Raw genomic sequence first — 1153433 nt, forward strand, 5'->3', positions numbered from 1 at the left:
TACGGGCCATTTGTACATCAGGAAAAGGACGAATAAACTGCTATACAATTATATGTGGATGAGTAGGAGGCAAGTTCTATATGAAAATCTTTACCTCATGCCACATCAAGTTACCTTGCAAATAAATACATTTAGCACAATAGATTCCAAAAAATAAAATGCCATATATTCACCTACAGTGAAAAGGGAGCATGCCAGACTCTTTTGTATTGCCCTAAATGCAACTAAGACAAGGGAAGAATGCAAATGAAAAACACATTTTGTTTATAGAAAGATATGCAGTTAATCGTGTTCAGTTATTATCATAGAAATTACGTTTTCTGCTTTAGCTATATTCTGCCACAGTTAATAATTAAAACACAAACACATGAAACACTAATTTAATGGCAGACTTTGTAATTACACAAGTACCGTAAGTGTTTGTTTTGTAAACATATGTGAAATTCTTTTGTACATACTCTAATTAGGAGATCATAAAAATCAGAGACTATCTCAAAAGGAAAAACTGGTCCACTTTTTCTTTTCTGAAGCAACTGTAAGTGTACAGGAGCTGTCATCAAAACAGTTTTTTCGCAAAGCCTTAAAGTATCTAAGCACATCAGTTAGTCAATGCATGTCTATTGCTGATTCTACAGGTTTATTTTTTACAAAATAAAAGCTGTTGCTCAACCTGCTTGTAGCTGTGGGAAGAAACCCTGCACTGGAGCAGCAGTGCTCACGGGCTCCCTGAGGAAAAGGCAGGGCTGCCAAACCTATCCTGAAGTCTGAAGAAAAGTAACGGTGGCTCTGAGGGCAAAGGCCTTCATTTGAACAGTCAAAGGAAGGATTTGGACTTGCATCTTATGGTGGGTTTCTCAGTAAAAAAATTCAGCTTTGGAAATCTTTGTTTCTGAAGAACTTGTCCAGACTGCACTTTTTTGTTATGTGACTTGGCTAGGTGTCTCTTCTTCTGTGTCTGTTTCATGGTAAAGAGTAATTGGCAAAATGAAGTAGGACAGAAGAGAGAACTAAAAGGAAGTAACTTGCAGAAAGAAGGAAAGAAACATGTTTCAGAAAGAAATGAGCTGTGCCACAGGATAGCAGGACCTAGGGTAAGGAAAGTGCTGAGACCAGAAAGGAGAGCGATCCACAAAGACAAGTGATAAGAAGAGGAGGAAGGAGAAATACCTGAGGATTTGGGATAGAAGGGAAAAGAGGGAAGGTCCTCAGCAAGGCAGGAAGAAAATGAGACAGGCTTCCAATTTCTCACCAGCCCCTCTTTGCCTTCAATGCTATAGTCATCCTCCTCAGTTTCTTACTGAAAAGCTGGCAGCTTGGGTGACCAAACAAGCTTCCCTTCACACACCCCAGACCCCTTCCTCCTAGGCAACTACTTTCATTTTCCTTTTGTCACTCAGATTTTGTTGGTTTCTGAACCTCTGTATTCTTGCAGTTGGACGTCTTTATTTTATTTTAAAACAGGGATGTTTTTTGACAACAATATTTTTTAAAAGAAAATGCAAGGCAGAACAGCCGGACTTCCAGCCCCTGGACTCAGTATAATCACTGGTTGTTGTCCACAACTTTTCCATTTCTCATCACGCTCAGCGTTTTCTTTTCATCTGAGAGTAAAATCTCTGTAAAGCATAGGGGCTGGGCTGATTTTTCTCTCTTGCTTATTACACATCTCCCCAGAGGACGTTACTGCTAGCTCTTTTTCCCAGTGGGACTCTCCTGGCTCTAGAAACGGCCTTCTCTGGGTGAAGAAGCAGAATATCCACCCGGGCCTCCAGAGCCCAACCATCGCCCACCCTGTGGTTATTTTAAAACATTAGCCTAGTTTTCTATTCAGAAGGGACAACATTTAGACAGTGTTCTAATACATAATTAGGTTTGAGTGAAGTATTTCAGGGGTCTTTTATGGCTTCTTTTTTTCCTTCAGGTCACCCTGCCTTTAACTAAAACCATCACCTCCCCTTCAAAGACTGTTTGAAAGCCATCTCTGTCAACACACTTCTCAAATCAGCATCCGAACAACCAGACAAGCTGCTTCTATTGACTTCTGCTGCTGTTTCAGCACATAAAACATCTCATTTTGTATCCCGTCTTCACCTGCTCTTGTAGTCATGTAGCCTCATTTCAATGTTTCCTTTGAAATTCACTCAGTCATCAGCAGCTGAAATCTTTTCTCAAATCCATCCATGAACAGTTCATGTATCCTGGTGAGCCTGCTCATTGATGCTTATCTCAGCACTGCTTTCATTGAACTAGGCTTTTACATTCACACCAAGACTGCTCTGAAGGTATACATATGTACATATAAGCAGTCCTGCGAAGTGAAAAAAATTCAAAAGGAAGTACTACTGCAAATGCACCCACTTCTGAATCTCTAAGGTCCAGCCACTGCAACAGAGGATATGTGTTCAGATCTTCATAGATAAAAGGAGAACATCAAATGTAGTCAAATCTCTCTATCCTTATTGAGATGGAGGCATCAAAAGCGTACACAGAGGATACTTGGATTAACTTAATGGCCAAATTATACATTTTGGTTGTGCCCTGGTCTTTTCCTAATAATTCCCAACTTTCTATTTTGTTTTTGTTTGTTTTTTTTGTTTGTTTGTTTTTTAACAGCTACTGTGCATTAGGCTAATGTTTTGTCAGAATTATCTATTATGACTTTGGGAATCCTTTACTGTGTGGTAACAGCTCAGAGCCCAATACCATGTTTGTAAAATTAGGCTTGTTTTTCTCAAACTGCATTACTCTGCATTTATTAGCACTGAATTTCATCTCCCATTTTACTGCCCAATTACTCAATACTGTGAGATCTTTCCACAGCTCTTCAGAGCCAGCTTTCATTTTTACTACACTGAATAATTTAACATCATCAAGCTTTATCAGTCTCCACCACCTTTTCTAGAACCTATATGAATATGCTGAATAGGATAAGCCTTAGCACAGGTCTCTGTAGGGTACACTATTTTTAACCTCTGATGACCATTTACTCCTACCTTTCATTTACTATCTTTTAAGAAGACATGTATCTGCGGGAGATATTTATCTGTTCTTGCTAAACTGATGACAAGTAAGTTTTTACAAGAAATGTTGGTGAAGAGCCTTTGGAAATCTCAGAAGACTGTATCTGTTGGCTCATCCTTGTGCACATGCTCAATGACTCTCTCAAACAGATTACCTAATAGACTTGTGAGACACAAGTTCCCTGTACAAAAGCCATATAAACACTTCTGTCTATATTTGTCAAGTTGTTGGCTGATTATTATTTCTTTAGAATCATAGAATCATAGAATCATTGAGGTTGGAAAAGACCTCTAAGATCATCGAGTCCAACCGTCGACCCAACACCACCACGTCCACTAAACCATGTCCCTAAACACCACATCTACACGTCTTTTAAATACCTCCAGGGATGGGGACTCAACCTCTTCCCTGGGCAGCCTGTTCCAATGTTTAACCACTCTTTCAGTAAAGACATTTTTCCTCACGTCCAATCTAAACCTCCCCTGGTGCAACTTGAGGCCATTTCCTCTCGTCCTATCACTAGTTACTTGGGAGAAGAGACCGACACCCACCTCGCTACAACCTCTTTTCCGGTAGTTGTAGAGAGCGATGAGGTCTCCCCTCAGCCTCCTTTCCTCCAGGCTAAACAACCCCAGTTCCCTCAGCCGCTCCTCACAAGACTTGTTCTCCAGACCCCTCACCAGCCTCGTTGCCCTTCTCTGGACACGCTCCAGCGCCTCAATGTCCTTCTTGTAGTGAGGGGCCCAAAACTGAACACAGTATTCGAGGTGCGGCCTCACCAGGGCCAAGTACAGGGGCACGATCACTTCCCTACTCCTGCTGGCCACACTAGTTCTGATACAGGCCAGGATGCCATTGGCCTTCTTGGCCACCTGGGCACACTGCCGGCTCATGTTCAGCCGGCTGTCGACCAGCACCCCCAGGTCCTTTTCCGACAGGCAGCTTTCCAGCCACTCTTCCCCAAGCCTGTAGCGCTGCATGGGGTTGTTGTGGCCGAAGTGCAGGACCCGGCACTTGGCCTTGTTGAACCTCATACAGTTGGCCTGGGCCCATCGATCCAGCCTGTCCAGGTCCCTCTGCAGAGCCTTCCTACCATCAAGCAGATCAACACTCCTGCCCAACTTGGTGTCGTCTGCAAACTTACTGAGGGTGCACTCAATCCCCTCATCCAGATCATCGATAAAGATATTGAACAAGACCAGCCCCAAACCTGGGTCGGCTCGTGACCAGCCACCAACTGGCTTTACAGTTGGCAATTCACTACAACTCTCTGGGCCCAGCCGTCCAGCCAGTTTTTACCCAGTGCAGAGTCCACCTGTCTAAGCCGTGAGCCGCCAGCTTCTCTAGGAGAATGCTGTGGGAGACAGTGTCAAAGGCCTTACTGAAGTCCAGGTAGACCACATCCACAGCCTTTCCCTCATCCACTAGGCGGGTCACCTGGTCATAGAAGGAGATCAGGTTGGTCAAGCAGGACCTGCCTCTCATGAACCCGTGCTGGCTGGGCCTGATCCCCTGGTTGTCCCGCACATGCCTTGTGAGCGCCCTCAAGATGAACCACTCCATATCTTCCCCAGCACCGAGGTCAGGCTGACAGGCCTGTAGTTCCCCAGATCCTCCTTCTGGCCCTTCTTGTAGATGGGCGTCACATTGGCAAGCCTCCAGTCATCCAGGACCTCCCCCGTTAACCAGGACTGCTGATAAATGATGGAGAGTGGCTTGGCGAGCTCCTCCGCCAGCTCCCTCAGCACTCTCGGGTGGATCCCATCTGGCCCCATAGACTTGTGAGCATCCAGGTGGCGTAGCAGGTCGTTAACTGCTTTCTCTTGGATTATGGGGGGTTCATCCTGCTCGCCGTCCCCGTCTTCCAGCTCGGGGGGCTGAGTACCCTGAGGATAACTGGTCTGCCTGTTAAAGACTGAGGCAAAGAAGGCATTGAGTACCTCAGCCTTTTCCTCATCCTCGGTGACAATGTTCCCCCCCACATCCAATAAAGGATGGAGATTCTCCTTGGCTCTCTTTTTGTCATTAATATATTTGTAAAAACATTTTTTGTTGTCCCTAACGACAGTGGCCAGATTGCGTTCTAGCTGGGCTTTTGTCTTTCTCATTTCCTCTCTGCATGACCTCACGAGATCCCTGTACTCTTCTTGAGTTGCCTGCCTCTTCTTCCACAAGTGGTAAACTCTCCTTTTTTTCCTGAGTCCCAGCAAAAGCTCCGCATTCATACAGGCCGGTCGTCTTCCCCATCCATTCTTCTTACGGCGTATGGGGACAGCCTGCTCCTGCGCCTTTAAGACTTCCTTCTTGAAGACCATCCAGCCTTCCTGGACCCCTTTGCCCTTCTTTTTCTTTTTTCTTTTATGATAATATCTACAAAGCTTCCCAGCCTGGACATCAGACTTGCAGAGCATTCAGGAGCCTGTTTTAAAAATTGGCATCATATTTACAACCTTCTTTTCCAGAGGCATGGAAGAAGCTCTAAGAGTGGTAAGTCATACTCTGTAAACAGAAGGTCGAGAATTTCATGGCAAATTTCATCATAATGTGCACCTGCATACATACAATCCCCATCTGAAGATTTGTTATTATTCAGACTATCAACACATTCTAAAATCTCTTTTTCTGACATTTTGGTTTCAGGCAGACTCTCTAAGATGTACCCCATGAAGGTTCTAGCATTGGAACCTCTGTACCTCCTCCACCGTGAACACAAATGCAAACAATTTCTTTAGCTTTCCTACTGCAGCCAGGTTTTCTGTGAGTGTTCTGTGCATACTCTGGTCAGCTATTGGTCCTCCAGATCATCAGAAAGGCTGTTTGGTCCTGAAATACCAGAAAAAGTACTGGTGATTAATTTTCATAGTTTTAGCAAACTACCCTTACTTGCTGTTTTACTGTAACAGCCCTTCCTTGATCTCTTTGGAGTGTCGCTATATGCTATGCACCCCAGATGCAGTGTTGTCAATTAATCTGTGACACCTGCAAGCATTTTACCTTTTGATTATCTACATCACCTTACAACTGGAACCAAAGGCATTGATGCCATCCAGATTAGCTGGCAGCTAAGAATGGATCTGAAGATCCCTCCTGGGAGGTTTTAGGATCAGCTGAGTGACTAAGGCTGACCCATGGGTCTGTGAGCAGTGGGCCCTTCATGCTTAGCTGATGATCTGCTTCCCTTCTTGTCCCCTTTTCTTCCCTAAGGTGTGCCCCCCGCTTATCCCTTACTATCAGTTTTTTCACTAAGCAGTTTTGACAGAAGAACCAATAAAGATAAAGGGTTTCTCCTGACACTGAGAGAAAACAAAGCAGAAAATTTTACCTTTACAGAAATCAACTACCAAGAGCTTACAGCTCAGGCCACCCCTGCCTTGCCATATGCTGCAGGCTGAGAGGATGTATGGCAGACCTTGCACTGTGCGTATATCCTCTGCTGAAATCCTCTTCCATGTTTACACCATCAGCCATTGTCAGACCAAGCCCCTTTCGCTGAACCGTTGAACCATTATGGCTGGGTTTATGTTCCTACCTTTGTGAAAATATCCACTATTACTTTTCTTTAAGTGTGAACTTGAGGAACTCCCTAAAGTCTTCATATCAGGCTCTGTGGAAAAACATCACTTTTTCTGGCCACCATTTCCTGCATATGTCTTTCCAGTGTATGGTAAAATTGGAGCATCTGTATTTAAATTTGATACAAGTAAGCTCCATATCATCTTTTTTATGAACTTTTGCTAGACATTTGCTGGAGAATCAGCAAGGAAAAAAAAAAAGGCAGCAAAAATATTATTAGAAAGGCCTATTTCAATAGTTCTTTTCATTCCTATCTTTTGCCCTGAAGAACATAGCATAGCCTTGGAAATAAAAAAGGAAAACATAATAAGGGTTAGAAATACCTGCCAGCAGGAAGAGAAGGAAATGAAACAAAGAATAACAATTTTCCACCTGCATTGTCTGCCTTTGCCAAACAGAAAAAAAAGTCCTCCTCCGCAGGGCATATTAGGTCAAAGAGGCTAGTAAAAATTCAACCAGAGTCAGTAAGGATTAAGCTATTCAAAAAGAAGATACAAAAATAGAAGAGAGTGTCTGTTTTCTGCATATCTCAGCTATATCACCTGCTTCTTTCACTGGGTCTGCTTACATCTTCTTCTCTACACTTTTCATCCAGCTCCTTTTCCTTCTGCTGTATACCGCTTTTGCCTTTCCATCTTCTTGGAAACTGGACTCACTGTCCAAGTTCCAAAGCATCAGACATGAGTTTCTCTTTCGCTGAATATTTGCTTTCACGTATCGCAGCTCCATTTCTACACAAGATGAGATGGCTCAGCACTCTCACCTTTTCAGAAGCAATACTCTATGGAATTAAAGTCTTTCTTTTACTATCATGTGACTTTTTAATCTGTGTTGTACTCATGAAAATTTTCATGGGAAAAAATCCCACAGTAATCTTAAAAGAATACCTTTTAACTGAATATACCAGGCACCTCTACAGGGGATTTGTTTAGGAATCAGAGCCTTCTATAGCCCTTCATGTCAGATGATACTCAGCTAAGGTGCACTACATGAAACAGGAGTTCAGTTTTTCTCTCATCAGCAACATACATAGTAATTGAAAGCTGAGGCAGTTCGTGAACATAATAGAGCCCCAAGAGTGATTTTAAGCTTGTATTCACTACATGGCCATCTGCTGTTATTTCAAATAGAAGTTTTATTAACTTTTACATTTTAACCTTAGCATTTCTACAAAGGTCACAATTAAATATTAACACTTTAACTTGCAAAAAAATTAATCGTTCCTTTTCTACTAATAACACTTGGTCTTTGCTTCTGAACATGTCATAAATGTGATAAAGAAAGTGCTAGAGTGCAAAGGAGGTTTCATCAGCAATCTGGTCAGTGAGGTTAGAAAATTTATTTGTGTATCATTTCTTTCTCTCAAGGGAAGAGTAATTAAGATGTTTTGTGATGAGAAGAAAAATCATGCATATTTTAATCTTCATGTGCATATTCTTTTTTGCAAATACAGAGCAGGTCTCTTTCTGAGCACATTATGAACTAGGATTATGATGTTAAATGTACTAAAGTGGACACATCCAGGAACGGTTCACTTTAAGTTGAAATGCTGAATAGAATAAACACCTGATGGTTTTGTTGGAATCAGAATTGAAGTATTGTTCACATCTATAGCACTTATTAGCTAATGTAATTTAAAGTATGCAAAGTTTAGGAATGCAGTGTGCCACATAGGTGACAAAAATCCTGAAAGAAGCACTTGTAACTTTGAAGATACCAGTCTTGAATGCCCAGTTTGTTTTCTTGCATATGATTTAAACCTCTGAAATGATTGCCTGGGGAACTTTTTTGCTTTTTAGATAGAAACCATCAAGCCTATAAACAGATCCAATTCTGAAAAAGTTGAGTTCAGTACATTATGAAATAATGTTTTTTATTGTTTCTTAAACTAACATGCAAAACTAGTATTCTTGAAATAATTTCTGATTTGCAAAACATAGGTTTAGGGATTCCACAAGACAGGGAAGATATTCTAAAAACATGGAGCAAACTAAACAGTGGAGGGTGTATTGCACTGACTCTTGGGTATCAGAAGAGAATTTTATCAGCATAACTCATCTAGGAATAACACGAGTCAAGGGCAGAACTTACAGCAATCACATCACCAGAAGGGCAGTATCTCTGATACTTAAAGTCATAGTCTTGCAGCATTAGCATGTCTTTCAGCGTTGAAGACAACAGCAAACTGGCAAAAAGAACCCATAATCAGTCTCCCAAAAGCAAACTAAGTGTGAGGAGAAATAAAAGTAGGTAATACTGAGTGGGAAACATGAGTATTGCAGTGCATCTTAGGTTCACTACATAATACTTGGGACTGTGAAAAATGTTTGGAACCGTCTTAGTATTATCCTTATCAAAGAGAGCTGAGTTAAGCCAGTAAAGACTTTTTAAAAATCCGTCTTCACATGCATGTCTTATTTAAAAAAAAAAAAAAATCCTAACCATCTTTGAAACATTTAGAAAATGTGGAGCTGGTAGTGACAATTAAAACCAAACACAGCGCTTGATATAGCATGGTGCAAGAGATATGGCTTGGTATGACAGTAAATTCTAGAAAAAATAATCCACTAAAGTTCATTTTATATATTACAGCCACTTGGACTGCAGGATACCATGATGCACTGCAGAGGCTTAAACCTAGTTCAGCTGAATCCTGGTAAGGACCTGGAAGACACAGAATTGCACTGTGGTAGTATGTGAAGACTACTGTTTGCCAAAATAGAATATTCTACCCCCAGTGGAAAATCTACCAAACCCCGTCATTTTCTGGGGAATGTTCTGTCATCAATAAAATCTTTTGTTTTCTGAAACAAAAATATCTTGTCAGGAAGGTTTTGAACAGCCTAAACTGTGAACATGTAATCCATTACTTCTCGTTGTTTCATAATAACTGGGTCGTACTTCCAAGTTATTACTTTTCTGAAGAGGAAGTGAGCCATGTCAACACGCTGGGGAAAAGAAAAAAATTCTGGGAAAGAAGATTGTCCTGCCCTGCTGCTGCAAATGCTCTGTAGCTGAAGCTCTTGTTTTGCTTGGCAAGAAAACAACAAAGCCAGAGCAATGAATGCAGTAACTAACCCTATTTCCTGAGTGTGAAGAGACTCCCCATTAGCTGTCAGCAGCAACAAGTTTGTCTAAACAGTGCCCTGAAGTGCTGAGTCGGGATCCCCATGCAGGGCAGCCACGATCCCCAGTTGGCTCTGGCTGTGTTGTGGCACGTGCCGTCCCAGGTTAATTGCCTGGTCAATCTGCGATTTAGACAGGCACAGCACTGCCAAAGTACTGCTTTTCTGCTTCAAATTCTGCAGTTAACTCATCTGATGCTGTCTCAGATGTATCTGTAGATAGGGAAGAGATCTCTCCTTTGCTCTTACGTTTCAAGGGAAAAGAACAATAAGACACAAGTAATTTCCAGGCAATTACCAGGATGTGCAGAAAAGTTGTTGTGCTGTGGACTACACCTTCATGGGGAAAATATTTTGCAAACTCTATCTCCTTATCTGCTGCTGGGATGAATAAAAAAAACTTTCTGTGGAAAGGTGATACTAGGGAAGTAAAGAAACAGACTCCAGAATGAGGACTCTGACGCAGGTTTTAACCATTGTCATTGGATGCTCTGTGAGGTCTACAGAAAGGCAAATGTGACTGACATCCATCCAACCCTTGTTACTAGGGTTCATATCAACTCATGTGGAGTTTCACTAAAGCTGCTGAAATTAGAATCAGCCTAAGTTCTCTTTGCAGTCACTGGAGAAATGCAGGCACCAAAGTCCTAAACCATCCTCTGGAAACATCTCTCCCTCTTCTCTGAATTCAGAGTGTCAAGGGCATCTCTAGCCCTAATTTAGACACCACAGTCAGGTGCCCAACATTAGATAACGGAGTATGAGGCTGTGTTTCAAGCTAACAAAACACAGATGAGAATAATGCACTTAATAAAGGTATTGAAAAAAAAACCATGGAGTTTTACCATTTAAATATAAGTATTAAGAAGCCAGATTGGTGGAAATATTTTCTTTCTGTTTATAATGCATATATTCAGTTTCTGTGAAGACATGCTGTTCTTCTGCACATAACATCTTTAAGTCCCACATGCAAAACATCATACTGCTATCGTTTAATACGCACACCTCAAGCATATGTATACGTCACCATTGTTACTGCATCCTTACTGCATGGGTGCCTGTTATGCAGCGCTCCCAATGTCTAATAGCATAGGGTCTCTAAACCCAGGTGCTCCTGGACTGACTCTACTATAAATTATCATATATATTATAGTGAATTACAGTATAAATTGTCATGTTTTAAAAATATTTTGAGGAATTTTCTATACAAGGCTTCTGGTGTACGAAAGACCATGATAGAAGGACTCTAGTTGGCAGAATCCACAGGGTGCTTTACAATCTTATGTTTTTCCAATTCCTGAGGCTCTCTGCTCAGCTTTGCCCAATGGTTGTATTGGCCTTGGCTACAGACCATTCCCTGTGGATCACCAGTAATCTGCCTAAAAAGTCAGGGCCTTCAGGCTACACAACTACTATCTTTGAAATCCTGAGGTTAGTCTAGCTTTGGGATTGGGATCATATGGAAAAATCTTAAGGTCTGTTTCCATCAGTCTTGCTTATCTCTGACTGTAGCTTCATAGTCGTGAAGCCTGATGTAAATTCACATTGCCGTTAAGGTCCTTCCCCCCATCCTCAGCTACTCATTTCTGCTAACTCCACTGTGCTGGCACTAGCATTTGCACAGCTGTTCAGAGAGCTGGGTACTGTTGGGAACTAACCCGAAAACTAACCTGATCAGCTCTGAGTCTTGGTGTCCTGAGCATCCCTTTCACACAGGGCACACATTTGTGTATGTCAGATGAAAGTGACAATCTACCTACAACCTCTGCAAACCTACAAACTAAGCTATGCTTTAAAATATCATTACACAGTTCAAGTGTTAGGGAATTCCAGTGGAGCAGGGAAAGGAGCTTTAACCACCATTTACACTCTTCCTGCCCCTAATCTTTGTTCTTTCCATTTGGAAAACAACACCAATACTTTAAAAATAAACTACATAAATTGGATAAGGATCTGTAAGGGTTTTCCGACCTATTGTAGAGACTGACCTGAACAACTAACTAAGCTTCATCTTTGGATTCACAAGCAACTGTTACCAATGTGTAAATATAGATGCATAAAAGATGTAAAATACCTCAAGGGTTTTCCTTTTGTTCATCACTAATTCCTGCCTTCACAACACAGGCATGCATTTCCTCCTCTGTTAGACATGCAGCATTCATTCTACTCCTGAATCAAGGATTTGAATGGTGCAGCCTTCTATAATTGGGATTTCCTTAAAAATATTGAACACTTTTTACTATTAACTGCTATCTTCAAAATCCTAGGGCAACATTCCAAGAGCTTTGATTTGCCCTCAAATGATTTGGTTCCCAGAATGTTTCAATTTCTGGATTTAGCAACTCTGAGCTGTGGTGCAGAAAAATATATTTTAAAAAATCTTTGAAGCTAAGTGCAGAGAAGAGCCCAGTAGCCAGCTAGAAATTGCAGCACGCTTTATTTTATTTTTTCCAGCATCAGGATTCCAGCCCAGCAGGCATACAAACATCCAGGGTGTGTGCCAGAAAACACAACGAATGAACTAGATATCAGGATTTAACTTTTTCTAATAAAAAAAAGCAGAGAAAATGTGGCTGCTGATGTTAGTTTGGTAATTATCAGCCTCCATATTATCTGTATTTTTTTCTCCCATTGCTGATGGACACAGCCTACTGAACTCTACTTTCAAATTTATAGTCCTAGCCATAGGTAAAACTGTGCTAGTGTTATAAAGCCTTAAATAAAGGTAATTTTCTTTCTATCCCCATCTCCTAGTCTTCAGCAAAGGGAGTAAACCCTTAAACTAACAGTAGCTGTGTGCCAAGGATCTCAGTTTTCAAGCCTTGCTTTGCTAGTTTATATGCTGGCAAGAAACTCAAGGGGATGGGAGAGATTATACTTAGTCCTAGAGGAATCTGGATAACTATCCAGGAACTCCCACCAACTAAGTAAAGAGGTGATGTTGATATTTTCTGAAAAGTCTTTCTGGGAAGAGAGAGAGTGACCACGTTATAAAAATTGGAAGCTCTATATGGGGGATTTTCTAGGAAGGTGCTTTAGGTCCAGCCTTATTTAACATTTTCATTAATGAATTGGAAGTGAAAGTAACTAGCCTGTAATTACGTTTGCTGATACTAAATTGAAAGGAGTTTCAAACTTCACTGGGGACAGAGAAATAACACCAGGGGACTTACGGTACAGATATAGGCAGAAAAATCACAAAATGAGTGGGAAGGATGGGAATAAGGGGAAGAGGAAAGGAAACAGAATACCATTTTAATTATTTTTTAATTGATTTGTGTTCCTACCCATTAATTTGCTTTGTATCCCATACAGACAAACGCTAGTTCCAGATATTGAGTAGCCAGTCAAATACTATAGTTAGGTATTTGGCAGACATCCAATAGGAATATGAAGGAACTGCAGGGTGGGAATCAGAGATCTGTGGCTGTGAGGCCAGTTGTGAGTTCACTGTATCTGGGAAGCAGCTTCACAAGCAGCAGAGGTGCTTTGCTCTTGATATGACTTATGAAGCCCTCATCTTCAGCCTCTAGGCAGAGGGGTGCTTTTATCAAAGGTGTATGGACCTGTACTGGTAAATCTGGGGACCAAGAAGTGCCTGATGGCTCTTTAAAGGGAAGTGAACACATTTTGTTCATTTGATTAATGCAGGAGTTGAAGCAGGTTTTTTTTTTAATGCTCCCTTAGTCTTTTCATAATATGACCCTTATTCAGCAGTGAAATGATGATTTGTTTTCTCTTATTGCTTAGGAATTTTTGGTGACTTAAGTGGCAGAAAAATATATGCCTATATGTGCACGTTTGCACATGAAGAAATAAACCAGTTAACAAGAACAGAAAACAAAAAAGGCCTTTTGCTGTTCACTGCAGAAAGCCTTCACCATGCTACTAATAAAGGCACAAGATGTCAGAAGGCAGCGCAAGTACTGTATGTTAAAATATTAAAGTTAGTAAACATTGATTTGTTTAGATTTAATATAGAGGATTAAGGAACGAAGAATGAAGAAATGGGCATCAGGTAGTGCCCCAAGGTAAAATGCAGCTTCGTAGTTATGAAAATTTAATTTGACTGCATTGGGAATAATTGCTCCTGTTTGGTAGCAGGCTTATGCCAGCAAGATAACAGTCACTCAAATGGACATCACCCTGCGTACACTCTTAAGCAGCTGCATAATATTCTTGATTGGAGAATGATGTTGTATCCCATTGTTATAGGAGAACCATGCAGCTGAAAAAGACACTAAATCAGTCTGAATAATACTCTAGTGCAATATTTTTTCTGTAATGAAGCTTCTTTTTGTTCTCACATAAAAGTCTGCTTAAAAGCCAGAAACTTTTTCTTCTAAAAATGGAAAATCTGTTGCATTGTTAAAAAAAACCCCAAACCTTTTTGGGTCTTATTTTCACTGAGGTCTTCTCCTCTCCCCTCCCCTCCCCTCCTCTCCAATAATGTAAAAGCTCTTTAAAGATGTGTTGAATATATATATATATAAGACAAATAAATTCTATTTGCATTCAATGTAGGATATTTTGACATTTCCAGGGCAGGATAGAAAGGCCTTAATAAAGCAAAAGAATTAAGTCCTTGTGCTTAATCTGACAGATTCTCTGTTTTTAAAATTTGCCGATAGCCTGAAAAAAATTAGCAAAAAATAAGCATTATCTGATATTTCTTTCAGACCACTCTGAGATAGAACAGAAAATAAGTGAGCAAGAAACTAGCATCCCAGCTGAAGACTTATAGTACTAAATGTACTCATTCACTGTCTGCATTTCCTGTAACACTTTTTTCCATTCATCCTTTTCCTCTTCTCCTGTTTTCCACAACACTTCATGACTACTGAGAAAACGTCATTAATAACTGATACAAAGAATCACGCATGTGCATATAGATAAACTGAGGATGACAAAATATCAACTTGCAGCTGCTCAATTGAAAGCCGTATCTACACAACGGGTAATTACTTTTAATTTAATTAGGGCTCCTGGTATTGTTTCTATCTCATAGATTACTTTATAACATGTAATGTGTTAAAGCAGGAAGATGAACTGCGAGAAGACACAGAAAATATTACCTATTTTGTCTAGAAATACTATACTTCAATGCCTCTCTAAGCACTTACTGCTCATTGGCAATTATCAGTTCTTGCATCCTACTCTTTTTTTAGCAATTTGGTACGTTCAATACACTCAAATTAATATGATATATTTCCACTTTGTAGAAGTAACACAAATTGACATATATATTGGGCAAAATTTTCACAAATTTTATGCTCCAGAAAACGCAGATTTTAAAAACAAACTTCAGTTAATCAGCTGCAGAGTATATTCATCAAGCTCAAAGAGCAAAATACATGATTTACAGAAATCAGTTTCAAGAATAAAATCATGTTATGTAAAATATCATGGGGCAAAATTCCTACTGGTGTAAATGGGAATAGTTCATTCATCTTCACTCACATGCCACCAGAGAATGTATCAGTTCTTAGGAGAGCAGTAAACTAAATGAAACAAAAATAGTCCCTAAAAGCTGATAAAGTTTTGAACTATTCATGTAAGCAGACAGATTTCAGTGCTGTAACTCTGGCTTTTATACAGTTTGATAGTCTTTCAATCTATTATGATATACAATTTTTTGGATAGAACCTAATTCTGTACTCAGAATACAGCCTCTCATTTTAACATATAACAGAGTCCATAAATTTTTTCTCTGATTCCCTATTATGTGGCCCTTTGCTTTCTATTTATCAGCAAATCCCAATAAAAATATTCTGCCAGAAGTGCAAATATTCTTGCTTTATTATTTTATTATGTTGGACAAACAGATCTAATGAAATCATTCCTGAATGCTCAAGCTAGCATCTGGCCTGTCTCTTCCTCCTCCTCTCCCCATTCCTACCCGCCAGCATTTAACATCCTCCTGGATTGTCAATGCAGGATGAACAGCAGGGGAGATGCTGTGTACATGGCAGATTACCAGCCCAGATTACTGTCCATTTTATATTATATCTCATTTTCACTCTCCCTATAAGTGTGCCATGGAAAAAACTTTTCTTTTTATATTTCTCAATAGTTGGTAGCATTGGCTTTCAAAGCCTCTTGGTCTTCACTGCTAATTCTAGAAATGCCTTTGAGGTTGATTTTATCTATGTAAAGGCCTGAATTTTCCTCACTTTGTGCAATCAAATAAAAATGAACCTGATACTACTGTTCCAGATGTACAACAATTAATAATAATAAATATCTTTCCTATAATATGGTCAAATTCTGGCCTTGAAAAAATTATTTTTCGTATGAGTTCAACTGAAAATGAGCATAACTTGCAATTTAGACCTGAAGAACCATAGCCAAACCACCAGGGTTTCACTGGTGGCTCTTTCAGTAAATTGTTTTGTGTATTGAGCAAGTTTAGCTCTCCAAGGTTGGTGCATATGTCTAAACCTAAATATAAGCCCTCATAACATATACAGCAAACATTATATGTAACCTGAATAATAAATGTACTAAAACATCAGCTTTTCACACTGAAGTGAATAACTCTAAATGAAAATAACTTCAGGAATGATCAGAACAAAGATTTTGTTTCATGACATCCATTGGAATTTGAAACATCCATAAATCCTCACTGCCCCTGCCCAAAAAAAGAAAATTCCATATGAAATCAACCATACAAACAAAAAAAACCCAGCTGTCAACTGCTGTACTTCATATACTTTCTACTAAAATGATCATTCCTCTGAGAATTGCTTTGTGAATTTGGTCTGAACTTAAGTAAATGATTCATGCACGTTGGCAACCCTGTCCTGAATCTCAAGTGTTCTTCCTAGAGTCACTCATAGCACTTGAGACATAATACTTAATAATATTGCCGATGAAAAAGTGATATTTTTTATACACTTGTAAAAGTACGAGTGATTAATTCTTTTCATTCAGACACTTTAAAAATAACCAAATAGCAGGACACTGAGGGACGTGAATTCCAGAACATCCTGATGAAGGATGCTATCCTTCCCTGCGATGAGGGTGTTGGAGGACTGATAAAACCCTGCAAACAGGAGATAGCAATACTAACTGACAAACTTAGACCTTTCCGAGCTGTGCTGGCATCACAAGACATCATAATTCTTCAGAGACCAAGACTAATTAACAGAAAGAGATGAAGACCCAGGGCCTGGGTTTAATGGGAAGCTCAGAGCCACTTCACTGAGTCTGAACCCGAATGTCATCAGTAAAAGTCTTAAAAGCTGGCCTTGGCAAGAGTTATGGCACACAGAGTTTTGGACACATTTTCCTTCTCCTGTTCTTTAATTCCTGTTTAAATCCTACCTGGCTGAGGTGTTCCAGAAGGTGGCAATAGGTCTGTCTGTTTACCCTGACTGTCTTTGCCTACTTATAAACCAAGGTTATCCTTGAAGGGAACATCATTGAAATTTTAGACTGTTTTGCTTAACAGGGTGGAAAATGAACCAGGCTTGAAAGGACTGATAATGATACCTCTTTGTAATCCCCTTTGTGATAAGCATTTAGTTATATCAAGGGAGAACACCATACATGTAATAACTGTACAAAATTTTGTCTCAGTATGAATCTATGGAAATAGACTGCAACTCTTTGCATAGCTAGCAACATTTGGTATCCTGGTAGGAACTACATACTCTCCTCTTGGGGAGTGGTCTGCTCTTCAGCAGAAGGTGCATCTACTCTCTCAGCTCATCCATTTATTTCTCTCAGGTTCTTTTCCACTGATTGTCCAAACTACACACACTGTGGTTTGCTCCTAGGCATTTTTCTCCCAATTATTTCCCTCTGAGGTGAAACTCAGATGTGGTCTTGTGTGTTGTTTGCTCTAAGATGAAAGGAGACTGTACTGAAGTCCAAGTCTGCATTTGCTAACTTCGTACCTACAAGTACCCTGCCTGCTTCATGTCTTGCCACTGCCCATAGCATGCATCACATCCTCAGCATGTTGCTATAAACACCATATCATAGGCAATGACAGAGCTATCACATCTTAGTCACTTCAAACTAAAAATAAAATTATATTTTAGGGTATATTTCAGAGGGGTTCCTATGGCCTGAAAATATCTGGACCAAGTGTTGCATATCATGGCTGGGGGGCAGTTGGCCTAGATCAGCGTGGGAGATATTTTATACCATTTGGTCTGTAGGTCAGGGACTGTTCCTACAGCACTGTAGATGCAGCCAGAAATTATGAAACACCAAAACAAATCGATCCTGTCTTTTACTTAATTAGTCTATGTTCCTTATCATTAATGAAAGTCATCTTCAAGGAGGCCATGGGCTTTGTCTACATTAGCAGGCATCACTACAGGAATGGATCTGTATAACAAAAGGTTTTTTTCAGACGCAATGTCCATGATGTGTTTCATGATGAGCAAGCTCCAGCCTTTCCTGCAGCCAGAACGCCCTTTAGTGGCTGGCCTACACCAGGAGTAGTCCTTTTAGAGCTTCTTCTGATTAATTTCCTCCAAAGGGAATCCAGCTTGCATGCTCTGAGACCTCTCTGCAATGTCACCCTTGGGCATGGTCAGGGGATTCTCTTCAAAACGACACTCACCAAACAAGAATGCAAAGATAACACCTATGGCATGAGCCTCAGTAAACAGGACAATAAACCAGCCTGTGATGAAATGTGGTGAGCTAACCTTGGCTAACAGTCACACTCCCACCCATCTGCTCACTCACTCCCCCTCTGCAGAGGGTCAGGGGGAGAAAATAGGATGAGAAAGCTTGTGAGTTGAGATAAAGACAGGAAGATCACTTACCAGTTACCGTCATAGGCAAAACAGGGCTGGACTTGGGGAAAATAAATTTAATTTATTGCCAATTAAAATATATTTGGGAAATAATCACTACAGCTTTTGCCTTTGCTACTTGGCCATGCTAATTTTGAAAAGTAATGGTGATCCCATTCCTGTGGCATATAATTTCTTCCTATCCATATTTCAAATCTTTCCAGGCAGACTATTGAAATGAATGAGGAAGAGAGATGTCTCTGGCTGTAATGATAGATAATCTTATAGCCATGATCGAGGTGTCACAAACATTATTGATCAAAGCAGACATTAATGTTGTCTTTTTATCAATTGCTTTTGCTGCCGTGGATCACAAAGTTCTGAGGCTTCTCTCTCTGTGAATAAATGAATGCTATACTGACTTTACCCGGGCTTCTCTGACAGACTCCAAAGATAACAATAGGTAATTGTTCTTTATTCTTGAGGTTTTAATCCTTTAACATTTCTTATTCAATTCCTGTGTAAAACTGGTGGGATGGCCAAACTTCCAGCCTGTGGATTATTCCCAAGAACATGTCTTCTTCAACAAAAGGAGTTCAGATGATAGTATTTCTCCAGCAGAATATCTGAAGGATAATGACAAAAAAAACAAAAAACCCCAAAAAACCCACAAAAATACAAAAAACCAACAAAAGAAAATTGTCCAGAGATAAGTTGAGGTAAGATGAAGGTAACATTTGGAGGAAGAGGAAAACCACTAACAACAAAAAAACCACACTTCCAGTGAACAAGGTCAATCACAGTCTCAGGAACCAAGTAATTTTTTTACTGTTCAAGTACACCACAAAATCTGCAATGGCCCAAAACCTATCCTTTAGTGTTGCCAAGCCAGAAAAAATATTCTCTTTTTATCTTTATCCAAATTTGTTATACGTAGGTTACTATTAAAATTTATCATTTATCCAACAGTGAGCAAGTCACCCATGCCCCCCTTATTGGCAGGCTAAAAGATATGAAAAGATAAAATATCATAAAGAAGGCATGCAGACAGTAAAGCTGTTCAACTTCAAACAAAAAGACTTTATTAGGAGGAATCTCTAGAAACTTTCTGGAGTCCATAAAGTCATGCAACAAAATCTCAAACAACCTTATCAAACAGAAAAGCAATACCAGGTGGATTAAAGGTGCTGGAACAGCAGTTTAACAACAAATAAAACTAAAATTAGCAGCAGAAATGGTCAAGATATCCCTTAAGAAAAAAAATGGCAGGACCAGATGTTATCCATAGTTTTTGCACCCAAGACTAGCACAAAACTCCAGGCAGTTCTCTCAAGAGTAATCATTAAGATGTGTGTCAGAGTAGTGTTAATTATGGAAAACAAAAGCACGGGCTGTCAAGTAGTTCCCAACTCCTAAATAATCACGTCTCTTAACCATGTGCAAACTGCTAACATTGATCATATCAGAGCAAATCTACTACAGTGTGGTTACCGATGCAAATTTCGCATGGGAATGAAAAGGATGCAAAAGAAATACTAGTACTTCTGGGGATCGACTTCTGATTGACACGTTGGTTATGAAGACTGCTAAAGCCAGAAAATCTCAGGACAATATGCAAAGACTATGAGGTCTTTGATTTTGTCCCTCATACATGAATAAAGAAAGCATTAAGAATGTATAGCACTACAATAACATAATTCTTGCAAATTTAAATAAAAACACCTTGAAGACAGATCTTGCCTTCCAAGATTGCAACTTATACCCAGTCCATAACCCCTGGGGAAATTTCCGGGGGACTTGTTACCTTCCCAATTTTCATAATTTACAACTTGCCATTATTCAGCCTTCAAAGGAAAAATTCAATAGAAATTCAATTCATCTTGCAAAACATTACTAATAACCACCCCACATATAAATAATCTCAGATGATTACTAGGTCAGGTAAAGTTAACATAACATTATGAAGATCATCAAATCTTTCCAAAAATCGTGCAACTCAGACAAGTTACAAGAAATTATTTACGTTTAACACCAGAGGAAGCCATTGAACTGTTATCCCTCAGAGAAAACTGACTCCTTAAATGCCAAATTAGAAGAAACAGCCTCTCTTCAAGGCAAATAATTCCGTGCCCTATCCTGACTATATGTTGTAGGGACTTACTTTAATAGAACTGAGGCAGTTGGAAGAATAACCAAAAAAGTGACTTACTCTGTAAAGAGCATTACGTCCAAAACCAGATGCTGAAATATTAAATATACTTAGGAGGAAAGCTGGAAGAAGTCTGAAAAACTTGTGTTTAGAGAGTTATTTCTCAGACAAGCTTTAAAGTTATTGGGTAAAGGGAGCAATTGTGGAAAACGCACGAAAGAAATCCAATCGTGGGAAGAAAATCAGTTTTAAAGGCAGGAGGCCCTGATACAGGAAATGGGTGAAGAGACATTAAAATGTCAATAAAGGCTCTTCTGGGTAAGATAGCTCAGCTAAAATCATTCACTGCAGTCCTGGCTGCAGTTGCACACTGCCTCTTCACACACAAAGGGAGGAGGGATAACACACATGAAAGGCTATAAAACATAATGCCATAATACATTTGGCACAATGTGTAAACCACAGATAACATCAGCATTGCCCTTCACTATGATCTGTGTGGCCAATATTCCCCTCCCAGACATCACAAACAATGAGATCAGAAACCTGATCTACTGGCAGATGAAAGAAAAAGGAAAGAACCTTTGGGATCTTGTATCTGGATAGATCAGTAAAAGGCAGAAAAATGGATTCCAGAGACTTCAAGATCATCATCACCATTATCAACACTGCCTGCCCATAAGCTTAACGTAAGACAGAAAGGGAAGTACAATGCCAGTATTTCAGCACAACCACTTTGAATATAAACCTTCAGGAGAGCACTGAAAAGGACAGGACGGAGAATGATCAGAGAAGTACTGATTTTTACAGCTTCTTCTGTGGCTCAGTCTAAAACCCCTAGACAACCTCTCAGCGACTTGAACAATGGTCTGAACATTTCCATCAGTAAACCTGGCTGTTTCTTTCCCTGACATCTTTCACATTTTGACCGCATCCTGACCCTAAAGATCTGGTTTTTAGCTGGAGGTGAAACATTGCCAATTTATAAACAATGACACCAATCCATGAGAATGTGATACGAAAAAATAATAATAATAGTAAAAAAAATTTGGCAACTTAATTATTCCAAGAAACTAGAGGATAAACAAGAGAATATCACAAGGATAAAACACCCACATAAAACCAATGATGATTGCAAGCTCTGCAGCATATTGTTCAAAGGTGACACCTTCTTCCTTCCAAAAAAAATCATGTTAAAATTGCTAACTGTTGTCTGTTGGCAAAATCTACTGCCCTGACCCACTGTCTGTGTGTTAAGAAAGTTGTGTAAAACTGAATGCAACTTCACATAGCCCAGAAGAGTTATCATTACATGATGTGGACAATATGCAGAAGAGGGTGGAGTAACCCAGGACAAAATGGGATGAGTTATTCTGAGTATTAGCTACTCAAAAAAACCAAATAAATTTCTGATGTTGGAGCTCCTTAGCATAGTTCAGATAAAAAAAAATGTTAGCTACCAAAAAAAAAAAAGTGTATTGAAAAGACTGTAAATGGTCAGTAAAAAAGGTTGGGATTGACTGTTGTGTTGTGTTGCTGTCACAGTAGTGAAACTCATTTTCCCACTGGGCGTATGTTGACGCATGTACTGCATTTCTAGTAAAAAAACCAATAAAGAGCTTCAATGAAAATCAATCATCACCATCATTTCACATGGTGGACTGTATGTTTCTTTATAGACAGAAAAATGGGATTGACTTCAGCAGTTAGTTTGGATTTGCACAAACAGAGAGGATCTGGCTCACAGAGCTGAGATGCAGCAATGTTAGTGTGGAGCACAGCATAAGAAATCAAATGTGATCCCTGTCCTCGTTCCTGCTTTTTCCAGTTTTGCATCATAGTGTTCAGGTCCTTCAGTATATGTCTTCTACAGCTGTTTCAGTGCCAGCGCGCTTAGTCTATGCCATTGCCAGAGTGAATTTTGTTAACACAAGCAGTGATCTCAACAGTACACTCTATTTGATCAATCGTGGCTACTGTTCTCATTTCTCTTCTCCAGCATCATTATCAGATGGTCCTGCCTCTTACACAACTTGAGAAGAAATTATTTCATCTAGAGGAAAATGATACAGTTGGTCATGGTTCTGTGTCTTCCTACATGCTGTTTAGATAATGCAGATAGAGTTAAAGCTATATACATCTACTGATGCACACACTGGCTGAGAGCACAGTATGGCATAAAGTAGCTGACTATGAGTCTCCTTTGAGAGACATGACCCAGTAAAGTAGCACAATATTGTAGAAGTTGCAGACTTCTTGATTGGGTCCAGCTGTGGGGAATCAATATGTATTCAACACTCACTGAAACATTATTTTATGATTAACAAAACCTGCAGAAAAGAAAGCAGTTAATTTATAATCACTGATATGTATGACCTGTAATTAACAAACTTTGTCATCTTTTTTAATTTAAGAAAGATTTAAAACTGAAGAGCTGCAGTAAAGTTTCCTTTTATGAAGACCTCAATATTTTTACAGAACACATTCCATGCAATGTTATAATAAATAATTAAAACTAAATGAGAAAAAAACCCACATCTTGAAATACAGCATCTTGGACTTCAAATTGTCTTTTTTTGTTTATCCTTTTTGACTCACTTGCAAAACTCAGTAAGTTATAATGAGTCTTCAAGGTTTGTAGTGCAAATCATAACATTTCTGTTATATTCCTGTACACTAATTCTCTTTCCATCCAAAAAATTTCGCACTAGATAAATAATACTTTGTAGTTAGCATGGTAGATCTCTAAGTGGGAGATTGATGTTATCTATCTTCAGTTCTCTGAAAACTGATGTCTACCTTGAGGGCTCTTATGAAAAAGGAACAATGTTTAAAAACTGGACAGAAGGAAAGTCAACTTTGCATCTGTGACATGAATAGCCAAACCAAGGCAGGAACACCTGATCCACACATCAATTTACTCCTGAACCACTGTGTCCTATACAGGTTTGAAGCTGCAGTGATTCAGGAGCTGAGTAATGTGTAGATGAGATGTTTCTTCCTTAAGGGCAGAAATATTTTTCAAAAAATTGGGCAGATGGCTGTGGGGCAGTAACAAACTCAGCTATCCAATTTTAACATTCTACTATCTTTTTCAAAGCTTATGCTTGTCATCTAGGTTCCCTCTGTAGACAATGAACTGAGACTCTTCATCACAGACTGTGATGAATCACTCTCTGGAGTTTCCTATCTCTTTATTGACAACAGAAGAAGTCTGTATGACTATCTTAGATTATATTTCTAACTCTTAGATAGAAAAGATTCTATAGGTACATCGGGGATAAAAGGAAGATGAGGGAAAATGTGAGCCCTCTCCGGAACGAAACGGGAGACCTGGTTACCTGGGATACGGAGAAGGCAGAGGTACTCAATGACTTTTTTGCCTCAGTCTTCACTGGCAAATGGTCGAGCCTCACCGCCCAAGCCTCAGAAGACAAAGGCGGGGACTGGGAGAAGGAAGAGCCGCCCACTGTGGGAGAACATCAGGTTCAGGACCATCTAAGGCACCTGAAGGTGCACAAGTCCATGGGACCTGATGAGATGCATCGGTGGGTCCTGAAGGAACTGGCAGATGAAGTTGCTAAGCCACTATGGATGGATGCCACTATCCATCGTATTTGAGAAGTCGTGGCAGTCTGATGAAGTTCCCACTGACTGGAAAAGGGGAAACATAACCCCCATTTTTAAAAAGGGAAGAAAGGAAGACCCGGGGAACTACAGGCCAGTTAGTCTCACTCTGTGCCTGGGAAGATCATGGAACAGATCCTCCTGGAAGCTATGCTAAGGCACATGGAGGACAGGGAGGTGATTCGAAACAGCCAGCATGGCTTCACCAAGGGCAAGTCCTGCCGGACTAACCTCGTGACCTTTTATGATGGAGTGACCACATCAGTGGACACGGGAAGGGCTACAGATGTCGTCTATCTGGACCTCTGTAAGGCCTTTGACACGGTCCCCCACAACATCCTTCTCTCTAAACTGGAGAGGTATGGATTTGACGGGTGGACTGTCCTGTGGGTGAGGAATTGGTTGGATGGTCGCATCCAGAGGGTAGTGGTCAATGGCTCAATGTCCAGATGGAGATTGGTGACGAGTGGCGTCCCACAGGGGTCCGTATTGGGACCAGTACTGTTTAATATCTTCATCAATGACATAGACAGTGGGATCGAGCTCACCATCAGCAAGTTTGCAGATGACACCAAGCTGAGTGGTGTGGTTGACATGGCAGAGGGATGGGATGCCATCCAGAGGGACCTGGACAAGCTTGAGAAGTGGGCCCATGTGAACCTTATGAGGTTTAACAAGGCCAAGTGCAAGGTCCTGCACCTGGGTCGGGGCAACCCCCGGTATCACTACAGGCTGGGGGATGAAGGGATTGAGAGCAGCCCTGCCGAGAAGGACTTGGGGGTACTGGTGGATGAGAAGCTGGACATGAGCCAGCAATGTGCGCTTGCAGCCCAGGCGGCCAATCGTATCCTGGGCTGCATCAAAAGAAGCGTGGCCAGCAGGTCGAGGGAGATGATTCTGCCCCTCTACTCTGCTCTGGGGAGACCCCACCTGGAGTACTGCGTCCAGCTCTGGAGCCCTCGCCACAGGAAAGACATGGATCTGTTGGAGCGGGTCCAGAAGAGGGCCACAAAAACGATCAGGAGGATGGAACACCTCTGCTCTGAGGAAAGGCTGAGAGTTGGGGTTGTTCAGCCTGGAGAAGAGAAGGCTTCGGGGAGACCTTATTGCAGCCTATCAGTACTTCAAGGGGGCTTATAAAAAAGATGGCAGCAAACTTTTTAGCAGGGCCTGTTGCGACAGGACAAGGGGGAATGGCTTTAAACTAAAGGGGGGTAGATTTAGACGAGATATAAGGAAGAAATGTTTTACGCTGAGGGTGGTGAAACACTGGCACAGGTTGCCCAGAGAGGTGGTGGATGCCCCATCCCTGGAAACATTCGAGGTCAGGTTGGACGGGGCTCTGAGCAACCTGATCTATTTGAAGATGTCCCTGCCCACGGCAGGGGGGTTGGACTAGATGACCTTTAGTGGTCCCTTCCAACCCTAACTATTCTATGATTCTATGATCCTATAATTTTAAGTACAATGAATCCCACCTCAGGTGCTTTATAGTGGTCATCAGGTTGATGTTCTTTGGTTTGATAGATGACTGTGTTTCTTCCCTTGGTGCTTAATGCTAACTGTGTTTTAACTTGTAACATTCACCATTTTAAAAGATTACTAAACTTGATTTGGGACATAGAAATCTTAGAAGCCTGGCTGTAATGCAAGTTTAATTGTTTGGATACACAGAATTCATTAAAAGCTCTATGCCAAATCAGATTTTCATGACTTCATTTTGAACAAATTTTAGTTTAACAAAGCTAAGGGTTAAAGTCCTGATTTCGAAGCAGGAAACACATTTATAAAAGAAAAGTATAAAAGCAAGAAAATGAGGACATGCAGTTTCATGGTCTAAACAGTGCCTCTTACTGAACATACTTTTTCCTGAGAAGGACTCCATCTTGGGTTTGTCTCCCATTTATATTTGGTGGGTTTCTTCTTGTTGCTAAATGCTAGCAAAATTTCAGAGCTTTTCTAAAATACTTTATGTTTTCTCTTTTTATTTGGAAGGCCGTAATTTGAGAAGGATTTTTTTTAGTTGTTTGTCGTTTAAGAGAGTGCTAATGGAATATTCTTAAGATTCTTAAGACTGAATCTTCCTGATAAACAGAGTGAGAGTTTTGACTGATATTCCATGCCTGGTTAATTCTCCATTCAAGTAGAAGCTTGATTGCAGTTTCAAATATATGTCACAATGTTTTTTTTAAATAACAGTGTAAAAACTTCTTGGCTCTCTGTAATGGTTCACCGGCAACTTGATTTTCTAATATATTTGTTGACTATGTACGATACACTAGAATATGCTGATAGTCCAGTGTAGAGGCTATGTGCAACTTCTGTACCCGTGACGGACTGGGCTTTTAGAATATTTTACTCAATCTTCTGTTAGCCTTGGCAGCTTTGAGGTTTCTGCCATCACAACAGGACTTCAGTTTTTCTGAAGTATTCAATATCCCGGATATTGACTTTTTAAAATATTGCCTCTCTGGAAGGCAACAGAAGCACCTGCCGTTTGTGTGACCATGGTTTCACCAGAGTTTCCACTTCTTTTCTTCTGTGTTGGAGTCAGATTTAAACAGTTTTGATTCAAAGGATCTGCATAACCATATTGGGACTTTCCCTATTCTGACATTAATGCTGGCATTCATGACACTTTACAGCAAGAGCTTGCTAGAAGTTCCTTTTATTGACATCTTATTAATTTCAGGTACAATAAAATGCTGCTGGCTCACACTTAAAAGTTCTAATAAAACACTGTCCTTGCTCCCTTTCCACTCCTAATTCTATCCCTCTATTCTATCTCTATTTTCTCTTTTCTCTTCCCGTCCCCCCCTATAGTTTGACCTCAGGAGGAACAAGCATATACACATGCACACAGGTGCAGTCTCCCCGTAAATAATACCCTACGGCCCCCTCTGGTTTTGACAGATTTCTGCCTGTTTGGTGGCTCCATCAGCATCACAGCTCCAGTCAGACTTGCTCTTCACCGCAATCCTAATGGGCAATTTCAGGCTCATGATGAAGAGTAAGACAAACAGGCAAATGGCCGTAAGCATGCAAGCTTGAAGGGGTTTCATTGCCAGCTCATTATAGCTCCACTAATGAGATTTCCATCCAATTTGTGGGATAGCAGAGCTCAACTCAAAAAAGGGACAGAGCTACCAATACCGTAGGATTAGTATGCCTTATTAAAAAAAATAACCTTTGTTAAATCAGGATGCAGTGGTTGGGGCAGTGTCCTTATACACTGGCACAATGCAAAAACAATTGCTGGATTATTTACATTACACTCATCAGCTTGGCATAATTGCTGAAGTGATGTAAAACTCATACAATTCACTTGGGCAATAACAAACATACTTTATGAACAATCCTCAGTAAAGTACAGTTAGTAAGATTTTTGCTAGCAAGTAAAAACCAATGCTGTTTGTGAAAATGCTTTTACAATTAATCTTGGGATGCATTAAGTAAGCAGCAAAAAGAAATTGAGATCCTGTGACACTAAAATAGAAACCTGGAGGAAATATAAAGGCATTCCCCAATTCTGTGGTTCTACATGAGGGACTGAAATGCTGAAAATGTGAACACATTCTAGAAATTTAGCAAAAGTTTATTTTTAACTCACCCAGGGATCTGCCATCTGCACTCCATGATTGCTAACCTCGAAGTCTCAAATAAAGCGGTATTTATTATTTGCTTAGGTATAATTATTTCTTTTGATTAACCCAGTCCCTATGTAAACCCCCTTGAAATACAGACTTACCTCTTCAAATTCTGAACTCACTAACAAAAGGTGATCACTTCGTTATTCAAATATACGATTATTATACATTTCAATAAGTCTTTCATAAGCACAGATCTAGCATGTAGCCTAATTGAAAATAGTTATAAATTTGTTTCATGTCTACCAGAAGTAGACCTTAGTTCCCTAAACTGTATTGCCTTTGCCTTCACCACAAAGGACATAGATGTAGTTCTCCCTGTTGTGAGGGCCTTACTCTCCTGAACTTGTGGACGTAGCAAGTAATATTCAAACTGAGAACTAACATTTGTCCTCTCCGAACATTGCTCTGTCTCCATGGAGGCAGATATTTCTGTCTAAATCCAAGTGATTTTTTTTTAAAAACTGCAAAGCACTGTAACAGGATTTTTTTTTCACAGTAACAAAACCTCAGTTCTGTAACCAAATGGAGTCAGCCTGGTTTAATCAGGCTATCAATCACCCTGCAGAAACTAGAGAGGAGGCAAATAATTTTTTTCCATCTCCTGCAAAGGCACAGAATACGCCGTCAAAATTTCTCAGTGTTGCAGTGGATCACATTTGGCATGGGACTTCCACCAGAAGGTAGAAATATCGGTCTCTGTTACATAACCCACTGCAAGTCATTTGTAAGCCATGCTAGGAAAAAGGCAAAGCTACATTTAAGGACCTTCTCTAAAATGCTGGAGGGTAGAAAGATCATTAGAACATGCTACCAGACTGCTAATCAATCAGCCATCAGACAATATTTATTGCAACAGGCTGAAGACTCAAAGCGTCTGCCAGTCTTATAAGGCAGGCTCTCAAAGTAGCAAACACATGCCTCAGTCTGTTATTTTTCATTCATTGCACACCAGCAAGACCAGCTGCTAGCTGGTCTGGTAAGCACCGGACTTGTTGAGGAATCATCCATGCTATGGACTCTCTGGGTGACAGGAGAGCTGTGCAGCACTGGCAACTGGACCCAGATTTCTTGAGCTGCATTCCCATGTACTAACCACGGTCTTCTTTGCAATAAAGTGTAGCTTGATCTTAAAGATGTTTTAGAGATGAGCATGCCACACAAGAGATCTAATAACCCCCAGAAAAAGTGGAAATAGAAGAATAGAGAATAGTGTTCCCAAGTGCTCTAGTGACACAAACTGAAACAATTCTAGGTTGGTGTCTAAAATAAAATGGCTTAACTGCAGACAAATCTTGCAGGGGCTGCTTGTCTCATTAGCCTTTTCCTCAGGGCAAACAACTATCTGCCTTGTTGTTTAACCCACAGATATGCTGGGAGATCTATTCAATATAATACCCTGTGTATTTTAAAGCCTGATTAGTTGTATTTCTACCCTGGCCCGGGGGCTGCCTGTTTGCCTAAGTCAGACATTACTATATTCTGGCATAATGATACTCAAAGGAAACTGGAGGAATGTGCTGTTTCTTCAGGAGTCTGAAAGTAGCTCTAACATTTTTGTACAGATAAATGCAACGGGTTTATAGTTTGATGAGGAAAGAAACCACCACAATCTGCTTTGGCAGCATGTTCGCTGTGATTTCTGCAGTGTGTGAACACAGCAAGGAGAGTGACAGGGTTGGGGGGATTTCTCAGCCAAGCAGCATAAGTCAGAAACAAGTTCAACTCTGGTGAAAAATCTTCCTTGTCTTTAATTGTCATCTCTTTGTATATTTATAAAATCTACTGGCTATAGAGCACAGTGTTAATATATACCTTTTTTTTTAAAAAGTTAGTTCTTTCTCATGTGTTTGTTAACTGTTTTTCATCTCAACATAAATGAGGCGAGAGCCTTGGCATGTTCCTTGTGGAGTCCAAAGAGAAAGGAATGATTTACAATGGCTTTGTGTGTATGTGGCTTCGGAATCACAGTCTAATGACTCTCATGGTGAAAATATTCAGACATGGAAATCCTCCTGATTCTACAGCATTTCAGAATTTTTCCCAACAAGTACTTAGGCCAATAGATACTTCAGGAGTTTGATTGGGTTAATGGTCGCAAAACTATTTTGGATCAATGGACATGTCAAACACCATTACTGTCCTGGTATTTAATAGTACATTACTGAAGGAAGCCATACAGAACTGTCGGTATGGAAATTAAGAACTTTGAGGGAATTCATGTTTTCCCAGGAAATTAGGTGAATATCCATGCACTTTCCAGAAAATTAGGTCAATAACTCACTAAAAAAATTTCCTGTTTCTCACAGAACCTTGTGGTAGCAGACATAGCCATAGTAGGCAAATATGAGGTAATTTCAGAATATAACTTTTCTAATAGAGTCCAAGGAAAGACATTCTGTTGCAAGGTATCCCTTAATGAACAGGTTACACTTCCTCTTTTTCACCTGAAATAATTTGTTCATGACTTTCCCTGGTCTTGAACCAGAGGCAGTGTGGAACTTAGTGCGTTAATTTGCCTGTATAAGGTACAATTGTCACATTGCTTGATTCATATGAAACATAAAGGACAAACATGGCAGTGGAAACATCTTCTGCCAAGGACATTCTGCTTTGGTTTTCATAGAATTGTTCCTGAAGGAAGGGAATTTTCCCAATGAATGAACCAAAGTTGTAGGAAAGGTTTTAAAGCAAGTGTCTTCCTGCAAACAACGAATTTGTTCCATGACTACAAAATTAAGGACAAAAAGTTCTTACGAGTTTTAGTTCACAGCCATGTGGTAAAATAAGCCTATAAACTGCTTGTCAACTTGTCAACAGACTATGAAAAAAGCCTTTAAAATAAGCATAGTTCCCTTCTTTTCTCTACACCTGCTTTATGAACATTTTTTACATTCAGATCTTGTACATAAATACCTTACTTGTTTTTACATTAGCATGGCTTGTGTCACGGCTGATTTTGGTTCAACTAGCTGACAGCAAGGTCCCTGTCTCTTTGGATGTAAAAGTCCTTTAACCCAGGGTTCGAAATGACTCTCATGGTGCCCAGAGCCCTGGTACAGAGCCCTGGGAGTGAGACGAGGAACTCCGTCTGCAGCTCAGTCAGGCTGGGGGACTCGGGACCAGGCAGAGAAGGTGCCCTGCCTGTGCCCAGGTACCAGGCAGCAGCATGGTTGTGGGCTGCCAAACTGGTACTGGGTGCACCATCAGAGCCAGGCTCCCGAAAGAGCATGCAGCAGTCTGGTAGTTTAATTAAACACCGGAGCTTGAGAGTTAAGGAGTCAGTTCCTTATTCTACCACAGTGTTCCTGTGTGACCATGCTAATAATACTAATTTTTTTTCTGTAATAAGAACTGTTTTAAGGGTACGTCACACTGCAGACAGCAGAGCATTAGAGAGATAACTGAGCTAGCTTTAAACAGGAAGGATAACTAGCACCTATCATACTGTGAGCCTATACACTAACAAATCTGTACTGCTTCTGGTAGCCAGGCTAGCTTGGTTATCTTTGCATTATACTGCAGTTTACACTGAAGGCTTGTTCTTAGTATGGTAACATCTACCACAGATAAATCCCAACCCAAGATGGGGCTTGCAGTTACAATCATTGAACAACTGCTGAGATATACAATGACAGATTCTTGTGTCTGTGATCAGTTCTTCTAATTTAGGCAGCATTGCCTAGACCAGACAGTGACATCTCTACCCATGGCAAAGCCACACTCCTTCTCACTGGTTTCAGTGATCCCACTTGTTTCAGGCTGAGCTACTGCTCAACAGTTATGATGGTCACAGTTTGGCCAATTAAGGGAAACAGCCAGAAACTTGAAAATGTAAAGGAATTTTTAAATTTCCTACTGTTTTCTTCATTTGCTGTTGGGACATCTCATTTATCTGACTCTAACCAGCCATCTTCAGTGTGCTACAGATTTTGGGAGGTATGCACAGAACTGCACTGTGGAAGTTGCCTTGGGCAGAGATAGGGAAAGATGAAAGACGGGATTTTGAGAGCTGTAAGGAACAAACAGGGACACAAATAAAAAATGGTAGAGGGCTGGTAGAGGTCACAGAAATATCCTTCCACTTGTTCAGCACTTAAATAGTTAACAATTGTGGCACTTCTGTTACCTTTAAGTTTCACAATGGACAATCCAACTGAATGAACCAGTTTTGTTACATCTCTGCTACAGATAAAATTTCAGGCTCCCTGAAGATTCAGAAAAGAGTATTTTTATCAGTTCGTACCTCGTGCATGTTTTAAAAGATCACACTGATGAACAAATGGTAGCTGTTTTTATTTTTTAAAGTTTTTTGATTCAACATTAAGGAGATGATTCTGCAGCCAGTGATAATCATGCAGAGAAAATCCTGGGGTTTTAGTTTTAAACATAAAACATTGCAATAATCCCTATAGGCTCGGTGACTGCAAAAATCTAGGTTGACCAGACCCACTCATCCCAACCAGTACTAATTCTGTAATCTTAGGTTGTAGGCTTTCATGGGTTTTATTTTCCAAAACCTGACATCTCCGCCTGTAGCTATCTCAACTGGCTAACTCCTTTCAAATGAATGACATGGACAAAGCTTTACTGCTCTATGAGAAGTTGCCTAAAAACCATCTATACCATGGTTGAATCATAGCTTCAATTTCTTCACTTTCATTACTGACTTTCAGGGAATGAGCAAGCTCAAAAGCAGAATTGTCTCTTTCTTTTTACTTGTGAGATTACTGTTGGTGCTGGAAGTGGTAAGGGAATCCAGAGAAAAGGCTGGTCATGATGGTACTAAAGGACTTATTCTAGTGATATTACATACATTGTCGCTCTACTCATGTCTTTTCTTGACCTCCTCATGCAGTCATACATGAAGAAGTTGAATCTGGATGGGTTGGGGAAGTCAAGAGGATTTTTGCAGGCCTTTACCTATCTCAGCCAACAACACATGCTTCATCCTGGCTCTTGTCATCTAACAGCAAATCTGCCCAGTCATAAGGGTAGACATCCTGGCTCATTTGTAAAAGAAATGTCATCTCATCTAGGCTCCCTTTCCCACAAAAGGTTGGACCAGATGATCTTTTGAGGTCCCTTCCAACCTGGGCTATTCTATGATTTTATGATTTTATGATATTTCTCTTCCATTAGGCTTCAGCTACAGAGTCTCATTTCCTGGGTTTTGCTGCTGTTGTTGGGGTTTTGTGCTCAGCTTGTAAAGAATCCAGTGTCCTCACAGAGATCACTCAGTATAGGCCACCCCTGCTTTCCCCTCTCAGCAAGCTCTCCTGCTGTGTGTAGCATCCACTGTCTTCTGATTGAGAATAACCTTTCTGGACTTAAGATGTGGTCATCAGGCCTTTTTTAATATAGTGTGTCAGCTGAGAGTCTCACAATGTCCTTCTGGTATTCAAGCACTGCTTTGCAGATGATGGTAGTTTCAGCTTGTCTGTGGAGCTGTCTGATTTCTCTTCATGCTGAACAGCATCTCAGAGTTTACACAGGACTGATGATCCCTGAGCACACTCTACTATTGATGTCTTTATGGTTTTGACAGTTCATCCCCCTTGTGTGCCATATACTGAGGAAGTCACACACTTAAAGAGGCAATGACATTGTAGTCCTCTTGTGGATTCCACCACAAATAAGTTTCTGATATGTATTCGGTATTCTATGATGCTGAACAATGTGTGCTCAGGCTGAAGTGATGTAATAATTTCAGCCTCTGATGTCTTAGCGGCTAATGTTTTCCAAAACATACTTCTCAGTCACAATGAAACAGCATGATTATTCCAAGATCCCCATACACTTTTAGGAGAATTCAACTAGCCAATATATTGAAACTCCACATCTGAGCCAGTCAGACTATCTTTATATTCAGTGGAGTGTAACAGGCAACTAGTTCATGTTATCTAAAGTAGACATCTAAAATAGCCTCCCTAAGCTCCTCAATATAAGGGGTTAAGGCAAAACAAAGGCTATGGAGTGACTTTATAAGCATTTGTTGTGTGGAACATAAAAATGCAGAGAATATTAATGGGATAGTTTTATCCTGGCAATGTATTAAGATTGGAGAATGTAAAGGTTGTAAACTAGGACTGTTTCTTACTATATATGAATGATGGGCAGAAAGGATGAACAACAATGTGACAAAATGTTCGGATGACACAACATCATTCAGAATAACCAGCACATACAAAGATAAGGAGTTTAGAGCACCATGCAAGTCTACGTGAATGGACATCCTAAGAAAAGTCAGCTCAGTGTCAGCAATGGTCAAAGAAGGAAATAATATATATGATTGAATAAAGAATAGGATAGACAATTACCCTAACAAGTTATATCAGGTCATTATATAAGCAAGTAGTACATCCTCAACTGGAACACTGTGTTCAGCTCTGGTTATCCTATGTTAAAGCAAAGACAGTAGGTAGAGAAGAGGTTTACTGACAGCTGATTACTATTATTAGAGTAATGAGAGAACTATTATAAAATGATTCTGAAAAAAATGTGCCTGGCTGTTCTAGAATAAGCAAAAATGAGAGTCAAGTCATAAAAATAGTGAGTAATAAGAGATAGTGGAGTTTGCTAGTTTGCTCACATTTCATTCATGCTTCTAGGTAATAGGTACAAAATATTCAGAATAAGGAACTGTGGATAATGGAAAAATAGGGTTGTGAGGAGACCATCTAATCCTCCTTCTGCCCTGCCAGAGGACCTAACATGCCTAAACAGTACAAAAATGTTTGGTTTACTTGATATGAAAAAAACATCAACTGGGATTGCATAAATTTCTTCATTTGTGTGCTCCACTGCTTAAGAATCTCAGTTACAAAGTCATGTCTAATATAATCCAACATACTATATATATATATATCATATCATATCATATCATATCATATATTATCCAAATCTTCTTTACAGAAAATAGTTCAAATTATTTCTGAACCTACCTATAGTGGACATGAAGAACAAGTCATTTTAGTCTTTTTGTAACAAACTTTTACATATTGAAAGGCTGCTACCATGTCTCTCTCTCAGTCTGTTTTCTCCTAGACTAAACAAACGAAATTCTTTCAACCTTTCTTCATACACCATGCTTTCTAAACCTCTAATCATTCTTGTCACTCTCTCCTGGACTCCCTCCAAACTCAGTTTTTCTTAAAGCATGGTGCCCAAAACTGGATAAAGTATTCCACCAGTAGTAGATAGGCCAGAATAATTACCTCCCAAATCTCCCATCCAACAATCCTTTTTCCGCATCTTGGATTAAGATTTTCTCTTTTTGAAACAACAGCACATTTCTGCCTCCCATTCAGTCTGTGGTGCTGAAGATGTTTTCTGCAGTACAGCATTCTTTCTAGTTACTGTCCATTTTGCATTTATGTATTTGATTTCTCCTTTCTGTATGTATCACTTCCTACTTTTTTCCCTTGGGTTTATTCTCATTAATTGCAGATTTTAATGTTTTATTTTATTTTAGTCTTCAAAGTGTCCGTAATCCTCCCACTCAGTTTTGACATTCACCAATTTTGTAACTGTGCTTTCCAGTTCCTAATCCAGCTCATAAAAAAATACTGTATATGGTTCAATTTGACTCCCAGTTTTATAGAGTGCTATTGATATATTCTCTTTGAGTATTGTTTTTCAACCAGTTGTTCATCTACAATGCAATTATTTAATGTAGTTCATATTCCCTTGATTTTCTTGGGAGTGTCATATATGACAGCATAAAAATCTTTACAAATGTCAAGATAAATCATCATTATCTCTTCCGGCTTATTCCGATTTCTCTGACAAAGAAAGAAAATAGATAGGGTTGAGATCATTTTGCCTGGACAAAGCCATGTTTATCTTCTATGTGCTTACAGTTTATTGGCTAATAATTAGGTTCAAATAACAAAATTAAGTCTACAGCGTCCTATGTGCTTTTTTTTTTTTAATTTTTATAAGTAAAGTACTCTGTTTTCCATTCCTTGGCCTTGTGAATCCCCTCCATATTGTATGAGTTCCTAAACATAATCATTTACTGGATTGTTTTGACTGGTTTGCTGAAAAGTCTAGGAAAATACATCTCATTTGTCAAAGTACTATCTGGCCTTTTTTTCCCCCTACTCTCAGGTAGGTCCTCTCTCCTCTCCTCTCCTCTCCTCTCCTCTCCTCTCCTCTCCTCTCCTCTCCTCTCCTCTCCTCTCCTCTCCTCTCCTCTCCTCTCCTCTCCTCTCCTCTCCTCTCCTCTCCTCTCCTCTCCTCTCCTCTCCTCTCCTCTCCTCTCCTCTCCTCTCCTCTCCTCTCCTCTCCTCTCCTCTCCTCTCCTCTCCTCTCCTCTCCTCTCCTCTCCTCTCCTCTCTCCTCTCCTCTCCTCTCCTCTCCCCCCTTTCCCCTTCCCCTTCCCCTTCCCCTTCCCCTTCCCCTTCCCTTCCCTTCCCTTCCCTTCCCTTCCCTTCCCTTCCCTTCCCTTCCCTTCCCTTCCCTTCCCTTCCCTTCCCTTCCCTTCTTTAGCATTGTGTCTTTTTCTTTTTTTCATTTTTCATTTTTTGATTGCATTAAAGATTTCCAGATGTAGCAATGTTGGTTCTGCATTGCTTATGCTTCATGATAGTTTACTGCTATGCCTTTAATCTTGTCTCTCTTATGTATGTCCAGCTCTTCTGAACTTCATTTTTCTTCTCAGAATTCTTTCCCAAGGGACTTACCTAACCATAGTTTACTGACATTTTCCTTTTCAAAGATTATTGTGATCACTTTCCTCATCTTCTTCCTGTCACTAGAATCAGGAACTTTCCATTTCATGAGCCTTCTGTCCACAAATTTGTCAAAGTCCCTCTCAAGTAAATCAAATCTATATTGACTGCATCCAATTTCTTCTTTTTTCTTCCAAAATAAAAGCTCTTGCCCTCAAAACAGTCCAAAACAGAAAGAATGATATGAACAGTAGGAATAGACTGATCTATTTATCCTGTTTTTCACAGTACAAAAGAAAGAAAAAAAATATTGATATTGAAATTTGGTAAGTTTCGAGTTAATGAAAAGATGTTTTTTCTCCTACAATAAACACTTTGTGGAACTCATTGCTGCTAGATACTGTAAAAGCAAGTAGTCAAGTTCACACAAGGATTGGATTTAAAAAATATTAGTGATATAAAATTTTATGCTTCAGGGAAGAGGTTCATATGAGGATTGGATTTAAAAATATTAGTGATATAAAATTTTATGCTTTAGGGAAAATCCAGCCACTATAATGTCTTAGAGTAGGTCCTCTGAAAACATATACTGTTTCTTTTTTTCCCTTTTTTGCACTTTTTCCTGAAATATCTGGGGTTAGCCACTGTCAAGATAAGAAAAGCGGACTCCTAATCTGATCCAGTTCTTCTACTTCCATGGATAATCTTGGCATTTAGCTTGTCTGCAAATTCTTTCTAGTCTAAACACCAGTAAGTTAAATGCAAACCATAAATATAAAACCATTGGCAGGCCAAAAAAGGTTTTGAGGAACAACTTGCTAATGGCATGAAAACTAACAGTAAAGCCATCTTCAGACACATCAAGAAACCAGAAGTCTGCCAGATAGTCTGTAGAGCTGATAGATGATGAAGGTGCAAAAGGGGAGCTCGATGAAAATAAAGCTTTAGCAGTGAAAAAACTCAAAGAATTCCTTGCATTAATGTTCAATCTTGAGGGGCATAGAGGGATTCCAACACTGGAGTCTTTCTTTGAAGGGGACAAGTTTGACTAACTGTCTCAAACAAAAGTGTAAATTGAACAGATTTTAGAGCCTGTGGATAAAATTAACAGTAACAAGTCTCTAGAACCAGATAGTATTCACCCAAGAGCTCTAAAAGATCTCAATATGTTGCTGAACTGCAGTCTGGTACTCACCGCTTAACTCCGGTTCAGTCCCAGCAGCATGGGAGGAGGCAAACGTGATGTGAGTTTCTAAAAAGGGCTCCAGGGGAGACTCTTGGCACTACGGATCAGTAAGTCTCATTTCTGTACCTTGAAAGCTGTTAGGAACAGAGAGATAGGCTAGTCACTGCGTATAAAGGAGGGGAAACAAAGAATAGGGATACATTGACAGTGGACGAAGGTTACAAGAAGGTACCCACACATCTCTGTGCTGATGCAATTGAATTTCAATTAACCCAAAATAAGGTATATCGGAAAAATAATCCTAAATGTAAATTAAATAGCAGTAATAGAATATCAGATAGCTATTACCCTTCAAAAGGAGATTCTGGAGATACTGTGGCTATTTTTTTTGGAAACCTCAGGTCAGTGCTGTACTACGACCACTAAGTGCTGACAGCATGTTAAGGAGCTGTTAAATGGGCAGCTTCTTTCTCAGGAAATCCCTAATCCATGCTGAGAGTGACAGGATATGCCAGGAGAAGTACTGTTCTCTCCTTGCCCTGGCTTTCTTTGGTTGGGGTTTTTATTTTGAGTCTGCTACTGGCAACTACTAGACATGGGACAGTGGGCTAGATGGATGTTTCATCATCTCCAGTACAAACAGGCTAATGTTCACATGAATTATCACTGGATTTACAGGCTAGTCCTGAATTCACACTGAAGAAACAGCCACCAAATTCCTCAAATCATACAGTGATGTATTCCCCTCTGGAACCTTTTCTGTTTCTGGTTGAACATTTCTTGAGTTACCTGAGAATTTATGGCCAGATTTTTAAAACTGCACATAAACACATTTTTTTAATCAGCTAATACAGCAGATAAATCCATGTTTAGGCACCTAAAACTACAGATAAAAACATGCTTAGGTGCCTAAATACCTTTAAAATACGGCCCTACATGTCTTTGAAGATGATGCCAAGACTTCTGTGGACATCATTAACATAGGGCTGAACTTCAAACATATTTAACAGGATTCAGATAATGTACAGAGCCCATCTTGGCACAAGCTCCTCCTAAAGGTCAAGAACTAAAAAAGGAAATTCTCCTACAAAGATGGAGTGTACAAAGAATCTTTTGGGAAATAGAAAGACGGTTCTGGGCCCCCCTTTATCTTGATGAATAACATAAGGGTAATGAAAAACAAGGAGAGACAGATAAGGAAACAGAGATAAGAAAATAGATAAGAAAAGAAAGCCAATGTTTTTAACATTAAATGCCATTAGAAAGCAATATGCCAGCTGGGGAAGTGAAAAGAATATAAGAAGTTTCAAAAAGAGCATTTTGGATTTTTTTTTTAACATGATAGAAGCACCTGAAGAACTCCTCACATATATGAAATAGCTTTAACCGACACAGGAGGGCCCCTACAGAATAAAACTCAGAAGTCTATCCCTTTTTAGGCAAAAAATAACACAGAAGACAAGAAATAAAATGTTATCAATAATCTCTTGCAGATTTCAATTGGAACAAACTTTGAGGAAAAAAAAAATTGGCATGCCTAAATTCTGTCCTATTTGTTTCAAGATACATACCTTTTTGTAACAGGGTATCAATACTAAGCCATATTTCAATTCATTTGTTTGCAGTGAATACTAATTTATGACAGGAGAAGATCCATTGTCTGCCCGGGACCCAGTTTCACTATGCATTATGAAAAGGGATTACAACTCTCACTGCCGACTATGGTATTCTGGCACTAATTTCACTAATTAATCTCTGACTTTGGTCTTGAGCCAGGATCATTGGTGACCAAATGACTTTTAGAAATCCTTCTGCTCTCTACATCTTGCTGTGAAATTGTTGTGACGGATGTATATGGCATTCAAATTGTTCCACGCCTATGCCCCTAAAATCTGTAGCAAATTTACTTTTTAAAATTTCAGTAATAGCTTTCTACAGATATTAACTATTTTTCCGGTGAACTAAATCTGGTCTGTCTGTGATTGTACTCTTTCACTTTTCACTTGCACTTTTTGTTGCTGTTTATGACTGTGCAAAACACGTGGTCTACCGTGCTGAAGTAGAAACATTCCTCATGTAAACTATGGAGGTGTAAATGAATTCACACGGGGTTCAGCCAATAAAACATTGAGGCTTATGGGTTCTTCAAGATGATGGCCATTTTTCTTATGTTAACACTTCTCCAGAGAGCACTCATGATGGAGAATATACTGATAAAATGGACTAAAACAACACCAGGAGGAACAAAGGTGGTAGCAACTCTCTGTAAATCATAATTTACTAATAAACCAGAATAACCTGAAGGATTTGTATAAGTGAAGTCAAGAGCAATCACAATACGCAGTGATAGCTAATGTAGTCAATCATTTCCACAGCTACACAATTGTTTATATTTGACTGACTAAATGCAATCCTGCTGTTATGACTTTCTTGATATCCAAGCTGGTTTTTATTTTGCATTTTATTGGTGTTAAGGCAGCTACTTAATTGCACTTAAATAATGATTATCAGTTCCATGTTATTACACTAAGCAAAATATATTGTGATAATTGTAATGGACTTTTGATGTTATTTTGCTTATCAGTTGCACCATTTTAGTAGTTTTCCATGTCTATAAATATGACACTAAATGTTAATTAAAGAGGAAAAGAGAACTTAGAATAATATATAATCTCTGTAGCATGTGCAGCAACAAAATGTGTGAACTATCTTTATCTCACATTTCTTTACATAGTGATGACCTTAGTCATATACCCAAATAAAATTTAGTTGATGTTCATTTTAAATTTCTAATAAAAGACTTAATTCTTTTGTCTCTCTGTCAACATTGATTTTATTAACCTCAATTTTCAAAAATGCTTGTTAAATAGTCAGCAGTTATCATAAGGTTATGTAAATGAGAAAAAACCACAATGTTTTCTTATATTCCAGACTGGAAAATAGTACAGTATCTCAGAGCCCAGCCCCGGTAAATGCTTTCCCTGAGTTCCTCACTTCAGTATTTTTTTCCAATTTTACAATCATAAAATCATAGAATGATTAAGGTTGGAAAAGACCTCTAAGATCATCGAGTCCAACCGTCGACCCAACACCACCAAGCCCACTAAACCATGTCCCTAAGCGCCTCATCTTTTAAATACAAGCGCCTCGCCTTTTAAATACCTCCAGGGATGGGGACTCAACCACTTCCCTGGGCAGCCTGTTCCAATGTTTCACCACTCTTTCAGTAAAGACATTTTTCCTCACGTCCAATCTAAACCTCCCCTGGCGCAACTTGAGGCCATTTCCTCTCGTCCTATCACCTGTTACTTGGGAGAAGAGACCGACACCCACCTCGCTACAACCTCCTTTCAGGGAGTTGTAGAGAGCAATGAGGTCTCCCCTCAGCCTCCTTTTCTCCAGGCTAAACAGTCCCAGTTCCCTCAGCCACTCCTCATAAGACTTGTTCTCCAGACCCCTCACCAGCCTCGTTGCCCTTCTCTGGACACGCTCCAGCACCTCGACGTCCTTCTTGTAGTGAGGGGCCCAAAACTGAACACAGTATTCGAGGTGCGGCCTCACCAGTGCCGAGTACAGGGGCACGATCACTTCCCTACTCCTGCTGGCCACACTAGTTCTGATACAGGCCAGGATGCCATTGGCCTTCTTGGCCGCCTGGGCACACTGCCGGCTCATGTTCAGCCGGCTGTCGACCAACACCCCCAGGTCCTTTTCCGCCAGGCAGCTTTCCAGCCACTCTTCCCCAAGCCTGTAGCGCTGCATGGGGTTGTTGTGGCCGAAGTGCAGGACCCAGCACTTGGCCTTGTTGAACCTCATACAGTTGGCCTGGGCCCATCGATCCAGCCTGTCCAGGTCCCTCTGCAGAGCCTTCCTACCCTCGAGCAGATCAACACTCCTGCCCAACTTGGTGTCGTCTGCAAACTTACTGAGGGTGCACTCGATCCCCTCGTCCAGATCATTGATAAAGATATTGAACAAGACCGGCCCCAAACCTGAGCCCTGGGGAACACTGCTCTTGACCGGCCGCCAACTGGATCTAACTCCATTCACCACAACTCTCTGGGCCCGGCCGTCCAGCCAGTTTTTTACCCAGCGCAGAGTACACCTGTCTAAGCCGTGAGCCGCCAGCTTCTCTAGGAGAATGCTGTGGGAGATGGTGTCAAAGGCCTTACTGAAGTCCAGGTAGACCACATCCACAGCCTTTCCCTCATCCACTAGGCGGGTCACCTGGTGATAGAAGGAGATCAGGTTGGTCAAGCAGGACCTGCCTCTCATGAACCCGTGCTGGCTGGGCCTGATGTCCTGGTTGTCCCACAGTTTTGTTATATAATGTAGTTAAGAGGAGTGCTGGAATTAAAATATAGTGGTTTTTATAAAGACTGACTCGTCTCAGGAGAGTATCTCAACAGATTTGGTACCTTAATACTTGTGCAAAATTCATTCTTGGCTTAACTCTTGGTAGATACACCCAGGGATGAATTTGGTCCTTTTATTTTGCAGAAATATATTGCACTGATTTATCCCTCTTTTATTCAGTTTTGCATCTTCCAAGACTTAGAAAGATGTAGGAATATTATTGACTATCACTTTAAATCCCATTCCACTCAAAAATCCTTTGAGTAAAGTAAGGCAACTAAATTTAAAGTTTAAAATAAGACAATCCTTGCAGTAAAAATCAGTCACTTATCAGTGTACTTCCATGCAGCTCATTCGGAATTCAGAATTTGGAACACAAATTTAGAATATTGAACATGGCATTATTCATTACCTGGCACACACTCATTCAAGGCAGTTAGCCAAACAAGCTATCTCTCTACTTACAGGTGAAACAACATTTTTGAGAATCTTAAAAATTTGAAAACATTCATAAATCAAAATACAAGGCTTTCTAAGAGGGAAGCTAACATCATGCCAATTTTAAGTATACTGGATAGGAAAACAAGTCAGCGGTTTAAAAGGCTTCTCTGACAGGCACTTCCACTTATTCAGACAATATCAATTAGTGTCTGTAGAGCGGACTTACCGACGATATTTTAATCGGTGTGTTTTCCAGATGGAAAGACACCCTATTTTTCCTCTCTTTGTTCTAGACTGCATCAAAAAGAACAATTAATAGTGAAGGTTAGGACATGAATCGGGGTATAGAATGGATGCTTAAATATAAGTTTGAAAACCTGTCAGGTCCAGAAAATTTTCCACAGTGGTCATCACCACCCCTCGCAGTGATTTTCTCTACCAGCAAGCTGGTTTTCTCTTTTTTCCATGGCCGTACACTGAGAAGCATGTGGCAGGACTGCAATGGTGGAAAGGGCTGGTGGGAAGTGGCCCAGGAGAAGACAGAGGAGTGGCCCCGGCCACATAACCTGCTCCTGGGGGAATGGGCAGCCTGCCAGCCCACATGCCTGCGCCCCGGTCATTGCACTCTTTCCAGCCCCTTATGCTCTTTTCTTTGTGCTTGCAGCCCATGAGCGGTGTTTCCTGAGGTGGTGGGTGGGAGCGGGCGCTTGTTGTGGGTCCAGGAGGAGTGTTCCTATGCCACTGAGCTGCTGCAGATCCAGGACCTTCTTCCCTCCCTGTTGCCTCCTCACAGCACCACAGGGTTTTGGTAAAAGGAGAAAGACTTGGGAATTCGAGATGAACATTTAGTTTGTCACGACACTGCTGACCAAAAAGAATAAAGCCCAAATGGGACTTATAACCAGTAGGTTGTGATTTCCAGGGTGGCCTTGTGCCCGTGCAGGTAAGAAGATCCAAAATTAAGCTGTCAAGTAGCCCAGTAACCCTTTCTTAAACTCCCTTAAATGTCTGCTGTGCGATAAACGGAGGCAGGGTTAAATTAACAGCTCTGAGGTATCCTTCTGTTACGGTGCCTGTGCTCACCTGCATCACCTTACCAGCAGCATAGTCCTGGCTGAGAATGAAGAGAGACCTCTGGGACAATTTGGACAATTGCTGTGGTTGGAAGAATGAATACAAGAAGTGCTATCTGACTAGTTTAAAAAAATAAACTATTAACACTGTTCAGCTCTTTATTTCTGCCACTATAGCTAAATCTGTTTTAGACTATGCTGAAAACTGTCACTTCATTTGTAATGTCCATGATTCCCAAGACTTTGAGTAATTTCAGCATGAATATTTATACTAGTAGAGTGTTTTGGCATTCACCTTTCATCTTTTGGTATTCCTTTTTTGGGGTAAGGGGCTTTAAAAAGTATCAGCCATCCATCAGGAATCCAGAGCAATAGTATAAGGTTTAGATGATCGTTATGCCCTATGGACAACAAGTATTAAATATGATTGGCCCCCATCAGTGCTTAAAAAAATATATCAATTGTAATATCTTTCTGAGAAAGTGAAAAGCAAATACTTGTGACTAAAATACATCTACAGTTTATGATACAGCAACAACAAGAAGATACAGAAAAATAAGTCCTAAATACATGGGAAAAAATCATTCATAACAAAGAATTTAATCACATCTGCAAATATTATTCTGTCTGCTTGGAATCCCCTGGAGTTTGAGCTGGATTAGTTCTCCTTCACTTCCTGTCCTAAACATTTGTTTTATGTTTCTGTCTCCTGTTAAACAGAAATTGCCTTTCACCTCAATGGATGCCAGCATTTCAGTGATGCATGAAGAGTTTCATGTATGTATCCTATACAAAGTTAGACAAAGACATAAGGATAGATAAATGGGCAAGCTCGTGGCACGTTCGTTAATCTAAAAGTCAACATGTACTATGCAATGCTTATAACCTGTGTTGGATTCATATCAGTAGAAATGGGTATAACTGCTCTAATTTCAATAGAGTAGGCTGATGTATACCCTTCTATACATAGAACACAATATTTATGTAGGTCCTTCAATTCAAAGGGATCCTAAAGTGCTTTGTGTTTTAGTAAAAATCTCTTATCTGTATCATAGCTGGGTGAATAGTACTTAAGAAATCCATTATCTGAGAAATTTTACCATTTTTCATCAAATAATGTGTTCAACAAGTAGTTTTATGAGGTGTTAGAGTAATTCTATATGTAGTTGAATACTATAGATGCTTGAATAAAGAATTCAATAAACAATGGTAATACGTATCAAAAAATGCATTCAATTATTTTAGTTCTTTAAAAATGTGACCAGTTTCAATTAATTTCTATATAAAGAAAAACTAGTACATCTCTAATACTGACCACCTTGCAAATTTTGATCAACTTTTTTCCCCCCTCCAAGAGAATAAACATCTGAATGAAGTCTCCTATTCTCATTTTAGAGACCCGAGATAGAGAGATGTGAAATACAGACCTTGACTCAGATTTTTTTCATGTACACAAAGACAGAACAAGTCCCTTCTGGGAACTTTTACCTGCTTACAGTTGATAAATGCCAGTAAATAGGATCTACACCTTAGACACCTCAGCAGAAGCAGTCAATAAGAAATGCTGACAAAGGGTGGGTGCTTCATACTCTCTTGGCCCTTCCCTCACCCAGGGTCCTCCGGGGTGCCTTTGCCCACCTGGGGTGCACAGCCTGGCTCTCTTCCTTTCCTAGAGCTCACCCCACCTTTTCTTTTAAACTACTGTAGTCTGTATGGGTGCAACCTACCTCTTGTAAAATATCATGGTGATTAGTCCCTCAAACAAGAAAATATCAGACTTCTTTCAATGCCCAGCTCACTCTGAAGGGATTTAAACATGTTTCCCACTGGCCAAGAGAATAGACTGGTTGACTTGGGAAAGGTGGGGTTGAATTTTAGACACTGCTTAAGAACCATTTCTGTATTTAAAACTGAGCAAAATACAGAAACAAATCTTGAATGAGGTCTCAGAAGGCAGTCCTCCCTCTTCTGTGCTCTCCCTCCCTCATTGTCTTCTCCCTCCCTCTCTCTGTCACCAGAGAAGTCATGTTTTATTTTGTTCATCTACTGCATCCTCAACAATACGCTAGGAGGTCAAATCTGGGCCTATAGTTATGTACTGATTTCTGGATCAGCCGTCTTCCCTACTTACTGATACAGACAGTGTATGTCTAAATAACAATGTACCTCTGACATAGACATACCTCTTTTATGAGAAGCAGTAATAATTAAATGAATAAATAGCAGACATAGTTTGTTAACCTCTTTGGGATCCTGCACAATGAAAGGTGCCTTATAAGTTACTATTAGTGGTACTATGATTGCTACAAAAGCCTTCATAGTGTCTTATCCTGGACAGATTCTTACAGATGAAAAGACAAGGACATATACAGTATTTTAAAAATTGTGATCTACCATGATCTTACCTAATATTATCTTATTGGGAGTCCTCTGCATACATTTAAATAATGATCAGATCTTCCTTCATCTTTATCTTTTCACAGTGCTCACGCAGCCAGAATGATATCAAGGTATTAAAATTCAAGCGTTGTTCTCTTTAAAACCAATTTTTCTTTTTCTGTAAGTGTATGGTTTAATTCCATGTAAATTAATTTCACTCAGCAAAGTATTTTTTAACTTCAAGTATCTGTTAAATGCTTCTTTTTACACCCAACCTGCTGGCAAAAAAATTAGAAGGCAAACAAATGAGATGATTTGCAGTGAAGAGACGGGATGCCAAAAGAGCATAGTATATAATTGGAAGAGCACAGGAGAATGTTTAAAATAAGTTCAAGAACAGCGATAAGGCTAAAGATGATGTTATCTGTTGGACAGAAGAAGCCATTAACATACACCAGAATGTTTTCAATCACTTAATCAGAAAACCCTTTTCCTGAGCACTGTTTCTTGTCCATGTGCCATGAACAAACATAAATATTTTGGATTTCCTGCATCCTTCACTCTGATAATGGGCTCTTAACTGTAAGCCCTTCCCACCTCAAAGAAAGAGCTAAAAACAAATGATAAAACATGAACCATAGAGATGATTTCTAGACGAGATGAGTTATGGAATTCAACTTCATGTTCAAAATGGCTTTTGCACTACACTATTAGTCCTAGTTTAATATTAATTTAATTTAAAATAAGAGACAAGGAGAAAAAGGCCGTGGATGAGGATGAAACTGCTCCCGATGAGCTAAAATAACTAAATTGTCACTGACTGCAGTGGTATATGTTCAGCAACACAGAAACAAGAGCTTAACTGTTCTATTTTTACAGCAAATACCAAATTTTAGTTTTCAATGAAATCACATCTGATTTTATAGAAGTATATTAGAGAGAGACAATTTTGTTCTTTTTTTTCCTCTTCATACACATTTTATGTGTGGGGGAAATGGTCAGGAGCTCAGATATGTAGTTATTCCAAAGGAGATCTCTGAGAGGTCTTGAGGATGTCATTGTCTCTGCTGCTGGAGTTTTTTCCACCAGTTTCTGATGATTAAAGGAGGAAATTTAGGTGACCCTAACTCTTCTATAGAAACAATGACTGGATGATTTCTATAACTGTAGATCTCCATCAATTCTTCTTGCATATGTGCTGCACATATTCACTCTTCTTCGTTACAGCTGAATGGCAGTCAAGTATCCTGCCCCATGCTTACAGCACTACAATAACGCATCCAAATATTGCATCAGGAAAGAGCAGGACAGCATTCACTCTATAATGGTCACAGTATATTATCAGAAACTTCCCAAGTTTGGTAACAGCAGTATGGCTTCAGGGGCTGTTTTCAGATAATTCTGACACCACTGATGCAATGTTTTCCTCGGTCCAAATGAGCTGTATCAGTCACTTGAATAATAATGAACTAGAAACTGCACAGTGTGTTTCAACAAATAAATCAAAGTGGAATACTTGGGCATCAGGTGAAACTAACTTTAAGTGATCATTACATAGAAAAAAAACAGATCCATTTTAAAATGGTTTTGTAGTGCTTCAAATGACCAGGAGACAAATTTGTTTGCTATGTTACAACACATAAAAGAAATCACACACCACATAGTAGATTGATCACTAGTCAAGATTTAACTTCCCAGAAGTTATCTAAAAATAAATAGTGCCAAATAGTCAGCTGGTGTAAACAGCAACACTGCACTGAACAATACCAGCTTGCATCAGGTGAGGATCTGGCTGTTGCACTAGTTCAGGAACTTGAAATGGTAATTTGCATGGCTTTAAAATACACACTGTTGGACAAAAGTTGTTTTAAATTCTGAATTGGACTACAAGAATATGAAATCTATATAAATAGCAAAACAAAAAAGGGGTATTCTGGCAGTGAACCAAAGTCACAGAAAATAATTACTCAGTTCAATTAAAATATTTGGAAATGTTATACCATTGAATTAATGTGCAAAATCTGCCTTTTCCCAGATGGCACGTAATAGTTATCAGTTTTATACTTAGGTATAGGAGGTCATGAGTGACTTTTTTGCCATCACAGAATGTATTTATGGGCTCACACTTGTATTCCAAGTAAAAATAAACAAAACCTCCTTGAATACACGCAAAACGCAGAATGCAGAATCGAGTTGATTCAATGTTTTTGGTGTATGTTCCCTTTGTTTGTGTGTCTGAGCTAGCAACAGGAAAATGTATGTGACTTTCAGATTTATGACATTTTCCACTTGTTTTTCTTACAGGTGAGATGCACTTTTTATAATAAAAAGGTGAAAAAAATATTTTTTGTCTGAAAACTGCTAAGGAAATCTGATGGCTCATTAGAGAGACTGTTTTCTCATCATAAACATTTCCTCTCATTACTGAGAAAACTGCCACTAATCAAATGTATTTCTGAAGTACTACAAAAGGATTTGGCATTAAATTTCAAGATAATGGTTGTTAAGTGCGGCTTGTTTCATTTTTAGTCTTTATTTTTAATCTGTTATTGCTTTATTATTTTTCTGTACACGGGAAAATGTGCAGCATTGTTTGTTATGGAGTGTGGGACATAAATATGAATCAAACCTTTTTACATTTGATTTTGATTTGGGGGGGAGGAATTACTTCTCTGACAATCAGACTTAATAAGTGCTACAGAAATGAACAGAATGCAAAGTTGGTTTATTTTTTCATTTTAAAAAATGTTGGTTAAATCACATCAAAATCTCAAGACAATTCCAAGATGAACCGACTCTGAGAGTAAATGACCTCTTCATCTCAGTGATAAAGTTCCAGCCAAAATATTCTCTCGGCCTGAGACGTGATTCATTAGAAATATGTGCATGGTGTGGAGCTCTACTCTCTATCTGGCAGAGTCCGGCCTGCAGACTGATAAGAAGCAAATGCAAATGTCCTGATAAGAACTGAATGCAAATATTTATGATATGATATTCCCTGGGAATTATGTGCAGATAAAACAAAGTGTATTATTTTCCCGCTTCTCTTTCAGGTTTGCCAAAATGCCCTTTTTCGCTTTCGGAATTTGCATTTCTTCAAAATTGATTCGGCTTGCGTATTATGTTAAGCTATTTGTTTGCTAAGGATGGTAATTAGTTACTGTAATTACAGCAATGACAGTTGCTAAATTGTTTTTAAAGCATTACAGTGAGCCTGTGCCAGAAGATTGCAGTATTTTTTTGGATTTAAGCAGAGGCTGGAAAAACTCCCACTCTAAGGCCAGCATGGGATTTTCAACTACAAAGCTGCTTTTCCTGATTGAAATATTTTTTTAAGAAATCATTAATTTGCATTGATTGTAAGTACTAACTTTAAATTTTGGTTTATTCACAGATCACAGAAATATTAGTGATAGTGGGCCCTGTGGGAAAGGAGATACAAGGGGGACTCCCATCGTAAATAAAAGTGAAAGCTGATAGCAAAGGAAAAATGGTATAACTATTACTCTGAGCCTGTTAATTAAACTCTTTAGCCTGTTTTTAGATAAATTAAAAACAATTTAAAAATGCCTGATTGAATGTCATTCCTGAACTTTTCTGAGGTGCTCAGAGCTAAGGAAGAAACTCAGAAACCGCTATATTCACCAAGTCCTTACTGTATAGGACTTTCTGATTCAAGACAGAGCAGAAGGAAAGAGACAGCTCTTCCAAATAAACTCACAAAGTCACTTGCAAATAAAGGTTTTTTCTATGGTGGCTTGAAACTGTAGTCACTGCTTTTCCATTCTTATTTACAGACTAACACTGGACACTTGCATCCAGAGTATGTCCAGGGTGAATATTTGGTGATAAACTCAGAAAGCTCCAAGTTTCATCCTTTCCTCCTTCCCCCTAGCATTTCCTCCAAAGGAGGTATTGTCAAAGCAGGAAGAGTGTGCAGCTCAGCAGTGGAAGAGCCCCAGGCATCTTAGCATGAGCTCTTCCTCTTCCAAGACATGTGGTCTCGGGAGATTAGCTGGTGTGTGTGTGGGAACCCTAAGGCTTTCACCCATCTCTTCATTCTGTTCCTCCTTCCACTCCACCCCCGTATAATCTCATTCCCCACAGTTTATAGGAATAGACATAATCACTGCACTTTTCTTCCTTCAGAGAAAAGGCAGCCTCCTTTGAGGCTACAGTTCTGCTCTGTAACTAGGAAGCAGAACACCTGCAACCCACCTTCATCCCTCTCTTGGATGCCAATTCACCTAGAGCCCTAATGCCTGAAGTGCTGGGATTTATCTGAAGATTCCTCCCACCCCCAAAACCAGCCTTTCTTGGCTGGTCCTCACCATCAGTCTTGCTTCATTTTCTTTCCAGTCCCATTTTACCTCTTGATCACTCCTGCCTCTCTGTTGCAGATGGCCATTGTACAACAAGCCGTAAGCGGCACACACTGCTGCGCTTGCATGTGTGTGGAGTGTGATCTTCTACTGAGTCTGCTGTCACTGTATTTAAGTAGACAGCACTGTATGAAAGCAAAATTTGCTTCATGGATTGCAGGCCTATGTTTTCATTTTGACATAGAGCCAGTGTTTCAAAGGTGCATTGTGCTTTGCAGTATCATTTATCTAGTCTCCAGTTAGACGTTTCCAGCTGATTAACTAAATATCCAGTTCTTGCCCCAGAACACCAGCCTGAATCAGCCATTGTCCTCATGCTTACACAAAATTCCATTATTCTGATGATATAGAAGTCTTACATTTGTTTGGGAAAAAAAAAGATTCTGTGTTGTATTGTCTTCATGAGGTAGCTAAAGATCCAGAGAAATGCAAGTCCCATGATATCACCAGATCATTCAACACAGGGGAATCCTGCCGTTTCTAATCACGAGGGAATAGCATGCTAACAGCTCATGAGAAACACATGGTGTGACATTCTGAGGTCACTTTTCTATCCCATATATAAACTTACAATAGTGGATTTTGACCGAGCAGTATTGGATCAAAGAACAACTTCAGGAAACATAAGTTAAGATTCAAATATCAGCTAAGTGATTGCTTAGCTACAGAAAAAACAAATCTCTCCTGAAGTGAGAGAGTTTTCTTGTCCTGAGTTTCAAAGGCTTATTCTTTACAAAGTTTATTGGCTTATATTTGGATTATACTCTTCACTTTGAAACTCCTACCAAGGATTTACTTCCAAGGCCCTACACTAGTTGCATAGACAATATATCAGGATATAACAGCCCCATCTGCTAGTAAGTAGATTTGTATCTAATTTATACTTGTATTTGGATGATAGTGTTTTTAAAGAAGGATGAGAGAATATCTTTAAGCATTATTTTGGATCAAACTTTATATGGCATTTTCATTTTAAAATGAAAAATAAGTTGATAGTGTAAGCATGTATGGTATGTTATAGACAATTTTCAGAATCTCTATTAAAGGAGTTGTGAGCGATGAATATAAAAACCCCAATTACTCATTAGGCTTTGAAACAACTCATAACTATTGATAAAGTATTTATTAGCACATCTGGTAAACATTTAGTACCATTTATTGGCCATTTATAAATCAATATATAAGATCTAATCAAGTGAATGAGAACTGTTCATATATTGTCATGTTTGTTATGGAAAGTGAATTGCTATCTACTTTGGATTTCTGAGAGAAACACAATGGCAGGATATATTTATGTTGAACTTACATAATAAACTAGTAAATATATTTGATTACTGCAAGAGTGAGCATGGCTGTAAAATGACATTCTAACTGTAATGACTTTCTTTTGTTTTGTGTGTATATATCTCTAATGCTATCATTTGTGTTGTGCATGCAGAGCCTTAAACTGTGCTACTTGTGAGTTTGGCACACATCATATGGTTAGATGCATAGTTAGATGCATGTGAAAGCATGCAATGTAAAGCACACGAGAGTGATATATATATTTGCATAAACACACAAAACATAGCAATTTACTTGAAATCAGGACCAAGGCTGTGGAAACACGCATCTCAGTGTTTCCAACTGAGAGGTTGGATGCAAGTGTCCAGTGTTAGTCTGTAAATAAGAATGGAAAAGCAGTGACTACAGTTTCAAGCCACCATAGAAAAAACCTTTATTTGCAAGTGACTTTGTGAGTTTATTTGGAAGAGCTGTCTCTTTCCTTCTGCTCTGTCTTGAATCAGAAAGTGCTATACTGTAAGGACTTGGTGAATATAGCGGTTTCTGAGTTTCTTCCTTAGCTCTGAGCACCTCAGAAAAGTTCAGGAATGACATTCAATCAGGCATTTTTAAATTGTTTTTAATTTATCTAAAAACAGGCTAAAGAGTTTAATTAACAGGCTCGTCCAACTCAGAGGTTAGCACAGCAGGTTATAAAGGACATATGCAGGTTACATATTACCAGCTTCATTTTATAAATGTATAAAATTAATCTTGAAAAACACTGGGGTAACAGATCGGTGTCTGCTTTATTTGTTCCTGGGTTACAGGAGAGCGACTGGGTCGGGGGAGAGTCCTGGAGGGAGGGGGACATTGCACTGTTTTAGCAGCTGAGGGGCTCACAGAAAAGATGCTCCTGAAATCCAGTCTGGGCAGGAATGAAAACCACAGGGAGACACAGTGAGGATTTGGGAGACTGCAGCTTAGGAGGGGATGCTGGGGAGAGCAAGGGAGAAATGCACAGCTAGGGTTTTGAGGTGATGGAAGAAGAAAGAGCCCAGGGATTAAAGAGGAGTGTGCAAAACTGGTGCAATCCAGATGACAGTTTCTGAGTGGCCTGAACCAAGTGGGGAAGCAAAGACAGACCTGGGAGGACTCAGATGGTTGCAGAAAAGGGCTTTCTTCCCTCCTTGTTACTTCTGTGCACTCTGACCTCATTACTTTGCTTTTTCTCTGTATAAGAGTTTGTTAATTACCCTAGTTTAGATTACAACAAAACCTGGCATTTTGAATTAAAAGTCTTTGTTTTGGGTAAGGGTTGTCCCTTGCAGTGTATAAAATGTAGGCAGATGCCTCTCAAAGGCCTGACTAAGTCAAGATTCTGTCATGCTCCATTATTGTTTTTTTGTTTTGCTTTGTTTGCGGTTTTTGTTTTTTTCCTAAAAGCCTCAGCTCTTGGAATCAAGAAATAACAGAAATACATTCATTAAAAAGGAGTTCCCAGACCATGCAGAGGCCAAGAAAATCTTGAAATGCACCCAGCTGGAACCAAAAAGCTCAGAAAAAAAAGATCACAAATGGGGGAAAAAATCCTAAACTGTATTCTTTTAAAAATCTTGTTATTTTTAAACTAGTCTCAGGCTTTTTGCAAACTTGAGGTTGCTAACGCTTTAACTGTTTTACTTCTGTGCTATCAGGGGACTGTGAATACAGAGCACCACAATACCATAAGAAGAAGTTTTACACTCCCTGAATAATAAAGCAAATGATTAAATAGATTTCTCTGATGTGATGCATTGTTTAAGGTGCTGTCTTCCTGTGTGCATCCTGGCAAATGATAGGGATTAAAATCCCACACAGCATTTAATTAACACCAGTGCTCCGGCTACAATAAAAGTTGAACAGATAGATACAATGCTTAGAAATGGGTGTTTATTTTCTAGCTTGAAACACATGAAAAGGATTAAGTTAGTAAATGATTGCAACCCTCTCACTTGACCAAGGCCAATAGACCCTGATTATTGTAGCAACTGTTGGTTTTATTCTAAATCAAATATAGAAAAAGATTATATCAACACTTAAGTGTGTTCTGTGTTATTATATATTCTAACATGACAAAGTATGGATGCCTTGACTCTGCCTAGGTGTTCGGAGTCTGCTATGCTTTTGTTAATAAAGCTTCTTGCATTTCTGTCACTGCCTAGCACAGGTTTGCTGGAACTGATGATCTATCAGAGAGGACTGAAAAAAAAGAGTTATGAAGTGTGAGTCATTATCAGTGAATGACCCGTCATCAGTCCCATGGTGAGCTGGTGACTGGATGCAGCTGTGATGGGGACAGGGTGGGGAGCAGACTGTAGAGACCCCATGGGAGCATTTCCCCAACTAGAGCAGGTCATGCTAATGGATCTAGATGGGGAGGTCCCTTTGCACTTTCTCCTGCACCCACAGTAAATCCACCGCTGACCTTGTTACAAGTCAGAGCACTGTTATGTTACTGCCTGAGGTGCTGTGTAAGTCCTCGATTCTTAAAATCTGCCACTCCAAAAAGCTGTTTCCTCTCCGTTTCAGCCTTCTGCACCAAATTTGAACTACAAATATTAGTTTGGCAGGAATTTTCCACCTGAAGTCTTTTTTTTCCTACTCAGAGAATCTTCCAAATGATCAGTTTGGATGGTTTTTTCACATACATCATGAGGTCAAACTCAGCTCTAATGTATGATTGTACTGCTACTCCTCCATCATGTGACATGGAGCAAGCACATTTCACCGGAAGATGCTAAGAGGGAACTGCTACAGCCTCTTAACTTAAGAAATTCTTAATATCTTTTTCTTATCTAAATGCTTTGCAGAAGTATGCTGAATTTGACAAGTTCTCATCAATATACAAAAAGAAATTCAGTAGACTGGAGCAGGCTCTTAGGACACACTGGTCTGCCAGATTCAGTGACTCTGACGCAGTACTGCCTTGGACTACCTTGACCACATGGACTGGAGATCTTCCAGGTTCCCTGCCAGCTGACCACAACTTTGAGCTGCCTGCACCACCTGCTTGTGATTAAGCTTGGATCTCTGTCACAGCCAGGACAGTGGAAGCTTTGCAGGACTCAGTTTGAGTTGTGACTTTCTAGACCTCTATCCTTCCAGCTTTGAGACAAGGGGCTTCCCTGAATCAAGGGACTTCCTCAGAGTGATGCAGACCTTTCAGACAAGTCAGGTTTCCCCAGTTAAATCCCATTAGCGAGAGACAGCTTCTGTGTCCTTTGCCTGGGGACAGTGTGATGACTTCCCAGGAGCTGGAATACCATTTCCTATAAAAACGTAACAACACATAACAGTTTCTTAAAAAAAAAAAAAGCCTGGGTTCAGATTCAGTGTGAGGTTAAGACAATGTAATTTAAGTATCTACACATAAACCTCTGTGCTAGGTATCTGAGTCAGTGCAGTTCAGCGTACTGCTCTGAGTAGCCTCGTGCCCTTTGAGCTGCCCTGGAGTGTCCCACTGGTCCTCCTGCTGCCAATCCAGAAGGTCTTTGGTCTCCTTTAGGCCCTGTGCCTTATTCCTAAGGTTTTGCACATGTCTGAGATACCTTGGGCATCTCAAACAATACTAGTTAGCTGTCTAAGGGCAATTGAATCAAGTCCAGTGGAGTCAGCGATGCTTAGATATTCATTTACTGAACACACAATAAATCTCTGCTTTAGGTCAGCTAAACCACTCTTTAGGCTCTATTAATTAGATCTTCAGTAACTATAACGAAAGTCTAGGCACTTAGTGCCCATGTGGGCATCTGCCTGTAAAGTCCCGAATTTAAGTGTCTTAACCTAGAGCTGACCCCACTAAGAGTAAGTTATATCAGTGGTGTGTAGATATTTACCACCAGTACCCCGTTGTGCAACACATATTTCAAATCACATAAAGGGGAATTGACAGTGTAACCCACGCTTCACAGCTGCATCTAACCATTTGATGTAAAAGAAACTGTCCAATTTGCTTATTTGCAAGATTTTCAATTGTTAGCATAATAATACTATTTATGGTAGAAGAATCATTTACAAATGAATTGTCTAAAGAAAATTCATGATAGATTTTTTGATGGCTGTATACAGTTATAAGGCATGTACTTTTATTTTACCTTACGTCTATAATCTCAAAGTATTAATTGCACATTTTGTATTGTCTTAATGTGCAATGAAGACATATCTAAATAGGATAAAACCATCAAACTCAGGTACTTGTAACAATTAAGGTATGGAAGAGCAGGGGTCATAATTATCTAATATATTCTGCTTTTCTACAGTCTGTTGGGTAGATACATCCTTATAGTTTTCCAATGACTTATAGAATCATAGAATAGTTTGGGTTGGAAGGGACCTTTAAAGGTCATCTAGTCCAACCCCCATGATTAGGATTGTGCTACAAATATAAATACAATTTGTATGTGTACAAAACACAAGAGAATTTTCCAGGGAAGATAACCTTTCTGATCAAATCACTAACAAATGAGTGTAGCCAAGTCTAACATTGGGTGAATTCTGAAATATCCATGACGTGCTGAAACAAACCAAGTGCTTGCTGGCACAAATTTGAAGAAGGCTCTGTTGTGTTCCATTAAGAGGATGAATGTGTCCTAATCACAAGTCCTAAAATAGTCTCAAACTCCATCAAAAGAAATTCATTCAGTCCAGGTGCACCTCTTTTCCAATAAAGTTTTGATGGTAGATGATAGATGGTAAATATAAATTAGCTGTACTGGATCAAAGACCAGCTGTAATGATGGGGAGAGAAGAATGGCTGCATTCATCATATCGTAAAGCGGAGAGAGACACAAAATGGTGCTAGTTAAGCTGAGCTGAGAATATGTGAAGGGGAGAAAAAGGAAAGGAAAACTAAGATATAGAAGAGAGACTATGAATCATCATGCACAATCAGTATCCATATCTTAAAAAAATGATTACAGAAATGTGAAAAAGCTATTATTTTCCAAAAGGGCTCTGCAGATCATTTAAGATCATTTCATTATCCTCGTACTGAAACCTCTAAAAATACTGTTAAAAGAGGTTGTATCCTAGTTTGGGTTTTAAATGTTGCATGTTTTAATACTAGCATTAATTTTTTATCAAAATATAAAATCCAAATACAAGCTACCAATAATCTTAAAGGTTTTTCAAAGAAAGAAATCTGCCTATAAATGAAAGCAGGACAACTTTTACACAATAAGAAAAACACATACCATGGAAATTTAAGCATTTTGGATTTTTCCATATGAAACAGTTTTGATTTGTGAAATCTTATACTAGAAGGAAAAAAATCAAATGGGGAGTTTCTAACCTGACTTCAGTATTTAACACAGCTAAATGATCCCTTTCCCACAAAACTCAAGATTCACTTGGAAAGAGAACATGAATTATGTCCTGCTCTTCTCCTGGACTTCATTAATCTTTCATCAGTAGTTCACTTTCCATAAGAATCTGTCCCTTTACATGAACGTTTTACTCCCTCCTGAAGTGCTTAATGATTCAAATTTATTATTCAAAACTACCAGCATTTAGATCCAGTGCCTGAGTTTCATTAAGCCTATGACCCCAGGCCCCAGAATTTGAAGGACATTGGGAATGTAAAGGGGAATCAAAATTGCTCAAGGTAAAATGCTTGGCCCCTTGTTGTATACCAAAGGCTGAAAAGAACATAAAGATTTTCTCTAATGCTCAGAACTCACCAGAGAAAGTTGATTTGAATGGGTTGGAATTGCTTATGTTTGCATTGTCTAGTCACAAAGAAAATGTAAATGCATCAAATGTAGCATATCCTAACTACAGTAAATATATATACCGGACATCATTGATTAATACAGAAAGTCAGCCTCTCCTTTTTTCCTTTTCTGCATACCTGACTATTGCTAGGGTTCATATGTTAATTGACACAGAACCAGGGAAGACTTTACTAAGTTTGTACTTCGTAAGCCTTTGTGGCAGGGACCTTCTCTGTATATACCACTTACAGAAGTGGGGTCCTGGCTTATTCTATAATTAGATCAAATAATTATAATAGCAATAATAGTCATGACGGTGGTAATAACAGCCCATCAGGCTCACCTGACAGCTACATGTTAGCACGCCTGATGATATTTCAATTGATACCGTGCTCTTTGAAGCATTTGAAAGCTCCACTGGTGTTATGCAGGATTTCTTTGGCCTTTCTTTAAGAGCTATGCTGAATAAGGACACAATGGATCTAAAATGAATAGATAATTCATTTCCACACTTATGCAAAATAGTTCAACCTCAACACACAGTAAAGTCGTTGAAGGTTTTATTTGTGAATGTCTTTGTGATTATGCCTTCACTGTGAAGAAACTCTGCTGCTGACCTACCTGTACCTAAGAATAGACTGGTTCTTTCCAGGACCTTGGACCTGTGAGCTACCTCTTAGATCATGCAAGACATAATTTACATATTAAACAAGCCAGAAGTACTTTATGCTCCTTAATATGAACAAGTGAAGACAAAAGACAAAATAGAGCTGTTCATTAGAAACCCCCTCTCTGACAACAGAGAAGTACTTAAAAGGTTAACTCTGCTTCTGATTCCCTAGTAAATAAATAAATGTATTTCTCCTTCTGAAGAACTATTCAAGCCTATCTGGAAACGGTGCAGAACTAAGTTCATGGTTCAGCATGCTTCTGAGCTGACTGTGTTTCCCAAGTTTATGAAAGATTTCTACTGTGCTATAGATGTTGTAAGACTCTACTTGAGTTTCCTTCAAAAATGATGGGAGAAATTTTGCTGCATACTAAATATTTTGTTATATTGATGTGGTTTACTGCAATATGGCTGAAGTAATGAAACATGAAGAGGGTTTTTTTTTATAGCTAAAAATCATTTCCTGGTACCTAGATGCGAGAGTATTAGACATATTCTAACACAACAGAGATAAACTTTGTCTGTGTAACGTGATGTGAACTATTTTCCCTATCAAGTGGTTTTGATCCAAGTTAAATCAGTAACAACATTTTGATAATTTTGATGGGTGCAGACTTAGGCCCTAACTCAAACAAAAGAGTAACAGCATGCCTAGGCTTCATGTGGCTTGTTGTGCTCTACATACACTAGAAGACAATTTCAGTTGTTCATACCCTGCCTCCTTGTAAAATGAGCCAAGCTGTACCTATCCGGTGATTTTTCATCTCTTTTAACTATTGCCTTTGACAACACTGATGAAACTGCCTCCTTCAAAAATAAATGCTCAAAACTGCCTTGGCACATGGGTGTCCATATTGCTGTTGTAGCCATGATAGTCTAAAAATTTAAATGAAATGAGATTTGTGAATGACTCAAAGAAGAGACTGTGCACCTGAAAGCAAGCTTGTTTTTCTAGCTACATATTACCTTGTCTTAAAAGTTTTGTCTTTCATGGGCTAGAATGCATTTATATATGCTCATGGACATTGATTCTGATCTCTGTTATAATTCCTTCTGGAAGTCTGACTCTCACAATAATATAAGGTCTTCTTCCTAAGTTGTCTCTTTCACAGCTTCTCCCATAAGAGTGTGGATGAGAAAAAGGTAGAAATTTTTCTGTGTTTGGCACTGCTTTGCTTGTATGGAAGCATCTTGGAGCTCCAGACAACTGGATGCAATTTAGAGCAATTTTAAGGCTATCCTAAATTATGCTCTCAGGGCTCCCGTAGGAGCCCGGGAATGAATGTTGGCAAAGAATTGTTCCCCTGCTCTTTGTCTATATGGGATCTCAATTCATCACCTAGTTATATATTTAGATATATTCTAAGCAATGAAAAAAACACGTTTATCTCAGAAAATACTAAATCAAGTGCATACAAGTGAGACCTGTAATTTTCACCTGATGGCTGATTTAAGAAGACTCAATGAACTTCTGATTCTAAAAATGTGATGACCACTTTGGATCTGACCAAATAAACATTTCAAAGGTCATAATTTCTATTCACAACCCTTTAATTACCTTGGATAAAACAGGTAGTTCAACAGAGTGAAATCTGCCTATATTTCTTACTCTCTTACGCTTTGCCAACATTTGCACAGTTGGCTTGCCAAGCTACTCTCTTTCTATTGAACTGAAATGCACAGCTTGGGAAACACGAGTAATTCTTTTTTTGCTGAGAAAAACATCATTCTGTTGGTTAATAGTAATCAGAAGTCATTGAAGTGTTTACTAGATGGCTAAGCAATGAGACTTACTAATAGCCCTTCCTTCAGAAAGGGTTATCAGCCTCTGCTTCACTTTCATGTTTTGTGTCTTTTATCTGAAAAGCACTTTTTAGGCCTACAATTCATGACAAACATAATGAAGGTCCATGCAGATTTCAGATTGCTAATCAACTCACTTAATTTGTCAATGAATGCCAACCTATCATATCTACTTAATGTATAGCATGCTTAAAATAAGCAGAACTGCAGTGTATATTAACACAAAAGGGGTATTTCACTGCCAACAAAAGACTGTTGTACACAAGTTTTTAACAATGTGTTACTGATTCCCAAATGGTGTGTTACTGATAATAAAACTAGCCTTTATAATCATCCCTAGAATGCATAAAGCACAGCACTCTTGCATTTGCTGAGCATTACCTAGCTGTTTGTCTTTGAGAAAACAAAGAATTCTAGACCAGGATTCAAAATATTTGGTAGCTAAAACCCCATGTTGCTGAGTTAGTAGTAGCTAAATCCTTCACCAAAAGATGCACAACTAAACAAGGAATTGTGGACTTCCCAGTGCTGTAAAGAAGATCATGCAGTTATCATAAATGAAGATGAAGCTATGCCATCTATTTCAAGCAGATTTGGGACACATGCAGATGTCCTGCTTTTACTTTGGAACTACCACATCTGCTGTTACTAAGAATCAAGTTTTAGCAATGTTTATAAAGGCTATGATGGACTGTTATCAGGCTTATTGTATTTTTAAAAATTTCAGAATGCTTGTATTTGAGCTGCCGACTGAACAGTCATGTCAAATACAGCGTTAAAATTTTAAAACCAAAACTGGACATTCATGTACTCTCTTTGAACACTTGTAAAACTAAATAGTATTACTGCAGGAATATCTTGGTAAAGGAAATATGACAAATGTCCATATGGCATTTTCTACATGTTTTAAAAGTGAACACTACTTAGTATATATGTAATTCTTGCCCAATTATCATGTACTTCTGCAGCTAGTCTGAATTTCTATAATACAATTTTGTATTGACAAATCCACACTTCCTACATATCTGGTCAGAAATACTGAAACAGTAACATAGGTTGTAGTTTAAGAACACTTTTCATGTAAAGATCATTACAGTTCTTCCCTTGGCAGTGAGGGTTTGAAATTCAAGATGCTTTAGACACAACCTTAATAGTATGATTTCAAACTTATTTAGAAGTTAATGCAAAATCCTTTGTTCATTTAGGAAATTTTCTATTACATGAACTGCCTTACTGATTTCGGACAGGGATGCTCACATAAGAACACCCCTGTGAGTAAAAGTAGTAGGATAGAGGCCTGATTAAGCGTTTAAGATCCTTGTTTGTAAGGAAAGTGCTTAAACCAGGCTCTTTTCACTGTGGGCAATTTAGCCAAGGAGCTAAACTGTCCTCTTTTGAAACACAAGAGCCACAAAAGACACAAGGATAAGAAGGATCATGTCAGTGCAAGGCTCTCTCTGAAGTCCATACATTTTGGCAATAAGCTAAGCTTTGCTATTGGCTGTGACTTGGAATATACTGTATACTTTCTCAGTACCTGAGCTTCACTTTCTGTAAATGGAAAAACAACACTCTTTCTATTGTGTACTGAGATACACAATGCTAATGCTCATAGACCATAATGTTCTGCTAATGCTCATAGAAAAATGCGAAAGTCTTAGACAGAAACTAATATGAAAGTAGAACATATTATTTCAAGGACAAAAACTTTCAATAAATTATTCAATACAAATCTTATATTCAGACCACCCACCAACACACATAATTAATGTGTTAATACTTATCATAACTACTCCTTTATCATATTTTAACATCATTACTGAGTTGAAAATGGAGTTGTTTAGGAAGCTATGGTAAGCCAAGCTACACGCTAAAACTGCTATTCCCAACACCTGCCCTTTTACAGCTAGTGTTCTTCTTGGGTTTTGGGGCTGGCCAATAAATTAAAAAAAAAGAACAAAAGATCGTAAAACTGGGAAAATTAACAGAAATGCAAACCAAGAATATTAAGCCGATATTAGAATTATCTTCAAAGCTTGCCTGTTGGTATTACTGGCCTTTAAGCATACATTTGCAAGTTACATAAAGAAAAAAACCCACAAATTAATGTTCCAAACCCTAATTGTTGTAACTTATCCATGCATTCCAGCAAAAATTTTCAGTGCTCTTCAGAAATGTTTGTTCACTTGCTGCAAACGATGTCACAAATCTTCAGTGCAGCAGCTAATATTTTACAATTGATCAAATAAACTGGGATATGTATTCTAAATATGTGACTTAATGAAAACAACTTAAAGATTTATGTTCCATTTAATGTACTTAGCTGAAGTCTCATGGGATTGCCAAAGGAGATAAAAACTGCAACATGGGTTAATGCTTAGTTATCTTTTGGTTAACTTATATAGCTTAGTAATCAAAGGACATGAAAGGAAAACCTTTGATAAAAATTAGCCTATTCTAAAGTTCCACAAAAGGCAGCTGCCTTTAAATATAATACAATGTAAACTTTTATACTTCCAAACAAGAGCTCATAGCTAAACTTAATTTGCAATTTGTAGACAAGAACAGTATTCTTAGTTGCTTGGTATCCTATTAAATGTAAAAATCAGTTTGGGGAGAAAAATGAAGAATGTGAAATGATAAGTAGTTTTGATATGTCTACATCTTTTTCTCTTCCTGTCTTTCACCGGCTTTTGCAAGACAATAGTGGAAAACAAGATTCTGCAATGTAGAACATTACTAAAGAAAGAGAAAGAAATAAATTATGAGTAAATAGCCATCTAGGTCTCTGTCAAATTCTCAACATTTTGCAAACTGGAATAGAAGTATAAAATGTATTTGCTTAATCAGTCCACTGAAGAACAGTGTTATTGATTTTTATAATTACATCACCTTGTGGGTGAATATTGCCGTTGATGTAAAATGGTCACATGGTATAACACTGCTGTTACAAATGTTAAAACAAAAATTGCTTCATAAATAAGAATTATACCTGATTGATTCTGTCCTTGAAACCAACATGCCAGCCCTCTCAGGATCCAAGGCAGACCATCTACTGCAGACCTGCTTTCAGTCTTCTTAAATGCAATGTTTGTGTTCAAATCCAACAGAACAACCAAATGCACATGTTATTAAGTACCGGTGACTGAAGGACTGTCTGCCTGAGATTGATCGGTCTACATACTAAGCAACAGCAGTTGGAACAAAAAGACTTCATTTTATGCCTTTATGCAAAATATGGTGTGAATAAACACAGGGGATCAACCTATAGACTAATATTCCTCTCTCAAGTGTTCTATTACAGGAAGAAAATAATTAACAAGACACTTAAGGTAGAAAAAGAAGAGACAATGTTTCATATTTTTCTCTATGGGTGTTTTTTGCTGTTTTGGGGGGAAGAAGGGGCAGGCTGGCCTGCTACTTGTATGTGTATCTATCTGACAAATTTCTTTACTGCTTGTCCATGTATACCCATGAATCCTACCCCATCTTCCTTTTTGCATCTCACTTTCACAGAGATGGCAGAAATTTATTATTCTGCTATTACTCCACAGTTTATTTGCCCTAGTGAATACGAGGCTGAGCTTGCTGGTTAATAGTAATATGTTGCTCCAAATCATAATAGTGACCACTGAAGTCTAGTGGCTGCTGTCAAATACAGCTTTTGCCATAGAGGGATTTGGGAGATCCAAGAGAAAAAAAAAAAAAAAAAATTGGAAGAGCTGTAGAACTGTGTATCTTGTAATATTCACTGTGAAACTCCATTTTGATGTTTGTGGTTCTAAAAGGATGGAGCTCAGGAAAGAATTTCTTTCTGGCTGTCCAAGCAGACAAGGAAAGACGAGAGGGCATGCTGAGAGGCTGTATCAGTAACACTAGGCTTCCCCCTTGATGGCTTAATGTCAGTAGGGCTGGTCTTGTTGAAATTAATCCAGTCACAATAATGGCATAAAGACATGCATTTATACCTCTATTGACTTTTCACGTTCACAGGATAATTTTTGTAACATTTTCTTAAAGGCCAAAGACCTTTTGATGATAAATATATCTCATTACATGGAATTTTATATGTAATCATCGCATGAATCTCAGTGTAATTCAATGGATGTGTTTACCATATGTTAATCCTAGCATAACAAGCCTTTAACCTATTTGACTTAATTATAGGCATATCATCTGCTTTACTGTAAAAAAAGCTTTTCTTTTCACATCTGCTTTTAAAAACCCTTTCACTTTTTTAACTCTTTTGTGAATTACCTATCAAAGAGTGCATCTTCTCTGCTCCTCACCTTGCTTGAATGCAAACCCCAGGGATGCATGGTATCACTATTTGCTCGGCTGATGTGAAGATAGGCAGAGCTAGAGAAGCTCCTGAGTAGAACTTTTGAATTAATCTAGACCTGGCAAAGGCTCCTACTGTGTTTCATTTGAAATACCTCTGGATTGGCAATGTATAATTGATCAATTCTGATGAGATTTTTCAGTCAGCAGTGATGATTACATTTTCATTGCTTATGAACATGACATGTAAGACAATGTTTAAAGCCTTCCTAAAATAGAGATATATCGATACCAAACTATCTTAGCAATCCAAATCTATGGACAGTTAGAAATGAACTGCAGATACAAGAAAAAAATGAAAGAATCAGGTTTATTTAGATTAGAAGAAACTCAATTGCAAAAGCCTAATTTGTGGATAAATGTGATAATATTCAAATGTTCTCCTTGACTTCTGGAAGAAGGATGAGATCAGAGAATCACAGAATGGTTGAAGTAGGAAGGGGCTTCTGCTCCAACCCAGCTGCTCAAGCAGGGCCACCTAGAGCCAGTTGCCCCAGACCATGTCTTGACAGGTTTTTAGTATCTTCGAGGATGGAAACTCCCCAGTCTCCCTGGGCAACCTGTAACAGTGCTCAGTCACCCTCACAGTAAAAAAAGTGTTTCCTTATGTTCAGACACACACTACTGTGTTTCAGTTTGTGTCCATTGCCTCTTGTCCTGTCACTGGGCACCACTGAGAAGAGCCTGGCTCCATCTTCTTTCCACCCTCTCTTCAGGTATTTATATACATGATGAAATTGCCTTAATTTGCAGGAAAAAAAAAATGGATTGGTTGTTAGTAAAAGTATTTAATAATCAGAACTGTGAAATACTTGGCTTTGATGGAAACTACATAACTAGCGGTTTTAAGACCTGGGTATAAAAGATCTGCTGGAGCTTGTCTGTTCCCCTGTGATCTTCCTTCTGTGAAAGTGGTTATACTGCACAATCTCCTGAGGTGTCTTTCAGCCTCGCAGTTGAGTAATTCCATTACTTTCCTCCTGTTACTTTTCCAATCCCAATTCTTTTGACCAGTTTTAGAGCACTACCTTCACTTGAGCATAGACATACTCCTGGGAGCCAAAGCTTTTCTAAACTAGTGCCTGTACCATATGGCCTCTCTAAAATGTAAACAGATTCTAGATATGATTTCAAACATATACTTCAACAGGGCAGAAAATAAACCCCATAAAAAAATGCTTCTTTCATGAAAACACCATATTCATACGATAGTAGCAGCAATATATTAAGAAGAAAGCCAACAAATTCTTAATTAAATCAGGTTAAAGACCCAGTATTTACATAAGTTACATGTATTCAAGTTTACAGTGCCAAATGGTATTCAGCCACCAGGCTGTAACGATATATATGAATCTCTGGACCATCAGTGATTGTGTCCAAGATTTTGTCAAGTATGGGGGACGTTCCAGGGGACTGAGAAGGGCAAATATAGTAACTGTTTTTAAAAAGCAGAAGAGGACCTTGGAATTATCACCCAGTTGAAGACAGCCAGAAAGACACACCAACAAATTACTAAACAATCCAGCTGAAAGTACCAAGAAGATAGCAAGGTGAAAAGAAACAGCCAGCATAGATTTGTCAATAACAGATCACATCAATCTAGTTTCTTTCTTTGACAGGATGACTGGATAACAGCACAGTAGAAGGCATAAGATTTGATAAATCCTGACTTCAGTAGGGCTTGCAACACTGCTCTGCATACTGTTCTCATAAGCAAGGAAGAGAAATGTGGTCTGGATGATTTAATGAAAAGATGTGTGACCAAGTGGTTGAAAAACAGTACCCAACATAATAATTAGTACTGATTCTCTGTCAGACTGGAGGGTATTTCAAGTAGGATTCTGCAGGAGTCTGTCCCTGTGCCTCTTTGTTCTAGCATGATTTTCACCGACAATCTCGATGGTGGGATGGAGGACACAGTTATATTTTTTATACTTGACATTTGTGGGTAATGTCCAAAGAGTGAGTGGAATGAGACAAGAACTGCAAAGCATTTTGGCAGTTCGGTCAGAATACAAGCCATTCTTCAAGTCCTAGCGAAGCATTCACGGGTGAATATGAAATGCAACCAATATACGTACAAAATACTAAACCTAGCGAAGTTATATGAGCAACTGTTAAATGAGGAATAAACAGGCAATATTAATGTAAAACAAACAAACATAGTGGGCCACAAACTAAATTATTTCTTGCTGTTGCAAGGAAGTCTGGAGCTCAAGTGGAAGTCGGGAGTGTTGTGTATAAGCTATTGGAGGTGATGTTCTGTTCTCCTTGGGTATTGCTCAGAACTCAGCTGGAATAATGTTTCCCATTTTGGTCACCACATTTCAGGAAAGATACAGACAATGTAGAGAGAATCCAGAGGAGAGCAACAGGAATGATAAGAGGTTTGGAAAACGTGACCTACAAGGAAAGGTTGAAGGAGTTGGATTTGTTTAGTCTGGAAAAGGGAAGACGAGGGGAAGCATGATAACGTCTTCAAATATATAGAGCTTGTTAGAAAGAGTACGGCGATCAATTATTCTCAGGGCCTGAGTGGGATTTGTACAAGAAGTAAGCAGTATAATTTGCAGCAAAGGAGATTCAGGCTACAAGGTTTCCAGTTGAAAGGGCAGTTAAGGGTTGAAATAGTTCACTGGGGCAGGTTGCAGATTCTCTTTCACTGAAGGTTTTTAAGAACAAGTGAGATATGTCAGGTTTGTTTTATGTACAGTCAGGATAGGGAATGAATTAGCTTATGTCTGTAGATACCTTCCAGCCCTATATATCTGTGATTCCCATGACAATGAAGCATTGATTCCACAGACACACAAAAGGATACTGTGAGATATATCTATAGACTGCTTCTTGACAGTCATTTATATGACTGCATTGTTGACTGTCCTGTGTGTCCCAGAAATTGAAGAGCTCAAATGTCCCAGTAAAGGTCTCTACTATGCTTATTCTTCAAATAATAAATAATGTGAGTTTATACACATGGATACAATGAGTAAGAAGATGTCCTATTTACTCTTCACATAAGTGAAATGAACACGTTTCTCTTAGAAACATGAAATATGGAAATATCTTTTTTCTTAGAAGAAAAATGACTGCTTGTCAAACCATGAACCAATAAGTGGCTAAAATGAACTTAAAGACAATGCCCACTGGGTTGGTAGCCTCCTATCTCATTACAGTGAATTAGATACCCATAAAATTCTGTGATTTCATAGTTGATAATAATCACCACATAAACTGAGACCAATATCTCTGTCTTTGATCAATGGCAGGAATTCACTGCAGCATCTGAACCTTGGAGACTAACATAACTGTTCTTCCCATGTTCAGATGGATGTCTAAGTATAAACAAAGTCAGGGTGATGTGAGCCAGAATGTGAACTAAGTACTGCTTTTCTCTAAGTATGGATACGTGGTTTTTTGCATTATCACATGAAATCTGTTAATGGTAGTGAGAGCTGAACTGCTCCCATGAGGACCTCAAAAGGGGAATAGCCCTATTTTGGTAAATCAGCACACAGGAATGCCTAAAGCTGTCTTACCTATACCAAGTATTGAACACTCACAAGTCAGGCCCCTACAAACCATCAAATTGGCTTTAAAATATGGCTTTAAAGTGTCTTACAAGGTATGTTTCATTTGCCTTCTGGGTTTTGAGCCTGCAGTGAGCACCAAGTTCACATTTTCAGGCTTTTCTCAACAACCGTTAGAGACTCATTAGCTTTTTAAGCTTTGTAGAAAGGAGGAAAAGGAGTAAGGAAAAATATATATATTTGCAACCAAATCTTAATCAGTACCAGTTCTTGAGATAGTTCTCTCTTCTTCCAGATGTAGGTGAACTGCTTTGCCTTGGTCGACATGGTGACAGCCTGGTTTTGAGCACTCTAATACAGACAACTACACTGCTTCACTCTCAATGCACTGCCTTGCAAAATTTTTGCTCATGCCATGTAGATTTCTCTGTGACAACACCTGGACATGGTTTATGTGACAGCACAAGTCAAGGACCAGCCTCAGGACAAAACAGAAAAGAAGCTGAAATTCTTAAGTAGGACCAACAGTGTGCTTCTTTCTAAGTTTTGCTTTCATTGGCCTAAGAAAGAGAAAAGCATACAATGTGTGTACATCTCCAAACAACGCTAAGTGACCAGCACGCTTCAAAATCCAGATGCTGAATGCTCCACTTAAACTGCATGTAAATAAACAAAAAGCAAATCCTGCTACCATTAAACTCCTGCTGTCAGTATTTAACCTCTGGATTTTCACACTAAGCTTTATTGAACAGGAGGATTGCTACTGGGAGAAAGAACTGCAGTTAGTTCAAAGAGGAAAGAAAAAGTCACTTTGGGCTTCTCCTATGCTACATTATGTTCTGTGATGGAAGACAGGACAAGCTGGACGCCTCAGCCTTCATACAGAAAATAAGAAAATACAGTGAATAAATGCAAAGGGAGAGATTTATATCACATATAACCATATACAGCATATGAATAAGTAAATGTTACGCATATAGACCTAGATGAGTGTCACATTTAGATATATATTCACATATAAATACAGACACACACACACAAACACAAATATGGGATATATTTATACCCCACAGCCCCTTCCTTATCTCCAGAGCACCTCTCTCAACAACAGCATAGTTGTAGCCTTTCTTGAAACCTGTTTCAAGAACTTTCCCTTTACTGTGAGGACACTAAATTAACTTCAAACTAACCTCTAATTTGGGATTTCATTTCATACAAAGCAAAGTCAAAAGCCAGCAGGTTACCACTGAAGCATTAGAGAACGTGGCATCTCCACTGATACAGTGGGTGGGGAGAGGAAGCTATTAACATGTCTGTAACACTTCACTTTATACACAACTACCCTGCTTTTAACTCCAGCTTTGGTCGCTAAGGTCAGGCAAGACAGAGCTGACTAATAGTGTCGCTTTCCTACTGCCTTGCAGCGTTCACCCCTGCCACAGCACAACAGCCCAGAGCTGGAGGGGTAGGGTTACACCTAGGCGGGGGGGAGGGGAGGGAGAGAAGAGGTAATCAGGGCTTTTCATTAAATGGTGGATATTAGGGAAATAAGTGTCATACCGCCATAGCTATAAAGCTGTTGAAAGGAGAGCTACTTAGCCATTCATGAAACACTGTTATGTTAACACAATAATGAATAGGACAAGGTCCCTATTGTCAAGCAGGTGGTGGACTTTCACTCCGCATGAAGGCACCTGAGTGCCCAAATTGCTCTAACCAAGTGTAAAGAAGCTCACAAAACATAGCTTCCAGCCCATTATTTCAAGTTTAAAATAAATGTATATGTGATGAAACGCTCCAACAGAAATTGAATCTTCAGAAGTTCCAGTTCATAAATGCATCCTCTAGACTGCTCTATGCAGTGGGGCATTAGTATAAAGGTATAAGCTAGTGGAGCATGAAGCACTCATTCAATCTCATCATTTTTGAATATGAAATAACAGCAGATTTTTTTCTTCAGAAATTATTTTAAGCATTCCTCATTGCTGTGGTTGTATTTGTACCTGTCATCCAAAAGAAAAATGAGCCACTCTGTAAGGAGCCCTTCGCAAGACCAGTCCACTGGCCCACCAGCAAAGAACAGCACAGAGGAGTGAGGGCTGCGGGCAATGCCTGCCGCCGCCACTTTTCCCCAGCTTCATAACTTTCATGCTCAGCACTTCAATGTGGTTAAGGATCCAGCACTCCCTACAGAAAACTTTTAGCAGGGAGGCAATGTGAATTTCTCCCCCGAAGCTGAGTATTTTGGCCATAGGTACTGTAGTAACTGGAAGACGTGACTTGGAAGAATCTGGGCCAAACTTAGCACCATAGAACTGAATCCATCTCTTAGCCTCAGAAAAGTATCTAGACCAAGAAGGACTATCCTTCTTCTCCAGCAGAAGAGCTTGGCATCCTGAATCCTTGAGGCAAAACCCTTTTTCACCACTCTTCTATGGTAATTCAGATTTCAAGAATTGGAAGGTAAGCGGTGTTAATTTTATAGGTGATCTTTCTGATTCATATTATTTTAAATCCTCTCAAGATTTCAAGCAATTCACGATCCAATTTTCTCTTCCTAATACAGTTTTTTTTATCAAATACAGCATTGGGTCATTTCCATTCACAGAGATCTGAATACACCACCCTTAACTAATGGGATAGAATACTTTATGCTAAATGCACTTGATATCACTAAATTTGTTACTCATGCTTATAATGCAATTATTGATGTAATGGATAAAAAATTGGAACCACAAGAAATTTTCTAGAAAATATATCTGGGACTTCAACAGCATTGTGAAACAGGAGAATTGATGCATAAAATATAACAATTAATGCAGAACCTCAATATTTTTTTTAATTAATGATTTTTACTGGAAAATGAAACATACATTTGCTCATGGTATATGCAGGATCACTTCTCTACTTTATAGAGAAAGCTAAGACAATAGAATTATAGAATCAAATTATTCAAAACATGACAAATGCTTCTAAACTACAGAGAAAGAAAAAAAAAAGAATTAATAGAACAGCTCAAAAATAATCCACCAGATCCAAAATGGTTCTCTTAGGCATTCTTCCTGAAGACAAAACTTTTTCTTCCATCAGGTATAAACTTCTGGTATTTTATTTTCTCTACAAAAAATAATGTAATATACAATAGAAATGGGAAAAAAGATCACAATGACACTAAAAGGATTTCAGAGGTGTCGTAGAGTGCAGTGTGCGAAGAGCTGGCTAGACAAAACAGGATGGAGAATTAAAGCAGAGGACTGAACCTCCCAACAAAACAGATTCTTTTCTGTACAAAGGAACAGGTAATTCCTCTAATTTACCCATGCGGAGCAGATTTTCCAGTTCTTTCCCCTTACAGTCTTCTAGAAATTCTTTTCAGTTTGGTGAACTCACAAAAAGGGAAAGGATATAACAACTGGAGTGTTATCTTAGCCTTTGTTAATTAGAAATTTATTTCTAACAATTATTCCGAGATTTAAAATCAGGCAAAAGACTTTCCACTTGTCCACAATACCAGATGATTCATTTTACTTTCTCTAAACAGACTCTGGATTAGATAGACGTTTGTAGAAGATGATACTCTGGGAAGCAATTACACATTCAGTAAGGACTTCTATTCAAAGCATACAGACAGAAGCTTAGTGAGACGTCTGAAACACTGCATCCAGTTTTGAGATCTCAGTGCAAGAAGAACACTGATAAACTGGGGCCAGTTCAGTGCAGGGGCCCCAGGCTGGAGCACTTGCCCTGTAAGGAGAGGCTGGGGGAGCTGGGCTGCTCCAGCCTGGAGAAGGGGCAGTTTCAGGTGCCTAAGAGCATCCTGTCAGTACCTGCCGGGAGGTTGTGCAGTCTCCATCCTTTTTGTTTTTCAAGAACAATCTGGATAAAACGCTATATGCTAATAACATAATACAGACAATATTATACCCATGTTACCCCAACCATCAATACTTACACTGATGACCATATTTTGTGTGGGCCTAATCAATAGGAATCTTAAAAGTCAGAGTAAGCCTAAGGAAATTTAGGCTAAAAAGTTTGTCACCACTTCATTCACAGTTAATAGAGAGTTACAGGCTGTGTCGGAGAGCGATTCAGTGCAGCAGTCTCTGACTTGACCCCTTCAGGATACTGTTTCTGTGGCTAGAGAGAAGACAGTATAACAGGGAGACTGATTTCACCATGAAAACTGGTCTTCCTTAGTCTCTCTCTCAATCCTTCTTCTAGATCTCATATAGTCAATTTAGAGCAGGAGGATTCTGAGTTAGCTGAACTTGAATTTTGCTGTGATATTTCCTTTTCTTTCACCAATGGTGTTCTCATAGCATAGCACGCTGGGATATGCTTCACTACTTCAGTGTAGCAGTGGGAGTTTCAAAGGGACCCCTCCTGCTACACGATTTAAAAAGCTTGGAAGGTTGCGTATAATGCGTCCAGGCGTGGTATTAAAAGAAAGCACTTACTTTTCCTTCATAAAGAACTATTGAATTAGGTCCAAAGCCTCCTATTACTTCTGTGAGTCAACTCTAAATGAGGCTAGAGCTGCCAGCAAGGGAGAGGAATCAGTCCTCAGTTTGAATGTATGAAGAATTTAATAATTTGTATAAATGTAGAAGAGTAAAATTTTCATTTTCTTTGTGAACATTTAATTTTCAATGTTGTCTTTGATACTTACACTCCAGAAATCAATTAATGTGAACAGTGTGTCAATTAATGGGAACTGCAGAATTAGCACAATGCACATCTGGATTCACTTAAGTGGAGTCAGTCTGAGTTTACAGCTGTGAAGATGCATACAAAATTTGGCCTGTGTTTTCTTTTTCACTAGAAATTTTCAGCTAAGGAATGACACCATGGCCATCTTCATTACTTTAAATTGAAGTCTTTTCTCGCCTGTATCACAGCTCAGTAGACAGTATTGGAGTCTGAGTACCAGGCGGGGTTCTTACAGAAAATCAAAGCAGTACTTCTCACCACAGATCTGGGCTACTGTTGTGAAGTGCAGAAATACAGGCTGAATACAATAAGAAACATCTGGGCTTCAAACAGCCCCCCATCAGGGGATTTATCTTTCTAGTAAACATTGATCTGCACTCTTTAAATGCCACTTATCAAGATGGGAGAACTAAAAGACCTTTTGTTCCTTCACAGTATTTTCAAAATAATGTAGATACTTGGTGAATCATTTCTGCAGTGGAACAATTATTTTGAAAACAATTGTTTTTATTTGGTCGCTGTCTCAGAATGCCAGAAAAAGTACATTTTTCTAACTATAAGGCTATTTGTAATGTGAAAAAGAAAACCACAAAACATAATTTGTTAAATATAGTCTTTGAGCATGCCAGCAACGTGAACTTGTTCATTTTTTTCCTGCTAGTAACAAAACAAGGAATTTCTACTATATGGATAGAGTAAATGCTAATTATCAATAAAATATAGGCCCCACAGGGAAATGACCAAAATATATTTATTTTTACAAGGCTAACCTGCTATACACCTTAAATATTTCAAGCCTTGTAAACGAAAATAGTCATTATAAAGAGTGATGGAGAGTTCTTCATAGAGAAGTCTTCTAAAAAGCTTCAGACACATTTCAGAGTAGTTTGCATCAGCAAAGCAATCTCACTTCGCTTCAGAAATGTCTGTGTGTACATGGGAATACATGTGCATCTGCTCTCAGGTCTTCAACCTATTTAGGTTTTCTGTTGGACTGTGCTTTCAGGGCTTTGCTCCAGGCGTCATATTGAGCTGTGGAAGAATCTCTCTCACTGACAGAGTGGTATAGACAGGATTATTTTTTCAGTTCAGGTCTCTCTCCCACCTCCTGCTTCTTGGGCCAGCACATTTTTCATGACCTGGGTGTCAATAAGCACTCTGCTGGGGCTTGCTTTGCTGAGAAATCAGAATTCAAAGCAGGAACAGGAGAAGCTGGGAACAGAACTGGAAGATGTGTAATGATGTATATATTATACTAAAAGAAAGCAATCCCTTTTTCCTCAACATATCACAGGCAGTTTAGTGAGTCTCATAGAGCCCCAGGAGTACTTGCTGGCCATGGGGTAATAAGGTGCATGTGGCTGAAGGGGAGGAAAACTGGGTAGGCAGGAAAAGGAAAGGCTGTCAGAAATCCTCCTCAGTATAGAAAGAAGAGTTTTGTTGCTGATAGTTGCCATTGACTAGCTAAAATGGGTAATAATGGGAAAGATATATGGGATAATCTACAGTCACACAATCCTGCACACATTAGTACAATTATGACCAAGTTACAGCATACCTGTCATGCCTTGTCCTTTCTTTTCTGGTTTTCATGATAATGTATTACAAGACTTTGTGGTAATAGCTAAAAAAGTAGAAAGTAATTTTCTAAACCATTATGATTTTGAATACATTACCCCATCTCAAACTCATTCCAACATCACTGCAGAATTAAAGGAAAATAGGAATTTTAACTGCACACTGAGTACAGGACTGGGGAAAAATAAAAATAAGGCAGCTGACCACTGTCACGAGTGTCACAGATAGAAACCCTTCTTCTTAACTTTCATTATTCCAATTTGCATGCAATAGATTGTGGCTTAAATTTCTTACTCAGCTACTCAGAGTAAATCAGTGAGATTTAGGCATCACTTAGGCATTGTTAAGAATATACATGGTGGATACAGAATCGCGTCCCAGATTTTTCTAGAATGACAGTAGACACTTTCTGGGCATGAGATTTTAAAAAATAATTAGAGGATATGTGAATCTATGCCTTACAAGTAGGCAAGTATATCATACAAAATACATGTGAGTAAGGATAAAAGGTCCTATTGAAATAGATTGCGTTCTGGTATGGCAATTCTGTGAATAACTATTTTGAAGGTTGGTTTAGAAAATAATTAAATGTAAAGTCATTTTAATATACAAATGTCTGACAGGAACTTGAAGTCCAACCCTTAACCCTGAAAAAAAGATAAAATAAATTTAGATTAAAAAAGGATTTGAATTTCTCTAAAACCCACAGAAAATGTTACCATTTAGTAATGACATTCCCTCTCCATTTGACCCCAGCTTGACATGCTGAATTGCTCTGAACATCCACCACCATGTACAGAAAGTCTTACTTCTTAACTCTTGCTATTCTAATTTGCACACAAAAGTACATTAAAAGGGATGTTAAGGCTGTGACATAGAACAATAAAAGCAGCAAATTCATAAGTAATTAGGAAACATACTATACAAAATGTTCTCCAGTGCAAAAGGGCTGCTAATATATCACAGAGAAGACGATAGAGTTCTATGAGAAAACAATGGAGCTTTCTGATACATAATGCCATGTCCCCGTTTTACGGGGGAAAAAAGAGTAACTGCAGCTGGTAAACAGAGACTAGCATAGCTATATATGCTTATAAAATATTATGGCTAATTCAGAGATGAGGCCAGTACCATTCATTCAGAGGTGTGGAAAACCAAAGGACTGCCTACAAAATGTTTTAGACCTCTACTCTCCTATGTAAACTATGTTTATGAAAGCATGAAAGGCACCTTCATTTCTTTCCTTTATCTTTACTCATAGTTTGCTCCAAATCCCGCTGAAATCAGGTGGAGAGAAGCAAGGGTCAAACAGTACAGAGGTGAGAGTGCTTGATTCTTCGTATATATGGGTGACTGTCAGCTTTCATGCAAGGAAGGCTGAAGGTGCTAGACTGATGCGAACAAAGACTTAGACACCTACTTTAGTTGGGTGAATAGTTCTGCCAGCTTCCCACAGGCTTCAGGCACTGCCAGAGTTAAACACTAACATGTTGTCAGAAGGATGGCTCAGTAAGTAGGCTGGGATTTGTTATTGGACCACTAATGTCAGTGAGACATAGGGCTACATCATGGGCCTCTGGAAGATGACATTGCAAGCTCTTTGGGAACCCGCTTTGAAGAAGGGGAGCAAGAGTTGTTTTGGATTGGGTTTTTTTCCACATCTAAAGCACTCAGCACAATTGTAAGAGCTAAATAATTTATCGGCATGGTTCAGGGACATAAAAATTTTGCCCAAAGGAGAATAAATTGATGATAGCATTAGCTACTTTTGGTATCATCCCATCTATGTATCAAGAAGGTATGAGGTCCAATTTCCGTGAATATTGTAAGAAACAATAGGCAGTAATTTTTTGCTTATATCTCCAAGCCTCATTTTGCTAGTACCTTTCCCCAGGCGTCTTTCACAGATACTTTCTCAAGACCAAGCTGTCAGTGTTTCTGCAGATGCAGCCCAGCCACAGCTTAAGACTCTCCAAGTTGGAGCTGCCATAATTACAGCCTGTGCCGCCTCCAGTATCACCTATTTGTACTTCATTCACAATGGTGACTCAGTAAAGGGAGCAGTGATATGAATAAAGACAAAACAATTATTATTTTTTTAACAGATTAGTTCGTTCCCTGAATCAGTGCACAGAGCAATTTCATGACCAGGAATAAGCAGCCAAGAGCTGGTGAAGGGAAGGCCATTACAGATCCCAACTAGATGGGATTTTGCCACTGCAGAACTGGGCTCTGGATCTCCTCTTCCTCCTTTCTTGTGTTCCTGCTGTTTCTTGTCCTTGCACAAAATTTTCAATAAATAAAAGCTAGTGAAACTCTTTCTACTTACACTTTGCAAATATATTCTGGGTAAAGACATGTCTCTAGTCAGAAGGCAGGCTACTAGTTACATAAAGGAGTTAAACTGTTTCTTATGGGCTGCATGCTGTTAAAGGTGGTGGTTACATATTCCTTCTTCAGAGGAATCCAACTCAGCCTAAAGCACAATTGTCAGCATTTGTTGATAGTACTTTGTTGGTTTTTTTCTGGGAATTGAGGAACAATGGAAAACAGATTCATTTTTTTTCCTAAATGAACAGATCAACCTTACGCTTTTTCATAGGGTCATGGTGTTCATTTCTTGCAAGTATTCAGATGATCGTCTGGTATTTGTGAAAATGTTTTCAGTTCTGAAATTATTGTACAAGCAGCATTTGTCTGGGAATGAATATCAGAACTGTATTATCTTTTATTCACTATTTTTCATATATAATTTTTCTATTTTAAAAATGTCTTCCAATCAAAGAGCAGAAAAAGATCATATTAACTCAGTTGAAAAATGTCAGTCCTTCTACCAACTGGAAAAAGCAAACAGCCAGTCGACTCTAAATGGAAGCCCAGGGAATATGCTCCTAATAGTTTCAATAGGATTTGGTGTCAGGGAGCAGCAAGCATGAGGCTGCTCCAAGAGGGAAGACAAGCCAGGAGATGATGACCCCAGCACAGGCAGAGTCAGTGCCCTCACCAATGAGATGCAGACAATTTTCTTGAGAGAATAATAAAGGTAAGAGGCAAAAAAAGCCCTTGAGCCAAATTTTCCCTCTAGATGTTAATAAAAGAAGTGTTTTACCCTAGCTGATTTTGAATGTCTTAAGTAGTTCTGTCAAGGTCCTTTGTAAACACTTTCTAACCACCCTAAGTTTGGGAGTCAAGATTTTCTTCGCAATCCCTTCAATTTATCCACATTTGGATTTCCTCATCCCAGTAGGCCCCTAAATTATTTATTGGCATTTTGACTTTACCCAGTAAAACAGTAACAGCTTTGTTCACACACCGGCAGCTGAAATACACATACTTAGCTCCAAGAACTCTTCCTCTTCATTTAATGATTCTAGAGTCTTTTTCTGTATCCCAGGTCCCATATGCCTATGTGCATCTCACTTATCATCCAGTTTGCTTTCTTCTGTCACTCCTACATCTCTTATTCTATAATCATAAGGTCTCTGATGCTATCACTCCGATATCTCTTGTTTTTTCACTCTAAAGGTCTCTTGTTCTCTCACCCCTAAATATCTCTTGGTATAGCAGGTTTCTCCAAGTTTCCCACTCCTTAAGTCTGTTGTTGTCTGCTGTCTGTTGTCTGTTTTGATCTGTTATTGCAAGCATGAAACAACTAGAAAATTATGTATTTTGTTTGAAAGATAAAGTAATTTTGTTATTTCCTTGTCCAAGTTTCTAACCTCTCTATGATCCTTTGTATCATTTCTTGTTTCTTGCAGTATCTCTCAGCCAGCTTAGTATACAATAATATTGTTAACATGCTGGCTGCTGCTTCATCTCGAGATCATTAAGTACGCTATTAAAGGCTGGAGTTACTATTTAAGAGCACCACTGCCCTCCACAGGAGAGAATGGCAGACATATTCAAGTATGTCCAAAATACCATCTCTGTAACAGCCACACCTTATGGAGAGTCTTCTTCATCTCATCTGGCAGAAACCATTGATTGTCAGTGCAATGGTCTGAAAGGACAGAAACGTGACAATGGTATGTTCCATATATTGGTGACATAACCTAGGGAATGAAGATTCTCAGAAACCCTGCCCATCTATTCTCAACAGCCAGTGCTAACTGGCTGTTGATTTTTTTGCTTCTGGGTAAAACACAATGAATGAATACTCCCTCCTTAACTTTACCACTTGATCAACAGTAGACAGAAAAGTTAATCCTTTGCTCTTCTTCTTGTGAAAGCCTGCATCATGCAGTTTCTTCCTATGAGTCACCTCTCTGTCTCTGTTAATCCACATCTCCCAGAGCAAACATTCCTTGTTCTTATGAAATGTTTTCTTTTTGGAAGCTCCTCACTTGCAGAGAAGCATTACTGTCTACTCAGAAGCACTTGGGCCTTAAAGCTGATGAAATAATTTAGTGGATGATTTCTCCTGTAAATCCAATGCAGTAATTATCCTACACTGAGAGATCTACACCTTCTTCCTCTCAGCTTTATGTTTACTGCAGAGACTATGAAGTGTCCCAGTCTTCTGTAAAACTCACTTTCGCAGGGTCAGTAGCTGCTACTGAACCAGATCAAAGAGAATAAAGAAGAAAGCCCTCAGTGCTTTCTTAGTGCCACTTAGTCTACTGAACTGCATCCTTAGTTTGCCGTTATATGGTCTTGATTCACCACTACTCCAAGTCAATTATACTGGAGTATGGCAAATGCTGAATAACTGAATTTGAAAATAGGAAGTATTTTTCACAAGGTAACATTTCTTTGGGTGCCTGAATATTTTTTCTCTTTATCTAGAAGCTACTGATTAACTGCATTACAAAAGATCAGTTCCCAACACAGAGAATTAGGACTGGCCACATCACTCTCATCAACATTAACAGACGTGCTCATCTATAAAGTCAGTCCTTCTTTACCTTTACAAGTAGTGAAGTATTCTGAGATAAGACCATCACAGAGGGAAAGTGAGTAATATTCGCTCTTTCACTTCTGGTTTACCCTGGAGTGACTCCACCAACATCAGCAATGAGTTGTCTCTTTTTTTTGTTCCCCTATAAATAAACAAGAGAGTGGCCAGTTTTGCTTCTCATTATTTATAAATAACAATGTGAAGTGTTATCTCAGAAGGGAATATTGGTAGTGAAGTTACATATCCTTTACAAGAGGGATTTACAATGGGAAATATACAGAAAGAAGCTATACCCTTGGTATTGTAATTAAGCTTTTAAAACATCCGATAATTCAGTGTTATTTGTTTTTCCTTTCTTTGATGAACTGATAAATGTCACTCGAATATTTGCATGAGCACTCAGTAGAGAAGCTGGTTTCCTTCAAAAGAAAATAGCATGCACACTTATTCCTCCTCTACTGTATATAAATTCTAAATAGTACCTTGGCAGAATTATGAAATAAAAATGAATGCTTTTAAAGGCATTTGTGGAGTCTGGGGAATAAATGATAGAATTTTCTTATATTTCTCATATATGCAGATAACAGATACATTTAATGCAAGAAGGAAATAGAATTTTAATAGAATTTTTAACTAAAGATCTTGAAACAAAACTAGACATACATTTTAATTGAATTTCTGGCTCAAATTACAGCAAACCATTATAAATCATTAGGAATCAGTTTTAAAACTGCTTTCACTTTTACCCGTATTACAAACACAGAGGTAAGCTTTTACAGCTACAGATAAGTGTTAATAAATTACCCGAATTTCAAAATTAATGGCTGCCCGGCTGCTTTGGGGAGATATCATTGTGTTTCATGAATATTTTGATTTTGTGATTAGATCAAAATGCACTGAATTCCTAAACAGTCATAACTAAGGTCTGCTGATCATAAACTGTTCTTTTTTAATAAATTATATTCCTCACAAATCTGCTGATATGGAATAATTAGAAATTGGTTGCCTGCATTTACTGTAATATTTGCATGACTTTAGATCTCCACCTACTGATCTAGTGGCTGGCAGGAAATGTACATTTTGTACATTTCTAAATATACCTTGCCTGCAGAGATAATGGTTTATATTGTGATGTTAAGAAGGTTTTTATTTGCAAAAAACAAAGAGGTGTCACTTGCCAGTTCTGGAAGACATTGATTAGGCTGTTTATGTCATTCCTATTCAGAACTTATTATTTACAGCTTTCCTGTTTCCTTTCCTTTGTAGGAGATAATGATCTGTCTCTTGTAAACTGCTTAAAGTGTGCCTATTTTCTCTTTTTTTAGGGAGTCTTGAAATACATTTTATAGAAGGCAAGCATATTGAAATGAAATGTAAACGGTGTAAAATACAGCATATTAATCGAAAATGATATCTGTCAGTATAATCTTTAAATTAAGTGGTATACAAATATTTATAGTTAGGGGAAATGAAAATTGCAAATCCATTCTTCATTGTGGAAGGCACATGTATCTCAATGTGATGCTGTAAGACATATATACTCTATAATTAAATACACTTACATTTTGGAAACTATTCATTTTAACAGTACTGTACATGTGCATATCTGTTTTTTGCTACAGATCTTCATTGCGGGAAGGGAGTGTGCATTGCTATCTGGCATTCAGCTCTCAGAATGGCCTAAGCACACAGTGTCTCTGTAGATTCTTTATAACCAGGTGTTTTAGGGCACATTTCAAATATAGAAAGGTGTCTTCACTTTTCTGGCATATGCAGTAAAGATTTAACACATTTGTTAATGCTTACAGTACACTGCATCAAAGAGGCAGGCTACAGCCTGCTATGTAACATACTTAGATGACAGGAGAAGGACAGTATTTAGGATATTCACATGCTAAAATCAGAATAATCCTCCATTTCAAAAAAAGCAAATAGAAATTGTTACCATTGCCGTGGCTCTGTAATGTGAATGATAGATCAAGGAAAAAATACCGACGACAGGCAAAATCTTCAGCCAGTTCACAAGACTTATAATTTATTCTAAAGATACTATCTCTTTTTGAAGAAAAGTTGACCCTGCTGCCTATTTTCTCCCCATACTACTGTAGTTGTTACTGCAGCTCAGTGAACAGCTTCTTACTCCCACACTGGACAACTGGTCCTGTAAACTAGAAGATATGCAAAGTGATCAAGGACGAAGTTGGTAATTGCTCACAATCATGCTCTTTTGACATTTCAGCCAAGTCTTTGTGCTGTTTATTTTCTGGATATTTATCCCATTCTCCCTGGCAGCATGACCTACTTGCATTAAAACTTAATACTGAGTTTCATCGGTAATGTATCATATACCAATGATGTTGGACTCGATGATCTTAGAGGTCTTTTCCAACCTTAATGATTCTATGATTCTATGATTCTAATTTCAACTCTCCCCCAAATAAAATGTATTTTCCTTTTTAAGATAAACAAAATCAGTGCTGTAGAACAACTCCAGTGCCTCCACTTGTTGAATCACATGTATTGATTGATGCTTCATCATTAGCCCTCAAAACTGCCACAGAAACATGAATCTGTATAGCAAGTGCTTCTTCAATCCTGAAAAAGTCATAATTTGGCCAAGCACAGATTAATAAATGCAGTGATAAAAAAGGAAATCATATGTGTTACATCCTTTCCACTGGTCGTACTGGAAACCAGATTCCCTGGCAAGGTCCTAGCCTGGCTCACCGGCTGCAAGTCTGTGACTCAGAGCCCGGTGGTGTGTTGGCCCTACTTCAGCACGTTGTTTCTAGCCTGGCAGTAACTTCTGGCCAGAAGCAAACTCAAATGGCAGGGTGCGTCATGTGGAGTGGCTTTCTCTGTCTGCATAGGTAGGGCACATTGCCTAGACAAGGGGCTATGTGACCCACTGCCATTAGAGACACAAAAAACAACAAAGGAGGAAGAGGTTCTCCTAGCACCAAACCTTAGGTACTTTAGGTGCCTAAACTGGAAGTCTTTGGCTCTAACAAAGGTTTCTTCAGCAAATGTTTCAGGCAGGAAATTAGCTTAGGCAGCCTAAAGTTTCCTCTAGAGGAGACACTCTGTCTTCATTAGCTATATTGGAAGCTGAGAAAAACCAGCCTCCTGACTTAGGCATGCAAATTAGGCATCTAAATTTGGCCAAGGAGAATACTAGTGAAAAGGAAAACTAATTATACAAATAACTAATAACTGTATAAAGACAGCACACAATGCAAATCATTAATAATTGAATTGAGCTTTTTTTCTTTCCCTAAACTGTTAGATTAGAATCTGAGAAATAATCTGGAAAACAAGACTGAAACAGGAACAAATAAATAACCAGGCTGATGTATCCTCCAGGACTCCTGACATCCAAGGAAAATTTGGTGCTCTGTAGAACGGAGACCTATAGATAGAAAAAGCACATGGGCTAGAGTCAGAAAAAAAATGTTTTACTTTGAAAGCTGTGTTTGACCAAGATTTCCTTAAAAAGTACTGTGTAGGACATGAGAGCTGCTATGGTTACACCAGTGAAGATTGTCTTATTTGAACCTAAAAATTCTGTGAGAATCCTAATTCTACCCTTAGCGGATATTGCTAACTCCTATTGATGTTAGTTCTTCATGGGACAAAGTTTGGGCCGGAGGATTGTTAACTGGTATAATTCTTATGAAAAGAGAATATACATTTCTTCTTGCAAAGAAATAACAAGGGATAATCTGAAGTGCTCTAAGCCACCATCAGGAGGAAGAATTATTATCTTTTCTTTTCACAAGAAAAAAGAACCCACGTTTAAGCTAATATTGACAGATCTCTGCAGACCAGAAGAGAAACAATCCCACAGCCTAAGCAAAGCAAAGAGATCAGTCTCCGACATCCATTCAGAGAACAGCTGCTGGTGAAAGAGAACAGAGAAGCCGAGAGCTGGAGGAACAGATGTGTCTGATGAGACGTATGCGGGGCATATTTGTGGGACCCAGTAAGTAGGCCTAGCTATTTAGCAAGATTTTGTAAAGTACCTTTTGTGTGGAGAATAAATAGACTAAAATATGATCCTGAAGATTTCAGGATCATACATGGCATGAGAAACCTGGGTAGCATCAGTGTTCTGCTGCTGAATTATTTGTACCTGTGCATGTTTGCATTAGCGATAGTGACTTCAAAGCACTGTGGTGACAGTCATTCTGCATAATGCCAAACAGCCAAGCGTGTTTTAACAAGGGGGCAGGATTACATTTTCAACAGTTCTGGTGCTATTTGCTTTGTGCAGATGCTTAATTGTATGCTAAATTGACTGTAGACATGATCTATTAAAGCTCAGTTTTTCAAGGGTACCTCAGGGAGTTAGCGTCCACCTCCCCGTGACATGCAGTGTGATTTGGGCAGGGAACTCCCTTAGGCTCGTGTGACTATTCCAGCCTCATTGTACATTTCTGGGCAAACATGTGACAATCATTGTCCTGACTGGGGTGGGCTAATTAGTTAATATTTATATTGTGTTCTGCAGACTGTAAAGTAGGAGAGAAGTGCTAACTGCTGTTATTATTATTATTAGTGAACTACAACAAGACAAAGCCGGGGAAACCTCTCCTGGACCCCTCAAGTGACAGCTACGAGTCACAACCCTGTTTGCATGGGATTTTGTTAAAACACTCAGCCCCAGGAAAAGCCTTGGCAATTTTTTGACATTGTATGTCTACATGTGCTGATGGCTCCTGTCCCTGAGATACGGGGAATTGCACACGTGTGAGGTGAAGAGGCAGCATTATCCCCTACTCCAGAGGAAACAAAGGCCAAATACCTTTGCCTGGGTCACAGTGAAATGCGGTGTCAAAGACAGAGAGCCCTGATCTCTAGTATTGCCTAACAGTACCTAAACTGCAGGACTACTTCAGTATATAGTCAAAACCAGTGCTTAGTCTGAGGCATGAAAACTTTGGGGATTTTGGATTTTGCTTATAACTTTCCTAAGTCCTTCCTCAAGGAGCAGACTGATCCTCTTGGTGTCCTCCATTCCTACCTGGGCATCCAGAGTCTTCTTTCTTCCATCACTGGCCTGACCCCCTTCTCTGCAGATCTGAGCTCCCTGGACATGGTGATCATGACAAATGACCTGGTCTAGAGATCGGGAAGATTGTTTTCCCTTTATGGGTCTATTTGGCAAGGATCACAAAGGAAGGACCAGTCAGGATTAAATGAATAAGAATTTCATGTTAGCAGAAGACATGGAAATATTGAGCATGTTGCTACCGCAGTCCCCTGCAGATGAAGACAAAAGAGGCCAGTTGCCAGAGGTAACTGAGACGTGGGGCTGGTAACATTTGGCATGTCAGAAGTCCCTCTTCATTTGCCTCTATTCCATCAGGGCAGAGGATGGCAGTGTTCAGAAATGAACGGCATCTTTGGGACAGGATGAGAAAAGTCAATCTCTACTTAATAGTTACGTGGTATAAAACCTTCCAGCTCTTACTGGAACCAATTTAATGCCTGATGTGTGTGGGAACTTCCCTATCATTATCAAGTTGAAATAATATGCCTTCTGTTCAAATCCATCCTTGTGCCTGATTTTGTGCTTATTAATGCACATATTATTACAATGACACAGCAAAGATAGATCATTCTGCAGTGTAAAACAAGATCAGTTTAGGAAATGAAACCCTAGTCTCTACATACTTGGAGGCTTTGCAACAAATTAAAGAGTGTTCCATGAAGTGGGAGAAACACAAGGTTGCCTCGCACATGCTTGTATTTTTAGAGTAGCCACTGACAATGGCTAAAGAAGTGTAAATTATAGTTCTGCTGAAGAAGACAGATGTGCAAAATACTGATGCATTACCTAGATTCTGCCTCACCAAAATGACAACTGGATATGGTAAAAGCAAACTCTGTTGAATAAGGGGAGCATTACCTATGAATATTTATTCATACACATATGCATGATAAATTTCTTCAAAATGCAGTTGCAATCATGACTGGCATGTGGAAAAGAGCTCACAGGTCTGAAGCGGACTGAAGTTAGGTAGAGAAAATCAAGGGGAAAAGGGATATCTTTAAATATGTTCAACTCAGGAGAACAAATAAACTCAAGATTAGACCCCCCTAGCACCACAGCCATCATCCTAGAGGCACCTGTGTTAAGTATGAGCTGGGATGCGTTCCCACACAGCAAAGAAAGATGCTGTAAAAAGATAATGCTTTGGGACTCAGAAGCAATATAGATGCTGTTGAAGATCATCCCTCCTGATGCCAGGGGTAGTTCCCAGCTGCTAGGTGGCCTTGCTCTGTGTTATTGTATAGTGTCGTGCAGGTGTCCATTAAGATCCAGTGAATATTGCGGAGGCAAGGGCAACCCACTAATTGTTGCTCTTGCTTCTGCCGTGCCCCATGGAGTTTTTCTGCCTGTGGTATGGGAGCGGGAGCTCGCTGTCCCTCTGGTGAGATTCCTTGTCTCTTTGATTAACTGCTTAGCCTGTTTTGGGGCAAGCTCCTTAGGCCAATATTTTCAAAATTAAGCACATCAACCAGACACTTGAACCCATGTTAGGCACTTCAAAGAGTGGACAGGTTCCTCATCATGTAAGAGCTATAGCTATCACAAGATTGATTTGGAGGTATTTGTGCTCAGCAGCTCTAAAAATTAAGCCATTTTTATTTAGAGTCCTAAAGCCAAAATCAAATACTTAGCTTTAGGCAACTTCATCCTGAACCTTGGTCCTAATCTCTTTTTTAATTCTCTGCTAAGTAGAAGGATGCAAATAGTTACTGTGTAGATAAATCAGTGTTGTTTCAAAGATTAGTTAGGGCTTGTAAAATGTTATGCAACACGTTAAAGCATATCCATTTTTATTCTGTACAGACAGTGAAAATAAAAGATAATCACCTCTATCTAACTTCTTCTATCACCCACATCACAGTATTATTCAAGTTGTACATTAAACTTATGTTTTCCACATGGGTTGACTCTCTGTAGAGTGAGAATGGAATTGTTGTGGGACGGTTGCTTTGGATCGTGGTTATTTTGTTTTAAATATAAAAGCTTCTTTGGGTTTCTGTTAGAGAATTCAACGAAGAAGAAGTTTTCCATCTGCTAAGAAAGATATTTGATGAAGTTGACATGAGGAAGATCAAGAAAACATTTACTCATACAGAGTAATGTTGGCATTTACTTCATTAAAGAATGATATGAGGGCCAAATAAAATAATACTAAGTGTCATGGTTTAACCCCAGCCAGCAACTAAGCACCACACAGCCTCTTGCTCACTCCCCCCTAGCAGGATGGGGGAGAGAATCGGAAGAGTAAAAGTGAGAAAACTCATGGGTTGAGATAAAGACAGTTTAATAAGTAAAGCAAAAGCTGCGCATGCAAGCAAAGCAAAACAAGGAATTCATTCACCCCTTCCCCTCGGCAGGCAGGTGTTCAGCCATCTCCAGGAAAGCAGGGCTCCATCACGCGTAACGGTTACTTGGGAAGACAAACACCATCACTCTGAACGTCCCCCCCCTTCCTTCTTCTTCCTCCAGATTTATACACTGAGTGTGATGTCATATGGTGTGGAATATCCCTTTGGCCAGTTGGGGTCAGCTGTCCCAGCTGTGTCCCCTCCCAACTTCTTGTGCACCCCCAGCCTTCTCGCTGGTGGGGTGGCGTGAGAAGCAGGAAAGGCCTTGACTCTGTGTAAGCACTGCTCAGCAGTAACTAAAACATCTCTGTATTATCAGCACTGTTTTCAGCACAAATCCAAAACATAGCCTCATTCTAGCTACAGTGAAGAAAATTAACTCTATCCCAGACATAACCAGCCCACGAAGTATGTCCTTTGTAGCTGTATCTAAACAAATTATGTCTAAATCTTTATTACCTTGGACTGGTGGGAACATATATAAAGTTTTTTCCCATCTTCAAGGAGTTTAGAATCAGAGGTATGATGAGAGTTTTGCGTAAAAGTTGGATTACAGAGTTTACTCTAAAAATCCTGGAATTTTGCCACTAAATAATGAGTAGATCTTGGTGGTAAGAGGGTAAAATAAGTTAAGATTTTGGAGGAATGTAAGATTTTGGAGGAATCTCTCCACATTAAATAATCCATTCTTAAATTGCTCCAAGAAGAAGTTAAATGGGTTCACTGGGCAGGCTCACACATAAATTCTGTTGTATGAGTAGACTGAATTTACTTCGAGGAACACTGCACACCCACAACTGTGGTGATCCAACTGGAACTACTTTTAGGAGTAATTACTTGCCAACAAGGAGCATATAATCAGGCTCACAGTCTTCTTGTAACAGTGATTGCCTCTGATTCTGCATATCACCACTGATCCAAAATTGGAAACTCCCAGTATCTCATGGTTATACTATTCCAAAAAAATAACTTTTTGCTAGTGTAAAGTAATCAACAAGGGTGATGCAGCTTTCTCCCTAGTCATGAACATTCATTGTTATTCATGGACATTAATTAGCCCTTTTCAAAAAATAAAATTATTTAAAGATAGTAGAGAAAATTATGGATTTAAGGAAATCATTCAAAGGAACATTGTCCAACAGAGAGTCAAGTATTAACTGTTGCTCAAGCTGTTTTCCAGCTTTGTGGTCTAAAAAGTATATTTCATACAAAGCTCTCCGTTTGTCCTAATGGCTAAAAAACCTTTAGCATCTCCAGGATATAACCATAACCTTTCAGTATGCTGTGGAGTAATTGCTGGATGGTGTGAGGTCTTGGTAGAGCTGGGCACCTCTGACAGTTGGAAACACCTCTTTCACTTAAAAGTATCTCAAGGTCGTATGTTTTAGCCCAAGAATCTAGCAGGATAATAAAAAAAGGAAGATATATCATATAACTTCATTAACCATAATGGAAAATTTGTCATAAGGGGTATTTGTGTTTGAAAGTTTGTCTATCAATTTTATATACCCGAAGTAAGAAACTATGGTGTATGTTTAAGGTACTCAACAGAACAATCACTCTCATAACATGCAATATTCAAGTAGAAAATAGTGCTTAGACAATACACACTTTACCACGTACTAAGCTAAGAAATCCATCTTATCATACCTGAGAGCATAGGTCTCTTCATATGTATATACCAAAAAGATTGATTATATTCATAGTACCGCATGTTGTAATGGAAATACTATAGACCAATATTTATTGATTGAAATTAAATATTCATTTTCAAAGTAAATGAAGTATTGAAATCTTTTCAGCATCCTTCTAAAAGTTATTTTAATTTGGTGGCTAATTCAGGCATTCCCAGGCTGTAATGTTAGAAAAAATCATCTTGGTAATGTCATCTGTCCTCCCACATGAGGCAGGTATATGGAAGTTAATATTCTTTATAATTAGGCAGGATTGTAACAAAAAAGCACCCAAATTCTATAATTATTTTCTCTTCATTGAAACATTCTGCAAGACACCTAATTTCAGGCAAAGTCAGAGGAGATAGTAATAAATATTTTTTGTATTACACCATGAAAATAATCAATCCTTGTGGAAATTCTCCATATTGAGAGAATGCTGGTGGTAGTAATTTTGCTAAAACGATGTACCATTTGTGCCAGAGCATTAAAGGACCACAATTACAGACTGAGAGAAATATCTGCTGTAACAATCCTTTCATGCACCTGAAGAGGAGGAACACCAAGTGACCTTTCCAGCTCTTCAAAAAATTATTTCAGCAGTGCTACACAAGCAGCCTCCTGCCTCTGTTAGAAATCTTTTGGCTTTTTGGGCTGCGTGTGAAAAGTTATATCAGGGTATCATATTTGGAATGGGAAAGAACCCCACTCCCCTCCTCCCTCCTTGCCCCAACAAATGGCTTTGAGGTAGGACTGAAAAGAAATTGCATATCACTTCAAAATTTCTCTAGTGTAGAGAAATCCCCAGTGATCCTATTATGGCAGTGTCAAAGAACTGGATACCTGCTTCTTGAAAAATGGACTTACCAGTGACTTAAGTTGGGTACTTAAATCCTCTGAAGGAGGAGCTGCAGTGTCTTAAGAATATATTAAAATTGGATCAATTTTTGAGGCCCGAAATTCTCAAATTAAGACAGAATTGGTCATAAGAAATATGGCAAAATTTTCCTGTGTCAGATGCTCATTTGACTAAAAATATTTAATGAAAAAAGTTGGTGAAAAATGTTTTAAAAATATTTAAGAATCCTGTTTTTATTTTTTCAGTATGAATATTTTACTTGTGAAGTAGTTATTTATACATATATATTAATTTCAAAATACAAATATGCTTTAAAGATACCTAAAATATTTTCAGTTTATTGAAAAAAGGATTCAGGTGGCCATTAATGAAATTTTAGAAAATGGTCTTCTCATTAAAGACCTGGTTTTCTTTTATGTGAACCCCCAGAGGCTGCCTTCACGTTCCTCCATACCCAGCTCTGCACTTTCCCTTGCTGCTGCAAGATGACCACTCTGTTCCCCTGTAGCATGTAAACTCTGTCCTCTCTTCCTTGAAAGCAGTGATTAGTGCCTGCAGGCAGCAGCACAATACAAATAATACACAGTAATGTTTTCTGAGGGACTGAAAGTGAATAACCTACGATCTAGGGTTTTCTCCCCCGCATTCAATATGACCCTCACCCCTTTCTTCCTATTCGCTCCCTGCTTTCCTTTACCACACCTATTACAGCATCATCATTCTCCTGCACTCCTGACTTCCCGGCTGGTGAACACTTAGTGAAGAGATGGTTATATTAAAAGCCAGGTAAAGTGAAGAGAATAAATTTTGAACAGGCCAGAATGTCTCAAGATGGGACCGGGATGCTCCCTTTTTTTGAGCATTTAAAATTGTTCTTCTTTCTTCACAAAGTGTGTCGCTGCCCCATAGTTTTGGGAGGATGAACAGACTTCAGAGCATGACATATTTAGAGTTTATCAAAGGACTTACTGAATATTTTACAAAAATTGATGATGCCAAAACTAACCAGTAGCTGTTTGCATTTGAAGTCATGTATGCAGAACTCATCGAAAAGAAATGGTGGTTTTGAGATGCCGGTAAGTACAAGCAGAGCATGGGGTTGACTGAGGAAACAACTGGCTTAGATTGTACCGCAGTATGTCATATCCCAGGTAGATACCATTACACTGACCTCAAAAGTAGCCACAAAATTATAAAGCAACAGCTATTTTGAAGTACATTATGGTCCAGCCATTCTCTGGTGTTGAAGCTGTTCTGAACACCTGGCTTCTAGTCTTCTGCAATGGGAGCTTCAATGTGAAGTAACACCTGTCAAATGATCAGTCTTAAAAAATTCTACTTCTCTAAAGCTTTTCAGAAATATGCCTTTTAAAATACATATCTTACGGGCAGCACAAAAACATTTTAATGAATGCTAACATGTTTGTAAACACAATGAAAGTGGTATTTCCTACTGAGCAGTATAAGATCATTTAAATAAAATATCTGCCTTTGGACATCAGACCCTGCTGGTGATCCCAATAGGATTTGTGCTTCATTTTCCTATGGGAAAACACAGCATATATGGACATGTTTTATGAGAACTGATAAAAAGAGAAATCTCTAACACATGACATCTGTACAGATTTCTTCTTTTTAAATCTATGCATCTTAATAGACTTCCAAAATTCATCCCTGAAAATGTGTTGACTTGTTCTAAATGCCTCATGCTAAGAGGCGAATATCAGTATGAGAATTCATTATTTTAATAGAAATAAAGTTTGACAGAGGTAGGAGAGCAGAATGCAAATGTCAACATTGCTGGAGGTACCAGCAAACTGATAAAGCCCATTTATTTATATGACTATATTTTCAGTACAACAGTGTCACTTGAATATCTTCAGTCACTTTATGTTTATTCTAGTTTCTTTTATAAAATGACTTCCATCAAACACCAGAACCTGACGTCCTAACTCAGTAAATACCGAGTTCTCACTCAATAAAATATTATTTGGGCTAAATCCTGAAACCAATTAAAACTGAAAATAGACAGGTTTGCAAGGTGCTGAGCCCTTCTGCACAGTTTGAACACCCTTCACTCTGTGTCACTGAGAGCTACAAGTGAGAGAGCATGAGCACATGAAGGTGACCACAGAACCTCCCAAAGTTCAGGCTCCTGGTTTCGTGGGGAACCTAAGCCTGAGGGCCCTGCTGAGTGACCAAGTCCAGCCGCCTGCTGCCACCAGCTTTTTCACCCATCTGCTCTTATTAGACCTGGGGGCTCTTACGCAGTCAGTGGCCTTTAGGTTGTATGGCTCCTCTCTCTGACCCCATTTATAGGCAGTAGTCATATCTTTCCTAAATACTGCAGACAAAGCAAAGGAAGCTTTTTCTCTCCTGAGTTTCTTTTCCCCACACTCTACTGGTAGCCCTTTTTACATCTCTTCCAGTTCAGATTAATTTTTTTTAGATACCAATGCCAGAATTTTGTACAGGGCAACAAAGGAGACCTTATTAGCATAGTGTGTGATGGCCCTAATACCTTTTATCTCTCATAAGTTCTCTTCTGTATTTGTCTTCTTCATGGCTCCAGCAGCCTGCAGCCATCTGGGATGATCTGATACACCAGGCCCTCCTCTGCTACAGGCATTTCCAGCTGGTGACCTCTCAGCTTTCAGGAGGGGTTTCTGATCATATTTTTCCTAATGAAGACCAAGCTGAAACTGATGCATCACTTTAGAAATGGCCCTGTGGGATATGAACTGTAGGTAGCTATCAAGTAGCTGTGCTTCAAACAACTTTACTTTCATGTGTTATGAACTGCCCAATGTGTTCAACTCACTATGCATTTTAATTTATCTCTCTTAAAGAAAACATATTTAGAACTGATTTATTTTTTTACTTTACAAATATTATTTTTCTGTCCTATCAAGAAGAGCAGGAAGACTTAAATATATGTACCCACAGCAACCATATCTACTAGTATTTGTATAAGCCATTACTGAGGCTAATGGAGGACTATTCACATTAATTTCACTGATATATATTCAGTAGCATAATTTATGACATTTGCAACACTGGCTGGCTACCGACTAGGAAATTCTAGCTATGTGAGATACAGCACTGAAAAAAATCTGAGGGAACACATTTTTAAACGCAAGGTCTGAGTGCTGATTGACATGCTTTGTACGATAGTAAAATCTGGCAGGTGCATTAACTTGCATTCCTCTGATCTGTACACATCCACACTTGTCTTCTTAGGGTACTTGGTAATAAGCTTCTTTAAAGATCCCTGAGTAAGCACTGAAGATAATATCTGGAGTATGTAGCACTCAGTCCTTTTAGAATGGCTTTTTCCTGCTCCTTTCGTTTTCTTAAGAAAATGTCAGTTTAATCATATCTTAATGCTTTGATAATGCGTTTCTTTACATAGCTGTAGAACACTCACTTCAGTGTTTTAAAAGAATTAATGTAGATGTAAAAATGCCTGTTAAATGAGATTTCTTCCAACAGGCTAACAAAACTGAAGTGCAAGGCTTCAAAACTTGCAAGACATTTGCACAGCAACACAAACGTGCCATAACAGAGGCCGCTCTGCATTTATCATTGCAGAAGAAACTTGTGCTCCCATTTGGCAACTTCAGAGAATCTATATACAAGCTCACCTACTGTCAAATTCTGCAGCTAGCTTTTCCATAAAAGTTCACTTCTGATTTCTACCTAGCAGTCCACAACTGTCACCAACCCAGGAACCCCCAGGGCAGTTCTTTGGGACTGTTAGTTGCCAGAACTGGCCAAACTCATAATGGTGTACCCTTCTGTTGCTGAATAAAGAAAAGAATTGTACCATGTTTTCACTGGCTCCTTCTGTAGCAATAAGTATGCTATGAAACAAAAATATATTCTTTTAGAAGACAACACAACGAAGTCCCAGTATAGGTTGTCATCAAAGAGCAGGCGCACCATAGACTGGGTTGAGGGAAGAGCCTTCATGGGCAGGCGCACATTCCTCAGCTGGGTTCTGCTTGGTTCACAGGCTTCCAACAGATACATCTCAAACTGCTTATATACGTTAGCAAAAGTAGCCATGATTTTACCTTTTAATGAATTTCTTCTTACAATACATGCTCAAATACAAAACCAAAACTTTCTTATTCACTTACAGTATAAAATTAAATATTACAATGTGTGTTACAATGGCATATTTAGAAAACTATAGCATATTCATTTATACATACATAGCAAAACAATCAACAGGAAAAATAAAAACACAACCTTTTTTTTCCCTGTTCCCCAGCCCAGGGAGGATTTATGCTGTTTGACATTTAACTCATGGAATCTGCATACTTAGGAGATTCTACAAAATTCCTTCTTCACCATTACATGTGACTATTGCTAGAAATCCACTTTTTATTATTGATACGTAGACTCAGCTCCTCTAATAGGTATAATTGAAAGGTTTTGTGAGTGTTGTACATTAGTTTCTAAGATTAAAAGAGGTCCTTTCCTCCAAGAAGAGCATAATTTATGTTGTACTGCAATATACATTGCATGAGATAAATTGACAACTTGCATGTCTTCACCTGCAGTCACTTTCTATAAGTAGAAAATAATTCTAATTCCCTGTGTGTCTTCTAAAAAGTAAATATCTACTCTGAAATCCAAATGCAATTTGGCAGAATATAACATCAAATAAGATGATCCTATCTTTGGTATTTTGCTTGAAATGTCAGCCAAGACTCTGCAGTGTTTCAGTAGGCTTAGAACAAAACCCAGGAAAATCCTCATCCACACCCATATGACTTCAATGAAATTAATTTAATGGATGAATGAACACATGGATCTGGAATATTTGTGGCCTGATATTATTTTTAAAATACTGCAAATTGCTTTCATATGAATAAATGTTTGGAGGATGTGTTCTTCTTCTTATGCCCTATGTCAGAAGCAACATGATCAAGGTTGTAACTGTAATAGAAATAATGAAGCACAATGATTCAGAGAGTTCATCTTTCATTTATGCCCTTATCTAAAACCTATGGAAGTTAATCAAAATTCTTCCAGTGATACAGTAGTCTTTGGACGAAGCCCTTACACGGGCACGAATAGAAAAGGACAACCATGAAATCTACAAAGTTACACAGTTGTGTAACAAGTGAAAATGGGAGAGAATCAAGCCCCCCTTAGCTGTTGAAGAAACATTGTTCTTTACCCAGGAGGCTTAAAAAAAAATCACGTATTATACAAAAAATATATTTAATATCATTGTTTCAAATGCATTTTGTAAAGCAGCGATTGCAGCCTTGAGCTACTGAAGAGGCACTTCAGGAGAAACTATGAGCAGATTACTATTTGAGCAAATTACATCTTTTCTTTTTGCTCCAAAAGACTGTTTTACTCCTGTACTGATGAAATCTTCCACTGTTTTATTTTGTGATATGTCAGCTTGATTCCAGTTCCATTGTTTAACATCTATTCTTTTGGACTGTTTCTTGTAGCTATACAGGCAAGTCTGTTCTTGTTGGCCCCCATCATACCAAAGACAGTGCAGGCTGGATCCATCTTTACTATGCTTGGTTTACATTAGGGAAAGGCAAGGCCACCTAACATCAAGAAGAGCCATTACTTCTTGGTGAACACTAGGTGGGTCACTGCAAAGACTATTTTGAGGACTAATAATTGGACTTCTTAAGTAATAAGTCAAGATGCACATAACCTTCTGAAACTGAGAACTGAGAAATGGTAACAGCATTTCAGAATTCAGAATAGAAATTAGGGTAATGGGGCTTTTGTCTTTGAACTTCAATATAGATGTTCTGACAAAAAATACTTTGCCTGGAGAAGACATGCTTTATTGGCAATCCCAGAAATACAATTTCACTTAGGTGAGAGAGAACAAAGCTTGGATGCCTAATGTAGAGTAGCAGAAGAAAGGAAATAGAAAGAACTGCTACTGTTGAAACAAAGAAAGTACAGAACTTGACACAGAGATGAAGTCTTTCTAATAATTAATTTACAGGTGCTCTTTCTTTAAGCTAACTTTTAGTGTTCTCCCACCCTTCTCACCCCTTTAAAACTCAGTAGGGCTGAGCCTGTGATTGTGTTTATGTGGGTAAAAAACATGAGCCCAAAGATATCTAGATTTAGAGTTCTTGATTTGCTCTGTATCCAAATGTTATGGTTGGTTCTTATTTATAAAGCAGGATGAATTAAGACTGCAGACTTTAAAAATATCTCAATAAGTTTGTAGGACTTAAGAGGCTTGGAAGTAGACTTAAAAACTTTGCCTTTTCTTCTCCCAAATGATGATCAAGGGCTATACTTGGTAGGTAGATCTCTAACTAGCGTTATTAACTTCAAATAAAATATACTTAAAACACCTAAGAGAAAATACTTCATCTGGCTGTCTCACATAAAGAAGATGTCACGGTTTTGATAAAAAAGATAAATCTCTTTTTCATCAAGTTAATGAATGCAAAGTCCAGCCTTCCAAACTTTATCTGTACCTTCTTGGCAAGTTCTTTTTGTCCTCCACTGAGCCACAAGTTGTAAGTAATTCTGAATCAGCAACTGATGCATCAGGTTAAGGATGTTACCTCTTTATCATTATGCACATCTGACATTCATTTTCCCCTATTGCATATTACATTGGCCTTAAAATGAACAGCAAGTTCGTAGGGCACGGACCACAGCATTTGAACTAGTGTGTTCTTCCGATGAAAATCCAGTCTTGACAGGACTTGCCATTGCATATATCAAGCAATCTTAAAAACTCAGTAAACTATTACATTAGTCTGTCTGATTAGCCAAGATTACCTCCAACTGTTTTAGCTTGTACTATTTCATGCTGCATAAAGCTGCCATACTTGAATGCTGGGTGTGGATTTGTCACTATAAAACTACCAAAAAGGAATGAAGATACCAGATAATTCAATTAATTCACTTTTGCCCTGTTTCAATTAGAGGTCCTAGATACTCTAAGGAAAATTTCTTAAGCACTCCACAGATGAGAATTGTGTTTCCCATAGTGAAAATTAGGCGAAAATACTTACTATTGGTAATTTTTCCTTAAGAAAAGGCAGACTGCCAGAAGCATTCAAGCATGCGTTTATTGGGTCCTTATTCAATAAATCCTCTCCTGACATTAATTTTCTTGCCAACTATTGTCTGATTGCTAAACCTCCCATTTCTGGGCAAGATTATTGAAGAGATGATAGATAGCAAATAGTGTCTAGCAGCATCTGCTCTTAATTTTTAGACACCAATCAGTCAGGCTTCAGACCTTGACATGGCATCTGAAGGGCATCAGTTTCAGTGACTGAAAATCTCCCTAGGGCAATGGGACAATGTTCAGTGTCCTTACTAATAACTCTAGGTCTTAGTGACCTTCTATCTTCGATTCCAGAGACTGTCAGGTGCTGTTTATTTGACTGTGGCACCCGATGAGGGCTAAAAAAATTAGTTTATCCTTTCTTATGCTGGAGAGGATCCTGATGGGTTATGATCATTTGCTTTTCCTCTATAGGGGCTTTGCTGGGGCTGCCTGTGAAGTACAGCCCTGACAGCCTTAATCCTTTTTTTCTGTGCTAAGGGGAAGACAAGCTACGAAACAGGAAAGTCATTTGAGCAAAACTGAGCAAATTTGCAAATACAGAGCTGATGATATTCCATTCGGCCTCCTATTTTTCCAGATCCTGGCCCTGAATTAAATTCTGCCAGGTAAAGGTCTTGCTGACATGGAGGCAATGCTGGCAAAGGAAAGCCTAGTAGTGAACCAGTAAAATTTACAACCACTCCATTTAGGAAGAGTATCTTCCTGCACATTTAAAAGGTGAAGTGTAGATATGTGGTCATGCTAAATTCATTCTGCTTCTGGTTTCCCAAATAAAAAGGGTCCATATACATGTTTCTGTTCTGCACTTATGACAGAGGCAGATGTCACCATTCTCAGCCATACTTCTCTTTTGCCTGGGTTACGCCACAACGTGCCTGACACATGACCTGCCATGAAATGTTAGTGACATTCACATACAAAACTCAACAGTCAAAGCCCACCTGACTAGGAGTAAAGTTCCTTTCTCTCTCTTTTCCAAACCCATCCACCTATTGTTGGCTTTGGAGCCAACCACAGAAAGGGTGGTTTCAGCAGTTCAGAGAGCTTGTTGTCTCATAGTCTTATGTGTAAATCAGGTTTCAAAAATCCAGGATGCAATGCAGTAAATACATGAGCAAAGGGTTGCATCCAGGTGTTGGCAGTGGTGTTTAACGTGTTCTGTTTTCTATGTTTCCTCCCTCCCTGCCTGGGGAAAAGCAGACCTATCTGTGCCTTCTCCTGGGAAATGGTTGCTTGTTTACTCAGATGCAGGTAGTGATTGATGTCTTGATCTGAGGGGGGGGGGGGGAGAAAAAAACAGAGAGAAGGTTAAAATAAGGATTAATGTCAACCAAGGCGATCAAAGTAAGAAACCAATGCGATCAAAGTAAGAAGCCATAGATTTAAAACCTTAATGAGAACAACAGATTCTGAAACAATCTCTGAAAAAACCTTGCTTGTGTTGAGGGAAGCATCAAAAAATAGCTCGCTGCTGTCTCCAGGATGTATTTTATGGACATTAAGCATTTGTGTAGCCTTGTGAACCCTGAATCCCAGAATGACCTTCCATTTCCTTCTCCCTTCCCCCAGTGAGGGTGTCCTGTGTGATAAACATTCCCCATTTCCGGGTAGTTATGATGTAATGTGGCTGTCAGCGACACCGCTCACCAGTCCTGGTCAGAGCCTCCCTCCTTTCACATCTGGGACAAATTAGGGTTTTGGAAGTCTGAATCCCGCTGGAATCGGTGAATGTGCAGCCTTTCCCTTCCGGCTTCACAGATTCAAGTGGTTACAGGAGACAGTTTATATGTAATCAGAGGGAGATCTAATAATATCTGTTTAAATAATTATGAGCCAATTCCAATACATTCTTCAGAGTCTGCATAAGGCATTTCTTGCAGTACATCACTGGTTGTAGTGCACTACCCTGAGAGATTTAAGGCACGTCGTATAACGAGAAGGGAGCAGAGGAGTAAGTGAATTTGCAAATAAATAAGGAACACAGTGCACACAGAGTTATAGATATTGAAACATTATGGATTCTGAACAACATAAATCAAATTTTAGTGAATTTGAGTCTTGCTTTCCTCTATTACTACCCCTATTTGTATTATATCCCAAAATGCCCAGGAATTTACTGTAAGAGAAATCTGAGAACCTGAAGAGAATAGCACAGAAAAACAGACCCCATACCACAGGGGCACACAACCTGCAAATTCACGTAAGTTATTTGCACCCATAATTTGACTTGAGCCAAATCTTAAATTCATCTCCAGACAGAATAAGGTAAAAATACTCTCCTCAGATATTTTGATCAAAATTTTGTTTTGCAGACACGTTTTCCTAGCATTAAATTGTTTTAAAATCATTGGAAATATATGTCAGTAAGAATAATCAAGGGAGGCTAGCATAACTGGATAGAAATATTAATAGCATATATTTTTCCAGCATAATGAGGGGTTCTTACAAATAAGAGATTGTATATCAGATTTATAGAATTCACATAAAAAGCTAAACATAACCAGAATGTCATGAAAAATATTGAACAGTAGTGTGTATTATACTTCACAATGCTCTCTGAAGGGAAGCGTAGGAAGCTTCATCACTTCAGTCTATTAAGGCTGGATTAAGGAAAACACAAATACACTTTGGGAGGAAAAAATTGCAATTGGTAGGTGTGGAAGACTAAACATTTGTAGCAACAGAACTTGTCCGTCTCTCATTCTTTTTTGGTTTATTAACATGAGAAATGCAAGGATGCAGAAATATGCATCACAGCATAGTGTTACTTTCCACGGATAGAATTTCTCTGATGAGATTTAAAAAATCCTGGTGCTACATTGGAGAAAACTGAAGCCCTCAGAAACCAAGCTGAAACCTGAAAAGTATGTACCCAATTTCCAGTCTGATTATTCAGTTCCATACAGTTGTGAGAAACTGAATAAAGACTTGTCTATTGAAAAGTCCTTGATTACTGCAAACAACTGTAGGGCCACAGCCCCATTTAGCTGTTGCTCTTAAAAAATTTCTTGAGCTTTTGAACTGCTAATATTAACCTGTATTTTTTGCCTTCCGCAACAATTACTCTGTCAGTATTCCTATTCTGGAGAATGTATAATAAATACCTCGATAACCTGAAAAACTATAGTTTCAAGCCAGTACTCAATCATAGCTCAGTTACTAGTAAAAGTAAAATTTTGTATGGGTGATTGTCAGATACAGGTTTCTTTTAACAACAAGCTACTGATGAAACAAATTATTGTACAAGACACTTCACTGCAGAATCTTTTTTCTCTATTGTGACTGCTGTTGTTGTTATTTGGTAAAAAATCAATCCTAATAGCTAAACTGTAACTGGAATATATGTATCTTTATTCACAAATCCAATATTTAATAATCTTTTGTACCCAGCAAATCATGTAACTGCATCTCGCTTCATTCCCCTACAAGATGGGTGATGTCCTCTGCCCTGCCTCATATAGCTCAGCATCAAGCTTTGAGACTTAATTAGTTAGAGTCAGTTGAGTGTTTTAAAACTCCCAGACAAAATATGTAGAGACAAACTGAAATCATCCTTGTTTTTTGCAGGTGTCTTCAATTGCCCTAAATATACACAGAACATTTATTTGGTTCATATTCTTTTTATTATTTTCTGATTCTGTCAAGGTTTTTTCCTTCTGCTATTTTAATATCTCAGGTTTAGGGCTGGGAGAATAAAAAGCCCCTGTGGATGTACACAGTGTGTAGCAGCAGCTGAGATACCACAAAATAAAGGTAGAGTTAACAAAACACACTTACGTAAATAAAGAGATGCTGGCAGGGAAAGTCAATGAAAACCTTTACCCGTCTTTCCTTGGAAATAAGAAAGGTATCAAAAGATTTCAACATTTCAGGATTTCAAAATAACTGGAATTCATAAGTCTTAAGAAAAAGGACTTTGCTAAAGTGAAGTAAGTTCAGTCTTTGCAATGTAATTCAAATTGCACTTGTAATTCAGGTCCTGGAATTAACCCACTGAAGCAAAGCTTGAAAAGATTTAGATTTACTCAGGCTACCAACAATACAATAATGTCTTACAATTTCACAACTCCCTGTCTATTGGTGATACTGCCAAACCGTGGTAATCTGTCAGTCTGAGGCTCAGAGTTGCTAATTGTTAAAAAATGAACCTGGACATCATTGCTGAGTTTCTCTGGCTGAAAACTTACACAGACTGAAGCACTTTTTAATCAGGATGAGATAACAACTGAGCTCTTCATTCCTCTTTTTACTGTGGTGTTTAAGTCTCATTTTTTACGGGAGAAGAGGTGTGCTCAGGAGAGAATTCCTGCACTGTCTGACCATTGACTCTGATGAAAAGAGACTCTCTCACAGCATTGTCCTGCTTGAGGTACAGTACATGGCACCTCAGCTACCACTTTATTTCCCGGGGATGAATCCCTTGGGTATTGAGCACGGGGACATTATTTTATATTATTATTTAATTATATTATTATTATTCATTATTATTATTATTATTAGGAGGAGGAGGAGGAGGAGGAGGAGGACGAGGACGAGGACGAGGACGAGGACAAGGATGAGGACAAGGAATAGAGCAGCAGGGACCAGGGAGGGAGAGAAGAGAGGGAGGAAGGGGCTGGGAGAAGGACCTGGTTGAAGATGTCGGCGTGTGGCAGAGCCCAGCCAGGCAGCCTTCCTTTTGCAGGGCTGTCTGTGGGCTTTCCATACCGGCAATTTAGGCTAACTCTGCCGTTGCACCTTTATCAAATTTGGCAACAGTTCAGACAGTAAAATAAATCAGGTTTAAAGCTTCATTTTTAATAGGTATGCTCTTTGCCTGCCTACCAAATAATGCTACAAAATGAGTAACACTATTCTGATGAGGAACTTAAAATTTCAACAACATATCCAGCTATTTTTAGAAGTGTTTGTGATTATTTGGAAACCCCTCTGAATCTCCAGGGGACACTGAAGCCAGCTCTTCATTGTCTTAACTTCCATTCCCAATGGCAAGTCAACTTCAGCTAATAGGGTCCCTCCACTGATTTCAGTGGGCTTTGGATCCGGCTCTATCAGAGTAAGAAGCTGCAGTAATGTACTAAAATTGGTGCTATGTAAACAGCTAAAATAATAGGAAAACATAATGAGTTCAAAATTACACACAGAGAGAGATAATAAACAAAATGCTTTGTGCAGATGCTGTTCCCACATGGAAAAAAAAAAAAAAAATATTACTGGGAGTAGCACAAGGAAAGTATTGCTGGTGAAATCAGAATTCTTTCCAGCGTTTTATATGATACCCCTACAGGGATACTTGTTATGACAAAATATGTGTACTTTTTGTCTCATAAATAAGATATAATTTAGTATTAGAATATTGTATTTTCTGCTAAAAGCACCCTATGCAAAGCAGTGCCATTTTACATATATTTAGCTTCCTGCTTTCTCTCTTTTAAAACATTTATTAACCAGAAAGACCTCACTGACATGTAAATTTCATTTTCTATGCCCAGCAGATTAAAATACATCTGTTTCAGACATCATTCAGTAAAGAAATAATTTGAATAGTTCATTTTATTAGAAAAAGATTTATGTCAGCATTCAACTATGACAAGAGAGGGGATAGTGGCATGTGCACAATACTGGAAACAGATTTTCCATGAAAAGTATCTATATTGAACAGAATTGTGCCAGAAATAACGTGGGCTTTCTATGAATAGGTTAACCTAGTAGGTTGTGGACAACACCGGTCTTTCCAGGTAGAGATATTCTGTTCCCTCCCTGGACAAATCACTCAGGCTCCTGAATTAGTAGCTGACTGAATCAATGTACATTTAATACACATTAGGAGAACGTGCATGACAAGGTAGATGGTAATCAGTCCTGTCTGGCTATACAGAACTCTACGTGTCAAGGAGAGAAATTTCGTTCTCTTGGAGGTTTAATTGTACTGTTGCAGGAAAAGTTATTTTTTTATTTTTCTTATAGTTTGCAACAAGACCAGTAGGCTAGACATCTCTTTCATAAAGGCATAGTAAATATAAAGCATAATAAATACAGGAATAACACGTTAGGCTGCAGTATCCAGTGCTATAGGATCTAGCAGCATATTATAACACACTGGGATATGAAAGGTAATAAAGTGCCAGGCATGACTAGGTAGTTTAAGGAGTGATAATAGAATACAGATCCCATCTTATCTAGGTCACTAGTCTGAAGGCAACCTGGGTTTTTTGTGATTGGAAGTCATTGCTATCCAATGGATTTTTAGTACTCTACATGGGTTGAGACCATGATAACCTCATACTTTTAAGAGAAAGTATTCCCCCTTACACCAGTTGAACTCTGGTTTCTTCCAGGGCTGGACAAAAATGACTACTGTGTTTGTAAATATTTGATTATTTTAAATGTCATGATAGTATGCATGTCATCATGCATTCATAATATAAATATTAAATAATTATTCAATTCCTGGGAACATTCACACCAAATTCAGAAAAATGCTTGAGTCTGTCAAAATTAAAGTAAGCTTTTCAAAACTTGCCTAAATACAGAAGGTGGGAAGCTTTCTTGAACTGGAGCACACAAAGAAAAGATGAAGTGGAAGAAAGGATATATCTGTTGAACAACTTCTTTGGAAGAAAAAAATAACCACAGCATTCAATGAGCTGTTAGGATTGTTATTAAAACATACTGGCAGGTGGATTCAGAAGGGAGCGGTGTCTCTGCACCTCTAATGCAGTCATACCATGTTAGTAAATCACAGCTGTGGGTTGAGAGACTAAATTACCACAAAACCTCAGATGCAAAATGCAAAATAAATGTATGTCACACTGGTTGAGCATACTGCAGCACTGTAATGTGTTCCTGTTCATACAAATATTTGATAATAGTGAACAGCCAATGTAGGCTGATACAGAAAAACAGAGTACCAAAACAGAGGCAGGAAGAGATGAACTTCAATACAGCTGTCATTAAAGCTTGATAAAAAAGCATACAAAAAATTTTTTGCCTAAGTTGCAAATCCCCACTTATAGAAGAGATCTTTTAAGACATATACAGGATTAAAATACACTTGCTTTACATACCTACAAGATAATGAAATAAATCTCAAGAAATTAATATATATATATCTCAGATTGAGAAATTGAACTAATAAAATATAGATAGAATAGAAGCAAATTTGGAGGAGAATGGTAAGGACTTTTTAAGTACTAGTTATGGTATTCGGTAATCACTATTTGTGTTCTTCACAGCCAAAGGCATATATAAATTTGCCCCATGGGATCTCAAAAGATGTAAATCTCTGCATTGCTCCGGTTCCACTCTACTAAAAACAACTGGTAAGAAACTGAAAATCTGGTTTGCTTCAAAACACTCAGACACAGCTTTGAAATTGGCTAACTATAACTACAGATTTAGCAAACAGTTCCTCACATTGCAATAGTTACAAATATGACCACTATTACTCATGAAGGAAATCTTGATTTTGTACAACAATTAATACCTAAATGCATTGAAATTATCTCTTAAATAAATTTGTTGCATTGTCCTTTAAATATTTACACAATGTATTACCCATATGTATCAATATTCAATTCTGTGTAATTATGTTCAGTACATATATAAGCTAGTGTGAATAGTGAGCTTGTGTTTACATATATATTTTGTTCTGTATATAAACACACAAACACAAATCAGAAAGTTTTACAGACTGGAATTAATTTTACCCTCATTTTATGCTCATGTTTGGAAGCCATTACAATATGTTACTAAGGTATATGAATACTTCCCTATTTTCACATTAAAAAATTGGAGTAATAAGTGAGCTTTTGACCACATTTTCCTGTCTGCAGTGTACTGCAACACTGATTAGAGATCTCCTGAGAAGGACATTTGTGATAAGAAGGTACTACATGTCTCAACTTAAGGATCATTTCCCAGTTAAATAAACCAAATTAAACTGGCCATAGCAAAATACCAAATATTCTCTTTTGTACAATGTCAAACATCTACATTCCTCCTTTTGTCATGGACATGATTCCCAACAGTTTGTACCTCCTGAAGGATTTACAGTAAATGAGAGGTAGAGAAGATGGCCACTTCGTTGTGTGGGAACAGGCTGGGACCCATACTCTATTTATTTCATGAATGAAATCAGGTATGGCAAGCCTTGGTTAACCCACTCCTGCTCCAGGCAATCCCTGTTTTATTCAATATAAAACAGCCTTAAAGAAAGCAGGCTAAAGCAAATCCTTCTGAGAACTGTGTATCTAAAGCTGTTTCCCTTAATTAAATTCTCGGCAATAAAAAAATACTTATTATTATATCTCTGAATTAGATGCAGCGACATTCATTCTACAGGACCACAAACTGTCTCACAAAGCGTGTGTATGTGTTTGTCATGCCCACAGTTTCACAAGGAGGTGAAATCATCTGTCAGAATAATTTTCGGAACAATCAGGAGAGTTGCCTTTTAACACTGGAATAAAAAAGGGTGCACAGAGATGCTGCTTGGCATGTTTATCTTTTTCTTTTACAAGAAGGAAATCCAGGAAGTTCCCATTGCACAGAGTTTGGAGAGAAAAACCCAGATCTAAACTGCTGGTGCAGGCAGGTGGAGCACCACGGCTGAGCTCGCAGGATTGGGCCCGAGCGTGCTGCCGCTCTTGCAGAGCGCCATGGGGATAAATTTGCTCACAATGGTTTCATCACCCACACTTCTAGTTAAATATCGTTCAATTATTAAGGCCTGTAAAAGTCAGAGAGACTGAAAGAAAGAAGAGATCTTGGAAAGATCTGAGGAGAAAATGGCATTTTTTATTAGTATAAAGATTATTTAACTTTGGAGCTGTACTAATGATAATGTCTGTGACCAAAAATGTCCCCTTATGATTAATCAATTATGCAAACCATCCCCATTTCAAGGCTGGTAAAGACTTATTTAATGACATTTTTCATGCATCTCATGTCTATAATATATTATTTTTTCCCTTTGCTCTGACAGAGCAATCTGCTCTGCAGAAGCAGCACTGTGTGCCATCAAATAAAATCATTCCCCATATCGAGAAACAATTGTTTATTTATAATACGTTCTAAAAATTGATCCTTTTAAAAGAACTGATTCCATGTTCGGCTTGTTTCTCTGCAGCACAAATTATTCCTCCACCAGCATGCTTCAGTACAGAGTGTTCCAACATTAATGGCATCAGACACTGAGAACAACAGGCCCACTGCAGGGTTATTTTTTTTACTGTCTCTCCTTTCTGCTGCCCGAGGAATGATCCCATCTCACCTTGGATATACCCTGCCTCTGGAGAGGTCCTTTCACTAATTCATTTCTGGGTATATTCTGGGCAGAGACTGGCAATAATCCCAAACTGCACGTTATATGATGTGGACTAGTGTGTCCACTAGTGTGGCTCATTTTAGTCAAGGCCAATTCGCAGCAGCGTCTAAAGGCTTGAGGTCAGTGCCTTATGTGCTACTCTGCAAAGCAATTTGCAGAAGCCCAGTTTACTGAAGGAGAAGAAAAAATCCATCAAGAAAGGAACTATTTAAGGCAATGGCTCAAAATATGATTCACATTTTATGGCTGAGCTTGACATTGCATGAAAGAAAGAGGTACTTATTAAACAAACAACAACATGTTAACAAGAGATTAATTTATTATCGTGTGTACAAGTCATATGGAGATTTGGGGAAGATTGAAGGAAAGCGGCTTCCACAGTTGTATTGCTCAGGTTTAGTTAGCACACAAAGATCCCATTTATGGAAATAACAATGCTTGGGTCATTAGTACTGCTGCAAGTGAGTGACTCTGCCGTCTTTCCCCTTGTCATAATCTGTGCTACATGGCGGTAAGACAATTGTCACTGTAAACCGCATCCTGCACTGAAAAGTGAGAAAACAATTGCGATGTGCCATTGGAATCAAACAAATAATTAAGACGAAGAAGAGCATGTGCTCTACAGTTCCAGATGCATTCCCTTCTCTTTTGAAAGATGCAGTGTAACCTTAATTAAACTTCTATGTTTAAAAGTAAATATTTATTTACTGTAGATTACCCTTCCCCAAAAAAAACCCCTTAGTAAAAATATAAATGCCTGAAGAGTAAACTTGCATTGCATGTACTCTGTCCATGATAAAACAGATTAAAATAAAGAAAAAGCAGAATAAAGGAGTCCCTTGCATGGCTGACTCAAGATCCCCATCTAGCGTCCGCAAGAAGATTAACAGAACCTTTTAAAAACTGGTATTTTAAATTAAAAAAAAAAAAACAACCAGACGATTTCTTTCTCTGAGGTTTTAGGTCTCTTCATTTTATGGCATGTCATGATATAGAAATTGCCATATTTCATTTTATGGCCACTGATCGGTTTTCTTCACTTCACGAGTCACTTTGCTTCTATTCTTTTCTATTCTACTCTATTCTATTCATGTCCTTATACTGCCCTCCTCACCACTGCTTATGAGAATCTTTAAGGAGTACACTAAGCGATATGACTAACATATGCCATGTATTTTTCTCGTCTTCTCTTTAGTAGCAAATTATATTTAGGGACATGTTTAACTAGGCTGTATCGCGGGGAAGAGTGGCTTGTAAGTCCAACTGGGTTCCTGTTAATTGCTTTCTGTTGTTGTTGTCACTGCATATGCATATATTGGTCTGAATTTTTACCACAAAAAGCAAGATCAGAGTAAAGTGCTGTGTGCTCACAGCAGCAGGTACCATGGTTTGAGAAGCTCCTGGGTTCTGTCGCTAGCGCTTGGACCTGCCACATTCCCTTCCCATAGGAATAACCAGCCTGACGCAGGTTGCGATGGTCATGGGATGCTCCCACAATGGATCCGACAATGGACAGCAACAAAATAATAAAAATCAGGCAAATAAAAAAACCCAATACTGAATCCAAACTTATCATACAAACTAAAAACAGTCTTTAAAAAGACTGTTTAAAGTTGAAGGGAGGGATTCCTTCCTTTTCCTCTCATTCTTGTTCTTCTCCTCTATGCTTCCTATAGTTTGGGTAGAAAAACGGATGGGATTTTAAAAATCTTTTCACGGTATGCAGCACACACCTCTCAGCCAGTGTCCTTTAGCTAGCAATGTGGGAAGAAACAGCAGCACAGACTTCAGCAGAGCTGTGCACAGGAAAGAGTCACTCTCCCCTCAGCTGCTCAGGCCTGGTGCTAGCTCACCTAGACCCAAAAGTGCTGGCCCACACCTCCTGACTGCCATGTAGATTCCTACAAAGGCTTGTTTATCAAGGGACACACAGGGTTGTTACCCTTCCATTTTATGGTCCTGGATGAAGGGGTCTTAGGGCACATGATGCCTTGATGGCTACGTGGCTCAGAGTCTCTCTCAGGTGTGAAGTTCTGGATGTATCTTCGGTGCTGGCCACAATCATAGAATCATAGAATCATAGAATCATTAAGGTTGGAAAAGACCTCTAAGATCATCGAGTCCAACCGTCAACCCAACACCACCATGCCCACTAAAGCATGTCCCTAAGCGCCTCATCTACACATCTTTTAAATACTTCGAGGGATGGTGACTCAACCACTTCCCTGGGCAGCCTGTTCCAATGTTTCACCACTCTTTCAGTAAAGACATTTTTCCTCATGTCCAATCTAAACCTCCCCTGACACAACTTGAGGCCATTTCCTCTCGTCCTATCGCTAGTTACTTGGGAGAAGAGACCGACACCCACCTCACTACAACCTCCTTTCAGGGAGTTGTAGAGAGCGATGAGGTCTCCCCTCAGCCTCCTTTTCTCCAGGCTAAACAGTCCCAGTTCCCTCAGCCGCTCCTCATAAGACTTGTTCTCCAGACCCTTCACCAGCTTCGTTGCCCTTCTCTGGACATGCTCCATCAACTCAGGAGAAGGAGGAAGAGCATTATGTGAATGCCAGTTGTACTTAAAAACAAAACAGAAAAGGCTGAGCTGCTGAGAAAGGTTGTTTTTTAATATTGTTTCCAACAGGTTTGTAACAAGTATACAAAAACTTGTAAGAAAATTTCTTCTTCTGAGATATTCCTGGACTAGAGCAGTCTGGATGAAATGAGCCTGCAGATACCTAGGGCTTGTGCTCCTTCCCTTCACATGAACTAGAACACTTGATGAGCACATTTATAAAGCTGACCATGGTTTTCATGATTTCATAGAATCATAGAAATATTTAGGTTGGAAAGGATGTTAAGATCATTGAGGTTCCCAGGTTTTTGCAATATTCCTTATATTTACAGTGGTGAATGCCCCTAGAATCGGTAATATTTCTGAAAGTGGAATCAATTTTTCAAGAGCAGAACTGTAACTAAGCACATTACCGCCATGCTGAACTCAGCGAGTGAACAAGGCTCTCTGAGCTGGCTCCTAAATCCAAGTGGATATTCTGTAAGGCAAGGATAAAACACTCTGTCTTTTCTATATTTAAACTTTCAGATCAGGATGGGCTTTCTTACACAAAAAGACCAAATACTTCTGCTGCAATATATAGACTGCTGAGGTAGTGCCTCCCAGCTCTGGTCAGAGGCTTGTCCCAGGAGCTGCACGAATGCAAAAGAATTAATAGGAGTGAAGCCCACAAGTGCTATTAGTGAGAAGGTTATAAACATGCTTGAAAGAAGATGACAATTATTGCAGGTGATGGACAAAGTTATCCACGTACCAGTCATCTCAACAGTGTCAGATTGTCCTGTAGACACCAAGGCAAAGGAGTTTTAAGGATGGAGGTGAAGGAGACCATTCTCTCAGACATCTCCTAAGTCTGGGGACAGCGTAGGAGAAAGAAGGAAGATGCTTCTGGCAAAAGGTAAAAGGAGGCAGCAACGGCTGGCACTCATGGGGTGGATGGAGGTGGGAATCCACCATGTCACGACCAAAGCAAGACATGGAGGATGAGAGAGAGGATGAGTACCTGACAGCTGAAGTGAGAATAACACAGGAGCAAAAGGAGGTGAGAGGGGTAAAGTTCCATCAGCCTAGTGCAGCCAGTGCACTTTATGGGGCAGAGCAGTGCCTTTCTTCTTCTATGGGGCTGAGGATCAGAGACATGCTTTTGGCTATTATTAATACTGTTATTTCTTTCTCAAAGTAAGAATCAACTGCATCTTTTAAAGAGTAATGGGAAAATTATAAATACATATGTAATTATATTCTATATGCCAATATTCTTGGATTGTTAGAAGCATAAATATCTCCAAAACTTTCTGATTTCTTTTATTTTTAAACAAAAACTGTTGACTTTTCCCATTGGTCTATCTCAGGGTAAATTACTGTATTGTATATAAATATATACAGAGCATGTGTGCTTCCATTAATTCACAGATCCTTAGCTTTTCTTTGTCTGCACTTACATAAACTGTTAAATATTTTGTTTAACATAAATGATGGGGAAATGGCAAACTGACAAATAAAATGAATATTAACAACTTTCTCATGATCTTCTATGTACCAGTGAAATAATCACTTTGTCACCGGTCACTACATCTCTTCCACCCATATTCATCAAGCCTTGTTATCTGTGCTCCTGGTGCTTTTAAGAGGAGCCTTCATATCCAAATTTCTTTCCTCTTCAGACCAGGTCTGGAATTCCTTCTCCACCACACTTTGCTTCCTTCATTTCCTGTGATTACCCAAATCAGGTCTCATAGCTTCCCGTCTAGTATGTAAACATCTCCCCATTAGTAGTTCGGCTGGGATACATTTTGTAGGACTATGTGGTGCTGTTTGATAAGATAGCAAGAAAGAAGCTATTTTCTGATTTAAAGATAGAGTATCTCTCCTGACGGTTTGTGTGGCAGTTAAAAAGTTCTAAAAACATTTGGATTCCCATTAGTACTCTGTTGGCAGGGCACAGATAAAACATGTCAAATTTTATCAACGTGCAAAAATTTCCTCAGTTCTTAAGGTGTAAACCAGGCCTTACTATATCAAGCGTTAATTCTTTAGGTAAACCAAAAGTCACAGAAACGAAAGGACCTGTATGGTGGAGGAGACTGTATGACTAAAAGACATAGGCAAACTCTGGCCTCATTTGCAAAGTTTTTGTCCAAGAAAGGGCTGGCAGAAGCAGAGTGATCTCACTGCTGTTGGCAGGATGGCCACTTCGCAGGGATTTCAGCTGTAAAAACTGACAAGGTTTACAGTTATAAATTGATTCTCCAGTATCCTCAGTATCTGACCACCAAGCCTTTCACGTGAGGCATACTGAGATAGTTTTCCTGACAGCATTGTCAGCAGTAATTTTCTAGCATCGTGGGCTTGACAGACACAGGAAGTATTTGTTTTCTACTGAAATTAATTCTTCTTATAAATAATTACATCTCCAGAGTGGTGTGGTGTACTTTTCAAAAGTATCTATGGATTTAAGGGGCCACCTCCCATTGCATTTGTGGGAATGGCTTTGGTATTTGGGCTAATATGGCCTCATAGCTCATGGGCGCTCTCTTTCTTGGGCACAACAGCAGTATTTAATAGTAGGCTCATGGCCTTTTCTGGGGTGTCCATGCAGATTAAAAAACTGCAGTAGTTTTTGCAAGCCTGTAATCTTTTCCTCAGTCCCCTCCCATCAGTCTTCTTCCAATGACTTGGTATGATTAAGGTTATATTTATGTGGCCCTTAAGCAGTGTGCTATCACTCGGTACCAACACAAGTATAGACAAATGGAGACAAAAGCTGCCTCAGACTCCCAATAAAACCAGAAAACAACATGCCCAGCCCTCCACACTGCCAGTCTAAAGTTAGCTGGGGTGCAGCCACAAAAGCTGTAGTCTCAGCTTTGGGCTGGTAAACTCTCCCTGTGTGCTCTTTGTACCCCGGGGAAATTGTTACTCATCTCTGGCTATGAATAGTCAGAAGCTAAACTATAGTTATATTTAAACCAGACATTGTTTATTCAAAAGAGAGAGGGAGAGACAGAAGATACTGACAAAGCCAAGAAATAAAATAAAAGCCTGACCAGAGCCTTCCTAGAGGAATCTAAATATCATTGTGAAATAGTGGTAGCAGTAACCTTCCATGGCGCTGACTCCCTTCCCGATATCAGCAATCCCTGACAGGTTGCCCAGAAGGGAGGCTGCTTTTCTTCATCTTCCAAAACATTTGGTACTTGCTTCCAAGAAGAGGCTGTGGCAATACCACCCCGGCTCCCCCATGGGCTCCAGCCGGGGAAGCAGCTCTGAACTGTGCTCGTCTCAGCCACAGCAGCGGACGCTGCTTGAGAGCTGCTTTAAATCAACACATTTACCAGATGTTCAGCCCCGCCAGCTTTGGCAGCTGTACCATCTGTCTCAGTCCCCGTGATGGAGTAGATTTGGTGGGCTGCTTGTAACTCCCACGGGTCCCTCTGCACAGAGCGTACATCGCCGGGACTTGCTACCTGGGCTCTGCCAGCAAAACGCAAGGAATTAATCCATCTGAATGGCCCGGGGCAACAACGAGGGTGATATCTGTTAAAAACTGTTTCCCTCACTCTGCATCCCAGAGGAGGTAATCTTTATTTTCATGTAGAACTCCCAGTTTCAGAAGAGATGACAGCCTTGGATTTAAAATCTACAAAGGCTTTTTAAAGTTCTACCGATTCCTTCTTTCTTGTATCTTTTGGCTGAAGTCTGGAGAAATTGTTATCACTTGCCCTTGGAATTCAACGCTTCTCTCTTTCCAGGCTGCCTGAAGGATCTTCTCCTTATCTCTCATTTCCACTAAAGTCACAAGCATTGTGTTCTTGGAAGAAGTACCCTTGAGTTGGTTGTGGGTGAGTATTTCACAGCATCAATCAATACAGGAAACATCCTCATTCTCTGGCAGCTCCCGAATAGCAGACTGTCACTTTTCTAGGAAATCCACTAGATCTTTTCTGTCAGTTCCAGCAGAAGATACTGAGATTTATTCACACTGAGGGTCTGGTTTAAATACTAGCTTGTTCTGAGAATTTCAGCTCTCTGAACACTCGTTTTAACAGATCTTTGTTCAGCCTGCATGCAGAAGGCTTTTGTGTGAGCCATTGATCTGTGCAGTCAATCTGATTTCCCCCACATCGACGTAGAGCAGTAGTACTCACTAACTTTGCTAGAAGCCAAACATCATCCATAAGACAAATTCAAGGTCTGCATTAGTAATTGGGATCTAAAGAAGCAATGTTACTATTCCCTTCTCATTCTTTTTCTCTCCCTTACTTCAGAAATAAGTGAGTCATTGGCAGGGGTCTGGGACTGAGAGCGGGGGAGAAGAGAGTGTTGGCACAAAAGACATCTGATGATATGTCATTTAATAGAATCGATTCAACCCTCTGAGGTACTTTTATGATTCAGAGTAAAAGCCCAGAGCTGTAATGGCTTAGCAATATGCAGAGCTATAAATTATTCGCTTTATTGGGGGACAATCTCAGTAAATAGACAGAGGAGGGCAGGAGAACTGCATTCTGCTTCTGCCACCACCACTGACCTGTGCTGCACAAACCACCGCAGCTGTCGGTGCCTCCCGGCCCCCTCCTTATTTTGTGTATTTAGATTGAGGGTGAAGGGACATAGCATGTGATTTAAAAGAGGTTTCAATCTCTCGAGATTGCTTACAGCACAAATTACTATTAATCACAGATTCCAAGACAAAGAGCGCGCGTGACAGGCTGCAGTGGTTCCTGGGTATGCACCCAAGGGATGCACATCATTTCCCAGCATGGTGTGGTGGGAAGCACTGTGTACCTGACTGCTTTCCCCACGTTTGCCTCTGAAAGGGTTGCAGCCAACAGGGATAACTGCGGGAGATGGAAGAAATTCATTCCCTCTCCTTTGGAGGTCTGTTCACGCAGAAGTGTGGAAGTGGGGAGGGTGTTACAGCCGTCCTTCTGCTCTCTTTAGTAACACCTGTGAGTAGCAGAGAGGCAAGCCCGCTCCTGCTTTTGGGTGCAGGAGGCCTGGCTGGGCAAGCTGTGTCTATGCACAAGCTATAGGGATGGTAGAAGAAGCAGAAATGTGGCTGGGAGGGAGAAGAAAAGAGGACAGGGGACAAAACCTCCAGGGAACTGAATGGCAGCATGGCTGAGGGCTGTGAGGATAAGAAAGGAGAAGATGTAAGGGCAGAACAAGGGCAGACATCTAATGACAAACTCTTTTCTAGGAGACTTTAATCACAAAAGCTGACAACCTCTATTGAATGCTATAGCCTTCCGCTGATGACCACAGTACCAGTATATTCATTAACATCTTCAAGTCATACTTAATTGTATTTATTAATTGTCTCCTTTTCCTCTGTTATTTTCCTCCTGGATTTCATTTCTTCATTTTTCTTTCTGGTTTTGCTTTCTGTTCTTCACTTTTTCCTCTCTCTTTCCAATTCCATTAATTGGCTGAGATTACAAAGATTTTGTAAGAAGGTTTACATAAAAATAAAGCTTCCCTCACTGAGTGCCTGATAAGATGAAATTACATGTTAGCACATGTTGGATGTATTACAGGAGTGACATCTTCACTGCAAAGTTCAAGATCTCACTGTTCTGAAGGGATGGAGCGTGGAGAAATTCACATTCTGTGACCCTCAGATGCTCAAAATAAAATGAGAGATGGGTGCAATGAATTCTACCATGTCACCTCCATGCTATGTCGGGATTACACCCAACAACCCCTCCTTTCACTGGATATGCAGAGGAGCAGCGACCCAGGCTGTGATGGCAATAATTGCATGACCTCTCTACAAGCCAGAGCTCCCCTGCCCCAGGGATGCCACCGCAGGCACCTCCAGCTGTGAGCACTTTCTGTGCAACCCACCTCTTGGATTTTAGTACCTTGTTGCAGGCTAGATCTTCATCAGGAATAAATCAGTTTAGCTCCACTGACTGCAGGGAAATCATATCAGTGTAAATCAGTTTGGAATGTGATAAAATCTTCTTGAAACTAATCGAACTGGGCTTCATCAGGAAACTTTCAAGAGTCTAAATTGATTAAAATTAGGAGGTTATTATTTGAAATAAATTGCAAGAATCACATATATGGCAATTTTTACCTTTTCCCATTTACAAATTAACCACAAATGAGTTACAAATTTGTCAAATATACTTATTATTTGAAGTCAGTGGAAATTTTATGAATAATTTAATCCTCAAATTGTGTATCTTCAGTACTTATTAAGAATTTGGTATTCAGAGTCTCAGATATTTATTTTTGTTTTGACTGAACATACAGATCAGTGATGGATTTCTGCTCATTAGTATGAACTTTATACTGTTGCACATAAGATTTACTATCCCATAAATAATATCAGCAAACTCATTTGTTAGTATAGCCTGACAAAATGAACACAAAAAGAGTGTAAGCACAGCTGAATATAATGTAGTTAGAAACTGGATATTCACAGAATTTGACCTTTTCAAAGCCTCTTTGTATGAGTCTAGTTTTAGTATGCTGCAAAGTAGTCAAAACTCTAATATATTTTGAGGAAAAAAATGTGAATTTATGTTCCTTTACAACTTTATAAATAGTCTCAAAGGGAATTGAAAGTGTATGCTGATGAGACGTTGAGAAGGTAACAGCTGGGGGAGAGGCAGAGACAAAGAGCTGGGCAGAAGGTGGACCTTGGGCACATGACGAGAAAATAATAAAGTAAATTCAATCTGTAAATATGTTGTGGGCAGAGGGAGGCAGCACCTGCTCTGAGACCGCGTGGTGAGCCAAGAGTCAAAATAGCCATGGCTGGTTAGGGAGATGGTTAGAGAGGTTAGAGAGGTTAGGAGTTGTCTTCTTTTTTCCACTCTCGCTCCCAAGCTCTGCCCATTTCATGCCACGGTTCCTTTTTCTTGCAGGAATTTGTAGCAGCTGTAGTATCTTGCTGGAGGCTTTTCAGAGCTGAAGCAGCTCTGGGGTGCCACCAGGGTCTAGCCTGACCTGGGGTCTCAGGGTGGTGACCCGAGCCTCCCCAGGGAGTCCACAGGCTTTGTAGCTCCCTTGGGGATGCCTGTGCCATGCTCCAGGGAGGAGTATTTCACCTCTCCTGGGTCAATTTGCTTCATTTAAAGCCTGTTATTTTTGTTCTTGAAAAAACTTCTCCTGCAGCAGAAGTCTCTATTTGCTTTCATTTAGTGTTGGTTTTCTCAGGCTATTTGGTACAGCATTACTCTGGTATTGCAAACAGACTATCTTGAAAGCAGACACCTTCTGTCCAAGCAGTTTCAGAATTTGCTGGGAGCCCACCTACCTGAGCTTCTTGTAAAGGCATAGCAGGAGGTAGGGGGTATAAATGGCTAGTTTCTTTCTATATGCAACTATGAAAGGTCATGTTATGTTTTAGAACTAAATGGGGGAAAACTCTTGTGCAGCTCTACGTGGGTTTTTTCTTTGGCTGCGGTTTGTTGGTTTTTTTGGTCTTTTGGCTGAAGGACATTCTCAGATGTTGACATTAAGCATTTCATACTTCTGTCTGTTCTCTAAATTAGAAGTGCCATAAAGCACCGAGAAGCCCAGTGTAACAAATTTACATTGTTATGTGTGGATCTTGATGAAGCTAGCGATATGTGCTCAACTTACTTTCAGGGTTTCTGTTGCTCCTCCTTCCTGTCTCTTTTCCTAGATTATTTTTATTGAAAGATGAGAAAAATGCAAAGCCTCAGCTTGCAAAGCATTAGCAATCTCAGCTGAGAAATGAGTCATACCATCATGGACACTTCCCAATAATGCCACAAGATTTGTGTGCATGATTTGTAGTCATAGCTCGTAGGAGAAAGGAGAAACTAATTGTAAGTATATGTTGTTGGCAATGTTTCTCAATGAAAGAAAAATAGAAATACTGTCAAGGAAAAATGAAGCTTGAAAGACCTTTTAGGAGGGAGGGAGTAGCTGAGAAAAACAAAAATGGCGAGGTGGGGATGCCCTGGAGAAGCTGTGTCCTCTTGGACTAAGCCTGTGTTTGGAATTCCTCCGAGATGAGGCTGTTTGCGTAGCCTGCTGCCGATAAATGAAACATTCACAAACTAGGTCAAGATTAGAGCTATGAGACACTAACAAAACCGGATGCTGAGCAGCTCTTTTATGTTGTTGCATAAATACACCAAGACTCATGAGCTGAAACTATTAAAAATTGCTTGTTATTAACTTTAAAAGTCCAGGGGAAAAATGAGGGCCATACGAAAGAAATCTCTGGAAAAATTCTTTGGGCAGAATAAATACCCAGAGTACTGCTGGGTACAACTTTGGCTGAAGCTCTTCAGCTTCAGGAACTTGAACTTTGAACAATTTTTATAAGTATTAAAGAATTTACAGAGATCTGTGGCATATTCAGCCCCTACTGTAGAAACAAAATTGGAAATTAAATGGAAACCCATCCAATAATCATGTTTTGTTTATTGTATCACTACTCAACCTATATGATTCAGTCTATACAGTGTACAGGATTGTCAGGAATGGCTTGGCAGAACTATTGGGAGCAAAAAAAGTTTACTATCAGTCAACCTGTGATGGGCGAAGCAGATGTCGGCACACTGAAGGCATGTTATTGAACAAGACCTATCCCAGGCCACTATTCTAGTTTCACTGCCATGTTTTAGGGGCGGGCAGCATGCTTTGCACACCCTCTGTCCCTGGGGCTGGGAACTGGGAAGTTCCGCTTCCAAGATGTACTTCTGAAGAACCATTCCTGCAGCTTGGGTTGCTTCAGCACGTGTAAATAATATTTACTGAATAGCTCAATAAATTGTAAATTATAAAAGCAAGGTGTTAAACACACGGGATTCACAGACCTACACATCCGCAGAACAGACTTTGAATTTGGTCAGATAAACGCAAACTGTGTGAAAGAGAAAACACAGTTTCACATCTTCCTTGATTTCTGGCAGCACACATTTTATGTTTATCTGTTCATTCACGGATGAATATGGATGTACCTGTTTGGCATTAGCGAAGGAACACTAATCTGAGACATGAGATAAACTTTGCTGGCAAGTTGGCAGGTGATCGCCTACGCTATACTCTCCAGCAAGTTGTCTCACCCTCACAGTTCCCGTTTCCCTTTCTCCCTGTTTACGCTGGGGCAGTGAGTGTTCCCCAGCAGGACCTGTCTCCGTGCATCTGCACACAGCCAAATTCTGGATGGGGACCGCTAGAGTACGGGAAATTGTTACCAGTAACAATGACGTCAGTAGCAGGCTGACAGGACTTACTTGAATAGGGGTGGACTGCTGGACTGGGGCCAAGATCACGAGACTTTTAGACCTGATTGAGGCGAGTCTCTTAGCGAAGAGTCCGAGTTGGTCCGTGGGCGTTCTCACAGCCTTTCTGATTCCTTCGGCTTATTTTAAAAGCTGCGTGATTCAGCGAGCAGTACCGGCCGGCTCACGGCAGTTTACAATCGGTGATCGGGGGTAATCGTTCACCGGCAGATTTTAATACCTAGTTTCGGAAAACAAGCTTAGGGAAGCGCCCGTAGCAGCTTCAGCTCCTTCCCTCCACCCCTCCCACCCCGGCGGCGGCGGCGGCCGCCGGCCCGGCGGGGCGGGAGCGCGGCGGGGCGGGAGCGCGGCGGGCGCCGCCAGAGGCCGCTGTGCAGCCAGCGCCCGCCGCCGCCGCCGCCGCCGCCGCCGCCGCCGCCGCCGCCGCCGCCGCCGCCGCCGCCAGCCCCGGCTGGGCCCAGCGCGCCGCCGGCCCTGCGGCCGCGGGCTCCGGCTCCTCCGCGACGCCTCGCGGCGTCCGCTCCGGCTTTCGCTTCTGCTGCGGGTAAAGACGCGCTGACGGCACTTACAGAGCAGGGGCTTGTCCAGGAATTCAAACAAACGGCGGCGTGTTTTCTTTTTAGGGCACGGTTCAACCCCTTATAGGCTAAAAAGAAGATACTGTGCGTATGTAGAATCTGTGAAGCAATTCTAATCGGCTGTGTTATGTAGGCAACCTGGTATTTCATGAAGCCCGTGTAGTATTTACAACACAGCGAACAGACGGAACCCATGCAGCAAGATGATGTACAGAACATAGGTCTTGCATCCCGCTTACTACTTTTCTTCCCCTGCGGTGGCCCGTGAATCAGTGACTTTGTATAGGCACAGTTCTGTTTATATATATTTGCACAGGTCTTGTGGACACTTCTCTTTCGGACGCTTGGTGTAAGTTGATCAAGCAAAGGTCTTCCCTGTCTCTCTGCACATAGGGATCTAGCTGATGGGCCTCGTACGCATGAACTCATGGCTTTTAAAAAAAAAAAAGTGTTTTTTGTGCTCTAATATATGAACCTAACCAGCACTATATTCATACCGTCATGAAAACAGATTTTTCAAACCAAAATTCTCTCAGCAGCAATTTTTCTAAGATTATTTACACACTTACAGTGAACTCTAAAGTACACATTAGTGCCTCTGTGCAGCAGTGCTCCAAAATTACATTTTCTAACAAGAAAGCCAATTAAACCAATTTTTTTCTTTTTTCCATCATAAATTGTTTTTGTGAAACAATATATATATAAAAATCTATTAATTTTCAGAATTTTCCTTCGCAACGACACATCTGTTCTGTAAATAAAAATGTGGGTCAGAATCTTAGCATAATGGCAACAGAATTGGTAGAAAAGGATTGTGTATGAGCCACTGCATGTAACTTTCAGCCACTCTTCTGTTGTTGAGCCTGTTGTTTCTTTCAGGGGTCAGGCTGTGACCAAGATGCTGTTTGCACACTGAGATACCTTCTGCTGCTGCTGAGGGAAATTCATTACTTCTAAAGTTATCTCTGTGTCTTTCAGTTTGCTGAAGACCTGTATCTAGAATTTGAGAATTGTCCTTTGGATACAGCTTCAATTTTACAGTTTATAAACTACTGTTGCTAACAGTATCTGGATGCTAGATAGCACCCTTGGTCAATTGTTGCTGTTTGGATGTGTGTATCTTTTTCTGTTTCTATGTTAACACTAAGAATATCTAAATCACACTGGAAAAAAATCTCCAAAATACTGCAGGCTGCAGTATTCTTTGTCTGCTCCCGTAGCCACGCTTGTTAAAAAGGAGTTCACAGGTCTGCGCATCGGCATTTGGTTTTGGTAGTCTGTAAATTCCCTGAGCCATGAAGCTTTCCAGTATCTGTCACCATTTATCTCACTGACCATACTGGTTTCTAGCAGCGAGATGGCAGACAGAGGTTCGTCTGTGCCTTGCTCTACATTCATTCAAACTGATGGGGACCACTGTCTTTCTCTTCTCTCTTTCCAAGTTGCAAACACTACTGAGGGATTTTGGCATTTGATTTTTAATGCTTTCACTTATAGATGTTGTGACTTTAAGTTACTTTTATCTTGCATACAGGCCTAAAAGGACTTTTGAAACGAAGTCAGAAAGCAGAAAAAGTGAAATGAACTCTGACATGCACCGCATCATCGTCATGGACAAAGCAGCTTGAAGGGAGCAGAAGCAGCAATCCACTCTTTCAAAGAAGCTGTCTCTGCTCCTGATGGCACTGAGTGAAGGAAAAAGAGAGAATCCTGTCCTGCAGGTGATTAATGCTGGTTTTGTCACTTCCCCAGGCTCAAAGGTTCATCTGCAAAACCACAGGGAAACGTTATAGTGAGGCAGTGTAGGAGGGAGGGTGATAGGAAAGAAGTTTGTGTGCCTGAGTACATTGGATCTGAACTACCAGCTCCAGACCATTTCTAAGATAGAGAACGTTTGATGGGGATGGAATAAAATATTTAATTTCAAGTTTCAGCCTTCAATTAAAGGTAATTTTGAGAAATGCTCTGATTTTTGTTTAATTCTGAATTGGTTTGTCTTGAAAATATCAAAATAAAATTGAGATGAAATTTAGGGGAAAAATCTCAAATCTATTTCCTCCCTGCCCCAAACAAACAAACAAAATTGTTTTAATCAAATTTTTTTCTTCAGCTTTCTAAAGGGATGAGGAAATTTACCCAAAACAAATGTGTGTGTTTTGCTTGCATCAGCTCATCCCAGTCTGCATGCAGCATGCGATCTGGGGGTGCAGCTGATGGAGTGGTTAAATCTGGGAGGCAGGAAGGATAGCAGGCCTAGCATCTGAAAGGAGGGCAATGTACCACTCTGCTGTAAGGCAAGTCGGGAATATGACATTAGTCTCAGAGAATTTGAATTAAAAAAATGAAAAATGACTGAACTGTGAATTATTCTGCAGAATGGCCACCTTCCTGCAGAATCAGGTTCCTCAGCTACATTAGGCAGGAAATGGTCTTACCTGCTTTGTTTTTTAACAGGACACTGATGAGAAAGTGTACCTATTCTTGCAATATGGCATCTTAACATACAGCCACACTGATGTTTAACTGAAGACTGGATCCTGTCAAACCCTGTTTTAAGTAGCCATACCCACAAAATAACCTGCCTTGCATATAAGAAAATCAAGAGATCACTTCAGTCCTTCTAGTAGTTTCAAAAAAGCTCTTTCTATCATGAACACTCAATGCTTCTTACCTCCATCCTTGTCTCCTCTTGGCCTGCTTTTCTTACTGAAGCACTCAAATGCCTTCCAGTAACACATTAAGTGAACTCACTGAGACCTGTCACATGTTGTTCTTTCCATCTTTCTCTCATCCCTTCCTCGTGGAAAAATATTTATCCGACTTGTTGATACATGTAGTTATAAAAGGTAAATAGCAGCATTTGAAGCAGGGCACACAGGGTTTCACCTTTCATCCAGAAAGTCTTTCACAGACAGCAGGGTAGGGATTGAAGTATGAGAAATGCATTCCAAAATACAGTCTCCCAGATTTCTTAACATCTTCAAAACCAGAACAGAGACTAAGCCATTGTAGTCATTCAATTGTTTTTCTGTTATATCGGCATGTAACAGGAATCAAAGCATATATAAGCAGAATTCTGATACTGTATTTCTGTACTGACATAAAATAGGACAGAAAAAACCTTCAGAAGAGTAAAGAGAAAGGACACATGCAGAAAGAGACTCACAAAACTGTTTTAGAAACAATGCTAAAAAGAGTTCCTGCGTATGTTGCCCCAAAGCTCCAGCGAGTTATACTAGGGTGCCCCAGCAGAATAACTAGGGAGCACTGTGCTTCTTGGACAAGCCTCTGCTGTGTGCTCTACTTACCACAGAGGAAAAGGACGGGCTGCTATCCTTAATGGTTAGATACTGTCAGCAGTTTTAAAAAACACAAATGGCAGGGAAGTGTCCAACTAAGAGTGACTTTCAGAAGAAACTATGGGTTTTATAAAAAGAAATCACTTGGGATCCCATTCAAGATACACGTTAGCTGGCTGCTCTGCCTGCTCGGTGGGTGAGCTACCTACCTCCCAACAGAGCACTGCATCAGGAGAGCCTAAATGTGTGGATAGGTCTACTTAAAACATGTATGGGTAGCGAAAGCTGACACACCAGCTTCAAGCTGCCGTAGGCCTACTCCCCACTTACACGCAGATGGGCATTTTCTGCTGAGGGTGAGACTATGCCTTAGGGGAGTTTGAAGTTCAGCACCCTCTCAGCCTGAAACAAGTGTGCACCTTACATGATCCAGAAAAGTACTGTAACCGCTGGGGTGAAATGAAGCTTTGGGGAACATATTTCTCCTTCTACTGCTGAAGAACTGCCTCTGTGGGTAACGCAAACCAAACCCATGGGGTCAAAAATGGGAGTGCCGTAAGAGAGAGTGTGACTGTAACATAATGACATAGATTGTCTATGCATTTTATACTAAACATTCATTAGGTTAAAAAAATAGAAATAATTCAGGGATGTCCTGGTTTCGGCTGGGATGGAGTTAATTTTCTTCCGAGTAGCTGGTACAGTGCTGTGTTTTGGATTTAGTATGAGAACAAAGTTGATAACACACCGATGTTTTAGTTGTTGCTAGGTAGTGCTTACACTAGTCAAGGACTTTTCAGCTTCCCAGGCTCTACCGACTGAGAAGGCTGGAGGTGCACAAGAAGCTGGGAGGGGGCATAGCCAGGACAGCTGACCCCAACTGGCCAAAGGGATATTCCATACCATGTGACGTCATGCTCAGTACATAAACTGGGGAAAGCTGGCTGGGGGTCTGCTGCTCGGGGACTGGCTGGGCATCGGTCAGCAGGTGGTGAGCAATGGCATTGTGCATCACTTGCTTTGTATATTCTTTCATCATCATCATTATTATTATTATTATATTTCAATTATTAAACTGTTTTTATCTCAACCCACGAGTTTTCTCACTTTTACTCTTCTAATTCTCTCCCCTATCCCACCGCGGGGGGGGAGTGAGCGAGCGGCTGTGTGGTGCTCAGTTGCTGGCTGAGGTTAAACCACAACAGGGAACAAATTCCCAGTTCTTTTCCTGTTGAGCTGAAAGTTCTTATCACTGCTGATGCTTATTTTGGAATTTGACAAACAAAAAAACCCCATGTTCTTAGACATAGAAAAATTCAAGTAAGAAGTTACACGAAACTTTAATGGTCATAAAATGTGCAGTCTCTCAAATTTGGCTGACAAAATCACTTCAGCTGACAGCTTCCATTGTTAGGGATGTAATGGGTTTAAAAAGAGATAGGAAGCAAATTATGGGCTCTCTACAAATCAAACCCACCCAGCACATTTCTGTGGTACACAGCAGTCATTTCCGCAGGTCTCTGCCAGGCAGAGCCCAGGGTAGAAAGCATGCTACACCTTCAAGAGGCTGACGTGAGATGTTTGTGAGCTGAATACACTCAATTGCGACAAGTACTTCACAGGGATGTGGAATTAAACTTGTAAACTTTTATCCTCGGTTTACAGTATTTAAGAATTTAGTTTTTGGACCACATCACCTGGCACATGTTTTTGAAGGACTGTTCCATACCGTACCTGGGTAGCATTCTGTAGTTTGCCTTGCTTAGCTAAGATAAGTTTGACATGACCTTTTCCCCTCGCCTCCACTTTTACTTTGAAAACCCCTTACTGGTAAAGCACGCTTGTTGCTGGGGAGCCAGCGGGAAGAGAGCAGAAAGCAGCGGGAGGAGGCAGCGGGGCAGCGCCCAGCGCGGGAACCAGAGGGGAGGCCCCAGCTGGTTTGTTCAGCGCCTGCTCCCCTCCCTCCAGGGATACTGGGGATAGCAGGGGGATGGAAGGTGTGTTGGCATCTGCTGCACAGATGTGAGGGTGCGAGTCCCCTCCCAACCTCTTTCTCCAGTCGGTAGTGGCAAAAAGATTGTGACTGGCTTCGTGGCAATCATTCGCCATCACCATCTGATTTAAAGCCGCTGTTACAAATGGCACACAGAACTCATTCCCCGTGCAGCTCTATTCAAAGTGGCACTTAACTGCGCTGAGTGAATGCTGATGAATGTTCTTTAATTAAAGTGCTATAATAAAAAACACAGAACATCTGTGCCAAGGTGCTAAGTAATCTGTCTAAACAGATGTCTAATTTTAAGCTCAGTCATATTACAGAAATATTATATAAAATTTTCAAATAGGAAATAGAGTTGCTGCTTTTCATATGTGCATTGTATTTCTTTTTACTCAATGCAAATCTTCTCAGCCTGCATTTGGTTTTATTTGAAGTTCAGTGAGCTATTCTCCTCCTTTGGGCTTCCAGTTAAGCAGCTGACATGCTCTGTTGGTAGAAGACCGAAAAAATTTCCCTTTTCTTTTATTGTGATTTAACATCCTAGTATTTATTACATCTAAAGTACTGGAAACAAATATACATGCAGACATGAACTTTTATGATAAATTTGGTTTGCAGAAAATATTTGGGATTGCTTGTGTTGCAAGCCATTTTTTTGAAAAATATACCTTTACTTCCACAAACTGACCTTGCTAAACAGCTCTGCAGTGCACCACGAGTCTCTCTTTTTAGTAGGGAGTCTGTGGGCTCCAGCATAGCCTGACCACTGACCTTGAACACAGCAAACTGCAACATAATCCTGAAGTCCACATTAGAGAGGCAGCAGGCTGAGCTCTTCTAACAAGTATCTTCTGCAAAGCACAGAGCGAGACTTGACCCTGTAAGAAATTAGGTCAAAAAAGAAGAAACTTATTTCCAGGAATGATCCAGCATTGTGAATATCCAGCAGATATTCACAAGCCAGATTCACATATCGGCATCCCTTCACTCTGTTTATTTTATAGTCTTGTCTTCAGAAAGGAATATATAGACTGGTACACCTGCTGCTCCTCCTGTCTCTAAAACCTTCCCAGCACCTACCAGTCACTAAAAAATATGATGACACCTTCCACCTTTAGATAAAAACTTCTTCTCTTTACCTTTAAGGCTCTCCCCCCTTCTGCTCCAGCCTTGGTATCGCAACTCATCTTGGGGCAAAATGCCAGCTCTGGTAGACTTTTGCTGAAAGGTCAGAGCTCTGGAAATGGTCAGCAGCCGCCTGGGTACCAGGGGAGCGTGGGGGTGCCCCGGGCAGCAAGGCGCGCTTGGTACCATTTTGGTGTTTCTGGGATAAAGCCCTCTGCTAAAAATAGCTTCGCTTAAGGTTTGTCACATTCTGCTGCAGTTTTCTAGAAACCCAAAGAAATAAAAACATGTTTTGATTGTGCTTCCCGATGGCTGAAGCTTACCCCAGCTAAAGCTTGTCACTCACTGCCCTACAGGGAGAATAACATGAAGAATAAGAATAACATATTAAAAAAAAAAAAAAACAACCACAGGAAAAAAGAAAAGGGGAAGTTCTCTAAGTAGGGGATTGTCAGCCTCACTTGCAAACCTAAACTATAATGGGAGGCAGAGGTGCCAAAAGACCTTTTGCCTGCCAGTTTTTATGTGAGATAGGTAGCTTTTTCCACAGGAAAGTGGAAATGACCCTGATACTCACCCAGTGGCCACTGGAGCTGTAATCTGCATAGAAAAAGGGGCGGGGGGGGGGGGGGGGGGGGCGGCGGAATAAAGCTCCTTCTGTTCTGGGGGAAAAGTGTTTTGGGAAGGTGAGAGGGGGAAGGTGGGAGGTGTAAAAAGAGGTGTAGTCCATGTGCCGTGGAAAATTCAGAAAATGTTCAGTTGTCAGAAAGGACAGAAATGGTGCACACGGATGACCACAGGGAGGGGATGGAGGAGATGTGTGCAGCACGGGCAGAGCCCTGTGTAGGTCAGGAGGGCAAATAAATCTGGATGTGGGGAGAGAGAGAAATTAGGGCAACGGCGAGTGAATCCCAGAGAGAAGTGGCGGAGGGAAAGAGCCCGGTGGGATCAGGAAACGCAGGTAAGGCTGGAAGCTGGAAGGATTGGTGTTCTCCTCTCCCGATGGGCTGAGTGATCCTCGGGTCTTCTGGACAGGCTGAAAGGTTGTCTTCTTCTAGACTACAGCTACTGCATATTTAGGTTATCTCAGGCACATTCTCCTTCTGCCTGAAAACTTTTCCTAGGTGGATTTTAAATTTTTTCTCATGTTTGTCCCACATTTCCTGGCATGCAGCAACCCGATCAGAGTAATTCCTCAGGTATTCCAGCCTATGTGCTGTGTGTCTGCAAATCCTGAGCAACTCCACTGCAGAGTGATTGCCAGCACTTTCAGGAAGAAGCAGCTGTGCTGTACATTAACTTTTCTGCATGTACGAGAAATCCAGGCTGTCCCAGGCCTGTCTGTATTCACAGTGTGTGAACAGTGGGGGTCAGTATGAAGTTACTGCGGAGGCACCGCACAGCCTGTGCCAGACAGCCTTCGCATAAGGACCTTTAAAAAAGGCTGGGGTTTGCTTGTTTTAATAAGATCTTCCTAGTTTTTTTTGTCGAGAGATGTAGAATTAACTCATGCCTCTGGCTGTTGATCAAGTAGGCCCCATCGCCTCCTGAGAAAGCATTACTGAGGCATACAGCAAAAAGCAATGCATCCAATTTAACTCTTTTCTCCTTTGAATGCTCCTAGGCCATTTTCTTATGTTGCCTGAACATGTGGATTGGTTATGCCAGTGCCCCATTTCCTGCCCTCTGTATAGTCGTGCTCTGTGACCTGCCCCATAATAAAAGAAATCCCTCTAAGGAAATAACTGTTGCTCCAGGGAAATACCAGCTGAGCAGTTACAGTTCTCCGCATGTGGTAGCAGGAAAAGGGGAAAGGCAGGGGCCGGGGGAGCAGATAATCCAGCAGGATGGGCGGACAGAGCCTGGCAGTCAGCCGGGTGGGATGTCCTGGAGGCCGCCTGGTTTGCTGTCCTGGCTGGACTGCCAGAGCCCTGGAGCATGAGATCAGAGTGCAATAGCTGCCTCTGATTTATGTCTGCGGTAGCAAAAGTGCTGGGCAGCAAGGAGTAAGTGTTCCTGCGTGAATGGTTTCTAGAAGGCGAATGGCTTGATGGAATGAGGGGAGATGAGCTAGAAAAGCTGTCACTCGATTTTATTGTGCCATTGACCCTGTCAGGATGTGGGGGTAGACAACCTGATGTATTGTGTTACGACTCTACAGAGAGCAGCTTGAGCCTTCCACAGCGCTCCTTAATCGATCCCAGTGCAAATGGAAACCCGGTTCCGTGGGCTGCGGAGTTACAAGCAGCTACACAAACAGGCAGCCGTCTCTCTCCTTCCATTACCAGGTCTTAATGGTATGCACTTATGGGGCCTCTAGGCTTGAATGGATCTTACGTCTTTGTGAATGTTCATCATCTGGTCTTTAAGCTATGTCAGCCTTTGTCATTTGAAGGGTAATACCTTTGTCATCATAAATTTATGGTAATTGCATGCAATTCCTGCAAATATACTTCTGCTTTTTCTGTGCTCTCCACAGCCATTCATACAGCCTTCTTCAAATCTACCACAAGATTTACCTCCGTTGTGACTCCCTGCTACCTGATTACAGCTTGGCTGCTAGTGAACCGAGTCGATTCCTTGTTTTCCATAAGGACCAAAGCAAGGGAAGACATAGCAAATGCCGTATCGATCTATTCCATTAGTGTTTTGCAAATTAGCATACATAATTCTCAGAACAGCAAGCTTTCTACAGCGAGGATTTTCTTTTTGTCGTTGTTTGTGTTGTTTCTAACACAATGGAGTCCGAATCCTTGATGTGTGCTGCATTATAGACCAACAAATTACCGCACTTTTTTGGTAGTAAAGACAAGGAGATGAGGCTTTATTTTTAAGGGCAGTGAAGAGGAAATGACTCAGAGGAACATTCTGTGGTCCAGTGCACCTGAGTTTGCAGGTAGTATAAATGATCTCTTACAGGCTTCTTTGTCTTCATGCACACAGTGCAGGACCAGCATCCAAGAAAAAGAAAGCATAGGCTTAGGTTAAGAAATGGCTAGCACAAAAAAAGAAAACGTCCCAGCAAGAATATTCTTCAGAGTGCTGCAAGGATTTGTGCTTGGATCTCTGCCATTTCTAACCTACGTGAATGGATCCAGACAAATGTTCCAGTGTGAACCCGTTGAAATATTAAGACTGAAGTGTTTTGAGAGCAGAATAAGCTATGTGTGTATTAGCTGGAGAGGAGGAGATATCTGGAACAAATGGATTTTCAGAAAATGTTTTCTGGGAGTGTGATGATGTAATGGAATACGAGGGAGGAAGTAGATACCTTATTTAATTAGACAGTCTTTGTCTCCTCTATTATTTGTTTCCTTTCCTACTACTTATTTATCTTAGAAAATAATGCAGGAATTAACTAGAACAATGTTGGGAAAAAGTGACACTCGTGGAAAAACAAATGCTGATTGTATTTGCATAAATGTGTGGGCACAAAGGTTTATGCACAAATGTGTGTTGACTGCTTTGCAATATCTTTGTTTTTCCTCTTATTTATTAAGAAGTTATAATTTAAGCAGTGAAAAAGCATATGACTAGTTACATCCAATTCTGCTGTCTTTTTTTTTTCTAAGTGGAGGCAATTCACCATGTGGTTCGTGTTTTGTAGGAATACGGTAAGTATGTAGCTCAAAGCCTTTCCTGGTAGCTGAAAGTCATGTTTGTATAACTGGCAAGTCATAACGCGCTCATTTTTTATTCTTACTGGGTCCTGAGGATGTTTAATCACCAGTGTAATCTGAACCAGTGTAATCTGAACAAGTCTAGAAAATTAGTGTTGTTAATTAATAACTATTTCTGTTGCAAAGATTGAGATGTTTCCAGTCAAGACGAGTAGAAGACTATTACATAGCTTGAATGTTTTCCTATTTGATTCTACTTACAAATATAAATATTTTATTAAAAATATTAGAAATAATAAACATTTTCCAGCTGCTGTGGTAAATAAATCCCATCAAGCCATTCATAATAAACAATCTTTTCAGTCTGCAGTTGTTTCTGTTTGTAAACTATTCACAAAACGTCCTGAAGTCTTAGAAATGTTTGTGTGAGGACACGCAGCATCTACGTCAGCCCAAGGCTTCTTCCCCTGCTTTGGCTACTTGTTCTTCACTGTTGGTAGTATAGGCTTTGTCGAGTCCTGTCAAATGGGATTGCTTCTCATCTCTGGTCAGCTGAAACTTAATAAGGGAAAGGGAATTTGGGTATCATTCGCGATAACTGAATAAGCAGGATAAACTCAAATATATTTTTGATGTTAGCAGGTTAGCTGCCCAAATACCTCAGTTACTACACTTTGTGCAACTCCGCTTCCAGCACTGTTCATGAGTGGTCCTATAACCAATTTGACAGCAGAGACCAGACATTCTCATGAAGCTATTTTAGAAAGCAAATAGAGCTATGAGTGAGCAAATTCAGGGAAATTGAATTTGATAATAAATGTGGAAATTAAAAAGGCCCTAAAATCAGCTAAAATGTATTTGTTTTCCTAGCTGTAGCATTCGTACTGTGCTTGCTGCTACCAATGGCTTTTTTTTTAATATAAAATATACACCTGACTAGTTGATACTAAACCGTGTTCTTGCTGTTACGTTACTTCATCATCCGACTTGTCCTGTCTTCATCACGCACTGGTTTTTGTTGGTCTCATCCACTAATTACACACTGTCCGTTTGCGTGGTGCCTGCAGCCGTCTGAGTGCCTGCCTGCTGTCTTGTGTAACGCAGCTCCCACTTGCTCCAGCCATCTATGTACATCACAAAACAAATAATTACAGCTACCGTGCTCTACTATGTGTGATTTGTTTGAAAATGAAAATTGTCATAGATCTGTGAATTTCAAATGGTTCTGAATGTCTGTACCATGTAGCAATTTATAGCAACTGAGTATCTGCCCTTAATACTTGAAACAAGTCTTTTGTTGGGAAGCAAATTGAGGATCCTTCTACATCGGATATGCGTGCTTGTATTTTTTTATTGCGCTCATGTACGCAGCAATTGCAAAAGTACTACTTTATGCATTCAAAAGGTGATACCGGGCACTGAGCCTAGGAGTGGGAACTTGTCTGCTATGGGGACATCTTGATAATTAAACGCTATCGCCAGCTGTGGGCAGGGGCAGAGTTGGTGCTTGCTTAGGACAGCAGACTGCTGAAGGCTGTTACGGGGCTATGCCCTTCCTGCTTACATTGCCTGTGGCAAAATCAGGAAAGTCACTGCTGAAAGATGAGGGCATGTGTAGGAAGCACAGCCCCGCAGGAGTGGCTGTCCTCCTCCCTGACAGCCGCAAAACCAGCAAACCTTGTACCTTCACCAGCTTCCCATGGTGGTTCTGCCCTTTCCCATGGTCGAAGCCCTGGCTCCTCCATGCTTGGAGTGGCAAAATTCAATTTTAGCAATGCATCTGAGGAGCCTTCAGCTGTCTCTGCATACTGCAACTCCACACTTCATGATCAAAATATCTTCTTTATCCTTCTCCAACACAGAGCCTTTTCTGTTGATGACCTCACAAAATTTTCTGCACGGCTTCTCTGGCCTGAAGAGCAGCACTTTAGGGATTACTAAACTGCAGTGTATCCAGATTTTATCCAGCATTACAGATGATAAAAAATCCTGAAAATTATGATCTTTAAGGGTGAAAATGAGTGGTGCTGTATTTTTTTTTTTAAAAAATATGTATCTCGTGTCTTTTGATGAGTATGAACAGCTAGGTAGATTACCCCTTGAATTGCATAATGGGACCAGTAGAAAAGTTAACACAGGACTTGATCTGAAAATGAGGATTAGCCAACAGCTGATTAGATCATTATAACTATTTATTTTAGCTCATTTGACATGTCTGTTCAGTTCACCCTCCCATAAAGATTGTTAGACTGCATATGCAATCACCTTTTCACTTACCTGTTAAGACTAGTGGGGAAGAAATGTAATTAACTCCTACTTTGTTAATGACTGCATGATTCTGGTCTGCTATTAATAGAGACAAACTTGATATAAAATCCAAATTCTAGATCTGGAGCCAAAGATAGACACCCTTAAAGGTCCATACTTGCTCAGAGCCAACTCGGGGATTAAGCTGCTTTCTAATTCTTTCTCAAAGATCAACTAGGCAAAGTAAATATATTCATCGTCAACACCTTGTTCTCTAGAGGATCTATGCAACAATTCACCATAAGTTTTTAAACTTCCAAATTCTCCTTTTAAAATAGATAGATGGCCTGGCATCAAGAGAGGCCCGTAATACAGCTAATTTATTACCATTTTATCATGCAGTTTTGGAAAACATTTGCACAACTGAGTATTTAAGAGTTATATAGATGCTTCAGATGGTCCTGTTGAAATGTATGCAAACAACTTTCCACAGTTACTGGACTGCTTAAACATCTGCATAAGGGTAATCTGCTTTCTCACAAGGTTCAGGTAGATGACAGAAGTAGAAACCTGACTTTGCCGTGCCCCTCTGATCCTTGTCAGACTTCTGTGGGAAGGATTTTGCTGTCTCTCTTCAGAAGATAATGACAAATTCCTCCTGATTTGAGGGGTGGCAAGGCTTCATTCAGCACATGCGGCTGCTGCTGGCAGGGCTGTGTCACCCAGCCAGGGTGTGGAAGGGATGGCCCAACACCTCGGGATCGTCAATGACTCCTTGGTAAGAAGAAGAGTACTGAAACGCCTTTGAGAGATCTGGGGGGTTTATTGTTGTTGTTTTTAACTGGGTCTCAGTTAAGCCAGTAATCAGTTAGCAAATGAGACCAAGCTTTTAAGACCCATCTGGCGGAAAGACATGTAAATGGAAAAGAGAGAAGCATATTTAGCCTTAAAATTATCACTGAGTTTACTACCATCAATGTTGCATCTCATCTTCTTTATGGCTTTGCAGTCTAGGAAAGAATAGTTGCTTGACTCTGGTTAGGTGAATATTGAATGTAATTACCTTGGTTGCTCAGTCCATCAGGCCTAAGAGAGATTTAAAATGACAGAGCATGGCATAGGGTATAGTTATTTTCCATAGCAATTGTAAATATTCGCTGTCTATTTTAACTGTTCTTTGACTTTACAATTTTGAAGCACTTATGCAAGCATATCTGGGATTTGTTAACCGGAAAGGGGCAGAATGAGAGCATATGGGAAGCTATAAATAATGTAGCGCAAGCCCTGAGGGGTGGAATTGCGTAGCTAAAAACTTTTGGCCGCACAACTTCTTCCAACCGCTTTTATGTGTGCTGTAATTCAGTGTATCCTACCCGTATCTACTACAAGATGGATGCAATTCACCTCTGGAAATGACGTGCTGTGGCAGTCCTGAGGGAAGCTGACACACAAAATGCTCTTTCCCTGGGGGGACCTCGGCTGCCAGGGGTCTCCCAGAGCAGAGCAGGAGGACGTGAGTGGCAATGGGAAATTTGGGAGAGTAGCTGCAGGTCCTGTGCGTGTGGTTGAAGAGACCTTGACAGAGCTGGTCCCTCCGTTTTGTTTGGAGTGTTGGAGAAGGCAGACGGGAGCTGGGAGGACCAGATGCACAGGACATTGCTCGAATGCCATGCAGATGTCTCAGGGCTGTGTTCTTCCCCTCACTAAATGAGGTCTTAGAGAAGAGTCTGGAAACCATCCATTAATCCATCGTTGACTGTGAGATTTCTGGGTGCCATTCGTTTCAGTGTGACAGAGAAAAGGCTAAGGGCTGACTTGTTTCCCAACTATAGCCTGTGATGGGATGTGGCATTTTCAGTGTTGGAGATGAAGATGTGACTGCTAGCCAGTAGCTCATGCTCAACAAAATTCAGTCTAGAAATTGAACCCAGAGGCTTACTTTGCTTCATGGTTTCCTTGTTGTTGTTTGAACAGTGAGGGAAAACAACTGAAGAATGCTGTGGGTTGCCTACCACATTTTTTTTTCAATAGATCTACACTGTTTTAATAGATCTACACATTTTTAAGTGGTTGCTTATTCAAGGATATTCTATAGTCTTGCCCGTAAGAAAAAAAGATTATTGCAGTGGTTCATTCTAGCCTTTAATCCGGAAGATTTTGTTGCTACTTAACATAAAAAAGCCAAATTAATATCTATCGAACAAGAGTTTAATTTCCCACAGTGCCTGCCCTCAGTCTGGTGGGAAGAAGGAGAGACAGGAAAAAGATACACAAGCAAATACCATGTGAACTAAAAATAGGATGTGCATAATGATTTTCAACTGGTAGAGAAGGGTTTGACGAATTCCCACAGAATTGGGAAATAACATACATCACCCATTCTCATGAGGTCAGTAGTCATGGGGTGTTTAATCCTAACTCCTCCCTCCCAAAATCCACCCAAGGAAACAAAGCACAGCAGGGGGGAAAAAAACCAAACAGAAAAAGTCTGTTGCTGCCTTGTGAGATTTGAAGTCATTTTCAGCTTTTGAACACTCTTTTACACAGCTGATCTCTTCCTCTCTGTGTGACTGGGAGGTGCACATCTCAGTCCAAAACAACAACACGAACATAGTCAGGATAACCTTTATTCCGGTGGCTTCAAAACCCATGTGGTACCTATGCGTTTGTTGGTTCCAAAACTTCTTTCTACCTCACCCTGTGACCTTAACTTTAGTCTCTCATGATTGTGTAGCCAGTTCATTTTCATTTTGCTATGGAGTACCCCTACCCCCTACCTATCGCACAACATTTCTGTTCTGAAATCTTAAAGCCTGTATAAATAATTCTGTGGGGGTTTTAATGTGCGCTACCACAGTGCCCAGTCTCCAGTCACACCAGGATGCTGTTGTGTAGCAACAGTACAGAAGCACGGGGAGAAACAGTCCCTTTCCAACATATTAGCTGCTTAAGTAGCAAAGTGCTTTCCGTTCATCTGACAAATGCGGAGTTATGGCGCAGAAACATGAAGTGAATTGGTAAATACAAGAATTGACTCTGCGTTTTCTAATTGTAAACCCAAGCCTTTAATCACATGGTGATCCAGCCAATCTCCCTTCTAGCTTTGGGTTGTTCTTTGTTTAACAGAAAGCCTTTTCTTTATTATTTTCTTTTTAATTTTTAAGCAGATATTTTGTGCAGTGCTTGCTGCAGAGACCCTAATAGATAACACTTCCTTCAATGTGATTGATTGGTTTACTATCATTCCCCTGGTGTGACTGGGGAAAGGGTGATTAAAAAAGCTTAATAATTATAAGCATATGCAAAAGGACACTTACAAAACAAAATTTATTTTAGTCTGACTTTTCTAAAATGTATATACATAACAAACTTTCTGAAATCAGCACTGTTGATCTAATGATACATTAACTCCAAGTTATCTTTAATATAAGAGATTAATTGATACTTTTAGTGTAGGAAGAGTGCTAATGTTCTTATTAGCAATTATATAAAAAGATCACTTAGCATAGTTATAAACTATTGCTTTGTAGGATTTAAAAGCAGTTTGCAACTCTTAAGGACCATGCTATATAGCTAATCTTTTCTGTATGACTAAAAAATGTGCTTCTATTGAAATGTATGTAAATTTGACACATCAGGTCAGTTCTAAAAAAGTAAAGAAAAAAGATTAGCAGTAACTAAATTGAATGTATTATGTACTTACTGACAAAGAACACTGGTATTTCTTAATCCCTTCTAAGGCTTTTTCTCTGTGTGCAAGATTATGGATAATTTTCCTGAATATAATAATGTGTTTTCAAGGGTCCCTAAAGGCTAACACCTGAATCTTCTCACCTTTTAGGAAGGAGAATTATGTGTTAAAATTATGGGGCATTATTAACACTTTCGAACTGGTTCAGAAACAGATTAGAAAGTTACACCCTAACAGAGTAGAGTCAACATTTCTGAGAACAAAACCTACCTCCAAAGAAAACTAAGAGTTTCGTGTGGGGTCAGTGTATTTGTAAATCATCCCAGAACAGGTTTAGGTTGCCAACATTTTGTCTGGCATTACAGCTAACTGAAACTCTTCCTATAGAAATTTACCTTACCTTTACTTTCATATGGGTCAAACAGTGATGAACCTGGGTTTTTCCAAAGCTCAGCAACGCTATTATCAAAGATGGACAAACCGCTGCTGTTTATTCTAGGCTTCAGCTAAACTCTTGATGTCATCTTAGTGAAACTTTGATATCTCTAGACTTTTCTTCGTTGAGTACAAGTTTCTTGATTATTAAATATGTTGGCTCCTAAAAGATTTCAATAAATATCCAAGAACTGTTTTCTGATCTAAGTAGTGAAGCGATCTTCAGGAACACATTGGCAACATTCAATAAGGCTGAAGTGGTTCAATTTAATTTTTATCATTTTCACTTTAGACTATAACTCTTCCATAAGTTTACATTAGGTATAGCAGAACCAACATTTTGTAGATACTTTCTTTTTTGGGAAAATTTGGGGAATCTTGAGTTGCTAGAATGTCCAAGGAAAAGACAATTCCAACTTTTGATGTGCCCATCTTTTAGCTTAAGCCGAAGTATCTTCATTTTTCAGGCATTTGCATATATCTGATGGACAAAATAACACCAGGTTAGAATGCAGGATTCTCATTCCAGGGAATGTTAGAGGCTTAAGAGAGTGTTGTTCTTTCTAAAATATTCCTTGCATTTTTTTTTCATTTCATTAATAAATAATAAGTAATTTTCCACACAGTCTTTTCTGAAACAAACCCCCCTTAATTTATAAACTCTTAATGTAAGTAATTTTGACATATTTTTAAAACGTTTTTTATTTTGTCCAAAATCAGTTTGTCCACACTAATACAACTTCATAAAAGTTAACATATCAGTAGTGTTTTTTGCTTTAAAATAAAATACATAGAATCATGGAATCATTTAGGTTGGAAAAGACCCTTAAGATCATCAAGTCCAACTGTAAACCTAACACTGCCAAGGCCACCACTAAACCATGTCCCTAAGCGCCATGTCTACACATCTTTTAAATACCTCCAGGGATGGTGACTCAACCACTTCCCTGGGCAGCCTGTTCCAATGCTTGATAACCATTTTGGTGAAGAAATTTTTCCTCACGTCCAATCTAAAACTCCCCTGGCACAACTTGAGGCCATTTCCACTCGTCCTATCGCTAGTTACTTGGGAGAAGAGACCAACACCCACCTCGCTACAACCTCCTTTCAGGTAGTTGTAGAGAGCAATGAGGTCTCCCCTCAGCCTCCTTTTCTCCAGGCTAAACAACCTCAATTCCCGCAGCCACTCCTCAAAGGACTTGTGCTCTAGACCCTTCACCAGCTTCATTGCTCTTCTTTGGACATGCTTCAGCATCTCAATGTTTTTCTTGGAGTGAGGGGCCCAAAACCGAACACAATATTAGAGGTGTGGTCTAATGATTCTAATAATACATGATTCACATATGATTCTAATAATAACTCTCCAAAGCAGCCTGAGATTTGAAGCTGGAAAACCTTATGGAAATGTCAAATACAGTTAAAATGCAAGGACCAGAAAACAGTTTCATAAATAAAATGAAACTTCATATTGCTATAAAATACTGTCAACAGCCTAATTTTTCAGATAGTTTGGTTCCTGCTTATTGTCGTGGTTTAATCTCAGTCGGCAACTAAGCACCACACAGCCGCTCGCTCACTCCCCCCCCGGTGGGATGGGGGAGAGAATCGGAAGGGTAAAAGTGAGAAAACTCATGGGTTGAGATAAAGACAGTTTAATAGGTAAAGCAAAAGCCGCGCACGCAAGCAAAGCAAAACAAGGAATTCACTCACTACTTCCCATCGGCAGGCAGGTGTTCAGCCATCTCCAGGAAAGCAGGGCTCCATCACGCGTAACGGTTACTTGGGAAGACAAACACCATCACTCCAAACGTCCCCCCCTTCCTTCTTCTTCCCCCAGCTTTATATGCTGAGCATGACATCACATGGTATGGAATAGCCCTTTGGCCAGTTTGGGTCAGCTGTCCTGGCTGTGTCCCCTCCCAGCCTCTTGTGCACCTCCAGCCTTCTCAGTCGGTAGACCATGGAAAACTAAAAAAGTCCTTGACTAGTGTAAACACTACCTAGCAACAACTAAAACATTGGTGTGTTATCAACATTGTTCTCACCCTAAATCCAAAACACAGCACTGTACCAGCTACTAAGAAGGAAATTAACTCTATCCCAGCCGAAACCAGGACAGTATCCACCCCTTATTCTATACCATCTACGTCATGCTCAAGTCCCATATTTTCCAGTACAACCTCATTAACCACCCACCCTGCTTTCCATCCTTTGATATAACACACAGATATCATTCCCTTAGTCTATGGACCACCCTTGTGGCATGTCTGTAAAATGTCCAGAAATGTCCATGAAATATCCATTGAGTTCATTTAGTCCGTGACTTTGGGCTCCATCTGTTATGGTGGTCACTTAGGCCAGGAGAGGTGGTGTGTTGCGTGGAGTTACTGGGTACCAAAGCCAGCTCAGGTCAGGTCACTGCTGCACTTGCACTGCTTCTTGTAAGGCTTGTCCTCCACTGGTTCGGGTGGTTCCTGCTAGAGTAATTTCTATAACACGCAACTCAAATCATGGGTTACAACAATTTAAAGGTATTTCCATTACAATCTCCACCCCTGGTCCCTTTGGGCCAGGTTATAGGGTTTAACATTGCAATGAACTCCTCCCCTTGCTCCTAGCCTGGCTAGCAACAAGGGGTTTCTGCTATAGTAATTCCTATAACATGCAACTCAAATCATGGGTTACAACAATTTAAAGGTGTTTCCATTACAATCTCCACCCCTGGTCCCTTCGGATCAAACCATAGGGTTTAACATTGCAATGAACTCCTCCCCTTGCCCCTGCTCTGGCTTGGACTTATCCACAGACTGCAGTCCCTTAGGGTAGTACCTGCTCCAAGTGGAGCCTTATCTATGAGCCACAGTCTCTCCAGGGGTACACCTGCTGCAGCATAGACTTATCCACAGTCACTTTGAGATGCACCTGTTCCAGCACGGCCTTCTCCATGGGCCACAATGCCTTCAGAGATATACCTGCTCCAGCGTGGCCTTACTCACAGTCACAGTCCCTTCAGAAGTAAACCTGCTGTAGCACAAACATAACCGCAGCCACAGACGCTTCGAGATGTACCTGCTCTGGCATGGGCTTATCCACGGCCACAGATGCTTTGGGGTGTCCTGCTCCCGCATGGACTCATCCACAGGTCACAGTCCCTTCGGCTTGTGTTCACACTGGAGTTCCAGCCTGTGCAGTACAGCAGCACAGACACAGCAGCGATGCCCTGGCCATCTGCCAGCCCAGGCGCATCGCCATTGCAGTTATCAAAATGTTCCCAGGCAGAGTAGAATATGATGAAATTAACTCTATCCTTGCCGAAACCAGGACACTTATAAACTTCTACTGAGACTAATAAAGAAAGAACTGAATCAAGCCATAGAGAAGCCTGAATTCTTCTGTGTACTTTTCATCTCTCTGGCATACTAAAACAATGCTAGATTCAGGATTAGTTATTTCAGTAAAGCTTCTGTCATCATAAATATTTTGTTAATTAAAACAACAGATAATTTAATATGCATTGATAATTCTCACAATACTATGTAAACTAGTAGATAATTTAATATGCATACCAGTAGATAATTATTGATTTCCCCAAACACTGTGCAATCAATAAAACAGAGTTATTCTTTTAAAGTGCTGCAGTTAACCTTTGGATTTCCAGCAACACTGTAGTTTGGCAATGGACTGAAACATGAACAATTTACAAGCCTGTGTGTGACAGTCTGTTAGTTCAGGAAGTTCAGTAAAAGATCATTTTCTTCAGGAGGCAAGGTTACACTTGCCCGACAATTTTTATATTGTATAGATGATCATGTTTCAGCTTCATATCCTGAGGATTATATCTTGATGTTATTCCTAGGAACTGAAAGGATCTTTAATTCGGTATTTTGTGAGTGTAAATGACTCAGAAATAGCTCCTTCCAGAACTGCAGGAAGGTAGGCAAGTCGGCATGTTAATCCAGGCAATGGGTGGCCTCCAACAAGAGCTGTCTGGCTTGCAGGGGGAGCCTGACTTTACTGGGATTTACAGTCCTCTGTTTCTTGGCAATTTCAGCAGCCCTAGCAAAGCACTGTTGGTTAAGTTCACACTTTATTTGTTCATGTGATTTATTTTCCAAATGCGACTGAGAAAAAAGGAGACAATATAATCTTGCTCCCTTCATAGCCACTTCTGCTCTCATAGAATCATAGAATCATTTAGGTTGGAAAAGACCCTTAAGATCATCAAGTCCAACTGTAAACCTAACACTGCCAAGGCCACCACTAAACCATGTCCCTAAGCGCCATGTCTACACATCTTTTAAATACCTCCAGGGATGGTGACTCAACCGCTTCCCTGGGCAGCCTGTTCCAATGCTTGATAACCATTTTGGTGAAGAAATTTTTCCTTACATCCAATCTAAACCTCCTCTGGCGCAACCTGAGGCCATTTCCGCTCGTCCTATCGCTAGTTACTTGGGAGAAGAGACCAACACCCACCTCGCTACAACCTCCTTTCAGGTAGTTGTAGAGAGCAATGAGGTCTCCCCTCAGCCTCCTTTTCTCCAGGCTAAACAACCCCAGTTCCCTGAGCTGCTCCTCAAAGGACTTGTGCTCTAGACCCTTCACCAGCTTCGTTGCTCTTCTTTAGACGCACTCCAACACAAAGGGAGAAGTTTCTGCCCTGGGGTCCCCTCCCCATGGGGTCTGCGTGTATACCGTCTCACAGCAGCACTCCCTGTTCACTCCGTGCCTCCCTATCACACAGACAGCCTGCCATCTGTCTTGGAAATAAAATCATGCCAAGTGCCAAGCTGCTAAACTCCGCGCTGGCCTTTCGAGTCTACTGACAACGGAGGGTGTGCTTGAAGTTGCAGTTGTGTTAAACACATATTCTAAGCATATCCCTGAATAATGGCCAGAAATGGCATTCATCAGTTCATATGGTACAGACAGAAAAAAATGTTGCTGGACTGGAGGCAGGAACTTACAACTTTACCCAAGACAGCCCCAAATAATAATTTCCATCGTTGCCATTTACTGGCTTAGTATAGGCACATTTGCTATTGGCCTTTTGAAGCATCACAAGCTGCCAAACTTGTGTGCTATAGGCAGAGCTCTGTTGTGTTTTTTATGTGAGAACCTCAGCTGAGAACAGTTGAGTCAAAATGAGCTTCACATGCAAAGTATTTTGACACAGGTGCTGGCTTTTGGTGAGTTTTCAGGGTAAGCAGAAAAGTTTCTCTCCGATTCTGTCCCAGAAGGGCTTGCTGCCTTGTGCAGCAAAGGCAGAGCAGGATTTATAGGCAAACCTGTTCAGAAAACTTCCTTCCAGCAATGTGGATGTAGGGGCTGTCCGTCAGAAAGCTTTATTCTCAGGCTCATATTTCTGTGCATAGTAGAGGAATAGCCAAAGTGGTATTTCAACTGAAACCCATGAAGCTGTGATGATAACTTTCCAAATGGCACTATTTCTTTTTTTTTTAAGAAGAAAGCTAAAAAAGGCCTTGTCTTGAATACATCTGATCTAAATTAAAATCTTTTGAACTGCACTAAAACTTTTTATCTGAAGTCAGTTCAACCTTTAAGTGTTATGGATGGTTTCATGGATTTGTGCAAATGTTTTGTGGCCCTCCTTTCCTTTATGGTCTGGGCTTCTTATTGCCTATGCATCTCTCATGATGCATTATGGCATACTGTCATGGCAATCATGTGCTGCAGAAAAGGCTGCCTAACCCTTAGGCAGGAGGGAGGGCTCTAGAATGACAGGTCCCGCGAGGCACTTCAACGTCACAGGGTGCTGCAACTTCATGTGGCCTTCAATAAACTTTTCTTCAGTTGGTTTTAATGAAAATTAAATATGTTGATATGTAAATGCCAAAATGTCTCTTTCTGGTTTGGAGAAAAAAAGATCTTTTCAGTTTTTTTCCAAAACATTTCAAACAATTTCTCAGAATGTTTTGGTATTTAGTCTGTTCATGGAACAAAAATAACATCAAAATATTTGAGCTTAGAAAACTGTTGTGGGCTAACCTCAGCCGGCAACTAAGCACCACACAGCTGCTCGCTCACTCCCCCCCAGTGGGATAAGGGAGAGAATCAGAAGAGTAAAAGTGAGAAAACTCATGGGTCGAGATAACGACAGTTTAATAGGTAAAGCAAAAGCCGCGCACAAGCAAAGCAAAACAAGGAATTCATTCACTCCTTCCCATCGGCAGGCAGGTGTTCAGCCATCTCCAGGAAAGCAGGGCTCCATCACGCGTAACGGTTACTTGGGAAGACAAACACCATCACTCCAAACGTCCCCCCCTTCCTTCTTCCTCCAGCTTTATATGCTGAGCATGACGTCACATGGTATGGAATATCCCTTTTGTCAGTTTGGGTCAGCTGTCCCGGCTGTGCCCCCTCACAGCTTCTTGTGCACCTCCAGCCTTCTCAGTCGGTAGAGCATGGGAAGCTGAAAAGTCCTTGACTAGTGTAAGCGTTACCTAGCAACGACTAAAACATCGGTGTGTTATCAACGTTGTTCTCACCCTAAATCCAAAACACAGCACTGTACCAGCTACTAAGAAGGAAATTAACTCTATCCCTGCCCAAACCAGGACATAAACATTTGAATGAATGGTCATGGGAGTCTCAATCAGTCCCAAAAGGAAGAAAAGATGCTCTGAAAGACAAATAAAGAAAGAGGAATTCCCAAAAGACAGTGACGACACCATGAAATGTTGGGTACACAAACTGGATCAGGCTTTTATGTGAATGACAGAGAACTTCTTGTCATGTATAATGCAGTTGATGAGACTCAAATCATCTTTTCTTAGCCTTTTGTCTAGGTTGTGCTACTACTCGTTTCCTCTGTGTGGATTTACCTCCATAAATCCTCCTTTGATACCTGTACTATGCTATTATTTTAATAGTTGATTTTCTTGAGAAAATTTCTTTATTATTATTTTATTTTGGTGACCAAAGCAGTCCATTGAAAGTAGCTCACTAATATTTCTCACAAATTTTGACTGTGGGAAACTGCATGGATGGACCAGTATCTAAGAAGCGCTTTGGTTTTTGGCTTATCATGGAAATGAAATCATACTGCCTTTGTGCAAGCATATACAGATGGGGGTTCCCTTCTTAATCACTTTTGAGCTCATTGTCCATGTGGAAATCAGCCCTCAGAGATAATTACACTCTGTGAAAATAGGTGATTGGTTAGAGGAAGGAGATACCATATGTGCCCTTAGGAAAAAGTGTTGGGTGAGCTCATCCCCTTTTAGATGCTAGGTAATCAACAGCACGGGGATGATACACAAATGAGCTAGCCATAGAAGAAGTTTCAGATGAGCTTGCACCTTTCTAGTCAAGTAAAAGAGAAGTGACTTACAAGCTGTAGAAACGAGGCATCGTTCATTTTAGTGCTCGTAATGTTTTAAGCAGAGGTTTCTCTTCCCCTCTGCCTGATGCTCCCATGGTAGTCATTCATTCAAAGAGGCAAGTTCTGAACTTGAATTAAGGAGCTGACAGAGAAAAGTTTTTCAGTGAGATTTGGCTGAAGATGTCCCTGCTCACGGCAGGGGGGTTGGACTAGATGACCTTTAGAGGTCCCTTCCAACCCAAACTATTCTATGATTCTATGATTCTATGATTGTGTTCCCACAGTTCTCCAAAGCTTCCAGCCACCTTGCAGCAGTCCTGGCTGGAAAGTGTCAAGGGAAGAAAAGTAACCAAAAATACATGTTAAGTATAACTAATCTGTTTCTCTCCACTCTGTCATGTAGTTATCTCAGTACATGATCACGGGATGCTCTGGTCTCTGTTTATGCCACAGTGCTATGCTTGGAGCAGTGTTGCTACAGAAAGAAGAGTTGATGTTGGATAGGATGAGGTTTATGAACTCTACTTTCATAGAATCATAGAATCATAGAATAGTTTGGGTTGGAAGGGACCTCTAAAGGTCATCTACTCCAACCCCCCTTACTTTGTTCCTTTTTTTTTTTTTTTTTTGACATCCTGCTATCAAGTAGTTCTTCTGAGGATAAAGAGATGAGACTGTTAGATAGGACTTCTAGGTCAGACTGGTATTAAATAGAAACAACTAAAATACTTGCATTTCATAAAGTATGGAGTTAATACTCCATGACATTTTGATTTAAAACCTTATTTTGTTTCAGAACTGGAAGACATTTTACTGTATTTATTAATACAAAGACCAGGGAGGGGAAGTTCCAGAAGGACCAAAATCCCTTCTTTAGGAACAATGCTATGCTATAAAAACTGTGCTAATTAAATTTGCATATTCTGCAAAGAGAGCTGAAATAACAAATTACTAAGCGATGGGTGTTGCTTAGTCAAATGTGACTTTAGTGTAAATGCTCAGCAGAAAGCTTTTGCATGAGATTTAGATCTCTTTCTAAGAGTCATGCTTCATCTAGCTTCTGGGGGGGAAATTCATCCTAAATATGTGAGATCAGTAGAGATTTGTACTCAGTCTGAAAGCCACTAACATTGAAAGTTGGTCCCCATCTATGTGAACTGACCTAATACCCATCCAAAGTAAACGCTAAATCTGTGAGGAGGTCCAAATCAAAATTTGGGTGCCATGGCTTGTGTGTAATGTCTAAACTTTTCCTTCCATAGTTGGCAGTGTCTTAGATTTATCTCTATTATACTGCTGTCAGTGCTCATTGATTTTGCACACTCCAGCTTGATGGACCATTTAATTAACATTAATCTGTTTTGAATATACAGCCTGCATAGGTAAGACGTGTACACTGTAGTAACCAGTTTCTTGTTAAGTACTATCTTTATAAAATTAACTGTTGATAGCCTATACCTCATTTACAGATAAGCTCCTTATAAATTTCCTGTAGTGTGGCAATTCTTATTTTAACTTTTTTTTTAATGCAAGGTCATTGGCAAAGTTGTAGGTGTAATTTCTTACTGTAAAGGCTGACTTCTAACACCAGTCTGGTAAGTGGACTATACAGCTGGTTCTTGAAGATAGGCCTTTGAATCATTTGCCATCTGGTTACTTGGAAGTTTATGGAAAATGAATTTGGTGTCATTCCCCAGATGTCCAGCCTCTTTTGCCATTTATGTTAATTGACCCACTGTTTGCTGGCCAACTCCAAAGAAGGGACAAAAAATGAATAGATTGTAGAGATCAAGTTTCTCTGTCTCTCACAGAAATGACTGAAAGGTTGGCAGGATGGAGCAGGAGAGCTGGCACTCTCATAATTTACTTTCCAAGAGGATTTCTTCTTGCAGTAGTCAAGGAATTTATACAAAATCTGAATTAGATTTTTTTTGTCTTATTTAAAGAAAAGCTTTCATTCCCAGAGGATAAGGTATCTATTAGAACAGTGGAAATGTACATTCAAGGTGAGCAACCAACATTAGCCAAGCTGAAAATTATTATAATGGGTCACAGAGGAGTGGCTGGTTATAATTTTTTTTTTTTTTTTTTTGTCCTATAATCAAGGTCAGGAGGGAAGAACTAAAGATTTATTCCAAGTTTTTCATGTACACCTGGAATAAAAAATTGTTATGAAGGAAGAACAGGAGTTTCCTACCTTCTCAATGTAGGTACCAAACTACAGAACCGTACTATCCAATTTGGATCATTCTTTAGGAAGAGGTTAATATAATGACTCAGAATTGTGGAAGGTGAACTTACTGACTGTAAAGAACATTAATATTAGAAATATGGAAAGATTTGTGGTATGCCTACCTCTTATGAAAGCTAATCTCTCAAGCCAGTGGGGTAAAAAAATGATACCAAGTTTGTGATTTCTAGCTCTTTGATTCTAAGATTAACCAAGGGTCCGTGAATTTTCCTAAGAGGAGAACTTCAGACATGGTAACTTCAATATTTCTGGGATGCTGCTTACGCCGCAGGCCTATGCAGACCATACTTTACAGTGATAATCACGAGAGGCATGTGCACTCCCAGGACTCAATACAGCAGGGAACTGAATACCCAACACATCAAAGCTGGAATTTCAGTTCAGCAAATACAAGAAGTAAATCATTAGCTTTGCCTCAGGAGCTGATTCCTGTTTTTTTAAAGGATTTACTAGGCAGACCTGTGATCCACATCTTAATCACTGCTTGTTAGAAAGATTGATTATTAAATGCAGACCTGTGATCCATATGGTAATTACTTTCAAAATTTTGGATGCTCTTCAAGGCAAAAGGTCTAATGTCAGTCTAGATCTAAAATCTCTTGGTATTTCACTGTCATTTTTTGGTTTATACAGGCAAAGACTCCACCAAGAGATGAAGTTAAAAAAGGAAAAAAGCAAGCAGGTGAACAAGTGCTACGCTCCTTAATTCTGTTCTGGGAACTGGTAGCAGCCATGTCAGCAAAAATACTATTTTGCTGGTGTAAGAGAGGCTGCAGACATCCATCCTTGTCCAAGCTGGGCTGTACTGCCTGGAGATATTATTGTACCCAAGCTGCTCATTGTTTGCCTGCCCCCGTCCACAGTCTTACAGATGAAAACAACCATGCCACCACTTCTGACCCAGTTGGACATCCTGAAACTGGAGCTCTGGGTGGACTGAATCCACTGGCCATACTGGGAGCAAACAGAGAAGGGAAGGGTCCCCTGTTTTTCCTACCTGCAGAACGGGGATGGTGAAAGCTCCCAGCAAAGCATAGGCAACAAACAGCTGGGAAATCAATAGCACACTCAACCTGCAGGACTGGTGTGTAAAAATGTCAAAAGCTTATTTTAGGATGGTGTGCTGCTATGGTTGTTCCTATATAGAGGAAGGTTTTCCTGGTGAAAACAGGTTTAAAATATTCCATAGACAGTAGCATGAGAGTATGTGTTCAAAAAACCTGCGTGTAATGAATATGTAAGAGTTTGTGCAGACACATTTAACTTTGGCTGTTTTTGCAGTCTCTATGTATTCTGAAGATAGCTTTTATATGGAATGTATATATATAATGTATTTAACATAATCCAATGCTTTTTCTATATGAAAGAGCATAAAATATCTTGACTTCCTATGATGAAATATTGCAAAAAACCTCAAAACTAATGTATTTAAATTGACTGATATAAAATGGAGGCTTTTTTTAAAAGGCTCTGAACATTTTCAGCAGTACAGACACTTTAATTCACGCTCTGTGCTTAACTAATGGCAGCTGTATTCGCCAAAATTGTACACTTGGTCCTGTCCTCCCACATGCTCTAACAGCTAACCAACAAAAGCTCTCAGGGGTTTAAAAATAATCTTACTGAGCTCAGGGCAAAGGAGGCTTTTACACTGATGATATGCTGCAGGCCTTTTGTAAATCAGTTTATCAAACCCAAGATAAAGCTGCAAATCTAGAAATAAATTTTTAACTCTAATTATGCATGTGGTAATTATTAATAAACTGATGGACAGCAGTTGAGTGTTCATTAGGTACTGAGTATTAGTTCTGCAAATGTCTCATTTATGTTGCTTTTAACATTCAGATATCAAAATAAATCATTAAAACAACCATTGGCATTTTTAATCAGTGACAAATCTGGATGATTTTGATGGAGCCTTAATTTTCTGGAGAACTGATACTTATCATCACTGATGCTAATTGACTGGGACCAGTGAGAAGTTTCACTGACTACAGTTTTATTTACACAATTAAGTTTAAGGAGTCGGGTTTGAAAATAGGGTGCCTAATTTAAGCACATTTTTTGACAGTGTCATGTCTAGGACAACGTACTGCTCAAAAGACAGACATCTTAAAAAATGTTAACATTTGGCACAAATGATCATAACAAAGAGAGAGGAAGAAATCACCCCTTCTTCCAGAGGAAGCATTTATGTAGAAATTGTATTTATCAGCAGTACTTACTGTGTAAGGACACGTGTATTGGCACATGCTGCCTTACAGTCACGGTACTAAAATTTCCAAGAAACTAGCTTGCAATGCAACCAGAGAAAATATGCCGATAGCTAAAAAAACCCCCAACTTAATCTATTTTGCTGGCTGTATTTTAGGTTTTTCAAGGGTTTCCCCTCCATGTGTATGCATGGCACAGTCTCTAGCTATGTAGCAGCCCCTTGTCACTGTGTGACCCTTTGTGCCACAAACAGCTAGTGACTGTGTCATAGGCAGACTCTGTGTTTGGGGTGGCTAAGCATCTCATCTTTCGTTCATGTTCATAGGAGTGCTGTGACTGAGCAGGGCACACACAGTCATTTTAATGCTTTCATCACTTGGACCATCCATGAAAATGTTAGATCAGGTTGACTAGTCTTTGACTATTGATCTGCATTTAGCTTAAGAGGAGTTCAAGGGTTGTCCCTGCAACAAGGCTACATCATACAACTGGAAGCAGGGTTGTGGCACTGCCCGACACCGTTGGGTAATCCAAATACTAGATTGGGGTCATCCTTGGGCCAGCGGTACACCCATTCCCAGTTTACAGCTGGACCGTTGTTGTTTTCCTCTTTGTTAACCACTGCATTCAAGTCTTGCTCCTTTACCCAAGGGAAAATTTTGATGGACAGCTGTTAGGATCAGGATTAGGATCTGTGCTGCCAAAAACAGAGGATATGACCTTTTTGCTGTATAACAGCCATTAAGAAAAGCATCAGCCCAATGTCACTTTGTGACAACAAAGTATAGTAGGGCCAACAATTTTATCATCAAAGGGCTTTCATATGTCAGACATTCACCCAGAAAGATTTTGAGGCCTGGAAAAGAAGACAAGTCTGGGCAAACCCCAGATATTTGGTAGCCTTGCTCACAGTCAAGGGTGTCCTGATTTACCCCTTGATTCTACTGCAGTGCCGCAGCTTGCCATGTGTTATGGGAAACAAAGTCACTCTTTAAGAGATGTCTCTTGGTGCCATACATGTCCTCCCAGCTGCGAGCTGCAGCTTTCCTCCTGCACCTTGACCCCATATGCTGGAGGTGTAGCTGAGAGGGGAGACACCTCTACATGTGTAAGGGCATGATGCAGAACTGACTGCAGAGTTTCAACTCCTTTTGAGCCTTACTGAGTCTGTGATTTTAATCACTAAATATGGGAGTCCAAATCCCTTCCCCACCTGTGTTGCTATTCTAGCGCCATGCCAACGAAATGCTGCTGGCTGCTGAAATCAGAGGAGTTGCATTTAAAAACAGGAGTAGTCAGTGGTGAATCTAACATATGGTTTTTAACAGTAAGCAATCACTAGAATTGAGCTGGTAAAAAGGGACATGGGACTAAGCAAGAGAATAGGGAAAAGTAGATAGAAATTAATGGCAGAAACCTAGAAAAGAAGCAGAAGGAAGGAAAGAGCCTGGGAAAATTAGGGAGGAAGAAGGAGGATGGAAACAGAAGAATCATTGCTGGAAGAGAAGGATGCATCAAAAGTGAACTCACAGACACTGGCAGCACAGTGGAAAAAAAGAGAAATACAGAAAAAGAGGGAAATGAATAATGTATTGCTCCATTTGCACTTCAGTTCTGAAGTGGATTTTGGAGTTATTATTACTGCAATCTTAAAGTTTTCCAACTCAATTGGAATCAAGCCCTCACTTCACCCTTCACATCCTATTAGGCAGTTCTTAGATCATAACTTATTTATAGGAGCTCATAATCTCCCATCCTGACTATGGTAGCTTTGCTACAGCTTGACCTTCTTGAGCCTTAAATCCTTAAATGTCTTACCTCTGGCACAGACTAAATGCAGCCACCTCCACATCCATCTGAAGCTGGCCTCCCTTTTCAACCTATCACTCTGAGTTTCCTTTTCCCTTCTAGAACCTTTCTAACAAATTCTGTTTACCTTATGATTTTTTGCATCATCCCATTGATTGTGTTTGTGAGGCAGGCTTCCATGTACAATGCCTGTCACATCTTATATCACATTGCCCTCTACACCTTGAATCTCTTCTGAATACTCCCGTCTTCTATGAATTCAAGAAAATCCAAACTGATATCATCGAAGTGTGTTTTATGGAGTAGAAGCTACATTTTAACAGAAGAAAATTTTCCCGCTAAGCTGAGTCACCAAGATGTAGCCTATTGTAAGCTGCATCCTTTCAAGTACTGTTTGTAAATTTTATGCTCTTTGGGACAAGTTTTGCATTTTCTCCTGTGGTTGGAAAATACCTACCACACGGGTTCGAGAAAACAATTTCAGAAAGTGCTGAAAGTCTTCAAGAGTAATTGCCACGATAAACAAGCCTTGACTTGCAGCCTGGCTTGCTAAGCTTTTGCTTTAGGCTACTGGGTTCTCTGAATCTCTTCAAGAAAAGGAAATGGAAAAGTAGCACAAAGGTCATCTGATTTACAACTGAATGAGTTTTGAGACTGAGAAGAGACAGCTTGACTGCCCACCTCTTGCCACCTCTGGCCCTTCCACTGCCTTTACCTCTCCCTCCAGCACAGAGGGATTTAACTTGTTGCACATTTAATTATTTCATAGCTTGAGGTAAAGGAAAGGCTTTGCTGCCTTCATCTACATGTGCTGTATAATGCAGGGAATTAGCAATAGGTAGTAACACTGATATACCCTCTCTAATGCTGGAGAAAGGACCACCAGTGCAACAATTCACTGCTTTTGTAATTAGCAGATTCCTGTGTCCTAATATCTTTGGTGAGCCAAAGCAGTCATCACCAGAAACAATTTGCCCCAGCAGCCTTACATCTGTTCACGGAGCGGACGGCAGGTCCTGTCTGTCGCATTGCTCGCCAAGAGAGGAAGAGCTGGTCACACTCAGTGAGAAATTGAATTACAGTCACAGCAGAAGCCCTGCTGTAATTTCATTCATTTCTCATTGCATTCTTAAAATTATTTTGTTGTTTGCTTTAAAGTTATTGTTTGGCTTCAGTGATCTAGCAGTCCAAAATATTTAAAGTAAGCATTTTAAATATAATAAGATAAAGATGATAACATGGTAAATATAATTAGCATATGATTTCAGCCTTTAAAACAGGAAAAATATGGGCATTGACAAGATGTCTGTAAGTCATCAAATCAAGTTGTTTTTAATAGAATTAATATTTTTAAGCTCACTGAAATAGTCCTGTAAGCTGGTACAGTTTGGGATTTTTAGAAAATTGAAAACTTGCATTTGTGATTTAGAAAATTGTCTTTGAACATTTTAATGACTAATGATTTCTTGTAAAATTGTTTTGTATGTCTTTATAGTATGCTGACATTAATGGAGTTGCCAGTTAAAAACAGAACCATTAAAATACATGTAAGCAATTAAATGTTTCCTTTGCACCGGTAAAGTCTGAATCCCAGTGAAATTACCTATTGTATCTGAGGAAATGTGATGTTATAAATGAGGCTGTTACAGCCTGCTAAGATATTCAGCCTGTATTTCTTCTATGTGTAAGAGGAAGCAATGGGGGGGGGGGGCATGCTATTTAAAATTTGCCCACAATCTAGAAGCCTTACTGAGTTTGTATTCAGGCATTAATCGAATTAAACATCCATTGACTTTTGGAGACAGTGGGACCGCTATGTATGCAGCCTGAAACTGAAGTACAAGAGTGTGGGCTATGTCTTTGGTTGTAATACCAATTGTCTAGTCTTACCTTTCATCTTTGTCGCACACTTATTTCTGGTACCTCAGCTTTCTATGCTTGTCACATCAACTGGGACACACTGAGATGCTCTTGTGGGTCCTGCAAACCTTGAAGCCTTGCAGGCCCACCTAGTACACACTTTCCCAGCTTTATCTGCATCCCAGCCTTATCCACAGCCCATAGGCACCACAAATCACATTACCTGGCCCTTCACCAGACTGTTAAGCAAACGCATGACCATGCTGCCTAGTGCTCCCACGGCTGACAGCAAGTCACATGAGACCTGGGACTGGGAAGGCCTATGATGCCTACTCCCAACTCACCTAGACTTACCTTTTCCTCAATATCACAGGGAATTAATGCAGGTTATGCCACCTGGTAACCTGCTTCTGCCCACCCTACACAGTCAGCAGCTCTGAAGAACCATCCCTGGGTAGAACTGCCACTGGGTAATGAGACACCACCAGCTGCTGCTAGGACCATGTACTCGACCACTCACACCTCTACATCAGGAACAACCACCATTATGTATTAGCATGGGTTTTTTTGGTTTGTGACTACACAGACAGCAGAACTGAATTTATACCATTAGACTCATAAAGAATGTTTTCCCCTCTGCATACAAATGTCAGCACCTGTATCTTTTTTTTGTTATTGATAAAACTTTATTGGCCACCTAGCTCACACAATGAATGGACAAGCACATATAGGCTTTGACTCACTTTGGCACCTTATATTGATGTTATTTGACTTTGGAACAGTCCTAAGGTCTTTTACAGTTCTGCAAGCACTTGCAGTTTAAGAAGTATTTGGCCAAAGTCTCCAATCAAGGACGGACCAGTGTCCCATCTGCTCTTGACAGTTTTAGAATAGGGAAACCAAAATGCACTAGTGAGACCCCTTGTCCTGCCACATCTGCCACAACCCACAGTGTGCACAAAACCCCAAGAGGAGGAAAGTGTCCTCTCTTCTTTCTACCAAGAGCCAACTCCCATACAAAACTGAAAAGCGGACATTTTCAATTTGGCAAAACAGGGCAACTCTGCCTAATTAGCAGCAAAAGAAAAACATGTCTTTTACATCACAAAGAAGACCTATCTGTCCCTTTTAGAATAGACCTATCTACAAGGATGCATGCTTTTTTAACTGTTCTTTTTGAGGTACCTGTACTCAAAAGGCAAAAATCTCATTATCCTTCTCTCTCCTTCTTGGCCTGGAAATCTTTTAAAATATTCCCTCTGGAAATCAGGTCCGTGATTTCCAGAACATATGCTTTGTGTGGCCTGTTACTCTTTCAGATCTTAATAAGGCCCAGACACTCTGTTCCTCCCCATCCTCTGGGCCTGACTCAGCCTCCCTGACAGAGGCTGCTGCATGGGTATGGTGGCTGGGGGCTACAGAAGCCGTGAACGTGCTGCAACGCATCTTCTCTGATTATGGACAGTTTAACAGGAATGGGCAAAAATCAGGCACAGAAACTTGGCACTGATGTTCATATTTTTCATGTCTCCTATTTCATGGCTTTATCCTGCCAGTTTGAGCCTGTACTTGGAGCTGCAAAGAAGTCTCCCAGGAGCAAATCTTCGCTCTCCTCTGTCTCCCAATATGCTGGAAAAGAGGAGAGGGCAGACTCATTATTAGAAGTCAGGCTTCTGCCAGATCACTACTCACATTCCTTTCCCAAGGCTGGACTTACTTCTTTGCAGACCTTGCCCCAGGAGAATTGCTTGGAGAGGATCTCTGGCCCCAAGTGGCAACACCCGGGCACCTGGCAGAGATAGCTGTCTCCTTGATGGCGCCATGCTAATGGTACTACCCTGCCGTCTGTCTGTCTTAGATGCTTGACCTACATCTATGTGGATAGAGAACCTGTTGCTTCTTCATGTGTCCTTGGAAAGTAAAATGAGCATTTGAGATTAGTGGAGTGATGGTGTGCTATGGTTACAGAACATCTGCCTAATGCCACATTGACCCACACTGGACCAAAAGCTGCCCTAGCCTGGAGTGTTATAACTACTGCAGGCTGTTGACCACAGCCTGCAACTACCAGAGCTTGAAATTTGCCGATTTACGTGGCTGATAGATGGGGACTAGATTTGCAGTACGGCTCTGAGGAGCTGCAAGTGTGACTAGTAGAGTGTATAACCCCTTTACTGTGACTGCTTTACTGCTGGGTGGATGAAGGGAGAACAGCAAAGATGCATAAGTGGAGGAGACTGGGAGAGGGGAGGACTCTTTTGGAGAGCCTTCCCAGCCCCAGGCACTCAGGTCTGCCCATTGGCTGCCAGTATGCATAAACATCTCTATAAACAGGGGTGTGCAGAGCATGTCCCCGCTCTAAAGATGACGCTGTCTTCCTTTCAGCCTTCCTCCCCTCCCTGGCAGTATGCGTACCTGCACCAGCACACTCACAGAGCAATGCCGCAGAGCTGGCTGGGTTGGGCAGCTTAGCTTTGACTTGCCCTGGAGGGGAGGAAAAGTGTCGCTGCCATGGCTGCAAACTGGGCTTGGGAAGAAACAGGCAGTCCTTGCCTGCCCATGGACTCTGGCCAGGTGTTCTGCTCATGACAAACACCGGCTACTCCCAGTACACCAGCACAAATGCTTCCTCCTAAAATTCCATAACTTCAATATTGGGACTATTTGTTTCTTTTTGTGTATGTTATCTTATGGCTAGCACCTGCAGAGAGCATAAGAAAAGTATGATACTGCCTGTTCCAGTGTCTCTGTGTCTCTCCTGTGTCTTGGAAACTAGTATAGACAGGATGGGTGATCTGGCTTGGTCATAGCCACTGTGTAAAGGATCTTGTTCAGCTTGTGGTACCAAGGGTAAATCTGCTGAGCGGCTCCCGACTGAAGAATTTTTTCAGGGGAACAAGCATGTTCCACACTGGAGTTTTATTTCGAAGTGAAATGGTGTCCTGATCTGTATGTACCAGGCCTGGGACAGATTCACTGCCTCCAAACCACCGCTGTGGGAAACTAGTGCTCATCCTCACCACCTCTGCTGCTGTTACAGCGGATGTGAGAAGGTGAGAGCTGCTCCGTCCAGCAGTGCATGTCACAGCATCAGGCACAGTCACAGTGCCTGTGCCTGATGGCACAGAGCGAGGAGGGGGCAGGATACCTCGGGGGGCAGCGGGCAGGCAAACTGGAATCCAGCAATGTGCTGTGACCATCTGCGGATGCTGTGAAACTATCTGCCTGCCTCCAAACTTTTCCTCGCAGGCATATCAACATGTAGGCAGTATAGCTGACTGTGGACTAGGACTCCTGCAAGAAATTCAGCCCAACAGCATAAACACACCCTCTCAGTACCTATTACCACTGTCAGTGTTAAGAGAACTAGAGTCATATTTTGTTTTTCAAGAGTCAGGTGATACATATCTGTAGTTAGGAACTTAGCCACAAAGCACCAGGACATTATCAACAAGATCATATGAGAAAGCACTGCAATTCCGATATATGGGGTTTATGCCGCAAATATTGCAGTTTTCTCCCTCTCTTGGATGAAGTTTTGTGAGCAGAATCTTTGCTGAAAGGAATTCCAACTGCTTTTCCATCAACGATGCACAGTGCCAGCGCATATGTTCCTGTCTGAATTGTGAAATGGAGAAAATGGAATGTGAGACAGCTGTGACGAGGTTAATAGTAAATTAGCATTTTCCTATTGGAGTGTGAAGAGGGAGGTGAGAAGCATTGTTAATTCTCAATCTCCCTAAAAAGTCTTAAGAAAACTAGTCAGTTATCTTGCAACTTAACATTTTGCAATGCTGCTTAACATTCAGCTACAGTAAGTGAAAGCCAGCACTGGCTACTGTGCTGTACTTATTAAAGCTAACAGAGCATTACAGAAAAAGATTTATAGTTATTAGCAGGGAGGGAGGGAATGTTTCCAACAAGGTGGAAAAGAACATAATTCACAGTGCAAATGTTACTTTTATTTAGTTTGCATATACTATCTATTATTTACCTAGTGCCCCAAACTCAAAATATGTGTTTCTAAAGAAAAGGAACCCTTTCATTAAAGAAATGTGCTTTCATGTAAACAAATGAACAACACACAGTACAAATAAAGTTTTGTATTACTGACCAATTGTCTCAAGACTAAAGACATATCCATAGATTTAAACACTTAAGAATATAAACTGCCCTAAGTTACAGGGAGTGATTTCACTACAGTTGGTGAAGTTGCTTAGTGTTCACATCTGTATGAGGGAGATCTTTTGTTCCTATTGAATCCTCATGCATCCAGGTGATACTGTACTCTTTTGACTGTTGCATGATAGTCTGCTTAATCTCGGAATAAAGCACAAGGAAACATGGGGTTATTGAATAATATTTCTTTAGTGATGTATTCTGAGTATAGGGCTTTATCAAAAAGGCATGTATACATATGGAGTGCTACAGAAGACAAGCGTTACACTTTTGCATGATGGCAGTAGGTATGGAGGGACAATCTGGGTGGTTTGTGAGCTGGAGCAAACAAGCTAATAATGAGTCCAGCCATTGCTTAGCTGGAATCTCTCCCAGTTCTTCACCCTTCTGTGCCAACACAGGCCTTTGAATACCTCCCCTTCAAAAACAGACAGGACCGGTATATGCCTTCCACACTGATGCACAGATAAATAAACCTTGGTAGGGGATAAGCATTCCTCTTAGGCCTCCACCCATTTATTTGCCATCAATTTCCTGTTTGTTAGGGGTGATTTTCCCACATCATCCGTATTTGGATTTTGTTTTGAAACCTGAATAGGCATGAAAGAAATCTGCTGGAGGAAGGCAGACTATCTCTAGTGTTAATGCTTTTCACATACTGGCAGTAAGAAAGGAACCTCTGAGAACGGTGGCAGTGAGCGTTGGGGATAAGGCTGGAGAAGAAATAAGTTTTGTAATGTTCCAGATAGGCTTGAAAAGATTCTTTTAGTAACCTTTTTAGCAAGCTCAAAGCTTTATCTTCTTGCTTTTTGACTCAAGTGCTTAGCCAACTGAGCTGCGCCCAATTACTCTGCTGGTAGGGGAAATTGATTTTTACAATAAGGTCTTTAGTGAAATTCAGTTTATTTACAAAGAAATCTACACAGCGTCCTGCTTGTGTGGGCACACTGAGACCAAATAGCAGTAGGCAGTTCACTTCCTCACATTTTCCAGGCTGTCCTTTCCAGTGAGTTTCACCTCGGGAGCTCAGTCTGCTCCTTCCCCACACAGCTGCAAACATGGCTTCTTAGGGTGATGCCTCTGCCCTCCCTTCCTTGTTCCCTTTTGCCTTGGATCAACAGGTGCACCTAGCTGCTGTCAGTCCGTCTGCTGGTCCGGGCGGTTTAGCCATGCTCTGGCCCTGCCGTCCCACCTTCTGGCCTTTAGCTTCAGGTTCAATTGCTCCTTCATTTAGCAGGAACAAAGGCCGCCTTGCCTGCCCATGGACTCTGGCCAGGTGTTCTGCTCATGGCAAACACTGGCTTCTCCCAGCACACCAGCACAAATGCTTCCTCCTAAAATTCCGTAACTTCAATATTGGGACTATTTGTTTCTTTTTGTGTATGTTATCTTATGGCTAGCACCTGCAGAGAGCATAAGAAAAGTATGATACTGCCTGTTCCAGTTGATATGGTTGTTGAATTTCTTAATATATATTTATGTTCACATTACACAATGTATGCCCTCAAAATGAAAAGGGAGACCCTTTGCACATGTGGATTAAGAAAGGAATAAGAACACCAAGTTTGGGAAGAAATGTGTGTGTCCCAAAGTCAGAGCCACAGTTTTGGTGTGGACCACCACTGCTAACAGCTCTGAATTCCCCAAGACAAAAATAGAAGTGGGGGCTATTTAATTTTATGCAAAAGACTTATAGATCCAGATTTTTAAAAAGCATAATTGGATCACTTAAAAAAAAATACTGCAAAGTTTAAAGCAAGTGTGAATGTGAAGGTTCCTTAGGGAAGGAAAGAGACTTCTGCTGATCAGAATATGGGAAAACTTCAACAAGAGAAATGAAGTAAATGTCTTACTTGGTAACAATATCAGTGACCTATACTTACAAACATTTGTTTCTATTATTTTTAAGCTGGTAGCACTTAACCTGTAACTGTTTATAGAAGGAAGTTAAGGAAGTTAAAGAATTTAAGTTAAAATCCTAGCTGTGGTGTCATTTTGATAGTATTTTACTTTTGAGACTGTTGCTATTGTGTATTTATAATAAATAGAAATTTTTGTAATTGGAAGAGCTATCCAAAGAAAACCAGACTTTTTATTTCACAACTAAAATATCAATATTTAGTAGTAGTTAACAGACTGAGTTATATCTGTGATACTGTAGTTACTTATTATTTTAATTTAATAACTAAGATTTCAATGTAGCTGCAGTATGAAAAATGCTGACTTTTAAAATACAGTGTATGAATGGAGTGGAGGAGACTACTTCACTAGTTTGTTTACACTGAAAATTTTCATGGTGTGACTTCCCCTAGATTTCCCACTGCTAAGGACATTATTGTTGTTTACGTATTGCTGAACTTGGTTTTTCCTGCAGGGATTGCATGACAAACAAGCTGAATGATTTAATAATTGTAACAACTAAATATGATGGTGTTTAATTTTCTTGCATTTGTAATGAGACTTTGTTGACTGTTTAGTCTTGAATTCTTTTATAAAATGTTGCCTGCTACACTGGAAAAAGTCATGCCTGCTTTGTTTGTATTCAGATCAATGAAGAACAGCATTTGAGGAAATGCTACGTCAGATCTATTATCAGTACTCTTCAAATTTGTAAGATGACTGATTTGTTATTTTGGTGCTCTGCAGAGCTAGCAGTATAATCTCTAAGTGCACCATTTAAACTGAATATTTACTAGAAAGACATAGTTTCAGAGTATTTCATTTGGATATCTTTAGAGTCTGCTTAAATTAAGAAATGGGCATTTTATTTTTTTATTTCCATAATTTTGTATCACCTGATTCCTGAAATTCTATCATCTTCTGTATTCCATCAGTGCACAGCTACAGCAGCATTTTGGGCTTGTTTTTTTTTAAGAATTATGACAGTAGATCAAATGGTAAATTGGTTATCTAACAGATGTTTTACATTTTTCAATTTACCAGTCTTTGATGATGTCTTGTTTCAAACAGTATTTTTCTGATTAAGACATTGTGTGATCCCTTTGTATTTCTGTAGCGGTTAACTCGACTTTTTAAATTTGTTGGTAATTACTCTTAAAGGACTGTTTGCTGAGCAAGCAATGTATGTAAGTTGACCTACAAAATAAATGTAGGTAGTCATTCTACCTGCGGTAAAACACAGAGGTCCTGTAGTATAATCAGTACAAGCTACTCTTCTGAATTAAAAATGTACAAAGAGGAAGATTCTTACAAGTTAAGCTACTTTGGAGAGGATGAAATATAGGTCAGATAACCCGGCAGATGAAAGACTGGCAATGTAATGCTATGAAAGGGAAATGTGACTGTGAATTCCCTTCTCCTCGCAGCTGCTCGTTGCTAGCACTGTCCAGATCGTAGTATAAGCACATCTACAGTCAAGCTGGTGAGGAGAGGTACGGGTATGGGCTCAGACCTTTTTCTTGGCAGCCTCTGCACACTGGCATCATTGTAGAGCTCCTTACAGTGGCCAAATCCGGCTGCTAGCCACATGGCATATGTGCGTGATTCCAGATATACTTTGCCTCCTGCATCCACATGCATTGCAGTTTTTTGGTCAAGAAGCACTGGAGTTACCTGGCAGGATATTTCCATTTCACCTCCAGAGCAAAGCGCACCACCCGGCACACACTTACTTCTTCCCCAGGGGAGCAGCTGAGCAACCACATGTGACAGACAGTAGTCGTCTTCCTAATCCCCTGCAAGATACTCAGAGACCATAGCAATAAACGCAGTATAAAAATGTATGTTGAATAAAATAGCATGAAACACTGCTCCCACAGGAGTTCATGGGTATTTTGTTGCTGACTTCAAATTCATGTAGAATTCCACCCGTGCTATTTCAAGCTAATTGGAAAGTTTTCTTGAAAATTTCTATCAAATTTGGAATAACTTTTTTCTTTTTTTTTTTTTTTTACTGAGGGCTTTCTCCATATTTAACTAGGCAAGTTTGGATTTTACTGTTTACTATTGTACTGTCTCACTCGAGAGGGATCTCAAACTCACGTTGCTGTTGACTATGGAATTGTTCCTCTCTCCATGACTCCTAAAGTCCTATGAGATTTTATAGCTGTATCTAATAGCTATCTATCTGATCAAATTCTGAACTAAAATATGAAGGTATCATATGCTTTTGCATCTGCGTTCTTTGACTTGTTGTTACTAGTCCTTACTGGTGTAGATACATATAGATTTTCTTATTTATTATCTTAATTAAGTTTACTATAGTTCAAGATATGTTTAGCAAATTGTAATTACTAGTATTTCTTTACATATAACAAAAAAATTAATCAGTCCATCTTTTCATTTCCAATTCCTTAGATATGATTCTGGCTCTCCCTTAGCTTACAAAATATAATTACAAGTCATTCAGTACTTTTATTAGTGAATACGCTGAAGACTACCAGATGCATATCTTCTAGACTGGCTCATCTTTATATATTCTGTTTCTTCATGTATTCCCATACCTGCCAGATCACCAGATACAGTGACATAATCTTCATTACTTAATTATAATTATTAGTCAAGGGGTTTCTATCCCAGACATATAGCTTCTGAGCAGTCTGTTGAACAGATTAGCAGCAGGTTTAAAAAATAAACGTAGGAAGAACAGTAGGAGAATAAATACTCATTTATTATTTGGAGAATGCTATGTAATGAACAAGCACAAAGACAGAATGAAGGCTGTATGTGCATCCAGTGCTAAAATTTATTCACTTTTGAATGCACTGCAGTTTAAAGCACTTTTTCCCTTAACATATAAATTATGCATGTGTATATATGTATGACAAAAATGCGTGTATGTTCCTTATGTGGGCTGGGGCGTTTCTTGGAGGGAGGAAAATAAAGCGGGGAAGGAGGGGGAGAGGAGCTTGAAATTCCAATGAAATCTAATTTGCAAGCAATTTGCACTAAGAGCTCTAAATTTCACTCAAGAGATTTCCAGGTGTTTGGTGCACATCTATACATGGGGACCACTTTCCAAGAAATGAATCTTAATAGCTGCAGTAAAATGAATCAGAGGCCTTATCTTGATGCAGGATATTTGCATCCCTACTCTCTGTGAATCTTTACTTCATGGATGCTTCTTTTGCTTTTGCACTGTCCTTTTTTTTTTTTTTTTTTTTTTTTAAAGAAAGTAGATGAATAGGTTTTCTACTAATGATTTACACTAAGAGCCTTCTGAATTTCCAGACATACATTTCATGAATGTACTCGTCTTTTTTATAAAGGCAGTTCTTCAATTCAGTTTACTATACACATTATAGCATACTTGAAATCAGAATCCTTGAGCTATGGGTGCTGTGCATTCATGCAATGAGACATCCAGCATCCAAATCATCCCAGTTTAAATGGAAAAGGTGGACAAAGGGGCATTATCTCATTCTTCACCTTGGAAACTGGGACTCAGAAAGACTGTTTTTTCTCAGGGTGACTAAGGATAACTGTGGCAGAGTCAAAAAGTTATCTCTTGATTTAGTGCCAGTTTGTGCCAGCTCCCGTGGAAGTCCTGTCCGCAGCACTCCAATCTTGTATTATTCTTGACCTTCCTTTTTTTCTTTTCTGGCAAAGCGTAAATGTCACAAATTGTCACAGAGCTAAGTAGATCTTACAGCTAGGCTGGACTATCCTATGCAGAATTGTCTGTACTGAAAGTGAGATTTTAGTCTGGGTCTGTTTAATAGGTAGTTGAAGTAGGCAGCAAACTGAAATACATGTGATACGTTCCACTTCTCCATGCTGCAGGTTGGAAGAGCAAGAAATGAGTAGCTAATGAGCAGAGCTTTAGAGTCCACAGAAAAGTTGCAGCAGTATGTGGAGCTTTCTGTGACCTTTCCTTCGTCAAGGACATTTTAATCCTTAGAGCAACAAGCGCCATGTCTGTATCGAGCCTGGCCAGGAGAAGCCAGCACGTTCGCTGCAAACAACAGCCAAGTTGGAGGTTGTCTTGATAGGTTTCTTGATGTCCCTGATTGTTGGAATGCAGTTTTATAGTTCTGCCCCTATTTTCAGCAGGTTTTATCTCCTCCTACAGGAAGAAATTGCCAGACCAAGACAGGGATTTGTTCCTGCACTTTATGTCTACATTCAGGCTAGGAAGTTGAAGTCTTCTAAGGAAGCAACTGAGTGAGTTTTATCTTCTCCTCGGTGTCTACAGCAGCTTCTCTAGAAAGCTTTATCTGTTTAGGGGATTTAGAGATTAACAGCATGGCCAGAGTGTATACTGTCTCTGGACCCACAAATTAAGCGTGAGGAAATATTGGCTTCCCCTCAATTTTCATCCTTCCAGCTCTAGATCTGTGGTGAATGGGGGGGGTGGGGGGGGGCACGCACAGGGGAGTGAAATGAGAGACAGGTGCTGCAGTGTCAGCTAGCTGGGTTTCTGTGACACAGACCAGTCATCAGGGACAGGATTGCTGGTAGTGATGGAGGGTTGATTACTGACAGAGCCTCTGTCTTTACCCTTTTGCCCTGGACAGTTGTGAATAAACAAGTAAGATTTGAACACTGTGAAAAATAACAAAATGCCTTTCTGAATTTTAAGAGCCTCACGTGCTAGTTCAGAAGAAATGATCCCAGCTGCCAGCATTTCCAGGAGTCCCAGATATCTCCTGCAATGCAATTATGCAGGCTCAGTAGAAAACTATTCTGCACATTTGGAGCTAAAGGACAATATAATAAATGACTGCAGTGAACTACATCGCTATTGCATCAGATTGCATCTGAATTCACTACTAGTGGGTTTTCTGGTGCTGGAAATCTGCCCTTCAGGATCTCGTTGTCCTCTTGTTTGTTTGCTTACATCCTCCTTGATACTGCAATACCAGTGCGAGTCCAAGGTAGATTAGAAGCAGCTGTTTTGTAGCAAACAAACAAAAGCCTTTGTCTATTAGCTGTTATCACTTTTTTCCAGTGGGAAAAAAAAAGCCAGCTGTCTGTTTGCAGACAAGTGAAACTTCATCAAATGGTTGAACTTTTTACAAATGGAAAATTTGGAGCTTGATCCAAGAGTGATTTCAGGAAAACCTGGTATTAGTGGAGCTTGATTTACTTCAGGGAACAATGCTAATTCCTGCAGTTCATGATACAGCCTGTAGCTCTAAAATCTCTGAATACTGCCATGAAAATATTTCAGTGTTATTGTGCTACTGCTCACTTGGAGTGTGTCAAAGACTTCTACAAGGAATATATTGAAAATATCATTTCAATAAATAAGCAACATAACATAGTAGGACTAAAGCTTGAAAGGGAAAAATGAAGTGCAAAACCGTCTGGCACAGTGGAAAATGAAAATGTAAAACAACTGAGTCTAGTCCTAAAGGCATTTTTTAGTGTATTGAAACACTTCTCCAGATGATCATGCTAATTCTAACCCACTGATCTCTGTGGCTACAGGGGAATAGGGAATACAAGGCAGTCTCTTCTGCTGTGGATCTCCCACTCTCACTCACAGCAGATGCATTGAAAGATGCAAATGGGATTTAGACACCCAGGCCTTAATTTACTCCTGTAGCTCTAATGACTAGATGTAAAATGTACTGTTGGTATGTTCTCTGAAGAAAAGGTGACAGAATGTGAATGTCATAATCTTAATCTTCCTTTCACGTTTTCTTGTATTTTAATTAAAAGATGGAGAAATGCTAAGAAAAAAAAAGTAGGACATCTTTCTTCACTACAAGATATCAGCCTACCACAAGGTCCAATTAAAATATTGAATTATTAAACTCAAGACATTTTATTTTAATTTTTATTGCTGAATATTGTTCTTGAATATATTAATGTACATCTTTAGGAATATGCACTTACTCTGTCTTCTGTGCAGAAGGAAGTTAATACAGGTTTGATTTTACAAATAAAGGTAAGTTTGTATATTAAATTTCAAATAAAGGTAGTTTTGTCAGAGTAGACTAGAATAGTCTATAAAATACCTCTGTAAATGGAAGCAAACTAAAAAAAATAAATTAACTGCTCTGAGTTCTAATTTACATGTGCATTTTGCACACACTTTACAACTAAAAAGTTCATGTTCGTCTTGGGGACTTGCAGAACTTTGCAAATCCCTGGCACTCTTAACGTATTACCACATGGTTTTTGACTTAGCTTGAATGGGTGAGCATATGGTGGTATTGCCAAGTTTTATGAGTCAAGTCATATGCAAAGTCTTATTGAGATTTTTACGAGTTTTTAATAACCATGTGATTTGGGGCAAGGGAAGGCGAGACCTAGAATGACTCCTAGCCTGTTTGGAATAGGTACTATTAGGATTAAGGTACCTAGATACGAGTGGAAAGTGTAACAGTGTATATTAATATAATACATACATATATACACACGTGTGTGTGTGTGTGTGTGTGTGTGTCTACTATCATTTTGGACCTTTGACAGAATAACTGTTGTGTTCAGAAGTTTAGGCGGAAAAGCATAGTACTCCTTGGAACGCTTTTTCTCAAGCCAGTAGCTGTCAGTTATTGTGTCTGTATTTTGCAGCCTGAGAGAAGCTCTTAGAAGCCCTCTCCTCTAATCTTGGCTAACCTGTGGGTTATGTTAAGGTCTTACTACAGTTAGTTAGATGATCTGACTTACAGTTCTCATAAACCTTCACCTAAGAGATATCATTGCTTTCAGATTTAAGACTGGAGTTCCTCTTGCCAAATCTGGTTCAGTCATACATTAAGAGCCAAATTATGACTTTGAAGGATTGTTTCCACTGGATGGGACAATGGAAAGGAAGAGTAATACTGAAGTAATGTAATCCCTCTCTGAACATCTAGCTCCTGTAGGGGTTCCTCCCTTTGAAGCCAGCAGCTATCCTACAAAGTGCTCATGCCCACCTCTACAAGTTTACACCCCATGGTTTTCTTCAAATTGCAACTCACATCTATGAAATGGCATTAGGTACGGCTAAGCCAAACAAAACCTGCTAAGAATTTTAAAATGGCAACATCCCAACTTCCCTTGTGTAAGAAAACCAAAGCACTTCAGTCTTGGTCCTGGAGAACTGCAGAAATCAGTTTTAGCACGTATTGGGGAAGGAGACTGGCTTAAGTTCCTGAATGCACTAAAGGGCTGCAGAGGTCCTCTGGCTGAGATCCTGCCCTACGACTCGAAGTCCTCTGCTTGGAGGTTATGGGTGCACATGACAAACAGATGATCTGGAACCGTGGCTAAAGATTAGCTGCACTCAACAAGATAAAAACATCTATTTAGGCAAAATATTAACACATCAAGTTGGTTGTGTTTTCTTCCAGCCCTGTCAACATGCAGAACATGATTACCGCTATAAAACTAGAGTTCATTCTGCTTCTTTGAACTTTGGGCTATACTTTAGAAGTAGTTCACTACTTCAGACTTCATGCTGTTTCTTCCTTAATGACCAGTGGGGACATGATGTGCATGTGCAGGCCAGATGAAGGAGGTTCTAATTTAACCTAATTAAAAATCAAGAATATTAACAGTGTCAGTATGGAGCCTGAAAAGATAATTGCTTTAAAAATTGTGTGTAAGAAAAAATAAATTGAATTCAGAAAATGAAAAATTCCACAAAAAAACCTGTAGGCTTTTTAACAGCTCCTTCCACACCAGCTAATTAGCCTCTTAGGTTTTGAAAGCTGCTCGTGAAATGTTCTGTTAGTATTAAAGAGATTTTCTGGGGTTTTTTGCAATCATGAAGTCTGTTGCCTTGGCTTTTTCTTTCCTTTGGCATATTCAGGTTTTTTGCCTTTCTCTTCCCCTTGGTCTTTGGGTTTGTTTGCTCTAAAATTAAAATAGTATTAACAGTTTAGCTCTTCATTCTATCCATGAATCAGCTGAATAGTTGTGCTCTTTCTGTGATTTGATAATTATTCAAAATTATTTGAAAGTTTTATACAAATATCTTTGCTTATAAAGTAATTGTTTTGACTAAACTTTAAAGTCAGGCTTTTCTTGTGGGTTTATTATAATGTTTTATAGATCAATGTTATACATGTGTAAAAAGCGTATAGGTTTTTAAAAGAGATTGTAGTGATAGAAGTTTTTTCCAGGTATCAGCTAGCAGATCCTGAGAAGCTAAATCCAAAGGTAAGAGAATAGCTGCTAAGAGCAGCCGTAAGTCTCATGACTGGAGTGAAGGACTAGATTTTCTTCTGAGATGTGATGTGACTATGGACTCAGATTCTCTCCTATCTTCTCATACTGTTCAACCACTTTAGATAACCACTGATGCTTCTCTAGTGCACTGGAAATCCTGTAGTAAAATAAATGCTAATATTAAGCCACTTCTGGGGCTGTTATTAAGGATGCAAGCAGAGGAATGAAGGTATCACCACACTTGTTGATTTTTGCCTGCCATCTAGATCCACATTACTCCAGTAAGAGTTAAGCTGCTTTAGTTAACAGTAAGGAAAGAACAAAAGCAGTTTTAACAGCGGTGGTGTTACCATGTTGTAGGTACTCACCTAAGCATTATGTGACACAGTGTAATTGCAGGCTGAATTAGGTCACGCTTTGTCACATGACTTATTCCAAATTGAAGTTCCTTCTGTCTGATTGTCCTTGCAGCAGCAGCAACGTACTTTAATAAATGAACAAGCTTGGGCAACATTTACAGAAATGTCTAAAACTACAAAATTAGTCAATAGCAATTCATGCAGCATATGACAGAAGTGCTATCATTGTCAGGGAAACTACAGAGCCTGTGACTACAACTCATGATTTAATCTGAACAGTCAGTTGAACATAAAACAGTTGTAATAATATTTAAAGCATAATATCTGATACATATAAGAGAGACAGTCCAGATTCAGATGACTAATAAGAAAACATAACTTCTGTTACATTAGGGACATGAATTACTTTTAACTGAGGTAACAGATTTTGTAGGCAGTTCTTAAAACTTGCTTGTACACAAATCCCTTTCTCCTGTGGGGGATCCAGTTACTCTGTTTAGATTCTAGGCAAAGAGCTTACAAACTGTCTACAAATCTACAGTCCCCAGGTGATAAAGCATGGAAAAAGAGCACTGACTTACTTCAAGTGCTCTGCAGTGGTTTGAAGAAACCAATGTGAATCCCAGAAGCAGTTAGTGGACCACGCTGCTTAAGCTAATATGCCCTACAAAATTAGTCTGGGTGCAAGTTACAAGGATGCAGCTACACTGTCACTGGCTCCAGACATACTTAATTTGCAGTTAACCGAGCTATATTTGGACTGTTTTCCAGTGCACAACATGCAGCATGTTCTCTGTACAGTCCTTAGCATAATGGGACACTACTCTTGATTGGCCTCTAGACTGCACAGTGATACTAATAATAAATACCAGGGAAATGAATGATCACTTAACACATTCGATATATTTTCTCCAGCATGCAACAGCAATACTAATATGTACACCAGCACAACACAAGCAGATTCTGATGTACGATATATATATTTTTAACACAATGGCCTTGATCCTGACATTTCTGGCACCATCTACTGTCTTTCATCATTTTGCAGTGAAGTTACATAGGGTACTCTAGATTTGAGGTAGCTGTGGTCTAGTATTAAAAATAATGTAGAATAAAAATCTAGTTTATTAGCACTCTTTAGACAACTGCTGTGCAAACAATTGTTTGTTAAAAAAATAAAAATCACTCAATAGACGGAACAAATAATTTTTGTCCCAGTCTTCATACGCTGTGCTGCAAAACAAATGCAAGTCTGGGAGAGAAATCCACTTCCTCTGCTGCCTACTTTTTCATACTTTAAGTTTATAAATAATTGTTTTGGAAAAATTAATATTACAAAATAAGAATACTTCAAATTCCATTGATGTCCTTTTTGTGATAAAGTACTTGAGTTCTTCTGCAAAAACAGGTAAAGAAAAATTCAGATGTGGTAGCGGTCTCACCAAAAATTAAACACTGGTACTGTTCAGTACCAACATTTCATATGACCTTACCTGAAGGAAGGATATAGGGCAGAAAGTAATGAGATTGGTAAAGGAAAACTACTGTTATTTCATTCAGCTGAGATCTAGTCAACATCTTAAATTGTCCCATTCTTATTGTATATTAAAATGTCGCCGAGAGGTCCCAACCAGGACTTGGCATTAGAAAGACGTACTATAAGATTGTCTCCTACCATTTTACAGACAGTCAGAGCAGGAACAGAGAGAAAGGAAAGAACTGGGGAGAACTTTTACAATGGGTCATAAAATGCTCTTAGATCTGGGGGTGGCATTTGCTAACAGTATAGTCTGAAGGGATGAAAGAAAGGGAGAACTGATGAGGAAGGGGTATGAAGAGAAAAAGAGAAGATGGTGAGAAGGAAGTGCATGTGGCAGGCAGCGAAGTGAAGCTGAAGCGACTGTAAACAACCAATCATTAAAAATAAAACAATGTTGAAAGTAAAACTACAGGGGGAAAAATCATACGCTGATATCATCAGTGGGTGCCTGATAATTCTTGCTGAAGCTGCGTCAGTAGCTTCACGTGCCAACCTTGAGGTTCAGACAGAAGAATGACTGCCTGTTACAACAATCTTGGTTTGGTTCAAGGTGAACCATGTGTGCACTTTCAGGATGTTTTATCTTCACCTGCCTTCAAATACAAAAGAAAGACGGTGTCAACTTCTGTGCCAGCTTAAAATGATTCCTATTGATAAACTTTTATTAGTCATCTTCAGATAAGAGTAAAAACCAAACCAAACAAAAAAATGCAGTCATGATTAGCATTTCATGTATATCAAGTTACGGCTATGATTTACTTCGTACTTTTCAGACATAGGAGAAACTATATTCTTCTCCCCAAACATCAAAGAGATTAAGACAGACAACTCTTGGCAGAGGCCAACAGAAGGAGCAGCAAAAAAAAAAAGGAGTAAGACTTTACTCAGATAACTTTGCTAGGAATTAAGTCTTTTGAAATACTTTAAAGTTCATAGATTTGGTGAACTTGCTAAGGGTGCGACATGGGAAGATGTTGCTTGACATCCTGAGTGTCTTATCTGGACTACTAACAGATTCTCTCCCCTGGACTTACAAGATCCAGCTCATCTCATATGCAGGCAAACTGCTCCTGCAGAGGTTTTTTCTCTAGATCGTTACTTCAGTATGTCACCTTTTGCTTGCCAAGCTCCTTTAGTACTGAGGCAGGACTCTTTTGCATATCATCCTTCGCTCTGCATCTTTGAGAACAATGTTGAAATTAAGCACATGATGCCAGGGGTTGATGCTTTGCTCTCTGCTGCCATGAATGATCAACCTGGGTACATGGTAAAGGGTAGCCACTTGTTTGTGCAAGTGATTGAAAGCAGTTTCGCCAACAGAGATATTTGGGTTGTTTGGAATAGCATTTAATCTGAAAAGATAATCACTGTTGTCTTCTTTGTTACGCAACTAAAATCTATGGAAAGAGAATCATATCACATCTCAATAGCATACAACTGGGTGGTAGAAACTGGGTTGAACTAGACAGACAAAAATAACTTTGGGAGGAGTGAAGGAAGGGTATGGATCGTGTGCTGATTTGTTTAATGTTGACCTATCTCTATGGCAGAGTTTAACAGGTTCCAGTAAGGACTTGCACCCAGCACATACAGCTGTAATTACTGTGGGAGGGTTAGAAGTCCCTGTGTATTCATAGGCTCTGTGTGGTGTCTGTTCATAAAAGCTGTAATTGTCTCTCTCGGTAGCTACAGACCAGACTTCCTGAGCATCGTTCCAGTGCCCCATTGTTAACAATTAAAAACAAAAAGAGGAATGGGATACACTGGGTGGAAAATAGGACATCTGAGGTTTCACTGAAGAAGTTGGTTAGACTTGCAAGTAGAAAGAAACCAAAAAGATTGTTGGCTAAGATGCTGTGAATGCTTTACTTATTTGTATAAACCTATAAAGGTTGTGTTTTCTTCTCCTTTAAAGTGTTAATTTTGTATGCATACTCATGGCTTCTGAGACGTGAACAGTCACATCCCTCATAGGTTCAAATTGTGACTGGACAAATTTACTGAAAAATAATCCATTGAGAACTACTAAACTCAATGATACCATCTCTAGTACAGGGTGTTCCTGAGCCACAACTTCTCAGAGAGCTGGAGAGCATTCATGCTTGTCTGGTTTACCTTCCTTCTTTGGTGACTATTATTAATGTTGCATCTTCATCCAGATGCTCACCCTTAAAAAAAACTCTCCTCCCTCCCAAAAAAGACATCCCCCCAATATACTTCTCTTCCTTCCCAAATAGATGGGGATTGGGAAATAAATGTGGGAGAAATCAGAGAACAACAAATGAAAGGAAATGGCCTCAAGTTGTGCCAGGGCAGGTTTAGATTGGGTATCAGGAAAAAATTCTTCACCGAAAGGGTTATCAAGCATTGGAACAGGCTACCCAGAAAAGTGGTTGAGTCACGCATCCCTGGCGCTTAGGGACATGGTTTAGTGGTGGACTTGGCAGTGTTAGGTTTATGGTTGTACTCGATGATCTTAAGGATCTTTTCCAACCTAAATGATTCTATGAAAAATGAGAGGAATGAGGAGAAATAGCATAGAGCACTCCTCATAGCAGTCACCATGTGTGGAGCAAGAACTTTGGTCTGATCCAACACATCTGTTCTCATGGTATAGCTATGAAGCCCTACCAATGTAAGTTAACTTTTGTTTTTCTCAGGAATGGTTGTATTGTGTTTTTCCAAGTAGATCAGTTGATCTAGTAGAACAGAGGCAGTAAACACGTCTCCCAGTTTGCAACAGGCACTGCAAAATTCAAGCTAAATATAGAAGTTGCGCTGTGAATCCCACTCGCTTTTAACACTCAAGTTAAACAACTGAGTGCAATAGATAACTGTGCAACAGGAAAACGGTGTCATTAAAGGGTGGAAGATGGGCAATCGTAATTGAACTGAAAGGGTCACAAGGAATTTCTATGGGGTCCATAATTTCGGATGCTATGCATCTACAGCAGTTACACTTTTTGCTCCCACGGTAGTTTTTCAGTCTCACTGGTGAAATGCAGACGTGGAGGTCAGAAACACAGCGGCCGCCAGCTGACGGGGTATCTCTGTGCTTTATAGATTGGGTTTGATTTCACACAGAGAGTTTTCTTCAGGGCAGAGAGCCAGGACACCCAAATACCCATGTGGTTATTTTGCGTGTAAGCCGGGAATCCAGGCTGCTCTGCCGCCGTAGTGACGGGAAGATTCACCCTCCCTCCCCCGTTTGAACCCTCCTCCTCCTCGGACGCTTCCTCGGGTCAGCGACACGGCGGCGCGGCCCGGGCTGACAGGCCGGCCCCCGGGACTCAGGCCCGGGAAACACGGCCTCGGCTGAGGGGGGCGGCGGCTCCCGGGACGGGGTGGGCAGAGCGCTGCCAAGGGCGGGCCGAAACCTGGCGGCGGCGACGGAGGAGGAGGAGAGGGAGGCGGTTGCGGGGCGGCGCCGCGCCGGAGCGTGGCGGCCCGGGCCCTCCCCCGCCGTCTGGGGGCCGCTGCTCCGCCCCGCTCGCCCGCCCGGCCCGCGGCTGCCGGGAGCGACTCCATGCGCTCGGGCCGCCAGTGCGCAGCCGCGGCGGAGCCCAGCCGGGGAGGAGGAAGCGGCGCGGCGCGGGGGGAAGGAGGCCGAGGCCGGCGGAGGTGGCGGTGGCGGCTCATGGCTCCGCGGGCGGGCGGATGAGGCGCGGGTGTGCGGGCTGCTAGCGCTCCCCGAGGCGGCAGCTCCGGTGGGCGAGGGGGCGAGGCGCGGCCGGCCCCTCTTGCGGCGGCGGCGGCTCCGGCTCCGTGTCGGAGGCGCGGCGGTGGCAGGTCCGGCTCCTCGTCGCCTCCCTGCGGGCTGGTGTTATGGCCCCTTGGGGGAGCGCAGAAGGCTCCCCGGCTTGGAGGTCAGCGCAGCTCCTGCTCCTCGTCGTCTCCTGCTGCGGTAGGTACCGGGGGAGTGACGCCACCCGTCCGCCTCCGTCCCCCGGGCCGGGAGGCGGCCGCCCGCCGCGGGGGAGGGGGAACAAAGCGGCCTTTCTCCCGGCCGGCCTCCGGCGGCGCGGCGGCCCCGGCCGGCGGCGGGGTCCCTCGGCCCGCCCCGGGCCCTGGCGCCTCCCGGGACCGCTGCCGCCTTCCCCGCGGCGGCCCTGCTGGTGTCCCCGTACTTCTCCTTCCCCGCCCTCAGCCCCGTCCTCCCCTCCGAGCTCGGCTGCTCCGGGACTCGCTCCGGGTTTTTTCCTATCTGTGGGAGTGGGCGGAAATCTCCTCAGGGAAGTCCTTAAAACTGAGGCTGGGGTTTGGCCCGGCTGCCCTGGGCTTTCTCTCTGGCAGATGTACGTTGCCGGCAACTCCGGAGTTGGTGTGGGGCCGCGCAAACAAACCAACCCCAAATCCTCTGAGTCACGAATAATCGCTGTCTGTGGATAATGGGGATGCTTGGGAGATGTTCCACGTCCGGCCGGGCTGGGACGGATGCGGCCTGGTGTCAGGGGGCAGGACGAGCCCCTCAGAGGGCCGAGGCGCTGCGGGGACGGGGGCTGGCGCTGTGTGATGAGTTTGTGACACATCAGCACAGGCCTTGAAGCCCTTCCAGGGACCTCTGCTTCTGCTCAGCCTGCTTCAGTTCATACCCGAATGGCATTTCATTTATGGTTGTAAAACCATCTTTAAACAGAACTGCTAACGAAAAATACTTGTGAAAATGTGTTAGGGAATGTACTGTACTTATGTTGGTTTTTACAGTATGTAAGTGGCCCAGTGATACATGATAGGTCAAAACGCAGATACTTGACAATGAGAGTCGTCGCATGTTTTCTCACGGAGTTGTGTTTGTTTTACGAACTCGAGCGTAGGTTGTGTGCGTGGGCCTCCGACGTGGAAGCAGCCTTTGGCACAGAGCTGGGCATGTGCCTTGCTCTGAGGAGGACAGCGACAGGGGCCCTGATTTAGCAGTTTCTTAAGTAGGTGCCTTTGCTTTAAACATGTGATTGAGCATATGAAATATTTTGGGTTTGTCTGTGCAAAGGGCTTTGTCCAGCCCATGCCTGTCCTGCAAAGATCAGTGCAAGCTCTTAAGTGTAGATGTACCATGAAAATTTGTGAGAACATCTTGTATTTACATGAGTAGAAGTAAGGTAGGCTTCTTCAAACAGAACTACAGTTACACCAGTACCTGTAACTGAATAGTTACACTGGTATAAGTTACTTTTTGAGGGGGCCTACTTGCATGAACTAAGCGAGGTACTGACCAATCTTTTAAATGCACACAAAGTCAAGGAAAAGAGTTTTAATATCTATATAGGGTATTAAAAATTTCATATGTCAAAAGCTAAAGTGGAAGAATGACTGGAAAGGAGTTGGCTTATGGTAGAGCAGGAACTGGTAGGGAGAATCTCAAGTCTGGATACGTTAAGCTGTCCTTATGTTTGTATACTTAATGTACTTGAGAAATTTAACTTCTGCGCGAAGGTTTTTAACAAATGCTGTGTTTGTTCATTATACTCATGACAGAATTGAAGTAAAAAGTAAAAATTATAAGTGTCATGATATACCTCATCAGCCTGACTTCAGTAGATAGATTCGGATTGTGATGCTGTAACTTAGGCAGTACTGTCAGCATTTCCACTGTAAAATTTAAACCACAAGCACAATCTTTAGTTAGAGAAAAAACAACCAAATAAAATTCTTGCTGAATAACATTTTTCATAGACCTTTAATCAAGGCTTTCCAAAGTTCAACCAAGAACGAAGGCTCCATAAGTTTCTTTTGCCTTGCTGAAAACACATCGCCATCCGTTATCGCCACTGCCAAGAAGGAGAAGCTGCTTCCAATTTCGATCCGTGTGCTGCCTCATCCTCATGAGGGATTAGTTTCTCCTAACAGTTTTTGGTATAAATGTCTGAAGTTCTGACCCGTTCACTGCTCGAAGGAAAGGAACTTTCTCCTCCCTGGGCTAGAGCATCCAAAACAAAAGCAAGCATTCGCTGTGTAGTGTAGCCCTATCTTAAGCTGTCATTTTGGTTTCTCCTGTTTGTTTCTTTTGGGAGAAGGAGGTGGTAGTGGGAAATATTCCCTATTAAAGCATTTTACCTTCCTGTACAACTGCTTTTAGCTCTTCCAAACTAAACTAATTTAATATTGGCATGAATTTGATCAAGGCATTGCTGACAGCAGAGCTCTGGACTGTGATGTTGATCCTGAGCAGAGGCTTGTAGATACCATTATGTTACTGAGTGTTAAGGCTTTGAATACAGTAGGCGGTACTCGAGGTAAATGCACGCTTGGAAGAGCAGTAGTGCATCACTTTGGTTGCCTTCCGTTACGCAGTTGCACAGCTATAATATCTAGAATTTTCCGCTAATTAAAGTACTAAATTCACCAAGGTTGATATGTGGGCATTGAGCTCTCCAGAGAATGTTTCTCTGTTTCCCTGTAGTTAGTGATTTTTTCAAACCTTCCTTCTGATGATGACTATAATTATAAAAAATTGAGAAGGAGGAATACTGATGAGTGAAATATTGGAATAGCACCGACTAAGGAAAATTATAGCTTGGTGGGGTGTTGGGCAATGGTATTTGTTTTTAATATGTCTGGCCTTCCTGTTGGCTTGAGAGTTTTATATCCAAGAAATAATTGACCGTATGTGTGTCTATATAATCCTGGCATGGCTTTTAGTGGGACAAATATGAAGACATTTCTGCATATCTCAAAGGCCCTAACAGTTATCTGAGTTCAAAACAGAACCGCATGTGGCGCAAAGTAGTTTCTTTAGGGGAAAATGTCATTTGAGAAATTGATCCTGTTCTTGAGGGCAATATTTTTCAGACCAAAGTTTGATGATTGATCAACTGGCAATCAAATGAATCTTATTTGTTTTCTTGTTAAAACACAAGCTTAGATTAGAGAACTGAATTCCTCATGTTACCATTTTGTTTAATTTTTATTTAACCCTTGGCAGGATGATGGTTTATATCTTACTGGTACTGTGATGCAGCATTTTCAGGACCAGTTTGGGAGGGATTCGTGTTCCACAGCAGAGGCTGAGTTATGAAAAGTCTCTGAGGTGGCACAGTGCAAAAGCTAGGATGTGCCTTCCTCCGGAACAGAGTCCGGATGCGTAGGTACTTGGCTTCTTCATATTTCTGGAAAGTCGACTTTTTTATAGTCTTAACTATACTTGTCACCCCGATATATTAATTTGAATTTCTGTCCCACTGAACAGAAGACTACAGGAAACTTTTATAGTGTTCTGTATGGTAGGTAAATTTCTCTGCTTCTGGCTTCACCAGATGTAATGAGCATCAAAGAAAAGTATTTACAGTAATAGGACGGCAAGACTAAAACAGTTCTAAGGTAGAAGTGGGGGCAAATAGAGATCAGTCTTAACTCTCCTTATCTCCAGGATGGGTTTGGCTTTAGTGAGTACTTCTTGAAGCACCAATGACTGAGAAACATTAGCAGAGGTCAGAAAATTATTATTCCCAAAAACTGTAGTTGAAACAATGTTGTATGTTACTACTGAGATTGCAATGCTTTTGACATTATTCTGGCCCATTGAAGAAAGACATACTACACTTATATAAGCTTTAAAACACTTAGTTTTGGGTTAGAACCATTCCAGGTTTCTGTGGTACAAATGTTACTTGAGATTACAATGAGACTATATATATAATTCATTGTTCATTTGGTTTTGAGATAAGGCAGGTAAAATTGTCATAAAAGTTCACTGGTCAGGACCCAAATTTTACTTACATGTCAGTTTGCTAATGATGGTATGAGGAAGAATAAATAATTCTTCAGATTTTTTCACCTTCTTTGAAAGAACAGTCTGAGTCATGTAAGCAAATAAAGTCTGCCAGCCAGTTTATTTAATTTTCTAAAGAAGTTGAACTATAAAGCCAGAACGGACTGTCCTAAAGGAATGGCTTGGCTTAATAAATTATTGTACCTTAAACTCTTGAATATCACTCTTTAGTGATACTTTTGTGATATACTGAACAGACATATTTTGCTAAGCTCTAAATCATACTATTGGCAAAACTGCATTTAATTTATTAGAATGGTTTTGTAGTCCTTGAAGTGAAAATGTCCAAATTTTAGTGCCACAGAAATTTATATTGTTTAATAAGTTGATCATATGTCAAGTTGTGCAAGTACATGCATATTCAACTGGCTGTTCAGAGCCACAGTTAAGTCTGTAGTCAAAGTATCTATGAGGTCATGTAGACAATATTTAAAGCAGTGTTCATTCAAGGGGAGAAGAAAAAACCCACATCCTAGACAACCTCGTAGCAAAAAGAGTTTGAAAATTTGATCTAAGGTAGTTGGTGTGGTTGTTGTTATGCACTAAATGAGAACATTATCAGCCAGAGGAAGAGCAGAGAGGTACTTGTAACCGGAATCAGGACAGAAGCCACCTGACTCCATTCCTGTCATCAGAGCAAAGCATATAATTAGCATGGCTTTTGGGGCTGTTTCTGTCATTGCTAGGAGAGGAAGAGCTCTGCTGGGTTCGTGTTGGAAAGGCCCTACTTTGCTTTAGTCACTCCTATTTTAGTATCAAATAGATGTAAACTGTATGGGTATTATTTTCAACTAAGCCCTAAGTACACTATTTTGTGTTTGTCCTGACTAAAACTTGCAATTATGATCAGTCTTGTGGTTCGTTAACAGATCTCAAATTTTTAAACTTAGTATCTTTGGTATGTTAGCTACATCCCTCCACACATGACTTATCTTTTACCATCGCCTCAGTTTCCCAAGCTGTAGACATTATTTTCATACTTGTTAAGTATAATTCACTAATTTCCTTACAGTTTTTTAAAAATTCATTAGTACTGTTTGTACTGTATAAATAATGTGGGTTTGCTTTTCTAGATGTCTCTGCATTTTCCAGTTTTAGTGTTCCATTTATATTGTCCCAGATAGTTAATGATACTGGAACAGCTGAGATACACTCATTCAAATAATGCCTAGCTAGGTGATTTGTCAACAACCTGCGATTTTTTTGGCTTGTATGCATTTCAGAATTACTAGCTGTAACATTGTGCAGTACCAATTATTACTGAGGTGTCAGTTGGTCGGCAAGATTCAGCCTACTTAGTTTACACGGTTGTAAGAAAGCACTGGGCACCAATGCATTTGATACTATGGAAGTTGGTTGTAGATCCTAGTTCCTGTGTTTAACCCCTCAGTAGAAATAAATGCTTCAAGTGGCTTATAGCAGGCTATATGATACCATACTCTGAAGAACTGTGTTGTTCTGACTACCTTTTTTTGGTGTGTTTATTTTCTACACTTGATTTTTTGCCACAGTTGTTAGTTCACTAATGCTTTATTACATGAAGGTTTACGGTTGCATTGAAATATATAGTATTGATTCTTGTGAGTATCTAAGTTTAAACTACTAAATTTAGCATAATTGACAGATCAGTGCAAATACTTTCAAAAGCACTATATTAAATTGTGGTTCTGACTTGTTTCTCTGAATAGATGCTTTAAATTTGGATATACTATAACTTTTGCTACATTGTTAACGTGTTGATGATGTCTTTTTAGCAAGGCAAGCATATTTAGTAGCTATCTGCTAGTTTTTTTTTCCTGATGTTCTATTTGACGCTCTGAATTTTATGTTATCAGGGAATTCCTGTATAACTTTCTCATCTGTTTTGCGAGGAACAACTTTCTGGAACTAGTCAGGGAAAAAAAAAGCTTAGACTCTTCCCCCCCGCCCCCGACTTGTTTGTTATTGGATCAAAAGTAACATAGGAAGCAAGACTAAGAGCCCCAAAAAATTTAAGAAAGCTTACAAGTAAGCATATTTTGAAGGGGAAAAAAAAGGTCACTCAAAAACATTTGGTTTAGTAGCTGGAGTTGTCATAAGATGATCTCTCTCTTCATTTAAGTATCTTGTGACTTGTCAGTACTTTCCCAGATACCTTTAGTTGGTTGTGGAATTTTTTGATGTGCAAGAAAGCTGAACTTGCTCGCTCTTACAGTGAACTATAAACTTTCAGCAAAGCAATGAAAGTGGACTAGTTGTGTTTCTCTGTAAGTGGAAAGTACACTTGAACTATGTATTAGGATGTGAACTGCATGTTTTCACCCATCTGATTGTGTGTCTGTAATTCATGACTACCCTTCCCCTAACCTCTGAGATGTTTCCTCTGCTAAGTGGAAGCCCCTGGGACTGACACCAGGTAACCAGAGCAGACTTTTTAAGTCAGTTGCAGCCAGAAAACAGTAGAGTGATCCTCTAATAAGCAGTGTGAGCACGCTTTGGCATGTGGTGGAAGTCTATAATGAAGTTGCTTGTGTTTAAAAGTTAGGAAAAAATGACTGCTAGAAGCTCCTGTAACTTGGTTTTATTACTCCAGCTTTGTATGAACCTATTGGGAGACATAGATAGGTCCCTCTGAAAGTACAGATTGTGAGAATAGTACTTTCATGAAAAAAAATTGGATTTTGTTTTTCCTCTAGTTTATACAGTGTTACTAGTAATAAGTTTGTTCTAGTCAGTGATGTCTCTTAAAAATTTAGTGACCTTACTCATTTAAGGAACTGCTCCTTTAGAAAGAACTTCTTAGTAACTGAAGGTGAGCAGTTTAGAACAGAAAATGGAAGTCTTGTTGATGTGTCTTGTAGAGGGAAGGCATGCACTTACATTCATGTGCTCTGGTTTCTAGATTTTAGCTGTATATGAATTTTCATAAGACTTTGGTTAGCGCCTTTTTCTTCTACACTTTACAAAGCGTATTAGAATCCAATGAATTAGTATACCCTGATAGGGTGTTTTCCTTCTATGAAATTGTATTTGAGTATCTCAAGTAAAAGGAAGTAAAAGCTTCAATTAGGAATGTTGTAGTAACTGGGACTGAGACAAATAGGTCACATGCAGTAAACAAATACATATATATGTGTTCCTCTTATCACATAGTTTTAAGTGGAGGCTTTAACCTTCCCCTCCTTTTTTCCTGCACATAGAGCTAAACGGAGTCCTTTCCAAAGAAAGACTGATTCTAGAGTCCTAATTAACATGCTGTTTTATTCATAATATTGTTGTATTTACTTCAGTCTGCTCTTCATACTACTAAGCAATTACATTTTTCCATTTGCTGTCTTCTAAAGAAGAGCTCAGAGAGAGTGCACAAGGATTTAACTCAAAATGCGTGTCTAAACCATATGGAAATATTTTAACTGGACTTGGGAGAGTATGTATCTCTCCCCCCCCCCCCCTTGATAATTTTTTAAAAGTATGGAAACAGAACATTTCTCCTTTCCAAGATGTAACCATTAGTGTAAATATTCTGAAAGAGATGCCTGTTGGTGTCTGTCAGAAAAATTAATGGTAAAATCATCAGTCACATGTCTCTTGATCACAGCGTCATGCAGCTGGAAGTACTGTCTGGGATGGATTCGTGTAATTAGTAGAAAGAGCTCCCCTCATCAGAGCACCTTCCATTGTTCACGTTTCCTATCTAAAGGTACTGAAGGAGCAACCAGTTCCATGGCTAAAGTTTAGCTAGTGTCTGTGGTTAGAGTTATTCAGTGAAGACTGGAGAGCTGGGATGGCAAGGGAGGGAAACATTGGGACGTCTTGGGAAGGCACGTTCACAGCTAAAGGTGGCAGAACCATTCTTCAGTGTGGAAGAGGAAGCCAAGCTGTCTTCTGGGAGAACAGCTGTTGTTTAAGAGGCTGTGCAAGTGGAAGGGAGGAAGGGAACCAGCCCTTTTATTTTAAGGGGTGTTACAGTGGCTGAGTGAGCATCTGATCAGTCTAAGAGGTTACTCTTACGAGTTATCAGCAAGCAAGAAAAGGGGTTTGAGTGCAGGAGGAGCTCAGGAATCACATGAGGTCTCGCTCAGGCCTTCCAGGTACTCTCGGGCAGGGGGATGTTATGGAAATGTTACATCTTTGCATTTTACCTGTGCTTTAGAAAATAAGTGGATGAACAAACAGAGGTTTTTGAGCATTTTGTAACTCGGCGTATGGCTTTTGTCGATGTTTTGAAACATCCTTTTTTGTGACCCTGCTGTGTTCCTCTTTCTGGCTGATACTGGCATTTGGCAATTGTGCGCTCTTTAGCAGCTTTACTGCTGGATGTGCCTGGGAGCTGTATGTTTCTAGAGTCCAGTTACTACTGACCTCCCTGTTGCTGCTGATCCAGCTAATGCTGTTTCCAGTGCCTGTTGCCTAGGTGTTGTCTAGCTTGTCTCACTGCAATCCCTGATTTCAAGTTATCTGTTGTGTCTGTCATCTGTGCACACTGTAACAAAGCTTCAGTGGTATCACAGTTCTAATGTAAATGGCAATGCAACATACCAAAGCTAACTGATAATGTTACTCCTCTCTTGTTAAGTTCACAATACCAGCTTTCTGTTCTTCATCCATTGTGGAAATCTGGGGGAGTACTGCCTGTACAGCTCTTTCGCCTTTACGCTGTAGATGAATAAGGCTTGGGAAAAGGACTATGCCTTTATTCTCTTGCCTGAGGGAGGAACACAGTCTGTTTTCCCCCCTACCTCTTGGAACCACACAGCTTGTGTGTGGTGCCTTTGGGGTCCATGAGGAGTTTTCCTGGAAGAAGAGATCCTGTGTTCTAAATGTGCAGATTAGGAGGAGCAGCAGTGCTGCAAACTGTCCTATGCAACGACATCCCCTGGGAATGACTCCCTTGCAAGTCAGATCAGCCCAGAGTGAAAAGTTAAGGTCATAGCTGGGGAGTTGAGAGACCCCACCTCTGCACTTCTTACTAACAGAAAGTTCTAGTAGTATTTGATAATGACTTTTTGAAATGAGTGTCATGAAATATTCAGCTGTACATCTGTCTTAAAATGTTAATTAGAAGTATGGAGGCCAGGAAGATGTATGTGGGAATCAATTGAGTAAGTCTACGTTTGAATCTCTTTCACCAGTTTTCTGGAACTGTCCCTAGTTTGTGGCTTTACAAAGGAGGTGGATCTGAACTCTAGATAGCTATTTAGAGTGTTGGACATGAAGGAATTCGGCATAAAATGCAATAGCTTTCAGAAATGATTAATGGCCAAAATAAAGCTGAATTTAATTTTTTAATCCAAGATCCTGCTTGCTGACCATACTGTACATTTGGGAGCCAATAAAGTGCTCAAAGCACCTAATTTGAAATAAGCATGCACAGTTTCTCAGGCATGTGTGTGTTATTCAAGTAAAATGATCACATCGAACAGTAGGTTTTTTCAAGGGAGATGAGTTGCTCTGATGGGAAGGAGCTCTCAGCTAGCTTTAAACTTGTGAGTTGTTGAACATAGTTTATAAATTATTGCTATGAATGTAAGGATCATGCCATCAGATTCTTATTAAGCAACTCCTTCATGCCTGTACTGAAATGCTGTGTACTTTGATGTATTTTTGAAGTGTCTGAAGATATTTTAATTTATTTAGACATATAATCAGAGTTTGTGTTTTGCAGTTTATGGGGTTCCATTGTTCTGGGTCTACTTTTCTCCCTGTATCTGGAAATCTGCTATTAAACTGGAAGGACGTGTACTTAAATGAGCGATATACTTCATTATATAAAAGCAGATAAATAGAAATTTGAACATGTAGGCATTTCGTTATATAAAAGCAGATAAATAGAAATTCGAACATGTAGGCATTATGTCTGACATTGATCTTGTACTTGTCACCATGCTATGTCACATTTTTTTCTATTTTAAAATTCAGTGCCTCCCTTTAAAAAGGGTGTAGGAGCAAGTGCTGAATTTTGTTAGCAGGTTGACTTAATAGAGTGGAATGTCTGCCTGTATATGTAATTTTTTACCCTTTATTTTACAGCTGAATTAGTGCATTGAAGCCTATTTATCCATTTTCCTTTTCAAGCTACATTCCTTAAAAAGGAAACCCATAGCTATTTGAGCCTTAGAACCTTTCTGTAGCAGTATAGAGTGAAGCATTCCCTGTTGTAGCATGATCATGATTATTTTGGGGAAAAAAAAAAATACTACCAAGTACCGTATTCTTCAGTTAAAATTCTTAAGAGATAGGATTTGTGTATTTGTGTAGGGCAGGCTAAGAACTTCTATCATTAATCCACAACTTTGTTTCCTAAACCAAGAGTAACTTGCTCTGTGCTTAAGGTTGTCTCCTGTTAGTTTTGTTGACCATTGGCTTAGCCCTTCCTTAGTGAAGTTAGTCATTGACTTAATCCATAATTCTGTGTCAGTGGGAGTTGACAAAATCAAGGTAGATCGTTGGTTTTCCAATGTGCGTTTGATTTTGTGTAAGTACTACTAAGTCCTGTGGTTTGCTTTGAATATGTATATACATATTTGGAAGGGGGAGAGTGTGGAATTTTAATCCACGCTCAGCCTTGACTTTGCTGTGCTTTGTTGTGATCAGTTTCAATTTTACTGCTGGCATCAGTAAGATCAAAGTCAAATCAAAACGAACTGCTTTTAAAAATGTAGTAAAATTGTTACCTGCACTTTGATGATTATAAGCAATGAAATTAACTTTAGACCGTAGGAATTTTCAGTGGCATGTTTATTAATTCAAAATTATCTTTATAAAAAGCTACATTTGAGAGTTTTACCCACCCAGGATTATTGTAGGCCATTTATCTCTGTTGTAGGTGGTCCCCATTAGAAACCTATACAGTTTGTTTTGCTTTGAGAGGACAAAGGCCAACAGGAGTGCCATCTGTACCATCACTTTTAGTCGCAGCAAGCCTAACAGTTACCTTCTGGGGACTGAACCCAGAAGTGAATACACAGATATCTTGAGAAATTATGTTGTCTTGGTGCCCCAACACTGGTAATGACTGAATCCATGTAAAAGTTGTCTTGTAATGTCAATGCCAAGCCTCTGACTGCTTCTGCAGATGATCCAGAAAGGAAAATCAAGTAAATAGTCAAGTGGATAACAATCAGTGGTGAAGTATAAACAGTGTAAGAATTTGCAAGTATTCTGTCTTCATAGTATCTACTTTATCACAAATAAGCCTTGCTCTTCAGTTTTGCAATCTGTATCAACCTGAAAGTACTTCCTAATTTTAGAAAGTAGTATATGTATATACTGTCAATAAAAGATGAGGAATGAAAAACTCAGATACCATGAAATATTCCAGACTTCTTTATACTTCTTTCCCAGAACTGTACCTTCTGTAGTGATATTCTCTTCCTTTTTTTGAATAGCAGACACACAGTGAAACCAATGCCCTTAAACTGTGGCTTATTATTATTCATTAGGCAGAGTTGCCAGTAAGGAATTGTAAGGGATGTAATCTGCTTTCATCAATGCACAAGTGTAACAATGCTTTTCATGCAAATTGAAAAGAAGCTACATCCAAAAGAATACAACTGCCTGTCAAGTTTGGTAAATGGTATTAACCTAAAATACTAGTATCTTTTTCACATAGGTATTTTTCCAAAGCATTCTTCATCCCTTTCTTCAAAAAATCATTTTGTTCCATTCATACACTGGTTGCATCTGAGTGTCCCAACAAATAGCTGCTGTTTGAGTTTTTCCCTCGTTGGCTGTTACTTCCTATGTGGCATCTCTTTGTAAAAGAACACTTGTGTATAAAGTGGTGACTTGCTGGTACTGAGCTTTCTTCTTAAAAATAGGCTTATACCAAAAGAATACTATAAACCTAACTCGCATCTAAATTTTCTGTGCTTTACTGATGTGACATGCTTGGAAACAAACCTTCAATGAATATTTCTCTTTTAAAATATTATTTGTATAGTTGCCTAAAAGCTCTTCATTATCTGAGGTTTGAGTATAAAGATAGACTAATAACCCCTCACACTGACAGTATTCCTGTAAAATATTGTTGTTTGCAGGGTGGAAGCTGAAGCACAGGAAGTAAACAGCTGTTCCATGGTTGTGCATGAATAGAGTTTGTTACTCCACATTTCTGGTCCTGTGCTGATTTTGTGTGTAAGTGTGAAGTGGGGAGTATTGGTTTGCCTTAACTGAAGGCAGAGTCGGTGTGGGAAAAGGCAAACTTACTAAATAAAGGGATGAGAGGCAACAGGAATGTGACTTACTGATCTGAACTGTTCTTTGGAGAAGTCTCAATTCTCGGTGTAGGCAGACTAGTCTGTCCCTCAGAGGGAAGATAAAGGACGAAGAGTGGTCCTAAAGCATTTCAATGCCAACAGCACCCTTTGGGGAAAGATGCAGTTGCTGAGTTTTCTCTGGAAATAGGCTACTTTGAGAGCAGTGTGTCTGTTTTGCTTTATTTAAAACTCCAACTCCTATCCTCGTCTGTTTTTACAAATGTGACTACCAACTAATTTCTCTCATCCCCCAAAATGCCAGTCCTCTTCTGCTCATAAGAAACAGTCCATTGTATATTTCGGCTATTGTTTCTTAAGTGAATGGATGCAGACTGCTTTAAAAGGTTTAGTGATGATCTGCTGCTGCCACTTAGAGACCTCCTTCAGACCAGCTATCTTTTATTTGAAGCAGACAGGTAGAGCATTTTTTCTCATGGATTATTGTGTTCTATGTGGAATCTCTTACATTTAGTAACAAGAAATTTTACAATGAAGCCTTTATGTTGGAACACAAGTAGAAATGTATAATTTTTTCATGAAATTCCTATTAACTGGATCTTTGGAACTGCTATTCTTCTGCCAAATGTGGTAGAAATAGTCCAAAGTATTTGGGAGTTGTGGGGAATGTACAGATGTGCACAACTGCTCTTATGCTGTGTGATCCACAGGAAACTAGGCTCAAGTTGATACTCAGATTGCCAGATAACAGTGAATATGCGCAACTAAACAGCTGAAGTGGCTTTTGGAGTATCAGGTTGTGAACTGGGTGGACAATGGGGTGGGCAGTAATCACGTAACTTGACCTTCAGTCATCTGGTCTTTATCTGAATGATTCTTGGCAGTGAGCTCCTCAGAGGAAGAGTCGAAACATGTTTTAGTATAGTATCCTATATATTTAATAAGATGTTTTTAGGAAACTGGAGTGCAGAAAAAAAAGTTGTTAAAACTGTTCTCAGGAAGGAAGTTAATGACTCATGTAAATGTGTAGTGAGAATGTGTTTTGGTCAGGAAAGGAATAGATGAGAGGAGGAGCTTGTGTCAAGGCAGAAGTGGAGATAAGGTGTCCTAGGTGGAGGGATAGCATACTGGAAGGTAATTATAAATATGAATGTCAGGGTAAATGGTGATAAGGATTTTGGAAATACCTGTTAGATCACATTCTGTTCTCCAAGGCATTCATTCCTCTCGTTACGTTTGAGCTTCCCTTCCTATTTCTGCTTTTGTTACGGGGTCTCTGTCCTAGAGAGAGCGTCTGTGTGTGTGTACACACACTCACTCATGGCTATCTGCTTTTCCCTCCACAGGGGAGCTGGTGGTTTGGTAAGGTTTTTCAACGTATTGCAGTGTGAGACGCTCTGTTTTCTTGGTGAACATCCCAGGACCTGGAGGGCCTGGGGAATGTGTCTGTGTGTGAACCCCCTTTCCTAGTTCTGCCAGTGGGACTGGCATGTGGGTAAGCCTGAGGACAGGGGTATTGGAAATCGGCAGCCTCACGCCGGCCGTATTGAAGCTGAGAGGGATGGTACAGTTCCAAGTATGGCCATGTTTTGGTGAAAGGAGGCAGCTTATTTCTTTGTCATTCATCTCCGTAGGGCTTTTTCATTAAGGTGGTAATATTAGGTGGAAGCGAACAGGCCAATTGACACCTCTGTAGATGTGCCTATTTCAACTATCTAACTTCTTGGAAATCTGTTTGCTCTTTTGAATTGCTATGAACTTACATCTAAAACATGAAGGTTGAGTGCAATGAGACACCAAATTTGGGGTTATTTGACCCTGAGATAAACAAATAAAGCACGTATCACGAATTTTATAGACATTTCCAATTTCTTGCAAAGCACTCCGATTGAAATGATGATTCTGCTGCACTGGGGTACATGTATGTGGTGGACAGGGGGTCAGGGTGGGAGTATCTGTGCGTGTTTGAGAAGGAAAGCAGAATGTAGTTCAAAATCCACGTTACAAAAAAGAGTGAGATAAAGCTGAAGGATGCAGGACTTCTCTTGCATGCTTAGAGCTAATGTAATGTAATAAAACTTGGGATTTTGTGACCTGTACAATGTGAGACTTCTTACTGGCTATATTGAGAGTAGGCACAGAAAGTGCACTTACGGTCATACAAACAGCCTTTATTGTACACTATGGCATCTACAAGCCATTGTGATCTTTTAATTTCTGTAACAAATACTCCCCTTGCAAAAAGCCAAAACCAGAATCCATATAGTAAATTAGCTGTGTAGCTGCTTTAACACATTTAACGTTTTCCAGTGGTAATTTGTGTGTCTCAGGGATGTAGTTTGACAGCAGGGAAATGATACACTTAAGTGTTTTGAAACAAACTTTGTTCTGCCCTCTTTGAGTAACGTTACATATGCTATGGCTGTCTTGAAAGCATGCTGTACTCTGCTGAATTGCAGCTGCCTAAACTGGCTGTCAAGTAAAATGCTTATTCAACTCTACAGAAAGGGTTTCTTTGCTTCATTTTGCAATTGTGGAGTCACAGTGCTATCCAACACTCTTGTTTCTAGTTCCTTATAGTAGAAGATCGTGTTTATATTTTCTAACTACTGGGAATCCCCATGGCAAGAGGCTCCAGTACCCTGCAGAACTATGCAATGTGAAAAGAAGTATTTTGGCTGTCAGATGCGCGCTTCTTTTCATCGCCTATAAAGGTGGCAGTGTTAACTGTCTTTATATTGCAATTACTGTTTCACAACTGTTTTCACATAAGCTCTCCTGTCTCTATAGCTACATCCAGCACAATTAATGTAATTCAGACTTTCCCAAACACTTCCTGAAGTTTCCACTTTGGGAAAGGAACAAGCCTTTACCTTTAGTGTTCAGAATTTTGAACTTTGTTCTGAGTGGTTTGGGGTTGACAGGGAAGGTGAGGCACTATGAGGACTGTTAGAACTTTGACTGTAAGTCAAAGTTCTGTTTCACTTGGTTTTACTATCCTGTTGATCTGCAGTGGTTCTTTAGTACTGATAGCTTTCTCATTTCTTCACGTTACTCAAGTTCATCCATTCTTTCTTTTGTGCTTCCTACCACCTGGGTAGATCTGTCCATGGGAAACACAAAACCATCATATCTGCTTTCTTCAAACCTTCCTGACTCTGCTGTGGTTCCTATAAAGCACTACCATCTGATTATATTTTGGCACCTGGTGGGCTGGGATTTCCAAGTGTTTTATGTATTGTGCTTTTTTATTGTCCTTTCCTTTACCTGAAAAAAATGTAACATAGACAGTTTTCACAAAGCAATGAGCTCTGTGGAGCAAGAGTTGTTTTTCTTGTTTGTACAGTTCCTGACACAATAAAGCTACAATCATGATAAATGCTTATTTGTGCTGTTATGAAAAAACGCAGTAGTATGTTACCAGGTTTTACAGATATCATGAGGAAAGTAAAGACGACTAAACTTTTTCCAAATTTATGTTTACGACACTGTTTAGTGTCTGAAATATAAGGCGTTAAACTCTTTTACAGGTGTACTCATGCTAATGTGCGAGGTACAGCACCAGCATCATTCCTGCAGGACAAGAATCACAGGATTAATAGCAGATAACATGGAAGGCAAAAAAAAAAGAAAAGATCTGCTTTCCAAAGAGAGGGGAAAAAATACTAGTTTGGATCTTAATAGAGAAACAGTTGTAAATATCTGTTTTTGAATGATATAAATACGTATAGACTACTTCTAGACTTTTTAAAGTATCTGTGGGGCTTCCTGAAGTTTCCTATTTTAGAATCAATGATTTGAATCAGTGTAGTAGCTGTAGCAGAGTTTTCTTGAAGCGTATGCAGGTCTTGCATAAAAGACTGGAGAGAAAATAAGTTTTACTGGATTGTAAGTTTCACTGGATATTTCTCTTATCATTTGTTTGCTTTGTTGAAACTAATTTGTTTGAACAAAAGAATGTAAAAGTAGCCAGGCTGCCACGCACACAATTTTTATATGGGTGCTGAGTGTACTCCTGCAAGTATGTGTGCACACATGTTCATACCAGGAGTATGCCTTGGCTATTTTAAGATCTGATTCTTAATTAAAGAAGCTATTAATCTGAGTAAAATCAATTTCATATCTTGCAGGCAATCTGTCTTCTATTAATGTCTGTCTTTTTTGAATAGAAGCAATTCATGGTGCATTTTGAGGAATGCAGTGTGTTATGACTGGCAAGTTATAGCAAGTTCATCTCTTACTCTTCCTAAGTCTTGAGGATATTTAATAAACAGCACAGTTTAGGCAAGTCTAGAAAATTAGTGTAGCTAATAACCTTTGCTATTGTAGTGATTTGAGATTTTGAAGCTAACAAACAACAGTAGAGAAAGAGCTATGTGGATTGAATGTCTTTTTAATAGGGAGAATGGAAGCATCTACATGTTGTAGTTCCCTCGAAACTCAGTGACATCTCCACTTCTGTCTGCTCTAACTGGAGCAGATCAAATTATTCATAGTGAATAATGAAATTAATTTTGCACGTGGGTGTTTGCTTGAGATTAACAAAAAGCTTTGTTTTACAGATGTTGAAGGCACAGGCAAGAAGTGCATTGCCTTAGGAGTTCTTCCCTCCTTTGGCTGTGCAAGGTTACTTTTATACTTTAATTAGTTCAGTGAAGCATTAATAAGGGACAGAGACTCTGTCCTGTATTATTGGAAGATGGCTGGGCAGACTGCATGACATTTTGTGTAAATTCAGTTTCAGTCTGAATAAGTGCTAGGGGTCTAAAAACTCCGGTTGCCAGACTTTGCATAAACAAGTCTGCACAAGTACTTGCAAGGTCTGTGGTTTCTGTGAACTTTTTTTGTAAATTAAAGAAAACAAGCTTTCTTGGGAACTCTGCAGTGCTTTTTAATTCTATCAGAAAGAAACCCAAACACATTGAAGAGTATAAAAGGTTGTCAAAATCAAAGTTTCACTTCTAGTAATAAGTAGCGAGAAGGGAAGAAAACACAATTTTATCTTTCAAATGAGGATATTTTTCCTAGATGCAATAAACATGCTGTGCTTTTATGATTTTTATATTTGATGTATGTGCAAAATGTGTATGTAACTATACTGCTGCTTCACCACCCTTTCCAGTAAACGGCTTGCATTCAATTCAGTTATGTCATTACAGTGAGTGCAGCTGGGATGCTTTGCAGTTAATTCTGATTTATTGTTGTTACCTTCATGAAGGCAGAGCTGAAGCTCAGCGAGTATATACTCTTGACTCCAGTATTCCCTGGTTTGCTCAGGCCAATGTTCCAGAAAGAATCTAGCAAATCTGGAAATTATGGTTAGATTTCTCAATCCCCTGCTTTTGCTCCAGTCAGAAGTGTGAAATTTCCTCCTTGATTTCTGCCTGAATTGTAACATCTTAGCCCTTCTATTGAATAAAGACTTAAAAGAAAAAGATTTTGTAATTTTATTTGATGAATCCAACAAGCTTTCTGGATTTTGAAACCATTCTTCTCTGGATGTATCTTAGGCTATGTTTTTTGTTTTTTTTTTTTTTTCCTTTCTAATATGACTAGTGTTTTTCTTTTTCTCTTCTGTTTTGTATTGTCGGTCACATGAGATGTAGGCTCCCTAACAAAGATGCAGCAGTGGAGCAGTGTTTTCCTTCTTTTCAAAAATCCTCGTGATTCTCCCCCACCCCCCAATATCAAGTACTCCTACACTGCTTAAGTCTTTTTTGGAAAAAAAATCAGTTGTAAGTCTGAGTCATGCTGTCATCTGGAACTAGAAGCTTGGATGTTTTGAGGGTTCCTGGTAGGGATTCATGGGGTAATAGCAGATAATATTTTCATTTCTGCAAGCTTATAATAGATTTATGGTGGCTGCAGTTATTAGTTTATGAATAATAATTTTGTTTCTTCTGTTAGCACTTTTTCAAGACGGAATGGAATTAAATCATTTGAAGAAAACAGGGTAACCAGCAGTATTATATCTTAAGAATATATGACCTGAAGCCCTGCTTTTACCATCTAACTTCTGACAGAGGCCTGAAATCTTCTGGTTGACTGTAAATGTTTGTTTTTTGGTAGTGTTTTTGTTTTGTTTTGTTTTAAATATAATGTACAAGCTGTATGTAGAATGTTGTCTACTGCCATTTGTTACTGTATTTACAAGGAATTAAGATGGGAAATCAATCTAAACCTGCATGGAGTAAAAACAAAACCAGGTTTTTTACTGCAACAGCTATTTAAAGAAACTGTAGTAGATAAAATTACGAAGCATGTGAAGAGTATGAATCAAATCTGAAATGCTCTTCCTGTTACTGCATAAGCACTGTGCAGCCCACACATCGAAATTTTCCACTAGTCTGGCACTTCTCAAATGTGAAATACTTTTAGTATCTGAAATGGAATTTCAGAAGAAAAGAATATTTCCTGCAGTTGAACGTGTACAAAGGCTCTGAACAGCCCTTTGTTAAAATAATTCAGTTTTACTATTTTAAACATAACTGTTTGAAATAGCTAGAAACTTTGGCTTTTTCTAGGTTTCTAAGTAATACAGCAGTGGAATGTTTTCAAATAGGAGGGCAAATTGTTAGGTTTGCATTCATGACAGGATCTAATCAGTTAAGAATAGGCACCTAAGCCTTATAAAGGAGACAGTTCATTTACAGATGGGTAGGCAGTATAGTCTTTCTTGCTGCCCCCCCACTTTCTGGTCTACTCCCTTTTCCTCTGATTTCCTTATCTTTTTTTTTTTTAAAGTTACTGGAGATTTAGCTGTAATTTAGAAGACTGTATTCACTGTTTGAACTGTTTAATTGGTTTTAGTAATCTGTTTTTTTCTACTCTGTCTAATCTGAAATGCTGCACTAGATTACCACCTGAGAACACACACAACTTGCAGGCAATGGTCAGTCAAGCAACTTCCTTTACACCTGGCTGGGCAGAAGTACAGGGTTTGACATGAATAGAACTACTTATGTGCTTAAAATCAGGAATCTTGTTGAAGCTGAGCCAGTGTCTCTGCTAGATTTCCAATTTCCACTGCTTGCTGCCAAATATATTAGAGCTGTCTATAAATAGTTTGTGGAATTTTTGAGTGAGAATAAAAAAAAGGTCAGGTTCTTTTCTGTCCCCACCTTTTCAAACTACAACTGAGAAGCTTTAACTGTTTTTTTGCTGAAACTTTCACACAAAGTCCTTCTCTTAAGTTAGTTTAGTTATTAATTTAATATTTTGTATTTTAATGACAATAGACTCAATTAAAAATTGTCTTGTGGCATTTACAGGTGTGACCAGATGGGTTTTTTCCACCTGCAGCATTAAATAAGAGTTGCTGCAGTTACTACTCCAGCTTCTCTTTTGCAACCTAGGATAAAGGAAGCTCGGGTTATCTTGCCAATTTGGTGTGCAAAGATCTCTTTCAAAAGTGTTTCCTGTTCTCTCTCTTGTGAAAGTCTCTCCTGCCCGTACACCCAGAGAAAAGGTTTGTGCTGCATTAAACACAGCCAAGTACAGAACTGCTGGTTGCTTTGTATGTTTGGGCAATAAGGAAGAGCTGTCCCTTCCTATAGAAGGGAGAAGGAAGAGTGGAGAGTGACTGAGAAAGCCACACCTGTAGAGCAGGAATGCGAGAGCTCACACTGTAGACTGCATTGTCTTCCAAATGTTTACCTGATGTATCCCGGTGGTGCTGAGGGCTGTGTTTGGATACTCCAGCATCATCTGGCTGGCAGCATCTATGCCAAATTTGCATTACACTAGCATCTTGTTATGGTTTGTATGGATGTCCTGGTTTTGGCTGGGATAGTTAATTTTCTTCCTAGTAGCTGGTACAGTGCTGTGTTTTGGATTTAGCATGAGAATAATGTGATAACACACTGATGTTTTAGTTGTTGCTAAGCAGCGTTTATACTAAGTCAGGGACTTTTCAGCTTCCCATACTCTGCCAGTGAGGAGGTGCATAAGATGCTGGGAGGAACATAGCCAGGACAGCTGACCTGAATTGGCCAAAGGGATATTCCATACCATGTGACATCATGCTCAGTATATAAACTGGGGGGAGTTGGCCAGGGGGCAGCAATCGCTGCCTGGGGACTGACTGGGCGTCTGCTGGTGGGTGGTGAGCGGTTGCATCAATTTTTTTTTCTCTCTCTCTCTTGTTGCTTTACTTTCCATTACAATTTATTATTATTATTCTATTATTTCAAGTATTAAACTGTTCTTATCTCAACCCACGAGTTTTCTCACTTTTACTCTTTGATTCTCTCCCTCATCCCACTGGGGGGCGGGAGGGTGAGCGAGTGGCTGAGTGGTGCTTAGTTGCCGACTGGGGTTAAACCACGACAATGGAATTTTGTAAATTTTCTTCCGTGTGTTGCAACAGCATTCACAATTGGTGTCATATTAGTGAATAATGTATGCAGTGCTTAATGAATCCAGAAAGAGATCTTGCGTTGCTCACACTAAATGACTGTGGAGACTCTGAAGCTTATGCCTGAAGTTGAGGCGGAGCCTCTCTGGTAGCACTGGAGCTGCGGTGAGCAGAGAGTACGCTTCTGGTGTTGGGTAGCTGGGGGTGTCTCTGCACTGGCACATCCCACAGTCTGGCAGGAGCGGATTTGTGGAATAAAACAAGTTAGGCTGAAGATGTAATGTTTACGCTGTATACATTGCTGAAGGTTTTTCTTTGGACTAGCTCTAGCGTGGTCCAGAGGACTGAGTACACATTACCAGTAGGAGCGTCTTCCAGATTAGTGTCATCTAAAAGGAGTCCAGTTTGATGGTTACAAGGCCACAGCATAATGTGAACCAAAGCACATGAAATGGAGCAGATCAGGAGATTCAGAAGCATGCTCTTTATCTGAAATAAAATACTAATGTAGACAAATCCCAAGTTAGCACCATAAAATTATCAGGAATAAAAGATATTTTATGTTTTGGCAGAGAAGTTAATAGATCTGTTATGACCTGATCATTACATATTCTTCAAATTCAAAGCATTTATTTATGTAGTAAACTTTTTTTTTAGAGTACCTGTTTTAGTAGTCAATTTTTGAAGAACAAACAGACTTTTTTTGGTGGGAGGAATATAATGTTACAATGCTAAAGAATGTAAAAGAAGTAGAATATTTTTCTTTGGAGATTTTTAAGTCACTGTTATCAAGATTATAGGAATAAAGGTATGTGCTGTTGTTCACTCAAGTACTGATTAACTGTGGGTTTAGGCTCTGTACAGTGAATGTAGATTTGGAAACTTCGTGGCTGTGTTTTTTATTCACCAAGAGATGAGTGAAGACCTGTTTTTCAAAAGTATCATGCAGCTACTTGTCATTTAAAGTACCTCTGTGAGGAGGAAAGGACAGTGTAAGAATGAGGGGGTGATACAAAAATGTAATGTTGGACATCAGGTTTTAAGTATACAGTACAGACTTTCGGCAGCACCACACCCATTGTTTTATACCCAAGAAATAATTTTCTAAGCGCAAAATGGTAGATATTGGTTGTTGTAAAAAGTAAAAATAAAAATCTAAAACCTACATAAAACAGTTCCATTGCAGAATTTATTCTTTAGTTCTTGTCTTAGTTTTCTAAATAAAAGTACATCACAGTTGGTCTAAAATAAAAATGGTACTACATAAAAGAACAGCATTGAGTATTGTAAACAAATTCTGTGGTTTATCTGTTTTTACAGTGAAATTTTATGTGCTTATTTCCTGCTTTTGTATCATAAACACATTTAAATAAGCCACTGTTTCAGTATAGTTTCATCTGTTAGTCATTTTTATTCTTTCCTTAATTAAAGAAATTAATTATGCCATTGTAGTATTTGAGTATACAACACTTTCTCATTTCATGTGAACATTCGCTTTCACTGTTTGAAATTTTAGATATATTTACTGTATCTTCTTTGTAGCAGATGTTTTTCTGTTACAGGGATTTGGAATAAATCTTGTCACTCTGCTGTTCAGTTTGCCTTTGGTAGAGAATTCTGACTGAGGTCTGCACAGCAGTAAGGCTTTCTCTCAATGTTTCTGCTTATTGCATGTGTAACTTTATATTAAAATAAATGGTTATTTAATCCTTCCCTTACCTGAAGGATAATTTACATCTTGCTGCACAGCTTAATGCTGTCTTACAAATGACCACCTGAAATTCCTATGACTCCAGTACTTAACACTAAGGAAATATTGAAAAGAACTGCACATAACTAGTTAACACCAAACTGTTGATTTAAAAATAAATAATACAAAATTTGTCAATAACTCTTGCAAAGATTCTTCAGCTAAACTGGAGATTATTGATCAGTTAATGCCTAAAAGTCAGTACTGTCATTTCTCATGCTTTTTTAATTGCCTTTTGTCATGATGAAATATATGAACTTATGCAAAAGCATGTGTTGCCCTTTGTCAAGGCAGTAAGCAGCAGTTGGGTGTAGGACAAAAACTTCTGGTCAAAGATGCAATGCACTATAGAAAAAAGAAGAATAAAGACATGAAAATATGAGATGACTGTGGATCATGAATCTTATCTTGAGTAGTTAATCCAAGTACATACTGGTGCACAAACATGTTAATTTGATTTCATGCATATCTGTAATCAAAAGGATGCAGTGATTGCAAACTAAGCCATCAGAAAGCAGGAAATAATAAAATGGTGTCACCTGTAAAGGCTGTGACTTGTTTCTATAGGAATCTGAGAATGACACTGCTGCTTCGCTTTGTTACTGAATATAGAGTCGTAACAAATGTTGCCTGGCTTCAGTGGACTGTGTACTCTGAGCTCTGCCGCACCTTAATTTGAAGCATTCCCTGTAGCAATAATACTGTTTATTTCATGAACTGTTCTGGGAGAGTAATTTTCAACTGCTCTTTTTTTTTTCTTTCTATTTGCTCCACTTTCAGTTCCTTGTCTCTTGTAATGTTGAAGTTGCATGTGTAGCTCTGTTCCTGTCTTCTGAGGAAGGCAAAGTCTGAATTTCTGTAATACAGTTTACCAGTGGTAGGAGAACATGATTTGTACAGACAGAAGAGAAAGTACAGCAGAAACCATATTCTCAGAGACTTTTCTAGGTTATAAAGGATGAAAAAACAAGCTAGTCCCTTTCATACCTTCATGTTCATTTGAGACTGTAGGAAGTGGATTTTTTCCTCAGTTGCATAATCTTAATTTACTGTGTACTACTCCTTCTGCAGTACAGGAGAGTTTGGCAGCAGTGTTTCTATATGCCTATGGATATGTAGCTCTTTGCTGTTGTTACAGCATTAAATCCCTGCAGCTAATGCATTTAATTCTAAATGCACAGTAGTTTAACAAATATAGGTGCAAAGTGTTCAGGAGACAAGGAGGTTGTAAACGATGAGCCAAAAGGCTGAGGAGGATCCTACCTAATTTTTTTGGCTCACTAATTGCACGTGACCTACATCTAAATGATTCAGTATAGTATTTTGGGTTACATACTGAACAAATGTTTTTATCGTAGAATGGTTTGAGTTGGAAGGGACCTTTGCAGATCATCTAGTTTATCTGGAGGAGGGTGGTAGTACTTGTTTTTCTGTTGGTCTCCCGCATGCTCTGCTCTGAGCTGTAACATCTTAACCTTAGGATTAACCGTAGGTGTGATGGGTAGGCAGTTAGCCTTTGCGCTTTTATCCCACAGACTCAGCAGACCAGCGTGACTGCAGTTCAGCCTGACACACGGCGTCTTCCGGTGGAGCTTGTTTCTGCACAACTGTGCTTAGATATTTGTAGGAGGTGAAGGGGTGGGATGGTCACTGGCTGGGACTGTCACAAAATGTGCTAGCAAAAGGGGTCATATCCAAGAAGCATGCTGCAATATTACAGAGGCATCATGGATGTTTCCAGCTCCCGTATCTCTAGATCAAGAAGGATATTGCTATTTTTGGACTAAGGCGTCATAGGACCATTGCTAAGTGGCTTTTTAGTGGGGTGACATGTAAGTGGGGTGATAAACAAAGCACCGCTTTGTTCATGGAATTGTATAGTAAGACTCTTATTTTGGTGGCATCATCCACGCTTGGTCAGTTAGAAGCAAAATTTGGTGAAGATTAATGCAAGGTAGCTTCAGCTGACAAGACACAGTGCAAACAAGTTAAGCTTACTCTTTGTAAGGTACAGAGTGGACAGAAATTTTGGGAGTAGGATGAAGAAAGGAAGTTTGATCATGAAGTACATTGTCTAAAGTAAAGCAAGTTGAACATGTACCATGATAAAGGGTGTTTGGAAACGCATGCTATACAGGAAGTGTTGTTGATCTCTTGTCCCTGATAATTGTGGTTCAAGAAAAATATCCTGTCCAGTCTGCTTATGTACCATTCATTATGCACCACAGTACCTTTTAACTCAAGGTAGTTTAGAAAAAGCTCTCTCTTCGTAGCCGTTCAGTTAAAGCAGTTCCTCAATTTATACAGTTCTGTTTATAGGGGGGTTGTAATTTGGCTGTTAAAACTAATGGCACAGGCTTAATCTTGATATAGAAGAATTTAGCTTCAATGGAGATATGCGTGCATGATTTTTTTTGTGGACAGTAGCTACTTGGTCTAACAGCAAAAATAATGGTAACTTAAATGTGGTGTTTGCCACTATGGATTTTTTTTTCTTTTCATTTTTCATTTCAATAGTCAAGTTAATTTCTCTGTAAAACACAATCTGGATTTAACTGAGTCCCAAGATACATGATGTTCTTCCAAACTGAAGTTATAAAATTTGATTTTACAATCATGGTGGACAAAGTCACATGTACCAAATTTTTTCAGTGTGCTTTTACAATATTCATCGCTTCACTGCGTTCGTATTACTGGTTTTAGTCAAATTGAGATTAAAACGGGGTTTTCATTTAAGAGTCATTATTTGCTATCTCAAATATATCAGTATTTAGGTAAACTTCTTGTTCTTTGTCTGAAACCTCTGGAATGCAGAAGCTTGTGTTTAATCTGAGTGTTTTGACTAAGAGGGACACTTAATTATTGGGGAGGGGGGGCTCTGCCTGTCCTTTTTGAAAACTGCATGAATATGAGTAAAACTTAAAGGAGAAGCTTAGTTTTATGCTCTGAAGTTATATGCAAATAATCCTTTGAGTCTGATATTCTTCCCATTTTGAGAGTGAGCTGTGCTGTGTAGGCTGTGGGGAAGGGAGGATGTAGGGGGGTAACATCCTAAAATGAAGGCTGCTGCATTGTGGTTAGCCTCCACGTTAGTCTGAGCATCACTGCTACTGTCTGGGTTTCAAATATATATAACTTGGCAGCTATTTTTTCCAAACATGTCATGTTTTTCAAGTGTGAAAGGATTGGTTTTTCCCACACTTTCCCCTTACAGTTTTCTTCTGCAGTTTGGTTGGAGTGGTTGCTGCTGCGAAGTTTTCCTTGTTGCCAGCCCCACTCCCCTGGCCTGTGTTTATTTTCCTATCTGTGGTGAAACTCAGAAGATGTTAGTGAGTCAAATACCTTCCAAGGCTATGGTTTTTATCTTCCGTGTAGTTTTGTTCTCCTCTCCAGACTCCGTATAGGACTATAGGGCTCATGGCTCTTTGACCAGGATGTTTGGAAGTGACATTGTGAGGTTGTTGGGTTTTTCAGGGTGGGGTGGGGGGTGTTTAATGTAGTTTCATATAGACTGATAGGAGAGAAACGCCCCAACTGCTGGAAAACCTGAAGGCAAACCTAGTGTTGTCTTGCCTTGCTTCTGTGGTCAGTCAGCTGTGAGACACAAATCAAAAATAATTAATTCAAGTGTTCGTGGAACTACTTGTTGTCTGTTTCTGCTGCTCCTAAGACAAGACAGCATCTCAGCTTGGAAGATTTAAGTGGGATAGAAAAAACTGATGAAGGTCAAAGGGACTGGCTTTGTGCTGTGAAAATAAAATTTTATGGATGAGTCCATCAGAATCAGTGACCAACTTTGACCATAACCATACTTTGAACATTTAGGAGATTTTTAAAGTTATTCAAGACAGAAAGGCACCTCAGAAATTGGAGATTGTTCCATACTGTAAACACACTCTAATCTCTCTAATTTAGAGATACTACCAGCAGTGGTGGCAACAAACTTGTGCACTTAAATAGAAAGCCATTAAAAGTACTTTCCATACTTTTGTTTAACCTGTAGGTTACCAGTAGTTTAACATATCTTGTATCCTATTTACCAAAGATTCTATTTTGTTTTTTTTTTAGGAAAAACATCGTAAATGCTTGTTTTTATCTTGAGCCTTGTCCATTTAAAATTTTTCACTTAAATGCGGTTGATGACCATATCTTAAGCTGCAGGACTGAAGTTGACGTACATTTCTGTTTAATACCACTTCAAATAAGTGGTCCATTTCTCATAAGTATTTATAAAAGGATACAAAGGAGATGTGTATACAAGGTTACACAAGTGATTTTTTTTTTTTAAGAAGTCACAAAAAAAAAGTGATGGAAGATGTCAGTTTTTGAAAAACAAACTTGGTTTCTCACAGGCAGAATGAATTTGTGCAGGAGCTTCTCAGTGTGTGTCTGCTAGCGCTTTGCTGTCACACGTACTTAACCAGCTCCTGTAACTGATGTGAGCAAACTTTGTGTCAAGTTTTGTTAGTTGGCACCTGTTTCAGTTTTAAACTTCAGGTTCAAATGGGAATGAACAGTAAATATTTCTTTAAAACATCAAGAAATATGAAAGCTTATTGGTGACCTAAGAATTTTTTTTTTATATACTCATACTCTGCTGTATTAAATGATAGGCTAACAGGAATTTCAAAGATAATTATGTTTCCATATCTTAATGGAAATTACTGATCTGTTATCTGATATATTGATATTCTAGTGGACTCAGTTTATATGGAACCATGTGACATAATTGTTGAGATCATACAAGGATCATTGCCTAAAAATTTCATAAAGGTGTCAGCAGTTAGTAACGCTTAAATGGCATCTGAACACACTATTTCAGTGACAGTTTCCAATGAAAAAGGAAGTAATAATCTGAGAGGTTTCTAAGGTTCATCTTTCATGTAATGAAGGATTATTGGGATGGAAATACTTTTTTAAGAAAACCGCCTTATTTTGATATTACAGTACTTGGATCTGAGTTGAGGCTTCATCATCACACATTAGTGCTTCTTCTGACTAATCACTGAAGTTAGTTTGACAATAAATGTGACGTCACTTTACGTCAAGTGATTAATTGTTAAATCATAAAGCATGTTTAAACGGAAAATACTAAACTGTTCTGTTTTGGATATTGACTTACGTTTTCTTAATGTAAACCATTAATTCTAAGTCAATGTGTATAGGATTTGGATGTGAGTTCCCATTTTAGTATGCTTCTCGTTATTACTGATTTACAGTTTTTGTCAGTTTTTTTGTATATATATTGCTTTTCTTTCCATCACTTCAGTGTTATGTCAGTATTTTCATGTTTTGTTACTGTATTTTTATCAGAACTGGTATCATTGAAATTCTGGGGGTTTTGTTTTCCTGATCTTTATGTATAGACAGCTTGTCTGTAATTCAGATTCTGGGGCTGTCAATGGAGTGCCCAGATATTGACTGTCTTCAATGTAATTACTTCGGGGTTTTTCAGATTTCTAAATGTTAGTGAATTCCTTCTTTTTTTGTCATGCTGTTCATTTTCAGTGTTCAATAACAACTACAGATATAGTTATATGTGTTAATAACCCCGTTTTGAAAATACGAAAAGGTGAATAATCCCTACTGTAATTTGAAAGATGAAATACCAGTAAGCGATTTTTAGCTTAAAACAAGAGGTCTTGAAATGTGTTAATGTTTTCCTTATGTTGATGCAAATAATAGAAAACAAGACAATCAGAAACGTACTTCTGTGGAATCAGTTACAGGTAAAATCACTTTACAGTAAAGATGGTGTTTATTTTGTAAATTTAGACCTGAGTGTTACTGATGTCAGCAAACATTCCTTAGCATGTCAGTTTATACACAAAATGGAGAAATTATTTGGAGAATAGCTTTTTAAAATGTATAGGTATTTTATTTTTGAAAATAGTTTAGTTGGAAAATACTTGCTCACTAATACAGTATTTGAAGTAGTTTTTGTTTTAAAATACTTCTCTCTTTTGAACATTGAGGGGAATTGTTACAGTGTGGAATTATTTTTTTTTTTAATTGAGACAAAGCAACTTAGTATGTAAATATATGGAGCAAAATTAGTACATTAAAAATGGAGGGGGGAAACGTGTCACTTGAGAGCCCAAGAATTCAGGGGTGTGTTTTGGGGGGTGGGGTGGTGGTTTTGGTTTTTTTTAAATTAGACTTGGTATTTTTCTACAAATTCTGATCATCAGGTTTCTAACTGTATTGTGTCTTTAGGAAGTAAAAAATTATTTCTTTGTGCATTTGGTGTCAATCCTGGGAGCAATTTCTGAAACATTTGTAACCACTGCAGTAGAGGAGCATTGAGATGCTTGCTTAGGTGTAGGTTCTAGGTCAACTCTAACAGTCTTTAAGCTTGGTATAACAGGAATTTGAGTTTTCTTCATGTTTTTAAGGTTCTTGTTACCTAAACATATCACACTTACATTGTAGTGCTGGTAGAACAACTGATTTCACATGTATGAAAATCTGTGAGACGTGGCAAATCTTCAATATTACAAAACTTTGAGGGATTAAGAGTTGTGGTTTTAAAATTTGTTTAGTAATGTATTTTAAATTTTAGATTCACTGCCTGTGTTCAAAGCAGCTTATTTATGAAAGTAGCTCTCTCCTCCCAAAATGCCTGGAAGATTTTATTAAAAATTTGTTGTAAAGGTTGAAAGAAAAAATGTTGAATAAAGGAGAGGAGAAGGAGAGCTGTTCAGTGGGGGAAGTGTGCACAAATACAACTTGATCTGTCACATCATGTAACAGGGCTACCACCTGTCAGCAAACGTATTCGCTTTAGCAGACGACTTTTACTTTGCAGGAGTACAAAGTAGTATGAGATTTGGAGAAATAACTTTTTTGTCTCTAACTCTTGATGACCATATGGGTCTCATTGTTCATCTTTGCCAAGTATACTTAGTTTTAATGAACACTGGGGAATTACTCTTGAAGGTAGCTAGTTCCTGGCTATATCTGAAACATCTTTCTGGATAAAGGGTATAGGCTGCAATGCGTTATGAAATATATGGATGTTTTCCCCAGATGTCTTTATTTGCATAGCATTTACTTACAAATCTTGATCCAGGAGGAGATGGGGAAGATGCATTGAAATAAACCTTTCTTGAAAAGAAAATAACATTTGATGCAAAATCATGCAAAATCTACCATCTAAAATGCCTGAAACTTCTCAAAACTCTCTGCTACTATCAGTGTCTCATTCCTTAACTTTCTAGTATATTTAATTGTTCCTAGTACACTAATGATGCTTGGGTTTTATTTTCATTGTATAGTAACTTTTTCTCTAGTTTTTCTCTAAGTTTTATCATAAAATGAACATAAGACCTTTAATGTTTAATATTAATTAAAATAACTTCAGTTTTGTTCTTTCTGTTCTGTAAAAGGGTATCTGAAGAATTTTTACAAATTTTATCTTGGAAATTAACTTATTCATTATGTTTAATTTTAGGAAATGGTGCTCTTGCAGAACATTCTGAAAATGTGCATATTTCAGGAGTGTCAACGGGTAAGTCATTTTTTGTAATGTTTAAATTTCATGCATGACTTAAATAGTAAATATTGAAAGCCACCTGGTATCTTATGAAGAGATATTTGGCTATAAAAATTATTACTGCCTTTTGCAGCATGTAATAAGGAATGAAGCAACTGGAACATGGAAAAATTCTCATAAGATAAAATTGATACCTGCATGCTCATGAACAGATTATGCCTTTCTAAGTGGACTGCTTAATTATTTTTCCATACAAACATTGAACTAAGAGAAAAGTTGGTTTAAGTTGAATTGATATTTTCTTTCCACAGTAAAGTTTTTGTGAAATGAAATTTACTGAAATGTAATTTTGGACACTGCTACTATCAAATAATATAAATCCAGGAGTTATGCGTTTTACCTGATTAGATTGAAGCAGTAACTGAAACTACTGTACACTTGACTGCACAGGTTCCTTAATACAAGAAAAAAAGAATTTTAGAACTCATGAAACTGAGAAACTGATGAGATGCTGGGAGAATATGGGGTATAAAAGCAGCACATGTTGCTCAAAGGTTGCTACATTCTCTTCCAGTAAGTTGGTCTTAGGCCTCTTTTTGGGCAGCAGCCGCGGTTGGGACTATTCTGTGTTAGTGATGTGACTGTATGTCCATTAAGGCATTAGGCGATACCAGTGTATAGTCTTTGTTCTTCAGATGTTAAGCGGTGCCAGCTAAGCTGCTGGTTGTGTTTTCTGATACAGATACTTAGAATATGTGCAAATGGGGAGACAAACAGTCTCCTTCAGTGGGCAGAAGAATACAAGCCTGATTCTTTCCATAGGGAAGCTGCCACTCATCCTTTTTGACAACAGCTTGCACATCTCACTGTAGTTATCCTTGCAGTATCACTACAAACCTTACGTTGCTACTTGTGCACACGGTTAAGTTTTTGGATAAATGTACGGTCAGTGGATGGTCTCTGTTTTACCATACTACCTTCTTCTTCCCTTCCATTGTTTGCCACTCAAAGACTGTCAAAAGTCTAATCATAGAAGATCTTTGCTACCCATTCTTGTGCTGCATCATGAAGAATGTTGTTGCTTTTCAACAGTAGTAATGCACCAAGTATCATATATAGTACATTTATGGCACACTGTAAATAATAAATAACAGCACTGGTACTTGCCACTGTTGGAACAATTGTTGCTGGAATTGGATTGTACGAGATACACAGACAGCCTAAAATCTAGCTATGCAGCTTTCAGGATATGTTTTAACAACCCTTCACCTCTTTGTTTACTGCAACAGTTGTGTCACAGGTCACAATACAGGCAGAAAAGCATCTGCTGGGCAAGAGGTGAATGGAATTTTTGACTCTGCTTTCAATACTTTGGCCAGCAGGCTTGAATAGGCAGTGCCAAGAAGAGGAGAACACGATGTACTTTATACGCAAGATAGCAGCAGCTGGTAGACAGACCTTTAACTACTGAGAAGAAAGATCCAGTGAGGACTTCCATTTAAAAACAAATTTAAAAAAAAAAAAAATATATATATATATAAAAAAATCGTTCTGGTGGTCCTGTGTTCTAAAATAGCTTTCCAGCTAGGGAAAAATAAATATCATACTCTTAAAGTTTCTATCTTTATATAAAGTGAAAATTCGTCACTGGAGAATTTTGGGATAATGGGGATGGGGGTGGTCTGTTAATGAAAACCTGAAGAAAGTGCATAGGCAAAGCCAATGGCATTTTCCCTACAGTTCTTTGTATGCACATCTTAAATGTTAGGTGTATGGCCCAAGTAGAAAAGATGGGGGTGGATTTAGCTGATTTTTGAGTTCCTTTGAAACAGTCTGGGTCTCCTAAACACGTTTTTGAACTTGCAGATCAGAACAATTTTAAGCGGTGTTTCTGTAAAATAGAACCAAAGACATCTGGCCTTTAATCTTTCTAAATCCAACTTTAACTTGGTGTTGAAACCAAGCAAGCGATTTTCTTGGACAGTTGCTACTGAGAAGGGATTTAAAATGAAATGATTGTCTTGATGGTAGATTTCCTGTCATGCTGCTGCTGTAAGGCTACATGACCTACCTTACTAAATTATGTTTTAATACCACAGACCTCTGTGGTCTTTGGTATTTATGCTTCTGCTGTATATTATGTCTGCCAAGTTGCAGGTACACCTCTAATATATGAGCAGGCTTTTTCTACCAACAGCAATAATGGAATGTTGTCTCTTGCGTGTAAGCTATCACTAGAGAACAAGTGTTTATGTCTTTAAAATCTGAAAAATTGAGAAGTATTTCCAGGTCTGTTTTTGGGGTATGTAGCACCATAATTGTCACAACTGCAAAACCAATCCCCGCCCCCCCCCCCCCCCCGCGCCCCAGCCCCATGTTAAAGAACTTCTACACTGGTGAAAACACACATTCACAACAGTTTAAAAAAAAAATATAATGATTCCTTTTTACTGAGTGTCTCTCTGTATTGCAGAGCAAAGGGCATTTTAAATTAAAGCTTTACAGCTTGGCCTGGAGGCAAAGATTCCTATGCCTTCTTCCCCCGTAGTTCTCCAAATAAGACTTTCAGTGGCTCCCGAGAGTTACAAATGCAATAATTATCCTCCCTATTCATGGTTTAGACTTTATCACAACATATTCTCTTTTTCCTCTAAGCTGTTTTAAACACCTTCAGATCATTTATCCAGCTGCATTCATGTCCTTACCATGTCCAATATAATGCATACCTTATCATCTTGTGGTTCACATTGAAAGCTAATTCTTTTATCTTTTCAACTAATCTCCTGGCATTACTGTGAAGATAAATCCCTAATCTCCCTCTCCCTGCTTTTCTGAAGTGACTTTTTCCTTGACATGTTGTTCACCGTTACTACAGGTACTTTACTTCTCTAGATCTTGCTACAGAATTTTTGCATAGGTTTCTCAATTATTTTCTTGTTATAACTTGCAAGTTGAATTTTGTACTGTAAAGTTTTCATTGGCTCTCTTCTGTTTACTAGTCAACATCCCATAGGTAGTTTTCTGTAATGTAGGGCAGTGAACAAATTTCAGGAAGAAGGGAATAAGGAAACTGTTGTACGTGTTTTTAAAGAGTCTACAAGAAAATCCATACACACCAGAAAACCGCGTGCACAGCTTATCCTCTCAGCAGTTTTTTTTGACCATTATTTTGCACTTTAGTCTGTGAAACATCTTCAGTCCTAATTACAATATTGCAGTCTACTGAACAGAGTTATGGCAAAGTAACAAACAGAATTGCAAATAGATTGTTAATAAAATAAAGGCTCACAAAGGAAAGAGTTTAAAACACATAGGAGATGGATGAGCAGAATTGTACCAAATAATATAGGGGAGTTGAGAGGAATGTAGGCAGAGACAAAACCATATAGAAATGGTTGTGCAGGAGGGGGTTGTTCCCACTCAATCTTACAACCACCAGCATGAGATTTGAAAACATCTTGGGCACGCATTGCTCTGTATCTTTGCTTCTCTATGATGCAACCTTCTCTGTTTTGTGCTTCTACCTCTGTTACAAACTCGTCTCCCTTTTTTTCTGACTCCTCTAATTTTCATTGTGCTGTTTTCTTATGTATTTTTAATACTTTTAATAAATTATTCCAAACCTAGTCAGTTTTCCTGTAATTTTAAGTTCCTATAGACATAACTGACCTGTATGACAAATGCCTGCAGGGCCACTAGCAATTGAAATTAGAAGTGCAAATTCTCCACAACTTAGTAAAAAAACGTTTGCCTCTATTCATACATGACTATTTTACGTGCTGTCAGTTGAATTGTTTTTTTGATTCCCATGCCCTTCTTGATGTTGCTCACATTCTCCATGTTTACAAACATGAATAAAATGTATGTTACATTATATTCTCAAAAGCTTTAGAAGAAACATCCTAATTAAGCAGAGGGTCAGGAATTGATTTTAAAAGGCTTGCTATGATCTTTATAAAGTAGATTCCCTTTAAAACTGTGCTAGTTCAAAAAGTTACCCTTGATTTTAAAAATCTTTCTGATAAACTATTCTCTCAAAATGACAGCACTTCTGAAGTGCAGCTTCTACACAGTTGATCTTGACCTTTATACACTTCTTAAGCAAATGGGAGATTTCTTTTGTCTCCTGCATTATAAGTAAGAGATTTCAGTGCATGAATGTATACTAAGTATGCAAATACATTTAGCTTATATCTATCATAGAATCATAGAATAGTTTGGGTTGGAAGGGACCTCTAAAGGTCATCTAGTCCAACTCCCCTGCCGTGGGCAGGGACATCTTCAACTAGATCAGGTTGCTCAGAGCCCCGTCCAACCTGACCTTGAATGTTTCCAGGGATGGGGCATCCACCACCTCTCTGGGCAACCTGTGCCAGTGTTTCACCACCCTCAGTGTAAAAAATTTCTTCCTTATATCTAGTCTATATCTACCCCCCTTTAGTTTAAAGCCATTCCCCCTTGTCCTGTTGCAACAGGCCCTGCTAAAAGTTTGCCCCCATCTTTTTTATAAGCCCCCTTGAAGTACTGATAGGCTGCAGTAAGGTCTCCCCGGAGCCTTCTCTTCTCTAGGCTGAACAACCCCAACTCTCTCAGCCTTTCTTCACAGGAGAGGTGTTCCATCCCCTGATCATTTTTTGTGACCCTCCTCTGGACCCGCTCCAACAGGTTCATGTCTGTCTTATGCTGAGGGCTCCAGAGCTGGATGCAGTACTCCAGGTGGGGTCTCCCCAGAGCAGAGTAGAGGGGCAGAATGCCCTCCCTCGACCTGCTGGCCACGCTTCTTTTGATGCAGCCCAGGATACAATTGGCCTTCTGGGCTGCGAGTGGACATTGCTGGCTCATGTCCAGCTTCTCATCCACTAGTACCCCCAAGTCCTTCTCGGCAGGGCTGCTCTCAATCCCTTCATCCCCCAGCCTGTATTGATACTGGGGGTTGCCCTGACCCAGGTGCAGGACCTTGCACTTGGCCTTGCTAAACCTCATGAGGTTCACACAGGCCCACTTCTCAAGCTTGTCCAGGTCCCTCTGGATGGCATCCCGTCCCTCTGGTGTGTCGACCACACCACTCAGCTTGGTGTCATCTGCAAACTTGCTGAAGGTTATGCTCGATCCCACTGTCTATGTCACTGATGAAGATATTAAACAGTACCAGTCCGAATACAGACCCCTGTGGGACGCCACTCGTCACCAACCTCCATCTGGACATTGAGTCGTTGACCACTACCCTCTGGATGTGACCATCTAACCAGTTCCTCACCCTTTACCAGACAGTCCACCCATCAAATCCATACCTCTCCAGTTTAGAGAGAAGGATGTTGTGGGGGACCGTGTCAAAGGCCTTACAAAGGTCCAGATAGACGACATCCGTAGCCCTTCCCGTGTCCACTGATGTGGTCACTCCATCACAGAAGGCCACTAGGTTGGTCAGGCAGGACTTGCCCTTGGTGAAGCCATGCTGGCTGTCTCGAATCACCTCCCTGTCCTCCATGTGCCTTGGCATAGTTTCTAGGAGGATCTGTTCCATGATCTTCCCAGGCACAGAGGTGAGACTGACTGGCCTGTAGTTCCCCAGGTCTTCCTTTTTTTCCTTTTTAAAAATGGGGGTTATGTTTCCCCTTTCCCAGTCAGTGGGAACTTCACTGGACTGCCACGACTTCTCAAATACGATGGAGAGTGGCTTAGCAACTTCATCCGCCAGTTCCTTCAGGACCTGCAGATGCATCTCATCGGGTCCTATGGACTTGTGAATATCTAGCTAACCTTCAGTTAAGGAAGCTGTAATTCCCTTTTCAAGTCCATTCCCTTTTATCTTTTTGAACCCCCACTTGTCATATGCACACTTTCTTCGGTTCGATTTTTCTCTTTTCTACAGCAGAAGTACAGTACTTCACTTGTACTTCACAACAGGGTGGTGTTCACTCCACCCTGTATTTTAGTGCCTCTGATTGTTCTTGCTCTCTCATGCCCTCCTTAGTCTGTTTCTCTCTTCCCATATCGGATGGTGCTGAAAATGGTCAAATTTTCCCTTCAGCTCTTTAGTGTTAGCTTTAGTGGAAACAGAGAAAAAGCCATCTTAAGTTAAAGAATATAGAAAATATAGGGATATGGCTGGTATTGCAAATAAAGGCTAAAAAAACCTGAATTTGAGTAAAACTGGAAATTTTCATGGTGCTCTGAAAATACTGTCTTGGTTATACTGGCTTTCCATGTGGGATTTCTCCCATTCAAACTTGTGTAACAAGTAAAAGTTACTGCTTGTGCTACTGCAGGGATTGGATTGAGTAGATAATAGTTGTCAGGGTGCGCTGTGCCAGCATAGGAAGTTGCAAAGCTAATTGCATAGTAATTTACAATTGCTAGCAGTGTTTGGAGGTTCCTATTCAACAGACACATGCTGTACATATATTTATAGCATGCTTAAGTTTCTGGAGGAGAACTTTGTAAAATTGAATGAACATATGTTGAATGGATTATTTTTATCTTCTAGTGTAAGGTTTTTCTTTGTCAGGCAAATTTAAAAGCTTCCTTAGAGGTTATCAGTGACAAAATCTCGTATGTCAGTTTGCAAATATGAAAAACCAGGTAAATGTTGTAATAGTATTAATTTCACCTGAAGGCAACTTATTTTAAGCTGAGCACTATTTCAGTAGTAACCAAGTAGTGCATGGAATTGCTTGCCAACGTCTGCAAGTGTGGTACAAAATGTTTTACATTCTTCTACTTTTTTGCACGTGTTTTTGTTTCGAACCTATTAAAACTGCTATTTTACTTCAACATTTAATTGTGAGTAACCAGTTTTTCTTTCCAGTCCTTCCATTTCTTGTCTGAACAGATGTAAAGTATATCCAATCATTCACATAGGAGCAGTGTTCCAAAATATCATAGTGTTAGAGCACCACCTATAGGGTTTGCTCAAAATTAAAACAAGAAAGATTCCAGGGTATAGTTGAATATTCAAATAAAATAATATCTTTCTGTGTTTTGAGACTTTTTTTTGTCCCTGGATATTAGGACAGGTCCTATGTTCTATAGCCAAAGTATGTTAATACTTAACTGTGCAGCATGAATGAAGTGCTAATAAGAAATATGTGAAAAACTATTTAAAGCAATGTTTTCTTACAACTGTATGTGAAAACAGTAAATTTACTGAGTTTTATTTTTGTTTCTAGAGTTCTATATTTAAGCTAATACAGAGAATGCAGGCATATGCCAGCATTTTTGTCTTTTAATCCTTTTAAAACTATTTTTAGAAATGTATTTGTTGTTCCATATAGAAATATCTTTAAGTAATAATAACCATTTAAGAACATAACTTTATTGACTAGTTCTAATACAATATAATTTCAGGTCCCCGTAGTCTTGAAAAATGATCTTAAAAGCTCAATTGTGGATTAAAATAGAAAAAAATTAATAACCTGTTTACAAATTACATTATTACAACTTTTGCACTATTACAGATGCCGTTCATTCTTCATCACGTTTGTTCACTGCATCAGTTCTGACTTGTTATTTTAATCAAATCCATATTCAAAATTTTAAAAATTCTAAAAGCTTTTGATCATCAGACAATAATGAAAATGCCTCCTCATTTGTAATAGTTCTTGTGTTTAAACTACTGTGCGTAACTGATGGTGCTACCAGTAAACTTTGAGAGCCCACAAGTTTTGGTCTAGCAGTGAGGAAATTGTAAAATAAAAGCACAGAGGGCAATTATTTTTAATGTGTTTTCTGACCTCTGAAACTTCCTCATAATTTCAGGCTCTGTAGCGAGTGTGTCCTGGCCTTCCTATTTATGTGAAGGTTGTGAATATGCTATATGACAGGTGTTGGATATAAGGCTGCTAAAGGGGGGGAAAAAAAAACCCAGCAAAACAAAACCACAAAACTAGTAAGTACATTACTTGAAATAAAATCAGCAGGGCTGAGAACACTCCAGTGAAAGGAACAAGCAACTGAGTTAAGGCCAATACAGAAAGCTACACCTATAATAAAGTAAGGATACAAATGGCTGAGTTACTTCAGTTGCATAGAGTCAGTCCTATAAATACAAGCTTTCTAGTCCATTATCAGAAATGTAGTTACACAAGTCCTTTTTAAGAATAATCTCTTGTAAACCTAACTTTTAATATCTATAAATGAAGTGTGCTGCAGTAAGTGCTCTTTGCCTTCGAAGCATTAGAATCATGTGTATGAAGATCACTTCCATGCCAAGGCCTGGAAGGGGGTATTTAAATGATGGCCAAGCACTGGGTCTTCCTAAGACAGGAAATTTCAACTACTTGGTTATTTTTCTTTAATTTATTTTTCACCTTCTAATGCATTTTTCAGTATAAGGTGTAAATGCATAGTTAAATTGAACTGAGTCTTTGTGAAGGCTAAAAATAAAATTAGGAAATACAAAATCTTTCACATTACTAATAAAGTTGTCAAAGTCTGTATAGAGTAATCTTTTTCAATCTGTAGTACTAATTGACATTAGTATAAACTTCTGCACTGGCAACATTGGAAAACATCTTTTGGCTGACATGTTGACATTGTTTTTATTGCTACTCAGTGGGATATTTTCCCTGATAAGTGTTGATTGATTTTTTTTTTTTTTTTTTTGTCCTACTGGCTTTTTAAAAAGTGGCATTAATCACGTTGCTCTCAATATATATGTATTTTTTTAGCTTGTGGAGATATTCCAGAACAAATTCGATCACCAAGCGGGACAATCACAAGTCCAGGGTGGCCCTCTGAGTATCCTGCCCGAATCAACTGTAGCTGGTACATCCATGCAAACCCAGGGGAGATTATTACTATAAGGTAACAGTGCTGCTGTATTGACTACATGGATTGAAGAAGTACTGACTAGACATTTTTAACTGCCAATTGTGTATGTACCAATTTCCTCTTCCTTCCTGTAAATGTAGGATTTCTGTTTTGTTTGGTTTCTGCCTTTCCTTTTTTCTGATTTGCTCTTACACAGCCATGTAGCATTTGTTTTCAGCTGGAGAGTTGGCGACTAGAAAAAGTTTCTATGTGCTTATTTATTTGATTTCTTTTTAATGTCTATGAAATATAAGAATTTTGCATTAAAAGATGTGTAGGGGAAATTCTGTAATGCTTCATTGCTATGAAGTCTCATGGTGTGCTTAAAAGTGGCAGGGTATAAATAGTAAATCAATAGACATGATTGCAGTTTTGGAAATTCTGACTTTTGGTGCAGGGAGCTCCTCACAGTTTCACGTACCTTATAACTTTTCTAAAGAAGTAATGTAAAAAAGTTGTGTCATAGGTTCAAGTTCCCATGAGTTCATTCCCTATTACTGCCACAAGGGAAATCTAGGCTTGTTTTAGCATCAAGATACAAATTAGTTCTGCTTCACAGGCTGATCATGAAACTGCATTAGTTACAGATTTACTTCAGTTTCCAGTACAGACCTGCTGACCTAAGAAGCAGCTCTTCATTATGAAGTATTTGCTTTGACGTTAGTTACTCTTTTAAAGTACTGCTTTTTAATTTAAACAGTCTTTCTACTAAATACTAAACTGGCATAAATGCAATGTAAAGTAGGTAGAGCTGTTCATCTACTAGAATGCTCTCTAAACTTTTTCATACAGTTTATTTTTCATAAAACTCTTTTTTTTTTCTCTCATATTGTTTCCTTCCACTCATCTACCTAGCATACGTTTCACATTTCATTTCTGGTTTACTGCTGTGTTGTCTGTACTGACCTGTTTTGCCCAGATTGTCTCCCCTTCACACTTCATTACCATGGCAGCATGTCTCGATATAGCTGTAGCCATACCATGACATTCCATGACATACCCATTGGGTAACCGAGTAGTGCAACTGGGAGCAAATCTTACCTGAAATCATATTTTTGAACAATTTAGCTGTATTTGTAATGTCAAGTCATATAATTGTCTAAGTGTAACATTAGCTAAAGTTCTGATGAAATTTGGGTTAAATAAAACCACTTGGTAGTATATGAAAGTCATTAAATGAGACTCATAAAGACAATTCCATTAACAGAAATATTTATTTATTTTTAGATGAAGTCTTAATGTGTTTTTTATAGCAAAACTGAGCTTCTTTAAGTAGTGGATGCGATATTTTGGTTAACAGAATGGATTCTTGCTGTCCTAATAAAAGTATCATCACCACAAGGTTAAATCCTATTCTTACATGGGTAGAGAAGCCGCTGTTTTTATTTCAGACCAGAAGAGAACTTACAGCTAATTTCCATTTTTATGTGTAACAATTCATCAGCTTGGTTGTGCAATATCCAGTTCAGTAGCAATTTTGACCTCTTTTTTTTTTTCCTCCCCCCCTGCCCAGCTTTCAAGATTTTGATGTTCAGGGATCACGACGATGCAGCTCAGATTGGTTAACAATTGGAAGCTACAAGAATATTGAAGGCTATAGAGCGTGCGGCTCCTCCATTCCTTCACCATACATCTCTTCACAGGATCATGTTTGGATCAGATTTCATTCAGATGATAGCATCTCCAGAAAAGGCTTCAGATTAGCCTACTTTGCTGGTATGTGTCACATGATACCTAGTTCAGTTCTATGGTTTCATTTTTTTTGTTTCCTGTTTCAAGATCTACTTCCTTGTAGCAGGGTACAGTATATGCATTTCCTGTAGTCGATTCAAGGCTTAATGAAAGTATACGTTGTGTAGATTATTTTGATCCTATGCACAACTTGACTATTCAAAGCAGGAAGTAGTGTTCACAGTAATAAGCAGAGTGAATGATTGCGGGGGGTGGGGTTGAAGTTCACTATTAATACTAGGCAACTCGGGAGGTTTTTTAACGTAGCTTAAGATTTGAATTTTTTTCATCAGAATAAAATTAGTTGTTAAAATAGTTGGGTGGACTTCTGAGTAGCATAAATAGGGCAAGAGAAGGAAGAAACAGTGGGATTTTTTTTTTACATTTGCATCTCCAGAAGATACACTCTCTTTTTAAATTGTGTTTGGTTTTTTTTTTTTTTAAAAAACCTCTTAACATGATAAATTACTCTAGCCAAGTATAGACATGGTTTTGTACATGCAAAATTTTTCTTGGATAATTCAAGTATGCAGTATAAGTATTTTCCAGTTTTGAGACTATTTTGTGGGCAATTCTTGCTCTAGTAGCTGTTGCCAAGAGAGAGGAGGAAGACAGTCATGGGTAAAGACTAGCTCCAAACTTTTTTCTGGCCTTAAGCGATATTAGGATTTTATATAATAGCATGATCATGGTCTTCTATGTCCTGATCATCAAAAATACTCGATTAGATTCCTCTTTATTTTCATAATGGTTTCACGTTCTCTTGCTTCCTCAGTGTATGCCTATACTCCACTCTCTGACCTGCTCCAAATCTCTGTGCACTAACTTTTAACTCCTCTCCTCCATAAAACAATTCATACTCTTACACCTATCCACTGCCATTCATCTTCAAAACTATTCCACCAAGACTCAGTAAAATGAGCCTTAGCCTAAGCCATGTTTGCCTGTTCTGTGTTCGGCACTCTTTCTACCTAGTGACTTCCTCCACCCTGTCAGTCCTTCACAAACCTGAAGTTTCCAGGCAGGCTTATCCCTTTCTATCGCCTGTTTTCAAGCCTACAAAAAAGTTCCCTCTACGCTTCAGCTCCTTGCAGCTTAGCAAGTCTTGGGAGAAGTAATGCAGCCTTGCATGTGATGCTGGCTCAGCTTTCAGGGCACCTGGGTTTTGCTTACTGTCTCACCAAAAAGCATGATGTGGAAAAAAAAGCCACTGTCTAATCAGTCATCCTCTACTATTGTTTCTGGTAACTGCCCACACACACGCTATTATCCTGTGTGGGGCATTGGCTTCTGCCCTGCTTATCTCCCTCTCCTCGTAGGCACAGAGGGAAGGCATCGTTCCTGCCCAAGGGGCTTTGAGAATGACGTTTTGGATAAGGGTGTGGAACAGGCAGAGGCAGCAAGCCACAAGCTCAGTAGGCTTTTCCTGAAAATCCTTTCCTCTCTTTTCCTCCGATCTTGAAACAATTTCAGTATGTAACCCCTTTTGAAAGAAGCTGTAATATTTTCAACAATAAGCATTTTTTACTGTTACATGATTTCTTCTTGTTAGCATCATGTGGTGGTACTTAGAGTACGCCAATATTTTTAAATATCTTTTAAAAAAAAATATTTGTCTTGGGGTTTTTTTGTGTTTGTTTGTGGGTTGTGGGTTTTTGGGAGTTTTTTTGTCTTGTTTTTCTTTTTTAATGAACCTTGCTGAAATTTTGGTTTGCACTTGGTCTCTATGCTTGATATGATACTTAAGTATTCCATGATTGAGGTGGAAGTGTAGTGTTTCAGTGATCAGAGTAGTCTTCTAATGTTGTAAACTGACCTGCGTACAGGAGAAGAGTTGACAAGTCTGCTTTAATAATCATCTGATCATTTCTGCTTTCCAGTGTGAAAAGGAGACTCCTGAAATACTAACAACATTTTTGTTATACATTCAACTGTGCCATTATGTTGTTTGATTTCTTCTCATTAGCATCACGCAGTAGTGCTCAGTTTAACTCCTCAATAGACTATTTAATTAAATGTTGTTAAGGCTACTCTCAAAGGTGGCATGTGATCTTAGAAAAAGGGGAAAATATAGTAATACTTCAGTTACATGGATGCAAGTTAGACTTACTTGTGCTGGAATGATAGAAACAATATAGATTACGGGTGTAAAAGGGACCATTAGGGAGCCCGATGTTTAAAATCTGATGTGGAAGATAGGCCATGTGAATTGTTTGAATTAAACAAGAATTAAAGCAAATAATATCTTCCAGGTAAATATTCATATTTCATTTTAAATAAACAAAACAACAACAACAACAAAAAGCATTATACTTAGGAAGGGTACTTGACTAGAAGGTAAATTTTGTCTCACTTGTCTTTCTTTCCTCTGTCTTCCTCCCACCCCTTTCAGTTTATCAGCCTCTTTAATTATGGGTATCAAAATGGGATGGAGTTTACTAATAGTGATGTAGAGTGGAAAATAGAGTTAATAAAAGTACAGAGGTTTGTGTTCACTGTAAATGCATGGAAGGATTGTGTAAATTCTTTGGCTACAACTGCACATGGGTTCTGCTAATCATCTTGTACTATCCTGATGTCTTTTGTGGTACAGCTTCCAAGGATAGTCTTATTTCGTACATCTCTTACTATTTTACAACTCTAATTTTTGATTCAGATGTAAACTTCCCTGATGTAATGACTTCAGGATCTGTGATTAAAAATCCTAAATCAGGATCGAGTAGGCAGCTCTTTTCTGGGATGTTTAAAAGCCTGCAGAAGGAAGAGCTTAGATTGAAATCATATCCTGTTTTGTCACTACAATATTGCCATTAATATTTACAGCTCCATGTTACAGCTTTCTACTCATCCTTTTTCCAGGTTCTGCAAGGTAGAAGCATTGAGCCAGAGTATAATCAGTACTTGAGCAAGTTCTTATGCATATTATGCACTCTTCTTATGCATATTCTACTATATTGTCTGCCACCTATGGGGCACAGTCATTCCATTTAGGCAGAACAAGTCTAGTAGTTCACTTTTACAGGTTTCAAATTCAAGGCCAAGGTTCATACTAAGTATTTGCCATACTAATGTTATGAACAATGTGTGTGTGAGTGTATAATATACATAAAAATACACATATGTGTAACAGAACAAGAAGATCGTATCATTTATACTAGATCTGTTCTTTGGGTTTTTTTCTTATTGAAATAAACATTTTCTAAAACTTAATCACTGGCGGCACATACGTTTTGCTCTCCTTTCACACTCTGTCAGCAAATTTGTTGACTTAAACACTCTTCAGCAGTGCTTACAACACTTACCACTCTTGTTGGTTTCATTTTTTCCTGCATTCATTTTCTAAAAACCTTAGCACATGTGAAATTTTTAAAATGCTGACATTGCACCTTTTTTAAAAAAAATATTATATCAAGGTAGAGTATTTCTTTTTAATGCTTTTTAAGATACTAAAATGGCAAAAAGGAGAACAGAGGTGTGATACGACTTGACCTGTTACAGCAGATTAGTTGCAGCAAGGGAAATTCAGGCTAGATATGAGGACTTTTATCACTTTGTGTGGTTAAGCACTGGAACTTTGAAAATACTTGATTGGACAAGGCCCCAGACAACCCAATCAAACTTCAGTTAGCCTTACTTGAGCAGATGGTTGATTAGGTGACCTCCAGAGATCCCTTCCAATCTGAATGTTCTGTTGTAAAGCAAGACAGAACCTGCTTCTTCTGGGAAAGTCTGTATTTCAGTAAGTTAATCATGCTGTCTTTCCTGTTTCTTTTTTAAAACCCTAAGTATAGTGTTATATAGATTTACTATATATTTGTCTAATTTAGTTCCTGAATTACTGCTGTGTAGGACCATCTGCATTGCAGATTTTTTTTTGAAATTTTTTTTGAGGATTGACCACGACAGTTAGTTTTACAGCCATTTTTACAGTCTATACCATGGTTTTTAGAAATTGCAGTGATTTTAAATGATGTAGTGGTATTTGACTCAGCTAAGTTGTTACAGAGCTGAAATAGCTTGCTTCCCAGGTATGCTTCAGTGTTTAACATGGTTGGAACTTTAATAAATTAATCCCTGAAAAAAAAGTCTTGATTTTACAAGTGTGGTAGTAGCCAGTAGACCACATATTCTTAAATAAAGGTGTCTCTTGACTTTTTTTCCAGAATTAAAAAAAACAAACAAAAACACCCAAGCCCCCACACTTCTATGTCTTCTGGAACACTACTTGGATCCGTAACTTTTAAAGCGTAATTCTGGATGTTTTTGTATGTTTTAAATATGTGTTTCTGCATTTGCTGCACTCTCCTCTTAGTTGCTGGAGGAGAGGCAGGAGCAAATGGTGGAAGAGGTGAGGAGAGAGGTTTCTCTTTGGTTGGTAGTAATAGGTAGTCTTCAACTGTCAGCTTCTCTCTTGCCATAGATTCTTTGGTACAAAGTAGGAACCTACAAAAAAAGGAGAGAGGTCTGACTGCTTTTACAAGAAAGAATTTAAGGAGGTAAACGGTACTGCAGGACAACATGTTTCTGTATTTCGAGTGATACAGAGGAGAGAAACAGTATTTTTCTGACTTCCATTCTGAAGCCAGATTTTTTCAATAAGTATTGTTTTCTTGCTTTGGTTAAAGCTATTTGACTGAAAGCAGCTAAGGATGAGGCTCATGCTGATATGCTGACAGAATTTCAACTTGAAAAAACTGTTTTATCTTGAAACTTACTGAAAGTTGTGATGACTTACAGAGAATTTAAATGGTTGTTTTGCCATTCTGAACTACCTGGTTCAGCAAATAAATATGCAACACAAACCGTAAAGTGCTAAATTCTAAAAAGATAACTTTATAATTTCTTTTTTTCTTTTCAGGGAAATCTGATGAACCAAATTGTGATTGTGACCAGTTTCATTGCGCTAATGGGAAGTGTATTCCAGAAAGTTGGAAATGTAATAATATGGATGAATGTGGAGACAACTCAGACGAAGAAATCTGTGCCAAAGCTAATCCTCCGACAGCTTCTTCCTTTCAACCTTGTGCCTGCAATCAGTTCCAGTGTCTTTCTCGCTTCACCAAGCTTTACACTTGCCTTCCAGAGTCTTTAAAATGTGATGGTAACATTGATTGTCTTGACCTGGGAGACGAAATAGACTGTGATGTGCCAACATGTGGGCAGTGGTTAAAATACTTTTATGGTACTTTCAGTTCTCCCAACTATCCTGACTTCTATCCACCTGGAAGCAACTGCACCTGGCTGATAGACACTGGTGACCATCGCAAAGTAATTTTGCGATTCACTGATTTTAAACTTGATGGTACAGGTTATGGAGACTATGTCAAAATATATGATGGATTAGAGGAGAATCCCCGGAGGCTGTTGCGTGTGCTAACAGCATTTGACACTCATGCTCCCCTCACAGTCGTTTCGTCCTCAGGACAGATAAGAGTGCATTTTTGTGCTGACAAAGTGAATGCTGCAAGAGGATTCAATGCCACCTATCAAGTAGATGGCTTCTGTTTGCCGTGGGAAATTCCATGTGGTGGGAATTGGGGTTGCTACACAGAGCAGCAACGCTGCGATGGCTACTGGCACTGTCCAAATGGAAGGGATGAAACCAACTGCACCATGTGCCAAAGAGATGAGTTTCCCTGCTCTCGAAATGGTGTTTGCTACCCTCGTTCAGATCGCTGCAACTACCAGAATCATTGCCCTAATGGTTCAGATGAAAAAAATTGTTTCTTCTGTCAGCCAGGAAATTTTCATTGTAAAAATAACCGCTGTGTGTTTGAGAGCTGGGTTTGTGATTCTCAAGATGACTGCGGTGATGGCAGTGATGAAGAGAATTGCCCAGTCATTGTGCCCACTAGAGTAATAACTGCAGCCGTCATTGGGAGTCTTATTTGTGGATTGCTGCTTGTCATTGCACTGGGATGTACTTGTAAATTGTACTCACTCAGGATGTTTGAGCGAAGGTAAGTAGAACAGATGGCCTCAAGAACTTAAATTTTTAAAATGTTTTCATGTCTTTTATTGTTATACTTGAAACATTTTTATTGATATACAATTATTGTTGCATGTGATTTCTAAAGGCATTGTTCCTCTTCTTTGATAGTAAAAAGAGGTTAGTTAATCATAGACTCATAGAATATCTCAAGTTGGAAGGGAACCATAAGGATCAAGTCCAACTCCCTGCTCCTCGAAGGACTACCCAAAACTAAACCATATGACTAAGAGCGTTGTCCAGACGCTCCTTGAACTCTGACAGGCTTGGTGCCGTGGCCGCTTCCCTGGGGAGCCTGTTGCAGTGACTGACCACCCTCTCAGTGAAGAAAAGGGGATAGAAGTATTCTGATCACTTAACTATTGAGAATTAAGCTTTCAGATGTTGTTACCAAAATGGAAGTGTGGAAAAGCTGCATTTCTGCAATTAAATATCTCAATTCTGTATTTAACAGCATGTTTCTTCCTGGTATGAGGTAGTCTACAATAGATTACACGTTCTTCAATTTTTATAAAATAATATAAGCATCTCTCATGGTGCTTTTTATATTTAGCCCATGGGTTTTTTGGGTGGTTTTTTTAGGAATTTATTGTTGGGTTGGTTTTGTTCTTGTCTCAACTGGACAGACCCATAGGAGTGACTGCAAGGACTTATTGTATATTCTTTGTCAATTAAATTTCAATTAAATTAATAAAACTTCATCTGCTGAAATGTATTATTTCAGATTATAGTAGTCTGATGTAGTTTTACTCTTAAATATATATATGCACATCACAGTCTTATGTATTATGAAATTTCTTTTCTCTTTGAAAGATCATTTGAAACTCATTTGTCAAGGGTTGAGGCTGAACTGTTAAGAAGAGAAGCTCCTCCATCCTATGGACAGTTAATTGCCCAGGGTTTAATTCCACCAGTTGAAGATTTTCCTGTTTGTTCACCAAATCAGGTAAGATTCCAAAATAGCAGGCAGACCACTTAAATTTTATGGAGACTGAAATAAAGATATTTCTTTATTATATATATAAAGACTCTCAGATGGATCATTAGCACAATTCTTATTTGGCTGATGAATGAATTTCTATCAAAACAACTTTTTCATTTTAAAAAAACCTGGCTTTCAGTTATAATGCTCTTTTGTGAAATAGAAGACAAGTCTGTCTAAGAATCCTGCTGTAGTGCTGTGTTAGGTAGGGTTGGCTTTAACTTGTATTATGTGTTGCAGTTAATACAGCAAAGTTTACTGTTAGCTAATATTGCTAAGCATGTAAGAAAAATAGTTACAAGACCATAAGAAGGGGAATTGTGGGGGTTTTTTTATTTTGAACAGAACTGATTTAATTACACTTACTCTGCTATAGATTTCACTTATTCTTTCATGCATATATGTTCACAAGCAGCAGCTGTGATCCGTCACAAAGGATTCTGCAGAGGAAAAGAGGAAAATAAGTTGCAATTTGCATGAGAGACTTTGAAAACATATCAGAGGACATTGTGAAGATTTTTCAGTAGCTAAATTAGCACTAAACTTACTAATGAGCTTATTAATGAATGTCTATAATGAACACTGTAGAATCCCTCATTCTTGCTGGATGGGTTATCGTGGTTATAACAAAGATCAGTATGTTTCTGTTTAAAAACAATTCTGTACTTTTACACGTTTGGCTTGCTGTCCTCTTTTCCGAAATTAAGCTTCTCCAGTTTGTGATGCAGCTATGCTCACAAGCCTCTTGAGGTAGGGTTAGCTCAAGAAAGTCTGTTAAGACAGTGCAGTTGTCATGCCCAGATGTGTAAGTCCTCTAGTACAGGTAACTTGGAACAAACCAGTGTTTCCTGCACATCCCTACCCTGTATGGGACACTTCAGGTTTGGTGCACATGAACACGTTTAGGAACCATTACGATTTTCAAACAAACTTAGCTTGTTCAGACCCGTTTTTCATCATGAAACCCCACAAAGATGGCCTAAAGATCTTGTTTTTTACTAAAATGAAATCTCCTAATAGAGAGGACAATTCTGGAAAACCCAGACATGTAGTGGCTGCAGTCAGAGATTGGTACTGGAGCTTTTAAGAAGCTGTGCAAGTACTGAAGTTTTCTTTTATCTTTAATTTGACTTAAATTGAATTAACCACTGTTGCTTTGGATATATTTTAAATTATTTTTGAGAACGAAAATATGATGGAGTTTGAAAGACTTACTGAAAGTGGCAATCTTTCATAATGGACACATAACAAAATGTACTTGCTTCATAGTCTTTCTATGTAACCATGATTTCACACTCCATAAAAAGTGATGCATGTACAATAGTTTTGAACAATGAGTGTTAGTGAATTCCCATTACGAAGACCAGTATTTCAGATAAGACTTGTGGCCTTGAAAACTTAAGTAGCTATACTGGGAAATTAACTAGCATAAAAATAAGGAATAGTAGGGAGCAGGCCGTCACCTTCAAAAATAACGAAAAAGTCATTCTAGAGCATTGATGCTTCCATGATAAAAATTTTTACTCTTATTTAATCAATGAAGTTGCATTGTTTAAAAAATTTATTTTTCAGAGGAGAGAACATCAGTAAAAGCTTAAGAGGCAATGTAAATTGAATTCTATAAATTAGAAAGCTCAAACTAAATTCTTAATATGGTTAAGTGTTGGGGGGAGGGAGTCAGTATTAAGTCAGGATGTGTTCAGCTGTCTCTGTTTTGAGCAATATACACATCTTAAGATTGCAAATCTATGTAGGACTGAAGATACCTAGTCGAGGTTTCCTCGAAGTTAGTAGTCTCAAGCTAGAGGAGCCTTGATCGTTCGGATTTGTACGTAAATGCTTTCCACCTAAAACCGATACATGCCTTCAGGGCTGGATTTTCAAGGATGGGTAGCAGTCTCTCCAGTAGCTTTTGAAAGTAAGGCTACTGAACATATGTATTTATGTGCTTGAATTCAAATATCATTCTGTGAACTATTGTAAGGGAAGAGGTAGGTTGTGCATGAAGTATTGTTTGGATGCTGTGCTGTGTATGCCCTGTTGGGTCTGAAGGATTGTGGAAGGGAGCTGAAGCTGACAGCATGAGAACATTTGAAGTTCAGTGTTTGTAAACAAAGTGAAATATATGCATAGAAGTGTTTAACTGGGGGGAAAAAAAGGCTATTCTGAAGAATATTCTGTATTTTTGCCATAATCTTCATTAAAAGATGCGAATATGGACTTTATCCTGTAATTAAACACATCAGTGAATATTTTCAGAATCATGGGCATTTGGCAGATCTTCTACATTAGTATTTGAGAATTGAGCTACTTAGCTGAGGCACTGTTTCCTGTAGGTTTGAGTAAGGGACCCTCAAGTCAAAGGTGTTAATATGTTTGTGTTACCTTACAATTTAAAAGTTATACAAGGTTTTAAGCAGAAAAACTCAGGCATGCATTGTCCTATAGCTGAATGACTAGAAAATGTATACCAAATTTGGGAAATGTATGGTTTAGAACACATAAGATAATTTTAATTAAACAGAAGCATTAAAGCATTTTGAAACTGGAATTAACTGATTATGCCAGAATGGGAAAAAATCAAAATACAAGCCTCTGCTAGAGAGGATATTTAATTTAGTCTCTATTCTAGGCAGCCCCATGGTAGTGGATAAGGAAAGGTCACCTCTGTTAAATCTTTCTGGAAGATTTAGTTTTTAAATCCTAAACTTTTTGAGGCATGTTTCTATGTACTGTACTCTAAAATCCACAGTGACTACTTTATCTTCTTGGTAAGATTGTATGTAACAGATCTTGCATACCTGCTGTACTGGTCTGCACTGGGTCTGTGGATGTATTTCTGTAATCAGTGTTCCATATCCAGGTTATAGTGCCTTGGTTTTCACTTTGCCTTTATTTAGAGGTCCTTGATTTGGGCAGAAACGTACTTCATATACTTCATTGCTCTTCTATTCCCCTTTTTCTTCCATATGTATTTCCGCTTAATTTCCCTGTTCATAATGTTTTTTCCTCAAGAGAATCTAGACTTTTTTCATGCCTGCTTTGTTATTGCTACATACACCAGATCCTTAATATTAAAGATGCAACATTTTTTAATATTTAAGACTCTACATTTAACTTTGTGGTTATATGCTGTTTTGCACAATAGTTGTCGTTCTTTTGTTAGAACAGTGCTAACATACTGTCAGTACTTGATTGTTGCTTGTCTTCTCATTTAGGCTTCAGTTCTGGAAAACCTGAGACTGGCAGTACGATCTCAGCTTGGATTTACCTCAATCAGACTTCCTATTGCTGGCAGATCAAGTAACATTTGGAATCGAATTTTTAATTTTGCAAGGTCACGTCATTCTGGATCATTAGCATTGGTCTCAGCGGATGGAGATGATGTTGCCAGCCAAAGTACTAGCAGAGAAGCTGAAAGAAATAATACTCACAGAAGTCTATTTTCAGTTGAATCTGATGATACAGACACAGAAAATGAAAGAAGAGACACAGCAGGAGCAGTTGGTGGTGTTGCTGCCACCTTGCCTCAGAAAGTCCCACCTGCAACAGCAATAGAAGCAACAGTTGGAGCATGTGGGAGTTCCTCTGCTCAGAGTGGCAGTAGCAGTAACACGGATAGTGGAAGAGAAGTGACGAGTGTAGAGCCCCCCAGCACAAGTCCCGCACGTCATCAGCTCACTAGCGCGCTAAGTCGTATGACTCAAGGCTTACGCTGGGTACGCTTTACTTTAGGGAGATCAAGCTCAGTGAATCAGAACCAAAGTCCTTTGAGACAGCTTGATAATGGGGTAAGTGGAAGAGAAGAGGATGATGATGTTGAAATGTTAATTCCAGTCTCTGATGTAGCATCAGACTTTGACATGAATGACTGTTCAAGACCTCTACTTGATCTCAGCTCAGATCAAGGACCAGGGCTTAGACAGCCTTACAGTGCAACACATCACGGTGTAAGGTCGTGCAGTCGAGATGGCCCCTGTGAGAGCTGTGGCATCGTACACACTGCCCAGATACCTGACACTTGCTTAGAAGCAACAGTGAAAAATGAAACTAGTGATGATGAGGCATTATTACTCTGCTAGGTACGGTTTGCTTAGGAAAGATTGTGTACAAGTTGGAGCAATATCTGTCATTGTTTTGTACTTCACAGTTAAAACTAGTTTTTAGTTTTAAAAAAATCCAGGACAACATTACGTTAAAACTATTTTAGCCTGTGTGGTTGATTAAACATTTCTTATACTGGATGACGTTACGGAACTATTAGAGTGAACATTGTAATGGCTCTGAATACACGATGTGTGTATCCAGTATAATCTGATTAGTCTTTAAACTGAAGTTATCCCAGTTAGTTTCAAATTTAGTTTATCCCGGTACTGTAGTTCAAACCAGAAACATGGCTGCTCAAGACTTATTTGGCTGCCTGTTTAACCCCATATTAACAGGTGAATTTGTACAGAATTATTTTCCTTTAGGAATTGACTCTGTTGTATTATTGCCAACATACTTGTAACTTAATATACTAAATACTGGTAAGGATTGTTAATGTAAAATATGTACTTTTCTTTGAGTTTATACAACACTTTGTCTAAATATTCTTGAATTTCATCATAATGTGAACTTATTTAAAGGGAGGAGGAACTTTCTCCAGGAGCATTCTTTTTCTTTCAGAAGTACAAAATGCAATGATTTGTGAAATTTAGATAGAATAGATAAACTGATGGCAAAAGCTTTTATAGCACTGACTTTCCTAAACTGCAATCTAATATGGTACAGCCAAATAATATGTAAAATCCCCAGTCATTAGTCTTTCCGATTTGAAGTAAAAAAGGGCCGAAGATATTACAATATGTGTTGGTTCTTTAAATATTCGATACGTACAAATACACTACAGAATAAGTTCCAACTGGTAATAGATCTTTCCCTAATACTGTAGGGTGTAAAGCTTGTTTGGACTCAAGGGATTTGCACTAAAATCATATTAAGGTCTCTAATGAGCTTAGTGCACAAGCACTATCACTTTAAGTACTATTATTGTCTAATATTGCAATGGCTATATATTTCCATGGCTCTTTTCTTGGGGTGTTGCATTTTTGTTGCAATTGAATTTGCTTTACTAATTCCCTATTTATTCATTGTATTTAAAAACTGGTTTACTTGGTTGCAGACTGGTTGGTTAAAAAAAAAAAAGAAATCCCTTTTAGTGTCTTTTTTATGATATTACATGTTGGAGCAAAACAGATCAGTGGGAAAAAGTTCATAACTTCCAATTTTGTGATAAGCAGATTAATATGTGGCTACTAGTGTGATAACAAGAATCTACACCTTTTAAAAACAAAAATGTCAACTACTGTTTTATTTATTCTTTGCCAGTCTGTTTTTAGTAGGCTTAAAGATCCAGTATGAAATGTATTTGTGTGTGATTGTATGCTATTTATTAAATTTTAAATACTTTGTTGAATGTCATTTTAAAGCATGTTTAAAGTCTTGTGCATTTCTGTCGTGTTATGCTGTCAGGCAGAACTGACTGAAACGTTTTAATATGTATCAAAATTAAATTGAATTTTTGTTATGTTTTTGCGGTACTTTTAAAGATTAAATCCAAGGTCTGTCTAGCTTTTTATTTTATTTTTTTAAAATCCTCATCTCTGAAGTACAAATCACATGCAGAAGAAACAAATAATTGAATGGATTCCAAAGTGTATATATCTTCTCCCTCTTCTCTTCATTCACAGACACTGGGATGAGAAAAATAAACAGTTTTACCATCTAGTTGATTTTATTCATGAGAGTTAGCAGGTAAATTCTGAGTTCAGGACACGGTTATGTAGATTTGTGCTTTTGAGGAACCTTATGTGCAATACAGTTGTAAAAGATTTTATTATAATGACCCATGCGGTTTCAAGTTTCGGAACAGATCACATCACACTGGTACCAGATCAGGTACAGACTGGCCCATAATTAGACATACTCGAGTAAAAGTCATCAATGGCCATTTTTATTCACATTGAATAATATCTAAATCTGTGGGTAATCTTTAGTCTGATTTCAGTGGCATTGCTTATAGAGCAGGCAACTTTGCAATATGAACATGGTAACACACCCTGAAATATATGTGAACAGTATGTCCTGGTATAAAATACTGGGTTTTTAAACCTTCCTAACTAATTGTCATTAGAAAGTGGTTATGGAAATGTTTGTCCCTGAGGCAGATACATTTTGAAGAGAGAGTCTTCACAGAGTACCTTCGGTGTTAAACACACACACAGTGATCTAAATTTGTTCCATTAGATGACCCAAATAGCATGTACCTATGGACTCCATATTGCAGATGTAAAAAGAACACAATGTTTAATTTGTTTTAAAGGAGAAATGCTACACATTTAACTGAGAAGTTGCATTTGAGAATTTGGAAAATTGTAAATAAAATTCATATTTGTATGAGGCTAATTTGTTGCAGTGATTTTTTTCTTAGTGATTTTGAAGGAAGTGATCGTGTTTTCTTTTGATTAATGTATTAGTGATTGGGTTTTGGGGTTTTTTGGTTTGTTTTTACTGACACTTCCACTAAGTCATATTACTTGATTTCCTTTTTATTCTGAAGAGCTTGAATTAGTGTTTTGTTTAAATGATTCTTAATTTAGCTGTGCTACAATGCTAGGGCATTTTGAACAAAAGTCAGAATGATTCACTTTGGAATTATCTTATTTTCTGTAATAAATCACTTTCATCTGAAAGCTTTGAAGAATGTAGGTTATTGTGAAGTGAGTTTTCTCCTCATGTAAAGCTTTCTGAGCATGGAAGGAGTTTGTCATTGTTCCTTTTCATATATCACACTTTTCATTTGACTTGCATTGAAACATTAAGGGGGCTGACTGAGCTTCCAATGCTGCAAGGGCTTGTTTTGTTTCCAAAGTCAAGTCCATTTTCTCTACAAGTTCAGCAAGTATTGCTGATAACTTCTTGCAAAACAGGTTCCCGGAGGGGATGCTGGAATTAGTTACAGTACCTTGTGTTCCACTTCCTATCCAAATGCCAAAGCAAGAACTTGTGGCAAAGCTTGGATTCGGTCTAGGGAAATCACAGTTCAAGTTTGGGACACAAATACTTTTTCAGTGAGTCTTTACATTTAATACTCACTGCAGATCAAAGTTAATCATGGCTTTTCCTGTTGGGATGAGTTTTTGCTTCCTTTCTGAAAAGTGAATGTTTACTGGCCTGTTTCATTCTCCTGCAGCTATTTGACTGCTGCAGTTGTTCTGAGGAAGTACTGCACACTTCCCATAAATCTTGTTTTAAGTCAACAGCTTTAATCTTCCTGTAGTTGTGATGAGGCTTTTTGTGGGGTGTGTTCTGTTGGTTTGTGGGGGGTTTTTGGCTGTATCTCTTTTCTTCCTCACCTGTGGGTTTCTGAAAATAAGCAGTTGGTCACTGAACTCCTTCAGGACATCAGCTACAATTCAATTGCCCAAAATGGGATAAGTTCTGAAAGGACAAGGGAGAAGTCCGTCTTGTCCCTTTGCCAAGTCACTGAAAGTATGGAGAGGTAAGCAGATCAATAGTTAACTCTCTCCCTTCTCTCCTCTTTTGGGATTTGACTGCTGTAGTTAGCTTTCCCTCATCAAAGTAAATTAAAGTCTATATTATTGGACTTGATATAGAGAAGTTTTATAGCACAACATTCCTTTCATGTCAATATATTTGTCCAGTTGAGGCTTCCATTCACATCCAGTACCACACTATGGTCAATCTGTTTTTCTGGGGTATAGTAACTTGGGGGAAGAGAATGTAGTATTCACTAAATTGAAGTATTATCCAGCAATTCTGATAGACGAGAACGCCTCCATCACTGACAGAGAAAATAAGAGAAGTAGCTCTATAAGCAATCTAGGTTAGTGATTCCTAATCGTGCTTTGAGAAAGGTCTTTTGGGGAAAGTCAGCATTAACAAAATGTAGCTAATCTTTGTGACTATCCAGGCATAAATTAATGTTTGCAATATTTTCCACACACACCCCGAAATCTAGCAGAAGAATTTAGCTTTCAGCATTAGTTCCTCCTTGTGACCAAGTTGCATCACATTATCGAAGTACCAAAGAAAAGATACAATCTGAAATACTTCACTTGCCTTCAATTTGAAAGATTATTCCACATTACAGTCACCCAGTATGCTGCTTGTGCAGGAAGGAAAGGCATGGAACACAGGAGGCAAAAAAATTTAGATGAAAAGATGAGTCACTGTATTTTGAATTTGAATGATGGGAGAGTTGTAATAAAATGGACTAGAAACTCTAAAATATTACATTGTGTAAAGGATTTTTTTTTTGAGATAAGCAATTGTAGGAGACACCCCCGCCCCCCCCCCCCCCCAAAAAAAAAAAAAAAAAAAAATGGGTAGGGCATGTCAAATCAGGAATGTATAAGAGAAGGAAAGGAGTAGTTCTGGTTCAGGGCGCACTTCCTAACAAATAATAATGGTTTCTTCTGCAAAATGTAAAGGACAAAGGAATAAGCTTGTTTTAAGGAATAAGGAAAAAATCCCTGAAATAAGGATATGTTGTAGATATTACCTAACGGGGCAGGTATCTGAAAATCTCAGATTTTGTCACAGCATTGTTGACTTGTGGGGTTACAGAGGTAAGGCAGAATAATCAGTAGAATTGCATTTGTACCTTTGCAACCAAATAGTCATGCATCTAAAGGTATGCCAACAGACACGCAGAAATAATTTTTAGCTGCTTCTCCAGGTGTAGAAAATTGAGCAAGAAGAGTTGGTAAAATTTATTGTTTTAAACCTGTTGTCTTTCCTATGGTCAGTTAAGGACCTTTTACAACGACAGTTAGAGGAAGTGGTTCTGGTGCACCAGATGAGAAACAAAGGCAGGAGCAATGTACGGGGTAGTGGGGAAGGTCATAAACAGACTTCTTATTTCTGCAGTGGTATGGCAAGGAACAGAGGTGTTCGGTTTTGCTTTCTCTTCCCTGGTATGTTGGGCAGCAGTTATAATTCTGACTTCACACTCCTTCAAAAGAGAGATGTTGTTTTGGCCAGTCCTCAAACTCAAATAATATTTTGCAGTGTTTTTCTAGATAATGTATTAGTAAAAATAAGTTTCCAACGGAAGCTAATCTCTGTGCTTTTGTGGTTATGTTTCTTGGAGTTTGGAAAAATCCCACCTATGAACTGGCTTTCTTTGGCTGAGATTATCCACCAGGAAGCAACTGACAGATCTGATGAGGTTTTTTTTCCCAGAATGTCCTGAGACCTGGAACTTCAATGCCTGAGTTGAACTGTCTTTGTGGTCTCACAGATTTTTAGAAGGTGGCCATTTTATTGGACCCTTATGAAGCCACTATGGGAAATGAAAAGACCATAGTATTAGGGTTTCTTAGATGCTCCTCTGCTTGGTCTTTCTTTTCTCTTCCTTGGTTTTGCTGTCTGTGATCCATCATTTGTGTTGAAAAGGTTCAACGAGCAAGAGGCACTTAGCCTTATGAAAATGAGAGAGAACAGTCACCACCTATTGTTGCTTTAAAAAGTAGGATGGTCTCCAGCACATGCAACAGCTTTGGCTGCCTGCCTTCATGCCACAGATGTGGGGCCCAAGGCTGGGTGCTAATGGGCTGCAGCATCACTTCCAATGTATTTGGGGAAAGACTGGCACTAGGAACTTGGATGTGGCCCAGTACTTACACTAAGGAGAGCATATTTATAATTGTACAGATGATATGGAACTACAGGATTCAACTCCTATCATAATCTTTTTTTAGCCTTGTTTTATTATAGGAAACCAATAGGGTGTACTTGCTAGTTTTGGAAAGCATTTACAACTGAAGAAGCCTTTAGACATTAGATTTTAAAACATCACCACTTGTTTGTGTCTGCAAATCATCTCATGAAAGTAGTCAGCACCAGATTGTTCAGAAAACTAGTTGTGAAGTTTTGACAAGGGGCACCTGACTGTTCTCACAATTATGAAGACTTTCCAGGTGCAATTAGATGTAGACCATCTGGTTTTATTGAATGAGTATTAAGTTCCCACTGCAGAAAAAAGGGGTGTGAAAATAAATCCCAGGTGAACAGGCATTACGGATTTTTTATAGGAATTGCAGAGAAATGCCTACTGAGTATTCAAAGTCCTTCTGACTTCCTGAATATGGGAAAAGATAACCATTCGTTCCCTTCAGCAAATCCAGAGTTCACCTCAAACTGACACATCTTTACACCGATCCTCCAAAACCAAGTGCCTTATCCAGCATTACCGAAAGCCAATGGTATCCTTTCTGTTAATTTTCTTGCATTGAAAATCTGCTTAATGATCCAGTCTTCTTTGGAGGAAAGTTGTCAAAAATGAAAAATATGATTAATAACACATCTTCATTAGCTGAGCTTTCTCCCCACTGCTCATCACCAGTCTTCAGTTTCCTTCACAAAATGCCTTTATTGTTTGTCCAAAAGTCTGCATCTCTGCATTTTGAGATACATCTCTGCTTCACCGACTTTTATTTGAAGCTTAATACCAGTAAGAATCTTTGGGTAAGAAAAAGCTGAAGACTGAGTGATGATAGAAGGGCCTTTCAGAAATAAGATATGGTAGGAAGGATGTGAAAATGGAAGCAAAGGGAGGATAAGAGTAAATGGGATAATTACAGCAGAAGATAGAAATTAATAACATTTTATGCTGGGAGGTGGCAGTTAAAGGTTCCAGGGGGAGGTGAGTGAGTGTGTGTGTGTCTCAGAAGACTTTAAACTGATTGTGCCTTCATTATAATGGTTTTTAGAAGATGTCCTCAAGGTCTTCTCAATGTTCCAAACTTCAGTCGTCCATTTCTTACAAACCTATTATTTAATTTGTGGAATTATTTTCTTTTGATAAATAATAGATGCGGACTGGGTTTTCTTCAGGGTTCTTCATCTTAAAATTAAATCAGTTAAGTTAATCATTAGGTTACTGAGAAATCTCTTTGATCATACTTCTGTGATAGCTACACTAAACAAGACATTCCAATGGTTAGATTTCCAGGATTATTTGCTTTGCTGCAGACCACAAAATCATTAGCATAAGATTCAAGTTCAGGGTTGCAATTGATAACTTTCTGCAATGTCTCTCAAATCACTGAACTACTATGTAATATTTTAGGATGAGTAAATGTTTCTTAACAGGAAACTTCTCTGCACAGTTGTTGTGGTTTAACCCCAGCCAGCAACTAAGCACCACACAGCTGCTTGCTCACTCCCCCCTGGTGGGATGGGGGAGAGAATCAGAAGAGTAAAAGTGAGAAAACTCATGGGTTGAGATAAAGACAGTTTAATAGGTAAAGCAAAAGCCGCGCACAAGCAAAGCAAAACAAGGAATTCATTCACTCCTTCCCATCGGCAGGCAGGTGTTCAGCCATCTCCAGGAAAGCAGGGCTCCACCACGTGTAACGGTCACTTGGGAAGACAAATGCCATCACTCTGAACGTCCCCCCCTTCCTTCTTCTTCCCTCAGCTTTATATGCTGAGCATGACATCACATGGTATGGAATATCCCTTTGGTCAGTTTGGGTCAGCTGTCCTGGCTGTGCCCCCTCCCAACTTCTTGTGCACCTCCAGCCTACTCGCTGGTGGGGTGGGGTGAGAGGCAGAAAAGGCCTTGACTCTGTGTAAGCACTGCTCAGCAGTAATGAAAATATCCCTGTGTTATCAACACCGTTTTCATCACAAATCCAAAACATAGCCCCGTACTAGCTACTGTGAAGAAATTTAACTCTCTCCCAGCCCATACCAGCACAACAGCGCAGAGTCAGCCACTGGTTACAGAGCAAAGATTTGTTTTAAACTGTGCAAAGAGAAAGATAAAAAGAGTAAAATGTTTTGTGGGTGAATGAAGGTTACAAAGCCAATTGGGAGCCAGAAGCCTTGTTGCAGCAGTAACACGTATTCAGTGATCACTAAGAATATGGGGCCAGTTGTCCTCTCACAGTATTATAAGGATTATTTCTGTCCCACCAGTGGTATTTCAGGCCAGGGACAGCTGAGCTGTGAAATATCAAATATTTACCAAATGTATGTAAATGCAGCTGATGTGAGATTATCTTGTTTGTCCAAATGGACTAAATAAAAGGACAGCTTAGACAGAATGTCATTTTCTACCAATAACCTATTTAATGTCTTCAAAACCACCTGTGGGATAAATTCAGTTTTCCTAGGCACAGCATAAGACCTGACACTCAATTACCTTTCCAGTTTGTGGGACCTGCAGCTCTGAGTTGGGCATGAAGTTGCAGGTAGGAAGGTTTAGGCACTTAAGAGTAGGATCCACAAAGTCTAAATTAGTCAGGAGGAAATCAGAGGAGGGGAAAAGGAGCTCAAGCCCGATGCTGTTCAGAAACAGAAGTAAATGGGATTTTGAGCTGTGCTACTCTTCGTGCATTTAGGTGTTAAAGTCATGTCAGCTCTTTCCTGTGCAACACACAAAAAAAGGGAACTGAATCCCCTGGTGCTTACCATAGTCTGCTGTGATGTGGCAGGCTTGCCTTCAAATCTCCCTCTGCCCAATTTGGGGGAAGGATTTGAGCAGGAACAGTTTACCACTGCCACTAGCCCAAGAGCATACTTGGAGGTGATTATCTAGGTCTGTCATGTAGAAACTCATTTCGTAGAACTAACTAAATATTCATTGGCCAGGGAGAAATAGTAAGAAAGTGACTATTTTAGGTTGGCACCGAGCTGGGAGATTTCAGGGTGAAGCCTCTTTGCCAATAAATACTGAATATTTTGTTCATGCTGTTCCACGTGAAATCATTAAATACCCATTGGGGCAGGCATATGAACTTGACTGCTGCACCCCACGTGACTGTACATGATCAAATGAACCTCTGTCTTTGCCACCCCCTCCCTTCACTTAACAAAGGTCACTTCATTTATACAAAGTGAAACTTTTGCACCTGAGACACACTCATCTCAGATCCCCAGCATGGATCAGCTATTCAGGTACCCATCTGCATGGTGGGAGAAATGGGTTCACTGCCTCAGCAGCAGCAGAGATTCAAAGTATAGCCCCGTTAGTCCATTTCAGTGCCCACCTGGACCCCTTCCGTCCTCACTCTCAATGTCCACAATTCCTTTCTTAGAGCACAATAGTTTGACTTCCCTCCTGTGTCTTTATTCCCCAGCTCTTCATCCGAATAATCATATAGCTGAAACTCAACTATTCCTGGCTCATCAATACCATTGTAATTAGTGGGCCAGAGTTCCTGCCTGAATTCCCATCACAGTACCTTGACCCTTGTCTTTTTACTGGCTTTAAATGCAGCAGAGATGGTAGGTGCAGGTTGCACTTTCGGGCCCGTTCAGCACCACACAGCTGCCCTGGGAGCCTTGGGGCATTTCACTTTGTTCTCATTCTCCGCTCTGCTTTTCCAAACGAGTTTTGACATTTTCTGTTGCTGTGTCATGGGATGAATCCCGGTGGGTCTCTGTCCCACCGCACAAAGGTGAGGCATAAGACAAGACAATTTGGGATGAGCAGATACAAAGGCAAACTTCTGGTACTGCTCTCCTATCCGCTGGGAGAGAAGGAACACAGGTGACACGTGGATGGGAAGGTGAGTGTTTTCCCAATCTAGTGTCATTTGCCTAAGTGTCTTTTTGGTAGCGTATGTGTGCACCCTCTCACGGCCCTCAGAGACAATATTCTGTCTTCTGAAGCCATCATTGCTGAACTGGAAGAGGTCGAGGGGATGAAGATGCTGGTGCTCAGCAGATTCAGGGACACGCTTGAGCAGTGTCACTGCTGAGTACACAAAGCCCGGGTTACTGGAGGAGTGGGAAAAGTCCACAGAAGCAGGTGCCTCTGGGATGGTGTAGAGCAGGTCTTTCCTTTTCTTCTGCTCCAAGCTTTTAGCTCATTTTCTAGCTGTCTTAATTTTACTTTCCCTCCTCTTCCAGGTCTATATTCTGAAACACACACGCCGCCTCTCCCAGCCGCGGTCACGCCAGCCCTGTACGAAACCCACCGCAGAAGCCCCGACTTTCCCCTTCCCCCGGCTCTCACCGCCCGGCGGCGGGCTCCGCCGCCCCGGCCCCCGGCAAGGGGCCCCTCTCGGGCGGGGGGGCCGCGAGGGGTCGGGCACAGCCCGGCGCTGCCGGCGGGGGACGGCGGTTGCTGCCCGCGCGGGCCGGGGCCGGTCGGGGCCGCCGGCGGTTGTGCGGGCAACGATGCGGGGGGGCGCGGGGGGCAGCGGGCAGCGGCCGGCCTGAGCACGCCGGGCAGGGGCAGCGGGGGGCGGCGGCGCAGATGGCGCAAGGAAACGGCTACCGGAGGATGATTTTCACGTGGTCCTTCGGCAGCGGCCGCGCGCCCCTGGCGCTTGAACCTCCTGCAGACCGGGTGAGGAGAGGCCTCGGCAGCCTCCGGAAATCCCCGAGGGGCTTCCCCCCTCAGGCCGGTGTGTCGGCCACGTAGTGGCATTGGCGGGGGGGAGAGCTGTGCCTGGGTCCTGAGGGTTGTGTGTCCCAAATCATCTTCTGAGAAACGGTTCGGGAGCAGTTCCTGATGGCCGGTGCCCTCCAGCGATGGCGCAGTCCCATGGCAGCGGAGGGGCCCCTGCCGTATCAGCCTGCGGGGGCTCAGCTGAGATGGGCCTGACACTTGGACCACTGCTGCCCTGCACTCTCCTGGCCCCTCTGCATGGGCAGGACCCACAGGCTCCCCGGACACGGCTGCAGGGACCTCAGGACATCCTTGGGCTCCCCAGCCACCTCTGTGGAGAGCTTGAATTACCCTTGGTTTCCTCAAACCCCATTGCAAAGATCTTGGGTCACCTTTGGGCATCACAAGCTGATGAATGGCCACATTTTCAAAACAGCCCAGAGTGGTTCAAACCCCGGCTCCCCCAGGCTGGAGTGAGCGCCATGAGAACCCAGCCGGACCCTCCTGAAAGCCTGGCCCCACTTTCTCCAGGCAAAGAGAACTAGAGCAGAAAGGGCCCGAAGCCAGCTCTCTGCCACCAGCCTGTGCGCTGGCTCGATGCACTCGCTGGGTATTGGTGCTTCACTGGAGGCGGTAGGTGTAGCTGCCAAGGGCAGTCTGTTTAAATAGCACTGTGTCGTGTGTGTTTAGGGCCATTTGGAGATAACCTGGTGCTCTGGGAGAAGGGTGGGCAGTGAAATACTCTCAGGCAAGAGCAACTTTCTGAGCTGAGGCCTCACTTTCGCCTTCTAGGCTCCCATGCCGCTGCAAAACCTGGCTCAGCAGAGACTTTTGATCAAGGGGGGGAAAGTCGTGAACGATGATTGCTCTGTGGTGGCTGATGTGTACGTGGAAGACGGAGTGGTGCAGCAGGTGGGACCAAACCTAAACCCTGAGCCACCCGCTGGACTTGTCGTGCTGGATGCGACCAACAAGCTGGTGATCCCTGGGGGCATCGATACTCATACACACATGCAGTTCCCTTTTATGGGTAGCAGGTCAAAAGATGACTTCTATACAGGAACAAAGGTGGGTGCACATATGCGTGTCTGTGCGTCCATCTGAGCTTTCTTATAAAGGGATGTCTGCTGGTTACTCAATATTACTTCTAAAAGAGAGAATAGAGTGTGAATCAAGCACAGGCAATTGTTACTGTCCCTTGGCTGGGACATTGTAATAAGCGGTGGGGGTACTCAGAGGTCCACTGTCAACCACTGCGTTATTTGGGCTCCTTCAGAGACTTTTCTGACAGCGGGTGGCAAGTGTTAAGTGCAGTCATTTACCCTGGTTGTCACCATGCGGACTACAACTTGCATTGGTACATGCAACAAGCTGCATACTTTTCTGAGCAAAGGTTAACTAAAGCAACAGTTTAACTCCCCAGTGCGTTGGGAGCACATCTGTGGTTATCTGATCTTTCTCCTCTGTTAGCATGGGGGAATGCAAGCGTTTCTTGTGTCATTCAATTCTGTCCTTACTGTCTCTCTCAGTGAAAGTCCAGTCCAAATACACTTTTTAAAAGTATCTCATTTCTCCCAGTTTTACACTTGGAGTGGTTTTTTTCAGCTTTTTAGCTCATCTCATTACAGTCCCTGCATTAGTGGTGTATCAATTACTAGTGTTAACAGTATTATGCATCATCTCCATACAGTAAAAATACTCATATAGAGCTCCCTAAAATTTGTAAGGTACTTTTCTAAGAGCTTTGCTGTGCAGGCTGAAATCATAGAATCATAGAATCATTAAGGTTGGAAAAGACCTCTAAGATCATCGAGTCTAACCGTCAAATCCTTTGCCCACAGAAAGCATCACATTGTCCTACTTGGCTTGTCTGTTAGCCAGCATCCTCAGAGAGCCTGTTATATCCTGTCCCTCTCATGGCAGAACTGGGGTTCTAAAGCAGAAAGCGATAGTGCATCCCTTCCAAAGAAATGGATTTCACTGATGTACATTTTTTCTGATGTGCAAAATACTGATTTGCCTCTTTGAAAAGCTGAAATAAGTTAAATTCAACTCCTTTTAACAAATGGTGTGATGCAGGAACCACACAACTATTAAGAACCTTTAAAGTTTGCAGTCCTGCTTAGATTGACCCTATTCTTTAACAGGAAATTTCATTTCATGCTTGCCCCATCATGTCATGAGAGTGCAAGTTAGATTGTTTCAGTGGCGTAACATTTCCATACTCTAACAAGGATTTGGCTTTTTTTAATGTTGAGCCCAGAGTACTGAAGGGAGGACTACAAATCACCTGTGTGCTATCCTTAAATTACTGCCGTATTTCTTTCAATAACAATATTTATTCCAATTCAGGATAGATTTGCTGGTGTTCCTGCTGTTATTTGGAATGGAAATATTTTACACTGGATAGTTTTAAGCACTAGAATTGTTCTTCTCAATGAGCACAGAAGTTATTGCCTGTCAGAGTTCAAGGAGCATCTGGACGACGCTCTTAGTCCTATGGTTTAGTTTTAGGTAGTCCGGCGAGGAGCAGGGAGTTGGCCTCGATGATCCTTAGGTCCCTTCCAGCTTGAGGTATTCTATGATGCTATAGTGGCTCATTATAATAGACTGTAATTATTCTGCAAAACTTGGACAAAAAATTACTTTGTCCATCGCAGCAGATCTTTCCTGCCATACCAAAACGGCTGCTCTGTCGAACATAACATGTCTCTCCAAGTCAGACATAAGATAAGATATAAAAGGAAAGCTACAGCACTGAATTTCCACCTCCAGAACTGATAGCTGGAAAGGGATTATAAATTTGATCATGGGAATCTTTTTCCCCAAACTAAGTCTCTTCCATAGCTATCTGGTAGAAATGAGGAAATCTAGTATTACATGGGCCTTACAATGCTGTCTTTTTCAGATGTCCATAGAAAAGAAATATTTTTTGAAAAAAATTGTAGTCACCAAAATGGCTTCCACAAACAGTTTTTGGACTTCACACTGCTTTTTGTGGTAAATGGAGAGAAAAAAAATCAAGTCCACAATGTCTGTTCTGCTTGCCTATAGACATCACAAAGTATGTTTCCTGGCTGAATGAAGTACATAATTTGATTTCTGTAATACTTAGTTTACATGATTTACAGTACACAAAAATATATATTAATGTTTTGTCATTTTCTGCAACAATCCTTTATTTCTCTGTGAAGACCATTTTTGTAAACTAATTATCAACAATGTATTTAGAAATTTGACATCTCAAGAGAAAGCTAGCAGATGTGACTTGAAGCCGGAAGATGATTTTGGTTGACAAGAGAAAACGTGTAAAAGAAACGGCAATGACTGTGGCTTTCTCTTAAGACGTCTGCTTGAGGTCTAAGTGGTCTCGTTCTTCAAGTGCCTCCATTGACTTTAAAGGGAACCGAAGATGCAGATTAACTCAGATGTAGGTGCCTACACCGTAAATCCCAAATTAAAGGAGATAAATCGTGTGCTAACTTGCAAAAAAAGTACTAGTTTCAGTTAGCATATAAGTTTTCTGAATAACTTTTTGAGGCACTAGACAGGGAAGCTGCAAATCATAGACTGCATACTCAAAACAGGATGTCCAGATAGTCACTTTGGTGCCTAAAAGACGACTCTAGATCCAGCCTAGTGATCAGATGTCAAAAAGTTAGATATCGTAGACCTTCTTAACCCAGGTCAAAGTGCAGAAAGTGTTCAGAGCTATTTACTCAAGGTCATCATCTGACAAATAATTTGGCAAGAGAATCAGAGAGACAAGGTTGTGTTCCAACTATTGCAAAATATGCTACAATGTTTAGCTAAAATTGACCCATTCAGTTGAATAAATAAAGGCACAGAATAAGTCTCTTTACAAAGAGAGGGGAAAAAAGATGTTAGGGGAAAAAAGAGACTTTGAGTGGAGTTGTGGAACCAATGACTTTTTTTTCTTCTTGAAGTTTATAAATGTTCTTTAATTCTAAATCCTATTTAACAAATAAGAAGTCAATCTGCCTTGTTGAAAAGAAATTTTGAGAGTTTGAACAACTTCTCTTGAAGAAAATGTTCTGCTGAATTCATCACAGACTCACAAACGTTTATGTCACTCTCCAAACTTCTTTTTTTGCAAAATATACTGACATATTTACAATTTTGCTTCTGATTGCTAAGTGGAGAGAAAGAAGGCAGAGACTGATTGATCTAGAAATAGGAAGAGTAATTTAGCATGAATTTGAACTGTGTATATTTTGATCTGAATTGGTTGTACCTGTTGTGCAAAGGGACGTTCAGAGCAGTAGAGAGGATTTCTCTGGCTAATTTGGAAGATTGCAACAATTACAGCAGAGGAATTTCTATATTGGATCAATTTCTGTTTGTTGAGGATCTGGTTTCTGGGAGTGACTAACAAAGATCCTTCAAAGGAAAAAAAAAAGTAGTAATTCAATTGTCCATAAAGGAGAGCAAAAATTATTGGTTAAAAAGCAATTTTTGATCCTCATAACATACATAAAGTAACGTTTTTGTTTATTTATTTACTTGTTTATATCAAGGATTTTTCAAAACCTGCTATGCAGTTTTACTAAATGATACCCTGTCAGTAACAAAAATAATTTTAAAACACTTTAAAAATCCTTTTGGTGTTAGGCAAGAGTTTGGGGATTTTCACACTGGATTTTCAAACTGAATCTGTTTTTTTTTCATTGTGTATCTGCCCCTTAATACTTTCCTGTCACACAGGCTTGTTTTTTCAACTAAGTAGCCTCTGAGGAAGCATTTCTCAAGTTGATTATGGTCTTCTGGTTCTCTTCTTTGTCAGTGATCCCACCCGCTTAAGGAAACTCACTGATGCATGAATGCTGCAGACTCATCTCCAAATCTTTGATAAGATTTTGTACATGTGTGAAACCTTCTCCTTCAGTCTGAAAATTTCCCCATGATTCTCCTGAATACCTGTTTGAGAACATCCTTCTCAAAGGAGGTGAAATTAATCTCCACAATCATTTTGCAAATTCAGACTTTACGCAGGGAAACTCTTCAGTGGCTTTTGGCTTTTCAGTGTATCAAGATTAATTGTTGCACAGGGAATCGGAGAGGGTGGGAGGAAATTTGCATTCTCTCTGATTGCTAAATATTAACTTTCTTGCTTTCAGGCTGCTATAGCAGGAGGAACCACTATGATCATCGACTTTGCCATCCCTCAGAAAGGCTGTTCTCTTATTGAAGCCTTTGATAGATGGAAAAGCTGGGCAGACCCTAAAGTCTGCTGTGATTATGCACTGCACGTGGCAGTTACGTGGTGGAGCAACAAGGTAGACACAATAGCTGATTTTCAATTCCATGAATTGGTACCGCACCTGCTTTGAATTCGTCCTCATGTGCTAAGTATAGCTTGCTGGCAGTGTAATAGTTAGTGTATTTTTGTGTGTAAAAACTACATTTGAAATAGTCCACATCCTTCTAAAAGTACATGTATTTGAAAAAATAAAGGAAGTCTGCAGATAGCCTACATCTTTGGATAATACCGCACAAAGCTAAAGGAAAAGGAAGCAGTTGTGCAAGACCAAGACCAGGCAGGCCAGAGGGGGCAAGAGGTGTTTGCATCAATTTTGGCTTTTGTTACTTGAACACTTGATAATCTATGCTTCTGTTGAGTTTTGGTGCTATTATTCTTTTTAATAAGGGTATACATGAAAAATATGGTATGTCACTTTATTTGTAAAGGAAGAGTTCTATTCCTGAGTGACTGCAGTAATATCTTCTTAAAGTAAAGCAGGACTGGAACCAATAATTACTTGAATGTGAGATTATCTAAAAAACCTTTTTGAAATTTACATACGTGAGAATTGTCCTTGTTGTGTGAATGTTTGCTGATAGCCTGAAAGTTTTACTGAATACATTAACTTTTCAGGTGCTTGACATCTATCTGAACCTGACCCAGGTTTTACAAGACCACTTTGGATCCTCAGAGAACATGCATCAGTACATAAATATATTAAGTTAATTCCATTTTTAAATATGAGTACTTCCTCTAATTTTTAACTTTTAAAATATATAAACCAAAGCTTTCATTCTGCAGACACCCCATCTTTGGTATTCTGTGCACTGAGCACTAAATAGACTGACCCCAACTTGTAGCTCAAAGCGAAGATATAAAATAAATTCTCCAGTGAAGTTTGAGGAATGTGCATTTGAAACAGCCTTAGTAGAGAACAGTGGAATTGTACTGAAAAATCCAATAAAACTAGGGAGGTGTAAATCAGTGAAATGTTCTGGTTTATGTTAAGAAGTTAACTGTTTTTAAAAGCCAAGACTGAAAGAAATAGAAAGGTCTGATGTTTTGTTGCTGTAAAAGACCTGGGTAAAAAAGACTGATATTTCATGCCCTTCTAATTAGCTAACATCTCCTCAGGATTTGAAGTACTGATTAAAAACATACATTCTTTACAATGCCTTCCCTTAGTCATAGTAATTACTGAAGAAGAAAATAAATGACGTGCCTCTATATTTGTGCCAGAGCAAGGCCTTATGTCAGGTATTTATTTGTTTGATAATTCCTACTCAAGATATGCTCCCGTCCCTCCTCTGGATAAATCCAGAAAATTTCCTTGAGTTTTATATCAATCTCTCACCTTTCTTGGGCAGATCCAACCAGATTATTAGAAAGAAGATGAAAAATAGTGTTTTACTTTTTGAAAGGAATTCATCCTATAGAAATTGTAATAGCATCACAGATACGTGTCAATTACTGTCACCATCATTTTACTGGGAAGGGAGAGCCAAAGTTAGGTAATGGATGGTTCTAGCTAACCAGCTGCACAAGAAACCTTTGGGCTACAATCAGCATCTTTCTTTCTTTCTTTCTTTCTTTCTTTCTTTCTTTCTTTCTTTGGGACATAATGTTTTGCTGGGCTTCACAGACTCTAGCAGAAGCAGGGAATCCTATCAAGGAGGGCATATAAGATAAAAAGCAGGCTGCATCTAGAGTTCTAGAGCCATTTTTTTAAACTACAAAATATTTCAAAAGGCTGTGTGTTGTTTAGAGTCAGGACAAAGCTCTGGGAGAAAAGATCTTTTCTGTTACTCTGTTATTTGCCAGAAGCTGAAGCCTATTATGATCCAATTTTGAAAATAAATTTTGCACAAATCTCCATACTCTATAAGTATTGATGCATTGATACTGGACTGGGTGTTGTCAACATCAGGAGGTTTATTTGGAATGAAATTCTGCTTCACTATCTTTTGTAAAAAGCATTCCCTTCCTGCAATTAGCTTGTGCCTCCAATATCTGCACTGCAGTGGTACTAGTTTATATACTTTGAGAATCAGTTTGATACAAGAATAATAGTATAAGTCAGTCTTTAAATATGTGACTTAGGCTGTTTGGATTGAACATGTGTTTGATGGGTGGAGTAAAGGCTCACTCTTCATATTTACAATTTCTTTATACAAAATTATTAACAGGTAAAATATAATATTGCTGTTTTTTAAAATTGCTGACTGTTTTTCAGGTGAAGGAAGAAATGAAAAGTCTTGTTCAAAACAAAGGCGTCAACTCCTTCAAGATGTTTATGGCCTATAAAGATCTATATATGGTCAATGATGAGGAGTTATATGCAGCCTTTTCCTGCTGTAAGGAACTTGGAGCAGTTGCTCAAGTCCATGCGGAGAACGGGGAGCTAATTGCACAGGTAGGCATTTGACATTTTGTCCATCAAAGTCAGGAATGTAAGCGGTCCTGTTATCTAAGCACTTCAATAGATGTATTAGTACCATCATTATATCATAGGGAAAGGCTTTTCTACCCTATTTTACTTCCATGGAATTGAAGACAAACATCTTGTCCAAGATCCTAAAGGATGCTTGTGATGGGCTAACAAATTGTAACCTGGAGTCCTGGGTTCAGGATAGACAGGAGGCAAATGACCCTGTTATAATGAGAGTTATGCTTGCAGTATAATATATATAATATACTTGCAATATAATATGTATACTTGACTGACAAAAAAAGCATCAACCAGAGCCTGACCATCGACCAGGTCAAAGGAGGAGCACTCAGCCAAGCTTTTAGATGTTAGGTGTGTGATGGCGAACCCTAGGTCTCTCCAAACATAGTCAGCTCATCTAACAAGAACAAATCCAGAAGTACGGAGAAGGCTTCACTGACTGGGCACAAAAGTCTCAACATCTGTCTGTGCATAGTTAGCCTCACTTCACACTTGCTACTGCCATCTTAGTGCTGTGTGGAGGCACTGGGAGTATAACTACACTGATGTCTTTGAGTTTCTTCAACTATTCTAGTCAATAGTGCTTTGACTCTGCCCCAGGTCCCACAATGGAAATGAATTTATTGCTAAGTAATCTCAAATCAGCAAAGCATAGGTTCCTGGAATATAGTGGGGACAAAATCTTATGCCTCTTAAAACCTTTGAGCCTCATTCAGAGGCTCTGGATGTGCATCTTTGTGCTTAGTAAGGATCCTTCAATTTTTTTTCCAATGAGGGGTTAGTACTGTCATCTCAGTTACTGCTGTGATGATTTAAGAGTACATATTGAGAGAGAGGTAGGATTTTCAAAAGCGGTGGTTTATCCTGCAAGCCAGTGGAGCGTGTTCTCTGAAGTCACTTAGGTGTTCCGAGACCTGTGTTTATTGAGAGATACATTGGATTTCAGATAACACAACAATAACTTCTCTTGAAAAAAAAATCCTAACTGCCTTGTTTTTTTTTCTCAAACTAGCTGCAGTGGCTGGTTTAGGATCCATTTGTCTGACAGCATGTTCACAACACCATGGTTGCACTTTAACTTACTCTCACATGTTTTTGTGTGGTGTTCAGGGTGCAAAGAAGATGCTGGCGATGGGGATAACTGGCCCTGAGGGGCATGAGCTGTGTCGTCCTGAAGATGTGGAAGCTGAAGCTACACAGAGAGCAATTACCATAGCAAATGCTGTAAACTGCCCCCTTTTTGTAGTCCATGTAATGAGTAAATCTGCAGCAAGGGTGATAAGTAATGCACGAAGAGAAGGTAAAAGTCCTAATTCTTTTATGCTTAGGCAATGGCATTGGAGGAAGGGTCATGGGAAAACTAAACATAGCATCAGTGTCCTACTTGCCATGGGTGCCATAACCCTCAGAACATGGGTGAATTTCTTGGAGTGGGGTGTCTAAACTGTGTGTGTGTGTTGTAGGGCCCAAGAGGAGCTAAGCAGTGTGGAAGAACAGCAACTGGGATTGAGACTTTCCCTTCTCCCCAGAGCAAAATTTTTTCCTCTTCATACTGTACCTCTAAGGTCAAAGTGATGGCCAGGACAGCATTATTGCATTAAAAATGATGTGACCAGTCCAAGGCAATATATGCTCTGCTATTCCCCTCCGTTGAGTTATAGTCTGCAAGCTATTATTACCAGCTATTCAGGTGAGAAATTCTACAACAGAGACCACACCATGTTTTTACAGACGGTGCCATGACATGACCAGGACTCCTATTAATTGGGCACGTAGAAATCATGGTGATAATAACAATGTCTGAAAGCCTCGATTCCCTCCAGGGAAGGGTTTCTCAGGTCATGCACTGCAGGGTTCATAAATAATTTCTGGTCAGCCAAGGGAGCCTGACCCTCTTGACCATCTGTTGGGCAGGCTAAAAGCAGCCTGAAGGCTGTAGGGATTCAGGATGTTTTACCTCCTCATCTGTAAGTTCATCCAGCGCAGCCTGTGGAACCACAGTGCTGTGAGGAGACATTATATGGGTGTAAGGAGCAGGACAGAGGCCCGTGATTTGGAGGGCCTAAAACTTTATGGATTATCTGTCCTTGTTTTCTTTTTATATCTCGGCTTGTGTTCATTTGACCTAACATGAATTGCATACAGACCTCAGGTTCCTTATTTCTTGACTTTAGAGATGCTTACACTGGGGGTGTAGATTATTAATATCAAAATGCAGAGTATGAGAGCTTGAGGAAAGTGCAATCAAAACCAGCATGATATTATTGTGCTAATATAGATGGATGTGTTTATGTGGAATATGTATTGATTATGACTTCTAGTAAGACTTATCAGTTATTCAAGTTTATAAAAGAATCTACTGGAATATTTTTTACTAGCACATCTTTTGGTACTGTGCTATGTTAAATTCCTCCACTAGATGACAGTGCTGCTGGTAATGTGGATTATATCTGTCAGTGTATGGTTATTTGTACGTTCACAGGTGTGGTGTCAACATTAACTACAAGAAGCTGTAACAACAGTTAAAATACTCAGATTAAAGTTGAAACACTGGCTGTGAACATAAAAGAGCTAAGATAGGAGGTGGTGTTTTATAACACAGTATTCGAGTACGAAATTCTATGCTGATAGTAAATACTGTAAAATACTGTTAGGCATGTGTTGTAAAAATAGTCTGCAGTGCCAGTATGATAACTGACTTGATAATAGTATGTTTCTTTGATGTGTAAAAAGAAGAAATTGGTACAACTTGTGCTTATTGTGGTGCAAATTGGATTTTATAGCTTCCTGGGTTCATGCAGTCAGAATCATCAGTGCTTGCCTTTGTGCACAGCAACGTATAATATCTCTCCATAATTAATTTCTATTTGCATGGAAGTATACTGTTTAGGAAACTGTTTAGTATACTGTTTAGGAAACAGAAGTCTAGGATTGATTAAGAAATTTCAAAAGATAGCTAGTGTACCACAAAGATAGGTACAATTATAGTTTTCAATGAGACTGATCTGTATAAATTCTGGCAATTAGAAATTCGTTGTTGTTAGTTTCAGTAAAAGTTATTTTCCATTCTTCAATTGAAAGTGGTAATACAAAATAAGGAGTTGCAGAAAAAAAAATTCTCAAAGTATCAAATGACATAAATAAAACCCAAATATTTTGCTGAAAGATGTTCAACTTGGACAGGTTAAAACTACTCTGATGTGAAAGCTGTGTAAACTCTTAAATACAGAAAGGCTCTCAAGCATTTGGAATATTCACTCTAATGCAGTTTATTCATCTTTTCAAGATTGTTTCTCCATCTCTTGATGCTAGCTTCCTGCTATTTACAATTGTGAAATTTTTCATGTTCCTTTCCAAGTATTTAGCATAAAGTAAGTGTGTGGGTGCATATTCCTCCCTGCCCATGTCAGGGGAAGATTGATATCCCTTCCTATTCCATCACTGACCTCAAAAGGAGAGAGACTGATCTTCAGTGAGTGTGATCTATTTTCTGGGTGACAGTGCGATACCAGAGTTGAAGCATTGCTTCACAAATTCTGTGGGATGGTGATTTTCCTAGTCAAAAATGTAAGTCAGACCCCAGTTCTTCTTTGTCCCTCATTTAGCTATACAAGTTGAACAATAATATTAGAGCTGATCCAGTTTGCCGAAGACAAATTCTGAAGGCATAATTCTGTTGTCTTCAGTAAGCTATGGCTCAGACCTTAAAGGCTAAAATCAATTATACAGACTGTAAAGGGATACTAGTTCTTATACTAGAATAAGCAAACTTCAGGGCAATCACATGAGTGACCATCTTTCCCTCTCCCCTCCATGCCAAAGTCCACCATCTATGTCTGCTCTGATCTCCAGCAACACTGGTCACCGAAGGAAATCTCCAGATTGCAGCAGCACGTTTTTCATGTACATCAGCAACAGCTACAGTGCTGCCGAGTATTCAACAGCAAATCCAAGATTTCCACATTGTGACTGTGTTGAAGAGGGAGAAGTTAACTCATGCCCCCATTTTGTTCTTTTGGGGCCCTACCAGCCTATTTGCCGAAAGCAATGGTTCACCATTTCTCCATTGGAGAGGGTCAAAGGCAGCACCTCTCTGTGAGAACTGTTCTTGCTCATCTCAGTGGGCTGTTTCTTCATCTCTAGGCAGATCATGATCTTGAATCTTGCTAGAATAGGTAGAGGAACTGTCTGCTTCCGCAGAAGGGCAGTCTGATATCTCTGTGTGCTCAGTCTCATTCCCTTGAGTGGGAAGTCAAAGAGGATCCTCTTTCTGCTATTGTGTGTCTTCCCTACAATGAGAAGACAAGGCTGTAGAGTACTGGTGTCAAGCAGTGCAGCTCCCTCTCCTTGTTAGGACTACCTGATGTGAACTTACTGGGGAAAACTAATGTGGCCCTGTCACCCATTCCTTCAGCCAGTAACGCCTACGGGGAAGCAAGGCTAATAAAATGTGATGTAGGGATATATGACTTATACTGCCTCCCACTTAAAAATACTTTCATTCTAAGTGTACGAAAGACTAGAGATCATGTCCCTTTGCTCATTTAACTGTGCTGTTACGGCTAAGGAAATAAGACTTTCTAGTGCAGATTAGAACTGGAGAGCAGCATCTTACTAAAAAAGTCAGTTTTTAAAAGGTTTCTCTCTTTTAAAAAATGCATACAAAAAATACGTACTTGGTCAGATTACAAGAAGCTTGCTTAGACTTCTAAAGTCAGTACCTCCTACCATCAGTCACGGGTTAGGTCTGCTCTTAGTGAGAGGAAGGGCATGTCCATAGCTGTGGGTATACAGATTCTCAAGCTGATTCTGAGCATAGGAGTTGTCGTGGTTTAACCTCAGTCGGCAACTGAGCACCACGCAGCCGCTCACTCCCCCCCCCCAGTGGGATGGGGGAGAGATTTGGAAGAGCACAAGTGAGAAAAACTCGTGGGTTGAGATAAAAACAGTTTAATAATTGAAATAAAATAATGATAACAATAATAATAATGTAATAATAATAATATTACACAAAGCAAGTGATGTACAGTGCAATTGCTTACCACCCACCGACTGCTGCCCAGCCAGTCCCCGAGCAGCGGCCCCCCCCAGCCAGCTTTCCCCAGTTTATGTACTGAGCACGACGTCACATGGCATGGAATGTCCCTTTGGCCAGTTTGGCTGTGCCCCCTCCCAGCTTCTTGTGCACCTCCAGCCTTCTCAGTCAGTAGAGCATGGGAAACTAAAAAGTCCTTGGCTAGTGTAAGCATTACCTAGCAACAACTAAAACATCGGTGCATTATCAACTTTGTTCTCATCCTAAATCCAAAACACAGCACTGTACCAGCTACTAGGAAGGAAATTAACTCTATCCCTGCCGAAACCAGGACAGGAGTGCAACTAAAAATGCCAACTTTTTAGCTGGCTCATGCAGGACAGCTCAGGTCCAGACTGTAGATAGCTTAATTGATGTAATGCTATGCCTGATTCAATAAACCCTGCCTTGCAGTTCTGCTTCTTTCAGATTATAGCTGGTCAGTGAGTATCTTTGCCCCGTATGACCTTATCTTAAGTGCTTCTGAAACTTTCACTAGAATAAGCACACAGGGACCAGTTTTTCAAGCCTGTAAATGTTAGTTGGTGTTTCTCAAGATTATGACTCTTTTTGAGTTCTGATACGTGGTAAAATAAATTGCAGTTGCATGTTCTTCTTTGTTATAAAGAAATTTATGTGAAAATAGCTCTTGCCAGCCAGTTTGGGCATCTGATGAAGAAGTCACAAAATCCACAGCTATTTTCCAGCAGCTCAGACATGTCAGAAAGACCAAACAGCAGAACACTTTCTGCTTACTATTTATATTGAATGCAGGAAAACATAACAAATGGAAAGACCTGATTTATTACTGCATTACTCCAGTTTTATGCCTATAGGCAGAAGCCAATTGAGCTAAAAGAACCTTAATGCAGAATTTCCTTGTTGTCAATCGAGCTAAAAGAGCCTTAATGCAGAATTTCCTTGTTATTTGGATTAAAGCAGAATCTTGATATTATTGCACCCTTCAGTGTGGCTAGTCACAGTCCAAATGAAATGCAAGAAACTGCATGGTCAGCAGAAGTGTCCAGATGTAGTCCATTGAAGCAGCAGTGTTCAGTCACAAAATCACTTGAGGAAATGGCTTGTACTCCTTCCCACTCATGGGAACAAGGAGAGCTGCTCAGGTCAAATTCTGACTGCAGAAATACTGTCATCAGTTGTGGTACATGAGTTAGAATCAACTCAGCATATACAACTGTGAGCTTGGAGACCTCCTTTCATTTTTATGTTGTGAAACTGAGATAAGAAAATTATTTATGGAAGCTAAACATATACTCCTTTCCTACCATTTTAACTTTTATTATTTATAGCTATGTCCTAATGATTCATAGTTTAGGTTTGGATGGAATCAGCATGTTTAGATGCATTCGGAAAGACACACCCCACACCACACTTCCTCCTCCCCCAATTTCCACTGACTTTGCTCATGAAAAATCTGTCAAAAGTTTAATAGGTAAATATAGGAGATTGGTTGTATATGCAGGACTTTTCCTGTATATATCTAGGTTTGTGGCAGCCTGCCCTCAAATACTGTGTTTGGAGTTGCCCAAGGAAGGCCAAGATCCCCCTAACTCCTGCAGCAGCTCTGCGTTAGGAGAACACTAATCTGACTCAAACCTCCTGATTCACTGAGTGGACGTATCACTTACATGGGTGGCCTCATATCCAGTGCTTTAGGTTTTGAAAATAAGATGCAAAAAACAGCAATTAACTGCTTAAGTCATGATTTCCAGTCCAAAAAATGGTGGTGGTCTCCCTCTGAGCCCAAGTGTAAAGCTATAAATATGTAGATAAGCGGGACTGGGAGCTTAGAATGCTCCAAGCCAAAGTGTTAGTACAAGACAAGCATGTACAGCATGTCGGAGCATGCTGAGATGGTTATAGCAAATTAATAATGCTAATAGGGGGTCTTTAGGTTGTGGCAGAAGTCATACTATGTAGTACTTGGAGTAAATGTACACTATAATAATGTCAGAGCAGGTTTTGAAACCTTGTAGAAATAACTGTAAATTATGGGTTTTAAATGGTACGAGGCCTTTTTGCAAGTCTAGCACAGAAAATTTAAGGAATGGTACTACTGCAGTGGGAAATATATTTTGAAAAGAATTGAGCTCCACAGTAGCTACCTACGCTAGTGTAGCAGTTATAATCGAGTAGCTCACAGAAGTACCAGAATCTAATGTACAGAGAGAAATCTGTAAAGGTTTGCTTTGCTGTTTTCTGAAAGTACAGTAAATGCCTGACTTACTTACATGCAGAAAGCCAGAAAAAGGTCACTGTCTTGTATCACCGAGCAATTACCAGCTGAGCCCTTGCTGGGGTAATGTAGTGATAGTTCTAATAAAAATTGTCCCTGGAGTGAAATCTGGGATCTGTAGCAAGATACCCACCGTCTGTAGGGAGCAGGGGAGGGAGAAAGCTCTTGCTGGGATCCAGCAGAAGCTGCCTTTAACCAGCATCAAGCAGCCTATGAGTGGGTGTGTGAGGTCCCAGCTCGCTCTGGTTCTTTGGTGACTGTCACAGTGAGGGGCATTACCACCTGTGACCTACAAAACTGCAAAGTGGCTGGACCACCTCCTCAGGGAGTGAAACATCTTGTTTTGTCTCCCATTTTGTTCTGATGAGTTTCAAACTCATGTTCCCTAGGAGGGAAAAATAGTTAAAATATGTTAGCTCTGTCCAAAGGCTAACAGCCAGTCTGGGCTGGCATCCTCTTCTGAGGAATTTGGCATACTGTGCAGCAAAGGATTAAAGATTAAAATTTGGGAAATAACTTTTAAAATTAAATTATTAAAATTATTAACTTTTAAAATTAAATTATTTATAGTTTTTTATTTGGGAAATGTTTTTACACTCTTTAAATTTATGTCTGGTGCCATATTGTTATTCCTGGAACAATTATAGCCTAACAGTTAGAAGTACTGCCTTGCAAAGTCTGTATGCTACATATATTATTTTATTAACTTGCACTGTTACGCAGTCAATAATTTCAGAGCACCAAACAGGTGCTACCAAGAAATACATGGATCTTGAACATAATTAATGCAACTGAGGACTCTGTTCCTTTTGAAATCTCAATCGCATGCCTGGTAAGCAATATGTAAAACCCACTATAATATATCTGTCAACAATTTAATTAAAAAACTTGCCCAAGCAATGTTGTTATGAGGAAATATATTGGGAGGTCACCAGCAGAATATTCAGAACAGAGATGCTGTGTTATAGCTTAGTTTATTATGTCCTTCCATATGTTGGTATTTAATTTGAAACACTCATTCAAATTTAAATCCATTGCCACCAAAAAGATCCGGAGCAGAGAAAATACAAGATACGCATTTTTATATTGTTTGATGATGATACTATTGTTTTACATTTTTCAGGAAAGGTGGTTTATGGGGAGCCTATTGCTGCTAGTCTTGGCACTGATGGCACCAACTATTGGAATAAAGACTGGGCTCATGCTGCAGCATATGTCATGGGGCCTCCACTGAGACCAGATCCATCTACTCCTGGTTTCCTCATGAACTTACTGGCCAAGTAAGCAGATGAACAAACAGTGACAGCTGATGCCCAAATACACGGCAAATTCTGTCTGGAGTATATAATAACAGGTTGATGCCCTGGAGATTTTCTAAGTACAGAATGTTACATTATCAGGAAGGAGAAATGGAAGGTGAAACCATAGATGAAAAACATTTTTTGTTACAGAAATTAGAAAGTGTTCAGATCTTGTTTCTCTGAACTCTTGTGGCCTTCTGTCCCCATTTGATTTCAATCAATAAGCCTTGCCTTGCTAATACTGCAGCAAAAATTGAAACATGACCAGGGGGACAGTAAGGCTGTAAGTCGGTCAGAAATGTGTAAGAAGTAGGGTCACAGCTAAGAGTTCTGGGTTTTGTTGTCAGCTGCCTTTTTCACTTGAAATTTGGATGCTGCATAAAAACTAAGCCTGCTGACTTCTGAAGGTAGATATAAGTTGTCCACTTCATAACATCTCCTTCAGAAGAAAGTAGGAACAGAAATATGCTTCAGATACTTGCAGTTAACAAAATGTGTAGTTTGCTGGTATTTCATTACCAATAAAGCTTAACTCCACAAAAGGGTTGAATTTGACCAAAGAGTCTGTGAAGGTATGCCTTAATACTGACTGGCGGTTGCGCAGATACGTAGTAATTTCACAGGGTATATGGAGTGACACAGTCTAAAATTGCTCTAAGTGAGGATGGGACCAAGCCCTTTGCTCTGGGCAAAGTGGGACAGTCCTCCGTTTGTGGGACACCTTTGACATATCCAAAGTAAAAGTGTTATTTTTGGTGCTCAGTTTCTTCTGAGGGGTTTCTGAAGAGGAAACTGCTTCATGGGCAACTGGCTGTTACTGTGGAGCTACTCTTGGGAGTATGGGACTGAAGACAGGCTGGCAGGGCATACCAGTTTTTCCTTGCAGAAGGGATGGCTGCATCTACCCTGCCTTGCAACAGATTTTCCTATGTGGCACTGTCTGGTACATGCTCTGATTTGTAATGAACTTTGTTTCTCTGTAGTGATGACCTGTCTGTGACAGGGACTGACAACTGCACCTTTGACATAAGCCAGAAAGCTCTGGGGAAGGATGACTTCACAAAAATCCCTAATGGAGTGAATGGTGTGGAAGACAGGATGTCAGTCATATGGGAAAAAGGCGTTGTAAGTATATCAAGATGTCTGAACATGGAGGTAATTGATTTCTCCAACAAAATATAATCTCTCAGCAGTATGAACTCTCCAGTTTTATCAAGTGTATTTATCATTGGATAACTCCTTTGATCAAATACCATAACAGAGTCCTTACTAACTCTCTCTTTATGGTCCTGGGAGATAGAGGAAGATTCTTAGTGCTTAAAAAATAGCACTAGAGAATCATTTCCATCATTTAGCAGCAAAGGACTGCCATTGTTTCAGTGGTAGTGCACAGTACATTTACTTGCAGCATTTTTTTCAACAGATGAAAGTAAAAGAGAAGAGGTGCCCACAGTTTTGACTTGGTCAGTTCTGTATTTTTTCCTCTTTGATCTCTCTCAAACGTAGCTGTTGCAGGAGCTTCTACACTGGGTGTGTGCCTGTCAACTTCTAATTTGTGTTTTCAGCCAGAGGAAACAAGCTAGAGATAAGAAATGCCTCTCTAATGCATGGCTCAGTCCTGTGATATGATGAGATGAGCACCTTCAAGTCCCATTGACTTCAGATTTTCAGTGCCATCACAAGAATGCTCAGTGCTTCTCAGGACAATGCCCTTCAGGCTCTAAACAAATACAAATATGAAAGCTAGTGGCCAGGCTTTTTGGATATGGGGTGGTCTGATGAGGGGGGAGGTGAGGCAATCTGGTGAGGAATCTGCGGCTTACTGGGTGTTATGATTGCTCTGGCTAATACAATACTGTTAAGTTCCAGAGGCTCTAGTTCAGCTTGCTTTCTAATGAATATTAAGTGCTCTTGCAGTAGTGAAGTCTTGTTGATAATGCACTGTGAAGCATATTTATTTGTCACAGTAGAATTATCTACCTCACATACTTGGTAAGGATGTGGATCAGAATCTCTCTTGTTTATCTATCTGTACTTGGGATTCAGCTCCAGTTGGTGTGTACAAAGCAGACTTCTGCCTATGTTCACCTGTGGCATAGCTCTAGTGTGATTATTGATGGTGTAAACTGGAATATAATCTAGCTTCTGGTTAGTATGAAAGGGTGACATGAATATGTACATCAGTGCTGCTTTTGAACAGTGTATCCTGGTGGGCAAGATAATTTTTCAAAAGGTTCTTCAATCAGTGATATCCTCCCTTATCTTACTCATAAAATATTACACAACTGTGAGAGTTTGTCTGGAAAGCTTCCCTCCCTTCCCATACACCATTATTTAGAAGAGCAGTGTTCACTTTCGTTATGCTTTTCTTCTCAGATGACTGCTCACAGGCCACCATACAAACATGTTTTTATGACATGCTGATTCCTAGACTGACCTATGCACAATATTACTGCCAGTGTAGCTGGCTTTCCAAGCAAACAACAGTCACGGGGGCTGGATTAAATTAATTATGTAGCAGTGAATAGTCCCAAGACACATGCGTATCCATTATTTCTTGCCATTTTGCTGATGTGTCACACCAGCAAATCTGGTTTTTATACTACTTGATCTCAAATATTTACTGAACAGTACTATCCTCTGAAGTTATGTTATTGCTGAAGAGATTTGCAAATCACCTTTCCTATATTACACATTGTGCCTTGCCTTTCCTTTATCATCTTCCTGGCTCTCCTTAATACTGTCTCACCATTTTCCAAAACCTAGATACTTGAGAGATGTTATGTCTCCTGAGGAAACTGCTGAGCAGGACTACAGATTCAAAGCCAGCTAAAAAATTTGATTTCAGTTGACTTGGGACTGGATCCACAGAGCGTTTGGCTTTAAAGTTGTCTTTTTTCCCTTTGCTGTGGGATAAAGTAAGATAAAGTTATCGTATCCAGTGAATGTACATTGCAGTATGTGCATCTGAGACAAATAGTTATTTTTATTTCTTTTAAACTCTTCAGTATGACATTTAAAAAAAAAAATTGATGTGATGTTGGCAGAGAGCTGTCACTCATCCTAGCGTTTTAAAGAGCAGGAACTTTTTTTTTATTCCTTGTTTAAAAAAGTAATGAGTTTGCTTTTGTGTACTCTTCTGCAGTACAGTGGAAAAATGGATGAAAACAGATTTGTAGCTGTAACCAGCACAAATGCAGCAAAAATCTTTAACCTTTACCCAAAGAAGGGGAGAATTGCTGTGGGTGCTGATGCTGACATCGTAATTTGGGATCCCAAAGCTACAAGGTATGTATGGTTAGTTAATTCCTCCCACCCAGCCTCTCTGCAAGAAAAAATATCTCAAAGCCTCTGTACAGATATAAGCCTTTGCGGTGAGGTTTTGGTGTTTTTCAGCAGCACTTCACGTGAATTATTTACAGGTTATTTTTCTCCTACAATAGTGTATGTAAGCAGAGATCTTTGATCTCTAGATGGACTTTAAAAAATTCTCCTAGATCGCTGACCAAGTGCAAAAATAACACAGTCTGTACCTTATGCTACCAGGGCTTGGTATCCTAAGAGTAAAAATAACCACTTTGGGATCTTAGAGTAACTCTGTTAAGTGCTAGAGTATGTTTAGCTTCCTCCCACTGCAAAGAGAAGGGAGAGGACCCTGTGTTCCTGCAGGATGACCCATTGCAAACTTGTGTTTTGAACTTACAGCTATTTCATGCATATTCAAAGGTGGTCAGGATAGGTGGTGAAAGTGTGGGGTCTTGCCCTCCTAATGTCTTCTCCCTAGCTGATAGAGCAAATACAGTGGTACAGCCAAGAGTGAGCTTAGTTCTGAAACTCAAGCAGTGCATGCTTATGCTTTTATTTAAGGAGTTTTCTGATTTTGTGCACAGTAAGTCTGCTAGAATAGAGCTTTCACACCAACAACAGATGCACAAAAGGTGTGCTTATGTCTCACCCTGCATGGCTTGATGCCATGCTACATTTTTGCTACAAAGGGCATGCAGTGTCTTTGTGGGAGCCTCAACTCACACAGCATACTGTGCGTTACAGCTGATTCCTGTCTTCAGGTATATTCACACCATCAGCCAGCTCCATGCTCAGGCCACTATAAATATCTCAAGAATTATACATCTTGAGTCTTGCTCTGGCTCTTGTGCCCATTCTGGTCTTGTTTAAACTGCCTGGAAATGGTCTGGCAGCTGGCTGTCACAGAGTCAGCTCATCTGGGCAGTTGTCTTTCTCAGCTGAGATGCCTATGGGCTGTGTGAGTCGATCTCCACTGTTTAGGTGCTGAGCAGGTTAGCTTAAATCTGCAGGCATTTTAACAGCCGAGTCTTGCTTCTGACCACATTCAGCAGCAGCAGCAGGTCAGGAGGTGTGCTGGGATGGTGCTTTTGTCTTGGGCTCACCTCTAGTGAGCAGTGTGAGCATACAACTGCCCTGAAGGCACACATTGACCCTCCTTGAAATCTCTTCATCAGTGTCATCCAAATAGTAAATCCATAGACGGTAGCAGTCACTAACTCTAGATGACCTTTGTGGGGTGTTGGGCATGATGATGGTATGGCCAGCTTTCATCAAGGTATCACAGTGTTCGGTTGTTCCTAAAGCCTGAGCTGTTGTAACTCAGGTGGCATTAGGTTTTCAGCTTTTGTTTTTTAAAAAGCAGACTTGAAGACTCTTTTCATGGTAGAGGAAAGTTTTGAAACATAGCTGGGCAAATCTGATTTTGGAAGCCAAATGGAGGAAAAAAAGCCCTAATCCTAGATTTACCTTACACAAACAAAATTTTCTTGACCAATCTTTTGGTTTTTGAATTTGTGATAATGCAGTTCTCACTCATTTCAGTATATTCATGGGTACGAAAAACATACGTGAGTGAGAGAAAAAGCATTCTGTGTTTTAAGCTGCAAAGCTTGAGGACATGGAGGCTGCTATTCAGAAGTCCCATAAAAAACTGGCAGCACCAGCAAAAGAAGTTTTGGGAGTGTCAACCCCAATAAACATAGAGGCCTGCCCAGCCCTGGGTCAGAGAGATTTTCATGTGCATTATGCCTTCCGGCATGTTGAGCAAGCATATTTTGAGATACTAGCAATGAGCTATTTGAGGACAGTGGAGCTATGAATTCTGATTAAAAAAAAAAAACTGAAGGATTCTTTTCTGAGCTCACTTCTGCTCTGCCTGGGGACAAATGAATCTAGAAGGATAGCAGAGTTCTGACATTGTCCTCAAGGTGCTTTGTCAGCTCCTGAAATTATTTATCTTTTTGCCTCCCAAACATTCCTTCTGCCTCCCTTCACTGTCTCCTGAGTGCTCTAATTGCCTTTTTGCCCACTGCAGCTGTGAAGGTGCAGTTTTTCTTCAGATATGTTTTTGAAACATTAAACTGTATTTTCTTACTGAGCAAGCTGATTTTAAGTTCAGCCAATACTTTTTTTTCTGATCTGGTACTGTTCCCATTGTTTATCCCTTTGGCTTTGCTGGGAACAAGCCTCTCTGCAGGTACAATTTTGTGAACTACATGAGTAAGTATAAATAAATCTCACTAGTGCTTGTCTATTCATTTCATTACAAATCCTGAAGAGGGCACAAACAGCCCAGCAGAAAAAAAGGATCTAGTAATGGACTTCAACCATTTAAGATATTATACGAGATGCAGCCTCATGTTCTTTTGTTGACTCTGGGGGAGTGATTTTCAATTTCACAATAGGCTTGTTCCTCTTTCTTGCAAAGTCCTTTCTCTTTTGAGCATGACTTTTTCTCTTGTTTGTAAATCTAAATCTTGTAAGAGGAAAATGCAATTTTCCAGTTCTGATTTGATGCTCTGTTGCTGTAGTCTTAAAATACTGGCTGATACTAGCTTAAAGAGTTAGACAATTGCTGAAGTATTGCTGTGAGGAACTGGTATTATCACAATCTGTCAGAGGAAGTCTATAGGGAAGATTCTGAAGTCATTCTGAAAGGTAGTGAAGCTCTTCAAAATATGAAAATTTACATCCCTACAAAATTGGCTGCATTTCCCCTCCCACGTCATTGCACCACAGCAACATGTTGGGTGCTATCTGGGCATTCAGGATTCTCTCTTTCTAGGTTGCAAAAACCTAGTGAATTCAGCGTGACAGCTCTGCAAGCTGGGAGCAATTGCAATTCAAGTTTCCATTTCCAGCACTCTGCCACTTTAGCTGAGGCTTTCCTTCTACGAGTCAGCTTCATTGACTGGCCTATTTCTGTAGCCTTTTCTGGTAATTTCTGCAGAAAATACTATATGAACAGTTACCAGATTTGCTACTGTATTTAAAGGCTTCTAAATACTGGTTTTAGCGGGTCTGCATGAAAGCAAGCAGTATTGGGAAGAAACACATTAAATGTATAAATTCATTAGAAACTGCATTAGAAAAGATGAGTTGTGAGTTCTGCTAGGTTAGGTCTATTTCTTAGCTTCCTTATACTCATTGCATGTTCATTAAAGAACACACAAATACCAAAGGGACCTGTTGGTTTATTGCAGCCATGTGCTACCAAACATCATCTTGCAGACCTCAACACCCTCAGCATCCCAAGTACAGCCTGTGCACACAGGATTGTTTTGTGAGAACGTCTTCAAAAAACGCATGTAGGCAGCAAATGTGTACTGACTGTATCATCTTATTTTAATCTGTGCTTTGATCAAGAATGTTCACTGACTTCTTTCAGCTGCACACAATTAATATAACAGCCCCAAGTCTCTGAAAGAAAAGCAACTGTAACGACTGTTCCAGAAGAAGAGGGCAGAGTAAGCAAGGAAAAGGGAATGTCACCTGTCAGCAAGTCAGCGTCCTCTATAGCTGATGCCTTTAGCTATTTGAAAGCAAGCAAGAATACAAAATCTCTAGGGCTTGTTTCAGAAATGCTCAGCAAGGAATCTAAATACTGCAGTACCCAATTCAGACTGTGGAGAGAGCTGAGCATCCCTTGTAAAGTAGGGGCAGAAGGTGCTGAAGATCTCATAAGAGACATTCAGCTCCTGGCAGATATTAGGGCTCAATAAACTCACTGTAGCCTGTCAGAGCCTTGCAAATAAGCCCTGGATCAAGCCCCAAAGGCAAGATCAAACACCTGTAGGGATAAAAAACCCGTCTCAAATGGAGTTTAACTTTCTAAGTCCAGCCACTTCATTATAACAACATGCAGTCTGGGAAGGCTCACCCACAATTTTTTTTCCACTCATCAGATATAGCCTAAAAGTTAGCTACTTTTGAATGCAGAGGCAGAGCTGGCTGCGCAGGTAGCAGTGTCTCACCCCATACTCCTTGGGCTCCGCTGGAGTGGCCCTCTTTGGCAGGCCCAGCATGTGCCCCACGTGTGCCAGTGGAGCTGGGCTCAACCCTGAACACAGCAGTGATGACTGCAGCCCCAAGCGCACCGCTCCTGGAGCGGGGTCCCTGATTAGCAGGGAAGGCAGGAGTCCTGAGGTGAGGAGGAGAGGGAGGAAAAGGCCATGTTACTCTGTAATCTACCTGCTATGACATGACTAGGGAAGATGTGGTTTCTAGCCCCTGTTTCCAGTGCGTTGTAGGGGAAACAGTCACTGGATGCAAATCAGTGAGAAGTCAGTGTGCCCCAGTCTGCTGGCATATGTTCCCTCAATGCCTTTGCTTGTGTGTAGATATGTTCATGGATAAATCTTTTGCATTTGTTAGAACCAAAATCTGCAGCCTATGTCTGTCACATTTGTAGTCAAGTCTTCAGCCTCAGAGGCTTAAGTGGGGACAAGTTACAACATTTAAGCACTCTTTGCCAAGCAACTGCCTGTAATTTTTCATAACATAAAAGAGGAAGAAACAAAGATGTTAGCAAATGATTAGAATAAATAATGCTGCAACTGTCTTACTCTTTTGATGAATGAGCATAATTTTGAATACTGAGTGTATGGATAACTGCATCGAGACACAATGAGGCAAAATGAAATAATGTGGCATACAAATATGTATGCATAGGACAAGTATTTTCTGGCATTTTCAATAGCCCCATATTCTTTTGCACCAAATATGTATGCATAGGACAAGTATGTTCTGGCATTTTCAATAGCCCCATATTCTTTTGCACAAGTGCAAGCCTATGCATGCATGAATGTACACTAATTCACTAGAATCAGAGTTTCTGTCAAAGGCCTGTTATCTCAAATTAAAGGGACATGGAGAAAGAAACAATAGGCACAAATTACAGGAAATTCTATTTAAACATAAGAAAGAACTTTTTTTTGCTGTGAGGGTGATCAAACAATGGCACAGGTTGCCCAAAGAGATTGTGGACTCTACATTTTTGGAGGTACTTAAAACCCAACTGGACACAGCCCTGAGAAACCTACTTTAGCTGACCCCTATCGGAGCAGAGGGCTTGGAATAGATGATCTTCCAACCTCAATGACTCTCTGGTTCTCTGAACTGTAACAAAATAAGCCTCTCTGAGAGACCATGATGTATGTTTCCCTAGTAACTTGCTGTCTCACAAAATGTCAGCTGCTCTCTTTAGATAACTGAATCTTAAAAATGTTACCAAAAAAAAAAAAATCTTTCTTATTTTCTCCTTATATAACCTTGCCTTTTTCTCCCCGGTAATCACTTCCAGATCTTCTTTAGTCATTGAATAGACTCATTTGTATTTTCCTCTCTTTTTATGCTTTTCTGCAAGCTTAATTTCTCATTACTGTTTCCCTCCTGCCCGTTATACAGTTTGACAATTTTCACTTCCATCCCATATCAGCTTGGAGTGATTGATAGGACCAGACTGATGGTATTGTTGACAAATGAGTTACTTACCATAATCAGAAAAATAATTTTGTTGTCATTCTCTACCCATCTTAAAATGATGAATTTTAGGAGATATGATTGCATGAAATAAAGATCCCATCCCTCAGATAAGTCATTTTGACTTGGCTCCCAAACATTAACTTCCTACCTCTTCTTGCATCTGTTATTTTATCCACAAATCTCCTCACTTCATATGGCTACTCAAAAGCAATGCTTATTTAAAGATACTGCTTAAGAGGCTAGGAATACAACTTTATGAATAGTTGCTTGCATATATTTGCATGTGCAGTTATTGCAATTCCTTAATATAAAATAGGCCATGGGGTTTTTAATCCACGTTATAGGCTTATAGCTAGCATTTTTGCACATAGATTTTAAGACTTCTTTTTCTTCTCTTTTTCCCCCTCCTTTGCTTTTCTTTTTAATAAAACTGACTCTAACAGTAACAAAGTTCAACTTAATTATCATTATAAATGAGTGGTGGCTCAGGACAGCACAGAAAGATGAACCATCGATTTATTTTTTTCTAGATTTTAGAAAAGCAGGTTAACAATATGGAGAGTTCAAAGGCATCTGAAAGTGATGTGAAGAGGCAACTTGCAAAGGCTGATACTATCCTCAGCAAACTGGCATTTCTCACCTACCCCCAGCTCCGAGAAGCTTAGAGATTCTGCACTGTAAGCGCTGAGAGAAGTTGCTTACAGCTCAAATACTCACTCTTACATAAGTTGGTTTTCTATGGCAGCTGTCAACGAAGCAGTTGTTTTCTCTTCAACAACAGACTCAAGTCATTTTAGCTGCCTTTATTACTATGTTTTAAATTAATTAATTAAGTAATTATAAAATAGGTGTCCTCCCTTTACTGAGATGTTGAACAGCTATTCTTGCCTAAGGGCTATCGACTACAGAATTCCTTCATATTCCTGTGCCTGGAATTTTTCAAGAAAACTGTGAGGTAGGCATCCAATTTCCATTGAAAGTAACTACATTCTTCCTTTTCTTATGCCCCTTTTGAAAATTAAAGTGATAATCCTCACAGCGCTCAAAGTTTAGGTTCTAGAGCTCACTCTAGCCCGACGTCCACCTTCACTGGGCTGATGCAGCTTCATGTCCTATGCATTATGAGGGGTAGAAGATTATTCTAATATCTAATGGTTTCCCTTCATCCGATTCCCCTTCCTGCCTGACTGTAACTCACTATTTAGTATTTCAGGCTCTGACTGAGACGCAGACATATTTATGATGCTCCTGGGTTGTGTTTGACTTGAAATGAAAACTGGTACCTCTAACTCCTTAAAAAAACTTCAGTGCATAACTTTTGAGCTGACCACCTGTACAGTCTTGAATTTCACCCTACAGCTTGCTGCATTAGTCTAATCTGATGCTCTTTTCTAAATTTTAAACTTCAGTTTGTAGTTTATTTGAATATAATATTCTAGGTGTGGCAGTAAAGCCCTTTCTCACATAGAGCATAAATAAATACAGGATTACTAGTCCCTGAATCCTCACACAGTCAGAGAAAATCTGGTAATTGCTCTTAGACTAAAATAATTGCTATTTGACTGTAAATTAGTTGGGCGGAAGCACTGGATTGAAAAAAGACAGTTTCAGAAGCAGTCTTCCTCTTTGGTACTAGAGGAATATCAATTTTTATATTGATAGCCTAAAACCTCTTTGCAAGACAGGTATATTAAAAGCAGCTGAAGTGAATTACATGGAGACACTGATGTAAGTAGGAAAAAACCAGGGCCTGATGTCTCTGCAGTATTCTCTTTGTAGAGGAGAATGTTCTTTTAAATGTTGAAGTAATCATTTTGATCTCAGTCTCCGTTTGAGAAAGGGGTGTCTGAAACAAGAGCCACTGTAATTTATAACCCGAATTAGAAAATTTTACAAATTTTATAAAAAAACTTCCAGTTCAGGATTTTGAAGTCTGGAGTCAGAATCTGCTTTCTGATGTTGGGTAACCCCTTATGTCAGACATCACTTAGGATGCTGGAGACAGCTGTTACGTTATACTTCACTATACTTCGCTATGGTGGCAGAAACCAAACTCTTGGTTTCTTGGATTGTAAGTGGGTTACAGCCATTCTTGCCATCAGCCGAGTGGTTGATAGTGTTCAGACATTTGGAGCAAACATTGGAATTTCACTAAGATTCCCAGCAAGCTGCCTGCTACTGAAATGGCTGATAGAGCAGCAAACAGTCTGTTGCATAAGGTTGCCGAGTTGTGAGCTTCAGACCCAAGCATACCATCTAGTTCTGTTTTAATCGGTTGCTCACTTGCTACCTGAAACTTTCATTGCCATTAATAATGTCAAAGAGTTAAATCTAAACACAGATGAATTTTGGTGATCTCCATGAGGGAGAATGCGCTTCACCTTCAGAAAGGGCAGCGTGATCTAAAGCTTGTTTCAACAGAAAAGTTATAAATGAGTTCTATGTGAGTTTGTTGTTGAGACAAGCTCTGGGAAATGTGTTTTGTCATATTGTAAGGTTTATCTGTACAAATGGATATTTCTTTTAAATGCGCTAACTTCCATTCATTTTGTATCTTTTTATGAAGGACGTACTTACCTCTCAGGCATGTTTACCTCTAGTGATCCTGCTCTAGCACATTTAAACAGCTCACATGTTGAGTTGAAGGATCTTGCTTATTTTTCTGTTTGTTTGCTCAAATTACCTTTTCCATTTTTTTTTCATGTTCCAGTGCTATTGTGCAAATAGATACGATGTATACCCAGAGAATACTAAAGATAATTATATTAGAGTTGTTCTTACTTACTGTTCTAGCAATTGGACCCATAAGGGTAATGCAATAAGCTAGAGGAATGTGTTCACAAACTCTTTGTAGGGCTATTATATAACACCCATGGATAAACCTGTTCAACAGTATTCATAGGACTGGTGAATGAAAGAGACGTCAGATTTCTATTGCTCGCTCTTTCCACTGTGAATCTACAAGATGATGCTGATACTGATGAGCAGGCATGTATAAGTTTTCTGTCCAAGGTGTGCTGAATAAGGAAAAGTTTTTATTCCTATGGGCAGATTGGCCACAGAGAGTATTTCTATGTATATAGCCTTTGAAAAGTCAGTTGCCATCAAGATTTAAATGTAGCCCTTAGTAGAACCAATTTCTCTTAGTTCAACAGAACGATATGAAAGGAAAACTAAGTATCTTTTCACAAATTCTTTTTTCCTCTATACAAGTAAACATTTGACATATTTGCTAAGTGAATACTTTTGAAAATGGTTATACTTGAAGAAAGATACAGATTTTGTTGTGGTTTTCTTATTTTGAGAAGGATGTTAACTGAAGTTTTAAAAAATTCTTCTCCAAATAGATCAATATTTTAATCTATTAATATTTCATATTAGTTTTGACTTTGATAATTCTTTTGCAAAAGATGTAGTCTCTGAAATAATGTTAATGCTACATATGCATGATAGGTTTTTGATTGTGTGAGCACCCATTCTGGAAAATTCTGACTGCTAGCCAAAAGCATGAAGCTTCCTTCCTTTCAGAAATCACAGATGACAATAAAGTTATAAACTCTCCAAATTATAAAAAAAAATTAAAATGTCTGTAGATTGGAAAAATGAAGTTAATAAAATAATTAATAATCTTGCAGCCCATTTTAGATACAGTAGATAGTAAGTAGCTCAGTAGGGAAAATAGATAGTAAAGGAAGTATACACAGCCTTCACTTCCAGATGCTAATGTCAGCTCTAGCATTGGGTCTGCCTTTAATGTAGCCAGTTAGGGTTGGAGAAATTGGCTAGAAAAATGGTGATCATAAAGAATGACGTCTGTCCATAAAGAAAGCAATAATACCGTAGCTCAAATTAGTGCTGTTGAGGTCTAAAATTGTAATTTGCTAATACCCTTGTAGGAAAGGTATGTAGAAGTGTGATGTTGTCATTATTTAGCAGCATCGAGATATTTGGGCTGTCAGTCACCAGATCAATCCAGCTCACATTAAGAGTTACCAAAATTCATTACCATCTCCTGACTTTCCAGTGAAATAGTCTTTGTCTTATTCGTGAGTCTCAATCTTTGAAACATTGCAGCCATACTTTTCAAACTTGAAATTGCAAGTCATTCTAGCTAAAAGGTCAGAGCTTTTTCTGACCTTACCATGCATAGATATTTGCTTGACAAGACAGAATGAAATCATGTTATCCAAATAAAATGTTACAACCTGATTTTTTTCCTACTAATCTCTTTCTAGTGGAAAATTTTGCGTTTCAAGGCTGCAGGGTTCTGTCCTTTTAACTCCCTCTTCATTCTTTTGAAATGCAATTACTGTTCAATGAAATCTTAATGCTCTACCCTATTTTTACAGCTGTTCCATGATGTACTGTACAATGTCATAGTTTAATAATGCTGCTAATTTTTCTTCCTTTATCAATTTCTCAAAATTTTATAATGAAGCAAAATGCAAGGATCTCAGTAATTTTGGGTGTTGTTTTGTTTTGTAAACACAGGACAATATCTGCAAAGACACATCACCAGGCCAACAACTTCAATATATTTGAAGGAATGATCTGCCACGGAGTACCAGTTGCGACAGTTTCAAGAGGCAAAGTGGTTTATGAAGGCGGAGCTTTCAGTGTCACAGCCGGAGAAGGCAAATATGTCTCCCGTCCACCATTCCCTCCATATGTCTACAAACGAGTCAGGCAGCGGGAGCAGGTTAATTAAACTAATAAATCTCTGCGGTGCTTTGTACAACATGAGGGTAACTAGCTCTTAGGAAGAGAGGTTTGGGGATTCAATGGTAATTTCCCTTACTAATCAAAATCTGCCAAGGTGGGAGGAAATGAAACTAAGGACTCAATTTTTATTGCTCTTTATCTTACAGAAAAATATCATAGACTGGCTCCCACTCTTAGGGTACTCTGTACAGCTCGTAGACTAAGCCTGGGTACTTTTTAATAAACACGTCCCACCTGCAATAAAAGGGGACAAAGTTTTGCTTATGGGTAATGTGACTAACTGCTAGATTTCATCACTGATTTCACTGCAAATCAGAGAGGCTTAACATCATATGCAGGAAGAAATCTTATACTGAAGAAGAGATCAATACTTTTCTAACACTTTCATGGATCAGATGTTTGGAGCTAAACCCTGTAGAATATTGAACGCTTGGCTCTGTTCCAGCAAGAATGTGTTAAAAGCTGAACATGTGCAAAGTGCACTGCTGGACCAAGCAAGATAGCTCTGTTCAAGCTCTTGCTCTATATTTTTTTTTAAAGAGAAATATTGCAAAATACATGAAGATTGAATTTTCAGTGCCTATGTACCATGCAAGCATTTGTGAAGAATGCTTTTGAGTCCTTAGTGTTACTTATTGTGGGTAGGATTTTCAAAAGCACCCAGACTAAGTATATTTGAAAATCATAACCTGAATCGGTGGGATTCACTGCAGGATCTAAAAGTTGAATCAGACTAGCGTCAATGTGAGATATGGCCCATTGAAATGGTTCCAACATAACTCTGTGTGTTTCTTCCTGCTGTTGTCTTGATGGACTGAGAAAGGCATGTAAAAGTGGCTGAGTGAGCCTTTCCTCCACACTTTCACAGGAGTTAGTGGGCTAGCTGCAAGTTGATACACATAATACAGTGGATAGGCAGGGAATTCCCCTCATGAGCACCCAGTTTTTCCATGGAAACTAAGAACAGAAAACAGATGATTGCATTTTGGGATTTTCCAAACATAAAGGAACACATGGGTTTTTTGTACCAGTATGAGTCAGTGTAAATTAGATAAACTACAGATATTTTCACTTGCATTATGTTAGCATCTAACTATGCTGTTTCTACTTTGCTTTGTATTTTGAAACCAGATTCCTCATTTAAATCTGTCCAGAAATTTTCTATATTCTATTCACCTTTTTAATGTGAATGAAGGTTAATGTTTCTAGGGGAAAGGAAGGGTGAAGAAAATAATCTGTGCCTGGACTTCCCAGACCTAGTAGAAAAGCAAACCAGTAGTCCTAACTGTGAATTTGTCCAGAGAAAAGATCTTCCCTTTCCACTGAACATTTAACTGAATTTAAACAATTGCTCCAAAGGTCATGCAGTTCCATGGCCAGCTGCAGATAAGATTGTCTCACAGGCTAAATAGTGAGAACTGCTCATCTACGGTAGACTGATTCTGCATTTTTAATCTAGATAGATTCTCTTTGCGGTGTTCCTCTTAGAAATCATTGTCCTTTGGATCTATCTTCAGTGGGATATGTATCATGCACAAAGTCATATGTGCCTGTGAGTCTATTTAATCCACTGGACATTGAAGATATTTGGTACTTTGTTAATGAGGGCTGCTTATTATTATAGCACTTTCTTTGTTGTGCAATGTTGATCCCTCTGACTTTTAATGCAAAACAAATGCCAGGTAGTGGTAATAGAAACTAGCTGTTGAAACCAGATTTGTACTGGCATTACACCAGCAAAAACTTGGGGCATTCCTTTTCATGTAAGAGAACATCCTGCAGTTACTAAATGCCCCTGATGAAAGCTGAGAACTGAACAGTTTAATCCCAGTGTAAGGGATCTTTTCAAGAGAGAGGTTTGATGAAAGTGTTGGGATGCATAACATACAAAGCTGGGTTATCATAGGACTGCTATTTTCATTGTGTACAATTAGCAATTGCAAGAGAAAGACAAGTAATAGTGAAAGATTTGAAATACTTTATTGCAGGTCTGTCAGCCTGTTCCTGTTAAGAGAGCACCATATACAGACGTGGTCTCAGGAACATCCGTCACACCAAAATAATAGGCTCATTCCCCACTTTTGGCTCTTGCAGGTAACTGTCTCTTTTGATTAGTGAAAACTACTTTACTTAATGCTTCTCTGAAATTTCAAGAAAACAAAAGTGCAGCAGGCCATCTAGCTTGTGACAGGCTTGTCTGAAATAAGCCCTCTCAGAAGCTGAGTTGTCTTGGTATCTTTAAATTTGATGAAAATGTGTGGCAACCCAAGTATGGAGGACCTCTTTCTGCTTGGAGCCTCATTTCAAAAGTTCAGTTGAGAGAAGCAAGTAGAGTTTAACTGCTAGACTGAGACATGGGTATGAAGGCCCTTAGAAAACCTGAGTTCAGTTAGCACCAGGAGTACAAACAAAGCATAAATGTTTGGCTTGCAAATTTACAGAAAAAAACCCAAAAACAGCTTGATGTGAAAAATTACATTCTCTAGTGTCCCTGTGTAACAGACAATAACTCTCCACCAATTGTGCTGTTTGGGTTAAGCTGATAGATCTGTTTTGCAAGGACTACAGCTGTCTTCATGCAGTAGAGGCGCTGCTGTCAATGCCAGCAGTGGTCTAATGGGTGGTTGAGCTGCTGTAAGGCTCAGTGCTGCTAAGGCTCAGTGCTGCTTAACGGGGGAATAACATCAGGCATCTCCCCTTCCCTCCTCTCCAGCATGCACAGCGCGTAGCTTGGTTATTGACACTCCCTCACCTGTATATGCCCTGCTGCTCGGTAGATCTTTCTGTGGGCTGATTTACTTGCTAAGCCAGTAGAAAACAGTTAGCTTCCTTTTTCTGGGTTAGTTTTCTGTTGGCTTAGTGAACTGAATCTCAGAAGAACCTAGCAATGATCAATGCAGTGCAACATATGGGTGGGATAAGGCAGCTGGGGAGAAGGACTAGGCGACACCACCTCACTCTTTAACTGTTTAACAAGCAGAAGAAATGCTTCAGGAAAAACTAAGAGAACTAGGTGAGACCTTCAGCAAGCACAATTGAGACATGATGCTGCTGTATGCCAGCTGCAGCTGAAATGTTGTCTGCTATAGCATGGGAGTTGATTAATATGGGTCGGGGGGGACAGTGAGTGGCAGTAAACATGACAAAATCCAGGCTGAGTTTTTGGGTGCATATATGTACCAACAATGAGATCAGCTAGTTTGAGAAATTATTTCCCAATAGATGGATGTAAAGCCCCAGTTCGCACCTCACAGAAAATGGGTCTGTTCTTAGTACTAATTAATATGAGGACAGGAACAAACCTGCAATGGTGGGAGGGTGAAGTTAGCTTTTCCACATTTCATTGTATCATTCCTTTAAAGCTACCTCACAGTGAACCTCATCCAGGGCATTAGTAGCAGCAACTGAGTGCAGCATGCTGTTTGTTTTCCTCTGTCATAAGGGAGAAAGCTTTTGTAATAGAGAGGAGTAAAGGCTAAAGTTGCAATAGAGTGAGGGAGCAATAATCATTCTTTTTAGCTCCTACCACTCTTTCTCCATTATTACCTCTCTGAGTGACAAATTGCAAAGCAGAGATTTTCTTTTGAAAGATTATATCATATTGTCTTTTTCTTCTCTGTAGATAAAAGCAAATGAAAATGACCCTGCTGTCCCCACCAAAGCAGTGCATTCTGGGTCCAACAATCAGTCCACAATCAACTTCTCAAGAGCCAACGTGAAACGACAGTAACCAATAAACATTATACTGGGCTTCTGCATGAAAGTTGTCATTGCAATTTCTCTTCAAAAGGAATTTTGTTATTAGAACTGGAAAATTCTTTTTAGAAAATGGAGTAATAATAAAATAACTACAATTATAATGTGGCAGCAGCTCTGTAGGTTCTTACAAGTAAGTAAGTTTGGGGATGGCATTTCTTAATATTTATTTTAGAAGGTATCAGCCAACCTATAAAGTCAAAGCAATGAGCAATGGCCTTTAAGCACATTTTCTTCATTCTTGCTCTGTTAGGTCACAGGAGATGAATCCTAATTCTCTAATTTCATGTTAGGAAGATCTCTGTTGTGTTTAGCAATGCAGAGAATTCTGATAGCAGATGCTGAATTTGATTTTTTGTTTTTCCCTTCCTGGAAGGGGTCAGGTACAGAAAAATGCTGATTCAGGGGAACTGTCAGTATTTTAGAGCTGCTGCTATATTTTGTCCCTGCCAGCTGCACAGCCAAGCGTTTATTGGTGTGTTCAAGTGTTTCCTTTGTTACACCCTACGCAAACCTATGCTAACCGAACTGATGAACTCACCTACAATACTGTTTTGTGTTCTGGCTTTATGGAGAGACACATACCCATAACTTGAAGGCTTGTGAAGTGGGATCACCAGAGCAAGAGCATAATGCATTAATTTCAAAAAACTTTTTTTACTGAAAATGTGAGTTTTTTCCTGATGTAACTAATACTTTGTGGTTTTTTGTAGGATAGGATTCCTAATTTAAAAAAAATCTCATTTGCTCAATTTATCTGATTTCCCATTTGGGAGGTAATTGTATTCTTAGAACCATGACTCTGTTACCATGTCTAGACAGGTTTTGCCTCAGAAACCTAGAATGTTGTTTAAAGTTGCATTTTCACGTGTGATAGCCCTTCTTTTTGAGCAACTGTCACTGGGGCATATTTAAGAGAGAAATGAGGCCCACACAAAAACACCTGTACAGTGTTTTGTCATATATTGTCCTATATGTAGAAGCAGTATAACCTGTACTTCTGGGCAACCCATGGGCCAAACAGGCACAGAAAGACATTCATATTTTAAGACAGGCACAGAAAGCATATGATAATTATTGTTATTTTTAATTTGACAGTGGAAGGCAGACTTGTAGTTCCTGCTACATTCATAGGCATACAGTGATGTATGAACTTGTATGAGAAACAAACTTCTACTAGATCTGTAGTTCTTGTCTCTCTAAATAGCAAAGGAGAATTTTTCTTTGTGAGATGATGGAGGATAATCATGGGGATGTTCAGGAAGAGCTAGCAGAGGTTCCCATTTCTTGGCTTGTCTTTGGGGTGGCAGAACAGCAGAACCAGGCATCCAGCACTATTACAATGACTGTTACAAGGGAATGGGGTTCACTGTTCAATGTAGACTTCTATACTGCAATGGTCTGCATCTGAGTTTGTTGTCTAGTCTCACTCTGTAATCAACAGAGAGAAAGGTGCTTCTGGAACACTATTCATCGCTGCATCAAGATCTAAAACAGGCTAGATGAACCTATCCAGAGTTGTTCTCCTTTGGGATGAGATGAGTAGTTTTCTTGCAATGCCAATTTGTCTCCACTGACTACAAAGAGAATACAGTGTGACTATGGTGCAGATGTCTACTGTGCAGCCGCCTTCCACCTAGCCCGTCTTTGCCTCTCAGAACTGGAACTTTCTGGTATGAAGGATGCCTGTCTTGTCTTATGTTTTGTCTCGTTAAGAGTGCATGTCAACCATGAATCCATTCTTTTTAATTAATCTTTTGCTACCTTGGAAGAAGAGCAGAAATTTGGGAAGAGTAGGGGAAAAAGCAGGGAGGAGAAGGGACCTATTTTTACTTTTAATAATAACTTATATTTGTGTGGAGTCTTTCATCTGAGGCTTCAGGTTTTAACAATTATTAGAGCCTTGCAATTGCATGATATACCTGTGAGACAAGTAAATGTAATTAGAGTAAGTTTACAGTTGTGAGAACTATGGATGCTCAAAGCTCTGAAATCACTCAAGTGATTGAATATATGTAGTTGCCTGATGTTTAACATCCAGTGTTGGCTTAAGTGAGTTGCTCAAGGCCAAAATGACTCAATTATAACAGAAATGAAACCCAGGAGTAAAGGCTGCCAGTCCTTTGGATACTGTGGACATGCCCAGGACTTCCAAATGTCCTTTGGGCTCTTGGGACACCTACTGAGATCATAGAATCATAGAATCATAAAATCATTGAGGTTGGAAAAGACCTCTAAGATCATCGAGTCCAACTGTCGACCCAACACCACCATGTCCACTAAACCATGTCCCTAAGTGCCTCATCTACACGTCTTTTAAATACCTCCAGGGATGGGGACTCAACCACTTCCCTGGGCAGCCTGTTCCAATGTTTCACCACTCTTTCAGTAAAGAAATTTTTCCTTATATCCAATCTAAACCTCCCCTGGCGCAACTTGAGGCCATTTCCTCTCGTCCTATCGCTTGTTACTTGGGAAAAGAGACCGACACCCACCTCGCTACAACCTCCTTTCAGGTAGTTGTAGAGAGCGATGAGGTCTCCCCTCAGCCTCCTTTTCTCCAGGCTGAACAGTCCCAGTTCCCTCAGCCGCTCCTCATAAGACTTGTTCTCCAGACCCCTCACCAGCCTCGTTGCCCTTCTCTGGACACGCTCCAGCACCTCAACATCCTTCTTGTAGTGAGGGGCCCAAAACTGAACACAGTATTCGAGGTGAGGCCTCACCAGGGCCGAGTACAGGGGCATGATCACTTCCCTACTCCTGCTGGCCACACTAGTTCTGATACAGGCCAGGATGCCATTGGCCTTCTTGGCCACCTGGGCACACTGCCGGCTCATGTTCAGCTGGCTGTCAACCAGCACCCCCAGGTCCTTTTCCGCCAGGCAGCTTTCCAGCCACTCTTCCCCAAGCCTGTAGCGCTGCATGGGGTTGTTGTGGCCGAAGTGCAGGACCCGGCACTTGGCCTTGTTGAACCTCATACAGTTGGCCTGGGCCCATCGATCCGGCCTGTCCAGGTCCCTCTGCAGAGCCTTCCTACCCTCCAGCAGATCAACACTCCCGCCCAACTTGGTGTCGTCTGCAAACTTACTGAGGGTGCACTCGATCTCCTCATCCAGATCATCGATAAAGATACTGAACAAGACCGGCTCCAAACCTGAGCCCTGGGGAACACCGCTCGTGACCGGCCGCCAACTGGATTGAACTCCATTCACCACAACTCTCTGGGCCCGGCCGTCCAGCCAGTTTTTTACCCAGTGCAGAGTCCACCTGTCTAAGCCGTGAGCCGCCAGCTTCTCGAGGAGAATGCTGTGGGAGACGGTGTCAAAGGCCTTGCTGAAGTCCAGGTAGACCACATCCACAGCCTTTCCCTCATCCACTAGGCGGGTCACCTGGTCATAGAAGGAGATCAGGTTGGTCAAGCAGGACCTGCTTCTCACGAATCCGTGCTGGCTAGGCTGGATCCCCTGGTTGTCCTGCTCATGCCTTGTGAGTGCCCTCAAGATGAACCGCTCCATAATCTTCCCCAGCACCGAGGTCAGGCTGACAGGCCTGTAGTTCCCCGGATCCTCCTTCCGGCCCTTCTTGTGCATGGGCGTCACATTGGCAAGCCTGGATCAAAGTGTTACAAAAGACTGCAGATCATGAAAGCCCAAAGGAACAAAGTTAGTGATTTTTCTAACAACATGTTTACACAGTGTGATAACAGCAAGTAGTTTTATGAGTTATATATACACCCATTTTGTGAACTGAGCTCTCCAAACCATGGAACTGTATTATCTGTGGAAAAATGTATGATCTTTTTAGGTTTCCTACAGATTTTTATTAGATTAGAAACGAGGAAGCTTCTCCCTGTACAATTAGGGGAGTTCCTGATCCCTATGTTGGTATTTACTGCTCTGTACCATGGATTATAGTCCTCATAGGGGGTATCCTTTGGATTTTGTTCTTAACAAATGCCTACTTTTTAATTCCAATGACTGTTTTAACTATTGTGCAGATGTCATGGAAAAAAATACCTGCATATTGTGAACTGGAATTTACACCAAAGCATCTGCTGTATTTTTATGTCCTTGAGTGCAACAAGTTATTGAGCCTGTCAGGTTTGTGAAATTTGTAAGTATTTGTTTTGCCATGACACATGCGGGCCCTAGTACCTGAATCCTGCCTCTAGCCGGGATAATGGCCGAGTAACGGCCCTTGAGAAACTGTGTGACATCAAAAAGTATTTCAGCTGTGCTATTCAGGCACTACTACTAAAGTTGAGACTGTCAGGCTCCAAATCCCTGCGGTCCTTGTTCTTTTTCCACTTATGTGGGGCACACTATGATGGTGGGATCTTCACAGGGATATAATTTTGGGACTGCCCAGGTCCCTATTCCAAAACACCAGTATTGAGTCATAGCAGAGCCAAACATAGTAGGATGTTTTTTCTAGAAGGCATATAGTTAATTTGGGATGAAATGGGATTATAAAACGCATTTATGTCAGCACAGGTCCTGAACTGGAGCACTGAAAGGAGCACTGAGGGGTCTTTCAGTCCTGCCTCAGTCTCTAGACCCTGACAAGACTTCTGAATTTGTCCTACAACCTCATCTCAGCTATCGCTTGCTCGTTACATTCTCACAAAGTTGTTGCTGGGGCTGTGCTATAACTGTAGTCCTAAAACAGCAGATGCCCCACACATTAGGTTGGAAAGCTGGTTTAGAGATTACTTTTGCAGCACAGTTTCCTTGAGCCTTTCACAGGGAAGTAAGACAACAATTGTTTTCCCAGATGTTTGAACCCTACCTCATTTAGCCACACTCCTCAGGCTTCTCCAGCGCCTACTGAGAAAAATGTTTGCTTTCTTCGATTCTTCCTTCTGTCTGTTGGTCACTCAGCGAGAGTAGACTATCTCTGATTGCTTCGAGAGGTGGCATTGCTGCATTAAAACCCTTTTTCTCCATTAAACCCCTTTTTCTCTGAAGCAATACATCTCAGTACAGAGGAGCTGAGGATCTGTTTTGTCAAGGCTGAAACACAGAACAACCTTTCCTTGCTTAGTGCTTCTCATTGGGATTCTGCTGGTTTCCCCTCTGGTCTTGTATGGAAACGTGAAGACTCAAATACATTTTTAAAGTAAGGAAAAAAACTCCATTAACCATACTTTTATCACTCTCCCCAGCCAGAGAAATTCGGGATCTTTAGTACCCCATTCTCCCTGGTGACGTGGATTCCAGGGGCAGGAGCAGAGAAGGAATTTGGGAGATCTGATCCTGGCATACCTAACATTGCTTTCATCCCCATCATTTGCCAGAGAAATCCTCATATGGCCAGTATGCGTTTATTGCCCGGTTGTCTGATGGCTATCATTTCACTGCCTGTGAAGAGCTCATGGCTGTGGTGCAAACACCTACACCTGCAGTGCTTCTCTCTTCAGCCTGAAGTACCAGGGGGTCTCTGCAGAGAGTAGCAATACTGGGGTATGTAGCTTTACTGGGCCACTGGAGGGCAGGGCTGGTATTATGTATCAGGAATGAGATGAGAAGGAAGTTACTCTCATGCACCGCAGCACTCGTGAAGCACGCTCACGTATTTTGAAGTCTGTACTCATGAAGTCGACAATAACATCCCCATTTTCAGGCTTTATTTCATCATCAGCAAAGAGTGATCCTTTGATCCTTACTTTCCACTTTTGCAATGCAAAACAGAACTAGAGGAAAAGCTTTGCCTATTAATTTCTTCTTTAACTGCAAGCATCTTTGGGCTATTTAAACTGTCATGAAAACAAAGTGAGTCAGTGTGACAATATTGACAGAGCTGGGATCAGAGTGAAAGCACTTGTAAACCCAGCATCCTCTGACTTTGCACACCCAGCTGCCCACACGAAATGCTGCAACAGAACTAGCACCAAGGAAAAAAAGCCTTTGGCTTAGCTATGCCGAAAGCTAAGTTCGGGGGTACAGGGTGGTGATGAGGAGAGTTCCATAAACACGGTTGTTGAAAGGAAACGGCCTCGTTTGTATTGAGCTTCAGGAGGGTCAGGAGCACTAGCATGTCTCTCTGAATAATCTTCACAAGACAATCAGGTCAGCCTTTCATTAATTTTGCAAACCAAATTTTGTCCAAATGGGGGATTTTTCACAGTAAATCAAACAGCTGCCACACTAGTGAAGGACATTTAAAAAGGAAGTTGAGCTCTGCTGTGAGCTGGGGGAAGGAAAGGGATGAATGAGTCAAAAGCCAAATCCAGACTTCTCCTCAGACTCTTGTTCTGAGTGCTGGTGGTATATGAATACATTTCTGACAAGCCCTAGAGAGGCAGTTAGAGACAATGTCCAGTAACGTGAAAGATATTAAAAATGTCCATTAAGCCAATAAATGAATAAATAAAACCTTTAATTTCAACTGTACCTGTAGTTCACTTGTGCTCAGCAGAAAGAAAAAATGCATGCTTTTATGTACAGGGAAGAATGATCTATTGGGGCAGAAGAAAACATACAGAAAGAGGAAAGAAGACTTTGAATGACAAAGACAGGGGAAAAGAGCCAAAATAAAATGTAGGAAATGTGATGAGAGGGTAGGCAAGAAGAGGAACAGAAATAATTGTTGATGGAATACTGTTTTTTTTATTGTAACTTGTAGACTTTAAAAAGGAAGAGAAAAGAACAATGTAATCGTGTGGTTGAGGGGTATGGTAAACAGAGAGGCCAAAGGGAATAGCTGAACAACTTGCAGAGGAGACAGCTGAAGATAAACAAACATCCAGACTTCCCCAGCTCACAGGACAGAAACAAATGGGAGAAAACAGAAGCCAAGTAAGGTCTGCAGAGAATGAGAGGTATGTCTCAGTGTAATGCCAAGGGAGAGACAGACCTGCCTTTTCATCTGTACAGCTGAAGAGGACCTCAGTTTACTGGGCATTTCTTCTACTCTCTTCTCAACCACAGGGCAGCTGAAGGAATAGACCTAATACTGGATTGGGGTAAGAACTGTTCTACCACTGAGATAAACCTTAATGTCTTTGAGGCACTGAAGCTGAATTTGATTTAGAATTTTAAAAAAATGTGCAGAATGTGCCATTTTCCCTGGTACCCCTGGTTTAGGGAGATCGGGAAGAGCAAACTTGCCTCCTTTGTCTGCCATCCAGCTCACCTCCAGCACATGGGTATGCATGTGTATAGTTACAGAAGCAAACTGCATTAGTCCACTCAAGTGCGTGACTCCAGTATGAGTGTAATGACAACAATATTTGTGAGGTGGCACCCTGGTTCTGGCACAGCACATTCACAAATTAACACAAGCTTTTGCTGTGCATGTCTAATATGTTTTCTTCAATGCTTCCTGTAAAAGTCACCACAGAGTGGCTGAGGCTGGCAGGCACCTCTGAAGATATCTACTCCAACCCTGCTGCTCTGAGTTGCTCAGAGCCATGACTAGTTGGGTTTTGAGTATCTCCAAGTATGGAAACTCCATAACCTCTCTGGGCATCCTGTTCCAGTGTTTAACCACTCTCACAGTAAAAAAAAATTTTCTTATGTTTATGCAATATCCCGGTCAGGTTCCTGGCCTTTATGTTTGGAAATGTCTTCCAGGGGAAATTGCTCCATCACCTTCCCACAGATTGAGGTGAGGCTGACAAACGTGTGGTTTCACAGATCCTCCTTCTTGCCTTTCTTGAAGATGGGAGTGACATTCGCTTTCTTCCAGTACTCAGGAACCTCTGTTGATCACTGTGACCTTTCAAACATAATTGAGAGTCACCTCACAGTGACACCAGCCAGCACCTTCAGCACCCATGGGTGCTTCCCATCATGTCCTATGGGCTTAAGTATGTCCAGTGTGTTTAAGTGCTTTCTAACCATGTCATCCTTCATGGGGGTAAGTCTTCCTTGTTCCAGAATTTCCCTCTGGTCTGAGGGGCCTGGTGTGGCTGAAGGTCAGTCTTACCTGCAAAGACCAAGACAAAGAAACCTTGGGCTTTTCCATGTCCTTTGTCACTAGGAGTGGGGTCAAGCATCTAGGTAAAATGTTTACAAGAGCTGAACATTTTGTACTGAATTACAATTAGCTTCCCAAGAAGGATTGCCTTTTATCACTGCCATGACTCTTGCCAATTTGAGGGAGCAAGCTAAGCAATACTCAGTAAGTTGCCCTGCCAGTTAGTGGTGGGAGTCCCAGCGTTCAGGTACAACACTGTTTTGTAAACCCTTCAAGGTCTCACCTATCCTACCAAAGAATAATGGCTCTTTTTCATAATCAGTCATTCCCACTAGGTTTCATTCCCTTAAGTAAATACAAAGTACAGACATGGTATTGTCCTGAGAGTGTACTCCCGAATTCAAACTCCTAACACATTTAGGCATCTATCCCAACCATTGACCCCCATCTGAGTCATTTCAATGAACTATTCCTGTGTGCTGCAAAGCTTTCCCTTGCTGCTTGCAGAACAACAGAGAAATGGTATGCTGGGTGGCTACACACCATCAAACAGGAAAGGCAAGAAACTCCAAGAGAAATTTTGCCCCCTGATGCCAAGTGAAGCCAGTAGTGTTTTGTGGTAATGCTGTCAATCAGACCTGCCCCCGCCTTTGGGTGTTGTAATCAGTAGGAGATCAGGGCTTCTTACCACCTTGTCCTTTGGGACTGAAAGGAGCACATCCAACTCCTACCAGCAATGAACTTGTCGGGACTCAGCCAACAATGCTCAGCTCTTGCTGACATTTAACTCCTTTTCCCCTTTCATCTGCAATGATAACAAGAGTGAAGGAATACATCCCCTTGTCAGTAGTACCTGGACAATTTGTGAAAACAAATTTATAGCACCCTTTATTTTACTCCTTTTTCACCAGGATGCTTTTTGCTGCTGGTCCTTGACGGTAGTACCTGGGTGTCCTGGTTTTGGCAGGGATAGAGTTAATTTCCTTCCTAGTAGCTGGTACAGTGCTGTGGTTTGTGTTTTGGATTTAGGATGAGAACAATGTTGATAACACACCGATGTTTTAGTTGTTGCTAGGTAATGCTTACACTAGGCAAGGACTTTTCAGCTTGCCATGCTCTACCGACTGAGAAGGCTGGAGGTGCACAAGAAACTGGGAGGGGGCACAGCTGGGACAGCTGACCCAAACTGGCCAAAGGGACATTCCATACCATGTGACGTCATGCTCAGTACATAAACTGGGGAAAGCTGGCTGGGGGGGCCGCTGCTCGGGGACTGGCTGGGCATCGGTCGGCGGGTGGTGAGCAATTGCATTGTGCATCATTTGCTTTGTATATTATTATTATTATCATTATTACATTATTATTATTGTTATCATTATTTTATTTCAATTATTAAACTGTTTTTATCTCAACCCACGAGTTTTTCTCACTTTTACTCTTCCAATTCTCTCCCCCATCCCACCGCGGGGGGGGCGTGAGCGAGCAGCTGTGTGGTGCTCAGTTACCGACTGAGGTTAAACCACGACACTTTAGCAAAAGAGGACATAGCCAGGCCATTCAGAGACATTCAGCACAACCCTCAATAATGCATGGCATTAATCTAGCAATTTCTAGAGACAAATTGTTGGCAAACTGGCAACCTGAACCACCTGTGTCCATGGAGGAGTGATACTTTGGAAGACACAAAGGAAAAAAGGCTTGGTGTTTTTCAGGTGGAAAATAACTTCTGACACTTGCTACTGGAAAGTTTTAAATAAGCCTTTATTCATTCAGATAACAGAGACATCGATCAATGGCTGTCCTGGGACCATGCACATATTATAGAGGAACAGAGTAGAGTTTGCTGTTCTTATGCAACCTAAGGAAGGAAGTTAGCTCTGGCTGAAAATCAAGAGTGCACTGTGTGTTGGGTGGATTTTTAGCTCTACATTAAATCTCCAGTGCCATGTCAGTCAAGCCATCCCTATGTATTTATGCTCTTAGCATTTGTTCTTGTGTCATATGAAGGTCATGCTACCAATGTTTGTTGAATAGGTGAAGCACTCAGTATTGGCTCAGTTTTGTTTCATTGAAGTCAGTGGTGGCTTTAGCAACATAATTGTGCCCATTTTTGCCACTTCTGCAAGCTCCCTCGGACTGCAAGATTCGAAGCATTGTTTACCTCTGCTCATATGCCCCTACACCTCAAAACCAGCTTGTTTGCACCCAGAGCACCTGATTCCTCTGTATTCCAGCTCTCATGAGCATTCTCACTTCTGCACTTGCTACATTACCTCTCTCACGACCATCAAAGATACAGGACAGTCTGCACTAGCAATACAGTCTACAGATATGTGAAAGTGGGAGACTAAGACCAAGTGAGGAATTCCGTGTGGGAGACTAGGATTAGAAACTTCTGAGAGACAAATCAGAAAAAGTAAGTGGGGGAGCCAAGGTGGGAGGGAGAGTTTGTCTGGGCTAGAAGACTGACAGGGCATATAGAGCACTGGCCCTGCAGAAGAGACGGCTACAGAGGCAGGAGCAGGTGTGTGAAGCTAGGGATGGGAAAGAACCAGGCTGAGCGGTTTGGGGCAGTTGAGAGTCGAGCCTGATTGATAGAAATGTCTAGAAACTTCTAAGCCCACTAGTCAGGTTCTTGGCCAGCCCAGAAGCCGATGGACAACCTCTGCTGTGTCTTCTATCTTCAGTGTCTGGCAAATGTGAAGAAGACAAACCTGCTGCTGCCATTATGTCCTCTGTTAGCTCAACCCAAAGAGGTTTGTGCTGTAGTCCTAAAAGCTCCAAGATGTTTGATTGCTTTTACACAGAAGAACAGACCCTCCATGGCTTTCTAAAGTACCAGATAACACAGACCCCAAGTTGAAAAACAAGTATTAATGCAACCCAGAGCTCTCTGTGAGGAGAGCACACTATCTTGTCTTATCATGGCTTGTCTTCCACACATTTCCAAAATACTGCTGATTAGCCATTGATCCTATTTTTAAATTTTAAAATTGAAATTCCATAGGAAAGATGGATGCAAACCACACGTCCCTGTGGAGCTAGAGCATCTCAGCCTTATCCAAAGATTCACTTGGTCTTTTTCACACCATGTTGTCATTTGCCACACTCCTTTCTTTCTTCCTTACTGCCTCTCTTGCCTTGAGTATTGGAAACCAAAAGTTGATCTGAAAAGACAGAAATATGATGCTATGATCATGGTATTACTGAGTTGGAGATCACCTAGACACTAACATCCTGTATAGTCAGTATTGAAGGCTATTGAAAAAACCAAACCAAACCAAACTACATGTGTCTGCAGATATCTATCTGGATTTGCCATAAATATAGGCATGTGTGTTTGTATTTCCATCAGTGCATATATACATACATATCCAGGGTGAATGTTTTTGCAAGCAAAAAGTTCTGTTTCCTGTGGTATTTGCAGTTGCACTCCCACTGTGTTTTAACACAGAAATATATCATGTTCCATTTTGCTAAGCAACAACTGAACATCTTTCTCAACATTAAGAGGCTGCTCACAAGTGCCTCACATTTGCTGTCTAGATTTCAGGAATACCTGTTGCGCTGGAGGTACTTTTCATACATTCACAAAAACCAAGCTTCTTCTCTGGAGAGCTCTAAGTCTGAGAAGTATTTTCTTGCCAGCACATAGTCATTTGGGTGTATCTGTGTCATGTCTGATGCATGTGTGTTGAAGGACAGAACAAAACAATTATATGTTCTAATCTTACCAATAGGCAACTCGTCTCCAGCCCCTGCGCAGAAGAGCACTGGGGAAAGTCTATTAGCACATAATTGAAATGAACAAGTGTTTAAGTACTTCCTGGATCTGGCTACTAACCTGAGAGAAGGAGATTTTTTTCCCCCTAGATCTGATGGCTTACCGTTCTAGCAAACACATTCTTCCCAGTTTTCTCTTGTAGCTTTGCTCTTTTCTTGAGTAATTTTGCATGCAAATAATGTATCCGTTTCATCTCAGTGTCAGGATAAAATGAAGTTGACACGAGTATTTTAAGTTGGGTCAGGAGGCCAGAGAATAACCCAAAAATGATTAAGAAGAAGATGATGACTCCAAGCTGGATCCATGTCGTGGAGAGAGTGAGCTCTGGCTGAGGGATGCAGTCATGCTTAAACAAAGAGATCTTGAAAGGATCAGTCTTTGCAATATGCTCTCTCATACCAATGATAAAGCTGTTCTCATTCCTCTGCACAAGAAAAGGGGAAAAAAAGAGTTGATTCCCTCCTTTCTTAATATTCCTCCCATTGGACATTCAGATTTACAAAAGACCATAAACCATCTAGTCCATCCAGTGGCTATATATGCTATGCTCATAACAATATATTTATTGGCTATTTATAAATGTTTCAGACGGCATTTTCACCATTTCTCTTGGGAGACTCCCACAATTTGGACTGTTAAGAACTTACCTTCTCGGTGGCTCTGATAAACAAATATTTAGCTAATCTGGCTGTAATGGTTTAATATATTCCCACACCCATGAATCTGCTCAGATCCTCTGTTGGAGGGTCCTTCCTTCAGAGTAAAACAGCAGAGCAGAGTGTGTCCGTCCCCTTGGTTGTGGCTCAGTACGTGATCAGGAGTGCTTTCATACCCACCTAGACAGGTGCTCTGACCACAAGGTTACCACACAAACAAAGCCACCTCTCCTCCTCTAATAGGTGCCTTTGCTTAGAAGAGCTGGTGTCTTGCACTGCTTGTGGATTGAAATGCTGAATGAGAGGGACTAAATTAGACACGCTGCTGGGACCAGTATTTCATACTGGCAGGCAACTTTCTGCTCTATGTGTAGGAACACTGTAGGAAGACTGAATCACCCAGCCCTCTTTTCTGACCATGTCAGGGGTATATGTAGCTCTTCCCTGTGGCTCTTCTAACCACCTTACAGGGGCCAGGGACTTCTGTTAGATGCTCATTAGAAATATCAGGTGCCCAAAGTACGCTACCCATTTTCAGCCTGTTAGCATTTCCTTGACATTATCCCGTTCCAATCTACCTCAGTACATTTTATCCCTAAACTGAACCAATGTACAAGCAAGGAAAAACTGCATTAGGAACTCAGTATGAAACAGTGGCACAAGTCATGAAGAACTTTACTGCTCATACCAAGAATAAACATTGCAAGAAGTTGTTGAGTCTGTTCTGCTCACCCAGCCAGCTTTCTAGACTCCCTGAGGTCAGTAGCCCTGAGGCTTGTTATGACAAACCTGTTGAGGTTAGATTTTACATTTTAATGTGACTAGCCTTCCTTGGGAAACTAGAAACAACCTAATGATGGCATAATTTTTTGTTTTGGGAGAGTCAACCAGCTCTCCACAGGAGGGAACTCTGCACATAAAGAGAGCAAATTCATAGTACAGGACTCATGAATCGGCCAGACAGGGTCAGGCTCAGGCCCTCTGTCCATGGATGATGGGACTAAGCTCCTTCTTTGCCCTGACTTGGGTCACACTCAAGGCAGATCAAGATAAGGGGCTGTCCTCAATGTATGAAGGATAGAAACACAGGCAAAACTACACACAGCAATACACAGAGAATAGCTGAGGCTACAGCAAGTTGCTTAGGGCTGTGTTCAGTTGGGTTTTTAATATCTCCAAGGATGGAGACTCCACAACCTGTCTCAGAAAACTATTCTAGTATTTGATAACCTGAAGAGTAAAAAAAAAAAAAAACAACTTATGTTGAAATGGAATTTCCTTTAATTTGTGCCCATCGCCTCTTGTCCCTGCACTGGGCACCGCTGAGAAGAGTCTGGATCCTCTTTCTTACACCCCCCCACCCTCATCAAGTATTTATACACAGTGATGAGATCCTCCTGACCTTTCTCTTCTCCAGCCTGAACAGCCCCACCTCTCTCAGCTTCTCCTCGTATGACAGATGCTCCAGTCCTTTAATCATCTTCTTGACCCTTTACTCAGCTCACTCCAGTATATGCATGTCTCTCTTATACTGGGAAGCCCAGCACTGGACACAGCACTCCAGATGCATCTCACCAGAGCTGAGCAGAGGGGAAGGATCACCTCCTCAGCCTGCTGGCAACGCTCTGCCTAATGCAGTCCCTTTCTTTGACATAAGGGCACATTGCAGGCTTGTGGTCAACTTCATGTCCATCAGAACTCCCAGGGCCTTTTTCTGCAAAGCTGCCTCCCAGCTGGTTGGCCCCCAAAACGTATAGTGCATGGGCTTATTCCTTCCCAAGGACTGCAAGACATGGCATTTTCCTTTGCTGAACATTGTGAGGTTCCTGTCAGCCCAATTCTCTAGACTTTTCAAGTCCCTCTGAATGGCAGCACAATTCCCTGGTGTTTCAGCCACTCTTTCCAGTTTTATATTATCTGCAGACTTGTGTGGCTACAATCTGTTCCTCTGTTCAGGTCATTAATGAAGAGGTTAAACAGTATAGGTTCCAGTATCTACTCCTGGGGGACATCAAAAGTGACTTTATGCCACTAATCAGAACCTTTTGGGTCCAGCAGTTCAGCCAGTTTTCAATTCATGTCACTCTCCATTTATCTAGCCCATGCTTCATCAGTTTGTCAATGAGGATGTTGTGGAAGACAGCATTGGAAGCCTTAATAAATTCACAATCAGCATCCACTGTTGTCCCTTCATCCAACAATCCAGTGATTGTGTCATAGAAGGCTGTTAGGTTGGTCAAGCATGATTTAGCCTTTGTAAATCCATGCTGAATACTCCTAATAGCCTTCTTGGCCTTCACATATTTGGAAATGGCTTCCACGATGATATTCTCCATCACTTTCTGAGGGATCAAGGTGAGGCTGACCAGACTGTAGGTCCCTGGATCCTCCTCCTTGCCCTTCATGAAGACGGGAGTGACAGTTGCTTTCTTCCACTCCTCAGGAACCTCTCCCAGGCACCATGACCTTTCAAAGATAATCAAGCGTGGCCCCACAATGACATCAGCCAGCCCCCTCAGCACCCATAGGTGGCTCCCATCAGGTCCCATAGACTTTGTTCAAATGTTCCCTGACCGGATCCTCCTCCACCAAGGGTAAGTCTTCCTTGCTCCAGACTTGCCCTCTAGTCTCAAAGGCCTGGGATTCCTGAAGGGTGGTCTTCCTAGTAAAGGCAGAGCTGAAGGTGACTCTGAGTACTTTGGGCTTTTCCGTGTCCTTTCTCACCAGGACCCTACTGCACTTAGCAGTGGACCCCCATTTCCCCTAGTCTTTCTTTTGCTGCTGATAGACCTGTAGAAGCTCTTTGTGCTGCCCTTTGCCTGCCTCACCTGATTCAGCTCCAGGTGGGCTTTGGCTTTCCTGACCCCATCCCTCTACAATCAGACAGTGTCTCTATATTCCTCCTGGGTCCCCTGTCCCTGCTTCCACCTCCTCTATGCTTCTTTTTTTAAATTTGAGTTTTGTCAGGAGCTCCTTGCTCATCCAGGCTGGCCTCCTGCTGCCTTTGCTTGATTTAGTTGGGATGAACCATTCCTGAGCTTTGAGGAGGTGATTTCTGAATATCAACCAGCTCTCCTGAACCCTTCTTCTCTGAAGGACCATATCCCAGGGGACCAGGACCATTTTGCATGCTGGTTTGGTGATGCTAGATGTGCAGCAGCAGGGTTTATATGAGATGTAAAGCCCCCTTAGCATGCGTAGCAATCTGCCTCCTCAACATACCTCACATTAGACTGACTGACCAGATGATGAAAGCCTCTCTGCTTTTGCACAGGAATCTGACCTCTCCACGATGGGTCTGACTTGTTATACCTGTGCTGATGGCACAGTTACAGTGAATCCAATGGCTTTTGCACCTACCTTCCTAAAAGAAAGTTCAGGTAACAATTAGATAGGTAACAATTAGAAAGGTAACAATTAGAAGTTGGCAGCCTCCATCCTTTAAGGAAAAGTGGTTTTCCACTGACACAAACTGGAAACCTTTGTCTTATGTCTGCCATACAGAGTCTGAATTTCTCTACTCTTTGTTAAGATTAAACTGGACAATAACTTAATTTTTATCCCATGGAAGAGTTTGATATTTTGATATACAATACAAAATCTCATCATCTGAAGTGTGACAGAATTTGACCAGCAGCTTGACTTCATTTCAGCTAATTTCATTAGTGGTTTACATTTGCCTGAAGTGCTCCCATGCCTCAAGCATGCTGTGCACTATGTCTTCCTTCTCCTTGGTTCAGTCCCAACCAGATGAACGTCCCATGACACACGGGGACCACCAGTCTGCCACAACACTGTCTAAGCTGAACCTGCAATGGTATAGCAGTGTCACAGAAAATGTGGTCTGGCTGAAGAAGCCAGCTCAGCGGTTTAATATGTCACACATGCAAAAGTGAGAATAAGAATCTGCCAAAGATTGTATGTCCTGTTCTGTTTGCTTGTAATTTCAAGCAACGCACTTATTGCATTGCTCACCTTAATAACCTTACTTTCTGGAATTGCTTTTGCCTAGATGAATTTTAGGGGGATGGGGAGAAATGGGAATGAATTCTCGTTATAAGTTCTAAGAGGAAGTAATAGAAAATGCTGAGTAAGAAAAAAATGACAGAAGAAAGAGCATATATGATATTGTACTAACAGTCAAGCATCCCTTTGAAAACTTTTTGTCTTGAAAGTATCAAAGGGTTATATGCTTTGGGGAAATGTTTTAAGCCTGATCTTGCAAACTATCAAACTGGACAGCTTTCCTGTGCCCACACAGTATCACATGGGTCACACACTCCAGCGGTGGAATCTCCAGCCTTAGAAGTATTCACAGACAAGACTGAGCAATCTGATCTGACTCTGAAGTCGGCCCTGTTTTGAGCATGAGGTTGGTCTAGATGGCCTCCAGACATCCCTTCCAACCTGATTAATCTATGGTTCTGTACGCTACTGCTGCTCCTGCTGGAAGAACCTTGAGATTTCGGCAACATGTTATTATTTCGTGTGTATGCAGCCATGCTTTTTTAAATGATGAGCTCCTCACATACTCAGCTAAAGAAAGAATGGTTGGCATCTCTTACATCAGTGTCACAGTGGCATTTTGACTATAAAAGTGGTGCTTCACAATTCTCAGCACTGTGAGTTTCCAATTTTAAGCTTCCAGTCTTCTCCACATATATAAATGGAGGAATGAAAGTCCTTCTTCCTATATTTACTATCCTCTAGAAATAAGACGACACTTTGGAAAGTGCAGAGAACTGTCTGGTTCCATCCAACATACGTATCTGTAAAGACAATGGCCCTTTTTGAAAGAAAATGAATGATAATGCCATGAAAGAACTGATGGCTCATTGGCTGTATGTCTGCTCCTGCAGCTGCTGAAGATGAAGGGAAATTTTTCAACACTAAACTAAGAAATATAAAGTACTGATAAGTACTTACTTGCTGAAAGAGGCTGAGTTGAATCTCTAGATCCGGTACTTCTTGGAGATGTTTATTCACAGAAATAATTAACCAATAAAACAAATAATCTACTGCAGCAAACAGAAGCCAGATGCAAAGATGAATAATTATAGGGAGAAAAAAATACTGCATGTTTTTTCTGTCCTTCCTTGTGAGGCAGAAAGATGGGATTGTCACATAATCTTTTCTTTCTTTTCTGTTAAGTGGCAGAAGGCAGGGTCTTTGCTGTTGCTTTTGGTGCTCATCAAATGCAACGAACTGTTTAGTGATAAAAGTATTCTTAAATTTGGCAGTGTGAGAGCCCACAAATTTTCTGATAAAGAGGCCAGTTCCAAAAGAAGCTAGAAGAATTCCCACTACAGGCAATACTTTCTGGCCTATATAGGGCAGTACAGTCAGCATAAAAGATATCTGGTTAGCAACTCTCTGGATTTCTTGTTTTGTGTCATTTAACTCTTGTTTTAATGCATCATCTGAAATTGAATAAGATGGTGTGAATTCATGCCTTAGGAACACTATATATTTAGATAGTTCAGTGGAAGGCTTGGCCGCCTCATAAATCCATTTTACTGCCTCAACGTAATATTTTATCAAGGCAAATTGCTCATACTCCAAATGACAGGTTATACTGTCTGCCAGAACCTTTAGGTTGTGAAAAATATTTTGGATGTTGCCGGCCACCACGACACCTGTGCCAGCAGTAATAAGAGCATTCCTGCCATTTTGCAGTCCGCAAGAAAGAAGGAACAGGACACTAAAACAGCGCAGGTGCTTGAAACAGGAGAGCATGATAGAAAGCGAGATCCAGATGAATCCAGAAATCAATAAGGGACACAAAGGGTGGTGTGCCAGGGAGAAGTGCATGCCAAGGAATAAGAGAAAGCTTGAGAGGAAGCCAACTGCAGAGCAAACTGCAAAAAGCTGCATCAGATACTTCCAGCCAGGCTTCCTTTCGGATATAAAAATTCCCCAGGCACTCTGGGCTATTGAGACAAATGTTGGCATATTCTTCTGATTGTTGCTGACACTACGATAGCTCAAACTAAAAGGAAAGGAAAACAAAAATACTGTTAGTTGCAGGGTCACACTATTGACAATGATGTGCTTTTAACTGGCTGATCAATAGTACAAAAAATGCAGGTCTGACTCACACGGGGGCTGAACCGTCACACGAGACGCAAATCTTCATCCCCAATATCACATATATAAACATGGAAGAAATGACTCTAAAAGGTATTCTATCTTTTTTTTGAAGTATTTTTGTCCTTTTACTTTTTGTACACTTTGATTTCTCATTTGCTATATAGACACAGTGGTTCATATGTACATATATGTGTTTGGGTATGTATGAGGAGAGAATGAGAGGGACGCAAGCCTGCCGTAGCACCCAGTGCTTCCCTGCAGATGCTAGCTTTGCCTTACAGGGGCACCGGGAAGGGAAAGAGGGGAGGTTGGAAACTTCCCATTGGTACCCTGATGCAGCGGAGTGTGGCTCAACCTGCGGGCAGCAGCCAGAGCAGGTGCCAGGGAGGGAGGAATGGGTGGAGCAGCATGGGCACACTGCCCAGGGATGGGGAATGAGGGGAATGACCTACCTCCTTTTTCAGCTGGAGGTAGGTCAGTACAGAAGGAAGAAAGTGTGTCTCAGAAGCATCATTCCTTCTTTGGGTCTCTCCTGGGATAGCACAACTACAAAATGGCCCATATACACTTTTAACCCTAATTGCTTGTACTTGTCACCATCTCTCCTGCCTACCAGCATGCCTGTATGGTAAATTACAGAGTAGTCCTGTGAGATTCAATTCAGTTTGATGGGAGACAGTCCAGTGCTCACATCTTTCCTTCTTCTTTTACAATATAATATTTATAGTGCAATTTGTCCAAAGGTGCAAGATCAATTTATATGCATATTAGCCTTTTAACATACTAGAACAAATAAGATACTAATTAAATAAACTGTTGCAATTTTTTCCTATAATAGGGAACAGTTGTCTTCACAAATACATCCTGAAGATATTACTTTGTCTTTTGTTTAGCTTGAACACAGCAGGTAGCCAGGAACTGAACTATTTTTTTGTACACATACTGTATTTTGCTGGCATTTGACTTTATGAATTCTGCTAGTGTTCACTGCACCATTTTCCCCTTCCTCTCCTAGTAATTAGTTATTAGTTATGTCATTATCGGCTTTGCATGCAGCAGGAGTTGAGGGTGATTGGAGCAGGCATCTGACCCCAGCTGGGACCGTCTTGGACTGCTGTGCTTGGTCTGCTGCTTTTCCTTGGCATCACTTGGGCCTGATCCTTTCTAGTGCTGAGGGCTATCCTGAAAGATGCTGAGTGTTTTCAGTGCTTGATAGCTTCAGCAGGGATTAAGGGTGGGCAATAGCTCTCAGGGTGGGCTCAATCCCTGGCACTCTCACTCTGCTTGGGAAGGCTGAGGAAATTGCTTCCCTCCAGGGCCTCAGTGAACTCAGCTGTAAAGGGAGTATAACAGCAATTAGCAGCTCCTTCACAGGAGCGAAATCAGTTAATTAACGTCCGCGAAGTATTCAGGGAGCTGTAGGTAGAAGTAACCCTGTGTTTGGGAAAGTGGTGCAAGCGAAACAGGGAGGAGAGTTAGCACACAAGCCACTGGAGTCCAGGTTTGCTGTGAGCAGAGCTATCCTTTGCTTACGTGGAGGGTCTGCTTTGCCCTCTTCCTACTGAACTGGAAATTAACGAGGCATTTTTAAGAAACGTAATTAAAAAGATGTTCATCATCCCAGAGTCAAGCAGAACCAGATCTAACAGCCAGCAAACCCTGCCAGTGAATCCTGAACTTCCTAGGTCAGATCCTTAAACACTACATGCTGCCACATCTTCTTGGTAAATGTAAGAAAAATTGCCCTGTAGAGTGAATAGATCTGGAGTTCTGTTCTTGATTTAAGAAGCCATAAAAAATCAAATGCTAAAAAGCTAGCATTTATGTACTATTCTGCAAAAACTTCTGTGTGAGAAAATAATACAATTGTGAGTTTTCTTTTGCAGCACTGATTCCACAGCTGTTCTCAAGCATAGTTTCTGCATGGTTTTGTGTGTTTGTATGTATGGGCATAGCGTATTCCTGTTAATGTTTATAAGCATTCAGTAAATGTGACTGGGAGTTTGGCATGACTGCATCTAAGAATTGGAGAGAGAGTCAAGAATGAAGCCTTAGAATTAACAAAAGCTGTACTTCTGGACCAGGAGGCTGGAGACTTACAAAATATGGACAGAATTTGAAAATCATCAAAAAGTCTCTTTTACTGGGCAGATTCAATGCTGTTACGTGAGATGACTGCACTACTCAGCACATAAATAGCAGGTTTGTCCCTAACCTGCATGAACCCAGAGTTTTAAGGCAGGAAAGGCATTGTAAGGAGCCACTGATTTTTGAAGCCTGTGGCACGGATGCTCAGGTGTCTCTGCGTGATCGCTGAAGGTTGGGAAGGGAGCGTCCCCGTCCCCTGCAGAGCCTGTCTCTGAGCTCAGCAACCACTGGGGTCAGAGTCAGGCTCACAGCATGCATTTCTGTGGCTTGTCTGACGCCTCCGTTTTCCCCCATAAGACATCAGCAACAGAAGTAGATATTCAGCACAGGAGAATCACGCAAAGGATGAAAACTCTAAACCTAAAAAAATGTGGAGGATGAAAATTCTTGTATCAGCAGGCACTTAAACAGCTGTGAATGCTTGGGAAGGGAAAATAACACTCTGGCTCAGAGGTAGAACTAAATCTTTGGCTCAATTGTAAAGGCTAATTCAGTGCTTAAAGAAATAGTAAACCTTGAGAGCTTTCTGGAATGATTCCTCTTGAAAACATAAATCACAAAAGCTCTCCTGAAGCTGTTAGGTGCTGATATGAATTCTAACAGGAGGCTGACAAGAACAAAGCCTTCATTTCAACTGCAGTCTCAAGCAAAGCTTTTTTTCTTCTGTCCTGTGATATGAACTAATGTGGGGGCTGCTACCATTATTTATGTAGCATAAGGAAAGAATTATTCTTGGAAAGCAGTTTCTTGCTCTTAAGTTCCGATTTCTTTCCACCATAGTTTCTCATGACGTACGCCACAGAGGGGAGATGGAAACTCTTGCGCTCTGGCTCTGCCTTTGAACCTCATTTTTCTGCAGGGTCCAAGGAGAAACTCTCTATGCCTTAGTTTTCCTCTCTAGGAAAATCTCAGATCTGTAAGAGTGATATTCATCCACCATATGGCGTGCTGGCAGGAGTAATTATGAGAACAAATTCTCAAAAGGAGCCTCTCCAGCAATGAGTTTGGGCCATGCTTCTTAAGGCCTGTGATATATTGAAATTAATGCAGTATAATTAAGAGGTATTTTTCTAGTTTCATTTTAAAATAAAAGAGGAATATTTTAAAGAGTTTTTAAGATCCTGCTTGTGATATTTCAGATATTGGCTACAGTTTTTAAGTAAGCAGAGGATAAGTACATAGCATCAAGAGTCCCTAGAAAATATCTTTCCAGCTCAGCCACGAGCCCTGTGCTAGAGCTATGTCATATTTATACAGTACATATTCACACTGTGTATGATTTCTTCTCTGCTTGCTATGGAGACCTCTACATATTCATTGTCCAAGAAGTTGTGGCCATCTTCACTACCGATTTGGTCCTGTCCTAGTCCCTTGCTCACCCCATATCTGATGATGGCTTGCTACAGTTAGATTAGAATAGAATAGAATAGAATAGAATAGAATTAGTTCAGTTGGAAGGGACCTACAATGATCATCTAGTCCAACTGTGATATATTGAAACTCCTTATATTTGTAGGGAGTATGTCTGAAACCTTCTCTACCCAGGCTACTGTTTGCTTAGAGGTGATCACCAGGCCTACATTTCTAGTATATGGATTAGCCACCCATGCAAACTCTTTGCCAATTTTTGATACAATGGAAGAAGTGGATGTTTCCTAAAAATGTATAGTGAGAAAAAGAATGGGATTTACTAAATAATTAGCTTTTTTAGTAGACACACAGCTGATTTGGCAAAGCATGACAAACAGAGTCAGATCTTTAAGTCTACTTTCTATTTTGACACAGACCTAACTCAGACGAAGCCTGGGGACTACAAGTCCCATTGAGTTGGGACTGATTAGTACCACCCAGGTTTTGCACCCTCACACAATGTCTGACACAACTTTTCTCTATGCAGCACTGTTGTTTGAGCTGATGTCAGGAGGAGCATGGCAGTTTGGCAGGCCCTTTGCCCCCTGCAGTGCACAGGTTCCTCATACATAAAAATAAAGTCTTATTAAGAGAGACATTAGGTTAAATGGGAAACTTATAACCTATTGATGCTAAAGCTTCAGCCACAGTGGTCTTTGCCTCATAAATCCTGTTTGGATTTTATACAGGAATTAAGAAGAGAAAGCACACAATAAGAATATAAAAACAAATACTGCCTTTTTTGGCAGTTTCAGCAGCCTTCTCTCCTAGCCTGGATCGGTTCCATTGAAATGTAAGAGAATTACTTCCCTTTTTTGGATACTGTCAAAAAATACAATGCTGAACTATGGTTTCGTAAGAGGCAAAAATACAGCAGGGAGTCCCACATTATTTCCTTTGGTCAATGTGTCCAGCTCTGGAGCCCTCAGCATAAGACACGGACCTGTTGGAGCGGATCCAGAAGAGGGCCACAAAAATGATCAGGGGGATGGAACACCTCTCCTGTGAAGAAAGGCTGAGAGAGTTGGGGTTGTTCAGCCTGGAGAAGAGAAGGCTTCGGGGAGACCTTATTGCAGCCTTTCAGTACTTCAAGGGGGCTTATAAAAAAGATGGCAGCAAACTTTTTAGCAGGGCCTGTTGCGACAGGACAAGGGGGAATGGCTTTAACCTAAAGGGGGGTAGATTTAGACTAGATAGAAGGAAGAAATTTTTTACGCTGAGGGTGGTGAAACACTGGCACAGGTTGCCCAGAGAGGTGGTGGATGCCCCATGCTTGGAAACATTCAAGGTCAGGTTGGACGGGGCTCTGAGCAACCTGATCTAGTTGAAGATGTCCCTGCCCACGGCAGGGGGGTTGGACTAGATGACCTTTAGAGGTCCCTTCCATCCCAAACTATTCTATGATTCTATGATAATGCAGGGCATTCAGCAGAGAAATAAAAGCCCAATCAAAAATCCAGCAACGTTACTGTAACTATCCCCAGGGCTTCATTGAGACCCCTGTCATTTCTCATGTTCACATTATTTGCTTTTAACTGCAGGGGGAAGGAGAGTAAATGGTACTAAACACAACAAACACAGACAAGGACTAAAATACCTAATCAAATATGTGTACATAGGAACTTGAAATACTAAACAACACAGCAATACAAATCAAACAACAATTTATACACATGCAAAAACAAACAAATAAAAAAAGCAACTGATCAAGATCTCTTTTTCTTCATGTATTTAAAATACATGGCTCAGGAAAATTCTGAACACTGCAAGATATTATCAAGTCTTTAGCATGCCACAAATTGGTTAAATGTCATCTAATATCAGAAGTCTATAGCGTAATGTCCACATCTGACCTATCTGTCTTTATGTCAACGAGGAGAAAAGGGCAGTAACCCAGAGCCATACTTCAGAACTGTTTTAGAAGTCCAGCCTCGCATGAGATGGATTGCATCCTATGAGAGCTTTTTCTCTGCCTCAACTATGAAAAGAGTCTGGATTACTCAGACAGAGCTATCCAAAGTCAGGTGAGATGAACTCTCCCTATGTTTCTTCATTGCAAGCACAGGTTATATTTGACTGAGCTGGGCACTCAGAGCAGAAAATGTGTCATGGGCAGCCGTAGAAAATGGACAGCTATGGAAGGAACATGGAACAAGAAATCAAATTTTCTTATTTACTATGGGCCATGTTAAGTTTGGAAGCTCTGATGCAGCAGACCCATAGACATATTCTTCCCTTAAAGCGCAGGCAGGAATGGAGGCACAGTTTGGGAAACCCAAATGGGAGTTTGCCTATTGACATAAACATCTCTACAAAACACAGAAAATTCCAGTATGAGGGATGGAAGGGAACATGAGAGGTTACATAGTCCCTTCTCCTACACATAATATCACTATACATAGTTTTGGGAGAGCTTAGGACTAAATTTTTTCATGAACTTTAGGAACAGACCCTCCAATCAGTAAAGCGACAACAATTAACTTAAAGCAAGTCCTTTCACCTTAGAACAGCTAACTCAGTCCACGATTACTATCCACAGTTCCTTGATATTAACCCTAAAGCTTTACTTACAGGCCTTCTGGTAAAGCACATGAAGGATCTTCCCAGTGCTGTGTGTCTCTTGATTTTGGTGAGGAACTGAGATGGGCACTAGTAAAAAATTTTATATGAGTAATTTGTTTCCGATACCCTCCCTCAATGAGTCAGGCACACTACAATTTTGAAATTATTCCGGTTTTGACAAAGATTCATGAGGAAGTAACTTATGCACAAGACCAAAATAGTATATAATTTGCAAGTGCCACTTTCCACCTTTTTTCTGGCAGAGTAATAGATATCAGCAAATGAGTTCTGGGCCCAGATTTCAAAAACTTAATTTTATGTTGAATAATGCCTTAGGTCTAGAACATCTAAGTTATTTTGGTGCTTTCCATTGAAACTAGCAGCAATTCAGTGCCCAAATAACTTGAAGCTCTAATCGTTTTTACTCTACAAATGCTCCTACTGAGATCTGTGTAAATATTTCTGTAGACAATCTATCAGAATATGACCCTTAGAATGGTACCCACCTTAAATATCCAACAAAGACACTCAAATTATGTACAACAAGTCCTTGGTTAATAAAGATAATTGATATACGGGATGGTAGAGCTGCTATTCAGAGGAATTTTGACAGGCTGGAGAAATGGATTGACATTTCTCAAATGGATTGAGAAATGGATTGATTCCCCTCACTACAAGAAGGACGTTGAGGTGCTGGAGCGTGTCCAGAGAAGGGCAACGAGGCTGGTGAGGGGTCTGGAGAACAAGTCTTATGAGGAGCAGCTGAGGGAACTGGGACTGTTCAGCCTGGAGAAAAGGAGGCTGAGGGGAGACCTCATCGCTCTCTACAACTACCTGAAAGGAGGTTGTAGTGAGGTGGGTGTTGGTCTTTTCTCCGAAGTAACAAGCGATAGGACGAGAGGAAATGGCCTCAAGTTGCGGCAGGGGAGGTTTAGATTGGATGTAAGGAAAAATTTCTTTACTGAAAGAGTGGTGAAACATTGGAACAGGCTGCCCAGGGAAGTGGTGGAGTCCCCATCCCTGGAGGTTTTTAAAAGATGTGTAGATGAGGTGCTTAGGGACATGGTTTAGTGGGCATGGTGGTGTTGGGTTGACGGTTGGACTCGATGATCTTAGAGGTCTTTTCCAACCTCAATGATTCTATGATTCTATGACAAGAATCTCATGAAGTTCACCAGAGGAAAATGCAAAGTCCTGCCCCAGGCACCAGTACAGGCTGGAGCTGACTGGCTGGGAAGCAGCTTTGCTGAAAAAGGTCTGGATGTCTTTGTGGAAAACAAGTTGAACATAAGCCAGCAATGCGCCCTCACGGCAAAGAAGGCCAATGGCATCCTGAGCTTGTTAGCAAGAGTCTTGCCTGCAGGTCAGGGGAAGTGATTCTTCCCCTCGACTCAGCACTGGTGAGACCACATGTGGAGTGGAGTGTCTGGTGAAGAAATCCCAGTACAACAGAGCAATATGATCTAGCTGGACTGCTTTGAGCGGGGAATTGAACTAGATGGCTTCCAGGAGTCCCTTCCAACCTAAATTATTTTATTCTTTACCAGATGCCTTACCCGTCAAGACTGAGATATCAAATCCGTTTAAACTTGCTTCTGATTTCTACTGGCACAGTACCATGTATATGTGCCATGTTCATATTCTGCATTTGCTCTAGATAGATAAGTTTATTGAATATTACACACCTATCAAAAGTAAAACATTCTGCCTCAGTAATAAAAAAAGTCCACAACAGAATATTATTACTTTAGTAGCTTTGAGGTCCTAAAGAAAGGGGTGAAATCAGTCTGTCTTCCAGGAGTTTATCTGCATAAAGGACTGCAGAGTAATGTAGGGATTGATGTTGGCATCTTAAATACACTACAGCTTTTGTAACTTTGTAATAAGTGGACGTATGATCTCTTATTTTTGCAAGACAGTAGTTTTCCTGCAGAGAAATGAAAAGTTCTTTTACTGGATGTGGCAAATGGATTTGCTTCTTGCTCATGGTACTGAGAAAAAAATGGTGAGAAGTGGTAATTTGTGTTCAAACATGGAAAGAGTTGAAAATCTGGGAGAGGTTTCATTATCACAGTGATATGGGAACACAACACACACCAGAGACTTTTCATAACTTCTGATTCATTCAGTAGCCAAATAAGATCCTATTTCTCAGAACTTTCTGGAAAATACATAAGAATCTTATTTTGCTTTAACTTTGACACTTAAAGTTTGACTTTAAATAAACTATTGGTTTCTGCAGACACTACAGTTTGTATGCATATTTGTGTGTACAGGATAGAAAGAAGATAATTCTGAACACCCATCCTCTCCACTTGAAACGGGTCACACGGATCCTACTTATTATTGGATTGATTCATTGAACCAGTCAGTCATTTCATTCAGTTGTTATCAGGGCCATCTGATAAAGAGGACTACAGATATACTTTAAAGGAAATCAAAGGCTGATACATTGCTTTACAAGGACAACAGCAACAGAAGGAGTAAGAGGAGTCTTATCCACAGTCTATGAGCACCTATAATACCTTTCCAATGACATCCTCCATACACTGTTTCTTACAGCCTCTTTCAGAACTAACTTGCAATTATGATTTTACTGTTTATGTTTAAACTTCCAGATCCATTTTTGGAATAAAATGTATCCACTGCTTCTCTCAGAAATGTCATAGGGGTTAGGTCCATTGCAGAGATGCTACCTACTACACCTAAGGAATTCTAAATTGGAGACTGACTCTCGTTTAGACTCTGATTTTAAAGATCCAGGGCTGTACATCAGGCTCAGTTCTGTCCTCGGTCTCTTTGTAGAGTCCAGTCCAATCAGCAACTACTGAGTGCTGGCATGAACATTGCCTATTTGCCCTTGTGTGAAATGTCCCAGCATGTAATTTTCCAGACAGCTGGTTTTCCAGCAGGTACTGATAGCACTGAAGTAGTAGGTCTCACCGGCTCACCGTAAGACCAGGTTTCCCCCCCACAGAGCAGCCATACCCCTGCTGTTTCAAAAGCAGCTACTGAACAAGTTCAGAAAGCTGGCAGGCAGCAAGATGAACATAGCATAATGTTCATAGCATCTAAATTATGCATAATGTAAGGGTATAATTAGATACAGTGGACCATCTATAACTGGAGAAAGTCTCTGTTCATTATAGGATGAACGAATGAAATGATCTTTTAGCAGAACATATCCTTCATAGTATTATATAGGGAAAAATTCTGTAAAGTGATCCAGTAAGTGCATATTAAGTCAGAGCAAGTCTCCATTGAACCCAGCATCTCAGCCTTGATAGCAGCAGAATGGTGATTCTGGACCATTTGGACATGGTCTAGGCGACCCTGCTTGTGTAGAGGGGGGTTTGGACCAGATCGCCTCCAGAGGTCCCTTCCAACCTCAACCATTCTGTGATTCTGTGATTCTGTGACAATTGAGATCCCTGTTGGTCCACTTCTCGGGCCTCTGAGGCCACTCTGAACATCCACACACAACATCTGGGGTATCAGCCACTCCTATTTTTGCATCATCTGCAAACTTGCTGACAGTGCACTCTTTCCAGGTAATTAATGAAGAAAATGATCAGAGGGATGAAACACCTCTCCTATGAAGAAAGGCTGAAAGAGTTGGGGTTGTTCAGCCTGGAGAAGAGAAGGCCCTGGGGAGACCTTATTGTGGCCTTTCAGTACTTAAAAGGGGCTTATAAGAAAGCCCCCTTTTTAGGGGTCCTGTTGCGATAGGACAAGGGGAAATGGTTTTAAGCTAAAAGAGGGTAGATTTAGACTAGGTATAAGGAAGAAATTTTTTACGCTGAGGGTGGTGAAACACTGGAACAGGTTGCCCAGAGAGGTGGTGGATGCCCCATCCCTGGAAACATTCAAGGTCAGGTTGGACGATTCTCTGAACAACTTGATCTAGTTGAAGATGTTCCTGCTCATTGCGGGGGGGTTGGACTAGGTGACCTTTAAACGTCCCTTCCAACCCAAACTATTCTATGATTCTGGGTTATACAGTATTGGCCCCAGTATCAACCCCTGGGACACACCACTAGTGAACTTTGCCCAGCTGGACTTTGTGCTGCTGATCAAAACCCCCTGAGACCAGCAGTTCAGCCAGTTTTCAATGAGGATGATATGGAAGACAGTGTTGAAAGCCTTTCTGAAGTTGAGGCAAAGAGCATCCACTGCTCTCTCCTCATCAACCAACCCAGTCACCTCATTGTAGGCTGTCAGGTTGGGTAAGCGTGTCTTCCCCTTTGTAAATCCATGTTGAATACTCTCTGCAAATGGTTTCAGGATTAGTTGCTCCATCACTTTCTGAGGGATCAAGGTGAGGCTGACCAGACTGTAGGTCCCTGGATCCTCCTCCTTGCCCTTCATGAAGACGGGAGTGACAGTTGCTTTCTTCCACTCCTCAGGAACCTCTCCCAGGCACCATGACCTTTCAAAGATAATCAAGCGTGGCCCCACAATGACATCAGCCAGCCCCCTCAGCACCCATAGGTGGCTCCCATCAGGTCCCATAGACTTTGTTCAAATGTTCCCTGACCGGATCCTGATCCACCAAGGGTAAGTCTTCCTTGCTCCAGACTTGCCCTCTAGTCTCAAAGGCCTGGGATTCCTGAAGGGTGGTCTTCCTAGTAAAGGCAGAGCTGAAGGTGACACTGAGTACTTTGGGCTTTTCCGTGTCCTTTCTCACCAGGACCCTACTGCACTTAGCAGTGGACCCCCATTTCCCCTAGTCTTTCTTTTGCTGCTGATAGACCTGTAGAAGCTCTTTGTGCTGCCCTTTGCCTGCCTCACCTGATTCAGCTCCAGGTGGGCTTTGGCTTTCCTGACCCCATCCCTCTACAATCAGACAGTGTCTCTATATTCCTCCTGGGTCCCCTGTCCCTGCTTCCACCTCCTCTATGCTTCTTTTTTTAAATTTGAGTTTTGTCAGGAGCTCCTTGCTCATCCAGGCTGGCCTCCTGCTGCCTTTGCTTGATTTAGTTGGGATGAACCATTCCTGAGCTTTGAGGAGGTGATTTCTGAATATCAACCAGCTCTCCTGAACCCCTCCTCTATCCTGCGCCATATCCCGTGGGATTCTTCCAAGAAGGTCTCTGAAGAGACCTGTCTTTCTCAACATCCACCGAGTGTTCACTGCTAATCACTTTCTTCATCTCTGCATGCAGTCTAGAGAAGGCACTATTTTCCTCACCTCAGATGTTGTCTGTCTACTAGTCAATTTTTATACAGTGAAATAGAACAGTTTATAGGCACAGGTTTTATCTCTTGGCCATGGAAATTTTGCAGCACTTCATAACCCCTTTGGGGCTCCAGGGAGAAAAGAGGCTCCCACAGTACCGTTATAAGCAGTGGGAGTGTGCAAAAGGACTTTTCTTCCATGACCAGCCAGTTATGGCCCTGAAAGTTAATTCGTAATAACCCAAATGCTGGCCAGGTCAGCAGCTTTTAACCAAAGAACTGGGCCCAAAGAGGAGGGTGGGGAGGAAGGAATTTTTGCATCCACTTGGGCTATTTATGAGAAAGAAAGTAGTTTGTGGTCATCTGGGTAGAACAACTTTTTCCACCCTTTACTTTTTCAAGAACAAGGAGTTGTGGGCAGACTTTACCCATACTCACCAATTTGAATCGAGTTGTGGCAGTGCCTGGCATTAGTGCTCCTAGCTTCTCCTAGACAACCAAATAAACCTGTAAAGTACATACAGACAATGCAGAAATCAATCCTGCAGCCTGAAAAGTGTCCTAACATTTCAATTACTTAAGGCCATAGCTCCCCTCAGTGATACAGCATGCTGACAAAGATCCTCAGCTGGTCTTCCCCAACCCATATGCTGCAACCAGGGACACTTCTCGGATGTGCTGGTGTCACTGGTTTTTTTTGGCAGTTCCTTTAAAGCAGAATATTGTAGTGACCCACTCACAGCCCACCCTCATAAACTGTTGTGTCAGTACAACTGTCAAACACATTTTATGTCACCAAGGTGGATGCCTGCTGGCTGGAGGTGTCCGAGGCCACCAGGTCACAAACTACAGCGTGAGCCTCTGTTGGGGGAATATTCTCTCTAGGTAACAGCAGCTGCTGGGGCTGCCTGGTTGCTGGACTGCCCTGCTGATGTTAACCAGTACTGGCCACTGTAAAATGGGAGGAACTGACAGTTTACTAATTTGAGGAACAGTACAGTAATGGCTGTTGTTTTTTTCTTCTGCTCTGTCTGCCAGTGCAGTACAGATCCCTCTGTCTGCACTAAAAAAAGTGAGGATGGTTTCAGAATTAGTGCATTTCTGACCTCGTTTCCCAATTTTTTCTTAAGCCCTGCAGAATGACTAGCAAAATTTACTTGCACGTAAAAAGTATTAATGTCACTGCTCAAGATCCTACTGTTCTGGCAGTTCCTTAATGCATTTCAACTGATAATGAAGCTGTGATTAACACAGTTTTGATAACACCGGGCTTCAACTCTTGTAAAATGCAAGTTGGATCCATATTTCTTTGGGTTTGTCTTTAGGATGCTGAAGGTTGCTTCCTTTTGTGACATATCTTTGTGCTGCAAGAACAAAGTGAGTTCAGAGCTGTGAACGCTGTGTTGCATTGAAATCACTGGATATTCTGCTCTGCCTGCTTCTGCCTAAGGAAGACCAGCTAGCAACTAATAGTCCTTCCTTGTGGCGGGCTTCCAGAGAGCCAGGAAAGAAACAAAGATCAGTGTTGTAAATATTTGTGCTCTTGTTTTTGAGTCATGGTTTTAATTACTGTTTCTGTTTTACTGCTACAGCAGAAATTTAGATTAAAATAAGACAATTACATTTTCTTTTCTAAATAACCAAGGAAATGAAATAACGACAGTGGATCATTACTCACAGTGAGCAGAGCTCCACTGGATGAGCAGTATGTCTGGAGCCAGCGACACAACAGCTATGAGTAAATGGTTCTCAGCATGAATCAGGATTGCAGAAACTCACTTCTGATGGGCTCCAGTGAAAAACCTGATCCAAATACTGCTGAGCTTGGATAAAGCTTGTATCTGATGCTGGTAGCTGAAGGTAATCTTTGTATGATATAAAGGTAGTGTTTGAGTCACTATGAAAACACTAACTTGATGCTTGCTGTAAAGAACTATTCCTGTAAGTTGAGCTGGCGAAGGTTCCTAACAGTCTCCAGGAAAGCAGTTTAGTGGGGAGTTTTCAGCTGAATAATCATCACTGATGGCCACATAAATGCTCCTGACTTGGTCCCAGGAAAATGAGATCTTGATACCTCTCTATGAGGTCTTGATTGAGTGCCCAACAGATATCATGAAATGACTGCCCAAGGCACAGATTTGTCACATCCTTCTTTTAATGAAAGCTGGAAATGCCTCTCTTTGCTGTTGTAAGTTACTTTACTTTGTTTATGTTTAATAACTTCTTCTGTGTTGGAGATGTCACTCCCAACAAATGATGCAGCCAGCTACAGCTGCTACCTCCAACTGCAGAGAGAATAGGCATTTCAAATGAAACATAAAATCAACATTTAAAAAAGCACTGGTAGCAGTTTTACAGTTATCATGAGGAGCTGCACCTGCCTAACTAGCTCTTCTAAAAAGAAGGAAGCAGCCTGTGTGAGATCCTGGGTTAAGGGTCTGTAATAACAATGTTACTTGGAAATAAATGTTTGCTGTGTCATGGCGGTCTGGTGGATTCCTGCCCTTCACTCCACAGCCTGAACCATTGGGCAGATTCATGGACATATGCTTTTGGGCTGTTGCAGTCATGCACCTTGTTTTGGATTCATGTGAGTCCTTGGCCTGAGCATTCCCAGCCTCCTTAGAGTCACGTGCCCAACTTGCTCATGTATTCCTGCTTTAACTCATTTCAAAATCACATTGCTTATAAAAAGTATATTATTAAAAAACCTTAAAATAAGTGGTCTCACTTTGACACTGTTAGACTAGCTAAAGATTGCACAAGTTTATTCTAGAAAAATCTGAGCGGGGAAGTAATCTCTGCTGAGCCATATGATGGGAATGGGCTGGGGTGAGCAAGGCAAGTTCTCAGGCTGAAGATGCTGTGTAAGCTCCTGCTTAGTTGGGGGACACCTGGGGATACTGACAAAGCATATATTCCAGAAGTGGGTTCCAGATCACCTTCATCAGCTTAAAGTAAACCCCAAGCTATTCATACGTTGATAACATTTTTCATTCCTTTTTTTTCCTTTGTGTTTTCATGCTATTGTTCACCCAATACCCTATTATCTTTTTCACCAAAGCAAGAGATATGCCAGACATAAGAATTGACTCTTTTAAATGACTCTAAGGAAATGAAAAACAAATAGGATGCACCACGGAAAGGTTTTGCCCCAGACAGTTACACTGTAATGAAATACCAAACTATTCCAATCTAATTTTTCCATAATATATGCTATTCCAGATAACTGGAGTCAGCATTGCTCCAGTGAAGGTGCCCATACAGTAAAGACTGCCAAAATGATAAAGGAAAAAGGTTATATGGAAAAAAGGGAAGAATGTAATAACAGCATTTGTTGGACCATATCTTACCAGGAAATCTGATACATTACTAATAAATTCCTTACTGTATGCTGTGAAAAGAATCAGTGAGATAAGGAAAGAAATAATGTAGCCAAGGAACAACAACTGGATAGCAATCTTTGCTTAGAATAATGTAAGTAGAATTTATAATGGATCTATCAAAGTACCTGGCAATGTTGCTATAAAATAGGTCTGGCATTTCTATCTTTACCCCTCAGTTACTTTGAAGGAGTTTATAAATTTGCTAACTTGATTGAAACTTGCAGTAAAGTATTATTTTCCAGTCTTGGATGTTTGGGTTTTGTTAGTGACTAATAAGAAAGTTCCTTCTGACAAAAAAAAAAAAAAGAAAGAAAGAAAAAAAAAGAATTAAAAAGTAAGGCAGCCTAAGGCTTACAAGACAATAATTGACACTATTCTTTCCAAAGCCTTTCCTTGTGTTGTCTACTTCTGGCCAAAGACTGAATTCTCTGTCTTCTGTTTTCTGACTCTCACATGGTTTAGCTAAAGAATGGCTTCTTTAAATTAAAAGAAAGGGGGGAGGAAGTGGTTGATGCAATAAAGTTAGTTCTTGTGCACAATGAGTATATGATACTAAAACCAGTATAGAAATAGAGTGTTTTGAGGAAGGATAACTGGTAAAACAAAGGGGAAGGCACAGAATGAAACCCACAAAGCATTATAAAACAAACCTCAACACATACAAGTTTGCAGAGTTATGGAAATAGTTAGAATTTCATTAGACATTAATATGTAGTGTTATGGGTTCCCATCTGCCCAGTAACTTTACAGGACATGCCACCTTCTCACAGCCACAGCCTGTATCAGCTACAAAAATATTTTCTCTAACCATTAAACAATTAACAGCATAGTTCATCTCCTCAGAGGTATAAAACCAGTGAAGATTTGAGCCTGAACTACTAAGGAACTGAGAATCTGCATTATCCAGCAGCTCCCCCAGCTAATTAGGGCAAAAAGCCATAGTTTAATGCTTCTGCAAGGATGTGGAAAGGGGTAGTGGCGCCTTTATTTTAGCAAGAAGAAGAGAGAAAAGAGAAAGACATAGATACGACAGGAAAGGGAGTGATCACCATATATATGGTGATCTTAACCTTGACCCTCCCTGTGACAATCCTCCTCTGCAGGCAGGCTCCCGGGAGCCCCTGCAAGGATGGGGACTCACAAGCAGGACTGTTAAAGCGATGCTCCTGTTTCTGCCTCGGCAGGGCCCTGAGCTGCAGGATATCCAAGGGCACAGAGAGAAGACAAATATGAGCAGAGCTGTCCTGGGAAGGACCCGCAATAAGAATGATGACAAAGTGAGATGGGAAAGATTCATATCAGGCCATTATAGCTTCTGTAATGGATTTTTTTTTTTTTTTTTTTTAGTTTATTTGGTTTGTCTGACTGGAGTCAATTAAATTATTCTTTATGGAACAAGCAAAGAGAGACAGCACACATCCTACCAAACTGGAAGTTGCAGCCTATGACAGTTCTGGTCAGAAGGAATAAGATAACTCAAAGATGGAAAAGTTAAATGTTTATTTATAAATAATGTTGTAACAGCAGTAAAAATTGAGCTCCCAGTGATAAAACCTCAAAGGTAAGATGCTGCTTTTCTTCTGACCTACCCAGAGGATTTTTTGACCCCCAAATTCACTAATAAAATCAGAGGATTAGCTGTATGACATTTTCAGAGAAATTTGATGTCATGCAAAAGTAAAAGAAAACCTTTTTCTTATTGATGATAGTAAACACAGGACAATACTGCTAGTTGGCTGCAAAGAGGGAGAATGGAAGAAATTTTCTGTGGTCATTTTTTGGTATCTTAAACCAATTCATTATAAGTTTTGAAATAAATCTGGTACAATGATTGTAGCAAGTAATTATTTAAGTTGTTACAGGTAAGCACTCTTAGCATGCATCTAATGAAGAGAAATATAAAAAACAACACTAAACGTTAAAGTATGTGATTGATAAGAAAAGGAGTTTCTATTCTAGCACATTTACTTCCTTCTGCATTTCTATCGAAAGCAACATTCAGGCTTCCAGTATATTATCCTTTCTTCAGTAATCACAACTTCAATTACCATTTATCAACATTTGTATTTTGTTAGAAAGAAAACAGCTAATCAGCCATTTCCTTTCCTGCAATCAAGCAAAGATTGTGTTCAAGATGAGATAAGCCACTTTAGAACCACAAAACATTCTGTAAATATGGGAAAATTGGGGGAAACATACATTTTATGATCAGCTAACAGGTTGCATCATGAAAAACATCATAGGTAATAGGGCATTTGACAGAAAACAGGGGTGTGAAGAGGCTCTGAGGAAGACAACTTTCTAGCTGAAGTTAGCCAGCCCGAGCCTGAGTTTTTCTCCAAGTGCTCAAACAATACAGATCATGTGCCAGCACCGGGAAAATATGGTTAAAAACTGATTTTAACTGAGAGATTTATAGGAAGGGTAGTTGTCTTGAGGACACATTTGTGTTGAATTGTAGTTACTAATGGGCTGAATTACACTATGCCGAAAGAGCTTGATTATAACCATGATGCTAATAAGGATTGTTTGGAGACACTAGCCAAACCTCCTGGAAGCAGAACAGGGAGAGAATCTGAAGCTGGTTCCTCACCCGTGAGGACCTGCAGCAGTAGAGAAGTATTTTGCAAAGAGAGTTAGCCTGGGATATGCTCAAAATCTGAAATGTAGATTAAGTTACATATTAAAAGTTCTACCATGCGATAATTAAAATAAATAGTTCTTGCTGAAAAACTTGCTCCTAGCTGACAAATGCACATAGTAATGTACTTTTCAATGATCTCAAAGAAAATATCAGTGCTATGACAGAATTACTGCATTTTCTTTGCTTCTGGCATGTTGTAAATGTTTGAGTCAATTGGATAGGAATAAAGGATGCTCAGTACAGTGTAATTACTTTTCTTTTGTCCTGATTTACCAGTTCTCAATGGATCTTCCCCCCTCATCACAATTATACTGAAAGCTTTCATTCTATTTTCTTTAGCCTTTCTATGGAGATTGTTTAAATATTATGAAATGTCTGTAAAAGGATATGCAACCAAGTCCTCTCAGTAAAAGTCGGTGAATATCCTCCTTTTTTCACTTAAGTTTCATAAAAAGATTTACATCTTAGTTTCCTAACTATTAGGTAGACAGTACAGGTCCGATTCAGAAAGAAAAAAAACCTTGTCATACTTTTAGTCAAATTGATTTGCTACCATTTATTGAGAATACCAATGTCACGGAGAGTTTAATCTTGCTCCAATATAATGAACCTGGTAACTATTGAAGTCTGTTATGTATTAACTTTTCATTTCCTGTAGCTTGCTAAATGTTTATTCTCTTAAGATACAATTAGTTCCTTTCACGCTTTTAATGGAGAGACTTTTTTTTTTTTTTAAGTGCCACAGCCCTGATGTCCCTACCAAGATAAAAGGCCTAGTTCTTCACATCAGTGGAATTTATGTAGGAGGTAATTCGTTTGAGCCAATTGGTTTGTCCTCTTTTTGGCAAAACTTTAGGGCAGTTGTGACTGACCTTTTCCCACAGCTCCAGTCCTCCATCCAAGCAGAAAATCTGGTTTTCAATTAGACACACGGTGTCTCATAGCCACACAAACTGTGTTAACATTTCTAATAAATCAATGATTCCTTTCTCTATGCAAGCCAAACAAATCATAGTTCCAGAGAAAACAATAAAATACACCGTCTCATGCCTCTGTGCTTCCCCACTCCTGACTATGCTTCAGGATTTTACCTTTCTGCCAGAGATGCCTTGTCACACACAAAGCATTTCCTTCAGATCATGGGGTTTCTCAGATCCTTCTCCCTTTCTAAAACTTCCAAACCTCCTTTCTGTATACTCTGTCCTCCATATCAGGATGAAGACATGAACAAACCCTTTGTCAGGTTGTTGTTACTGTCCTCACCAGACCTGCTGCTTAGCTACCAGCCAATGCAGGTGCTTTCTTGGTCTGGCCATGCACTTGCCCAGAGATTTAAGCAGAATTGTTTTAGAACTTCACAAATGTCTGTTGTTAGTCCTGTGTCACCACTTCCAGGAATTTCAGTCCAAGATGAAGGCAAAAAAATTGCAGATTTGGCTAGTCCAGTAATCAAAATTGCAGTTCATGACCTCAGCTGGAAATATCACCATAAATAGGATACATATCACAAAATTGCCATGCAGAGATGGTGGTTGTATTAGAAACATTAGAAACTGCCTGAAAATGGGCTTGTCTCCGTGTCCATGTGAAATGACGCAGGCCAGATCTGCCACAGTGGACAGATTTCCTTGAACTCTGCTACAGGATCAGAGCTGTTTCATGCATCACAGGTGTTGCCCTCTCTGTCTCCAGCCGAAAGCCCAAACAGCAGCACTCTTGCAGCACTCAGCCCTACCAGCTCCCTGCAGCTCCCCAGTACCAACCCAGTGCTCTCCTGCCCTCGCCCTGCACAGTGGAAGAGGAGATACTTGTAGCAGAACTGAGGAAGAAACTAAACTATCTATTTTTAAGAACTTTCCGAGGAGGGGGAGAGGAAGGAGAGCTTTAGCCTTGGCCACTAGCTCTGATCCACCCTCATGCCATGGTCATTCACATACATAGTTCCCTCTTTAGACAGGGTTGGGGGATCTCCCCCCTCTCCAACCCCTCAGCTAGTGTCAGCTGTGTGGTCAGGATTCCTAGACTAAATTTATGTGTGTATTATGAAGAAAAAAAAATGAGCAGGCCTTGTGCTGTGAAGGGCAGACCAGATAGTCCTGGGGCAAGACAGCACGACAGAACGGGCAGAAAGAAAAGAAGGAAGGAAGGGGTGGTGACCCCCTCCCCTGCTTTACCTTGCATGCTCAGGACCATGGTCGCTCCCTCTCTTCCTTGGGTTTTGGTAGGTTTGGGGTTGGTTTTTTTTTGTTGTGTTTTTTTTCTTGTCCAGGCTACATTTCTCCTTTTTCATATAACATGAAGAAAACTCACATGCTGCCTTGGCTATCGACAGCTGGGCTTGTGCTGGGAGAGAGGAGCTGGCTTTCCAAGGGATCATTCGGAGGATTTTGCCTTACCACATGGGTGTAAAGCTGTGCAATAACTCTATGCACATTTGACGTTTACTTGGCTTTTTTTCAGTAAAATACCTACCTATCCTTTAAGGCTCTTCTTTGATGGCCCTTTCTCATACGTCTTTGCATTTAATGTTTTTTTTTCAGTTTCCGAGTGGCAGGGTGTGTGTCAGAAGAAACATAAGACCCTTTTACAGCCTGACTGAAATGTCTTCTTTCCACTTCTCAAAGTGTTTTAAGGAATAAGAAGAACAAAGCATCTCTTCAGTTGATCATACATGGTGGATGCCAATGTGATACACATTACTGACAGTGCTTGGTGCAGAGAGTGCCCTAAGGTGCGTCAGGGTGGGCAGACACAGTCTTCCTGGGGTATCTGATGGCAAAAGAGTCCACTGCACTTCCTATCCAAAATCAGGGTTACTCAGCGTGTACCCCAGGCTTGCCAGTGATCCTTCACCCTAACATGATTGCAAAACATGCTCTCAAGCTACACTAAACTGATTTAAAAACACTTTGCAGGCGTAACTGTGTGCAGCTGGCCAGGATGTGTTCTGCCCACACCCCAAGCTTAAATAATATTTTTAATACAGCTGTAAAATTATAATTTTTGCAGAATATTATCATTTTGTTAATCTAAATGTGAACTACTTCATTTATTTATTTTCCTCCCTTTAAACTGCTAACCAATACTTGGAAGACCGTACAAAATGGCCTGTGGATTTTTTCCCTCAAAGTTTAAGTTCTTTACTTAAAAAAGGTTGAGATAAATGGCTTTAGTGATACAAATGCATCACATTAAAACCAGTTATTAGCCTGTGTGGCAAAAAAGAATGGGACTTGTTTCTGTTTCCCAAACTCAAAATTATTGTGTGTATTTTATTTTGTTTTTGTTTTTAATTAAAACTCTAGTACAGCATCTTTTGTGTTTGTGGTAATTATTCTGAACTTTGTATCCCAAAGGAGAAACGTGTAAATAGTTCACTCTTTTGTGGCTATTTGTTCCTGCCATTAGCTCAGGAAATGTGTTTTCCAAGCTCTGCATTAGTTTAGCCAACTGGTGACAAAAGTAGTCATTTGTGTTAACACAAGCAGAGCAGAGTTAAGCAACAGAATAGACTACATTTCTGAGTAACATAATAAGACAATCTGAGGAAACAGTAATTGTACAAAATGTTTTGTCTTAAGTGTATTCTTTATTATCCATGTGCTAGTTGTCAATGTGGATGGAGAATGGTTTATAAATCATTGACAGCTGTTACTGGAAATGTTTATATTTTGAGGACTTTTCAATCTGTCCTGCTGTCCTTGGAGTCAACATGGATGTTACTCTTGACTTACACTGTAACGAACAGGGGGATTGAGGTTTTATTGAAGCATACGTTGTGCTACCTGCTTTGGATTTGATGGATCCACTACAAACACAGCCCAGAAATGTGGCTGAGGCTCTGCCCTGAGCCAGCACAGCTGCAGCATGCAAGCAGCAATGCCGAGTGCCACCTACCAGCCATCAGAGGGGAAATAACCGAGCGATCCTTCACCAGCACAAATACAACTGGTAGGGCAGCATGGCACAAGCATTCATTCAACAATTTTGGAGAAAAAGGGGTGCGGATAAAGCCACATTCATCCGAGACAGAAACTCTGAAGTCAGACCAAGTCCATCAACTTACAGCGAGTCCCCATGGAGGTGAAAGTTACAGTACAGACAGTTTGCACCCTTTGGGTCCCTGGAGACTGTGGGACAGACCTGGATCCCAGCAGTACTGTGGGGACTCAGGGCAGCAATACCTGCCTGGCGGCGGGGAGCCTCCTGCAGAGCTGCCTGTGGTTGCTGGAGAGCCCTGCGGCACTCCTTGGTCCCCACCAGCTCACTGGGACACAGACGGGGACACAGCCCCTGCACTCACACTGTGTTGACAAACTCCCGTGGGATTCTGGAAGTGCAGATGCCTGCCGAGCTCTCCTCCTGGCCATTCTCCAGCTCCGCGCCCTCCAAGCCCCTGCTCCCTCCCCACGTCCTTTCCCTCTCCCCACTTCTCCCTTGGGGACCCCAGGGCTGCCACTTCTGCCACCTCCGCTGCCAGCCTGCAATCTTGGCTGATCCCTGATGAAAAGCCAGCCTGGGTTTGGGCTGGCAGCACCCGCGTCCCTGCAGGCAGCCTGCCACCACCCTGAGCTCCCTGAGCTCCCAGCCCCATGCTGTGCCAGCCCATGCCTAGCAGAGCCCGTGTGCTGTGCCAGGCAGCTGCCTGCTTCTGCAGCCCTGGAAATGCCTTTCCGAGGTCCTTCCCAACTTAATATGAGGAGTTGGCACGGAATAACACCGATAGATTATTTAGAGTGGCTGGTATGCACTCTTTCTTAAAAACACCACCACTAAACCCCTACTGTTCTACAGTGTTTCTAATACTCCTGTTTTACACCAAAGCCAGGAGCTAGTCCTATAGCAAACTACTAAATGCAATAAATCCCGCCAAGTAGTCTTTTGTAGTAATCCTGTAGGTTAAAATTTCACCACAGTTTGCACTTCAGAACTTGAATCTCATAAAAGGTGAGATTCAAACACGTGTTGTGTCAACCTGAAGAGCCTCCTATCCCAGCCTGTGCCACCAGGCCATGTTACCTGGACACTGATGTCCGTAACCCCTCAAGTCCCCTCCCCAGCAGGAGGCTGGACTAGGGCCCTACTGAGGTCCCATCCAACCTGAATTATCCTATTATCTCATGATTCTACTATTCCTCCCCAGGTACAGGACTTTGCATTTGCCTTTGCTGAATTTGTCCTTTTGGCCCTTCCTCCAGCCTCACTAGGTGCCTCTGAATGGCAGCGCAGCCCTCGAGCATATAGGCTGATTTCTGCCCCCCCAGTTTGGTGTTGTATGCAAACTTGATGAAAGCAGACTCCACCACCTCCTCCAGGTCATCAGTAAAGATGTTTAAGTGGACAGGTTCCAGGATAGACCCCTGCACTCTACTTCTGCAGCATCCAGGTGGATTATGGCCCATTAACCACTGCCCTCTGAACCTGATCACCCAATCATTTTTTTACCCATCTAGTTGTCTATCCATTCAGACTGTCACATCCTAACTTTGATACTTGAAGGACTTAATGTTTGGAAAATAGAGTACATGCTCTGCCAGCTCTTACTTCTTGAGCTTTCTAAGAACTGCCATGTGGGTCTGTTCATCCATTTTTTGTGTCAACTCTAGAGCCTTTAAGAGCTTCATCACAAGCCCTTTCCTTGTCTTGAATGTGTCTCAAATGAGTCTGGTAGTGTAAAAACACAGATCATCCAAACTTTAGCTGGAGGTTAAAGTCAGAGCAATCTTACGCATCAACTAGGTTTAGAAAAACATTACATTGTAAACACCCTAAACAATTACTGTTTCATTGATTATCTTATATGACATTGTAGTTGACAGCTGGGAGTTTTCTCCTGTCTGACTGTTACCATTGACCTGTAATGCTTCTATTTTCTGTAATGAATCAGGGACACACGAACAAGAGGAACTAGAACTATTCTGCCCCTGACAAAATAGTGGTCTTTATAACAGAGTGTGCTAAGGAAATGAGACATTTGGGAACTAAAGACAAGTAAGGCATGGCTGGTTTTGTGCTGCTCTGGCAATGCAAAAGTGGTTTTGCTGGCCAGCATGCTCTGACTGCTTTGCTCTGTTCTGAATCTCTCCTTAAAAGTTGAAAAAATTTGAGTGGTTTTACCACCAGACTCCATAACAGCAAAACATTAAAAATAGCAAGGGATGTTGTTCAGTGTTTATTTATGAACTCTTTGCTAACTTTTAAAGCCCAAAGATATTTCTAGACAAACACATATATTAAAATGGAGATAAAGCGGCTCATCAGCAAGATAAGAGTAAGAATGAAACACATACCCTAAATCACCTATTCTGAGCCCAGAAAATTAAAAGTTGAGCTAACTGAAGTGAACCATGTTGACTATTACTGATGTATCACTGGGACATCCACAAAAGCTTAATGCTTCCCAGCAATGACAATGTGAAGGAAAAATATTTTAAAACCAGGTCTTTAAAAAATCACAGAATCAAGGAGTACTTGAGGCTGGCAAACACCTCTGGATATCATCTAGTCCAGCCTCCTGCTCAGAGCAGGGTCAGCTACAGCAGGTTGCTCAGGGCCATGTCCCATCAGGTTTTGAATATCTCCAAGGATGGACACTCCGCAACCTCTCTGGGCAACCTGCTCCACTGTTTGACCAATCAAACAGTAAAAATATTTTTTTCTTATGTTGAAATGGAATTTCCTTTATTTCAGTGTGCCCCCATTGCCTCTTGTCCCTGCACTGGGCACCATTGAGAAGAGTCTGGCTCCTCTTCTTTACACCCACCCGCCATCAGGTATTTACACACACTGATGAGATCCCCCTGCGCCATCTCTTCATCAGCCTGAATATCCCCAGCTCTCTCAGCATCTCTTCATATGACAGATACTCCAGTCCCTTATCATCTTTGTGACCCTTCACTGGGCTCGCTCCAGTATGTCCTTGTCTTTCTTGTATTGGGAAGCCCAGCACTGGGCGTAGCACTCCAGATGAGCCTCACCAGTGCTGAGCAGAGGGGAAGGATCACCTCCCTTGACCTGCTGGCAACACTAAGCCTAATACAGCCCAGGATACACTGGCTTCCTTGTTGCAAGGGCACACTGCTGGCTTATGGTCAACCTCTTGTCCACTCCCAGGACTTTCCCTGCAAAGTTGCTTCCCAGCCAGTTGGCCTCCAGCCTGTGGTGGTGCATGAAAATCCTTTTAATCTACTCTGTCAAGAAAAAATAAGGGCAACATTCAAAATTACTTTGGCACCTCAGAGGAATTAGGTGGACCTTACATACCTGTGGTCCCAAGAGCCCTTCCAGTACTGCCTTCAGGTCCTAAGAAGCTGTAGGAGTGTGACTGGCCTTATCTGCTTTTACATCTCTGCATGTGCGCTTGCCACTCGCAATTCTTTTTATGGACAATGTGCGCATGTGGGGCACAATTTGTCCGGACTGCTTTAGGATGAAATGAATCATATGGCACAGCTGCTTGTGTCCTTCCATCTGCTGTAAAGGGAATCTAGGTGACCCCTTGGGTCAAATGAATCCATCCCCTGGTCTCCATGCTTTCGCAGGAAAATGCAGGACACCAGACGATGCTACTCTTTTCCTTAATTTTCCTGTGATTCCCACCTTTCATTGCCAAGTGAGGACATCACACTTGGGAGTCCAGGTGATGAACAGGGAACTGATCTGGGCTCAAAATAACACATAACAGAAAATGGTTATTTTTTTAACTGAGCTATGTTTCTGCCCAAATAGTTGTATCCACACCGGGGAGGGTGCAAACCAGCAGCTGCATGAGCAGAAGCAGATCTACGAGGAGCTGCATCTAAGCACAGGTTAAGTACACCCCAGCAAAGTCATCTTGGAGGCCTGCTTTTAGGGGTGTGCTGAGCGTCTGACACACACTGACAACACAGTGTCCAAATCCCGCAAGTGTGATGCTGCCTATTACTGCTGTGGCTGTAATGGTCTGGCCTCAGGGGCACCAGAACATACTGCTTCTCCTTTGCTCCTCAGCCCTTCCCTGAGTTGCCCTGTGCTGAGGGCATTTTCTGGGGAAGAAAAAGAAAAATTACTTTAAATCACCTCAGATAGTGCAAGGAACTGAAACAAAGCCTCCCTCCACTGGGCCACTGGGCAAAAGATACACACAATGGCTTCTTTCTGGCTTGCTTTTTAGGGAAGGAAATGTAAGCCAGTCGTTCCCATCCAAAGAATGTGGCTGTGCAAAACTCAGTCCCACAGAAGTGCCTCAGGGCTGCAGGTAGGCACTTGTGCCCAGGGAAGACAGAAAGGGAAAAAAAATCAGTTGCTTCTTCAGAGTCATAATTTCTTTCTCTCTCCTTTTTCCTCCCTCTCTATGCTTAACATGCTGATGCCAGCACTCTCTCAAGACAAATGGGATGGCTCTAGGATTTCATCTCTGCAGGGCAGAGGTAAGGACGCTTGGATGTTTTAAGGATATTTCAAGTTAGTTCATTTCAAGTTACAATTCAAATAATACCATTTTCCAGGTTTGTAATGCACAGTTTTAGTAAAGTTATGCACTTTATGATGCTCTGTGCTTCCTTCTTGGTCTTCCTTCAGTGCCATCTTAACATGCCTGGGAACATCAGCAAGCAAACCAATTCCAGTTTTTCAATGCATTTTAAACAAATAAATTGCAAACATGGTTATTGCTAACTGAAGCTGCACCTTCCGCTACAAGTTCTTTTATAAATGCATGTTCTGTACTATTACTAAGAAAAAATCCTCAAATTCTGACTATTCTTGTAATAAAGCACTTGTGTTACTGAAGCTGTACATACAGGAATGACTAAACTTACTGAACCAAGGACAAAGGGTTGGGGGGGTTTTGCCTGGAATATGTACAAGCCACTGAGCATTACAAAACCTCAGGGTCAGGCTAAGACTCTGACAGTGGCGTACACCCTTAGAAAGTGGAAGTTCCTCGCTCACAGAAGAAGCTGTAATGACTCCGGCTGCAGGATGCACAATGGCTGCCGGTTATAACAGCAGCCAGTCAGGAGTGATCCAAAACCACCTTCTCAAGCTGTGTTCGTTGTGATGCCATGTCAAAGCCAGAGATGATGTGGGTTGTTTCTGTTTCAGGTCTTGTCTGAGAGTGGGCGAAATTCCTAGTGTGCACTTAACATGCTGCCTGAGCATTGTAATGGCAGTTTCTTCTTTCTTCGACTACAAGCAGAGAACACACTGCACTCTATCAGAGCAAATAACACCAAAATCAATGGATCATGCCCATGGGTTTCTAAATTCAGTGTGGATTTCACATTCACAGCACCTGATCCTAAGTCTATTATAGTCAATGAATTTCACATCAGGACTAGGTATAGAAAATAATGATAGAAATGTCAGGTCAGATACTATGGCCTAATTTTTAACAGAGCTTACTAAAGTGCTTAAACTCATGCTTTTTATGTGTGAGGCACAGCAGACATAGTGGCATAAATCAGTCATGCACCAGTGAAGTTGCTTGGTAGGAACAATAAGTGACTTCTTAATCACACCAGCCTCTTCACGTGGAGACAAGCAATGCAAGGCTCCCTTCCCAGCTGAGGCTGCAAGGATCCCCCCTGCCAGGAAGATACAATTTCCCCGGGACAGCAGAGTTCCCACCACATTTCTTACGTAGCCCAGTGGCCAGAATGGCTCACCTTCAAAACCATAACCAAACCCACCCCTTTAGGGGAATGCTATGTCTAACTCCATGCTTAGGACTGGTGCAGCGGTTCTCAGTGGGAAAAGGCTGCATCCTACATCGACAGTGCTGCTTTTCTGCTCTGCTGCTCAGAGTTTCCCTGCCAGCCTGCTGCCTACCCTGAGACACCCCACTCAAACAGGCACGGTTCAGCTCAGGAAAGGTGGATGAACCAGAGCACACAATGATACAGCTGGAGACCATCTGCTCTCTGGACTTAGCTCTAGGCAATAGGACCTACAGATGTGTAAGCACGTGTTGCTACAAAGCACAGAACAAGCAATTGTGTGTGTTGTGAGGTTGAAGCTGTGCATGGGAACAATTAAATAAGTGTAGAGGGAGAGGCAGAAGCAACTCCAGGATTTGTGGAAGCAGTGCCTAGAGCACGGGTCTCCACAGCTGTGTAGCAGTGCCCTGGCCTGGTGCTTCTCTCCGGCCAGTGAATATCTGATTGTTACACACGGAATAGAGGACACTTAACAGTATGGGCAGCATGTTCTGAAAACGCTTCTTAGTTTGTGCCCCTCTGCCAATGTAGGCAGAGGATTATCTAGGTTTTGGACCCAGGTAGGACTTAGACAGTAGCGGGCAGGCTTAACTAAATCTTCAGATGCCAATGCAGCTTTACTGCTTAAAACCTGCCTGACACCTGTGATCAGTGAGGATAACTGTTAGCAGTTGCATGATGCGGGATTCGATGTTTATAGAGGCAGTTAACAGAGACTAAGGGTACACGTGCACCAAGGCTCTGCTCTATTGCTAAGGAGATACATGCGAGCTGCTCCAGCTGGGCAGCTCCGAAGCGTGGTGCTTGAAGCCAGCACAGGTCCCTGGCACAGCACTGAAATCCCAGCACAGACCTGCCCTTAGGATGCAGCTCTGCAGCCTGGGTCCAAGCTGCTGCCAGGGGAGATGGTTCCTCCCTGTCCTTAACCTGTGCCCATGTATTCCCAGCTCCACCTTCTGCCAGCCCCGGATCCACACAACCACATGGTTACTGGATCAGAGAACTAACGAGAGTTAGTCCTGGGCATACTACAGCTTACTTTTATTTGCAGTATGGCACAGCTCAGCCTAACTTGACCTGAAATCCCATACAGATTTATATGCTTCACTTTGAGCAGCAAGGGGTTGTTCAAACCCAATATTAAACCCAATATAGAGTGGGTAAAAATGGCCTGTTATCATTCCAAAGGGTCACATGCTGACTGTGTGAACAAGAAGCGGACTCATCTTTTACTGATACCAAAATAATTACAGAAGGGAATTTGCAAATTGCTCATATGAGCTCTTTCTGCCAGTCCTTTTCTCAGCTCTCTGCTCAGGTTTTTATAAGGCCTCTTCTGAGCCGATTTTCCTCCCTTTAACTTATAAGAAAAACTTAGCTTTACGTTTAAAGGGAACTAAGTGAGGTCTCTATAGCACAGTTCCTCAGGTAAACATAAAAATACAAGGGTATAGGTAAAAGTTGAAGTAAGCCCTTCTAGTGGTGTCAGAACATGATTTTGAGTAGCATTTGTCTGCTAATGATCCCTTAATAGTTGTGTCTGGCAAATAACACAATGAGAGGAACTTAAAAAATGTCTCTGCTGATAGCTATGACTACTGTGGTGGGAGATACAGATCTGTCTCGGATGAGTCAAAGGTAGGGTATGGCAAACATTACAGTGACAAGTACTTGGTTTCAAATGTTTCTCATGGTCTATGGAGAAACACCAGTTATGGAAGTGTTGCATTTCATCTGACCCTGACATTGTAGGAAGACAAGCTTTCACAGATCGGTGTGGGGATTGTAAATCTTTGTCCCCTTGCTTTAAAACACAATAGCTGGCTCAGAGAGGCAATCTTCACATTTTTGGTCTGCCTGCAGAACATGTTTGGCTGCACAACATTGCTGTGGTTTTCCTTCCTATTAAAACCAGGATATAATGTATTCAGCTATTACATTCCTTTATTTTTGTTATGTAAATATATAATACCCAGTATTACAAGAGGCTGCCCCCAGCCTACAGCTCCAAACTCTTGTGTTAGTCAGAAACCTTCCCACCAGCGTGAAGGAGAGCTTCCAGCCCTGCCAGTCACCTCCTGCTGCCACGCGAAGCCTCCTGTGTGCCAGTGCCTGTCTACCACCACCACGGTGCCAAGCACAGGGTGCTCTCACAGCCCTTGGGGGGGCTGGTAAAAGTAATTCCTTAAGCCAGACACATTTTACATAAAATGTCGGTGTGGGAGATAAACCACGGCTTTAGGCTCCTCAGAGCTATGTTTTGGAGGAAACATTTTCCTAATCTTCCTCCAGTTTTATAGCATTTTTTGTTTTCACGGCTGACTTAGCAAAGCTGGAAATCATGATTTATAAACATGGGAGGAGAGGTTGCAGAGCAAACTCCTGTAAACTGAAGGCCTGGTGTCTCAGGGCTTTGTAGGCTGTGGTACTTGAGGTGTTTTTTCCAAGTTATCTGCTGCCTCTAGGTTATGGAGGCATTTGCCCACAGGTTTTGTGGAGTCATTCTAGAGCCTTCACATGATTCTTTTCCCCAGCATCATTTTGGTCTTCAATATTTACAGCAGATGCAGTTTCTTGTTTCAGTCAGTTTCAGTCATCTATTGATGACTGCAGTTTCAGTCATCTATTTACAGCAGATGCAAGTTTACTTGCAGTAAAGTTGGTCACACATTGTCTTAATAGGAAAAAAAAATCACATCTGCTTCTGCTGTTGCTTCTGCTTTTGCTCTGCTTTCACTGACACAGGCAGCACAGCCCCGGACCACAGCACTGGGACATCAGGGGACTGTGTAACTGTGTAGCCCTGGACCACAGTATTGCTATCACTAGTAACAGGCCACAAGCTTTGATACGAGATACAAGCTCTGGTTCACTTGGTTTAGCTGTGACAGCAAGTTCTCTAATTGTTCAGGTGTCTATGGCTAATTATCTTTTACTTTGTGTGACACAGGCCTAGTTTTAGGTGGATACCAGGCAGTAACAAGCAGTTCTTCTGCACTGAATGAGGTATCTACCACTCCAACACTAGGATGTAGTGCAGAGAAATACAGACCTGGTGTGACAGCAGAGGTCATGAGAAGTAGGGACACAGAATGCAGCGTAGAGGAGCACGGGCAAGGGGTGATAAGAGATGGGGCGCAGGCTGTCACCGGAGACCCTCTAGCTATAAACAATTCCCTAATGGTCAGTTAAAGAAATACAGAGCCGGAGCTACAGAAAACTGGTTTTAGGGGTAACAGAGAGAAACAACATATTTAACATATGTAAAAGGCAGCGTTTACAGTAAATTTGGATACAACATGGAGCTGCAGACGGGTGAAGAAAGAACAAAGTTGCAAAAGAGTGTTAGCAAAGGATGACCCCAGGTGGATCTTGGAGGGAGGAAGAGGAAACCATCAACATGAACATCATATTGCTCCAGAGAGGCACTCCAGGTGCTGGAAACTCCCCCACCAACACCAGAATGCAACCACCAGCCTTAGTACCCATTGGAGCAGCGGAAGGGTGAGCAGGAAAAAGGGTAGAAAATAATAAGTATGTGCATAACAATTTTTAATTGGATTCTGTTTTTGGGAAGCACACTCTAAGCACAAAAGCGAGGTACACAGAAATGCTCTGTGCTCTGGGGTGTGACAGTATTATTATTATTGTTATTTTTTTCTAAATTAGGAACTGAGGTGCACAGGAATGTGTTTAGCGTACTCAGATATGACTTCAATGACTATTCCATGATTTCACAAGGAGTCTGTGAAAGGCAGGCACCCCAGAAAGGGTCACTGAGTACAGTCCTTCCAGTTACAGGCACCATATCAATCCCATTAGACACCTCTGAAACCACTCATGGTCTATCCACACAGAATTACTTCTCCATTTACAGAAAACTGAACCAGTTATCCCTCCCTCTAGACATAGAGCTTCGGTTCCTTCAGTGAATGTTTATTCTTTCTGACTTGCTATTGATTTTATAAACATTATAAAATATATTCTTGGCACTAAGGAAATATGTGGACAATATTTTATATGGCTACTGTATAGCATCCAGAAATCTCATGTTTCATGTCTCATCCTTAACAATTCAGGAATGTATCCAGTTCCTAAAAAAGTCCCAATAGCCACAAACAGTCCTATTGATTTCTGTTGTATTCGGGAGGTTTGGTGCAAGTCTAGTGCAAGACTGCTCCTTGATGTTTTAGGGAAATAGCATAAGTGGTTTAAAGTCTACCAGCATCCAGAGGCAGTGTGGGGATGCTTGCATTACTACTGATTTAGTGAGTAAAAGGAAGACTTTACTGCCCAGAGCTATCAAGCCAGCCCTAAGTGTGTCTCCAGCAACTTCAGTTCAGTGTTTGCCAAGAGAAGAGTTTGTGAAATCAGTTTTAGTTATCTAAACAAGACAACAAAGGGACAAAACCCCCTTGTATAGTCACTAGAAATACTTATGCAATTTTCAGTGATGAAAGTAGTGATTTGGCATTTGCCTTCTGAGCAAAGCTTTGAGGCAATTTCAGCCAAGCAGCTGCTGATATTATAGCCCAGCTATCAGTCTGAAACATGTTAAACATTGAATGTTCTTACTATGACTGCATTTCTGAGGTTTTTGATCCCCAAACCCTTGGAAGTTAAAACCAGAGCTGAAATCCAGTCCAGTACTGCATACGTGTTGTACACAGTCGCTCTTGCCTCATAGGCCAGGGAGACACTGCTAAGAAGTGAAATTGGTTGCTGCAATTAGCAGAGGTCAGTGCTTGTGAAACAACTGCACCATCTTAACATCAGTGGTTTGTAGATCTTAGGATTTAGCTTTCTCTGTGTGTGAGTTGAATAACTGAGCAGAAAGTAATGCAGCCTGAGCAGACTGCAAAAGTTTCTCGTTTGTCTTCCCTCTCTTTCTTTTACTCTCATGATTTCATGGGTCTCATTTTTTAGTATTGATTCTTCTGAAAATGTTAATATGGGATTCTCTTCCAAGAAACAGGTCAAAATATAAAACCATGTAGTCTGGTGGTCACATAACAAGGCTAAGTGGGACAGTGATGCATCTTATATCTACTGAAGGGAAAAGTGCCATCAGAGCCTGAGGATGGAAGAGTGGGTGTCAGGACCCCATTGAACAGATTCATTTCACTCCATAGTCTGTCCACACACTGGTGTCTTCACTGTGCCTGTGTATGCATATGTCTGACTTCTGTCTGTCAAATACAGCATATGCATAAACATAATTCTGAACATCAGGGAAAGGTAGAATAGAAAAAACTCAGAGAGAGGCATAAAAGCCCATCACTAAATAATGCTCCATTCTAGCTGGAAAAAAGCAGTGGATGTAGCACAGTTCAGCAAAAGGCTTTTCGGAGAAGCGCTGTGATGGCCGAGTGTCTGGTTGCAGCTGTGCTTTCCACAGAGCCTTGCACTTGAAGAGTGAAATAATCCAACGTGAAGTTCATCTCCATCCTGCTCATCATGTGCCTGGGAGTGTGACTGCTGAGGCTGCCACGGACAGGCAGCCAAGCAGGCAAGGGCCACGCATGTGCTGGCAGGAGAGGCCGCTGCCAGCCTGTGGGTCTGCTGTCGTGTGCCAGTAACACTTAGTACAAGCATCTAATGAAGAGCTCTTTTTTTTTTTCCTTTGAGTATGCTGTGATCTGCAGTGGAATAAATTAATCCTCCAGTACAAAACCACTGTTTTCTGCAAGGATGAGAAGGAGTAGCTAAACCCTTTCTCCACGGGTGAGGCACAGCCCTCAGAATTAATTAGCAGGGAACAAACTGTACTGATAACTCTCCACTTTCCCTTTCCTGGGCCAGGGAAAGCAAAAAGATTCAGAGCACCGTTAAAATTGAAATTTATTGTAGGGAGCAAACCTTTTAACATAGGAAATGGGAGGCTTTAGTGGAGATAAAATGTTTTACGTTTTGCTTTCCTGCCACTCTTCAGTGTGCAAGGCAAGCCTGTTATCTCCCACCAGTTTCCTGGGGCTCTGCAGGGCCCCCAATGACTCAGAGCAGAGGCTGCAGATCTTCCTCCCCATCAGTCACCGTCAGCTGACTGCTTCTTTCGGTGGCCTCATCCTCAGCCAGCCTGGAAATCATCTGCCCCTCTCAGCGTAACGCTTTGTTTACCTTTGTTAAATTCTGTAAAAGTCCAGCGTTTTAGTATAGATAATATATTGCACTCAACAGCTGTTGTCAACACTGGTTTAATAGCAGGTAATAAAACTTTTATGAAAGTGCTCTACAGTGCACTGTCCTAAACCAAAAGCATGTTTAAGGGCTGCTCTTTGAACTCTGGAGTGGAGTCAGCAAACTGATGTTACACCAGTGCTGAATCTGGCCCCTTCTCTACTCACCCTGACTGGCACCAAGTCCTGCTCTCCCTTCTCTGCTAAACCTTAAAGATAAGTTTTAACAGAAATGAGAGTTTTACTAGAGGGAAAACATTCAAGAATGTGTCCTTTTGTGTTGCTCATCTTAATAGTTACCATATAAAAAAAACAATTTTGCATACTTTTTTCCATTCCCAAGTGACAAATCTTTAAAAGTCAATGGACAGAAGTCCACCGGGTATGGTTTTAACTGCATCAGTCAACAGGAATTTTGTTGTTGACTTTGATTAAATAAGGATCTGAGACAGACATCTCCAGGGTGGGCTCCTCAGGTTTAAACAATAAATTGTTTTAAAAAAGATAGTACAATTGCTGGGTTAGTTTTCTGTGTTCTCAGCTTGTGCTGAAATCACAGAAGCTAACTTGCAAGTTCCATTTCCTTCCTTTATGCAATATCTTTTCTACAAGCTAGGGTTCAAAATAAGGTGCAAGTTAAATAGTCAGTTCAACTGAAGGTTAACAGCAGAGCCAGAAGGTGGCGAGGCAGAGAAGCACAGGTAGAAATAATGGCATATGGCTTAATTTCAGCAGCTTTAGAGATAATATATATAAAATAATAAAAATAAACCTGCACAAATCCACTCTCCAAGGAAACAATTATCTTCATTGTTTATCAACATACCTGCACAAATCTGGTTTAGATGCCATGATCATTTGCTCTTCCTCTGAGTACAAAGGAAAAGAGCTCAGTGTGAGAAGGGATGGGGCATATTTAGGCCACAGAACCCCTCTCTGAAATTCCTTTATGAAGCCACCGGTCTCCTCTCATGCTGGAGGATATATTTTACTACAACATGCAGACTTGAAAGACTCCCAGTGAGCACCATGTCTGTGCGTTAGCTGCATCACTAACTGGTAATTTCTCTCCAACTGGAGTGAACATGCATCAGAGGGATAAAATTGTATAATTTTAGAATTAAAATAATAGTTGATAGTAAAGGAAAGAAGAAATTGGAAGATTTAGGGAGATGAAAAGAAGAGGTATTCTTTCAGACAACAGATACAGGCTGCTTATGCGTGAAGGCCATGTTACTTGTAGAAAGCATGGTGGAGACATGGGGTTTAGTCTGCATCAGAGGAAAATAAAGGAGTTGAAGCCTGTTTCCGTGTTGTGAGTGGGGTGGTCTGTGAGAGGTGGACAGTCTCTACCCAGGGATGTTGATGTGTATTTTATTCAGCAGCTGTTTAAATAAAAAATACAGAGAGGTTCCTCAAATCCAGGACCAGAACCCAGGCATGCCTAACCCCTCAGCTCAACCAGCACTCCCACACGTCTGTCCATCTCTGCCTTGGCAACCCAGCCATGCAGTTTCACACAGGCAGGGAAAGTCCCTTTTCCATCACACGCCTCAGAGCTGGCTCTTCGGGGCCCTTTCCTGCTCAGCAAGAGATTTGGGTGTGAAGTCTTTCAGGAATAAGGCGAAACTCAATCTCACTGTCCAGCATATGGTGCTCATGCTATAGGTGAAAGCTGCCTGGGCAAGTTTTTAAAAAAGTCTGATGCAGAATTAGCTACCTGAGAGAAGAAAGGCTGCAGCCATCTGTCTTTGGGAGAGGGCTCTCACTCTGTGCCCCAGAAGCAACTCCTGAACCCCTACAATTTCAGACCTATCCAGAGATGTCTTTGCCGTCTCTGCTGGGCTAGCTCAAGGCACGTCTTGCCCTGCAGCCACTGAGGTTATTTCAGCTGCCGTCCCGTGGCACTCAATACTTGTCTCCAGTGACCTTGGACTGGATGCCACAGCAGTGCCTCTTCTATGCTGGAGTCATGTAGGAGGCTTCAGTCAAAAGCCCATTTGAGTCAATAACAAGACTCAATTAATAGGATTCAGTTTACTAGATATAAATCTGAGCTATTCCCTTTATAGTCAGTGATGAGAATAGGTACAACTAAGCTATGATCCATTTCCATCTTAAAGGAGACATCTAAAATGTCAGATAAGTTGGGTTCTAAAAATACCATTTCCACTGTCTATACAGGGAGACCAGAGTGAACCACTCAGATACACACGTCCACCTGGCTGACCACTGAAATTAGGTGAGATGAGACCTATCGTGAGAGACCTGCCAGACGGCAGAGCACCCTCAAGCTTTACTACCAAGGGAGAGGAAAAATCCTAGGTGAAGGCACTGTGAAACACAGTGCAGGGAGCTAGGGGAGGTGGTGGTGAAGTTGATGTTGTAACACATGGGGCATGCATAACCCCAGATTAGGCATTTATGTGACCCATGCAGCAGGGGATAGAGCCTCATGCCAGGGCAGGAGGAGAGCCCAATCTGTAATGGGGATCAACGGCCTCAAAATCTATCCAGTGTCATTAGATGCAAAAGCTGGAACAGTCCCTTATCAGAGGAACACCCATCAGAGGGAGATAATGTGCCTCTTTTATGCAGATACCAATGGGTAGTTTTATTTACCTGCCCTGGGGATTGCCAGTCTGCCAGAGGAGTGGAGCATTTGGCAGAGGGCACTTCTCAGACACTGCACTGAAAGGGTTTGCTGGGTATAACATAATTCAGTGCTGACTGGAGCAATAATTAGACGGCAGGTCTTGTCCCACAGCTCCATATCACTCGAGAGCCTAGGAGTCCTTCCAGCTCCTCCTCACCACCATTTCACTAGTTATTATTGGTACCTGCATTTTCATTTTTAGTGAGACGTCTAAACAATTCTAAAAAAGCCAGTCCTGGCTACATGCCAATCACCATCTAACTCAGCTATGCCCATCATCCCTGAAGATCTTGAGAGATCTGTGCGGTTTCACATTCCCAGTAAGCGGTTCCTCTGAGGCTGACTTGAGCTCCTCTCCCAACAAAAGAAAGTTCCAGCGAAGGCTCAGTGGGAGACGACTGCATTGCAGCTTCTTCCAGCTTGTTCTCCCCCTGCGGAGCTTTGGGTAATAGTTCTTCTTAAAACAAATTCAATTTTGTTCACTTCCAGGGGAGATGATATATGGGATTTGGCGTAGTTTGACAATGGCCCATTGTGGAGCCTTGCAAGGCAGGCACTTACCCCTTAACTTTCCTTTTCTGCATGAATTGTGAGCCGTTTCCTTCCAATTTACCATTTTCTTCTTGGCCTCTACCCAAAACAACACTTTTTTTTTTTCCCCCAGAAAAAAATTTGTCTTGAACAACTCAAGCTGTATTAATAGTTATGACCTGGATACATGGGTTCAGTAAATAATAGGGTAGTAAAATAAAAAACAAAACCACATTTGGGTGTAAGGGAACTTGAGAAAGAAAGAGGGTGTCAATTGGAGACTCATAAACATGATCTTTACGCCATCTCATTTCACTGTTATTTGGCATCCTTAAAGACTGCAGATCAGCAGCAAGATTAAGGCTAGCCTCGAAGACCGCGGGAGTCACCATCCTGGATCCCAGCCTCTCGTTTCACCTCAGTTTGACAAGTACCCCTGCTAAATGCTTCAAAAGAAAGTACATGACATTTCTTGGTAGATAGGAGCAGGATAACCTGCCCAACCAAAAGAGCTTTGTCTCTGGTGCTTGGAGATCAGCTTCAGCCCTGAAACACAAGTAACTGCATCCCTTCCAAAAATCAGTTAGGAGCAGTTGTGATATCGAGGCCTATGATGGCTCTTTATTGGAAAAACCACCTGTATGCAGGTTTATTTCTTTTACCTACTGAAACGATTACAGGACAATATCACAGGTACTGAGCTAGACAAGACAACACTCTGGGTGGGGCCAAGGGATGGAGAGGAATGAATTAAATTGCTTAGTAGGTTCCCCCCCCCCCGGGCTTTAATTACTTTGCTTGGTTCATTCATGTTATTCTTGTTAATTGTGATTAATTGGCCACAAGTCTGTTCTCTTTTTGCGAACTTGTACAAGTAGACCAACTTGAGCAAGGTAAATATTTGGCCAGAACAGCAGACTTCTGGGAGAGTGGAAAATGGATCCTGTTGCTTACTTTTCCTGAAGCAAGTCAGGCTGGCTCTTACCCCTACTGCTGATGGGGGACAGGGTACATGCTGTAGCCCTTTCTAGTTCCCCCTCCAGCTCCCACACCTCCCATCTCTCCTGTGGTGGCAGCAGCACATTGTGGCTCTTCAACACCACCCAGGTGTTTCTTTTAACTCCACATAGCTTGGCCCTCATGGGGCAGGGGAGAATTGGCCCTTGTACCCTTGGGCCCAAAATCTCCAATTTTGCTCACAGAGCCTGGCTGTCTTGCAACAGCTTTTTATTCCTGAAATTCTTGTTGACTTCAGCCTTTCTCCCTTAACAGATCTGCATTTATTTAAGCATTTATTTAAGACCACATGGAGTAAAGGAACAGGCTTCAAATCTGGCAAGAAAGGTGCCGTGTTTCCAGTTTGGAAAGGACTGATCTATCCTTTTCTCATCCACTTGAATTCCCATCTGGCTCTGCATCCCCATGTGTAAAGGTGGCCAGGCTGCATCTGTAAGCAAAGACAGGCCATACCCTAAAGCCCTGGCTTGTACCACGTGTACTGTGCCATCACTGACATGGCCCCTGCTATGGTTTTAGTGCGTGATAGACATTCCTCTCCCAGGAAACGCTTTGGGGATAACATAGGCCAGCCCTCGTTCCCAGAAGTTTGGGAGAGGCAATCTTATTTCAGGAGGGGAAGGGAAGGGAGGAAGAGAGTTCAGGTGTGTGGATGCAAAGCAAGCCGTGCTACTGGGTCTCTGCACCTGCGAACTGGAACTGGCGAGTTTTGTTTAGCAGTGCAGATGGGACCTAACTGAACGAGGTCCAGAGGCTGAAGCGAGGCAGGGACACCAGAATGATGCTCTTGCAGGGGTCCAGCAGCCAGGTGGCATCTTGCTTGTCTGCATGTGAAACTCAAATAGCTGTTTGAGAGCAGAAATACGGCCAAACCTCATGCTATGGTCTGTCACCAAGGCCAAGGTCAGTCATGGTGTTAGTCCGAAGTCCTGAGGTTTGCATGAGAGGGTAAAGAAGCTTTGGTGGGTAAATTTTTCCCTTCCCCACATTTTTGCCTTCACAACGTTCGAGTTCATTGTCATTCAGGTCTCAGGAGAGAGACTTTCCCAGACATTTTCCAGGAGCAGAAAGTACTGAAGGGAATAAGCAATGATTCTTCTTTTAGGTCTTATCCAGAGGGTGGCATTGTCCTTTTGGGAGCTATTTGCATGGCCTACCTTGGAAGCTGTAGGCCTCCTATGCAGCTGATAGTGAAAGGTGCTCAAAATGGCTTTCCAGAGGATCCTAAATTAGAATTACCCTGGAGGGCCTCCTGTCTCTTTCCATTGCGTACAATTAAATAGGTTCTTAATTTTGACCCTCTGAGTTTCATCTAAATTAGATGTCTGAAGACAGCCTGAGTATCCATCTCAGGCTGTAAGTGTGGCTTGCTGAACTGCATTGAGACCCAGCTGCTACAATTAAGTTTGTTAATCAACACTGGTTAGGAAAGCAAAGCTGCTGATATATACCAGATTATTCTGAATCTATTGCCTAAGGCATCTGCTCACATTTTAAGTATAAACCAGACACATATTAGATGTGGAAAGATCACAGGGAGGCAGCTCGGTCCTGCTCTCAGTTTATGGATCATTCTGAAAGAAAGCAAGGAAGGAAAAACTATGCCTAAGCAGGTGAAGAAAACAATTACTATATAAAAATAAGTTCTTAGTTACCCAAGTGTGTAACTAAAGAAAACTAGCCCTACAACTGTACAGATACAGTGATCTTTACTGATACCTCAGCATGCTAATTGAAAACAAGAAATCCTGTGTTAGAAGTGAACGTAGTTCACAGAAATCTGAAATGGGCATTCTCATGCTCTTTGTTTGTTTGTTTTTTTCATTCTTACTGAAACTTTCAGAGTTGAGAGCTGTGCCAATGGTTTTTTTTTGGTTTAAGGTTTTTTAAGGTGCTGTCAGGAATATGTCACCTCTGTGGCTACACTCAACATTTCCTTGTCTAGCACCTGGCTCGTGTAGGGGACAGATTTGAGATGTGTTTTTTAGCTGATTTGGTGGCCTGGTTCCCTTCATGTGACCCAAACACGTCTTGGCTCGCTCTGAGATCTACTCTTCTTAGCTCCAGCTTTGTTTCAATGGTCAAAGTGCATCAGGATCTATAAAAAAATGTCTTTTTTCCAGCTTGTCTCTTTGCCAGTGAGGAATAAAGTTATCTATTGGTGAAGTGCGATATTACCACAGGACCGTTCCTAGAGAGCCAGAGCTGCTGGCTTCCAGGCAGTTGGGCTTTTACAGCCGAAACCCAGTGAAGGACAGGACTCACTTGGTCGTGCATGCGGCTGTGTAAATACGTGCACTGAAGCCTCAGGCACGTGGCAGGTGGTAGCTAAGGCTTCTGAAAGTCCAAGTTAGCAGATCTGAGAGTAAGCAGGTCTTGAGTTCAGACTCCGAAACAGAAAATCACAGCTTGGAAGTTGGTATGGAATCAGAATATGGGCTGATAAACTGTTAAATAAGGAAAATCTTTGTCTTTGTGTCCTTTCCAGTGTGTGGAACCATAGACCATAAAAAGGCACTTGAAAAGTCCCCAAGCTTCTTAACCGAGTTGCTTCCCATGCAGCAGCACTCTCAGTGTGCTGGGCCCTGAGAGATGGTGCCTGATACAAATGACTCTTCCTCATCTTCAGGGCAGCTGTCTGCCACTAGTCAGGAAAGCGGCAGCTAAAGTGCTAATTAACCAGAAACAGAACGGGGGATCAATAAAATATCTGCCCATTGTTACTTTGATAATTTTACATTCCTACTTCATCCCTCAGTCTTCCCTAAATCTGCTTTTTATTCTCATCAAGGGGATAATAATTTTGGCTGCTATTGGCATTCAAACTTGGTTGACATACAATGGCAAGTGTAGTACCGGCCTTTTCTTCATGTGTCAGATGCACTATTCGCATAGCAGGGCCCCCTGATTGAGCCTAGTAAGTGTTGGTATTCTGTTTTGTTTTCATTTCAGTGAGTGCTGTCACCTTAATATAAATATCATCTCTAAAACACTGATCGTTCCCTTACCAAAACTGCAACTAGACAGAAGGACTTAGACTAACTCTTATACTAGCCCTGCTAACAGCTGTCCAGAGAAATCATAGAATCATAGAATACCTCAAGTTGGAAGGGACCCATAAGGATCATCAAGTCCAACTCCCTGCTTCTTGCGGGACTAACTAAAACTAAACCATATGACTAAGAGCATCACCCAGATGCTCCTTGAACTCTGACAGGGTTGATGCCGTGACCACTTCCCTGGGGAGCCTGTTCCAGTGACCGACCACCCTCCCCATGAAGAACCTTTTCCTAATGTCCAATCTGAACTTCCCCTGATGCAGCTTCATTCCATTTCCTTGTGTCCTGTCGCTGGTCACCAAAGAGAGAAGATCAGCAGCTCCCCCTCTGCTGCTCCTCTTGAGGAAGTTGTAGACTGTGATGAGGTCACCCCTCAGCCTCCTCTTCTCCAAGCTGAACAAGCCAAGTGACCTCAGCCGCTCCTCGAAAGTCTTGCCCTCAAAATAATTTACCAGTGCCAAACGCTCTCCCACCTCGTTGAGGTATCCTAAGCCTCCACGTCCATAAAGCTAATGGCATCCAGTGCAACTCACCCATTCCATCTTCATGCCAACACCAGTTCAGCAATACGTACATTTTGGATGGCACTTAATAAACTGTTCTTGGTTGCAGGAATGGTCACAGAGGACAGGCATTTATGACAAACTTTTCCTCAGTTCTGTGTCATGGACTTTCTGCAGATCTAAGATGCTTTTTTCCTTCTGTGTGACCTCATGTCAAATATATTTTGGGGCATTAATGCCCTATGGTTTAATTAGTATGGCTGCTTCTCTTTCTCCCTGGGGCTGGGCTGAGGAGTGACCTAACAGGGCAGTGTGTCAGATCTGGGAAATTAATTCCCAGCCATTTCCTCCCTCATCAGTCATCAGCTGCCTGCTGCCCTCAGACCTGATAATTATACAGGCAGTTCAGATAGGACTTGCTAATGAAGGACCGTGGAGTCTTTGTTCTTATTCCTGGCTGCTGAGGCTGCGTCCACTTCTCCTAAGCTCAGCTGCTGTGAAGTTAGACGTTCAACCCAAGCCAGTCATCACTTTCTGCCTCTGTGGTCAATGGGGAGATAGGGAGAGAATCTGATCTCCTCAGAGTGACTCATCCCATCCTAAACAAGATATCTAAAACAGGCAAGTATTAAGCCAATAATTCCAGAAATTAATTTATCTTTGGTCTTAGTAGCATATAGCTTTATTTTTTGCCAGCTAAAGCTAGCTCCCATTAATCTGTCCTAAATGTGGGCTGTTCTTGCCTGGGAAAATGTGCATCTTCTTTCTCGCATAGATGCTTGCTCCTGGTAAAGGCTCACTGTAAATATTTACCAAGGAAGGGACAGAGAGGGTAGTCACAGTTGGAAGATTGTTGTGAGACCTATAGGTCTGGTGCCTGCTCTTTCCTGCCTGAGTGACAGAGAGATGAGAATTACACAGAGGTGTGAGCTAAGGAAACAAATATGGACTGCTCTAGACTCCCCCACAGCATTACCTAACTCTTTGAGGAAGCTGTGAAATCTAATGCTTTGTTAACTTTTATAAGTCATGCTAAAACATTGGTATTTAACCTTCTATATGAAAACACATATTTTAATTAGTTATACAGTTGTGAACAGCTATTTGATAGTAGCGGGAGGCTACGAGAATGCAATAGCGTGCTGGTTAGCATGTGTTGGCCCCATGCTCACCCTCATCACGGCAAGAGCATCTCACTGCTTAAGCCTTAAAGACCTGCAGTAAAGGCATGGAAGCAGAAAAGCCCCATGATTAGGGTGACATAGTGCTTTACTGCACTTTTCATTGGCACAAACACTCCAGAATAACAGCATGAATCAATCATCTGAGCCAATGTTTAGTAGTCATGAGTAAAGCGGGACTGTTGAGATTAAAATGATCTACAGTTTTGTTTTGTTTGAAATTAAGTGGAGGTGAGCAAGAAGGTGCTGGTGAGGGGAAACAACAAGCAATCTTGAGAAACTGTATCAAAGAAGAAAAGGACCCTTTAGAAAAATAGTATATTGAGGCCTTTTTTTTGCCTGTACAGCTGTACCAGAATGCCTTCTCAAGTATTTGCTGAGTGTAATTGCGTTTATTTCTAAAGAGTGCCAAAGGCAGATGAGCTCTGGGGTGTTCAGCTGTGGCAGGAAGAGGGTTGCTGCCCTGCTGCCCACCCCACCGCAGGGCTGGAGGTGATGCACTCCAGGGCATGGGGCAGCCTCACCCGCTGTCACAGCCCAGCTCTGACCCAGGTACCTGCCTGCCCTGTCAGCTTGCAACAGCAATGTCAACGTTAGCAGAGGAGAGGAGCGACCTGCTGGGACATTAGTAGTTTAACACGCCAGAAGTTTGGGTCTGTTTCCCCAGCATTCCACTTTCAGACGCAGTACAGCAAACAGTTGGAGTTTCCTTTCTCACAGCTCCCACCAGCGCTCTGCCCAAAATACACTTGCTTTCTTGGAGTTTTTGTCTCCTGACAGTACCGCAGTGCTTTTCTTTCTCCTTATATCTGGGATCAAATGCACAGATTTTCCTGTGCAAACCACCAGCCAGCCTCTCAGTCTTCAGCACAGTTCCAAGGCATAGGTACCCAACTTCGTGGCAGCGCTTGAGTTTTGCCCAGTCACCACTGCCTGTGCTGATGCTGCCTCTGAGGAGTCAGGCAGAGAGAAAAGCCTCCACTCCCACCACCTCCATCCCCATCCCCATCACATAGCTGTAGAGGTGTTAGACGACTGCCCGCTCCCTGCTGCAGAGGCTGCACAAGCCCCAGCAGCTACCACTGCTGGCTGGGTACTCTGTCCTCATTTGTGCCCTGCTCATAAAAAAAAGGCAGCTAGTATTAGGTGGTATCCAGGGATAAGGTGGAAGCTTACAAACTTACTCTTTTTACCGTCCAACCTGTTTAATATTATAGTTCAACAGCTGAAAATCTAAGGCCACAGCTTTCTTAGCATTAAGTGGTGGCAGGAACCGTACCTGGGCAGGGAACACCACTGGCATTGCTCCGGGGAGGCAGGGCAGTGCCCTCCCGACACACCCGGGAGCAGGACGGGAGTTAGATCCCCGGCCATCCCCAACAGCCACTTTGAGCGTGGCCACCCATTTCAAATGCTGGAAGTCTAACCGGGTGGCACGGCCGCTCCACGCCATGCGGCAGCACTTCACCGTCCCAGCACATTTAGTGTGCCGGTTACACCAAAGTCCGAGCACGTCCTCCCAGCCCAGGGTTGGCAGCTTAGAGCCAGCTCCAGCCCTGGAGCCCTGCGCCTGTTTCAGCATGTGAGAGCGGGAGTGTGGCCGGAACGCAGAGCCCGACCCCTGGCCGGGCGAGAGACGGCCCCAGCCTCCCCCTGCTCCCCCCGCCTGTGTGCACACACGGTCCGAAAACCCCTGGCAGTGAACGTGTTATTTTACAAATGGTATTTCATTTGCAGCACTGTTACGAGAAGAAAAGCTTGCTTGTTCATCAGCTGCATGTGCTGTTTGCCACGAACTCCACTAAAGGATGCTGCTGACCATCTCGGTAAAAAGCAACAAAGTGCTGCACACAAGTTCTGTAAAGAAAATGTTTTATTTAAAGTGTTAAATACCATCACCAGAATGAGTTTGATTTACATTAGTTGGTGTTCATTACAGGCCTAATCTGCCTTTTTTTTTTTCCCCCCAACTGTAATTCCTTTTAACTTTTTAAAACGTACTATGTACAAGACAGCAGTGATCACTGGAATAGTGCTATTTACATGACTAAACCATAAGTAGAGTTGCAGACATGTGAAAATTAAAAAAAATATTTTTTTAAATAAATACTGCATAATGACGAGTATGTACACACCTTCCATGCGTCATGTCCTTGATTTTAAAATTTGAAATAGTTTATATAGGACTATGCGTACAAGAATGTGTGAGCACATCTCACAGCATCAGGAAAATGGTTATGTATTTTTCTTTAATATCCTAGGGGAAACTGTAGACTGCATGTTAGTAGTATTTATTTGCTGCTGGTAGACAGGTGTCTAAATTATTTCAATAAATATAATTTTACCAGTCTGTCCATTAACTTAACAATAATCCGTTATATAAACTCTGAAGACAAGACACAATCTTGATTTATATGATATTGCACAAAGTAAAAGGCATTTTAAGTGATACTGTTATTACTTTTGCCCTCTTATGAGGCATGTACAATTTCTTAATGGGAAACTTTAATAGATTTTCAAATAAAATCAGAATAATTCTGTGTGGCCTTAAAGGTAAATGTAAAGTATATTTCAAAAATTATTGCAAGGATTCAATATTAAACCTTAAATAGGTATTAAAGGCATACAAAGACCCAGAAAAAAAGGACATTTTGTTATTAAATGTTAGCCAGTTACATTCCCTTTAAATAATGTAATTTAATGAGAAGCTTGAACTTGCAGCACCACCCAACGGTAGTTACTGCCTGCTACAAAAACCAGGTTTTTGAAGATCCACTGACTGCAGTGAGGGTTCTGGTAATGGTGTCAAATAGCTGTCGGAGTGGTACTGATAAGCTTTCTTTAAGGCTATTTTACGAACCAAAGACTGATATTTCCAGACTGATATTACCTAATTATGTCTTTTGTAACACAAATGTAGTTTATGAAAATTGAACTTTACAGCAGAAGAACTGTACGAATTAGTAACCTTCGTTGCTTTTGTAATCCCAAAAATGTAGCAATTAATCCCGTTTAGTGCGAATAAAAGTGTTTAAATTTATTTCCTAAAAATCAACCAGGTACTTAATATTTCCTCTTTCCAAAAACCTTCAAGAAATGATAGTTCAACCTTTGAATGAAAGATGCTGGTGCTGAAAACAAATTTATTGAAGACATCTTACAATGGCCACATGATTCCAGTATTTTGCTGTAGAATTCAATTTGAAGGTGAGAAAAAATGAAAATAAGTTACCATGCACTGTACAATAAATTGCAAAAAGTTCAAATATCTTCTTTATCAAATACATGCTGAATTACATTAATGTACTCCCAAGCCATGTTGCAAAATCCTTTTCAACATGCTTGAAAAAAAGTAAGTTCTTAAACAATATTTTTCTCAAATAATTCAGAAATGCAGAACAATCTGCAACCCTGAACCAAATATGGGGCATAAGAGAGTAATAAGTCAAAAGGTAGCCATTTTAGAATATGATGATCATCCCGGGAGGTAGAGGGGGAAAAAAAGCAAAATGAAGAAGGGAGACTGGAAGGAGAGATAGAGAAAGGAGGAGGTAAAAGAAGTGTACAATTTGCACATTATGTTGAACTTTACAAGGCTTGTACCTTTTACATTTAAATAAATTTAATATATTACACTTATTCCTTGTCACATAAACAGAATTTTAAATATTTGCTAGAAATTATTTTTTATTTTTAATATACGTCTGCAAAAATACAGACCATGACTGGTTTAAAGAATGATAAACGTGGTGTGTCTTTTTATCACCCTGTTGCATTCTCTTCCCTTTAAAACCATGCACTAGTGAAATTTATTTTTAAAAATAATATAAATTGTTGAAAATGGCTGATTTATTCTTTTTTTTTTGCAAGTTGCAGCCCCAAGAAAATAATTTAAGTGTTCAGCTAAATCTGTGTCCATGCAAAAAAGTTTCTTTAATTTCATACAGTACAGTATATCCACAGAATTTTATTTTTCAGAGAGTCCATCACATCTGGGGTTTCACTGTACCTATAGCTGGAGGTATGAAGCCTGCCACTTTAAGTCTTGAACCTTTTCAGTATGAAGAGTTTTCGGATCTCAAGCAACTGTTTCAACAGTTGACTTTTCCAGCATCCTTACATTCTTCTTCTCTTCCAATGTTTGCTAATCCACTGACTTGTAACATGGCTTCATGGGAGGGTAACTCCATTTCTGTGGCATAACCAAGCTTTAGGAGGGGAGGGCAGATAAATAAAGAAACGGGAGCAACAAAACAGATATGCCATTGAAAAGGACTTTTGTTGCATGAAACAGATTGATTCTTTTAGTTTAGTCCATGGCTTCAGATTGGACCAAAACTGAGTGTCCCTGAACTCCAAACCTATCAGTTCTTCATGACTTCAGTCCTTCACCTGAGGGCCTTCCGTAGGGCACAATGTGTGCAACTTCCTTGAGAACACAGGATCGCGTTGCATCCCTAGAAACAGGCTCAGAAGACACAACATTAAGCATGCAGTGTTACCAGGGTTTGCGACCTGTAATTTTATTTTTTTTGTAACGCTGGTTGCTATGACAACAGTTTCACAGCTGCTATGAGCGAGCATACGAAGGTCCTGTTGAACTTTCAAGAGATGATTGGGAAGCTCTTCTAGTGAGAGGAGCTAAAGTTGGGTCTACTAGGGAAGAAGGAGGGAAGAGCTTGAACCACCCAATCACCATGTTGGACAGGTCCAGCTCATCTAAAAGTATCTGTGCCACTCCCATAAAGGATTTGTGATCCATACGTCCATAGTCTCCCCAAACAATTATCTGTTAGCAAAGGAAACACAAGAAAATAGAAAAAATTCAGCAAAAATGATGAGAGCTTCAATCTGATTCGTCAAATGTCTCAGCTTATTTAATTATAGTAAGGAATGAAATATTTGACTGCTGACATAGTTTACTTCTGTGTATACTAATCATGAAGCAGTGACAGAAATGACCTGGGCAGTAACAGAGCAGTTATCCATGATACTAATGAAAGCCCAGTGAGCGAAGGAGCCCATACATATAGTAGAAGCAAAATAATCTACAACTAACTTTCGCTCAGCACTTTCTACTTGCATCAACAGTTATTACTGTAGTATTTATCTGCTCGACAAGTATTTGAAATAGCAGAGCTTGCCAAATGAAGCATGAAAGGAAGTTTGAAACTCATTCAGTGAAAACTGTACAGGTGACGTTTTCAGATTCAGAAGAATATTGATGCAAATTACCTGTAAAACTTTTCCTTGGGGACTTTCTTCAAATGATAGAAGTTGCTGATAAAGTGGTTCCAGCGTTTTTCTTGCTACCTTTGTTTTCTTTTTGGCTATGCAGACTCCATTTTCTAACAGGTACACCTTTACATATGGTGCTTAGAAGAAAGAAAATAAAGAACACTAAGTAAAGAAGTCGTCCAGATTTTTTGCATAACAGATGCACCGTTCTGTCACCATATGATAAAATCTGCCTTTTACTGGATATATAACTTATATGAACAAATCTCCACAAGCAATATTAATGTTTATTCACATGCAAAGCATCCATGCATTTTCTTTACTTTTCTCCCTGGTATGCTTTTTTCTTTACTTCTTTTTATATGTCTCTTTTGCCATGAAACAATTCAGATTTTGACCTGGAAAAATCAGATATTCCTATATATAGTATCCCTATACTGTACAATATGCAAAATAGGCCTGTTAAGTAAATGAATGACTTGCATTGACTTTGGTGAGATTTGGATCAATGCTCCAAATTGTTATTAATTTAAAATTATCTACAAGGTGAAAATCAGTGAAGAAAAGACTCTGACACAATTTCTATTTTGGCAGAAGAGCTTGCTAAAAATATCATTATATTGTCCTTTTCACATAGTGTTATAGGACATCAGATTATAAAATAAGGAGTAAGTATCAAATACTGGTCTACTTTTCAAGTAGGTACCTATTCCACACTTCTTGCTGACTCCCTCTTATGCCTAAGATTCCTATATCACATCTTCAGTATATACCTTCCTTCCTACCCCATAACCAAGGATGCATCTGCTATTACTAAAATACTTTTGTATCTTCTGGTAGCCCAGACATCAGTCTGATTTTTTTTTCCTCCTGAAGTAGGATTGATTTTTTGTATACCGCTTCAATACATTATGCATTTCAGTGTACAATACTGTAATCTACTGATATGTGAATTTGCTAAGAGTTTACCTAAGCTGAACAGTAAAGCCTCAGAAGTTGGGGGTTTGTTGGATTTTTTTGGTAGAACTCTATTCTTGTTGCTAAGATTTTTCTTCCTTACCTGGCAGTGTCTTTGAACCTGGTTTTACAACAAGGCCACGGGCTCGGATTATTTCTACTTCCAGTTGTCCTTTCTTGTCCATCATTCCCACCTGGATATCTCCTAGACAACAAAAAGAAATCCTGGCATTGTAATTCAGAAATACCTAAATATATTAAAAGCTATGGGAATTTCTAGGATGAATACGTGACGACTTGTATCGTCTGCATTCCACCAATAAGTATGATCTGGATTTTAACATTACTAGATAATTTAATACTTACCCTCTTCACTGCTATTTACGTTAGCGAACAATTAAAAAACCCTGCAATAACATCTTGTCTCCCATTTCCCATGCCCCTATCACTTCAAATTAAATATTTTTTTTTGTCTTAAGAATTTCAGATTAAAAAAAGGCAGCAAGGGAATTAGTACAAAGCAGCTCTGTAAAACTGCTTGAAAACTCTTCACCATGCCTCTAGTTTAAAACAAGGTATGAAAAGATAACTTGTGAATATAAAAAAGTCTGTAAGCACAACAATAACAAATACTTGGCACCTAAATTCCCATTTTTATTCAATATTATCCAAGTGATTCAGAGAAAGGATTGGTCTTGTTAGCCACATTTTAAAGATGGAAAACTGAAGAAGAGATAAAAGACTGAATTTTTCAAAGCACCTTTCTACTTTTGAGTGTCTTAATGAGTATCCACAATTATGTTCAACTTTGGCTGAGGTTATAGTTTTGGTCTTAACTGAGTTGTTCATAACCATATGGGAAAGAGGTATTTAAAGACTTAGAATCTAGATAATTTCTATGTTCTAACTACCAGACCCAGTAGATTATATCATATCTATAGGACATAAATGCTTACCCATTGATGGTGTTGCCAAAGTCTGTCGTCCTACAAGCTGGGCAGGACCAAGTCCATCCAGAAAATCACTGAACTGGCTGTCTGCAGCCAACCTCACACCAGGGAAAATCAAACTAAAAAAGAATATTGAAAAAACCCCCAAAATAAATACACTTGAATTCGCCCTTTTTTGTTTTCTAGATGTTTTGCATTTAGCATTTATGTTTTTGGTACTACTGCTCACAAAGAACTTACACTGACAAGATTACAAAACATTTATTGTAATTTTCAAAACTTCACAGTGTTCAACAAGCAGCAATTTGGCCTCCAGCATATAAACAAACAGGTGAAGGAAGCACTAATCCTCACTAAGTCTAATTTCCACAGTAATATTTTTCCATCATGCTCTCTTTTCCCAATGTATTAAAGACCACTGTTAATTATTGTAGTATACATATGAGACCAGTTCAATAAGATACTAATACATGCCCTTACCAGTAATTTAGTTACATGAAGGTAAAATTGCTAACGTTTCTCAGTCAATGTGAACGCAATGGCTGAATGTCAAATGTATCCAATGAAATTATTACATTAGACTGAATACCGGTCACTATTTTTAAAATCACCTTTTAAAATCAGCATTCATTATAAACATTTTGTTAAAAATGTCTTTGAGAATGACATCTATTCAATAATGGAACTGAAATCCGATGTGGCAAATGACCAAAGTAACTTCAAATTCTTGCCATAAATTATCCGTGACCCATTACAAGGCAACAAGAACTAATGAGATTTGTAATGACCAACCATAAATAAATGCCCATCTCAAGTGCATATAGTGCATCAACTTGGACATGTAAGATATATTGTCCAGTATAGGTGTATTGTGCAGTGCTGTGAATACCACTAATAAATCTATCCACAGTAAGATTTTTCTGGGCAGTGTCTTGGACATAGCACTCAGAAGTCTTTAACTTGGGCTTTTTTGAAAAGCATGATACACAACAGTCTCATACTTCTGCCCAGATCATTTCTTCAGGATTAATTAGCAGAATCTTTGAAAAAATCTTGAGCCCAGTGAATGACACCTGGAAATGCTCTGGAAATGCTTTGCTCTGCAAAGCACAGACGTATGCGAGGAGTTTTCAGAAGAGAACCTGTCCTTTTCTGTGTTTTACCCGGTGCACTGCACCTGCTTCCCCTCCTGCCACACCGCTCTGACCCACCAGGTGCCTTTCTCATGGCACGGCAGAAATGATCCTCATCCTTCCTGCACCAACAATGGGAGACTCTTTTGGTCACAGGGGAAGATATAGGCTTGGTCCATCAATGACACTAGCTTGTGAAGGGAATTCTGATTGAACAGGACCTACAGCGCTCACCGCACTTTTGTCTAACTACCAGTTTCATGGAGAAACATCAGGTAACCACAGTTATAACTGCTGCTTACTTTCCCTCAGAGCTGTAGCTGTTCATGCTCCCATCCGTTGACTCCCGGCTGGCCTGACGGGTCATCCAGTTCCTCATCTCCACAGCCAGCCCTGTCTCAGTGCTCCTCTGGACGGTGCTCCGCAGCTTCTTGCCCCCTGCTTCTGTGGAGACAAAAGAGAAGCCCCCATCGCACCGCGCTGTCGCAGATGGGCGGCTCTGCGGGGCACCGCTGCGGGCAGCACACCACCACTGCACGTGGCAGAAACACTCAAAGCCAGAAATTAATGACCTGTACCAAAACTTCCATTTAAAAATTACCATTTTTTTAATAATAGGCAAGCAGCATCGTGAATCTCTTTTACAGGACCTGAATTCTGTCACCGCCTGCTTTCCAAGGGCAGACAGCATACGCACAACACAAGTCTGCCCTCGGGGGTAACCAGATTTACACTATCCATATTCTAGTGTGTTTAAAATATGTTTTCTCTGGATGAATACATCCCTCTTAGAAATTCAATTAAAATGTTACCATTATGTCAAAACCTGCAGTGTCTGAGGAATGTTCTAATTCAGATGAATTATTTGATTTAAAAACATTTGGTCATTATCTGCTAAATCAAGTTACAGATATCCATTAGTGAGGATACTAAACAACAAACCAAGAACCCTTCCCATTCTTTCTTCTCTATTCATGCTCTTCTCATTTCACTAGCTGCTTTAACTTTATATCTAAAAAATACAGTATTGACTTTTATGCACAATATGAAACTTTATTACCACCTCCAAGAGTAACAATTTTTGTATCTGCTTGCATAGTTTAATTTTAGTTGTAAAAACAGCAAAGTGACAGATAGCTGGGTATCAGACAAGGGAAAAAAATACTCAGAACTTAATATAGTAACATTTTAGTGCAGGAATTTTGATCAAGACCTCAGCTGGAAGATATATTGAAAACACCACCAAAAAAAACCCCAAAAAAAAGAAAAGAAAGAAATGAGTAGGCATGAGGCTTCAGTTTTTCTTTCATGAAGACAGTCACTCCATGTCATTTTCTGATTTTAAATGCTGTTCCCTGCAATGGGGCAGGGAATTCTGTATTCCAATTTCTTTTATCTGTTCAATACCCCCCTGACTTCACCAGAGTGATGTGTGATATACTGATAATATTATAAAAGAGCAATAACTCTAAATGTACACGACACCAAATAATATCAGAATTCTTAACTATTGATACAATGAGGGTAGAGTAACGTCCAGTATCCTAGGATATCTAGGGACTCGCCCTCTTCTGCGCTTGTTTGTAGCCTCTGCTACCCTTTACACCTTCTCTGGCTCATCATGTACCAGAGGTCAGAAGACCTGCTGGACCTGTGGGGTCGATGAAGCTCTAGGGATTTGAGAAAGGAAATGAGCAAGGGAGGAGATTGTCCTGGGATAAGGACTCTCACACTCCGAGGAGAACGTGTGAGCACAGGGGCTGGCTTAGAGTAAGAGGACCCGCACCCTCGGACAGGGAATAGGAGGGGGGCATCAATTTCAATGTCCACACTCAGTGTCACTCTGTCCTATAGCTGCAGTGTGGGTTGAAGTCTCCCAGGCCCTTCAGTCAGGAGGGATATTAGGTGAGATAAAGAACATGGGAATTTTAGTCAAGTGGGAAGTAGGCACCCAAAACACCTTGAAACCCACTGGCCTCTTGTCAATAAAGATTAATAACTTTGCAATATTTAGCAGTAGTGAGACGTTTCTATAGCAGTATCATGAGTGGTTCAAATCATATTGCTTATTACAAGCCTTCTAAGCATTCCTTCAGACCATAACTTTTAATCAGTATATAAAAATAACAGAAGTAATAATTTTCCTCTAGAACTTCAGCTACCCACATGAATTTAGTACCCAACAGAGTGAAATATTTTTTTTACGATGTCAAAACTACTTCTGAAAATGCCCATCATTATCTGGTGCAAAAAATACAAATAAAAAAGATGCAAGGCTAACATGACGTATGAAAAATGGAGGGCAGAAGTCAACAATTTCATTTCTGTTGGGTTGTACTGTTCCAAGTGTCTGCTGGCTTTATTATTTATATTAAACCAATGAATGCTGGCAGCTGACTTCCCACACTGGCCCAGAGTTGTTCTAAAATCCAATCACTCATATCAAAGAAATATTCCCGCAAAACTGCCAGGAAAAATTTGTGCTATAGTTTTGTAGAAAATGTATGCTGCATCATAGTTACATGTGAAAGGCACACAACTCCTGAAGCCCCATGCGCTTTTCATTCAAGTATTGTTACTCTTCCGTTGTGAGAGCTCTTTTGACTAGTAAGCATTCATTTTCATCCAGCCTTGTTGAATGGTGGTCATTCTCAGTTCATTATTGCAAACATATAATTCTCTTATGCAAATTTAACAGAACATCTCCATCTTGCATGATTCTTCAATCTCTTCATATCATATCTTTCAAAGATTTGGGGGTTTGGGATAAATATGTGTTTGAATATGTGATGTGTGAAGGAGTATATAGTAACTTTTATTTATTAGTAAGGCAGCTTTTTTCTGAATTAGAATTGTAAGTCTGTATGCCTTCACTCTAGCAGAACATTCACAGAAAAAAATCAATACATCTGTTGCACATCGATTTACTGAGAAATCAAGGCGGAACTGGTGCAATTGCCATTCAGTCTTCATAGAGGCACATGTGTAGCTGTTCTTAGCATCCCTCTGAATCTTATTTTTAAGCAGTTTTACTTTCCCGCATTCATTTTAACTGAAATAAGTGCTCTGGTTCATATGAAGACAGGCCGACAGCTGAGAAGATACAACTCTGATACAGCATGAAAGTTAGGCATGCATAGTATATCCAACTTTTGTATAAGTGCGGGTGGTAAACAGTAATTATTTTGACCTTAACACTGAATTTAAGGAGGGTTGAAAGGAGGCTACGTGAATAACTATTTTCCAGTTTTCAATAGAAAGAGGCAGAGCTCTCTGATGGTCTCAAAAGAGAAAGATCTGATCTTTCAGCAATAAGGCTCCTAATCATGATGTTGATGCTTCTTGAAATAAGAATTGAAGATTTTAACAACAAAACGGCAATTTGGAATAGAAGTACAGAAGAAGACCCAGATAACAGGCACGACTCCTGAGCCACTGCTTGAGAGATGAGTATTCTTTTAGATTAAGCTTGGCTAAACTAATATGTAATGATACACATGAGAAATACCTACACTTGATTGCCCACGATACTAGCAATACATTGGTCCCTGGAAAAATGGAATAAATAAAAAATAATCCCACAATTCCTCAAACAATTTAAAAGCAAAGACAGTATTTACATCATCCATAATTTGTGTTTCATAAATTCAGCATTAAAATGTTGCAAGTAGCAATGAAAATGCAAAGTAGTCACTTAACTTAAAGAAATAGACTTTGGTGCTATACTTCCAAGCTGTAGCTGGTAGAAGATGTGGTTAAAGGTCTTACCACTCTAGTAAATCCAAACTGTTTTCCCTCATTCCTGCCTGGAAATTAAAACCTTCTCTGTTGTGCTAACGCAACTACTTGTGTGGCTGCATTCTGTACTGGACCCAGCCCAAAAGGCAGAAACCAACAATATGTTTTAAAGTTGTTCTTTTTCTTTTAAGACAGATCATTTCCCAAAAACATTTGTGAAAACAAACATACAGTTGAATGAACCCAACTGAGGTGATGCTAATCTCTAGCTAGATGAATAACTTGGGAATGCATCTGACACTAACACAGAAGTAAACATGTAACTGGTGCCACGGTAAAAGTGGGGGTTGGTTTTATAATCATAAAGTATATATACATATACACTCACCTCATGCACACTATTTTTAATCCTACCAAATGAAAGGATGCGGAAACAAGAGAGTTTAGTAGTGTACTTTGTTGCTAAGTATGTTGCTGACCACCTACACTGAAAATAATTTTACTCACAATTTACTAAACTCTAATAAAGAACATTGAAAATATTCTCTAAATTTTATAATCTAATTGCCCTAGAAAGAAGAAATTTCTCTCAAGTCCCCATCACAAAATATGGAATATACTATCTGAAAAACACTAGTTCAGATTCTTGCAGCCATATTGTAAGGACTGGAATAAATTACCAGAAATAATTGCTTTGGCATTTATGAAAGTACATTCATTCTTACAGTTAATCACACTGGTAATTTAACTAATATGGTTACTGCAAATAGACTCCACAGGCCACATTTTCTAAACTACACATGGAATTATTTGTTCCCACAACTTGGGAGTGTAAATCATTTGCAAATTAGGGGTGCGAAACTACTGATACCATCTTCAATATCAGATGAGGACAAGTCAAAAACTGCAGTGAATGCAACAGATTACCTTCCGTGATCTGGGATCTAGCCAGATGAAATCTCCCTCCGCTCTCAGCTTGCTCTCAGCAAGAGCTTCCAACAACCGCTCACCACCAGGCACAGAGCCCCGAGAGAGGACATCGCCGGCGCAGGCAGAGGCAGGCTGGCTATGTCAGTCCCCAGGTGGTACGTGATTTCTTGGTAGGACTTGTACCGAGTACAGAGCAGCTGTGGCTTCAGAAACACACGCAAGTGTTTGAGGTGCCTCTTCTCTGCTCTCCTCACCTCACCAAAAAGGCTGCATAAAAACTGCTTCAGTATTTTCATTTGAACTCAGGAGTTAGCTGCCTGTTAAGTGACCATTTTTCAAGAGTAAAGCTCTTTACATATCTAGAGATCTGCTCTGGGCATGTTAAGAACAGGTTAGATAAAATCATCAGAGACAGTCCAAGAACATTTGATACTACCTAAGAAAAGGGGGACGGAGTAGGTCTCAAATTCCCTTGCAGCCGCACAATTCTGTGTCTGGAACAGCCCAGGTTTTGTCCGCACTGAATGAGGCATTTAGCTCTTGTTGAAGCACTGCTGGGAACCACAGCTGAGTTGTTTCTTTCCTTCTGTCACCCACAAACCCCAAGCAGCAGTCATGGATTAGGATCTACTAATTTCAGCAGCTCTGGGAAACCCAGATTCCACTGTCACCTCAGTTTGAGAAGCTTTGAACCCATCTCCCCAATTCTCAGAGGCCAGTGCTAACCACCAGCTTATGAAGCATCCTGTTACAATCCTTCTGATGAAGTTTTTTCACAGCATATGCTGTAAGCATTTATGAAGCCCAAAGAACATCTGCAGGTCCAGGGAGAAACTGTAGCCAGGGGCTCTCCCTTACCTTGCACTTGTAAGGAAGAAGGGAAGACGTGTTCCAGTTCCTGCTCCCATGAACATCTGAACATAAAACACTGAGAAATTCTGACTGGGATGGGGATGGCCTGCCCTGATAGCCCAAAAGCAGAGCTGCCTTCAGTAGGGAAGCTCTTCGGTATGGGAGCAGCCAGGTTTGGAAAGTCTGAGAGAGCCTGGACTGACAGCCTCAGTTTGCACTATGCATTTTTAAATTTCTTGGGAGGCCTCACTAGTTTTTAATTTTCAGTCAAGAAATACTTCTTCACTCTTGCCCTGTGCCTTTGTGTTTCCTCCTCTCTCTTTCCTCTGGACATACTGGAAGCATGGTTAATTAAGATTAAGGTTAATTAAGACAGCACCTAAGAAGAAGTGAAAGAAAGAGAGAACTGAATGAAATAATCAACTGCAAAACTGTTGCTTGAGCGTCTGGTCAAAGGCTGGTATGAAGCTTTCATGTCCCATTCTTGATGAATTCCCATATAGAGGACACGAGGCAGCCATCACAAATCTTGGTTGTTCCTGGGATATAAAGCTTTGGCCAGATTGCAGCATCCTTTGTCTGTATTTCATTTCCCTTTCACGGCAAGGCTGGTTGTACATTCAATCTGGAAAAGATCCCCCCAGCTTGTTGTGGCTGCATGATGTGAGAGTTTACCACACACTGCTCCCAAGCAATGCTGTGGTTTAAGGCAGGCACCTGCTCCTGATTCTCTCCCACTTTTTAATGTGTTTAAAGTTGTGTTCTGCCACTTTAATTTCACTTCTGTGCTGATGTCCATTCTTCAGTCCTAACTGACCCTTCAGCAAACTCTTAAGAGCATCAGACAATGGAAACTGCTTTTGTCTGCGTGGGGCATCCATCAGTTTAAGCTCTTCAACACTTGTGATCCCAAAAGTTTTTGAAACATTTTTACAGCCTGAGTTGTTAACAAGAGCTGTTTTTCCACATCCATGATAATTACTTAATGTTCCTAAAATTCCTGTATCTCCTGTATTATTATTCAGAATCCCTATTGAACATGCTACATATAAAAAGGACAAATAGCCATCTCTGACAGCTTAGAGCTTGTTTTCAATACCTGTATTGAAACACTATGAACACTCCTTGCAAATCCCAATTAAGTGTGTATGCAACCACAGCACAGAGGTTTGCTGCTTGGCCATTGCCTTGACAAAGAATTTACCCCTGATAACGGAGAGCCAACGCACTGGGAGCCATCCCAGGGAATCAAAACTAAATAACCGTACCTATAAGGATGAGAGGTGTTAGTACTGATGTGATTTCCACTTCTCTTTTGGTTACTTGGCTCTGACTATGTAACTACAAACTGGCTATGCAGACTTCTGGCTGGATCCTTTGTTTTATAGATGTTGACTACAGATTTTGATTGTAATACACAGCGAGAAAATAAACTATTTTAAAATATTTTTTAATCACCTATTTGGCCCAAGTGAGATCAGGACATCTCTATTACGTTTATGCTATTTTTTTCAAATGTATGACTGCAGTGCCAAGAAGGAATGTTTTCTTCAAATTTGTGTACGATGTCAAGTCAGCTGCTATATTGAGATTTACTGAGCTAGTAAACAACCCCTTGGCTAGCCAGTCTAACCGGAGATCCATTGAATCTAACTTGGAAAAATATGGTCGTACATTAAGTGGCTCAAATATGGGATTAAAAAAAAGTTTAATTCTGATGCAATGTAAAAATAGCAGACATCAAATGCAGAATTAATATATTACCCAATTACTTTTGTTTAGAAATGTACGACTCCTGACAGTGAGATATGAATCAGGAACACAACTGCACACAGCCACTCAGGCCTTTCCAGCACTTCTGCAGAAGTCTCTGTTTCTGTTACTGGTAAGACCATCGGTTTTCTAAGTGTGGTCAGAGGATGCCCCTGCTAAAAGCCTGGTATGATTGCTGTAAAACTGAACACAGAGGTATGACAATGAAGAAGCACGTGGCTTTGCAGCCCACAGCTCTATCTCCCACGTGCCAAGTGATCTGAATGAACAGTTTTTCAGGAACCCTCATTTAGACTAGTTACGATCTCCACACAGGTAGGTGTTCTTATCATTCAAATATAATAGGTCTGACTTTCTGCATATTTTGTGCATGTGTCAAAACAGAATGGCAGCATTTTATATCCACTTTGTACATCCTGTACTGCAACCACAGGACTACAAAAAGTGCAAAGCAGTGGGAAATCAGTCTCATCCCCAAGCTATTAAAATCCTGAAAAAACAGAGCAAGCAATTTTGTGGAATTACATTCTAATTTTATATACCATTTACATAGGAATCACTAAATAGGTGCACATTTTCACCACAAGAAATCTTTAAACCCAGTCTTTGATTTTGCCATTGACAAAGGATGACCATCTTAAGTAAAAAGAAACCACCACTGCAGTTTTGAGTGATAATGTTTTTATGTTTATATGTACATTCAATTTTCTGGATGTATAGCATTCTTGTGCACTTATTTAATAACAACTTTTCCATGTAGTGCCAACAGCAGATTAAAACTTCTTAAACAGCGAAGAGTGTGCATATTGAGGAGCTTAGAATTGGTTTTTTATTTTTGTATTATATGAATTGAGAGATACTTTCTAAATATGTAACAATGACAGTAGCACCATTCTTTAACCCAAAGTTGATTATTTTTAGTATAGCTAGGGTCATTACATACACTATCAGATGGATCTGTGCAGCATTTTTGAATGATGTAGTGTGTTGAAACAATTCAACACCCTCTATTAGGGCTTAATGAGATAGATGGTGCCAAGTAGTTGGATGGCTACTGAGATTACACAAATTAGAAACAGTTCTTCCTCCTAGCTTTGTCTAAGATGACTAATGATACTATGCAAACATCATTATTTAAATAACCACAGTTCCCAAAACTCTGAGCAAATTTCATACTGTAATGACCCATTTTCAAACTACTTCTGTTAAACATTTACCTCTCCAATTGAAACAACGGCAACACAGCGTGCCGCTGCTCTGACAACGCTATTGATCTTGCCATTGAAAAATGACAATTACGGCATGTAGATGTAAGTGAGAAGGTTTTTTTCAGGTTTATGTAGGTACCACCAGAGATGAAACCTGTCATACGCTGTAGCTTCACTGCTTGCCAATACAGCCATACCTGAGTTATCTGTTAGCTATTCAGGTACATGCTGCAGTGTAACTAGCAGCTCAGAAGAGAAATGTGTGTTGTACTTGGAATGTCAATCCTTTTGCAGTCTCTTCTACTTTTCTGTTGATTTTCCAGATGTTTCCCAGAATACGTGTTTTGTTTGTCACACTCTTTACTTCGCCAGCTACACTATAGCTTTTTCTATGCTGCTTTTTTAAAAAGGCTTATCCACCTTGGCATCTACATCTACTTCATCAGTATAGTACTTTGTGTAATTGTAAAAACACTTGGGACTGGAAAGAGAGATGCAAATTGCTGGAAATGCCTGCTGTACTGCCTCCACCTTGGAGTCAGCCCGAGGTGCTGCAGAAGTGGAAGAGACCCAGCCCCACCACACTGACGGAAAGGCTGACTCAGCTCAGCCCCTGAGCAGCGCCCTAGCAGCAAACATAAAAAATTATTGACCATAAACTTAAATGTCATACAGATTCTGTATAGAATGATTATCTTTCCATATTCAGAGTGATTTTTATCCTTTAAGATGAGCCATGCCACTGTTGCAGGAGATGCGCAGCAGACAATCTCTGGCTTGTTAGCATCAATCAAGCCAAGGTCTTTAAAGCTTCATCTTTTACAGCGGATACCCTGCCACAGGGCAGTATACCCTTCTTTCAAATTCCACCTTGGCTCTGCCTATGAACACTCCACGTAAACAAGGTCATCTTTACCACCAAGGCCAAAAAGTAGGCCAATTCCCCCAAGAAGAATGTAGTTATTCTCATTTTCTTCATTGCCTGATACTCCTACTATTACTTTATTCTTTTTAAGAGGATAATTTTAAAGCATAACTACTTCATGTGCAAGATTCTCTTCACTTTAATAATTACTGTGTTAATGAATTTATTGTTACTACTTCCCCCATTTTCTATTTCTGGTTAAATTATTGTCTGCTTGTTATTGTCTACTGGGACCTCCAGAGGGACAGTGTGATCTGGCGGCCTAACCACAGGAACAGAATCCAGGAACTGCCAAGCTTTATTCCAGCTCTACCAATGAGCAAATGATTAATCGGTGAGAAATGCCACCGAAGCCATTAAGAGTGCTCAGCTGAGCAGTTCAGTGTACATTGAAATAAGTCCCAATCCTTCACTCACTAGCATCAATTCCTACTGAACTCCTGCAGCAACACTCAGACACTTCTTTCGGCAGACATCAATGCACAAAACTGTAATGTATCTTCTCCTCAGCTAACACAACTAATTCTTGCTATTTTTGGCATGATTGTCTTGGGCTGAAAAACATTCTGTGGCTTTTTTTTTTTTTCAATTGCTTTTTGTTTTTCTAACATACTGGGAGACCAAGATGCTCTCCAGTTCTTTCTGAATTAATTTATGTCTTAAATTATCATAAATTATCTCTTGAATTGTCTTCAGTACCTGCAAAGCATTTGACTTTCCCCTTGAATCTCATAGCTTTGCTACCACCCAAAAACTTTGGCAAAAGAAGACATTAAATTGAAATATACTCCCCTTCGGGAGGTGCAGTTCTGCACATAGATCTTGCCATGACTAGCAGTTCCATAGCTGCACTCCTGGCAACCTGCTATTTAACAGTTTATATCAACACCTCAGTGCAAATGCAAATCCGAAGTGAATGTAAACAGAGTACGAAAAGGAAACTGTAGCGCAAATTTATTACAGCAAACAATATACACGGTGTAATTTGAGAAAGCACCAAGTTAACAGTCCCACTCATAAAAACAGATGTAGGCTTTCTAGTGACCACATGTGATCTGAGCCTCTCTCTTCTTTTCTCAGTGCATGTTGAGTAACTGTAATTCTTCTCCGATAACCTTTTACATAAGAATTCACTTGCTCTAGCACATTTTCCAGTTTTAGTAAACACAAATCCACTACTTTATATTATGTGCGTCAAATTTTGCACTATGACTACACAGACATCTAAAAGGATGTCACACACATTTACATTGGTCCTTTAAATTCAACGACAAAATTTCCTTTGATTTCAACAAAGCCAGGATTTCAGACAAAATGTGAGGCTTGGGATGCTTCGAGAGCAGCTGGAATTCAGAAAGGTATTGATTTGCCCTCTGCACCCCACATCTCTCTTCAACAATTTCCACGTAATTTAAATCTGTTCCAAGCATCACTTGATGCCAACTCTCACTTTACAATGCAGGCCGTGCACTTTATCATCAATGAATCTAACAAAAAATGCAAAAGACACCCTTTGATAACGTTGATACTTTGATAACATACGTAATTTGCTCTGGTACCACATGAAGCGTTAGTTCTGCATGACATGCACACGTCAGAAGTAAACTGATGATGAAAAACCTGATTTTTCAATACCTTTTACTAGACACAACTAAGAATAATAAACTCCTTTAAAAATAACAAATGTGAATAAACTTGAAGGATTCATGAAACTGATCAGCAAGTAGGAAATGCAAGAGTGAATATCAGTTCCCTGGGCTGTAAACTTGGCTGACCATGGCAAGTTCAGGCCTACCCATGGCAAGTGCATGGCTGCCAACTGGAAAACTGCAGCCTTTCCACAGCCTGCTTCTTCAGTACGTTACAGCTTGGATGTCAGGGCTTAAGAAATCTCCTTCCTTAATCAACTGACAGTCAAATGGATCTTCTCAATCATCGTGTTCAAAATTGGTTTCTAAAATTATTCTTATTAATACACTGTATTGACTTACTTACTTTTCAGTTACTTCTGAACTTGACATTACTCATATTCTTTCATACCCAAAGACATACCTATGGGCCAGTGTATTAATTTCAGCAGTTAATCAACAAAAGTCTTCACGGGAGTATCACAAATAAATGTCTCAACAGGTCAGGTTTCCTATTTGTATTAAAAACGTGATTGAGTGGGAAATGTAAAAGCACCCCTGTAGCAGGTGATCTTTTTTTAACTTATCCATCATACACAGAAATAACTACATCTTGAGGATGGATAAGTTATGAAGTGGGTTTAGCGTATATCTTTTTTCAGATTAAACTGTAAAAGGGCATTAAGTACATGAACATGGGAGTGCATGTGCCACACCCACTTAAGGACACTGGTGGTACATAAATATAATTGCATAGAAGCACTCAGAAGACAAATTCCAATTTGAGTGCAGAGGTGACTTGCCATCAAAAAAACTCATCGCATTTTTTTCTTTATTATCTCAGTGAGTGCACTTGGGAAAAGAGTTTAGCTGTCATGCCTGTCACTCCCTCTGTAACCTGGTATGTCTGAAATCTCAGACAGCAGAAACTCAGCTCCATAAAAACTGCATAGCAATTATAGCTCTGCTTTTTCATTGGAATTACATGAAATGCATTTTCAGGTGTAGCCTACATGTAAATGGAACCAGATAATGTAAATCAACACAACACGTTAAAAAAAAAAAAAAATCAGTATACATTCTTTTAACACTTCTGTTTAAATAACTTGCCAGGACAAACTAAATAAATCATTACCATTACCCTTAAATTAATAGATATTCCTCTACTGACTTCCATATATTTCATATTTCTTTGAACCAGTGAACAGTTTTAAACATACACAGATCTCAACTGAGGAATAAGTTAAGTGTTTCCTAGAGAAGTAAAGAAAACAGACCAGAACAAAACAAATTTAATACTCTGATTTTGAACAGGATTAATGCAATTATTGTAACTAATAATCAGGACTGAGAAGACAACTATTCTGGAATGACAGAGAAAAAAATCTTTAAAGAATACCTAAGCATGTTTAGCATAATTTATGATATTTTCAGTCTTTTAAAAATGTGTTTTTTCAGCCATAGTGTTTAGTAGCACGTCAAAAGATTACAAACGCCCTCTGAAGCCTGCCCTGCAGCCTACTGGCAATATTTTGCAGTTCACTTCATCGTTCAAGGCAGGGAGCAGATGACAGTACTGAAGGACAGCACATTTCACCTCAGGGAGCAGCTCCCTCTTTTCTATGGAAAGGGGCAACCCGGCCAGCCCCAGGGTAGGGTCCAGGGGAAAGGCGAGGGATCACACCTCGGCATTCCCATCAGAAAAGGAAAGATGCTTTGGAGAAGAGACTTCAGGGACTGTTGCACATGAAAAGATAAATCAAGATGTGTGAAGACAGGACAAACGTTTGCCGCTGAACTGTTGGCCTGAGATGTGGAAGGTGATATATGCATATGCAGATATTTTAAATACAGATGGTGTACATACATAGCTGATACATGTTTGTCCAGCGGCATTGTGCAAATACTGATATCTTAGTTTGATATTGCTCAAATCTATTGAAGGTGCAATATGCTCCATTAATCTTAATGAAATTAAAAATCTTGAATTAGTTCTGATAAACGCTGGGAAGACCATCAGTTCATTCTGTAAGTAAACCTATTTAAATACACCAGATTATTTTCTTTACAAAACCAGCATTTTCAAAACAAACTCATGAAACACAAGTTCTGTGCCGGGTAGGGTTTGGTGCCATGCTTAACTACACATATACATTTGTTACACACATTCCAAATAGTAACTGGAACTTTTTATTTTTCAGTTTTTTTGATAGCTAGCTTAGGTATAGTTATTTTCTTTTTTTTTTTGGCCACAGTTATACAGAAAATCCACTGCATTTCTCTTCTTTGTTACATAAAGTTCTGGTACTGCAACAAATACATGGAAATTACACACGTGCTTTACTGGTTGGACTTAACTCTTATGAGTAGAGATTAACTGTAAGTGAGACCTGCAAGGTCTACTTGTATGCATAGCCTTCTACCTACACTGCTGTTCCTGAGAAAAAGTTAAACAGGGCCAGTATTTAATTGTTCAAATGCAGCGTTCTTGGTAAATTATGTTGTAGTAACAGACAAGGGGTACCTGAGCAAGCCCCTGTAGTGCCAGAAAACCACCCATGAGGAAGCATGGTTTGTTTTCCTTATGAATGAGCAGAAAATGGAAAGACCCTCTACCCCATTTTTTTCCAACATAACTAAAGCTCAGCTAATAACTTCACTTCCAATGTGATGATAAACATCACCTTTTAAATCACACCTCATTCTCCCGTTACAAGCACTGTGTCACCAACCCCTCTCTCAACACAAGTAACTCTCCGGGAGCCGCGTCCCCGCACCGAGCTCCGCGCTCAGCACCGCCGGCCGCCCGCCCGCCCGCCGGGACGGGGACAGGGGCGCCCGACCCCCCGGCCCTTCCCGGCGGGGTGCCGCTGCCGGGCCCGCCCCATCCCCGGGAGCGAGCCGGAGCCCCCCGCGGGACGGCGGGCGGGGGCGCACACCTGCCGCCGCCCGCTCCGTCCCCGTCCCCGTCCCCGTCCCGCCACGGCCCCTCACCTCCGTCCTCCTCCTCCAGGGAGTTCATGCAGGGGAAATAGACCGCCAGCGCCTCGAAGGAGGCGGAGAGGCTGCTCCGGCTCTGCGACCTCTGCATGCTGCGACCGCCGGCCGCCGTCTGCCGGCCCATCTTGGCCGAGCGGCACCCGCCTTTGGCGCGGTACAAGAAGCGCGGCGTCTTGGCGGCGGGCGGCGCGGAGCGGCGCGGCGCGGCGGAGCGGTGCGCAGGGGAACGGAGCGGAGCCCTCGGCGGGCGCTCCGTGCCGCGGGGGCTGAGGGCGGCGGGGAGCGCTGGGCGGGCTGCGCGCCGCGGAGCTCCGCTCTGCCCAGCTCTGCCCCGCTGCGCCCGGCTCTGCCCCGCTGCCTCCGCCGGCGCTGCTCACGGCGGGGCGGGCCGCCGCAGCCAGCACGGGGCCGCCTATCAGCGGGGTGAGCCGTCAGCCGGCGGCGTTAGTCACCGGGGCGGGCGGGGGTACGGCGCCCGTCGCGCGAGTCTCGCCGGCGGGGCGGCCCGGCCGCGGGGGGCTGTAAATACCGACCGGGCCGGAGGGAGGACCGGGAACGGCGCCGGCCGATAGCGGCGGGCCGTCCCGCAGGCACCGCCCGCAAACTTTGTTCCTCCCCGCCCGGTCCCCGCTGGGCTGACGGGTGGCCCCAGCGCGGCAGGAGGCGGGAGCGGAGCGCTGGGGCCGGCCGGGGACCGAGAGGGGCGCTGAAAATGGGGAGGAGGCCGTGGGAGGGGTGGCCCTCACGCTTCGACAAGGCGTGGAGCGCCTTGATGGCACCGGGGGTAGCTCAGGCTGGTGCCCACTGCCGGCGCCCGTGGCCGGCGTGACACACTTGCAGCCAACTGGCAAAGTGTCTGCTCTCTGGCGGTGTTTGTATGGAGAAGGAATGAGTCACTGACTCACGGACGGGTTGAGGTGGGAAGGGACCAACGACCCTGCTCCAGCAGGGTCACCTAGAGCCGGTTGCCCAGGACCATGTCCAGATGGCTTTGAGTATCGCCAAGGATGGAGACTCCACAACCTCTCTGGGCAACCTGTGCCAGTTCTCGGTCACCCTCACAGTGAAAAAGTTTTTCCTGGTGTTCAGAGGGACCCTCCTGTGTTTCAATTTGTGCCCGTTGCCCCTGGTCCTGTCAGTGGCCCAGCATCTGGTGAGGAACCAGCCCCACAAGCCACAGGCAAATCCTTCACCTCTCCTCTACTTCAAGCTAGCTGTTCTTCTCTAAAGCACACCTGCCTCCTTAACAAACGTGGGTGTGTCTTTTCTGAATTCACAGAATTTACTCATAGCTACAACACATAAATTTTATTTTTGATTGAATTTTACTTCCATATTTTCCTCACCGCTATTTAACATTACCTTTCTTTTCTGTTTATCCAGTATGTTATATTGATGGAGTGTATAGCATTTGACAACCTTCTCCCAAAAATGATAAGAAACTAAAGCACTGGACATCATTAAAAAGAGCTACGAGCTACTGTAGCCGTCTTCTGCAGTATCAATAACTTATTCTATTACAATTCATGACAGTGCAAATGCGGCATCAAACCTTGCACATGGCTGTTGTTTTCTTACTGACCCTTTAAACAGTAATGATAGTAAATGTGATATCTTTTTCAGTTTTCTTTCAAAGTCTTTAACTCCCCAAAAATAACGGTAAATGATATTCAGGGTTTGATCTAACAAACTTTGCAGACAGAATGCCAGTTTGAAGCCGACTGAAACCCTTCATGAAGAACATGTATAGAGTCACACAGCTGGAGCGTATTTCATCGAGTTGATGTTTGGAAAGGAATATTTGTGCCTAGATAGTAAGAGATTATAAACAGCCAACACTATTACTTTCATGCTTTGCTAAGGAATGAAAACTAATCGGAACTGCAGCACTCGGGTGGAACCCATCATCACTCAATCTACAGGGAAACATTGCGTTTTGACAGCTATTTTTACAATGTGCACAATATTTTCATTTCTAAGTAACTATAATCTAGTATTCCTAATAAAACAGGTTTCATGTGAAACCATAGGCGCTTATTTTAGAACAATATAAATCCTCTTTTCCTCTGCACTAGCTATAAATGATGTCCAGGGCAACTTGTCTAGGCTTTGACATCTTTTAGATGTCTCATTCAGGTCATACTCCAAAATGTGTATTTAGTTGGTCATTCTACATAAGTTCATGTTTCTCTGGCTGCATGCCAAAGGCTCTCACCCTCCAACATATCTGTGACTCTTTGCTGGTTATCAAGACGTGAGCTGCCGAGACAGACAGACACCTCCCTTGTATGCCACAGGCAGGCCCGTGGGCAGGCCACGGTTACAGAAACCTGCTGAGCCACTCGAGTTTGAGGTGGACACCTGGTTAGCCTGCAATACAATACCTCCAGCACTTCATTTAAAATCACGCTTTGCATTTGTACCAGTGCTACATCACATTGAAGTATATTCGAGTTGCAGAGTGAACTTTTTCTGTTTACAGATTACTCTAAAAAGATGTTACTGAAAGACTATAAAGCAAACAGCTCTAAAATAAATTATAATGATAATAACAGTAATAATAAATCTGTAGTATACAATTATGTAATTGGCAAAAATAAAATGTGTTGAAGTAATTGTTAAAGATATTTTAAAAGGACTTAGTGACTATAGAATGTTTTATCTAAAAACACTAAAGCAGACAAAATAACTTCCTTCAACATTTTTATCAATGTAAGATATGGCAGAAAAGTAAATGTCTGTGGCTTGATTAAATAATAATTCACGACTGCTTTTGAGAAGTTGGATGCAAAAAAAAAAAGTTCATTACATTTCAGCTGAACTACCGATGGCTTTCATAAAAACAGCTGAATAAAACTGAAAAAGATGACGAGGATGCAGAGAAAGGCAAAACAACAGTTGGGCAACTTGGAGATATTTACAAAAATACAGGCAAACTGTAGAATACGTATTCAACGATGAGCAACTGATTTGTAACATGTTGAATCTACTTTCTCTCCCACTTATAAATACTCCTTTTGTAAGTACTCCCTTTAGAAGTATCCCTTGTAGAAGAAATAACACCTGCTTAGAAGCCAGCAAGCTTTCAAGCAGCCTGCTTTTGTTTTCCTTCCCAAATAAGAGGGCAAGCACCTCCGCCACTCCCCCTAAGCTCTGACCTCAGCAGACACTGGGAGTCCCCTTCTGACACAGAGGCCTGATGTCCTGCCGTGACACGGCCATCGCAGGAGTGGTCGGCATGCTGCGCCAAACAAGACGCTAACGGGGCACTTCGTTGGTGATACGTGGCCTCGGTGGGAATTTGGCTGTGCCCTGAAGGCTGTGCCACAATGCCAGGGCCCCCACATCTCTCAGCCCCTCAGCACTGAACAAGACCTAGCAGTCACAGTGAATATAACAAGTTGATGTTTTTGCTAATATTGCACAGTATATAAAAAACCTGTTACTGTCATTGATAAAATCAGCCTCTACCAAGAAAATCACTTTAAATATTCTACAATCCGTAGTCAATTCCAAGTTACCCCAAATAGAGGATGCGATACAAGACACCTATTCAGCAAACCTGTGACAATGCACACGATCCTGTCCAAGCTTCCTCAATATGCTTCTCTCTCCTCATTTTCTTTCTTTAAAATGAGGGTTTAATGGGAGGAATGAAAACAAAGACAAAGTACTGAGATAAGAAAGCCATAAATTGTCAGGATTCTGGGGTTTGGAGAGGCTGCTCTCGAACAGTTGCTAATGATTGCATTATACAAATAATCTAACTGATGACAATCTAGACACGTGCCTTGACTGCAGAAAACAAGATTACTCTCCTGACATTGGCAACATCCCCCAGTTGTTTTGCTGATTTTTTTTTTTATTTTAACTGCTACTCATTTTTTTGTGTCACCAGTTGCAAGTGAATCAAATGCCTGTTACAGGAACTGCATCCAAACTCCCATCTCAACGCTAAGTATCAAGACAAAGCCAGAGACTCCCAGATATCATATTTCTTTAACATTTTCTGATAGTTTGCTGAAAGAACAGTATGTTGTAAGAATCCAGGTCAAACAGAACAAGGTCAAACATCTGCTATAAATGTATGTACTGTCCTGAGGCAGTTCTATTTGTAGAGTTGGATGTATTTTCAAATATTTTGGTGGCTCATTTACTGAACTAGGAAAGCAATTGCTTACTAGTTGTATTCCCTGAAAATTACTAAAAAATGTCATGTAACATGAATTTATGACACTGGATCTTCAATGCCAACCTGCTCTAAATACAGGCAACCAATCATGGGATTCTGGATCTAATATATGTTTCAATATATCTTTCTCTTTTTATATAGATATAGTATGTGTGGTAATTAAACACAGGAAAAATTAATATGGAAATTAATGTATTCCCCATCTTTTTCCATCTTTAGATGTGACTGGGTGAATTTCAGCAAGTGTGCTCCAACTAAACACAAATTATTAGACTTTAAATGGGGATGCATAGGAAAAACAATGGTTTGATGAGTCCTTCATGGAAACATTTTTTTTTCCTGGGGAAAAAATGAGAAAGTTTCTTTTCTTCCTATTGCTCCTTCTGTGTACTGAACCCGGAGGTCATAATTTCCTGGATTTGAGGAATGCAAAATTATTTGTGCAGATGATTTTTTTATTACTGCCTATATTATGGATTAATTCCTAAAGCCTGCTCAGTCTCCTGAATGCAAAATAAAAGCACACATTGCCATAAAGGGGTTCTTAAGGCCTTGTGCTCATTTTGGAGAGGATTCTTCAGTGCAGACACTATGGAAAGGTGATCTAAAGTTTCTGAACACCCCCTTTTAATCCTGCGATTAAGGAACGTGTTCTGGGGATGGGACTGGAAAGGAGTTATTGCCCCTTTCTTTGTCACCTTTTCTGCTCTTCTGTCAATCATTGCTCACACATTTCTTTTGTTTGCTACAGAAGGGATTTGTTTTGATCATGGTTGTCTTCAGAAAAGAGTGCAGCTGCCTAGCTTTTTATACAAGTTAATTATCTTTAACTTGCACTACACCTATCAACTACTAGGCATAAGATATTACAAGTGTAATTCAAACTCTCTAATGACTTTCCACCCAAAGGCTTCATCACTTAGGAAAAATCTTTGTGCAATGTGTCAGCAACAAGAAGGGCGAATGGCTTCCTCTTACAACGCGAGGGACAGTCCCCCACACCTCCCACTGAGGTGCAAGCCAGACCGTGTTTTATTTAACTGACTTTTGGCCTCCTCTCATACCCTCAGCCTTCACTAAGCAGAGACAGCCAATGCACTTCAACAGAGAAGAAACACTTGATAAACATAAAGGGCCTCAGAAAAAGAGCTAACTGAATTATCTCCCCCTCCTAAAGAATAACCCAATTTGGAAACCCAGCACTTAACTAATTCTAGGAAGACAGAAAAGGGAAAATAAATACCAGTATTAATTGGAGGAAATTTTATTCTCCAAATAAGTTATTATTCCAGGAATTTCCAGTAATTTGTCCAGGTAAGTATCGCTGGGATATAAGACTGCAATAATTACTGAATTAAACTTTTTTTTTTGTTTTTTCTCCTTTTTTAAAAAGGCTAAAACAGTACACTGAGAAGATCAATAAAAGTACTGCCCAGTGAGTGAAAACAGGGTTTATGTATGAAAACTTGTAACGTGTAGTAACAAGCTGTTACTTACTGTAACTTGCTAAATGTTAGGACTGTGCTGGCTGTCCTCATGCCCACGGAGAGGGGCATGTGGCAACTCCAGCCAAGCACTTGGAAGGGGCTGATTCCAGAAAGCTACAAGGTCCTTCACAAAGTAATGGCTGTTTTTACTGTTTCTCGTCATATAACAATTCACTATTCGTGCCTTAGTATTTTTTTGATCATGACTGACATGATCATGAACTCCGTCCCAGGGCAATGGCTCCCAATCCATGCAGCACTAACCTTCAGTGGTCTCTTACATGCCTTGAAGTTTCATGCCATAATGACCACTCCTACATAACTTCCATGCCCAGCAATCAGATATAAGTTTTCTAAATTCTATTTTTTTTTTAAGCAATACATTTTGGATTTTCTGAGCATTCCCTATTGAGCAGTCACGGAGAACACAGCCACGCTTTTCCTTTTACTTACGAGGAAATAGTAAATTTTTGCATTCTCCCAATTCTTTTGGCATTTTCTACTGTAAGGTCAACTCCACCTCAAATATCAGGCTAGGTACACAGTACAGATTTCTACCAAAATAGCTTTGCTGACTGACACAGCTGTTCTGGGAGAATTCCCTAGCTGTTAGTGCAAGTGCGGTTATATCAGCAAAACAGGATTCTCCTAGAACTGCTTGTTTTGCATGCCCACATTAGGACTCATTTGCTGGTACCCGATTCCAGTATTCCTACACTGGAAAAGTGCTCCCACTGTTCCCATCACCTTAACAGTCTGTGCCAGTGGAATTCTACCTGTAAGTAATTTAGCCCTTATAAGGATCATTTCAAAGTCTTGCACATTTTCAGAGGGTGCAGATTTGAAAAGCTGAAACAAATTTACTTTATTATGTCTCTTCCAAAAACACAGATTTCAATCTCTGAAAATAAAATTTGGAATTTTTACATAAAACTGTTTTAAAAGGTAGAGATGGAAAAGTAGTAGGATTTTTCTTCCTGGAAGCATAGGATGCTTTCAGATGCATGGAAATACCAGTTTTAGTTTCTTAAACAACATAGTAGGATTGCTTGTCCAGCAGTTGGCATTCTCTTCTGTATTATGCCTTCCTTAATGAACATGAAGGAAATCTGTGAAAATAAGTCTCTCTGTTGCTTTAATGCTAATATTAGTCACACGTGAAAGCTGTCTGTTCTTATTTAAATAAAATATATTTAACTTCCCCCCCAATGTTTAAAATAAAACCACAAAACCAAAATAAAATCATAATTTTTCTAAATAACAAAGGGAGTTGTTAACGGGCTAGCATGCAGCAATGCAGTGTAGCTAGCTCACAAGCAACTAAGAGGTCAGAATTGGAGCAGAAAACCTTTACACAGCTGAGTATTTCTATTTTGATTAAAATAATTTCACACCTTCGTGATCACAAGGCAATCTGCAAACCACAAGTCTTAGAGCTCAGCAAAATATATTACTTCATAATGGTTCATCAGAGTGAGAAACAAAGAGCACAGAAATAAAAATGTACATGCTCTTCTAAGGAAAAAGTGGTTTTGAGAAAGAAACTCACAGGAAACAATATCAAGCTGTAAAAAAACCAAAACCAAGTGGTTTGGTTTTTGTTTTAATGCATACATAGAGGCTATCTGCTCTCTCTGTTTAGATCCTAATCCACCTTTTTGTCTCTGAGAGTAACCACCTTTATAATTCATCAGACTCATCAGCTTAGAAACAAGCTGCAGTTATTCACGTATACTCTCAAATCTTATTATTTCAGCTGCCTGTATCCTTCACTGAAGGTTTTCAAAACATCGTAGATGAGGGCAGTGTAATTAGTTTCTGAAACTGTAACTTCATAAAACATGATTTGTTCCCCTCTATAATTTAGTCTTCAGTACAGAAGGAACAAAACCAGTACAGAACTATTGGCACTCGCGCAGCCTGTGGAGCACACCGTACTGCACAATGAATGCACCCAGTCAATGCACTTGCATTGGTGCAGCGGTCTGCTGACGTTACTTAAGAAGATATACTGTGGAAAAGCACCCTATGATCTTTATGCTTGTATTTTTCCAGAAAAAAAATACAAAAAGAAAAAAAGTACTGAGATGAAATGTGTTTTGCAAACATGTGAAAACGACAAATGAAAACAACAGGATGGAAAGCAAGGTGCGTACCTGTCACGCGCCGTTCTCTGCACTCAAGGGCTGCAATGTCTAGAGAATACACAGTTTGCTGAGGACATTGCCACTGCAATGCAAGTCTGGTTAGATACGTTCACCGTATGAAAGTAGTACGTTATCATTGAGTGGTGAAAGCTTTGGTGAGTCCAAATGTCAGCATTGCAAAGAGACGTTTGTCTTACAGGTCTGTAACGTAATTTTGACATAACTTGTAGAAGGTTAACATATATTAAGCAGGGATGATTTTGCAAAGTTCTGTGCCTATTAAGTCATCTGTTTTTCTTGAGAACACAGACTACATTTATCGGAAACACTATATGCCACAGTCCTATGCATTATTTCAGTGCAGAACAACCAAACAGAAATTTTCTGAGGCTTCTTCTGCTGTGCAAAGCCCTGCAGAGACTTGCCACATCTATCTTGTAAAGCATGCTCTTTCAAATTGCCTGCACTGTGTAGTCCACAGGTCACCGATCCACTCCAGCCAGCTGGCCTAGCTTCCACTTGCATCCTTATGGTTAGTGCTACTTGGTAGGTGGGAATCTCTGAATGCCTGAAAGTGCCAGAACTTCAGTGGAAGCCACACCATTTTAATGAGGTCATGAATTTCACTTCTTACAGTTGCAAATATATGTGGTGTGCATACTTGAAGTCTTAATGAGGATTTTACAAGGGGACCCTATTTAGTGAATTCAATTCACTAATGAAACACCTTAATTTTAATGGTCAGCTCTAAACTCACTGACTAGAGTCTGAGTCAGTTGCTGTGCACTGGGATCTATCCATAAATAACAAGAAAAAAACCTCTCCAAGCGAAGTCTAAATGACCAAGAGGAAAGACATATATTTTTATCTACTGATGTCATGTTTAACTGACAAAATCATGAATTTTTGTTTTATTTTATGTTTTTACTCTGTATTTCTGGCAGAGGAATGTGTGCTGTTGTCATTACCCTGCGCTCATTTCCATGGTGTTTGAGTCATAGCAGTGTCTCTTCAGCCATGATCACACAATCACACGGATCCCAAAATCCCATTGCTAATGAAAAACAATTTTATTTTTCCCTTTCATTTGTTTTTATTCTGGTAGTCTACAGCTATGTCTACATGAGTAAATACAATACCAAGACACATTCTGATGCATGGGAACTAGATCATTTTACTGCTACATTTTTAGAAGAGTCTCTAGCACAGTATCGGCTTGAAGTTCTAGAGCACCTCCAATAAAGTCCTGGTTCAGGAGTTAAAATGGGCCAGAAATCACTTCCAAAAGCTGCTTTGGAAAGAAGGAGAGTATCACAGTATGGATTTGGGTAACGCTGTGCCAGCTGAACTCAGTGCCAGAGAACAACTCCGTGTGTTTTAATGCTGTAGTACAGCAGAAACCTATCTCTCTCTGATATGACACTGCTACAGATTTAAAAGTGCCAGGCAGGAACTGGATTGCAGGTACAAAATATGAAGTTAACTTGCCAAACAACTTATTTGACTTCAGAATCACTATGCTACAAATAATTTATGAAACAAGTTCACTGTTTGAAACCCAGTTAGCCACACTATCACTATATAGCTGTAAAATTCCATAGACTAGTATGCTATTACTACTATTACTGTTATATTAACTACTAGTAGTACAAGCTAATATTGATTGCAGACCAGATGTGCTGATATAGATTTGGCCCCAGGTATGACCTGTATTGGATCCTGCAAAATGCTGAGCAACTTTAGCTTCTTTACCTACGTTGGCCTTTAAGAAATAAAATTTGCTTCTCCAGCTAGTAAGATCATCCAAGATGATCTAAAAATAACATAAAACACAGAGAATGTCTAAAAATAGTGTAGAATGGTGTCATAAAGGTGTAATAGGCTACAATTTGCAATAAGCTACAATGAAAGCATTTAAAACATTTATACATCATTATCATAAAACCATAGAATCACAGAATGGTTTGGGTCAGAAGGGGCCTTTAAAGATCATCTAGTTCCATCCCCCCTACCATGGGCAGGGACATCTTTCACTAGATCAGGTTACTTAAAGCCCCGTCCAACCTGACCTTGAACACTTTCAGGGATGGGGCATCCACAACTTCCCGGGGCAACCTGTTCCAGTATCTCACCACCCTCGTCGTAAAAAATTTCTTCCTTGTATCTAAACTAAATCTACCCTCTTTTAGTTTAAAACTGTTATCCCTTGTCCTATCACTACAGACCTTGGTAAAAAGTCTTTCTCCATCTTTCGTATAAGCCCCCTTTAAGTATTGGAAGGCCACAATAAAGTCTCCCCAGAACCTTCTCTTCTCCAACAGCTCCAACTCTCTCAGCCTTTCTTCAGAGGAGAGGTGTTCCAGCCCTCTGATAATTTTTGTGGCCCTCCTCCACAAAAACAAACATTTTCATGGCCCTCCTCCTGTGCTCCATATCTTTTTGTATACGCATTCACTTTAAATAAGTGTTTTTCAGACATGTCCAATCCTAGGTCTAAATTCTTAGCACAATAAGGAGAAAATACTAGGTAGAATGGCTATATTTTCTTTTTCTAAGTTAATATACATAGAACCAAATCATACCAATCATCAATGGGTATCATTAATCACAGAATTCAGGCACTTTTGACTGAAACGAATGCAGCAATCTGAATGTTAAATGAAGAATAACAATAGTGTGTAGTACATTGCCATGGCAGCTAGTAGATCCGGGAACTGTTACGCCAGGTTACAGGGTATGTTGGGCTGCATGGATTACCTCTCCTGTACCTTGGTTACAAACAGCAAACAAATAGTGCAATCGGATTGCACATTGCATGTCACTGAGTCGTAGAAAAATATGCAAAGTGAAAGTCCTAGGAAAAGTGCTTTATGATTGCTAGTGTTTCACATAGCATGCAGGGCTTTGGACATCTCTTTCAAAGTCTTCCACAGATCATGAACTGAATCAAGTCTGTTGAGAAGACTGAATCCTTGGTGTTCAAAGTCTTGCCACCCTTTCAACAATATACAGGTCCTTTTAAATTTTTAGAAGAATCACTTTAGAGGAAATATTTTTCAAATTTTTATAGAAATATACTCTTATCCAGAGAGGGAAATACCTTCAGAATATTTTTCAAACTGCAGTTTGCTAGTGACACCAAAGGAAATTCATGAAGTCATAAAGTCCCCAGACTTGGGCTGCTTCTAAAGGAAAGTGGGTTGTGTGGAAGAGAATGTCTAGAAATCGCTTTGCTTCGGCTACCTGAGCAGTTCTGGTGTGTTGAAAATACACACTGAGCAAACAGCTTAGGCACATAAGCAATACTTATGGCTCACATAAACTATCAAAACAGTAAACTCACGCACTGACTGACTTTCCAAAGCTCCCTCAGATACGTGGTTCAATATCTTTCAGGTATAATTTAGGCTGTCACCTGAAGTGTAAACAACTGATAATAAAAGAGGTGAGAGAGATATTGATGTCATCCTCAAGCCATTTTTGTTCATCTGCAAAACCACACATGAGCATGGGTCTGTGAACAATGTTCATAATTTTGATCAATTTTCCTATGATTATACTATATTTGCTATTTGACTGTATTTCAAAATGTTGGTCCTTTAACTTCAGCTGGCTACTTTTTGTTGTCATATTTAGTCAACGTTTGCATAATGATAAAGCTAGATGACCGAGACAAGCTTGGACCTGAATACAGAAGACACTGTATGAACGCATAGTTTAAGTTTTTGCTCAGAAGAGCTTAGAGTCTGAAAGGCACAGTAGATAAAAATCTAGATAGAAAGAAATGGCACCAAATTTACACCATCCTCAGTAAATCAGCAGCAAAAACTTCCTGCCATCTGGATAACCTTCATCAGCATACAATATTTCAAATATATTAGCAAATAACATCCTACTAATCTCTGCCTACCTATATATATTAAGAGACCGTTTGTATCAATTTCCATTTCACTAGTGCAAATTGAGACTGGCTTACTGAAGTGAGGACTATGATGTCCTCACCGGAAGAACAGTGAAATGTGTGCCTTTTTCTTGATCTGCTTGTATTAGCTATATTTTAAATAAAAAACAGCACTGGTATAATTCTAATAAAGAGTGGTCCATTTAACAGTACAAAATCCAATAACTGTATTCTTTTTTGAGGGTCACAGCAGTCCCCATTGCTAGTGGTAAGCGACTCGTCTAAGTGCAAAGGTGTTTCTCTGGGTTAGAGACTAAAAGAGAGTCTCTAACTAAAAGGGAAGGAAAATAAAAAAGATCTGAACAGTTCAACCTATGTGACATAATGTGTTTACTTACGCAGCACAACAGAGCTGGTACTTTAGCCCCAGCTTGGGTACTGGAAACTGCATCAGTGCTGGGTTTGGCCAGGCTAAATAGTTTTGCAGAATATGTCACTTGTTTGTCTGGAGTCAGCTAAGGTATTTGTGACAGTGCTATGCTGTGTGGCACTTGACATGCACCAAGATTCATCTCATTTCACTTCTGCATATTAGAAGTAGGAGTCCAGCTTAAGCCAGCTGCCTAAGATCCCTCTGTAGTCAATGGTGAAAAATTTGAAACACTCTGATTGTAGCAGATTGTAATGCCAGAGTACAAACTATGGCAGATGAATGAATTTTCAGTCCTGGAGAAGTTAACAGCCAATGTTAACTGAAAATAGAAAACCTACGGACTCAGTTAGGAACTACATACAGCCATAAAAATAATAGAACCAAACTTAGAAGCTAACAGAAACGCAAACAACTGATACTGCTGGTGACTGTCAGCTATGTAAAAGAGGTTCTCAAACCTTTTTGGGCTATTGGACTAGTATAGTTAAGCACATCAAGTTTTGAACTCAACAGAGTGCAAGGTAGTACGACATACAACTTCTTCTGACTCACCCACCCAGAAGCCCATGGGCCAATTTACAGATAGATCAAATAGGCAGGTTGCCTCCCACCTCCCAGTCCAGATGGAGATGCTTAGCTATGCTGTGACGGCTCCTTTGTAGTATATACGTGTGTGTCTGTCTATACGCACGTGTATATTTATATACATGTATAAAAATACACACACACATAAGAAATGCTATTTTGAGTTTGTTCACACACACACTTGCACCTGTATCATGTTTTAATGGTTTTATACTGCAGAAAGTGTAGGAGTTGATGACGGACTGAAAAAAACAATCGGGATGACAGCCTATCTGCCGTATCTCAGACAACATATATTTAATTTGAAATATCCTTATATATAAATGACGTGAAAAAAAAGCCCCAAATAATCAATATAACTAAGTTTTTATTAAAAATATATGATCTTTAAGCCTTTCTCCATAAATTTCAGCTGAATAAGCTGAAATAAGCTATTATGCAGAGGAAACTCTCCCTACCACTTCTTTTGGAGGGATCTGTCAGGAACTCTGGGTTCTCAGAACCCTAAAAGTCAAGCCAACAATTCTTTGCTTATTTCTTCCCTCTCTACCCTGCTCCTTTTGTTTCAGAAACAAAATAAAATAGATACACATTTTGTTAATTAAAATTCCTTTTTTTTTTTCCCTGTATGAATACTGACTATTGTTACTTTCTAAAATAATCTTTTGTGGATTTAACAAATGTCAGACTTTCATCAGAATTCTGCACCAGCATTCTTGTTTAGAGAGCTCTACAAAATTCAATTAGAATAGAAGCAACCCACTAATGCAAATGAGCTATTTGAATACAGTTTTTCTACATCTGCCTATTATGTAGTGCATCAAAGATAGTTGACTCTTTTCTTAATTTTTACAATGTGGGCCTTTAGTTAATGTTTGAATATAGTTTAGTTAATAAACCTCTCCTGATTTTCTCTATATGCTACCCTCATTCAGTCCCACCATATTTAATAATCTTAATATCTTTGTGTTTAGTTTGGGGACTATCTTTAGATTCAGGGTCATTTAATTTTAAATTAATTTTAATTTAAATTTTAATTTAAACCTTATTTTACTCTGTGCAACGTGATATACAACAGAAAGGTACAGACTGCACAGTTAAGCTGTTGGTGCCAGTGCCTACTAAAGACAGGGGGCCACCTCCTGGCTTTGCTTACATCTGTGCAAATATGGGTTACTCCATGAACCTCTCTAGGTTAACATTAAATTGGAGGTTTCATAGAAGTATGTCAGGTAGGCATAGAAGTCAGCTGAGTTATGCACCTATGTGCTTTAAAATCTTTTATAATTAAGCTAAGATCATGGTTAGAATATAGTTCTTAGGGGAAAGATAAGTATTCTTAAACAGGATTAAAGACAAATAGCTTAACACAATGTTAAGCTGTTTAACTGTGATAATGAAAAACAGCTTTGATGTGAGCTACTCAGACTTTTGCAAAAAGCCACATAAAACTTATAATGGATAAAGTCTTCGCAGCGAGGAAAAAAGAGATGGTTTTTTATAGAGCTGAATCTGTCATGCTGGATAAATCACACAAATTCTGGTTTCCAACATCCATATAGTCTAATAATCAGACTGCTGTTTTCATGCCCCAGACCAGAGACAAATATGGACAAAACATAAGAATAAAAATGGCCATATCAGGAAAAAATAAAGGTCGAATTATTCAATATCCTCTCTGTCAGCATGGCTAGTACCAATGCCCAAGAAATGCATGTAAGAAAAAAGTATAGGAAGGCACGCCTCTGTTTCACTGACAGCTCCTTTAGAGGCTCTGAGTTAGAGGCTTTCGTGTTTAGTTGCCATTGTGAGGTCCAACCCACCTCATTTCGTCTAATCTCTTTTTGAGCCAGTTTACATCAGGTCCGTACAGTATCCTGCAGAACGGGTCCTGCAGTTTAAATTTGTACCGTGAAGAAGTACTTCCTCTTGCTCGTTTGCCTGGTAATTGCCTGCAATGCCCCAGTTCTTCATTGTGAGAACAGTGAATAAATCATTCTGTAGTCACCTTTTTCACAGTATTCCTGACTTTGCAGCCCTCAATCATCTTCTTCAGTCATTTTTTTCTGAACTGAAAAGTCCTATTCCATATTTTTCATCACCCTTGTTGCATCTCTCCCTACTTGCTCTAGCTCTGTATGCTTTCCCAGTCTGTGGGGCCATCAGAGATGCATACAATAGAATAATGATATTTTCTGCTCTGCTTTGTTATATTATTTTCCTAATAATTGTAACTTCATATTTGGGGAAAAAAAAAAAAGAGTTTGATTGTGGAATCAAAACAGAGGCAGGAAAACATTAAATCACACTTTCAATTTGAGATGACAATACAAAACAAACTTTCTTATTTTTTGAACAACTTCGAAGCAGTAAAGAGTGATGAAAATATTTCCCTTCTATTTTGGAAAGCCTCAACACATAAAAATCTCTGTTCAGGCAGTGGTCTGAGAAATCAGTGACCAGCTCTGGGTGCTTGAACTCAGGGACCTATGTCTCTTTCAGTATACAAATTTTGACTCAGGTTCTATGTTTGCTTTGTGTTGCATCCAGCAGGACTGAGGTGTATCAGATAATCCCATTTCCAGTTTATGTGTGACTGACATGGACAGAAAATTATAAACCTGGACCATTTTGCTGCCATATGACAAAATGAAACGAAAGAGAAAAATGGGAAACTTTTTTAGACTTCCTAACTAGGAAAGTCTTTGAAGATAGGTAAAATTTTGTGACAGGATTAAGGAAAATTAGTGGCTAAGACGTTGGCAAACAGGTAGTGAGATCTATCAGAGGAAGCCAGCAAACAGGCCTGGAGAGAGAATTGAAATGTTAGGTGGAGATGATATATAAATGAATGACAAAATAAGAGCAATTGCTTCTTAGGCACACACCGTCAAATGACAGAGTCAAAGATATATATGTTTAACTAGAAAACACCTCAATCTGGGATTTGATGCAAATCATGCAACCAATTTTTATATGGGACTTGGAGAAACCACTGATCATCACTGCCAAATTTCAACTGGAAGGGAAAAAACCTCCCTTCCGTGCAGTTTGGGCTAGCCAGATGGGACTGAACTAGACGGATCACTGTAGCCAAGTACCCAGTAAAATCTTTGGCTCAAGTCACAGAAAGGAACCTGTAGACACAAACCCTAACGCTTGCAGAGTCCTGGTGATACAATGAAAGTCTGCAGGGACATAAAGGCGCCTGGACTGCCATATGCAGGATCAGCACCCTATAGGAAAAAGGATTTTTGCCGTAGGCAACTAAACAAACAGGCCAGTTGGAAGACAAATAATGGGTGCAGTACTCCTTTTGAATTCAGTACAACCGAGGATGGGCTTTCTTATAGAGGAGAAAAGGTTCGAAACAGGAGAAGTTAGTTGTGAAAGGGGACTTCAGTAAGCATGTGAAAAGTGTGCACATGGGGAAATTTGCAATATATACAGATGGGGGAAAATAGACAGAAGACACAGACTGGGGCAGCTTCGGGAGATTGTGCTGGGAGCATTATTTCCTGAGATTTGTGGAGCCACTGTTGAGTTCAGAACATACTGAATTTATTCCTTTGGATTGGGTGAAAATAGCAGAGAAATGTATCTATTTTTATTATTGTGATTCCATTACAGAGATCACAGAGGCTTTGGTTATATTCTGGGCTCCTACCGAATGCCCAGATAACACACACAACTCGCATTATAGGAAATTTGACTTGGTTTTCAGCTGACTAAAGCATCAAGTAATGTGGTCATTGCCTTTTCCACTACCTTGAGTCCCTAACACGTGCTCCCCGAGGTGCGGGGAAGCAGGTCCTTCCAGTTGGTACTCTCTGACCAGCTCTGTCTTCCAGCTGAGGTACATTCATGGGACAGAGACCCAACAGCTACACTGCAAACCATGACTTCCAGATGCCGTGAGGGAGTAAAACGGCACAAAAGAAGGGGTCTTTGCTCAGCACCTAAGATTTAGCAGGTCTGATATTGACAGTCATCAAAAGTGCTTTTGCATTTTCTGTTAGTCAGACTAATATTTTCTTTCGTTTGCTTGTGCTTTCTCACTACTGTCCTACATCTTGTCATGACATCCAAGGTTACTGCTAGAAACTGTGTGTGGACCTTCACATGAAGGCTGTTTTATATCTTATAAGAGGACATTGTATCTTTGATTCACAGTTTTAACTCAAACGCACAAATTAGCATCCAAAAGCTACCTAAACGGGCACTTTTAAATTATGAAGACTTACGCATTTTGTGTCATGGCTACCTCAAGAACTACCTCTTCCTTTTGTAATTACTCCACTAGCGAGTATCAGTGATACCTAATCTATCAAACAGAAAAGACGTACGAGCAGGGTATTTTTAGAAAAGGTTCCTTCACTTTCAAATGTAGTTCTGCTTGGAGATCAGAAATCGCTGACGTAGGGGAGTCTGTGAACCTTTTCGTCTTCCTTAGGGTTTTGAAGAGGAGAAAGGGAAGCTAGGAGGGAAGAAATTGTAGTTTTTAATCCCAGTGGACTCTGAGTAAAAGTAATAATTTAATTTAGACTTTGTAAAGAACTATGGTTAACTCAAATATAGAATGATTTAAATTTACAAAATAAAACAATTTTTAATTTTTAAAAACAGCAGTATATGAAAAAAATCCTCTATTTCCCAAGAAAAGGAAAGAAATTTGCTGAGAATCATAGTACTAAATAAAGTTATTTATGGCCCTGTATGGCCCTGTATGTTAGGGAGTGTTTCGATTGTATAGAGCTCAATGATTGTGATGATGATATGGTTGAGTGTTTATGGGTAAGGATGAGGGGGAAGGCCAACGAGGCAGATATCCTGCTGGGAGTCTGTTATAGACCACCCAACCAGGATGAAGGGGCGGATGAAGCGTTCTACAAGCGGCTGGCAGAAGTCTCACAATCGCTGGCCCTTGTTCTCGTGCGGGACTTCAACTTCCCGGATGTCTGCTGGAAATACAACACGGCAGAGAGGAAGCAGTCTAGGAGGTTCCTGGAGTGTGTGGAAGACAACTTCCTGACACAGCTGGTAAGTGAGCCTACCAGGGGAGGTGCCTCGCTCGACCTGCTGTTTACAAACAGAGAAGGACTGGTGGGAGATGTGGTGGTCGGAGGCCGTCTTGGGCTTAGCGACCATGAAATGATAGAATTCTCACTTCTTGGTGAAGTAAGGAGGGAGGGCAGCAAAACCACAACCATGGACTTCCGGAGGGCGGACTTTGGCCTGTTCAGGACGTTGGTTGAGAGAGTCCCTTGGGAGATGGTCCTGAAGGGCAAAGGGGTCCAGGAAGGCTGGACGATCTTCAAGAAGGAAGTCTTAAAGGCGCAGGAGCAGGCTGTCCCTGTACGCCATAAGAAGAATGGGTGGGGAAGACGACCAGCCTGGCTGAACGGGGAGCTCTTGCTGGGACTCAGGAAAAAAAGGAGAGTTTACCGCTTGTGGAAGAAGGGGCAGGCGACTCAAGAAGAGTACAGGGATCTCGTTAGGTCGTGCAGAGAGGGAATGAGAAAGGCAAAAGCCCAGCTAGAACGGAATCTGGCTGCTGTCGTTAAAGACAACAAAAAAAGTTTTTACAAATATATTAATGACAAGAAGAGAGCCAAGGAAAATCTCCGTCCCTTATTGGATGCAAGGGGGAACATTGTCACTGAGGATGAGGAAAAGGCTGAGGTACTTAATGCCTTCTTTGCCTCAGTCTTTAACAGGCAGACCAGTATCCTCAGGGTACTCGGCCCCCCGAGCTGGAAGACAGGGACGGCGAGCAGGATGAACCCCCCATAATCCAAGAGGAAGCAGTTAACGACCTGCTACGCCACCTGGACACTCACAAGTCTATGGGGCCGGATGGGATCCACCCGAGAGTGCTGAGGGAGCTGGCAGAGGTGCTCACCAAGCCACTCTCCATCATTTATCAGCAGTCCTGGTTAACGGGCGAGGTCCTGGACGACTGGAGGCTTGCCAATGTGACGCCCATCCACAAGAAGGGCCGGAAGGAGGATGCGGGGAACTACAGGCCTGTCAGCCTGACCTCGGTGCCGGGGAAGATGATGGAGCAGTTCATCTTGAGGGCGCTCACAAGGCATGTGCGGGACAACCAGGGGATCAGGCCCAGCCAGCACGGGTTCATGAAAGGCAGGTCCTGCTTAACCAACCTGATCTCCTTCGATGACCAGGTGACCCGCCTAGTGGATGAGGGAAAGGCTGTGGATGTGGTCTACCTGGACTTCAGCAAGGCCTTTGACACCGTCTCCCACAGCATTCTCCTAGAGAAGCTGGTGGCTCACGGCTTAGACAGGTGTACTCTGCGCTGGGTAAAAACTGGCTGGACGGCCGGGCCCAGAGAGTTGTGGTGAATGGAGTTACATCCAGTTGGCGGCCGGTCACGAGCGGTGTTCCCCAGGGCTCAGTACTGGGGCCGGTCTTGTTTAATATCTTTATCAATGATCTGGATGAGGGGATTGAGTGCACCCTCAGGAAGTTTGCAGACGACACCAAGTTGGGTGGGAGTGTTGATCTGCTCGAGGGTAGGAAGGCTCTGCAGAGGGACCTGGACAGGCTGGATCGATGGGCCCAGACCAATTGTATGAGGTTCAACAAGGCCAAGTGCCGGGTCCTGCACTTTGGCCACAACAACCCCATGCAGTGCTACAGGCTTGGGGAAGAGTGGCTGGAAAGCTGCCTGTCGGAAAAGGACCTGGGGGTGTTGGTCGACAGCCGGCTGAACATGAGCCGGCAGTGTGCCCAGGCGGCCAAGAAGGCCAATGGCATCCTGGCCTGTATCAGAACTAGTGTGGCCAGCAGGAGTAGGGAAGTGATCGTGCCCCTCTACTCGGCACTGGTGAGGCCTCACCTCGAATACTGTGTTCAGTTTTGGGCCCCTCACTACAAGAAGGACATCGAGGTGCTGGAGCGTGTCCAGAGAAGGGCAACGAGGCTGGTGAGGGGTCTGGAGAACAAGTCTTCTGAGGAGCGGCTGAGGGAACTGGGACTGTTTAGCCTGGAGAAAAGGAGGCTGAGGGGAGACCTCATCACTCTCTACAACTACCTGAAAGGAGGTTGTAGCGAGGTGGGTGTCGGTCTCTTTTCCCAAGTAACAAGCGATAGGACAAGAGGAAATGGCCTCAAGTTGCGCCAGGGGAGGTTTAGATTGGATGTAAGGAAAAATTTCTTTACTGAAAGAGTGGTTAAACATTGGAACAGGCTGCCCAGGGAAGTGGTTGAGTCCCCATCCCTGGGGGTATTTAAAAGATGAGTAGATGAGGCACTTAGGGACATGGTTTAGTGGACATGGTGGTGTTGGGTCGACGGTTGGACTCGATGATCTTAGAGGTCTTTTCCAACCTCAATGATTCTATGATTCTATGAAGTTTGCTCTGTGAGATATATAATAATTGCCTGTATTTAGAAAGTGACTGTTTCGTTAGAGAGTATTCTTTAGCCTCAGTTTGTTTCAGTTTGAATAAAAAAATCTGACTTAGTACTTTGATTGGGGCGGGGATGGAGTCCAGGACACATGGCTGGAAGGGACTTCTTGGGTCATTGAGGCTGCAGGTCCCTTGCTGGAGGAGTTTTGAATCCATCAAGTTTGAAGAGACTTAGCATTTGCAGGTGGCCATACTAACATCTTTATTTTTCAGTCAGTCATCAAGAGGTATTAGATGCTTTGTGTCAACTGCCGTGCTTCATTGTACTTCTATAAGAGTGGCTAAGGTGCAGTAAGCCTCAGGATCTGATTCTTTGCAACAATTCTGTTTCGGAAGATTAACTAATGAGAATACCTGGATCCAACTGCAAAACAATCTTTTCAGTCGGCAAGGTGGTAGGAGGAAAGTTAAATGCAGATTAATTAGGGAAAGAAATAATGACGTTGATACAAAATAACATTATCATCGTAAGTACTGAATATGATGAATCCGGGTAAACGGTCATATGAAAATCAGGTTAACATTTCTAAAAGAGCTTTGGAGTTCAATAGCGAGGAACACATCTGTTCTTCCTCGTGACTGAGATACTTTCAGTGACCTTTTTTTTAAAAAGCTGCAGTCTCAAGACGACACATTTATTATTTAACATTGTATTAAATACTTCTGCAAAATCAAAAGATAATGTATGCGCTCAGAACTTCTAAATGATGAATTTGAGAGTGGAATGAAGTTGCATTCCTGTTCCTTTTATGGTTCTCAAATGCCTGTCTGTACTGGCAATTTATTTTCAGTACAAATAGAAGTAACATTGTAATTATCCTTCTATGCTAACAGTTTTGTTATTGTATTAAAAATGTTTTAAAAGGAACACATGGCATTCACTGGCATAAACACTTGTATTGTGAAATGGCCCCACTCTGCTTATGCCTGCTCCTTTGCCAATATAATTTTCCGGCAGTATGTCTATATTGTATTTCTATTACTGCAAGTTACCACTTGTATGAACAAATACAGTATTGTTTGCTTTCACAAAGTAGAAGGAAACACAGTACTTCTTTAAATTATTAAGATTGTATTATGTAATTACTTGCAACATAACTTGTTAATTCTGAGGATTTAGTATGACCAGATGAAGTAAAATACAATAATGTTCAGAAAGGTATCGAAACATCACCTGTTAATGGCTAGGATAAAACTAAAATGGGTTTTTTTTGGTATTATAAGGCAAAATAGGGTGCACAGATGTATGAGTAAGAAGTTCACTGGCATACAGTTAACGCCCGTCAGATGATATGAATGAAGGTTCAACATACATTCAGGAAGTGGGAAGAGCTCCAAGTGTGCAGAAAACCACATTTCTGTCAAAGCAGTCAGGGAGCCAATGACAAAACAGAAGTGCAGGTTGGGCAGAATCATTTTAGGCATTCGATACATTTTACACATCAACCATGCACAGGTCTAATCTTCTGATAAAAGTTACTTCCATTGAGCTCTACCCTGCCTGATAGCTTATGTTCATTTCTCCATCACTGAACAGTATCCCCCACAAGAATTTCTTTTCTGAATGTTCATCTTACCTCCCTTGTTGAATTACAATAACCTAAATATTTTTTTCCATGACGTATAGTGCTGTATATGTATATGTAAACAGAGTGAGTGAGAGGGAGAACAATCCTTTTCTTGTCCCATAATAAACATTCTTCATTTCGCCTCCCTTCTTTCATGGGGAGGAAACACTTTGATCACATGCCCCATTTTGTTTCCTAGCCACTGAACAACCATGTAACCCAAGTCTGAGGGCCTAAAATTGTAAAAAAGAGACCATTTACCTAGTTTATAAGTGTGCAGGCCTGTATTTTGTAATGAAGCAAAGGAATTTACTCATAAATGATGTCTAAATAGGTATTGATAATAAGCTCCTTGCCACGGTCTATCCACAGTTGTGAACAAACATAATTTGCTAATTTTTATTCAGTCTAAAGGTTATCTGTGCATCTAGCTTTGCTGTCAGAGTGAAAAGAACAGAAGTAACTTGATGAGAAACAAAAATGAGTAAGAAAAGAGGAAGAATCCTGAAGGATGTTGAAGTTCAGGACACTGAGGTTAAATTTATGGTGATACAAAGGGAGAGAGAAAGTCTGTCAGAGCAGTAGGTAAGGAAGATTATTTTAACTACTGAGTACATGAGGGCATGCCGACATACAGGAGAAACCAAGATGTCCCGGGCTGCAGAAAAGAAGTGCATATATAGCACAGAGCTGTATAGCATAAGAATAGGACTTGCCTACTTTTGGGGAAGGGTGTTACTATAAAATAGGGTTTGCCTTAAAACCCACATTGTTTACAATTTTTTCTACAGGCAGGCCAAGACTAGTCTCTTTTTCCCAAGAGAGCAGCAGTATCAAGTCTCATCATTCCTGTGTCATACTCCTGTCTAGTAAAAATAAGTACTCCACGCTTATTAAGCTAAGCAAGGATCAATCATAAACTGCTGAAGAAAGTAACAGGAAAAAACAGCTCCAGGAATAATCAATGGTGAAGTCTTTAATTTCATTTCATTTCATTTCATTTCATTTCATTTCATTTCATTTCATTTCATTCTTTCAATTGATCTTCCTGCTTAGGGCTTAGGCTTTTGCATAACAAAGCTTTAGTGTGTTTCCAATCTGGTAAGGAGTGGGTGGGAATGATAGTCATCACTAAGAAATCATTTCTACACCTGCGTGTGAATCTCACCCTTCTTTCTTGGAGGACTTTTATGGCCTTCTTCACTCATGCCTGAAATGTATTAAATTTTGCACATGATCTGCATATGGAGAAGGATCTGTAGATTGTCTCTGAAGCCGTCTCTTAACAGATCAGAAGAAAAAAGTCCCATACCCTTGTTACTGCAAATGTATTACAAAATGAGCTGAAGAACTAACACAGTGCAGAAGAACTTGCATGGAAAAGTCACAGTAATCAAGCTGTTGCTTGGCTGCCAGCGAAAGCGTCAGTGTAGGCACTGTTACATGGTGACTTTCTTACCATGTCTCAGTTTGGAACACAGGAATGAAGCAGTTAGTTAAATCAGAATAATATCTATCACATATATAGAAAATATCAGTTTTCACCGGGAGAATTACAGAAATTAGAAACAGAGAACTCTATTAATCCAGCTAGCCATTGCCAACGCTAGAGCAAGGGTGTTGCTCTCGGCCCATTCAGGAAAGGACAAAAGACCCTACTGGCATGATGTTATTAGTTGCTGTATGTTGCATGAGTTAGTTACATTTTTTAAAATACCTCAGCGTGTCTACAATATACTATTAATTGTTAGGAAGAAATTAATTTACTAGCTTCACTTACATAGATTTGGCTTTAAATTTGACCAAGAGCCCAATTCATGACATAATCCCTCAGAAAGACATAACAAACTTCATGACCAAGCATCCAACCCACTTCAAGCCTCCAGCTGGCAATTCTGTGCTCAGTCCAGGCTGAGAAGTGAAGATGAGAAAAGCTCCATTTCAGGACTGAAATATACCATCAATATTAATTATCCTGTCCTGATGCACCAAGAGCCCACCAATGCCCAGTGCTCCAACCTGACAGGGTAACTGCAGCTGCCGGGTGCAAAAGCTAAGTATGACATTTCTAGACATCTCCTAAGGAAAAGGTTCTTATATGGTTGTGCTGTCTGCCCATGTGGATATTTTTTCTCCTTACTAACTTTTGAACCTATGGAACAATTGCTTTTAAGTTCCACAGTAGATAGAGATCTTAAAGATATTAGTTTCCTACATGTTTAATGAAAACAAATGTCTGCTAAGAGCTGCAAATCAGTGCTTCCATGAAGGAGCCTGAGCTCAGGTTGGACTGTGCCAGTCACCTTTTGCACAGCTTGTCTTCCACTAGCAGGGGATGTGGGAGAGAGAGAAAAGAGCTCCAGGGATTTAGGAGGTTTGATCAAGAACTGCAGTATGCTGAGTAAGAGAGGTGAGATTATTGCCCTGTTGAGAGGAGAGGTGTAGGCTCCAATGCCTCTAATATCTGTAGAAGAACTGAAGTTAGGAAGAAAGAAAAAAACTTAAAATATGTGTATAGGTAGTGTATATATATGTGTATATTATATGCATGTATCTTTGACATGTACTTTTCATGTACTTGAGAAGTGCGTACATCTCAAACACGTTTAAATCAAGCTTGCTTTCTTTGAGACTGCTGAATCTAAATTTTTTTTCAAAGAATTGGACATTTTCCCTCTACTTTTCATTACCAAATGGGATACTTCAAAAAGGCACCTTAAAAGGCATCTTAAGGTAAGAGATAAAAATCCAGACAAATGTTAATTAAAAATAAATAAAATATTTATAATATAATAATATATAAATAATAATATAATTAGCTGACTTATTTTTGTTTATTGCATTGAGGATGGGCCTGTGAAACTGTAATCTGATTTCCTGTCCCCCACAAAGCAGTGATTTTCAATTACTATTCTTGCTTATTAGAAACTATAACACTTTTATAACTGTTCAATATTAAAAACCAACAGGTGATGCACTAACAATAAATAATTACTGAACCCAAGCATTAACAGAAAATTAATTAAGGATTACGAGGAATGGGGAAGAAGAAAGCATGATATGTCAGAAAAAAAGGAATTTCTGAGTTGCTCATGTACTCCGCTTTCTCAGAAGGATTTTCCTAGTCACTTCAAGCAGTGCTACACAGTTCTCCTTCACAAAAGCTTTTCTCTCTTGCTACATTCTTCCCCAGCTGCTATTCTTCCTCTAATTCCCTTGTTCCTGATTCCCACAGTCTAACCCACAGTCAGACCCATGCTGTCATTTAGACCTCTCCTGTGTGTGTCTACTTCTCCTTTCACTGAAATAATTGTCGAATTTCTCCACTTCCCTCACCTCTTGACTCTTTCTCTCACATTAAAGTCTGCCTTGCTGCCTCCTGCTGTTCATCTTCACCAGTCTCTTCTGCTTTCAGGCTGTGGTTCATCTTTGATGAAAATCTTCTCAACAGGCTGTCTGCTACCAGCCGCAGATGCTGAGCCCTTCATCCTGGATCTGTACATTTTTACTAGTCAGATATACCTTGCTACCTTCCTTTGATATCAATATTATCCTATGATATTCGTACCTTCCTTTCATACTGATTTAAGACCAATGTCTTATGGTTGTCTGTTTTCATAAGAATTGATAGAATAGTTTCTTCGTAACATTTTTAGTTCTCAAGTATTTTTTTTAGAATCTAAAAAAATTCCTAGGGGGTCACTGTTTTCATGTCTGCTTTCACGTCTGCTTCCACGTCAAGGCTACTTACTTTCAGTGAGATCCAAACTCTCTCTTCACTAAAAACAAAAAAGCAACAGCGTGTTCACTTCTCTGGTGAGAACTGGTGAGACACAGGACAGACATGCCATAACTCAGGATGAGAGGAGGAGAAAAAGCAGAATTGATGGGCTGAAGCTGGAACTGGAAAACACAGTTAACTCTGCTAAAGGGAAGGAATGCAAATTAGCTAAAAATGGCTAATTAGCTACCTGCAAAGTATTTTCAGATGAGAACAGAATTTTTGGTGATATGCAAAAAATTTAAATGGAAAATAAGTTCAAAGATTTTAATGTGTTTTACCTGTGTGATCACTGACTGTGATTTCAACCACTTCTATCCTGTCCACACTTCTATATATATGTAAAAAAAAAAAATTATGAAACACAAAGCTATAAAACTCAGAATAATTAATGTGGAGATAGAGGCTGCAGTAGGATTTAGATGCAGGTAAGTATTACGAGCACGTTGCTCTGCCATCCACCTTATCCTCCTGAATTTAATGATCTTTGCGGTCTGCTCATTCAAATGCAGATGAAATTAGCCAAGGCATTATAAAACTACAAGGTGTTATGGAGGGTGCACACAGGCAAATAAATCCTCCATCATGGAGGGGTGACTGCATGAAACTAATTTTCTCGGGCTATATTTATAGTACCAAAGTCTACAGGGGCAGGACACTGACTTATAACCATCCTCATTATTTCTTAGCCCACTCCCTGCCACTATTTTGACCCAAGCCAGCAGAGCTTTCCCAAAAAGCAGTTCAGGAGACAGCATGGGCATGGGAGGATTCCGATAGATCTTAGGGATGAGGCGATCCTGTTCTGAGGAAAGCTTAAGATAGGTTAGCCACATGGACATCAGCCAGATCTTGCTCTCCGAACGAGAGACAGACCCTGGTCTTTTTATTTATCTGTACAGATGTAACCTTAAGTGATCATAAGATTAAGAGCTTTAGAGGTCTCTCCAGAAGGAGACCTTCAGATTCCTTTCCATATATACTGAGTATCTTCAAATGCCAGATGAGTACAGGATGGCACCAAGGTAAAATCAAATGACAGAAAGTTTCTTCCTCAGTCCCGGAAAAGCTGAGAATATGCAACACAGACACAACTGGCACACGTTTAGATTCATCTCCCCACTGAGAAGAGACAAGCATGGTGGCAAAAGCCAAGATCTAGCTTGGATGATCTGAGAAAAGTAATTTCAAAATTGCAAAGAATCCTTTTCCCAGTGGGGTTCTGTTCAACAGTTCCTATAATCTGCCAACACGCTGCATGAAAGCACTTGCTTAAATGGAATAGCAAAAAGCATGCAAGTTAATGACTTCTACTGTCCACTGAGCACTTACAGACCTCTCTGTAAGGAAGCTGCTGAACTGACTGATCTGTTCATTTTCATGCAGCCTGACCTTTAATGGGTAGCTGTTGCTGGCACCTGGCTTCTGTCAGTACATTAATGGAATATGAGGAGTCTCAGCTTGTGCACTAGCTGAGAATTGGTGCTTTTAAAGGTAACTCCTATGGCAGTATGGTCTTCAGCCACTGGGTAGCTGATGGAACAGCACAGTGAACAGTTCTCTCCAGGCTTACGTATTTTACCTATTTGACTGGGAGTGATTTTCTACACTTCCTGGCATTTCTGTCCCTTCACTGATGAAGATGTGACTTTGGCTATTGATAAGATGGTGAAGTTAAACCACATTGCCCTAGTCAAGTGTAGTAACGGCAACAGCGAGACAGCTGAAGGGTTTCTCTAGTTCTCATCCTTTAGTGGTCCTAGCAAAGAAAGAGAGCTGAAGCAGAAAACAGGATTGCTTTTGTGTGAAAAGTGGATTCACATGTCTTCCCTCCCTTTGTGAGGGTCGGTATCCCTCAAATGTATCACTAACTTCAGTGGAACTACTCATATGCTTAATAGCAAACACATGTACTCAGCTAATTTCCAACATTCATAAATAATTTTCAATCTCAGAAATAAAATCAGAATGTCTTTACAACAGGCAAGTAATAAAAAGTCTGCTTAAACCTTTTTCTTCCTCCAGGTTACACACATTCATATTACACAATTTTATTTGCATCCTCTGGATGGGAGCTCAATTTGCAGTCAAGTAATGCAACTCATGGTATACAGAGATCACAAACTGAAACAACTTTTCAGTTGCCTACAAACTCCACCAAGGAAACAACTGGAATGCCTGCTCTTCAGATATGCCTGAGAACAGCAGGGAGCTCAATACAACTGGTGAAACAAAGAGGACAATATCTAACTGAGAACATAACAAGGACATATAGCTGGTATCGGGGAGAAGAGGTTCTTTGCCCTATTCAAGAAAAAGCACATTTTGGTGAAACACAGGCAATGTTTCTAACCAGACCTTCAAATTCAATAGTGGTCCTATTTTAGTTTTGAAGACCCGTTCAGGAGACATGAATTTTCACAAGGTAATGATTCCAATCTGTGAGTTTAAGGTTTCAGAAATACTACCCAATCTTGCATACTCCTAAAATGACTGAAAATATTAAAACAAATATTAAAAAAGTGATGTCAAAATTATAAAATGTTGACATTTAACCAACTCATAATGTTTTATATGAATGCTTATTGCAAAAAAAAGTACTTGTTACTGATAAAATTCAGAAATCATTGAATAAATTCAGTTATTAAATTAAAACAAATCTGTAAAGAATTTTTCTGATGTTCATATAGCATATTTTTATGCTGTATTAAAACAAAAGTAGAATATTGCCTTGGTAGAACATGTAATTTACAGATTTTAGAACATCTACGATTCAGTTTCTATAAGAATCAGTTTTATTTTGTAAGGTGTTACTATGTTATCTTTTCCACTTAATATAATAGTTAAATATGGCACTGCCTTAATCATGGCAGGTTTCACACAAAATATTGCATTAATTTTACATTTTGAAAAATACTTAAGATTTCCACCTTATAAAAACTCTAATGTTGGTAACTATTAATTAATTTAGTTAATCACACAGAAGTAATCTTTCCCTTCACAGGACAAATTTGTTCTTGACAGGTCTTACTGAAGCAAATAGTAACAAGAAGAGTACTTATTACTGTGAATATTTTCAATTAAGTCGCAATGTGATTTCATAGACTGAGCTAAAAATAATTTTTGCTGGCACCAAATTCTACCTAGACAATGGCAAAACCTAAATATTAGAGTACTATAGTTACAAAACTGGATAAAATCTGAATGTAACTTTTGGAGCAGAGTTTTAATTCATGTAAGATAGCATATATAGTTTAAGATTTCATATTGTAATGAAAAGATCATGACAATAAAAAAATTCAATGTCATTCACACAAGCACTTTCAAGCGTAGGAAAAACTCCTAAAAATAGGTATAAAAAGACAACCCCCCCTCCCAGTGTTAAAGAGACTGTGTTTTGATTGCTTTACAATAAAAAGTAGGACTGCTAAGAAAATATCTCCCAAAGGTTCTGTTCATCTTAGGCAAATTCACAAAGAACCATACACAAATTATTTAGCTGATGAGGAAAAAAAATATTTTTGCCTTTGTTAAAGAATTATTCACCTTTTCTTAAACATGCTCCATTAGAAATGGTTTGAGAACAACCTGCATGTTTTATTCCTTCTGTGATATGTTCTCAATGACAATTTTTTGCTTCTTAATATATTCCCTGAGCAGGAAGAGAGAGTTTAACTGAACTCACATATGCCTAACAGTATTAGAGAAAATCCTATCACTTTGTTCAAGCGGTAATCAAAATGCAATAACAAAACCTGTGCTGACATTTAAGAAAAATCTTGGAGCAATTCCTCAGTCATAAACTACTAAAATATAAAAGAACTGTAGCAAAAATATGCAGTTCACCAGTGCACTCCTTGAACTAGATTCTCAAGTTTCCACTGAATTTAGATGCACTTGTGATGTCTTCAAAACCCTCAGTATCCATTGCCAAAACATTTGGCAATAGCTAAGTATAAGGATGTGTTTTACTTCATCAAATTGAAAAAAAAAAAAAAAAATTACCTGGAGTTGTCCAATAGCATAGTTAAGAAGCACAAACGTACACCCAGAAGGACAGAAAAAATAATTTAATTTCACCAATTCTTTTTTGTCGTGTTGCTAAAGCATGGATTAGGGACTTGACAAGTTTTAGGCTTATATTCTGGCTCTCCATTGACTTCTGCTTGTCTCAGGTAACTTCTCTTTTCTGTTTCTCTGTTATCCTTCCCTGTGTTTGTCTCACTTCTCTATACAGACTGCAAAGGTCAGATATGAATAAAAAATGGTTTAAAAATGGATACAAGTGCCTAAAATGTACAGGAATTTGCCATCTCATTCCAAAGAAATAAACATGAAAAATCCTGCTTATAGCCCCAGTGGCGCCTAAGTTCCCCAAAATCATCTTTTTTATCCTAATTTTCCCTCTAATTTTAATTCTGTGTATGTTGAGAAGCTACTGACTCTTGCCACCATGGAGATGGCAGGGACCTACCCTACAGGTAGCACTCAGAAAACACAGGTCCTGCACATTCTGCCTCAGGAACAAATCTGGTAAGCTTTACAAACTGCGGCTACAGGATTCTGCTCAAGAAAGGTAGTTTTGGCCACTGCTTTCTTTTATTACATCTCTAGAGAAGCAGAAACCGAATCTCAGTTTTATATTGCAACCAAGAGGATGTATCCATGATGGAGGGAGATCTGGGTTCAGAGCCCCTCCCCTGCTGGAGAAGACTAAAGCATTTCCCACTTTCTTGGAGAGTACCTGGCACACACCATCTGACACATACCTGACACTCACTATTTTGCAAACTGAAGTGTTTGCTAGCAACCAAAAAAAGAAAAAAATGAAGACCCAATAGGTCAAATAAAGCATTGGTAAGAGAGCCATGACTGTAGGCTAATGGTTAGGGTAATTTGTTTGTGAGTAGAGGGTTCAGCTTCCTGATCCAATGATTGTTTGTGAATTTTCTGTGAATCATCACTAGTACACTTAACTAATTTTAAATTACTCTGTTGTTAATATCATTTCTCCTGTAAGAGTTTTCTGTTAGTGACACATACAAGTTTTGAGTGATAGCATCATCACGCTTCTTCCATGAAGACAAAGCCAACCTAAATGGTCTGGAGATGCCTAGGAGGCATTTCCCAGTTTATTATGAGGGACACCAGCCCAAAGAGTCCAGAAGTATGAAGAGCCCACACAACTGTACTCTCAGTATCTGCATGATTTCCCATGAGCTGTATATCTTGTGCGGTGTTTAAAAGCAGAAGTACTGTAACGTTTACCTCCCCATTTTACCCTATGGAGAACACAGATTACTCTTATTTATAATACAGGCATACAACAGCCAGCTGAAAGGGGCAATATGAGAGTGCAATAAAACTGAACTTTTTTAATACTGCAGTGTCCACATAAGTTGCATACCAGTTGAGGCCAGAGAGCTGTTCTGAATTAGTCTACAAAGCATGCCTCTAATACCACTTTTACTTCTGGGGCTATTTTCATTATTTTTTACTTTCAGGTAATTATTTTATAAATTACCTTCTATCCTTAGAAAAAAAAAATCATTTATCAAAAGAGTATTAATAGTATTGCTGATGGCATGGGTAGTGTTAAGGACATAAATTCAATATTGAATTATGACTTGCTAAAGGACCTTTAATATTTCATTCCATTTAAGTACAAGGAAGGAAATCCTGTATTATTATGAAATGTTAAATTAAAAAAAGATGCAGCCTCAATGAATCTGTAAATATAAATGTCATATTTGTTTATTTTTGGTGCTAAAACCACGCTTCTGATAACTGTCCAAGAGCAAAGTACAACAGCCCTCTTCCTGCTGGCCTTTGGAGATCTGAAGTAAGTCTCCCTTCATGGCACACTGTTTTTTAGTGAAGGTGGTTGATAGAGCGATGTGTAGATAAGTATTATCCTTCTAGAACAATACAAACAGTAGTCACTGAGGTGGCTATGTAAAAAAATTGACAATACTAGAAAAATTATTTCAACTGGAAACAAATAAAACTGAATTTTCTTCCCTAAAGTATAAACTATGTAGATACACAGAACTGTAACTACAGGTGAGTATCCCAGACATTTCAGGCAAACTGAAAACTGAGTAATTGCCAGAGGAAAAGTATGAAATTGCCCTATAAAGTTCTTCTTTTTACTCTCAAGTTTCAGTAGGATGAAGTCAGAGCCCTTTTTCACAGAATATCCAACAAGAAATTCACATCTATTATATCACATGTTAACTAAGGGATTATAAAATCCCAAAAGGAGTTTTCAAACTGAAAGTTTCTTAAGGAAACCCTAAATTATTCTGTTGAATAGCTCCCGCATAGCCTAAAAAGGAAATGCTCTCCAGGTTGAATTAATTCAGGAAGGACTGTGATGGGTTTTCCTTATGTAACAACATAAAGAACAAATCTTGTTTACTGTGAAAACAGAAATAAAACAGCTTTAAAGTTTTTTTATGAGATGTATATTTTTTTTTAGCAGGGATCTTATGAGAATTCTTCTGCTCTGAATAAGAAAAGACAGTTTAGCAGAATTCTTACCAAGAAAGATCACCCTACATTTCCCTCTCTATTTTTACCTCTAATTATGGAAAGAAAAAAAATCTTGTGGAAGGTCAAGCTAAACGTTCTGATCTCACTTATAGCTTTCTCCTTTTTTTCTCTTAATGAGATCAAGTGGTAATATAAGTAAGTTGCTTTTTAAGGAAAGGGTTGGCAACACGGAAAATCATTTTTGGAAATAAAAGTAGGGGGTTTTAATCATATAAATGCCTACAGCCAGGGGATTTAGTTTTACTTCTACCACGGTCAGCTGGAAATCTCACAGGCGTATATCTCACTGAGTTGGTAACTACATATTACAGAGAGGAAGTTCAATGAGTAATTTGTGACTGGGGCAGTATTGCTCAGTTGGTGTACATGATCTGCACATTTTGTCCCAAAATTAAGCCTTTTATTCTTACTTCCTAGTGTCATTACAGGACTTCCTTCTCACCTGCCTGGAATTTCTGCTTATATACGGCATAAGGTGTCTCCCACACTTTGTGTGTGAGAAGTGTCTTCCAGAGGACTTCTATAAGATCATAGCTAGCACTGCCTGGAGTTCAGTTCTGACACCTCAGCTATATATTTCTTTTTACTGCATCCATCTCTCACAGAATCTTTATGAAAATATGAGGACTTAAATATATACCTACCTCCTCTACAGAAAATCCATTGAGGAGAGTTGCATAAATTTTGTACTGCCTTATCTTCTTTCCTAGTCTTTTCCTACATGTGGAACAAAACAATTTAAAAACAAAAATCTATCACCTTAGTAAAATATATTTAAAAGCCTGTGTAGTCAGTCTTTTTAGTTTGCAATTAGAGTCTATTTATTTATTAGCATATTCTCCAGAGTTTATTTAGTAAAAGCTGATTAACGCTCTTGGTAATGTACTTATTATAATGGTACTTTCTCTTTGGTAAATGATTCAGGTCACAATTCTCAACTAATCAGTAGGATAAATTGGGTTTAATCTCTTGTCAACTGCTAATCCTATATTTCTATCAATGTAATATGGGTTTATTTTGAAACTAAATCAGATTACACATCAAGAATACTGATACAAGTATAATACTACACATTAAAGCAATTTATTAACAAGCAATTTATGTCTCTGGAATAGGAGAGGAAATAAAACCCCAAACAAATGGTTTGCTTCAAAACACCTGAATTATATATGTGATTTTAAAAAAATTAAAATATATGGCCAGATTAAAAGTAGTAAGTGATAATTTCAGTTGCCGTTTTGGCCACATAAATTAATTCTAGGGATAGAAAACAACAATGTATATTATGAAAACAAATACAGTTTTAGTTCAGTAAGTTGCTTGCTTACCATAGTCTATCTCATTTTAGACAATGAAAGGCAATCAATGTAGTTTCTCCTTTAGTTACCATTGTTGGAAGTGATTAATCATCTTCATTTTAATAGGAAACATATTTACTGTATGTGTGGTAGAAGACTGTTTTTTATATAAATCTGAACTTTGAATTGAGAAATATGAAATTCCATACAAGACCAAGACCAATGTTCCCAACAGATTCCCTTCAATTATTCCAGTAATTGAGGAAATTGCTCTACATGGTTGGTTCACGACAGACATAACTGAGACTATTCTACTTATGAATACAGCACTTTGGACCATAGTTTCAACACCCTACAAACCATATAGAATTCAAAATTTGGCTTTTAACACACACACACACACACAGAGAAAATAAAATCCCACTTGAGCTTTTTGCTCTGTGAGACCTACTTTTCTTCCATTTCTTCTAAGAAAAGATGTAGCCATAAAATATCAAAATTTCAAAATACTTTAACCTTGTTTCACTGGGATTACCCTTTGGACCTCTCCAGAATTTGTTGAAACAGAAGTGCCTCTTTTTGATGAACACTATTTAATTCTCTGAAGGGCAATCATCATTTTATTTGCACTGAATCACCTGATTTTTGCTTTTTTTTCTACAGAGAAATATAACTTCAAGAATATGCCATAGTTTAACCCCACCAAAATTATAAAGGATACTAAAAGAGCTCAGAACACCATGACACTGTCCCAAAACTCTACTTTTACAGCCCTATAACTTCATGCCACATATGGCATCTTGCCAAAGTTTGACTTCCTGCTAAAGGAGGGACAGCCTTTATCTTGGTCATTAAAAAAAAAAAAGCTTTTTGGTTCTAATGAGACTTTAATAGGTTTTAATACATGTCTGTGTCTTGGTTGACCTTGCATAGCTTTCCGGTAGTTTTCCAATGCTTTCCTACAACTTTTATCTTGGGAGAATTCACCTATTAGAAAGAGTAATTAGTTTACATGGAGCAACATGTCGCCGCAGGGAAACTGCAGTTCAGGCAGTGTCAGTTGACCCCCAGCGTCACCTGCTAGGTTCATGTGTGCAGGGCCCTCCAGAGCACTGTACCGTGGACACTCTACAGAGACACACAAGGGCAGTTTATTTCTATTCAAACACGTGGTTACACCTCTCTGCAGGCATTACTACACGGGTCTCTCTCAAGTCATGCTGTTACATGCTTTTTGTCATCTATTTTAATAGATGCCATCTATTGTGATCATATACCCAAAGACATCATGGGACTCAGTCTCTGAGAGCGTGCTGGACGCTGTACATGTGACTGAATGTATACACAGGAAATGTTTCAGTATGTGTGGTCCATGATGTGGTCCAGATTCTAAAAAAACTCTTGAAAACATAAATTAAACTGCTTAGGCTTTTGGATATAATCAGCCTACAAACACAGTAGGTCTTGGCTAACTAAAGAAAAGACAAAACATTTTCCCAGCTAAAGGAGAAATGTCAGCTAAATAAGGAAAGTCAAGACACCCAGGTAGCCACCTGCCAGAGACAGTGCATGTAAGTTGAAAGGGAGATCTAACGTCGTGTAATCAGAAGAGGGCAAAGAATTCACTCATTAATGAAATATAACAGAGTTACAGGTCTGCACCTGTATGGAAGCCTGCTCATCAGTTCCCTCAGGGCTGTCCAGCAGGAGAAGGACTGCATTCCAGATAGGAATAGCTAAGCAAACACTGATAAGATGCTGCTTGGGATTTGCATTTTGTATTTTATTTTCCTCTGTAAAGAAAGCCAGCTTTTCCACTAGGAAGAATGCCTGTGGAATCAGGATCTGAAGGTTACAACATAAACTCTTTCTAACCCGCCAACTGTTAGCTTCTAGGAATAATTGCTTGACTCAAGTGTAGGGAGTATTCCTTTAGCTATTTTTTGTAGCACTGAAAAGGTACAGGAACCAGCACTAAAATCAATTCTGATTTACCTTGCCACTCTATAGTATCTTGTCTTTTAGTAAAGTCTTATCTTAAGTAAAAGTTACCATAAGTAAAATTACTTTTGTGTCATCCAACCATTAGCTTGATTCCAAGGTTAAAGAAATTGCAGGAATTTCCAGATTCTTTTTTTTTTTTTTAAGCTGCTTTGAAATACATCAAATCAGTTCACAAAATACTGATCCTGTATATCCTCACACTTAAAAATTAAATCAAATAATAGGAAAGAAATATCACAGCAGTGATACACATTGCTAAAAGGAGTATGAACTTTTAAAAAATAAATTACAGCTCTCCTTTAAGCCCAAATCGAAACCAGAGAGTGAGTCTCATCTATTTTTATTCATGTTTTCTGTATTTCCATGGCCTTAACACTGGCATTTTTTCTGCTCTTTTCCCATAACAATAGTGATCCACAGAGCACCACTTAAAATCTTCTCATGTAATGGATATCCAACACACTTGGATTCTCTTGCTATGATAATCTGAAAAGATCAGTTCCTAGTGCCTATGTTAATGAGGTCAGATCTTTTCAAAGTCTTGAGTTATTCTTTTACTCTCATAAATTACCCTTCGTCAGCAGAGTTACCGGATTAGCAATTTTCTAAGCATTGAAGACTGTATATGTCTGAGGAGAAAAGAGCATTGCTTATTCAGGTTTTTCTCATATTTCAGGTGTATTCAGTTCTCTCTCTGGAATGGAAGCCTTCCAACACAGAATATACACTAGCCATAGTTGAATGAAATCAAAATACCATTGTTAGGTAATAAATTTATTATTACAATTACTCCTTTTACTTCCACCTATAACAACAAATCAACATACCCTTTACCCACAAAAACCCAAACAACTGTTCCTAACTGAGTACACTAAAAGAATTACAGACCAGAATAAAAAACTTTGTTGTATGTATTTTGAGTGTCAATTTCTTAATACTATGCCAAATAACAAGAAATAACATGAAATTAATTTGAAAAGACAGTAAAAATCAACCTTTTAAGGCATTTATGGTAAGCATGATTCACAGTCCTGAAAGCAGTTATGATGACCTACTTTCAAAAAAACTTCTGGCATAGATTTAGTTATAAAATATGAATGAAGAAAACCACTGAAATACAATTATGCATTACAAAACACTTGAAAAAAGACTTCCATATGAGCACACAGTTTATAAAAGCCTAGTTGCTATAAATATGATCACAACTTTCTATAGTAGTATTGTTATCTCATGACGTCGGCATGCTTTTTCAAGCCTGATATGTAAGGAGGTATTTAGCTGATCAATTGAATGACATAATTTCTTCAGAAACTACCTAAGAACCCTTTATGCTTTGATCAGTTTCTATGTGGTACCAGTGCCTTGCCACCTGAGTATCCCCTGCCTCTCAGTTCCAGAAAACTGTACTTACAGGACGTCTACAGCACGTTAGTGTTTTGATCCCAGCCCTTGTATCAATGCTTGTACCAATACACAATTCCTTGTGCAGGCACTTACCATCTGAAAAGAGGACCATGGTGAGATAAAACAGGGAAATTTATAAATTCATTAAACACATTAACTGCAAGTTTTAAACCTCTGGCATTCATGTATAGCACTGCTGTCCAATGTTTTCTTTAAGATGTGCTGATGGACACTTAAGACATGCAAGACACTTCTTCATGATGTGACCTCACCCACCCAACAGGCCATCACCTTGTAGCACTGGAGACACACACTTCATCCAGGGGCTGACATGTGGCCACAGGCTTGCTCACCGCATGACCAGCATGCTTGCATGACGCAACTATTTAAATGATGCATGTGCCTGTCCTGTTAGGTGCAGCCACATGTGGCCACCAGACAAGGCCCCTCAGAAGTGCTGTCAAATAGGGCAGCAGGAGCTGGTGTGCGGTAACAGCTGCACAAAACAACCCCTATCCAACCGATACACGAGGGGCATTTTCAGAAGGCGGCAGCAGGAGGTGCACTGGCTGCTCTCATCTGGGCCGGGTGCAGGCCAGCGCTGAGCACAGACCTCTCCCAGGGAGCAGCCGAGGGAGAAGGGCTGCCGGCCAGAGCCGTGCAGGCTCCCCTGGTTTCTGCTGCACCTCTAACAGCACTGAAATACAGCGCCTTATTCAAGAGTTTTTCAGAACACCCCATTCACAGTCAATGGGGTCAAGAGACCTTGAGTACTTTTGAAAGAGTTACATTTCACATTTGTCCCTGACTTGAGCATCTAATCAGTTGTTGGGCAACTGATTGGATATAATAGAAAAACTTCAGATTAAAAGTCCCAAATAACTAAGACAGTGTGGTATTTAAATCAAATCTAGGCAAGCCACACAATACAGATTCTCTCTAGTGCTGAGACATACTTGAACAGCATACAAAGAACTGACACCCTTCATTTAATATCCCTTACAGTAAGAGACCAGATTAGATCAGAACTAGTAATGTAGTGCATTGTATTTGACTTGATTTCCAAATACATCAATACAGTTACATACCCGTGTACTATCACATGAGTAAAATTTAGATTTCTAGGTGAGCAAGTGGCTAAGCTTTTTTCTTGCCCAACCAGACGCTTCCCAGATCTGTATAAAGATGACTTCATCTTTTGCCTCGCATTCATTTGAACTCAGAGAAAATAGAAACGTATATGAAACTGCCAGCTCCATAACCTGCAAGTGAGTTGGTAAAATATGAGACTGCTGCAAAGACTTGCCTACTGAGGGAGTCATCAGTGTCTGCGTGATATTCAGAGCTTTCACTATATACGTTCTTTCCCCTCTTCTTCTCCATTCTCTCTTGTCTCATATCGCATTCAGTAAGACGCACACTCAAGCTCCCTGCTCTCTTTCTGTGCTCCTCCTTCTTCTGCAGTTACCCCTCTTGCTTACCCTTCCTTTCCCCTCTTTTTTACTTCTACTCTTTCCAGGTACTTTAAATCCCCTTCTTACAAAAGTTTACTTACAAAATTTACCACAGTTTCTGACATTGCAAATCATTGTTTTGCTCCATTTACTTGTACATTAAAACTCTTATCACTTTGGTTTCACGACATAAACTGCAAACTTCCCAGAGAACTGAAAAATCTCTTATCAGTGTTTGAATGGAGACCATTAGCACAATGGAGACCTTCAGATGGGACCACACACAGCTGAACACTATAAACTTATGTTGAACCATATGAAAACGTTACAACAGTTTTGCTTAAATACTGAACATACAGTAAACCTTGTGTATATACCTTGAAATATATAAATGTATATATGTACATAACTATATAAATTGCTTAAACACTTTTTATATATATGTCATTTAAATACAAATAATCTTTTTCATGTAAAATACACTTGTCCTATACAGCTTCCTTAACTGACAATGAGAGCTTTTCAGAGTGCATTATATGGATTTTCTCTGAAATAGGAGGAATACAAAAAAATGCATAAGATTTTAAACGCTTTAGGCATCAAAGCAGAAAAACTCTCCATTTTTCCTAGGTAGAATATTTCAGTATCAAATTTTAATTGAGATAAATAGAAATGAGGAAAATTTATGCTGATGGTGAATATGCTTGTAGGCTGAAAAGAAATTAATTAAAAAGCAATAAAACAGTTGTACTAAAGCAATAAAATGTAACATATTTTGTTCAGGAAAATTGTTTCATTTCAAAATAAGGTTGCGTGTTCAAATGTGAAAAAACCACCATATTGAAATACACAAACACTATTTGTGATAAAACCAAAGGAATTTTGCAACATTTCAGCGACCCTTCACAAACAAGGGTAAGGATTCTCCCCAAACAGAAGTACAGCAGCTCATGTTGGCTCCTGAGAAGCAAGGAATTAGTGTATTAAACAGGTTCCAGCAAGCAGAAAATAAAAGCCTCAGTCCAACCTGAAAAGGATCTTTGCTAAAAAAAAAATAGTTTAGTAAATGTCTAGAGAAAAAAGATGCTTGACCATTTTCTTCATTCCGTAGAATATTGTTGATTAGGCAACTTCAACAGGATATCCAAATGATTAAACAGTAATACATACACATTATGTACATTTAAATGATACTTTGAGAGGGGAAAAAAATCCAGTTCCTACCAGTTTGGCTGAGTTGTGACGTGCTACGGCTTTTTCGCGAGAGACCCACGATGGCGACCATCTTTGCACCGATGCTGGAGCGTCTCTTTTTGCCGCCACCACCAACAGTGCCCACTGCTGTGTCCGACTGGCTGCCATCATTCTTCTCCAGTGTGTACATGTCCCCGCCGATGCTGGTGCTCTTAGTCATGTTCTTTCCTGAGGCGCCCATCTGTCTGCTTTGCATTTTGGATGTAAAGACACTGTCAGCCAGTGGATGGATAAACAATGCAGACAAAGAAGAGTAAAAAAGGGAAGACAGAAAAGGACAGGTTTCAGATGGAAGGTTTTGGGAGACTGGAGGGTAAAAGCAGCTAATTCACACAGGTAGGGTTTGGTTTTTGAGAGGTGAAAAGGAGCAATTTTAATTCTAGGTTCCTGTTTGATCTCCTGTAAACATACTTGACTCATCAAAATTTTGTTTTAAATAATAAGCTCTTATTTACTGATTGTCTTAAAATACATTACCAGCAAAAGCACATAAAATAATTAATACATCAGTATACCGTATATACATTTTTTGCTAGGAAAATTTAAGTTCTGCAATCAGTGCTCTGCCCCTTTTCTTCTCACGTACATACACACACACAAATAATCTATATTCCTTTGGGAAACAGATACTTGACTCATTACTGAGTGGAATGAAAGGATATCAGTCTGAAACTTTGGTTTCTAAACATCCAGGCATATCAAGGATGTTTTCAGTAATCTGGTTTAGCTCAGTCATCCTATGATTTTGATGAAATTACACAGTAATGAACAGCCGTAGGTTTTTTTCTCCCTCTCTTCAGCAACAAATACATGTATTATATGTATTTCATACAACACTTGGCTGCTATGTGACTTAGATCATCATTACTGCTAAGTGGAATTTAATTCTAATATACCTTTTGTACTCATTTATAGACTGTTTCTACACACTTTACATGGCTGTGTCTAAATTATCTGCTGCAGCATTTCACAACATGCCCCAGAGGGACCTGGTGTCCCAGTGGTCCAGACTAAGGGACCTTTGCTTTGCACAGAAATCACAATCTACAGTGATGACAGCAGTACCTATCCAAATTTTGCCCTGACATCTAACTGGTAGGTGTCTGGACAAACATCCAGACCTGGAAACTCTGGAGCACATGTGGGCCTGAGAATACATAGAGAATATTTCTATTGCAGTGAAGTTCTTGCACAGAATTCAGACCTTTATTATTCTGTTCAGTACAGTGCATCTCGCTAAAAACTCCCCACTAGATACAGTCTTAGACAATCCACAAAACAGTGCAATATTTCTGAAAACCAGGGGAAATTTTTTTTGTGTTAAATCACCAGTATATAAAGATGAACAAAGAATATTTTTGCTTTTTAAACAGATTTTCAAAAACATGCAAAGGCTATTCCTAGAGCTTTACCGTTCAGCAAATGGCTCTAGAGTAAATTTTAGCAGGTATAGCCACATTCTTTTCCCCTTACCTATAATGGCCTGAATCTATTTCAAAAAAGGAAGGTTGTATTGCTTCTTTATGAAGTTTTTATAACACATGTTCTGTCACACAAAACTTACCTATGGAGCTAATGCAGTGCTCTCGAAAGCAAAGGGATCACTGGGTCTCTTCCCACTCACTCAAGGGGAAATGGGATGAGGCATCAGATTTGGAACAACACTGCAACTATTTAAGATATTGGAGAGGTACCCATAAAGTGCTTTGCCCTTTAGTTGATAGCTGCATGTGCATGAAGGCGCAAAACGCTTGGAGTTAAGACACAACACAGAGGAAAACATAAGAGCTATTTTATAGAAGTGGACCTCTGCCATTAAGTCAAAAAACATTGGGTGTGCTTCTGAAGGAGGTTATAAGGGAAAATATGAATGAGAGTTTGGATCAGGAGATGGAGAGGCACAAAACAAAGCTGAGAGAGCGCCGTAGTGGCCTTGCCTTGACAGACGATAACAAAAGACTGGAACACAGTGATAACCTAAAAATTTTTTTCTTATCCTTTTTTAACTCTCTTTGTTGGTATATGTTAGTTCACACTGACTGACATTGGTACATTTAACACTAAGAAAAGAGTGGGATAGGATGCGGGTAAAGAGGAAGGCAGGGAAGAAAGAAAAAGTGGATCTGTATTTCTGGGGCTTTTTAGCACTATGATAACTTACTTGTCAGATGATAACATGACATGCTGTATTTTCTTTCAAACACCTTTAGGGATTGTTTTACAGAAAGGACATGCCACAGAAACTAGTTCTAAATTTCAACACTATCTTGCATGTAAGAAATACTAGAGAGATCTAGGAAGAACAATGTTGGGAAGAGCTAGTGTCTTCAACTTTATCTTATGCAAAATTCTTCTAGGAATCAGAAAATTAGAGCCCCTTATCCAGTAATGCTATTTTGAACCCAAGTTTTCTAAAGACTGTTGTCTGTCCAGTCTCTCTTTTCAATATTTTTTAAAATCAGTTCAAATTTGACACAGGAGTAGAAAACTAGAGCTATTTAGTTTCTAAAACTGTTTTGAAAACAGATCCCTGGAGAGAGATCTTATGAACGCCCCTGTGGGGAAAGACTGTAGTATAAGTCATTACTGAATCTCTGTTATTTCACAAGGGAGCTCATTTGCACAGCACAGACTGATAGGGGAAGTAATATTTTTACTGCTTGCAGAACAACGTATTCCAATGATCCATTTTTCAAGAATGATATCCAGAAAATCAGTGGGTTCCTGTCATATTTACTAATAGGAAATAATAATTATGGCATTGCTTTATAAATGATATTAATGTTCAGGAAAGGTCTTATGTCATAGCAGTGAAAACAGAAACATTCTGTTTTCTCATAAAACTTACACTGAGGAGAAAGTTCCCATTTCCTGAGTCTAATGTGCCTTTGAGGTGCTTCATGTGTCATTTCCCAAGATGTATAATTCTATTTAAGTGCAATGGATTACAATAATTACCCTTATTAAAGAAATCGATGTGCTTAAAAAGGTTGGCATGCAAAGTTGCTATAATTTCACTAGGCAGTTAACTATGAAAGCACTATGCATTACAAAAATTTGCTCCTTGGCTGCTGTCTAAAGGCTTCTGTGTCACAAAATGAAGCTTTGCTGTGTACACCTGCCAACAATGAGCTACAATTCATTCAACCACATTCTTTTGACCAACTGAGAAAAGTAAGAAAGATAATTCAAGCAAGGAAAAAGGGATTTAGATTTAGATTTGTGTGGATATACCACATACTATTAAAATGGATAATATTGAAAGTTCATTCACAAAACTATTTTTTTTTCAGTAGAGTTCTAAAAACATTTGCTTTAATTAAAGGTTTGCTGCTGTTTTTTTCCCCTCTGTAAAAGCAGCAGAGAAGACAACTTTGTTATGCTCCCAACTAGCAAACAGCTCCTGGAGAAAGCCATCACAGCTTTGTTTTTTCTCAATTACTCTCTCACCAAAAAAGCTTTGAGAAATAAGTACTAGGGGAGTCCTGAGTGGCTTATGGTACCTCATAGTAAATCTGCAGTGGTCATGAGCAAGCCAAGTCCTTCATCAGCACTCTGAACCCTTTCTGGCCATCCAAACCCTAACTCACTAATTATCCTTGGTAGATGCTTGGTATCCTCACCACTGAAGCTACCTTTCTACACAGACTGTCTTCCGATAGTGCCAGAAATGGATTATTCCCAGAAAAATAGGGTGTTGTATGTCAGGTTTAATTCCTTTCTGAGGTAAAATAAATGTAAGATGGAGAGAGTAAATCAGAAGAGAGTAAATCCTACATTTTCTCTTAACAGGAAACAGAAATTATACATGAAGTTTTCTTTACATGTACATATACACAAACATAATCATACACACACACATCCAGTTAAATATGTACAACAATATTTTAAAACTGACATTGAGTAAAAGCAATTTATGAGATGATATGAGTCAAAGAATAGATATGTACTAAAAACAGGGTTCTCAAGGTGCCTTATAAGATATTAAACTTAAAAATATCCTTTGCAAAGAGAATATGCAGCCAGACGGGGGAAAAAACCCCAAAATTAAAGAATGAACTATGCTAGTCCCAATCACATGTGCATAATGGTGTAATAATCACCCTTATTAGAATCAAGACAAGAACAAAATCATCACATAACCCCAGCTGCATGGCAGCCCACAGCCTACAGCAACAGCAGAGTGAAGGTGACAGCAAGGCCGCTGACTTTGGCTTATGGAGGCCAACTAGTCAACAAGAGCAGGGCGATGAGTAAAGCTCTCACAGTAACGTTCCTTCCTGCATTACCTCTAAATTCAGGAAACTGCCTGAGGACACTGAGACCTGCAGACAGGTCTCTGTCTGTGTAAGTAGGCTAGAAACTCTAGTCAGATGCTTCAATTTTCCAGTGAACAGAGAAAAAGGAAAGTTTTCTCTACTCTGCCTTCAATGCCGATCACTGTCTTTTCTAGTTTTTCTCAGTTGTGAGAAGTATCGTTATACACCCTTCCTAAAATACAGTATTCCTCTGTAATCTCTTCACAAACAAGCAGAGGGAATACTCAAGCAGGTTAAATGACTAATAACAGCTAAGTGTAAAACAAACTCTGAAATCTGATCGTCAATTAAAACAGTCTACTTAAAGCAAACTCAAAACCGGTATTAAGCATATTTATGTTTTCCCAAGAGATAATTATTCCAGATAGTCAGGATCAAGTTGGGCATGTCAGCTTCCTCTGTATTTTACAGTACATTTTCTTAACTTTAACTGTTTGTGGCCGCCTACGCTATGGATAAATTTTAAAGGAATATGTTCTCAAAGCTAAAGCAGAAAGTTCTTCAAAACAAAGGAGAAAAATAAGACATTAGAAAAGAAATTAGAGTAAGACATCTATAAGTATTTGTACTTTAAAGCCAACGGTGAAGTATGAGAACCCTAAGTACCAGTTAGTATTCTTAAAAATATACCATACTAGCCAACTGAGGGGAGCCAAACTGACAGATACCTATGATAGGAAATTTAATATGGTCCTTCTTGTCATTGAAGAACCCTGTACCACATCTATAGTAGTTAATAAAATGGCTCAGGCCTGTTCTCTGGCCTTGACAACCTGCATACACACAGCTAGCTTACATCCTTCCCAAAAGAGGGTTTTCTCGGGCATGCTGCCTAGAGGAAACAGACCCTGACCCGTGCTATCTCCCGAACTGTGCTTAGGCTGAATCAGGGGCACCTTATTGGTGTGTCCAGGACAAAGCTATGCCAAGGAGGACACAAACTGTTTAAACAATATGGATGATCAAGACTATGTCCTGGCCCTGTCTAGCTTACTGGTCTAGACATAGCCTTAAATTCCTTGATGATACTACAAATCTCAGATTGTTTTCAAATTCTGATATTCAACAGGCCAATTCTAGCCCATAAGCTTTTTCTGAATAGTTTTAAAGAAAAACAGTAAGCAAGTACAAAACTGCTATTCATACATAGTCTTCTGGAAAAAGCAATGCTATGTTTCTGGATTTCTTAAAGGCATTAATCTTCAAGATTTCTTTGCAGAGACCCACTTGTTTTCAGAACAGGGAGTGCAATTATTCTCTGGAATCAAATTTGCTGTCAAGGTTTTCCAGACTCCTACTATAACAGATAATCAGAAACTACCTTGGTTTTCTCCTCAGTTTGTCAATATCTGTGCTGAATTACAGAAAGATAAGAAAACACTGGCAGTGAAACTCTCACAAAAGACAATGTCTAGGACTGGCTACTTGGAAAATGATCCTTTCTGGAGTTGATGTATAGCCGGAGGGGAATACTGTAAAGAGCTTAAGGAAATACTCATAGAAGGGAGGCAGAGAAGTAGGTCCCATAAGAAGATCTTTGCTTTAATCTTAGTATCTCCTGCTTTAGACAGACCATTTCCTTGATATCTGACCAAGGAGGAAAGCAACTGTTTGTGAGTTTTGGGTTAAGGAGAGGGAAGATTTCACAGTGCAAAAGGATCCTGCCCTAAGGGCAGAGAAACTGATTGGAAGCCACTTTATATACAACAGTTATAGCTGGTAACTCTTGCACCAGGTAAGATGGACTGCGGTGTGGGCAAATGCTCCAGATCCTAGATAAAGAGGTTCCAGAAAAAAACTTGTTTTAATCAACATTTTTGGATGTTAAGAAGTAAAAAACAAGTCAGAAACTTCATCCAACCTCTCCCAATTTCTGACTGACTTATTAGTGCTTTAAAGGTGTTTAATAATCTTACAAGAAAATACTAATTTTAGAACTAATTGATAATATTGTTGGCTGCTGTTATATTTTCCATTAAGCAGTTGCAGACACACTGAATCCTCATTGTTTCATATGTACCAAATGGAAAGTCTTGTCCTGTCTCCATAGTTAAAAAGCTGCAGTTTTTGGCTGCAGCTTTTGAACCAGTTGCAGAGTTGGACAGCGTCTCACTAGTTGGTCAGATTCTTGCCTACAGAACAAACAGAAACTTTTTATAGAAATTGGCTGATTAGTATGGTAAGTGCTAAATTTCCTCAGGAACCTTTTGTTTAGGCCAGAAAAAGAAAAGAAACCAAAACAAAACATAAACTAAAAAAAACCCCCACTGACACCTGGAAGTCCTTATGCTTTATCATGCCTGTTGAGATTTACAATATGTGGCAAACCAACCAGAATGGGGATGGAGGAGCTAAAGACAATGACTCCCCTGAAAGCCGTTACTGCTATAAAAAGCAATTATGAAGTCCCACAGGTTAAAGAACCTCATTAAGATTTTTTGCAGGCATCCTATGTTTTTGCATAGGATTTTACAGGGCAGTACTGCCCGTTCTTTCTGTACATTAAGCAATCCAACAGGCAGCAACAAGAAAGGCTAAACCAGAAAAATACACTGACTCAGTCTTTCTCCATAGACAAGAAATACAAACAACAGGCCCAAACCCAAATCTTCAGACACCATGGTCATTCAAGCAACACGGATCATATCCTTTCAGACATCCTCTGCCACTATCTCGTTTTTCTCTCCTTGACTTATCAAAACAATAATTAGACTCTTGTAAGGCGAACACCTCTCATTCCCTTTATCTCATTTGTTAAATAATATCATAATACATCTGCCAGCTCAAAATAAGTCCCAGCGCCAGGAACCCCAGCCCTGTAGCTCACCTAGTGACTCACTGAACCGAACGGTCATTTCCCATAACCCGCAACAGCTTCCCAGCATTTTCTCCCATCTCTGCCTCTCCCTGCTCTTCCTTCTGTCATCTTCCTCACTAACATACCAACAAGACAGATATTTTGTGTTAGTAGATGTAGAAAAGCTTCCTCTTCCCTCTCCACTACCCTAGTAAGTTGACATCACATCAGCAGGGTTCTGCAGGAGTAAAGTAGTACTGAAGTTATATAAAACTGACTTTTAAATCAGGCCCTGGCCCTGAACCAGAACAGTCTGTGGCAGAAAGCAGCACAGTGAGCAGTACAGAATCCTTACACTCAGTGACTCCATGATCACTAACAAATTACAAAGAATATCACTTATTCAACAAAAAATAAATAAAAATGTTATTCTGTTTCTAAGTATGACTGATAGACTAAAATTATTATGACAATCTTGATTTTTTTTTCCCTTACCAACAAATACACTTTACTAAAACCAGTATTATGAAGCAGACATTTTTCCAATCTACAATATTATTAATATTTTTCAATGTGAAGGAGAAGATATCAATACCATCTATTGTACTGTACATTGTCAGTGGGATTTCTGAGGATTTTTTTTGTATTTTTGTAGTCTTCTTTACAGCAGAATTGGAAATGAAAACTTATAATCCTGATGCTCTATCAGAAGTGTATGTATTGGAGAATCAGATTTACACAAGTCATTTGGCAGATCTTGCAGGTTTCTTTTTTTCCCAATGCAAAGTCAATATTACTACTTTCCTGTCATTTAGCTTAGTTCTCTGGTAATGATCCCTAATGAAAATAAAGCACCTGCAATAGTAAAAATCCACTTTGCCAAGTGTGGCATACAGCCATGTGCTGTGGTATCTCAGGGAAAGGATTTTAACAAATTTTCTATTGATGTAATAGATATTTTCTAACACGTCTCCTGTGAGACTGGAAGACCCACTGAAGATTTCGTTTACAGCTTTTTACAAGCAGGAGAGGAATTTTAATGTCATTCTTAATAGACACCTTAATTCATTCGGAGAGGCTCTCATTTCATTAATTTGCTGAAGAAGTTTAACAAAAACAGCATTATGGGGACAGCTGTAATGTAGGAAATAACATTTCCATGGGAACAATGCTTCCGGCCAATGCATGTACTCATCTGCCAATTCACATCAAAGTGAGACACTGCAGGTTCAAAATTGTAATGACGTAGTCTCCTGAGATTCACTTTGTCAAAAATTATCCTATTAACTCATTTGTGATATAAATCTCCAATAGCTACTGGACTGACTTAATTATTAGTTTTATTTTATTGAAATTATAACAAGAAAGTTGGTGGGAAACAATAAAGCAGTGATTATAATGTATTTTGTTATGTATATTACTATTCAAAGAAAAATTGTGTGCACATCTCAAAATAAAAGTAATAATATTTTTGTATGAAGTATCTGTTTCAAAGGTCTCTTTTGATACAAATCAGAAACACCTCACCTGTTACAGTACATAGCTTGACTTGAACTGGATCTTCTGCACTCTGCTAGATATCAAGCTCTGCATACTGCTTTATTATTATAAATCAACAGATGTATAGCTTTTTCCATATCATGACTTGCATGTTTTTTTTAAATAGGAACAAATTTAAAAATTTTTTGGTGTCAGGCCGTTGGATTACTTATCAAACATTGCCATGACAAATGAGTGATGCAGAAAAAACACTGCAATAGATAACTGTTTCCAAACACTAGCAGTTGAATTCTTCACAGAGCTTCAGAGATTTTTGATAAAAGTTCTCACCATCTCTGAGAGAATAATTGGCCATTTTTAATATAAAAATACAATTTATAACAATTTTTAATTTCTAACGACTTTTTAATTTAAATTAAATTTATAACAAAAATTTTATATTCATATTCATCTACTGTTGATAAACTTTCAAGTTTTCCTTTACAAAGTTACAGAAAAGCTTTATTACCCTGCTAACAGTAGTGAATCTATGCAGAAATCCCTTTGATACAGTGAACTAAACCAGCCATTTACTATGTGTGAATTCAAAAGAAGGCTAGTGAGAAAACTCGCTGAGGTCCAAAAATCTTGCATTAGTCATCTGTCATATTAGTTTGATATTCATTTGTAAATACAAGCAGTCCATATGAGCTCTGAAGGCATGGCAATAAAGTAAGTAAATTCTAAGCAAAGACAGAGTTAGTTTTGAGTAACAACCAAAATCTCTGAGTTTAGAAAGCATCTTCTTTAACCCAGCCCGGCAAAGAAGCAGTTGCATTTGTAAGTGCAGGTTAACAACAAGCTTGCCAAATTAAAACTGACAGTGGGCAACCTGATTTAATTGAGAGTGTTTCTTACAGAAATGCACCTTGCATGTACTTAATCTGAAAGTTAAATGTTATGTGCTTATTCAAACATACTGTTGAATTACAGTCTTCCAACAGAGATGGAAGGGAGGGGTCATTCTGTTTTCTATATTAACACTGCTGACTAAGTCACAAGCTATACTGCAAGCTTGCTCAGTGCTGCCCAGATTTTTTACTTGAAGGGCTGAAAAGAAATGAAAAGCAAGCAGTGAAATGATAAACCAGACTTTAAATCCACTATGTGTCCAAGACCTAAAACCACCAGAGAAATAATATAAAATCAAGTCTGGAAAATGAGAAAAATTTCAGACTTGGAGGCAGAAATTCTCAAAAATATGTAGAGATAAGAGACATCATATATTACCTTAGGGTAAGAGGAACCATGATTTATCACCTTTACTTGCTAAACTGAAATTAGCTATAAGGAAGATTTTCTTATTTAGAAAACACATTGATAGCTAGAAAACTTTGAAAGATAGACATGCAGGAACTGGATAGGATACACTACTGAGACTGAATTAATGGAAAAATCATGTAATACACAGGGAAGAGCCAGATGGCCCGAAAGGGCTTTATTTAAATAAATTGCTGTAGTCAATATGGATTTCACTATAGCTGCATCTATACTTCACTCATGAAAAACTGAATTGCTTTGATTAGTACTGTACAATGTGGATATGCTCGTGCTCCTTGTACCGCTTACGTGTATGTGTGTGGCAGCGGGCGTCTAAAGAATAAAACAACTCTGATGTTTCCTTCATTCCTTGTAAATTCAGGTTGCTTGAGGACTCCAAAAAATCAGGGTCAGAATAGGCACTGCTAACATCTCATAAACCCATAGCATCTCTCTGAATTGATCTTCTGGGACTGAAAGCTAAATGGACACGAGCAAGAGATCTGAAGCCATAATTACCTCAACCAAAGAGACATTATCTGGGACATCATGATCTTGTCTGTCTGACTTCTGTCACTGACAAAATGACTTTGAGTCACTTTGGGCCTCTGGGGGAAATTAGAAAAGCATACAGAAAACTTAAGACCATCATAAAAAGAAAATGTTGTGAGGAAACTTGGCTTACATCTTTCTGAACACAAGTCTGCAAACTTTGTTTTTCTGACCTGGGGAGGACAGGTCTATGCCCAGAACTCCCTGCTGAGGCAACGTGCACGTTGCACACCATGCACGTTCGGAGCAAAGGCTCCTCTTGTTTACCTTGGGCCTCCATAGGAATCGTGCTCATGTTATGGCTACAATCGGAAGCGCCAGGCTCCCAGTGGTATTTGTAGGGAAATATATAGGTTTATTTCCTACTAGGGGCCACCTGATGACACATCTCCCAGCTTGTTTAGGTAGCACCTTATGGACTTTATAGACCAAGATGAGTACGAACACCATGCAGGTACAGTGATAATACTGAACCAAAATGTTCAGATGCTTGGTCAAGTAACATTAAAATCAGATAGATAGGCCATGTCAAACTGCTGGAGTATCATCTTACAATAGGTATTAAGTAAGCAATAGTAAGACCATCACTGAGCCCCTGACCCTTCGTTAAAATATCATACTTGCCAGACAGGTCTGGCAATGTGTTTCAAAGGCACTGGCACAAAACTAGTAACTGTTTTAGAAATACTTTTATGAGGTAACAAGGAGTTTATGTTTGTTTCTTAGAAGGCTAAGTGATAAGCTTATTAATTATTTTTAAGGAAGTAGATTTAGAGGAATCAGAAAAGGAACTATCTTATTTTTACAGAATCTTTTCACTTTTCTATTAAAATAATACTCAGGTAAAATTAGTGAAAACATACAGCACTAAGACAGAACCACAGAATCATAATATCAAAGAAAGAAAAGCCTGATGGGCTTCAACATTCAATTCCTTCTTTTTATAAGTTTCTACCCCACACTTAGTTGTTGCTATTGCTATTCTTGTCCACAGACCCATTGTGCTCAATCCTATACAAATAGAGATAAAAAAGTCTGTCTATTGAAGAACTTATGATTCAATCTAGTTTTAAATATCTTCAGAAAATTAGTCTTTTTTAACACACATAGTGCAAAAACTAATTTCAACATTTAGGTTTTCTTCAAATCCTCATTTTAATTTTTCCCTTCATCCCTACTTCCCTGCATGTCTCCAGGGCTTTCCATCTGCACCTCTGTTTGTTTGTGTTTTTTTTTTTAAACTACTGATGCACTGTTTTTAAATAACCTCTTGTAACAGGAGTCCATCAGTGCTTTCTGGATCACAGGTCAGAGCTGACTCAACAGAGGTTGAAGTGCAGGCTGCAGTTCATGGAGAGGGAAGCAGTCTCAATGATACTGTGTTGCTGTCAAAGAAAAAATGTCTAGAGTTCCCTGCTGGGCACCGTATATCAAAGCTGCAGACTGCTTCAAATGAGGTATTTTCACTGTTCACCTGTTAATAATGTGTACTTCCAAATTCATTACTTTATTATTTCCCAGTGGATCAAAATAAGTTTACTAGCTGTAAAGGAGTCTATACATCTTTTGTACTTTAAAGTAACACGAAAAAATGGGTCTCCAAGGATTTGATAGATGGTGATGAATAACTTAGAAACAGGTGACTTTGCTAGATTTCTTAAATGATTTGTATTCTACTCTCAGTACTGATTTCACAACAAATTTTTGAATTCATGTAATTCCTTTCTGAACCACTGATATTTTGTATAATTTTCCATAATATTTTTCCAGAAGTCACAGATATTTTTCTTCTGCATGTCATCTACGAAAGTGTAAAAAAACAAATGGCAAAATTATTAACTGTGTGTGTTGCTACAGACCCAGTAGCTATATGAATTTACAGCTTTTGAAGATTTGCTTCGCTGTGGAATACTAAAGTTAAAAAACTTACATCAAAAAGTAGTGGGTTTGAATCTATGCTTCAAATGGGACAAGAATTTGCCACAAACTGCTAACAGACACTACACAGCCCGATAATACTAATGAAATCTTACTGAAAAAAAGTTTGGTTTAGGTCCTTTGATTTCAGAGTCACAGACTGGCAATACATAAGCAGCCCTCTGCTTATCTAGTCAGAAGTATGCAGAAGAGTTATGTTAGGGGGACACAAAATAAAGTTGCTGCTTTTTGTTCAAGGACTCAGTCCATCATACTTGCCTCAGCTGCCTGAATAACGAAACATTTTGCAGCTGAAAAGAGCTGGTGAACGTCGTATTGCAACCTGCCGTTCTCATTCCAGGAATGGCAAGGTCACTTCATTGTGATGTTACACCAAACGTGTTACACCAGTATCTCGGATTAAGAGCTGCAGGAAACTGCATGCTGACATGTTTTCCCTGAAAAATTACATAAACATTGACATAGCTGTACCCAAGTTCTCTCTCCCCCCATGGCAGAAATTACACTGGGTGAACCTTATCTATCTATCTATCTATCTATCTATCTATCTATCTATCTATCTATCTATCTAGTGCTAGAGCTATTGGGAGCATAACTGCCTGTACTGCAATTTTGCTAAAGGACCAATCATGCAGTGGGGAAAGAGTCTCAGGCTAAAGCTTTCCCTTACAAACATATGGCCTGTTTGGCTAGAAAGGTTAGGCACAATTAACTCCTTTCATCCAGTAGTGCAGCTGGAGCAATCATTATAATCATTCTGAAATAGCTTTAAGAAACCAAACAGCCCATGCACATTGAAAAATGGATTCTTGATGCTTGTTATCTTTTGCACAGTTTTTGAAATTTTTACCAGAATATAGATTTTCAAAAAATGTTACTGGCTTCCACCCCTGTGAAGGAGCTTGCACAGACTGAATCGACATGCTTTTTCATCCAGCTTTGCAAAACACTGCATTTAACTGATAATAGCTGCAATCACAGTGGAAGGCTCATAAAAACTGAAATACTAAGATTACAATATAATGAAAAACTAAGGAACAAATACTCATCAGGAACCAGTTTTAAAACCTACAAATTAAATTCTTTAAAGATTTTTTTGACTGAATGACACAAAAAAGAACTAGAAAGTGAATTTGAAACAATCTTTATACCCAACAAGGGAAAGGGCACAGAGAGCATGAAGAACCATTAGGAAGAGAAAAAGTTTTGTGTCTGAAAAAATCCATTACTTAAAACTACATCTTGCACTCTGTTTCTTGCATCTTCAAGTGCCCCTGCGAAATTACATCCCAACTAACTTTTTCTACTACAAATTCTCCTTCCTCAGTTGTGTCATCTTCCTACTTAATCAGCTCTGTTTCTTCTATTGTCCTTTAGCATTCACTTCTTTTCTTCACACAGGATGTCATCGATTTCTTCCGATACATAGCAAAACACGTGACGGATTTTTCTGTGCTGTCTCTGCATTCTCCTCTTTATACATTTCTCTCCCCTTGCCCCTGTCATGGATGCAGAAATTTCTCACTGGGTCCCTTCCTCAACTGTTTGATTTGCCTAAGTGATCATATGCGATCTTCTGATTTCCATTCCCCCCGTGCCTCTTTCCTTATTCTTACCTCCAGCCACCTGGTCATCACTGGCTCTTTCCCCAAATTATAGAGACATGCTTTAGCATATCCCTTTAGAAAGTAACGTAGAATCTCTAGTCTTGCTCTCATCAGTTCTGCAACTACAGCCACATCTCCTTTCTCCTTTTCATCTCTGAATTAATTGAACACGTTGTTTTAAGTAAATCTCTTGAGTTCTTCTTTTCCAATTACATTTCAAAACCTTTCCAAACAACTATCTTTCCCTTTTTGCATTCGGTAGAAACTACTCCTGACGAAGTCTTTAATGATTTCTTAAGATTTCAAAAGTACACTGTTTTCTTCTTTGTTTTGCTACAATTAACCATGCTTTAATATATTACTTCCCTTCATTCCCACAGGTCATCGCCTCTCAATTTTTTTCTCTCTCTAACCTTTCATTCAAAATGTGCTCTAGTAGATTCTAATTTTCTGCCCACCCAGTTAACTGTGATGGTCCCACAGGGCTGTCGCGCTGTCTCCTCTATTTCTATCCCTCAAACATCATCCCTTCATCAACAGTACATCAAAGCATTATCCCCTCTGCAATAAAAACTCCCTCTCGTTTCCTCTGTATCCTCCTGCCTACACTAAAACCTCTTTCTTTGGCACCTCCTTGTGAATCACTGATCTCAACTCAGTATTTCCCACCAAGACCTCTCTTATGCTTCTTCTCCCAGCCATGTGGATCATCCGTGTCATTCAGGCCTGCTATTTGGGCAGGCCTTTTAATTCAGGCTTCATATTAGGTCCATTTCTGTGTGACTTGCGCATGCTTTCCATTTCACATCTCTACCCTCTCTGTCCACCCACACAGCCAATTGTTTTGTTCACTCTCTCACCATTTCAGATGCCAGCTACTCCAGTGCTTTCCTCCAGCCCTGGCAATTTACCTACCCTAACCCCTTCCAGGATACTGTAGGAAAGATAAGTTTCATAGCCTTTCAATTTGGCTGTGTCATCTTTCTCCATACATCAGTAAAAAGCTATACTCTTTTATCCAGTTGTACATAATTCGTCTTTATTTTCTAGTATTTTAGCAGTTGTTCCTTATCACATTTATCTTCTCACATTCAAGACTGAAAGATCAGTTCCTGCTGCTCATCAGACTTGGCCCATCATCCACTTGATACATTTTTAGGAAGCACCTCATGTTTTTTCCTCATTGCCTCTAATGCTTGAAAAGAGCTCTCCAGAAACATTCACAAAACTATCTTATTTTCCTTCTTCAAATGTCCCCTTAGTACTCTCTGTTGTCAAGCTGTCCCAAACCCAGTATTGTAACTATCTACTGTCATGTGGGACATTTCTTAATTCTCATGTGTTCCCTCTCTGGACTCGTATGTCATCTTATGATTTAGACTCTGTGCTTGGAACAGAGGTTGCATTTTTCTTCTGTATTTCAACAATGTGTAGCACAATGAAATCCTGTTCTGTGATTACAACTGTTGTGTACTCATATGATAAAACAAAACTATCGTGACTACCAGAATTAATGCTTAGGATTGATATGTAAAGAAATGTTAAGGAAGGTTAAGATTTAGAGCAGTCGTAAACAGATTTCCTGCAATAAAAATTATGAATGCTCACACATTAGATCTAAGATGGCTTTTTTTTGTCCTTGATACCATCAGGGAGCTGGAATAAGAAATAATGTCAGAGAACTGTACGTAAGGAATCTTTAAAAAATACAACAGGGAAGCTTGATCCATGCTTTCTGTTTACTAACACGTATTGCCAAGAAAGAACACAATTGTGTTTTCCCTATAGGCCAACCATATGCCAAGGTTTAGTTTTACAGGGCTTAATGAAGGTAAAATCTGATGCTGCAGCTATTTCTGCCAAAAAAGATTTATTGATTTATTGTGCTCCAGTGCTCCAAAAGCTAATGCAGTTTGTTGCACTGAGGGACTCTTTAAAATAGGTATGGGATGAATCCATGATGGATATCTGCCTTCACGGTCATTTAAGTTACACTGACCCTACCTATGATCTCAGCAGACTGAAGCCCTTAGTGTGACTATTACCGTTACCCATAAAGTATATAAGCACAGTGACATCAAGAGGTACGATGTATCCCTAAAGAACTAATTTTTGACGGTGGAGTGATTAAGAGCAGCCCCTATGTTCCAGATTGCCCAGAGGAAAGGCGACTGCTGTTCAACTAAAGGTGCACCTCTGAAGTAAAAATATATGTTGAAAATTCCCATCTGCAATATAGCTTTTCTCAATGCCCAAGGTCTCAGGAACTAGATGATAATTTACTACTATTCTGTGATGGATGAACTGGCTGCTTTGGTTCTGTTGGGTCTCTCAAATACCTATTGATAAGTTTAATTATTAAGTGATGCTTTGGTGATTGTTTAATATTGGTGGCGGGTCTGAAAACATTTTTTGGAAAGCTGAAGTTGTTAACTTATCTTATAAGTATCTTATAAATTGCCAGGCATAAGGTATCTTATAAATTGCCAAACAAGCAAGCAGAAGGCACTGAATTTATAATGATGCTTAGGATCGATTCTGCCTTTGGGTTTGTCCACTGAATACACAAGTCATGATATTTCAATACGTTAATGATACACAACTATGTGTGCATATAAATCTATACATATACATATACCTGTATGTATATAAGAATCAATCTGTGCTTTTCAGTTTGCTTCTTACCCTAGAAGAATGTTCAGACAATACTAAAAAGATGAGCACTTATTGTACCATGGGAAAGGAAGGTGGATATAGAGAAACTTTCCTTTTTATTGACAACTTACATACTAAAAGTGGTCAAAATGGGCAAAGTGGGCAAATAATGCTGGTCGTTGATTTCCACGTTGGGAGCCAAAATCTAACACAAACAAAAGTCTCTGCACAGCAGTCACTTAATAATAACTTGTTTCTCTATCAAGTAGGGACTCCTGACTTTTGCCGCTTCTTCATGAAGGCAGAGAGCAGCTAACAAGCAGAGGAACAAGCTGGCATAGGGAACAAGAAGTTGTTTCTCAAAGACGACTTTACTTTCTGTGAGGGACAGCTTTTTGGCTGAAGACTAACCTGAGCGAAAGCTGGAAACCAGGAATAAGGTCATGCTTTTTGAGAGGCAGGACTTCCAGATCCATTAAACTGGGAATTTAGTGGCAGCCGGGAGAGAAAAAGGTCTTTAAAACATCCTTTCCCACACTACCATTTAGCAGTCCCTGGAACATGTATGCCAAGGCAGTCTTAAAGACAGCTCTTTCTAAACTGCTTTTGCTGAATTCTAAAATGCGCTCACATGAGTGAAGGAGTGGTGGCACTTAAAGTATAAAAGCAGTAGTATGGCTGTATTGGCCCATACCACCCCTGACTGAACACTATGCATTTTGATTCTCTTTTTGTATCACCTTTGCTCTGTGCATGTTCACATGTGTGTGTATGTACCGGCATGTACACATATAAGTTTGTAGCAAAGGAAGAAAGTGGATTGCCATAGAGTGCTCTGCGCTTACCCTAATACATATGAGCACAGTTTTGCAGGCATAAATTATCTATAGGTAGTGCAAAATTAGCAAGTTAAAAGAAAGTGGGTTTTTTTGAGATTTTCTGCCATTCTTGTGTAGGTGAGAAGGGGTTCAAGAATATTCAGCAAATCCCAAAGTCATTTTTTGCTAATGAAGAAAGAAGGAATATTGTATTTCTCTTAATGCAAATTACATGATTTTGCAATACAAAATGTCACTCATTTACATGAAAAGTCATGGTTCAAAGGAATTGTGGTAAAATGTATAAATCTAGAATATTATCTGATAAAACCACAGCCAATTGTGCTGAAACTTTTCTGGACACAATACAGCAGCAGAGGTACATGACCCCTCCACAATACAGCAACCCACAATAGTTATTCACATGGAACAAAAACAAAGGGAAGACTTTGCTTATCCACATCGATTGTCAATCAATATGCACATTTATCAGCCTACACAAAGAGGATTATGAAAAAAAAATTCAAAATTCTCTTCTTTAGTACTGCCACAAATGAAAGCAAAGATGTTTTTGATACTGATGAGATATCACTCAACAAAAGATTTTTCCCTGAAATAATAATTCAAGCAGGGAATACAATGAGGAATCTTACAATTTCTATTGTTTATTATAGTCAAACCCAAACTCTAGTCTAAACCAATTTAAAAAATAATATGCTGTAGTTGCATGCATAATAATGAGTCAAGTTAGTGTGCTACATCATTTGATATGCAGAACAAGTTCACTGAAGTTGAGAGTGAAACTTGCTTAAATATGAAAGCATCATGATTGAAAGCAAAAAAGGTGCGGAGAACATAGACAATAAGCCAAGCAAAGGGAAAAAAAAGGGAAGACAAGTAAGGTCCTGGTACAGGAGGAAGAAGAATAGGTCTGTAGAAACAGAAGTATATTTTACCTGTCATCCTCTTTCCCTTCCTCAGCTTGGTCTTCTTGAGCTTTTTCATCATGCCCTGATCCTTTGATTTCCTCCTTATCACAGTTTTCTGTCACCTCTTGCCCTTCCCCTTTTTCATTAATTTCTTGCTCCTTTGCTTTTTCCTCCTCCTCCTCTTTTTCTTCCTCCTCAGGAAATACTCCATCTTGTTCATCCCCTTCCAGCCCTCCCTCTTTTTTTCCCTCTATATCCCTTGTCCTTCTGAAGTCAACAAAAATTGAAAAAGGCATGCAAAAAGAAAAAAGAAAAGAATAAATTAAAGTTAAGGTCATGGAGAAAAGCATGCATGAACTCACAAGAAAGGAAATGCAAAAGAAATGAAATAAAAACTAAAAGATGGAAGCAGTCATATGTTAAACCATGCTGGCTAAGACACCAGCCTACGCTAGAGAACCTTGGGACGTTTTCTTAGGGCAGCCTCTAAGTCCCTCTTCGAATAAAAGTTGCATGGCAATACATCACATTTAGAAATGTATACATAACTGTATGACAGAAACAATGTGGTCCTAACAATGCTCATATAAGCAGATGTTTAAACAATCTTTTCAAACACACCATTTCTCTCAAGAGGACAATTTTCTGAGAATTAATATAGGCTGACATTGATTTTTGCTGAGAGATGCAGCTGGGTTACACCTTCCAAGAAAAACAATCTTTCATTCCTTCTACAGCCAAAGCTCCTCTGAGTGTGCACAGGGAGCAGGCAAAGGAGATGCTGTGTTTTGCTCACAGATACACTATGTACATCTTGTTGAAGAGTAGTTCAATGGTTGTATGCCTACAGTTAAATTGGACTAGTGTAAGTATTAAATAAATTGAATTGGTCTGTGTAAGTATTAAATAAGACTTCTATCAAAGTTCAGCAGCTCTAGTTTAAAAGGAAATTAAGATGCCTCTGACATTGCTGGCACAAATTTTCAAGTTAAACTGTCTTTTCAGCCGTATTAAGTATTTTACAAAATGGTTTTCAGAAAGTGCAAATCTAAGTGTGTCTGATGCTTGCTGACAGCATATGTTTGTTATTTTAGTGTATGTTAGTATAACCCAAGATGACAAAACTTGGCTAAAAACAAATACCATGAAGACTGAAAAAAGCATTAGATGAAGAAGACATTTAAACCAGTATTTTGCAAATTTTCACCTAGGCAAAATATTAATTTCAAACACAAATATTGACAAACATTCAGTTACTTAAATTACACGACTATGGCTGGCACTACAGCTCCTCGTGCTCACCTTATTTTCTTGTTTCCTCTTGGACGCTCTGACTGGACGGACATGTAGCTTGTGCTGCTGAAACGTGAAGCGCTGCTTGTCCGTGACACAGCAGACACATCACTGACATCACTGTCTGAAGACTTATTGGAAACATTGTCTGAGCCTCGCTGAGGATCCCGTCCTGACCGATACTGTAAGAGGAAAGGGACAAAGACACAGATGTTGTCAGTGACATATTACCACAAATCAACTATGGAGCTGGTCCCTGATGCTATCTAAACTGCCTTTGTCACCAGACTGCCTGAATTTTTATAATGAAGTTCTTAGCTGATACAGAATACAGGTTATGTCTTGGTTTCTATTAATTTTACTCTGCTTTGCTATCCCATTCAAGTTATTAGCTCCTCAGCTTCCTCCATAGAGTGACTTGTACAAAACTTCCAGCTCTTCCAAAGGTTTCGCAAACCTTAGCAAAGACATCTAAACCATCAAGGAATATTCTTACCACAACTGTTTCACCAGTGCATGAAGCAAAGCAGAGAGACTTAGTGACTTGCCCATGATTACTGAGCTCATGAAAGATTGAACAGGAGACAGAATGTGCTTCATGCTGTCTATAAAATATGTGTCTCTTTTGGGGCCTAGCCTATTTACAAGAACTTCTAGCTGACAAATGTTAACAATTTTTTTTTTTAAAGTAAATAGATAGATGAGATTATCAAACCAAAAGACAAAGCGATGTAGCTGTGCAAGCAAACCACACATCTTGCTGAACTGCTGGGCTGGGAAGTCTGAAAGGATAGGACAGGACTAGAGATAATTTGTACTGACAATGTACAAATGCCTCAGAAACTAAAAAATTACAATAGTGTTTGAGCTTGTTAACAGTATATTCCAAACACGGAACTGGCAGGTGACTGGTGATCAGCAATAAGCCCATACAATATAAAGCAGTGTTGTGCAGAGGTATTCAAGTTAGATCTGAACAAAGTATTATGGTTATTTGTTCTTGTTACACAAGTTAGCTCTAAATTAATGCTAAGTCTGTGCCACTCTGCATTGCATTATGTGCAGATATAATAAATAGCAGAAAGGTGTTTTTCCCTCTCCTCTTCATATACAGACATTTCTGTGTATACAGAAATCTGATGGGTTACTATTGATAATCTTTTCAGAAAAATAGTACTGCAAGATGAATTGTCAATGATCACCAGGTAACTGGCTGACATGGAAAGAAGACAGTATGGAAAGATGTGACGAGCAGCACAGACAGGACTGAAAGAAAACAATGGAAGAAAATAATCCGCATAATACATCAGTGGCTTGTTGAACTCTTGGGGTAGCAACATTGGACTCAGCCACCTGGAGAAAATAATTCATAATGTAAAGTGGCAGACCTGTGTAGTCCTGCAGAAAAGAAGGGTGTCCAGGTTTGGCTATCAACTTTGTCCCTTTTTTATAGTTTTAGAATAACTGTCTTTCATGAAGTACATAGATCATTTGCTTCTGTTCTCTTGCAAGGAATATTACACTGGGAAATATTGTGAAAGACTTTGCAGTGTCTAAATAGCATTTCAGAATAGCATTTGAGTGCCTGTTTACCATAAATGAATTTTACACTTAGAAATCGTAAGCTATTTTGCCCATTTTAAGATGGGGAAATGAAATAAAGGCAAGAAAAAATGCTTGTGCAGGTTACACTGTACACCTGTTGCAGACAGTGACCAAGCACAGGCTGAACTGCACGCTTATGTAAAATGGTTGCACACGCTGCAGCTGGCTTCCTGATCTGTGCTAATTTACAGTGTTTGTGTTCATTGACAAACCACTCAAGCCCTCCCCAGCCTTTAAGTGTGAGAGTGCACTTAGCCAGCCACAAACTCACAGAGTAGCTCTGTGATTACAACATTTAAATGTTGTAATATTTACTGACTGTTTTTATTGATGCCATTAATATTTTTGCTTGATAAAGAAGACAGTACCTATTATTATTGATATGTTCATTTGGGAACATAAAAACAATGATTAAGCAGCTGTCCTGATCATCAGAAATAATGGAACATTATACCAGAATAAAAGGATTGTTCTTTTTCAGCAACTCCTTTTAAAAGAGCAACTACTTAGCCCTTTGAAGAAGAAAAAAATAACTATGCCTAGTGAAATGTGTATATATTGAGTCCTACCTATTCAGTTCCACCCACCTAACACTCCCTAGAATAATTCTGCATTGAAGACAAAGTTATGAGTGTAGTTTGTGTTGATTTAGCCTAAACCTACGAAGACTGAGAAGTACAGCCTGGTGTACTGGACTACCACCACGCACTATAGAAAAGGCAACGCAGAGCTGCCCTCAGGCCTTCAGTATTTGCCGAGGCTCCCAGGCAGATGTACTTGCCATGACGAACCCTGTGATGCCAAGACTACGCTGCCACTGGCTCCCAACAGAGCTAATGTACAGCCAAGTCGTGTATGCCTATATAAACAGCTGTCGTACTGACAGTGGCTAGTGACCTCAGGGTAGACACACCGCTAGCATTACAGACCTAATGTGGCTATCCTTTGGGGAAATAAGATAGACCATAGCGTCAGATGTAAATCATTGATGGAATTGTTAATTACATTCCAATTAGGGGATAGATAATTACTTGTGGTGATTCATAGAATAACAGACCTCAACCTGCAGATCCCACACTGAGCTTGCCAAGGAGTCCATGGAAATGAGCCCTTCTAAATTAAATACATGCAAGCAACATGGAGCAGCAACGGTTTCAGCATTGCACAAAGTTATTCTGAAGAGTCATTCTGCAGCACACTGAAAGTTTCAAAAACCTATGGGTTTGATTTTATCTGTTTCACTTCCACACCTGGAGAACATCAGTTCTTAAAATACATTTTTCACAGCAGTGTGCTGTATATAACAAATCAGACATTTTCATAAATAAAACAATCGTATTTTTTTTAAAGCTAATGCAATAGTAATAATATAGTGATATATGGTGAAGATTGAGAATTGCTATGGCAAGAAGAGCAACTTAAAAGTAAATCATTTCAGAACTATAATGTGAAAAAAGATCATCAGATTATTACCTTGTCTCTTTTTTCTCAGTTGTATGTAAAAGTACTTCCCATCAAATGTTTTCAACTGGGTCAGATGGCACAGAAATATTCTTTGACCCTTACTATTTCAGGATGTTTTAGATTTGAAATTGGGAAAGTTAATTGATCCTTTCAATAAATTTGAATGTCTTAACATACAATATTTGTTTTTAAAAGTTTTATTTACACATTGTCTGAGTTACAGTCTCAGCATCTGCTAGCTGCCTACCAAAGTAACATCTAGAAACTGAAACTAAATTGTCTTTCTTGCTGGACAAAGCTCAGATACCTCATACTCATGCATTATCTCTGCTCCAAATTGCTCTTTATTCTGCTGCTGAGGTCTACTTTTGACCTTATATCTGACTTAATTTTGTTTAGGAAATGGATTATAATAGTGAGTGTATTGCATGCTAGTGTTTCAGTAACTGCAGCACAGAAGATAAAAGGAACCATATTGCTTCTCTCACAGAAGCCATGCTGGCATTTCAGTTTTACATTTGTTTCTTAAATTGCAGTTCTGTATAAGGCAGTTTCTGAAGTGCTCCTTTGCTCTCTGCCTCCAAAGTAAAATGGCACTTCCATTGTGTGAATATTGATTTTTAAAAAGTATTCCAGTTTTTCATGTCATATACTCTGAAACTGTAAAACGCAACCATTTTTGCACAATTTTGCACTATTCTTTCTTCAGTTTTTGTGTGGCTAAAGTTGCCCCAAGGCATTACATCTTCATATATTTCATATACTTCCTTGTTTTCTTCCTCCAAATTTCACTTTCTTTTTTTCTAAATGTCACCAACTGTATGATAAGATCAATTATTAGACTGAAAAGGTCATTATTAACCAAATGCCATCCACCCATTATATCTGAAACACTGCTACCATTACCCATCCCTCTCCACTGCTGTCCCTATGTACTGTGCTGTAGGAGTTTGTACCATCTGAATGCACACTGCTGGGGGACTGCAGCCCCCGTGGCTGGATCCTGGCTGTAGCACGGCCACAGGTTTGGATCATCAGATCCAGCAACTACCCTGTATGCTCCAATTTCCCTCAGAAGAAAACATGGGCACAAGGACAGTAAGGGAGCTTCATGTGCACTGATAGCTCCCTTGGTTTGGACAATCAGGAGGTCCAGGCTGTGGTGAAGTGTACCTGCCTACTATGCAGGTTAATTAAATACTGGTTTTGTTTTTGTTTTATTTTTTATTTTTTAAATAACAGCCATGGCAGTAGGAAAATTATCTCCTGACTTTCCCTGTGCTGGAATATATATGTCTTTTTTATTGGAATAAGGTTAAATTTTCATTTCCAACCCAATCAAGACTCATATAATATAGGCAGCATTCTGGACTTTTATGACCCATACAGCAGTAAGAGTATCCAGCCTCTTCAAACTGTTTCAACAATAGGAAGTCTGCTGCAAGCAGAGGAGTTGATTAAAAGTCGCTTTTGTATTTTTATTAGTAAGATGATTTTGTCCTATTTTGCTGTGTTGAAGAATGGGATAAATTTCATTATTACAGATTCTATCAAACAAGTTTTAAAGTTTCTAAAAGCCCTTTCCTCTGCATTAGTAAAATAATCAGCTGAAGACCCTAACAAAGTGACAGCTAGGTGTTTGTGCCAATACCTTGTAACTGCAATAGATTACTTTCCTGTAGTGACAAATTCAAGATTATTGAAGCTGAAAAACAAATACCTGCTCTGCTTCCTAATGCAACAACCTCTGCAAACGTTTTGACCTCTTTGTGAACTACCACTATATGACTGACAGGCCACATAGAGCTACAACTGCTCTGATACTTATTTCTTGAAAGAAACTGTTTTGGAACTTCTAATTCAAAGGGAGTTTTAAAGTGTTTCATATTGCTTTAATCTATTGCTACCAGTCTTCCATCTTGGACTATACAGTCATGCAGTTGTCCAGGCAACTGAAATTGTCAGTGATTTCCAACCATCTTTCTATTTTATTATCTTTTTTTGTCTTTTTTATAGTTTACTCATCAGTTTTTATTTGTTAGCCTATACATAGGAACATGCAAATCTGGTCAATGTTTTTACTGATCAAAAGGTTAGGAAGATGTTTCAGACAATTGTCCATTGTGCTACTATAAGAAGATTAAAGAACCATTCTGGACTATTTCAATAGTTCTTTGCCTCACTGACAAAAGCTCTCGAGCAGCCAGAGCACAGCAATTGTAAGAAATGTTCTGTAATTTCAACTGTAGCTTTCGGTGCAAGTTCATAGCCTCTAAAGGCATTGCAAATTTTAGTTACTACACATCATTTGAATGAATGTTATTGGATTGTTTGATTCTTTCTAAAACCTTTGTTAATGGCTGCCTAATGAAGTCTACCATTAAAAATAAAACTGAATACTTACTAATATTTACAACAATAGCATTACATTTATATAAAGCAAAAGATTGTAAGTAATTTTTACAAAATACCATATACAAATGAATACATAGAGAGAATATATGTTTATCTGTAGCTTGCATACACACAAACCCAAGATGAAGGCTATGATGAATCTGCCCTTGCATGTAATCCATACTTAGCCAACTCAATAATCTGTGCTTACATTTGTCACTCCTGTCAGGCTCCATCAAGGCAACTGAGGTACAGCTAACCAGGTCAGCCTCTGCCAGCCCTGCTTTAGCTATCAGCTGCACATGGCATCCATCAGTCTCTTGGAAGATTTAAGGACTGACCAGGGAGATTAATTCTTGCACTGCCCTGGTATTAGGTATATAATAAGTGCCACAGCTGTCTTGGGTTTCTCAATATGGAGCTGCAACAAGTTCTACCTCAGACTCATTCTTGGCTGCTGATCCTGACTTCTGCTTTGTAGTCCTGGATCCTATCCTGTCTTCCTCCTTTTTAGTCCTAATTCTTGGATCCTGCTTTCTTAGCCCCATATTTTGCTTCTGAGGAGTCCCATTGGCACTGTTCCAACCCTGTTATCCCTTCAGCCAGGTCTTGCTTTGCATTAGGCACCCCTTGATCTCCTGACCCTGGCCCTACTGTGCCTCTCTTGGCATTCTTGTCTTGCATTAGCAAAAAAGAGAGAGCTACACATGGTGTTGCTACTTCTGAACAGTACAGTGCCTGAACCAGTAAATCTAGCTGGATGTACAGTGGTTCCCTGTACATCTATTCCTTACTCCCATTCCTTATCCAACATAATTTTTTCCCATTATTCAGAACATTCTAATCTACTTCTACCTTGAATAAAAAGAACTGACTGCAACCTGATTTGCAAAACCCACCTTCTAAACCATCCTAATCTCCAATAAAGTCAAGTCACCAATTGAAACATGTTGGTAAAAAGGAATCATAGAATCATAGAATCATTGAGGTTGGAAAAGACCTCTAAGATCATCGAGTCCAACCGTCAACCCAACACCACCATGTCCACTAAACCATGTCCCTAAGTGCCTCATCTACTCGTCTTTTAAATACCTCCAGGGATGGGGACTCCACCACTTCCCTGGGAAGCCTGTTCCAATGTTTCACCACTCTTTCAGTAAAGAAATTTTTCCTCATGTCCAATCTAAACCTCCCCTGGCGCAACTTGAGGCCATTTCCTCTCGTCCTATCGCTTGTTACTTGGGAGAAGAGACCGACACCCACCTCGCTACAATCTCCTTTCAGGTAGTTGTAGAGAGCGATGAGGTCTCCCCTCAGCCTCCTTTTCTCCAGGCTAAACAACCCCAGTTCCCTCAGCCGCCCCTCATAAGACTTGTTCTCCAGACCCCTCACCAGCCTCGTTGCCCTTCTCTGGACACGCTCCAGCACCTCAACATCCTTCTTGTAGTGAGGGGCCCAAAACTGAACACAGTATTCGAGGTGCGGCCTCACCAGTGCCGAGTACAGGGGCACGATCACTTCCCTACTCCTGCTGGCCACACGATTTCTGATACAAGCCAGGATGCCATTGGCCTTCTTGGCCACCTGGGCACACTGCTGGCTCATGTTCAGCCAGCTGTCAACCAGCACCCCCAGGTCCTTTTCCGCCAGGCAGCTTTACAGCCACTCTTCCTCAAGCCTGTAGCGCTGCATGGGGTTGTTGTGGCCGAAATGCAGGACCTGGCACTTGGCCTTGTTGAACCTCATACAATTGGTCTGGGCCCATCGATCCAGCCTGTCCAGGTCCCTCTGCAGAGCCTTCCTACCCTCGAGCAGATCAACACTCCCGCCCAACTTGGTGTCATCTGCAAACTTACTGAGGGTGCACTCGATCCCCTCATCCAGATCATCGATAAAGATATTGAACAAGACCGGCCCCAAACCTGAGCCCTGGGGAACACCGCTCGTGACCGGCCGCCAACTGGATGTAACTCCATTCACCACAACCCTCTGGGCCCGGCGGTCCAGCCAGTTTTTGACCCAGCGCAGAGTACACCTGTCTAAGCCGTGAGCCACCAGCTTCTCTAGGAGAATGCTGTGGGAGACGGTGTCAAAGGCCTTGCTGAAGTCCAGGTAGACCACATCCACAGCCTTTCCCTCATCCACTAGGCGGGTCACCTGGTCATAGAAGGAGATCAGGTTGGTCAAGCAGGACCTGCCTTTCATGAATCCGTGCTGGCTAGGCCTGATCCCCTGGTTGTCCCGCTCATGCCTTGTGAGCACCCTCAAGATGAACCGCTCCATAATCTTCCCCAGAAACATCCATATTTCTATTGAATGTGAAAAAAACTATTTCAAAAGTTCTCACATCTTTCCCTTAGTGGTTTGGTGCCATCTATTTATCTATTTCACTAACCAGTGCTCACATATACAGTCTTACAAAGGAGTTCCTAAACTGACTTCACTACAGGACTAAACCATGTTGCAAACAGCATCCTACTGATAAATTAGTAAGTAAAAACTGAACAATGAAAAAGATCAAGCAAGTCAGCAGTGGGCCCTGACAGCAAAGAAAGGCAGCCTTGGTTGTGTTGACTGGAACATAACCAGTAGATCAAGGGGGAATGATTATTCCCCTTTACTCAGCACTCATTAGACCGCATCTAGAATATTGTATCCAGTTTTGAGACCCAAAGTACAGGAATATATATCCATAAACTACAATGAGTTTATTGGAGGGCCACCGAGATGGTTGGGGCTAGAGCATTTGCCCTGTGAGGAGAGGCTGGGGGAGCTGGGCTTGTTCTGCCTGGAGAAGTGATGGCTTTGGGAGTACATAACAGCAGCCTGCCAGGTCGTACAGGAAAGATGTCAAAGAGACAGAGCCAAGCAATTCACAGCAGCTCTGACAGGTATAAGAAGGCACATTTTTACCATAGGTACAGTGAAGCAGTGGATCAAGTTGCCCAGAGAAGTTGTGCAGTTTTCATCCTTGAATGTTTTCAAGACCTGACCAGATAAGGCCCTGAGCAACCTGTACTGATCTCACAGCTGACCCTATTTTAAGCTAGGGGTCGGACTAGACAGGTCCTGAGGTCCCCTCCAACCCAAATTACTCTGTCATCCTACAGGTCAAGGTGATCCAGGATCTGAAGAAGAAACTGCAAGGGCAGCAGTAATGCAGAAGCCACCAATGGATCACTGTCTAAGGACAACTGGAAATCTAGAGGGAGGTAGTCCGAAGGCAAGCCAAATCAAAAGACAAAAAATCATCTGCTTCACATATGTTGGCATATGGTGCAACTTTTTTAAGAACTCCTTAAGTGCACAATATGAAATAAATATAGGAGAGCACTAGAAAATATTCTCGGATTACATCAAGGAGAACTTACAGGACCTGCAAATATTTGGTAAAGTAGAAAGCAGTAAGGCAGCTGTTAAGAAGTATTTGGGTCTTTTAGTGAGCTTGAGAATTAGCTTGTCAACAAGTTTGTCTTCCTACAAAAAAATCTGTTCCTGAAGTCAGTTTCAAAACACCAAGTAGTCTCTTATTCTGTTGTTCTTTTTCATACAATATGACTTTTGGAAGATCAAGACAATCTCTAATTTCAGCTGCACTGATATCTGTTCTGAAATCAAGCTGTTATTGATGCAGAATTAATTTGCAAAGATAGCTTCATCCAGTCTAGGGAACTAAGTGTTCTTATTTAATCTTTCTTTATGTCAGGACCAAATTTTACAAATTTTGAAAGGAGAGAGCACTGCAAACTTTCTGCTGGGGTATATGAAGTTACCACATTATTCCACAGACTGTTCAAAATCACAAAGACACTTTTTAAAATCCCATCTCTCCTATGAAAAACACAGTGGGTAAAAATCTGTTGTTTAAGGTAAAGTAAAAGACAAGTAAAACAACACAGGAACAATTCTAAGCATCACCTCAAAAAAATTCTTAAAAGGCAATCCAAGATGTGTTACACACTGGAGTGAAAATATAAGATTTATAATGGCCAAGCAGGTGTCTCATAATATCTCATCAAAAGCTACCTTAAAGTCACTACTCATAGAGAGATCTTCTACTTCAAATCATCAAGTCATTGGAACAGCACTCTGGGACACGACATTTCATAATAACAAGAGGCTACCACCACTGGCCTGCATCCTTCGGTAGTATGGCTCATGTACTATATAACTAAACATCGACTTTAAAAATGAAGATAACATTTCTATTATCTATCAAGGAAAGTAACTAAGGTTTTTAAGAGGAGTTTTCTTAGTCTGAATATTAAAGTAAGATGATCTTTTCCATGGTTCTTGTTGATTCTGACAGATTAAATGAGGTAGAAGAGAGATCCAGGTATAACATACGGCTATGGAGAAACAGCTATAACTGACTATATAAATTGGAATGAATAGAAAATCTCATGTGTCCTGTGGATGGACTTCACCTTGTTACACAATCTGATGATTCCAACATGCCTTAACAAGTTATAGGTGAACCATGGAATGCTCTCATGTAGCCAGAATATTCCCAACAATTTTTGAACAAAAGCAAAGATCTTAAAGAAATATGAGCCTACATAATATGAAGGTAAATAAATAAGAGCTGCAAAAGAAGAACCCTTTAATGAGAAGTAAAGGTAGAAGGATGTCCAACAATCAGTCAGTCCCCCTTTTCTGACATGAAAGTAATTCAGGAAAGCAGGCAAAACAGAAAATAAAACAAAGCTTTTTCTAAGATTTATTGAAACATTTGCTATCCAAATTCCCTTTCGTACTGCTGACCTTCTCCCGATTTTTAACTGCTATTTAAAACAGGACAGTCAGTCACCAAGTTTCACTTTAGAGAAACAGGTCCACAGTCTGGCTTTGTGATGGTGGGTAACAAACTCATGACGAAGATCTTCTCAAACTTCCCAGCATCTTTTTAACTGCCACAGACTAACTTTTTGATTGCCTTATACAGAAGGAAGAAAATCTATTTAAAATAGAGATCAGCAATCCTTTAGCATTCCAGAACACTGTGCCAAGTCTCCTGAAGATGCATCATCATGGATACTGTTCGCTGTAAAATATCTGAGCTGTTCAAGTCAGGGTGATTACAAAAATGCAAGTGTCCAGGGCTTCACAATCTACTGTGCAATTGCATTGAACGGTATCTCCAGTGCTTTATCTCCTGGTGAACTCCAGCATGTTTGTTAGGACAAACTGGCAAGCCTGCCTGCAGTTAACTCACTTGTTCAATGGGTTCAGTTTCAGTGATAACTCTTAATTCTGTTTCTGGGCCTTTTTGGTCTTCTAACTCTAGTAAATCCTACTTACGTTGGACAAACAGTATCAAAGTCTGCTTCCTGTATTTGTTTCTGTTCCTCAAGTGGTTCACATGCCATTTCTGTCACCACTGCACTCAAAATCTCTTGCACTTCATACAGTCCTGCTATCCAGGCAACAGCTTATTTTTCAAAGAGGGTAACAAGGCAGGACTTCCGTTTTAAGAAATCCTCTTTTGTCTCCGATTGTTCTACCTAATTTGGGCTTCTTTGAGATGTTACTTTGCAAACACAAGCTAGGAAGGCAGACAATACACATTTTAAAGAGTTCTCATTTAATCTGGATTTTAAACTACATTTCTATCATTTGTTTTTAGTCCTTGGGTCTCTCATAAAAACGAAAACAAATAAAAAAAGATGGAAAGGCAACCATCTTTTTTTACTGCAGAATTTCTGTTTCATTACACTTTATTTCACCCCAAAAGCCCAAGTATTTCAGCATACCTGATGGTTTGAGAACAGAGATATGAACTTCCCCCTTAATCCTACTTTCTTTATGTAAATAGAGAAATTAAATATGACTTTCACCAAATTTGTCCTGGGACACAGCACCTTGAAAGGAATTCATGCTGAAGAGAACAGCTGGATTGACACATGGGCCATCTGGTGAGTGCTTATTCCTCTAAGCAGAAGTGCCTAAGGACCATGAGTAACACAATTGCTCAAGAACAGGATATAAATATATCTTTGTATGATTCCACTTTATAAGTCCTTAAATCCATAGATATCAGAGGGTGGCCTCCAAAATCAAGCATGATTTGAGGGAAGGTCCCATAATTTTTTTTCTTAATCTCTTGTTTTCACTGGTTATTAGGATACATCTTGGAAAACCCTTGTACAATAAGAAATATATGAGCTCAGCTGAAAATTGTCGACAAATTTTCTGCTGATTCATGTCTCGCTAAAGGGGAAACAAATCTGCAAGATGTAGATACCACCATCTCCTCATGCCTCCATAGGCAAGTTAAACTGCTCAGAAAACATTACTTTTCCCTAGAATGTATTTCCTCAGCAGCTTTACCCTTGTTATATTGCAATTAGGGGAAAAAAGGCTGCAGGGGGATCCTAAGCATGCAAACTGCTCCTAGGGAATAGAAAAACTGAACTGTCTCTTTTTCTTTTTAGTCATTGTCCTTCAGTTCTCAAAGAGGAAGTAATTAGAAAACATGCATTACTTATGTCTGTCATATCGCCTTGTAAATACTATAATAATTTACCTCTTTGCTTCCTTGTAAGATTAATTTGAATTCACTTTTACAGAAAACATGCAACACCTATTAACATTACTTGCAACTTCAACTTCACCACATAAAACACTTTAACAGTGGATAATATGTAACATTTCTGGAAAAGAAACAAAAAATAATTCAGTTGAAACTGTATGAGAAATTTAGATCATTTCACAAGACAGTTATCTGTATTGGAACTATTCTGGGGTCAAAAACTTCTGTGAATGTTTCTGAAGATCTTAAATGTCTATGAATTATTAGAACCCTTGAAGTTATTTTCATTTTACAGATGTTTCCTTAGCATAGCATTAGCATAGCATTTCCTAAATTTATGTGACTAGAAACTAGCTTAGAAGTGGGAAAGGAAACATTTCTAACTGCGTCCTAAAAAACACCCAAGTTACTTCTTTACAATTCTTGAAACTGAAAGTCATCCTGTTTACCAGAAGTGAATTGACGTTATCGTCTCTTAGATACAGAAAACTACGTCACAGTGTTTTGAATTTTGTTTTTAGAAAATCCTGTTCAAACTAAGTAACTTGCAGATATTATTAATTAGCTAGTTGCTTCAGATTAAACTGCAGAAATATGCAAATCACTGGAAATGTTTTTACCTGATGGCATGTGTCACTCGAGAGAGAACAGAAACAGGATGATGCATCCTGGTTCTCTGAAATTTAATGGTTCTAAGATACTCTATATGAGGAAACAAATATAACATCTTTTAAAGGTTTTGCATAGTTTGAAGAAAAAAGATATATCAGATAAACTCTACTGTGATAACATAAGTTGAACTTCATGACAAAATTGTGTATGTTTGGCAGTTAGATAGATGATTTTTTTTCCTCAACATAAACTGACTCTGGAAGAAACACAATTTCCAAACTTCTTTTCAGCATGATACTTAAGGTTATTAGATGAAAAATGTATATATATTCAATGCAAATATTTAGGACAAGATGCTCTTTTAGGGGGAAAAAAAAGAGGTTTTTTTAATGCAGACTTTAACTTTATTTCATAATTCTGTCTAAAATTTCATTTTCTACTATCTTGGAATACTACTAGTAGAATAACTTTGCTGCAATAATTTAACTATTCTACTTTTCATCTTACAAAAATGAACACTTTATGGGTACATCATTACTCTGTTCAGAAGTAAGGATTAAATTTTCAGAACTGCTTTTTATTATTTTTCTTGTTATTCCCTGTTAGTATTCGCTGATTCCAGACTGTCAGTAAAACAATGATTTCCATCTGCAGGAGGAGGATAATATTCCTTCTGATGTATTACTAAAGAAAATATTCTATTGCTTAACACTAAATCAGTCTTAATTCTTGTAAGCAAAGACTACTTCCAACAAATGACAGTCAGAAATACCATAGGTTAGAAGGGCCACAGAGATAATTTCACGTTTTAGTAACATTCTCACTGGAAGTGTTGCTGAAAGCATTAAGGCTTTGCAAGACCTCCCTGTGCTGAGACTCCAAGGTCCTGACCCTACTTTGATTAGTTCCATTGTGCAGAACCAGCTTTTACAGAAAAATAGTGATGTGCTACATATCCATCCAAGTCCTTCATATATACTACTTGCAATACGGATGCTTGAAGTCACAGTTATATTCACTACAATTAACTGCAAGGGATTATGTAGTTAAGATACTTCAAAATAAAGAATCAAAGAAATGCAATGCCTTGGGGAAATCTGATGGAGATACATAGCTTTTTTCTTGCATGACAGATGGCAAAAATTCCTCAAAACCACAAATCTGTTGTTTGGAAAAAGGTTGATAAACTGGCAAAATTTCCACTGATAACTTTGGGGCTGCTATCAAAGAAAATCAGCCCACTTAATAAAGAGAAGCACTGCCAGAGACCGAACCAAAGAAAATATCCACACTGCTAAAACCACTTCACAGGCCTCATCGTTATCATCAGAATTACAAATGATAACAGTAAACTCTGGATGAATCCTCGATCGTATGCCCAGCTGAACCACCAGGCCCACCTCCAGTGGCCATCCCAGGGGTACCTTCTCAAGCTGCTGCAGCACAGGAGAGCCGGGCAGGGCAGGAGGTGCGTGAGGCGAGGAGCCAGCCAGCTCTCCTGCCTCTGAATCTGAGAGTGCTCAGTGGCCTCTGAACCACCCCCTGTGAAGCAGACAGACGAAGGTCCTGCTTCTTCATTTCGAATCCTACACGTTTAAGCAGGCTCCATGTGAGCACTGCATGGGGACTTCAGGTCTATCCTTTCTACTTGCATGCCATGCTTTCCTTGATTTTTCAAGGTCAATAGCCTAGCAAATTGATCTAGTAAACATGTTTCCATCTAGCTGGAACCACTGCTCTACCCTTCTTATCTTTCAAATGTGAATAATGTCCTTTTTGCGCCTATTCTGCCCGGCACAGAATTAAGTAGCACAAAGTGCAGTCTGGTGTGATACATGTTATCATAGATTATTATTTTCATTTCTTGGAGCTCCCTGACTGTTGCAGCAATTCAATTAACTCCATATATTCTCTATTTTTGAATGTCACACTTTGGCACCCAGATATTTAGTACATATTTCCGTGTTAATTTTGTTTCTTGTTTTCCGTAGATTTTCTCATTTATTATCAGCATAACATCAGTTTCAGTACATCTTAGATAATTAATTCAAACACAGTCACACTATTTTATACATTAATTGTTACTCAGTTCAATAGAATCTTGGAACTTTACAGCTTAAATTCAGATAAGAACTGTAAACAGAAATAATTGAGTTTACTATGAAAAGATAGCCACTTTGAACCAAAATAGACTAATGGTTTAGCAATTCATGTGTCTATACAATACAGTTCTGAAAGGAAAAGCCCTTCTATTATGAAAAGGATAAAAGGGTTTAAGATAAATTGCAGTGATTACTCTGGCTGGAAATCAGTCAAAACAGCACCCCGGTGATTTTTAAATGTGATTATTACTGGAATGGTTACAATTAATTGAATCTGGCTTTGATAGAAATCTTTTGATATACATTTTGATGTATATTTGATATATATGTGTGTTTGATAAAATATTTTTTTTCTGGAAAATATTTGCTTTTTTGCAAAAGATTATTTAACTCATTGCTGTAAGAGTAAAACTCAAGACTTTGTGTTACACTTAGTATTTTTTGTTGTTTTTATAAAATGGAAAAATGTAATTTTCTGCTATTGAAATCCCTTTTTTCCCCGATAAACTCCAATAACTAATGAATATTCAGAGCCAAAATAGACTGATGATTTTATTTTTTACTTTCAGGAGTAATTTTTTCTCTTTGAGATTCACTGTAAAATTATAAGGTACTTCAACAACATTTTTTAATGTATTTAACCTCTGCTTTCTAGATATATGATTAGCAATAGAAGTTTACACAAAAACTAAGAAAATGGCTGACAACAGAAAGTACCTGCTGACAGATAAAGACAGGCAGTATCAGTCTACTTTCAGATGTTTATATTTCAGCCATCACCATATGTGACTGCAGTATTTGTGTTAACCACAGTATTACATCTAAGAATACCCTAAATCTCCAACAGACACAGATACTCAACATTAAAAAATAAATTAGAAAAGCATCAAAACCAAAATAAATCAGAAGAGAGCTTGAAATAAATGAAAAAGAAAAACGACAGCAACAGAAATCTTTTCTGAGAGTTTGCATATCGACTAAAGAAGAAAATATTAGAAATCACAGCAATCCACATCTGTATTCAAAGTCACTAAGTTACTTTTAACCCATCAGCAAAATACAGTTTGATAAAAATAGAATTGAAAGTAGCGATGTTTCCTACGTTACCATGCATATAGAACTCAAATCTAGAATTCTGAATTTATTTCATCTAGCTACATTTTTAAGTCTTATAATTGAACTTTAAATCCTGTATTTATAGGAACCAGAACCGCAACACCAGCAATTTATTCCACAAACTTTTTGTATTAAAAATACAATAAAATACTTGATTGAAAATATAAATGCTATCAGCACTATGGGCCAGTGAGATTCTCTCTGCCACTGAGTAGTAAAATTCCTTACATATCACAAACGAGCACAATTGATTGGGTAACCTGAGCGCTTACAGCCTTTTGAGAGTGACAGGACCTGTCCTTCCAGACCCAACAGCTGGTTTAGCTCTCAAGTTCCTTGTGCAAAAATACAATTACTGACTAGTCCATAGGAAAACACAAAAGCCATGGAACAAGCAATAACTAAACAGTTTCTTCAGATGGAAAATTCTTTGTAAGCCCAATTGGTGTTTGGTTTATTTCCTGAAGCAAAGAGCTTATTGGTGTGGAGGTGGGGATGGGGAAGACAAAGGGACCCCATAAAACTACGCACAGCTATTCCTATTTATAAGCCTACCAAATTCTACTGGTTAGGCCCTTAGTTTTGCAGGTATTTTATAGAAATTAATTGCATGGAATATTTGTATGTGGTATTATCTGTGTTAATTTTTGCCTTCTTAATTATTCTTCAGCGTAGCTCCATTCTAATTATTTCGTCTTTCCAAGTTTTAACCAGATATCTAAAATTTTAAAATTTAAACTGGTATGTTAAAAAGGAATTTATACAAACCAGATTTCCAATTTCTGCACTGTTTTGAGGAAATAACCTCCATTTTTTATAAAATATTTTGAATATTTCTAACTACATCCTTAACTACAGAAGTTGTAAGAAACAATTATAGGGTCAAAGAGGTATATTCAGAATTGTTATAAATTACCAAATTATTACTGGGCATATCATGATCTTCCCAGAACTCCCAAACTCTAAGCTTAAATTTTCAAAAACAACTGCCAATTCAAAACCAATATAAATCAATTACAGTTTATATACAGTAAGAATATCAAAGGTCTCATCATCCTGTTTGCCTGGATGTTTGTTCAACTCCTCCTCCGCAAGGGTTTCAAGAAGAAAAGTGACAAGTGTTTCTGCTAGCAATCTTTGCTGCTCTGTGTACTGCTCTGTTTTGAGTTTTAAGGAGGAGACAAGGGTATCCCCAAAACACCATTAAATCAAATGTTTCAGTCAACAACACAGGTCAAAGGATACCACATGTAGCTGTACTAATGACACAACTACTTACTGCAGGTTTCAGAGGAAAAAGGGAGTTCTTGGACACTTTTGCACATTGCGACAAGACTAAGAGTTAAGGAGATCTGCTTCTGATGTATTCAAACTCAACCTCTTCCACCTCCAGTGTTACAGTGCTTACCTTTTGCACATTCTCTTACACAGGTAACCCATAAGGTGGTACTTGATTCATTGCTGAATCAAAGTGTCTCAGTCTGAAGAACTGCAGCTTTTCAGTGTCTGCATGCTCCAAGGGCATTTCAGCTGCATCTATATTATTTAAATAAACTGAGTGCATGCTTAACTCTTCTCTTCCACAGCTTAATTTGTCTTGGTCTTGCTAACAGGTTAGAAGATCTCAAAGTAGCATGCTAGTATGCCTAATACTACTAGTATCCTACACCAAACACAGAGAATTATGCTCATATATTCATGATGCACAGTATCTTGCAAATCTAAAGCTTGAACTGTGGTTACTGATTAACAGGAACTGCAGCATTCTACGGTTGATGATGTAGAAAGTTTCAGTCATGATCAATATGAATCATTAAAGGTGGAGTTGGAAAGTCCTCTTTGGTGTTCTATATTATTCTCTATTTGGTATACTCTTTCCTACATTTGGCTAAATAATCTTGTCACCAGTTCTGCAAAAATTTCAGTTTTTATCTGGCCTTTTACCCCAACTGTGTTCCTTGTTGTTCTAATATACTACATTCCTAATTACTACATTCCTGACTATTACTAATTGCTGTATTATATAACTGGATTTCTCTGCCTTTTTGTAGGTCATTATTTTCTCCTAATAAAACAAATAAAATGAGCCTCATGATACTTCGAGGTTTAAATGTGTGTCAGCTAGTTTCCAGTCTCTGTTTTACCTTTGTTCCTAAAGAAAACAATCTTTTTTCACTATTCTAACTCCTACATAAATCCAGTCCCCTTTAGTTAGTTTGGCATTCAATGCTCTAGTCTCTAATATGGCCTGAGTTGGTGGAATTCTCTGTTGATTCTACATTGATTTCACATTGACTGCAAACACTTCTAGGGCTCCCCATGCAAGAAGTATCTTTTCTCTTTTTTCTCAGTAGCAACAAAACTTTTCAACTCTCCCTGTCAATCCACTGGGCAGGTTCCAGCCATGGGGGCAAGGAGAGAGGAATGGCATGATTCCCTGCATCCTTTATCCTTTGTTTGTCAGCAGGCATTCCTGAAACTGAGCAGTGGTGGGAATGGCCAGGGGAAGGAGTTACTCACCAAATAGTGCTATCGATTTGTTTGCCAGAAGAGCAGCACCAAGCAAGAAGCAAGGCAGAGAGTTTCAGAGAGGTTTTAAGAGGTAGTTTGGGAATTGACTTCAAAAGCCAGATCAACCAAATGAATCCAAAGTGAATCTAGCATGCTGCTCACTCAGCTTCTCTAGGCTCCCATCTTGGCCCTTCCCTCTTCACAGGGCATCTTGCTTAAACACTTAAGAACTGGGAAGCTTAGTTTTTATGCAAAACAATAAATAGTCCTAGAAAGATTCTTGAGGAAAATTACATAAATCAGGCTAGTGTTGCAGAGCCACAGTATGGTAAATGACTATTTTTTCCTCTGGTGGAGCACTCTTGTGCTACTGTGCCTTTTTCCTGTATTACCAGAACTCAGGTTTTCCTGCATGTCAGCTTCTACCAGCACTGCAATTCAGACTTTAGTATATATCCTATTTAGTACAAGTCTACTAGTACTCAATATTCAGAAATAAATATTTGTTCCAATAGCAGAAATACTTTTACCTAATCCTTAATGTCCATGCTGTTTTTCTTCTCATGTCTCCTTAGCTGTAAATCTGTTTATATGAAAATCAAATATATTGCTTGCTTGCCTTATGTCTATGCTGAAACCATACATAAGCAACTTTTCCCCCCTCTGAGGGAGGGGAACCTCAATCCATCCCACTCCTACCAGTTTGATGCCAGGGCCAGCAACAGATGCCCAGAGCCTGGAGAAGGATCACAGGTCATCAGGAGAGCGCCTGAAGAGCAGCACAAAGGAACTCCAGCCAGTGAGACAGCTTCATCAGGGGCCCAACTTAAATGCCTCTGTGCAAACGCACGTAGCATGGGGAATAAACAAGAGGAGTTAAGAGACGTGTGCACGCCTGCAGGGCTACGACCTTATTGGCGTCACGGAGACGTGGTGGGATGGCTCCTATCACTGGAGTGTTGGGGTGGAGAGATACAGGCTCTTTAGGAAGGACAGGCAGGGGAAACAAGGAAGGGATGTTGCCCTCTATGTCGATGACCAGCTGGAGTGCATGGAGCTCTGCCTGGGGATGGATGAGGAGCCGACCGAGAGCTTATGGGTCAGGATTAAAGGAAAGGCAGGGACAAGTGACATTACAGTGGGGGTCTGCTACAGGCCACCTGACCAGGAAGACTGAGCGGCTGAGGCCCTCTATAGACAGATAGGAGCAGCCTCATGCTGAGAAGCCCTGGTCCTCATGGGGGACTTCAACCACCCTGACATCTGTTGGAGGGACAACAAGGTAGGGCATAAGCAATCCGGGAGGTTCCTGGAATGCATCGATGATAACCTCCTTCTGCAAGTGACAGAGGAGCCAACGAGGAGAGGTGCTATGCTGGACCTTGTTCTCACCAACAAGGAGGGGCTGGTGGGGAATGTGAAGCTCAAGGGCAGCCTGGGCTGCAGAGACCACGAAATAGTGGAATTGAAGATCCTGAGGGCACCAAGGAGGGCACACAGCAAGCTCACTACCCTGGACTTCAGGAGAGCAGATTTTGGCCTCTCCAGGGATCTGCTTGGTAGAGTGCCATGGGACAAAGCCCTGGAGGGAAGAGGGGCCCAAGAAAGCTGGGTAATATTCCAAGATCACCTCCTTCAAGCTCAGGAGCGATGCATCCCAACAAAGAGGAAGTCAGGTAAAAACGCCAGGAGGCCTGCATGGATGAACAAGGAGCTCCTGGGCAAACTCAAACACAAAAAGGAAGCCTACAGAGGGTGGAAGCAAGGACAGGTAGCCTGGGAAGAATACAGAGAAATTGTCTGAGCAGCCAGGGATCAGGTCAGGAAAGCTAAAGCCCTGATAGAATTAAATCTGGCCAGGGACGTCAAGGACAACAAGAAAAGCTTCTATAGGTACATTGGGGATAAAAGGAAGACAAGGGAAAATGTGGGCCCTCTCCAGAATGAAACAGGACACCTGGTTACCCGGGATATGGAGAAGGTGGAGGCACTCAATGACTTTTTTGCTTCGGCCTTCACCAGCAAGTGCTCGAGCCTCACCGCCCAAGCCGCAGAAGGCAAAGGCGGGGACTCGGAGAATGAAGAACCACCCACTGTGGGAGAACATCAGGTTGGAGACCATCTAAGGCACCTGAAGCTGCACAAGTCCATGGGACCCAATGAGATCCATCCACGGGTCCTGAAGGAACTGGCGGATGAAGTTGCTAAGCCACTATCCATCGTATTTGAGAAGTCGTGGCAGTCCAGTGAAGTTCCCACTGACTGGAAAAGGGGAAACATAACCCCCATTTTTAAAAAGGGAAAAAAGGAAGACCCAGGGAACTACAGGCCAGTCAGTCTCACCTCTGTGCCTGGGAAGATCATGGAACAGATCCTCCTGGAAGCTGTGCTAAGGCCCATGGAGGACAGGGAGGTGATTCGAGACAGCCAGCATGGCTTCACCACGGGCAAGTCCTGCCTGACTAACCTAGTGGCCTTCTATGATGGAGTGACTACATCAGTGGACAAAGGAAGGGCTACAGATGTCATCTAGCTGGACCTCTGTAAGGCCTTTGACATGGTCCCCCACAACATCCTTCTCTCTAAACTGGAGAGGTATGGATTTGATGGGTGGACTGTCCGGTAAAGGGTGAGGAATTGGTTAGATGGTCACATCCAGAGGGTAGTGGTCAACGGCTCAATGTCCAGATGGAGATTCGTGATGAGTGGCGTCCCACAGGGGTCTGTATTGGGACCAGTACTGTTTAATATCTTCATCAATGACATAGACAGTGGGATCGAGCGCACCCTCAGCAAGTTTGCAGATGACACCAAGCTGAGTGGTGTGGTTGACACGCCAGAGGGACGGGATGCCATCCAGAGGGACCTGGACAAGCTTGAGAAGTGGGCCCATGTGAACCTTATGAGGTTTAGCAAGGCCAAGTGCAAGGTCCTGCACCTGGGTCAGGGCAACCCCCAGTATCAATACAGGCTCAGGGATGAAGGGATTGAGAGCAGCCCTGCCGAGAAGGACTTGGGGGTACTGGTGGATGAAAAGCTGGACATGAGCCAGCAATGTGCACTCGCAGCCCAGAAGGCCAATCGTATCCTGGGCTGCATCAAAAGAAGCGTGGCCAGCAGGTCGAGGGAGGTGATTCTGCCCCTCTACTCTGCTCTGGGGAGACCCCACCTGGAGTACTGTGTCCAGCTCTGGAGCCCTCAGCACAGGAAAGACATGGACCTGTTGGAGCAGGTCCAGAGGAGAGCCACAGAAATGATCAGGGGGATGGAACACCTCTCCTGTGAAGAAAGGCTGAGAGAGTTGGGGTTGTTCAGCCTGGAGAAGAGAAGGCTCCGGGGAGACCTTATTGCAGCCTTCCAGTACTTAAAGGGGGCTTATAAAAAAGATAGCGGCAAACTTTTTAGCAGGGCCTGTTGCGACAGGACAAGGGGGAATGGCTTTAAACTAAAGGGGGGTAGATTGAGACTAGATAGAAGGAAGAAATTTTTTACGCTGAGGGTGGTGAAACACTGGCACAGGTTGCCCAGAGAGGTGGTGGATGCCCCATCCCTGGAAACATTCAAGGTCAGGCCGGACGGGGCTCTGAGCAAGCTGATCTATTTGAAGATGTCCCTGCCCACGGCAGGTGGGTTGGACTAGATGACCTTTAGAGGTCCCTTCCAATCCAAACTATTCTATGATTTAAGGAAATAACCCTTTTACACAATATATTACCTGCTGAAGTCATGTATACAAAATATTATGGAAGCAGAATACTTAGTTTTCCAAAAATAATGAGGCATGTATATGAATAATAAAAATAGAATCTGCAATTTTACCAATCATGAGGAAAAAATATAAGGGAAAATCAATTTCATATTTCAGCAGCTTCTAAGAATACCGATGTCTGGAAGTATACTTTTCCCACAAGCTTCTTAATGTATGACTATGCCCCATAGAAGTGTATGTACCTTCCTCTAAAGCCTCTAGTACTGACTTCCAGAGGTAGAACAAAACTAGAGAGTTATAATACAGGATGCCTATTTTAATATTTAATATAACTTCTACTGTTATAGCTTTTGCTTTCTCAGCAAGGAATAATATTTTTTCTTAACTCAAAGTAATAGTGAGGGACATACAGTTGCTGTTGACTTCAATTTAAAGAAAGAAATAGAACAGAAATGTAAAAGAAAATTCCATTTGGTAGCTTTCCTGAATGTCTCTTAATGCCTAGTTAATGACTTTTTTCTCAGGCATGGCATGTTTGACTGCCTGCTTGTGCCAGTTGACAGATTTAAAAAATCAAAGTCACTGTATAGTATACAGAACATGAGATTTCAGTCAGCATTTGACATACGTGTTTCAGTTCATGATTCCAGAAGAATTTTTGTAGAAACCAGGTAGATAAATTATACTTACTCATTTTCTGTCTCTAGATAATATAAGCACTTAATTAAGGGGAATTGAAGCAGTGGTAGTAAAAAAGTGAAGGCGGAACTCTCATATGGTTTATGAGAGTTATGGTTCTCACATGGCTTTAAAACTACACAATTTTAAGAATGCATTTCGAATTAATACATATATGTGAATATTCAGTGTCTAGTTCCACAAGTTCATTGACAGAATAAATAACTAATTTTCAAATACTGAAACTACGCTTTGGCAGAAGAGTAAATTAACTGTTTATTTCTGAAGACAATTTGTTTGATGTGTGCAATAAATAAATCATCATTTTCATAAAATAATTCCATTAATAGTTTTCCTCTTTAATACATTCCAATAATACTGAAGGTAAAATGTTAATAAAAAAGATATAAGATGTATAGTGAGGCCCAATAATATGGTGTGGGTGAAATGGAAATAACAAGGCTAGGAAATGTTTCCTTAGGTAGTTATATTCTATCCAGCTCCGTCACATGAGAGCCCATTTATTCTCTTTACTCTGTGCCAGTCCTACTTCTGACTCAAATTTCAGTCAAGCATTGAGGGAGCAAGAAAATTAGCAGAATAAGTCTGGTTATACATACAATACATAAAGTCATATTTGTGTGGTACATACAATCATAACACTTGCGAGAAGGTCTGCTCACAGTATTACGCTCATCTCTAAAAGGTAACACCTTTCAAAGCCGACAATATAGACACATGTGAAAATAATTTTGCCATAAGTGTCAACATAAAACAAGCATCTAAACATGACAGTGTACCAAGTCCCTCCTATATGTTAATAAAAATTCCTATGCCTTCTGTAGTAAAAACTACATTTGTAAAATACCCAAATAATCATGCAGCACATCTACAGAGTTTTTATGTATTTTAAGCCATTTTCATAGGTTTTTTTGTTTTGTTTTGTCAATTCTAACTATTTTCATTAATAGCGTTTTCCATTTTGTCATCGGCTTCACTAAAGCTCTTCCTCTTTTTTCCCACACTGAAATGTACATTCTAGAAAGTAATTTTATCAAGTATATTAGTCTACATTATCTGCAAAACTAATAATACTTAATAAATTTGATGATTTCTTTGTTTTCAAATATTAAATGGCTCAGTTTACAGTAACTTTGCCAATCCTTGGATTAAGGAACTACATCCTGGAAATAAAAGTCTAAACCAGACTTGTCTTCCTCAGCCAGCTTTTATAGGTCAGAAATCTCGTGTTTCCCACTTACAATCTGACCTCAATTAATGAAGTTTTTTAGAGGACACTAAATTATTTTTGTATAATAGAAGTTTAAATTGAAAATATCTTGATTATTTTAATTAACACACTGTATATGACATGACCCTGTTCCAGATAGCAGGAAATTTTGGATAGTATATTTGGGGCTATACTACTATGAAATGATTCAGATTTTTGGCAAATTGCCACAGCTGGGGTGGAAGCTTGTGTTGATGTATCAAATACTTTTCCAAAAGCTAAACTGCCACTATTAAACTAAGTAACACTACGTCTTCCAGTTTTCAATAGATCAAGATTACCCTGTGTTCAACTATATGAAAGCCATGAACAGGTTTCAATAGTTCTCATCTGTCACTCAATAAACCTCTTTTTTCCTTCTCTTTGAGCTTTTAAATCATGACCCTATTGTTCATTCCAATGGATAATTACACTGCCACTTTTATTTGATTTAACTTATCCTTCTTAAATTTTAATAATCAAGAACACTCTGTGTTAAGGGTTTTGCTGCACGTTTCCAATAATTTTATTGTAGACACACAAGAAACTTTTGCTGAAGAAACAACCTCCCACTCATCTATTACTTTCTAAAAGGATATTGGATATTTCAGTTTAGCATATTTTGTTGCTTTTCAAAACAAAACTCCCTTGCCTTAGAATGATAATCTTGTTCCAGCCTGGAATCTGATCCTGCTACCTGTTTGTACTTGCTCATTTTCATTTGGCGATTCCTCTCTTCTACATCCATTGCACCTGTTAAGTTAAAAAAAAAAAAAAAAAGAAAATAAATACACAAGCAGTCCTCAATTCCAAGTTTAAAGTTATGCTCATGGAAGTTTTAACAGAAAGAGATGAAATCTGATTTACTTAAATCATAGTGTATACAATTTTAATTTCTGAATTATAATTTTGCAGAAAAACAAAAAATTGTAAGAGGAGGAAAAGAGTAGATAAGTAAGTATTTCAGCAGAATCTTAATAAGTGTTGTATTATCTACACAATTCAAATGAAACCAACTTTGTGGAAGAAACAAATGTAAATGGAACAGAATGCTTCCACAGAATAGGATTTTACTATTTCAAAAATATTCAAGAGAAACTGAGTCTTTCATTTAAAAAAAGGAATGCAAAGACAACCTGCTTATTTTGGGTGGAGATTCTGGTTCTGCATTTGCTATAGTGTGATAGCAGCATTTTTATACCGAATTACTAATCAAGTAACAACCACAGGCTGGCAGAGCTTCTGTTTACCATTTGAGCACATTCTTAGTATGCTCAAGGCAATTTAAAGATGTATAAAGGAATGTTAAAGAGCCACCCAGTGGCATCACTGTATTACAGTCTAACGACACACAACTTCAAGAATGATTTCAGGATTCACTCTTCTTGGACCAAATACAGGATTAGTCTCAGTTAGGGATGGGTTGGGCATGGTATGATATGACAGGCAACAGCTGGTTTCAGCCAACTGGTACTGTAACACTGCAATTTACTATGCAAAATTATAAGGAAGTAAGTGCCAAAGCTGAGGTGGAAAAGTGAGAAATAGAAAAACGAAAGGAAGACAACAGCCCAGAATTAAAAAAAGATTTTCAAACAAAATATAGTTATCTATTTTACACACACAGGCTTGATTCTCTTCCACTGTAACATGGTATAAATCAAGAATAATTCATTATCCACTGAATGCTAAAAAGCATCCATTTTGACTGACATTTGTCTTAAACTTTCCATAATTTTAACACAACAGTTGTCTAAGATTAAAATTTCAGAATCCCACTAGTCATAAATGGAAGTTTCTGTACATTATATATATTGAACAATCTGGACTTCTATTTATGGAACTGAGATGGGAATATTAGATTCCAGTGTACTATATAAATCTGATTTAAACTCTAAATCTCAGTTCTAAGCTGTAATCTAATAGTAAAGTGGGGCTTTGCACAGGGCCTCTGCAGGACCTCTGAGCTTTGTATTTTCTTTCTTGACAACAGTAATGGTAGTAGCACATACTACGAGAGAGACCCGCCAGCTAAATCTTGCAGCACTTTGTGGGAAATCTGGAAGGAAGAGGGTGAGAGGAAGAGGGAAGGAAATAAGGCTAAACTGTACTGTTATCTATAAAACCTCTGGCTTCTGATTTTTGTATTCAAACTCTCCATCTTTACTCCTTACAAACAACATGAGTGAAAAGCCTTCATCAAAACTTTTAAGAGAAATGAAAATCAACAAAAATGAATGAAAAAGAAAACCCAGTGTTTTATAGGGAGAAACAAAATGAAAAAGACAGCAGCAGATGAAAATTCCTAAAAAAAAATATAGCTAGTTTTTCCTATCACAATTTTCCTCAACCATTATAGGCCCCAAAGCAATACTTGCCAATTTATCAGTAAGATGCAGTGATTTTTTTAAGGATCTAGTTTTAAAAGCTCTAAAGATATAATTTCTCTCTTGAAAACAAAAACTTTAAACTGGAAAATGATATTTTTCTTTTTTCAATGACAGAAGTAACACATAAGTGGTTTTGAAGTAAAACACACTAACTTTTTGCTTAAAGAAAGAAATCGTCTTTTGCTGAAGTCATAACATTCTGCAAATCCACTTGTCATTCTTCAGTAATGTAACAAAGGAGATGTTTTTCACCAAAAGGGAAATTTTGTCAATTTTTCTTATGAAGTTTTCTTATGAAATCATCACATACATTCTTTTTCCCCAGATATTCTGCCAAATTTCAGGAAATTACAAGTAGTGATGAAATAACACCTCTTGAGCATAAATTAGAAATTTCACAATTACTTGTGAAAATATTAATTCTTGTCTATGATTATTTGGCAAAGTGAAAGTTAGGTTTCCAATTGTTCATGGTCTGCAAAACCAAGCACTCTGAAATATGCAGTCGAAAGGGAAGTATAACACATAAACCCTCAGTGTGAGTCCTCTGTAGAAAAATAAGCAAAATTGGTGGCATATTTCAGTCTCAAGAGAAAAACAAGACAGCAAAATTTAGAAAAAAAATACTCAATTTCCATAAAAGCTTATTAAAAGAAAATCTAACTTGCTATGTATTTTTGAAACTGCCTTTAACAAGTAAGTGAATTCAGTTACATGCAAAAAGAGAGAATCCTGAGGGTAGTAGAAAGTTCATAATGCAGAAGATCAGCTTTGGTTGTACTGTGCATGGAGCTGACATGCAGAAAGAGTGTGCAGGGTTAGTGGCTGCCGCAGGCTAATCTCAGTGTAACTAAAGCCAGATGCAGCCATGATCTGGATGGGAGTAGGAAAGGTTAAGTGCGTGTCGCGGCACTTCCCGTTCACATGGTCCAGCCTGCATGCATGTCACACTAAGTGGTGGAAATGCAGGGCTATCATCATCTCCGCTTCTGCTGGCAAATTTATACTTAGCTGAAACCTGGGGGGGGCGGTTAGCAGGAGCAGAAAGTACTTCCAGAGAGTTCAGTAACTGTCCGAGTGCATTAGGAAGCTTCAGCTCCTAACATGATTTTGGTAACCAAGGGTGAACATCAGTCCTATACTAAGGACTCCACTGTAATCAGGAGGTGTATATGGACTGTGTGTAGACAAATCAGAACTAAACTGAATCAAACTATTAGTTATTAATAGTGGTGAAAATGTAGGAGCATAAGCTTTCACCCTGGTAGCACAAGGCTGACTGAGCCCTTGTGTTATTCAGGTCCTTAGCTAGAGCCCAGCACAACACATTTTCAGGACTATAGAGACTGACACTAGAACAATTAAAGCTACTTCTGATATACTTTCGTCTACTGCCACAATGTACCAAAGTGTTTGCAACCAAATTTTGGCCAGGCAAAAGTGAGTTCATTTGTACACTTCTGCCTTAACTTCCTTCCAGAATTTTGCTTCTAGACAGTAGCTGTGCCTCCAAGAGAAAGAGCCAATGAGACACTCAAACTTCAGCCATAGCAACACAAAAAAATAAGAAAGACTGCAGGAAGAACAAAGCCTGATGTTGCTCACCAAACACAACTGGGATCATTACACTGTAGGCACCATCTCAGAGTTTTGCTTATTTTGAACAACTCTCTAATGTTAGAAAACCCATGGCCCGAAGGTTAGCTCAGTGGGGTTTTCATCAGCACAGGGAAATTCCTGGCTGACAAAGAGCCAGCTGCTGATTCAATACCAGCCATTCTCCATATTTTTAGAAGAGTGTGCTGAGGGAAAGCAACACAACTACAATGCAAACACAGTCCTGAAATGCCAGAGTAAGGTGCCCAAGCACTGTGCACAGCAACTCTGTAACCTGCCCTCAGATCCATGAGGATTGTAGTGTGAGACTAATTTGTGCCAGAGCTTAGCACTAATGACTAAAGCAAATTAAGCCTTAGGCTGTATGAATTGTACTTTAACCTTTGTTTTTATCTATGGAAATGTAACCAGTAGATAAGGAAGTATAAGTAAAACTTTAACTACAGGATATTCTGTAACAAAAGATAAGAAAATGTCTCAAGACTGACAAAAAAGGTGCCTGGAGGCTGCAGGAGCAAATCAAAAGAAGAGAAGACCCCAGACACCATGAACAGGATTGGATGAGCAGAAGTGCCATCAGGAAATCATGCAACCTATAGAGACTACAAAATCCAGTAACAATCGACAGGCAGGGCCCCTCTTCAGAGGCACCCCAGCTCGTAACTACTATTGCATATTAAATGTAGCAGAAGAAGGAACTCTGATTCTTTTACCAAAGCAGAACCTTGGGACAAGCCCTGTTGAGGTGGCATCCACATAATTCCTACCATGGTCTAGGTGGCAGCCGTATAATTCCTACAACAGGACTCAGGGCAGGCACTAGAATCACTGTTCCAGCTTTGAATGCAAACCATTATTTTCATATTTTAACTTGAAATAAGATAAGATTCAGCTACTTTACCATTAAAGCTTTCCTCATAACTGAAAACTAAAAACTAAATGTTTGTTTCATGCTAAAAATTTTAAGGGGCTGTAATCAGTGGTGTGGTTAATACCTAACTTTTCCTGACCTCAACAGCTCATAGAATCAGCAATCATTCAATTCAGCCTGGAGCTACAGACTGTTATTTGCTCTTCAGGTCAAACAATGGTTACTCTCTAGGGTAAGACTCTTCAGTTGGTAGCCTGTGGTCCACACCAGAGACAAAAGGGACAACAAAATGGCCTTATCACCCAGCTTAGCCTAAGGCAAACCTACCTATTTAAAAAATAAAAATAAAAACAGAGGGGAGCTGTGTTTTTTCTTTCTTTTTTTTCATTGCCTTCTCCAGTGGGAGTTATTAAACTATTCTAGCTACAATAGATGCTGGCGATGGTGATGTGTTTGGAGAAGGAGTTTGCTGTACAGTGGGGCTTCTGGGGCAGAGAGTAAAAAGAAAATCTGGGGTATGGAAGTAGAGTGGAGTTTCTCTTAAAATATTAGGACAAATTTAGTTTTGGATAGGCATGGACAAGAGGGATACAAAATTGGGGAGGCACAGCAGCTCAGGCATGGGGGAAAACTAGTGATGAGGGGACTACAGAAACACTGAGATTTTGGAAGTCAGAAACCTGTAATAGAGAGGAAAAAGGCAGTGTGCAGGTGAGCACACCCTGTGCCTGGAGTGGGGAGGACAGAACAGAAGTCTTAAGGTGTACGAGAGCCTTCTTTAGCTGATTCTGGTCTCTTTCTTCCCATTTCTCACCCTAATTTGACTCCCTTAAAAAAGCAAAGGAAATACATTTGGGAAAGCCCTTTCTTAGTTTCCATTTCCTAGTGTCTATTTTGAAATCCCCAAAATACATCAAAACTGTGATCCAACTCTATGGTACACATTTGCGTAAACATAATAGATCAAAGAACTTAAGGGCAAAAACATGAAAATATTTTGAATAAATCACCCTACCTGTATCCCCATTCTCTGGATCTGCTTTCTTTTCTTCTATAAACAAATGAAAGCAATATGTAAAACAAAAAGAGGGGGGGAGAGAAAATGCAGAAATAATAATAAAAGTAATATAAATCATGCATTAAAAAGGAAAAATTAATAAAACCCACCAAATTAATTTAATTTGATGAGTTTAGTCAACCAACCAAGTATGGTGCTCTACATCCAGAGGCATATTCACTGCATGCTAGTGTATACCTTTGTGCACTCTTATTGAAGACTTACTGAAGGGAACCCATGGGTATTTTGTGAACTTCCAGAATCATTAACACACTCAACACAAAAGAGAGCAAGGCAGGTGTCAGACATAGTTACTTTACAGTTTCCTTGAATAGGATGACACAAAAATAAAAGTAAAAAATTTGCTTGTGCTGTATGTTTTATGCAGTGCACACACAATATGCAGTCTAATGGTTCAAGCATAAAAATTGAATGTGTCAGAATGGTTTTCAGTAATTACTTTAAATCTTCATTGGTTTAATCAATTCTCATAGCATCTACAGGTTAAAAGGTTTAATAATTATATTACTGTAGCTTATCTTGGAGTTAAAAAATGATGAAGAACAAAAGACATTAACAGCAACACTCAGAACCCAGTTCATGCACATAAATCCAGCTAAATGATGCCAACAAATATTCTTAATGCATATCAAAGGTTGTAAATGGCTCAGGGCATTCCTCTGTCACAAAGAAATGAAAATACATTGGATCCCTATCAAATAGTTTGGCAGCCCATAAATACTGCACTCTGAAATCCAAGTTTGGTAATTAATGTGAAAGAATTTTAAGTCAAATGAAATTTACTTTAATTAGAAGTCCATTAACTTTTAAACAGACTGACTGTTTCTTTTTCTTACTGTAAGCCAAAATGATATTAAATCCAATTAAAACAATCCCATGAATATGGAGCAACAACCCCCAAGCTACAAAGCAAAAATAGCACGTATCATTAGAATTAAATATTTTTTCCAGAATTATTGGTTATTGAAGTTGCTCACAAAATTATGATCTACTCTATAGTACACAGACCAAAGAGGGAAACAGAGCCGTTATATTTTAAGGAAATACCATTTTGTAGATGGGTATCAAAGCAGAGGATGAAGTCATACTTAAAGAGAAATCATACTGGGGCAAGGCAGAAGTGTAAGAAAGAAAACTATGCTCCTGCAGAGAGCATCAGTAATGTGCCACACCTTGATAGGATCTGGCATCCCATCCTGTGTGGGATCAAGGTTGTTCCTCTGCTGGCAATCCCTAGTGGAACTGTTAGGCAAATTAATGGGGAACAGATATGGCAAGTCATAAGCCTACACTTTTGGAAATCAGTGGATACCAAATGGGTTCCTGAAACCTACCCCATTTCCCGACCTTTCTTGCCCCATATTGTACACAGTTCATAAATAAGGCCTTTTGCATTCTTCTGCTTTGGCCTTTGGGTAGCCTGGCCTATATTATCTATGTGGGTTGTGGATATTGCTAGGAAAATGGCAGAAAGAGAGAGATAGTTGTGTTTGCTTTTCAAGCTTTCATTTTTTTTTTTTTTTAATTGCTGTCACCAATACAAAAGCTACAAATACAACACTGTCTTCTACTGCCTCATTACTTTCTAAAGCAGAAAGCAATTTGATAGCAATACCACTGATTCAACATAATGCAAAATAGATGAAAGTGAAATAAAAGTCATTAAAATACCCTTGAGTTTGAGCTCAGACAGAATGATGACATTTCTAAGTTATTTCATATGCATGGTGAAAAGAGATCTTTACTTTGCCTGAAATATCATCTTAATACAGAAATCTAATACTATACAGGATAATTCCTTTTTTTAAATGTGTAGAAGTCCATTCACCCATATGTCCAGATGTCTTTCAACCATGAGTCTTTAAATAAAGACATTGTCAAAATAAGGGAAACTTGAAACCTGTCCGACTTTCACTCGTTCTTGCTCCATGTTTAAAAAGTACATAGAAAAATATTTCCAAGTTGACTTATGGAAAAGAATACCATAGTATTAGCAAGAGTAAAATTCTATTAGAGTCTTGAATTTTAGAAGTGTAATTGAAGTACTGTGACATTTATTACAAATCTCTACAATAAATAAATCCTTTAGATTTTTACAAGAAAGGTCAGCACAGTGGATCCTATTCTCCAAACTGAGGTTTCAGTTGTATTGTGAAGAGCTGTCTGAAGAAGTACTAGAAAGAACAGAAGACTGAATTGAGAAAGATCTCACTTGGGTGGGAAGGCGGAGATATCGGTATTGTCCATTGACCAAATGGACAATGCTAACTTCTCAACAGCGAAGATCTTCACAGCAGCTGTGGGCCTAGTCATCACCTCTTAAAAGAATTCAGAGCAGGTTCTGGATGCTGATGCTAAAGTAATTAATGCTTTTTGTTCCCCCAGTTATTAGGTGCTCAAATCGAAAAAGCTATAAAGAGCCTTAATGTCTTGAAAATCCTGAAAACCAATAAATTACTATAAGACGATTTTAAAATGTCTCAAACCGAATAATATAAAATGACAAAGTCACCAGTCATTCCTAAAAATCTATTTCTATTTACATGATTTCTTCAATATCATCACATTAGTCAATATTTTTCTACATCACTTGAATTAACCTTGGTTTACAAAGAGAAAAGCATATACTGTATCCTGTGGTGTAATTATCTCAATTTAAGAACTAAAGTTTTTCAGAATTAAACAATTTGGAGAAAAAAATTGATGCTTTCACAAAGGAGGCATTTCTGTACATTACAGAAAATAACTGTATGTTTTCAGCTTAATCAGAATACAGATATATTGAAGTATATTGATGAAATATAGAGATGAACTATAGGCATAGAGAGATTGAAATGCTGAAAGATCCTCTCTCAAAACCTTCTTCCACCATCACAGTTGACATTGCTGTTATAATGACCAGTGACATTTCATAAAATAGTAGACACAGCCATGTTCCCCTGGTCTTGTAATGGTCTATTCTTTCTAACAGGTACTAATATATCTAATAGGTATCTAACAATCTAACACGTATCTGGAAGATAAAATGAACAGAGAAGAATCTAATCAAGAGACTCATACAAGGGCGGACTTAACAAGAACTAAACCTGATCTAAAATGGCCTTGATCAGTTATATTTTCTTGGAAATGCCTTAACTCAATGAGCTCTGCTATTCTGATGGGAACCTGGAGGTGCCATGGCCAAAGCCGAACCCTGGCAGGTTTCACCCACCTCGCCCCAAGAAGTCCCATGGAGCAGGGACCCCAAGTCCCTCAGAGCAGAACATGACCATCTCCGTACATGTCTGAATAGAATAACAGTTCCACAGAAGAAGCAGGATAGCAGACTTCTCCTTAGCTATGGATACTGATGGCAGCGTTGAACAACTGCTCAAAAAGTGCTGGCTTCCTTGGGAGGATAAGGAGGAGTTTGACTCTGCAGCCATAAGGTTACAACTGGGAGGTGCTGGGTTTAATAGTCTTCCTCCCAGGGTTTCTTCCTTCTCTCACAGCTGACTGCCCCAAACTTGAGGTTAGAGCCTAGTTCTCTCTTGAACTGTCTCTCCTGCAATGATTTTTAGCTGTGCAGGGATCAGTTCAACAGGTTGGTTCAGGATAGTACTTTCACCTGGGATCCAGAAGAAAGAGATTTGCATCAGCTCAGGCTGGGGCCTAAAATAAACCTAGACTTCCTTGCTTTGAATGAAAGAAATTGCAGCCTCCAACACTGGAGGATGTGCATCTTATTACAACAGACAGACGTGGAACTCCTTGTTTGTCTCTGAGTTTAGGCATAAGATAAGACAATGACATAAAAAGTTTTATGCTTCTATTTTTCATATTGGCAAACACTTAAAACCAGCAATATGACTAGCAATTGTATTTAGAGAGTGGTAAATTAGCTTCTTTACTTAAATGCTTTATTGAAAATTGAGTCTGATTTTTCAAGGTAGTGCAAATTATTAAATAACATTTTATTTTAAAAATCAAATGTACACATAGGACCCTAACTTTTGGTAAGTACTTTTAAAAATGCTTTTAAAAATTTCTTACTAGAGATTTCTCTTGAAATGCTATTTATGAGAATACAGGAAAATCAATTTTATACTGAAAAAAGTCCCTGAAACAATATTCTTATCAAAACAGGCAAAGGAAACAAGATTGTCTCCTAAAAGCAAAATCTAAAAGTTATTTGCTTTGAACATCAAAACTTGTCAGTTAAAGGTCTTGCACTCAAAGGATTACATTTCCTCCTATTTCCAGAGCCATTCAATTCCAATTCTACCTCTAAGAAATTAGCTCTAAATTTTGTCATTCTGGCTGTCTACAGTGTGAAAAATATAACTGCCTAACTGCTACAGGTCTAGCAAAATACCAGGTGATGTGTGAGATAAATGGCTGCTGAACTTCTCCAGGGCTTTATGTCCAATGTGTGGCAAATATAAAAAAGTTATTGTTGAAGCAAGCAAGGCCTTTCCAAGAAGTCTGTGATCCACATCACAGTCTGAATGAAAAGAATATGGCTGACACCTATAGAAATGTGGAACAAGGAAAAAAAAAAAGGTTGTTTAAGTATTTTATATTACTGTTTAAATGAGATTGAAGTGTCAATTACTGTCCTTAAAAGGGAATGCTAGAATGAAGACAATTTCAGATAGCCAGCTTCCTAGTGGGGGAGCATGCCTTTGAATTCCTGTTTTCTATTTGAGAATTGCTTGGTGGTTTTGTTGGGGTTTTTTTTCTTCTTGGCTTCAAACTTGACACACTAAACAAAGACTGAAACCCGGGGGACATTTCTCACCAATTAAATACATTTTTATCACAATGCTTAGACCATGTTAACAACGTTATTTTGGATTATTTGCAGAATACATGGTACTGCTTAGTAAAAGAATTGAATAAGATGGTATGGTGATCTAAGCTAGAAAGTTAAAGAATCTCTAGAATCATGGGTTCATAAATTGACAGGGTCAGCTCAGGTCTTCATCACTAGGCATAGATCAGTGCAGCTGGTAAAGGACAAAGGTCTTTTGAAGCAAGCTGGGAAGTTCTATTTTGCATATTTATTAAAGTAATGATTAGGATTATGACCAGCTTTTTTTTATGGTGTGTGGATCCTTTTCCAATGTAATTTTTGCAGGGTACGCTGTGATGTTTGTCCTTACTGCCTCATACAAAGGTGTACATACATTTTGGTGGCCTTTGAAAAATAATGAGCACCCACATGGAAAAGGAAGAAAGAAAGAAGCAGTAAGACGAATATTAGCTAACACACCCCATTTAGCTTCTCCAAAGAATTCTGGCATATCCTCCCTATATGAATGATATGCAAGAGAATTTTGAAAATGTAAAAGAAAAATATCTGAGGGGTCAGTGGGCCCCTACATTCTGTACTCATAAAAACCCATTCAGATCAGCCATGCTGTAAACTCTGCATTGTCTTCATGAAAGCCTTATTGTTAAGCTCTTCATTATCCTGTTTGCCAAGCATGCAAGCTCCTCAGAGTTCCCACCACTGGTATACTCCACAGTATAACCACAGGATATTTCACATTCTGATATAACCACTTCAAAACACTTGATTATAACTATGCCTCTGCTTCCAGAAAAGCAAACAGCTATTAATAGAGATTCTTCAGCCATCCTAAGAATGCAAGACATCTTCATTAGCATCTCAATAACCAGAAATATGGTCAAAGATTTAACCAAAGGACACAAAATGAACAGTGGTGTATGCACCTGCATGTAAGACTCAGGAGAATGATAAATTCAACTACCAAAGCTTTACTGATAAAAAATATAAATGTAATGCTGTTCTGCCTTTTGCACAATTATGCTCTTTTTTAATTATGTAACCTGATATTTTTTACTATTTTTCCTTCAGCAGACTGAAGATCAGCCTTTATTTACATGGTTCAGTATAGATGGCTATTTTGGGGGTTGGATTTTGAGGCCTTTGGTTTCTGGTTTTAATTCTAATCAAAATTAAAAATAAGGACAAAGAGCCTCCCAGCCATCCAATATAATACATCTATTAGCATGCTAAGTACCTTTAAACTGAATTTGGAGTTTACCTATCCCTTTGGTTTTTGTTGACCAAATACAGATTTAGACTCTTTAAATGTCTTAGTCACAGTCTAAGGCATCAGATTTTAAACATGCCTGTCAAACTAAATATCACAGAAGCCTTCAGAGATACACAAGTCATTTAATCATGTTTGTGCTAAAATGTTACAAATTCCATCCAGAAATTTCTTTTCAACATAAGAAAGATGGAAACAAAACAAAGCACCATCCTGGTCTTTAAAGGAAACAATGTCACTGAATATTGACTATAACAATAACACAAAAATAGAGGGGTGTCATGTTCTGTTTATAAAGGGTAAGTATATCACAGTAGATTCACTCTTGGATGGCTTGAAAAACCTTTCATGATACTGTAAGATAAGAACAAATCCAAATAACTGTGTTCCTTGTCTTCTACTGCAGTTGATCTCTTAAACCCTCTCAATCATACAAACTTTTTGCCCTTGCTTTCTCCAACAGTTTATTTGCCAGACCCTTCTACTGTTTGGCCCTCCACTGTCCAGGGCTATGAGCTCTTCCAGTTTGGTCACCCATCTTTAATAGGGTTTTTTAGTTTTTGTAGGCTTCACCCCCAGCAATCATGTTATTACAAAGAAACATTATTTTCCATAAAAATGATAAAAGACAGAAAAAAACATATTTCAAAGTCCTTGTCTATTTGAATTTCATTCTCAAAGTTAGCAAAAACTCTAATCAATCGTCCGTGTGCTCTTAACATGAGGGTATTGCTCCAGATGTTGCAGAAAAGAACTGGAATCTCCATTTCCCTGCCTTTCATGGCCCTTTAGAAATGGAGCTGTCTCCACTACTCCATCTTCTAACTTCCATCCGCCTCCTTAGAAAGCAGCAATGACTGGGCATCGCTACTCCATCCCTTCTCATCCTGGAATAAACCTAGAATTAATTAGCCAGCACTGTTTCTGCTATATGTACACTGACTGCCTTTAAACTGTCATGGATCAGCCTTTCCATAGTTTTGGTGATCAATTTTTGGGTATAGTTACTTGAGTCAGCTCACATCTAGGGCTAGATTAATTTTGTAAGGCTGAAGAATGTTTTCTGTATCTCATATGTTTGAAGACCACAGTAAGTATTACTTGCAATTGCAAGTAATTGTTGGCGCAGGGGTAACTGGTTGGTCTGAACCATCTTACTGATGAAAAGAAAGATGTCTGCTTCATCACTAAGGTTCTTTGGCAGGCAGGGGCTTACTTCCATTGCTCATACTGCATACATAGGGAGGTGAACAGGCATATGTCTCCCTAACAGTTTTCACAATACTTAAATCCTATGAAACCTATTAAATTATTTCCAAAATATGATTTTGGAAACAAATTGTGAAAACTCTGCATCACAAAGCTCCTCCTTCACCCAAGGAAAACAGGGTTTAGTCATTAAGGATGCTATCAAGCTGTACTGCTGTCAGATAACAAAATTTATATAAAAATATTCTTGCTTGTTAGCTTTCTGAACTTGCTTTTGTGCTTGAAATATACAGCATAAGCTTTGCATGCACTCTCATAGGACTTTTCAATTAAAAAAAAATCTAGATATTTTTCAGGGAATAAAATTTTCTCATTTTTGCAATTAAAGATTAAGATATCCAGAGAGAGGAAATGGCAATATTTTTCTTTCAATACAATATTCATATATTCAGATATTTAGCTTTCACAACACCTCTTGGTCTAGTTACATCTAAAAACATAGCTAATCCTTTAATTCATGTGAATGTTTGGTAGCATGGTAAATACTGTGAAAACATTTCCTAATGAAACCTGTACATGGATAATCCTAGTTCCACACTTTTTAAAGCAAATTCTAAAACAATGGGAAAACATCTCCTTCTAAAGGTATGTATTTGAAATGTCACCCTTGCTTTTAGCCGTGCGCACAGCTGCTCAAAGTGCCTTGTACTGAAATGTGTAAGCTATTTTGTCATTGAGGTAAAACATGGAAGAGTAGCCATTTCAAATGTACATCTGAAAATATGTTACTATGCACAAAATAAACTAATTGCTCCTGAGTTTAAGGGCAGTAATAACTTTTGTTGATCATGCTTTTGCATTTCTGTGCTAGACATTTAAATTTATCATTGCCTAATACATTTACTTAACACTGTTGGTGAGCTAAACAGTGTTTTGTAAAAGTACATCTGAATTGGAAAGTTCAAAAAAGTTAATAATACACAGGTACTGCCTTCTCACATATGTTCAAGAAACATAGGTGATGAAAATATGTGTTTTTCTGGGACACTAGATATCATTTTAAGATCTGATTTCTTCCAACCCCAAGAATCAGATGGGCTGATTCAATATTTTGGTTCAATATATTGATTCAATCAATATCCAGGGGAAGGTTCTTGAATAAAAAGGTCCACAACTTTCCTTTTCTTTTATTATGAACAGATAGGAGACAGGTCACCCAATCCTCTAATTTCAGTTTTGTAATGAAAGAGATTTAGAATCACTGCACAGGAACTGTGAATGGATCGTAAGCACAAGGTAAGTAAACTCAGTCTTTCTACAGCATCATTTATTAATGTCTAATAGTGGTGATTTACAGAAGGTGGAATTCAGATCACACTACCAGTTGTCTTCTCTATCCATACTCAACTTTTTTTCCTGCTCTAATTTAAGTGATTTCTATCTTGAGATTTGTTTAATATGCAAACCACAGCAAGTAACATCTGCAAGATTCCGTAAAGATAATCGCCGTCTCTGATTAGGACAAGAGTAGTACCAAAGGTAAAACTGAGTTCTGAAGGAGCCAGCCATAGTAGAGAAAAGACAAAAATGTTTGACTAAATACCACCTAAGTTTTATGGAGCAGTCAATGTACCCAAAAACTGCTTTAGATTTTAGAAGCTTAATGGCATCCAAGTGGCTTCTCTAATTGGTTGGGAAAATAGCAGAGGCACAGGAAATTAATTAGAGCTTTGACACAATAATTGTAAAATTTAAATTTTATAGGTGAATTTAATTAACTTAAATATGGAGAATGTCATTGTTGTTCTGATATACCACAACTGAACAAGCAGGGAAGTGTGAACAGCTACTGCATTTTCAGAGCTAGGATGCCCTGCTAGACATTAGTTCTCTGCCAGTAATATAAAGTACATGGAAAATTCAATAAAATGGCAGATTAAAATTTGATATGAAAGATGAAACCACAAGTAATGCACAATATGAAAGAAAAGCCATGAACAATACAGCTAAGTTAGAGCTCCTTCAATGTTTTGACTTCTCGCTCTCTCGTTATCATAACCTTGTGTTTACACTTTTTGGCATGAGAGAATAGCTTTTCATCACTAACAACTCTACTTCTAATCAAAAGAGACTTTATTCAATGAAGCTAAGTTTGAAATTCCAGTGCATGCAATTTAACTTACTAAAATTATTCAGTTCTCAAATTATATCCTCCCCAGGGTGAAAAATAATGAGTTATATCAGAGTTTCTGTAATTTTTGTAGCGGTTTTGAAATGCAAAGATAAAACAAATTATAGATTGTTTTCATGTGATAGTTGGAAGCTTAAAGACTAATTTACAGATAATGGAGATGGGAAATAAGAACTGATATGATAGAAGTCAAATCAGTTTAAAGTCTTAAGGTATAGCACACGTGTCATCAGTTACCTTTTAACACTTTTTGTAAAGTTTATAGTTTATAGGTAATAGAAATTACACAAGCATCTTATCTTACAGTTTGCCAATATTTAAATATATTGAGGGGAAGAGAGTGAAAAGTATGTGAGGTGAGCTGTGATAAAATCTATAGGAAAGGTAAAATGAAAAAAATAGCACAGAGAAAAGCAGTAGAAGAGACAGACCTGAGTTTCTTCTCCTTGATGATTCCGCTTCTTCTGTGATCACATCGTGTAATGTACAGACATAGACAAAGGAGATGGGCGTGAGAGGATGTATTCAGAAGGTTAAAACTGACACTGAGGGAAAGGGCCAAAAATTGTTTTAGAGAGAAGTCTGCAGAGCAGAGTTAGTAAATGGGGAAAAAAATAACACAGACACCAGAAGGAAAAAGAAAGCTGAGGAAGAAGTGGTTAAACTACTGTTGTTGAAAAAGAATAGTAAAGACAGGGTTAGTATAGGAGCTGAGGAAATAACAAAAGTTGTAGTTGACAGCAAAGTCAATCCTTGCAATGAAGCTGAAGAAAAAGCTGGATAGTAAAAGGTACATTAACTAGCATAAACACATTTGTTCATGACTGTTCAACTTTTTGGAATGTTATCTACTTGAACGCAAGTATTATTTTTCTCTTTCAAGTATTGAACATTCAGTTTAACATCACCAATGGGAAGCCTATCATTAGATTTTTCAATTATTAAGTTGTTGTAATTTATGCTGAACCAAACTTCACATATCCAAAATGGAAAACAGATTTTTTTCAAAAGAATATACAAGCTCAGGAATTTCAGAATCCACATAACACACTCTGGAAAGGACTGCATTATTGTAACACTCTGCCAAAGGCAATAGTATCAAGACCAAAATACAGAACGTGAGAAAAGAGAATGCATAGCTATTAACTCTCACGGTCAATACAGCAGATACTTTTTCAGAACCAAATGTTACTCTCATCTCATAGAAGTCTAAGTTACTGCAAATGCATGCAAGTTAAATGGCAAAACAACTATCTCATTACTTACTTTATTACTTCACATTCAAAAACACACTGCCATTTCAGACATGGGGAACATCTGAGGGACAGTGTCATTCTCTGTACTGAAAATCTATTTGTAGTAAAAGAATGGGAGGAATTCATCTTGAAAAGTAATAATAATTACAAAGAACTGTGAAGCTACCATCACTAGCAGAACAAATGCATTCTTCCAAAAATCATCATAAAATAAAATAAAAAAATATATATCTATAAGCCCTGATCTAATTTCAACTTGCAGTTTGTTAATGAGTCACAAAACATTGCTCATAATTCATTAACACTGCAGATGTTAGATTAAGAATTCCAGAAAAGTTCATACACCACAAAAATATGCTATAATTTTATCCACATTTTACAGTCAATATCAAGATACTATTGAAAAATGCAAAATTAGAATAAGCAATATAAATCGATAAAATGAAATGAAAGACAACACTAAATTTCATCTGATAAACCACTGTGTTCTATAGTTAAACAATTTTATTCTATAGCTGCCAATTATAATTTTCATCTACTATCAAATGCCAAGACTGTACCAAAACTGTTGTAAACACAAGCAGCTTGTAACATGTATATTTAGAATGCATTTTTAGGCAATTAAATTTGCTTACAGAATGAACACATGTAAGTGTTATATATGAGATATGTAATATGAAAGCATAGCAGCTGACAGTTTTGACAAAGGATGCTATGTATTCACATGTTAAAAAAAGCCATGTTTTTATCTGGGCAAGTTACAATGAATCCATAGGATGAAATACAAACAAGCAAATAGAAAGATCTGCTTCTCCCTGGTGTATTACAGCTAGTGTAGCTGTAGTGTAGCTACAATTGCTATAACTGTTAAATAAATAAATCATTATTACCACCACCAAAACCCAGCTAAAGTACTTAAAATGTTCTGAAAATGTTTTCTATTACATATCTATAGCCCTGAAGCCAGTACTCCTACTATGTCAAAAACCATTATTAGAAAGTCTCTATCATGACCCCCTTATACTTCATTTATTATTTTTAATATCCATAAGAATGCATAGCTTTGAGACATATACTGCATTAAGATAAATCCTTCTCAATAAATTTTCAAAGGATGTTTGGAATCACATTATTTCCAAATTAGGAATATGCCTGGTATGGTAATGCAAGGCATTCTAGTAGTGTCAGAAGGGCTCAGCATGGACACAACTGAATACCAGGGAGGCTTCCTTTGAAGATTTTAGAACTAAATGACCAGTATTTTGCTGCATATCAGTCACATGTACCAAAACTTTTTAAAAATTGCATTTTTAAAAGTCTTCATGCAAAGTACTTCTTATAAAAAAAATTGTTTACACATCCAAGTGGCAAACAAATTTTAATTACAAATATTTTTCAGCTTTAAGTTTTTACTGATCAAATATATTAGAAGAGTAATTCTAATAGAAGCCAGAGAGGAAAATAAAAGATAATAGGTATCTTCTCACTGTGGATACCTGTTCAGTTGATGTCTCATCTCTTGAGATAAATGGCTTATAATATTTTTGTATTAGTTGTTATGAATATCAATGAATTAGTAAAAGTTGTGGCATGGTAATGCACCAACTTTTTTCATTTAATGATGATAAGAAGGAAGTACTAATAGACCTATTAATTTAGACACAATAGCACTTATGAGAATCAATCTCCTCCTGATTAAGAAGCCATGCCATAAATCCCAAACAATAGTTTGAAAATTCTCTTGCTCTGTAGCTTCTAATCCACTAAAATAGATCTTTGTTGATAGAAATACATTAAAATCTGAGAACAAAATCATGGAATAAAATTCTATTAAATTTACATCATATTAATAGGCAGTCTTCATTTGCATAGTTATTGCTTTGTTGTGGAACTAGCATTTATTTGGATCAATTGTTCATCTTGACATATAAGAGTGGTATGTATAAGGGTGTTATACACAGATTTAGAAACAAATGAGACTCTTAATGAATAAACGTATAAAGTAAATGAAAACCAGGTATTGTACTGCAAGTCTGAATAAAACAGAATAAGTACCATCTATTTTATCATGCTTTGATACAGAACTTTTCATTGTAAGTAATGTCACTTACTAAAGAGAAGTATTTAGGAACTTGGTGTTCAGAAAAACATGCTTGAAACCTTACACAGCAAACATGCCCATCTGAAATTTTAAAAGCAGCATAGGACAGAGAGATGTAAGTTAATTACTCTTTTTTTTCCTCAAGGCTTTTCTTAATTTTGGTTTTCTCTTCTCCTTAAAAAGAAAGATCTTCACTGCATACATGTTCTCAGAAATTTCTGTAACTTACAGATTTGGAAAGCCTCATTTCTGGACACTTCACAAAATAAGATGTGCAATAGCACAATCAAATAAGCATAATCTTAAAACATGGAGGAGACTTTAAGATAGAAATGTTCCATGGAGTCTGTATGTTCCATAAATATATGTCATTAGTCTGCATGTAATTAGACATATAATGCATCTCTCAGGAAAGATGTTCCCTGACACCATTCAAACTCTGCAATGCTAAGGGTACAGATAAAAGAGGAAGAGTAGATAGCAGAATAGTTAAGAGCAGAAAAGAAGATTTAGAATGGAAGGCTACTTGACTACATTGAGGTGTGAATAAAATCAGTTTTCCTTAATCTTCTTTAATAGCGTTAAGCCACATCTTCCAGTTACCCTTCCTGTAAATACAGAGCCTGTTCCACACTTCTTAATTTTTTTAATGAGGTGATTCCCTACTATTTAAAGGTGAGTTCTTTATCTTAAAGTGTAAATCCATATACACAAAATCACAGCTGTATACTGGACAGATGCTGACATTTTTGCTCAAAAATATAAGCAGAGGACTAACTAGGATAAAGAAAATACAGGGAAGACAGAAGCAATACATTCAATTTTGCAATTACATAACATATGCTATAAATAATATACACTACATATATTATACACTAGGTAAAGACAGTTAGAATTTGGAAAATGTGTGTTATTCTTACCCAAAGATAAGGATAATAGAGAAGAAGGTTGAAAACAACATACAAGAAGAAATCTTAAATATTCTCAGTAGCATGAACTCTATGAATAAAATGAAACTATGTAGACCGCATTACTTTTTCATAAGTCTCAAGAGATAAACTAAATGAGGAATTTGGAGAGAGAGCTTTACGATTTTGTTTCTCTGAATAAAGTTTACATTATAATTTTATAAGGGGAAAAAAGACAAAATAGTAACATTTCAAAATATTAATGCACTATAATTACACATTGGATTTGAAATATCATAAATCTTGAAAAGATAATAAATCTCATTAATAAGTTAGGTTATTTAGGTAGTCAAACATCAATATTACTTCAGAAAAGATACCTAACAGCATAGATAGAAATACACCCTCTATTGTCAATAAAGGATAGATGAGCTACCCTAAATCAGATATCTCCCTATTCTAAATCTATTCTCATCCTAGTGATGTCAAGAAGTTTCACCACCTACAGACTCGATTGTCCAGGAGATCACATAGTTAAGACTGCAGGAATGGTTTTCAAAACACGAAAAAGCAGTAAAAGGATATATACAAAAAGGTGTGTGGTTTGTAAGACATTTTCAGGCCACCTCACTATTTGTGATCCATCGTAAATTACAATTATACCCTGAATTAATGCAATTTGGCTAGGACACTGAAGTGCAATATTTGACTACATCTGTGCCCTACTCACTCTGGGACTGCAGTTCCCATCCACAAAGTCCCCTTTTCTCTCTTGAATCCAATTCTTTGTTACTTTGGTACAGACTACGCATATTGTCTTTCAAAGTGGTATAGGAAAAAAATGAAAGCAAATTTTAAAACAAGCAAATACATGATAGGACTATCTGTTTCAAATACACCATTTATTAATTGCAAGAAGAGTCCCTGGAAAGTGTGCAAACACTCATTTTTTTTCAAGAAAACAGTTAGTCATGCCACATAGTCAATCTACATTACTTCTCATTTGTCACAGCTTAAAAGATCCTCATAGATTCAACATGTAGCTCTTTTTGTAAATTTTACCCACTTCACTGCTTTTCAGATTCCACAGAACATCCTTTTCTGCACCTTCTTCCCCAGCCCTTCCACAGCACACTGAAACTTGCATCAGGACCATGGACTTTTTCCTCTTCCCTTTCCCAATCCATTTCTTTTGAAAACTGTTCTACTGTCCAGCCACTTTTCCTCTTCAGCAATCATAAACTAGTCCATGACTCCACTCTGCTCCTCTCCTTTTCACAAGCTGGTAATTTTATACCAGCCTTCTTCTTTAACCATGATTTTTGATTTATCCAATGCTCCTGATGTCATTTATATGAAGTACTGGTGTGCTCTCCTCTCGCTCTGTGTGTCCTATCATTACTTTGTCTTTTCCAGCCTCATTCATTCTCCATTTCTAACCATATCTCCCTTTTTACAATTTTCAATCTATCATACTTTCAGTTCTGATTACAAACTTATTTTAAAATAACCACTACTTTGTTTTGAATTATTTTTGACTACTGTTCTACTAATTCAACGGATTCCATGGCAATAGATAAACTACAAAATTATAGACACATTAAAATTATTTCTGAAGGGCTTTGTCTATGTACAGTCAAGGAATACTTCCACCCAGGAGAGAGACATAAATGTTCCATGGATAAAACAAGCCATGATTCCCTTCAAACTGAAAGCTCAATCTACATATATAAAGACTTAACATTTGTAAGCACGCATTACTTTTGTATTTTCTGATGTGTTTAACCTACCATTGTTATGATTCCTCTAAAAATTTAGTACTATATTAAAGAAATACGGCTTTCCCCCCAGATAATTACAAGGACACTCCATTTTTACTTCATTCCATTCCGAGATGTATAAATCCATTTCAACTATTCTGTCTCCTTTTGGTCAATCATATTAAAATATGTCAGCACTTTCCCATGGTTCTGTTCTTCAACTGTTGCTTAGAAATTAAGTGTCTGCAGCAAAGGTTGGATATTTGATGACACTGAAATATTCTTAACAGGCAACGATAATGAAACCATTACAGGATGGTTTCCAGATAATAACCATCAAATCTACTGTCTCCAAGTAGGAAACACAGGGGAAAAACAACAGTGTTTCCTTTGCTATCTCATGAAGGTAGTTTCTGCATTACCTGTATCATCTCTGGATGGAGACACAGTTTGCCAAACTGCATTCAGCTTCCAAAACTTTGGATAGTGAGACTGATTGAACACTCCAAAAACAATTGACAAGGAATAGAAATGAGTATCACTGCCTTTGTACCCTAAACTTTGTGCTTTCTCCCTTTAAATAACCCTGATGGGTTCAAGAGAGACTAGTGATGACACTAGATGAAAATAATTGCTTTTTAAGAAAAACAGTATCTTGCCTAACCTTATCTCTATCAGTACAGGACACATTCCCTGCCCATAGCCTACTTCTTTTCCAACTTCTTCTCTTAAGGCCTCACATATAAAAATGCAAAACCATGTGAAAATGTTTGCATGCTGTGCTTTGCTTTTTTTTTTTTCCTTCACTGACCAAGGAAACGTGATTAAAGGACTAGAGCTTTATTCACTTTCTTTCATATGCCATCTATTACAGCTCAGAGGCAGGGGTGCTGAAAGTAGGAATGCTTAATAATATTAGATAGGAACAAATAACTATTCCACATGCTTTTTGATTTGGTGGTGTCCTGAGAATGCAGTATTCTCTGACAGAGTGCTGACATCGGCTAAAAGAAGGGCACACACATTCAAGACATGGCTTGAATTTTTCATGCTATGCTTACCTATGATTCTGCAATTTTACCCTTCCAATCCTTCAAAATCTTTGCATAAATACAATTGACTCTTTGTAATGTACGGAACAATAGTTTTGCAAATTGCCTCAGAACTTAGAGATTACAGGCACTGTTAAGAAAACATGTTGATTTCTGATATTCAGGAACAGGAATTTTATCAGCATCTTCTATTGAAAAGCCTGAAACATAAGAACCATTTTACTACTTTATTTAATGACCTTAAATTGTCCTCCAACAAATTCACTAATCTCATTTCTAGTCATGCATATTCCTTAAATATTAATGCTTCACATGATACAGTATTACTGTTATTTTTTCTGTTATTTGGAATTATTTTTATTATCTATTTATGTTTTTATCTAAAATTTGCTCACAGTCTCAGTTCTTCACTCAAGGTATTTATATAATCAATATCTATTTTTTCTCACAGATTTTCTTGGCTGTAATACTGCCATGGCTATTTCCATGTGACTGGTTAGGTTAAATTCTTAACAGACAAACTGAACTTAAAAAGGGGACAAGCTTCCATAACAGGTTATAGCAGAAAAATCTTTGTATGAAAAGGCAATCAAAACAGGGCAACAGCAATATGAGGTGCCTGTATTCCTCCTTGCTTCTCTCTGCAGACTGCCAACTGCAGCCAGGGACTAAGTTGTATTAGTATCACCTTGCTGTTTTCTGTGCAAACAGAAAGAACATTTAAAGCATTTTCAGATGAAAGAAAGCATGGTCCTGTGCAGAAGGTAAATCCCGTATTGAAAAGCTTCAAGGAATTTGAAGCTTCCGTAGGTAGATTCTGTCAGGCTACATCACTGGTAGATCATGGTCACAGACACAATCTATCTCAACATCCAGGGGTGAGTACAGTGTTATGGCACCTCCTTCCAGCTGTCCTGACTGCTATGCCTTGAAAATGAACTAAGTGTTTGTAATGATACAGGGATGTCTATAGGGGACAGTAGTGTGCCACGCATAGCAGATAATGCAAATCCTGGAAGCTGCATTGATTTGTTACGCTGGTACTCCTCCACTTCTACCACTTTAGTACCTAGGGCTTTTTGACAGAGAGAATTAGTTTGGAAAAGCATCCTAGGAATACAGGTATGCACTATTTGGTGCCCATTGTAGAGTGTTCAGAACCACCTCAGATGTTTCTGCCTCATGTATCATTGTCCCATGTGAACATACCATGGAAGACATTATCAATAACGTAAATCAGAACAGAATTTATGGTCTTATCAGGTATCAGCCCTCACAGAAAGACCTAGGACTGTAGAGTGCAGAACACAATTTTTACTCAACTTTGTATCTATTCTAGACTTTGGTAATTGTGACTGTGGCTTTCCAAACCAATTCTGTGTATTCCCTGCAGTACTGGAGATCAGTGGTACTGTTCCAGGGGAAAAAATAGATAAAAATCAGATAAATATTGTTTTAATATACAAAACACTTCTAAATTGACAACTTTTTAATGCCCATATTTGTTTCTGGTTTTTATTCTTCTACCTGTTTTTTTTGTCTTACAAGATTTCACTCAAGTTCCAAAATCTAGAATGCCCCAAGAGCAGCCATCTAATAAAATATGGCTCCCGTTTCTAAAAAATGGGGAAGGTGGCTCTCAACAAGTATTGCTAGTAACTATGAATGTGCCATCTGCCTAGACCACAGTTCTAAGCCCACCTCAGCTGGGAGATGGAGATAATGTTCTTACATAGCTACTATGTAAGGGAAAAGTCTGGGCACAGGCATTATTCTGCAGAACTCGCCCTGGAAAAGCAGCAGTGAAGGTCTGTAGACATTGTATCTTGAATCTGTCACGCAATAGTTAAAACACTCAGCTGGAAAAGAAGATAAATTACATTCTGATCCTGACTCTTACGAGCAGTACTTGTTTTATCCTGTAACTTCCTCTGATGCATTAAAAAGTCAGGGAACACAAAATGTAACTGCAGGTCTGGCCTTTTGCAGCTAGGTTCCCTAATTCCTACGTTACAGAGTCAATCCAGATTTTGCTGCTCTTCAGTTCTGACTCTTGCACTTTCAGCTGTACGTGGTGATAAGCACACTGTAAGTTCAGCTTCAACAAAAAGCTTGGAAATGACCAGCATGTAGGTGAGCCTAGAACTGAGATTACAGCATTAATTTAGGAGGTGGCACAATTGGCCAATCTTGTAAGCTTTAACTTGTGTGATTGGGAAAATTGTTGTTATTAGAGTAAGTGAGACAACTAATATGCCCAATAGAGAGAGATTTGAAGTTCAAAACTGAACCTAAGTGTTCTTGGAACTGAAAAATTCCCATTCACTTGAGTAGAATTGGATCAACCTTTAAATACAGGATTAAACCTGCAATCTAAAGATTTCTTTTCTTTTTCTTTTCTTTTCTTTTTCTTTTCTTTTTCTTTTCTCTTTCTTTTCTCTTTCTTTTCTTTTTTCTTTCTTTTCTTTTAATTTATATTTTCTTTTCTTTTTTCTCTCTTCTCTTCTCTTCTCTTCTCTTCTCTTCTCTTCTCTTCTCTTCTCTTCTCCTCCTTACAGTGTGCTTATCACCATAATATCACAGTGCCTTTTGCAAGTGCATAAATTAATGCGATTAGGACTTTTTATTGTCTGATTCAGAGGAGAGAACAATACTATTATTATCATCATCATCATCATCATTATTACTACGTTTACTTTTTATTGCTATGCATTTGTAGGAACAAAGATGGAGTTGAAGAATTGCACTGTATGTTTGGGGTGGAAGAAAGTTTGTGATAGTTTTTAGTTTCAGAAGAAATCCATTCATGTACAGGACGGAGGAAGGAAGAGTTCTCTTAGATTAGAGAACTCCAGCTGTTCTGGAGTTATAAAATGGAGGTATATCTGCATTTTATATCTCTCTGCTGGAGATATAAAATGCATCTTGTATAAAAAATTACATCGGAACATTATTTCTGCCATGTGTGATGGTGCAAGAAGGTTTCAGATTCAAGTCTTTAGAAGATGACTTTCCCACCATACATGCAGTAGATACCTTGGTTTGGTCAACTAAATGAGAATCAGCATAACTCATACTTAGATTCCTGAGGCTTGCACACATAGATAAATCATAACAAAATTCAAAACTAAAAAGCAAGCTAAGTCTAATATTGTGCCAGAACACTTCTTTTCTAATGCATGTGCATTCTAACACAATTGTTTACAAAAGCAGATCTATTTTGGCTATTCTAAAACAGAACTATGTAATCTAAATGGTCTCTACATACTAAAAATTTCACACCAAAGTGAAAAAAAATAAGGTACATCAAGCACACACGCATTACAAAAGCATGAAATGTGTTTTTATAGTCTCATGCTTTCATGTGGTTTTCCAAACCCTGACAAACCTGGCTCAGAATGCTGTTTCTTTTTCGGCAATGGTTTGTCATCAGCTATTGTACCATTCACCTTTTTCTGCTGGTCCTCCCATGTAACTTCTAGCATAAACCAAAAAAAAATCAGAAATATTATGTAACTTACATTATAAAACACCTAATATCATTTGGGACAACTTGATCTAAACAAATGTACTATCATTAACATGGCAAAAATTTAGATTAGTTCTTTAATTTAGAGGCCTGTGGTGGAAAGAATTAGTAAACATCTTAAACATGGAACAGAACATACTATACGAAAGTTAGTATTGATGTAATTTGTCAAATATTCTGCTCTCTTTGATATTTAACAATTGGAATAAAAAAACAGGAGGTTATTTGCATAATAATTTCTTCCATTTTTAAAAGTTATTACTCTATATTCTATAGCTTCTTACAATATCTTTGTGTTTCTGTAAATTAAAAAGTAAGTTAAAATATTTTGGTAAAAAAGCCTTTGCAAAGGTATAATTCAAAAAAACAAACAAACAAAACAAAACTGAACCAACAATCATATATGTTTACTTTAAATTGACAAAGTATTTTTAACAATGAATTGTTAAGCCAAAACTAGGTTGGATTTACTTTCTAAATCTGGGATTTGATTTAAATTCAGTTTTTATTTTAGGCAGATTAAGTTACTCAGTAAAAACTCTCTTGCTAATTATGGATCCTGTACCCTGAAATTGGCATTTCTGACCTAACCGCTCAGAAAAAGAGCTATGAAAAGGAGCACGTACACTCTCCTCCAGACAGAGACTCCATTCTCTACACTTGCAAGACATTAGTCTTTCTGAGGTTGTCAGATATTTTTGGTCTACACTTTAATGCTCCATCTTCTGACAATTAAACTGGGTGGTTAGCATAATACTATACATTTTAAACCTTCCGGTATCTCATGCCAAAATGAAATCTAGACCAATTAACTAGACAGATTCAATACCCTAAATTCCATTTTTGCTTTGGGCTGTTAAGAATCTGCTTATTTTGCTAATCCTGCAAAGCGCAAAGTTCCTCACAGCCATTGCCCACAGATATAATCACTTCTATGGTCACAGAAATAGGCAGTGATGGAGAAGAATACGATAGATATGGAATACATTTTCAATCTTATAAATTCAAAATAATTTGACATAAAGTGATGTTAGCCTATGACTTTTTTTTCTTTTTTAAAATGAGACTGATGGATATCTGGCATTCAAAATGTAGACATGTAAAAATGTTATCTGTAGGCATCCTGCAGCCTTCTTATCTGTGGCTGTTGTTGTTCTATGACAGGCTGCTGTCCTATAAAAGGTGGCTTTGATTTTTGAAAATGATGGAGGTGTAGGCTTCAAGTAATACATCAATATAATTGTCAATATAATGATTTCATGACACCACAGATATGCATGCTGAAACAGAAACTGTCATCTTTGAAGTACCACGTGTAGTATGTACTAATAAGAAATTTCAAAAGGAACATTCTGTTTCCAAAATGTGGAAATAAAATCTTATTATGTTTCTTCCTAACAAAAATGCGATTCTTTCTTTTTCTCTATGAAAATACACATTTAGCAACAAAATATTTACTGATGCCATCTATGCTTCCTTTTTCTTAGATGAGTCCAGAAGTTTCTTCTTAACTAACACACAAAAAAATTTCAATGACCTTAGTAAAACTACCTTTGAATTTAAGGAATGGTCACCGCTAGGAAAAAACAACATTAGACAAGCATTTAGATCCAATAGTGGAGATACTTAGAATAAAATAAAAAGTAGGCAGACAGTAATCTCAACCATAGGATTTTGTCAGGATATATAACGAATAGTCTAAATACTGAAGAATATCAGGAAGCCCAGAGTGATTTCCACGCCAGCTTTATGGCAGTTTTAGAAGACAAGGCCTTCTCGATCAGAGTTCTTTCTCAGAACTCCTGATTCAGTTCTGGACTTAAAAACTGTAGTTTGCTCAGTCACCAAAATCACTTATCATACCAAAGTTCCCTACCAAAAGAAAAGCTTTCCTAAGCCTTGCTAATTTTTTGAGAGCTAAGTATCTAGAAAATAGTTAACCCATTTGGGAGCACTCTATAAGTGCTTCTATAATAACACTTGAATTGACAAACATGAAGAAATAAATATTGAATAAGAATATAACTCTTTGAATAAATATCTTTGCCATGTGTTAACCTTAAAAAAAACAAAACAAAAAAACTATTATAAAAAGCAAGACAAGCTACTTCTTTGTGTTTATACTAAAAGCGATAGTATGAGCATGTAAACACTTTCAGAAAATGTTCCAATGACCAACCTTCTATAGCTTTAGTTATTCTTACAGCATGTCAGCAGTAAATTCAAATGGCTGCTTAATTTTATCAGCAGTTAAGTACAATTCTTAGACTGAGTATTTGCAGATTGGAGGTACTCCAGGTGAAAAGCTTCATTGACTTCTAGAACATTGCAAGAGCTTGACTAGTAATGGTTATTATTTCAACTGAGAAATAAAAATAGATATATCTATTAGATTTACTCCAACATTTAACCTTTTCTTCACCATTTTCTAATTCCATTTCCATCTCCATGCTCTACAAAGCTAAGAAAATATGTTGTTAGATGAGAGCTTTCTGTTTGGGAACTAGTAAGAGATGCTGCTGAATAGGCAAAATGCTAAATGTCAGTGCTGCCCATATCCTCTCTGGTTAGACAAATATGCATTATAGTCTCTAAAATCTCTTTTTTTTCCCCCAAGGCAAAGGGCCACCATCTATCCCCTTGTTGTTTTAACCAAAGTCAACTTTGGTCAAATTGTAAATATTTGGTAAGAAACCATACAGTTTTCTAATTCATCATTCACCTCTTACCACTCTCACTTCCCATACAAATGAACTTCAATTTGTCTTCTGTTGTGATAATCAGTTTTGACTTATGTATAAAGAAAGGTGTAAAATTACTGAATATTTATACAAAAAGACCTCATATAGATTATATGAAATATGAGACTCGAGTCAGAATATTTTAGTTATCTGATGCATCTTTGAGGCTAGAAGGATTTGACAGGTGCACTGATCCAGATTTTTCCCATCAGTATGAAAGATACAATCTTTAGATGTAGTTGTTTCATTAGATGCAGTTGTTGCACCCACCCCCGGGCCACTGCCCACCACAGTGAATTATGTAGCTGGGCTCTCCCCGCTGCACGTCAGGATGACGCTTGGTTGTGTGCCATTCCCTCTTGCGAATGATACTCACTTGTGCTGCCTGGGAGAGGGGGGTAGCGTGCTCCAGCACATCTAGTGTTAAGTACAACTTCAGCATTTCTTACATTTTTGTTTAGAATATTCAATATGCAAAATATTAAAAATATGGAAATAATATATGATAAGAGTAGTTGCATATCTCCAGTTTTTCTGAATTTCTAAACATGCTGACTTAGCACCAGGAATGTTGCAGTTGAACTGGAATGATGCAGCAAACTGCAGAAGTACAAGATGATGCAGCAAAATACCACATCCTAATGATGAGGAGTTTTCTTATGCAAATGCTACTCCCCTCCTTTCTTTTCTCCATACTACAGACAGTAGTAATAGCCCTTTTCACAATTACCCTTTGCTTGAAACATTTTTATATACTTTCTCTTTTACCTGATTTTGTCTTTTTGTATTAAATCCACTCAGCTTTTATATTCTTTTCAGCACCTAAAATTTCTGTGAACCAATTTTTATCAGTGCATTTCTAGTTTTAGACTTTTAATTAGGTTATCATAAAGTCTTCACTTTTTCATTAGGACATACTTAATTTAGTCATCTTTTCCTGCAAATTAAAAATCCCCAGAACTTCTTTCTATTTTTAATTTTATAAGATGAATGCTCAGAAAGGAATTATGTTCTTAATAATGTATAGTGACAACTACTGTAAAAATGAGTCAAAAGAGGATTTGGCTAGTGCTTCCTAAACACAAAACAGCACAATAACAAGCCAGTAGAACCGTGGCATAAACTGTCAAAAGCTGAGAAACTATGTTTTGAACAAAATACTCAAGATCTTTAACTCATGCATTAAGAATACAAGAAGAAGAAGAATTAATTAAAGACATAGAAAAGGCTAAATTCATGTTATACAAGTTTTAATTTACAAAACAAAGTCCCTAAGAAAATTTTAAAAAAGCCATCAGTCTCAAGAGTTCACACAGAGAGAAATATTCTCAGCTGTGTCAAACCACTGCTAGGGGAAAGCAAATGGCCTCAAGTCATGATACATGAATTGTCCCAGACATACTACATCATATCTGGAAGGAATCCAGTCCCACCTTGCACCACCAGCATGCTGCTAATGGCATCAAGGCCAGCTCCAAGTGACACAAAGTCAGCAATGAAGGCTTTATGCCAGACTGCTGCTGCTCCTACATCAGAGAAACCTTCAGATGCCTCAGTAAAACAGCGCTGATGTTCCCCTACCCTGCTGTAACAGGAACAAGAGTCATCCAATATCTGAAGACAAATAACAACACATATCGTCTTTTTCTGACAGATTTAGAGCAAGACCTCCTGTCTCTCCAGCAAATCTGAGGACACCATTTTTTAGCTTCCTCTTTTGACACAGTAACAGCTGATCTACATTTTGTCCTCCATACACTGGAAGAATATTTTAAAGAATGATTCTATACATTAGAGCTCAAGGCATTCCTCTGAGATGTGATGATCTGTGTTTCCTCTGAAGAGTGAAATGAATTTGGGTCTTGCATCTTAGAGCATTGTCCTAAATGCTGGTAAAGTGTGGACAGTATAAAGGCAAGGACAGCACTTCTCCCTTGTGCGTTTTATGAGCCAGACAAACAGTGAGCATGCACACACACGCACTCCCCTTACACTCACCCTTCACACACGTGCACACACACACACACACACCCCCTTCACCCACACACACACACACACACCCTTCACATAAAAGTAGTTTGCAAATTTGTGCCAAATCAACAAATGAATGCTGGCATATGTTAATAACATTTTAAAATAAATAAATTGTTGTTCATAAAAGGCTATGCAAGCATCTCTTATACCGTGGTTTTAACTAAAACAGCATTCCAATAAAAATTCTGACATATCTTAATTATTTACTATTTTGATTTCATCTTCCTTACTGAACTACACATTCTGCAAAAAAACCCTGGGCTTCATTCCCTGGGGCTGAAGTGGAATACATTAAAAGAACTTTAATGGAAGTCATTAGGTAGGCAATAAAAAATATTGCCACATATCTACATTTAATATTATCATTACTAGTGTAACAAAAATGATAGTGCACTGTAGGTTATTCCTTTACTCCAGAAATGTTTTCTTCAAATTGACTTCAAGGCTACCTTAATTATTTGTAGCTGTAAATCACTTAACAATCCAGTCCAGTAGCAGTCTCTTCTCATCATACTCTCTAGCTGCAAATCCCATCAATTCTGTTCTAAGCTTAAATTTAAAATGTTTTACTAGTGGATCCCTCTATATGGGGAATAAATTGATTTGAATCTTCTTTTGCTTATTTTAAAGAAAAACTGTAGATGTACTCAAGCAAGGTCACAGAGACTACTTGTTGCAGTATCAGTAAGGTCACAGCCTACGTTTAGCTAAAAATCAAAGTATCACGTTGCTGCTTTTATAAATGTAATAGAGTTGTAAAACATGAAGAAACACCAGAAAAACTTAAATGCACCAGATTAGTCAGAAGAAAAAATACAGTCAGTTAGTAGTACTTTAAATATGTGTATATTCATATTTAGTAAAGTATATTTAAATATTGCAAAGTAAATATATTATTTTACGGCCACTATCAAGGCTTTTTTTCCAGGACTGTTTGGGGCAGGGGAAGGATTTGTTTGTTTGTTTCATATCTTCTTATATGTTTTTAAAATATGGCAGTTTTGCTCCCTCTTCTGGCTATATGCCTGAAACACATTAGAAACGAATGCAATACAGCTGGCCCGCTAGCCTATAATCAACAGGCGTATTTTGAATATCTCAGAAGAATATCTCTACTGAGTCACCTGTTTGGATAAGAACTGCAGGTTTCTGTTGGCAGGACTGATGTAAGGTGGGAGAAAGGGTGCAGAGCGCCTATGAGGGAGACGAAGACACCATGTAAAAGTACCACTGATGTTTCTGTAGATTCACAAGCTGTAGGAGACTGGGGATCCAGTATCCTGGATAAGCACTACTACACACTTGTTCTGCTCATAGTCCTTTCCCCCAGCATCCATGCCTGGTCTGCTGAGGACCAGACACTGGGCTAGATGGATTTTCAGTCATACTCGGTACGGCTACCCTCATACTGCTATGCAAGGTAAACTCAAAGAAAGTCGAAATATCTCCAGAGTCTAATGATTAATGTATTTAAATAAAGCAAATTACAAGTAATGGCCAACATAAATGTGGAGCAAAATGCAAGCTTCTGCTCTGCACCTCTCTCCCATAGTCTCTGTTCAGTTTGCATTCCCATTCCCTGGGTGTCAGTGAGTGCTCTGTGTACGCAAGGAGAAGTGAACAGCCTACAAATCCACCCTGCAGCATGCCGGATGTAAGGTTTAGCTTGGTATAGGTTTCTTTTTTTCCAGGTTATTCTTATTCTTTACTGAGAAGGGTGCAATCCTATAGCAAGTCTTCAATTATTTTCTATGCAGAAAGGTAATTTATTATTGTATCACCATACATCTCTCTCACACAAACACACACACACAAAAAGCTCTGCAAGCAATCACAGGTGTTCTACCCTTTTTAAGTGCAGTTAAGATTGAAGTTTATAGCACAATTCTAAAATGTTAAAAAATTATTCAGTTCAAAAAACAGTTCTGAAAATAAGCCAGTAGTTTTAAGCACTAATACCAACCAATAAAGAAAATACAATAAATGGCTTACAGAAAGATGAAAAATATAGATTTGTTTCTTCAGAAAGCTCTAGGTTCTTCAGAATATCAGTTACTAGTAATTAATAACATATAAGTTTTCTTATTGCTCAAATTTACATGCAAATTTACATGCAAACTTTACATGCATCTTTACATGCAAATGCTGTCCACAACAAAACACCTGTGCTATTTTTCAGCATTACTTGTAAAATGTTAGATTAGTAACCAGACAAACTATGTTTGACTAGCAGACAAAATGACATCACATTGTCATGTACCAGTCTTAGAAATGCTATTTTATATTGTGATGTAGTTTTGAAAGATGCCACCTCACCTTAAATAAGTCAAATTTGAAACTATTTATGGACAAGTTAATAGTTTGACTCTTTCTCATCTGTCATATTTCCCTGGAGTTAAATTTGTAAAATAGTCACCTATATCATAAGGAATTTCAGCAGAATGTAGGTTCTTCAGTCTGGAGAATTTGCATCTTATGGGTACTTCTACTGTTTTGTGTTGTCGTATTGTATTTTTTTTATTTCACAGTTTTCCCAGCGTGCAGATTGCAGTTATGTGCCTGCCTACAACTACCACAGTCTCAACAGGTCTATGTCTTACTTAAACCTTACTTTGCTTGAACTAGAATTTAATTAAAATGTAGTATTACTCTAGGTATTCATAACGCATATGAATATGTTAAGTATTCTCACAGCACACATAAACCACATATTCAGTATCATTTTTCATGCAAAATTCAGGAGCCATCATGGTCGCTTAGCGAAGTCTAGAGTCAGTGGGCCAGGGGAACAGAGAGCACACAAGACTCATGGCAGTCATGTTTAGTAGTTCAGGCAAAATGTAGGCCCCATTTCCGGGAATGCCAAATGGTCTTAGATGGAAGAAGATGCTCAGGGCAGTCAGCAGGATGAGACTTCCCTCTGGCATGACAGCCACATGATTGTTTTTCAAAAAAGTGTATCTATACACTATTTCTGCAAGTCAGTTAAGCAGGTCCATCTGTCATAACTTCTTTGACTGGGGTCCCTTTATTCTGCCTAGTTTGCCTTTCAGTCACCTAAATTCTTTAGATTGTGTCTAAACAGTGTAGCAAGTCTGGAATACAGCACACTTTCAATTCTAGTCCTCCAGGCATCCAGACTGTTCACAGAGTGGTGGGGCTCCCATGCGTGCAGAAACCTGAGTGCATGGAAAGGGGAGGACTCGGTGACTTGGGTCTTGTCTTGGTATGGACTCAAGATACAAATAGGATCCAGACACTTCTCAACCTGGGAGATGAGAACTGGAAAGCATTCCTGATTCCCGTAACATAGACAAAGCTGTTGTGTAATTATGTAAAATATTGTAACGAGTGAGGGAACTGGTAACCTGAAAGGCTTAAAATTTTGCTTTGGGTAACTATATCATCTTTTATGCACCCTAAATTAAGACAGTAAAGGACAGAATTACCTGGAGCCTTTTCTCACAAACTCAAATAATCGAAAGGTGTCATACAAAGTACATGAAAGAGAAATGTAAAAGACCTGAGGAAAAATTGAAAGGGATAGTGGTTTTGGTAATAAATATTTGAAACTGAATATTAGGCACAGACCATTCTTTTGGAGTAAAAGAGCTCTGCAGAAGAAACTTCTAAAACATAAAATGCACACCTTAGAGAAATTAATAAATATATGAAAACAAACTATCTTAAATACAGGTTAGTAGTATTTATTTTATTGTGTAAAGTACATCCTTCAGGCTCTATAATTAAGTATATAAAATATTGGTTTTGTTGAAGGAGTGGAAGATGAGAAACTGAGAACAAAAACAGCTCTGGCCTGACTTAATCACTGATTATTGGTTTGTCAACCTCATCAAGTCAGTGGCAAAAGCCTCCAACTTTACCAGGATTGGAATTTGGGTCTTAAAAGTATAAGACACTGAACTATCTGGTAATTAGCATGCATTACAGTTACATCAGCAGGCTTCCAGCATTTGAATTCACTCAGGACTGTGCACAGCCACGAGAGTAAGGGAGGTGACCCAGTGCATTGCTCTGCCAGGCTGCCGACACAGCGCCCTCTCTGCAAAGACACCTCATTCAGTCTGTCTACACTGGATAATAAGCTGCATATTGAAAACGGTGTGGTTTTCCCTGCAACACAATGAACTAGCACAGGCAAAACTGAATCCCTGCTCTCCTGATACCTGTATTCCCTCTGCTAAGTTATTCTAGGGAAGAGAAAGGTAGGAATACCCCATAATAGTGTAACTGGAGCTATTCCCCACGTGGGCTCCTGGTAGAGATGGAAGTGTAAGAGTGAATATCCAAATTTTAATAAAGCCAAGGCACTATCTAGATGATATTTCATTCACTGGCGGAAGATATTGATGAGACAAAGTCTATATGCAATATGGCTTTAGAAGTACATGGAAAAATAATAACAGATTTCTTCAAAATTATCAAAGCAATTTAGAAGCATGAACTCAAATAAAACTTCAAAGTAAGCTGTGGTTGTTCATTGCAACTTTCCTGTTCTATTTATAGATAATAAATCTAAATCTCCATGTTAACATTTCAGTGCTTTGAATTAAGCTTATTTCTACAGCATTTGAAATAGAAGAGAATATCGAACATAATAAGAAGTAGACAATAGAGATGATTGTTAATAACATAAGCCTTTCTTTACCAGTATATGCTGATTAAAATGGTCCAGCTCTCCTGTGACTAGAAAAAATGTGCCAAACTTGTAAAACATATAGCCAAGTGATGCAAAAGTATATAGACCTGGTAAAAAGTGGAAGACAATGCAGACAATTTTGCAGATATCTGCAAACTGCACTTGGTCTCTTAGGGCAAGGCAGACTGGGAATTCCTAAATGAACAAAAGCACAGAAACTATCCCACTAGTTCTAAATAGGCAACATGATCACATATCTAGGTGGTGTAAACTACATCTTCAGTAATACAGTTAGCTGTAAAAAAAAAAATTCTGGAGCTTTTGATTCCAAGAAAGATTTTAAAACCACAGTTGAAAATAATTATTTTAAGTGCAAGAAGTAAAACAACACATTAAAATTGAACATACATAAACTTACTAATTTTGAACTAGTAGAACTAAGCAACACACACACATGCAGCAAAAAATAAGTAAAATTTCTCAAACACCCACAATTCACTAGCAATATCATCATCAACTTGCCTTTTCGCCCATTAACAGGTGGGTTTTGATGTTTTTCCTCATAATCTTTATAACATTAAAAACAGACAATGATGATTAACAATTGGAACAGCTACTATGATGAACAACATAACTATAGCACACACAAATATTTTGCAAACTATGTTAGCACAATTCCATGCACTATGCTTGAGTTATCACAAAACACACAGAGTGACCAGTACACAGTACACACACCAGTGAACAATACAGACTTAGGGACAGAACCATAACAAAAGCAAGAAAAATGTGAACTGTACTACAATGAAAAATGGGAAGGCAAAGATCTTAAAGGACACTTTGGATGCTTAAGTGAAAACTACAATTTGAAAAAAAAATAATAATCCTATTTTCCAGCTCCCAAATCTTTAAATTACTCTAGCATCCAGATTTCTGAACAAGTAATGAGCCCTATCACAGCAATTATTCCTGACTTTGTTTTAAGAAGAAAATAGTGATCCATATTTTCTTCTCTTAAATAGCAATGGGAGTAGGGTCCAGGGCATGGGATTGCAAATAAACTATGATTCAGGCACTTACACTTTTAAGCAGGGATGGCATTTTAGGCATACTTATGTTTAGCTAGTAATTTTTCCTACCAGCTAGTACTAAATGTGTTTCTTGCTCAGCTTGTTATTTTTTTGGGCCACACTTCTGGAGCACTTAATTGTCTCTACATAACTGCAGTAATACCCTTAGTGCATTATCCTTCTCTGGGCTTCACTCCATGGGCCTTGAGGTATGTACCGCACTGCCTACTTTTAGCAGCTAAGTTTAGCATTGGTCTAGCCCCAAATATTTATAACCAGAAAAGCTTATCTGTGCTGCTCTTCGACAGTTGATGTATTGTCACAGACAATTATTAACAGGAATAACAGAATGTAACCTATTAACAGTGCATGTGAATGCACATTTATGCTTTAATGATTCTTCCTTTGAGAAAGAAACTTAAGAGCAGAAAAATTATGGTTTAAAAAATCTCTAGATCTCTGCATGTCTTTGAACCTGTACGGTGTGTGTTTTCTGAAATTAGAAGGTAAAGTTGTATATTTTAATCACATGATATTTGAGTTGAAAAAACATTTGCATCTGTTTGATTTGATCATCATCTATCAGTTCTCATCACACTAACTTCCTTTTTCTACCAACTGAACTGTCTTCTAAGCAGGATGAGGGATATTATACAAAATATTCAAAGTATTTCCATGTAATGCAGTTTCCTACTATTTTTCTTCAGCATCATCACTCTGCCTACACAAACTAGGGGGAAAAAAAGTGTCATAATACTGTAGTGTTTACTTCTCCGCTTGTAAAAAGTATCAGTGCAAAGTAGAGGGTATCACATTTAAGGGGTGTCCACCCAGATCTTCTAAGACTGATCATAGTGACAGAGTACTTTCATAAAGAGGGATTAAAAAAAGTAAAAAAGTTAAGTGATTTTTTGCAGGTTGAACTATTTTTAGCATTCACAAACTGGTAAATAAACTATGCTATATGGAATTTGTTTGTCTTGTTCTTACAAAAAAAAAGATATAATTATTGTCTGGATTTTGACTTTTCATGTATTTACAAGCTGGCTGGTAAAGCTTCACTACATGCTCAGGGGAAAATATTTCTAAAGGAGATAGATAGGCACTTGTGGTCAGACCGACCTGCCTCAACCTCTGATTCCTGAACTCCAGTACGCTTGTTTTCTTCATCTCCTGCTGCATTTGTATAAGCAAGGTATGACAGGGGGGAAAAAGCAAGACAAAAACATGCATGCTTTGTTACAAGCTGTTCAAATAAAAGATAAATATCAAACAAGAGACATTCACAATAACATACAAACCCTCAGTCTGTGGCATAAATTATTTTTTGAGTGAATCAAAGATTAAATAAATTCTTGTGTTATTTTTCATTATTATCTCTGGTTTACTCCAATGAGATCCTTCTGCAAGTAATGATGGTCATATGCAGCCCTTAATATCCCTTGTTGCCAATTTCTTATTAAATTATTGAAGCACTGGAAAGCAGACAATAAGTATCAAAGCAGGGAAAGCAGATATATATTGGTAGATAATTGGTTTAAAAACATCTTCTGCTTGGTTTTGCTTTTTCTGGAAATAAAAGTCCAAGCCTCTATTCTTGAAGAGCATATTTAAAATTGTGTATAAATCGTAAGCAAGTGGGCATACTCAGTACCTTAATAAGCGCAGAAGAAACAATGCAAATGTTTTTCCAGCTTGGAAAAAAAATCCTCAATTTGCCAGCTAATATGCTTTATACCTGGATTTCAGAGTAGTTAGAATTCAGAAAGAAAGACACTTTTCCATCAGTAACTACAGTTGCCTAGAACATATCTAAATATTAGAGAATACTGAAATAGTTAGAAACAATGGTGACAATATGATTAATGATAAGCAATACAAACATATTTATTTTATGTCATTAATAGAGAACCGTAACTTTCTTTTGTGACAAAGCTCATCTAATACCAGGGTAACAATAGTAATGATATAGGAGAGTGTGGAGCTGAATAACTGGTGTACCATATGCCTGCTTTAATTTAAACGTCAGTTATTCATTAAAGACTGTTTTGATGTGATGCAATATACTGTAGCTTTTCAAGGTTCAGATTTTGATTACTTATTGATTTTTTGTGTTCTCTGTTCCCACATTTTTCAAATCAAAGCCAATGCAATGGAAACTAATCTCTACATAGAGATTCTGCTCTATAATTCTGTGATAAAATCATGACATTTAAATTGCAATTGAAATAATGACATTGAAAATTCCAGTTAAAATATTCAGCAGGGACACCATCTATACAGTCAACCTTCTCTCATAGAGAGAATGTGTAGAAGGTGTAGCCAAAGACTTTAAAAAATCAATTCCAGTAAAATTGAACTAAAATGTTTTTGGCATGTTGGTACCCTGAAACATAAACAAACAACGGCTGTTATGAGCACAGCTGTATGACTCTCTACTCATTTTTCTTTATGCCCTTTGTAGTCTCTGACCTAGATGGTAAGACCTTTGACTGGCATGAAGAAAGAGGTGTTTAATTCCTCCTTTTGCCAATCCAAGAGAAAATTATGAACAATTACTTCCCTTGAAAGGTTGGAACCTTTCAAGTAAGCACCCTAAGCCCTGTTTTATAACTAACATTTGTTCAAGTTTTTCTATGGAAATTGTACTAGTGCAAATAAAATATTTTAATATTCTTCAGGGGTTGAGGACTCTGCCGCCTCTCAGGAGAGTGAACTAAGCATCCACAAGTAAAACCCAAAGGTATATTTTTGCAATTCCTAGCTGAAATCAAAAACCCAAGGTAGATTCATGCATTATCCTAAGGCAGCCTTGTTACTGATGTTAACAAAGCTATTCTCTTTACTTTCCTGTCAAGCGCACATAAAGCAAGTTACCCCGTGCAAGCACGAAGGTGTCTAACATCATACAGTCAGTACCACAGAAATAACCACACAAAAAGGGGGTGGGTGCAAATATATGTACCATCATTTTTTATACTGCTGTGTTTGACTAAGTCATCAAGTTCCTAGCCAAGCTGAAGATAGGTAAAGTTCCTTTCCTATATTATACACGTCACCAACCACCTTTTACAAAACAAACTACTGTATGCCATATATTTTTAAAAACCTGTGAAATCACAGCTGATAGAGTAGGATAGAATTATGACCAATGTGAATACAGATTCTCTGCAATTGCGTTATAATGGTCTTTCTCTGTCTCCCATTGAACTATGATAGGGCACTGGAAAACACACAATAAAATTCCTTCTCATTTTGCAAAATTATGTCGCATTTAACAGAGAAATTATATACTGAATGAGACAAAACCCCTTAAAATAAACAGCATTTCTTTCTGTCTGTCAATAGTATCTGTGTTTTCCTAACCATTACTGTCTTATAAATTGCACTCCATACTGCATGAGTTGCAACAACAATGCATTTGACAGTATAGATATTTTCTTTTTAAATATTTGAAATTCTATCTGAGACTTATAAAAACTGGAGTTATGGCTGATAGCTATCCCTGATTAAACCTAATCAGCTGCCCCTGTTAATTCCATTAGTAGATTATTTTATTCTGGAATAAGATCACCCATACCTGAAGTTAAAAGGGGACAGTTAATCAGCATTAATGTCAGCTTTAACAGCCTCTGAATTAACTTTCCCAAGACACAAGATTATTATGAGATCATGTAATTAAAGTCTGTACCATAGAGCATAAATAGAAGGGCAAATCCTCACTGAGCTCTACTATTTGCTAAATTTCTGAGCACTTCATTTTATACTTAAAGGTTTTATTACATTTGTTTGGCGTGACATAATTTTCTAGTTTTTATGGTTGGGTGGATGGTTGGGATTTTTTTTTCTTTTTGTAGGGATGAAGAAAGAAAGGGTTATGTTTATTTTTAAGAGGAAAAGAAAAGTTCCATATTAGGAAAAAATACTCTTTCTCTGATTAGTAATTAACAACAAACTGAAAGGGCTAATACTGAATACTTTCAAGAGCACTTTATGGTGTTCCATTTTAATTAGCAGTAAGCAGCCATTGAGTTCATCCTTCTACCAAGGTGAGAACAAAGAAATATATTATATCCACATATAAATGAAAAAATCTTGTTAACCCTTAAGAACTATAAATATTTCAGTATTCACTTATTGTCTATAGTGCTAATAATACAGAACATTTAAAAGTACATAACCATTTCACTGCTAAAAACAAGTACAATATAATACTGTTGTTTTTCTACAAATGTTCATTAGAAACAAGTTATCTCTATCTCTAGCATAACTTAAAAATAGACAAGCAAAAGTTCAGCTAAAAAAAGAGTCTTCTGGCATTTCAGTAGCAAAAATCCAGTAAAAGCTTAAGTGGTCCCAGACTTCTTTTCAGAACTATTTTCCAGCCATCTAACATGAAAATATACTAAATTAACAAAGTCTAAAGTAAAACCCAAACTGCCTAGATGCTTATGGTATATTCTGGCTAGAGAAGATAATGACATGCATTTCAGAGATACCCAGTCTTTCTTCTGAACAGGTAAATCTGATACTGGGAGCAAGACAGCTGTGGGAAGCTAAGGAATTAGCCAAAATGCCATGACTGTAAAGACTGTAAATGCAACGTAGCTAATGATATTTGTATGTTCTCCTACTGAGCATGTGGGACACTGAGAAAAAGATATATAGGTCAATATGCTACTGTTAGGAATGGTCCTCCATAGCTAGTCACAGCTAGATTTCTTAAAAGCAAACTTCTCTGCTATTTCAGAATTTTGAAATAAATTATTCTCGGGAAAGCTAGATGTCCTGGAGCAAAAACCTGCAACCACATAGCATATTTCACTGAACTAAATCTACCCCAAATCAATGTCTTTTAATTCTGATCCTAATCTGGAAAGCAGTTACCCAGAGGGTTTTTTTCCTGTAGATTCCTTCCCTTCCAGTTCTAGTCACATAGCCATAAGCACTCCATATTCCACATTATACTGAGTGCTGCACTATAACAAAAAATCTCCCCAGCTGCAAATTACACCCTTATTTCTGTTTGAGTCCCTGCATTTCTACTACATTTCAAGAAATGGTATGCAGTTTCAACCCTGTAACAAATACAGATTATTCAAATGTATACAGACTAAAGGAGACTACTGTAGGAGTTACAAACATAGAAGTTTTTCTTTTTCTCTTTTACAAAACCAACATGACTTCCAATTCCTTTTTGTCTATAATGTCTCTTTTACTAACTCTTTTTTCAGTATGATTTTAACTTGATCTGGTCAACAATAAAATCCTTGATTTCAAAACACAGAAAGATTAACCTCCAAAGCATGTTTCCATGCAATATAAAATCCCCTCTCTCATTTAAGTCAAGTATATGCTTCTATAAGAACAGAAAGGACTACTCTGTGACAATGACATTTTCTGGTATGGTCATAGAGCCTTCCCAACAGCAGACAACTGTTTTGATTATCACCGGGGCATATAATAACACATAAAAATCTACTCAAATGTCTATAAAGTTTTCAGGTTTACTTGCTGCTTTATTTGTTAAATAATTACATAAACCCCTTCTACTATAGTCAGTGTTTTCGATTCTACTGAATTTCAGGTTTTATCACTGGTATTTCATTTACTTAAAATAACTTTTTGTAAAATTCAATTCTCCACAGTAAAAAACTGCTATTAATCATAATAACATTCTGTCACTGACAGAAGTTAGGTAATCTGCTGTTCTTGTAGAGCATTATTCCTTTTAAAGAAAATGATTATTCCCCTTAAAGAAAAGGATTAGAAAATCCTAAAGAAGGATAGAAAAAGCCGCAAAGTAGAACTATTTTGTTATTAGAATATGAGCTCTTAATTCATGACAGAAAATTATATAGAATACCGTGTGAAAGCTGTATCTATGGATTATGTTTTTAACTACAGTGTTGACCACCTTTATAAGTATAAAATTCAACATGAAATATGTCTAGTTACTGTATCTTGAGTCACTGATGATGCTTTGATTGTATATTAAAACTCTAATATCTGTGGATTTGGCAATTTTCCATAACCCAGATTTTCCAAAAGACTACTTTAGACAGAGGTACAGGAAAATGTTACTCAGTCTTCAAGTAAAAACAAATAGAGTTCCTCAAGTCCCAGCAGTACTTACCAGAGCAAACAATTCTAGCACTCCTATAAAAAATAATTATTTTATTGTATTTATTATATTTCTCTCTATAGAACCTATGATGTAAATAAGACTGCTACACTCTCTAATCAAACACAGTAAAAATATGCAGTACTTCACAACTGCTGCCCTAAAGAGCTCACAGTCTAAATAGATATACTAAGCAAAGAGCAGGGAAGAGTGGTAAAACGTGAAAGCATATACAGCAATGACAGCAAACATTATGTCATTAGATGTGATTATTTCCTGGCATATCTAGACTGTATTTCATATAAACATTTCACAATACATGAGACGACAAAGAAATGAATATACTAAGGTGATGACCTGAGAAAACAGTTTTCTTTTCACGAAGCTTTGCTTCCAAAATGGAAATAAACACTATAAACATTGTAAATTCTAAATTAAAAAGTCTGATGAGACAGATACAGTAATACTACATATAGACCCTCAGTGGTATAACCAAGGACTGCAATTGATATCTTGTGGCTTGCTATTAAGCAAATTAAATGGATTTAATGGTATAAAATATAAGGGGATTTAATTTTAAGTAAAAGTATTATAACTTTTTGAAAGACTATCTTGACTCAATTAATTTTTGCTCCTATATTATTTGAAAAATTACCTAGTAATTCAGCAACGGTATAACATTATAACGTATTTGCAATAAAAACATTGTTCTGATTAAATGCATGGCTAACATTAAACATGCCAAATAGCCTCAAATGCTTAAATTTAAATATGTGCCTGAAATGCTAATCCTGAAAAGGTACATACATATGTAGGTTAACTGAAATACTCTTATTTGCTGCAGTGTAAACCCTTGGTATTTAAAAACGGGTACAAGTCTAGGTACTTTTCTAATGATGATTGTATTTAGATAGTATTATTTATACTGTCTTTTTTTCATGTAGAACCCTGTACAATTTATGAGCCACAGGTCTGAATATAAAAAAGACTAAATAATTCTGACAATAATTCTGACTATGTCTGTGCAATCAAGTAACATCAATTGCAGTTGGGTTTATTTTTCCCTATATAGCCTCTCAAAAAGGCTTTCAGGTGAAAAACAAACCCTCCTTTATGTACAGACCTTCATAAGATTCTATCTCCTTGTCTCCATTGTCTACGGAAAGTAACAAAACAAAACAAACAAACAAAAAAAAAAAGGGAACCAAAGCACAGGGGTTAAAAACAACAGAAGTTTTATAAAAGATACAATATACATGTTAAAAAGGATTAAAAAAAAGGAGTGTATATGGCCATTTAGACTGATTTTGCACAGCGCATCTAGTTATCAGCAGCGGAAGGGTGAAAAATGTATTTGCTATCGTGTTTATATACCTCTGTTTCTAAACATTTTGGAAAGTGTCTCCATTGACCAATGCTTTTATAAGGCATTAAAGGTAAGCATATTTACAGTATCAGCAACACATGAATCATGAAATATCTTGCTGACCTTTCCTATTTTAAAGATTATTACCTCTCTTCTTGCTCTTCCTGTTTCAAGATGCAGAGGTTTTGTATTAGCAATCCGTAACACAGTCTGTGTGAACCCACAAGTGATCAGCTATGCTCCTAACTCCCGAAAAGGCCAGAGTTTTATCACTAAACAACATACAAAAGACCATTTCCTGTGCCTGCTGAAGTCAATGACAAAACACCTATTGAGTTCAAAAGGAACAGGATCATGCTAATAGTTAGTCCATCTTGATTCGTGTGTATTGCACCGTTGATGATTATTGTACTGCTGATGATTCATTTCAGTCAAGAGTATTGTAGATATTAAAACATAATAGAAGAAAATACAGTACAAAATACAATACTAAAACTCAAGAGATTTCAACTATAATGCCAGAAGAAAAATAATAAATATAATCGACCTTCATGAGCAATTTTGCAACGTCATTAAGGAGAAAACCATACACTTACTTCTCTCCAACGTCCCCTTTGGTGGGAGCTGCGGTAACTGCCTGCCCCTTCGCCCTACTACTGGAGTACTTGATGGACTTGTCTGAACAGACCCAGTTCGAGGATGTGACCTATGAGACATATCAAAACAAACCATAGCCATTAAATGACAAATTAATCCTTAATTACCGTCAAGAACTGATAACATGACTAAGTAGGCTTTAGATCACTTGGGACCCTTGCAGTCCCATAGTGAAACTGTTATCTCTTTTCAGAAAAAGACCTGATTAAAAAGAGAAATCTCTCCATGAAAAAGAAGAAAAGAAAGCCAAACTAAGGCTGAACATCTATAAGATGCTTGTTTGCGGTCAAGCCAGAAAAAGTATTGTGTGTATATTCATGTGCATATGGATATAATACCCACATACACATAAAATTATCCACAAGTCAAATTCAACGATCTTTACTCAGCTTGTATTTGGTTAAATTACCATTAAGTGGCAATGAGATTACAGGGATTTGTCTAAACAAAGTAATAAACTGAGAAAAGACACTGGTATTTGACTCTAACTCTCACTGGGGATTTGATGTTACTAACTCTAACTTTCAGAAAACAAAAGAATGTATTCTGCAGTTCTAAAATAAGGAGAGGCTTTACTGAACATCAACTAGACCAAAATGTACCCATCTTTTTACTGTATTATGTTTATTTAAGCTAAGAGTAATGTATAGAAATCTTCAAAATGTCAATCAGTAAAGTATAGCACTCAAACAGGAACAATACAGACTATGGCACAGTAAAATGTAGTCAGAGAAAATGGTGGTTAAAATGGTAATTAATACACAAAGTTAGTACAGTCCATTTAAAGAAACTTTTTTTTTTTAAAAAATAGTTTCATTTGATGTTGTTATGATGGCTGTTCCATAAGCGATGTCTGATGAACACAAACAATTTCTCATTCTGTAAGAGAAGAATATGATAGTTATGAGGTGCTTTATGTGGGAAACCATCCAGGATTCCTGATAAATGAGAAATCACAAACAAATGTAGTTAAATACTGTTAACAAACAATTTGCAATGGCAGCCACACCATTATATCCAGAGTAGAATATAAATAGTGTGTTGGCACTGAAAGGGTTAGTATCTATTGCTACTAGTGATCAGCTAAGGATGAGGCGATACCAATTAGCTACTGGGAAAATAAAATGGTGAGCTGGTGGGGCAGAAGGGGATTAGTCTGATTGATTTGTCTGTTTCACCTCGGTAAGGCAGGTGAAGGAGGGGCAGATCTTCCAGTCATTAATGAAGGCATCGACCTGATGAGGTTTGAGTCAGGACGCTCTGTGGATCGGGAGCGGGAGTTGGTCCGCTCTAGCATAGGACGTTGCTCTGTTGATCTGGATCTTTGATATGGCTGTCTATCTGCTGCTTCACAATTCCTGTAATGTTAGTCAAAAAGCAGCTCAGTTGACCTTTGACTTTTCTATTAACTATAAAATATTCTGCATGATACTGGTTTGGAGCAAATAATTTTGTTATGCACATTTTTTTGGGGGGGGTAAATTTTCTGAGTTCGCTTCTTGATAACATACAGTTTTTTATACCTGTATGATCTGGCTTGCTCCATACTCTTGATAAATGGGCTGAAATGTTTCCAATGTCTCAGTAATGACTATCCATGCAATAGTCTGTTTCCTGACAATTTCTGGGTAAAAATATTGTTATTTTGTAAATTAATACATCAACCTTGGAGGAAAAGAATAGCTGACATAATATTAAGTCTCACTAAAGCTAAGGACTCATTTAATTGTGCAGTTTAATTGAGCATTTTTACTCACATGACTAGGTTTTTACAGACTGCATTATCTTTAGAGGTAGTACTCCTGTTTGTAGGAAAGTCCACATTCCAGATATTATAATTACCATGTAGCACTGTTAACTATTATTAGACTCAGGATGTCTGTCAAAATCTAAGCTAGGCTATAGTGATGGATTCATACGCAGTGGTCGGACTGTAGTCAGATGAAAATCTACATCATCATTAGTACTTGCAGAGGTTCCACCAACTAGACGAAGTTTGGTTTGTAATAAAAAAAAAATATCTTCTAACCCACAACCTGAAGAAGTGTGCCAAAACAGCAATGGAAAAAGTTACCATTAGAGATGCAATGGGGAGAAATTAGGCTGAGTAAAAGAGAATTTCTTGATCAAGCAGTCTGGTCTTCTACTATCTTAGGCAATTAATCATGCCATTACTTTCAGAAATTAATCAACCCCCACCTTTTTTCACAATGTAATTGATCTGTTTGCAAGGAGTCATATTTGCTAGCAATATCCTAAAATACATAAAATCAAGGTAATTTTAAAAGTAAAATCCATACCCTGATGGAACTACTTATTAAGTCCACACTCCTCCCAGCTCTCCTTGAGTAACTGAACAGCTACAGAATACAAATGCGGAACATGTACGCTTCAGGACTTTTCCTTGAGCGAAGTCATGCATTTTACAATGAAGTCAGTTAATACAATGAGTGACTGGGTGGTGATTAAGTGTAACAAGAAGCCGAATTTTAATTAGTATCAAAAAAGAGAGAGACATACCACAGCCTCATTATGAAGAGTCATGTTATTAACAGCATTTTATTTCTAAAAACCATATTGAGACAGAGTATAGTTGTCTCTAGGGTGGCTAACTCTACCGAATGGGTTGATAAAAGAGTCATTAAAACGAATGTCTCTTCAGGCCTTCCATGAGGTAATAATTGGACTCCTAGAGCATATGAAGGAATTGCCACAGACAGGTTCAGAATAATACCATTCACCATGAACCTACATCTATAAGCTCCTAACAAGCAAACACACCACAGTGAGACACATAATGGTAATTATAAGCTGAGGTACTAAAGATTGGAGGAAAAATACAATGAGCCTGCACAAAACCACAACAAAATTACCTCACTTCTTCTTCTATCAGTTCTGTTTCTGAATGGGAAGCTTCATCAGCAAAAACATCCACTGTCTCGCTTCTTTTACATTGTGGATAGACAAAGAAACACAACCTTAGCTTTGATATAAATGTTGCTTAGTTTAGGTAACTGTTTAAGAGAGGTTTCAGTGCTATGGAAGGTGAGAAAGGTGTCAGCCATCTGCATGGTGGTTAAAAAAATGACCATGGGAATAAATTCTTAGGCTATGGGAATAAATTCCAAGAAAAAATATTCCTAAATTCAACAAAATTACAAAAGAGAATATGCGTAAGGTCCAGACAACCCACCCCTACCTTGTTTACCCACATATTTAAGAAAATCAGTGAGCCTACAGAGGATTTCTTCTTTGGGTCTGTCGCACACAGAGCGCTAGAACAACCCTTCTCCTGCCAGTGAGTGGGGGACTGCTGGAGCACACATCAGCAGGCACTGAGCAATATGGCAAGAGGTATCGTTCCATTTTCTGTTTCTCTCTGCTTCCAACAGCCAGGAGGACATACAGAGGAACAGGTGAGTAGCAACCACGTGACTCTCATAAACACTTCATGAGAAGTTAAGCCTCTTTCACTTGTTACTCCTAAGGCCTCATTCTCTTTAGCTGTAGTATAAAAAGTATTTTTTGGGATATTAGGGATCTGACCCATCGCCTGTATTAGAAGGCAGGGAGGCATTTTTACCATTAGGATCAATACTAATGGCTTAGTGGGCAGGTTTTGTATTCTGCAGAGCATCATGGAGCCACTATAGCTAACCACTACGCTAACAGATAAAGGCCTCAGAAATTTCATATTCAATAGTTAATATAAATATTCAGTTTGCCACAATCTGCAGCTGGCATTTACTTCAAGTTGAAAAACAACCAGGAGTTCCCAGAAGTGAAGGAGAACATGGATTTTGGCAGTGAACCTTTTGCTTTTAGATTAAGCTTTGGCACCACTGTTGTTTTGTAGACTGAAGGATTTGAAGACTAAGTTGAATCCTGAGGTGAAACTGAGTTGTTACCCCCAAGTTACAGGCTACATGCTGCAAACCTCTCAGTACCCACAGCAGCAAATGGAGGGCTATCTAAGCATACTGACAGTCTTCCACTTGAAAGCTTCACTGTGTGGTTTTAGATCATACACATATAAAGAACAATCCAACAGACAGTTTTACTCTCTGTTCTTTGCCTTCACATATTTTTTTGTCCTTTTAACAGTAAACACATATGCTATATGATCCAGGTATTCAAAAATGAACTGTCCCTTTTATAGAAAAAATATCACTCCAATAACCTGCTTGGGCAGTGAAGCTCCTCACCTACCACAGTATACAACTATGCATTAATATCATAATCCAGCCACAAGCATAGAGGGGGAGTTTTTTCAAAACACCTCAGTAAATTAAAAACAGAAGTTCATAACTTTTCAAATAACATTCTTGAGGGCTTATGCTCCCAAGTCGTCTAGATGAAAGTTTCCTCTTTTCTCATTATAATTCATGTCATATGAATTACTGATTTTTAAAGAGTGAAATATAATAGTCTAAAGTATTCAACATCCATATAATAATTTAATGTATGCTAGAGCTGTTTATCTTTGCTAACAGACTTTTCATTATAAAAAACACAGTTAATGAAATATCAAATAGTGACCTCCTCCATTTAGTATTGCCTATTGTAGCATCTTTCTACCTTTGTTAAGGAAAACATGCATGGTAGGTGGCCTATTCCCCCCCTGTCAAAGTCTGCAAGACTTGTGGGCATAACTCTCCCCTACACTGAGGAAAGAGTACAGCAGTAAGTGTTTGCTTCTTAACCAAGCACACCTATCACTCTGAAACTGTTTGAGCTCTCTGTAAGCCACCATGCAGAAAGCTCTGTGAGTATTCACAATCTAATTTTATATTCCAAACCAATCAAAAATTAGAATTAGAATCCCATACTATTTAGGCACCACTGTAAATTCTAGTAACTACAGTATCTAACCAAAGGTACTACAACATTTTGTTTTAACTACTGATTTATCTGCATTGTTCTATATTCATATTCTGGAAATTTCAAAAGCTAACTCGTTTCCCAATGCAGAAAATAACCATTTCTAATTTTTAATTTTTCAGATTTGTTACTTTTCTTAACAGATAAAAAGGAGAATTTTCAACAAATGAATACATTCTTTGATCTAAACTTATGTATAGAGAAAGCCTTATAAAAGATGAACATTTTTCAACAGTAAGCAATTATAACAGCTTACAGCAAAAATAAAAGTTATTTTTTCCCCAAAATAACTGAAAGCAGTTTATTTGAAAGCCCATGTTAAATTCTTTTATTGTGTGCAAGACTAAAAAAGCAAGCTATGAGATCATGCCAATCACAATTTTAGTACTAGGTTGTTCTTGTAACAAAAAACTGAAGAAATAAAAATAGAATTGCTGTAGGATTACAGTACACTACAATTCAGCTCCTAGTGCATCTTTTTTCATCTAGTAACACTGAGCACAGAACAAGAAAAATACAGTGATACATTTTCTAATTATCATCATTTCAAACTCCAGCTAATATACAATGGTAATACCTGTCAGTGTCTGTGGATGGCTGCTGGATTTCAATCCTTGGACATGTTACTCTTCTACTAGCTATAGGAACTTTGCTGTTTAGTCACAGACACAAGATCCTCTGTTAGCATAACATAGACAAGCATGTCTACAAACAACTGAGATTTCTAGTACCAAGAAAACTTAAATTTGAGTCATAAGTATTGTAATGGAAAATGGGAAAATGGGAAGGAGCAGTATACTGCCAAATATCTAGACAAACTGGTGACTGGATATCTCACCAAATCACTTATCTATACCTATAAAGAAACTTAATAAAAATTCATGTGCTGCTATAGTTTTGAAAAGCCAGGAACGTAATGCCTTTAGGTACTCTTGCAAAATAAACAGAAATAGGAAGCAAAGCAAGACATTTCTGCTGCAGTAATATTCTATCATGCTTTATATATATGTGGTATATATACATCTATACACATACATGCACGCACTCATATGATCTATTCACATGCACATTACACTGTGGTGTATGTGATAACTACAGGTATATCTACATGACAGTCACAGGCATGACTAAACTGTAACATGCCAGTATGTGTACTACTTTTCTACTAGCTAACTCAGCTAAGCAGACAAAGCAGAGAACTCAGCTGCAATCCCAGGCACATTGTGCTCCACGCTGCTATGCACAGACTGCTACAGCTACAGAAACTCAGTTGCTTACAGCTTGTTTACATGGCATTGCAGTCACTTTGGTGATTCTGTTGTAGACATATCTAATCATGCTAACACATGATGGCATGGTACAATTATAAAAATGCTTAAAGAAAGCACATGTAGCTATATCTATAGAGATTTACTCTCCAAAATATGTTTCATCAGTGATAGATTTACTGAGGAATAGCAAAGCCCTGCTTTAAGTAGGGAGTTAGACCAGATAGTTTTTTCAAGGTTCTTTCCAACCCAAATTAGTTTATGATTCAATGGATGCAGTCAGAGGTTTATGCTAGCTATTACAACTAAGTATCAATAAAACCAATAAGTAGTGTCAATCCTGGAACAATTAAGACTGAAATGATGTGCTGAAATATTTCATACCCTCTTTATCTGTAAAATCAGACCCAATTAATTTTGTGTATTTTGGAGGAATAGAAAAGCAACTTGTACATTTGAAGGAAAAATAGTAAAAATATGTAAGCAATTTCTTCTTCATAGAAAATCTCAACATTAAACAAAAGGAAGTGGGGAATGCTTTTGAGAAAGAGGCTTCTTAACTTCCAGTTACCACTATTTGTAACTGCATTTAAATGAAAGCAAACACAACAAATAAGCTAATAATACTAATTTCACTTAACTGGTTAACTTCAACTAATTTAAGAATCAGTTTCCAGTATTTTGCTCAAAGGTAATTTCTCAAAAAATGAACCTCGCAGGCTACCATTTCCTTGGACAGAGGTGAATCAATGAATGCAAGCAACATATATGTTGTCTTATGTCTTTACCAATTTATTCAGCTTGCACTAACTTTATCATATTAACATTCATTCATATTTTTATTCTGTGCCTACAATATGAAATGTTTGGAGGTATTCCTTCACTACTAATTTAAATGTCTGAGAGACTTAGGCAGTTTTTTGCTATAATGTAATATGTTAAGTGTTTGGTTTTACATTATTGTTTCTGGTACTTGTAACATACATTTTCATTTATATAGCCAGTTGCCTTTTATAGCACCTTGTATTTTGCCAACTACTTCCAGCTCCCAGCATCTTTAACATAGACCCTCAATTGACACATATTAAAGAATCACACTGCAGGAACACATATGTCTATCTTCATGAGATAACTCACTGAAGATCATGATAAAACTGATTAGCATTCAAAAGCTGGGAACTCAAAATTCTCAGAGAGCTGAAATCCTCTCCCTCCCATCCCTCAGCTCAATTTTATAACTGAATATACTGCTGCAATTCTCTCCAAGATAATAATCTAAATTTTAATAAAAATATTAGAAATATTCCAAAGTATAAGTTTCAGCTTTATATTATAACTTTTTTACACATTTTTTCTCATTTCAGAACACAATATTTCACCTGCTCAACTTGAATGTTGTATCATAATGTATGAGCAATGACAGGAACATTCAAGGGTTTTAATGAACATGTATTTCATGACTGAAGAGTAAGTGGTATATAAGACAATGCACAGAGAAGCCTGAGAAGAGATGCAATGAGAAAGAAGCATTTCCTAGCAGGGCTTGAATACTCAAATGCAGTTCAGCAGAGCACTTAGACTATAGACTAATCAAATACATTAGTTTTAGGCTTAAAATTAAGCATGTACCTAAATATGCCTTTGTACAGTGCAGTACTAAATGCAAAATTTGTAAAGTACTTGGTTCTTGGTGGGTTTTGTGGGATTTTTTTTCCTCAGATCTTAAATATAACTTTATTTGTACATGGCACACTGTATTTACTTGGCCTCTTTTTTCCCAGTAACATTTTAAAAGACCAATAATATGGCAGACATTAGTAAATTATCACAAACAGGGCTTAATACTGCAAATACGTGTTTATCTGTCTTAACTTTTGGCAACAGACCTGTAATTCTGAACTCACTGAAGTCAACAAGAGTTCTGTCACTTGGTGAGGACAGGATTTCAATCACACCATTCCAAGATAAGTAGTTATGTAAGACTTTATTATCTTTTAAGCTCTTAAATTGCGAATGAGCAAAACAGCATACTGTTCCTGCTAAAGGCATTCTGTAAATCCATTGATCTTAACAGAATCTGATCCATTTCAGTAGTCTTCGTTCTATTAAAGTATGTTCTATGCCTTATGGTCTACCGAAAAGCCATATTGGTTCACAACAAATGTTCTTATCTTTTATTTCTTTTTCCACAGCTTTTTGGAGCTAAATTTAAGTGGGGACAGAGAGTACTAACAAATAAGTTTCTTTTTCAAGTTACAAATCTGTTTTTTTTTCCCCTGATATTTACCTATGTTAGCATCTATACAGCAATAAATCTAAGACAAGTGAAGTAAACCAGAAATATTTAATGTGACTATCAAAAGCAAACACAAAAGCTTTGTTTACACTAAGCACTTTCCAGCCTTCTTCAAATGCATTTTCAGTATGCTTGTGCACTTTCCCAGGAAGAACTAATAAGCATGGCCCTTGCCGTAAGCACAAATTAAGAGTATACTTCAAACACTTAAAATTGAAAAGTCAGCAAACAGTGGCATTATGGTTCAAAAATCTAGGGAAGAAATATGGTTTCAAGTAAGTCTCTGTGGCTGCACTAATGTTGAGCCAAAAAACCCTTACAAACCTCTCCTCTCTAGAGAAGAGAGAAACTTGCATTAAAATATTGAAGGATTAATTTTGGAGTTTACCAGATTTTTTTACTTTCAAGTTGACAAAGTCACTTATGTTCTCCTTCAGTCTCTGAATTCCTTAAACAGAATTCCTGTTTTAGTCAACATATACAGGACAAATATGAATCACAATTTTAACTAAATAGCCTTAGGACTGCGGGTGAACTGTGACTAATCCCTTTTATATATATCTCATATATATTATACATAACTATTTCTCCAGAGAGATACATTGACTTGTATCACCACAAAAGAATAAACAGAAACACAAAATTCAAAGTATGGTCAGTAATTAATTTACTAATAAGTAATTAACTCAATATTCATGCACAATTTACGTTATTAAGTATTTGTATGCACATAATTATAACATTTGAGACACCAATGTATAGTGTTATTTTGTATAATTTCACAACAAATATTTTTGAGATACAGTTTTGTAAGTCTTAGTCTTCATCAAGGAAAAGTTCCCAGTAACTCTGTGGGAGTTTCACTTAAGAACTTCAGGATTTACCAGCATTTTGTTTGTTTGTTTTAGTCAGCCAAAATATGCCACCAGCATAGTCCAGCTCCTACTTACAAGATACGGAAGGGCAGAAAGAAGCAAGCTCTGTGCACATTCACAAAGGAAGTAAGTAAAAATAAAGAAGAAAAATGTTGCAAGAGCAATAAGAAAATGAGGGAGAAGCAGTAAAGTCAAAGAACTAATAGCAAGGAAAAATTGTGCGCTCCCTTGATTAGGACCCAAGTGCAGCTGGGAAGAACTGAAGATTATAAGGTACACAGCATTTTGCATGAGTTATGCATCAATCACACAGGAAGGTAGGTTAGACAGTTAGAACTGGGATTATTTCTAAAACTAAAAAGTATTAGGTCTCAAAGACACATTCCCCAACACTGTCAATGTAGGCAGGTATTATCAGTCAAAAAGCCCTTTTTCATTATAGCGGCCGTGAACAGTGAGAACTTGTTTTAAAAATAGTTCAAACATAATTAATGTTCTTTTTCTATTTGTAACTGAATAAAACAGCTTAATCTTGGAAAAAAAGATTAGCACATAAATGTGCCTTAGTCCTGAGTCAAGAAAGAGAGAAATCAAAAAAAAGATACTTATTAGGAATAACTTTGGTACAATTATAAATGAACTCTTAAAGATTAGAAATACATTTTAGCTATATCTGTAACGCTACACTCTTTACTTACCCATAATTTTCAGCTGAACCATTGACTACATGATCTGCCCATGAACTTGCACCATTGTACCACCTTTACAATGCAGTTAAAATAAAGAAATGTTATAAAGAAACATATGTATTATTAATAACACTCTAATTCATATGACACTTCTCAATAAAATGGGAAGCTTTCCAAACGTTTCCAAATCATTTTGTACATTTCCTGTTTTCTCACAGGTATGAAGAAAACCATATTTTTTTTAATTAAAAACAAAGCAAATTATGTTTACTTTTTCCTGATATTATTCTTAATATATTTCACCTTTATTCTTTTCAGCAGTTTAGCCATGAATTTCAGTTCCATAAGGACTAACCGATCCCTTATCTTTTCTTACACAAAAGTCTTCATGTTTTCAATGGCTATTGAGTTTGTGGAATAATTAAAAACTGCGGGGATATAACATTAACAAAAATAACATTCTATGTAGCAATAGTTTAAAATACTGCTTTTAACTTCAAATATCTAACTTTTTCAAATTTATTATTTTTTATATTTGATAGGGTTGTTGGTTTTTTCAGTATTTAAGAAGCAGAAGAAAACTCACTTCACTCAGATCAAATGAAAGCTAATTAAATTTTATAACTCTATTATTCTTCCAGGTACTGAACATGGGCTACCTAAACGTTTGCAGTATCATTTCAGCAAATCAGTTGAAGACAACATAAAACACATGTAGAAATATTTTATCTTAAGTAGAACCATTGAGAAAAGAAATAACAGGACAAAAAAACTGCTTTCCTTTCAGAAAGCAGGGGATAAACTGTTTAAGTGCCATTACTCCAGCATCGTAAGACTAGATACAAATCATCCAACATTTGGTTAAGGAGTTTCAGCTGGATCTCTGGAGTTCCATATATTCAGGATCTTGCTTGGGTAAAGCCTTGGAACTGCAGTAGTCCCACTGTTCAATGACTTCCACATGACAGTGAGTGAGAAGCAAGGCAGGGATTTTCAGAAAAGATCAAGGGATCACCTTATTATCAACTTGGATATAAATCTTCCTTTGTCTGTACTGAAAATCCTAGCCAAAGTCTGAAGGTTGAACTTTTTGGTGGCTTGAATACACTTATCCAAGGGTCTTCATGAATCTGTTCCTGGGAATCACAGCAGTGTTTTTTGCTTGACTCCATTTTTTTCCAAACTTCTCAGATTTCAGAATCTGAGGTTTTGCAATATGTTTACAAACTAAATAACCCCACACCTCCTGGTCATTATGTTGAGGGAAGACGGTATGGAGTGCAGTATATGTGAATGTCACTCAGCTGCTCTTGTTTCTTTATCAGATTGGATGGTATGGGGAATGGCATTTTTTTTTGCGTGGTTTGTAGCCAGATCAATGACTGGATGAAAGTTACTTTAGTTTAATCTAATTTAGTTTTAGATTAGATTTAGATTTAGTTCAATCTAAATTAGAATACAGCTGGAGAATGACAGGTATATTTTTACACTCTCCCTGATCACCCGTATCCTTAAAACTGAAGCCAGTTTCTCATTAGCCAGTATTTTAAGTAAGATTCTTCTGTAAAAGTACTACATTATAGACACCATAAATACATAAGCATGGTTTTTAAATTGCAGTGCACTTTATTTTTTGTTAAATATGACTGTATTTATTCATAGCAATCAAATAAAAACAAAATTTCTTGCTATTAGTTAGAAAACAATCCCTGCTTTACCTGCTCCCATACTGTGGACAAAAATCAGACACTGACTTAAAAATGAACAGAGAAATAGAAAAGATCTAATTGTACAAAGGGAGAGGAACACCAACTTGCTTCTTTCATCAGATTTCCTTCTTTTTGGACTTTGCCTAGCTCTTTAAACATGAAATGCTGTTATCAAATAACTATTTCCAGAGACACTCCAAAAGTTTTCAGATCACACATCAGATTTTAGTTATATTATGTCCATTGTGATACACTATATGCATATCAAAATTTAGGAAGAACAATAGTACTTTCAGTCCTAGCACAACAAGCACACAAAATCAGTTTGAAGGCATTCAGTTAGTCCTTTTTTAAATCAATATGGGCAGTAACATGCCAAAAGCTGAGGACCTTCGGTGACTCAGGTTATTAAAAGAATGAAATTGAGGATTCTAAATTGTCCTATAATCACTCCTAGTGACTGATAAGGTTAGCCTTTAGAAATATGATGCAGTTAAGTGGGGAAAAAACCTTCAGTTGTACCTAGCTCCTCTGTACTATTCAGTTTTCCTCCCACATCTAATGAATAAAAAAATTTTCAAGTTGAGAACTATGCCTAAAATAAAATCCAAAGTCAAGTTAATGGAGGGCTAAAAGAAAATGAGGTACTTAAAACTATGGAGATTAGTTGTTCTGTGTTTAGAGAAATACTGCATAAAGTGCACTGTAAATTTAACTATCATTAGTCTAGGCCAATTAAAAATTTTAGACTACACTTCAGAAAAAATGTATTACTCAACTTTATCTATTTTTATTATATAAATTAAAATACCTTTCAGGAATATAGGTTGTGTCATCATAATATGAATTAGGCACTCTTCTCTCCTGCCTACTCCTCCTGAATATGGAATAAACAGCACAGATATTTCAGACATTTTAAAGGGTGCTTATTTCATGATGTTTTCCTTCACTGTATTATTAAGATAGTGATGAACATAGAGCACATTTATCTACAGTTCAGCAGTATATTCTGAATGTATATTTTCATATATATGTCATTTTAAACTTCTACTTTCAAATTCTATTCAGAAATAATTAACAACATATTGGGAACATTTGATCAATGCACACATATTTCATAGGAGTGAGAAGTTACATCAATAGGAAAATAGTATTTGAGCAACTGAGAAATTTCACCAAAAATAGGATATGACTGGTAAAACGGAAGTCAGAAAACAAAATGGAGGCAAAATTTTGTTTCCTTAAGTGAAGCAACAGAAATTCTGCCTGAAATAAACCTCACATCCTGCACAAAATGTGCACAAAACAGCTTTTATTGACTTCCAAATACTAACCTCAAAGGCTAAGTGAAAAAAATGAAAATAGCACAGAGTGTGGTGTTCTCAGTGACTAAGCTGAGCTCTGAGACAGGTAAGTTAAGAAAGAATTTCATACAGTGAGGTTTTCAGCAGATTTTTATTTGGGAGAACTGCTAATATTTTAATTTTAAAAACAATTGGGATAAAAATCTTGAGAACATTACTATGTCATTGAGATTATGTGTATGTCAGCCAATTTAAATGGGTGACTGCCAAATTATGAACTAGCCTGTATAACTCTATAGGACTGTGAATTGGGGGATATAAATAAAAGTGTAAGTAAAGCTCTACAAGTCCAGCCATGATGTCTTATATATGTTTCATCTGAGTAGCTGCAGCAGTGTGAACTGGTACCAGCTAGTGCTACCATGCTGACGATCACATTAAAGAGTCAAGGAAAATTGGAGTGGGGTACTGAGCAGCAGGGCATTCTTGAGGAAGGCCTGGGTCCAAAGGGCACTGAAATCACTGAAGCTGCATGCGTGCCTATTGTCTTTCTTAGGCATATGCTGGAGTAAGTATCTTGTCAATGCCGCCTCTGTTTCTTTTGGGAGGGAACAGTTGGATTTCTTTGAAAGGGGAGAACTATCATGAAGACAAAATGATGAGTGCTGTAGCCTAAGAATGAACTCAGAAATTAAGGGTTTTGATAATGTAAATGTGTCCTAGAACTAACGAACTAAAGACTATCAAATCTGATAAACAGTAACTGGAACAAACTTCAGCAGAGAAAAGATGAAAGAGAACGAAGTAGTCACTCTGTGAGGAAAAAAAACCCCAAACCTGCTAGAAGACACCACAAGAGTTAAGGGGCTGGCTGTGAATGACTATAAGATAAGCAATGAAAGAAGCCATGAATGACAAAGAAGGCAAGTAATTTTGACTGATGTATCTGTATGACATATTTGCCTGCAGGACACCCACACTGGTGGATTCACAGTGACATAAGATACAAAACTCTCTGTCCCAGATGAGAGACTCCTCCCTGAATGCTGGACTGTCAGAACAATGTTTGCTATTTTGATGAATAGTGAAAACTGGAAAGTTATTTCAGATGCTTAATAAAGTGAAAGTAAAAGACAGGAAGAGAGGTGGTTGCTTGAGATCAACATGACATTGATGAAGCCAATGGAACTCAGAACACAGGACTAATACCTTGACCTACAAAAATAATGTAATTTAAAGTAAGCATTAAACTGGGAAAAAGTGTAAAGATAAATGAGGAATATTGTTTAAAAAGTAATTTTTCATATATTTCCAATAAATAAAATAAGGAAGAGGAAATTACTTAGTGTTTTTCAATGGATAAGGAGGAACTGGATAAAGATTATGCTTTAAATGGTCCTTAAATACCTAGAGAACTGTTGTCAGAATATGGAAAGACAAAAAGGATGAAAAACTAAGAAAACGATAGTGGCCATGAGGTACTCAGAGCAGTTCATATGTGGTAAGATGACTCAAGTAACTTGAACACTAACGTTACCCACAGGCAGCCTGGATTCAAGAGGATCAGAGAATCCAGCATCAGCTCCTAGGCCCAAGGAATCTCAAGATACTGTTCTAACAGAGAGCTAGAGATATTACACTTCATGTCAGATTTTCCTTTCTGACCCCAGAAGGAATTAACTTTAATAGCATTCTCTTCAATAAAGCCCTGGAAAAGATTTACTCCATCTCACTGCTTAAATCCCAGCTTTTTCATCTTTATGCAGTACTGTCATTTTTGCCCTTTATTTTCATTGACTGTATTTTTGAGAAATTACTTTCTGTAGAAACAAAGATTAAGATTTGCAAGTCAAGATCCTCAAACTAAGACAACTTGATAATAGCTCCAACTTTCAGCAATATCTGAACAGTCACAAATACAACCGGCAATCTGAAACAGGTTCAGATAAACTAATGCAAATGTGAGTATATAACTAAGACAAAAAGCAGTATATAAAAATTAACTATTGAAATAGCATACGTATGAGCACATTTCATCACATATTTTCAGAAAACAAACCAAAAATCCCTCTCCTTATTAAAGTTTCTACATGCAGACTGAACTATTGACACACTTTCTTTATATTACGTTTTATGTGAAACAGCATCATTTCAAAACAAATGTTTAACTGAGTTCTAAGGGTTATAATGTCTATTATACGATAGCTTTGGAGAATTTTTAAAAAGCAGTATTTCTTTGGAAGGAATACTTCTATGATACTATAAAAGTTTCAGATTCTATTTTGTTTCTGCATCCAAAAATAGTTTTACACTTACTAAAAATATGGTTATATATGATCTGAATCCAGAGAAAACCTTAACGAACTTCTCAGAGGAACTCATATCCAGAGGGCAGCCATGAAGTTAATATATGATGAGTTCTTCAGTTCTTGCTATGGAAAATTTTACATGGCCCCTCTTGTAAAGCAATAGCCATATCAACCATTATATCTGCTATCTGAGATCTGAAGCCACCACTTCCTTTTTATTGGCTCAGTTTATCAGATTTATATCCTTATTTCTATTCACACACAACCATGTAGACTTTTTCCTCTTTTGAAATATTTCTGAAAATATCATAATCACAGTACTACACCAGCATGTCTTATTACATCTTTTAAAAGCAACTGTATTTCAAGTATAATTATTTCATAGAAATTATTATGGGGTCAACTTCTCTCTGCCATATATTTCATATATAAGTAGGAACTCTGATGTTCTGTAATCACACACAGGTATTGTGAATATATACAAGTACTCATAAATTACAGAATAAGCACTATATAAATATCTATAACATAAGCTTATACTTTTACTTTTCACTCTATTTTTCAGTTAAGCAAAGTATGAGATTTCAGAAAGACTCTATTTCTGTGTACTTTGAAGTAGATAGGCTTTTCCTCATTATTTCATAGATTAATAAGTACTATAAGCACCTTGCAAAATTCCAGCAAAAATGAGGGTTATACAAAGACACTTACATATAATACCCACATAATTTATGAAACTGACTTCTATACAGCTATTCAGCTTCTCTTGGGATTTACCCATAGTCTTGAGTAGTCAGTTTTAGGCGCATACATACTCACAGAGTATTATAAAACATCTTCATTGTATGTGTTTATCACTTAAAACATAGATCACATTCTCAGTTTGGAAACCAAACACAGTACTGCCAAAGTATAAGTGGCAGAGCTAACAATATGCTCCACATAATTATACCTCTCAAGATCATAGTAAGCACCCTCAGAATAGGTACGGCACATCTTACGGGAGCGAAGTAATCTGATTGCATCTTCACAAAATAGAGGATACATTGTGTGATCCTGGCTGCCAAAACATAAAGGGTGAACACAATGAAAAGCAACACAAAGATGAAATGAGGACAAAGCAACATGAAAAGCAAGCAATGTCAGCAACAGAACAAAACACTGGAACAAAACTCGGTTGCTACTTCAGTGAATTTTGCAGGACTAATTTTAAAAATTAAGGTATATTGGCCTGCAGCTGAGACTACGAGAAAGGTATCACACTCCAGTTTTACCTGTTGTAACCTTTAACACAGCCATATGTGTATGACATTCTGTATTAGCAGGTATTTGTGTTTGTTGATTTAAATAATTTTCTTTATTGACTTTTTAAAAGACGTTAGAATCATGTAAATAAAGCATCATCTTCATGGACCACCAATTATAGACTATTGGCAGTGAAAAATCTTTAAAAAGTGAAACATATGAAGAATTACCCAGTGTTTGTCTACACACTATACTAGGAAAGCTAATGCTGATATTAACTCAACACTCCTAAGTTTTCTACCACTATACACAGACTAATAAAAACAGAAGTGGATGTGTAGGTACATAGAAGTACATGCATTATCCACACAGAGTCACACAGAGGAAAACTTATACCTGGCATCTCTGTAATGGTGATCTGTGGACTGGGTGTACCGGGAACGAGGTAAAGTAACATAATGACTGAGTAGATGGCAGAAAGAAAAATACAAATATGAGACAATAAGATGGAGAAGGAATGATACACATCACACAACAGAAGACATAAAAATCTGAGAATGCAGGAGCTATGAAAGCATTGTATAGAGCACTGAAATTATTAACAAAATTAGAAATCTGATATACAGTTCTAAAGGTAAAATCATCTAGATGATTCACACATTTATTCTTAGAAACCAGTAGGAGACTATGGATGAAGCAGATAGCTGTAATTTGAGATTCTCCATATTATTTCAGTTAGGAGGAAAAAATGTATAAAAGTCTGTCTGAAAGCAATCTCAAGAAGTCAGATTGCCTGTTTAATTGCTTGAAGGCAGTGATAACTTCAGTATGAATAATAACTTTGGCAGAGGTTTACCTAGTTTGTCTGAAAGGCTACCACCATTGGGAAATCTGTCCCCACATAGCTAGCTCCAGAGCTTTCCCATTTCTGAGTGTAAGTTTTCCTAATATTTATCCTATTGTGATAAAAGATTAATTTAGATGAAAGCCTTGTTATTATTTAAATCATTAATGAAGAGATATAACATCTGTAACAGAATATGTCAAAAACCAAATGAATGCATTTCAAAATAATAAACCCAAGATATTTATATTTTGTTTGTATTTTGAAAATGTTAAAATTTATATATTTTAAATATATTTGTTACAGCACTAGATATTTTCCAATTATCAAAAATAGAATGTTATTTCTCTTTTAGTGTAAATATATGCACACTGTACAGGAAAAATGGTTTTGAAAATAGTTTTTTTTCTTCCAGTTTACAAGGAATTATTAGAATGCAAAGGAGTCCCTGGTCTACAGCTCCTCTGAAGTTGCGGTATTTTAAAGGAATGTCTAATCACAAAAATCCACATTGGAAGTGTAAACTGATTTCACAAGAAACATGGTAAACCTCATGTTTATCCTCCACTTTTATTTCTCATATCTTAATTTGCTCATAATTAATGATTTTCTAGTAATCAAACACATTGTTACAGGTAGCTATATTACCTACGCTTATCATCTTTGCCTCTTTTGACTGTGGATAAAATGTATCATCAGCCACATGTAAATATTCCTTATAAGCATATTAAGTTAATTATATATAGTGCAAGAGATCTTTGTGCTCACTTCTTGTCAAATAAATGCAAAAGCATAGTCACCACTATAAAAGCTTCTAACTTAAGACCCTGATTATGCAATTTAAACTTTGCAGTTTGTTACAAGAATGAGGAGACGTACACAATTCAGCAGGGCCCAATTTGACACGGTACGCTGAAAATTTGAAGATGAGATCCTAAGAAGGACTAACAATTAAGAAAATAATCATAGGGCTACACTGCAGGCTGCAAAAATTATTAGGGTTCTTAAACTAATGCACAGACCTGAGTACCAAAAGCAGTCTACCCATAACAGCCTGGCAGTCAGCATGCTGCCAAGAAGCATTAAAAAATAATTCCTTCATGTTCTTAAAATTTGCTTTAGAATATATGCACACCCACAAGAAGAACAATCAAATAAAAATGTAGGAGTCTACCCCATAGTAGCTATGATATATGTGATGATGGCAAACAACTGCATACCAGCTTATTCTCACCACTACGTGGTGACATTCCCAGGCTATATCTACATGAATATGCCCTTAAATGATTTAGATGCAACCCTGCAAGTAACACCACAAAACTCTTACAAATATTACATTAGTATTAATAAGCAATTAAGTGTGGAGACACAGACAAGGTTTAGACATAGCAGATTTTTAAAAAGGCAAAAGAAGTCCAAGATACTTTTTTTTTTTTTTTTTGCAACCTTCATTTAGACTTCTAGCCTTTTACCACACATCCCTTACTTGCTACATTACAGTAGTCGATGGCAAAAGTATATTAAATGATGGTATGGCAAAATGAAAATACTAGTCTGCATCCTCACAGATTTCTGAAATATTACATATTTTGTTACAGATAGCATAAACAGAAAATTTGCAGCAGCAACTCTTTTCACTTATATTAAAATAATGAAGTTAGTCTGATAAGGCAGCACTACACGTTTTCTAATATGATCATTAATACACACACACACACGCATACATCCCCCCATACACCCCTGCATCAGGTGAAAACAGATTTCCACTATTCTGACAAGAAGATTCCAGACATATAGGCAAACATGATAACTTTCCTTTTTTAAAGCGAACAGAAAATGATGACTTAAAATTTTCTGATATCATTCACATATTTGTCCATTTCCTTACACCTTCATAAAAATTCAATGAACCATGAGGGTAACAAAACAGAGATCAGTGATTCAGTGACCAATTAGATTGCCTAATTGGAAGTACTTAGTATCCAGGAACAGGCTTGACATACCAGAACAGTCTCAGAAGCACACTTGAAAACAGGCACAGATACACAGAGCACCTCACTTGAACCATCCATGGCACACCTTTCTGTTCCTACTGTACAAGGGGAGTTTAACCTGGTCTTTACTGCTTGGGATATTTTATTCAATAGTAAAGACGAGGCATTAGAAGATAATCTATTCCTTTCAATGTTCATTCTGTGTGACCAGGTCCCACAATTGGATTAACATTCCAGCTTCCCTATTAGAGTGATGTCCTGGTTTCAGCTGGGATAGAGTTAATTTCCTTCCTAGTAGCTGGTACAGTGCTGTGTTTTGGATTTAGGGTGAGAACAATGTTGATAACACACTGATGTTTTAGTTGTTGCTAAGTAGTGCTTACGCTAGTCAAGGACTTTTCAGCTTCTCATGCCCTGCCAGCAAGAAGCTGGGAAGGGGCACAGCCAGGACAGCTGACCCCAACTGGCCAAAGGGCTACTCCATACCACATGACGTCGCGCTTAGTATATAAACTGGGGGGAGTTAGCCGGGGGGTGGTGACCGCTTCTCGGGGACTGGCTGGGCATCGGTCAGCTGGTGGTGAGCAATTGCATTGTGCATCACTTATTTTGTATATTCTTTTATTATTATTACTATTATTACTATTATTATTATTATTATTATTATTATTATTATTATTATTTTCCCTTCCTTTTCTGTCCCATTAAACTGTCTTTATCTCAACCCATGAATTTTACTTTTTTTTTCCTGATTCTCTCCCCCATCCCACTGGGGGGCTGGGAGTGAATGAACGGCTGTGTGGTGTTTATCTGCCTGCCAGGTTAAACCACAACAAGTGGGAAGTTGACTCCCAAGTATTACTGTGGAAAGGTTGAAGTACTAGAGTACTATTACATCCTGACAATCTTGTGCTTATTGGAATACCCATAAATAATTCTGAATGCAAAACAAGACTTTCTGTTCCACTGTGAAGAGCCTGCATGAATCAAACTCAGTTGACACAAGAAACTTCTATCATCCTATTACTGTTTATCTATTCTGATAGTCAGCTTTTTCCAGTGTATTATCTGATTGTAATTTAAGTAATACATTGTATCATTGGCAACAGTACTATCCTCCATTTTTAGTAACACTCTTTTACACTTTTTCAATTGAAATAGCAAATTAAATGTATGACAAGTATGAAATTATTGATTGCTAAAAAAAAAATAATTTTTTTTACTGGTATGAATTTGCCTTTAACCAAATACCCTCAAACTTTTCAAGTTACAATTTTCGGAAAATCTAGCAATGTGAAAAAATGGCAATTAGTTTAATCAGACTGCAGAGTAAGAAATAGGTGGTTCTTTGGGTCAATTATTCAGAAGTTTAGGGGGAAAAGAGTCATTGAAAGTTGTAGAAGGGAAAAGAGAGAGGGCTGGCATACGAAATATAGGGCAAGTACTGTGGGAAGGAATGAAGTAAAAAACTGGGCCTGGGATCAAGTTAGGACTGCAAGATTGAGTGCAGAATTGCTGAAGGGAAGAGGAGGCTGGAACTAATAAAATGGTGTGGCTTCAGGGAAAAGGTGTGCTGTACTTCCTATTAGCAGCTTACTCATTCCAACGATAGTAAGCAACTACTACAACTAGTTACTTTTTCCAAACAGTGAGGCCAGTGATATGGTTCTAAAAGTTTAGATGCTCATCTGAACAAAGCAGAAGTTAATGTGCTCTGTGGTAGAATGTTTTCCATGTTGCTTCATAAACACCTGGGAAATCACACCTAAAAACTACATAAATAAAATGTGAAGTCAAGCTCCCAACCTTTAGAAAATGGCAAATGCCATCCAAGAATAAAACATTGGTTATATCATTTCCCCTGCTACATTTCATAGAAAAGATTAAGAGAATAGTTTTATTTAATAGTTTAGTTTTTTTAAAGGAGAGCAAATTTTCTTTACGTATAAACATCAACCATTTTTCCACCGATAAAGGTATGGATGCTTTTTGTCACACCAATTGTATAGATATTCCTGCTTATCTCCTGGGATAGATGAAATCCTAGAAATATTCCAACTGATTGCAATTGACAGTTTGAAGACTTTAGCTGTGAAACAATGGCAACTATCAGCAGAGAATTTGTGAACTGACATATATTCAATCAAGATGACTTTCAACAAGAAAATCAGTATCACGTTATCACAGCGCTCCCCATAATGTATCTTAAGTCCTTGATCCAAAGGGCATAAAACTGAAATCTTTTATCAGAACTGCATTATTTTTAACATGGACATTTTGTATGTGCATGTTATTCTGAGGAATGTATCTATGACTTTTTGTTGTTGTTTGTTTGTTTTTTAATTCGGCTCAAAGGTTCTGAATCATGAGTCCTTACAGATGTAGCTACATTTGGGTATGTACTCATATGACATACACAACCAAAAATTGAAAATATTATGCCAGAATTTCCACATAAAGCATCTGGTACCCTTTATACTCTACAATATCTTTGTATCTGTAATATACACTTAAATGATTGTACTGTAAAATATTAACTAAATAATAAATGACTACCTAATTACATATTATTCAGCTGTGTATTTAACAAAGAATGTGAAAAAAAAAATCTGTTAAGTTTTCTGGTTTTTACTGTGGTGCAATGACTCAAAAAACTCTTTTCCTAGTTTGACCTAACCTGGAACCTAGCTATTAACAATGTCGGGTTAGGAGCCTGCTACTTATAGATAAAGCAACTGCCAGTGTAAGATGACTTTTAGAAACGTAGGATTTATATTGCTCTTGGCCACATTTAATTTTGTGTTAAATAACGGAAGCAGCTAATTAAATGGCATCTTATCTAACATGCAGCAGACTCACGGTAGTGAATTTTCTTCTTCACTGGTTTGATAATAGTAACCAGAATTTTTCGCACGTATTTTGGCATTTACTTTAAGACATGTTTAAAAAAAACTTCTTTCAACAGCATGAAACAAACAAAGTGTTCAACGGAAAGTCTGTATTTAAATGTGCTAATGAAATCATCTCTCAGTAATAGTGGTGTGATAGTCATGCTAGTTCCAGCATATCAAGATACCATCTTTGCACTGATTTAAAGATAATGGAGAGTATTTCTTTAAATAATCATGGCTATGACTACCCCATTACTTTAACACAGCAGATAATAACTTTTGTTCTTTAAAATGGAAACTGTGCAATAGTCCTGATGAAGGGATAGCAGACCCAAAATTTAACTTGCTTTTTCTCTCTTGTTTTCTTCTAAGTGCCTAGTAGAAAAACATTTATACTTTAGGACTTTTCTAGTACATTTCCACTACAAGACTACCTGAGTTAGGCATTCTCTGAATGCTCGGGCCTACTATATCTATGCTAAATTCACCATTAGCAATTTCATGCCTCAGGGAGAGCACATCTAGGATAAAGTGATAAAGTTGCTAAATAGTAGGTGGTTAGAGCTGTGGCCCTGAGTACAATTTCCTTACACTGACTTGGTGTTCGTTGTTAACTGCTGATACATCTTTCAGAAAGTAATACACATATAGTTTTGGCTGATGTCTTGTTTTTGGAACTATGCTAAGATTCTCACATTGTTCTTCTAATTCACCTAATTATATTGATAGCTTAAATATAAAACTCTCAGGTCAAATCTGGCTGTTTCCAACATTTTCTCTATAGTTTGATTAGTTTCAGTTTCTGAAGTGAGGTAAAAGTCTGCTTTAGAGAGTTTATTAAAACATGTCAAACTGAAGTTTACAAGATTATCCCATTACAGATAGAAGATCTTATGGAACTTGGGGCTGTATTAGGTCATAAGCATTGATATTTCTTTCCATTACAAATTTAGGCTATTTCATGAAAGAGTGTGGGTGCTTGCAAAAAAACTCCTTGCATTTTGACAAAAATAAACTAGTACATCTATAGTAAATATATAGGTAACAAATTCACTTAATTTCCCACTTTGAGTTACTGGTACACAGTACAATTCTGCCATTTTTTATTATACAGCAACAGATACAAATTTTAACTGTAACTTTGCCCTGCCAACAAAAATCAGTGTATGATTTGATAGCAACATTTGACATTTTTAAAGGCTTGGTGTTTGAAATTAAAATTATCTCAAATTAAATTAAAAAAATTTATGTCTTTCAGCTTTTTTAAAATAATTTGATTTTCACTTCTAACTATGCATTCAGTTTTGAAGAAATGTTTACATTGCCATTAGACTTGAGGTCATTACACATTTTTGTATGTGGTTTCAGCTAACTCCTTAGTGCCATATAACTTAGGGAACTTTATGTTGAATTATCTAGAAAAGGAAGGAAAGAATTTTCTTACTCATATTCTCAGTCATATTTTAACTTAGCAACTGAGCATGTCTACAAGAAGGTACTTTTTCAAAGTCCCTTTTTTGCGAACAGCTCCAAGGGATAAATGGACCATGGAAACAATAAACCATCAGAGCTGTGGGAAAGCAAAGTGTGATTTTTTTTTTCAGAGGTAAGTGTGGAACAAAACAAGGACAACAAGTAGAGAGTTTATAAACCTATACAAAGGTTATTTTTCCACTTCTCCAAACCGCCTGCAGTTCCAGCAGTTTCCAGAATCAATACCATTAAAGAGTAACTTTAGGGACTTGTGTACACACCTTTGTTTTTTATTATGTAACACAGAGAGTATCAAAAATACCCACTAACAAAATTTGAAGTCTAATAATCTTTCCATTCATAAAACCGCTGTCAAACTAACAATGAATATAAAATATGATAAATGTTTGGGAATAGTCTTTTTCTATTCTCTTGAGTGTTGCCTAAAACCAATATGCTTCAGAGACTGTATGTTGCAATAGAGGCATTACTAGTCAACAATCAGATTACACAGGCAACCATTCACCATGTACAAACAGGAGAACTTCTGTGTGTGTTTTGGAAAATACAGACAACATAGAATCATAGAATCATTAAGGTTGGAAAAGATACTTAAGATCATCGAGTCCAACCGTCAACCCAACACCACCATGCCCACTAAACCATGGCCCTAAGCGCCTCATCTACACGTCTTTTAAATACCCCCAGGGATGGGGACTCAACCACTTCCCTGGGCAGCCTGTTCCAATGTTTAACCACTCTTTCAGTAAAGACATTTTTCCTCACGTCCAATCTAAACCTCCCCTGGCACAACTTGAGGCCATTTCCTCTCGTCCTATCGCTAGTTACTTGGGAAAAGACACCGACACCCACCTCGCTACAACCTCCTTTCAGGTAGTTGTAGAGAGCGATGAGGTCTCCCCTCAGCCTCCTTTTCTCCAGGCTAAACAGTCCCAGTTCCCTCAGCCGCTCCTCAGAAGACTTGTTCTCCAGACCCCTCACCAGCCTCGTTGCCCTTCTCTGGACACGCTCCAGCACCTCAACATCCTTCTTGTAGTGAGGGGCCCAAAACTGAACACAGTATTCGAGGTGCGGCCTCACCAGGGCCGAGTACAGGGGCACAATCACTTCCCTACTCCTGCTGGCCACACTAGTTCTGATACAGGCCAGGATGCCATTGGCCTTCTTGGCCGCCTGGGCACACTGCCGGCTCATGTTCAGCCGGCTGTCGACCAACACCCCCAGGTCCTTTTCCGCCAAGCAGCTTTCCAGCCACTCTTCCCCAAGCCTGTAGCACTGCATGGGGTTGTTGTGGCCAAAGTGCAGGACCCGGCACTTGGCCTTGTTGAACCTCATACAATTGGTCTGGGCCCATCGATCCAGCCTGTCCAGGTCCCTCTGCAGAGCCTTCCTACCCTCGAGCAGATCAACACTCCCGCCCAACTTGGTGTCGTCTGCAAACTTACTGAGGGTGCACTCGATCCCCTCATCCAGATCATTGATAAGGATATTGAACAAGACCGGCCCCAAAACTGAGCCCTGGGGAACACCGCTCGTGACCGGCCGCCAACTGGATTTAACTCCATTCACCACAACTCTCTGGGCCCGGCTGTCCAGCCAGTTCTTTACCCAGCGCAGAGTACACCTGTCTAAGCCATGAGCCGCCAGCTTCTCTAGGAGAATGCTGTGGGAGACAGTGTCAAAGGCCTTGCTGAAGTCCAGGTAGACCACATCCACAGCCTTTCCCTCATCCACTAGGCGGGTCACCTGGTCATAGAAGGAGATCAGGTTGGTCAAGCAGGACCTGCCTTTCATGAACCCGTGCTGGCTGGGCCTGATCCCCTGGTTGTCCCGCACATGCCTTGTGAGCACCCTCAAGATGAACCGATCCATAATCTTCCCCGGCACCGAGGTCAGGCTGACAGGCCTGTAGTTCCCCGCATCCTCCTTCCGGCCCTTCTTGTGGATGGGCGTCACATTGGCAAGCCTTCAGCCATCCAGGACCTCCCCTGTTAACCAGGACTGCTGATAAATGATGGAGAGCGGCTTGGCGAGCTCCTCCACCAGCTCCCTCAGCACTCTTGGGTGCATCCCATCCGGCCCCATAGACTTGTGAGCGTCCAGGTGGCATAGCAGGTCATTAACTGCTTCCTCTTGGATTATGGGGGGTTTATCCTGCTCGCCGTCCAGCTCAGGGGGCTGAATACCCTGAGGATAACTGGTCTGCCTGTTAAAGACTGAGGCAAAGAAGGCATTGAGTACCTCAGCCTTTTCCTCATCCTTGGTGACAATGTTCCCCCCGCATCCAATAAAGGATGGAGATTCTCCTTGGCTCTCTTCTTGTCATTAATATATTTGTAAAAACTTTTTTTGTTGTCTTTAATGACAGTGGCCAGATTGCGTTCTAGCTGGGCTTTTGCCTTTCTCATTTCCTCTCTGCATGACCTAACGAGATCCCTGTACTCTTCTTGAGTCGCCTGCCCCTTCTTCCACAAGCGGTAAACTCTCCTTTCTTTCCTGAGTCCCAGCAAGAGCTCCCCGTTCAGCCAGGCCGGTCGTCTTCCCTGCCCGTTCTTCTTACGGCGTACAGGGACAGCCTGCTCCCGCGCCTTTAAGACTTCCTTCTTGAAGAACGTCCAGCCTTCCTGGACCCCTTTGCCCTTCAGGACTGTCTCCCAAGGGACTCTCTCAACCAGTGTCCTGAACAGGCCAAAGTCCACCCTCCGGAAGTCCATGGTTGCGGTTTTGCTGGCCCCCCTCCTTACTTCACCAAGAATCGAGAATTCTATCATTTCATGTTCACTAGCATATAAACCTGTGTTCAGAGAGTCAGAGCACACATAAAAAGCAAATACCTATTCATCTAGAATGGTCATGTGAAAATTCAATAATCTCATCACCAACAACTTTCTGACATTGTTTTTCTGACACACTCTAAAAACCCAATTATCTTTCTCTAAGCCAAACCAGTCAAGTAGGGGTTATTTGATTGAAGTGATGGGGAAAGATTGCGGTGCTGTACTTCAAGTCACCTTTCACTGTTGTGCATTTATCTGGGAGGCAGCAAGAAAACTTGCACAGTGAACCCAGGAGCATTCCATAAGGTATATACAGGCTCTAAGGACAAGTTTAGATCCTATTTCAAGGATAACTGGTCTAAAAATCAACATAATATTATCCCAAAAGCATTCTGTTCTTTTCTTCTAAGGAAACAACTCAGAATCCTTAAGTTATTGCCTTCTGTATGAAAATCTGATAGCCTCATGAGCCAACTAAATAGCATTCTTTTCTATAACTTAAATAGAAATATTAAATAGTTTAATGCAAAAAAGAGGTTCACCTATGATCTATTACATTTGTTATGAATACAGTTAACATTCTGGATAATAAATACATGATTGCTTTTCAATATCTTAATGTTTTTGCCCATTTGACTTCTTTTGGCCAAAGTCAATTACAAATCACTTGAATAGATATGCTTTTTTTTTTTTGCTTTTGGTACTCTTTTTTCTAACTTACCTAATTATAATTTTTTTTTCTGAAGAATTTTGTCTTACATTCCTTACAATCATTGACCATCATATTAATGTTCTTTTAAGACATATTCACCTTTTCTGTTCAATATTGCTAACAAAAAGCCACTGATTTCTTAAATTCTTTGTATTACAGTTAGCAACACCAATTATGTGCTTTGATGTCACTTGAGGAATAACCTGTAATAATCATCTGTAAAAGTATTAACTTCAAACACTAGTCACACAGCACTCAATAAGACTACAAAATGTATCTGTATTACTCCTTGCTATATGCAATTATGAAATGGGACAACATCTAGCAATCGTGCCTCTCTGATTATAATGTGTGGGTTTTCAACTTGGTGTATAAGAAGCTGGAAGATTTTCAAAATTAAAGGTAAAAAATGTTTTTTCTTTTGATTTTCTGACCTGAGGACAATGAGGTGGGAAAGATCTTATCAATATTTTTTTTTAATGTCACAAAGGCACTACCAAAATTAATTCAGCGAAATTAACTACATTAGCCAACTATTGCCTGCAATTCTTTTTTACATAATCAAAATTCATAGAGATTGCTACAGCTCTGCTCACTCTTTGGGAATTTCCCTTAGGCAAAACATTAGTCATGGTAGGATGTGCCTCTAAACACAAAGACCCTTATTTCATTCTAACACACATTTCCATAACCTTTCCCCCCCTCCCCCCCAAAAAAAAGCTCATAAAGTTGAGAAAAGACAAACACAGTGCTAGAATATACTTTCGTTATGTCTGTGAATTGCACTGTATCCAATGGGAGCATTACATTTATACTGAGCTGAAATTATGCATTTTTATGCCTCTTTATTCAGCAGCAAAAATGACCAAATCTACTGTTAGATTTTTTTAAAGATATTCAGCACTTAAAGAATTTATTAATAGAGTACATAAAAATATTTTTATAAAAAAGGACAACTAAGCTTTTTGTCTTTTATATTGTACAATTTCTCATAGATTTTTCAGATTCCCTCTTGGCAAAGATACACTGACTTGATAGTTTTGTCAGCCTTGTGTGCATGGTATATTTTTTAATGTATATCATGTAACCAGTGGATAAATGAGTAGTGAAATGTTCATCTGTGGGATTAGGTAAGTAATTTTGGTATTTACTTTAGTGAGCTACCATGCTGAAGTAATTCACGTTGATGAGTGTAGGCTACAGCTGTTTCTAATTCCAGTCAGATATTTACCTCTCTCTGTCCGGGGAGTAGTGGTCATCTATAACACGGTGTCTATCCATTCGGTTCAGGGTATTGTAATGCACAGGAGTAGATCGAGTCCCTCGTGGTCCCTGATCCACATTCCGACTAAGGATAAAAGACATCAGATTCTGAGTTCTGGGTCCACCTGGACCATATCCCCTCACTGGTTTGTACAGACAATTACTAGCAAACATGGTGGTAGAGAAGTATTAGCTGATCTGTCTCTTGTCTTTTGTACTCTCACATAATTTGAAATCTCATGGTAAAAAAATTTTCTCCTACAGGAAAGGGTGCTAAGTCTATGCTTAGAGAGAGGTGTTTTTTTCTTTTGTTTCAATGTTTGTTTGTTCTGGAAATGAGAGGATAACATTTTTTATTTTAATTAAAAAGGTTAATTTTAGACAAAATTTCATTAGTCTTTCCAGACTAGGACCTTCAAGAAAAATTTCCTTTCTAGCTGAAACATACACGGTAATGAATTTTCCATGAGCTCTTGAGTTTGGCTATATTATAAAGATGTAAACTGTAGTAAGACACAATGAGGACTTCTGGCTGTTATGGTGGAGTGCAGTCTGCTGAAAATTGTCATCTGAATTAAACAACAGATGCTTGTTTTGCACTGGAAAGCTTATTCTGTAATCTCACTAGAATAGAATCTGAAAAAGACAGGAGTGTTTAATTAGGTACGCTTCCCTCCACACAAATTCAAACTTTAGACCAATAAATTCTTCTGCCTCCTGTCCTTTCCTGCAGCCTTCCCTAATGTGGGCCTCATTTTTTTTTTTCATTTTTATCCCAATTTAGTTCCTGTGTCCTTCCTTGTCACTTTGTCTGCCCTTTTGGTACCTGTCATCCTTATCCTTTGTCATTTGCCAGTCCCTGATTAGTGTTAACCTGTATGTGTATCCTTCACTGCTGCTGTCATACTGTTGTTTATTTCTGCATATAAGTGCTGTGAAGATGTTGCACTACACATAAACTTTTGCCTTCAGCTCTACTTCATTTCTCATAAAGCATTTCTCCACTCTGGCTTTCATGAAGCCAAATATAAAGTTTACTCTGGCTAGTAAACTTTATATTTGCCATATTAAAAGTGAGTATAATTCTTCTACCTTCTACTCTACAACTCTTTCCTGCAACTTCTTCTCTGTACGTGTTTTAACACCCTTATTTATACCAAAATGATAGAAAATCCAGTATAGCCTTTACCCTGCCATTGGACTCTTTAATGTATATTTGTACTCTAAAACAGACATTGACAGGGCTCCTCTGCTGTTCTTTGTTAACTTTTTTACTTTTACCAACAACCAATTCTCATTCCTCCTTTCTGAATTCTAGTTTCTGTCTGACCCGTTTCCTCAGGGTCTCTCTTTTCATTCAGGTTTCAAAAAAAAAAAAAATCTTGGGTTTTTTTCTGTCTATAGTATTATCGTCTTCTTTTACTCATCTCTTCTTTTGACTTAAATATTTAAACTTTCTCAAGCTGTCATTTCTTTGCAAAACTTCCCAAAGATCTGACCTTTACTGTCTGCCCACACAATCAAAACGCCTGCCTAAACTCAGGACTTTAGTCCTGAAAACTCAGTACCATCCTGTCTGCTCAAATCACTTTCAATAAGATTGTGTTATTGGCTTATCGTTCTAAATATATAATTTCTTCTTTAAATTTCTGTGTTATATCAGATTCTGACTTCATGCTGCTTTTTAACATCCTACACAACTGTATTTCTTCTACTTCAAGTGTTACTACTATTTCAGTTCTGTTTCAGTCTGCTAAGGATGCCTTTGTCAGCCAGATTTACTGTTTAACAGAAAATGACATACTTTCTCCAATGAAACTTGTTCTGTAAGAAAAGTTGCTTTCACAACATATGTCTTCACTCCTTTGGAACTTTCTTGCAGTTGACAGAATGTGTACGGAGAAACCAGATAATAGGTAAGCATGTGAAAAGGTGTAATTGCAGGTGGTGACGGTAGAGAATAATGAGCATCCTACTAGATTTACCATGCCATTTCAGCCTAGCCACTTTCTATAGTCACCTTCATCTTGCTTTTTCAAATGCACTGTCTTAGATAAAGCTAAACATGATGTTGTTCAGTGCCCAAAGCTAAACATGATGTTGTTCAGTGCCTGCCACAGTCTAAACTCCATTCTTATCTACAGAGAGAATAACAGTCCGTTAAATATATTAGCTGAAAACATTACAAGAGCAGCAACAATTTCTTGTCAGCTACTACGCAATGTGGCTTTGGTGGAGTTTATTAACAAAATCCAGTAGAAGGACTGAGGACTGCAAAATGGCTTCTAAGATATAACAGCAACTTGCACTTCTACAACCCAAGAGTTCCTGCCTGCAGAGGCATCAATCAGTAATTGGGAGATCTCTGGGTGTGCAGCAGGCTTACTGCAGTTAGAACATGTCTATAGCAGCACACAATAATGCTTATAGCTTTGCCGAGTACACCTGGATTTTCATTAGAATTAAAAAAGACATTTCTGTAACCCACGGATTATGCTTCTTTTCTACAAGCTCTCAAGTTCTGGCAACCCAATTCTCTGGGCTCAACAAGTCCTCAAAGAAATGTTTTGGTGTGTGGGCACGGAAGTATTACATAGATAATGCATTTGATTGTGACATTGTAGGAAACAGCTGAAACATTTTTCTCTGTAAGTTCAAAGTTATTTTTAAAAATTTAGCTTTAGGAAAATCAGGAAACAAGAAACGTTTCATACATGTAAAGAAATGCAAAACTACAAGAAAATGAAAAGAGGGTTTTTCAATGGTGTTAGACAAGTGTTAATTACTAGCTTGGGTAAAAGTTCTGCCCAAAATGCACACAGCATGCATGCACACACAAAAACACAAACACACATACAGAAAGATATTTTCCTCACATTTATGTCTATATCCAAGACAAATAACCCCAGGAGTTTTAGCATAGGCAATTACTTAGACTGAAATCAGTATAGTAGAAATCAGAATAGGCCCCTCTGTGTCTACTGTTTATGTCTCATTTAAAGTCAGGCTGTGTTTACATACGGTTTTAGATTTCGAGTAGAAACTTACAGTTTCTGCCTGTTAGCTGTCTGTGATGATATGGGATAATTTGGGATCCTAATACACTAATGCAAAAGGATATCATTTAGTCTGTATCTGTTAGAGGAAATGGTAAGTAAACACATAAGTAAGAGAATATGAAGTCAAGAGAATTTTAAGCTAACAAAAAGAACAAAGGTAACAGAAAAGAAAGCAGAACACAAGAGAATCAGAATGGCTGTAGAAGAAAGAGAAAGACACATGTACCTGACAGGAAATATTGGATACCAGATCTTCAGTATTAAATGGGAATTGGGAACATTATGGGCAAAGAAAATAACTTCCCCTTTTATTCCAGCTGAATTACACCAGCTGGAAACCTACCCATAGATAGTGACAAAAATGCTGGAAAACAGGCTTCATTCCCCTTTACATCTATCCTTCTACTTCCTCTTAAGAAGCTCATTCATGCAGGAAGATTCTTAATTCTGGCTTAAACATTATATTCAATCAAGTAGTAGTAATTATCCAAAATGGCTAGCTTTTAGAAGAAATGTTCTGATCTGTGTTTCACAAGATAAATAGTTATCAGAGGCCTTCTAAGATCAGGAGTTGACATTTTTCAGTATAAAATTGTATGTGTGTCAATTTATTCTTGATGCTTTAAAAGTTTGAAAAAAATAGTAGAAAGCAAGCTTCTATGGGCAGGAAGTACAGCTCTCCCAGAACCTTAATTCAACACAAACAAAAGGGTTGGAAACAGCTGCTGACAAATGAACACTAAGAAAATGTCAAACCATCACGTGCTATAAAACATGGCACCTCTTAAATAGCTCTTGAAAATTAAAACCTGGAGAAATATTTTTCTGTCCTTAGATTAGAATGTGCTGATTTTTGATAAAAAATAAGACAAAATTAGGTGAATTTTTGCACATCAGTATAATGTAAGAAAAAACATTATTGGCTTTACATAGTTTCATAAGATCTAACTAATTCATTGCCATTTTGAAAGTCTGGAGATTCTTTCCATTATTGTTACAGGATCAATACCACTTAAATTTATATACCTGCATAGTTAAATAACAGTTTACCTTTGTGGGGGAGGGACACTGGGAGACCACGATCTAGTCCGTCCTATACTATCTCCACGGTGAGGGGACCCTGATCGAGAGCAATGATTAGATGACATAACTTGTTCTGGCACTGATAGCGTTGAACTTTGAAGATCTCTCCCATTATGTCGATAATCTAAAAAGAAATGCAAATATTCAATGAATCTGAAATTGTACTTTTTAATTTCCTACCATATCTGTAGTACTTAGAAGCATGATAAAAGATGGAATTTGATCAAGAATGTTATAATGTCGTCTTCTTGGTTTTGTAATAAAAAATACACACGTAAAGTTGATTCCTGTTTTTATGCTTAATTTATGTACAGCTATAGTTCCTATAGTTATACTTTAAAAGTATAGAAATGAATTGCCATGCACCAAACGAGATTTATAATAATCAAAATATCCAAATTTACCATTTATGTGTGGTCAGTATGATGCATTAATAATAAAAGTAATAAAACTGACTTTTTTCCTTAGAATAACATACAAATTGATTATTGCATTTTTAATTAAAATTGTATTGTAACGATTGTGTATAATATACTTCAAACAGAAATGTCCACAATTAAAAACTAATCCAAAGTTCAGTTTAAAAATTTGGGATAGGAAACTACTATGGGGTTAAATACAGAGTCTGGGTTCAAGAAAGACTTGTATTTCAGAAACAATTGAAGTAACAATGACATCAGATTTCACTCATGGTTCTGAACTTAAACAACATGATTCCTTCACAAATATATGAGCTAAGGCCATGCAGACACCTGCTTACATCCTGGACCTCATCTTGAATTAGGATAATAGAAGGCATAAATGGTCTAAGCAAAAGCCTTCTCAGTTACAATAGCTTAAAAGGCTACCACGTGGACATTTTATGTAGGCTTTTCAGAAAAATCTTTTTAAAAAGCTGGATGTATTAAAGTAACTGTCTGCATCTAATTTAAAAAGTTGAATTCACTGTCCCAGGGTACAATACTCTCTGTGAAAAAAAGATGCCAGATACACAGCAATTTCAAAGAAGTTTCCACAAATTTTGTAAGAATCAAATTAATATACGATGATAAGAAAGGGAAGAATTGCAAATCTTAATCTGATGATAATGTTTTGCAGAAATAGCTCTTCAGACAGTTCCTGGTGGCTACGACAACTGATATAACTGACTTTTTGTTCTGAAGACAGTAACCAAGTAAAGAATATTTATAGAGATCCACCTGGCACTGGAAAAATTCTGGTTCATAAAACTGTAATTCTTTTCCCATCAGAATCTTCTGAGAGTCCGAGTATTTGGTCTTCTACTCCAGATTGCTCATAGTTTTCTTCCTGGAAAATGTTCGGTAAGCACCTAAGCAAAACCTCATTAATTCAGTCCATTTTATGGTTCCAAGAATGTTCGATACTTCCAACTGAGTATTCATACTCATTGTATGGCCTTAGGACCATATAGGATATATATAGAATCATAGAATCATAGAATCACTAAGGTTGGAAAAGACCTCTAAGATCATCAAGTCCAACAATTAAGTCAACACCACCATGCCCACTAAACCATGGCCCTAAGCGCCTCATCTACACGTCTTTTAAATACTTCCAGGGATGGGGACTCATGACTTATGACTTATGAACCACTCTAATTCATAAATAACTTCCTCCTATGTTTAGGTGTAAGCTGCTCTGTGTGTGTGTGTATACATAAAGAGGAAAAATAGCACATCATCATTACATTACATTAACATAACAATGTTGAGGATCAGATACTCTCTCCTCACTTCAAAGCAATCAAGTCATGTTACGTGTAGTCTCAGCTGAGAGTCAGTAATGAACCACAGACTTTTATCCTGTGAATGAAGTACACTTATTAGCATACACACTGATAAAGCATATAAGGACCAGTGGAACACAGTTCTGGGTGAAATCACCAAAGGAGAGACAGGGGGAATTTCATCTGTGTTTGAAACAGAGTGCTGTTCATTAACCAGTAAAGTATAGATGTCTGAATAAAGTTTTTGCAAGCCAGTCTGGAAATCAATAGACTCTGCAATTCTCCAATTCTTTAACCAAAAGAGAAAGAGCTAAAGTAACAGCTGAAAGCTCAATAATGTTAAAATAAAAAATGTCAAAAGCAAGAACAAATTTCTTAATTAACCAAATCCATGAGATATTTGCCAGTTTTATACACTAAACAAATACTACCCTCAATACAAAACTAATGCACAGAGACCTACTCCTTATTGATAAAACCAGCATTTCTAGAGAAAGCAGGGAAAGGACATACAAGATATTTATTTTAATTTGCCTGGAAGGTGGAATTGCACTGCAGAGCACAGAGAGGCAGAAAAATGAAGAGAATCATTTTGCAGGTTCTTTGAAGACTCTGGTCAAGATGTCACCGAAAGAAAAATTCTACAGGTAAGAAACAGGCAACCAAGGGAATACAAGAGACCTGTGAGGAGCTTTGTAGGCCACTACCTGCTACCCCAGAGATCAAAAGAGCTATAAGCAATTCTGAGATTTAAGACCACAAGTGAGAGCTCTGCAGACTGTTTTTGGATAGACTAGAAGTTATTTTCTCTATTCTTAAGTGTTATTTTTTATATTGTACTGATTTTAATTTATGATATATATCACTAAGACAACAAGATATGTTTCACTGAACTGATTAAAAGGCATTGTGTACAGAGTAAGAAATGTACTGAAACAACCAGCAGTTATTATGCTATGATATCACACCATATACTGAAATAAAACAATACCCCAAATCCGTATTTTCTTCAGAGAAACCCAATTGAAATTGAGATAATTTAGAAAGGCTTGGTTTTTTACTATGACAATAGGTGATTAATTGCAAAGAGCATCCTTACAATGCAAACCACATCTTTTCTAATTTCACAGTGAACAACTTATTCTGACAATGTTTAATATTTTCATTAAAAAAATGAAAAATCTGGAAAATGGCTTATCAGTTATTTTTGCTGATTATATTATTTGAAAAGTATTGTAAAGAGCAACAAGAAATAAACAAATTTCTAAAGATAGTCTTAAAGTGGCAGAAATGTTTTAATCTTTAAAAGCCAAGTTGATACCTTTGGGGAAAATAGAAAGTTATCTCCAGGAAGATCACAGCGCCTCTGTGATAACATATTTAAGAAGGAAAAAAAAAACCAACCTGCGGCAGAACAGCAGTCGGAGAGAGGAGTAAGAATGTGTGAGAGAAACAGCTCTGCAGACACCAAGGTCAGTGAAGAAGGAGGGGGAGGAGGTGTTCCAGGCACCAGAGCAGAGCTTCCCCTGCAGCCCATGGTGAAGACCATGGTAAGGCAGGCTGTCCCCCTGCAGCCCATGGAGGTCCATGGTGGAGCAGATATCCACCTGCAGCCCGTGGAGGACCCCATGCCGGAGCAGGTGGATGCCTGAAGGGAGGCTGTGACCCCGTGGGAAGCCTGTGCTGGAGCAGGTTCCTGGCAGGACCTGTAACCCCATGGAGAGAGGAGCCCACACTGGAGCAGGTTTGCTGGCAGGACTTGTGACCCCATTCTGTATGCAGAATACTAGCTCTGCATACAGAGGGGGACCCATGCTGGAGCAGTCTGTTCCTGAAGGACTGCACCGCGCGAAAAGGACCCATGCTGGAGCAGTTCGTGAAGAACTTCAGCCCATGGGAAGGACTCACGTTGGAAAAGTTTGTGGAGGACTGTCTCCCATGGGAGGGACCCCACGCTGGAGCAGGGCAAGAGTGTGAGGAGTCCTCCCCTGGAGGAGGAAGGAGAGGCAGAGACAACCTGTGATGAACTGACCACAACCCCCATTCCCTGTCCCCCTGAGCTGCTCAGGTGGAGGAGGTAGAGAAAATCAGGAGTGAAGTTGAGCCCGGGAAGAAGGGAGGGGTGGGAGGAAGGTGTTTTAAGATTTGGTTTTATTTCTCATTACCCTACTCTGATTTGATTGGTAATAAACTAAATTAATTTCCCAGAGTTGAGTCTGTTTTGCCCGTGACAGTAATTGGTGAGTGATGCCCCTGTCCTTATCTTGACCCACAAGCCTTTCATTATATTTTCTCTCCCCTGTCCAGCTGAGGAGGGCGAGTGATAGAGCGGCTTTGGTGGGCACCTGGCGTCCAGCCAGGGTCAACCCGCCACACACATAAGTGAATAGCAAGTTATTATGAACTTATATATAATGAAATAAAAAACATGATTTACTGTACAAGTACACATGACAGAATACTGTCTATTATTATCCTAATAATTCATATCTATAGATATAAAAAATGCAGAGCTAGTATTCTGCATACACAGAGCATTTGTAGCATTTGGAGATGCTACAAATGGAGATGGAGCATAATGAAGAGCAGTAATATGAAGAAATGGGAAAATCCTTTAAAAAAAATCTAACATTTAAATCAGCAGTTTTATACAATATTTGGTATGTACAGAGACCAAAGTACAAGGGAAATGAGCGATAGCATAAGGTATTCTACCTGAATGAACATAGTGAAGGGTAAGGAATTCAGTTAAGAAAACACAAACAAAAACCTACTCTGTCTAAAAAATTCCTAGAAGTGAGAACTAGTAAATCAAAATAATTACATTTATTAAATCTGTATACATAAACAAATAAATTAGTTAGAAACAAAAAGCCTCCTCCAGCTCTAACTTGTTATTGTAGTTGACCACTTGCACATTATTGTTGCAATAAATCAAAATATATGAGTATCTAATTAAATTGTCAAGTATAATTCCGATCAAAATATGTTTTACATTAAATTAGAAGCAGACATGCAATGCTTTCTGGTAACTAACACTGGTAGTTCTTCCTTATAACAATTTCAAAAGGCAGAAACTATCAGCACTCCTAATAATTTTGCATCAACAAAACTAGACACGTTAAACTGTGTTTGAAGAAACAGATTAATATTCTCTATGCTTTGTTGCCAGAAAATAAACTTTGAAATTTATAATTAATTCACTCAAAACAAAAACTACTATATTTATAAACTTATCTTTTGCCAACAGGTCACACATTGAAAAGTAGCAGTTTCAGCTGGGCACCCCACTAACATGAGTTAATTCCAAAGTAATCCTTCATTTTGTAGAGTTAATGTAGCTCTCTGCCTTATTTCACACTATGTATTTTCACTAGCTAGGAGTCAAAGCAACATAGAATGCTATCTCGTACTGAAAATAACCATATCAGATTTTCACAGAACACAACTTTCTGTTAACATCAGTAGAATTTAATACTTTTATTCAATAAAAATGTACATTCTATAAAGTTGCAATACCAGAAAATATTAACATGTGTTTTATGTGGAGAGAAAGGAGTTTAGGGATAGATCCAGGTTTCTTGAGTATAGTCATTATCATTCCAACACTTTACAGCCAGAACAAAATCTAAGCTGTAAAGGAAAATATTTAAACTGTATGAATGCATGAGGAAAATCAGGTATTTCAGAAAAATGATCCAAAAAACTACAAGTTGTTAACACAGCCATGTAGATACAGCTCACAGAGGATGCTGGGTTTTGAACTTAGTTGCCAAAATCAAGGACATGAGGAGGATGCTTCCGCTCACTCAGGATCCAAAGCCCTGGATTTTCTCCTGACAGAATGTATCTTAGAGTATTTTTTAAAAGACTTGAATAGGGATAAGGTGAAAAATGTTTTTTTTCATTTCCTGGGAATCTAAGAAAACTGCTAGGCTTATGTAGGAGCTAGCTGACTAGTCACTCAGACTATGCCAGTTCTGAGAAACACATTCAGAGAAAAAAGTATAATCATGTACAAAATTTTCAGATCCAAAAGGTAAGAGCTTAATAAGTTTCTTGATCAGTTTTGGACTTAAGCAAGCCTGCCTAAAGCCAGCTTTGGCAGATCAAATAATGTGGAGTTACAGTATCTGTCTTGAAGGCACTTGGTCCCAGTATATCACAGTTTAATGATTCATTGGTCTTCAAGTCTTTATATTTATTTAAAAACAAGCTCTCCTTATTTATAATAGTGGAGAAATTTTTGAACTATTAGTTTTTTATTAAAGATATCATTGGTTTATTGTTTTATTTACCATTTTATTTTTACATTAAATGCAGATTTCCAAGCTTCAGGGCCAGTGTAATATTTGTTTTACTTTCTGAACCTAGAGATCAGAGTAGTATAGTTAAAAGAAAAGTATAGTTAATTATATCTTTTCTTTTTTAGCATGACCACTACTGTTCCAGAATGAAACAGTTGTCTGTGCTTGAATCACAGAGACAGCACATGTGTACCCAGCCAGTGGGATCCACCGTGTCTTTATGCCACCTATGCACTGATTTTTTTTCTCCAGCTGGAACCAGATGAAAAAGATGGCACATACTAGACTCTACCTTGAGATTTCAACTGCTATGGGATTTCAACCCAAAATTTAGAAAGTATAAGAAACCACCCTGGATACAGTGGGATACGGCAGGAATATAAAAAGTACCTAAGAAATTGTTTAAGAATGAACTTCACAAGATGAAGTATATTGAGACTCCGCTGATACAGAAATAATTGATTCAATCATCTTCCCCTTGTCTATTCTTTCATTGAATTTCAATGGCTTTTGTTGCAATTACTATTTATCAAATAAAGTACTTCTGTATATAGGAAATTTGTGCCTTTCATTGACATGTGAGCTTCAGAGGAAAGACAAGCAATCTGTGATTACCCTGCAGCCACAAGAGATGCAGAGAGAGCAATGGGTCAGCTCCTCAGTTACAAAGCTTCAGGAAGATGACAGTAACACAAAGCTTACATGGGAGGCTTAACAACATGCCTAGCACGATACACCCCAGAAGTGGCCAACACTGTAATAAATATGTTTAGCAATCAACACTGGAGTTCTTCTAAACCCCAAACAGACTTTAAAGCTGCTAGTGATGACTGATTGACCATGGGATATTGTCCTGGTTTCGGCAGGGATAGAGTTAATTTCCTTCCTAGTAGCTGGTACAGTGTTTTGGATTTAGGATGAGAACAAAGTTGATAACGCACCGATGTTTTAGTTGTTGCTAGGTAATGCTTACACTAGTCAAGGACTTTTCAGCTTCCCATGCTCTACTGACTGAGAAGGCTGGAGGTGCACAAGAAGCTGGGAGGGGGCACAGCCAAACTGGCCAAAGGGACATTCCATACCATGTGACATCATGCTCAGTACATAAACTGGGGAAAGCTGGCCGGGGGGGCCGCTGCTCGGGGACTGGCTGGGCATCGGTCGGCGGGTGGTGAGCAATTGTACTGTGCATCACTTGTTTTGTGTATTATTATTATCATATTATTATTATCATTTTATTTCAATTATTAAACTGTTTTTATCTCAACCCACGAGTTTTTCTAACTTGTGCTCTTCCAAATCTCTCCCCCATCCCACTGGGTGGGGGGGAGTGAGCGAGCAGCTGCATGGTGCTTAGTTGCCGACTGAAATTAAACCACGACAGATATGAAGAGGTAACTTTGGTACTCCTAACTTGAGAACTTAATTCTCTCTAGAATGTAACTGGCTTTGCTTGCCCAGGAGTTGAAACATTCATGTCTCTCTCAAGACAAGTGACATTCCAAAAATTATGGTGACGTTCTCAATTGAAAAAGGTATGATTTAACTTCCAGTTTCAAAAATATTCCATGTCCTGGAAATAAGGTTAGAGAAAGAAAGTAAAAATATTTTCTTGTGGAAAGAAATTATAGACAGTAAAAACAGGTCATAAGTGCAACTTGACCAAGGAGATGCTATTGAGCAAAGCAGATAGTTATTTATAGCAGTAGTAAAAATAGGATAAACATTGGAATCTGATTGCAGCTATAAATAGTAAGTCATTACCATAGAATCAAAGGCTCTATAACTACGGCAAGCCTCTTAAATCAATGTACAGAGCACACAGAACCTGATAATCAGTATAGAGATAATCAGTGATAAACAACTGTGAGCTGCGGACACTTAAAAGACGGGCACATGACAAAGATATCTGCAACGCCACCACCACCTTCTTTTCATGGGAGGGTTTCATTAAAAACTATGATACACATCAAATGAGGGATTTTACAAGGCACACTAAATATAGTTTCCTCTGAGATGAAGTTTTAATTTTATCTGTTTTAAGAGAGAATATTAATACATTTGACTTAAAGTATTCATCCACAGAGTACGGCTGTACTGTGCTAATATTACTCTATGCAGGGTACGTGTTCAGTAATACTAATATTAACGAATTATTATCAAATCCTGCAGCTTTCAGGCACAAAATTACAGAAAATCACAAACCTCCAAATATGAGGTTCACATCAACAGCACTAAAATAACCCTAAAAAAAATCAACTGAAAAGTACTAATGAAGCTTTTAATTTATATGTCTTGCTGCTTGATTGACTCGAGAGAAACTCTTTGTATGAAAATTGTTCTAGAAAAGCAATATTAGAATTGCCGTTCATCACAGGCAAAATAATTGACTTGTTTCAGGTACTGATGTGAAGTGGCATTTTCTCCACTTTAACATCTGTACTTGATTGAGGAGTCAAGCTTTCTCTTTATCAGATACTTAATTTTTAACACTCACTGCGGTTGGGCTTAGAACAAGCACTAATTAAAAACAATTATATAATCAAATTGCCAGAAATGCTTAACATACCAAGATTTCACACATGGGCACTTTGGAGACAGTTCAGTTCTTTTATACAAATATGCTCAGCTTCTATGGTGAGTTGAACATCTAAATGCAGAATTTGGATGTCCTCTGAAAAAGTGCTGACAGTAACTGATCAAATAAATTGAATTATTAATATCTGAATACTCTATAAATTGAAGATACATTATGTGTGGGTTTAGGGATTTTTTTTGGATCAAAATACTATTCTACAAATATGGGAAGAATGAATATATAGTGAAAGGAACCAGAAAACATTACAGTAGGAACAACTGGTTACTTGCTGCATAGTAACTCAGTTCCTCAAGAGGTGTTTTTAGCTCTACTGCACTAATGGTATGTACGGGCCCATTACGCTTGAGGCAATTCTTTTGATCATTAATGCATATGAAGAGCGTTCCTACACAGTAATAAACCAGCGCTTGCTGAATTTTCAGTGCTGTCCCTACACCCAGTATGTCATACAAAGCTTGAAAAAACCACAGTTACTCTACAGATAATGTTTCTTCTTATTTAAGTACTCATCCATGTATATTTTCTGCTGTCCCGCAAGTCCCCCAAATTAGCCTCCTCTTGACAGCATCGACTGGAATTTATCAGTCCTTTCACAAAGCATTTCCTTCTTAGAAGTGCTCGTCACCACATTTGTAACTCATCCCAACTAGGCTTTCCCTTATGTGAGAAGTATCCATCAAGAGAGTCTCTGATAGGAATGCAACTTCCTTGCAGCTTTCCATTATCTATTAGATGCCTTTGTCACTCTGTAGATACTAGGACTGTGGTAGAACATGAACTAACATGCTGAGTTCATATTTGCTTAACTTTACTCAAAGAAGAGAATGCTACTGATAATTACTGATAATCTGAAAATAAAATTTGACTTTAATTACATCTTTACTTTCAAAGTGGAGTGATACAGCTTATATTTAAAAAATATAAAACTAGTTTTAAAAAAAATGCATTAATTGAGAGAATTTGGATGTTTGAAGAGAAAGATGTTTTGTCAGCTGAGGAAATGATACTACAGAAATTTTTTTGAAAATAGTAAAAGTATTACTAAAATTTGCCTTTGATACATTAAAAATGAAACAAAAAATACAAGGAAAAGCTTGAAGAATGATAATAAAAATTCCTGTATTAAGAACTGTAGGCATAAAGTTGTAAATAATATACACCTCATTTGTTTAAAAGCAAGGAAAATGGTTAAAGACCCCTTCACCTAAGGGGTCAGCATAAGGACTATTTCAACATTTCTTGAATTTCACTTCCGATTTTGGGGGGAATTTTCAAGACACATAGACACTAAGCTATTTTTTACTCAAGGAAGAACCCACAAAGAACAGATTTTAGAGCAGGGGAATGGGTATCAACATATAATAAAAGAAAAAGCTTGTCAATGTTTATGTCTGTAGCTATTGAGCTTTTGGGGCACTACAGACTCTCATTTAGGGCTAGCTGGTGATCTACAATGAAATCCTTTATTTTAGTAGGGGTAGAAGTCATCTACTCTATGTACTAATGCTGTAAGATGTCTTTCAATAGGCAGTTGATTTCAAGCTGTAATCAAAGTATTTTTGTGTTCTGTATCTGCTTTAAGCAGCAATCATCAACAGGATCCAGGTATAAAAATTCAGTTCACGTTATCAGCAAGTAGAGAGAAGGACTTTTGTTTCCTCTACAGGCAGGGCTGCAACATGACAGTGAAAGAATTCTTTTGAACAAAGGACTCCTCAGGTGTTTTGAGAAATGAAGCACAAATGAATAATTGCTTTTCATTCTTCTTCAAAAATAAAATCATTTTTGTAAGTTCAATAAGAATTTCTTTACTGGTGGTTACTATTTTGTCTAATCTACTTGGCTCTAACTATCCTCTGAATAAATATCTTATTTGTATTCTTATTTGCTCCTGAAATGTCTTGCTATCTTTTGCATAATGAGAAAAACATCACTTATAAAACTTATAAATGTTTTTCTTCTCAAGGCTGGAGACTGCATTCTTTTACTTGGAAAAGCTCTTCTCTACAGACACTTGCAATGCAGTTTATGCAGAATTCACTGCCTTAAATTCTTCCAGGATTTGTCTGTTTAAACATATCTCAGATTACAAGTGTTTCATAAAATGATGTCGTGCAGATGAGATATTGGTGTAGAACCGAATTTTAAGCACTAACATCTCACTTAATACTTAAGTCTTACAACAATGATAGGTGAGACTCCTTATGATTAAATGGTCTTGACTTTACATGTCTCTTTGTTCATAAAGTCAGACTCGGTAGGTTACTTGTATTCAGTAGGTTACAGCAGGTTCAACATACACTATGAGGAAGTACCTGGGGAGAAAACTGTTTAGAAATTATAGTCCATATTCATTGAACTTCGTTAACTGTAATGCCTATTCAACTTTGGTCAATAGAAAGAAAAAAAAAAAACCACCTTGCTTATCATTGAATTGTATTTAGTATTATGATAATTTAAATGGTGTTTTGTAAAGTGCTCCGGAATTTTTCTAAAATCAATATAAAAATACTGTATTGCTTTTATCAATAAGCACATAAGAGCATTCTACGGGGCATGTGAAGATGCTGATGTGCTCCCACATAGAATTGCTGATGACAGACAACTTTATGAGGGCCAAAGTTTATTGTTCAGGACAGCCAAATGAATGCTTTAAATGGTTTGAAGGCTATGTACAAGCAATCTAAAAGACAAAACCAGAACTGCTAGTGCCTCTGCTTCTGCTATCCTGTGCTAAGATTAAATCCAGCAGAGGTGAGATATAATAGAGATTCTGTTCTAGTGCTTTTGATCCCAAGATGAAATGAGTGTATATTGTATATGAAGAGAGCTATTTTTAAATCTTGTCAAAAATCACTTTTGCATACTTCTTTAAATACATATGTTATAACACTTTCTGACAGTAGCTGGTGCAGAATACACACATAGCCGGAAAAAAAAGACATTGAAGTTTTTCAATTGGTTTAGCATCATTTTCTTAAAAGCCTTTCCAGTTGACAGAAACAACACTCTCTTTTATAAGGCTGAAGTTTAATAAGTTTGTTTAAGGAGGGTAAGATCCAAGACACCAGAAGTGATAGCTTTTATGAATAATTTTTCCCAGAGATGTTTGAACTTTTTGTAAAAATTAAAGAAAAGAACAGTATGGCAGATAGGCATAATTTAAGCATTTTATCATCAGGAAATTAAATTAGTGAATCAAAAGTACCGCAGCAGTGACAAACAGCAACTGCAGATATATTAAAAATAGATGATGACACAAGGAACTGTAGCTTATAAAGTTCTCTCTGTTTCAGCAAATATGGTGTAACACAATCTTGCTTACAGATGTACATTAAGAAAGATCTTCCACTGTTGGATTTCTACCTATCACCAGCTTATCCAAAGATGAAGTCAGTCGACCTTATGGGACCAATACCAGAGAAGCTATATAAAAAGGTGTTGTGGAAAAAGAGAAAATCTCAGCTTCGATCAGGAACGTGGTAGCCAGACAGCATATATCTTTCAATGAACTATAAACAAATACATAATGAGATCAAGGAAGGTCCATGGATTTCATAGAATCACAGAATCACAGAATCATAGAATCATAGAATGGTTTGGGTTGGAAGGGAACTTTAAAGGTCATCTAGTCCACTGTTTGGAATAAAAGTAAATTAAGGATGAACCGAAAGAGAATTCTTACTCTTCTTAAAGGTTTCTGGAGTTTATTTCACAGGTCCAGTACTTTGAATAAGCATTCATTTTATGGAAAGGATCACTGAGAGTATCTGACAGATGTAAGCAAACATACTTGATGTGATACAGTACTTATATGGCAGAAGGAAAAAGAGCAAAGTGAAGTGTCATGTTAAATAAAACCTGAAAATACAAAATGAAAGAACTGGGGTAAGTAAGAAGAAAGAAAACAAGGAGAGACAAATGGCTTCATGCAAAGAAGGCATATATTTAAACCAACATTGTGATGAGTCTGCAAATGAATAGAAGAACCTTAAGCGAGAGAAGGATGTGGATGATAAGACAAGACAAGGATAAATCAAAAGACTTGCAAACACAGTGACAGCAGCACAAAAAAGAAAGGCAATAAATAAATATTTCAAAACCAAAAGAACATCAAACTTTCCCACCCACACAGCCAGTCTGAATTAAAATGCAACTAAGGTGTAGAATTGTCAGCAGAAATCTAAAAGCTAAAAGATCCTAAAGGAACTAAAGGTACATCAAAAACTCAGGTGAGGGAAGTAGATTCATTCACTGAACCGTAAAGACCATAGTTTTACAAGTTGTCAAAAGAGAAGTTTATGAAATCGTAAAATTGTAAATCCAGGTATTTCACAAGAATCCCACTGATGTTCAAGCACCTGGTAAAACTTCTGCAAAACTCCATACCTTTTTCCAGGACAATACAAAGATTTCAGTTTCAAAATGGCGCCATACTGGGCACTCTAGACATATATCCATCAAACCCCCTTTTTTCCTCCCTTTGTTATTGAACTCAAAAGTTAGGTTGATACATTTCTAATTTAACTGACCAACAGGAATATGAAAGTCCTTCCCTTTGGGAGGACAGGCAATCTGAAAGCCTTAGTGACTACTAAGCACATACAGAAAGCTAACTAACCTAAGACTGAAAGTACAGTAAGTAGGAACAAGGGACTTCTGAGGATCACAGCCTCTCTGGTTCCAATACTTCACACCACTCTGGCTACATATCCTTCCTGTCTTCTGACTGTAGTAAAGCAAACGGGGGAGTGAGAATATAAAAATGCCCTAAGTTTTCCTAAATATCTTTCTAATTAAGGTAATAATCTGAAAACTGAGCCTATTACTGTTTGAAAATAAATTATTTAAGGAAGATAGAAAATTTAGTGGTCTTGCATCCACAGCATTCATTCAGTCTCTGGTAAAATTGCTGGAACCTTAGAGTAGAGCAAAACCTTTGAGCAGAGGTTAACAAAAACCTCAATGTTTATGTAGAAAGGATAAAAAATATTCCTTTGGGATATAATAAGTTTTACTGTGGAATATCTGCAAGGTTAGATTGTTCCGACACGAACAAGGACAACTTGTGCTTAAAAATACCTGCTTTCTAGATATTCTAGTAGGAGAGCTACAATGAACCACAGCCAATAAACATGCCAACAATATGACTTGCTCTGTTTGTACCGCAAAGTCTGTATAATATTATGTTAGTTAAAAAAAGGGCTTCTTGATAAAATTTACATGTTGTTTAATAAAAAAAAAATCTGTTATCCCATTTTCCCAGAAAGCACAAGACCTATGGCAAGGGAATAGCAACATAGCAGGGTCAAAAATTAAGCAGAGTCTAAGAGATAACCATGAAATATCTGGAAATACAGGGATGACTATGTAGGCAACACAGAAATGCTTCCGAGCTCAGACTGGTAACAGTTTTTAAGACAGGACTGTGCAAACTCAAGTAATTAGGTAGCTCACCAAATGTTTGGATTTATCAATACTTGGCTGCACCCCATCTTGCAATATCCAGGATTGCCTATTTTACCTCCTTTTTTTCTTCTATCCCTAGCTCAAGCTGTATTCCTCTGACTCCTGTTTCCTATATACCCTTCCTTAGCCTGCCAGCAGCATGTACTATACCTGGTGTAAAAGCTGCACATACGCTGACGGGTGGCTGCATGGCAGGAAGACATTTTGACTGACCAGCTGATCACTGCCTTTACAGCTGCTGCATAGACCAGGCAGCATATACTGCTCCACCTTTGCTGAGTAAGGTACACAAATCACTGTATATCTACACTTTAGCTAGACCTGACCCAAGAGAACCAGAAACTGTCTAACACAGACTACTCTGAGTGGGTTAAATATCTCAGTAGAGCACTAGGGTAACAAAGTACGCACTGAGCTGTGCAGCCAGCTGTGTGCTGGTACCAGTAGCCATCAGTACTGGTTTAAAGGTGGCATGGCTGCATCCTAAATATATTCTCTGTTGTTGTCAGCAAAAGCATATGATTCTCTGATTTTATTGTTTTCGGCTATGATTAGAGTATTATCCTTTCTCTTAGAAGAGGAGGAGAAATACTCTTTCACATGACAACTTTTATCTCAAATACTCATTAAATGCCCAATTCCAGTATTTAGTAAAACAGATTATCTGTTAAGATGTCTCCCATCCTGCCTTAAATGTTCTGGTTTCAGACCTTCGGCAGTGTTATTATTTCACCATGAAGTTTTAAAGGATATATCAAACCCAAATGTCTGTCAAAAAAAATCAAATAAACACTTCTTCACATTTAATAAAAAAACACTTTTGTGCTATTTTTATCATTTTATAAAAACAACAAGGAAATTCACACATTGATTTTTTTCCCTCTGTTGGTAATTTTTGTGGTTAAATATGCATTACCCATAATACTTATTTTGTGTCTGTTGAAAAAATACACAGTTAGGTTCCACTTATTTTTCATCAGAAAAACATTATAAAATTCGTAACAACAAATTATAAATATGAAAGATTTTTACTGAACGTAGAAGAGTAAATTTAGACAGTAATACCTGAAACAACACCAATTCCATCATCACAGTCATAATCAGAGACTTCACTGTCGCTGATTCTTTTGGACCCTGCCAAAAAAAAAAAAAAAATCAGAAATGTATCATTTATCTTCCTGTAAGTTAAAACTATCCTCAGCCAATAATACATAAATGTAAGGATTTCATACTAGACAATGAAGCATTAATATAAGCATATAAGGGAAATTATTAATATTATACTATTGCAAATCTATTAGTGTACCAACTATTTGCAGCTAAATGTTTAATGTAATACACAATTAATGCTGAAATACAGCTCAACAACATTGCTTTTATGAAATATTGTCATATACTTCATATCTATATGTATTCATTCCATATAGAAACTGGCATCACACTGTTCATCTTCCAAGTTTTCATACACAAGGCACCATCCCTACCCAAAGTCTTTGAATACCAGAAAAATTAATAATAGCAATAATATTAAATGGATGCAGTATTTTTTTAGGTATTAGCAAGCATTATCAGGAGAACAGGCAGCTTCACACATATAGTGTGTCCTGAAAAACAAAATCTCTCTGTGATAGTTTAGAGGAAGCAAACTATTAAATGTTCTACAAGAGTACACCTGTCAAAATAGCTAGAGTTTAGTTGGCAAAAGCAGATTCCACATCCACAATTAGAGCCAAAATGTAGGTCACGTAGGACAAATATATATGTCAGTTTGTGTTTAGCTTAATTTACTTCTGTCTTCTGTGGCATCTTTTAAACAGCATTTGATTGCTGACATCAGGATTAAGCACTGGCATGTGAATTATAATTAATCATTTACTTGTTTTAAATGTGAAAATCCCTGTTCTTCAGCAAGGTGGTATGTCTGTTCTAATTCTCTGGACATCTAAAACAGGTAACTAGAAAGTAGAAGCTTTAATCTAATTGTCACTAAACCTTCAATCATGTGCAAGATTTTTTTATTCCTAGCACAGGATGATTTATTCTGAAAAACACGCACACAAAAATACCGGTAAAAACTGGGAGTAAACCTAAAGAAGCCCAGGACAAAGCAGGATTAATGCCCTATCTGGGTGACTGGCACAGAAGGATCCCTACCCTCCTTTCCCAATAGAAAACTGGGAGAACAAGTGCTAAGAGGATTTTTGACAAAAATAAAAAGTTTTCAGTTTAAAGAAACTTTAGAAATTATTTGAACCATAAGAACTGCTGTCATTTGTCAGACTGTCTAACATCTGTCTACCCACCAGGGGATAGCGGAAGGTCCTTTTTTAGCGGAAAGAGTGTGCTTACAAGATCTGTATGGAAAAAGTTTTCTGTGTTGCACCCTTCTAGCTTTCAGCAGGCAGCGGTCCTGGCAACTGAGACTTCTCCTAAGCCATGTTTACTGTAAGTCATTAATCAACCCATTCTCCACAAATTCATATAATTCCTTTTTGAGTCACAGTATTCTCTTGGCCTCTATAACATGCTATGTCAATAAGTTCTGCAGTTTAATTTTGCATTGTGTGAAATAGACTTCCCTCTGTTTTATTTCTATTACATTATTTCAGACAATGCCCTCCAAGCTTTTGCATTCTGAGAAACGTGAATCAGCATTCTGTATTCTCCTGCAGTCATCTCTTCTTTTGAGCTGAAATATCATTGTTTAGTTCCTTTGCATATGCAAACCGTTCCGTACTTCTGATTGTTCCTGCTCTATTTGTTTGTATGTTTTCTAGTTCTTCTGTGCCTTTTATGAGAAGTCAGAACTGATTGCAGCAATCAAGATGTGGGTGCATGAATTTATAAACTAGACTGCAGACTATTTCTTTTGGGACAAAAATTGCTCTGTTAAAAATTATTCAACTAGAAAGTGGTATAAGTGTGATATGTGTTAATCCTTAGAAAACACAATCTAGCCTGCCATTACATTATGCAATTCCAGTAGAGCAATGTTAATTATTGTTATTTAATTGCAGTAAAGGTTGGGGGTTTCCTCACAAATAGGAAATTAAAATTAGTACAAGGAAAGCCATGCTTTGGTTTCCTATGCCCTCCAATTCTTACATGGTAGAATTATTAGTTCCATTTATTATAAAAGTTTAGAAATAGCCATGCTACAATGGGGAGGGGGAAAGGTGTCTTTGAATTCAAGGAATAACAAGAAGTAAAGCCTTTCTCTAAAACAAGAAACAGCAAGCAAGGGATCACAATTAGCACTCGAGAAAACCTAGAAGATGAGGGCAGGAGTGAAGGAATATACAGAATATTATATTCTGTATTCTAGAGAAAAGATTTGCATCTTTGAGGATGAAAATAGCCAGTTGTTGTCACAGTGGGCTCTAGACTTCCCAGTTGCATAGCTAAAATTATAAAATTATATGTTGTAGTAGTCACAGGATACATCTGGCAGAAAAGAGAGACTAAGAAGCTTCAATGGACCACAGGTATAAAAGACAGGGATCTTTCTCTCTCTGTTCCCTCAAACTGCATCTACCTTTTCCAGAATCTCCTAATACCTCAACTCCAAATCACCTTCCAGGGTCTAGAGTCCCTCTTCTCTTTTTATATACACACCTCTCTCTTCACTCCCCACCTGGAGTACTGCATCCAGCTCTGGAGCCCTCAGCATAAGAAAGACGCAGACCTGTTGGAGCGGGTCCAGAGGAGGGTCACAAAAATGATCAGAGGGATGGAACACCTCTCCTATGAAGAAAGGCTGAGAGAGTTGGGGTTGTTCAGCCTGGAGAAGAGAAGGCTTTGGGGACACCTTATTGCAGCCTTTCAGTACTTAAAGGGGGCTTATAAGAAAGATGGGGAGAGACTTTTTAGCAGAGCCCATTGCAACAGAAGAAGGGGTAATGGTTTTAAACTTAAAGAGGGTAGATTTAGTCTAGAGACAAGGAAGAAATGTTTTACAATGAGGGTGGTGAGACACTGGAACAGGTTGCCCAGAGAAGTTGTGGATGTCCCATCTCTGGAAACAGTCAAGGTCAGGTTGGATGGGGCTCTGAGCAACCTGATCTAGTTGAAGATGTCCCTGCTCATTGCAGGGAGGTCAGACTAGATGACCTTCAAAGGTGCCTTCCAATGCAAACTATTCTGTGATTCTGTGATTCGTACCCATCCAAGCTGCAGAGAAGAGCCGGGACATGGGGAAAGTGAACAGGCCAGGATTGAGACCTGCCTTAAGGATGGGAGTAGAGAAAGAGTAGTCAAGGGAAGAATCAGATTTCAGGGCTTTCTCCAACTGCCTTTGCTACTGCAAAGAGGAGAGTCTCTTATAATAGCTGACATCCCTTAAATATGAAAATGTTTTCTGTAAGACAAGATATGAAGCTCGTTCAGGTCAGATCATCCATTCTATCTCCTCAGGCAGAGGCTACCTTAAGCCAACTCTAACTAGCAGACTTAAAACAACTGAAAAATAATAATGTTTAAATAATATTTCATATTTACTTATAAATGTAAATTTAAATGCTAGTTAAGAAGTCAGAAGAAATTTAAACCAGAATTAATTACTTGGTTTTATCTTTGGAAATCAATGTTTTCAGGAAGGACGGAGGAAGGAAAGCATGTCAATTAAATATGTAGTATCAAGAAGTACTGCCTGGAATATATAACTTCTGCAAAGGAATCAGATTATATTTATTTAAAATTTATTCCATTAACTTCAGAAATGGAAGAGACTAGAAAGTGCACAGGTCAAAATCCTTTCTTGAACTGAGCATTTGAAATGCCAGTATAATTGCTGGCAGCTTAATTTAATATTTCTTATAATTTTTGCAAGAGTAATTTCATCTGCTATACATTAATTTTAAATGGTAATTTTCTTTTTAACCTATTGGCAATGTAAATTTGAAGATATAGGCTTCAGTCCCACCTTAGCCACGTATTTTCAAAATACCACTTCATTATCTAAGTAATTTGAACCACTGACCATAAAACAGAGAAAGAACAATTCATAGTTGATCTGGGAAATGTGACAATGAAGCCTGTCACAAATTATTCCAAAGGAATATTGTTAATGAAACTGGTTTTTAGTATTAAATGAATATCTTAAAGTGTTTGACAAATATGTTATAAAATATGGTATTTATTTCAAGAGCAAGAAGATTAAATCCATTCTAACATAACTTCAAAATTCAGTAAAAAGTTTAAGCATGTAACACCCGGGACACCGGGTGCATCAGATAAATGCATTGGTGCCAATGGTTTACATATAATTAACTTTTTCTTTGAAACATATTAAACCTGAGGAATGGAATTAATTAAGTCACACTGCCATTGCACTGGAATATAGCTTATTAATGAAACATTCTTAGGGATATTATTGCCATTTTGTCTGATAACTGGGTGGTAACAGATGGTAAATATTGACTTTGAATGTTTCCACCAGGATTAATGGTTATTACAGTCACAGACTGAAGGCAAAATAGACCCCATGCTGTATGATTAGCTAGTGTAAGCCACATAAAACATGCCTTAATTCAGCATAACCCCAACCCCAGTGAAATCAAAAGATATATTCTCATTCACTTTAGCAGGTTTTGGTTTAATAGCCTTAAACTATCAATAAAACTGTTTTCCAGGGACAGCTTACCTTGGGGAGAGTAGAGAACCTCCCCATCAGAACTTGATAACCCTCAGCATCCTCCTTCCCTGCCACACCTTCCTACTCCTTCCCTACCACTGCTGCACGAGCTACAATCCCACCCAGCACAACTACTCTGCAAGAGCATGTACACACTAGAACTGGAAGTTTACAGCACTTGCACGGAAGCTTTCATTGCAGGCTTGGCGAACCCCCCCCCCCCCCCCCACCTAAAAAACATTAGACCCATTATTTTCACTTTCCATTTAAAAAGTACTTTCTATTTCAATTTTTACTATTTTACTATTTTTCCTATTTACATTTTTACTTTCTATTAGGCAGAAAAATAATTTAAAACACAGTAGTTTCTTCCATTCTTAGTTTTCTTTAATTTTTTTTCTTCATGGCTAGCAATAATGTAAAGAAAAAAGTGAGGTGTTTTATTCCATTTTATGAATCAAATGCTTATTTTTTTGTTAACTTTTCATGGGTTGCAGCGTTGGTGGCCATGGAAAGCTTTAACAACTTCTGAATAAAAATAATATGGAAATCACTGAAGAAATCTTGAGAGAATCTTCTTGGATGTCCCATGCCTGTCAGTGTTTAAAAGACATTTGGACAATGCACTTAATAATATGACTTTTGGTCAGCCCTGAAGTGGTCAGGCAGTTGGACTAGATGATCGTTCTAGGTCCCTTCCAACTGAACTGTTCTATTCTATTCTATTCTATTCTATTCTATTCTATTCTATTCTACTTCAACAGAATCACATTTCTCTCCATAACAACATTCTAAATAACTGGAACTCTTCTAAATGAATGAAACAATATGCAATCATAAATATTTTTTTGCAAGGCAACCTAAATCTGTGGAGAGTTCTGAAAGATCTTCTGACTTCTACATGACAACTGAAGTTGGCACAGAGCTGTGCTCCACTCTACTATTAATACACAGGGGAAACAATACAAGATATAATACCTTCTGTGCTTCATATATTGCCCATCGATATTTCTGATATAGGCCTCAAGAGAAGACCAACACATGAGGTTCAAAACTCTACTAAAGCCTATACGACCAACCAATATAGTTATCAGAATGGACTAGGTCAGGGGATAGAATGAGATATAAAATTAAGGTGAGTCAGCTTAAATACAGAAGGAAGTGCCAGATTTATGGCTCAGGAATTCTCTGTTTTTCTTGTGGGACAAAAAAAACAGAAAAAGAAAGCAGACTTAGCTCCCAAGCTGGGGATCCTGCCCCTTACAATGCAGGAAGCTTTTACAAGGTTTTGCAGACTCCTTGGGGGAACAAAGGCTAGTGAAGCATGACTACAAGCTCCTTCTCTGAAGCTCACAGAAGTCCTTCACAACCACTTAAAGTAACTTAGTGTTGCCTGTAATTGTTCTGTGTTCAAAGCTGATATCAAAGCAACCCTAAAAACAGTCTCACAACAACTGTCTTAAGAATTTGCTCTCTCATATTCATCCAGTCTGTGCCTGAGGGTTCTTAGTGTGAGCTAATTTCTCATGCAGTCCCATTGTCTCCATGTCAATCTGTCACTTTATCCTCCTGCACATAATAGTGTTATTTTAAAGTTTTTGACCAATTTCATCTACGTTGACAGAGGGGTATAAATACCAAATTTAATTAAATTCCTACAGATCTTTGAAAATGGTTGCTGGATAGAAGAGAGAGATACAAATCAGAACCCCTTAATGAAAAAGAAACATTATCGAGCTAAAATTTGTGGCTAATCCACACGTGCACAAGTCCACAGTTGCCACAGCAAACATGGTCTCTTCCCATGTGAAGATATCATAAAACATGAGAATAATGTGGGATTATCTCAGGAAAGAATGGAATAGAAGAAACACGGGAGACTAAAGGTAGACATAATGGAAACTGGGTTTTATTAGCACTACTCTCAAGAAACAGCCTGTGGGTTTTTTGTTTCTCTCCACCATGGTATTGGATCTATTTTCTTAATAATGTGTGTTTCATTTTTTAAACATAACTAAAAGATAATTAGATGAACCAATTCTCAAAGAGGTTCCCATAATTAAAACTGCAGGAACTGCAAAAGGTCCCACATGAAATGCACTACAAAATTTAAGCTTGTAAAAACTGTACATTATGAATTTATTTGTATTTAATTAAGGCAAACTTCTCGGATATAGCAACTGGATTTGTAACTGGGGATTTAAATCAAGATGAAACTGTAAAAATATGTACCAGTGTAAATACTGATTTTGCCAGTACTTCACTTACCCCATGTCTGTATTCTAAAAATACTTACACTAGTTCTCAAACAGCTGTAATACAACAGTGTTGCTTTTAATATAGCTTAAGCAAAATAGCATTTTCCTAGTATGGTTAATAAAGCACTCTACAGTTTACCTACCAAAGCTCTACCTAAAATAAAGGCAGGCAAAGCAAGTATAGTGTTACAATACTGCTCCAATATCAACACTGAGATGCTAAGAATAGAGAAAGAAAGCCCACAAAAGACCTATGACTGAAAAGCAGACAAGAAAAGCCAAGAAACATTTAAGCAATTTCGCATCTGCACAATAGGTAGCAAAAGCACACCAATAAAATATCGAATTAAATTTTGCATGTATATGGAAGCAATAAGCATTTCTGGCATGCTGAAAATTTACCTGAATTATATGAATATAAGCCTTTATCTGGAAAACAAATATTGAAATGAAGTAGTGTCAGGGAAAAATACATGAATCAATACATGTAACAGGGATGGTGAGAACCTTAAACTTCATTATAATTGCTTCTGGAGACTGAAGAATTTGATATTGTAGGCCACATTCATTCAAAACAATAAAACTCAAGTAGCTAGGAGAAATTAAACCACAAAAATGCCAGTCACTTCTGGATCAACATTTATACTCAGTAGTCACAGAGGACTAGTAGAGCTACTACCGTCATTTCCGATTCTGAAATACGACTGCACATTTACTATAAGCAAGTGTTTAACTTTTTAAGGGCAAAATGTATATCCAACTAGGCATACAATATGAGCTGTTACCCTTAAAGTTACTGCACACTGCTGTTGGCACCTCAGCAGGAAGTTATTAGCAGAACTTTCCTGAGATGTAGCTATGAATCCTACTTTAAATTTAACAGATGCAGAAGTGATGTTCCAGTCAATCCTCTGTCTCCAGCTAGGTCTTGATTTGTTAAATATGTACATACATGAATACCTTATCTACATATCATTGTTACCAGTGACTTTAAGAGTCCTGATGGGAGCACAACGATTAAATACTTGCAATATCTGATTTATTGTTTTATTCCTTGTCTGGCTGGTTTATGTATTTTAGCTTTCCATACAACCATACCAGTTTCTCTAAACTTGACAATATAATAGTAGGCAAACACCTGGACAATTATGGAAATGTGAAATGTTACTTTGCGTTTGCAGATTTTGTAAATGTGACTTCCATAAGGTAATACAAAGAAGCCAGGAAGTCAGAATAACATGAACAGTACCTTGCCATTAGCAAGAAATTATGAATGTTTTTATTCCTTACAGTTGAACAGCTCACAGACATCATCTTAAATACTAAAGAGTGACAGTCCATGAGTAAATGATGCACCTCAGATGACAAGATATGATAGTGTTAGAGGAAAAATGAAAATTTCAGTTTCTTGCCAACTAGTGCTGTTAAGAATTCACCGGATGACTAGGTCCCTCCTGGCAAGTCACACTTTTTCTGACATCCAGGTACTAACTATTTTAATATATAGACCATATCACTAAATCATCTACTACTTACAATTTCTAACTCTCTATATTTTCAAATTGGTTTTCTTGATAAACACAATTAATTTTTATGGCCCAGCTCCAGAATTCCATTAGGCTATAGAATTCCAAAGTGAATAATAGGAGGTTTTTTCAGCATCATTTACAATCTTTTAGATGTGAGCTTTAGTGCATAACTTCTCTAATATTTGTATTCCTTAGTACTAATCTCTTCCAGTTATGAATTTCATGAAAAACTGACTCTTCTTTGGCTACTAAATTATGAAAAATGGAGTATGATGAAGTTTTCTAATTTACTCCAGCAACATCAGAAAGTCACCAACGGTTTAAGAGTACCATCCAAAAAAAAAAAAAAATCAATTAACACAGTCTAGAAATTATTTATATAATTAAAAAGATGGACTTTCTGAATTTAGCTTCTGGAAAGATCTGTAAAAGGGTAAAGCTTCTTGAAGAGCACGAGAATATAAAAATACTGGGATTATAATGGAAGTGAGGACTAAGGAAGCCATGTTTGTTTCTGTATTGTTAAAACACAGAAAGAAAAAAGTCAGAATAGTATTAAACCCATCTGAAAACTTCATCAGAACCATCACACTATTATATGATAGTTTATTATGCTTCAACAATTAAAAAAAAAATACACACTACCTTTAGCCAGAAAAGGAAGCTACTGTATGGACCTATGTCTTTTAGAATCTTTTTAAATGTGACCTGACTTGCTATTTATTGACTGCCTAGCAAGGTTACTTTACCCTATCCACCGAGTTATTTCAACAAAGAACATTGTTTTTCTGTCATCTTTACATGACAGAAGAGTAGTTTAATAACATGATTCTATCAAGTAACCAGAGCAACAGTATTATAAATAATCAAATTCCCTTAAACTGCTTCAAAACAGGATTTTAAGTATTTTTGTAGTTTAGTTACAATTTAATAAAGTTGATTTTAAAATTTTCAAACAGCACAGAATTAATATCTTAAGTAAGTTTCTTTTATTAGGAAAAAGAAAAATATTTTGATAGTTTAAGGCCTTTTCAGACAACCCTGTATCATGTTAAATACCTTTTAGTTAAAGTATTTAATAAAGCATAGATGTACAATAAATATAATAAATAAATTATAGGTGTATAATAAATACAATACTGGTGTAAATATCCATATTCTATGAACAAAACATCAATGCATGCAAACAAAGATAACATGCCCAAGGCCTGTGCTCCATAAAAGAAAGAGAAAAATTAAGGAAGAAGCATGACAGAGAAAAATAAGTGTTATTCTTGCTCTCTAGGGTAAAATTCTTATAATATATAGTCTGTGCCACTGACCATAAAATGCTCCATATTATAATTTGAAAAAAAGTCCCTGATGCATGTTTCCATTAAGTACAACTTGCTTACCTACTAGTGAACAACATTATTATAATTCCCTCAAGTAAGATTCAGTGATGTTGATTTAAAATTATCGTACTGACTTACCATATTCACTATAAACTAAAAGGAAACTGCTGAGACAGCAAGATCCTGATTCTGCAGTAAAATGAGACTCTACAGAGTTCCAGGGAAGTCAATAGCTTTCATTGGAAGACTGAGGTTTGAAATGCAGGGGCTCAGATCTCACAGGGTAAAGTTTCAGATATATTGTAATTAATTATTATTAAACATTAATGATTTTGGTACTACCAAGTGTATCTCTTAATGTTCTACAATATAGACTTGAAAATTTTAAGATTTAAATAATGGAAGAGAGGGCTTGAATTAACAGTTGTAACATTCAACTCATCTTTGATTTGATGGTACAGCCACAGAACTTTCAAAAAAACCCCTCAGCACCCAGCAATGACAAGTCCATCTAAAAATGTTTTTCAAAAATTAATAAGCAATGTGGTCCTTTATTTGTGAATTCAGCCTATCAATTTATTTTTCAGTCAGATGTAATAATTTTTAGCATGTTAAAGGCTCAGCATTGCCCCAGAAAATATAATCTGACTCAGGAAAATGTACAAAGCTGACAAAAGAAGATGACAAAAACTTTTCATGTGATTCAAAACCTTGCTTATGCATTATAGAATTTTTTTGTTCCCATCTGAATTAATTAAAATTTGGAAAAGGAATGTTATATATAGCTTTTTGCACACTATATGCAGATATTTTTGTAGAACATAACTATAGTCAATTTTTGTCCCCACAGTTTAAATACTCATTACTATAATTTCTCTCCCTCCAGATTTTTTTCATATGCCTTAAGAATCATGAAACTCAGTGAATGGAGTCATCGATTACTTTAATTCTAAAAGTAATGAAAGTCAAATTCGCTTTAAAAGAAAGCTACTTCACAGTCTTTTTATTTACAATTATTTTGATCCTGACTCATTTTTCTGGTGTTCAGTTCTTGCAAAAATACAATTTGATCCACCATTTTGGACTTCTATATGTTGATTTTCAAACACTGTCATTTCTAAATCTCTTAGACCTTGTTTTCAGCAGAGTTTATCTCACATAGATTTACTACTTTTCCCTTTACTGAGGATGCTCAAAATATAAAACTTCATTTTTCTTTTTCAAACTATATTGTGCATTCTCTTGGCAATTAAAAGCTCTCCTTCCACTGCTGTACATAACTATGTTGTAACTAGAGACCTGAAAATGTCTGTTTTTACTGTTATTTTCACATTTCTTCCCTTGTGTTGGCATTTAGCTGTTATCTACATTGTACACCCACTCTCTGTGGTCTGCAGATCAATAATTCAGACAGCTTGGTTTTAAAGCTGTAAAATCTGACTTAGAAAACCAGTGTCAGTTGCTTTTTAATCCTAAGTAATTAGGAAATTCTTAAAATACTTGAAGTAAAATAAAACCTGCTTCTAAAACAAATTCAGAGTCAATATAGAACTAAAAACAATTGTTGTTCTTCAAAATACACAATAACCCAGTATTTTTTATCAACTAAACTGTACCAGCTCACACTGCACAAATGCACACATTACATGGACATAACTGTAAAAGACTGAATAAGAATGTCTCAGATCCAATTTGATGTCTGTTATCTCTGTATTCTTGGCTACATGGAGAGACAGTAATTTTTGATTTGCAGTCCCATGGTATAAACCCTGCTTGATTTCTGTATCAGTTCTCAATGAATAGTAATACTAACAATAACTTCCATCCCATTGATCCTAACAACTATGAACACAACATTCAAACCACATTCAATTTTCAGTGTAATCTGTAGTAAGCCTCTTACCTAATGTGAGATGGAACAATAATATTGTGGCCTAACCAACAACAGGAATTGCCAAATCTTTTTTAAAATTATCTTTAATTTTCTGTTTACAATCTCTTTTCAGAGGTAATATAAAAAGAACTTTGGTTTGTCTGTAATTCTAGTTAATGCTGTCTGGAATTCTTAACATATGGCTGATTTTATGTCAAATGTTAGCGAAAAGGAAGCCATTTTAAAAAATCACTTCAAAAGTTCAGCACAATAAGTAAAATAGACCTACTCATTACCTCACATTTCACATAAGAAAAAGCTTAAAATATACTCATTGGATAAAAACCAGTCAGTTTATGAACATCTGAAATATAATTAGCTGAAAGACCTAGTAAGTCATAATCCTATGTTCTATATTAGTTCCAGTTTCTAAGAAGATGTCTTTCAAAAAATACTAAGGAAAAAGCATGGTAATGATCCTTCATCACTAGGAAGTTAACAGATTGTATGGATCAGAGGACTGGGCAAGAGAAGGTGGACAGCTGGCTTAGATCAGTCTATACCACAACACAATGCCCACTCAAAGATATTGAGAGACAAATACATGTAGAAACTAAACTACCGTCTCTGAAACCTGGTTCCTAAAAAATGGCATATGGGGCTTTGCAGGAAGCTCACACTTTGCTACTGGCTATCTGTAAATATAGGAGTTCAGTCTTCAGGGCTGACAGTCTGCTCTTTGTCAGGAACGCTACAATTCAGAATATATTAAAAAGATAACAGAAGTAAGTGGTAAGTATAGGTGGTTCTTTTAAACTACCTTTGGAGAATAACATGTAAGTATTGTCTTCAAATATATGTATTTATAGCAACTTGGCAATCATAAAGATAAGAAAGCTTAGATGTGTAGATGTGTATTTATACAAACAACAAACCACCTTGTAATTCAAAATCTCTCGTTATTTCTCACACTAACAATTTTTGGGGGCATGCAATAAAGTACTTCATATTGTACTCACTAATTCTATACATAGAGGCATCACAGAAATGAACAAAAGGTGGGAGGACTTGAACTGCTCAGATTTTGCAGCCCCAGAAAATTAAATCAGCCTAATATGTAACAGCACAGTAAGTGTTCTAAGATGTGCTTTGAAAAAGAGAGACAAACTTGCTAGACACACCTTGTCTTCATTCTGGAGATTTTTTTCACATTGTTGTAATGTGCCAAATTAATGTAGAATTAATGTAATAACATCTTCTGTTTCATCATATACAAGAGTTGTTATTGAAGGATACAAAAAGAGCTTCAGACACAAGAAACTAAGATATTAAGTTTAACTTAATATTCTTTTGAAACCTCCAAAAAAAAGTAAAAGAACCAGACTTCTATATGTTGTTAATATATTATAAATATTTTACTTAGTGAAGGCAAACAGTCATAAGATGTGCTGTCTGCCTTTCACCAGTCCCCTGGTGATGACGTTTAGGTTGGGAAGGGTTTTTTGGAGGTCATCTGGTGCAACGCCTGTTTCAGGCTTGGCCAGCTTACATTGCATTGCTTACGGCCTTGTCCAATTGAGTTCTGGAAGTCTCCAGTAGGATGTTCCACCATCTCTCTGGACACTACGAAATACTTTTATTTCCGTTTCAGAGGTGTGACACCAATTAAAAAAAAAAAATTGTTTTTTTAATTGCTAAATGGATTCTGCTACCATTGCAGAACTCTGACCAGATGCTAAATTTCCATTTTGATGCCTTTCCAGTCCCCAAAAAGGAGGGATTTTAATTCCAAGAGACCTTGTTCTGTACATGTAAAACTATCTGTTTAAACTGAAAATTATTTATGACACACAAGGATTCAAGAAATGCATATATTCCCAGGACACTAGAGAAAATCCTTCTTTATGGGATCCCGATCTCAGTACATATGCAAATAGCATAATTTATTGTAGGACTATGTGAATTCTCCAGCAATCACAGTGAACGTCTGACACTGCTTATTTGGCTGAAGTTTTTAGACCCTCAGGTTGTCAAAGTACCACTCTGGGAACAGTCAGGCTAAATGATCTTCACTGAAAAGCAGGTCTTCTACACCAAATCTTAGTGTTTCACCAAACCACAAGTTTTGATAAGTCCTTCCCTCAACATTTCCAGACAAGCATATAAGATTGTTCACTGAGCACATTATTAGCATTAACATTAGCTTTAGTATTAGTATTAGAAAAAACTTATTGACTTTCAAATTTTGAGTCAGTATCATTGAACAGATCTTTAGTCAAGTATTTGACTAAATCTTTTAAAAAAAAAAATTGACATTTGTTAATTTGACATTGTTCATTTGACAATCTTTTCCAAAATAAAGCAGTTACTGTTTTATTCATTCTTCATGGCAGTTATTTATTGCACAGACAGGAATTACTATAAACAAAGAGGGTTTGTTTGCAGGACTAAATATTTCCTGAAAACCAAAATTTCGCTAACTTTACATACAAAGAGATGCTGAAAAGTTCAACTGGTCTGTAAAAGTAATTTTATATGCAAAATTTAACTTCCTAAAATATGTTACAAGATGGCAGAAAATATAGAAGAAAAATAATTTTAAAACTTTACTCAAACAATATTCATGGTAATTGAGAAGACTGAAGAGGACTGAATTGAAACAGAACTCTTTACCTGTTAACTATCATTTCTTTCCTCCTTTTGTGGATAAGTATAATCTTACAGCTTGAAGGCTATGCACTGTAACTCTCTGTTAATGTATCTATCTCAGAATATTATGATATGGAGCATTTTAATCCTTCTCAATATCCAGTGCACAGACACAAAAACTGCCAACTACTTGAAATACTAATATACAGAGGATTATTTAATAGCAAATCCACATAGAACATACGAAATCTGTGAAGGATAGCTTTAAGTCATTGACAGTACTGAGCAGTTAAACTAGAGAAACAATGAAGTATTAAGGAAACAGATTTTCACCCTTTATTGTTTTATTCTTATGTACCTATTTTTATTAGCATATTGTATATACCCTATTTTCAAAATATCTACTGATAACATCAAACTACTGTGGATCAAGTATACCAAACTCTACAAAACAGAATTTTAAGAGAAATTGAATTTGTGAATGTAACTACATAAAATAGTATAAAAACAAGGCAACAGGCCATGGTATTAATTTAGCTACATATGATGTTATATACAGGTCACTTTATTTTTAAGAAGTATAAGCTAAAGAGAAAGGTACTACACATTCACTTTTGGATAAACAATGAAATTATAAACATAATATAGAAGATAGGACTTCAAGATAAAAACAGCACATTGCAAAAGACCAAGATAATTTGCTCAAGCGCAGGATCTGAACTAGGTAGTCTCATAAGAAAAAACTGGTGTATTGCACAGTGTTCAGTATTACCATTTGTAGCACGTCAGACTCTCATCAGTAATCATAAAAGACCTAATTCAAAACAGCTACAAATGAACACACAAATTCTGTCAGCTTCCCATCTGCAAGAATTTAATATACTTCACACATTAATTCAAATGAACTATATACAGTGTGTAAAGCTAACAACCTACTTTGTAACCTCCGTGTGGGACTCTCGCCATGGAGTTGTCTGCGTGGCAAATATGGTGAGGGATGGGGAAGTGGCAATGAGGAGACATCATGCGTTTGAAGTTTGTACCAGTGAGGTTCATCGTCTAGTAATGCCGTCTCTAACTCAATAAGAATCTAAAAAAGAAAAAATGGTTAAAAGTAGGAAAGCATTACATAACAATATTTTAAAATAGGTATGTTCATAAATTTTATTCTATTATTCTCTTATTGTTAAGGACTCTGTCTGAAGTTTTATAAAAATCTTGCATTTAATATGAAAGGAGTTCCTGTGCCTTTTACAACACTAAATATACCAAAAATCTTTCACAAAACCTTTATTACCTTATGACAACCTTTACAGCATTCAAATATCTTGTAGCAAGTTAGTCAGCAACATTCCAACATTTTGGTAAAATACAACTACGGATAATATGGATTTTAACGAACAGTTCTAAAAGAAATTGAGAAACCATGTGCATGATGTTACTAAAACAGAACAAACAGAAAGAATCTCATATCAGTACTATGTGATAATTGCAAGATCACTATTTGTTTACTACTAAGTGAAATAAGGACAAATACAACAATTTAAAAAAGTCTTGCTTTGCTATATTTAATCTTTTTTTCAAAAATACATGAATAGACATGAATATGTGAGCAACTGTATCTTTATAATAAGTACCAATAATTGTATACCTCTCCTAAAAATTCACTTTCTTCCTCTCGAACTCGTGCTTGGTCCCAAAGAGTAATTTCTAACATTCGTTCTCTAAACTCTCTCCGATGAACTGGAGAATAAATGAATGTCTGATTCCACTTAGGTTCCAATGTTTTCTTTACTGTTTTTGTTCTTCTTTTATTTTTATCACTGCAAAAAACAATTAAATATTAAAAATGTTCAGAAGACCGTTATACTGTAATAAGTATATCATGGAAAGTAGGAAATCTTAAATCAGCAGTACATTTTGTATGGGCACTATAATCTATGTCAGGATTAGTTCTTTATGATAAAATAAAGTTCAGCACATATATTGAGGATAATTCATAACTTCATATTAAAAACTCAAGTTAGTTGATTTCCAGTTCATGTGCCAAGTCCAATTTTAAGAAGTTCCCTGAAAAACAGAAATGTTTTAATATGTTTGTTTTGGAAACAGCATTTTATAAAGCAAAATATACTTCTGGAAATGGGATTTCCATGCGGCATAGTTTGACAGTAGAACACGTATGCAGACAACATTGGGCATAGCAAAAATCTGCATATCAGATGAACGAGCCAGGTGGTTCACTCAAGCTTCCAGTCCTCCAGTGGCCAACTCTTAAACTGCAGAGCAGGAGGGAGCAGCTGGCCCACATGAAGGAGTGGTCAGGGAGCTGCAGGCAGTGCGGGACCTTCTCTGCAGGGTTTTCCTGACTAAGGGCTCCACAGCTGGGAAACGAGAAGCCCTGAGAATGAGTTACATGTCTTTTTCCAGCAACACTTAAAGGACCAGTGTTCTCAAAACAGCTCCCAAAATCCTTTGGGTCACCCCAAGGAACTACCCAGGTTGAAGGTGGATCTCCACTATAAGGTTGGCCCAGTGGGGTCTCCACACAAGGCTACCATGGAACTCCTGGCTCTGGCTCCAGGGTGTTGTTGAAAGCAATGTGTTTTGCAGAATATTTCTGCTTGAAAGAATATTTTCTGATGGAAACAAGTTTCGCTGGAAAACACCCACGCTACTTCTACTGAGAATACTGACAAGAGTTCTCATAACAATGCTTAATTTTAAACCTGCCGATTGATGCATAATGCAGCTGTGGTACTAATTTATGTGGATTTTTTAATATGGCAATGCAGATACTGTCTGTGTGCTAATACTTGCAACTGTAATATAGTTATTGTATTTTCAAACTGTTACTTAGAAGCTGGATCAAAATATTAACTAAGAAATAAGATTTTTAGACACATTGTTAAAACAAATAATGTAATTATTTCTATTATACTAAAGATTTGTTTACCCTTGAGACCTGAAGTAAGTTACATTGGACAAGCTTTTCCAATGAAATTTGTTTAATCAAAGAGAGTTCAGTATCTTCATCTAATTAAACACTTGACTTACTTCAGTGTATTTTACTTCCAGCACGTTTCCTTCTACTACACAAGAAATACATTGTTGTTTACTTAGCTTTTACCTCTAAGGAAAGGAAAACGAATTTGCACATCAGAAAAAAAACACAATTCAATAAGACAAACTGCTGATTCTTATATAAGTGATAGAAAACACATATAATAATTAAAGAAAAAGTTCTGAATACTTCACATAAATGGGAAACACCAGTATAGCATAATAAAATTTAATGTTATGTAACTTTTTGTATCTGTATACTTGAAAGTATTTAAGTATTTTTCTTCTATGTATTTTTAGTTATTACAACTTACATCATGAAGCTTTCTGAACACAGACATTTTTGGTAGCTTTATTAATATTGAAAAAGCAGGTAAAATAATTTAAGCAGACCTGATTCTCAGTTTAGCACAGCTTCAGCATCTCCAAACATACTACAGCAATTTGAATAAACTAAGAATCTAGTCCAACAGTTCAAATATTGCTGAGCCCAAGACAATCCATCCAAGAACTTTTTGTCATCAATGACACAGCAAATTATGCAGTCACAGAAAATTTTATTGTCAGCATATGGTATACAATTAAAGTGGAAAAGCACTGTCTTCCGAAATACTGAATAGCTTTAATTCCTGCTGAAGTCAATTGGTACTGGAGATAGTTAGCATCCCCCCAGTTTAGCTATTAGGAAAAGCAAAGAATGTAAAAATGTAAAGTTACATCCTATTTTACCAGCAATCCACTGGTCAATCTTTTATATACTGAGTCAGGTTAAATCTTTGAATTATTTGGTTGACACGCTACAAAATCAAGCTAAACATGTTCCCCTACTGATACAAACTGAGGAAATACCAATAAAAAAATCAACTGGGGAACACATTATCCCCTTTGCTGTTCTTCCCACCACCTACGTTGAAATGGAAGAAAATCATGGACTAAAAAATGAAGGAGCTATTCAGGAATAAGGGTCCTTACCACAGTATAATTTTCCCTAAATGCATATATAATGCCAGTCCAGATTAATATCATTCCTGTGCTTTAGGGGAAGTTTTCAAGGTGCATTTGGTAAATCTCAACTGAGTCCCCTTCAGCCTTAACTCACTTATACTGTGACGTGAAATCTATGGGTTTCAGATGCCAAACCTGTTCCTGCTTTGCTGTGTAAAGGTGGGGCAGACCAAACTGCTGGACTGATCAGTCCAGAAATCTGTGAACCTAACTTTGTAGCCTTTTCCTTGCACTAGACAGGAATAACTGTCATAGGAAATAAGGGCATTATAAAACACTAACAACATTCTTTGCAAATAACAGATCCCCATGTAATGATGTACGTTTACCTTTCCTTTTCTATTGAGTATTTAATAAAATATCTAGTGAAAGTGAGTTTGTGTTTAGTGTTCAAAGACACATTGCTGTTACATAGCATGTTCAATAAAGAAACTCCAAACTCTAAGATTTTTCTGTATATGTATAACCAGTAAACTCAGCTGTGCGTGCCATCTGAGTATCAGACTAATTCGTATTCAAAGGTTCCTTGCCTTTGTGTTCACCCTACCTTCTGTCTGGAAGAAAGTAAATTTTAACATAAGGATTCCTTGGCCTCCCATCTTCCCTTGAAGGAAGATCCTTTGCTCCCAATATTGTCACTATTAACTGATGACCAACCTTGTCATACCACAGTTTTATCTGTAATGAGAAAATATTAATTAGTGAACTCATTTCTACAAGAAAGTAGCATATTAATTCTTAAAATTAATTTTGCTCATAAGCTTTTACTTATATCGCTTACTTAAACAGAAAATATCATGTTCTACTTTGTATTTATAACAAAGCATAAAAATAAATTAATACTGTAATAGCTTCAGCATGTACCAGGAGTGACTTTTTTTTAAAAACCCTATACAACAAGTACATTATTTCATACTAATTGTTTTTCACATGGTGCTCTGGTTAGATTATCCTCTCTTGGTGGTGACATTACTTGCATTACTGATGTATGGTATTCATATATATACATTTCTAAGGAGTTTATGCATAATAAATGAATGAATTTTTCATGTCCTGTTGTGCTGGAAAGACTATGGGATAAGACCATAAATATTTCAAATCTCTAAATGTTTTTCAATATGCAGAGACTCGTACTGAAATCATATAAGCCCTCCAGGAACTGTAAGAGAGGAAGGCTCAGTAGTGCAACCCTCTTCACAGTCCAACTCAGCAACAACAAGGCCAAAACTACTATTACTCATCTGTAGAAATTATTATTAATCAGTCTTAGACTTGGTCTGCTATCCTTTTTTACTACAGTCATTAGAAGGTGCTATTTAGCAATTTCAGTTTGAATACTATAGCTGCAAATAACTTATTCAAGGAGAGGATATACCTGCTTTAGAGCACTCACTGTGGAAGGGGGAAATGGTGCAGTTAGGACAAAACAAAGCTTTCCAAATAGCCAGGGAGTCATTATGTGGTGGTACCACTACAGTATCATTAACTACAGCTGACAGAGGAGGCTCTCTTCATGGGGAGTTTGCCTGAGACAGAGGACAAACTAGGACATTTAAAGGAAACACTGACCCTGCCTGAACTTAAGGGAATCAAAGAGGAAAATGCCTAACTCCACACCTAACCAAGCAGTGCACCTTTAGGCACGAGTATACCCTAGCTAAGGTAAACATAACCAGGGGAAGGGGCACTTTCTGTGGAGCCCATCTCACATCATTTCAGAGACAAGGTCTCCATCTGCTTTCATAGCTCCTCATCTTCAGCATTTCAGTTACTTAAAGAAAGGTCTTGATGCAATTCTCAAGACTTTTCACCCACCAGCAAGAGGCTGATTTAGCTTTCTGCCGTTCCTAATATTTCAGTGAGATTACACTAAGATACACCAACTCAATCAATGATGTCAGCGTATTTCTTCCTTCTCCATTACTTTAGATCTTGCAACTCCTGTAGCCACTAACCAGCAGTGTTTGAATGGATATTAAAAAGGGGAGGATACCTGTCCTCTATTATCATGCTGTTGGTCCTACTACTGACTTTATAGGTTTCTGGTACCAACAGTTAAAGGGTTCTGTGGCTACTAAAGCAGAAAACTGCGTGAGAGAAATTAACCTTAATACATTAGATTCAAGAGAGTTCTAGATGTTGTTCCTACATTCCTGCAAAGCAAGGGGCTTTGTCAGTATTTTTTCTAAACTGAGAATTATCTGGAGTGTACATATCTTCATCCAGCTACAGATCACAAGTAGAATGCTTTGCACCAACTGTATGAGTCCAAAGCAAAGCTTTAATGACCTCTGAAGGGCAAGTTAAATTAAATGTTCTCTGACACTAAATGATACTCCTTGGGAGTCCTTGAGCAAAGGACAGACGTGGCTAGTCCCACACCCCGAGGGGAGTAGCACTGAAGACAATCTTCTTCATCTGCTTTTTTGGGAAAAATTATCCTTGTTTAAGCAGAATGCAATATATTTGTGATCCAGACACAATCACAAACTGTGACTGAGCGAAGTTGAGATAATCCAGAAATGGGTGCCAAAAATATAACCAGAATTATGCATTCATATTCAAGCTAAATATTTCTCTGCTATATTTGTTTCAGACTGGATTTTAGCAGGAAAACTTCAGCCAAAATGTTTGGAGAATGACTCTAAGCAGAAAGTTAAATCACCTGACACCATTTCTTTGAGATGCTCTAAAACCTGTGTTTTGGAACAAGAACTTGAAATTTGCATTGACTTATACCTTCTACTTTTCTCTTGATGCTCTGAAAAATTTTGGAAAAACTTGTACATGATTGGCATATTTTTCCTGTAATTCCCTGCAATTTGGCTTGTTACAGGAAAGGTCAGGAGGCAGAATTATGACCAGAAGGTTCTCTCTTCCCTGTGTGCACACTGCTAGCACTCCAATATACAGCACAGGCACTTGTAACCCAGGAAGTCAAGAAAGGAAGAAACTTGGATTGAGAGAAAGGACAAAGAACCCCATGGAGGGGAGGACAGGATTGCATTCTCATGGGGTTAGAAGAAGGAAAGGACAAATCAGAAACTGCTTTAGAATTACTGGAAAAGTAAAGGATACAGGATGCTTCTTGTTGAAACACAGGAAGAATGGAGCCAATAATGTCAGGGACCATAGACAAACAGAGCAGCAAAAGCAGACTGAGAGAAATGGAATGAGGTGGAAAAAAGAACCAGCCATTCTGTAACTGGCACAAAATATTTTGCACAGAGAGACTGGGATGAAAGAAAATCTGACAAGAATTCAAGGCAGGAAACTGGAAAGGAAAATGAGAAAAAAGGATTTAGACTAGCATACTGAACATGGAAAATGAGTTTGGGAATAGGACTCATCTAATTCTGACTCTCCTGTGCATAAGTATTATGAAAATATTTGGATGGTATGGTATTTTCCTACAAGAACCTTGTCTTTTCTATTCACAAGGAGAGAAAGGACAGCCATTTAAGACAGCCAGGTGCAGTCCAAGAGGACTGGATTCCATCCCTTCCTCTTTCCCAGAGCTCTTGTGTATTGAGGGGTAGATCCCTTAAAACATTTCAAAAGGTATTTACAAATCACATGTTCTCCATTTTCTGGGGGGCTGGCATGAGACCCTGGAGCCTGATTTGTAGTGCTAACTATAGCGTTGGAATTGAAGTCTTAGGTGTGTATTATGCCTGGACAGAACCTGGTTGTCTCAGACTCTCATCATAGTTTCTCAATTCTTAATCAATAAAGGCAGGACAATCCTACCACACCTCATAGCATATTATATATAGATAATTTATGTTGTGAAATAAACATGGGATAGTACACGTACAACAAGCTGATGAGGAAATGATTTTTTTCTGTTATAGCTTTGTTGAGTAGTATGCAGAAAAGACTTCTAACACCAAAAAGTGAAGAACATTTAATTATTCAACCCACAGGGTGAAAGTCCCACAAGAATGTACAGGTGTCATGCTCAGCACTGAAAGGCTTGAGCAGCTGACTAACAGAGCAGAATCTACAAACCCCCCATTCAGCAGTTTTTAACACATGCAGGAATGGCACTTTTAAAAGCTTAGAACATCTAAGAAACTGCAACAATGCAATCCTAATCTCAATGAAGGAAAGGAAAGACTAAAATTACAACACACAAAATACACCACAGGAAAACCACACTGGCTGATGCTAACGTGGAGGTTAACACCTGTAAAAAACTTCTTGAATAGGACTTCGTCGACCTAGATAGTTTAGGATGTAAGCACCTAAAATTCACTTAGAAAGTGATCCAACCTGAATGCTTTCTAAAGAACCTTCCACTTAGTGTTGAAGTCCTAGAAACTTATTTGCCACACACACACTCATAATACTTTCCTTCCCTAGGCTCCTTCCCTAGGCAGGTATGCACCTAATTCTTGACTAAACTTCCATTGTAACCTATGTTCAGGCAAACAGGCGTCTAATCTCAGTCCATCCTGAAATTGTGAGATGGTCTGTCATCCATAGAGTGGTGAATCTGCTGCACTCCTTGAGACAGGCTTCCAGGTAAGAATACCTGCCATGCAGAGCGCAAGAAACAAGAACTCTTCTGAGTCAGGTGATGAAGTTAGTCATCAGCGGGAAGCAGAGATGAGGGTCTGGTCCCAGCTTTGTAGGATTCTTTCTGTTTTTAACCAATAGTGGATCAATATACATCCTGGGTAACAGGTCTGGAATCTGCTACACTAAAATTAAGCTTTCTTTGCTATCACTACACACTTATATTCCCAGCCACACAGTATCTCAGCTTCAGATGAGACTTCATACTCCAGAGAAGAAAAGGATGTGCAATAGCTTGATGATAAAGGCACTTTTCTGTGAGACAGGTTCAATCTCTTCAGTCTAAACAGGGCTTAAACCACAGATGTCCTGTTTCTGGAATGAGTCTCCTACACATAGAACAGTATATAAAAGCTGACTGCTGGTGCTGCATTCTAAGAAGTGAGGATGCAGGTATCCAGTATTCCTGCTTGGTCCTCTCTAGCCTCAGAAGACGATGCCTCCCTCTGGAGAATTGACTCACCCTCTGGAGTAGCCTAAGTTTTGAATAGAGTTAATGGGGATAGGTGTCCTTTATTTGGGCTGGATCACTCACTGCAGATATCGAGGTACTTAGTTCTTTCCTTCAACTGTACAAGTCTAAGCTCCTCCCCAAGGCACCTCAGACTTATTTGAAGCTAGCATAAGCTAGCTTAATATAAATTAAGCACATAAATTCAGTTTACTAGATTTCATCCTTTTTATTTTAGATCTCATCTTAACTAGAAATTTTATTCAAAGCACTGACTGAGGTCAGAGTTCTAGAAAAGAAGTAATCATGTAATTAGGACCCATACTCTAACGCATATGCATAAGGGAGATTAGTTATGAAAATCTAAATAATATTATTATTATTGCCACTTCCTATATTCCTATCTCATGAATGCTTGACTGTTTGCTTACCTGTGCAATTCTAATGTGGGTTTGTGTACAGCACACACAGGCACACCACATCTTAAGTGATAATTTTAGATTTGAAAACAGAAAATATTTGAAGTTTTTAATTCTATGCTATACTTCATTTGTTTATTTGTTATATAAGTGTTGCTTCACGAATCTCATGGAAAAGAGATAAAACTTGTGCCACTGGGAGAGACCACCTGCCCTGCAGCTTAATTTCTACCAACACAGCCTACTCAGACATCACTGGGTTTGAAAGACAGCTGGCCAGGTATTTTTGTTCTTCTGTTGTTCATTATAATTTTTCATGTAACCTACAGAGCTGTTTATTAGTGTAGCATTTTGAAACTGAGATACTAGTTTTCTTTCTTTCTTGCATTATTCTGAAACAAGAGATACACCAGCAGGATCTGTTGTTGGAAAAAAAAAAAAAATTCTCAGTTGATTTTAAAAAATGCTTACAGCAATCATTTTGTTTGGACTTAAGCTTATGTAGATGCAGAAACTGCCCTGAGGTGTTAAAGTCTTCGGCGTAGCTGAGGTAAGCCTTGGGTGTTGTTAAACATACCTCTAACAAATCCTGACTACTGAGGGTTGCTAAACCAAACTATTATTGCTGTCTGCTTCAGTTGCTGTCTGCTATGCTGGAAAAAAACACAAGAAAAGGCTGTCAAATTGAAGAGTTTCTAGGATATGAAGGCCAGAAAATTATGGAGATATTTAGGCTGCCCTAATCTACATTTCTTTTAAAAATTTCTTTTTTAGTGCCTTCAACTTGATTTCAATAATGCCAAATAGATGCATGCATATATTTTTATACATGATCAAAAATACTGATGTTGTGTATTAAAGCAAAAAGCATGTCTGAAATTTTTGAAGTTAGAAAAAACCCAGGGTTTTCATGGCAACTCTGGCTCAAAAGGAGGCTCCACCAAGTAATCAAGAGATACTGCATGGAAAACACAAATTTAAGAACAGATCAATCCCTTCAAAGATATTGCAAAGTATCACTCTGTAAGTTAGAAAACTGCTGGTATGCTAAACTGAATCTGAAAGTTCAGGAAACAAATACACACTTTTCCAAGTACTGTAGAACTAGTAAAAGTTCAGGAGAAGGGTGCATGGTAGGGAAAAAAGGAAATTGAGTGTTTTTCTTCCCAATAAAATAACAATGATAGGGTTTAAATCATCCAGTGATACAAGAGCTAGAAAATGAAAGGAATCACATGGAGAGAAGTGTGGAAGAGGGACTTGTGCCAGAATCTGGGACTTTTATCACCAGGATCAGTTTCAGACCAACAAGTAAAGAAGATGCAAGCAAGAATAAAGAAAGAAGTGCATTTCCTCTTGAGACCAATGAAACAAACAGGTATAAACAGAAATGTCTGGAGATCCTCAGTCTTGTAGGGTATTCTACAGACACAGCTATACCACAGCCCACAATGTAATGTATACTTCCTGACAACCATAAACAACAGCTCAAAGCTCTGAGTTAGCTAATTTCTCATGCCAAAAAGTAACCAGAGTTCTGCACTGCTGCTGGACTGCTTCTAACACCCTTGTTTAAAGATAGCTGGAGAATTTCTGTTCTTCTCTGCAGCCTTCATTGTAAACATATCTTAAATTAATCCATTTTAAACTACCTACCATCCCTACTGAAAGTGGGCAGATGGGGGACTTTTTGTTTCAGTCTAGTTGTAAAGATGTTGCCAAGGTCATAAGTTTGAGTTCTTCAGGAACTCTTGTCACAAACATTATGTTTAGCTTTGACTGTTACTGAGCTCTGCAAAAAACTGTTAGAGAGGTCCACAATGACTGCACATTGTGCAGAAACAAAACTGGGGCTAAAGACAATTCTTATCTACAATATCAAAAATAATCCAACCAGAGGTGAGAGACTAAGCCTCATACACTTTCACCTCTTGCTGGATATTCTCTATCAAGCATTACACTTGTTTTATTTTCTTAAATGACTACCATAATCATTTGATCAAAGTAATTTTTTTTTTTTTTCATTAGAGGATATTAGTCTAAGTAGAACTGGCAAATTTTATGGCTATTTCTTTCTTTTATATAATGTGATTAAAATAAGGAACTACTACATGTCACTTCTACATTACAGTATCTCATGAAACATGCAGGTTTCAGGCAGATGTTTCCTTTTTAAGTCGAACAATCAATTGTCATATCATTTCTTAATTTATTTTGCACATATCTAAAAAGAAAATAAATATTAGAAGACTACTTATGTCATATACAATATTTACCTTTATGCACTACTTAACAACTTGTGATTGAATTTGTACCCTTCTTTGATTTCATTGCCATGAGCAGAAGCCAGCTTTCTTAATCATGATAAAGGACGTTTTAAATTTTTAATACAAAGCCAGTTTATGTCAGTAGCACATAATAATATATTAACCTAAAACAATACTATCAAGACATTACTTTTTTAATCTCAATTTTTTTCTTAGATTTTTTTATTTTGAATTTACATTTAAGCAGTTGTAAGGACTACTTTTGGGAAATATATTGTGGAAGAAATTGTCAAATATGAGTCATAACCAAACCATTTCCTAGTCTTATTTAGAATTCCTTTATAAATATATATATGTGATTTTTTTTCCATTTCAATATGAAATTTAGTCATCTCATTCTGATCATTTAGATCATTCTTTACACCTTTCCTTGAGCAATTGATCAAACAAGAGAAACATTTATACAGCTCCCACACAAAAGATTAACATCTCCATAAAGATATTTTGTAAGAAAAGCCGATAATATTCTATTTACAAAAAACTGAAAAACATGCAGCAAAGCAAGATAAGCATTGTAACATATTAGTACAACCTACTTTTGCATTAATCTACAATACCTTAGGAATTTCCTAATGCAAAAAGGCAAACAACTTGTACCTAAACAGAATATCAAAGCTAAATAAATTCAGTAACACGATGGGAGAATTCATTTTTTATTTCAATATTTTGATGTACTTTTAAAATGCAAGAACCAAGTTTCATATACAAGAAATTTGTTTCTTTAAACAAGGTACAAATTTTTTGCCTGTCTTCCACTCAAGGTGCTACTATTACTTGGAAAATGCAAAAAAGGATGTGTTAAGTAATGATAATGAATGATTTAAAGAGACATTCTTCTTTATATAATGATCTCAAGCACAAAATTATTTATTGCTTAAACAGTACACACATTTTGTATGTGGGATGCATAACCATCATCGCTATTGAAACCTGTATGAGTTTAATATTGAGTAAACAGAAAGCAAAAACTAGTTGTCTCTTTAAATTTTAATTTAATATTTTAACCCCCATGCAGAATTTTACAAGCTGCTCACAAGATGACATGAAACTTGTTAATATGGTTTAAAGCAACACACTAAAAATATGGGAAAACGGACTATAATGTAACGTTTTCCTACTATGCATTTTCCATACCAAACAAAAGAAAAAAACACAACTTTAGTTTCTGTCAGGCAGACGAAGTCTTTACCTGAACCCTAGGAACAAAAGGCGTTGTTCTTCTACTAAGGCTTTGGCTCTGGTAAGCAAAATTAAAGAAAAAGCAATAAAACAAAACCAAAAAGGACAACACGCTGGAAACTAAAAGACCAAAAGTAAAAACAAAGACACACAACTATTACTTTAAACACAGTTTTACACCAACGACATATTTATCTAACACAAAGTATTTTAATGCAATGCATAAATTAAATCTCCAAATCTGTTACCAAATCATATCAAAATCCTGTGATGGAAATTCTGGCCTTAGGGAAGTCAGCAGGAATTTTGCCACTGATTCCCCAGGAGCAAGGATTTCACTTTACAGGTCTACAGATAACATTTCAAATAGATTCAGAAATAACATTAACAAAAGGAGCAGGTCAACAAAGTGTGATTTAAAAGTGGGGTAGGAAACATAAGTTCAGCTTGATCATCTCTTTCAGGATATCCAGAGACAGAAACAAGTACCGTTCACGCACTGACAGCTTTGGTTGCTTTCTAGAGTAAAGCAAGTAAAGTAAAAGGTTTTCTCTTTTCTGCAACTTTAAGAGGCATTTCTATAAAAAGCCCTCCTAAATACTTTAAAAATTATTAAAAGAAAGTTAGTGCTATCTGGAATTAGCATTAGACAGGGGAAGGTACAATCAATGTATTTCAATTCTCCAGCAATAATGACAGAAATGACATATGGTATATACAGAAAACCCTTGCATGAAATGGGATCTAGAGCATTTAGCAAACTTAGTAGTTGCACTGCACACATAGATGCATTTATAACTTATTTTTGTGATGTAACACTTCAGACCACATACAACCTTGTGGCTTCCAGTGGCTATATCAAGACTACATCAGTACAGACAACACCCCTAAGTTTCTGGACTAGCTACAAACTCCAACCAACCACTCTCAATCTTCAGCTTAGGGCAACAGCTAATGGAGTGGCACAGAAAGGGTACCAAGTATGGGGAATGCACAGGAACAGGAGCACATGTTGATACCTCAGAAGGCCAGTGAATGGGGAACAGGAGCATGGGAGTAGGTCACAACAACCACAGCAATCTGACAGACTTGAATCTCCTTTACCTCCCTGCTCGCTTTTCCTGAGATTACCGATCTGTTTCAAAGTGACGGAAAGAAGCTACTACTCAGTATTCACTTCTGTAAGAAATGTACCCAAAGTATGGAGATAGGCAGTGCGATGATGGTTCTGCCACCCTCCTTGCTTACTTGGCATGCACAGATGCTGGAGAAATCTGTTGCATAAAATGTGTGAAGTCATCTGTTATCACACCAAAGCAAGAGGATATATAAGAAAATTTGACAGTGTGGAACATGGGTTTTGCCTGATGTGCTCCTGTGCTCTGCGAGGTGCAGCAGCTGCGCACTGCGCCCTACTCCGCACAGGCAGTACTGCATAGCCCAATGTATGGGTGCTAGAATGTGACCTACTCATGTACAATAAAAGTAGATCTTCAGCTTGCTTCTGCTCTGTATTACATGAGAAATACAGATATTCCAGAATATCATAATCCTAAAAGGGATAGTATATCTCCCACCATGCACCAAGGACCCTCATCTGCCATATTCTGCCTTGGAAAATGGAGGGCAATAAGCACATTGTGTGCACTACCTAGACCTTTCCAGGTTTCGATGTTAAGAGCAACAGCAATTTACTTGTGTAGAGGTAGAAAGGGGAGAAAAGAAAGGAGAAAAGGAAAAGGTGAAAGGGGGAAGGGGAGCATGTCTCATACTTGACCTCATCCCCCCAATATGCTGACATATTATGTTCTTCACAATGTACAATATCTGATTTCTAATATGCTACAGATAATACAGCTATAATTAATACACCATATTTCTATTGCGTTATAAACTGAACATGTATGGAAAATCTACTGAAGTGGTTCTGTGATTCAGCTGTACAAGGAAATAGATTAATTTTATAAATGACATCCCTTTTCTGTTAGAATTTCCACCAGTACAAAAATGAAATATAATTTTATACCTGTATCCATTTAGGCGGTCTTCTAGTCATATTATCAGTCTCTAAACCTAACTCTTGCAAAAACATTCCAAGTTATACCTTACATGCAGTATTGAAAAAGTAGCCAGAATGCAGTAATGAAGCGAAGAGCACCAACACACAAAGAATACCGACTTTTTCAAAATTATATTAAAGGAAAAACAAACCAGTGAAAAACCACAGAAACAGGAACCAGGCAAAGCAAATAATAATAAAACAATAATTGCAATAACAGTCAGATACTCCCCTGAAAGAACAATGTGGATCAAAAATGCCACAAAATAAACTGCACAGAATACAGGTAAATTATTTATATACCTTAGTAAATTATAACACACAATAATTTACTGTAGCTGCATATAATTTGTTCAATTAAATATGTATTTGGGCAGAATAATTATTAATGGAAATAATATTTCCTATCTATGTGAGATGGTTTGCTTCAGGGGAAATCCTATTAGCCAGCTCTGGAGTGTCACTGTAACCTCAACAGAAGAAAACAGGTACGCAGACCAATGCTGATAAAGAGGAAAACACTGAACAGACAGATATCCCTGAATAGTAGGGAGTCATCGCTGCAGCTAAACTGGCTAAAACCATACTGAATGTAAAGAAATACATTCCAAAACACCATTAATACAAAAACCCTTGAAGGATCTGTAGCGCTGTCTGAATAAGGATGCATATATCCAAGTATTTATTCAAATACTTCAGACCTCCACCCAAACTGTAGGTATCTCCACTTCTGCCCGCAACTCTTCTATTTCACAGCCTATTAACTACAGCTCCCCTAACAGCGGCCCATCAGGACTACATGATATCATCTGAAAGTACAGAAAATACAGAAAACACTTCCAAAATCTTGCATATCATCCATTCCCTCAGATTCACCACACCTGTCTGAATTCAGCCACCATTGCCCAGAATATCAACGGACCCTCCACTTCCAAAAAGAACAGCATCCTCTCCCCATCTACCGCCCGGGCTCTGCAGTTATTCTCCCGCCTAGGCACTCACCATAAAGAGCACCTTTCCAATTACATTCGGAATTTAGTATTTCCTTCCATTTCCACCTTACTCAGCTATTTGGAATGAATGAGTGTTCCATCAACTGTTCTGTCAGAAAAGAGCTGATTAAAAACATGGAAAACCAAAATACTGAAGCTCATCCATTTTGTAGTGTTCAAACTAAAATATTTTTTGGAACTTGAGGAGATTTTTAAAATTCAATTTTTCCCTATTCCTTCACCTTTGCTAAAGGTCCAAGATTAGAAAACCTCATAGTCCATTCTAACTTTTCAAAACATCTCCAACTCTACAAAGAGTTGTTTTTTTCACTAACTGTTCCAAAGTTTCAAAATGTTTTAAAGACATAAAATGAGAAACCAAAATTTTAAAAAGTGAAGGAAAAACTATTCATTGCACTACCTTCAAGACACATAAACCCCCAAATTTGAAAAGTAAAAAAAATTTGTGATTTTTCCAAACAAACTTAAAATATCAGATCAAAAAGAAACTACAGATATTTACTGTTTTGAAAAAAACTATTCCTGTAGAATACTTAATTTGTCTTAATCTTTTTTTAAAAATATATTTTAGTCTACACATTTCAATGTGCCTAGTTAGGTGCCACGTTGCTATCATCCACACCATATTCAGACATTGTGACAGCCACCCTTCCTCACAAAGCAAAAGGTTTAGTCCTAGCCTCCCAAAGCCTTGAGCCAACAGCAGCAGGAGCTGGCTTGTGCCATTAACACGATAACATGAAATACAGCTATTTCCAACTTTTCTTTAGCTGGTGAGGTAAGATAGGTGTCCAAATTTTCAAACTGTCTACTGATGTTAGGAGTCTACATTGAGACAGTGTGACTTTAATTTAGAGAGTTACTGAGCATTTCTGACTTCAGTGTCAGTCAACTGGAGCTGTGTGTTCTCAGATATCAACTGCTCCCTGAGGGAAACAAGGATATTGTGTAGTAGGGAGTATTGTATGTAACTGCATACAGTATATAAGGGAGTACAAAGAGGACAAATGTAGGAAAGATCTTTAAATGTCTCCTAAAATTATTTGGTTTCCTTAGATGGAAAGAAATGCTATAAACTTATTAATAAAATCATTTATATCTTGAAACAAACAAAAAATAATTAAAAATAGGAACACTTCAGTTAAACACTGAATATATATGCCATTCTGAGACATAAAACCTTGTGAATTCTGTTATTCTCAGTAAATTAGAATATACCTCTAAATCTCCTGATACTATTCTTATTCACCTCAAACTGCGATATCCTCTCAAACCACAAAATCAACAGAATTACTGACTTTGCTAATAAATCCTGATCTTAAACTCCTGAAGATTTTGTTTCTGAAACTGAGAAAGTGAGGAAGTCAGTTCTGTGTGGTTCCTATTTGGATCATCATTCCACAGTGTCTGTGCATTGGATGTCTGAGCAGCTAACTCTGGATCTGAATTTCATGCTGGGAGCTAGGAACCAAAACCTTTTGACAGACTAATCTTTTATGAGGTTTAGCCAAAAGATATTTCTTTCCCCCCCTGTTTCCACTATCAACAATTTTTGCTGTCTCATAAAACTAAATTGTTTTTTAGAAACCTTGGTCTGTATATTTTGACAGTTCATGTTCATGTTCATGTTCCCTTGTCATTGTATTTTGTGCAAAGCATTCTGTACTCTACAGTCAAGATTTCTAGTTCTCCATTTATCCAAAGGATTAAGTCTTTCAAAGTAGTTAAGTACAACAGTTACAGAAAATTAAAAATTATATATTGTAGATGGCTGGTCTGATGAGCAAAACAAATAACGTCTCATGCATTGCAAAATGGAGCCAACACGGCTGCTGAACAAACAAAAATATTTCTTCCTCTCCTCTATGAACACCATAAACCATTTCTGTGAGAACTATAAACAGTCTGCTTAGATTTTATGCATATTTTTATGGCGCACTCATTATCTTAACATAAACAACTTGGAAGAAATATGAATGTGACATTTTCAAACTTGTTTAACACCAGTTTTGCACTGCTTCCATTCAATTTTCCTTTCCTTTTCAACATGTACCAGCGCACAACTGCGCACTTTTGAAAAATCACACTTTGGCGTTGTAAATGACACAAAAAGGCGTACAAAACCCAAGTTCTTCAGTTTAGTACAAAAAATTACCCTTTTAAAGAAAACATGCAGGTAATGAACTTTGTTCTCAATGAGAGTGAATAACAAAAGTGAATAACACTGGTACAAAGAATACAACATTAGTAAACAATCAAAGGGATATCTGGGCAAAGGTATATATGAAAGCTAGTGCAAAAGAAATAAGCAATATTAATGTCCAAGCACACAGGTAATAAAATGTACCAACTGTACATGGAAGAGTTACAGTTGAAAAAGTGTATACACTCAACAGCGCAAACATAACTGCAGGCCAAGATTAGGCCTTTCTGAAAATTTGACTCTACCAGTCTAGCTTACTAGATAAATATACATATATATATAAAATTTCCAAAAGCTAATAAAATGGAATGTCCTTATGAAACTATGGCCCTGCCTACACTGAGATATGTAGCATTAACCAAACAATTTAGCTAGTTTAACAAGAAATTTATGTTAGAGGTAGCTTGCACTATGCAGTGAGAGTTTTATATGTTGCAAAAAGCACAACACCAATATTAATGAAATGTTTACATACTGAAAGTTGTCCAGACAAGAACTGCGGAACATCTCTTAACATGCCAGGACTCATAGGAGAAGTCACTGAAATAGAAGGTCGGTCCATTTTTTGAGATTCAAATGAACTAGAACCTGTAATTATAAATAAAAATATTTTATAAATAGTAGCACTTATGCATTTTTCACAATGTTCTTTAAAGAAAAATTGTACAAATATAACCAAACATACAATAAAGTTGTGATAAATATCACTTTTTTATCTATTTAAAATTACCAAATAATGATACTCAATCTTTTGGTGCTCAGATGCAATCAAAAGCTTTCCAAGCTTATTATAGCTGCAAAATGTCATCTGAAGCATATAGAATGAAAAATAGTTTATTCAGATATTTCCGACTGTAATTATGTCAGTAAGTTGAAGGCCCAAAATTCCTAAATAGTAACGTAATACTTTACTGTGGTCAAAGGAATTCAGTCTTCTGAAGGGCACTTACTATTTTGTACAATCAGACTAATTTTTAACTAGATTTTTACAAAAATATCAAGATGCACATAATGTTTTTTGTGTATTTTGTTTCAAATCTACAAGGTCTGCAAACTGTCAGGGGGCAAGTTTTGACATATAAAACATAAAGTAAAAGTAAAGTATTTTTATAAATACAAAAGACATTCCACATCTCACAAAACATAAAATGGATTTTATTTTAAGACTTGGATGATCAGTGAAAACTTATTGGAGGAGTTTTTCATATTATTATAATCAAGTTTATGCCACTGCATTTATTCATGGCTTCTATTACAAAAGAGTTCTAAAACAATGATAAAAAATAACTCCAGGCTGAAATCCATCTTATCAGATCTAAGCCAAAGAACAAGTAATTTTTCCCCACATGAAATACTGGTTTAACTGATTTAAAGAGTGCTGAATGTTTCTAATAAAGTAGAAGTATTCTGATTTCAAAGTAGCTATCTCTCAGGTTGTAAATAAAGAACATTTCATCCCCATTTTTAGTTTATAAGGTTCAACTGAAATGCAAGACAATAAAACAGGAAATTAAAAATTACTCTTAATGTTCTTGTATATGAGTTAGAATTATGCTTTTCTTTTCAGTCAAAAATAGCCTAAGCTTATAACCAAATGTCAAGCCTAAATCAAAATATCCTGACTTTTGATAGTTTATTATTAAACAAAGGTAGATAGATAATACAGTAAGATGACATACTGAGACAAATACGGACAAAGAGATGACAGCTATACTGACTGTAGATGACATTTTTCAATCTATTTGTGCTTACATAAAAGAGAGAGAAGATTTTCCTACCCCACAATTGAAACTTACTGGACTCCAGCTGTGCATGTGTGCTGTCAGGTATTCTGGGAATGTCCCTGAAATCAGGAAAATTAAGACAGGCTGATCCTTTATCTAGCAAGCATATTCAAATTTCAGTTAGACTATAACACTTCTCAAGCCACCATGGAATGCCTCAAGAAAGGTGTATGATCTGCTGACTCTCTTCACCCATGGGAAAGATTTATTTTTTACCCAGTATAAATAATTTCAGTGGCAAACTAAAGCTTACAGAACAAGTGGTTTGGTGAATGCAGGAGAGAGGCTGCACAGTCACAAATAAAATAATTCAGTAAATAAAAAAAAAGAACAATCTCAGAGTTAATGGTAGACTAAAAACTGTGAGTAGTAGACTTTATTATGACATTATACATTAATTAAATTTATTGGACCCTCACTCAAACATACTAGACTGCCAATAATGGCTATCCCAATATGTCCTTTACTGTCCTTGAACCCCAAATTTGGACAATCTTACCTTTTCCGTAACTAAGGTGAGCAATTTCATTTGGCAAAATTGCATGCTTGCATATATATGAGATGTTGCATCACCTGTATTAAATTGTGTGTACAGCTATGTAATTTTAAAGCACTCAGTTGCAATGACTAAGTACCTCATTATGTCCACCCACGCCCCAAAGAACATATTCTTCCTATGAGGGGCAAACATTACTGTATGCTAATAAAAACTATCAATATGCTAATAAAGCATTTTGGAGGTATTTGAGCAAAACCAGGCAAGATGAAGAGCTTCAGCTCTGAGTCACAGCAAGAACAATATTTAAAATCATGATGTGTGTTTCAGTGCAGTTGGTTTCTTCAAGGTTGCATTGGGTGTCAGTGCCCAGGTTCGGGCAGCTTGGGGGCTGCAGGGCGGCCTCTGTGAGGAGGGGCCGGGGCTGCCCCGTGCCGGACACAGCCGGTTCCAGCCGGTTCCTGTCGGCTCCAGCAGACCCACTGCAGGGCACAGCTGAGCCCATCAGCCAAGGTGGTGGTGCCTCTGTGATAACATATTTAAGAAAGGATAAAAACACCACATGACAGTGTGAGGAGTGAGCGAAAAAAGTGAGAGAGAAAATGCCGCTGACACCAAGGTCAGAGAAGAAGGAGGAGGACTGACCGCAACCCCCCTTCCCCATCCCTCTGCGCCGCTCGGTGGGGGGGAGGTAGAAGAGTCAGGAACAAAGGAGTGAAGTTGAGCCTGGGAAGAAGCGAGGTGAGGGGAAGGTGGTTTTATTTTTGGTTTTACTTCTCACTATCCTATTCTGTTACTAATTCCTAATAAATGAAATTAATCTTCCCCACGTGGAGCCTGTTTTGCCCATGACAGTAACTGCTGAGTGATCTCCCCATCCTTATCTTGACCCATGAGCTTTTCTGTCTTATTTTCTCCCCCTGTCCTGCTGAGAAGGAGGAGGGAGAGAGTGGCTGGGTGGGCATCTGGCGGCCAGCCAAGGTCAACCCACCACAAAGGTATGTGAAAAGTAAGGGAAAGTTAAAAATGCTTTCAGTGGTATCTACTGGCCCATACAATGAAAAAAAGAGTCTGCATTATATATAAATAAAACTTATCTAGTTCCTTTTTGGTATACCGTTTCCAAACTTTTTTCAAGACTTACTAGAAAGATAGCTTTACTAAGCAGATTGAGGAATCTTTCCAACTGAATTGATGCACAGTACCCAAGAATTCAAATTAATCAGAAGGCATGCAACTGGTGTAACTGTCCACTGTAGACAAGAAAAAATCACTGTCTCTGTTTTTAGTTAGCAAAACTTGCCGGAACCTTGCAAGGGCTACTGAAGAAGTAAATATTTAAGTTTGCATATTTGATATCTGTAGAATTTATAAAGGAACCCAATACTCGCCTATTACTTTACTCAGAAATACACTCCAGAACCTAACCTGTAATTTTAAAAAAGTATTTCTATCATGTGACTTTGAGAAGAAAACCTTGAAAACATGTATCATTGTGAACAGATTGAATATGAGTTTTCTATAGATAGCTAAAACAATAAACTTGAAAGCTTTGAACACTATCATTTATGTTCCTAAAGCATACAGATCCCAGTATTTCACAATAGCATGAATGGTATTTCTTACAAGGAACTCTGACTGAGATAAACAGATGTAGGAGAAGCAGAAGTACTTTTAGGCATCTCTTTACATTTTAAGATATGTTCCATTGCAAGCAGATTGTATAGAATAATTAATAAAACACAATGCATCGTTCCTTCCAAATTCAAAACAGTAGTAACTATGAAAATAACATGCATTTTAAAATAACTGTTTCTGAGAATTAGAAAGCAGAAAATAGATAAGTTCTTGCGTATAAGAGACAGCCAGCTCACACAGAATAGCAACTTGGCCATCAATTTTTATTTTAAGATAGAAAAAGGGATAAATTGCATGCCAAAATTGTATGATCTTTTTTTTTAAAGGAGCTTTCCATTTTATCTTCCTTTATCGGCTTAACTTGCCATCTTCAGTTTTCATAGCAGTCAGCCCATAATAAAATGAAGAACCAACAATCATGTTTACTGGAATTCGGTTTTGTATTCAGAATATCAGGATATGACAACAGGTTATTTATTATTATCTTTTTCAACTAAGTTAATTGCTAGTAACTGTCTGAAGATTTCTGGCATGAGTTAGTGCAATGCTGTGAGACCATCAAGAGACTCTCTTTATAAGTAATAGGATATACCTCAAATACAAAAGTGAAATCCTTCAAGTGGGCATCAATTATTCTAATAAAAATAATTATCACTTCAGACGTCTGGTAAATCTGAACTTTTAATGATTTTAAATACATTGAAACTTTATTCCCTGGGGCAGAAAACAGACCTATGGTGTTATGTTTCCTTGGGCAAGCATATGACATTAATTTCTATAGTCTATTTGAGTACGACCAGAAATCTCCTAAACTGAGAAGATAATATGGTATTTCCAATTCATCAGCTCAAATCTCATGAAAAACATTTCTGAAGTTATATTGTTAATATCAAAATCCAAAAAGTTACATATATCTAACCAGAATCTAAAACCTTACCAACTCACAGAAAGTATTCATCACTGAGACTTCAGTTATAAACCCATTTAGATTAGTAACTGGAGTTTTGGAGGTGAAAACCCTCTTATACATCTAATGCAGAAAGACACTGGGAATCAAGTACACAGAACAACTATTTTAGCCCTGATCTGGTTCAGTTCTTCACACTATGTGGCAAGCAGTTAATGCTGAAGAAGGCCTCTTGAGAGCCCACATCACTTTCTTTAAGGAATTATAGATGAGCTGCTTTAGTGACAGCAAGTGGAGCACATGGTAACATAACAGAAGACATGATGATAAGGAAGGTAAACAACAGACAGTAAATATAAAAGCACAGGAAAGAATACAGGAGGTTTCGCACAATGAAGAGAATGCAGAAAGAGAAAAAAACCAAATATCTTCAAAATGTAAGCAGTTCCTTGAAACTTTTGCTATAAACGTCTGTTTGAGAGAAACTATGAAAGATCTTACACCTGTATGAAATGAAATTGAAATTTCCTTTTCTGAGACAATATTCTTCTAGCAATGTAGTCTGTCCCTTAGCATTACTATTATACCTACAACTCCCACGTTATTCAAAGGTTTTTAAGGATAAGACAGATGATACAGCCTTTACCCTAAAGGGTTTGCAATTCAGTATGTATGTAGGAGATAACCTCTCATCTCTCTGACAAGATAAAGCAGTTTTTGTTATTATCAAGTTCATTTAAAATTGTCAAACCACATTAAGTTCCTACACAGTAAGTTCCTGATGTGTCAAACATGTTAAGTTCCTATTATAGCTGAACCCATAACAAATTATCCTCACTGAAATTTCATCCTCAGATTATATGGTTCTAGATTTTTTTAGTACTTCTTAATTTTTAGTTGTTGTGTTACCCATGCTTTCTCGTATGAAGGTAAGATAATTCTGTGCATCTTATACAAAATAAAGGGATAAATATATTTATTAATTATAATTAATTATAATTATAGAATCATAGAACAGCCAAGGTTGGAAGGGATCTTGAAAGACCATCTGGTCCAACCTCATGAGGAAAAGGGAGCTTAGATGAGATGACCTAGCACCCTGTCCAGTTGTGTCATATACATCATAATAATTCTGTGGGGGAAAAGAGAAAATTCTTAACAACTGTAAGCATCTTCAAATTCAGTGATAAGCATCCCCCTCTTCACAGCCCTGGTATGATCAGCTATGGAACTTCCAATGGAGAAGTAAAAAAAGGATCGATGTGACTGTAAGCTGTAGGAACTTGGAAGAAAAAGAACAGATGAAGAAGGGGAAGTATTCACAGTCTAATACAACAAAGCAACTAGAAATGCCCTATTGCTATGCAAGAAAAATTTAAGTTTAGACATTGAGAGGTAAGTTAAGAAAACTGGACAATGTAAAGCACCAAAGAAAAAGTGCCACACAGTTTAGATGAGCACTAGTGCTAGCTATTCATTCAGATATGTTCTGTATTAGATAACAAGCAATAATTTAATAGATTTCATAGATGAAGATGATGAGAATGTGGATTAGAGACTTTCCGAAGCATATTGATTGTCATTAGCATACTATATTTTGGGCAAAATTCTACACTGCAGATTCTCAGTAAATAGAGTTCATCATCAGTTCATAAACCAAATATGAATATATCATTTTATATATTTATATAAAAACAGGAATGGAGAAACAAAAATCAAGAGTCAAGTTATTAATCAAGAATTGCAACAATAAAGAGTATAACCACAGTTTCAGGGCCAATATAGGCTGCATTACCAACTAAACAACCACAGAAGGGAACCTATTTTTGACCATATTAGCAGGTAATGCCTGGGACTGTCAGAGAAGACAGGATTTCACACCAGCTCTTTCTACTTACTGGCGTGATCTATCATTCTAGCTATGCTTCTGGTTTACAGAATTTTGCATACAGTTTTACTGTTTACAATGTTTATGAATCTGTTCGATATGCTCTGCCTTAAAAGTGAAATTTAGCAACACTTTTATCATATTTAATACAAAAATTTATGAAATTACTTACCCTATTGGTCTTGAAACGACAAGCTCCACTTGTGGCTCAGGTTTGGATTCTAAAATTATGTTATACACCTCCTCAAAGGTGGCTCCTTGTAGTAGCCTTCCGTTCCATTCTAATACTTCATCACCTATAATTTCAGTAATAACACACTGCTTACGACATCTTCTGTGAACTGTACTTACAATGACTATTTAAGCCCTTTTACTGTCAGTTTACTGAATTGTGAAACCTGTGTTATAGAACAAGTTTGGAGTCCTTTGTACAGAAAAATCCTGAGTATTAAAGGTTTTCTGCAGCTTAGATTGAAATATGTAAAGTTCAGTGAAATGATAATATCATCAGCAGGACCCCTATTGAATTAGATATAGCCCTTACTCGATTTAGCAGCTGTGGATTACAGAAATCCCAACATGCTCTTTAGAAAATGCAGATCTTTAAAACACCATATCTCAACAACTTACGATTTTGAAGATTCATTTACCTCTACAAGTTTAGTATTTAAGGTTCAGATAGTTTTTATGTTAATAGTTAATATTTCTTGCACATTCTCCAATCTAGCAATCCATGGTTTGCTTGTTGGGATAGAAGCAGTTTCTTAGCTGAGCTGATTCTGTTCGCACATTTGTAATAGCTTGGTTTGCTCTAAATAAAATATACACTACAAAACGACTGGGCAGGACGTCAGTGGAATATTATTTTGAGTATAAAAACATGAATAAAAATGTTAAAATATGATTTTTAACAACATGAGAATTTGTATATTTCACAAAAGCAGTAATGTCAATAATCTAGTAATTGAATGTCAGCTTGAATTCTGCAGCAGTTCACACCCATTTAACATAATTTCACATCTAATTAAACTCACTCGCTTGTTATCACCTTCAGAAAAGCAAGTCATCAGTATAGATCTATAGTAGATACATACCTGGTCTAAGATGCCCCACTGTATCAGCTAAGCTTCCTTTTTTAACTTTGGTGATAAATGCGCAGAGTCGACCTGATTCAGTCATCTTTCCTCCTACTACCTGTTTCAAAGAGGAAGTATTTTCATAGAATGAAAATTACTTTAAATGACTTAAATATTCTGGCAACAGAAAGAAGAATTCAATTATTTCCTTGGTTTTCAGGTAGCCCAGGTAAGAGAGAGACACTTGAAAAAGACACCACAGAATTTTGGCTATGACAGGTTATGTCTGTAGCTATTCTGGCTATTTGTGTAATTTAAACACAGTACAAATACAGAATGCTAAAGCTTTTAAACTTTAGCAAATATATGTATAGTATTTCACTGTATTATAAATTACCACCCAAGAAAAGTAAGGTGTTGGTCATTAGACTGCTTACTTCAATACTTTTTGACTGAAAACAGATCTATTAATGTAACAGAACTCACGATGTTCACCCTAAACATCAAATGTCTCAATCAAATTCACCTTGGCTGGGCAAGTCAGATGAAAATACTTGTCATACTGAAGATTTCTCTACAGGAAACTTCAACAGGTTTAACCTTAATATTTACCTTAGAATCAGGAGATTCACATATCAGAATTGGTTATAACTGCATAATCTTTAAATTCTTAAGGTTTCTTAACAGTCTTCATATTGGGATTTAAAATTTGTAATACTATATCCAGTTTAGATTACTTTCAATAATGTAAATATTTGAAAATTCAGGTCAGGAATAACTGCTGAAAATCACTCTTTTCAGATGTCTATTGAGATTAAAAAGTAGTTACTCTTGAATCTAATCTATTCATGAATCTCAGTGAAGAGTTCATCTTTATAATAGAAGATTTTAGAATTTTAAACATAGCATTTTAAACAAAAAGTACTTCATAGTGGCACTGTTAGTCTCTTTTCTTGCACTTTCTGACATTAAGACAATAACACACATACCAAAAGTGATGCTCAACTGGCTTCTCCACTGGCTTTAAAATAAAATCATTTGTCAATTAAGTAAAAAATTCAAAAATTTCCAGAGCTGTTAGTATATGCTATAAGTAACTACACTGATTTAATCCCTATTTACAGTGTATGACTATAGCCTAATCTGTGTACCCAAAGTGAAGTCAGCGTCATGCTAAATAGAGAACGGAGAATTAATCAAACTTCTTAATGATTTCTCACAACAAGGATGTTGAATCAAAATAAATACATGCTTGTTTCTTTTACTGTGTATAATTCATTCTCATGCTTGTATTAGTATTGCTGGAACTGCAAATAATATCACACAAAAATGAGATCAAGATATGAGCTAGAAATAGCTTCATAATGTGTTCAAAGAGTACTGCATCATGAAAAAGATGCAAACACATTACTTTTTGATAATAAAAAATAAATATTAAATAATTTTGTCTTGTGTATTTAAAATATAGCAAATCAAACAATCAGAGGGGAAAAAGATCCAGAAATGGGCTCTTCCATTGGCAGACCCTGTTCTGGATTGAAATGTCATTAACTTCCAGATGTCCCCAGATCTTCAAAAGAGAGAATTTATTTTTCACATTTTTCCCCTCTTTTGGGGAACAGAAGTTATACTATGGTGCAATGCTCAATACTGAACAAAGTGGACAGGGCTTGGCTTGCCCAGCAAGGATGCAATTAGTACCTTGCAGAGCAGACATTCTCAGCAAACTTGTGAAAACATGTCTAGTCTTTCAGAGAAATACAATTTTTTGAGCCTGTCAGGAGCCCTGTAAAATTACTTTCGGTAATTGAATATAAAATGTCTATGTTTTGTAATTTTGAGTATGATAAGACATTATAGATATCAGTATGCATACACTATATAATATGAAAATACTTTCATTATAAAGGTAGCTAGTTTAACAGAGAGAGTTGTTAGTTCCAAAATTATTCATTACCAACCTTCAATCCAAGCATTGCTCCTGTGTCTCTAGGCACACTTCCATCTTTTAGTCGTTTATTTAACAAAATCCGACCAATGAGACGGTCTCCATCTTTGGATGGTTGCCAAGTTACTGGATGCTATCATATGGTGTTAATGGAAAATACAGTGAATAGGATTTTAAAGAAAAATTTTCCACTAATACTTTTCATTTCCTGATATATTTTTAAAATGCCATTAAAGTATTATGATTACACTAATATATAATGTAATAGAATGACAGAAAACTGTGCTGGAAAAAAATTATTTGGATATATGGTCCATCACAATGTATGTCTAATATTTAATAACATTATCTGTTTTACTAAATCCGATTTATAAATATCTAGAATGATCTTTGCATCTTGATTAGACAGATATAGACAACTATACATATTTATCTACACACAATGAATCACACCTGAGTACTGACAAAAACAACTGTAGAGGTCTAATATAAGGGTAATACTGAAAAGATGTTTAACTCAAAACAGCAATTTGCTGTAAGACATTTCTTCTTTTTCCACTATTCCAAACATGTCAGTTTTCTCTAAGACCGACAAACTTTTTCAGTGTTTTACTTTCTCTCAGCAGTATTATATTAAAAATTATAGAACACATTAAAAGGTATAGTCATTATTTTATTTAAATGTATCATTTCTTTCTTGGAATAATTACTTCACGTATGAAGCATAGTTACAGTGAACGTTATTATTCCATTACTATACATGAGCACAGTTATACTTGTATATTGGCATAATTAATAAAATTTTAACATTTTATTTTGTGTAATCATAGCACTTTTTCACTGAAAAATACTATTTCATGCTCTATTTCATGCAAAATTAGCAGGCACAGACAAATCTGCTCCCATTACAACTAATAACTCTAAAAAGATTTCTCATAATCTCCACGAAACAGAAAGCAAAAATAAAAAATACCAAAGCAGATGGCAAAGCTTTAATTCTGCACAATACTGCACAAAAATGGCATGGCAACAAAACAAAAGAACAACCATGACAGTGAAAGGGAAAAAAGAAAAACAACTTTTCTGTGCAGAGAGACCCAATTTTCTCCCTTTTTCACCTGGGGTTTAAACTATTAATTTAATTTCAGCCCCAGGAGTTTGAACATAGTAAATCAAATAAGCCAATCAGTAGAATCCTTATTGTTAATTACTTTGTACTTGAAGGTAATACCATGATAAGCTATTATGCAACCATAAGAACAACATTCCTTTATGCCTTTCAATTTTTTGCTTAGGCTGCCAAACAGTAAAAGCTGCAAGCATGCAGAGACTTTTCATTTGTTTTTCTTTTCTGCACCTTAAGAAATGCTACATTGTCTCTAGAAACACCCTATCTTTTATTTTATGCACTATTTTAATGAGTGACAGAGAGCAAACAAAGACCAAATGAGCAGGTTAAAATGCAGGCTCCATAACCTCAGTACCTTCTCGCTATGGCTATGTTCCTCGTTTAGAGTTGTGCTACTACACGTATCTACCCCAGAGTCTTTTATCTGAGGCTCAGACCATTCCAAGTCCTCTTCCAAAGAGTGGCCACCAAAGCACACCATTTTCTTTTGCCTCTCGGATAAGGTGTTAGAATCCGACAAAACTGCCTGTTCCCTAGTTTTTCTTTTTCCCCTTTGACTGTCCCCTATAGGTGTGGGATAAAAAAAAGGATACAAAAAAGAAAACATGCAAAGGTGTAAATAAAACAAAGGAAATGCGAAATGATAAAGGAAACTAAATGGTAAGGCTCCACATGTCTCACCAAAGACATTGGGGATGCCTCACTGCTATGCCAAGACGTATGGTCCAACCAGTTGTAATCCATGTCTCCTGCGAGAATCAGACAGACAAGATAGTGCAGTAAAGGAAAGGTGAAAGAAAGGACAGACAAAGATACAGTAAAATTGTAAAGACTTCTGATTATCCTATCTGATTCATAACCTCTGCTAGCAGGACTTGCAAAGTGCTTCCAAGAAAAAGTTAAGGCTCCAACAACAGAGTACATGGAATATGAAATACAGTGAGGAAAGAGGTATGTTTGTGCGTGTCTATGTGTGCATAAATTATGTACAGTGTAAAGCATCATTGCTTCAGAGTTTTTAACTGTTCCTGTAAAATTACTTACAGTAAATTAAATGAAAAGGCAAATTGTATTGTATTCCTAACAGAATTTTCAGAAAGGAAAGCAGTTGAATATGGAATGAGTTTTTGTCATAATCTAAAGAAACAGTTTTCTCTTAAGGAATGTATTTCTTTGCTTTTCTAATACAAACTAGTATTTATTCTAAGCACTTCAATAACATACTTAAAACAATGGTACTCTATATTCAGCTGTACAGTAGAGGATGTTTTAAGAAGGTTAAATGATCTATTAAATATGATAGATTGATAAGAAAAACAAATATAGAAAATATTTTTAGAATAAAAAGCATATTAACTTTGCTTGAAATTCCCAGAGAAATGTCTACTGGTTAAATATCAGGAAGAATTCTAGTAAGTACAGGTACCTCAAAACTGGGAATAAATGTGTAGTGTTTTGACAAAATAGATATATATTTTATAGAATCAGAATTTAACCTGTATGGCAGACACATGGTGGGAAGAAAGGTTTAAAAAACAGTTTTAAAGAAAAGGTCTAAGTTAATGCTGCTGTCCACAGAATGCGACATGATTCACCTATTTTAATAAAATGTTCTCTTTTATGTAGATACTTTAAGTTGTAAATTATGCCCACACATTTTGCATTATTACATTTCTCTCTCTGTTTTTTTCCCCCACCATTGTTACTAAATGTTACATGAAAAATATTTTGTTACTGCAAGCTACATAATATTTTGATCCTATTGTATGGAGGAAAAAATGTTGACTTTTCTGTCGAATTTCATGACCAAAAGAACACTAAACCAAAGTAGTTCTGCTCTTTTTAGCACAGACCACAAACAACATTTTTCTATTTCCATTACTTCAGATCCTGCTTTAACATTGCTCAACCTGTTCCTCTGAAACTACATGAAGTAAGTTGGTGAAATATAACTAATAGGTCTACTCATAGACTTAACACTTGTCTAGAAAACTTTACAGAGAGGATGTGAAGATACAGCCCTATAAAACTAAGCTACAAAAAGCTAATAGATTCTTTAGAAAAGTAAAATATAGTCTTCTCAGGGGGATATTATGTACAATGAGAAATATGATCTTTTTTCACTTGTTTTCTCCTAATATATAGACTTGCATACGCTATTTGGAAAAAAAAAAATCAAGCCTCATTTTCATTTTAAAGAAGGAAATGTACGGAATACAAAGGTTTTCTTTTCAAAAAGACACTTTGAATTTACTCCCTTACATTTTGCAGAAATATTGTAGCATATCAAATATCCTTTGATTTCATAAAAACAGTAGTAAGGGACCTCATGAAATTATTTTGAAGCTTTAATTCATTCGTATTTTCTAGGTAATAAATGGGCCTGCTGCAAATGTATTAACTGTGTTTCTTGAAAGGAAGATAACATTTTAAAATGGGAAATTCTCACCAAGACTGCTTTCTCATGACAGTTAACATCTTGACTATATTACAGATAAAACTGTGGCTATCCTGCTAAAGGGAAAAGAAATATTCTTCTGAAAGATAATAACATTTTGCAAAAGGTACTTCTGGCATGGAACTTCCAGTGTTGTCTCACCTCTGTCTCCAAAGACATTGCTTCAGAGGAACTGAGTGAAATCATCAGTGAGCTCATAAAGATCTAGCCTTTACTGCATAAATATACATTTAGAGATATCCAGAAGACTGCAAGAGTTCCAGTCTACATATTGCCAGTTTTACAAATCCTGGTTTTAAAATATATTTAAAAATGGATCTTAAGTGAGGAAAACTCATCTCATTCAGTAATGATTACTTCTCAGCTTTAATTGCATGAACTAAAGGCACTTGAGCCCATACAGTTTTTTCCCAGCAGTTATTTTCTGTGTCATCAATATAACTGCTGCACCCAAAACCAAAGTCTGACTAAAAAAGTTGTGATTTGGTTCCCTATAATTTGGTACCAAATTCTAGGAGCAGAGCACTGAAATAAAATGGGTTTTAAAAGCAGAACAGTTAAAACTGATCATTCTCACTGATTCTAATTCCTGACTATTTCTGAGAAATGGTGTATTTTCATTGAAAAGACTAAATTTAGATGTAGATATCTACCATTAGGCATTAAGAATCCACCACTGCAAATTACTGGACATTTTTTAAGGTTTTAAAATCCTCAGCAACAATCTCAACTATCACTTATAATCCAAAAGAAGCCACCAGAAAGGAATCCAGGAGTATAGCTATTATGTCCCTGCTGTTCTACAGTGAACATAGCACTTTACCTGTACTTCATGAAACCCATCATGGCTTTGCCTGCTCTCCTATTCATGTCTTTTCCCATACAGTTCTGTATGAGCTTGTCAAGAGCAAGGATTCCTATCAAACTGAACGTTCACTTGTGTGTCTAAATAGAAAATAATTCTTAAAAACAGGAAAATAAATTATTGAAAAGTTGAGGCCCCTGAGATGCTCTGACCATATACACATTCCCACTGCAAATGTGCATATACCTAGTCACCAAAAACAGGTCCAGTCTTCACTTGCTACTTGCATGTCCACAATATGTGCATATAGGCATACACTCAAAGACAGAAATTAAATTAGCTTTACAGTAACTGTACTTTACAGAACAGATGGGCTGTACATATATAAGTTCATCCTATAGGTGTTTATATGAGCAAATGTGGAACACTGTTGGGCTCTAACAGTCTGGCATATGTACATCCACATTTGAAACATACACGGTGACTTTCAGTTAGAGAAGGAAATTCTGGATCTTTTTTTTTTAATAGAGCTATCCAAAATAGTAATCTACATACATTAATGCATACAATAATACATGATATTGTTGCTATCACATATTATTTAAGTTATTGAGAGTGATAACTTAAAATTTAAAAAACTTCCCATTATACAGTAAAAATAAAATACATCGGTTATCTTCCTGCTATAGAACTTGAAATTTCTCTCTACTTTCAGGGTAAAAAAAAATCTCTTAAGATATGTCCTTTTACATCCTGTTAGAGAAATTTTACAGCCAACTCTCAAATAATTACATCTAGAGACCTCTAATTCTTCTACCCAAACTTCGGATCTTTATTGTACAGATCTGTACATCTGAATTAGTCAGCCTATATTCCTTTTACAATCAGTGAAGGGAAAGAGAACTTTTTAAGTTGTGGTTCATTTGACCTGTTTTAGATGTGTACTTCCAAGTGAAATAAATCATACCTTCGTCATACCCAAAATGTCTTATTTCTCCTCCACTGCTTATAAAGGAGGTCCCAGTGACTCATTCAGATGGCCATCATCTTTTCATCAGGAGGATCCTAGTACCCTAAATTACTATTGTGACACAGCCTTAAATATTTGTTTACATATCCAAGAAAATACCAAAATTGTCACAGAAAGGACTCAGGACTCTTCAAGGTCTCATGGAAGGCAAGTTTACTGGATTTATTTTTTGTACAATTAGAAATACCAAATATTTCTTTTAATGTGTCATTTGAACAGGGGTATCATATACTTTCTTTTTCACTCTTTAGCTTAGCAGTGGTAATGGAGACTGAAAGGATCTCTGGACCAGTTTCTGTTTCAAGTCTTTAAACATAGGTCCCAGGCTCATCTGCTGGTGTAACTGATTTCTGCTTTCTAAAAAGGTTTCCAAGAATCCTCTCACCCATGTATTACCATATGGGGCATCCACATACAATGTGTGTCCAAGATTAGACACATTTAGCCCAGCATATCCGAGGCATTAGCACATAGAAATTACTTAGATTTTAAAAGATCCAGTTGTTTTGCAGCAACAGTTACTTTTTATCAATGGTAAGCCCTGAACCTAAACCTGCATGGAGGAACACATGCAAAGTTGAGCCTGTTGCCAGATTAAAGCACTCCCACTTCTTGCTCTACTATTTTCCCCTCTCCTTTTCAGTCAAGATGTAGAAAGCTGACTTTCTTTTTAATTTAGTTGTGTCTCACAGTAAATACCAATTATTCTAAAATTAAAATGATAGGAAAATAAGCAACAACTCCATCCAAAGACTGTTTTGTTCATATCTGTATTCTTTTTTTCCATTAAAACATGTAGCTATATGTTTCAAAAAAATTGTCATAGAAATTAGAAATTATAAAGCCCTTGTAGTTCATCTAGATTTTGCCCTTAACACTGCATTAAGTCATCTAAATGACAGGTCTAAATACCATAGAAGTTAATTAAATGCATTCAAACCATTATTATAAAATATTTAAACTTATAAAAATATACCCAGCATGACTGTGTGGAAGCCCTGTAGCATATTACATTTCTATGAGAGACGTCTTGCCTAGTACACCCACACTTTTTTGAGGTACAATGAATGACTTGATAAAATCAGTGGACATAAATTTTTCAGTGCAAGTTCTATAAATATTAAAATCTTGACTGGGTAAATGATTTGTGAAATCTTGTAAAATTAAAAGTAAGACACATAGTTCTTTGTTTCCCTACAAGAAAAATTGTTAAACCATAACCTTTCCATAACAAAGACACTGTAGTTTTAATTTTGACTCTCAGAGAACACACTTGCTGGTCTCTTAGATATTTCTCTTCCACAATAGCAGATGCTTTATTATTGAGAATATGTGCATTTCAGGTGTGCAGCAGAAATGACTCAGGAAAAAATGTCACCTCGTTTATAAATTATGTAAGCTATAATATCAAAGCCATCTTTCATGGAAAAAGGAACTAATATATTACTAAGCAAGATACAATCTTAGCTAATGTCATTATAACAGCATTCAGATGTCTCATGAGTTCAGGAGTGCAGCTGGATACGAGAAAGGACATATGTGAGCTCTGCTCTTATTAATGTCAGTGAGCTCTATGTGTATATGGAAAGCTTGCACAGACAAATCAGTCTGGGAGAAAAATCACATCAGTGACCTAGCCTTTCTGTATAAATGGTGTTAAGCTGAAGCCTTTGTAAGCTTACTGATGCTTAGTATGTTTTGCTCCTTTTCTTTAGCCAAAACCAAATAGGCAGAGGAAAAGCTTTTCTTCTTCTCCACCCAGGAACCCGCAGCAATAGGAACTTCCCATAGCAATGGGAACCTTGAATGACAGTGTATATTTAAAAGAATTCCATTCAGGTTCTATTCCCCTTCTATTTTAATGTTTGATTATGTATTTTTTCCTTCTTAGAACAGCTTTCCCACCCAGAAATATGGTACTTAAGTATCTTTGAAAATGCATTAAGTAATTTGAATCTAACCTACACGGTATGTGTTCACTCTTTCTTGAGTGTTATCCAAGTTCATGATCAGATCCAAAACCATTTATGTTCCAAACAGTTTAGACATAAGACACTCAACTTAATTGGCCATTCTACACATGCAGAGTCATTTGGGATGCTCTAAGGTGCCCAAAACCTTCACACAGGGTATATGGATGACCCACACCCTTCCTATCTAAACAAGGACCTATCTAAACTGGAAACTTGAACCAAGCTAAACAAAAACATGTTTCCTCAAATTCAAATCTCACTATCAAAAAGGACAGGTCATATAACTTTAAATTCTTCAAGCTGTGGAGTCTACCTGACTACATACTGCATGCTGAATACATAGAATCATAGAATCATAGAATCATTGAGGTTGGAAAAGACCTCTAAGATCATCGAGTCCAACCGTCAACCCAACACCACCATGCCCACTAAACCATGTCCCTAAGTGCCTCATCTACACGTCTTTTAAATACCTCCAGGGATGGGGACTCCACCACTTCCCTGGGCAGCCTGTTCCAATGTTTCACCACATACCACATACTGGCCACATGAGCCAATGATTGTGCAGATGTGTCATGCAAAAATACAAGCAATTTTGCCTTGCAATTGAGTGAGTATATTCCCCCTCCAAGCTGATTTTCAGCATAAGGCTACACTGAGCAGAGCACATCCCACGTCACCTGATCCTCCTCTTAACTGCAAGGCTTCCAGTGAAGCCCTATACCAGAACAACTCTGAAGAGAAGTGGAAAGTGGACTACAGCTACTGAAGAACTCTCATTTAAGCAGGTTCCTTTCTGTGTTTGCAATACTATCCATCTAGACTGCCACACCGTGGGTGACTCCAAAGAGGAGCTACACAGCCAGAATTGCCTGGAGGTGATTATATGAGTGCTTAAACAATTGCTTTGTAAGCTCTGGACACTTCAGGGACATGCTAGCATTTGGTGCAGGAACAAATGCAAAGTTGCCTGGCACACTTAAAGCACAGAAATATTTTTCAGCAGAGTCACTAATGCAGTTTGAGTACTGATGACAAAAGGAAGCTTCTTCTTGCAGGTCTTATAGCAGACTTTGAAACTTGCTACCATGCATTTCAATATTTCTTGTTTGGAAATTATTATTCCTCTGGATTTGTCAGCTTTCGACATGGAACAGCCTAGGAAAATGTCTGAAGGATCTGGTCCTACCAAAACAGAAACAGAAGCTGCTCTTTATGTAAAGGATATGAAGTACAGTCTTGACTTTTAGTAAGTGAAATAAAGAGAAATGCAGTAATCAGGACAAAAATGTATCAGTCTTCATTAGTGATAAGGGAGCTGTGGACCACACTGATATTTGCACTTAGCCCTGACTATGCAAATCAGTGACACCTATGCTAAGAGCTGTACTCAAAGGCCTCAAGAGCCTTACTGTTAGGGGCTGGGAAGTCTCGGGGCAACCAGATAAATAAATGCAAAAGATCCAGGGGATCTTTTGTCAGATCTCCTAGAAAGCAGACCTTGACCCACTTGTGAGATTCTATGCTGCAGTTCTTAAGAGAAGTCAAAGATTAAGTAGTGCAATCACACTTCTGCACAGGAACTTGACAGTCATAAGCACTAAGAAGAAAATCACTGCACAATTCAGCAGAAACTTTTGATTTGGAGCTTAGAATACTAGCAGGTGTTGTAATAAGTAGGAAAGTGTCCCTCACCTGAAAAGTAGACACACCCAAAAATTCATCTCAGGTAGTTTTAGATTTCTACATCTGAACCAGTTACTCTTGGCTCCATTCATCTGATTTGTTTTATACATCCGCTTTAAGGCTGACATGAATTGTACTCAAGAAGTGGTTTTTTTTCTTCAATGACTGTAAAAGAAGTCAAGATGATTAGCTTGGGTGTTTGTGTCTAGTTTGTGGATGTCTACATTTAGTCAGATGGAATCCCAGCTCTGATATATGGATCTGCAGATTTATAGGACCACTACATGTGGTAAAGGGTCTAAGAGTGATTTTGTGTGATCCTGCATAACTGCCCTTGTTAATCGTGAACATCCATTAACACTTGAAGTTCTTATGGCCAAGAAAGAAAAACATAAAAGAGAAGCTACACAGTTGGAAGAAGATCCTCAACAGCAGAGTGCTGCATCCCACAAGGCAGGTGAGAGAATAAATTGGGGGAGGGGGCAAGCACATAACAATGCATACTCATGTGGCAAGAAAGATGACATGGAGAGCAAGAAGGCATTGGGGCATTGACTAGAGAGACTGCCACCAAAGAAACTTCTCTGGTCTACCTGGGTCAGTCATTAAGAATTTAAAAATCTCTTGATTTCTTTTTTTTTTTTTTTTAAAGTGATATTGTTTAGGGAAAGATGTTATTAAAATTGAAGACCCTGGTTTACCCTCAAACAAAACGTAGCCTTGTTTTCAGCTACTACTAGTACTACTCAACAGAAACGATATTACTCTTAAAGGAAAGGATTATCTAATGTAAAGGGTGAAAGGGTTTCAGCATGACTATTTTGTCCTGGCTCTCTTTCTGAAACTGAGACTTAGCATCACTGTTGATAGAAGAATATTTACTGGAAGTATTTTCTTAAGTATGTTTTGCTGGAAGGATTTAAATTACGGGAATGACTTTCTTCAAAATTACATTTTCTAAAACAAAATTAGGCTTAGTCTATTAGTCAAATATATTTTGATAAATGACTTTCCTTGTAATAAAATAAAAGAAAGCATATCAATATGGCAAACACATTTGTATAATAAATTGTCTACTTCCTGTAGAAAGCTACTGCATATTAAAACCAGTGGGCTGGAGCTAAAAAAAAAAAAAAAAAGAAATAGAGAAAAAGAAATACCAGAATTTCGTAATGGAAGTCCACACTCACCAGACTCCCACTGGAAGAGATGCTTCCAGTCACAGCACAGTGGCACATACTAGATGACCTCATACACTTAGAGCCATGCCTCTCAGTATGTCACACCGTGGCTGCTATTATGCGATCCAGTACACAAGCTCACACTTTGGGCCACCAAGAAAATGGACCGGTACTGTTAAGAAGTCATGGGAAACAGCCAGACATTTTATACTGGGAAGCAGTCCACCACTGCCAGTTGATTAATATTAACAGTCAAGTTTCTCAGATTTGCACACCTTTGTCCCTGCTACTCTATTTCTAATAAGATCTGGGAAAACTGGAACTAATGAAGCATGACATCCTATGGATTTCGCTCTTGTGTGATTGTCTTTAAGACTTTGTCTTAGGAAGATATTTACTCTAAATTACACTTTTGATCCTACTTCTGGCCTTTTCACTTTTCCACTTCTTCCTTCACTTCTATTCTCTCTGTAGGAAGTTTTGAGCCTATGCCTGGAAAAGGAAATTCCTTCAGCAGAATACAAAGGAAAACACGCTTTGGAAAGCCTAGAAAAGACAGTATTTCTGGATCATGTCCAGCAGTAAGTAATCAAAAGCAATTACTACTTTTTTATTAGTAGTCTAAATAGTCTAAATTTTCAATCCCTTCTTACAGGGTATGCCTTATTTCCTTTTTCTTCCCTATTCACATCTGCAAGACCATACATATGTTCATGGGCTGACTTCACACGTCTTCCTTGCTTATCTGTCATTACCATGCATCCCTCCACCCTAGGGTTCCAACTGACAGCTTCATTGCAAGTTTTTCACTGTCTCAGGCTTGGAACCAATATCAGCAATACCAGCTTGCCTATACCTGAATAGGGACCTGTTTAAAGAGGAAACAAGCACTATTAGTAATGCAGGGGAGAATAAAACCTATTAATAACATTAAAGAATCCCATATCCGGCCCTTGTTTCAGCAGCTCAGTCCTCTGTAACACTGTGATGATATTCCCATTGACTAAAAGTAAATAGCCTAGTTAGGTGTCCCGAATGAGCGTACCTCTCTTCACAGACTAGTCTACTGAAAGTTAACAAGCTCTTGGCTATAATGCACATAGGAATTGACTGGTGTCTGGAAGGTGAGAAAAACCCCTATGTTTCCTAAATCGCTGGCTCAGTAAATGAGTCACCTGGGAAAACGACTGCTAAGGAAGCATAGTTCTGTCATACAAGCACAGAAGATCTAATAGTTCTATGTTGTGTTGGAGCTGCTGCACAACTGGGAACTGATCTGCACACACACAACAAATTCCTTCCTCAGACTTTGAAAATAGTCCAGGCAAATTCAACGGTCTTGCTGCCAACAGCAAGGCAACAGTAAAACCTGCCAAGCCAGCTGGAAATGAGCCTTATAGCAACCTGGAAGAGAACTCAGTTCATAATTGGAGCACTATGAAAATTTGTGAGAAACAGCTGCAATGTTTAAGCAACAGGTTTGGGTCTTGTGTGCTCGTGATACCTATTTCTGTTAGATTTTTCTTTTCATTACCATTTTATTTACACTCACTGAAGAAGGCTTGGTTAAACTGAAGAAATAAGTAGCCTCAGGAAAACTCTATTTAGCATTAGTAGACATATTTACTTATGCAGTTCACTTTGTGCTGGCTTATCCTATATTCAGCTTTCCACAGATATACACTCTTTTTACATCCTGAAGTTGTGACTTTGGCAAAATGACTGTCAGAGTAGCTCCAACGAGGCTGCCTGGCATGTGGAAGTCTCAGGGGCATAGGCTTTACTGCACATGCACTGAATACTAAATGTAAACCTATTTCTGTTTGGACATTTTGGACAGACATATGAGCTCTCTACCTTTGAGACAGGGAGTCTATACCAATGTTTTCTTCAAATAATACTCTTAAGGCTACTAGAACAGCTGAAGCCAATGCAAATAATAAAAATATATATTTATATAATTAATTATATATTATATTATATATATATTATATATATATAATATATATTTATTTTCTTAACATGTATACATAGGCATAGATCCTTCTAACACTTATTAGCAACAGAAAAAAACACAGAAAAACTAACCCCTTATATTGTGTACTTACCTACTTTCAAGCTTTAGTGCTTTGATGTCAGCACTAATTATTACAGAAAATAACCCTAAGCTACTTCAAATCAGTATATCTTAATTACTAAGTAAGCCTTACATTTACAAAGTGAAGACAACAGGAGACCATGAAAGACAGCAAGGGAATGGATTCTTTATGAGGCGTGATGTCAAATTCACAAACGAGAACATAAACTTAGCATGTCAGTTGTACTCATGACAGAGCTGTATTAATTTTAAGAGAACAATCAACCATAAGTAAAACTGAAATAGTGAACATGTTAGGAAGGAAAGGAAAATCTTTTTAGCTTAGTTTTAAAGAAACATAAATATATTAATTCATAATAGCTTCCTATATTTTTATCCCCAAAGTCACATAGAGATAATCCTAATGAAAGGAGACGCTTACTGACATAGAGATGCCTTCTATCATAGGCACATCATTATCCAGAATCAGTTTCCATCATCAGCCCAACAGCCACCCATATATTATGATTGAGGATCAGGCAGTTGTTTCATTGATCACATCTTTTTCCTTTCTCTCCACTACTTCCAGTCAGGATCACTGACATCTTGCTACCAAACAGTGATATTAAGAAAAACTCATCTTGTGATTTTCAGTATTAGATAACCAATGAACAAATAATGTATCTGTGTTTCTAATAGAATGATACAATAAAAATAATAATAATAAATAATTTAAAAATAGAAATATTTAAAACTTTAAAGTGAAAAAAAATCATAAAATAATCAAACCAATATCTAAGTTCCAGTTCACCATTGCCGTTTTCTGTTCAGTTATTAGGTTTTGTTTGGGAGGAAAAAATATCATCTACTTTTACCCTTGGACACAGCTGTTATCCTATAAAGACAGCTGGAGGGAAGGAGTAAGGCAAAAAAGGGCCAGTCCACATTTTTGAGCATGGTATTCCCAATAGTTTATTACAAGCTCTCAGTAGGCACAGAAAAGGACTCTCAATTTTAGAATAGAAATAATAACCTTAAAAACAAAATCTTCCCTGTTACATACTTGAACAGCTAGACATTTTGAAAAGCAAACCACCACTCAGGAGTTAAGATGACTTACTTTCTTGTCTGTAATTCTCAGTTTGCATTAGGCAGAAAGCCATAGGCAAATTTTAAAATCCTACCTAACAATCAAGAGGGAAATACAACTACTGTGGTATACGTCACCAGTTTAAGATTAAACTATTTGTAACAAGGAAATACAGCATTTCAATACAAATCATAGCAGCTTTTTTCTTTAAAGCTGATCTAACATTTCCCATGTGGAATACTAATAACAGCCTTTCTGATTGTCTAAACGTGTAATTTTTAATTAATTCAACCTGCTACCTTCTTAAAACTGTTTTTTAAACTGCAGCAGACACAACATAGGCTCACTTCATTCTCAAAATGATTTGATTTAAGAGACGAGCTTAATCACAGCAGTAAATCCAAAGTATCATGCATCCCTGGCAGCACACATGCCATAGTCTAGAAACACACAGTGCATCTGCTGATTCAGTAAGCTGGAGTGACAGCAAAAAGATCAGTGTGAGAGGGTTTTTCATCACCTTGACACTGCAATAAAAGCCTCTGTAAACTAGTAATTGGATCATTAATTATTGATCTCCCCTTTAATAGTCACAATGTAGAAAGTAATTTGGTATATGTAAAAACACCTATTGTTTTGACTTTGGTTACATGCTATTTTTGTCAAACCACCTTCTTTGAAGGAAATAATTACCTCCTTAAAGAGGAACAGAAAACCTGAAAATGAAACTCCAGTGGATTCCAGAAGTAACAATCATAATGAGCTAATTTAGTTTCATACCTTCTATGCACAGGCTTGACAGCATGATACTATATAATCAAATTAGTTTAGAGCAATTATCTGTTATACCTGGTTTACAGTTTAAAGAACAGATGTGCAAAAATAAAATGCCAGTGACCGTGGTTGTTTTTTAAGACACCTTAGCACCATCAACCTTATTTTGTGCCTATATATGTACATACGTGCATGCAGGAAAATTCACATACTTGTTACATTAAGAGGAAGGTTAGGTTGCAAAATGAAATATTTAGAAGGTAAGAATGATATGAGACTTACTTTGCTATGGAGCATTAATTTAGTCCCTATACAAATGTATTAATGTATAATCTTTCATAATATGATGGCAAACTCCCCCCATCCCCCAGAACCACAATCATCTTCTGTGCACAGAACAAAGGGTGTAGATTAAATAAGTAACTAATCAATATCTTTGTTTCTTCAGTTAATGACCCCTTTCATTAGTTACTGAACATAATCTAAATGCAGATCTAAATACAAAATTATTTGTCTCCTGAGAGTGTTTCTCTGGTGCTCTCAGAGTACGCTAGTTCTGCAGGAGTCGGGGTTAAATTCAAGGAATATTTCTTTGTGGCCTGTCTACATAATCAAATGAAGTGGATGCTACAATTACACTCTTTTAAAATGAGCTGCTGACATACAGACATAGAATCGAAAACTGTGCAATGTTCCAAACAATTTTCAGTGCCAAACTTGAGAAATATAGGACTTGAGTTTTCTTCAATAATTTCTAGGGTTGTAGATCTGCCTTTTCCTAGCTCTATTATACTGATACCTAGTAAATGACAAGAATTTATAAAAATCTACTTACCAAACAAGCATTAAATTTTATCATATGATTAAAACAAAAAAATTCCTCTTCCCAACGTCCATCCAGGACTGCTCATGTCTATGTATACAAACTGGATGGAAACCTCCTTTGAATAGAAATTGTCTAAGGATGTTCTTCAAGGAGAACCAATATGGTTAGCAAAACGTTGTGGAGATACAAGGCTAAGATTGTTAAAGTCATATATAGAGAGAAATATAGATACATTCACATTCCAAAATTAATTTTGAATCCTAATGATAAAAGGTAGGTTTCTTAATTGTAATTTTCAGTGTCTTCATGATTTCAAAAGAATACAGAACAATGGAAGAAGGCTCCATGAAGGAATAGTTGGTTGATGTTAGCTCTGTAATTATTTCATTTAGCTGAATACATAAATAAGCATGTTGCTCAGGGACCTTTCCACAGTCAGCGAGAACTACTCCCGTAATTATAGACTTCATAGTAGCTGAAGCTGTAATAAAAGTTACATAAGGGATTTAATCTCAGTCTCCTGTTTTTATATGATCACAATTGTCCAAAAATATATCTCCTGAGGCTAAATGTTTCCAAAATTAGTTTAAGCAAAAGGTCAATATTTTTCATTACTTTTTAAGGAAAATTCCCTCACATCCACTACTTGTTCATCTTTAAATTTCTGGAAAGTGGAGGTGAGAGGAGAAAAAAAGTTATAATACTTAATGCCTGCAAAAACAGCAGGAAATTTCACCTCATAAATTGGACCAGGTCCTACATTATGGAGACTCTCGTTGCACAAAGCAGTCCTTCAGCCAGTGTAACTTGTGTAGCTCACACCAGAAGAGTTTTTCCTAGAATCCTAGAATGGTTTGGGTTGGAAGGGACCTTATAGTGTAGATGAGCCTGGATCACCATTCTTTTCTCCAGGTAGAAGAACTATATTCACAGAATAGAAGTTGCACTTTTCTGATGTAAACACAGAAATTATACTGCTCCAAATGAGGTTAATAACTCATTCTCATGAGTTTGTTATCTCAAGGATAACAAAGCAAAATGCTTCAAAAGCCACCAAGTGACTTCAGATGGAATTGTGTATGACAGTTGTGGTGCAGCCATTTTCAAAACATCCTCTTCTCCCTTGCTTCAGTTGCTCATTTTCTTAGATGTGCACCTTACTTGACAATATAATTAATCCAGATTAACACAACTTTTCAAATAAAAGGCTTTTCACATTCACCTTGTGGCTCTCCACATCAGTTTTATCTTCAGATAAACTGCTATTGTACTAACCCACTACTAACTAAAGAAGAGTAGCAGCAAATGCATCATGGTGTCTTTTCCAACCTAAATGATTCTATGATTCTGTGTTCTCTCCATTGCCTGTCCTCTTCAGAAACCTGTGCACTTCAGTCATGAACTACTTATTCATCTCTGTGGAGTATGAAACTGAAAGCCTTTGACGGGGAAACATAACAAGAAATATGAAAATTACATAAACAATTTTCTTCTTTTTTGTTTTAACTTAAAAGTATCAGAAACCTATTGCAATTAAGTTCCAGGGGATTCCCATTATTCAAACATTACTGTTAAGGAAGAAATTTTTGTTGCCTTTTATGGTAAAGAAGAGGAAAGTGGGGCAGAGGCTGCCTCTTTTACTCATCATGCATTCTTGATGTCTCTGTACAGGACTCAGATGGGAAAAAAATACTTGTGGGATCCAGCTGGTACAGATGTCATCACAATGACCTTATCAGGCATGGCCAGCTGACTTGTAAACAACAGAAGGATCATTCTCCTGATTTAAATCGGGCAGTGAACACTTGGAAATGCACCCATTAGTCCCTTGAAAGACTGCTCAGCAAATTTTTCTTAGAACTCCCTGAAACACTCTTCTTTTCTGCCTGTGTCTGCTCAGCACAGACAAAATACCGTAGAGCATAATAAATTTATTATGATTAGAATATTTTATTACCTTAATCTGTCAGTTTAAAAAAGTCTGTGATAATATTTTATTTATTTTACTGTGATTAGAAATAATTAGAAATAGAAAACCTCATTATTCTTCTGTTGCTGCTTACTATCATGCAAGTAAATTTGGAGTATTTGTATCTATAAAAAAGAAAATAAAATTAGCTTAAAATGAAATCTTGATTAGTAATACTGCAAATACAAATACTGACACTATTAACATTTATTACTATACATTTCATAATGGACTGTGATTTGTAATTCCCATTTCTAGAATTGATTTGTTGAAATAAAAAGATACCACAGGTTCTTGCAAATGTAGGATTGGCTATGCTCATAGCTATACACTGTAAACAACACAAGCAGTTAATGACTTCTTAGGGTGACATTGCTGTTCCTGCCTATTTTTTTTTAGATCATCCTCTGTCAAATCCGATAAAGAACTGGCAAGTATGATACGCTTTGGGAATAACAACTTTGGCAAACTACATGTCTCAACAAAAACAGTTATAAAATTTAACTGCTTCTCTGCCGCAATTCAGCATCTTTTCTTTTTTCTTGTTGTTTTCAAATGATATCTTATGCAAAAAATGGCTTCTACATTTCATAAATGACTGTGTTCTTAAGCTCAGTCTCATAATTTTCTTTTTTGTTTGTTTTTACAACATCCCTTCTTTTATAAGCAAAGTATGACAAGCAATTCATTATATCTTTTAGTAAAGTCAGAAGCAACAAAGGTTGATAATACAAAAATCCCCTACTTTCTGGCCTTCATATATTTCCAAGTGTAAGAGTGTCCCAATGGGGGAAAGGTAAAAAACTTACTGCACTTTTTCTTTAATTCCAGGTACTGCACACACAAAGAACTTAGTAGGAGTTTGCCTATTCTTAGAGAGAATAGAAGGAGTTCAATAGGACCCTTCACAGTCTTTTACTAAAGTGTCCTTTACAACCATAAAATCTTTCCTTTTCTTATCTCCAAGATCATCTATTTTCTCCAAAAGCACTGTCACATGCAATCAACATCATGTAATCAGACATGGGAGCTAAATAAATAGGTGAATGCAATGCTAGTGAAAGATAACTTTGGATAAAAACGTAGTCAGCTGCAACAGTTGTCCCAACCTTTATCAAACCATGAGAAAAGTTCCGGAGCCAGTATTACACTGCAGGCAATGCCACAGTCCTCTCACTGGCAGTTGCAGCTTTCATACTTAACTCCACGTGGCCCTGAACAAGACGGGGAAGCAGTCCAGGCAGCACCTTACTGTAAGCCATAGGTTATGAGTTACCAGTCCACAGTGTAGCAGAAGACCAAAGTGACCATTGACCTCATCTTGACAGCTTGGGTACACTGAGGAATGGGAGCTATCTCATCTATGACAGGCACGATAAAATAGTTGACTCTGCAAGATTCATGCACTTTTTCGCTTCTGTGGAAGCTGTGTATTCTGGTAATAAACTGTTTCAGAACTGTTGTGTAATCAGCAAACTGGGTATGGCGGATGTCAAGACTGCAGTTTTTTCCCTGGCTTAAAGGCACCCATCAGGAGAACTAGTAGGCAGAGACAGCACAAGCAAGTACTAGTGTGGATTGTTCTTTCTCAAACACTGTATAACAAAGGCAGATATGCCACACTGGAGACTTCAGGCCCTGTTCCCAGCTCTTGCCTTGTACATTGTCTTGGTTACTTAATCTGCTAGAAGAGGTAAATCATAAAAAGAGTAGGTTTAGGAGAGCTTTGAACATAGCAAAAGGGGTATGAAGTCAATGTACAGGAATGAACAAATGCCAGTAGTGCTAATAGAAGAGAGTCAAATGGGTGTCACAGCTTGAGAATTTAGAAGATTTTGATCTTTGCAAAATCTTACAAGACCCAGAGCAGACCAAAGGAGGAAGACTAGCACACAGAAAGTCAAAGAAGCAAGCCTGGGGGTTAGAGGGAAGTGAACTGAATGCAGGAAAAAAAATTAGATCTATTGCTTTGTTTAAACGCTTTGTGCCTGAATAGAACATCACTTCAACCAAAATTTTGGCAAGGGACCCCCAACTGAAATCTAACAATTATAATGAAGGTTAACTGAAATGTGAAACTTCAGTTCTTCCCGTAACAGTAATGAGCAATGAGTTCAAAATACAAGGGATCTGAATGCTAGGCTTTCCTCTGACAGTGGTCCATTGATTTCCAGTCCATAAAATGAAGATAATAGAGCTTTCTTCCACCTACTGAGGTAAAGGAATGAATGTGAGCTACTCAGATACTACTGTGATGAGTGTTCTGCAAAGGACCATGAAAAAAATGGACAGCTACAATAATCCAGGCTCTTTCAATAAGAATTAAAATAAATACCTGTCTCATTTCTCCAGATAGCACCCATTCCCTACAATGAAAAAGGCAGATGCCTGCTGAAAAAGGACCATGGGGTAATCAAATTAAAGATACTGGTACAAAGCAAATATTTAAGGAAGCAAAGTACAGCTGACCATGCAATCTGGTTACCAAATTTTTTTTAATTCATACTTGATTCTGAAACACAACAAAGTTGTATGCAGATTCCAATTCAAGGGAAGAAGTAATCAGAGATGGGCTCTGATGCACAAAGGTGCAAATGTGAGGTGAATGCTTAGGGTTGAGGCCCCTCAGGCTGGTGGGCAGAAGCTTATTTGGTCACAGTGAATTTAGTTTTCAAGAGTAATCTTAATTTTTTACACCAATACTTTTTTTTACAAAGCTCTTATTTACAGTCCTTGTTTGCTTTTCAGTTAAATCGCATTCTAGCAGGATAATTAGGAAAACAGAAAGAAACTACATCAAAAGTTTGCCTGGTTCAGCTATTTCACATAAAATGAATTTAAATTCAATTACTTAGCCTATGTATTAATAAAATGAAAAAAATAAATGTACTTGCAGCTGTGATGTTTGGAAGTATACATACATAATTTTTTACTCAATTTGGATATTATTTATTTCAATGTTAAAAAAATCTTCATTATACCTTAGCAGGTACCATGCTCTATTTAAAAACATCAAAATACAGTTCTCAGTCTATATTTGACATCAGCCAGAATGTTGTCAGCTGGCATTGCAAATACAAATGTAAGTGAGAATCTGATCAGCATTTTTCAAATTGTATTTTTACAGTAGTTTTTTCTTGTGGCTTAGGAAAATACTTGGCTTTGTTTTATATAAATATAGCCCTTTTAATTACATACATTATAAGTGTTGATGGGGATTGTCTTGTTTTGTTTTGTTTTCTGCTCAGAAATGAGGATCATACAAACAGAAGTGTCCTTATTAATTAAATTACATTAAACACATTAAACATATTCAGGGACACACTTTTTTTGTAGAAGAGAGAGGAAAAATCTGTTTCTTCGTATACAAAATCCTCATTTTGGAATGGATAAAATACTATAAAAATTAGAATACCTCACTTTCATCTGTCAAGAGTAATTATTTTTGTAGTTTGAAAAAATTTGCCTTGGGTGACTAATGTCACACAGGTTATACTAAGTTGAAATGTGTAAAGTAGGATTGTTACAAAAGCCTTATGTTAATATTCACAAACCTTTTGGTCTTTCTGTAAGCACATAATGCTTCATTTAATGGAATTGTTCCAGAACTTCATCATTACTGCTTACAGTAAAACAATGTACATTTTTCGGATATCGATACAGCTTTGTCACTCAGTTTACCATCAAATATATTTTTATTGTTTAGTTCTTCCACACACAATTCACGTAAGTCCCAGCCTGTTTCTCATTAGAACTTTCTGAAAAGTCTACACAATATTGTGCAGCCTATGGGGAACATAATGCAATTGATAGAGAAAAATGATAGTATTATCAATCTGTTTCAGCATTACTATCAACAGTCAGCATTTAAAAATACGACCACACTGTTTCAATACTTATTCCTGGGAACACGTTTCATATGTTTCATATTACCATATTATTTCATACTGTTAGCTACCGGGAGAATATGGAATAAGTTACAGGTATAAACCACTTCATTAAATTCCTAGATTTGATTATACATTAACATTATACTTACTGAAAAAGATAACCATAATCCATATAAATGCCTCCAAAGGAAATAGAGAAATTCTCAGCTGATTTCTGAATTCATGACTTGCATATTCTGCCCTCTGCTCTGCCACGTTCATTATTCATGTCTCAGGATAACAGATACCAGTACACATTAACATTTCAAATTGAAAAGTGAATTCAATTTTTGTACTTCTTCCTACCAGTGGAAATATTTTTCAACTTCAGGCAAAAAGTATTTTTGTGCATATGCTAAAACACTTCTCTAAAGCAATATTTTAATATTTTAATAAAGAGCTTGCCATGAGCCAACAGTAGGTACCACATACACTTCCCACGCTGGATTTCCCCTCAATTGCTAGTATTTTTCAGCCATTTTCTTTGCAGTGTTGTAAATGCCTGAATAGGATGCTGGGTAAAAGAAATCAAGCATCTAATTTCTTAGGAACTGGCATAAGTGGAAACTCTTATACAGCTCTTACTTTCAAAACAAGAACTTCAGCAACCATAACACCAGAAGAAGGCAAACGTGAGTGTCCCAGACAAAAAGCAAATGTTGTCAACGAACTTCACAACTAGAACAGAGGTTTCCAGTCATTGCTCAGCTGAAAGGCACTATAAAAATGTGGAGCTCCACACTGAACTCTCAGTGATTTCTGGATGAAATTTGCCCATATTACAATTTTAAATGGCAGTTCTTGTCACCAGTTTCACAGGAAAATCAACCTGCTCCTTAAGAGCCTCTTCAGGATTATACACCTCCAACCGTAAATTGCTCTGCAAGTAGAACTTTGCTGATGTTTGGCAATGAAAAGCAAACCCGGTCAGTCTCCCAGCTCTCTGGGGTGCTTACAAGAAGCACAGCAAAAATCAGGCTAGCATAATGAAGAGATTTGACAGGGGTAGAAGGTCTTTTCACTAAAATACCAATTTTACAGTCATCTTTCAGAGGAAAAAAAAAGCCCTTTCAGCTGTAGCCAAAGAAGATATAAAACATCATTGTTATAAATCATGAACACCACAAAACAAAGTATTAAGAAATGGGAAAAGATTTGTTTGTGTCAAGTTCTCTGTTTTGCCTCTACTTTCCTTTCTATTTCTTCAGCTGTGAGTTCTGTGTAGCACTGCAGACATACCAGATATAAGCAAAAACACATATGTAACCTGTATAGCAAGCTTAGATTATTGCATAGTACATATTCTGCATCTTTTCTAATGACTTGATTGCTTAGGAAATGGGAAAAGTAGCTTTATCATATGTGTAAAACATTGGATTTTTCTAGTTGTTCTTGAATTTACTAATGTTTCTACGTTTTTCCTTTTGAAATAATAAACTTATTTGTATTATAATTTCAAAGTTTGCAATAAAGGCCTTCACTGATAAATTTCTCTGGTATAATGGATTCATTTCATATAAAAAAATATATTTTATAAAATATTGGTAGTATTTAACATGTATTTACAGATTCACCAGGACTGCTGTTATATACCTACCTATTTTCTTCATCGAACACTAATATAGCAAATTTCACTCTTAGATCTCAGAACACTTGAAAAAGAAAATCATATAATTCACAATATATTTCAGATTTGAAAGATTAGGTAAGGAAGAACATAAAAGTGGGAATTTGTTTATATTTATTTAAGAGATAGCATCTAACAATCTTGAGGGGAAATAAACTTCAAATTTTTGTTCATAAATTCTCTCAAAGCTTTATCATTCAAAAGTTAGAAAGAAAGGAGAAGGAAAAAAGTGACGTATGCATTTACTTTCTTTGTATGTAAAACTGCTTATTTGCATCTTTTTTAGTAATTTAGCTGGAGGTGGGATTAATTTGATCTGACACACACAAGCAAAAGGATAAATGTTCAGAGTAGAAAATATGCCCCACCCCCACTACAATTAATTTTCTCTTCAAAAACATGTATCATCCCATGCTATTTGTTGACCAAACTGTCACTGAACTTCAGGAAAACAGAACAGTATTCCAGAAGCTGAAATTGCAATACAAGATTCAAAGTTCCAAAACCAGACCATTTGAATTTTTTCTTTTACAGTGGCCATGCAGTGAGCAGCCATGAGAGAACTTGGAGGATTTGTACTAGCAATGCTTTTAGCCATTTTAACAGTCCTACTCATTTCAATGACAGGCATTAACTTCACGATTGCTCTGTTTGCTGCATTGCAATTCTGTAGTCTGACGTGCGAATCTAGGGTGTTAGCCCGGATTTACTGCCCTGCTATCCTACTACGCAGACCTAGATCAGCCCTGTGTCCCAATTCTCTTTGTTGCAAATACCTCTTGCCAGGTCCACACAGTTCCCATTTCTCTTCCTTTTCCTTGCTATCTCTATTTTTTTTTTTCTCTCTGCTCTCCATTCCAACTGTTTTATCCCCTTTTCTTTACTAGGGTGCCAGAAACAGCAAAGACTGATTCTGCTGTATGACTCTGCCTCCTCAGGTTGGCAGACACTTTCTGACTATCTCATTATCCCAATTTTTTCATAGCGTTAGACCATGGTGGCATCACTGTTAGGAAACAGCTTGCCAAATGCTTTACCACCAAAATACAATGGAAATGAATCCACTGTGAACAAATTGTGAGCAAACCAAAATAATTTTTTGCCCATGATATAAAGGTTCCAAGTATTTCAATTCCAGAATGAAAGCCTAATTTAATTTCTTTTGTGAATATGAATACGTTGCTTGATCAAATCTTATCCTGTGGCAGAATGATTTTTTGCAATGGTCACAAGCAGCCTTCTTTTTTTTCCCCTCCCCAGAAGTTCCAGTTTCTCTGTTTGCTAAGAAATATATATATTTGTAGAAGAAAAACTAAAATCTTCTTAATAGTGTTACATATATCTTACAACACAGCTATTACATTAAAATCTGTTTTCTTAAAGACAATGTTTAAACCAAGACTAGCAGGGAGAAAAACACAGAACATGGAAAAGACTGAAGATTAGACACAGAAATATGTTCAGATAAAAGGTGGTTAATCCCAAAGACTTGAGCTATAGAGGATTATGGGGCTCCTGTAGGGCAGATGTTTGCTTATTGATGTCACAGAACATAAAAAGCAAACAGAGGGGGAAAATGCATAATTTTTTAACTGACTACAGATTTCCCACATCCTAGATACACCTAGTAATAAAGGCAGTCTTCAAAACTGCTCAACAAACTCTGGTTTGCTTACAGACTTTGTAAAGGAGCTAAGGAGTTTCGTTTTCTCAGTTTTCAGTTATATCCCCCAACTCTTTTCCATAGTTTATAACTGTTACACTGCAACTGTCATGTGTGGCTAATTTTTACGATTTGCATTCATAAAGAAAATCATTAATACTCAGTCAAATTATAGGATGGAAAGAAGGTCACAACTAACAAGTCTGCCCTTTTAAGTTCACCTCAGTGAATGAGCACTGCATTATAATGATTGTATTCTCTTGTCCTTTCCATTCTTAACAATGAATTTTTTGTGCTGTTCTCCTCACTGCCTTGGGAGCATCCCACCCCAAACAAACTCTTTCTGTGAATGTGAGTAATGTCAAACAAAAGGTAAGAATGCATAGGTTGTTTATTGATAAGTTGAATGAAGAAACTAGTTATGAAAAATGAAAGTCCCTGTAGATATAAATGTCTACAACCGCAAAATAAATTCTGGGACAGAAAATGAGATTAATTTAGATTAAACACTTACAATATTTCATTGCCACTTGGACTGAACATAATATTAAAAATTCAAAGTGTACAATCACATTACCTCAGTTTTATCACACTTAAGAATTTGTTGTGCCAAAACACTGTTTTTATTATTTTCTAGTTGAAATGTCTGGCTAAAAGCAAAACATTACTTACCTTTTTTTCTTCTATAATTTATTCAGACTGTAAGTATTTTGTTCCATGAGGAATGCACATCAAGGGAGCAGAACACGTCATATGTATACTTTTCAACTGCATTACAATCCTACATTGTATCATGCCATAAATCAAGAGTTATGACACAACCTACTTTAGAAAAAAGAATGTAGATGACATGCTTTTTACTGCTTAGTCATATGTGTGATGCTATAAAAAGATGTAATCCTTACAACCTTCTTATCAGAGAGATATTTTAAACCTGGACTTGAAAAGTGCATCTGCCATCCACCATCAGTTTGAATTTCCCTGGCCTGAATATTACTCTTCCACCAATATACTTCTCTCTTGCACTGCTGAAACTACATTTGTGATGATATTTTTTCTAAATATTCTCAAAAATAGAAACTGTCAAAAAATCATTAAGATAACTCACCAGGGCCCTCATATGGGATTATTTGTATAAATGTAATTCACACACTTTCTCTTACAAATAATATCGATGTACTTGAAAAGAAGACTAATAATTTCAATCAAAGATGAGGCATAGCTTTACAAACACTTTGCTGTCTGGGCACAGACACAATTAATAATTATGTGCAGATGATTTTCATGGCAGAGGTATAACTGCTTTACTTAGCCACATCTGCACAGGCGTTTGAGAACAGACTTAATCCGGTATGCCAATTTGCTATCATAACTCTTAACAAAGGTTTATAATGCTATTAATTAATCTGACTTTTTCTTCCTCTTAAGGGAAATAATTAGAGTTGTCTTAAAGGCAACAAATATTTCATTCAAAATTGTGGCTTCTTGAAAAAAATGGTTTGGTTTTCAAGAGTTTTTCAAAATAAAATTTAGGAAAAAATAAACACTGTCATTGATAGTGCACAAGCAAGCAGAATACTTTCTTCTTTAGTTCTCTTTTAAAGTTTTGTAAGATTAAAAATATCAAGCACAATAAACTCCAGGTATTATACGGATCCTCCACGTAAATGTGCACTTGCCAGTCAGATATTTAAATATTTCTCTATTGCTTAACAATCTGTTTTCACTCTTGCTTGTGCCCGATATTATAGTTTTCTGCCAGCTTCAATTTTATGTTGTTTTACTTGAGAAGAAGGTTTCTTAAGAAATCTGAGTCAAATGACCACTTAACACTTTCACAAACTGTACTACTGTCATGGTCAGCTTCTATTGGCTTCTACCAGAAAGATCTAGGCTGTGAGCACTAATCTTTACAAGAAAGTGGCTGAGCATTTGCACTTGTTAAAACAGGTTAACCTGAAGGCGCTTAGATTAACTGGATTCGTTTTTGTAATTAAAACATAAATCCTCATTCCAACTGATGCGTATGAGAGATTTCCTACTAAATTCAGGGGAGCCAAAAATATTCTGAGCAGATGAATTCAACAGAAAGTAATCTCAATACCTAAATCTTTGCATAAACTCTTCAAATTAAAGTATAAATTTATTTTAAAATAAAATGTAGGAAACATACTTTCCTACACTAGAATTGGACACTTTGGTGACTTTATAATCAGTAATAATGCCCCTCTCAACATTTAGACTGAAATGTGGCTACACTTAAGACCATAGGAAAACTCCTACTGACTTCAGTGGAGCCTAGATTTCACTATTTCAGAGCAACTCAGAGATACTGCTGGCCGTCAGGGATCTGCAGTTCTCGTTTTGTCATCCTGGAAACAAAACCTTTGCTTTTAGACTGCTTTATTCACCATTACTCATGCCACAGCTGTTCTTGCTGATTAGCTATATAGGACAGACCAGAAACCTGCGAGGTGGTCGACTGGGTGAATCTGAAACAGCCTTCAGGAATACAGTTGCAATCACTATTACATTTTTCTCCCTTCACCACATTGAATTTTCTCTTCTGTCATTTTCTTGACTTCTATATAACCAGTTCCAAAACTGTCTAGCTTTTGAACTGACTTCATGCTATCATCACCATCATAACAAGTATGAGAAGCTCAAATATAGTAAGCAATATCGTCCAAACTGATAACGAAAGGAAATGAGGAGAAAAGGCAAGGCAATTAGTACAGCCCCAAACTAAAGTCTGGAGATTAAAGCCTACCCATTCTCAAACAATATGTTTACATAGTCCTGTACCTATTGCACCAAACAAAGCAATCACCAATGGGGAAAGAATTTCCCTATTTCTTTATCGCCTCTCTTCCTTTTTTTATCGGTACCATGATCCTAAATTGAAGAAATAACATTAGCAAATGTAAATGAGCCAAAACACCTTATTTCACTGCCTCTCCTCCCCCCCAGGAATAACAATTAGCACCTGTGAGAGTCCCTTTAACAGGTGGGTTTTTTTCCTTGTGAGGATGTTACAGGATATGAAAGAAAAAGAGAGTTGTTAATTATTTAACTTTCATATTCCAGTTATTTAATTCTTTTCTGTTTTTTGTAGGTGTTATAGACATCAATAGCAATAACTGAAAGAATTACTTTTCTGTGAAAGAAAACCTTTATCAAAGCCCCACAAACCATAATGAGCTGTTCTGCTGCTGCAACAGTGAAAGTGAATTCCCACCCTAATAATAGGTATCATCTATAGAGTCAAAGGGAGCAAGGTCGATAAGCTAGTTTTGATTATGATCTGGTAAACTTCATTAGAAAGACATCTACTCGCACTTTAATCTACTCTATCCTGCAGGAGGCTAGTAGTATTAGCAGATATGCACAGAACCAAAGGAAAGTTTCTCAACTTTGTAGAAAGAACTGAATTTTTCTGCACTGAGGGCTAGTGATGTCCCATAGTAAGGGTCAGGGAAGCAGAAGAGATGGAGCTGAAGATGAGGGTGAGAGTACGTTCAGAGCCAGGTTTGTTGTTCCTGCTTCCTCCAGGCCACGGCTGTCACTGCAGCTTGAGGAGATCACTCAGCTCATCTTCTCCCTCTCTCCAGCAGAAACTGCTGCACCAAACACTAACCTCTCTAGCAGCAGCAACAGCAAGCGCAGCATGCAAAATAATCAGCTGGGCAATTTCACCAACCCTGATTATCCTGGGCTGCTGTCTACTTAGATTAGTCCTGAAACCCATCCAGGACATTATCTACACAGTCAGCTGCAAAGTCCTACACACTTACTTCTTCTACCACTTCTGCCAAAGATGCGCAAACAAGCCCTCAACTGGAAAGGACGTAATTGTATTTATGCAAACTCTGCTCATGCTAGTAAAACCAGCCACTCTCTTGAGCTTATTATCAGTCACATACTAACATAAGGGAATGGCTGTTGAACTGGGGTTGGCAAATGCCCCTCTAGTTCAGAGTACAGAAGGGGCTAGCACTTAGCTCTGTGGATATGTTCAAGTGCTAATTTTACCCATTTGCATCTTGTTAATAATTCAAGCCAATCCAGGTAACAGAATACATCAATCTTAGAGACACAGAAAATTCCGTTCCTTTTAGCAAACCTGAAATACTTGGTGCCACATTTATTTTAATAGTCTCAGTATGTTACTTCTACATGAAAAGACCTTGCAGAGTATGTGATGCCAAGTTTATTGAGTATCCGTAGTTTACCTAAACTCTAATTTTTGCTTTGGTTCATTGCAAGTACTTTAGGATAGAGAATACCTTTACAAAGCATTTCAACCTCTGCTCCTTCAGGCTGGTGTTACCTGGTGCATTGCAAAAATGACTGCAGCTGCTCACACTTTCAGGAAGGTATGTCGATTCAGCGCAAACCCTCCCTGGCATCAGCCTGCAGCAGGATCCCCTCTGCCACCAAAATCTTAGCATTCACCTCACAAGAGCTGGCAAGAGACTTTTTTTCTGTTTTTCACACCACCCACCCAGCGAGTAGGCTGGGGGTGCACAAGAAGTTGAGAGATGACACAGCTGGGACAGCTGACCCCAGCTGTCCAAAGGGTTACAATGTCATGCTCAGTAATAAAAGCTGCGGGGGAAGAAAAAAAATCTGAAAGAACACAAATTCTTCTGCAGTTCAGAGGGAAAATACTTCATGTCTGTTCTCACTCTTTGACAAATGCGTTCATCGAGAATGGATGATGAAATCTAGCTCTTTTATTTTCTTTCTTTGATACTTGGCTTTCAGTTATCATAAACTTCATTTTTTTCCCCTTTTAAATATTATCTAAACACGTTAAGTCAAATTATTACAGCTTTTAGATTCATATGTTGTAAAATATAATACTGAACTTCAACCAGTTACAAATGAAATAGTTCCAAGCAAATTTCTAATTTTCAATTCAGTATATAATAAATCTTTAATGAATAATTTATTGAGTCTAATTTTAGAATCCATATTTTCTCCTCATATAATTTTAGGAATGCCTCCCCTCACTGATTTTAAGTTCACTAAGCATATTTTTCTAATAAAATGAATAGTTAAATCATAGCATCATATAACATATTCTCTTATCACTGGAATGATAATGATAGACATAACCATTGTCCTCCGATTTCTTGGATCCTCATTTTGGATGGCAGGAAAGTACTTAATCTAAATGCAATTGGTTTTGAAATTTTCTTGAAATAAAACTTATAATTTTCTTTTCTGTAATCTTTTCTATATTAATATTTATTTAATTTTAATATTTTTCTTTAAATAATATTAATCCATTTACAGGTTTGCTAGCTCACAACATATAAATGACTATACTGAATACCTAAAGTAAATCAGCCAGTTCATATGTAGCACACAACAAAGCATATTCTCAAACAGAAATGTCATTCTTCAATTAAAACACAATTTTTTTTCTCTGCTCGTGCCTTCATATCTTTTAAATTCAAAACTCCTCATATTAAAAGGTGGAAAAGACATCTAGCTAAACTCCAGAGCAGAGCAGTTAGGAGATCTGTTTAGGGATCGAACTAAGAATATTTTATCTTTTTAGTTAGGCTGAGTCCTCATAATTATTAATGAAGATGCATCCAAACTTAATAAGATGAAGGTTTGCCATTTGCAGCAACCTTAGGAACCCAGATTACATATAGGTATGTGTTGCTCTCTGCTTCTGTTCCCATGCAGTCTTAGGCAAATGCAGAAACTTATACTTTATGATTAATATCACTGACTTTACCAGGATGATTTAGAATGCGTAAAATTAAGCCTCTGTATCTTTCAAGATGAAGGTTTAAACCACATGCAAGGTTAGATGAATGTCTGGAATCTAAATCTTCACCTTAAATGACAATAGAAATCATCTATTGAAATGAACTAGTAAGAGACATCATAGATTCTCATCTCTCTTTCACACAAATGCTGGATGCCTTTCAATAAATGCCCTTTGATCAAACCCAAGATGTTCTTCAGTCGTACAAGTTATTGAGCTCAATAACAAATAAACAGCATGACACTGAACACTGTGATAAATAGCAGGCTGTACTAGATGTTGTAATGGTAATTATTCATTTTAAATCCTGGGAAGATATAAAAATAGTTTAGAAAAAACAGCAGAAATACGACACAAGTACTAAAGCAGAGCTTTCCTGCTCAATAAAGCATTGTTGGTTGACCAAGTTAGACTCTGGACAGCAATATATTAGTTCTATTGTAATAGTACCTAAAAGCAGCAGTCAAGGATTAGGGCCCTCTTGAGTATGCCTCAGGCTGTAATATGGAAATGCAGCTACTATTTTATGCTTATGTTTTTATCATAAATAGTTTGCAAGTACATGATCTGATGGGGCTGTCTAGTTCAGCAAAATCTGCTTTATTTTTACAGGGAATATAATAGCCAAAGCATTTGGTGGATTGTGCTACATAATACCAAATTTAAAACTCTAATAGGCAGGCCAGATTCCTAGCCTTGAAAAAGACCTACTGTGCACTCCTAAGCCATCAAAGCGGGCTTAGTTAACCATCTGACGAACTGGCCAGTGTGAGAAAATTTTGGAGTAGAATAGAAATGAAAATGCCAGGTACTTGGCATATACTTGTGGAACCAAAATATTTCTGCACCACGGCAAGCCTTACCTAATAAAGTATAAACTGGAGAGGCAAAAGCGTATTTATCTTTCCAACGAACACTAGGACATCACAAGCTGGTTTGATACAGTATAATCACAGCTGTGCAACTGTTAGGCTGCAGCTGTATCCACCATGAGTCACAATGAGATCCCATCTGCCCTGTCCCCCAAGAACAGTAGAGCTTTAGAGAGCTGGTGTATATATAACTTCAGTTACATATTAAACAAATAAACACAATGAGTAAAGATCTACAAATGAATACAGACCCAAAGCCTGAAATGAAGGGGAAAATGCAAATCCATCAATTTATCTCCTACAATTGAGTTGAATTCCCTGCATCATTCACTATTAGACAATCCATTTCAAAATTATTTACAACCCCTCTTGACAAATATGATTAGAAAAGATTTGCCAACTGTACTAGCTGTTCTCATACAAGGATAAATCTTTAATAACTTCCACTCTTGCAGCAGCAGAGTTTTCAAAAGGAAGTTGGAGACAAAACATCCAGCTAGAAGGATCTAAAGAACAACAAATACTCAGAAAACTGTATACAGCAGCAAAAAGAAGAACGATGAAATATATTAACAAACTAAAAAGATATTGAAATCTGTTTCACAGAATGCAGTATCTGAAGTTCTGCTTTGTGAGCTTGCTGATCCCATTGCTATAATCTGATAAGGAACATGTCATAGTGAACAGGACTATTTTTCTATTGCCATAGAAATCACTTAATAATGCTTTTTAGTGCATCTGTACCAGAGGCCTTGACTGCAGGAATTTACTCAAGGAACAATATTTTTACAAGTCAAAATAAATTATGATAATGAGATTAAGTAAATTGCAGAAAGGACTATCTGAAAAATATTTAACATACTATAATTCTCCCCAACCAACATAAGGAGTAGCTCAGTTTAAGCATGGGTCTGTCATGATCTGTTCCATAAGGAACAAGATATTAACACATGGCTTTGGCTGAAAAAGGTGCTGTTTGAAAGGGTATTACACTATTTTCCTTTAATACAACAAGAATTTAATATAGAGCTCTCATTCAAATCTCTTTAATTATTTGGTATATCTGTTAAAAAACTTCTTGTTCGGAGCATATTTCAACTTGTCAGAAAGGATTTACCATCAACTGTGCAGACAGAGGGAAAAGTGTTTAACTTCTCTTGAAGTATTATGGGCTAATGAATCTCATTTTTCTCTGCACATTTCTTCCTTCCTCAGCCTTGGCTTCCTCTTGAGCAAGAGGCATTTTGAAGATTGTAACAATTCCTAATATGAAAAAAACATATAGCAGGGTCTGGAATCAGGTAAAAGAAACACTTGTTCAAGACCGCTAAGGAAATGGGGCCCTGCAAGTGTATACTTATTGTAGAAACCCTGGACCAGCTGTTCAGTTCAGATCTGCATAACTGTAGTGACATTAATGGCGTTAAATATCTAGGTAAACAAAACATTTATTTTGCTCTTCTTAAGAACAGAACAGTTAGGAGAAACAGAAGGCACTAGGCTAAAGGTCTGTTCTAGTTTAAAAAACAAAGTATTTGAGAAAAGCAGAGCAAGTAGGATAAAAAACCCTAAATAAATAATGTATTTACATACTTGCAGATTATCACAATATGCTAACTTTAACAAAAATTGTATCACTTCTGTTCAGCTATATTCTCTATATAGAGATACCGACTCTTTTTGGTGTTAGTATTCAAATAATAATAATTACAACCCACACAGGGAAAAGAACAAGAAATGCAGATACAGTTGTAAGATCAAGTGCTCAAAAAATTGGGAAATGGCACAGTTAATACTACCAATCCCAGTTGCATTACCAGCTCCAGATTCCCACTGGCTAGACTAGTCCTCCCCTCTTCCTCCTCTCTCAGCTCCCCAGCTCAGTCTGCCCTTGCGAGAGTCAGCAGCCCCCTCTCACTCCCACAGACTTCTGCCTCACCCATCTACTCCCAGGGACAGTTTCTCCATCTCCATCTCCTGTCTCTGCCATAGAATTCTTGTCCCAGTTTAGCGTTTTTTCTCCTGAAATTTCCATTAGTTCACTCTGTAAGTCATCTGTTTTTCCTTCCTGGGGTCAGCAGGATGTGGAAGTTATGTCAAGAATACAAAATACGTTGTCTTTCTTTTGTACTCCTGTACTGCCTTGGTCCAGAGCAGTTACAGGGAAAATCCTCCTGTGTCTATGAGTACCCAGGAGAAAACTAGTTAATAATTCTTTAGAAAAGGTCCCTATATATTGTGGTTATATACATGAGCTTCAACAAGTTCAGTAGAGTCATAGATATTAGCAACTGAATACTAACAATTCTCTCCTAAGCCTATGTGAACCGTGATTTTTTGTTCAGAGGCTTATAATGCAGCCAACTCTGTGCCAGTTTTCACAGTGACATGAAAGGCACACCCCCAGAGTGAAGGTGGTGCACCACTTCACATTAGCATCTTAAGTGTTTTAACATGGACAAAACAAGGCATTTTCCTCTGGACTCACCTTTCAAAATGGTTGAATTCCTTTTTCTGAATTGTTATGGTTTTTTTAAAAATCAGCCTGCGGCACAAAGCTGGCAAGGAAAACTGCGGCCCAAACAGCCAAGTCTCACTGAGATAGAAACTACAGATAAAACAATCTCCAAGTAGGAAGTCTGAGGAAGTCATAATGTAAGGCAGTGCTACGACCTGTTTTTTGCAAACAGTCCAGGTGACCTGCAACTGTTATCTATAATTAGCAACTAAATTATATAATTACAATGTACTTTCATAGTACTTCTTACAGCACATTTTACTGTTGTCAATAAAAAGCCAGCTTCAGCTTCACCCAGCTCTGCAAAATGCTCAGTGATGTGTATCTGTGCAGAGTCACTGAAGGTCCTTGCCTTCACAGGGTGACCGGGTTTCACACTCACACTACACAAATGTCAATGGCTCAAGGAGGTAGGGCACCCTGTACAAGTCTCTCTCCAGATATTTAAAAAGAACAAAGCTGTTGACTAAGCACTCTGTGCTCCCATTGAATTTCATAGGCACACTGAGACTTCAGCACTTTTGAAAAATAAAGCTTTTATCCTCCACTGCGATGCATGTTGTCTAGTCATCTGATCTACTATGAAGTGAATACAAGGAAGGTGTTAATGCTAGCAAATCAGAATGGTAATGTTTTACACCCACTTTTCAGTCACTTTGTACAGATAAAAAGGGAGTGGAGCAACAGAAAATCAGGCTCAGAGAATGCTGAATGGGAAGCATGTCAGGATGCCTTCTTGTGTATCTATTTTTACTGCATTTTTCCTTTCCTACAGAAAACTATTAGTGAAAAAGGCAACAGCATTGAGTGTATGATACATTTTTCTGGTACAAAGTTTGCCATAACCATATATCTTTGTGAACTTAACCTACAGCAGTAACACAAAGTATTGCCATTTTCATAGATGCTTATCATCTTACAAAGGTGCCATAGCAGATTCTTATTTGCTCAAGCTTACTGCTTAGAGAAGTCATCCTTTTCCAGAGGCCAAGGCTGAAAAGCCGCTTATCTCACAGGGTATCTGCACACCAGTAGACAGCCTCTGTAGTAATGAGGACATAGGCATAGCAGCTCAGCACAGACTCATCGCGTGAATATTTACCCAGGGTCTCAGCAGTTAGCATTCTCTGCAGCTCCAGCGCTATCAGCACTTTAACTACCACTCTCAAAACACGTTCTTATCTGTCAAGATGAGCTGCAGTCACGCTTTGGACTGCAGTGCAGCCCTATCTTTAGATAAGACATGTGGTTTTGATTTTAGGAGAATAGGAATTCCAAGAGGCTTTTACCTACTCTATCACCTCTCAAGCTGTCACATGCATCACCCTTTAAAATTTGCATTTTTGCCTATGATGTTGCCAGTGTTGCTTGAAAGTCATACTATTATTTACTGCTTAGTGCAAATGTGATCCACTAGATGGCTGAGTTATTTAATAGCCAATTGTCACTGGACGTGGTTTTCTCATTCCTCTTCTCCATGCTGCTCTCAGCAGTGTGACTGTGCTCTTTTGTGACAGTTCTGGTAACGGTGCAAAATGCCACAGTAATTCTTCAGCATACTAAGGTGAAAGAAAAGTGTTCATTTGTTGCAACGGCTTAGTTTTGTACCAGTGTAGTGACCTAAAATGGCTCACTAAAAGTCAGGTAAATATTGGATTTGGTCCAGATCAGTGAGCATGAGAGAGGATGGAGGAATGGGGCTTTCATTCAAGATGGCAATGAGGTGCTGGCTCACCACAGCTCACCTTCCTGAACCATGCTTCAAGACGAAACCTGGTGCTCTCTGTTTCCTCACTGCTTAAAGTGGGACACTAGCACCTGGTGTCTTCTCAGCTTTTAATGAAGACTTTAAATTGGTTCAGCCACTCTATAGGCCTCGGTTTCCACAATAATTTTATACTTTTACAATGAAATTCCTGTTTTTGAATGGATTTATCTTTTCTTGCAATACTGCATACACAAAACAAACAGCCAAAAACCTGCTGCAGCTAGCCCTAGTTATACTGAATTACATCTATGAAGATTTCAGCTACTGACCAGCCTTAGCTTTTGTAAAGGATCATAGTGATTGATATGAGGCAATGGATTACATATGTCTGAAAACAAGGAACTTTCAGCCTCACAAATATATTTTCTACACCGAAGAGACAACAGCAGCCTTTTAAATTGTTCTCGGATGATTAGTCTGAAGTTCAAACCTAATTCTGGTGGCCTTCAGTAGTCAAAACCTTTCAAGAACAAATTCAATTCCTTCAACTCATCAATATGCTAGCTTAAGAAAAATGCTTTTTGTTGTAATTTTCTTTTTTAAAGTGTATTAAAATTGCAGGATGAAAGGATGAAAACAGAAAAGGAAGATTTTCAAAGGAACTCAGCTTTTAGAAACTCTCAGTTTAAACAGATTTTCAGGACTGAGCTTAGAAAAAATTTTAAAATCCAAATTATAATATGCAGGAAAAATGTTAAAATTCTTAAAAATTATAAAATCTGATGAAAAATAGTCCCATCCCTGGAGGTATTTAAAAGACAAGTAGATGAGGCACTTAGGGACATGGTTTAGTGGGCATGGTGGTGTTGGGTCGATGGCTGGACTCGATGATCTTAGAGGTCTTTTCCAACCTTAATGATTCTATGATTCTATGAAAATACTGCCTGCAGTCACTTCTTAGGTAAGGTATCACGTAGTATCTAGACATCCCGCATAGTGCATCACAAGCCAAGCCTTTCCTTGTTATTATAGATGTATATAAAAATGGCCTATAAATATGCATGACTAAATAGTCATAGAGATTTGTGATGAAAATTTTTATTTGGTTCTTATTTAGATTATGTAACTAATGTCCATATATTTCCATTTTCCAAGTAAACAGATTATATAACTATGGCCCTAAAAGATATTCATAATCTAAATGTTCAGAAAGGCCGAAAGTATAAACACTGGAACTATTTCTTAAATAATGTTTCTCTAGCATACTATTGATTTGAGTACGTTTCCATAAGAATTGCTATCTTCAATCTGGTCTAAACTTCAGTGTGCGACACAGGTATTTTTCATGTACGTATTCATTCAGTTCATCTGTCTTTACAAATCTCAAAGGAATATCTTAACATAGAGAATATAGAGAATACCGCTGCATGAATACAGGCTATTAAGTTCACTTTTCTATTGAAACAGATGAGACATAAACCAGAACCTGCATTACCACACACCCTTCTTTCACAATCTACATCACCATGCTCATAAACGCTACTCAAACTTTCTTTTACAAGTTACTTAATCAACAAGGTGAAATGGAGAAATCAGATGTGTGTCTTACCACAGTACTTGTGACAATTTAGCAAGTTAAATATTAACTGAAATAAACTGTTTTAAAATTCTTTTCAAGTCTGAAAGCCTGTAAGTGCTGCAGCATGATCAATCAAATCATTGCCTAAACTACGTGGCTTCAAAAAACAGGGAAGTAAAAAAAAACAATGTATGAGAAGAATTAAAAATTCAGTAAAGGGAAAAAGCACCACTGAAAAATGTAAAGATTTTGATGGGTTATACAAAGCGGGAGCAGGCTGTTGTGTAAGTAACGGCAATCTTGCCACGAGGAACTTGGTCAAATTGTTATGTGATCTCTCTCCATTTTTCCCTCTCTCTTTTATCCTGTAATGGTTCTTTTAACATGTAACAATGCCCAGCCATAATCATCTAGTAGTTAGGATCAAAAGACTGCAGACTTGCTTTGTCCTCAACACATCTGGATGTTCTAAGATGTAAATATTTTAACAGGAGAACGTGATACATTTTATAGGAAATATTTTCTGAAATAAATTATAAATTTCATTTTTCAAATGTTTTCACATTTCAAAGCCATGTAGAGGACTTTATAACTAAAAAAGTGATGATTTATAGCCAAGAACAAACAATGCTGGACTAAACATTATTCTTGTTTTCTCTGTGCAATAGTCTTTAACCTTTCCATGACAAATAGGAAAGGTGAAATGTTAGCCTATATGTTAGCATAAAACTTCACTCTTAGAAGACATGTAGGTACTTTGTATCCCAAGGCAAAATAAATTTCTCAATGCAATTTTACAACAGAACCACTGAGCACCAATTTGATAGACTGCAATGACCCAATTCTCTTCACCCCGTTTTATTTAATATTTTCTTAATTATCAGAAAAGACATTATCATTACACCACATTTTTTCTATCTTGCCCTTAAAATTAGGATTTTAATATCAAAACAGTGGACCATCACAGGATAAACGCATTAATGATCCTTTGAAATTAATGAAAGACACCGAAAACTTCAAAACACATTTATAGGTTTTTAAATATATAGAATCATAGAATCATAGAATCATTGAGGTTGGAAGAGACCTCTAAGATCATCGAGTCCAACCGTCAACCCAACACCACCATGCCCACTAAACCATGGCCCTAAGCGCCTCATCTACTCGTCTTTTAAATACCTCCAGGGATGGGGACTCCACCACTTCCCTGGGCAGCCTGTTCCAATGTTTCACCACTCTTTCAGTAAAGACATTTTTCCTCACGTCCAATCTAAACCTCCCCTGGCACAACTTGAGGCCATTTCCTCTCGTCCTATCGCTTGTTACTTGGGAGAAGAGACCGACACCCACCTCGCTACAACCTCCTTTCAGGGAGTTGTAGAGAGCGATGAGGTCTCCCCTGAGCCTCCTTTTCTGCAAGCTAAACAACCCCAGTTCCCTGAGCCGCTCATTTTCAAGAAAATATTACTGTTGGAAAAAGTTAGCTAGAATTTTCACAAATAGGGTAAGATTCGGTTCCTAAATCAATAATCAGATTCCTAGGCAGATGGCCTGATTTTCAAAGGCACTAATCATTCGGCAGGTTGATTTTCACTGGTGGTGTGGTGCGACAATGCAGTGTTTCATCCTTTTGAAAAACTTGGCCACCTCCTCAGGGCTCTGACTGAGAAGTGGGGGCAGGTTTCTGTAGGACTGTAGCTGTGACAGTTCCTGCCCTAAGCTGCCTGGCTCACCCCTCACACTTGCGCTGTTGCCTTCCTCACAGGACCGGCTCCGATGCTACATAGCAGCCCCTGAACAGCTGTAGTTGGAATTACAGCCAGACCCATTAAAGGACACAGAAATTGGTGCCACTTTACCTAGATCATTCATGCCAAATATTTCCAGTGCCTAGATTGTGAATTGCAATGGATGAGGCCTGGATGGGGAGAGAATGGGGAAAAGATGGAAAGGATATGCTTTCCTCTGGCAAACATATGCTTCCGGCTCTCACCTTTGACAATATTCAATTTAATCTCAAGCAGCTTCTGTGACTAACTGCAGGTCTTGGATGGCACATTTGGGGAAGCCTGGGGCAACAGGGCTAAAGGACAGAGCATCCTAGGAACCCAGTTTTCAGGTGAATGACATATATACAGCCCATTCTGCTTATTCCCCCACGACTTCTGTTTCTCTACTTCTTCCTTTCTGATTATCCTATCCTTAATGAAATAGATGTAAAAATAACAGCAGAACAAGAAAGATGCTTACATTTTTAAAGAAAACATAAAAAAGCATACCATATTATTGATAGAATACTCCCAACTAAATAATTATTTTTTAATTAAATAAGTAAAATTGCTTGACAATGGCCCTTCTGGTTTCTAATAGTTAATTGGGGAAGTAGCAAAATTACCTGCAAAATCAGTTTAAATATGTCATAGGAAAGCATGAACGTAATTTAAAATGACACTGAGTCTAATCCAGTCGTTAGATCTGTGACAGATAGGTTTGAGTGTTTTGTTTTACTAGAAGAATAATGATTTCATTGAAGTATGAAGAAAATTATAATTTGAAAAATACATGCTCCATGTATTCTGGAGACATTACATGTAATTTTTTTTGCTGTCATTATTTCTGTTTGCTGGGATTCCTCTGTGAAAAGACTACAAACATCACAGTATGTAGCTAAATATTCTGAAAACTTCAGAGAAAAATTCCATGATGGCTTTTTATTCTATCATGGCATCGTAAAGAACGGAAATGTTTTACACAGAATCCATCAGGTCTTCATTTTGGCTTATCTCTGCCACATCTGTATGAATAATAGCACTTATTTCTGATGCAAGACTTGGATCACAAGTCCCAAATTTCTAACTTAGTTAAACTGAAATTTTGATTAGAAATAAGTGGACGAGGTTGGATAAGATAAGAACTACCTCCATAGGAAGCCTTGCATGTCTTGGGATGAAACCCTTTCCAGGCATGTTTGGACAGTAATTTCTTTCATTGCTATTTACATTAAAAGGTTAATGAATATTTATTGAGTTTATTCAGCAAATATTCCAGCTGCCAAGATGTGAAAGGATAATGGGAAATTATTTTGAAACTACAACACAAGTTTCTTTTGTTTTCTATTTAAATTTGAAAAAGATTTTTAAAAAGTGCTCAGAGAAAGCAATAATGCTTTTTATGATACTTATAAGATTGGCCACCCAGACAATTCAATTCAGTTTCAACTGAAAAAGAAAAAGAAACATCTTTACCTTCAGAATAGAAAATTTTGACAATTTCCAGGGCAAAATACATCTTGTAGTTAGTGTTAAAAATAGAGTTAAACTGAAAATAAGTTCCAACGATAAAAATTTTCCCTAAGTTAAAAATATTAAAAATCATGTTGTCCTATTAATAATCAACTTAATCTCATCTGGAACCATAACTAACTACAACCAATGCACTAAAATATTTTAATAATAACTCATAGTTCTTCCATTGCATCATATCAGGAGAGAATTAATCTGGTGCCCTCACAACACTTCTGCTATAGCTGTAGTTCCAGCAAAGTCCCAGAGTAAAAGGAAACATGATTAAAGAATTACAGTTTTAATGGTTTGTGTACATTTGCATATAGAAGGTTCAGGCTGTAATTTAGTCAAGAATTTAATCCAGAAAATTGAGTATTAGTCTTTTTTGTTGGAATCAAAGTGCTATGAAATTATTCATGTTCATTTCCTTATGAGAAAATATGCTGTCTTCTTTGACTATTATATGAAAATATTTCTTCTTCCTTACTTCAACAAATCCCTATCTATCCTCAGATTCTGATAAGGCATAATCAGTTACACACCATCTTTTCAGCATGCATTATAATATCTAAGAAGACATTCAATATCATTTTATCAAGAAATTTCAAATGTTAATATTTACCATCTTTTTGCCTAATTAGTGTTACCCCACAAAAGTTTCCTGGCTTGATGCAGTGTGTACCTGCCTGAATGCTTCTGCCAGCAGAGCGAAAGGAGTGATATAAGGATGTGAACATGCAGCCAAGAATTGGGAAAAGGCAGGGCTCTTCCTGTGAGTGATATTATTGGCTTATGCCAAGTTTAAGTGACTGCAAATTTAAAATATTATACAGTAGATTCCTCTAAATGCTGCAGAAGATCACATCCCTTCCCTTTCTCTTCTAAGAAACGTAGACGTGTCTAAGTAGGAGAAGGTTTGGCAAAAATATAAAAAAAAGCATTATTTACTATTTGCAACTTTGAACATTCTAGTTCTGTTATCATCTATGCATCTATGAAAAATATTTTTGTAGGAAAATTCTATGATAGCCAATACTAATATTTTAAAGCAGTAAGGTACTTCTCATTCAATGTTGTAAAAAGTACTTTAAAAGCAGTGATTTTTTTTATTGCTTAAACATGTAATGAGAAAAATGTAATATTTCTTATCTCTCAATATTTCTTATCTTTGCACTTAAAATAGAGGTAGTTCATAGGAGAAAGCTGGGAAAAAAAGAAATAGAAAAATAGAATACTGAATTTCCAATCAAACTCTTTATACATTAAAAAAAGATGTAGAGGTCTCTATGGAAAAAATATTTCTTTATAAATGCAAAACACAATCACTTACACTGCAATATTAAGTGAAATAATAATAAGAAATGTCATGACTCCCTCAAATCAGGCTTTTAATAAAACACGTCAAACATTTCAGTATTTTAAATAATCAGTTATTCTCCTTATGACCATTCAAAATTTCGTACTTTGAATTCTAAGATATCTCCATACTGAAACTGTGTGGAATTTCAAAGCCTCTTGTGTTCAAGTCAAGTGCTGCAGCTCAGTCCTGAAATTTTGCCTTCTAGTATAATTTGTTCCAGAGAAGTCAGACTTTCAGGAACTCTCTAACCTGAATGAAGCAAATTTTAGAAACAATGACCTCATTCTGATCTAATTTAGCTCAGTGCAACTTTGAAGCCAAAGTTGTCGAAGATGTATGAAAGTGGCACAAGTAGGATTGAAATCAGGTCCCTTATCTCTTAGAATTTCAAAGTGAGAGCACTGTGATGGTATCCCACTTGCTTGGCATCTCTGCTCATGTAAGACATGTACTGTTCCTGAAGTAGCACTCAGAAAGTGTGCTTTCTGCTCCTCACACTGTGAGCTACCATACATTTTTAACTTGTGACGAGTATATTGTTTCCAAATAGACTTTATTCTCTGTCAAAAACTAAACTGTATCACTATCAGATTGGTTTCAATATTGCAATAAATAAGTAGGTCCTGCAAGGTGTTCCAGACATGAGGACCTTTTTAACTTCTATAATGAAAAAGTGCAGTTATTCATATGTCTGTAAATGACCATAACACAGCCAAGGCAAGGTTATATATCCATGTTTTCAATGCACTTAGTGACAAAGAACAGTGTATTAACCCCTTGTCCTGCATACACACATTTCTGCTCACACAGCCCGCGCTCTGCAGCTTTCAATCAACAACACGGGGACGTTGAAGTATCTAAGATCACTGGAGCCTATCTACCCACATGTTATGTTGGGGATGTTGGTCGACAGTTGGCTGAATATGAGCCTGGTAGCCAAGAAAGCCAATAGCATCCTGGCTTGTATCAGAAATAGTGTGGCCAGCAGCACTAGGGAAGCGATTGTCCCCCTGTCCCCAGCACTGGTGAGGCTGCACCTCAAATACTGTGTTCAGTTTTGGGCCCCTCACTACAGGAAAGACATTGAGGTGCTGGAGTGTGTCCAGAGAAGGGCAACGAAGCTGGTGAAGGATCTGGAGAACAAGTCTTATGAGGGGTGGCTGAGGGAACTGGGGTTGTTTAGCCTGGAGAAAAGGAGGCTCAGGGGAGACCTTATTGTGCTGTACAACTACCTGAAAGGAGGTTGTAGCGAGGTGGGTGTCGGTCTCTTCTCCCAAGTAACAAGCGATAGGACGAGAGGAAATGGCCTCAAGTTGTGTCAGGGGAAGTTTAGATTGGATATTAGGAAAAATGTCTTCACTGAAAGGGTTGTCAAGCATTGGAACAGGCTGCCCAGGGAAGTGGTTGAGTCACCATCCCTGGAGGAATTTGAAAGATGTGTAGCTGTGGTGCTTAGGGACAGTTTAGTGGTGGATTTGGCAGTGTTAGGTTTATGGTTGGACTCGATGATCCGAAAGGTCTTTTCCAACCTAAATGATTCTATGATTCTGATTCTACGCATGAGTTTCTTTGATAATAAAAATGGGCATCCATCTAGCTATCATGTTTTAATAAAAGAATACTGAAAGCAAACACTAAACTTAAGAACTGCACCTCTGACAAAACACACACTTTTGCCTTTCCCACCACAGATTCCACCTACATTAGATGTCAGCTACCGTCTGTGCAAACAGATACCTCTCGCAGGGTGCTCTGGAAGGTGGCTGGGAGCATGGTATGTGTGTATGCCTGAACTGTTTTCCACCATTGGAAAATCTACTCTGTCCTACTTTATATTTAGAGCAAATTAGAGCAGTATTTAGAGCTATCACATGCCTAGATTTCCTTGAATGAATTCTATTTTTCCATTTAGAGATTGTCTCTTGCCAGAACCCTGGAGTTTGAGAGATTTGTAAAGAATTGTAGGACATCCAGGACCCTCAGATGTTTGGGGAAGAAGCAGAAGGAACCCCAGCTCCAGTGCAGATCACCTCTCCGTTGCCTATGTTCTGAGTGGGGGTATGACAGCCCCAGGGACCACTGGCTTTCCTGAGCGTGGCTGTGGCGAGTCTCTTCAGACTGGCGCTTTGGTGGACTGCAGGTGTGACAGTATTGCCACAAGGAATATATGGGCAGCGATACTGTTTGATTTTCTAACTCTACCTGGAAAGCCTGTAGCCACACAGAACAAGCCTGTAGCACTGTGCTTCACATCTGCTTCATGCTGGCTGACAAATTATGGGGGCCCTTTCAAACCTGCCCTAAGGCCTATTCCTTACAATTGCACTGGCAAACATCTAACTGAAAATACAAATAAAAAATACTGTAATATTCCCTCACAATAGAAGACACTTAAACTGGACAAGCAATGGAGACAGCTTGGCCTAACTTGCATGCCACAAAAAACATAGCTTCATTTGGAGCTTTGTAGGTGACATGGTTCAACGTTCACTTCACTGCAATTAACACCACAACCATTCTTACTTTATAAACCTTGTTTCTCAGAGCCTTGAAACTGAACCAAGTAAACTGAGATGGTTTTGAGAAAGAATTGGTGAATTGAACAATCCAGAACATTTAAAAATAAGTCATTATTATCTTGATGTTTACTGATTGAGGATCCATTTTACTGCCATTTAAAATTTACGATTTCATAAAAGCACTAGCATTTCAAGAATTGTTTTTCTCTAACATTTTAAGCAATTTTGTTCTTTCAGTACTAGGGAAAATAGAAATATACCTAATATTTTGGTCCAAAACATATGGTCACCTTCTTATTTTTTAACTCTGCAAAGTGTGTTTCCTAACACAGACAGGGAATCCTGCCGTGGAGATACAGCCTTGGACTGTATGCTACCCTCATCTCCAGGACTGGCAACAAGTGTTGCAAATGGAGACACTGTCTTTGCAGTTTCAGAAGCCTGGTATTCACAACAAGAGTAAAGAAAGGTCCCTTAGATAACTTGGAAAAAACCTTGGGAGCTTCAGAAAATTTTGAATAGCACAATAAGAATTGTTCATCCTATGCACAGAAAAAGGCAGAGGCCATCTGGTAAATTAGTATTCAGTTATGTCACTAAGGACGATTTTAACGTGTATGAAGACCTGCACAAAATTCAATCTGCAAAATATATTTCATTCTGACACAACCTAAGTTTCAGGTAAACACGTTTATAATCTCAGTTATGTCCATTTAACACTGTTGTCATGTATTGTTTCCTGACCTTTTAAAGAATGAACTGGTCTGTCACACCACTGGCTCCTCACCATAGTCCTGCGTTTCTCACCTCGCCAACCCCCCCCTCAGCATTTCCCGTCAATACTGCCAGGCCCACGGTCCTTGCTCAGGGAGTCCCACTCCCTCTTTGCCAAAGCTCCCAAGCCCAGCTCAACCATCCAGTCCTTCTCTTTGAACGCCCTTGTCCCAGCCACTCACTGTCTCTCCCAAACTGCTGCTTCTGCTTCTCAGCCAATCTCAGAATCCTCTAACCTACTGCTCAGGAAGCTCCAGTTCTCACCTTCACAGTTATCAGATCTGTTTCCTTCATTTTATCTGTTTTTCCCAAACTACAGGTCACAGGTTTAGCCAGGTCACAGGTTTAGCCTATTTGATCTACCAGCTTTGCTCTCCCCTCTTCTCCTTCAGCCTCAGTTTCCATCTCAATCCACTGGTTTCCAGCCACCCAATGACATTTTGTTTTGCAGTTCCTAAACTTCCTCCCCTTGTCTGCTCATCCTCCTGAAGCCTCCTGATTCCCATTCCAGTATGCCAGTCCTCAGCCTAGTTCATGACCCAAATTTCCTGGTCCAAATATAGTTGCATTACAAAAACTATGCAGTATCTTAAATATCTAGCTCTTCTCTTCTGCAGTTGAATCTCCATCTACAATGCTTCTTCACCATGCCTGTGTTTCACATGGCTATCTACTGGGTGCCTGAGTGTTGCCTGTGTGTTCATCAGCTTTCTCTGCTCACAGTTTCCCTTGTCCCCCATAGAGAGGAGGCAGAAGCATTCCAAGGCAATGGTTTCCCTGGCCATTACCAGAAACATGAAGAAAAATAATTCTGACTTGTCCCCTTCCTGAAAACAATCAGATCACGTTTTTAAAAATCAAGGAAAAAATTACCTTGAAGCAGACAGCTACTGAAATGAGATCAGACCCAAATACTTAAAGTCAGAGGCATTCAGTAATAATGGGTGCTCTTCCCAGAGCTCTTAATCCAGCAGCTGGTCCATGTCTCTGTTGGACTTGTAAAAGGAAATGGCTATCTTCATTTTGTGTGCATATATATGCTCCAACTATATATATGTAACAATCCTTTTCATTTTGGAGATAAGCTTAAAAAGGCAAACCTTCAACCTTTTAAGAGCATATGACTATAATTTTTCCTACATTTTAGGATAATTCATGATTTTCAGACTAGTTTCTTAAAACCAATGTCAGGGCCTTGTAAAATCTCAGATGTAATTCAGTGAACAGCTGCTCCTGCAGCTCAGGCCCAGGCTGCTCCTCACAGCTGAGCAGTTGTTAATATTTATTTGAAGAATCTGTGAAAAGATATGGGTACTCCACAGAGAAAAAAATGGAGAACAAATTATTCTCCTCTTTTGGAGAACTCATTATTACTGCATCCAAATTCTCACTCTAACATTGCCACCCTTCATCACTCCAAGGCCAAATGTTTTATATTTAGCATTATATCCTTGGCCAAAGAGACTTTGTATGTGGCTTAAAAGGACAGCTGAGAAATCCTCAGGTCTGGGGAGTTTTTGAAGGGCAGAAAGTGAATAATTTGGGGGGGAGGAAAAACCCATTTTTATAGGAGGTGTTTAAAATAATTAATTACATTTTATCAATTAAGGAAATAAGGTATTGCAGTACAAAGAAGACTGATGGGGGTTTATGTACTGTATTCCTTTTTGTGGTATTCATGAAGAAATCACTTGCTTATAGAGACTCTGAGTGCAGGATGGTTTACATGGTAAGAGACATTCATGAAAATAAAAAGAATGAGGTAGGACTTTGTGGGTCTACCTATAGCAGCTGTGAAGGCTGGATCCAGGTGGTGAGACCCCCTCTTCCTCTTCATCCTAGCAGATCTCTTCTCTCCTCCCCCATGCCTAGCAGAAGCCAAATCTTCCCATATCCAATCAAATACTTTCCTGGAGCATCGGCTCCAGGGGTTAAAGAGTGGGGGAGAAGTATGAATGGGGCTGAGGATATTGTCCGGTAACATGACCAGGGCTGCTGAGGCTGGCACCAGCTGGCTCTGGCTCCGGGTACAGGTGTTACTGCTGGGATGGCTGCCTGTTCCATGCATGGTCACTGCCTCCCAGCCCATCAGCAAGGGCAGAAACAGGACCCTCCAGCCCAGGCTGGAAGCAGGCACAGTCAGAAGCAGTCAGACATCTTCCCCAGTTCAAGCAGTTGCTTTCTTCCTCTATGAAAAACCAAGGCTGTTCTCCACACTGGTTCCAGCCACAGGCCACCACTGGGCCATGCTGACACAGCTACACTCTATATGTCATGAGAACTGCTTACAGTAATTCAGTCAAGATTAACAAAACATAAAACAGAGCATTTTTTTTCCTGTAAAATTTTGCAAGCTTTTTTCATTCATTTATAAAATACATGCTCAATTTAGCTTCATTCACTACCTCAGAAATCAGCACAGACATGACTATCATTATAATTAACTATTGTTATCAATAATAATGTTTTCTTTGACAGTTAAAATACAACACTATTTAAGTGAAAGCTATAATTTATGTCAGATTATTATGAAGACAGAGAATCTAACATTGTTTGTATAGTAAGTTTTAAACTTATGTTTTGTATATCTGTACAAAAAATACATTGTTTGTATATTATTCTGTATACTTTGTTTCATATGCTGAATTTCATTAAATAAACGCTTTGTTACTACTTCCCGTATATTCATTGGGTCTATTTTCCTCAAGGTTGCTACTAAGAACAAAATCGTGAACACCCTGAAGTTGACAGGAGTTTTTCTACTCATCAGGAAGACTAAGGGGGTCAAGGTTTCCTCACAGTTGTTTCATGTAAGTGCATGTAATTGTCTGCTTTGACCTGGGTGAAATTTGCTTCCATTCTACACTATCTTGCTCCTTATTTATCAGACCATGATTGCTGCTATCGACATATGACAATTCAGAGTTATTCCACTAACTCTAATTAGTTACTTGCTTCAGAACCAATTTGATAGCAATATTAATAACAAATAGTAGCAAATTTTCTAATCCCAATACACAACAGCAGATGATCATTCATGAGAATTAGTAAAGGTGCACTAGAATAAGAATAATAACTGAAAACAGGTTATAACTATTGTACTTTGGACCAACAACATATATGAAGGTAAGCAAACTAATATTATTAATTTGATTCAGTTTAAACTGATGGTCCCCGATGCTTTCATATTTAAGTCATACATTACCTTTGGATAGGTTGGGAATCATTTCAATTAATCTTAGCTTTTATTTCTGACAATGGAGTAACTCCAACATCAGGAATCCTAAAAAGCACTAAAACCGAAAAGCACCATAGCCTCACAGCAAAAAAACCCTTCCATTGGTATAAAGAACATCAGTCATTTTAAATTTGTTTAAAAACTTGAATGGGTTAACTTTATACACACAGGGTTTTTTGCAGATCAGATGCTCTTTAACCTGCTGCAGCCAGCATGAAACTGGCATAAGCTGTGTCATGTGCTCTAGTTAATTCAACAGAAAAGCGGTCATGTGCCAACACTTGATCCAGATCAAATATGCACTCATTGTGATCCAGGAGTACGCAAATCTGGTATTAATGGACATGAAACCATGGCCTTATATGACAGCCCAGCTTTAGATGCTTTGCAGATTTAATTAACAAGTTTTTCAACAGGCATGTTTTTTCCTTTAACATATCCAAATACTTCTAGTAGCTGTGATGTTCTTTTCCATGTAAATCATTAAATTTAGATTTAAGTAAATGAAACACAAAATCAGAAAAAAAACCTCCCATCACAACAAACTTGAGTCACCTGTGAAGGGCTGTAGATATGTGGTTGCAATCAATTCTAATAGGTAAAATAAACATACAGTGGAATGGAAACTAAACCACATCTATATATTGAAACAGTCAAAAAATTAGAAATCTTACCTTTTTCACTAACACTTTCACTTTCAATCTCTACATCATCACAACTCGTATACTCTGGAGTGGATGCCAATTCTTCTTCTGAGCTACTTAATGAAACCTGGCGCATTTTACCTCCCTTTTTTGTTTTATGGGGCTTTGGTGGTGGAGGTCTGACAGATTCAGACTGGTCTGAGCTGAGCGAATCATTCCGTAACATGGTCTCCATCTTTTCACGTTTTGTTTTCCGTACGGCAGAATTGGGATCCAAATGGTGTTGTTTCCTTAATGAATCAGAGCGCCTCATGTCTGGTCTTTCCAGAGGAACTGGACTCCTCCTAGGTGTAGGAGGGCTATGATTTGTGGTCCTCTGACGATTGGGACTTGGTCCCTGAGCCTCTCGAGTTCTTTCCATAGAGTATGAACGTTGATTTTCCATGGCAGCCCTGCGCTCAGACACTGATCTTTGTCTTGACGGTCGTTCCATCCTCAGCATAGACATCCGAGAATCTTCCAACTCTGTATTTGCCAATGAGACATCACTATGTCTCCGTTCATGACGTGCTCGGGACACTTCAGCATGGATACGCATTTGTTCCTCATACGGTTGTGGCTTGACTGGGTAACGAGCCAAATTAGGATCACTTCGGTATCGTGCCTGGTATTCCTCTTCCCTCCGTTGCCTTTCATATTCTTCCCTGTTTTGTGCATCTTCCTCATCTACCGGATACTCCTTGGAACGCCTGCGACTCCTTCTGTTGGAATCTCTATAATCACCCAGTTCAGGTTCTTCATATAACTGAGGCCCACGCTGCGACCGCCTATCTGAATAATCTGATGGTGACCTGGGCATTGCACTGTCTGATGTAGCATACTGTGAATATTCGTCTCTCTCGTCCCTTTGGTCGTATCTTCTGTTCTGTTCTCTTGATATTGATGGGCTTCTTTTCCTAAATAATCATGACAAGAAAGAAGAAAGAGAATTCTGTCAATACTTCTTGTAGCACAAATATACAGTTAATGTTAATTAAATGTTAGAATGATCAGCTGATGGGAAAAAAAAATCAGTTCATGGCATTTGTGAATGTGCTTGCACATTTTCTGTACTAAATTAAAGAAAGCATGTCATGCTACAAATCTGCTTATGATGCACAGTTTAAATCAAAAACAGCTTTAAAGGAAAAATGCTAATACAACATTATAAAATATAGAATACAAATACTTATGCTACTTTGTAGTCATAACTGCTTTACAAGTACCAAAATTTTATAATCCTTTGTAATCATTTTACAGCAATATAACTTCACCGTATACTTCTATCTCATAGGGTTTTATAATCACCATAGAAATTAAGGCTAGATGGATCATTCAGTTAGTTTGATCTTTTAGCAGCCATTGTTGCTTAAAAACATACATTCCAGTTCCCACAAAACTATAATGGGTGCCAAGGGCAGAAAACAGGACAGACAAAGATCCAGTGGCAGCACTTGTCTAAATCAGATGAACTCAGAAGACCTGAACTCAGAAAACAAAACATGTTTTGTGTTGCATAAGAAGGGAAAGAGCTTCAAAGTCCTGCCTCTCTGACTTGACAAAAAAATCCTTCCCATCCCTATAGGGATGGCAATAACATTAGTCCAAGCATTTGAGCAAGACACACCAGTCAGATACCAGAATGGAGTTCCTATACCACATTAAGCATTGACTCTTTGTCATAGACGATATCTAGCCATAGGCAACTTCTGAGGCTTCAGAGGAAAGTGAAAAAAGAATTATCAACAGATACACTTTCCTCATGCTGACAAATGAGTGACTGAAGCATGGGATTTTATTATATGCAATATTTTAATAGAAGATGTGTCTGGAATATATTATGAATGTTATATGTTCTGTTTGTTTGATACAACATTGCTACCTGATTAGAAGGGATCAATTAAATAGGCAGTAGCGATTCATAGGGAAAAAACAAACTGGAGCTTCAGATCCTGCCTTTATCAATCCTAACAGGGTAATGAGCATTTAAAATGCTACTTCCAGACATGTCCAGATTCGTACTTAGTTTTTCACCCCAGATGGATCTGAAGGAGTTACCTGCAGGAAACTGGAGCAAAGAAAAAAAGAGAAAAAGTGATCTTCTGTTCAGCAACCGAGCAGAGTGTGCGCAGAGGGGTGACTGGCAAATTGGCATCCTGCCTTAGGTACCATACAGGGTCATTAAACTGTGCTTGAAAGATTTGCACCCAGTCTTGCCTTGTAAATATGAAAGTACTTTAGCCTTACAATGGCATCTGCAAATGAGGAAACTAATTCAATCTTGCAAAAATGCAACTCTTCCTGTGAAGCATGACAAGTAATATAAGCATCATTTGGATGCCTATTTGCTTATGGTGAAGCTAAGATGTCCTATCTGTCTTACTGAAGTGTCATGTTAGCACCAGCACAAATCATAACCTCTGTAAGTTTAACAAAAACTCTATGGATTCTGCTACTGGGGACTCAAGTTGAATTGTTCTAATGTGACATAAACAGAGTTTCGTAAGTCTAAAACCAGAACGGCCAACGGGAACAGACAATTAGGACAACAGAACTACCAGAACCCAGACAGTTTGCAAAGACATAGAGGTTTTCATTAAGACAACAGAGATCGGATGTGGAAACTTACTTTAAGGAAGATAAATATTTTTCATTTAAATACTTCAGCTGATGAAAAATATGCCACATCCCAAAATAAGTTGTTCCAAAGCAAATTACCTACATCGCTGAAAATTTCTGCCATGCCTATAATAAAAATGTGCCTAATTTCCCCTCCCCAATTCTGTCCCCCATATAGGCAAAATCTTATCTCTATGCAAATCCAATTGGAATAAATGGCACTCAACAGATATGGCATTCATCCATGTGGATCTCATTGCAAGGTTGAGACAAATATGTGCTCATATGGCATGTACACAAACTCTACTGTTAATACTCAGTCTATATTACATATGGATCAAGTTGTATTCACAGCCACAGATTTTTGCATAGATTTGATCCTCCAAGACATCAAAACACTCTAGTGAGTTTGGTTTATAGGATCAACTCCATCATGAACTGTGTAACACACAAAACCATACAGCATCTAGTTTGACACATCTCACACATGCCTTGGAGCAGACTGAGTGTACACATTCTTCAGGATTAAACATCTGCATACATATATCTATATTAATATAAACAACAGAATGGTAAGAATTGTTTTTAGCTTTAAATAGGAGATTTTATAGATATATACACACACACACACATACATGTGTGTGTCTATATGACTCCATGTCACAGTGTCCTCATATGGATGCAAAGAATAGTGGACAAATCTCTTTGGAAACATTGCTGTTACAAAGTCATGGGGGGAGAATTTCTGTATGAGTAAAAACACTTATTGTAGACTTTTTGCTTAGGCAAATGTACTTCTATCAGGAAAACACATCATCTGAAGAACTGGCACAAGATTTACTAAAAAATCCACCCTTTTTTCTAGCAAGAACTATGTTAATGAGAGGAGGATGTGCCAATTTAGCATTATATTTTTATACCTCTTACACAAACATTTTCTAACCTTGTCTGTTACATTTACCACAAGCAGTCATTGCCTTTCTTCCTTTTTGTTGCTAAGACATGAATATAGGAAAACCATCTATGGCTGACAGTAATGTAAAGATCAGCTGGGTCCTCAATCTATTCCAACCTTTCACGAAGGAAAAAGCTTTACATGGGTGCCCTGCATGTGGCAACTACTAGGCCACATGCAAGAATAAGGACCTTCCTGAAAATGCAACCTTTTTCTTCAGAGAATGCAGCCTGATAGATAGAAGTAACTAATTTAATTTCTGGCCTATGTTGATTGGCACTATCAAACTCCCTTTTAATTAATTTCATCCCTGCTGAAGGGATCTAACTTCACTACCAGGATGAAATGCCAGAAGTTGTAATCCTATCCATCAGAAATAAATTAACCGTACCTGTACACCTGATGGGCCAGAAACCTTGCTGGCAGGAAAGGGCTCATCCTGCCCAGCAGTCACCGTACCACTTAGTATTCAAGCCTGTCATTCTCTTTACTGGTCATCACAACACAATTAGCCCCCCTTTACCGTTAGTGACTTTTTTTCTTTTAAAAATACTTGCTACAAACACAGGTACAATGTATGCTATACATTTTAAACCAACGCTATTAAATCATGGTAGAAGGAACAGTACTCGTGAAAACTTATGGCCAGTCACTACTATTAAAAATCTGCTGTTATTTTTAGATCACAAGCTAATTCCCACTCACCTTCATGAGCCTTTGTCTAATCCATTTCTCACCATTAACTACCTTAAAGATACCTTAGTAAAAGCCTTTCCTCATGTACCTCCAGCTAGGTACACCATGGAAAATGACTACTCCTGCCTTTCCAGGGCTTTCCTGGAACATTAAAAGTTAAGAGAACTTTAAATGCACGTCAACAGCTGTGATACGCACCCTCCAGCTGCCAGCTCAACTAAGCACTATATATCTCTTGTCAGAAGGATTACTACCTTTTCTGAAAAGGTTTCCACACCACTGAAAAATCCTCCAGGCCATTGTGATTACTGCTTCTTTGAAACAATAATAAAATAAAATTATACTTAGAAAGCTCCAGAACCTGCACAAATCTCTTCTTCAGGCACATTCTATAAAAATTCTTTTTTCAGATATAGAAACTGAAACTTATTTTCTACCAATTATCAATGTATATTTATTTTTTTATTGTAATTTATGTCCTGGTTTTGGCTGGGATAGAGTTAATTTTCTTCTTTCTAGTAGCTGGTACAGTGCTGTGGTTTGGATTTAGAATGAGAACAATGTTGATAACACACCGATGTTTTAGTGTTGCTAAGCAGTGCTTACACTAGTCAAGGACTTTTCAGCTTCTCATGCCCTGCCAGCGAGAAGCTGGGAGGGGGCACAGCCAGGACAGCTGACCCAAACTGGCCCAAGGGCTACTCCATACCATATGACGTCATGCCCAGTAAATAAACCTGGGGGAGTTGGCTGGGGGGTGTGACCGCTGCTCGGGAACTGGCTGGGCATTGGTCGGCGGGTGGTGAGTAATTGCATTGTGCATCACTTATTTTGTATATTCTTTCATCATCATCATCATCATCATCATCATCATTATTATTATTATCTTCCTTTTCTGTCCTATTAAACTGTCTTTATCTCAACCCATGAATCTTACCTTTTTTTCCCCCGATTCTCTCCCCCATCCCACTGGGGGGGCATGGGGAGTGAGCAAACGGCTGTGTGGTGTTTAGCTGCCTGCCGGGTTAAACCACAACATTTATCAATACATGACATTTGTTCTTTTAACACACGTCTCTTAACCTTACACTGATGGAAACCTTATTTGCAGTGTGCTACAAATATCACTAGTACTATGAAAAAGCAAATAGCTTGACTGTAACCTGACCTCCTGCTCATAAAGTTATTCAACTCCCCCACACTACAATAGGAAGTAAGTACTTAAAATATGGCATAGAAGAATATAAGACAGCTATTCTGCTTTGATGGCTCTGATTTCAGTAATGGAACAAAATAGCCTGAAAGTCTTTGACATTCATTTGTATTCTTCCTTGAAGAGAAAACACTCTTCTGCTTTGATTTAGATTTTTAAAAAATTAAACCAAGTGTACTGAGGAAAAGGAAATTTTACAAGGTAAGTTTCCGTCACATTTCAGAAGCACCGTAATATGTGAAGTATTTCTATCACAATCAATGTTGATCTCAGATCTTCCTGGCTACTAATCTTGTTCTCAGACAATAGAAGACATATTTGAACTGGAGAAAACTTTCAAGAAAATACCATTCTAAAGGTATGTTGAAACATATGGGTACCTGAATACATCTACATTTACTTGGAAATTTTTATAAATAAAAAGTTTTGGGTCAATTAAAAAATAGTAAGGGCTCAGTGGTCCTGAGCCATCATCAGCTACTTGAAAACTGAATATTGGTCACCTACTTGTAAGATCTCATTATAATTTACAAGACAATACTTTACTGTTTTGTTCTCTGTTTCCTATAAATTAGCAAGGAATAAAATTGGAAAATTAAAACTGAAAGTATTTCTCCTGGACATATTTTAATTTTGCTTAACTGTTTTAAAAATGTGATCCTTTCAGTACATGAAAGAATAATTCAGAGTAGGTAAAAATTCACATTTCCCACTGGAACTCTGTCACGAAAGCCATGCAAGGGACAGGGCTTCTTGTTAGAGACCTCATCAAATACATTGAGGACAGCTTTCTCTCTCCTTTACTATATGGCTCCTGTCAGGAAAACAGCATTTGTTGGTTCCTGAGTGATCATATAAGAATAGCTCTACTATTCTAAACTTTTACACTTCTATGTGTTGTATTCAACAGACAGTCAGGTACTTGTTTTAAAACAACAGTGAAAGGGAGCACCATCATGACACCTTGCAAAAAAGTTCCTAGGCTGCAAGAAAGTGAGCTGAACACACTCAGGACCTTGCACCCAAAACTTCCATGAGTGCAGTGAACCCAGAAAACTTGCTGTGCAAAATTAAGATCTGGCTGCCTTTCTCAGGGAGGGTACTACTCTCTCACCCACCGTTAGGTACTCTTATGAAGCATTTCCATGGACTTCCTTTGCCATAGTGAAGAATCTGCAAAAGGTTTACCTATTTTTTGAAGTGTTTTTGAGAGACTAGCTGGTATTGATTTAGCTCCTTTTCTCATTCTCCACTTATAACTTTTGCTTTTGCTGAGTCACATTGTGGATGAGAAATCATTTTGCAGACTCTCCAAAGCAGTTATGGCTCCAGCTTATTGAAAAAATATTTTTTTCTGACTTCTAAGCAGTTCCAGTTTCTACCAAGATCTCTTTTTGCAGTTCTTCTATACTGTCTAGTTTTATACTAGATTAATCTTCTGATCTGTCTGTTCCTCTCTCCTTGGTTTCTCACCCCCCCCAAAGAAAGAAAGAATGTAAGCAACCAGTGCACGATTTACAAGCTAATTCATTTAAACAGCCCACTCTGATAAAAAGAAAAGGTATTTATTGCATTTTTGACCAATATAGTTTTAAACAGGCTGCCCTGAAGTACATCTAACACTCAGATATCTAAGCAATTCACTAAGTAAAGTTCATCTGAGACATTATTTCATTTCTCATTTCAGCCACGCCTTACAAATTTTATGTTCTAGCAACCATATTTTGAACCATTAAAATGCCTTCCAGCTAAATATCTCCAAACAATAATGAATTAAGTTTACAATGATGATTATACAATTTACTGAAGCATGAGAGTGATACTGCAGATGTTGATCTCTATTTGACTTTATCTGAAAATATAAATTCACTGACTGCAGGCTGGTATCAACAGAATGAAAGGAAATCTGTAGTAACAAAACATTAACATAATTAAATTCACCACTGATAACAACTTTGCTTTGAACTTGATATGATTGCACAGACATATAAAACAATACGGTTACTTCAGAATCACATATTTTCTATACAAGCAATTCAGCAAAAATTCAGCATGGCAGCTTTCAAGAGCTAATTTAAATTTGTGTGGGGAAAAGAGTTATAACATGGAAAAAATTAGGAACTGCTAAACAAAACTAGTGATTTTAAGTATCCCTTGCTAACCTACAAATATTTAGGTAATAAGTTTGTTTCACAGTTTTTATTATGTTAAGAACATCACAGATAGGAAAATGGGACTACCAGTAGAAATGGCTTTGTCCTCCTTTATTTTGACTGAGTTTTCAGTAGCCCTTATATCATATAATTTGATTTTAGAGAACTGCAAAGAGAGAAATAAAATAACTATGTTTTAATCTTACTGTTCATTCAGTTACATTGATTAATGCTTACTGTTTACAAATAGGTTAAACATCCTGAGATTTTTCTTTATTTCTACTTTTGAACATTTTCAAAATGAATATTTTGCGAATTATTTCCACTTAATATATAAACAAAAATTATCATCTCACCTACTTTTTCAGTAAAATCTTTTGTTAAAAAAGCTAATCATAAAAACAATGCTAAATGGATTAAATTGCTTTCAAGAATAATTGGTCAAAATGTGCATTCTAGTTATCTGTCTCAGTACTGACGCCACAGAAATCATTTGCAGAAGGGCGGAATCAATTAACAGCTGCCATACAGCAGGATTCAAATGAGTTTAAAACCCAGGGTGTTAAAAGAATAGTAGGTCACAGAAACATTAAAACATGAGAATGAGTTAATACAATACTGAACTGTTACTAAAAAGGACTTCAAATAATATAAAATACAAGGAAATTCCAAAATTCTGCATATATTATTTTTATGAAAAGAAATTCAGCTTTTCAAGAAATATTTTTGTCACAGAAAATATAATACAATTTAAAATACTCATTTAAAGTACAAGACTTTGTTAAAAATACTATTCTCGTATATCTGAAGCACAATAAAAACTTTTTCAGTACTTCCACTGAGCTTTTTCTTGCTAACAGTAAAAAATATCTTCCTTATCATCCCAAAAAGAGCAAAAAATGCTGAGTGTTACACATTGTTTTCACACAACACATTCAGCATCTTTCTTCCCTGCTTTACCTTTTGATCAGCCACTGCACATCTGGGAAGTAGGAAGCCTCGGGTTCATGAGAATACATCAATTTCTGTTCTGGCTAGGTCTTTCATTTAATCCTCTAGGTTCAGTGAAATCATATGAACAGTCTCTTAATTTTGAGACACAATTTTTTAGATATATTTTACAATCCTTTCCCTTCCCCCAAAATGCAATTACAAAATATAAGGCATCTAGGAAAATAAAAAGTCTAGTATATGAAACAACAGCAATTCAAGTCAGAGAGCTGACCCAACGGGAAGCTATTGAGAGCATGAGAGGAGTGTTATAGTTTAATGCTGTTACCATGTGCTGTATATAGCTGGAGGTCAAGTAAGAATTTACCCTATAAGGAGGATTATGGTACTTAGCTGATTAGTGCCTTGCTACAGTACTACGGCCTACAAATGTACATGCTGGTCAAAGCATTTGATTTAAACTATTTTTAAAATTGTGCAGTTCCAGTATTTCATGTTTTGTGTTACTAGGTCCAGCATCTTCTTTGTGTTCTAGGTGTCAAGTGAAATTATGTAATATCTATTATTTTTAGTTTGTAACAAGTCAAATTTTGACATAATTTTCAACCGTTAGGCTAAAATAGCTGTAGCATCTACTTCAGTCTGATGTGCTGAACATACTGTAGAACCGATAATACTTTTTTTTACATACCATTTAAAAAAAAACCCAGTGAAAATCAATGGACTAATTATTTCTAGCAACAGTCATCAGAAGTCACTTTCAAAATATGGTGAGAATGTGAAAGTAATAGAAAGCAAATGTGTAGACACTCTCATTTGCATTAAATTATAAACACATTTTTCCACAATTTCACAAGCAAGGTATCTTCTATCTATGCAAACTAGCTTACAAATAAATTGTTTAATACAAAGCACCATACCCCAGCCAAATTTGACTGTAATAAATTTAAGCCATGATAAAGTAGCATGACATGGGAAAAATACAGCAACCTAGATTTTCTCCACCTCAATAACAGTGAGTTCATACTCCTAGAAAAGGCATTCTGACACCAAAGGTTTTTCCCTCAGCCATCACAGAGAATAATACACTTCATCTATACATCATTGCATCTAATTTTCAGTCTAATCTTTTTAAAGTGTTTCAGTTTCTTGCCACAGGGATCATTCAGCAGGTGCTTTTCCTGGCAGTTGAAAGTATCCTGGTTTTTCAAAGGAAACCTTTAAGTCTGATGAAGAGGAGAATTTTCTTTCAAAGAAACACTCCATTATTATAGGGTATTATCACCATTAAATAAAAAAGATAGCTACTTCAATAATGATAAAACAGTAAGAAAATATCGGCAAGATGGACAGTCATATGAGAATTGTTTTGCCTAATAACATCTCTGCAGGCTGTTTTGGATTGTTGAACTCCTAAAACTGTAACTTTACTAATGAATGTGAGTCAGTGTATCTTTTCTTTTTTTTCTCTCTCTTTATTGTATCCACAATTACAATATATATGTGATATCATACAATGAACTTCAGTTTTAAAATATCTCTGTGGTTCATATTTCAGTCTGGAAGAGAAGAAATAGGTCATACTGAGCTGTTTTGATGCCTCCACAAAAGAGCAAGCAGAAAAAAACCGCTGTGAAAATGTCCAGTTTCTTCAGTAATGTGAGGTAAAGCCCATTATTAAATCCAGTGAACTAAACCATTGGTGGCTCAATCAATGAATGGTGGGCTGTGTGCAGCAGCTTTTCCAAGACAAAGCTGGTGGGATAAACGTGTTCATCCTAGGGAACATCAGTTGGACCACTATGATATGAGACAGGTGCATTCAATAACTCTTGGAAATTACCACGGTACATAAAACTTTAAATTTCCAAGTCAACTGTCATTCTCAACATGCTGGTGAGACGGGATTAGATGTGTGTATTTTTAAAGCAGCACCTAACTCTATCCAACATAGGAGCAGACCAAAACTTTACAGCAAAATAATTTGTATTTCTGTAAAAAGCTGTATCACCTATATTATATATTGGTAGGACATGACTTTACAATGTTTTTCAAGCTAAAAGAACTTGCTCCACAGTAGTTTAAGTACTGGGCTCTCAATCCACAGTCCTTATGTGAGCCCAAATGTGCGCCCCAATGTGCAGGACTGAACCTGAAAGGAGGTTGTAGCGAGGTGGGTGTCGGTCTCCTCTCCCAAGTAACAAGCAATAGAACAAGAGGAAACGGCCTCAAGTTGCGCCAGGGGAGCTTTAGATCGGATATCAGGAAAAATGTATTCACCAAAAGGGTTATCAAGCATTGGAAGAGGCTGCCCAGGGAAGTGGTTGAGTCACCATCCCTGGAGGTATTTAAAAGACATGTAGATGTGACACTTAGGGACATGGTTTAGTGGTGGACTTGGCAGTGTTAGATTTATGGTTGGACTTGATGATCTTAAAGGTCTTTTCCGACCTAAATGATTCAATGATTCTATGAACAATTACAGCTGCCTAGACAGACCTCCTTCAGTTTAGATCCCAGAGCTCAGACAGGAGGAAGGAAGATGTTCACCATGCCTGTGCTGCATGGGTTTTCAGCGACACTATGTGAAAAACTTCCCACCACACTACCATGTAGTAACAACATCATGTGCGTAACAACCACCTGGTTTCTTGAAATATCAGCAGACAGCAGGGTCATCCTCAGATATCCAGTTCAGATCCCTGAATTAGGTATTTCTACCAGAGCTACTTTGCTTTTCTGCAGTGCTGAGACCAGCTCTGGATGTTCCCCCTTCTTCGTTTGTGATCATCTCTTAGAGTTGTCTGCACTAGAGCAAATCTTCCATAAAAGAGGCTCAACATGCAGCTTTCCAAAGAAGAAAATTTATTCCCGGATCTTTGTAAAAATCCATATGGAAGATCACTAGCTACTCTAGGAAGTGTGTGGAAGTGGACACTTGGAAGTGAAAAGGATAACCCTGGCTGTCTAGCAGCGTTTATACAGAAAGGTGGCACCCAGTCGACAACAGTATAAAACATACAGAGGAAAATACCAACCTCTTCTGGCAGGAAGCAAACCACTGTTGAATAGTCCTTGCAGAACTACTAGAAACACAATAGCTATGAAGAAAATTTACTGAAATATATAACTATTCCAAGAAAGTTGTGTGAGTATCAAATGCACTTTAAAATTAAACAACTAAAATAAATCTAGTCTTGTAACATAAACAAGCCTTTAGATGTATTCTGCATTCTACTACAATGAAGATAGACTTAATTACTCTAGTCTTACTTAAAAAAGAAAATAAGATGCCATTTTTATGCTATTTATATTCCACAGGAGAAATGAATGCTCATTTTGTAACTCCATGTGTGTATAAACATCCCAACTAATTAATGCTTCACAGTTCCTGTCACCAACTTAACCTGCATTACACAAGAAGCCAGTTTTCAGTAGGATTCTCCAAAGTCAAGATACAAATGATAAAATTCTAACTAAAGTTCAGGGCTCCGTATTAGAAGATTTTAGACCTAACGTTGGTCACTTCCATCAAGAATAACATTTCTAGAAAAGGTATGAGAACTAATAAAAAGAAGGTCAACCAAGACCAACCAGACTCAATTGGCAAATAGCTGAGAAACACTGAGAGGGAATTGTTCAAGACGTACAGTTTCTCAGCACCTTTGATAATCCAAGTCTATTATAAAAATTACAGAGTACTCTCAATAACTCAATCTTAAGTGGAATGTGAGCAATCAGCTAGGAGAACACAGTAAAGGAACAGGAAAAAAGTAGTTAAGGAAAGTGATGATTTAAAACATTTTGTGAAGATACTCATGAAAGCTTTTAGAGATTAGTGATGACTTCATCACTCTTGGTACTGTTATTGTCAGACTGTTGGGATCCATAGTATTTTTTAAGTTAACCTTTACTTTCGTTGTTGAGCTAAGCAACAAGAAAGGTTAAATGTATGCTCACTGAAGCACTTTTCAAGCATGAGAGCAACTGGATGTTAGGCTGGGGAGCCATGCTAACTTTACAAGAGACTATAAAAGACATTCAGGATGCTTGAGTTGATGGAGCAGAAAGCGAAGATCAAGTTTCGGTAATTTTACAGGAGAAAAACAATCAAAATGGATAGTTGGACAGATGTGACTTTTACGATTGCTAAAGAATATTTCATGGTATATAGCAATTTTGAAATGTATATCCAGGTGAGCTAAGACAAAACAGCCACAAGATTAATAGAGTCATATATAATAATGAGAGAAGGATAACCACAATCACATAGCTTGATGTCCTTCCTCCACAGGATGTTTTTTTCTAGAAATTAGATGAATGCCAGATATAACTGAAACTTTGCTGAGAAGAAAAAGAAAAAATAAAATTAAATTCCATATATTTGGCCTTACTGTGGCACCGAGTTCATTTATCCTAACCATTAGGGTAATATTTGCCACAACAATGGATTAGATTATTTGGGTTTGTATGGATGATATGCTATTAATAGCACAACCTAAAGAACTTTTACCTTTCCACTGTCTGGCCATTTCCCTACAGCTGTAAATCATAGAATCATAGAATCATAGAATGGTTTGGACTGGAAGGGACCTTAAAGATCATCTAGTTCCAACCCCCCCTACCATGGGCAGGGACACCTTCCACTAGACCAGGTTGCTCAAAGGCCCATCCAACCTGGCCTTGAACACTTCCAGGGAGGGGGCATCCACAACTTCTCTGGGCAACCTGGTCCAGTGTCTCGCCACCTTCACAGTAAAGAATTTCTTCCTAATATCTAATCTAAATCTACCCTCTTTCAGTTTAAAACTGTTACCCCTCGTCCTATCACTACACTCCCTGATAAGAGTCCCTCCCCATCTTTCCTGTAGGCCCCCTTTAAGTACCGCAAGGCCACTATAAGGTCTCCCTGGAGCCTTCTCTTCTCTAGGCTAAACAACCCCAACTCTCTCAGCCTTTCCTCATAGGAGAGGTGTTTCCATCCCCCTGATCATCTTTGTGGCCCTCCTCTGGACCCACTCGAACAGGTCCATGTCTTTGTTATGCTGGGGACCCCAAAGCTGGACGCAGTACTCAGGTGGAGTCTCACCAGAGTGGAGTAAAGGGGGGAGAATCTCCTCCCTCAACTTGCTGGCCACGCTTCTTTTGATGCAGCCCAGGACACAATTGGCTTTCTGGGCTGCAAGCGCACATTGCCGGCTCATATTCAGTTTTTCATCCACCAATACCCCCAAGGCCTTCTCCTATAGCAAGGCGAGAAGAACCAATGGTACTCCATTGTAATTTTGAGTTTGATTCGTAAGTCCATAGAAAATTATTGCCGCAGAGTTAATCACTTAAAATATAGAAAAATTCTTGAGAGAATTACTATCACAATACATCATAGAAAAAAATGGGTTTCTTAAAAGCTAATTTTGTGAAAAGTGGACAGAAGGATATTACTGTGCTAGAGGTTACAGACATTTCTTCTTCAGCCCCTTTTTGTTTTTTAGACTATTTTAGAAATACCTTCAATAATGCATTAGAGACTATGTCTGAATAGAGAATTCAGGTGCAGTTCCTGATCAATAGTGTAAAGGCTAAAAACTGACATTAATGATACAGAAGCATTTTCTAGCTAGCATTTGCCTGATATTAACAAAATATTGGGCATATAAAGAAAAATTCCAGTTTAGCAAGAACATGAGAAGAAAAGGTATTAGATCAGTTTACCTGAAAGTAGAAACTTTACCTATGACTTCAAAAGGATATTCCATGTTATAAAAATACAGTAGCAAAGAACAAATTCTTTTGGAAAACAGAGGAACTTTAAGACTTGTTTTCTCTTCCTCAGTCATGTAAACTAACAGCAAAGTATTTTATCTATGCTCTATGCTGTATTGCTGCTTTATCGTGCTGATTGCTTATTCCGCACTTGTGCCTTGTGGCAACTCTGTACCACTAGACAGTTTAACCACATACAACAAAGTTAAACTGCACCAGCATTAATAGCAGCAGGATAGTTCCTCCGAATGCAACGTCCCTAGAGACTTTTAGAGACAAGTGCCAGCCTAGGTTCACCTGCTCTGCTTTGACAGGCACTGTAGCTGCCCTATTCTATGTATACTTTTGCCATAGCTCTTCCTTAAAGCACTGACTTAAGGGGATGTTGAGTGGAATTTTTTTCTGGAAGAAATATGAGAAAAAGAAGTCAAACTTCTAAAGTCTTTAGGAATAACACACATTTTTGCAAGACAGCAAACTTAACATGGAAAACATCTTCATAGCCAAGAGATCCAACATTTTGCCAGACATTCTGAAAACTTTGTCAAGAATCATCAAAGATACAGGCTCACAGACAAAGGCTGGTCCAGCAAAATACTTGAGGACTTTGCAAGTCTGGCAAAGACTAGCAATTATGTAATTCATCTTAATTCAACTTAATAAGAAATTCTGTTTTCTTTCTTTCTCAATAAGTTGGCTTAAGAGAACACTTACTGAATCAAAAGCCATTTTCAGGTCAGGTCAGCCTAACACTGATAGCACCATGTTGTCTCACTGCCTGCAAACACTACATTTTAGTTCAAAAATTAGGGATTTAAAAAAGAGTCTTTCACTTACATAGGAACCTGGACTTGACGTTTCAGTTCCAGATTATCAGGGATAATGGATCTATTCATCACATAAAATAAAGTGATTAAAGACTGTAATAGAAACAGTGAAATGATTGGCATTTTATGCAAATTATGTATAATCCGAGAGACTAACACAGGCGCCTATAAATACTGGAAGAAGCTGGACTGGGGACTTGATCAGGACTACTCTGCTATTATCTTAAAAATACAGGGGAGCTGCAAGCAAACAGAGAGAGATGTATTTCAATGAAGTGGACTAAAATGCTTTCATTAATTATTTTATTTCAAAGTTGTATGTCTTGCAATCAGTCTTTAGCACTAGTTAATATGATGGGCAAAGAAGCTCAGGAAGGAATGATAAATGTTAAATCTAATGAAGTTGTACTGAAAAAGATAACCAAATTTTGCTTAATAACAATTTGACAAAAAGAAAAAGCTGTAAATCAACATTACAGTTTTACAAATACTGCCTGCAGAAATCAAACCAAAAAAAATCAGTATTAGGAAAGACAGACACAAAATAAAATGCAATCCAGGATATTTCTAATCTGAGTTTCCATCATTACTTTACATTCTCTGTAATAGCAATGTTTGTGGGAAACAGGAAGGGAGCGTTGTACGTTGCTCCTGTACAGTGTACAGGAGCTGGGACTTCCTGGGTATGAGTATGGGCTGAGTACCCGTGCAGGAACAAACTGCGATACTCTATTTAGTTGCCTGCACACATGACCAGAAATATTCCTGTTTTCAAGATATTTCTTGTCATTCCCACTCCCAAATTTTCAGAATATCAGTTTGTTAGTTTATTCATAAACTTTGTCTTCTGGCTTCCTATGGTTAGGAATGATTTGCCCCTTATTCTCCCTTCTTAGAATGGATATTGCCACAAAGAGTCTTCTAGTCTGGAATAGGACAGCATTTCTTGCCTACAGCATTTGATACCTCCTTGTCTATGAACTCAAAGGAAATGAGAGGGTTAGCTGAGAAACGTATGTCCTAATCAGCCTTAGACTAGCAACATGACAATAATCATTTATTCCTCACCTTTAAAAAAAAAAAAAGCACACACTTTTGCACTCCAAAAATCCGTGGATGGCCAAGATTAAGAATTCAAGATCAATCTTAAGGGCCTTATCATATATACTCACAAATTCTTAAATTTTCAGTAAATCTCCTTGATAGAGTTTAATAAGTAGGAGTATACAAGCTCAATCCCCATGTTTCATTGTTTATAGCAATCTTGAAAGTGTCTGAAAATATGTCTGGGATGATTATTACATTAAAAAAAAAGGAAAGGCTGCATGAATAAGATTAGGGCCAGTACATCAGTGCTAGGCATCCCTATAAAAACGTTCATATGAACAGACTTTGGAAGTGAAGAATCACAAGTGATTTTGATGGGGACATGTGAAAAGCAGTTTTATCACCTGATTCAATGACCAAGCTCAAGCACCAGCATAACAAGAGGGGTTTTTTTAATATATATATTACTTCCAAAGACCAAGAGAAAATTAGTCCTCTGGACTTCTTTGTTAAGATAGCTGACTATTAAAGGGAGCTTCAACACAGACATGATTTCCTTTCCCGATTCCCTCAGTTGTCAAGCTAACTGCTGTTTAACAGTAATTACGCTAGTGTTTCATGTAGTACAGCAAAACATAAATACTCCAAATATTCTAGTACAAGGGTTCATTTGTTCTGGTGCCCAAAAACCAAACATAGGTTTGTTCCAGTAACACAACCTGCACACCAGTTTTGTTGCAAAAACTGTTTTCTGCTTATGCATTTTTTTTAAACTTCCCAGTACTTTACATGTTCCATAGTTGACTGGCATATTGAGGCCAATAATACAAGATGGTAAAAGAGCAAATACAAAGTAATACAGCTTATATAGATATGCATTTAATTGTTTTAGTTACTCTTCCTGAATCCACACATATTCCTGTTCTTTGCCATCAGAAGTATCTTGTGGCCATGACAAAATCACAACCTTACCAATACCAGGGATCCAGGACCTATGTATTCCTATACCACCTCTTACCAAGGGGCATTTAGCTTTCACGCACAGTGCCATGATTGCGTCCAGCTGCAAATCAGATCTCTTCCATTAGAGAATCTGTTTGTATCAGGCCTTCAAATAAGACATATTTTTAAAGCATTTATCTTCAGAGCCTTTTCCTGAGAGATCATACTATCTTTTCAGGTCACCTTTTATGACACCCCATTCTGAGGGTAGGCAACAAAAAAGCAGACTTTGGGTTGAACTGTATCTCTTCATATGAACCAGAGTTATGAAGGCTTTTCTCAATGATTCAAGATCAGCATGGGAGATAAAATTGAAACACACTGATAGCACATTGGATACAAAGCAAAGAGAAGGATTAAAAAAGGCAATTTAAATTAGAAGACTCCCAGAATTCTTGGTTTGAAGTGACCTGCACATTTTTCTTACAGTAAGTAGTACACTAAGGAATAGTGGTACAATTACTCTACAATTATTAACAATTACTTTTACAGTTGAAATGAATTAACATGCTATCATCTTCACCATTCTTATGCAATATTGTGTTGCAGATTGCAGAGTAGAAGATACCTAGCCTTAAACACAAGTCCAGGGTGAAATCACAAGTATGAGAACACTTAAGCAGCAGTTTGGTATGCAAAGCCTCCAACGTTGCAGCCATATGAGGAAGTTTCAATGCTGATTGTCCACGTTCTCTTGTATGGAAGCCACGACGCATATAATACCAATGCACACTTACTCTGATTAAAAATAACGTTTAAGTCTTCTGAATTTGTTACTTTAGTAACAAATGGATAAAAAAGAAATAGGTCCATGGCAATTTGGAATTCAGATGGATAATGCAAAGGAGGAGGGGGATATATGACTCAAACTTCCCGAAAATTTCAGACAAGTAGTTATGCAATGGATGGGCTACTGCACATCCAGAATGTGACCACCTTCAGATTATTCCTCTACGCCTTCAGCAAAAGAAGGAATGGAGAGACAGAAGAAAGAGGGAAGCATAGATTTGCAGAACTTCAAAGAAAAGTCTGGGGGAAAAGAAATAGAAAGAGAAGCCAGAGAGCATGTGCAGCATGACCTGCACCTACTGTAAATGAGGTTCCCTTCATTACATCAGGAGACCTATTTAGTGGTTCTGATATCACCAAATTTACTCCTGCTAGGAGTCTGAGATTCTCAAAAGTGCCTAACATCTGAGTCCATATTTCATGTCTTTTCCCAAAACCATTACTTTAAGACAGATCATCTTCACCAGAAAAGCTATTTTCCTCTTATTACTTATATCTCTGTAGAAATGCTGCTGTTGGGGATTTAAAAACTATTTATAACTTTTCCATAACACCCAGACAAATAGCAGTCTGAACTTCAGAAATCTATGTGAAAAATTGTTTAAAATAAATGTTTCTTAAAATAATAAGCCCTGGCTATGGTATGATTAATTTTTTTCAGAGTAAATTTTAATATGGCAAAACACTAATAAGTCTGAACATTCTTTTGAAATATCCAGTATAGAAACTTTAACAAAAAAGTGAATGGTTGAAACAAAAATTGTTCTTATATTCTGACCACTGTTTTAACAAAGTGTTTATCTTTTTAAAAAAAAAAAAAAATTATTATGCTAAAGAGTAAAAACAATTCTAGTATCACCAGCAATTTTTTGTAGTGTGACTACAGAACATATATTGCCTCATCTTTGAAGAATTTGTCACCCCTTCCTTGAAAGGCAACATTCTTGTCACACGTTTTGTAGTGGTGGTTAATAACACAAAAGTTATCCAGTCAGGATAACTATCAGGAGCCAGTAAGTTTCAAAGCCCATTGAAAATGAAAATCATGAAATCAAGTCCACATACTCAGTCATATCCAGAGAATTAAAGATATTTCAACAAGATTTAAAGCTGGGATTTTTCAAAAGGAGAACTGACAACAAGAAATAATTATTCCATGTATCACTGGATTTTTTTGGTTGTAGTCATCTTTACTAAAACTTTTCACTTGCTCCTTGCTGTTGCTATAATAAAAAGAAGACAAAAAAATTAAAACTGTTGGGACAAATGCAAAATTATGCATTTATAACAAAGCTTAATCTGAAATTCATTATCTGTGACCATCTCCTACCAAGACCACTATTAACAATAATGTGGCATCCTCTAAAGAAATCCAGACCCCTAAACCTGAAAAAAAAGAGCCATAAAAAAAGAGATATCTCATTGCTAAATCTCACACTAAGCTATATTTTCTGATGAAAACCAGAATGTCAGAAAAAAAAGTCTATATATGGATAACTTCAGCCTTTATTTTATGCAGCTAAAACTAAGTATTGGTGGGGAGCCTGATTTTTAGAAGGACAAAGATGTCCAAACAGACATAACTTCAATTGTAATTCCAGGCATGACCAACAGATATTGCCAATTTTTAAAATACATCCAGAGACCTGTCAGTGAGACAAAAGCTGGCTGAGACAATGGGCAACCATGCCATAAGTTTAATAAAGTTTCAAATCTTTTAACCAGTAGAGTGTTGACAATGCTGTGAGACAGTTTCACTGTAAGCCAATTTTCAGTGTTTAAACAGCTAACATCAAAACCTTCAATGAAGTGCATGTTTATGAACCCTCTGGCCCACTCTATATAGATCAAGATTTATACCTTTATGTAAATCAAAATATTGCTATTTTACCACATGCTGTTCAGTAAAACAGATATTTCTGTTACATTTTCGATAATGAACATAAAAGCAAACTTGGTAAGTAAATGTCTTCAGAATTCAAATATCTTTTCCTAAATCCCAGATTACATTACTTCTGAAATAGAAAACAATTTACAAGTATTTGTAAAATTCTTTTGAAATAAATGAAGGTAAGCTTAAACATGTTATGCTCTTGTAGTTAAAAAGTGCAACTGCTTTTCTTGTCAGGATCTAATAGGGACATTGTGCAGGACATAACATGACTGATGGATCAAAAACCTAAGAGGGAGAGAAGCAAAGATGCTCCCTTATCTCCTTTGGGATATTGCACCTACACTTGTCACATTTCCAAAGACATTTATATGGAAATTTCTCAATTATCAAAATTCAGTATGCCCCTGAAGTATGATCTTCAGGCTTAGAAAGCCTTGGAAATTTTTTCTTATGTTTTCTCTCTTGAAAATCATACATCAGTGAATTCATTAATTTGAGGTCTCTACACATCATGGCTTTTTAAATCCATAGCATCCCTTACTTCCAAGCCAATGAGGTTGGACAAACTTTTATTATCAGCTTAGAATAGAAAATATACCAAAATGCAAATAAATTACATTTTTCTAGTATTCAGAAATAAAATTACTTTTACAATAAGTAAATTATTATAATTATTGTATTAAAATTTCCAGACTTCTGGCATAGACTATTTAACTCATTTACCCATCTTTCCACAAAATTAATTATATCATGAAATAATTATATATAGTAGCTGTTTTAATGCCAAAATGGCTTTATATTCTACTAATGCATATATTTTTTTAAAAGTTAAAGGGTTTTTTGCAGTGAAAGGGAGAGTTTTTAAAAATAACCATAGCATTTAATTTATATTCTCTAAAGCTCCATACTTTTCATGCCATTATCAGAACTAGAGAGTACATGCTGGGGCTGCATTGTACTTTCCGGTTGAAAGAACAGCAAAAGGAGACAACTGCACATTTACTCTGATATTCACTAGTAAAAACCTTTAATCTCTGCAAAACAAAAAACCTACATGTTCACTCTGAGGGACACAATAAAAACGTGAATACAAGATCCTTTCAGCAAATAATGACTCATGCATTTAGTCTTTGTTCATTTTCTCTTATGGCTCATATGAAATGCTACAAAATACTGGGTCACTGAATATACAAAATGTAACTGCACAGTTAGTATCACAAAGACATGCTCCTTTACAGACTCTTTTAATAATAGGACGCAGCTAACCAGTTCAAAATATGCAATGCAGTCTACTGAATAAACCATAAAAGCGATATGCCTCAGTCTATATTTTTGACTGTGCTTAAGAAATGTAATTAACTGGACAAGTAACAACAGAAGAATCTAATCAGAGCTGGATTTCTCAGAGAATTCAGTGCCCTGTACAAACACACAGGTTTTCAGCAGAATTCTCAGAAAAAGCCAGTGAAAATAGAATCATCAGAGAAAAATATGTAGTAATACATAAGCAGTTTGCTTTTTAGTTATTTTTCAAGGTGCAGACACCAAAAGAGAAGAAGTATCTACAGTAATTAAGGTACTGGATCAGTTATTCAGGAGAATTATATTCCAAGAATATTTAGGATGACCACAGATTTTAAAACCTCAAAAGGAGACTGAGATCTTTTGAAAACTATTATCTTTACACTTCTATGAATCACCAGATATTATGCAATAGCTCTGGATGTGTCAAAATGTACTTAGTTCTTCCACCCGTGTCTGTAATAACAAATATTTAATTTATCTAATTATTGTTTAGCCACTGCAGATCAGGGAGATACATAGAAATTTCAAAGGAAGAGGCAGACAGACTTTTTTGGTAGTTTATTTTTAAGAATAAAGGGTTACAAAAAAGATTCAAAATTTGTTTCTTCAACTAGCTTTTGCAGTCATCACTTTTGCGCGTAGTCCCTTTTACTCTCTCATAGATGGAGACTTAATCAGTTTGCCTGTTTGTAGGAATAAACACGAGAAGAAAAAAAAAAAAAAAGAGAGAATAATTACTTACCTTACAGTAATTGGAGTTCTTTGAGATGTATCGCTTTGATGCACAGACACCTCAGGCACTCAACATGTAATCTTAAGGCCATCGATGTTTGCTGGGGCTTTACCTGACTGCTCCCACCCTACTCCCTACAAGGCATGAAAAGGGCGGTGTGAGGACCTGCAGCTCCCTTGCCGCTGCAGAATCCAGGTGGGAGATTCCTCAGTGGTGAGGATGGAGGAAGTACCATGCCTCCATACGCACAGGACACCTCAAGGAACCACAGGTATTGACATCCGCTTTCTTTTTCAAATGACTGGTCGTCAGCCACTCATTTTTGCTGACTCACAAACAGTAACCTGATATGCAGAATCTAGATGTTCCAAGTCTATCTAAAAATGACTCATATCATTCTGCCAAAACCAGCAGCATACCTATAAGCCTTTATAAAGAAATAGTATCCCATAAATGTTCATATTAAATCCCAGAGAGCAGCTTTTTGAGAAAACCTACAATCCAGTCCTGAAAGTGAGGACTCAAGTTCCAGCATGTTAATCTTCATTTAAAATAATTCACTGAAATATTAAAAAACAATCCCCCTGCCCCCAAAATATCAAATCACCCAACATTTCATAGTATTTTATTCTGGGCAGAGTGCCTTCCCAGAAAGGAAAAATACAGAAGAAAGGGGGAAAATGTTAATTCTGCTTCTGTAAGCTTGTTTAAAATTAATTACAGGGAAACATCATAGAACATCTTTTAACTCAGGGTTTAATAAATGTGATGAAAAGGATAGTCATAAATAAAACCTTTTTTCTTCTCAAATTCACTATAAAACTAGACTTGACCATAAAACTGATTCTGTCAAAGGGACATTAAATTTCAGTCTTGCTAACAAAGAAAATAATTATTTTCTATACCATTTTGCTCATTGTGCCTTATATTGCATTATTCCAGTTATCCTTATCTGTTTAAAATGATTTATATTTTACTGCCAGATGACATCAGAAAATTTAAATGCTTAATTCAAAATATGTTAAGAATGCATACACAGGGATTATATTTTTGTTTTACTTTAATACATAGATGAGGTACCTATATAATTGTATTTTAGTAAATCACGTTTACCTAACTAAAAGTGAATAAACACTAAAAGTGAATAAATGCTATGCCTAACATATATCAAAATAAAATTTATATCAAGATAAAATTCATTACTACATACATTTTTGCTCTGTTCAGTAGCAATAAAATCTGATCTATAATGTAGTAAGAGAGAGAAAGAGTGTGTGTGTGAAATCTCCTATCTGAAACTCAGCATATCTAGAAAAAAATCAGAACTAGAAAACTAAATAACGCATCTACCAGAAACCATATCATTCTGTACCTTAAAATGAAAATCAAATATAGCGTAATTTACTCTAGAATTAACAGATTTTACTCCATCTGACATGCTACATGGTGATACTGCTCTTAAAGATGCAAATAAAATAGATTGAGGTTAACTATCTCTGTACAATACAGGACAAGAACCTTAATTTTCAACATATACCTTAATGGGTGCACACTGACTTACAAGTGCTTACAGAGCATTAGATTTTGTCTATGAACTCACATGGGGATATTCAAACACTCTTTAAGTTAGCTCAGAGAATCTGCTCTCCCCAGGCTCCCTCTAGAGTCAACGGAGAGAGGCAGATGACTCTAATGGGCAATTCAGAGCAGAAAACTAAGTTTAGGTTCTCCGAATCATCCCCTAGAGAACCTCTCTCTCTCCATTGACTATGAAGGGAGCCAAGGGAGAAGAGCTACAAGCTAATGTTAGCTTTTACGAATCTGTTACATGGTATCACATTGTGTAAAATGTGAATAAACTATCACAGTCCTCATGGCTAAGAACCGGCGTCTACATCTCTTTCATAGAATCATAGAATTGTTTAGGTTGGAAAAGACCTTTAGGATCATCAAGTCCAACCATAAATCTAACACTGCCAAATCCACCACTAAACTCTGTCCCTAAGCACCACATCTACACATCTTTCAAATTCCTCCAGGGATGGTGACTCAACCACTTTCCTGGGCAGCCTGTTCCAATGCTTGACAACCCTTTCAGTGAAGACATTTTTCCTAATATCCAATCTAAACTTCCCCTGACACAACTTGAGGCCATTTCCTCTCGTCCTATCACTTGTCACTTGGGAGAAGAGACCGACACCCACCTCGCTACAACCTCCTTTCAGGGAGTTGTAGAGAGCGATGAGGTCTCCCCTCAGCCTCCTCTTCTCCAGGCTAAACAACCCCAGTTCCCTCAGCCGCTCCTCAGAAGACTTGTTCTCCAGACCCTTCACCAGCCTCGTTGCCCTTCTCTGGACATGCTCCAGCACCTCAATGTCCTTCTTGTAGTGAGGGGCCCAAAACTGAACACAGTATTCGAGGTGAGGCCTCACCAGTGCCGAGTACAAGGGGCACAATCACTTCCCTACTCCTGCTGGCCACACTATTTCTGATACAGGCCAGGATGCCATTGGCCGCCTTGGCCACCTGGGCACACTGCCGGCTCATGTTCAGCCAGCTGTCAACCAGCACCCCCAGGTCCTTTCCGACAGGCAGCTTTCCAGCCACTCTTCCCCAAGCCTGTAGCGTTGCATGGGGTTGTTGTGACCCAAGTGCAGGACCTGGCACTTAGCTTTGTTGAAACTCATACAATTGCCCTCGGCCCATTGATCCAGCTTGTCCAGGTCCCTCTGCAGAGCCTTCCTACCTTCAAGCAGATCAACACTCCCACACAACTTGGTGTCATCTGCAAACTTACCAAGGGTGCACTCGATCCCTTTGTCTAGATCATTGATAAAGATATTAAACAGAACTGGCCCCAATACTGAGCCCTGGGCAACATCACTTCTGACCGGCCGCCAACTGGATTTAACTCCATTCACCACAACTCTTTGGGCCTGGCCATCCAGACAGTTTTTTCCCCAGTGAAGAGTACGCCCAAGCCATGAGCAGCCAGTTTCTCCAGGAGAATGCTGTGGGAAAGGGTGTCAAAGGCTTTACTAAAGTCTAGGTAGACCACATCCACAGCCTTTCCCTCATCCACTAAGCAGGTCATCTCGTCATAGGAGATCAGGTTAGTCAAGCAGGACTTGCCTTTCGTAAACCCATGCTGACTGGGCCTGATCACCTGGTTGTCCCGCACATGCCTTGTGAGCGCCCTCAAGATGAACCGCTCCATAATCTTCCCCAGCACCGAGGTCAGGCTGACAGGCCTGTAGTTCCCCGCATCCTCCTTCTGGCCCTTCTTGTAGGTGGGCATCACATTTACTAACTTCCAGTCAACTGGGACCTCCTGGTTAGCCAGGACTGCTGATACATGATTGAAAGTAGCTTGGTGAGCACTCCTGCCAACTCCCTCAGTACCCTTGGGTGGATCCCATCCAGCCCCATAGACTTGTGTGTGTCTAAGTGGTGTAGCAGGTCACTAACCATTTCCCCTTGAATTATGGGGGCTTCATTCTGCTCCCCGTCCCTGTCTTCCAGCTCAGGGGGCTGGGTACCCAGAGAACAACTGGTCTTACTATTAGAGACTGAGGCAAAGGAGGCATTAAGTACCTCATGGACAATGTTTTGTGAAAAATCAGAAGAATCATTCCTTTATATATGGAAGTTTCCAAAAATACTAAATGAAATTGAAACTTTTGCCTTTCTGAACTGAACATTACATGTTAAGATGTTCAAACTAGCAATCATCATTGTCATCATTAAGACTCAGTTGTAAATCCAGAAAAAAAGCAGCCTAAAGACATTATCAGTGTGGTTTTCAATAGAACATTTGCCTTTTCATAATTTTTATTTAAAACAAAACTTTTTTTTATGTTAAATTTTCTTTAAAACAAATGGAACAACAAACTTCAGACCCAAGGGACTGGGTGATCTCACCTAGTTTGGGAAAACAGCACTTTAGGCACTCCAGAGCAAGCTCCCTAAGTCACCAGTCACTCTCTTTGAGTCACTAGAAAGAAATGGCACTTGTAGAGTCTAAGAAATTTTAGACATCTATGATGGGAAGAGATTAATTTTTCCCTAGAAGTGCTTATTTCTCTCCATTTACTGTAAAGGAAGACTAGACGACTGAGATACAAACTTCCATATAGACTTTTAAAGCCAAATGAGATGAATCTAAAATGAAGAATACCAAAAGCACTATCGCAACCAAAAAAAACCATAAAGGCAAACCAATCATGTAGAGAAATAGGAGATATAGGAATAGGAAAATAGGAAAGCCCTGCTCTAAGCTGTGAAATAACTGACAGAAAAACAAGTTTTATTATGATCAGAATATGAGAAAAAACCTGTCACTAACTTTAGGACCATTATGGTATAGGTGGGGTATATGTGATGCAGCTGCTGCACAATGAATTGAGACCAACAGCATATTGACCTGAAACTAAACAAGTAATCCTACATGTAGTCTTACCGGATCTGGATGAAGTGTAAGAGTCTGTCTATTGCTAATACTCTGCCGATGTTTATATAACTTGTCATGACATGAAAAGTCCAAATACATTGACACAATACCAAAATAATCTGTTTAAAAGGACCCCTCTGCATCTTGGTCTCCTTTTGATGGTGTCTTCACTGAGTAAGAAGAAATCCACAGGCTGCTTATTTACGACCAGGACAGACAGTATTGCATAGAACAATAGAATGGTTTGGGTCAGAATAGACCTTTAAAGATCATCTAGTCCAACCCCCCCGCCATGGGCAGGGACATCTTTCACTAGATTGGGTTGCTCAAAGCCCCGTCCAACCTGGCCTAGAACACTTCCAGGGTGGGGGCATCCACAACTTCTCTGGGCAACATGTTCCTGTGTCTCACCACCCTCATTGTAAAAAATTTCTTCCTTATGTCCAATCTAAATCTACCCTCTTGCAGATTAAAACCATTACCCCTTGTCCTGTCACTACAGGCCCTGGTAAAAGTCTTTCTCCATCTTTCTTATAAGCCCCCTTAATACACTGCAGTAAGGTCTCCCCGAAGCCTTCTCCTCTCCAGGCTGAACAACCCCAACTCTCTCAGCCTTTCTTTAGAGGAGAGGTGTTCCATCCCCCTGATCATTTTCGTGGCCCTCCTCTGGACCCGCTCCAACAGGTCCATGTCTTCCTTGTACTGGGGACCCCAGAATTGGATGCAGTACTCCAGGTGGGGTCTTACCAAAGTGGAGTAGAGGGGCAGAATCACCTCCCTCGACCTGCTGGCCACGCTTCTTTTGATGCAGCCCAGGACAGTTTGAATCCTTATGGTACTCTGCAAGAACTGAATAATCAATTCCCATCCTACGTGATGAGGAAAATGTGGCATGCTAAACAGTCTTACAGATTTTCTTATTTTAACAAGTTCCACTAAAAGTTTGGGGCAGCTGTTCCGATAGCTGAAAGACTTGGTGCAACACCAGAGCAAAGAATCAGAATATAGGATTATTTTACCAAAAAGTTAATCATAAAACCTTTCAAAATCAGTGTATTTCATTTTCTGAATTACACTCTCAGTATTGGATATGTAATAACTCAGGAAAGCTGGCATTTCAAAACATCAACAGTCCTCAGGCTAACAAAGAAGAACTAGCCTGAGCATACTGACAACATAAAAATGCTAACATTTCTCTTAAATCTTTCAAGATTAATTAGAGTCTCAGAAAAGCATAAAATCTCTTGTAGAACAAGAACTAGAGCTGAGAAAATATAGGGTATTTTTCCATCACTATTATCCTAGTGTTGCATCTTTGTGCACTGTAAAGCCTAGAATTAACATGTACAGTGCTTCCTCAGACGCAAAGGACTCCTGCCCCACATTGATACCTATTCCATTATCCTGCAAGAAAGAAGATTTGAAGTATCTGTTTGACATCTATATTTCTTTCCTCCATCTCGTTTCTCTTCTTGCTGCCTAACTCACATACTGTCTATCACTGTTACATATCTGATAAAAAGGATGGGACCATCTGGCATAAATGTTCTTTTCTCTCTCTCTCTCAATAACTGACAGCCAGGATGATGACATTGCCCTCTAAATGTCCAGTGTGAACTTTCAGACAAAAAGAGGATTGACTCAGACCTTGCCAGGTTTAAAGCAGGATCTGAAAGCAATGGCTTTTTCCTTGATAATGCCTCAGATGGTTTTGGCTTATTTTCCAAAACAGTCTCAAAGAATTTTTTCAAAAGAACTCAGAGAGCTTTGACTTTGTTTTAATAAGTGGCTTCATAGAATCAATTTAAATGTCAGGAAACACTGAAGGACTAATAAAAAAGTTGTTATAGGATAGATGTATCTTGAGTAAATGTTTTTAAGCAAAAAATATATCTTTTTAGTCTATATTAACAAGACTACGCGACTTCTGAGCAAGCAAGTATTCTGTTACATCTTTTTATCAAACATTCATAAAATTTTACTGGAAAAGGGCCCTAAACCTAAAGATATTTTGTAAACTGAAAAGAAACTGAGTATTGTTAAGTGCTCCTGGAGGGTTCTGATTTTTAAGTTGATAGTTAATAAAATAATTTTGTATTATTCGCTCAATTTTTCAGTTTCTAACCTTGAATTACGAACATCTCAAGGCTTTGTTTACAAATATGAGAATGATGCCATTTAATTTAGCCAAAATTAGTATTCTGGATATGTTACAGAGCTTTAAATGACATACAAAGTGAATCATAGAATCATAGAATGGTTTGGATTAGAAGGGACCTTAAAGATCATCTAGTTCCAACCCCCCCTACCATGGGCAGGGACACCTTCCACTAGACCAGGTTGCTCAAAGGCCCATCCAACCTGGCCTTGAACACTTCCAGGGAGGGGGCATCCACAACTTCTCTGGGCAACCTGGTCCAGTGTCTCGCCACCTTCACAGTAAAGAATTTCTTCCTAATATCTAATCTAAATCTACCCTCTTTCAGTTTAAAACTGTTACCCCTCGTCCTATCACTACACTCCCTGATAAGAGTCCCTCCCCATCTTTCCTGTAGGCCCCCTTTAAGTACCGCAAGGCCACTATAAGGTCTCCCTGGAGCCTTCTCTTCTCCAGGCTGACCAACCCCAACTCTCTCAGCCTTTCCTCATAGGAGAGGTGTTCCATCCCCCTGATCATCTTTGTGGCCCTCCTCTGGACCCACTCCAACAGGTCCGGGTCTTTGTTATGCTGGGGACCCCAGAGTTGGACGCAGTACTCCAGGTGGGGTCTCACAAGAGTGGAGTAGGGGAGAATCACCTCCCTCAACTACACTTCTTTTGATGCAGCCCAGGACACAATTGGCTTTCTGGGCTGTGAGGGAACATTGCTGTGAACACTGAGAAAAATACATATTTCTAAGGTGTATTGGTGCTTCATAAACCAATCCAGATTACTGTGACAATTTATTGATACCAGTTTAGATAAAAATAAGTGAAGCCCATTTCATCAAAGTTTTATGGGAAATTCTAGATTTTTGTTAAACATAGAAGACGCTTGCTTTCTGTTTTATTAAACTGATCTGCCAAAGCAAAACAGAGGAACAAATTTTAAAAGTAAATGGTTTTAGATAATGTGAGACTTTCTTGCCCAATATGTGTTTTTAAATAGTATACTGAAGTACTATATTATTATCCCAAATACAATAGCCACTCTGACAGAACACTTCCAGCCAATACACAAAAGCTCTGTTCAAATGCTATCAAGTATAACAATTTTCTTAACTAAGTAACTGCTTAATTACTATTACTTTTGCTTAATAACGAAATACAAACTAATTATTTTTCTGAGAGACATTCAGGCACCGCTCATTACCTACTGACTTGAGTAGGTATCTTTTGCAGTCAGTCTTGAAAGCCCCATTCCCTAACAGGGTCTGTTCCAGAACTTGAATGCCTTCATTAAGAAATTTTACTGAGTTTAAGCATTAATGTGAGCTGACAGATTGACTGGCTTATGTTCACAAGGTCAAAAAGCAGGGCTGTGTTAAATACACACGGTTAAAAACTGCAGGAGAGAAGAAAGGGTTCTTGTGTGGGTTAATTCCTTTTCAATAGAATGTGTAGCTTTATTATGAGATCTGAACTTCTGCACTTCCTGACTAAGAGGTTCTCAGGTGGTGAGTCAAGAAAAGCATGTCGCCTAAACAAGCAACGCTTAAGTAGACAGCCGGAAGCCACACATGGTCATTAAGAAATCATTTTTGTACTACCACCTGTAATTTTTATTTACTGAGATTACTTCTGATAACATTCACAGCTGTATCAAAGATTAGCTATTGGCCCTTATCTGATTTGCTATATCTCCACCTTAATCAGCATCTTCAGTCACCTTTTTTTTTCTTTATTCAAGTTATTGAGCAAGAGGAGATATCTTGCAATCTTGCTAAGGAAAACAAATGCAAATTGTTTGCACACTTCCTATGTGTGATGCTGCTAAGAAGAAATACCAATTTTGTTATCATCTAATGTATACCAAGCCAAATAACTTAGATCAAAGGGTTTAAATTTTTAAACTTCCAACCAAGCCAAATAACTTAGATCAAAGGGTTTAAATTTTTAAACTTCCACTTACTTTTCACCCTTCAATCAGACTGCAGCACATTCTTCCCTAATTTCAACACACTCTCATGCTAGGAAATTATGGTACTACTCTAGTTCCAAAAGGACTTTATGGAAACTTGATATCTGCATTCTTACATAGGCCTCAGAATCCAAATTTAAATATTTATTTGGCTTTTGAAAGAGAAAATGGGAAGTTATGTAAGCAGCTACTTTTACACTCACCAGGTGTAAGGATCAGAAGGGCATTTGCCCCAGAAACCTGGGAAACAGCTTAGGTAAACCTTCTTTTGCTCATCCTCAGTCAAAATATACCCCAATATTATTTGCCTGTAGACTTTCACAGTAAAAAAATGATTATTATGCTTTGAAGGCAATTCACATTTCTATGGGAATGTAAAGCCACAATGAAAATTAAACACCATAATAGTCCATTTTTAATGTTAAAATCAGAATAGGGAAATGTAAGTTTTAACCTTTGTCATAAAAAACTATGGAAGCCAGAATAATATATACTTAGAGCCCATCAAAGAAAACCTTATGTCAAAATTAAATAAAACTGTTGGAAAGTAAAGGCTTTTATAAGAACACTAAAAAAAGAAAAAGGAATATTTTAAGAACAAAATATTTCTTTAAAGACAAGTGAAGACTCAAGTTCTAGTAACGCTTGCAGCATGTACAGTGGTCCGTAAGTCATTTACTTGGAACAGGTACATGATTCAATGTTGAACTTCAAATATGTTACATGAACATTCCAGTGATATAATTCAGTTTTGTTCAGAGAGAAAAAGATGTTTCAGTAAAGAAAGTACAGACCAATTTAAATACGGTATATCCAGATTAGCTGTTCGAATAATCCTGTCACTCCAAATTAGGAAAAACTTGTAGTTACAGTACAACAAAATCTGAAATATTTTGCATTCTGATCATTCTCAACATTCTCAACTGTGCTTTCACAGCTCACTGCAATTTTAGTCAGCTATTCATCTCAAAATAACATCAGCTTCAGCTAAAATTTTAGCATCTACATTTTGTTCTTCCAAGTTACCAAGAGTGTTAATTCACTGTAAAGCAATTTACAGAAAAAAAAACCAAAACAAAACACTGAAAACTTGATTAAAATTCCTTTTCTTCTACTGTTAAGGAAAATCCCCTAACTTTTTGGTAATGGAATATTACACTGTGTGCTATATTATGCTTTACTACATTCTATACTATATTACATGAATATTGTAGTTTAACATATTTGTGCCTCAGATAGAAAGCCTATTCAACCATTCAGCTATTCAAAAATAATGTGAGCAAAGTAAAATGTCTTCACAAATTATGCTTAATGTCTTTTGTCCTTCGTACTGGGACTTGTCAAGTGAAAAAATCACTCTGCAACCAAAAAATGTGAGACAAAAGATATAATTATACTGTTCTTTTTAAGCAATGTTTGCATGTGTAGGAATATCCATATTCAAGCCAGGTTACATGAATATCTTACCAAGCAGAAAGCTTGATGAGCTAATTAATTTACAGTGTGATCTCATTTAAAAATTTACTTCCCAGAAATAATAATTCAGCAAGGAATGACCATTTTGCCACATTTACTTAAGAGGTATAAGTATTAGGAATCTGTCATGAGTCAAAGAAAAAAAAAAGACAAGTAACAGGAGAAGGTAAGAGATACCTATTTTAGCTGTGTAAGCATTATATATGTATAGCAGTTTGTAATTCAGCCTGGCAAATGAAGTAAAAAAAAATACAATGATACACAAGGGATTTTCTCTTAAATGAAACTTCAAACAAAAGCTCAAGCTGCCTATGGGAGCTAATCACATAGTCTTCAAAGCCAGTTGGTGTAGGTGTTTAAGGGCATCGAGGGTAAAAATAGAAGTATGAACAACTAGTAAAAATTCAGTTTGTAATTGGGCAGTATCTCTAGTCCAAACTTTTTTTTTAAAGGTAAAAAAAAAAAAAATCTATATATGCTGTATAGAACCATAACTAACAAATTATCCCTAAGCAAAATCCCAAAAAAATCAAAATTTAGGGCATAGATTTTTAGTAGCTACTATACAGTTAAGATGTATGAGGAATAACAACATAAAACCAGTTCTGTTTCTTTTACAGTGTAATTTCACTACAATAAATAGAAGTCCAGTAATGTAAAAGCGGACTAACACATTATCTCTGAACTTTATGAACAGATATTCTCTTTACCATAATCAAATACTAATACTAAATAATAGAACACAAAGCTATGGCCCAGCAGAACCCCTAATTGGGAGCACAGAAAGTACAGGGTCCCCAGTATCTATGCTTTCAGTTTGACTCAACTGCTGTTCATTTATTCAGTAACTAAAATGCCACAAGAAGTCATCCGACATGCTGCTCAAGGATGCACTGTCTGACTTGAAGGAGCTATGAATAAGCACTTGCAGCACATCTGCCCAAAGGGATGGTAAATTGTGTCTTTAGAGGTGGGAATGTGTGAGCCAGGATATGGGACAGATGAGAATGGACCAAAAAATTCTTAAGCTATCAAAGACAACGTGTCATCTAAACTGCATTCTGAGCAGGTTAATTGATGACTCACATATTCAAAGTTAAGCACGCACTTCATTATCTTCCTGCACAGAGACAGTCACTTGCATTTTTAAAGCCGTATTTCATCATATTCATTTCATTATAGATGGTATTTTTCTAGGGCTCATCCAATTTTACCCTTTTTTTTCAACTCCGGTGTTAGCAACAACTAATTTAGCATCATCAAAGTATTTTGATGATGCAACCTCTGAGCAACCTGATTTAGTTGAAAATGTCCCTGCCCATGGCAGGGGGGTTGGACTAGATGACCTTTAGAGGTCCCTTCCAACCCAAACTATTCTATGATTCTAAGATTTAATTAACGTAATATTAATCTCTAGATACTTTAATAAAAAAGTAGCATGTGGTCAGATTACACAAATCCATGTGTTACTCACTTGTCTCCCATCCTGGACATTACCGTTTATCCTAACTTACTGTATGGTGTCCTTCTATCTCTTTTCAATACATGCAATTGTGCTTATGCCCAGATGATTTGAATTGAAGTAAGACAATTTAAGAGATTGCATTGAACTCTTCTGCAGAGCACAGTCTGCATCCTCTTTATCCTCTTACACAATTTTGTCAAATAAAGTAGTTTGTTAAGCAATATTCTTTCTTCCTACTTTCAAAATAACAATTAGCTTTATGGCCCGTACAGATTTACAGATCTCTTCCTTTAATTTTTTTTCTTATTATTTTACTAGGAACTGAAGCTGGATTTAGGAGATGGAATTTGGCAGGTTTACGTGCCATAGTTTTGAAGATTCATACTACATATCCTATCTCATCCCCCTACACATTTTTATTAACTTTTAAAGCTGTGCAAATCCAAGATACAGCAGCTAGGCAAATTAAGCTGGAATTCCTTTTGGATATTTGAAATCGCCAAACTAGTGAATAAAGTTGGAGAAAGGCAACAGACTCCGAGAGAATTAACAACAGGGTCTGATCCATCTCCTAGTGAAGTCAGTGGGACACTTTCTATTGATCTCAGTAGAAGTTGAATTAGGCTATTAAAGTAGACAAAGGCGGCTGAGTACATACTGTACTAAGCGTAATGGACCCCAAAGAAGCACTTATACTACCAGGCACTGGGCATCTGGGGACCACATTTGAAGGAAGAAGGAAGCACTTAGAAAAAGGAAAACTCTGTGCTTCTCTACCTTTCTCCCTCCCTCCATCACATTACACATTAAAAAAACCTGGGGTTTATACAATCCTTAGAGCCAGTGGCTGTAGGGTGGGGGGAAGGTTACCAGACAGACTCAATACTCAAGAAGAAGGGTCTTTAAAGGCAACAGAAAAGACAAGCATTCAAGAAAGCAGAATCAGAGAAAGATTGCTCTTCTTTGAGCAGAATGTGTATTAGATAACTTATGATGAACTAATCCACCATGGGAACTTGGGAAGTTTGGATGGGTAATAATGGCTGTAGTATTGTAAAAATACATACCTGAGTTCCAAGTTTCCTGTTTCTCCTTTGTGGGCACAAAAGATGTATGCTGATAATATTCAGTATATTTATAGATGACTTCTAAACAGACTCAAATACTGACATGACAGTTTTCACAGTTTTTTAGAATACAATGAAAACTGACTGCTACGAATTACAATAGAGATCTTACAATAATGATTGGATAATAAGCTGGCAAATAATATTAAATCTTAAAAAACATAAAAGGGCAAAAATAAATCTAACCAGACTTAACTTGCAAAAGACCATAAATTAGCTATTATCTACTCAAAAAACAGAGGCATTGTGGACAGTTTTCTGAAATATCAGCTTAGTGGTCAATAGTGGTCAAAAGCATAGAAATAATGCTTTGAAATGTTGAAAAGAAACAGGAAAGGCTGATGGAAGAAGATGTCTGTTCATAAAATCATGGATGAAAAGGAAAAGATAAACAGGAAACAGTTACTCACTCACTGTATCTCACAAAACTGCATGTGCCTGATGAAACTGTCAGATTACTGATTTTAAAACAAACAAAAAGGAAACACTTTTTTCCACAAAGGACATAATTCACGTGTTGTAATAGTAGCCTGTGGATGCCAAAACACTAACTGGATTAAGAAAATTATTAAAAAATAAGAGGACAGGGCTACCAGAGACAATCCAACCATAACAATGCCTCAAAAAGTCCCTGAACTTCTATTTCTTGGCAGCTAAGATGTTCTACACTTTCACTGCTGTTCATATTCCTCCCTAAACCTCTGTTACTCATCACTGTCAGAGACAGGACACTGAGGTACTCGAATCTCTGACCTGTATGTCCTCGCTTACATCATGAAAAAGTCAATAGGGTGGGAAAAGAAAATACAAAGGTGGTGCTTCAACAGGCACAAGGAACCAGACTTTTACATTACTGTTATACATCATAGTCTATACCATTTAAGACAAGGTGCACAGTTAGAAGTGGCAACTATATAGCCAAAATAGTTGTTCTATTTTCTCTAAATATTTGCTTTCCAATAGGATATCTAGTAAATCTTTTTGCCACTAAAGTAGCAGATGGTGAGTTCTGTGTAGCTGACCATGCTTTACCCTCCATTAACTGATGGATTCATTGCTTCTTATGAAAATTCATGCAAGTTGAATATTACTTAGATGATCTACACATTAAGCAGAAAAAAAGGAATCTCAGCTCTCTCATTTAAAAAGCAAATACATAATTTTTTTATAAGATAAGTTTCTAGTCCTTTCAGTTACAGAGAAAAAGTAGAAAACCTGAATCCTAAAGATTCTGAAATGGAAATCTACAACATCCATTCTTGGGAACAGGAAAAAAAAAAAAAACAACCCTATGATTTTACAACCAACCTAAACTGAATCTTTGAAGTACAGTTTTGGTTTGTCTTACTCCTAAACGTTGGCTGCACAAGTGTTGTTTTATAAAGTTATATAGTGTATAGCCGAAATTAAACACAGAAATGTGCAGCCCAGAACCATACATGTTCATCAGCTGAATTTGAGAGTTTCCAGACATACAGAATCAAACACAACAGAAATGGGAAAATTTGATAGTCAAAAATGGAATCTTGCTTAAATGCAAAAACCTGCTGCAAACTATGTGGTCCTTGACTGAAGCTGTTAGAGGAGGCAAGGGAGGTGTTTCTAAATCAAATGCAGGATACATGCAGTGGCTACTACATCACAGCATGACTGTAGTACAATACAAAGGTGTGATATAGTGAAAAAGGCAATCATGATTCCAGGACTAATCAAAAACTTACTTTCAGCAACAGAAAGAAGTATTGGTATCATTGTAGGAGGCACTGTAAGACTCCATTTAGACTACCTTGTACACTTTTTGTTACTTATCTTCAAAAAAAAGTAAATCACATAGAAGACCTACTGCAACGACTAGGAAAATGAAGAATTTTACTAAAAAGTAATACTAAAATAATTTGGCATATCTAGCTATGCAAAATGAAAGTCAAGAGGGAATATTATGACTCTATGTATGTAATTAGGGACAAACGTGGAACGAAAAGGACAACTTAAGCTACAAGATAATGCTGTAACAAGATGAGATAGATACAAATCAGTCATGAATAAACTAAGACTGAAAACTGAAAAGGTATCCAATCATCTATGAAGTACTTTTCTGGGATTGCATTCCAAAGGGTAGCAAAGGCACGAAACCTACATTGTTTTACAACAGAAACAGTAATTTTAAACAAGGTGTCACCTGACCATGATATAGAAATATAAGCTTGAGATATGAGCACAGAGAAGTCTGTTTAACTACCACACATAAGGAAATGTTGAAAAACAAGGCTTGGATCCTGCTTGTTCCACCATCTTATTTAACAAATCCTGTGCTTTGTGACTTTCAGTGCTCACATGTACATTCTTGTTTTTCCAGAAGCATGATTTGATTTTAGGTTTGCTAGACTTTAGCTTCCACTGATGTGTGAGAATTTGGCTCTATCTAGCAACAGATTTTTGAGAGGAGGACAAGCATGCTCCAGATGGTATGAAAAAAATCTCAGCTGTCTTATAGTTGCGTCTTCCTTACCCTTTCATGGATAGACTAATTGATGTAATTGAGGTCAAGAATGAATTTTAGCTATGTCAGATTGACAGGGACTTATTTTTTGTCTTTCTCTGGAGTATAAAGTATGGTCTACTTTTTAAGGTCATTTGGCATTCTTATCTATGGGTGTTACTCCTTTTGCAAAAATATAAGATACTGGTAAACCTCTTGGTCAACCCTTCCCTTTTCCTGAAATCTCACACAATAGGTCTCATTTTTTTAAGTGTAAAAAGAAAAGAAAAATCGCAAACCAACCAACCAAACAAAAAAACCCACAGTGCTTTGTAGTAGGCAGTATTTTGTAGACCTCTCAAAAGTATCTACTTGCATCCTTAACTGCAATGTAAGGGATTAGACTCAATTCTAGTACCTTTCACCCTACGCTCTATTTGAGGATACATGATCTCCTTTGAGAACCTTTATACATTTCTGAAAGTAAGATGTTAATTAGCAGCACAACCCAGCCAAGAACAGCCAAAGGATTCTCATCCAAACAAAGATTGTAACATAGTTTTCCCCAAATCAGAAATAAGACATTAAGCCAGAGTAAGCATATTTAGTAAATGGATGAATTCAGCTACAGAGAACTGTTCTATAGACTGCAACATTGAATGCGCCTCAAATAAATGTGACCATAGCCCTGCTTGGCTGAGCTGTTTATACACTAAGAATTTATGTGTATCTTCTAGTAAGTTTTATTACATGATCTCATTCATTTGGAAAACCTTTAAATGGAATCACCTTTGCACTTTTCCCCATAGGGTACAAACATTACATTTTAGTTTTTAAAGGTCTTTATTCTTTCTCTCTCAAAAACAGATTCTTTTTCACATTAAGGGCATGCAAAGGTTGGTGGGTTGTTGCTCTGTTGTTTTTTTTCCTGAGTAGGAAGGAGCCTAAAGGAAAAGGACAGAAAGAAAAATAGGCTGTTTGACTTGAAAGTGTGCAAATACTAGGGAAGTAAGTAAGAAAGTGACATAAGGGACACTTCATCTATATGTCCTGTAGTGAGTAGTAAACCACTAGGAGCTTCAATCTTGCAAAATATCTGCCAGATATTATTATGGCTATAAGAAGGCAGCTTTAATAATAATTGTGCAAAGGAACAAAGTTTTGGAGATTCAAATGCTGCTTGCAGTTGCATTTGAATCCCCTGAGTCTAATTTCAAAGAAGGGGCTGGTTTTCTCACTAGTAGAAAAGTATAGGCAAGGTCTTTTGAAAGTCTCTAAACGGTCAGACAAGGTTATCCAAAATGTCAGTGAAGAAAACTGCCCAAGAATGTAACCATATCTTGCTTGCCAGAATGGAGTAAACTACAGGACATATTTGTTTTAATGGCTACCCAGCCCAAACAGCAAGACAAACAAACATGTCCATAGAGATAGATATGGTCTTTGATGATCTCTGTTGATAGAATGTAATAAAAAATTAAAAAAAAAAAATCTGCAAGAAATAGATACACTACTGGATGCCATACTGCCTTCTAAAGTCAAGATACAAGATATAATTATTGCCTGATGGGCTTCTGCTACTGGTAATGACACATATCAGAGTTAATGACACTGCCACACAACACCTTAGCAGGTTATAGATGATTTCAGAACACTAAGAACTAATGACTATTCTTGAAGACATTATTGATCACATTTTGGAAGTGAACGTTTGTCTAGGTGTGGATTTATAGAACATAAATGCACCATCTCTAAAAAAACTCATTTTGTCATACAATTCATGTCACTAAATGGGAGTCAGATAATTCTTTATCAGATGAGTTCCCTTTAGTTCCTTTACCTACCTTGTGTTCACTGAAGAACTTTCAGTGAAATTATCTCAAATGTTTTTAAATCAATGTTTTAACATATAGAAACAAAAGACAGACTACAACCTTGCTATAATTTCCCAACCGTCCATGAGCATCACCTAGTATGCACATACTTTGTGTCATGTGACAGGGGATCAATCAGCTGTACCACTTCCAGATTATGGTTGTTGAGCTTCAGACTAGCTACAAAGCATCTAGTCACTAGCTAAGTAAATGACAAATGCATTAGACTCATCTATAGGGTAACAAAAGAAAAGCTTTTTCATAATGGGGATACATTAGTATAAGCATATATGCCACACATACTGGAAATCTCAGGCTATCAATGCCAAAATGCCCCTAGAACTTTTTAGAAAGATTGCTGTCAATAGTGAAAAAAAATTATTGCATCAACACAAGACAATCTTTACAGACATCATCCTGAGACAACGAGGAACTGGTCACGTAACTAAAACTAAGTAACGTCCTATGTACAAATGATCATGATTACTTTGTATTTGTTATATGATTCACAGTCAAGTCCAAGCCTGTAATATACATACACCAGGCTTTAAAGTAATCTGTGCCCCAAATCAAATGAGGGGAAAAAAATGTGAACTGAAAAGTGGAAATTCTGATCAAGTACTCTTCAGAATATTTTAGCAGCTATCCTTTACTTCAGCAGTAAGTGAAAGCAGTTAACACAAATATAACAAGCAGAAAAGAGAGGAAGCTGAGAATAATTAACATGAAGCTAGAAGTTAACAGAAATCTAGTAATGGAAGCAAAAATATGTAAGGAAAATCCCTTGTCAGATGAGATGAGAACAAAAAAATATATGAAGTATTTCTGCAAGTGTGTTAAGAGCACAGGAATTCTAACAATTATATGAGTCTGTTAAGAAATGGAAAATTTTCAGCTGACAGACAGAAATGCTCGGTAAATATTGCTTTCCTGTGGTTTGGAAGGAAGCCAGATAATATATTGATATTAGGTGATGATGGTCATAAATATTTCCCATTCCATCAGTAGCTAAGGAAATCTGTAATTTTAGTAATGATTGGTTTACATTTTTAAACGATACAAAGTTTATAAGTTTGTACCCAGTAGCTTCAAAAGGGCTACACAAAGATCAAGGTGATGTGTTAACAGTGATTTGCAGGATCCTGAAGCACTGGGGGTGTTGCGCCAATAGTTATTTATGTGGATGAAAAGCTGGACACGAGCCAGCAATGTGCGCTCTCAGCCCAGAAGGCCAACCACATCCGGGGCTGCATCAGAAGCAGCGTGGCCAGCAGGTTGAGGGAGGTGATTCTGCCCCTCTACTCTGCTCCGGGGAGACCCCACCTGGAGTACTGCGTCCAGCTCTGGAGCCCTCAGCATAAGAAAGACGCGGACCTGTTGGAGCAGGCCCAGAAGAGGGACACGAAAATGATCAGAGGGATGGAACGCCTCTCCTGTGAAGAAAGGCTGAGAGAGTTGGGGTTGTTCAGCCTGGAGAAGAGAAGGCTCCGGGGAGACCTTATTGCAGCCTTTCAGTACTTCAAGGGGGCTTATAAAAAAGATGGCAGCAAACTTTTTAGTAGGGCCTGTAGTGACAGGACAAGGGGTAATGGTTTTAAACTAAAAGAGGGTAGATTCAGACTATAGATATAAGGAAGAATTTTTTTTATGCTGAGGGTGGTGAAGCACTGGCACAGGTTGCCCAGAGAGGTGGTGGATGCCCCATCCCTGGAAACATTCGAGGTCAGGTTGGACGGGGCTCTGAGCAACCTGATCTATTTGAAGATGTCCCTGCCCATGGCAGGGGGGTTGGACTAGGTGACCTTTAGAGGTCCCTTCCAACCCAAACTATTCTATGATTCTATGATTCTATGATTTACACATTGATATTTACATATCTCTAAGTAAGCATGAACTTGTCAGGATGACACTGACTGAATGACTAAAGGAAAGGGATAACTTCAAAAATTATGTTGCAGCACAGCTAAATGTAAATCTTAATAGCTAGGAAAAAACAGGTAAGCCATATCATTAGGATGGAAGACTCCACACTGAAAAGTGGTCACTTCAATCTCCAAGAAAGAATCTGAACACAGGGGTGAATATAATTCTTGAATGTATAAATAAAGAACTGAGGAAATTGAATTCATTACAGAAGTTGTATTACCTCCGTTATTGCTATAAAGTTATATTGCAACTGTTTCTGAAGATCATGTCCGGGTCTAATGATTGAACTCCAGGAAGTACAGAGAGGTATGGTTCAACCACTGGGAACATGTCACTTAACAAAGACTCAATTAATACGGTCTATTTAGCTTATCAAATGGGAAACAAATTTCCTAATAGGTACCTTCTTGATTTAGGAGAAAGAGTAACAAGATGTAATACATGGAACTGGAAACTAAATGATGAGGTGTGCTCATTGTGTGTTAACAACAAAGGTCTTAGAATTGGAATGATTTTGAAAGATTACAATGTATTGTAATGAAAACTGTTGATTAAAATATGAATATTTTCTGAACAATATATATTATTTGAGCCATGAGTCCATTTAGTCTTGGTATTTATCAGATGAATTGATAAGCATACAGATAAATTTATGAGAATCATCATAAATATTTTTATGAGGACCATAGAAAACAGCTACCTGTGGCTGGATTGGTGAATCAGCAATACCCACCATCTGGGCAAGCTTCTTAAAATGCATAGAAATCATATCCACCCTCCACTCATTTGGACTGCTAAAATTGAACATAAGGCATGCAATACATACAAAACATACAGTAGTACATATTTAAGTAATAAACTAGATTTAAAATTATATTCTCAGGTAAGATAGCTAAGCCTTTAAGGCTTGTTTTAAAACAAAATTAATGCTAAATTCAATATTACTTGAAATGCTTGCTATGAAAAATTTGCTTGAATTAAAATATCTTTTCTTGATTGACTGCAGCTGCAAAATGCATTACTAATGGATGTCAAAAGAAAAGCAAAATTTTCTGAAACTCAGTAATTCATTGGGAATTGGAGAAAATTCCCAAGTTCATTGGGAAAGAAGAACATAATACAAACCAAACATCTAAGGAAAAAATTAAATAACATCATTGTGTATAATATTTTATTAGCAAGATTAATGGTTAAAATTAATTCAGAAACCTTGCTTCAAAAGTGAAATAAAGTTCACTTGCTTGTGCCCAATTAATATTGCTGCTTTTTCATGTTATTGTTGATAAATACATATCAGTTCTTCTATATAGATAAAACAAATAAAATTGGAAGCACATTATGTTCACAAGAACTAAACATAAAGACTATTTCACATGGGAATATCTGGGGGAAAAAAAGATCTATCAAATGACCCTGATGCCTGATATATTCACGGCTTTGACCTGCTGTGCATCCATAGCCAGACCACATTACTTCTGTGCATGTTTCCACTCTCTTCCTGTATAACATAATTTTATCTCCACCTGGACACTCACTTCCTTACTTATTCTATAACCTTCATTACCTCCCTTTGTCTCAAATCTTTGAGGATATGGCTTTCTTTATAGATTTTATCCTCAGGTTGGCCTTTAATTAGTTCATAACTTAAATTCTAAAGGAATTATTCTTATCAACCCATACTGTCTCCCAGACTACAAAAACCAGAAGATTTCTTACATCAAGACCATAAATTACATTTGAGTTGAAAAATAAGCTTCTGAAAAACATTCAATTGTGATTTAGAGTCTTTTGATGTAAAGTCCCCCAATTCTAGAACAAAACTGCTACCCTTTTCTAGTCTGAGATGTTGCTTTCCTTTCAGCTAATGGATTTCGTTGCATCTAAGAAAACTTTTCAGGGAGCAGGCATCTATCAACCATTATCAAGTAAACATTTCAACTTCTTTAAATATACTGCATCTTTAGCCTCTTAAACTTTAAGGCAGGTTTTCCAGACTTTGAAGCCCCCCTGTAGAGCTTTCTTAAGCTCTTCCCAGGAGTGAAAATCCCTTCGGAAGAGCTGAACCTAAAATTGGATATAGCTAATGAACTTACTAATGTTTTTCACACTTATCTCCCACATGGGCAAATCTGGCCATACTTGATTTATGTTCACACCTCTCTGAAAGACAAAATTTTGTCTGAATTAAAGACTAAGTCATGAAACACAATCCTACAGTCAACAAAAAAAAGGTACTGACTTGTCAAGCCATTAGGAACTCATCCATTTGAAACTCTTACTGTTCCTTTATTACTTTTCTACCCAACTACTTGTCCTACAATTTTATCTCTATCATGAGTCAATTTTGGGATTGCAACACTCACATGAGCAGTTCATGAAATGTTAGCAATCCATTCAGTTTTTCAGATACTCGTGTTCTTGCTCCAAACTATACCTTTCCTCCAGTCCTGCTTGAGCCTTCTCATAGAATCATAGAATCATTAAGGTTGGAAAAGACCTCTAAGATCATCACGTCCAACCGTCGACCCAACACCACCATGCCCACTAAACCATGTCACTAAGCGCCACATCTACACGTCTTTTAAATACCTCCAGGGATGGGGACTCAACCACTTCCCTGGGCAGCCTGTTCCAATGTTTCACCACTCTTTCAGTAAAGACATTTTTCCTCACATCCAATCTAAACCTCCCCTGGCACAACTTGAGGCCATTTCCTCTCGTCCTATCGCTAGTTACTTGGGAGAAGAGACCGACACCCACCTCGCTACAACCTCCTTTCAGGTAGTTGTAGAGAGCAGTAAGGTCTCCCTGAGCCTCCTTTTCTCCAGACTAAACATCCCCAGTTCCCTCAGCTGCTCCTCAGAAGACTTGTTCTCCAGACCCCTCACCAGCCTCGTTGCCCTTCTCTGGACACGCTCCAGCACCTCAGTGACCTTCTTGTAGTGAGGGGCCCAAAACTGAACACAGTATTCGAGGTGCGGCCTCACCAGTGCCAAGTACAGGGGCACGATCACTTCCCTACTCCTGCTGGCCACACTATTTCTGATACAGGCCAGGATGCCATTGGCCTTCTTGGCCGCCTGGGCACACTGCCGGCTCATGTTCAGCCGGCTGTCAACCAGCACCCCCAGGTCCTTTCCGACAGGCAGCTTTCCAGCCACTCTTCCCCAAGCCTGTAGCGCTGCATGGGGTTGTTGTGGCCGAAGTGCAGGACCTGGCACTTGGCCTTGTTGAATCTCATACAGTTGGCCTCGGCTCATCGATCCAGCCTGTCCAGGTCCCTCTGCAGAGCCTTCCTACCCTCGAGCAGATCAACACTCCCACACAACTTGGTGTCATCTGCAAACTTACTGAGGGTGCACTCAATCCCCTCATCCAGATCATTGATAAAGATATTAAACAAGACCGGCCCCAAAACTGAGCCCTGGGGAACACCGCTCGTGACCAACTGGATGTAACTCCATTCACCACAACTCTCTGGGCCCGGCCGTCCAGCCAGTTTTTGACCCAGTGCAGAGTCCACCTGTCTAAGCCGTGAGCCGCCAGCTTCTCTAGGAGAATGCTGTGGGAGACGGTGTCAAAGGCCTTGCTGAAGTCCAGGTAGACCACATCCACAGCCTTTCCCTCATCCACTAGGCGGGTCACCTGGTCATAGAAGGAGATCAGGTTGGTCAAGCAGGACCTGCTTCTCATGAACCCGTGCTGGCTGGGCCTGATCCCCTGGTTGTCCCACTCATGCCTTGTGAGCGCCCTCAAGATGAACCGATCCATAACCTTCCCCGGCACCAAGGTCAGGCTGACAGGCCTGTAGTTCCCCGGATCCTCCTTCTGGCCCTTCTTGTAGATGGGCGTCACATTGGCAAGCCTCCAGCCATCCGGGACCTCCCCTGTTAACCAGGACTGCTGATAAATGATGGAGAGTGGCTTGGCGAGCTCCTCCGCCAGCTCCCTCAGCACTCTTGGGTGCATCCCATCCGACCCCATAGACTTGTGAGCATCCAGGTGACGTAGCAGGTCATTGACTGCTTCCTCTTGGATTATGGGGGGTTCATCCTGCTCGCCGTCCCCGTCTTCCAGCTCAGGGGGCTGAATACCCTGAGGATAACTGGTCTGCCTGTTAAAGACTGAGGCAAAGAAGGCATTAAGTACCTCAGCCTTTTCCTCATCCTCGGTGACAATGTTCCCCCCTGCATCCAATAAAGGATGGAGATTCTCCTTGGCTCTCTTCTTGTCATTAATATATTTGTAAAAACTTTTTTTGTTGTCCCTAACGACAGTGGCCAGATTCCGTTCTAGCTGGGCTTTTGTCTTTCTCATTCCCTCTCTGCATGACCTAACGAGATCCCTGTACTCTTCTTGAGTTGCCTGCCCCTTCTGCCACAAGTGGTAAACTCTCCTTTTTTTCCTGAGTCCCAGCAAAAGCTCCCCATTCAGCCAGGCCGGTCGTCTTCCCTGCCCGTTCTTCTTACACCATATGGGGACAGCCTGCTCCTGCGCCTTTAAGACTTCCTTCTTGAAGAACATCCAGCCTTCCTGGACCCCTTTGCCCTTCAGGACCGTCTCCCAAGGGACTCTCTCAACCAGCGTCCTGAACAGGCCAAAGTCTGCCCTCCGGAAATCCATGGTTGCAGTTTTGCTGGCCCCCCTCCTTACTTCACCAAGAAGCGAGAATTCTATCATTTCATGGTCAGCTGGAAACCATTTAACCACTTCCCACAGTATACTGTGTTGGAAGAAGATCTACCTTATTATTCTCCTCCACGACTTGCAAGCAATTATTTCTGTCAGGGTTTGATCACCTCAAGCTACAGTACTATACAAGACTACAATAAATACAATAGCGCTCTGCAAGCTTATACAATAATAATCTACTTATGTATTAAGTAACTCATAATTAATAATCTATTTATGGATTACAAAGTAATAGTAAAATAAATTTTTACACTGGGCCATAAATCATTTAAAATAGAGTTGCATGGAAATTTTTCACTTTACTTACGTTTACAATTAAATCTTCACAGAGAGGTTTAGCCAAAATGTCAAGACATAGTTTCTTTCTAATTTAGAAATTAAGTTTCTAATAGTGAAAGTAGAGGACATAGATTTTTTTAAATAAATGGAAAAGTTGCATGATATGTCTTTGTTGTTGCTGATGCTTACCTTGTCACCTGTAATTTATGGACAAATGGCTAACTAATACGTAACTGATAATAACAGCATGTACTCCTCCGCTACTTCTGGCATACAGAAAAAATCCCAGATTACTGCATCAAAACCCCAAAACATGTTTGATTACAGTCTGAAAACGCATTTCAGATACACAGTTTCCTTTAAATGAAAGTATTTGAATCAGTCCTGCCTCTCTCATACTGCCTCTGACAACAAACCCTGCTTTTCAAGTTTTCAAGACCAATCTCATGCTATGGGATGTCAAAGCACTCTGACCAATATTCCTTCCTCCATCCCACCATCCCCCCCAGCCTTGGCTGCTAACCCACTAAAGAGAGGAAAACAGAAGCAAGGTAAACCCATATTTTTCAGTATCTCCTGCCAGAGCCTTAACTTACCACACTACCATCCAGAGCTGAAAACCAGGAAAAAAGCTGCTGATAACACAACAAGTATTAGTATTGTAGATTAAAGTCTAACAGGTATCTTTAAACTTCCCTGGTAACATCACTAACTGTGAGAATCCCTAGAAGGAGACTCCACTGGTAGTTTAGGATTCCTTTGAGCTTTGAATAGCAGAGCGGCAGCAAGAGTGAATAGAACAAATTGCCCTCAAGTTATGACTGTGATCTATTGACATTTTTAAGATACAACACTCAGCCCATTTGCTCAAAAAGCTGGACAATACTTATCTCTGTACTACATAATAATTTTGTTTTCCATTTCTTCCTTCAATCTCTCCATCAGTAGAGACCTGGCATGTTTTGTATTATTGTATTTTTCCCCAAAAAGATATCTACAACGTGTTTCTTAATGTGCTTAGCAAGTAAATTTTATACAGTACATTTCAACAGCTAAGAAGATGTTTAACTACAGTTATCAAAATCTCAGCATTTCATGTAAAAGCCAGGGAGTATAAAAACCAAGGTATCCAAGTAAAGCCAAATAACAGATAAATTATTAATTATATACTCTTTCAATTAATCTATAAAGATCCCTTTATTTTCTTCAATTCTATAGTATCTTTCTACAACATACTGCTTTTAATACTTATTTGTTGCTTGAAATTTTGTAAGCTTTAATTTTTAAACATTTACAGGAAATTGACTGAAACTGAAATATTTCTTTGTTTCTTACTCTAAGAGGTAATGAATATATTAAAAAAAAAGTGCTGCTGCCAGATTTTATTAGATATGTGCATAAATAAATATCCGTAACACATATAAGAGAAAAATAGATGTAACTGTTTGCCCCACCTTCTAATCAACAGTATCTTAAAATTAGAAAAGAGGAGCTGGCTATGCTAGTGGTGCAGAGTCAAAGATGAGAAGGCAAGATAATCTTGCTCCTTTACAAGAATTTAGGTATGGGGACAATGACAATTGCCTCATAAGTATGTAGCTCATGAAGTAGGAAACAAAATACTAAGTTAAATATTAACAGTTCTTACACAGCAAATGATAAGATTTAGGAATCTGAGAATTTGACTCACTGTGTTTCTAAGCAGTATATGGGATACCTAAGTCAACAAATAGGCGGTCCTCCTCCAAGACTCCACCAAGTTCCCAGCCCTGGTGAAGCAGACCATCCATGTCACCAGTAAAGAATAATCCTTTGGAGATTTTGGCATTTTTAGGATCTACTCTCGCTCCCTCATCTCCTGCTTCCACTCACTCAACTGCACCTCTGATTGGAGCATCCCCCACCACCCGGGTGCCTCCAGGGAGTGGTGGCCACTACCTGGAGTGCTCTGCTTGGTGTCTCTGTGATCCAGTTTTGAACCTTTGACCTTCACAATACTTCCATTTTTTCCTATGCGTCTTTCACTCTAGTCACCTTATAGGAGGTCCTTATGCTTGCGCTAACAGGAGGACAAAAGATCCCAGGCCGCAGCTGTGTATTCTCATAACTAAGCTGCGTTTCTGAGTGAGCATGTCCACAGCCAGTGTGTCTTGCGCTGGGCTCAGGGCTCTCTGCTTGTCCTGTGTGCCTCTGAGCACTCCTACTGCATCAAAGAGTGCATCACTTGGGAATCCCATACAGTACTATATGTTTGTTACGTGACAAGATGTTCAGCTCCGCAAAACTGGTAGGAACTGCTCAGAACTGCAAGCAGTATGTAAATTTAGTCATAAAAATGTGGGTGTCCATGATCTATCAGCTACCTAAGTATTTATCCAGAGATTTCTATGAACTGTTTCATTTACAAGATGCACACAGATTTATTTTTCAAAATGTAAGCCAAATAAACAAAAAGAGTAATTCTTCTTCTTTAGGACAGTCATAAATTTGTGTTAATTATTAAATGTATTTTAAACTGCGTGTGCATATATATCTATATATACACTGAAAAATATCCTTGATGGATTTTTACAATAATTTATAGTCTAACATTGCATCTCTGGATGACTGAACAGAAAACTTATCTGGAACCAGTCAGACTGAGAATGCAGTTGGATATGTGTCCTGAAGCATTTGGCAAAGTATGTTTTTTACTTGAATGAATTAATTGTGATTGTCTCTGTACAGTATTTCAGAGCTATTCAATTAAATTTTATGGGCTTCTACTTTACAAGAAAAAAAATTATAAAACAAGAAAGTTCTGGAGACTGTAGCACAAGAGACAAAGTTAGAACAGAAATAAAGAGCTAATGATAAATCTAAGTTTAATTTTAAACATTTATTTTAAATTTTTCTCCTCTGGCTATTATTTAAACACAACCAGAATCAATGTAACCATCTTATTAGACAAAGAAATATCTGACAAGCATTGCTATTACTTTTAACGAATTAGTATTATTTTTTTTTGGCACACAGAGCCTAAATTAATATTCTGGAAAATATGGCTATATTTTGTGCTGATTCTTTTTTATTTCGGTGGTTTGGCTGCAACAGCTGCTGTTGACAGTCACAAGGGAAGAAAAGGTAGGCAGCAGTGTACTTATCATTAGACTAACATGAATGTAGAACAGATTTAAGTAACATTTGTATACGTTGAAATACCTTATTTTAAAATGTACCCTCTTGGGGAGTATGACAATTTTTTTATGAGTCTGCAATACTTTCTGAGAATATTTTGTATAAGTTGATATTTGATATTTTCTCTTCACTCTAGATATCATATGATCTTTGTAAAGTGGACGAACTTGAATGGTGTTATACTTAAACAGTGAAGGCGTTTGAAAAATAACTCTGAGAGCAGTATTTGATAATTAGTATAGTTGGAAATAAGCTACTTCTATGGCAAATGATACAGAGTTCATTTTTGGCAAACCACATTAAATTGTGCTTGCAGTGAATCGTCCCAATGACAAATTTACCTTCTGAAAAGTTGTACTGCTGTCAAAGCATACAAGGATAAGCAAATATTGCTGTGGGCTTGGACACCCACTTGAAAAAAAGGGTTCAAAGGGTTTTTTGTATTTCAATAAATTTATTTGATTAGCCTCAATCAAAGTTTTAGTTTGCACAGACTAAGGCTGTGGTAATTTGAATTTCATTAATCTTATACTACTTATTTCCTTTAATTTTTACATTAAAAATTTTTGAGTTTATTCTCTGAGCAGCACTGTTCCTCCTATCAACAACCATAGTAGCTAGATGAAAGAACAAGACTCATTTTTATATAGACACTACATCTCAACTACTGAGGGAAAGAAAAGGATAGCATTTCTCTATCACACTATTTGAGAAATTATTTCTTTTCTATATATGAAACTTCTTAAAATCTAGATAGAAGGAACTGTATTTGCCTAAGGAAAAATAAATAAATAATTAATGCTATAAACAAATATTAATTCTTTAGCAGCTTCCGTTTTCTTTAGAAGTTATATCATCATTAAATATTTCCACACGTTATACTGCTAAAATAACCACACAAATCACTGTAACAAGGATACACCGACCTCATTTAGACAACTGATTCAAAATCGGGGTGCATCTAATAGTCATATTCATATGAGGAAATTAATATTTGTCTCACACTCCTTTTCTCAGAATACTCTGAGTTTCATTATAATTACCATTAACTAGTTAATTATCTTCAGCATGTAAAATATTAGGCATGCAATGTGAGCCAGGGGCATTAGGGTGGGATCTAGGCAGCAAGGAAATTTTCAGGAAATAGTAGTAATTACAGCCTTTGCACTCACATCTCTCTGTAAATGCTAGCCCCCCAAAAAGATGAAGCTACTCCTACCTCACCTTTTCTGGTCAGCAACACACTTAAATTAATATAGCTGCCTAAAACATGTCAGCTGGTTTCTGCCCTAAAATATCTATGTCTCTCCACTGATTTCACAGGAAGCCTATGGTACTCTGGTCAGTATCTGAAGTTCGGCGAGACAGGGTTGGGCAAAGGTTTCATTTCCTTCTGCAGCCTAAAATGTTCTCGGTGCCTGATACCAGCCTCTTAAGCTCCGCATTAGCTTTTGAAATAGTCCTTCTAGATTTGAACTTCTAATACAAGCTCAATTTCATGTGTTTGCAAATATACTGTCTGACTCAAAAAGTTTATATAACTGAAAACTATTTTAGCAATGCAAAGGGTGAAACCTTTCTGCTGAAAACTTAGAAACTGTAGATAATTTCAGCAAGCATTAAAAATGCCTTCAGAATCTATACAGTCTGTCCCTGGGGTTTTTTGCTATTTCTTTATATAGATACTTGACTCCTGAATTAAGTCTTGTAAAGAAAGACTAAATATAGGATTGGAATTTAAGCAAAAACAACTTCTGATGATGTTCTAACTACAAACTTCTCATGTCATCAGGTGACAGTTACCTCATTGGAAAAAAGGCTGTTAGCCTGGTGCTAGGTCAAATTGATTTTTAATGTTATGGGAAGAAGCACGTATTTTATCTGTGATCATATTATTTAGAGAATCTTCCAAGCAAATAATTTACTCTTTAAAAACTTCTGTAAAAGGTAACATACAAACACGGCCCAAACATTTTTCTGAAAGCAAGGCCTTTCTTGTCAAAGGGATAATTTAGATAAAGGATAAGTAAAATTAATTTTAGTTTCAGTTCTTTGACTTGCCTTGCATTGGATTGAAAGACAGTAGAATTAGCAAAATATAACAGAAGTGATGCTGGCATGATGCAGAAAACAACAGAGATAGTAGCAGTACTATTTTCTCTGTTAATAATGCTATTTAGTCCATGTGTTTTAATTAGGCATTCGTGTACTGTAAACAATAAACCTACTTAATCTTAATGAAATCTTAATGAAAGATAAACTTCAGAGATAGTACTGAAATCTCAGCTGTTAGTATACTATATTGTATTGCCAGACAGTAAAAATAATCAAAAATGCCTCCCTTTTCTAACTTCACCTGAAAATAAACGGCAGAAATAAAATATAGCTAGAGATGGAAAACATTCATTAGATCATCTAGTTTGTTTCCATGACAATGAAGGATCTTTCCCCACAGTACATTTTCTAGAGTTTTCTCAATCTAATTTCAGAAGTTTTTATTTTTTTAAGGCTTATACCATTTCCTATGTGATTCATTCTATAATGTGCGAGATTAAGAAATTTGCATGGGCATTCAGTCAAAACCTTCTATTGATTACATCACACGTCAGGATTTTTTTTTAAATCTCCTAAATAAATCCCTTTCGTTCTTGCCGTTTAAGTAATTAATACATACATATGCTGCTAATCTGTCTCCTTTCAACTCCTAACTAAACCAACATGGACATATTTCCATTTCTCTTCACTATTCTCTTCTGGATTTTTTCACCTCCTTTTATGACTTTCCCGAAATCTAGATTTGCTAAAAATGTATGTCCAGAATTATGCCCAGTGATCCCAGTGTCAGTGCCTCAGAGTTGTTTAGGACAGCATGTGCCACCTTCTGTTTAACAGTTAGAAACACTACTCAAAACCTAAGATGGTGTTCAAAACTTTTTAATTAGGTGATAACCCATCAGTCACGGTCAGCCCCAACAGTGGGCTTTATGTGGAAAAAATTAAATTTCCATTCTACAAATGATATTTATCTGAAGTTCACTGCTATTTTCTAAAAGATTATCTCAATCTCAGTTCCTGGGTGACATACAATAAACATATGTTCATCACTAAGAGTTCGAATATAAAGCTCCTTTTTCCAACTAGTTCACTAGAAGCCAAAATTCTCATCAGCATATAGAAAGATGGTTTGGAGAAGGAATATAAGGATGCTTGGGAGGAATACTGTAAGAGCTTTTCATGACAAAATGTATACCTATTTTATTGTATTAGATTTTCTGAGGACTACAGTAGATATTGTAATCCTCTTTTAACAAATAAATTAATTCTGTATGTATAACTTAAAATAATTAAACCACCAGAGTAAAAACAATCTCTATTGACTGATCAAGATCAATAAAGATTCATGGAAAGCAATTTTTAGTTAACCAGTTTTAGCCTTTTTTAGTTAGCTGATCATATAGCTACAAAGAAACTAAAAAAGGCTATGCTAGTACTTTATTCCTTGTACTGTTTGTACAGAGTTGGAAAAAAAATGATACCCAGTATGTACATATTCAAAATATTATTTTACAGGATTAGAGATGCTTCAAGATACTCAGACAAATCTAGCTTTCCTGAGAGAATGCTAGGAATACCTGAGATTTTTGTTTTCCTTCATAAAAGCAACAAAGTTAAATTTTCTGCTTCAAAGGGGAAAAAAAAGGATAAATATGGAACCATAATTGATCTATGATAATACATGGATACCTGTATAAAAGTAGAATCATTCCTGGTTAAGTATTCAAGCTGCCTTATTTATTATACATGATTATATACCACAAATAAAATGCAGCAGCCCTGCAGCAGAAAGTGCAGCTAATCAGCACAAAGTATATCACAGAAAATATAATCAGGCGAAATGGAGGCTATGCTTTCACTGCAGAGTTAATACAGACTTCTGCTGTGATATTGACAGTATCCTTCCTCACAGCTGCTCTCATAAACCTCTTCTTCCAGTTCAGTAATGCTTCTAAATCGGACTGTCTGACATGTTTTGAGTATGGGCAAAGTCCGGGGGTATGGTCCATATCCAAAGGTCCCTACTATTACTATATCAGTTTCATGCTGGCATTACTCAATTTGCAATCAGTATAAAGTGCATTAAAATTAATCATTGTAGCATTTTCTTACATTTTTTCAGTGTATCCAGTTCAGTCTTTGCTAAAGCACATTCTAAAAATACACTGCATAGGAGTGATTAAGTAAAAAAACTGTCAAAATAATAGAGAATAAAATTTTCTTTCTAGATCTGCTCAGTACATAGACTAATCCAGTACAGTGCTGATAAAAATATGAAATTAATATATCAGCCTGAGAACATGTTACCTTCTCTTGCTTTTGATTAGATAAATTAAAGTAGCACATTCTTTTCTGGAAAATAAAAAGGGCCACCAATGCCTGTTAGTGCAAAATGATTTGAAAAACTGAAACAAAGATAAGTTACTTGTTTTTTAGCTAGTGATATGAGCAGGGAAAGATGTTAAACTTTGAATGGAGTGCGTTTGTCATGCAGTCAAATGAGATTCACCCCCATATAAAGTAACTAGGAAAGAAATGAAAGTTTCTGAGATGTGTTATTTAGGTACATGGAGATAATGAAATATTCCACTCTATTGGCATAGTTTAAATTTTGCATTACATGAGGGATGCATGACACATGATTTAATGAGGATATTCTATTATTTTGCAGCATTTTCTTGTCAGGGGAGAGAACTGAAGCAGGAGAAGGAAAAAAATACAGATAGGCAAGAGGCAGAAATAACACACTGCAACTCAATGAATAGGTCTGTATGATAAACTCCATTTCCTATCTTATCTCCACACTGTTGCACTCCCTAGATTTCAGTGTACTTTTTCCACACATTTTCATGGCAATTACAATAAGCTAACATTATTTTCTGGAGAAAAAAACATATCACATCACTAACACATCACTGCAAATTTGAAATTGTTATAACGAAACTCCCAGAATTCAAGTAAAGCTGATGTATTGCCAAAGATTTATTAAAAAAATTTTTTTCTTTCTTCTTTTTAGTTAGCTCATCTCACTTCAGCTGAAGCAGCAGTAGATTTGAGATTAGTTCTCACTCAATCTGACCTAAACTGTTGTTTCAATATCCACTTGCTCCAATAAAGGTGGATATATGCAGCAGACTTTTTCCTGTACGACACAAAAACAGTTCAGGTATCACCCATATGTGATCAAAATGAAATACTGATTAATGTACCTTACATAACTTCAGTAGAAAAGTGATTATTGAGACAGCATTTAGACACCAGTGATTATTCAAAAGGTTTCCCAACTAAAGGTAAGTAGGAAATGTTCAAATTTCTCAGCTGTATTTATTTCTATATTTAGCTGTGAACTCTAAAATGCAGACTTACTCACAGTGGATTACACCAACAGACCAGAATCCAGTAAAGATCCATTTGCATTAGTTGCATGGAAGTACTGCAACAATAAAATCCACAAAAATGCAGATCTGCAGGTTTTTCCGCAGTTTGCCATCAGGAGGCCACACAACAGGCCCTGCAGAATTAACGATTTTTTTCTGTGCTTAACAGGAGAACAAGGTATTTCTGTACACTAGTGCAATCTTGTGAGCATAGACTCTGAGTATCTTGTTACCCAATTTTTTAGTGTCTCCATTACTCTTGGCAAATATTATCAGACATGCTTACTGCACAACATCCTCACACTTGTTAAGAATTTCTTTGCAAATACAAATACATTTGCTTTATTTGTATTTGAATACAGAACTGAGAAATTATGTTCAATTCTTAAACTAATGAAAAAAATTCTGAAAGACCTATCCCAAGACAAAAAAATCACTGTAGTGAGGACACATCAGCTGTGTAGCTGACAGTATGTAAGGAAATAATGTAGTTAGCAAAATGATGCAATTTGCAGCTGGTATGACGGAGGGCATCCTTGATGCAAGTGAAGGGTATGGCACAAAATCCTTGTGCATCCCTAAGATATTTAAGTTACTCTGCCACATGGCCTAAAATCTAAAGGTGAAGCTAAATTCCCAGAAAATAGAATGCAAGTTTAATTTGATCTTTCACTTGCATATACTTACAAACCCAGGATCAGTAAGACCTTTGCAAATATTTATAAATTAAACTTCAGAGACTCCCATGAAGTATGAAATATGAAATATATCCCAGAAAACTCCAGCAGTGAAGTTTACATGATTTTCCTGGCACTACAAAGGAGGCATTCACAGTGGCAGGTGTAGAATTCAGACCCCTGCACCCCCAGTTCTTTGACTGAACAACTTAATGCCTTCTTCTCATGCTTTATTCTAAAATAAGTGATTTGAATTACTGTTACAGTAATTCATATAATAATAATAATTCATAATAACATTCCTTATACACCATGATTATGCTGTGTCCCACAAATGAGCATACTTTAACATTATTTAGCCTGCAGAAAAGGAGGCTGAGGGGAGACCTCATCGCTCTCTACAACTACCTGAAAGGAGGTTGTAGCGAGGTGGGGATCGGTCTCTTCTCCCAAGTAACAAGCGATAGGACGAGAGGAAATGGCCTCAAGTTGCGCCAGGGGAGGTTTAGATTGGACATGAGGAAAAATGTCTTTACTGAAAGAGTGGTGAAACATTGGAACAGGCTTCCCAGGGAAGTGGTGGAGTCCCCATCCCTGGCAGTATTTAAAAGACGAGTAGATGAGGCACTTAGGGACATGGTTTAGTGGGCATGGTGGTGTTGGGTCGACGGTTGGACTCAATGATCTTAGAGGTCTTTTCCAACCTCAATGATTCTATGATTCTATGATTAAAGATCCATGCTAAGTGCAAGCAAGCTTTTGTGCACATAAACTATTTGAATTGCTGTGTTTTTAAAATCGTAATTCTTGCTGCATTTTAAAATCTATTCTGTCCTCCCTGACACTTTTCCAGAACTTCCAAAAGTATGACAGTTAGACGAAGCAGGTTCTACTGGAAAAGTTCTTGAAAACAGAGCACTTAGAAGCTTTTACTGTAGGTTATTTGAATAATGATCAAACAGTGTTAGAGTCACTGTGAAACAGAAGAGCTATAAAATTTGAGTCTTCTCTAAAAACCGCATTTTTCTTGTAATTTTACAGCAGAACAATGCCACCATTAGCAGTGAAAAATTGAAGTTCTTAAGCAAATGAAATGCTGACTACCCCTGGGGTCCTAACTTCCATGCAAAATGCACTTGCTCTGAGCGCAATCTGAAAACACAGGAGCAGCAACATAAAATAATACTATGCAAATCAAGAAATGTAAAGAGAAACATTGGTATATAGAAGAGGAGGGGGTAAGAGGGGAGGAGAGATTTTATGCTTGCTGTTTCAACCAATGTTTTTAATGTTGTGTTACATTTTTTTAAATTATTTTTGTATATCTATACTTGCCAATAAATTCTGTAGGACTAGAGATAATAAATCAATAATTGGAGTGTGAAGTCTTGAAATTCTGAGGTTCTATCTTTTAGCAATGTTGTATTCATCATCTTCTTAAGTCACTTTAAAAATATTTTGAACATGTTATACGAAGAAAAAATACTAAAATTTGCAACAAATATTCTCATTTCATTATTCTACTACTTATTTAACAATGGAGGGGTTTTTTTACTTACAAATATACATACATAATACATGCCAAAAGGCCCCATCTTTGGTGCACAATAGCTAAACCACATACTAAACTTCTTTGTCTTAGAGTATTTCTCTGTGACTTTATGCATTATTTGATAGATTAAAAATGATACTTATTTTAAAGCAATTATCATAATTGCATTTCCTTTCTTGTCAACTTAATTTTGTGCACCTTTTAGCAAATAAAGGTTATTGTTCCTATTATAATATATATGGCTATTAGTATCTAAGAGACATGGACTAAAAACTAATTTATTGAAATATTGATGAAGTTTCATGATAAAAAATTATCTTGAATACCAGAAGATAGGAATTTGGAAGTATATCTTAATAAGAAAGATAAGTCAAAAGAAGATAAGGTGTGTTAATCAAGATAAATTTCAATCTTATAAATAAAGACATAATGCAAATTCACTCTGACTTCTGTAAGATAAATCCAACCCAATTCTTATTCTAAAACCAATAAAAGTTATATTTCAGCAATTCAGTCTGTAATCCTGTCATACAAAGTTGGGACAAAATTCTCCAATACACAACATTTTTATTTCATTTCTCATTCTCATAATTATTTCTTGTCAGTTTAAGGAAAAAAAACCCAACAAAACAAACAAACAAACAGAAAAGCTACCAGAAAGCTGCCTTTGCCTCCCTATTGCAAAGCACATGCTGAAGGGAAGCGAAGGACTTGAAATACTTCCAACTTCTGCTTCAAAGCTTTTGTCTCAGGGCAAGGCTAAAATCATACTGTTACCTCCAATACTCATCGGATTTCACAGTTTTTCAGGGGCCGATATTATATTTTTTATTCCTTTTCTCACAACCTTGGAAATTACCTGAGGCCCAGACACCAATCTTTCTTGAACTGTTTTGAAACATAGTGTTTTCTATGAGTAAACCTTCATTCTACCTTTATAGCGCAAAATCAAGAGTATATTCCTGAGAAATCTAAAGGGACGCTAGGTCCATAGTTAGCAACTGGTAGGACAGCCCTGTCTCACCCGAAAGGAAAGAAGCAGTGCAGCTGCAACACCGTCCTCTTCCATCCTCCCCAGTTTAACCAGACATACACAGCCAAACTTCCCAATTTTATTTGTGCTATTCTGTCCACCCGTAAGTTGTGATAGTAGAGGTTTAAAGAGGTTTGGTTTCCCTTCTAATTCCCTTTCCTACCCAGAATCACACTATGCCAAAAAGATCAAAAAGAGAAAAAAAACCATCAAGAAATGGCAGGGCCCGCACCAACAGAAGCGGTCTTCTTCCCTTCCACTGCTTCAGTGAGTCAGTAATGGTGGCAGGAACAGCTGGCAAAACTTCTCTATCAAGGAACGCAAAGATATATCTTAGTTCTGATAAGGAAAGTTTTGCTTTTCAAAGCCCCATGTTTCTACAATGCATTATAATTACTATTACCTGGTAAATGAATAATGCCATTAGTAGGCACATTGTGCCATAAATGTGCATGCGATTTAACTTACTGACCCAAAAGAAAAAGAGCTAAAAGGATAAAGAAAGGAGTGAAAACAGGGTGAGGGACTACATGAGTGCTGTTAACCATTTTTTTACATACTCGGTACTGAGCAAAGCAGGACTGGTGAAGACTTTCACCAGGAGTTTTTGACCATACAGGGGGGAAAACTGAAATATTTATGAATATGCACCTGACCAGCTACAGCAAACGGTGTGGCATTGACTTTGCTTTATACCAATATACCAAACTCTAAACTGAGGCAGTATGGAGCAGATTCGCATAGCATTCATGCCAGTTTTACCAGAGTGACAGCACCCTGAAGAAGGGTAAAATGGATAGCTGGGGCTAGTTATTGTTTCAGTCATCATAGCTCAATCTATCCCCAAATGTATCTATTACCTAATCAAGGGTCATGACTAGCAACTTTGATTTCTGAGTGTCTGTGTTGGAACATGCAGTTTTCATAAACTACTGGGCTTTTGTCATTGAACAGATCTCTTTAAAATGTCTCAAGTTGAGTACACAAAACCCCTAGTTTTTTAATATCATGGCCTCTGCCTTTTCTTCTTCCAGAAAAAGAAGATAATACCCACATCTTATGTGGATGTTCTGAGGAATGACAGGAATTATCTGAGTTATTCAAGAATGGAAAGAGATTCTTTTTATATGTTCTGATCAAAAATGTTGTACTTGGTAACTCAAATATAGCTTAGATTTCTGTTGCTCTCACCCAGGTGAGGAAAAAAAATCAAGTTGTAAGGCATGTTTAATCATTTCCAAATTTAGAATGATTTAAATTTGTCAATTTAACATACCATCTGAATTGAGATAAATTATCCACCTCTGACCCATCCTCATTTTTCTTCCTGGTGGGAGGTTAAGATCATATGCCAGCTAGGATTTTATTACCATCATCAGATAACAGCAGCTGATGCACAATGAGAATAGAGAGAAACCTGTTATGGCTGCAAATATCCACAGCTCTGTGAGATTCATGGAGGAAGCATATGTCACCTTATTAAATCTGTAGCAACTGAGGTGGAAGTAACAGAAGGTATCTCTCTCCAGAGCTGGAAGAGATGGGAAGAGAAATGGTTCTGTAAGGAAATCTTTTACTTTTCTCTCTCTGAAAATGTCTGTAACAGAATGTTACAGGGATGGTTTTTCCTAGAAATAGGGATTTAAAAAACAAACCCAAAACCCAACAGCTGCCAAGACAGGATGGAATACAGAATTTCTTTCCAGAAAGAAATAGCTTTGGGGCAAGTTAGTACGTTCAGTTGCTTCCTCCAAGGGAAATAGAAAGATGAGGAGATTAAAAAACTCATGCTACTTGTCCCACTTTCTCCCAAAGTAGCAAATCAAGGCGCAAAGGATGGGTAGTGTTAGATATACTTACTCACAGCTCAAAGAGGACATAGAGTGCTCTGTGAGAGGGACGCATGGCAAAGGTGCAAAAAAGACCAAACGTGGTCACTAAATTCATCACTGAGCTCCCTCATGCCTGCTGTCTGCCCATGCTTGTGTGTTGGTTTGGGGTTATTTTTGTAGTCAAAAAATTGGAATTTTTGAAATTTCTTAGAGAAAGAGGAGGAAGTAAAAAGGCTTCTTTCTTCTTCTTGTTTCAAGAGCTGTCTTTCATGGAATACTAGGAAGTACAGCTGTAAGAGTCTCTCTCTGCCTTTTATATACAACTTGCTGTCCCAGCCAGTCTTCCCCTTGTGTTTACAGAAGTATTTTTATTTTTATAAATATATATGCTCTCATAGGGATTCGCCTGAATATGGCTTATGCTTCTAATTTTAGGAAGAAAAAAATATAGAGGATCATTTGACATGGATAACCTCTCTGAAGTAATATAGACATCTAGGGTTAGTGTTAGCTTAGTTTTGGAATTCTGATTGTGTCTGATGCAAGACGCAAACAGTTAAGAACCGGGGGGGAAATAGCTTTGCTATGCCTTTAAATCCTTAAGGAAAAAATATGTAGAAGGAATACAAATAAAAGTTCTGGATTTTTTTCCAACATTGCATGGTTTTTCAATTGAGAAAGCACATCAGCTGCAAATTTCAGGAAATTATTTAAGACAGGATTATGTGAATCTAGTATGGAGGTAAAAAGGGAGCAGACGTGAAAATCCCAACAAACTAAATTTTTAAAGGTAGTTATAGACAAGCTAGTTTTTGAAAGCGAGGAGAGGCAGTTTCAGTTATTATTCACTATTGTATGTCAGAATATGGACAATATACTCTCAGTTCTAATGCCATCAGTGTGTTTTTATCCTTGGCTCTTGGACTAACAATATTTGAAAATGCAACATACTCTTAGAATTATAGCAAACCCCTTGCTTTGTTGAACTGATACAGACTCGGAAAAAAAACCTCAAATCTATTCTATAGAAATATCTCCACAAAATTGTTTCCCAACAAGGAATAGAAAATGATCTTTTTCCTTCAATGTCAAAGTAATCATTAATTGCACCATGACAAATAATAATTGTCTATGCCAGTAATTCTTGACATCATGTGATGGCTTCATTATAAAACAGAGCATTAGTAAATAGCTCATAGGTATAATCAGGAAACAAAACAAAAAATTATATAATGAAAATAAATAATATTTTTCTGCTAAAATGATATTTTCTGTGTAAATATCTGGTTTCATGAATAGGCTAATATATTAGGTACTTTAGTAACCTTTTGAAAATCAATGTATTTATGTAAAAGATGCTTACCAAGGGATTGAAAAAGTACAAACTCTTAAGAATCTTTAAAAATATTGGGGTTTAATTTAATGAAAGAAAATACAGTTTACTTTTTTAAACTGAGTGCGTCTAATTTCAAAACACGGACCATACCAAAATCTTTGCTGTACATAGAATTTGTGAACAACCTTTGTACTATTTTTGGGCCGAATATATTAGTTATCTTATGCCCCTGTGTGGCCAACCTAGACAACAAATTCACTTTCACATAGCTGTAATAAAGAAATAACATGTTGTGAGAGAAAACAGGTTTAGGTAAATCCACTGCTTTCCATTCTCAGAGAAAAGCTGTTAATATATACTGCAATGGTAAAATTGGACTGATACTGTTCTGTACAGTTTGTATCAGTTTTAGTCACAAAGGATACTCACCATTGTGCAGTGATGTGTTAATGTGAATATTGCCCAAAGCAACTGTGACTTCGCAAAGCATGCTGCTACAAATAAAGCATCTGACAGGAGAGTATTTTTACACGAAACTCTAAATGAAGAATGGCAATCAGAACATCCAGCTTACCTGATAACTAAAGGTTTTTAAAGACATTTAAAAACTTTATTTCATTGTCTTCACTCATTTGAATGAAAAGTGTGTCACTGAAAGTCATCAGAAAATTTTTAACTTCAAAAACCTGAAGCTCCTTTAGATGCTGCTTCGAATGTAATGTAAGCACTTAGTATGTTTTCAGAAAAGGTCTCCTGATTTCTTTTCCCATCCTTTCTTTTCCCAGACACATGAAGACTTTATTCCACAAACCAGCTAGATGCCAAATGCTAAGAATGCAAAACAATTCTTGTGACTTCCTGACATGAGGAATCTAATCATTTTTCAATAGAAAGTAACCTATTACACAGGAAATAGCACTACGATCCCCGGCGTAGGTGAAACACAATTTTGAAGTAAAGTCATAGCTCTTACTGCTTCAACTGGTTGGAGTTGGTAATGTCAGACAGAGACGTGAAGGACCAGGAGGAAGGCCCAGTAAACCAGCTGTCTCTTTTACACTCACAATAGCATCTTACAGAAAAGTGTTGCCATGTAGCTGGCATAAGAGAACTAAACTGCAACATTCCTCCAACAGAAGCTGTTAGCAGAAGATAACTAAACCCATTTAAATGGTAACATCAATCTAACTCACGAGGAGTTTAATATCATTTGGGTCCTCTCACATCAGCTACTGAAACACAAAAAATATGCAAATAAAAACCCAAGTCATGTAAGGTTTCTATGTGAAATGATAAAAACTAGTTCAATATATATTCCTGCTACCGTTTGGTATAATATCAGAAAGCAAAGGCCGATATAACTGGCTTTCCTGCAACAAAATCACAGCGTATCTAAACTTTCAGAAGAACTGAAGAACTCCAAGAACAGATCATGTGAAAATTAATAGGAATGTATTTTCAGTTACAGTTACATCCATACTACCTAGTTCCCTATGACTTTCTGTTTTATACTCCATTATCTACTATACTATTAGTATGCATTAACCTGTTTTCTTCACATTATTACTTTGTGTAAACAGCAGTTAATCATTCTGTGCTTAATGTCAGCAGTTATCTTTCTGGACTCTGACTTTTACTTTTTAGATGTAAAAGCAGAAAGAAAAACCTTAAAAAGAAAAAGGATCATCTCTTTTTAGTCTGACGGAATGTTTAACTTCAAAGTCCGAAGAGACAGACCACATTATACCTCATCAAAGCACTCTTTTACATGCTAGAGGTATTTTTATTTTCCCTACCACAGTTCTGAAACATTAACTCTTAATGCATGAACAATTAGTTTTTAGCAAGTGCATTACATTAATTGTGCAAAGCTTTAAGTGAAAAATCTACCTAAAATATATACTACATTGATTTAATTGGAAAAAATAAAATAGAAATTTTTTAATCAGTAAGACAACAAAAAGGACTAGCCTGCAAAATAAATGTCAGCAAGATTTTTAGTGTCTATTCAATGATGACTTCTTCAAAGCCCTTTTATCAAGATCAAATTTAAAATACTGATACTTATTCAGAAGACAGAATCTTTTTACTCGATAACCTTAAATAACTTTCAACTAACTTTAACTTCAGAAGACACAGAAAGCATGACTTAGTCTCTCATGATTACTGCTGCACATTGTTGAAAAATCGTACAGTTTTCTTGAGGCCAAAAGCATTGCTACCTAGAAAAACACGACATTGCTCTTTATAAATGTAGAAATATTCTCATCCTAAATAAGACAGCACATACTAGGTAGGAGGCTGGGTTTCCTAACCATCCTTTCTTGTTTGCCAGTCTTCTAGAATAAATATAATTCTAAATCTCAGGCACAGCAAATGCAATGAAATAATTCTCTGATGTGTTTTGATTTGAAACCGATACCATATGCAGCTTTTGTCAGAGACTTACAAGCAAAATACACGCCTAAAAGCATCATGCACATGCATCTGTAAAAAAAATTAACAAAAAGCATGCACCTTGATGTGCAAAAAGCATGCACTTTGATCTGCAAAAACAGATCCAGAGAATCAGGACTATCAGGTTTGTAGCTGATTGGAACAGTTGCTAAGGGCTTTGTTGGTTGCTGCAGGCCTGAAACTATGCACTTGGACATATGCACTGTTTTACAATCACAGCTGATAATACATAAATTATTGCTCCATTTTGTAGAGCTTCAAAGACTTCACAGTACACCGAAGATGTAAGAAAAATCTCATTGACTACAGATTTCATATATACCTAAAAAAAATCTTAATTCGCTAAAGTGGTTATGATTGCTAAAGCTACCTCCATAATTTTGCATGCCTAATAAGAAATTCATAACCAAGGTATCAAAACTTGAAAACAGTAACATTAAATAAATAGTAAAATATTTATAAAGGAAACACCAGCAGTAAGGGAGAGAATCCTTACAATAATATTCTGGGAAATAAAATCATAACAGTTTTCTGAAGTATTAAGTGCAAATATCACTGTATTTAAGAAATAATGTCCCGTTTAAAAGGGATTTCTCCCACAGATACAGAGAAGAAGATTAAAATGCTGGATATAGTCTCTGCAATATTACTTCCACGCTTTTTCCAGAATGTTTCCATCAGTGCACTATCTTTATAAAAAACTACAGGATTCTTTTTCTCCCTGATCTGCACTCATGCTCTTTTAGATAACATTCTTAATCATTTTTACTGTTAATATTTAATAGCAGTATGAAAAAGTTCTAAACATCAGTATTATAGCATGTTTACTGAGTAATGCCACAAAAATGAGTCATTATTCATCCAGTTTACCCCCCAAAAAAAATCCTAAGAAACCTATTTAATAACCATCTCACACCAATAAACAACAACTTCTCCCTATCATTTCTAATTCCCACAAAACAATAGCTATTCATAAAAGGATAGCCTACAGCGCTGACTGACCTGCTGCAAAGCATCCACTGATCCACTCATCAGGCCAGTTAAAAAGATTATTGAAAAGCATCGCACACAGAATCTAAGTCTTCTAAAAATAAGAAACTGCTTTCTGCCTATTTTGCAAATGGTATGCAGGACTACTAATTTACATCTTCCACCAAATTATGTATGGTTAAACAGATACATTTTTGAGCATTTAATCCTTTCACTGCCACATCCACATAGAAATCATTTTCTCAGACAAATTTGTTTATGAATATTTAATATGCTTTAAGGATTACAGCTAATAATGCTAGCTTCTAATGGTAGCTAATGTATTTTAAAGATACACAACCATCTTAAATATTTTATTCTGCCTTTGCTGGCTTTATTTCTGCAGATTGAGTTCTCATTTAAATCCTTACATAAAACATAAAAACACCAACAGAAGAGACTCACTGCTACCATAAAAATACTAATGTCTAAGAGTGCAATTATAAAAGTACTCCACTGAAAAACATGCAAATAGATTACTATCAGCATAAGCATAGAAATGGTAAGGCAAAAATGTTTCTTTTCTACTCACCTAGTGTTGTTCAACGTTTGTCCAAAAAGATCATTTTGTAAAATATTTGGAGGGGATGAGAAAACCCCATGAAAATGAGATAAAACAGAATTGCAGACCTGGCGCAGTGTCTCAAATTGCATTTTCTCTCTTTCCTTCCCTTCTATTTTTCTTCACCACCTGTCTTAAAAGTCATCTATTTTGCACACACCATCAAATGCAAACATGCCAATCAAGTTCCATATTTCTCCTGATCTCTGTAAAAACTGTGCCTAAATGAGCAGGGGCTGATAGCTAATTGTACAGTCATTATTCTTCTAATTTGGTCGTAGAAGATTTAGTACCCGTGCGGCTTTCTCCTGACTGTAGCAAGAATTCTAAACAGCAGTAAGCTTTTTGGGCATTCCCAGCTGAAGTGTGAAGCTGAGCTGCTTTCATGTACTCTACTCATATTTCTCTAAGCCTATTAAAAACACGCAGTGAATAGATGCTGTCGTCAGGAGTTTCAGCACATCTGGCTGCCAGCAATAAAATCTCAGAAGTGAAAAAAATGAGGACAAGGCATCCTCACACTGTTACTACTGTCTAAGAGGAGGAGGATTTCTGCATCTTCCCCTCCTCCTTCCCTCCCCTGTAAAAATGACTAACATCAGTGACTGTGTATGTAGGTCTTTTTTTTTTTTAATGTACAGGCAGCTTTACAGGACAGAAAGACCACTCTAAAAATATTCTTCATATAATAAACAATATGTAGCACTGAGACTGTAATAATAGACCTTTTGTCTCATATCTGGAAAGCTATACTGTACCTTACATGAGATAACAGGTTTTTCATTGCAAACATTTAAATGTAATATCAATTAATGGCTGAAGCAAACAGTATATATACATTCTATACGTAACTGCTCTGTTAGGTACTGTACATACAGCACCACGGCAATGATTTATCACACAAACTTGAAAAATCACTAAAAGGACTGACTGCATTATATATATACTAATTTCAAAATTAGAAGTCTTCAGCCTCTTTTAAAAGTTTATTGCACAGAATCAGCCATAAGGGAACCAAGCAAAATCAATCACTTCTTTGGGTGCTCCATACCTGCCTACTTCCAGGAAAACCCACTGTCTTAGGAGCCTATATCTCCGGTACGCATACAGCGTAGGAAGTCAAAGAGCAAGAAGCAGAGTCAGTCATCTAACGGAACACAGTGAGATTCTGCAGCATAATATGTATGGTGAATAGCATTAAATGTACAGAAAATAAGTATCCCTGACTACAGAACATATTTTTCCTCTTTTCTTTCAATACCAGAGCATGACATTACATAACATTACAGACTATATTCTATCATTGTCAAATTGAAAAATAACAATTAAAAAGATTTTCCTTAGAATACCTCATTTTCTATCCACAGCTTTTAACATCTTAGCACTAATTACAACATCTCCAAATAAACCAACATAAAATGAGGGCCATTATTAAAGCTCTTCCACTGAAAGCGATTTTAATCCCAGAAGATATGGGAATAAGCAACCTTCCAGCTAATTAAAGTGTTGTATTGATGTACTCAGAAGGGAGTACCCATCCAGGCTTCTTTGGCCAGAAGGATGGCAGCTACAACTCAGAGTTTCAATGAAAAAAAGAAATAGGAACAAATTCATCTGCAGGCCCCTCTAAAAGAGATAGAGAAGACTTCCTACTAACACCCATGTTAAATATTTCAAAAAAGAGAATCAAGAAAATATCTGCTAATAAAACTGTTCCCAAAATTCATGTGAAATCCTACAAAATACTACACAAAATAGGTTTTAATATCTGCATTTATGCCTATAATATACTGTGCATTATGGAAACATTTGTATTTGAGAAATGTATAACAACTTATGGTAAGAAGTACTAGGCTATAGGTATGGCAAACCTGGTAAATGTTGAGATCCTGGAGTAGGAGCTAATGAGTATTTATGGCTATCTTGCTATAATAAAATGAAAACTTAATACTTGGTAACCACCTTGCCTACATTACAGGGAATTCATGTTTGTAATATAAGAAAATTTGCCCTTGTATCTGCTGCAAGAAACAGAATCATCTTGTTACAAATGATTCAAGTTATTAAAAAAATTATTAGTCTCATATGCACCACCTAACAGCTTGGAGACAATGTAGACCATGGAGTACAAGACCAATATTTTATCATATATTTCAATTACATCACCATTTTGTTCTGTGCCTTATGAATGGTCATCAAAGCCAAAATGCTCCTGTAGTTGCAACCAAGGTCTGGACATTTGGCATTCACCTTTCTATTTCTTCATTTTCAGATCTTTAAAATGGAAGTTATGACATACATTCTTTTTTTGTAAAATTGTTCTAAAACTGCTGACAAAATGAGATATGTATTTAAAACTTCTTATTTTTTCATTTAATTCTGGGGTAAGGAATAAAGAGTATTCTGCAGATATTCATGCAAGTAAAACCTTTAATGCAGAAAAGATAAAAGTAAAGGGATACTTTTAAAGGCAAATACTCCATAGTTGCTATTAGCAGAAAATTTAACTATAATGACAGGTTTTTTTGTGCAAATACACAATTATAGCCTCAGCATTCCCAGACTAAAAGCCTCACGTAAGAATTCTGGAAAAGACAGGAACTAATTTTTTCCCCTATTTGATATGTAACTTCCTTACATTTGAGATCTCTTTTTTTCTTCTTCAGGTCGCTCACTCTACACCCTCCAGTATCCATATTAAAAGAAAAAGAGGTCCTATATGCACAAGCTTCTTTTTTCAAAACACCCCTAATTGTGTGCTTCAACATGCACCAGGTAAGCCAAGCACTACTCGAGCACTTGTGATTCTGGCATTTCCTAACATTTGAGGGCCTGATTCAAATAATTCTTATAGTGATTTTTATTATAGTATTTTGTGTATTTATACTTGCATACATATGTACACACTCTTGCTAATTATGGTTTAACAATAATAAATTTCATTTCTACACCAGTTTTACAAAGGATTTCATAGACATGAACACAAAGTGCTTTAAAGATTGCACAGAATGGGAAAAACAAGTACCAGATAGTCTAAGCGACTACCTGACATGGCTGACATCCTATTTCAAAATGAAAAGACAAGCCTGGGAAAGCATCATTGGATCCATTAAGCCAGGCTACACTGAGATTCATACAGATACTTATTTCTCTAGCCAAGCTGAATCTTAACAAACACCATCCAGCTACAAGTAGTTTAGAAGAAAAGTTATTCTAGAAAGCTCCCAAGTATGTATGGATGTTTTACAACCTGTATAAAACATTTCTATTTCAAATATAAGATTAAACTTCTTTGAATTTGATTCTAGAATTCAGAAAGCTCTTAAGATAAACATATTATACAAAGAAAGTTGACAATATGTACAAACATGTTATCTCAAACATTACTTCTAGGCATCACCTCTTTGTTATAGCCACACAGAAAATACATTTCACAGAAAGTTGTAGCTTAAACAAGGTGAAGTCATGCAACCTCATTAAAGCTATGCATTACAGCTTATAAGGCAAAGATTGTTCTGTGATAAAAGATACTATCAAGTACAATTTCTGATTCAATTCCATTCTAATTTATTGGATATTACGTAAGTATAGTCTGATAGAATCACAGAGGAAAATGGTAGAGATGAGTCGCTTAGAGTTTTGAGGTAAAAGTGGGATTTTTTAAATGTACAGAAAGTCAAACCTCTATTTTTTTCACCTATACACGAAATAAAATTGAGTAATCAATAGCACATAGCACCTGTAATGCAGCTACCATTACTCTCCAATATGGCCTTACCAAAGCATTTGGCTAAATATTTAAGATTTAAAAAATCTGACTGTTTAAGTATTCTCATTATGAAAAGAAAAAACTTCTGAACAAATGCTTTTCAGACAGGTAAGTTAACAACAGTAGCCTTGCACATTGGCTGCTGTTACATTATTACAGTTTATAAGACTACTCATTTTGGGTCAGATTAGCAAACTGATGCTCCAAGGTGGGACATGATTTTAAAGGACTAACTTAAATTAAATTCAAGGATGGACATTTCACTTCACTACTGCAAGTGAAATGCCATCAAACTTTCTTTTGGGGTAAAGCACACATTCATTTGTATTTCATCACATCAATGTTCAAAGGTTCAGCTTCACAAGAGAAGTTTAGCAAGAACTAAGGCAAAATCTATAACTGTAAATTAATCACATGAGAACAGGAGTCATAGAAGCCAGTATCCTGAATATCTAGGATAGGAAATAATAAAGAGAGGGATGCAGATAAAGCCCCAACCCCAAAAGGATAAAAGTACCTAAATCCAGGCTGCAGGGAAGCATCAGTCTCTGCTCAAGAACTGTAATAATGAATCCTCTCCTTGAGCTGGCACCTGAGCAATCATTCAAAGCACACCCTTCTTTTTATTACTGGAATTCTGGCAGTTAGAACAGTGTCTGGGAACATGGAAAACTGAGACCCAAGTTTTCCTTCTGGCTTCCTCAGATATGCCCACAAAGTCCTCATCAACATCCTCTTGGTTATTTCAAAGGGAATTTGTCTTTGCTGTTGAGGCTGTTCTCTTTCCCGTAAAATAATTAAATATTGAAAGAACTATTTAATTCACTGAGTTAAACATTCATTGAGAATGGAAAAGTGATACTGATTTTATTCCCTGGTAGTCAGGTCACAGATCTATGATGAAAGATACTGAAATTCCAGCTAAGAGACCAAACCTTGCTACAGAAAATATCCACTAACAAAGTATAGTAATGTAAAAGAAAGTAAATTCATCCCAGTATTCAACCATCAAATATTGTGGTTTTTTCTTGCTTGCATTTTTATCTCATTATCTTCCACATCTCCCTGTTTCCTTACTTTCATTTTTGAGGCGTTCTATCTGTATTCATATAATTCTTTTCAATGTCCTTCTTTTGAAAAATAGTTCTTCATCTTCCTCCTATTTATCCTTTTAATGGTAATCGATACTCTCCTTTTAGCCTAAGTTACAGATTTTAAACCAAGGCTATGTGACTTAGAAATCTAGACAGTGTTTATCCATTTTTCTGTCAGTATTACCATCTATCACCATAATTAATATGCTTGAGGAGACTGGTTAATTTCATAGGGGCACAAATATTAAAATAGTTATATTCCAACAAGCTGTGTGAAAATCATAGGAGGAGAAAGACCCAAGTCAGTGCGCATAGAGGGAGGGTGGGTAGAACTGAGCCATTACCCATTGACTTTGGCAGTAGAAAGACAGTCAGAATATGGTCAGTAAATAGCCACATCATTACCATCTTAAGTTTGACAAAATTATCATAAGTGGTAGGAAAAGGTGCTTAAGTTATTGTGATCCTCCTCCCACCACATCACAGAGGAAATAGGATAGAAAAACAAGAGACACTATTATAGGCTGCATTGATTCTGGTGCTCATGGAACCACCTGTCTCTGTTGTATTTAACTCCCTCATCCCTCAGTTTCCATTGGACTTGCTGCTAATGGCATCCCATGCACAAAGGACTCATCAAAGTTTATCTCCTGTTCCATCAGCAGTAATACCAAATAATGGAATGATAATAATTTATCTTCAGAAAGAGCTTTATAAAAATAGTTAATCATTACAAACCTTGTAAGCGCATTATCTATTAAATACTTTAGGAAATGAAGCTTAAGTGATCTGGTTCAGGCTACAAATAAGAATAATGTCAGTGCTCCAGATAAGATGTGTGAACCCCAATCCATTCTCTTACTTGCTGTGTTCAGGGTACTGGAACTTTGTTGTTCCAAAGTCTGTTGAGCTACTGTTTCTGGTAGCAGCAACTGTTTAGTAGCCTAATTCCAGTGAAATCGGGGATAACACTGCATGCCAATAGTCTCTGGATCAAGGCCCAAAAGCGCAGTTCAGCACTATGCCTCTAGCGCGTTTCCGAATATTGGGACTGCTCTGGTGCCAGTGGAAGCAGTCTGCGCACTGTTCCTCAGTCATGAACTCACCCAGCAAGTACCACATCACTCCGAAAGGTTAAGAGGGTGTTCTGATTAATCTATTTACATTCAGGGTAAAATACAAGGATAAGCTGTCAGTTTACATTTTGCACCTTTACAGGAATCTGGATATTCCCATCTCTGAAAATTTTCAGAACTAATGTCATCAACACAGGGGGAAAAAAGGGCAAGCAAATGTCCATTTTTTAATGAAAGACAAAATTAACCTTGACACGTATAGATTCCCAAGAAAGTTAAGGAGTATAGACTACATCAGCCCAAAAGGCCAAGTCTTGATGGGAGATTCCAGATCAGCTTTGGACTTCCTAAGCAGGAAAGTGCCAACTGTCCCTAATGAGGTGTGCTGAAGTTCTGTGATGAGACCAAACAATTCATTTCCCTGCATCTCATCATGGCCTAAGTAAATGACAGAAATAATCACGATCCACTGGTCAGTATGGCTTTAAAACTTTCTAAAAGGTGGCAAGCAAGTTAAACATGAGATTTTACCTGCATACTTACTAGGTTGGAATACATTTTACAAATAAGATATTTGGAAGCTGAGATTTTATCTTATTTTGACCAGTTACGGCTTAATTAAATTCTATATGTAAGGAAAAAATGAAGACTTGTGAAAGTTAAATGCTAGATGACTTGTTTATTATAAATAGTTTCACTGTTAAAAAAATCTACATTTTTAAAACTCAGATAACGTAATGATAGGTCTGATGTTGCTTTTTATGCAGATACTAGGAAATGTGCCATATGTTCACTTGGGAAATCCTGCTGTTAGGCCTAGTATGGACACATACAAAAACTGGCACTGACCATACAAATTGCGCATTCCAGGGTGAGTAAGATAGAATAAAAAAGCCAAATAAATTGGACAAGGGAAGTATGAAAATTATCATTTAAAATCCTTTCATTATTAATGATGATAGACAGTACTACTTCTTGAAATGAATCTGTAGGAATGCCTCAGAACCAGGTATACCTCCCAGTATAATTATTTTTAAGCTATCTTTAACATTGTCGTGGTTTAACCCCAGCTGGCAACTGAGCACCACACAGCCGCTCGCTTGCTCACTCCCCCCCCGGTGGAATGGGGGAGAGAATCAGAAGAGTAAAAGTGAGAAAACTCGTGGGTCGAGATAAAGACAGTTTAATAGGCAAAGCAAAAGCCGCACACTCAAGCAAAGCAAAACAAGGAATTCATTCACTCCTTCCCATCGGCAGGCAGGTGTTCAGCCATCTCCAGGAAAGCAGGGCTCCATCACGTGTAACAGTTACTTGGGAAGACAAACACCATCACTCCGAACGTCCCCCCCTTCCTTCTCCTTCCCCCAGCTTCATACACTGAGCATGACGTCATATGGCATGGGATATCCCTTTGGCCAGTTGGGGTCAGCTGTCCCAGCCGTGTCCCCTCCCACCTTCCTGTACGCCTCCAGCCTACTCGCTGGTGGGGTGGTGTGAGAAGCAGCAAAGGCCTTGACTCTGTGTAAGCACTGCTCAGCAATAATGAAAACATCCCTGTGTTATCAAGACTGTTTTCAGCACAAATCCAAACCATAGCCCCATACTAGCTACTGTGAAGAAAATTATCTCTATCCCAGCCGAAACCAGCACAAACATGAATAACTTTGAATTATTGGTTAATTTCCTTAGCTCAATATAGACTATGGCTTCTCAAACCTCTCCATGGAATTCTCTTTAATACATTAGTTGAAGGGCAATATGGGAAATTTTATTTAAATATGACAAAGCATAGAACAGTTGAAAATAATTACATGAAATGTTTAATTTTAATTATTTCTCTTATCTCTGTCCTTCTCACCCTTCTGAATATTACACAATATATACAACTTGCACGGTGAAACAAAAACCTTCTATTGCTAGGGCACACCACAAAATAGAGAAAAAGCACAAGTTGCATCTTGAGACTTAAAAACATGAAATGGAATAGTGTTGCGTTTGAGGGTTTTTTCCAGCACAAGTGCAATAAGGCACTTTGGATTTTGCTATTTTGGTAATAATATTATATGCTACATGACATGTTCACAAAAACAACTCTGAACACTAAGTTTTAAGTACATTGTTGCCTACCTCTGGTCTGCAACAAAGCTCCAGTGCCTAGTTCCTGCCTCACTTGCCAGATCTGGGCATTTCTGAGTACTCCTTGCTTAGGCAATTCTATGCTTAAAAATGAAGATTTTATTGATTTTAGGCAAATTCAGAGGTTGAATTTAGATTGTCTGGATCATTCTCTGAAGTTATTAACACAGACACCCAGATTTATTCCACTTAAATATAGATGACTAAGGTGCGTAGTTTAGAAGCCTAGCCATCTTTTTCTTCCTGTATAATCAATAGAGAGAAAGAGGAGCATGTAAAAAAAAATTCATGTGACCAAAAATTGCGTGAGTGCCCAAAAACAGGTTTAATGAGTGTTCTTATGCTTGTCTAAGTATCTTATTTAGGAGGTATGGATATAACTCTGTGGTTGCATTTCTATTGCTGGATCTGAGAACACTTTCCAATTCCTGCCTTGGCTGTGTTCTGACACCATGTGCACATTCTCTCCCTTTTTCCTACCTGTGCATTGTCCCAGCATATAATCCAGGCATTTTATGGATCTGCATGTTTCTAGCAAAATTTCTATTGACGGTAGATCTCCCATATTACAAAAAAGAAGCCCTAAGATCTAGGGATACATGTTTTTTAACCCACTGCCCTGACCTAATTTATCTAAAAAGCTGCTGGGGCAGAAATTGCATTTGGCAAACAAAAACCAACCTATTTGTCTAATAAATGTAGAAATTACTTCTTCAACTTGCAAGACCATGATTCTAGTTTGTACTAAAACAATTCATACATACTGCTAATTTTGTTTCATGTCTGCAGGACTGCTAGGCTTCCTAAAGGAGAAATATATCTGGTTTTCTCCACAAAAAAATGTCTGTAAATTCTGCGTCATAGAATGATCCTATATCAGTTCTCCACTTTTCTCAGAGTGTCTGAGAGTTTACTGAAATGGCTATACATCCTAAGCTTTTAGTATGAATATATACATTTGTGCATGTTCATACATGTGGTATAAAATATATAAATAAAATTTTTAAAAGTATTAAAGGAATACTACTAAGATGGAAGAATCAGGCAATCAGAGTTAGAAAAGGTCTAACTGAGACTTCATTTCCCTGACTAAAGGAACAGCGGCATTACCTGAAAGGAACAGAAAGCTGTTATACTCTGGTTGAATAAGCAGAGGAGTATGTGTAATACGCATTGATGCAGCAGGCTCAATATGCAGTAGATGCTGCACCTTGCAGAATGCATGGTTTAGAGCAGTATATTTCAACCAATTTTACCTTCAGCTGACTCACAATCAATTGATATTTCTTTGCACCTCATTACAGTACATGAATTCTGCTTTATGCCTCATTTGCAGTTCTGGATGGTTCACCAATGAGATGTGTCTCACTAGTCAAGAAGTGCTGGCCTAGAACAGAGATTTGATTGATTTTTGAAACTGCATTGAAAACTTCATCTGCTACAAAAGAGATTTCTGTTCTTCACTTTCATCAAAACAAAAGATGATTTAAAATATTACTGACAAGTGTTATGCATGATTAATAATGTAAAATACTAAAAACAGAAGGTGAAAATGCACACACTAACAGTTTTCAGACATCTGTCTTTTCTGTCCGCCTCAGGATGACGTATTAAAGGTGAAAGTCGATTTCCTCAGTGCTCACAGGCAGTTCGTACTTATATCTCTTATTCTCCAAATTATAACGGTTTAAGCAAGGACATGATTAGAAGAAAGCAGACAGCAAAAATTAAATCCTACAACAGTCCACTGATGATTACAAACAACGTAAATGCACCCAGCACAGTAATGATTTCAATATACACACTCAAGTAAAGAGATAATGTTCTCTTCCTGAAATACAAAGTTATCATCCTCTTTGCATAAGATCCTTTACACAAGCACTTTGGGTGAGCAGCCTGATCATAAAGCTCCTTATGATATAAAGAAAGTAACAGTTACATTGATCTTGAAGTCCATGGTGGTTATACATTGCAGAAATTGGCTCTCATTCCCTGTGCACTTGGGAGTTTAATTAATTTTAGAAATTCCTTTTAGTCACCTGGAAAATATCTTAAGAGATTTATTGCAGTATCTCTACTTTCAGATGACTGATTTGGACCCTAAAAGGCCTCCAAACTTGTGTTGGGTGTCAATGTGTCCAGGTGATCTGTGATGGAAACAAAGGCTAATATATGTGTAAACTAGAAGATAGATCATTCTCCAAATGACAGTAAGATTAAGATTAGCCTTTTCATTTTGTGAAACAGGAGCTAAGAGAACACATCTATGCACTGGATTGTTTATTAATTTCTGCTGTTCAGTACACTGGATAAAAGTTGGAGCCTTCCATATCTTGGGAACAAGTTCAAAGAGAATAATTTATCTTCCTTTCATGTCTTTATAAGATTTATGGTCTCCTGGGTTGCTCCTATCTTCAGCTGATTGGAATACCAGAAGAATATTTTCCTGATGATCATACACCTCTGGAATTCATTTCCTTTGACAGTGTCATGGAGCCTGGGTTTTATAAGCATTAAGGCAGTGTAAATATTTTACTTTGGAAAGATTTCCATTTAATACTGGAGTTTTATGCTAGTGGAGTAAAGGCAATGCTGGCCATTATGTTAAAATCTTTGGGGAGGGGGTTAGGGTTAATATCATAATTGATTGTTATCATAACTGTAAGGTTTCATGATAGCTGGTGATATACCACAGTATAAATTTCCAAATAAATTTCATTTTCAGAGAGAAAAAACTGCTTCCGAAAGAAGTACCCATATGCCACATAGAGCATGAAATTTAAAATGCTTGTCTTGAGGGAAATCTCCTGGTTTAGTTAGCTTCACCAGGCTTAACTCTGAAAATAACTGACAGCTTTTGTGAATATCTACAAATGGGACACAGGCATTCTTATAAAAGCTCTTAATTACTTGAAGGAGGAGTGAAGAAGTAAAGTAGGTAGGAATGAGCGGTCCTGATCTACGCCAGTGCATCAGTCATTACTGCAATGTAGTTTATCATCAACCAAAACAAGTTTGTTGAGGAGAAGCTGAGACACTACTAGCACTGGCCTTAATATCAAAAGCTCCAGAGTTTGTTTTGAGTGAGTCTCATCTACAAAATATTCCTCCCTTTTCCATTGTTTAAGTGACATATCTTCCTCTTTTCCTTCTCTCTCTCATTCTCAGGGTCTTTATAATTGATATTCTCGTTTAGGGAAGAATCTCTGCATTAAAAAAAAAAATCTGCTGAGTAGCAATTAGATTATTTTTGCTTTCAACTTTACTTTTTTCAAAGATCCAATTTCTTGCTTCAAATATTGATATATATTTTCTAAATGAAAATAAATTCTCCAATCATTGTATTTACTTGAGCTATGAGACATAGGAAGCGCCCAAAATATACATTGTTTTTTAAGAAATGCAAACCCAAGTTAAATTGGGTTTCTTTCAAGAATTCCTTTTTGTTCCAAGCCCTGTTAATGAATGGTACAGGAAGATGAATCATTACATGTCCATTTTAAGAATAAAATGCAATTATCTCAGCATCATGAGGAGGTGAAATTGCTGAACTAACTGTTGAGCTGTCGAATTTTTTATATTCAAGAGGTGAGATTGTTGAACTAATTGTGATTCCTCTTCTAGCTTAAATATTTTTCACGGTTCTAACTGGAGCATAAAGATACAACTGAAGCAGGTCCATTTTTGTCAGCCCAGCACCTCATGCCAGTGTCAACATGATTTAATTAAAATTAATCTACCTCTGGGAAAAAAATTGGGTTTGTGCACTGATTTGGAACTTTAGAATGCAATGTCCCTCTGAAGCTTCCCAGTTTATTTGGAATTACAAAGAAAATCAGATGCTTTCTGCTTTAATCTCATCTGCCTTGATGGCTATTTTTTAATTTTTTTTTTTTTTAAGTGAGCATCAAGGAAGTCTACCATTTAAAGCCCAGGATTTTTACAAAGTCATTACAGAATAAAACCTTTTGCAGCTAAAATGCATTGCTTTTCATCAAGATATTACCATACAAACTGTTGTCCTTGCTGTTTCCTTTTTGCCAAAGAGAATGGGCTTTCTGCAGCAAAGTTCATGGTTCGTCCTATTACAAGCTGCATAATAAAAACTTACTTTGGCAGATAAACTACATTTAGGGACCCGTTCAAGCATGTAGTATCAGCTGAGAAAACACTGGACCAGAAATTGGGAAAACTCTGTTTGGAGGAACTTAACCTCCTGTTATTCTATAAAGATGATACGCTTACTGAGGTCCTTAATAGCATTTCCAGGAAGCCCAGTGCTGCAGAAATGGGCACTTTCTGATGTCATTTTCTGAAACACCAGGGCGTGATTACAGGGCGTAGTGCTGCACAGTGCAGAGATGTCAGAACAAGTTGCATATGTACAACCCACTGCATATCATACATAGATATTACCTTGGATTTTAAAACTCCACTTTAAGTTAAGAGTCACTGACTTCAGGTCACCTACATTTTCTTCTTAACTTGAAATGACATTGTTCTGCTCTACTTTGCTGGAACAGGTAACTATTCCCTTAAAATGTCTGTGGCTGTCTTCCTTTTGGTTAGTAAAGAATGCAGCGAGGCCTGTTTTCACTAAAAAGCACAAAATTTAAGATTTCTCAAAGCTTTGGAGAGATGCGTCCACTTACTTTACCACAAATCTGAAAGGACACTTATGAATGGTTGCAGAATTGTTGGAAATTGAGGAAGAGAGGTGAGGTAGAGCTAGGGGAAAGAAAAAGAACTGGGTTAGAGAAGAAAAGAATGTCTGTCTTTAAGTGAAGGAATACCATATCTTGAAAACACTTTCAATGTCTAACCAGAGTTTGGTAAGAACTCACACCAGTGAGAAAGACATGATGACACACAAAAGGAAATGAGCTAATAAAATAAATAAATACCTAGATAAAGACTTTCCAGAGTAGACAAAGGGACAAACAAGGATTTGGCTTGAATAAGGGGCAGAATAAACATGCTAAAGACAAGGCAGAAAACAAAATGCTATTGCTTAATAATGTAATTTTTAATTATGAAAATATGGTCACCCTGGTCCTATTACATTCATTTTTTAGTTATATTTTTTCCTCAGATTTGATCTAATAAAATAGATTGATATTTATGAAAATTATTAAACTTGCCATGTAAAAGATAAATGACAATTAAATTGCAGAGAAGTGATTGTTTTATCATTTGTGACTTCTAGAATCACAAAGAAAGAGCCAAAGAAAGAATTTGTACCAGTAACAATTATTCATTCTCATTTTTTATTTTAATTCAGTCTATGTAGCTATGGTAAAAACTATGAAAATAAAAGGCCATTCATTGAATTGCCTCCTGCAGATTCCAGAACCACTTTGCTGCCAGAAACTACAAACTTGAGTTAGCAGAGTCCTTTATTAAATGTTAGCCATTTCCCTCAGCTGCACTTTACAGATGTAACATTCACCTTTACACACCAATTTAATAAATATGAAATTCAAACAAAATCTGTTATTTATACTGCTGAAGAGAAATTAGCCTCCAAAAAACAGAGCACAGCACAACTAAGGATTATGAACACACAGTGAGCTCTAACATTCATGTTTATGCAAGGTCAACAAAACAGCACTTTAAGAAGACATGCTCAACCCAGAAAGGTACTGGCCTCATTAATTTAAAAAATTAAATTAAAAATGCTATTACTCTCAATTTTTTTCTGGTATTGCTTTCTTTCAGGTTCAATTTAGCTAAAAGCAAAACTACATTTAATTCCATAAATGTTAGCTGCAGCTAGTACTTAATAAAAAGTGTTCAATATTCTGATACAGCTGATCTGTGTTTACAGATTTAGATTATTAATGGTCTTTTAGCACAGTTAAAGACATAGCTGTGATGTACAGAAGCACAACACTGCAATGGAAGACCAAACTCCACTTCAAAGATATCAAATATCAGCACTGAATATCAAGACTTCCCTGAGCTCATTCTGCATAAAAGTGAGAAAAGTCAAATAGTTAGTGCTAGTTTTCAGTAAGCAGTATGCAACAAATATGCATAATTAAGAAAAAAATCAAGTTATCAGTAACAGTAAGCAAAATACAAACATCATGTTGCAATGGAATTATTTTTGAAAAGGCACTCTACAGTAAATTGTGAAAATGAAATTCCCTAAAACCAACATGAGATTTGCTCACTGCAAAAAATGATTGCAGCTGAGTTCAGATTGTCACTTAAAGCCGGAATTCAATCTCTGTTCTGTGTTTAATTAAAACACTCTTTAATGTTTGAAAAGAAACACAGCAATTTTAGACTGTTTATTAAGGTAGGTTAGTTCTACTACAGTTAGGGAAGTTTCTTCTTCTCTTTCTCTCTTCCCCAAACAGATTAGCTTTCTCTAAAAAAAGGATCACAAATTGTATCTACCATTGCTCAGAGGCCCAATGCTACTCAGTAGAGATTCTACAGCTAGATAAAGGCTGCCTTAAAAAAAAAAAAAGTATTTCTTTTGGTAAAGCATCAGAAAAAAATTAAGAACAGCTAGCTCATTGTTTTTTCTGCTACTTTGGGGGAAATAAAAGTGTACGGAGGGAGGGAAACGATGCACATCTCAGAAAAACCACACTGAAGTCACAGTGTGGCTACACGTCCTGAATGTTGTGTTAGCATTGTCACTACTCATGTGAGCGGGAGACCCACAAAACCAACGTTAGGAGAGAAGCAGAATTATACAAGCAGTTTTGTTTTTCAGAAGACAGACAGTTCCACAAAGGCAATGGAGGGAAAAAGCTCCCCCTCTTTTCCAGAAGTTAGAATAGAATGGAGGTGCTACAACCCACTGCAACCTATTAATAACAGGTGGAAACATAGTATACCTGCTATAGGTAGTCTGGGCTGTAAATAGACGGTGTCAGGACCATTCGGGAACTTCTTACAGAGACTCTGCTTGTAGGCATTACAGATGGTACCAAACTCCTTACTCATCCTCATAAGTAGGTGTAGCTTAATCCTTGTCATAAGTGTCTAATTATTTCATTAAAAATTCTGCACTGAAGGATTTCTGGCTTTCTTGGACCCAAGGTACTTCTTTTCAATAATTAAATACTGCATTTTCTCTGGCTCCCTTCCTACAAATTTCTATTGCTTCCTCTGGCCATAGTTATTATTAATTTCTTTTTTTACACCATTCCAGATTGAGACAGCAGATAAGTGTAGCTTTAGTTTCTACCTGAAAACTGGAATAGCCATGAAATGTTGATTCACACCCCTAAACCTATATGTAGAGGAATGAAAAAATTAAAAGAGGAGTTCTGCGGAGAAGAAACTAACTCCTTTGTTCTAAATTATTACCTCAAGAATTATACAAAGCATACACTGAAATGGAAGACAGACAGCACAAGACAGAAAGCACAAGAAACAAAAGCAAAACTACTGAGACTACAGTTTTCAGATTGACATTGGTTTCACTTTACAGCTCCAAGGACTGACTATCAGAGTGGTGAAAAATGCTGGAACAGGAGCAGGAAGATGAAGATAAAACCTTATTTGGCTGCAGTTCAAATCCCATAAAACTTAAATCTTTAGTTAATATGTTAAAAATACTGTAGGGTACCTCTAATGCCCAAATTTCGCATCCTGTTGTAGCACCAGGGAAAATCAGTGACAGATCTTTGCAGTCATGCATGGAAAAGAATATTGATTCAATTTTAAACTCGACCTGCAAAATACTTGTACAAAGTATTAGATTTATTCACAAAGTGAAAGAATATCATTATGCTTTCTCAACAATTGCATTTTTTTTCTACTGCAGTGGCCAACAATGTTAAAAAAAATAAATTCATGTCAGTTAATTCTTACATAAAGAAATCTAAAAAGTTTAGAGACGTTGTTGTCCTTAAGGGATACCTCTGAACACAAACAAATCTGCACAATGCTATCATTGTTAGTCTGACTCTTGGATACCAACTCCCTTATTTTATACACTGTCTCTATACAATCCTTTTGCTATTTTTCACTGTCTTTAAATATGTCAGCAGGTAGAAAAACATAGGTAAAAAAGTTAAATGCCTCTATTTTACCTGAGATTACTTTCAAATATGCTTAGTTTCCACAGGTCCAAGTAAAGATTGTACGCTTTTTTAAAACACCTGGACTAAAGATCTATCACTCAGGTACTCAGAAATAAAACCAATCAAAATCAGAGGCTGCACTACAGTGCTGTGTCATAAGTATTGCAGAAGAAAAATAGTGATAATCTTGGGAAATGGCCAGTGTTCAGCCTCTCATAAAGAAATGTAGTTGGCTGATTCTTTAACGTTACATTGTCATATTTTAAATTGCGATAAACTACCATCAGTGATGTTCTCAGTATCAGTTGTTCATAATCCAGCAATTAAAGAAGAGCCACTTGAAAAAGATATAACATGAAACAAATGGACACACATTTTCATTTATTTAATTCATGCCGCTCCTTGACATGCGTGCTTTTTCCTCTCTCCTCCCCTTCCCTCTTATTTTGGTCTCTTTTTTCTCTCTGTTCACACCCTGACATCCCCAACTGCAGTCCCAAAAGACAGAGCCTACGCTGCCAACTCATACTGGCACTCCTTCCAAGAACGGAAGCAAAGGGACACGGGGGAGCACCTTCATTCTACTACGATTGGTAACACAATAGAATAAAACCTTTATATGTGGGAAACACATGTATACATTCCATAAAGAATATATGCACAAAACCTGCATCTTCAGACCCAAGTAGCCTCAACGGTCTTGTTTACAGTTCTTACTCAGAATAAAATGCATCCTCCAAACCCACTATAGTGTGTGGAAACCACCATAAAAATCCTCTTTTTTCCTGAGATAAAAGGGATGAGAGAAAATGAACCCCCAAAATACATATGTATCTTTGAAAGGAGAAGGGAAGCAAGAGGGAAGAAGGATATATTTTATCTGTATCTGCTGGCCTGCAAAATAAATACTGTTGTACAACTCTGCAGCTGCTCACTCTCTCAATTTATTGTTTTCATTCTGGTTTTTATGATTTAATCTTATATCCTTACAGTTAATCTGAAAAGGGTTCAGGCAGCTTTATTCATTAGTCTTGCTTCAAATCATGATCTTGCAGATACCAAGAACCAATTATCTTTTTTTGACATGGCTCACCCTCTGAGAGATGCAGCAATAATAAATTGACTCATGAAACATGAAAACAAACTTTCTCACAATATTTTCACTTTTTTTTGCATTGAATCTCATGAAAAATATCCTTGAGGAGAGCTTTTCTTACACTAATAGAATGCATGACAAATACATATTGTAAATTCAAAGTTAACATTTTCAAATTTTGGAAAGCATTTTGGATTCATACAGGATGGAAGGGGGGGGGGGGAAATAAAATAAAATAAAAAAAAAAAACAAATTACTTAATCATTCACATCTACCTGAACTACATAACATCATTTCAGATAGGCATTAGATTAGAAATAGTTACATCATCATAACCTTGCACTGGGAAGATGCATGGGTTGTTTCCTACTTCAAGAGAGCTATTGCTTAAAAAGGATTGTGAAATGCCACATATATAGAAAAGAGGTTTGTGAAGCAACACATTTGGAATGTCACAAAAGATTTACAATTTAAAACACTGAATTCATATGTGGAAAATTACTGAAATGGCTTTACAATGGATCCTACTAAGAGCAAGAAAAATAATTATTTTGCAACTCAAGCATGGCAACACCTCCTAAAGATCTAACAATTCAGGCAAACAGAATGACACATAAAAAAGCTTTGTATCAACATTAAGGTTCCCTGTTCCCCAGCTTTTATTATTAGGATGTTGTACACATTTTAATAGGACATTATAAACATTTGCTTTGGCTTAGGCTTTGGAATGAAGAAATCAATCATTTCACAAGCTGATTGCCTGCTACAAAATGACTGAAAAAAAGATTTTATCTATTCAAATAATTTTGCTGCTAGAAAGAAAACACAATGTATTGAATGGTGAGTAGCGTAGGTCTTGGGAACAATAGAGTATATGAATGTTTTTGATCAAAATAAAATAAAAAGGACCCTTTTGTATAATCCAGAATTAGTGTGAAATTGTATAGTACAAATCAAAGAACTGCAGTGCATACAGCCATAAATCTACCATCTGTGCACAGCAGACCTCAGGATGGACCTTCTGAGTCTATGGATTACATAGAGTAATATTTTGTATTTCTTTGATTCACATCATTTGGCAGTTTTCAGGGAGTCTAGCGTTATACTACATCAGCATCCATACTCTGCTCACAAGGTTAAGTCTGTGAAAACCACTACATATGGTTACTTCTCAAGTGCCCTTAGCATAAAATCTCCATGTGATACAAATTATGCTAGTCTCACCTCAAACAATGTCAAATATAAGATGGTTAATTACTGAAAGTAATCTAACACTGGATCCTACGGTGTGTCTGCTGCCTCTGCCTCCTCCATGGGTTTACTACACAGAAAGCAGTAAAAGCACTGTAAGGCAGATTTTAAATATTGGATATGAACTAGAAAAAAATTTAATAATGGAGAACTGTTCTGCTGGTGGTAAGTACAACTTCCTCCTGAATAGTCTTTGACTTCTCTTTTCTTCTGTCATAGATCCAATAGAAGAAAAACCTCCTCGGAGAATAGGCAATCCAAACTCATCCCAGACTTCTTTAAGACAACAAATTTCAGATCAGTCAAAGAAGATCTACAATCAAGTACTTATTTGTCTGTATGAACAGTTTATGATCTATTGATTGCAAATGGGACTGTTGCTTATATCAAGGGAACAGAATACTAGTCTAATGGTTGAAACAATGAATATTATTTTAATGAAGAATAATACTAGTAAAGAAAACAGGAAAAAAATATGGTGAGTACTACTCAAGAATGGAAAAACAAAAAAGCACAACCAAAAAAGACACAGTGAGGAATGAGACAGAAATGGCATTGATGTTCTTGAGATTCAAGGAGCGAATGTTGCCCTTTACTCTGTGACCAACTTGCCTCCAGATGACCAAGATATATACTTGATATAAAGAACTACTAAGTAAGGATTGCTGCAACATCAAAGGAAGCTGCAAATGTTCAAAAAACTTTGATAAAAAATTACATTTTACCTCTCTATTCAAATCATAAGAACCCAAGTATATAGAGTCATAGTAATACTTTTTTCACAAGTGTTTTATTGTTTTTAACTTTTTAAAATATTTTTTCTTTCAAAACTAAAGTGCTTGGGATGAAAAATAAAACAGACAATATAGTTCTCACTTTTCTATTTAATTCTATTATTGATGTTGTGCAAGATAAACAACCACCACTTCTAAATATTTCAGACTGTTTTGGCTATTTCCCTATTATTCTGGACATTTTGAACTGCCATGTTTTTCTCCTAGAATTAGCTTATCTAGACAAATGGTCTACCATACTAGAGTAGCTCAATTTCTGCATAGAATTAATCTGAGAATAGGAAAAAAAACCCCAAAACTGTCATGATGATCTCCCATATGACATGTTTCTCTACTGACTCGTTCTTTCAGTTAATGTTTAAAAAAACCCAAAATCATAACATAAAGCATTCAGAAAAGAAGACAGAAGACCAGAAGCCTTTAGGAAAAGTTATAAACAATTGCTTGATCACAACCTCAAGTTTCAGATGGATAAAATGAGTTTTCTTAACTTGATCAATAATTATAAGCAGAACATATATGGATTCATAAATTTTAATATTAAAATTATACTAAATTATGATACAGATTCTATGCATGACTTCAGAATAAAGATAATAATATATTATCTTCTCCTCTTAACAGTGGTTGAATACAATAGAATTGTAAGCCTTCCCAGTATTATTGTTGAGAAAAGCAATGGCGACACAGCATATACAGGTGCAAACTTAAGGCCTATCCCCATCCTTGAATCCTGGGATAGTATCCCTCAGAGATGCTGATATTCTCCTCTAAAAGCCCATTTGGCCAATCAGACATTGATTGGCCATCAAGGAGGAGTCTTTTTCATTATCTCCAGCAAAGGAAAGACAGTTAATGGGAGGAACATTAGGGAAGAAAATTATTCAGAAGACCCTCTAACCTTCAGTAGCATGTAATATATATCATAAATATATTCTAAGCAAACTTGTATATGTTAATTAGGGAACACTAGTATTAGTATCCAAATGAAACAGAAAGTGGATAATCACTGAAAAAACGATCTGGATTTAAGCAATATGTTGAGCAGAAGTGATCACAATCAGCAGAACGGTTCTGATTTCAGGCACAGTCCACATTCTTCCTGTTGGTAAATATTACTTTATACTATCCATGTTTATCATATAACTCTGCTTAGGGTAAATGCATATTACATATCTGAATTATATATTTATTTGTATATCCCTCTCTCTCTCTCTTTCTGCATGCATAAAATATAAAAACACTTTCAGAGTTAAATTATTGCTGAGAACAAGAAGGGGTTTTTTTAACATCACATTATGTATCATTCCATTTTCCTGGCAAAATTAAGGAAAAAAAAGAACCACAAGAGTAACAGTCTCTCCCTCTCTCCTGCTCCTTAGCATCAAGTTAAGCTGCCAGCTATTTCTCAGAGACCGTGCACATAACTGAGGAGCACTCAGAGCAGGTAAGTACTGAACCCATCAGCTGAAATCAGAGCAAAGGGCAACAGGCAGAATAAGTGAAACAAAAAGGGTTAGATTAATGACATTCAATTTGTTCCCAAATAAAATGAAAAATAGGAAATAAAATACGGTGGAATGCAAGAGGTGAGGGAAAAGGAAAACAATTATATTAGCTGTATAAAATATTAATATTATAGCTGACTAACTTGTTTCAAGCTTGTGGAATAAATATTGTAACGTCATAGCTGGGCAGCAGAGGAAGGCTGCCAGATTATGCTGATCTGGCTGCCAAATTCCAAGGCAGGTGGAGGTCTCTGGAGGGAGAGGGTATCATTTCCATGGAAACATGTGAGCAAGCTCACTCTCTTCTTTCCCTTCCCACCATATTTAAAGTTGTATTCTGGTCTTGCTTAGAAAGTAATTAAATTTATTCAGTGAAACAGTTTGTACTTTTGTGTTCCAGTAAAACGCAGCCACAGAGGTTGAGAGCCTTCTGGTGCCTTTTGGTACAATCACATCAAGAAAAAAGAAGGGAAGTTCCAGCTCCAGCCTCTGGCTAAACTGGGTCCTACTACATTAGTGCTGAAACAGCCACAGTTTCAACCAATGCCAAGTAACACTGAGATAAACCAGTGAAGAAAAAAATTTCATACTAATGACAATAACTAACAGCAAGAAACTGAGAAACCATGAAAAGACTCAGGTCACCACAGAAGGATTTCACCATCTTCAATACTATACACTGCAAGTACTACCAGGTGTTTTAATTCAGTAGTCTGAACAGTCACCATCTTCCATTAACCTGCTTTTTTGAGCCCTATTTTGGATTACTAAAATTCTGTTATAAAGTTAGTGGCCACAAAAGAAATATGGTAACATTCTGTACAGCACGATGACTATGATTTGACAAAGTTAAAAGCACAGGGACAATCTCTGTCACACTGCAACTGTCATTTTCCATGTTGTTTTTTTAATGAGAAGCAATGAAGAACACACTTTGTCCACGACCATCTGAATACAATAAGAGACTCCTCAGCTGCTGCTTCTTAGGATTGTTTCAAAAAGCCCAGTATGTATTTTATAGGCTACAGAATAAAAATAAGATAAAACTTCAAAAAGATAAAATAAAATTTGTAGCATAAATTCAGCAGATCTTATCAGTGTAAACATTAAATATTTTCTTACCTGTCTGATGTTGTGTCACTTGTTACTTGATGCTTTACTCCTGAACCATTCTTAATTGAGTCTTGTCTCGTGAGCCCTTGAGATCTGTTTTTGTCCAAAACTTGTGTGGATATGTCACCTGATGGTCCTTGGTACTGCGCATGCTCCTGCAGCTTTGCTTTTTTCTCTTGAGGTGCTTCCTCGTTTCGCAGACCTCTAACACCTTCTTGGTCAGGCTGCTGTGGTGCATTTGATCCGCTGTTATAGAACCAGGCTCCTGATTTTGTGAGGATTTCTTGTTGTTTTCGGCACAAGTTACATACCCACATTACCTGTTCAGACATATATTTAAATGGAAAACCTGTTAGCCTGTGAACACTGTATACAAAGTTTTCATCAAGCATACATCAACTGATCGTTGCCATTTCCAAAGGTAGAAAGAATACTATTTTAATTCTTTCTATTAAAATTACAATGGTTTAGCCACAGCACAATAAAATATGTCTGTACAACCTTGGAGGAAATTGGTTTAGAAAAAAATATAAACACAAAAATACTTTTATTCTACTTTTGCTTCATCATTTATAACATAAGGGAAAACCACAGATAGTAGCAATATAAATGAAAAGGATCTACCTATTGACATTCCAATGGCAGTAAATGTAAGATTTGGAAATGAAGACTATATGTTGAGGATGATAGGATGATAGAAAAAAGAAAGGAATAAAAAAATCATTAAACGTTTAATCCATTATCTTACTAAGTCAGGGTAAGGAACTTCAGAATAGATCCTCTGTTGTTGCAAACAAGTAATTTTATAATCCTCCAAAATGCTCTGCTGATTTACTTCAGTGATGGTCTGTATTTATATTTACATGAAGAAGCTGACTTCAAGAATTGACTTGATTTTCAAAGCTGTTGTAAATGAAAGCCATTTTATAATGTAACACAATATATAAGGCTGTGAGTCTCTCCACTTCATAGCCAAGATTTAGCTTTCACTGTATGCTTACTAAATTATTAAAATGATTACAGCTTCCCAGTTGTGAGATCCTGCGTGTAGTAATGAGATTTTTTTTAACATTCTAAAATGTACTTGCTTGCAAAGCTTTTGTATTCGATCACCTTAGTCACATGGCAGCGCAGGAAATTGCCAGTGCCAATTATCTGTAAGTTAATTTCACATTCAGTTCTTATATTATTTGAGAATAAATCAGGATGTAATGAATCAAATACAACAGGCCAGTTATTAATACAATGGCACATTCAAACTGGTTATTGTGTTATCTTAAAATTTGGATTGTAGATAGCATTAATTCACTGCAAATTTAGTCCTTCACTCCTTAATCTTCATTTTTCTTTAGCCTTAACTCAGCTCTTCTGTTCTTTATATATTTTTGTCTTAGCTCACAGACAAAATTGTGTCATTTTTACTACATGTTCCTTGAATGTCTACGCTCAGCCTTCAGTCTAGTTATCATGCCTCCAGTTCTAGTCCTACACTGAGCTGCCTCTTTTTCAAGGGTTTACAGTACAGGACATTCAAAGGCTTACATTAATGCTCTTCATTATCCTTTTAAATGCAGCTAGCTCGATGGTTGAATCACATGGAAAATGTAGTTTCTACCTCCGCAATACATCTAGCTCAGTCCACCAGAAAAGGTTTCAGAAGCTGCAATCTGTATCTTACTTTTATTCCCCAGGCAGTTATCTAATAGGAAATTTGGGCCATGTTGTCTAATCAAGTCTCACCAAAAATGTTTTGATGAAAGCTTCATATAGAAGGTTATTTGGATGCAAGGTTCATACTCAAATTAAACTCACTGACTGCCTCATTCACAAACTGCCAGGCTGGGGCAGGAAAAGGAGGCATCGTTGCCCATTTAATGGTGGCAATATGCCCCATCCTGGTAAATTTCCTTCTTAACTTTTTACAGTGCTGATACTCCACCTTTGAGAACTCACGTCTGCTTATTTCAACAAGACAGAACAAGCTATCAAAGCACTGAGGGTGAAAAAGCAAGATTCCGTGAGTAGCAGCTTGCTGCCTGAAGTAGGTTAGATGTCCTGAGAACAAAGGTCAATACTGTGTATGCTTCGGGCCTGGCCATCATTCAAAAACAAATGTAAGAATGGGTCTGTTTTACCTTTGCTAATTAAGTTAGAAAGTACACGAAAACTCCAAACTGAAATTTCAGTACCAAAGACAGACGTATTTTTGCCCTCTTTAATCAATAGCAATTAAAAGCCTTTAATATTTCTTCTTGGTTTGTACACAGCTGAAAGAAGTTCTAAACTTTCCATATATGCGTCAGCGCAATGAAAGGACCAGATCTGAAACAATTATTTAAGTATACAAATATATAACAATTTGAATGACTACAAGATAAAATCCCCCAAAGTTTTTGTGTGCTATTTTTCCTCCTATTAGTAGATGTTAAAATGTCACAAAAACTAGGTATCACAGTCTAAACACTTGAGCAACTGTGTCCTTGGCTGACAGCCACATTTTGTCCCAGGACAATGCACTCCAGGATGACCAGTACTATTCTCTTGTACCCAACAGAATGAGAGGTCCTTCTGAACGAATATAATTTAATACCTCCTCCTCTAAAAGTAGAATCAGGAAGAGTACTCCTGACCTAACCTCTTCCCCGTGACACACAAAATTTAGTGGTCTGTTTCAAAATAAATCTCAGCTCCTGCCAAACTAGGAAGATGACAATGTACAGCAGAACAGAGCAATGCAATTGTCAGTGAGACCCATATGAAACAAACATTTTTTTATGATAAAAGTTTGATCAAACCCAGTCCCTGATTAAAGATGCTATGTCTATCTTTGTGTCGCTGTCTACTGTATCATCATCTGGTATTTTATTGCCATCTCTACATCTTGGAAGCTGTTTTTCACTGACTGTCAGTGACACTTTAAGGAAGACATCATATTATTTCCCAGGCCCTACTGAAGTCAAACTGGTTCCAACTGTTTCCATTGTGCAATATTTCTTACAGACTACCAAACTGGGTCAGACCTGCAGGAAACAATATGAGCATTTAAACTGAAAGCACCTCGTGAAACAAAGAAAATGTAAAAGAAAAAGAAAACTTTACTTAATGTATTTCACGTTGGAAAATAATTCAAACACACGGCATGAAAAGTGCATATATTTATGTATTTTGCAGATTTTTCTGTGCCCTTCTAAGAGTGTTTCTTAATATATAGCTAACACTTCTGATAAAGCCTTATTTCCAATGTACTTTCAACATGCAGACTTCCATAACGTTGACCCAAGCAATTATAATTTTAGCTTCAAATAATCACACACAATGAGCAGAACGGCAACTGTCACACAGACATAGACATTTATGTGCTTTCAGTGAGCCCCAAGAAATTCCAGCCCTTCATTAATACAGGGCTAAACTGACTTCTCCATCTTATTGTAGCGTGTAGAAGCATTCTTGCAATTTAAAAAATACTGGTAATTTACAGTGCAGACCTCTCAATTAAATGACAGACAGACATGTAAGATAGTGTCATAAGAGCACAGATGGGAAGGTAGCGTATTCCTGGGCAGGATTTCTCCTTCTGCCCCCAGGGGCCTGTGTCTGAGCGCTCAGCAGCTCGCACACACGCAGAGCAGCCCTGTCCCCACCAAGTCCCCGCCAGGACAGAGCATTTCATACAACTGTGAGAGCAGCACAGCAGAGGAGGAAAGGGGAGAACATGAGTGGATTGCATGCTTAATACATGCATTTTGACATCTCTGCCAAGAAGAACCACAGAAGTTTCCCTTCTAAAGCAGTAATTAAAAAAGGGCTAATCCCTTACATCAGAAATCTGCACTCTAAAGTAGGCACACTGCCTACCACACCCATTTTCAAATCTCCTAACCACCACTCTGAAGAGTTCAAGTCGTGAACACATTTTGTACATGAACATCAGTGTTGCTATTTGTGGGTGTCAGTTCTTCTTAACATGGGAACACTGACAATTTGAAAAGGAAAAAATGGACAAAAATCTGCTCTCCAACATCTCTAATTATTATTTAAGTACTAGTGTAAAACTAGAATCTAAAGTGCTAGTGGCACTGTATCGAGATGTGCATTTCAGTACAAAAGGCTGAAACACCACCTAGTGCCTAGCATAAGAATTGCTGAGATTCTTTTCAAATAAATTTCTCCTGTAAAGTGTGAAAATAACCACACAAAATATATCTAGCCTGACATTTTCACAGTAACCCTTAATTTAATTTTTTTTTTAAGACAAATTTCTTTTTTTAGACAACACTGAAAAGGAGTAATCTGAATTCGTATTAGACAGACATACCTCAAACCTTCTACGTTCTTTCCATTCACAAAGATTAATTCCATACACAGAACAAACAAGTTCTAACTAATTTTGGATTTCTTCACCATTTTTTACAAGATTATTCACAATATGCTCTCACTTCTGCTAACACTGCCCAAAAGCTTTCGTCACATAAAATTAGCACTTTTTATTACATAAACCCACAAAAACAAATCCTGCAAAACCCGCAATATCCAAATAATCAGCCATTTCACATCTACACATCAGACATAATTAATGCACAAAAAATCACTCCTTTGTATTGTCCTAAATAAAACATTACAAGTTTGTCTATTAGATGAAATTCTTCAAAACACACTTCACACACCACTTTAAATTCAATAAAATGGAAGATACTTATAAAGAAATTACATCTGCAGACTTTTAAAGTAAAAAATACGTAATTTAATAAAAAGGATATAGTATGACAATCATTTTAATATTTTCAGATAAATTATGTGAAAAGACAGCTACCTTACCGAATACCATTCACTGTTCCCCTAAGTATAATTATAGATGGCCTAACACTAACTTCTAAGAACAAAATGGAAATCTTACTTTATTTAAGATTAGATTAAAAGGTACAGTATATTTGATTACATATCAGCCTAAGTTTGATAGCTTAGACACTACAATCTAAGAAATAATTACACCAAATCCTCATCAGCCTTCAGAGAATTACTTTGAATTACAGGCATGCAGAGGTGCAAAATCATACTGGAAGGCTTCCATAGGACAGTAAGGTTTATTATTACGGTTTTACCAAATCTCTTAGACTTCATCTGCTTGGCAGAAGCACCCAATATATTAGCATTATATTAACTGTTGTGCTTGCTGCTAGTGTTCTTCGGAAAATTTCACTTGGTTTAATTTTTTTTTTTTTTTTTGTCCTCGTATTTTATGTAAGATACAATTCCTTAAACATTATACAAGGTAACAAGAATACAGCATTGAAAGGAAGGGGGAGAAAAATGGAAGAGTAGGAGAACTCTTTGCTTGAGTCCAGCATCAAGGTAACTAATCATGTTTACTAACATACTACAGTTAGTCCCTTTTTTTTTTTCCCCAATCTGTCACAGATGCAAAACAACTTCATTACATCATGGAGCAGTGCAATGTTTGAGGCCACCCTGTACCAAGGAAGTTTTTTCCAGGAAGGAGTACTTCATCTCTCCATTAGTCACTGCGTTGACTTGGAATAGATGCTGCCGAATCAGCGTTGGCACTCAGTAACATGAGTCAGCTTCCTCTGTACAGTCACGGAAGTTACGGTTATATAGCAAATCTATGCATCTTTGGCTAATGTGGCCCTAGTACAAGTAGGGCCCAATGGTATCTTCCTTACCTGTAGTCCCAATTTCTGCTGATCTTCCCCCATTTTGCCTATTTGAAATATAACAGTGTTTCCAAAGGACTGTAAGTTTAACCAGTGGGTCTCCTGGTTCTGGGACTGCAAGGGTCACTTTGAACACTGTCTCCCCAGAAAATGAGACTGATTTGCTATTCTGGTTATTGGTTTGTTTCTGAAGACATTAAAATCCACCAAAGTTTTCCAGTAAAATAGCAACAGCACTATTAATTGTCCCTGACAGAAGTAAAACTTTTTAGTACTCTGCATATTATTTAGAATTCAAAGCTCTCTGAATTAGAATAGAAGACTTCTTGAAGTTAGACAAAATATAAAGTCCTGTCTATTTGGTTCTATACACCACCAAAAAAAAAGGCTCATGTTTGCTCTAAAAAACAATAATTCCTTTCCCCCCGACTCTGGCTGAAATCTGTATTCTCTCTTACAGCTAAGAGTACTGATTTCCGTTATTGGTGAGGGAAAGTTAGTATTCCTTTCTATGAGGTGCTTCCTTTAAAATTTTTAATTTTGATATTCCTTTTTAATGGAAGCAACTGCCTGTGACTGTGTAAGACTTATACTTAACATGTGCTATCAATAGCCAACATTCATATTTCTGGAAAATACAGAGGCTTTTACAATGGCTGGAGGATTTATGGTTTATCTATAGAGACATCATTCTAGAGGTTCAGGTCCAGATTACTGATGCATCTTTTGTAGTTACTAAGATCTATTTTAAAGACACGAATTCATTATTTTGGAGTGAATGGAATAAATCATACCTACTTTATGCTCATACATTGTAAACAGCAGTCTGGATATATTTTTAATGAAACAGAAACTTTTCCAATTCATTTCACTGTCCTGACTGTACAGACAAGTTATCATCATGTAAATATGAGGGCCCACCCATCATCAATTTCTACCTTTTTTTCAAAGGAATCTTGTTTTTTGTTTCCTGCTGTTTTCTTTCCAAGCATCTATTCTTTTTTGAAACATAATAGATTTTCTCTTTTCTTTTCCAGTGTCAATCCTACTTTGAGCAGGAGGTTGGACTAGATAAATCCCAGGTCCCTTCCAAAGTGAATGATTCTATGATCATTTGCAACTGCATTTTGGTAACTATTTTTCTACATAAAAATAAATCCAATCTTGATTTAAGGTCAACGGAACTACTCTGGATTTATTTGATTGTAACTGAGAACAAAAACTCCTTGCAGTGGTTACAGTACTGTGAAATATTCCTTAAAGATGGTTTAGTTTCTTACTTGATATCAATCAATTTTACTCTTCTCTTTCAAATATGAATTTGCAAGTTTTCATATCGTCTAAAAAGCAATTAATAACATTACTGACATTGCATGGTAACTTCTTTTGATACTGCACTACAGCAAACAGAGGTTATATCTTAGTATTTATCCATTCAACTCTACCTTATTCATTCAACTATACCTGTGGGATACCTTCACCCTTTGTGTCACACCATTTCCTTCTTTGAAATTAATGCATTTAGTCAATGAAGTATATTACAGGAGCAAAGAAAATCTCTGAATTTGTGACTGTTATAAGAGTTAATAAAGATTACCTACTTTTCCAATATTTTGCTATGCCACTAGTCTGTGCTGTGGTACTGACTTTCATTTTCATGCAAGTAATAATCAGTTTGACCAACTGCTAAAACTAATATAATATTTATTGGCCCTATATCCGTAATGACACATGGATACCCATCCCCCAAAATTGTATTAAATACCACAAGAATTCCAATACCAGTTAATAAAAGTGGGAAAGCTTACAATACTAGTATGAGACTAACATCTTTACATATATTTTAAAGGATATGTGTATTTGCCCACAAAAATCCTGTATACTGAGAGGGTGACCATACTACACATTTGCTCTTGAGTTTGTGGTGAATGGATATATTATGTATGAAAAGTTGTGATGGTCATAAACAACCAAGTCAGCATAAAATGACTATATCCCTTCTTGTGCATGCATTTGATACAGTATATATTTACATGATTCTATCTTTTAAGCATAAGAGAAAAATATTGTGACCACAATTTTAAAAAGGTATACTCATTTTTTTGTACTAACGCTGTACTTATCATCCTCATGGGACAGTGCATCTCTCTTGTATCAACTTTTTATTATCCTTAGGGCACATATTAGCAATTTTGTTCATACTTTTTTTTTCAACCAAGAGTACAATCAGTGGCTAAGACATCTGACTAGGAAAACAGATTATTTACATTCAAAAAATGTGACAAAGGCCTCCACATGCACAGTAGGACTAGAAACTGTTAGTTGGAGCACTAATCTAGGTGGGTTAATATAAGCCAAAGCACATCCTTCCTAACGTATACTGTATAAAGAGAAGCAATTCACATATAAAATAAATTATATTCTTCAAGATCTGTAAAGGCATTAATTTGCTTTTTTCATTATGGCACAGGCACAGCTCAACACTGTCCAGTCCAAAGTGTTTCTAATCAATGCCAGTGGAAATAGTGCAGAATTCCTGCACAGTGCCATATTGACCATACACAACTCTTTCATGAGCTTTCATGATTTCATGAAGAACTAGATGGTGTAAGGACTTCCAGTGAGGAAATGGCTAATATGAAACCGGGTGTGTTCTGGACATAGTACACACAGGTGAGTGTTATGTCTCAGCAAATACAGCTGCACTGCTTCCAAAACGGAGTTTGTAAGCCCACACAGTGCTCCACAGGGCCATGAGGGCTCATTAAATAAGTGTGGTGGGTTTTGGCATGAAATAAACCTGCCATAAGCAAACAGAATCTACAACACAGTTCCACAAAGTCTTTCTTTAACCTTGGAAACTTGCATAATTATGTAATATATTGAGAATGTACAGCTGACCAAGCTACATCTTTAGTAAAGTTTCAGATTTGTAACAATCTTGAGAAAGCAAGAGAACTGAGCATACATTTGCTGACACTTCTCTCAGCAAGTTTAAGCTCACTAAATAAGAATACTGGATAGAAGGTGACCTTGTGTTGATTCCAGTTGCCTGTTGCTTCAGGCAACAGCATTTTTTTTAACAACTTTATAATTTAATAAAGTTCCATCTTAAAATTAACTAGAAATAATGAGGCCAAAATCTGTCAAAATGCTTTTCCAAGTCCTACAGCTACAATGGAAAGAATGCCTTTTAATTTCCAGTGCTCATTTATTCCAAGCTAGTTTATTGCTATTTATTCTTGTACCAGTGCTGTCATTTAGTTTAAATAGCTCCTTTCTCTCTTCAGTGTTTGCTGCCTGATGTTTTTATAGAGACCCATCACATACTCTCTCTGCTTTCATTTTTCAAGACCAAATAGATTTTGCTCTTTCAGGCTACACCTATACTAGTAAGGCATAACCTTGTCACAGGGCCAGGTGCTGGCCCATGATTGCCTGTTAATTCTTATGCTTCCTGGCACAGTTAGGCCTTTGCTAACCAGCATCTCCCAGACAATGCCAGCTGAAAGTGTAGGAGAACAGCATGGAGCAAGAACTGCTCCTAATAAGCAGCTTAGACACAGCTACACTGCTATGGAAAGCAGAATTCAGGGTTGTTGAGCAGGACTGGGCCACACAGGAGTCCCTGGCCTGTAGTTCAGAGTAGAAATTCTTATTAGTCCTTAAATTCCTGATTTTACACCTAGTGCTATTTAATCTTACTCATTTTTACTACTGGAGTTCACAAGGTCATCTGTTTCTTTATTATACAGTATCCTGTTACTCCCCTGTACTGGTAAGTGTCCAACTTTGTGTCACCAACGTATTTAATTACAGCATTCTTGTTCTCTATGCCAAGGCCACTAGTGAAAATGTTAAAGATCTTCCCCGGTGCTAATGCTTGAGGAACTCAGCTAGGAAGTTGCTTATAGCTTTCCCCTCTATATCATTATACAATTAATCCTCATTGTTTCAGTTTAACCAGTAATTTCTAGACGGTCTTGTATCATTCAATCTTCTGCAAAGAAGTTACAGTTATTTGTTACACTCTAATCCCTAGCCATCTCTGCACACAAATGAGTTCCTTGAACTCCTCAGTCCAATGGTTTTTGCTTGTTTGTTCCCTTAATTCCTCAAAACATAATTCTCTCTGTAGAGACTGTTGTTAGAGCAACTTTGCTGATGGATTAAAAATTTGTGATGGAGGAAAGGCAGTTAAATATTTGGTAGACAAATACAAATAGGCAGTTACAGCTGGACTAAGGTAATATAAATAGACATTAAAATTACTAATTTTCCACAATTTTATAGCAAAGGGATTGATGCTAACAGTTTATAAAATAGATCCAGGATATCTGAAAATATTACATTTTATTTAAGAAAATATTATTACAGGATTTTCTTATTTTCTTAAATATTTTTATAATAATTAATTCCGGCAAAAGAAGTACTGTGTTCCACCAGATTTGGCACACAATAGAAATCATCCAAATGACAGTTCCAAGTTGTTTTATTTCACAAAGATTTTTACTCTCAAAGGCACCAGTAAAAATATTCAAATATCTTATAGTGATTTGATTTGGAGATTTTTGTTGCCTGAAAGAACAATTAGATGTTATTTATGCCACTTTGTCTTCAAAGTTCTGTACTAATGTCACAGCTTCATTAAGGAACCAGCTAATAAAAATAACGAATGATCTACAGCACAGAGGTGCTGAGCATATTCATTAGTTAACGCTTGTGAACTGTCTGAAGATGAATGGCACCAAGTGTTCACAGGTTATTTACCATTGCAAGACACGATATCAACACCAACAAGAGGCCAAAAAGGGAGAAAATGTGACAGGACCACAATAAACCTGGGGTCTGTATGCAAATGGCATTAAATTGAAGTCAACAGAACTACACCACTTACATCATCTGTGCCATCACTCATTACTGAAATTGTCTGAGAAAAATGAAAGAGCCAACTGTAATGAAATGTAACAGAGTGGTAATAGAAAAATTGAGATGCTGATCATGCAGTTACTGCTGTATTGAATCCCACATAAACATTCTTCAACAACATAAACTTGCTGCAGCACAGCTCTCAGTGCAGGCTGCAAAGCTCAGCCAAAAAATAAGACATAGATTCACAGAATCATAGAATATCTCGAGTTGGAAGGGACCCATAAGGATCATCGAGTCCAACTCCCTGCTTCTTGCGGGACTACCTAAAATTAAACCATATGACAAAGAGCGTCGCCCAGATGCTCCTTGAACTCTGACAGCATTGGTGCCGTGACCACTTCCCTGGGGAGCCCGTTCCAGTGACCGACCACTCTCTCCATGAAGAACCTTTTCCTAATGTCCAATCTGAACTTCCCCTGATGCAGCTTCATTCCATTTCCTTGTGTCCTGTCGCTGGTAACCAAAGAGAGGAGATCAGCACCTCCTCCTCTGCTGCCCCCCTCCCCCCCCCCCCCATGAGGAAGTTGTAGACTGTGATGAGGTCACCCCTCAGCCTTCTCTTCTCCAAGCTGAACAAGCCAAGTGACCTCAGCCACTCCTCGTAAGTCTTGCCCTTGAGACCTTTCACCATCTTGGTCGCCCCCCTCTGGACACACTCCAATAGTCTGATGTCCTTCTTATATTAAGGCGCCCAAAACTGCACACGGTAGTCAAGGCGGGGCTGCACCAGGGCAGTGTAGAGTGGGACAATCACCTCCCTCGACTGGCTAGTTATGCTGTGCTATCCAGGCTGGAAACCTGTACTGAGTTGCATGCTACAACAGCTACACATCTTGTGCCTACATGAGATGCAGCCACAGTTAACCCCGACAGAACAGTAAGAAAATCTAAGATTAAAAAAAATATTTTATATGTATGTCAGTTTAATGAATTTCTAAATTGAAAAGGAGAATAAGAGTAGAAAAGCAACAGACTTAGTGACACCTAACACAGTCAGGTATACATTACTTATCAATATCCTGAAGAGAACAACCATATTTTACAAAAGGAAAAAGGAAGTTATGTACAATGAAATAAAGCTTATTTTTTTTTAATTCCAGTTTCAAATAATCCCCTTTGTTAGGAAACACATCTGGTTAATTGCCTACATTTCTATTTTATATATATTGACAACTCTCTGTACTTCCATTATTATTTCTTCCTTTAAAACACCTACAAATTCCATATATGCAAAGTCCTTCTGCCACTTCAGCAGCCCGTTGAGGTTAGCTAGGTGAATGCTTCCTCTTCACTGCTAGTATAAATTAGCAGGCTTCGAAAGTGTTATTAGTGAGATTTACTGCCTTCCCTAAAATAAGTATTACTTCGCATTTCACTCAGATAATTGTATCTACAGTTTAATGACCACTTCCTGCTTTATTGTTCTTTTGCATCCTTCCCCCTTGCTGGGAAAGGGAGATAGAAGGTGGTAAAACTCTTCACATACACATTACGTGTATGTGAACTGACAGTATAAAGCAGAACAATGCAAAGTCTCATACCTTAAGTCCTTCATGTCCTTCAAAACTTATAATATGAGACTACAGATGAAGTAAGAACAGGAAACAAGTCATGGACTAAGTGTCTTGAAGAATACCAATAGCTGAATAAGCTAGTAATCTCTCTTCAAAAAAGAGTCCACACTACAATTTGTCTAGTGTGGACTACTAGTGGACTTTTCAAAGAATATTACCTAATGATAAAGATAATTTAGTCCTGACAAACTTTGCATCATGATTTGAAGTTCTCATCAGAATAAAAGGCTTTCTAGATGTCCTGGAAACCATGTCTGTGCCTTAAAAATGACATGCGGTTTGCCTAACAAAGAGCATGTAGTTTGTCAGGAAAACTTTTTTAATAGGCAGTGCAGTTATTAAATTCCAGCTCACAGCTGGAAGCTCTTATCAATTTACCTTGATAAACCAGCATATTTTACTAGTGTCATCTCCATGTGGTTTCTGCTTCTCCCTTCATTTTTTCAGCATACACTACAGGCAATGTTGAGCGAAGCAAGTCAAGGTCTGTGGAGACACCGCATGCAGCCTGTATAAATGGGTTAGGTTAAATGTTTGAGGCTTCAGAAAGAAAAGTAGTTAAACAGGCACTTTCGTTGAGATTAAATCCTGACACAATGGTTTCTATCTGAAAGAATTTTTTATCTTCTCAGGGTGTGAAGTTATATGTGTTTTCATTCCCAATTCTGGACCAGACCTAAGCCACATTTAACTCCATTGAAGGTGAAGACAGAGGTCTATTTCTGTCTGATAAAGCCATCCCTTTCTTCCCTAGCTGTTATGTGTAAGTTCGTAACTGGTGGCATGCTCTGTCTGAAATAATTGCCTTACACAGCAGACAGCTCCTGTTTTGTGGATTTGGGGCATGAACAAATACTTACCTATGACAAATATATGACATGCAGATTAGAATGTGCTATAAAGGACACAGCATTATGTTACGCTTTCCTAGAGTTGGATAAAAAGTAGAAATGGAAATCATCTGAAACACTGACTTGGCAATATCATAATAAAATATTTCTGGCTCCCTCTAGTGGGCTTTAGTCGTGTATCATGTTAGCAATGTTACAGTAACGCACCAACAGTAAAAGGCTTTGGAAAGTTGTAACAAAAACTTTGAAGTTTTCCCTCAATACTTCCGGCATTTCTGTAAACAACCCCTAAAGTTAGCCAGATTTCTTTAAGGGTCCCTGTTTCATTTTATTTTTCTTTTCTTTTAGATTTCAAATCAATACTTGAAAGGCTTAAAGGCCCTGTATAATACTTGACTTTAAGTATTTGAATAGTCCCCCCCATTACAGTGTTCTCTGATGAAATTGTTCATGCTATAGTGTCAGCTTTTCTATAAACAAAACTAAGTTTAGGTACTTTAGGATTTCTTCAAATCTGTGAAGTACAAATTTTCACAGTGCAAATCCTTAAATCTTTCTGAATTTCCAAAATCCCCTGTGTCAACAGTGAACATCAGCCACAGACCAAGATGCTTTAACTATTTCTATTCTTAGAACAGTTTGGATTGGTTTCATCTCTCTTTTTTTTTTTTTTTTTTAAGATTTTTCCACCTCAATACTATGCAGGTTCTCCTTAAAATAGCTGGTTCCAAATAAAAGACTCATTTAGATATATTAAAGTGACCCAAAAAAATTAAAGATTTCCTTATATTTCTGTTGCACAGCTCATATTATCAGAGCATTCAGTATCAGGAACTTTCAAGTTCCAAATTAGAACTAATAAAGTGGGAGGTTTTTTGTAATTGACTAAAAATATACTTAAATAATTTTAATTTTATTCCCTAATTTGAAAGCTCTTTCTCTTTTTTCCTGCATCTGCCAGTACAAAGAAATCAAACGTTTGAAATCCTAATTTAAATGTCATAGAAGCACTGACAAAGTTTTGTGTAGTCTTTTCGTTGTTTTTGTTCTTTGTTTTTTACAATTACGACACTACTTGCAGTAATATGTTTAAAACAAAGTGGATGACAGATGATGAGTATGCCAGTAAACTGCCTCCTGGTTTATGTAATAGATGACCACAATTGAGCTTGTGAAGATCAGCTTACCGTCACAGATTCTAGAACTGAAATTCCAGCCCATTCTTCAAAACACACTTATATACACTGATAGTATTTCAAAAGATTTTTAAAAAACAGTAAATTGTAAAAAAGAAATTCTGAAAGATTGAGGGTTCTCCCAACTACAACTAATGTTTGCAAAGGCAAAATTGTTCCAGCTTCAATTAAACTGCCACAGAGATAAAACTCTCAAAGACTGATTCCATGTGACTCAGATTTTCAAATGAGAGAAGGAAAGCACTCTTTCAGGAAAAAAAAGATTAATTTTAGATCAATATTAGTTAAGTGTGAAAGCAATAAATCTACCAATAGACAACACAGAAGACTCGATACAGTACAAGAAAAGGGAGACGGTATTCTGTTTTTTAATGTATCCAATCTGAAAAACCTGTTCCCATGACACAGCTGATATACAATTTACAGCCTGCTGTGTCCGACTATGACTCTGATTCAGCTAATACTAATGAACAATGGAAACTCTGTCCTCAGTTTTGAAGCAATATGATGGTACTGCATTTTTCTTATATCTGGTTCGGAATTAAATGTTGCCTGAAAAATGTTTGTTGAGTAACACTGGTTTTGAGAGGCTAACTCACAAATAGCTAACCTCACTGTAGCAAATGTACACCTGCTCTGACTTCTGAAAGCAAACAGTATGTACACTTTCAACTTTTACAAAAAGAACATCAAAACAATAAGAATGCTGCATAGTTTCTTCTCATGTATTCAGAGTAGTCTCCTGAACATTCTCAAATGTCCTATCAGAAAAGACAAACATTTTGGTTCAGACAGAAATTACTTCAAAAAATTAATTATTTTTTTTTTAAATCTTAGTGCAGTTACACTACAACCGAAAGAAGGGAAAATAGCAGTTCTTCTGCCCAAGAATCTGCAGATTCTTTACAGGTCAGAAAATGGAAAAATATTCCTGAATGAGGAGGTGGAAAGGTTGAGGAGTATCTGGGAGTGTGAGAGGGAGATAGATTGGTGGAGCCGCACCCTACCGTCCCTGAAGCAGAGGCAGCAGGAGGAGGCTCCACGAGAAGCAGAGGATCCCCTGCCTTCTTGCCACCAGGTAGAAAGAGGGGACCTAAGCGACGGGGGGGGGATGGAAATGGGTCCCTGCTCGGCGTGCCAGGCGAACCCCTGCCCGGCCTCCCTCACCTTCCCGGTTGCCTTTACACAACAGATATGGGGCCCTGGAACTTGAGGGCGAGGCAAGCGAGGATGTAGACGAAGGTCCATCCGGGGGGTCGCCTAGGGTGAGGCAGTCAGCCCCACGCATTACGACTGCCGCTGCTAAGAAAAAAAGGAGGGTAATTGTCATAGGCGATTCCCTTCTGAGGGGAACAGAGGGTCCGATATGCCGACCGGACCCGTCCCACAGGGAAGTCTGCTGCCTCCCTGGGGCCCGGGTCAGAGACATCACTAGGAAGCTCCCTGGTTTGGTACGGCCTTCTGATTACTACCCACTGCTGGTTATACAGGCTGGCAGTGATGAGGTTGCGGAGAGAAGTCCTGCAGTGATCAAAAGGGACTTCAGGGCACTGGGGCGACTGGTTCAAGGATCGGGAGCACAGGTAGTGTTTTCCTCTATCCCTACAGTGGCAGGGAAGGATACTGAAAGGAGCAGGAAAACACACCTGATCAACGCGTGGCTCAGGGGCTGGTGCCGTCGGAGGAATTTTGGCTTTTTTGATCATGGGGAGGTTTACACAGCACCGGGCCTGCTGGTGACAGACGGAGTCCAGCTGTCTCACAAGGGAAAAAGGATCATGGCTCATGAATTGGCAGGGCTCATTGAGAGGGCTTTAAACTAGGTTCGAAGGGGGAAGGGGATAAAACCAGGCTCGCTAGAGGTGAGCCGAGGGGTGGCGTGCCGATGCCGGGGGCGAAATCGATAGCCCAGCTCAAGTGCATATACACCAATGCACGCAGCATGGGCGGCAAGCAGGAGGAGCTGGAAGCCATTGTGCAGCGGGAGAGATATGACTTAGTCGCCCTCACAGAAACATGGTGGGGTGACTCTCACGACTGGAGTGCTGCAATGGATGGCTACAGACTCTTCAGAAGGGACAGGCAAGGAAGGAGAGGCGGTGGGGTGGCCCTGTATGTTAGGGAGTGTTTTGATTGTATAGAGCTCAACGATTGTGATGATGGTACGGTTGAGTGTCTATGGGTAAGGATGAGGGGGAAGGCCAACGAGGCAGATATCCTGCTGGGAGTCTGTTATAGACCACCCAACCAGGATGAAGGGGCGGATGAAGCGTTCTATAAGCGGCTGGCAGAAGTTTCTCAATCGCTAGCCCTTGTTCTCGTGGGGGACTTCAACTTCCCGGACGTCTGCTGGAAATACAACACGGCAGAGAGGAAGCAGTCTAGGAGGTTCCAGGAGTGTGTGGAAGACAACTTCCTGACACAGCTGGTAAGTGAGCCTACCAGGGGAGGTGCCTCGCTCGACCTGCTGTTTACAAACAGAGAAGGACTGGTGGGAGATGTGGTGGTCGGAGGCCGTCTTGGGCTTAGCGACCATGAAATGATAGAATTCTCGCTTCTTGGTGAAGTAAGGAGGGGGGGCAGCAAAACCACAACCATGGACTTCCGGAGGGCGGACTTTGGCCTGTTCAGGACGCTGGTTGAGAGAGTCCCGTGGGAGACGGTCCTGAAGGGCAAAGGGGTCCAGGAAGGCTGGACGATCTTCAAGAAGGAAGTCTTAAAGGCGCAGGAGCAGGCTGTCCCTGTACGCCGTAAGAAGAATGGGCGGGGAAGACGACCGGCCTGGCTGAACGGGGAGCTCTTGCTGGGACTCAGGAAAAAAAGGAGAGTTTACCGCTTGTGGCAGAAGGGGCAGGCGACTCAAGAAGAGTACAGGGATCTCGCTAGGTCGTGCAGAGAAGAAATGAGAAAGGCAAAAGCCCAGCTAGAACGCAATCTGGCCGCTGTCGTTAAAGACAACAAAAAAAGCTTTTACAAATATATTAATGACAAGAAGAGAGCCAAGGAGAATCTCCATCCTTTATTGGATGCAAGGGGGAACATTGTCACTGAGGATGAGGAAAAGGCTGAGGTACTCAATGCCTTCTTTGCCTCAGTCTTTAACAGGCAGACCAGTTATCCTCAGGGTACTCGGCCCCCCGAGCTGGAAGACGGGGACAGCGAGCAGGATGAACCCCCCGTAATCCAGGAGGAAGCAGTCAATGACCTGCTGTGCCACCTGGACACTCACAAGTCTATGGGGCCGGATGGGATCCACCCGAGAGTGCTGAGGGAGCTGGCGGAGGTGCTCGCCAAGCCGCTCTCCATCATTTATCAGCAGTCCTGGTTAACGGGGGAGGTCCCGGATGACTGGAGGCTTGCCAATGTGACGCCCATCCACAAGAAGGGCCGGAAGGAGGATCCGGGGAACTACAGGCCTGTCAGCCTGACCTCGGTGCCGGGGAAGATTATGGAGCGGCTCATCTTGAGGGCGCTCACAAGGCATGAGCGGGACAACCAGGGGATCAGGCCCAGCCAGCACGGGTTCATGAGAGGCAGGTCCTGCTTGACCAACCTGATCTCCTTCTATGACCAGGTGACCCGCCTAGTGGATGAGGGAAAGGCTGTGGATGTGGTCTACCTGGACTTCAGCAAGGCCTTTGACACTGTCTCCCACAGCATTCTCCTAGAGAAGCTGGCGGCTCACGGCTTAGACAGGTGGACTCTGCGCTGGGTCAAAAACTGGCTGGATGGCCGGGCCCAGAGAGTTGTGGTGAATGGAGTTACATCCAGTTGGCGGCCGGTCACGAGCGGTGTTCCCCAGGGCTCAGTACTGGGGCCGGTCTTGTTTAATATCTTTATTGATGATCTGGATGAGGGGATTGAGTGCACCCTCAGTAAGTTTGCAGACGACACCAAGTTGGGTGGGAGTGTTGATCTGCTCGAGGGTAGGAAGGCTCTGCAGAGGGACCTGGACAGGCTGGATCAATGGGCCCAGGCCAACTGTATGAGGTTCAACAAGGACAAGTGCCGGGTCCTGCACTTCGGCCACAACAACCCCATGCAGCGCTACAGGCTTGGGGAAGAGTGGCTGGAAAGCTGCCTGGCGGAAAAGGACCTGGGGGTGTTGGTCGACAGCCGGCTGAACATGAGCCGGCAGTGTGCCCAGGCGGCCAAGAAGGCCAATGGCATCCTGGCTTGTATCAGAACTAGTGTGGCCAGCAGGAGTAGGGAAGTGATCGTGCCCCTGTACTCGGCACTGGTGAGGCCGCACCTCGAATACTGTGTTCAGTTTTGGGCCCCTCACTACAAGAAGGACGTTGAGGTGCTGGAGCGTGTCCAGAGAAGGGCAACGAGGCTGGTGAGGGGTCTGGAGAACAAGTCTTCTGAGGAGCGGCTGAGGGAACTGGGACTGTTCAGTCTGGAGAAAAGGAGGCTGAGGGGAGACCTCATCGCTCTCTACAACTACCTGAAAGGAGGTTGTAGCGAGGTGGGTGTCGGTCTCTTCTCCCAAGTAACTAGTGATAGGACGAGAGGAAATGGCCTCAAGTTGCGGCAGGGGAGGTTTAGATTGGATGTAAGGAAAAATTTCTTTACTGAAAGAGTGGTGAAACATTGGAACAGGCTGCCCAGGGAAGTGGTGGAGTCCCCATCCCTGGGGGTTTTTAAAAGACGTGTAGATGAGGCGCTGAGGGACATGGTTTAGTGGGCATGGTGGTGTTGGGTTGACGGTTGGACTCGATGATCTTAGAGGTCTTTTCCAACCTCAATGATTCTATGATTCTATTCAAATTGATTACTAGAGGAGCATGCATTCAATAAAGCCTGTAGAGTAAGGATATGCACTTTTCTAAGTTTTCTATGATTTTTTCTAAATTCGCTAAAGTCATCCTACTCAAAAAAACAAGTCAATAAAACTAGCTACTTTCATAATTTTCATCCCTTCAGATCAGGGTCATCACATGACATAGCATTAAGTTCATAGTTCTAAAGGATGATTTCTTCAAAATATAGAAGTTCGTAATACTACAATTATGAAGTACAAGCAAAAAAAAACACATTCATGCAATTTCACTGATTGTTAAAGAAGAACAGGATGAAGATGAAATCAAACGTCAGTAATTTAAAGGATTTCTTGGGAGTGATTGGAAAAACAAATATTTTTCATCTACTAAAGATTTATTTGCAGAATTTCTTGGGATCGGCTATGGCTTCACTCCTATTTGACAAGTTGATTTCCTATAAGCATAAGGCAGGTAAGACAGGAAGAACTGCTCACATCAAAATTAGCATCACCATATATTTCACTATAACCAGAGTTTGAACATGATCACACACAACTGCAAGGATGAAAGCCACAGGAAAACAAAGCTTCTATTCCACAATAAAACTACTTTTAATGAACTTACAATAGTAACAACTAAGGTCTTTGTCTAAGTAGCATGATTGCAATTGCTTTCTAATTAACTGTAGAGAATCTAGTAAATGCTGGGATATATGGGGCAAGTCTCAGTAACTTTAGTATATCCTCAGGCTTTAAGAATAATAGTCACAGCTCCCTCGCTGGACAACCACAACTGTAAAGGCACAACAAAGATCTCATTGCAGATTTTTCATATGACAGGGAGAAGAACCTGACTTGCCTTTTTACATTTCATATGACATCATGAACTTTCTGAAGGACTGCTTTAAGGTTTATTGTAACAAAACAGAAGCATATAATCAGAAATGGACCAAACGATTTTGGTATACGCAGAAAGAGATGTACTTCCACTTTGAGTAAAAAAGGATGCTTCATCTCTAGTAGTTTTAAAAAACTATCCAAATTACATCAGGGCTGTCTGAAAACAAAATGTGTTTGAGTTCCATTAATGCCCAAAATTCAGTGTTGGATTCCTTCTCATGTGCCAGGACTGCTGCTAATGAGCTGAGAAATACTGGCTTTGGAGAGGTCAATAATAGGAAACTCACAGATTTATACACAATTCTCCTCCTTCTGGCCTAGAGATACACTCTTTTCAATTCAGCATCAGCTGTGAGAACTACTGCAGGCTTGAGGGAAAAACAGGAGAGAGCATGCATGTGTATTTACAATGTAAATTACAAATTTACAATATGTGCATGTCATCTAGCTCTGTCTTTCCACATCAACAGACGTGAAGAAAACTTTCCCAGGCTAATTAGAGGCTTGAGAAAAGTAGATCACTACAACATCTCACTGAGAGCATTATCACAGTGACAGGAACAAAGTGGCACATTGGGGCAGCGGGTTTGGGCCAGTTGTGTCTTCACCACCCTTGAAGGAAGAAATGCTGTGTTTCCTATGCTTACTAATTTCATCACTGCACAGTACATCCAGATTTACGGCACTATCATTCTCAGTTGGCTTAGACACCATATGCTTTCAAATCAAATGCAAACTTCTCTAGTTATCTTTTTTATTTATTTATTTAGGAACTTTTTTGACAAAGGTACCGCAAAGATCTGAAACAGTGACTGATCACAGAAGTTTTATGAAACTTCTAACTTAAAATATCTTGCAGCAGATCATTTCTGAGGGCCATACACTTCACAGATGTGCTCCATAGAGCCAAAACCATACATTTATGTTAAGGCTTGGATCTTTATCATGAAAGGACCCAGTTAGTTCACAGCCGCCTTTGTTCAGCATGTCACCTATGCTCTATAGGAGGCTTCAACTGACAGAACCCATGCTGATCTGAATGGTAACCAGGAATTAAAAGCATATCTATTTAAAAATCACTGAAAACAAGGATCATGTCTTCCTATCTTTACTAAAAAGGTTAACATGCTTCATTTACACGAGGTTTTCCTTAAACAATCCCCAGATAATCTGTGCTGGTAGTGTTGTATTAAACATGAGAAGGAAAGATTAACATATAGTGTTAATAAAAGCTAAAAGTTATAGGAAAAGGAAAAGCCTAATAGGCTTGAATTCATTATTACTTAAAATTGAATTTAATATTTGTGGCACAACTACAATAGGAGTATCAGAATCCTATTCACAATACAAAATGTATCTATGGTATTTTATTAAGCTTTTGGCACAATAAAATTACAGAAGTCTAATGTTGCAGGATCATAACTATTTTATTTCAAAGTCTCTTATAAATAGCCAGTTAAGATAAATACATGAAGAAGCTATAAAACAAAAATAATCATATTAATCTAGAAAGAGTCCAGAAACATAGATTACCACAAAAAAATCTCTTTTCCACATGGTCCATAGTAATAAAGCATTTTCTCTTGAATAAAAAATAACTTTTTTAGACATTTTTAATGAGCACTCAAGATTGGTGTCTGGTTCTCTAGGCTAAATTGTGAGCCGATTTTCGCTTTTTGCTATAAAACAAGTATGTTAATAACAATGCAACAATTATGCTCTTCCCAAATGATTGAGGCCAGACCTCCACTATAGTGAAAGTTTTCTTTGGCCTCTCCCAATGATGTCCATGACAAAAAGACACAAAGCCAGGATTAGATAGAACTAAAAAAGAATTTAAAGCAGATTAAGAAGAATTTCCTTCCCACATACGGAGCAAAAACAATTTGCTAAAAATATATATATAATCATCATGGTGTTATAGTTTAAAAATGAACTAACACTGAATGCAAACAGACAACTAGACAATTGTACGCATCGGGAGAAAAAAGCATTTGAACCTTATCTTCAATGTAGAGGTAAAACTATTCTAATCTCTTGGAAAGGTACTATATATTCCCTACCTAGAACTGTAAGAAATCCAAATCGTTAACAACAATAAATATCATCTTTCATAATCACATGACCAAGTATCTGAGAGCAAGAACACCTTAATTAACCAGGTCGTGACTCTGAAGTTATGTAGCAATTACACTGAAACTGAAAGATGAACAGGTTAAATGAACACTAGTGATTAACGCTGCCCAGGAAGTTTAAACATTTAAAGATAAATGGGAGGTGTACCCGTATACATAGTAAACTAAATCACTAAGACTCTAACTTCAGTTAATAAAGATACATCTACAATTCTATCAGTATAAAAACATTCTAGGGATTTATTTTGTGAAAGTATATTATCTCCAACATCAAACAGAACTCCTGTTAATCTTTTTATGTATTTATTTGATTTACAAAGCATAGGTATTTTATTTCTTGCAGATCTAAAATGATAAGAAGGACTTGTGAACTACATGAAACTAATTCTCAGAAAACTACAAACATTAGCACACATCAATTGACTGAAATTGAATTAGCTACCTGAAATCCAGGCTTTTCCGTAGATCATCTTGATGCTGAATGAAGGCATCTTTGTAATAACTCAAACCAAGGAATTTTTAATTTTCAAATACACTCCTATTTATACTTCATAGATGACATCTCATTTAAACACAGTATTTTTCACATTTATTTAAATTTGTCCATGAATGCACTGAAGTCCAATATCTGCTGAAGCTGTCTACATAAAGTCACTCATACTATGCTGAACAATTGTCTTGCCCGTGCATCCAATATTTGATATATTTGCCATACAAATTCCTTTTTCACACAGCAGATCTAAACAGCAAACAGACAATATTAACCCAGGTGCAAGGCCTTTTTCATTTAATTCCTCAACCTATCAATAAACTGTTCCTTGAAGACACTAGCTAAATAAAGCTCTAAGTAAACACTTGAGGGAAAAAAAAAACCAAAAACAAAAACCAAAACCAACACCTTGGGAGGTTTGCCGCCTTACTCTATTAGTAGCAATGTCTTCATTATTTATATATATAGGCACTAGTTTCCAGCCACTGAAGCTGAATCTAGATAATTAAACTTTTATACCATCCCCTGCTGTGCCATAATGTCTAACTGTGTCCAAAGAGTGCTAGGTGTGCTGTTACACACCTGGGACCAAAGCAAGGAATTTGCTGAGCTACCTTTGATAAAAGTCTACACCTGGAACTTAATAGCACATGATATGGTTTCTGAATATTGCAACAGGTGGCAAATATAACTTACTGCTCAAGAACTGTTTCATCTTCTGGTTCCAGAATTGCAAATAGCTTTATTAATTTGAACAAAAATGAAAGTGAAAATTTATTGATGTGATAAAGTGTATATTGTTATTACACTGTTTCCATACACATTTTAAGAGAAGATTATTTTAGGATAGCTTGAAGAAGAAATTAAATGGAAAATGGATCTATTTTGCACAATTTGAAATTAAAAGATAAATTTCTAGTGCTATCAGGATAGGAGAAATTGTTAGCAAAATGAAAGCCAGCTCCTCTAATTCCACCAGGCTCTCTAAATAAACTCTAATGCTTTTCAGAAATTCAGTGCCATCTAAAAGCAAACCAACTACTTCTAATTTCTGTGCTACAAAATTACACCACCATAGTGTACACGTACAGGACAAGATTTATAGGAGGAACTAGTACCTTTTTACACTGATTGTTGTAGATGAAAAAGTTATACAAACTTTTGGGCACATAAACCCTTGCTCATTTAATATCAAAGAAATACATATATGACTGTAAAAAGATTTTCAGACTTACTCTTCTAGTTAGTTTTCTGTTCATTCTTAAGCAAGAAACCTATTTGAGTGTTTTCTTCAAGCACGGAGCTTGCTAACAAAAGCAAAGTCTCACTACATAGATATATAAAACCCCATGTAGTCATTAGATTGAACTAGTTAAGACCATTCTGAAGCTACATCATGTCAAGAAGTTGTTTTATTTTTACTTTCCAATTAACTTTCAAATGCAAGAGAAGCTGGAAAAGGAGACCGGCAGTTCCTAGAACCACATCCCCCTTTCCTTGAACATTGTGGAGGGTGTGCCATTGATCTGTGCTTGAGGAAGTGGGCTAAAGGGCATTGTGGTGAAGAGGAGAAAAAAAAAAAAAAAAAGAAAGAAAGAAAGAAAGAACAAAGCTCATTCCTTCCCCCTGCCCCCCAACTTCTCCAGCAGCTCACAGAAGTTAGTATGAAGCTGGACTACAACATAGTGTAATCTCCCTGTTCCTTGGCTGTGATGGCCAACACAGAGTGTATCTTAGCATGACAGTAAGGCAGTCAAAGTTAACAACACATGGGAAGAGATCTAATTTAAAGAGAACATTTGTATGTCAATTTAACCATCAGTATAATGCATTTACTATGTGTGGTCTTCATCAGGATTTCAGGCAAGTTTAAATCTGCAACTTTAATAAGGTGTATGTATACTGATTACATTCTATTACATGTCACATCGTGACAGTCTTGAAAATAGTGAAAATGGAAAGCTAGGTAACGTATTTTTGAGTAGAGAACATGATTTGACTATGCAATCAGAGTAATTTTGACAGAGAGAAAAGAAGCAACTTAGTATATTTAAAAATATTTACAGAGAGTCCATTTTATTTATGTTTTGCAATCCAACTCCAAGAAAGAGAAGACAGAAAAAACACAGGCTTTCAGTTAAAGCCTTTCATGTTTGTTAAAAGCACCTTCTGCTACTGGAGGTGCATTCTGTAGTGATGGAGGAAACAAGAGTGAGCTCTGAACACAGTAAGATAAAGGAGAGCAGCTTAGACAAATGGATACATGAGAAATAGGATCAGAGAACAGCCTAGGACAAGTGGCCCAAGACAGGAAGGTCTAAGTTGCCATCTCTCCGAATTACTTTTAGAGATCCCAATCTGAAAGACAATACTCAAGAGCTGAGGAAAATCATTAAGCTTCCCACAGCAGAGAGCTATCTCAGAAAACGGTCCTAAATAATAGCTGGTACAGAAGGCTTTTCTCAGAGGTGTTCTAAGTCTAGGAAATATTCTAATGTTTTTGTGAGTCTCTTTGTAAAAAAGTTTTTTTTCCAAATTTCAGTAATCTGGAAATTAACATATATCTTAGTTTAAAAAACATATCCTTTAGAGCATATACAGCCCATGAAAATCTTGATGAGACTCAAGAGTGTGTTTCTTCATAAGACACAAAGACAGTCTGAGTCAAGTGTCGAGAACAGGGTAAGAGTTTACCCAAACAGATATTTTCCAATAGCAAGAAGGCAGCGGTAGGAGGAGCAACCTATGGTTGTATTCTACAAATACTCGTCACATTTGTGCAATTCCAGGTGAGAAAGCTGTAGGGCACTTTGGAGGTACAGACCTGCAACACAGATGGTTTAGAAACAATAGGATTCTTAGAAGGGCCCAGGACCTGTTCAGAATGGCAGAAGTAAAATGAGAAAAACTTTCTCTCTTGTTTAACAGTGAAGTTTCCACACAATGACAGGAAGCATTCTCAACACCACTTTGGTCTCTCCTGACTGGAATAATAATATTCATTACTCTGGAACATGGTGAAGGAAAACTGGGGAATAGGAAGTTTTAATTGCAGTAAGACAAAGGGAGGGAGAATAATGTCCCATGATAATTGCTTTTGATCTTTTCTAATGTAATTTTACATAGAATTGTTTTATGACACTAATTTGCTAAAAATAAGTGCCATGGTCTGAACTCTGTCTAGGAATCTCAAAAATTATTAAACTTTGATTTAATTATTAAAGTTCAAATAAAATTCCAAAGTCAGTCAAGTTATTAGGGAAATTAACCTAGGAAACTATTTGATTCAGTAAATTCATTCGATTCTGAATTTACTTAGAGGAGTCTTTGAGATTACTTTATCAAAAAAAGATTCTGTGGGTTCTTAACACTGGTGAAGGTTGAAGACTTGATTTTTAAAGACACGCTATTTGTCTGTGTCTTAAGTATTTCAAAATGCATAGCATTACAAAGGTAGAAGACTTACTTCAGGGAAAGTGTCAAATGTTTTATCCACTTGCACAGGAAATTAAGACAGAACAAGGAGGAAGTTCCCTAGCATTGCTCCTCAGGTTTATCCTTTACAGAATTATAAACAGTTCTGCTGTAGGCTTTGATTTACCTGTAGCAGTTTAAAACAGATTCCATAAAAACAACTTCCTGAACCCACTAAAAGAGATGAAAGAACAGAGAAAGTATCAGAACCTCTGAAGGCCAGGCCACCGAATTGCCCATTTCATGTCACTTTAAAACTTGTCACTTGAAAACGAACACTTGAAAAACATGAATTGATGTATCTAAACCTCAAATGTCCATAACTAAACACTGTACCTGGATTTTATCAAAGTTTTTTAAAGCCAGATCACGATCAGCAAGAGAAGTGTTTAATTGATTATGCAGAAATATAGCTATGAAAAGAAAATCTATTCTTCCAGTTTGAGTTACAGGTCTGTGTTATTAATCTGTGAGATTAATACCAAGCAGTTCAGTCCTTCCACTTTCTGTGATGGACTCCAGATCAGGTTCCAGCGCCATCAGTGCTTTCTCAGGAAACTATTCTTCCTAGCACTGAATGAAGGGGATGCAAGAAAATTAAGAAGGCTTCCTCTCACTAGCAGGAATATAAAAGAATCACGGTTTCTCTGAAGTGCCCTTTCTCCTTCAGCTTTTAAAAAACACGTTTTCTCTATATCCTAAACACACATATACATCATCTTTTTGCTTCACTTGACTCTGGTTTTATGAGAGACAATGAGCAACTGCATCCTAACTTCTGGGATGAAGAAAAGAAAGACATATTTCACTGTCAGCAACAGGCATTGTCTAATCCAGAAAGAGATTTTCCCTCTCTTTCAGACAGGGCAGCATCGACCTAAACAACATTTGTTGCAAATAATGTTTCTATGTAATTTAATTAAGTTGCATCTAACTTGAACCATAAAACTGGTCTTTTTATCTCTGCGCCTGAGACAGTTATTAAGCAAAGAATAAGAAAATGAACACTTGAAAAACAAAACATGAATTGATGTATCTAAACCTCAAATGTCCATAACTAAACACTGTAGAGGGATTTTATCAAAGTTTTAAAAAGCCGGATCATGACCAGCAAGTGAAGGAACCTAAATCAGAAGGAACCATGTTTTGTCCTGCCATCTGTTTCCAAAAACTTCCTATATTAGGTTGCTTACTTATTTGTTTTCTCCAGAAATATCAGCGATTACTTTAAAGCCACTGCCTCCAAGCAAAGGTACGTAGGATATAATTTCATTTAAATTCAGGATAATATTCAGTCAAAATTAAAATAGTCTACAACTTCTTCATTTCCTACTATTTGCAATGAAGATGTGTTTTTACACAAACTGTATTGCACTTCTTAGTTCCTCATCTTTTTAATCACACCTTCCATGATTTCCATGATTTTCAGTGATATAACCATAGAATTTCACTAGTCTAGCTAATGGTGTTGCTCATTTTAATAAAGTTATTTGGTTAGGAATATAAATGTCAAAATCTAAGTAAAAGGAAGATGATCCTGTGAATCTTTATTTTTTGAAATAGACTTCATTTCAATCAGCCTTAATTGACTCTGGTTTCTCAAAGGGCCTTCCTCTACCTCATAGTCACATTTTGATTGAATAACAGTGACACAAATGCAGGAAATCCTTTAAAATGTACCTTCATTACTTAAAGAAAAAAAAATCCAGAAGATGGAAAAAATTCACTAATCACACTATTTTTCAATTAAAAAATCAACTGTTTCCTTCTCAGAGATGAGCTTACTCTTTTATAATTTATATTACATATAATTATATTATTCCTTAATAATTCCTTTCTGGCACATTTGGGTCTCCATTCTGCCAAAGTACTTCTTTATATACTGTGATACCAGACTAATGAAGGACTGGGACATTCATCAGTCATTCCCACGTTCTGTGTGGAAAAAGGCACAGTGAGCTTTATACTCCGAAGTGGTATTAGTATGTAATATGAGTTCCCTTCCATGCATGTTTAATGGTACAACTACAACATTACAACACAGTCAGAATTCATGTCCACCTCCACTCCCCACCACCATAAATAGCACCAGTGGACTGGCGTATGATTGTCCCAATGATTCAACACCATGTGCTGTCCCAGCTTTTCACTACAATCTTACTCTTTAACAAAAGATGCAACAAGATTTCTACAGGGGACATACTAAAATGTCTTTCTACTCTCTAACTCCTCACAGACCTGATGCTTTGAATACTCCTCGTTTTCCAAATCCGTGTTGTTTAATTGGGTCAACAGTCACCAAGCATCTATAGCTTTATCTAGGAGCACTGTAGATTGAACTTGCCATTCTACGGTTACAAAATACAGAATAGGCCTCAAGAAATACTGGAATTCACACCTTCTCTGATATGCTGACACTGGAAAATGAAGGATAACCAGTAATATTAAGGATTCTCTAAGTGGGTTAACCTACTGGTAAATGCTGTATCACACAAATTTAAAAAATCCTGTTTATATTGAAGTATCTGTTTTGATGGCATCTGCATACAATACACCAGGGTTTTTAACCTTACTGTTAGCACTGAAATAGCAAGATGAATACCACTGCTGTCCCTACTTCACAATGTTTGTAGTCAAGAAAAGGTCGACCTAAAATACTTATTGTTCTTTCTGCCTTCCTAACTTCTAAAACATCTATTTCAAAATCAGCAGAAACAGATATTACCTAAAGCAACTTGAGGCACCATCATTATTTATGGAAAAATCTAACTAGTTGATTAGCTAGAGAAATCCCTGTCCCTTCCTTCCTTAACACATGTACATGGTAAAACTAGATTATCGTATAATCTTACTACTGTGACCTCTTTCACTCTTTTTTTTTATTTTCCAAGTGAATTTAAATTAAAATTTGATACTGCTACAATATAGATGAGTACCTCACAGACATTAGTTGTTGGATTGTCTGTGGAAATACTGTTAGCATGAGTCAATTACTTACAAGATTATACTGAAAGGGTAAATTCTTCAAGGAGAAAATTGTTCCTTTTATTCATCTACCTTTTGTACTCTACAGCTACCTCTGTATTCTAGGAACTGGTGTTACTTCATGGCTTCTATGAGTTCACAGCCTTTTAATCGTGAAAAACTGTAATGATGTAGGCCAAAAGAAAACTATGTACCCCTCTAACAGGCTGGGGATCAGTATGTGCCCCAGCACAAAGATCATTTGCCCGCTAGTAAAAACATATCCTAAATGGTAACGACAGCAGATGGCTTACAACTTCTGAATGAAGCAAAGTGTTTCTGAACCATACGTGTGAGTTAAATGTGAGCCTTGCCACTGCTATCAGTAAGAAAAAATTACATTTATTGTAACAAAAGACTTTGCTGTGTATACATTTACTAAATGCATATGAATGTTAAAGAATTTCTTTATTCCATCTAATGTAGGAACTTAATTGCCAGGCACTACAGGGCAAGTTGCTTTTGCAATTGCAGTTCTTTAGAATACATTAGAGATTTTCATGGAAGAGCAGACTTACACTAGCTCAGGTAGTTTTCTCAATTCTGTTATTTAAAAAAATCATATTTAATTTGGTAAAATATTGAAAGATATCCAGGCTTATTCTCAAATTCAGATTTATCCTACCTTTTCTAAACATAGCTAAAATAAAATCAGATTAAAATATTTACTGTAGGTGTAATACTAGCAAGACAAACACAGTGTCAGTGACATGCATAAAGTCTAACATTATTTCAACATTATGCTCAATACAATATGTGCACTGCATTTTAGGAATGACTACATACCATTTAATCTAGAAAATAATTTATATATTAGTGGATAACTCTATGACATAGCTGGCATATTCCTAAATGTTTAGAACAAATATGTTTTCGTAATGTTTACTGGTACCTAATTGTATTGTCATTAAAAATCAAAACTGAAACTACCATGCTAAAAAAAAATTACAGGCTAAAACGTTGAGTGCATACATATCGATGACACAAACATGACTACCACAGAGCGCAAAAATTATTTTGATAACTTTATGCCACTTTGATAAAATTCATTCGTATTTTTGTAAGAGAAACACCTACGAGACAATTACCTTTTTTTTTTTTTTTAAACTGTGCACATATCATATTGCAAAACTAAAGGAAAAGTAGGGGCATGCTCACAAAAGCTGCAAACAGAGAGGAATATCATGCATACTGTTCACAACAACTCACAGATTATTAGTAAGTTATCTGAAAAACAGGTAAGCCTTTCATGCCAAACATTGCTTTCATTTTAATGACAGTAACTCCCCTTGCCTTCAGCAGGAATTACACCTGTGTAAATGAAAGCAAATGTAGGCCAGGAAATAAGTCTACCCATAAAAGAAAAGAACTTTAGACAGAAAAAAGGCTCTAACCACTTTGTCCTCCTGGAGTTCATATCCACGAAAGCAAGAAAGAAAGGACAGAAAAAAGACAAAGAAGGAAAGAGTCACTTTCATTTTGAAAGCAAGCAGTAGTATTTGTTAGTAAAATAAACAAACAAATATCAAAGGAATTAATATATGTCTCTCTTATTTCCCCTAGTGGTGAAGAAGATCTAGTGAAAAATATATCATTTTAATAATTTTCTTAATCCTTTCATGGATAAAATTGAGACAATTTTATATATCAAAGAAAATATTTGTACAAAAAGAACTGCACAAAGAAAATTATTTTCATTAAAATAATTTGGGAGTCACGTCTGAATTACTTCAATAAAACAAATGGGGCATCTCATAAAAAGGATGCAGAATTTATCTCTACATGCCTTGGACCCCAGTATTGCAAATGATTAGCATGCATCAACCCTTTGCACTTGCAAAGAGTCCAGTGAAATGAAGAATGTTTGTTTACTACAGCCAGATACAGGGTATGCACAATGGCATAACTGCATGTTAGTCACTCAACAGATCTTTAAAATACTAGAGTTTTAAAGCATAAGGAGAGAGAGTTTGTTGCAAGTGTCTACTGCATGTCATGTCAGATCTATATCATTTATACTTTCTTTTTCATACCCATAAATATTAAATACAAACATTCCCATTGATTATTATTCTCCTTGAAGGAATTGTCTTTTTAGCAGTCTAAAATTGTAAATGGAATAATACGTTAGAAAACAAAAATATTCAAAATGCTCTCAGTCAAAACTATTCCACATTTTTGTGAATGGTGAATGACTTTTTTTTTCTGGTACCTTAATTTCACATGCCAATACAGAGACTAAATCTAGGCATGCAATTAAGCATGTTAATGTTGGAAATACAACTGCTCACCAAGAAAGGGTGAGAACTCATTTTATAGCTTTGTTGTTTGGATACCTATATGACATGTAACTTTGTGCTCCTGTGCTCTTGTAGAAGTTGTAGGTTCCCCCCAATACTAGAGACACAAAAAAACCAGGAGAGAATACAACAGAGGCCAACCAAGACAATCAGGGCACTAAAGCACACAATATACAAGGAGAAGCTGAGGGAGGGAGGCTCGTTTAGCCAAAAGAAGGCTGGGGTAAGGAAGGGTGCGGGAAGAGGAGAGCTACTTGCATTCATACTTGAAGGTGAGCTATAGGGAAGACAAAGACAGAATTTTCTTGAAGATGGACACAATGCAACAATAAAGGAATTGGATTGGATAAAAGAAAAAAGCAAAATCACAAGAATGGTTAAGCACTGAAAGAGGTTGCCTGAAGAGGTTATGGATTCTCCATCCTTGGAGATTTTTACAACTCAGTTGGACGTGGTCCTGAAAAACTGGTCTGACTTTGAAGTTAATCCTGCTTGGAGCAGGAGATTGGTCTAGATAACCTCCACAGGTCCTGTCTGACCCAACTTATTCTATGATCCTATGTACGGTGGTAAAAGATTGAAGTATTTTCAAAGATGCTACAGGTTTTAGTGGCATTCTTTCTCAGTTATACGAATAGCAATTATTATTGAAAGCTATCTAAATCACGGGACTTCTAAGCCTTATCGCTCTGTGTGCAGAGACATATTTATCTGCACAGCACCAGGTGCTCTGCTACTTTCCTAGCAGGGCTTCCTGTCCCACTGCAATAAGAGCGGCAGTAGTGCTCACAGATATTTTGAAGGGAAACATCTAGTGCCTCAATTTCTCATCCTCACCTCTGAAGAAATACACTCTACTATGCAGGAGGAGCATAATCCATAAGCAGGTATTTTTAGCACAGAGGCTAAGAAATTTTTTAAATTGTAAATGCCTGATTAGGTTGCTTTCTCAGTGAATGTCTCGCAGATGCTGGAAGGGGTAAGTAACAGCACAGAAGAGCAATTAAGTCAGAATAGTCCCCACTTTAAGGATGCAGACAGCAATTAAAAATAGAATTTTAAAACAAAAGAACTTGAGAAAATTAAATAAACTCCAACAAGACACAGTAGGTAAAATAGCACATGACAAAGATAAAGATTTTAAATACATTAAACTGAAGAAAAAAGTAAAGGTAGAAGGTTTCACAAAAAAATGGGAAACAGACATAGTGATATTTCAAACTAGAAAATAGGAACACCTTTAAGACAATCAATAATGAATGAAAAATGTAAATATTAAGTAGAAGAGGTTAAAACATATACGACATTTTAAAAGGGGCAAGATCCTTAAGAAAACAAATTTTGAGATGGAAAGTATCTTTATTATTTGATTTTTTTATCATATAGCTTAGCTTACTGTTCTACGTGCCTAGGCTGACTATTCTTTAGAGCAGGATTGCCTGTTTCTAGCACAGTCCCTAATGTTTTAATAACTTTTAATGTCTTCAGTTTTAATTTCTGTTTTTCATATTCTGCACGGCACCACTATCTCTGAAAATTTAAAACAGACTATAAATAAGACCTATAATATTTCAAGAAAATGCTTAGACGTTGTGTTGTTTCCTTATAATTTTCACTACACAAGACCCATAGTTTGGTCATTTGATGACAAGTAGTATTATGTGCAGTATTCTCCTCAAAGATACACGCTGAAGCATGGGACAAAAGGCAACAAATACAAGTTGGAACATGGGAAATTCAGACTAGATATAAGGAAATTTTTCTTCTGTTTTTTAATCATGAGAGCTGTCAATCACTGGAACAGGTTGCTCAGAGTGGTTGCTGAATCTCCATCCTTGAAGATTCAAAACTGAACTGGGCAAGTTCCTCTGAAAACTCATGTAATTTGACATTCTTTGAGCAAGAAGTTGGATGAGATGACCTCCAGAGGTCCTTTCCAACCCAATTATTCTATGATACTTTTCCCTCACTCACTTTCTCCTACATAAAATACACCTACATATATTTAAACATTCTGTTTTGTCATGCATATGGATTTCTCTCCCAATTTTATCTCTATTCCAAAAATAATGACTAATATAATTTATCCATTGTCCTGACTACTTTTATGCTCTTCTAACATAGTATTCCAGTCTAGCCAAATTGTAAGTGATAATTATGTATGGAAAATTTTACCTATTAATTATTCTAATAGTCTTCTGCAAACACACAGATAATCTGCAACTCTTCATACTATGAATTATGTTCTAATCTATTTTCTTCACTCAGTAGTTTTCACCTAAGATACGAGGATTTTTAAAACTCTTAAAAGGAGTAAAACCATCATACACAAGAAGAAATGTAAATTCATACAAAAAAAGTAAATTCAGATGACAACATAATGGAGTATACAAACAAACTAGTAATAGAGATGACTCAGAAATAAAAAATTTAAAAGACAGAAACAAACTTTCACTACAACACTGATATATATTTTAGAAAGGACAGTTTAAGAGTTTTGAGACAGTTTTTCTAATACCTACTCGTGCCACGGCGTTCTAATGTTAGAAACTATTGGCTCATAAATATTGATCTGGTAATACTGTTCTGTTCCATCACTGTCTCATTTTGCCAAATCTTAATTTGTGTTCAAATCAAGAGTTTCCAAAAACCAAACTTAACTTTAATCACAGAAAAGCTAAAACACATCCTAAGATTGTAAGCAAGGAGGACATACCAACTCACATTTCCTAAAACCTCGGACTATATTAGTGAAAATCATGGCTAATCAGTAATTCTCATGTATCAAAGATATTATCAGTAGAGAAGTCTCACCCTCTGTTAGCTCAAATGATATCCCCAAGTACAAGCACCACTTAGGCAACAATTAAAATAATATATTGTATTTATAAACTATATATTAAAAGGTAAAAGATTTTTCTCAGAAATTAGTGGCATAATGAGAAGTCTTAAACATTTCACCATATAAGTGTAAGCTTTCCAACACAAAGCAGTAATCCCAATAATTGGTGGCTTTGAAAGGGCAGTTAAGACTCCAAATCCTGTCATTCACACTGTGATCACAACAGTAACCAAGATTTGGTTCACACAATCTACCTATGTTGAATAACCTCCAGGAGAAAGAGTCTCTTTTCAGAAACAGGCTATGAAATATAAAGATATGCGAAGTTCAAGACAAGTCATCACACTTTACTAAACATCTAAGACTACCTCCAGCCTCTCAGCTGCCTCCCCCACATTGCTGTCAAACATTCTTGAGTTCACAGCAGTACAATGCAAGTAGTGACATGACTGACCATATGAGAGACAGTCTAGTCAGTCTTTTCAACAGCAAAGACATTTAAGAAATTGTTCAATTCAGTTCTCAAAGAACTGATGCTAAAAAAAGCAACAAATCAGTCAGACTTTGGTGGTATTTGTTCTGTTCCACATGAAAATGCAAGTATATTTTAATATCGGTTTTACAGGGAAAGGCCTTAACCCCATGAATATTCAGACACACAGAAATGTTAGCGAAATGACTGGAATTCCATCCCATACTCAAAATAAATCTAGAATGAGTCAATATTTATCCTTTTAAAAAAATCTGTTAGAAGGTCAATCTGGCATCTGACTGCATGAGCCAAAGCCACTCTTCAAGATGGTATTTCTTCACCTTAAGTGCCTGAAATTATCAGTTTGTCTAAAATTGTCAGTTCTTCATTGTGTCAAGATCATAATAACCTCCAAGGTTTTTGAAAGCTTTGAAACAGAGTGAAGAGTTCAAACATGCCTAAACTCTGTTGAAATTGAGACCATCATCTGCTGTTTAATGAGATTCAAAACAACTACCAAGTGAAAATAGTTTCAAATAAATAAAATTAATAACAGAAATAGTTTGTGCAGTTGTCATTTGAAGGGAATGATCATATCCACATAGTTTGTTTTAAAATCACAGGGTTCTTTTGAAGAATCAAAAGAAACCGAGGTGTCAATACAGAAATGCAGATTCTGAATATCAGTTCTGCTAGGCATCAGTTTGCAAGAAAAGTTTACAGGCTGGAAAGGAGCAACATCTCCTGGTTCAAAATGATAGTTGTGGCAAGGTTTTTACTCTTAGTATTAAATGCAGCAATTTGAAGAAGTGTTTTGCTGGGGCAGCGTGCCACTTCTATACTGTCCAGGCACAAGCGGGGTCAGCAGCTTGGCCAGGGCCAGGAGCAGGGTACAAAGGGTGACATGAGGCAGGCCATGCCCCCACCTACAGGACTGTGTCCCACAGCACGCATGCAAGGGGAGCAGGGTAGGGCCCAGGACTGTAACTAGGGTCAGCAAAGAATCCAGGTCCCCAGCAGGTCCATGGTGATGAGGCAGAGGTGAGGCCAGCTGGGAAGCCAAGCCTACAGATTCGGGTCAGCGAGGGACCCGGACAGGCAGCGGCATGGCTCAGGCAGGGACCAAGGCTGAGTGCCTGAGCTGAAAAGCAGCTCCCAGGTGAGGGGGTGGAGGTCCCAAGAGGGCTCATTGCAGTCCCTTCTCACGCAGCTCTCTCCCTAAGGCTGATCCCAGGTTACAGCTACACCACATCAGAGCTGCCCATGAGACAGGCAGCCAAACCCCGTTTGGGGAAGGAGTGGGGAATGGTACTAAGGACCACGATGACTACTAGGTGAACCATAGTCCTGGTAAGTTTGGGTATAACTTTCAAAAGAATAAAGAGGCTGCTCACCTCAAATAAAATGGAGCTGATCATTGTTTAGAGATGTCTTAATAATCATAGATGTTCACTATGGCATTAACATTGTTCTTATATAATCAGAACCAGATTTCAGATTGGAAGTCTTTAATATATTTGATAATATAAATTCTATTCTATTCATGGAGAGACTGAGATGTGAAATTCATCCTTATTAGAAGGATAACTTTTATAGCCTCCGGTTGTGAATTTACAACTTCTAAATAAGGGATTGACTTTGGAATAATTTAGCAGCTGACCTTCCTTTCTTTCAGAGATGCTTGTACTGAGATCCTCCAGAAAGATGAATACAGTTGTAGGTTATCATATTTTACAGGTGTTACATGGACTAAACTGAAAAGAAAAAAAAGGAAAAAAAAAAAAAAACCACACTTGGTTTAGAGAAATATTTTCCTCAAGTTTGTAATGTCACGTGTTTTCTAGAGAAATGCAGAATCAAACCATGTCTCCTAAGGGCCAACTTATTTGTACGTAATGGGAAATCATTGAGTTTATCCCAAATCCCAGTGACTTAGAAATCCTGATTGTGACAGACTAATTCTTCAGTGCTTGCCATTTGTCAACAGAATGAAATGGATTACTCATTAGCACAAGCATGCTAAAATGTTGGTTTGTGACTCCATACGGACGGTCACACTGCAAGTCCTGCAGTTAGAATCATTCAACAAAGAGAACTTGATCGTTTTCTGAAAATCAAACATAGCCCCAGAGAAATAATCAGAATGCAAAGCTTTACAGAACCAGAGGGAGCTGAGAGAAGTTCCCTACTTATACCTTATGTGTTTTGCACGCAGTTGCTGGGTCCTATAAAACAACTGAAAATCTCTTACTTTTGATGTTCAAAGACAGAGAGAAGGATGTTTCAGTGGCTGCAAGTGATAGCAGGTTGCTAAACACCCTGAAAGAAGGTATTCAGCACACATCAAATTAAGTTTTCAGACAAGTATTGTTTTCTTCCAACAAGTGAAATGTTGGTTTACTGAACTGGCATTCTGAGTTGCTCAAATTTATATTCACTGCACACAAAGTTGCATCTATCTGGAAGCTGTATTTATCCAATATTTTAGCATGTAAATTTTTCAGCTGCATAAACCTCATTCTGCTGTCTACTGCCTCATTCAGTGTGCATTTCCCTATATAAATGAGTATATAATTAAAAAAAGAACAGTAGTATATTTTGTATATTACTATATTACTAAGAACAATTACTGCTTGCTGTCATGTGATTTATTATTTCAGTTTTAATCAATCTGAAATTGTTCATAAACATAAAAGATGACAGTTCAAGGTCCCTTACTCCCATAAAATTTAAGCCTCCATCCTGGCTGAATACTCCATTCACTAAGATAATAAGCAGTACAGAAGCAGCAGGACCACCATTATTAGTTTTATTTGTTTGATCTAGAAGGAACCCCCACATAATGATAATTTTTGTACAACCTGAACTGAATTTTAATGCCTTTATTTCAGGCACTGTAACTAAACCGAAAAAGGAATGAATCATCCAATCATTCTGAGAATCCTAATCTAATGCTCTGACAACAGTCAAACATTTCCATGCTCTGCTCCTACACATGACCATGAACCTTGGAAGCAGTAGTCCTCCTTGTGACCTTTGAAAGAGAAGTGGTTTTTGCGATTCTTCCTTGTGACCTTTGAAAGAGAAGTGGTTTTTGCGATTCTACATCTTCTGAGATGCATGCCGCTAACACTGGTCTGTACTAAACTATTTAGTAGTAGAATCTGGTGTAAATGGCATGAATTTGGCTTGAAACTTGATATTATGAAAAAGATCACGAACAGATCAAACAGCTCCATCAAAGAACATTTCAGACAGTTTAAGAATCACCTTATATAAGGTCCAAAGCAGACATATATAACCTGTCAAAAACTGTCTACAAAGACCAAAGAAAATCTAGCAAAGTTCAAACAGGAAGTTATTAGAAGTCATCCTTCAAGAAGTTGAAGTTGTATCCATTAAGGAAAATGGAAAAGAATGAATTCTGGTAAATTCCAGTAGACCAAAAATAATTTTCATGGAATAATGTGTATAGGCATAAAAGAGATCATTAATAGGAGACTGCCACAGCCTGTCTGAGTTAAATCTTTTGTATTCATGTTCACGGTTATTAAAGAGGTACTTACTCTAGAATATTATTTTATGCAGAATGAACTGGAGGATATACTTCGAACTGATATTTCAGAAAGAGAAGTTATAAAGTGAGTCAACAAAAAAAACAGTAACAAATCTTTAAAATCAGATGATACTCAGCATAGAACATCTCAAGTCTAAAATATATAACTATTAACTGTAATACAGTCTTTCATTAACAAGAAGAATAAAAGGTGGCAAATATGATGCCATTTTATTCATTTCTAAGGAATTTCAATGTTAGATCAACTGAATAACAGACACATGAGTCTGACATCCACATTGGACAGATCTGTAGAAGCCAAAATAGAGAAGAAAATTAGCAAGCCTATGAATAAATTACGATAAAATGTGGAAAAGTCAGAATGGCTTTGGTAAACAGAATTCATGTCTGTTACATGTATTGGAATTCCTTCAAGGAGTCACAGAGAAAGTGAGTAAACGGGATTTATTCATACTGCTGAGTTGTGCTTCCAGGCTTTTAAAAAATCTCAGCTGCCATGGAATAGGAATAAATTCATCCATGAGAAAACTTAATTGATGAAAAGACAAGAAGAAAAGAGCAGGAATAAATGGTCAGGGTTTTTTTAAGGGAGAGGTATCACCAGTGAAGCCTCAAAGGGGATCTGTCTAGAGATGCTCTGTCCAGCATATTCATAAATTATCTAGAACAGAAATGAATGAGAGACAGAAAAGCTTATTTATCGCACTAAATCAACAGCAGTAGAAAAAAAGCCAGATGAGAAGAGTTACAGAACAGACTCATGAATGGAGAAGTCAGCTTACAGAAAGACAGATTTAGGTTAGACAGTAAGAAAACCTTTCTATGGTGAGGATGGTGAAGCAGTGGAACAAATGACCTAAGAGGGTGTGGGAGAATCTCACTGGAAATCTGTCAAGAGAAGTCAGACAAATACCTGCCACGTTCACATGATCTATCCTGAGGACAGTCTAAATGATGTATCAGAATGTTTCATTAGGAGATGAAGCCTCCCTCCCAATGCACTTTTTCTATGTTTCTAAGTATGTAGAGATAAGCACTCAAATATCTGTCCTGATTGCCTTTTATAATCAGATGAAATTAATACAGAAATTATTATATCTCTTATTACCGGCAACATGATTTAGTTAGCTATAAAAAAAACCCAATAAAAACGTGAGCTTACTGAAGACAAAATTTTAAAATTACCTTAACAAAATCCAAGGCAGTTTGAGAGATTTACACATAATCTCAGTTACTTTAATCATCAGGAAATGGTAGATTATTTTATACTTTGTCAATCAAAAACTTGAGTCCATTATTTAAGCCTACCTTTCAATCTTGGACAAAGAAATACATAACATTTATACCATTGTCTCCTACCTTCCAAAAAATTAAGATAATATTTGCAGATTGCATGGTATTTGCAATGAACATATTACAGAAAAAATAGATTTATGGAAATAAATTATGCCGGAAAATGATTATATTAATAAATATTAAATTATTAAATTATCGTATTGGTTTACAAAAGATGTGTTTCCACAAAAGACTAGCATAAGACGTCTTTGGTATTGTCATGAATATTCTACAAGTATCTTTCAGAATGTGAGAAAGATGTGTATCAGATGTGAACATTTTATCTAAAATGTTGAATAAACTGATCTCAGAACTGTTTTCTGTGATTACCTCAGTTTTGCTGAATTTTTTACTCTATGATCCAACTTTTTAAAAATTAAGATTGCTGTTTTACCTGTTGTTATACAATAAACACCAGTATACTAGCTGTAATTCTATATTGTCAGTGAATTTAATTTTTTCCTAAAAATATTTTGATGTTTGTATGCATAATTATATGTACATATACATAATATCTATGCATATGTATAGTAGATAATAAAGATTTAAAAGCTCCATAATATATTGTATATATTGTTCTAGCACTAATTTTACAATAATCTTGTACAGAAGAGCCTGGGCAGGCAGAAAAGAAACAAATCCTTGCTCTAACTTGTAGTAATCGGTGTCTCAATATAAGCATCACTAGATCACTAGACATACCTCCCTGTCACCAGTACAGAGACTCAGTCCTCCAGTCAAAGAATTGTACTTTCATCAGTCTGTTAGTAGAAATGTGGCAGGTATTAACTTAAAAGCCATAGTCACGAATCCATCTGCAAATGGCAATTATTTGAAATGAGGACAGATGTCTTAAAAGCCCCTACAGTAGATATGATTACTTCCTTAAGGGAAATCCATTTCAGTAGCTATGTGATTTGGATGCATAAGCAATGAATAAGAGATACTGAGTTTAGGAGAAGTTGTTACTAGACTTTCATAACTCCATACCTTATTTGACCGTAAAGACACTCTTCCTCCACAGCGCGCACAGAATTTAGTTTGGCAATATGAACAGTTATGGCCACAGCCATCAGCAAATTTTGTTTTGTGGCAGATGCCACAGGTTGGGGCATCACCCTTCTGCTCCTGCTGCTGCTGTGATTCTTCACCCATCTTCTTCACTTGCTCCTTATACATTTCAAACTGCTGATGTAATTTTCTGCAGAAGAGAAGAGATCATTAACAGTTGTTTTATTTAAGCCCACCAATACTTTGCAATCACTAAACTGCAGTCAATTTCAAAACACAAATCAGAGGGAAATACTGTAGTAAAGCAAATACATTTAATCTATGACGCTCCAGAAGTGTAACATTCAAGAATTACTTCTTTTTCATTATAACTAAACTCTAGGAGGAGGCCCAACACTGATAACATGCAGTACACAGTCCAACTGTTACAAAGAGAAGTAACTTTGCTTTAGGATGCGACCAGCTGTTAGCTGCAAATACAACAGTAGGAAACATGGGCTGAGTGATCCAAGAGCCCATGGTATTAGACAATAAACTGGTTAATAGCATAAAACAAAAAAAATCTAATTTATTCTTCCAAGTGTACTTTTACCTAATTCCACCAGACAGATGCAAATATCTTCTCTTATTATAGCTTATCTTCATTTATCCAACAATACTGCACAGAATAATGATTCTAAAATGCTTTTTCAATGACTTTTCAAGCACTGGGTGCAAGCCTATAATAAGTTACCTCCGCTTAACAAGTTATTATAAATCATTTAAGCCATTCATATCATTATATAGGTACTGCCATCTCATGCCAAATGTAAGGCAGAAGACTACCTTAGGTGTAAAATCCAGGGACAGTAGTTTAAGATACACACACATATTTTACCTTCCATTTCCAGTGGACTAGGAGCACATTCATAGTCAGCTGCGATGTGCATACAGAACTGCAACAATTCTTTCAGGCATGCTACTTCATTCATATCTCTGAGCCCACAATAATCAAATCTGCATATATGATAGTTAAAACTGTCTCACTACGACCGAAGTTACAGACTCGTTTCACATTCTATAATGGCAGTCTTTTCTCAAAGCCCCTATTTCCGAAGGTAAACTGTGTCATGGGAAGTTTAATTTTCATTGTAAAAAGTTATAATTTTTTAGCTCCTGTAGTTGCTGAAAAAAGCTGGAAAATGTGACATAGCATATTGTAAGAGATTCAAATACAAAGAGAAAACAAAAAGAACTTTGACGTCTCTTTTGGTTTTATCCTTGTGATTTTAAGCGGTTTGAAAAGTGATCATTAAATTCTTAGCATGGAATTTAACTCACTTAATTTTGCTAATAGAGACTGTAAATATTAGCAATCTAAAAATTATTAATCTAATTTAAGCAGGTTTTTTAGCTCCCTGAACAGACACAAGCAAAACCCCCCAAATGAAGCATTTTCTATGAAACATTAAAATGGCATACTAAGCCAAAAAATTAAAAGTGCAAGAGATTTACTTTTCTTTAGAATTATCCTTCCAGAGATTCTTGAGATTAGGTTATTAAAAAAACACACATGAAGCCTAAGATAGAACAAAGAATAACCTCCTGGAAAAAAACTAAATCCAGGAGACCAACTTCCTTAATGCAAAAATATATCCTTCATATAGTTCAGACATAAATTCATGCTGCAAATTTATTTCATCAGAAGTGTCAGAGGCTCTTACCAAAACAAATGTTACACTGAGTCAGTTAAAAATTATCTCAAACAATTATTTACCATGGAAATTCACACATATGGCAAGAATTGTTGGGATTTGCTTTGTTTTTTCAGGAAAACTCCCCTAAGAATGTACTTTGCATTATATCATAGGGGAGTTGTAGGAACAAACAGGCAGCTCCCTCTCTCCCTCAGGCAAGACAGGAGGCTGGAGGCATGCCTCTTCTCCTGTGTTCCGAAATGCTGCCTCGAGCTCTCTGCTGCCACTGACCCTTTTCCAGAAAGAGGCAAAGCAGGGTTACTTCATGTTGCTTATGTGTCATTTTCCTAATCTACCTGCTCTTGTCACTTGAGTTCAATTCTGAGTCCACATGCTGTCCTCAGGACATAGCAGTTGCCTGTTTTTCTCTCACTTTCAGCCCTTCTCCCCGACATGCGTAATAAGCCTTCTGGCCTGCAGCAGGGCAGTGAGAGGGGTCACGTCTGGCCTCCACGGGAAGGACGTGAGGATCGTCATTGCCCTAACAGGCATTTGTGGAGTCAGGGGTAAGTGGCTTCCTCTGTCTGCCTTCGCACTGGTTCAAAAAGAGTTCACTGTTGACTGTTCCTTGTTGAATGGGGCAGGGCACGAGTTACTAATAAGAAAGAGCTGAACTAAGTGGAGAACAAAATTGGGAAATCTGGAAACCTGGCACGTTTCAACATTTTACACTGACAACAGTATATAATTGGTAGTTGGTAGTCTGGCCCGTTTCCATCAATAACACATGTCATCTCTGAGACCTTGCTTGCCTTTTAATTTTGCCAAACATTGCGTTCTTCATTTAAAGCATATTATCTATGCTGAACTTCAAGTTTATTTTAGGTTACACTCAGTTTTGCGGCTTCCTTATAATCTACAGCCTTTGTATGATTATTTGCTTACCGGTCTCACTGATGCATAAAAAGCACAAGCCTTTTGCCAATTCTTAAGCCTCATGTACTGAAATAATTTCACTTTTGTTTCCTCTTGGGCACAAGAATCTATGTAAAGGTCACAACTTTTGCGTCAAAGTATAAACTTTTCAAGGTTATACAGGGTAGTTTTCTAAAATCCTTGTTCTAGCAGCAAACAACTTATCATCTGCCAAAATAGTTTGTTGTTACATCTTTTTCTGTTCCAAGAAAAATATTACATGTATTGATAGTTGTCAGAAAAAATTAAACACAGAAGACAAAAATCTATTAAATAATCAGTTACACACAATATGGGTTCTACTTACTGAGCAGAGCCATGTGAGATGAATATGCATACTTGAAACAAAATACAAAGTATTCATTTTAGGAAGTCCATTAAAAAAACTTTCTGATCTATTTTATAGATTAATAATTATTTTTTTATCATCTAGCCTGCAAGGGTTTAAGCCAAAAACTAAAATAATAACATGCAGTGATAATTAGGTGTTTAGAATAGCACAGTATTTGAAACACATTCCATAAAAATTGTGTAACATACTTTTCAGAAAACGCAATGCAAATAAAACTCCATTTTGTTCAAGTTGTCTGCACTCATGTCTCTACTCAGAACATTGCTGCCTGAGAGGGCTCAGGAGTTCAGTTACCAGGGAACTGAAAGTAACCTGTACCAAGGCAAACTTCAGAGCCTGGAGCTGGTATCTCAGGTATCCCAAGACTACAATTTCCAGTCCCTATACTTGTCCTGGTTTCGGCAGGGATAGAGTTAATTTCCTTCCTAGTAGCTGGTACAGTGCTGTGTTTTGGATTTAGGGTGAGAACAATGTTGATAACACACCGATGTTTTAGTTGTTGCTAAGCAGTGCTTACACTAGTCAAGGACTTTTCAGCTTCCCATGCTCTACCGACTGAGAAGGCTGGAGGTGCACAAGAAGCTGGGAGGGGGCACAGCCAGGACAGCTGACCCCAACTGCCCAAAGGGACATTCCATACCATGTGATGTCATGCTCAGCATATAAAGCTGGAGGAAGAAGAAGGAAGGGGGGGACGTTTGGAATGATGGCGTTTGTCTTCCCAAGTAACTGTTACACATGATGGAGCCCTGCTTTCCTGGAGATGGCTGAACACCTGCCTGCCCATGGGAAGGAGTGAATGAATTCCTTGTTTTGCTTTGCTTGCATGCGCGGCTTTTGCTTTACCTATTAAACTGTCTTTATCTCAACCCACGAGTTTTCTCACTTTTACCCTTCCGATTCTCTCCCCCATCCCACCGGGGGGGAGTGAGCGAGCGGCTGCATGGTGCTCAGTTGCCGACTGAGGTTAAACCACGACAATACTCCAGTGAGTTATTCTGTTAATGCAAGTGGCCAAGATCCATGCTGTGAGACTGAAAAAACAGGCTCTGCAGATGAGCTGCATTTTAGGCCAAAATGCTTATCCATAATACAAATCTTATTCTTAGGCATGATAGGGTTTTTTTGGTTGTAAGCCCAGATAATTACATCAAAGCATACAGTAACAGAATATTTAAGTAGAAAACCCAGTCATGCATATCTATAACCCTTGTATAAGTGTATTTTGACAATGGCTTCAATAGCACATGCCATCTATCTGTACTGATGCAAAATCTCTCTCCTTTTCCACATTGTTTCAAAAAATACAAGTATCCACTTTAATAACTGCTATAAATTTTAGAGGAAAAGGAGAAGTTGGTACGAGTTTATGCAAAGACCTAATGATAATGAAAAGTTAGGCTGGAAAATTGATATTTAAGTTCTGCTCATTTTCATCTCTTGTGAGAATGAGTTCCCTGAATCACATTCATATCTGCTGGAAGTTACAGTGGTGAAGTTCATGAGACTTACATGACTAGTCAAGAATTTTTGTACTGTAAAATATCATATCCAAGACAGGTGCATAGAGGACTTCTCAGTGTCAAAAGCAACTGTTTGTAAGAGCTTGGATTGCTCTGTCAAGGTCAAGAAATAGTTTCTATTGGTATACTTGCTTTGTTCTGGAATGGAGTTAATTTAATTCTGCTTATTCTTCGTTCCCCACACCTTTCTGGAAATGGGAAATTCAGTACCAATCAAAAAGCAGCAATCCGTGGGTCTCTCATGATCCATGAGCTGCTGTCAAAGGCAAATAAGAAAAGCAAGCTCAGTAGTCTGATGTCTCTTATTATTGTGCAGAAGTTTTTATTTTCTCCCGTCCTCCAGAAATGCCCACAAAACTTTCAGCATTTTACCAAAAAAAAATCCTTAGTACTGACAAGAAGTTCCAAAGCCATTCCTGCCTTCCAAAAGTTCACTTAAATGTTTCTGAAATTTCCAAAGCTGCTTAAAATCTTCCATTAGAAGGGCGACTGTTAAGCAAGTATTCAGGATGTTGAGGCCAGATGTAAGTGTAGCAGCCACTTCTCATTTCCTGGCTACACTTCTCTCAAAGTTTTATTACTGATTGTAGCCTGTGCCTCATTTCCTATTCCCAGGCACAGAGCACGGATGTGGCTGGAATCCAGGCTTCAAAAGGGGTTTGTTCGCTTTCAGTTCTGCCAAGTCCATTCATTCAACGATTTTTCTGCCTAGTGGCAATGACTACCTGGTAACATACAACGTTCTTCCCTGTACTGCATTAAACACTTAATGCTTTCTACTTTTACAATAGTGCTAGCTAACCTGTCACCAAGTACACCCACTTCTCTTCCGAATGGACACTACTCTTACACATATAACCCCATGTGTTGGTAGAGGTTAGGAAACAACTGGCTGAACATCAGTCAGCTCTGCTGATAAGAAACCCTGGAAAACAGGGTGGAAACCAGGCTGTGAGCCAGTGGTGTGTGTGTTCTCATTGCAAATTGGACAAATTACATATGGGGCTACATTAGCGAGAGTATAAGCAGCAGATAAAGGGAAATTATTTTTCCCCTTTAGTTGGCACTGGCAAGGCTGCACCTGGAATATTGTGTCCAGACTGGGGTCCGACAGTTCATCAGGGATGTTGACAAACTGGACAAGTCAAAAAAAGCAAGACAAACAAAAAAAAATGGTCAGGGTCGTAGAGCATGTAATCTGCAAGGTGGGAATACTGGAGCTGGGTTTGTTCAATCCAGTGAAGAGGAATGGACTAAGGAGTGATCTAACACCTGCCTGAAACTAGCTATCTAATCTAAAAATTACCTGAAAAAATTACAGAGCCAAATTCTTCCTGGTAGTCGCAAATCCAAAAAAGGCACTATAATGGCACATTGGGAGGTTCAGGTTGGACATTAGGAGAAGTTTTTTCACTAGGAGGGCAGTGCAGCACTAGAACAGGTTGTCCCGAGAGGCTGTGGGACCCCAATCCCTGGAGGTTTTCAAAACTTGCCTAGACAGAGCTCAAGCTGTCCTGATCTAGTGTTGGCAGTAACCATGCTTTGAGTGGGAGGCTGGTTCAGAGATCCTCTTCAAACAGCATTTCTGTGATTATGTACCTGACAATGGCTTTGTGGAATAAGACAAGAAATATGAAGTCTAAACACAAGCAGAAACATAGGGAAAAGTATTCAACAACTATTTGGCTCAGCAGTGCTGAAAAAAAAGAAGCGACTCAAATTTTACCAATAGAAAAAAAAAAAATTCTTCATGGTTTTTATAAACTACTGTGAAAATAGTTAACTTCCTCAAAGTTTGACCAATGACCTCACATGTATTTTCAGCTCCATGTAATGCAATGGGCAGAAAAACCTTGAGTTTATGCTTTCATACTGACGTGTGGAGGCTATAAAAAAGCCATTTTTTTTAAAACCCACTATATTCAGCAATGCAAAATAGAACTTTTCTTAATCACCAAATGACAGTTTTGCCAGTATTTGACTGAAATGAGAAAGGGCACCATCTAAAACTCCTCTTCAGAAGACCATGATTCTATTTTAAGTCTAGCAGACAAAGAAAAATTATTCAGCAATTAAAGAATCAAGCCTAACTTCAAACAAGAACCTCACATCCAATTCTGTTTAAAATTATTGTACCCAGGCAGATAACACAACTACAGTCCTGATGCCATTCACAATTCAGAGTTTTCAGCTTTCATATCAGTGAAAATGAAATATTGACAGAAACTAGATGTCAGCAGAGATCTCTAGAAACATTCACTTAATCCACTGCACTTTAACTTCCTTGCTGACAAAATGTAATCTCTACTGTCTCATTAGAATTGACGTACTATTTTAACTGTCTGGTTTCCTTAAATAAACAATAATTAATTACTTTCTACTGTCAGTAGGTTTCACTTCAGAGCCATCTACCGAAGTGAAATGTCTAAGCTTAAACTTTAGTTAAAAAAATTCTACCAAAAATATTTAGAGAATGTAAATTGAAAAGGGTTAAAAACCACAACTGTAGAGTAAAATGCTACTTTTTACTCTATGCCCCGGAATTTACAATAACTGGGAGAAATCTAAGATATTGAAAAGAGCTAGTCAGAATTCTCTGATTAAATGGCTTTTCATTCGAGGCACTTAGTTGATTTCCTGCTGAAAGTACCAGTTTTAGCTAAACTTTCACTAACTTTTTTTTTATATATATCAGATATAACGTCCAGAAAACAGAAGATAGCATAAAATCCAATTTGTTTGGGTATTTACTTGAAATGCAAGAGACCTAGATTTTAGTTTCTACCTGCCCTGAATCCCAGTCTTCCACAATCTATGCAGGAACAGTAACTCCCAAGCTTATCTCAAAACTGTGCATAGACTCTCATATGGCAGTTGTTGTACTTTGTATAAATTTTGTGAAATTTTTTAATCTGTTCAAGTGAAGAATGTAGGGGAAAACGAACCTCATACTATTTTTTCCAGGTGGGAAATGCATTTTTTCCCAACTTTAAAACAAAAGTTAACACATACAGAGATTTTTGCTAGCTTTTTAAGTATTTTGTTTAAAACAAGGAGGTTAAATATAAGCCATATATGACAATAACAGCCATGTTTAACAGTGTCAAATAGTGAATAAGATATTTCACTGTAAGTTTTTTTCCTAAACATAGAATAAATCCTCCTGAAATTTTCAGTAGAAATGAATCTCTGAAATTTTTAGCTTTTTCACCTATATACGGTTTGAGTTGTTTTACAGATGGAGCTAACTGGAAAAAACATGATTTTCATGTTTCCCATTCTCTAACTTATTAAGGAATATGTACTTAAATTATTCTATGATATTCGTTAACCTGAAATAGGAACAGATCAACACGGATGAAACTTTAAGTACAAGAATATGTTTAAAGAGTCTACGAAATAGAGTAGTCACAGAAGAAGGACTTCACAAAGGCCCTAAACATGGTGAGAGACTTACTTACTTACAAAAGAAATAACCTCGTTCACACTAAGAAAAATACTCTCTCAATTCACAGAAGTATTTCGTTATCAATTCAATACTCTTGCTGAATTCACATGAAAAATACAAGGTGGCCAAAATCTGAATCCTAGGTTAAAAAGACACAGATGCAGTTAAAATAAGTTACTGCAGTTCACACATAGGGGACATTATGTTTTCTGATAATTTCACTGAAAGAACTATCGTAAAAAACATATACTTTTATTCTAAGTGAGTACATATACCCTAAATCTAAGTGAATTACACTCTTGTGCCTGAAATCCTGAACAGAAGAAAAAGAGCTAAGAAAATGGAAAGAAAGGAGTGTGGTTGCTAAATGATCTTGCCCTTGGTTTATACCAGTGCTGCTGCTCACATGTAACGCAAGTGGGAAAAGCAAACTACAGCAAAGCTAATCAGCATCCAAAACTAAGAAAGATCTCTGTTTCCGTCTCTCTTTGTCATGCAAGGGAGCAGGGTAAAGACGTCCTATTATGCCCTAACAGCATTTGCCTCACGCTGAGGAATGGAACCAAAAATTCTCTGCTGGTAGGAACTTTGTATAAGCCACTCTTAGAAGTAAAAGACATGGCCAAGATGAGGTCTTCAAGCAGCCCTGGCCCCATTCTTTCTTTTTCCCATTTACTAGGGCTTTCTGCAAAGGCTTCCAGTTCACACTTTACCACAATTTTTTCTCAGCTTATTTGACCTCCCTCAAAAAATAGCAAATATTCCTCTAATTGCACTCTTCTGATGTCATAATGAATTAATTAATTAATCCGGTATGACCCTAAATAAATTTGTAACTACAGATGAAGTCACGTCACTGAATCTAGTTTATTTTAATACATTCAGAAACTCAGTAAAAAAGACAAGAAAGGATGTGGAAAAAAATCAACTCAGTTTTAATAACTAAGTAGGATATGACACTGTGAATGAATCAACGGATTACACGTCAGCTAGACAGAAAGTCTATCTGGAACTGGCAGGATTACCTTACCTGTCTATTTTTTTCTGTTTATAATGCTCAGTATTGAATAAAATGCAGCCTTTGTCTATTAACTTTGTTTATTAGCAGCAGTGAGGCTGCTCGTTGCTGGCAAGGTAGCAGTGAACAATAGCTAAGTACAATAGTCCTGTGCAAGGCTACAAGAAAAAGCGAACATGGAGAAGATGAACATATGGCCAGTTAAAGACTGACCCAATTAATGTTACCATATTTCTGTGTGGTTTGAATGATATCAAGATAAAGCTAGACAATATGTATATAAAGGAAAAAAGAAGTAGGTAACTCCTGGCTGTACTTGTTACTTCCAGGTTTCCTCAGAACAACAGACAGATACTTGCTTCTACCTTTTCTGTAGCAGTTCAAGCTAATTGCAAGATTAAACTGAGAAGTGGTATCTTTGTGACTAATTGTTTCTTCTTGTTTGTTAAAATTAAGCTTTAACTGAATTGTTTATTGTATTTTTATGATCTGCAATATACAAAAAGCTATAAAGTCCCAATTAAGGTTTAAACAGACAGAATACAGTAACCCAACCAATTCATCTAGAACTTTTTCAACATTTTTTTTTAGCTATAATAAATAAGAGGGTCATTTAAAAATAAAGAGAATACCACATTCCTCCAATAGTTTAACAATGGCCAAATCATTCAGACAAAGCTACCTAATTTCTCCATAACTGACAGTTATGAGACTAGTTGCCTATAAGTAAGGGAGGTTCCTTCATAACTCCAGATGGAAATTACTTTACAGCTTTGAATATCTTCATATGTCTTTGCATTTTATTTCAATGTAACTGAGAAGGTTTTAATTATTCTTTTCTGAATCTTATTTAAAATCCTAACTTACAACAGAAGTTTCCACAACTGTCATACAAATATTTTGGTGATTATACTGGAGTATTTTTCCTCATTCTCATTAGCTGCTCTTGTATTAGGAAAAAAAAGCTGAAAGAGAGCTTCTTTAAACCGTTATGAGTCTATAGATTCCCATCATGTTCTTCTCATTTGTTTCTAAAATAAACATCCTTAGCTAAATTTTTCAATCTTTCTCCATAAAAAGTCTTCTTTATTCTTCTAATAAATTTTGCCACCTACTTCTTTACCTTCTCCACCTACACTGGAAATATCAGTAGGACTCCTTTTTTAATGTTTAAGCATCAAGCGGGTAAATTAAATCCATAGTTATACACAATAGTGGTAGTTTTCCTTCTGCTCTTTACCCTTGTGACAAGGCCAACACTTGCCAGGTAATTTTAGGTCTCATTCAAAGTAAGATTAACCATGCCAGTTGTAATTGAAAAAGGGAATCTTCCAGTGCCTGACTCTCCAAGTAAACTCCAAGTTCATTCCACAGCTGCATTCCCTCAATTAAAAATATTTTATCTCCAGTTCCATGGGCCTTGTCCCTGTGTTTGCAATCCACACTATCCCAAAGGAGCTGCTCTGGTAAAGTGCTGAAACTGTAAGTACTAATCCTCAGCTGACAATGAAGATCAGGAGCGAGTAGTTGAACTTCCAGTAAAAGTAAGCTGCCAGGAAGTGTATGTGGCAGAGCACAAGGATAGGATCTTTAAAGACAGGCAGTTGTACTGTCATTTCATTTATATTTCATCCCAGTTATAGTAAGTAAAAGAAATTACAAGATTACAGATTAAAAACTACAGATAATTATCGACAACTTTTTTTTTACTAACGCGTTACAAAACAAGATGTAAGCAGCCAGTCTGTGTGCCTTACATATCCAGATACTCTCAACTTCACTTGAACAACTTCTGCCAATTCTGATGGGAAAGAACAATTGCCTCAAAGACAATTGGGTTTCAAGTTTGGAAAAAGCGCCATAGTGACAAAAGGGAAAGTTTGGAACTGTCGTGCCTAAGGATAAAGATGCGTCATGAGCTCAACCTTTACTGAATATTAGAAAGGATACAACCAGAGAGAGACACCTTACGATAGGTGATACTATTTGAATCTTCAGCTGTACTGATACCATAATATCATCACATATTGCTGCTGCTAAGAAGTTTGGACAAGTGGTAGTGGAGTGTTCAGAGACTGTGCATAGGAGCAATGAGTCTTTCTTTCAACATTCAGTTTCATATTGCTGATGACCAGCATCTGCCCTTAATTGCTACGAGAGAAGGCACAAAGGACAGGAAAAATCTGTAGCATGTATATTGCTGTAAAATAGGCACATCAAAGTTTTGGTGTGATGTAGCATCATATACATTTAGAATCATGACACTCTCGACTATCACCCCTTGCAGTAGTCTCGGTATTGGAAAACCCCAACCAGAGACCAAAATTTCTTAGACCTCTAAGTCAATCAGCCACAACAGACTCCCAGGCAAAATGCTAGAAATAAGAGTCAGAGCTCCTTCCTAAACAGAAGGGAAATAACAACTTATGACTTATTTTGTAACAGAAAACTACTTTATAAACTAGTATTAGGATTATTTTGCAGTTATTATAGCACTTTTATTAAGTTTTGAGCTTTATGCAAAAATTAAGACTCCTGTTTGGATATTTTCCATGCACAGTTGACACAGACGCACACAGACTTTCATCCCCTATGCAAAAATTCTCACCTGAAATCTAAACCACCGAGGAATACACTTGGCTGAGGCTCTTATAAAAATTTCTTTTTATAGTCTATTTGTATCCTATCATTCTACTTTTTATATTTAAAAACTGTGCTGATTTTTATAGCTACTGTTACATGTTTCTTCCTGATTCACTCACGTGCTTGAAATATTTTGTAACAGAAATGTTATATTAGTCTAAAAACATTAGAAATATAGTTGCATGTTGGCTATTTCTATATTTTTTTCTGATCTGTTTGTGTTAGGAATCCAAATAAATATCAGTTTTAAAAAAGCTGGGCCACACCTACATACTTTTTAATTACTACACCTTTATTTTTTAAACAGCCTCATTATTAAAAAGTATACAAATTACTATTCTATCCAAGTAATTCACCCACAAAAAAGCTTCACAGTTTATCTTGTATTTGACTTGTTTTCATAAATCATACTTTTATTTACTTTATACTAAATTTCATTTTAAAGGCATGCAATATTTACCAAATGTACCTTAAAAAGAGGCTAATTCAGTTGCTGGCAATTAAGCACATTGCAACATTATTACATTTATAAAGGGCATCTTCAGCAGAGATAATATTTCTCTCAGTCACTCGGGTTACTTTATTTGCATCATCAGTTGACTTACAAAAGGAAGCCATTAACTTCACACCTGTAGTTTTAGAAATGCCCAAAATAACTAAGTTACTGTGTTAGACTTTTTTATCCTTACTATGAAAGGCAAAATTACTTTTTCATTAGACAATTACACACACAGCCAAAATAAATACATGCTAAATAATAGGTCAGACTGTCTTGGCTCCGAAATGTAACACCTCCTGACATTATAGTATCATGATTAGAGCGAGTTCATTCCACATTGTTTACAACATTCATGAGCATTTTCAATTATTAAGTAGCCCCTATCTTTTTACCTCTGTGACAGGATTGTTCCTATCTTGATGATTTTCCTTTTTTAACAAACAGGAAGTAAATTTGAGCAATGCTAGGAACGCTAGTGTAAGCAAGTCTCAGTTGTGCTCACCACATGGTTGTCTCAACTTCATCTAAGCAAACTACATCAACATGCTTGATGCTGAATTACCACCACCAGAACTGGTGGTAGTAATTAGTTGTGGTGCATCTTGGTTTTGACTGTATCAGTATTCTTACTGTAAAAGTACCACCAGTGGAGCCATATTGCTAGCAGCACTATAGGGGGAGATCCTCTTGAAAGTTTCCCAATTCTCAGAAGACTGTAATTTTCCATACTGTTCATATTTTAAAAGTAACAGGAAGTAGGGCCAAAACACAAATTATTTTCATCATGCTAATTTAACTCTTCTAGAAACAAAAAGAAGAAATGGGTCTTGAAATGGAAATTCAAATATAAAAAATAATTATGATTTTTTATGAGGAAGGAGCTCACAAAGGGAGAGAGTTGCTCTCACCTGCAGGAGAGACTTTTCATAAGTGCATGAACAAGGTGCGTAACAATTTTTCCCCATACTAATTATATCTAAACCCATGCCTCCATACCTTCCCTTTACTCAAAAAGTGCACTGAACTCAAACTTTACTTCTCAGAAGTAAAATATAATGTCAATTTAGGCTGCAGCAGTATTTCTCCATTTTAGATAAACAGTATTTGACAATGATTGAAAAGATTTATGCCTCAAAAACTGTATAAATAATAGTTAATCTAATACTGTTTCTGAGACATAATGTTTGAGTTTTCCAAATAATTGGAGTTGTGCAAAACAACCCCAAAAAATCAGTGCCAGAAAGAAGATCAGCATTCAGTCCTATATTTAAATCCTTTAACTTCTTAATTAAAGCTTATTAATTAACCATTAAGAGCTCAGAGCTACTGGGTATAAATGAGGGTTGTAAGAGAACGATGTCGGGCCACCAGTAGGCCTGCTGATCATGCTCTGCTGTTCATAATCCCATGGAGTGGAAGTACGCGGTAACAGCAGGCCCTGTAAACTAGCAGAGGGAGCAAGGACACTGTGACACCCAAAGGTCAGGAACTATCCCAGAGACAGCTCTGTGAAAATCTGTTTTCCTGTAACACTTGAACAGTTTTCTCTGCCAAGATTTTGATATCAGTTTATTAAAGCCTTCTCCTGGAGTACTTCTGTTTGGAAAAATAGTAAATATAAACAGATTCTACTCACATTTGTTTTAGCGTAATTGCACTTAAACAAGTAGAACAAGTCTTAGTTCTGCTCTTCATCAACCAATTTGTTTCCGTATAATAGGTCTCATGTTCATGCATTCCATTTTTTCATATTGTTGAGCAGGGCTCATAGATTACTATATTGTTATGTGATCATGTAAATTGCTGAGAAGTCTTTTTGTTTAAATAATAAGATCTAGAGACCTAACCCCTGAGTGGGTCCAGCCCAGCTCAGATGTTCACTGCAAATCAGACTTGGCAGACTCTGGCAGAAGGAAAACCTTACTTTATAGTGTTGCTCTCCCTTTGCCCCTTCTCACTGAGGTATCTTCAACTTCCATGGCCTTTCAACAAATCTAGTATCCTAAATTAAAGACATTGCGGAATGTGATTTGGAGAAGTAAATATCCATTATCATTCCTACCGCAGAACATGGTCAATTCCACCTAAAGAAAATAAATCCAGACATCCAAAATAAATTGCCATTCTTATGGTACATGTCTCTTGTATCCAGGATTGACCAGACATTACTATTCAAAGACACAATATCAGTACTGATAAATTTCCAATTCTTCTTTCTGCTAATGTAACTAAGCTGTTACAATAGGATCTTTGTAACAGTAGGTTTCCAGCATTGGAAGTAGGATCTTTCTTTAAATATGGACACCCAAAAAAGGAGCTGATTTTATATATCTCTCTCTGTCATCCTTCCCTGGCCTCTAAAGGTAGAGTGAAAAGAGAGGCAAAGGCATTGGCTAGGACATAACAGCCAATACTTGAACAAATCACCAGAGGAGATAAAGCTGTGGTCCTAGGATTATCACAACTCATCAATGTTACATGTTTAACCAAAGAAAGAATATTTTTTTTAGTGTACATAGGTAATTAGTATTGTAATAGCTAATAAATATACACAATGGGGTCACAAATTCAATAGTAAATCTTTTAGAGAATAGTTTCTAACAGAACAAATAGCATAACATTTTCTTAAGAGATTCAATATGGATACTATAAAGAGGAGAATGCAGCAGCATCACTACATATGATGAAACATGGCTGGAATATGTTTGTTACCTTAAATACACATTTAATCTTGAAACAGACAACATTCTGCTGTTTCAGAAGTCACCTGTTAATCAGATTTTTGTCATACAAATGTTAGTGGTTTTCACCCTTTTGGTGAACATTGCACTAGAAACAATAAAACATGTTTTGTTCTTAGGTACATAATTGGGAGATGGGGGGATCCACAACTGTTCCAAAACTGTTTTCTGACACAGTCTGTATCCATGGACAAAGTACGCCTGAGATGAAAAGGCTCACTGTGTTCCTGTTGAGAGAACCCAAGTTCTCTCTGCTGAATATCTTTGCACTGAACCAAGAATATCCCTTTCCTAAAACAAAACTATCCTTAGTAATCAGCTGTGGAAACAGGGAATATACAAATGGATGTAAAGCTTCCTAAAGCATGAGAAAAAGGTGAACATGTAGAACAAATAACTGGAATTACTGACAAGCTTTCAAATTTTGGAATCATTGAATAATGTTTGTGACAGATCAAAATTCCCAATAGGCCACAATAAAAACTGGGGGTTTGTTTCTGTGAGACTGCCTTTTTTTGCTCTGTGACAATCTTCACCGTCTGTTAATGTTATTCATAGATGAGACTTTGTACCCAGTAGTACTCATCCTCACCCCAGGCTTCTGATCGACTCACCCTGACACCATCTGTCTATGTTTGTTCTGAGTCCAAGATACTCCAGGAGCCACATCACTATGAATTTACTTCAACTTTCTCTATATACAGAACAGAATCAGAAAAACATCTTTAGGAAGAGATAAGTGAATTTCTTTCTTCTGTAAAATCAATGTTACTTCTACTACGATCACAGAAAGTCACCCATGAGCATGAATACTTCATTTTATTTTTATCTAATGAATTGACCAAATACTTAGGTATATATATTATATATATATATAAATACTATTCTATATATATAAATATTATTTTATATATATACACACAAATACTATTCCTTATCAAAGGAATAAAACAAGACAACAGTGAAAAAAACACTTTATGCAATCTCATTCACTCTGAAGCATGTAATACAATCAACCACCACAAATACATCAAAATAAAAGCATATAACTGAGAGAATAAACTCTTCCAAAGACAAACACAACACTGATCCACAGCTATCAATTAAACAGAAATGTTATTGAAAGGGGTTGCGAGTTTAAAAGCATGTAACCAATATTTGAACTTTCTTCTGAAAAGCTCTGCAGCTGGGAAGCCTAATTGTATTTCCAGCAAGCCTAATTATGTTTCATGACTCCAGGGGACAGGAATTCCCCAGATACTCATGACTGACAGGTCTGGTTCTGCTTTCAACCTGCAAGTAAGCAAAAATACCCACTGCTATGTGAAACTTAGCATGAAAACCAACCGCTGTTTCCACTGGTATCATTAGCAGCTGGAAGTGCTCAACACTTCATAGTAGCATTCAGCACTACCTGCAACTGGGTCATTTGTAGAAGTCATTTGCACAGGTAGGAACTACTCTCAGTACTTGCATTCAATAGCAAACATTAAGATGTAGGGCTTAAACCACACAGGTAGCCTTTGTGAGATGCCAAATGTCTTTCAGTACCAAAGAAACTCAATGGAGTTAAAAGGTATCCACCAGCATTTCTAGAGTTACTGTCACTACTGTTTTAGAACCTACTTCTTGGTTCTGAAATTGATTATTGATTCATGAACCTGATTTTTTCTTTTTTAGAATTTGATCTGACTTTTTGAGAGTAGTTATGCAGTTACGATGTTATAATTGGTTCAACCATAATCACTAAATCTCTCCTCTCTCCTGAATATTTATTCAACATTTTTCATTATGCTCTTTTCATGTCTTAATATCAGTCATACATGATAGAAAGGGCTGCTAGCATTTATTTTTTTTACGAATAATCTCTACCCTTGGTGCAAAATAAAAATATTTAGAATCCTTTATATCTCAAATTACCATTCATTAAAACTACCATTTTGAAAGCCTTTTTTTTTTACACCAATCACTACTGATTTAAGAAGTCTGATGTATTTGATAAAGATAATTAAAAGTCTTCAGTAAAGTCACTCTGATTTTTTCAGGAAATGTTATTTTGACTTCTAAATAACCTTTTATACATCTCTGACTTCAATTTCTTGGTCAACTTTCTTCCCAATTCATCCAATAATTAAAAAAATGTCTCCTAGTTATTTTCAGAAACTTTCCAATCACTCAGTAACATGCACAACAAAAGAAATGAAAGTATCTTCTGTTCATGCTTTCTTAATATCAGTTTATATGGAAAAAAAACAGGGATTGCTCTGGGAGAAATCTACTGTTTTGCAAAAATCAAACAAGACACCACCTCTACATTAGTCCTACCCTTACTCATGTGTAATACTCAATATTTTGGGGGTTTATTCCACTTTGGTAAAAGCCATTCTGAGTTTTTCCAGGTGAAATGTTAAGAGGATGAAAGAGGTTGAAAGAAGGTGAGAAGGAGGAATAAATTGAGGGGAAGTGCTGAGGGACTCTTTTAACCTACAGCCTCACACAAAAGGTCTAGAGAACCATCCCAGGAGAAAGTAGCTCTTAGCCTATAATACCAGGTAAGCCTATTCACAAGAGTTGAACACAACAGGGAGCTCAAGTCAGCAGTTTTCATGTGAAAACAGAAGCTGTAATGCCAAAATGAGCCCAAGTTAACTGTGCCATAAAAATATTTCCCAAGTGATGAAGATAGACATCCATATTTCTGCTGTCTTGTGTGAGTGCTTCCTGAACATAACTCTTTACATTTACAGTGCTACTAGGATAGCAATGTGACTCACAGAAGCATCTTTTTAGGGAAGAGACTTTAGACACTCTGTGTGTGTGTGTGTGTGTGTGTGTGTGTGTGTGTATCTGTCTCAGTTCCATTGAAGTCACTAGCAAGTTCTAACATCCTTTGATTTTGTGATTCTGACCGCTGAGCTTCTTATTTTCTCCTGGAAACCTCAACCAAAAAGAACACTAACTAATAAGAATCTATGTTGACACATTTTTAAACTAGATAATACAGATAACACCATAATGTGTTGAGCTGTTCTTCAAATCCACTAGTATCAACTGAAATTTAAAATGTTTAGAACATCACAAAAGTGCTGAATATCTCACTAAGGCAAATATTGTGGGCTGAAGACATTTAAAAAAAAAAACCAAAAGCACTGTTGGAAATACTATGCATTAATTGCTTTCAAAAGTTCATGAACATCAATGTCCCTGATGATACAAGTGAGAGCCACTAGAATAATTGAAAGACATGAATCTTGTGTAATTAGTGTTTTAGACAATTCAACCTCATAATGCCATGTTCACATATATGCATCATAGAAAATACTGACAACAATAACTAATTTCCATGGGGAAGAAAACTGTAATAGAGTGGACAAGCTCAGAGAGCCAAAAGAAAATACACTGGGAGATAAAACTTGCCAGAGAGAGATGGACACAGAAATCTTTGAACTAGAAAAAGGGAAATCTTGAGTTTTAAGATGATCTATGAAAATATGTTTTCTAACCAGAGCCCAGAAATACTTCAGTTAGTGATGACAATTGCGTGCTACAGATCTCAATTCTCCACACACTGCAGGGTCCTATTTGCATGTTTCCTCTACAGTACATAAATCTGTGCACACTGACTATTTCTGTCAGAGGTCAGTGATAAGGAAACAATAAACAACCATTTCAGCTTTCAGAGTCACAAACAAAACAAACATCCGACTTCATACTCTGTTGCTGGATTCAGATCCTTCCTCTTACATGGCTATATTTTTTATTTACAAGGACATTTAAGACACTTTTTTCATACACTCAAAAAATTAAAAAGCTTTGTTAATTGCAAGAAAAAAACCCAACACATTTCTTTATAGGGATTTGGGATATTAGTTACCTCATTAATTACCACATCTTGGTCTGATTTAAGTTGTTATTGAAAGTGCTATCACCATTACTAGCTGATCTTCAAATTGTAGCAGGATCAAAAGTTGTTACAGAAGGTAGTAACCCTTCCAATTCTCTCCCTCATCCCACTGGGGGGGAGTGAGCGAGTGACTGTGTGGTGCTTAGTTGCCGGCTGGAGTTAAACCATGATACCAAATCGCATCATTGCACCTTCAGTTCATACACCAAGCACAGTCTGGCTGTACCATATGGTTTTCTCCTTTAGGTTTCAGACTAGGATTCTGACTATGCAGGAATACTGTAGAACTGCTGAGCTCCCAAGCTTCCCTTCAGTTTCCAGCACCTTAACTGTATTTCCATATGATAAAGTTTTTGTACTGAGCCTATATTCGCAATGGGAATATTGAATCAGCAAGAAAAATTTACTAGAGGGCAAAGAATGATTTAAAACGAGTGACTTAGATAATATAAAGCCCATGGAAATTCAGAGTTTGGTATTCATTATGTTCCCAGTGAGAATCATGAACCTGGCCACTATTCATCAGTGTGATACCACGTCCTGTATTCTTTATTTTCTACCCAAGTATCAGATGACAAATGATCCCCACTTGAAGAGAAAGCCAAAAGTAGCAAAAAGCTGACAATAATTTGTATCAACCTGCAAACAAAACATAAGAACCAGAAGGTATTATCTTTTTCTTTTCTTTTGCTTAGTGTCTGCCAAGTCATCTCCATGAATTTGACTAAGAGATTATTTTAACAAAATAGAAGCTCTATAAGAAAGCTAAGAATATGTTGCTTATGACAATATTTCATTGGTTAAAATAAAAGAGTTATTAAAAGTTACTTCTACAACCTTGGGTTTTCCTCAAAACTGACTTTAATAAAAAAAGATATACATCATGAATGGTTGAAAACTGAGACATAATCCATGAAACATACTCTATACACAGCAGCAGCTATGGGTGCACTGAACAGTCACTTCTAAATGAAAATCCAGATGTCTCTACAGTGTAAATCTGTATTTTTAACAATGAATAATTACCTACATTTCCATATATGCTCTACCCTGAAAGTGAGCCTGCCCTTTGTAAAAATTGAAGCTTTTTTAATATTTCCAGCAAGGTTTAGTCAAATTGCCTCAGCAAAAACAACCACTCCTTTACCAGCTTAGGCCCTGATAGATACAAAAAAGGAAATAAAGGAGCAGGTATCTGTAACAGACTGAAAATTGCATGGGAAAGTAGAAGCATGTTAGAAGAAGGAAACAGAAATGTTAGTAACGGATATTCACACCCTTCAGACATAGGAGCATGAGGGAAGTTGCTCGCTTAGCACCAGAGACAGGATAGGAACTATACGGATTAGCCACATGTTGTTACACATGTAAATGATCATTTGCAGTTTAAAATTATCACGAACATCAGGGAAAGCAAGGTTCCAATTTTATTTGGCAAGACAAAAACATCTTGTTCCACTTTTTGGAATAATTTCTGATAAAGATAGAAGTCTTGGAACTAGTAATATTGCAAGTAAAATAAGGTTCACATCACTTTTACTCACAAAACAGTTTGTCCTGTCATTTTAAGGAGAAAGACTTTAAATTATTAAGAATAATGCATAGCCAGTTGAGTGCAGCAGCTGATGCTGCTGATAGCAGCTTCTAGATCCTCTCTAGAAGTTTTGACCTTCCTAAGACAAGATTTGATAAACATCACACAAATTGAACTTGCTGTATGACCTTTAGCATCAGTTCTTCACAGAATGAAATGCACAACTCTTCTCTGGGAAAAAAAAAAAAAGAAAATATCCGTTATGGTTATGGTCAATGCCAAAAAGAGTGGATAGCCTCTATGTCTTGCAAGAACCCTTTTTGCCACTGTCATGAAAGCAAGTTCCACTGGAGACTGAGGTCACTGATTCAGCTGCACACTTAACATGCTTTCCTCTTATTATAGTAAGAGTATCACTCCTGTCTTGTTTAAGTTAAGCTTAAGCCAGCACTTTCTAAATCTATTTCCTTATCGGTCCTGGTTTTGGCTGGGATAATTTCCTTCCTAGTAGCTGGTGTAGTGCTGTGTTTTGGATTTAGGATGAGAATAATGTTGATAACACACCGATGTTTTAGTTGTTGCTAAGCAGTGCTTACACTAGTCAAGGACTTTTCAGCTTCTCATGCCCTGCCAGCGAGAAGCTGGGAGGGGGCACAGCCAGGACAGCTGACCCAAATTGGCCCAAGGGCTATTCCATACCATATGATGTCACTCTCAGTATATAAAGTGGGGGGAGCTGGCTGGGGGCTGTAACTGCTGCTCAGGAACTGGTTGGGCATTGGTCGGCAGGTGGTGAGCAATTGCATTGTGCATCACTTGTTTTGTATAGTCTTTTATCATTATTATTATTATTATTTTCCCTTCGTTTTCTGTCCTATTAAACTGTCTTCATCTCAACCCATGAATTTTACTCTTCAGGATTTTTTTTCCTCAATTCTCTCCCCCATCCCTCTGGGTGGGGCATGGGGAGTGAGCGAACGGCTGTGTGGTGTTTAGCTGCCTGCCAGGTTAAACCACAACAGTCCTCTTGGCGCCCAACGTGGGGCACAAAGGGTTGAGATAATGACAGATCTGAGCAGAGCGTGTTAAGGCAAATCTGTTATAAGCATTTATCATATTGGTTTAATAGTCTCTGGTCACAGTGTTGATTAATTTGCTCTCAGAGTTGTCGTGCTTGGTCTCAGAATTGTGTTATGTAACACCTTACTTGCTGTACGTGTTCCCTGTTGTGCTGTCTGTCACCTCTGGGGGCTGGATCAAGGATATCATCTTGCTGCACTGTGTAACACTGGCTTATGATATGATAAAATTACTGGTCGAGAGACTAATCTGGTATTTGTACTCGGCATTGCCATCATCTCCATACTTTAGGAACCATCTCTCAGAAACTATTAATAATTACACTTTACCTTTTCTCCTCGGAGAACCAATCTATGGGGGAGACGGGGGGGACACTTTCCCCCACTCCTTCACATTCCCTTTCTCCTTCAGGCTAGTTACAACAGCTCTTGAGAATTTTGAATATCCTTGGGATGTTCAAACCAGCATGGTCCTATTGCTCTGTCTCCTGAATGTGGTTCAGGTCTTGTTTAAGGTTAAACAATTATCTAAGAATACCATCCAGAGATCAACCCCTGCGACAGGTACTGTGGCTACTCAAACGCCATCAACAGCCACTGCGGCTACTCCAACCCCTGTGACAGGCACTGCAGCTACTCAAACCCTGGTGACAGGCACCGCAACTACTCCAGACCCCACGACAGGCACTGCAGCTACTCAAACCCTGGCGACAGGCACTGTGGCTGAAGCAGAGAACCAACCCGTGCCGGTATCAGTTGCCCCTATACACAAGAAGAAATACACAAGAAAATCAACTCGGTTAGTAAGGGATGAAGATGAACCAGGACCACCACGAGAACAGGAGGAGGAAGAGGCAGAACCCATAAATGAGATGGTAACCACCTGATCCCTATCCCTGAGTGAGCTGCGAGATAATGCAAAAAGATTTCAGCCATAGTCCAGGTGAGCACATTGTCACCTGGCTGCTCCGATGCTGGGATAACTGGGCCAGTAGCCTGGAACTGGAGGGTAGGGAAGCCAAGCAGCTGGGATCCCTTTCCAGGGAAGGGGGCATTGACAAAGCAATTGGAAAAGGGGCACAAGCCTTCAGCCTCTGGAGTCGACTTCTGTCAGGGGTGAAGGAAAGCTATCTCTTCAAGAAAGATGTTATATATCACCCAGGCAAGTGGACCACCATGGAGAGAGGTATCCAGTACCTGAGGGAATTAGCTGTGCTGGAGGTCATTTATGATGACCTGAACAATGAGCAGCTATCCAAAGATCCAGATGAAGTCAAATGCACACGACCCATGTGGTGGAAGTTTGTACGGAGCGCACCAGCATCATATACTAACTCATTGGCAGTAATGACCTGGAAAGTTGGAGAGGGACAAACGGTGGATGAATTGGCTGGCCAACTCTGGCAACACGAAGAACGTCTCTCTTCCTCCCTACGGGCCTGCATCTCGGCTGTGGAGAAACTGTCCCAGGAGTTCCAGCAATTCAAAGAGGATATGCTCTACTCCCCACCTGTACCAACCAGTATCTCAGCCATTAGGAGTAAGCATCCCTCTGCTCAAGAGAAAGGATATAGTGGGTACACACCACGGACCACCCTGTGGTTTTACCTGCGTGACCACGGAGAGGACATGAGGAAGTGGGATGGAAAATCTACCTCAACCCTAGAGGCACGGGTACACGAGTTACAGGGAAAAACAATCACAAAAGGGGGTTCTTCCAGGAAAATTGCTGCTCCAGTTTCCAGTGGGCAGTTCCCCAGACAGAGTAGAAGGGCTGATTTTACTTCCAATCTTAATAAAGGGACTTTTGATTCGCATTTACGAGAAGTGAGTAACGAATACTATGACCAGGACTAAAGAGGCCCTGCCTCCAGCCAGGTGGAGGAAGGGGACAACTGGGTTTACTGGACTGTGTGGATTCGATGGCCTGGTACATCAGACCTGCAGGAGTATAAAGCTCTAGTAGTCATCGGTGCTGTGTACCCTAATGCCATCAAGCTATAGAGGGGCAGAACCCATCTGTACTTCTGGAGTGACAGGAGGATCCCAACAGCTAACTGTATTGGAGGCTGAAGTGAGTCTAACTGGGAATGAGTGGCAGAAGCACCCCATTGTGACTGGCCCAGAGGCTCCGTGCATCCTTGGCATAGACTACCTCAGGAGAGGGTATTTCAAGGACCCAAAAGGGTACTGGTGGACTTTTGGTATAGCTGCCTTGGAGATGGAGGAAATTAAACAGCTGTCCACCTTGCCTGGTCTCTTGGAGGACCCTTCTGTTGTGGGGTTACTGAGGGTCAAAGAACAACAGGTGCCAATCGCTACCACAATGGTGCACCGGCAGCAATATCACACCAGTCGAGACTCCCTGATTCCCATCCATAAGCTGATTTGTCGACTGGAGAGCCAAGGAGCGATCAGCAAGACTCGTTCACCCTTTAACAGTCCCACATGGCCAGTGCGAAAGTCTAATGGAGAGTGGAGACTAACAGTAGACTATCGTGGCCTAAATGAAGTCACACCACCGCTGAGTGCTGCCGTGCCAGACATGCTAGAACTTCAATACGAACTGGAGCGAAAGGCAGCCAAGTGGTATGCCACAGCTGATATCGCTAATGTGTTTTTCTCAATCCCTTTGACAGCGGAGTGCAGACCACAGTTTGCTTTCACTTGGAGGGGCGTCCAGTACACCTGGAACCAACTGCCCCAGGGGTGGAAACACAGCCCCACCATTTGCCATGGACTGATCCAGACTGCACTGGAACAGGGTGAAGCTCCAGAACACCTGCAATGCATTGATGACATCATTGTGTGGGGCAACACAGCAGGAGAAGTTTTTGAGAAAAGGAAGAAAATAGCCCAAATTCTTCTGAAGGCCAGTTTTGCCATAAAACAGGAGATCCAGTTTTTAGGACTAAAATGGCAAGATGGACGTCATCAGATCCCAATGGATATGGTCAACAAAATAACAGCAATGTCCCCACCAACTAGCAAAAAGGAAACACAAGCTTTCTTAGGCGTTATGGGTTTTTGGAGAATGCATATTCCAAATTACAGTCTGATTGTAAGCCTTCTCTACCAAGTGACCCAGAAGAAGAACGGCTTCAAATGGGGCCCTGAGCAACGACAAGCCTTTGAACAAATTAAACGGGAGATAGTTCATGCAGTAGCCCTGGGGCCAGTCCAGGCAGGACAAGATGCAAAAAATGTGCTCTACACCACAGCCGGGGAGAATGGCCCTACCTGGAGCCTCTGGCAGAAAGCACCAGGGGAGACTCGAGGCCGACCCCTAGGGCTTGGGAGTGGGGGATACAGAGGATCCGAGGCCCGCTATACTCCAACTGAAGAAGAGATATTGGCAGCATATGAAGGGGTTCGAGCTGCTTTGGAAGCGATTGGTACTGAAGCAGAGCTCCTCCTGGCACCCCGACTGCCGGTGCTGGGCTGGATGTTCAAAGGGAGGATCCCCTCTACACATCCTGCAACTGATGCTACATGGAGTAAGTGGGTCACACTGATCACACAACAGGCTCGAACAGGAAACCCCAGTCGCCCAGGAATCCTGGAAGTGATCACGGACTGGCCAGAAGGCAAAGATTTTGGAATATCGCCAGAGGAGGAGGTGACGCGTGCTGAAGAGGCCCCACTGTATAATAAACTACCAGAAAAAGAGAAGCCATATGCCCTGTTCACTGATGCGTCCTGTTGTCTTGTGGGAAAGCATCGGAGGTGGAAGGCTGCTGTATGGGGTCCTATACGTCAAGTCACAGAAACTGCTGAAGGAGAAGGTGAATCGAGTCAGTTTGCAGAGGTGAAAGCCATCCAGCTGGCTTTAGACATTGCTGAATGAGAAAAGTGGCCAGTGCTCTATCTCTATACTGACTCATGGATGGTGGCAAAGGCCCTGTGGGGGTGGTTGCAGCAATGGAAGCAGAGCAACTGGCAGCGCAGAGACAAACCCGTCTGGGCTGCTGCATTGTGGCAAGATATTGCTGCCCAGGTAGAGAACCTGGTTGTAAAAGTCCGTCATGTAGATGCTCACGTACCCAAGAGTCGGGCCACTGAAGAACATCAAAACAACCAGCAGGTGGATCAGGCTGCTAAGATTGAAGTGGCTCAGCTGGATCTGGGCTGGCAACATAAGGGTGAATTATTTATAGCTCGGTGGGCCCATGACACCTCAGGCTATCGAGGAAGAGATGCAACATATAGATGGGCTCGTGATCAAGGGGTGGACTTGACCATGGACACTATTGCACAGGTTATCCATGAATGTGAAACACGCGCTGCGATCAAGCAAGCCAAGTGGTTAAAGCCCCTCTGGTATGGAGGACGATGGCTGAAATATAAATATGGGGTGGCCTGGCAGATTGGTTATATCACACTCCCACAAACCCACCAAGGCAAGTGCCATGTGCTCACCATGGTGGAAGCAACCACCGGATGGCTGGAAACATATTCCATGCCCCATGCCACTGCCCAGAACACTATCCTGGGCCTGGAGAAGCAAGTCTTATGGCGACATGGCGCCCCAGAAAGAATTGAGTCAGACAATGGGACTCATTTCCGAAACAACCTCATAGGCACCTGGGCCAAAGAGCACGGCGTTGAGTGGGTACATCACATCCCCTATCATGCACCAGCCTCCGGGAAAATCAAACGACACAATGGACTGTTAAAGACTACGCTGAGAGCAATGGGTGCTGGGACGTTCAAACATTGGGACACACATTTAGCAAAAGCCACCTGGTTAGTCAACACGAGGGGATCTGCCAATCGAGCTGGCCCTGCCCAGTCAAAACTTTTACATACTGTAGAAGGGGATAAAGTCCCTGTAGTGCGTGTAAAAAATATGCTGGGTAAGACAGTCTGGGTTATTCCTGCCTCGGGCAAAGGCAAACCCACCCGTGGGATTGCTTTTGCTCAAGGACCTGGGTGCACTTGGCGGGTGATGCGGGAGGATGGGGAAGTCTGATGTGTACCTCAATGGGATTTGATTTTGGGTGAGAATAACCAAGGAACTAAGTTGTATGATGTTAATTGCTATATAATATTGTATGTCATCACTACTATGGTTGCTATATGCCATATCAACAGTATTACAGTAAGAATCACCTAAATTAATGAAGAATGAACTTTGATGAAACCGAGCAAAGTGCAGCAATGATAGAACCAGACAAGTGCAGCAATGATGGAACCAGAACTGTCTTCAACGTGCAACAATGCAACACCACACACCATCTCTCCTGCCCTGAAGGACTGTTATGACAGATGGAGCCCAAAGTCATGGACTAAATGAACTCAATGGACATTTTATAGGGATGGCCCATAGACTAAGGGAATGATATCTGTGTGTGTATATCAAAAGACAGGAAAAGTGGTGGTGATTAATTGGAATGTATTGGAAAGTGTGGAACCTGGGCATGACGTAGATGGTGTAGAATAAGGGGTGGATACTGTCCTGGTTTTGGCTGGGATAGAGTTACTTTTCTTCCTAGTAGCTGGTACAGTGCTGTGTTTTGGATTTAGGATGAGAATAATGTTGATAACACACCGATGTTTTAGTTGTTGCTAAGCAGTGCTTACACTAGTCAAGGACTTTTCAGCTTCCCATGCCCTGCCAGCAAGAAACTGGGAGGGGACACAGCCAGGACAGCTGACCCAAGCTGGCCCAAGGGCTATTCCATACCATATGATGTCATGCTAGTATATAAACTGGGGGGAGTTGGCTGGGGGGGGCGACCACTGCTCAGGGACTGGCTGGGCATTGGTCAGCAGGTGGTGAGCAATTGCATTGTGCATCACTTATTTTATATATTCTTTTATCATTATTACTATTTTATCTTCCTTTTCTGTCCTATTAAACTGTCTTTATCTCAACCCATGAATTTTACTTCCTCCCCCTCCCCCCCCCCCCCCCCAATTCTCTCCCCCATCCCACTGCGGCAGGGGGGCAGTGAGCAAACGGCTGTGTGGTGTTTAGCTGCCTGCCGGGTTAAACCACAACATTATCTCATTCAGACAACCTGTCATCCCTCCAGGGGTACTGTCCATTTCTTTTGGAAAGGAGTTCAAAGCAAGATGTTGTCAGCATATTAGTAGCACCACAGCCTGCAATATCCACAAACTCTGAGAAATTTCAAAAATTATAACAGAGAGAAAATACTCTCACAAAGGTTTTAGGAACTGCTTTAATTATTTTACAACATATTGAAGTCTGTATAGTCTAGATAGCAAAGGGTTTATTTACACCTCTAAGTATATACATATGGGAACATTCTGTTTTTCAGTCATACCAATTTTTTTTTTTTTACTTCTTATTACATTGCATAACAAAATATCTAGAGATTTTAGTATACTAAATAGTTCAGATATAGCTCCATTTCAGCCCTACCTTATAAATAAGTGGAATTATTTTCCTTTATTACTATTTTAACCAATTTCTTTTCAAGTAAAGTACATACACTTGGATTATCTCAGTTTGGGGGGCTTTTTTCACCTTTTCCTTGCCCGTAATGTTAACTGCTGGCCAGCTAAGTATTTTTGGTTGTGTTCTTCTCTTTCTGCTTGCAAGTCTGTTTTTCAACCCCAGATCCTCAAGGAATTCCTCATTATATCATACTACCCGATTTTTGTTTAAAGATTACTTTTTTCTTTCCCAAATAAATATTTTCTTAAACAATAGGTTACTCACATTGTCCCTGGGTACTTTTTAATGTGAAATCTATTATCTTTGAACTATCACATTCTGTGGGTTCGTCTGCAGAATTACAAATCTGTTTATATTTTAGGATTAAAATAGATCAGTTGGATTCCAAGTTAAATATGGAAATATATTTCTTATGATCACTATATTTACCTGTCCCCGACAAGTTTATCTTTGTCTTCTGATAAAACTGACATCCACCATATTAATGACTACTATCTTAGCCTCACTAACATTGTGAACAATCCAACCAACATAAATAAGTCTTTCTTGTATTAAATACTATGAGGAAAAAAAACCGAAAAAAGCCTAGGGCATCTTTACAAATCAGGCAACCATAATCTTATGCTGCAAATGGTAGATTTAACAGTCTCATAACAGTAAAAGTCACGAACAGTCATCAGAATCACACAACAGAAGTTGTTTAGGTACCTCATATTTACTTTATTATGGAGACAAAAACATTTTTATAGTTAAGAAGGTATTTTGTGGATTTATATTTGACTTTGAGATATCTACAAACTCCCTGTTTCTTTTTTTTATACTGCAAATTATAATTTTAGTTTTAGCTCATTTACTCTCCATTTTCTTTCCATCTCACTGCCTAAGAAAATAAATACAGTAGAGTGCTAGACTTCTCATGACTACAATTTCACAAGTGTATTGGCTGCAGAGACATATTTTTCTCTTTAAGAAAAATATTCCTTCAAGTGGAGTGTGTTATTTTTAACAGGTTCTATTAAAACCCATACTGAACAGGAACTACACAGACTGCAAATAAAACCCGCTGACTATACAAAGTGTAAATTTTATTAAGTAGCTGTTTATGTGGGCTTGCTATCACACCTGGGTAGATAATCTGAAGAAATTCAAAGGTACCTAGTGGTTTGCAGACATATTGTTACACAGTAAATTTAGAATACAAAAATAATGATCCATTGATTTATGTTAAGTATTTGCAAAATGCCAATCTATTTTAACTAGAATTCATTAAAGATTCTTATAAATGGAGCAATCTATTTCAAAGATAGCTGTAATTTAGACGCTGACTAAAATATCCAGTAATATTTCCTTACCGGACATTTCTAATTTTATGAAGAAAATAATATATATAACCTAAGAAAGTCTATTTGTCAAATGCTGAGTTTGGGGACTAGTAAGACTGAGTTTGCATCATAAACCAAAAAAATGTTGTATATATTGCATCTTACAATTTATTCTGCTCTTTTGCACAACTTTATGCAACGGTGCCTTAAAGGAGGTGTGGAATAATGACACTGTCTTCTTTATAAATACAGTACCTGTTCTTTACAGTACACACATTCATATACTGAAAACTTTTCCATTACATCTAGAGCCATTGAGGTGCTGATCTCTTCTCCCTGGTATCCAGTGACAGGACACATGGGAATGGTTCAAAGCTGCGCCAGGGGAGGTTTAGACTGGACATTAGGAAGCATTTCTTTACCGAGAGGGTGGACAAACCCTGGAACAGGCTTCCTAGAGAGGTGGTCGATGCCCCAAGCCTGTCAGTGTTGAAGAGGCATTTGGACAATGCCCTTAATAACGTGCTTTAACTGTTGGTCAGCCCTGAAGTGGTCAGGCAGTTGGACTAAATGATCATTGTAGGTCCCTTCCAACTGAAATATTCTATTCTATTTTATATCAACAGGACAGTGCATGTTAACAAAATTATGTGTGTGATCACAGAGAATGAGTATATATTGTGAAAATTTGGTATCACTTGACATTTCAACTAGCAAAGGAGTTAAAATGTAAAAATCAAGCATCCTTGATGGATAATTTCTTTCATTTACAGTTGTTTATGGAATTCAATTTAAAAAAAAAAAAAAATCTATCTCCTCAAGACTACAGGGGAAGGAATTTTACTGAAAATTTTACTGGTTTGCTGGAGCGCTCTACCAATAGAAAAATTAATTTAGTTTACAGAAAAATATGCAGAAAAAGGTTTTACTAAGTATCACTTTAACATAATTGTCAATCTTCATTTCCCTATAATGACAACATAACTTCCAGAAAAACATAAATATATCTATTTATTAACAAGCCATTTTTAGCAGAGAAAATCCCCCATGTTGTGCTAAGCAATGTACAATGTACATTTTTTATCTCCCCCAGAATTAGTCTAGTAAATGTACGACAAGGCAATTAAATATTTTAATATATTTATTTTGAAATATTTTAGGTACAAAAAGCATTACGCTTAATGGCTTTTGATGCTGACTGTATTTTGTCTACTGCTTATTAATAATGGCCTCATAATTATCAAAGCAAGAAGAAAGGCTTGATTCCTGCAGCCAAAGTCCTCCAATGATAGTCCTCTTACAATTCTTAGCAAGCAACCAAACCAACCAGAGACTCACTTCCAGCCTGAAAATAAAAAAAATTGTTCATGGGAAAAGGGGAAAAAAACCACCATCTTTTCAATATTTGGATATCTTTAAGCAGCAAACGTTAGAAACTTTCTTTCATAAGCCACTGTATAAAATCACAGAGTTCTCATATCTTGAATACTGTGAATGATGCTGGTCACCCTTAACTCAACAAGATCTAATAGAATTTTTAAACAGAGACAAGGCAACAAGGATGATCAGAAGCACAGAGTGCCTTTCATAGAAGGAGAAACTCTGACTCTTCAGCTTAAAAGGATGACTGTATGGAATATAAAAGACTGCACGGAATATAATAGAAATGTGTAAAGGTTATGCGTAGTATAGACAAAGTACCTAAGGAATTACATAACACAAGACTAGGACTCCCCAATGAAATTAATAGGCAGCAGGTTTAAAGCAAAGGGTAACAACTCTTCTATACAACACATAATTAAATTGTGGAATTCATTTTCACCAAGTTCTGAAGCCAAAAATATAAATAGGTTTAAAATGGGACTGAAAATAGAATCATAGAATCATAGAATCATTGAGGTTGGAAAAGACCTCTAAGATCATCGAGTCCAACTGTCAACCCAACACCACCATGCCCACTAAACCATGGCCCTAAGTGCCGCATCTACTCGTCTTTTAAATACTTCCAGGGATGGGGACTCAACCACTTCCCTGGGCAGCCTGGTCCAATGTTTCACCACTCTTTCAGTAAAGACATTTTTCCTTACATCCAATCTAAACCTCCCCTGCCGCAACTTGAGGCCATTTCCTCTCATCCTATCGCTTGTTACTTGGGAGAAGAGACCAACACCCACCTCGCTACAACCTCCTTTCAGGGAGTTGTAGAGAGCGATGAGGTCTCCCCTCAGCCTCCTTTTCTCCAGGCTGAACAGTCCCAGTTCCCTCAGCCGCTCCTCATAAGACTTGTTCTCCAGACCCCTCACCAGCCTCGTTGCCCTTCTCTGGACACGCTCCAGCACCTCAACGTCCTTCTTGTAGTGAGGGGCCCAAAACTGAACACAGTATTCAAGGTGCGGCCTCACCAGTGCCGAGTACAGGGGCACGATCACTTCCCTACTCCTGCTGGCCACACGATTTCTGATACAGGCCAGGATGCCATTGGCCTTCTTGGCCGCCTGGGCACACTGCCGGCTCATGTTCAGCTGGCTGTCAACCAGCACCCCCAGGTCCTTCTCTGCTGGGCAGCTTTCCAGCCACTCTTCCCCAAGCCTGTAGCGCTGCATGGGGTTGTTGTGGCCGAAGTGCAGGACCCGGCACTTGTCCTTGTTGAACCTCATACAGTTGGCCTGGGCCCATCGATCCAACCTGTCCAGGTCCCTCTGCAGAGCCTTCCTACCCTCGAGCAGATCAACACTCCCTCCCAACTTGGTGTCGTCTGCAAACTTACTGAGGGTGCACTCAATCCCCTCATCCAGATCATCGATAAAGATATTGAACAAGACCGGCCCCAAAACTGAGCCCTGGGGAACACCGCTTGTGACCGGCCGCCAACTGGATGTAACTCCATTCACCACAACTCTCTGGGCCCGGCTGTCCAGCCAGTTTTTGACCCAGTGCAGAGTCCACCTGTCTAAGCCGTGAGCCGCCAGCTTCTCTAGGAGAATGCTGTGGGAGACGGTGTCAAAGGCCTTACTGAAGTCCAGGTAGACCACATCCACAGCCTTTCCCTCATCCACTAGGCGGGTCACCTGGTCATAGAAGGAGATCAGGTTGGTCAAGCAGGACCTGCCTTTCATGAACCCGTGCTGGCTGGGCCTGATCCCCTGGTTGTCCCGCACATGCCTTGTGAGCACCCTCAAGATGAACCGCTCCATAATCTTCCCCGGCACCGAGGTCAGGCTGACAGGCCTGTAGTTCCCCGGATCCTCCTTCTGGCCCTTCTTGTAGATGGGTGTCACATTGGCAAGCCTCCAGTCATCCGGGACCTCCCCCGTTAACCAGGACTGCTGATAAATGATGGAGAGCGGCTTGGCGAGCTCCTCCACCAGCTCCCTCAGCACTCTCGGGTGGATCCCATCCAGCCCCATAGACTTGTGAGCGTCCAGGTGACGTAGCAGGTCATTGACTCTTCCTCTTGGATTACGGGGGGTTCATCCTGCTCGCCGTCCCTGTCTTCCAGCTCAGGGGGCCGAGTACCCTGAGGATAACTGGTCTGCCTGTTAAAGACTGAGGCAAAGAAGGCATTGAGTACCTCAGCCTTTTCCTCATCCTCAGTGACAGTGTTCCCCCCCGCATCCAATAAGGGATGGAGATTCTCCTTGGCTCTCTTCTTGTCATTAATATATTTGTAAAAACTTTTTTTGTTGTCTTTAACGACAGCAGCCAGATTCTGTTCTAGCTGGGCTTTTGCCTTTCTCATTCCCTCTCTGCACGACCTAACGAGATCCCTGTACTCTTCTTGAGTCGCCTGCCCCTTCTGCCACAAGTGGTAAACTCTCCTTTTTTTCCTGAGTCCCAGCAAGAGCTCCCCGTTCAGCCAGGCCGGTCGTCTTCCCCACCCGTTCTTCTTACGGTGTATGGGGACAGCCTGCTCCTGCGCCTTTAAGACTTCCTTCTTGAAGATCGTCCAGCCTTCCTGGACCCCTTTGCCCTTCAGGACTGTCTCCCATGGGACTCTCTCAACCAACGTCCTGAACAGGCCAAAGTCTGCCCTCCGGAAGTCCATGGTTGCGGTTTTGCTGCCCCCCCTCCTTACTTCACCAAGAAGCGAGAATTCTATCATTTCATGGTCGCTAAGCCCAAGACGGCCTCCGACCACCACATCTCCCACCAGTCCTTCTCTGTTTGTAAACAGCAGGTCGAGCGAGGCACCTCCCCTGGTAGGCTCACTTACCAGCTGCGTCAGGAAGTTGTCTTCCACACACTCCAGGAACCTCCTAGACTGCTTCCTCTCTGCCGTGTTGTATTTCCAGCAGACGTCCGGGAAGTTGAAGTCCCCCACGACAACAAGGGCTAGCAATTGAGAGACTTCTGCCAGCCGCTTATAGAACGCTTCATCCGCCCCTTCATCCTGGTTGGGTGGTCTATAACAGACTCCCAGCAGGATATCTGCCTCATTGGCCTTCCCCCTCATCCTTACCCATAGACACTCAACCGTACCATCATCACAATCGTTGAGCTCTATACAATCGAAACACTCCCTAACATACAGTTATGTAACAATACTAACATATGTAACAATATGTAACAATACTAACAATACTTATGGCAGATAGATTCCTAATGGCCATGAAATAAATATCACAATATGCATGCAGCCTTTGCCTCAGGAAGCCACTAAAATACCTGAAGTCAAGTGGCTGTATCAGAACTAGTCTATGCATGCCCTCCTCCTTATGTGTCTTCTTAAATATTCATTGCTGGGCACTGCTAATACACTATTAGACTAGATGAATCTTTAGTGCCTTTAGTGCCTTAGTGCATCCCTTTAGCATGAGAATTCCTCGATTTTAATTGGAGCTTAATACCATTACATAATGTTCCAAGATTCATACAAAACAAAAATATAAACTCCAAGTCAAACCCTTAGGCACAAAGAACACCACCAAATCCTTATGAGGAACAATCTGAATATACATTTTACAAAATATATGCCATATGAATCTGAAGAAACAAAAATTGACAGGCTAATTGCTGAGCATCAAAAGCAGTTGCTTCAGGGGGCAGCTAAGGATTTCTACTCTGTAAGGATGACAACATGGAAATATCTTGAGCACTGCAGATAAAACTCATGATGAAGTACACATGAGCTGGGCATAAAAGTGTTCTTCATCAAGGAAGACCAGATACGCAAGACCACTCTCAGTAATCTTTGAATGATCATGGCAATTGGGAGAGGTGCCTGATGACTGGAGGAAAGCAAATGTCACTCCTACTGTCAAGAAGGGCCAGAAGGAGGACTCAGGGAACCACATGCTGGCCAGCCTCACATCGATCTCTGGGAAGGCGATGGGACAACTAATCCTGGGAACCATTTCCAGGTGCATGAAGGACAAAAAGGTGATCAGGAGTAGTCAGCATGCATTCACCAAGGGGAAGTCATGCTTAACCAACCTGGTAACCTCCTACAGTGAAACGACTGGATGAGGGGAGAGCAGTGAATATTGTCTACCTTGTCTCCAGTAAGGCTTTCCACACTGCCTCCCATAAGATCCTCACAGAGGAGCTGATGATGTACAGGCTGGATGAGCAGACAGTGAGGTGGACTGAAAACTGGCTGAACAGCTGGGCCCAGAGGGTGGTGATCAGTGGCACAAAGTCTGGTTGGAGGCCAGTAACTAGCGGTGTACCCCAGGGGTCAATACTGGATCCAGTCCTGTTCAATATCTTCACTAACGATCTGGATGATGGGGCAGTGTGTACCCTCAGCAAGTTTGCAGATGACACCAAACTGGGAGGAATGGCTGATGTACTGGAAGGTCGTGCTGCCTTGCATAAGAACCTCAACAGGCTGGAGAAATGGGCTGACAGGAATCTCACAAAGTTCAACAAGGGGAAGTGCAAAGTCCTGCACCTGGGGAGGAGCAACCCCATGCATGGGTATATGCTGGGGACTGCCTAGCTGGATAGCAGCATGGCAGAAAAGGACCTGCGGGTCCTGGTAGTTGAACATGAGCCAGCAAGGTGCCTTTGCGACAAAGAACAGGAATGGTATCTGGGATGCATTAGGAGGAGTCTTGCCAGTAGGTCAAGGGAGGCGATCCTTCCCCTCTATTCAGCACTGGTGAGGCCACACTTGGAGTACTGTGTCTAGTTCTGGTCTCCCCAGTTCAAGAGAGACATGGACATACTGGAGAGAGTCCAGCAAAAGGCCACAAAGATGATTAAGGGACGCGAGCATCCCTCATATGAAGACAGGCTGAGAGAGCTGGCACTGTTTAACCTAGAGAAGAAAAAGTTCAGGGTGGAATCTTATCAATGTATACAAATACCTGAAGGAACGGTGCAAAGAGGATGGAGCTAAGGCTTTTTTCAGTGGTGCCCACTGACAGGACCAGAGGCAATGGGCACAAACCGAAACACAGGAGGTTCCATCCAAACATCAGGAAACACTTTTCACTGTAGGGATGACTGAGCACTAGCACATGTATTTCTAGCCCAGAGAGGTTCTCGAGTCTCCATCGCTGGAGACATTCAAAAGCCGTCTGGGCATGGTCCTGGACAACCAGCTCTAGGTGACCCACCTTGAGCAGGGGGGTTGGACAAGATGACCTCCAGAGGTCCCTTCCAACCTCAACCATTCAGTGACTCTGTGGTACAGAATTCATGTCCAAGGATGTCAGACTAATGCTGCCTCTGCCCATAAGGACACATGGTCAACCGTTCTTCAAAAATACTTTCACCAGAGCAAAAGTTAAATTTGTAACATAATACCTTATGTTTTCAACCACTACTATGATTCCTTTTCTGCCTTCTCCCACATTTTATCCTCACCAGATTACCTGTAAATAATTTTTTCATCAGCAAAATTGGACAGCTAGACATGTCTTGAAATCCATTACAGACTCAGATACTGACAGTGATTTCAAGTGGAAAAAGCCCCAATACGTATGGATAGTGGTAAAAATTTCTTCAGACATATAGAGTTCCATGCTGCTCCCCAGCGTCCCACAATGTTCCCAGGTACAACAGTTCTCTGCAAGCCATTAAAGTCAGAAAAAGAAATTAAATAAAAAAGTTGTACCATTAGTATTTCTGTTCTATTTTCTCCCTGAAAGTTTACAATAATCACAAAAATAAATCATGTTCATTAATAAATTAATGAAATTATCACAAATAAACAGTGCTGGAAGACACTTTAAAAAGTCACTTAGTCCATTCTCTTGTCCCAGCACAGGACCAGCTACACTTGTGTCTCTGCTAGCAGATATTTGCCAAACCCACTCCTCAAGATTTTCAGTGACGCAGCTTCCACACAAGCCCTAGGCAAACTATACAAGCATTTTAAATTTTCTTTCCATTAAAAAGTTTTCTCTACCAAGCTGAATCCTCCCTGATGCAACTTAAGTTTACTCCTTTCTGTTTCACCACCAGAGGCATGGAGAGGAGATTATTTTCTTCCATTTTTCAGCAACTTTCTGCATAATTAAAGATTTGTCCATCTCCTCCATCCCCTGGGATTTTCTCTTCAGGGGGTTAAATCGCCTCATATGTTTAAATTTTTCCTTATACATGCCATGCATGTTTCTAGACATCTGATTATTCATTCTTATTATTCTCCACTGAATTCCAACTGTTCCACATCATTTTGAAAGATGGTGTCCAAAAAAGGGCATGCTATTCAGGTGAGACCTTACCAAAGCTTAGCAGAGTGAAAACTTCTTCACAGAGCTTCCAGGCTAGTGTCTATACAGTCCAGCATGATATTTATCTCTTTCACAATACTGGCTCCTGCTCAACTTACATACTACTATGGCTTCCAGATTCTCTGCCAAAGAACTTCTACTTACACCATTTTTCTCTATCCTATGTCAACCACATAAACTATCCCTACAAAACTACACCACCTTGCATTTATCCTTTTGAATGGCATCATAACATCATAACCATAGCTTGGATTTTTCAGTGTAATTTTGGAATATAATCCTGCTATTAGATGTTACACTTCTCCCAGCCTTGTGCCATCTGTAAATTCAATGAGTATACAAACTAACTCATTTCTTAATTATTTAATAAAAACACTGAACAAAGCTGACTCCCAAAGAGATCACTGTTCAAAAAAATCCTTCCATAATAACAGTAACCATTTATAAGTACTTTTTGGCAACTGTAACTCAACTGTTTACACCAAGTATATAGTATTTTCAGTTTCTTCAAAGCCATATGCTTCATATGTACAACATTAGTAAGCAGAACAAATTTGCTGCATTAACAAAACTGGGAATACAAAGGAGGTACTGAGGTGTTGTGAACAAAATGTAATATTGCCAGTATCTCACAATAACCAATAAAGAAAAAACTCCACTATTAATATTATGGGGCATTTTATAACAGCTGAAGTGAGGATATCAAAAACAGAGCTCAGAATAATAGATTGATTTACAGAATATCAATTTTATGGCCTATTGCTCTGTTTAATTTTGTGAAAATTTCTCACTGTGTATTCTTAAAAAATAATTCACAGCTTTCATGGCCTGCAAGTATGAAACTCCACTTAAAGATACATATTTAAAAATAAACTGAAACTGATTCTTCCTGGAAAATAATTAACAACAAATAATATGCATGTTTTAAACCAGTTATACATGGGTTCAAAAGCAAACATTTCTTTTATCATGAGAACCAACAAGGCATTCCCTTTTAGAAGAAAGAAAAGATAGCAACTTAGCTGTTTAAAGCTTCAATAACATCAGAAGTCACAATGTAAGAATTTGAAAATATGAAATAATAAATATTTTTTAGTTTCTCATTATGAAAAGAATATTTTCAGCTCCATGCTTCACGTTCTACTCTAAGACTGAATGTCCTAGCTTTGCCAGTTTCTGTTAAATCTTAAAATTTTCAGATAGCAAGAAAAGTAAAATTTTTCGTATGGCTCTCATACTGGCTTAGCACTATAAAAGGTCCGTGGATGAAATACTGGCCCCATCAAAGTCAAAATTCCCTCAGCTTTGACAGAACCAAGATTTCACCTATATCTGCTAAAGTTTTGAAACTTTACAGATACTTCAGAAGCATGAAAAAAAATGAAATGACATTTTCCTGGTCCTTAAAAAGCTCTTCATACATATTATGTAGATTTGTATAGCATTCTATGCATGACCAATATCACAAATACCATGCATGTGCATAGACATGCTATATATAATACTACATGTCTTATCATTCCAGCTCCTCATGCATAGAAAACTCATCACTTCACTGGGAGTTTCATGTATGGAACATTTGCAGAAAAAGGCGAATGGAGCAGTAGTAACTCCTCAGATTGTATTCTAATGTAATCACTTAAGTTACTGATGAGGAGAGTACAACCTGATTTTCAGTTTTCCCTTTGCAAAGGAGGGGTCAGAAAGCAAACCATGTCAGCTTGTAGAATGCCCTCAGCAGGATGTTCTAAATGGCAATTACTTTAAACATACTCTCCAGTATGTTTTAATGCTATACAGACATTACTTAGTCTACAGAGAGCAGCTTACTTACGTCTGGGGCTCCTTTTCATTTTGCTGTTTTTGCTGTGGTTGAAGAACGTTATTTACCAGCTCAGTGATCCCACTAAAGGGAAACCACCTGTTTAAATAAGCAAATAATGTGACTGAATAACCAATAAAACCACACTAGTTTAAATGTTTTCTTATCCAATGCTAATAGAAATATACAGGCGGAAAAGCTAGAGCCAATGGGAATGTCAGCTGCAATACTAAGTCAGCCACTAAGGATGTAAGGGAAGTAAAGTTTTACAGTTCACCAGTTCACAAGCAGGCAGCAAGAACCTACATCCAGCTAACATGTGGATGAAGTAAGAAGCTGCAGGCAGCTCTCTTACAAGCCAGTCAGGAAGCAGATGACAAACTACCTGCAGCCTATCAGGTATTAGTGAAAGCTAATACCATCAAAGGTGCAGAAAGCAGAACATGGCAAAGATAGAAAAGTCAAGCCTACTGCATTTTTAAGATATTTTACTTACTGTGTCAGCTGTGGTTTTTGCTCTTCTTTGACCCTAAAAAGATAAGTTTGCACAACTGAGTGCAACATGTTGTAAAACAACTACGCTGAAGTTCTATAATCTGTATCACACGGGCAGGAGAAAGTTCCTACTTTAAGTTAAAAGGAATTCATTTAATATTTGTTGTATATTTATATTCACTTGTATTCTGTGCTTATTTCCATTTAGGATTAAAAATGGGGAATGCCAAGTATCTAAAACTTTTAGTTACAAAATGAAATCGGTACTGTTCTATAACTGGCTTCCAATTCTTTGGAGAGAATATCATCTTAAAACATTTCCAGCAATACATTCAGCTATAAATGCAAAGGAAGGTGCTTTGATTATGTTAACTATAATCTATTTTTTTTATTTTTATTTACAACCAAATTACCTATCATAATTCAAGGTGAATTTATAACACGTAACATGCCATTTAAAATGCAATAGTCTGAACTAATAGATTAAAGGAAAATCTGTGCTATATTTATTAAACTACAGTAATGTCAGGGTCTGCAGACAATGTAACTCTAAAAACTAAGGAAAGAAAGATAAGGAATTTTACTCTGAGTAAAATTTACTAGGACTTGCTAAAAAGAAAAGAATTAGATAATGCATACACTGATTAATATTTGTCCATTGTCTTTAGGAAAATATTCTATCTGAAATACATGTTTTAATTTGAGTGAGGAAGCCGACGTTCTATGCAACTCCTCTCCACCAAACCCAAGAATGGAAACATATACTCACAGGAATATTTACATCCTCTAATTGCAGATATGTGTCTTAAATATCAAGTTAGGATCTAGCTTCCCTATATGTTCAAAAAAACCAAAAAGGTTCCTAAATAGATATTCTGGATGTCTCTATGGAGAATACTCTCTTACCTAACAGGGAGTGCAGGTTCCCAATTTAAGCAGGTGCTTAACCTTGAACAGAAAATTAAAGCTCACCAAAATAGATCCACATCTCCTCCATACAATACCACAGTGAATACCTCTATAAACAGGGTTCAGTGACTACACAAGAACTAAATAAGTGGACACTAAGACACACTAAAAATTTTCCAGAATTGACTACAGAAAGGGAAAACTGAACATGCAGCACGGTTTTGCCCCTTCAGCAGTTTAGAAATTTATATACAAAGAAATGTCCCAGTACCAAAAAAAAAAAGCAGATATACTCCAAAATTAAGAAATATAAAAATAAAAATTTCTCATGCAGTCACAATTCCACTCTACCATGCATCTTAATCATATTATCTTTAGCCAAGAAATTCCGTACTAGTTTTTCGACACAGGAAATTCAAAGGGGGAGGGGTGGGAGGAGCAGGGAATTGAAGCATATCCATACATTTTTCACTAGACAGTTTAGGACATTTAATTCAGATCCCCCAACATTAAGAGCCTAAAAGCTCTATATGGTCAACTGTCAGAAGGAAACACTCCCAGACAATGATTCAGAGCTCCTAAGTTACATGCCTAGAGCTAGACAGTCTAAGTATCACCTCCTTGACAACCAGACAAAGAAAACTGAATATGCAGCTAATCCATGGTTCCTTATATTCCTCTCTGTACATGACTCCCAAACATATTTACTGGACACTTTTAAGTTACTACTTCATTGTGAATTTTTCTATTGAAATAAACAAAGGAAATCTAAGCGCTTCACATAATCAGATTACAACTAACATCTTTCCTTTGCGTAGTGACCATGGTCAATTTTTTCACGTGGAAACTGAGATCAAAATAGAGTAAGATCAAATTTGCAATAGTGCACACTAATTCTGAGTGTGCCGTTTGAAATATTTAGTATGTTTTTTTCAAAAGGATCTAGCATCTTAACATAACAGTATATGTTTGGTGACTTCAATTGCCGCTGCAAACCCTTGGTATTTTTGAAAATCTTACAATCAGATTTTCAGTTTAGCACAATTAAATAAAAAACATTGCCCATTAGAAGACACTTTGAAAACCTGCATTTAAAATTATTTTCCCAGCATTTTATAGGAACGCCGTGTTCTAAGTCAGGATATAATTTGACCCCGCAATTCAAAACGTATCTCCTATGAAATAAACTTTTCTCCTCTACAATTCTGTGTCTCATCCACTATACACTTTCCAACACCGCAGTTATGTGAGAACAACAGCTTCCATTATGATATAACTGTGACGCATTGCTTTAGCACTCTCCATACATCCTTCAGTCCCTGGATTAGGCAACGATCTTCCTTGACTTTATAACAACCATGGAGGGTAAGCTACAATTTGAAAAGAAATTATGAAAAAAATCTATTGAAAAAAATAGATTCTACCACATGAAATTAAACTAATATAGATGTTGTGGATCAACACGCCTGGACCCTTCAGGTGTACAGCACAGGTATTTATCTTTCAAGATCAGAGAATAGATAGAGATTCTGGATATAAATCAGCAAACCACAGGCTAATGCCTGCTACTCTCTTTCCAAAAGACTCTTCAATCGGATGAAATTAGGAGTAGAAGCTGTAGTAACTGATAGAAATAACGACATATTGGATGAAATACACAGAATGTGGTTTTAACACTGCTGTGGTTTAAATAGCTTTTTCTAGACAGAAAAGGACTGGAGAGACTCCAGATTCTTAAACCCTGTCTAAAAACACACATACAGTTGTATTTCCTTTGGTTACAAGAACTGCTTTGTGTTTTACTAGATTGTGTACTCCCATATATATGCATTGCTTTCTCCCCTCCTTTCAAAAATCAACAACTAATAATTGCTTAAAAGAAGTGGATTGACAGGTCAAAAAAACCCCAAACCTCCATTTACTCAACAGACCAATTGAAAAACCCCAAGCAGTATGACTGCATTCTGCTTCTTCCAGACTACCTGTCTTCATTTTACCTTCCCATATCTTTTCAATCTTACCCTCTCAAAACTCTGCCAAGAACAATGCCAGTTCTAGTTATTCACTAGAAACAATTTCTGATTGATACCTGGTTACTAAAACCACCAACAGGCTGCAGATAATGTGTCTGATTAACAGTGACTGGGACAATGCATTCTAACAGTGCAGAATATTAAATACTTTATCACCTATTTTCATTATTTCTGTCATTATAGGAATTCACTCAATATTTTGCACAAGCATCAAATTAATTCTAATATGTTAGAAGAGTCTGAAGCTTTAATCACAACTTTTTTGCACATATCATAACTCCATATACTGCTTCACTTGAAAACAAGCCAGGATTTTTCTACTTGTCAACAATAAAGAATTTTTGCACCTTGCACTTTGCCATCAGGAACCTCTGCCCTTTGAAACATTCATAGCACCATCCCTCTTGTGTTCCTCTGCAAGCCTACACAGTGCAAGTGCCAGAGCCCTTTGATCTTTTCCAGGAGCTAGCATCATTAGGTCAGATCTCAAGTCTCAGTGAACACTTTTTGATGGTAGATCCTCTCCGTGTACTAAAAATTTCCTCAAAAACTATGGCTAGTCCCACTGGCACAGAGAATGAATAGGAGAACAGAACAGAAAGAAGAGGGAAGAGAACAAGAAAAATGGAAGCAGGAGCAAAGGTAGTGGAAACATTAACATAAAAATTTTTCTTAGCCCTTTAAACTCCTAATACTTTTCTATTCTTCAATCTACTGCCATCTCTAAAAGCTCCTCTCTAAAATCTACTATGCCAAAACCATAAGGCATTCTTCCCAAAAGATGCGTTGGTCACAGGTAAACCAACAACCACTCTGATATCAGACCTCTTCTCTACTTTTACATACTTGGATACATAGCCACAAAAACATGTGGGCAGAATTCAGGTGCCTAAATCCATGAAAATGACCCATAAAACACACTCTATACCTCCTAGATATCTGAAATGAAACAGGTGTCTAGTTCTTCTCTGGTGAAGTTTGGGGAAATCCAGATTTCAGAATCAGCCATCCTTGGCAGGGATAAACATCTTAATATCTATCTCAAATCCAACAGTGTTCTCAAGATTCACAACTTTGCAATCCACAGACATACAAGCACAAGGAGATCTGATCTGCAGGAATAGTCTGGATGTACCTAATGTCTCCTAGAAACACTGAGTTGAGCATAAAGCATATAACACTCTATGTCACTTTCATTTTAAAATGTTACAGGCCAGTAGTTACAGTCCTTTGCTCAGTAGCTTTCTATGCTCTCCTTATCTCCTAACCACCTCAGCGAGGTGGTTAGAAGAGGATAGACTAGGATGGAAGTTTTTTCTAGCCCTTTTGTTGAAGCGGAGAGGATCGGACATACAAATCAATCTTTTGTTTGGGATTCTGCATGAACAAAAACATCTAAATATCTATTCGTTATTACAATTAATGTTGTAATTGATGATGCTGGTATCAATGTAATGAAGTTGTTGATGCTTCTACAGTAGCTATTTTTATTAAATATACTGCCTATGAAGTCCAGAGAGTGCGGCACTTGTAGGAAATTTTAAGTTTAGAGAACATAGAGCCTAATGGCCCAAAACCCAAAGCAGAATATATGTACCGTAGTCTCAATGAGCAACGCACATTACACTAAACTTGATTAAGAATTAAGATGAGATTAAATATTAATGCACAGAACTATCTGGTTTTCCTAAAGCAAATCATACAGGAACAATGAGGGATAGTCTCAGAACTATAAAAAGAATCTTCAAATTTTGCTTCCTCTACAGATACAATGCTGACATTGACCTCCAGCTGTGTTCACAGCAAATAAGTAGAAAATAGTTGAGAGAAGGCTGCAGCAAATAATTTTGTCTCAAATACAGATTTCTAGTTGTAAACATAAAAAAAAAATCTATAGAGCTTCTATCTTTCAAATAAAAACAACAGTATGAATGCTAACTACTTGACACTCACATGTATTATAAAGTGAATTAAACGGAATACTATCCTCAGTATTTGCATTTGTTCTTCTTTGCATTCCAGACGACAGTACAGAGCCAGCAGCTCTTTCCAGAGTCAAGATGCCAACACACAATATTTGAAGGGAAGACAGTATTCTCTGTCTGTCTTCAACAACTGTCTCCAATTATTAGCAGATTTTAACTATTCCAAAATCATTTGATAATTAGCAAATGTCTTCTCAATGCAAACCTAGCGAAAAGCAAAGAGTGAAGACAAAATTATAAATTCAGTTTATGGATTTTAAGTTAGATACTGCTATTTCTTGCACAGAAGTCTAAAATTGGAGATACTGTTAATTCACAGGACTACTGTGACTACACCACACTACAGAGTATTCTGAAAAGTAAAAAGGATTATGCGGAAGCCAAGTCCTGTAAGTAGTAAAAAGAGGGTATCTCTGTGTTTGTGATGCTTGTGATAGTTGTTATAAAAGTGAAAAACCTCATGAAAAGTCTATTACTAACAAATGCTTATCAAGGAGATGTTTTTAAAACCGTCCTTTACAAGCTGATGCTTCCATCACCTGACCAAAGAAGTTCTAACCCATCTGAAAGGCAGAGACCTGCATCCTTTAGGGCACACAGTTTTAAATGAAAGACACTTCAACAAAAATTCATAAGCAGGTAACAAAAAACCCAACTTAAATTACCTTAATACACTAAATCGTGTAGGTACCCAACATACACTAGATGAACAAATTTGTTCATGTTGTGTGGTAATTCATGCTGCTTACTGAATGTCTGTCAAAGTCTGTAAAAACTTCAGGTTACAGGTAAATCCTTGCCATACTTACAAAGGATAAGAAATTACCCTTGCCATTGGAAATGTTTAACTAAATATTATCAACAAGCTGGGAGTTCTGTATTCTGTGGCTCATCACTTACCTTCCAAAACCCTGATTACACATTAAAGGAAAGGAGTAAAAAGGAGATCACTGTTGAATCCCTCCATGAAAGTTTTCACAGACAAAAAATGCAATTACTAAATTAATACTTTGCAACAATCTTCAAAAAAAATTTAGCATTACCCAACATGAACTGAGCTGAAGACTGCATGGGAAGCTGGAAAGGAAAGCAAAAGTGAGTGATTTCAGTCTTCAGCACTTTTAAAAGATTTTGATTAAGGTATGTAACTGTCTTTCTCAGGGAATTATATATTTCCATTCTCATAGTACATGAACATCATAATCTTTTAAAAGTATTTACCATTACCAATATTTCTTAATGTAGAAAAACTTTCTCCCCAGTATACCCCGGAAAATGGCACTGAAAATAAAATAGGATTTAAAAAAAAAAAAAAAAATTCTAACCCCCTTCCCCTCTCCTTTCCCCTTGCCTCCCACTCTTTCTCACCAAAAATGGCATTCAGTGTCTAACTATATCTAAACCACTGTGGGGATGCCTGTTCCCTTGGTCCAGCTAGGGACTGTGCTGAAAAAGGGGGAAGATTATCAGCTCCAGCCACGTTCAGAGGTTTCTACCACCCTGTCTTAGAGAGCAAGGCCCATTAATCTATTTTCCTAGATTTCCTGCTGTGGACTCTTTCTTTTCTTTTTCTAAATCTTTGTAACGGTATCCCAGTGATATGCTCTGCACCAAGCGGCAAACTTAAAAAAAAGGATTAGTATGCAGGGACTATCTGCTCACACATCAGAAGTCAAGATATATGACACATACACGATATATAACTTTGCCTGCACCCACTCTTGACAAAACATTGAGTTAACACAGTCACACAAAGCAGTGGAGTTAACACAGTCACACAGTCAAATATGTGTAAAATCAGCTATTTCCTTGAAAGAGGGCACCTCTACAGATTAATTAAGTTAAACTATGTAAGAATGTTTAACTCCAAGAAAAGAGAGCTAAGGAGGTTAAATGTAAATGCCATGTCAATTGGATAACTGTAAAATATTTACATACTAACTGAATTGATTCTCTGCATTGATCATCCTCTTGATGCTATAAGAACATTCACCTTAGAACATTCAGCTTAATTATTTTTGATCAAAATTAAAGTCTTTATTTTACATGACTGCTCCAAGTTTTTTATTAATTTAGAGAGTATAGGTAGTTGAATTAAGAAGGGTCATATTTTGGACAATAAAGCAATGTCTTTTCAAAGGAAAGATTTTCCTGAAGAAGTATGTAGGTGAGTTTCCCAACTAATTTTGACTTGTTTGTAACAAAAGTACCAGCAGTTTCCACAAAAACACCTCCAAGATCAGTAGCTGAGAGGCAATTGGACATTTCATATTCCTGAACTAGCAGGTGGAGAAGTTGGGTACTTGGGCTAGAAAGAATACCTGTAACACAGAATAAATTTAAAACTTATCTAAATCCAATCTGAAGAGGTTAAACGTCCCTGAAGTCCAAACTGAAGTGATGTTAAAGATACAAGAGAAACAAGAAGAAAACACCATACACACTTTACGGATAAGCACAGACCTATACATGCTCCTCTATAATAATAGTCTAGGCTGAATGAGCTCCCTGCATGAACCTCAGATGAACATCACCCATAACCAGAATATATTCATAATAATAATACATAATAATAAAATAATAAAAGATTAAGACTACTGTGACATTTAGATGATAATTAGAAATGGGATGGTTTTATCAAAAGTTCCAGATAAACAAGTCTCAAAGTGAAATTTTGACACTAATATTTTTAGAAAATATATACTAAAATGTGGTTCACTGCAACTGAAAACATAGTGCTCAACAGCCCTGTACTTTCAACTCTAAAATTGAAGAGACTGACAGTATGTTTTGATTATTTCAGAACCAGCACAATAAATCAGACTCTGCTTATCTTAGGATATGAACTCTTCAGGGCAAAAATGTTTCCTATTATTTGTTTCTGGAGTAAGAGAGAGAGACACTGTGTTCTACAAATGAAAGCTCCCACACTTCTCACACATTTCCTAGCTTGGTCAGACTTTTTCCTTCTGTTATGGTGTTGATAGTAAAACCATAAAATGTGTCAAAATCACAAATCAGCACATGAGACAATGACTGTAGTACAGCTGTAATAATAAATAAATACTACACTGAATGGTAGCCATTATGTTATGTGCAGTTCCAATAATTAACTCATGGATCAATGCTCTCTTTTGAAGGTTATCCAAAATTGCAAGCAGGAGGCCTCGACGAGGGAGGTGATATTAAAAGGTCAATGTTTAAAATCTAGTGTTTGTCCAAACTTACCATATTGTTTAAAATGGGCTACTGCGGCTTTTTCCTGTATTTAGCAAACAAAAGAGTATTTTGGTTATCACAGAGTAAGTGGGAATTTGTAACCATCAGCATTATAATTGGTTGCCATGTGGCATATGCCAGCTGCTTCCCACTTGGGTATCTTGTGTCTGCTGAGGGAACAAGGCATGTACAAAAACTAGGAAAAATAAAAATTATACAGTAATAATTAATAGAAAGTCTTGGATCAAGCAAAATTGTCAAAGAGAGGCAATAAAAATAGCTAGAAGACAGTAGCATTATTCATCCTGTATAAACAATATTAACATAAGAAAATATATTCAGTGAAGAAGTGTCTTCCAATCTTAAAGTTTCTGAAGTTTTTTTCAGGTTGTCACATTACCAACTTTCTTGAACTAGGAGTTTCACCAGTCTAATCTTCTCTGGGTAAATTATCCATTACCTGTTAGTTGTTCACCTCTGACACCGTATGTAATAGCTGCAAGATCAGACCAGCTAACTTGCAACATGTAAAATAAAAAATTGGCCTGTGTTAGGAATGCAGTAAGAGCAAAAAAACATCCAATCAATGCCTATGAGGGCTGTCAAGGGCAGCAGTTAAAAAGAGCAGGCAAGTTTTAAGGAGTCCTTGAGCCTTAGTAAATATTTCTTTAATAGAAGTTTACCTATTCAGTTTCTATTGGCTCATTTAAAGAGCAGCTAGTATTACATAAGTCTTCACTAGAATGAATTCCCAAATCCAGTTTCAAGGACATGAGATACAGGTAAATACCTCCTTGAATTTAGCCGGTTTGCTCTGTCAGTGGACTCCTTTCTAGACAAAAAAGGCTATGTTCCTACAAATACCCATTTCCTTCTCTTTAAGAAGCTACATTGTGAGACAACAGTTTAATCATTTGTCATCTGTCCTGCAGTGTATTTGGTCACGCTAATGGCTCTCACACACAATCTGAAAAGCCCTGACTTCTCTATAATCTCAGTGCTCGTGCTATATACAGGCTGAAAAGCCTCACATGGGAGCCTGACACCTCTTCAAGGCCTCTACATAAGCAGTAACTGCGTTCACTCAGGATGTTCAGGGTGTTCTAAACTATGTTAACAAAACTTTAGCTGGTTAAGCTCTTAAGACATGTATATTTAAGTTCATTGGAAAAAAAAAAAAGTTTTATTTGGGTTTAATTTTTTCTCTCCAATTTAATAAATGATACTCCCATAAATCCTGCAGATACGTGGATATTTCAGGCAGGTGATTTATGGAGGAAAAAAATATTCAACATAAAATAGCAGGAGTCAAACCAGAACAAAATACTGGACTTTCTTCTCATTTTCAAAGAAGGGACACAGGCAAAATTGTCCAATTGTCACATAAGATTTGTTACTAAATGCAATTCAGTGTAATTATGGGGACCCCATAGCAATTCTCAGGTGAGATTTGGGTTGAAAAATGTTTGAGTTACATATACTACTACAACCCAATCTCCTAACAAAGACTAATTTTTGACAGCTAAACTTCATTTGAATGTATCTATTTTCAAATAAAATTGAAGAAAATTCTAATTATCTTTTACTTTATTACTGTTTTTAGTTTTAATTTAGCCATGTTTTGGTTTTGCTTGTTTGTTTTCCTACATTTTTAAGAACAGCAACAGTCAATTGGAAAGAAAATCTTCCTCCAATACAATCCTTAAGACAAATACTCTATGTTTATACCTCATGTTACTCTCAAAAAATCAAGTTTCACCACAGGAGTGCTGGAATAGCACTTAGATCTTAGGTCTACCACCGTAATCTTTTGTATTTTGTGTAATAGAAAAAAAAAATGTTTTATCGTCTTGCCTACAGGATGTGTGAAACATACCACAATAGCTGCATTACAGTAAGCCATACTTTATTTCTGGAAATGAAGATGACTATAACATGATGACTGTGAATTATATTGTCTTGGTCATGACCAAAATGCAAACATTTACCAATATCATTGATAGTAATAACACATGCATAAATATATCCCAACGTAGCATACAAGTTTACAAGACTACTCAAGCTTGAGTAAATCTGTAATCTCCATGCACAGTTCTACCAGAGTGAAGTTCAGTAACAGATAATCAAATACCATTTTCATTGTTGTCCTACACTTGTTTTTCTTAAAAAGTCAAAAAAATGCCTTTTTTTGTTCCAGAGAAAGGTCTTTCTCTTAATATTCATTCCATTTAAATGAAAATGTTATTTGTAAGGATTTTTCAGGGATATTTATTACAGTGTCTGGATTGCAACTTTCCTTATTTAATGTAATTTCCATTAATTCTATATTGGAAAGGTGAGACTTTATTTTATGTTTCATTAAAACATAAAAACTTCTGTTTCATTCTGTTTTGCAACTAAATGCAATTCTCAGGAAACTCATAAAACAAAGCAGAAAGCCTAATTTTAAAACTGATACAAAAGTTGGATACTGAAATCAAAAACATTTAATCCCTTTTCAGAGCATTAGTTGAATTCTACATAATATATTCTAAATATTCTGCAAAAAAGATGGCCTCACAAGTAATAAATGTACAGACGTAACAATGTAAGCAGAGTTTCATTTTAGAACAAACTACTCCAAAAAAGCAGTTTTTGCTAGGGGTTTTGGGTTTGGGTTTTTTTTGCTTCTTCAACAGTAGATGGCATTCCAAGCATCTCCTGCAGAGAGTGCTTTCCTAGATGCTTGTACTGTCACCAGCTGCTACAGTGAAATATGCAACCCTGAGCTCAGCTGCTAGCAGGTGAATTAAATGAAAATTCATTTTAACTCTGTAATTAATTTGAAATGCATTAGTAATTACTTGGTCTTGATATGTTGTTTTGCCTGTTAAATAAGGATTTTATAACTTTATTAGCTATAGTATATTCACCAGGTAAAAATCATGTACGCTGAAGAGCTTAACAACTACACAACAGATAGTAAGTTAGTGTTTCTCAGACTGTGACATTTAATTACACGAAATGGATTCAGATTTCTTCCAGAGTGCAGGCAATCCTAGAGAAGGATTGCTTGCAGAGGAAATAACAGGAACAGAAATAACAAATATCATGAATTTGTTCTTCTTGTTCTCAGCCTCTTCAAAATCAGCCTTACAGAGAGCTCCTTTGTAGGGCAGACTTATGTCCTGCAAGCACGCATACATGAAGCTCTGAATGACTATCATATAATAAACAGTGGTATTGGCAGTATAAGTACTTCATCAGTAAGGCCGGTTTACTAAATGGCATGAAAAATACAAATTCCCTACCAAAAAATAAACACAACACAGCTTCTGCTATGAAAACAAGATTAGAATCCAAGATTTAAACAGGAAATGAAAAATCAGGAGAAGAAAAATAAATGAGAAATACAACAGTAATGCAGAGTCTATCGTTCCATACCAATTTTGTGACAATACTTTCAAATAGACTTTTTAATCCAGGAAAATGTTATTCTTACTGACACAAACTTTACTGTGCCATCTTCTTGTTAAAGACAGAAAATGTAATTACATACACCTTAGATATGGCCATGTTTAATAGCCAATTTATCAAGAAATCACTCATTTTTGCTGATTTGCTGTTGCTGCTCACATAAATCTTGAGAGGTGGAAATTGTATTATTAAAGACAATTTTTTTAATACTTTCTGAGGGAATAATTCTAATATTCTTAAGACCTGTTATGACAATAAAACATAAAATACTGTTTTTTTCTGAGAATATAATTAATTGAATAAAAATATAAATGAGAATAATTTTAGCTCAGCACTTTGAATTCTCTATTCACATATTCTACAGAATTTATTAGTTTATACCTGGAAAATCACTGGAAATTACTGTGATGTAATCTCATCTATCCAATACATGAGACATTTGAGGTAAATACAATGCCTAGTTTACATGCTACTGAAGGAAAGCACAAGTGGTTTTCTTTAAAAACAGATGTTGTCTGGTGATTCATTTGATGCATGGAAGAGCTAGAATCATAAGTAGAATATCATTATAAACTGTCTGCAGAACTAGTTATAGTAACACAGTGTACAATAGTGGAAATGTTCTTTTCCATTGGTTTTATAAGCCTGGATCAATGTTCCACTAAGAAATAAAAGATATCAGTCTATTTTTTTACAGAATGGTTTGCTATTTCTGTCTACCTGTCTCCTTTGATCAGTACTCTGTTGGGGTTTGTTTGCTATTTGCATCTTCATTTTAAAGTGAATTAAATTTAGACAATACTTGGAACTCACCGAATTTTTCTAGACTTTTTCTCATTGTTTTTCTGAGTCCCTTTGTCTTGTACTCATTGTTGTATGAATTAGGCTTTCTTAGTCTGAGGAGTTTATTTAAATTGATAATTTTTGTGGAAATTTTTATTTCTTATTTTGTACAGATGTATTCACAACTAGCAAGCAAAGTGATTCTAATGCTTTATCACAGATGCCAATTAAACTGGAGTGTTGTAATTGTTCACAATTATTTTTATCTAGTGACTAGGCATTAGGCTCAGGAGATGAACATAATCCAATACTATGAACATAACCAGATTTGAAATTACTGACAAATTTGTATACATACAGTCCACTCTCTCTACAGTTAGTTTCAATTTTTAAGGTTTGAAAACTGATGTTCAAAGAATACTACCTGTCTTAAAAGAGGAACTGCTTTCTAAAGCATTCTAAACAGAAACCAACTCATCTGGTCTAATTCATGACTTTCTTAAAAAGAAAGAAAGAAAAACTTTTGCAGAACACATTGGTGAGATTAATCTTTAACGATTTTGATTTTTTTTGGCCCAGAACTAAAATTCTTTCAAATAGCTGCTATATCACAAATTGCACACTAAGCAGAAGTTTAAAAGCATTTAAATCATCTGCTATAAAAATTAATGGAAACTATTTATTTCACACTAAGATGTAAGGGCCTCTGATCAGAATTCCTTAGCCTTTCCAAAGTATCTTGTTTTGGCTGAGAATACCAATAGTTTTAAAAGCTAAAACTATTTCATTTTGATTCATTTTCATTAACTCCTGCCACATATGAACCTCTGCAGTGGCCAGTGGCTGAATCTAACTGAGACATTTCCTGGTTGTGGTTTTATTCAACCTACTAAAATCTTGCTACACCAAACCTTGAGAAGTGTGATGTTTTGGGTCCATTAGATTTGATGTTCCAGAGTACAGTGCAGGCTGATGAATCAGGCTGTACTAAATTTCAAGTCTGTAGTGACATCACATATTTATTTTCTCTTTGGTTGTTAATTGCCTCCAGTGTCTTTTTACAGGTTATTCAGCAAACTGGTTTAATAGCCAGTTCTTAAATTTAATCTCTCTCTACATCGTAGAACGAAGAATGAAATGAGAATCTGATCTGTGTAACTATTCCCATTGCTCAATGAAAGCAAAGCACCTACTCTTTAAATAGGCTCCAGGAAAGAACTCTGGAATCCAAAAATGAGAGACCATAATCAAGCAAAAACTGTATTATTATTTAGTAAATTCTGTGTTTATTTACACTCCTTTAATTTGGTTTCACAGGACAACTACTCACACACAACTATAACTATTCCTCTGAGCAAACTATCGAACCTCTGAGATCTTACATAAATTATAGCCTAAATCAATAGAAGTTGTTCAAACATTTAATTTCATTCTTCTTCTGGTTCAAAAATACATCACAGTGGTTCCTGAAAGTAGTACAGACATTTCTGTAAAAATCAAAATTCTCTCCCAGAAGTGGTGAAAAACTTCAATCATGTGATTACTTTTTACATAGATTTTTTTCATATATAAATATATATATAAATATATAACAGTCTTACAGTTTTCTGTATGACTTTGCTTTCTTCTATTTTTTCCTAAGATTAACTTTCCTAGTCAGGCTGCAAAAAATCTTCCAACAGTCAGAGGCAAAATCAAGTGTCTAGGTTGGTAGCCTTTAAACCTTTTCACCAAATACCAATGAAAATTTTAAGTGTACAATTCAACTTCATACCTTAATTAAATAAAACTACAGTATTCTCTCAACAATTAACATTTCAATGTTGACTCAACACCTAAACTTCCTGAAAGGATGTAATGTCTCTTGCATGGCATTATAAAGAAGAAACTGAGGTTTGCCCCCTTTGTTTTCTGTTTCCTTGGAATAAATTTAGGAACCAATTAAGAACCCAGAACCCTCTCCCTGACACACATTACCTGGAATGCTCACTACTTCTTTGTAAGAGTTTTGGATTTCAGAAACTTAGGATTGGCCGTAATAGGTTAAAGGCACTTGTAGGGGGAAGGCAGGGGTAGAAAAAAGGAACTTCAGTTCCCTCAAATCTCACGTTCTTTCTCCAGCAAAACTACACCTGTACTAGAGGCATAAACAGAATGCTACCTATACAAATACTTACCTCCGTGAGCATCATTCTTCATAAACATGTTATTCAAACTCTTCTGTGAAGAGAAGTTCTAAATGTTTAATAACGGAATTCTGAATTGCAGCTTTGGATGATCATTTAACTCCTAAGTCTTTATTGTAATGCAGACACTCATTGTTCTCATTTCCAGATAATTACAAGCATTCATTCATGTTTGTTTGCAATTAGGGTGCATTTAAAATGAATAGAACTGCCATTCAAGAAGACACTATATATAAATGAAAATTAGTAAACACAAAGTGACATCAGAAACAGCCCAGACAATAGTCCTATGATTTAAAATGTAGCACATGCTAAACATCCTTGAAAAACTCACTAGTTAACACATTTTGCAGAGCTACAACACTAGTATCCATTTCTAATTCAGAGTATGAAACTAAATTTTGTAAATTCAGTATTTTCTTAAATCCACACTAGTAGTATAAATGAGAAGTAAAGGCAATCTACAGAAAACAAGCCTGAAAGTGATTCTCAAGTTCATAAACTAGTGAATCTGTATGCTGCTGTTTTGTAAGGAAAATACTAACCCCTTTCTTCTGAGGAGGGAGGTACATGCATTTTTGCTTAAAGAGACAGTGAGAGAGAGAAAAAGTGTAGTTCATATATGCAAAACCTACCCAAAATCAGCACAAGGAGTAGAGTTTTCAAAACTGCAGAAATTACTGATGGAAGGATGAGTTTACTACATTTCAGTCATGGTTATTCTCATTAGTCTTTGTCTATCCCAAGCACAAGTTCAATACACACAGTCATGTGAGGGGCAAATGAGAAAACAGTGCATTAAATAGCTTAACGTGTAATAAAAATTAGACCTACTACCTTATATCTTGTCTGAATCTCCCAAACTGCAATTTAAGCTCAATACTTCTTGTCCCATCATCTACTATGGGCATGAACAACAGCAGACTTTCATTTCTTTGAAAATCCTGAAGTCCCCCTCCGTCTTCTGTCCTAAAGCATATCAAATTTGTTCAGCATCTCCTCACAGCATGTTTTCTAGAGATCTCACCTGGACTGCTGTCAACTAATCCACCGCTATTTTGAGACGCAGTTTTCAAAACTGAACACATGCCAGCTGGGCATTTACTGGTGCTGATTAGAACCGAAGGATTGCCTCACAGTTTTGTAGGACATAGTAATGTTTATGCAACCTATGATGGCAAATACCCCTTCCATAACAACTTGGACAATTAAAGTTCATGTTCAGCATAAGAGGCAGTTTAGAGCCTAGATATTGCACTTGGGAATTGCTACCTAATCAGTTGCTAACTTCAATTTAAATGTATGATTACATCTAAGCATAGTACTTACTGAATAATGTCCTTGTTGAATATCATTCAATAATTTTAGACCGCATCTCCAATTTGTCAAAATCTTTTTCAGCTTCTTTTCTAACATGCTTGTAAGTGCACCCTATTCCATCATTCTGGACATTAATGAATGTGCTTGACAACTTCAGCAAAGTTTCATTCGGTACATCTTTCCATTTACACAGAAAACCATCCCTAGATACTAAGTAAAACTTTCTGACTGTTACTCATTGGTACGTATTACTATTCTACAGCAGTTTTCTCTATATCACCTGCCCTGGTTTGCTTAGGAATATGTTCTGCAAGATGATATTAAAGTCTTCCTCAAGTCAAGATATGTTATCTATTGCCACTTCTCTGTCTACAGAACCTGATACCTGTTGCAGAATTAAATTAGATTTTTTGGCACGATTTGTTCTTGATGAATCCACATTGTCTGTTACCCATTTCTTTTTTATCTTCTAGATACTTACAAGAACTTTGCTTATTTCTTCCATTGTTTTTCTGGGAATTAAAGTGGTCTAATCCACTTATAATATTCTGGCTCTTCTTCCACCCATGCCACCCCCACTTCTTAAAGGAGGCTTCTGTGTTTGCTCTTTTCTAGTCTTCTCTAAGAGCATATCCAGGAAAGAGATTCCATCAGATTTCCAACTTTTAAAATAGCTTAGAATAAAATTCATGAGACCCAACTAAGTAGTAATTTTATTATTACTTTGTGACTCACAAATACATTTAAGTTCACAATTTTAGAGACAATCCTAGCATCTCAGTTAATTAAAATACTACTTTAGCCACCAGAAACAGAAAACTACTTTCTAAAGCCCTGTCTATTCAAACCATTGCTCTGAATATAAATATTAGTAGAAAGTCTAATCTTGACCTTCTAGGATCAAAACAAGGTATAGAATATCTGTGACCACTTTTAAAATTTTTCTCATTCCCATTCCTGAAAAAAAATGCAGTAGTCCTGTGTAGGTACTGAACGCTCTCTCCTATAGTTAAAACACTTGCATTAACCGAGAAACAAAATTTAAAACTGTCTAATACTTTTGGGCAACAGTGTCTTGGAAAGCACAATGGCTTCTTACTAATACAGATGATCCCTATTCACCAAAGACAGAGAAGGTTCATCTGTCATAGCCCTGCCAGGCCTGTCTGTGGAACTGCTTGCCTCTATCAAACGTTCCAGATTTTTTTTAACTTATCTGGGCTATTCCACCAAGATCTTAGGATTCTTAGTCACAGCTGAATTCTTACTTGAAGGAGTGACCCTGATGGAGAACAGAAAATGCACAGAGAGATGGATGTGCTTGTCACAGCTGCAGAAGCAACACATTTTGAAACTGAGCCTTACTTATAGTCTCAATTTTTTCATATAGAAAATAATATTCTCTATTTTACCCCTCAAAAGAGACACCAACTGTAAGGAGAAGAAGGACCTAAGTAGCCAAAATTCATGAACAGGGTATACAATTCAAAAATTTACTTCAACCTTTCTTTCCAAACAATGTACAGCAAAAGAGGAGTGAAAAGAGTGACCAGCAAAATTGCAATATTAAAGAGTTCAGAAAAGATGGGCAAGAATGGCATAAGTGAATTAGAATGGTTTGAATGGGGAAATGTCGGTGAGACCTGAGTTCAGGATTTTTTAACCTTATTGGAAAAGTGATAAAATCAGTAACTTGATTTCAATCTTATCAATTTCTATATACACAGGAGACACAGGCACTCTTAAAGAGTGTTTTGACTGTGAAGCTGGTTCATTTTCTGTTCCCCTTTGGCACTCTAGCTCCTTGATCATCCAAAGTGTACACATATTAGGTTGCAACCGGGCCCATTATGGCTGAACCAAGCAGTCATCCTGATGCAGAAAAAACAGCTATGAATGAGAAGATAATAAAGATTGGTCTCCACAGTGAATACAAGTACCATCTGGCTTGGAAGTTTGGGTTTGTTTCCTAACATATATAAAAGGACAGTATTGATATAGACTGAAAAATCTATTCTCAAGGAATAGAAGTTGGGGGGGGGGGGGAGATTAGAACAAAAATGCAAATTTTAAAAGGTGAGATTTTTTAAATATTGAAACATTTTACTCACAATAATAGTGAAACTTCACAATTTTAAGTCAATATTGGATGCATTTCTAAATATGTTCTATTTCAATCTCACTTTCTTGAGCTTGATGCAGTAATTGCTCAAAGAGATTGTATTACACGTGATGGACGAAGTCAGATCATAATGGCCCATCCTCTGACAAAAATTTACTTAACCACTCTTCCCCCCTCTTACTATGTACTCAGAAATTTTCCTGTGTGTGTGAATCCAAACAAGCAGCCTTTTTCAATTGATCACCCCTCTCCAAGATAAGCCATCATGTTATGTCCTAATTATATATTATTAACAACCATCTAACTGAAAAGTGAGATATATCTAAAATGAACATCATGTAAGTATTTTTACAGTTACGTAAACATTTAAAAAAAAGGATAAATAATAACATGCACTGAAAAAATAAAGGTTGCATTCCATGCACAGGGCATATTTTAAGTTAATACAATACCACCACACAAATTTAAAGTTATTTCAAATGTATACTATACAGCCGATATTTAAATAACAATGAATAATGTTATCTAAAAAGATATGGGGTTTTATGTGTCCATTTTGTTCATGCATTGTCAAACAAATCTCTGTAGTTTGCATAGCTAAAACTATAGAAGTCAGATTTTTAGTTTGCCTAAAATTATTTTGTTTCAACATCTCTGAGAATAGCTGTAATACAAGCAATGCTAAAAATATTGCAATATTATCTCATTGACTGCAGTGACTAAAAAAAGTAGCACTGTACAGAAAAAAAGGCTATGTTCAATAAGACTAGATTAAACTATAAAAACACAAAATTACTGAGCTTCAGAAGGAGAAAATAGCAAATTCTTCCAACTTATATGAAAAAGGATCTTCTTACGTTCTGGAGAACTTGTAGACAGTGGCTTATAATGCAGCTCAAAGAAAAGATCATACCTGGAAGATAAACACTTAGAAAATGGAAGTGTGGAAGCAATCTCATTTCTGTACAAAATAAAAACACTCTAGATGGACCTATAAAAAGCACATAAAATTACTACCTAATTGATTACACATAATGTTTTTTACTGCTAATACAATGCTGCAGAATAACACTGATTTGCAAAATGTTCTTAGAACAGAAAGCAGTGATGGAAGTACTCTGCCTTCTTCCACAGTTCTCATAAGGAAATAGCAAGCTCTTTTGATGTCAATAAAATGGCATTCTATAAATAAAACATATTTATATCTTTGCAAATAAGCACAAGAGTTACACTGATCATGGCTTTAGAAATCTTGCCTAATTTTTCTATGATGCTTCAAAGCCCAGCTTAGCATCTGGATGTGCTGATTTTTATCACTTATAGCGATAACAGGGTTTCACTACTTGAAAAAGATCTCTTCAGGAATGAACAGCTGGTGGAAGCTGAACAAGATGAAGTGAATGGGCAGAAGAGACCACTTTGAAATGTTTGTATCGCTATTTTGTTGAACATATAAAACCTCTAACTGTCAACTCAGTCAAGTATTTAAGAATTCTCTTGGAATTCCTCCTGATAATGGCCTACCATACAGCACCTACAGCTGTTTTCTCCTTTCCTAGCTTGTCAGGAGATTCCATTTCGTCTTTACGGGTGCCCATATTTATCAACTGCCATTATCATTACCTATGTCAACCACAGCAATGCAAAATTCCTCAGCAAGAAGCTATCAGCATTATCAAATTCCCATCTACGTTTTTCCACCATAAGTGCTGTAGCCTAGTTTTCTGCTCTCTGCATTGATTTTTAACAGAAGAGAGCGTCAAGTGGAAAGTTTCATTTCTTATGCTCAAAATGTTCAGCGACTTGTGACCAACGTGTCCAGGATGAAGAACACAGTTAACAGTTTCACTCCTCAGGCATAATAATGATTTTAATATACATGAAAGGAGACAGAGCTTTCCTACAATAATCCTTGACTCCTAAACCACCCTGTCTTTTGTTCTCGCTGCAAGGTGCACTGATCTCACCTCTTCTAATATGAACACAAAGAAATGTACATATTTTTAATAAACCACCATGTTAAAATAAACCCCACTAACTGCACATGAAATTCCTCCCCCAGGGAGAGAATGTGAAAGAACAAACCAAATGTAACAGATGTTAGTCATGTCATTTAATGCATGACTGAAAGACTAAAGATACTATGTTGATGAGGACAATATAAGAACCTCTGCAGAACAGAATGGGATTAGCACTTCAGTATCTACTGTTAAAAATGAAAACAAAGACAGTTCTCTTTTTCACATTTAATTAAATTGAAAACTATAGGATGCCCAACAAAGGTGCTTCAGAACTTCTAATTTGCTATAAAACGTGTCCAAAACCCAGAAGACTATGATTCAAAATTAACATTAAATCAGCCACAGATGACACAGCACTGTGGTCAAACTGATCGATACTAATAATACTCTATTTGTGATGTCTTGTATTGTTCCTGTGCATGACTTCAGGACGTAAATGGAGAGACTTCATTATAAACACTACACAAGCTAGTTACTGAAGCCACAAATGAATGTCAAAATTCCTATAATCATTGTATTATTAATGATAGGTATTATCACAACAGAAAAAAAAATTATTGTGGACTCAGACTTTCTTTAAACAAAACAGGATATTTGTTCTGTGCATCACTGATGCTAAGCTACAATTAAAAAAATATTAAAAGTGATACTAAAAAAAAGCACAATAATTGTATTTACTGGCAGTTACTTAAAAACCTCGGAGTTCAACCCAAACTCCCATAAAAGAAGCACTTAAAGTTTACATGTGTTTAAATATCATTAAAAATATTTGGAAAATGCTAACCACTTTCCTAAATACTAGCTGAAGTTAAGAGAATTACTAAATAAGGTGTTCAACTAATAATTTTATTAAAAAAAAAAGTATGATATGCAAACATATCTGTGGAATGGCCAGTGTAGTCTTTTCTGTTGTGAAATTTCAAGTAGACAGGAAATGTAAGCTATTTTCTATAAAATGGAGCAGAATAGCAGCATCTGTGATGACACTGTTATAATTAACATATTTTATCTTAAACTGTCATCTCAACAATAACTATACAAAAAATATATTCTGGATGGAATGTCAATGACTACTGAAAAGTTATCTAGCTCTTTAAATATAAATCAATTAATTGTGGATACTGTAAGTCATTTTTAAAAGAAACAAAACACAAATTCGTTATCATTCATCCCCCGGGAAAGAAGGGCAGCTTCCTTATAATCATTCTTGGAAGGAATTATATCCCAGGATTCCTAGCCTTGTATACAATTGATAGCTTAGAGCTTTTCAGCACTCAGAGACAAAAATCTTACTGCAATAGCCTTAGACTTTCCAGGTTTCTCATTTAAAAATAACAGCACTATCTTATCCATGTCTGTTTGATATTTTTTACTAAATCAGGGACATATTCATATGCTGTGGCCATAATATAGACATAAATCAGCCTTCAAAAAACAGAGTAACTGCTAGGTTAGCTTTCCAACAAAAATTATTATTTCTCTGCATCATGATAGCACATAGAGGCCCCAGACAACTCCCTCCCACCACTTTTATGTTAAAGTCCATACATACAGCAAGAGAGCTGGAGAGCTCTGTTTTCAAATAAGTTGAAGGTCATGCTCAAAGACTGCAGATGTTTATGAACATGCTTAACTTTACACAAGTCTCTGCACAGACAAGGACTAATGGCAAGATTTAGTGACTGCATTCTTACAAGGCCTAAAAAGTACGCCAAGAAAACTATTTAAAATGTCTAAATTATGCATTAAGTACAGTTAATGAAGTTAAGCAGCCTTCAAACAGAATCCAGACACTTGAAAAACTGACAAAGAAACTTTATAGATCTAGCCAACAGAAGGAAAAGGACACAGCTCTTCTGAACTTCTGCCTCTTCTATGAATTTGGGTACCTGACTGAGGCTTCTCTACACATTTGAAATTATGTGCAATAGTATCATATAATAGTGTCTTTTCACAGAATATTCTTGGAGAAGTCAGAACCAAATTGAACAGATTCATTCTTTTTATAAACATGGTATCGACCTTTTAGATAACAGCTTGTCCAGCCAGAAATGAAAGTAACGGAATGGAAATCCAGACCTTCTTACGCTCCCAGATGAAGTCTGTACCTGTAGGGCTACAGAGCCAGGCTCTCCAGCTTGCTTTCCTGTCAGCCTCTGAGGTTTTCTGCATTGTCTGCATAATATCACAGGTTCAACAGCTGGGATAACGAATGTCTTATCAGACTTTTCACCTAATTCTTGTAGGAGGTGCGAGTCTCAAACATCCTGGGTGGAAGGTTATGGAGCAAATCCTACTGGAAGCCATTCCCAAGCACAGGAAGGACAAGAAGGTCAATGCAAACATGCCTGAATTACCCGATTGCCTTCTGTGATGAGATGACTGGCTGTGTGGACAAGTGAATGTAAAGGCTTTTGACCCAGTCTCCCATGGCATCCTTATAGCCAAACTGGGGAGACATGGACTGGCCAAGCGGATGAAACATTGGTTGGACTGCCAGGCTCAAGGTGTAGTCATCAGACTTTGAAGTCCAACTGGTAGCCAGGAACTAGTGATGTTCCACCAGGATCAATCCTGAAGCCAACACTGTTTATTATATTTATTAACAACATGGATGGTGTCCATCATCAGCACATTTGTGGATGATACCAAATTGGGAAGGAACAAGGGGAATCTGTCAATATATCTGTCAAGGAGGGCAGGTCTGCTATGCAGAAGACATCAAAGGTCTAGAAAAATGGTTAACAGGAACTTTATGAATTTCAACAAAGATAAGTTGACAGTACATGCGTCCACTTCGGGGCTCACCAGTGTAAGAGAAACATTGACATGCTGAAGCAAATGCAGCAGAGAGCCACCAAGATGGTCACAGGTCTGGAGCACATGATGTACAAAAAGACACTAGGAAGCTAAGTAGTCCTTAAGAAGAGAAGGAGGCCAAGGGGAGGTCTTGCTGCCTAATGGGGGGCACAGAAAAGATGGAGCCAGACTCTTCTTGGAGGTGCACAGGTACAGGCCAAGAGGTGGCAGACAACTTGGAACACGGGAAATTCCAACTACACATAAAGAAAACATCTCATATTTTGAGGGTGGTCACGTACCAGAAGAGGATGCCCAGACAGATTGTGGACTCTCAATCCTTGAAGATGTTCAAAATTCAACAAGTTCCTAAACTTCACCTACTTGATCTTCCTTTGAGCAGGACCACTAGATGACCTCAAGAGGTCCCTTCCAACCTGCATGATCTTATGATACTATGAAATGATCTATTGTCTGGGTTTGTATTCTGACCACCTTCTCTCATTCCCTTATAAAAATGTAAGATGTTTTCAATTAAATATAGCCACATTTGCTGTGTTTTACAACAGACTCAAAGCCATAGGTATTCATAAGGTGAGCTCACTGTATCTCTGATGATGCTCAGACAGAGTTTAGGAACTTCTCTGACTAGTTTTTGTATTATGACAAGCCGAATCTCCTGTTTCTTCACGCTAAGACACTTCTGTGCACATGCTAGTGCCCAAACTTAGACATGCAAGGAGCTTTAGAACAAATACCTCGTTGCATAGGCGATGGTTAAGTGTATGTCAGAAGATAAATTTCTTAGACATCTGGATCTTACATATGTTCCTAAGACTGTGAGTAACCTTAGCAATTTTAGAGATCATTCACTTTATAAGCATGGCTGTTCAAGGCAAAGTAGCACACTAGTTGTTCATTGCTAGTATCAGTGCTGTTTTGATTCTATTTCAAACAGAAATGGCTCATTCCACAAACAAGTATCAGCTCCACTTTTTATATTGCATTTTATTTTGTCATCATTCATTACACTGCCCATTCAGTTACAATTCTTAATGCAGTTTACAAAAGCAAACATTTGAATGAGGATTCAAAGAAGCTTCTGTACAAATAAGATTCGCCATTTTGCTAAATGATAGATTAGTACTAGTGTAAAAAAAAGTAAATACGATTTTCGTTTAAGTAAATACTGTCTTAAAAAGAGACAAATTATCAATTTAGCTTTGTCATCTGAAAAGCTGAAACAGCAAAATCTATACGTGTTCCATTTTTGTGATTGTTGGAACTTATTACAAAATGTACTAGCTGTAAATAAAATTAGATAAGGTAATAAATATTTGTACTGAAATGTGCAAACACAGTTCCTGTAATTGTTCTTACCTAAAGCAAAACACATCTAACAAGCAACCATATCAAGCAACATGACAGGTGGTTTCTGACAGATGCCACTGATCCTTCTTTGTTTAATACAGAACAAGCTGTCAGTAAGTGACAAAGTGAACATAACATTCCTAACATTTGCTTTTTGAAGGATTTACCACAAGTGGCAACAAGTGGACTGGCTACTTTCATTTTTTAATTATTTTTAGTATTTTCAAAGCATATTGTACAAAAGGGGTAAATTCATCATCTTGATGTTCACGGATATCAAACAGGCATTTCTTCTTCTTCAGTTCACAGAAGCTCACAGAAGTTATCTAAGAAATTTCAATGAATTGATGCATAAAAGTTGTCTTCCTTTCTCGTGGAAAACATGAGAGTTACAGTTCCAACAGCTGTCCCACCGTGAAAAGTCATTCAAACCTGGGGACTGAAATAAGTACGCAAATGAAACATGCCCAGGAAATGTGCATCTGGACAAAATCTGTGAAAGAGTATGTTTCACGACTTTTCCTATTGACCAAAAATTTGAAAAACTATGTGCATACATTAATACACATTTGGAAGACAAGAAATCATGTCATGTGTATTGACAATTGCATGATTACTAGCTATTACCAATATTTCTCTTTAGTTTTACAACAAAAGGAGACAAATTCTGTTAGTCCTCAAACCACAAAGTTTAATATCCAAAGATAAGGGGAAGATACAGCAGACTAGGCATTTCTAGCTCTCACAGCCAAAGTTTTTAACACAGACCACTACAAAAATTCTACAGTCTGTTACAGAAGTTAGACCATATGTTCATAATGACTCCTCTTTAGGAGGAGCTCCTTATAGCTGTAAAATCTATGATTGAACATTTTAACTATGAACATTAGGAAGCATGCTGAATTAAGTTTAAGACATCTTGAAACATTTTGAGTAGAACTGACCAGTAACAGCAATTTTGAATTTCTTTCTGAAGAGAAAGCCTAAAATGTCACATAAAAAAGAATTCTTAACTGTGTCAAATATTGACTATTGTTTCATTAGCATTATTTTTTTAAATAAGGTAAAAAAGTTTCTATTCTCTCCTACAATAGCAAGTCATTCTTCATTTTCATGATGATTTAGTGATCACATTCAAATATACTGATCTTTCAATATGACTCTAATACAGAAGACTACTTAGAAATAATGACACTAGTAAGTAGAATATTTAGAAGTTATCATAAATAAATAAACCAGCACAACTATTCCCATCTAAACATTTGGTTGAATTAACTTATTTCTATGGAATGTTTTTAGTTCTACTAAAAAAAAAAGCTTTCTAAGTTTAACACTAGTTTACAAAAGAGTCTGTCAAGATTTGGAGACCTAAACTTCGACTGGGTTATTGTATTGGAAATGTGCTTCTTGAAGTCTCCGTTGGTCTGTCACTGTGCTTCATTCCTCATGAACTCAAGATATGAAGATGCTGAGCAAGAAGGAATCTTACTTTTGCAATAAATCAGCAATCTTGCATATTGAATGACTATAAGGACTCTTAAAGTGTCAAATATCTTAGAACAATTAATATTGACAGGAAAAGATACAAGAGGCAGATAAAGTGAATGAGCAACTGAAAAAACCTTTCATTTCAAAAAATACTTCTGTCACCAAAGGACAGTGTGTTAATGATGAATGGTAAACTAATTAGAATGTCAGAAATTAGCCTTAAATGATGGAAAAAGTACCAAATGAAGGATGGGTTATGTTGGATTATTTCTTTAGTCATCATTTGCCATAAGGACAATTTGCCATCCCCTCATCTCCTACAGCCCAATAACCGAAACAATAGTAACAAGCATTCATTGGCCTGTTCCTAAGAAATATCCCAACCAGACCAAAATTTTTAAAAAGGCATCTCAAGCAGCTACTCGTAAATCACAGGAAAAAACCTAGAAGGCAAGACTCAAAAACTGTCTCGATGGTTCTTTCTCGTCGTTGCCTTTTACTTCCTCTGTCGTTCCCCTCCGATTGCCACCACCGGATCAGAAAGGTCCTTCATGGCCGCAGCCTCGTGGCTGCAGCACCCCCATGAGCCAACGCTGAGCAAGACAGCTAAAAGCAGCGGCTTAACTACTTCAGGCTGACAAGACTTCGTGCTCTGCCTGTGCTCCTTCAGCAGTGAGTTGCAAATATTAACCTAAAGATACATCTTTTCTCTTTATTTCTTTTACCTTCCCTTCATGTGTGTTTGTCAGTAAAAGGAAGAAGAATTAAACTAACAATGCTAGCTAAAGCCCATCTTGTCTAGTTCTTTTTCCTAATGGGACATCTAAAGGACTGTCAGATGTTGTGAAGGAGAGTGTATTCTTTTTAAAAGCTCCCTAGCTAGCATGAAAACATTAAGAGATACTGTTAAGAAAAAAGTGTTATTTAGCATTTTACACTTTTAAATGTTTTAATTATTCCTTCTTTCCCTGTCACTTTATCAAGAGCTTTTAAGAGATTTTTGTGGTCATCCTTTCCATAGGATTAAGCAGGCCCAGGTCTCTCTTCTCAAAACTTTGAATTCCTTTTAGCTGTTCAGCAATATAAAGCTGTGCTGTTACACTACTTGCTAAACTCATTCATCTCCTCAAAACTGACAGAATATCACTCCTCTATCGCAGCTCAGCTAGTTTATTATTATTATTAATCTGCGCTCTAGCAGCCTCCTGAGTGTTAAATGCTGTATGAAGTATAAGACATCATGACCTCTCCTACACCTAAATCAGAATTTTCAATCACTAAACAGAAAAAAGACAGGGGAAAGTAACACAAGTTAGTAATACCATATACAGGCAGGGTAGGACATCACCACAGAAGCACATCTTGCTAACTCGAGGTTTTTGTAAGATCAAGCACCAAAACGATTAGTTTCACAATTCTATTTGAGAAAAATCAACACAATTTAATGAACAAAGAAGTGAACTGGAATTTATTTTTCCTAACTATCAATTACATTGTGATCTGGCAAAGTTACTGCTTTGCTGCAAAGACAGAAAGGCCCACGAACTACAGCTATTTAGCCTTCCATTTTACCAACTGCTACAATGTTCACATTGTATTCAAATAATCTATTTTCACAATGATATAAGACAGAGTAAACAGCAAATAGATAACATTATTTAATTTTTATATAAATATTAAGTATACTTTAAAAAGTTAAATCCCATTTTCCATCTCAGAAAAAAATAACTGAGGTCATCCTCTGATTTACTGCAAAAACTTTTCAATACAATGTAAGAGATTATTTAGAATCTTAGAAAGAAAATCTACAAATATAGTGGGAAACGCTGGTTCTTTCTGTGCTTTAGGCAGGCTGTGTGCATCACAGCTGAGATACAGCACTGCCCTCCTAACCAGGAGCCATCAATGGGAAATGACCACTTCTGGTCCGCGCTCCATTGTGCACATAAGCACACTCCAATAATACAGAGCCTCTGTACTCACAGGCTGTCGTGGAGAATGACACCAAAATGTTTTATAAAAATAATGTCAGCAAGTCAATAATTTTGTTCCATGTTCACACCAATCCAGCTAGATGCTCTCTTAACTTCAAATCAGATTATAACTGCTTCACTTAGCATACTTTAAAAAATTAAAGCACTACTGTATTTGCCACTCTTTCTCTGCTTTGTATTCCTTAATAACATGAAAGTAAATGTTACATAAAGCATAAACAATTCATGTATCGAATACAGACAGTTAAGCAAACTGTCCTACCTATTCTCAATAAAAACTAATTTCAGGACGTAAAAACGTCAAAAATACATAGTTAAAAACAAATTGAAATTCTCTTTTTAAGAATTTAAGTATCAATTCTCTGTAATATGTGAGGCATACAACTTTTGTAGTATAAGTATACATTCACAAACAACAATCTTCTGATTCTCCCACAAATATATTTACAATGGAAAAAAAAATTTCTTTACACTTGAGAGTTGTTCTAGGGTTCTCCCAGTGCTGCCAGAGACCATAAAATAGAGTTCACAGTGTATAAAATTAAAAAAAAAAGTTAAAATTACTGTCTAAATATGTTCTCTTTGTGTTTTTAAGTCACACTCCTACTTTAATAAGTACATTTCCATGAATTTTCACCTCCACTAATATCTCCAAGATAGCATTTCTCTGACAGTGAAACAAATTTTATTTCAATTTACGGGCTGATTTTTCACTGTGCTATATTTTATGTTACCTTTAACCTCTACTCATTTTTAGCAGAATTATTTACTGGAATTCCTTTTCCTGATATCTGAATTTGTTTATGATAAAGAACATAAGGGAAAAAACCCCATGAGTTTAATTTAACATTCTCAGAATTTAAAGTTTAGCAACTATGAAGTGCTAAGATTTTGTTTCAGGGGTTGTGTTTGGTCTTTTCTCTGCTTTCTGAAAGGTGACAGATTTAACTACGTGTACGCAGAACTTGTCATTTTCACTTAGCCATTTTTCAAAGCATAACCACATGATGGGTTGCCTTTAGCCTCTACTGTTCTCATATGCTGTACTAAAGACATAATATTTCATATAGAAAGCAACAGCCCCCATATACTAACAAATGTAAAATTAACCTTATTGAGTTTTTAGAGTAGATTTTGGATTTTATTTTTAGCAATGAGTGTGCCATACTTTCTCATAAATTATTTTTCTATGGTAAGAAAACAAAATGAATCAATTAAGATGTTATAATTAAAAAAAAATGTATACACACATATGAATTCAGGTAGATATAAGTTAATGAATATTCTTCTTTATTAATAGACAAAGTTGACCATGCACTTCCCATTATAAAATACTGTTTTCAATTGCATAAAACTTCGTCATTTTTCAACCATTTGGCCTGAAATTCTACATCACAGGTTTTATTTCACTTGGCATTTCTCTAATAACCTCTATAAAGGTTTCTCTATTTACATAAACAAAGCTGCAAGAGAACAAACTGCTTTATTTTCAAAAAATGACCAAAAAATCTGATTATATGATATTGAGCAACATACTTTGGAGGAAGGCCTTAACATTTGACAAAGGATGTGCTATTGGTCATCGTATGGAAACCAAACCAAAAAAACCTTTGAGAGTAACTTCAGATCACACATACTAAAGAGAATTCTTAGATTTTAGAAGCCAAATCCTCCAAACATTTCATCTGCAAGGAGAATCTGCTAATCTGGGCTGAACAAAACCAAATCTGAAATGATAGCTCTGAGCTTCTATGAGTCATATCAGGTTTTGATCCAGACACTTGAAATGAGAATAGAAAGGCTCTTCCTCTTGAGCTCCCTGCTGGGATCAGGCATTTTACAGGAGATGCATTGTAGTCCTCTATAAATCCTAATATGTATTACACTTATTTCCCACCTCAGCTAAAAACTGAACCCACAACTATCAAGCATTCCTCTGCTGATACTGCTGACAGTCACTGGCAGCGTATCCCATCACGCATTTCCTATGCATTCAGGCAGAAACCAATGAACAGTCACTGCTAATACTTTATTAGCTCCTGTAACAGAGATAAGAGTTGTCGTTCTAAAGATTCCATACTTATGAGGATCAGTGCAAGGCAACCTGATGTGCTATGTTTGCATATCATCACTTTTGTTTATAAAATGAAGAACTGAAGCTAGAAAATATATTAGAAAATTAGTGTTGCTTCTGCTTGGATCTACCATTTGGCCTGACATTCTACATCACAGGTTTTATTTCACTCACCATTTCTCTACCTGGATTCTATGCATGTATTACAATAATTACATGATCACACATCATTTTTACCAAAGATCCTATGCCTCACTTAGCATAGTTCAGCTAAGCAGCAGTTATTCAATATTTTGTGTTCTTCTCGTTTCAGATCTCCTCATTTGCCCCATGCTGAATTTAATGTATACTATTCACATCCTGCTCTCACCACATAATTCAGTATTTGCACCAGGCTTTTCAGTTATTCTTGCTTCTATAATCTGAACCTTTAAAAAAGGAAGGTTATTTATCACTAGTAGGAAATTCTTCAAGATATGTAATCCATAGACAGGTTCCCACCAAGTGTGAGAATCACATTTAAACACTCAAGATCAAACTTTTCAGTTTGAGAGTTAACATGCATTCCACTATTTCCTGTGCTGCTCACCCACAGCTTTATGGCAGAACTTCTCTGCCAGATGCTGCATCACATCTGGAGGTCACTGAGGCATAATGCTTACAAGTGGTTGGTTTGCAGATCTCAAGGATGCAGGTTCTCTTTGCAGTTGATACTATCATCACTGCCTCAGGCAGTTGACCCTCACCCCCAGTGTAGCTAGCTATTTCTTAGTGCTTTCATACCAGTCAAGAAACAATTTTGATAGCCTTTACTGTGAGGGTCTTCATGTACCTCTGATTCAGAGACAGAAAGACAACAGGATTTTGTTTAACATACATAAAACGTAAATTATTCTAGATACCCAGGTTGGAAAGTGGCATCCAGGATGTGAAGCAACGTCTCAGTTCTGGAACAATATACATTAAAAAAGGAAAGAATTAGCTTAAAGAACACATTAGAACTTATCCTGGATAAGGATGAATGAATCTACCATCACCATCAATGATATCATTTATCAGTGTCTGAATGGAAGAGAAAGGTCACCTCAGGGTACAATAGTGAAAAAATTACTGATAATGACAACAGTTGAGGAACGGAAAGTAGAACAAAGGAAGGTGGCTACAGTCTCCCAACCACCTGAGTAGCCGTGTGCCACAAGTTAAAGAGGTTTCTTTGTTTCAGGTGACACCACTAGATTCTGAATAATGCCTGTTGTGGTTTAACCTCAGTCGGCAACTGAGTACCACACAGCCGCTCGCTCACTCCTCCCCGCCCCCGGTGGGATGGGGGAGAGAATTGGAAGAGTATCTCAACCCATCTCCTGTGGGTTGAGATAGAAAGTTTAATAATTGAAATATAATTAATAATAATAATAATAATAATAATAATGTAATAAGAATAATAATGATAATAATACACAAAGCAAGTGATGCACAGTGCAATTGCTCACCACCCGCTGACCGATGCCCAGCCAGTCCCCGAGCAGCGGCCCCCCCGGCCAGCTTTCCCCAGTTTATGTACTGAGCATGACGTCACATGGTATGGAATGTCCCTTTGGCCAGTTTGGCTGTGCCCCCTCCCAGCTTCTTGTGCACCTGCAGCCTTCTCAGTCAGTAGAGCATGGGAAGCTGAAAAGTCCTTGGCTAGTGTAAGCATTACCTAGCAACAACTAAAACATTGGTGTGTTACCATCAACTTTGTTCTCATCCTAAATCCAAACCACAGCACTGTACCAGCTACTCGGAAGGAAATTAACTCTATCCCTGCTGAAACCAGGAGAATCCCCCATTCTCCTGTCTCTGTAGTGGATCTTCTTAGACAGGAACTCTGCAGGTGTACTGGATCTGGCTGGGATGGAGTCAGTTTTCTTCATAGCAGCCTGTATGGTGCTGGGTTTTTTTGGATTTGTGACTAAATGTGTTGATAACACACCAGCGTTCTGGCTGTTGCTAAACAGTGCTTGCACAGCATCAAGGCTTTTTCCCAGTCTGTCCCTTCACAAGTAGGCTGGGGTTGGCAAGACACTGGGAGGACACACGGCTGGGATAGCTGATCCAAACTGATCAAAAGGATATTCCATACCATATGACATTTTGCTGAGCAGTAAAAGCTCAAGGAAAGGACAAGGAAGCAGGGATAGTCACGGTTATGGTGTTTGAACTGTTCTGCATGCTGAGGCCGAGCTTGCCAGAAATTGGTTAAACATCTGCCTGCCAGTGGGAAGCGGTGAATAAATTCCTTTGTTTGCTTGCATGTGTAGCTTTTGCTTCACATATTAAACTGTTTTTATCTTGACACCTATTAAACTGTCTTTATCTTGATCCACAAATCTTCTCACCTTCCTTTTATTTTTTTCCCCATCCCACGGGAGAGGGGAGGGAGCGAACAACTGTGCTTAGCTGCTGGCCAGGGTCAACCCACCAAAGCAGAAGAGGAAGAGCTTCCTCTAGTGTCTCTCTGCAATGGGAAAGAGCATGATAATAGGTCAAAATGATGTTCTAAAGACCAGTTCTGCAGATGATACACACTAGGTATTAGACTAATTTTGAAAATTCCTTTCTTGTTCAAGCACAAGTCCAGAGAGAAGCCCATCTGACATTCTAATTAGATTGACCTAAACTGCCAGATTGGAAATTTATCTAGTGAAACTCTCAGACGAGTAGTGTTGAGACTTTTTTGCCGTTTCTTCCTATTTCTGAGCTCGAACATCTGGCAATCACTATAGTTCTTCCAAACATGTCTTCACCCAGTCAGACATCCAAGAAGGTAAGAATGGCTGTCTGACAGAAGGATGCTATACTGCATGCCAAGCAAGGCCTGAAGCCAGGGGATTTTTTTAAGAAGCAGCTTTGTGAAGAAAATTAACTAAAGTCCAGGAAAAAGTTATAAGAAATTAACTTCCCCACTGAATACGAACAGCCAGGAACAGAAAAAAAAAGTAAATAAAATATGAGTAAATAAAGCAAATACAGAAACAAAAAAAAAATAGAAGTTCAAAACAAAGAAAAGCTGTTCCGACTTAAACATATGGCATCCAGGATGTGCCTCATCCATTCGCATTTCTGAGGAAAGTATATGGGGCTGAATAGGAGTCTGCTGCACAGAGATCACTAAGGATAACAAAGTTCTTGAGACCATTATAAAAATCACTCAGTCAATATTAGGAACTGTAGAATCATAAACTAAAAGGCAGTAACTGTTCCATCAGTCATCACTGTTGTTCTTTACTGTGTACCTACAGATACAATGCTTAGTCTTGTTTTGAAAGAATCAAGTAACAAGAGTTCTGGCAATCCCTGTAATAGACTACCCCATAGACTAATAAGTCCTCATTCCCAGAATACTTTTATTAACAATTTGTACTTTTTTTTTACTTCTTCTCCTTGATTTTCTTCTGAAATTGTGCAGACTGTTATATTCTTCCCCTTTCACTATCACTAAACCCTGTAATAACATGAAAAAATAAAAGCATTCACATTCTTGGTCCTTTCCCAGGTTCTTGTAAACTGCTTCGTAGTTCCCTGAACAACTTTTAATCCATCAATTTACTTCTGACCAGGGGGCCTTAAAAGTGAATGCAATATTCTAGCAAAGGTCACACAGAAGATAGCAGGAGAGGAATGGTAACATCTCCAAAAGAATGGAAATTAATTCACGCACTATGCCTACATTAGGAATGTTTTTCATGGATAGGAATTCTAGTATACAACTGAACAAAAAGTTGCATTTTTTTCAATACAACAATTGTATCAACTAATTGATTCTCAAGGAAAAGAAAAAAAAGACAGACTTAATTTGTCTAAATTTCAGTAAACTTTTGAGCTATGTTACAGGGAAATGAATTAAACCAGTCAGGAACTGGCCCAAAAAGATGTCACTGTATCCTATTAAAAGAGGAAGCATTAAGCTGAAGAAACATAAGTAAAGTTCCTCTAGAATCTATCTTGGGAAATTTTTTTTTTAAATGTCATTAATCTCATATATAAAAGTAAGAGCACAACGTGTACTTTTGCTGACAGCACCAAGTTAGGCACACCACTAGAACTAAGGCAGATCAACACTTTGTGCAATATAAACTAGCCGACCTGAAGTAAAACCACAACAAAAGCGGGATGAGAAATGGTGTGGCAGTGTCACATGGGTCTGGGACCGCTGAAACAGTCGTTATTCTCCAGTGATTCCCCCGGGACCAGCCTGGGACCCGCAGCCTCACACAGCTGCTGCCACCAGCCTGTGGAGAACCTTCCAGAAGGGCAGGCTGACCCACACAGTGATATCCAATCATCAGTTGCCATGGCATCTTGAGCCAATCAGAATGGGGCATTCCCTCCCCACACCTATAAGTGACGGGGTCAAGGTCCACTGAGAAGTCCTGGCAGAGGCGCTGGGGGAGGCAGCGGCGGCAGCACCAGCACCAGCAGTAATGGGAGCTCCAAGGGCTCCGGGCAGTGGGGAGGCATCCCACAGCTCTGCACCTGGGGCGAGGTGAGGGCACCCCACAGCTCCGCACCCAGACTGCCCTGATCAGCCCAACCTCCTCTGGGACCGTGCCATCTCTCCTCACAGGAGGGCCATGTGAGGAACTGCAACACTGACCCCCAGCTTTGCTCCCAGGCCGTGCCATCTACCCTGTGGAGCAGGGAGGTTGCCTTATTCATCGACGTTAAATGTATCTGTGATTAAGTGTGTTGCTGGTATACAAGCTCATTTACCCTCCACGCTCCCAGTTCCTTCTCAAACTACTACACCCAGTTGTGCTAAGTACGAGATCATGCATTTAAGAAGCCAATATACGAAAGGCGTTCATGCCCACAGCGTGACTGGGAATGGCCAATAATTTGCAGACTAAAAGAGGAGAGCAACTGGAGAAAGAGAACCAATCCAGCCACTGCTGCTAAAGGAAGGAATGAGTGTTAATACCAACACACTGATCCTTGTAAAACTTTACCTTGAACACCACACACAGTCCTGTTTATCCCTCTTCAAGAAAGATGAACTTATACCTGAAGAGTTAGGAGGATGATTAGGGAATAGAGTGCCTAATTTAAGAAATAGGGTGAGAGATTTGAATTGTAGTAAAATGAGAAATGAAAAAAAATGAGTAAAAGTGGAGGCAAATATCCGAGAAAGAAGAAAAATGTTAAAGAACAAACAGGTATAAATCGGCTGGGACTGGTTTAAGCAGGAAATCAGGAGATGGTTTCTGGCTCCAAAGAGAGTGGTGTACTAGCACACCTTCAAATAAGAAAAGTGAGAGCAAAATACAGTTAAACTAATCAAGCTCTACCTATAAAATAGTTATGAAATGGACTATTAAGACATGCCTGTCTGAGAGCTAGATTTTGGACTTGGTGACCTAAGAATCATTAATTCCTTCTAGGGACTCCTCTTCCATCCAGCTACACACTAAAAAACCAGGAATGAAGAATAATTATCAGTTTTCCTTTTAAAAGCAAAACAATCAATGATTTTTTAAACATTTGGTACTAAATATGTGTATACCAGTAGAAACTTGCTATTTCTCCCCTTTGCCTCAAACACTTCCATATCTTTATATGTGCATATGCCCTGCACATAAAAATATCTACATTTTCAATACTTGGTTATAAAGGTGCCTTGGATATTGAAGCTTACTGGTGATACTTAGAAAATTGTCTTCAATAGCTTTTTCTGTGTGTTATGTGGAATCCTCTGGCTTGTAGGAGCCTTGTACTTTTTCCAAGCACTGCACTCACAGAAGGTCAGTGCAAATGCAGTACAGTAGGTGCTTTATAAGCTTCCCAAAGCTATCAGGAAACACTGTGATGCCAAATTTTCTAAATGTTACCAAAAAAAAGAGATGGAAATGGCTATTAAAGAGTTAAATAAATAAATTTTAAAACAACACCTGGCAAGAACAGCACTCCATCTGTTCTGTTATCTAAATTATAGTCACATATACCATTTTAACAAGATTTGAGCTAAGGAAATAAATCTTGTACTATGACCATATACACATATATCCATATTCTCTAAATTGTTCCAATTAGCACTGCTTTACTCCTTTTAAGGGAAACTATAAATTCTTTACAAAAATTCTGAACAAAAAAGATGCCAAGTTTCATTACATAAGGTTACAATCACGTTTAGACCACATTTTTTATAATTTCTCTTACATTTGCATATATAACTATCACAGTCCAACATATGAGAAAACTCTCTCTTGTAGTTCTGAGGTGCAAAAAGATTTCAGTTCAGTAACTGGGGCATTAGAAGGCAGTTGAGTAATATTTATATTCAAGTCAACTTCCAATATGATCAATTTAATAAAATTATCAAACTACAGGAATTCCTCATCTGCACTGTCCTTAGGACAAAACAAATCTGAGAAAATCTTCATATGGGGCATTAAACTCTTTTAATTAAAAAATATGTGTTTAATCCCATATCTAGTTCATTCTCACATTTTACAACGTCAGTTCTCAAAGCTTCGATATTGTCGTCTAAACTCAAGGCAAATCTGAAAAAATAAATTGGTGACAGAATTCCCCAATAGTACAAACTCAATGGAATTTGAAGCTGATTGGGAAGAATTGTAAGAAATCTTAAAAGACTGAATAGGCAGGCAACTAAATGTTAGGTAATATTCAGTATGGATGTGTGCAAAGTAATGCACATGAGAAAATAACCCTAGCTACGGATACAAAGCTCACTAATAAATTAGCTATTGTGATTCAGGAAGAAGAACTTATACTGGTGGTCAAAAAAGGCAAAAGCAATAGCTTTGGGGGTTTATTATGAAAGACACTGTATTACTATATCACTTGATAAAAATATGGTATGCTTATATCTTTAACATCTCAATTCTAGTTATCAGCCCTCAGAAAGAATATAATTTATTCAAGAAACTAGCAAGAAGGACAATAAGAGTGATCAGAAGCAGAGAATGATTTCTATATTGGAAAATCTATACATGATCCTTTTAAGGACCTAAGCTCAAACTGAGATAGTCTGAGATTGTGTAAATTGTAAAAAGAAGCAGTTGAGGGGGGCATATAACAAAAGTCTATCCAAACACAATGAATGTGGTCCAGGGGAATATGGCTTCACTACTATAGTAGAGTTATGTGGTACCTACTAGAGTTACCAAGTGGCAAATTTAAAAATAAACAAAACTGAAGGGTTTTCTTCCACAGTGCATTCATTCATTCATTCAGTTGGGAACATGATACACAGTATGTTGTTGAAACCGGAGGTATGAATGGATTCAAAAAAGATTAAGAGAAATTCACACACAACAGGTCATTGGTGCCTCTCACGCCCAGTGGTGTGAGTACAATACCCAGCTCAGCAAGTCCTAGATTCTGGCAAAAACTTATCTGAACAAGGATAGCTATGAAAATGCCTGTTGAGATATTATTTCCTAAACATTCATGTCTGGCCACTGTCAAAGATATCAGCCTAGATATGGGTCCAGGGGGACCAGTTAGGTAGTTTGTACATTTTAATCATTTAGTCTGTCATTCACAAAAAAAAAGTATTTTTTCTGTCTTTTGTATTATTGAAAAGGTCAGACAAAATAAGGTATATATTCAATAAATTCAAAGAGATTTACAATGCACAGGTAATCCAGACCATTCCCCACTCTACAAGGAACTGTAAAACCAGCGTAGTTCAGCCTCCTTAATTGTCAAGATGGAATAAATGAGACCAGTTTGATCCAAATTTCTTTGTATGTTTTCAGTCTGCCCTGGATATCAGGTACAGAGGCTGAAGCCAAAAACTTTCAGAACATCAAAACTGATCACTACACCACAAATTATTTCTAAGCTAACAAAAAATTCCTCCTCAGTTTAAAGGATCTTCAGAAAAGACAACCAACTTTTTCAAGAAAATGACTGCCCATCTGTAAGAAACCATCTTGGCAAATTTGGTTTTATTTGCTATTTTATCAACAGCAACAGCACCATAGCGCTCCATGCTTTCACACAGATTTGCACGTGTAGCCTGAAACAAGGAATAAACACAATTCTGGTAAAACATGCCATAAAATCATTCAGGCTTGAAGCAAGAATGGTGAAAAAGAGAGGGAAGTAGTTATATTCTCCCAAGTACAGATGAGCAATTTGCTTCACCCACAAGTTAAGCTTCAAGCTTTTTTCATTTGGAATGCTAAACAAACACAGGAGAAAATACGAAAATAAAATCTTCCAGTTTTTCTTAGGATATCGTGGTAATTTCCTCAATGCCAGCATGGGAAGTGAGAGTAGACTGTAATTTAGTCTTATAATAAAGGTGTAAGACCACATCCTCAGCTAGCATAAATCAGCATCTTCCAAAATACTTTTCTGACTCACTCTTCATCATTTGGAGTAAAGTCCAAAGCCAGTACAGGAGAAATTGCATTTTTCTCCAAGCTGTTTATCTGTGAATAGCTCAGACAGATCCCCCTTCTTATTCTCTTGCCTCTCCTTGTGCAGCTACCTCTTCTTTTTTCAGAGGTTGACCCCTGTCTAAGAGGGCAGCTGTCTGAGCCTGTGGAAGTGCGCTGGTAAAGTAGTCCTGGGAGAAGAGCCCGACATGAAATTCAGATGGTGGAGGAAGCTATAAACCAGGAAACAGAAGGGACCTATTCTCAGGCCCCAATCGTTTTTAGAAAGCTGTTCAAAAATTTTTCAAATTCTGACAGTTACAGTGACCAAAAAAAAAAAACCCCTAAAAAAGAGGTGAAAGTGTGAAATACTGCTTACTTTTTATCTTAATATCTTTGAATAATATCTGGTGATAAACGGAAAAAGAAAAAAAAATCCACCATGTTTCTGACTTAGTAATTAGGTCCAGTTATATTTAAAGAAACTGATTAAAAAAGATGCAGCCTTCAAAGAAATTTAAGGTTGAAATTGGTGTTAGTTCTAAGTGTTATTTACTATTCTCCTGTTTCATTTATAAATGTTTATTGTTGCCTCTTTGTATCATCTCAGCATGATCTCTCTTCTGGGTTATCCAAAAATTAATGAAAACAAAGAGGCATATTTAAGAGCAGTTCCTCTGGGGAATGTCAATCACAGTTACATTTTAAAAATCTTGTAGAAAGGCAAATAGTTACCAAAAATTTTAGCATAATCCAGAGTAGACATGCACTTCTAAAACAACAAAAACTCCTGTAAGCTGCCCCCAACTGCTCACAATATAAATTAGATAAGGAAGAATAGGGAAAGGTAGGCAATTAAATTTGTTCTCTATTATTCTCTAAGCATGGGACTAATTTAGTTTTCTGAGGAGTTAAACAAGTTTCTTGTTCTAAATGAGACAACAGAAGGCTATTTGTTAAGTGATAACAATAATTAGAAGTACATTTTGTTTGTTGGCTGTGTTGAATACACAGAAAAGAATATTTAAACACTATAGAGCATAGACAATATTGAAGTTTTTATAGCAGAGGTTTAGCCCACTATGCTGTCAGATTCATATAATGATGAAGCGTTTGTTCAGCAAGTGATTTTAATCAAATAGATAAATAGAACAAAAACAATTTAACATTGTATGCCCATTCTGGGTGAAAACATTGTTGATGTATGTAGTTTCAGTAGTTAGTTGGAGACTCCAGTCCCCAGCAAAGAGAGAGGTAGTCAGAGTTAATAATAATATCTCACTGTACAGATTAGCTAGGCTGAATTGTTTTTCTTACCCAAGAAATATGTCAGATCACACATTCTTAACAATTCAATATTTTCATTCATATTTGTGAGAGAACTCTTAAGGCATAAACATTGTTCTGTAACAATTTTCTGTAACAATTGAAGAGAGAAAGGTAAAAGAGAGAAAGGAGTTACATTCATTTGAGATACCAAAAAAATCCATACAGGAGAACATTCAAAAGCCACATAAGGAAAGGAAGCTACAAGGTTCAAACCTAGCAGTGATTCCGTTTTATGGAAGAATGAACACCAAAAATTCAGAAATTTTCCACAAAGTAGAATTACTTTTTTTGACCCAGTTTAATCGGGAGTCTGGGTTTTGCAACAAGCCACCTGACATGCTGCCCAGAACTAAGGGTCCTGGAAGCCCCAGCTGTCTCTGTTGCTGAAGAACCAGGGACTGAACGACTCAAAGGATGCAGAATACGGCTTCCCACCAGCCTGCCAGTGAGGCTGCCAAGGAGTTGGGGAGAGGAACTGGCAGAAATTCTGGTTTCTTCCAGCAGAATCCAGATATCAAAACTTGTCTGGCTTCTAGCAGCACATGAAAAGTTCTGTCAAAAAAAAATCCTGACAAAAATGGAAAAGATTTTTTTCATTACCTCAGTGAACATGCAAATCCCAACAAAAAGTTGAGACGGTCTAATGAAGCCTTGAGTACATCCAGACCTTACCGAGGATGTGAAAACATCCCAAGGAGCCCACAAGAACAGACACAGTTGTAGTACTTCTGCACAATACACTGCAGTAGGAAATTCTATTGGTAGAGTTTGAAGATAAATAAAACCTTAAATAAAACCTTGAAAACTCTACACACAAAAAAGGTGCTTTCTCCTCTCAAGAACTTCCTAATGTCACTTTCCACCTGGATCTGCCTTTCAGCAGTTACACTGAACAAAACCCAGACACTCTTCCTTCCGCTTTCCTTCTCCTCACATCTCCTGAATGCCGTATCTGATACTGCACACCATTCCTACGAAGAAAAAAGTCATTGTAGGAGCAGAGTAACTGTAACTGCACTGGACAAAAACTGCCTGTATCATAGAAAGCTCTTACAAGGAATGAGCACTGCAGGAAAAAAAAAGGGAGAGGGGGAAAGGAAGTCTGAAAGAGAGACAGTGAATGAAGAAAGAAAAAGTGCTACTCAGTTCTTGCAAAGTCAAAACAAACTTTATCCTTAAATATAACACATCAAATAAAATCTTTCCCTTATCGCATTTAAAAATATACAAGTTCCCATTTGTTTGTTCCCATTTTAAACAGAGAGCCCTAGAAAGATAACCTATATTGAAATAGAGTGTTAGACCATAAAAGAAATTGAAAAATACAGGGAAGATTCTGAGGCTCGCTGACGAGATCAGGAATGAGTAATACTTTGTCACAGATCACTTCTTTTGATCACTTCAAATGAAACCAGAGGAACTAATAGCAGCCAGATTTAGTGCTGTGGTTTCTCCTTTCCTTGCCCTTTTTTTCTTTATTTTTTTCCTTTTTTTTTCCTCCAATGTTATATTACCTTTATTTCTGACCCAAAGAAATTTATGGCAGCGAGCTAAATTCGTCCATCATAAATGTCCTCACAACAGATAGCCTGACTTACAAAAAGATTTTTTCTACTGTGTATGAGTCCTGAAAGGACAGGTCAAATAAACCCCACCTAATAGCATTCAACAGTAAAACTGTTAAAATAAGAATAAATGCCATTATTCACTGTTAGACTACAGCTAGGGGCACAGCAAGCTAATTGCTTCATTACAATGGACGGATTAGATTATTAAGAGTGAAATGATTATCAAGTGCACAGTCATGGGGTCATACTGGGTTCTTCATTTCTCCTGGAGGCACAGTTGTACTGATGGCAAAGAGTGTTTTTAAAACCTTAAGTATCCAGGAGGCTGCACTTTTTCTTTTCAAATGAGGACACTGTCACTCTGATTCATGCTTTAATCATTCCCTGATCAGACTACTTCAACTTTTTTTAACGAGGATGAGAAAACATAACTTGTATAAAATTCAGCAACCTCCCTGTCAAACAAGAATAACCTGGGAGAACACACCTCATCACACACTCTATGGTTAAAAACATCACTGCAGGGCAAACTACAGGTTTTGCTGCTATAGATACTGCTATACGACATAGATAGTAGATACTACAATGCAATGCACACTGCAGGTAATGGAATTCAGGAGAGGACTTGGGATGAACCTAAACAAATCTTTCATTGTGCATCAGGACCCAGATATCCTCACCTCTGAATCATCCAAACCAGCTATTTTTTATAGTATGCCATGGCCCTCACCTGGTGCACACAGCGATGCTTCCTTTTTGTGGAAACCAGGACACACAGGAACTGGAGAGAATTGGTACACACCTTAATTTTGTCCTATTATGGAGTAAAACCTCAAAGTTGAGTTGCATATCTGGATCCAGAGAACTGGAACATGTACCAACCTGCAGATATTGGGAAATGTATTCTGAGAAACTCCTGGATTCGCAGTACTGAGAATTGTATTCTCCGTTTGGAACACAAGTTTTGCAACTATTTATTTTCAACTACTAGACTGAGCTCAAATTCATATGCCCCTTAAAATGTATGGCCACCTTCCCATTGAAAACTTTTTGCAATAATGACATCCTTCCTCAAGGACAGAAAATAACAGAAGCAGAAAGAGAGAGACAAAGATGAGCACATTAAGATACGAGTCTCGTGGATGATGCACGTTTGCTCTATTTTTACTAAAAGCCCAGAGAAAGGAATAAAACCTACTTGTGCTGCTTCAGGGACAGCATTTGTTCAAGGCTGTGAAAATGTATTTTGGGAGTGCAAAGGGATAATCTAAGTCAGATTTGTTCTTGTTTCTAATCACTTCCTTCTTTGTGAGAGTGCAGACAATCCCAAAACTTGCTAACAAATGTTAAGGTCAACTCCCTCTCCACCTCTGCCCAGGAAACACCCACAAAGCTGCTGGAGATGAAGCGTAGCAGGCCTCCTTCCTGGCCCTGAAAAGAGCTTTGTATCCCTCTTCAGTACAGTCAGAAAGAGGGTTGGGTGATTTCACTGTACGTTCAGCATTTTGGCGTCATTCTTACAGGCGCCTTCACTCAATCGATCCATCTTCTGAAGAATATAGATCAATCTGCTCTAACTAAAACTGGATAAAACAGCTTATTAAAATAAGGAAACGTGGGAAAACAAAACTAGTGTAGAAATGTAGACTACAACTTCCTTTAAGTGTGTCTGACAGATTGAGAGAGCACAAGTAGGTTGTAGCAAAGCAAGGCAGTGAATAAGCAAATGAACAGAAACTGATAGCATCCAGGCTCTCGCATTTTGACTGGCATGGCTGTCTGTCACAAGCAAATTAAAAACAGCACTTCAGTTTGAAATGGTGCAGCTGACAGTGCAAAAAAAAGCTTCAGCTATCAAACGCCAACTGTTAGAAATAACATTAATTAAATATGCCCTTTTCAAATTTCTGTACTTTGATTCTTACTTGACTAAACTGGATAAATTTAACTACAGACAGGAGTTAATTTTGTTAGCACCCATAAAGATGTATTCCTTTAGCAACAGACATATAGGGATTTGCCACCAAAAAGAGCTAAAAGAAAGATATAGGGACAAAGATAACTCAAGACAATAAGACTATTTTTACATATTATCTACTACAGATAAAATAGCGCTGAAGTGTTTTATAGTGTAGTACAGACAGTAAAAACTTTCAATCAGAAAGATTTTCTTAATGAGACCCCAAAAGATATTGACTTGTTATTGCTTGTTTTTCAAAAATAATTGTCACTTTTCATAAAAATCATATATACACTCACAGAGGACATTTTAGATTTTTAGTACTAGACAAATGCATGCATAATTTCTACTTTGCACTTCATTAATTAAATAGCTTTCTTTTAGCTTTAAATCAGAAGTATTCTTCAAATATTTTTAGATTCTGGGAAAATTTGTATAAAAACTGATTCAAGTGACTCAAATAGGGAGCATGCTCTTGAAGGCTAGTTAACTGGCTGTAAAAAAGAGAGAACGAGAAGCACTGAAAGGTCTATTGTCCTCCCTTTATCTACTGCAAACAAATAAAAACCTAAAGCTGTATCTATATGCAAGATGATGTCATAAGCATAGATACCAAGTTGCAATTTCCTTCAACTCCCTTTTCATTATTGTAAGCACAATACTTGCTGCACATGTGATTATTCTTGAACTTTAACCCCAAAGCTTTATCATGTTTGTGGAATGTACGCTAGTTTCACTGTTTATTAAAATGCTAACCTTTTTACTGTGCGTATTCCACAAAGTGATGTTACACAAAAATATCTGGAAGTAGCAGAGTAGGCAAAGATGCGTGAGATTAACGAAGTATTTAAGATAAAAAAAAAAAAAAGGAAAAAATTCTAGAAGCAACAGTGAACAGAAGCAGTGCTGACATTACAAGGCTTGCTAACTTCTTCACTACTTCGTAAGTTCATTTTTAACATACAGAGAATAGCTTGATTAATTTCAGTAGTTATAAAGGATAACCATCATTTTACTCTCTTGCTAGGGCATTCTGGGCAAATTGTCTCACTTTTCTGTATTTATTTTACAGATTTTATCCACTTATCTACATCTAGTGGAACACTAGACATTATGATGTTTATCCGCTTCAAAGAAGGGAAAACAGTATCAATCTTTGCAGAAATTACCAGAAAACACCTTACTGTGTAAGAATAATAAAGACATCAGCAAAATATTAGCAGCCAATCTACAGTCCATGCTTTCAATACATACATCTCCAGCTCAAGCAGTATTAACAGTAAACGTAGCAAAAATTTGGAAGCCTGTACAGTGATTATGACAATACGATAAGGGTCCTCTGTATCAAGTGAGAACAGAAGAAGTCTTACGAGACCAAAGAATACGATTCCAACGTGACAGAATGGGTTTTTATTTGTTTCAAGATATCCCCAGGATGGGCACGACACCTCACTTCAGATTCCTGTTCTCTCCGCTCTTCCACAGGCAGCAACGCCAGTTCAGGAACTACAAATTCATTGCTCAAATTCTACAGGACAGGAGTGAGGCTGTCTGCAGTCTCTCCCTCCCACATGGCCATTATAGGTTTTGACATAAATGATGAGGAATAATGGGCCTAATTTTTTTTCTTTGACAATAAGATTAAATCAGAAGTGATCTAATGACATCAGTAGACTTATAACAGAATAAAAGAATGCAAGTTAAACCAAAATCAGGCTCAATCATTTTATTATGGAAACAAAATTTTCAGGAAAGCATCACAAAAAAGCTATGAAGTGTTTTATTTGCCAGTGATATGGTCTAACCCAAATATTTTCTTACAAGCTCCATCCATAAAAAATGAGTTGGGGAAAGTGTCTAATTTAAAATTAATCTGTATCAAAATCTATAGGACGGACAGACTTAAATGGTCATCGCCCAGTACACTTTTATATATAAAATGGATATAAAATTACAAAAATTGGAAAATCCTATCTTGTATAACCTAAATGTCAGTAACATTGAAAATATTACACTAGCACTTATATAATTTAAAACATATTTGGAGCACTGAAAGAAATATATCACTTCTTGGATGGAAAAACACTCTTGTTTAAGATGAACATGCCCTCCATAATGTCTTCCTTTTTTCAGAATAATTCCATTATCATCTCAGATAGATCTCTATTGAAGTTCCATCCTCATTTTCTACAGAGAAACATCTAGTATAAGTGCATCTTCTTTACATACAGCATTAGGAGAAAAGACCTTTTAGTATTTCATTTTACAATAACACAAGCATTCAAGCCAGCAGTACAAACCAGTAATGGAGTCACTGTAATCGAGTCAGACACTGGACATGTGTTGAACCAGCCACTGCGACAGTCTGAATATTAACCTTTGAAAAAGTAAAAGCCTACTATACCCTCCAGAAATTTGTGTCTGATATTTATAGAAAAAATGTTCAAAAGGAAGTTAGTGTTAATAAAATTGCTGGCTTCTGAGTGAATATGACATTTTAAAAATGTATAATGTATTCATATTTGGGGGCAGCAAATCATTCCAGAAGAGTGCAGGATTCTGAAAGGAGGACCATCACACTCATTTGGGAGTATAACACATGTTAATATTTTAAAATATTGTTTCTGTAGTAATTTTTGCCAGCATTCTAGAGGGGAGGCATAAGAAAGGGGACAGCTGTTTTATTTTTCAATAAAATGCAGATCAAAGATGACTGTTATAGCAATCCAAGAGAGGAAAAAAAAAAAGAAAAAAAAATTTCTAACCAATAGTAGAATGTAGCTCCTAATGAATACTGGGCTAATATTAGCAACCAAGTAGTACAAAATATGTGAATATTTAATAGTCCTACGTAATAGTCCTAGTCCTTATAGATTTATTTCTCTTCTGAAAGAATGAAATGTCCCTCTAAATATAGCATTGCTTAAAAATAAGACGGCTAGGTAGGCATTCAGAAAATTGCTACTAGCGTGGTAATATTTTTAATTGCTATGTTTCTCAAACAGTCATTTTTTCAAAAAATTCAATTAAGCCAATGAGGCTATATATCAGATGCACAAGTAAGTCTGCAAGTCTATAACTTAGCAGAATCAATTACTTTTATTACAATTAGAAAAAAATTAAATGCTTTGATGCAAGGTCTATCTTCTTATGTGTTGGCATAGACAGTAGCAATGGTAAGTTCACACTTTGTGTTTCTTTGTGTAATGTTACAAACTTTCAGTAGTTCATGAGTTCATGACCCTAGCATATTGAAATTCAATCATAATTGTTATCATATACAGGATTCACTATTTAAAATGATGTTTTAATAACAGATTAAATTACAACAAAATTATTTATATGTCCTCTTTTTTTAAAATATCCATGTAGCCTATATTTCAGGTAAATTGCAAACAAACTTAGAGCCAAAGTCATCACATAATTTGAAGAATCAGAAGGTCTTATCTCCATACAAAAACTGAAATACTAGGGGCAAAGCAGCTCTCCCATTATTTTACACAATAAAAAGAGTGTCCGGTCACCTGTGAAAATATAAGAGCTTGTGTGTGCAGCAATTTCATCTTTCCTTTCTTTCCTATGTCCTATGAGCTGAACAAACTTATTCCATTATGTCAGAAAACCAGAGTTTTAAAAGTGTCTGAGAAAAAAACCTGCATATGCTGTTTGATATGGAGACACAAAACCTAGTTCTATCTGAACTAACACCGACAATGGTCTTCCAACTCCAGTTACTCAACAGCAAAATTTTATGAGCATTTTCCTTGTTTTCTTCACAAGAAAAGCTCCGAACACTAATTTTGGCTGCATTGACTCATAGACCTCAAATGGCACCTTCAAAACCAGAAATGATTTTGTAAGTGTCGACTGCTGCTTTTCTCAATGACTGCAACGTGACCGGTCATTGCAGACTGGAAATAATAGTGGAATAAGTCCATTGCTCCCAGAAACTCCATAAGTACTGTAGCTAATCTCTCCCAGCCCTCCCCAGTTGTGCTAGCTCAGCAGCTTGTGGGACTGTAAAGTAAACCAGATCAGTTCCTTTTTGTAGCTCAAAAAAAAATGCTCTGCCAAAATTGTGAAGGGGAAAATAGCTTAACTTCCCTGAAGCAGTTTCACTAGACAGTTCAGCAGACACTTGCACCAGAGCCATGATGGTGTCATGGAGGCAGGAAGGAGCAGCTGGGCTGGCAATGGAGCTGCCTGTGCTGCACTGACAGCAGAGAACTGCCCGGGGCTCCAGAGATGAATTTAGCTCCTTAGAGCTGCCTTCTGGAGAAGCCTCTCTTCCTCTTGCTGCGTTGATTCTACAGGGAACCCAGGAAGAGTCGTGTCACTAGGCTCAAGTTAGCCTTTGTAAATATAATTCCAAAATACTGTGGTGGGTTGACCTTGTCTGGCTGCCAGACACCCACCAAGCCGCTCTCTCATTTTCCTTCCTCAGCAGGACAGGGCAGAAAATAAGATGAAAAAGCTCGTGGGTCAAGATAAGGACAGGGAGATTGCTCACCAGTTACCGTCATGGGCAAAACAGACTCCACTTTGGGAAAATTAATTTAAATTATTACCAATTAATAACAGAGTAGGACAGTGGACATAAAGTGAAAAACACCTTCCCCCCACCCCTTTCTTCTTCCCAGGCTCAGCTTCACTCCTGAATCTTCTACCTTCACCCCCCGAACAGTGCAGGTGGATGGGGAATGGGTATTGTGGTCAGTCTATAACACTTCATCTCTGCCGCTCCTTCCTCCTCACACTTTTCCCCTGTCCGAGCATGAGGTCCTTTCCACGGGATACAGACCTTAATGAACTGCTCCAACATGGGTCCTTCCCACTGGCTGCAGCTCTTCAAGAACTGTTCCAGCGTGGGTCCTTTCCATGGGGTGCAGTCCTTCAGGAATGGACTGCTCTGGCAGGGGTCCTCCCCCAGGCCCCAGGTCCTGCCAGAAAACCTGCTCCAGCATGGGCTTCACTCCATGGGTCGCAGTTTCTGCCAGGAGCCTGCTCCAGCGCGGGCTCTCCACGAGGTCACAACTTCCTTCAGGGTGCATCCACCTACTCTGGCATGAGGTCCTCCATGCGTGGACCTCCATGGGCTGCAGGGGAACAACCTGTATCACCATGGTCTTCACCTTGGGCTGCAGGGGAATCTCTGCTCTGGTGCCTGGAGCACCTCCTCTCCCTCCTTCTTCACTGAACTTGGTGTCTGCAGAGCTGTTTCTCCCACATTTTTCTCACTCCTCTCTCTCACAGCTGCTGCGCAGCATTTTTTATCTTCTCTTAAACATGTTATCACAGAGACACCACCAGTGATGCTGATGGGCTCAGCTTTGGTCAGTGGGAGGTCCATTTTGGAGCTGGCTGAAACCAGCTCTGTCTGACATGAGGGCAGCTCCTGGTGTCTTCTCACAGAAGCCACCCCTGCAGCCCCACCCAACACCTGGACACATAAACCCAATACAAATACTTACTCCATACCGAAAAAGAAGTGATACAATTTTTAGTTATGAATCTAGTGAGTTACATGCTTCCGTATAAATTCTTATGTAAGTTTTCATTTATTATGGCAATATGAACCTAACTATGAATTAAAAGGCAAAGAATAATTGGGTTGATGGACAAGAGTTCAATAACAATCCTTTCCTCCCTTTGTTTCACACACGGAGAAATTTTTTGAAGAAAAACTTTATTAAACTGAAACTAAGGCTAGAATACGTTTCAGTAACATAAATATAAAAACTATTATGCAGATGTTCAAACCATCCCTAAAAAAGATACTGATGATGACCAAACATATTAAGCAATGGAAATGCACAGTAGAGCTCTTGTATAAACATCCTTCCACATCATGATAATACCGTTCAGTAACTTCATAAATACTGGATAAAAGTTATTTATGTCCAAGATAAAAGATACTTAATGGCAATTGCCCTCTTTTAACACAAGCCACCATCTTTCTTGTGGGCAGCTTTACTGAACACCCAGCAGTGCCAATGGGAGGCAGGAGCTGTTTTTAAATAGGTCATCATTATTAAGGAAGTGCTTAGTCTCACTTGTGTTAGGAACAGCAGTCCCTTTGAAAGACAAATTTTTCATGAATTACAGTAATAAAACACTCCTAAGCCCTTGTCAAAGAAAAACCTTGTGGCTATGAAGAGTGACAAAAAAATGCTACCAATTCTAAACTACTCTTTTTTATTTAACCTAAGAATAAAATTAGGACTATATCATTCAATTATTTCAATAATAACAACAAAAAAATATACAACAGTGCCTTTACTTATTTAATGACCCACTGAACTAATGAATTTTACTGGTAAACTTTCAGGAAATCCTTTCTTATTACAAGAGTAAATATTGTAATTTGCAAAGCATATTGTATATTCTTTATGTGCACAATGGTCAAAAACTAAAAAAAACCCAAACTGATTATTAACTATTGAACCATGACTCAACTTCCATAGTGAAACTCTAGTTTCAGTGAATGCTTTTTTTTTATTATTTTAAAGTGTTATTAGGCAAAATTATAAAGTCAAAACAAAGGCACTATTTTAACCCATATTCCTTTTAATTAATGAATCTCTTACTTGAAAATAACTGGTCCTACTGAGTTAAGAAATAGTTATTTATGTCTGAGAAGTTAAGTTGGGGCACAAGTGTCAGTGTGATCATGGCCTAATTCTACAATTATTATCACTCTTGTTTGTATAGAACAAATACAACCATTCGAGATAGTTAATAGTTAAAAATCTAACTAAATGTTTATTTTGTCTTTCTCCAAATAAAAGCTTCTTTTATACAAGAGAATATCTGTGTTATAAAGGCTTTTCAAACATATAACTCAGACCAAGTTTTAGACAAGAACACGCGGTAAATTCTGCGGAAGACATGTTCATATAAGCACTACAAAGTAGCTAAAAAAACTTATCTTCCAACCATGCCTAAATAAATTCAAAATATATAAATGTACATCAGTGCTCAGCTATAGTCCATTAAATTTCATTCATCTTCAGCCACCTGAATGTTCAAATATCAAGCAGACAGAAGAATTCAACACTTTCAAATACCAAGTACTTTCTCTGTACTTGTGCTGGTTTTGGCTGGGATAGAGTTAATTTTCTTCACAGTAGCTAGTATGGGGCTATGGTTTGGATTTGTGCTGGAAACAGTCTTGGTAACACAGGCACGTTTTCGTTACTGCTGAGCAGTGCTTACACAGAGTCAAGGCCTTTTCTGCTCCTCACACCACCCCACCAGCGGGTAGGCTGGGGGTGCACAAGAAGTTGGGAGGGGACACAGCCAGGACAGCTGACCGAAACTGGCCAAAGGGATATCCCATGCCATATGACGTCATGCTCAGCATATAAAGCTGGGGGAAGAAGAAGGAAGGGGGGGATGTTCAGAGTGATGGCGTTTGTCTTCCCAAGTGACCATTACGCGTGATGGAGCCCTGCTTTCCTGGAGATGGCTGAACACCTGCCTGCCGATGGGAAGGAGTGAATGAATTCCTTGTTTTGCTTTGCTTGTGCGCGGCTTTTGCTTTACCTATTAAACTGTCTTTATCTCAACCCATGAGTTTTCTCACTTTTACTCTTCCGATACTGTCCCCCATCGTACCGGGGGGAGTGAGCGAGCGGCTGTGTGGTGCTTAGTTGCCAGCTGGGGTTAAACCATGACAGTATTCTACCCTGAAAATACCTTTTTCTTGGCTCAGTGCCTTCACAGCACCCTCTACAGTATTTTTTCAGATAAACCATAAACAGGGGAGGAAAAAAATATATTTGGATTTTCTGATACATATTTTTAAAAATGGAAGATACAATTTTTAAAAAGAAATGTGGATACTAGGTAAAAAAACAATTTTCTTTCAATCATATTGGGATTTTGCTTAACTTTACAACCTGCTAACTTTTGAATTTCCCTGGCATTTTTGGTAAAGTTCAGCAGAATAATTAAAATTCCTGCTTCACTTGAAATGTCTTCTGATGTGATATATATTAGCATGGAATTAATACCAGCACTTGTGAAGTATTTCCCATTCAGTTAAATTTAGCTCCTCAAACCTACCACTTATATGTAAATCAGACTATCAGCAAAGCTTCCACAGGCATAATTTTACAACCAATCCAAAAAGCCAATAAATTATTAAAAATCAGAACAAGAAGCTTCATTCTATTCATAAATTAAAATTGAGTTCTTACTTTTAAACAGTTCATATTGTTTACCGTGATATTTCATATCTGTAATGTTACAAGTATTTTATAAAAAGTAAGATTTTTCCTGAAGCATTTTAACTTTAGTACAAAACACGTGTTCAATAAAAGTATAATCCTCAGCCTTCTAAACGTGACAGTGATGCTATTTTTCTAGCTGTTAGATAATACATGGTTCAGCTGTCACTTACTGTGCAGCAGTCGGTTACACAGAGTGAAATGAATCATAATCGCAATGACTAACCAAATTAATGAAAGCATGCTGAATCAAAACCCATGTTCCCAAACTGTCTTAGGGCCTGATTCAGCAAAAATGTATTTGATTTCTATACCACAAAACATCTTTTGCAGATACCTGTTTATCCAGGCTTTTAAAGCAAGAAAGTGCTGAATTCAGAATGCATAGCAATTCAATAGTATGTTTTTAACAGACAACTATCAAAAGTGACCTATCCACTTGCAAATACACAGTAGCTAAATAAATATTGTTAAAGCAATGGCTAACTGGCAGAAAAGAAGAAATTCAAAGAATAGAAGATATTAAAATTCAAAGAATAGAAGATATTCAAGATATTCAAAGCATATGTTGAAATGTCTCTAACTTCCGTTGATACATAGCAAAAGAGAGATAGTGTGTGAGTTATGGAAAGAAATTATCAACTTAAATTGAGTTTATGGAGTTTTCTTTGGGTCTTAATGTTACACTGTTTTAAGTTTACAAGTAGTAGACAAATCCTGTGCTTGTAACTTCTCATCTAGCAATCAGACTAGCTTCACCTATGAGATTCTATCCTCCGGCTTAAAATATCCACTAATCATTCTTATTGGTGAATGCATGTGAAGATTTTCTTTGCAATGTACTTTTGTTGATAGGTATGCTTAATCCCACATGCTGGAAAGATCTTGTATTCCTAGGTCTTCTTTTAGATCTCATTATTCGAAGGCTTTCTGAAGTTAGTATAAAAGATATACCAAATCCTAAGAATAACCTTGGACTAGAAGGGAAACATACTCAGGTTCCCAGCAGTGAGTCTCAAATAGTAAAGATATGGATAAATAAGCATGCCCTAATTAATAATTGATTGAAATATAAGCAAAAGATGCAGATTGACAAACAGGCTTCTAAAGAAATCTAGAGAACCATAAAAGTCAGTGCCAGTAGGGAAAGTGCCTACGGCATTCTTATAAGACCAAATAGTGAGGAGTTACTCTCAAAGGCAGAACTCTGAGGGTGAGATTCAACTTACCTAGCTCAAGATGTCTACAAGGTAGACCTCTACATCTGACACATTCACTGTCTTAAGTCCATAGCCAGAAATAGGCTCTGCAATTCATCCAGCCTATTTGAAATGTCTAATTTAAGATGAGATGGATCACATCCTAAAGACACCTCTTCATTTCCATTTGCTTTAAATTGAATCTAAGCTATTTCAGATGTAGATGTCTTACACTGTAGATGTGCACATCTGGTCAGAAGAATTCCAGAGATTGCCTGGGCTCAGTCCTTAACCCAAGCTCTAAATGTTGTAACACGGGAATGAAAAAGATACCAAAACTGAGGCAATCGTTTTCATTAACCAAGGAATTCTGTGAGTGCTGAACCTAAAGAAGTCTGATTTCGTGAGGACTCACAGCTCATGATCGATTTATTTTGATGTCTATGATTGGTTCTCCCCTACAAGGACTCCTTGGTATGTAACATGGTGTGAGCAGACTTTTCCACAGTCAGGAGTGTGGACAATCCCTTTCCACTACCCATCTACTTATTTTCATTAGAACCTTAGTAATTAAGTATCTTTGGGACCTCAACTTTTTTGTCAAATTTGTTGTAAGCCAACAGCTTCCACAGACTGAATAAATATAGCAGAGGACGCAACTGTTTCCCTTACAATGGTGTAGCAGTTATGTCTTTCCAAGGAGGTGCAAGATCTGTCTTGTACACCTTTCTCAGATTGAGGAGATTTGAACACAGCTCTTTCTTCCCTAACAAACAAGTTATGGGCAAATCTGGAATAAGATTATTCTGCATCCTACCAGTGAAGTTGTACAACAGTGCAGTCAGGAATGTGAATGTATGGACAAGCACGAGAAAGTCTAAATAGCTCTGTGATTAGGATACTCTCTAGAGGCAAATCCTTGTTCTTGCTCCAAGGGCTGTTTGTGCATTTTATTTAAGCACTCTAATGCAAAAATTCATAAGAGGCATCTGATACAGACAGAATACAACTCAACAAGGATGAAGACAAACACTATGCATAGCTGAGGTAATCAACTTCAAAATACAAAATGAGGAATGATTGATTCAACAGCAGTCCTGCAGAAAAGCATGTTGAAGGTATAGTAGATCACAAGCTGACCATGAGTCCAGAATGCTATATCACAACAAAAAACCCAAACACACATGACACTGACTGTACAAGGAAAGTGTTCTGTGCAAGACACATGGTGTTAATCCCTGTGCTCTCCCCATATACTTTTGTTTGGAATACTGCATCTGGTTTTGGACATTGTATTTCAAACAAGATCAGTTAGAAAGTATATAAAGAACAGCAACAAGAATGGTCAAAAGTCTAGAAAACATGACCTGTTGAGTCTACAGAAAGGAGATTATGAGAATCTACAGGAGGAGATATGATCACATTTGTGAAATATATAAAACATTGCTGCAAACAGAAGAGTGACAAACCGCTCTGCATTTTCAATGAGGACAGAGTAAGTAGCAAATGGCAGGAAAGAGATTTAGGTTTAACAGTGGGGGAAAAAGTCTAATGGTAAGGATAATGACTCTGAGTAACTGAGACAAATTACTTAGGGAGTTCAAGGAATCTCCATCCCTGGTTAAGTCAGTAGTTGGATTCATTGTTCTCATACCTTTCAGTAGTAAACTGTTGTTTGAAAAAACTGTAGAAGTTCCATACTGGATCCATGAGCTTTACCCTAAAATCTGTTCGGCCCACTGCTCACCTTCTCCTATGTAGGCAGCACAGCTCTTGCAGAGCTGATTAGCTCAAATTGTGTGTGTTGTCTGTTATGTACCCTTGCCTCGGCCATGAAGCCTACTACTGAGGTGGGCCCTCACAGTTGGGAATCACTAGATTAGACAAATAAGTGTCAGGAATTGCTATCTTATAGTTGGTCATACCTCAAGGCAAGGGATTAATTGGGAGACCTCTTGAGGTCCCAACCAGCCTTATTTTCTATTATCCTATGTGCTACCTGGGCTTTAAACAGCTTTAAAAGCATTACTTCTCATTCATCCTTTCTGTAAAGAGAAAAATGTATAAATGCACCAAGAGTTAGAGTAACCATATATCGAAAAAGATTTCTTGCTGACACACTGGAGTACTCATTTCTGAAAAGTTATATGAAAAATGGTTGCAAAACATTTTCCAAAAAAGGCTGACTGCTTCTAACTAACAATTTTATTTAAAGGTCAAAACATTTGATATCCCTCATATGCTTAAGATAATACACATTCTAAAGAAATACTGCCCTCACAAATACATAGAACCAAAATGCCACATTATATCAAATACTTAGTAATGCTATATGACCTGTGAGATATTCTATGTTCAAATACAATACAATATTTGCTAGCAGAAACCAGTCACCTTAAAAATATTAATGTTAAATAAAGAAAGAATAAGTTATCAGGAAGTATTTAAACAACTTCATATGACACTTAAGAAGAAAGAACCAACCCCATAGAGACAGTAAAAAGAAAATAACTTTTTAATGTTTTATTTAAAGATTTTCGTTGTGAATTTTCTAAATAGAAACACTTGGACTTTTTTGAAACACAAGTTCAGCTCTTGCTAACTCCTGCTAGAATAGGATCTCTCACTATGGTTTTAATAAAAGAGTATAAAGTCTAAATCAAAGATATGCTTCAGGCTCTCACATCAAAACTTCAAAACTCCAAAAGATACCTAAAGCAGACTATTATAAACTCCTCCCCTATCAAAATGCATTAATTTTATTTCAGTTTCTCAATATGCAACTAAGATCACTCTGCAAACATGTTTAGGCAGAGAAATGTGATGACAGCTGATATTTGAATTCAAGACTATAAAAGAACTATCTTCCACCTTCAATGAAAACAGCAGAGAACAGTATAAATTACTTTGAATGCTTACTCTCCAAAAATGATAGGTATTAACTTCTTAAATGCACTACTACTCCCCTGTACAGTCTTGTGCTGTTACATTAACTCTTATAATCTCAGTCCTGACTGATGCCTTTGCAGCTTCAAGACAATACCTTGGAGAAACAACATGATTTAACAGTCAAACATAATATCATGCAGAAGCAGCTTTTCAGCACAGCACTGATTCTGCAATTTTATTGTATCACCAGAAGTTTAACAAATCACAAGATGCAGTTGCTGGACTTTATTGAGTTTACAAAAGCACTACCAGATTAGAAGTAAACTGTTCTTATTAATAAACTATAATATACCCTCAACAGACAGTTATACTTTAAGGATGTAACAGTTCCTCCTGTTACACCACATAGCCCTGCAAAAGAGACAAAATCTAAACTCAGTAAGCATTGAAAACAATGTGGTTTGATTTGAACTTAAGATTTCTAATATGAATTAATTTCTCTGAAAGACAACTGGTTTTGAATGCCATTTTTAAACAATTAGTATTTAAAGAGATTCTTCCCGCTTATGAGTCTAAATTAAGATGACTCACTGTTGCTCACTTTTAAAGAGATTAGGTTGCCTATGATAACTTGTAGCTATTAACCATGATATAGTAAGACATATGATTAAGACAGCCCACGTGATCTAATCTTAACTCAAAAAATCATCCCCACCTCAAAGCTCATTGTAAAGGTGTAATGTCTGTTGCAGCCAAACAAGTATAGAAGAGATCATAACTCATCATTTCTTGTGTTCCTTTGGGTTTTATCTCCCCAAGTTCCTGTCAAAAAAGCCATCAGAGAAGATGGTCAGAAAAAAGGAAAGACAGCAACACAAAAAAAATCTTTCTTGGAAAAGGTAGGCCTAATGGACTTAGAAACTTTCATAGCCTTCTGACTGACTGTGAATACGACAGTAAAACTTTAAGGAAGGCAGTAAAGCAGAGGGGTGAGAGGTGGCATTCAGCTGAAGAAAATTCCCAAGACTGTCAAGTCTACCTTACAGATAAAAACTGAACATTTATATACATGGCTAATTTCACATTCCACTGGATTAAATTTCAAAGTTCAAACCATTATATTACTTTTTCCTCCTTATTATGGAACTTCGAATATGCTGCAAGTATTTTAAAACTTCACTGGCAGGGTAAAAACATTTTATATCAGTTCTGTAGTAACCTACCACTTCTGTGTACTTTCGCACTTACAATACATACACTAATTAAGCTGTTGTTTCAATGGAAAAATCAATTATTTGACATCCTCAGTTATTTAGACGTTACCCAGCTCACAGATGCATGCAGACAAAATCCAGAATGGACTATTCAGCCCCCTAACCTCACTTCCAGAGACCACTGAATTTTACTCAGTCACCACTTTCTAGGATACAGTCCCAGCGCCTTAAAGTATGATCTACGGTCTTGTCCTTAAGATGTAAAATTAAATATTTTCTTCTTTTTGTTTCAAAGAATGCAAAAGCAGACTTATTTGACAAGATTTCAGAAAGCACATACTGGCTGGTGTTAAATAACTGTTTTTTGGGTTCTTTATTAACTAAATCCTGTATCAGTTTTTCTATTTTTTGTCCCCATATGATGTCAGGCCTTTCTACATCCAACCCATCCTGCTTGTACTTTTCGAATGCAGGAACATCAGCACTATTGCAGTCTTCTGAAATTTTACCCAACATTAACATTAGCAAACCCAGTAATTAGTGTAACTGCCAGTCTGCATAATCACCAAATACATTCTGCTTAGTCACTAAGAGGAAGTACTACTGCTATTATTTGTAGACAGTGCCCAAAAGTGTGCTAGATGCTTTAGAGAACAGTTGTAAACATTGGGTCTTCTTGAAGAGCAAATGGTACAAGCCATAACTTCCTAACAAGTATTATCCACAGCATAAAATATCTAAGCATGTGGTAAGAGAGAAGAATAAGGAATAACGACAATTTTGAGAGAGGCCTAAAACTCAGTACAAATTGTTAAAACAAAAGAAAGGGGAGATGATAAAGAATATTAGGAGGGAGCAGAGAATGAGGTAGTAGGAAGGGAAAAGGGCAGGGCAGAGGGCAGGGCAGGGGACAGCTACCTTCCTCAACTATATATGTTTGTATAACTTCCACTATCACTTACTTTACACTGCATAAAGTTATTACTTTTAAAGCCACCTTGACCATATTTTATTTTATAATACATAGAAACAAGAGCAAAATGATGAGTGGTGTAGCAATGGACTGTTCTGATCAGCACTCCAGATTCAGACAAAGCGCAGTGTAAGTTATAGAAGCATAACTTACTTAAACAACTAACGTTGCTTGGAGTCCTAGTTTACTATCTAGCCAAAAGCAAATCTTTTTGCATTACCCTATAAACTTTGGAAATTCCCATATACATATCTCTATTTTCAAAAAACAAAACCAATAATCACCACCTACATCTCTTTCATCCCTCCAGCCCCAAAATCCAAATCCTAAAAGTACAATGCTTTTAAAGCAGTGTAAATCAGAGTTGATTCTTTATAAAGCAGGATAATTATTTATAAAGCAGTACAATAGCTTTGTGAGGCGGATATTTACACTTCTGTGACTCACAGACATCAATCTATTGCTTCCTCTCCCCCAGGCCCAGCATCTTGCCCCACGTCTCACCCACAGTGCCCCACAGAGCCCACACAGTAGCTTCTTTGAGGTCCGCTTGTCAGAGATTTTGGTTCAGTCAGTGTAGCTACGTAATTTTTACTATGGCTGTGCAATCACGGACACAGCAACTGAGCACACGCAAGGCTGCAGTCAGTTGTGCCTTCCTAAAGCTTACTCTGGACTTGACAGTGGTGGCTAACAGAGAGCCACCATTCTCTAGCTAGCCCACCGTGTTTCCATCTGTCTTCTCCCCCTGGATAAAACAGATGACAATGCCAGCTGATTTCAGACACACACACATACAAAAGAGAACTTTTATAAGGACCTCATGTTAAACCTGTGATGCTCTGCAAATATATGAAAAGCTGGATGATTTCACAATGAAATTTCTCTTGGGAAAACTTGTCTTCTACTGGGCCAAGCTGTCTATACCCATGAAAAGCGGAAATGCATGTATTTTCACAGCTGCGAGTCTGACTTTACAAGGAGAGCATTTTATCTTCAGAATAGTTAGGCAAAGGAGCTGGAAACTCATGATACTGCAAGTAGAAAAGCGTATATGCACATCACACAGGCTGAAACATAAATCTTTACAAATAATGTCAACATCCTAGCATCTTCTACAAATCTTTTTTCTGTGTGCATCCTCTCAAGCCAGTCCTTTGATATAGAAATAAAGTACAAATGAAAAGTAAAAAAGCACAAGACTGGTCCCATAAATCAATCCATATGGAGCAAATGTGCTATCTAAAATCCATTAGAAAGCTTACACACACAAAACTAGAATTTATAAGAGAAAGGATGTGCGTAATGTAAAGGAAAAGGCATCATCAAAAGTTCTACGCTATATGCATGAAAGTAAAACACCCACAAATATAGAAGTTGAAAATATGTAAATATTCCTGTAACAGCAGAGAAGGACTTACACCCAGTGTACAGACATAAATTCACTCTCTCTGAGTGTCATGTGTTATGCATATTAAATATTATGCAAAATACACATTCAATAACCTTGTCAAAAAGGCACCGTCTTAGCACATGACATTCAAAATGCACTCCAAGGGTCCCAAAAATTCCAGAAGAGAGACAGTGGAAGCAGCAGAGTTTGCTGCCCATCCTCCTTTTTAAAGCGGAAGCTCTGCCACAGGAACACAGGGCACAACTGTAGCTAGGCGCATTTCACAGACCGAACCAGGCCAAAGGAGAGAGCAAATCTGGAAAGCTTCTGCTTTCCATGCCATCATGTTCCAGCAAATCCTGGCAAGAATTCATGCTGACCCAATCACTATTAGTTGCTACAGATTACAACTCAATACCATCTGCATTTCCTTTCCCCAAAAAGAGTAAAACAAGCATAAGGAGAAGAACTTATGTATCTATTTTAAATCCACACATATTTACCCCAGGGAGTGAAAGGAAAAGAATAAATAGTCCACATTACAGATGTGAGTCACACTACTTAATGCACTTTTGGAAGATGCTCAAATACCACAGTGATGGGCACAGCAAAAGAATTTGAAAAGCACAAAATAGAAATAGAATGGAGAAAGGAAGTAGAGCCCAGGGACTAGCCATTCATACTGACACTCAATCACGATAAATTATCAGAAAAATTAGAGGAAATCCATGCTTGCCCCTTTCTACAACATTTGTACAGTTCTTGTGATAATATCTCTAAATGCCAACTCTTGTTTTCAGCATCTTTTTTTATCCTCCCATATTTCTCCATGGAATGAAATGACACAATTTTATTGCTTAGTCAGACAAAAATACCTTCCACTTCAAAAGGAGCTTGCCTTCGAGGAGAATTACACTTGAACAAAGACTGCAGGATTTAGCTCTATATTTATCTTTATGCAATAACAGTAGTTCATTCATATAAATATAGGGGGGTTCTTTCTTCTTCTTTCTCTTCTCTTGACAGAAGGAAAACATCTGTCAAGAGAATTAAACTCAGTAATATCTACCTAAAAATGCAGAACAAGCTCTGGTATGACTTTGGTGCAGGGTTGTGCTTCATAAATCCGTAGATATTTTCAGAATAAACATGTACCTGATAGTTCAAGGAGCCACTTCACTTTAAGAAAAATGAAACTGGTGAGTTATTCATCTGACACGAGATCACTTCTCAGTATCCTATAAAATATTGTGGGCCATCTGTCCAAATTCCATTGACAACAGCATTATCCTGAGAGAGGTGTTTCAGGCTATCCTTTGTGTCTAAACTTTACGCCACACCATTTCCCTCACGGCTTACACAGAACTCAAGAGGAAGCTTTAGTGACACATAATGAGAAACTAAACCCCACATGAAGTTTATAGTTTGTCTTTAGATTTGATGAAGACCTTTCTTTTGTACATTGTCTGCTTCCAAGATTGTGAATATTACAAATGAAAATAGTTCTGTTTCATTTCTTAAGTCGGTTTTACCTTGTCATTACTTGAGAACAGTTTATTCTTCATTTGTAAGCTCAACAGTTCAAGCTGATCCTAGTATCATACTGAAATCGTACTTTATATTGGATCATAAATATTATTGTCTGCAACAGAAGTTGCCAGGAGCCTTCCTTAAAACTGTAATGCTATTACTATATATTTAAACTGCAACTTGAATAATTTTCCATTTCCTTCTTTGTTAACGATTTTTAAGAGTGCAGAAATTTTAGACAAGAATTTGCATTTATTTTGATACGCCACACAATTTAGCAACGTAAGAGTCTAAACTGCTTTAAAATAAAAGTGTCACAATAGCAAGTAAATTGTATAGCATGAGACTGAGAGGTAGCGATAAAACAAGGTATGGCACTTTATTTCCAGTGCTTACATTACACTGGCATTCTTCAAAATGTTCACCCAATAAAAAAAAATCTTTTTAAACAGACATTGAAATGTTTTTAGGAGATCACCTCACAGTTTAGCAGCTGTCACACAAATGATGTCTAAAGTTTTCATTATGACGCTAACGATAATGCCACGAATCTTGGAAACAGACTTCCAAAGTCAGCAACTAAAGCCCAGAAGACAGCTTCCAGGTTCTGAGTGTGAAGGGCCAGCTGCAATTAACACGCCCAGGACACAATACTAATTCTGGTATAAAAAAACGCTTAGTGCTTCAGCTTCACCGCACTCATAAGAGTCATGTCCACGATAGTAGTAGCTTTGCTTATTTTTAAGCCGTTAGAAGCCAGCGCGATTACTCCGCCACGGAGGGAGAACACTGTTCTTGAGTTTACTCGGTGCCTCCCCGCCAGGCTAGGGAAGGACGCGACCCACGCCGCTCGCCAGAGCAGGACCCCCGCGCCTCCGACAAGACCGGCTTCCCCTTCGCGGCTGAGGCACAGCGCAAGGGGGAAGCTCACGCTTGCCCGTCGCCCCGTGCTTCACGCCGCGCCCGGGCAGCGGCGGCAGGACGAGACCCCTCGCCGCCGGGCCGGGGCCGCCCAGCCCCGCGCGGGGCTGCAGGGGCGGCGCCGTCGCGGACAGCTCCCGGTGCTGGAGCCGGGCCGCCGCCGCGGACAGCTCCCCCGTGCTGGAGCCGCGCCGTCGCCACCTCCCATGCCCGCGCCGGGCGGGCGGCGGGGCGCCCCGCTTCCTCCGGCGCCGGGGCTCACGCTTGGAAAGAGCAGCGGGGCGGGGGCGGGCGGCAGACACGTTGTCGGGGGAAGATGGCGGCTGTGGCAAACCCACCCAGCGAGACGGCCGGAGCCTAGGCCCCGGCGGTCCCTCTCCGCCCCGGGCGGCCGCGCCAGCGCCGGGCAGGGCCGCCGCCGCCAGCCCGGAGCCCGCCGCGCCCCCGGCACGGGGCCCGATGCCGCCGATCCGCCCCCTCCGGCGGCGCCAACCGCCGCCTCGACCCACCCCCCCTTCCTCCTGATGGCACACGCCGGGTGAGAACGGCACCTGTGCGGCCATGTTGGGCGCCTTGCCCCCACCAGCGCCAGGGCGTGCGGAGCCAGAGCCGCCGCCCGCCCCGCCGAGCGCGGCTGAGGCAGGCGGCGAGCCCGGGCCGCGGCGCCCTGACGGCCCGGCGGCCTCCCGGCCCCGTCTCTGCCCGCTCCCGCGGCGGCAGGTCCCCCCCGCCGTGCCCCACACTCGCCCGGCGCCGAGCAGCCTCCGGGGCACGGCCGGCGGCGAGAGACACCCCTGCCAGCCCCCGGCCGCCCGGTTCCTCTCTCCCGCCCCGGCCGTGCCGCCCCCGAGGCCGGGGAAGAGACCTCCGCGCCCGCGACCGTGGGCCGGGAGGACGAGGAAGGGATGCGCCCGCCCTTACTTGAGCACGGATTGCTCCTTCTCCTCTTCCTTCTTCTGGCGGTCCATGACGGCCAGAATGATCTTCCGCTCTTCCTCCGTGAGGTGGCTGAGGTCGGGCATCTCGGGCTGAGGAGCCGGAGGAGGCTGAGGAGCAGCGGGGCCGCCCCGGGGCCCGGCGGGAGCCGACATGTTTGGTGGGAGCTCACCGCCGCTACGGGAAGCGCTGCCCTAACTCCAGCGGCCGCGGCGGCACCAGCGGGAGCGGCCGCCGCCGGCGCCGGGAGAAGCACATACAAATCAATACCCTGTAATCAACCGGCAGCCTAATGACGGCCCCGCCGGGAAGGGGCGGGGTGGCCGGCAGCCCCGACCTCGCACCCACCCGGCCGCCGGCTCGCCGGGTCAGCGGGGAGGACGGGGACGGCGAGGCCCAGGGGGCGAGCAGGGGGAGCGGGGAGGGGAGAGGGCAGCGCCGGGAGAGGAAGGGCCGGAGGCGGGGTGGGGAGGGAGAGGGGAAAGGGCAGGATTAGCCGCGGGAGCGGGAGCGCTGTGGTTTGGGTGCGAGCGCGATTATCCTAACCCCGAGCACCCAGCAGAGAGAGGGGGGACGGAGCCAGCGGCGGGAGGGGCAGGAGACGGGGGCAGAGGCTGCCGGGGGGGCGAGGCGGGGGGCGTGCGAGAGCGGAGCCCCGGCGCCCCGGGGCGCGCAGCGGGGGAAGCCTCAGCGGGCGAGCGCCAGTCCCGGCCGCGGCTCATAATTCCTCGCCGCCGTCCATGGAGGGGGCCGCGGGGCGCCGCGCCCGCCTGCCGCCGCCGCCTCCCGCCGCCGCTCCTCGGCCGGGCCGCGCCGCTTCCTGCCGCCGCCTCGCTTGGCTGGTGCCCTCTCGGCTGCGGGATGGAGTCCGCCTAACCCGTGGCATGGCGGAGAGCCGGAGTCACGGGAGGGGGCCCCGCATCGCCCCACCGCCTCCCCCACCTGAGCGGCGCGGGGCGCGGGGCCCGGCTGCCGCCCCTAGCGGCGCCGCGCGGGCTGGGCGGCGGGGGGCGGCAGCGGTCCTTATTTATTTATTTATCCCCGCACAAAAAAATGGACGCGATAAAAATCACGCGAGGAAGGACAAGGAGGAGCCAAGGCGCCGGCGGCGCGCTGGGAGGACCGAGCCCGGCGGCCGCCGGGGGCGAGCGAAGGGGGAGGGCGGGGAGACGCTGCGCGGCCACCGCCCCCGCTGCTCCCGCCGCCGGGGCTGCCGGGGGGGGGGGGGCCGGCGGAAAGGGGCACCCGCTCGGCGGGGCCCGTCCCCGAGAGCAGCCCCAGGGCGAAAGAGCTGGCGGGGGGAGCGCCGGCCCCTGAGAAGAGGAGGAGGCGGCGGCAGCGGGAAAGGAGAGGGGGGAAGCGGCCCGGGAGGGCGGCAGGGCCGCCGCAGCCCCGTCCCCTCGAAGGCCCGACGGCGCGGTCTGCAGTGTAGGCTGAGAGCAACGCCGAGGGGAACGGCGGGCCGGGCGCCAGGCGGGGCTCCGGCACCCCCGGGCCGGGAACGGCACCGCTGTTCGGCCGTGCGGGTCCCGCCCAACTGAGCTGCTGCTCCGCAGGTGGAGTGTCCTTCAGCCAACGCAAGGTGTGAAATTCGCCCCAGCATCTGTCTGGACAGATTCCTCCAACGCAGCAGAGCCGGAGTGTGACACCGATGAGAGAAGGCTGGAGAAGGAAGTCCTCCTCCCGCCCTGGAAACCAGGCGGTGGTGGAATAAACCTCTCAAAACGCTTTTGCTACCTCTAAATCCCCCACCTGAGCAGTCATTTTGATGGCAAGAAATAATTTCTGGAAAAAGAATCCTACAATGCCCAAAATGCCATCCAGCCCAAATAAATGGGGAATAACCTATCCAAGAATGCTGAAGAAACAGTTCAATCCAGATCTGTAGGTTTTCAATCTATTTACAGGCAGCAGAGTCCTACCTCCTGTTCTCTCACATTACGAGACATAACTCCTATTTCACATCAACGTTGGGTGTCATATAAGTGCATGCAGCAATAATAAAGTGGTTTTGTAAGGTTTAGTTTGGACAGTTTGAAATCTCCACCATGGATCATACATTCCTGGAGCTGGCGCTATTTCTAATGGACTATGATATCAACTTATAACCAGGTACAAAGGCCTGAAAAAAAAGTCATCTTCCTGAAAGTGTCCTGGTCCTCCTTAGCTGTGTTTCCACAGAGAATAAATTCTAGGATGTAGCTCCACTAGCTAGAGTTCTGCATGCGATATTGGGCCAAAGACATCATTCCTTTGGGAAAACAAGTTCTGGAGGAACAGATCACCAGAAGGACACGATAGGTTGCCTGTGGTAAAGCGAGGCTTAACAGTAATCCATACCTATTATCATGCACATACATTCATCAAATTTTAATTTTGTCTAAGAAATGTCATTGGTATCCTTAGCTGAAAGAAGCCTGTTCCATTTCTTGATGTAAAATTACCTATAATAGACCCTTTGTTATTATACATAAACCATTGTCTAGAAACTGAGCATACTGTATATAAGCAGATACAGTTCATTTTACAAGGGTATGATTTTTCATCAAGTCCTGAATGCATTCTGCTCTTCCAGTCCACATCACCTTCACCTTTCGGACTGGATTCCAGCCAGCTGGCGCTCACCCAGTTCCTTGTTTCTTCCAGGCACTAGATAAATCTGGCATCGAAGTCAAAAAGAAGAGGAAATGTAGAACTGTGTGTCATCAGATTACCAAAGATAGTACAAGTCCTTATCAATCTATAAATGTTGAATGGAAGAATTAACTGGACTGATCCCTTTGGGAAACTACATTTTATCCTGGGGAAGCGAGGAAAGAGAGAAATCACTCAATTGCTTCTAAGAATAATTAGAAAGAACCAGACCACTTGAAAGCAATCTCTCCACCCTGTCAGGTTACACAGTTGTTTCAAAAATATTTCATGCCATGTCTCAACCATAAACACCAACAGTATTCTGACCGTAGTTTTGGTTGCAAGACATCACTACAGTTCTTTGTGCTTTGCTTCATTCATCTGAATTTCTTTCCGATGGATATTTACCTTTGAACTTCCTGGATTTACAGTGCCTGCTTCTGTAATCATTTCAACACGCCTGTGATTTTTCATCCACAAATCACAAATACCTGCTCTCAGCATGATTGTAGAATTTCAAGAGCTTTCTTTTCTCCTTGGTATTTGCCCTGTTCCCACTAAATCCTGTACCATTAAGCGGGTAACCATAAACAAACAAATCCAGGGACAGGAACTGTAATCCACATATATTATCTAGCTATTTACTTTGAAAAGAGAGCAGATTCAGAGCAGAAGACATCCTGTGACTCACTGAAGAAATGGTTCAACTTGACCTTTCTATGCTTCTACCTTCCTTTCTCCCCATCAGTTCCACCTATCATTCCTCGCATTTCCCTGCAATTAAATTAAAACATTATTTGTTCACGTTCCTGTTAACCTGTTGTCTCATGCTGTTACTGTTATTTACATTACCCAGGTGACATACTGATGAAAATATAACTCAGAGCACAGACTTCTCTACCTACTCCAAAGTAATGGTGTCAACAATAATCTACAATCAACCAACAAGACAAATTATTACCACATAGTAGGATCATTTACGAAGCTTATTTTTAAGGAGCATTCATTTGTAATTCCCTCCGTAGTGAAAGGTCTATAAATTCTGACCTTCACGTTCACGCGTCTCCAGGTTCATTTCAGCTCTCGTTCCAAATGCAACGACCATACTCTGAAAAAACACATTCCCATCCCTGTTTTACATTCTTCTGTTGGAATTGTTTTTCCACTGTATAATCTGCAACTGAAAATTCACTCCAGTCATATATCAAAGGTACGCGATACTTTCTTCTGGTGGCTTCTCTAAGTGATCTAAATGTACTGACACCAGCAGGGTTATTAATATAAGCTCTCTGATACCCTTTTTTTTTTTTCTGTTCCTTTCCAGTTCCGTTAGACAAGAGGGGTTCCCAAGGAAACAGTGGTATCGTAACCTCATTTTATATATCACCACAAAATGTCTTTCACTATACTTACTCCCATCTCCTTCCTTATAGCAATTGTAAGAGTAAATGAGTTGGTAGATTCGTCGTTCGAGCATGCCAAGTGTAATTCTTTCCTGAAAAGGTAACACTAACATCTGCTTTATAATGTTTTGTATAAGGGAGAAATCCAGTGTAACTAATTCTTTCTGTTATTTTTGTCCCAGGTTGAAACATTCACTTGGAAAACGTCTTTATGAAGCTGACATGAAAGGAACTTTAAAGTATTCTGTTATGGATCAGTGAATGGAGAAAATGAAAAACATGTTCTTGGTTGAAAACCTCCAGTACTCAGACTCTCGATAGATCAAATCAGATGTATAACCAGCAAGAAACGCGTCCTGTCGGACTCTTCCTGGAGGCATTTTGCAAGGGACTCCTCAAATTCCTGTTGAGGAAGGACAAAACTTTACACTGCAACAATTTGTGATTCCCAGGTCCTATACTAAGTGCTATCAAACCACCATAGACTGGTTTACTGGTGCAGACTTGGATCTTTCCCAGCTTTCCCCTGTCTAAATTGAGGAAGCTAATTATATTGTATAATGTCACCTACATTTTCATTTGGTTTCTTTCAGGAGGATTTTGCTTACTCTATATGCAATTTTTTTCCGCTCCAAGCAAATTTCTTTTAGTTGGATACTTCCCCACAAGTGATTTGAAGACTGCTAGATCATTTATGGGTAAAAGTTAGTTTTCTTTATCTGTTACTCTCATTTCTCATAAGAGGGTTATCTGTAGTTTACACAGTACTGCCCATACCCCTATGTCAACTATACTCGATAAAATAGCCCCTCCCAGTTTCGCTGGTGTAAATGATCTGTCTGCAGTAGATGGAAAAACATTGGTCTTTTAGCTAGTGCCCCCACTTTTTCCTCCTCTCCATGCATGTGACCAGTATCTTCACAGACTCAGAAGAAGGGGTAAGTCCTTAAGTGTGCTGAAGAGTGTAACTTAATCCTACCCACTTCCAAACCCTTTCTCTGCTCAGGAAGTACCATTGGCAAAAACCTTTTGGATTAGAGGAGTGGGGGCTTGCCCTGGGCATCACGGTAGCTGCTGAGGGTATGGAGAAGTTTCAACCTTATTCCTAAATCAGCTTGGGTGGCGAGAGATTGATCTGCCTTCTCTCAGTGGACCAAGGAGCTGGTATCCAGGTTGTATTTTGAAATGCGATGTGGGAGAGGCCCTGGCATGTAGGTGTTCTGTAAGCACAGTTGGCTGAAAACTGAAGAAAGGCTCAGATCGGTTAGATTGTTTCCTGCTTTAAGGCTGAGAGAGTTGGGGTTGTCCAGCCTGGAGAGGAGAAGGCTCTGGGGAGACCTTTCAAGACTTAAAGGGGTGTTATAAGAAAGATGGGGAGAGATTTTTTAATAGGGCCTGTAGCAATAGGACAAGGGGTAATGGTTTTAAACTAAAAGAGGGTAGATTCAGACTAGATAGAAGGAAGAAATTTTTTACGCTGAGGGTGGTGACACACTGGCACAGGTTGCCCAGCGAGGTGGTGGATGCCCCATCCCCAGAAACATTCAAGGTCAGGCTGGACCGGGCTCTGAGCAACCTGATCTAGTTGAAGATGTCCCTGCCCACGGCAGGGGGGTTGGACTAGGTGACCTTTAGAGGTCCCTTCCAACCCAAACTATTCTACGATTCTGTGAATGGGATACTTGATAAACATGATTTCTAGGGCTTGGAATGTTTTGTCCAAAGCAATTATACACAGACATACAGTTCATAAGATCGTAAATATGATCAATTCTAAAAACTTTATCATGTCTCATTCCTGCAATTCTGTTTACATGCTCAGTTTGAAATATTCTGACTGAACTAAGTGATATATAACATGCTGAATTAAAGGTGTAGGTAAAAGTCTTTACAGGATCTTAAACTTACTCAATATTTTCTGTCTGAATTTGACAATTCAATTTTGATTGTTGTTCAGTTAGTCAGTTGAAACTCAAAGGAGGAATTTTTGAAAGAAGCTAAAAATTCCTGCATAATGAGAGTTCTTCAGTTATACATTTCAGTTTGATTCTTGACTTGTACCACCAATGTTTCTAAGTAACCGGGCAGTAAGTTAATTCCTGTACTCTAACAGGCCCTGACAGTAATAAGTCAAGGATTTTGTTTTCATCAGTGTAGCAATTGTCCAGCTAATTTTGAAGAATCCTACCAAAACCATACAAGAGTCTATTTTTATAGGTCACTCACAGGCCATTCATTGGTATTTAATATCTTCATTGGTATTAAAAATTGTCCCCAACTTGGGCACTTTGGTTTCTTTTTAACTGTTCTGAGTTGTCAGATACTATATGGATTTCAAAATCCAAAATAATGAGTATATAGACATTATTCAACACAAAGTGCAGGCTCACATTGGCACATTAGGTGCTTAGAACGTTATCACGTGTTCCTGTAAGGTATGGATGCAGCATTGCCTTCCCTGTTTGCTGCCTTCTAATCCCTCTTCCCTGACCCATCCTACATTTCTGAAACTCAAGCTGCTTCAGAAGAAACACCAGTATTCTTAAGTCCCATGTGATTTTTTTTTTTTTTTAATTCAGTCATAAGATTGTCCTTCAGAGTTGGTACAGAGTATCCTGTGCCAGATCTCAGGAATATATTCATTCCTATTGTAGTGACAGCTTGAAAGTCCCAAATCTCCTGATTTTATACAAGATAGAAATGATTGTTTGCCCCTTTTTTTTTTTTTAAATGGAATCTACTATGTCATTCTGTCTCTCAATTCATTATTCGTTATTAAAAGTAGTAATAGCAGCCTGAATTATTATTATTCTTACAGTGATGCCTAGAAAGTCTAGTCATGTATGAAAAGTCTAGCGCCCTAGATATTGATAGAAAAAATAGCACAGACAACAGCCTGTTGCCACAGAAAGCTCAGAGCCATAGATGAAATGCAGCGGGTGGGTAACTCAGATAAATGCAGCGGATTGAAATGAGAAGAGAGCAATAAGATAAAGGTAGCAACACTAAATAAGTGGAGAATGACTATTTTTTCACGGACATTATCATAAGATGGGGTTAAATTGATCTTTGAAGAAAAGTAAGGAGAGAGGGTTTTGGAGGTGGAGGGGCATTGCTGGAGAAGAATGGTTTAAGCTTTTCCCAAAGTATCACACGAGCGGGAAGTTCTCAAGGTAACGTCCATCCATGCAAAACCAGCCCATTGCCGAGGTCCTTCTTTCACTGCACCCAGTTTAAGTTGTGGCCTCTCTGTTGGCGAGAGAAAGAAAACGCTGGTTTGACTGCTCGTTTTCCTCAAAATCCAAAGGCAGCTGGGCTTCAGCTGTTTGGATTTTCAACTAAGGTTAAGTCTCACAGACCTGGAACACAGCAGCTTTGATAATGAAAACATGCCTGAAAGGGATGATAATTAAAGCTTAGCATATGGTATTTTCTATCTAGAAATCTACCTATCTAGGTTTCACATCTGCCAAATGACCAGAAAATTAATGAGGAAGTTCAATTAATTCAAATAATAGGTAAAGGCAGAAGTGGTAGCACTGCTAAACTGCTTCTAAAAGCATAAGGATACAGACAATTTTTTTTAGGTTTTTTTTTTTTTTTTTTTTTTTTTAATTCAAGCAAACAGTCTTTCATTACAATTTTAGCTCCGGTAAATGAAGAAAGGAGCCAGTATTTTGTGAAAGTTAATTTTATACTCCAGAGACAGAAGGCACTAGAATGACAAAAGCTAAAGCCTAATTGGAAAACAATTTCTTTCTTGTGTATTGAGATCATTAGCACTTACTTGACACTTTTAGTACTGTTTTCCTGAAAAAGCTCCCCATGATACTAGTTGACATACCTCGGATAAAATCAAACTGTGCAGCATGAAAAGTTTATGAAGAACATTATTAATCAACATTAATCAACTTTGACATTTTACTAGGCTAAGGGAAAAATTGCATTAGGCCAAATGAGAGTCAGCAAACGCATGGTAACACAACGATGCCTGCTTTGTGTTCTGCTCTCCAGACCAGGATTCTGCCATACTTAAAAGCACAAGTATGATTAAAATAAGATTCATTCACTAGCTACATTAATATAACTACATTCATAATGATTTCCTAATAAGTAGGAAATCAAAACATTCTGAGAAGGGATTCATGTGCACAAAAGCTTGGCTATTTTTACTAGCAATATTATTCTAAGAAAATATACAACCTTTGAGTACAACTATTACCTTCCCTAGGCTACAGTATCTTACAAATTGATGTGAAAAGTGTATGTTAGGATCACTGACAGACAGCAAAGAGATTTAAAACATTAGTGGATGGTAACTTCATATTTTTATTTCCAGCTTTTCCTGATAATAGTGAGGTAGGAGAAGCCACAGCTTGGACACATTATCTGTTTTCACAGTGGACAGAAAAAAAAAAGCATTCTCTATGAAGAATTGTCTTGCGAAGGAAGGGATGGAAGGGAAGAGGTAATAAAATACGAGCTAATATGTGACATTTCATCTTGCATTTCAAAGAGGTATATCAAAAAAAGAAAGTGTAGTGAATTTCCTTCTTTGAACATAAAGGGAGTTATTTCACTCTCAGCGTGCAAGGAATCTCTTAGTGAGACAATAGTTTAGACTATCAGCTGTTAAAGCCTGCCTTGTCTCTTATAAAAGAGACTACATCCACTATAAAGTTAGTGGATGACACTTTCAAAAGCAGGGGGGTTATGAGTTGGAAAGGAAAAGAACAGAACCAGTAACTACCCTAATAGCTAGAAAGTACACAACACTGAGCTAAAATTGCTGCTTAGCCTACATTTCCTTAACCACCGTACTATAATTCAGATTAGTGCTACAAAGTTGATGTACTACAAAGCCCAAAACAGGATACACTTGCGCAGAAAGAATTCCCAGCCTCATTTCTACTTTTGCACAGGGAAGATTTCCACAGCAAATTTGCTTGCTCTCCCACAGAGCAAAATGAACAGGCATTGAAGCTTTCTAGCATCGACCACACAGTGGATTGAATTTGTTCTACACGTTAATTTAGGGGGGCAATGAACCTGTTGCATGTGCAAAAGCAAGAAGGTATTCAGCTGCACGGAGGGTCAGATGTTTATAGTTGCTTCAGTAATGAAGTCTTGTCCTTACAATGCTCGTCTCATTACTGTTGTACTTCTCTCCATAACAGTGGCTAGATTAATAATCTTTATTTTCCACCAATGTGTGAAAAGTAAATATCCAAATAAATTCCTCTAGTTATCTGGGTGCATTCTTTCCTATATTTCTGTCTTGAATACGAGCCGTTCTGATGAGTAGCCACCTTTCTGTGCACATATTCTCCCCTGTGCCAGCTATTTCAAAGGACAGCAAGCAAGAAACCATCAATAAGAATTGATGGCATTTTGTTGGTGATACTATAGATTTCATAGGTATTCACCCATCATGCACCATAATTTTCAAAAACATTAATGGCTGTCAGCAGTTCAAAAACCATAAAGAGTAGCCTGTAACACACCCATGTCCAAAACTCAGTCATAAAAAGATATAGAAAAATGAGTTACATGCAGAAATAAAGCATTGCTACTTACGTAAAAATCACTGCGCCTCAAGAGAGGTGTAGGACAAGTCAACATTTGACAAATTGGCATGAAAAATGGGCTGCTTTTCTGATCATCTAGTTTTAATGAAACTGGCAACCTGCTTTCTCCAAGGAAATAATGATTTACAGCAGTGACCTAGGGGTTTTCCCTCCTTGCTTTCCCTAACTATAGAGACCATGGATCCAGTCTCCAGGTTGCAAGCTTCACCAATGATGTCTTTGGTAGAACAGACTAGAATAGAATAGAATATTTCAGTTGGAAGGGACCTACAATGATCATCTAGTCCAACTGCCTGACCACTTCAGGGCTGACCAACAGTTAAAGCATGTTATTAAGGGCATTGTCCAAATGCCTCTTCAACACTGACAGGCCTGGGGCATCGACCACCTCTCTAGGAAGCCTGTTCCAGGGTTTGACCACCCTCTTGGTAAAGAAATGCTTCCTAATGTCCAGTCTAAACCTCCCCTGGCGCAGCTTTGAACCATTCCCATGTGTCCTGTTACTAGATCCCAGGGAGAAGAGCTCAGCACCTCCCTCTCCACTTCCCCTCCTCAGGAAGCTGGAGAGAGCAACGAGATGGCCCTTCAGCCTCCTTTTCTCCAAACTAGACAAACCCAGAGTCCTCAGCCACTCCTCATAGGACATTCCTTCCAGCCCTTTCACCAGCTTTGTTGCCCTTTATTGACCAATAGATGAGACATTTGATCTAACTGCAAAGACAACCCACTTCAATACAAAAAAACATCATTTAGGCCATTGTCTGCAGCAGATCGTCAACAACCTCATTTCAAAATAGGCAGTCAGATTTTGCCGATCTGGCTGTTACTGAAAGCACTTCCATTGCTCAACACCTCAACCTTTCTGTTACAGAAGAAAAAGTTAAATTCTTTCTATCCTTCAGCAGATGCACCCCAAGATTTAAAAACAGAAGAGCTGCATCTAACCCGTAGTAACAGATGACTACAGGCCAGCTAGCGACAACACTGCTCACATCCTGAAAGCAATGAGGACATGTTGGACACATGGCTGCTTGCTTCTCTCACAAGGAACTGTTTCTCATTTCTAGTCAGAAAGTTGCCTCCTGTGGCTTTGTCCACCTGATGTAGCATCTTAGGCTTTCATATATTCATCTGCTACTGCCCTGAAGTCTACACTGTTACTGTCCATGATTTCATATCCAGCAACTATTTAACTCCATTGCTTTATGTCATGTTTTTTTCTGTATCAGTACATAGGATGACAAGCATATGCAAAGATACCCCAGCTTTGCTTTACTCTTTCACAGCATAGCTTAAAGAGGAAGAGGTAAACCTGACTAAACCCTTTCATAGGGAGGAATATATTGTCTCTCTATCTGATGATGTCCACATGTGCTTATCAATGATGTTTTGCTGCATTCCGACCTTCATCCTCAGAAGCAGGATGAAGGTAACATGAAGGAAGTAGCATAAAGTATTCTGTTTGCATTTACATTAACTTTTTTCCTATTTGGTTCTACATCGTGTATATACTGATTGCCTCTTGTACTTCTCCAATTTTGGTACAATGAATTCTACGTTATTTTTGAAAAAGAAGAAAAATCAACTCAATTTTTTTTTCCCCAAAACGGTGATGTTACATGAAGTAAAAAATACGTGGCAACAGAGTAGGGTGCAACAGAGCTAACCACTGGAGAAAGCAAGATCTGGGGTGATAGGAGGCAACATTTGCATGACCCAAGAAGGAATAGAAATTTCCACAGGGCATAGATTCATGAGTCAGAACCACATATAGAAAATAAGCAACAGACAAATTTTGATTTATAGAGATATAATTCTATTGAGAGTTGCTGTTAACTGGACCATGAACTATCTGAACTTCACTCCTGTGGTTTATAACATCACTGAAACCTCTTGTTATAGTCCATTATGCATCTTTATTTTCCCTCATATTCTCACACACACACAAATGTAGGAGCCTGCAGGACCTGAAGGATTAGTTAAATACTGAAAGGACCTAGTTTATCAGATTTCTAATCACATGCCATTTAGAAGCGTTTTACTTCAAGACATTATGTGAAGAAAAAAAGCATTTCAAAAAGATGATAATAAAATAGTCCACCAGACAACAGAAAACAGTTGTAGTATTTTCTATGTAAATGAAATTAGTTGATGGCTGAGAATAGGATTTTCAAAAGCCTCTAAGCACCAGATATGAACAAATAGAGGAAAAGCTAAATTAACCTGCTTAATTCTGAGTATACTAGAAAACAAATTGCCAGAATTATGCAGAGTGCACGCACCCCTCCCCCACAGAGGCAACCCCACATTTTTCCCCATTTCTGAACCTAGTACCTTGCTGTGTTGGGTTGCTTAGGAGACTCTGATCCAAAGAGTTATGTCAGCAGCATTATGTAAGCTCCCGACAGGTCTGCCAAGGCTGGGTACATCAAAGATAGAGGCCAGACAGAAATCTCTCTCAATTCTTCAAGCGTGGGAGCTGGATGCAAGGCTGACCATCTTCCTCTTTAAAAATATTATTGGCTAAGTCTTCACTTTGTCTCCATGACAATTTCCATCTCAGTTCCTTGGATTAGTGGATAGTCCCAAATGAATCTGTGCAACAAGCATCAGTCCAATCCTGCCTCAGCATGGAGCTCGAACCTTGAAGTAGCTGCTGCTCCGGAGTCACTCCATGTTATGTATAAGATTCTGGCATGTATATACAATGCTGCAAGCTGGAAAAATCAGCTCAAGTTATGAGGGAGATGGAAAATTACAGTATTGATATTCTCAGCATGAGTGGGTACAGATGGTCAGGAACAGATTGTATCAAATTGAAGAACAATAATAAAATCATGAACTACTCAGGTTCCCCAGCTGGAGGAAAAGAGAGAGTTGCACTGATTGTGAGTGACACTGTGTAAAAAGCCTGTGAGACAGATGAGGAACAAAGCAAAGGAGCAGGTACACAGTTCAAGGTAGTAGGTGAGGATGAAAACCCTCCAAGTGCTACCATGATACAAACCCACTTTCTAAAACATCTTACAGAACCTCATTAGCAGCAGCACGCCCTCATTGACACAGCTAGGCATGAATAGGAGAGTAAGGACAACTAATTATGGACTGAACGTGACTTGGGTACCTGGAATTTGTTCACACAGCAGCACTGATGAAGAGCTCATCCAACTTTGATAACTAAATCATCCGTTGATGGCAAGAACATGCTCTTCTGCCCACAAAATCACATCAGACTGGTTGTAACAAAAACACAGGCATACCAGGTTTTAACCTGCAGAAACTTTTGTTTGTTCCTCTGAATGTTTGGGCATGTAAGTTGTACGTGCTGACAGTGAGCCAAATGCTTAGGCCAAACCGCCATTAAAAATGGAAAAAGGGAATAAATGGTTATGAAGAAAAGACAATCACGTTGGCAGGCAGCAAAAAGGGGGCTCCTGAGGATTGTCTTCCAACTACAAAAAGCTTGCAGGTGATTTTAATCATAGCTAGAATGAATTAATAAAAAACAGATGAGGAAATATTATTACCATTAAAAAAAAAAACAAATTAAAGAGGAGACTTTCACTGCATACTGAAACTGCCCTGTCACCTGAAAAAAAAAAAATCAATTTGGATAATTCAAATAAGACAATAGCTGTGAGAAAATCATCTTGCATTAAGCTGAAAGTAGCTTAAAAAATGAAGAACTGGAAGGCACAGTGTAGGGTAAAACAGATCAGATCTGCGCAAAGAAGGCAGCAAAAAGGAACAGAAAATGATGCTTTAAATCTCGAACTGAGCACAAGAGAATGAGTACACTGTAGAAGAACATAGAATAAAAAACTTCAAAAAAAACCTACCTGAAAGACACTTTTAGCAACTGACGTAGCATCACAGCCCTCTCTAGAAAATTCTTCTACGTACTTACGCTGAATTGGATTTGCAACATCGCTGCATCTTCAGGTACTTTAAGAACAACAGATTACTTTTGGCAGCCTGATCTTATGCTGACTGTATTTTCAGGCTGTGCACCATCACTGAACCAGCAATGCACACCAGCAACACATGGCACATACCAAACATACCTAGATTGTGCTGACCTTCAGAAAGCTTTCAAGAGGATCTCTGAAATTTTTCAGTGACCCCGTACAAGACCAAGAAAATTTTGCGGTTTTCATTCAGACACCAGATGGCCCAAGATCTCTAACCAGTTAGTTTGGAGTTAATACTGAATTTACCATATTTTGGAGGTAACAGATCTTCAAGACAGTGAAATTCTGTGGTCAGGTCACGCACATGTAGGTCTGGACATTGCTGATGGTATCTGCCTCCTGGAGACATTGATAAAAAACATGCTGCTAAAGAACTGTCAGAATTGAATAAAATGTTCTGAAGCCAGAAAGTCAAAAAACAAAGGTGGTGAAAACCAGTGTGACCTCAGATGACTGTATTGCTCCATAAGAGGGAAGTCTTGAGAAGTATTAGCAGCTCACCTACTAAAACAGCAACTTTTGCATGATTGCATCTGTGAGTAAATGACTCAAGTGAAAAGCCTTGCTTTTCCGTGGCAGGCCTCCAGCAGGGAAATCTAACGCCCTCCACGACAAGCTAGGAGTCTTTTGTAGCTATGCATTAAACATATACCTGCGGGTCAGGAAGGAATGGATGGAAAACAGCTTTCAGCACTGGTATCCCCTTGGTTTCTCAGAGAGACGTAGCTGCACAGAATAAAGCAGGCCCTGTTCTTGGACTGGGCATGCCTTTACATCGTGGCCCGAGACACATGAACTTTGGAATCCCCAAAGCCAAGCAAACCAGAGGGGCGTTTTCAGCAGAGTATTCACTGAAGCAGCAGTTTTGCAAGAAAATTTGGAAAACTGTGAAGGCATTGGCTTCTGATAGTACAGCTTAAAGGCAGCTGAACTCTTACGCTTCTGATGATATGAGAAGTGGGTTGAATTAAGACAGACAGATAAAATGAGAACCTGACTGATCTGCAATTTCTTCCTTCAGATACCTCTCGCTGAAAGACTTAACTGGTTAGTTTATCATCCCACTGCACAGTACTTCAGCTCTCCCCATCTTGTGAATTAAGTCTTTGGTTACTAAACATTTTAACAAAACTTTTTTTAATAGATTTTTTTTTTTTGAGCATTTAGTTCTGATCTGTTCTGCCACATTTTTCTGTGTCTGCCACCATAAATGCATCCCTTAGCATGACTACACAACTGAATTTTGACTCTGTCCAAAATTCACTATGACATTTCTTCAATGTACAGAGCTCAGTCAAAATACCTGTCTAGGACAGTTCACATAAAAGACTCTCCACAGAATAAGGCACAAAACCCATAAAGGTATTTCTCTTTTGAAGCAAATTACTATGCATTGTCCGTAATTTAAAGAATTGTCACTAAGCCAGATTCCTGTTTTCATTCTTTTTATTCCCAGGGAAAAAAAAACCCTCTTCTGATTAAACGTTAGTTTCAAATCACATTTTGACACCCAGTTACTATATTGTTTATTCCACAGTTTGACATCAATATCATAATCCAGTTACCTACTCCATGCTGCTTTAACTTGTGATAATGAACATTTTCTGTTCAAGATATTGTACCGCAGCCACTGGACAGCCATAACTGACAGGATTATGTAAAAACACTGGCTTATCATGAATGTCCTAACGTTTTCTGATGTTAAATACTCACTTGAGAATGACGCAACTGCAAATATTGCCAGTGGTTTTGTTTGCCAAGGTTATATTTTGCCTTAAGTGATGCAAAAGAACACAGGCTCCGCTCCTGAAATAGCTGGTCTATAAATATGATACCTTTAGATATCCAGCTGAGCCAATGAATCTTTTGCCTTCAGACTTAAATGCTGGATTATCCCATTTGGGGGGGGGGGGGGGAAGAGTAGGCATTTTAGATATTTCACCTTACGTTCTTATAGCATGAGAGATTGATTTTTCCCTATCGTCTTTACTCAAACTGAGTGAGGAAACTGCTGACACGCTCCTTCCTTTTCCATCTGTGCCTTGCAGCTCCCGACTCCTGCCATGCCAAACCCCACCCCTTTGGCCAGTTTGCAAAACCTTGTTATATTCTGGTAATAATCCTTCCCCTTTGGCTCTCCTCTCTTCTTATCCTCCAAGCATTTTTGAGATCAGGTTTCCTTTTCCCTAATACATCCCAAACACTATGTTTTGTAGGCATCTGCAAATGATTAAAGCGACCATAGGTCTTCCAGGGCTTAACAATCCTCATTTTTGGAGGGATTCAGGGTAATGTTCCACCACATAATATTATACGGTAGAAATAACCTCAGGAAAGAAGTATTTCTGTTTTCTGGTTAGCAAAAGCTAAGTGATACAGCCAAGTCAATGATGACCACAGAGAAAGCAAGAATTTCTGAGGCGCTATTTAGGGACTCAGGGATGTGAAGAGAACAAAAAACAGAAGAGAAAGAAAAACATAATGCTGGAAAATCTGTAATCCTCTAATCAAACCCATTTTACAAATACAAAGAAGTGATTTCATCCTCAGGTAGTATTCAATCTCTACCCTAGATCTCAAAGTGCAGAAACACAGCAAGCAGCTGTTCTTGCAGGACAGAGTGAAAGGGAAATGAGTAATGACCGAATGCTGCTGCCTAGCTACCCAGGGATGTTTGCCCCAGATAGTAAAAGCGGGAGCGCTCAGGCTGAGACTCTGCAGCTGTTGATAAGGTTTGGCTCTATCATGAACTCGTGGACTTGTCTCGTGCAGGTGTATGATGCAATGGCCTCTCTTAGCAGACGTAACAGATCCCCTATCCTTTGCTACCTCCCACCATTCACTTGTACCTTATGCCATGACAGCTTTTATACGTGTTTTGTAAATTAATGGCATTTTTCAGGTCGCTGAAAAAAATTGTCGTATTCTACAATAAGGCTCTTAGAAAAAAAAGTCACATCTTCAAATAATTCCACTCTGCTGGAACACAAGTTAGAGGCTTGGATGTCGGTCTTGTAATAAATACGTGAGTGCAGCATGTCTACTAAATCTGTATTAAATCTGTGGTTTTCTATCATATTGTGGTTTTTAATCACATTTTTACTATGACAGTCAAAATACCATCTCCATCCATTTATCTTCTTAATAATCAGCAATGCTCCTTTGTCCGCTGAAAGATCTTTGATTTTTGCCCACACAAGCCCTAAAAGTAGAAAATGTGATGCAACATGCTATAAACTCCTGATCATATCCATCTACCCACTGAGAACACATCATTTGCATCTGCTGAAACTGCTCCAGACTTGGACAAAATGAAATCACTAAGTATACTAACATTTATTAATGTCAGAAAAACTTCAAAAAACAAGATCTTCCACCTATATCCTAAAATCTACAGAGATCCCAGATCAAACTTTCGAGGCACTGAAAAACAGCAGCTCTGCTTAAAGTCAGTATAACAGTAATTACTCATCGCCTTTGAAAATGACTCCTTAAGTCTGTTTCAAACTGCATATAAAGAACATGATCTTCATCTCAGAGGAAGTGTGTATTTTTTTCATTTAATATAGTAAGGAATGACACTTTCAGCAGGTTTTAGTTGGTGGTATTTGAACTATGATCTTTGATTTTGTCCTAGAATTCTTCACATACCTTCTAAAGCTCCAGAAGTCCTAGGTGAGCACATCAGTCTTTTCTTTCTAATTAAAGTCCCTCTTCTTCAAACACCTTTTCATCTTTCTCTAGTATAACATTGAGGTCTTCAAGTTTCCCACGAACTGTTATCCGCAGAAATTTCTTTGTCCTCAGTTACAGAACCTCATTCATCTCCCTTCAAACATTTTTAGACTTTTGCAACGCCAAATAGCAGACGAGAACTTCCAGAAAGTGTTCGCTTGTCGCTGGTTTTGCTCATCTTAAACCTAATCACCTCTGTGTGCGATTCTGTCCAAACCTAGACAGATATTCACAAGTTAACTAGCTGCCTTTTGTATCATGTTAATTACAAAGTAAAACAAAGTTTTAAATCATAATATAAATGTCTGAAGTATGGGAGAGATGTCCCCTAACATAACTATTTATCTCCATCGAGTATAGAGCGAGATGAGGTACACAAAGCTGTTCACTGTGCCTGTACCGTAGACATCTAAGGTTAAGGAAGATGAATTCTACTCCAACCGCCACATTCTTGGTCCAGTAACTAGGATCAGAAGGCGCTGCAGAGATACGTTGATATAACAGAGTGTGTTAAGTTATCTGACTAAAGGCTAAGCAAATGAAACACAAAGCCATGGCAAGGACCAGAAGAACAGTTAGTGAAAAGTGAGCACACTGACTCACTAGTCCTAAAACCATCAAAGGAAAATGATTCAGATCATTGTTCCTGGTGCAAAACCCACTAAAACAAGTGTAGTTAAATCCCCAGAAAGCCATGCAAACTGATGGATTACCTAAAGGGGTGTAAGACTTCTTACAGGATACAGGGGGATGAGAAATTAGGGACAGAACAGAAGGAATTTGGGGACTATGTAAAATTTATTATGGGATTTTTTAAGGGGATTGCAGCAATGTGCAAGACTTACTAGGGGATGTTTAAGGGAAGCACCAAAGGTGTGTGAGGGACTACGGTAGACTGGAGAGAAACAAGCATGGAAAAACCAAGGACAAAGAGGATAAAGGGGGCCAGTCCCAGGTAGACAGCTTACCAATTACGCTTCAGTGCGTGAGCCTTGCACCCTGGTCTTGTGTGCATGTATGTATTAATGCTAGCAAACTTCAAGTGGGACAACAGGAGTAAGTACGAGCCACTGGAGCAGGACCACATGTCTGAGGGACTTGAGGGTCTAGGGGCCAGCAACTGGGAGAGACAGGCTAGATGCCGGTCACTGCATGGCCTGTCTCACAGCAGCTACCAGAGACCCATGTTGCAGGTGCGTGCACACCCCTCAGGTGAACTTCAATCCTGGCCCACTGGAGAGAAGGCAGAGGGTGGAGCTGTAATACCCGAGTGCAGCCTGTGTTTACACAGGTGCCAGTAACAGCACTGCTCTCTCCCCATGTTGATTTGTGGCTGGCCATGTGTTTATTGTTTGTACTGTGTGTAGGTGCACACTGTGTGTAGGTGCGCACAGGGTATTGTTTTCTATTGTTATGGGCTTGCGGATACAGAATCATAGCAGCCTTGGATCCTTTGGATTGGGAGGGAAAAAACCCTCCCGGTCCCAAAGGCCAGGGGATTCTGCTACCATGAACAAAGTGAAGAATACCCACATGGACACTGGCAAAAAAAAAAGTCCCGTGGGTTTTTTTTTTTTTTAGTCGGTCTAAAAATTTTTATCTATTCCCATATACACCTCAGAAGCCTGAGTGGCAGTTTAGCTTGTTTTAGATATGTAGAATATACACAGAGTGAAAAAAAATTATTTTGTTCAAATATCCGTATCAGTACATTGCCTGGCTATGATAAAACAGGAATAAAACATTGATGACCCCATAGATGCTTTATCATGAAACCGCTAAAAGTCACCAAGGCTATGAATACTGATTTAAATATTTATCAAAGAAGTTATTTCTCTTTCAAAACAGTCTTTAAATATCTTCCCAAAGTAAGGATACATACAGAAGTTACCTTTTTTTAATCAGCAGGTATGTAGACACTGCATTTGATTTAGAAAATAGTCCATCATCTCCCCCCCCCCATCAACCACACCAAAATTTTGAAGGCAATCATTAACAGTTTCCTTATATTTTCAGTATCTTATGTGATGCTAAGGATTTTATTCTACATACACTTGGGTACACATACATGCAGATGCATGTATCCATACTCTTTTTGCATATAATCATTTAAATAAATCTAGGTAACTCCTTTAAGGTTGTTAAGATGAGGCCTGATTACACCTCTCAAATCACTGAGGGAAAAAATAAAAAAAACAAACCACCAAATAAAAAAAAAATTACAAGCTCCAGCTCCTTTAATATAATTTCTAAACCATTTCAATGATGGCCTGTGACAGACTTGTATGGGCACTTCTTGCAAGCAGAGCTACCCACTTGGCAACTACTGTATTTAAGTAAGTTTAAAAACCCTGAGTATTGTGGCATTACATATTTTTGGTGGATGGCCACAGAAAGTGTTGGAGACCAACTGTAAGCATTTCCAAAATGGAGAAATCAACAGCAGCTAGCCCAACAGCGTACAAATCCACGGCCATGGATCCTCTGAACAGACTGCGACTACCACCTGCAAAATTCCAAACAACTGACTTCCAACCAGAAAGCCCCAGCCCACACCTACACTGGTCTTACAACTAACATGTTTCTAGAAGTCATAGAAAGACTTGATTTTGGAAAACAGACTTTTTCCTGGAATGCTAAGAGGGTGCCCCACTTGATGACAAGACTAAGATGTCTGTACAAGACCACATCCATTGAATTTGGAAAAGGAATTCCTATCCAAACACACAGCCTCCAAGCACCCTCCTAACTTCAAAATGCCTTTTTTCAGCATGCTGTTACAACCTCTCTAGCAAGAGTTTTAGCCAACCCTCATCCTTTGAGTTGCTCCACTTGGGGGCCTGTCTGAAGGCAATAGTGCACAAAGGTCTTTGAGCATAAAGAGATCCTTTAGACATGGCTCATGCAGTATTGCTCCACACCGATACCACACTGTAACCACGCTAACTTCAGAACTGAAAGCTCTCTGGTTACGTTCAGAGTTCTGCACCAAAACTAATAAATTCCAAGCGGCAGGGCTCATTCACACCAGAGGTTATCATGACTCAACAAATCAACAACCAACTACATCAACTCAAGCTAAACTGACAAGGCTGAAAATTTTTAATCACATTCCAGAAGATTAGGCTGGTTTTGCAAATTGTGCAAGACTTGACTACAGCTGTGTCACAAGCCATACTTTGGACCGCACAGTCTCCCTCAATTTTCTCAGTGTTTCAGGAAGGAAATAAACTGTATTTGGCACAGAGTGCACTGTATTAGTACAAAAGGCACACAGCCAGCATGAGTCTATTCCCTGATCTGTTCCACTGCTTCTCATCACCCTACTTATAGCTTTTCAGATCTGCTCCTCTTCCTGCATCACTCCATAAGGTAAGTGATCCAGAGAGTAAAAGATACATTATGGCCTCTTATCACCAAACAGCCATAATTTTGCCATGATGATCCAGGAATTTTGCCCAACCAGTGCTGGAAGAGACAAGTGAAAGAGTGAGAGCTAGAAATGCATACAGATGTTAGTGTCAGTAGATATGTTAAACAGGATGCTGTATGAAGGTAAGTGCTCAAAATGCTCAATTTCCAGATTAAAATAATAAAAAAGTTAAACTATAAAGTTTATTCTAATTGAGTTCATACATTTCTTTTGTGCGTAAACTCGGGGAGGTAGGGGAATGTCGTTACAGACTGCATCGTAGTGCAAAGGCTTAAAAAAATCCTTTAGTACGGAAGATGTTAAGCAACACATGGTTATTAAGTATCTCATATTTCTGCAAGAGAAGCCTTCAGCCTAGAAGGCCTAGATGAATTCCAGCATACTTTTCTGATCACCTTAGTATCTTCAGTAAAAAGCTAAGACTATTCCACTGGAAGAGAAGCAGAGCATTTCCCAGACAAACAGTAAAAGAACTTCGGGCTACAGGTACCTTGTGAAATGTGAAGCTTTTTTTTTTTTATATAAACTTAAAATAGAAGGATTATAATAAATCTCACCTAAAAAAAATTCTGGGGGTTATATAATTTGTGTCATCTTTCATCCAGATTTTAGAAGTTTTAAATACGCTAAAGAGAAGATTTATTCAACTATGTCATTATTAATATTAGCAACTTCAACAGTCTGAAGTTTTGTCAAGTCATGTAATAATAGTTAAGACAGAACAAAACTATAAGTATGTTTACAGATGTCTGATACTCCTGTTGAATTCCTTTTGGATAAAAGAAAAATAATATATCGTACTGTAATAAGTATAATGCAGTATATTTGTCAGTTGGAATAATCAAGATCTAGTCCATTGCCTTAAGGTCACTTGTTTACTTTATTAGATTTGTTTAAAAAAAATCAACAAACCAGTGTAAGGACAACTGATTTTATAACTCTACATGGAAAAAAGGGTTTTTTTGCCTCTGACAAATCTGAATTGATTTCATCCTTCTTTTGTAGTAATGGTACCAAGGAATAGGACTGGAACTACAGATATCCTCCACCAACTACCAAGTTACCTGCTTACATCAAAAGGTTCAAACTCCACTGCAATACACAGCATTGGGCCAGTAACATCAGATAGGCAAATGGCAATAAAAGATTTGGACTAGATGACCTTTAGAGGTCCCTTCCAACCCAAACTATTCTATGATTACAGAGCCAATTCTTATGACTACCCAAGGCAGACAATGACTTGAGAAATGAGAGCATGTGTATACTTGGAAGAAAAGCCATGCTTCTGGAGCCATACGCTGTCTTACCAATGTCCATCAACTTTTGTACAGTGGATTCATCAATAGCAACATTTTCTTTCATTATGACATACTGTACATGTGAAAACAATTATTTCACTACTGCCACAATATGTTTCTTCCTCTCTGACACAAATGGCATAGATCCTGGTTTGCTGTGCTTACGACGATTCAGTTCCCTAGAAACAAAAAACAGAAAAATGAAGTTCAGTAGTCAGCACAAAGATTTAAAAAATACTAGCTTCCTCCTTAAGCTACTAATGGAGATAGCCTACAATTTAAAAAAAAAAAATTAAGAATTGCTCTGCTTTTATTAATCAAAAGCCACGTACTTCCTCCTTTGAGAAGAAGGATCGTCCCTTTGAAAAATAACTTTAAAACTGGCCAATTTAGAAAAGTTTCAAATCAAGCCTTTTCTTGGGAGCTCAGCTTACTTGGGTTTCATGTCAACAGGATTTGCTGCTCAAGTTTGTAGAGTCTTTCAGCTGAGAAAGAGGACTAAAACCCACCACTTTTTGGTTTTACTGTTAATTTAATGGCTATGGCAAAGTATGCCACCTTCTGCTCCTAGAAATTCCAATATGGCAACGATCCAGGGGACGGAAAACACTCATCCTGGAGTTTGGCATTAAAAAAAAAACACCACACAAAAAACCAAAACAAAACCAAAAAGACCTCCACACCCCCAAAACAGCCCATTCTGTTTCCATTGCAATGTTGCATCATGTTATGCTTAACAGAGCACTGTGGCTCCTTCCAACACGGTATTTGCTCCCATTTCTTCAGTGAACTTTTAGCAAGCAGCCAGTCCTCATTGATACTGGCATTTGTCTACATTTTCCTTATAATCAAAGGTTAATCAATCCAGTAGTTCATGATCACTTCTTCAGATGTTAAAAGTAGCTCATACTTGTTCTTCCCACGCACCGTAGCTCTAACACTCCCATACATTGCTGCTACAGCACTGCAGTGATGCATTTTGTTAAGATCAAGAGAAAACAAAGCCAGAAGAGAAAGACATACTTTCGCCGACGAGCTTCTCTCATGATACGTTGCTCCTTGATTTGGCAAAATATACTTTTAGGCAAGTGACGGTGTTGAGCTATGCGTCTGATCTGTGGGTGATACTGGAACTTCTCCTTCAGCTTCTGATTGTAATTCATAGCTGCCTTCTCTCGTGGTGCAAGCTATGGGGAAAACAACAAGAGACAAACATGTTATAAAAGAACGGGGATTTAACTGTCATGATTTTCTCTACAAAACAAAATTTTAACTTTTAATTCAAATGGATTCCTTCTAGCAAATGGCTGTAACCGCAGAAACTTCAGCATTAGGGTAAGTATTAAAAATCTACAATTTCAACAATATCCCAATGCTCAAACACAAAACATTGTCACAGGTTTCAAAGTTCAGTAAAGTAACTGAATTTACTCCCTGAAAATCAGATTTTAATGTGCGGTAGAGAAAGAAGAGAGAATAGAAATAGCTGACAGTAAAAACCTCTTTGATCAGAGTCTGCCTGCTTTCCTAACCCCTGCTGACGAACAACTTTTGCTGTGAAACAAAGATTTGCAGGCATTTTAATCACTAGCCAGCGCAAGTACAAATGCTGTAAATGAACTGTCTTCATGAACAGCTTTACAGAAGCTCTTTAGGTGGCCTAAATCTTACCCAGTGCCTTGATCCATTAGGAAGCACAGTGCACATATCAGATTTCAAGTATTAGCTTGACTATATGGCAGACAGGGAGTTCCAACTTTCATCACGCAGCTAAAAATATCTTAGTATCACAAACATGTGAATTACAGGTGAGCTAGCATTACCACAAAAGACTAACTTTATCCATGTGTAAAATTATGTCTGAGCCACCATTATAACATTGAAAGTGAGAAAAGCCTTTTCCTAACAGCTAACCTACAGAGGATTTTTTTTTTCCCAACCAGGCATGTTTCCTTTGGTCCTAATGCTTATTTATCAAAAAGAAAAAATCTGTGCGTGCTGTGTTTTTGTTTAAAGCGTGCACTGCTTCATGAGGGATATCAGTTTCTATGTATTTTGGATTTGCTTGGATATCTGGGAATTTCAGCTGTATTTCAGTCTAGTGAGCTTTCAGACTTTGACCAAAGCAGCAAGTGAATCTTTATGAAAAAAAAAAGTCCTCTACTCCCAAGCCACTTAGTGTTTTTTTAATATCAAAAGATTTTCTGTTTATGTTAAGAGGATAATCCTATATCACTCTATAACTCCAGTATTTCCGACATCTAAAAACCTTTCATATTCTCAAACAAGCAGTGGCATAAGTCTTTTGCCCTCCCATATTTACTTCATCCGCTACTACCTGAACCTAAAGTATTAAAAGCAAAACAATCGTTCAGACAACTTCTATTTATTCAGCTTTGCAACTGACTCAGTTTCACTAATTTCTTACTTTCTCAAGAAAAAACAGAACCTGAGTTTCAAACACTAACATAAAAAAAGAAATTAAAAAACCAACAACTTTATTACACACGCAAAAATTTGGAAATTTCACCTGCATTATTATGAAACATGCTTTGTTTCCCTTTGAAATCAGCAATTGGCTATTTCTCCACTCTGGAGGTCACTTTTAGAAGTGACTTCTGTTAGAGTATTTCATAACTTCTGAAAAAATAAATATTATACTCAGATGATTTTGGTCCAAAATACCATTAAAGGTCTGAAAGCAAGTATTAATAAAACATATGGCAAAGGAGTTTCTCCTTTGGGACAATAAAGAAACCAGGTACCAGACGCAGAGTTGCTCATCGCTCAGAAAATTGTTATTGAGGCAGAGACACATAATACTCTTAACCTCTGTTTCTCCACACCCTCTTATTCGTAAAAACAATTCCCTCTGCTTTACTTACATTTATCACAACTTCTCAAATTGCAAGTGAGTAAATTTTACAATCTTAAGCCACTAAAACTACACACACACCCCCCACCCTTTACTGAAATTCCTTCTAGTGAGCCAGCCTGAATAGCTGGTTCACTCTCAATAAATCCCAGGTGTTCCCACTCTGCAGAAAACTGCCAACATAATCCAAATTAAAGAGCTTTTATTTTAATTAAATGCAATGATTTTCCTTTAATTTAAGAGCAGCAAATTGCTGCTGATTTAGTATAACCTTGATGATTCTACAGACAAGAGGTGAATCTGTAAATTAAAGATACATCCAGGATATCTTATTTAAAAAATTAATATAGATTAAGCGGTGGTTATGTTTGAGTCTGATTCCATTTTTATGTGTAATGTGGTATATAGAAAGGCACATAGCTGGTGACTTTCCATCCAACTACTGAATGCCAACACCCCATATACCAGGGTGTGCTAAGTGCACCCTCATCTTCATGATGGTAAAAGAAAATTTTGCAGTAATGAAAAGTTTCTGTCCGTTTATGAGAGACAGTAGCTAGCTAAGAAAGCAGACTGCAATAACGCACCGAATTCCAATCTCTCTCACAAGTCATTTTACAAAGGTCAACATAAACAGCTGAAGAGAACAGCATTACTTCCCATTCTGCTTTGAGCTGGAGAAGATGCTGTAAACTCAGCATGATTTAGCAGGATTAGAGATTTTGTTTATAGGGACTACAACACTCTACAATGTAATGAATTAGGATTTATATGACATCATGAGTGGAAGACATGCTCAAAGATGACGTATGACCCTTTTTTCACACATTCCAAAAGTGAACGTGCAACTTCCTTCCCGTGTGAGGAAAATAGAAATCACATGGCAGAAAGACAGCTGATTTGTGCCATTACCGCAGCAATACTTCACAGCAAATATCTAGAGTGAGAAAGGGGGAAAAAGAACTCCGAAATGCAATGAAGTTGTCAGCAATAGGAAAATGTGTCCTCAAGTAAACTGCCTGTGCCTCTTTTCCTCCCTCCAGATGATAAGAGGCTGGTTATTTTTCCCATCTAAGCAGAAGGAAGGTAAGCATTTTTCCAAAGCCCTGATTGAAGAGCTAAAACCACCTTTAACAAAAAATTCTCCTGTTAAAGAGAGCTGTATTTGTACTGTGCAGTATTTAAAACTTCACACTATTAGACTCCTGTAATTCAGCATGAGAATATGAAATGGCTGTTTATCTATCCTGTCCAGGTTGCCCTTCTAGGTTAGGACAAACAGAGCACAGGTGCAACATTTTTAGAATGCAAAAGTATCCCATAGCTTGTCTTTAATTTTTTTCCATTGCTCTGCTGAAAACACCTTTCTAAATTTATTGCCATAAAGTTTATTATTCATTGTTTCCTTGGACCAAAAACTTATGGCTTCTTTACATCTAAATGGGTGACAAAAAAAAGAAAGGTAACATAGATGTTAAGAGCACAAAATCATAGCTGAAGGGATGAAGTTACATGTGCATTGAATCACAACCCCAAAATCACTACAAAAAGAATGCCATGTCACACAGTATCTGGTATTGCTTGTTATCAGCCCTATCTCACAAAATGGAACTGTGTATTAGAAGCAGACTGAAAGGATATACAATTACTTAGACAGTTCCGATGCGCTCCTGCTAATGCACTTTGCTAGAGCAAAACCAAGACTTGTAACTGCACTTTCTCCTATCTTTTTCAGTCTTTACTCAAAAGCTGTTATTTCTGCATCTTGCAAGAAAGCAGCAAACCTATGCTCCACTACTGTTACACTCACTCCTCACACTAGTTTTAAGCTTACTGAAATACAAATCATTCCCAAGCAGAAAGTTTTCTTCAACTGTGCTCTTTTCTAATTCCTAACTACTGTGGAAATGTAACAGAGCCAAATTTTGCAGCTGTTACTCACAAAAGTAATGTTACTAAGCATTTACCCTCCAAGAACTGCAGGTGTAGATTTTTTAATAATGTGTCAATAGACTGAAGAACAATACAGGTTTCTGAAGTTTTACTGATGGTTCATTGCTTCCACTACAGTTCAAAAGCCCTAATCTATCCCTTTCTTTGTACTAATTAATTTAATTCTACTCTATTACTACTGCTTTTCCAGCCTTTTCACTCAGACGAGGCTCTGCTTTCCTCTTTTCCTCAAAAGCCAAAGTCATTTACCTTTTCAGAAATCCCAAACACCTCTCCAAGAGCACAGGTACAAAAGCCTCAAACGTACTTAAACACGTCATATTTTACGTGCAGTATTTGAACAGTTTGGAGTATCTCAAAAGTCTTGTTTAATTGGGTCTTTTGCTTCTGGATATGCAGAGCTAGATGTTTACTGCTTTAAAAATAACACCTGTTGAGTCCTATTTAATAATTATTTATCATTTAATCAACCTTTATTAAAAAACCTAAACATTGCAAATTATTTTAAAGCAACTTCTGCAGTAGCTCCAACAGAGAGATTTGGGGTTTGTTACCCCTATGTAAAACCCATGCAGACTTAATTGTCAGTGGAGTGGAGACACAGCATGCCCCTGGCTCCTCCAGAGACTTTTATTCTTACTTTAATGTTTCACTGATTTTGAATAATGAGTGCGATGCCAAATACATTAAAAAAACAGAAGAAACATGCATGTCAGAACTGATGACTGCTAGGGTAGCCATGGTTCAGAAAGTACAACTTTCCAACTGGATAAGTGTTCATCAGTCACAACATAAGTACAATATATTCACTATAACTTCCTTGGAACCCACAACGCTAAAACCAAGTAAGACTAAGTACTCACCAAAGAAAAAAAATGTTTGATTACCACTTTTCTTTCTCTTTCAGGATGCTGGTTTCCATCCACCCCCATCCCAAAAATATCCATCTTAAAATACAATGTATTACAAGATGTTAGCATTATATCAGAAATACTGTGACCTTTGGATGAGTCATTCAATCAAATCTTCTCCGCGAAGAAAAATAGCAGACCAAGCAACTAAGCATTTAAGACATTCTGACACTTCCGACAGAATTACTGAATGTTCAGCTTTGAATATTCAAAGTGTTCAAAAAATAGCCAGACTGTGGAAGAACTGGACATTTATAAAATGAGCAAGCATATGTCTATGAAGATAAGAACACCAATCCTCTAAAAAAGAAGGAGCAGGTACTAAACAGTGGAACCTAATAAATAGCCATTAACAGTTGCAATGTCAAGAATCACAGGAACTACCAGGTTGGATCAAACAAGGATTGGCACAGTTGCCTGAATCCAAGCAACATTTCCAAGGTATATCCAAGAACGGGATAAGCCATAAAGATTCCACTCTCAAGTCCTATTAACAACAATTACTCTCTAAACATCTGAAAAACAAAATTTCATAGTGCTCCTAAAAAAATTTTTTTTTTAACAATTATAGCAGCTTCGGACAGTTACTGATTTAATATCCAAATTCTGTGTCTTGCTAAATTCAAGGCTTCAACAGCATCATGCTTGAACACAATTCCACACAAGATATGGGGATGTGAAACACTGTCTCTTCTTATAATTATTTACAAGTTAATTAGCGTCATCCATGTGACATGAGAGCAATTTTTCTACATAATTCACTATGTCCCTTGTAAGTTCTTCCTGTATTTCTAAATAATTTTGCTTTAAGATGTCTTTTGATGTTGCAAGGTGGGTTTTTTTTACGATAGGTTGACAAGTTTTGTATTCTATATGATGGGATGACTTTCATTTCTGATCTTAAAAAAAAAAAAACAAGCCAACAAACAAACAAAAAAACCCCAAAAAACCCACATGCCACTTGACCTGTGTGTTATAGATAGCTATTGACTTAGTTCTCTTGGGAAGAGCTTTGACAGAAATGCTTACAAACCCTTACATGCATGCATACTACAGAATCTGTATTTGTATGGTCCCACAACAGCAGAACTGACTCGTACGTGCAGCCTCCAAAAGGCATGTCAAGCAGCAACACTGTACTTACAAACAGAAAAAACAAAGGACAGGCTATTTTATGTAGGATTCACTGTCAGGTCAAGGAACACAAGACTCAATGTGCAGGCCATATCCAATACTTGATAGCCGTAACTAGCAGTGCCTTTTTTAGGCCCATCCATGGCCGGTTTTCACTGATGTAAATACTACAGAAAACAGCAGAATGTCATCTACCACTCTACATTTTGAATACTTAAACAATAGCTAAGTTGTCCTTTTGGTACGTAATATTTCTACAATGCAGGAGTAGCTGGGTTTGTCTATTACTTCCCAGAGCCAAGTATCCTTACTCTTTCATAAGAAAAGGAGCCAATGCCATCTAGTAGTCAATAGTCAAAAAGAAGTCAACATTCTTTTTACCCACTTGTCCTTCATACAAAGGGCACAGAGTAAAGATGCATGTCAAAAATACCAGACAATTCTGCTATAGAACAACATCTTAGAGAGAGACAGCATGCTCACTAAGCATATAGTGAAAAAAGAGAGAAAATTTCAGTTAATACTGTAAAACCAGGTGAAAAGGGCGTTGCCATGAGCATATGGATACAATAGGAAAACAGGTAATATTTCTGCCCAACACCACACTGTCTAAGCAAATTCAACATAAAAGTTTAATCAAAAAGTAAAGTCTATAATGAACTTTGCAGAGTCCTTGGAATTAGCAAGTATGGGACTGATATTTAAATGTTTGACTGAAGCACTACATGGGAAAATCCCAAGAATCAATTTAGAACAGAAAAAAATAGCATCCTCAACAAAAAAGAAGAGTTATTCCATTAAAGAAATTTAACTGAAATAGTAGTTTATGACCACAAATACTGCACAGGCTACAAAGTTGCGGGTTTTTTTTATCTATAGCTCTATAGCAAAGATGAGAAAAATAATAGGACTTCCAAATACCTATGGTGGGCCCTGGCTAAAGATATACATACTGTTTTAGCTGTGCTACTCCATATCCAGTGCTTCACAGTGCACAACAGTCCATGAATTATCCCATTCCGCATTGTAGCCCTAAGTATTCCTACCACTCCCATTACCTGCCACCTCTCCCAGCTCCACTCCACTTCCCTGCTATGCAGATACTGTAACTTGATGGAGCTTCAGGTAACCACAAGCAGCACTAGACATAACTATGCAACAGATCCATCCCCTTAACTGTACAATATTTTTCCCTGAATTACAGCTTCCCTTTCCTCCCCCCTCAATCTTTCACAAGATCAAGTAGAAATTCCCCCAAGCATTATTTGACAGCTATGCTGATGGGCTCAGAAAAAGCAATGTAAGCACCTCCAAAATACCGTAACAATATAAAGCTACGTAGAGGGATTACTCCCAGCGGACAAAGTGTCAAATTCATTCTCCAAACTCATTCAATACTTTCATACAACTGTGCAGATGAATATATGCAAGTGGTAACTGTAATAGAACATTTTGGCTTTGTCTATACATAAACATTTGAACAACTGTAACTGTAAAAAACCTGTATCTAATTCGACTGATGTCTGTTCCTACTAGGAACACTTCAGCCAAACTGACTTACATTGAATTAAATGGACTTCAAACACCACACTGATTTGCCCACTTGATATCTGAGAGCTATATAGGTTAATGACAATCTTGGTTATGCATCAGTGCAAACAGTCTATTTTACAATGCATATGCTTATCACGGTATGAACTGCACACGAACCAGTTACGTGCCAGTCAATTTTTAAAAGTAGTAACCTTAAGCTTCAGTAGAATGACTTATGTATGGCAAACCAGAATTTATTGCTTTTTCTCTAGTGCAAAGGGATGAATTCCCACCTGTAGCACCCAGGTAAAAAACTCCAATCTAGTTTAGTTAGAACTGATGATTATTGTTAACATTAAACAAGACCAAAAAAAAGTCACCTTGTGTAGCAATAACAAAGCATGTAATTTTATTATTATTATTATTATAGGCCACAGTAAATGCAATGAGCTATACTGCACATGTGAGTTTTCAAATTAAATACAAATGTCAAACTACAATTTTACATTTTCCCTTTAGAAACAAGTTTTTAGAAGTTAATAGGCTAACCAGTTGTAATAACAAAAAAACCCAAACTTCTTGTCTTGTGATAACAAAAAGCAAAATGCAACTCTTACCACTCCCAGTTTTTCAGAAGCATTAGCTTTCCACAGACGAATATTCATCTCATCTGAGCCACACAGAATATATTTGTTATCTGAAGTCCATTTTACAGTGATGACGTGCTGCATTCGTTTTGTATGATATACCTCCCTAAAACAGAGAGAAACATTTTTAAGCAATCTATCATCACTTTTCCCACCAACATTACCTTTCAAATAGCACAAAGCATTCTGTTCAAGGCAAAATTTATTTTTTACTTTTTGTTGTTGTTTTTTTAAAGAAATCTGACTTTTTTTGAACAATGTGCTGATCTTAAATCTATATAGAGAGAAATTCAAATAAAGTGTGATGGTTAGACTGATAAAGGACACCTAGGACAAGATGCTTTTTAAATAAGTGCTTTCATAGAAGTTACAGTAAATAGCTAAAGAATAACTATTTTTGCAAAACATGCCATGGGTATACAATATGATATGCATACTGTTCCTGAAATAATTTTCATTAATATGCTGTTACACCGATCAAGCATTACAGAATGGGACTGCAGAAGAATGAGTGCCAAAGAATCTGACACCACCATTGTGAACAAGAAAGAGAACAGCAAATAAACACCTCCAGCTGTCCATTTATGACATGGCAATGGATTGGCTACTCTTCATCGTGATTTCCCTCCTTTCCCCAAAAATGGACTTCCTCATCATTGTCTAAGGGACTCCTAGGAAAAATCTTAAAAACCTAAAAACTTGAAGAAAAGTCTCCAGTCCTGCAAACAAGAACTCAACAAGAAATATCAGCTAGTAAAAACGGATTCGGAACAGCTGGGTGGCTATTAAAGCATAAACTAGATTTAATTTCTGCCGATCAGACTCCTGCTCAGCAAGTGCTAGCACCTGTTGAAAAATGTTTCTACGTGTTACATTTAAACCAATATTTAAATGAAACTCTTATCTAATTTTCATCAAGTATGTACCAAACAAGCAGAACAATAATATTCATAAAGTTATTTTATTTCTACTATAAAAATATAGGACTAAGTACACTTTTCTGGTAATTTTAACTATTTCTTAGCATTCTAAAGGTGAAGAATAAGTAAGGCCTACTTATTGTCCACTAATACCCACTCCTTTGGTATATCAGTCACGCACTGCAGCTTATTATAGACCATTCTCTTTCTTCTACCCAGTTATTTTTACAAGTAAAATCCAAGTAGTAATGGAAGGGAAATATGGAAACAACACCTATTCAAGAGCCGTGGAAAAACTAGACTGGGATTGAGCTGGAGGGGTTGTGAGAAAAACAAAAGTAATCAATGTATCACACCTTAAATAAGCTTTAATAAGCTTAACCACCTCTTTAACTCACACTCAAGTGATCCTCTACAAGAACAACCACGTGGAAGACTGAGCATGAGTACCTTCAGAAAACATTAACACTCACATCAGCTTTTTACTGATGTTGATGTTTAATAGCGTGTGTGCACATACGCATTTTCTTAAGCATTTCTATGTTTACTTTCATTTTACTGTTTGGATCAATAACAAAGCTTTTCTTCACCCACCTTCGGGTAACTAAGTACTTTTCCTTTTCTCATTCTGAATTTTCAGCCTTTGCCTCTCCTGGTGCTGTCATCACAAGCTATTAAATATCATTCTCAGGGAAAGGAAAAACACAAAACATGGCCAAATAACCCGGATCTGTCATTTAAGAAAATCTGCACAGACATCCGGTTCTGTTTACCAAGAATTTACTAAATTTAATCAACTTCGCAATAAATCTTACTTCTTATGGCTAATCAATTTCCTAATTTAAATTTTCATTTTAAAATAAAATAGAAAGCAGTGGGAAGTTAGGAGTTTTTCAAATTGGCGGGAAAGCAAAAGTCAAAACTGGAATACCATCAGAATCCTTGTCTACAGATACTCTTGACTGCCCTCTCAGTTTTCCAAGTGGAATCAGATCTTCCATTTGGAGACTTTCCTCCATTCCATGGGATTAATTTCAACTGTGCAATTCTGAAAAAGCCCAGTTTCTAAAGAATTCTGAGTGTCCCAGAATGCCCTAGTCAGCTTATATGAAGCTAAGTTCTTAATCTGTAAGGCTTTTCCTCACTAGATTTATGGCCACCACACAGAAGGGGAAAAAAAAGGGGGGACAAAGAGGAAAATTCCTTCCACAGGCCTTGGCAACAATCTGCTATAATGTGGAATAAAGCCTTTTACTGTTGCATTATGGGGTCTGCAAACTTCCCCTCAATGTGCTTTAATTTTGCATATCACCACTTTTGTGAACATGACTATTCCATAGAAAGGAGAATCTGTAGAACACAGGAGCTGCTAACCATATTGTTTAATAATACAAGAATTAAAAAAACCAAAACAAACCCACAAAGGAACTGCAATACCTAATTACATTTAAAATATTATTGCAAGACAGGAAGAAAATTAAAACTACCTGTAGATTAGATATAAAGGCAAATGTAAACAGCCCCTCTCAATCTTTAATGCAGTATAGGAGCATACAAACAGTTACGTTGAATAATGTATACATAACTGCATTAATCAATAATAAAAATATACTCCTCCCCCAATCAATATTTCAACGTTTCCACCCCCCAAACCACCTAGAATTTGACCTAGTAGCAAGTTTTGGGGGGGCAGAGGTTGGAGAGAGGAAGGCAACTAGAAGTAAAATAAAGTTAAGAATAAAGAAAAAAAGAGGAAGAACTGACAACAGAGAATAATGAAGGTAGGTTTATGAAGAACAAGTGATACCAGACAGATCTGATAACTTGCTTCAATTTTCAAACTGAAAAAAAAAAAAAGAATAATGGAGACACAGTAGATCCAATCTGAACTTCAGCAAAATATTTAATACACTGCCTCATGAAATCTTACATGAAAAACTAATTCAAAGTGAATTGTATTCAAAGCATCGTCACATGAATCAAAACCTGGTTAACAACATATGAACAAATGGTAATAAGCGTACCAAAACAGATCACAAAAGTGTCCCAAACTGATCCTAAGGAATTCATACAACAATGCTTTTCACGTAATGTCTTTAGCAATCATCCATGCAGGATGAAGACAGTCCCTAGAAAACCAAATGCTACAATGTTGTAAGGCACTGCAAACTTAAGTGGCGAGAGATACAGTACAAAGTGACCTAAAAACATTAAAGATACATATAGAGGGAAATAAGATGGGATTCATCTTGGTGAGTACACCCGAGAACAGCAATCCACTGTAATTTTAATACAAAACTGCGTAAGTACTGCTATCTGTTAAGTAGTTCTACTCTAATACATACTCCAGAATATGTCAACTACACGACCTGTCAATCTCAAATTATATACAGAGTAAGATTTCAATATTCACAGGAAGTGAATGCCCCAATGAATATGTTAATGAATGCAGAATTTTGAGGACTAGGGAGGGAGGTCACTGGAATGAATGACAGCAAGAGAGAAAGGTGTAAAATCACTCACCTGCTGTGACCTTTGTCTACAGGAAAAATGCGGACTGACTTATCAAAGCTGGCAGAGACAAATTCTTTCCCAGTGGGTGAATAATCCACATCAAGAACAGCAGACACGTGATCCATATGCACCGTCACAGGTGATTCAAGAAAGCGCATATCAAAAGTATATAAGCTTTAAAACAAATACACCAACAGCTTAATATCTTAACAACTCTTAAGCAAATAGTACATTTTTGCTGAACAGCTACTTTAATCATACATAAACCACACTCAAGGTTAGATCCATATTGCAGAGGTAGCTCTTTAAAACTGCTCATAACACATGAAAAGAAAGAATGATGCATTGTTTAGGGCTTTAAAAAAGTTTATTAACCAGAGGCTTTAGTTACTGGATCAGACCTAGGTTTCTTGCTCAGAACAGATAGTCTCCACTATTCCCTTCATCATCTGTTGATGGGTCACTGACCAAACCTATTTCTCCAACCACCACACTGTACTCCTTTACTCCATCTTCAGATCCAAGTAAATAACCTGAACTTGGACAAGCATCTCTGAATCATTACGGCAAGCCTATCAACTCTGCAATGTTTCCAGATATTCCCATATTGGGAACTCCTAGTAATTCAGAGTATACTGAGACACTTCCATTTGGTTGGCACCCTTTCCAACTGCCTAACTGTCTTTAGGCCAATGTAGGAGTCTAAGGAAAGCTTGGTCCTTCAATACATGGAGATACTAGTTCAGCAGAGCACACTATCTGTAGAAAAGCATTAAAAATAAACACACAGCTGCTGGACCACAGCTGGTTTGCCTTTAAGCACTTGAAAGCTCAGGTGAGGTCTACCTGTACTCCCTTTGAATCAACAAGCCCATTGATACATAGCAAGGCATAACAACTGAGTAGATCATTAATTTGCCTAGTGCCAATAAGAAAGGTGCTTTACAGACAAAGCATTTATGAAACCTGCTTAAGATACACTATTTAGTAGAACTACTATATTAAGAATTTGTAATTTAACAGGTTTCTCACTGTCCTTGCTGCAGATGAATGCATAACTGGAATTAAGTCAATGTCTCTTATTCAATAGTTTACTGGCAACTATTGCTTTTTCCTTCAAATTCCCCATGAAAAAGTATGCTAGCGTCATATTTAAAACCGCTACTCCATATAATCAGCTAACACTTGCGTGTGTGTTGTTGATATATGCATTTGCCATTGCGCTTATACTAATTGCTTTAGTTTGCAAGAGGACAGTCGCCCCTGACAGTAACAGCTACCATTTTTAGTTTAGCAAGGGGGGGGGGAAGGGGAAAGACGTATAAACAAACAGATTAGGTAGCCTGGTAGCCTCACCATACCATAACCAAAATAGGTGAAAAGCAGTACATTAGATACAAACACCCACTTTCAAGGTCTGGGCCAGACTCCATTTCCTTGGAAAAACAGCCATAAGTGATAAAATTCCTATGTTCTAGAAGAAAACAGTGATCTATTGTTAGATCACTGATTTCCTGGAAAAAAGGATATGGAGCACATTTTGCGGTGGCCTGGTTTTGAAGAGACAGCTTTTTCAATATCAGATTAGCTGTTCACATGAATAGTATTGTTCAAAAGTAAAACTGCTCTGAGACATTGAAAAGATAAGTATTGCAGTCTCTGGAACTGTTTCACAAAAGATTTTTTTTTTTTAAGAAATGGTCTCATCAAAATAGCTGATCAGTACAATATATCAAGCTTCACAAGAGCTGGCAAGAAAATAAACACTTATATTGCCTCAGACTGGACCAATAGTACTTATTTTCCAGGTCCTGTTGCAAGTTACACTTGCATTGGTTCAGCTGCATTTTTTCTAAGTTACACTGCTTTTTTTCCCCCCGGGTACTGAAATACAGAGACAGAGGCAGTCTACTATCAATTCTTTTTTTTTTTTTTTTTAATCAGTGAGCCTATAATTCTCTAGGTTATTACTTAAGTGATTCAAATTTAGAGTTTTAGTAGTTTTTCAAAAATTTATTTTAGCATGATGATAAACCACCAAGATACAGATTAAAAACATAACATGATCAGGATTATCAAAAAGCAAGGTCATACTTACTTGTAATCTTCATTTGCTGCAGTAAAAACGAAAGCTTCCATGGGGTTCCAACACAGCGTATTTGTCCTCATGTTCAAGATAACCTGAAAGATATTTACACATTGCTACCTTGTTATAGGCAGTAAAATACTCGCTATAGTTCAAAGATTCCTGTACCACTGGAGACAAGCACTTTCTAGATGCAGAATTATGGCAGAGGAATAGAGACATGACAATGTTTCCTTAGCAGTGTTAGAATTGGAACGCAAGAACTTCCTGTCCCTCATCATATGCTCACTGCTTTGTGCTACACAGCAATTAAATTTTCCTCTGTAAGTCACCTTAGAAGCAAATTCTTCTGAGTGGTCATATAACATGTAAACATGTTGGTGATCAACATGTAAACCTGGAATTCCTGAAAAATTTCACTTCATCATATTTACAGGAACCTTTAGTTAAGTAATCTATAAACACACCTAATTAAATGGTTATTTCAAGAGATATAGTCATTAATTGACGCTGTGAACCAGCATTTGCAAAGCTATTATAACATTTTGGTGTTCTCCCAGTTATTACTATCCCTTCATTACTTTATCTCTGAAATTGCAGTTCATGAATTCTCCAGGACAGTTGCCATTTCCTATTGAAGTGCCAAGCAATGTATGTAGAACTTACTGTGTTGTAATCTACTCACCACTATCACTGTACTAGTAGCGAATCATTTGCTACACATTCATAAGATCTGCTTGCTGCTAGTAAGCATATGGCTACGAAGAGGCCAGTTTGCCTTGAAGTGGGAGGAAGGCAGCTGATGACAGCTTAATAAGACCCTTCTACTTTGCTAACAGTGGACTAGGCAAGAGGCATTAAGAAGCTGTATGTCGAATGCCCCCACCTTGGAGGCAGCTGTGGCAGTAACAGCTGGGCCCCTGTGGGAGAAGGGGAGGCAGGGAGGAGGTCATCTGACACCCCGTACAACACAACAGCTTTGGCTTCTGCCGAGTCTTGGAGGAGCTTTCAACCATTGTATTTAAAAATAAAACCCATACAGCACGCCTGACACAAAGTAGATGTATAATTACAGAGCAACTTACTAACAAACTGAACAGGATTTTCCACAATGCTCCAGGCCAGCCGTAACCCTACTTGAAAATCCTGAAATTTGGGTGTTTAACACTACGGTACTCCAAACTCATTTTTGTTCTCAGCTTACTATGCCAAAAACATCATAAATTTACATACATGTAACAAAATATAGTTGTACAATTATAACTTTTACAATAATGAACACAATCTTAAAGCAAGTTAATAGTGATGACATCCACTGAACCGCCACCCCCGCCCCCCCAAAAAGGTTGTGATTTTATGAGTGTGTGCATATTCTCATGATTTGCATTCTCCGTAAGTCCTCACTTCCTAGGTGACATTATCCTGTTCAATATGAAGTCTGTGCTGCAAAATACTTCTCATTTTCAGAAACTACATGCATCCCGAACTGGATGTAATCATCAGATGTCTGAAGTGATCTCTACTTTAAAAAGCGACTTTACTGAAAGAATAGGCCACTGAAAGGCCCTATGTTTACAGTAATGTGACAACTAGGATTTGTTCAGATTTCAGTATTGTTCTTCTAGTTATAAACCTTGCATATATCTGGGAAGCTAATAATCAAGGGGGGTTCTTTGTTCTTCCCTGTCCAAGTTTTTCAGCCGCTGCAAAATGAGTACGCAATTAAATGTTAACACATTGTATGTATAATAAATATTTTAAATCATGCCACAAAATAATTCTAATATTGCTGAAAAATTCAGCCCTTTTTCAAAAGGGGTGAGGTTTGGTCGAAGTCCATGCTCCGCATCTTGCTTCACTATTTTTTCACCCAAATTTACAAGCATTCCATTTATTTCAGCAGTGGCATTTGGAATTAAAATAGTGCCTAAGAAAAGGATTCTCTGTACAGTTCTAGCATTATATTCAGTAACAACTATGTAAGGCAACCTGGGCTGGAAGTGATTTAAGTTGCTGTAAATACGTTAATAATGGCATTTCAGAACTATCTAAACCTGTAGCAGAGCCATCTTCTGACGCTATTTTTTAATCAATTGTAGATACACTTAGTCACTTCATAAGAAAAAGTCCTTTTTAACACAAGTCAAAGGTGTGAAGTCCCTGAAGACTTGGCTATCTTGGTTTATTTATTTCAACTGTGAGCACTTGCTTACGAAGAATGTCAGCCCAGAGATTTTGAGATTACTTTAACATAAAACTGGATCACCCAAATAATTACTCTGTCCTCCTTTAGTACCTACAAGGTATTTGGTTGAGGCGAACAGCTAAAAATGTTACAAGCAATGGACAACACAGCTCCTGTCAGCTGTTTAAATGCTAAAGTCTATCTTTAACACCCTAAGCTTTCCTGTGATTCCACAGGTTGCACAAGAATGACTTTTAAAGTGTACCAACTTCTGTTAAAACATCTTCCTCTTGTCATGCAACAGGAGTGCTCCCCTTCATCTTTTCCCAGCTTTTTTAGACTAGTTCTTATTTTGCACTTAGGCAGCATCTCACCATCTTACCCATCCCTCTTTGAAACTTAAGACTTCAAAACTCACGGACAGGACAAACGGGCAAGAGAGCTACTGCTTCATGATGTGGAAAGCTGTACTCCTATTTCTGTTAAGGAAGGGACTCCCACTGAGTTCCAAACTCAGGGCAGTGTGTGAGCTGCTTTGCTGATGAAACACCAGGAACACAGCACTGCTAGAAGCCAGTGCCCATACATAGGTAAGGTACCTCTAATAAGCAGCACACTTCTCTTGGGAGTTACAGAGCTCTTAGGTCTCAGTGCAGAAACGGACATTCAACCTGCCTCTCCACAGGAGAATCATCTCTATCCCAGCAGGAAACCTGGTATTGTATCCACGGATGCAAGGAAGTATTCATCAGTGTTTTACTCCTATAGCAGGAAATGCACCTAAGCATGCTGCTTACTACATGAGATACATATATATATATGTGCACCCATGTGTATATATGCACATGTATGTATACTTTTATATATTTAGCATATATACATATGTAAAATTCTGTTAGATTCCAACTTAGTTCACAAAGGCTCAGACTACATCCTTTTAACTTGTAACTGCAGATCTACAGCACTGGCTGTGTTCATTTCGACATTCAAGTCTCCAACTGGCATCACTGACAATTTTTTATAAGCACTGTCACAGCGGCCCAAATGAAACTTCATTAAAAATTGTTGGGGCACAGGGAGAGAAAGAAATGCTGTTATGCCAACAACACTCCTATTTTATAACTAAGTTAAGTACCATTATAGTATTCTAATGTGTATCAGACCAGTGTCATTGCAGACAGTACATAATATACTGAGTGTATATTCACAAGCCGGAATATTGTATTTCAAGAAGAAATTATTAAGATAGTTCTGGGGCTCAAAACTACTGAACCTAATCGAGGTTAATATGTGTGTATGAATTACCGGCTTCTTGTTTTAAATAAACACATACATTCTCTTAAAGATAAATATGAATCTTCATGTCATTGATAAATTCCACATATAAATACAATTTTGATTCCACTGCAAAGGATTTCCAAATGTTTATACTAGGTGCATAGGGGAGGGTTTATCTCCATGCAAAAGAAAAACACCTTTTCAAATACAGAGCAAGGCTCTCCAATGGTGGAAAGGAAATGCCTTAGAAGTTACCTTGTTTCCTTCTGGCAAGGAGGAGGAAAAAAAAAATTTAAAAAAAAAAATCACACATACACAGACAGAATGCAATATAGGAACATAAAGTTCTTATTGTGAAATTGCTGTCAGGTCAGGCACTTTTTCAAGAATTACAACAGAGTGAGCATGACAGCCCGTTTGAATGCAGAAAAGGGCCCTTCTAACTCTGCATGGTTTAAAGCCCAACGTTAATTCAAACTCAGTTAAATGACTCAAAATTAGACCATGAAAACTCAAGTGAACTCACAGTTCAGAGCTTCCCTTTCGCTATCGTCATCAACAGTTACAGACTATTCACATATTCAGTATGATTATTAGTGCCATAAGCTTCTGTTAAAAAGAAAAAGATTACCTTCTTTAGTGGAGTTGATTTTCTCATATCGTACAGCACAATATTTCTGTCGGAAGCACAGCTTCCCAAAAGGTATGTCTAAAAGAAAAAAAAGAAAACCAGTGCGTATGGTCTTCTAAACAATTCTAGAGTATGGTTAGCAGCTTACATTAGATACCTAAGCTATTTCACAAAGCTGGTAGTCAAATAGTTCCTTTTTCAATCAAGGAAATACATTCATCGTTCTTTCTGTGCAGCTAATTATTCAGCACAAACATTTTAAATAGCTTCCCCTGTAAGATTCAGAATCCACCCAGTCCTCCCTGCTTCAAAAGTAACAAGCAATTCCTCATAAACACTTCATCTACGAACACAGCCCAGCCAAGAGGTATATAGGAACTGCTGTAGAAGATCAAATGCAACTGTTTTGCCATGGAGAAGGGTAGAAGTCTTGGTCACAGGGAGTACAGTACTAGAACAGATGAGAGCTCCACAGCCACGTAACTGCTACTTTGTATGACTGAGGTACGGGGTATGTATTGTTGTTGGCAGAACGGAGACCACCCTACTTTTCTTTCTCCTCTCCCCCACTAACAGAGACAAAAGATAAAAAGACAAAAATATATGGTACTACATTCCAAAGCAATACAGCCATAAAAACATACGCGTAAACGCCTCCCTAAATATTATGTTAAAACACGTATCAAAATCTAAATTTGGAAAGAGCCGTTAAAGATGGTGTTAGAGTTTAGCTCTTACATAGATCAAGAAAAATGTAGATTTCCAACTTACAACAGAAACATTACCTCAATGGGATTAAATTTTACACTGCTTATGCTATCAAAACCCCATGTCAGAGAACACATAGGACTTGTCCTTTGCTCATCCCAAATGTCCACTTGATGGCCACAGGTGGCAAAAACAGCTTCCTTCCAGTGATGATCAATTCCTGTATACACTGTCTTTAAAAGAAAAAACAAAAACAACAAAAACAACAGAAAACAATTTACAAAAACAATTGTATACATAAATATGCAAGTATGTTCTGTTACAAAAAAGATAAACAAATCACTGCATATTGAGTCTGCCATGTTTTTATTCATTTGTATTACTGAAAACCAAGTCACCGCTGCTACCAGAAACTAAGTCTTATCAGATGTACCCTTACACAACAGACTAGCTTTCTGTATACTCACTTAATGTGCATGCATGCATTTCTTGTTAATATACAATGGAGTCAGCATTAGAAGCCCATTTACAAAGTCCCGGTTGACTTCAAAGCAAATGGAAATTTTAAGTGTACAACTACAAATTTTCAATGGGGACCTGAACAGATTCCATAGAAATTACAATAATTAAAGAGTTTCAAACTATTTACAAAAAGCATTTAATGTTGTTCTTAAAATAAGCTTATCATAAATCGAAAGCGCTGAAGTATGTATTTTTAGCCCGCTTTTGTCAAAAAGAAAGACGTAAAGTTAAAATTTTGTATTGAATGCCTGCGAGGTATTGGCATGAAAAGAAAGTTACTTAATTCAGACTAAGCACTGACAACACACATCTGAAAAGAAAAGGACTACTGAAAAATCCGACCAGTTTGCAGGAAAGGAATGATTAGTAGAGACAGATCTAAGCAGTCTCTGATGGCATTTGAGGTATTCCTTTCTGGTTACATGTAAAACAAATGTAATAAAAACTTGAAGATACTTTAAAAGTGCCATTATAAAATTTGATGCCATCACCTTACAACCCATTATAACAGGCAATATCAAACTATTTCTCCCTCCTCCAAAAGCTAGATAAGAATTGGTTCAAACTTAATTCAAAAGAAGAGATGTGGGAAAATCTAAACTTAGATTTACTACCTTTCCAAGAATTGTATGAATAGGTTCTTCTTCTTCTCCATATTCCGGGCTCTCCATTTTCCACTGCTTCACAGTTTTGTCATCACCAACCTGGGAATATTGGAGAAAGCATGTACAGTTCTACGTAAATATATTCTGTTTATTTTACTAGATGTGCTTTGCAATTAAGTACAGGCAGCCTTTCAAAAGAGAGTGATCTATGACATACACAGAAGTAGTGCTCTCTCCTGCCTATTCACTGTTCCCCTTTATACCTCCAAGCTGAAGATTAGTTCTCCTTGTCATAGTATTTCGCTAGAAACTGAGAAGGTACATGTACATCGTCTGGCTGGAATGGAGTTAACGTTCTTTATAGCAGCCCATATGGCACTGTGGTTTGGATCTGTGGCTAAAACAGTGCTGATAAGGCACCAATGTCTTGGCTACTGCTGAACAGTGCTTGCACAGTGTCAAGCAAGGCATTTCCCCACACACACACACTCTGTCAGTCATCATCCCTGCCTCCCCCATCAGCAAACAGGCTAGGTGTGGGCAATAGACTGGGAGGGGACACAGGTGTGACAGATGACCGGAATTGGCCAAAGGAGTATTCCATACCATATAACATCATGCTCAGCAATAAAAACTGGGGTAGTGGAAGAAGAAAGGGGAGGCGGGGGCTGGCTTCCAAAGTGGCTGGTGCTCAGAGACTGTCTGGGGATCTGTGTGCTTTCAAAAGGAGGTGACTGATTTCCTGTTTGTCACTGTTTCCCCACCACCACCACCTTTCCTTCACCTATTCAACTGTCTTTACCTCGATCCACGAATCTTTTCCAGTTTTCAAAAGAGATACTTCCAGGGTCGAACAGGAAAAAGCTGAGCTGGAATGACGACTACTTTTTAGACTACATTTTGTGATTCTTAATCAAATGGTACCTTAAACTGCAAAGTATCTTCTGGAAGTAATTTTGATGAGTATGTAAACAGCTAAAAGGCACTTTCCACCTCAGTTGCTCCAGTTGCCTGTTCCTAACACCATGCACTATGCCAGCACAAGCTTTTTCATGGCTGTGCAGTGACCTGGATCAGGCAAACCGTCCAAAGAAATGTTAGCTATACAAGTTTAACTTCCTCTCCTGACAGCACTACTACTGTTTCTTCTCCTCCTCTCTCAATTTTCAGGCAGAGGGACTGTCAAAAGGGGATTCTAATTTGGAGTCACTTAGAATTTTTTGCTATGACTTCTCCTACATCCTAACTACTGTCCTCATGACCTGGTATGTACTTCAGAAAAGATAAATATATATTGTAGTGAAAATAGCTCTTCTATACCCAGCTCAAAAGAAGCAAAGCCTCAGGACACTCTAGTCTTCAAAACCAATTCTTTTTATTGTGTCATCTTAGAATTGTTGTAATGCAAACAGGAAGACATACTATTTCCAGACAGTTTACACACAACTGAATCAGTTGTGGTTGATATAAGTTAATAAAGCTTAGATGGTTCCATGTTGATTAATCAGCTTATCTTTAATCATAGTATATGCAAATGGTTACTTTTTAAAGTGTTTGTACATCTTTCAATGAACATAGTCTATCTACTACTTTAATGAAAACTAGTTTACTCAAGTTTTAATTACATGACCATCCGTTAGCAATTTTCTGGTATTTATCCCTTCCATAATCTTGAATAACATCCATATCACAGCATCAAAAAAAATTTCAGCAGAAATAGAATTGTCAGGTTCACTGACAAATTTAATAAACATATTCATACAATATTTAAGTATTATATAGCAGAGAGTAAGTTGCTCACTGGAAAACAGATGGTGAGCAGGCACTCTGTACTGCTACACTGTACTAAGGAGACACTTTATACTCACAGTAAAGAATGATGTACCACAGAAACGAGCACACATGCCTCGAACAAAGCCTTCATGGGCTTGTATAGTACGAATACACTGTCGTTTGGTCAAGTTCCAAATTTTAACCTATTAAAAACAGAAAAGTATTCTGTTATTTCAGTTTTCTACAGCCCACAACTGCAGTTCATAATTCAAGTACAAGAGATCACACATGTTGTAATGAAATGGCATAGCTGGCTTGAACACTGGCCAGATTTTATAATATTAAAACTACTTAATTATTCCCTTCTTGGAAAAAAAAAAAAAAATTAAAAGTGCGGCTCTTTCCCACTTACCCTTTCCCCCCACCCAAGCGGTATACTTAGCGTATTTTTGCATCCCCCTATTTTTGAACTAGAATTCTTGCTAAAAGATAGCAACAGTGATAATTTTAGAACAAATACCCCTCTAAAGAAAAAAGTACAAGGAAATAGCCTTTGGAACCAACAGAATGTTTTCAGTCCAGTTGCTGTACTACATTTTATATAGATGTCCACCTCTCACAGAGGTTTCAGTTTCAAAGCATTTGGGCCCATTTAAAAAAGAAAGAAATGGAGGTCAGTTTTTATAATTGTATGTATTTATAGTACCCAGTACTTTACCTGCTCTATCAGTGGATAAGAAATCTGGCCAACATTTCATATAAATTTATTCCCCTCCTCTCTGAGAAGGTTAGTCTCCCTTACACTACTGCATGACATATGCACGTTCTATAAAAAGCAGAAAGCAACCAGCTACCCAGAAGATACCTTTAAAATATACAAGTACTATCAAACGAACAATGTAAGGGTGAAAGAGGACTGAGAAGACAGGAAAGACAGGCAATTTTTTTTTGGAAGTGACTCCATTTAAAGTGCCCTTGCTTCCTATTTGTACTATTTATGTAAAATAATCAAACAGAGAGTTATCATTTTTTAGGCAATATGATAAATTATTGTTCTAAAAAGTTATTAGTTGCGTGCCCCTTCCCCCTAGCTCATCTGACTTCATGTAATCTTCTTAATCTGCAGCAGTTTAACTTCTTCAAGGGGAAGAGGGGGGTCACATGGGCAGCAAAAAGCAATCACTATGGACTGTAAATATCAATATTCACTGCTCCATCCTGAGGAACTGAAATGTCACACCCTGTGCTCACAGCTGAACAGCTGAAAGCTGCTGCCTGTGCATGCTGGGAAATTACAACCTGCAGTTTGAGAAACACTGCCCCAAACTAGGTAAGTTGCACCTTCTGAGAGAAGATAGGGTATCATGCTGAACAAAGACACTAAAGAAACATAAGCAGGTGGCATTTAAAAAAAAACAAAACCCACCACAAAAAGAGAAAGAAGAAAGAAAAGAAGGAAGAAAGGTACCTTGTTTGTTGTGGTTTGTAACTGCAGCTTACCTCTCCATCACAAGCTCCAGACAGCACCGTAGACAAACTCTTTGGATGTTTGGCCATGCAATTAACTCCATCTCTGTGGCCATCAAGTGAGCTAAGAAAGGGTTTTGCAAACACACGTTCTAGCTTTGTTGCATTCAGAGCTCTTGTGTACTCTCGTGGAACCTCAAATGGATGCAACGCAGGGTCATAGTTTCTTGGAACTGCAGTAGGAGTAATGCACACATTAGAAACCCATGGTACATAGTGTAATTCAAGGTAAACTGAATTCAGAAGCTCTTCTCTTTGATTTTCCTGCCATGGGAGAATTTTCTGCAACGCTAAGATTTTTGCTGTTCCTACCGTTTTGAAATTGGTCCATGGGATCATTAGTATGCTCACTTAACAAGCTTGAAGTTAATGAAGTCTGAAATAACTCTGAAATTATCTGATGTCCTTTTCAAGGGGAGATATGAACGTACACAACAAACTGGAAGTTGCAGATGTCTTGCAACTATTATTTAAAAAAAAAAAACAAACCAACAACCACAAAGCAAAAACAAACAACCCCACAATACCAACCTCCTACCACTAAACTCTAACATACACAGAAAGGACACAGATACATGGACACACACAGGGAGAGGCAACCTAGCTCTCTTCATGTTTAGCCAGCTGCAAGCTAGCCCTGGCTCAGAAATGAGACTCATTAGTTTCATTAGCTTGGTCCTCTGCTAACACTATCTGGTTTCCCAGACGGGAGTGTTTACATCCAACAAGCTTCAAGCAAGGGTCTCTGAATCCGCCTGCATAGATATACCTTACAATAAATTGAGAAAGACAGTGGATATTGACATTGTGCTTCTGGGTTTTTTGTCTCTTTCATTCCATTTCATGCAAAAAACTTGAAAAGTCAGTAGAGCAACTGACACAGATCACTCATTAAGAATTGAAATTTAGTTCAGTCTGCTGGTTTCTGAAGACTATTTGATGCATACCAAAACCTCCAAAATCTCTGATGAAATGGAGTTGGGTATCACTCTGTAATATGACAGAGAATTTGATTTAACAGCTTACACACAAATCCCACTTAGAAAATTAAGATTTATTCAGCTACTGTCCCAGTGGGTAACTTCAATAATATTTTTCCATGTTATAAGTATAAAACCACAATTAAATAACTAGAAAAGTGTTAATTACGATGCAACTTTGCACAACAGCCACCTACCTCTAACTCAATCAAATAATGAAGCATACGCAATTTAAAATAACACAGGTCTATTGTCCTCCTCAAAACAGTTTGATTCAGTGCATCCAAGATGCCCAGAGTTTTATTCCTGCTCTTTCTGACAAGGGGTGGCCATTTTATTTCTGACACTAGGCAAAAACTAAACGTCATTTCTATCATGTTACAGAGGTCAAACTGCACAACTGTTTAAGATCAGTTCTACGGAGGATGAGCAGAAGAGAGCATGGCAAGTCATCATCTCATCTACCAGGCTACAGCTGCTGCATCTAAAAAACGTGTAAAATCTGCACGACTTTTGCCCGTTTTAATAAGGGATATGCAAGAAGCAGGATGAGATGTACCAGGAAAGAAACAGTAGTAAGTGCAAAAGATCACCAAGAGTGCCCTTGGTAATACTAAGAGTAATCTCGGAGTACCAGAACAGTGGCTAACCCCCCCCCCAGCTCTGCACTCCAGCTCTAAGGGCGTTTCCAGACCACGCTCTGGCACCCCAAGACCCAGATTTCGGCAGCCGCCAGGCCCGGTGGCAGGGCAGCGAGCGTGTGTCTCCGCGGACGGCTACCGCACGCACACCGCCGCCCGGGACAGACACCCCGCGGGTCCTGCCGGCGGGCGCCGCGGGGCAGAAGCCGGCGGGGAAGGCCCGTGCCCCCGCCGAGCGCCCCAAGGCCCGGCCGACGCCTCACGGCAGGTCACGGCCCCGCGGCGCCGGGAGCGGGGCGGGCCGCGCGGGCGCCTGCGCACGGCGACCGCTACCGCCTCCCCCGCCGACCGGCCGGGCCCGGCGGCGGGAAGGAAGGAAGACCACAGCCCGCCGGGGGCTAGGCGGCTCGCAGCTGGCTGGCACCCTCCCCCGGGGGAAGCTCAGCAGCGGGGCAGGGCCGGCGGACGCCCGAGCGCCTTCCTTCCCTCCCTCCCTCCCTCCCTCCGCCGCCGCTGCCCTCGGCCCTCCCGGGCGGGCGGCAGGCGGGCCGAGCCGAGCCGAGCCGGGCCGGGCCGGGCCCCGCTCCGGGCGCCCCGCTCACCGCGCTGCAGGTCCAGCTTCGTCTCGCGGACGTAGTCGTCGGGGTTGCGGCTCAGCACCTTGACCCGCATCCTCGCCTCCGCGCACGCGGCCGCTTCCGCGCCGCCGGGAAGGGCGCCCCGGCCCGCCCCCCGCGCACGCACACGTGACCGGATGTGCCGGGAGGGCTTGTTCTCGCGCGACGCCGCTCCCCGCGGCGCCGGGACCGGCCGTCAGCCCGCCGCGGGCGAGGGCGCGAGGGAGCGCCGCCCCGCCCTGCCCCGCCCCCTGCCCGCGCGCCGCCGCCGCCGTCGTTGTTGGCGATGAGCGCCCGGGGCCCCACGTGCGCCGTGGGGGAGCCGGCGGCGGCGCCGCCGCCCGTGCGGTCCCTCCTCCGCCACGTGCAGCTGGAGAACCTGGCGGCGGGGCTGAGCGGCGGCGTCGTCTCCACCCTGGTGCTCCACCCGCTGGACCTGGTCAAGATCCGCTTCGCAGGTGAGGCCGTACCGGCCGCCCCCTCCGCTCCGCGCCGGGCCGGGCCGGGGAGGCTGCGGGCCCTGCGCCGCAAGGCCGCGGTGCCCCAGGCGGGGGCTGCCGTGGCTCCCGGAGGCCGTGGTTGGGGCCGCGCCCGCGGGGCCGGGGCGCCTGCTGAGGCGGTGGGTGTGCCGCCAGGGAAAGCCCCCGAGCCCGGCTCCCCCCAGAGGTTGCCGCTGAGGGCTGCGAAGAGAAACCGTCCTTTGTGCTAAAAGCGTGCCAGTCTCGCTGAGCTCGCCGTTTGCAAGCCAGTGACCTACCGCCTTTTTTTTGAGGGAGAATACAGCCAAACGAGCCTGCGCATTTTTGCCCGAGCCTGCGTGCGGCTACGTGACAGCAGGCGCTGGCAGGGTAGCCCCACGGCTCGGAATAAACGGGCCGTAGGCCGAAAGGGACGGCCTCCGGTTCTTCCCCCCCTATCCCAAAGCTTAATCTTCCTGTCATTTCTAGGGACTATAAAACGTGCTGCGTGCCTCAGGCTGTTTTCAGGCAGATTAGAGAGCTGGCCGGGCTTTTCCCTCTCTCTCACGACCACCAGTGCCATGGGACACAGCAAGATTGTCTGTTTTTAACAGGCGGATGGTCTCAAGCCAACGTTCAAAGTTCACCTTTATGCCAAAGATTTTCAACACTCAAAGCGTAACAATTGTTTTGTAATAATCTTGGTTGTTAGCAGTAGTGCTATTGTTTTGCAGAAAACTCTAACTTGTTTGTTTTTCCACAGGGAAACATGTCAGCTTCTCCCTACCGATTTTGCTGTTAATATGAGAAACACATTGCCCTTTTATAATATTCTCTTTTATAGAGGTTAAAACATTTTGCTGTATCTTTGGATTGCTATCTTAAATGGATGCGGGGGTGTTTAAGATCTCAAAAACAAATAGTGAACTATCACAGAGAAGTTTTACAAAATTTAAGGCATTACATTTCTGAACAGACTTCTTGCAAAGTTGGATTTAAACACTTTCTTGCATATCCTAGTGTGGGCACATCCTAGGCTGTATTATGAAGAGCGTAGCTAGCAGAAGTGCTCCTTTCTCTCTATTTTGCACTTGTAAGACTACGTCTGTGTCTTAGACGTAGTCTTAAACTAGACACACAAGTACCGTGTCTGGTTTGGGGCCCACCGGTAGAAGGAAGACACTGACATACTGGCGTGATTCCAGTGGAGGCCACCAGACTGGTGAAGGGGCTGGAGCACAGGACGTAGGAGGACAGGCTGACAGAACAGGATCGGTTCAGCCTCACGGAGAGAAGGCTGAGGGGAGATATTACTGCAGCCTATGACTGCGTGATTGGAGGACACAGAGAAGGTGAAGCCAGATTCTTCTTGGAGGTGAATAGTTGTAGGGCAAGAGGAAAACAGGCACAAGCGGGAACATGGAAAATTTCCAGTTATTTATTAGGAAAAAGGATTTTTACTGTGAGAGTGGTCAAATACTGGAAGAGGTTACCCACCGAGGCTGTAATCTCTTCATCCTTGGAAACATTCAGGAACCGACTGGACATGTCCCTGAGTAACCTGACGTAATTAGATCTGTTTTGAGCAGGGAATTGGATTAGGTGACCTCTGGAGGTCAGTTACTTTCACATGCTTGTTTGGGTTGAAAACAACGATTCCTATGTTTTGTCTTCAACCAGGAAGTAAGAGCTGATATCAGAAATGAATGTTGTTAAGATTCTCGGCAGCATCATTGACAGACAGACTTGCATTCATGTCTGACTTCCCACGTTGGTTAATGTGTTTATAAACCTGATCGAATGGCAGCATGGTAAAAAAATTCAGAAAGGTCTTTGGGAAAGGTCTAGCAGTGCTCATTCAGGAGGGAGAAAAGAGGCATTTAATTTGTGTTGTAGTTTTAATTCAATTTGTGTCCTAGTTTTGAGTGATTGTCAAGGTGTTGGGGCCTTGTCACAAGATCCTCAGAAAAAGCATTTTGTCTTTAGTCCTGAAGTCTGTCACAACGTACAGTACTGTACACAAAGTTCAAAGGAGAATGAATAATAAATGTGGCACTGAACAGAAAACATGAAAACATATGAAATTCATGATTACCAGGTTTAATATTGATGGGGACACAAAAACTACGCTGACTGTAAAACTTTGAGATTATTTTTCAGTAAAATTGCAATCTAGCCTTATGTCTATATTAAGAATGAAAGCTGCTGTTATGTTGGCATCGTGGAGTAACTTAGGTCAGAAGAGATCTATGGAGTTCACCCCCTGCTCAGATAAGGTCTGCTTGATCGGATTGCTCAGTCTTGCCTGCTAGAGTTTTGAGGAGCTCCAATGATGCCTCCTCAGGCAACTTGTTCCGGTATTTGACCACTCTGATGGAGAAAAAGTTCTGGTCAGAATTCCCTCTGTTCCAGCTTGTGTCCGTTACCTCTTGTCATCTCACCATGCGCCGTACCACGCGTGTCATCAGTAATCAACTTACTCTCTTGCTCTTATGGTAGGAGCAATAGTAGTTACCACTGTAAGTTGTGTGAACATCTGTGTTCTAAATGAAATCTGTCAAACAAAAACTGGCATGTTTTTTATCTTTTTGACAGTGATATTTTCTGAACATTTGGACAACCAGCTGTTTGGTTATTGGGTGGGAGAAGCGTTTGCATTTGGTGTTTTCCTGCAAATCCATTCAATGAGAATAGAAGGGAGAACACAGGAATTTTTGATGGAAATAACCTTTGAGTGTTCTGGTAAAAACTAACTTTGGAAGCTGTAAGACGTGACCCCAGATCTTTATAGAACAATTTGAAGAGGAAGATTGAATTTAAGAGTTGTTATTTGGGGCTTGTCTAAACTCCTTATAGAAACGTGTTGTCAAAGACCCCACACGTATCACTTGAAATATGATGCAAAATTGCTGGGGCGCTAAAAAGAGGAGACAAAAAACTTCAATTCAAAGCCACTGCTCACCAAAAATGCACAGCAGTGCATTTATTTAGCCTTTTCAGATTGATGGGAACTTTCCTCTTGCAGAGCTTAAAAATTCTTTTTCTTCTTTTTGTTTCTTTTTCCTTTTTTCTTTTTAAGTTCTTTAACTCTAGACTTATGAAGCTGTAAACCCCAACTCTTTTGCATACTTTTATAAGAATACTTTTAAAATACAGCTGATCAGTTAGGTTTCATGTTCATTTGCAACTTGCTTTGGAGGCTGTGTACTTCTGTGGTGGCTTTTACACAGCTGAACTTCATGCTTCCTGAAATGTTTTTCAGTATAATTTCTTTCTTTCATAGTAAGCGATGGATTGGAGCTGAGGCCAAAGTACAATGGGATTCTCCACTGCATGACCACTGTCTGGAAGCATGAAGGACTACGAGGCTTATATCAAGGGGTAACTCCAAACATGTTGGGAGCAGGGGCTTCCTGGGGACTTTACTTCTTCTTGTAAGTAGAACTGTAAAATGTGTCATATCCTGTGCAATGTAATGTTCAGATACACACTGCATCTTCTTTGGGGGGTATAAAAATGTGCGAAGTGCCTTATAAACTTGTGATTTTTTTAGTAAGTCCAGGTCTGTTACCCTTTATTACGGTTTGCTGGTTTAGAATTTAAGCCATCCGAGTCAGAGACCTGTTACTTTGTCAAGTACAGTGCATTCCCTTGATGCTGTGAAAATACTAAGGAACTTGAGAGATGGTGACATCATTCATGAAGAATCCTCTAAAAGTGCCAATACACTGTGCTTAAAACCTCACGACAAATAAAAACCTAAACTGATGTGTTAAGAATTGGAGAACATGATAAAGTTTTCTACTAAAGCTAAATGTTTAACTGTTTTTTAATAATTTTAGTGACAGTCGGTTCTTTCATTTTTGTGAGTTGATGGGCTTTGCTTATACAGCCTGTTTTTTAATACTCAATCTTTTCTACTTTATTAACTGTGTAACTGTGACCTCATTTACCGCTGATCCCTATTAATTGAAACACTTGAGGGAATAGTTCGTTGGTATGTCTATGCAAACCTCACTTGTCAGTTGTCTGGACTCTGTTATTGTGGTACTTCAGTCCTCAAGCTTTGATATAGGTTCCTATTGACGGTTCAGTTCCTATTGACAGTTCAGCTCCTGTTGACAGTTTCTCGATCCACAAAGACTGGAAACTGGATCAAGAGAAGAAAGCTCAGTGTATTTCTGAGCTAGAAGATACATACCTGTCACTGTTGCTCTCAATAAAAAGGAGGCTATCTAATCGGTTTCTTTTAGAAGTTAATTTTTGAGATCCGAGCTGTTTCAGGATGCAGTCCCATTGATACTGACAGTAATACTTTATCAATTTAAATATGTATTACCATAGTTCACTTTAAAGAGCTAACTTCTCAGGGATCAATTAATCGACTAAACAAAGCTTAGATACCTGTTTTCAAAGGCTGTGTACCACCATGTTTTCCATGATCTTAAGTGAGGTGTTTTGTTGTTTTGGGGTGTTTTTTTCAGTGATACAGGTTTGTTTTCACCTTTACCAAAATACATTTTACATTTTCCAGTTACAATGCCATCAAAGCTTACAAGAAGGAAGGGAAGCTGGAAAGTCTCAGTGCAACCGAACACCTAGTGTCAGCTGCAGAGGCTGGTGAGTTTAAACGCAAAGATTAATGTTCGCTTCTAGCCTTTCCATATGTTGCTCCCTGCCTTTGTGTGTCAGCGCTGCTTTCTCTTACAGGTGGCAAGTGTAAGTGTTCGAGTCCAAATGCAATCATTTATGGTCTGTAAATAAATTAATGATGTCTAAGATGAATGGATGGATCACTGTGGTCTTTTCAGTTTTGCTCAGAAATAGCAGTTGTCAAAATACCTTTTGACCTTGTTTTCATTGTGTATAAGCGTTTTCCATATTTAGTACTATATTGTGTCCCAAAATATAACTATATAAATCTGCTGCTATCAGCTTGTTAACTCGTTAAATGTTTAACACTTAGACCCGGAAAAGAGAAGGCCTACTGAAGTTAATAGAATAAGTGAATTGGTCATTGGTCTTTGAAAATCTTTATCTATGGTCCAAGTTTTTCTTAGAAACTAAAGATCTGAAATAAAAATACAACTTCTATCAGCAAGACTTTTAATATGTTGTTTCTAACATATGTTCTTCTACATGCTTCTGTGTTGTATTTAATCTAGGCAATTGAGAAGACTTTTTATTAGGATATTGGAGCATTCATTTAATGTTGAAATGTAAGGCATATTGTTTGATGTGAGAAACAGTAATGGGTTATTTTACAACTGTATTTTCAAGAACCTATAAAGCTGTAATGGGCTGCTTCTATTAACCTGTCAATACAATGAAGCAAATTTCTCGTGACTGAGGTGTCCGTTAAACTTTGAAGAATTGTATACCCAAAGAATACTTGGATAATTGGGAGTACATTAAGAAATTACTTATGTTTCCTGTCTACTACAGATTACAGTACTGACTGTGGAAAGGTGAGGCAAAAAAGGGATGTACTAGGAATATGCAAAAAGCCATATGCTCTACAGAAGTACCCCCAGCAGCAGTAGGCTGGACTTGATTGTGAGCATTGAAGGCAGAGAGAGGGAACAATGGTGGGCATAAACTTTGCCTGTTTATATAATATGAGTACTCTTGTAGGATAAGTAGTTTTGTCATTGTAGAAGCCTGTGTTACACTGGACTGAACAAACTGGGACAAGCATTGGAGTTGGCATAACAATCAAGTCTAACTTCCATCTGTTCTCAGGAGCCATGACGCTCTCTATTACAAACCCAATATGGGTAACGAAGACACGACTTGTGCTACAATATAACGCTGGTGTTGACCCATCAAAGCGGCAGTACAGAGGAATGTTTGATGCTCTTATAAAGATATACAAGATGGAGGGCATACGTGGCTTATATAAGGTAATAAAAGCTAAGAAAAATTCCAGGATTGGCTGGCACCACTCAGTAGCATGGTGAGACTTTTAAATACTCGTCTACAAAAAAAAAATGCATGTCAATTTTTGTATTAGCTCACTTACTTTTATTCTGTGAGTCTTCCTTCCCACTGAAGAACTGCAGCGAAAAGGCTTAATCAGAAGAAAAGCTATTACACTGTTGAAACGTAGGAAACCACTGAAGAATAGAGTGTAAGCTTTATGGCTAAGCCATCTTCTATTGGGTGATAATGCTGAAATGAGAGTAAACTACAAGCTGCTTTTTAATTTTTGGAGTCTTCCTATGTTGTGGTTTAACGCGGCAGGCAGCTAAACACCACACAGCCATTAGAACTAGAATTTGGATGAGGGCAGCAACAGTGTAATCTATCTTGCTGCTAGTGCTTTCTTCCATTTCATCCCTTATCTCCGTCTTTCTGACATCTTGTGGAACATAACATATGAATAAAGTAGTTGCTAATTTTTTCTTCCACAATGGACGGTTTCACAACTGCTCATTTGCCCTCTAGTTATTGAGGTCTGTAATCTGTCATCTCTAGATCCATAAAATTTGCAGACTTCTAAATATGGTCTGCGTATGTGTGGGTTTTTTATTCCCTTTAATTTAGGGAAACAGATGGCAACTGCATTTGGACTTCTTGCCTCCTCCTTCCTTCAGGCCATGACATCAAGATGCATTCATCAGTGCCTGGAAGGTGTGAAGAAACCTATTTTAGTTCAGTCTGGCTCTTCTCCTGCAAGTAATGCTATAGAACAAGAAAACTATCTCTTATGAATTGTCCTGATTACTGAACATCAACTTCTTTTATTTGCAGTGAAAAATATAATCCTTCCTATACTGAAAGACTAGTATGCCACATACTGATGAATGTCAAATTCTGACACCAGGAACAAGGCACCTTATTTATTCCTAAATTGAAATTGTCAGGATTTCTAATTTGCCTGCCTGGATGTCTGCTCTGTTCCATGTAGATAAGTTCTAATTTGTTGCATCTGTTAGGGTTTAAGATGTCCTTCCATTGAGTTACTTTTCAGATTATTCGTGCATGTAGCATGTGTTGCCTTTGGCATTAGACTCTTCTTTGTAGTGTTAATCTGCAAGTGGGGAACTAAACCAGGTACTTCCTTTGAAAGAGCAAATTACTTGCTTAGATCTGCAAAGAAGGTGACCTAGATAGGTCCTGAGTGACCTACATAACTACGCACACTGAGCAACTTCCATTTGACGTCAGGATTCTCTCAACTTTGTCTATACTGGGGAAAAAGGCACCTCTTCAGGTGGCTCTTTGACTTGTCCATACTTTAGCCTTCTTCCATTTTCTGTTTTGGGAGGAGTTTTCATTTTTTCTCTTTCTTGCTTTATTTGAAATTTGACGGCTGAAGTTTTGTTAATTGCCCTGAGTTGCAGGAGCTGTAGTGCACACGAACGTCTTCTTTTTCCACATAATCTTAATTTCAGATAGAGTTCCTTATAGCAAATAAGGGGATCTTGGAGAACACCACCACAAGTTGGAAATAAAATCTGGAAGTAGTTTCTTTCTGATTAATTTGAGATTAGTCTTCTAAAGAATGGTATTTTTGTCCAAGCAATTCCATATCTTGCTCTCTATTGCACAAGATGCTGTTACTGGTCTGAGCAATTCCTTCCAGTCCTTTGGGGCACAAGACTAGTAATGTCAGGATGCATTGATTTCTAGCAGTCTAGAAAGCTCTTTCTAGAGCTCTTTCTAGTTCTTTCAAAGCTGTCTTTATTAGCTCTCTTGGGTATTGTTTGTTCATTAAACTATAGTTCATCTGAAGCTGGGTTCCTCAATAACTTGTTCTTCTTGAACTTGGCCTGGTTTTGAAAAGGCAAGAGCCTTTCCTTCACTGATTATCCCAGTAATCATCTAGTCAGTGATCTTCCCCACCCTCCATCCTTTAGGCTTTGGCCTCTGTCCCCCCGATGACTGGGGACAGAGCTGCTCTGCTGCACACCAGGCTGAGGAAAAAAACAGCTTGGGGTTATGTAAACAGATCTATCCTATAGATCTGTTGGAGATCTGAGCTGTAAAAATTACTTTGCCATGAAGTTGAATGTCATGCAACCATCTCCATGTTAAGACTGCTGTATGGTTCTTTCCAAGCGTAAGGCAGGAGAGACCAAACATTGTAAAACAATCGTAAGATTGTAGGAGTTTGCGCTCTCAGAAAAACCTAAAGTATCTCTGAGCTCTTGGGAAACTGTTAGATGTCTAGTCTAGAGTGATTGACTACTAAAACATCAACCAAGAATGCAACTAACATTCTTCCTGTCCTACATGCTTCTGTATTTGTGTTTTCAGTTTCGTTCTCTTTAGTGATGATGTAGAAGCAGCAATTAGAAATAGAGCAATGCTTAATAGACAACAGTAACATAAACAGGAAGTGCAGAAAATTTAAGGACATTAAAGGAAAATACAGAGTCATCAAGACTGAGAATAATAATACAGTATGCTAACAACAACAACAGAAAAATCCTAGCAATAATGCGTGCTTGTTACCAAGTGAAATAGATATATTGGACACTTCTCTATTGTCATTTCACCTTTGGTAGGCAAGATTCTATACTCTGAGGATAAAGTATTTTTTCCAGTCCATTAATGTCTAAGGCACTTAGCTCTCTTTATTTTGCTATGCATTTGCTTATGCTATTTTCCTTCTTCTTGCAAATGTGAAGCTTGTAAGCTAAGTGACTTTCTACTTCTTTGTACTTGTATACAGCAAAATCCACTGAGATTTGGCCATCTTGATTTTAACTTTAGTCCCAGGTTCTACAGAGAGACAGAAGCATAAGTAACTTTCACATAAAAGATGGTATCATTTTTCACCATGAAGGAATCAAGATGCATAGGGAGATAACGGCATACTTCCAGTGTCTTTCTGCACAAGTTGTCAGAGCAGGACACTGATACTACTGGTCTTTGGCACACTGAGAACCCAAACGAAGACAACACTAACCAGATTACAAGGGGGATCTGCTGCGTTCTTTCAAAACATATAGCAGAGGCTGCTCTGGCGTGAGCGCTCTCAAACACTTCAGGCAGCGATGTGAGTACCACATCACCAAATGAACCTTGTTCCCTACTTTACTAAGAAGCATAGGCTTTCCACTACATATGTTTGCCTATGTTCCTTTTCCTTGTGATGTGCAACCTTTGAAACACTAACCAACGGGACATTTTTCTCTTGTCCTGGATCTTTGGCACTTACAGTTGTTGAAGCCAACTTTAAAATAAAATTTTTTTCCTGCTGTCTACTGTTCAGAATTATATGCTTTACCATTTAAATTTCTAATTATATATTTAATTCTGTCTATTGTTCTAATCCTCCAAAAGAGAATTCAAACAGGACTTCTTTGAGCAACCATTGATCCTGTCAAGCCCTCATGGCAAAAATTTTCTAAAGTTATGTTTTGAATACTAAAGTAAAAAATAACAAGAAGTACATAAAGTGAAATTTTAAAATTGATCTTCACGGTCATATTATAGATGAAAAATAAATAAAATTCTATCGAATTTTGTTGCAAGAAAGATTTTTGTGTAAAATTGTAAGAATAAGAAAATAGAGTAGGAATATCTTTCAAAAACTTCCTCAGCCAAGACGTTTCATTACTGTGAAGAAATCAGTTTTGCTTTGAAACCCTTTTCCATAAGAACACATTGTTTTGTATGATCAATAGAAGCCTGGGTCAGCTCTTATTTTACTGAGGCACATTGGCTGACAGTTGCCTCGCTCCCTTCTTGCATTTTTTAATATTGGCCCAACATTAAAAGTCCTTCAGTCTTTGGAAGCTTTCCCCATCAGCACAAGACTTAGAGAGTGCTGGTACTCATTTAGCAAGTGTCATCGGTAGATGCTTTAGGACTCTTGGGTGCAAGTTATCCAAATCTGCTGGCTTAAATTTAAGAGTTTAGCACACTCAAATGTTGTTTAACATTCTTCTTTTGTTGGTGGGGAAAATATTACCTCATTCTCCTATGATATAAATACATCATTCTAATTCTTTCCAAGTAGAGAGCAATAACTTCCTCTGTCTTTTAACGGTTTTACTGTCTGATCATGGGCAAATGTTTGTGAAAATTTTCCCTGCTATCACTGTACATAAATTTCATACTGTTCCTTGTTATGCTGACCCAGATAATTTTTTCTTTGATATTTTTGATAATTTTGTTTTTCTCTGTTCCTCCTCTTCTGTTTTTATATTACTGGTTAATTTTCTTTTCTGATCCAGGATTTCTGAAAACCGAAGTTGTCTTTTCCCCTCTGTTATGGCCCTTTGGCTTCAAACTTCACAAAATTCTATGATTATGCTCATAGTTGATGAAATATAGATGTTTGGTTTAATTCCACTTGTTCTCATTTGGGGAGGTGTTTTTTCTGGGACTTTAGCTAGCCCTTAATGTATTTTGTCAGTTCATGGGCACTGATGGATTAGTTTATGACCATTATTTTCTACTGTGAGAAGAAATTCATCCTCATTTATCAGAGATCCTAAAAACCACTTCCTGAATGGCTGTAATATCATAAACTTAAGAAATCTATAGCATGTGGAGAGCTAATCTCTGAAACGGTAGAAGCTCTGTGCAATTTTTATGCCTGCTGTTGTTTTAGTTTTGGGGGTTTTTTCCTGCAACTTAGGAGTTTATGAAGTAATTTATCATTTTGTCCTGTTACACTATTCCAGTGGACTCCTACCAGGATCCCTTCTCTTTTTCTTCTCCTTCTCCAGGCTCTTAGTAGTATATTGATAAGTCTTTTTTCAACATTCTGGGCTTCCTATTTAGTCTAATACAGAGTTTTGTGTCTGGACACATCTTTTAATTCCTCTGTCTTACCTGAATGGATCATGGGAAATAAGATAAAACTGTTCAATGCCAGTATTTTTCGGGAAATTTTGGTTCTTTGAGTCCTTTTACCCACATTTTGATCACTTACTCCATTATAATTGTCCCTTTGCAACAGTTTTCAGCAAGCTTTTGGATCCCTTAAGTAATTTCTGGCCAAGATGATTAATTCCCCATTTATTTGTATTTTTCCAGTGTAAGTGACTAACTCTTCAAAAAGAGGATTAGTGCTTCTCAGAACCCATGCAGCTGTCAGCTCATTTTCAACTGAGCTAGTCCTGATCCTGAAGGAACTCCTGCCTTCTCTTTCTTTTAGAGACACTTCAGAAAATACCTGTTTTCCCCCTTCGTTTCAACTTTTTGGAAAGAAAAGGTTTCTGTGTATTTTCATATTTCACTCTTACTGTCCATTACTGCCTCTTACAAATGGGGAACATTTCCCAGACTGCTTTGTTACACCTTTGGTCACCTCTGCTGGGCTGTCTTGGGATGTGCTCTGAGCAGGGTGAGGAATGCACTCAAACTGATCCGAATCTTAGGTATATTTCTTTAATGTAAATCATCTATAAGTCCTTGTATGAGTTAGCTTTCCATCTGTGCCCTTCAACTTTTCACTGTGCAAGTGTGTGTGTGTGAAAGACATTGAGGTGCTGGAGCGCATCCAAAGAAGAGCAACGAGGCTGGTGAGGGGTCTGGAGAACAAGTCTTATGAGGAGCGGCTGAGGGAACTGGGACTGTTTAGTCTGGAGAAGAGGAGGCTCAGGGAGACCTTATCACTCTCTATAACTACCTGAAAGGAGGTTGTAGCGGGGTGGGTGTTGGTCTCTTTTCCCAAGTAACTAGCGATAGGACAAGAGGAAACGGCCTCAAGTTGTGCCAGGGCAGGTTTAGATTGGATATTAGGAAAAATTTCTTCACCAAAAGGGTTGTCAAGCATTGGAACAGGCTGCCCAGGGAAGTGGTTGAGTCCCCATCCCTGGAGGTATTTAAAAGACGTGTAGAGCTGGCACTTAGGGACAGGGTTTGGTGGTGGCCTTGGCAATGTTATGTTTACGGTTGGACTCGATGATCTTAAGGGTCTTTTCCAACCTAAATGATTCTATGATTCTATATATACACACGCATTTTTGATATAGAAATGTATATGTATCATAGATACACATTTATATATACACACACACATGCACACACATACATGTCTATCTCCAGGACTCGATCACAAGAACTTTTTTGTACCTCCACTCCTGATGGCCCTCCTCACTGAGACACCAGCTTCTGTCATTGCCTTACCGGTCTCAGGTGGGAACTAAACAGCTTAGTGCCAGTCCCTGGAAAGGGAGGGAGGGGGGAGTTGGCCAGGGGGGGTGTGACCGCTGCTCAGGAACTGGCTGGGCATCGGTCGGTGGGTGGTGAGCAATTGCATTGTGCATCACTTATTTTGTATATTCTTTTATCATCATTATTATTATTTTCCCTTCCTTTTCTGTCCTGTTAAACTGTCTTTATCTCAACCCACGAATTTCACTTTTTTTTCCCCAATTCTCTCCCCCATCCCTCGGGGTGGGGGGGAGTTAATGAACGGCTGTGTGGTGTTTAGCTGCCTGCCGGGTTAAACCACAGCAAGCCTCTATGTCATTTGGAGAAAAGTAACATTATTACCCATTTGTGTGATGCTTGCCATTAAGAATACCAACCCAGAATCGGCTTTGAGTCATACTACACAGTGACAGTTGTGCAGTCACACTTTGTAAAGTAATGGAGGACATATGTATGTGTGTAAGCTGAGCTCTGTCAGGTTGTATAGTTTTTGTGCATTGCTGCTTAACCTTGTTTTATTCGGTTTTTTAGGGATTTGTGCCTGGTCTGTTTGGAACGTCACATGGAGCACTTCAGTTCATGGCATATGAGGATTTGAAACTGAGATACAACAAGTACAGAAACAGAGTATCAGATACAAAATTGGTACGATTCTTGAGAATAAAAATGTGTTGTGTCATGTGAATAAGTGGAAATTTATTCCATTTGTCTAGGTCTTAGAACAGCCAAATGTACAAAGTATTGATACATTAATTGGAACGCAGAATATATAGAAGGAAATAATACTTTTTCACTTTTTAGGAACAAGCAACTGGTTAGCACTGTTTTTCTGTAGAGAAATCAACTTCTTACTTTGGCAAGTGTTTTGAGAATTTTAGAGGGAGGAATGTTTTTTTGTCTTACTTTGTGGAACCATAGGTGATGGTCTTAAACACTTATGTGGAAAACTGTCAGGTGCAAGTTGGGCAAAGGTAGTTACTTTTGGAAGAAGTGTTTCACTTGATAGGAATGAGAGGGCACAACGCATGTTTTACAGAATTACTTGTAGCACTGGATATAGTAAATGTTGCCATTTTTTTAAATGTGTGTATTATAAGGGGGAAAAATCTAGAGTATTGTTTAGTTCAACATTTAAAAATCAAATTTAAGATTTTGGGAAATTGGCTAATTTAAACCATACTTAAGGCAAGCCTGGTAATTTTTGTTGCTTTTAGAACACTGTGGAATACATAATGATGGCAGCTGTATCCAAAATATTCGCTGTGTCAGCAACATATCCCTATCAAGTTGTGCGAGCTCGTCTTCAAGATCAGCATAATACGTATTCTGGTGTGTTCGATGTGATCCGCAGGACATGGAGGTAGGCATGCAGAATTAAAAGCTTGGAAAGTGAGTCTTACAGAATCAGAACTAGGTTTACTGGCTCCCATGCTGATTTGCAGAACCAGTGCAGCTCAGAGCAAACAAAATGTTAGCTGTACAAAGTCATTTTTTGTAAGATGCCACTAATAGCAATAATCTGAGGACAAAGGAGGAGATAGGAGAGGGTCAATGCTAGCCTGCAGGCTTCTGTTGTTTATTCTGTCTCACTTCTGTCTTCCTCAGCAAATTTCACTTACAGGTTAAAAAATAACATTGAGTTGGCTGTTTTGGGGCTCTTAAACAATGAAGTCTCACTTGAGCTGCTTTAGATTATCACATATGACAGGAGTGTTGTGCTGCTGGGAGTTGTGGCTAATCCAAATTCCTGACAGGAGGAAGTGGGCTAGCCAGAGCTGTTTATACTGTTGTCCCTGGGTTATCCTGGGGCCTGACTGCATTTGTAGTCTAGTCCCAGCTTCCCGTAGGACCTTTAGAGAACTGTTACCTCACACCTGTGCATATCTTCTCACAAACCCTCTTCCCTCAGCTCCACAGGGAATGTGAGAGTTTTCACACAGAACTCTGTGGTAACTAAGGTTGGCCACCTTTGCAGTATGCAACCAATATTAATCTTGCTTTGGACAATGTTTCTGGGTTGCAGCATATTGCTAGAGAGATGTGAATGGAGTCAGCGAAGTCCTGGAGTATTAAGAGGTGCTGCCTGAAGGAGTGAATGAGGCTGTGTTGTTTCAGGACCACCCCTGGCTCAGAGGCAGTACAACCATTTTGACTGAAGCCAATTCAAAGCGAAAATCGCTCTGATGTCTCAGCACCGTGCCCTTCAGTGCTGCAGTCTGTAGGAAGGCTTATTAGTTCTGATAAAGTGTGAATGTATACAGTCATTCTGGGGCCACTACTGTACTCATTATGAAACAAATGCCACCTAGAGCCCTAGCGAGGGTAGCGTAAACCACACCCAAGCACTTTCCAGGATCTGTGTTAACTGTACTCATCGCTCCAGGTATCCTAGGCCTCTATGAAGCTGGAAAACAGGGAGCTGAGAATAAAAGTCTTTGAAACTTTTTTAACAGCCCTAACATGAATACTGTGATTCAAATTGGGAGAAGTTAGATTCTCATTTATTGGCCAGTGGAATCAAAATTCTGGAGGAGGTGCTTTAATTCTCTAAAAGTAAATGCTGACTTTCCTTAGTTATGTTGACCCTCAGCTCACTTGCTGTTACATGACCCAAAACCACCAAGCCTTTCAGCTCTGCTGGCTTCAGTGAGATTGAATATGTAAATGCTTTTTGGAACAGGCTGCAGAAATTTTAAGTTAACCAGTTCTTGTGGCATGAAGAAAGATAGTAAATTGCCTCCTGCTTAGACAATACAAAAAACCCCCACAAAAAACCACCCAAACCCTAGGCTAAATAACTGACCTACAGAATACTATTGTATGTTCAGAAGAGAAAATGATGGGTTAAGATTTGATATATTACGGCTCTTTAAACACTATAGTAAGAAATTATTCTGAAATTGTTATTCCTAACCTGAAGTACCTGTCAGTGAGAGCGCAAGAAGAAAAATAACAGGCTTTGTTTTATGTCTGATTTCTATTAAAAGACATTAATTAAAACTAAATGTTTTTCTGTGTCTTTAAAGGAAAGAAGGAATTCATGGATTTTACAAAGGGGTTATCCCCAATGTGATCAGAGTGACTCCTGCCTGCTGTATTACCTTTGTCGTTTATGAAAATGTGTCTAGTTTTTTACTTGGTTTTAAAAAAGAAAATAATTAAAGGTATGAGCTTGTGTTCATAAGGAACCTATCCTTTATGTTTTATATTTATGTTCTGGGAGCGATTTAGTTCAGCAGTCTTTTTTGACACTGTGAATTGATCTCGTATTTTGAGGAAAGAACCTGGAGATAGTAAAACCCTGCCAACATCTTTTCTGCTTAATGTTCCTGCGTTGCTGCCTTCCTCTCTGAATCAGCTGTGTCTCCTTGAAACAGATGTCTCTGCAACTGTGAAATAATAGCACTGTGACTAGGTGAAGGCAGCTGTGCAGCAATTCAGTTCATCCTGGCCTGCCTGGAATAATGGACTAATCTGTTTTGACAAGTCTCAAGATAACAGTTGGTCAGATTCTACTCCTACAGAAGTGGAAAACTTCATATAAAAGCAACTATGGGGTCTGTCAAAACTTTCCTAAATCTTTATCTGAGTCTCATGAAAAAAGTATGTATATAGTTGTTTACAGCAATGTCTTCTGACTCCACCTCTGTGTTACAATTTGTCACATTTTAGGATATGGAATGCTCCAAATTCCATTGCTCATCCAACACAAAAATGCTGCCTCAGTGGGGTGCAGTTCAGAAACTCAAATTGTTTTGTAAAACAGCTGTCCATTCCTGGGTTTGAATAATTGCTGATCTGATGAAACCCAGTTCTCGTCTCGTACCAGGACAGACTTGCACTGCGGTTTTTGGCTTGCTTTTAGCACCAGACCAAAGTGTATGTTGTGTGCATTGCTGGCCACTTACTTAATTCATTTTCTCTCTCTTCCCTGCCTGCCCTCTCTCCCCTCCTCCCTCCCTCTCTCTGAGCGAGATTCTTTCTCCATTACTGATACATCTGACCAAATATTACTAAGTAAATGCATATTTGAAAGAAGGCTTACATTTTAAAAATGAGGGTTTTTTCCTAGTAATCCCATAGTGATGCAGTTTTCAAACCGCTGTAATAACAAATATGACCATGCTTATTTTCAATAATGCTCTCTGGGGAAAAAAAAATCCGTAAGTAGTCTGAAAAATATTGTGCACAGGACTTTCTTTAAAAAAAAACCAAAACGATCCATTAATGTCTTCTAATTTGGTCTAAGGAAAGGACTGTAAGACTATATTGATTGCTAACTTAGTGATAAACTAAATTACAGTACATCTCAGTAAATTTGTATAATAATGATGTTTATTTGCATGCCAATAATTGCTGTCAAGGATATGTACTTTTTGGAGATCTGGGTTTGTTTTATTTTTTTTAGTTCTTCTTTAAGAAAATACATTACTGGCCATAACATCTGCCTTCTGTTAGTAAGAAGGTATTAAGAAGTATCTAGACAGTATCACTTAACGAAGGAGGAAATAAGTTAGCAAAGATTATTCAACAGGTAGGGGGAAATAATCAGTTTTGTAAGGAGCGGAGAGTACTGTCCAGCAAAACACCTGAATAATCACTTAGAGAAGTTTCCTGTTTAACAGAATCATAGAATCATAGAATCATTGAGGTTGGAAAAGACCTCTAAGATCATTGAGTCCAACCATCGACCCAACACCACCAAGCCCACTAAACCATGTCCCTAAGTGCCTCATCTACTCGTCTTTTAAATAGCTCCAGGGATGGGGACTCAACCACTTCCCTGGGCAGCCTCTTCCAATGTTTAACCACTCTTTCAGTAAAGACATTTTTCCTCATGTCCAGTCTAAACCTCCCCTGGCACAACTTGAGGCCATTTCCTCTCGTCCTATCGCTAGTTACTTGGGAGAAGAGACCGACACCCACCTCGCTACAACCTCCTTTCAGGGAGTTGTAGAGAGCAGTAAGGTCTCCCTGAGCCTCCTTTTCTGCAGGCTAAACAACCCCAGTTCCCTCAGCCGCTCCTCATAAGACTTGTTCTCCAGACCCCTCACCAGCCTCGTTGCCCTTCTGGACACGCTCCAGCACCTCAACATCCTTCTTGTAGTGAGGGGCCCAAAACTGAACACAGTATTCAAGGTGTGGCCTCACCAGGGCCGAGTACAAGGGGCACAATCACATCCCTACTCCTGCTGGCCACACTATTTCTGATACAGGCCAGGATGCCATTGGCCGCCTTGGCCACCTGGGCACACTGCCGGCTCATGTTCAGCCGGCTGTCGACCAACACCCCCAGGTCCTTTTCCGACAGGCAGCTTTCCAGCCACTCTTCCCCAAGCCTGTAGCGCTGCATGGGGTTGTTGTGGCCGAAGTGCAGGACCTGGCACTTGGCCTTGTTGAACCTCATACAGTTGGCCTGGGCCCATCGATCCAGCCTGTCCAGGTCCCTCTGCAGAGCCTTCCTACCCTCGAGCAGATCAACACTCCCGCCCAACTTGGTGTCGTCTGCAAACTTACTGAGGGTGCACTCGATCCCCTCATCCAGATCATCGATAAAGATATTGAACAAGACCGGCCCCAAAACTGAGCCCTGGGGAACACCGCTCATGACCGGCCGCCAACTGGATCTAACTCCATTCACCACAACTCTCTGGGCCCGGCCGTCCAGCCAGTTTTTGACCCAGCGCAGAGTACACCTGTCTAAGCCGTGAGCCGCCAGCTTCTCTAGGAGAATGCTGTGGGAGACGGTGTCAAAGGCCTTGCTGAAGTCCAGGTAGACCACATCCACAGCCTTTCCCTCATCCACTAGGCAGGTCACCTGGTCATAGAAGGAGATCAGGTTGGTCAAGCAGGACCTGCCTCTCATGAATCCGTGCTGGCTGGGCCTGATCCCCTGGTTGTCCCACTCATGCCTTGTGAGTGCCCTCAAGATGAACCGCTCCATAACCTTCCCCGGCACCGAGGTCAGGCTGACAGGCCTGTAGTTCCCTGGATCCTCCTTCTGGCCCTTCTTGTAGATGGGCGTCACATTGGCAAGCCTAACCTAGAGGACTAACCTAAAGCAGAAATAAGGCTTTTTTACAAAAATTTAACAGATTAGGGAAATGGTTTAAATTTTAAGTTAAAATCTGGAAGACTACAGAAACTGCTCAATATTTTGAATCTTAATTCAGCAATCCATTTGCTTGTTTCTGTTGATACTATTGCCACATACCACATTTTGTGTATACTTAACTTTATTAATAATTTACACTTTTTTCTCCCCGATCCCATCCCCTCAACTGATACAGTTGATAATCTCATCTGAAAAGGGCATGTGGCCATTATGGCTGGCTTTGGGTTTTATGATGAAAGTTTCCGTGTGTATTTAGCTGAAGATCAAATTTACTGGAAGTGTATCATGCAAATTACTGTATAGATCCCTAACAGCTACCTACTGACTTCTGTCTTTGGAGGGTGTTTACTTGGTTTTGTGTGTTTCCTAGTATGCAGAATGAATTTAATGGAACACAGAGTTAACTCTGCTACCCAGGGTCCAAAAAATACTGTGAAGACATATGAATAAATCATAAGAAAAGAATAAAAGTTGTGCACTTACTACCCTGGATTAGTGTGCTCTAGGCCCAGAACAGCTTACTTGTGGTCCAGGATAAATGCAAAGACAGGCTACAGACATGTACACAATCAGTTACTGTATGTTAACTGACATTCTGTAAATTCACACCATAGCTTAGCTCATAGTAACTTGTTTGTGTTCAGATACCTTAAAACCCATCGTCCAAGCCAATGAAAACAGTACAGTTCTTCAGAGACAAAATACCAGCTGTATAATTTGCTGGCTTGCAGCAATATCACACATAAGCTTGCAGCTGGGAAAGCCTGAATGCTCTCCTAGCTACAGGTGTGTTCCTCTAGCATTCTTAACAAAAGCTGCAGACAAGAACTGCCAATTTGAGAGATGCCTGGGGAAAATCTTATAACCTGTTCAGAAAAAAAGCTGAGATTTAATTCTAAATAGCTGAAATAAATTCCTTATCTCAGATTTAATGTTTTTTTCCTTTTAATTTTTGGGAAGAGTGTAGATTTCTGCATGTTCTACATGCTTTTTCTTGGGTTTTTAATTTCATTAATGTAAAATTGATTGTGTATATATAAACATGACTTATTTCCCTTTAGAATCTGTACAATTTTAAAAAATATTTGAGTATATCACTTGTTGCATTTGGAAGAAAATATTTAAAACACTGAAGCTAATGCTGTGCTGGCATGATCAGTGTTGTCACTTTTCCAGTCTGGAGGCTGTGACATCATTCTTGCATTTTACCAGCACACTTTTTGAAAGCCAAGGCATTTCAACCTGCCTTATTTCTATATCTTCCAAACTATTTAATATATCTAGCTTTTAATTAACACCAAAGTGATTGTGTATATCTGAAAGGCTAAATCCAGGAGAATTACTTTATTGGAGCAATTAAATTAAGTTTTGTAACTGTGAAATTATTTAGTATCTGCATGCTAATAGTGGAGACCAATAATAGATGTTTATACTGAAATCCGGTCTATCAAGAAGCGAAAGAGGGAAGGAGAGCTTAGATAGTCTATTTTTACTTAGTTATTCAGAACAAGGTATTTAACACTTACCACATCATCTAGGTCACAGTTAAGTCACCAGGAGTTTGTTGAGAGACTTAAGACTGTAACAGCAGAGCATCTTATTCTGTAGTCAGGTTTACAGGAGTAGATGTTAATGTATGTTTTCTGAAGGCTAAAGCCAAGACCCGCATTTACTTTCTTAGAACTTTCTATGAAGTCTTATAAAAAAACTAATTGTGTATCATAACACCACGTCAAATACCTTAAACAGTTTGATGATCAATAAAACAGCCTCAAATTTTTTTTTTTTTGTAAAAGATCTTATTTATTTGATACAAAAAGTTACAGTTAAGTTTTAAAATGGTGGTGGTATATTTTCATATGTCAAACAAGGAATTAAAAAAGTTAATTAACTTGGTTTTGATATTTATATTCTAAAATGATTATTATAAAAAGCCTCTGCAATGTGCAAAAAAAGGCTAGACAAAGACTACAGATGCAAGAGTTTGGTGCCTTTCAGTCAAATACTCGCATCCAACTCTACAGAAATAAATTCTGAAGAAAATTGTACAAAATAAAAAAAAAAGGGAGCGATTATAAAAAGGGAGGGAAAGTTATTTTGGCAGTTCTTCAATGATGATTCGGGAGACTGAATTCCATCCAGTAGAAGCATCTCCCCGTGGATAATCTGAGCAAGTCCCGACCCAGATGGCAATATCCACCAAGCCGGCATTGATCCCTTCACACAGACCTTCCACTGGTTAAAGACAAAAATCAGGTTACCTCAGCAGATGCAATCGCTTTGTATTTCACAACAGAAGGTGGGCACAGGTACTTAAGAACAGCAGTTCATTGCAAGCTCATGCTATTTAGTTAAACCTGAATAGCATTTTTAGAAATAAAAACTATTACTTCGAGATATGGCAACATAGGTTAGAGAGTCATGCACTGCCTTTATCCACGCTGCTTCCCGACGCCTGTTGCAGTACCTGAAGCAGATCACAATCCACAGGATGGCTAAATGGGAGGTATACCTCTTCTTTAAATGTCCAAATTTACAAACTGGTAGCTGGGATATGGCTTCAACCCCATCCAGCCATCTTTTTAGCAGTGATGGGGAGGGGACACAGCCATACCTGGCTTCCGCAGCTAAGCCCTGCAAACGCAATTGCCACCCTGTAATCCTTTCCACTCCTAATTCGCTGCTTCTGTATGAAGTTCCACTTCTGTTGCCCTTTTTTTTTCCCCACTAGCACCATTAGTTGGAGGTGGGTCAATGAAGACAGGTGGGTCCTACCCCTTGATGAAAAAAACCTACCGTAGCTCTGGATGTTAGATTTCATGCAGTCATGAAACAGTACAGAGAGGAAAATGGAGAAAGAGTATAGACTTGACGTTACTCCCCTTTTCCTAGTGTCACCTCCTTTTATGTTGAATCACTTCACTAATTTGCCTTTTGCTTAGAAATTGAATCATTGTTCCTAGATATTTCACTTTGGAGATACTTTTGTGCCCCATCTGAAATTATAGTAGAAATTCCAGGAGGAATAAGTCTTATTTTATGCACAGATAATGTGCAAATACCAGTATTTTAAGCCAGGATGACACTGTCTGCTTGGCAGTAAGGCAGTTTCTCCACATGCTAATACAGCACAGAATGTCTCTGTATTCACGTTGTAGCAGAGATCAGTAGAACTCTCTGGATAGAAATCTCTTTCCATTTCTAAATTGCAGGATGTAAGTACCATGAAAAATACCACAGTAATAAAGTACCACTTAATAAATAATTCTAATACTGTTACTATTGATAGTCAACTGTGAGACAGCAGAGTAAGAGTAACAAGTGTTAGCTGGCCACTCTTCTGCCTCTTCGTTCAGTCTTTTGACCTTCTGAGGCAGACTGTGCTCTGCATTTGGTAACTACGTTTGCTGCTGGCTTCTACTCCATCTCTGTTCATGCAGTCTTGGCATACATACCTGAAGAAGTCCGGTGTATATTAATAGTAGAATTCAGCTCCGGGCTTCCTTGATCTAAATATATTATGGCTTCAATAGGAAGTGGCCCAGCACATTCTGCTCCGTTAAAAGTAAAGTACCAGCGCTGACAACAGGCATTTTTGCATTTTAGCCGAAGCGATCCACTGAAGAGAACGCGGAGAGCACTGTTCGAGCGCATCTTTGTAAATGTACATTCCTAAGAGGAGACAAAAATGCTTTGCTAGCAGCCTCTTGTTTTGAACCCATTTATTTTATATATATTTATGTTTAGGAGATATATTTATATTTAGGAATGTATTTCTATTTATTTCAGAATGTTTTGGCTATTCTCTTTAGTCCCTTCCCTCTGGAAAAAAAAAAAAGGAAGAAAAAAGTAGAGCCTGGCAAATACCATACAGTGCAAAGACGCAAATCAGAAACAGCACCTCATAGATGGTAATGGAGAAGGGGGATTATGGAAATTCTTAATTTTATTTTGATAATACCTGCTGTTAAGTTGGTAACCTAGTTACCTTCTGGGGTTTATGTAAAGGGGTATGAGCTGTCTGAAAGCTGCACTCAAGTCCTTGCATGAGAGGACAGTGTAATTTCTGTCTCAGTTACCAGAAATCCTGGATTTAACAATTATCACAAGATTTGTGAGAGGTTTAAACCCTGACAAAAGCTCCACAACTGAAAAAGACTTTCAGCCTTACAGTTACAGATCTGGTCTTCTAAATGTACTCTTACACCAGCCACATCATTCTTGTGAAACACTATTACAGAAATGAAATGGGCACATAGCTGTGAAACGCAGCTGAGAAGAATCCGAAGTAGCTAAACCTTTGAGAAGTTCACCCTTACATGTAGAAAAAGGCTCCAATAGGAAATCTGTGTGATTGGCGCTACCCAGCTCATAGAGGCAGACCTAAAGCCCGCTGTGGTTGGTGAAGTGCAGCATCCTAGGCAAAGGTAACTTACTGCTATTTTCCCAAGATCGATGCCATAATTAAGTGCACTCCACGAACACTGCTTGAAGTTGGGCGTCCAGGATTCCTCGATGCTCTCACGCATACACTCGCCCTTCTCCCCCTTCAGCCCGTCCCGTCCTGGGATCCCAGGTGTCCCGGGGATCCCGTTGGCTCCTGGGTTTCCATCCCGTCCAGGAACGCCACTGGGGCCTTGCAAGCACATGCCGTTGTACTGAAACACAGAACAGATCTTGCTGCTTCCGTCCATTAACTCCAAGGCTAACCAAGTTAAACACAAACAAACAACAACAACAAAACACAAAAACTCCTGCTGTGACACAAGCTAATGGGCTGTTTCTGCATCACCAAGAAAATGGGTCCATAGAGGAAAAAAAAGGAAAAATAAAATTTCAAAGATAAGCAGTGCCAGCAGAATCTGCTGTAAATTAAGATGCCAATTATTTTATGAAAACATGCATAAATTCTAGAATTAAAAATTGGCCTAGTGCAAGTTTTAAAACCTGTTGGAAAACCTCAGAAGATTCAAAACATTCCAATACAGAAACAAAAAAATATAGAGAGTTACATGTTAACAGTTACTTTCTCCTAACCCACCATTGCTTGGGTAACTGTCTCAGCTAACAAGCTTTCATTATTATTTTTTCCTTTTTTTTTTTTTAAAGTAGAGAAACTTTTGCATTTCCTAGAGAGCAGAGGTTAACGCTGCTTTTCTTCTGCCGCCATTCCTGCAGGGCAGAATCACGTCGCAAGTCAAGCCATGTGAGTCAGACTCCAGAGTGCACACAGCGTGTCAGTGCTGATGTGGACATGGGAAGCTGCACGCTGCAATCAGCCTGAACTCAGGATCCCCATCCGCAGCGGTGGGAAGGCATGCATGGGAGGACGGCACACTAACGCCCTCCCTAACATCACAATATTAGGAAAGGTCAATTGTTGCCCTCTCAAACTGCATGTTAACACACACTGCCTTCATACCTTACGAGATTTGGGCTTGCTGTCCTTGGAGAGTACGTTTGTGCAGCCCAGAGCTCATTCCCCCAGTGGCACGAGCGCTGGATGCCAGGGGGAGCACACACATATGGAGCCAGTGGAGCAGGCACAGAAACGTTGAGCAGGGGCTAGCAATCACAGGCCTTTTACTTTAAATGCTCTGTCCTGTCTGGTGACTGATGGTTCCTCCAGTCTTCATCACAAATGCTCACAGATAACTATATTCTGCTCTTCCCCTTTCTCACACCTATTTCTCTTCATCCGTTTTAAACTACCTAATCCCCACTTGTTTCAAAAAGAAAGGATCATGCAACTATTCCCCCTCCTGCAAGCCATGCCACTATCTGCACCGCGGGAGCCCCTGCCCTCTCTCCTTTGTCACATTGGTGAACTTTCTTCTTCTGGACTTGTTCCTTTTCCTGTGCGTTGGCGCAAAACCCAGCATGGGCATCACAGGCTCGGCTGGAGCCATGCTATAAATAAAATCAGTGACTGTACGGGTTCTAGTAGGAGGTAAGATGAGAGTTGGACTAATGGATGCTGGCATTCCCTTACTACCTTCGCCAAAGAAAACGCAGTAGGCATACGGCAGTGGAAATAGTGGGATGTCATAATCAAGAAGGCCACGTATAAAAAAGTTAGCTGGAGAGAAGGCTGCTTGGTGAAGCACACACCAACCTAAGGACCACGAGAATGATGCAAAGACATTTCTGTTTCACGCAGCATCGCTTGTTATCTGCTTTTGCTGCTATTTTCCCGTTGGACTCCATTGGCAGCAGTGACTGGCTCTGGTTTTACATGTGGTTACTCATCACAGAAATCCCAAGGATATGGAAACCGGTGAGATTTGGGGTCCTCCGAGGCTCAGACCCGTGGCCCTCCCGTCCCCCGGGGCACCAGCAGCACCGGGTGGCAGCAGCACCAGCACTGCGAGGGAGCAGGGCTGCCCTGAGGGAGGAGCCGCGGCCGCTGCCCACCGAGAGCCGCACCGTTTCCTTCCAGAGAGAGCGGCCTACACCGTTGCACACCCAAAACACTGAGGCGAGCGAAAGAATTACCTGGGCTTTGGGCTCCGCTCCAACTAAATGCACCTATGCTTGCCGAATCAAGTCTTTTTTCATGCTTTCTTAAGCTGCTAATGCATAAAACATGTTTTAAAATGAAAATGTCCACTGAAGGCAGGATCGCCTCTCGGGCGTGCCGTCATGCTGCCCTGGAAGGGCTTTAGCTGAAGCGGTCTGAACAACTGGGCTGCGGCTGACTCAGCTGCCATCTATTTACCTGGGCTTTGCTGCCCACTCTGCCGCACCTGAAAGCACGAGGCAATGCCAGAGGAATGCCCTGTACAAAGGACCCTAAAATACCGCTCCAACAGAAAACGTAAGCTCCTCCATGTGTGCAAATTCCTTATTCTCAATGCAATTCAATTTCCACAGTAAAAACGAAAGAGTAATGAGGTGGTGAGAAAGGGAAGGAGCTTTGCCACCCACGGTGCTTCCAGCACGTCACTTCTGGGGATCTCGCTGGAGATCATGGAAGAAACGGCCATGCCACTGATTTTCTGCAGGAGGAGAACAGCAGTCCAGCAGCTCACAGAAATAGCTTCACATCTGCTTTCTACATTCCAAGGACTGGAAAATCTCCCTCCTTTCTTCTATCCCCGAGATGGGATAGTCCCAACACATGCACGTTTCTAGCTGCAATGGAATTGCAAACAGAGGTATGCAGTCCCAGGTGCCAAAGGGAATAAATGCATTAATGCGACTCCAAGGAAAAGTGGGCTCAGTAAGCGTGCAGATACAGCTTTCACAGTCTCCAATGGCTGCTAAAGAGCAGTCCTTTTATTTCTGTTTTTGTAGTTTGTTATTTATTCACTAGCCTTTTAGGAAATACACCGCCTTTACTCCTTATGTCGCAAGGACTGCAAGATTTCAGCGTCGCCGCTGCAATCTGCAGAGGGCAGGAATGGGCTCACAGTGCAGCCTTTATTCCCGCCGCGATGCCTCCCCTCCGGCTCGGCCTCGCTTCGCCCTGCGGACACGACCGGCAGCGGGGACGACGCCGGCTTTAACCGCAAACCCCTCAGATTCTGACCCTGCGTAGAAAACACGAAGACACGCACCCAGCCGCCGAAATCCAGCGGTTTCTGTCCAAGCCCGTCCAACCCTTTCTCAGCATTTTTCTGATTCAGCGCAACCAGGGGGTAATAAAAAAACACCAAGAGAGAACCCAAACGGCGCAGGGAAACACGGCGGCGGGCCCCGGCGGTGCCCTGCCCGGAGCGGCCCGGTGCGGCGGCGAGGTTTTCCAAAACCGGTGGGTTTTCGGGCTTTTTTTTCCCGTCTTTGCAATAAAAAAGCAGCCGCGCGGCTCCTCCGGCCGCCCCACCGCCCCCGCCCGGCGCCCCGCCACCTTCACCCCCGCCAAGCGCCCAGCCGCCCCGCTCCCCTCCCCACGGCCCCCCGCCGCCCCGGGACCGGCCGGCCCCAGCCCCGCGCCCCGGCCTCCCGCCGCTCTCACCACGTCCACCACCTCCCGCTGGCGAAGCGCCTTCTGCTTCCCCTTCGGGCTCTCCGAGCCGCCGGGCGGCGGGGCCGCCGCCAGCAGCAGCGCCAGCAGCAGCAGCGGGGCGGCGGCGGCGGCCGGGGCGCGGCGCATGGTGCGGGCTGGGGGCGCGGGGATGCGCCGGGGCCGGGAACCGGGAGGCTGCAGCGCGGGGGGGCCCGTGTCCGCCGCTCTGGGCGGCAGCGCGGGGATAAATGAGCCTTTCAGAGCGCGGAGCCCGAGCTCCCTCCCCGGGGAGGCCGGGAATTTCCATCCTGTAACCGAGCGGGAACGTCCAGGCAGAGCCATCCCCCCGCAGCCATTGGCACGGGGGCCGGGGGGCTCCCGCCCCCTCGGGCCAGGCCCCGCGGAGCTTTCCCCGGGCGATGCCGGCACCCCCCGGCCGCGCCGTGCCGTGCCGAGCGGCGGCAGGGCTGCGGGGGGCGCGGGCACGCTAGGGTGGCCCTCCCGGCCCTCTCGGAGCACCAAGGAGCCCTCTTCCAAGTCTTCAAGAATTCGCTCTGCAGGCGGTAACACCTTTCTGATGAATGAGCCGTTTGGCCAAGAAATCGCATAACGCCACAGCAGGAGCCTGATGCACCGTGAGTGGAAACAGTGATTAAATAGCGGCCGGGTATAAATCGCCGGTTTCATTTTAACAGAAGTGCAAGGTAAGGACACAAAATCCGTCTGAACAGCAGCGGAATTTGGACTTTTATCGAAGAACTTGGTGTTGCCTGACTGAACATTGTCAGTAACACAAGAAGAGTCCTCGGCAACCCAGCATAAACCATCTCATTTTGCTTTCATTCAAAATAATATTTTACTTTTCAGCATACTAGAAATGAAAGCACTATAAAATAAAGAATGCCATATCTCCTTAAGCATTAGAAATAGAAATAACAAATATTTGAAATATAACTTCTGTATGCTGCAATCTTCGTGGGATTTGTAGAGGTAGAGTTTCCAGAAGGGGGAGATAAGCTTCAATACATTTTTTTTTTCTGAAGTATTTAACAAAACCACACATTTCTCCTGTAGGAATGCATGTCACAAGACATTGAGCCATTCACGCTAGACCGCGCAGAACCAGATTTTTGTTTACACTAAACCTCTCCACGTTGCTCTGACTGCAGTTACCTCTGCACTTTAAGCCACTTCTGCCTTTCTCCCCTTTCTACGTCCATACTGGCTGAACAATAGCAGTGAGGTGCGATTTGCACCACAGGTCGCACTGCTGTCATCAACCCCATCACACGCTGTCCTGAGAACTGGGACTGACGTCAGCCGCGTTGCTGAGGTGTGGGCTCCTGCCTTGTGGAGAAGTGCAGCAATACACCCAGCTGACTTATAAAACAGCTAGTAAATAATAATGGTTCCCTAAACCAGTTGGGAAAATTTATGGAATGATGTAAATCCTCAATTATAATGATCGCTTCTGTGACAGCCTCAGTGAACATCCACAAACATGCACATGCAGAGGCTTCATTGTGCAATTGCGTGCCGCTACCAGCAAACCTTCCTGCCTCTGGTCCGGGTTGGTGGCAATACTGCGAAGACGGTAATGTTTGACTTCTCTGTAACATGCATGTTCACACAAGCATCGTTCCCAAGTGGCTGGGGATCCCCAGCATCAATATGGGCTGCTGCTAAGGCACGTCCCTTCCCAGACTGCCCAACTTCTGTGTTACAGAATTAATTTCTTCAGGCAAGGTGCAATAGCCGAAGCACACAGCACAGCAGCACTGTACACCTTCCTAATACAAATACTCTGTGGTTTAGATAACAAAATTTGCACGTACATCCATACAGATTTCCCCACCTGGGTTTGCTCACCATTAGAGTTTGGGTCTGGGCTAGAAGCTTTTAAATCCCAAATGGCTGGTTTTGCCAGGGGAAGTGAACTGAGGAGCGCTCTAAAAGAAGGTCTTAGCAAATAATGGTGGGACGTCTGCTCTGAGCTCTGGTAAGTGCACTGTGCAGTTCCTAGCGCTCATTTGACTTGCAATGTGCATTACCATCTGGAAAACAGAAATATCAACATCCTCTTTAGCCTGCTTCAGTCCGAGCAAGCCTTGCCATCTGCTAGGTTTATGCTCTGTGGGCTTTTGACATATTTAAATGCTTCTGAGGGCAGCAACCGTTGTTAAATGCCGGTGAGATACTCGAATTGAATCAGAACTACTGACCTACTTTGCCTTAAATATTTCCCGGACAAAAGGAGCTGTTGTAATAAATTTGCCTGAGCATCTTCAAACCAGGATCCATATTATGTCAACTAGTGATTCCTTCATCTTACCCATACTGCCATATGATATAGAGTTTATCTTTTATACGTGGCTTTACAAACATATCAGCAAAGATGATGAGGTACATACATCCACCATTTAAATGTCACTAAAATCTTCCACATGATCAGTCTGCTGCTGCACAACCCAGGCAGGCTCATGCAAGGTCACTGTGGCACCATTAGTGCGCCATACACAGCAGATTCTCACACCACCAGGCTGGTGCCATGAGTGCAGTCTCTCTGCTGTGACTTGAGCCATTTCCCCCCCTCACATAGCCTCTCAGCATCCCAAAAACCAGCCACAAGCCTGGAGAGGAGGATGTGCTCATACATACACGTGTTTCCATTCACCTCAGCTATAAAACATTTAAATTCAAGGGGCTGCCCACTGGGTCACCGGGTCCCTCCTCCTTTCTTGTGCAAACTGTTCTGGTTTACGAATACTATTTATTAGAGCACTGGTTTGAATTCAACCAGTAAATAATTGCTATTCATTCCTTGGTCTTGACAAAGTGAAACAACTGCAGTAGGAAAGATTAGGAGCATTTTGTCATGGGAACCCATTGCCCATGGTTAATGCAGAGCCCGGGAATGAAAGACCAGGTCCATATTCCAAATCTGGTAGAAGAGACACAGATCTGGTAGAACAGACCCAGATCTGGTAGAAGAGTCTCCTTACACAGTGAGGAGAAGCTTTAACCACTCAGAAATGGATTCCTCTCAGATGGGAACTATATTACTTGAGGCTTTTCACAACCAGGAAAACCAGGCTTAGGTGCCTTAATATTACAGTAGGTTCAAGGCTGAGGATCCTGAGCCCCTTTAAAGAGGCCCAGTAAGGTAAGCGCCAAGACCTGGACCTGTCATCTGCTTTTAACTCTTACTGCTTTATACATTTCCCTGTTCTGGCAATGTCTGGGGATTTTGACTTTGATTGGCAGTCCTATCTGTGCAGTGCTTTGGGGAACGTGTGCATACCCTGGGGTAAGCAGCAGAGTGCTCAGGGTTAGCACGGCAGTGCTCAGCACCGCAACACTCGGGATCTTTGCTGATCTACCCTTGGTGCTTTTAATTGTGGAGTTCATCATTTAGCTCTTGTTCACTTTATTACTGATATTTTAGGGTGAGCTGTAAGTCGGTGTAAAAGGCTGAGATCAGAGAAGACTGTTGAATTTCTTGAATGGCTCTTTGCAGCCTGCCTGTCTGATTGAGGAAACAAAGAGCCGTCTGTGCTGCTGTAGAAGAAAACCAAAGTAAGAGCTCTCAGGGAAATTTATTACAGGTTTAAGAAATAGATTTCATTTTCTTCCACAAAAAAAATCTTTGGAACTGCATAAATATCAATGGGATCGTGGCCTTGATCCCTTCTAACACCTTTTAATTTAAGTATATTATTGATATAGCATGCTTAATATTTTAAAATAATCCAAAACTTCTCTCCCTCTATTTTGTTGCTTTACTAGCAACTAGCTAGGTGCTAGCTTTACTAGCACCTATTTAACAAATCTTCCAGTAGCTTCTACATAAACATGATAAGCGTGGCATTGCAGTCACAGTAGTGCTTTGCAGGTACACATATTAACAATTGAAATCTTAAAAACTAGTTTTGGGCAGATTTTTAGTGGACTATAACACTCACTGATGTCCTCTTTCCTCCTCTGAGAAAAGCTTAAAAGTGTAAGTCATATCAATATTCTACTTGTTGAGACTCTATACCTCCAGGTGACAGTCAAGTCATGCTAACAGTTCATTATGCAAGCCATGAAAAAAAAAAAAAATTGATCATCTGAGTGACAGCCAGAAAGAACAGGCAGAGGTTAGAGCATAATAACAGAGTTCGTCAAAGACAAGAGGGGTGTAACTGTCAGGAAAGCGCATGCTAACCCTTCGGAGGCTTGTCTGCAGAAGAAGATTCCTGTGTCCATATACAGGAGGATGGCATTTTTTGAGTGCGAGAGAAAAATTCCGCAGTTAAGTGTTAATTCTTTACTTCTGAATAAGCACATGGCGGGTCTTAATGTTACTATAGGAAACATTGTATTTTTGCACAATAGAAAACACTAGAGAGAGGATTAACACTTTTTATTACTCAGATTAATTAAGTTTTCTATTGAGATAAATCTTTAACATTGTTACCAACAAGTCAAGACCAGGACATGCCTCAGATACCACGGAGCTCATCTTGTGGAAACAGCTCCTTTCATAGCCCGCTGGGGCTTCTAGGCAGATCTTTTTTTTCTGTCCAAGTCATTAGTTGATTTCTAGTTGCATTTCCCTATAGCTGTGGCTTTTACAATAATAATGGAAGCATTGAATATCTTAAACTAAACACCACTCACAAATTGTCAGAGTTAGATAAACTTTAATAAAACTATTTGGAAGAACTGTCTGCTTCACTGATAAAGGGTAACTCAGGATATCCAGACATGTCCATAGTGTAAATGTTATGATGAAAAGCCCATACTGAGACCTGTTTTCACTGATTGCTGGCTGAAAATGTCTGACTCTGAAGGAGTCTGGTCTGTAGCTCTGCAAGACTGTCTCCCAAGTGCAGCTGGCGCAATCCTGGCTGCAGTCATGGAAACGTTTGGGTTGGAAGGAGCATCTGGAGCTCATCTGGTCGAAACAGGTCTAGTTAGATCGGGTTGCTCAAGGACTTGTGCACATGGTAGAATGGGAAAAGTAATTCAGTCCAGTTTTAAGTTAAATTCTTAAAGAAGATGGTGATTATAGAGAGCAGAATAAATGTACAGGGGGTCTTCAGTGAATCAGCATGCGCAAGGAGAGAGCTGAGGCTCAGGAGAAACACTTGCTCATTAGAGTGGTTGTGAATTAGTCAATGGTAAAAAAAACTTGGCTGTCTCATTGAATTCTCAGTGAATAGAAAGACCTTTTGCGGAACTGAAAAGCTAACTCTCCTTGAATCCTGTGCTAGTAAATGGTTATTGGGATGTGAAATACAATGCTCCATTCAGACAGGAAAGCTTCTTCAATGAAGGGAACAATCTTGGGTTTTCTACACCATTCATCAAGTGCACTTCCACAGGTCTGTGCTTCCAGTTTTGGAAGACAGTGCTTCGAATTAGTGATAACCCTAAAATGAAAGGAATGGACTGGAACTTTGAAATGTTTATTTTTATTTGTATCCAGCAAGCCCTTTGAAAAGGAGTTCCTCAGGATAAGCAAGGCAGCAATGAGGAGTGGGGTGCAGGCTGAGGAAGGGCTGGGTAGCGCTTCGGCATGGCTTACAGAAACCAGAGGTCTATAGCCACCATAGCTGGCACACACAAAATACACCGAAGCCTGTGGATGCAAGAGGATTTGGTCACAGAAACAAAAGAATTGGCCCCGGACACTCAACAGTTGCACAAAACTTCCCATCTCAGAGGAGAGACAGAGAGAGAGGGGCAGAGCCACAACAGCAATGACAGTTCTGAACATACATGGTCGCTGCGGCTCTGCCTGTTGCATGTAGGTTGGTGAGGGGTCTGGAGAACAAGTCTTATGAGGAGCGGCTGAGGGAACTGGGGTTGTTTAGCCTGCAGAAAAGGAGGCTGAGGGGAGACCTCATCGCTCTCTACAACTACCTGAAAGGAGATTGTAGCGAGGTGGGTGTCGGTCTCTTCTCCCAAGTAACAAGCGATAGGACGAGAGGAAATGGCCTCAAGTTGCGCCAGGGGAGGTTTAGATTGGGCATGAGGAAAAATGTCTTTACTGAAAGAGTGGTTAAACATTGGGACAGGCTGCCCAGGGAAGTGGTGGAGTCCCCATCCCTGGAGGTATTTAAAAGACGAGTAGATGAGGCACTTAGGGACATGGTTTAGTGGACATGGTGGTGTTGGGTCGACGGTTGGACTCGATGATCTTAGAGGTCTTTTCCAACCTCAATGATTCTATGATTCTATGTAGTGGTGGAGCCTGGAGCCTGCGGCATTCCTGAGACCCGGCTTCTCACATCCACACTGTCCCCCCAGGTGGCCTGACCTCAGCGAAGAAGCGCCATGGCTTGCTGCAAGCAGGGCTGTGGAGCTTCTGGGCAGCACCTACCTCATCTGTTCACTGATGACTCACTGTCACCAAAAGGGCAATGTATTTACAGGGGCTGCTGGGTCAGGCACAGTGAGAGAGGGTCACCATGAGCAGTTCAGCGGGGTCATCCCATAGCTAGCCCCGAGGATCCTTCAACAGATAAACTCTTGCATTAAAATTTTTATATGTGCTAAAATAGAAATCTTACTTGACTTGCATCAACCACTGACTAGTGCAATGGCGCTGGAAAGGATCAAGCACAACACTGAATCCCTGGCTCACGTGGAGATTAAATTGTGCTTGGCCAGAACAGCGAAAAACCTACCAGGTTCCTGTGAATAAAAATGTCTTTTCAAGTCCTTCTTTGAGTTATATTTTTTACAGCAGGTGCTTATCCTACTGGGCTTTTGTGTGGCATGACTTTGTTTCTAGTGTGGTTTCCTTACTTCTGTCCTTGTAACTTTGCTGTAATTACAGCACCTCTTGGTTGATTAAAAATCTCATAAATGAGTTCACAATTTGCCATTGCCAAATACAGAAGCTTCAGTAAGTGTGCCCTAAAAATATCTAATGCTGTTGAGGTTAGATTAATTTAAAAGGCAAAGTCCTCCCTTGTTTTTTATGGGGTGTGCTTTCTTGGTTTTTCCTACTGGCTTGGTGACTTTCCATTTCTCTCCATAGGGAACCTCATCCCGACTATCAGCTTCTCTCACAGTGTCCATTCTCAGGATGATCTTGCCTACAAAAATCACATTTTAAGAAAAAGAGCTCCAATTAATTTCCATGGTGAGTCCTGACTTTAGCCAGCCCACCACATTGGCATCTCATCCGCTCAGTGGCAGGTCACACCCCTGTCAGTGACATCTCTTCATGTTTCACGGAATGATACGTGTCTGGATGTCCCTGTAGAGCATCCACTTGTTCTTTAGTTGGAAGTCTGGATCACAGCCCTACCTGTAGGAATCTGGAAGGAGAGCAAGCCCAAGAGAGGACTGTGTCCAGTGGGCAACATCAGGGACTCAAACCCAGTGCCAAGAAACCTGTTCAGCTGCTTCAGCATCCTCAAATCTTCAGCTCGGTCATTCAAGACTTGCATGCACTCTCGGGTAGTAGGTATGATACTACTAGAGTTGGGTCTGGAGAGAATGCAGCTTCCCAGCTAGCTGAAGTGATCAACTAATTAAATAACTTACTAATAATTTTCTCTAGGACCTTATCTGGCAGTGACTCATTTTCGTCTCCATGTCATTTTGTTATCCAGTTTTATGTGGTCAAGCAGAGCATCAGGAAGATAAACTGGGATGCACATTATCTTCATAAAAATATAGATACTTTGCTCATCCTTCATACACAACAAACATGGAACATACTCTTTCCTGTTAGGATCCCTTTGGTGGCCGTGCCTAATGATCCCACCATCATCTCTGTAACTTACAAACCTACTTAATGGAAGTAAAATTTCTTCTTGCTGTTTCTCTTCACCTTGTATGTCAAGAGTGAGTCCTAAAGTATCAGTGTGTTCCTCTCCACTTAAAACACCCGACGTTCTCTCATGACAATCTGCCATACCTGAGAGAATGCTCTCTAGGCCGGAGATCAGTGTCCCTCCAGTTCACCTACACCCAGCACCGAGTGCCCATTTCCACAAAAATTGCTCTCTTCCACACAGCTCTTCTTGCAGAAACTATTACCCTCTCCAGCTCCTGTTTGTGCTGAGAAACCAGCTGTGAGCCATTTAATGAAGGTAGGTTTAAAGAGATTTCATGTTTGTCATTACATTATTTTAACTAGTAAGACCTCAGATAAAGCAAACTTTTATTTTAGATTTAGTTTTGATGAACAAAGTTGGAACACAGGGAATGAGCATTAATGAAGAGCTCAGATAGAAATGTCCTGGCATGTTTTTAATCTTTTAATTATACTTTGCATCTCAAGTGCTTTTTAGTAGGAAGTAAAATCCGGTTAATGTACAGAAGCGGATTTCATAGATGTACATCAGAAAGATACTCTGAGCTCCGCTTCTAGAGATACAAAGCAGACAGCTCATAAAGGTGTGGTATAGGTTGCCCAACATCTTTATTTTTAATTACAGTTAAACTCTAGTCCATTAAAAAAATAGATAAACATGTTAAGGGACAAAAATAAGAGTGAAAGAGTAAGTGCAAAAAAAGGTAATGCACAGGAAATAGCATTTATTCTCACGAGACTCTAAAATACCTTTGGTGCCAGCCATCTAAATTGCTGTGAATGCCAGTGGTTAATACTGGCAGAAATCTTTACCAGTGAGCGCAGCCAAACAGAGAGCGGCCAGATGCCTTCAAAGAGCGATTCAACAAGCGGCCAGGGTCAAGGGAGGGATGTAGCATTTCTCCTTTGACGTGCAGCGATCTGAAATTGCACATTGAGACTGGGTGGTCAAACTTCAAAGGGAAACGTGATTCCTCATCCTATTCAGCTACTGCATTTTTCAGTGCTTTGTAGAACGCTAAACTTGTTTTTATTAAAGTTCAACTTTTCATATTTAAATATTTTTTTTTCTTCTGAAATTCAACTAGATTTTACCATCTTTAAACCAAATATATGCTGCACCCTGTAAAGAAAAAGGACCTACAGTTCTCTATGAATCAGTTGAACAACCGGCAAAGAAAAAAGCATGATGCTTCAGCTTGTTAATACTCCATACTTGAATTGTTTTTTATTTTTGAAGTTTAAAAAAGCAAAAGGATTTAAAGATATTTTAAATACTGTAGATATTTTTCTTATTATAAGCTAATAGCACCTTTCAAATGTTACCAATAGAAACAAAATACCATTTTTTTCCATATCCTGGGTTAGTTTTGCAAACTTCGACTATTTTTTCCAAATATGTGCATAGCTTTATTTTATACTCTAGGTAAACTTCATCCCAATTTTCACTAAAAAAAATTGCAAAATAGGACCGTAAAATGAGAGTGTATACAAAATGTACCATAAAGCTACTGTAGTGGCAATCTCAGGTGCTGTTTATATCACAACTCAAATATGATTTAGTATGTTAGATTTATCTTCTCCTTCGAAAGATTTTCTATGCAATTTTCTATTCGGTGTAATGCATATTTTGAAGTGATTTATGACAGAGATCCATTACAAAAAAGAGAAGTAAAAGACCATTTAGCACACACATTTTAAGGCTTGCAGAAGTTGTCAGTATCCTTTGTTCTAGCTTTCTGCAAACAAAGGCAGAAAACAAGACTGAAATGGCTGTATCCATCTTAAATTATAGTGCATCTTTCAGAAGACAGCCAGTCTCAATTAAATGACTTAAGTTGATGGAGATGTTCAAGTTACTGTTACAGTTTAAGAAAAGGCCTTTTAATATGAATTGTCTATTTTCAGTTTTAACTTTGGTCAGGTAACAGATGAAAGCAAATAACCCAAACACCTTTTGTTAGAGAAACTGTTTATGAGGTTCTTAATAGTCCATCGCTGTAAGGCAGACTTCCATACCCTCACTCATCTCCGCACCTCTTCTTTCAGCTTCTTTCCCCCATCATTTTTGTGGGCATTCAAATAGCTGTTTAACTTTCCAGTTACTGCTTGGGTATTTCAAGGTTAAAGCATCCAGGGACCACAAACTCTTCAGCTATAAAGGTCACCTTGGGAATTCACATTCTGCACGTTATTTCTGGTACGACAGCACGGGAACACACAAGTGCCACAGCCTCATTCTACCACTTCCAATGGATGTTATGATTACTGCTTAGTTAGTAGTTCACAGTTCTTTGAAAATGTATCTATTTTTAAGCCCACAGTATTGCCGTAACTTCAAAATTGCTTTGTATTCATCTTTTTTAGAGCAGTTACCACAAAAGCATGACTTTTACTGAACTACCTAAAAAAGGGAATGATATTAGATAAATTAAAAATGTGTATCAATATTTTAAGAAGGTTGAGCAAGAGCATAGCATGGAAATACATATTCTATGTAATCTAAAGGAGGTCTTTAACTAGAGGTCATGAAAGAAAGAACGCTCTAAACGTTTAGGATGAAAGCACTCGTTCAATTTCTCACTCTCCATGTTCATGTGAACAATTCCCAGCATTGTTCTGTCTCAGTTTCTCACTTACACAGGAGGGATAAAACATTGCAATACTTACTACCTCACACAGCTCTAAGAAAAAATACATTAAAGGGTCTTAGGTGCAAAAATACTACAGTAATACAGCAACAAACATGCTACAACTAGCTAATAAGAAGTATTAACTCAGAAGCTCTTACTATACAACAGTATATTTTATTACTAACAAAGACAGTAATAACAGAACTACTGAACATGTGTATAAAGTTACCCGTTTACAAACATGACTACAAGAATGAAGGGTACTTAGTGTGCATTTTCACAGGAGACTTTTCAGATCTTTCTCACTGTCCTTCTCAGCAGCAAGGATGTATTTTATATTTGTATATTTTAAATGGGGAAATTATAAAAGAAATAGCACGTCCTATTTAAGGCAATAAATTACAAATGCTAAAATGCCGATGCTGCAATATAAGGGTAAATACATTCCATTTTTAATGCACGATGGATAAAACAAATAACTTCACTTTATCAGAACTGTAGTTCCCGTTGATTCAGCATATACATGACCTTTGTACCACGACAGTTTTGTTTGATTGTTTAAAGCATCACCACAAATGCTGCCCAAATTGGAAAACAATTTTTCTGCATAATATCAAAATATTGAGAAATATTCTTATTAGTAATCAGATGTAAGATGCTGAACGGTCTTACAAAACGCATTGACATTTAGGTTCAGGAAACAGCAAAACCCTGGCTCCAAATTATCTCAAGTAATAAATCACATTGACTTCACTGGAACCAGGATTTCTTAAGAGCTGAATGATAAAATTCTTATCCACGTCAGCAGTACTTGCTCTTGAGAACTACCCTATCATAAGAAAGGCTACAAAAAAGACCTTTTTGATTTAAAGAAAATATATTGCTGTAGTATATAGAAAAATTAAGCTTTGTAGAAAAAGCATCTTGTTTTCAGTAAGTATATTGTTAAACAAGCCTGTATATTAATAACAATAGTTTATTTTCTGCAAGGTATTTCTCTACAGAATTAAAAAAAGTTACTTGCATAGAAACAACGTGAAACAACACTTTCACTGCAGCTCAGTAAAAAAACCCCAAAGTGTACACTTCAGATTCTGTCCCCCATGCCGCCAGGGATCTGAAGTGTTTTCTTCATTGCCTGATCACCACAGGACTGTTGACTTTAGTAACACCTAAGGGAAGAATGTTGACTTTACCGAGTTTGTACAATACATACAAAACAGTAGTTCTAAATATTGACCTTACGCAGTCAATTATTTACAAAATTCATTTTTCTGTACAAAATAAATCACTATAATTCCAGATTCCCTTTCATATTCAGTGTACAAACTACCATAAAACAGTGCTATAGTTGATACATCATGACACATAATTTAGAGTATTTATAAATTTGTGTATCCCTTAAGTGATACTGCTGTTTAAGACACAGTAAAAAAGAGAAAAAAATTAACAAGTTTTGAAAGTATCAAAGATGCAGATGTAACTTTTATGCCTTGAAAGGTAGCAGTGCTTTTTAAGCATTATTTTAATGCAATTCATTACTAAGTGTTCCTTATGTTGGGAATAATATTCGTTTCTCTCATCTTTTTCTTAAATTACTGCTAGTCAATCCAGCCATGTCCTACAGAATTTCCATTTCCATTATTCCTGGATAGGATTAAATATAGTACATTATTGCTAGCTGTCCCTACAACAAAACTTACATTTTTTAAGTGCAAAGCAAGATATGTGTGGTTTTTAATAAGGCACAGAATATCAGTTATTTCCAGTGTAACAGAATCCGTATCAGTTTTATACATTGAAAATGTTCATATAAAATTTCAATCTTTCAAGGGTTTGAACTGTTTCCTGAATCCAACTCTCTTCTGGTGTCTGAAGCCGAGTAGACAAGTAGCGATACGGAAGCTGACTGTGAGACTCCAGGTATTTGGGAACAGCTGCTTTGTAATGCAGGAGATTCAATAAAATCATTCTTAGGAGTTATTCTGTAAGTAATGAAAAATAAAACATGGGGAGTCAATTTTAAGCACAGTGCATTACACTGCAAAAAACACATTTTTAGCAACGCAATTATAACATATCTTAACCTATATTCTTTTTTCAAGAGAATGCAATACAGTTCTGTTCACTTTTCAAGCTTAGGGTCACTGTTGTTCTTTTTCAGACTTGCCACATCTCAAAATGATTGCATTGCAGCCACAGATTCCTTGAGGGTCACTGCTCAACAATACAGAGATAACCTATGAGCTAAGCTCCAGCACTCAATGCTTAAAAGGAAAAGAATAATCCTAAAAAAAATACAAAATAGCCCATACGCTAAAGACACAAACTATTTCATGTGGCCACGTAAGAATTAGAGTACTCTTGACAGCTACTAAAGGTTAATTGTATACTGAGAGTATACTGATTCTTCAGAGAGAAGTGACAGAAAACTTACAAAAATAGTGGTGAAACACAAACAAGCAAAAGACTGAGTTAAGGAACCTTACCTTCCTTCCCCTACTCTCTTCATACTCTCAGCCAAGCTACTCATATCACATGTGCTATCTGATTTGTTTCTTTTTTCCTGATCCATGGTCAGTTTAGAACCAGACAACATTTGTTCTCCACTGTTTTCACCTTCCTCAACTCTTCGGGCTGATGTTCCCTCTGCCTCTACCTCTTTCTCAGATGTCTCTGGAGAGGTTTTAATTTCTGCAACAGTTTCTTGGCTTAAGTAATCATGATTAGTGATTGCTACTGCAGAAGTTCCATGATTTGTTGTGCCACCCGTACTAGTCCCCATTGACTTCGAAATGACTTTCAATCTGTGCGAAGTTGATTTGTAGTGCTTCTTTTTATGTTTAACTTTGGAATTGTGCCTCAAGAAAAATTCGCATGATTCTTGCAGCACTCTTCGACTCTCACTGATTGGACTGAAAGAAAACAGAAGCATGTAACTGAATGAAGAGGATAACCTTAGATATAATGTAATATGGCTTCATACACAAAAACGTGAAAGAATAGCAACCAATGACGCAATCTGAGCTGGATATTAATGAACATGAGGAACACAATTGTATGTGAAAAGAGGAGAAAAAATCTGATCATAATGGCTCCAAAGTAATTATGTCTGTGGAACAATTAAATAAAGCAGATTTTTACATTTCTTACTTCTGCAAGTAGGTCCAATGACTTCAGTAGATTAATCATCTAAGAGAGGAAAGCAGGATTAGCTCATAAGCAGCTGTATTACCAAATTAACTTTATGTAAAGTAAACCTCATTCAAGTAAAAAAAGAGGTAAGCATTATAAAATTGACTTCATTATTTTAAAATTCTTATAGCTGAAAGCCGTTAACATCTGAAACACAAGAAAAATTATACAGGAAATGGAAAAAGAGGGGAGAGGGAAAGGAAGCTATAAGCTCACCATCAAGGAATGTAGATGTAAAATAAAAACAGCTTAAGGACTGCTGCCTTGGGAAATCCAAAGAAATAAAAAGATCTAAAAATACAGTATAATTTACGAGTAACACTGATAATCTAAAACGAAATAATCAAGGAATAAAAAGGAATGGAAAAAATGACAACTACAAGAAATGGAGATGACATTTATAATTTGTTTAAATCCAAAGATATGAATTTACTAAAATTAAGTAACAAAACTGAATTATTCTGTTTCAGAAAAAAAACAAGGAACAGTAGATTAATACAATAAAAGTGATACTAAGGAGGGTTCAGTGAAAATTAATTTTAAAATAAGACAAGCCTGGCAGAGGAGAAAAGCAGAGGATGTTATTATTGCATGATAGTAAACACAGCTAAGTACTGTGCCAAATGAAGCAGTCAGAACACATGAAAGGATCTAAGTTGATGGCTGAAATTATCTTCCCTCATTTGACTGGAAACCAGAGAGAGATTAGCCAATGCTAAACACAACAATATGTCTTCTGCTCTATGAAGAGAACAGGTCAACAGAGGGAAATATTTTCTATCTTCCAAGAATGCTGTCAAAAAGTCACTGCATATGTAAAACTTCCAAGGAGTCCAATGGAATTTTGCTGATGCCCATATTCAGCATTTAGACACCGAAAAAGAAAGGGTCTGAGGAGAACATTTTGATTATAGAATCATAGAATAGTTTGGGTTGGAAGGGACCTCTAAAGGTCACCTAGTCCAACCCCCCTGCAATGAGCAGGGACATCTTCAACTAGATCAGGTTGCTCAGAGCCCCGTCCAACCTGACCTTGAATGTTTCCGGGGATGGGGCATCCACCACCTCTCTGGGCAACCTGTGCCAGTGTTTCACCACCCTCAGCGTAAAAAATTTCTTCCTTCTATCTAGTCTGAATCTACCCCCCTTTAGTTTAAAGCCATTCCCCCTTGTCCTGTCACAACAGGCCCTGCTAAAAAGTTTGCTGCCATCTTTTTTATAAGCCCCCTTGAAGTACTGATAGGCTGCAATAAGGTCTCCCCGAAGCCTTCTCTTCTCCAGGCTGAACAACCCCAACTCTCTCAGCCTTTCTTCACAGGAGAGGTGTTCCATCCCCCTGATCATTTTTGTGGCCCTCTTCTGGACCCGCTCCAACAGGTCCACGTCTTTCTTATGCTGAGGGCTCCAGAGCTGGATGCAATACTCCAGGTGGGGTCTCCCCAGAGCAGAGTAGAGGGGCAGAATCCCCTCCCTCGACCTGCTGGCCACGCTTCTTTTGATGCAGCCCAGGATACAATTGGCCTTCTGGGCTGCGAGCGCACATTGCTGGCTCATGTCCAGCTTTTCATCCACCAGTACCCCCAAGTCCTTCTCGGTAGGGCTGCTCTCAATCCCTTCATCCCTGAGCCTGATACCGGGGGTTGCCCCGACCCAGGTGCAGGACCTTGCACTTGGCCTTGCTAAACCTCACGAGGTTCACACGGGCCCACTTCTCCAGCTTGTCCAGGTCCCTCTGGATACATCCCGCCACTCTGGTGTCAACCACACCACTCAGCTTGGTGTCATCTGCAAACTTGCTGAGGGTGCGCTCGATCCCACTGTCTATGTCACTGATGAAGATATTAAACAGTACCAGTCCGAATACAGACCCCTGCGGGACACCACTCGTCACCAGTTTCCATCTGGACTTTGAGCCGTTGACCACTACCCTCTGGATGTGACCATCTAACCAATTCCTCACCCTTTACCGGACAGTCCACCCATCAAATCTATACCTCTCCAGTTTAGAGAGAAGGATGTTGTGGGGGACCGTGTCAAAGGCCTTACAAAGGTCCAGCTAGACGACATCTGTAGCCCCTTCCATGTCCACTGATGCAGTCACTCCATCATAGAAGGCCACTAGGTTGGTCAGGCAGGACTTGCCCTTGGTGAAGCCATGCTGGCTGTCTCGAATCACCTCCCTGTCCTCCATGTGCCTTAGCACAGCTTCCAGGAGGATCTGTTCCATGATCTTCCCGGGCACAGAGGTGAGACTGACTGGCCTGTAGTTCCCTGGGTCTTCCTTTTTTCCCTTTTTAAAAATGGGGGTTATGTTTCCCCTTTTCTAGTCAGTGGGAACTTCACCGGACTGCCACGACTTCTCAAATACGATGGATAGTGGCTTAGCAACTTCATCCGCCAGTTCCTTCAGGACCTGCAGATGGATCTCATCGGGTCCCATGGACTTGTGCACCTTCAGGTGCCTTAGATGGTCTCCAACCTGATGTTCTCCCACAGTGGGTGGCTCTTTCTTCTCCCAGTCCCAACCTGTGCCTTCCGTGGCTTGGGTAGTGAGGCTCGAGCACTTGCTGGTGAAGACCAAGGCAAAAAAGTCATTGAGTACCTCCACCTTCTCCGTATCCCGGGTAACCAGGTCACCCATTTCATTATGGAAAGGGCCCACATTTTCCCTCGTCTTCCTTTTATCCCCGATGTACCTGAGCTATATTTAAGAAACGTCTGAAATCCAACTTATTCTAAAGTATACACTTTAAAAAACAGGAATAAAAAAAAATTGTTCTTACTCTCTTTTGCGGTTTCTGTTGAAGAAATTGGCCCATTCAGAACAGGTCTTTTTACTTCCCACCCAGAAGACTGGAGATATGCCAACAATTAATGTCAGCAGATATTTCATCAGAAACAAAAATATTTCTGGTCTTGCTAGTGCCTTTGCCTAGAAGATAACAAAGTTTAATAAATGCAAAGAAGAAAATATACTTGTTGATTTATTTTTTAAATGCAGAAAACAAATTATGTAAAAGAGAGACTTTCTCCTTACGGCTGTTGTTCTTTGTTGAGGCTTGTACTGTGGACAAATGTTAGACATGTACAGTCAAGTCAGACCTGGTTAATATCTACAGCTGAACACACAGAGAGGAGATTAGTCAGAAGGAAATATTTTTCTTTTAAATTGAAAGGAAAGATTATTTTGCAGGTAATAGTATTAGTAACCATGTTCTTCAGAGATAGTTTGTATGTATAAGATTTATCCCTTCAACTTAAAAGAAACAGTTAAGTGGATGAGTTGGGAGTTAATCAGATTAGACAGCATCTTCAAGGAGCCGCAGGGAACTACATAGTAGTTTTCTGTTTATTGCAAAATTAATCCACCTATTTGCAGAATTGGATCATAGGAGCTGAGACATTTAACTCAGTAAGAGATTATTATCTTCTGGTTCCATGCTGCAAATTTAATTTACATTACCTGGCTTATCTGCCAGTCCCATCTATGAAAGTCACTATTTTTCATGGCCAGGTAACATTAGCTACTTAAACTGAAGTTTGTTTTTGTTTGGTTTTGATCTGGCCAATGTAATAAAAGTGTACAAGCTAGCTCAGGTAAGCCAAGGCCAAGCACGCCACTTTAAGCTACTCCATAGTTAGCACATGCTTTTTATTACAGGGACAGATCCCATTAAGTATGTCTTTGTGTAATATTCCCTGTTGCTATTTACTCTTTCCAATAGGTTAATTAAAGGCTGAGGAGACATGCTCTTTCTGCCTTATTATGCCAAGCTGTTACATTTCAGCACTACAAAACAAGTTTTTTTTTAAAAAGCATAAAAGCCTTGTTTTCAACCTTGTATATTTTGGACCATTTAGGTTGATACAGAGCGCAGTGCAAAACCCGCTGAAGACAAAGTGCACTTGTTAAGAATGGTAATAGAAGCACAAATAACCAAGAAGTCTGTGAGCTGTGCTACTCTCAGCTTACACTGACTTCAATACAGAGGATATAGAGGATGTTTAAGGAAGGGGAAGGATCAAGCCTTATCATTCCATAATGCCTGTGTTTATATTCCTCTTTTTAATGATAGTTTATTGCAGTAAAAACATAGATGCTAAGTGCAAAGCCATGAAAGAAGACATGAGACAATTGCACTTCTCTTCGTGATGGTGTCTTCTTTTGTATTTGTTCTTAAATGGAAAGAAACAAACCACAAATTACTTGCGATTGCAGGGAGTTTTGTGTACTTACAAGAGATTTAATCCATAGAGAGTACTGAACATAGGCAGATATACTTTAAAAGCCTTTCCAAGGAAGTTGGTTGTTTTTTTTTTTTTGTTTGTTTTTTTTTTAAGAGTCAAATGTTAAGTAGGAATACCTCCGCAATTTAAAGTGCTGTTGGGTTGTTTGTTTTTTTCTTTTTTTTTTTGTTTGGTTGGGTTTCTTAAAGATTTCTTCACATTACTGAACATCAGCCCACAAATGACAGCTATCATGGAAAAAAAAATATACTGGAAATTTGTTTTGTAATTTCAAGTGTTTTACACTTCTACTCTGAAGAAAAAAAGATGAAAATTATTTTAAATCTACGTTTATAAGCAACATTTTAAATGCAATTTAGATTCAATTTTCAAGAATCATTATTTCAGCTTCAACTGAAATCGATGCAAACTCACCTTAGTTACTTTGATACTGAGCTAGGCACCCAAATACTGAGCAACCACTTTTAGGAACAGATGCTGTGAAGAACGATCCTCCCCCCCGGCACAATTTGTAACATGAAGTTCAAATATTGTAAAGTTTATATATTCCCTTTAGAGCTGTGAATTGGAATTTAATTGCTGAGTGCTATCAATTTGTGAAAAATTTCAAAGCAAAAGTATGATACCACCGATTTTGACTTAAAAAGCAACTAATCACTGCATGTTCTTGAACTGATTACTCAATGTGAAAATAATGAACTAACTGCACAGAGGATACGGTGATGCATCATGGTTTTTGCCAATTAACTTTCCAGTATTATTTATAAAGGAAACTGCTACTTGCCTGATAAGGACAAGGAATATGGTACTGGTCACAGTGGTCAAATACCCAAGTCGTTTCCCAGATTTTCCGGTTCACCAGTTCATAGACATAACATCCAAGAAGTGCTACAAGTGGCACCAAGTATAAACCACTAAAAACTCCAATTCGGATCATAAATTTCTTTAGCTTCTCCTGGTTTCTGCCATCGTGCTGTATGACTTGCCGCACGTGATTTAAAGAAATAATACCAGCTAAAAGAAGAGAGAGACCGAAAAAAACACAAAGGCACAACGGCAAAAGCACAAAGTACAGAGAGGCATCCAGATCGTAGAGACCCACAAAACAAACTCCACTGATATTGTCCCCTTCAACTTTGTTCATTGCAAGGAGCATAATGGTTAGAAAACCAGGTATTCCCCACGCAACTGCGTGGAACCACATGGCCTTTTGCGCAATAGCTTCACAGCTCCATTTTCTTCCCGCCGCAAGGAACCAAGTGATTGTAAGAATCACCCACCATATAGTTCCTGCCATAGTGAAAAAATACAAAACCATGAAAAGGACAGTACAGGCTTTGTTTTGGGAGCCAAGAACAACTGTTTCACCAATTTCTAACTTATCATCTGCCTCGTTACAGGCAGTTCTGTTCCCAAGTAAAAATCCGATAAAGTACATTAGAGAGACTATGCTATAACAGACAGAGTAATATATGATCGGCCTCTCTGGGTACCTAAACCTTTTAACATCAATCAGGAAAGTCAGGAATGTGAAAAGCGTAGCACAAAGACAAAAGATTGAAACTATTCCAATGAAGCTTTTCGCAACATCCAATTCATAATTTTTGAAGTACATATTGGGACACGGGGGTGCACACTGATCAATTCCTAGAAACTTGTAGCCTTGTCCATTGGTAGTGTGTAGGTGTCGTGGACACCAGAATCCATAATCCCTTCGGGTCTGGCCCAAGGTCTTCTGAGTTCCATGTACGTTTGTGGTTACAGCAGCAGTGGCAGGAACAGTCTCATCACAATTGACTAGTCTACATAAATAAACAGAAGAGGAAATATCTTAATATCCCTCATTCTCAACTATAATTATTTCTTAGAAAAAAAAAATCTGATTCTAAGCACTGATAAATTTTATAGATAATGCAAAATGTGCATTACATAAAAAAAATCAGGTGGCATTTTAAAAAACAGACTTCAAATATTTTCAGTTTAGAAGACTATTCAAACACAGCTATTTAACCGTTGATCTCTATCTGTTGTTTTATTGCTTATGAAACACTACTCAAATTGCAATTGTTCTTTTAGAGTCTTAAATTCTACTAAACTTTTACATAGGTACTTAAAAATATTTACAGTAGTTGGTTTTTTTTAATCTGGATGACAGACTGTCGGAGACAGCAAATGATCTTGTCAAAATGCAAGCTTCAACCAAGAAACAAAGAAAGAAGGTTGATAGTATCTAGAATTAACTGATGACTAGTATATGATTATTATTACAATTTTTTGTGTTATAGTGGTATTTCGTTGTCGACAACAATAAAACTACCTCACTGAAAAAGACAAAAGCAAAAAATATAAGCATTATAAAAAATTATCACTGTTTTAGCAATTTTTTCCTAGCTCCACAATGTTAATTTAGAAATTGCTCAAGACTCAATTGCTCAAGTCTTTAATTGCTCAAGGGTCTAACTGGACACAATATATGACCTTTTTATATGGTTACTATAGTATTAGCAGTGTTGGACATATTTTCAAACTAGATTATGTAAGTATAACTCAAACAGGTAAGCACTCACTCAAAATGGGATTTGTATTTATAAGCATTCCAAGTTTAAGCATATATTTAAAAAGAACAAGTTTTGCATTCTAGCTTTTAAAGCAAGATTCTGTTGTCTCAAAACATTCTTTGTCAAACTCTATTGTAAGAGTCCATCAACGTCAGTTTGCAAGCTCAGCTTGAGCTAAAAAAACCTTCTGTTCTTTTTCTCTGCATTATCATGCCGTCCAAACAAATCCACACTAATCATTAAGAAAACTGATTCTGTAGCAGATTCTTTCATTAACCATGGGCCAGACCAGTATGCACGGGAACAGTGTGAACTTTATTCACCCATGTCTTAATAGGCATTATGCATGTCTGTAAGAATACAAGAGCGTGAATCTCAGGATTCTGGTTACTGCTTATCCTCACGCCAGCGTCTCTTCCATGGGTTCCAGCAGTAGGATGTCTGCCGTTGTAAGAACATCCTGCATTACATGGACTTCTCCATATCAGCTACTGGGGAGACATCATTTCACATATGAACAGAGCAGGTTCATTTTCAGTAAATGCTAGCAGTAATAGAATAATTTAGAGCCGCAGTGATTCCTGCAAAAATGTAATTTGATTTAAAATGTCATTTGAAACATATATTGAATAACTGGATTCACTTGTAATTTTTCTAATTTTCCAAAACAATTCTTGAAGACATTTGCTGCGCTGAGTGGCACTACTGTTGCCTAGAAGCTCACACTGGATAAGAAAAGTTGATGCCTTCTTGTTTTAAAACCCCACAACTTCAATTTTTCTGCAGAACTAACGGAAAAGGCATTAATGCCATCTGTCATGTTCACTCCAATAAGGATTTCTACCAGAGATCACAACATAGGACTACTGTCCCAGGTCTCCCTCAGCCCTATCACAGATTAGCAACTGCATGGGGGTTAGAAAAATTATTTGAGTTTCCACTCTCTGCTCCTTTCCTGTACTTCTTGCCCTGACTTGTGTTAAAAAACCCCCAAACATCTGGCCTTAATTGTTTATAAATATCTGCAATTGAAGGTCAGAATCTCAAGAAGATTACACTAGAGTGTTTTCAGTGGTTTCCACTGAATATATAGAGACTCATCTTTTCCCCAAATGTAGTATTAACTGTCTTTTCTCTGGAACAGACACGTGAACTCTTTGAGAAAAAGGTGACATTTTAAAAAAAAAAAAAAAAGAGAGACTTTTGGCAGGCAGTACAGGAAAAGCAATACAAGATTGAATTTGCACGTTTAAGCGGTTAGGAGTAAGAGAAGGCTTCCACTATTTAATGTTCTGTGTCCATTCAAATATAGACTATTTTATATTTCATTATTTTATGAGCGATTATTTATAATAGCCCCATGAAGTACGTATGATCATCCCTAGTTTAGAGGTCAGAAACCAAAGTAAAATCTATGCTGTAACATTTAATATTTTAAGAAACTTATAGTAAAAAGCTCCTTTTTGCAGTGATACGAACACTGAAAAGAACTGCTGCAGAACTTTGTTGCAAAAAAGTCACAAGCAGAAAATGCAGGTGATCATCTGAATAATGAAAAAAAGTTTTAATAAAAAAAAAGTCCTATGCATAAGCACTGTAGGGTCACCAGTGACGAGGAACCTACAGCAAGGAGATACTTAATATTCTGTCTCAGATTTTCAACTCAGTCTAAGTCAAATATGAAAATATCACCCCACCCACCATCTGTCAACATGAAAAATACCCCACCTGGTACATTCCAGCTCTTCAGGCCATGTAATTCCAAAAGTGTCCATCAACTGCTTACAGTCAGAATACACTTTCTCACAGAGGCTTCGACAAGGGTGAATCACATGAACTTGCTCCAGGCAGGCAGGGACAAAGGCTTTGCACAGAAATGTGTGGACGTCTGGTGAACAGTGAAGATTCATAACTGTAAGAAAAGGCTACAGGGAAGAAAAAGGCTTTGGTTAGTAAATTTAAAAAGAGAATTCAAGGCATCAAAACTGACTTTCATCACTATGGCTCACATTTGTTCCCCTGTAGGTTTGAAAAGGTACTAGAAAATAGTGTTTGTTCAGCAGTTGTGAAAGAGCAAAACCCGGTGGCCTGAGCAGCGAGAAGCTCTGTTAGCACGTCTAGCCCAGGCCCTGCCCTGGGATCTTGGCCTACCTGTAACTATTCAAACCTGGGCCTTCCTATTTGACAATATTAGAAATCTGAAAGGTATTATGAAAGCCCAAGATTTTTAAAAAAATAGGGTAAAACATTAAGTTTCTACGTTCACCAGTCAGCTTCTAAATAAGTGCCCTGACATTTTTAAAGGTGGTTTGCCCCCGTACTTTCTGTTAAATTACATTTTCAGTCCTAAGTGGTGTGTGACACTCCTCATCTTCTCTCATGCTAGAGAGGTTTGGGGTTTTTTTATTAATGAGGTCCAAATATCAATATTCCTCATTTAAACTTTGCATTTCAAAATCTCAGCATGACTGATAATTTCTCTATCTGTATTACCGAGCACCAGGCAGTGAATAACTGATGACTGCTCTTACTAGAGAATTCATAGAATGAAATTTAATGCAACCCTTTTTTCCCCCCCAATTCATTCAATCCATTATTTACAGCCAGACAGGCTTTTAAGGAAAAAAAAAACCAACAACCTTTGACTTTATCAACTTTATTATTAGAGAAAATTATTTTAGCTGAAATACTACCGCATGTGCAAACTTCAGACAAACCAGAAGCTGTTGGTCATTTTTGCAACTGCTGCGTTGTTGTAAGGGCAGCTAATTGAAGGAAGCAAGCGATGACACGCTAACAGCATCCATCGCCAGGCGCGCCCCTGTACTTCTAAGCGGGCCGCATGCCTACAGCAACGGGGCCAACAGAAGGGAGCGGAGGTGCTGGGGGGCTGTGTAAGTAGGCCCTCCTCCTAGCGAGCACCGGCAGAAATAAAACTGAAGAAGCCAACCACGCGCCGGTGACCTGTTGGTGACTCTCTGGACATGTGGAGACCAGATCACAGATCAGCTAGGGCCACGAGGCGCCAGGCATTGCCAGGACACGGGGCACACATACGGCACGCCGACATTTCACCCACGCAAAGAGCGCTGGGGCGGCAGGCCGGTGGGGGTGCGCAGAACGGATCGGCTCCTCCACCCCGCTCACCGGGCCTGCAGAGACTGCCCAGCGAAAAGGAAGGGAAGCAGAGCGGGCTGGTGGGGCGTTCGTGTGTTGACAGGCTCCGACCTGGCTGGTGCTCGAACAAGCCCCAGCCTTCGGATCCACTGCAGGCTGCGGTTCGCTGTCCTGTCTGCCACGCCAGGTACACATTCCTGATCCAGCTCATGAGAGTAAAACAAGCTAATTTAAACACCATTCTGAGGGAACTAACCCACGGCTGAGGGTGAAATCATACTGCAGGATCACGGCAGCCTTTTTACGTAGGCTTTTTGGTAAAACGCTTCTTGGATTTCAGGAAAAAGGAATCTCCATATCACACGTAAATAGTCAAATTCATGCGTCAGGAAAGCTGAAACAGTATTTAACACACTTGGAAATGTGCTGATAAATAGGGACACTGCATGAAATTGTCAAAGGAGGCAGAATTTTTAGTAAGATTTTTATTAAGAATTTTATTTAATTCTTTGCCATTAACAGCTATGTATCTCAAATATTCAACCAATGACTAGTGAAGGAAGGATTAACTTCTGAGCCCAGAATAGTATCCTTATTTTTGTCAGCTTTTAAGTATCCCAAATATATATACACCCATACCCCAAGAGCAAGTCTTACTACTGAGCATGCAGTTTAAAAGGAAAGACATTGATAAATAAGTTTTCCCCTTCAAAATGGAATATCTACAAATCCTCAAGGGATCTTTGTAATAAACATAGGAATGTGTGGGGAGCGGGGGGAAGGGCGAAGATAAGGCAGAGCAAGAATAACAGAAAAACACTTTATGAAAAACCAAAAAAATGTTGGCACCATCCTTCAGAGCACTCCGGCTGCGTGCTGCATCTGCAGATGCCATTACAGCAGGCGCACAGAAGTCTGATCCCCCCTCTGGATGTCTGCTCTGGAGCTGCCTTCTCAGGAACCCAAGACTTGAGTATTTTATGACAAGGAGAGAAGTATAGCTCTGGTATAATGTGCTCCAGTTCCATAAGTTGGATTATTTCCTAAATGCTACACGGCTTCAGATGAAAAAAATAGTCAGGAGTTAACCCTAAATGAATTAAATTTCCTTTGCACAATTATGATGCTTGTTTTCCTTTCAATTAAATTTTATTTGCTCCAATGTTTAATTTATGTTAGCTTTGTTCTTCCTGGCACTTAGGATAAAATAAAGACAATAGCCTGAGTAGTCATATACATCTCCTATAGAAATTGAGTGTACTTTTGAAATTAAGTCTTGTAGAAATTGTCTTGATTGTTATGAATTCTTCCTTTTTATCACCCACAGTTCATCTCAGCTGATAAAAAATAAAATTAATTTTCTACAGCAAGTTTTGGGGTGCCGGTCAAGAACTTTTGCAGACTTAAGTAAAACAGCAATATTTTCTCTAGAAAGTAAGAATTAAAAAAAAAAAATTAATATCTATGAAACCAACTTTATCTAAAGAGATATTTTACTAGCTATTTACTAACAATTTTTAAATAGCATTTTCCAACATAGCTAAAAAGGCTACATATCATAAGTTCGCTCCCTTGATACAGAAAATGAGTATAAAGAAAGCACTGTCTGGTGAAGAAAGTCAGGACATAAACCCAACCTTTACCATTCTAACAGAATTTGTTATATGAAAATACTTAAAAGCTAAAATATCACAAGAATCACTACACAATAATACTCTATATTAGAGGTAGATAATGACAAGCGAAAATTAAATGCTTGCAAAAGTTTTACTACAGCATGTTGTCATTGGCTAAATACTGTTGTTTAAAGAACATATTTAAGCACAAAACTACCCTAACAGATAAATTCAAAAATGCAAAATTGTAGGAAGGAAGCTATGCTCAGCCTGTAATGTAATCAGAGTAGAAATCCAAGGACTTGGCTGATGAGTAATTGTTCTCACAGCATTTCTTTCAGCCTGCTAAAAATATTTACCTTTTGACACCTGAAAACATGAGCACAGGTTAAGAGCAGGAGGTTTGGTGTTCTGAAAACACAAGCAGACCTTATCAGTCAGACCAAACATGCAGTTCTCACCCCGGCTGGTAGCAAGGGGAGGTACAAGATGACAAGCTGACATCCCTCCCAGTTTCCAACAATCAGTGGTTTAGGAAACTTGAGGAGCAGCAGGTTATAACACCGGCATTGTGTTGAAAAAGACACCAACAGACCTCCTTTCTTCCTAGAACACATCTAATTCCCTTTTTCAACCATTTATGCTTATACTCTTTGCAAAAATACTACAGCAGTAAGTTATACTGCATAATTTAATCAGGCACTGCTGAGAAAATACTGCATTTTATTTGTTTATTGTAACTCCCAGTTTTGCAACCTAGTTTGTGTTTTGACAGTTAACAGATTGCTCTCTACTTTTTCCACGCCATTTTGCCATCCTGCTATCTTTTACATATTATATTTATATATCAGCATAATAATGTTTTACATTTTGATTTCTACTCCTTTCATAATATACTTTTGCCTTCTATTTGCCTTGACTACACTTCAACACTGACCTCACATTTCCACAGAATCCACAGTGACGACAAAGACTCTGAGTGACAGTAACTAATATAATACCATGCACATCTACTTGTATGAATAGCGGGGGTTATTTTTCCCTGTATTCATTACTCTGCATTTACCATCCCTAAATCTCACCTACCATTTTACTGTCCAACTGCATCTATCACAAGACCTTTCTGCAACTCCTTAGTCTTTTTCTTTTTTCTTAGCAAATTCACTATCCATCCCTCTTCCAGGTCATTTATGAGTTAGTTGTGTCAGAGGTTTCAGTACAGATGACTAGGGGGAACGACTCTAGTCATTTATTTGCTATAGGACCAAACAATCAGCTAATGATTTCATACCTACTTGTCACAAAACATTTATTTATTCCTACTTTTCTTCTTGTTCTTTAGGTAGGCATTGGAAAAGAAAGTTCCCATTGGGTTACCAGCATAGTTTCTTTAAAAAAGATAGGTTATGACCATGTCAAAGCCTTTTTGAAAACTGAAGTATAATATGCAGGCTGAGTCACCCCTTTCAACAAAGTTATTGAGTCCATCAGAAAAACTCCAATACCTTTTTACAGGCAATGATTTCCCTCAACCAAAAAAACTCTATAAAACATAAAACTTTGCCTCAAGCACACACAAATAGGATTTTTAAAATACAGATTTATTTTCAGAAACTGCCTACTTTTACCATTTAAGAACAGCAAAAAAGGTCGTGAATCACACCTGGAACTCTGCTAACAATTACATATCTCTAAATGTGGGCTTCACTTCCAGCTAGCCAATTTGGAAATGTTTCATTATAGAAAATAATAGGTCTGCATTTCCTGATGGACCATAAAAGCAAAATCTCACCAAAACCACAGTATCCACTCCTCCTGCTGGATAGCGTGTAAGCAAAAAGGTATAAAACCAAGATCACAGGCTCACTGAGAGTATGAATTGGTTGCTTCAAGGCTGTGTTATACGGATCACGGGTGTCCCAACCACCAACCATTTCTTACCCAAGCGGTTAGCTGGCTAACCTGCACACATGCGCATGTTTATGTCCTGAGCATCCAAGTCCAAGATTAAACCCACAGATTCACCAAGCCAGTGAATTTAGACTCTAGTACCATGATGTTTTCTTCAGGAAGGTCAGGATGTACAGGTGGCACAACCACATGAAAAGGCACTTGGCATTTCTAGCGTTAGCAACCATTGCTCTGTCACATGAAGGACGGAGATGAAAACCTGCAGATTTGGTGATGGCAGTGCTAAAAATAGAGTGAGACCAGGCTCTTTTAAAACCAAGAACGGAGCCTCACAAAGCCAATACAAGTCCCAAAATATAAATTCTCATCCTCCTGCCAATGGGAAAAAAACAACAAACAGTAAGAGGCAAACTAGAACACACTAACAATCTGCCAGAAAAACCTCCAACAAACTAATCACAACTGTAAAGCCAGAGATTATGTAGTCTGTAACAACAGAAGTGCTGCCTCAAGCAATAGCAGTGAAGAACTGAGGGTTGTGAAATGCAAACTTGCCCCTGCATTGTCAGTGCAGAATACGAGGGGCACGTGCCCTATAGAGAAACCTCCCAGTGCAAAACAGTCTGAACTGAACCCTGTGAAGCATACACGTACCCACTGTGGACTGTGAATACGGTCAAACAATCAAAGGGAGTAGAGCATCACCAGCCAGCGAGAGGAATATCCTCTGCACTGAACAAAACACCAACACCTTACTTAGTCTGGCTTTTTGCCTCTGGATAGAACATAACAGACATACTTTGTAAAGAATCTAGGATTTACTAATCTCAGAAATCCAATTATGGTGTGGTCCTAGAAACAATAACACAACTGAGATGAGTGAAAACAAATGGTGAAGAGTACAGAATAAATGGCTAGGTGCAAACACGCTCTTAAACATGCTTTGCCAACAAGTAAATTGCAACCTAGAACTGTACGTCAATCTTGTGCTCAGCATGCTTCTCTGTTTTGTGCTTAGCAAGCTTATAAGTCCACAACACAACAGAAACAAGCTTTTATTCCAGGCAGACAGTGCAGATGCTCTGTTCTACCTCATCTCAGTTTTATCCTAGAGGAAAGTATTAGAGAAATGATCAGATGTCTCTAGGGTTGGGATGTATGATAACTACTAACATATGCCAAAACAAGTGAAAATGTTCTCCTGTACTCTGCTGATTAATGTCACAGAAATATTTAAATAACATAGAAAATGGTGGATCAAAATATCGAGGTCTTTGTTACAATCAGCTATGGTAAACCCTGATTGTAAGAGACAGGAAATATCTTGAATTGCTGAGATATACAGAGGATAACAGCCTTTGTTCAGCCATTGGAGCCAGTTATTTAAGACAGTAACAACCTACTCTGCTAACCACTGAGGTCTAGCTACCAAGTTAAAACATTTAGTTTAGTTAACCTAGTTAACTCTGAGGTTAACTAAGTTAAACAATGAGAGACACCAGCTGTCCCACTGTTAAGCAATGGTACTCGTTTCATGATTTGATACTAATCTTGTGACCTAAAGCAACGACATTACAACCTTGTCACTTACATAACTGTATTTCAATCGTGGAAGCAAACATGGGCTTAAATCTCAACTTCTACAATCATACTACACTGTGTACCCCAGATTCCTATCTATATTAAAGATACACATTGTTATTCACAAAACAATTTACCTGCTTTACAGGAAATAACACCTCACCTTAATGATTAATAATGATTCATAATTTACAGCACCAGACTCAAACACAACTACTGTCCAGTAAGTGTCATTACAGAATTAAAGTACAACCTCAAAACCTAAACACAATATATTTTACATATACACTTTCATATGTGATATGTAGGAAACACGGCCACTGTCAACCATGGTATAATCAAACGGGTCTCAAAAGAATAGGCAGTAATTACTGTTTATACTCACAGAGCTATACTAACAATTAATCTTCACGGTACCTTTAGCCACTTTAATAATGATAATCTGTTTCAATTAGAAACAGTGAAACAAGTATGGCACGGTTGATTTAATCCTACACTATTGTTTCAATAGAGCTATTCTTGACTGGATGCGAACAAGATTAGCATCATACCCAGAGAGATTAATGCCTTCATACAATTCCCAGATGGGCTGGCAAGGGTGGTAATTTGCTCATGGTCACAGTGAATCAGCTGCCAAGAAACTCTGACTCCTAATTCATGCACAATTAATTAAGTCACGATAAATAAATGTCCTAACACATGAAACTAAATGAAGGATGAAGTTTTCAGGTTTGATTAGATTCAAGCAATGTTGAGAAAAGACTAGGTTCTTCCAGTTGAATGCTATATTGATGGACTTAGATCAAAGGCAAATTAAAGACACTTTCAAGTTGGTATGTAAGGATTTAGAAACTACTTTGCAGGAGGCTAAGGCAGTTTAAGAGTCAGCGTCTTGTTGTTACATGTCTGCTAGAAGTTGCTAATTCAACAGTAGAGCTGCAAAACAGAAACATGGGTGCAGCTTACGAACATTAGTGCAATGTCAACCATCCTTTAAACTACTAATGAAGATGGTATGAATTAATTTGCTATAGATTTAGGGGGGCCCCAAATACTCCATGTCACTACCTGAGCTGTGGGTAATAATTGACTATTGCTGCCAGCAGAAAGTATCAGTCATAATCTGTATTTTCTAACCTCAGTCAAAATTATATGGGTAACTCCCCTAAGACAAAAGTTTTTTCAGGACTAGAATTCACTGATAGGAATAAAATATTTTAGATATAGAATCATAGATATAGAATCATAGAATAGTTTGGGTTGGAAGGGACCTCTAAAGGTCACCTAGTCCAACCCCCCTGCAATGAGCAGGGACATCTTCAACTAGATCAGGTTGCTCAGAGCCCCGTCCAACCTGACCTTGAATGTTTCCGGGGATGGGGCATCCACCACCTCTCTGGGCAACCTGTGCCAGTGTTTCACCACCCTCAGCGTAAAAAGCTTATTCCTTCTATCTAGTCTAGATCTACCCCCCTTTAGTTTAAAGCCATTCCCCCTTGTCCTGTTGCAACAGGCCCTGCTAAAAAGTTTGCTGCCATCTTTTTTATAAGCCCCCTTGAAGTACTGAAAGGCTGCAATAAGGTCTCCCCGAAGCCTTCTCTTCTCCAGGCTGAACAACCCCAACTCTCTCAGCCTTTCTTCACAGGAGAGGTGTTCCATCCCCCTGATCATTTTCGTGGCCCTCCTCTGGACCTGCTCTAACAGGTCCGTGTCTTTCTTATGCTGAGGGCTCCAGAGCTGGACACAGTACTCCAGGCGGGTTTAATACGCATCATTACTCCATGCTAATTTGACAGAGGTAAAAGAAAACCATTGAGAGCACATGAATTTGACTTATTTTAATAAGCTGCTTTTAAACAAAGCAGCATTACTTTCTATAGCTTTCAAAATAGAATTAAGGCAAATACGATCATGTTTAATTTAAAAGCTTCTCAAACGTTTTTTAAATGTAATCAGTCTAGCATTTACAGAGATAAGCAGGAAATCTTTTGTCAGAGTAGAAATCAGGTTACTCCAGTAGTTTAAAAGACACAAATAGTTTAAGTTTCCTACACAAGGACAATCTGGAGTTCAAGGAACTGAGGGGGAAAAACAGAAAAGAAAGAAAAACATAGTAAACAAGCAAGTGGACCAAACAATGCTGTTCTGCAATGAAAGATGTTTGCAAAGATATGAGCTTACACCTTTGTCCTTCAGCTGAACAGCAAAGGCAATGCATGCACTTGGACTTTCAAAGACAACAAGTTATTTTAGGGCTCTGAACAAAGCGTGGGGACAGCTTAACTTGCAGGAGTTGATAAACTGAACTGTTCCCAGCAGTCTGCTTCTCCCACAGCCGTACAGGTGTGGGAGCTGCCAACTGGTCAGCACCTGAAGCACCATAATTTAGAAGGCAAAGTCAGATGGCAGCTGATCTTAAAAATGCTGTGCTGTAAACTCTAGTGGCTCAGGGACTAACTGGCCAGCAGTCAGATGATCATGCAGTGCAGACCCCGGGGGGCCAGACCTTCATCACCCACCTCAAGCTAAACTAGCCAGGCATGAGTTCAGATTGCAGGCTGTGCAACTGCTCAATGAGCTGAATTACTCATCATCTAAACGTTCAATATATTTGCAATGAAATCATGAGTATATTTGCAAACTCTTCACCATCATTCACCCCTACACTTATATATGTGATATACTTTAATACATACTCAATTGTGAATCTTCATACCAGCTGTTCAAAGTTGATGGGACTATTAATGAGAAATCCAACCAGGGTAAGGACAAGGCACATGGGGGAAGGTTTTCAGAGGTCAGTAGGGCAGCAAGACTCTCACTTACTTTAAAAAAAGCAAACCAAAAACAACTCTACCACCACAACTGGGCACTAAACTTGCCGTTGCCATTACCAGTATACACAGACACATACACAGAAAGATAAAGCAGGCTATTCTGCTTTTCACTTCTATGCACTCTGGACTGTTTTGCATTAACTAGCAACTACAGAATTTCTTTCTGTAGTAAAACAACTTAGTTACATGTTTTCCCTTTAGGTATTTCTTAAGTACAAAATAAAAATACATATATCCCTGTATTTCTTAACTCTAACAAAGGTTGGAAACAATATAAACAGGAATATTACATCTCACTAAGAAGTTACTCTGAAACAAACTAAAGTACAAGTATTCCAATACCTTCCAAAATAGCTTATGAGCAAAATTCACTGCATTTTGTGGTTCTAACCTAAATTATAGCTTGACCTAAATTATAGATATTCCAGCCTCTGCAATTTACAGTCCAAAACAAATATGAGATAGTTTTCCCAAGCATTACAGAACTGAACTATTTATAGAAAACTTTCAATTATATATGGTTTTATCTCCACGTATACTATACAGAGCATAAAAGACAAATATAAGTTAACTGAAGGAAAAGTATACTGCGGGCCCTCAAATATCTGAAGTCTAGACAGAGCTTCATTACATCTGGACTGTGGTAGCAGAAGGACCTCAAAATAATCTTAAATTCTTCATGTATTTGCCATGTATTACAGGAGTAAATGGATTTATTGCTGAACTTTGTGTAGAATACAATTTAGAAGATTACCAGTAATGCTGTTGATAGACTGCCTGTTATCCATAAAAAAACTCCTCATTCGAAGGGAATTCCAGCAGAAGCCGTTACTGCTCTGGTTCCAAAAAAGTCAGACCAGATTCATGGTTTCCCCCTGTCTTTGTGAGTGTGGAGACACACTTTAGCAGAACAGTACCACTCAAGTTACCAGAGTAGTAACCCTGCACCACGCTTTCTTCCTTGCCTACTTCACGCATAAACTAAATCAGGAAAATCTCAGTCATGACAGGATTGATTTTCTCAAGCAATCTTCTGTCAGTCTTCTGCGACATCAACTAAAGCAATCAAGAGCCAGATCCACAAAGAGGACTGGCTATTGCAACAGAAACTTGTGATGCCTGATTTCCAGGCACTTCACAAAGTCCTCAAAAGCAGTTTCCCTATCCAATGTCCACACAGAGAGGCACCCAAGAACAACGTTCACAGAGTTCAGGAAGCAGAGATAGCCTCACAGCCAGAAAAAAAATGCTCAAGAGGAGCAGGAATCAAATAGTACATATCTCCCAAAGTTAGGAAACTAATGCCAAGCTCCAAGGCAGCATTTATGCAACAGACTACTTCTCAAAATGCTCAGGGATCCATGTTCAGACACTTCCTTTGCCAGTCTATAAAACAAAAATTTAAGCAGTCTTAAAAAAAAAGCTTAAGTCAAACGCTCAGTGACTGGTACGCTCATGGGAGAGAAACTGGGGATTCTGTTCCACTGAGTATTTAAGTATTTTAAATAAGGTGATATAGGATCAACAGAGAAAAGCAAGAGACATTTCTGCGCCAGAAAGCCATACAATCTGCAGTTAGGAAGTCACCTGTCGCTGCCAACTCAGCCTGGAAGGGACAACTAGTCCTCTTCCCCACAAGTTATTCAACTCCCCTTTTCTAAACCCAAGCCATGCTAACACTAGGAGAACACCAGAGCATTTGATGCCCTTTACCATACAGAGTTACCGGGATGGCAAGAAAACCATTCTGTGGATGCAAAGGCATCCGAACCAGCTCTGCACAGACCAGCACCAGCCCAGCCAGGTGCATTTCTACATGGCTGCTGATCCTGCCTTGAGTCCCCCCCAGGAACACAGTTATATGGCACAACACCTTTGGCTCAAAGCTGACCCCACTAGACCTGAGGAAGCTCTGCAAGAAGCCACGCTGTTGCCTGCATCAAGTTTTCCACTCTTCGTGGACCTGGGCTAGCCATGCTATTGGTTAGGTGGGGGCAGAGATATTGTATATAAATTGGAAAATCACCTGGCTTATGAAGTTAATTCCCATGCTAACGGGGAATAATAAACTGCCACCCTCAGCCTCCCAAATCCAACAAAACGAAAAGTAACCACACCTGTTGATTTCTTGCCCTATCTCATAAAAATGAGACATAGCTTGTCTCACAGCCAGCCAAGCAGCGTGTCAGTGGAACTGGAAATACTAAAATCAGAAGACAGAGGTAAGAACTGCAGGTGGTGAGGTAGATAAATGCGGCTTCATGGGCTTCAACTCAGTCATCTGACTTGTGCATGCCTGACATTGTCTCTTACATCACAACAGAGTGAATGGATTAGTGAAAGTTTACAGAAATTAGTAATTTTAATCATTTTCATGCAGTACAGTTTCAAGTGCTTTCCTGAACGTCAAATAGACTGGCTCAGTCCCCAGAAAATCTGCACAAGTCACTTCTGTCATGCACACGGGTTGACAAGGAGGACGGGATCTTCTGAATGAATTCTCAGTAGCACAAGAGCACAGACCAACACAAGTCAGACACAGCACTAGAAATGAATGACCCAAGAGTCTGACCACAAACCAGAGACAGTTCAAAAGAACAATGGAAAACTGGGTGGCAGCCTCAGTTTGTTTGTGTTTGGGAAGCTTTCACCATGTAGCCAACTTTCTATATACTTAGCATCCACCATTTGCTGTAAATTTTGATCCAGAGTAATTTTCTGTAAAATCAGTGCTTCTGGGAAGATCAGCGTGCATGCAAAATGGAAAACCAGGCCTTCCACTTTAAATTAAGTTCTGTGGCTACCATCTTTACTATAGCTTGAAAATATAAAATTATAATTTTTATTAATAACAATCATTATTATTCAGAGTAGATCATTATTGTAATAGGAAAAGCAGTACTTGAGATTTTTAAAAAGATATACATAAAATCTCTTTTGAAAAATATGTGATACTTCATTCCTAAGTATTTGTGGGAAATAGTTCTAATCTTCCACAGAGGTATATTTCTTTTGTGGCATTTTTGTTCAGTTATTTATTTTTATGAAGATAAAATGTCTAAAACAATTATGACCTGAGTAATTATAGATTTTTGCTCTATAGACATAGGTATGTATCTTAATTAAATTACTTTCATTTATTAACTTTTATTTACTCTTAATTTTTATTTATTCTGAGACACAGGCCAACCAGAGAGGCAAGAAAGCAAGAAAAACAACTTGCTTTTAAATAATATTTAAAAAAAAATCCAAGTTCTAAAGGATCAATACGGCAGCTGGTAAGGAAAGACGCTAATTCCTTTACCCCATTACTTGATGATCACCTCCTCCTTCCTCCAAATGTAAGATATCCAAATATAAGAAAGGGCTCTCTTAAAGCTAAAGATGTTACTACAGGATCCTCTTTCTGCATGCAGTGCTTCACACAGTCTCTCCTCCATCCCTCCAAAATCTCCACCCAAATCCTTGACACTTTAAAGACCCTGCCTCCTCCTGCTAGTGAGATCAGAGTCAAAGGAGAGACAGTTTCCCAACAGTTCATTGCTTGCTGTAGCACAGAAGTAACTTACCACTACTTGGTGGGACAACCTGGTGTGAGCTTTCACCCACCCCTCACAGGAGCCAGTCTAAACAGAAACAGGTACATCCCCAGCACCTCCATCACACTGCAGAAACCTTCACCCGCGAGAAGCTGGGGGCTGTAGGGAGCTCACAAGCCATGTCATTGTACTGTAACCTCACAGGCAGTCAAGGACTCGTATTTGCTTTTCTTCTCCTTCACAGATGCCTCTGATAAAGAGGAGGATGCATCCACCTCCTTATCAGAGGCATATGCAATGCAATGGCACCTCTTCCTTCTCCCTCTTCCCCCAGCATCTCATTCCTAGACTGCTGCAGACAAAAGGCAGCACACGCCCTGGGGGAGTCACCCCTGAGGCGATGCTGCAGCACCTTGCAGCTGAGGTGGCACTAGGGAAGGCAGACAGAGGAACAACGCTGTGCAAGTAGTCACTGACAGGCCCACCAAGGACATGGAAAAGGGCCGGAGCAGCTCTTGGCCCACCCCGCTGCCCAACTGGTAAAGGATCAGGAGGCTTTAGACATGTGACAGGGGTAGCACTTTCTGCAGGAGACCTTTTATTTCCCTCCAGAACGGCCAAACTATTAACTAGAGCAGCAGCCGGTGGGGTAGATGCATGAAGGCCTAGAAGAAGTCAGCCCAATCCTAGAGAGGTAATTCCATCCTTATCAATAACTGCTATTCACGCCCATCCACAGGCACCTAAGCACCCAAGGGAGGGTGGCAGGCAGCATGCTCTACACAGCAAGGTGGCGGCTGGGACCTCTCCTGTTCTCCCCAGTTCTGAATGCCTGTATTAGCCAGTGTTTCCTTATTGTTAGCCCACAGCGCTCATTTTGTTGGCCATGGTGCCTTCCCCCCCATTATCTTCCCTATTTCTCCTGTTCTAAAAACTCAAGGCCACCTTTTCTTCTACCCTTTCATCTTATGATCTGTGGGCCATGTTAGCCTTCAGCATATAACATTTTGCTTGTAGCTCCAGGCATACTCCCCAGAGAGATTTCCCCCACCCAGCTGGATTCTTAAGCTTTGCTTAAAATGGTACACCTTGTACCTTCCTAATAAGAGCATTAGCTTATGTGAAGCAGTACAGAGCTGGGACATGGAGTCTGGGTAGTCAGGTACTGCTAGGCCATCATGAGGCTGGATGGGCACAGTCCCTCTCTGAAAAGCTGCTTTTAATTTTTGTATGCAGGATAAATGCGTGGAGAGTTTGGCCACTAAGTGCTTTGTGAACAGGAGAGTGACAGTAGTTACTGGGACTGAAGAAATCTGGTTGTTCAGGCCTTCTGGGGGAATACAGCATGGGCCAAACTAGGAAGGATGTGGTTATTCTCTGAAATACCTTGATCTACCAGAAGTTAAGCACAGCAAAGATAGATGATTTTTTTTTTCCCCCAGGAAGCTCTTGCCTGTCTCACTACAGGGATGGAAAGGAGCAGATATCCTTGGTAAGAGAATATCCTTTCTGTCCTGCATAGACTGATTATCCAGGCCTGTTCCCTGTGCCTCTGAATCATAGCAAGTTTCTCCCTCCCCATTTACAGTAGCTGCTTACACAGCTCTTATGCTCCCCTGCACACCTCCCCTTCTTTTAACAGCTAAGCAGAAAGCAAGCAAGTCTCCACTCATCTCCACTATGTAGTTTGGGAGAAGAGGGCAGACATAATGCACCTTTTCCTCTGGCAAGCAAATTACTACAGTGATGCAGCAATCAGCTGCATACAATACACAGAAAAGGTCCAAAAAGGCAATGGGAGACAAAGCAACCATGTTTGCCCTAAACGGTCGGTGAATCAACAGCAAACAGATAGTGAGAGAGAGAAAAAGGCAGCAAGCTTTGTGGTGCAGACACTTCTACCCCCTCCTTTGGAATGGAGTAGAGAACTAAAGAGGTGACACAACAGTAGTTTTAGAAATTGTCATATTTAATCATTGCACTGTCACACTGGAAAAGAAAGCATTGACCTTTGACTACATCCCCTATCCCATGTGCTCCTTTCCTGGACCATTCGCTTTTTGTGGTCTTTATAAACAAAGGCATAGATAACATCCTGCAGCCAAGCTGTCATCCTGAACATCACATCCATCTTGCAAGTGGAAAACTAAACTCACGTTCCACCTCCACCTGCATGCAATAAGGGCCTGGGATCCATACAGCCTTATGACCCATGCAGCGCTGTGGACAAACAGCACCTCTCACAATTGCAGGAAGGCACCTGAACACCACAAAGCCCTCTTCAGAAAGAGGGTGTCAGAATCCTCTTCCATTCTTAGGCTAGATTTGGAGAAGACATAAGTATCATGAGCCTTGCAAAGATGTCCACAAATGTACCTTGGTGGTTCACCAAGGCCTGCAAGACAATCAAGTTGCTGATGCCAGAGCTGCCATGGGCCAGTGCACTGGATGTGAGCTGTTAATGAGACACTTGATCCCACGCTGTTTGACAACTCATGGACAGCAGAGGGAAAACAGTGTGGGCCACCTGTACGCAATGGTATACAGTTTTGTCCACTTGTCTACTATTCAAAGGAAGATAATGTGAAGAATGACCTCTGAAATCGTGGTCACCACATCACCCTTTGCAGACTTGTCCTTCCTAATCTGATTTGCTACTGACCAGGTGAAGTTCACGAGGTTCCACAGGGCAACAGCCACTTCCTTAAAAACATGGAGACTATCTTGGAATTGAACATGACGATGGTAAAGGCAAATACACTTTTCTATGTCTGAAAGCTTTGCACCCACTGCTGGCTTTCCCCAACTCCAGGGATGATGTGTTCCCACCAGTCTGGGCTCAGCTCCCAAGCCCTAACCACCTCCTATCAATGAAGACAAAGCAGTTCCAAACTCAGTAGCTCTGTCCATGTTTTCCTTCTCTATATTAACAGCTTTAGGGAAGCTTGCGTGACTCCACTCATTCACAGGTGTCCTCCTGGAACAGGCTACAGCCACAGGACTAAGCCCATCATTCCGCACCTACAGTGCCTTGGTTTAGCCAGTGACCACACTTAGTATATGAGTGTGGAGAAGAGGGGGTCTGAGACGCAGGTTGCACAGTGAGACTTGGAAACCACCAGGTCTTGCAGCTACACATGAACAGTAGACAGGGCACTGTGGAAGGGACAGCAGTCTGCAGGGGACCAACAACAGGATACCATGGTATTTCCCAGAAAGGTCTGCTGTTGAGAAAGATCTGGAAGTCAGCCTTTTGTAGGCCAACTTCAGACGTCATGCACAGTAGGACTGGCCTAAATCTAGTCCAGAGTAAAACCCCTTAGTCTCATGCAGTGGACAGGTAAGAAGTGTGCTAACAACTTCACCTAGTGATCCACTCCTGTAACACCAAATTACTTGCTAGTGTAGACACAGCCTCTGAACATGGATAAAGATGAGGCCCTGGGAATCTCACTCTCAGCACCATCTCAATGAACCCCAGTTAACATAAGGTAAACACCCTCTCTTCATCAGCCATGCATTACTTTGGACCCCCATGCACTCTAAGCAGCATTCTTTCAGACCAAGGCAGTACTATTCACATTATCAAGTAGACAAGGAATGCTGTTCAGACCAAGTAGCATTAGATTTTGTAGATGACTAATACGCTTAAAGCCAGTGTAATAGGATTACACACATTTGCCTGTCTGGTTTCACAATCCGCACAAGCTAATCACACTTGATGAAGAGCCTCAATACTATAGGTAGCAAACACTTTTTAAGTGGCTCTAATTTAGTGTACCCACAGGAATCAGCAAAGATGGTTTATGAATGTGTTGCTGTAAGAACCACTGTAAGAACTAATGACGACCTACATTTCTTTGGAACACCTGAGAGCAAGAGAGTGCAAAAACAAAAACACACTTCCTAAATTTGTATGGTATTGTACAAAATAACAGATGTGTCCAATTCATATGTTTTTGGCCCCTTAACCAAAGCTTTTCTACAAGCGACATGATGATGCTCAAAACAGAATTATTCATGTCCAGCTATTCTGTCTTTCTAGAGACTTACCCAGCACAGAAGTCAGTTGTATTGCTTTGTATTTCCCTTGATTCCTATGAAGTATCTATAAAAAAAATACTTCAGTGTTTGCCAACTTTCATTTAACAAGCAGCAATTTAGCTGTTTCACCACCAAAATCTTTTGTGACCACCACTTTGTTCTGATAAGCTAGAAAAGTTACCTTAGTTTGTCCTAAGTAACATGATGTACAGCATGCTACATTTACCACTTTTTACACAAGCCTTCCCTGCCCATTAGTACCAGTGATACATGGTAAAGAAACAGCAAAAACGTTACAAGCAAAATACGAATTAAAGAGCCCCTTGTGCTTGTTCCATTGAGTCAATGTCCACACCTCTGCACACTTTCTCCACACTTTCTCCAACTCCGGCTCTGAGGCAGCAGCAGGGACAAAAAGTAACTCCAGGCAGATAGAGAATATTGATTGCTTTCCTAATTGAAGCTGAGCTACCAAAAATTTAAGAGCAGAGAGATTTAAGCTTCAAGTTTTAAGTACTAGTGGTTCACATATTACACCAAGCACTGCTCATATGGAATAGGAGGGAGAGGCAGGATGCCTGTCTGTAGAGGTTTCAGTAAATTCACACCTGTGCTATTTTGCAGAACATCCCAGTAACAACCTTCTACACAAATCAGCACTTATTTCCCCAAAACTTCCAACCTACAGAAGGCGGACAGCTTCCTCCACCCCGTGTGTATACACATACATACATGTACTGGTTTAAGCTCACCAGACACCAGGTTTCCAGTTTTTGGAAGTAACTTCATACTGAATTAATTGTAAATTTACATTTAGTGGAAGCAAATTAAGTGATTACATTAAAAATTTTAACTCTGAGAACTTCGGTATTAAGCTTTTGAAGGTACTTCTTAATCCACTTCAAACTGGTTTTGTTAGTTTAATTCTCATACAATTTCTCCCACTGCTGCAGTCAGTTGCACTGAACTCTCCATAGACACACACACATATTCTGGCACATGGTCACGAACTCAGAATTGAACGGAAAACTCACTACTGAATCATTTTTCCAGTCTCTCTGAGGTACTTTATTGTTCTCTGCGGGACATTTTCCAGTGTTTTGTATAGTCTGCTTTAAAAGCTCACTGGCAAGCCTTTTTGCCTTTGTACTTCTACAGACCTGTAGATCTTACCCAGGTCAGGAAGTCTTAAGGGCTTGTCTGCAGTGGACACATTCCAGAACTGCAGCAGAACAGATTAAGAGATATGAACAAAAAGTTACGACACAGTAATATTCTCTGCCTTGCTGGAATAATGCCTTATGTTGACAACCTATTCCAGGATAGTTAAAGTAGGAATTACTTTGGAATTAGAAGTGACTTGGTTTTGAGGATGACCACGAGGGGGAGTTATACCTATGTAAGTATAGCTGTAGTGAACCAGGTATTCTGCTGTGTCCATCCATTTTCCTCACTAAACAAACCCTAGATCTTCAGCCTCCCAATCTGAGCTAGTAGTAACATGAGCGGTGTAACTGTTAAATTGCTTTGAGATACAGATACTGTAAGCTTCTGCAAATAATTAGATTCCACTGTCATGCAGCTGTTTAGCTAACATACACAAACCACAAAACTTCACACACAAAGTCATGTGGTTTTACTTTCCTAAAATCACCATCTGTTGTATAAACAAAATTAATCCAAATATAAAGCAAAACTCAAGTAGCCTAAACTCAGTCTGCCAAGTTGAAAGCTCAGAATAAAAAAAAAAAGGGGGGGGATGGACAGAGCAACTGGTAACGATGAATTTTCTACTGCAGAAAATAAGATCCCAGAGGGACTATCATCACTAGCCAGAACACCCATAACAGAGGCCATAAAATTGAGTTAGTCTTTTTTTCTGCTCTAATCAGTTCAGTGTTCTGGTTTATAGAACATCATTATGAAGAGTTGATACACGAGGCAGAAATGCAAGACCACAGATCAGCTGTGATCCAGCTGATTTCCTGGAGGACAACCACCACCTGAGACAGTGGCTCCACATGATCCTCTCCTGGAGGATTAACTATGAAGACACCATCCCAGAAATGCCAATTTAACATCTTTCCAGAAAGCAGAGAAACTGTATAGAAGCCTTTGTGCTCCAGCAGATGGAAAGCACGGTTCTTCTGGCTATAGAAGAATCCCCACAGCAGAACACACCTGTAGAGCATTTAGAGTGGGATATAGGAGAGAGTTATCACTGTTTTGGAGAGTGAACTTCACCTTGAGACTTGTCCCCTTGACAATTCTTTGTTCTTTCTGGGACTAAACACTCCAAATAAGTAATGGGAAGAAGTTTCCAGAGGGGATAGGAGCAGAAAACAGGACTTAGCACCAAGGCCCTTTCTGAGAAAATACTGGGATTTCTTGAAGAAGTCTCCACCACGTGCCCTGGGATTGCATGATTAAGCAGCTTGCTCAAAGTCAGTTAAGATAAAGTGAGAAAAATATTACAAGCCTCAATCTCAAACCAGCGTTTACATCCTAAGACCATGCCCAGTCTTGAGAACAGGCTGTGGGGAGGGGAGGGGGAAGAGCACGATGCAATTAAAAAACAAAGCCTTTAAGCATTCCTACTGAGGATCAAAAGAAGGACGTTTTAACCAACATACTATTAAAATTCTTTCTTTGGTATGAACAAAGTTTGGACTACCAATTACAAAAAAATTCAAGCTCTTAAAACAAGAGAAGTTTCCTCCACCTCCCAACCCGCTGCCTCTTTATGGCTGCAAAGTGAAATTAAACAATATTCCAGAAGTCAATAGCTCCTCCTCTGCTGAAACACCAAGTCCCCTGAAAAGCAGAACCCTTTGACAATCCTGAGAAGGTTCCCTGTCGCAATCAACCATGGACAAACTATACTGGTGCCATAACTGAATACCATGTAGAATCCCATCAAAAGTGTGTAAGTGACATTGGTACGCACTGGTCTCCCTCAGAGAAAAGGCCCAGCAATGAACTGCCCTAAGCTTACCATATTAACTCCAACCTAACCCCAAGCAACAGATCCAACACAAGCTACATACAGAGTGGGGGGAAACTTCCTTACCCTTTCACCAGTAAAGCAGCTGCCTGAAAAATTCAGTTTGACCAAGCAGTCAATCAGCACTGCTGAATCACAAATAAAGGCAGGCAGAGCAGCACACATACACATTAGGTAGCTTAGAAATGTCTGCACAACACAAGAGTACTGAGGTATACCAAATTAGAGGCCAGACAGTGGCAATGACAGGACACTAGGAATAAAACAGGGTAGGGAAACCAAATCCTAATAGACACTGTTGTTCCACATAGCCACCCAGTCAGCTGGCTGAGTACTGATCAACCACTGCAGTAGGTTATAAGGGAGACAGGATGGAAAAAGAGAGAAAACAACAAAACTTCTCACTACCACGCAGTTTTTATGAAGTAGCTATATGAGAACAGGTAAGCCATGAACCCTTTCCAAAAGGAACTCCCTCCATGCAGAAGGCATGCACTAGGCACAAGTTACTGACAGTTCAGAAAAGTCAGTCATAGCAAACTAATAAAAATGGCTCTGTGGTCTCTCTGCTGTAACAGCAGCATGACTGGAAGGCATGAATACTGACAAAAGCTGGCTCAACAGTTGTAGTTAAGACACACCAAGTAAGAACCAGCAGCATACCTGATGAGATAAAGTGGCAGACACCGTAGAAAGCATTCCTGACAAATGATGACTCCAGAAGGCACTGCACAGAGTTTACAACTGAAGCCTATAGCCTGCCTTCCAATTTAAAAGCCCACAGTCTGTCTGAGATCTGCAGCTGAATTCAGTTGCTTGCATAAAGGTGTCTTAACATTTGATACCAGAATTTCCCATACGTCTACACTGGGCTGGCAAACACGATGCGAGCCCAAAGCCTGTGCCCTTCCAGGCTGACAGCTATATGCCAAACAGGGAATCCTGACTACCCCAAGCAACACTGAAAATATGTTTTGGCGACTGAACCAAGCTCCTCCTCCAAGCTCAGTAAAGAATACACAAATAAGATTTTAGTAATAGTAGCCATCTTCAATACCACCTATAATCTTTTTTTTTTTTAAAACAAACTTCTTAATTTTCAACTCACTTCTGTTTCACTCTCTGCACAGCACAAGGCAGTAAGCTTTTCAAGACCTGTGTTAAGATGTTCCCCCTCCTCTTACCACTGAAAAGCCATTATTAAAACAGGTTTAAAACTTGTTTTACAAGCCTCTCACCCAGAGAGGCTCTCGCCCTTTATAGCTATTGCTATCGGCAAAGCCTTTCCACAAGGTGGCATATTCTCAAGGGAGCCATGTTACAGTCAGTTCAGGTAGGAAAGTGTTTGTTTTCAGAGACAAAAAAAAAAAAAAAAAAAAAAAAAAAAGATGAAAGTTGCTCTTTCAGTTAGAAGTTTCAGCGTCCAGTCAGAAGACAACAAAATGCGAAAGGCACGATGGCGAATAGGGCTAAGAGCAAGTTAAGGTACCTCTCCTCAGTAGACATAGGCTGAGAGGAACAAAGAGCAACTTCTAAACAATATTTTTGCACTACCGGACTTCAGGTGGGCCAGGATATCACAAGCTATGTCCCCAGAGAATTTAAAGAATTGCTCTGTGTATCAGTGAGCACATCAGTGCCTGGGCTGTATGTGATCAGCTCTGCCAAAGAACTCTGAATAGCCACATTGCTGCGCTACACCCATTCCTCTTCCACTCTAATACAGGATCCAAGGCGGGGGGGGTGGGGTGTCTATAGCTCCCTTACACAGTGCTTATACAACCAAGCAGCTCTAGTGCACTCCAAGAAGGTTTAAAGAAACATCTAGTCACTAAACATTGTCTGCCTTGTCATTCAGTGCAACAGGTATCACAAACCATTTCTCAATGACTAAAAAGGTTGTTTCACAGTGTTTATATTTACATACTACAGTAGGGGTGGGAGAACTTACCTCCATTTGGAGAGCAGCCGTGTCCTGATCATAGTGTCCCATGATGTTTGGGAAAAAAGTCATATTGTAAGGCATTCCTGAACATCTGGAAATAGTAATTGGCTCACATGTGAATAAACTGTGCCCTCGCACCAGAGCTAGAAGTAAACTGCAAGTCACAGAGAACACAAGTACTCCCATTTTGTCAGGATCTCCAACTTCAGCACATAGCTCTGTTCAGTAGTTAGACAGATCAGCTTTGCCCAAGGATAAAAACACACATCTTCCTCCGCTGGTTCCCGCGCAAGACAAGGGCACGGGCAGTAAGGCAGATGATCAGACTCCTCACCGCTGCTTTAGGTATTTCCCCATTTTGGCTGACCGCGATTTTACTAAATCCCTTCTTCCTCGAGCCTGTACGCTGCAGAAGCAGGAAAAGACAGGACAGAGTAACTAACAGCAGAAAAAACCCGACCCCGACCGCGACCATCCCTCCCAAGGCCGAACTCGGCCTCCTCACAAGCCTGCAGGAGGCAGGGCAGCTCCCGCCGGGACCGCACCGCACCGCACCCCCCCTACCCCCGCTTCCCGCTCCGCCGGGGCAGCGCCCGCGGCTGCCCCCGGCCCCCACATACCCCGCAGGGGCCGCGGCACGGCGCAGCCCGCGCTCCCGCTGCGCCCCGTTCCGGGGAGCGCCGCCTCGCCCAAGGGGAGCGGTGCGTTTGGCCACCGCTCCCGCCCGGGCCCCGGAGCCACCGCTGCTCCCAACGCCCCGTTGTCGGCGCTCGGTTCCCAGCCCCGCCCTGGGAAGCGGCGCCCGCGGGGCCGGGCGGGGAGCCCGCCGAGAAGTCGGCCCAGGAGCCGGGGCTCGCCGGGCGCGGCCTCGGCGCCGCATCCTCGCCACGCCCGGGCCGCGCCCCCGCCGCCCCCTCACCGGGACCCGCCTCCCGATGGACGCTTCCCCCTCGGCGGCCGCCCCGGGGCGCCGCGCGCCGCTCCGAGGAGAAGCCGCCGCTCCCCGGGACGGGACGGGACGGGACGGGACCCGCCCCGGCGGCGGCGGCGGCGGCGGCAGCAGCAGCAGCAGCAGCAGCGCCGCCCCCCTCCCCCGCCGCACTCACCTAGGCCGCCCTGGCCCGGCCCGGCAGCCGCCCCCTCGCTGCCGCGGCTGCGATGGCCGCGGTCCCTCCGCGCCACCGACAGGATGTGGTGCCTGGCTGCGGGAGGCGGGGGGGGGGGGGGCGCTCCCGCGATACTTGGCGGGCGGGGGCGGGGCGGGGCGGCGCGCACCGTCCCGCCCATCCCTCGGTGCGGGCCGGGGTCTGCTCACGGCGGGGCCTGCCCCCCCCCAGACCGCGCGGGGCTCCGGGCGCCGCAGAGAGCAGCGGCCCGCCCGGCCACCGCCGGCGCGGCCCGGGGTCCCGAGGCGCGCAGGCCTGTCCATGCCCCAGCGCGCCTCAGGTGCAGGTTAAGCCTCGGGTGAGAAAGTCCCCGTGGCTGAACGCACAGATACAAACGGCGGGAAAAGTCCTTCCAAACAATACTTGGCACTTAGGTTTTCATAAAAATACTCGGTATTAACTCTGCGATACACTACGTAAATGCTAAGAGGATTTACAGGCTTTCAAGCGTCGGGAGACGAACTCGTCCCGCCTGTGGAGGCGATTCTCAGGCTTGTTTCCAAACGAGCGCGTGGGTCGCAGCCGGCCGCGCCGCTGCCGGGAGGGGTAGGGGCTCCGCGGGCAGCTGGCGGCCGGGCCCCGCGCTGCGCGCCCTCGCTGCCGGGGCCCTGCAACACGCCCGAGCCCTCATGAGATGAGGGGTGCGGATGCTCATGAGATGAGGCTAAGGCTGAGGAGGAGGTTGGTGTTAGAAGTCGATGTGGAACGACTGAATTTAACGAAGGAAAGGGAAGTGATTTGAGGTGTTTGCTAAGGAAAGGGATGCTGAGGTGAGAACAAAGGGAAATGAGTGTCCAGACGAAGGAGGAGCCCTGGACTCTGGCGCTCAGGCTACTGTCTTCCAGAGACCTGGCTCATGGATGTGTGAACTGTCCTCCCGCTGCACTGACTGCTGCTGGCTGAGACCACACACCCATCAACTACATGGTCCGGCAGTGCTTAGCTGTGTTCACAAACACAGGCCTGAGCTAATGAGACCTAACTATAGAAATGTTGAAGGTTACTAGGCAGAGATGACCGAATTTCTCTGCGTGGAGCCACTCGAGGTCTCATCAGGCTACTGTTTAGCCATGCGACTCACTCTGCGCTCCAGGACTGGAACAGGAAACACCAGATGCCGAGACATGCAAACCAGGTTTAGAAATGGTTTGACAACGTTCAGGCAGCACTGTCTTTCTGCTAGTGTGCCCCAAGGTAGTCTGTGCAGTCAGGTACATTTACTTGGAGAATCCGTCCATGGATGGTGGAGGTTATTCAGAGGACCACAAGCATCTAAAACCTCTCTCTTCATGCAGATCTTTTGTGTATCATTTCCTATGTCACCCCACAGAAACACGAAACCCCTCCAGATTCCCTTATGTGAAACCATTTTAGCACCAGTATGAATCATGAGGAGGATTATACCTACCTGCCGCAGATCCACATAGCTGTAATGGACTTAAATTTGCTGTATGAACAAGCAACTGAGTGGGGAGGTGACTGACATTTTCCCAGCAGGTTTCACAGGTGACATTAATGAAAGCTTGTTTTCAGGTTGTTGAAATGAATGTGCTCGAGTGTACGAAGACACCTACGTTATCCTCTGTTGTCATTCCAGTTCTCATCTTCCAGCTGGCTTCTATCCTAGTCTCTCTCAGCAGCAACTTCCCCTCCTAGAAATATTAACATTTTTCTTTTCACGAGCTCTGAGAGACCGCACACTCTGCGGCTCTGGCAGTGAAAGCACCAGGAGCATGCAAGAGAGAGTCTCCCCACTCCGCATCTGCAGAAGCTGTTCTAGGGAAGTTCTTGCTCAGCCCTTGAAGTTGCTGAGTTGCTCTCCGCTCCAGGAACACCACCAGTTCCTCGGATACGCTGAGACCTTGCAGGCACAGGATGTGTTCAGTGCAGATTCACACTCCAGCGGTTTTCTACTGAATTCTCTTTCCTTTCTAGTTTCATTGACTAAGCCTATAGGCATTTTCATGGAAATGGCAGCAGAACTATCTAGAACCATCTATACCAAGTGAAAAGTCTCTGCTTCCCAGTATGTAGGGTTGACAAATTCTCAGACAAGATTCTGTTATAATTTTAATATGGGAAAAACAGCATGTCTTACATGATTTTCATGAAAGCTTAATAAGAAATTTTGCTGAAACAACCAGACAAAAATCCAAGGTGTGGAAATTTCAGCCAAACCACAGAAATTTGTCAAAGTAACAAGCACCTGAAAATAGGGTATTGTGAGTTTAGCAACCTTAGCTGTAAGCTCTGCTAGTATCATACTGTATAAATATGGCATTATATAAAGTGATGGCTTAGTTCCTTCCATCAGAATGCACTTTCATACATAAATTAAATCTCTGAAAACCAGATATGGCTAAATAACTTTTCCTTCCTTAAGGACTCTCATGTTTTTGTTAGGTGACAGGAAAAGGCAGAGAAAAGGAAGGATGAGCCCTTTCTTCAATCACACTGTTAATATGCTTCCTTTGCTCACAACCTAGTTGCTAAGCAAGTTATTCTAGAGGTTGATTCTTAGAGCCGTGATCTAAATATATTTGTTTCTGGCTTTATAAAGGTCTTGACTAACCAGAGTGAGGAATATGAGCACTCTCACTGGTATCTAGCAAAGCATCTTTAAGTATGATTAAGTATTTTAAGCATGTGCTCAAATATATTGCTGATTAGGGATGCAACTACTCGGATGTGTAAGTACTTTGCTCACCTGGCACTGGAGATACTGTTAACATTTCACCTAATGTAATATTAATTTGCTGACCTTTCTCTGGCACTGCTTCAAACGATTATAGTTTAGCACTTTTTACTACAAAGAGTTTAAGTGATTTAGAGCCTTGTCTAAATCCTAGGTCATCTTCAGACGCCTTTTGACAAATATACCAGAGGGGGTTTCAGCAGTGGCTGACGGCAGCTCCCTTCCAAGCTCTGCTGGCTCCTACCACCTGTGCGATGGATGCAGTGGAACAGATTGTCTGCCCACGCTCCATCTGACTAGCTTAAACCCATCCTCGGCAGAAATGTTGACAGCTTGCCTGGGCTATGAACTGAAGCACCCTTTTCTCCTTCAGATTTTTGTGGGGACATCCCTTCAGGAAAGGCAAACAGCAATGTGACCATGTTTACCTGCTGCATGAACATGTTAGTGCCCCACGAGCTCATACACTAGGGAGGAAGGATCTAAAATGGTTGGCAGTTGTCAGGAAGAAGCCTACCTCTGAGACACAAGGGGTATGTATGTGTGTGGCTTTAGTGCTTGGATTCTGCACACAAGCAGTTGTACGCTGGCTTGAGCGTTCTCCTGTTGGCACACCTAAAAGCTTCATAACTGAATTACACTGTTGGAACATTGTACCAAAGTTTGACTTAATGTAATTTAAATATTACAGATTTGCCAATTACATAGTTTGATGTTGGCTGATTCAGTTACAAGGTTCATAATGTTCTTATTATTCTACATTTAAAACACATTATTCATAATTTGGTGAATTTTAAAAGGACTAAATAGCCAGTATATGGCACCAATAAATCCTGTTGTGAGACTTAAAATTGAAAAGTGTAATTCTTGTCTTTTTCTCAAATGCATTTTGGAAATAAAAAAAACCTAGACCAAACAGCATTATTGATATAATTTATACTTATTAGTTTACAGTAATAGTCAGGGAAAACATTTCAGTTTATAAACAGAATGTGTTTCCTAAGTCAAAACTCCACCATTTAATTGAACACGTAAACTCGTGAGAAAGGCTTAGTAAGAGCACACAGATGTGTTACAGTAATGTCCTAGTTATTTAGAAAATCCAGCCTTTGATGAGTTAATGCCTTCTGAGCACTTCTCCAATCTCATGCAGCTGTGTCAGCTTAAACCTTTCTTTAGAATACTTTTTTTTCCATAAAGCCTTTAAACTGTAACCCCCCCCCCCCCAACCCACAACAGCAATGAAAACCAGAGAAGGAAGCATATTGAGAAAGCCAGAAGGTTTACGTATTGCCGTGTGCTAACTACATTACTGGGTACTTGGAACCCGTGTCATCTTCTTCCCTGAACAAAGTATGACCTATTTAGACTTTAGTCCTTCAAAATATTAAGGCTGTGTGGGTTGTGGCACCCACACATAAGAAGATGTTGATTTCCTTTATGCTAGAAGGATCTCATCTTTCATTTGTCTGTAAATGACCACACTGTGCCTTCATAGCGTTGCTTTAATAAAACAGTGATTATGCTAATAGTATTCCTTTCCCAACAGGTTACCTCACCTAGCCTCGGATATTAAGCACAATGTAAGCTAAACAGGAAATATGCTTGTAAAGAGTAAACTTCCCTAAGAATGATCAAGGGTATTTCATTCCTTGTGGACTTCTAGCAGCCGCCTTCACTCCTGATAAATCTGCAGCCTGTCTTCTTGGGTGACAGTAACAGCAGCAGCGGCGGTGAGTGTTTTTCCCGACTGAGCCCCTCTTATCTCGTTGTTTCTGCTGAGCCCCTCTTATCTCGTCGTTTCTGTGGCTGGGGCGGTACTTACTTTGGACAATGTCACAAAGGCTGGGGGAGAGGAAATCTGTGCTACAGGGCATGAGTCACTTCCAATGGAAAAGACTGATACAAACCAAGCACTCTGTTAGAGTGGACAGGCAAGGTACAGGTGACGCTGACAGCAAATCAGAAAGTCCTGACTTAATGGGGTACGGTGTAGCTTTGTTCTTCGCTCCCTCCAAAACACTGACGCGTTGAGCTGAACTGTCCCTATCAATACGATGTGCAATTAGCAAAGCAGGATTGACTTCACACACATTTCAAATGCTGCTTTTTAAGATGGTAGTTCAAGATATTTATTGAAACATGAGGATGCCAGGGATACAAGAAAACAATAGTTTTGGAAGTTCCGGTGCTAACTACTACAAGGTGATTCCAAAGGTACTAATCAACATGTTAAAGGCAGACTAACGAGTGTCCACAGCACTGTTCCAGGGTATTGGTAATTACACCCATACCATACCCAGCTAATGCACACTGTCTTCCCATCGTAACAATCCTGTGCTGTGGGGACTTCCCAAGTTCTGGGGAACTACGTAACAGAGTACCTTGCACAAAAAACCCAGATCTGTCTGTAAGTACATCCTCCCAACGCCTCCTCCCAGTGGGATTTCTGGAGTGGCAGATCCACTATTTGCTAAACTGTGAGGGAAGAAGTTCAGATAGGAAGTACAAATTTTTGGTTTTCATTGCTTCACAATTTCATATTTGTCTTTAATAGCATTTCTTTGACATTCTATGGAGTAAAGTTATTGTTAATGTGTAAGAATTAAGTAGAAAGTATCATGATCACTGCATCCATCATCTTTACAAATAGAACAGCAAGTTGTTTTCTGTCAAATTTTTTGTCACTGCTTACGATAACAGTAAAATTATTTGAATCTTATGGTTTTAATACTCAGAAATAATGAATGGATCTGCTTTTCCTAAGCTTCTTCACAGGTGCTCCTGAGCTATTATAAAATGGAAACATCATGCAGAATACTGAATATGTTTTCAGCTGAGACGTACAGTTCTGCCCGAGATCAATGCAGAATACAAAAATGAGTCACACTTTAGATCTTAAGGTAACTATAACCACATAACAACTCATTTCTTGGGTTAATAAAATCTGCTGCACTCCAGGACTTGTGTCAGCATTACTGTTCTAAACTAGGATTTGCAAAATACGCTTATGGAACCAGTTATACTATGTCCTTGGAGATAGTGCTGACCACTCTTAAGACTTACAGACTATATAAACCTCATTTTCTTAGTCTCCTTCCGTGTCTTTTCATCCTTGCTGTTTAGGATCAACCATTATATCACCAGTCAATGTCTGGAAATGAAGCCTTTCCATCCAGGAATTTGTAGTCAAAAAGATTATGGAACCAACTGTGTGAGTGTGAAAGCATCTCAAATACAAATTATGGCAGAAAAATGAAATGTGAAATACTGTTAGACAAAAAAATAAAAATAGACAAAGCCAATAATGAATGAGAAAGGAAAGGCTTTAGGATGTGTCAGTAGTAATCTCAGTAGGTCATAAACAGAAAAAAATGCTTCATTAGCAAGGAATTGATTCTGAGCACAAAAATACATTTTCTTGACTCCATCTAGTTAACTCAAATTTGTCTTCACCTGGCATAGCAGAGTTTTGGTAATTCACAGATATCATCAGCTATGACTGACAGACGATTTGAGAGAAGGGGAGTCAGAGAAGGGGCTAACCTTCTACTGTGTTAGGTATTTTTACATGATTTTTGTAACAAAGTGTACTGGTTCCATGTTTGTGCCTTCATTTTCTTTCTTGGACTTTCTGCCATGTAACTGGATGTGTTCAACCTGAAGGGGAAAGAGGAAGCCAAAAGCCAAAAAGTAAAGCTTCAAATAGAGAAGAAAGGCCAGGAGGCAAGGGGGAAGGGACAGAGGGTAGGGCTTCTCCGAGGCAGTAGGATGAGAAGCAGAAGAGAAAGGCCAGGAGGCTCTTCGCTTCTCTGAGCAGGGCAGACAGGAGGCTGGGCGAGAGTTTACTTGCTGGATGGGGATGGAACTTATAAAGCTCAGCTCTGGGCAATTGCTAAGGATCTTATGAAGCATCCAGATTGGCAAAGCAAAGCAAAAATGTGGCATATAAGCAATAAAAAAAGAGAACCCAGAGATGTGAAGTGGGATATATGCGTGTCTGTGACACAGGAATCCTCACCTGCCCATCTCAGAGCTCGGGTTCATGAAGGCCTGTGGTCTTGTTTTCCAAACAGGGAATATGGCTGAGAAGTATCCATAAAGCATTCCCTCATACAAAGGGAAAGTGGAAGGCACTCATACCATCATCTCCTGGATCCTAGAGAGCTTCTGTGAGACAGAGACATTTAGGGTTCATGGGAAACTTCTCTGGCCTTCCTTGCCAACAGCAGCCTAATCATCATGGTTGTCTTTGTCCTCAGAGGACCCAAACTGCCCTTGAATGATAGGGGTGCCCATGTCTCCTTCCATGGAGACACTCATGTACGTTGGTGTGATGCCCCTGTCCCACAACAGAACACAGTTCAGATCCTCACAGTAGCAGAGGACAATGACTTAGCAATGGCTAAGTGTTCATTATCTGTTTTAACTGTCTTGCAAGTCTGCCTCAGGGCCTTAATTTTAGTCCTGCACTGCTATAAGTTGCATTTATACCTGTGGTGGGCCATCTGGGCACAAATTACCATGGTGAGTCACCCCGTGCCACCAGTGGTCACCCCATGCACTGATGATCCTTTACTCAAACTTTCAGGCAGTTTAAGGACCATGTGAGAAGTTCAACTGGGATCATGATATGCTAGAAGTACACATTCTCCTGGAACATTGTTTTTAATGGTTGCATTAGGGATAAGTTTGGGATAAGGTTCTATGTCTGGTTCAACTTAGCAGTGGTACCATGCTGTAGGACCAATGACTTTCATGGTGAAAAGTGAAGATAAGCAAAACAATCCCAGCATATTAGTAGAGGCCGTAGGTCTACTGAACATCTACATGGAGACGCTGATCGTGGCTGGTAGCTGATACAGACCTAAAGATACTGACAGCACTTAAGGGACTAGGCAGTCCAAGTCTCTAAAAAGGGGAGCAGGGACATCCAGGGATGGCAGCACTGTTTACAGAGGTCAGAAAGAGAAGGGAAATTCCATACCAAAAGTACTATAACGCAGCTCCTGGGACCTTTTCAAAATGTCAGTAGAGCGAAATGGATAGACAAGACCAAAACCGGTTTAACTCACCCAACTCAATTTCTGCTGGAAATGCAATTGGAGTAATGTAGCTAGGATTTTTCAGTCTGGCCCTTGGATTCATAAATCCAATTTTACTGTCTCTTCTTTGTGCATCAAATGTCATAACAGCTAGCATAGAGTAAGAACTGAAAATAAGTATCTAGGAACTTCATTCTTCATCACTTGAGCAGTTATTTGCTCCTGCGCAAAGGGACTGAAAGTAAATTCAAATCACTAATAACAGACAAAGATAGCAGTTTGTTTCTATTCTCCTCTTTGCACTTGCATTATACTAACGCATGCCTCATTATATCTTGCACCAAATTAATTCAACTTCCTTTGCAAAACTCAGGTGAAGGTGTTTAAGCAAGTGTTGTGGAGTAATTTATACTAAAAACAGGTACTAACATTTTTAATAGAAGACAGAACAAATTCTGTTATATAAAAAATTTTAATGTATTCATTGATTTACACTGATATAACTAGCATCAGGATTTAATCCAATGGACTGACATTTCCGTAATTCCATAATTCATATGTTTCCCTCATTGCATTCTCCTCTTTGTGCCTGTTTTGGCAAGATACACGTTTCTGCATCTCTGCCAATTGCATTGTGTCTTTTCTTCAGCCACTAGCAGATACAAGGTTTCTACACTCCTGGGAGTAAAGAGAATAATTCAGCTAAGCTTTTGTTTGAGCTCTATGTGAACTGTGTGAGTGAAACTGTCGAATGCCAGGAAAGAATTCTCAAATTTTTACCAATTTGGAAGAATCTAAAGCTGCTTTATATTCAGGAGCTCTAGCTGTGTCAGTTCAAGTGCTGGTTTAAACCTGTTTCTGAATTTGAAAGCAATAAAAAGGGAAGAAAATCAAACCTGCATTACTAGAGCTTTCTACTTTCATACTAATTCATGGTAAAGCAACATGGTTTCTTCTGGATTATGGGCTATTGTGGGAGAACAGCAGCAGCATAATACATGTTGAATGAATAAAGAAAGAGGCTGTTTTCACCTGTGAACACACACAGAAGTAATTTATTTTTATATTGTATAAAATTATATAAACAAAAACCTTGGAAAAATACAAACCCACTGATTTTCACCCACAGTTAAATCACCTTATACCACATCGGCAATATAAAGGGATTCATGAGAACGTGCAACATACACTCATTTTAAAGCCTTTGTGCTAACAAAGTAGACAGCATGGTATGCAACGGTCTTAGTAGAAGTGAAAATCAGCATCATTTGAATCAAAACTTACCTTTGGTAGGTGCAACCAAAGTAGTCAGTCAATGGAGGAAGAAAGATGTCACATAGACCTATCCCCACCGAGTTTTAAACTGCTATTTTAGATATATGGAAGAAAATCATAGAGTCGAAACAATTTATACTAAATTTCACTGGTGTAGCTAAGCAAAGCTTGAACCTGTTTGTCACATGAAAGAGGAAATCATTCTTTCTTTTGACCTCAAAGACATCCCAAATACCCAGCAGAAGTGGAAGGTGCTATTAATTTTCTAAGAGTCTGACAGGCAGTCTGAGAGCAGTGTCAAGATATGTTTATTTATTGTACTGCTCATGTCAAGAAAGTGGTCACCTGGGCTTGCTCAAGCAAATCTCCAACTAGTTTTTGAGAGGACAGAAATATATCTAAGAATTCAGTAGCACTGACTGTTCAAGTATGTGGGATAAACACCATTTGAATTTCAAGAGAAACAGTTCAAAGAACTGAGCAGACATAAATCAGGATATCCTGAGCTAATAAGAAAAGATCATTAATTTACCACTGGAGAGGTCTGTAAGGTGATGATAAATGTGGTGAATAAGAACAGCAGTACCTCCTCTTAGAGAGCAGCCTTCCAGCTGCCTCAAAAGCGTCCAAAATAGAAGCCCTCAGTTGTTAATAACTATGACAGTAGACTTCCAGGACACAATGTGCTTGAGACAGTAGGAAAGACTTCTCCATTAATCTAAGTGGATAACCACAAGTAATCAAATGCATTTGAGAAGTTACCACTCCTTGGTTCTGAATGACCAACCTCCCACCTGAGACAGGGTGACTGACTATCCCCGGAGTAACTTCTCATTGCTTTGCAATGTAATTCGCATGCTTAAACCACCAGTGGAAGGTTCTCTGATGTATGAAAAAGGCAAATTTTGAATGACTGCAGGATCTTCCGAGGAGGACATAGAGACTGTGAGTGTGGATCACTTGCTTCTGTCACGAGACGTGCTTAACTTGAAGGGTGTTGAGTCAGAGAAGCAGTGCTGACATGGCCGGGAGAAAGAGCAGAGACAAAACTTTTCAGCAAATGTTGGTCATAGAAGTGCTCGGAGACATTAGAGGAATTATCTCCAATTGCGTGCATCCTGCCATGGCCAGGGCAACCTGACTTTGTATACTCTCTATAAATAAACAGGACTACATCAGAGATATCTGGATCTGTCATCGAACTGTCCTCCTAAATCAAATGATGTGAATTGTGCTAGTCACTTCGATCAAAAAGGGGTAACACATGGTCAGTTCTGGAAGGATTAATTTATTGATCTTCCCAAGTATATAATTAAAAGTAACCCAGACTTTACATGTTTTTAAGAGTGGAGATAAATGAAAAACTTTGCCTTTCATGTGAGGAGTATCATATGAACTCTCCTTAGTCCAAATTCTGTCCAGATCCAAATTTGGCTATGGGCAGCTGGCAGCTATACTTCTGAAGGCATCAGCCCTATTGTAGCTTATCTTCAAAATGTCAAGATTAGTCCCTTCTAGATGCATCCACATGGTATAGCTGTGGAGCTTGCTTGGTCCATATCCAGCAGGCTTTCCCCCAGCTCACCCCTTGGCCTTTTCTGGTGTGCCATGTACAGCACTTTCCTGTCTCATGTATGGCAAGTGACTGCTCCAGGACTGTGCACTCCCCACGCTGGCATCCCTTACTGCAAGAACATGCTGCCCACCATTGCTGCCATTGCATTTGCCATTGCAACTGCTTTTTGGTGCTTCTGCCACTGCTGTATTTACTACTCATGTTCATGTCGAAGAAACTTCGATGTTATCTGTGGTCTGTCCAAAACCTGACTCTTACTCCTGACAAAGTCTCCCCAAAATAGCTGGAGACATCAATCCTGACAAGTAGAGCTGCCCTCCCTCTTAGGGAAGCCAGTATATGGGCTTGAGAGACATGAACTGCCAGGAGTCACTGGGACTATATTCTTGCCAGTTTCTCTGTAGTTCAGAAAAGATTTGTGACCCAGGATAGCAGTGTTCCTGGTGGGACCAAGATGTGCCAGGACCACCTGGGATGATCAGGGTTGGATACCAAATTCTTCTATAGGCAGGGCATCTCCAACAGTTGATGGAGGTGGCTGGCAGAAGCCCATGGCAGAGGACAGTGCTCTGAAACCTCGTCACCCTTAAGACCACCAATTTATGACTATGGAAGTATGATCATGGTGGAAGTTTTTGAAGCCATCATCCAGATTGTTTCTCCTTAAGTGCACTGGGTGTGTTCATAAATCGACAACTTACTAGTGATATTGCCACGACTAGTAGATATGGAGTATTGTGTCTGTGGCTGTATGTGTCTGAATGTGTGTCTTCTGGCGGGTTGTTCTTGTTGTAAAGTGACAGAGTTGGCTCTAAAGCAAGGATGTGTGTGCGACTAGGTTGTGCTAATAAAACATTCATTAGGTTATCAGAAAGCTATAGTTTTATGGTGATTGAAGGAAAACAGGGGGTTGTAACAGGAGTCCCTGCAAGTACAAGCACAGGGTGATAGTAGAGGCCTTCAAGGTGCAAGTGTAGACTGATACTAAAGGTGCCAGGACTGTAAGCAAAAGTCACACATGGTCAGTTATTAGTCACTAGAGGAGAACAACCCTGTGGATTGGGTTAAACCTGTTTTAGGGATAACAAAGAGAACAAACAATGAGCCTCCAACATAAGTAAAATATGCTATATATAGCAAATTCAGACGAAACATGGAATTGCAAACCAATGAGGAAAGAGCAAGTAAGCAGACTGTGTTAGAAAACATATAAAAAGTACTCCAGACAGACCCACAGTGAGGAGGAAGAAGCCGCCCAGCGTCAGTCATACCCCTCCTGGAGAAGATGAGGTGGAAAACTATGAACATTAACATCATATTCCTCCCAGGCTCCCCCCTTCGTTCTTGGAGAAGACCGGTGCCATTGACCCTAGGACACAGAGGGGCTGGGCAGGATGAGGACAGCCCCAGACAGGGGGGTGGGTGCGGAGCAACAGATATCCTTCCTGGGAATGGGCTGTAATAACTGGACAATTTGGACTATCAGTATTAGTATATCGCTGTATAACTGGACTGATAGTAATTACTTTATTGGACTGTTAACATTTTTGTTAGACTAATAATAAATTCTTGGCTGTGCATATAAGATGTGTTTCTTTAGCCCTGTAAATTGTACGGACTGTCCTGGAGGACTGGCAGGTACAATTCAGTATAGCCACCGACACAGAGAGCCCTTCCGAGAGCCCTGTGGCATTTTTGTGAACAGCCCTTTGTAGGCACCAGCCTACAGTAATGACAGAAGATAACAACTGATTTTACCCAGACTGTAATTTCTGATGCAGTACTTGTAACTTGAGCACGGGTGACTGTGTAGCTGAGTGGAGAGCATCCGTGTACATGGGTGGACAGAAACGTGTGATGAATGAAAGTGGAAAGAGCGGTGCACTGCGATGAAATACGTGTGTGAAAAAATGCAAGATCGCAGGAGGGCTGAGCTATGGAAGAAACAAGGAATGTGTGCGGGGTCATTCTGCCTGGAGAAGGAGGATGGAGACTTAAAAGCTAAGGGCTTGGGCTGTGATTGGGCTGCCCAGGTGGCGTTCCCCAGGAAGCTGGAAAGAAGAAGCTGGTAGGAACCGTCTTTCACGATGTGTGAAAACACCTTTCCCAGAGTAATTAAAGGATTGCTCTGCAGCTCACAGGAGCTGTTTGTAACACACTGCTGATACTCTGTGAGACGTGCCCTGGGGCATAAAACAAGGGCATCTGTGGGTGTGCCAGGCTAGGACACCCATGGGGTGATAGAGGTCTCTGTAGGGCAGAGGGAGAGAGACGCAGCTCGTACTGCCTGCAAGGAGCAGCTCCTGGGCCAGCCCTTCTCCTGGGCCAAAGCCTGGATTTATCGCAGAGGGAACTGGTTGTTCCATTCCTGTGTTCACTGGGAGTGAACACGCACATGTGCATACGTGCAGTGCAGATGGTCTGGGACTAGGATCCAGGAGCAAGTATTGGAGCTAAGTGATTTGGCAGCATAGATGCACCTCATGGTAAAAATGCATTTGTAACATGAAATGCCAGTGAGAGCTTATTAGAGGGAATTGAAAAATACCTATAGGGTACAGGTTTAAGAAGCTGCATTCTTACCATGGATGTAAGCAATTAATGCATTGTAAGAAAAAAGAGCATCCAGACAAATAAGCAGCGATGACAGCAATTTCCTGCTGGAAAATGTGGCCCAGTATACATTCTGGAAGTTATTCTGTTGTATTTATTAATTATCCTTCTAAATTGTCAAAAGAGTGCCATGATATCAACCACAGACAAGGGACAGAAAATCCTTATTTGCTAGGTGTGAAATCCCAGCTAGAGCAGTAAAGAACTGCATTCTGGAGATGGGTGTAAAATACTTGCCTCAGCGATGATTTTAAATATGTTAGTTCATCTGAAGGATGGTTTTGAATCGGAAACATGCATAATGAATATCATTTGCATAGAGCACTATACCTGTCCATTAACGAACTCCCTACGTCCCAACAGTTCCCAGAGGTTATGATACTACTTGTGTAGGGTTGTGGCTGGACAGTGAATCAGTGGCTGGACAGTGAATCAATGAGAAGTTTGCTCCTGTGCTTGGCAGTTTTGATCATGAGCTTTAGCTTCCCCAGGTCCATGTCTGAATCGGTAAAATTATGCTCTCTATAATATAATAATGTGTATAATAACATGCTGCAAGAATTATGTCATATTAATACTCTGAATGAAGTGGAAAAAAATGCTCAGGGTGGGGGAGAACGAATTTGAGGATAAGACAGATACCACAGCACTGCAGAAGGGCTGGTTGAGGGACATGGGCAAGACTCAGCACCTGATGTTTTAGGATCAAATCAGCCCTTCAGCCCTTGAATCAGGCAAACTGAACATTAAGCCGCCTACTAAGCGTGACCTGGAAAGTTCTATCTGCCTTGCATGAACAAGCCCAATACTTTTATTTCCTGGTAAGAGCAGATAGAAATGACCATAAATATTTTTATGCCTTTTGCATCTGACAGCTCCTCATAGCTGATAAAGAATAGGCTGCTGATTAGCTATGGTGCCTTTTCTTAAGCTGCTTTTTGACTGAGCAAATTGTTCTTTCTGTTCATGCAGTAATGCCCCAGACATATTTCCCTGTATCCAAACATGTGGGTGTTTTGTAAAGGTTAATGGAAATTAAATTAAAGCTGAATAATACTGATTATAATGCAAGAGTGTGCAAGCAAGGTTAATTAATACAACTGGCAGCCCAGCTCAGTCCTGACCTATGACACCACTCTCTTTCTTTCTCCCTCAACCCTATTATTTTTTCCTCAGCAGGCACCCACAGCAATCTAAAACTGCTTGTTTCAAACAGTCTAGCAAGGACAGATTTACAGAGGCATCCCACTTCTCTCACTCAGGACTTAAATGATGTTCAGTCCTCCAGAAAGAAAAGAAAAGCTATTACATTCTCCCTTCTTCTTTCTTGCTATGAACATCCTAGTTCTGCCATTAAGATTAGAGTATTTTCTACTGTGTGTTTGCTGAGTTTTTCTGTGCAAAGTACTATTGCAAATAAACCTGGATTTTATCTTGTTAAAGTGGCATAAGTCAACAAATGTCTTTTCTGGTGGATCAGGTCACTTTTTATCCTAGATTAACGATCCAACTTTGCCATTAGTTTACTCATGGGCAGGAGAATGGCTTTTAACTCTGGATAATATGCATAGGCTACCTGAAAAAAAACCCTGAAAATCAGACTGGAGAACTTGCAAGCCCCAGGATGATGACAGGACAGAACAAGAGGTCTTGCATCCCTGCATCTTAGACCACACATCTTATTTCTTGCTGGTACCTATTCCACATCCTTCACTGAGAAATCTGGAAAGGAGGCACCTGGGAAGGCACTAGTGCAATGGGGGATGCTTGGCCTGAGGCTACTGTTTTAATTTTGAAACATCGCAGCATATCGAGTTCTTCAAAACATGAGGCCAAATTTGCCTTGCTGTGGCATGAAAATGTACTGTGATGGCACTGTGTACACAGTGTTGTAGATCACGTAACACCTCCTAAGCTTTCATTTTAGAAATGCCACCTTGGCACATATTCACCAGAGGCACAAGAGGAACAGAGTCCATTAAACGCCAACTGCTTTGGGGGCTTCACTTGCAACAAGCTCCCCCCCTCCATCACTCCTTGCAGCAGCAAGGGCTCTGCTTGCAAGGCACAGTCTGACCCCCCGAATTCAAAGCGTCCTGTTTGCGGGGTCCCCATGGGCTCTTACATGCCTGACTGCTGGGCTACAGCTTCCTCGTGTCCCCAAACCTTTTTTCTTTTTGGCAGATCTGAAAGCCATTCCTTTGATACTATTCTTCCTTTTCCACAGGAAACAAACCAGTTGCTGTGTCAGCATCTTGGCCAGGAATCAAAGAGAACAAGCTACTTGTCAGACAACACCCTAGGCATAGGCAATTAGGATGGGGATGATATTTCAGCAGAAGTAACCCTTTCTGGCACTAAGGAAAAAATCTTAAAAATGTAGTGTAATTTTGGAAAAAAAAAAGTACTATCTGTAAAAGTTATGAGTTTATTTCTATGGCACAGGTTAAACAACACAGCAGCTACTTTCTCCACCCTGTGCTTTCCAGTTCAGGCACAAGCAAGGGTATTTTATTAGCTATGTATTCTAGTTACCGCATACATTTACAACACCTGCACCAAATAAACAGGGAGAATAAACCATGTCCCCTTTACTCTCCCCGCCTCGCTGATTCTCCTGCTGCATGGGAACCAGGCTGCTGGCTGCTAATCCGGTGCTGCTGGAGTCCTGGAGACCATGGATCTTTTCGATAGGCAGTTAACAGCTGTGCTGCTAGCATGGGCCATGCAATTTCTCTAGCAGAAGCTTTGTGCTGTCTTTTTCAGCACTGTACTTGGCTGCCGTTCTTTCCACACAAGTGGATATTTTTTTTTAATCTTTGCACAGGTACTGGCTAGAATTTGTCATTATTTCATTGATTTTTTTTTTCAGTGTCACAGGAAACTCTAAACACCATATTGCCTTTAATGGGGACCCAAATGCACAGCCCTCACTAAAGTCATGTCTCTATTGGTATGTCACTGGAGTATGTATAAAAAAGAGTTTTTTGTACCAGCTGTGTATAGCGGCGAGGCCCCCAAGCAGGATTCGCTTCTTGCTGTCTCTTGTGGTACTTTTTAATCCTCCTCTCACATTTGGCTACCTTGCTCATTGCACACTAATTTTACCACATTACAGAAGCGTCTCAAACACACCAGCAATGATCAACATCTTGTGCAAGAAGAGGAGGATATGGCTATATCAAACATACCAGAAATGCCTAATATTCTCTGCAGAAAGAAGAGGATATAGCTATATCCTGAAGCCTGAACTGGGACTGCCTCTATACATCGTCCCTCTTGGTTTTTGACAGTAGCATTTTTGATAATGCCTTTCTGATAAACATAGCATGTCCTGTAGCCATTCCTCGGGATGTTACCTGAGCACTGAACAGTTTCCCATGATTCAGAAGTAAATGTTGTCCTTTTTGCATGTTTGACTATATACCTTCGTTATCTATTGCCGTGCCATACAGATTTTCTCCAAGGTTTCAAAACATTCCTCACCAGCAGAACACTCCTACATGCCTACCGTACAGAATCATCCTTCTCTATAGCCAGATTTTTTTTTTTTTTTGCTGTTAATCATACTCAGTTCCCATGTCTTGTCCCAGAGAACACTCTGCATCCCTTGGGACAAGGACTGTCTCATCCTGTGTTCTTACACAGTAATCTCAGTAATGAATCTTCTGGATGCAACTGGTAAAAATGACCAGAGAGGAAGGACGAATGGCTATCATTAGTACCCAAGGAGAAGTGAGGCTTTCATTACATGGGCATGTCATGCCTGATATGAGCATGTCATCCCTTTTCCCCACAGTCATTATATTTGGATCAGCCCTGAGTAGTACAATACTACTGTATTGTAGTACATACAATAAGTAATACTGTATGTTAAATGCCTTTCTTATTCACAGGTTACCTCAGGGAAGACCTCCTTGGAGAACAAGAGGTTCGAGAAAATTGAGTAGAACTGGGGTTTCTGTGGGTTGTGATAGACAACACATGAAGTGAAGAATCGGTCGTCCCTATGCCACGCAACAGGTATCTGACTACCGTGGTCTTAATAAACTTTCCTAGACAATCTGTCAAATGCTTATTGATCCTTAAAGTTTTTTATTTTCTAGCATTAATCTTTCCAACTTCCCCTTAAGTCCATTTCTTCTTGTCTTCTTCCCAGTCAATGTAAAGGAAGACCACATGCATGCTTCCATCAGTGCTGTCTTGCACTGAGCAGGCGGGCTTCCTCAGGCTCCCCTGGGGAACTGTGCCTCCAAGGCTGCCAGCTGCTTTTGCTGGTCTCTTCCCGACTTTCTTAAAGTGAAGGTGCCAGAAATAGCTGAGTGCTTCAGCAGGGACCTTCCCGAGGCTGCGTAATGGGGAAGGATTACCTCAGCGTGTATCGAATTTGCTATTTATAGAGGCAACTCTGAGTTGGCTCTGTAACTCTCAGTTCTTGGTCTCCTCTCTCCCCCCCATAATATGACATGTTACTAGAGAAAATGTCTCGGATTCCCGGTGTCTTCCACTTTAGCCATGACAGCAACCACAAAGTCTCCCATTTATAATTACACAGCTACAATTCCTCTCATTTTGACCTCATAAGCCCTCTTTGGCAAATACAGCAATGTCTTATGGGGAATATATGTATTTTAGCTTCTTTGATGTGACCGCACAGTCCATGAGCCGCAGCCCGAAGACATCAGATACAGAAATATTCTGATTCCATGAAGAGAGGAGGTGGAAACCGTTCATTATACCTTCACAGTCTTTGGTCTTAGCTCTTAAAGATAAATCAACCACAAATACAGGAATGTAAAATGCGTGGAGTAATAAACAGAGACTTTAAAAATTTTCTTTATTTTCATTTACAAGTTCAAGGTCAATCCTTGGTCTTAGCTCTTAAAGATAAATCAACCACAAATACAGGAATGTAAAATGCATGGAGTAATAAACAGAGACTTTAAAAATTTTCTTTATTTTCATTTACAAGTTCAAGGTCAATCTTCAATAATTTGCAGATAAAATGAGAGTACAAAAATGCTCCCGTTAGTCTAGTTTGAATTTAGATAGATTATTCATTATTTCCAAATAAAACTAAGTCTGCTTTTTCAAACACCATTTCTGTGCACAAATTACATAGCTCATTCTTTTCATAAGGCATGTAAAACAGATTTTAGTTCAAACAATAAAATATTTTACACTTGGGTGTCAGAATTAAAAACACAATAAAAGGTTTGCAAAAAACCATGCTTGAACTGCATAACAGAAGTACACACTAAAGACATTACAATGTACACACGTAGAGACACGCACATATGAATATATATGTATATGAACATACCAGGGAGATCAAAAATACCTGTTTTCTGTTTTGCATGCGATCTCAGTCATTTAGCTAACAAGAATGCATGTTTAACCCAGTACCTATATATTGCTTACACAATAATTATACTTTCCTATTTTTTCAGTACAAGATCATTTCTGTCACACAGTAAAATTGCGTGTTTTCCAGTCAATGTCCTACAGTAACGGTGAAATGATGAAATACATTAAGGAAGCATAAGGGACAAGATGAAGGAATACTGAAAGATAAAATTGCACTGAGTCTTTGAGAAGATGAATTTGCCTAATGATGTCCATTGGTAACTGTAAATTCTCTCTCTTTATCCAATGTCCGCTTTCTTTTGAGTGATTCCATTTCTCACATAGTGGAAGAAAGTGTATTTTACATGTATATACACATCAGATGAAAATCCTATCTATACATTGTATTGGAATTATAGAAACATGACAAAGTAAGTTTGTTTGTTTAAAACCTGAACTCAGGTAAATCATAAAAACTCACCAGATGTTGGCAAATCATTCCAGCAGAAAGCGTGTTGTTTCAGTGTAGCTGTAGAAATTCACGTGTGCAGTCAGGGGACATCGAACAAATTAAGTGGCATAATATCTTTTGGGGGAAAATTACATTTCAAAAATCCTGTCATATAAGAAGACAGAGATGTGCGCAGGTACTTTATCTAAAAGTCTATGTCTTGTAACATGGTTATTTTATTTCCCGTATTTGAGCCTTTTATATTTCAAAGATGCTATTCAAAGAACAGACGCTGTAAATAAGACTCTTCACTCCTAGGAAGGCCACCTGGAGTGAAGATGTGCAGATGATTCTTTGAGCTTGCTTCTTCCACTAAAACCAGCACAGGAATCTATTTTTAGGACTTTAAATTGTCTTAAGCAGTATAGACTAGATTCTGTCACCCTTAATTATACAGAGTGGTATATTATTTTATAAACAAATTGGTTGTTTCTACTGGTGGTTGTCTCTAGTAGAAGGAAAGTAAAGAAAACATAAATCATAGAATCATAGAATCATTAAGGTTGGAAAAGACCTCTAAGGTCATCGAGTCCAACCGTCAGTATAACCCTATCTATGTACAGAGGCAGGATCCACATCTCCACAACATGCTCTTAGTTTTATTAAGGTCATTGGAAGCTTATGCATAAAGAACTAAGAAGCTACCTAAGACATAATGTAATTTCTTTTCAGTTACCACCTAATGAATAAGAACAGTAGTGTGTTACATGAGAAGAGTTTATAAAGTTGCTTGTTACTAGACATGATTTGTACCACAGAAGTTCAATACAGTCTTTGAATGCCCTAAAGTTAAGTTTCACGATATAAACAGGTTTATGGGATCTTGAAGTAGCTCAGGAAAGTTAGCATGAGCAGATACAGGGGTCATCCAGGGCAGTCAGCCTTCACCACTCCACAGCTGCCACCCTGATGGAGGATGTGGTCAACATAAGCAAGGTCTGTAGTATTGCCCAGATAACTATGTACCAAGGCCATCTCCCGCTAACCATCCTGTCACATCTCATGCTCTGAATACGAGACTCAAAAACTGCCTCCCTGCTGGCTGTTGACGTGCAGCTAGGGCTGTTTCTCATACTGATGTGCTATGCGGCATTGCAGGCTTGCTTCTGTTGTGTGACCCCAGCCATCAGATGCATCTGGTCAGCACATCATTACAAAATAATTTCTTAGCTAGTAAATAATTTCACTGCCAGGACTCCTTTGTTATTGCATCTACTCACCCTAACGTGGTATCCACCCAAGGCAACTACCTGTGGCACAGCTTCTTACACAATGAACCTTCCCTTTCGCCTTCCTTCAAAATCCCCTCTACCCTTTCACACACCAGCATCGTTAATCGCTTTCTGTAGCTTTCCTGTATCATACGGGTTTATACTGCACTCTCTCTGCCAGCAAATCATTTGAAACAGAAGTGGGTTACAAGTCTGGCACAGACCTGAAATGGTTCATCTTCTGCTCTACATAAATAATGCAGGCTCCTGAATGCGTCCTTTCAATTAGGTCAGTACATGGCCACCAACAATGGCCATCCATTTCTAAACTAATATTGCTGAGCTACTACAGCCACTGTTTATTGTTAGAGTGAGTCAAGTCCCTTCCTCTCCTATAATGTTGCCAGCAAGTTGGCAGAGAGCCACAAGTTGGAAGGACATATGCAGACTGCTGTTGTCTTACCCGCACAACACTATTTTCAATATTTTTTAATTCTTCTACATAAACGTGCAGCACAAGATCACTTACCAGATAATGCACTGACCTGCAGAAAGCTTAGCACAAGTTCTTTGCCCCTTTTTAGGACATCTAAAAATAAATATTTCTTACACATATGCTATTGTATGCAAAAATCTCGCACTGACTCTGGATTTCAGTTTGCCTTCGTGTCAGAATAATTAATAAACAATTCCCTATTGCATAGACTTGTTGTACTCCAAGGAAAGTATTAAGTACTGACACACCTAGCAGCAAGTTATTAAAATGATCCTAATATGGAATAAATTAGGATTCAGTCCCACAGTTCTATTTATACTTATTTGCCTACGTGTAAAAAGGACTTCTTGCAGTTCATACATGGATTTTCTTCCCAACGCCATCTGTTTGTTATGAACAGCTTTTGAACAGTTATTTTAAATGGCCCTCTAAGGATACTCATATATGCCTGATGGGGGAGGCAAATAAATTTACCTCTTTTATCTTCATAAACATACAAACTCACAGAGAATATATATTATTACTTCTATATTAAGAAGTAATATGTTGAATTAATTCCTGGTCTTTACTACACTGAACATTTATATTCCTTCTAGCTGTATATTTATGATAAACATGGAGTACTATGATATAGGATGCTTACAATGCAATTAAGTAAGTTCTGCACAGCAAATCAACTATATCTGATCAAATAAAGTCAATTTTTGGAGCTGTCACTGGAATATTGTTTTAAGAATTATGGTTATTTTCATGTAATGTTGTGATCACTTTTTTCCAAGTCAGTCTGGGCCTCAACATAATTAAAGGGGCATGTATGAAATAACAAAGTAGCCAGAACCCTACCTGCCAGCTAAGACTAGGAACTTCAAGTAAGGCTGATCAATATGAAAGTTACTGTTTTTAAGACCTAAATTCTGTCAATACAGAAAATAAATTAAAACTAAGTAATTAAAAGATTAATATATAAAAAGGTTACTATATGACTTAACTAAATATAACTGATATATATATAGTTTAAAAGAGATTTAATGGAAGCCACCTATGGGTCTCTTTCTGAGATCTCTGGGTTTGAGTTTTTATGAAAGCGAGCTCTTTAAATGAACTCCGTGGGTTTGACTGTACACACTCGAAACCCCTTACGACTGAAAATGCAGATTCATTTGTTCATTTCCTGTTTTAAATTGCAATGAACTGTACCTCTCATCGTCCAGCCTCATCCTAATAGCAATGCAGAACAAGACATATACAAGGAGATAACATAGGACTTAGTAAAAACCAAATGGCACGAATTTTGGCATGTGTCTGCGCAGTGCCACTGCTTCAGACAAATGACATCTGAACATCCTACAGTGTCTGCAGCTGGTTTCTACAAGACATGTTTCTGAAGGCACTCAGCGGCAGCTGCCTGCTGTATTCAACATGGAACATCTGGAGATCTTCATATCTTCAGCAACTGATGACATTTAAAGTGCAGTGAAGCATTGTTAGGTCCATCCTCACTTGCACTTTACTTCATTAATTGACACAATTCTTTGTTTTCCTTCTGTCGCTTTGTCTGATGCTTTTTGTAACATTAACGGTGACTTCTTTTGTGGACATTTTCTGTGCATCCCATTTACTCTGAAAGTTTTAAACAGTACAGTGAGTCCCACGCTGACAGCACAAAGGTCGTTGACAATTACCTCCTAATTTATAAAAACAGTTCTACTTAATAAACAGAAAGACTCCAGCATTGTTCACACAGTACTGTGATGTGGAGCAACTTTGCCATTCAGCATGGATGCAAGCTTTTATAACTGCTGTAAAGGCTGTGGACGCCAGTAGGCTTTGGATCAACCCTCTTGGCTATCATTAGCATCTCTGCACGTGTGTATTCTAAAAGCGGAGCAAATAAATCTGGTTTCAGTCCAGAAGTGGCAATTAGAGGTTCCTTTTGATGTCACTGGGCGTTGAGTGTGACTAGCCTGAGACAGAATTTTCTCTACTTTATTTTACGTTTCTTAAGTGAAAATACAGTTTCAAAACAACACTTAGTTCTGCCTGCATGTAAGACCCAAGTACAATATATACCTTTCAGAGCTTCATCAGATTATTTCCAAATATTCAAAAAAGTCAGTCTGTCTGAGGCATGCAAGTGCATCCCTAACTTAAATTTATCCTTCTCCATCACCCAGTCTGTCTGCTTGTTGCCATAAGCAACACACTTACTGCGCAGTAAACTGGATAGGTCTAGCAAAGGACACTCAGAACTGGGCTGATAGAGACACAGAGCTGAGTTAGGTGGGTCTGATTATTGCATTTCCAGTGTTTCATGAGACACTTTGGAAGTGTAAAGAATGCTAGGTAAATCAGGCATCATTTACATGGTAATAATGCCAGGTGCAATAATGTCTGGTAAAATTCCACTGATGTGAATGGAAGGTACATATTTATCTGAGAGCAGAAACTGGTGTTTGTTTGCTGGTGTGTATTACTGCACATTTCTGCAGCCTGAATACACCTGCTCCTTTGCTATCTACTCCCCCAGAGCTCCTGTTCACACAAGGATTCTCCAAAGACTACACATATCATGAAAATCAAACCAGGTTACTGTCAGTCAGTGACATAATCTGGATACCACCTTTGCTTTTGGGGTGCTTGACCATTATATTGCCTTCACTGGTATTAGGACTCCTTTCATCAGCAGCATATTTTACTTCCAAGTTGTTTTGACATGACCCTCATGAGAGGATACTAAAAATTCCCAGACGCAGACCATGTCAAACCCTTTTCCTTTTGACACCACTGACTGTACTCTGTCATGTACGGTGTCCAGCTCTGGAGCCCTCAGCGTAAGAAAGACACGGACCTGTTGGAGCAGGTCCAGAGGAGGGCCATGAAAATGATCAGGGGGATGGAACGCCTCTGCTATGAGGAAAGGCTGAGAGAGTTGGGGTTGTTCAGCCTGGAGAAGAGAAGGCTTCGGGGAGACCTTATTGCAGCCTTGCAGTACTTAAAGGGGGCTTATAAAAAAGATGGCAGCAAACTTTTTAGCAGGGCCTGTTGCGACAGGACAAGGGGGAATCGCTTTAAACTAAAGGGGAGTAGATTTAGACTAGATAGAAGGAAGAAATTTTTTATGCTGAGGGTGGTGAAGCACTGGCACAGGTTGCCCAGAGAGGTGGTGGATGCCCCATCCCGGGAAACATTCAAGGTCAGATTGGACGGGGCTCTGAGCAAGCTGATCTAGTTGAAGATGTCCCTGCCCACGGCAGGGGGGTTGGACTAGGTGAACTTTAAAGGTCCCTTCCAACCCAAACTATTCTATGATTCTATGATTCTGTGTAACCGATGGTAGGGGTAACGCAGTAGGATGCTTTAGAGCTTGATGCCTGAGAAAATGAGAAACAGAGAAGTAAAGCAGTTTAGCCCTGCTGCCCCACAGGCTGATGGCAGAACCCAAGTCTCCTGAGAGCACCAGGTGTTACATCGTGTTGTGTTCTACCACATATAGAGGTAAAAGAAAAACCATAGTCAATGTGAATATTCAGATGAATAAAATGGGCACATTTTGAGTTGGGGGGGATAGTCACATTCTCTACTCTAGGCATCTAAACTTTAGGTGTCCAAAATGGAAACCTACTCATCTTACGCTTCCCTAAACAATCAGTGGAGAAATAGAACTTCAGAATGGCAAACCAGAGCTGGAGCCTAACTTGGATACTACACTTTCACTGTAGGAAAATACATTTTTTTGACCATAAGAAGTTTAGACAAATTACCTTCCTTTCTTAGACACCTGCATTAGATGCATAGAATAATGTAAACGCCCTACTTATCATCAGAAATTTTCTTTGCACTGGGTTGCAACAGTACAGATATATATTACTGAATGTATCTTAGGTAGAAAAAGGCGGAAGGACACATTCAAAGCCATAGGGCCCCATGTCAGGATCCCACACTTCACTGAGTAGTCCCATTACAGTCAGCACTCACATTATTAATATGTTGTGGGAATTTGCCCATACTTACTAGTAAGTCTAAATACAGAAGTAATTTTTCAATCGCTTACAAAATTAGACAAACAATTTTCTCCAACAATATGTCAGGTATACACTATAATTCTCGTGTGGCCAAGTCTTTTTCAAATTGGATTAATAATTATGTTGGTTCTGTTCAACCATATCCAACCTGACTAATTCATTTTTCTCTGTGGGCTAGTGGCTATGACAGGCATTTATGTTTTTCATTTACAGCAAACCCATGGCTCTAGATGTCACGCTGCTGTAGAATGTCCCCCTATACATCTGGAGCTGCAGTATCTCGTGGAAAGATACAGCAAGATCCATGTCACCGGGGAATATTTCTGTTCTACAGCAGTACAGAAGATAATACAGTGAAGGTATAAAATAAACACACATGTACCAATGTGCTGTTTGTTAGCAAATGCAAGGTGAAGTTCAATCCAAATTCCCTTTTTCATTTGCTCAGTCCCCCTGGGTTTAAATTTGCCTCTCTCAAGGACGTGATTCCCAAGAGGGGACAGCTTCTTATGGGGTGGGTGTAGCGGTTCCGCCACACACGGTGCTGAGAGCTCTTCCCATCTGAGAAACCGAGGAAGCAGTAAACCAACTGTAGGGTTTGTATTACTTTAATCTGCAGCAGCTCAGCAGCTGCTACACAAACAGGGCAGCGGGTGGAAACCTGTGAGAGACAGGCAGGCAGGCAGGCAGCTAGAACAGGAGAAGTTTGGGCTTTGGTTTAGCCCCAAAGCCTTGGGTGTTCGTACGTTATTGTTACACTGGATAATCCTTCTGCAAAGTACACAGTAGGTGAGGGGGAGAAGGGGGCCACGTCAGTTGATGGCCACATCAATTTTGTGGCCATTCAGGCATGAGGCATTGTCAGAGGTGCTAGGCTCAATCATGCTGTGGCTGTGGTGCAGCCATTTTCTCTTATCCCAAGGCATTAAATACAGTTTGACTGCAGCGAGGAAGATTCTTGCAAAAATAATTTTGACCTGGTTGAAGCTAGTGCTGAGCTTCAGGGAACATAATTATACTCTTACCTCTGCTGCTCTGAAGCCGTTCTGTCTCTGTGTCGTAGCTCCCGTGCCATGGACCATGGGGTTTGCACACTGAGGACCACTGTTGTTCCTCTTCTCAGTGTTCAGCGTTCCAGCTGTGGCTGATGCTGTAGTTACACCTGTCTGAGCTGATTTTCCATCCTCCAAAACACCTAGTAGGGACACAAGAAATTGGGCAATTAATACTGAGGAGCAGTTTATAACTGCAGCTCTGGCTTCCCTTTATTTCTCCACTTTTTTGTGTTAGCGCAAGTCATAGAAGGTGCTGTACGGTACTACAGTGAGAGCAGTCTACCTCCTTTTGTCACCTTTATCCTCACACTTTCCATTATTTGGCCTTTCTCCTATAGTCCGCTGCTTTTTGAAATGCTGGGTCAGAAAACGTGGAAAACCGGTTAATGAGTGCAGCGTATCAGTAGCCTTTTGGTCACCTGCAGATCTCCATTAGCTTCTCCACGTACACAGCTGCTTGCATGACTGAAGGTTTAACTAAGGACCCAGAAGGGGTCCCCTTAAATCTGTCTCAGTTCTGGTAAATGAAGGGGTTAGATGCGAGCATGACAGATGAGACTGATATGGATGGAGGGATTGCTCTCTTTATGGCCTTGAACATTTTTTTTAATCAGAAGTTGAGGAAAGAAATTCAGGAAAAATGTATTTCATACTGTTTCAACTATCAGTAATCAAATAAATGATTAATTTGCTTTCTGCTCTAGCTGTGTGTATAATGCATGTATTGTACAATATGATATTGGCCAGCCTAAAAGAATTTTCTCGTCTTACTGCATTAACAAAAAACAGTTGCCATTTATGGTGAGTGCAGAGCACTAAACATCTGATTGCAACACTGGGTCTCAAATCCAAATACAAAGAGCAAGTGGGATGCATGATTGTAGCTCTCAATTTTATTTTTGGCAAAGCTCATTTATAACAAACTTTACGTTCAAATGGAAAAAAAAATCAGATTTACTAACTGGCAATGCAGGTATCAAAACGGGAGGAAGAAGCAAGGAGTCACAGATACTAAGGGAAAAATAAATATGAGGAAAAACAATGACAATTTGCTACCTGAAGTGTGCATTGTGTCATCAAAACCTTCTGCCATGAATCAGGTGGGAATTCAAGCCCGGTATTAAGGGTATTAAAAAGGAAGCAAAGTCCTGAATTCTTTCCCAGAAATCTGTAAGAAAAGCTGCTTTATCAGTAGAAAGCAACATCAGTAGCAGCTTGCAAAGGCAATGACTGAAATCAACAAAGCTTCAACCAAATATTCAAAGCCTTGATATTGAAAATATCTAAAGCTGTGTAAGACTTAAGAAGTCTAAAGACAAACTAGTCACTGCATTTCCCTAAGCAGTCAGAAGATGGTGTTAGAGTTTTCCTAAGACGGTTTAACTCGTAGTGGTGGTCACTAAGAATACTGCTAAATCATCTACTTTTTGATAGAAAAAAGAATTGAGTTGGAACTTGAAAATATTACATTATAGTTTATTTTAAAAAAATAAAAAATACTTCAGTCTTTGGAAGCTGCCTTTTCTGCTAGATATAAAAACTAATGTCGTTCTCCCATCTAAATCTATGGGCTACTTCCCATAAGACAAGAGTAAACCTCACCTCTCCTGCATCTCCTGGAAGTCCATACCTACTTGTGTTTTAGGTCTTATCTCTTCCTACCACTCCACAGTGCAAGATGAGAGGCAGAAAAATGACTCGGTGCAGAACAGTAAGTGGCACTGACTGATATCATAGAGAAAATCAATTGTCAGGAAGGGAGATGGAGAGGCAGTTAGCCATGGGTGGGTCAGGAGTCACGCCGTAGTCTGCCACTTCACCTTGCAGTGGAGATGTGAGAACAAGCTTGGGCACAGCTTTGAACAGGCAAAATGCTCTACGCATTACATACTAATTCCATTAATGGAATCTTGGATGTTTCAAACATATACGAATTATGAGTTTTCCTTCTGTGGAGTCATCCTACCAAATTACTTTCCACCATGTGTCCCTTTGGCCATCTGGCCTCTAAGTAAGTTGTCTGGAGAGGTAGCTGGCAGCTGAAAAGCCACTTTGTTCAAGCACAACTGTTCATGTATCAGATTGTGTTGCATCTTTTCGTCTCTCACAGAAAAATTCTTCTTACATTAATCTGTTTCTGGAGGATGACGGAAAATCTCAGTCTTGAAAATGGTATATTTGGTTCATTTTTTGTCTTCTGTTAGTTTGCAGCCCGGTGTCGTGGTTTAATGCCAGTCAGTAACTAAGCACCACACAGCTGCTCACTCACCCTTCCCCTCCGGTGGGATGGGGGAGAGAATTGGAAGAGCAAAAGTAAGAAAACTCGTGGGTTGAGATAAGAACAGTTTAAAACTTGGGAAAAAAAAAAAAAAAAAATTGAAATGATAGGTTAAACAACGAGAGAGAGAGATGAACAAAACACAGGGGAAAAAAACCCAAGCGATGCAAATGCTCACTGCCCACCAACTGATGCCCAGCCAGTCCCCAAGCAGCGATTGCTGCCCCCCCGCCAACTCCCCCCAGTTTATATACTGAGCATGATGTCACATGGTATGGAATATCCCGTTGGCCAGTTTGCATCAGCTGTCCTGGCTGTGCGCCCTCCCAGCATCTTATGCACCTCCTCACTGGCAGAGTATGGGAAGCTGAAAAGTCCTTGACTTAGTATAAACACTGCTTAGCAACAACTAAAACATCGGTGTGTTATCACATTATTCTCATGCTAAATCCAAAACACAGCACTGTACCAGCTACTAGGAAGAAAATTAACTCTATCCCAGCCGAAACCAGGACACCCGAGCATCCTTGTTGCATCCTGCATTGCAGGGGTGAGGCATTTTCTGCAATGCTTGTTAGAAATGAACCAGGTATCAGCGTCTGAGCCTTCCACTATCACTCCCACTATATTTTTATACGAGTGACCTAGTGGTCACCAATACTAGGGTATCCTAGCAATGCAAAAAGCTTTTTTATTTTATTCGGAAATATGTTTGCTATTCTGAAGTAAAGAAACTTTTAGATTTCTTTTTCATTGGCAAACAGGTGATTTAGAGAGTGGGCAACAGTTTAAAGGCTTCAATGACTTGCTCTTTATGTATGAGCACTGAGCAGAAATTATAGTGAGAATGCCTGAGCAGTGGAAGTAAGAGCACAAGATTTGTTGGCAATTCATAAAGTGACACCTACTTTATAGACTAGATATATAACGCAAAATGCTGATTGCAAAGCAGAGATGCTGTTAAAGAAAAGATTAGGAACACACGTTTGCATTTTAAATAGCAAATATTTTTGCATTGGTATTTGGGGTTTGCCACAGTACACAAAAATGGAAAAGCTAACTTTCTTCTTCTGTACAATCTAGAATTTGCAAGCTAGCAGGGTGGTAATGCTCAGGGTCTTGCCTCAGTGTTGTTTAAACCCAGCCAACTTCCGAGACATTTATATCATCCTCACAGCATGGGTTTGGTAAATAACCTCCTCGGAGTTCCACTGTGGAGCTTCAGTAGAAATTTAAACAAACGGGTTCAGTAATGTTGTTTTCATTCTCATGTTCTCTGCCAGGACAAACCCTGCCAAAAGTCTGTGGGCCTCCTGAGGCCAGGGAAAAGAGCAGATCCCACCACAATGCTCTGTCAAATCCATGTATTTTATCTTTAAATGAACTGGCAAGCCTAGAATATTCTTATGGCTCCATTCCCAAAACCTGAGTTTCTGGGTGATCACCAAACCCCCACCAATGTGATGGTGACCTTTCCCTCAGGAATGGTAGTCAGGATTTGGGGGACTGCCAGACTGTTCCCATTATGGGGAGGAATGGATGACAAGAGGCAGGTATTTCATTGCATGTAATCAGGTTTGTTTATAAAGAACATGCACGAGTTCTCTCTCATGTATGTGGGGAGAATACCCAAGCAGCAGCCCCATTGCTCACAAATCCAAGTCTATCGTTCCAGTAAGAAACGCGCTTAAAAGAATTTTCTCTCCCATGGCAATGCTTACTGTCGTCTTCCTTTTCACTGGCTTGCTAGGCTGCACAGGCGAGCTAACTCTTGCATTTCCTACCAGTCCAATAGAAATCCTTTAGGCTGCAGTTTGACAAATGCTTTTTTCGGCAGCATCAGGGAAAAAAAGGGTTATTTTAAGCTGAAATCAATCCCTAGACTTTATTCATCACCCAATGACGCAAGCAGTCAGACTGGCACAACTTGGGAGGTGGCACAGGAATCGAAACAAGCAGCAGAAAGCAGCTTAGGTTGGTGAGCTATCCAATAAAACAAAACAAAACCAAACCCCACGCATCCAGCTACACTCGTTCTTCTCATTGAGTTGCCTTGCTGAGCTAGTTAAATCCTCTGGAGGTATATTCACATTGCTTCCAACTACCCCTACGTCAGGGGACATACATTTGTTTCACCCATTTAGCTTGGATTCACTGAAGATTCCCATTATGTTACAGGAAAAACAGTGTCCCAAAGACTTCGAAAGAAGTTGCTGGCCCAGAGCAAGATGTGATGTGAGTGACTGATTACAAATAACCTATACAGAGAAACTTTATTTCTAAAATCTCTTTCACTAAGAAATCTGATTATTTAGACCAAATGATGGCAGTTCAAATAATGTATTTTCACATTCAAAATTTGAATAGATTTTGAGAAAACAAATTTGCCCAAGTTTTTTTCCACTAAAATGCTGGCATTAACTTACTGCCTTTTGTTCAAAATTCCCAAAATACAGAAGTTTTGGAAAATTTGGATATGGGCAAAAATCAACTGTAGTTATTGAATTTTACAAATCAAAACTGAAAATCAGTCCCTAGGACATCTGGGTATGTTTTAGCTGTTCCATGATCTAAAAGAGGGGCATTTAAGAACAGTTTTACAATTATAGCAATATGTAATGAACAGAAAGCTACCTAAAATCAGAGGTGTGTCAATAGAAGTATGAAGACCAGCAAGACAGAACAAATCTGTCTGAAATATATATCTTATGTGAAGAACAACAGGTGTATTAAAGGTAATAAAAATTCCTAGAAGAGGACAAAGAGAATAGAACATGACAATTGTCACTACTAACACAAAAATAAAGGCACTGGTATTTTTAAGTAGTTCATAAAAACAGTATAAATAGAATTAGCTCTCCAAGAACTGCTGCTACTTATGATTAATAGTTTATCCTAACATTGAATATTCAGACTGCCAGTAGGACACCAAGTTTTTCCAGTCTTTCTGGGATAACTTCCTACTCTCTCCGCTGTAAATGTAATCAAAAATTCAGTGTGTCCAAGCAAACATCAAAATCAGTTTTTAGAAGGCTCCGAACACTTCAATGCTTCTGTTACCTTAATTCTCTAAAATTGTCTTTATTAATTAACCATAGTTATTACCATCACGATTCTTTGTGTTTCAGACTATTAAGTTGTGTATTAATCACAAGTAGGACACGACCATTTTGTAACGAACAGATGTTTTCTTCACAACAGAATTGTAGGCAGCAAACAGTACTGTTCAAAGGCATCTTTCAGTTCCTAAATGACACTTGAAAATTTGATGCACATTCACCAATGCATTCAGAGAAATCCATCTGTGATGCCCTTTTTTCTCTGCTGGCTGTAACATACTTATGCCCTAACATCTCTCTCTCAACATCTCCCTCTTTGCCTCACCTATCTTCCTGGCAGACTGCACCTCACTTCTCTAAGAGCAAGAGTCACTAAGTCCCATCTCCTCCCGAGACCTCTTAATATGTGCTAGCACGTGTTCTTTTGTCTACAATCCTAATAATTTTTAAATTTTGAATGAGTTTTTAGAAATTCCCAGACAACAGCATTGCACAACTGTGAAAAGTGAAAATAAGTTATAATGTACAGTTAGGATTCATTTACATATCACCAGAAAATTAATTACATAATGCTAAGGCCATCCCTGCAACATTTCTTTTCTGTAAGCACTAGATACTTGAAAACAGTTTATTAATAATACTAAAGTACATAAGTTCTTAATACCTCAGACATTTTGGTTTTTAGGAGATAATATACTTAAAATTGTACTCAAAAAGTTGCTCACAGATTTGCAAGCATGTCTGTTCAAAATAAAGCATGCTTAATACTTTATAACTTTTTAAAACCATTTGAATGGAGCAGTCGAAGAAAAATTTTAAAAGAACCATTTTAGTAAATAGGATGTTCATCACAGAGAAGTCAAAGAAAATGTAAACCAACATGGAATGGAAATTTTAGACATTAGACCTGTATTTCTGATTTCTGCTGTTACAATGACAACACTAGTGATAACAAAACCAAGGATAAACAATGCATAGATGCTGCTGTAGTTCTTCATACAGCCTGGTTACACCTAAGAATTCAAATGATCCTTTACGAGAGTATCTCATAAACATGAGACGGAATTTTCACTCTTAAGATTTAACTCTTTCTAATCAGATTTTTAGTATGGAAATAAAGATGATGTGAAGAGGGGGAAAACGACATAATTAATTCAGATTGTGAAAGTAAAACTGGAGTAAAAAGCAAAATAGTGTCATGGATCAACAGCTGGCACAGAGAGAGAAGGGAAAAAAGAAGAAGGGAGGTCAATTTTGTGCATGACAAAAGATAAGGGTATGACTTCCTCAAGGCTTTTTGCTAGACCTTATCTATGTACTAGAAAGCTAATATATATTTTCTAATGATCAAGAATGGGAGAAGGAACCAGATAGCAACATTTAGGGGTAGCCCTTAATTATCAGGACTACAGGAAACTTCTCATACCACAGGTGGCATGAAGGTAGGTCTGCCTGGATCTCTTTGCATAGAGCGCGTCAAAAGAGCAATATCTTAGTAAGATCCAGGATGAACTGAAAATTTCTGTGTCTAACAAAAATCAGCAGTGCTGCAATAGCTAATGCTGGCAAGAAATTTGGAAGGGGTATGAAGCCTTGTAGTAGGGGGGCAAAGTTAATCTTAGCCAAAAGGATCAGACCTTGTGGAGAAAATTATTCCACATGTGCTTGCCATAATATTCTCCTACCTGATTTTAAAGCAGCAGGTAGTGGCCAAAATTGGACATGAATTCTGACCCAAATACGCTATAGATCTGACCCAGTGCTGTGGACCCTGTGCCGTCACATGCTCTGCTATTGAACAACAAGCACCAATTTGTTTAAAGTGGTTAGTTGTTGATTAGTATGCTAGATTTATATCTTTGGAATTGAGTACGAACAAACCAGTAAGGTTCAATTTTCTGGTTCAGCAACACCCTTTTTTATTTATTGTGGCTGTTATCTCATGAATAATGTATAAGATGCTGTTCTATAAAATGCCTGCATAATAAGATACTGCACTGTAAAAATGGACTCTGAGAAAACTCACAGTAAAGAAGAGTGACCAATATTATCACAACATGCAGTTGCTTCCAAAGGAAATATGTATTTGTTACCATCACTGAGTTTCTTGCTTTTAATGCTACAGAGTGATAATAACTACAGAGAGCTCTGAAATACCTGTTTTCTATACCTGTTTTCCTGATTTGAAACTATTCATGTTTGGGAAAACTACACATCTGCTGGTCTGAGTGCTGGTATGTACTTCTACTGAATAAATAGAACATAGAATGGCTCCTATCAAAAATGAATGGAGTGGAGGTTGGGACAAAAGTCAAGTTTAAGTCATTTCCTCCAAAGCAGTAGCCTCAGGGATGAGGCCAGATGCTCAGGAAATCTGCAATAGCTTTTTTCCCTAACAAGAAAGAATTTAGAAATGTTCAGACACAGCAGAGAGTGGGTTTGTAAGGCAGGACAAAAGATCGAGAAGATCTGCAGGGGGAGGACCTGCTGCAGCAGGAAAATGTAATCAGAAACAATGTCTTGTATTTATTGAATCAGCAAACACAGTAACAAAATAAATTTACTGCCCAGACATTCAGAGAATCCAGAATGATTTATCTGAACTCTAATGCAATATGAATTTTAGACAGTGAAGCAAAACAAACCAAACCAAACGTATTTGCATCTTCTACGTGTTCTGTATCAGCCATCGAAATTCATGGAGTCTCTCTTTAGAGGTGCCACACAAATGCTTCCCTCATGGGCTGGGGAAAAGGCGGGGGAAGGAGACCTGTTCTCCTTAGACGAAGCCCTCCGCGCACGGCAGGTCCCTCCAAAGCTGACTGGAACCAGGCAGGGCTGAGCCATGCCCCGGCGTGCAGCTCAGGCGTGCAGCTCAGGTACGACAGGCGCGGGGAAGCAGGGGGGAGCCGTGTGCCTTCTTCCCTACTTCCATGGGATGCTTATTTGAACTCACGTCACCTGAGAGCCCGAACAGCCTCTTCATTCTCGGCTTAGAAGTATCTGCTTTACTTTCAGCGCTAAGGGACATAGGTGACAAATAAGAGGAAATTCTATATTTATGCAATACAACAGGGCTCAGATAACAGCTAAGAGCAGAAGGCAAATCAGACTTTTAGATCCTGTTCTGGCCATGGTTTTGTCACATTCAGGAGCCTTGTGGAATTTTGTTCTCCTGCAAGATTATGGTATTAAATATCTAATTCAGTACTAAAAGAACTGGCTCACGATGAATATATTTAATGCTTTTAAATGACTTTATGCGCATTGGAGTCCTGGCAAAACTGGGAGACCAAGCACTACATCTTGCGACAGTTTTGGCTGGCAGGTTTGCTTATTTTCCTATTTCCTGCCACTTCATTTCTGAGCATAAGACAAATGAGATTCTTACAGATTTCTGTATTACAAAACTTCTCTTACCATGGCTGTTTCGAAATGAGGCAAGAGGCTCCTCTTTGTTAGATAAAAGGAATTTTGAAAATATTTTAAAACTGGAATTCAACATGCACATGCATAAATAAGCATATGATAAATAGCTCTGAAAGTCTGATCAGATTTATTACTATAGTTTAAAGATTTCTGCTAGAGTATTCAAGGATTCTAGCAGACAAGTAAAATACAAAAAAGGCAGCATTAAAGCTGCGAACCTTGATATTCTTTACATGGCCTGATTTCCCAGGTACAGGCAGATGCAAATCTTTGCATATTGGTATATTTTGATTTCAAATTATGCTACAGAATCACAGTACAACTATCTTGTAAACAAGCTTAACAATGTTGCAACCACATCTATGAAATGAAAGGTGAATATAAAATCTATATTTATTCCAAATAGAAGAAGCACACCGCAACAATGTGTGATCATGTCAAAGCTCAAGACAAAGGACACTACATGGAAAATAGACTCCAGAAGCAGAATAAGGGGGAATTGGTCTGACCCTGAAGGGAAGACAGGAAATACAAACTTGAGAGAATTGTAATCAGGGTGCTAGGGGAGGACTTAATGGCAGAAAGGCAACAGAGCTTGATGGCTGAAGATAACAAATTTTAATAACTGGAACAGGAAAGAAGAACTGAATTTTCACTATATTGTGGAATAAGAATTGACAACATTTTGGAAAAGACTTCAAATACATGCAGAAGTCAATGACATTGAAGGCTGAGCACATATTATACCTGGGAAGATCATGAGATGGAATGGATTAAGCAACTTACCAGTGCCATATGATGTGCCAGAAACAGATCACTCATTCCTCCAAAGTGAAAAACTAACATACAAATAGCAAACCTCTGAAGTGCTTTTCATAATACTGCATTTTAGAAGGATAAGCAGTGAAGGGATCTGCTTCTCCACATGCAAAGATATAGGCTATGTTTCAGTACCACCCATGAAAAATTCACCTTAAAATTGATACGCTCCATGCACAATACCTTACATCACAGGTGGCCAAACTAAGTCGAATAGAATAGAATAGAATAGAATAGAATAGAATAGAATAGAATAGAATAGAAATTTCAGTTGGAAATGATCATCTAGTCCAACTGCCTGACCACTTCAGGGCTGACCAACAGTTAAAGCATGTTGTTAAGGGCATTGTCCAAATGCCTCTTCAACACTGACAGGCTTGAGGCATCGACCACCTCTCTAGGAAGCCTGTTCCAGGGTTTGACCACCCTCTTGGTAAAGAAATGCTTCCTAATGTCCAGTCTAAACCTCCCCTGGCGCAGCTTTGAACCATTCCCATGTGTCCTGTCACTGGATCCCAGGGAGAAGAGCTCAGCACCTCCCTCTCCACTTCCCCTCCTCAGGAAGCTGGAGAGAGCAATGAGGTCGCCCCTCAGCCTCCTTTTCTCCAAACTAGACAAACCCAGAGTCCTCAGCCACTCCTCATAGGACATTCCTTCCAGTCGAGTCAGCCTGTTTTCCAAAGGTGCTTGCTTTTGGCTCAGTTCTTGTCTGAACCTTTCCTTAAGATACAAAGAAAGACGTTCCCATTGTAGGAAAGCACTGTGCCAGATGGAAAACAGGCAGCAGACTGCTGTCCCTCTCTCAACCATCCTGACCACAACTGTACCTACCCTGTTTTAATACAAGTTCTGAACAGTGGCTTAGATTTGCAGATGTTTGCATGGGTTTTCCTTCTTCTTAGGGATGTGGTAATGAAACATCACTCATTATGTTTTAGACTAATTTCCAACACAGAAATGGAAAGTATCATTATCATGCTCGTTACCTTGCTAATCACACACAGAATTTTAAGATTAGTAGATAGCATCATTTCAATTAATCATACTGAGGAGCAGCAAAAATATTTAGGCAGACCAAACAGAAATCCTTATGAAAAGCATCGATATGTACCTGAAACTTGAGCTGAAATGACTCTTCAGTTTTGCTCACCAAGGTTCAGCAGCTGGAAATTGATGCTAAAGGTTGCAGGTAAGACATTAGACATGTATTTTAACAATGAGTGATTAGCTACTGGCCTAATTTACAAAGGCTTAGGCAAAATGTCAGCCACTGGAAAGCTGTAAATTAAGTCTGAATGTCCCAAAGGTATACTCCATATGGGAATTAAGTTAGGAAAGACCCGTGGGCTGTATGGCCAGGTGACATTTCCAGCCTTACAGTCTATGAATATATGAAAGGATACTGATGACTTAATTGGCTCACGGTATGACTGTGATCATAAAATGCTTTGGCTTAGGATATCTGTATGCATGTGAAAAAGTTATCACTCACATTTAGTCTTCATCCTAAAATGAGGGCAGTGGCTGTGTTAAAACCTAATGAGACCTGCTGTTAACCATCTACTAGGTAAATCCATGATTTTTTTTTGGTCTTTTCCACAGTCAGTGCTAAACACTCAGAAAGCAATTGGGCACAAGCTTTATGCAAGTGGCAGAAATTCATACTTTTAGCACTGCAAGTCCTTAAAACAATTCTGATGGCCCACCTGGGAAATACTAGCAATTTACAAGAGTGACAATTGCAATGTGAAGACAATATCCAGATGAAACATACAGAGGCAGAAACATGACCATATGCATTGCTAGGAAACTGGTAAAAAAAAATAATCAAAAGATTTCAGTCAATCAATAGAGGGACTGGCTGATTATTTTGCCCTTCAGTAGCTAGCATCCACCTGAATAGGCTAGCCTGAATCCATGATCTTCCAGGAGGAACGAGAGGCTCAATGTTACTTCTTTTTCACCAGATGCTTAAAATCTAAGGCTCAGTCAAGGGAGCAGCAATGCAGAAACAATCTGGAAGGGCTCAGTGGATTCAGGAAAACCTTAAAATGGAAAATCCTGCCTCGCAGCCTACAGCTGCCCATGCTAATCGGTAAAATGTGGCTCCCCCATCTACCTGTTTGTTTTACTTTTAAACTGTATTTTTCCTAAACAGAAGAGAAAAGGCAGTGTGACAGTCTAGGGAAGTAATTATGCATGTACTCATCAGATAATAAAATTGGCATAGAAACGCATTACTTATTTGCATACAGTAAAGGACCAAGCCACTTTTTTCATGCAAGGCCACTGCCGAGAAATGCAGGCAATCACACAGCTTTCGAAATAGCCGCATAATCTAGAAAACGTGCTGCTTTATGCGAGTCAAACAAAAAGCCTTACAATAAACTCAATCATTTGATCATTCAGTTTCTGAGTCTTAACTGTTACTGTATTTTGATTTAAGATAAAACCCAACTTTGAATCTCAGATTTTTTTAACTGCAATCAATTTATTTCATTTTTAAACCGCAGGAATACCCGAGAAAAAAGTGGGACTAGCAATATCAGTTCTGTTTCTATTAAGAAATATATTTCTATACCTGACTACAGGTACAGAAAAGACAGATTTCTGTCACTTAAATGCTGGATTACTGCAATATGTGCTCAATGTGGAAATTTTGGAAATTTTAATCAACGGGCAATGAGATAAACGGCACTCTGAACTGTGTTTCCTGTATGAAATATATTACACCTCTACTTTGAGATTGGCAGGAGTCTTCACTTAAAGCTAATTCCATTTTTAAGTGTTAGTTTTGAACTACACATTCCTAAATGGGAAAATACAGGATTAGAACTGGCCAGAAAGTGTAAATTCATTCCTGAGGAAAAGAAAAAAGAATTTTTAAATGTTCTGAATCAGGATATAAAAGGGGGGAAAAAAAAAGGAGAGCTTTTTCCACAAGAAGAAGGATTTTGCAGAGCAATTTCCTTCTGAGCATCCTGCAGGCAGGACCTGTCATTGACGAAAACACTGCTCAGGTTTCCTGCTCAAACCCTTTCAGCCACTCTCCCTCTCTCACCATCCCTCCTCCCCACCACAGAGGCAGAGGGCAACAGCTCTTCACGTAATTAATGAATGAATGACAGCCGTTTGGCTCTCAGTAACTAAGAAAATTTTTCTCATGAAAGATTTCAATGCTGCAAGAAGGATTTTTTTTCCGCTGGAAAATTATCCAGGGAGAAGGTTCTAAATAGTCTCTCCTGCAAAACGTCTCTATTGATGCTCAACAGCCTTTCTCCTTTCTGGTACTGTGACAGTCAGGAAAGCCTTTCATGTAATTCAAGTGTTCATGCACATCGCATTTTTAGTGCCTTTATTTTATCCGTGGCTAAATGACTATTCTGGGGTAAGCTGTGGGTGATCAATCCTCGTAGGTCAGATTTAGACTGCAGGGGGATTTAGCAAGAATATTGGCCATTAGCTAAATGGGAATTAATCAGAGACTAAGAGACCTTGTGGAAAAGTTATCATGGTATATTTTAAAATAGTTTGGGGGGGGGGGGGGGTTACAGCTTTTGCAGTGTTTTGAGAGAATCCTAGAGGCAGAAAGTGCAACGAAGATGCTGCCGAGGAAGGAGCAGGCAGCTGGAGATCCCTGCCCAGCCCCTGCCCTCCCCTCCTGCCGCAGGGGCACGGGGCGGCTGCTCTCGCCTGAGACACCAGGACCTTTCAGGAGGCTTTGTGCAGTACCTGAGTGTCACTAACCACCCACCATTAAACAAGATTCAATAGGATTTTTTCCATGCTTAAAAATAAGGAGATGTTTAGTTTTTGGGGGTGGGATGAGAAGGGGTGGGATGACTCGGGGACGTAAAATGAAAATGCTGAAGTTCTCTGACAATATATTGAAATATTTTGTTGCTTCCAATCTGTATTCCAGCTTTTGTTCTTAAATGGCATCTGTACCTATGTGAAATTAAGACAGTATTAAACTATCAAATGAGAGCAAAGATGAAAATGTATGGATTGGAAGAATTAACAGCAGTGGTTGGGCTGAAAAATATGGTTATTACAAAAAGCTGTATTTATCAGCTGAGTCTAATTTTTCCAACCATTTAAATGCTGTCTTGTGGTGGAGTAAATACTGGTTTAGGCCAATACTGGAATCTTTGATTGGGTTCTATGCTGAGCAAACCCCAAGTATACGTGTTGAATGAAGAATAGCAATCTTGAGTAGCTATTGCTATTTAAGCTTCTTCATCATTCCCTGATCCATAGACTGATGCAAAAACATCATTTTTTACTGGCAAAAATTGTTATTTTTCCATTTCTGAGGGAGGCATACAGCCGGGCGGTGCATCTGTGCTATTTCCCTTCTATCCTGCAACACTCCCCACCCTTCTCCCGCAGACATGCTGTGAAAAGTTTGACTAGAAGGCCCTAAAGCATATGGGAATGGTTAACTCTTCTGAAGCTGCAGGGTCTCTGGGCTTTTCCATCGCTTCGGCTTACCTCCACGTTTGGTATTGAGTTTGTGCTTGCAGTACTGACAGCAAGGTTTGCTATTTATGTGGTCTTCCAGAGTTGCAGAGGGATGACACAAAACTAGGTGCCATTCGGAAAGAAACCCTCTGAAGAACAGCCCTACCAAATCATGCTTTTAAGATAGTGATTTTCAGAGGGCTTTCAACCCAATCTTCTTCTTGTGCAGATGGAAGCACCTACACAAACCCACTCTACAGAGACACTTTACATATATAAGAAGTCTGTTACCCATCCAAAAAGTCTGTTACCACAAAAAGTTGGTGTACAAAGTTGAGCAGGCACATGAGAAGGCTGCTTTCTCAAAGCTAGATGGTAAAAATTAGATCCAAAAACTTTCTCTCCCTACTCTATGAAACATCCCACATGCTATTTTAAATTTTCTTCCCCTTTTTGTGTGCTTTAGAAAGGTTTCCTCAGCACCGCCCTCCGTACAGACGCTAGTGACAACTGAAATGGTGGAGATCATATAATTAAAATCCAGAAACAATATTAAAATGGGATCCTTTAGCAAATACCATATCATTATATCCAAAGTCTGGACTAAGGTGGAATAGGGGATTACTGTAATATGTCTACAGTCCAGGAAAAGGCTGTATTTATTCACTTTTACTGTAAAACTGTAATAAGGTTATCTCCTGAAAAGATCACGTCAGAATCACTGCTATAATTGTTTCTTAAACATACCGGATTTTGAACCAACCCGTTAATAAAAGAACAGCAGTAGATGGGCGTAAAAGCACAAGGAGATACTGATATACCCATATTACGCACTAGCAAAAGTGATCCCTCTCTGGCTCTTAACCTGAAATACATTTTTTATTAAATACTTCTCCGCGGTCTGATTTACGAGAAACCATCTGCTGCACAAAAGAAGTTCTTCATTTACAACCTGATGCTTGCTTATGCATTTCTGTTAAGCTTTTAACTTTACGTACACCTGGTAAATGAAAGAGCAGATGACAGCAGCTGTGGTCCAAGCCAGCACCAGTCCCTGTTGTTATGGCAACTGGTGTTCACACAGCCCTGCTCCTTGGCTGCAGCTGCTTCCAGCCTCTCCTACTGTAAAGGATGGAACAGCAATTTTCAAAAACTTCTCTATGAAAGGTCACCCCTGAAACCCCGGATTCTGCATACTGGGTCTCACCAGAGGCTAACTGCAAAGATGAACCTGGTCTACAAAACTTCCCCCAGTTGTCAGCGATCACAAAATCGCACAGCAGCAGCATAAGCCGGTCATTTAAGACAAGAATTATTCATAAAGGTATAACTATATTAAAGGCAACTACGTAAGGTAAACTGTTAGCCGGCCAGATTGCTAGATTCTGATAAAACTTCTCCTGCATTCCTCTGATTTTATTTATGTATTTTACAAAGGACTCGATTCTACTCCCATGTCATAGCCATTTTGCAAATGTCTTCACTAGGGAATGAACCGATCCTAAATTGCAGGTTTCATTCCTGGCAGACCGCTGACTGCAGGTACGTCTGCTGATGCCATGAGCAAGTTTTTCTCCCAAGTGCATCAGGTGAGTCTGTGTGAAATGTAGATAATGTTTTTCTTTAATACGCTTCAGGAGAAAAGACTTTGCTATAGAAATAGTGCAAAGTACAAAGAATGAAACCCAATTGCCTTTGTTTTTAAAGCCTTAGCCGATACTGTGAGTCAGGTAACGATAAAAAATAAATGTTTTATTAGTTGAGGCACTGAACAAATGAGCCCTGAGGCAATCAATATGCAGCTTTTCAGTTCTGATGCAAGAGAATTATTTTTTACTTGGTTCCTACATCATTTAAAAAATAATTATTTTTATTTGCATTTCAGTAACATTCTCCACCCAAGACTGGGGTCTTACTGTGCTGGTCGCTGTTGGAAAACAGGAAAGACAGATCCTGTCCTAAGGAGTTTGCAGCCCATGAGCTAAATGATGATTGTAAGGTCTCTCAACACGAGGCAACATGCTGCTTTGTCCACTCTGAGGCACTTTCAAGTATAATAAAGAAAAAATAATTGAATACAGCAGCTTAGTCACTGAAAAATGGAAAGAAATAGAAATAAGATTACTTAAAGTCCGCTTTAGAGAAAAATATTAATTTTTTGTTATAGTTGCTACTGAACAGGTTTATAAAGCACTTTTACAGTACTGGTTTCTGGTAGGAAATTGTGCATCTTAAGCTACTAGCCTACACATACCCACATATCAGCAAGTTATCCCAATGTAACACAGCAGAATATGCAAATGTGTTCCAAAATACTTGACAGTTTTTGTGCAGGTTTTTGTTAATTCAACCTTTTCTCCGTGGTTTGCTTGTAACCCATGGTGACTGCCCTGGGGACTCGCCTGCTCCTGCAGATTCTTACTTCCCCAGAAAGTCATTACTTGTGCTAACACTTCCACTTAGCTGAATCAGACCCTCTAAAGAGCAGGCAATTTGTGCAGAGGGTTGCACGGATCAAGGAACGGTTACTAAGCAGAAACGTAGTCTATTATTTTCCCCAGCTATAGCCTATGCAGTAGCTGAATCCTGTGAAAAGTTCTCCGCTTACATAGCAATGGATGTTCTTAAGAGGAACTGCTCTATTGTATGGGCTCACTGAGTCTTTCCTTTTTTCCTCCCTCCTGGAAGCCACTCGCCCTATGAACAGTACGTGCGCTTATCTTCTAGAAGATGTGTTTCAATTTCACCACCTGCAGTGCTTCATGAAGTTATTTATTACTTTCCTACCCCTCTTCAGCCGTACCAATTTACCCTGTTCATCATTGTCAAAGCCTCAGCAGTGTACTGCAACAAGTTGCTACGACCTATATTCGTGGGTGTTAGCGACTTGTCGTGAACCTAGGAAAAGTCACCTATCTTATTTTAGCTCTATTATAACAACTGATTTTGTCCTACATGTCTTCCTGTAATAAGTAGGGAGATTGCAATACGCTTTATTAAAATGGATGTAAAAAATCAAATAGGGAAGTGAACAAATATTCTAAGAAAGGATCAGCTGAAATAGGAAGAAAGGAAAAGTGACAGGAAAATTAAAAAACCTCATGACTTCCTTTTTAATTTAATAATATTTTAGCTTTCAAAATGCTTTAGTAAAGATACAAACATCTGGCTACACAAATACATATAGTTCCAATGACAGCAGACACAGAAAGCTAAATACGCTGGTAGACAAAAAGAGAAGGATATAATGAAATTTTGGGATGGGATGAGATTACTAAGATTAATATACTAGTTAGTTACTAACCCTTTCCTCATTGATACACTTGCTGATCATGTATACCACATGTTCTTTCATCCCTGAGTGATTTACCCCTCTTTCCATTTTTATGTCCAATGTCTGCTGTTGTTTTTTCCACTTAATTGAAACATGTTGACAATCACAGCCACCTTTTACTGCTTTTGGCTTTTTCCTGAAATCTTTCCTTCATCCTGCCTCCACTTCTCTCTCTTCACAGAATTTCACCAATTTATTCCAAGCAAAAAATGACAAAGAACAACTTCATCCTCTTCTCCCCAGCCACCTTTGGCTGGTCCCCCCTTCCCCGGCTGCCTTCTCCCTTTCTACGTCCCAGTTACAGAAGTTTCCTACCTCCACTTACATCAATGTCACGTCCCATCTCCTCATCTCCCCCATCCTGCTCTTATTCCCTCCCTTACTCCTCCCTTTTGCCTCTCACTCTTTGGTAGTTTTCAGTTCTCACAATAAAGGCACGTTTTCCTCTTCATGTCTTAAACCCATACTTGACCTCATTTGCCCCTGCAATTGCCGCTTCCTCCCCCTTTCATCTATAAATTCACTGAACGTGCTGTTTCTAGTCCCTGGAGTACCTCTCCTTATTCCTTTCCTTTCCTACCTCAAGCTTGACCCTACAACAGCTCTCAGCAAAGTACTTTATGATTTTCAAGGCACTAATTGGGACCAGTGTGCGTTCCTCGGGTTCCTTAAGATGCTGCCACCACAGCTGTGTTGAAGGGTGAATCTCGCCATTCCTGAAGTCCTACTAGTCCTTCCTTTGCTCCTATTAGTCTGTCCTCTCCTCATTCCCTTCCTCTCTAATCTCTTCTGCAAGGTTTTCTTGTAAAGAATTTCTCTTACCCTAATCAGTCTCTATTGGACTTGGGTGTTGTCCTCTTCTCCTTGTCTCTGGTATTCTCATCTGTAAACACAAATTCAATTATCGCATGTTTCTATGAAGAAACCTTACTGATCTACCTCTTTATCACCTCCTATTCAATATCAAATCTCAGACTATCTGGCTTCTGTATGTGATGTTTAGGCACCAACTCAAATTAAACATGGTTAAGATAATGCTAAGGATGGGAACTGAGGGAACACGTGCTGTGTCTTCATCGCTGGAGACAAGACTGTCACCTGTCATTCAAGCTTACCAGCCAGTATCATCTTGAACCTCTTTAAATTCCTTATATAATCTTTTTTAATACAGCATTTCATATATTAACTCACCTTGAAATTCTCATAACTTCACATGTGATTACTACAAAGTCTTTAACCTTCAGGAGTACAACATGAACCCTTTATGACTTCTCTTCTCCCTCCCTGTCGTGTTTCGGTCAGCGCAGAGTCATCATCTCCCTATTCCAGTTGGCCTGTGATGCCCGCCTTTGTGAATTTTCACTCCTGCACTTTCATGATTTCTTCCCGGTGCTTTGTAGCTCACCATAAAAGTCTGCAAAGATACTTCTTTTCCTCTGAAGCTGCCTATAGGCATTTACTGCTTTATATGCAAATGATAATCTATCTGGAGCAGCAACCATTTTCATGTTGTGTTTGTACAACATCTCACATGATGAATTTCTGGACCTAGGCTGAGATTGCTAGATACCGCTCTAATACATAATAATTCTGAAAACGTTTCAAACCCCACATCAGATCAGAGCTCCTCATTCCCTTTCCCATCTCTGCCCCTACTGTAATACCTCAGGTGCACAACTAAGAATGCACTACACTGACAAGAACTGGGAAATTCAAATCCGCAGGTCACCTCCTGTGCAGCCCACCATCTGGTCAGTTTTCTTTTTTGTGTATCACCCTAATTTGAAGTAGTGTGGAGGAAGACTGGCGTATCACTGCCTCTTCCTTCTTTTAAAGCTAAAGGACTTGTTCTGCTAAAAAGGAGTATTCCACAACGAGAGCCTCAAAGACCAAGTTCTCTTCCCTTCTGGTGATGTTACGACATAGCTGATGGCATTTATATGCTCTCTCTCATAACCAAGCACCACCGCGAGAAGGTCTCTAGATACTGAACCAGCTCATTTAAAGGCAAGCCCGGAGCGCGGCTGGCCGGTCCCGGCGCGTTGGCCGGGAGCGGAGGGGCCGGCAGGGAAGGGCAGATGCTCTGAGCGCACCGTGCTGCCGTGGCGAACCCACGGTATTTTTAAGCACAGACTTTGGCGTCTACATTTCGGGGGGGGGGGGCGGGGGGGGGGCGGAAAGACGGTCTCGGTAAAGCGGATGGACAGGTGGATATACACACCTGTATACACCACATGTATGGATGTATCTTACAGTCCTTCCCCTTCCCCCGCCGGCCGGCCGGCCCGGGCGGCCCGCGGTGCCCACCCGCGGCGGGGCCCCCCCACTCACCGGGGCGCGGGGCGCCCTGCTCCCGGCCGCCGGCCTCGGCGCTGCCGCCCTCCTGCGGCGGGCTCTCGGAGTCGGTGTTGGTCAGCCAGGTGGACTCGGTCTCCCGCGTCCAGCTCTCGTAGTAGCGGGGCTCGATAGCGTCGGCCCGGCTGCCCCCGCAGCCCATGGCGGCGCCCCGCTCACTGCCGCGGCCACCGCCGCCGCCCGGGCACCATCGCGCCGCCGGGCACGGCTCCCCCTCCGCCCCCTTCACGCCCTCCGCCCCATCCTCGCTCTCCCGGCTCTCCCCGGCTTCGCTCGCCCTTCTCCCGCCTCCTCCCCGGCTTTATTATCTGCACTAGCCCCCCCCCCTCCCCCCCCGCCCCGGCTGTCCCCTCCCCTTCCCCTCCCGTTGCCCCCTTCCCTCCCCTCCCGCTTTTCGCCTCTCTCCCGTCCCGCCGCCTGCCAGCCCGAACCCGATCTCTCCCCATCCCCGGCTCCCGGGAGCCGGCGGCGGAGCCCCCGAGGAGAGGGGCATCGCTGCCTCCGCTGCGGCGCTGGCTCTGCCCTGCAGAGCCCCTCCGGCTCCCCGCAGGCGGGAGGGCGGGGACGGCCGGGAGCAGACACACGCCTCGGGCGGGCAGGCTTTCCCTCGTCCCTAGGTTAGGGATTTATACTTACAGGGTTCATACACTAATAGCCTGGCAATACATGCCAGCCTGCCATAGCTAACATTGCGTAGCAGTCCTGCCGGCCTGGTTTTGCACCCCATTTATGTACCCTGATTTGGTCTTGCGCCCCATTTCACAAAGCCGTCTGTCCCTTCCTTGATTTAGTTGGGAGAACCTTGCTTCCACCTTCGGCATTAGCTGATTTGCTGCTATATAATTGGGAACTGAAGGTGCAATACTGAGAGCTCAACTCCAGAGAAACTTCCACTCCTCTTTCCTCTTGGATACACACTTTGGGAAGCAACTGAGAACATCAGATTCCTGCAAAACAGACTGTAATTTATGCTATTGCGGGTAACCTAAATGACAGACACAGAGATTTGACGTTGGTTTGAGTCATATTGGTGGTGGTTGCAGTTTGTGTTGCAATAGCTGCTTCTCAAGGCCCCCGTCAGGGATGGAGCAAGCCCCATGAACACTAGGCACTGTGGGATCATATCACGAGAAGGAGACTTCATCCCAAAGAAATGTTTCTCTCTGTAATCATTTTGTAGTGGAGCAGCACGTATAACTCTTTCCCCTAAGACAACTTACAGAGTGATACAGAAATCGTGTACTGCACTTCATGCCCTTACGTAACATGTCTGTTGGCTAAAACGATACATCCAGTAAAATCTGGAGAAACTGTGTGTGGCACTTTATAGCTGCAGCATAGACTCAGTCACACAACTGTTTCATACCTCGAAGTTTGCTCGTTAGCTCAGGAGTGAATCAGAAGGGTGCAGATACATGGACATTGTGCCCCGCCCAGGCTGCTGTATGTTATTAGAGTTGCAAGTAGAAGCACAAACTCTCTGGAGCTAAAAGCTCTTGCTCCTAAAGGCTGGTAGAAGTTCTTGAAGAGGATCCCACAGGCCTTAGCTTTGCATCCCAGCCAGTAGGTCCCGCGTTCTGGTTCAGAAGTGATTCAGGTTGGAGAGTGCTGCCCGCGTTGCTGAATCACCCATTACGCTTCCCGAAGCAGATGACTATTGAGATGTTTCTAAGCAGCTTCTCAGCCAAATACTGACTCACGACGATCTTACTTTCCTACTGAGATCTGCTGAGATCCCTCACAACATGGGATTGCTGCTGACATTTATAGCCCACGTACTTGTGCTACCAAGGTCCCAGGATCAGTGGCGCAGCAATCTGAGAGGAAGCAGCTACTTTTTCATCACTGTGGTAATGTTTTTGTGGATTAATAAGACTTTTTTTTATAGAAAGGGGGTTCCAATAGAGATTTTATTTCAATCAGACTGCCGCACCAGCGGATAGTCCCCAGGGCAAAGGAATATAGTGGTGTCTGAAGCCATCGAAGAGGTCTAACACACATCCCACTTCCCATGAATTGTGTGTGCCCTAGGTGGGCATAGGGCACGGCCCAGGAAAAACCGCCAGAGGTGCTTGAGTCTCCGAATGAAAACCTGAGCGACACGGTCAATGTCTTACGCTGGAATTACGTGAAGCAACTTTCTAGACCGAGAGCACTAAACAACAGAGCACTAAACAACGCTGGAACAGAACCTTGGGGGAGTCTTTTTATTTTGTTTCATTTTAACTTGGAAGGACTCTGACAGGATGCCGTCTCCTTGCACGTGTACTTTCACATCACTTGCATTTCAGTTCTAGCTGTACTTGCAGGAACTTCATCTTCCGACATACTTTTTTCCTAGCACAGTTTTCAAACCCTTGAAAAGCCACTGGCAAGACAATAACGAAAGGCTTCTCTTTCTTTCTTTTTCTGTTATTACTACCACCACTAGAGAGGAATTAGACTGTAAATGTAAAGTAGGGTCTTCAAGCATTATATCAAACCACATTCGTTTTCCTTGAGCCCTCCAGAGGTGCCTCCTTTGCAGATGTACTTTGCATCAACTTCCAAATTTCTGCTTTTGGTGGAACATGGAGCAAATTCCGGCAGGAAAGTAATAATGCAAATACTGCTGCTTTCATATTTAAGTGGCTGGTGTCGTTTTTGATCGGTTTATTAAATCACTTGGACAGCAATAAGACCTGATAATTTTCACTCTCAAATATTAAGGATTGACAGGGTTCAAATGAATTTAAAAAAACCTTCAAAATAAAAACGTTTGCCTGAATAACACAAACAAAATACATTTGTTAGCTCTAGTAAGTAAACAGTTTAATTTTATTTTCATCAATTCCTAGTGGAACTGAGAACCACTTTTCGAAACTGCATTTTCTTTCCACAGATAAAAGAATTTTTATCCTTTGGTGTGCTTTAAATTAATTTAAGAGACTAGGAGAAAAACAGAGTTTTGTATTGTTTTGTTAAAAGAGTCAAATGCAATCAATCATGGGTACCTTTGTATCAAAATCCATTCTGATTAATTAAGAAAATTACTTCTCAGTAGCAAGTGTGCGGGGCACAATGTCCATGTATCTGAACCCTTCTGATTCACTCCTGAGCTAACGAGCAAACCTCGAGATACAAAACAGTTGTGTGACTGAGCCTATGCTGCAGCTATAAAGTGTCACAACCTACGGCAATGAAATGTGTTTTTCTTTGCACATCAGCTGACATGAAACAGATAGCAGCAGTTTTAATACAACAATGGAACAATACAAAAATATTAATTTGATAATATTAATTTTGCACTGGGAATCGTATCAGGGAAGAAAGTGGACAGAAAAGGAACTCTGCCCTCAGAAACACAGAAAATGCCCAGAATCAGATGAATCCTTGGCCTGAGTCCATCTCCTCCAGTGGTGTAATCAGATGGGAACTAATCTGCTGGTGAAGCTGGGTGGAGCGACCAGTGTAGAGCAGGAAGAGGCTGATGGCAATGTGTGCGTGAAGAACTGAAATCTGCGGAAATTGTGGGGGGAAAAAACTTTACAACTTGTTTTTCTTCCTTTACTTCAGCACCTGAGGTGGTGTAGCCTAGCAGGAGTAAGATTAAGAATGCAATTTTTGGGGTCTGGTTTAATTTGTCGTGCTGTTACCCTCATGCCAGGAGATAATCAAGGCAGCAAAATGTGACCTCTCTCCATTAATCATTAGCAAAAGGATGGTCTCCCAGAGATCCTATTAGTGGAGCTTGGACTGTATTTTAGCTGTTCTGGTTTTGTGCTGCGTGATGCACACTATGCAGTGATGCTTTTCCTCCTAATGCTGTCAGTAATGTCTGCTCTGTATATGCTGGTTTCAAAAGATGTATATATATATGCTCTGTATATTCTGGTATCAACATACGATACTTCAAAACCAGGAGCGGGAAGTAAAGGGACAGGGCGGGCAGGGGATGAGCAAGGGAAGGGACTCTCAGGGATTTTACTTTTATAATTTTTCTAACATGGATTTAAAATAATTTGGTTACTAATAACTAGCTGTTTATTAGCTTTTATATTTGCTTTCAGTGTTAAGTGCAGAAGAAGCAATAGGAGGTTTAGGCAAAAGATGTCCTGCCTGTCTTCAGCTTTTTGGATGGTACCTCCGCTTGCTCTGTTAGATGGTGTTTAGCAAGCACACCGGTTAAATCTGGTTTTAGGCCCCAGCTTTTCTCATAAACCTGTTCACTTCGCACTGGAAAGCAGAAAGAAAGTCAGTTTACTCACTTAGCTAGGGACCCCTGTGGTTCAAGGGCATCATTAGGGGGGAGAGAGGGGTCTGTATGTAAAACTTGTTCTTTCTAGTCAGGTATTTTGTGTATCTGAGGAGAAATAAAATTAATTAGCTGTGTTATATCCGTTTGACATCATCACTCCAAGCTTGCAGTATGCCTGGAAGCAAGATTGCCTCCGAAGCTTTCACACTGTATATTTGAGTCAGCTTTCCTCCTCAGAGCAGGTTATTTGCTTCAAGTAAATGATAAAGCATTCATCTTTACTGTTGTGATTACTTGGAAAAATATAATTTTCTTGGATAGATTGCCCAAATATTTCTCTCAAACAATTTTCAAATGTATACCATACGATTTCCACATTTCTCTGCATTAATTATGCATTTTTTTCAACAAGGAAACGATAGCATTCATTTATGTCATATGGCCATTCAAACCAAGAAAGTTTTCAACTTAGTATTCACAGCTTCCTGAAAATGTATAGGTGATATTCAGTATTAGCTACAACTGAAGGCTTGGTAAGGTGTCTCCAAACAGCTCATAAATAGGAAGAAGTTAATGAACTCTCTTTCCCACTGCATCTTTTTCATGTTTGAAGGTGTGTGTTTGTTTTTCATGTTTCTTCCCCAGCATTGGACACTTTTAAGATTCGGCTGGACAGGGTGCTGGGCCATCTTGTCTAGACCGTGCTTTTGCCAAGAAAGGTTGGACCAGATGATCCTTGAGGTCCCTTCCAACCTGGTATTCTATGATTCTATGATTCTGTGATTCTATGACTCTGAAACAGAACCTCAGATCCCAACATCCACATAGTCAGAGAGCAAGGCTTTGAATTCCCCCATCCGAGCCTGCCAATTTAGTTTTAAATTGGATTAATGCCCCCCAAAACAATAATTTCCCAGATTCCTAATTGTGAATAATTGTGCCCCAACAGCATTTCCCACAATGATGTACCATCATGAAAATTCCGTGGTCATTTAAGCTTTCCAGCTTTCTCAGCCTTTGAACCACAGCTGGACTTTAATGCTGACCTGTACTTCTCAACGGTCCAGTCTCCTTCCCCTGCGAATAGTGAATGTTTCCTAGTGAGCCAACTATAAGTTTTGCATAAGCAGGAGGTTTAGGATCAGTACAAGAATATTCACCTTCCCAGCAAGTAGTGGAAAACTATTACGTAGCAGGCATCAAAGTGTCCTCACTGCGTGGCATCTCACTGATATTTTATGACTGAAAATTGGGCCAGGCTGTTTGTGCAGTGTCCATTGTGCTTTTTTGGTGTGCTGTGTGCAAAGAAATCTTCAATATCTGTACATGGAAAGACAAAATCTTAGGTTTGCCTCCATCTAACTTCTAAACCGTTGGGAGGTCAAACATCTTAAAGTTCCAACAGAATATTTGCTTCATTTGGGAGGTGAGGGTCAGTACCTTTTGTTGCACTCAGAATACAGTGTCACCCCATTTGCAGTCAAGGATGGAAGGTGGATTGCAACTACTCAACAGAGGCAGAGATGTGGTGTTGGATGACAATGGAAACTGGGTTTTCAGCAAAGTGGGATGCTAAATATAGGGATAGCATGCTTGCTAATGGCTAGATGTACTTGCCCTCAGGGAAAATATCTTCTCAAATACTTTCCTGTGAATTCAAATAGTTTGAAGGGATCAAGAGAGGAGGAGGTATGAAAATGGGTACAATAAAGAAGGTTTGGCCAATATTACTTTGTAACATCGAGAGCTGCTGGTTGTTCTAAATAGCCATTCCCTTCATCGGAGTGTTTGAAGGGCATAATAACCACCCGTGGAAACACATCCTACAAAGTATTGCTAGGCTGTGACAGCCAAGCTGAGATCTCCTCCTTCTTAAAGAAGGTAGAAGGTCTTCCTCCAGTCCCTTTGGGTGTCCCAGACCTGTCCAAATAAACTGGCAGCTAGTGAATGAAAATTATTTTACAGGACAAAAATTGTCAGCTGTGTGCCAGGCTTTATTTGAGAGTGTTTAAATATCTATTGGCCAAGGAGTCTGAGTGTAGCAGATCAAGTGTAATATCCAGCAAGGATATTAAGTGTAAGTGCAGCAAGGATAACACAGAGAGAGGCTCAAATTTGTTCACACAGGGAATTTGTGGGTGGCACTCCCCAGAGGAAAGAGCTATTGAGTTTATCACTAAAAGGGTGCAAATCAACCGCTGCCGCCTTGCAGAAGCTGGCTTTGGCACCAACCGTAACGTTGCTGGAAAACTCAGACCGCACACGGAGTAGTAGCACTGTGCAGTGATGGATTTCTTCTCATTTACCCGAGTCTCTGTAGAGCTCCTCCACATAAAATCTGTTTACCTGGTACTCTGTTCCAAGACTACACTTTGTCCCTAATTAAGAAGGTAAATCATAAAGCCTAGTTATAAAATCAGTATTTCATGTAACTAAGTATCATACTGGGTAAACATTTATCACTTAAGATGTTCCTAGCAGAGTGAGTCTGAAATTTTATGGCCCTAATACCTAAATCTTAATTAAAATAGCTTTGACTTTTTCCTTCAGATGCATTCTCTTCTCTGCAGGTATTACAAGATTAAGCAGGTACTGCTATGTTTTAATTATTTATAGGTAATTCATTTGTTTTGTTATAGACTAGATGATCTAACAGCCTAAAGCAACAGCGCAGGGAAATCTAAATGCAATTAAAAAGGAAGTAGGCAGACACTCCATTAGTTGTGTACTGCATTAAGAAAGCTCTGTAAATTGAGGAATTGCTAATTCTATAAATACAGGGTCCATTCAGTCAACTATAAACCTGACAAAATACAATATTTTGCTCTCTTCTCTTCTTAGGCTTTGTTTCCATTCCCTACAGTGCCAAGAGGATGGAAAATAAGGAGAGGGAAACTGGCAGGGTTTGATTACATTTGTGTTATCAGTGTGTTAGGTAAGAGTTCAATTAGGAGCAATCATACTGAATTTTTAAATCATGTTTTGTCATTTAATAATTAAAATGTTTTAAAATGAGAAATAAAGATCATCTCCATTCAATAAGCACTTCTGAGTATTTCTAAGCTTCAGCACAACCCTTTCCTAATGTATGAGTCTTCCTTTGAGCCCCAGTGCCTCTGCTGAGTTCTTTCTAAAATGAAATTGAAAACTTACCTAGGTACAATTATTCCGAATTCAACCTCATTTTTTATAAATGTTAATTATGGAAGAGCCTGTCCTCCTGTTCATGTCCTCTTTTATTCTGTCTAAACACTGTGGAGCCTAGAGCAGCTTCTTCCTAAGACTCCTCCAAAGTTTTGACTCCTCGGTATGGTGTGGTCAGTCCCAGGGGAAACCGAAATAGCAGTACACCACCAGTGCCCACTCCCAACGCCTTCTTACACTGAGATGTGAAATGCAACTGTAAACATTTTGAGGTTTCAGCCCTTTTAGGTTGGTACACAGCATCTGACTCACCGGCTGCTGCACAGCGCCTGTGTTTGCTGTTGTGTGTCAGTGGAAGAGGAGAAAGCAGATGATACCGTTATTATGCAAAATTGCTTCCACCCACCCTAATGACTCACCAGCACGTCACCGAACAGGATTTACATCAGTTTCAAAATATATCTCCGTTATCCATTCCTGTCTCAGCAGATTATTTATTTCTTCCTTCCACTCCTTCTCTGAATGACGACAACACGGCTACGCATTTTCCTCTCGGAAGCGGAGCGGGGCTGGCGGCTGCGGCTGGCTGGTTCAGCTCAGTTTGCCAGAAGCAATAGTCTCTCGCTTACGGACTGAGCAGAAATGCCATGTTGCAAGGGCTGCATCTTCCCTCTCCATTGAATGACTGAGCCCTTTTCCTATGATGGAGGTTTTCTTCTTCAGATAAGATTTTTTGCCTCTACTAAGAGCAGGTCCATTCATTTGTACCTTAAAGAGTTGACTCATATGTGAATTAACGTAAGGTAGCGCTGATCTCTGCTTGCCCGTGATGTGCCGGTGTGTAAACGATGACAACCCAAGGGCTGCTTAACTTAAGACAGACTCATTTGCCTCAGTTTAAATTTGCTACTGCTTTTAGCACCTTAGTCAAACAAACTGCAGTGGGAAGTCAGTCGATTTGGGAGAGGAAAATGAAGATAATCACTTTTAGAGTAGCTAGTTATTCTCCAGTGGTTACACGCTATCTCAGTATTGTGGAAGCACACTAACTGATTTTGACCTGTTAATGATATTAAATTGCATTCTCATTTATTTGAGGAATTCTATTAAATTATGAATTGCGTGGTTCTCTACTCTGCCATACTTTGTCTCTAAATGTGAGTAGATGACTTTTAAGTGTATTTGAATATTTGGGCTTAAATTAAATAGATTTACAAATCCGAACATGTATGGAAATTTGGAGGTTTAGCTCCGTGCCTCATTCCTCAAACCCACGAAAAGGGAATATTCCAGCCTTTGGGTTGCTGCCAAAGTAAATATCCACACATTGTATGAGATGCCGTGCTGGTACACAAACTAGGACATAGTGTATAAAAGCAAAAAGGTCTATCGAGAGGAAGATCTCTCCTGCGAAGGAGCCTGGCTGCTCTCCAGGAGGCATGGGCACACTGAGCCGAGGGAGCATGGCCCTCCCCAGCGGCTGCTGAGCCGGCGCCATCTGTCCTGCTCCAGGGACCCCAGGGCTCCCTGGCTGTGTTCAAATTTGCTTTCATCGGTTTTCCCCATCGCTGATGGAGCTCTCAGGTCTGGCTCAGTCTGAAGGCCCAAACCTAAAGAAAAACCCTCCGGAAGAAGCTTCACTCACCTGGCCTATAATCTGGGCCATGTGTACCGAAATGTGATAGTTGATAAATATCTGGCTCTTCCAATATTTTCCACAATTCTTTATTAGACAATCTCTATGCATCACTTTCCCTTGCACGTACCTAAGTTCATGCCAGTTTTTAACTGGCAGAAAGTTTTTCTTTATCTTCTTCAGTAACTTTTCAGGCCTTCAGTTCCACATAAAACAATACATCTTTTTAAAAATCTCGAGGATTTACCTTTCCCTAGGAATTGTTTGCAGGTGAAAGACAGGTGTTCCTACTCTGACTCCATGCCTTACTTTATTTCCTCCTTAAACAGCTGTTTGAAATTACAACTAACCAAAAAAATAAGACAACACAGGAGCTTCTCATCAGCCGGAAGGTTGCATCCCAGCCGAATTCCTTTCAACAGACCATTTTCTTCTCGACTAGTCATCACAGACATTTTGAACAAAGATCTGGATGCAAATAATAATAATAACATTATTATTATTATTATTAATTCTTCAATTTTATTGTCCTTATTTCAAGAGCTTAATCATTAGGTATTGGTTAGGTTATGAAAACCCATTTCAATATAACTAACTTCATTTATTAGAGTGTTGAATTCTCCTGAGTTTGAAAACAATGATTTTCAACTTTCTTGCTGCGGTGTGGTTGAAAGATGAGCTGAAGTTTCTGGGTTGTGGGGGTTTTTTGTTTGTTTTTGTTTTACAGACAGTGCCAAAATTTCAACTTAAACAGTTACCAGATTTCACTGTAAGACATTTTTAATAAGTGCTGCTTAGAGTACTGTGATACTGCTGTTCCTCTTCAAAAGCACAAAGCAGAGGAGCTATACACTGAATAAAAATCTGTTATTTTTAAACACTATGGCTTTCCTTTTAGGTTTCCTTCCTATCTACTTTTTGGCATTTTAACCCAGCAAATCGCATCTGATATCAACATGGGAAGAAGTCGGTTCACTAGGACACAGCTGATCTCAAATGGCTGAAAACTCATGCTAACACAGAAGAGCCAAAAATGAGACAAACTTTTATTTTCATTTTTAAACAGAGAGGATGGCACTGCAATCATTTGAGTATAACTATGGCTTACTGAAGTGTTAATCTATTTAGCTGTTTAAGACTACGTGTTTTACAATCAAATAAGTACTAGCTCAGTGAGCCATTTCAAGCCAGCTGCAGAAGTTACTTGTTGAAATTCTGTGAGTTTTGCTACATATTACTGTCCTGTTGGGCTTAAATACATTCACTCTCCAGTCTTCATCAAAAGAAATTTATAGTCATGATTGAATACAACATAAATGTTATATAAATGCTTGACAGCTTTGAAAATCACTTTCTCCTAAGAATTATCCCTATCTTCTGTTGCTAGTTGGTTTTAAAAGGGAAGCAGTTTGTACTACCTATGTACACAACCATCAGAGAGCTGCCTGGGAAGAAGTTGTCCTACCATGACACAAGCGTTTCGTTAGCTGTCTTCCACTTTGTGTCTCCTGCTAGTTGTCTGTCTTGGTTCATGAGATGAACTCACCACACTAGAGCTCTTCCCTCGAGAGGGCATCAAGGACTGTAGATTAAGATAAAATAATTATGATCTTCTTTCTGATCTTTTTTGATGCTAGCCTAGTGCGTGAGGAGAAACGTAAGAGATTTGTAGAGTCTGATCAGACCCAGACCTCGAGGCGAGGGAGAGGGAAAATTAAGCTTTGGTGATTTCTGGCAGTGAAGATCTTCATGCAAAAACATGAGGAGTCCTGCTCAAAATAAATCAATACGGCTGTGAGAGGAGGTTAGTAAAGTTCCTGCTAAAGGAACATTTTTCTTTTCCCGTCTTTCAGGAAGAGAAGAGTCAAAGGCTTGTGCAAGATTGCATGCTGATATCATTGTGTGCAAATAGCATTTGCCTGTGAGAAATGATCCAGGAAAGGGAGGAGGAATTCATGCATGACCACAGTGTTCGTCACAATTGTAAAGGCTTCGAGGCCTATTTTTAAACACAATGGTATGAGCACTTCGCGTTGGTCAGCCATACAGCCTTCTGTAACTGCAGCCTGGCTACAACCCTGTTATCACTAATGCCATTGCAAATCAGAGAATGGGAGAAGCCTAACTTCAGATAAAATCAGTATGTTTCTTTGTCTGCCTTGAGGAAAGAGAAAGATGGGGGTAAACAAGAGAGGCCAGAGAACAAGAGCTATCATCCCTGTATACTTACAGAAAATGTCTCTCAGCCATAATTGTGAGGTTAGTCTGAGTTCAGGGAGGAGACAGAGACTAAAGTTATTTTAATGAAAAATCAGCCTTCTCCAGATGTCACCTAACACAGGCAAAGCCCGCTCATTCACACCGAGAACATTCCCTGAATTTTGGATTTACTCAGCTGCTGTTTTCAGAAGGAGCTGTGCTACAGAGCAAACCACTGCTGCAGGCATTGCCTCGCTTGGCCATTAAGTCTATCCACAACATCACTTCAGCGCACAGATTATTTATTCACAGTTTCGCTCTGCACCTGGGAGCCCTTACTGTGTGCCGCGGGTTTATTGTACTACATCTGTGCAAGCAGAGCAGCCTGAGTCAGCTGGCCTCAGAGGACGGTAGACCGACAGCCAGGGGGGTATCGGTTGTTGTTTGCTCTTTGCATCCCTAATGGTCAAGACAAAGTCACGAGCCCAAATCTGCTGTCGCTGACCACAGCTGTATCACTGATACAGTACCAGTGTGTTCAACATTCAGCTGGGTTCACACGCAACAGGATGGTAGCACCTTTGTTTCATGCTCTGTGTGTGATTCATCACAAGTATAGGGAGAAAACACACAAATTTAAATAGCTTCAAGAACAGTTAAAAAGCAACAGCAAAAAAAGAAAGCTTGAAGCAGCCCGGCATAACAGTGCAAAACTGATTTGCAGAGAGCTTCGTGTAAGAACTGCAGCTTGAGATGGGAGGTTGGAGACATCGTAGTATGGAAATGAAGCCCTGGGGATTCAGTTAGAGATGAAGAAATCTAACCCTATCTATGGCTCATTACAGTCTGTGAGGATCTAAAGAATAGCTTGGAGAGCAGTTCAGCTGCCCAGCCAGAGGGGGGTCAAGTCAGGTAGATAAGCAAAGCACCTGATGATCCAGGTAGGATCCAGAAGGATATGGGCCTCCCATTGGCCCCATGTCTTACTTGCCAGTCCTACAGTTAGACTCGATGATCTTAAAGGTCTTTTCCAACCTAAACAATTCTATGATTCTACCAGTGTATCTCAGCTGCCTTACGGTGTGTGAAACGGCACTGGACACCTCTGTTTACGCAGCTGTAACAAACTACATCTCAGGTTGTCTACAGTGAGAGCTTAGACATCCAGCTTACATGCAGACAACATGATTTTTGTTGTCTAGAGCTGAACCTCACACCTTGTCTTGCTTGGTTAAGCTGCCTTCCATCTGCTAACTCTGCTCCTTCCATTCTTTCGCAGGAGATGCTCACGCATCCCGATTCCTTTGCCATGTTATGCAAAAAGGTTGGATACTTCAAAATTTATTGCTTTGAGATACTATCATTTGCAAAGACTTACTTAAGATAGGGAAAGGTGTTAGTAATTACCTGAAAAAAAATTAATATAGTTAGTACAGTAAAGTAGCTGACCCGCTTCTAAAGGTTGTTGTGAAATTCACAATTATCTTCTTTTAAAACCCAAATTTCACAGTTGTGGGGGTTTTCTTGTTGTGGTTTTTTTTTTTTTTAATTAGGAAATAGTTCAAGAGGAACAACGTTCCCACATAGTTATTTTAAACATAAATGGATATTATATTATTGTTCAGGTTTGACTATTAAATTTCTTGGGGTCGGTTGCATGAGAGCCAATGAGAGATACAAAGGCCTGAATGAGGAACCTGAATTGTCTTCCAGCAAAGCAGAGCAACAGGAAAATTATAGGTTTGATTCAGCATTTTGAGTGTAATCCTAGCCTGACGGAAACCAGTGGCAAGACCGTCATTAACCGAAATGGGGACGGTATTTAACCCATTCATTTTAGCTTTTCCAGTTTTGAAGCTCTAAGGTTTGAAGTGCTTGTGTATTTATGAGAAAAGTATTTTTATTATTACAACAGCTTTTTTCACCTAAACATAAGAAAATCCTTTTCTACCTGTCTTAAGTAATACCTTTTCATAAGGTCAGCTGAAGTATTTAATGAATCTAAAGCTGTTTTTTAAGAATTTAAAGCTTTTTTTTTTAAGAATGTGAAGTTATTTTTACCTAAATAATTATCTTAATACATTTTGCCATTAGAAAAAATTACAAAATTATTTGAAACTGCTACTTTACGGTACTAACCACATTAATTATTGGAAAAATGCCAAGACGCATGTACCATAATCCATACTGGTGTCAGCTGGGCTGATTGTCATCAATTTTCCACAGAGTTTGGTCCCACTTGAAAATACTCAGAGTAATGGGTTTGAAATTTTCATTTGTATTAATAGTGACTATTACAGCAGTCATACCGTTGGACACGATGGCAGTAACTGTCTACTCAGCATCTATAAAAAATATGCCCAAGTAGGCTAGCTGTGCAGGTGTTTCAAGATGGCTTTAGCGCTGTCATCTCAGAGACACGATTCTGAAAGGTTTGGGTCTTCTTTCATTCATCTGAAAAAATAGGGCATCATTTATATTGCCTTTGGACCACCTCGTATCTTCAGAGGAGGAATTGTTGATGTATCCACTTTGCAAAAAGAGTCAGTCAGAGCTCTCTCTGCCAAAGCTGAGGAAAGAAGCTTTTCTAAGCCACAGCATTCCCAGAAGCTGAGAAGTCCAGGTCGAGGCCAAAGTGAAAATTAGATCAAAAGCACCTTCACCTGGTAAAAAAGATGCTCATAGATATGCACTTACAAGCACTTTTCTAAATTCTTATGAAAAGTTTGCCACTACAAGTGTATCACACATTTTTAGAAACTAACCATTTTGGTCAGCTTAAGTGAAGAATTCATATTATACCAGTTTGGTATTTGGGAAGAAACTTTCTATTTCTATTTCATTCTGCTGAAGTAAAATTGTGTTAAGTTATATTCTTCAGAGTTATGTAACCCAGTTAAAAATGTGACTGATTTACTATTTAGCATAAAATTGTTCATCACTATTAATTTCAGATTTTGTTGCCACCAGGAATTAAAATCTGATTTTTTACAGTTTCTCTGTAAGTACAGATACATGGATCAGCTTTACAACATTCTGCTGAAATAATAGTTTCATTGGCGTGAATACCAGCACAGTCATGATACAGCAGTATAGCAATGGTATCAGAATTAATTCTTTTCGCATGTGGAAATAAACTCAGCAAGTATTACAATGGTATATTAAGGCAGACCCCACCACTTCACACCGGTGTAGCCAACACAGCACAGTTTGTGTGCAGGTAAGAGCAGTGGCAGAGTAACTGCATCCCACTGGTTCAACATTCATTCATTTTTAATGGGAAATTATCTGCTAGGGGGTAGAAAGAAGCCAAAAATATTTGTTAGTTCAGAGCAAATGACAGTAGGGAGTTCCTACGGGGTGGGGCTCCGCATCACAGACATTTCTCTCTGTGCAAAGATTACTCATCATGGTCTGAAAAAGTAAATTTAAATTTAGGCCTTACAGTGTCTCTAAATGTGCTGAGCACTTCTAAGCAGTCTCAATGCCCAGTATATAAATGATAGGCTGATAAAGCCTGTGGTGCCATATTGGTACTAACATCTCTCCCACAACAGTCCCAGCAGCAGTATGGACCTGTCACTTTGTGATGAACCTCTCTTTGGGTGCCTTTGCTGTGTGGAAGTTCCCTATTGCATTCATCTAAGCTCATGATGCTTGTTTTCATGTTCTTTTCTAGCACCTATTTACTGAAACTTACCTTGAACTGAGCTCTGAAAACACTGATATAGGTAATTCTGATCCAGTTTCGCAAGGGGCAACTGGTATTTTGGGGAAGGTTTGGCTTCAGTAGCTGGTGAAAACTTTGTCTTTTCATCTTGCCTCTTCAAACATTTGCTGTACTATTGGTAACTGAAAAATCCATATATAATTTAATTTTTGCAGACTCTTAATCAATGGAGCATAATGAGTAGATTGATCAAATAATTGTTCAGCGTACCCTTTTTCTTACGATGCTTTGGAGCATTGATGATGGCTGCAGCATGATGGGCCTCAAGCCACATGCTCCAGTGCCTAGTCCAGGTTGGATAAGCCCTTACAAGCAGATTACAAGCCTCTTGTAACAACATAGTCAACAAGTACATTGTGAAATATAACCAATTCCGAAACAGTATTGTCCAAGAAATAGTTTTACTAATGTCTACAAACTTTCACATGGGTGAATTTAGCAAGTTAGGTTGTCGTTTAGCTACGGGAGATAAAGACAAGGATGCATCTGAATTTAGGGCAACCAAGCAGGGATTGCAGATACTGAATACTTCTAAGAAAACCAGGCTGCTGAGAAGAGAGGAAGAATATCGCTTAGCAACATGAAAACATTCAAAACTGCAGTCTCTGGTAGAGTGGCAGTTTATAAATCCAAGAGGAAATCCAGAAAAAGGGAAGGGAGCAGTGAAAGAGCGTAAAAGAGTGAGAGCAAGGGCAAAAAGGGAAAGTCAGAGTAGCAGAAGGACAAAGAACTAAGAGATTCAGTAAGGAGCATGCCATGACCTACGACAGGGTGATGCCACAAGGTGATATGACAGAGCAGAACAAGAATGGGGAGCAAGTAGGGCTAAGCCATTGCCCTTGGCTGCTCCGGTGTGGAAAGCGGGTCCTTACCGAGTGAGATTGTTCCATGTATCCCAGATCGATGTTTGTTTTTACAGTTGCTTTCTCCATCATGTTTACAGGTGAAGTTAAGTTGAAAACAGTTTTTCTGTTTTCTGTTAGCTGAAGCAGGTAACTGGCACATGGGAAAACAGGTGGGTTTCAGCTGGACCAGTTGGCAGATCCACCTTGGACTGACACTATTACCGACACAAGGTAGAGAACGGCAAAACAGATGTATGCAAGAATAAAGTAACCGTGTAATGATGTTCACAGTGCCTCTGTCCCTGCAGACCATGAATTTCTCCTGAAAAGTCTGGAAAGAAAAGGCAAGCCTCTACCAGGCTCTGTTAGAAGTTATCAAACCCCTACATTTTCAATATTTAACTTAGATTTTAAGTTTGTTGTGGAAGGAAAACTTGATAGCTCAGGAACTGCAGGAATGTTTTCACACATCAAAAAATTCAGAAATCTATTTAAAAAAGAGAAAAAGATTAAAAGGCCTGTGACAATGTTTTACAGCCTTCAGCTGCAGGATCACTCTGTCTTTTCCCTGTGTTGCCGTGGGTGTGAAGCAGGGTTGTATATTGCAAAAGGAGATGGTACAGAAGGTTGAAAGTTGAAGACTTTTGCTCTGATGGAAAAAGCACGTGATCCCTAATAATCCATTTAATATTTGGTAAAATCAACAGAAATAGTAAACAGTGTAGTCAAAGAATCCACTTTTAAAATATTGAAATCCCATAATGTACCTGAAATTAGACATATACAATTTTAAGTAGCAATTCTGAGTCCACCAGAATTCTGTTCCACTGTCAGGACACGTCAATCTCTTCTCTTCAGGCTCTTCAGTGAGAAGCTGAATACGTGCACGGCACCACGTGAATCTCTAGGCAGTATGGGGAAACAAAGCATAATAATTATGGATAATATTAAAAATTTCCTTGCTATTATGAGACCACGAGATGAAATCATTAGAAGATCAAACACTTTAGTTCAAACCCAAATCATTCAGCAAAGGCTTCGTGAGAGTTTTACCCTGGCAGCTTTGTGAAAGTAGCTCAAGATCGCTCTCTAGGGACGAAAAATAAAGATTTCATTTCTGAAGACTATTCAATCAAAACAATTCATTAGAGAGCACACACAGAGACATACTGTAAGACAGGAGAGGTTCTTAATGAGCCTACATAGGACAAAAGCTAAAACCACCACGTTTTTTAGAAGAGCGATACTGGGGCCAATAAATAGCGAACAGCCCTACAACGTCGTGCACACTCACGCTTCTTTTTGTAACTCTTTAACGTAAAAGTGCAGCTGTCTATTCAAAGCTGGCTCTCCAGCATCTACTTTTGCTTAACTTAGCTTCCCCTGTAGTTTTTCCGTTGGCTCTGTCCAACGCAGGGCTCTCCAAAAGTGTCCACACAGCCGCAGCTTCTCAGGTCCCACCAGCACCACCATCTAGCCCTGAAGTCTCAGGGAAATAAAACATTGCAATGATCTGCTTACGCACTCAAATGAACCTCAGGAAAATCACAATCAATTCAATGAAGTTGCAGGAATTCAAATATTACACTTGCATTTCCCCTGACCCTACAAAATATGAGCTTCTTGGTGATACACAAACCCCAGACCTTTGCAAGACGAAGTATTCATGATTTACTCTATCCATGATTCTTGCAGTTAATGGCACAGTACAGAAAGTGACGGAGTTCATTTGTTTATACCGAAACAATATTAAAAGGTCCCAGGTGGGGATCCCACCCCACAAAGTGAAGGGTGATGCCATCTGCTTATGACTTATCTCACATATTGTGCTCTTAAAGATATTTAGGTCAGTAAAAGATAAACTCTCTGCCTGGAGACAAATACTAAGCTGCTGGCAAATGTTAGAGTCTTTCACTCCAAGAATCCAGTCCCAGTTGGGCAGAAGACAAACACTGCATTTGTTGACATAAGCGATGGAGCAGAATTCAAACATCCCTTCTGCAGTGGGAATTCTGCCAAAACCCCCAAGTTCACATACAAAGTTATCTGGGAAGAAGTTACCTTCTAAACACTTCTGCTCAGGAATCAGTCACTGCACACAATACTTTTCTATATCTAATAGTTCAGCAGAACATAGATGCATTTATCTTCCAGAAAGCTTTCAAAATCATTAATATCTTTATGAAAATTAAACTAATACAGAGATTTAAAAGCTGAGCATTTAAAAATGCTATTATATTTAAAAAAAAAAAACCACAAAAAAAACCAAATCAAAGATCTCACATCTGCTGGTCACTGTGCATTGCCATGTTTAACAGCTATATTCCTCAAAACAAAAGTAGCCCCAGAAGCAAGTGCTTGAATACTGCAGGAGCACTCACCACCCTCTGCCCAAGAAAATAAGAAGTCTCAGGAGCATCTTATTGTTTATGAATAACTGATGGGAGGGTGTAAAGAAGAGGGAGCCTGACTCTTCTCAGTGGTGCCCAATGGGCACAAACTGAGACACGGCAGATTCTGTCCAAACATAAGAAAGCAGTTTTACTGCACAGGCGTTTGAACACCGGAGAAGGTTGCCCAGAGAGGTTGTGGAGTCTCCAGTCTTGGAGATTTTCAACACCTTACTGGACACAGTCCTGAGCAATCTGTTCCAGGTGACCTTGCTTGAGCAGGGGCGGGGTGGACTAGATGATCTTCAGTGGTTCCTGACAACCTCAATTACTGTCATTCTGTGATGCGGTCTCATCAGTGCTGAATTAAGGGAACTAATCACCCTCCTTGACCCATTGGCAACGCTCTTCCTAAGGCGTGCTGTTGGCCTTCTCCACTGCAAGGGCACATTGCAGACTCATGCTCAACTTCTTTTCCAAAAGGAGCCCCGGGTCCTTTTGCTGCAAAACTGCTTCCCAACCAGTTGGCCACCAGTCTGTACTGACACATGGGGTTATTCTTCCCCAGATGCAGGACTTCGCATTTCCCTCTGTGAACTTCATGAGGTTCCTGCCTGCCCATTTCTCCAGTGTATCGAGGGCCCTCTGAATGGGGACCATCTCGTGTATGAGCCACTCCTCCCAGTTTTGTATCACCAGCAAACTTGGTGAGGGTACACTCTGTCCCATCATCCAGGTCATAAATAAAAATGCTAAACAATATTGGCCCCAGTATTGACCCCTGGGATACACCACTAGTAACTGGCTTCTGGGTGGACTTCATGCCACTGGTTACAAGCCTTTGAGCCCATCAGTTCACCTGGTTTTCAGTCCACCTCACTGTCCACTTACACCAGTTTGTCAATGAGGATACTATAGGACACAGTGTCAAGGGCCTTGCTGAAGTCAAGATAAATAACATCCACTGCTCTCCTCTCATCCACTGAGCTAGTCCTCTCATTGTAGGCTATCAGGTTGGTAAGGCACAAATCCCCACCGACTACCCTTAATCACCTCCTGTCCTTAATACAGTTTGCTGTATTAAGCAATCCTCCAGGGGATCAAGGTGAGGCTGACCAGACAGTAGTTCCCCAGATCCTCTTCTTGCCCTTCAAGATAGAGTGATGTTTGTTTTCTTCCAACAAGTTCGTTTGTGTCCCCTGCCTCTCATCTTATTACCATGTACCTCTGACAAGTGCTCAGGCACATCAGAAGGCTCCATCTTCTCTGTATCCTCTGCTCAGGCAGTTGTAAATTTCAGTAACATCTGTCCTTTGCTTTCTCTCCATCTCTTCCCCAGTATGAAGAGACACAATTCTCCCAGTATGTCATGGTGTCACATGCTCCAGCCCCCTGACAAGCTTGGGTAGCCTCTACTGGAATTCCTCCATTGTGGTACTCCATTTCTTGTACTACAGAGCCTAGACATGACCTCACAAGTGCCAAATATTGGCGAAGGATGGCTACCCTCTTACTAACAACACCCCAGGAGATGGTTGGTCTTTGCCACAAGTGCAACTTGTTTTCCACAGGTCCTTTTCTGCAGAGCTGCTTCCTGGCTAGTCAGTCCCCAGCCTCTGCTGGTGCATAAGGGTTATTCCTCTCCAAGTGCTGGACTTCACAGTTCTCTTTGCTGAAGTTCATGCAGTGCCTGTCAGCCCATTTCTCCAGCATAACCACATCCCTCTGAGCAGCAAACCTGTCTTTCAGCATATTGACTGCTTCCCTCACCTTGGCTGGTCGTGTCATTCTATTGTCCAGCTGCCTCTTGCTTCCATTCATTTGAGAAGAATCTAGTGCTGATTTAGCAGGCGCTAGGTACCTTGAACGGGGCAAAGTATACAGCAAAGCAGTTTGTGCAGTACTCACTGGAATCCTAAGCCTTTATATTGCACTTGTTTGCAGGACGGCTTTGAAAACAAGATCAAAAGAGAACTAAGATGAAGAACAGAGACAACAGTTTAGCCTGATTCCTTGTGTGATCAGGGAAGCAGGATTAAATGCTTCCGGTGGACCAAAAAAAAAAAACCCCAACAAAAAACCCACCCCACTCTTTACCCCTAAGTAGTTTATCTCAGTTACAGCGGGCTCAGAACCAAGATGACTATCTTTGTACGTAGTAATAATGAAAGCCAGTGGAAGGGGCAGAGCTGGGTGATAAAGGGGAAAATCCCACTTCATTATCAGTAGCTAGATGCAACTCATGCACTCAAAAGCTAGCCTTCTCTTTTAATAATTAGAGATCTCAATGTTGGCTTATCAAAGACAGCAGATTCCTCAAAAGTGCTTCTGGTTCACGATTAGAGATTCTATAGCTGAAAGCTCTATACTGCTTAGATTCACAGTACTGCTATTTTCAGTTAGGGACCAAATTAGAAGAATTTCAGTGGTTACAGTACTTCAAATACTAATTTTGACAAATCAGTTCTCCTCCAGTCTCAGTCTTAATTCAAGTCAGTTTTAAAAGGTGCTGCAGTTTTACTGCATATTTAGCAACTGGAATATATAGAATACTCGCAATAGCCGTGATAACTGCTACTGAAATAAACAACCCCTCTCTATACACCTTAGAAGGAAGCTGTCATATTCCCTGTATGGTAGAAAGGTTGCTGCCAAAAAAAAAGTGAGCATCTAATAGTACAGTATTCAAAGCCATAAAGTAGTCCCAAGCTTCAACTGATAGAAAAGAACAAAGAATTATCAAAAAATCCCAGATCAGCCTAGCTTGTTAGCATCCCAGGTTACTCCCATCTTCCCAATAATCATCTCATATCTTTTCTTTAGAGTCACGAAGATATAAACATGAAGAACGTTCATACACAGGTTTGGTGGCCAAACAACATACTTGAGCATTTCTGCACAAAGCAAAAGAGATACCCTCATCTCTTAAAAAGTATTTGTGCTGAAGCCAATTGCATTTCTGTACCACTGCATGCAGGATGCAGCATTGGTTTTAAGACTTAATACACTGCTTCAGTTTAGACACAGGTATCTACAATTATGTGGTACAAGAAAGCGACACATTTGCACAGGTATGTTTATTTTTTCCTGTGTTTACAGTGCTTCAATTGTAATTTTAAACCATTCAGAAAGCACAATTTCATACCAATTTTACATACTTTACATCACAGTTCAACAATGTTAACACAATTGTATCTACTAAATCAAATGAACAAAATGGCCATGAACATTTACACTATTCTTCTGTAAACAAGTTTTTTCTATAAACAATGGTAAATGGAATTAACACAGACCACCATATGAAAGAGGAATGAACTTTTCCTTAAATAAATCACTCTGTTTATAAATACTTCAATTCTCTCAATATACATTTACAGACATAATTGATTAAAAGCAGATTACCTACACTGCTCTTTAAAAAGAAAATGTCTAGAGATGGACCACTGTGTTAAATTCACCTAACATAAGAAGCAAGCATATGATTAGTAGAGTGTTAAAAGTATTATTGTACTTCAACCTCACTTCTGTTTGTTTACATCAACACTGAGAAGATTGTCATGTTAGGGAACTTTCACTTGAATTCCAGCAAGTTACAATCGATCTTGTAGTACACATATGGATAGTACTCCTGCTGACTGAGGTTTAAGCCTGGAATATCCATAGTTGCCTGCAAATAAAGTTTTGAAACCAGTTACACTCTTACAATTCATTCCGACTCAGAAGTAGATGAAACATTCGTATGTTTTAGAAGCAAATAGGCCAGGCAAGACTTCAAGCTTAAGTTTTCATTCAGTGAACAGTTCAAGTGACTGTTTAAGCAACAAAGCTAGAACTTTGACAAATGAATAACAGTTATTTTTCAAAATGAAATACAAGTGCTTTTTCCAAATCTAAGTAGTTTTGCATCAATAATTCACATTTGTTGCTATGGTAAACACACCACCACTAAATGGAAGGAAAAGTACTGCAATTATGTTTTACTACTTCTAAATACAGACAGTTTATGAAAAGAATGTTAGAGTGCTGAATGATCCAGGAAGTTACATGAAGTTCAACATCTTTAATTTTCACCTTGATTGTCTCACATACATCCCCTTTCCCCAAAAAGGGCCTGGAAATACTTTAGAAAAACATTACATTAAATATAACATTAAGAAAGATTAAAAATAATCTTTTTAAATTCAGCTAAACCCATTGTGTGGTCTATCTTTAGTTAATCTTTAACTATGAAAAGCACTGCTTTTCAATACAAAACAAATTAGTAGAATAAGCCTCCTAGCAAACTAGTTTTAAACATGAAAATTAGACCTCTACAGATGGAAAGGACGACTCCATCTTGACATCAATTCAGCCTCCTTCAGCAGAGAAGGACAACTATGTTAACTTAAAAACAAAGACAGCAATGCAACCAAAAAAAGGAGTTGTTTCCGTATTAAGGCCACTGTTACCATAGACTGTGGACAATTTATGTACTCCTTCTGGGCTCAAAGAAGATATGAGATGTGCTCAAGTTCCTTAAGCCTAGTTTCAGATCAAAGTTGACTTTGTTTGAATTCTTTGAGGATATGAATATGTATGCAGTCTATAAGATATCCTTCCATTGGTAGTAGGAAAGAATGCAGTAGGAAGAAGTTATATGAGACTTTTATACCAGACAGCTCATCAAATGCATTGGTTGCAACTTTAAATACCATCTGCTTTGCAAAAACGTAAAACAGAAGTGGCATTTTTATAAGGAGACATGATTTTCTGTATTGCGAGAGAATGATGGAGAATATGGAGCGGTGTAGCTTTTTAATAAAGCCAATAGACTATTTTTTTGTTTAAACAGACTAAACCTAATATTGAAGGGGAGTAGCAGTTACAAAAATACTTACATCAATGATAGCTGCTGCACTGCTGTCAAGGTGTTTGTATAAGTCATACAAAACTTCCCTCAGTTTCTTCATTGTTTTCTTATTAGGCTGGAGCAGCATTGCCTGGAAGTTAACTGGCAAACCATACCTGAGGAAGTCAAGCAGAAAACTATGAAAACACTGAAATAAGCCTTCTTTTATCTTTCAAAGCAGAATTTTATTTTATTTTGAGAAATAATCCTATTGCTGAAGAGGAAATTCTGCTCATTTTCATTTCTGCAAGACTATTCTGTTTCTACAATTCATAAGGCATTAATAAAGTAGAACAACTTTCTTCAAGTTTAAAATAACAAAACAGAAGTCTAAACACTTTTAAAATAATTTTAAATCCTAGAGTACTTAGCACAATTCTCCAAGTTACCTGAAGTCTCAGACTGAGTTTTGAACATTCCAATTAATTAACTTGCAAGACTTTGCTTATGCCACTAGGTGGAGAATCTAGTCTCTACTCAATCCTTTCTAGGTGTGTGGAAACACTTGCCAATACTCAAATCAAGTTCAGCTTTCTTCCTGAGTCAAGTTTGTCTTCAAAATAAGCCCAGAGCAGCTATGAAACAGACTAGAATGCAAGTTAATGTGATTTTTTTTTTCCTTTTTCTCCTCTGGTTGTCTCCTTTATGACAATTTATCAAAAAGGCTAAAAAAATCCTTTCCATTTTCTGACTAAGGCAGAAGTCCTTTCAACTCTAAAAAAAATCCAGGTCCTTCCTTCTGCAGAACAACTACAGCTGTTTTTAAGTCAACTTAGTAACTAAACTTCTGGATAGGTATGAAGAAAAAAGCAGAGAAATTTTAGAATATTGAACGGTTTAATACTGAAAAGTTTAGACTACAAAATTCTTAGAAAGGCATGTTTTAAAGAAAAAGCATGTATTTCAAGATGTCAAGCTATATTAACTCAAAGCCTGAATACTTTTTATTCTGAACTATTCACATGTCCCACTTAAATAGAAAATACAGTAAGCTCTTTTTACAAGCAGCTCATAAAGCAAGCTAAGAATCAGCAGAAGTGCCTTGCTGCAACTTACAGAGTACCTGTAATTCCTAAAGCACTGGTGGAAAGACTATCCAAGGGGCAAGATACACAATTATCTACCTCAAATATTCCACAGCTGGCAACAAGAGCTATTGCCATCAGCTATTCTTACTGCCCTACTTCTTGCTTCCTCCTTCCCAGAAGAGTGGCATTCACACACCTCAGTTTGGTAAACCCAAGGTAGATGTAAATTCTTACAGAGTCTAGGAAAAAAAGCACTACTCAGGTCTGTGTCATTACCTCAAAACAGATTCAACAAAAACTCGTAGTGCTTTCACATGAATCCACGCAATGAAAGCTTCACTGAAATTAACTTTCAGCCACCGAACCAGAGGCCCCTGTGAAAGGGAAGAGGAAAAAAAAAATTATGTCATTCAAACTTCAGAAAAAGATTCAGCCCATTAAGCGTGTTTGATCAGATACTCAATATCTGTACCATGATAATAATGACAACTTAAAGGCAGAGTTCACTATGGACATAATGGCTCAAGGGTGTTTCGATACTAAGTAAAGAGAAGTTTAATGAGACTTCTGTTGTCTCTTCAGTACACCATCTCAGCTGCCGTGGGCTAACTATATTAAGGACCATTTTAGTAACGCCTGATTATTTCATTCAAATGCTTGTCCATTTTCAAACTTCATATATTGTCAGCTGCAATATCAGCACTTGGTTCAACGCGGTGAGGAGCATTTGTGCTACAGGAAACTCAATTATGCCCGAGCAGGTTAGCTGGGTGGCAGGCTGACTATGTCATGTCATCCTTGCAATGCTTTCTCAGAATCACAAGTTCATGAAATTGTTATGTAGCAATAACAAGTCTTAGATGTCTCATGTTTCTATAATGACTAGTTTATACAGACTTACAAACTGTTTCTTCTTGTCAGTTGACAGTCTATTCATTTCTTCTTTATCCGCTTTCATCTCTTCTTCATTATACTGGAAGTCACGGACCATAAATCTGCATTTGGAAGTGAATAAAATCAAAGGTGGCTATCTAGAGATCCTTCAAAGCATGAGAGACAGAACACACACAAAATAAGCCTTACTTATATTCTCTGGCTTTATGCTTGAAGTCATCCACTGCCTTCCTGAACAAGGTGACGTTACAAAGGTAGCTATCTTGATCCTCAAAGAGTACACTACACAGAAAGAAAAAAGTGTCAGAATTAATAAGGTTCAAGTCACCACAGATCGGATATACAGTAGCTTAAGTTGTACTTTATCGCTACTAGGCAAGAACATAAACGTAGATCATCACACGGGATTAGTTCACAAATGAAACCTTATACCGAAAGTAACTGAAACTTTAGCAACTGCTCTTATTACTCCCTTCATAAAGGATGGCAGTTTCCATTTCACATTCAGAGAGTTCACCGCTCAGAAACACTTCATACATGTCTGTCTGGATATTTGTTCAAGTTATAATTATTTTAAAGAAAAAGGAACTAAAGCTGGTTTAATACTGAAAAATTTGGACTACAGAATTCTTAGAAATGCATGTTTTAAAGAAAAAGGAAATGGATTTAAAATAGAAAAGGACACAAATTAAAAAGACATAGGTTGGTAAGAAAAAGTGTTTCTTAGGCTGTAAAGACAACCCCTAGATTTACTATTTTATAGTTCAAGACAATACTGCTTATTTTGAGACTTCATCTTAGGAAAAAAAGCTTGAAGAGACTTAGACTGTTCCTCAGTGTCATTCTGTCTTCAATACAAGCATTATCCAACAGTTTAATGAGTCACCTCTTCTTAAGCTATCCCTAGATCATGGTTTCCCAATAACTAAATAAGAATCATTAGCAGATCTTCCACTAGACTTAAGTTGATCCAACTCAAATGTGAAGTTAACCCGAGTAAGTTCAGATTTTAACTGACATAGAGCTGGTAATATCAGATCTGCCTGATCAAAACCTCAATCTGTCAGTTAAAATTAACAACACAGCAATGCTTTGTGCTACATGTTGACTTTAGCAATATTGTAACCACAGTGAAAATAAAGTGGCTTAACAGTATTATCAAATCCTGGCCTCAGTCTTGCCCATCACAGACACCAAGCATCAGCTTGGTACCGATGACCTTTGTTAGCCTGAAAGAGACAAGTTACTTTCCTTTGCACACAAGAAAACCATCTACACTTCCAGTTCTTCATTCTTTAGCAGCTTTCAAAGAGTATATGTAACTTGTTTCAAGTCCTCTGAATGCAGGCATAAAGCTTACAGGCTAGCAGCTATAGTATTTGTTGCTAAACCCCACCATGCACTAGCTTGAAGCTGAATGTGCCTGACCTGAACTAGATTAACTTTTCAATTCTTTTACTCTTCCCACATAAGTTAGTTTGATAACTTTGTTAACCTTAGAGTTAGAGATCCTTTGAATTTTTCCTCAACTACAACATAATCAAGCTTGATCAGATAAAGTTACAAAGCTAGACATTTTGACAAGTTTTTGACCAATCTTTAAAATTCAAAGTCACTACAGATAAAGAACACTTATAAAATACAGCACATGCAAATATGAGATTCAGCATTTAACAACTTACTTGCTGGAACGTGGTACAACCATCTCTGCTAGTGTTTCGTATTGCTTAACCCAGTCATTATAATTTAACCTAGAGAATACACAGGTTATGGTTAGACTTTTAGTACTGTAGTAAGAAATTTTAGATTAATGGATCAAGTTTTTCCAAAAAAATGTTAAAAACATTTAATCATCACATCTTCCAACCCAGGTGTAGGTTGTGAGAAATACACAAGACATCAGGGACAGTCCTTCTCATGCTGATTTTAACATTATTGCTAAATGAACTATAATGATAGCAAAAGTAACTTATTTTATCTTCATATAAGTTTACAAGTGTAAAATTTTTGAAATCAAAGAACTATGAAATTAAATTAGTCACCATTAAGTACAGATCTCAGGGGACCAAATGGACTTCCCTGTCAAGGTTTATCAGAAACTCCTTATGTAACCTTGCTCTTCTGAGTTACTAATAGGAATACTTTTTCCACAGTCACAAGTGGGTTCCCCAGGGTCCTGCACTTGCCTGAAGGACCACTGGGAATTTTGGAAGCCCTGCCTTTCTGTAGTTGGTGGTCAAGAGGTTCCACCCTTTCAACACCAAAACTTATCAAAAGTAAAAGAAAAATAACAGATGAGATATACTAACCACCTGTTTTCTGCTAACACCACTGCAAAACTGTTTTGCCTTCACCAGAGTTTTACATGTGACAGAGACTACTGCTTCATGTGATAACCAGCCTACTGGCTATCTTTACAAGTTAGAAGCTCTCTTTGTTCCCAGCTCCAGAAAGACAGTCTAGTGCCATTTTCTCATTTTACAAGAGTAAGGACATCTGTATCACCACTTTCCTTGGCCAGGGGAAAAGGTGGGTTTTTTGTTGTTTAAACATTTCGGACAGGAACAACCTGTTCCCAGCAAACCTTTGACATGACATAAGCAGTGTTCCATTGGTAGAGACTTAGATAAGTAAAAAAGCAGCGTTCCAGCAATCTGAAAAAGTGCAGAGCAAAGAAGTAGAGAGTTCACTTCACTCACTAAGTGGTGAAAGCCGGCACAGTCCTAACCAGGATAATTCAATCGTGAAACCTTCTAATGTAAAACAAGTCATGTTTTTACTCAGTACTTATTATTTTCATAAGGATACCTTCTGCAACATGACTAGCCATGGCTAATATTAGAGAAGAGACAAGTCTAATCTCCAGTTTCTTAGAGAAATTCATGAGCACTCAGCATTCCTCATGATGAGTTCTCGTGAACAATGGAATACAGGTACACGGGCTCATTTGCCTCTACTAAGCATCCAAAAGTTTGTGTTTGTTTGGGGTTTTCCTGGATGAACTAATTCAGATGTCCTTTTTTTACAGTATTATAGGGTTGTGGGATCTATTATTTGATTTAAATTTCTTATTTTATTTTGCTCTTAGGACAAGCAATAAACTTACTTTGGTACAATCACTAATAACGTGACCAAATATTCTGAATCGAGTACAAAGTCCTCTTTCTTTACAATATCAGCAAGACTTCTGGTTAGCAAGCTTCCCCTGCAGAGAAGCAAAGACAGCCAGAGTAAATACTTGTTTAAGAATTGAATTTGTCTGGACAACAGTTTCCAGTGCTTGATAGTACATAATTTTCAAAAATATATTTTACTTAAGCATTCTCTATTAGCAGAGCAAACAAAATGTCCTTATACACATTTTATATCTGTCTAAAGTCACTGAAAGTTTTTATCAGTAGCTCCACTGCTGTGCATCATTTCCATATTCCAAATACCTCACACACTTAAGAAGCCAAGTTCTCTTTTTAAAAGTGATTTAAAGACACAAGAACCATTAAAACCATTAATTGTGAAGTCTAGTATATGGAGCCTCAGAGTTACAACTAACCTAGCACAGACCCACATACAGAACCTGAATAAAAATTTAAAGCAGCATATTGCCTCATATTCACAAAAGACTAAGAACATACACAGATTTAATGGGGCTTAGCTGACCAATTACCATGGCTGAAGATGGAAATTAAGGCTCACTCATAAAATGGCTATTATTAGTATGTCCCATGGTTCTGAATCAGCCAGCAGGCTTGTACCATTAACTCTAACAGTAGGGTTGGATCAAATTAATCAGCCATATTTGCACAGAACTACTGTACCTCAACTGTACTTCAGATAATCATCACATGTACATGACAAGACAGCAGGCAGTCCTTGTTTAATTTATTATCTGCATGTATGCAACAGCTGTGTCTCTGCTGGTTAATTTTGAGGGAAGAAACCCAGTAATATTGATATGCTTAAAGCATAAATTGGAGTGAAGGGAAAGACTTCCTTGTTTAGACAGACACCTAAGTAGCAGCGTTACACACCACTTTAACAGCAAGCTTCTCTCGAAAACTCCAGCAATTTATACTATTTGTATGTGCTTTTGTGTATTTCATAACTGCTTATCAATCACAAGTGAGCTATTACCAGCAAGTCAGCTGGTAATAAGTGTTCTTTTATGACAGCTGCTATTCAAGATTGATAAACACCTCAAAAATACGTTAAGCTTAGAGCCTGTACCTCTTCACACATTACTAAGTTTTCATGGTAAGATACAGTTCCTGTGCTACATTAGCAAAAAACAATGTGACTTACGCATTCTTTCTTTCCAAATTCTGAAGGTTCCCTTTCAGATTATTGTATGCTGACGCTCTTGCTTTCAGATCATTGTCAATCTGGTTTACTCCCTTAAAGATAAAAAGAAAAGGAACATTGTCTAAAGAGCTAGAATAGTTTTTAAATGATTTCTCAATTTCAAAGCTTAGATCTGCCAACAAGAACTTAATGAAAAATATGCAAGTTAAAATGTTTATTTCTCTAGTGCTTGACAAACTTCACTCAAAACTCAGCAAACTCTAAGTCAGAATTCCTTTAAAGGAAAATCAGCCAATAATAAAAGTTACACGTCCTCTTCTGGTATCAACTGGACATGCTACTGCATCCAGCTGATCATTACTCTGTCACCTTGAGACTACCACCCTCCATCTCAGCTGACAGGAGAGATCATTTGAAGTTTACCTTCCTACTGTGATACAAGTACACTTGTGAACACTGAGTATCATTTCCTCCAGCTGTTACCTCACTTCTCATCATACTTTTCCCTCACTAGAGTTTCAGTGACAACAATGATGGTACAGTTTTATAAGTAACAAATCAAGAATTAAATAACTCAAAGCATTAATGCTTTGCATCATCTACAACTTAAGAGGGGACTCTGTTGCACTGTATTTGCCTATTGCAATTTTTACCTTTCCTTGAGATGAACAGCCTTGGTCGCTCAAAGATAGAGTATCAACTAAATGCATCATCTGCCCGATTCCAAATGGCTGTTACTATTTACAGTTCTAAATATTATCACAATTATTTTATGTCTTTTTTTCCCCCCCCAAACAGAGCTATTTCCCATTCTGTATATTTGCAAGGGAAAATACAATAAATTATATCACCATCTCCCTTCACAAAGTCATCTTTTATGCTGCTGTTTTACATTGGCAGTAGCTTACAACTATAAAGAAAAATCTGTTTTATAGAGACTTTCTTCATTTAGTAAAAACTTATGTATTTTGGAATGTCTGAAGTTGCACGGGGCCAGTTCCAGGGTAGAGATAAACAGTATTTCAGACTTGAATCCTATTTATTTCAGACAATAAATACATCTGTCAAATCAAGTAGAGGCAGCATTCTACATTTAATGCCACTGGCAGCCTTCAATCATCTTTCAAACTTTCATATCAAAGTTCCAACTATTTTACTGTTTAGACTCAGACTCTCACATTCGGCTTGCCATTGCTGCTCAAGTAAGCCATCTTTCTCAAATCCATCCTCCAGGATTAATTAGAATGATTACCAAAAATGATTCATTCCCAGCTAGGTTACTTGGCAGTAAGTGGAAGAACACAAGACAAATTAAGCAATTAGTAGGTCTTAAACATCCAGTCATACTCCTATCAGTGTGTACCCTATACAAGGAAGTATTTTAAGATAAATATACTTAGGAACAGTTGGATAACTGAAAGAACGTGGTATAGGATCGGTCTGGCATCGTAATGCTGCCTACTCCCTCCTTCATTGTGTCCTCACTATGGTATGTAGGTACAAGCATATAAAAATTCCCAGGGACAAGTATCTGAACACAGTCAAGGGACTCTCCCTTTATTTAGACTTAGATGGTTGACAACACATTTTGTTTGCATACAACACTTCAGCTTGGGGATCCAAATATGATTTTATTTCCACAAAATAAATCTCTCTTACAAACAACGTCACTTAGTTATATAGTGACCTTGTTTATGGTAACACAAGTCCACTTGTCTGTAGCAGGAAAAAGTCATTAAAAACCTGAACATTCTGGCAGTTTCATTTGGCAACATGTTAACAGCTTGCACCTCTACAGATAACAGCAATGCTTTAGACAAAATACTCTGAAGAAAAGACAGTTTACTTTTTAAACAGAGGAGTATTTAAGGTTATCTAAATTCTTTGACTGATGTAACCTTTAGCAAAGTATGTGGAACATTTCAGCAGGCATCACAAAGCGCACATCTTCATGAAAACTTTTTTATACTACAAGAAATGGCACTAACTTTTTTTTTTTTTACCACTAGCAGACAGCATTAGGGGAAAAATTAATCAGAAACTATTAAGCTAGTACCTTTGTGCATTTGGACTTTTTCCCAGACCGACAACCTTCCCCTCTGCCTTTTCCAAGGATCAAAACTTTCAACAACAGTCTAACTATGCACTGTTTAATGACAAAAAGCAAAAACCATTGATACCAAACACTGCCTTTACAAACCAGTTCCATTCATCATTTCCTAATTGTCAATACTCTAATTGCTCTCATTTGTAAAGTCAGTAACCTTTTAAAAGATGACTGCTTAGACAAAAGCCTGTTACTGCTGCACTGACCGGAGTTTACTGTAAACAAGAATCAGCTTTGCTTCCTATTAAAATGTTAGAGAATGCAGAACCGCAAACGTCAATGACACAGCAGAGCTCTTCAAAATATATTTGTGTAAAACTGCCAAATGAAGCAACAATACAAACTTCCTTTTGGTAGTAGAATTGGTGGATAACTCATAGATGTCATTACAAAATGAGGCAGACCCATGATATTGCTAAAGAAAGTATCAATCTAACATAGTGGGCCTATTTCTACACATAGCAAACCCCAGATATTTAAACCACTTACATAGTCATTGACAAAACACGAGTGTCTTCTTGTAACTATGCAACTGAGCTCTTGTACTTCAGTAGATACCTGGGTTGCTGAAAATGTTGGACGAGGGCACTACAGCTATCAAGGTTGTCTCCTTGCATAACAGTCTTATGACCATAATTTCAAATACAAAGAATGACTAGATAAGTGACAGCTCTCACACGGCACAGATACCATCTTCAAAGTCTTCAGTATTGACACTGGGGTTCACAATGCTTCTGAAAGTTAAAAGCTGAAAAAACTTGATGGATAGTTTCAGTAGATTTCCTTTTATTTTAAGTGTTTCCAACACTGCTATGATTTTTCCTCAACTGACAAACTCCCCACTGCAGTTGCCATTACTGTCATTTTGGCAGACATCAGAATCTGCTGCTATAGTGAGTGAGGAGGATATAAAACCATACAGGAAAAGTAGCATCTCATGATTTGACAAGCTTTTCAAGTTATTTTAACATCAACATGTCACGAGGCTTCACAGACTTTAATGTAGCTCTATCAGTTTTCCTACATCTTGATGTTAATCACACGCCAAAGTGAAGATTTTAACTATGTCAGGACTCTCTTTGCCTTGGGACAAAACTGCTTCAAGTCCTGTGACATTCTCTCTCCTATCTCTTACTTCTACAAGAACGTAAGGCAATTTCAGTTGTCTTCCTTCTCTTCTCCACTTTATGGACACACATCTGTGGCTCACAATTGAAAAAATTTTTTAAACTATTTGAAATTAGATTTATTACATAGGTGTCCCTGAAGCTGTCCCTGTAGAAGACAGGTACAGGTAAACATGCAGAGAAATGGAAACCCTCAACAGGATGATTCAGACTGAACTCCAGCAGACCTGTTTCTCTGCATTTAGTATCCAGTCTAATAACTCAATGAGGTCCCTAAATTAGATGAAGAATGTAAGCCAGTTATTTAATTGAAAGTTCAGGTTCTGGAGTACAGCTTTGCTGCTAGATAAATGATCTGCTTGCAAACTCCAGGACACAGGATAACATGCACTCAATCCTTGATATTTCAATAAAGGGCATATCCCTTCATGTTCTTTGTTGCTTTTTCAACAAACTTAATTGCTACAAAAACAAGTTCTATACTATGGCAACAGCTAAGTTCCAAAAATGAGACAAAACACAGTTGAAGACTTTTTTTCCTTTTTAATTCAGTAACTTTCACTCCTATTCTAAGGCCAAACCAAAGGAAAGGAACTTTTTCAAGAACCACTTCCTTGGTAAGACTTGTAGAAACCACTTCACCCTGTCTTCTTATGTTCTCTCTATCCCTCTTTCCCCACCAAGTTCCTCTTCTCCCAACTTAAACTTCATGCCTATACCTGCCAAGTAGCTACTGTAAACAGCTGAATACTTCATTCTGATACGTTCTTCTGAAGAAGCAAAAGCTTATGTACTTAAGTAGTGACAGATACTAAGATTATTATTTTATATCTGTGGAATATTTTTAATGTGCAAATCTTAAGTCATAAGACTGTCAGTCTTCCTCCATAGAATCACTGAGGTTGGAAAAGACCTCTAAGATCATCGAGTCCAACCGTCAACCCAACACCACCATGCCCACTAGACCATGTCCCTAAGCACCTCATCTACTCGTCTTTTAAATACCTCCAGGGATGGGGACTCAACCACTTCCCTGGGCAGCCTCTTCCAATGTTTCACCACTCTTTCAGTAAAGACATTTTTCCTCACGTCCAATCTAAACCTCCCCTGGCGCAACTTGAGGCCATTTCCTCTCGTCCTATCGCTAGTTACTTGGGAGAAGAGACTGACACCCACCTCGCTACAACCTCCTTTCAGGTAGTTGTAGAGAGCGATGAGGTCTCCCCTCAGCCTCCTTTTCTGCAGGCTAAACAACCCCAGCTCCCTCAGCCGCTCCTCATAAGACTTGTTCTCCAGACCCCTCACCAGCCTCGTTGCCCTTCTCTGGACACGCTCCAGCACCTCAACGTCCTTCTTGTAGCAAGGGGCCCAAAACTCCAACAAAACTCCACACTGCAGATGTTTTCTAGCAATAGTTACTGAGTGTAATTTGTGGAATAAATTCAAGATGCAGTGATAGCCCCAAAGAAAATATCAAAATGAATTGTTTGTTGCATTCTCAGTCAGCTATGTACCATATATTAAGATTTTGTAATCTCTGCAAAAATTTTAAACTAATAGTTTCAGGAAAGAAACTAACATCTAGAGAATCTGCAGTTATAGCCAAGCATGAGCCTGCCAGCACTTACCCCCATCCCCACCCCGATTATAGTTCCCACATATCCACCACCAAAGACTATCTCTATAGGTAGCTGGAGCAGCTGCTTCTTTTTTCCGTATTATGTATTTTATTGACACAGGTAATTCCAAGAACCAGTTTGCAGATTACAGAAAACAGGAAAGAAAAAAAACTGAAAAAGCTGGGAAGATATTAAAGTAAGGGTAGCTTACAGAGAGCTCTTTCACTGTTTGAATACAGTAAGTCACTGCTGAGGACCCTATCTATGCTCACAGCAAGTACAAACCAAATTAAATCCCCAAAGTGCGAAAAACTTTACCAAGGTAAAGACAGGGGGAAAACCCATGACAACACTCAAGTGAGCTTTCCTTACATCTAACATTGAAGGCTTATTTTTCCCCTCACAACTGAGTGCCACAGCTTTGAGAAGGTAAATAAATTCCCTGGTTCACTGCTGATAGCCCACAAAGTTTGAGAACATCAGACAAATGGCATGCCAATACAGCAAAATTTAAATGTAAGCGTTTGCTAGCTATTTATTTGTTAACTCAGTGATCTCAGGAAACAAAAATCAGCAAAGACAGCATGATGGCCTTCAGGGAGCACTCTCCAAATCCTATACCCATCCTAATATACTTCTTCGGTTACAGACACTGCTACCAGGTTCACTACTATTGTTATCAAAGTTACATGAAGCTAACAAAAATAGACAAATAGCTTTGAGTACCAAGTTTTGTGTATAAATATCTCAAGTTCAAGTAGGAAAGTTTTATAAAACAAATTACCTTACCTTTGCTATAATTTCTGAAATATTCTTCAAGGATTGCTTGATTGGGTATTTGGCCATATCCCACTGGAACCTTGTTATATAGGTGACCAAGTCAACTAAAATTTTAAAGAAGAACTTTGTTAAGATAGACAATAAAAAGACTGATGTATTATATTCCATGTAGGATTGCTGTAACAGAAGAGTACTGTAACAGACTGCTTGTGGACCTTCACATGTGTGGACCCTGTTGCTTAAGAAATTTGAAAATAAACAATCAAGTTTAAGTTATCCGTGACCTTTGCCTTCAGATACTGGTTCCTCCATCTCTGTAGACCCTAAATGATATTTACTACTAAGTCAGTGATGACTGGAGAAATACAGGCAAGACCAACTATTTTTTGCTTTGTGTGAAAAATGGGTGGGAGAAGGGAGGGTTATGATGAAAAAAAGGCAAAGATTATGTGGCTCACCTGAAGCAGCAGTTTTGTAAAGCTATCTATGAAAGAGACTACTCCAAGCCCCTCTCTAAGAATAACTGTGATAATTAGGACTGCTGCACTTGTCTTCATGTTAACCCACTCATATTAGCCTCTCTTGCATCAGTACAACCTGTGTTAAATTTTATGAAAAGGCTTTGAAAACAAAATATTTATTTAGAGACCAGTGCGACTCTTTACTATAATAAAATGGACAAATACTTCCATGAGACAACTAGTTTTATAAAGACATTCTATCACAATTTGGGAACAACTGAGTATTCCAGCATAGCTTACATAAAATCATACCTATATTCAGATGACAGACTAATAGAAAGAATGTTTACAGTGATCAGTAACAGTAATTTTAAGGTGCCACCAGAGACCAGTCATGACAAAACACAGCGCTAAAGGATCAAAAGGCTTCTGTAAGTGAGTATTTAACATGTAGATCTAATTTCTTGCCATTCTGGATCCTATAATTTGTTTCAGGGCAAGCGACTCATGGTAAAAAGTACTTCCATGTCTAAACTAGGCTTTCAGAATGTCATACAGAGAAGCAGCATTCAGTTTGTTTCAGGATCATTGCCTTCCCTCCTACACTTTTAGGATGCACATATCATGGTTAACACTTTACCTCCATTAGCCAGAAGATTCTCCTGAACTTTATCTTTACTGTCTTCTAGTACATCAGCCATATACTGGGCCACTTTCTTTACAACACTGAAAAATGAAAGATAAAGATATGAAAAAAACCTAAAAAACCTGCCATTTTGAGAAATACTATTTATGAAACTGATCTGAAATTGCCTGAGATTGGATCAAAAAAGGAAGAGTTGATTGCTTTACATACAAGCTTTCCAAGAGCACAAACTGGGCTCAGTGTCTGAAGGAGACCAACTTCTCAAATACATGCCAGAACAATCCTTCTCTAGTGTTGCTACTCATCAGTTCTCAATAAGGTGAGGCTACTTCCCTCGCCTCCAGGTAACAGGGATTGACTTCAAGTGTAATCTCACTATATTCCAATCTTTTTTTGAAGTCTGTTGTACTTTCAAAATCCTAACCCCTTTCTAAAAATAGATAGCAAGGTAGAAATCATCAATAATCCAAATTAAACACAAGGCAACCATGACAATGAAACACCAAAGATAACTGAAGAGCTATGGAGAAACCCCAGCCCTAAGCCCTCATGAGATCTGACACTCAAGACCTGCCTTCCTCACTAGAAAAAGCTATGTTTAATATTATTCACATGTGCCATGCCAAATAGTTTCCTTTTCTATTTAAAAACAACTACTTAACACTTCTCTCCTTGAAACAGAAGATGGCTCCACAAGTTCTGGTTATGTGAAATTGTTACATTTGCTCAAAATCACTTTCAAAGGACCATTAGTTTCTTCAAAATGGATTGGTTTTGTGTTTTAATATTAATGTTGTTTAATCATCTCTGTGGATTAGCAAACAACATGGTTACCTTCTGACAGTCTGTAAATAGTACTCTAACTTGCTATAAGAACAGTTTTCACTCCATTTCATTATCACTTACTGCAGCTGTCAGGCTCAATTCTTAACAGTTCTCCAGGACCCAGCAGCACCCAGCACTACTACAGGGAGAACCATCCTTCATCAATGCATAATGTCCCACTATTCCACAAGAAGTTCAGATTTTTTTTTTCCAAGTAGAGATACTAGGGAAAACAGCAGCTTAGCTTTCTGAAATCTTAGCTTGCTGACTGCCTGCAGAGGATCACTAGGAAACAAAAAAAGCTGGAAATAACCTGTGTATTATTAGGACTCAGCAAACCATCACATCATTATTCTAATATTTTGCATGCTAGTAAAAATAAACTGTTACCTCTCCACAAATGCATCCAGTTTAGCCAGCTCATCTGACAAACCAACCAAAACGTCCAGTGTGCCAACCTAGAAGTAAAGATCAAAATGCATTAGCAATTGTGTATAAACATAGGAAGATAAAAACCAGATAATAAAAGCTAAATCTCCTGAACAGGTAGCTTTGCAGAACTACATAAAATACTGTACTCTAAGATTTCAGACTTGTTGATCTAACAAAGTCACACTGTGTTTCACTTGCTCAAGATACCCCTAAAGCACCACTGTATCAGATCTAACTCACTCTAGTTTGGTGCAGTTTCAGTCTTGCATTCCAGCCATCCAAAACATGTTAAAACAACTTTTACATTATGAATTGGCTGCACTTCCCCCAAGTCACTTGCTTCAGCATTTGATTTACTACTTTAGATCAAATCTGAAATTTCTGTAATCAGGTATCTCAGTGCTGGAGGCAACCAGAACACTGAAAACTTTGAAGATACAAGAGTACTGCAGTAGTCAGACCAACAAGAGTCTGGACTTTTTGCATCTGGAGTAATGGAATATCTAGCTTGTCTACAAGCTTCCAGTCTTTCTTCCCTTCTCCTCCAGAAAACACTTTCTTCCCTAATTTGATGTAATAATCTAGAGCAATACATATACCTTCCTGGGGCCAGGGATGACACTTACCATTTCAGAGTCTGTATAATTCAAACATGAAAATTACAGCACAATAAAAGAGTCTGTTTAGCTCTTTCATAAAAAGTCTCAAATGGGTCTAAGACATCAAAAAGTGTAAAAACAGTATAGCTATGCTCAAGTTAAACAGCCAAAGGGTGATTATTTTTTAATAGGTCATATAACATCAGTGTTTCTTTGGTTCTCTCTTCAAGTACTTACGTATTTGTTCATTCTGTTCAATGAAAGTAGAAGATACCTCCAAAAAGACAACTCTTCTTATCTTTAATACTTTAGCTACTAGTTTATATTTCTTGCTGAAATATTATTAGGCATAAGTGAATCTTCTGTCTAGTCAAGATGCTATTAACATTATTTTTAGTCTAGCATCTTTGTTCTATATATTTGACTACTCGACTTTACATAACCCCTGTTCTCTTTAGCCTTGAAGCAGAAAGGAGCACAATTACTTCAGTAACATCACAAACAAATTGCTTTCCATGCCCCACCTCCTTCTGAGCTACATGCAGAATAAGGAAGCTAATATTTTGACTAGTCACCTACAAGCCAGAGGACAAGTAAGTCTTTAAGCAATAAGGCTGCTGTTCAACGGAGACTACGTCACTGTTTCAATGAGTTTTAACTAAAGGATCTCACTCAAACAGTTTTACCAGGTCCACAGAAGCCAGACTATATTTCCCATTCCCATTTCCTCAGCTTCTGCCCCTTCTAAGAAGTAGAACAGAAACAAAAACAATCGTTTATAACCCTAATGGGCCACATCAGTTTTCAGTGATAACTTTTCTAAATGCTGTAGGCACCCTACAGTTTGAAAGGCATCCTGACTCACGTCCAAGGATCTCCTGGGAGGAGACAGACATTTGTTGTAGTCCCTTTTCTTACCTCTACTAGTATGTCTTTTGAAATAACTCGGGCCAGTCTAAATGTGAATGTAAGTCATGGCAGTTGGAAGATCCTCTCAAAAGACACACTGAAGCACTTTGTGCCCTGGGCTTGTTCCTTAGCAGAGACAGCAACAAGGCATCACGCCACCTGAACTTGATCCATTCTGTAGACAGAGATTGGTGGCATTTTTTCCTCTTCATTTTGATACGCTTTGATGAGCTTTCACTCAGTTAAACTGAGCTCACAATTACTCTTGTTCAAGAAACATCTGTGTGTCAGGATAGACCTTTTCCTAATGAATACACTGGCTCATAACTTTTCCATACCCTGATAATTGTATTTAACCAAGAGAAACTGCTTTCAGATTTTGTTTCTCTTCGCTTCTCACAGTAATAGCTCAAACCGTTTTCTTCCCATTTTCTATAACACACATCAGCAGGTCACACTGGAATGCTCAGCCGGAGACAACCACTACTCTAACAGAAGAATGTTACTTTTGGATAGAGAAAAGGCAGCAGCAGTTTGATCAACCCCTGTATTTTAAATCAAGCTTTTTCACTGCATCTCAGCCTGAAAAGAAAAAGCAGACAATTCAGAAGTAAAAAAAAAAAAACCCTAAAACAAAACAGAAAACCAAAGGAAACTATCATCTGAATACTCAGATCACAAGTCTCCATTTTTCTTCTAATTTTCTTCTCCAGCTAACTGCTAGCAGTATGAGGTAAAGACTACTATCCTTGGAAAAACTGCTGTATTAGCTGAAAGAATGCAGCTTGCTGAACGTTTAAAACTTAGAGTGAAGAATTTTTAACTTAGAATTTCAGAAAAAAGATAATTGTTGTCTAAATTATTTTTTAGATCCACACATAATCATCAAAAGAAGTCAGCTATTCTCTCTAAATAGTCTGCAAGTATTCCCCATCTATAGTTTTAGTGTAAAGAAACAAAGATGATGCAAACTGAACATACTTCTTAGGACATGAAATGGGGCTTACATACCTTCAAGTCCGGAATATTGAACTTTGAATTAGTAGAAAGATTGTTATTCTTTGTAGTTGCTGCATGTAGTTTCTCCCATGTCTGTTGACAGGTTTTTTCTCCAGGAGCAGAAATCAGCCAAAACTCGGTCATTTTTGTGTCTTTATCTTGATGCTTTCTGCTTCTGAAGATAGAGGCAAGATGCTAGTAGAAGGGAAGTGAGGCGGGGGGAAGAAAGAATATCTGCCATTAGTTCAGGATTCAAAGCTTTGCCTGAAGAAAAACATCTCATTCCATGTTACTAAAGTGCAGTTCCAGCCACTGTAAGAGATTTTACCAAGAGTATCACATGGTTCCAAATTCATTTTTTCCTATCTTCCAAATCACATTTGCACAGTTGGAAAGTCTTTTTAAACTGCCCATCCTGCAAGTTAAAGTGGGCTGAGTTTGCAACATTAACATCTTTCAATTGCAATTCCACAAAAGATTATAAGCGATCTAACTGAAAATAAATCCAATAAAACAGGTTCCAAATCATATTTTCACGGCTGTATATATTTTCCAGCATCTGTACAACAGACAACTTTTTCTGAACACACACAAGAAAAAAAAACAAATTTCAACTCTGACATTATAGCTTTTCCAATCACTTTTCAGGTTAGGACAGTGTTTTAAAGTGAACAAATGCCTAAAAAATATTTTAATCCAATAAACTTTAGTTTATTCTTTCAAGCAAAGAAGGTTCTCCTGGCAGCTAAAAGTTTCAGCAAAAAGGAGGACACTTTCTAGTCTTGGTATCTCTGTTGTCATTGCAGACCTTCAATAACGTTACACATACTGGCATTAGTCAAGAGAGTATTGGTACTAAATACAAATTACGTTGAGCTACTTTGCAAGGGACCTCAAGGAGTTAAGAGTATATACGTTCTTCTGTCACTAAGAAACAGAACAAGCCAGTTGAGAATTACTGGATTTTTTTAATAAGGGAGCGAAGAACAAAAATCAAAGCGTACCTTGACAGAATCTAAATGTCAAATTCTGATATTTTCAATGTCTTCTGTAGCAGCTTTGAAAAGAGTAGAGACTAACCTACATTTCATAATGAGCACAGATACAGTACTCAATTTTTTTTTGAGAGAATCAGATACTGTATCTGTAAGAATTAATACACAGTAGCAAACTTTGCCCAAAACAACACATATAGGTCCTTCATCTGTGTAACCATTCTAGGGTCAACAAGTTATCAAGGGTGTTGAAGTTAGAGATAAGCTAAAGGAAGGCCTGTTAGCCGATTCTTTTGTTCAACTACTCAGGAAGCCTAAAGCCAAAGAAAGTTTACCAACCATTAAACTAATATCATGAAGCACATCTTGTCACTGGTGTAACAGCCATCCTCCTTCAATTAAGGGGCCTTGTTTATAACTATAGATGATGGTATCCAGTTACCGAGGCTCTTGATACCGCACACTCCATGATGTCTGACACTCCATTACCAGGTAGTAGCACAGCAGTGCTATAATCCTAAATACAGAGAGTGCCAAGGCGGGTACAGATATTTGAGAAATCAGAATATTTACAAGACCAGACACATGTCCCACTCCACACAAGCTTGTCCGGCCTGACCCAGCCCAGTTCTGGGCACTCTCCTGTGCTGGGGCCATGCATCTGCATGGCTGGTTCTACTCAACAGCAGAAAGTTGAGGACCTGGAAGTTATCTATGCTCTCCTCACTGGTACTACTCTCTCTTCTCCCCAGCAAGTTGCCAAAGCAGGTTGGAAGGAGAAGGGATAACGAGTTCTTTGCTCCTGGAAATAGTATGGGTGAGAAAAGGGGTCCTATCTCTGACAAGGACAGGTGAAAAGACTGGGTCTACTTTCCCCACCATGATGTGGCCTTGACTGTTGGGGGAAGGTCTCTGAGAGCAGAATCAGAGAGAAGGGTGAAACCCATGCCAACAGCCCCTCAGGCACCACTGGCCTCTCATGCTCAAAAGCGCATATTGTAACAATCCTTGGTCATACCGTACTGAGGATTTTGGTACCGGCAGGCATCATGAAAAATTAAAGCAACACCAGTCATCACCAATATAACACAGCATGTTACGGGGCTTCTTTGATTAGGGAAGTGCTAACCGAATTATCTCACATAACAGGTCTCCACGGGAGATTTATTAATTATCAACAATTTGGAATGAGACAAAATTTCCTCTTATTCAGACTACTTTGATGCATTATCTTCCTTAACACATGCCAGACTTGGTGAATCCGTTGCACATGATGTTTTCCTACACTTCACTGAACCCTGGCCCTATAAAAGACATGGCAAAGTTTACAGTAAACTTCACCCATGCAGGGAGACACCACTACAGCTGACACACATACTCAAAGTGTTTAAGCTTTAAATTGGTTTTTGTTTGTATTTTACTACACTAGGTCTAGAAGAGGCTTTGGAATGAAGGTTGGATAAATAAGAGGAACTACTTCAGGGTGGCGGCAGCAGCAGCAGCGTGCAAATATCCAAGTAAAAGACAGAAGAGCCATAACATAGAAAACCAGGCTCCTATTCAGTAAAACAGATGGAACATTGCGTTCTCATGTTTTCCACTAAAACATAAATAGCCCTTAAAGAATATGTATAAAGTTTCCAGAGATTATATCATCTAAGGAAACAGTTACATGTTTACAATGACACAGTCTCATTCCCTGCATTACAGGTTAGGAAAATCAGCTCACCATTAAAAACCTAAACATCTTCCCCCACCCCCACCCCCCCAAAAAAAAAAAACCCAAAAAACCTTTAATAGACCCATTGCAAAGAATAACTGCTTTCAATAAGTAAAGTTTTCCTATTTTTTAAAGTTAGTTTTCAAAGACCAACTGTTCAGACTTCATATTATGACTACAAGTCTACCATAAACAAGCCTGAAGTTACAAACACCTGACAGGCTTGCAGCAAATCTTTTTTCATGCTTAAAAACCAATGAACTAGAGCACTTCATGATTCCTTACTATCAGAGGCAAAAATGGATTGCTCAACTGAATAACCAAGGTCTTTTTCTACTGCTCAAAGTGAAGAGGCACAGGTGGAACAGTTGTAGCTCCCAGGAATCATTAAGCTTAAGCTAGAGGACTTCTCTTCCTTCCTCCCTCACCATTTTTGTCTGTGTGGTTGGTTCTCCATTTCTAATAGCCATGGGAAGTAAGATGATTCCCCATTTCAGGTACCTATACAGTGGAGGCATTTTCAAATACATACAAGGAAAAAAAGTTTGGTAGAAGAGTTTTAAACATTCGTATGTTTGTTTTATGTGAGGGGGGATGGAGTTTGAAATCAGAACTATGGGGAATAACGAACAAGAAGTGGAGAAAGGAGAAGTGCTACAGAATGGTAATAAAAACAGAAACAAATGCCAGTCAGCCAAAGAATACATACTGACCCACTGTAAAATGAAAGCCATGAAATTTAAAGAGGAGGACCACAGAATAAAGTGGGAAATACCAAGTGTTCAAATCTTCTAAGTACATTGACAGGTATTTTTTAGTAAACTATTATTTTATTCCTTTGATCTGCAAATAATGGTATATAGTCTGCTGAGATTCACCGCTCTGGTGAATTTATTCTTTCTTTAGGTCAACAGGTCTTTGTGAATTGGCAAGCCTTGGCATCTCAGCAGTCTGCAAAACCTACCACCAGTCTCTTTTTGGCCTTAACATTAGAATATCAGTTACACGGATACTATCATTTATTAGCTGCACCTTGCCCTGAAAAGACTTATCTATACTTTTGACACTACTGCAAGTATGTGATCACCCAAAAGTTCTAGTCCAATGCAGACCAGGATTTCATTGTACTAAGCACTGTCTGTATAAGGATACAGCCCTAACTTAAACATCTGCAGTCTGAAGTATTGTATCTTGAAACTTAAGTTACAGGGGGAAAAACAAACAACAAAAACAAAGCAACAAAGAAGTTACAACAAGCATGCTGGCAGAAGCAAGTCCTGTTTAGCTTTTAGTCATCTCATATCCCGAGAAAACCCCAAAGGCACAGTTCAAATTTTTAAGTACTTGGCTAACAACCCGATGATTAAACTTCTTTCCTCTCTCTACTTTGCTCATGATTGCAACTAAAAGCATTAATTAAAGCTGAGTATCTAAAGCAGAAGCAGGGAGGATAACCCCAGCAAGAAGTTCCCGATCAGCTATCGTCTCACCTTCCTCACTCCCAAAGACCATTAGCTGCATCGTTCCAGTCAAATTTTCTCAGACTTTCCTGGTTTTAGGTTTTTGGACAACAAAACAAGGGAATAACCAAAAAAAGTAGAAAGTATAAAACCTAGAATAAGCAATAAGAATGGACAAGCGAACTATTGTTTACACAGTGCACCTCTATGACCAGCACTTTTTTGTAATATACTACTGAGTAGAATTTATTATAGCATAGTTTCACCTAATCGCTGTTAGCTATTTTTGCTATTTCAATTGTTTCTGATGTACGCTTTTAAGATAATTAATATTCATAAATGGATAACCGCATACATAAATGGAATTGTCTGCAACACGTAAATCTATCCATTTAAAAACAGTCAATACTATAGCACAAGTATAGTTAATCAAGCTAATGCTTTCAAGGGGGTGTTTTCTTCCTAAACATTGTCATTCAGTACCCTATCGCACTATGATATTAAAAGAACAGAAACTATGGTCCTAGTTCTGCTGAATACAGGTAAAGCCACCCATTAAGGAGTGACACTGCTTCTGAGATGCCATTGTAAGTATTTTCTGGCCAACTTCAGCAAGAAGTGTTTGCTATACAACTGAAGGCAAAAAAAAAAGTCAGGAAAATAAGAATCAAAGTTTATACAAGAATCTCTCTATAGACCATGCTGAAGCAAAGTTCAGGACTTTGAGGAACAGGTTCTGGAATTCCAAGATTACATACAACACTAAGCTAGCTACCTTGATATTTACAATTCCACAGGACATGAAATTACCATTTTAATAGCGATCGACTGAACTGTCAGTATCTCAAAAAAAAAGTATTTTATCTTGCAAGACCAGCAGTGCTTTGACCCATCTTTATCTTGTTTAGTACTCACAAAGAATGCAAGTTCTCGCTTTTAAGGGCTTAATACTAGAAATTGATTAGAACACGCTTTTCTCTGAGCAGCATCTCATTGAGTTTCCCTTGACACTTTCTCATAAGCATACGCACAACATAACTTTGAAGCGTGATAATCTTCCATGTGCTATCACAAAGAGATTTAAGTAACAAACGCATCGCCAAGATGTTCTGCTAGTCAAATAAGCACAACCCATCTATAAAATGCTTGAAATATTTCATCCCTTGAAGCTTACCTGGTTTTGAACCCTAACTACTCTTAATGCCCAAAGTAAGTCTGATATATTATTTAAAATGCATTTTGCATTACTACCTGTAATTTATACTGCCTAATTTCTATATTATTAGGAAAGTGGACAGTAAGAGAAAAATGGATTTCCAAAGAAAAATCTTTCATGCAGTATACTATAAGCAATAAAACCACTAAACAGCTGTTTCAATGCTGTACCTGGAAACACACGTAACAACGTCAAAACAGAATCTCAACTAAGACACTTTACATTGCATTTTTTCAAAAACAACAAGGCTGGGGGAGGGGACAATTGTTTCTTCTTTCCCATTTCGCTCAACAGGAAAGCTCAACTTACTGACACGACTTAGAAGTCTCCCAATATCCTGCGCTAAGGCCCCGGGATGTCATTTCTTCAAGCTCGCTCTCAGAAATCACTTCTGACGCTTGGCGTTTGGCTTCCACATTTCATAAACAGAAGCGGCCGCAATGAGGAAGCCAGAGCTGCGCCCGGGAAGATTTCACAACGGGGGGTTCACATGCCTCGTGCAGAGGCAATCTGGGGCGGGGGAGCTGGCTTTGCTCTCCCCAGAGCCGCTGACACTGATCACAGCGATTAGATGGCAGTTCCCGTAACCCGGGCAGGCAGCAGCTGCCCCGGCAGCCACCGGCGCAGGCTCCCGGCACCGCGCGCCCACTTCGCCCTCCGCAAGATAAAAGCCCCACCGCGACTACCTCGCTCCCAGCGCGGGAGCCCGGCAGAGCGGCGGCAGGGCAGCCCCGACGCCCGGCAGCCCCCGGAGCGGCGCCGAGGCCTGTCAGAGCCCCTGAGAGACGCGGCGGCGGGCGAGCGCCCGCGGTACCGCCGGGCCCGGCCGGCGCCGCCCTTCACGCCAGGCCCAGCGCGGCCCACCGCCGGGGGAGGCCGGAGCGCTGCGCCAGCCGCTCGGGGCGGGGCGGGGCGCGGCGCGGCGCGGCGCGGCGCAGCCCAGACCCTCCTCCTCCTCCCTCCGCGGCCCGGACCCGGGCCCCGCCGGCGGCGGCTCCCAACGGCGCTTACCCGTCACTGCTCCATCCCCCGCCGGCAGCCGCAGCCGCGCGCCGCCCGCACACCCGCCAGCGGGTCACGTGAGGCGCCGGGTCAGCTGACGCCGCCGCAGCGCCGGTCACGAGACGGCGGAGCGGCGGGGCGGGGCAGGGGCGGGAGGAGGAGGAGGAGGAGGAGGAGGAGCAGGTGGTTCTGACGCAGCGGCGCAGTGACTGACAGGTCCGCTCGGGGCGATGGCGGCGGTGGGGCCGCAGGTTCGAGAGCCGGTCCGGCCAGGTCAGCCCCCCGCTCCTCCCCACCCCACAGCCAGGGTTCGCCCGGGGCACCGCCGCCGTCACGGACACCGCCAGCCTCCTCGGGGCGCCGAGCCGAGCTTCCTGCGGCTGCCGCCGGCGCCTCAGGGCCCGGCAGGCTCCGGTGGGCACCAGCCACCTTGGGGCCTGGTCAGCAATGGCCGCCTCAGGGCCCGGCAGGCTTTGGCCACCTCTGATAAATCCGGGCTTGATTAGGGAATTTGTGGGAAAAACACATATGGATCAGAGCAGCCTCGTCCAGCACAAGGAAGCAGATCGTGTTAAGAAAGCTTTATACCATTTTGCCCTTGGGGCAGAGAAGGATAGTCAGGTTTGAAAAGATGCGTGTTTGTTCTTGCTGTGGTTGGCTAATTTTCTTCAGATCAGCTCTTGGAAGACACGGAGTCTTGGAAAACGCAATGGTAGTTCAGTGATCAAAACTATCAGTATATGCAGTGTGCCCAGGCCGCCAAGAAGGCCAATGGCATCCTGGCCTGTATCAGAACTAGTGTGGCCAGCAGGAGTAGGGAAGTGATCGTGCCCCTGTTCTTGGCACTGGTGAGGCTGCACCTCGAATACTGTGTTCAGTTTTGGGCCCCCCACTACAAGAAGGATATCGAGGTGCTGGAGCGTGTCCAGAGAAGGGCAACGAGGCTGGTGAGGGGTCTGGAGAACAAGTCTTATGAGGAGCGGCTGAGGGAACTGGGACTGTTTAGCCTGGAGAAAAGGAGGCTGAGGGGAGACCTCATCGCTCTCTACAACTCCCTGAAAGGAGGTTGTAGTGAGGTGGGTGTCGGTCTCTTCTCCCAAGTAACTAGCGATAGGACGAGAGGAAATGGCCTCAAGTTGCACCAGGGGAGGTTTAGATTGGATGTAAGGAAAAATGTCTTTACTGAAAGAGTGGTGAAACATTGGAAGAGGCTGCCCAGGGAAGTGGTTGAGTCCCCATCCCTGGAGGTATTTAAAAGACGTGTAGATGAGGTGCTTAGGGACATGGTTTAGTGGGCATGGTGGTGTTGGGTTGACAGTTGGACTCGATGATCTTAGAGGTCTTTTCCAACCTTAATGATTCTATGATTCTATGTGTACTTAAATGCTCTCGATCTGTTATGAAGGTCTTGGGAAAGAAGACAATACGCATGCCGATAAAGAGTGGGAAAAGATAGACTTGGAAAAAAACTGCTGCAGTTTCATTTTGGCACCAAAACCTATTTTTCTTACCTTGTGCAGTAGTTGCTAAATAAAAAATAGCAGGTTGTAAATTGCTGTATTACTAGAGAAGCCAATTCTTTTTATTGTGTGAAACTGCTTATCATCTTAATTGGCAATATTATCTAGAGAAAGCAGGAACCATATTAAAAAAGCAAACTACTTTGGTTTGCTGGTTTTGGTGAACCAAACGATTCATTCTTATTTTTTCTTTTTTTTTTCAAGTATGCAAGAGTTGGGGCCATCCTATAGCTGTAGTGGGCACCTGCAGCACAGAGGAGGCACAAATGTGATTGCAGATACCAGAAAGGTAACTTCACATAGTCCCAGCCCGGCAAAGGATGTGGCTGCATGTCTCTGGGAGCAATTCCCCTAGTCCAGTGGTCTTCTTCCTACCCTTAAGTATTTATAGATTTAGCAGCTCCAAACTCTGCTTAGTCAAGTTCAAAGTGTGAATGTTGTTACACAACTCTTAATGTGGCAAGTCAGTCTTCCTTCAGCCATTTATGTTGTTCTTCAACCACCAGAGGCTTCTGAAAATGTTCCCATTACTGAACTGCCCACAGCCATTTACGATGCTCTCGACATGCTCCAACTGCTACAATTTAGTTAGACGTTTCTCGTATCAGTATAAAAAAATCATACTCTAACTCTGTAAAACAGAAACTTATGTCCATTAAAAAGTGGGCAAACTTATTTTTAAATACCCACGTTACAAATTCCACCAAGAATCGTTCTTAATGGTTGAATTATTAACATTCAGTTTTCAGTGGAAATTATTCTAAAACTTCACAATAGACACATTTTCTCATTATTATTGCAAGCCTTTTCCTCAAGATGTGGCAATATATGCCATATGCCAACACTAACTAGCAAATGCAAGTCATTATCTATGTTATTTTTGGAACAAGATAAGATTTTTTTTGAGTTATCCATAGCTCCAAGCTATCAGATGGAAACTTGGCATTAACCCTATAAACAGAGTAGTTAATAAATGATACTATAAAATAAGTACTTAACAGAAGAATAGCAAGCATTTCTAACCTGCACAATGACAACATGCTTGTAAAACAGCAGGAGGGGATTCTGAGAACAAGGACCTATGATCTGCCACTTAAAGTCCACTGCCTAACGTGGTTGGTTTTATTACAATATTTGCCATTTGGTTAATTAAGATCAATGAGGTACAAAGCAGGCCTGTAGGCAATCTATAACTCTTCACTAGAAAACAAAATAGGAAAAAAGAATTAACACAAATTAAATAATCGGCATATTAGCACCCTCAGAATAAACACACAGTAACAATGAGCTGCAACATGGTCTTTAAGCAAGCTGTCAGTGAGAAACCCAAGCCAGGTGTGCAGTAATTATAAATGGTATCATGGAGAATACTGTAAAGAATAAGATTTAAAACCAGAGCTGCTACGATATGAGTGGGTATATGGTAGATTAAACAGATATGTTCACTAATATTTTTATAAACATACTTGCCTGTAACATTGCTCCATCTGGCCTGACAGGGATATTTTTATGAAGACTCAGAAGCCTGAAAGAAATAGTACACACTTTTTTTTATTGCTTGAGAAATTTATTTGTTGAAGTTTCATTTGGGGGGGGACGACTGTAATGGGTCTTTTTGACCTCAGTTGTTCTCTGTTGTGTTTTTTTAAAAATAGTTCTCTCTTCAAACCATTGCATACAAATCTCATCCTACAACCCAAATTTATGTCAAAAAGATCTTAGATCAGCTCTCCACATAGGCCTGTATTCAGCTCTGAATATCTGAATGACTTATTTTTGTTCAGGAAAACTTTTATGCATAGGCTAAACACAGACTGACTTGAGTGTGCACAGGGTTGCACAGAGATATTTGCAGATAAAACTACTCAGAATTGAGAAAGCTTACCTAGGAGTTAGGCAAGAGGCGGCAGAGGGGCAGGGTTGTCCTTACGCCTGATCTTTTACCAGCTGTGGAAAGTGCTCTTTTAGATTTGGAAAGTGAAAATAAGAACACATGAGATGGGTTATGGAAGTAGCTGCTGCCGTTCGAAAATCCTGGTGATGAAAGTAACACTACCCAGGCTGGAAGCCTCCCACAGGGCTTACATGACCCAGAGCATGTGTGCTGCACCAGGCAGCGATGGGGAGACCCCAGCTGGGGAATCCACGCCTGCTGCGTGGGAGCCTCAGCCAAAAAGCCCATGCAGGCTGCTGTCAGAAGCCATCCAAGGACTCTGTCCCGTGAAACCCTCTCATTTGTGAGTCGAGGTTTCCATTTCATGTTCCCTCGCGGCGGCAAGTGCTTCCAAAATGAACGTGGTGAAAGGATTTTAGCTTTTCATTCTAGTTCAGTGACTCTCAACATCTCCAAGCATTTCTGAGGGAAATACAGATTTTACTTGAATTCCGATTATCCACCCATTTTCTTTCTATTTATTTGTTCTGATGTGTAGCCAACTTTTCTGCAATGATCTCTGCAGAGCTACGTGTTCTTTTTTGGTATGTAGATGACACACACAACAGAGATTGGCAGAGATGGTATAGATTTCCTTTGCTTTCTGGCATTCTCTGAGGCCGTGTTCCTCAGATATTATACAAACAAAAGCTGACATACTGACTTCCTGAAGACAATGGAAATACTATGATCAGTTTTAACATGATCAGAATTTTACTCACATTTTTATTAATGTGTCAGTGAGATTTTTTTATTCTGGTGATAAAGGTGCTAAAATAAAGATTCTGTACAATTTGCAGGGGTGAAGCCCTAAAAATGGAAAGCTATGTTTTCTAAAGCTTGAGAATATCTGTAGATCAAAAGATAGAAAAGAATAATACTGCTATACATATATCCCAGTATCAAGTTGCACAGGATTCAAATATCTGAAAAATAATAAACACAATGGGGTAAGATCATGATGTTCTGTGTAACACAGGGAAAGTGCCATATAAGACCCCGTCCTCCAGCCTCCATTGGTTTGGCTGATAGGAAAATGAGAGAAAAAATACTATTGTTTTCCCAAAGTTATTCAAAGAAAGTGGAGAGAAAATAAACTTGTATTACTTCGTTATTTACTTTTCTTTTTCCTGGAGGTGGCTTTTTTAAAGCATTTTAATAAAAGATACCTATCAAAGCACATTGCATTTTAATCTTTCTTGATGCTCCCTGGGAGACACAAGCCTTAAGATTGAAATTTAAACCTTTCAAAAAAGATGTTTGCAAACTGGAGCAGAAATGTTGTATTTTCTTCAGCCAAGCTTTGTGAAGCAGACATAATGTCTCTCCCCTAGCTGCTTTATTTTAAAACTGCCTCCCTGGCTTTCAGCTTTAGATCAAGAACTTGAGGAAGATAATAAATTTGAATTTTCCAAAAATTTAAAGATTCCTGAATTACCCCAATTGAAGTCCCCATTTATATGTATTTATGCATATGAGCATTTAATCATTCTATACAATCTGGGTAGCATCAGGACAGGTGCAGAAAGACTTAAACCAGCATACCTAAAAAGCTTTGGGGCAGGAGGTACTCTGCCAGCCTTGAAATCCACGTCCAAAGCCTTGTTCCAAACCAAGCAGAGGGAAGTTATGAACAGCATTTGTGATCCCAAGTGCGTGCTGCACCCGGACAGCAGTGACCGCTGCCTCGCCTGTTCAGTGCAGGGCAGAGAGTCCGTGAGTACCCTACTGATGCAGGACTTGGAGCCAAGATATTGGGAGAGCACCTGTTTTATGGAAGGGGGCACCGGGAAGCTCAGTGCTGTCATGAATCTGTGTTTCAGAGCCTCTGATTTAGAGTTCCTGTTGTAGAGATAAGCTGATGGGGGCTTCTTGTTGGGCTCTAGCTCCAGGCTTGGATTGATGGCAAGGGACTGGGAAGGCTGTAGCTCTGTATGGTCAGCAATGCCCAGGGACACATTCAGCCCTGTAGCTGCGAGGTGCTTCCAGCCACACGCTGCTGCATCAGGCTTCCTGTTAGTCCCGCTCTCAGTTAACGCAAAGTCAGGCAACATCCTCTTTGGCCAGCACATCTGTGTCTACGGCAGAGCTCGGCTGGCCTGGCTACACCAGCAGAACTTGCAGGGTGCACAGTATTTCAGACAGTTATGAATCTGTCCGGTGGAAGAAATCTCGGAGCCTGGGGGGGGTCTGTCAGCAGAATGGTTGGATGCTTTGGGAGCTGTGGGAGCAGCCAGGAGTAAGCTCTGTGGACACGAGTGATGCCAGGTGTCACTTCACTGGGGTTCAATGCCTGAACCCGCCTGTGAATCTTCACTGAATTAAAAGTTGGTTTAGGTAATTTCAGTATCATAGAATAGTATTTAAATGAATTATATGTCTATATATTCTGAAAAATGGAAGCAGTATATAATCACAGCAGTAACAGTAATAATGGATTGGCAACTTAGATTTTATGAAAGATTGTGAAGATACGAGTGACAATAAAGTACTGTTATAACTTGGCACCCAGCTCTGCAAGCACACATTTAACTAAGCAGGACATCCCTTGTGCCTTTGTGTATGGTACCTTTTGAACACAGAAGTTGCTGGGTAGAGGTAATACAGGTTACTACCACAGTGGTTTTGACAGGAAAAACAAAAGCCCTGTCTCACTCCTATATAACTGACCTAGAGAATTTCCACAAAAGAAACATTTAAAAAAAAAACAATTTGAATAACTTACTGTATTATCTTAAATTCTCAGTTTCCTCTAATTCAAATCCTTTGGTTATAATCCTGGCCAAATATTTCCCCATCACAGCATTATACTAGAAGAGGTTTCAGGGCATAGTTTGCTAAGAAACTATTTGACATCAGAGCCGGCTTACAAAGTCATTGTCTCCCTTCTGTGTCCTTGCCTGCTGGTCCCTATCCTGCGTTACCTCCCCTTCTGCCCGGGGCTGCAGCAGCACAAGCAGGCTGCGGCCACACAGTGGACTCATGTGGCTGAAAAACAACCTTTTTTCCACACAGACCCCACCCCACCCCCCGTTATTTTTCAGTTGAATCGGTTCTTTAACCTGATCTACTCAGTGGCAGTGTAAATGTGCCAGTGCTTGGGAGGAGAGAGCTGGTGTGAGAGAGGGAGGCTCAGAAGGTACAAGAGCACTGAGCTATACAGCTGGTTCATGCAGCACTTCCACTGAACGGCTAATCATGTCCTCACATAAATAAAATTATGTATGTGTTTATGATTTATATGGTGTTATATGTTTCTTATGCTAACTACAGCAAAAATATCTGCCAAATACAAAACTCATAAATCATGTAAATTTAAGCTTTGCTTAAAATTTCTGATAGAGGGCAATGTTAGTACAGCTCATCTTGTGATTCCTAGTTCTGCCCTCGTTTCTCACAGTCTATAAATGATGGTATGTTTGGCTCTTCACAGACGTGCAGCAAAGCTAATATTTCACTTGAGGTTCCCGGGAACTGAAGTCTCATTCTGCCCAGCATACCTCCAAGGCGACCACGTGGACTATTTGACACTTACATATCACTGCCTGTTTATTTTTAATTTGCCAAAAGGGCAGTGATTTACCTGCTGGTAAATTTAGATCTTTGAGTATATTCCCCAAGTGACAGTGGAAAGTCTTCCCTCTCTTCTCACAGTGGGTTTTTTTACCAATGGGCAGATGGACTAAAGAAGTGCTAAAGTCCAGGCAGTATATTGGAAATGCTCAATATGGACAATACAGCGAGAATGAGCAAAGTTGGTTAAAACCAGCCAAGCCTCTGTCCAAAGCACAACTACATCTTCATTAGACTTGATAACCTCTGGCTTCTTTTGCTCATCTTTGTATTATTCAGGATTTCTTGGTCCTGTTCAGTGAAAGAAGCAACCTGCAGGAAAAGACTCAGGAAAGGCTGGTCTCAGGGCGATGTGAGGGTGCAAGTAGGACCTTCGGTGAAAAATTAACAAAAACTGCTGTTGTATAGTGTTTGAAACGGATGTTTCCAGCCCTGGTAAAAGCAGGAAGCATCAAAACTTTGAAGAGTTTTGTAGCAGTGTTATGGTCTCCAAAGATTTAGCTAAGTCCTCCATCTCACATTTGCTGTCTCATGGGACATTTTTTCTGGCTTTGCTATCACTGGGAAGGAGAATTCAGGGGGTTTATTCACAAAAACTGAAACACAAGGCTCTGTTTTTCCAATCTTACAGAAGCTGCAGGTGAAAGCAGCAGTTGTTATGTTGCCCATTAATGAAAGTGCAGAAAAAGCCTTAGTTTTAAGATGATGTTCAAATGAAAATTCTGCTTGGTCTAATGGCTTTTCTTAAGTACTTGTATGGTCTTCATCAGTATAACATTCAAATTCTGGGAGTTTCTCATGGCTGTTGAGGTTCCTCTAACTTAGGGATAAGGTTAAGGTGATGAGTATACTCTGAAATGGGCAGTAGGTAAGTTGTAGACATGGAAACAAAGCCTGTTTTTGAAAATGGTGGATGAGTCTAGGAGAGGGCTGTTGTCTTTGCTGTGTTTGAAGAAATATAAAGTTAAATCCTGCCAGACTAATTCAGCTGCAAAGCTTCTGTTGAATGTATGGAATAGGATTACACCCTTGGGATACAATTTAAGCATATTAAAATTGCAATCTGTGTATGTGCAAAAGGTGAATTTGAACAGCAAGGCCCAGATAAACATTCATACCATCCAACCTACTAACAGTTGCAAGCCATGTCATCTCAGACCTGATTTTTTACTGCTGTGTAGCACTATATTGATTTTTGCTATGAAAAGCAGACCTGAAACACAGCCAGGCTAGTGGTTTAGCATTGTGTATTAGCCAAAGTGAGGTAAAAAATACTGCTTTAAAGGTGAGTTACTGTGTGTTCACAGCAGAGTTCGGGAGTCTGAACAGGACTTTCCTCCCAGTAAACATGGCTCATTGGAAAAATACTCATTTCTTTACCAGAATGAAATGACCTCACAGGAGGCATAGACATTTATTGTAGCACTTACTCCTTATTTAAGAGTGATCACACAGCAGTGGCATTTTGGATATTTTATCTTTGAGTCTATTCTAAAAGTATATTCCAAAGTTCAGGCAAGGAGTACATTTTATTCTCTCTCAGAACCTGGAACACAGAAACACAATAAACGTCTTTCAGTTAATTCCATCACCATCCTTTGCATCGTTTTACCCTTTGTTTATTCTGCAGCTGAAAATATTCAAGGTCTCTCTTTTTACTGGGCTTTTCTGGACTTGGGTTAAATAATGAAATAATGTACTAGCTTCTTCCATGTCAATTTACTTTGAATCACATTTATTTTGCTTGGGTGAATTAGTAAATGGATCAACTGTGTTTCAATTAAACAATGAAAATAGACATGAACTTGCACTGAATTCCCTGGATTTGGAAAATACAGTATGAAACAAGACCTTCTTAAGATAAGGCAAGTGTTGAGAACAAGATAGATAGCTAGAAGAACTGTTGACACTTGTTACATGAACTGGAGGCAGCTGTAAGATAAGGAGGCACCTTTTCTTGCCTAAAGCACAACTTGGATGGCAAACAATCAAATTTGGTAGATGCAGTTACAAATTTCACATGAGGTAATACCTAACACATTGCAGGTGAGAAATGAGATGTAAAAGTGTGAATAATAATAAATAATAGCAGCAACAATATCTCTTTAATACCACTTTAATTTGTAAATCTCAAAGTGGTATGTGTCACTCGTGTATCTTTGTTTTATGGATGAGGAGAATGAAGCATTGGGAAGGAACCTGACTTGCTCCTGGTAAAGCAGTGTTAGAGCAAAGATTGAACCCAGGCCTTCAGCCCCTAGCCCAGGGTGAGAACGGTCCTGCTGCGGGAATGGCTATCTTCTCCAGGCTGTCTTTTCTCATCAACAGCAGAAATTTAGATTTAATTTGAAATGCAACTCTACTAGTAGGACTGCTGGTTCCTATCACGCAAAGGCTGGCTGAAAGGATGCGCTTCCCAATAAAGGATAGCTTAGAAAAGGACAGAAATGGTACAGTTCAACTTGGAATCATTATATTTGGGGTACTGGTGGATGAAAAGCTGGACATGAGCTGGCAAAGTGCACTCTCAGCCCAGAAAGCCAACCGTATCCTGGGCCGCATCAAAAGAAGCGTGGCCAGCAAGTCGAGGGAGGTGATTCTGCCCCTCTACTCTGCTCCGGTGAGACCCCACCTGGAGTACTGCGTCCAGCTCTGGAGCCCTCAGCATAAGAAAGACGCAGACCTGTTGGAGCGGGTCCAGAAGAGGGCCACAAAAATGATCAGGGGGATGGAACACCTCTCCTGTGAAGAAAGGCTGAGAGAGTTGGGGTTGGTCAGCCTGGAGAAGAGAAGGCTCTGGGGAGACCTTATTGCAGCCTTCCAGTACTTAAAGGGGGCTTATAAGAAAGATCGGGAGAGACTTTTTAGCAGGGCCTGTTGCGACAGGACAAGGGGGAATGGTTTGAAACTAAAAGAGGGTAGATTCAGACTAGATATAAGGAAGAAATTTTTTATGCTGAGGGTGGTGAAGCACTGGCACAGGTTGCCCAGAGAGGTGGTGGATGCCCCATCCCTGGAAACATTCAGGGTCAGGCTGGACGGGGCTCTGAGTAACCTGATCTAGTTGAAGATGTCCCTGCTCATTGCAGGGGGGTTGGACTAGGTGACCTTTAGAGGTCCCTTCCAACCCAAACTATTCTACAATTCTATGATATTTGAAACCAACTGTCTAAATGCTGTCTTACTAGCTGTGTTACAGGTAAAAATGTGCTCAGGAAGGGCATAGTTGCCAATGGGAAAGAAATGGCCTCTTTGGCCATGATGGAGGGGAAGGTCATCTAGCTGGACAGTAACTCCATGGAAACCTTTGGTTCTTTCCATTTAGAAAAAGAAGACTTTTTGGCAGACGGTGCTTCTGACAATGCGGAGCATATATTGCTCACAGAAGTGCTTGGTGGATCACTTCCCTTCCTCTGCAACTGAATGAGGTCCCTATGCTAACTGCAGCAACTGCTTATAAAACAATTATTAGGAAAGTAACTATTTTTTCCTTTCTTTAACCGTGGTTTGTGTGTTTTATTTCTTCTTTGAGCGAGTTAATTGCTCTTGACTTCTTCCCTCCCATCTGCTTTTCTTCTTCTCAGTATGTTTTTATCTGTTTGCAGATTCAAACCTCATCCTCACACATTGCACATCTCCTCCATGAGCCCTCCAGGGCAATGCTCTCCTATGAGTGAAGGACCACTCTGGTTGCTGTGCTGTGGTAGCCCTGATTTGGCGATGGCCCTTAAGTTTCTATCACCCCTCCTCTTAAATAACAATAGCTCCTGGGAGCTCTTGGCCTAGAGGCTCACAGGTTTCCAGGGTACCAGGAGCAAGAGTTCAGCTTATCCTGATCTGGTCCTCTAGTTGCATCACTGGGTTTGGAGGAGTTACACGTATCTGGAATTATATTTATACTGCAGCTTGGTTGGAGCTACTGTATGCTATGGCCACGAGGACAGAGCACGTTGGGAAAGCCTGGATGTGCCTATAGCGCATGCCTGGAGGAAATGCAGCAGTTGTGCAGTGCATGAGCAGCAGTGCAGGGCTGCAGGGGCCAGCCAGACCTACGCTGAAACCCCCGGCAGAAATAGGACAGCCTCGCCATGAGACCTTCTTAACCTCGCAAAGCAAAGCGCTCAGCATGGACCCGCCTCCACTCCTTGTTTCTATGGCATTTAGAGAAACGAAAGCTGAAGCCCACTCAGATATTCAGAGAGAAACGTTGAATAATTTAGGTTGGAAGGGACCTCTGCGGGTCTGACTCCCTGCTCAAAGCCAGCGTGGGGTGAGATGAAACAGAAGTGAGAGGCCTGGGGATCAGGGCTGGAGGTCTGCAACCCAAGGGAGGGAACTGAAGCCCCGTGGCCTTTCAGCTCTTTGCAAATATCATGGATCAGTTGGAAAGTGCCATCGTAACAAACACAGCAAGAATGCTTGGGGCTCAGTCCCTTTCATCCAGGGGCTTTACACACACTTAAGCCTGTTTAATAGAAACAGTCCTTTTTATAGACACAGTAGAGACAGGGAACATGAGGCCTTCTCTGAACTACTCAAGTTGCAAAAATCTCACTATTAAAATCTCACATTTTAAAATTGGTCTAGTTAAAGTAGGGCAGTTTTTCCATTATAGGCATGCCCTAGGGCATGGAGGGATTAACATTGTGCTTCCCAGTGTCTGGAGCATCCATGGCTCCTGTTAATTTAATTTGGGAATATGAATGCTTAACAGTCATGGAAATCTGGCCCTCAGCAATGGGCCTGAGGAGACGTGTATTTTTTGCAGGGAGCCAGTGATAGGAATGAAAGCAGAAATTTGGGGTTCACAGCAGGGAAGGTGCCGAGGAAGACCATCAAGCAGCTCTGCAGGATGGCTCTCCTCTCCTACCTTCCCTTTCCTCCATAGCCAGCTACTACTGGTCATATACATAGGTATATCTATACCTCCTGGGGTGATCCAGCTGCAGTGCCCTGCTCAGAGTCGTATCAGCACCAGGAGGTGTCCAGGGAGCCAGGGTCAGTGTCTGGGGTACACACAGATTATCAGCTTGCTTTGCCATGTTAGCTTGTTCCTGATAGAAGTAAATTATTTACATCTCCATGGTGAAGTGGATCTTGTGTCTGTGTGAAGAACACACAGCTGAGCAAGGGCTGGCTGGGCAGAAAGAGTGCTTCATCGCTCAGAACCGTAATACTGATAGTAATGCGCAAACTGCAGTGTTGTCAGCTCCAAAAACCTCAAAATAAGTAATTAAAAAAAATCATTTTAGAGGTATTTGCTCCTTTCTGATACCACTGACGATCCCCACCTTCGAGTTTTTCTATACAGCCCATGATATTTTTTCCTTTAATGAATATGCAGATCCTTTCACTGTGGCAGTTGGGCAGAAAACCCGTGTAATATGACAGGCTCTCGCAATCCCTTAGCAAGTGTTGTGACACTGCAGCTGGCTCACTACGTTTGCAGAGAGACCTTTCGCCTCGGTTGCTCGCACATCCTGTTGGCCTTAATGTCATGCAGCTGGCCCGATGGACTAATCCAGACTTTGTGATCTGATAAGAGCTGGTGCTTGCATGGAAACTGGGGTATTGGAGTGAGATCTAATACTTGGTATGTCCTTTGTCGAGATGGCGATGTGCACAGACTGCTGGATATTTCAGTTTGTGTGATTATTTTTTAAATTTTACTTCTTAATACTCTGAGTAGGCTATTTTTATGGAGAGTTCATATATATATCAAAATAGATTTCTTAGAAGTGTCCCTTTGTGGAAAGGAAGTGTGCAGGGCTAATTATGATTGAGAATTAGCATATATCCAAGGCCATAACGTACCTGTAATTTAAGACATTTATCTGTTTTTAAAGGGCAGTGAACAAACACTCTGGGAGCCTCCACCTCCCATCCAGTCACTGGGTAGTTCATTCACTAGATTTGACATTTTTTGGATTTTCACTTTCAAGTTATTCATTAATTTATACGAGATGTAAAATACACAAGTGGGTGAGAAACTGCTTAAAAGGAATGCCACTGTCACCAAGGCTATAACTATTACAAAGTCACACCGTATTTAATGTGACATCCATGTGTATGTCACACCAGCTGTTTTGCTGGATTAGCCACATGACTCACGTAGTACTATATCCTTTCCCTGACAGTAGTCAGCAGAGGCAGGGGCAAGAAATGTCTTAATCTTGATTAGCTGAGGATTGGGGTAAACCCTGACTGCTTTCAAAATTTCAAACTGTTGCAACTCTGAACACTCGTGTTAGTATTCATGCCCTTACTGGCTCCTGCAGAGTTTTTGCCATCGGTAATATCTAGTAGCTGGGAGTCCCACAGCTGAACTGTTCATCATGAGAAACAACCTAACTTCACATCACTTCTGAATGTGTCACATTTTATTTTCTTCAACTGTCCATTTCTCCTTGCATCATGAGAGAGAATGGAAATCTGTACACCTTTTCTATATTGTCATTATCTGATGCATTTCTGTTACTCGTGTTTCTGTGCTTAAGGAGACTTTTCCATCTTCAAGCTTATCCACCCTGGAAATAAGCTGTTGACAAGTAAGTGAGAGTGTGAATTCAAAGTGCAATACCATTTTGCACAAGCTTCTTGTGTGGCCACCCCTGCTCCAAACTTGGAGGGCTTTTTAAAATGTGTTCCAGCTTACTTCTACTGCACACAGAGAGCACGTTGCAGAAGTCCCAGCTTACTCCTCATAGCTCAGATCTTTTCCCACCATACCTCAACAAGTGCGGCAGACGTGCCGAGGTGTAACCGCACAGCAATACTGTCTGGGGAGGACAACCATGTCCCCTGGCAACCTCCACTGCTTTCCCCGTGCAGGCAGCCTCTCTGGGACGTTGTTGATGACCTCCTCCAAAGCCTCCTTTAAGCCTCTCTGACTCTACAGTTCCTGAAATAGGGTTAAGTGCTGTCATCGGGTGTGTAGGGATGGCTGGGCACAGTGCAAAAGGAGGGGCAGAGAGGGTTGTAGAGAGATTACTTGGCTGCAATTTTACAAATTATGGGTAATATGGAAGAATAAGTCTTAAGCAATCAAAAAAAAAAAGAGAAAGCAGGACAGAAGTGTCCCTCCGTTTGTTATCTCTGCATTTGCTGTGCAGCCACAAACTCTCTGGTGTCCTGGTCCAAGGAGAATTTGATCATATGGGCGAGTTTGGAAAGAAGCTGGGTGTAATTCCTTAACTTTTAGAGCAATAGAATGTCCCAGGTGGGACTCTGCAGAGCTGTCACTTTTATTTGTTGGTTGGGGTTTTTTTTCATTTACCGATCATCCGAACATTTGAGCTATGAGAGTGATGTGGAAATCATATATTCTGTAAGGACTTTCCCCTTAAAGGCAAGCTCACAGCGTAAAAGGTCTCCCAGGCTCTGCAGAGGGCTGGCAGCAGTTTCTGAGTGACGGCCAAAAATATGTTCTTGCAGCAGTGTTTCCACATTGATGGCACTACAACAGAGGCAGCTCCACTAGAGACAGAGCAGGCAAACCCACGCTTTGGCAGGATGGAGAGATCTGCCTGCCTAGACGTAAGGGTAGCTGTCATCTTTGCCGTTTTATTTGTCTTCGCCTAAGGCAGTGATAGGAATTATGTTCATACAGCAAATAAAAATAGTCCTAGTAAAAATATCCTAGGTCTTTATCCTCTCACTTTTATCTTACCCAAGAGTTATCTGCATCGCTTTGGAAAGCTGATACTCTCTGAACACAGTACAAGCCCTGTATAGTGTTGGGTGCTTGAAAGGTGACTAATTACTGGGTAGTTACAAGTGCTGCAGAGAGGGGAGAAGAGAAACCCCCTGAAGTTTCCACTGTTTCAGTCTTGCTTTCGCTACCATGGATTTAGCACCCTTTTCAGCTGGGGCCAAGAAGAGGTTTCAAATGACTTGTGCAAATGGACTAAAGTTTCAGGGTAGCACATGCCGGGGAGGACATTCTCTTCCACCTAGCTAATTCCCAAAATATAATCGGTAGGCACCGGTTGAGCCGAGGGAGCCTCTCGCATGTACAGTGCTTTACCCTGCCGGTTGACCTAATTGTTAATGCAGGGAGTCACACACAATGCCAAGGCTGTTAAGTGACTGCAGATTTCTTTGCGCAGACAAGCGAACAAGAAATTAAAGAAAAGCTTCAGCTGTGCTGATAAGCTTGTAGGGGCACATAGGGCTTGTTTGTTTGGTTTGGGGTTTAGTTTGGCCTTTCTTTCAACCCAGTTAAGATGGAAAGCTGTAGTAAGCTTTAGTGCAGCGCACGAGGCCAGAGAAGGCTGACCTGCAGCTCCCCAGCCATTTGGGGCTTGCAAGAGCCTACACAGCATCAGACCTGCTCTGTATGTCATGTCCTCCGATGCCCTGGAAGTGTTTGCTCTGTCGTGCTGGTGTCTTAGTCAGAGAGATAAAAGGAAAGACTGAAACCATCTGTGTTATAACACACTCTAGTCAAAGGCGTCACAAGGTTTCTGTGAGATGAGCAGCGTCAGTGACATTTCCATGCCTGCCTACCCGTGATTTCCATATCACTGAACATTAAAGACACTTTGAGGAACATTAAAGGGACCTGAATTTCAGAGGAAAAGTGTATAGCAATCTGTGATCAGTTCCTCTGTAAGGACTACGTTGTCCTTAAAGGATCAGCTATGAACTTACAAGTGCTGGTCTATATCCTTTTCACTTCTAAAAGCACGCAAATACAAAAATTTCCTGTGCTTGCAAATACAGCTGGCATTAGCCATACATGTTTTAGGATCATGCCATGTAAGTATTTTGGGATGGCATTTTAAAATAATTTCAGTAATATTTAGAAAATTATTTTCAGTAATAAAACTTTCTTTTCAGTGTCAGGCATGGTCCGCAAAGCGTAGGAGCTTATGGTAATTTGTGGCGATGCTGGAGAAGTAAGGCTTGCTCCTGGAGGAAGCCCTTGTTTGTAGCCTATAACACAGATATGCAGAAACTGGTTTTACGTTCTGTTTTGAAAGATTATTTGTGAACACTTTAAGAACTGAGGACAGGATTTATGATGCACAGAGTGAGAAGACAGTTCTTCGCTCAGCAGTGTTACTGCCCAGAGAGCCAGTCACTTTACTGGGTCATTTGTTGCCCTGACCTTTTTCAGAATATTTTCGTCAGGGTATTTTCTTATTTAAAATATATCTTCAGGCAGAGGGAAGTGGCCCCATCATTTTATTTTATTAAAAAGAAGTCCCATGAATATCCCTTCTGAGTTTGGCTATACCTATGAGGTGAGTGCTGTGTATGCCCATGGGATTGGGTAGAGGACTACAATGCATGGATAACGTTCAGGGCAGTGATGCTTTAGATGTATAACTGTGATAAGCCGGAGGCAAATAAAGCTGATCTGCATACAAAATATTCTCTTAATTAAAAGGCAGATGAAGGAAGGCAGATCTTGCTCTGTTACAGCTACATTTTTCAGGATCCTAAAGAAGATCACAGGCTCTTTCCGCAACATTTTTTGTGAGAAATGAATGCTCTAGAAACCATTCTTCCTATAAAAGATGCCAGCATAGATGGAACAATGGAAAGAATCTCCTTGTCACCAGCAGGACAAAGGACCCACACAGAACTGCTTTTTATTTGTAATATATTCCACTGCATAAACGTTAATGGGCCATGGGTGCTGGAGCCAAACCTTCTGCACCAGATCCAATGACTGCAGGTGTTACCATGGTCGTGCCTCCACCAGCTTCGAAGCAAAGTCTTCTACTTGAGCAGCTCCACCATGCTGGCTCGTGTTCAGAGCGTGGGGCCTCAACTCAGTCCCACAGACCTACTTTTCCTACACAACTAATTATTATCCCCTCATGCCCTTGCAACACAATTGCACAACCACAACAAAGGTTTGTGCTCTCCATGACAGTGCTCTCAACAAAAGGTCTCTGCACAGCTTTCGGGTCATATTCTCAGAGATCTGTACTGGAACAAGGTCCCCAGGGAAGTGGTCATGGCCCCAAGCCTGTTGGTGGTCAAGAAGTGTTTGGACAACGCTCATAGATATATGGTTTAACTTTTAGGTTGCCCTGTGTGGAGTCAAGAGTTGGACTCAATGATCCTCATGGGTCCCTCCCAAGTCAGGATATTGTGTGATTCTGTGATTCAAGTGTTTTCTACTTTTCCCACTTTCTGATATGTGACTACACGTATATTTGTGCAACAGTTTGGTGAAAACTTTAAGATCACTGGGTGCAAGAAATAAGAATAGAAGAGGACTTAAGCTTTTTTTTTTAGCTTTTAATCGTACACAAAATACCAAATAATATTGCTCATTTACTATGCAGTAGAAGTATCACCTGTTAGAGAAGGACAAACAAAGAAGCTAATATGCAAACTCAAGCTGTCCTCCAGTGCGTGTTACAACGGCTGGTCAGATTTTTACAATCTGTCTCCTCTGCTCTTGTCACTTTATTCTGCCTTGGAAGTCTCTACTTGGTTGTAAGTGTTAGTAACTGATCAATGGCCTGCTAGAGCCTGGATGCGAACTGTTTGCAGGATGAGCCCCAAAGTGCCAGCAGCAGCAGCTGGCTGAGGTCTGGCAGTGGGAAGAGGTGTCCTTTTGTCTGTAAAGAAAATCATAAGGCATGAATAGTGAATCAAACCAGAGCTATTACAATATCTTATGCAATGTTTTTAAAAGGGCATTTATTGTAATATGTTGTGAATATGGAAATCTTTTTTTTTTTCCCCTGGAGATATGTATTAAAACATATAAAAACATTTGTGTCTTGTTGTATTTTTTCATTTGCAGAGTTTATTTGTAAAGCAGGGCTTTTTGCACTGTAATCCTCTTCAGTGCAAGATCTAACTAGAGGGTACTTACTCTGCACCTCCGGTGATGAAGAAGGCACCATTTGTTTTATGGGAGGAGGCAACTGTAAGGTTTAGGTTTCTTCCTAACAGCTTGGTAGCTGCATTACAAATAAGACCACTACTTATATTGCCCATATTTACATAGTCTAAATATCACCAAAGAACGTAGGCTGCAAGAATCTGGGCCTAAAAGCATCACAGAAGTTCCTTTATCTCCCTTCTTGCAATGCATAAGAAAAGCCCAGTTGTGGTAAAATGCTCTTTGCTGCAAATTACATTTTAAGCACAATTAACATTCAAGGTTCTAATCTGGAAATGATTCAGAGAAGGATTTCTGTCCTGGGGCTCTTTAAATTAATTCTTTGCGCATCATCTGTAAGCATTAAGTCCTCAGTATTGGTCTCATATATGTACGAAATTGTGATTGCCCCCGTTGTGAACCAAAGCAATACAACAGAGGATTGAGATGATACTCATTATCACATTGGTACTGATTGTGGATACCACTGAAATAGCTTTTATTAAATTAACCACTTCAGGAAACAGGTAATATATGACTGGACTTATCAAAATGAGTTATTTCTCCATGATCTATTTGTAACCTGATGGCTTGCAAGAGATGAAGCTGAAAAATAAGACAATTGTACCTGCAATAGCACCACACATCTGAAGTATACCTTGAACTTGGGCTTCTATTGTATCTGGAGTTGTTAGGACAAGTTTAACTGCTGTGTGGCCTTTTGGGCCAAATCACAGAATCATAGAATCATAGAATCATTGAGGTTGGAAAAGACCTCTAAGATCATCGAGTCCAACCGTCAACCCAACACCACCATGCCCACTAAACCATGGCCCTAAGCGCCTCATCTACACGTCTTTTAAATACCTCCAGGGATGGGGACTCCACCACTTCCCTGGGCAGCCTGTTCCAATGTTTCACCACTCTTTCAGTAAAGACATTTTTCCTTACATCCAATCTAAACCTCCCCTGCCGCAACTTGAGGCCATTTCCTCTCGTCCTATCGCTTGTTACTTCGGAGAAAAGACCAACACCCACCTCGCTACAACCTCCTTTCAGGGAGTTGTAGAGAGCGATGAGGTCTCCCCTCAGCCTCCTCTTCTCCAGGCTAAACAACCCCAGTTCCCTCAGCCGCTCCTCATAAGACTTGTTCTCCAGACCCCTCACCAGCCTCGTTGCCCTTCTCTGGACATGCTCCAGCACCTTGATGTCCTTCTTGTAGTGAGGGGCCCAAAACTGAACACAGTATTCGAGGTGCGGCCTCACCAGGGCCGAGTACAGGGGCACGATCACTTCCCTACTCCTGCTGGCCACACTAGTTCTGATACAGGCCAGGATGCCATTGGCCTTCTTGGCCACCTGGGCACACTGCCGGCTCATGTTCAGCCGGCTGTCGACCAACACCCCCAGGTCCTTCTCTGCTGGGCAGCTTTCCAGCCACTCTTCCCCAAGCCTGTAGCGCTGCATGGGGTTGTTGTGACCCAAGTGCAGGAACCGGCACTTGTCCTTGTTGAACCTCATACAGTTGGCCTGGGCCCATCCATCCAGCCTGTCCAGGTCCCTCTGCAGAGCCTTCCTACCCTCGAGCAGATCAACACTCCCACCCAACTTGGTGTCGTCTGCAAACTTACTGAGGGTGCACTCGATCCCCTCATCCAGATCATCAATAAAGATATTAAACAAGACCGGCTCCAGTACTGAGCCCTGGGGAACACCGCTCGTGACCGGCCGCCAACTGGATGTAACTCCATTCACCACAACTCTCTGGGCCCGGCCATCCAGCCAGTTTTTGACCCAGCGCAGAGTCCACCTGTCTAAGCCGTGAGCCGCCAGCTTCTCTAGGAGAATGCTGTGGGAGACAGTGTCAAAGGCCTTGCTGAAGTCCAGGTAGACCACATCCACAGCCTTTCCCTCATCCACTAGGCGGGTCACCTGGTCATAGAAGGAGATCAGGTTGGTCAAGCAGGACCTGCCTCTCATGAACCTGTGCTGGCTAGGCCGGATCCCCTGGTTGTCCCGCTCATGCCTTGTGAGCGCCCTCAAGATGAGCCGCTCCATAATCTTTCCCGGCACCGAGGTCAGGCTGACAGGCCTGTAGTTCCCCGGATCCTCCTTCCGGCCCTTCTTGTAGATGGGCGTCACATTGGCAAGCCTCCAGTCTTCCGGGACCTCCCCCGTTAACCAGGACTGCTGATAAATGATGGAGAGCGGCTTGGCGAGCACCTCCGTCAGCTCCCTCAGCACTCTCGGGTGGATCCCATCCGGCCCCATAGACTTGTGAGCGTCCAGGTGGCGTAGCAGGTCATTGACTGCTTCCTCCTGGATTATGGGGGGTTCATCCTGCTCGCCGTCCCCGTCTTCCAGCTCGGGGGGCCGAGTACCCTGAGGATAACTGGTCTGCCTGTTAAAGACTGAGGCAAAGAAGGCATTGAGTACCTCAGCCTTTTCCTCATCCTCAGTGACAATGTTCCCCCTTGCATCCAATAAAGGATGGAGATTCTCCTTGGCTCTCTTCTTGTCATTAATATATTTGTAAAAACTTTTTTTGTTGTCTTTAACGACAGCGGCCAGATTGCGTTCTAGCTGGGCTTTTGCCTTTCTCATTTCTTCTCTGCATGACCTAACGAGATCCCTGTACTCTTCTTGAGTCGCCTGCCCCTTCTTCCACAAGCGGTAAACTCTCCTTTTTTTCCTGAGTCCCAGCAAGAGCTCCCCGTTCAGCCAGGCCGGTCGTCTTCCCCGCCCATTCTTCTTACGGCGTACAGGGACAGCCTGCTCCTGCGCCTTTAAGACTTCCTTCTTGAAGATCGTCCAGCCTTCCTGGACCCCTTTGCCCTTCAGGACCATCTCCCACAGGACTCTCTCAACCAGCGTCCTGAACAGGCCAAAGTCCGCCCTCCGGAAGTCCATGGTTGCGGTTTTGCTGCCCCCCCTCCTTACTTCACCAAGAAGCGAGAATTCTATCATTTCATGGTCGCTAAGCCCAAGACGGCCTCCGACCACCACATCTCCCACCAGTCCTTCTCTGTTTGTAAACAGCAGGTCGAGCGAGGCACCTCCCCTGGTAGGCTCACTTACCAGCTGTGTCAGGAAGTTGTCTTCCACACACTCCAGGAACCTCCGAGACTGCTTCCTCTCTGCTGTGTTGTATTTCTAGCAGACGTCCGGGAAGTTGAAGTCCCCCACGAGAACAAGGGCTAGCGATTGAGAAACTTCTGCCAGCCGCTTATAGAACGCTTCATCTGCCCCTTCATCCTGGTTGGGTGGTCTATAACAGACTCCCAGCAGGATATCTGCCTCGTTGGCCTTCCCCCTCATCCTTACCCATAGACACTCAACCGTACCATCATCACAATCGTTGAGCTCTATACAATCAAAACACTCCCTAACATACAGGGCCACCCCACCGCCTCTCCTTCCTCGCCTGTCCCTTCTGAAGAGTCTGTAGCCATCCATTGCAGCACTCCAGTCATAAGAGTCACCCCACCATGTTTCTGTGAGGGCGACTAAGTCATATCTCTCCCGCTGCACAATGGCTTCCAGCTCCTCCTGTTTGCCGCCCATGCTGCGTGCATTGGTGTATATGCACTTGAGCTGGGCTATCGATTTCGCCCCCGGCATCGGCACGCCACCCCTCGGCTCACCTCTAGCGAGCCTGGTTTTATCCCCTTCCCCCTTCGAACCTAGTTTAAAGCCCTCTCAATGAGCCCTGCCAATTCATGAGCCATGATCCTTTTTCCCTTGTGAGACAGCTGGACTCCGTCTGTCACCAGCAGGCCCGGTGCCATGTAAACCTCCCCATGATCAAAAAAGCCAAAATTCCTCCGATGGCACCAGCCCCTGAGCCACGTGTTGATCAGAAGGAAATCCTATTTCAATAACGGCGATAGTAAAATTAATGTATCTGAAGCTTCTGTAAAATTACTCTGCTGAATTTGGGCAGCTAGGATTATCTATGCTTGAGCACGAATTTTTTGGAAAATATTTCTGTCTCCTTAGAAGCACAAGTATTCACACTAACTCCTTCTTCAGACTTTTCTGGTTGATTTTTTCCCCCCAGTGAGTTGTAACTTTCACCTAATTGAATGAACAGATCCATATTTGTTTGCAGAGGTTTGGACAGCTTATATCTCATGTTTAGGACTTTTTAACCTAAATCACTGCAAAAGAGGAATTTAATTTTTTCCAAGGTCACCAATTCCAACTGCAATTTCAGGGTCCCTCTGATCTTTGCCAGCCCCCCAAGGTATACAAAACACAACTGAGTTCCTTGAAACTTGGTGTGCTTCTTTCCAAAGAGCCCACCTGGTGATGAGGGGACATGAATGACTGTTAACGCATTCCCTGCTTCACATTTTATTTCCTGAAATACTGCATATAATTCCATTGATTTTGCAATTATTGTAGTGGATACTAATATTGCAGGGGTTTTATTATTATTATATTTAAATAATGTTATTTTTAATAGTGTTCCAGCATGTTAAATTCTAAGCACATTCTCGGCAAGGAGTCTCTGTAGCTCATGGCTCCTCCTCTCACAGCTTAGTTGCTTCAGTTGATGCTGTGACTGCCATTACAGTGACACTTTCAGAGCATCACTCAAGCACATTAATGCAGCTTTAATTACTGATACGGTTACCCTGCCAATATACTAGTTCCACTGTACCATCCAGATAATCCTTCATGGGCATTTATGTTTATGTATTTACCCACAGCACAAAATCACTTGACCTTTAGTAAAGTTTGTTGCTTTATCTCTCTGTACCACGCTCCATACAGTCTTCTCAAAATTTATTCCTCGCAGGTTGAAAAGCCATCATTTCTACTGTCTTATTATGAAAACCTGAACTTCTGGTCTGGGGTTTGGGTTGACTTTTTCCTTTTTATTTTCCCCTGTAGCTTCTTTGGAATATCAGGATTCTGATCTGCCTGCAAACCCCAAGTAGTTAAATACAACTTCGGGCAGTTTTTCTGCTTAAGGGCATGATTTTGGGTTGCTCATTATGACAGCCTTGCAGTACCAATTGTTATCTGGCATGGGTAGGTATATAACGCTGCATTTTCATTGGAATCTCACTCATTTATTCTCTGTTCTGCGAGTACTGGAAGCTTAACATGTCATTAGTATTCTTTGTGGTCTTTTGAAAAATATCAGCTGAATCATTATAACACAAGGAAAATGGGTACCTCTCAAATTTGTCTCAAGTTTCCCTCCTATTAGGGCATGAAACTATGTGAAAACTTCATTTTTTGGCTTGAGCCAAAAGCAGTTGCACGTAGAGCTGAACATTAATGAAAACTAATTACGCCGTCCTCAGCTTCCCGGCAGTGGAAGAAAAGAGGAGTTATCAGAGGAGGATGAGCCAAGAGAATGACCTGGTTTTCCAACACTGTGCACAGAGAGAGACATAAGCCGCAGCTGATGAGGAATGCTAATGGTATCGTGCAGCTGGCATTTCGCGCTAAAGCAAGCAGCCACAGTGACAGCTTGGTACCGCCATCAGAAGAAATCAGCACCCGTCTTGCGGGAAGCAGAGCTGCATGCTTTCTCATCAATGTCCTAAGGGATTTCACTGCAGCACTTTATCATTACCTTTATTTTATACTTCACTCATTAGGTCATTAAGGATGCCATGTGAACGCGATTTAAATCTCCCATATGGGACTCTGGCAAATGGAAACGTGCCGTGGGCCCCACGGCTTTGTGGTGTCACTGTCCCATAGAAGCTCGTCGAGGTTGTGGTAGGAAGAGACAATTTGCTCCATGGACATCAGCAGTAACCACATCTGCTTCCCACGATTTGTACCTTATTTTTCATACTGCAGAAGTCCTAGCTCACACTATCACATCCCCGTCTCCCTCCTTCTCCACAGCCCCAGGTTCTCCCCATATCCCCTAACACCCCTTGCCCACAGCAGCCTGCCAAGGGCTGGCCAGGGAGGAGGCAGCGCTGCGGCTGGTCCAAGCCATTGCTGTCTGACTTAACAGAGCAGATGATAGCTGAGCTCCTGCTGACGCCTCATCTCGGTGCAAGTGGTCACTCTGCTGCAGAAAAAAATGATGAGCAGAATGTGAGTTTTATCCAGTGCGCTCCTACCAAAAGAAGAGGACTCTATTTGCTAAATAAATCCTTTTTACTTGGAAGAAAGAGTTGAAGACCAGACCTGCTGCAGGTGGGACTTTTAACATGACTCCCTAGAAAAAGACAGGTGCTACCCTGGAGAAATGCAGAGACTTTGGAGTGATAAAATCACAGAGCTGTATCCAACCGGAGCCAAGGGGAAGGTATAGCGAATATGATGGATTGCCTTTGCTGCAATGATAGACTGCTACTATTGGTATCTGTAGCCTTCCCTCAAACTGAAAAAGAAGCAGCTGTCTGACGCTTTCTGGTATTTCTGTTGGAAAACTGAAATTTAGAAGTCATGTATCATCTGTCAAAAATCTTTATGAATCTTGCTGTGATAAATGCAGGGGTGATGAATACGTACTACAGAGTTTTGCAGCAGAGAAGCAGAGCTTGCTGTTTCAGGCAGCCCTAGCCCAGTCATGCGGAGTTTGTTGGGGGCTCCTTTATCTAGACAGAGAACCTCAAGGAAATGTTATCCCAGCCAAAAGGCTGGCAGGAGACAGGATGTTATCTGGGTGATGGGAATATTCTTCTGACCAGAATTTAGAAACCAGATGGCTTACAGAGACAATAACAAGACAGAGCTTTAGAGTAAAGGGTACCAAACACAGCAGCGTCTTAGCTGTGGTCCTGCAAGTGGGATTACCCATGTCAAATCTTCTTGTTGCGGCTGCCATTTTTATTCAAGGTGAACAGATTTATGAACACGTTGTATGGACAGCAGAATAAGAAGGATGATTTGAATGTCTAGTCCATTTCTTCTTCTCCTCGGGAAAAATGCTAAGATGCCCTTACATCCTCATTTCTACATAGTCCTTGGCAGAAGGGACAATCCATGGTTGCTAATTTTTAAGATTTTACTGAGAACAATAAGGTACTTGAGGTGTTTTTAAGTGTTCATCAGGAAACACTGGTACATTTTCTGAGTTTGCCTTTATCCCTAGTGATCACCTCTTCCTATCATCTTCAGAGGGATTAAACTGTTAAGAAGAGTCCCCTGCACAACAAGGAACAAGAAAACGTGGAGCTCAGAAAATGGGGAAAGGTACTAGGATGAGAAAAGATCCCTGAGGAATTAGAAAAATAGAAAGAAGAAGAAACATTAGGGGAATTGGCAGAAGAGTGTAAGACTAGAGATATGCCTGGTGGGGCTGCAGCCAGGCATGGGTGGAAGAGGGAGGGGAGGAAGGACTGGGAGAGCAAAGGGGGGTTGGGAGGGGGCAGGTGAGGGGATGGGAATTGGGGCAGAGCACCCCAGTGTAGGTGGCCCAGGGTCTGGCTTGTTGTTAGTAAGGTAACCACAGAAAAGGGGATTAAATGCCCCCTTCTGTAACCCCTCATGTTACGAAAGGAAAGAATTTTCTCTAAATAACAACCAGAATTTGCTGTGCCTGAATTATTTTGAAACCTGGAGTAAAACAAATCAAGGTGGGACAGACCTGTCCTTTGATGGTAGGAGGAAATTTGAATATGGGTGAAAAATATGAAGAAATTATTTTTTTATAAATCTTACCGTTGAATTTTTAAAGTCCCTGTGGTAATTTTGTGTTGCTCCTTTTTTTTTGAAGACTTGAGGCTGTCAGTGTAGTGTGGCACATTAAAAAACACAATACTCTTTCCCCTGTAGCAGTTAACTCTACAGGAAGACTTTCCACAGTCTTGGAGATCTGGTATTTTATGTGTGCCCTGCTTTTGCCACCATGGAATTTCAACAGGCATCGAAATATCAAAGCCTGATGTTCACAAGGTAGCTTAATACCTTGCCTAAATGGTAAAATTTGGGTAAGTCATTTTTCCTTAAGTCCAGGTACTTATGTTTTCAGCCAAAATATGATTTCTGGTATCAGGTGCTCTGCTGCTGCCTCTTTTCAGCTTTTTATTTTGTAAGGCATTTACATTCCTCAGCTGGATTAGATCCACATAAAGAAGGCATATACTGAAGGAAAGGGGTGATAATGGAAATTCAGAGTGCAGAGCAGTTGAGTAAGCTCCATGGCAAGCAACGTTGCAGTATAAGGGCTAACAATTCATAAGATCAAATATTTGTATTCTCAGGGACTACACTCTCTTCATTAATTTGCAATTACCATGATAAGCTCATGATAAATTTCAGGGGGAAAAAAAAGTAATAATTCCCTTGTTAACAATTAGAAGAAGCATTATGTTAAAAATGCCATAAGAACATTTAAATACAGACATTTTCCTTAAGATTATATATTCATTAAGTGACTGTAAATCACTAAGAGGGAGCATAATTAAGATATTTTATTTAGGTAATGATAAGAAATACATATAAAATTCTTACAGTTTAAGATTTCTTTGTGAAAATGATGACTTGGGCATTGACAAGGATTTATTAGATGAAACTTGTTCATGGAATGACTTTTTTTCTACACTTTAATAGCTCAATTTGAAACTTATCAGTTTGCCACGGTTTACGATATATTAGATTTGTTAAATGCAAGACTATAACCATTAGCTTTGGATAATAAATGGTCTGTTGTAAGAAATAATTTAGCATGTCATCAAAGCAAATAGTAGAACTAATTGCATTCCATTTATCATTGGCCATGTGTTGTGGTTTAACCCGGCAGGCAGCTAAACACCACACAGCCGTTCGCTCACTCCCCACCCCGCAGTGGATTGGGGGAGAGAATCAGGGAAAAAAAAGTAAAATTCGTGGGTTGAGATAAAGACAGTTTAATAGGACAGCAAAAGGAAGCAAAAATAATAATAATGATAAAAGACTATACAAAACAAGTGATGCACAATGCAGTTGCTCACCACCCGCTAACCGATGCCCAGCCAGTTCCTGAGCTGCGCCCGCGCCCCCCCAGCCAACTCTCCCCCCCAGTTTTTTTCTTCAGCATGACGTCATATGGTATGGAATATCCCTTTGGCCAGTTTGGGTCAGCTGTCCTGGCTGTGCCCCCTCCCAGCTTCCTGTGCACCTCCAGCCTCCTCTTTGGCAAGGCAGTATGAGAAGCTGAAAAGTCCTTGATTTAGTGTAAGCACTGCTCAGCAACAACTAAGACATCAGTGTGTTATAAACATTATTCTCATCCTAAATCCAAAACACAGCACTACACCAGCTGCTAGGAAGAAAAGTAACTCTATCCCAGCCAAAACCAGGACAGTATCCACCCCTTACTCTACACCATCTACGTCATGCCCAGGTCCCACACTTTCCAATACATTCCAATTAATCACCACCACTTTTCCTGTCTTTTGATATACACACACAGATATCATTCCCTTAGTCTATGGGCCATCCCTATAAAATGTCCATTGAGTTCATTTAGTCCATGACTTTGGGCTCCATCTGTCATAACAGTCCTTCAGGGCAGGAGAGATGGTGTGTGGTGTTGCATTGTTGCACGTTGAAGACAGTTCTGGTTCCATCATTGCTGCACTTGTCTGGTTCTATCATTGCTGCACTTTGCTCGGTTTCATCAAAGTTCATTCTTCATTAATTTAGGTGATTCTTACTGTAATACTGTTGATATGGCATATAGCAACCATAGTAGTGATGACATACAATATTATATAGCAATTAACATCATACAACTTAGTTCCTTGGCTATTCTCACCCAAAATCAAATCCCATTGAGGTACACATCAGACTTCCCCATTCACCCACAACACCCACCAAGTGCACCCAGGTCCTTGAGCAAAAGCAATCCCACGGGTGGGTTTGCCTTTGCCCGAGGCAGGAATAACCCAGACTGTCTTACCCAGCATATTTTTTACACGCACTACAGGGACTTTATCCCCTTCTACAGTATGTAAAAGTTTTGACTGGGCAGGGCCAGCTCGATTGGCAGATCCCCTCGTGTTGACTAACCAGGTGGCTTTTGCTAAATGTGTGTCCCAATGTTTGAACGTCCCAGCACCCATTGCTCTCAGCGTAGTCTTTAACAGTCCATTGTGTCGTTTGATTTTCCCGGAGGCTGGTGCATGATAGGGGATGTGATGTACCCACTCAACGCCGTGCTCTTTGGCCCAGGTGCCTATGAGGTTGTTTTGGAAATGAGTCCCGTTGTCTGACTCAATTCTTTCTGGGGTGCCATGTCACCATAAGACTTGCTTCTCCAGGCCCAGGATAGTGTTCTGGGCGGTGGCATGGGGCACGGGATATGTGTCCAGCCAGCCGGTGGTTGCTTCCACCATGGTGAGCACATGGCGCTTGCCTTGGTGGGTTTGTGGGAGTGTGATATAACCAATCTGCCAGGCCACCCCATATTTATATTTCAGCCATCGTCCTCCATACCAGAGGGGCTTTAACCACTTGGCTTGCTTGATCGCAGCGCGTGTTTCACATTCATGGATAACCTGTGCAATAGTGTCCATGGTCAAGTCCACCCCTTGATCACGAGCCCATCTATATGTTGCATCTCTTCCTCGATGGCCTGAGGTGTCATGGGCCCACCGAGCTATAAATAATTCACCCTTATGTTGCCAGCCCAGATCCAGCTGAGCCACTTCAATCTTAGCAGCCTCATCTACCTGCTGGTTGTTTTGAAGTTCTCCAGTGGCCCGACTCTTGGGTACGTGAGCATCTACGTGACGGACTTTTACAACCAGGTTCTCTACCCGGGCAGCAATATCTTGCCACAATGCGGCAGCCCAGATGGGTTTGCCTCTGCGCTGCCATTTGCTCTGCTCCCATTGCTGCAACCACCCCCACAGGGCCTTTGCCACCATCCATGAGTCAGTATAGAGAGAGGGCACTGGCCACTTTTCTCATTCAGCAATGTCTAAAGCCAGCTGGATGGCTTTCACCTCTGCAAACTGACTCGATTCACCTTCTCCTTCAGCAGTTTCTGTGACTTGACGTATAGGACCCCATACAGCAGCCTTCCACCTCCGATGCTTTCCCACAAGACGACAGGACCCATCAGTGAACAGGGCATATGGCTTCTCTTTTTCTGGTAGTTTATTATACAGTGGGGCCTCTTCAGCACGCGTCACCTCCTCCTCTGGCGATATTCCAAAATCTTTGCCTTCTGGCCAGTCCATGATCACTTCCAAGATTCCTGGGCAACTGGGGTTTCCTATTCGAGCCCGTTGTGTGATCAGTGTGACCCACTTACTCCACGTAGCATCAGTTGCAGGATGTGTAGAGGGGATCCTCCCTTTGAACATCCAGCCCAGCACCGGCAGTCGGGGTGCCAGGAGGAGCTCTGCTTCAGTACCAATCGCTTCCAAAGCAGCTCGAACCCCTTCATATGCTGCCAATATCTCTTCTTCAGTTGGAGTATAGCGGGCCTCGGATCCTCTGTATCCCCCACTCCCAAGCCCTAGGGGTCGGCCTCGAGTCTCCCCTGGTGCTTTCTGCCAGAGGCTCCAGGTAGGGCTGTTCTCCCCGGCTGCGGTGTAGAGCACATTTTTTACATCTTGTCCTGCCTGGACTGGCCCAAGTGCTACTGCATGAACTATCTCCCATTTAATTTGTTCAAAGGCTTGTCGTTGCTCAGGGCCCCATTTGAAATCGTTCTTCTGGGTCACTTGGTAGAGAAGGCTTACAATCAGACTGTAATTTGGAATATGCATTCTCCAAAAACCCATAACGCCTAAGAAAGCTTGCGTTTCCTTTTTGCTAGTTGGTGGAGACATGGCTGTTATTTTGTTGATCACATCCATTGGGATCTGATGACGTCCATCTTGCCATTTTTGTCCTAAAAACTGGATCTCCTGTGCAGGTCCCTTGACCTTCCTTTGTTTTATGGCAAAACTGGCCTTCAGAAGGATTTGGGCTATTTTCTTCCTTTTCTCAAAAACTTCTTCTGCTGTGTTGCCCCACACAATGACGTCATCAATGCATTGCAGGTGTTCTGGAGCTTCACCCTGTTCCAGTGCAGTCTGGATCAGTCCATGGCAAATGGTGGGGCTGTGTTTCCACCCCTGGGGCATTTGGTTCCAGGTGTACTGGACGCCCCTCCAAGTGAAAGCAAACTGTGGTCTGCACTCCGCTGCCAAAGGGATTGGGAAAAACACATTAGCGATATCAGCTGTGGCATACCACTTGGCTGCCTTTCGCTCCAGTTTGTACTGAAGTTCTAGCATGTCCGGCATGGCAGCACTCAGTGGTGGCGTGACTTCATTCAGGCCATAATAGAATCATAGAATCATAGAATCATTGAGGTTGGAAAAGACCTCTAAGATCATCGAGTCCAACCGTCGACCCAACACCACCATGCCCACTAAACCATGTCCCTAAGTGCCTCATCTACTCGTCTTTTAAATACCTCCAGGGATGGGGACTCCACCACTTCCCTGGGCAGCCTCTTCCAATGTTTCACCACTCTTTCAGTAAAGACATTTTTCCTCACATCCAATCTAAACCTCCCCTGGCGCAACTTGAGGCCATTTCCTCTCGTCCTATCGCTAGTTACTTGGGAGAAGAGACCGACACCCACCTCGCTACAACCTCCTTTCAGGTAGTTATAGAGAGCGATGAGGTCTCCCCTGAGCCTCCTTTTCTGCAGGCTAAACAACCCCAGTTCCCTCAGCCGCTCCTCATAAGACTTGTTCTCCAGACCCCTCACCAGCCTCGTTGCCCTTCTCTGGACACGCTCCAGCACCTTGATGTCCTTCTTGTAGTGAGGGGCCCAAAACTGATGGTCTACTGTTAGTCTCCACTCTCCATTAGACTTTCGCACTGGTCATGTGGGACTGTTAAAGGGTGAATGAGTCTTGCTGATCACTCCTTGCCTCTCCAGTCGACAGATCAGCTTATGGATGGGAATCAGGGAGTCTTGACTGGTGTGATATTGCCACCGGTGCATTGTTGTGGTAGCGATTGGCACCTGTTGTTCTTTGACCCTCAGCAACCCCACAACAGAAGGGTCCTCCAAGAGACCAGGCAAGGTAGACAGCTGTTTAATTTCCTCCATCTCCAAGGCAGCTATACCAAAAGCCCACCGGTACCCTTTTGGGTCCTTGAAATACCCTCTCCTGAGGTAGTCTATGCCAAGGATGCACGGAGCATCTGGGCCAGTCACAATGGGGTGCTTCTGCCACTCATTCCCAGTTAGACTCACTTCAGCCTCCAATACAGTTAGCTGTTGGGATCCCCCCGTCACCCCAGAAGTACAGATGGGTTCTGCCCCTCTATAGCTTGATGGCATTAGGGTACACTGCACCGGTGACTACTAGAGCCTTATACTCCTGCAGGTCTGATGTACCAGGCCATCGAATCCACACAGTCCAGTAAACCCAGTTGTCCCCTTCCTCCACCTGGCTGGAGGCAGGGCCTCTTTAGTCCTGGTCATAGTATTCGTTACTCACTTCTCGTAAATGCGAATCAAAAGTCCCTTTATTAAGATTGGAAGTAAAATCAGCCCTTCTACTCTGTCTGGGGAACTGCCCACTGGAAACTGGAGCAGCAATTTTCCTGGAAGAACCCCCTTTTGTGATTGTTTTTCCCTGTAACTCATGTACCCGTGCCTCTAGGGTTGAGGTAGATTTTCCATCCCACTTCCTCATGTCCTCTCCGTGGTCACGCAGGTAAAACCACAGGGTGGTCCGTGGTGTGTACCCACTATATCCTCTCTCTTGAGCAGAGGGACGCTTACTCCTAATGGCTGAGATACTGGTTGGTACAGGTGGGGAGTAGGGCATATCCTCTTTGAATTGCTGGAACTCCTGGGACAGTTTCTCCACAGCCGAGATGCAGGCCCGTAGGGAGGAAGAGAGACGTTCTTCGTGTTGCCAGAGTTGGCCAGCCAATTCATCCACCGTTTGTCCCTCTCCATCTTTCCAGGTCATTACTGCCAATGAGTTGGCATATGATGCTGGTGCGCTCCGTACAAACTTCCACCACATGGGTCGTATGCACTTGACTTCATCTGGATCTTTGGATAGCTGCTCATTGTTCAGGTCATCATAAATGACCTCCAGCACAGCTAATTCCCTCAGGTACTGGATACCTCTCTCCATGGTGGTCCACTTGCCTGGGTGACATATAACATCTTTCTTGAAGAGATAGCTTTCCTTCACCCCTGACAGGGGTCACCTCCAGAGGCTGAGGGCTTGTGCCCCTTTTCCAATTGCTTTGTCAATGCCCCCTTCCCTGGAAAGGGATCCCAGCTGCTTGGCTTCCCTACCCTCCAGTTCCAGGCTACTGGCCCAGTTATCCCAGCATCGGAGCAGCCAGGTGACAATGTGCTCACCTGGACTATGGCTGAAATCTTTTTGCATTATCTCGCAGCTCACTCAGGGATAGGGATCAGGTGGTTACCATCTCATTTATGGGTTCTGCCTCTTCCTCCTCCTCTTCTCGTGATGGCCCTGCTTTGGAGTAGCCTGCCTTATCCACTTCTTCCTCTTTCCCCTTCTTAATAGGAGTTTCTTCCCATACTAAACGAGCTGAATTTCGCATCTGATTTTTCTTCTTGTGTATAGGAGCAACTGATACCAGCACAGGTTGGTTCTCTGGTTCAGCTGCAGTGTCTGTCGCCAGGGTTGGAGTAGCCGCAATGCCTGTTGCCGGGGCTGGAGTAGGCGCAGTGCCTGTCATTTTGTTGTCAGAGCCAGAGACCTTCTCTTCCCCTTGAGGGTACTGAATAGTGTTGAACAGGGCTCGGTAGGCATGGGTCAGGCCCCAGCATGTTGCAGTGATTTGTGTCTCTCTGGAATTGCCAGGGTGACAGCATACTTTTTCCAAATATTTTACTAGTTTTTTAGGATTCCGCACTTGTTCAGGGGTGAAGTTCCAAAACATTGGAGGTGCCCACCGTCCTAGGTACTTGCCCATACTATCCCACACACCCTGCCACTCATAACTATCCAGCCTCAGGGCAGATCTCTGGGTGGTATTCTTAAATAATTATTTAACCTTAAACAAGACCTGAACCACATTCAGGAGACAGAGCAATAGGACCATGCTGGTTTGAACGTCCCAAGGATATTCAAAATTCTCAAGAGCTGTTGTAACTAGCCTGAAGGAGAAAGGGAAGGTGAAGGAGTGGGGGAAAGTGTGTCCCCCTGTTTCCCCAATAGATTGGTTCTCTGAGGAGAAAAGGTAAAGTGTAATTATTAATAGTTTCTGAGAGATGGTTCTCAAAGTATGGAGATGATGGCAATGCCGAGTACAAATACCAGATTAGTCTCTCGACCAGTAATTTTATCATATCATAAGCCAGTGTTACACAGTGCAGCAAGATGATATCCTTGATCCAGCCCCCAGAGGTGACAGACAGCACAACAGGGAACACGTACAGCAAGTAAGGTGTTACGTAACACAACTCTGAGACCAAGCACGACAACTCTGAGAGCAAATAAATCAACATTGTGACCAGAAACTATCAAACCAATATGATAAATGCTTATAACAAATTTGCCTTAACATGCTCTGGTCATATCTGTTGTTATCTCAACCATTCGAGCCCCATCTTGGGCACCAAAAGGACTGTTGTGGTTTAACCCGGCGGGCAGCTAAACACCACACAGCCGTTCGCTCACTCCCCACCCCGCAGTGGATTGGGGGAGAGAATCAGGGAAAAAAAAGTAAAATTCGTGGGTTGAGATAAAGACAGTTTAATAGGACAGCAAAAGGAAGCAAAAATAATAATAATGATAAAAGACTATACAAAACAAGTGATGCACAATGCAGTTGCTCACCACCCGCTAACCGATGCCCAGCCAGTTCCTGAGCTGCGCCCGCGCCCCCCCAGCCAACTCTCCCCCCCAGTTTTTTTCTTCAGCATGACGTCATATGGTATGGAATATCCCTTTGGCCAGTTTGGGTCAGCTGTCCTGGCTGTGCCCCCTCCCAGCTTCCTGTGCACCTCCAGCCTCCTCTTTGGCAAGGCAGTATGAGAAGCTGAAAAGTCCTTGATTTAGTGTAAGCACTGCTCAGCAACAACTAAGACATCAGTGTGTTATAAACATTATTCTCATCCTAAATCCAAAACACAGTAGTATACCAGCTCCTAGGAAGAAAATTAACTCGACCCCAGCCGAAACCAGGATACCCTGTCAAATCTGGTGTGGTATTTAAAAGCAAACTTTGTCTGAGAGTTAAATGGAAGTCATTGACATTGATTACGCTTATGATTGTGTTTACGTGTAGTAAAATCTCAGAAACACAGTCCCTCGATATTATTATAATCATTCATTTAAACTCTGCTTCTATTACAGAAAATGGCAAACATTTCTTTGGCTTCTCAGAGTAAACCTAAGCCCAAAGCCCTGCTCCATAACTAGAAAAATATTGGGATGTCCTGAAAAAAGGACCATGTGGGAGGCGGTAACCTTAAATACATGCTGCTTTAGGCATTTCTTTCCCATGATGGATGACACTTGGGCAGCCACCTCTCCCTCCAGCTCCAGCGGCACCTGAGCTGATGTGGGCATCCAGCTCAGCCATGGCACTGCAGCAGCCTCCCAGGTGCCATGCTGGATCCCTGCTCCACCCTTCCAGGCAGTGGAGAAAAGAGAAACAAATTCTAAACTATGCAAGAAAATGATATATAACAAGAAAGATTTTTTTTTTTTTTAATTTCAAGAATGAATAGCAATTATCTGCCCCTTTGGAAAACTGTCTTTAATAAAAAAAACCCAAATCCCAGTCTTGGAGTACCAGGCAAAGCTAATGGTCAAAGACTAGTTTCAGTGGTGTTTTTCATGAGCAGATGCAGGGTAAGCAGACAGGGAGCAGCCACCACAGCATGCTTACTGGTACCAGTAATAATTCCTCGAATAAGACCATTTCTGTCCTCCTTGCAATTGTTGAGCTTGCAGGGGCTGAGCGCTTTGCTGTCCCCTGACCTGGGAGCTCTCTGCAGGGAGGTAAGCAGCAGAGGCACGGCCCCAGCATGACACTGTGGCTGGGAGAGGGCCAGGGACTCCTGAGGACTGCCCAGGGCTGAAGGCTGGGCTCAGCTCAGCAGCTCTCAGCAGCTCGGTCCTCCTGCTTTGCAGCAACCCGGTGGGGCCCCAGCTGCAGACCCTGCTGCTCCCGGCTGCTTCCTGGCTGTGCGTGACCCCGCTGCCCCGCACGATGTCTTCCTTGGGGTCTTGCCTTGGGGTTTTGGAGATGTTAAAACTAATAGAGATCTTCTGGCTTAGCACTATGTCTTCTGGTTTGAGTGTGCACACTGGGTCATACATTCTTGCTGCTGAAAATGGGGCATGACAAAGAGGATGGGGTACTAACCAGAAGACACTGCCCCAGCCTTGTCTGATGCTCCCTTCATGTTCAGCTTTCACTTGCATTTCGAGCTGGTCAGATTTGGAGGGTACTGACTATTTTGGCCATCTGTGAGGAAATTGAGTGTAATAAAAACAACCCAGCCCTGGTTGCTTTGCTTTGCTAACTTTCCTATTGGTTCTGCATATTTGACTGGCAATAGCAAAGCCGGGGATAGAACTGACACAGTATCCTGAGCAGATGATATCCATAGCTATTGTTTCACTTCCAGCAACTTCCAGGTCTGATCCAGGACCTTGCCCCACATTCTTGAGCCAACAGTGGCTAAAGTCCTAAACAAGATCAGGACAAGATTAATGGCAACAAAATTAAAAAGGGATTTCCTTCTCCATTTTTGAGGACCACAGAAGGCTGAGCCTGGAAAAACAAATTGCAAGCTACAAATCTTAGAGTTAAGGGCCAGCCCCGAGAGAGAGAAGGACTGGCAGGTACACAAACACAGCTTCCTAGAGGTGAAGATCAAACTTGATTGCATACAATTAGGGACTCAAAAGCATGTTGATAGGCCACCTGTTTGAAGGCCCCGAGTACCAAGAGCATCACTACTGCAGTGGTCTGACAACCAAATGCAAAAGTCCAGAGCATGTTCATTCCTGTATGTACGTGACATGGATCCTGCAGATCCTTCTGTACGCTCTTAACTGTGTTACAGGGGTAATTATTCCATGCTGGTCACTACTGCCAGCCTATCATCTATGGGTTTTCTGTTTTATAGGGGGGGTGGGGGGGAAGTTCTTTTTGAAAAGGTCTGTCAACTTCTAAGTGAAAAATGCATGTGTTACAGAAAATTCAAATGCAGAGAGAAGCGAGTAGTGCCACATTCTGCTCATCTTCCTCCTGCTAACATTAGCAACTCTATTCATGCAAGCAAAGTAAACAGGATTTATCTTAAATGGGTCAAATATTTTTTTTCAAATGTGTCATCACTTGCTTTGAAAGCAGTGAAAGAGTTTGCTAGGGTTTTGTCTGTCTAAAAGTCCTGCCCTTTTTGCCCTAGTGAGAAAGGCCTCTGCCTTGACTTGTGGTTCGCTCATCCCAAAAATGTGTGACACAACATTGTCAATGAAACAGAAAATGCAGGCACATGTTTGGAGGCATCTCAGACAGCACTGGAGTGCAATCTCAAGAGACCACTTTCCTTCTCGCTGCTCTTGAATGACAAGGGGGAGATCGCCACCACCTCTCAGAGCTGGGAGGGTGATGAAAGACATTGACAAGTGGAAAGTGCTTCTCCAGGGGTTAGCTGGAAATCTTCCTCTTGAAGACTGTGAGTCTTCACTCTCGACGAAATGCCCTACCAGCCAGGGGAAGCTCAGCAAAACTGGGGGCTGCCGGGGGACACTGTGTCTAGAAATCACGAGAAGGACATGTGCATGTTCGGAAAGCTGGAAGGTGACTGACAAGAACAGCTAGCAAGCCAAGCAGCCTGAAAACACTCTTAATCATTGCATAGAGCTAGGACTGCATTTGGGGACAACTACTTACACAAGAACTACAGGGCTGAGAATAAACATCTGGGAACAAAAACCCCTTGCAAATGCAACAAACAACAACAAAGAGAGTATTCATTCTGAAAGAGTTAATAAAAAAGGATCTCTCCGTTTGGTAACCACCAGTAACAGCATGTGATATGCATATTTTTAACCTCCTTGCATGGTACACAGACCACTTTATCCTGCTTTAGTGCTTGGACTGTTGCATTTTTAAGTTGATATAGTCTTATCGCTGTTGACTACTTCACTCTTCTGGGAACCAACACCTCCTGTTTATCTGCAGAGGGAAACCCCATGCCTCTTCTCCACTCCAGAGATATTTGTAATGAGAAATGATAAATTCCATGGAGGCCTAACCCTCAGCCTCTGGCTGATCTTTCAGGTTTTAGTGATGATCCATGACATGTGGATACAGGGATCTAGAGTGTGACTGATTAATACACAACTCAGTATCTACCACGTAATGAGCCCAAGTAATTTCTAACCTGGGCTGGATTTGGGCACATTTTCTAACAGTAAAAAGTCCATACCCTGTTGCAGATACTTAAAGATTTTGAGTCTTCTTTACTAGTTAATGTGGCATAGGCATGCAGGTCGCTAGACTCTCAAGTAATGCTCATATTTAAATACTCTTTTCAATAGTCATAGAATCATAGAACAGTTTGGGTTGGAAGGGACCTCTAAAGGTCACCTAGTCCAACCCCCCTGCCGTGGGCAGGGACATCTGCAACTAGATCAGCTTGCTCAGAGCCCCGTCCAGCCTGACCTTGAATGTTTCCCGGGATGGGGCATCCACCACCTCTCTGGGCAACCTGTGCCAGTGCTTCACCACCCTCAGCGTAAAAAATTTCTTCCTTCTATCTAGTCTAAATCTCCCCCCCTTTAGGTTAAAGCCATTCCCCCTTGTCCTGTCACAACAGGCCCTGCTAAAAAGTTTGCTGCCATCTTTTTTATAAGCCCCCTTGAAGTACTGAAAGGCTGCAATAAGGTCTCCCCAGAGCCTTCTCTTCTCCAGGCTGAACAACCCCAACTCTCTCAGCCTTTCCTCATAGCAGAGGTGTTCCATCCCCCTGATCATTTTTGTGGCCCTCTTCTGGACCTGCTCCAACAGGTCCACGTCTTTCTTATGCTGAGGGCTCCAGAGCTGGACACAGTACTTCAGGTGGGGTCCTTATTTCCAGTCCTTATTTCATACCTCAGATATTTAGTTCACAGTCATTTTTTTTTAGTCTCTGTCTATCCAGTCTAGATTTTTTGGAGGTAAAAACATTCTAACATTGGAATGATAGGAGACTGTAGCTAACTGGGCTTACGATATATTGCTGGATACCCCTAAAACAGGATTGAATTTCCTCTTGCTCTTTCCTTCTACCTTTGATTTTGTAAAACAACCCCAACTTAATTTTACTTACTTGTGATATCTTTATATAGTGCTTTGAGCTGCTTCCATTAATTTTCCATGTGTGATATCACCCCACAGGCATCTATAGAAGCTAAGTCAGTCAAAATAATGCTGCTATATACACCCTTTTTAACCTTTGTGTAAACAACTTAGCATGAGTATGAGATCTATTCTGTAACTATTCTGTGTATAAATTACACTTAAACTTACTCTTCTGAAGTCAGACTAATCCATGCTAGGAAGTTGGGACCTTATTTCTGCCCCAGTTGTTTTGATCCAGTAAATGATTCAGTAAATATAGGTAAGAGGTGACTGCTCCATATGAGTTAAGGCAGAGATGTCTTTCCTCCCACCACTTCTAGGCTTTTAATAATTATGAGTCATTCCTCCAGCTGGTTACCAGTATTTCTGTCAACTAGACAGGAACAGTGGTAGTTCCAAAGTATGCAGCAATGAAAAAGGTCTGAAGATCAGAGTATCAATTGATATTACTTCCACAAGGTCCTATTTATACAGGTCGTTTTACTAAACAGAGAGACAATTTGAACTCTAGTATTTCTACAGCATTGTGGGCACAAGGGATTCAGAGCTGTCACAGCCTTCATTTTCCTTTTCTTGTGCCTCTGCCCCATGCATGGGCATTCCTGCCTTGAGCAGCTCAGACAAAAATGCAATTTGGACTGATTCTTTCCTCCCACCGCAACGGCTGGGTGCTCCGGCTGGATGGCTACAGATTGTTAGCCATACCTGGCACTGAGTGCCGCCGCGTGTAAGAGGAGCCAGCAGAGGGACCATACTGTCAAGTTCAAGCATTCAGAAATCTAAGCAACCTTTTCCCTACATCCAAAGGTGGATCACTATTTGTATTTGTCTTCTGTTGCGCTAAGTTTTCAGTAGCTAGGGACATTTTATTCGCAATGGAAGATGAAATTCCTGCATAATCACATAATTCCTGCACCTGAGGCTTTAAGAAAAAACACCGACTGCTGCAGGAGTTGGCAGCAGTGGGGGAAGAGGAAGAGGAGATGGAGGAGGAAATAATCTCATTCTCTCACCTGCAGGAGCGGAATCCGACCCTGCTGCTGACGCCTGGTGATAGAGGGTGCATCAGAGAGGGAGAGGAAATGGGAGAACCAGAGGAGAGAAGAGGTAGCGTGTAGGAAGACATAAAGAGAAGGAAATACTTGGGATTAGCGGGAAAGGTCATCGGGCTATGCAGCCTTCAGACATCTCTCCAAAGCAATTTGAAGCTCCTAACCACTGGGTTGCCTCACCAGTGAGTATTTTTTGCACTCCAAAAGACGAGGTGGGGAAGGGTGTCTTTCCTGCCCTGGTTTATCTGCGTCATAGGGATAACACCTGATTTTGTCTACATCCAACTGTGAACCGTGCTGAAAAGAAAACGTGGAGGCAAAAAAAAAGGAAATGTGGTAGAAGTGCCTCGCAGTTGGAAGGGGAACTCAGGGCTGGACATGTATTTTGTGCCCTGCTGCTTTTTTGTCTTTGGAGAACAAAACGTGAATTGCTACTCTAGTAATCTATGAAATATATTGTGGGTATGGAGCCATACAAGGTTAGGAATACAAGTATTAAAACTGAGTGTAGAGAAATGTTAATGAGGCAGAAGGAAATTTTATGTTGGCTTTTTTTACATTTTGCCTCTCCAGACAAAACAGGACTGCTGTTTTGTGTAGCACTATACTACATATATATATATACATTGAGCTGTGGCATCAGTTTTCTAGTTCTGTGTTAATATCACCAGTGGTAGTGGAAACACTGTATAAAGTGTTCATCCATCAATTTTTTCTCATTTTGTGTAGTAACTATGCAGTTCAGTCTTGTACTCTCCCAAACAGTGTGCCACTCTTTTTTTTTATTCCAGGAGATTTGAGAGGATGAAGTTTATGTTTCTGTTTTCAAGTGTTGCTTCCTCCATATGAGCAGGAAATCCTCCCTCCCTCCATACGTTTTTAAAATAGCTGACAGTGCCCCCAATTAATTGCATATCAAACTGAAGTTCTTTTTCCTGTCCTACGTGACTGTCCTCCCCTCTTAAATAGTCCATCTGTTTTCTTACTCCCGATACAAATATTAAAAACATCCCCCACTACCAAAACAAAATCTCCTCTGGGAAGACGAATGTAGATGAAGTGGCAGCAACTGATGTGGCAGTTACATCACTCATATATCGCTGGGATATCTTCAGATGTTACCATCAGGAGATGTCTAAGAACATCGATAACATACATAGTTCTACATAGAACTAGTATTCATAGAATCATAGAATCATAGAATCATTACGGTTGGAAAAGACCTCTAAGATCATCGCATCCAACCATCAACCCAACACCACCATGCCCACTAAACCATGTCCCTAAGCACCTCATCTACACGTCTTTTAAATACTTCCAGGGATGGTGACTCAATCACTTCCCTGGGCAGCCTGTTCCAATGTTTAACCACTCTTTCAGTAAAGAAATTTTTCCTAAGTATTGACTTATTCTTTGCCTTTTCTCTGCTGGATCACTTTTTGGCTGCACCTAAATGCCTCCAAACTAGTCAAGTCCTTTTCCTAGTTTAAATCCATTCCAAAAATGTGTTTTAAAAAATCTACCTTCCCAAAGAATATAGCTTTCTGGATTGCTCCTCTGCGTATATCACGATAACCTTTGTCCTCCCCTCTAACCCTTCCTCCTTTCTTTGCCTGTTAATGATTCACATTTATTGTGCTGTGTCCAAGCTCTGCTCTGCCCAAATCTCTCTTCTTATCTCTCTATACCTTTTTTGGTTTGGTTTGGTTTGGTTTGTTGGGGTTTTTTTCTATACTCTGATTCCTCCTCCTGCACTTGTATTCTGGAATAGGAACCCAAACAAATAGGTAAGTCACAGATGAAGGGTGCGAAACAGAACATACCTGAGAAGACAGCAGTGTAAACCACTCCATTTTTAGTCCTCAATGCAGGGTTTGTTGCAAATATATGTGAGAGGTCTTCTGACTTTCTAATCAATGTGCGTACTTTTACTGACTTCATCCATAACCTACTAGCGCTGTTATCAGGAAAGATGAGACACTGTAATGAGACTGCATATATTTGTCAGTTCATTTCCTCCTCATTTACAATGATTTGCAAAAGAGAAGGTGACAACAGATGAAAAGAGTAAACAGACTCCATCCCTGCATGTTGTGGAACCTCAGTCTCATTTTATTTCTGAAGAGATGACAGGTATGTATCTATTCACCACTCTTCTAAATTCTCTCTGCTATAAAACTAAACAAACCCAGCTTTGCTTTGGGGAAAAAAAACCCCAAACTGTACTAACATACCTTTTTAAAAAGAAAATGAATGTGCCCTGAGATGAACAATTACTTTCCAGAACAAGTATATCTTTTGGTAGGTCTCAGTGAACTGGATAACTACATATATTAGTGTCCGGAAAGAATTGTGACTACTGGAATGAGTTTTTAAAGAAACAGCCCTGTGTGGTTTGGTAAAGTTGACATGGCAGACTGGGCTGGCAGATCAGGGTTCATCCTCAGCTCCACCATGGAACAGTTTTGTGACCTTTAACTGAGGCACCTGATCTCCGAGTGGCTCTTTTCCACTCACAGCTGAGCCGCGCTTCCTCACAAGGGTGTTACGAACATACTAAAGGCTTTGGGATGCACTGAAGACGTCCCAGTGCTTCAGTGAAACTCTGTGAAATAGATAGGTCAGCTAAATCCATCAGTTCATTTATTTACTTATGGGAGTCTTGAAGGCCCAAAATTCATGACTGAGGCTGCCAGGTATGCAGTGTGGTTAGCCTCCTCCAGTGAGCGTTATTAACAGCTTATCAATGCTCAGTGAATCAGTGTGAGTTAGTAGGCTGTTGTTAACTCGGTGAACGAGGGTTCTGACTGGCCAAAAAGACCTGGTTTCTTTTCCCATCTGCTCGAAGCAGTAGCAACACAGGATAGGTCTTGGTTTTGTGGAAGCCATTACTGACACACAGATTCAAGTTGCCATATGAACTCACGTATGGGTAACCGCCTGCCCTGGATCCTGAGGGACACCTTCAGTCGAGCCCTACGTGGTCCCTGCCCTGCCTTCTGTCAGGAACTACAAAAAGACACCAGCCTCTCCTGCGGCACCCACAGTGCCAGCCAGGGAGGGCAGCCCGCCGGGTCACTGCCCTCGCCCGGCGGGTCGCGTCCCCCGCGCCCAGCCCCGCCCCGCCCCGCCCGCACCTGCGCTGGGCCCGGCCCCGGCAGCAGCGCGGGGGCCACCGCGCCTCCTCCATTTTGGGCGGCGGGGCCCGGGGCGGCGGTGGTGGTAACGGTGTCCTCCTGCCCGCCGGCGGCGCTCGGCGCATGCCCGCCCCGCGCCTCTCGCGCCCCGGCCCGCCGCGGGGGTGGGCGGGGGGGTGGTTTCGGCGGCGGCGCCTCCCGCCCCGCGGTGCGGTGACGCGTGGCGCCGGGTCCCTCCCTGCCCGCCCGCCCGCCCTATAAGAGCGCTGCCGGCGGCCGCCCCTTCTCCTTGCCTCGCCGCTCGCCTCGCCGCCCGGTGGCCGCGCTCCCGCCTTCGCCCCCAGCTGCCGCAGCCCCGCGCCCCCGGCCCGCTCCGGCTCTGTCTCTCTCTGCCTGTGCCCTCTCGTCCCAGCGCTGCGCTGCGCTTCCCCCGCCGGTCGCCCCCGCAGCCTATGGCCCTGGAAGGCGCCGCTGCTGCCGCCTGTATTTCTGCTGTAGGTTCCCACATCCCTCTTTAAAAATTCCGCCTAAAAAGAGAAGACGATTTACCAAATCTTTCGGGCCGTTATCTCACGTGAGTACCGGTGCCGGGGGTCCCGGCGCCCCCGGCCTCCCCGCCGGGCCGGGGCTCCCACCGCGGGGGAGGCGACGGGCGGGGGGGGGAGGTGGCGACGGTGGCGACGCCCACCCTGAGCCCCGGAACGGGCCGGGGCGTCCCTCGACACCGGTGGCGGGAGGGAGTGGAAGGAGCTCTCCCCTCCCCGGAGCCTGGGGAGGGGCAGGCCCTTGTTCCCCCCCCAGTGCAAGAACGGGGAGCGGTGGCCGCGGCACCTGGGAAGGGCGGAGGGGCGCCCGGCGGGCAGCACCGCCGCCAGCCGCCGTGGCGGTGGCCGGTCGGGGAGGGGGATGGGGCCGGTTCCTCCCGCTGCCCTTTCTCCCTTCGCCCGGCGGCGTGGGGCGAGACAGGCTGCCACCGGCGGCGGCAGATGGAGAGCGGCGGGATGAGTCAGAGCCGAGGCTCCCCCTCTCCTCGGCGCGCAGCGAGGCGCCGGGCGACCCGGGGGGGCGGGCAGGCGGGAGCCGCGGCCCCCCGTGCCCCGAAGGGCGGCGGTGGCGGCGGGCGGAGGGGGTCAGCGGCCGCCGCGCTAACATGGCGGACAGCCCTGCGTGTGAGAGGCGGCGAGGCGGGAGGGGGAGGCCGGGGACTGAGGCGAGAGCTGCGCCGGGGCCGCCGTTCCCCCTTTTCCCCCAACCCCGCAGGGCGCGGGAGGGCGATGGGGCCGCCGGCTTCGCGGCGAGCGGGAGCGGGGGCTCGGCGGCCGCCCTAACATGGCGGATTCCTGCGGAGGGGGGCTGTGTGGTGTCTTCCCTCTCAGCAGCCGGGGCAGTGCCCCGCGGCGGGAGACCCGTTCCCGCCGGGCGTTGCTGTCTCTCGCAGTGTGCCTTTTCCTGGGGTGTGGGCGAGGGGCGTCCTCGCCTGGACCCCTCAGGGAGAGGGGCTCGCCGGACCGCGATGTGCTGTCCCCTCGCCCTGTGGCAGCAGCCCGGGATCGGGAGCACTGACTCCCGTGCACCTCTCAGCGGATCCTTTCCCGTCGGGTGCACCCACACGCAGGAAGCCCCCTCAGGCCTGGGGGGAGCAGCTGTGTGACAGGCTTCGAGGCTGGTGTGGCTGGCGGGGGGCAGAGAGACTGGAGAAGTGCTGGTGGCACGGCTGCGGTGTCTCTCCTTGCCTGCTTCTCAGAGGCCATGTTGTGCATCTGTAACTGTGGCTATCCATCCGGGCTCCCACTGTCATGCTCCTCTTTCCCCCTCATCTGAGCTGCGCCTATGGGTGTCTGCACGATCTCGGCATGGTGGATGGGGGGGCATGCCAAGGAGCAGGGCGGCAGAGCGAGCTGTTAGGGTACTGCACAAGTTGTAAGGGTATTGCACAAGTAACACTTTCTGGGATGAGCGCTGGGATGAGCGCTGGGATGACAGTGCAAATTGCCCTCACACAGAGGGACCAGGGGGTCCTCCAGGTATGGAAAGTGGAGCCCTTCCCTCCTGTTAGCAGTCTCCTTCCTTTGCCAGGGGCGTTTGCTGGTCATCTCAAGGACGCATGTTTTCTCCCTCCCCTTGGTCAGTCTGTTGGTGTAGCAGTAGCTGGTTTGGTGCTGCCAGTTGTTCTGGAAGTCTCTTGGTTGAGCCTCAACCCCCTTGGCTTGCCTGCCTCTGCTGGTACTTGTGGTCCAGTTGGCCACAACTGTACTGGTGGCTTTTGGAAAGTACAGAGAAGAGGGTCCAGTCACTGCTCAGCTGCTGGCTGGGTGTGTGAGTGTAAAATGTGTGCACCTGGATGTCAGGCTATCCTGAGTGTGTGTGCTTGCTGTGGTGCTGTTCCATGTTTGGTGAGAGGTCAGCAGAGGTGCCTGTTACTGGTTGTAGGGGAGCTGGAGGTATGGTGTGGGAGCAGGGGGTTCATGCGTGTGTAAGGGGGGTAGTGCAAATGCAGGAACGTGGGGCAGCTGGCGTGGCCAAGGAGGATGCTGTTATGGCTCATTACTAGACAGCACTGCAGGTCTCTTCCAGTTGGCAGTCTGGCCTTGTTCAGAGCCCAAGAAGATGCATGTCTGTGCTGGGGGGACCCTGGTTGTGGTGAAGAGAGAAGTGAGCTAGCTTAAATCTTCTTTTGAGCCTTTCTGAAGTGCATCTCCTGCAGTGCAAAATCCTGCACAGCCGACATGTGCCAGTAGGCAGGAGAAGCCCTGCATTTCAGACCTCTGCAGCAGTCTCCGGTGACCGAGCAGGATTTGATTGCGTAGTCCCAGTTGAATATAGCTGCCCTGAACCACCATGTGGTGTCCAATAAAGCGGGTTAGACCTGCCTACCCTCCCAGCCAGACGCGTGGCTGGGTCTCCTGTGTGGTGGTGGGTTGGGGATGGGGGGAGTGCTGCCCCACTTGCGCCTCCACCCTGGCTGCTGGATTTTTGGCTCTGAGGGTACTGCACTTGCCTACTATCCTTCCCTGGATAAATGTGGGAGGCAGCGGTGCTGGGGGGGAGGTGGGGGTTGTGAATAATGGTGATGGTAGGAGGGGTTTGTTCCAGTCTGGACTGGTCCAGTCTAGTTCTTTCCTTCCTGTCACCGTGTGAACAATGCTGCTGCCGCCGTGGCTGATGCTTGCGACACGGCAGCCCCCTCCCCGTGTGCTTCAGGCTGTGGTGAGCTCCCTTCCCTGCCTGCTCTGCCTGCCGTAGGCCGAGCCCCCTGCAGCCAGCCAGGCTGCTGCTCCCCCTGCCCTGTCCCTCCCACTGGGCCTTGAGCTCTGGGGGAAGGCTGTTAAACCCCAGAAAAAGAGGGGTCTTTACAAGACTTTGGGAGGTGGAGGGTGTTGTTCGGTGGTGAACAGCAATGGGAATGTTTCTCCTGTGGGGACAGTTTTACTGGAGGCAAGAGGCAGGCTTACTGCCTTTCAGTGCTGCAGCCTGCCCCCAGGCAAGCGGCTTGTGTGTCTTGCTGCTCCCTGTGCTGGAAGGCTGGTGCAGGTGTGTGTTTGCAGCAATGCTGGGCTGTATGGTCTGGAAATGATTCCATCTCTCTCATTAAAGGAGAGACAGAGTGCTCTGGAAGGGAATTAAGACTGTCCCTTCCTGAAAGGGAGGATTAATTGTGTAAGGGACTAATTTGGGTATAATGGCAAATTTCAGTTCAAAATGCTGTTGATGTAGCACAGGAGCAAGAGTGAGGTTGACAGAATTCCTCAGGGACCCGTGTTCCCTTCAGGACCTGCTCTCCCCCCGGGACCGCCTTGCCACAACACCCTGACCCTGATCTGGAAAAGGTCTATTGTAACAGAAGAATAGCTGGTTTTTTTGTGGACCAGAGTAACTTTGGTGCCTCCAAGTCTGCCAGTTGGTGTAGATATGCGAGGTCATCGTATTGCTGGATTTTTAGGGTTTGGTTCACGGATAGTTAAGCTGAGGTCACTAAAGGGTCTCTTCAGAAATGGAGAGATGCAGTGGATAATTTTTTTCAAAGAAAATCGGTGCCTGGTTTTGTAGACCTGTCTGTATCAGACATGGGGAGCTGAGGGGGCTGGGGAGCTGAAAAGGGCCTGGCCCTGACTGGCCTGCCGGTGCTCATAGAGCTTGCTGCGGGGATGCAGTTGTTCTGGCAAAACTATGCGCTGTGGATGACTGGGGGGTTATTTTGTTCCTCAGAGGAGTGTTACTATTCAAGTACAAAGTACAGCATTGCTGGTTGAGCTGCAGTCAAACTTGAGGCACCTGCTAGTAGAGTATACTAACAGATGATATATAAATACATGCATATAGGTGTCACTTGAGTATTAAAAGACAAAGCTGCCTTGTTGATTATTCCTGCAACTCAAAGCTCTCGGTTTAGCAAAGAATGCTTTTATACCGACTTTAAGACCCTTAAACAATGAATGCTTCATTGTGGATGATCACATGTGCAATTTTTCTAAAACTGGGTTTGTCCATATGGGTTATGGACATCTAATAGGCTTCTGCTGCTTAAAATGGTAGTCCTGCTCTGCCACAGTACAGCAAACTAACTCTTTGTGCTTGTTAAAGCAGAGTAAAATTACTATGATTTAAAAGGCTCAAATAGTACCATTTTCCTCTCTGGATATTTAATATTGGCAAACCTGCACAAAAGAGGGCAGTCAGACTATTTTTTATATATTTGTGTAGATCCTTCAGATAAGTAATTCTCATTTAAAAGAAATTCTGAAGGGCAGTTAGAACTCAGTGCAGCTCAGGGTTGACTTGCTACAGAAAATGATTGGTTTTCATTCCAGCTCTGCGGGAACTTTCGCTGCATACTTTCTTCTTAGGTCATGTGAGAATATTTATTGGAATAGTACTGCAGGTGATATTTGTCTGAAGCATGGCTTTTTAAGTTTTGCACTAAAGGTCATGCACTCGCCCTAGAAGCACCTGTTTTTAATGACTTGTTTTGCTGGGAAGGTAAACTTAATTCATGATCACTGGAAAATTTGTATGAGTTCTTGAGTGTAATCAGAACAGCACTAGAAAATAGTGGAGCTACTAGTTAATTTTACAAAAGGAAAGTGTTGCCAGCTTTTAAAACTGTTGTGTGCGTACTCTGAGAACTAAATGTTGCTGACTTCTTGCTTTAGTGGAAGAAAAGGATAAGATTAAATATACGGCATATACATTAATTCTGGCTGGCAAAATTCCCTAATATCTCAATTAGCTTTGAAGCGCTGAGGTTTATTTTTAATATTATATGCTACTGAATGCTAATTTAGATGGTAAAGCTGAAGAGATTGCTCTGTGGAGTTGCTGTGAAACAGTTGCCCTCAAGTTGCATTCACTCTGTAATTCAGTACTTTATAGAGTATACTAGTTTAGTTTTCTAATAGCAAGAATAAGTGGAAAAATACACTTCAGCAGTTTGCTTCACTGTAATGCGGTTGAAAAGATGGTCATTTGGGTTAGGTAATTCCCAGAAGCCAGGTTTTTGTAGTCACCATGTGTAGTCTGGTTTAAATAATGAGAGCAGCAAAGACTTATTTTTACAATAGGTTGGTGCATTCCATGTTTTATGCCATAGACCACAGTGAATTTGTAGTAACTTTGTTGTATGTTGGGTTTCACATGACCAGTTCTGTACTGTATTTAATTCCATGAAAATGACAGTTCCTTTTAGAAGGAATAACTTCTCAGCAGAACTGGTTAATGTTTCCTTGACTACTGCTTATGTTCGTTGTACTGTTTTGTGTGATTGTTTTACCTTAATTTGAGTAAGCTAGCCTTGTACTTTAAAATGCTGCTTTGGTGTTGTGTGTAATAGCCTTTTAAGGGCCAGCCGAAACCTCATTCCTGAAGGCAAGCATACGTTTCTTTTTACTGTCTTGGTCATCTCTGGATTTGTCTGGTGTTCAGTTTCACTATATAAAGCACTATTTTTCACCCACATAGCTTTTTCACCCACATGCTGTGTTCATTCACAGCAGTGGAAGAAATAACATGGCAAGGGAATTCTGAACTAGAAAGGAAGTGGGGAGGGGAAGAGTCACAGTGGTTACAGGGTTAAAAGCACTTCTGGGAGGGTAGTCCAGTATTAAGGCATACTACCCTAAAGCAGGATCATGTAGAGCTCTTGGCCTTTAGTTTTGAAAATATTCCAGTTCAGACTATGAAAGGTAAGTACAAACAAGCAGTTTCATGTGCATAATTCATGTGTTTTAGCTGTTCTTCATACATCTGACTTGATCTGGCTCAGAGTTTACATTCACTCTTGAAAACTGGGCATTTTATGTGATTATAAACTTTCATGGTGGGGTCTTGCAAGCCTCCTTAAAAGCACTACTGAAAAGGCATTTGTTACGTGTTTTAAGATAAAGTTTTTATTTTGTTCTGGTTTTGAAATTTATATGCATTTTCTCCTGCAGGGCAAAATCTCTGATCAAGTTTACAACTATCCAGAGGGCTTAGGAGAAGTGCTTTATAGAGAACAGTTCGACTTCAACGCTGAGCCACCTTGGGAACCTAGCTGATGATAGTAGGGTTCCATCTCCTAACTTGTCCATGTAAGTATCTTCTCTCTTCATCTGTATGCAGGAGGATAACCACTTCCAAAAATACAAACAGCATGTATTGGCTTTTTGATAAGTAAGATAACTGTCTTGATGTAGATGATCAAAATTTGGAAATAGTGGTGTGTATATTATATGGGTCTTTCATTCAAGGGAGGACTACAATTTTTACTCGCCTGATACTTTTCTCAACAGAGTTATCTGATGAATTTCTGAGAGACTTAAACGTGTGAGTAAACTTGTAGAGTTACTTTTCTGAATTAGGGCTGTTGGCTGCAGAAATCCTAAAATAAAATGCTGTAACTTCAGTCAGTGGTAATTCTGAAGTCATGAGTTGGCACTGCATGACTGTTAACATCAAATCATGATTTGCTGAGTACTGTGTGATTTCTTACGGTATTTTATACTGAAATAGTTAAAATTTGCTATTATAAACAGTAACTAATGCTGATCATGAAGGGTGTGCCTTCCCAAATGCCTGTCTCCATTATTTGCTAATTACTGTCCACTTCCACAAATAGTTGTAGTTGAGCTACAGTAGAATGTGGAATTCTGTGTTGAATGGAAATTGTGTACCAATTATAAATGCCTTTACATTTTTAAGAGGCAAATAGTTATTAAAGAAAAAAAACATAACTGAAAACGAATGTGCGTAGCTGATCTTAAGGAGCACAGAAAACTCTGGAATGTGTGTAGTTATCCTGTTCTGTTAACATAGAACAGTAGCTTTATGTGGCTTTAACAATAGCCTTAAATGTATTTGTAAGATCTGAGTTAAGCTGATTTTATACACTTGTTTTTTTCCCTGTCTAGCTGAAGGCATTTTCGTTTGGTTTAGTACCTATAAATTATATAATGCTTTTTAATGTAAAACTTGAGAATGAGAATGGTTAAGTGCATCTAACTGAGCCAGGTACTTTTTAAAGACCATAAAGAGTCCAAATGCCAGTTGTGTTAGTATGTCTCCTAATAAGGTACTTAATGTAGATGACCCTGTTCTTTGAAAATACTGCAGTAAGGGAGGCACAGGGTGAGCTTGGTTTATCATGATCTCTGGCTTTATCTCAAGAGGATATGTTCTTTTTTGTTTTGTTTGAAACACTGAATTAACTGCATATATCTGGTTCCATAGATAACTGCTCTATTCAAGTCAATACAGTTAACACTGAAAATTCTGACTATCACTGTTATTTTGTAAGTGTCACATGATTTTTATAAGCAAAAGATCTGAGAAAATTGTTTCTCTCGTTCAGTTTCTGCGTTTCAGCTCGCTCTTGTATGTGGGTAGAACTCTTGCATGGCATTTTGCACTTCAACAGGAATAAAGTAAAGTAGCAAAAAGAGAGGAAAGGCAGAAGAATTGTTAGGAGAAGGAGTGAATAAAGCAGAAACTATTAAGGTACTATAAATGCATTTTAGTTTCTAAAATCGTTCCGAAGGAATTTTTGCTTTGACCGAAGTTTTCTCTTTGAGGAGAAGGCTGTTCTGGTGCCTTTATTGAGATTATTCTTTCTCTAACTGGTAGACTGATGTGCTGTGGCAAATAGTGCAAGGTATAGCTTGTCCTGGAATGGAAATGCCGCTGGATTTGCTGTTTCTGTGACTGAATGTTCAGATGATCTGTGTGTTTATTTTGAGCTTGGATCTATTATGCCTTCAGTAATAATATACTGTACACAAATATAAGTAGTTCAGTATTGAATGTAGTGGTGATGTAGGTAGTGTAGTCTGCAAGTGTTAGCCAGTAAATCTGTACCTGTTTTGGTGTGCTGAGGCACAGGTGATTGCCTCAAACACAGCTAAGATGCAAGTTAGCTAGCTAATTGGTAGTTTGAGTCCTGTTCAACCTGCAAAGTGATTTAATGGGAAAAAGGTCAGTTGGGCTTTTAAATATAATTACTAATATTATCTTCCAATGGAACTCAAATAAAAATCTGTCTGAAGGTGTACTTACATTCCCATTAAACTTGCTTCCTTTTTATAATTCTCTCTCTCCCACTTTTGTCCTTGTATTACGCTGGCCAAGGAAGAACTTAGGATTTAGTTCTGTCTCTTTCTTCAAGCTCTGACTTCCTGAGCAGTCTGGCAACTGTGGTCTGAAGTCTTGCTCCTTTGAAAATCTGTTCTATTTATTGCCACATTTGGTTGATCAAAAATGGAGGGAATTAGCAATGGAAATGTGATCTATTAACGAGCCCTGTCTATGCCAAGTGGAAGCAGTAGTTTTCTGGACTGGCTGGCCTTTAAAGCTGTCTTGACTTTGTCTAAATGGGACTGGGTGGCAATCGGGGAACAGGAGGGCTGGCAACGGGGAGGCCAAATACTAGTATTGACTAAGCAAGTAAGAGGATAGGATAGGGAATTAACTGCTTGCACTGTCTCGAAAGAAGTGCTGGTATGGTACCACAGAAGTATACATGCACTTACAGTATTCAAACTTCAAGAAAACATAAGGAGGTTCTTGAAAGCATGGTTCCTGTAGAAGGTATCAGATGGGGCGTTATTTTTTAGTATCTACCCCCTTTGCTTGCTTACTTCAGCAGAGAATGCTCTCTTTACATTGCTCATTTACCTGTGTGGAATAGTCCTCAGAGAATGGTAGGATGCAACTAACTTAAGCTGTACAGGTACTCTGCTATGACCCTCAGTGGATTTGTACTGAGAGGCAACTTGGGTAATGCACAGTGTCCACTACCACTGTAAATAGACACCTGCTTCAGCATTTCCATCAGTTGGTTAGTGGCTGCATTCAGCTAACTGAATGATAAGGATATAAGTTGGTGAAATGGCATCTTGGAATTTTTTTTAAAAGATACTCACGTTATAAATAGGCATTTCCTGCACTGAAAACAGAGGACTCATGTTTCTACTTTTCTAGTATACCTATTCTGTATTTAATTGTCAATGTTAGTGACAAAATGCTTCTATTTTTTCATCTGTTACCCCTGAAGAACCAGTATTGTAAGGCATGTAAGGTGAATGTATTTTACGTCTTTATGATTTTTGCATCAGCACAATTGCTAATCTCATAAATATTTATTTTGCTTAAGACATGTAGTTGAAAGGCATTATTGGGAGCCTGTTTGGTTTGCAGAGGCTTTGTTCTTTGCAGAGGAAGTTTTTAATGAAAGAACCAAACCTCAAGGGTTTTTTTTCAGGCCAAACAATATGTAGTTCTGAATGTAAAGAAAAAAATTGAAAATGATGTGTTTGTTATGGAAGCTTGCATATGACAAGCATGTGTTTAATTAGTCACTTTTCAGAGCATTTTAATTTTCTTCTATTCCAGATGTCTGCATTAATTGCAGTGCTTAAATATGTAAACTTTTATCTTAAAGTTCTTCATCTGGGAAGTCATTGTGTTAAACCCTAAAGAGCCTGAGGATGTAACGCTTACTTCAAAGCAAGCAATTGCATGCCTATGTAGAAGTCTCATACCACTTGACAGCTTTTGTTTGCCCTAAAATATATGTCCTGGAGCCTTGTGCAGACTAACATTTCAGGTGGTAAAATGGGTGGTGTTACCACGTGAAGTCTGTCAAATCATGACTTGCAGCCAGTCAGCACTTCCAACAAGGACTGAACTCTGTACTGTAATGATTTCTGACTTACGGACATAGAAGAAGTCTTAAGCCGTCCTCTCGATTTCCTTCTATGTGTATTGATCTTTCACAAATTTTATCATTGATTCTCCTCACCCCTCAGGAGGGGGTCAGTCAGAACAGAGTAAGGTTATAGCACAATCCTAAATCCTACTGCAGGTATTAACCCGTTAAACATTTCTCAAGTATGAACTGTTTTGTGGTGGTGCTGTAGCAGTGCTGGTAGGAATTTCAGTTTTCTCTTTGTAGAATATTCTCCCTATCTTGTTCTCAACAGGACTGAAAAGATGTAATTTCTTCTAGAGCAGGAGAAATTGGAGAGGAGTGGGCTGTGACTCTGAGGACGGAAGTTGGTAGGCTAACATTAGCTTTTTTTGCTAGATGAATTTTGCTAAACAAGAAAGCTTAGACATCATGGACATGCTTAGAAAAAGCAGTCGCTGTTTAGCAGCCTGAGAGAGGTTATACTAGGTTGTTTATGGGTTGTTGCAAGCTATTTTATTAAGTCTGTACTAGCATGGATTCCTTTTCGTCCCTGCCTCTTGACCATGAGATGCTTTTGGATGAATGAACTACAAGAGACAAGGTCTGTTTTAGGAAATGACCTTTATCGAAGCTAACTTAACCAGATAAGTGTTCTTTTTGTTGTTGTTTTGGGGGAGATAGTGGTAAAGAGGCCTCCTCCTCCCATGCTTTACTCGAACCAGTTCTGCCCCTCCTCCCCACGGGATCTCCCCAAAAGTAAAAGGGCAGGTTTTGGAGTAAAGTATTCTTCTACGTCATCTCTGTCTGAAACGTATAGACACCACAGTAACTATGAAAAAACCTTTCTTTTAAGAGTACTACAAAATTAGCTTAAATGTACTCCAGTGTAACTCAGATGAAACCAGGACTCGAAGAAAAAAAGCTAGCTGTTGTTTAGATCGAGCTTCTTCATTTGAAATACGAAGCACCAGCAATTAGCCTGCAGGGGGTGTGTGTCTGGTGAGTCTAAAAACCTATTCAGTGCTGTGACTGGTTTTGCTGGGTCTACTGAGACCTGCCAGCAGGGCAGATCGGGGGTGTGCATTCATTCAGTGGAAGGGACTCTTGACCATCTGCACTCTTTAGAATGTAGGAGGTGCCTTGTAGTATGAAAAAAAAAAACAAACCCAACCCACCAAAACTTTAAAATCTAAGTGGTATGCTTGTATATACAGTAAATCCTTAAAATGCTTTAGTTTTGCCTTCAGGCTTTTTTGTACAATACGTCAGGGAATTGTGAGCTTATGATTAGAAACACAGAATTTGTCCGACTTGAATAAACAATAAAAAGAAGCTCAGATGTGAGGTTTCTGCCAGCCCAGTCACTTCTCACATGCAGGTACTTCAAAGTATTTACTGGTTGAATGTGAGTGGGGAGAGGGAAAGGAACTGGGATCATGGAAGCTCATCCTATACAGTCACTGTGTCAAAATGTTGCCACTGAGTTTTGCTGAACTTTTTCTGAAGTCATAGGACAGATTAGATGTGTCCTAAAGATGTTATCGATTTAGAAGCAGCACAAAACATAGCTGAAATTTGAAAAATTTCCCTTAACACCCCTCTGTGTCACAAAAGGATTAAACTTGTGGTTTTTGAATGGTTAACAGATCTGCTACATTTGAATAATCTGCTGAAAATGGAAATCACTTTGCTCTTGCATGTGTTCACCGTGGTTGGTTTACTTATTCTTCTCTTTGGGTATTATTTTTCTTGCAAGAAGACAACAAAAGAGCTATTATTGTAGAAGAAAAGTTTAATGTGTTTATTACATAACCAGCAAGTTCCTGAGGATGCATAAAGTACTTTAAAACTTAGTTAAACATTAGGCTGTTTAAATCATAGTGTAAAGAAATTGTGCTAAAAGAATTAAACTCTGCTGTTAGCTTTTTTCTTCTTTTGATCTTCACTTTTTGAATGCTCCAAAACTATATCAAACTTTCAGTAAAATGCTGATGCCAGCTTTTCTTTCCGGGGCGGGGGGGAGACGGGGAACAAACCAAACTCTTTTTGGTACTCTGCTCCTGGAAATCATGGATATTTTATGGAGGTGAAGTGTTGAGGACTTTGCTAATCAGCTAGCAAATCAAGAATACTGATGAAGTACCTGTTCAGAGGGTGACAGTAGCTATGTAAACGTGACTGTGGTGCTCATGTTTGTTTCACTGATTCTAAGTCAAACTTAGTTCACAAGCTTGTATTTTTTTTTTGTTTGGTGGTAGTTTTTTTAAGGAGTTTTAGCTATTACTCTCAAACTTAAACTGACATGTGACTGACTGAAGACGTTTTTCCTGGCTATTACAGTGTCTACCACCTAGTCATTGTTTTTATAATTGTAATTTACTTAAATCCTTACATCAATGTGATAATTATCTTGCTCTTTCATGATTGTTTTGGATCTTCAGGATTCCCTTAAATAAGCATATGACTCGCTTTACGTGTGAGACAAGTGTGTTCTTACCCAGTGTACTTGTCTTTATCATTCAACTTCTGAATATAACTGGAAATTCTCACTGCCACTGAGTTAAATTCACCTGGTGGTAAATACTTCTCTTAAACATAGGTGGCATACTTGAGTTATGCAGAAAGCACATAAAACTCTGCTGGCTCATTCCCCGTTATTGGGTGTAATGACAAGCAGGAGCAACTCCTGCTTAGTTGTCTTAGTATTAGCTTGAGCAAAGGTAGCTTTGTTGATATTAACAATGTTAACCAAAGTTAAGTTGCAAAGTGTGGGGGTTTTTTTTGACTGGGGGGGGGTGGTGGAAGAAACATGAGACAGAGTTAATACCATGGCCTTGTGACCATTTGAGGCCAAAATTATCTGCTTAGCTTTTAGAGTCTTAGTGAAGCATTTTTTTTTACCTTCGGCTGTAATGTCTCTGGTTTCTATCAGCACTTTTAATTAGAAAAATTATTTTGTTATTTCAAAGCCAAGTACAAGTGGCTTTAGAAAACAACCATCTCTTTTTATTTTTTTGTAAATACTATGCAACTTCTTTTGAGATATTAAAGTCTTGGGTGTTTGTGTAAAGAAGGAATCTAGTTAGCTGGCTGTTTTTGATCAGTCTTGTGTTAGTCATAGATGACAGTTAAAAAAAGTCTGGTCAGTCAGTTGCTATAAACTAATAAACTTTTAAACAAGACCTACAACTCTAATGGAATGTAAACTACAGATTTTTGTGTTCATCAAGTAAGGCTGATGAATGTATATAATCAGCTGTTGGCAGTTTTCTGCTGTCTCCTGATTTTCACTTGAGACTGACTATTTAATCCATATTCTAAGACTGTGTATATTTAACTATGTTTTCCGTCTTGGGACCTTGTTGCTTATAAGCAGTGTTTTCCAAAAGACAACCTGAATCAACATCTAATTTGCAGTGAGGGTTTGAGGATAAACAAGATGCAAATAAAGCTAGGCTATAACTGTTACTTTCTTTTAATACCAGTTCCACTTACTGAGATTAATTTTAATTTTTAAAACTACTTCTAGCTAGTGGCTTCTTTCTGTTAACCTCTATTGAAGTGAAGATTTTTTTAAGTGTTGTAGGTAATCTTATGAACAGAACAACAAAATAAATGCCTAGTAAATACAATGTGTGAAGGCAATGGTTATAAATTAGCATCTGAACAAAAAACAGAATGTTAACACAAATATGTGAATCTAACAAATATCAATGCTAACATTGATAAACTACAAGTTTTCTTTAACAAATTCAGAAATGTTGTATTACAGACAGTCTTCCAGTTCCATACTTGAATACTAATGTCACTTAAGATGCTATACTTAAGAATAGCTGAGCTGAGGTGCTTGTACAAGTATGCAACACTTGCAGTATCTTCATAGTTTGCGTAAGCTCAACACAGATCAGTGTGCATACAGTCGGGGATGCTTCCCAAGACCAGTCTTGCGTCAGTGGTTTCTTAGTCATCTTTAAGTTAGTATCAGATTTAAAGGACGCAGCTTCTATTTTATTCTTGGCTTCAATTGAATTGCACTATCCTTATCCCTGGCAAATGGAGGTGGACAGAGTAAAAAAAAAAAAAAATTTGATTTTTGTAGAGTGTGTGTGTTACTGTTTGTAGTACATCAGATGTAGAAAGCTCTTTCTAATTTTTAAATAGTGGCCATAGTATGCTTTGTGCCTCTCTTCCCATTGATTTATGTTTTCTTTGAACAGTTTGTTGCATAATTTAAGGACCCGGGTATAAGGCTTGGAAGCCCATCCCTTGTGTTTCTTGGTTTATGACTGTCGGCTTTGTGGAATACGGCTGAGATGAAAGGATTTCTTGAGGATGCAAATTACTCCATTGGCCTGTTGGATGAAGGAGCAACTCTTGCAGATGTTATTGACAACTGTATTTATGAACATACTCATGTAAGTTTATAAGTTTTCCAAATCTTCTGGTTTAGTTCTCTAAGTCTTCAAAGTAAGTCAAGGTATTTAGCACTGATGAGCTGACAGCAAGAAGGGAACAGTCGTCTAAACCTCACCTTATAAAGTAGTTTCCTCTAATTCTACTTCTTTGCTGTTTGTCTGTCTCAGGCTGAATTCTGTTGGGGAAATTTGGGCACCAATTGTTACCTCCCTGAGTGTGGCTAGCAGGAAAGTAGTCTTGCTGATGTAATTAAATACAGGTTCCCATCTCATTGTTTGAAGAGATTTTATTATTGATGGGGTTTAGACCAGGAACCTGAAATTGGGCAAGTGGATATTGCTGAGTTAGAAACTTTTTTTGCTCTTTCCCTAAAAATATGCCAAAGTTTATACAAATATGTTTGCTGAGCCAGTTTAAAACCATGTTTAAAATTTCTGTGGTCAATCACGGTTGTATGGTTATACATCTTCTCGTTACCCTTCTCTCCATTGGAAATATGGGTATGAGCATATTGTGAGGTGTTGCCTTTTTTCTTTCAAGAAAATAAACTGGTCTAAAAGCTATTAAGGTTTGGCAATCTACTGAAAAGAAACTTAAATGTGTACAATAATAGTTTTATTGAATAAGGCTTCACTCACTTAGGAGGCAGGAAGATGTTGTAGTCTTTGTTTTATAGACAAGATTGTAGAAAGAGCTTTTAAAAAAAAAAAAAGTAGTTTTATTAAGCAGATGCTGTATCCTTAATATGCCATACCTATGAGTTGTTCACTTTTCCCTTGGTTTAGCAGAACTAATGTTCAAATGCAAGTGCTCAACTATAGTACAGCAAATAGCTAAATCCCACGGCCTTCTGAACACAGGTGTAGGATTCCCAAATCCTGATTCCTAATATTCTTTTTCTGTCTAGCAAATAAATAGGTAAACTACTGGCAACATGTCATGTCTCCAACCACTGGCTGGCTCACAGAGGATAGCTGCCTCCTGCTGCTTTCATTTACTCCTTTAGCTCAAGGGGTAGAGGCCTGTGCCATGGATCTAAAGCTCCAGACCCCATTCCTGCTGGTGACCCGTACAGGGGGTCAGTATGCTTCCACCCGATGGAATTTCTATTTGTGTTTTTTAAACAGAAATAAAGACATTGTATACAATAAGCCACAACATAATTTCATATCTGCGAAAGTCAAGTGCTAGAATTAACATTTGATGTACAGTCTTAATTCAGATCGATCATATATTTTGTGATGGTCTTTAATTGATATACAGTAGGCCATTCATTTACAGGAGTTTTACTGAGTGCACATTATAAATAAATATAGAATGATCTGTTTGGATTTTGATCCACTACATCCACATCATGACTTGATATCGAGAAAGACTATGGTAACAGATGCACAAGTGGGACTGTTAACAGTTTCCAGACAAGTGTCTGTACGTTTTCTTGAAGATTATGTACTTGACTCTGCAACCTTAACAACACTGAGTTTCGTTCTTAAAATTCTGTTTGAACTTTGTGCTTCACAAGATGTGGATAACAGTCTCAAACTTGACTTCCTGAATTAAAATACTATCAAACAAACTTTCAGTGAAATGAGCTATTAGCTAGATGTTAAAATAATGGTAGTGCATTAGACTTTATTCCTTGTATAATAAGCTATAAATTACGTTGAGACTGTGGAAGCTTTCATCCCAGTGGATTTTCTTCCTCCAAAAAGTTGCAGACTTCTGAAAATACAAAGTTGGAAGAGATTTGTAACCTGTTCTGTATTTTTAGATAAAATCAGCATTTGGCATTTAAGTAGTATCTCTTGTTCAGGAATCTCGGAATATTGTCTAAATAGCATTCATAATATCTCTGAAGTGGTAGGTATTCCCTTTGATTTTTTTTCTAAACTAGTTCAAATTACTATGTGAAAGTAAAAACAAGAGGATTGTTCAAGGTCAAACCTAAAAGTTAATAGCAGCATGAAAAAAATGTACATAATTCTGTAAGACTTTGTTCATGGGTTGTTTGTTTTGACAGCAAACCCACAATTTCAGACATTTTATTTTCCTGTTTTTCCTTTCTTTTAGACCGGAAAAAGAGCATTTTATGTTGGTGATCTTGGAAAGCTTGTAAAGAAGAACATACAATGGCAGAACGTGATGGCACCAATAAAACCATTTTATCCTGTAAGATGCAATTCTACTCCAGGTGTACTCGAAATTTTGGGAACCCTTGGTGTTGGATTTGCATGTTCCAGTAAAGTAAGTTTTTGCTGTGTGCCTTATTTTCTTCCATCTGTCTGCTGTTTTAAAATCAGCTTTTTGGTATTAAGTGCCATGGTTATATATAACTTAAATTGTGAACTCCTGTGCAACTGGCTGTTGCAAATCTATACTTCCACCCCAGCAGCAGTGGATAGCTTTCTCTTTAGTGTATTTGACTATTTAGTCCAGTACTAGAGCGCGTTGAACAAATTCAGTAAAGATTGACACAGTCCAGTGCACTAACTCTGGTATGCTCCTGTTTTGCAGTCTGAAATGGCATTGGTACAAGACCTGGGTATTTCTCCTGAAAACATTATATATACAAATCCTTGCAAGCAAGCTTCTCAGATAAAGTATGCAGCGAAAGCTGGGATAAACATCATGACTTGTGACAATGATATTGAGCTGAAGAAAATTGCACGTAACCATCCAAATGCTAAGTAAGTGTCAGAATTCTGGTTTTGCTTTTTATGTGGTAGAAATTTAATTTTGCCTGTATTCTGGGTTGTTTGAATTGCAAGCAAGGTACATGGCTTCTTTAATACAATTCACTTGTATCTATTTTTCTCTTCTCTGATGTTTCTTTTGAAGGTAACTCTTTTGCAACTTTTTCCCTACTGGGTCTCAGCTTCCTAATATGATAGTAAGGCCCTTGTTTTGGGAGAAATCTTGCATTTTGATTTCATAGGGCAATCTTCATGTAAAGGTTTCAGTGATTAAACTTCAGAAGTCTGTCACATCATCTGCAAGTACATCTTCCTCCTGCTCTGTTGTGGCTTCAGTGTTTTCTTTCAGGGTATTCTGTTTGGATTATTAGTGGCTTCAGCTGAAGTCAGGGCTGAGACTATCAGCAAATGAGCATGTGTATTGGGTCCCATTTAGGGTTTGGGCATGCTCTGCAGGTCTATTAAATATGCCTACAGGTATTTCCCCACTATTAAAACAGTGAGAAATTTGACTCCAGTTCTATTTTTTACTCATTTCGGTATTGGCCCAGATCAAAGCTGATGTTCTGGTTGTTAAATATGAGAGTTTTATTGCTGCCAATGTATCGTGGTCTCTTTTGGACTGATAGGTGCTCATGTCACTAAGTGTCATGTCCTTCACATAGGAATACTTTGGCTGTGGGCCATACCTTTAAGAAATTTGGAGTTGGAGCCTAAGTGAATGTTACAGTGCTTTCCAGTGATTAATGAGGTATAGCTTCCCACAAATGTCACAGAGTGCACTAAGAAACTGAATTCCTGACATCCTTGACAAAGCCCTTGGTTCTAGACAGTCCTTATTAAAGTGTCATGTCTTCTTCTGAAACTGTGGCCATAGTTGTAGAATTGGGAAGATTCTACTCAGTTCAGTGTCTGGAGACTCTGCTCATCCCACCTGGTTTTTGTTTTGGTTTTTTTTTTAGACTACCTTGAGAATTAGTATTGTTGTTGCTAGTGATTACACTTCACCCTCATGGAAGCCTGTCAGTGTTTTGCATACTGGAGAGTACTTCCTGTGCAAAGAATGTTATCTAAGATAAATAATTTTGTGTGAAATCTTGGTCTTGACGTACTTTATGCATCTGAAAGCCTTAGCAATGCTAAAAGCTGTCTCTTACATCATTAGTGTTTTACCAGTTATCACTGGTGGTTTTAGTGTTTTGTTAGTTTTTATATTGACTTATTTCCTTGAGTCTAACAGCTTCTCTTGCTGTGGATATTATAATAGACAACATCTAGAAGAAGTAAAGATGCAGATTTTTCTTGAGCTAGAGAAATTGTAAAGCGGGGAGACAGGATGAAGGAGTTTCATGAGCTAGAAAAAACAAACTCTTAAGTTCTTTTCAAGGATCCCGTAGTCTAATACTTGAGAAAGTTCCTGTTTACCAAGGATAAGAATGTCAATTTCTAGAAAAGAACTGCAATTTGCCCATCTAAATTTTCTAGAAACCTGATCTCCAGCTCTCCTACTGGGTAGAGATTTGTTTACTTCTTTTATTAGAATTCTCTTATTCAGGTCATTAAAACTTTGACGTTTTCTTCCTTGGCATAGTTTCAAAAAGTCAAAAGCCTTTATATAGCCTTATTCTTCCTATGTGTGGTTGTTATAGCTAGGTTGTCTTTTTGTAGATGAAGCTAATTATGCTTTGGCTGAGGAAATTCTGCTTAGAAAGCTGTAATTCTCACTCTCATTTTCTGAAAATTCTTGTAACTTTCTGCACTAAACTCAGTAATGGGTGGGTCTCTTTTTGTAATTGATTTTTCTGCCTTTGGAAGTCTTTAACTTGAATGATTGCAAATTTTTTAAAGAAAGAGGAGAAATGTCAGAAAGGAGTGCTTAGTCTTTCATTTCTTTATACCTTTGGATTTTTCCAAGCAAAGTTTAACTGCTAAGGTTGCTGGTGAACCTGCTGCTTGCTCCCTAAAAGCTCCAGTAGAGGCATGGTTGTTATAAGTATCAATGCTTCCTTGAAAATAAACAAAAAACCCAAACACATACACATCATCCTCTAGTCCTGCTCTAACTGGCTGAAACCCAGGTAGAAGAATCCTATTAGATTTCTAGAAATCAGAATTGCACTTTTTCAGTGGTTTGCACTAGAAAAACTTCTTGACTCACAATGCTGCCGTAACAATTCATCAATAAAATTTAACATTGGATGTCTTTAAGAAATGGTTTTGTCTAATCTTAATGTGAGGTTACAAACCATAGTATTATGGATTTGAAATTTTTTTACATTTTAAATAGTTTAACTTTGGACAATTTTGTTATATCTAGCACTCTTTCCAAATGCTTTACAAAATATTGTTAGACTACAGGTTTCTTGAACAGAATTGTCTGTGCTAGTGGAGAAGCAGGAAATGAGAGGCTAGTCACAGTTCCTCAAGATGAAGTGGTATAAATTAAAACTAACAAGGATTGCTGGGCAACCTGTGTGAGAACTTAGGATTTTTTTGCTCTTTACAAAATGCCTTTTAAACACATGAGACATTTGGAAAGGGCTTTTAGAAGTCAAGGTAGCTGTTAGGCCAACAGGTATTTTGTAGTGGCTAGGCTACGTTTTGCTTATGCATGTCTAGAAAAGAACTATTTCACTTTGGGTGCAGAGCTTCTACCACTTGTTTATGCTCTCCATCTTGGTTAACTATAACATGCTCTGTGCAGTCTGCATGTATGTCATGAACACAACTTCTGTTTAGTTTACCAAATGGCTAACTAATTAATCTTTGGGGGGGGGGAAGCCAGTGACTGACTTAGTGGGCAGCAGTTTGAATTCGTAAGTTTTGGGGGTGTACTTCTAGAGGTTTTGATGTGAACATGTCTTTGCTGCTCAAGTGTTACTTTAATGTAGAAAACTGTCAACACTGGCACTGCAGTTTGCCAAATCTACCTAGAATGAGACTTTGGAGGGAGGAAGCTGTCTCGCTGCATAAGACTGTGAGAGAATGATACTCATTGCCTCCCTGCTCCACAAGTGCACTAGAAGAAGGGGCAGGGAATGGACTGACACCTTCATGCCATTCCCAGTCTGTGTGCTCAGCCAGGAGCAGAGGTGGAGGGATGTGGCCAGGGTGTGCTTTCAATATGTCAGCCTGGTGTTCTCCAGATGCTGAGTTTAACCAAATCTGATACGTGACTGACTGAAGGGGAATCTCTGCTCTCCTCTTGGCTAGAAAGGAGGACAGAGATTGGAAAAGCATATTACAGTCTTAATGGTTTTACGAGGAAGAATACTTTATTAGAAGGTAACATTCTCTTTTATTACAGCACTCAACAGACTCTTGCTGCTACAAAAGAGTCTTAGTTGCTGCATTTCGAAATCCCTTGTCCTTGTTGGCTCCATGTTTTAGCCCCTAATTGCTAGTTTTTTCTCTGTACAGGATTGTTTTTATTAGGCTCACTTGACTCATCCATCGATGGAGCTGGAGTACTGGCAACATAATCAACACACTTCTGACAGTCTTCAGGCTTCACATGTGCTGATGATGTAAACCAACTGCCCCAATCATCTTCCCCTTCTCTTAGGCTCTTACTGCACATTGCCACAGAAGACATTACTGCTGATGAGGAGATGAATATGAAGTTTGGCACCACCCTGAAGAACTGTAGGCACCTCATGGAATGTGCTAAGGAGTTGGGAGTCCAAATAGTTGGTGTCAAGTGAGTAACTTTATTGTTCTCTGCTAGCTGAGCAGATGTTTGTATGATGTACTCAAGATGTAGAATACAAAAGAATTTTTTTCCCCTTTTGACACTATTTTACAGGGTTTAAAAAAAAAAAACTTTCGGATCATGCAAGCCAAAAGTAATATCCAGGCAAAAAAATTGTGTGAAACAAAGTAACTTATAGACATCAAAGCAATTTGAAATAGAGTATCAGAAATCCTTCTGTCAGCATAAAAGCAAAGTTTAGAAGCCTTCCCTGTTTTCTATCTATGCTTTTGAACTTCCATGGTAACTTGATTTGTATTTTTCCAGCAATAAATAAGGCGCTAGTATAGCATGGGATAGCTTGGACAGACTGAACAAGATGAACATGGGATTGGATTTTCTAAGAGTTAGGTCCTATGTCACTCTTTGATCATATCAAGACATAATATTTAGATAAGTTTCTTCACTTGCAGATGGCAGGAATGAATCCTAGTGTTCTGAGAGCTTCCAAATGATCTGTGGTATTTTAATTTGAAGTTTGACAAAGATTTTACTATATGGAAGCAAAATGCATGCACAAGTCTTTGTTCTGTCTACCTTCAGCTATTAATGTATCACATGCTCATGAATGTTTTAAGAAAGCAACCAAACAAGTAAAAGAGGGTGGGTCATCAAGACAGCAAAAAAGTATTTAAAATGGAAGCCAGATTTTGAGGATTTAAACCACAATTGTTTTGATGTAAATCTGTTTGAAATTGATGTTAAATTAAAGCATAAATGTACTATAATCATTACAAATGACAAATGTATTTAAAAATTAGATGATACTACTGAGAAAATGTACCTCTTTTATATAATGTCTAAACTAACTTTAACAAAAACCACATGGCTTTTGTGCATTTTCTTTATTTAAAAAAAAATCCACATGTGGATTCATGCAAGTAAGTTTAAAAAGTGACCTTTGCCTCAGACAGCATTCCTTAAAGGAATAGACTTGGAGTAGAGAATGTCGTGGCTCAGATAGGTATGTGTATGGTCTGTCCAGAACCAGCAGACCATGCTAGTCTTTCGGAAGCCTGTGGGAATGTTGGCACTTGTTCAGCACCTCAGTTACTACCAGTGTTATGGCACTATTTAAACCTTTTGGACAAGGAACCAGAGGGGATTCATGAGCTTGTGGGAGGCATCAGTACTTCTCTGCTTCTGATGACCTGCTCACCAGCCTGTTCAGTCTTGCTACGAAACCAGGGCCTGGCCTGGGGTGAAGAGGCTTCAGAACAGGGTGGCAGCGGAACACACCTCTCCTCACCCTCTCCCCAGTGTTGGAGAGAGTAATAGTGTGCACAGTACAGCCCTAGCGTTGGGAAGAAAACTGGATGGTCCAGGAGAAAGGGTATACAGGCAAGGCAACACAAAGTAGGACAAGAGAGGAGACACTGTATACAGGTACTGTGTTAGCATTGGCACCCACTGAAGAAAAAATTTTAACCACTTTGATAGTGAAGACTGAAAGGTTCAGTAAATCTGTTATTTCTTAAAGATGAGAATATTGCAGGACATTCATAGCGTTAAAAGCAAGACAGACCTCAAGTACAAATCCAATGGAATAGAAGGCAATCATTTTCTGAGCCTGTTCTTGGCACAGTTACTATATTATCATGCAAGCTTGTCTTGAGCCATGTGGGAATGAATTACTTCTATTGCTGCTTTAGATGGTGAAACAGTTTGCTTGGTCTGAAAGCTGCACGGTTCGGTGTATTAACTGTGGTTTTATTTCTTTCAGATTTCATGTTTCAGGCTCTTGCAAGGAACTGCAAATGTACATTCATGCTATATCTGATGCTCGGTGTGTGTTTGATATGGCTGTAAGTAGATATATAAAGACATACAATTGCTACAGTAGAGGATCCATTCTATTCTAATCATACTAACAAGCCAACTATGTTATTGCCAAAATATATCAATGTAGGAAATGAACTTCTAGTAAGGGATTAAATACTTCATTGTGAGACGTGTGGTAGAGGTAAAACAAACTTTATAATCCTAATTGTGGGCAAAGGTTAATGAATACTGTCGCATTGACAGGCAGTAGCATTGTATGCTATTTTCAAATGAAAAATTAGTTTTCCACTTTTGATAAAGGCTTTTTGAAATTCAGATCTGTCCTGCAAATACACAGTTGACATTTTTAAGTTATATTAAAATATTAAGCATTTGTGTGCTGGCATTTATTGTGATGTAACCACTAACTTGGCACATGTGATTTCTGAGATTAATAACTAAGCATCATAAGAAATGAAGGTGTCTCGTTGGGGGGGGTATCCAAATCTGGATGAGGAAGAATGGATTTGTTGGATGCTTCGGATGACTCATGCGAGTCTTACATGTTCTATGTGTATTTCTCATAATGCAAAATTCCAGAATCCCTTCTCTGAACATCTGCCTTCCTATAAATGAGAAACTCGTAAACTAAATAGAGAAGGCTGCAAATCTTTTTACTCTTATTACTGCAGTTAGTGCATTAGCTGTGACTGGTAGCACACAGAGGGCAACAAAGCTGAAGTTCTCACTGATCTTTGTGCAAATTCACATTTGTGCAAATAAGCACAAATACAGGCTGGGTGGAGAATGGATTGAGAGCAGCCCTGAGGAGAAGGACTTGGGGTTGTTGGTTGATGAGAAGCTCAACATGACCCAGCAATGTGCACTCGCAGCCCAGAAGGCCAGTTGTATCCTGGGCTGCATCAAAAGAAGGGTGGCCGGCAGGTCGAGGGAGGGGATTCTGCCCCTCTACTCCACTCTTGAGAGCCCACCTGGAGTGCTGCGTCCAGCTCTGGGGTCCTCGGCATAAGACATGGACCTGCTTGAGTGGGTCCAGAGGAGGGCCACAAAGATGATCAGAGGGCTGGAGCACCTCTCCTGTGAAGAAAGGCTGAGAGAGTTGGGGTTGTTCAGCTTGGAGAAGAGAAGGCTCTGGGGAGACCTTATAGCAGCCTTTCAATGCTTAAAGGGGGCCTACAAGAAAGCTGGAGAGGGACTTTTTACAAGGACATGTAGTGATAGGACAAGGGGCAATGGCTTTAAACTGAAAGAGAGTAGATTTAGATTAGATATAAGGAAGAAATTCTTCACTATGAGGGTGATGAGGACTGGAACAAGTTGTCCAGAGAAGTTGTGGATTCCCCTTCCCCAGAAGTGTTCAAAGCCAGGTTGGATGGGCCTTTGAGCAACCTGATCTAGTGGAAGGTGTCCCTGCCCATGGCAGGAGGGTTGGAACTAGATGATCTTTAAGGTCCCTTCCAAACCATTCTATGAAATTCATTGTAGCAGTCCTGTCATGTAAGCACTATTCAGAAGACTTGCATTATACATAGCTGTAAATTCCTAAAACTTTCTTTTGTCAGAATGCACTGTCCTGTTCAGCAAATACTGTCTGAATATAGCAAATGCCACAAGACGGGAGTTGACATTGCTGTGGGACTTACACTTGAGAATTCTGTGACCAGCCTCTGACATCCTAATGCTATTACTACTAGGTTTAATGGAGCTATACTAATTTTTACTATGCCATGACTCCCTCATTAGATGTACTTCACTAAATATGCTCAAAAGAACATAGAAAACAACCACAGTAAGGAGCAACAAAAAATATTTTTACAGTTACAGTTGTCTGTGTACTTTTGTTCTGTCTATGCATTTTAGGAAGAATTTGGCTTTAAGATGAACATGTTGGATATTGGTGGGGGCTTCACAGGTTCAGAACTTCAGCTGGAAGAGGTATGCAATGTATTGGAAGTTGAAACTGTAATTTTGATTTAGGAAGTTGAAGTGTTTAACCTTCAAACTGCAACTAACATTGATAGCTGAAATCTAGTCTAAATTCCATGTTAGACTGTAATTCATAAGATTCGAATAATTAGTTTTATATTCTTTATCATGGGTAGTGTAATCGGTCCTTGGAGGTGATCATTATTTTTTTAATCCTGTTCATATTGGGTGAATGCTGACTTAAGCATGTCACAGATTAAATTACTATCCTAAGCCACCTTAACAGTAGTAATTCAATTTTTTTGGCAGTTGACTGTTGTTGTCCAGCTGGTTACTCTGTTGCATGGTTTGGGCCAGGACTGCTTAGCATGCTTTGGATCATAAACCATACTGCTATTGTATGAAAGTTTCTGGTACTTTGCTTTAGAACTGAAGACTAAAGGTCTTGGTATTATCTTTGCTTTGGCTAGCCTTAAATAAAACTCTTAATACCGATTTGGCCTAAATGGGGTCTTTAATATGCAGTAGCACACAAAACAGAATAACCTGTTCACACTGTTATGTTGTCTTAAAGACAAACTCCTTGAATGTAGGACAGTGAAAGTGATTCAATGAGAAGTTACTAACAACAGTCAGGGCTTTCCTTTCTTAGTTTTAACTGTTCTGTTACTTGTCCAAAATACTTGTTTACCTTCAAATATCTGGCTTAAGATTTGAGCATCGGTATTAAATAATTCACTCTGTTTCTAATATGATAGTATTCAGAACTGGTCACAAAAAGGCCCTTCCCTTGTTCTTCTGGATTCATACGTAATTTTTTATTATCTGTTGTGCTGGACAAACTTTGAAGTTACTTGTGCAGTTTTGAGTGTACCACAACTTGAACTTTGGTTGGGAGGAGGGACTGTGTAGAATTCAGACTCATGGTACTCAATCTTCAGTGTTTAGCAGAATGACCTATTTTCTTAAACACTTGGGTAAATTTTGGACCTCTGGTAAGGGCACTTGTCAGAGATTAGAGGAACAGAGTAAGCTTTTGGTGTGCTTACCTAGAACTGTTGCTGACTGAACGTGTGTGTATCTGATGTATACATAAGCTGAGTTTCATTGGTCTTACCTCTGACTTAAATTTCTTAGGTTAATCATGTCATCAGGCCACTGCTGGATGTCTACTTTCCTAAGGAATCTGGTGTTAATGTGATTGCAGAGCCTGGATTTTACTACGTTTCATCTGCATTTACACTAGCAGTTAACATAATTGCAAAGAAGACTGCTGAGTATGATAAACTTCTTCCTTCTGGAGGTAAGGGTTGTATTATCTTTTACATATTATGAATCGGTACAGATAACTGCCCACTTCTTTTAGTCAGGACAGACTAGTTTGTCTCAGCATATGTTTAATACATTCCCTTATGTAATTGCATTGTAATCCACCTTTTGGGTTCTGACCATATGTTATCTGTGCATCTCACTTTCTTTGTTACATTTATGTGGCACTTGTTTCCTTACTAGGTTTGACTTCTCAGTGATTAAACCTATATTGGGTGCTTTACAGAAGGTGTATTAGAAGAACATAGAAAAATGTATAGAGCTAGCTGCTTCTCTGCTAAAGCAGAAATTGGATTTATATTCTTAACACTGATTATTACTGAAAGTATTAATTTTATTAAGCCTCACACTTAATGTTACAACTGAATTTATAATCTGGTCTCATACAGATTACTCTGCTCGTAATTCTCCCATTCCAGTATATACGGAACCCCCTTGTCAGGAGAGAGCAGTTGATGTAAGTTAGATTGCAAAAGGACTACTTATGACAAAAAATGCACGCAAGACAACTTCTTCTTTTTTACTTCCAGTGGAGCAAACCAGGAATGATGATGAACCAGTATTTACGTATTACATAAATGATGGTGTTTATGGTTCTTTTGCAAGTAAATTGTCTGAGAAACTGAATACTATCCCAGAGGTTCACAAGGTGAGTCCTGTGTTCTTCAGAGATAGTCCTTATTATCCGTATGGGGTTTATATATATTTAACACCTCATATGTATATAACTATATAATTTATGAAATCATCCTTATATATATTTGAAACTTTTCTTATTTAATAAACTAAAGCCTGAATTACCTGGATCATTTCCATATAGAAATACAAGGAAGATGAGCCTCTGTTCGCAAGCAGCCTTTGGGGTCCATCCTGTGATGAGCTTGATCAAATTGTGGAAAACTGTCTTCTTCCTGAGTTGAGCGTTGGAGATTGGCTGATCTTTGGTAACATGGGTTCCGGTACCTTAGGTGAACAGTCTACCTTTAACGACTATCAGAGGCCACTGATTTACTACATGATGTCTTTCAGTGACTGGTAAGAAAATTCTCTTGCTAGTGGCAAGATTGTTTTCACTCCCTTCAAGAGTGTACACTTACAGCCAAATAGAAATGATATTTGATGGCAAATACAGGAAGATGCAACTGAGCACAAGAGTGTGCTTTTTTAGGTGTTTTTTTTTAACTATTCTGTCTGACTTTGCTAAGGCTAAACTGTAGTGCTGTGATAAAATGCCTACCTTGCTTTAGGGTTGACAAAGGAAAGCAAAGTACCCAATGTGGACTGAGTTTAGTGGTAGTTATTGCTGAGTAATAGTCTTTTGCTGCTCGACATCAGCTGTTGAGGTTTCCAGATACTAGTAACTGCAACTTGTGTACAATGTTAGTACCATGGTTGTAGGCAGGAAGGGCAGTAACGCTGTTGTGGTGATGGTGAGTTGAGTAACCTGTGCCAATACCGAGGTAGCAGGGCCCTGTGCTTCTGCTGGTGGAGAGTCTTGGCCTTTTTGTGCCTGCCAAGCACTTGCGTAGCTGATTCTCCCTTCTGCTGAGACTGGGGCCAGCCTATCCAGGGGCAGCAGACCTCAAATGCTATATTCAAGGCTGGTTTCTGATGTGGAATTATATGTGAAATCACTATTAAAACTCTCATCCCTTTCTGCTGCAGGGATGAGATGCAAGATGCTGGAATTGCTTCAGACACATTGATGAAGAACTTCTTCTTTGTGCCTTCTTGCATTCAGCTGAGCCCAGAAGACCGCTTTTCCACTGCAGCTTAAACAGGCATTAACGCTTCATTTAGACCTGCAGTTGCAAGTCTGTAGTTTGTCTGGTCAACATTCCAGTGTGGAAGAAATGGAACAATCTTGAATTCAATTCATTCTCTTCAAAACTTGAAAAAATAGTAATAGCTAATGGGGACCAGGCAAAACAAGCTACAGCTACAATTCACTGGGGGGTGGGAGGGTTAGATAATCGTGTCCAAATTTAAAATCAAGTTCATTCAACCCCTGAGCGTTTAAATATGCAACAAAATGGATGACTTAGTGGAGATGGAAACCCATCACTTGGGTTCTTCAACAGTTTACATACAAGTACACAGTTTTTATACTAAGGATTCCTGTTAGAACAGTCTTGTAAAGTTATTGTCTTTCGCCCAGATATATCAAATGTCAGTGGGAGACCAGTGTGACTTCATTAGATGTTTAGTGTATTTAGAATGTGTAAATTTGTGCTTTGAACTGTAGTTTAATAAATGTAAAATTGCATCATAGTATTTGTTGTATTTGACCCTTGATGTATCCCTTGTATGATTGCAATAAAACTTTGTGTAGATTTTACTGTTTTTCAGGCTAACTTTGGGAGGGGTTAGGCAGAAGAGGTAACTATAAAACAGATGTATACAGGATTGTTTTGAGAAGCTGCCTGTTCTCTAGCCCATTATTTCAGCTTTGTATTAAACCGTAAATAATTTAAGCTTGATAAACCTGTATGAAGTGAAAGTCATAAGTTCCTGGAAGGCCAAAAGGCAATTTGTGGTGTGGTTTTTTTTTTTGGGGGGGTGGGGTGGGGGTGTTTTTTCTTAGAGTATGACCTTAGATTCTGTTCTAAACAGCAAACCTGCAGTACATACAGATGTACAGAGAGGGGTAGTCTTTTAGCTAGTGTGAATGTAGTGCCCCCGAGGCAGCATGGGTTAGTCCAGCTCTGCAAGTTGCACAGAACCTTTAGCTCTTTTCAATAAACACCATTAAAAAAAAAAGAGTAACTTGACTTCAGCTGGTTCTGTATAGTCCTGACCCCTAAGAGAAGGGCTACATGAGTCTTCAGAAACCTCAATGCTCTCTTGTGCTGGACTTTTATTTAATTATACCCACAAAGTGAAGGTGTAGAGCATGCTACTAGAAGTACATTGAGTAACTGGAACTGCGGAAACTGTTCAGAGGATTTATTTATTATGTTACTGGGGTCCCTTGACTTCTTCAAGGTCCTTTTCTTACTTTCTCATTTTAACTTCCCCTACTTGAAAACTGGGGGGGGGAGGAGGAGAAGGGGGTGTCTGGGCTTTCAAATGGTGTATTAAGTTCTGGGTCCTGCAGTCAAAGGGGACTTTTTTAACCCTTTAGTTGGAGGTAAAACTTCTACCCTTTGGTTGCAAGTGTGTTTTACATGAGTGCCAGCTGGTAGGAAATCTTAACTTCTGGCTCTGTAAAGCAAAGATTTCATAAAGCTTGATGAACATTTACTTGAAAGTAAAGAAAACTCTCAATTTGGACTCAACTTGTCAGAACAGTTTTACAGGCTAGCTAAAAGAGGTACAAAATGGCTTGTGTTTTGAAGATACAGTCTAAGAAGTATTTATTACTGGATTTAAATGTGGAAGTAGGAAAGGGAGTAAATAATGGAAAGCTTTTTTTGTTTTTTAACCTAAAGTTATCAGCCATCCCCCTGTTTCAGGAAGCAATACACACTTCAGTCTACCAGTTGAGGTCTTTCTCTAGACAAAACAGACTGCTGCATGGTTTTTTACTAAATCCAAATTACAATTGCCTAAGATAATTTAACAGGACTCTGTTATGCAGTCTTAAGGAGAGTTGTTTTATGTTAACTTACAGATCAGTCGAAAAAAAAATTCCTCTATAAATGATACAGCGGTCAGAGCAGAAATACTCATTGTATTTGAAGACAGTTTGCCATTAAAAACAACCTGGAGTTTGAACACAGTATGTATTTCAATTTGATTTGCTAAGTGTTACTACTTACATTGTAATTGCAAGTCAGAATTTTACTCAAAATCTAAAAGCTGGATGGTTTCGATGTAGTGCTTGTAACTAACGTAGCTCTGTCATGCTCAGTGCATGTCTGCATGCCTCTTGTTGACTGAGGCCACTGCTCTGGTAGCCCTGCTGGTATGGCTAGCTGTAGTAGCTGGGATTTCTTTGATACCAATATATGCAAACAGTGTTTCAGAGTACAATATAATTGTGCATCATGCATGCCAAACAGATCCCACCTGCTTTGCCCTGAAGTACTTCCCTGATACAGCCCTTCAGTCTGCATACCGTTTCCCAAGGAAGATCCAGGGCTGCAACCCAGGACAGCGCTGTGTCACTAGTGGTGCAAATTACGCCTCAAGAAGGGGAGAAAATGATTCTACCTTTTCCTTGTGTGTGTCTAAGCCCCTGCGCAACTGGCTTACATTGGCTCAAAATAAAAGTTGGTGCTGCGGATCCACCACTGGGTGTGTTGCCACTTCAAGTATACTCTTAATTGGCACTTTTTGGGGGGGCGGTGGAGTAGTCTGTCAATGTGGTTCATATAAGCTTATACAGGTTTGAACGCTGCTTTTTAAAAAAAAAAAAAAAAAGAAATCCAAAACTAAACAGAAGCAGATGCTTTAAAAGATAGAGTGTGGAGTGAAGAAATCAGATTTCTAGCTCTACTTGCCTCTTGGGGGGAAAAAAAACTTTTTTTTAGTCCCTGATAGCAGGGTAACTGCTGTGCTGTGGTCTAGCTCGATCTTGCTGATCAGCTTTGCCACAAAGACCATGGGTGGACTATACCTTCGGTCTCCTCTTGTGTGAAGAGTAGAGTGGTGGTGCTCTCAGGGCTTTGCCAAGGCCTTAGCCAACAGCTGAAAAGCAAATGCAGCCCCGAGGAGAAGCCCCAACTGCAGCAGGGCCCTGGTGCTGCTGCTCAATGGGGGGGCTCAGGGGTGCTCTGCCCATCCCCTGAGGAGCAGGCCTGGGTGCTGGCTGCGTGCCCAATGCTGCAAGGAGCCGGGAGAAGAAACACGGTGTGTACCGAAGGTGGCTTGTCTTAACTGGTCTGACCAGAACTGAAGGAGGAAGTAGCTTCTGTGACTGCCGCTGTCCTCCAGTTCATGCCCTGCAGGAAGGTGTCAGGCGATACACATTTAATTTTTCCTTGCGATGGAAGCACTATCTGCAGGGTTCTTGCTCATTCTCTGAACTCTTACTTCCTCCCTTTATTAAAATCCAAAATTTTAAGTAGTGGCATGTAATTCACTACAACAATTTACTACTATTTATTGCTTTAATATGTGATGACAGGCGTGTGCTTCAAGTACTTGCCCTGAGGGTTAGGGAATAGTATGGTCTGTTACCGCCTGCAGCCCGTGCGCGGCAGGCGCCACTTCCCACCACTGAGGGGAAGCGGGTTTGTTGGCAGTGCTGGTACTGAGACCACCAAGGGAAGGCAGGTGAAGATCTTTTTAATCCAGGACTGCGGGGCTATTCCCCGAGAGCCTGACAAACAGAGGAGCTTTGCTCTGCAGACCTGGGAGAGGGGGTGGGAGCAGTAAGAGTGCGAGAGTGGTGTACGGACCCCCCTTACTACAGTCCCTATCCTTGGAATAACAAGCTTTCTCTCACTTTATATTTTAATCTCTCTGCAACTGCATAGTATTTAATCTGAATTAGGGGCATTAATAGGATTACCGTCAGCTACATAGGACAAAGCTAACTGTGCTCGTCAGCCTGAGTCAGAAAAGAGAAGCTTTCGGGGAGGTGGCAGCAGGAGCTGGTTCCCCTTGCCTTCAGTGCGACCAGCTGCTTCTCATCATCATCTCGGCACTGAGAGCCAGCACCCTCCGGTTACAGGTAGGTCTTTCTCCAAAGACTGTATGTTGCCATTCCCGTAAGTTCTGTTGAATATGATACTTTAATGTTCTCTGACTGAAATGCTGCAGTAGGCAGTAGTGCAGACCACAAGCTCTGTCAGATGTGCATCGTGTAACGACACGTGCTATTATACTACTTCAGTATAGAGCAGACACTTGCTATCAGTCAAGAATGGGAGGGAAAACTATTTTAGGCCCAAGAATTTATAGTGTGATTTAGCGAGTACCTGCATGATTTTAGATCCTGATTGTATATTTTGCTCAGCTACACAGTCTCTGAACGTGACCCTTCTTCATACCATTAAGAAAAACACGCAGATATTTGTGTCACAAGTTTATTACACTTCTCAAATGGAAATACCTGCTGTTAAGGTGGTGAAGCAGAGGGGAGCTGATGCTTCAGGTCTCAGCAGCAGCAATACAGCCTGAGGTCACTCATGCATCGGTTGCTGTGGCCAGTTAGGTGAATGCAGAGATGGCAAAGGGATGCGCTGGGCAGCAGTGGTTTGCGTTCAGCAGAAGCGATGGACTCCAGCACTGTGGTCCGACACGCTCCTCCCAGTAAATCCCCTTTAAAAGAAAAATACCTAGCGAGCCCTACAGGTAGGTATTGCTGCTTGGAAGCAGCATCTGAAAGAGCGGCGTCGGAGCACCAGGGCCGAGCTGCCTCAGCCCGTACCCGATTTTTCAGCCCGATGATGGAGTTCTGGCAGCTGCTGGCTGGTTCCCAGGGCGTCCCAGCCGGCGCGGGGAGCTGCGGCCAGCAGGGAGCTCCACCCGCCCGCCCTGCGCCCGGCTGCCTTCCCGGGGCGCCGCCAGAGCCGGGCTGGGATGGCTGCGGCGGGGGGCGAAGGGAAAGTCTCCCCCCTGCTTCAGCTCCTCTCGGGGCTGCCCTCCCACCAGCTCTCCGTGCCTCCTCTGCCCCGTCCTGCTCCCAGCCTGGCGCCCGGCCCTGTTACCCGGCACTGAGCGCGTGTGTCCTGGCACCCGGCAGCGACTTCGCAGAAGGGCACGGTGCCACGCAGGGCGGCAGCCGGCGAGGCCAGTGAAGCCATGGAGGCAGGCCGTGTGCCTCCAGAGCCACGCTGGAGAGAGTCACACCCTCCTGGTTAACACAGACTGCAACCTCCACGTAACGTTCTAACCCGCTCCTTAAACGCCCCTGGAAATTCAGACGGGGAAGCAGTCTGGATGTGTCAGGCATTGCAGCGGGGTGCCCAGCGAGGCTGCCGGTCTCCAGCCCTGGAGGCTTTTCCAGCCCCAACGGGATGAAGCCCTGGGCAGCCTGGTCTGACCTGATGGCTGACACTGCCCAGAGCTGGCGGCTGGACCGGAGGCCTCTTGGGGCCTCTTCTCCATGGAATTACCTTGTGGTCCTGCGACACTGGATCACGAACCCTCCTCTCAGCTTAAGATGTGTGACCGCCCTGCCCGAGCAGTGCTGGCTCACCCGGCTAGAGCCGCGCTAGCAGGTGGCGTGGACAGGGCTGGCTGGAAAAGCTGTTTCTCTTCTGAGGTGTCGGAGGGTCCAAAACCTTTCTGTTCCGCGTAGGGATGGGGACTGACCTACCCATGCTGGTACCAGCTGGAGGGCAGAGGTGGGAGACATATTCCGGAACACGGGACCAGGGGACTCACTCTCCCACACACTCATGGACATTCCCATTAAAAGTTTCAATTTCAACAAATTACTAGTATTTTCCAACAACGAACGCCTCAGTGGCAAGCTCCCAGCCAGCTCTAGGTCCCGAAGCGAGTGGCCCTGGGACACCAGCACTGAGGGGAAGGCCGAGGAGCAAAGACACCTCCTTCTCCAGCTGTCCTTGACCCCAAGGCGCTCGCAGCCGCCCGCTCCTCTGCTGCAGTCGCCGTCCCGCAGGCCGCCCGGCCTGAGGTGAGCTGCCCTAGCCCAGTTTCAAGGCCGATGCTCAAGGCCTGTGCCGTCAGCAGGGCCAGGCTGGCAGCACCCGCAGCGTGGGCACAGTGCTGCCAGCGACACACTTCATGTCCTTCCTGCAGGACGGGGACTGGGACCCGCCAGCCACCATACCTGACGTCCCTGCCGCTACACCCGGTGCGGGCTGCACCGAGATGAGTGACTGCAGCTGGGGGGGGTGGGGACAAGAAGGAAAGACATCCCTCAGCACCCGGATAGTCGGGGACGTTTTTTTTCCAGGCTGGGAGGTATAATGGAGGTGGCGGCTGCCATGCCGTTTGAAGGCTGCATCGTCCCCCACGCTTCCCCTGGGTTCAGGTTTCCTTTCTCTCCCCTCCGAGCCGCTGGCTGCTGTTACAGGCAGCTGCTGCCAGACCCGGCCCTGCCCGCGTGGCAGGCACGGGCGCCTGCGCGGAGCCATCCCTCCCTGCCGTGCGGAGCCAGCGGCAGCCAGGCCTCACCTCCTTTAACCCCGCCGACCTAAATCAGTTCAGCTGAAATTTTCCACTTGAGACACATGCGAGACCAGAATAGATTTCCAGGGTGTTTTTTTTCCCCGCTAGCTAGAGGAAGGCCAGACAATGCTTTGCAATGTTTGCTTTTAAAACATCCTCCAGATGGCTTTAGGGAGTCCCCAGTGCACAGGCAGCCCTACAGGGGAGAGCCCCTCAGGCTCGAGCATGCCAGGCTCAGGGCACCGGCTCGGCTGCAGCTCCCCTGGCAGTCCCAGCCCTTCGTCCCTTGGGGCCGGCAAGCCGAGTCCCGCAGAGCCACAATGCAGTTTTTCCACGGCGCTGCTGCAGGAGCCGATAGGATCCTGCGAGGGCGTGGGCAGGCGGGGGAGGGTTGGGCTGCCACAGGCAGGGGGAAAGGCAGGAATAGAAGAGGGATTCCCAGCTTCAGCTCAGCTCCCAAAACAGCGTTTTATTTATTGTGAAAAAAATCCGCAGAGCAAAGCTGGTTTAGCTTAGTGCATTTTGGCACGCTGCTCCTCTGCTCCTGCCAAAGCCATTTTGCAATCTCCCTGGAGCGGGGTCTCTCCCATCACCTGTGCTGTCGAAGGGCTGGACCCTCGCTCCAGTGGCAGCGGGCAGCCCCGACCCTGCTGCACCCCAGCCCTGCTGCGCCCACGGCACACACCCATCCACATCCACCTCCACGAGCTGCTAGTGCTCCGCCTGCATGGCTGGGGTGCAGCTGCTGTCCCCTGAGCCCAAGGCCTTGAAGGATGCCACCTGCTCAGGCATTTCTGTGGGGTTCAACCATCTCAAACCTCAAACACGGCTGTTTGTTAGCAAGCTAAGAGGAGTCATCTGCAGCCCAGCTATTAAAGGGCAGGCACATAAAGCCCAGCAGTGCCCTTGCTGTCCCACTGCCCATGCACAGGTCTGGCTCCGCACCTCGGTGCTCAGGACTAGATCTGCCAGTGCCACTCACCTGGCTGCAAGCACGTGGGGCTGCAGCTCCAGGTACCAGCCCTGCACAGCCACGCAAAGCTGTTCCTGGCCCAAGCAGTCACTGGCAACCATGAGGTGACCCCCCCTTCTCAGAGTGGGGGGTTTCTTTAACATCAAACCTCTATTAAACCTGCAGGCCAGTTACGTTGGATGCAGCTCGAGCAGGAACAAACTCCTGCCCCGGTGCAAAACCCTGGAGGACGCCGGAGTTAGGGAAGTTTCAGAGGAGGGAACTCTGTCTCACCTGCCAAGTGTCCTAACATGCACTCACGCAAGACTAAAGCACCCACAACAAGATGGTGTCCACAAGCCCCTGCGTGCAGGAATGCAGACAGTCTGCGCACCGAAGCCCTGCACCTCAGCCACAGCCATGCAGTGGACCCGGCTGCTGAGGCACCGGCATCCTCCACACCCGCCAGCCACAGCCGTGCGCTCACCAGGACGGGGCTCAGCACTGCAGGAGACAACTCCGGACGTGCCATGGGCAGCGGGGCAGAGGAGAGAGGGGATGCGCTGCCACCGGTGCTCTCTGCCACGCCGGAGCCTCCTGCAGTTCACTGCGGCACCTTCCCCCCTGAAGTGCCAGGTTTTTCCGGGAGCTGGCACAGGCTCCCTGTGCCGTGGGCTGAGCCCTTCTGCCCCGTGTGCTGCCCTTGGCACTGGCAGGGTGTGGAGAGAGGGCAGCTGGGCTCGCTTCAGCTGCCTGTTCCCACACGATCACATTTTCTTTCTATGTGTGAACTTTTTTTGCCTTTCCAGTGACTACTTAAGATCCCCCAAACTCACATTGACATTGTCCCTTCGAGCTTCTGGGGTTTGTCTCACACTGTAGCAACTTCACCTTAAAACATGTTGTCTTGCAAGCCCTCTGTTTATACCTATGTGTTTTACTTACTTACTTACTTACTTACTTACTTACTTACTTACTTACTTACTTACTTACTTACTTACTTTCTCTCTCTCTCTCTCTCTCTGCTGGGCTTTGGGACACTTCTGCAGCATGTCCCCGTGACAGACATTTGATAAACCAGTCATTTCTTTACCCAGTACAGTTCCCAGCTTCTACTGATTATGCACTCAAATAAGACCTAAGGTTATTTGTCTCATTTTTAATTTTGAACGAATGACCGCAAATCCCAGGAGCAGGGTTTCAGATAAGCCGTACAATGGAAGAGTGAAGTTGAGGACATGCGCCATGACATATAAAGCAGCCTGGTCTGGAATAAGCTAAGCTCAAACTAGCTGAAGGCCTTGACAGCAAGTTGGAAGGCATTGTTTCAGCATTAAGTAGATTGTTAATTTTTTCAAAGGAATTCAGCTTCTGCACTGTGCTCTCTTGCCCTGTTGAGCAAACTGATAAAAGCAAGCAGCAGAACTGTAATGTTCCAGATGAAAGCCTAGTGTTTGGCTTGGTACCTAGTTCATAATTCATCTAAAGTTTCTATGCTGTCTGTAAATCACAGGACAGGATGATCAGGGACAGGCCTATTAAATGACTCTAGCTTTTGTGGTTTTTTTTTTTAAATCAGTGATCATGGGGTTTCGCAACCGTGGTTCACAGGCTGTCCTGTGCCCGCAGAGGAACAGCAAAGGAGGAGGGTGACGTGGTGGTTTGCCCGTCTCCTTCAGGCCTCTCCAGAGCTGGCACGAGTTGTGGATGAGTAACCAACCGTGTCTGCAGGCGCTCCTGAAGGACGATGGACGCAGCCACCGAGCTGTCATTCCCTGCATCTGCTGTCGGTGCTTTCAGCCCACAGCAGAGACTTCTCCCACCCAGAGTGGAGAGGAGCTGCCAGATACTCCCTATCGCCCCGACAGAACACGTGGCTGCTCTTGCGGTGGGCACCGAGGGAGCAGGGCCAGCCCTGGGGAAGGGGCCGACGCCTCCAGCCTGCTCTATGGCTGCTCCTCTTTGACCAGAGTCAAACCAGAGCATGTCTGGGAGCGTGCAAAGGGAGCACGTCCTCAGCCCGGCAGAGCAAGTCCTGCAGAGGGGCTTACACCCACAGCAGGTACCACAGATGTCTGGGATGGCCACAGGCTCCTCTCTTGAGCGTGATCTAGGCCACATCCTAGGCCACAATTTAAAAGAAAAAAAAAAGCTATAGGGTATGAGCATAGGAGAAGGTGCTGGTGCTCCAGGCAGGTGGCTGGCACTCCATGGGAGTACTCAGCTCTTCCCACCGCAGGGCCAGCTGCGGGGCGTGCAGTCCTTCCAGGGCCTGGAGTCTGACTTGTCGGCTCTCGTTCTTGAAGCCGGAGAGGAAACTGGGGGAAAAAAAAGCCTTTGATAAACTGCTGGGGACAATGGTCTATGAACATTTTCTTTAACAAAACACCTGCATCATTTCCAGCACTTGCAAGCAAAATAAAATCTAAGTCCATGGCACTTCAATACTCGCAGGAAGGCAAAGTAACATTTAAAAACCTGTCTAAACCCTTTAATTTGCATCTTCCTTCATATGTGCCTAAAGCACGGCCAGTCCGTGCTCACTCTGAGTAAAAGCAAACTCCACAGAGTTCTGTTTATTTTGGTGTGTTACTCCCAAGGAAATCCCCTCCTCGGTGGGCGTAAAACAGGAAAATGTCACTCTAAACCAGAAGTCAAACCCAATATTAAAAGAGTGGCAACAAGATCCAAGTCAGGTCTGAGGATGGATTCATTTCCCCCACACTTGGGCTTGCTCCAGCATACTGTAGTCCGTCAGCTCACCTCCTCCATCACCCGGGCAGCTCAGAAAGGCAACGCTGACCCTGCACAGCCCGAGACCGCACTGCGTAGCCTGACTAACAGGGCAAGGATGCTGGCGTCCACCTGATCACAGCTGCTTCCGCACGGGAGACAACCGGGGAGAAGACGTGAAGAGAAGCCCCTTGCTTGCACTGGCCTCCCCCGAGGTGGGGGCTGATGGTTTACTTGCAGCAGAGCAGCTGAGAGGGCACCGGGACGGTATACCCTGCGCTGCAGCTCCTCCGAGCTTCAAGCACGACCTCGCCAGACAGGGGATTAGCGTAACAAGGTGCCTTGGGAAGCAACACCGAGACAGGCTGTGCTTTCCTCTTCCTGCCCGAACAAAACTGCCTGTGCAACAAGAGCGCTTCCCGCTCGGGACCCACGTAAACAGAGCACACGTGGCCCCTGCAGCCTTTCACCTACTAAACTCTGTTTACATATTTCACTCCTCGCTTTCTTCCCCCCGCTGCAAACCAATACCGTGTGTGTGTGTGCGCGCGCATGTGCAGGTATTGCATTTGTCAGGGCCATATGGTGTTTTCCTGACATATATTTGAGGCCAGATATGTAATTGTACTGCTGAGAGATTTAAGATGAGAAAACCTTTCCAGGACATTTAAGCTGTATAAATAGTCATAACAAGAGGCCTTTATAAATCTGTATGTTTAGTGCTGACAAGCTCCTTGCTACTCTACTCAGTACAAAATATAGACAGACTGTAACTTAAGAACTTCCTCAGTAAACAAAACAGCAAATGAGTAAGACAAATGGATACGTCTAGAGAAACAAACACTTCTTAGAATTCCACTTAAACACATTTTTATTTTTATTTTATGACAGCAAGAAAGGAGTACTTAGAAATTATTTTAACAGGGAAAAGATCTTGCCCTGATGTACTAAAATAAGCAAAGAATTATGGCTGAGATTTTCAAATCTGCCTAAGGGATTCAAGTCTCCAACTAAACCAAAGTGAGCATCCAAATCCTTTAAGCAGCCTCAAAAATCCTCCTATCCGTGTGCACAGGGCCATGCATATAAAGTACATATAGTTGCATGAGTAAAAGACTTAATATTTCTTTCACCAAAGCAACTATTTCTAGGGATTCTGAGTACATAAATACACAAAAATGAACTCCCATGAGTTGCAGTATTTGAAGGGGTGCTCCGTTGGTCTGTCATATGATCTAATCAATACCCATTGTTTATTTAACAAGAGTAAATTTGACCCAAAAGTTTCTAAAGCCTCGAGCTCTCCAACACCCGGTGCCAGCAGGATTATTTAGGGGCGTTCACCCAGAGTTGCCAAATAGTCCTGCAGTAACCAAACAGACCCACACACCATTTGAGTTTGGGCTGGCCAGACCCCATGCTATTAATAGTCATCCCAAAGAGGGGAGAGGGGTCTGTGCACATAGAGCCACACATAGGTCTGGCTCTTAAAAAATGTGGCTTTCCTCTATCATCATCTGTGTCATCCCATTTCGGATCCACAAAGCTTCCTTCAGCATGGGTTGCTACGCTGTGTTTCTTTAGTTTAATAGATGCTTTCCAGACACGGTCTTACTTTACATATACATATGTCAGTGTCTCAGCTTTGCCTTCCACAGGTATGCTGACCAGGATGGCGTATCACCGATTTCACTACGACTGCAAGCATTCACAACACCTCTAGTTGCTCTTATATGAAATCTGAGCCTTTAATTCACTGCATGTAAGGAAACAGATCCAAACTGTGGCAGACTGATGATATGTGACGACACAGCTCACACAGGGCAGAAAATACTGGGGTGGAGGAGAAGGGGGTGTCACACCAGCTTTAGGAGTTCCCACGACTTCTCCAGAAGTGAGAAGTCCTGGGAACCTGAAGTCCTTTGCCTGACTGAGGAGCAGGCGAAGCTTTCTGGAGAATTGTTACGGGTGTTACCTGCTCCAGAGAACTATACATTACAGCTTATAACGTACATGGTCTCATGAGGTTGACCTGGATTTGAGGTTAACATCAAAGCTTCCTGAGGACAAAGGAAGCCAAAGGGCTTCCACCTTCCTCCTTTTGTCTGTACTCATGCTCCAGCACTGGTCCCAGCCAGCGCTCACTGATCGTGAACGGGACGTATGAGGATGGCATCCACCACCTGTGCATCCAGGTTCGTGCAGCAGAAGGCTGAATACACAAGCAGAATAGAAATGTGGAAAATGTGACCCACCTTATCTGACAAAGCCTTTTGTGGGCACAAGAACCCCCTGACACTCACTCGCTGCTTTCTCTTCCACCCACACTCACATCGATGCTGGAAATGTCCTTTTTTGGAAGGGCTCTGAAGATGGTTCCTGGTAAGTGCATCATCCTGACTGCACAGAGTGGGATGTAGCTGTTTTCTGATAGTTAAAACTGTTCCAGCTGCAAAACACACACATGTACACACACAGACATTACAACATCAATGTTTCTTTTTCAACTGGTGCCATCAAATAAATGAAGATGGTCTTCAGGAGTGTTTCTCGAAACCAACAACTGGATGGAAACTTTTTTCTGGTAGGATCTCTCTTTCACGTTCCGCCTTTCAGTCCTTGCTCAAAACAGTTCACTGCACGAGGATCAACAACTGCAGAATTACACCCTCTTTCTTTCTGCCCAATATCTGCATTTTCAGTCCCGAAACAAAGGGAGATGAAATAGTATTTTGCAAGAATCATTTTGTCCTGCCGCTACTGCAAACCAGACAGTTATTTTTCAACAGCACCCATGAAAAGGCTTCATGGAAGTTCATGCTGAAAATGAACGCGTCAGTCAAGCTTCAGCCATTCCTCTTGGTGTAGAAATAGAGCTTACCTGCAAACCCCACCTCAAGGTAACTCAGCAACAGGAAAATACTAGAAAAATGTTGAAAGGGAAAGAAAAAAACATTTCACAAAACCAAACATTTCTGGAAGTAGAGAGAAATGAATGTCAATTCTCTCCTGGGAGAACGGAGCTAATTACACACAAGCCTTCTGCTGATTTTTTTTTATTATTTTTAAATACAAGCTACGCTTCTGAATCAGCTCTGAAAACTGCAGGGATCACAAAGCCTTTGACCCCAGTCTTATGGCTACACCCAAAGAGACAGACCCAGGAGCCTAAGAAGAGATTCATGGTCGACAAGTACATTTCTAAAAACCCAGTAGAACAGAGTCACTGCCCCTCAGTAGAGCAAACTTCCGAGAGACGGTGACAGTCAGCTGCCATGCTGTGTGCCACATCAAAGGCGAATGGGGGAAAATGGAAGCTTCTGACACAGGATAGAGGCAACCAAGCTGTTCCCTGGGGCAGCTGCTCTGGGAGAGCCTGGTTCGCTACAGGGTCTGAAACCATCCCCTATGTGCCCCATCTCAATAGCTACAGTATCCCTTCTTCTCCACTTCCTTTGTGCCCTTGCAAGATCCTCAGGCTTCCTCAACTTCTCCTAAATTTGAGACCCCATGATAGTATCTCCTCTCTCCCCACAGTTTTTACCCAAGTTTCTTGGCAGCAAAGGGCTCTGTGCTGTGTCCGAATTGCAGCCACGCACGTGAACGCTTGCATGCCAAGCAGCCAGCAAACAGGCAGGCCCGAGCTCGCTCGGTCCATCCCTCTGCAAAACTCTCCTCTGCCCAGCTGATGGTTCTCAGTGGCCTTGTAGGCGCTCATGGTGAGATCCACCTCACCTCACTCCACCTGCTTTGTAGATTCACCCACCTGTGGTAGCTGCCCAGGCTCCCATTACAGGAGACAGAGTCAACAGAGCTCAGAGTGCAATTCATCCCACATTAGGGAAAAATTAAACACGCCTGAACCCTGTGGTTTGTATTTACTAGTACTCGGCTGACTATAAAAATAGCTATAAAAACAGACGCCTGTGTTATAAGCACCTAATCTTAGAGGAACTCCACCCATAGTGACTCTGGGTACATTTATATTCACTTTGCTATTTGAACCCGAGAACAACCTTGGGCTCAGGGTCAAACAGTGCAAACTGGCTTGCTTCCCAGCTGCTCACAAGGGTCCTCTGGAACAGATGATTTGCACCCACGGAAAAGATGAGCGGGAGCATGCCAGTGCACTTCCCACCGCCCCAGGCCTCCTTGGCCTCCCATCCCAGCATACTCACTAGCACAGGCCACACTGCACAGCCCTCCGTGGCTGTTTTGCAACAGCCATGTGCCTACACATCTACACCCTTCCAGGCATTGACCTCATCCACCATCCCTTCTTCCCCCCATGGAGAGGAGACTTTGGACCGGGGAAACAGCAGTCATGGGCGGATTCAGATTGATGAGGTCTTTACAAGGCTGCCTGCCAGCCCTTTAACTCCGGCACATCACTCACTGGGTCCCCATCTCAACGGACCAAAGAATCGCCACCACCCTTGGAGGCTGGCAATCACTGCAGAGTTGTGGATACCATACCTACCAGCTACACGGGCTCAATCTGCACCGCCAGATCCTATTGGTAAAGCATGCCCTGTCTACTATGGACAAGCCAGTGCCCTCTTCTTCTAGAAGAGCTTCCATGAGGTCAGGGTGCCACTCCGCATGTCATCTCAAACAGGGCCCACATGGTCCCTCTCCTTGTTACTGTGGTTCCTGCAGAGTGAACATCTGTGGGACCAAGGTGCAGCGTGTCTCCAAGGACGAGCTGCGGGACAGAAGTGACTCTCTCCAACCGTGAGCTGCAAGACCAAAGTGCCTATCTCCCATGGGGAGCTGCGGGAATGAGGTTTATGTCCCCAAAATTGAGCTGCAAGAGCACAGTGAGCCACACGAGTGTGAGATGTCAGGGAGCGGTGAGATGCCAACACCCTGTTGCCACGCAGGTGGTTGGAATGGGTTGCATGTTGCATAACCTGCACAATCTCCAGCTAAACTGCTCCACAAGGATCTGCAAAGTCCAGGGGTTTGGCACCTGATGAAAATCTTTGGGCAAGTTTTTCTGGTCATGAGGGCAACCCCACTGATGGGGGTTCCCTCCCCGTGGTCTCTGACAAAGCCAATACCATCTCTGCACATTGTGCATTTGGAGAGTAAACAGGGATCTCCTCTGCAGCACCTCACGTAGACCTGAGACCACAGTGGAGATACTAGCACTGAGCAGCACCAAAGCTGGCTTTCATATAGGCTCTTTTTTAAAAATTTAAAGTAATATTGCTGAATCCTTATATTCCTGCCAAGAGACTATCTGAGCAGCAAAGCTGTGACTCTTATGACATCTCTTTAAATGAAACACAAGGCCTTGATCTCCACAGGTCCCTCAAGTGTGCCCTCTGCACTTAGTTCCTGCAACATCTTAAGGGAAAAAAAAAAAAAGAAAGAAATTACTAATATCAAGTAGATTGCTTAACAGCATGCCAGTGGTGTGTTTTGTACCAGGATGCCAAGGGCGTGGTATGTGAGCCAGGCATTTGGCAAGAGACAGCAGTGGGATATGGGAGAGCTCAAGGCCTGTCGATGAGTAAGGGAGGAGTGTATTGGGTGCAGGGAACCAAACTGGATGCAGTTTAGTCTGTATTGTATGTAGGACACGCTACCTGCATTTTTGCACCTGCATTTTCCTATCCAGAGACCATTTGCTTGCTTGAGTATAAACTAACGGGTATGTAGTGGGGGTGGGCTCAAGTATTAGCATCAGCAAATTAACACTGCAGGAGCTATTAACGTCTCTATCTCATCTGTCATATGGGGCTGAAACTAGTCAATAGTTCAAAAGTTGTTAAAGGTAGATAGGTTTAAAGAAAAGAAGGACCTTCCTTCACATAAATTCTATCAAAATACCTATAATGGGAGGTGTAGAAATGCTGTTACCTGTGTTAGGAGGAAAGGCAAAGCTGTCCCTGCTGACTTCTATACCATATTGATATGTCACATGAGATGCCCTGGCCACACCACCATCTCATCTCCTTCATACCTCCAGGATTTAGCCCATCAGAGGAACTCTTGAAATGTAGCAGCCATTAAGTCACTGTGTAAAAAGTAAATTCTGTTTTGGCATGAAAAAGCACACAAATGTGTTTCTAATGCTTCCATCGGGAAAAACATTTATCTGATTATAGCACGCACAGGTGGCTTTGTTAGCTACAGCTACGCAAGCTCATGCTACAATGCTTAGAGGCTGTCTCCTTCTCATCTTACTGGCTGACAGTTCAGCTTCTAAGTATCTGATTTTGTTAGCAGAAATTCAGATTGATCAGTTAGGTTTTATACTAGATAGTTAAATAAATCATGACACCGGGAAAACTCTGAATATAATAAATACACCATTCAAAGTGGTGGAATGCACAGACCCGTATGTCATCCTCGCAAGCAGAAAAGGTTCTCAGTTGTGTTTTCTGATATTTTCCAAGCTCCACCTGCAAATAAACAACGCCACTTTGCCATATGCTTCCACAGCTCTCCAAAGGTATCCCTGTTCTTGTGAAATGGCACATCTCCACAACACGCATAGGACCCAACAACGTTGCCCTTTACTGGAGGTATCAACAAAACCACCAGCATTGCACAAGCGAAGGAAGACCACACAAGATACTAAACAAAAATAAACACGTGGTCACACCATGTGAAGTGAAATAGGAAGCATGATCTACATGGAAAGAATCAAAAAATCATTCCAATATTAACTCCTGATTTCCACTATAGAGAATTTCCAGGATTTCTTGGACCAAGACATGCAGCGAGTACGCGACTTGGCTGGTTTGAGCTGACCAGACAACTGTTCTGGCTGCCCTTCCAAAAAGATAGATGAGAAGCAGGGCTGTAGCCGGTACCATCGTCCTGTCCAGTGTTCTGAGAAGAAACACAGTTGTTGTGACAGCCACAGGACCTGAGGAAAGTTCTGGTTGGTGTACAACCTGATCCTGCACTGAAGGAATTGAATATAAAATCTCTCACAATCTTTAGTGGATACCGAAGCAATCATTTACTCACCTAGGTTCTTTCTGCTCTGACTAAAATAACCATCTATCCCACAGTTTTCTGTGAAACAAGTATACGTCTAACATCAGAGGTTAAAAACACCCCTTGATGTCCCGTCACAAGAAGTGGAAAATGGCTCTTGCTTATTAGTATGTAGAAGCCAAGAGTTTAGGATAAAGGAACAACTTAAAACACCTTCCTAATTCCGCATGCCAAAGCCGAGATAAGCCACAGATAACAGAGCTGTATTTCTTAAGAACAGGGTGAAATTCAGGAGACTGGAGTTTCGCCTGACTTAGCCTCAGTCCCTAGACTGCTGGAGAGGACTGCAGTTACACAGCTGGCTAGTGATTTACCAGCTGTGTTGCCAATTCTCTTCCCTAATTTGTCTTCCCAATCCCATGGCAATTTAGCTTTCCACATCAGAAGAATATGACCTGCAGGCTTGATAAGTGGTTTTCTGGGAAATTTAAACTTAAGATATAGTGTAATAGGCATACGTAAATAACCCACACGTGCTTAAAAGTCAAAATCCTAAACATCTTCCCAATGAAAAACCCAGACGTGTCCGTTTTCTCCTGGGTGGCATAAAACCACATCCCCAGCTTCTCTGGGAAACTGAACAGAAAATACAAATACATGTGAACTGACAGTGATCCCTTAGCTGCTTCCAGTGATTGCCAGAGAAAATCAGTTTCATTGAAAACTGCTCACTTGCCAAAAAGAAGTTTCTCTTACCTGTCCTAGGCTTCATTAGGGGTGTTTGAGGTTTTTTCCCCCCCCTCGCCAGGCTGTCTCCTATGGCAGCAGTGCAAACATCAGCACTGCTAACAGCCTCCGAAGCCTTCTGTTGAACGGCACTGAGCAGGCACGGCAGGATTGGAACTGCGGTGACTCAGAAACAGCCACAAATGTTCTGGAGAAAAAGGGCCATGAGCAATACTGTGTGAAATGCACGTACACAGAAACTGGGGTTAGTATCATGTAGGGCTGGGGAGGAACATGGTGCTGCCAGCCAACAGGACTTGCTCCATCTGGCAATCAGACTGGTAAAGCAAACTAAAACCCATGAACTGAAGTCTCAATGACAAGTAAGTTCTGGTTTTCACCTGGTATTCTAATAAGCAATTGCAGAACCAGGACAAAGCACGTTTTTCCTAAGGTTGGGATGTGTGAGGAAAATGGGGTATGAAGAAGAAGGGAAAAGAACTTAAAGGAGACAAAAAAGGAGACAAGCTGCCTTGCTGCTGATTATATGCTCCACCTCCCCAGTTATCTGATATATAAAGCTCTGCAACTGCTGTCTGTAGCAGCAGAGACACTTTTCCAATTATTAATAAATGAACGCAAGCAGCAGTAGGCGTGCCAGGGAAAAGAGAACAGCCCCACACTGTGCAACCCTCTCTTGCCCTGAACTCGCCGTCTGCTGCCTCCGGCCCTCCTTCCGCCTCCTCCACATTCTTGGTTTGCTCCCTTCCTTCCGTCCTCCCTCTCGTGTTCCCTGGCTGCCACTTTCCTGCCATTTCAGAGCTGCCTTTCCCTGGCCACCCGCTCAGCCTCAGCTGCTTTCAGACACCCACTGCATCGCTCTGCATATGAAAATGAGCTGTCACATTTTCCAGCCTCTGAAGCAGAGATTATTTTTTGGGGAGGTGGTTTTGACAGTTCTGCCCTGCAGTTCGCAGGCAGAGCACAGGGCAGGCTATGTCAGTGCAGGGGGAGAAGAGGAGGGAGGGTACAGCAGTTCAACACACATGCAGGGCTCCTGGCTGTGCACTCAGAAGGGACTGAAGGTCTGTGGGGGGACACGTAGCTCCCGTGGGGTATGGACATCTCCCCACTTCCGAGGGCTGCTCTTTCCCAACCCAAGGCCAGCTGCTAGCAATGCTGCTACAGGACACGCCACCGAGACGACAGTCGAGCCTGCCTGTGGAGGACAGGCATAGCGAAGCCCCTCTCCACCCTCTCACACAACGTCCTTCACTCCGGCTGCATCCCTATCACCCCCAGGCCACCAGCCAGTCTCTTACAGAGCCCACACTCCCTGCCAAGTACCACAATCAGCATCCAGACCTCATCTGAAGACCCTGAAGAGGGAAAGTATAACAGGATTTTGATCTACCAGTCCAGCCCCAGCCATTCTGTGCACTTTGACTGCAGCTGGTCAGCATATAACGTGAAACTTGCGAGGCCAGAAGGTCCTGTGGCACCTGGACGGCGGCAGCAGCAGAAGACAAGCACTGACATGGTGGGAACACACCCCAGGGGTGAGAGGAGACACTAACGCGGGAGGAGGGAGAATGAGCAGGAGGTTTCCCAAGGGACCAGAAGAGCAGACTGATGAGAAGAGCAGCTGCAGAGGGTTGCTCTGGAAATTGAAGTTGAAATGAGCTGGTTAAAAGAAACAAAGAAAGATGGCAGTTGGGGAGGCAGAGCTGGGAGCACCCTGGGATGGAGTGGCTGGCAGTGTCGGCAGGGGAGGAACAGATAGGGAGGATCCAGAAATGACTGAGGAGGCGGCACGGTAAGATTGGCCATAGGTGGTCCGGAGCAGGCTCTGGCAGGCACACTGGGAATGGCCACGCAGAGAGGCTTTCGTGGAGCGAAAGCAGCCCAGATGTCATGGGAAGGAATCATAGAATCATAGAATCATTGAGGTTGGAAAAGACCTCTAAGGTCATCGAGTCCAACCGTCAACCCAACACCACCATGTCCACTAAACCATGTCCCTAAGTGCCTCATCTACTCGTCTTTTAAATACTTCCAGGGATGGGGACTCCACCACTTCCCTGGGCAGCCTGTTCCAATGTTTCACCACTCTTTCAGTAAAGACATTTTTCCTCACATCCAATCTAAACCTCCCCTGGCGCAACTTGAGGCCATTTCCTCTCGTCCTATCACTTGTTACTTGGGAGAAGAGACCGACACCCACCTCACTACAACCTCCTTTCAGGGAGTTGTAGAGAGCGATGAGGTCTCCCCTCAGCCTCCTTTTCTCCAGGCTAAACAACCCCAGTTCCCTCAGCTGCTCCTCAGAAGACTTGTTCTCCAGACCCCTCACCAGCCTCGTTGCCCTTCTCTGGACACGCTCCAGCACCTCAACGTCCTTCTTGTAGTGAGGGGCCCAAAACTGAACACAGTATTCAAGGTGCGGCCTCACCAGTGCCAAGTACAGGGGCACGATCACTTCCCTAAAGGAAGGTGCATTAAGAAGTATTAAGAAGCGGGGTGTGTGCTAAGGGCATGAGATCGGCAACTGGGAAAGGCGAGCTGTGAGGGCTAGTGGAGAATTACTGCCGGAAGGGGTGCTGCAAGCAGCAAGGGCGGTCCTGCAGGACCCACAGCAACAAAGGCAAAGAGCCAAGCGGTCTTACTGGGAAGGCCAAGCGAGCATGGACAAGGAAGTAAAGCAAGGACAGGAGGAGAGAGAAGAGCAGGAAAAGAACAAAACAAAACAGGCCACCTGAAGCGGGAGCTGATATTGCAAGTCAGCCCTATGTTATTTTCTCATAGTTATACCATAGCGGAGTCCAGAAGCACCTGTCAGTGTTGGGTTGCATCCTCCTTCATGTTGCATAAACTGAGAGAGATACGGCCAAAACTCCAAAGCATTTACAACAGCCTCGCTCAGTGTCCCCTGAAAGCTACCCTTATGACAAATCTAAAAGGCACATGATCCGACTCAAACATCGCTATACTAATTTCATCTTTCCATTTTATACGAAAATAATTGTGTTTTCTCCAAAGAGCAGCTTACTTCTTCTAAAAAATTACTGCAGAATCACCTTAACTTCCACAAGTAGTCCAGCACATACCTCCAACATCTTGCCATAGCAAGCAAACTAAAAATGGTAACAGCATTTCATGTTACAGACCTTTAGTTCATGTTGGCAACTGGATTTTTAACACTAAAGTTCTCACTGTATCAGTAAAACTTTTGTGTATATGCATTACATACATTTAAGGGTGAAAGAAGTGACAAAGATCTATCTAATTTTCTGCTGAGGTGCAGGTAGAAGCTCTTAGTTTTGTGAGTGAAGTTATCATGTAGGGTTAAATTGTAATGCTGGTGCAACTTTGACAGATTTAGTTTTAGGGGCAATAATAAGCTTCGAAAGAGATTTCAAAATATTTTAAATAAACACAATTACAATCACAAAAAAACATAACAGAACCTGCCATAACAGAAAACACAGAACTACTGTGTATTAGTCTCACAACCTTTATTTCAGCCAGAGCGGTTGCAGATAGATGCACTTATGAGCCAAGAAATCTTTCCCCAGCCATGCCTCGTGTGACGGTAGCACCTTTTGGCAAAGGAGAGCATGTTTCGGGAGTCAAGCAACCATTTCATCAACATTTTTTCCTGTTGATTTCAGTGGGAAATACACAGTAAACACACTTTCTCCTGTTAAGACACCCAGAGATGTGGGATCCAGTGGAGCAATTTGTAAAAAACTGTTTGCTACTACTAGTGAAAAGGATTTGGATCATCCTGAAGTGAATTCTCTTTTGGGAATTCCCTCTAGATAAGGCAGTAAAGCCAATCAGTGTCCCTGCAGGCACGGCAGGGAACTTAGAAAATCTGGCCAAAAGGCAAGCAGATACTCAGGTGACGTAACAGAGACAGAAGATGGGAGACGCAGATTTCCCTCTGTCTCTGTCAAGCGGCACGTTTTCTCAGACGTGACAACCGTGGAAGCTGTAGGAGTGAGGAGAGAGGGATCCCACCACTGGCAGTCTGGTGCAGGGGGGCACAGCGGGAGCGCGCATCCCACCAGATGTGTACGGGGTGTGAAGCCAAGTAACAGAAATTCCAGCTGTACAATGTATCGGTGGAAACGCTGGAACTAAAGCAATACCAAAAAAAAGTGTCTTCCTGAGAATAAAATTACCACTCTTTTGTCGATACACAAGTCTTTGAACTAATTAAGAATTATTTTAAATTATATTTTACTCTGTGCTCATGTTTTGCAATTGTTATATCCTCATTCTTCCTTCAGGCTGAAGAAACTGCTTGTTTGCTATTCTTGCAGCATTTTTTTTCACTTTCAGACATAACTAAACATTCTGGGAGGTTTCCAGGCAAGTTACAGGAGGACATAACCCGCTGTCAGGCCCCTTCTGTCAATTGGGATTGGCTGACAAGGGGAAGAAGAATTAAGCAGAATGAAAGAATACTGGACCATGACACCATTGAAAAGGGGAAAGACAGGAAGATGTATCTTAGAAGAAGAAAGAAGAAAAAAAAAAAGTAGAAAAATGCTCTGAGCGAACGAGGCTGGACTGCCTAGGAGGAGGAGGGGAGATCTCTGAAGTGAAGCTGAATAAATAGGAGAAATGGAACTGAACCATAACGAAGCATCAACAGTATTTCTAGAACAGAACAGCACTCTGGCACGAGTAGCACTCAACAGCTGCAGCCCGGCTCGGGACCCCGCTTCCCAGGTGCTGACACACAGCCACCTTTTCTGCTTTTATCAAAACTTTCTAACAGGAAAAAGAACCCGCCTCAAACTCTGCACCGAGCAGAATGTATCAAACAGCTCTCGCCCTTCTGGAGCGCCGCAGACTGCAGTGTAACGTAATTAGCTGCGACCCAGCTAACTGGCAGCTGTTACCCAAGCTAGCTGGACGGCAGCTGCCGGGAAGCAGGGCGAGGGAGCCCGCGGGGCTGCGGGCAGCGCGGCTCGCTCAGGCTAGCTGGTTTTCAGCTGGACACCGCCGAGACGCGACGTGCCGGCCGGCCCCGCGGGACTGGGGTTTCCCTCGCAGCTCCCGGCCGCGCTCGGGAGCAGGCCGGGACCCTGCCCGGCCCTCGCGGGACGCCCCGGGCGGCTGCGGCCTGCAAACCTGGGGTGATCCCGCCGCGTGGCAGCAACCCCCCGCCCCCCGCCGCGCAGACGCGGCTGCGTGGGCCCCCACCCGACGCGGGCCCGGGGGTGCCGCCAGGACACATCCGCGGGTACCCAGGCGCGCCCAGCCGCGGTGTTTCCTCCGGGGGAGGGCGGGGGCGGCCCAGAAAGGCCCGAGGAGACCGGAGCGGCCGGGCCGCCCTCCTCTCCCCCCGCCCGCGGCCCCGCTTCACCTCAGCTCGGCGGGGAACGGGCGGATGGGCGGGGGCCGCGCCGGGGAGGCTGCTCCCCGCCCCCCCCGCAGCCGCGTGACCTCATGCGCGAGGAAGCGCCGGGCCGCCCCCGCCGCTCCCACCCGGAGGCGGGAGGGGGGGGAGGAGGGGGGAGGGGGCGGCACTGACTCAGCCGGCGGCGGGGACTTACCGTGGGCCGCGCACACGCCGCACTGACACACTAGCCACGCCGCGGGGCAGCCGCCGATCACGCGCGGGCGCCGGGCGCCCGTTGGTTGCCGCCTCACACACCTTTGCCGGCGATTGGCGGCGGGCGGCCGGGAGCCCCGCCTCCCCCCCCCCGCGCGCGGGGCCGGGGGAGCCGCCACCTGAATGGGGAGCGGCGAACAAAAAGAGGAAAATAAAGGCAGCGAGCGGAGAGCGGCGGCGGCGCGGGCTCCGGTCAGCCTCGGCTCCCCACTCACCGGCGGTGAGTGACCGGCCCCGCCCGGCGGGCCGAGCGCGGGCCTGCGGACCCCGGGGGGGAAGGCGACGAGGGCACCCCCGGGGGGCGTGCGGGGGATGGGGTATCCCGAGGCGGGGAGGGAGTCCTCCGGGGATGGCGCGACAGGGGGATCCCGAGGGGGACGCGCGGGGGCGGCCGGCGGGCCGGGCGAGAGGAGGGACCGCGGGCAGCGGCGCGGGCGGGAGATCGGACTGAGGCGGCGGCTGGAGCGGCAGAGCCGCGGCGGAGGGACCGGGGCTGCTGGGTGGCCTGCGGGGTGAGGGGAAGGACCGGGGGAGCCCCCACGGGGAGGGCCCCCGCGAGGAGGGCTCCCACGGGGGGAGCCTGCGGGGCAGGCGGGCGAGGAAATCCGCGGGAGGGAGAGGAGCTGCCGGGAACCTGTTGGCACCGCCGGGCCGGCGACGTGCAGCCTGTGTGCGTGCGTGCCCGCCCGGGCGCGCCCAGCGCGGGAGAGCGGCGCGGGCGGCAGGCTCCGCGGCTGCGTGTGGCAGGCGGCGGCGGCGGCGGGGGGGAGGAGGGAAGCGGGGGGATCCCGGCGCGGCGGGGTCAGGCGGGGGCGGCGAGGCGAGGCCCGCCGCCAGGAAGGGGTGGGCGCTGCGGGGAAGAGCCAGCCGCAGCCCCCCCCCCCCCCGCCCGCCCCCGCCGGGCGCTGGCGGAGCCGAGCCGCGGGGACGACGCCTCGCTCCGCTCCCCTTCCCCCGCGGCGGGAGGCGCCGGGTGTGGCGGCGCTGACCCTCGCCCGGCCCCCGCCCGCTGTGAGGCGAGGCGAGGCGCGGCGCGGCGACGCGGCTCCCCGGCCGGGCTTTCCCCCGCCCCGCGTGGCCCTGGGGAGGCGGGGCGGGGGGCGGCCCCGCCCGCGGCGGCGGCTGTGGCGGGCTCCCTTCCTGCCGGCTGCCGCCTGGCTGAGGGCGGGGAACTGGGCGAAAGGTCGGCGCGCGGCAGCGCCCGCGTCGCCAAGCAGGCGCTGATCACGCTTTGTTCACATGCCCCCGCCCCGGGCCGCGCCTCGATCGGCGCCGGCCAATGGGCGTCGGCGCGGCGCGGGGAGCCAATAGGGGAGGGCGGGGGCGGGGCGCGCCGGCGGGGTGCGCTGAGGTGAGGGTGGTGCGCGCCCAACGGCCGGGGGCGGGCCCCGCGCCTGCGCCCCGCCCCCGTCCCCTCAGCCCGCCGCTGCGGGGGCTGTTGGTGGCAGCCGGGGCTGGTCTCCCACATCCACCGCCCAGGGGTGGCCGGGTCTCCTTAAATAGATGCATCTTACCCGTGACTCCAGCTGCCTGGAGACGCGGCTTCCAGGACCGCGGCTTTTCCACCCGCACCATCTCATCGCGGCGGGGGTGGGGTGAAATTCGCCAGCAGCGGCGGGCGCCATCCCTCAGAAATCAAAAGCTGTGTTAGGGATAATGGTGGAACATACAGCTTAGGAGGACTTATGCGTGGGTTGGTTCCTTGTGGTGATCGGTCAGATAGTGAATGTACATGTATATGTTTCAGTTCTCCAAGTTGGTGATTTTCCTTGCGTGTATGTGTGTGTGAGAGAGACCTTTTGAAGAAACATGCATCAGTCCCAATACGGTCCTTTCTCATGTGTCAAAACAAGCACAGTACTGAGGGCTGTGTTTAAAGCAAAAATGGAAGGAGGGTGGGATGGGGGAGGAAGTTTTGTTTTGTTTTGTTTTGGGTGAAGATTTTTGTTAAGCTTTCAGACACAACACTTGCAACATGGAATAACTTAAACTGTTGTTTAAGATTTGGGGGGAGTTCTTTTGTCTCAAGAAAATATACAGCCTTCAGCAGATGGCCAGGTTTGCCTGCTAACAACTTCATAAAAATATTATATAAGTAAGAAAGAGGGCAGGAAAATACAGGCATACCCCCCACATGACCAAGCATATTTATCTTGCACAGGTTGCTTGCTTTGGTTTTTACGATGCCTTCTTACAAGTAACGGCAAAATATTCAAACTTAGCATCAGGTTTAAAGTTTCCTTTTTTCCTCTAACCAAAACAGGAGGAAGAAATGGAGATAATGACTGAGAAACAGAGAGATACTAGGCATTTCTGGAACAATACTCCTGAAAAAAGCGATTATGAGGCTGTAGAAGCCCTTATTTCTATGAGTTGCAACTGGAAATCAGACTTCAAAAAACATGCAGAAATGAGACCTATAACTCCAGCATCTGATATGTCAGAAGAGAGTGACGAGACTTTGCTTCCCGGAGCAGCGGACTTTAATGTGATACCAGCATTTGTAAGTTTTGGAATTTGTATGTGCATGTGCTTGTTTTTAATAATTAGCGTGGCGATGTGTTGGTAACGTGCCCCCCCCCCCCTTACTGTGTCTGTCTCCCCACGCAGTGCCTGACCCCGCCCTACAGCCCTTCCGACTTCGAGATGTCGCAGGTGGTCCATCCGGCGGCACTGGCGCCTGCTGCAGTGCCCGGCAAGTCGCTGGCCGAGGCTGCCAAGCCTCCTCTGGCCGCACCTCGGAGAGAGGTGGAGAGGCCTCCAGCAGCCGGGCCTCTGAAAGCTCAAGCAACGAGTGTTATCCGCCACACGGCTGATGCCCAGCTTTGTAATCGCAAAACCTGCCCGGTGAGAACAGCCAGTGTGCTGAAATACCAGGACAGTGTTTTGAGGGAAACAAACAGCAAACAAAATGTCGAAGCGGAACATTCGGTGTGTTCTGCCGCGGCGCCGAGCAGAGCCAGTGATGAGAGCGGTGAACTGCCGGTGGCAGAAGGAAAAACCGCAGAACCAGCTGTCAGTCCAGTGCCCGTGACAAAGCCCTCAGTCAGCAGACATCAGCCTGTCCCTGGATCGGCACAGCAGTCGGCAGCGGTGGCACCACCGTGCCCTGCCCAAGGCAGTGGAGCCCCTCCCGTGCCAGTGATTTGCCAGATGGTCCCGCTGCCCACAAACAACAACGTTGTGACGGCCGTAGTGCCCAACACCACGCCAAGCCAGCAGCCGGCTCTCTGTCAGCCCATGGTCTTCATGGGCACCCAAGTTCCCAAAGGTGCTGTTATGTTTGTTGTGCCCCAGCCAGTTGTGCAGAGCACAAAGGCTCCCATTATTAGTCCGAATGGCACGAGACTCTCTCCCATTGCCCCTGCTCCCGGCTTCGTACCTTCCACAGCAAAAACCACTCCTCCGGCTGATTCTTCAAGAATAAGAAGTCACATTTGCAGCTACCCAGGATGTGGGAAAACGTACTTCAAGAGCTCCCATTTGAAGGCTCACGTCAGAACACACACAGGTTGGTCCCTGTTGCTGGATGTTAAAAGTTAACGTAGAAAATTGCGGCTATATACACAACTTGTTAGGGTTCTAGCGATTACCGGATTTGTTCATGGAACAAATTGCGGGGCAGCAATGAAATACTTTTTTGCCAGCATGCATTATAATGCTGCCTAATCTCTGACAGGAAATCTCCCGGAGGGGAAGTTGACTCAGCAGTTTGTTTGTGCTGGACTTGCTTCACATCAGAAGGCGTTCAGTAATGCTTCTTACGAGTGTGGAAGCAAGGCCTTGCCCAATGTAGAGTATGCTTTTCCAGGGTTAAAGATGCCTTACTAGGCTTCTCCACAAGAATGCCTTTGTCAGAAGCGGGTAAAACTTAAGGAGATTCTTTTATGAAAGAATATAAGGATCCACTCCAAACTATTCCTACCTTGGTTATTTTAGAGTAACTTCTCCACGCCTCAGCTCTCAATCACAGTAGCAAAAAGAGTCACGTGTATTTTCACACAGGTTCACGGTGCGCTACCAGTGCTCTGTTATGTAAAATGTTATTACAGGTTGTGTGTCAGAGGGTAGTTTTGGGCATGCTAAGTCATCATAATCTGCAGTTCATGTGGAGCTGAGAGTTAAAATCGGCTGTCTTGAGACGTAAAGAGCATCTCGAACTATTTGGTTCCAGAGAATTGTTAACCCTATGTACTACTTAGCTTTGAGGGTAGTGAGTCTTAAATACTGGTGTATAAACAATTTTTCACATTTCATATATGTAAAAATAATGAATATTTATGTAGATTTTTGACTCAACTGTCATAATAGAAACTTTTCTTTAAAAAAGTCAAATCCTGCCGGTCAAGGCAGTAGTGTCTGTTGCTCAGTTAGTACTCATGGGGTTTCTTTCTTTGTCATTTTTTTTTCTTTTAGGAGAAAAGCCGTTTAGTTGTAGTTGGAAAGGCTGTGAGAGAAGGTTTGCACGGTCTGATGAACTGTCTCGCCATCGCAGAACGCATACTGGGGAGAAGAAGTTTGCCTGCCCAATGTGCGAGCGGCGGTTCATGAGGAGCGACCACTTAACGAAGCACGCACGTCGCCACTTATCGGCGAAGAAGTTACCAAACTGGCAAATGGAAGTGAGCAAGTTAAACGATATTGCCGTGCTGCCAACATCTGCGACTGCGCAGTGAAAGGACTTATTCTGAAGACGGTGGCATTAACTGTTGTCGCTGGGAGATGCCAGCTAAAAAAAGGCTTTTGCTCCCGGTCCGTGGTTCTCCCGCGCCAGCTGCTGATCGCAGTGCAGCAGAGAGGCAAAGGCAGGCTGTGCTCAGTCACAAAAAATGTTGCTGGGAGAACCGGTGGCCGGCTGGAATAGCGGGTGTCTTTTGCACTGGTAAGGAGAGAGAGAGAAAGGGAAGGTTCTAGAGCAGAGCAGCACACATTGTACCGGTTTTGAATTTTGCAGATTCTTCATATATACTCCAGATCAGTCACACGTAAGTGTTACTGAAGGTTAGCTGCTGACGCTTGAGACCAACTCCGATTTTAACTTTCGGTCGTCAACCTTCAGTACAGCACAGACTGGGAAGACAGCAATGTACGGGCGCCAGCTTGAAAGCCCAGAATGCACCCGTGTAAGATAATCTAAATTGGTTTTCCTACTTCTGCCACCTTTTCTGGGTAGGAATCTTTTCCTCCTG

At 39.6% G+C, this 1153433-nt stretch overlaps 12 protein-coding genes and 2 long non-coding RNA genes across 59 annotated transcripts in view; 5 read left to right on the top strand and 9 right to left on the bottom strand.

Annotated features, from left to right (window-relative positions):
- The first annotated feature begins 169325 nt into the window (after window positions 1-169325).
- On the top strand, window positions 169326-223243 carry LRP12 (LDL receptor related protein 12). Its single transcript, XM_076329252.1, has 7 exons — window positions 169326-169626; window positions 199242-199298; window positions 207953-208088; window positions 209608-209810; window positions 214684-215785; window positions 216628-216760; window positions 220015-223243. The coding sequence occupies exons 1-7, from the start codon at window positions 169548-169550 to the stop codon at window positions 220876-220878; spliced, it is 2574 nt and encodes an 857-aa protein (XP_076185367.1). The 5' UTR covers window positions 169326-169547; the 3' UTR covers window positions 220879-223243.
- A 7831-nt stretch (window positions 223244-231074) lies between these two features.
- Window positions 231075-264828, top strand: DPYS (dihydropyrimidinase). 2 transcript variants are annotated; one of them, XM_076329253.1, is made up of 11 exons: window positions 231075-231167; window positions 232002-232277; window positions 236348-236506; window positions 238706-238885; window positions 240032-240221; window positions 247376-247532; window positions 248537-248678; window positions 250699-250841; window positions 260835-261042; window positions 263054-263159; window positions 264688-264828. In XM_076329253.1, the coding sequence occupies exons 1-10, from the start codon at window positions 231075-231077 to the stop codon at window positions 263126-263128; spliced, it is 1623 nt and encodes a 540-aa protein (XP_076185368.1). In that variant the 3' UTR covers window positions 263129-263159; window positions 264688-264828. The 2 variants fall into 2 exon arrangements, with proteins under 2 accessions (XP_076185368.1, XP_076185369.1); XM_076329254.1 differs by lacking the exon at window positions 231075-231167 and adding an exon at window positions 231826-231842.
- Window positions 264829-275824: 10996 nt separating this feature from the next.
- Window positions 275825-283133, bottom strand: DCSTAMP (dendrocyte expressed seven transmembrane protein). The gene is made up of 3 exons (XM_076332153.1): window positions 282108-283133; window positions 276629-276949; window positions 275825-275908 (listed from the first exon to the last, which is right to left on the bottom strand). Exons 1-3 carry the CDS (start codon window positions 283131-283133, stop codon window positions 275825-275827), a joined length of 1431 nt encoding a protein of 476 aa, XP_076188268.1.
- Window positions 283134-328080: 44947 nt separating this feature from the next.
- On the bottom strand, window positions 328081-843627 carry RIMS2 (regulating synaptic membrane exocytosis 2). Of its 42 annotated transcripts, XM_076329286.1 has the most exons (36): window positions 843070-843627; window positions 780793-780825; window positions 780309-780395; window positions 741628-741838; window positions 731506-731517; window positions 701111-701421; window positions 614286-615211; window positions 567239-567447; window positions 565768-565887; window positions 563825-563924; window positions 562903-563026; window positions 557814-557860; window positions 556493-556605; window positions 550753-550800; window positions 542333-542463; window positions 539369-539540; window positions 538654-538807; window positions 530735-530761; window positions 523508-523576; window positions 508288-508444; window positions 504147-504263; window positions 478501-478572; window positions 476806-476985; window positions 475567-475676; window positions 474728-474760; window positions 456835-456924; window positions 446801-446833; window positions 436845-436880; window positions 431604-431704; window positions 406968-407140; window positions 387222-387463; window positions 334001-334142; window positions 332572-332684; window positions 331719-331820; window positions 330656-330795; window positions 328081-330209 (listed from the first exon to the last, which is right to left on the bottom strand). In XM_076329286.1, the coding sequence occupies exons 1-36, from the start codon at window positions 843237-843239 to the stop codon at window positions 329991-329993; spliced, it is 5124 nt and encodes a 1707-aa protein (XP_076185401.1). In that variant the 5' UTR covers window positions 843240-843627; the 3' UTR covers window positions 328081-329990. The 42 variants fall into 42 exon arrangements, with proteins under 42 accessions (XP_076185401.1, XP_076185400.1, XP_076185402.1 ...); XM_076329285.1 differs by lacking the exons at window positions 456835-456924; window positions 731506-731517; XM_076329287.1 differs by lacking the exons at window positions 446801-446833; window positions 456835-456924; window positions 474728-474760; window positions 731506-731517 and adding exons at window positions 485646-485708; window positions 488157-488222.
- A 21082-nt stretch (window positions 843628-864709) lies between these two features.
- Window positions 864710-891296, bottom strand: DCAF13 (DDB1 and CUL4 associated factor 13). Its single transcript, XM_076329255.1, has 11 exons — window positions 891172-891296; window positions 888922-889121; window positions 887517-887624; window positions 885658-885747; window positions 884599-884754; window positions 883814-883891; window positions 879732-879814; window positions 877643-877807; window positions 874170-874305; window positions 866170-866333; window positions 864710-865325 (listed from the first exon to the last, which is right to left on the bottom strand). Exons 1-11 carry the CDS (start codon window positions 891239-891241, stop codon window positions 865238-865240), a joined length of 1338 nt encoding a protein of 445 aa, XP_076185370.1. The 5' UTR covers window positions 891242-891296; the 3' UTR covers window positions 864710-865237.
- Window positions 891297-891472: 176 nt separating this feature from the next.
- On the top strand, window positions 891473-908145 carry SLC25A32 (solute carrier family 25 member 32). Its single transcript, XM_076329256.1, has 7 exons — window positions 891473-891644; window positions 894928-895078; window positions 896179-896264; window positions 897387-897547; window positions 904296-904409; window positions 904979-905124; window positions 906791-908145. Exons 1-7 carry the CDS (start codon window positions 891473-891475, stop codon window positions 906924-906926), a joined length of 966 nt encoding a protein of 321 aa, XP_076185371.1. The 3' UTR covers window positions 906927-908145.
- Window positions 908146-911661: 3516 nt separating this feature from the next.
- On the bottom strand, window positions 911662-918262 carry CTHRC1 (collagen triple helix repeat containing 1). The gene is made up of 4 exons (XM_076329258.1): window positions 917837-918262; window positions 914316-914537; window positions 913335-913551; window positions 911662-912114 (listed from the first exon to the last, which is right to left on the bottom strand). The coding sequence occupies exons 1-4, from the start codon at window positions 918167-918169 to the stop codon at window positions 911972-911974; spliced, it is 915 nt and encodes a 304-aa protein (XP_076185373.1). The 5' UTR covers window positions 918170-918262; the 3' UTR covers window positions 911662-911971.
- Window positions 918263-928437: 10175 nt separating this feature from the next.
- On the bottom strand, window positions 928438-963050 carry FZD6 (frizzled class receptor 6). 2 transcript variants are annotated; one of them, XM_076329304.1, is made up of 7 exons: window positions 962981-963050; window positions 961881-962280; window positions 940009-940205; window positions 936507-937524; window positions 934258-934406; window positions 930769-931194; window positions 928438-930264 (listed from the first exon to the last, which is right to left on the bottom strand). In XM_076329304.1, exons 2-7 carry the CDS (start codon window positions 962058-962060, stop codon window positions 930108-930110), a joined length of 2127 nt encoding a protein of 708 aa, XP_076185419.1. In that variant the 5' UTR covers window positions 962061-962280; window positions 962981-963050; the 3' UTR covers window positions 928438-930107. The 2 variants fall into 2 exon arrangements, with proteins under 2 accessions (XP_076185419.1, XP_076185420.1); XM_076329305.1 differs by lacking the exon at window positions 962981-963050 and adding an exon at window positions 962495-962596.
- An 18014-nt stretch (window positions 963051-981064) lies between these two features.
- BAALC (BAALC binder of MAP3K1 and KLF4) lies at window positions 981065-1008802 on the bottom strand. The gene is made up of 3 exons (XM_076329306.1): window positions 1008600-1008802; window positions 988856-989025; window positions 981065-985428 (listed from the first exon to the last, which is right to left on the bottom strand). The coding sequence occupies exons 1-3, from the start codon at window positions 1008763-1008765 to the stop codon at window positions 985324-985326; spliced, it is 441 nt and encodes a 146-aa protein (XP_076185421.1). The 5' UTR covers window positions 1008766-1008802; the 3' UTR covers window positions 981065-985323.
- LOC143156189 (uncharacterized) lies at window positions 994724-999630 on the bottom strand. Its single transcript, XR_012994578.1, has 2 exons — window positions 999582-999630; window positions 994724-997242 (listed from the first exon to the last, which is right to left on the bottom strand). It is a non-coding gene; the product is annotated as an uncharacterized LOC143156189 (long non-coding RNA).
- Window positions 1008803-1029864: 21062 nt separating the features above from the next.
- ATP6V1C1 (ATPase H+ transporting V1 subunit C1) lies at window positions 1029865-1054896 on the bottom strand. Of its 2 annotated transcripts, none has more exons than XM_076329307.1 (13): window positions 1054820-1054896; window positions 1048430-1048612; window positions 1045869-1045936; window positions 1044648-1044733; window positions 1043556-1043650; window positions 1037914-1038005; window positions 1036721-1036819; window positions 1035297-1035365; window positions 1033804-1033896; window positions 1033622-1033715; window positions 1032997-1033094; window positions 1031682-1031808; window positions 1029865-1030471 (listed from the first exon to the last, which is right to left on the bottom strand). In XM_076329307.1, exons 2-13 carry the CDS (start codon window positions 1048559-1048561, stop codon window positions 1030376-1030378), a joined length of 1149 nt encoding a protein of 382 aa, XP_076185422.1. In that variant the 5' UTR covers window positions 1048562-1048612; window positions 1054820-1054896; the 3' UTR covers window positions 1029865-1030375. The 2 variants fall into 2 exon arrangements, with proteins under 2 accessions (XP_076185422.1, XP_076185424.1); XM_076329309.1 differs by lacking the exon at window positions 1054820-1054896 and adding an exon at window positions 1054118-1054382.
- A 42581-nt stretch (window positions 1054897-1097477) lies between these two features.
- Window positions 1097478-1125554, top strand: AZIN1 (antizyme inhibitor 1). Of its 2 annotated transcripts, XM_076329310.1 has the most exons (12): window positions 1097478-1097734; window positions 1103589-1103726; window positions 1111537-1111734; window positions 1113806-1113979; window positions 1114250-1114422; window positions 1117994-1118128; window positions 1119903-1119984; window positions 1121822-1121896; window positions 1123025-1123190; window positions 1123747-1123865; window positions 1124037-1124251; window positions 1124882-1125554. In XM_076329310.1, the coding sequence occupies exons 3-12, from the start codon at window positions 1111633-1111635 to the stop codon at window positions 1124991-1124993; spliced, it is 1353 nt and encodes a 450-aa protein (XP_076185425.1). In that variant the 5' UTR covers window positions 1097478-1097734; window positions 1103589-1103726; window positions 1111537-1111632; the 3' UTR covers window positions 1124994-1125554. The 2 variants fall into 2 exon arrangements, with proteins under 2 accessions (XP_076185425.1, XP_076185426.1); XM_076329311.1 differs by lacking the exons at window positions 1097478-1097734; window positions 1103589-1103726; window positions 1111537-1111734 and adding an exon at window positions 1112661-1112813.
- A 3629-nt stretch (window positions 1125555-1129183) lies between these two features.
- Window positions 1129184-1140883, bottom strand: LOC143156193 (uncharacterized). Its single transcript, XR_012994580.1, has 3 exons — window positions 1140801-1140883; window positions 1137188-1137381; window positions 1129184-1129426 (listed from the first exon to the last, which is right to left on the bottom strand). It is a non-coding gene; the product is annotated as an uncharacterized LOC143156193 (long non-coding RNA).
- A 7316-nt stretch (window positions 1140884-1148199) lies between these two features.
- Window positions 1148200-1153433, top strand: part of KLF10 (KLF transcription factor 10) — a 5978-nt gene continuing 744 nt past the window's right edge. Inside the window, exons 1-4 of the mRNA XM_076329312.1 lie at window positions 1148200-1148464; window positions 1150508-1150747; window positions 1150855-1151755; window positions 1152661-1153433. The exon at window positions 1152661-1153433 is cut by the window's right edge and continues 744 nt beyond it. Of these exons, the coding sequence (XP_076185427.1) occupies window positions 1150517-1150747; window positions 1150855-1151755; window positions 1152661-1152920 (1392 nt within the window). The 5' untranslated portion in view covers window positions 1148200-1148464; window positions 1150508-1150516 and the 3' untranslated portion in view covers window positions 1152921-1153433. The remainder of the gene's footprint in view (window positions 1148465-1150507; window positions 1150748-1150854; window positions 1151756-1152660) is intronic.

This window comes from Aptenodytes patagonicus, chromosome 2 (assembly GCF_965638725.1).
Source record: "Aptenodytes patagonicus chromosome 2, bAptPat1.pri.cur, whole genome shotgun sequence".
In the NCBI taxonomy this organism is placed as follows: Eukaryota; Metazoa; Chordata; class Aves; order Sphenisciformes; family Spheniscidae; genus Aptenodytes; species Aptenodytes patagonicus.

What these genes read in the sequence shown, in the direction of transcription:
- LRP12 (XM_076329252.1), top strand. Translation starts at nt 169,548, where the DNA reads ATGGCCCCTTGGGGGAGCGCAGAAGGCTCCCCGGCTTGGAGGTCAGCG. An exon ending in TATTTCAGGAGTGTCAACGG is followed by an intron (nt 199,299 to 207,952) that starts GTAAGTCATTTT and finishes GTATTTTTTTAG; the next exon opens with CTTGTGGAGATATTCCAGAA. An exon ending in CAGATTAGCCTACTTTGCTG is followed by an intron (nt 209,811 to 214,683) that starts GTATGTGTCACA and finishes TTTTCTTTTCAG; the next exon opens with GGAAATCTGATGAACCAAAT.
- DPYS (XM_076329253.1), top strand. Translation starts at nt 231,075, where the DNA reads ATGGCGCAAGGAAACGGCTACCGGAGGATGATTTTCACGTGGTCCTTC. An exon ending in TTACGTGGTGGAGCAACAAG is followed by an intron (nt 236,507 to 238,705) that starts GTAGACACAATA and finishes ACTGTTTTTCAG; the next exon opens with GTGAAGGAAGAAATGAAAAG. An exon ending in ACGGGGAGCTAATTGCACAG is followed by an intron (nt 238,886 to 240,031) that starts GTAGGCATTTGA and finishes TGTGGTGTTCAG; the next exon opens with GGTGCAAAGAAGATGCTGGC.
- DCSTAMP (XM_076332153.1), bottom strand. Translation starts at nt 283,133, where the DNA reads ATGCCAACATTTGTCTCAATAGCCCAGAGTGCCTGGGGAATTTTTATA. An exon ending in AACTCAGCCTCTTTCAGCAA is followed by an intron (nt 276,950 to 282,107) that starts GTAAGTACTTAT and finishes TTTCTTGTGCAG; the next exon opens with AGGAATGAGAACAGCTTTAT. An exon ending in AGAATGTGTTTGCTAGAACG is followed by an intron (nt 275,909 to 276,628) that starts GTAAGCCATCAG and finishes CTGTCTTTTCAG; the next exon opens with ATCAACTTTTGGTTTCCAAT.
- RIMS2 (XM_076329286.1), bottom strand. Translation starts at nt 843,239, where the DNA reads ATGTCGGCTCCCGCCGGGCCCCGGGGCGGCCCCGCTGCTCCTCAGCCT. An exon ending in AGTGTCCCTCCCCCACAAAG is followed by an intron (nt 504,264 to 508,287) that starts GTAAACTGTTAT and finishes TTTTATCCTTAG; the next exon opens with TCGGAATGTGGATCAGGGAC. An exon ending in AACAAGATTATCATTCTAAG is followed by an intron (nt 407,141 to 431,603) that starts GCAAGGGAGTTT and finishes TTCCTCTTACAG; the next exon opens with TATCGGTCAGGACGGGATCC.
- DCAF13 (XM_076329255.1), bottom strand. Translation starts at nt 891,241, where the DNA reads ATGCGGGTCAAGGTGCTGAGCCGCAACCCCGACGACTACGTCCGCGAG. An exon ending in TTCATACAATTCTTGGAAAG is followed by an intron (nt 884,755 to 885,657) that starts GTAGTAAATCTA and finishes TTTCTTTTAAAG; the next exon opens with ACAGTGTATACAGGAATTGA. An exon ending in CTTCTGAAAAACTGGGAGTG is followed by an intron (nt 866,334 to 874,169) that starts GTAAGAGTTGCA and finishes TTTTCCCCATAG; the next exon opens with CTTGCACCACGAGAGAAGGC.
- SLC25A32 (XM_076329256.1), top strand. Translation starts at nt 891,473, where the DNA reads ATGAGCGCCCGGGGCCCCACGTGCGCCGTGGGGGAGCCGGCGGCGGCG. An exon ending in TGGGGACTTTACTTCTTCTT is followed by an intron (nt 895,079 to 896,178) that starts GTAAGTAGAACT and finishes TACATTTTCCAG; the next exon opens with TTACAATGCCATCAAAGCTT. An exon ending in GAGTATCAGATACAAAATTG is followed by an intron (nt 904,410 to 904,978) that starts GTACGATTCTTG and finishes TGTTGCTTTTAG; the next exon opens with AACACTGTGGAATACATAAT.
- CTHRC1 (XM_076329258.1), bottom strand. Translation starts at nt 918,169, where the DNA reads ATGGCTCTGCCTGGACGTTCCCGCTCGGTTACAGGATGGAAATTCCCG. An exon ending in TCGATCTTGGGAAAATAGCA is followed by an intron (nt 913,552 to 914,315) that starts GTAAGTTACCTT and finishes GTCTCCTCTTAG; the next exon opens with GAATGTACATTTACAAAGAT. An exon ending in TATACACCGGACTTCTTCAG is followed by an intron (nt 912,115 to 913,334) that starts GTATGTATGCCA and finishes GTCTTTAACCAG; the next exon opens with TGGAAGGTCTGTGTGAAGGG.
- FZD6 (XM_076329304.1), bottom strand. Translation starts at nt 962,060, where the DNA reads ATGGGAGTACTTGTGTTCTCTGTGACTTGCAGTTTACTTCTAGCTCTG. An exon ending in GAAGAGCTGGAATGTACCAG is followed by an intron (nt 937,525 to 940,008) that starts GTGGGGTATTTT and finishes TTATTTATGTAG; the next exon opens with ACTAGTCAATTGTGATGAGA. An exon ending in AACAGAAACCGCAAAAGAGA is followed by an intron (nt 931,195 to 934,257) that starts GTAAGAACAATT and finishes GTTTTCTTTCAG; the next exon opens with TCCAATCAGTGAGAGTCGAA.
- BAALC (XM_076329306.1), bottom strand. Translation starts at nt 1,008,765, where the DNA reads ATGGGCTGCGGGGGCAGCCGGGCCGACGCTATCGAGCCCCGCTACTAC. An exon ending in GCAGGGCGCCCCGCGCCCCG is followed by an intron (nt 989,026 to 1,008,599) that starts GTGAGTGGGGGG and finishes TGTCCCTACTAG; the next exon opens with GTGTTTTGGAGGATGGAAAA. An exon ending in ACGGCTTCAGAGCAGCAGAG is followed by an intron (nt 985,429 to 988,855) that starts GTAAGAGTATAA and finishes TAAAACTTTCAG; the next exon opens with AGTAAATGGGATGCACAGAA.
- ATP6V1C1 (XM_076329307.1), bottom strand. Translation starts at nt 1,048,561, where the DNA reads ATGACCGAGTTTTGGCTGATTTCTGCTCCTGGAGAAAAAACCTGTCAA. An exon ending in GAATCTTCTGGCTAATGGAG is followed by an intron (nt 1,043,651 to 1,044,647) that starts GTAAAGTGTTAA and finishes TTAAAATTTTAG; the next exon opens with TTGACTTGGTCACCTATATA. An exon ending in GTGCAGCAGCTATCATTGAT is followed by an intron (nt 1,030,472 to 1,031,681) that starts GTAAGTATTTTT and finishes CTTTATTTGCAG; the next exon opens with GCAACTATGGATATTCCAGG.
- AZIN1 (XM_076329310.1), top strand. Translation starts at nt 1,111,633, where the DNA reads ATGAAAGGATTTCTTGAGGATGCAAATTACTCCATTGGCCTGTTGGAT. An exon ending in CAGAACTTCAGCTGGAAGAG is followed by an intron (nt 1,121,897 to 1,123,024) that starts GTATGCAATGTA and finishes TAAATTTCTTAG; the next exon opens with GTTAATCATGTCATCAGGCC. An exon ending in ATGATGTCTTTCAGTGACTG is followed by an intron (nt 1,124,252 to 1,124,881) that starts GTAAGAAAATTC and finishes TTTCTGCTGCAG; the next exon opens with GGATGAGATGCAAGATGCTG.